The following is a 1,060,018-nucleotide window of genomic DNA, read 5'->3' as shown; positions in this document are numbered from 1 at the left end:
GTATGTGACATGGAGAAATTCAAGATGACTCCAATTTGATGCATGGTAACTGATAACATAAAAACACCAATCATAGAAGGGAAATCCACAAGGAGAAAAATAAAAAATTGTTTAGATTCAGGAGAGATGTAATTATGGATACGAACAGGGTACAGGTTAAAGGGTCATTTCTTGTAGGAGATATTCAAATAATGAGAATTAGATCAGATCTCCAAAAGACAGACTATAAGCCTACATAGTTGTGCTTTGTTGAAACTTAGTTTAAAAAAAAAAAAAAGGAAGGAGAACAAGCAAAGAAACTGAGAAATAGCATGAGAGAACAAAAACTTGACAGAGGAATAAAACAGTTGCAGTTAAGTCCATGGAGGAGACATTTTAGGAGCATGATGGATAGTGAATAGGAGCAAATTGACAGCAAAGGAGATGGCAGTGACTAAGAAATAGTTCATTCTTAATACAGGCAAACCTTATATTATTGCACTTCACTTTATCACATTTCACAGATGCTGCCTTTTCCTTTTTCTTTTTCTTTCTCTTCCCTCCCCCTTTTTTAAACAAACTGATGGTTTGTGGAAACCCTAAATCAAGCAAGTCTATTGGTGCCATTTTTCCAATATTTGCTCACTTCCTGTCTCCATGTCACATTTTGGTAATTCTCAAAAAACTTCAAACTTTTCATTATTGTTATATTTGTTACGGGGGTCTGTACCAGTGATCTTTGATGTTACTGTTGTAATTGTTTGGGGGCACCATGAACCCCAGCCATATAAGATGATGAACTTAACTGACAAGTGCTGTGCAGTGTTCTGATGTGCTCCACTGACTGTCTCCCTATTCTCTGAGACACAACAGTATTGAAATTAAGCCAGTAAATAACCCTGTGACAGTTCTCAGTGCTCAAGTGAAAGGAAGAGTCACATGTCTCTTTAAATCAGAACTAGAAATGATTAAGCTTAGTGGGGAAGACATGTTGAAAGCTAAGAATGTGAACTGGTGCAGCCACTCTGGAAAACTGTGTGGAGGTTCCTCAAAGAGTTAAAAATAGACCTGCCCTACGACCCAGCAATTGCACTGCTGGGGATTTACCCCAAAGATACAGATGCAATGAAACGCCGGGACACCTGCACCCCAATGTTTATAGCAGAAATGGCCACAAAGCCAAACTGTGGAAGGAGCCCCGGTGTCCATCAAAAGATGAATGGATAAAGAAGATGTGGTCTATGTATACAATGGAATATTACTCAGCTATTAGAAATGACAAATACCCACCATTTGCTTCAACGTGGATGGAACTAGAGGGTATTATGCTGAGTGAAAGAAGTCCATTGGAGAAGGACAAACATTATATGGTCTCATTCATTTGGGGAATATAAAAAATAGTGAAAGGGAATAAAGGGGAAAGGAGAGAAAATGAGTGGGAAATATCATGGGGACAGAACATGAGAGACTCCTAACACTGGGAAACGAATAAGGGGTGGTAGAAAGGGAGGTGGGCAAGTGGGTGGGGGTGACTGGGTGACAAGCACTGAGGGGGGCACTTGATGAGATGAGCACTGGGTGTTATGCTATATATTGGCAAATTGAACTCCAATAAAAAAATAATAATAATAATATTAATAATATTAATAATAGTAAAAGAAAGCTAAGTAAGGCTGAAAGCTAGTCCTCTGGCACCAAATATTTAGCCATGATGTGAATGCAAAGGAAAAGTTCTTGAAGGAAATTAAAAGTGCCTTTCCAGCAAACATATAAATAATAAGAAAGCAAAGCAGCCTTATTGCTGACATGGAGAAAGTTTTAGTAGTCTGGATAGAATATCAAACTAGCCACAGCCTTCCCTTAAGCCAGAGCCTAACCCAGAATTAGGCCCTAACTCTCTTCAGTTCTACTACAATGGATGAGAGAGGTAAAGAAACTACAGAAGAAATTTTGAAGCTGCCAGAGTTTGGTTCATGAGGTTTAAGCAAAGAAGCCATCTCTACAAACATAAAAGTGCAAGGTGAAGCAGCAAGTGTTGATGTAGAAGCTGTAGCAACTTATCCAGAAGATCTAGCTAAGTAATGAAAATGGCTACACTAAATAAGTTTTCATTGTAGAAAAAATGCCTTATATTGGGGAGAAAATGCCATCTACGACTTTCATAATAAGAAAGGAGAAGTCAGTACCTGAATCCAAAGCTTCAAAAGACAAGCTGAGTCTTTTGTTAGGGGAGAAAGCAGCTAGACTAAGTCAAAGCTAATGTTCCTTTACCATTTCAAAAGCCATTTCAGAGCACCCTCCAGAATTACACTAAATCTATTTTTCCTGTTTTGTATAAATGGATCAGCAAAGCCTAAATAGCAGCACATCTGTTTACAACATGGTTTGCTGAATATCTTAAGCCCATTGTTGAGACCTACTGCTCAGAAAAGAGATTACTTTCAAAATATAACTGCTCATTGACAATGTACCTTGTCATTCAAGAGGTCTTATGTAGATGTACAATGAGATTAATGTGGTTTTCATGACTGTCAATACAATATCCATTCTGCAGCCCATGGATAAAGGAGTAGTATCAACTTTCAAGTCTCATTATTTATTAAGTACATTTCAGGGTGCCTGTGTGGTTTACTTGGTCAAGCCTCTCACTCTTGATTTCAGCTCAGGTCCTGATCTCAGTATCCTGAGCTGGGATCCATGCTATTTATGGAAAACAAACAAACAAACATGTTGAGGATGACAGGATGAGTGAAATAGGTGAAGAGAATTAAGAGTACACTTATCTTGATGAGCACTGAGTAATATATGGAACTGTTGAATCACTACATTGTACACCTGAAACTAATATAATGCTGTATGTTAACTACACTCAAATTATTTTTTCTAATTAATCAACTTAATTAATTAAAGCTATAGCTGCCACAGATAGTAATCCTTTGGATAGATCTGGGCGAGTAAATTGAAAACCTTCTGGAAAGGATTCACCTTTATAGATGCCATTAAAAACATTTATGATTCATGAGAAGAGGTCAAAATACCAACATTAACAAGAGTTTGGAACAAATTGATGCCAACTCTCATGGATGACTTTGAAGAGTTCAAGAGTTCTTTGGCTGAAGTAGCTGCAGATGTGGTGGAAATAGCAAGAGAACAAGAATCAGAAGGGGAGCCTGAAGATGTGACTAAATGGCTGCAATCTCATGATCAAACTTTAATGGATGAGGGGTTGCTTCTGATGGAAAAGCAAAGAAAGTGATTTCTTGAGATGGAATCTACTCCTGGTGAAGATACTATAAAGGTTGTTGAAATGACAAGGGATTCAGAATATTACATAAACTTAGTTGATAAAGCAGCAACAGGGTTTGAGATAATTGACTCCAGTTCTGAAAGAAATTCTACTATGAGTAAAATGCTATTGAACACAGCATCACATGCTACAGAGAAATCATTCAAGAAAGGAAGAGTAAATTGATACAGCCAACTTTATCATTGTCTTATTTTAAGAAATTGTCACAGTCATTCCAACCTTCAGCAACCACCACCCTGATCAGTCGGCTGCCATCAATACTGAGGCAAGATCCTCCACCAGCAAACAGACTGTGACTCATTGAAAGCTTAGATGATGCTTAGCATTTTTCAGCAATAGAGTATTTTTAAATTAAGATGCTCATCATTTACTATACTTAGAAAACCCAAAAGACTCCACCCTAAGATTACTAGAACTCATACAGCAATTAGACAGTGTGGCAGCCATAGTAACTTCTTGCAAGATACATCCACGAAGGCAAAAGAAACAAAAGCAAAAATGAACTATTGGGACTTCATCAAGATAAGAAGCTTTTGCACAGCAAAGGATACAGTCAACAAAACTCAAAGACAACCTACAAAATGGGAGAGGATATTTGCAAATGACATATCAGATAAAGGGCTAGTTTCCAAGATCTATAAAGAACTTCTTAAACTCAACACCAAAGAAACAAACAATCCAATCATGAAATGGGCAAAAGACATGAACAGAAATCTCACTGAGGAAGACATAGACATGGCCAACATGCACATGAGAAAATGCTCTGCATCACTTGCCATCAGGGAAATACAAATCAAAACCACAATGAGATACCACCTCACACCAGTGAGAATGGGGAAAATTAACAAGGCAGGAAACAACAAATGTTGGAGAGGATGTGGAGAAAAGGGAACCCTCATACACTGTTGGTGGGAATGTGAACTGGTGCAGCCACTCTGGAAAACTGTGTGGAGGTTCCTCAATCAGTTAAAAATATACCTGCCCTACGACCCAGCAATTGCACTGCTGGGGATTTACCCCAAAGATACAGATGCAGTGAAACGCCGGGACACCTGCACCCCGATGTTTATAGCAGCAATGGCCACGATAGCCAAACTGTGGAAGGAACCTCGGTGTCCAACGAAAGATAAATGGATAAAGAAGATGTGGTTTATGTATACAATGGAATATTACTCAGCTATTAGAAATGACAAATACCCACCATTTGCTTCAACGTGGATGGAACTGGAGGGTATTATGCTGAGTGAAGTAAGCCAGTCGGAGAAGGACAAACATTATATGTTCTCATTCATTTGGGGAATATAAATAATAGTGAAAGGGAATATAAGGGAAGGGGGAAGAAATGTGTGGGAAATATCAGAAAGGGAGACAGAACGTAAAGACTGCTAACTCTGGGAAACGAACTAGGGGTGTTGGAAGGGGAGGAGGGCGGGGGGTGGGAGTGAATGGGTGACGGGCACTGGGGGTTATTCTGTATGTTAGTAAATTGAACACCAATAAAAAAAAAAAAAGACAGTGTGGCAGGATACAAAATCAATGCCCAGAAATCAATGGTTTTTCGACACACTAACAATGAAACTGAAGAAAGAGAAATTAAGGAGTCAATCCCATTTATCATTGCACCCAAAAGCATAAGATACCTAGGAATAAACCTAACCAAAGAGGGAAAGGATTTTTTTTATCAGAGTTCAATTTGCCAACATGAGGGAAAGGATCTATACTCTAAAAACTACAGAACACTTCTGAAAGAAATTGAGGAAGACACAAAGAGATGGAAAAATATTCCATGCTCATGCATTGGAAGAATTAATACAGTGAAAATGTCAATGCTACCCAGGGCAATTTACAAATTTAATGCAATCCCTATCAAAATACCATGGACTTTCTTCAGAGAGTTGGAACTAATCATCTTAAGGTTTGTGTGGAATCAGAAAAGACCCCAAACAGCCAGGGGAATATTGAAGAAGAAAACCATAGCTGGGGGCATCACAATGCTGGATTTCAAGCTGTACTACAAAGCTGTGATCATCAAGATGGTGTGGTGCTGGCACAAAAACAGACACATAGATCAATGGAACAGAATAGAGAATCCAGAAATGGGCCCTCAACTCTATGGTCAACTATTATTCGACAAAGCAGGAAAGACTATCCACTAGAAAAAGGACAGTCTCTTCAATAAATGGTGCTGGGAAAATTGGACAGCCATGTGCAGAAGAATGAAACTGGACCATTCTCTTACACCATACACAAACTCAAAATGGATGAAAGATCTAAATGTGAGACAAGATTCCATCAATATCCTAGAGGAGAACTTGGCCACAGAAACTTCTTGCAAGATACAATCTATGAAGGCAAGGGAAACAAAAGCAAAAATGAATTATTGGGACTGAATCAGGATAAAAAGCTTCTGCACAGCAAAAGAAACAGTCAAAAAAACTAAAAGACAACTTACAGAATGGGGAAGATATTTGCAAATGACATCAGATAAAGGGCTAGTATCCAAGATCTATAAAAAACTTATTAAACTTAACAGCAAAGAAACAATCCAATCATGAAATGGGCAAAGACATGAACAGAAATCTCACCAAAGAAGACATACACATGGCCAACAAGCACATGAGAAAATGCTCTGCATCACTTGCCATCAGGGAAATACAAATCAAAATCACAATGAGATACCACCTCACACCAGTGAGAATGGGGAAAATTAACAAGACAGGAAACAACAAATGTTGGAGAGGATGTGGAGAAAGGGAAACCCTCTTGCACTGTTGGTGGGAATGTGAACTGGTGCAGCCACTCTGGAAAACGGTGTGGAGGTTCCTCAAAGAGTTAAAAATAGAACTGCCTTATGACCCAGCAATTGCACTGCTGGGGATTTACCCCAAAGATACAGATCCAGTGAAACAGCAGGACACCTGCACCCCAATGTTTATAGCAGCAATGTCCACAATAGCCAAACTGTGGAAGGAGCCTCGGTGTCCGTCTAAAGATGAATGGATAAAGAAGCTGTGGTCTATGTATACAATGGAATATTGCTCAGCCATTAGAAACGACACATACTCACCATTTACTTCAACATGGATGGAACTGGAGGGTATTATGCTGAATGAAATAAGTCAATCGGAGAAGGACAAACATTATATGTTCTCATTCATTTGGGGAATATAAAAATTAGTGAAAGGGAATAAAGGGAAAAGGAGAGAAAATGAGTGAAAATATCAGTGAGGGTGACAAAACATGAGAGACACCTAACTCTGGGAAACGAACAAGGGGTAGTTGGAAGGGAGGTGGGCAGGGGGTTGAGGTGACTGGGTGATGGGCACTGAGGGGGGCACTTGGCAGGATGAGCACTGGGTGTTATGCTACATGTTGGCAAATTGGACTCCAATGAAAAATTTTTTTAAAAACCTCAAAATGTTTTTGTCTAGCTGCATTCAATTTTATTGTGATGAATAAAAAAGTATACAATGAACAAAAATATTTTATGGAATAAAATATAAATTACTCCAAAATTGTAAGAAATCATTATTACACCCAGTCTTATCAAGCAAAGAGGTATTTGGGAAATAACCCAAAAAGGGAAGTGATTTCATGACAGGAGGTAAGGTGACCTCTGGGGTAAAAGTGGTCAAACGTTCTCAGAAAACACATTGCTATTCTGGAGCACTGACAGCTCACACCACCATACTTCAACACATGGTCTGCCCAGTCCTCTAACCATTACTTTGTGATCAGCTCCTCTAAGAACTAAAGAGAACAGACTCTCACTGCATTGATTACTTGAGGGGTCACACTTCTAAACTTAATGCCCCCATTTATTTATATAGCTTCCTTTTTAAAATATTTATTTATTTGAGAGAAAGAGAGTGTGGGGAGAGGGGTCAGAAGAGGGAGAGAGAAAATCCTGAAGCAGACTCCTTGCTGGGTGAGGAGCCAAACATGGGGCTCAATCCCAGGACCCTGAGATCATAACCTGAGCCAAAATCAAGAGTTAGCCGCTTAACCAACTGAGCCATCCAGGTACCCCTATTTATACAGTTTCTTAAACAAAATCTCACAGCAGCTGACTTTTGGTTTCCAGATTCTGACTGAGAACAAATTGCACTGAAAGCTAAACAGCTGGGAATGCAGCAGATAGATAAGCACTGGAATAAACCCAAGGTTTATGAATGACTCCAAGGACCACCATCACCCCATGTTCCCTAGCACTGGATGGGAAGTAGTGGCCCAGATGAGGAAAGCCCATGGAGCAGGTTCTGCCTATGTCTTTGCCTCTCTCTGTGTCTCTCATGAATAATAAAAATTAAAAAATAAAAATAAAATCCTTTGTGAAAACTAGATAGGCTTTTTGCCAGCATTATGATCCAGAAATATGTCTTAAGGACCTGAAAGGCCTCTCTTTAAACCATTAACACCAAGGAAGACAGCACTCCTCTCTCCCACTTCCTGTGCCAGGGTAGGTGCCTAACACCACTAGTCACCAGGATCCAAATTATAAAACCACTTCTTGTCATAAACATAGGATAATTGGGGGGGGGGGGTTCCAGATAAAGCCAACTAGCTATCATAGATGATCACCCCAGCTACCAAGTAAATTTAGAGTGTATTGTCTGTGTCAAATGGTGCTATCATGTCCACTTACTCAAAAATTAGTAATTGTTTATCCTCAGGACATGTATATAATGAGTTCTATCTGCATAGCTGCATAAAAGGATAAGATCTGTTCTGTCTTTGTATCTCTTTGCATCTCTGTGATGCTCATCACATTCTAATTAATGATAATTCAATGTTAAAAATATTTTTAAACATTTTCTTTTTTAATATTTTCTTTCCCTATTATCTTTGTGAAGATTTCAGCATTGTGAGATTTTGTTTTTTAAAGATGTATTTACGAAGATGTGGTCTATGTATACAATGGAATATTACTCAGCCATTAGAAACGACAAATACCCACCATTTGCTTCGACATGGATGGAACTGGAGGGTATTATGCTGAGTGAAATAAGTTAATCAGGGAAGGACAAACATTATATGGTCTCATTCATTTGGGGAATATAAAAATTAGTGAAAAGGAATAAAGGGGAAAGGAGAGAAAATGAGTGAAAATATCAGTGAGGGTGACAAAACATGAGAGACACCTAACTCTGGGAAATGAACAAGGGGTAGTGGAAAGGGATGTGGGCAGGGGTTGGGGTGACTGGGTGGCAGGCACTGAGGGGGCACTTGGCGGGATGAGCACTGGGTGTTATGCTATATGTTGGCAAATTGAACTCCTATAAAATAATAAATATATATATTTATATATTTATTATAAATAAATAAATAAATAAATATTTATTTATTTATTTATTTATTTATTCCTCTGGAAGAGAAAGAGAGCAAAGGAGGGGCAGATGGAGGAAATCCTCAAGCAGATTCCACCTGAGTGCAGAGCCCTATGTGGGTCTAGATCCCAGGACACTGAGATCTTGACCTGAGCCAAAATCAAGAGTCAGATGCTTAAATAACTGAGCCAACCAGGCGCCCCATAGGAGATTTCTTTTTAATTATGTTTCCCCTACATCACCAAATATGTATACGTAAGCCCAGTTAAGATTAGCTAAATACAGTACAGATGAGCTGAACTCCCTTAATGCCCAAATTAAATGAATGGTTGTTGCTATATGCCAGTAAGATTTCTAGGTCTATGTTACAACAACACTATTGCAGCAAATGGCAACTGTATTAGTATTTCTATTATTAAACAACAATCGAAAGAAAGAAAGAAAGAAAGAAAGAAAGAAAGAAAGAAAGAAAGAAAGAAAGAAAGAAAGAAAGAAAGAAAGAAAGAAAAAGGAAGGAAGGAAGGAAGGAAGGAAGGAAGGAAGGAAGGAAGGAAGGAAGGAAGGAAGGAAGGAAGGAAAGAAAGAAAAGGAAGAAAAACAAAAAACACCTTGGGAAACTTTGCAATCCCTTCTTTGCCCACTCCCAAACTCTGTCTCTAAAATTACTCACTCAGTTGGGTCTACTTTTTAAACCTCCCTAATGCCAGATCCCACCTTTCTCACCCTACTGCCCCTATATGAATACAGGCAGCCCTCCTCTCCATGCCATAACTATATCCAGGCCTCCAGTCTTACTCATCTTCCATATACACATACTTAGAGCTCTCAAAGCAAACTTTCCAATAGACACACCCTTCCCTCTACTGTTCTGTTTAAAATTCTCTCATCTCTGCATCCAAACTCTATACCACAGCACACAAAGCCTTTTATAATCTGGCATCACTGCCACCCACAAAATCCCTGTCCACTTCCTTCCCAACTTCCCTCACCTTCCCCCCTAAAGACACACATATTCCAGCCCAGGACTATTTGGTTAACTGGTCATAACCACAGTCATCATACTCCTCATGATCCAGTCCATGAACCAGAGGGGATCTTTAGAGCACTGTCTGGTTCACTCAAGTACCTGCTCAAGTACATACTCCTCATGAACTTTTCCAAATCAACCCTGTTTCTGTGCCCATGGGCCAGCAACACCTCTTAATTCCAGGATTCTCACCTCTCACTACCCTCCCATCCACTTGTCTCACCAACCATGTGGCCTCCTTGTGTGCCCAGACACACTGGACACACTCCCATCTCAGTTGTTTCACATTGGTGTTCCTCTGCTTGGAACTCTCATCCATCCTCAGATATCGACTTGGTTAAGTCTCTACCCACTACCATCTAACATCTTCTATAATCATCTGTACATCTATTATTTCCTCTAGAATATAAACTGCAGGAAAGGGGTCTTTGTTTGGTTCACTGATGTAGCTAGGTGCCTTGAAGGGGATCTGGCACTTATTAGGAATTCTATATATTCATGTTGAATAAATGGATAAATGAGAATGACACTTCTTTCCCTCATATTTAAAAGGAGGGGCTGGTTTACTGAGCCCCTGAGGTTGCTCCCAACTCCAATACTATAGGACTCTAGATAGAGGTCAACCACTCACCTGCCACCATCAGTTCAAAACTGGCAGATTCATAGATGCTTCCCTTTCTGAAGAAGCAGGTATATAGACCATTGTTGAAAGCCTGGACCTTGTGGATGCTCACAGCAGCCTCCCCCCAGGGAAGGAAGTCCTTTACCAGCGACGTCCGCCCTGTGTATTGCGCCAACTGTCCCTCTTGCTGCTCTCGCTGGTTTTGATATATGAACACCACTTCTGAAAACCTAGAATGAAACCACCGTAGCTCCATGTTCTCCATGGGTAGGGACACATGACACAGCAATGTGATGTTCCCACCCAGCATTGCCACAATGGGTTTTGAGGGGCCAATCACCATGAACTCCTCTGTGGACACAGACACAGGAGTGAAAAAGCTAGAGAGATGCAGGGAACTCACACTGGCAGGTAGCAGACGCAAGCAGGTGAGCAAGTGTCAAGTGGGGGGCGCTGACCTGAGGGACTCAGCTGTGACTACTCTGAATGGGGTCAATTTCCTCTTACCACAACTTTGAGACCCAGTAATGATATCAAAAAGACTGTCAGTAGGACAGCCTGTGCTCCTGGCTCCAAGCCCTTCCATGAAGGACTCTCTAACTCAGTAGTTGTAACATTCACAGGCACCACAACCATCTGGGAGGCTTAAGAATCACAGACTGCTAAGCTCCACCTCCAGAGATTCTGGCTCAGTATGTCTGGGGTGGGTCCAACTATGTGCATGTCTAAGGAGGTAGATGGGATCCTGATACTAATATTCCAAGGGCCACACTCAGAGAACCACAGCTCTACCCTGGTTCCCCTGGGACAGGAGTGAAAACTGACCAAAGAACACACCTGTGGCATAGGTGGAAACTCTCCGCTCATTCAGCCATACTCAGGAACTTCCCCACACCCATTCCTCAGTTTATTATTTCTGCACATGTCTTTGTCTTTTGCTGAATTCAATGTACACAAATTAGAGCCACGGCTACTTCTGTTAAAACCTACTCCACTACATCATGCTCAGGGCTTAAATCACTACTTGTTAAAACAGAAAGTTCATCCCAAATCCACTACCCCTTCATAGCCCCTGGCCTTCTGAGCCCTGGTGGATATGCTATGACATGACTGTTCTGTAGGACAAGCCCCAGTGAATCTCCAAAGAGCAACTTCTCACCTCCAGTGGTAGTCAATGATAGCCTGAGTCACTATCTGTCTCACCTGGGGATGAAAATGAATAGTCTCCCTATGACATCTTTTCTACAACTCCATAGTTATGACCCTTTCAACCTATAAGTAAAACCATGTCCTTTCTCTGCTCAAAGACCTACAATGCCTCTCTGGTTCCCCAAGTGACCTGAAAGCCTCATAGGGATGACCGCCAAGTGTTCTCTGATCCCCAACTCTTGCTTCTCTCTCTCACTCACTCAGTTCCAGCCAACACTTGCCTCCTCTGACCTTTGAACACCTAGGCACACTGCCAGCTTTGCTCTGGCTGCTCCTCACTGTGGAGATGTTCTTTCCATGGGGATCCTCACAGACTGGTACCCCACCTCCTGCACATCTTTGTTCCCATCTCACTGCCTACACTGGCCACCTTATGGAGTACTGCTGCCTGCCCAGAGCAACTCCTGTACCCCTGACTACACTGCCTTGCTCTACTTTCTTGACCTATGATCTCAAATTTTCTAAAAGATAAAGATTATATGGGGTTGTGGAATTTAGTATTCACTTTCTCTTGCTGGAATATAAGCTCTGTGAAGCTAGGCACTCTGTCTGTTTTGAACATAGAGTAGCACCTAACACAAACTTGATACCCTATAAATATCTCCAGTGTAAAGAATTAATAACTGAATAACTGCTTAAAGACCAATAAAGTCAGGAAACAAACAATGAAGGGAAATTTATTTTCACATTCTTCATAATGAAATTCACATTTTTTACTTTATAAGACATAAACTCCTCATTAGACAACTGCTATGGTCTCTTGTCCTATTTTATGGTTTAAAGACTCTTCTTAAAAGTTTAACTGCAACTAGGGTTTGCAGTTTGCAAACTAGGTTTGCAGCATCTTCCTAGAGCCAGGGCTTCCACCAATAGCCATCAGGGCTCCCAGAGACTCTCATCCACCTGACGGAGACATAGGCAGGGGGAGGGCACACACTCACCTGCAGACCCCCAAAGGGCAGCTGGAAGAGGAGAAGCAGGGAGGGGAGATGGGAGAGCAAAGAGCCCCTACAGCGATCCTCCATTTCCTCAGAGCTGGGGAGACACAGGGCAGGAAACAGGTGAACACCTATAGAGGCGAGGCAGGGCCAGCCCACAGCTCTGGACCTCAGAGCAGACACAGGGCTCAGGGCTGGCAACAGTTCCCAGCAGGAGCAGAGCCTTTCCTACCGCTCATTATGCTCATGGGGTGGGGACCCCCACAACCCTGATAACATAAAGCCTTCCTATCCTCATGGAAAGCTTTCATAGCCTGCTCTGCCCACAGGACCAAAGCCTTCCCTCCTCAGCACAGAGGCCTCCTCCATTAATCACAGGCCACCACAGAGGCCCAGGGACACAGAGCCCAGACTCAGGGCCTCCCCAGGAAGGACACACCAACTCCTGTGTGCTGTTCTGCTCCCCTCTAATTATGACCAGGGAATCACTGAGAAGCATGAGAGTCCAACTGAACCCTCCTCAAGGACACTGTGGCTCCCAGCACATGTACCCTGTCTTGGGGTCCTGTGTTTGCTGAGTTCACCTAAATTTCAGTCCCCTACCTCCCCCAGCCCTGTCTGCTCAGGACCAAGTGCCTGGCCTTGCACACAGCCACTGCCCAGTCAATTCCCCACCATGGGTTAACCCCCATCCTCTCTATCTTTGAGGAGTTTCTGCCTCAGGATAAAGGATCCCAACAGAGCCAGAGAAACAAAAGACAAAATGAGCCCTGGTTAGAAAAAAAAAGGCTTCAAATCACTTTAATTTGTCAGGTAGCCAATGGTCCTGGGAAGAACAGATTCTGAGGCTGACTGCTGATATCTTCATTCAGCCCCTTCAGTGTGACAATTGTTCATAGTCTCTTAGGATTCTATGTATTTCCATCCTATCAGTTGTAATAGCTCACTTTTATTTCTAATTTTATTTTCTTGAGTCTCTTTTTTTCTTATTTAGACTAGCTAACATTTGCCAATTTTTGTTCATCATCTTCAAGAATCAGCTTTTTATTTCATTGATACTTTCTATTGTTCTCCTGGTCTCTATTTCATTTACTTCTGCTCTGGTTTGCATTACTTCCTTCCTCTTGTTAACTTTGGGCTTAATTTGTTCCTGTTTTTCTAGTCCCTTGAAGTGTAAAGGTAGATAATTATTTTTGAGATCTTCCTAATTTTTATTACTATAAACGTCCCCTCAGAACTGCATTTGCTGCAACCCATGACATTTGATCTATTTTCATATTCTCACTTGTTTGAGATCATTATTTGTTTCCTTTTGAATTTGTCTTTCATCTATTGGTTGCGTTACCAAACTCAGACTTGTCAAGCACCCAATGCACAGTAAGCCAATGTCTGAGACACCGGTTTTGAAGCAAACGAATCTTCATTATCACAAGGACAGTCCAATGAGAAGGCTGGGGATCATTCCCAAAGCTGCCTTGTTCTGTGGAGTCAAAGGACAGCTTCTATATGTTTGAGGAAGGAGGTGAGTAATATGAGAGGAGGGTGAGGTGATTTTGGAAACCTTGAGAGGGTGGGCCTTGAAACATCTGGAGCTCTGCATTCTTCTTGAAAATGAGTCACCATTCAAGACCTTGTCAGATAGTATCAAGATAATTGTTTCCATCTGGTCCCCATTAAGTGTCTATAATCAGTGGGTAAACAAGGAATAGGGGTAAGAAGGAAAGTTAATGATTGATTGTGCATGAGGTTGAGGCATATAAAGATAATTAAGTAGGTAATAAAATACAACATGGAGCTAATTAATAATATAACTAATACAGCTGTCATTCTGCATATGTTTTCAAAACAGACCCGGGAACTACAGGTTATTTAGAATTATGTTGTTTATTTTCCACATATGCTTAGATCTACTCACTTTCCTCTTGTTCATTTCCACTTTCATACCATCAGGGTCAGAGAAGTTGGTTGTTGATTTCAATCTTTCTAAATTTGCTAAGATTTCTGTGCTTCATTCATAATTTACCCTGGAGAATGGTCCATATGCACATAAGAAGAATATGTATTCCTCTGCTGTTGGACAGAATGTTCTATAAATGTCTGTCATTTGTTCTAAGGTGTGGTTTCACTCTAATGTCTCCCTGCTGGTTTTGTGCCTGGAGCATCCATCCATTGCTGACAATGGGGTATTGAGGTCCCCTACTATTACTGGATTTTTTCTATTTCTCCCTTAAGATATGTATTTGTTTAAGGAAGAGAGGCAAGATGGTAGAAGAGTAGGGTCCTCATTTCATCTGGTCCCCCAAATTTAGCTAGATAACTTTCAAACCATCCTGAACACCTATGAGTTCAACCTGAGATGTAAAGAAAGAACAGCTGGAATGCTACAGAGAGAAAAGTGACCACTTTCTATTGGGGTGCAGAGAAGAGAAATGGAATATATCTGAAGATAAATGGCAGGAGGAGGGAGCCTTTGTAAGCTCGCTGAAGGAAAGTGATACAGCCCTGGAACTCAAAATCAGGACCTTTAGAAATTGGCTTCTGAGAGAGTCTTCCCTGCCTGAAAAATGCTCAGTGGTGAAACAGCAGAATCGTAGAAGGGACAGTGAATTCTCAATATTCCTGGAGGCACAAAAAGAACAGGAGCACCTAAGCCAGCGAAGTTCCTAAGCTTTGGAGGCAAGAAATGGGTTGTCAGTGAGCTCAAGAGTAGGCTCAACTTGTGCCATAAACTGTAGCCCTGGAAGGATTGGGGAACCGGAGTTGTGCTGGGTCCCTGCAAAGGACTAGAATGCAACAACCCTCCACTTGCATCTGGGAGAGGCAGAGCAGGTGTGCACTGGAGAGGATGAATGCTCTCTGCCCCAGGGCCCTGCAACAGACAGAAGCAAGCAACCCTCGGCTTCTTCGGGGACAGGTGGAGCTGGTGAACACTCAAGACAGTGAAAGCTCTCCCACTGCCAGGCGCCCTGCAAATTGTACAAATCAGTGCCCCTATTCCTCCACCTGTCCCCAGGAGGATCTGGGCAAGTGGGCACTATAGGAGTCTGTAGTTGGCACACATTGGGAGCTCTTGGCTCCAGGGCTGGAGATCTCCCTCTCTGATATTTCCCACTCATTTTTCTCCTTTCCCCTTTATTCCCTTTCACTATTTTTTACATTCCCCAAATGAATGAGACCATATAATGTTTGTCCTTCTCCGATTGACTTATTTCACTCAGCATAATACCCTCCAGTTCCATCCACGTCGAAGCAAATGGTGGGTATTTGTTGTTTCTAATGGCTGAGCAATATTCCATTGTATACATAGACCACAGCTTCTTTATCCATTCATCCTTCAATGGACACCGAGGCTCCTTGCACAGTTTGGCTATTGTGGACATTGCTGCTATAAAAATCGGGGTGCAGATGTCCCAACATTTTACTGCATCTGTATCTTTGGGGTAAATCCCCAGCAGTGCAATTGGTGGGTTGTAGGGCAGGTCTATTTTTAACTCTTTGAGGAACCTCCACACTGTTTTCCAGAGTGGCTGCACCAGTTCACATTCCCACCAACAGTGCAAGAGGGTTCCCCTTTCTCCACATCCTATCTAAAATTGGTTGTTTCCTGCCTCGTTAATTTTCCCCATTCTCACTGGTGTGAGGTGGTATCTCATTGTGGTTTTGATTTGTATTTCCCTAAAGGGCAAGGGATGCGGAGCATTTTCTCATGTCCTTCTTGGCCATGTGTATGCCTTCCTCTGTGAAATTTCTGTTCATGTCTTTTGACCATTTCATGATTGCATTGTTTGTTTCTTTGCTGTTGAGTTTAACAAGTTCTTTATAGATCTTGGATACTAGCCCTTTATCTGATACATCACTTGCAAATATCCTCTCCCATTCTGTAGGTTGTCTTTTAGTTTTGCTGACTTTTTTTTTTTTTTTTTTTTTTTTTTTTTTTTTTGCTGTGGTTCAACACTCGTAGAGTGCCTTGCATCCCGGGGATAAATCCCACTTGGTCATGATAAATAATCTTCTTAATGTATTGTTGGATCCTATTGGCTGGTATCTTGTTGAGTATTTTTGCATCTGTGTTCATCATGGATATTGGTCTATAATACTCCTTTTTGGTCAGGTCTTTGTCTGGTTTTGGAATTAAGGTGATGCTGGCCTCATAGAACGAGTTTGGAAGTATTACGTCCCTTTCTATCTTTCGGAAGAGCTTTAGTAGAATTGGTATTGTTTCTTCTTTAAATGTTTGATAGAATTCCCCAGGGAAGCCATCTGGCCCTGGGCTTTTGTGTCTTGGGAGTTTTTTGATGACTGCTTCAATTTCCTCCCTGGTTATTGGCATGTTCAGGTTTTTCTATTTCTTCCCTTCCAGTTTTGGTAGTTTGTGGTTTTCCAGAAATAGGTCCATTTCTTCTAGATTGCCTAATTTATTGGAGTATAGCTGCTCATAATATGTTTTTAAAATCGTTTGTATTTCCTCGGTGTTGGTAGTGATCTCTCCTTTCTCATTCATGATTTTATTAATTTGAGTCTTCTCTCTCTTCTTTTTAATAAGGTAAGCTAATGGTTTATCTATCTTATTAATTCTTTCAAAGAACCAATTCCTGGTTTTGTTGATCTGTTCCACAGTTCTTCTGGTCTCTATTTCATTGAGTTCTGCTTGAATCTTTATTAACTCTCTTCTTCTGCTGGGTGTAGGATCTATATGCTGATTTTTCTCCAGCTCCTTTAGGTGCAAGGTTAGCTTTTGTATTTGAGTTCTTTCCAGTTTTTGGATGGATGCTTGTATTGTGATGTATTTCCCCCTTGGGACTGCTTTTGCTGTATCCCAAAGATTTTGAATGGTTGTATCTTCATTCTCATTAGTTTCCATGAAACTTTTTAATTCTTCTCTAATTTCCTGGTTGACCCTTTCATCTTTTAGCAGGATGGTCCTTAACCTCCACGTGTTTGAAATCTTTCCAAACTTCTTGTGATTTAGTTCTAATTTCAAAGCATTATGGTCTGAAAATACGCAGGAGACGATCCCAATCTTTTGGTATCGGTTAAGACCTGATTTGTGACCTAGTATGTGGTCTATTCTGGAGAAAGTTCCATGTGCACTTGAGAAGAATGTGTATTCAGTTGCATTTGTATGTAAAGGTCTGTAAATATCTGTGAAATCCATCGGGTCCAATGTATCATTTAAAGTTCTTGTTTCTTTGGAGATGTTGTGGTTAGAAAACCTGTGGATTGTAGAAAACGCTACATTGAAGGCACCAAGTATAAGTGTATTATTATCTAAGTATGTCTTTACTTTGGTTATTAATTGATCGATATACTTGGCAGCTCCCACATTCGGGGCATATATATTGAGGATTGTTAAGTCATCTTGTTGGATAGATCCTTTAAGTATGATATAGTGTCCCTCTTCATCTCTTACTACAGTCTTCAGGATAAACTTTATCTGATATAAGGATGGCTACCCCTGCTTTCTTTTGAGGACCATTTGAATGGTACATGGCTCATTGAATGGTACAGCCTTTTATTTTCAGGCTGTAGGCGTCCTTATGTCTAAAATGAGTCTCTTTGGAACATGAGAGACTCCTAACTCTGGGAAATGAACTAGGGGTGGTGGAGGGGGAGGGGGGCGGGAGTGGGAGTAACTGGGTGATGGGTACTGAGGGGGGCACTTGATGGGATGAGCGCTGGGTGTTATTGTATATGTTGGCAAATTGAACACCAATAAAAAATAAATTTATATTAAAAAACAGAAAACAAAACAAAAAAAAGAGTCTCTTGTAGACAGCAAATAGATGGGTCTTGCTTTTTTATCCAGTCTGAAACTCTGTGCCTTTTGATGGGGTCATTAAGCCCATTCAAGTTCAGAGTTACTATTGAAAGATATGAGTTTAGTGTCATCATGATACCTATTCAGTCCCTGTTTTTGTGGATTGTTCCCTTGGACTTTCTCTATTACAGAATTCCCCTTAATATTTCTTGCAGAGCTGACTTCGTGATCACATATTCTTTCAGTTTCTGCCTATTTGGAAGCTCTTTATCTCTCCTATTCTGAATGAGAGCCTTGCTGGATAAAGTATTCTTGGCTGCATGTTCTTCTCTTTTAGGACCCTAAATATATCCTGCCAGCCCTTTCTGGCCTGCCAGGTCTCTGTGGAGAAGTCTGCTGTTAATCTAATACTTCTCCCCATAAAAGTTAGAGATTTCTTGTCTCTTGCTGCTTTAAGGATCTTCTCTTTATCTTTGGAATTTGCAAGCTTCGCTATTAAATGTCAAGGTGTTGAGCAGTTTTTATTAATTTGGGGGGGTTATCTCTCTATTTCCTGGATCTGAATGCCTGTTTCCCTTCCCAGATTAGGAAAGTTTTCAGCTAGGATTTGATCAAATACATATTCTGGACCTCTGTCCCTTTCAGCGCCCTCGGGAACCTCAATTAAATGAAAAAAAAAATTTTTCCCGAAGCTGTCATTTATTTCCCTTAATCTATCCTCATGATCTTTTAATTGTTTTTCTCTTTTTTCATCAGTTTCCCTCTTTGCCATCAACTTGTCTTCTAGGTCACTCACTCGCTCTTCTACCTCGTTAACCCTCGTCGTGAGGACCTCTAGTTTGGATTGCATCTCATTTAATTGATTTTTAATTTCTGCCTGATTAGATCTAAATTCTGCAGTCATGAAGTCTCTTGAACCTTTTATGCTTTTTTCTAGAGCCACCAGTAGCTTTATAATTGTGCTTCTTAATTGGCTTTCTGACATTGAATTGTAATCTAAATTTTGTAACTCTGTGGGGGAGAGGACTGTTTTTGATTCTTTTTTTGAAGTGAGTTTTTCCTTCTAGTCATTTTGCTCAGTGCAGAGTGGCCAAAAAGAAGTTGTATTGGGAAAAGGAGAAAAAGAAGGAAGAGAAAGAAGAAAAGAAAAATAAAAAAAGAAGAAAAAAAAAGAAAAGGAGAAAAAGGAAAGGGGGGGTAAGCAAGCAGAAAACAAAAAACAAAGGGGAGTATCCTCTGATTCTATATACTGTAAATCCCTCAACTTTCCCTGGAACTTTCCAGGGGAAATAACTTGGTTATTTCTTGCTTGGTCAATAAGTTGTTTTTCCTCGGTCTGTCTAGCTGGTCCTCTTGGGGAGGGGCCTGCTGTGCTGATTTTCAGGTGTTAGCACTTGGGGGAGCTGCTCAGCCCCCTCCCTGGTGCAGGGCTCAATGGGGGTTGTTTACCCCATGAGGCCCCAGGAGGAACAACCGCAGTGGCGGGGCCAGCTCTGGAGCCCTGGAGTCAGCTCCCGTAGTAACCACGGAGCTCTCGGTCTGCAGGATCTAGAGGCTCTGGGGCGGGGCCGCTGATCTGCTCAGCTTGGGGCAGGAGTGTCCTTGCTGTCCTGGGCCCTCCCCGCCTCTGCCTGTCCCAGGGAGGCCAGATCCTGGGCTGTGTCCCGGCGTCCAGTGCTCCGGGGCCTGCGCTGGTGGATTCCCGCTCCCGCCCTTCAGCCCCCTCCGCGGAGCCGCCCCCGAGCTCCCCCGAGCTGCTCCCGCCCAGCAGCCCCCTCCGCGGAGCCGCCCCCAGCTCCTCCGGGCTGCTCACGCCCCGCAGCCCCCTCCACGGAGCTGCCCCCGAGCCCCCCGAGCCCCCCGAGCCCCCTCCGAGCTGCTCCCGCCCCGCAGCCCCCTCCGCGGAGCCGCTGCCCGAGCCCCCCCGAGCTGCTCCCGCCCCGCAGCCCCCTCCGCGGAGCCGCCCCCGAGCCCCCCGAGCTGCTCCCGCCCCGCAGCCCCCTCCGCGGAGCCGCCCCCGAGCCCCCCCGAGCTCCTCCCGCCCCGCAGCCCCCTCCGCGGAGCCGCCCCCGAGCCCCCCCGAGCTCCTCCCGCCCCGCAGCCCCCTCCGCGGAGCCGCCCCCGAGCCCCCCCGAGCTCCTCCCGCCCCGCAGCCCCCTCCGCGGAGCCGCCCCCAGCCCCTCCGGGCTGCTCACGCCCCGCAGCCCCCTCCACGGAGCTGCCCCCGAGCCCCCCGAGCCCCCCGAGCCCCCTCCGAGCTGCTCCCGCCCCGCAGCCCCCTCCGCGGAGCCGCTGCCCGAGCCCCCCCGAGCTGCTCCCGCCCCGCAGCCCCCTCCGCGGAGCCGCCCCCGAGCCCCCCGAGCTGCTCCCGCCCCGCAGCCCCCTCCGCGGAGCCGCCCCCGAGCCCCCCCGAGCTCCTCCCGCCCCGCAGCCCCCTCCGCGGAGCCGCCCCCGAGCCCCCCCGAGCTGCTCCCGCCCCGCAGCCCCCTCCGCGGAGCCGCCCCCGAGCCCCCCCGAGCTGCTCCGAGTCCCGCAGTGCGCGCTGCAGCCCTTAGGGAGCTCGGCGCACTCTCCCGGGGCGCAGGTGCCTGTTACTGTCCCGGGGAGCCCGAGGGCATCCCCGCCCTCCTGGGTCCTGCTCCACCTCCCTGCGAGCCCCTTTCCGCCCGGGAAGGTCGGTGCAGCTCCTGCTCCTCCGGGACGGGGCTCTCCTGTCCTGGGGACACTCGCCCCGGCCTCAGCCCGGCTCCTCGCGGGGCCCCTCCCCCTCGGAGGCCTTTTGTTTCTTTATTTCTTTTTCCCCGTCTTCCTACCTTGATAGAAGCGCGAACTCTTCTCACTGTAGCGTTCCAGCTGGTCTCTCTTTAAATCTCAGGCCGAATTCGTAGATTTTCAGGATGATTTGAAGGTGATCTAGGTAATTTGGTGGGGACGGGTGACTTGGGGACCCTACTCTTCCACCATCTTGCCCCCTCCCTCCCAAATTGAATTTAAATTAAAAAAAGAAATAATGGCTGAAAAGTTTCCGAATTTGGCAAAAGATACAAACCTCTGGATTCAAGAAGCTGAGTCAATTCTGAGCTAAATCAAAAGAAATAAGCATTCTTATTTCTGTCTCTTAATGTGGTGTCTTTTTAAAAAGAAAAAAAAAAGGAAGTAAAGGAAATTTGTACTTAGAAGAGTAATTCACACAAATGATAATTGTTTGGGCATTACAATAGGTAAAATATATCTCAGCAGTGATGGATAGACGTGCCTCATTTTTACCAACTAATGCATTTTGTTTATAAAATACTTTATCTGTGTCTTGCCATTTCTTTGTTACACTAACTTTTCCTAAGAATAGAGTTAACATTTTTAATTGATCCTTAAGTTACAATTGATATTGGTAGGCAACTAACTTCCCCTGTTCAAACATGTCTTTCTCACCAGTAAAATTTCTTGTTTTCATTGTTTGCATCTCTAACAAAATTACACTTAATATCTGTATGGGGAGCTCTGATAATGGGCCATAAAAACTGTCCCTTCTCTCTCCTCTCCCAAGGATATATGCTTATCTAATAAAAATTTGAGATTGATGAACTTCCTTCAAGTACATGAGGAAGAGAAATGAACAATGCAATGTGTTCGAGCCGCTGGAATGCAAAGAGGTGAAGCCCAGAACATAGCCCATTTCTAATGCAGTTTATCTCATTAAGGAATTGTCACTGCTGACGTTAGCATGTATACCAGTAAAGTCTGGGACTTACAGGTATGTCTCTAAATGGAAGTTCATATCTAGATCTTCCAGGTCCTGCATCACTTGTTTCGATGTGGTTGTGTAATCAGTCATATACTCACAATCCATAGACATGAGCCAATGTAGCATCAGGCTTGGATGACACGGTTTCATAGTACTACAGTTCCTCTAATCCCTCACATTTACTTTATACCAATGATCCACCAAATGCCATATTTCTAGTTTTTCTTTTATTGCCAGTTGCATTCACTTAATCTAAGGAAGGAGAGGCATCTTGACTCCCAAATAATAAATTCTTACTGTATTCTAAATAGTAGGTCCTATCATATCATCATGCTATTTTCAAGAACTTTAGCAGTCAATGATTTAAAGTAAATGATTTAAAGTTCCTCTCTCCCAGTTGACTTCTTGGGTTAAGTTCTTAAGTTAGAGTGATTTTAGAGTCATAATTTTAGTAGCAATAAGCTGTAGAACTAAGATGGGATGTTGCAGACTAGATGTCTGGCTGTGGTCTTGGCCAAGCTGCAAACCCATGTAAACATTCAGTTTCTGTATATATAATATGGATAATAATAAAATAGAAGAGCTTCCTTACCTGAGCAGAACTAATATAGGAAAAAAGCCCAAGTTAATATGTTTTAAATATCATAAGTTTTATAGCAAATTGTAAAAAATGTGCAAATTTCATCTTTAAAATTTAAACTAAACCATGACTATGAATTCATTTTAGTTCCTAGTTAAAATTAAATAGATATGCTATTTTTTAGTATAAAGAATAAAATAAGTATATAATTTTGAGGGGTTAAAATCATATGATGGCATGATAAACAGTTTACTTCGGACCTGGCTCTTAAAGCAGGATCATAATGTTTTAATGTCAAAATCATTATTTTAAAAAAAATGTCAGGTGTCAGCTACTCTAAATTCTGCATAATCCTCATTTATCAATGTCCTTGCCTGTAATTGGAGCAGTGTTCCAACATATTCTTTATCAGCTTTATGAAATCTTCACTTTTTCCAAAATATACAGTTACGCTTTGCTGTTGTCTTTCACTGTTACTGGACATTTGATACAAGAAACAAGAAACTGAGGGGAAAACTGTGACTCTCATACTATATAGCACTTGCATAAATGAAAATGACGTTTATTTGAATGGGAATTCATTCCACATGTTGTCAATTTATTAGTGAATACTTTGTGTTACAGCACTTCTACTTTCGCTTAAGCACTGGGAATCAGTAAGTAAATACTGAAATTAGGGCTCCCTGCCTTGTTTAGTTATATTTTAACAATATAACTAAAACTAAATATAGGTATGTATCTAAGACATTTAGCACAGTGCCTGGTAATCAAACCATACATATTAGTGATTGTTACCATTATAATCATTTCTAACAGAGATATTAAACCATAAACAGTAAGTTCTGAGGTATCCACTTAACAGAATGAATTTAGCCATCTAGTAACTCATAAACTTTTAGGTTCACAGACCATTATAATGATCCAGCCCATTCATTTCATTTCTTTGACTCATCAACAAACCAACTGACAAAAATATGTGCTTTTTTAGAGACAGTAGCCCAATCCATTCATTTGTTTAAATTCTTTTTATTGGAGTTCAATTTACCTAACATATGGCATAACACCCAGTGCTCATCCCGCCAAGTGCCCCCCTCAGTGCCCATCACCCAGTCACCCCAACCCCTCGCCCACCTCCCTTTCCACTCACTACCCCTTGTTCATTTTCCAGAGTTAGGTGTCTCTCATGCATTCATGCTGGATTTTCTCTTCAAAGGGAGGACATACAAAGTCTAGATAGAGAGTTTAAGATTCTCAGTCAGAGGTTGAAATGGAGAATGGCCTTTGGCCAAATCAGTGACAGAATGAGAAATAATACGGATTCAGCTGCGATGTCTTTTAGAGACCCTACCTGCTTCGTTTCTTCCATTCCCTTCTTCCTTCAGTTTGTCTGCAATCCTCCTTGAGCTAAGATAGAAATCCAAAGTAAAAGTAGATCCAATCATTATGATTTTACTTTGAGACTGTGGGAAACAGGCCAAGAACTGAAGATAGACGGAAAGGTAACAGCCCTGGCTGAGGGCATGCAGTGCCCAGTTCCTAGGATATGTGGGTAAAATGACCTTGCTCACAAGTACACCAAACCTTGTACAAGAGGGCTGACATTTGTTCAGTTGGACCTCCACCCTCCTTGCATTCTAGCCTTTGCTTCCACTCCTCACTTGATTTTTCAAATGTGGGCTATCCAGTTAGTAGACCTTTTGCCTGTCTGGTCCAGTGCTTTTCAAAATTAAAGTGCATAGAATCCTTGGTGATTTGGCTAAAATTCAAGTTCTGAGTCATAGGGTCTGGGGAAGGGCCCAAGCCTGATTTTCCAACAGCTCTCAGGTGATATTGATGCTGCTGGTTCAGAGCCAAGGCCTACACTGAGGAGCATATTCCCAGGAATGTTAGGTGGGATGAAAAGGAAAGGACTTACTGATGATTAAAGATATGAAATGTGCATTTATCACTCTATCAGCATTGCTTTGCCTTATGTCAGGAAATTAAATTGTTTTTTCTAGCACTGTTTGGGCTTGCAAAGACATGCTGGTTACTCTAGATCTGACCCTTCAAGGACATTTCAAATTAATGATGTTCTACTTTCTTCTTGGGTGTCAATATTAAGCTGCCTCATCTAATTTTGCCTTGACAAAATCATGAAAGTAGATCATCTCTGCTTGCCCAAATTACTTCATAATCACTTGCTGCCCCCCTCCAATGAAGCCCCTAAATCTATTTTAATTAGAGTATAAATAACAAATAATGATGATGTAAGACAGATGGGAAAGCAGTGTTCAGTTCCTACCATGTGCCATAAGCTGTTGTGGTGCTGGAGACACAATGGTGAACAAGACACATCTGGGATCTCATGGCATCCTCACTTTAGCCCACTGAGATGGGTATGATTTTAATTGTGCAGATAAGAATTCATAGTGAGTTAAACACCTGCAGCAATAACAGCTGATAAGTGGCAGAACTGAGATGTACATCAAATTCTATTTGATCCAAAGCCCTTGCTAAAGCTACTGAACACTTATGAACAGGATGCTGTCTTCTAGTATCCAAAAAAGCCATTCTATTTCTCATTCTTATCTTTTCAGAGAATAAAGCTGCTAACTCTATAGTGATGGCTGCCAATAACCTTTGGAAATAAGAATCCCATCTTCAAGCCCAAGTAATCCAAACATGCACATATTTTGAGAGTGCTTTACAGTGAAATAGTTTGTTTCATTTTTGTGCATTCCTTATCTTTCTATCTCTTGCCCTGGATAATTGACTAGAATTGATATTCTTTCAAAAGGACAAAGGAAACTCCTACCATACACAGATAGCAATTGGAAGTGATATTGAGATCTAAATGTGAAAGATGAAACAATAAAATTTACAGAGATAACCCCAGAGAATATCTTCATAAACTTGAGGTAGGAAAAGTCTCTTCATGTAGAATGCATAAAACATGAACCAGAAAGGAAAACATTGATACATACTATATTAAAACTTCTGTTAGAAAAAATAAAATACTAAGAAAGAAAAAGGCAATCCACAAAATAGAAGATATTTTCAATACATCCAACAGAGGACTCAGAGTCAGAATACACACACCAACCAGTAAGAAAAAGATAGAAAACATATTGGGAAATGTTGCAAAAGACGTACAAGAGCACTTCACAAAAAAGCATATTCAAATTGCCAATTACACAGGAAAATGTTCTCAACCTCACTTGTCATCAAGGCAATACATTAAATCTGCAATAAGATATCACTCCACAACCTCTAGAAAGTCTAATTTTAAGAAGCTTGTCAATATCATACTAAAGCAATACTTGGAGCAACTGGAACTCTTAAACACTGTTAATGGGAATATAAATCAATGCAGAAACTTTAGAAACCCTTGTAGCAGGAAATACTGAAAATACTGAAACTGACCAAATACACAGCCAATGGCAGCAATTCCACTCCAGGTATATATGTAACAGATCTATGGAAAACAGAAAGTCGGGTACACAACTGTGCATATTCTTAGGCATTCATAATAGTGAAAACTGGGAATGATCAAATCTATAAACACAGACTTGATCAATTGTGTTTCATTCATTCAGTGGCATACTATTCAGCAATGACCATGAACCAGCATCTGCTGCATGAGGCAATATGCGTGAGATCTCATAAACAAAATGTTCAGTGAAAGAAGCCAAACACCAGGAAGTATAATGAATGATTCTGTTTGTATGAAGGTCAAAAACAGGCAAAACTGATTTATACTGTTTGAAGCAATGATAGATATTTTGAGGAAAGGAAAAGCAACTGTCAGGGGCACAAGGAAGACTCCTAGAGTTCCAGAAATGTACTATTTCTTGATCTGGGTGGTGGTTACCTATATTTGTTTACTTTATGAAAATCACTTACATATACTTATGTATATATAGGCTAGTGCATGTGCTTTTTTACATGTATTTTATAAAAAATAAAAATATATGAAGAGTAAAATTAGTCTCTGAATTTTTTTAAAGATTTTATTTATTTATTCATGAGAGACACAGAGAGAGAGAGGCAGAGACACAGGCAAAGGGAGAAGCAGGCTCCATGCAGGGAGCCCGATGTGGGACTCGATCTTGGGACTCGATCTTGGGACTCCAGGATCACGCCCTGAGCCAAAGGCAGGCGCCAAACCGCTGAGCCACCCAGGGCTCCCCAGTCTCTGAATTTTTAATGTCATCTGCTAATAGTTTTTCTCCCTCTATAGCAAAGAAGCAAAAATTGTCTTGATTTCATTCCTTTGCTTTGCATAACTGAAATCTGTTTTTGTTTTGTTTTGTTTTTAAGTAGGCTCTATGCCAAAGTAGGGCTAGAACTCATGACCGAGATCAAGAGTTGCTTACTCCACCAACTGAGCCAACCAAGAGTTACTGAAATCTGTTTCTTTTTTTTTTTTTTTAATTTTTTTTATTTATTTATGATAGTCACAGAGAGAGAGGCAGAGACATAGGCAGAGGGAGAAGCAGGCTCCATGCACCGGAAGCCCAACGTGGGATTCGATCCCGGGTCTCCAGGATCGCGCCCTGGGCCAAAGGCAGGCGCTAAACCGCTGCGCCACCCAGGGATCCCTGAAATCTGTTTCTTAAATTTTTAGAAAGCCTGTAAAATACATTTCTATCATTCAAATTTTTTAAAATATTTTATTTATTTGACAGAGAGAGCACAAGCAGGGGGAGCAGGAGGCAGAGGGAGAGGGAGAAGCAGGATCCCCACTGAGCAAGGACCCCGATGCAGGGCTTGATCCCAGGCAATACAATAAGATACCAATAAGATCAATCTGCGATAAGATACCACTGGGCTTGATCCCAGGACCCGGGATCATGATCTGAGCTGAAGGCAAACATTTAACTGACTGAGCCATGCAGGTGTCCCCTATCATTCAAATTTTTATCTCCAGGTTTTGCCTTTTCTACATCCAATCTGATTTGTGTGTGTGTGTGTGTGTGTGTGTAACTATATCTATATAGATAGATACTTGGAAGTCTGACACAATCCTACCTTTCGTCACCTTTCCACTTGCCTTTTCTATTTCAGTGGAGTTCTAGTAATAATTCCTATTTGACCTTAAGACAAATGTATCATCAAGCGTTAAGCAAAAAACAGTCCCTTGTGAACATGATGTGTGACCTCATTCCATCTACTATTTAAGGAAACAACAGTTCTCAAAGAAAGAAAGAATCCTTGCTTCCTGAGGATGTGAGGCTTATGACTAAATAGATGCTCTTTGAAAAAGAGCACAGGATGGGCAGCCCCTGTGGCCTAGCGGTTTGGCTGCCACCTTCAGCCCAGGGTGTGATCCTGGAGACCCAGGATCGAGTCCCACGTCGGGCTCCCTGCATGGAGCCTGCTTCTCCCTCTGCCTGTGTCTCTGCCTCTCTCTCTCTCTCTCTTTCTCTCTCATGAATAAATAAATAAAATCTTAAAAAAAAAAAAAAAAGCACAGAAGATGGGAGTAAAGGGAGTTTATCCTCTCAGCATCACCATAGTGTGCTGTGCAGTAGCTTCACACACTGCACACTGCCACCCCCACTGTAGCCCATGGCAACACGTTGTGGGTGTGCTTGGGTTCCGAGCTTATCAGATATGGGTTCAAACGTCAGATTTTACCAACTTGATCAGACGCTCTGAATTTCAGCTGAGTTCTGTATAAAAATGGAGGTAGAAAACATCTACATCACAAAACTTTTACAAGGAATTCAGTTTATACAGATATATAAATGTCTCTGACAGAATATTTAACATATGTAAATGATGGAAATTTTTTCTTTTTTCTATCCTTTTTAGGCAAAAAAAAAATGATGTCGCAATAGTTTGCAATTATGTTTGAAATTTTGATTCACAGAAATCCAGCTTTGGAGGTGAAAGACCCTGGAGTTTTTATGTAATAAATGCATTAGGTCCATATAACTTTTCATAGTCTCTTTTCCTTTTTCTTCTACATTTTTTCCTTTTGAATTTTCCAGACAAAATCTGTATCCTAAATGGACAAAAAAATAATAACAATATTTATAAAATTGCTTTAATAGGAAATAAAATATTTGAATATTTGTTCTAGTATCTTAAAAACATAGAGGAGAAAGTGCAGATGAGAATTTATTTTGAATTTTTAATTCTTATTTTAAAGTTTCACAAGTTTGAAACTGAGTGGGGAAAAATTAGAGAGGAAGACAAACCATGAGAGGCTCCTAACTCTGGGAAACAAAGAAAGGGTTGCGGAAGGGGAGCAGGGGAGCGGGGGATGGGGTGACTGGGGGATGGGCACTAAGGAGGGCACATGATGGGATGAACACTGGGTATTATACTATATGTTGGCAAATTGAATTTAAATTTAAAAAATAATAATAAAAATAAAGTTTCACAAATTTGCACAAACCTCTGTTGAAGACCTGGATATAACTACAGTGTTTTGAAGGAAATACACATTTGGCTGCTTTTGATTATAACCAGTTGAATCTGGCCTTTAAAAAATCTGTTACCAAAAAAAAAAGTTGTAAATGAAGTAGCTTAGCTGGAGAAAACTTCATTTTTTTATTGAAGTATAATTCACATATAGTGTTATATTAGTTTCTGGTGTACAACATATTGATTTGACAATTATCATCATTACTCAGTGCCTACCACTGAGAACTCACCATCTGTCACCATATAACATTATTACAATATTATTGACTATATTCCCTATGCTGTAAATTTCATCTCTGTGACTTATTTATAAGTAGAAGTTTGTATGTCTTAATCCTCTTTATCTATTTCATTCATTTCCCCCACCTACCTACCCTTGGCAACCACCAGTTTGTTCTCTGCATTTAAGTCAATTTTTTGTTTGTTTCTGTGCCCATTTGTTTTATTTTTTTAATTCCACATATAAGTGAAATGACATGGTATTTTTCCTTTCTCTATCTCACTTATTTCACTTGTCATAATACCCTGTAAGTCCACCCATGTTGTTGAAAGCAGCAACATCTCATTCTTTGTTATGGCTGAGTATTGTTCCATTGTGTGTATCACATATATCACATATCTATTTACCTGTAACCTAAAGCTATACATTCATCTTTCAATAGACACTTGTGTTGCTTCCATATCTTGAATATTGTAAATAATACTACAGTAAACATAGAGGTATATATATTTTTTTCAATTAGTATGTTTGTATTCTTTGAGAAAATACCCAGTAGTGGAACTATTGGGTCATATGATAATTCTATTTTTAATTTTTTTGAGGAACCATTACACTGTTTTCCGCAGTAGATGCACTAATTCACAATCCCACCAGGAGTGGATAAGGGAGGGTTCTTTATTCTGTACATCCTTGCCAACACTTATTGTTTTTATCTTTTAATTTCAGCCATTTTGACAAGTGTAAGATGATATTTCACTGTGGTTTTTATTTTCATTTCTTGACAATGAGTGATGCTGAGCATCTTACCAGGTGTCTGTTTGCCAACTCTATTTCTTCTTTGGAAAAATGTCTCTTCAAGTTCTCTGACCATTTTTAATCAGATTATCTGGGTTTTGGTGTTGAGTTATATGAGTTCTTTGTGTATTTTGAATAGGTTGGGCATTTGGGGTCCTTTGTACTTCCATATAAATTTTAGTTTTATTTGTTCTAAGTGATGTGAAAAAAATGCTGTTGTTTTTTAGTAGAGATTGCATTGAATGTCTAGATTGATTTGGGTGGTATGGACATTTTAACAGTATTAATTCTTCTAATCCCTGAGCATGAAATATCATTCCATTTGTTTGTGTCATTTTTAATTTATCAGTGTCTTATAGCTTTAAGAGTATATGTATCTCACTTCCTTAAGTTTATTCCTAGGTATTTCAGTCTTTTTGGTGCAATTGCAAATGGGATTGTTTTCCTAATTTCTCCTTCTGTAACTTCATTATTAGCTTATAGATATGCAACTGTTTGCTGTATATTAATTTTCTATCAGTGTCTTAGTTTATTTCATTTATTAGCTATAAGTGTTTTTGGTGGAGTCTTTAGAGTTTTCTTTTTTTTTTTTTTATGATAGGCACACAGTGAGAGAGAGAGAGAGAGAGGCAGAGACATAGGCAGAGGGAGAAGCAGGCCCCATGCACCGGGAGCCTGACGTGGGATTCGATCCCGGGTCTCCAGGATCGCGCCCTGGGCCAAAGGCAGGCGCTAAACTGCTGCACCACCCAGGGATCCCTAGAGTTTTCTATGTATAGTATTATGACATCTGCAAATGGTAAGCTTTACTTCTTTCCTTCTACCAATTGTGATGTCTTTTATTTATTTTTGTTGTCTGATTAATGTGGCTAAGGACTTCCAGTATTATGTTGAATAAAAGTGGTGAGAGTGGACTTCCTTTTCTTGTTCTTGTTCTTAGAGAAAAAGCCCTCAGTCTTTCACCAATGAGAAGGAAGTTAGCTGTAGTTTACCATATATGGTTTTTATTATCTTGAGCTATGTTCCCCCTAAAACCTACTTTGTTGAGAATTTTTGGACAATGTATTTTGTCAAATGCTTTTTCTTCATCTGTCAAGATGATCATGTTTTTTATCCTTTCTTTTGTTATTGTGATATATCACTTTGATTTTGCAAATATTGAACTACTGGAGGGAACTTTAGTATTGAGCAATCTCCTCTTTTTACATCTGAAAAATTTAGGGAGGCAAGGCAATTTGTCAAGTTGGCATTGAAAGTTAGGAATAGTGAATCACCCTTCTCTTCTCTGAGTTCTAAGTGGTAGGAAGTAGACTCAAATACTGAAAAAAGATCAGAATCAGTGTATTTATGACTGGTGAAGCTGGATTAGAAAACCCTACAGGACTTGAGGTTCAAATGGCAATGTTCTGTAACTGCATCACTAAATTGAGACCCTGGAGCCCTTCTAGAGATGGCATTGGTTCTCCAAAGCTGACTTCATGTTCACTTGCCTTGCCAGCTCCATGAAGATGACAATGTCTGCATGGCACACTCTGACATGCTAAGTGCACTTTAAGAGAGAAAAATAAGTCCTGGTCACTTCTGTGTGATGACACTTCTCAGGCACATTCCTTGGCCACTCTCAAAGCAGCACCACCCCTGTAGATCAGCAGGTGCCTTTAAAATGCATGAAAATATTTATTTTAAATATTATGTGCTCTGTAATCATGCATAGAATATCAATTGGTTCAGCCTACTTCTTTGAACTATTTATATCATATCAGGGGAAAAGTTGTCAGGGAAGAAGAATTCTCTCTGCTCCTCAAGGTCTTTCTAGCTGGACTGTGAATGAAACTGACATGAGACAGATTAATAGGCAAAAATCAAACATAATGGCATACATTCAAGGAATCCACATAGATATGGAAAATCCAAAGACAGTCAGGCAGCAGGGTGTTTTTACAAGATAAGGAGAAAGGCAAAGTCTTGAGGATACAAAGAGGAGAAAGACCATTACCAAGGAGGTGTTTGGGCAGAGGAATTTAAATTGCAGAGGAGAAGGGGGACCTTAAGCTTGCCTCATCCTTCAAACACAGCTAGATAAATATCAAATCATTCTGAACACACAAAAAATCAATCTGAGGACTAAGAGAGCAAGACTGCACAACTGGAGGTATAAACAACAGCCATATTGTGGAAGATAGGAGCTGCAGAGAGTTGATTTGAGGGAGAAAAATGTGGGTGCTGCAGAGGAGATGGACCCCTGATCACAGAGAGAAGAGAGGGAGAAAGAATGGAAGTACATGCAAGGGATTGCATAAGAAAGAGTCTTTTCCAAAATCTTTTCCAGGGAAAAGGAGAAAGTCTGGCTACAGCAAGTTTTTAAAAGCAACAGAACACAAATTCTGAAGTTTTGGAGGTATACACCATTGCCAGGGTTGTACCCAGCAGGCTAAGTAGTCCACCTGTGGGGAAGGAAGGCAGAGGCCTGGGAGCAGGCAGCATGAACTTAGGATCCCCAGAGACTCATGAGGAGAAACAGTTCCCCTGCTTGGAATACATTTGGGAGTGTCTGCATGGCCTCTCCAGCGACAAAAGTACTAGCAGCGCCAATGTGCTGCCCTATTCCCTAGCATAGGAACAAAGACACATGCTGAGGGCAGCAAACCTTGGTGCCAGCTTTTGGGTGCACTTTACCATAACCTCCAAACTACTGTGCAGTCATGCAAGTGATTTCTGGGACAAACTGACATTCAACTACAGTATAGCAAGCTCTCTCCCAGAGGATCAGTGTGTATCCACACCACCCACATCTCTAAGATTTGGAATTTTGAAACCCATCCTGAGATAAAACATGGAGTACTGTGCTGCCTGGCAGGCAGACAGCTGGGATGCAGACAGAGTGAAGGCAAGAATCTAGTGAATGCTGGAGACACAAGAGAGGTGATTATTTGCTCTTCTGTGAGGGCTTCCTGAAGAGTGATGGGACAGAACTCACTGTTCCTGGAGGAGAGAGCAGGGTAACATCATCCTCCATCCCCCAATCAACACTGACTAACTTCAGTGAGCAAAAGAAAATAATGAAAATAGCTGAAAATAATGGAAAACAATGAATCTGAAAAGAAGAGGGAAAGAAAAGCATTGGATCAGAATGTAGACTTAAGGAATTCAGTGACTCCTTAACGCATGATAACATTCATATCACAGGAGTCCAAGAAGGAGAGAAAAAAAAATGGAGCAGGTTTATTTGAGCCAATTATAGCTGAAAACTTCCCTAATATGGGGAAAAAACAGATATTAAAACCCAAGAAGCACAGAAACTTCCATTAAATTCAAAAAAAGCCAGCCATCACTGACACATATCATAGTCAAATTCACAAAATACTCAGACAAGAGAAAAGTCCTGAAAACAGCAAGAGAAAAAAAGTCCTTAACCTACAATGGAAGACAGGTCAGATTTGCAGAAGGTCTATCCACAGAAACTTGACAGGCCAGAAGACAGTGGCATAATATCTTCAACATGCTGAATAAGACAAATATGCAGCCAAGAATATTTTATCCAGCAAGGCTGTTCAGATTAGAAGGAGAGATAAAGAGCTTACCAACAAAAACTAAAGGAGTTCATGACCACTAAACTAGTCCTGCAAGAAATATTAAAGTGGACTCTTTGAGTGAGGACAAAAAGACCAAGAGCAACAAAGATTAAAAAGAACAAGAGACAATTTACAGAAACAGTGACTTTACTTAAATGGACTAAATGCTCCAATTGAAAGACATAGGATGGTAGAATAGATTTTTTTTAAAAGTGCTCATGTGCTTGTTGGTCTATGTCTTCCTCTGTGAAATTTCTGTTCATGTCTTTTGCCCATTTCATGGTTGGATTGTTTGTTTCTTTGCTATTGAGTTTAATAAGTTCTTTATAGATCTTGGATACTAGCCCTTCATCTGATACGTCATTTGCAAATATCTTCTCCCATTCTGTAGGTTGTCTTTTAGTTTTGTTGACTGTTTCTTTTGCTGTGAAGAAGCTTTTTATCTTGATTAAGTCCCAATAATTCATTTTTGCTTTTATTTCCCTTGCCTTCATAGATGCATCTTGCAAGAAGTTGCTGTGGCCAAGTTCATAAAGGGTGTTGCCTGTGTTCTCCTCTAGGATTTTGATGGAATCTTGTCTCACATTTAGATCTTTCATCCATTATGGTTTATCTTTGTGTATGGTGAAAGAGAATGGTCTAGTTTCATTCTTCTGCATGTGGATGTCCAATTTTCCCAGCACCATTTATTGGAGAGACTGTCTTTCTTCCAATGGATAGTCTTTCCTCCTTTATCGAATATTAATTGACCATAAAGTTCAGGGTCCACTTCTGGGTTCTCTATTCTGTTCCATTGATCTATGTGTCTGTTTTTGTGCCAGTACCACACTGTCTTGATGACCACAGCTTTGTAGTACAACCGAAATCTGGCATTGTGATGCCCCCAGATATGGTTTTCTTTTTCAATATTCCCCTGGCTATTCGGGGTCTTTTCTGATTCCACACAAATCTAAAGATGATTTGTCCCAACTCTCTGAAGAAAGTCCATGGTATTTTGATAGGGATTGCATTAAATTTGCAAATTGCCCTGGGTAACATTGACATTTTCACCATATTAATTCTTCCAATGCACAAGCATGGAATATTTTTCCATCTCTTTGTGTCTTTCTCAATTTCTTTCAGAAGTGTTCTGTAGTTTTTAGGGTATAGATCCTTTTCCTCTTTTGGTTAGGTTTATTCCTAGGTATCTTATGCTTTTGGGTGCAATTGTAAATGGGATTGACTCCTTAATTTCTCTTTCTTCAGTCTCATTGTTAGTGTATAGAAATGCCACTGATTTCTGGGCCTTGATTTTGTATCCTGCCACGCTACCAAATTGCTGTATGAGTTCTAGCAATCTTGGGGTGGAGGCTTTTGGGTTTTCTATGTACAATATCATGTCATCTGTGAAGAGGGAGATTTGCCTTCTTCTTTGCCAATTTGAATGTCTTTTATTTCTGTTTGTTGCCTGATTGCTGAAGCTAGGACTTCTAGTACTATGTTGAATAGCAGGGTACAGCCACTCTGGAAAACAGTGTGGAGGTTCCTCAAAGAGTTAAAAATAGAACTGCCCTACAACCCAGCAATTGCACTGCTGTGGATTTACCCCAAAGATACAGATGCAGTGGAACGCTGGGACACCTGCACCCCAATGTTTATAGTAACAATGTCCACAATAGCCAAAGTGTGGAAGGAATCTTGGTGCCCATTGAAAGATGAATGGATAAAGAAACTGTAATCTATGTATGCAATGGAATATCACTCAGCCATTAGAAACGAAAAATACCCACCATTTGCTTCGACGTGGATGGAACTGGAGGGTATTATGCTGAGTGAAATAAGTCAATCAGAGGACAAACATTATATGGTCTCATTCATTTGGGGAATATAAAAAATAGCGAAAGGGAATAAAAGGGAAATGAGAGAAAATGAGTCAGAAATATCAGTGAGGGTGACAAAACATGAGAGACACCTAACTCTGGGAAACGAACAAGGGGTAGTAGAAAGGGAGGTGGGCGGGGGGTTTGGGTGACTGGGTGATGAGCACTGAGGGGGGCACTTGATGGGATGAGCACTGGGTGATATGCTATATGTTGGCAAATTGAACTCCAGTAAAAAAAAAATGTTAAATAAATAAGTACTCATCTGTATACTTCCTATAAGACACTCATTTTAGACCCCAAAACATCTGCAGATTGAAAGTGAGGTAACGAATAGCCATCTATCATTCTAATGAATGCCAAAAGAAAGACAGAGTAACCATGCTATATCAAACAAACTAGATTTTTAAACCAAAAATTGTAACAAGACATGAAGAAGGGTTTTTTTTTAAGAAGGGCTTTATATCATAATTAAGAGTTCTATCAATCAAGAGGATGTAACAATTTTTAATATTTATAACCCCAAATTGGGAGCACCTAAATATATAAATCAATTAATAACAAACATAAAGAAACATTGATAATTATATGATCATATCAGGGGACTTAACACCCGACTTACAGCAATGGACAGGTCATCTAAACAGAAAATCAACAAGGCAACAATGGCTTTGAAAGACACACTGAACTAAACACATATAATCAGAATATTTCATCCCAAAGCAGCAAAATATACATTCTTTTCAAGCGCATATGTACATTCTCCAGAATAGATCACATATTGGGTCACAATCACCCCTCAACAAGTAGAAAAAGACTGAAATCATAACATGCATATTTTCTGAACATAACACTATGAGACTGGAAGTCAACCACAAGAAAAAATTTGGAGAAAACACAAATACAGGGAGATTAAAGAACATCCCACTAAAGAATGAATTGGTTGGGCAGCCCCCGTGGCTCAGCGGTTTAGCGCCGCCTTCATTCCAGGGCGTGATCCTGGAGACCCGGGATCGAGGCCCACGTCGGGCTCCCTGCGTGGAGCCTGCTCCTCCCTCTGCCTGTGTCTCTGCCTCTCTCTCTCTGCATCTCTGATGAAAAAATAAATAAAATCTAAAAAAAAAAAAAAAGAATGAATTGGTTAACCAAGAAATTAAAGAAAAAAATAAATAAATGGAAGCAAGTGCAAATGAAAACATGAGACTCCAAAACCTTTGGGATGCAGCAAGGGAGTCATAAAAGGGAAGTATATGGCAATACAGGCCTTCCTCAAGAAGCAAGAAAAGTCTCAAATACACAACCTAAAACTACATCTAAAGGAGCTACAAAAGAACAGAACCCAGCCGAAGAAGGGAAATTATAAGGAATAGAGAAGAATTAAACAATATAGAAACAAACAAACAAAAGCCAGTAGAATAGATCAATGAATATAAGAGCTGGTTCTCTGAGAGAATTAACAAAATTGATAAACCTCTAGCCAGACTCATCAAAAAGGAAACAGAAAGGACTCAAAGAAATAAATCATGAATGAAAGAGAAGAGATTGCAACCAACACCAAAAAAATACAAACAACAATAAGAGAATATTATTAAAAATTATATGCCTACAAATTAATAAAATGGAAACAGGAAGAAATAGAAAGTTTGAACATACGCGTAACCAGCAAAGAAATTGAATCACTTATCAAAAATTTCCCATTAAAGTCCAGGGCCAGATTGCTTCCCAGGAGAATTCTATCAGACATTTAAAGAATAGTAATACCTATTATTCTCAAACTGTTCCAAGTAATGGAAAGAAAATACTTTGGAAAATTCCAGACTCCTTCTTCAAGGCCAGCATTACCTTGATTCCAAAGCCAACAAAGTCCCCACTAAAAAGGAGAATTAAAGGCTAATATCCCTGATGAACATGGATGCAAAGATTGTCAACAAGATATTTGGAAATTGAATCCAACAGGACATTAAGAAAATTATTCACCACAATCAAGTGTAATTTATTCCTGGGCTGCAGGAGTGGTTCAATATTCACAAATCAATCAACATGATACACCATATTAATAAAAGAAATGATAAGAACCATATGATCCTTTTCCTAGATGCAGAAAAAGCATTTGACAAAGTACAGGATCCATTCTTGATAAATACCCACAACAAAGTAGATAAATAGGATATACTTCAACATCAGAAAAGCCATATATGAAAGACTCACAGCTAATATCATCCTCAATGGGGAAAAACTGAGAGCTTTTCCTCTACACTCAGGAACAACACAGGGATGTTCACTCTCACCATTGTTTTTAAACATAGTACTGGAAGTTCTAGCTACAGCAATCAGACAACAAAAAGAAATAAATGTATCCAAACTGGCAAAGAAGAAGTCAAATTGACAGGATACTCTAGATAGAAAACCTGAAAGACTCTACCAAAAAACTAGAACTAATGCAGGAATTTAGCAAAGTTGCAGGATATAAAATCAATGTACAGAAACCTGTTATGTTTCTATACACCAAAAATGAAGCAGCAGAGAAAGGAATCAAGGGTGTGATCCCATTTGCAATTGCACCAAACCATAAAATACCTAGGAATAGCCCTAACCATAAAGGTAAAAGATCTGTACTCTGAAAACTATAGAACACTTAAGAAAGAAATTAAAGAGAACACAAAGAAAAGGGGGAAAAAAATCTATGCTCATACATTGGAAGAACAAACATTGTTAAAATGTCTATACTACCCAAAGGAATCTACACGTTTAAGTCAATTCCTATCAAAATACCACCAGCATTTTTCATAGATCTAGAGCAAATAATCCTAAAATTTCTATGGAACTGCATAAGACCCCAAATTGCCAAAGCAACCCTGAAAAAGAAAAGAAAAGCAATTCAAAGCATCAAGCTATATTACAAAGCTGTAGTGACAGCTTTGTCAAAACAGTATGGTACTGACACAAAAACAGACACATAGATCAATGGAACAGAATAGAAAACCCAGAAATGGACCCACAACTATATGGTCAACTAACCTTTAACAAAGCAGGAAAGAACATCCAATGGAAAAGACAGTCTCTTCAACAAATGGTGTTGGGAAACCTGGACAGCAACATGCAAAAGAATGAACCCAGATCACTTTCTTATACCATACATAAAAATGTATTCAAAATGGATGAAAGAGGGCAGCCCAGGTGGCTCAGCAGTTTAATGCCGCCTTCGGCCCAGGGCATGATCCTGGAGGCCCAGGATCGAGTCCCATGTTGGGCTCCCTGCATGGAGCCTGCTTCTCCCTCTGCCTGTGTCTCTGCCTCTCTCCCTCTGTGTCTTTCATGAATAAATAAATAAAATCTTTTTTTAAAAATGGATGAAAGACATAAATGAGACAGGAACTATCAAAATTCTAGAGGAAAAAATAGGCAGCCAACCACTTTGATTTTAGTCGTGGCAACTTCTTACTAGACACATCTCTGGGGGCAAAAGAAACAAAAGCAAAAATGAACAGTTGGGACTTCATCAAGATAAAAAGCTCTGCACAGTGAAGGAAACAATCACTAAACAAAAAGCAGCCTTGAGAATGGAAGAAGATATTTGCCAATGACATATCTGATAAAGGGTTAGTATCCAAAATCTATAAAGAACTTATTAAACTGCACCCAAAAAACAAATAATCTAGTTAATTAATGGGCAGAAGGCATGAATAGAAATTTTTCCAAAGAAGACATATAGATGTCTAACAGACACATGAAAAGATGCTCAACATCACTCATCATCAGGGAAATACAAATCAAAACCACAAGGAGATACCACCTCACACCAGTGAGAATGGCTAAAATTAATAATGCAGGAAACAACAGATGTTGCTGAGAATGTGGAGATAGGGGAACCCTCTTGTACTGTTGGTGTGAATGCCAATGGGTGCAGCCACTCTGGAAAAGAGTATAGAGGTTCCTCAAAATAGAACTATTAAAAGAAAACTACTCTATTGCACTAGTAGGTATTTATCCAAAGGATACAAAAATAGTGATTTGAAGGGGCATAAGTATCCCAGTGTTTATAGCAGCATTGTCAACAATAGCCAAACAATGAAGAGTCCATGTGTCCATCAACTGATGAATGGATAAATAAGTGTGGTATATACACACAATGGAATATTACTCAGCCATCAAAAAGAATTTAGTCTTTCCATTCGCAATGAGGTGGATAGAACTAGAGTGCATTATGCTAAGTGAACTAAGTCGAAGAAAAACAAATACCTTATAATTTCCTAATATATGGAGTTTAGGAAATAACACAGATGAACATATGGGAAGGGAGGAAAAAAGAGAGGGAAGCAAACCACAAGAGACTCTTAATGATACAAAATAAACTGAGGTTTGATGGAGGGAGGTGTGTGGGGGATGGGCTAAATAGGTGATGGATATTAAGGAAGACACAAGTTATGATGAGCACTGGACGTTATATGTAAGTGATGAATCACTGAATGCTATGCCTAAAACCAATACTACACCATATGTCAACCAAAATTTAAATAAAAATTTAGAAGAAAAGAAGAAAGAAAGCAATAAGGTATTTGGAAAACAAAGGTTACCCTATTGTGTAGATAAGTTTCTTAGGTAAAGAGGAATCTGTGTTAATAGCTCTCTTCTTGATACAAGCAGGCAGTTGAGGAGGAGATAAAGAGATTTTCCTGAATCTGCTTGGTTTTAATTGCTTTTACCCCAAAATAACCTCATGCCAAAGTAGCCCATCTTGGGGTGGCCTTCCCTCTTCCCCTACACTAACCATGAGTTTGACAGTCTCCCAATACTTACAGATTTTCTGATGAGATCAGTAGTGATATTAATATATGTGATTCTTTAAATGTATATATTAAATATTGAAATGTGTCACACTCATCACTGGGGAAATAAAAATCAAAACTACAATAAGATATTACCTCACCAGTTAGCTAACTAAAATGAACAACATAGGAAATAGCAAGTGTTGGTGAGGATGCAGAGAAAGGAGACCCATCTTACAGTCTTGGTCAGAATGCAAGCTGGGGCAGCTACTCTGAAAAACAGTATGGAGGTTCCTCAGAAAGTTAAAAATAGAACTACCCTATGATCTGGTAATTGCACTACTATTTACTAAAGGGATACAAAAATACTGATTCAAAGGGATATATGCAACTTGTGTTTATAGCAGCATTATCTACAATAGCAGAATTATGGAAGGAGTCCAAATATCCATCAACTGATGAATGAATAAAGAAATGGTATATGTATACAATGAAATACTATTTGGCCATCAAAAAGAAGGAAATCTTGCCATTTGCAAGGGCATGGATGGAGCTAGAAGGTATTGTGCTAAGTGCAATAAGTCAGAGAAAGACAAATACCATATGATTTCACTCATATATGGTATTTAAGAAACAAAATTAATGAACATAGTGGGGAAAGAGAGAGGCAAGCCAAGAAACAGACTCTTAACTATAGAGAATGAATAACTGGTTACTGGAAGGGAGGTGAGTGGAGAGGATGGGTTAAATAACTGATAGGTTGTTGTTGTTGTTGTTTTTATGTAATCTCTATCCCCAGTGTAGGGCTCAAACTTAGGACCTGGAAATCAAGAAAAACATACTGACTGAGCCAGCCAGGCTTCCCAGTGATGAGTATTAAGGAGAGCACTTGCTGTGATGAGCAATGGGTGTTCTATGTAAATGATGAATCACTAAATTCTACACCTAAAACTAATATTATGCTGTATGTTAACTAACTGGAATTTAAATTTAAAATGGACAAAAAATAAATATTGCAATGTGTCAGCATTTAGAAGACATGGATAACTCAGTGAATCAATATTTTTCAAATGAACAATATATGAAGATACAAAATCATACCTGAATAAAAGACCCATTCAAATTTCAGGATAAACAATGGATTCTAATGTAACAGAGTACAAAGTTTACATTGCGACTAACCTTTAAGAAACCTCCACTTGTTGAGTGTTGGTGTATTAACAAAGAATAATATCCATAACTATTTTTAAAGACTATTAATCTATTCTTTCCTTTTCCAGCTACTTATTTGTATGAGGCTGGATTTTCTTCATATCTTTAATCAAAACAGCTTAGAAAACAGAATTGGGTATGAGAATCCAGTGGTCTTCTTTTAAGTCATGCTTTAAAGAGTTGTGTAAAAATTTACACAACTAGCTTTTAAAAATTATAATTTTTATTGTAAAAGTATATTAATATAAGATGGGCTTACTAACAGTACTTTGAATAAGTCTTTAAAACTTTGAATTTTCTTATATTGTAAGTATTAATATGTGTAACCCACATAAACAAAAGCCCTTTGGTATCTTCAATAATTTTTCAAGTGTAAAAGTGTCTTCAGACCAAAAAGTGTGGGAATTGGTATCCCAAGAACTCCACGGGCTGTCCTGCACCTGGTAGGCCACAAGGGGCATGTGCTCTGGTAATCACCAACAGGAGTCTCCCCGCCTCCCTGTCCACTTCCTTTTTTCCTTTATCTGTGCTCTCCCACACTGCACAACCTCTTTATTCCATGAAGGAATCTTCTAAGCATGGGTCCCATCAAAGCCAAGGCAGTTACAAATTACTCTGCAAATGTTTATCAAATATCTCACATGCAAAGCTTATCAACCAGAGATGAATAAGTAGGAGAATCCCTAATATCTAGTGAGGGAGCCTGATTCAAAGGTTAGGAATTAGAAGGCAGCACAGTGATGTGTGTGAAAGTGCTTTATTTTCTTCAAAGGACTGGCTACTTCAAAAAGATTCCTGACAAAACCACAAATGTTGGAGAGGATACGGAGAAAAGGGAACCCTCTTACACTGTTGGTGGGAATGTGAACTGGTGCAGCCACTCTGGAAAACTGTGTGGAGGTTCCTCAAAGAGTTAAAAATAGACCAGCCCTACGACCCAGCAATTGCACTGCTGGGAATTTACCCCAAAGATACAGATGCAATGAAACGCCGGGACACCTGCACCCCGATGTTTCTAGCAGCAATGTCCACAATAGCCAAACTGTGGAAGGAGCCTCGGTGTCCATCGAAAGATGAATGGATAAAGATGATGTGGTCTGTGTATACAATGGAATATTCCTCAGCCATTAGAAACGACAATACCCACCATTTGCTTCGACGTGGATGGAACTGGAGGGTATTATGCTGAGTGAAATAAGTCAATCGGAGAAGGACAAACATTATATGGTCTCATTCATTTGGGGAACATAAATAATAGTGAAAGGGAATATAGGGGAAGGGAGAAGAAATGGGTAGGAAATATCAGAAAAGGAGACAGAACATGGAAGGCTCCTAACTCTGGGAAATGAACTAGGGGTGGTGGAAGGGGAGGAGGGCAGGGGGGTGGAGGTGACTGGGTGGCGGGCACTGAGGGGGGCACTTGACAGGATGAGCACTGGGTGTTATTCTGTATGTTGGCAAATTGAACACCAATAAAAAATAAATTTATTATAAAAAAAAAAGATCCCTGACAGCAGAGGAAAGCCAACAAAGAGATACTGAGATACTCACCAGGAATTTCTGGAAGTACCTGGAACCCTAAGGACCTAAGAACAAACACCAGGTTCTACTAGAGATAGGAGAGGAATTGGAAAAATTGAAGCTAGGAAACAGAAAAGGTAACACTGGATTTTTCTATTTCGAAGGTGAAATTTCCCAGAAGACAGTTTGAGCAAAGTTAGGCAGGTGGAATAGGGGTTGGGGGACCTTCTTGACTTGGGAGCATTGCAAGTGGGGAGCTAATGTGCAGGCTTCCTGGAGGGGCCTCACTATGGAGGTGGGGGCAGAGGCCAGGCTGCAGGAGCAGGCAGTCTCAGAGAACACAGGACCGCCCTCCTTGAATGCAGACTATGACAAGCTAGGGGCAGTCAAGCTTGCAGTGGATTAGCCCAAAGGTGCAGAAGAGTGGTCTGACATTACCCATGGCCATCCTAATGCACCAGAGACCCAGAATGAGCAGTGAGGGGACGAGGGTGTCAGGAGGCCTGTGGTCAGGCGTCCAGATCCAGAAATCTCTGTGAAAGAGCATCTGGGAGTCTCAGGCTGAGAGGGAGGGGGGGAGGACCGGAGAAAGGGAGATGTGGAGGAAGAGGCAGCAGGTTATGTGGCCAGGAAGGGGCTGGGCCCAGACACCATCTACCCTGTGGGGAGAAGGACCCTGACTTCCTTTCTTTAAGGGAAACACTGCTCAATGAGGAGGAAGAGTAGACAGAGCCCTGGAGCCCTGAGGCAAGAGGTATTGGTGGAACACCTTCTACACTCCCTCAAGTTCCAGCAAAGCCAGGGTCAGCAGTAGAAATTACTAAAGGTCAATCAATCCAGCCTCCTCACTTAGTAGATAAGGAGATATTTTACTCTTAGTAAAATAGAGTCCCAGACATGGGAATGAATGATGCGCAAAGCCCACCCAGCAAGTTGGCAGAGCTAGGACCGGAACCCAGATGATGGCTCCCCAATCTGCCATGAGTTTTCACGCAAGGTCCCACAGGCAAATGGAAACAGGGCCTGGTATCAAGTCCACACCACCATCCCTCATAAACATCAACAACTAGGGAGGGCTGAACGTCTGGGGCCAACAGCAGGACAGCTTGCAGACAGGTAGAGGCAACCTCAGTTGTGGTCCTGGGTGTGGGGGAAGGGGTCCAGAGACAGGACTAGACTGTCTGCTCACTGTTTCCCCATTTGTGTTAACACAGCTAAGGAAACTACACCCCTTCCTCCCAGTGGCATCCTCCAGAGCCACTGTCCAGAACCAGGGAAATCATCCCAATTCAATGTAGAGGCCAAGGGCAGACTGCCCCAAAATGTGTCACTTTAGCATACTGATGATTTTAAATGAAAGTGACTAAAGAGACAGCCAGTGAGAAGGAACCTCAGGCCCTCCTTTGCCCCCCCTCACAAAGCAGGAAAGAAATCTCCATGAGAAAGGTACCCTCCCTGAAACAGGCGGTAAAGAGACAGCCTTATCCCACAGGTGGGCAATTTAGAACCCAGAAGGCCTTATAAACAACCCGTGTTACTCTTTACTAATTTACTCCCACACTCAAACTCTTTAGAATTCCTTATTGATTGAATCTCCCAAAGTTCAGTTTTCTTCATCTTGTCAACGCCTCACAGATTTATTGTCTCTTTGTCTAAAAAGTATGAAAACTGCCTGCCTTGGTCACTTCTTGGAATCTCAACTGCACTATTGGGCCTCCATGTGCATGTCATGAAACTTTGGGGTTTTTTCCCCTATTAATCTTTCTCATGTAATTTTAATACCTATTCCAGCTAAGACCTTGAGAATAGAGAATAACTTTCCCTTCCTTTGTCGCACCCTAGTGGGGGGCTCTGAGTCTCCCCAAGAAGAAGACCTCACTTCCCACCACCCACATCTCAACCTCTGGCCTCGGGGGCATTGAGGAGGTTGGATGGGAGGAAGGGCTAGTAGAGGTGGAAGAGAACACCACCTTCCCGAATAGAAGGGGGGAGGTTGGAGGAAGGGAGGGGTAAAGGGAAGGTGCCTGTGTTTGGTCTTCCATACACACTTCCTGCGTCGAGGGACCAGGGTACCAGTAAGGACACATCCTTCAGCGCATGTGAGGTTTACCATATGCCAAGCCCTGGGCTGTGTGCTTCGGAGGACCAAAACATGAATAATATCTGCCTTTGAGGATACACAGGCAACTGTCGGACAAGGCAAAAGATGTAAACAACTGTATGACAGGAGAGATGTGCTGAGGGTCAGAGTAGTGTGGGAGCAATTTTTGGGGAGGAAGAAATTGTTTCCCAATTGGGAAAAACAGAGCAGACTCCTGGATGAAGTGGCATTTGAGCTGAGCCATGAGAGGTGGTAGGGCAGCACCCTGTAGTGGGGAAGGGTACCAAGGGATGAAAGCAGCAAAGACCAAGGCCCACAGGTGCATGTGGCCAGTGGGCCCCGTGGGCCCCCAGGCAAGGGGTTGGAGGGCACTGATCAGGCTGGCCCCCCTGGGCCCACTCCCAGAGGGCTGTGTGTGCTGTGCTAAGCAGCTCAGCTTTCACCCCTGGGTGATGGGGAGCCAGGGAAGTTTTGTAGCCGAGGAGAGGCAGGTGTTGCCTACCAAGAGGCTACATAAAAATAGTTGTCTTCTAGGCTGTAAGTTCCTTAAGGCCATGACTTCTACATTGGGAGCGGGGTTAGGAAGAGTAATGCTGAGAACCTGTAGAAACCCATTCACCCTGAAGATTTCTCCTCAGACTGTGGAAGGTATAATGGGAATTGCCCTTAACCAGACACCAGGATGTCTAAGCCCAATTCCTGCTTCCTAGCCTTGCTCAGGCCCCTCAGTGGGCGTCAGTGTCTCCATCTGCAGTACAAGGGCCTGACTACCTCCAAGGGCCCTTTTAACTTCAATTCACCCCCTTTCAGCTAAGATCCTCACACCAACCCTTCACCCACATAAGAACACTTAGCGCAGAGCCAGACAGGCTTGGAAGGCACAGCCATCCTTGCTGAACTGTCCACATAGGGGAAGCAGAGTGTGCCAGGCATCCCTGGGGGTCCACAGCCCCCTCCAGCCACTGGCTGACCTAAGTGGGAAGGCCCAAACTCAAAGGGGGTTGGGGGGAGACTGAGGGGTGCCAGAGGAGAGGCAGATCTCTGGCTTACTCAGGGAGGGAAGAGGTAGAGGGGAAGTGAGCTACCACCTTCCTCCCAAACCAGCTCCAGGCCCAGGACTGGGCATTTCATGAAAAGGCAAAGAAGCTCTGTGAACATTTCCTGCCCTACTCCAGCCTTCTCCTGGCAATGACAGTCCAGTTCAGGGTTAGCACGCTGCTGGCTCATCAAGCAGTCTTTGCATGAAAGTTGAGTATCTAGGCCAGGAGCTGCCTATAAATGCTGGCTCAGCACCACACTGTCAGAGCCCTCAATGTGGCTCCTCAGCCGGGTATGTTAGCTGCCAGCTTCCCCAGGCAGAAGCCACCATCAGCTCTTTCTTTTCTTCATGCATTTCCCAAATCCTTTAAAACCTTCATTCTGGAAGCTCTCCCTGATTGACCCATCCACATTAAAACTTCCTTCACATTTTCTTGGGTCACGTTCTGCTAGAGGTTTCTGCCTTCAAATGCTCTGCTTCCTGGCATTCTCCAGATATTCAAAAAAGCATTTATGCCATGTGCAGGACAGAGTCTTCTTCCAGTTCCCTTGCAGCCATGCTTTCTTTTTATTCTGGGTTTCCCCCTTCATTCCTGAGAGCAGCCAGTAGGAGATGTCAAGGAAGCTTGATGCATTTTCTTCTAAGCTCCCAAAACTTGCTTCTCCACCACTCAGGGAGAGTTCCTGCTCCTGCAGCCAGGGCTTCCAGGTGTTATTGGATGATACCCCGACGAGCCATCAGAACCCTCCCTGGCAGGGCAGGCAGTGCAGGCAGGGCAGGCAGGGCAGTCGAGTAAACTTGAACCTTGGCTTCAGGGCGACTTCTGCCTATGGGGTAAATTAATGCTTGCAATTAGACAGCTGCATTGTCCCCCAAGAGCTCAGTTCTGGGACCCTTGACCCATTCCAGATGCCTGGTTACACTGCAATTCTTGGCTTGCATGGGAGCAATATGCACCCATTTGGCCAACCAGAGGCATACAGGGCCCTCCATGCCTGTGGAGCTGGAGCCAGGACACAACTACTTGCACATTCCCCATGAGGTGGTAGATGCAAATTGGTAACAGCTAGTCTCTGTTTGGACTTGCTGTCTGATGGGCTCCCTGGCTTCTCTGGCAACCAGGGCACCGGGTATCTCTTATTAGAGGCTACAACAGCCAATCCACTAGCCCCACCCTGGCAAGGCGGGCCAGTGTCCTCTCAGCCTTCAGGAGAAATATGTACCTTTATAAAAGGTAGGATTTGGGATTATACAGATACCATGTTCCCCCAAGATCTTGCTCCCATGTCCCAGAGTCTCCTGACTTCTGCCCTGTTGCAGGTCCCTGGCTACCATGACCGACATGGCCTCAGCATGCACAGCTCACACTCCATCACCAGACCTTGGGTAGCCAAGACCTTGCAGGCCAAAAGAGATGAAAGCCCAGCTCTAATCACCTACATAGTCTCCAGCATGGAGAGGGCCCATGCACCTAAAATCACCCTGAGGCATCAGTGACAAACTGAGGACAATCAGTCCCTTTGGGACCTACTGCCTGAAGGGCCCCATGTTTCTCCAGCATAGGGTTCCCAGGTAATTCTTATTAGATTGTACCCAACCAGCTTTCAGGGCCTGCATAGGCAAGGCAGTTAAGAAACCTTGGGCACTACCTTGTCCCCCAAGATCCTTCTCTTATGACCTGGCCTATCCCCACACTTGCTGTGTTCCAGATCCCTGGCTATTCTGCACTACTCAGTTGGAGCATGCACAGCACTCTCCCTTTAGCAGTCCTGAGGTCTCTAGGTACTACAGGCCTGTGGAGCTGGGGCTGGTCCCCAGATACATCCATAGTATCCAGAGTAGAAGTGCCCACACAATAAAATCACCCCAAGTTCTAGGGGGTACTAGACATCTGCCAACTTCCAAGCACTAATCTACATTTCTCATATTTCCCCCTAAAGTGAACCTCAAGTATCGGGTCTGCCTTGCGAGGAAGGGCCAGACCACTGACAAAAGTAGCCCCACCCTGATATGAGATATCTGGGAGTACTTAGTGCTGGAGGAGCCTTGGACCCTAGTGCTGAAGAAGCACCTAGTCCATAATGGGAAGGACTGACACCATTCAAAAGCTGCCTCAGAAAAATTTGTGGGTTGACTTCCTCCACCTTGGAAGCTATACAGATAGTTGGGAACCAGCAGAGCTACACAAGGCCTGCTCAATCCTGGCTGATGGGGTGCTTACTGAGCATATGCATACTGTTCAGGAACAGAGCAAGAAATGAGATAGGCTGGTCACTGGAGCAGGCTTTTTAGGTAACAAGGCCATTTGCCTAATTGCAAACCTTAATTACACAAATTGGATTGCTCCTGAAGGCAGAGATGGAGAAACCTGTCTTGCCAGGACAGAGTCGGACAGACTAGCCAGGATAGCTTCCAGTAAGACACACCTGGGAGACTTGATTGCTGGACAAGCCTGAGATTCCATCCAGAGTCAGTCCAAATGGATTATTGCCAGTTCAGAACTGCAGTTGCAATGGAGATCTCACATTCCTTGATTTCAAACTCTACTACAAAGCTGACGTAATCAAAACAGTGTGGCACCCAGACACATAGATCAATAGAATGGAATCGAGAGCCCAAGAGAAAGCCATGCATATAGGAGTTAATAAATTTATGACAAAGGCAAGAATATGCAACAGGGAAAAGATAGTGTCTTCAATATATAGTGTTGGAAAAGCTGGACAGCAACATGCAAAAGAATGAAACTGGACCACTATATTATGCCATACACAAAAATAAATTCAAAATGGATTACAGACTGTAGGACATGAAACCATAAAACTCCTTTAAAAAATGGCAGATAAGCAGTCCTAAGGGGGAAATACATCGCAATACAAGCATCCATTCAAAAACTGGAAAGAACTCAAATACAAAAGCTAACCTTACACATAAAGGAGCTAGAGAAAAAACAGCAAATAGATCCTACACCCAAGAGAAGAAGGGAGTTAATAAAGATTCGAGCAGAACTCAACGAAATCGAGACCAGAAGAACTGTGGAACAGATCAACAAAACCAGGAGTTGGTTCTTTGAAAGAATTAACAAGATAGATAAACCATTAGCCAGCCTTATTAAAAAGAAGAGAGAGAAGACTCAAATTAATAAAATCATGAATGAGAAAGGAGAGATCACTACCAACACCAAGGAAATACAAACGATTTTAAAAACATATTGTGAACAGCTATACGCCAATAAATTAGGCAATCTAGAAGAAATGGACGCATTCCTGGAAAGCCACAAACTACCAAAACTGGAACAGGAAGAAATAGAAAACCTGAACAGGCCAATAACCAGGGAGGAAATTGAAGCAGTCATCAAAAACCTCCCAAGACACAAGAGTCCAGGGCCAGATGGCTTCCCAGGGGAATTTTATCAAACGTTTAAAGAAGAAACCATACCTATTCTACTAAAGCTGTTTGGAAAGATAGAAAGAGATGGAGTACTTCCAAATTCGTTCTATGAGGCCAGCATCACCTTAATTCCAAAACCAGACAAAGACCCCACCAAAAAGGAGAATTACAGACCAATATCCCTGATGAACATGGATGCAAAAATTCTCAACAAGATACTGGCCAATAGGATCCAATAGTACATTAAAAAAATTATTCACCATGACCAAGTAGGATTTATCCCTGGGACGCAAGGCTGGTTCAACCCCCGTAAAACAATCAATGTGATTCATCATATCAGCAAGAGAAAAACCAAGAACCATATGATCCTCTCATTAGATGCAGAGAAAGCATTTGACAAAATACAGCATCCATTCCTGATCAAAACTCTTCAGAGTGTAGGGATAGAGGGAACATTCCTCGACATCTTAAAAGCCATCTATGAAAAGCCCACAGCAAATATCATTCTCAATGGGGAAGCACTGGGAGCCTTTCCCCTAAGATCAGGAACAAGACAGGGATGTCCACTCTCACCACTGCTGTTCAACATAGTACTGGAAGTCCTAGCCTCAGCAATCAGACAACAAAAAGACATTAAAGGCATTCAAATTGGCAAAGAAGAAGTCAAACTCTCCCTCTTCGCGGATGACATGATACTCTACATAGAAAACCCAAAAGTCTCCACCCCAAGATTGCTGGAACTCATACAGCAATTCGGTAGCGTGGCAGGATACAAAATCAATGCCCAGAAGTCAGTGGCATTTCTATACACTAACAATGAGACTGAAGAAAGAGAAATTAAGGAGTCAATCCCATTTACAATTGCACCCAAAAGCATAAGATACCTAGGAATAAACCTAACCAAAGATGTAAAGGATCTATACCCTCAAAACTATAGAACACTTCTGAAAGAAATTGAGGAAGACACAAAGAGATGGAAAAATATTCCATGCTCATGGATTGGCAGAATTAATATTGTGAAAATGTCAATGTTACCCAGGGCAATATACACGTTTAATGCAATCCCTATCAAAATACCATGGACTTTCTTCAGAGAGTTAGAACAAATTATTTTAAGATTTGTGTGGAATCAGAAAAGACCCCGAATAGCCAGGGGAATTTTAAAAAAGAAAACCATATCTGGGGGCATCACAATGCCAGATTTCAGGTTGTACTACAAAGCTGTGGTCATCAAGACAGTGTGGTACTGGCACAAAAACAGACACATAGATCAGTGGAACAGAATAGAGAATCCAGAAGTGGACCCTGAACTTTATGGGCAACTAATATTCGATAAAGGAGGAAAGACTATCCATTGGAAGAAAGACAGTCTCTTCAATAAATGGTGCTGGGAAAATTGGACATCCACATGCAGAAGAATGAAACTAGACCACTCTCTTTCACCATACACAAAGATAAACTCAAAATGGATGAAAGATCTAAATGTGAGACAAGATTCCATCAAAATCCTAGAGAAGAACACAGGCAACACCCTTTTTGAACTCAGCCACAGTAACTTCTTGCAAGATACATCCACGAAGGCAAAAGAAACAAAAGCAAAAATGAACTATTGGGACTTCATCAAGATAAGAAGCTTTTGCACAGCAAAGGATACAGTCAACAAAACTCAAAGACAACCTACAGAATGGGAGAAGATATTTGCAAATGACATATCAGATAAAGGGCTAGTTTCCAAGATCTATAAAGAACTTATCAAACTCAACACCAAAGAAACAAACAATCCAATCATGAAATGGGCAAAAGACATGAACAGAAATCTCACAGAGGAAGACATAGACATGGCCAACATGCACATGAGAAAATGCTCTGCATCACTTGCCATCAGGGAAATACAAATCAAAACCACAATGAGATACCACCTCACACCAGTGAGAATGGGGAAAATTAACAAGACAGGAAACAACCAATGTTGGAGAGGATGCGGAGAAAAGGGAACCCTCATACACTGTTGGTGGGAATGTGAACTGGTGCAGCCACTCTGGAAAACTGTGTGGAGGTTCCTCAAACAGTTAAAAATATACCTGCCCTACGACCCAGCAATTGCACTGTTGGGGATTTACCCCAAAGAGACAAATGCAATGAAACGCCAGGACACCTGCACCCCGATGTTTATAGCAGCAATGGCCACGATAGCCAAACTGTGGAAGGAGCCTCGGTGTCCAACGAAAGATGAATGGATAAAGAAGATGTGGTTTATGTATACAATGGAATATTACTCAGCTATTAGAAATGACAAATACCCACCATTTGCTTCAACGTGGATGGAACTGGAGGGTATTATGCTGAGTGAAGTAAGCCAGTCGGAGAAGGACAAACATTATATGTTCTCATTCATTTGGGGAATATAAATAATAGTGAAAGGGAATATAAGGGAAGGGGGAAGAAATGTGTGGGAAATATCAGAAAGGGAGACAGAAAGTAAAGACTGCTAACTCTGGGAAACGAACTAGGGGTGGTAGAAGGGGAGGAGGGCGGGGGGTGGGAGTGAATGGGTGACGGGCACTGGGTGTTATTCTGTATGTTAGTAAATTGAACACCAATAAAAAATTAAAAAAATAAAAAAAATAAAAAAAATAAAAATAAAATAAAAAAAGACTGCTAACTCGGGGAAGCGAACTAGGGGTGGTGGAAGGGGAGGAGGGCGGGGGGTGGGAGTGAATGGGTGACGGGCACTGGGGGTTATTCTGTATGTTAGTAAATTGAACACCAATAAAAAATAAATTAAAAAAAATAAAAAAATAAAAAAAATAAAAAATGGCAGATAACTCTTTGACATTGGTCTTGGCAATATTTTTTGGATCACTCCCCTCAGGCAAGGGCAACAGAAGCTAAAATAAATAAATGGGTTAGCATCAAAATGAAAAGCTTTTGCCCAACAAACATCAACAAAATGAAAAGGCAACCTAGTGAATGGAGAAAATATTTGCAAATTGTACACCCAATGAGTGGTTAATATCTAAGATTTATAAAGAACTTACACAACTTAATGTCAGAAACACAAATAACCCAATTTTTTAAAATGGGCGAAAGATTTTAATAGACTCTTTTCCAAAGAAAGCACAGATGATCAACAGGCATGAAAATATGCTCAACATCACTGATCAGCAGGGAAATGCAAATCAAAACCATAGTGAGATATAACTTCCTACCTGTCAGATTGGCTATTATCAAAAAGACAAAAAATAACAAGTGTTGGAGACGGTGTGGAGAAAATGGAACCCTTGTGCACTGTTGGTGGTAATGTTAATTGGTGCAGCCACTATACAAAACAGTATGGTAGTTCCTCAAAAGATTAAAAATAGAACTATCATATGATCCAATAATTCCACTACTGGGTATTTACCTTGAAAAAAACAAAAACACTCATCCAAAAAGATATATGCATCCTTGTGCTTCCTGCAGCATTATTTACAATAGACAAAATATGGATGAAACCCTGTGTCCATCGATAAATGAACCAAGATGTAGTATATGTACACAATGTAATATTACTCATCCATAGAAATGAATGAAATCTTAATATTTGAAACATGGTTGGACCTAATGATACTATGCTAAGTGAAACAGGTCAGAGAAAGACAAATATAGCATGATTTCACTTATATGTGGAATCTAAAAAACAAAATAAACAAAACAAAGCAGAAACAGACTCATAAATACAGGAATCAGGATTATGGTTACCAGAGAGGTTAGGGATCAGGGGTGGGTAAAACAGGTGAAGGAAATTAAAAGGTACAGACTTCCAGTTATAAAATAAATAGGCCATGGGGTTGTAATATACACATAGGGGATACAGTTAATATAATTGTAATAACTTTGTATGGGGATCCCCATCCTAAGGATCCTTGTGTAACATAGAAAAATATTGAATCATTATACTATATGTATACCTCAAACTAATAAGATCTTATATTCAATTATAATTCAATAAAAATTTTAATTGATTTTTAAAAATAAAAAAAATAAAACTGCTATCTCAAAAAGATTCTGGAGATGGGTTCCCTCCACCATGAATACTATGCAGTTCCATGGGGCCAGGACCCAGCTGCCCAAGACCTGCTGAAGGAGTGTGCATTGCTCATGCAGGGCTGCTCAACTCAGGGTTGCCAGGGATCTAGAACAGGACAAGGGTTTGCAGATGCTGGTTTCGGGACATGGATCTCAGGGCGCAAGGGATTTGTATAATTACATGCCTTATATGCACAAATGAGCATAGGCTTACCTTAGGCCCAGCTGGAGGATATCGGACTGGCCAGAGCAGGGAAGGGCAACTGGCTGACAATTATTCCAATAAAAGACAGCTGGGCTATCTGGCAAGGGAGCCGCCTGGTATCCAATCAGGCAACAGGTCCAGATGTACTGTGCATGTACTATGCTTGTGGTGCTGTGCACTTCAGGGTTGTCAGGGATCTGGAACAGGGCAAGGGGTTAGAAGGGCTAGGGCATAGGACCAGTCTCCAGGAGGATAAGGAGTATGAGTATGCCTAATCTCAAGGTACAACCCGCATAAATGGCATATTTTTCCTGAAAGCACAGCTGGACCATATTTCCAGGGTGGTGCAAGCCGGCTGGACAGTGATTCATCCAATAAAAGACATCTGGGTTCCTTCGTTCAGCAGAACCCTTGACCTGATCAGGCAACAAGTCCAAATGAGGATGAAACACATCAATTAGCAGCCGCTGCCCCAGGATTATTTTTGGGGAGTGAACGAGGGACTGTGATGAGGCCCTCCTCATCTGTTCTATGATGTCTTGCAAGTAGGTGAGCGCCGGGTGAAGCCAGATGATTGAAGTCATGCATTTCTCATTCATGGTCAGTTTCATCCATTTCTTTATTAAGTTTATTATTTATTTATTTATTTATTTATTTATTTATTTATTTAATAGAAAGAGCACAGGCAGGAGGAGTGGCAGACAGAGGGAGAGAGAGAAGCAAGCTCCCTGCTCAGGAGGGAGCCTAACCTGGGGTTCAATCTCAGTATCCTGGGATCATGAACCAAGCTGAAGGCAGATACTTACCTGGCTGAGCCACCCAGGCTCCCCGGCTTTATCCATTTTTTTTTTTTCAGCACAAGTGCACCCAAGTTGAAGCGCATGGGCCCTGTGGCAGGAAGGAACTAACTGGCTGTGCCTCCATCCCATCACCCTTGGGCCTCTAGTGTAGGCTCCATGGTGCAAAAACCTGAGGTTTGCTCACCATGCAGCCAGAGTAGGACGTGTCACGTGTAGGCACCGATAAATGCTCCATGAAGGATTCATTTTGTTATGAGGTCTGAGGTGGTGGGAGACCAAGAGCTTTAATGCAGACACTTATGTTTCCAGTCCTAGAGGAACCCTGGAATGGGGGCATGATAAGTTTCTCAACTCACAGCTGTTCTTAAGAATATTCATTCTAGCATCTGTTTAGAATCAAGTAAAAGTTCTACCAGTGGAGCATGCAACTCTTGATCTTGCGGTTATAAGTTCAAGCACCACATTGGGTATAAACATTACTTAAAAATAAAATCTTTTTTAAAATGTTCTAATAGATGTATAGAGGGCCCCAGCTTCAAACATATGGGTTCGCCACCCCACCCAGGGCAGTGTGGTGGCCTCAGTCTGAGTGCTAGTGGCAGGGAGAGGGAAAGCTAAACAGGAGAAAGAAGGTGAGGGCAGGCAACCTTGAGTATGAGAGGGAGAAAGGGAGACAGAGGGAGAGGAAAGGAGAGAGAGGGAGGAAGAGAGGACAAGGAAGAGAGAGGATGAGGGGAGAGAAAAGGAAGGAAGGAGTGGAGGGAGAAAAGGGGGAGAGGGAAGGAGGGAAAGGGGAGAGAGAAGGAGAGAAGGAGAGAAGAGGGAAGGAGGGGAGAGAGAAGGAAGGAAGTTGGGAGAGAGAGAAGGAGAGAAGGAAGGGAGAAAGAGGGAGAGAGTGGTTCAACTCTAGCCTCCACTAACCTCAAATGCTAAGACTGAACCCCAGCACTACAGGTTGTGGGGGGCATGCAGGGGTCGTGGTGGGACGGATATGGTGTTGGAACCTTGGCCGCCTGGGTTTGGATTCAAATCATAACAGAGAAAGGACTCCATGTGTATGAGTGAGCAGTTCTACTTCCTGGACTTGGTATCTCCCCCTTTCTCTCCATGGAGCAGGAGGACAAGGTGGTGCAGGGACAGCATCCCCAGAGGACTCACGGTCAGCACCCTCTCCTGCCCCCTGCCCTCTCACTTGGAGCCTCCCAGGGCCAGGAGCCCTCCCTGCAGGGACCGCCAGGGACCTCTGTGGTCCTTCCCCTTGGAGCTGGGCTTGCAAAGAACAAGGAGTTCTGCTGCTCTCTATTCCCTGGGACCAGCCTGTGTGTGCTGATCCAAAACCCCTGGGCTGAGTGACCCAAAGTAGGCAACCTCCTGTCACTGCTCATCTCTGACCCGAAAACCCAGGGGCAGCTGTGGCAGGTTTAGGCTTCTACATCAGGTACGAATATCTTTCAAAACTGAAGGTGAACAAAGATAGCATGGAAAGGAATAAATAAAACTGTATTTGTGGATGGCATGCTCCTATATATAGAAAAACCTCCAAAATCCACACACAAAAATACTAGAGTCAATCAACTAATTCTGAGATGTTGCAGGACACAAGAGAGACAAAAATACATTGTAAATCTATACACCAGCAATGACCAATCTGAAAAGGAAATTGAGGAAAACAATTGCACTCACCACAGTACCCACAACAATAAAATATCTAGGAATCGGCTGATTCAAGGAGGCCAAAGAGGTGCACCCTAAGAACTCTAGGACGTTGCTGCAAGAGGTTCAAGAAGACTGAAACAATAAAAAGACATCCTGTGCTCATGGAGTGAAGGTAGCTGTACCACCAGAAGGGATCTGTGGGATTAATGAGTCCTGTCACATGTTTTTCTTCTGCATTTCCTAAACATGGTCAGTCCCTTGCAATGCATTTCCTTTCAGACATTGTTTTCATCTCTTAAAATGAGATTGGGTTTTTTTTATATTTTCCATTTATCTACTTAACATTTGAACTGATGGAATACAGTTATAATAGATGTTTTGATGTCCTTTTCTGGTGGTTCTAACATCTGTGTCAGCTCTGGGTCATTTTCAGATGACTGATCTGTCTCCTCATTAGCAGCCATTCCCTGTCTTTCTGCACACCACAGAATCCTGGGTGGAAGGCCAGGCACTGTGAATTTTAACTGCCTGGATATTTTTGTGTTTCTATAAATTTTGAGATTTGTTGAGGGATGCATTTCCTCAGAAACAGTTTGAGCACTTCAGATCTTGCTTTTAGGATTTATTAAGTAGTCTAGAGTAACACTTCAATGGAGGGCTAATTTGTTCCTGCTACTGTGGCAAGAGCTCCCCATGAATTATGTGGGTTCTTCTCTTCCAAGTCTATCTGTTGCAAGCAGACTCTGTTCTGAGCACTATGTGTCAGGCACTGTTCCCTCTAATCTTTTCAAATGACTTCCCTGACTTTGTGACATTACCTCACATGGAGGTGCTGGTCAGGGTTCTGCTGCTCCCTGGAGGGGCACCTGCACAGTTCTCCCTAGTTGACTTTGGACTGTTCTCCCTCCCTGGCACACTGTCAGGCGGCCTCTGGCTACCTTGGCCTCCCTAGACTCTCAACAGGTCCACTGGGCTCCTTTTCAGCTTCCCCTCCCCTACCTTGCATGAAAACCATCTCAGGCAGTAAACCGGAGCCAATTGTAGGGCTCACCTGTCAGCTTCCCCTCTCTCAGGGATCACTGTCATTTTTTTCCTGATGCTCAGGATCTTGAAAATCTTCAATTTGTGTATCTTGCCTGATTTTGTAGTTGTTTTCTTTTGTCATTTCAGGCAGGAGAGTCAGTCCAGTTCCTATGAGTCTGTATTGGTGTGCACCCCTATGTGAAGATCAGATTAGGAAATTTCAATGTAGATTCTGAATGGAGACTTTTACAGAGACAGAAAACAGCCACAGTCTGGCTGAACTTCTATTTCCAAATCTTCTATTTACAAAGCAGCACACCAGTTATAAGGACAGTTTTTACTTGACCTGTGTGGGAGACTGCAGAAGCCCCGTGGCCCCTTGCCCAAGAGTTGAGTGGATGTTCCTGGGGGGTCTGTGGTGAAAACTGGTCCTGTGCGAGCAGACATGTCTCTTGAAAAGTATGTCAACTCCTTCCTTTCTAGTCTCTGGAAGGTCCTCCAAGGAAGGCTGAGCATTAGTACCAAGTGGTTTCATGGGAATGCTGGTCTCTCTCTGAGCTTCTGTGAGGTGTCTGGTGGGTAACACTGGACCCAGACTGACTTCTGGTCCCTGGGAAACAATTAAAAACTCTTTGCACTAGAAAAAAATACCAGCATCCCTCTTTTAAATTTTTATTTAAATTCCAGTTACTTAACATACAGTGTAATATTAGTGTCAGGTGTACTATATAGTGATTTCATACGATGCTTGGTGTTCATCACAAGTACACTCCTCAATCCCTGTCATGTACTTCACTCATCCCTCCACCCATCTCCCCTCTGGTCACCATCAGTTTGTTCTCTATAGTTTAAGCATCTGTTTAGCCCTCTCTTACTTTTTTCCCCTTTACTCATTTGCTTTGTTTTGTAAATTACACATATGAGTGAAATCATATGGTATTTGTCTTTCTCTGTCTCACTTCACTTTGCATAATACTTTCTAGCTCCATCGATGTCCTTGAAAATGTCAAGATTTCATTCTTTTTTATGGCTGAGTAATATCCCTTTGCATACACATATACCACATCTTCTCTGTTCACATAATTTGGCTATTTTAAATAATGCTGCTATAAACATCTGAGCACATGTGTCCCTCTAAGTTAATATTTCTGTACCCTTTGGGGGTACCTTGCCACCATCTCTTTCTGACCATTTGATGCTCAGGAAATAGAGAAAACCTAGTACCACAGATAATGCAAATATGTAGGGCTTCACATATCCAGAGCATAACAGATAAACTTTGCTGTAAGAAAACCAACCTTACATGATGGCACCTCCCTTGCCAGATAAATAAAAGGTCCTTGTTTTCGCCCCAGCACAGCCTCATAGTCCTCACACTGCCAACACATGGTCACTTTGCTCCCCCACAGCCCCTTGTACTCACTCCTTTCTCAAGCCTCACAAACCCACCACACAACTCTTCCTACTAAAATTCAAGCAACAGCTCTGGACCACGCCCACAGTCTCGGAAATTCTGTGGTGGGGAATTACACCCCCATGCTGTCTGATTTATGTGGACACAGGCCATTCCTGAGGCCTAGGGCTGTCTCTTACCTCTAACTCACACCCCGCCCCTGCTTTCATCTCCCTCCCACCCTGCACATTTGGCCAATGGGCCACTCAGCTGCTGTAGCCTAAACGACTTCACCATCCCTCCCATCTATGGCATCTGTGGATACAAGGCACTGGAGACATGCATGTTTCCAACATTACTTGGCTTCCTACCCTTTGTTCTGGGTTACTTTCAGGGTGAAAGAATTCTGGAATCCTGTCTTACTTACTTCTTTGAGTAAAGAAAGAGTTGTAAAACAATATATAGAAACTATACCATTTATATTTACCAAAAAAGGGCATGTATGATGTGTATAGATAGCTGGGTTCTATCTCAAAGTACTACTCAGTACATTTCTACATTATTACTTCATTTTCATAATATCCCAGGAACCATTTTTTTTCCTTTCCTCACCATCCAGAATACAAATAAGAATTCAGATAAAGAAGCAGCTGGCTAAAATAGGGATAGAAAGATAAGGTATTTGCTTGAAGAGTGAGGCTTTTTGTTCACTTTCATTTACAGACTGGGGAGTGGGGGAGGCTGGAGCAGAAACCCTACTTGTGTCTTATGACCAGAGAGCATGGAGTGGAATCACTTGATCCTTGAGGGAGCCTTTGGGCTCAGAGGGGAACATGATGTTTCAGGAGAATCATGGATGTGGCTGGCAATGTACTCAGCACCAAGTTGACTTCCAAGGTGAGCCTTCCTTCCTTCCTTCCTTCCCTCATCTCTCAATCTCCCTTCTCTCTCTCTCTCTCTCCCCCTCCCCCACCTGCTGCTTCTCCCTCTCTCCCAACCCTCCCCTGCAACTATTAGACTCTGGCCAAATTAGCCAAAATATATTTTATTTCAGGAATATTCATAGCTCAGAGGATCCTCAGGAAACAAGAGAACCAGAGTATACAAAGAATGAGGAATAGGAAAGTCAATCAAATAGAGCTTCATGGGGCGGGGCAAGATGGCGGAGGAGTAGAGTCCCCAAGTCACCTGTCCCCACCAACTTACCTAGATAACTTTCAAATCAGGCTGAAAACCTACGAATTTGACCTGAAATTTAAAGAGAGAACAGCTGGAACGCTACAGAAAGAAATTTGCACTTCTAGCAAGTATAACTCGTTTTTAGCCACTCTGCACTGAGAAAAATGACTAGAAAGAAGAACTCACCACAAAAGAAAGAATCAGAAACAGTACTCTCTGCCACAGAGTTACAGAATTTGGATTACAATCTGATGTCAGAAAGCCAATTCAGAAGCACAATTATAAAGCTACTGGCGGCTCTGGAAAAAAACATAAAGGATTCAAGAGACTTCATGACTGCAGAATTTAGATCTAATCAGGCTGAAATTAAAAATCAATTAAATGAGATGCAATCCAAACTGGAGGTCCTAACGACGAGGGTTAATGAGGTAGAAGAAAGAGTGAGTGACAGAGAAGACAAGGTGATGGCAAGGAAGGAAGCTGAGGAAAAAAGAGAAAAACAATTAAAGACTATGAGGAAACGTTAAGGGAAATAAATGACAGCCTCAAAAGGAAAAAATCTATGTTTAATTGGGGTTCCAGAAGGCACTGAAAGGGACAGAGGACCAGAAAGCATATTTGAATAAATCATAGTTTATTCTTGTTATTATCTCAAACTCTCAAGTTTTGAGAACTCCCCTAACTTGGGGAGGGAAACAGGTATTCAGATTCAGCAGATAGAGAAATTCCCCCCCTTACCCCGCTGAAATCAATAAAAACCGTTCAACACCTGGACATTTTAATAGTGAAACTTGCAAATTCGAAAGATAAAGATAAAGCAGTGAGAGACAAGAGATTCTTAACTTATATGGGAAGAAATATCAGATTAACAGCAGACCTCTCCACAGAGCCCTGGCAGGCCAGAAAGGGCTGGCAGGATATAGTCAGGATACTAAATGAGAAGAACGTGCAGTCAAGAATACTTTATCCAGCAAGGCCCTCATTCAGAATAGGAGAGATAAAGAGCTTCCATAATAGGCAGAAAGTGAATGAATATGTGACCACCAAACCAGCTCTGCAAGAAATATAAAGGGGGACTCTGTAAAAGAAAGAGGAAGCCCAAATAAATAATCCAGAAAAACAGGGACTGAATAGGTATTATGATGACACTAAATTCTTATCTTTCCATAGTCACTCTGAACATGAATGGGCTAAATGATCCCATCAAAAGACCCAGGGTTTTAGACTGGATAAAAAAGAAAACCCATCTACTTGCTGTTTACAAGAGACTCATTTTAGACGTAAGGACACCTACAGCCTGAAAAATGAAAGGATGGAGGACCATTCACCATTCAAATGATCCTCAAAAGAAAACTGGGGTAGCAATCCTCATATCAGATAAATTAGTTTATCCCGAAGACTGTAGTAAGAGATGAAGAGGGACACTATATCATACTTAAAGGATCTATACAACAAGAAGATCTAACAATCATGAATATTTATGCCCCTAATGTGGGAGCTGCCAAATATATCAATCAATTAATAACCAAAGTTAAGACATACTTAGATAATAATACACTTATACTGGGAGACTTTAACACAGTGCTTTCTGTAAATGACGGATCTTCTAAGCACAACATCTCCGAAGAAACAAGAGCTTTAAATGATACACAGGACTAGATGGGTTTCACAGATATTTACAGAACTTTCATCCAAACACAACTGAATACACATTCTTCTCAAGTACACATGGAACTTTCTCCAGAATAGACCACATACTGGGTCACAAATCAGGTCTTAACTGATACCAAAAGGTTGGTTTTGTTCCCTGCATATTTTCAGACCATAATGCTTTGAAACTAGAACTAAATCACAAGAAGAAATTTGGAGAAAATTCAAACACGTGGAGGTTAAAGAGCATTCTGCAAAAGATGAAAGGGTCAACCAGGAAATTAGAGAAGAATTAAAAAGATTCATGGAAACTAATGAGAATGAAGATGCAACCATTCAAAACCTTTGGGATACAGCAAAAGCAGTCCTGAGAGGGAAATACATCACAATACTAGCATCCCTCAAAAAATCGGAAACAACTCAAAAACACAAGCTAACCTTGCATCAAAAGGAACAGGAGAAAGAGCAGCAAATAAAACCTACACCCAGCAGAAGAAGAGAGTTAGTAAAGATTTGAGCAGAACTCAATGAAAGACCAGAAGAACTGTGGAACAGATAACAAATCCAGGAGTTGGTTATTAATTCTGTGAAAGAATTAATAACATAGATGAACCATTAGCCAGCCTTATTAAAAAGAAAAAAGACTCAAAGTAATAAAATCATGAACGAAAAAGGAGAGATCACAACCAATACCAAGGAAATACAAACAATTTTAAAAAACATATTATGAGCAGCTATATGCCAATAAATTAGGCAATCTAGAAGAAATGGATGCATTTCTGGAAAACCACAAACTACCAAAACTGGAACAGGAAGAAATAGAAAACCTGAACAGGCCAATAACCAGGGAGGAAATTGAAGCAGCCATCAAAAACCTCCCAAGACACAAAAGTCCAGGGCCAGATGGCTTCCCAGGGGAATTCTATCAAACGTTTAAAGAAGAAAAAGTACCTATTATGCTAAAGCTGTTCCGAAAGATATAAAGGGACAGAATACTTCCAAATTCATTCTATGAGGCCAGCATCACTTTAATTCCAAAACCAGACAAAGACCCCACCAAAAAGAAGTATTATTGACCAATATCCATGATGAACACAGATGCAAAAATTCTCAACGAGATACTAGCCAATAGGATCCAACAATACATTAAGAAGATTCTTCATCATGACCAAGTGGGATTTATCCCCAGGATGCAAGGCTGGTTCAACACTCATAAAGCAATCAACGTGTGAGATCATATCAACAAGAGAAAAAACAAAAACAATATGATCCTCTCAATAGATGCAGAAACGTTTAACAAAATACAGCATCCATTCCTGATCAAAACTCTTCAGAGTGTAGGGATAGAGGGAACATTCCTCAGCATCTTAAAAGCCATCTACGAAAAACCCACAGCAAATATCATTCTCAATGGGGAAACACTGGGAGCCTTTCCCCTAAGATCAGAAACACGACAAGGTGTCCACTCTCACCACTCTCTTCAACATAGTACTAGAAGTCCTAGCCTCAGTAATCAGACAACAAAAAGACATTAAAGGCATTCAAATTGGCAAAGAAGAAGGCAAACTCTCTCTCTTTGCAGATGACATGATACTGTACCTAGAAAACCCAAAAGACTCCACCCCAAGCTTGCTAGAACTCAAAGAGCAAGTTGGCAGTGTGGCAGGATACAAAATCAATGCCCAGGAATCAGTGGCATTTCTATACACTAACAATAAGACAGAAGAAAGAGAAATTAAGGAGTCAATCCCATTTACAATTGCACCCAAAAGCATAAGATACCTATATGTTACACTTATTCCTGGTTATTCCTTATAAGGAATAAACCTAACCAAAAAGGGAAAGGATCTATACCCTAAAAACTATAGAACACTTCTGAAAGAAATTGAGGAAGACACAAAGAGATGGACAAATATTCCATGCTCATGCATTGGAAGAATTAATATGGTGAAAATGTCAATGTTACCCTGGGAAATTTACACATTTAATGCAATCCCTATCAAAATACCAGGGACTTTCTTCAGAGAGTTGGAACAAACCATCTTAAGATTTGGAATCAGAAAAGACCCCGAATAGCCCGGGGAATATTGAAAAAGAAATTTAGAGCTGGGGGCATCAAATGCCAGATTTCAGGTTGTACTACAAAGCTGTGGTCATCAAGACAGTGTGGTACTGGCACAGAAACAGACATAGATTAATGGAACAGAATAGAGAATCCAGAAGGGGACCCTCAACTCTATGGTCAACTCATCTTTGACAAAGCAGGAAAGACTATCCATTGGAAAAAAGCCAGTCTCTTCAATAAATGGTGCTGAGAAAATTGGACAGCCACATGCAGAAGAATGAAATTGGACCATTCTCTTGCATCATACACAAAGATAAACTCAAAATGGATGAAAGATCTAAATGTAATACAAGATTCCATTAAAATCTAGAGGAGAACACAGGCAACACCCTTTTTGAACTTGGCCACAGCAACTTCTTGCAAGATACATCTATGAAGGCAAAGGAAACAAAAGCAAAAATGAATTATTGGGACTTCAAGATAAAAAGCTTCTGCACAGCCAAAGAAACAGTCCACAAAACTAAAAGACAACCTACAGAATGGGAGAAGATATTTGCAAATGACGTATCAGATGAAGGGCTGGTATACAAGATCTATAAAGAACTTATTAAACTCAACACCAAAGAAACAAACAATCCAATCATGAAATGCGCAAAGACATGAACAGAAATTTCACCAAAAAAGACATAGACATGGCCAACAAGCATATGAGAAAATGTTCCGCATCACTTGTCATCAGGAAATACAAATCAAAACCACAATGAGATCCCACCTCACACCAGTGAGAATGGGGAAAATTAACAAGGCAGGAAACCACAAATGTTGGAGAGGATGTGGAGAAAGGGGAACCCTCTTGCACTGTTGGTGGGAATGTGAACTGGTGCAGCCACTCTGGAAAACGGTGTGGAGGTTCCTCAAAGAGTTAAACATAGACCTGCCCTACGACCCAGCGATTGCACTGCTGGGGATTTACTCCAAAGATACAGATGCAGTGAAACGCCAGGACACCTGTACCCCAATATTTATAGCAGCAATGTCCACAATAGCCAAACTGTGGAAGGAGCCTCGGTGTCCATCGAAAGATGAATGGATAAAGAAGCTGTGGTCTATGTATACAATGGAATATTCCTCAGCCATTAGAAATGACAAATACCCACCATTTGCTTCGATGTGGATGGAACTGGAGGGTATTATGCTGAGTGAAGTAAGTCAATCGGAGAAGGACAAACATCATATGGTCTCATTCATTTGGGGAATATAAAAAATAGTGAAAGGGAATAAAGGGGAAAGGAGAGAAAATGAGTGGGAAATATCAGTGAGGGTGACAGAACATGAGAGACTCCTAACTCTGGGATACGAACAACAGGTAGTGGAAGGGAGGTGGGCGGGGGGTGGGGGTGACTGGGTGATGGGCACTGAGAGGGGCACTTGATGGGATGAGCACTGGGTGTTATGCTATATGATGCCAAATTGAACCCCAATAAAAAAAATATACAGGAACCCTGGGTGGCGCAACGGTTTAGCGCCTGCCTTTGGTCCAGGGCGCGATCCTGGAGACCCGGGATCGAATCCCACGTCAGGCTCCCGGTGTATGGAGCCTGCTTCTCCCTCTGCCTATGTCTCTGCCTCTCTCTCTCACTCTCTCTGTGTGACTATCAGAAATAAATAAAAATTAAAAAAATAAAAATAAATAAAAATATATACTTACAAAAAAAAATAGAGCTTCACATAGAGCCACCCTCCAGCATCATTTGGGAAGATTACTCTTGCTCCCTGCTGAGTGATAAACCCTGTAGCCTTGCACAGCTGACCTACTGCCCTAGATACCAAACACTGCCAATGGCTCCTGACTTTTGCTGCCCAGGATGCTGCTACCCTGAGGATCTGAACTTGGGGAGATTATTATGCTGCAGAGCAAGAAGTAATATCCCTAGTGCCTGCTCCTTGAATCTCTCAACTTATGTTAAAAAGTGGAATAGTTGTTTCTGATTGGGATTGCCTAGGTCAGGGTAGTATACCCACATCTTAGCTCTTAGGGAAACTGAGAAAGCAATATGTGATCCTTCAAGTTTCAGAATGTAAGAAATTCCTCATACATGGAAAGGGGGTTCAGATACTAGATGGCCCAATGTTACAAAAGATCTCCATATGTCCAATGCCCTGCAGTCAGCCTTGTGGAGAACATTATAAATCCAGCACTGATAGCTCCCTCAATCTTTTTTTTTTTTAATTTTTATTTATTTATTTATGATAGTCACACACAGAGAAAGAGAGGCAGACACATAGGCAGAGGGAGAAGCAGGCTCCACGCACCGGGAGCCCGACGTGGGACTCGATCCCGGGGTCTCCAGGATCGCGCCCCGGGCCAAAGGCAGGCGCCAAACCGCTGCGCCACCCAGGGATCCCCCTCAATCTTGTTCCAAACACACACCCCTGCACAACCCAAACTCCGACACTGATAATGCCCTGAGTAGAGGGTGAGGGCTTGGACTAGTTGTAAGGGGATTTTTGATTCAACATTATTTATTATTTAAATTACTTACAATGGGACTTGAAAATTTTGAAGTTCAGATTTCTGGAAATAGAGGAATTGTTCTAATGCCATGATAACAAATAGCTAGCTACTAGAGCACATTTTAAATCATTTGTATCCATCAATGCCATCAAAAAGGCATTTCCTTTTGCCACTATAACAGATTGTCACAAACTTATTGGCTTAGAACCACACAAATTTATTTATTATCTATGGTTCTGGAGACCAGAAGTCCAAAATAAGCAGATTGCACAACACAGACTCATTTTAACATTCCTGATTCCTTAGGCCTTCTGACTCCTACCGGCCTTCCTCAACAGTTTATCAAGGAAATCTCAGTATCTCTACTTTATTGACCCAATATAGGGTCCAGAATACCAATACCACTTTCAGGTGGTCAGGGAAGTCCTTTTTTTAAGATTTTATTTATTCATGAGAGACAGAGAGAGAGACAGAGAGAGAGAGGCAGAGACACAGGCAGAGGGAGAAGCAGGCTCCATGCAGGGAGCCCAATGTGGGACTCGATCCCAGGTCCCCAGGATCACACCCTGGGCTGAAGGCGACGCTAAACTGCTGAGCCACCCGGGCTGCCCCAAGGAAGTCCTTTAAATCCCAAATCTTAACCGAGTATATATAGGTCAATGAATTCAGTCTACTCAAGACCTTTATTGTGTCCCTTTGGGCTACCACCCTCACAACTTATTTCTACCCACGCTGCTCAAGTTTTTGCCAACACAGATTCGCAAAAGAGCAAGGTCTTATAAGCTGTCAGTGTACGGTATCTCCTCCAGTGAAGGCCTTGGAACTTTCTAATCTGGCTATTTTAAAGTCTGTCTTTAGGTCTGCCTCTATTATGAGCTCCTATTAATACATAACAACAAAGTCAAGCAAATCTTTCATTCTGTAGAAAAACCTTCTGTAGGGACAAATAGAAGTTACACATCAAGCTAACAATAGACTGCAAAACAAACAGGAAAAATCATTTTGGGGTGATGGATACATGTACATTACCTTAATCACAGTGATTGTTTTAGTGGTATGTACTAATATCCAGAGTCATAAATTGTACACTTAGATGTATGGAGGTTTTGTTACATAATCATACTTCAAAAAGCTATAAAAATAATTTAATGGCTAACATATCTAGGAATCTAAGCACTCTGTATTTATTGATATGAAAAGCTAAATAAACAACTCATCTTTAAAAAATTCTACGAAGTCAGGGCATCTGGGTGGCTCGGTCAGTTGGGAGTCTGCTTTCAGCTCAGATCATGATTCGGGAGTCCTGGGGTGGAGCCTTGCCTTGGGGTCCCCGCTTAGTCGGGAGCCTGCTTCTTCTTCTCCCACTCCCCCTGCTTGTGCACTCTCTCTCTCTCTCTGTCGAATGGAGAAATAAAATCTTTTTTAAAAATTCTACCAAGTCATAATGAGGAATTCTGGTGGGTCAGAATAATTCAGTGGCATAGAATGAATTAACTAAGGTACTTGCAATATAGGAAGCTAGAAATTAATATATTGAAGTCACATTTACTCTCTTATTTCCCCTCTTGATATTCTCTTTTTTTGTTAGTTTATGTCTTTTACCAATTTTGCCTACTTCCTACCCCTCACCTTGGCAATCATCTATATGTTTTCTGAATCTATGAGTTTAGGCTATTTTATAATGTTTTGGTGATTATTTTGTATTTTGTTTTCTGGTTTTTTTAGATTCCACATATATGTGAGATCATGTGGTATTTGTCTTTCTCATTCTGATTTAGTTTACTTAGCATAATCCCCTCCTGGCTACCATAATGTTTCGATGTGTACAGGCATGCAGGTTTCTTTATAAGTTAGCAATTTCATTTTCCTTTCTTAATACCCAGGAGGGGAATTGCTGGATGACATGGTTGTTCTGTTTTTATTTTTTTGAAATTTTTATGTTGTTTTCCATAGTGGCTGCACCAATTTACAATCCCACCAACAGAGCAAAACGGTTCCCTTTCCTCCACATTTTTGCCAATTCTTGTTATTTCTTGTCTTTTTGATGATAGCCATTTTACCAGCTGTGAGGTGATATCTCTTTAGGTTTTGATTTGCATTTCCTTGATATGTGATGTTGAACATCTCCTCATGTATTTGTCGGCTATTTGTATGTCTTTCTTTGGAAAAATGTCTATTCAGAACCTGCCTGTTTTGTCGTTTGCTGTTTCTTTTGTGTTATTGGGTTGTAGAAGTTCTTTATGTATTTTGGATATTAACCCCTTATCATATGTGTAGTTTGCAAATACTTTCTATCATTCAGTATGTTACCTTGTCGTTCTATTGATGATTTCCTTGGTTGTGCAGAAAATTTTTAGTTCCATATAGTCCCACTTGTTTATTTTTGCTTTGTAGCTTTTGCTTCTGTTATCAAATCCAGAAAATCAGTGTCAGACTGATATCAAGAAACATTCTGACCAACTTTTCATCTAGGAGTTTTATGATTTTAGCTCTTATGTGTACATCTTTAATATATTTTGACTTAATTTTCACATATGGTGTTAGGTGGGTGTCCAGTTGCATTCCTTTGCATCTGGCTGCCCAATACCATCTATTGAGGAGTCTGCCTTTCCGTGTTATATTCTTGGCTCTTTGGTTGTAAATTAATTGACTAAATACGTGTGGGTTTTTTTCTGGGCTTTCTATTCTGTTCCACTGATCTGTGTGTCCTTTTGCATGCCAATATCATACTGTTTTGATTACTATAGCTTTGTGATGTAGTTTGAAATCAAAAAGCATGATGTGTCCAGCTTTGTTCTTCCTTCTCAAGATGGCTTTGGTTACTCGGGGCCTTTTGTAGTTCTATCCACATTTAAGGATTTCTTTGTTCTATTTCTGGAAAGGCCATTAAGTTTTTACAGGGATTGCACTGAATATGTAGATTGCTTTAAGTAGTGTGGACATTTTGACAATGTTAATCTTGGGATCCACTAGCATGAGATGTCTTTCCACTTATTTCTGTTTCCTCAAATTCTTTCACCAATGATTTATGGTTTTAAATATAGAGGTCTTTCACCTTCTTAGTTAAATTTATCCCCAAGTATTTTATTCTTTTTGACTGAATATAAATAGTAAATTATTTTCTTAATTTCTATGATAATTTGTTATTTGCATGTAAGAAATGCAACACATTTTTATATATTGAATTTTTGTCCTTAAATTTTACTGAATTTGTTTATTAGTTCTAAGCGTGTTTGTGGAGTCGTTAAAGTTTTTATATACCATACCATGCACTCCTAAGAAAAAGTAATTGGGAATGGAGGATGAAGCCATCTCATTTGATGGAAGTAAGCAGATATATGGAGTGATAGTTTCCAATTTTTCTAAAATATTTTGTTGTTACTGTAATCAAAGGAGTCCATAAATATGGCTTGTTTGGATATACTGTTTTCTTTATTTTTTTTTTACTTTTTTTTTTTACTGTTTTCTTTAAACCAGACATATAGAGCTGTCATACAGACTGGCTGTCCCCAACACTTTCTCACCCCACACCCTGTGTGTCTTGGGGGGTAGTCACCTTGTCTCTATTTTCTGCCCTAGAACCCACTGCCTGGCTCATCTGCTCCATAAATACTTCTTGAAATACTGTACTTGGGAAGAAGACTATTTTTGTTACAGATTTTCTAGAAGTTACCCCTAAAACACTGAATTTTACAGAATTTTTTTTATGTACCTGGAATCCTGTGAGGATATCTAAGTCTGAATGTGGCTTTTTGCTGACAGATCAGGGAGCCCTGCAGCACACCTGCAATGCCTCTGTGGCCACCAGAGGGCAGTGTGGCTGCTCATGACGAAGACGTTGCTCCACTTTAACAGAAATAGAAATCAATCTCCTTCAAAACAAGGCTTATAATTTTAGCAAATTGCTTTAAGGATTTTTTATTTGCTTTTTCTCTTCAATTTCTTCCGGGTCTATTGAAAATTCCCTACAAGTAACAATTCCATGTAATACATTGACAAAAAGATGCCTCTTCTTTCACATGCATTCACATAAAATTATGAATGACTGAATGAAGGTAGACTCTCACCTAAATAATATAGAAATTGAACCCAATATGAATCAAAGACCTAAATTTAAGAGTTAAAACTATAAAACTCAAAAAGAAAGCATATGAACATATCTTCCTGTCCTTAGACTTGGCATCTGTTTCTTAAGGATGATACCAAAATCAACAAGAACAAAAACAGATACATAGATGAATGGTGACCAATGTGATGGCCTTTCCACTTGACTCCTCATGTGCTCCAGGAATCAAGCAAGAGTTGTACAAGTCATTTCTCATGGAAGTCTTCCTACAACCCACTTAGCAATACCAGTTCTTTCTCTATTTCAGAGAGGGTCTCTGAGGCTCAGAGCCCTGCCTGGGGTCACCCTGATACAGAGGCTAAGCAGGGCTGCAACCACTGCCTCTGCCTTTGGACTCTGTGCTCCATCACACTACTCCTTCCTGGAACCCAGAGGTCTGCAAATCTGCCACATCCAATCCCCCAGGCCTAGAGACCTCACTGGACTCAGAAGGCACTGCTGCCCCCTTATGCCTGGGGCTTGGCCTCTTGGCCAAGAATGGCAGCCATCCTTTATCTGAGCAGGTGGAGGTTTCTCCCTGGGCACCAGGAAAAAAAGTTCATGTAATTTCAGAGCTGAGAAGTCCCTTCTGCAGCCTCTGGATGCAGCCTGTTGTCAGGTGGGCCCCACAGGGGGGACAAACACTGGATTCAAATCTTGCCTCTGCCTCTCTGTGGGGCATAGAAAGGATCAGATTCTTAAAAGATTTTATTTATTTATTTATTTATTTGAGAGAGAGAGTGGGCAGGGGGGAGAGGGAGAGGGCACGTACAGAAGGAGAGAGAGAAACAGGCTCTCTGCTGATCAGAAAGCCCAACACAGAACTCCATCCCAGGACCTGAGATCATGACCAGCTCAGAAGGCAGACAACCAACTGAACCACCCAGGCACCTAAGAAAGGAGCTTTTTTTTTTTTAAGATTTATTTATTTATTCATGAGAGACACAGAGTGAGAGAGGCAGAGACACAGGCAGAGGAGAAGCAGGCTCCTCGCAGGGAGCCTGATGCGGGACTCGATCCCAGATTCCAGGACCACGACCTGAGTTGAATGCAGGCGCCCAACCAAACCACTGAGCCACCCAGACCTCCCGAAAGGGGCTTCTTAAATCCTCAGTTTCCTCATTAGTCAAACAGGGACAGCATTTCTACCTTCCTAGTGTAATCCTCATGGGGATTCAGTGACATGATTCATGCCCCCAAAACACTCAGTAATCCTTAGCTGTACCTGCTCATGACATTCCACTGTGAGTCCACTGTGACCATGGACTCTGGGCCTTTGCATACTCTGCACCCTCTGTCTGGCAAGCCCTGCACCTCCTGACTCAATTGTCCCTCTATAAAGCCTTTAATCACCTCTAGTGTGGGTAGGGTATCCCTCAGTTGGGCTCGCACAGCACTGGTGCTCACGCATCAGGCCTAGGTCAGCCCTGGGACTGGACATCACCCAGAGTTTGTGGCTGTGGACATGGACTGTCTTGAGTATTGAGACCTGTACTCTGGATCTCCCTGAAATGTCAGCTGCTCCCTGGGCCAAATGTAGGGGTGCCCAGTGAAGGGGCTCTTTCTCTCCAAAGCAGCCAAAGTGAGCTGCCCTCAGCTCAATGGCATGCCCTCCCCTCCTGCTCTGTGCAATCATCATTGCATAGCATCTCAGGCCTCCTTGGCTGCCAGGATCCCAGTGCCATTTGATGGTTGGTATTGAAAGTATCTTCTGGAGGTGAATTTGGCTTTTGATGCGAACACTGGTAGGATGAAGCATGGCTGCTTCCTAAAAACCAACACAGAGCCAGGCCCCTGACCAACATGGCAGTGCCCCAACACATGGCAGCCCTTCCTCTTTGTCTTCATGGCCTTCCTTTCTCACCTGATCCTCACTGAATGCTGTTTTTCTCTCTTCTTCCCTCTGAAAATCTATCTTCTCTGCCTGGGGTGCTCCATCTCATGGCATTGTTGACCATGGCCTCTCGTTGAGCTTCAGATCAAGAAACTCCCCCTGAGCTGATGTGGGAGAAGAGGAGTCCCCCTTTTCCCTCACGTGGTATCTTGAGCAGGAAGCACAGCCCCCTGTCTCACAAAAACTGAACTTGATGGATACCAAGGTTGGGGATTGGGGAGGCAAGGAGGTCACTGCTGGAGGAGACTGAGGGGTGTGGAGGGACTATACCCAGTTCCAAAGCACCTGGGCTGAGGCACTACCTATCCTGCAGCTTCCATGAGCATTAAGGCGCTTTGTAAAGGTCTCTCTTGCCCACAGAAATTCAAGTGGTTCTTGCTTTTTCCACTAAAACTACATCTGAATGAACACAGACAGGTCATGTCTATAACTCATTGACCTGCCCTGTACTTCCAGATTCTTTCCTGAGAGGAAGGGGCCCAGTCAGGGTGAAGGGCACGCAAGCAGGCAGGAGTGGCCCAGCCTGCAGCCTCCACTGGCCTGGAAGCAGGGCCTGGCTGCTCTACTTAGAAGCTGTCATGGAGCAGGAAGGGCTGATGTGGCTGGAGTTTATCAAGGGATGGGGCCTGGGTGAGGTGTGTTCCAGGACACATGAGGGAGGTATAGCTCTTCCCTGCTCCGTGGGTCACTCCAGATACCCTGATGGCCTCACCGCTGGCTTGTCCTCCTAATTCTTTAGGTCTCCAGTCTCTGGGGTCCTGTCTTTCCCAACAAGGCCATAACTTAATAAAGACGCTGTAGATATTGGAAACTGGAGCCAATACCCCCAAAATGTGTCTAAATTGTGCTCCAGAAATTGTGCTTATAGGGATCAGTCCTAAAGAAATAGAGATTTACAGCATAGATGTACCTACCCTTCACTGCAATTATGAAAGTCAAAAAGTTGGAAATGGCCCAATTGTTCAATAGCTGGGAATGCTGAGTAAATGATGACGTGTGACCACTGAGAATGCATAAGAGGACAGGAGCAACTGCGTCTGTCTACTGTGGGGACATCAGCCATGGGACCTGCCCTGCCCCATCCTGTCACACACACACTCACACTCACACACTCACACTACACTCAAAGGGACAGGACTGAAAAGAGGGACACCACGTGTTACGGGCAATTATTTTTTGGTAGAAGGAGTGTGTCTTTTTTCCTCATATTTAAATCATTATTCTACTAGATAAACATGATCGGTCTAAAACTTTAAATAATTTTACACCTTATCACTAATATATTAGTAACAAATGGGAAGATTTACTAAGGGATTTTGATATTTTCATAGTATGCACATTAGAATCATTTAAATATGATCCATCCAGGAAAATGAATGGTTTTAAAGGTGTCTTCCCTGATCCAGACATTTCTCTGGTGGTTTCAGGCTCTCAAGTCAAATTTATAAAAGGGATTCCTATCCCAGATAATGAAGATATTTCATGTTGGGGCTTCACATAATCTTTGTTCTATTAGGAATAGTCCTTTGTAATAAAAATGTTATTTTATTAAAGATTTAAAACCTTGTTAATCACTCTCCTCATGCTATGTACCCAGACATGAAAGGCCATGTTGTAGGATTCCACGCAAATGAAATGCCAGAAGAGGTAAAGTAACAGAGACAGAGAGAAGATCAGTGGCTGCAGAGACTGAGGTGAAGGAATGGGCAGCGACTGATCTAGCACAGGTGTCTCTGTGATGGAAAGGTCTAGAAGTACAGCATGGTCACGGTTGTACCGCATTCTGAATGTTTCTAATGGCACTTAAATGTACAGTTTAAAAAGGTCAGAGTAAAATTTTACTTGAAGTTAATTTGTAGTTTATTTATAAAACAAAATATGATAAGCCATTATCTATCTGTATAAAAAACACCAAAAACTGCAATGACCAGGGAGGGGAAGCCATCCTTTGAGGCTGCAGCTGACACAAAGCCTCCGCTCAGGAGCTAAGGCTGGTGCTCAGCTGTAGCAGGTGGTCGCTGGAGCCCTTCGGTGGCCCCAATAGGTGGGGCTAGAGTCTGCTCCTGCTCCTGGGCTGCCAGACATGCCGGTGGCCCTTCCAGCTCAGGACAGTGAAGTAGAGCTGTGACTACCACCTATATTGACTCCAACACTGCAGGTGAGGTCGCTGCTTTTTCTAATTGCTTGGCTCCAGCAGGAGTGAGAGATGGGGGTAGCTCTTGAGACGGTTCTGTGTCTTGCTCTAGAGCTGTTGCTATAGCTCCAAGAAGAGAAAATGTCATCACCATGATTACCTTTCTGTGTCCCTCCCAGATAGAGAAAACCTCTCCCACAAGTCATTGTCTTCTGAGTCCAGAACCTGCCTCCAGGAAGTCTCCTCAGGTGGCAGGCCATAGGGATAGGGATCTGAGACTACTCATTGCTTCTGGCCTAACTGCAGTCTATGAAGGCTTGCTCTGTGTGGCGCAACCTGCTCCCTCCACATGTCCACATCACCCACCTCTAGGTCTCCTCAGCCTCAGCCTCTGGTTCAGTGGCTCAAGGTGCCTCAGCTGTAAGAGAAGAAGCTGGGCCATGGTGCTCCACATTCTAGCCTGGCATGCTGAGCCCCATGTATGCCTAGAGCATCTTCAGGCAGGGAAATTCTAGGGACTAGAAAAAAATCCAGATTCATCTGGAAGCAGGAGTCTTGCTAGGAGGGAGATAGTCCTAGGAGAGTAACAGGGTGGCTTCTGGGACCTGGGGCCCTTTTTGCTTCCCTGATGCCCTGGGTGTTGGATCTTCCTGGTACCTGCACTCACCCTGAGCCAGAGCTGCACCCTGTTGGTGGTGTGGGGCATCTTCCTGTCCTTCAGGGAGATGGACGGATCCCATCATTCAGCCCCTGCCCCATCTCCAGTGTGGAGCTCAGTAAAGACAGTGACCAGAGCCAGGGGAGGCCTCAGAACCCTGTCTGGCTGCCTTTGCTGGTCCTTAGACCCATGTGCTCCATTCCAGACACACCACGCCTCAGTGTGCATAGACTGCCACCAAAAAGGAGAAAGCAATAATACACCGTGAGGACCTTGGATTAACCCTAGCACAGGTTAAGAGGCACCTCAGGAATTCCCTTTCCACCCTATCACCATGACGTTGGTGTGAACATGATGGGTATCCACTGGCCTCCAAGCTCCTCCAGCCCAGGGCAGGACTTCCCCACACGTCCCTCTTTCCCTGAAACTGAAGAAGAGGGGAGGGGGCTGCACAGAGATGACTCAGAGAAGTGACCTGACGTGAACTGGCCTGCCCTAGGCTGCTCTGTATTACTTTGTGGCACTTCCTGGCAAATAGTCTGAGACATCGAGACATTGGAGGTAAGGGTTGAGCCAACATCTGCAGCATCTGAGAAAACTCTCACACTGGGTTTCTGGAAGCCAGAGCCCTGGTAAGTCAGCAAACTGCAGAACATCTTTTACTCTCCAGTGTCTCTAGCCAAGTGATCTGGTCTGGGTCTGCTCTAGAATGTGGGTGCCTGGTTTTGGGGGTTCCAAGTTCTGTCGGGGACTATTGTCAAGGAAGTGACTTCACCACCTTGGATTCCCTACCTGAGACCTCTTCTGGGCTATCATCTATGAAACAGTGCTCTAGGCTTCTGATTCTTCACCCTTCTTCTCCGTGAAATTCCCCATCTGTACATAGTTGCACCAATGCACCCTCTCTCTCCACAGCTCCTGGGGAATGTCTGGGTATAGTCAGGATCCCACCCTTGAGATACACCTGGGTTCAGACACAACTCTTTATTCTTACCTGTTTTTTTTTTAAGATTTTATTTGTTTATTCATGAGAGACACACACACACAGAGAGAGAGAGAGGCAGAGACACAGGCAAAGGGAGAAGCAGATTCCACGCAGGGAGCCCGACCTGGGACTCGATCCAGGGTCCCCAGGATCTGCCCTGGGCTGAAATTGGCGCTAAACCACTGAGCCACCCGGGCTGCCATATTCAAACTTGTTTTGACCCTAGATAAGCCACTGTACCTCTTGCGATGCTCTGTGTCCTGCCTGCTCAGTGGGGATTATTCTAGTATGTCCTTCCTTGGGATGTCTTCAGATATATGTGGGATGATACCTATGAAATTTGAGGAGTGGTGTCACATTTAGGAAATGCCTCCAACACATTTTCTTCCCCTTCTCACCTACTCTAAGCCTGCTCCTCCTCAGATCCCACCCCACAGTCCTTACTGCTGTGTGTGTGTGCGTGCGTGCGTGCGCGCACACATATACCAGTACTTACATTATGGAAGCCCAGAAGATGACAGTCTCACCTAGGGAAGGATGGGCAAAAGCTTCCCAAGATCTAAGGCTTTCTAATTTTCAAAGCAAACCCTACAAGACGGGATTGGAGCCTTGGCCTAGAAGGTCAAAACCCACCCTTACCTCTCGCCTCTACCTGTCATGTACCACAAGCCATTCCCTCCCTTTCCACTGGGTGCATTATAGACAGGGGTGTACTCAGTGGGCTGCCTGACTGGGCTCCTCCTCAGACAAGAACATGCAGGAATTCCTCCTGTCAAGGATGCCAATACTCACCCTCACCCCCATACCACCTCCATGTCTGCACACAGTTACATTAACACAGAAAGAGCCCCAGAAAGCCTCAGAAAACCTGGGTGCAGCCAGGGCCCCAACTTTGAGGACACGCAGCTGGATTCATGCCTGGTTCTGCCTTTTTACCAGTCTGTGATTCTGGGCAACTCAGTAATCCTGTCAGGGTGTTCCCCTTTTCCCCTCAGTGGCTCCCTGAGATCCCCACCTCCTGTGTATACATCCTTGTATGACCCCTTCCCTTGGAGTGTGGCCTGGACTTAGTGACTCACTTCCATTTTGCTTCTAAAAGATGGCAACATGCCCCAGAGCCCCTTCCAAGATTTGGTTATAAAAACTCAGTGTCCAGCTACACGCTCACTCTGACCTGTGTTCTCTCTCAGATCCTCACACTGGAGAAGAAACCCCTATGTTGAGCCATGACACAGACACATGCACATGCCCTAGCGCTCAGAAACAACTACAGATGGAGAACTTAGGCCCTCATTACAGACCGAATGCTGCCAACACCCCTAGGTGAGCTCAGGTTGTGAATGAAACAGGTCCTGTGTCAGTGTGGACAGAAGCCCTAACCTCCTGAGAGGCTCCGGCAGGAGCCCCCAGCTGAGCGCTCCTGGATTCCTGATCCCCTGAGACTGTGAGACACTAAGTGTTTGTGGCGAAATGTCGTCACACAGCACCACTAGCAGACCACTGATAATGTCCTCCTGCCCCAGGCCCTGGCTCTTCCCCCCTGCCTCTCTGCTCTCCTCTTCAACTCCCTTCAGCCTCCCTGGCCTCCTTTCTAACTTCAGCTATGACAACACCAACTTCTGCCTGCCAGTGTCTCCACCACTGAGCCTTCTACCAGATTACATATACTCAGGTTTGTGCAAGGCTGGCTTTTTCCTGTCCTGCTGCAGGAAATACTAATGTCACCTCAGCACAGCCTTATCAGCCCCTTACCTGGAGGAGTTCAGGACCCAGTTGTAGCACCTTACTCTTTTCCTATGGAGTAACTGCTCTTTTCATTCATGAATGAATGAAATTCTGTTTCATGTTTTGTCCATCTTCCCCTGTAGAGCTCCTAGAGGGAAGACCTAGTTGGCTTATCAGCACTGGCACGAACTGAGAACTTAGGGCACAGTGGCTGAATGAAGAGGTAAGAGGAGCCATCAGCCACTGACCAGCTCAGTTGTTAGACCCTACTTGACTTTAGTCATTTTAAATACTTATTGTATTTATTTATCTAATTTTTTAAAGTAAACTACAGCCAACATGGGGCTCAAACTCATGACTCTGAGATCAAGAGCTGCATGCCCTACTGACTGAGCCTGCCATTTTTGAAGGTATTAGAATGATAACTATTTAAGTTAATTTGGTGATTTAAACATTTTGTAGGTATATTAGGTTATGCTGAATTAGCAAATAAGTCCCCAAATCTGTCACCACAGATTTCCCCACCTGACAGTGCTGGATGGGTGTTCAGATTGGAGACTGAACTCCTCCACATGGTCATTCAGGAACCCAGACTTTCTCCTCCTTTCTCTGCCTCCTCCCTCCTAGCACATCATGCACATCATGCACATCTGCAGCCATCAGTAAAGGGGAAATGGAACAAAGAAGAAATGTGCATGGGCAGATGTTATCAGCCAGGTCTAGATTGCCTAAAATGTTCACATTTACACTCATTCATTGTTCTAAAGGCAAAGATTTTTAAGTAATGCTCTATGAGAAACTATGTCCCACAGAACATAGAAAATGCATCCCTAGATCTGTACACAAAGTATACAAAAGGTAATTCTTCAGCCTGAAGGAAAATCTTCTACTTGAAGTACAGACTGTGTAAATGAAATAAGAAGAGAAAAAAATGTGTGTATAGATACATATAAATAATAGGTATATATTTGATTATGAATATATAAGTGAAGGCAACCCAGTGGCTCAGCGGTTTAGCACCGCCTTCAGCCCAAGGTGTGGTCCTGGAGACCAGGGATCGAGTCCCACGTCGGGCTCCCTGCATGGAGCCTGCTTCTCCCTCTGCCTGTGTCTCTGCCTCTCTCTCTCTCCCTGTCTCTCATGAATAAATAAATAAAATATTTTTAAAAAGAATATATAAGTGAATATGAATGTTTATAAATATATATGAATATATTAAAAATGAATGAACATTAACTATTAAAAATAAGAACTAGTAAAAATATAAAGAAAGAATAAGAACTAGTGAGACTGCAGACATGTAGAATTAAAATATATGACAGTAAAAATAAAAAGGCAGGAGGGTGATAAACCAGTTTAATGAGTCAAGATTTATTATATAGAATTAGGAAAATTATCATAAACCCACATGACTGTAAGTATACAGTAAATATTGAATCTCTAGCTTGACTGCCAATTGAATTGAAATAATTGTGTATCTAGGTACACTGAAAAAGAAATAGATATAAATGTATAGATATATACATAACAAAAAGTTAGCAGAGGAGAAAGATACAATCATTAAAAATAACCAAAAAGAAAGAAAGAAAGCTGAATCTCAAGAGTAGTCAGTAAACAAATAATAAAAGTACTATTAATAATAGAGAAACATGATCCAGATATCACTAAAGCCAACAGAGGAGAAAACGGAATAATTAAAAATATTTAATCAAAACAAAATGCAGAAAAGGATAATAAAGAAACAAAGAGTAAAATGGTGAAATAAAATACCAAGATTTCAACATAAGTACAATTGTCTTGTGGCTCCCAGGTGCTGAGAACTCCTTGCATTGAAGGCTAATCAGCTAGCAATGTGACAGGAAAATCAACATTGGAATAAACCCAAGATGCACAACAGACTCCAGGAAGCACCATCACCCCCAGGTTCCCTAGCACTGAGTGGGAAGCAGAGGCCCAGATGAGGAAAGCCCATGGAGCAGGTTCTGCCTCCCACCAGCTTCCACTTCTGCCCCAGGGAAGGGTCCACATGTCTGTGCCTGAAACAAGGAGAGGGGACACCTTGGTTTAGGTGACAGGTGACCCAAGGACATCTGGACAGTTACTTACCAGACAGGTAAACAGATTTCCTCCAGTCTGAAAGGCAACACAGGAAACAAGTGAGCTGAGAACACAGAACGTCTCCTACAAAAGGGACATAGAAAGTTCTCAGCAATATCTGCTTGGAATTCATCTGAAAGAAAGTGGAAAATAAGCATGAACTCTCATCCCTAAGAACAGCAAAGACTGCACCTGGAGAACCCACAAAAGGACCTCTCTGTATCCTAGAAGAAGGCCTAACTCCAGATCCATCGAGACTCCACAGCTCCGGCTGTCATCTCTGGACCTCCTCAGCCACTTGCTCCAGGCCAAGGGCCCTGCTGTCGGCTCATCCTCTGCACCAGCTGCCACACTTACAGGCCTTGACCCCTGTCCTGCCTTACCTCTGTCCTTCAGCACCTTCTCCTTTGTCTGCTGGTCCTCCTCCTTGTCCCTGTGCAGTTTCTCCCGTTCCTGCCTCTCCTGCTGCTTTGCAGTATGTTCTCTCTTAGTGTAGTAGGCAGCCCCAAAGATTAGGAGTGTCAGCACGGTCAGGGTCACCATGAAAGCTGGCTTCCAGGGAGAAGTCTGGGGGAAGAAGGGCTCTGGGCCCAGCCAGACACCCCATCATGGGTATGGCCCAGGACAGCTCAGCCCAGCACACCCAGAGACCTCCCCTGCCAATCCCCTCCTGCCCTCCTGGGAGCAGGAAGTAGCACTGACCTGGAATGAAAATGGCCATCACCTTCTCCTGGCCCAGGATGGGGTTGAGGACCGAGCAGGTCACGTTCCCTGAGGAGCTGTCCCTCACCACCAGAGCAGCCTCCACACTGTACAGTCCTTCAGCATCTTGGGCATATGTCTCAGAGAACATCAGGAACTTCTCCCCACTGAGGGCTCGCCACTGCACCTAAAGCTTTGGGAACCACCCCAAGGCCAAGATCTACTGTCAGGATGAATAAAAATTAAAGGTAAGAACTTATTGTTCCTGTTGAAAATTAGCAAAGAGAGTCCCCTCCCTTCCTTTTCTTAGCATTTACTATAGGAAACTTCTGATTGTGGGTGCTTTCTCCCCTCATTGAAATGTATGTAAGTCCTTTGAAAAAAACAGATCTTTTGCCAGCTTTGTGATCCAGGAATGTCTTTCTCAAGGACCTGGAAGCCCTCTTTTTGAAGTGTTCACACCAAGGAAAACAGCACCCCTCTCTCCCAGTTCCTGTGCCAGGGTAGGAGCCAACCCCAGCAGGCACCAGGATCCAAGTGTAAAAGTGTAAAACTACCTCCTGCCATAAAGACAGAAGAATTTTTCTCGGTATAAAGCCAATTAGCTAACATATGTGGTCACACCACTTACCAAATAAACCTGAGGTGAACAATTTGTGGTAGATAGTGCTATCACATCGCTTACATGAGGGCTACTTAACTGTTGATCCTGAGAACATGTATGTAATGAATTGTGGCTGCATGGCTATGGAAAAGGTGAGATTTTTTTCCATCATTTCAATCTCTTAGTAGATTTTGAGGCAAATCACATTTTGGCTATATGCTAATTCAATAATAAAAAGGTGTGTCTTCCCTACTATCTTTGTGAAGATTCTAGGTTGGGAGATTTATATATATATATTTTTTTTTTTTGGAGTTTCATTTGCCAATATATAGTATAACACCCAGTGCTCATCCCGTCAAGTGCCCCCCTCAGTGCCCATCACCCAGTCACCCCATCTCCCTGCCCACCTCCCCTTCCACTACACCTTGTTCATTTCCAGAGTTAGGAGTCTCTCATGTTTTGTCACCCTCTCTAATTTTTCCCACTCATTTTCTCTCCTTTCCCCGATAATATCTTTCACTATTTTTTATATTCCTTATATGAGTGAAACCATATAATAATTGTCCTTCTCTGATTAACTTACTTCACTCAGCATAATACCCTCCAGTTCCATCCACCTCAAAGAACATGGTGGGGGTTAGGTTTTCTTTTTTTAATGATCGCGGGGAAAATTAAAGAAAGCGGGCCAGGCAGTAGGTCCAAGAGTGCTTTAATGGAGAGCGTTCCCGGGCAAGGTTCCATGACTCTGAGAGGAGACCCAAGTCAGGGAAGTCGCGCAGGAGGGAAAGGGTGTGTCTTTTTTTTGGGGGGGGGGGTCTCTTTTATGCCTGTGCAAGTTAAGAAAAAAAAATGGGGTGGTTAGGGACATGTGGTTTTATGTGATAAGGTGAGGCAGGGTCCATGATCTTGCTTTTGGCTGATTCTGGTGTTTTTCTTCTTTTAGGCGGGTCTCCATCGCAAGTTGTTTGTGACTTGATAAGTTTTAGGAATTTATCCGGGGTGACATCTGGGGGAAGGGTGACCCCACCTATTAGCCTTAGGTCATCCATTTTGGAGAGGCCCTATCTCGGTCTGCCCAACAGTGGGTACTCATCATTTCTAAGGGCTGAGGAATAGTCCATTGTATACATAGACCACATCTTCTTTATCCATTCATCTTTCGGTGGACACCGAGGCTCCTTCCACAGTTTGGCTATTGTGGACATTGCTGCTAGAAACATCGGGGTGCAGGTGTCCTGCTGTTTCACTGCATCTGTATCTTTAGAGTAAATCCCCAGCAGTGCAATTGCTGGGTCGTAGGGCAGATCTATTTTTTTAACTCTTTGAAGAACCTCCACACCGTTTTCCAGAGTGGCTGCACCAGTTCACATTCCCATCAACAGTTCAAGAGGGTTCCCCTTTCTCCACATCCTCTCCAACATTTGTGATTTCCTGTCTTGTTAATTTTCACCATTCTCACTAGTGTGAGGTGGGATCCTATTGTGGTTTTGATTTGTATTTCCCTGATGGCAAGTGATGCAGAGCATTTTTCATATGCTTGTAGGCCATGTGTACGTCTTTTTTGGTGAAATTTCTGTTAATGTCTCTTGCCCATTTCATGATTGGATTGTTTGTTTCTTTGCTGTTGAGTTTAATAAGTTCTTTATAGATCTTGGATACTAGCCCTTTATCCGATATGTCATTTGCAAATATCTTCTCCCATTCTGTAGGTTCTCGTTTAGTTTTGTTGACTGTTTCTTTTGCTGTGCAGAAGCTTTTTATCTTGATTAAGTCCCAATAGGGATCCCTGGGTGGCGCAGCGGTTTGGCGCCTGCCTTTGGCCCAGGGCGCGATCCTGGAGACCCGGGATCGAATCCCACATCGGGCTCCCGGTGCATGGAGCCTGCTTCTCCCTCTGCCTATGTCTCAGCCTCTCTCTCTCTCTCTATCATAAATAAATAAAAATTTTTTTAAAAGTCCCAATAATTCATTTTTGCTTTTATTTCCCTTGCCTTCATAGATGTATCTTGCAAGAAGTTGCTGTGGCCAAGTTCAAAAAAGGGTGTTGCCTGAGTTCTCCTCTAGGATTTTGATGGAATCTTGTCTCACATTTAGGTCTTTCATCCATTTTGAGCTTATCTTTGTGTATGGTGTAAGAGAGTGGTCTAGTTTCATTCTTCTGCATGTGGCTGTCCAATTTTCTCAGCACCATTTATTGAAGAGACTGTCTTTTTTCCAATGGATAGTCTTTCCTGCTTTGTCAAAGATGAGTTGACCACAGAGTTGAAGGCCCATTTCTGGATTCTGCATTCTGTTCCATTGACCTATGTGTCTGTGTTTGTGCCAGTACCACACCATCTTGATGATCACAGATTTGTAGTACAACTTGAAATCGGCATTATGATGCCTCCAGCTCTGGTTTTCTTTTTCAATATTCCCCTGGCTATTCGGGGTCTTTTCTGATTCCACACAAATCTTAAGATGATTTGTTCCAACTCTCTGAAGAAAGTCCATGGTATTTTGATAGGGATTGCATTAAATGTGTAAATTTCCCAGGGTAACATTGACATTTTCACCATATTAATTCTTCCAATCCATGGGCATGAAATATTTTTCGATCTCTTTCTGTCTTTCTCAATTTCTTTCAGAAGTGGTCTGTAGTTTTTAGGTTATAGATCCTTTACCTCTTTGGTTAGGTTTATTCCTAAGTATCTTATGCTTTTGGGTGCAATTGTAAATGGGATTGACTCCTTAATTTCTCTTTCTTCGGTCTCACTGTTACTGTATAGAAATGCCACTGATTTCTGGGCATTGATTTTGTATCCTGCCATACTGCCAAATTGCTCTTTGAGTTCTAGCAATCTTGGGGTGGAGTCTTTTGGGTTTTCTAGGTACAGTACCATGTCATCTGCGAAGAGGGGGAGTCTGACTTCTTCTTTGCCAATTTGAATGCCTTTTACTTCCTTTTGTTGCCTGATTTCTGAGGTTAGGACTTCCAGTACTATGTTGAAGAGCAGTGGTGAGAGTGCACATCCTGTGATGTTTCTGATCTTAGGGGAAAGGCTCCCAGTGTTTCCCCATTGAGGATGATATTTGCTGTGGGCTTTTCACAGATGGCTTTAAGATGCTGAGGAATGTTCCCTCTATCCCTACACTCTGAAGATTTTTGATCAGGAATGGATGTTGTATTTTGTCAAATGCTTTCTCTGCATCTATTGAGAGGATCATGTTGTTCTTGTTTTTTCTCTTATTGATGTGATCTATCACGTTGTTTGTTATACGAGTGTTGAACCAACCTTCCATCCCAGGGATAAATCCCACTTGGTCATAGTGAATAATCCTCTTAATGTACTATTGGATCCTATTGGCTAGTATCTTGTTGAGAATTTTGGCATCCGTGTTCATCAGGGATATTGGTCTGTAATTCTCCTTTTTTGGTGGGGTCTTTGTCTGGTTTTGGAATTAAGGTGATGCTGGCCTCATAGAACGAATTTGGAAGTACTCCATCTCTTTCTATCTTTCCAAACAGCTTTAGTAGAATAGGTATGGTTTCTTCTTTAAACGTTTGATAGAATTCCCCTGGGAAGCCATCTGGCCCTGGAGTTTTGTGTCTTGGGAGGTTTTTGATGACTGCTTCAATTTCCTCCCTGGTTATTGGCCTATTCAGGTTTTCTATTTCTTCCTGTTCCAGTTTTGGTAGTTTGTGGTTTTCCAGAAATGCATCCATTTCTTCTAGATTGCCTAATTTATTGGCGTATAGCTGCTCATAATATGTTTTCAAAATTGTTTGTATTTCCTTGGTATTGGTTGTGATCTCCTCCATTTCATTCATGGTTTTATTACTTTGAGTCTTTTTTCTTTTTAATAAGGCTGATTAATGGTTTATCTATCTTATTAATTCTTTCAAAGAACCAACTCCTGGTTTTGTTGGTCTGTTGCACAGTTCTTCTTGTCTCTCTTTCATTGAGTTCTGCTCAAATCTTTACTAACTCTCTTCTGCTGGGTGTAGGTTATTTACTGTTCTTTCTCCAGTTGCTTTAGGTGCGAGGTTAGTTTGTGCATTTGAGTTTTTTCCATTTTTTTTCTTTTTCTTTTTTTAACTTTTATTATTTTTATTTTTTATTTTTTATTTTTTATTTTTTAATTGGAGTCCAATTTGCCAACCTATAGCATAACACCCAGTGCTCGTCCCGCCAAGTGCCCCCCTCAGTGCCCATCACCCAATCACCCCAACCCCCCGCCCACCTCCCTTTTTTCCAATTTTTTGAGAGATGCTTGTATTGCAATGTATTTGTGTCTTAGGACTGCTTTTGCTATATTCCAAAGATTTTGAACGGTTGTATCTTCATTCTCATTAGTTTCCATGACTCTTTTTACTTCTTCTCTAATTTCCTGGTTGACCCATTCAATCAGGTTGCTCTTTAACTACCGCATGTTTGGGTTTTTTTCCAAATTTCTTCTTGTGACTGAGTTCTAGTTTCAAAGCATTGTGGTCTGAAAATATGCAGGGGACAATCCCAATATTTTGGTATTGGTTGAGACCTGATTTGTGACCCAGTATGTGGTCTATTCTGGAAAAAGTTCCATGTGCACTTGAGAACAGTATTCAATAGTATTCAGTTGCGTTTGGATGTAAAGTTCTGTATATATCTGTGAAATCCATCTGATCCAGTGTATCATTTAAAGTCCTTGTTTCTTTGATGATGTTGTGCTTAGAAAAACTGTCATTTGCAGAAAGTGCTGTGTTGAAGTCTCCTACTATTGGTATATTATTATCTAAGTATGTCTTTACTTTGGTTATTAATTGATTGATATACTTGGTAGCTCCCACATTAGGGGCATAAATATTCATGATTGTTAGGTCCTCTTGTTGGATAGACCCTTTAAGTGATACAGGGTCCCTCTTCATCTCTTACTACAGTCTTTGAGATAAACTTTAATTTATCTGATTGAGGATTGCTACCCCAGCTATCTTTTGAGGACCATTTGAATGGTAAGCGGTCCTCCAACCTTTTATTTTCAGGCTGTAGGTGTCCTTAGGTCTAAAATGAGTCTCTTGTAGACAACAAGTAGATGGGTCTTGCTTTTTTATCCAGTCTGAAACCCTGGGTCTTTTGATGGGATCATTAAGCCCATTCACATTCAGAGTTACTATTGAAAGATATGAATTAAAAAAAAAAAGAAAAAAAAAGAAAGATATGAATCTAGTGTCATCATAATACCTATTCAGTCCCTGTTTTTCTGGATTATTTCTTTGGGCTTCCTCTTTCTTTTACAGAGTCCCCCTTAATATTTCTTGCAGAGCTGGTTTGGTGGTCACATATTCTTTCACTTTCTGCCTATTATAGAAGCTCTTTATCTCTCCTATTCTGAATGAGAGTCTTGCTGGATAAAGTATTCTTGACTGCACATTCTTCTCATTTAGTATCCTTAATATATCCCTTTCTGGCCTGCCAGGGCTCTGTGGAGAAGTCTGCTGTTAATCTGATATTTCTCCCCATATAAGTTAAGAGTCTCTTGTCTCTCACTGCTTTAAGGATTTTCTATTTATCTTTCAAATTTGCAAGTTTCACTATTAAATGTCGAGGTGTTGAATGGTTTTTATTGATTTTAGTGGGGGACCTCTCTATCTCCTGATCTGAATGCCTGTTTCCCTCCCCAAGTTAGGGAACTTCTTAGTTTGATTTGTTCAAATACACTTTCTGGTCCTCTGTCCCTTTTGGCACCTTCTGGAATCCCAATTAAACATAGATGTTTTCCTTCTGAGGCTGTCATTTATTTCCCTTAACCTTTCCTCATGGTCTTTAATTGTTTTTCTCTTTTTTTCTCAGCTTCCTTCCTTGCCATCAACTTGTCTTCTCTGTCACTCACTCTTTCTTCTACCTCATTAACCCTCATCATTAGGACCTCCAGTTTGGATTGCATCTCATTTAATTGATTTTTAATTTCGGCCTGATTAGATCTAAATTCTGCAGTCATGAAGTCTCTTGAATACTTTATGTTTTTTTACAGAGCCACCAGTAGCTTCATAATTGTGCTTCTGAATTGGTTTTCTGATGTTGAATTGTAATCCATATTCTGTAACTCTGTGGCAGAGAGTACTGTTACTGATTCTTTCTTTTGTGGTGACTTCTTCCTTCTAGTCATTTTGCTCAGTGCAGAGTGGCTGTTTGAAAGGGCTGAGTCAAGAATATCAACCATGACCTAAGTAAATTTCACCCTAGATGATTCTGATGAGGTCAGAGACCAGAAAATGAAAACAAAGAGCTGAACAAAAGAAAACAAAAGGACCACTAAAGTGAAAAACAAATTTTAAAACAAAGTAGTAAAAAATAAAAGACCAAGAATCCCAAAGAAGAAGAAAAAGAAAGAAGAGAAAAAAAGCAAAAGAGGAAAAAAAGAAAAAAAAAGAGAAGACTTAAAAGGGGGGACTGGAAGATGGTGGTGAAGAAATTGTAGTCGAGAGAGAATGTAATCTACCTGAGGGGTTCTAGGGAGTGAGCCTCTTGGTTCTGACTGTATTAAGTTCTGTATGTTAGAAGATGCTCAGTCCCAAATTTATATAAACCAGCAATGCTATTTAAAATTAGCAATGCAGGGATCCCTGGGTGGCCCAGCAGTTTAGCGCCTGCCTTTGACCCAGGGCGCGATCCTGGAGACCCAGGATCGAATCCCACGTCAGGCTCCGGGTTCATGGAGTCTGCTTCTCCCTCTGCCTGTGTCTCTGCCTCTCTCTCTCTGTGTGTGTGTGACTATCATAAATAAATTTAAAAATTAAAAAAAAAAAACTAAACCAGCAATACTTGTAGAAAGCCCCAACACTGACCACCAAAACATAAATGAGATAAAAGAGGAGGGCAGAATGGGAATGAAAAGAGAATATAATCTCACAGAATGAGCCAGCATGGTATTCCACTTGGTTCTGGGTGCATGCTGGTCATGTTTTAGAAGGTATTAACTTCGGGCATTGTAGAACAAAGGAAGCAGAAAAAAACAAAAAACCATATCTCATATATCTCCCAAAATTAAATTGAGTATGTTGAAGAGAATCTAGAAGTGGAAAATATATCTAAGATTTGTAATTGTAGAAATATGACAGTCAAGAAGGAGGAAACTTAAAAATGAAGAGGTGGTAAAATTTTGTAGTTAAGGTGGGAAAAGAGAAAAAATAGTGGACATTTTTAGTCTGATATAAAAACGAGTTGTACTGGAAGAAGGAGAAAAAAGGAGGGGACCCCCTAGTTCTATATACTATAAATCCCTGGACTTCCCCTGGAGTTTTCCAGCGCTGCTCAGTCAAGGACTTGCTCTTCCCCTGTCCTTCCAGCTGATCTTCTGGGGGAGGGGACTGCTGTGCTGATGCTCAGGTGTGTGCACCTGGGGGAGCTGTCTCGCCCCCTGCCAGGTGCCGGGCTCAGTGAGAGCTGTTCATCCCGTGAGGCCCCGCTCAGTCCCAGGCACAGTGTGAAACAAGGAGGAACACCACCACTGGTGGCGGACAGCTCCCCAGCCCTAGAGTCAGCTTCCCCAGTAACCACCCACAGTCTGCCAGTCCACACTGGCCTGGATGTTGGGCGGGGCGGGGCGGGGGGGAAGGGGCGGCTGACCTGCACAGCTCTGGGGGCACCTGACAGCATGAGGGTCCTGCTGTCCTGGGCCCTCCCCGCCTCCACCACCACCCCCAACAGGCAGGAGCGTCCTCACCATCCTGGGCCCTCCCCACCACCGCCTGGGGCGGGGGGGGAGTGGAGGATCCTGGGCTGAGTCCCGGGGAGCCCTGGGCTCCAGGGTCTGCTCTGCAGGAATCGTGCTTTTCACAGTGTCTAATGAGCTTTCCCTGTGCCAGATCATTTCAAGCAGCCAACACCTTTTACATGTAGGTAAAAATTTGTTGACTTCAATTCTAATAGTTCAGGGCGCCCACGGCTCAGGCGGTTGTGCATCTGCCTTCAGCTCAGGGCAAAATCCCGGGTCCTGGGATTGGTTCCCAAGTTCCACTCCCTGCTCAGTGGGCTGTGGGCTTCTCTCCTTCCCTGTGCCCCTCCCCCTGCTTGTGCTTTCTCACACTCTCTCTCTCTTTCTGTCAAATAAATAAATAAATAAATAAATAAATAAATAAATAAATAAATAAATATTTTGAAACTACGAATTCTAACAGTTCATGGTGGGCAATTAGAGGCACTTCCTTTTATTACAGCAGGTGGCAGAATAACACAGGGTTTGGTTTCTCTTACCAGCGCTGCCTTCCTGGCAGCTCAAACCAGGCTCAAAAACCAAAACAAAACAAAAGGAAAAAAAAAAAAAAAACTGGAAATCAGACAACCAAGTAGGGGCCTTGGCTCCAGGTGCACCTCACAGTCCAGCGGGGGGATCCTCAAGCTCAGGTGCCCAGGGGTCCTGGGCGTTCTACTGCTGAACTCCCAAGGCAGTCAGGGCATAAAGTGTTTCTGCTTGTCTGTCTCTTTACCTTGCCTTTTCCTTCCCACCACTGCGCCTACTCAGTCACAAATGCCTTGCCTCAGAGGACCTTGCTCTGAGGCTTAACGGCTATGGGGTCCTCCACATGCAGCCCACTCACCCCTCTCCACTTCCACACTCTCTGCCAGAGGAGTCATAGTCATTGCCACCACTGCAGAAGCCAGGGCAACAGGCCCCAGCATTGCTGCCAGGGCTATGTTCTCCATGGGTCCCAATCTGCATCCTTTCAGATGTAAACATGAGTGGATCTCTTCAGCATCTGAGTAGACTGTGCAGAAGAACCTTGTTGGGTTTTGGATGTCCTACTAGTTTTAAACTGAAGGGGAGAGACAAATGGAGGGCCTCAGGCTGCCATGATGTTGACCTCACTCCTCCCAATAATGATGATTTTAATCATTCTTTCTGGAATTACATGGGCAGTTTGTCCATTTGTTTCAAAAGATTACTCTTATTTGTTTGGATAATTCATATCACATCCATACCTTCCTTTTCTCTACATTTCAAAGGAAATATGCCCATAGCCCATCCAAAAGTAGTCCAGTGTCATAAAGCCACAAGGTATATGGAAGGGAGAGAAAATATCTCAGATAATATATTAATATATAGAGTACTTAAAATATATACAAAGATCTTGAGGACTATACTTATGACTTTATTGTTGGAGTGGACCATTTTAATAAATCTGAAAAATTCTCCACTACCCTTTTCCACATACTGTGAACAGTACAGTGCCGTCCTCCAAGATACAGTTCAGTTTAGATGTTCATGTCAGTCAGTGTCAGGTCAGGAGGAGAAATCACATTAGTCATTTTAACAGGGAAAATTTGATATAAAGAAATATTATCTATCAAAAGATGTTTAACTGGAACACCTGGGTGGCTCAATGGTTGAGCATCTGCTTTTGGCTCAGGTCATGATCCCAGGGTCCTGGGATCAAGTCCCACATCGGGCTCCTTGAAGGGAGCCTGCTTCTCCCTCTGCCTATGTCTCTCTGTGTGTCTCTCATGAATAAATAAATAAAATCCTTTTTTTAAAAAAAAGGTGTTTAATTATGAAGGAGATAAAAGAAAACTCTAAGGAAACCAGAAATAGGAGATATAGGAAGCAGAATCTATTTCTAGGGCTGAAGGCATTTGGAAGAGAACAAGACTGAGATTCTCTTTATTGGAGAAGGTGGAACCAAGGACTGCAGGAAGGGAAAGAAGTTCATCAACATGCCACAGGCCAAGACTGCTGGGCAGGAAAACTTCCATTAGAGAACTAGCAAGATTCCCCAGGAAGCAGCCATCTAGAATAGAGCCTGCCCCAATGCCATACTCATTCACCAAAAGGTGAGAGAAGCTATATTTTCTCCAGGCCACTGGTAGCAGCATCTTAGGATCAAGGGAAAAAGCACCAGAACAAGAAGATTTTTCCTCTGCTGTCTAGCTGTGTTCCCTCTGGTGCACTGTACTGACAAAGGCTAACATTCTTCCAAATGGCAAGAAGGAAACTATAATGGGATCTTGCTTCAGGATCAACAAGTAGGGCAAATACAGAGTAGATAGGACAACCCCAAGGCAATGAATTGATAATGGACACAATCCACACCTTTAGTTACTCAGCTTCCATGTACACCAGTTTACCCACATTGGAACTTCTATTGGAACAACATTGGAACAACACAACTATACCTTTTCACCCATCTACAAAGCTACACTAAGTGAAGAAGTTCTCACTCTTCCCCCAAAATGAAACAGACAGGCAGTCTCAGTCACTGAGTCCAACAGTGTTGCTATTTATTCCTTAAGTTCAGCCACAATTACATAGAATATATTTTAAATATAACCACTGACAACTTGAAGAAAATCACAAGGATAAGAAGAAAAGAGGAAGAAAATAGATAATAAGTACAAATAAACACATCTATGTGACAAGAAGGAGAAAATATGAAAAGCTACTACAGTCCTTTTTCTGTTATTGATCACAGGCAGGAACTGATAGCTGTGACTTCCTTCTTCCATTTCCAATTCTGTGTCTTCTCATCTCTCCCAGAACCACAGCAGGTCAGCGTTCTCTATCTGTGGAGGGAACATACCTTCATGTCTGAAGGTCTGAGTCCTCATTAGTCTGGCTTCCTTTTATTTATTGTGGTTTTCTATCATCCTTTACCTTTGGATTTGGAAGATCCTGGAACTGTGCTCATGATCAAAGCTTTCTGCAATGCAATTCACCTGGATCCTGAAAACCCTCTTCTTCATTAACATCTTTATTCTGGTAGCAATTCTGTTCCTTCTAACTGGAGCTGACACACAAGGAGAACCCACATCCTTCTCCTTAATTCACTGAATTAATACAGCACTAGTATTTCAAAACATAGATATTTACCAAGGTTTGATAGGGTAAGTACATTTCGTCCATCCCAGAATAGGAAGTATATACAGTAGAATATTAGACTCCACTCCTTGTAAAAGTCCATCAGCCTTTCAATTCTCCAGAAATTGTTGCATGGCCAACATCTCTGGTAAGAGTGCACATTTCCCAAAATAGAGATGATGAGCCACCCAGAGCCTCTGAGTTCATCTGCACAACTCAAGCTAGACATAGTAAACACCACTTAATTCTGCATTCATTCACCATCATTCTCATTTCATATACAAACAATATAAAGACTCCATGAAATAATTTAATTTCATTACCAAAAGAAAATGAATTCCAATAGCAAAATTCAGCCTACCCCAAACCAGCTCAAACAGTCAGTATTTATCTTCTAATACCTCAGCATTAAGGCATGAACTGACTATTCTCATAACCACAACCCAGCAGTCTAGTCTACATCCAGAGCAGGAGGGTAAGACACCAGGTCATCCAGGACTAACCTCGGAGATTATTGCCCCAGGGAGTCTGCAGCTTCAGGAAGAACCACCATGAGGAGTCTGAGACAGTGTTGGGGCTCTATGGAAACATAGCCTCAGGGCTACAGGAGAGTAATGGAGATTCAGCCCCTGGGAGAGCACCATCAACACCAGACCCTGAGCTGAACCCCTCCTCTGAGAGGCTCATAGGTTCCTCCAAAGAAGAAGGGGGATTGTTAAGGGGCACAGGAGTCTCTGCAGGCCCACTCACTATGGAGCAGATGGTCAGGAACACATCTTCTGAACTCAACCTGAAGTATGGAAACAGAGTCCCAGAGGATGAAGCTAGAGAGAAGGAGAAAATGTGGGAGCCATCAGTCATGTTATAAAAGGAGACCTCACCTTCTTCACCTTCTTTGAGGTCCAGAAAAATCCCTATCCTGTGAGGAAACTGCCTAAGGGATAGCTGAGTCCCAGAGCGGTCACAGGCACAGAGACTTTTTCCATACTTCCCCACAGCCCAGAATCCCTTTTCTGGAAGCTCTTTGTACCACCCCTCCCTATTCACATCTCCCCTACAAACCCCGAGAGCCCACTCCCCTCTGCTTCTTTTGCTAATCTCCACCTCCCAGAAACAGCATCCTGATGTTATAGCCCCACAGCCCAAGACGCTTGGAACACTGCTTTCTTCTCCGATCTCACATGTGTCCTTCCAGGTCACACTAGTCTTTTCATCAGAAACAGCAAGGTTGGGATGTGCAGACTCTGGATCCAGAGTGACAGACACTGTAAAGAGAGTTGCCAATCATGCCAGATCTTTCCCTGTTCCATAACAAGAGCACACAACCACCACCACCGCTACCACCCTAGACACCTAGCTGCATGCAGGGATGGATAAGCCTCATGAAATTAGAGCCTTGTGACTCAACTCTCTGAGCAGAAGTAACTCTACTGATCTGGGGGTTGGATATGTCACAGGGCACTTGAGGACCAGATTGTACTCTAAGGACTGAAGGGTATCTCTTTAGCATCCAACATTCAGCCACATCCATCAATTCCAGCTAATGTGACTTTCAATGCCCCAACCCCCACCACCATCAATGATGATGCCAGCATCTGTACCAACACAGCAAACAGAAAAAGATGTCAACAGCCATGGGGGTAGCAGTAAGAGCACCCAAAAAGAACTTAAAGTAACTCACAGGCCTGGAACATCTTCTTCCGCCAATCTACAAGAAAACCACATTTCCCAAATGTGAACCACAAATCAGAGATTTGAAGAGACTGTATATATCAGTGTCAATAACTAATCTTCTGAAATACACCAATGGAAGAGTTACAGGGAAAATCTTTTGGAAACATTCATCTGATGAATTCATTTCTTTTTCATACACACACACACACACACACACACACACACACACACCCCTATCTGCTTCAGCCTTCCCATGAAAGCAAAGCCATAAAGCTTAACACCATTGAGAGATTGGATAATGACCTGAACAAAAGGTTCTATTTCCAGATTTCACTATCGAATTATGCTTTCTCAATCCCTGGCCACACATCCATCCTGAAAGCTAGGTTTTCTTGAAAAAGAATTGAGGGGATCAAAATTTCTGAGGCCTCCATTTATTTATCAAGAAGCAATTGAACTGAATTTGTAGGTTGACCTGAAGCCATGGTGGAAACAACACAACATGGCGGAACTGCACTTGAGGGATGACTATAAGCCATGGGTGAGGAGAACTCAGGATACACCTTTAGAGAAATCTTGCCCAGTCAACTCAGGATACACCTTTAGAGAAATCTTGCCCAGTCAAAGGGTAATGGAGAGGTTTCAAGGAAGAGAGAGAGAAAAGTTCAAAGCAGGAAAAACATACATCTAGTGAGAGGACAGACACTAGTGAATTCTCTACCCCTTTTCATGGAGTATTGGGAGAAAAACATCCCTATATGGGGAAACCAAAAATGTTGGGTCTAGTTATCTGCTTCCCCCTATAATCACCCAAAAAGATCAAAAGCATCAGGAGACACCCAATGTGGTCAATCCACAAATATGGCCACGTCCTAAGTCCCAGAAAGTACAAATATGTTATGGCAGAGAGAAGCTATAGATGTGATTAAGGACTTCAGGGGCACCTGGGTGGCTCGGTTGGTTAAGTGTCTGCCTTCAGCTCAGGTTATGATCCCAGGGTTCTGGGATAGAGCCCCTGAGGAGGGCCTCCTTCTCAGTGGGAGTCTGTTGCTTGTCCTTCTCTCTGTTCCTCCTCTCTGTGCTCTCTCTTACACTCTGTTCTCTCTCTTTAGCTCTCTTTAGCTCTCTCTCTCTCTCTCAAATAAATAAATAAATAAAATATATTTTTAAAAGATTAAGGAATTTCAAATGGGGTCAGGGAGGGGGCAACAATAATGCCCCCAAACACCTAGATGGAACCCAAACCCAAGTATCCTAAGGACCAGGTCAAGCTACCCTCTGCAGACTGAGGACATGGACTGAAGAAGAGAGAACACGGGGATCTCCTCCCACAGTGACTCAGGGCCACATAAACTCCAACTTTCATATTCTCTCTTGAGAAGAAGAAAAGAAGCTAACTGATCAAAGCAAAATTTATATATGTCATAAGACCCTGAAAAGTCTGCAGTGGGAGAGCTGTTACTTCCAACAGGGCAGATTCCAGAACAAAATTAGAACACTTATAAATATAAGAATAGGATATCTTCTTGAATATTTAGTGCAAATAGTGACTACTATTCTCACCTATACAAATTTACTCAAATAAAGGCTATGTCTAGCTCTATTGATTTGCTTACAGAAACAAGATCACATAAAATGGGCTGATCATGCGACCCTTTGAGGAAAGGGAACTTTAATTTACTTGTTCTTCACCAAGACAGCAGTTGACACCCAATTATACATTTCCATGTGACAACAGACATAGATTAGCAAAGAAGAGAAAACAAGAGGAGAAGGAAGGAGAGTTGGCATTTCATTCTGAGACTCTACAATGTATCCAGAGCTATGCTATACACTTCATTACCTTAAGTGCATTCCTCACTTCATTTCCACAGCAAGACTTACAATTCTAAATTATTTTTCCAATTTTGTGAATAATATGGGATCAGACATTAATTCACTTCACACTATGATCCCATCAATATGAAAATGCTGATTCTACTGTAAAGGTGTCTGTCCTGACAAAATACAAAGGTATATAAGGTATACTTTAAAACACATGTATTTCAATCCAGCAGAGAAGGAGGAAATGCTAAAAGAAGACTATTTGATCCTCGTTTTTAATAAATAAATCCCAAGAATCAGTGATGCTGTCTGAGGAGCTTTCATCACACATCTGCTCCGCAGGCCTCCTTCACCCTTGGCTCCCCCTTCTCTCTCACAATAATTACCCCTGATTGTGAGCAAAACAGCTGGAACAAAAAAGCACATGTTACATGAGTTCAAACAGCCCAGATTCTCAACTCACTCCAGTGCTAAATGGTGATATGAATAACCTTTCATTGCTTTAGCATCCCCTGGACCACACTCCCGTCCCAGTGCTGCTGGAAGGTTGAGTTGTCTCATTATCCAAAGCAAACACAGTTAAATGATTACTTCAAAACAGGTTAAAATAAATACATCTTTTCAGAAATCTCTCGAACACCTGCCAGGAGTTTATTACTTTTAATGCACCCAAATAACTTGCACACCCTTTGTGTACCTCCTACTCAAATCTTCAAGGCTGTGGTTTGTGGTCTCTCTTCCACCACTCTGAGCCACCCAAAATCTCTCCAAGAGGAATCACAGGCTCTCTATTTTCTTTCTCAGCTCCTCCTCTCTTCCCAACCAACCTTTCCTTCCCTAATTTGCTCCCAACTTTTCTCTGATAAACAATTTTCACTCCTCTAAGTTCCTCCTCTTGCAATCTTCACACATTGCCCCAATAAACCCAGCCAGTATCAAGCCCATCAGATAAATCCAGATTCTCCTAAAAGGAGATATAATGGTTGTGAACAATTATAAGGTCCTGTTCTTCCAAAAAAATTAATTTCTTGCCTCTGTTCCACAAGCATATACATAGCATTTTGTATATAATTGCAGATAGCTCACAAACTCACTAGCAGGAGTCCATAAATACCCTGGTGGCCCTGGATCTTAGATTCAGAACAACTGACCTAAAATACTTCTGGAGCAACTGGGTGGCTCAGTTGGTTAAGCATCTGATTTGACTTTGGCTCAGGTCATGATCTCAGGGTCATGAGATTGAGCCCCACCTCAGGCTCCTTACTGAGCAAGAGTCTGCTTAGGATTCTATCTCTATCTCTCTATCTCTCTCGCTTACTCTCTCTCTCTCTCTCTCTCAACCTACCCCCACCCCGTTAAGTCAATCAATCAATCAATCAACTACTTCCACAACAACCAAGGAGGTTTGGAGGAAGAAATATCTACCTTGGACAAGGAGTCAGACCATGAGGAAGCAAAATGAAGACTACCAATCCTAGAGGACTAGCAAAAAAAGAGAAAAACCAAAACTAGATCCAGAAAAAGTAGGAAATTCAGGGTAAAATGGATTCAGAACCAAGGATCACCTTAGGAAGACCTGAGTCCTAAGCAGGCATGCATGATTTCTGAAATCTTCTAGAGACAGGTATTTCTGATCTACAGTCATTATCATTTTCCAATTGTCCTTATAAATAACCACTGTGTTTTCATTGCACCAACAAAAGTATCAGTTGAACAAGGTGTGTTCAGAGGGTGTTGCTAACCCTAACACTGATCTGAGAAGAATGGGTCAGAATAGAGGCAGATCTGTGTTCCCAAGGACAGTCCCTACAGTCTTCAGAAGGAGACCACAAACGTGACAAAGAGAACAGGGACACCAAAACTGTCCTGTTATGGGGTCCACTGACAGAAAGGGGACAAAGTTGAGGTTGGGGAGGTAAGGTCACAGGAAACTGAGTCACTTACCTGCATACAGCTGTGCTTTTCTCCAGGCTGAAAGGGAACACAGCCAGGTGAGACCTCAGCCAGAACAAGTCAGTTCAGCATTGCTCTACTGGCCCTTGCCTCCCCTCTGTGCTACAGGTGACACTAGCTGCAGAGTGGTGCAGAGTGGGGAAAGGCTGGAGAGATGAACTCCTGCCACATGCTGACAGCAGAGTGTTGTGGGAAATTCCCTGGACCACAGGTCAAGAAGTCTAGTTCCACCTCTGTCTGCTGCTGCTATGTGACCTTACCAAGCCATTTAGTGTCCTGTGCCTTAAAACCACAAAAGTTTTTATTCTATCTGCTTTCACTTTTTCTTTGAGGGATGCCTGGGTAGCTCAGCAGTTGAGCGTCTGCCTAGCTCAGATGTGATTCTGGAGTCCTGGGATCGAGTCCCACATCGGGCTCCCCTCGGGGAGCCTGCTTCTCCATCTGCCTATGTCTCAGCCTCTCTTTCTGTGTCTCTCATGAATAAATAAATAAAATATTTTTAAAAAATAAAATATTTTAGAGAATAAAATATACATTATTCCATAATTGTAAGAAATCATTATTGCATCCAACGTTTTCCAGCAAAGAGATATATGGGAAATAACACAAAAGGGGAGATGAATTAAGGACAGGATACTAGGTGAACTCCAGGATAAAAGTGACGAAACTTTCTCAAAAAATACATCACTATTCTGGAGCATTGGCAGCTCATCTTATCACATTCCATCAATCATCTACCCAATCCTCTACCCATTATTTTTAGATTAGCACCTCTAGAAACTGGAGAAAAAAAGGCTCTCCTTGATAGTGGAGGGGTCACTCCTAAACTTAATGACCCATTTATTCCTATAGTTTCTTTAATAAAATCTCAGAGCATCCAGGCCAACTGAGAACTAGCTGCATCGAAGCCTGAAATGCTAGCAATGTGACAGGTAGATCAGCATTGGAATAAACCCAAGATGCACAACAGACTCCAGGAAGCACCATCACCCCCAGGTTCCCTAGCACTGGGTGGGAAGCAGAGGCCCAGATTAGGAAAGCCCATGGAGCAGGTTCTGCCTCCCACCAGCTTCCACTTCTGCCCCAGGGAAGGGTCCACATGTCTGTGCCTGAAACAAGGAGAGGGGACACCTTGGCTTAGGTGACAGGTGACCCAAGGACATCTGGACAGTTACTTACCAGACAGGTAAACAGATTTCCTCCAGTCTGAAAGGCAACACAGGAAACAAGTGAGCTGAGAACCAGAATGTCTCCTACAAAGGGGACACAAATACTTTTGAGAAAAGAATAGAACCTACCGAGATCTGCTTGGAGTTCTCCTGAAAGAGAGTGAAAAATAATCATGAACTCTCATCCCTAAGAATAGGAAAGATTGCACCTGGCGAACCCATAAATGAACATCTTAGTATCCTAGCAGTTATAGTTCCAGTTCCATCGAGTCGCCACAGCTCCAGCTGTCATCTCTGGACCTCCTCAGCTACCTGCTCCAGGCCAAAGACTCTGCTGCTTGGCTTATCCTCCACATCAACTGCCACAACGGTCTACATTGGTGCCTGTCCTGCCTTACCTCTGTCCTTCAGCACCTTCTCCTTTGTCTGCTGGTCCTCCTCCTTGTCCCTGTGCAGTTTCTCCCATTCCTGCCTCTCCTGCTGCTTTGCAGTATGTTCTCTCTTAGTGTAGTAGGCAGCCCCAAAGATTAGGAGTGTCAGCACGGTCAGGGTCACCATGAAAGCTGGCTTCCAGGGAGAAGTCTGGGGGAAGAAGGGCTCTGGGCCCAGCCAGACACCCCATCATGGGTATGGCCCAGGACAGCTCAGCCCAGCACACCCAGAGACCTCCCCTGCCAATCCCCTCCTGCCCTCCTGGGAGCAGGAAGTAGCACTGACCTGGAATGAAAATGGCCATCACCTTCTCCTGGCCCAGGATGGGGTTGAGGACCGAGCAGGTCACATTCCCTGAGGAGCTGTCCCTCACCACCAGAGCAGCCTCCACACTGTACAGTCCTTCAGCATCTTGGGCATATGTCTCAGAGAACATCAGGAACTTCTCCCCACTGAGGGCTCGCCACTGCACCTGGGGTTTTGGGAACCACCCTGAGGCCATGCACATCACTCGGATTCCATCCTCCTCTGGCCCTTGGATGCGCACTTGAGGAGCAGAACCCACACCTGTGAGAGAGAAGCTGGAGAGCACAGAGAGGCCAACCAGAGCCTGGGGATGCCAGCAGAGCATTTCTGTGCCCAACTCCAGAGGTAGCATTGCATTCTAGGGGCTCTATGAGGAGTGGTCCCTGCAGGGAGCAAAGCAGTAGCTCTGCTTCAGGAAACAGAAGGAAAGACCACGGGGACCTGCAGCAGCCACAGAGGGTAAAGCTCTTCTCCCCAGCCATGAGAGTGGGACAGTGGGAAGTCCATCACCCAGAGTAACACAATAAGGAATTTGGTCCTATATTCCATCCTTCTCTGCTCTTCTCCCCTCACACACTCTCCAGGGCATCTGCCTGCACACCCACTGCCCCTTGGTAAAATCACTTCCACCACTGACAACCCTATCTACTTCCTGATCTCCCACCCTAATATCCACATCCCTGGGGTTAGCTCTGCTATGATTCCTCACAGATGCTTCAAATTCAAATCCTGAACTGATTTGTATTTGTCCCCCTCTGTGATAGGCTGATGATGAAAATATCCCCAATCCTTCAGACTTCTTTACATCCAGCTCGTCCTCTGCCACATATTGTTAGTGCCTTCACACTCTGCTGCTGGGCTCCTTCATGTGACTTGACTCAGCCACTGAGAGTTCAGAGAATGTGGCTCCAGCAGAGGTTGGAAACTGCTTGTGACATCGCCTTGCCCTCTGCTATGGGAGGTAGGTGCTCAGGCTAGCACAGCCTTTCAAGCTGAAGCTGTCCTAGATCAGCCAACAGCCAGCTGAACAACACCTATGTGAGCAAACCCAGCCAAGTTCCACTGTCAGGACAAAATATATTAAAATTAAGAGGCTTACTGTCCCGGTTTAAAATAAGGAAAGAGGGCAGCCTGAGTGGCTCAGCGATTTAGCGCCACCTTCAGCCCAGGGCGTGATCCTGAAGACCCAGGATTGAGTCCCACATCAGGCTCCCTGCATGGAGCCTGCTTCTCCCTCTGCCTGTGTCTCTGCCTCTCTCTCTCTCTGTCTCTCGTGAATAAGTAAATAAAATCTTTTAAAAAATAAAATAAGGAAAGAGAGCCCCTTTCCATCCTTTTTCTTACAGCATTTACTATAGGAAACTTGTTATATATAATATATATATATATATATAATATATATATATATAAAGGAAACTTGTAATTGTGGGTGCTTTCTCCCCTCTTTGAAATGTATGTAAGTCCTTTGTGACAACTAGATAGGCCTTAGGCCAGCTCTGTGATCCAGGGATGTCTTTCTCAAGGACCTGGGAGCCCTCTCTTTGAACTGTTAACACCAAAGAAAACGCAACCCTCTCCCCGCTTCCTGTGCCAGGGTAGGAGCCTAACTTCAGTGGGCACCAAGATCCAAGTGTAAAAACATGTCCTCTCATAAAGATGGAGGAATGTGTAAAAAACAAACTAATTTAACTTTTGTTTGTCTGGGAAGCTCCTCATCTCTCCTTCTATTGGTTTGCTGAATAGACTGAATGATACACTTGCTGGATAGAATATTCTTGGCTGCAGGTTTTTTCTTTTCACACTTAGAATACATCATGCCAGTCCTTTCTGGCCAGTAAAGTTTCTGTTGAAAATTCCACTGAGTAACATGTGGAAATGTTGAATCACTATATTGCACATCTGATGAATATAACACTATATGTTAACTACACTGGAATTAAATTTCTTTAAACAAATTTTAAGATGGGGCACCTGGGTGGCTCAGTGATTGAGTATCTGCTTTCAGCTCAGGTCGTGATCCTGGGATCCTGAGATTGAGTCTCCGCTTCTCCCTCTGCCTGTGTCTCTGCCTCTCTCTCTCTCTCTCTCTCTCTCTGTCATGAATAAATAAATAAAATATTTTTAAAATATTTTAAGATAGGGATCCCTAGGTGGCGCAGCGGTTTGGCGCCTGCCTTTGGCCTAGGGCGCGATCCTGGAGACCCAGGATCGAATCCCACATCGGGCTCCCGGTGCATGGAGCCTGCTTCTCCCTCTGCCTATGTCTCTGCCTCTCTCTCTCTCTGTGACTATCATAAATAAATAAAAAAAAATTAAAAAAAAAATATTTTAAGATAGGCTAATTTCTTTTTCCTCAGGATAAAGCTGATTAGTTAACATAGATGATTACCCCAATTTCCAAGTAATTATAGGGTGTATCATCTGTGACAAATGGTGCTGTCAAGTCTACTTATTTGAGAGATAGGAATTGTTCATCCTGAGAACATGTATGTAATGTAATGATTGTGTCTGCATGGCTATGGAAAAGAGTGAGATTTCTTCTGTCATTTCAATATCTTGGTAGGTACTCATGATGAACCTCACATACTGGTTAATGCTAATTCAATAATAAAGCTGTTTTCTTTCCCTTATATCTTTGTGAAAAATATTTCTGGGTTGAGAGATTTTGTTTTTAATTAAATTTCCCATATATTACCAAAGATGTACCAGTAAGTCCAGTTAAGATTAGCCAAATGCAGCTAAGATGTGCTGAACTCCTTTAACACCCAGATTAAATAAATGGTTGTTGCTATATGCCACTGAGCTTTCCATGCGTGTATTACACAGCATTGTTACAGAAATCAGCAACTAACACATAATTACCAATATTTCTGTGCCAGAAATTTTAAGATGGGGCACCTGGGTGCCCCAAATTGCCCCCTCAAAAAAACCCTGGGTTTCTCTGCCATCCCTTCCTCCCACCCCACAAACCCTCTGCATCTCCCAAATCTACTCATTCAGTTGTTTCTACTTTCCAAGGGATCCTTGGGTGGCTCAGTGGTTGAGCATCTGCCTTCGGCCCAGGGCATGATCCTGGAGTCCTGGGATCGAATCCCACATCGGGCTCCCTGCATGGACCCTGCTTATCCCTCCGCCTGTGTCTCTACCTCTCTCTGTCTCTGTGTCTCTCATGAAAAAATAAAATAAAAATCTTAAAAAAAAAAAAGAAAGCTTTACTTTCCAAATCTCTCTGTTGCCAGATCCCACCTTTCCCACCCCACTTCGTTTACGTGAATTCAGGCAGCCAACCTATCTACCCTGTAAGTACATGTTCTGCTCCAGTCTTGTTCACCTTCCATATACCTTCCCTTACAGCTGTCAAATAAACCTCCCCACATACACACCTCCCTAAATCACTCTGCTTATAATTTCCTCAGTTCTGTATCCAAACTCCATGGCACAGCAAACAAAGCCTCCAATAGTCTGGCATTGCCCTCACACACATAAAATCCCTCTCCACTTCTTCCCTAATCATATCACCTACATCCATCACGGCAGACACGCTCCAACCCTAGGACTATTTGAAGAATTCCTCATAAACAAGATCACCCTGCTCTTTGTGCCCCTCACGGAGTTCATCAACCAAAAGGGCTCTTTAGAACACTGTCTGCTTCACTCAAGTATCTGCTCAAGTGTGTATTCCTCATGAATTTTTCCTGATCAATCCTTTCTCTGCACCCATGGACCAGGAACACCTCTATATTCCAGGATTGTCACCTCTCACCACCCTCCCACTCAACTCTCTCACCAGCCAGGGGGGCTCCCTGTGTGCACAGATGCAACAGCCACACTCCTACCTCAGGTGTCTCACATGGTTGTTCCTCTGCTTGGAATTCTTGCCTACAGATATCCACTTGGCTGAATCCCCACTTCCCACCACCTAACATCCTCTATATCCCATCTGTCTACCTATTTATTCACTTTAGAATATAAATTCTACAGGGCAGAGATCTTTATTTGTTATACTTTTGTATCCAAGTACCCAGAATAGTAACCCCCACATACTAGGGGTTCTACATATTTGTCCCAAAAAAATGAATGAGTGAAAGACTCTCCTTTCCCTCATCTGTAAAATGAGGGCCTGTTTGCTGGACCATGAGGTTGCTCACAACTCAAATACTGCAAGACTCTAAATATAGATCAACCACACACCTGCCACCATCAGCTCCAAATTGGCCTCTTCATAGAAGTTTCCTTTCCTGAATAAGCAGGTATATAGTCCATTGTCAAAAGCCTGGACCTTGTGGATACGCATGGCAGCCTCCCCCTGAGTGAGGAAGTCTTTTACCAGTGAGGTCCGCCCTGCGTACTGGGCCAATTGCTCCTCTCTCTGCTCCTGCTGGTTTTGATAGATGAACGCTGCTTCTGAGAACTTAGAGCGGAACCACCGTAGCTCCATGTTCTCCATATCCATGGCCGGGGACAAATGACACGGCAGCATGACATCCCCACCCAGCATGGCCACAATGGGGTCTGAGGGGCCAATCACCACGAACTCCTCTGTGGACACAGAATAGGAGTGAGAGAGTGGGAGAGACATAGGGTGGGGGCAGGGATCACACACTATCAGGTGGGAGCCCAGGCAGGCAAGGGTAAGTGTCAGGTGAGAGGCCCTGACCTGAGGGACTCAGCTGTGAACACTCTGAATCAGGGCAAGAGCCTCTTACCACAACTCTGAGACCAGAAATGACGTCAAAGAGACTCCCTTAGCAGCCTATGCTCCTGGGTCCAGGCCCTTCCATGAAGGACTCTAACTCAATGGTTCTAACCTTCCACAAGCATCACAATCACCAGGAAGGCTTGTGAAACACAGATTGCTGGGCTTTACCCTCAGAACTTCTGGTTCAGTAGGTCTGGGGTAGGACCCAGAATGTGCACTTCTGAGGAGATGGTGGGGATGCTGGTATTGATGTGCCAGGGACCACACTCTAAAAACCATAGTTCTAACCTGGCTCTAGACTGAAAACTGACCAAAGAGCACACCTGTGGCATAGGTGGGATCCCTATGTTCATTTGGCCACACTCAGGAACTTCCCCATACCTGCTCCTTAGTCTATTATTTGTCCCCATTTCTTTGTCTTCTGTTTAATTCCATGTGCACTAAAAACTAGAGCCCATGGCTACTTCCATTAAGACCTACCCTCACTCACAGGACACAAATCACTACCTGTTACAAAGGTAGGTTCACTTCACTGCCACCACCACTCCTCACAGGCCTTGGTCTTTTGATACCTACGGCTATGTCATGACACAATACTTCTACAGAAAGAGTCCTGTTGGACTTCTGAAGAGTGAATTCTTACCTCTGTGCTACTCAACCTTGGCTGAGTCACCATATGTCTTTCAGGGGGGATGACAGTGACTATCTCTCCCAGACCACATGTGTGTGACTCTTTTAACTTGTAAGCAAAACCAAATCCCTCCTCTGCTGAAAGCCCTGCAATGCCTCTCAGGTTCCCCACGTGACCCACAAGCCCAATAATGATGACCCCCAGTGATCTCTGACCCCCGATTCCTGCTTCTCTCCCTCTTGATCATTTGGCTCCAGCCAACACTTGCTTCCTTAGCTACTTGAACACAGGATATTACCAGCTTTGCTCTGGCTGCTCCCCACTGTGGAGACACTCTTTCCATAGGATCCAGACAGGCCAGTACCCCACCTCCTCCCTGTCTTTTTTCCCATCTCACTGCCTACACTAGCCACCTTAGGAAACACTAGCAGTTGAAGGATCACCAGAATCTCTCTAGTCAGGGCCTCCACCAATAGCCATCTGTCCTGATGGAGACATCAGCAAGGCTCCCGGAGACTCTCACCCACCTGAGGGAGGGGAGACACAGGCAGGGGGAGGGCACACACTCACCTGCAGACCCCGCAAAGGGCAACTGGAAGAGGAGAAGCAGGGAGGGGAGATGGGAGAGCAAAGAGTGCCTGCAGCGATCCTCCATTTCCTCAGAACTGGGGAGACACAGGAAGGAGGCAGGTGAACACCTAAAGAGACGAGGCAGGGCCAGCCCACAGCTCTGGGCCTCAGAGCAGACACAGGGCTCAGGGCTGGCAACAGTTCCCAGCAGAAGCAGAGCCTTTCCTACTGCTCATTATGCTCATGGGGTGGGGACCCCCACAACCCTGATAACATAAAGCCTTCCCATCCTCGTGGAAAGCTTTCATAGCCTGCTCTGCCCACAGGACCAAAGCCTTCCCTCCTCAGCACAGGGGCCTCCTCCATTAGTCACAGGCCACCACAGAGGCCCAGGGACACAGGGCCCAGACTGAGGGCTCCCCAGGAAGGACACACCAACTCCTGTGTGCTGTTCTGCTGCCCTCTAATTATGACCAGGGATTCACTGAGAAGCATGGCATCAGATTGCATCCTCCTCCAGGACACTGTGGCTCCCAGCACACGTACCCTGTCCTGGGGTCCTGTGTTTGCTGAGTTCACCTGAATTTCACCTCCTGCCTCCCCCAGCCCTTTGCTGCTATGGACCAAGGACCTGGCCTTCTACACAGCCAGTGCTCAGTCAATTCCCCACCAAAAGTTAATTCTCATCTTCTCATTGTTATCCAGCACCACCACCCTCAGTGCCACCATATTCTCAGTCTCCTCCTCACAGCCAGCTTCTCCCAGTTTTCCTCTTCTTGGCCACAGATGTCTTCAGAACCCACTCACCTGCTTGAAAACCTGGAACTTCCAGAGCATCTCTAATTCAGTACTGTGAGATCAGAGCAGACCCCAAATCTACTCTCAGAGTTTGCACCTGCAGTTCACTGCTTGAGCCCTAAACCCTGCTTCCAGATCCAACACTGGTGCCACATGTTCCTCTTATCTGAAAGGCAGGTGGTTCCCAGGAGAGTAGAGAAGCAGAACCTGGCACAGGTTGCAGGGGTCTGTCTCAAAACAGAGACCTGGGGCACTGGGCACCCCCAGACAGAAGAATCCACCCAGCTCTGCCTCCTTTCACCATTTGAAAGTGAAAGCGTGCACAAAAAGTCATCTCAGCGGACTCTGCCCTGCACTCTGGATGGTGACCTTGGTAATCAGGAAGGAAATAACATGATCAAAGCCACAGAAACAGGGCAGGAACAGGTATATCAATTATCCTGCAGGGGGACACACAGGCACAGACTTAGCAACCATTTGTTGAACAACTGCTCCTCTCCAGGTTGGCTAGTTTCTAGACCAGAAGCAGGAGTGTGTGACACAGACAAGACTCATATCTAGCCCTTTGCTTGGAGCTCTCTGGACTGGTTGTTCACCAGCAAAAATATTCTATGTCAGTTAGTGAATCCTATCTGGCAAGAGTGTTTGAAAAGCCACCAGTGTAGCTGCTTCGCTTTTCTTCACCGGGAAATGAATCAGGTACTCCCCACAGCCTGGCCACAGAGGGGTTAACACTGGGTATCAGGATCTTCCAGGACCAGCTCCAGGACATGGGGCCTGCCCCTGCTGAGTGGACAGTGCCCTGTGGCTTGTTAGTACTTTACCGTCACATGTGGTCTGGGTACATCATTCATCCCCCTCCCTGCCAGGCCACACTTTGCTCTAGGAAAGGTGGATTCTATGGTCTCTGAAGGAAAATCATGGAGCACTATGGCCTTCTCTCCAGCCCCTTCTTTCCTGGTTCCCCATCTCGTAACAAATCCCTGGGTTCACCCAGTTATCTGACAGAAAGTGGAGCGTCATTCCACTACACACTCCACTTTCCAACCCAGTCTACTTCCAATGTACCAGAAAGTTCAAGACTCCTCAAATCTATATCCATGGCCAGCTCCTAGCTCCACACTCAAGGATGGTATCCCTGCTGCTCCATGGGTGTCCCTTGACCACCTCCAGCCTTACCCTCTCAACTTCATTTTCCTTCCAAGATCATGATCCTCTAACAACAACTTACATCAACTCTCCTCATCCCTTCCAGGGATCCCCCAGCTAAACCTCTAGTCTGTGGCTCCCAGGCCCTGACTTCCTTCCAACCTCATTCCATTGTTCCTAGTTCTCCCTCACTGGCCTGGGTGAGTTGCTCCAGTTCATGGAGCTTTCCCAGCCTTGGGTCTTCTCACAAGTCACTGAATGTTCCTTCTCTCTCTCTCTCTCTCTCTCTCTCTCTCTCTCTCTCTCTCTCAACCCCCAAACTCCTCACCCTTCTAGTCTCACTTGAAATGACCTTCCTCAGAGGGGCCTTCGCCAACATGCTCAGCCTCATATGTGCCCCATACACATGCTTGCTGGGTTTGAGTGGCACCCTGTTCTCCACAGCCCTGACATGAGTTCTTCTGTGGAATGTCTGTGGCATCCACAAAGGGAGGCACTATGTGCCCTATTCACGTATCCAACATGTAGCAAACACTCAAGAAACTTTGCTGGAGCTCATTTGCAGAGGAGTCACTTCAGCAGCACATTGGCTATTCAGCCCTGTCCAAATTGGAAAAACATTTCAGTCCTCTGAGAAACACGAAGACTATTAACTGTGACCTAAATCTGTCACCCCCTGTGTGGCTACAACTCCACATCTTCTCTCTTTTTTTCTTCCTACCTCATCACTGAACATCACCAGGACAGAAACTCAGACTCAACCACCTTCATTTGCTCTGCTCCCTCAAGCCTGCCCAGTACTTGAGTGTTCATGTGTGAAGTGACTGGTGTTAAGACACTAGTTTGGGCTAAAACTTCCCTGGCCCCACTGCTGCCAGCCTGCTGTCATTATTATCTTCCTTCTATAGGTGAGGAAATCAGATTTCTCAGATCCACAACCACATACCCAGCGAAGTCTCTCCCAGCCTATGGTCACTCTTGATAGTTCTGAATGATCTGCTATCATTTTCATGAAGCAAGGGCTGATGGACCCATTGATGCATAGGAGTGATTGAGTTCTGCCTGGATGTCTGGTCTGAGATATTAAAACTCTAGGCAGGGGTGCCTGGGTGACTCAGTCCATTAAGCTTCTGACTCAACTCAGGTCATGATCTCAGGGTCCTGGGATCAAGCTCCCTGTGGGACTCCTCACTGGGCACTGAGTCTCTTATTCCTCCTCTCCATCTACCTGTCCCTGTATGTCCCTCCTTCCATGCTCGCTCTCTCTCTCTGTCTCTCTCAAATAAGTAAACAAATAAAATGTTTTCAAATTTAAAAATTAAATAAAAAATAAAACTGTGGGCAAACCCTGGACATCTGGATATACCTGAACACATCCCATGCTGTCATCCCCATAGGTCCATTTCTGCTAATATTCACTTAGACATGGGAATATTGGAAAAATCCACCTTAATTGAAAATTAGCAAATGAACAAGGACCAATATTAGGCTCCAGGCCCACCCCCGCTGTCCCCGCTTTTCCCTGCCCAATGGGGAGACTCCTCAAGGCTTGAGAAACATTAGGGGAATTTTGTGAAAAGTCAGAGGGAAGAAAACCAAATTTTATTGAGTACCTACTAACTGCCAGGGACTGGGCTACACAAGCCATACTTATGACACTTCATTCTCACACATGCAGACAGAGAAGGCAGACAAGAGCTCTGCCATCCACTAATCTTTCATCCAGGAACTTCCTAGAGGAGGCAGGGCTGGAGCTACAGGGACACTGACCCCCACACCCCAGTCCTCAAGCCCAGCCCAGCCCTCAGCTCCAACACACACAACTCAGGGTGAAAGAGGAGCAGGAAGGGGACCTTAGACTCAGCAAAGGCCCAGGATGATATGACCAGAAAGCTTATCTCCCCTGAATGCAACCCTTGGATCCCATGATGGGGGGGGGGGGGGGGAGGAATGACAAAGCACAGGGAAGGTTTTCCTGAAGGACACTGGATGGACACCTGGAGACACTACAGGAAGGTCACCAAACACCAAACACCAACGTCACTGCCCTCCCCCAGCTCATCAGGCTGTCTGTCAGGATATTTATCGACAGACACTGTTCCCTGGCCACAAATGATTTTTCTTGCTCAAAATATAAATTTCCCTGATGCTAATCAGGTTAATATTATACTTTCTACTCTAACAGCCATGTATTACCTCTTATCGTTAGTTGCTAGAGTGCTTCTGAAAGAGTTTCACATGAATACTTAAGCCATAAACAACGGCTAATATAAAAATAATTATAATTTTAGGGGCACCTGGGTGGCTCAGTCAGTTAAGTGTCCGACTCTTAATTTCGGTGCAGGTCAAAATATATCAGGGTCCTGGGATTGAGGCCCACATTGACTCTCTGGATCAGGGCGAAATATGCTTGAGATTCTCTCTCTACCTCTCCTTCTGCCCACACACACACACACACACACACATTCATACGCAGTTGTCGCTCACTCTCTAAAATAAATAAATATATTTTTTTAAATTGCCATTTTAAAATGTGACATTTGAAAAAACAAAAAAAGGGATCCCTGGGTGGCACAGCGGTTTAGCACCTGCCTTTGGCCCAGGGTGCAATCCTGGAGACCCGGGATCGAATCCCACGTCGGGCTCCCGGTGCATGGAGCCTGCTTCTCCCTCTGCCTGTGTCTCTGCCTCTCTCTCTCTCTCTCTCTCTCTGTGTGTGTGTGTGACTGTCATTAATAAATTAAAAAAATAAAATGTGACATTTGGTGGAAAGGATTAAGCCCCATTTTTAGAAATTTAAAATCTGAATTTATTTTGACACCATTATAATAAAGGTTCATGGTCCATCTTCTATGACAAGGAAAAGTTTTAAGAAGCATTTTCTGCTTGTTTGCTATCTGGAAAAAAATGAAAATAACAGGAAACACACACACACATACGCACATGCACATACACACACTCAAGGTGATAGTTTCTGTGTGGACTTTAAAATTTTTCCTTCCTCCTCTAATCAGCTGACCCTGGCTGGTGGGCTGAGCTCTGCCCTGAGAGCTGCCGAGGACAAACCACGTGCTCCGTGGGGATGATCACTGTCCTCTGAATCTGCACATCTATCCTTCTGGAGAGCACAGCCCCTCCCAGCAGAGGCTGTCATCTCATAACTGAAATATCCAGTCAAATGTGCCTCAGAAAATTCCTCGGCCTTACACACTCTCAGGAATGGAGCCTGGCCAGGCCCACCCAAAGGTCAGCTGCAAAGCCCACCTGACCAGAGGCACCTGTCCCAGCACCCTGTGATTGTACAAGCCATGCTACTTCCAAAGTCTGAGATTCCAGGGGACATGAGGAGGCGTCACTGCCACCAAAGCTCTGAGTTCTATGAAAGCAAAAGAGTGAGATCAGGAAGAAAGATACTCTTATATAGAAATTTTAATAAATTTGATTACACTCATCAATTAGTAAAAGATAAAAAAGAAATTAAAAGGTAAGGAGGCTGAATGGAAGATGGTGTAAGAATGGAAAGTGCAGGAAAAAAAGAATGGAAAGAATAGGAAGGACTAAGGGAGGGAAGGAATGAAGAAAAGGAAGAAGTAGCTCCTCCTTGCTTTCAGCCCTGATATATCTGGGGACAAGACACCTGAATGGACATCGGTCTGCCCAGAGTGTCTCAAGCCAGTTCCCCAGTCCCTGTGATGTCAGTGAATGATTTGCAGGGAGCAAGTGCATGTACTGTCACCTGGGCGACTGGCTAAGTGACCCGGGAAAAACTTACTCTCCCAATCCCATGCAGGTCAGGCCCATCTGTGGTCAAGGGTAAAGCAGACAAGTCCTGGTGGGAGGATGTGAGTGCCAAGTTATGAGGAAGGGGCTGGAGGCCTGGCATTTTGGCCTCTGACCATGAAAGAATAAGAGGAGAGAGGCCTGGGGCAGAAAAGGCAGGAGAGGCCCTGACCAACCCTGAAAGGCTGATTCTAACAGTCTCCAGGGTGCCCCACACCCTGTTCCTCCATGTCAAGGAGACTTGTCTCCTCAGACTTGCCTCCTGAGCTGTATGCTGAAATCCTGAGGCCAGGCCCCTGCTCTCTGCTGACCTTCACCAAATACTCAGGCCCACCATTTACCAAGGGCCACTTCACTCTAAACATGGGGTACATTATTTCAGTAAATGATTTACAAAATCCTCAGAGGAAAGCCTTTCCTCATCTTAAAGTTGACAGACAGAAGCTGAACAAGAGAAGGGCACCTGCCCAGGGTCATATGGTGGTGTGGCCAAACCCTACAGGAGCCAGGTCCACCCCAGAGCTCAGCCAGGCTCTAATGAGATGGCACCAAACTGGGGGCATGGGCCCAGAAATCCTCTCTAGAGCCGCGGGTCTGACCACCCTGAAGCAGCAGCCTGGGAGGCTACCACTAGGGAGTGCTGTGAGGGGACAGTCACCCTGAGGCCCTGCAGGGTCTCCCCGGTTCTATTGGCCTCTGCCGCCCCTGCCTGGCTGGCGCGCACAGCTCTGAAGGAGGGCTTCCCTGGGGGAGGTCAGAGGGAGGGAATGCGTTGTGCAGACAAGGATTCTAGAAATGTGGATGGAGCACAGGAAACCAGACCCAAAAGACCGCCCTCTACAGGATTCCTGACTAGAGGACATGCAAAACCAACCTCTGCTGGCAGAAGTCAGATGAGGGATTCCCGGCACTGAGGGCGTAGTTAGGACAGGAAGGGACATCAAAGGGGGGGGAGGAGGGGGCTTGATTCATATACTTGTCCACTCACTGAAGTTCACTTATTCGTTTTATTTACTTTAATTAAATATTATTCATTTTTAAGAACAAAACAATTTCCACAGGAAAGTGCTTCTGCATCCAACCAAGTCCCTAGGCACTGTGCTAGGGATCCCACGTGCTCCCCGTGCTCCCCGTGCTCCCCGTTCTCACCTTTCCCTTGAAGTCTGATAGGGTGAGGATGACCCCTTCACAGGCACCCACCCACACACAGACACACACACACACCACTGTACCCTGTCTTTGCAAAAGGCCCACACTGCCAGACCTTGGCTCTGCCATTTCCCCCAAACCAAAAGCTGTCTTCTTTCCCTGCCCCCTCCCCTTTCACCACTCACTGTGCCCCTAGTGAAAGGTTATAGGACGTAACCTCTACACTCACTTGTTCAGGGCATTTACTGACAGCCTGCTGCATGCATCTGGGCAAGACAAAGAAAGTCTCTCACCCCGGACAGTCTCACAGCCTGGGACCTGACAGGACACATGGTGAAGAGGAGAAAACCCAAAGTGATGTGAGCAAAAAGCACAGACCCTCAGATACACTGAAGGTGAGATACACTGAAGGGAGGCCTGGGCAGAGCTGCTGGAGAAGTGCCCCCGGTTTCCAGCATCAGCTCCCCTGGGGAAACTGCACATTCCCTGGAACAAAGCTGGAAATGGTTGGTCCAAGCCTGACATTTCTGAGAGGATGTCTTCCTTGCTTTGGAGACGCTGATTCAGAGCCAAAACCAGAGGTTCAGGTAGAGGGAGGAGGTAAAGGCTGAACCTGAGAAGGTGGGCGAAGGAAATGAAGCAGAGGATTCGGCCCCACAGACTGTGGTGAGAAAGTGAACACTTCAAGGGAGGAGAGAGTGTCCCCCACCTCATGGACACTCAGTCCTTCTCCAACCCACCTGAGGGCCAGAGTGACAAGAAGAGAAGTGGAGGGACCCTCGGAGGGAGAAGAATTCCCTGGAATTCAGTCACAGAGTTAGAAAGAAGGGGTGATTCATCAGAGGGGGGGAGGGCAACAGCAGGGGCTTCTGAGGCAAGGGGAGCCTTTGTCCCCTTCCCAGCCATGAAGGGATGGAAAGGAGGGGCCCAGACTGGGTAGGGTGTGCAGGGAGGGGGAATACCCCACCTACACTCCTTCTACCAAAGCCTCCCTCTAGTGCCTCCCACTGGCCAAACTCAGCAAGAAGCTACAAGCTGGTCCCCTGTGCCCTCCCTTCCCTACCTGTGATCAATCCATAAAGGTCAGTCTCCCCAGGTAGAGAGCAGGGCAGGGAAGAGGGGGGGCAGACAGGGAGTAACACAACAAAGGACAAAGGGACCCAGGGGGAGAAGATAATAGGAGGACCCCCAACCCTGATCCATCTCTACCACAAGCACCTTCCCAGCTCACCCAACTATTGCTTCTGCCAGATGACAACCCTCCCCTCAACAAAGATGAGGACACCAGTGACAACCTAGTGACAAGCTCATTGAATGGGGAATCCCAGTGCACGTATAGGTGGGAGAGGTAGGAGGCCCACCAAGAGGCTCTGGAGTGGACAAAACACAGCTTTCAATGCCTCCAGGCCCAAAGCCATAGCCCAGACCATCCTGTGGGGCCAGTGGAGCCCCTGCCACCACTTCTCCTCCACTCCCTGAGCTGAACCTCCCAGGAACAGGCGACCTCCTCAGCTGGGAAGGTTGGGGTCTCCCAGCAGGCAATAAAACAGCCCTGAGGTCTGTGTTCTATATAGGTTTACACCCAGGAGCCTTCCCCAGGGACAGCCCCCATCGCTTCTGCCACCACTGAGACCAAGACCACTCCCGTTAGTTCACACTCAAGAGGTAGATATTGTTAGGGAACTTTGCATAGGAAATACAAAAGGGAACAAATGCAATAAGGAAGCAGAGAAGCAGGGTTTTCCCAATGTGAGGTTCTCAGAAAACCAGTGACAGCCCAGGAACCAAGCACCATACCTATGATCACCCTCAGGCTAGCCAGAACCACCTCCTCTCCCCAAATCTCTCCCCCCAGTGAGCTCTGGGCTGTTCCCCATGTCCCTGTTTCACCCTGCAGGTGTCTCTCCATCTCCTCAGGACTTTCTGTCCCACCTGCCTGCTCTGGGAAGCCCAGAGCCTCAGCCCCTGATCCCAGCTCCCCCTTAGCCACCTTGCCCTTCTGCTCCCACCTACACTGTTCTCCTGCACCACCCTTGCCCTCACTGCCACCCACACAGACTAGCTCCTATGGGCAAGACCCATCCTCCATTTCCATTGACCAAGACTCCAAGCCTTTTCCTGCCAGTCAGTTCTGCTCAGTCCTTCCTCAAACTACTCACTGCCATCAGGTGTCAGAGAGACCAAAAGCAGCATGGGAAACTTTGAGTTCACACCACAGGGTTCAAGTTGCCCACCGACCCTGCTCATCTTTTCCCACTCTATCCCCTCTACCTCTAAATTGATACCTTCTCTTTGGCTAAAAGCGCAGGCGGACAGAAGGAGTGGGTCCCAGTAATTGTGATTGGCTGTCCCTTCTCAAGGCAACCTGGCTCTCCCTGGCCCTGGGCTTTCCCATTTGCTTCCCTCATTGCAGGGTAAGGGTCCTGTCCTGCCCTGGAACTGCACCCAGCACATGTACACAGCTCCTCTTTCAGAGTGCCAGGCATGGCCACTGGCTTCTGAAGAGGTCTGCTGGGCACGAGCCACACCTGCACCTCCCAGGAGACTGGGGTCAGCCTGCTCCTCCCCCCCAAAGCCAATAGTTGGGACACCTTTAGTGGAGAGGAGCCAGTGCCCACACATAAGGGAGGCCTTTCCCCCAGGGAGCAGGTGACAAGTCACATTCACCAAAGGTTATGCTAGAGGAAAGGAGGGAAGAGAGAAGCCTTCCAGAACCTTCCTAAGGGCCTCCCCATTTCTTCAGTCCCCCATGTCACAGAAGGGAGAGCCTTGAAGCCTCAACTGCACCCAAGGAGCTCCTGGGCCCAGAGGAGCAGAATCCAGAGGCCTCTGCCCACATCCACCCCAGAGCACTCCATTGCAGGGAGGAATCAAGAGTTTGGAATTATGGTGGCCTGGGTGGCTCAGTTGGTTAAGTGTCTGCCCTCAATTCAGATCGAGAGTCCTGGGACCTCAGAGTCCTGGGATCAAGCCCCACATTGGGCTCCCTGGTCAGTGGGGAGCCTGCTTCTCCCTCTCCTCTGCTGTTCTCCCTGCTTATACTCGTGTGTGTGTGTGTGTGTGTGTAATAAATTTTTTTTTAATTTTTTTAAGATTTTATTTATTTACTCATGGAAGACACACAGAGATAGAGAGAGGCAGAGACACAGGCAGAGGGAGAAGCAGGCTCCATGCAGAAGCCTGACATGGGACTTGATCCCGGGTCTCTAGGATCACACCCCGGGCCCAAGGCAGCACTAAACCGCTGAGCCACCCAGACTGCCCAATCAAAATGTTTTTTAAAAAAAGAGTTTGGAGTTAGACTGTTTTTTTAAAAAAGAGTTTCTGTTGACTTTCCTATTAGACATCTTGGTGGGAAATGGAAGACACAGTTGAACATGTGGGTCTTGAGCCCAAGGAAAGCTCTGGGCTGGAAACATCCATTGTGTGGCAACAGGACCATTGATGGTGGTCAGAGCTATGGGGATGGAGAACAGCTGGCTTCTCCCAGAGATTCCACTTGGGGTGTTCACACCACGTCCCTTTACATGCACAGTTCTACTTGTTAATAACTGTCTGGATCTCCCCCCTACATTGGGAAACTCGAGGGCACAGCATGGGAGGCCAAAGATTCTTCAGTGCAGACATAACTGCACAACACCTAAAGCTGGATCAGGTCCAGAGAACCGATGAGGAAGGTAGACCATGGCTGGGCAGCCCTTGCCCCGTGACTATGGCAGGCTGGGGCCCAGGACCCAAGAGAGTCATTCCCAGGCTTGCCATCAACACAGGCCGTGGACCAGGGAATTTACTTCCTGTCCCAAACACTTAGGGAGGGTGGGTTGTGAGTAACCCAGAGCAGCTCAGGCAGATGGCCAGCTGCTGGCCTCACCACCACTGGCTGTCTTCACTGCACTCTGACCTCCCTAACCCTAAACCATGTATCTTGGGACCTTCTGCATCATCACTGAGTCTGCCTCCCCTCCAAATCCATCCCTAAATAGCCTTCTGACCAGGCCCTAAAGCCCCATCCAAGTAGTTGCTGCTCCCACCCCAGCATCACTCTCCATCTCTACTACCTCCCTAACTCTGCCCCTCCCCATCCTACCTTCAGCCTTCCCACCCCCCTACTCACCCCCACCCCTCCACCCCTGCCCACCCAGACACTTCCCCTTCCCACTCCAAATCCCCCACCACACTCCAGGCCACTGCCTAAGGGCTTCATCCTACCACTGAAAAAGCCCTACCCTTCCCCTGAAAACATATTCAATAGTTCTCTCTCCTTAGCAAGGGTTCAGTAAACTTTGGCAAGAAGAAGAAAAATAGGAGAAAATATACAGAATCACAAACCCTTTGAGTCCTTGGGGCTTAGGACTTGTAGACATTTACTAAAGGTGGAGCAGTTGTCTTGCTTCTATTACTTCTCTTGTCCATCGTTCTTGCACATAAAAATTTTTGGACTTAAATTTCCTTAATATTTTAATTATTTTGCTCCTCATATTAGGGCCCAGTATGAGCTTGTCTCGTCAGGAAAAGATAAATAACTCATTGTGCTGTCTTCAACTTTGGCCTGTTTATGAAATAGTTTCCAAACTTAAAATGAAGGATTTTGGGCGGAACTGGGTGGCTTGTTCACTCATCTCAGATCGTGATGTGTCATGAGTTCAAGCCCTCCACTGGGCTCCATTCTGGGTGTGGAGCCTACTTAAAAAAAAAAAAGAAAAAAAAATTGAGGACTTTCTGAATCAGTCCATGATCATATGTGTCAGTAAAAATTATAGTCTATTTTCAGGGCTTAATTGTCAATCTTTCTGGGAAAGGGATAATCCATGATGCTGCACCTCCCACAGCTCCAGGATAGGGTTTTCTAGAACAGTGTCTAACACTAGCCAAGTACTTGTGTGTCTCCCTGTCCATCTCCCTTATTCCTCATCCAGCACCCACTCACTGCCTCACACCAGCCCCCAAAATCCCCAGCCAAGGTCTGAGAGCCCAGGGCCAGTTGTGTGCAGGTGAAGGGAGGCAGGCACAGCTCACTGACCTAGGAATAACACATTTTATGTTGTGGCAGGAGCTGCTCTCAGCGCCTCCAGGATCCCGGCCCTGGAGAGCAGTCATTTCCCAGCCCATCTCCTCCTCCCAGATCAGGCTTTCCAGAAGGAACTACTGTGGGCTCTCACATCCTGAAAGGATGTCAGGATCATCAGAGTCAGCTTCAGAGCCACTGTCCAAAATCCATAAGGGCCTTTATCTACATGAGCACAGAACAATCACTCCATGTGATGAATTCCCCAGAATATCCAAGAACCAAGAACCCCATAATAGTCATGAGGGAGAGGACCAGGGCAGCTGGGAAATGGATGTGGGGACAGCAGTCCCTACAAGGAAGGCAAAACCCCAGGACCCAGGAAATGGGAAAACTTCTCTGAAGCAGGAAGGAGGTCATTTAGGAAATACCGAATGAATTTTAAGTATCCCACCCTGTGCTCAACACATCCTGTCTTTGAGAATCACTCTCTCTCCTGCCTTCCCCTGTCACAATTTTTCCTTTTCCCAGACTTCCAACCCCTTTGACCCTGGTAGTAAGAGATTGTGCCCCATTTCAACAATATCCCACTCAAATTTCATGATCCATTGTTATAATTACCTTGCACACTCAACTCCCATTTTCCTCATTCTCTCCACCATAGCTGCATGGAAAAAGCCAAGCTCTGCCTAAATCCAACTTCCCACCTAATCCATGCCTGCATCCAAGCAGAAGTGATTGGATAAAAATATGCAGACATGTTTATAGAATATTTATAATCACAAACTTCAAGTTAGCCGATAGAAGGACCCAGCATTTTCCTGGTTACTCACTCACAAAATTTCAAGGCAATTATTTCACATTTTCTTCTTAATTATGCACCCTCCCTCCTCTTCATTTTTAACTGATAACCCACTCCTCCACTTGAGCACTCAACCCCAGCCCCTCCCACCTATTCAAGGACATCCCTCCAGCAACCCTCCCTCTTCTGTAATGCTGCCATTCCCTCTGCAGATCACACCCATGCAAGCTAACATGGTATAAGATACTTATTTTTAAAAATAAATGAGTAATACTCTTCTCTAGCACCCAAACTGAGATTACTTAGTAGCATTTCCACTAAAAAGAACCATATGTAAAAGATGACCCTGATGGCAAGGAGGCCATCAGAGACACTAAGATCATGTCAGCTTGAGGCTCACATTGGCCAAATATGTACAAACTGAGCATCAGTAAAAGGATTCAATGCAAGAGATTAAAATACATTAAAATGTATTTATTCATAGTTACACTAAAAAATTCACGGGTCACTTTTGGAAGATGCTAGAGAATGAACTCATTATTCTGAAAACTAGAAAATAAACAGTAAAGAAAGGTATTAATCTGCCTTTCCTAAATAAATTGTACCAAAATAGTAAATGAGGCATAGCTTCTTTGTATAAATGAAATAAAAAAGACAGAATGATAGAAAAAGAATATCACCATTCACAACCCCTAGTAAAATAATGGGTCTAGACAATGCTCATCAATGGCTGCCAACTAGAATCATATGCCTCTTGATGCATATAATTACAGCACAACACTACCTACGAGATAGCCTTGCCAAAAAAATAAATTCTGAATGATGTCAGATCTTTAAGGATAACTATCAGTTTACATGGGGGTAAAAAGTGGAGGGGGTGGGCATGGCAAATGACACAGGAATACAATTAGCAAATTTATGAATATAGTAAATTCTGGGACGCCTGGGTGGCTCAGCGGTTATGCGCTTGCCTTCTGCCCAGGGCATGATCCTGAAGTCCCGGATCAAGTCCCACATCGGGCTCCCTGCATGGAGCCTCCTTCTCTCTCTGCCTATGTCTCTGCCTCTCTCTCTCTTTGTCTGTCATGAATAAATAAATAAAATCTTTAAAAAAAAATAATATAGTAAATCCTATAGGAAACAAGCCATTTCTTTAACAAATAAATGACCAGAAAAATCCTGAGGGGTTAAAAGACACTTAAGCTCTCAGTCTAGCCATGAAAAAAACACCAAACAATTTCAAAAGAAGGGAATTCAACAAAATACCTGACCAAAAATTGTTGAGACCACCAAAAACAAGAAAAGTTTAAGAAACTGTCACAGCCAAGAAGGGCTCAAGGATACATGACAAATACGTGTAATGTGGCATCTTGGATAGGATTCTGGCACAGTTAAAGAACATTAGGTAAAAATTGGCTTAGTGATTCCAAAGACATTGTGGACTTTAATGGTAGTTTATCAATATCAATTCATTAATTAGAATAAGGTATTATATTCACATAAAATGTTAGTATTAGGGAGACATCTGGGTGGCTCAGTCCAGTAAGCATCCATGTCTTGATTTCAGCTCAGATCATGATCCAGAGTTATGAGATCGAGCCCCATATCAGGCTCTACACTGAGGCTGGAGCCTGCTTGGGATTCTCTCTCTCTCTCTCTCTCTCTCTCTCTGCCTCTCTTCTCCCCCAGTCCCACCACCACCACTCGCTTGCACATTCTTTCTCTCTCCCTAAAAAAAAAAAGAAAGAAAGAAAAAATGCTAGTAATAGGAAATACCAGTGCAGTGGACATGGGAACATTCTACACTATCTTCTCAATTTTTCTGTGAAACTAAAACTGTTCTAAAAAATAAAGTTCAACAAAAAAATAAAATAAAATAAAATAAAAATAAATAAAGTTTATTTTTAAAAAGAGAGAGAAATAAAACATATCAACCAAGTACAATAGTGAATCTGGATTTGATCCTGGTTCAAACAAATTAATTACACATGTTATGTATTGACAATTTGGGAAATCTGAACATTGGCTGCATATTTGAGGATATTAAAGATATTGTGAATATTTAGAATAATAATGATACTGTGGTTATATTTTGAAGAGTCCTTCTGTTTTAGAGATAATGAAATATTTATAATAGAAATAATATGATGCCTAGTATTTGTTCTAAAATAATCTAGGAAAAAAAATAAAAAATAAAATAAAATAATCTAGGGTGAGGGTGGGACTAAAGAGAGTGGTTCTCAGTTTATTATACTATCTCAATGATACTGCTTCTCGGTCTTTTGGCTAAGATCAAGTGTAGTATACTATCTGGATGATGGGGACATGGGGATTTTCCACTTATGCACATATTTGAAATTTTCTGTAATGATAATTTTAAAAAATAATTCCCTTGACCCTTCTTGCTATCTATCCTTTCCCTGCAACTCTTAACAGCAAATTTCTTTTTATTTCATTTTATTTGAATTCAATTAATTAACATATAATGTATTATTAGTTTCAGAGGTAGAGTTTAGTGAATCATCAGTTGTATATAACACCCAGTGCCCATTCCATCAAGTGTCCTCTTTAATGCCCTTTATCCAGTTACCCCATCCCACCACTCACTTTCCCTCCAGCAACTCTCAGTTTGTTTCCTAGAGTTAAGAATCTCTTACAGTTTGTTTTCCTCTCTGATTTCGTCTCATTTTCTTTTTCCCTCCTTTCCCCTATGATACTCTGTTTTGTTTCTTAAATGCCACATATGAGTGAGATCATATGATAATTATCTTTCTCTGACTGACTTATTTCACTTAGCATAATACCCACTAGTTCCAACTATGTCATTGCAAATGGCAAGATTTCTTTTTTGATGGCTGAGTAATATTCCATTGTATTATACACCACATCTTCTTTATCCATTCATCTGTCGATGGACATCTGAGCTCTTTCTGTATTTTGGCTATTGTAAACATTGCTGCTATAAACATTGGGGTACAAGTGCCTTTTCAGATCCCTACATTTTTAACAGCAAAGTTCTTTAATAAAGGATACAATAGAAAATATCTCTACTTCCTCTCCTCTCACTCTCTTTTGAAACAGATATATGAAGGCATAATTTATATATTATAAAATTCACCCATTTTAAGTGTATAGATCAATGACTTTAGTATATTTATAGTTATTAATATAGTTTATATTATATATATCATATACCTAACCTAATTTTATTTTTTTAAGATTTTATTTATTTATTCATGAGAGACACACACAAGAGAGAGAGAGAGAGAGAGAGAGAGACTGAGGCAGAGACACAGGCAGAGGGAGAAGTAGGCTCCATGCAGGGAGCCTGATGTGGGACTTGATCCTGGGTCTCCAGGATCATGCCCTGGGCTGAAGGCGGTGCTAAACCGCTGAGCCACCCGGGATGCCCATCTAACCTAATTTTAGAACATTTCCATCACTCCACAAAGAAATGTCATGCTCATTTGTATTTATGACCCATGCCAACCCATAGCCTTAGGCAACAGTTTTCTGACCTAGTTTTGCCTTCTGAACATTTCATATAAATGGATGCATACAATTTATGGCCTCTTGAGTCTGGTTTATTTTACTTAACATAAAGTTTTTGTTTTATTTTATTTTGTTTTTTGTTGTTTTTTTGTTTTTTGTTTTTTGTTTTTACTTAACAAAGTTTTCAGGTTCATTCATATTAGAGCATGCATCAGTGTTTCATTAATTTTTTGCTGAAGGGATCCCTGGGTGGTGCAGCGGTTTGGCGCCTGCCTTTGGCCCAGGGCGCGATCCTGGAGACCCGGGATCGAATCCCACGTCGGGCTCCCGGTGCATGGAGCCTGCTTCTCCCTCTGCCTGTGTCTCTGCCTCTCTCTCTCTCTGTGTGACTATCATAAATAAAAATAAAAATTTAAATAAATAAATAAATAAATAAATAATTTTTTGCTGAATAGTATCCTGTGGTATGGATATAAACATTTTGTTTATCTATTCACTAATTCATGAATATTTGGATTGTTTCCCCTTTATAGTATTGTGAATAATACTTCTATGAGCATTCATGGTGCAAGTGTTTGTGTGGATATACGCTTTCATTTTTCTTGGGTAGATACCTAGAAGTGGAATCACTGGTCAATATAGTGAGCATTTTAAGGACTTGTCAGGCTGGCTTCCAGTTGTAGGACAAGATGGAGGAGATACACTTCTGGTTCCTCCTAGTAAGTGCAGCTAAAACCCTGGAGATTATTTATAAAACAAACATAAGAAGACTCTGAAAGATGGAGAGAAGGCAGACTGCCTAGGAATCTCAAGATCTAAATAACAACATAAGTTCCCTAGGTTTTCCTTTTGCCCCTCATATACATGTGACTGGGCACTAGAAAAGCCAGAACCAGGAAACTCTAAAAGATACATGCACATACACTCAGGCCAAAAAGTCTCTACCCAAAGAACCAAGAAAGGGACAGCCCAGCTAGACAATAAAACTTTTATTTTTTTTTTAATTTTTATTTATTTATGATAGTCACAGAGAGAGAGAGAGAGAAAGAGAGAGGCAGAGGGAGAAGCAGGCTCCATGCACCGGGAGCCCAATGTGGGATTCGATCCCGGGTCTCCAGGACCGCGCCCTGGGCCAAAGGCAGGCGCCAAACCGCTGCGCCATCCAGGGATCCCCGACAATAAAACTTTTAGACAGTAACTGCTATACTCCAGCCCAAATATCACAGGGGGGGAAAAACTTGCCAGCAAAGGCTAAGTGAGGAGTCTAGACACTCACTTTTACCCACAAGGTGCCCCTCCCGATTGCTGGCATGGTGTCAGAGGCCAAGTGGGAAGCTGGGACTTCCAGCCCTGCCTGGTGCTAACAAATCACCTTCCATCACAATATTACTGGAAACCAAATGGGAACAATAAAAAAGGTGCTTCACACTCCCAGTCAGTGTGTGTCGGCAGAAGCTTAGTGGGGAGCCTGAATGCCCAACCCCACATAGCAGTATTAACATGGCCCCCACAAGTGTCAACAGAAGCCAAGTGAGGACCCTGGACTTCTCCCCCCATCTGACAGCAGTGAGGCGTCACCATCTTTCCCCTATGAGCACAGTTCAGAGTATATGGTTAAAATAGATTTAAATAAAATTATAACATGATACCCAGGATGCAATTTAAAAATCTCTTGTCATAGCAAGATCAGGAAAATCTCAAATTAAATAAGAAAAGACAATCAACACTCAAGATGGCCAAGATGACAGAATTATCTGATACATATGTAAAGCAGGCAAGTATTTTTTTTTTTAAGATTTTATTTATTTATTCATGATAGTCACACAGAGAGAGAGAGAGAGAGAGGCAGAGACACAGGCAGCGGGAGAAGCAGGCTCCATGCAGGGAGCCTGACGTGGGATTTGATCCAGAGTCTCCAGGATCACGCCCTGGGCCAAAGGCAGGCGCCAAACCGCTGCGCCACCCAGGGATCCCAAAGCAAGTATTTTAAAGTAAAAATGTTAAATGCCTCAAAAAAGAATTATGAACTCTATTGAAACAAATGAAGAAATAAACAGTCTCAGCAAATGAAGAAGAGAAGCAAAAGAAGGGAGGAAGAGAAAAAGAAAAACCAAATAGAAATTTTCAACTTAAAAATACCATCATCAAAATTTAAAACTCTGTGGATGGGCTTACCAGAAGAAACAGCAGAGGGAAGATTCCGTGACCTTAAAGATAGGAAAAATAGAAATTACTCAATCTTCACAACAAATAGAAAATAGACCTTAGGGATCCCTGGGTGGCTCAGCGGTTTGGCGCCTGCCTTTGGCCCTGGGGCGCGATCCTGGGGTCCTGGGATCGAGTTCTGCGTCGGGCTCCCCGCATGGGCCTGCTTCTCCCTCCTCCTGTGTCTCTGCCTCTCTGTCTCTCTCTCTCTCTCTCTGTGTCTCTCATGAAAAAATAAATAAAATCTTAAAAAAAAATAGACCATAAAAAATGAACAGAGGTTGAGAGATGTACAGAACTATAACAAAAAATCTTTCATGTTATCAAAGACCCAGAAGGAGAGGAGAAAAAGCCATGGCAGGAAAAGATATCCAAAGAAATAATGGCTGAGAAATTCCCAAATTTGGCAAAAGATACAGACCTATGAGAAGCAGGGTGAATCCCAAAGAGCGTATTTCCATGTTTATTGGTCACTGGTACATGTTTAGTGAAATGCCTATGGAAATATTTTGCTCATTTTCTAATTCTCATGAATGAGTTATGAGTTCTTTACATATTCTGGATACAAGTCCCTTATCTGATATAATTTGCAAATATTTGCTCCCATTCTGTCACTTGTCTTTTCATTTTTCTTGAGGTGTTCTTCAGAGCACAAACATTTTTAATTTTGATAAAATCCATATTACCAAAATTTTATTTTGTTGCTTGCATATTTGGTGTCATATGTTAAACCACTGTCCAATCCAAGATCATAATATTTACTCTTGAAATTTCTCCTAAAAGTTTTTTTTTGGGGGGGGGGGTTTCTTCTAATAGATTTATAGTTTAGGCTCTTATGTTTAAGTCTAAGATTAATTTTAAGTGAAGTTTTGTGTATTATGTGAGATAAGTGTCCAAATTCATTCTTTTGCACATGAAGAACCAATTGTTCCAGTACTATTTGTTGAAAAGACTTTTCTGAATTGTCTCAGCACCTTTGTTGAAAATCAATTGACCATAAATTAATTCTTTTGCATTGGCTTTATGTCTAAACTTAGGCCAATACCAAATTGCCTTGATTACCCTAGCTTTGCAGTAACTTTTGAAATTGGGAAATGTAAATCTTCCACCTTGTTCTTCTTCAAAAATCATTGTGTCTATTCTAAGTCCTCATATTTCCCCACGAATGTTAAGAGGCCTTTTAAGTTTAGGGAGCAAGCCATACAGATACCTGGGAAAGAAAGCAGTCCAGGCAGTGGGGAAGAACAAGTACAAAGGCTGTAAGGTGTGAATGTGCCTGTTGAAAGAACATTTAGGAGGCCAATGTGGCACAGTGGGCAGAAGAAGTAATAATAGGAGATGAGGTCAGAGAGGTAAACAAGGCAGGACAGGGAGGAGGCCAATACATAAGGCCTTGCCTGCCCGGTAAGAAATTTAGCTTTACTCTGAGTAAGTGCAGAAGTAATTGGGGAGTTTTGAGCAGAGCAGTGACATGGTCTGACTCGTATTTTAACAACTCACTGTGGCCACTGCATAGACAAATTGCCAAGGGAGCAATGACAGCAGCAAGGAAGAAGTTAGGAGATGCAAGAGATGATGGTAGCTTGGGCTAGAATGTTAACAGTGTGGATGAAAAGAAATGAGAAGTGGTCAGAAGGTAACCAAATAGGTTTTAAGACAGATTGGATGTAGAGTATAAGAGAGAGGAGTCAGTAATGTCTCCAAGGATTTGGGCCTGAACAACTGAAAGAATAGGATGCAAAGCCCAAGTCCATTGGGAGGGAGAAGTTTTGGAGAGGCAGATCACCTCAGTTCTGGACATGATCAGTTTGAGGTACTCATGAGTCACTGGAAGTACACATTTAGAGTTCAAGGGGGTGGTCTAATCTAGAAACACAAATTTGGGAGTTATCAACAAAAAGGATATTCACAGGTGATGCTTAAATCTGGCCGGAGCATGAGACTGGATGAGACTACCTAGGGACAGGTAACAAATAGAAAAGGTCCAGAGATTGCACCATGGACACTATAGTGGTAAGAAATTCGGGAGGTAAGAAGTCATCTGCTGGGAAGCAAAGGGAGGTCTGAGAGAGCAAAAGGGTCTCCAAGTCTCCTAAACTATATATTCGCAAGTAATCTCTCAGGGTGGGACTCCTGTGTATTTATTTCTATCTTCTCTGTGTTTGGTCACATTATCAAGGCCCAGCTCAGAGATGGGTCCTCTTAAGGTCAAAAGTCCACAGGACTTAAGTGCGAATGATTGGCAAGCTTATCCTCCTATATACAATGTTAAAAAAAAGTCAGTTGAGTAAAACAAACTTCTATATGATGGGATATTGTAAAGAATGAGGTCATTTTATACCAGAAAGAATTTTCTGTATCTCCTGGGATGGAGAAACAAGCTATTAGGGAAGCATTGATCCTCTTTTGGACCATAAGACCCCGGAGGCCAGGGAGAGTGTCTGGGATCCAAACACAGCTCATAACACCTGAGCAGGTATATAAGGCCTTCCTTAGGGAGAAGGTATAAGAAGTGGGCTGTGTACCTTGCTGAACACTGTCTAAAAACCCAGCTTCTCCCCAATCATGCCCCTGGCTCCGCTTCCACCCATCCACTCCTTCCCTGTCTCCATTACATTTTCTTTTCTCTCAACCTGTAGCTAGTGCCCCCCACCACCTCCTTTTCAACAAAAAGAGTAGGGTCAGGAACATGGAAGAAATAGAGAATTTTGTTTTTTTCCACTCAGGTCTTCATAGTATCATGATAAGCCTAGTCTCCCTTCCTATTTTCCTTCCCCTTCTCACCAAACCTCACCCCCACCCACTCATCAGCAAACCAGAAGGTGGCAAAAGCAGGGACATTTCACACTAGGTTTCTTCTGCCCAGGACTCCAACCCCACAGTTGCCACCAATTAAGAAAGGTGATAGGAAACTGACAATGACATACACAGGACAGAAACACAGACAGGCAACTGAAGAAGAATAAACAAGAATAGCCACTAAACAGCTGAAAATAATGTTAGCCCTACAACAAAACACAATTTAAAACAACAAGGGGAGCCTAGGTGGCTCAGTTTGTTAAGGGTCTGCCTTTGGCTCAGGTCAAGATCCCAGGGTCCTGGGATCGAGTTCCATGTTGGGTTCCCTACTCAAGAGGGAGTCTGCTTCTCCCGCTCCTTCCCATTCATATTCTCTCTCTCTCTCTCTCTCTCTCTCTCTTTCTCTTAAAATCAAATCTGGAAAAAATAAAATTAAAAAAAGTAATAAAACAAGGCACTATTTCACCCATCAAAGCAGTAAGTATTCAGATCCCCAGGGCTGGCTAGAGTAAGGACATGCACAGATACTACCACCCCAGTGCAGTCTTGTTTGCTTTTTGGAGAGTGGCTCAGCAACACTTAGATACCAAAAGCTTTTAAAATAACTCTATCCTTTAACCCTTTGAGTCAGTGATTTCACTTCTAGGAATTCAGGCTAAGGAAATAACCTAGACAACCACGCAAATATGCATGTTCGAGAATCTTCATTGCAGCATAGCTTATAGTATTTTTAAGGTTTGAGATCCACCTTAATGCCCCCACAATGGGAAACTGGTTTCAATGAACTAGGGTTCACCAAACAGTGGGGCACTGGTCAACCACTAAGAATGATGCTAGTCCGTGTGTCTTCTGGTGTGCTGCATTGAGAAGGACACTATAAGGGAAAGGAGGGAAAATGAGTGGGAAAAATTAGAGAGGGTGACAAAACATGAGAGGCTCCTAACTCTGGGGAACGAACAAGGGGTAGTGGAAGGGGAGGTGAACAGGGATGGGGTAACTGGGTGATGGGCACTGAGTGGGGCACTTGATGGGATGAGCACTGGGAGTCATAATATATGTTGGCAAATCGAACTTCAAAAAATAATAATAATAAAGATTGACTATATCTGTACGATGAATTGTGTACCCTATCTGCATTTTTAAAATGCAGACCCAAGGATTCTATTCTAAATTTAATACCAAAATTAAAGGCTATGACATTAGCATCCAATGTAGTAAAATTCCTTAATACTAAACTTCTTGAGACGCCTGGGTGGCTCAGCAGTTGACTGACTGCCTTTGGCTCAGGTCATGATCCCAGGATCCAGGATCAAGTCTCACATCAAGCTGCCTGTGAGGAGCCTGCTCCTCCCTCTGCCTATGTCTCTGCCTCTCTCTCTGTGTCTCATGAATAAATCAATAAAATCTTAAAAAAAAAAAAACACTATACTTCTTGATTATGAATTGCATCATGTCCAAAATGACTGAAAAACTTCAAATGGTAAAACAATATTAGGTATAAAAATGAGTTGGGCAGCCCGGGTGGCTCAGCGGTTTAGTGCCGCCTTCAGCCCAGGGCCTGATCCTGGAGACCTGGGATGGAGTCCCATGTCGGGCTCCCTGCATGGAGCCTGCTTCTCCCCCTGCCTGTGTCTCTGCCTCTCTGGGTGTGTGTGTCTCTCATGAATAAATAAATAAAATCTTTTTAAAAAAATAACATAAATAAATAAAAATAAATCTACAATATTGATGAAGCATGCAGTTAGAAGAATTCTAGTGTTATTTATGCATAAAATTAATAAGGATTTTGTAAAACCATGAGTACAACTATTTTTCTAGTTAGTAATTTCCTTTATTTACATTATTACCCATCAGAGGAAATATGTTGTTTGTTCTTTTCCTTATATTTCATGTTTAATTAATTTACTGTATTTAAAAATAAAAATTATTATACCTTTTAAAAAAAGAGAGAAGGACACAGCCTTACTTTGGTGGTAATTCCTGGCCCAAAGTACGTAAACTGAAGAAACATTAGACATACCTAAATTTAGGAATAATCTACAAAAAAGCTGATCTGCATTCCTCAAAAAATGTTAATATAATGAAAGGTAAAGTCAGTCTAAGGAACTGTGCCCATAGTAAAGGATGATGAAAAGATATGAAAACTAAATGCAAGGCATGATCCTGAACCAAGAAAAAAAAAAATATTATAAAGGACATTGTGAGGCAATTGGCAAATTTGGTAGATTATAGTATTGCATCAAGTTTCCTGATTTTGGTAGTTGTACTGTGGTAATGTTAAACATGTTCTTGTTCTTTAGATATTCACATCCATGTGTTTATAAGTAAATTATAAGTAAAAGAATATCCTGTGTACTGCTTACTCTCAAATGGTTCAGAAAAAAAAAAAAACACTGTATGTAGAGAAATAAATGATAAAGCAAATGTGATCATGATGCCTATTGGTGATTCTGAATGAAAACTACCCTGGAATTATATTCTTGCCCCTTTTCTGTGAGCTTGTTATTTCCAAATAAAAAGGTTTTTAAAAAGGAAGGTATCCCAGGCACACCAGGCTGCAGCCTTGGGCACTGCAGTGCTGGGGGCTATGCATGGCTTTTGATGACACCTCCTGTCACCCAGACTCTCAGCTTTAGGTGCTACTAGAGGAACTCAGTGTGTGACGGACGCCAAAACTATCTTGGGTTGACTCACAAAGGTAGGATGAGTCAAGGCAATGAATTTTCTTTTGTCATTTTATTTACTCCAATTTTTAAAAGGTTTTATTTATTTATTCATGACACACAGGAAGAAAGGGAGGCAGAGGGAGAGCTCAGGACCCCGGGATAGCAACCTGAGCCGAAGGCAGACAGTCAACTGATTGAGCCACCCAGGTGTCTCTATTTACTCCAATTTTGAAATCAAAATCTGGCGTTCCTGGGGCACCTGAGTGGCTCAGTTGGTTGAGCATCTGACTCTTGATTTAAGCTCAGGTCATGATCTCACAGTTGTGGAACCAAGCCCCTCATCAGGCTCTGCACTCAGCTGAGTCTGCTTGAGATTCTCTCTCCCTTGCCCTCTGCCCCTCCTACTGCTGGTGCTCTCTCACAGAACAAATAACATCTTTAAAAAAATAAAAATAAAATACTGGCATTTCTTGCATCCTAGGGCTCTCTGTGGTGGAGGGAGGGAAGGGGAACATATCCAAATGTAGTGTTTTCTGTGGGTAATCCGGACTGCAGATTTTAGTACAGACAATGTTCATTTATCATTGATGATGTGGTTACATGTTCCCCAACAAAGGCAGGCCAAGATTTCCCCCAGAATCAGCCTAGTATCTTCCCCATTCCCCAAAGGAAGAAAACTAAGTTCCCAGCAAGGGCTAAGGTAAGGGCCAGAAGTACCCTGGGCTCCCTCTGCCAAGGTTAGTGATTTCAATGTACAGAAAGTCGCAGATTGTCCGAGCAGCCTGGATACGGACCTGGAGCAGAAGATGTCTCAGCACCCCTCACCTCTGTTTCCAGGTCCTGACCATCCCAGGGCAAGAGGCAGCCACCCTGCTATTCTCATCTCTAGAAAGGGAAGCCCACACAACAGAAGGGCTGGGGCTGAACCCAGAGCCCCCTCACTCCAAGCCCTGTGCTCCCCTCCTCTCACCTGCCCTACCACCACACAGTCCCATTCCTCCGGTCCCCAGGGGTTGTTGGGGACAGAAGGCCCCTCCCTCATCCCCCTCAATGTTCCTCCACTCCTCCCCCTCCCATCACTAGGGTGTCCAGGACATTGTGTGACTCAGGAAACAGCTCAGACGTGAGGCTTGCTTCAGGCAGAGGAGGAGGAAGGGGCTGTGGGAGCAGGGGAGGTAGCTCCTGCCCCAGTGAGGGCTCTGAGAGTCCTTTCCTGAGGAGGTGGGAGGGGATCTGGGTTTGGGGCAGGGGCTCTGGAATGCAGCCCCCTTCTCTGCTGCTGCTGTTGCTGTGTCACTCGGTTGTCAAGACCAGAGGTGAGGCAATGGGGTGGGAGAGTGAGGGGACCCACCTTCCTTAAGAGGGTTGGGGGCAGAGGGCCAAGCCTGGTGCTTTGAGGGGACACTGGATGGAGGAGAGTTTCACCCCCTTGCCCAATGCAGGGAGAGCAGACTCTGCCACCGGAGCTGCACAAACAGGCTTTGGGGCCTGAGCCAGGGGCGGTAACTGTCAGAGGAATGGCTAGGAGGGTGCCCGCTCCCAGAGAGAACCCAGCTGGGACAGGGGGCTCTTGAGATGGCGTTTAGGAGGTGAAGAGGGAAAAAACTGACCACCTGCTAGGGGAGGCGATGACAAGAAAGCAAGAGATGGAGACATGGGAAGGTCAAGGGCTCTAGGACCAAGTCCCTTTCCCGGTCCAGCTGTCCCCACCCCCGATGGCTCAATGCTGGGCTCTTCCGGGAGGAAATCCCTTCAACGTCTCAGCCATTCACCTTCCTGGAGTCCCCAGGGCCCCCTCCTGAGCCCTGTTGTCAGGGCTTCCGGGATGGAGTCTGAGGCTGGGCTTGGGAGGCCTGGGCTTGGGAGGCCAGAGGATAAACAGGAAAGGGGGTGGGGATTAATAGCCAAGAGGATCTAGAGGCCTGGGCCTGGGATTGGGGGGGCGGGGGGGGGGGGGCCACTGGGGCAAGAGCACCACTTGGGGACCAGGAACAGAGGCAGTGGTCCGAGAGAGCACGCGTCCCGCTGCTACAGGCAGGTCCCTCCAGAGCACCCAGAGGGGGAAATGGGGAGCACAGTACTCCCCAGGCCCATCCCATCCTCATCTCCATCCCTAGTGCTGCCGTGTGGGGACTCCCCAGAACCCTGTGCCAATGGAGGCACCTGCCTGAGCCTATCTCAGGGACAAGGGACCTGCCAGTGAGTGTGCCTCCTGGGACTGGGAGACTGGAACGGGGAAGGAGAGCAGGGTGGAGGGGGGACTGGGAAGGAAGGAGAAAGAGAGGAAGTAAAGGCTCTGAGGGAGGTGGGAGAGAAGGCAAAGAGGGCCCAGTGAGTAAGCTGTCCTCTCTCCTCCCCTGCTCAGGTGTGCACCTGGCTTCCTGGGTGAGACTTGCCAGTTTCCCGACCCCTGCCAGGATGCCCAGCTCTGCCAGAATGGGGGCAGCTGCCAAGCCCTGCTTCCTGCCCTCCCAGGCTCCCCTGGCCTTCCCTCTCCCTTGGCCCCCAGCTTCTCCTGCACCTGCCCCTCTGGCTTCACCGGCCAGAGGTGCCAGACCCTGCTCAAGGACCCCTGTTCTTCCTTCTGTTCCAAAATGGGCCGCTGCCACATCCAGGCCTCAGGCCGCCCACAGTGCTCCTGCCTGCCTGGATGGACAGGTGAGCACTGAGGGGGAAGCGGGGTGGGGGGGGGACAGGAGCAGCTGGCTGGGAAAGATAGAGCTGGAGTCTGAGATACAGGGAGCCCTTCTGAGGACAGAGGCTGTGCGAATCAAGAAGCTGACTCTTGCTGACGATTTACCTGAGACTGACATTCACCAGCATGGCTGCACCGATGGTTAAATGTTGAAGTCTTTCCAAACTTGTCCGTAAATGTCTCCTGCCATAGCCCCTTTTGGTGCACCACCCTGGCCTGTTTCCCTGGCCCCTCCGTCCAGCAGCCAGAGGGTGTTAACATACCCAGCACAAGGTGGGGGAGGGGAACCTCCAGGATTCTGCATTATGGTCATCTGGATGGTCTCTATTCTGAGGAGTGGGAGCCCAGAGCAGCACCTGGATAGATGTGCTGGTGGGAAGTGTAATGAGGGTGGAAGGGCTCTGACCCAGAGAGAGGAATGGGTGTCAATCCTGGGAAGAAGGGTGCAGCCCTGGGGCAAGGATGTGGGGAGAGTGGGGGGGGTGGCAGGAGCAGGGTATGCTAGCCTGAGGAAGTAGGCAGGGGTGCAGAACAGCCAAGGGCCTCAGGAGAGGAAGGCTCCTCTGACCTACCAGGACGGAGGGGACTGGACAGGGCAGTGAAGGCCACATGGGTAGGGAAGTGCTCTGTGAGCAGTGGACTAGAAGGGAGCTCCTCAAACTTGCTGAGGCACAGCAATTACCTGGAAAGCCCTAAACATACTGATGTCCACATCCCAGAGAGGCTGATTTAGTGGGTCTGGGCTGTGCCCAGGCATGGAGACTTTTTAACTGTCCAGGTAATTCTGAGGACTTGGGGGTGAGAGACCAGGCTGTGTGACAAGAAGGATCACAGTGGCAACTTGCCCAGCCCTGTGCTTGGAGCAGGGGTTCTGGGAGCCCTTCCCCAGGTCTGGGTGCCAGCTCACCATGGATGAGACCTGTGCCCTTGCACTAACTCTCTACGTCCTTGGTTGTCAGCTGATGTCCACACTTCATAAGGTCATTGAGAGGAGGAAAGGGAGCGATGCTCAGGAGGCACTGACATAGCTCAGTGCCAGGGGCCACCACCGCCATTGCCACTGGTGCAAACGGCTGAGAGGTGCGGCTCCTTATCACTATCTGGAACCCTGTAGCCACCTAAAGATTAGGGAACCCAGACAAGAGAGGCCAGACAACCGTCTGAGGGTGCAGAGCCTTGTGGCACAGCAGTGCTAAGTCTCCTGCCTGCAGTGGCCGGGTGCTTTTCACCTCCCCACCAAGGAAAGGTCCCCACTAGAAGGACCCAGATTTGCTCAGGTAGGGCCAATCTGCCATATCCCCACCATCAACGACACGTTCTATTTTCCAGAATGGCAAATCCGAGGCGAGGGGTGGTGAAGCAGGGCAAGGCAGGTATGGGAGGAAATGGAAGGAAACATGAAAATCAGACACAGAGATAATCCAGAGTGAGAGCTGAGTTATCTCAGATGAGCTGGGTTTTGTGCAGAACTACAGGCAGCCCCCTCTGCCCTCTGCCTCAGGTGAGCAGTGCCAGCTTCAGGACTTCTGCTCAGCCAACCCCTGCATCAATGGAGGAGTGTGTCTGGCCACACACCCCCAGATCCAGTGCCTCTGCCCACCTGGCTTCGAGGGCCATGCCTGCGAACACGATATCAACGAGTGTTTCCTGGACCCGGGACCCTGCCCCAAGGGCACTTCCTGCCATAACACCCTGGGATCTTTCTGGTGTCACTGCCCTACTGGGCGGGAGGGTCCGCACTGTGAGCTTCAGCCAGGACCCTGCCCCCCTAGTGGCTGTCCCAATGGGGGCACCTGTCAGCTGGTTCCAGGGAGAGATTCCACTTTCCATCTCTGCCTCTGCCCCCAAGGTGTGTCCTCACCTGCAGCCTCTCTCTCTGGGTAGGGAGGTTCCCTTCCCTCAGCTAATCTCATGACCCCATCAGGTCTCACAGGCCTAGGCTGTGAGGTGAACCCAGATGACTGTGCTGGGCACGAGTGTCAGAATGGGGGCACTTGCCAGGATGGGCTGAGCACCTACACCTGCCGCTGCCCAGAGGCCTGGACAGGTGAGTCGTGCAAGCCAGGCCCATGGCACCTGCGGCCCAGATGGTCAGCCCCGGCCTCCCCTCCTCACAGGACTCCCAGCTCCAGCCTTTGTCCCCTTCCTACCCTGCCCCCCGCAGGTTGGGACTGCTCTGAAGATGTGGACGAATGTGAGACCCAGGGTCCCCTTCACTGCAGAAACGGGGGTACCTGCCAGAACTCGGCTGGCAGCTTCCATTGCGTGTGTGTGAGTGGCTGGGGAGGCACAGGCTGTGAAGAGAACCTGGATGACTGTGCTGCTGCCACCTGTGCCCCAGGATCCACCTGCATTGACCGCGTGGGCTCCTTCTCCTGCCTCTGCCCACCTGGCCGCACAGGTGTGCCAGAGGGCGTGGGAGTTGGCGGTAGAGATGACGAGCGCGAGAGGCACCAGCAGGGCAGCTGGGGCAGCTGCGGCCCCGAGAGCCTCACGCCCACCCTGCCCTCCAGGACTCCTGTGCCACATGGAGGACATGTGCCTGAGCCAGCCGTGCCACGGGGAAGCCCAGTGCAGCACCAACCCCCTGACAGGCTCCACACTCTGCCTTTGTCAACCTGGCTACTCAGGGCCCACCTGCCACCAGGACCTGGATGAGTGTCAGATGGGTGAGGCATCCCCGCATCAGATCCTCTCTGAGCCCCCCAAGCAGCCTCTACAAATTGTCTTTCAAACAAAAAATATAACCATCTCTCTTCTGATTTTGTCCGGATCTGGCATCTCTTCCCTGCACGGTCTTCACAGCAGTGCTCAGCCCTCCAGGTCCCAGTTAGTTCATCTCTGTCTTAAAGACACTGGCTCTTTCTCTGATTTGCTCTCCCCTGCCACACTCTGGCCCTCATGCCTTCCCTGGCAGTCTGACCTCTTTGCCCTTCCACTGGGGGCTCCTGTGGATTCCTGACTCTTCTCTCCTCCCAGCCCAGCAAGGCCCCAGTCCCTGTGAACACGGCGGCTCTTGCCTCAACACCCCCGGCTCCTTCAACTGCCTCTGTCCCCCTGGCTACACGGGCTCCCGCTGTGAGGCTGATCACAATGAGTGCCTGTCCCAGCCCTGCCACCCCGGCAGCACCTGCCTGGACCTACTCGCCACCTTCCACTGTCTCTGCCCACCAGGTACTAGATGCAGGGGGCCTTGGGTAGAGGACACAGGGGACTCATCCTGAACCCACGAGACATGACCCCTGCAGAACACAAACGGCCCCAGACCAGTTGGGGTCAGTTACCAAAGAATGCTTCTCATCTCCCTGCCCCAGATAAAATCTCCGGGAAACCTATGGTTCCTAGGAGAAGGGCTGCCACAGATGATAATGAGCTTGTGCACTGCTCAAGTCTGGGGGTGAGGGGGAAGCATTCATTTCATGGTCACGTAAAGTGCACAGCCTGGTCCGCTGTAGACAGAAGGTGGTCGAGAAAGGGCAGCACGGCAGCAGCCTCTGCTCATGCCAACTCAGAATGTCCCTCCTAATCAGAGGAACTCTCCCCTGTAGTAATTGAGTAGACCCTTAAAATCCCAAAGCCTATATGCTTCAATTTGGTGCAAGAGGAAAAATAAATGCCACAAGGCTGCACCTACCTCCAAGCTAGTTCTTTTTTTTTTTTTTTTTTTAAGATTTTATTTATGGGCAGCCTGGGTGGCTCAGCAGTTTAGCGCCGCCTTCAGCCCAGAACATGATCCTGGAGACCCAGGATCAAGTCCCGCATTGGGTTCCCTGCATGGAGCCTGCTTCTTCCTCTGCCTGTGTCTCTGCCTCGCTCTCTGTGTGTCTCTCAAGAATAAATAAATGAGCCTGGGTGGCTAAGCAGTTTAGCACCGCCTTCAGCCCAGAGCATTATAGAATCCTGGAAGTAGGAACTATATACAATTTATCCTTTTTAATTTTATTCATTCATGAGAGACACACAGAGAGAGAAGCAGAGACATAGGCAGAGGCAGAAGCAGGCTCCATGCAGGGAGCCCAATGTGGGGACTCAATCTCGGGGCTCCAGGATCACACCCTGGGTCAAAGGTAGACGCTCAACTGCTGAGCCTCTCAGGTGTCCCTCCAAGCTGGTTCTAAGAGGGAAAAAGTTCTCCCCAGGGACACAGAGACAGAGCCAATATCAGGAAGCTGAATGAAACCAGAAAAATACTAGCTTACTTAGTGCCAGGTACCACCTAAGCATCTTCCATGCATTTTGTCATCTCTGCAACAATCCTATGAGGTCAGCATTGTAGCTGTGCCCATTTTACAAATGAAGGAACTGAGGCACAGGGAGATTAAGTGAGCTGTCCAGCTAGTAAGCAACGGGGCAAGGATTCAAGCCCAGGGCTTCCATAGATTTAGCCACTACACAAAACAGCCTTCCTCAATTGAGCAGCATCCAGAGTAAAAAGTGGAGAAAACTGCCCAGCAATCCAAGGGCCAGGGATAGTTACCAAGATGCCCCAGGCAAGAAGTGGGAGGCAGCTGAGGTCTAGAGGCCGAGCCAGTTTCAGGTCAGGGTGAGAATGATACCAGGACAAGCCCAAAGATGCAGGACAGATCTGGGACCAACCAGCTTCCCAAATGCCTGCTCAGGAAGAACAAGGGGCTTGGCTCCCCTTCGAGCAGATACCCATTTGTCTCATTTGTGCCATGAGGACCTCCAGGCTCATTAGCCCCACCGGATGAGCCCACCTTCTGTGCAGCAAACGGCCCCAAAAGGTACCTCCTTGCGGCTCCCACAGGCCCCAGCAGGTGCTGTGCTCCCTGAGCCTTTATATCTGAAGAAGGCAGAGCCTCACACAGCAGGGTAGCAGGACTGCGGGCTCATCTCCCCAGCCCGCAGTCAGAGAGCACCCTGGGAGGGGCTGCCTGACAGGGCACATGCTGGTTCTAGAACCCAGGCCTCCTTGGCAGAAGGGGTGAGGGGCCCAGTCAGGCCAACCCAGCTGAGCCTCAGCCCACACCACACCTCCATGTCCTCAGGCCTAGAAGGGCAGTTCTGTGAGGTGGAGACTGACGAGTGTGCCTCTGCTCCGTGCCTGAACCAGGCTGACTGCCACGACGGGCTCAACAGCTTCCTCTGTGTCTGCCTGCCCGGTGAGTGCATATTTACCTAAACCACCCTTTCTGGCCCTCCTCCAGAGTCCTCAGTAGGCTCTCCCTGTTCCTAGGGATCCTGGGCTGGTCTTGGCACTGGTCACCCTGGATACAGCGAACACTGCCCCAGGCCTTCCTTCTCAGCTTCATCAGATCCCTCTGTTCCCTGCTATGATGATAATGGATGTTCCTTGATTATTTACTCCATTACTATTTACACTTGGTTGTGTACTTTTCAGGCATTCCCTCGTTTAAACCTTTCAATGACACCATAAGATAGGTTGCATTATTCCCCTTTTACAGAGGGAACTGGAGCCTAGAGAGCTTGAGTAGCTTGCTCAAAGTCACACAGCTGGCAGGTGGCTGAGCATCATCCTGCTGGCATCTCCAGGTGTCTGCTCTGGGAAGCCTTCCAGGTTCACTCTGTTGAGGGGAAGGGCCAGGACTTGCATTTATGCTTTTGATACAATGTATTTTCAGCATTGACACAAATATCCAGTTATGCTTTATTTATGTGAAGAACAAAGCCACCAAGTTATGCTCTGTTAATGTTCTGAAACCCAAATCACTACTTGAGAAGCCCCCAATTGGTGCCTTCACTATATAATGAAACATGTAGACGAACCCCCAAACCAAGCCATTGGAAACAAGATTCTCTCCATTGCAATTTGTAGCAATGTTATTTCCATATATGTAAATGGAAGGCTAAAGATCAGTATTGACTCTAAATTTCTTGTTTGAATCCATGAAATCATACCTATATAGCTCAGTCACAACTATTTGTAACAAACTCCCTAATAACTCTAGAGAAAGTCGGAAGGGAGGGAGGAAGGAAGGGAGGGAGGGAGGGAGACAACTTTGCAATCTCTCCCCACTTGCTTCCTGCCCCACCAGGATTCACAGGCTCCCAGTGTGAGGAAGACATCAATGAGTGTGCAAGCTCTCCCTGTGCCAATGGGGGTCAGTGCCAGGACCAGCCTGGATCTTTCCATTGCGAGTGTCTCCCAGGTAAACCAGAGCTCACACACTGGAGGGGAGAGTGGGGGCAAAGGGCAGACCTGCATGCAGCCCTCTGACTATCCTGCTGCGCCATAGGCTTTGAAGGCCCACACTGTCAGGCAGAGGTGGACGAGTGCCTGAGTGGCCCCTGCCCCACTGGAGCCAGCTGCCTGGATCTCCCCGGAGCCTTCTCTTGCCTCTGCCCCTCTGGCTTCACAGGTCAGCAGGGGAGGCGTTAGAAAGGACTGGCAGGATAGTTGAGCCCATTTGGGGTGGAGCAGAGGCTATTGCTGGGCATTTGAGGGTTGGGATGTGAGAAGAAAATGAGACTGGAACTCCTCCAAGTTATGCAACCTGAGTGCTGACAGCAGGTGTCATTGGTAGAACCCAAACTGGGCCAAACAGGAATGGTGTGATCCAGGGTTCAGAAACTGGAAGCCATCTGTGCACTTACTTAGCAAGAACGTATTAATATCCTATGCCCCACACAGATATAAGCAGAGTAAGAAAGCTGCTCTCAACTGGCTTTAAATATAGTGCAGAGAGACCAAGAAGTCTCTTCTGGGCAATGGCCCAGAGGTGCTCTGAGAGAGGACTGCATAGGATTCAATAGGAGCACAAAGGACCAGCCAACCAGACTAGAGATGAGAAAGCTTCATGGAGGAGGTGATGGCTAAGCTGAGTCTTCAAGAATGGGTAGGAGTTTGTCAAAATAGAATGACTGCATGTTTTAGCTGCAGGTAACTGATGCACAAAGGTGTGGACGGAAGAAAAGCACATCCCCACTTAAGGAACCACAGAACGTCCTGAGTTTAGGGTGCAACAGAGTGAAACTGAGGAGCACGGCAGTTGTAGGAAAATCGTGTCATGCAGGGCCCTGTGTGTCATTCTGAGGAAGTTAGCCTGAGGTAGCAGGGAACCACTGAAGCACAGGTTCATGGGGAGTAAGCAAGTCATATGTAAGAAGTGGCTTTGGTCCCATTGAGGATATGGAGGGACTCTGTTTTCTCTTTGACCCATCTCCACCCCAGGTCATCTCTGTGAGGTTCCCCTGTGTGCTCCCAGCCTGTGCCAACCCAAGCAAAAATGCCAGGACAAGGCCCACTGCCTCTGCCCTGATGGAAGCCCTGGGTGTGCCCCCATTGAGGACAACTGCACCTGCCACCATGGACATTGCCAGAGGTAACCTTCCAGCCCCTCCTCATTTTTACTGTCCTCTGGGTCCTCCTCAGTTAGGGCAGGAGAAGACAGACAGTGAGGGGCAAGCTGGTGGGAAATGACCAAGAGGGAAGAGGAAGGAGATGGCAAAGTGCTGAGGTCACAGCCAACATGAAGGCGCAACTAGTGAGTGCTATCCCATGGAGGAGGGAGTTCATAAATCACGGGAGAAACAGAGGGGTAGGCGGTGAGAGCAGAAAGAAAAGCACCAAATCCCAGGGCCAACTCAACATCCATTAGACAAACACTGGGCACCTGCTATGTGTGGATACTTTTCAAGGCACTGGGGGAACCACACATAACAAAAGAGACAACATGTCTGTTCTCATGGAGCTTTCATTCTAATGAGGAAAGACAGACAATAAACAAGTTATGAGAGACATATGTACATGTTCACATGTATATTATGGAAGGGGGACAATGCTGAGTGCAGAGCCAATGAAGAAAGGAGCCAGAGTGTCAGGGCTAAAAAACAAGAGGTCTTAGGGGGCTGACCAATGGGGAGGGGATAGAGAAAAACACTAGAAGAAAAAACTCTCCCCTTTCTCTTTATGACCAGATCCTCATGTGTGTGTGATGTGGGCTGGACAGGACCAGCATGTGAAGCAGAGCTGGGAGGCTGCATCTCCGTGCCCTGTGCCCATGGGGGGACCTGCCATCCCCAGCCCTCTGGCTACAACTGCACCTGCCCCCCAGGCCACACAGGTGAGGCCCTCCCTAAACCACAGGCATTCTGGGCTGGCTACTCTCTAACCAAGAGCAGTAAAGACATGTGTCCAAGGACTCTGGGTCTTGGTCACCACCAAGGAGAATGGAACAGAGACTGCAGGGAATGCAGGTGATGTGCAGAAGGTGGTGAGAAAAGAGGTTGGATGGGGGAGAACAGGGATGGGGATGAGGAAAAGGAAGGAGAGGGAGGTAGAAGAAGACAAGAGAGAAGAGGGTTCCCTTTCTCAGAACCTCCTCATTTCCTACAGGCCCTACCTGCAGCGAGGAGGTGACAGCTTGTCACTCAGGGCCCTGTCTCAACGGTGGCTCCTGTAGCCCCAGCCCTAGGGGCTATTCCTGCACCTGCCCTCCAAGCCACACTGGGCCCCGCTGTCAGACCAGCACTGACCACTGTGCCTCTGGTGAGTGCCTGCTGTGTCCTTCAGCTGGGCCACAGAGGAGAGAGGAATTGGTCAGGGTGTGTCTATGCTATAAGAAAAACACTTAATTGAGCACCATTATGGGATGCTCTTTTGATGGGGCCAGCAGGGAGGGCATGTACGTCCTGTGTGTGGTGTGACTGAGGTCACAGGCCAGGTTACGGGCAAGGAACCCAACCCCTCACAGCCTCCTCTCTCCAGCCCCGTGCCTCAATGGGGGTGCCTGTGTGAACAGGCCTGGCACCTCCTCCTGCCTCTGTGCTGCGGGCTTCCAGGGCCCCCACTGTGAGGAAAGGACCCGTCCCAGCTGCGCAGACAAGTGAGCAAAGACCCCTAGAGGAAGATTGGCCTTGGCCCCTTGGCCCCTTGGCCTCCATGCCTCTCCATCTCCTCTGGAGAGGCTGCCTCACATTCCATACCCCACATCCTTTCACACTGCCTCCCTTCCTGGCTCCCCATCTCACCATCACGTCACATTCCCTCCCCTTTGATGGCCTGGACTTCCTCCCACTGTGCTCTGTGTCTGTCTTGTTCCAGCCCCTGTAGGAACAGGGCAACCTGCCAAGATGGCCCTCAGGGTCCCCACTGTCTCTGCTCCCCTGGCTACACGGGAGGCACCTGCCAGGTGAGGAGGGGCACTAAGCCAAGTGTGCTGAGGAGGGTGGTGGCTGGAGGGCTCTAGTGGAGGGTCTCCAGGACTAGAAGACAGAACTGGGAGCTTGGAAGAGGTACCCACGTGAAAGGGGGTTTAGGATGTGGGAGTGGAGGTCCAGCTTGAGGTTTGCAAGGAATAGGAGGAACAAAAGAATCTCTGATCCCAGAGACTGTTCTGGGATGTGGGCATCAAAGAAAACCAGGGTGGGGTAGGGGGGCTATCACCTGGCCCCAGACCATTCAGGAGAGAGTCTGAGAGCTTAGGATTTTGAGAAGCTGGTAGAAGACCATCCCTGGGCCTCAAAACATAATATTCAGCTCTGTCTCATGCTCCTTCCCAAACCTCAGACTCTGATGGATTTATGTGCCCAGAAGCCCTGTCCACACAATTCCTACTGCCTCCAGACTGGGCCCTCCTTCCAGTGCCTGTGCCTCCAAGGATGGACCGGGCCTCTCTGCAACCTTCCACTGTCCTTCTGTCAGAAGGCTGCTCTGAGCCAAGGTACTAACCCAAGGACCAAGTGGGGAGCAAACAAAGAGAGAAGGGTGTCCCCCTCTACCTGAGCCCTAAAGGCATCCACACACAACACTTGGCCAAAACAACCAACTAAGACTCAAAGTAACACAGAACAAACACTATTAGTGATTCTACAGCTCAACCCTCAGGGCAGCCTAACACAACTCAACACAACTCTAGCAACACCAACCAGTTTAGCCAATAAGACTCCAGTTGAAACAACCACAGGGGGATCCCTGGGTGGCGCAGCGGTTTGGCGCCTGCCTTTGGCCCAGGGCGCGATCCTGGAGACCCGGGATCGAGTCCCACGTCGGGCTCCCGGTGCATGGAGCCTGCTTCTCCCTCTGCCTGTGCCTCTGCCTCTCTCTCTCTCTCTCTCTCTGTCTGTCTCTCTGTGACTATCATAAATAAATTAAAAAAAAAAAAAAAAGAAACAACCACAGGGACACAACTCAATGAGAAGCAACTGAACTCTGTCACTATCATCATAACTCAACCAGAGTGGATCATACTTAATAACCCAATGGCCCTCAACTCAACAGCTGCTCCCCACTCACTCTGATGTTATGTCAACTCCCCTTGTGAAAGAATACCTCCCTCAACCAAATGAGGCTGACCATGAGCAGAACTCAGGAAGGAGCCTCCTGTGGGGTGAGGGGATGGGAATCATAGCAAGAGAACATCAGAGGATGCAAATTCAGGGGACAGACCCAAGTCATTAGTTAAACCCCCACCTGAAGTTTCCTTTGAGTTCCTTCTTGCTTGAGACTTGTTTTAAACCAAGGATATGGGTGCTTATGATGATCTAATAAGCTTAACAAGAGATCCTCTCTCTCCATTCTGGCAGAACAAGCAGGAGGGGGATCTTGATATTATAACTTCTTAGCACCAGGAGTTACTGAGGGCTCAGGCTTCAAGTAGCCTCCACCCACCCCAAGAATGTTCGCGATCTCCAAGAGCCTCTCAGCTCAGGGTCTGTGGCCCCTGAGAACCTTTCCACTCAACTGAGCCTTTTCCATCCCTCTTTGCCTTTCTCCTCAGGCACAGCAGCTTCTTCCCTATGCCAGAACGGAGGCCTCTGCATTGACAGTGGCTCCTCCTATTTCTGCCACTGCCCTCCTGGATTCCAAGGCAGTACCTGCCAGGACAGGGTAAACCCATGTGAGTCCAGACCCTGCCAACATGGGGCCACCTGCATAGCCCAGCCCAATGGGTATCTCTGCCAGGTAAGCAGGTCTTGAGAAGAACAACGGGGAGGGGTGACCGGGGGGACCAGCTGTGGGAAAAGTACCTGGGCCGGGCAGTGATATAGTCATCTCCTTTCCTTTCTTTACCCCACACATCCAACCTACCACCAGCCCATGCCCTTTGCCTCCTAAATCTTTCACCACTCTGTCTTTCCTCCTTCACCCTTTGTCCCACTGCTCCATCCGGCTTTGTTTCATACCACCTGGGCACCCTGAGGATTACCTCAGTAATCCTTCACCCTGAGGATTACTGTCCCCAGCTCCATATTTGTCGGCCTGTAGGCTCAGCCTTTACTCTGTTACCAGGGTGCTCTGTTGAAAATTTTAAGTTGACCTGTCACTCCCTTCAGTGGCTGCCCACCTCTCTAACCCTGAAGTTCAAAACCCACGTGACCCAGCCTTGCCCACCTCTCAGGTCTCATCTCGCCCCACCCCCACCCTCCTTCTCTCTGCTCCAGCTGCTACTGGCTTCCCTACACACCCCATCTACTGGCTCTTCCAGCCCTTCCCCATACCTCTTCCATTGGATGGTGCCCAAGAGGTGCCTTCCTCAGGAGAATGTCCCTAGCTTCTCTCCAGACTGGGTTTGGGCTTCTCTTTGGTGGTTCTGGTCACTGAGCAACAGAGGCAAAGCTAGGATTCAAGTCTGAGTAGCCTGATACCTATACTCAGGACCCCAACTTTGGGATTAAGCATCTGACTCTTGATTTCAGCTCCAGTCATGATCCCAGGGTCATGAGATGGAGCCCTGAGCCAGGCTCCTGGCTGGGCTTGAAGCCTGCTTGGGATCCTCTCTCTCCCTCTCCCACTGTGTCTCCCCCATAACCTCTATCTCAAAAAAAAAAAAAAAAAAAAAAAAAAGAAAGAAAGAAAAAAAACCCTGACTCTGGATAAAAAAGCCTGATGCAGATCCCCTAAGCATTCTCTTTAACTTTTCAATTTTATTTTTTAACTTTTTATCATGAGCATTTTCAAACATATACAAAAGAAGGGTACTAATTAGTAGTAAACACCCCTGTGCCCAATACTCAGCTTTATCTCCCCTTTCCTGAGACTCCTTCCCTCAGACATCCCCAAAACACCCCGCTCGCCTGCTTCTCCCAACCCTTTGGCCACTCCTTGGATTCTCCATAATTCCCGTTTTCTTCACTTTTCTGAAGCTTTCCTGGTAGTGTGTCTCACACACTCTCTTTGCTCTTGCAAGAACTCAGCACATGGTACAGACCTCATCAATGACCCTCCCCCCTGGCAGAGTGGTATAAAACAAACCCAGAAGGCTTCAGGGTACTGGTTAGGAAGTCACAGACTTGTGCTGCATCCCAGCTCTGCCACCGACCAGACTTGTGCAAGTCACTCAGTCTTTCCAGGAATCAGTCAACTTTTCTGTAAAGTGAGAATCAAATGAGATAAGACACATGCAGGGTTTGGGGGAGAGTTTCATGAGGTTGTGTATGAGAATCATATAATACATGCTAGTGGTCTCTTGCCTCTGGCTGATTGAGAGCAGGGAGGAGTTCTAAATTTCTTCATATCCCTAGTGCCTACAACAGAGCCTGGCACAAAGCAGGCATTCAATAAATGCTTCCAAATTAATCAGTAAAGCCTGAAAGAACCTGGCGGAGGTGTGGCTAGGGGAGGGAGGTCTTACCAAAAATTACCTCAGTGGCAATGTGTCATAGGATGCTTTGGGGCTGCTGGAGGGGTTAAGTTGCATGCTACTGAATGTGTATCATGGAGTTGAGATGGAAGGGTTAGCTACACAGGGCTGTGACAGATGGTGAGTTGAATGATGTTTTGAACTGGAAGGTGGGGACGGGACACAGGGCAAAGGATCTTGAGCTAGGTCCCCCGTAGTGTTGGGACGGCCCAAATGACTAGTTCCCTGTCTGACCCTCTTTGCCGGCAGTGTGCCCCAGGCTACAATGGACAGAACTGCTCAAAGGAATCCAACGCTTGTCAGTCCCAGCCCTGTCACAACCATGGGACCTGCACCCCCAAACCTGGAGGCTACTATTGCACCTGCCCTCCAGGCTTTGTGGGGCTGCGCTGTGAGGGAGACGTAGATGAGTGTCTGGACCGGCCTTGCCACCCCACAGGCACTGCAGCCTGCCATTCTCTGGCCAATGCCTTCTACTGCCAGTGTCTGCCTGGATACACAGGTGAGGCCTGGGAGGGTGTGCGCAGGCACTTTTGTGGCACAGCTAAGCTCACAATCCCCACCTAGTCATTGTGTCCATCCCCCTGTCTCTAAACCCCACCCCAGAGAACATGCCCCAGGATCCCTCTACCTGTGCAGGTTAATGCTGGGTCAACTCCCAGGAATGAGCTAGGAAGGAAGCACTGACCAAAGCAGTGTGTGAGGTCTAATCCCACCCCACCACAGGCCAGTGGTGTGAAGTGGAGACAGACCCCTGCCAAAGCCAGCCCTGCTCCCATGGAGGGTCCTGTGAGACCACAGCAGGACCACCCCTGGGTTTCACCTGCCACTGCCCCCAGGTGAGTGTCTACAAAGCTGTCTTCTCTTTTGCCCCTAACACTGATGCCAGGTGAGAATGCCTGAGCTGGGATCCTAGAGGTGAGCCCAGGGAGCACTGGAGTGGGAATTACCCATGAAAGCTAGCCCCTGTTCATGGTGGTGAGTGACTCTTCAGATGCAGTTGAGGGAGAAAGCAGGATCAAGTGGTAGCATGAATGGAATTTTCAGAAATCATAAGCACTGCCTAAGGAAAGGCCCCAAAGTCAGGCTGGATGACAATGAATAAGGTCTTTCACCTCTGTGTGTATGTGTGTGTTTATGGACCTCGGATGCATGATATTGGGTTAAGTCTTATGCATGTGTTTATGGACCTCAGATGCATGACACACTAACATCATTGGTGTGTTCATGTCCTTCTTCATATTATCCTTACAACATAACACCTATAAACGTAACCTAATTACAACAGTAACAGTAACTCATGTGTACTTCTGTGTTCCTCCATCCTGTTCTACTTCCAGAGAGAGAAAACGTATATAACACTGTGTCCAAGGATTAAGAGAATCTCAGTTTAATTACTACTGCTCTGTAAGGGCTCAGTCTCCCAAGTTGTTGCACACAGCTATGGCTCACCCATTTTCACCACTGTGTAGTATGTCCTTGTGTGAAAATACTACGGACCATGGTTTCAACATATATAAAGTGATGAATCTGATGCTCTCTGAGGCCCCTTCCAGATATGAGACTCTAGGACCCTCTGAATTATCTTAACCCTTTGCAGGGGCGAGACAGGGGATGAAGAATACAAGGAGCTTCCCCAACATCTCTCTCCTCTCCACAGGGTTTTGAGGGCCCCACCTGCAGCCACAGAGCCCCCTCCTGTGGCTTCCATCACTGCCACCATGGTGGCCTGTGTCTGCCCTCCCCTAAACCTGGCTTCCCACCCCGCTGCGCCTGCCTCGATGGCTACGGGGGCCCTGACTGCCTGAACCCACCGGCTCCTCATGGCTGTGGCCCTCCTTCTCCATGCCTACACAATGGCAGTTGCTCAGAGATCCCTGGGCTGGGGCCCCCAGGCTTCCGATGTTCCTGCCCTCCCAGCTCTCCAGGGCCCCAGTGCCAGAGGCCCGGAGCAAGGGGATGTGAGGGCAGAGGTGGAGATGGGGCCTGTGACGCTGGCTGCAGCGGCCCTGGAGGAAACTGGGATGGGGGAGACTGCTCCCTGGGGGTCCCGGACCCCTGGAAAGGCTGCCCCTCCCACTCCCGATGCTGGCTCCTCTTCCGGGATGGGCAGTGCCACCCGCAGTGTGACTCTGCAGAGTGTTTGTTTGATGGCTATGACTGTGAGACTCCTCCAGCCTGCACGTGAGCCTGAAACCCTGACTTGGGGTTGGGGGTGGGTGGAGGGCAGGGGGAGGCAGGGGGAAGAACACAGATGCCTCTGGGTCTCAGTGTGAACACAGCCTCAAGCTCTGGGGAGTTTCTACCCAAATAACCGTTGCTCAATAGGGGTATAAGACACTAGGGTCCAGCCCTGGGGAATAGGGCAGCATCAATATTTAACATGGGGACCAGGAAGAAGGGCATTGCCTCTGTCCGAGCTCCTCTCTAAAGGTTGTGGGAGCTCTGAGCTCAAGCCTCTCTCTCTAAGCCCAGGTGCCACGGAGCATCTCCCCTAGCAAACAGCACCCCTGAGGGAGAAGGGTCTTGGTCTCTCCTTCAGGGAGATAAGAAAGCTTGGGAAGGCAGGGAGAGGCAACAGTCTTCGGAGACAAAGGTGTCACAGACATTAGAGTGACTAGACTATCTGCCACCCAGGGCCTGCCTAAGCCCATTGCTCGAGAGCTTTCCCCATTTAGCAACCAGTGCCCTAGAGGCAGTGTAATATATCAGGCAGCTCTCTGGAATGAGGAAGGGAGTCAGGTTCCTTTGGGGATTCTGAGTCCCCCTCTCCTCACCCCACAGTCCAGCCTATGACCAGTACTGCCACGATCACTTCCACAACGGACACTGCGAGAAAGGCTGCAACACCGCGGAATGTGGCTGGGATGGGGGTGACTGCAGGCCTAAAGATGGGGGTTCGGAATGGGGGCCCTCCCTGGCCCTGCTGGTGGTCCTGAGCCCCCCAGCCCTGGACCAGCAGCTGCTGGCCCTGGCCCGAGTGCTATCCCTGACTCTGAGAGTGGGGCTCTGGGTAAGGAAGGATAGTGATGGCAAAGACATGGTGTATCCCTATCCTGGGGCCCAGGCCGAAGAGGAGCTGGGAGGAACCCCGGACCCTTCACATCAGGAGAGAGTAACCCCTCAAACACAGCCTGTAGGCAAGGAGACAGACTCTCTCAGCACTGGGTAAGGAGGCCGGGCAGAGGGATGGGGCGGACATCAGTTTTTTAACGGGTGGAAGGAAGGGAGCCAGGGACCAACACAGGGGTCTCTGAGGCACCTCCCCCACAGGTTTGTGGTGGTGATGGGTGTGGATTTGTCCCGCTGTGGCCCTGACCACCCTGCATCCCGCTGTCCCTGGGATCCTGGGCTCCTGCTCCGCTTCCTTGCCGCAATGGCTGCGGTGGGGACCCTGGAGCACCTGCTGCCAGGACCCCTGCTGGCTGCCCATCCTCGTGCTGGCACGGGTAGGTGACCCCCACACACACTTCCCCTTACTCTGCTCCCAGACCCACTTTCATGGCAGAACCAGCAATGGAGGCCAAATGACACAGGACTGTAGGGACCCCAAATATTCTGTGTGGAGACTGACCCCCGGAACCTCTCATTCTTCCAATTGTATCTCCTCGTGGCCCATCTGCTCTTCAATATCCTTCCTTATTTCCCTAAGTACTTAACCTTTATTATCTGGTCTATCCTCTACTAAATCCAATCATCCCTCTGATGGAGGGTTTGATGAACCGCTCACAGTACATAGAAGAATCCTAACCCATTTAGCACTTACTACATGCCAGGCTTTGCTCTAATTATCAACTCATTTAATCCTCCTGACAATGCCATGAGGCAGGTACTATTATTATTACCACCTTACAGATGAGGAAACTGATGAAAGAAGTCACTGCACTTGCCCAAAGGTCTCACAGTAGTACCCAGCCTCCCCAGAAATGGTCTCTCTTTTGTGACTATGTCTCTCCCACCAGTACCACCCACCAACCAGCTTCCCTGGCCTTTGCTGTGCTCACCAGTGGCCGGGGTGATTCTCCTGGCCCTTGGGGCTCTTCTCGTCCTTCAACTCATCCGGAGGCGGCGCAGAGAGCACGGGGCCCTCTGGCTGCCCCCGGGGTTCATTCGAAGGCCTCGAACGCAGCCAGGTCCCCGCAGACGCCGGCCTCCCCTGGGTGAAGACAGCATCCGCCTCAAGTAAGAGTGAGGAGGAAAAGGGCTCGGGGAGGGGACTCTTCCCTGTGGAGATATTTATCATCAGAAGTTGATGGCAGAGGAAGGAGACAGAGGAAGGCAGGCTGCTGGAAATCCTGGGGACCCTGAAGGTCCTCTAGCCAAACACCCTCTTCCAGAGCCCTGAAGCCAGAGGCAGAAGTTGATGAGGATGGAGTGGTGATGTGCTCAGGCCCTGAGGAAGGAGAGGAGGTGAGCCTGCTGAAAACACTGGGGCAGAAATGATCCTGAGGTGACGGCAGAGTTGAAGGGACAAGTCACCTTCCTTCACTGATCCTTGTTCTGATCCCTAAGGCTGAAGAAATGGCCTCACCCTCCAAGTGCCAGCTCTGGCCTCTGAGCAGTGACTGTCAGGAGCTCCCCCAGGCAGCCATGCTGACTCCTCCCCAGGAATCAGAGATGGATGTCCCTGACGTGGACACCCGTGGACCTGGTATGTGAGCCAACCCAGACCAAGCAAAGGAAAGCTCCCTTTGACTCTTTTAGAATCACAAAGCCTTTTGATATTAGAACTGAGAAAACCAAAATTAGGGTTACTGCCTTAGAATAGTGACACTCAAAGTGTGGTCCCAGGACAGACGAATGAGCATCACCAGGGAAATTGTTAGAAATATAAATTCTCAGGCTCCACTCCAGAGCTACCGGCTCAGAAATCTGAGATACTGGGGAATTCATGTTTTCACCAGCTCCCCAGGTAAGTCTGATACAGACTCAAGGATGGGAACCACTGCCTTGGAATGTTAAAGAATTAAGGCCTACTGGTCCTTTTACAGACAAGGAAACCGAAGCACAAAGTCAAAAAAAGTCATTTGACTGAAGCCACACAAAAGCAAGAGCCAGAGCTGGGCTTCCTGACACCTGGGGCTGATACTCCCTGAGCCTCCATGTTCTCCTCCTTCCCCAGTTATGTCCTTTTGATTGACTTGTCTCCCATTCCTCATGTCTCCCACCCACAGATGGGGTGACACCCCTGATGTCAGCAGTTTGCTGTGGGGGAGTGGAGTCCAGGACCTTCCAGGGGGCATGGTTGGGAAGCCCTGAGCCCTGGGAACCTCTGTTGGGTGGAGGGGCCTGTCCCCAGGCTCACACTGTGGGCACTGGGGAGACCCCCCTGCACCTGGCTGCCCGATTCTCCCGGCCAACCGCTGCCCGCCGCCTCCTTGAGGCTGGAGCCAACCCCAACCAGCCAGACAGAGCAGGGCGCACCCCTCTTCACACCGCTGTGGCTGCTGATGCTCAGGAGGTTTGCCAGGTCAGTGCACCCTGGGGCCGCTACAGGGAAACTGGTAAGTAAAGCTGGGCAAAAGCATCCCCTAGGGTTTGTCAGAGAGGAAGATGATGTGAGATTGGGCGTCTGAAAGAGAAACAACAGATGGCTGAGTATGGATTTGGAGTGGCGGGCCTGAGCTAGCAGTCCAGGACACGCCGGAATCACTGGCCCTCTCTGGACCCCCAGCTCCTACTCCGCAGCAGACAGACTGCGGTGGATGCACGGACAGAGGACGGGACCACAGCCCTGATGCTGGCCGCCAGGCTGGCGGTGGAGGACCTGGTTGAAGAACTGATTGCAGCGCAAGCAGATGTGGGGGCCAGAGATAAATGGGGTACGGATCTGGAGAGGGTGGTGGTGTGCTCTGGAAAAGTGGCACAGGTGGGGTGTAAGATGCACAAAAGGAAGCCCCCGAGGGACCCACTGGAGACTGGGGGCTTCCCTCTCACCTAGCTTTTGGGTGGTAGGGGCCCCTTCCCCTCCCTCCTCGCCTCAGGCAGAGGAAGGAGCGTCCGTGGGGGGAGGGGTCTGGCGGGGAGGTCTCCGGTCCTGCCCAGCCCAGAACAATGTCCCATTGTCCCTCCCGCGCGCGGGGGACGTCACTAGGCTTCCTGCCGGCCGGCGGTCACCCGGTCACCCGGGCAACGCTTCCGCCTTTGAGGCCGCCCCGAGGCCCAAAACCGGAGTCCGTGGGAAACAGACACGCAGGCGTCTGGTCCCCGGGCTCGGGCTGACAGTCCCCCACGTCGTCCCCCAGGAAAAACCGCGCTGCACTGGGCCGCCGCCGTCAACAACGCCCGGGCCGCCCGCTGCCTCCTGCAGGCCGGAGCCGACAAGGACGCCCAGGACGGCAGGGTCAGAGCGGGACGGGGTCCCCACAAGAGCAACAAGCCAGGGCGAGGGAGCGCGGAGAGCGCGGAGGGGGCGGGGCGGGGCGACCGGGGCGACCGGGGCGCGGGGAGCCGGGAGCGCCTGCGCGGTGGGTGCGCCCTCGCCCCGCCCCTGGCCTCGCCCCGACCGCCCCGCCCCCCGCTGTTCCCGCGCCGCAGGAGCAGACGCCGCTGTTCCTGGCCGCCCGAGAAGGCGCGGTGGAGGCCTCCCGGCTGCTGCTGGGGCGGGGAGCGGCCCGAGGACTGAGGGACCAGGCGGGGCTCACGCCCGCGGACGTCGCCCGTCAGCGCAACCACTGGGACCTGCTGGCGCTGCTGGAGGGGGCGGGGCCGCTGGAGGCGCGGGCCCGCGGGGTCGGCCCCGGCCCCGGCCCCGCCCCCCGCCCCCGCCCCCGGGCCGCGTCGGGAAGCTCGCCCCCGCGCGCGGGTGGGGCCGTGCCGCGCGGCCGGACGCTGTCGGCGGGGCCGGGCCCGCGAGGGGGCCACACCCCGTCCGCCGCCGGGGCCGCCCGTGGGGGCGGGGCCTCCCCTCGCGGCAGGCGCCCGTCGAGAGGAGGGGCGGCGGGCGGCGCGTCTCCCGGGGCCCGCAGGCTTCCTGCAGGCATGCGCGGGCCTCGGCCCCACACCGGGGTCGCGCGAGGAAGATCCGGGGTCGCGGCCGGGGGCGGGGGTGTGGCCTCGGCTGACGACTGGCCCTGCGATTGGGTGACCCTGGGAGCCCGCGGCCCCACCTCCAACGCCTCCTTGCCGATCCCGCCTCCTTGCCTCACTCCGTCGCCGGAGCGGGGATCCCCTCGACTTGCTTGGGGACCCCCAACCCACGAAGTAATGCCTTTAAACACGGGAGGCGAGGGTCAAAAATAGGACACTACGAGGCCGGGACTCTAAAAGTGAACATCCATGATAGGACAGTCTGGAAGGACTCCAGATTTCTAAGATCCTGGAACCCCAAAAGTGAAGGGTCCTATGATCTCCCTCCCCAAATGAGTGTACGCCCACGCATTCTCTTCCACACGGAAAAGGTATAGCCCTGGAAAAGGGGCTTAGGGTGCTGAAGGAAGAGGGCCCAGCCTTCTCCCAGAAAATAAGGGTGAGGGGCTACCGAAGGGTGGAGTGGGATTGGGGAATTACCTCTGAACTGGAACCAATAACTCCAGACATATAAGATGTAAGACAGTCTTTCCTGTATATGGTACCCAACGGAAGTCTCTATTACCCATTACCCCCAGCACCCACAAACGGCTAACAAATATTTATTGAGTGCCCACTGTATGCCAGGCACTGTGTAGGTGCTGAAGTGGGGGGCCAAAGGCCACTCCAGCTGATGACTCCTTGCACTCTCTCCACTTCCCTCTTCAACAAACCATCACAGGGATGAAGCACCACTCTTCTCATCACCTCTATCACTATTTAAAAACCTCAGATCTGTCACCCCATAATAAAGCTTATCTGAAATGTTAACTTTTTTTTTTTTTTTAAGAGTGGGATGGGAAAAAATATGGGAATGGCTACATAGTGTTTTCAGAATTTTGCGCCCTAAGATCAATGTCATCCCTTTGGATGGAGGTTTTAAGTACAGTTTCAAGAGCAAGAATAAGTAGAGTTGAGGGTACTGTGTTAATTTGGGGTATCATCTGAAAGCAAGAGTCTGGTAGCCCAGGGAGAAACCACACACACACACACACACACCTTCCTCCTCTTCCAAGGGCATTTAATTATTCCTCAGGCCTCAAGATGAAGATGCAGAGAGCATCTCAAACATTATCCACCTTTCAGAAACCTGGTTACTCCTCTTTAATGGTGATAGGCCTGAGACATGGAGGCATGAGGCATTTTGAAAGCTAATAGTAACTTATCATTTATTGAGCATTCCCTATATGCCAAATACTTTTACACATTTAATCCTCACATCAACTCTATAGTAAGGTAGATGCTAAAAAAGCTCCATTTTGCTCTGAGAAACTGAGGCACAGACATTTTATTTGCCAGAGACTGCAAGCATTAAGTGGTAGAACCAGATCTCTTTATTACATTTCATGCTCCAAGCCACTCAGCTGCAAACATAATATGGCTGGTTGCCATTTAGAGGTCCCAAAATATCTCTATCCTGCTCCCACCCTGTGCCAGCCAGCCTGACCAGCAGTGAGACCAAGCCAGAAAGGTGGTTGTCTCCCTATTCCATTCCTACATCTTTTATTCATGGCCAGAGGAAAGTTTCCCCTGCCCCTTGGCTCACATTTGGTACATATCTTGTCCCCTGAATAGACTGTAAGCACCTAGAGGGCAGGGATAACTATTTGATAACTCCATATTTATGGAATAGTGTGTGTTGGTTGGCACCACTGCTAGGGGTATGTGTACATGTTTCATGGCCCAATATCCCTGGATCTGAGTCCTCTGCTTCCCAATGCAACCATGCCCCTCCCAGTTCCCATAAGTCTGCAGGAAACTGGGATACAGGGAAGGGTCAAAGCCTACATTGGGGTCCTCTTAGGAAAGGGACCTGAGGAAGGGAGAGGGGCTCTGAAGAGCAAAACCACTTCCTGTGTAGCTAGTTCCTGTGTTGACAGAAAGAGCTGAAGGGGAGGAGGGGAGTGGAGAGAACAGAGCCTGGCCTTGGGGGGGTCTACTGAGCCTCTGGAGACGAGGAGGCCAAGAGTCCTTCCCCACCATGAACCTCCTCCACTACTGCATCTGGAGGAGCTTTTCCCAGTCTCTGTGTTCCCCTGGGGCAAGAGCGGTCAAGCAAGCAGTTTGGGTGGGAAAAGAGAACTGGAGGAAGTTGAAAGGGATGGGCGGGGCCAGTGGGGGGGCTGACCAGGAACCCAGCTTCCTGCTCAGTACCCAGGCATCCAGCCCCTGGCTCACCCCCACCCCTTCCAGCCCCCACTCCCCTCAGGAACCTAGAGTTCCAGCCCTCCTTCCAAATCCCAGCTATCCCTCCCCCATCAGTTTCTCTCCCCCCAGGGGATGGAGGCCGAGAGACCCCAGGAGGAAGAGGATGGTGAACAGGTGAGCTGCGCACTGGGTCGGGGAGGCTAACACTGGGAGAAAGGGAGGTGATGCGACATAGGGCAGAGACGTACTGACAGGGGATTCAGGGGACTTGGAAGGGCTTGGGCAAACTGAGGCAGGAACAGAGACACAGAGAGAGGAAATGGGCTGTTGGCCCACCACTCCCCCGCCTGACTGGACCGGATGTCTCCCAGCATCAAGGCCCCCATCAGGATGAGCAGGACTGGCCCCCTGTGAATGCCACCACTAGGCCTTGGCGATCTGCTCCTCCGTCCCCTCCTCCTCCAGGGACCCGCCACACAGGTACCCTCACCCGGCCAGGGAGCTCCCTGACCTTGGTGCCCACATCCTTCCTGATCCCATTACCAAGGCCATTCCCATCGTGGGCCCTCTCTCCATCTCCTAACTCCCCACTACTCCCCCTCAGCTCTGACCACAAGTTCCTAATCACCTTGCACCACCACCCCTCCTGTCTGCCAATTTCTCTGGGTCTCTGAGCCCTACCCTTCCTTTCCCCAGCCCTGGGGCCCTGCTCCGCCTCCCTGCTCTCCCTACAGACTGAGCTCCTTCTGGATTTGGTGGCTGAGGCCCAGTCCCGCCGCCTAGAGGAGCAAAGAGCCACCTTCCACATCCCCCAGAACCCCCCAAGCATAGCCCCAGCCCCACTTCGGCCTCTTGAGGAGAGAGAACAGCTCTACAGCACTATCCTCAGTCACCAGGTGAGACGCCTCCCCAGAAGGCAAGACCCAGGCTTGCCAGTTCGTTGGCCCTTGTTGTCTTTTGGGCCCTACTCCTCATTTCCCCAGCATCCACCCCTTTGCCAGGCCTGATCCCCTCCATCCCCATCACAGGTGCCCTATAGACCCCTTTCATCAGCCTTGGCTCCTTTCAGGGCCTATTCCTCTTAAAATATTACCGACAACCTCCCTTCCCTCTACTCCAGAGCCAGCGGATGGAAGCCCAGCGGTCAGAGCCTCCCCTACCCCCAGGGGGACAGGAGCTCCTGGAGTTGCTGCTGAGAGTTCAGGGTGGGGGTCGAATGGAGGAGCAAAGGTCTCGGCCCCCCACACATACCTGCTGAGACTTGAGCCCCTCCCCCCCACCAGGCACTCCGCACTCCTGGGGCTCAAAGCTGGGCAGCCCATTGCATGCCCTCTTCTCCTGCTTGGCAGGGGCGCCAGAGACTGAAGGACCTGGGAGAAATCTCAATATTCATCACCCTCATCCACCTTTCTGGGGAATAGAGGGGGTAAAAGTCCACAAACCCTGGGAATAGTCAAGGTAGGATGGTCATTTGACTCCCTTCGCCAGTACACGGCAGTTTGAAGAGGTGAGAGGATCCTAGCCACTGAGGGACACCCCCTCCTCTGATCCCAAGAAGTGGCTGGAAGTCTTGGTCCTGAGCTGTGGAGACACCCCAGTCAGACACCCATAAGGCAGAATCTGAGGGCTCAGGCCTCCATCTCCCTAGAAAAGGCAAATCTCCCAAGGTTAGGGCCTTGAGACACATTAAGAAGGGAGACAGGGCATTGCAAAAGAGACAGACCATCCTCCCACCCTACCACCAGCACCCCCAGCCCCCAGGACTGAGGGGCCTACAGGCTGTGAACCGACACTTAGCACTGCCCACCCCGCCTCCCCACTGCTGCTCGAGTCTGATGTTCTGGTTGTACGAATAAACGTAATTATCCTCTGGACTAAAAGAAGACTGGTGTTGAGGGCTGTGGGGGAGGGGTACGGGGGGGGCAGGAAGGTGAGGCCAGAGGCCGCCTCTCTCCCTAGCCTGGCGAGAGGCCAGCTCCCCTCCCTGGCTGGTTAATTACTGGCTCATTAAGCAGCGGCTGGAGACTTCCCTAATTATACCCCCCCAGCCCCCCTTTCCTGGTTTTAATTAAGTATAACAGGGAGGGGAGTCATTAGGACAAGAAATATGAACGGAACTGTCTGCGAACCCGGGCATTCTAGCGGCCGGAGTCCACGGCACCTGGAACCCCGACTCGGAGCCCCGGCGGCGGCCCCCCAGCCCCGACCCGCGCCGCCCTCCCGCCCCGGCCTCCGCTCCTCTCCCCCGGCCTCCAGCCTCCTCCCCTCGCCCCCTCGTCCCTCTCCCCTCCTCCACTCGGTCCCAGTTCCTCGGTTTCTGTGTGTCTCTCTCCGCCCCCAGCTCCTCCCCGTTCCTCCTCTCTTCTCCCCTCCTCTTCCTCCCCGGCTCCCCTCCCCCAGCCTCCCTCCCTCGCTCCCCCCCTCCGCCCTCCTCCCTCCTCCCTCTCTCGCTCACACACACCCCCGCTTGGGCCTCCTCTCTCTCTCCGGCTCCATTTTCTCCGCCGCCGGGGGCCGGGGTCTCCTGTGGGGGGCCCAGCCGGTACCCCAGGTCTCCCTTCGGGGTGGGGGTGAACCCCCGGGGGAGCCGGGAGGGGGGAACGGGTGGGGGTTAGGGCGGAGGGAGCAGCGGCCCCACCGAGTTTGGGGGTGGGGAAGTAACTAGGCGGGGGGAGGGGCGGAGCAGGGAGGGGGCCTCAGGGCCCCCCCCCAACTATGGACGAGCGGCTGCTGGGGCCGCCCCCTCCGGGCGGGGGCCGCGGGGGCCTGGGATTGGTGGGTGGGGAGCCCGGGGGCCCTGGCGAGCCTCCCGGCGGCGGAGACCCCGGTGGGGGTAGCGGGGGGGTCCCGGGAGGCCGAGGGAAGCAAGACATCGGGGACATTCTGCAGCAGATAATGACCATCACCGACCAGAGCCTGGACGAGGCCCAGGCCAAGTGAGTGCCCCCACCCCGGGACCCTACACAGACCCAACAGAAGCCCCATTCACAAGAATCTTCTGGGAGTCCCCACCCCCACCCCCCACTCCAGGACCCCCTCCAGGATCCTACAGCTTCTTCTCTCCTTACTCCTGGGAGCCCCAAGATGAGCCATCCCTCTCAAACCCCCCTTCACCACCAGGCCCTGAAGCCTTCAAAGAAGGGAACCCAGGGTGGTCTCACCGCAACCCCATCCCCAACCCCTCACTGACCCCCATACTCCCCTGGAACATCTTTTCCATCTCCAGAGCCCTGTTCTGGCTCTCTGATTAAGAAATTGCTATGCTGTCTTCCTAACTCTCCATCCAGCCCACCCCCACCCCATCCTCTCCAGACCTCAGCCCTCCCCAAAGCTCCTACCACTCCTCTCCACCATGACCCAGCATCCATGTGTCCCCACCCAGCCCGTGGCCCCTGCTCAGCCAGACTGGGATCATCAGAGCCTCCTGGCTTCCTCAGTCCCAGGACCCTCCGCTCACACCTATGTTGAACTTCTCCAGCCCCTCTCTGGCACCTCAAACTCCGACTCTTCTCCCAGTCTCTGTCTCTTTTCCTCTGAAATCTACCTAGTCACCCTCATGTCGGCAGTCACCCCCAGACTCCCCTTCTAGACCCATTTCCCAGGGCCCCGTTCAAGCCCATGGGGCCTTTATCTTGCTGCCTGCACCTTCCTAAAGCCAAACAGCCCCCACATCTCCACATTCCAGGAGCTGACCTCTTTCCAAGAAGCCCCCAACTCCATCCTGCCCCCACCCCCACTTTCTACCTCCCTTCTCGTTCCGGGCTGCCCTCTTTCTCACCTTCATGGTCTCCCCAACCCCACCCCATCTCTGTTTCTATTGACCCTCAACTGTTCTCCCCTTCCTCCCAAGGAAACACGCCCTCAACTGCCACCGCATGAAGCCTGCTCTCTTTAGTGTTCTGTGTGAAATCAAGGAGAAAACCGGTACGTGGGTCCCCCTCTGACTCCTCACCTCTGGGGACTGAACCCTGTTCTTTATAGGAGTCAGGCCAAGAGTTTGACATCTTGGGGCCCTGAGGACAGTAGGGGTTAGGTAAGATGCTAGGAGGAACTGGGAAGGGAACCAGAGCCTGGGAACATGGGTCTCCAGGAGCCACCAGGTGGGCTGAGAGCTGGCCATGGGCTCCCTGGTCCCTGAGTTCACTCACCTGCCTGCTAGGCCTCAGCATCCGAAGCTCCCAAGAGGAGGAGCCGGTGGACCCACAGCTCATGCGCCTGGACAACATGCTTCTGGCAGAGGGTGTGGCTGGACCGGAGAAAGGGGGGGGCTCAGCCGCAGCTGCTGCAGCTGCTGCAGCCTCCGGGGGCGGCGTGTCCCCTGACAACTCCATTGAGCACTCCGACTACCGCAGCAAACTTGCCCAGATCCGCCACATCTACCACTCAGAGCTGGAGAAGTATGAGCAGGTTAGGAGATGAGGCTGGAGTGGGTGAGAGGAGAGGCTCCTAATGGGGAATCCCAAGGCTCCTCACAGCCCACGGGCCCCCTGCTGCAGGCCTGTAACGAGTTCACGACCCACGTCATGAACCTGCTGAGGGAGCAGAGTCGCACACGGCCTGTGGCACCCAAGGAGATGGAGCGCATGGTGAGCATCATCCATCGCAAGTTCAGTGCCATCCAGATGCAGCTCAAGCAGAGCACCTGTGAGGCTGTCATGATCCTGCGTTCCCGCTTCTTGGATGCCAGGTGGGGCTCGGGTGCCCAGGCGAGCCCCTGACCCAGGGTTCCCCCAAGCCCCTGGGCCACCATGTGACACAACATGGCGCTCCATGGCAATGGCCCCCTCTAGAATGATGCGAGATGGAGGCCCTGCCAGGACAGCTGGCCTTCTCACCACCATGCTCCCTCCTCTGTAGACGAAAACGCCGCAACTTCAGCAAACAGGCCACTGAGGTCCTCAATGAGTATTTCTACTCCCACCTGAGTAACCCATATCCTAGTGAGGAGGCTAAGGAGGAGCTTGCCAAGAAGTGCGGAATCACTGTCTCTCAGGTACTGGGGAGGCTTGCAGGAGCAGTGGGGTTCAGGTCAAAAGCTCTCTGATTCTAACTGAGAGGCTGGTGGGGGGAAAGGTCTGCACCTGACCCTCCTTTATGCTCAACACCCAACAGGTCTCCAACTGGTTTGGCAACAAACGGATTCGCTATAAGAAAAATATTGGAAAGTTCCAAGAGGAGGCAAACATCTATGCCGTCAAGACCGCCGTGTCAGTCACCCAGGGGGGTCACAGCCGCACCAGCTCCCCGACACCCCCTTCCTCTGCAGGTGGACCCCACTGTCATCCTGGCTATCTTGCACGCTTCCTGCCTTTGTTCCCACTTCCTATCTAGGCAGGATCTCAGCAGAGTAGGGGCCTTTTGGGGTGAGAGGGACCTAGCTGAGGTGGGGTGGAGATGTCAGGAGGTAAAGGCCATCCCAGCGAAGCTACTTCTGTCCTCCAGCAAGTGGCCGGGGAGCCACAGGAGAGGCTCAGAAACAGCCTGCTCCTCCTTGTTGTAGTGCCTTAGGAATAAATTGCATATAGTGGCACCCCCTTAGAAATAGTTCTGAGGGCTTCTTGGAAACAGCACTGTAGTGAGCCTTCTGTCTGCTGTCACAGGTTGTTACACTCTTCCCTAATTCCCTCTCTGTTCTCCCAAGGCTCTGGCGGCTCTTTCAATCTCTCAGGATCCGGAGACATGTTTCTGGGGATGCCGGGGCTCAACGGAGATTCCTACTCTGCTTCCCAGGTCAGGTGGCCCATGTCCCCTCCATTGGGGCTTTCCCAAACTCTTGCCTGCTCTTCAGAATATAAGACGCCTCACAGTGTCATACCCTTCTTTGCTGCCTGCAGGTGGAATCACTGCGACACTCAATGGGGCCAGGGGGCTACGGGGATAACCTTGCGGGAGGCCAGATGTACAGCCCTCGGGAAATGAGAGTGAGTGGATACCCGATGCTCCCTCTGTCTACCTCTCACCCAGACAGGAGGGCCTTTCCCCTGGTGGCCTTGTCTCCCACACTGAATCTCCCAGAGCCCTGCCCCAACCAACTCTCTCTTTTTTTAGGCCAACGGTGGCTGGCAGGAGGCTGTAACCCCGTCCTCAGTGACATCTCCGACAGAGGGACCAGGGAGCGTTCACTCTGACACTTCCAACTGATCTTGCCCCTCAGGGCCAGAGGGGTGGGGGCTCACAAGGCGACTCTTGAAGAGGACGCAGGCATCCAGAGGACAAACCCCAGACACAGGAGAAGCACAAGACAGAGAAGGGCGAATGGGGTCATCCTGTCCCCAACCAGACTGTCTCAGTGCTGGGGGTGCTAACTACGTGGCAGGGAGAATGGGGTCCCCTAAGGGGAGAGTGGGGTCTGTCTTCCCTTTTTTCAGTCTTTTTCTCTCACATAAACCCCGCAGCCCAGAGTCCTATTGTTCAGATCACCTTCCCCTTGCTCTACCCACCATATTGTATTCCATTTCTTTCTCTGGGCTCCCCCCTCCCCCACCCCACTTACCTGCTCTGGGATCTGTGGAGAAGCCAGCCCTGCCTGACCAGATGCCAAAACTGGGGACATGACTTCTGGACAGAGGACACGGGCCATGAGCCCTGTTCCTCCCTACCCCCTGCCCCTCCAGATGGCTTTATTACCTCATACGCAGCTCATCTTAAACCAATAGAATCGTTCGGTGGACGAGAGTGTCTGACTCAGATATCTACCTCGGAGGGAGTTTCTGCTACTTTAGGGAGTTGTTGACTGGGCTTAGGGCTTGATTTTTTTTTTTTCTTTTTTCTTTTTTTTTTTTTTTGTTAAGTAAAGAAACGAAACCCTGGAATCCATCTGTGCTTTTTAATTTTTTTTTTTTTTATTGCTGTAATTGGCTCTTAATTTTTAGTTTGGGGAAGTAGATGTTTTTATAAATATATTGATTTTTTTTTAATTTTTTGCTTTTCCATGTTAGGGGTGATAGCCAAAGGGGTCGTAAGAGAAAGGGGAACAAACAGAACTTGTGAAAAGGCCCACCTGGTTCCAGTCCTGTCCATCAGAAAGTATGTTTAGCTTAGCAGGGCACCAAGCCTGCCCCCCGCCCCCCCCCAAATCACTTAGGTGTTCTTTGCTTATGCAGGCAGCTCTTTGCTGCTCTTGGTATGGAGGTAGCCAGTGGTTTGTTGACCTGTCCCCCCCGCCCCCCGCCACACACACACAAACACACAACCCTTGGGCAGGGCTGGATTCAGTAATTTTGAGGAAGCGCCACCTTCCCCTGTGAGTGACACATCTTTAAGTCTTCTTTTTAACCTATTTGCAGATTGGAGAGGGAAGAACAGGGAGGGGGTTATTGCCAAATATGTTAAATGTGGGTTGGGGTGCTTGTGTATGTATCTCCCTCAATTTCCCCAGAAACGAGGCATTCTTTTTTTCTCAGTCTAAAATCAAGAGGGTGGGGGGAGAGAGGAGGCATGTCATAAAAAGCCAGGTGTGGGGGAAAGTCAAATCACCAGTGTCCCATCCTTGGCCAGAACCCTACCATCTGAGTCCCTCAAACATCCTCAGGATTTTATAAGACTGTCATAGTGGGGAACCTCTCCTGTCAAAGACCCAGGCAGGACTGGAGGGGAGCAGGTTAGATGGGTGATGGGTGGAGGGTGGGAGGCACGGGCCGGGGGCAGTTCTCTCCTCACTTGTAAACTTGTAGTTTCACAGAAAAGGAAAAAAAAAATGCAGTTTTAAATAAAGAAATTTCTTTTTTCCCTGGGTTTAGTTGAGCATTATTTTCAAAAACATGATAAACCCCAGAATAAAATTCTTTCATAAAACCCCAAACGGTGTTTTCCCTTCCAGCTACCCACTCCCAACCTTACCCTCACCACCCAGGAGCACCCATGGTTCACCCTCAACCCTCCCCCAAGGCCAGGCCAGGCCTGAACCCTGTTGCCCAGCAACCTTACCTAAGCAACATGGGGCTCCCATCGTCCACCAGGCAAGCCCTCAGTGGACTGATGGAATGGGTTAGGGGTCCTGAATACTAAGAAACCTTAGGAGGTCCACTCCCAACCCCCACGGACATGGCTGTGCCCAGACTGGCACTGCCTAAGGGTGGGGTGATCATTGTTTCTCCTAGTACCTGAAGGACTCTTGTCTAAGAAGCATGAATTCCTAGCATTCCCCGTGGCCGGATAGGACAGGATGGAAAGATGGGGGTAGGGGAGAGGGTGCAAGCCCCACCTAGGACGGTGGCCACAGCAGCAAGGGGCAGACAGAGCCAGAAGCCTGGGAAGGAACGATGGCAGCAGGGGCGGCAGCGGCGGCAGGAGCCTGGGTGCTGGTCCTCAGTCTGTGGGGTGAGCCACAACCCTCACACCAATCCTCCCTGCAGAAAGCACTTCATCCTCCTCCCCAAATCTGCCCAGAACTCTCCTGGAACCCAAGCGCTACTTTCCAAGCTCCCTCACCCATCTTTTGTTGGCCCCCCAATCCCCTCCTACTCCTCCACCATTGTCCCATCTCCCAGGAGCAGTAGTAGGTGACCGAAACATCACAGCTCGGATCGGGAAGCCGCTGGTGCTCAACTGTAGGGGGGCCCCCAAGAAGCCACCGCAGCAGCTGGAATGGAAGCTGGTAAGCAGGGCTCCTGCCACAGCTCCCGCTCCCCACAGCCAGGGCCCAGTGATGGTTGGTGGCCCCACCTCTCTGTCTCACAAGTCCTTTCCCAGAGGACTTGCACTGTTCAGGCTCTTCTCTGTCCCCAGAACACAGGTCGGACAGAAGCTTGGAAGGTCCTATCTCCCCAGGGAGGTCCCTGGGATAGTGTAGCGCGTGTGCTCCCCAATGGCTCCCTCCTCCTGCCAGCAGTAGGGATCCAGGATGAGGGGACTTTCCGGTGCCGGGCAACGAGCAGAAATGGAAAGGAGACGAGGTCCACCTACCAAGTCCGAGTCTACCGTAAGAGTTCCAGGGCCATCTCCATGGCCTACCTCTCTTCTCAGGAAAAGCCTTCAACCCTAGCCCTGGACTCTTGGCCCTGGTGTGTGAGAACCTGTACACCCAGGGTGGAAGAGTCTGTAAAGCTACAGCCTCTGACTGAAATTTTCTCTACTTCAGAGATTCCTGGAAAGCCAGAAATCATCAATCCTGCCTCTGAACTCATGGCTGGTGTCCCCAGTAAGGTAAAGAAAAGGGAAGCCATCCTCAGAAGTGGAAGGGGGTATAAGGCTGGAGGGGGGTGTGCATGTATGTGTGCGGAATCTCTTATTTTCAAAGACGATGAAGGTCACTCTTTCCCTAGGTGGGGACATGTGTGTCTGAGGGGGGCTATCCTGCAGGGACTCTTAGCTGGCACTGGGACGGGAAACCCCTCATACCTGATGGCAAAGGTAAGTCCCAAAGTTCCCCCTCCTGGCTGCTTTCTCTCTGACCCCTCTCCCACACCCACCCTGGAATATCTTGCCTTGTCCTCCCCTCCCCGCAATAGGAGTCTCTGTGCAGGAGGAGACCAGGAGACACCCTGAGACAGGGCTTTTCACACTCCAGTCGGAGCTGATGGTGACCCCAGCCCAGGGAGGAGCTCCCCACCCCACCTTCTCCTGTAGCTTCAGCCCTGGCCTTCCCCGGCGTCGAGCCCTACATGCGGCCCCCATCCAGCTCAACGTCTGGGGTGAGTGGAGGCCCTCAGGGAGGAGGGAAGAGTAAGCCCATGACCACTGGGACCAACACAGGCATAACTCTCAACTTCATGCCCTCAACTCCAGAGTCTGTGCCTCTGGAAGTCCAAGTGATGGTAGAGCCAGGTGGAATGCTAGCTCCTGGTGGTACTGTGACCCTGACCTGTGAAACTCCTGCCCAATCCTCTGTTCAAATCCACTGGATCAAGGACGTGAGTGACTTGGAGAGGGGGCTGGGAGGCTGGGAAGTAGACAGACACATTACTGGCAATTAGGAGGACAGGAGGCTCATGGGGAGGCAGGAGCTAGGAAAGATGGCAGAGTATGTGAGGATATGAAGACTAAGACAGAAGTACAGATGTGGGGAGAGATGTTGTAATAAATAGCCTCCTGTCCCCTTTCTCCCCCCAGGGCATGCCCCTGCCCCTTCCCCCTAGCCCCATGCTGGTCCTCTCTGAGGTGAAGCCTGAGGACCAGGGAACCTACAGCTGTGTGGCCATGCATCCCAGCCACGGGTCCCAGGAAAGCCGTGGTGTCAGTGTCGTCATTGGTGAGGAGATCTCTCTCCAAGTCCCAGGGCCCCTGAGGCTGGGCTAAAGGACAACGCAGACTCCAGTTCCCTGGCCCACCCTGGAGAACCTTACCACCCTTCCTCAGTACACATACCTCCTCTGCCCCAAGCAAAACCTCCCAAGAGAGCAACGAGTCTGTTTCCTCTCTCTTCTGAAACTGAAAGAAAAGACTCCATCAGGGCTCCCACTAAATAGCCTTCTCTCAAATCGAGACCCTCCCTTCTAACCTACTCTAACTTTGTCTTTCAGAAACAGACAAAGAGGGGCCAACCACAGGTGAGGGCTTGGAAACAGATGGCCCCAACATGACCCGGGGATGGTCGACAACAAAGGAATGGTGAGTGGTAGGGGCTGGGCCCTCACTTCTGCCCATCTCTCCACAGGCTATGTGGAAGGGCAGGGGCTGGGAACTGTCGCCCTGGCCCTGGGGATCCTAGGAGGCCTGGGGATAGCTGTCCTGCTCATCGGGGCCATCATGTGGCGAAGACGGCAACGCCAAAGACAGGAGAGGTGAGTGGAAGAAGCCAAACATCTCAGCCTTGGGACCTCCAGGCAGCAAGGAGGGGTGTGGGGGGAGGAATGATGAAGTGCTAGAAACCATGTGCACAATTCTCCCCAATCCCCCTCCCCACCAGGAAGGCCCCAGAAAACCAGGAGGAGGAGGAGGAGGAGGAGCGCACAGAGCTGAATCAGTCAGAGGAGCCCGAGGCAGCTGAGAGCGGTGCAGCAGGGCCATGAGGGGCGCCCAGCCAGACCCCATCTGTCAGCTCCCTTTTCTTCCCCCTTGCTCTCTTCTGTCCCCAGAGCAATTCTCTCCTGTATCACCTGTACCCCACCTCACCAAACTTGCCTCCACAACCAGAGCCTCCTACAGTGATAAGTAAACACCTCACCCATTTGTTCTCGTGCACACATATGGATGTGTGTGTGTGTGTGTGTGTGTGTGACAGAGACACCTGTGTGTGTGTGAGACACCTGCATGTGTGAGATGCCTGTGTGTGTGAGACTGTGTGAGACGCCTGTGTGACACACCTGTGAGAGATGACTGTGAGAGACACCTGTGTGTAAGAGATGACTGTGTGTGAGACCTGTGTGTGAGAGACACCTGTGTTTGAGAAAGAGATGCCTGTGTGTGACACCTGTGTGAGACACGTGTATGAGATGACTGTGTGTGAGACACGTGTGTGTGTGAGAGACGCCTGTGTGTGTGTGTGTGAGAAAGATGCCTCTGTGTGTGTTTGTGTGTGTGTGTTTGTGAGAGAGAGAGAGAGAGAGAGACGCCCTCACCCTCTGAATCCCTCAGAGCCTTGAAGAAAGCCTTCACACTTCCCCACACCGTGCAAATATTTACTCAAGTTGGGGAGATGCTCCTGTCCTGGAAGGAAGGGGGTAAGGACAAAGGTGGGCAGAGCTCCCATCAGTACATCTCACCTTGTTTATTGAATTTATAATAAAGGAGGTAGTGAAGGGAAGGAAGGACTTAAGAATCAGAACCCATATTAGACACTGGGGAGAGAAAAATTAAGTCAACAGGGGTAAAGTAGGGGAGAGTCAGTGGGAGCCTTGCCCATCTTTCAACATCAAATCAACAAATGTGGGGGAAAGCAAAAGATCAGGAGAGGGAAGAAACAGACATCCTCTTCCGTCTGTCCTCCTGTCCCAGAGCTGGGAGTTAGGATGCTACGCAGCGAGTTCAGGGCAGAAGTTTCTCCCATCCTCTGCACAGATGTCACACCTCCTCCCCACACCCTCCTACAAAGTGGCCAGGGTTGGCCTTAGCCAGTAGAAACGGAGGGGTTGGGAGGGAGGGGCCAGGAGTAAGGAAGGGTCAGCAAGGACCCCCAATACTGATTCTCCTCTGGCTGGAGGTGGGCAGGAAGGAGACAAAGCTCAAATACTGAGCAGCCAGAAAAAGAAGAAGATGGCGAGAAACAGGAAGAGGGAGTCCTGCCAGCTGGAGGCCGGGTGACCCTGTCCCAGATCCACACCTGTAGGAGAAAGGAAAGCTGTGGGAGAAGCATCCACTCCTAGGTTGGGAAAAGGCCTGAGGGGACTCAGAGGGCTCCCTGCTTGGAGCTGAGGGAAGGCTCTTCTTACCTGTACCCCGACGGAATGGCTCATGGGTGTTGAAGACGGTGGTGAAAAAGCCAAAGGGAAAAGCACCAACACCAAATGAGAAGTGAAAGCCCCCGGTATCACCAAATGACTGGAATCCCTAGGGAGGTGGAGAAAGTCAGAGGAGAACTGGGCAGGTCTTTGGCAAGGAAGGAACACAAATCAGACAAGACTCACCCCTCTGCTCTCTGAAGCTGGTCGCTGGCCCTGGGGGCGGGGTGGAGTTTTCAATCTGAGGAATGAGAGACTGGCTAGGGCTAGCAGCAAGGAATGTCCTCTCCCCCTCCACGCCCCACTCCCAGGCCAGAAGCAGTCCATCTTCCCTCAGCACCACCCCCTCTCTCTCACCTGGGATCCTGGGGCTTCTGGCTCCCTCGCCCATAAAGAGGGACAACCTTTTCTCTGCTGATCCCAGCTTTACACACTGGGCACTCTTGCCGCTCTGGCCGGGTCTCCAACCACTGAGGGAGAAAATGAAGTGGTTTCCAGTTCACAGTAGGGTTTTTCAACTCCTCAGACCTCCCCATTTCCCTCTTCATCTCCTCTGAGTACGCACCTGATGAAGACAGGGCCAACTAGATGGGGGGAAAAAAAGAAGGTCAAACTAGCTACAGTAAAGACAGACACGAACCTGACCTCAGAGTCCGATCGCACCCCTCTTCCCAGGTATTACCTGCTGTTTCTTTTCATGTTTTTGACAACCTATTCCATGCCAGCCAATTTGGCCTTCCCACCTCTCTGATCTTACAACGTCTAAAGTAATATTCATCCTCCGAGGTTCAACGCTCTTCTCTCCTTGAACACACATGTCCCCTCCCTTTTCTGCCTCTGAACTTAGTGTCCAGGTCTCTTCAACCAGAGCTTTCTAGATCTCCTGTTTCAGCCCCAACCCCAGCCCTGCCCGCATCACTCCTCAACCAAACCCCCTTTACTAGCACCTGCCCCCACTACTCCTTTTCCTCTCTTCTAGGCTCCATCAAGTCCCTATTTCCACCATCCTTTCATTTCTCAGTGCCCTGGTCCTCAGGTCTGTCATACCACTCCCTACCAAGATCTCATCTGCATGCGATCCTACATTCCCTCGGTCTCCCGTACCCGACTAAGGCGTGCCTCCTCTAACCTTGGAGTCTAATCTATCTCCACCTGTACAACTAAGACCGTCACTTTCCGGGGTAAGGCGGCTGGGGTCTCACCTGGACAGATGTAGTTCCCCCACCACCACCCCGCCCTGCTGCCTCTTAACCACAGCACACCCCTCAGCGCCCAGTTCCTAGGGCTCTCCGCCACACGGCTCTCCTCCGTGGAGATGTGACCCTCTCACCCACACATTCCCAGAGACCTCGGGCCTCGCCCACGGGGATGTGCCCGCCGACTATCCGTATGCGTGCCATCCCGCCCCCAGCCTCCCCAGTAAGGGGCGAGCCCCATTTCTCTTCAGCCCCGGCCGGACCCTCACCAGTACAGGTGGCCACACACGCTGACCACAGCCTCCCGAGCAGTCTCCAAGCATATATTACATTCGAAGGTCGCGCCCGCCCCGCCCCGCTCGCGGTTTGGCCCTTCGGGGCCCCCGTCCTCCTCCTCCGCGGCTGCCATGGCCGGTGTTTCGCCTTCACGTACCCCTCGGTCTCCCCAAACACACACACAGACACACACACGCCCCAACAGCGAGAAACCGCCTCCAGCCCACGACCGTTGGGCGGGCTTCGAGGTTGTCTAAACACTACTGGTCTGGGTGGCTGACAATCACACAGTTTAAAAGCCAGGATTGGCCCAAAGGGTAGGGAGAGGTCTGCGCAGGCCTGCCCTTGCCAGCGACGATTGGCGGGCGCGTCTCCGTCAGGACGCCATGCGACAGAATTGGTGTCCGTTGGACCTGGTCGGGGAGCTTGATTCGTCTGAGTAGCTGCCAGTCAGGGCCAAGGGCCAGAAGCAATTGGTCCGGGACCACACAGGCCCCGCCTCCTCCGAGCCCTTTCTTTGCTTCACTTCCCCTTTCCGAGAACGTCCGGATTCCTATTGGACTTTGGAGCGTAGAGCTCCGAAGCTCTGGATTGGCTGGAACTCGACGGAAGATGGTGGTTCGGCAAAGTGCGCGCGCGCAGCAGGCGGCGGGAAGGGGCGGGCCAGGCCGAGAGTGCTCGGCTTTCTCTGGCCCCACCCCCTCGCCGCGCTCTTGTCGCCGTGGTGACTGCTCTACGATTGGCGGGCTTTGGGGTTCAAAGGCATCAGCGCCGCCTCATCCGGGCCCTCCGACTGCGGTCTCTCCGGGCTGATTGGCTAGTTTCTTGCAGCCCTGATTGGCCGAGATCGGAAAAGACGGCCGAGAGCTCGGCGAGGTAGCAAATGCTATGGTCGCAGGGCTCAAAATGGCTCCGGCCTCCTTCGGTGACGTAGAGGGCAGAACTGGGGCTCGCCCCTCCCTTTCAGTGAAGAAGGGAGCAGAACTGGCATCAGCTCGACGTGTGGGTGGTGCGAGCATCGACCTGCGGCGCTGGTGTTAACCCATCTCCCTCGGCTGCGGGACGCAGCCCGCTCCTCCTTAGGTGACTTGCAGAACAGATCTCAAGGCCCACACCTTTCTAACGTTGACACAGGATGACAGAGTTGACCCCGGCCCCGTTTTAAACCTGAAAAGCGAACTAGCTCCACCCCTTCGTGAGTAGGTGCCGAGGGGGCAAGGCCCGCCCTCCTGAGCGACCCGCGGCGGAATGGGGTTAGGCCCGCCCCTTCCGTCCTGTAGTGTGTCCCGCAGAAGTGGGGTCTTCCTCCTGGGTAGGACCCCCGGGACTTGGGCAGGCCCGAGCTTGGGCCTTCTCTACAGTCAGTGACCTCACTGTGGCCCAAGGAGCAGAACTAGGTAACAGTCCTCCCATACCAGTGTTCCTTACATCCTCGACCTCAGGGCGTGTAAATTCTAGCAGGGCGAATGTGTGTCTGGCAGCGGGGACAGACTCGGGCCGAGGGCAGGTCAGCACCCAGATAAAGGTCTCACGTGACCAGGGAGGCCAGGTGAGAGGAGGGCGGGGGAAGTGAAGGTACAGGATGCCGGGAAAGGCTTAGGAGAAAAGTTCTAGGGGAAGGGGTGTAGACCAAGGAGAGGAGCAACGCAATGGTCCTGGTTTAAGGGACAGTGGAAAGACGAGCGAGAGGAGGTCAGAGGCTGGACAGGGAACAGATACATGCCTACAAAATTCAGGAGGCATGCTCGTCCCAGAGTAATCTAGCGTTCTTTCTCTCTCTCTCTCTCTCTCTCTCTCTTTTTTTTTTTTTTTTTTTGTTTCTTTCTCATTTTTTTTTAAAGCAACCCTAATACCCAGTTTCTACTGGAAAAGATGCGCCCGCCCAGATTCTATGTTGGGGAGAGGCACTGTCTCAGCTTCAGTGATTGAGACTGACAGGAAGGAAATTGAAAAGCGAAAGTACTGAAGTTAAATAAAGACCGTGGAAGGACAGGGGCAGGGACAGGGCCCGAGAGTACCTCTTCTCTTTAAAGACCAGAGAGAGGGTTGAAGCAGGGAGCCGGACTGCGTGCGGGGAGGGCAAAAGTCAGAGAGCCAGCGAGAGCTGGAGGGGCCAGGGAGGTGGAGCCACGGGGAGGAGACGAGTACTTGGCATATAGTAGACACCTGCAGATATCCGGAGTTGGGAACAGGAAAGAGGTTTTTGGAGGAGTCGGGAGTTGGAGGGAATATACAGCAGATAAGGGAGTTAAGGAGAAAGGAAGAAACCGAGTGAAATTCCCAGGAAGAGGAGAGCTGATGAAGAAGGAATGGGCCAAGGAAGGAATACAGCACCAAGGGACACACGAGCCATGTGTGCTGAAAGGGAGTTGGAGGAAAAAAAGATGCAGCTGGAGCCTGAGAAGGCCGGAGACCGGCAAAGCCCAGCCGAGCTCTCGCGGGGCGGAGCCACCGAGGAAACTGGTCGATTCGGGGAGGCGATTGGCAAGACGGGCCGCCCATCACCGCCCCCTACTTCCTGGCCAGCCCCGGAAGCCCGCAGGCGTTGGGGAGGGGTAGGGGGATAGCGGCAGCAGCAGCCCCAGCCTCAGAGAGACAGCAGGGAGGGAGGGAGGGAGCTAGGGGGATAACCCCCCACCGTTCCTCCCGCAATGGGCCCAGCCTCCCACTCTCACCTCCCCTCCATCGGCCGGGGCTAGGACACCCCCAAATCCTGTCGCCCCCTTGGCACCGACACCCCGACCGAGGCAGAGACACAGCCACCCGCCACCACCGCTGCCGCAGCCTGGCTGGGGAGGGGGCCAGCTCCCCGGGCCCCCCACCCCACTGAGGTGGGGGCGGGAAAGGGATGGGAGGAGGCGGGAGGAGGGTGCCGAGAGGGGATGGGGGAGAGATTGGGTCTGGGAGGCGGACTGGGGAGAGGTTTGCTGGGGAAAGGAGAGGGGCCCTGAGGGAGGAAGGATGGAAGAGAGACGGAGGAGATCCGAAAACCCTGTGCATTTGGGATGGGGGTGTGGACAGAGTCCTGAAGAGGGAATTCCTGACACCTTCCCCAGTTCCTTTTCCTGCCCTTTGGCCCCACATGACTCTTGAGGGGTTGTAGCCGGGAGAAGGTGGTTTATTGCCCTCCTTCCCCTAGCAGAATTCGCTTCCTAGAAATGCCCTCAGACACCTCTGTTTCATCTGGGCACAGGACCTTCTTCAGTGGCCATCCACACTGGACTAGATCCTTACTGACACAGATGCTTTGTGGGGGGCCATGTTTTCTACATTGAGTCCGTGTGCCTTTGACATGTTTAGTGGCTTATGTGCGGCTAGCCTCTCCCTGTGCTCTCCGTGGACTGTGGACAAACGATGTTATTGTCCATCAGAATTGCCCATTCTCCTATCTTTATGTCCATGTCTCTTGTCCAGTCTTGACATTGTTCAAATGTGAGTTTTTATATATTGCATCCATTGTGTGGTTTTGTGTTTTTTGCACATTTTATGCTTTTGCATGTTTACTTTTGCATGTAAAGGTTATCCCTTATTTGTTTTGTTTCATGTATCATATATTATTATGTCCATGATCCTGTCATGTGTGGTAGTCTTCGTGTGGGGGATCCTGTGGTTTAGTGGACTAGTGCACACTTCTGTTGTGATTGGGTTGGCCTGTTGGCTGCATGTGTTTTCCCAGTCAGGATTCACACCATACCTATGCATGCTCCTTTACATATTTATCATGTTTACACTGATGTGGCCCTTCCACAGCATCTGTGCTTCTGGGTACACATACTATTTATTTCATAATTTTATTGGCAGTGTATTTTGTGAGTCATCTGCACATTAACCCATTTGGCACTCCATGCGCTTATAAGTCCTTGGACATTTCTGCTCCAGAGGAGGTCACTTAATGTTATACATTAGAGAAAAAGGTGACGGGGCCTCTGTTTCCCCAGAGAACCATCCCCATGTGCCTTACCTTGCTGACCTTCCTGGCCTGATCTCTCCAGTGGCTGTGGACAGCCTGTGTTCATGGAGGTCAGTGCATGCCACAGGGTCAGCTCTGCTGTGCACTTCCTCTGTTCCCCCACTCTTTTGCTGTGTTGGCATTTATTGATGACAGTAGCATCTCTCCCCTGTGGCATGTTAATCCCCATTCCGTATGTTTCTCTTTTGTGTGAGATGGGATGCGCCATCTTGATTGTTGGTGCTTCCCCTTCAACGTGACTGCGTATTGTATGTGTATATTCAGAGAAGGTTACTGTTAGGCTTGTTATGTTCATTGCTTTCTCAGTGACTTATCTTTTCACAGAGTGTAGCTATCGGATTCCTGATCATTTCTGTCATTAATTATGGCTGTGTGGGTGTGTATCCAGCCTTATAATCTGTTCAGCAAATGTTTATTGAGCACCCTCTCTGCCTCCTTCTGTCCCAGGTATTGGGCGTTACTACCCTCAAGCTGCTTACAGACTAGGGAAGGAAACAAAAGTGCCAGTGAGCAGTTATGTACGCTGTGGTGTCAAGATTAGTGGTTCTCAAACTTGTGTGCACACCAGACTCACTTGGAGGGCTTGTTAAAATACAGATTGTTGGGCCCAAGGCCCAGAATTTCTGATTCAAGAGATCGGGGGCGAGGTCCAAGAATACGCATCTCTACACTTTGAGAACCAGTGATCAAGATAAAAGTGTAATGAAAACTCAGGCCAGGAGGGGTTCAAGAAGGCTTCCAAAGCGTGACGCTCAGCTGTGTGAGGCAAGTGAAGAGGCGGAAGGGCATTCCAGCCAAGGGAGCAGCCTGTTTGCAGCACAGTAGCATGAAAGATCTTGGTATGCCTGAGGAACTGGAGTTGGAGCACAAAAGGCTTTTGTGGGGGCGGGGCCAAAGATGGAAGCAGAAGTCAACTTGTCTAAGGGGCCTGCAGACAAGACAGGGAAATGCTCGGATCTGTGTTACAGAAAGATCTCTGTGGCGGCTACATGGATGATGAATTGGAAGAGCAGAATTAGGAGCCCATTGCAAATAGTCCAAGGGAGAGATGCTGGTCCAGACTTAACAGGGGCAGTGGGCTAGAACAGCTCAAAGCCTACAGCTTCAGAGTTGGCAGAGTTTCCTGTTTTCTCTTGCCTATTACCCTTCACTGATTGGCAAGGGACTTTGAACACAGACTTTCTTGTCATTGGAAGGGAGTGCCAGTAGCCTTGCTGGGAGTGACAGGTATTTGCCTAAACACCATTTTGTGACTTCTGACCCTGCCCCCAATAGTGGGGCAGAGTGGAGGAAGGAGGAAGAACCTAGAGGCAGTTCTGTGTGCCCGTACCTCTTCCTCCTGAATTCTTTCCTCTCCCAGAGCAGGTGGTATGATGTCTCTTTTACTCTGCCTTTTTTTTTCCCCCTCGGTCAGGCCTTACATATTGTATCTGCCTGACCCAGTTGCCTCCAGTGCAGAAGGGGGAAAGGGAGCAGAAGGATTTGTTTGCCTGCCTGTGGAGGCAGGATTGATAGATGTAGCTGCTTCTGGTATGTCCATGGGTTTATCTGGGAACAGGAGAGGGGTGGAGGTAGCTACCTTGGTGGAGAGGGGGTTTTCTGGTTATGCATTTACTACATTCCTTTAGCTGTTACCAAGGTGTGATTTTAAGTTTGCCTTCTGGTGTGAGCAGGTCAGTCTCTGCATGACTGTATGTGTTTGTTTTTGCATTAGTGACAGACCCTTTATTCTTGCCAGTCTTCTTGAGAATGTCTGGGTGTTTTGGCCCTTCACTGTACCTGCTGTTGCGTATACCTGTGTGTATACATACAGGCAGCAGCGTGACCGTGGTTAGGAGTACAAGCCGCTTAGGTTTAAACTAGGAGGTGCCTCTTAGGGGAGCCATATCACCTCAGGTAAGTTATTTAACTTCTTTGGGCCTCTCTCCTATAAAATGTAAATTGTGTAGTTCATACTTAAGGGTTTGTTTGTTTTGTTTTGTTTTGTTTAAGATTGTATTTATTTATTCATGAGAGATAGAGAGAGGCAGAGACACATGCAGGGGAAAGAGCAGGCTCCCTGCGGGGAGCCCGATGTGGGACTCGATCCCAGGACCCCGGGATCACGCCCTGAGCCAAAGGCAGACACTCAACCACTGAGCCACCTAGGCGCCCCTTTAAGGGTTTAACATAGTCTATAGGCCAGCCCTAAGCCAACAGAAATATAATGCAAACCACATGTAAATTTTAATTTTCTGGTAGATATGTCAAAAAAGGTCAAAAGTAACAAGGTGAAATTAATTTTAATGATATGTTCTATTGAACCCAGTATTCTGAAAGGTTAAGATTTCAAAATGTAATCAATACAGAAGATTATTAAGGGAATATTTTACATTTTCATTCAGAGTCTTTGAAATCTAATGTGTATTTTTACACTTCCAGCACGTCTCCACTCAAACTAGGCCATGTTTCAGGTGCTCAGGAGCCATATATGGCTGGTGGCTACCGTATTAGACAGTCAGGTGTAGACCATCCTAAGACCTTACCAGCTATGAGTGTTAGCTGTTGCTATTATTATTGTCCCCTTATCATGTATTTGTGAGTTGTAGATGTCCATGTCTTGTGTCTCTTGTCTTTGTGAATATTTCTGGGAGAGGGGTAGGCAAGCAGTCCTGAACTCCTCTTCCTCCCACCCCTATCCCAGAGAGGCTTCCTGGGCAGGTCTAGATGGGAGCCCTGACCCCTTCCTGTATCTCTGGCCCTTGTCCTCATAGCTCCCCAAACCCTGCCTGCTGTGCCTTGCCCACTCCACTTCCCCTCCAGGAACCTGGCCCACTGTCCCTTGCCCTGTCCCCTGCAGGTGGCCAGAATGGAGTTGTGGCCAGGGGTATGGACTGTGCTGCTGCTGCTCCTCCTGCTGCTGCTGCTCCTGCTGCCTGCCCTGTGGTTCTGCAGCCCCAGTGCCAAATACTTCTTCAAGATGGCCTTCTACAATGGCTGGATCCTCTTCCTGGCTGTGCTCGCCATCCCTGTGTGTGCTGTGCGAGGACGCAACGTTGAGAACATGAAGTGAGGGCCAAAGGGTTTTGGGTGATGAGAAAACCTAAGAGTCCAAAGTGAGCAGTGGACGGGGAGGATGTGGGGTTTGTAGGGAAGGTGAAGAGAACCCAAGGACAAGGAAGGGGAGAGGACTGCAAAGACAGTGGAGTAGGGGGAACCAAGGCATTTTATTTAGATGGACGTCAGTGGGTCCTGCTGGAACCCCTTGCCATGACCCCACAGGATCTTGCGCCTGATGCTGCTCCACATCAAATACCTGTACGGGATCCGAGTGGAGGTGCGTGGGGCTCACCACTTCCCTCCTTCACAGCCCTACGTCGTGGTCTCCAACCACCAGAGCTCACTCGACCTGCTTGGTGAGATCCCTCATAGGGCACACCTCCCCCAGCCATGCCCTTCCTCCTTCCCCAGAATCTCCTCTGGGGGTCCTCACCTACCTCGCATCTAAACGTCGCCCCCTGGCTCCCCTATCCCTTCCCCCAGGACTTCTTACCCTCATATACAGGCTAATATATGTTTAATCACCTCTTCCACCACTCAGGTCTTCCCACCCCCCTCCTTCAGTCTGCCTCTTCCTTTATCTCCAGTCCTTCGTAGTGTGGGTGATGACCTGCTTCCCATAATACTTTGCCTCCACTATGGCCTTCACCCATCCTACCTTTGCCCTAGGGATGATGGAGGTACTGCCAGGCCGCTGTGTACCCATTGCCAAGCGTGAGCTGCTGTGGGCTGGCTCCGCTGGACTGGCCTGCTGGCTGGCAGGAGTTATCTTCATCGACCGGAAGCGCACTGGGGATGCCATCAGTGTCATGTCAGAAGTCGCCCAGACCCTGCTCACCCAGGACGTGAGTCACCCTGTGGAACAGGAGGGTCGGGGCATTGTGGAGTAGAGCACTTGTAAATAGACTGAGATGCAGGGCCAGCAGGCCTCAGAGGTCCCATTACAGCGTCACAACTATTACACACACACACACACACACACACACACACACACACCCGTATGTCTTGATTCTCTGTCTTCCCCAGGTGCGGGTCTGGGTTTTTCCTGAGGGCACAAGAAACCACAATGGCTCCATGCTGCCCTTCAAACGTGGCGCCTTCCACCTTGCAGTTCAGGCCCAGGTAATTACTACTTCCCCTTCTGCTCCTGAGCATCCCCTGTGCTGCCGGCTCCCACCATCTCTTTCTGTCAGAGGCTTGTCATGGGGCCTTGGAAGGGAACTGTGGGCTGTTTGCTTCTCCCCTTCCCCAGGTTCCCATTGTCCCCATAGTCATGTCCTCCTATCAAGACTTCTATTGCAAGAAGGAGCGCCGCTTCACTTCGGGTGAGGGCTCTGAGTAGACCTGGGGCTGGGGGTGGCCAGAAGGGCCATGAGGGAGAAAGGCTGGGGGGATGTCCCCATGAGAGGGAGGATTGGTCAGTGCCAGGACTGAGATGTCCAAAGGATCACCAGTGTGACCCCACACCAACTAATAAATACTTATTAAGCACCCAACATACCCTGCTATATGGGTAAAGCTCAGTCCCTGCAAGAGGGGCCATTACTGTCCAGTGGGAGGAGGAAGGCCTGTGTGTGCAAGGCTATGATAACACTTGGCAGTAAAAGTGAAATTGAGACAACGGGGGCAGAAAGGGTGCTGAGGTGTCTGGATGGGGGGGGGCGGGGGCGGCTTAGTGCAGGAGGGCCTCAGCTCAGGTAGCAGCTGGCAAACAGGGGCAGTTGTCCAGGGTAGGGAGAAGCGAACAGAAAGGTTGGGGAGGGAGTGGCAGGAGAGCTCGGAAATTGTGCCCCACCTGTGGGCAGAGGCCTAGGCAGACAGGCCATGATGGTGCTCACCACCCCCCTCAGGACGATGTCAGGTACGGGTGCTGCCCCCAGTGCCCACAGAAGGGCTGACACCAGATGACGTCCCAGCTCTGGCTGACAGAGTCCGACACTCCATGCTCACCGTTTTCCGGGAAATCTCCACTGATGGCCGGGGCAGTGGTGACTATCTGAAGAAGTCTGGAGGGGTGGGCGAGGCCCGGCTCTGAGCTCCCCTCCCAATGATCCCCTTCTTCCACCCATACCTCCCAGCCCAGTGGGCCCTAAAGCAGGGCCAAGCCCTCTTCCTTGTTTCTCTTCTCCCCACTGTTCTTCTCTTTGGAATCTTCAACTTCTGAAGTGAATGTGGATACAGCACCACTCCTTGCCCCTTCCCAGCTCCCTCCATGGACTCTCTTGCCTCAGTGCAGTCTACACTCTGACCCCCACCCACCTCCTGTGCCATCTTGTCTGTGGGACAGTTGCCTCCCCCTCATCTCCAGTGGCTCACCTACCCAAGGGAGTGAACACACCATCCTTTCCCCAGTGGACCCTCTTCCTTTGTGATCTTCTCTCCCTCTCCACCCCACATTGGCCAGTGGACTCGTCCATGCTATGGAACAATACCCTCCCACAAGTCCATGGATTCAGTGGACTTATCCATTTGTGAGGACTCCTCACATTGTGGCTGGAAGCGATGCCTGGAACATTCCTGGCTTATCCTGGGAACACTCTTCAGCACCCTCACCCTCCCTCCCATGGAGCCTCCCATCAGTGGAGGCTGGACTCTTCTTACTCAGAGGTCTCGTCCTGCCCATACCCAGGTGCCCAGGGGTGAGCATACTCCTAGATGCCAATTTGGTCTCCACATTTCTGCTTCCCCCTGTCCCTGTGGTACAGTTCTTCAGTGGTCCTGGCATCAATCCAGTCCCCTGCAGCCCTGCTGTACCATTGTAACTAGACACAAGGGAAGAGGCAGACATCAGGTGCTGTACTCACTTCTGCTCCCTAGGGAATTGGGGAAAGGAACTGAACCCTGGCTGGAGGGGGTGGGAGGGCTTTTAATTTATTTCTCTTTCTTTTGAGGCTTCCCCTCTCTGAGCCAGTTTTCATTTCCTCCCTGTGGCATTAACCACTCTGGCCTCCCACCCTAGACCTGTGCCCACAACTGGGGAGGTGGGCTGGGAGCAAAAGGAGAGGGCGAGACCCAGTTTTGTGTGGTTGGTTTTTATTAATTATCTGGATAACAGCAAGAAACAGAATAAAGATTGAGAGAGAGAGAGATCTGGGCACTTTCTGGCTGCATTTGTTAAGGCGTTGAAGTGGTTCTCGCCCAGGCAACCTGCCCCAGCCAGAAGACTCGGGTGGGCCCAAGGCACCCATCCTCCCCCCTGCCTTCAGCTCTTGGAAGTTTCCATCGCTCATTGCTTCTTGGTGCCAGATAACCTTATCTGCACTTCCCCAGCTGGCTGATCCCAGAGGATTAGCAGGGCCAGTTTCTGTATAAATTAGAGGGCCAGGGTTCTGGAGAGGTTCCTTATCGGCTGCCGATTGAGACCTGGGCCCAGGCTATTGTCCTCACAGGAGCCTGGTGAATGACAAGGAGGCAGGCAGACACATTGGCTGTGGACTTTTGGGGCTGCCAGGGTACTGCAGAGACTCTTACCCAACAATAAATAGATTAGGGACAGGGTACCAGAGAAAGGGATGAAGTGTAGCTATCTGGGGACAGTATGGGGAAGCTAAGTGTTGAGAAAGGGTTTGGGGGAAAGAAAAGTGAACTAGGGAAAGGTGTCTGGGAGAGCTGGGGGCAGCCATAGGGGGATGGGGGTTCAAGCAGAGAGGGACTGAGGACTCACAGGCACCTAGCCTCTCCTCCAGCAGCAGCACCTGGTCGCTGAGAGACTCAATCCTGTCGCTCCAGCCCCATAGCTCCGCCACCTGTTCTGGCTGTAACTCTTCAGGTGGCATGGGCAGCACAGCTCGGACCCAGGCCCCAGCCTGACGGGCCCACTACAAAGGAAGACACCTCAAGAGTATTGGAGGTGGGGCACACCCCACCCAGGGGGCTTGGCCCAGGCATCTACCCTTACCTGCTCCAGTCGCTCCAGGCGCCCCCGCAGCTCCCAAATCTCCCGCCTCAAGGCGTGCTCATCATGTTCTGCTTCCCGAACTGGGACAAAAGGGAGCAGCGTGACCCGCTGCCATTGAGCCCGGGCCCTCACTGACACCCCTACTGCCACCCACTCACCCGCCACGCTGAGGACGCTGGTGCCAGTTGGGGGCTCCAGGTTGCCCTCTGCACAGGTGCGCCCATCTGGGCCCAGCACCAGACCTTGGGGACAACCACAGGTGAAGCTGCCTGCCGTGTTGAGGCAATGGTGTGAGCAGAGGGTGACGCCAGTCCTACATTCATCCACGTCTAGTTAACAGAAAGAGGAGAGGGCTGAAGCGGGAGGGGGGGGGGGAGCTGGTGCCCCAAGGGGAGTGAGGTCCTGGCACCACTGGAGGAGGAAGGGAACTCACCCACGTGACAGTGCTTCCCACCCCAGCCTGGGGCGCACTGGCACTGCTCTGGCCTGACGCAGACACCTCGGTTCAGACAGGGCTTGGCGCAGATGGCTGTGGGTGCAGAAGGGCAGTTCAAAACAGGACCAACAGCCAGCCTCCCCAGCCCCGCAGCGCACCCCTGTCCCCAGGCCTGGGAAGACCCAGTCTCACCTTCATCACAGGTGAGCGCCCCTGGATGCCGCTTCTTCCAGCCTTGGCAGCACACAACATGGGTCTGCTGCACCTCCCTCTTCACCTCCCTCCATGCCACTCGATATGTGGTCCTAGAACATAGGCCTGGTTCTGAACAGTGGTTTATGGGCTTTGGTCTGGGTTCTTGAACTTCCTCTTGAAAGACTCCAGAGTCCAGGCTCCGATCTCTCACCTGTAGGTGCTGCAGATGCGCCTTCCATTGCACATGGTCAGGTAGGGCTTATACACTGGTTGGCTGTAGGACTCGTTGTAATGGAGGGGGACCACCAGCATATGCTTGGAGCAGACCCCCTGACTGCACCCATGCAGAGGAGGGGAGAGACACTAAGTGGGCCAGGCCCTGGGGGTGAGGAATCCCACTACCCTCAAGCTCAACCGAGGCCCCCCCCTCCCTGGAGGGGACAGCCTCACCCCCATTCTATACTCCATGGTTTTGCCATTCCCCCCACCCCCAGCAGGGTTTCCAAAGCCCTCACCCCTGGCCCTGCCCCCTGTGTTATCACCTCTCTTTGAGGGATCCACCCTTGGCCCCCTGGACTGACATCAGCAGCAGGAGGGATGAGAGTCCACCTAAGAGATTGTACAGCTCATCCCTGGACGCCATGATTCTCCTTGACTCCAAACTGCAGGCTGCTGGCAAGAAGAGGTTAACGGAGGTCCTTCCCCTCTCCTGTGACTGCTACAGCACCAGCCCCTCCAAGAGCAGTCTGATAGTGCGCTCTGAGGAAGTCAGCATGCTTATTTGTACACATTTACACTAGCCACCAGGATTGTCTACACCTGTGTGTATATGGAAGGTGACCCCTTCATCCAGCACACACGGTCCCTGTAGCATCCTGCAAGTGCACGCCCCCATACACTCCCTCCCCTCCCCTCTACACCACAGCTAACTCTTCCTCCACAACACTCCAATCTGTAACACACCCTCTTCTATCTTAACTCTTCTACAGGATTCAAAGCCTCGAATACTCATATCCTGCACCCCAAACCATGGACCTGGAAACTGCACCTATCCCTGCTGCCTCTCTCACCAGCACCCCTCACTCACACAACACTTCCCAACGCACATTCTAAGGCTCATCCTCCAGTGACATGTTCTCCCCACCTGTCTTTTCCTCCGGAGACTCCAGCAGACCAGCCTCAGCAGCAGCAGCTCAGACTGGTGGGTGGGTGGGGCAGGCTGGGAAGGAGAGAAGGGGCTGGGCCAGACAATCCTCCCATTCCCCGCCCCCTCCCACAAGCGTCCTCCATAGCTCCTGCTCTAACTGCTCAGTGGGATCCAAGTCCCACAACGCTCACAACCGCCCCAGCAAAGGGCCCCCAGAAGTAAATTTCCAACTCCGAGGCTCCTTCTTCCTACACTCCCCAAATCGGCAGAGGCCACTGGCTCTATGACACCACTGGTCCCCCTGGCCCTTGCCACACCCCTCAACCCAACACAGGCTGGGGGAGAAGTGGGGGCAGGGAGAGAGACAGAGCTGGCAGAGGAAAGCAGGGTCAGGTCATGGGAGAAGAGGCAAGATCAGCTGAAGAAAGAAAGGAAGAGGGGGGCGGGGAGGTGCCCAATGCCTTATGGGGAAATTGCCCCCCATTCCTTGATGACATTTGTTAGGGCCTGGGGTGGGGGCGAGTTGAGTCTGCCACCGCCCCCCAAGCCAGAGCAGACAGGGCCCTATTGTCTCCACCAAAATTCCTTCTTTCAAGGAAGAGGAGGCTCATTGTCCAGCCCCTCACCCAACTCTGGCCTACAAAGGTCATAAAGGGGTGCAACAAATGCCCACCCTGACCCTTAGCCCCCTCATCTAGCCTGGGGGTAGCAGGCACATTCCACCCATGAGGCTGAGGCACAAGCCACTGGAGCCCTGGGCTCAGTCCCCCAAGCTTAGGCTGGGACAGGAAGAGAATTGTCCTCTGCAGGAAAGAACCCACAGAGAATCAGGAACCCACACAGAATGGGCATTTAGAGAGCGGAAACACCAAGGGGGTCCCACCCCAGACCAGGCATCCGGGCACCCAGACCTCAGGCTCTCCATCTCCACCCTCCTTGGGGAGCCGGGTCCCCTTCACCTGGAAATGAGTCAAGCCACACTGAAGAAATGGAACTTTATTTCCATTAATACAGGGTTAACACCCATTCAATGGTAGCTAAAAGAGGGGCTGGGGCCTCAAAGAAACTAGGCTCCCAGGGGGTACCCCAACACTGAACATAGGGACTGGGGGATCCCCAAACCTGAGATGGGCCTCACGGGCCATAGATATTCCCCAACACTGACATTTCAAGAACGGAACCGTCCCCATAGGGGAGCCTCAGAACCCCACTCTCATGGGTAGTCCTTCCTGGGAGTTGGGAGGGCTGAGGAAAAGGGAATATGGGGAGAACAGAAGCTAAAAATGTCCTGAGTGGCTTAGAAGGAGACCTCCGTAGTGAGCAGGGACTGGGTTCTCCTCCTGTTCGGCCGGAGACGGAGCAGCAGCAGCAGCAGCAGGAGCAGCCACAAGTTAAAAACCTGGTTTCTCTCTTCCCAACCTCTGCTTTGGGACGGTGAGAGAGCACAGAGCAAACCCCAGACGTGATGTGGGGGAAACCAGGATTTGTCATTTAGGAGAAGAGGAAGGGGTCCTGGGAGCCCTGGTTGGTGCAGGCAGTGTGGGAGCAATGGGTGATCAGAGGCACACCAGAGCCTGACATCTGCTTTCCAAGGCCACCGCTTGGTCTCTGGGCTGGGGAGTTCCTGGGGGGTCCCTGAGGACATCCTCAGGAGAGCCAAGGTTCAATGCAGGTCTCATAAAGGGTCCGGTTGGAGTGCCAGGCCGTATGGGAGATCCCAGCCATCGGACACCTCACTATGGCTCCCCGAGCCAACAGCGTCTTCAACCCAAAAGAATCCCGCAGATAAACCTTCAAAGTGAGCAAAGGGTCAAAGAAAGACAGGGAGAAACAAAGTGAGCTCCTGCTGCTGTCCCTGTCCCCGTCCCCTCCCCACAGGGTGAACCTTTCAGTGTCAGTGGCAGGGAGGAAGGACAGGGCATGAAGAAGTGGGAAGAAATCCCAGGGGGCTCACCAGTTGCTCCTCCATCTCCAAGACGGTCTCATTTGCATCATAGAAACCAAAGAAGCTACAAAGAGATTGAGGGTGGGCAGGGGAGGAAGTTATCAAGAGAGCTGGAGAAAATCAAGGTAGGCCAGAGGACTTCGGGAATTCACAGCCTGTTGAAACAGGCAGCAAGGAAGACATTCAAATATTTAACTGGATATCATGTAGCTTATGGAAGTGATACACTGAGGCCACAGCATGACTTCTGCAGAGTCCCCTCGAAAATGTGTCACCCGAACCTACTCATGAGGAAACCACTGACAAACCCAAACTGAGGGACATTCTACAAAATGGCTAGACCATACGCTCCAAAAACATAAATGTCAGAGAGGAACACTGAGGAAGTATTCCAGGAAAAAAAGAGACATAACAAGTAAATGCAACACATGATCCCAGGATGGATTTTGCATTGGATTTTTTTCCCCAGGAGGACAACTGGAAAATATTTGAGTAAGGTCTATACAGTGACCCTATCCATGTAGGATAATGTCAATTTCTTGGTTTTGGTAATTGTACTGGATATGTAAAGAATATACAGGAAACAGACACTGACATACTGAAGTTTTAGGGATAAAGAGACATGTCTACAACCTCCTCTCAACTGGTTCACAAACACACCTATGCCCCATATATATATTTACAGAGAATGGATGAGGACATTAACATGGTGAAATGTTAACATTTAGAAAACCTAGGGGAAGAGCACACAAGGTTGTCTTATAATACCTTGGTAACTTTTTAAATATGAACTTACTTCAAAATAAAAAGGCCTTAAGATTTTAAAAAGTAATACTGATAACTGGCATGGGCAGTGAGTGGGCCCCAGCCACAAACAACAAACACTAATCGTGTTTAGTCCAATAGGCTACAGAGCAAAGAGAGGCCACTACTCTAGTTTTAGAGCATCAGCAAAGGGCTTCCTAGTGAGGACTCTCCACTAGGCAAGGCTGTTCTCCAGGCAAATGGAAGAGCAGGAGCAAAGGTGCAGAGGTGAGGCACAGCTGCAAGTATGGGGGAGCTGGTTGGTGGCCTGGAGGCTGTGTTGAGGGGCTATATCTCATCATGTATAGGGGCACACAGACCTGGATGTGAGCTCCAGCTCTGCCACACACTCCCAAATGTGTGTGGCTGAGCGTAGTACTTATCCTCTTTGTCCTATACGAGAATACTTCCCTTGCAGAGAGGTAGTGAAACCCAGTGGTTAAGTTAGATAGCCTGACTTCACCAGTTACTGACTCTGAATAGAGACACCTTATTTCAGCTATTTGCACCTAAATTTTCTTATATGTCAAGTAAGAATTAAATAAGGTTTATTTGAGGGATGCCTGGGTGGCTCAGCCGTTAAGCATCTGCCTTTGGCCCAGGTTGTGATCCTGGAGTCCCAGGATCGAGTCCCACATGGGGCTCCCTGCAGGCAGCCTGCTTCTCCCTCTGCCTATGTCTCTGCCTCTCCCTCTGTGTCTTTCATGAATAAATAAAATCTTTTTTAAAAATTGGTAAATTTTTTATCATGTATATTTTAGAAAAAAAAGGAATCAAGGGCCTGACTTTACCCCACAAAGGCTCCACATCACTGGCTCCCTGCTACCTCCTTCATCTCCTCTCCCACCTTCTCCCCTGCTCCCTGAGCTCTAAACACACTGGCCTCTTCATTTCTCATGCCTGCCCTATGACCTTTGTTCGTGCTACTCTTTCCCTGAGTCGTTTTCCCCTCAGATTGTTGCACAGCTCCTTCCTTCACTTCCTTAAGTTTCTACTCAAATGGCATTTCGTCTAGGACTTATCTGGCCATGATCTGACACAGGCCTCAGTCATCCTCCAACCCCCCTTCCCCTACCTTATCTTATCTCCACCCGAGATATATATTTACATTTATTTATTTATTTATTTTTTATATTTACATTTATTATCTGTCTCCCACACGAGATCATAAGCTACATAATAGCAGGGACTTCTCTTTCATTTACCACTGCATCCCAGTGGCCTAGCACAGTGCCTGGGAATACATACAGTGCTCAATAAATATCTGCTGAGCAACTAAAGTAGCTTAGGTGACATTTCAGACCACTCATGAGATCTGCAACATAGGCCAACACATAGCACGATGGAGCCATGGATTTTCCTGAGGAACAGGATGGAGGGGACGGGGCTGGAGGATATTATAGAAGTCCAGGTATGTAAAAGAGGTGGTAGGAGGGGATCCCTGGGTGGCACAGCAGTTTGGCGCCTGCCTTTGGCCCAGGGCATGATCCTGGAGACCCGGGATCGAATCCCACGTCAGGCTCCCGGTGCATGGAGCCTGCTTCTCCCTCTGCCTGTGTCTCTGCCTCTCTCTCTCTCTCTCTCTCTCTCTCTCTCTCTCTGTGTTACTATCATAAATAAATAAAAATTTTTAATAAAAAAAAAAGACGTGGTAGGAAACATAAAATGGCATGGAACTATACACACATATCCTACTTAGTAGGACAACTTCCTGGTTTTGATGTCGTGCTGTAGTTACATAGGATGCAATCATGGGGGGGAACCGGGAGAAGGAGACATACCCAGGACCTCTCTAAACTATCTTTGCCACTTCCTGTGAATCTGTAATTATCTGTAAGTTAAGAGTTTTTACAAAGCAGCGGTTTAGGGATGGAGAGGAAGTAGAGTCTGTAGGGCTTAATGACTGGCTGGATACAAGGAGTTGGGGGATGACTCCCACGTTCTGGTCACAGGATACATAGAGGGTAGGGCATGAACTGAACAGTGGGAGATACAGGCCAATTTCAGGAATGAGATAAAAACTGCTGGGGGTGGGGGGTGTCCTTAGTCAATCTTCCGGCCACACAGTTCCTTATTACCTGGACTGCCAGGGGGTAATGACACCATCATCAGGGCCCCCAATCAGCACCAGGCGGCCCACACGAAGAAAGTTCTTCCTCCATGCTGAAAATTGGGAAGAAGAGAAAAGAAAAGAAGAGTCAGTCACAGGGGTCAGGCCAGGTTGGAGAGAGAGAGAAACATAGCGGGTCAGAGAAGCAAAAACAGGACCGGATAGGAGCCTGGGTCTCACCAGTGGCATTGGGATGATCTCTCTCCCCATTGATCAGGGCCAGGAAACTGCTGGCATTGAGGTACAAGTCATCATGGTGGGGGTCTAGATATAAACAGCAGTTAGAACTATACAGTCAGAGAAGCAAGGAAAAGAAGCAAGACCAGAGGCCAGAGGACCAATCAGGGGCCTACGGTAATAGACAAAGTGAATACTAATATAATAGTAACAGTAATAATAATTGTAAACACGAGAGCAAACACTTTTATCCAGCCACCTTCTATGCCAGGTACTGTTCAAAGTACATTACATTTGTTAATTTATTTAATCTTCACAACCCCCTAGAGGGTAGTACTATATCATTATTTTACAGATAAAGAAAACAGTCACAGAAAGGTTAAGTAACTTGTCCGGAGAAACCCAATAGGGTCAGGCTTCAAACACAAGTAGTCTGGACCCAGCATCCGTTGTCTTAAAAACTATACTAGGTGTTTGCAAACTATGAACCATGGGGCAAATCCAGCCCACTGCTTGTCTGTATAAATAAAGTTTTATTAGAACACAGATACACGCATTTACCTATGGTGTATGGCTGCTTTCACACTACTGTGGCAGAATTATATTTGTGACAGAGACTACATGGCCTGCAAAACCAAATATTTACTATCTGGTGCTTTAAAGAAAAACTTTGCTGACCCCTGCCCCACACCATACTCTGAAGCAATAAGGTAATAGACAGAAAATATTTTGAACAGTGCCTATTCAGATGGTAAGTCATCCTTACCACTGCTGCTGCTGGTTATGGTACAGAGGGAAGCCGCAGGCCCTACGCCCAGGTGTCCTCTCCATGCACATCCCAGTGTGGCATCCCCTACTCACCATGCCAGTAGTTGCAGATGGAGAATTCCTGGCCCCAGGGACTATAGCAGATCCGGTAGAGGTTAGACCTCATGGAGGTAGGGAAGAGCCACTTCAGATAGTCCGTATCTGACAAGAGAACAGCAGTGTCAAGTGGCCCCCAAACCTTTGTGTCCCCAAAACTCAGAGCCCCCTATGGGGCTCACCATCCCCGCTCACCTCCATACTGTCCCATTTGTGGAGAAGAGAGAGAGATGAAAGAATCCACATTGTGCTCATCCATGACGGAGAGCAGCGCCCGGCACACCAGGCCCCCTGGAGGCAGACCAGCACATTAGGCAGGGACTTAGGGACAGGCACTCCTTGTCACCACCACCACCACCACCACAATGCTTGTGAGGACACTGAGGCCCAGAGAAAGCAAAAACCTGTGGCAAAAGGTTATATGTCGCCAAAGTGCCAGAGCCAGAACTGGATTCTGGATCTTCTGACTCTCCTTGTAGGGTGCTTTTTACAGCCCCATTATCCCATATGGGCAAGAGCCATGAGTAATGGCAAAAGGGGGCAACAGTGCAGGGAGTCTCCCTCCCACTCAGGATACAGAGCTAAGATCCAGGTACTGAGGGAAGTCAGAAAAGTAGGGCTCAGGTAGTAGGACTCTGGCTGGGACAATATTGTTCAGAAAAGGGGACACTAGCAGGTGTCCCTCAGATAAGGATCAAGCCTCAGATAGGGCTTAGAACTTGGGAGGGGGAGGGCACCTACCCTGCGAGTAGCAGATGAGATGCACCCCTTGAGGGGCCTTTGCCATGATGGGGGCCACAGCCTCTCCAAACCCTTGCACCTGTTCCCACAAGGGTCGCAAGCTCTCTCTCCCATCGAAGAGATCAAGCACTGTCACCACAGTCCCGGGATGTGTCTGTGGGAAAGGGGCAATGCTGCAACAGGGGGTGCACTACAAAGCCCGCCCACCTCATCGCCCCCTGGCCAGCGTCCGCACTCCTACTGCGCCCTGCTAGAACGGGGGATCTCATCCTTTGCCTCTCCCAACGCCAGCACCAGCTCCTCCAGGAACGGAGCAAGCCCAGCAGGGCAGCTTTCCGTTCCCCATTCTCCTTCCCCAGTCACCACAGACGCCTCCAATGCCCCACAACCGGGCGTCCCCGGCCAGACCTCGTTGATGTATTCCAGCAGGTGGCGGAAGCTGTACGAGCTGTCAAACAGCCCGTGCACCACGATGACCGGTTTGTAGGCAGCGCGATGGGGCGCGGGGGCTGCGGGCGGCAGCGGCGGCGGCAGGAACGGCAGCAGGAGCAGGATCCCCACCGGGGGGAGCCGCAGGCCCCGGCGCCCCAGCATGCTCCCGCCTGAGAAGGGGCGATGGGGGCCTGTGAGAGAGAGGACGACACGCTCCCCTCCGAGCAGACGCCCGGCCACCGAGAGGCCCCTCCCCGCCCGCGCTCACACTAGGTCCAGCTCACCAGGCAGCCTACTAGGATCGCACTCGGGGGTTGTAGGAAACACACCCCCCACACGCAGACTCAGCGACGCGCACCCGGAGCCCCGCCCCCAGCCCGGCCGGGACTGTCCCCAGGCCCATCCCGGCGCTGCACGACCCCGGGTGTTGTAAGGCAGACCCCGAGCGGCAGCGCAGGCTCCTGGAGGACGCAAGCTCCCACCTGGCCTGGGTCCGCGGACTCCGCTGCGCCTGTTTACTTCCCCCTAGACCGGAGCCCGCGGGGGGAGGGGGTCCGGAGCGCGCGCAGGGCAGTGACCCAGGGGAGAGGGGAGGCTGCCAGGGGTCGCGCTCCGCCGTCACGTCCGGGGCTTTCCCTGACAACCGTGCCCGCGTCCCCTGTAACGCAGGCCGGGACCGGAGGGGCCGTGGAACATTCCACTGCGTCCCGAGGGCGGGGGAGCAGACAGGCAGAGCAATCCATTTAGAGTCGTGGGGAGAGGAAGAAGCGGCGGGCCCAGCCTGCGAGCCGAGAGGAGGCGAGCGCGGGCCCCGCTGCACCGGCGCCCTGAGGGGCTGAGTTCTGGCCTGTTTCGTCCCACTTCCCAACTCTGGCTCCGCCGCGGAACACGAAGTTCTCCCCCCTCCACCGGGGGCGGGGTGAGGGGGCAGGGCGCTGGGGACGAGACCGGAGAAAGACCGTCTCCGCAGTCGGTCCCACGCCGGCGCCGGGAGGACCGGGAGGACCGGGAGGGCCGGGAGGACCGGGAGGACCGGGAGGACCCCGCCCCGCCCCGCCCCGCCCCGCCCCGCGCCTGCCCGCCGGCCCCGGGTCAGCGTCTTACAACTCTTCGTTATCAAGTGCGTGTACTGCCCTCGTCTCCAGGGCCGCGAAGAGTCCTCGAGGCCCCCGGAGCTAGAAGTGCAGCCTGACCCAGTTTCTCCTGGCCTCCTCTCCTCCGCTCCCGGGACACGACCCACCTCCAAGGGGCGGAGGGCCCCTGGGGCAGCGCTGACTCACGCCCGCGTGGTTCCCGCCAGTCTTTCAACTTGAGGGACCCCCGCAACCTGCCCTGAGCCGGGAACTCATGTGGGCGCCCCCCTCGGCCAGACCCCCGAGCTCCAGGCGCCCTGCACCCCTGGCGAGACACCAGACACCGGCGGGCTTTTACTTAGCGTTTGAAGGCGTCTCCCTAGAGGAAAGGATTTCGAAGCTTGTCGGAATGAATCCCTCCCTCTCTTCACAAGGTCTTGGCCGGTCTAAAGTCTCTCAATAAACCCGATTTGTGCTCTGAGGTGTGTCATGTGAGGGTGGGGTGGCGGTAGGGGGTCTGGAACCACGCCGACGCCTCGGAAACCAGAATGGCCAGTTTGGGGCCTGACCTAAATGTCTGGGCCCTGGGACCCGGCCAGGCGGGGCCTCTGCACAGCTCTGTAGGCTCCGCTAGGACGCAGCCCGGCACGGCCACTGCCTCGGGCGGGGGTTGGGGAGGACTAATCTGAAGGCGGAGGTAGCAGAGGGTTAAAGAATCCCTGACTGTGTTTTTGCATAAAGTCCAACTCCTCTATCCTCTAAGTCTCAGTAGACTGCCCACTGCACCTTCCATCCCCGCATACGTGCTCCCAAGATACAATGAACAAATGAAAAGACCGCAATTACAGCTGTGTTCCGACACCCGCCCCCCTCCTCACACACACACACACATCCTGCCAACTCAGGAGGTGGCGGCTGGCCTTGGCAGGGGTGGTGGGTGGGTGCTGGGATTTTAAGAAATAGATCTGAACATGGATGCACTGGGGAACTCTAAGAGGCCTAATTACCAAAGGGGGAAAGGGAAATCACCTATTCCCAAAACGAAGTTGCCAGAAATGAGCTGATCCATCCCCTCCTTCCAAAGTGCTCAGCTCCTGCACCCCGGAGGAAGAACATATCTCCCAGGAAGAACGTATCTCCGTATCCCCCAAGCCTTCTCTCCAATCTTCTCCCACGCCCTCTCCCCCCCCAGTCACAAGCCAGACTCCCGCTAAATTACTATAGGTCCAAGCCCCCCAGTTTACCTGCAGCTCACCGCAGGCCATAACCCTGGGGGCTCTTCAAGCCATCGCAGCTCTCAACTCTGCAGTTCTCTGTCATATACAGTTATCCTTCCTAAAGCGGGAGAAACAGAAGCTAAAGACTGGGGAGAAGATCCTGAGAACTTGCAGGGACTGTGAGGGAAGTTGGGGGGGGGGGTCCTGACTAGGGTGAACCAGATCCTGTGGGGACTGGGGTACAGAATCCACTGGGCACCTGCTCCCTTCCTCCCACAATGTCATCACTACAGCCAGTCTTAGAGGGGAAGACTCTAGAGAGTTCTCCCTCCCGCCTTCCTTCCCTTAGTCCCAACCGCCTCGCCAGGTCTTGCTTGCCTCCCTGTTTCCATGACAACTCCAAGGGAGCCCAAACTGGGAGCTTGGATGCCAGGGTGAGAGGAGGAGAGACCGAGTGACGGTACCTCGGAAACTCCCCCCCCCTCCTCGGTCCCTTTAAGCTACCCCCCCTCCCTGCTCTCCCTCCGCCCCCCGCCGCTGTCTTCATCTCTCCATCTCTGTGCTGCCGGCTGCGCAATCCGCACACCGAGACTCCGACGCCAGCTAGGGACCCCGACTCCCACTACAGGGACCCTGTCCCAGCGAGACTGCAGGCATGTCATCGGAAAAGTCAGGTAAAAAAATAAAAAAATAAAAAAATAAAAACCTGCCCTTTCCACCATCTCCAGACTCTCCCCCCACCCTTGGCCCCAACCCCCTCCCTGGAGGCGGGTTGATTGTTTCATTCCCCTTCTGTCCAGCTCTCAGCACCCCCCATCCTCCTTCTCTTTTTAATCTATCCCTCTGTTCTCTTCTTTTCCTCCTTCCAATCGCAGCTTCGTCCCCTTACCAACAACATGGAAAGGGGACAGGTTGAAAGGGTGAGGGAAGTAGAGTGGCCTAGCATCAGCCAAGTACAGCAAGGATAGCATCATTGGGAGTGACAGATGGACAGATGACACCGGCTCTCATGGAGACATTCAGTGGAGAAATACAATGATATGATCAGATGGAGGTTGGCAGGGAGTAAAATTCAGAACAGCCTTCTTTATCTGCCCTAGAAGAGGTACTGGGATTCCCAGAGAGGCTAGGGTGCCCCTTCCCAGGGCAAGGAGGCAGAAGGGAATATGTCATCCTACATGTGTTTATGCAACTGTTGGTTTGAATACATGTTAACACAGTGTTGCATGTCTACACACGTGCACATACAGGACCAGCTCAGATGGGCAAGCCCAAGGCAGCCATGGCTTGGGTGTGCAGGTGAAAGCTATGGCCATGTTGCTGAAGAGGTAGAAGAATGGAGGAGAGTTGCGACCTCAAAACTAGATTGAAAGAAGGGAGGGGGGACAGATGGCCTAGATTCAACCCCTTTCCTGCCCTGAGACCAAGAGATGGCTTCTCACCCATCTCCTCTGTCTCTCACATTATCTTCTTCCATCCCTGGCCCTCTGTGTCTCCCCCTACCCCCTTCCTCACCTCTTCTCTCTCCCCATGCCCCCTCCTCTGCTTACCACCCCCAGGCCTTTCGGACTCAGTCCCTCACACCTCTCCGCCACCCTATAATGCCCCCCAGCCCCCCGCCGAACCCCCCGCCCCACCCCCACAGGCAGCCCCTTCCTCTCACCATCACCACCACCACCACTACCACCAGTCCGGGACGGCCACCCTCCCGCGCCTAGGGGCAGGCGGCCTGGCTTCCGCCGCGGCCACTGCTCAGCGCGGCCCCTCATCTTCAGCCACTCTGCCGCGACCACCACACCACGCCCCGCCCGGCCCGGCCGCCGGGGCGCCCCCACCCGGCTGCGCCACCTTGCCCCGCATGCCACCCGACCCTTACCTGCAGGAGACTCGCTTCGAGGGCCCGCTGCCCCCGCCGCCGCCAGCCGCCGCCGCTCCGCCCCCGCCGGCGCCCTCTCATACTGCCCAGGCTCCCGGCTTCGTGGTGCCCACGCACACGGGTGCGGTAGGCACGCTGCCACTGGGGGGCTACGTAGCCCCCGGCTACCCCCTACAGCTGCAGCCTTGCACTGCCTACGTGCCGGTCTACCCGGTGGGCACGGTGAGTACTGGGCTGACGAGGGCCTGGGAGGAAGGAGTGGGGACGCACTGGGGGCTGGTGGGATAGAGAAACTGGGCTAGGGAACCAGGCAGGTCCCTAGGACTAGGCCTACAGAGAGGAGGGACTAAGGAAAGCCTTGGGAGTGTGTGTGTGTGTGTGTGTGTGTGTGTGTGTGTGTGTCTAGCAGTTGGGGTCAGAGATCAGGGTCTGGGAAGGGGAATGGAGCACGGAAGTCCAGAGGAGGCTTGATAGAAGGAAAGAACAGCCTGGAGAGAGGGGGAAGGAGAAATGAAACCTGGGGACCAAGGAGGATAAGGGAGAAGAAACCTAGAACTGACTCAATAGGGAAGGCCAAGCAGATATTTGGAGAGAAGAAGTGAGGCCAGGGCAGCACTGGTGCGGTCATACCTTATGGGGAGGGAGTGTGGCGACCCCTAAGAATAAAGGGTAAGGGCAGCAATGAAGAAAGGAGAGGGACCTAGGTGGAATTTATGGGTGTCCTGGAAGGGTAGTGGATGACAAGTTTCTTTGAGAAGCAACATGCAAGAATCTGCTTTAAAAACTACTCTGCCAGACGCAGAATGTTGGTGGGCTCAGGGAGGACCCGAATGACGTTCTCTGTCCTCTCCCGCAACCTTCCTTCCACAGCCCTACGCAGGCGGGACCCCGGGGGGCACAGGAGTGACCTCCACACTCCCCCCGCCGCCCCAGGGCCCAGGGCTGGCCCTGCTGGAGCCAAGGCGCCCGCCGCACGACTACATGCCCATCGCGGTGCTGACCACCATCTGCTGCTTCTGGCCCACGGGCATCATCGCCATCTTCAAGGCCGTGCAGGTGGAAGGGGAGTAGACGGCGGCGTCTGGGAAGGGTGGCCTCCCTCGGTTTTTCTTTTTCTTTCTTTTTTTTTTTTTCTTTTTCTTTTGGTTTTTCTTATTCTAAGGGGTGCTGGCTGTCCTGGGGAGCATCACCCACGGAGCAGCCACTCCAATCCTCTTTTTCCGCCCCTCCCCCGCAGGTGCGCACGGCCTTGGCCCGCGGAGACATGGTGTCTGCCGAGATCGCATCACGCGAGGCCCGGAACTTCTCCTTTATCTCCCTGGCGGTGGGCATCGCAGCCATGGTGCTCTGTACCATCCTCACCGTAGTCATCATCATTGCCGCGCAGCACCACGAGAACTACTGGGATCCGTGAGGACCCCCCCGGCCCGGCCCCACCCCTTGCCCCTCAACCTCTCCAGCGCGTTCTGCAGCCACGCCGCGGATCCAGCAGGCGCCCCGCACACCTGTCCCGGGGGCCGCCCGATGTCGACACGTCCTAAACTCTGCCTCCACGGAACTTCTCGCCTGGCAGGCACGCTCCGAATCCAGTTCCTCAGGAACCCCAAAAAAACCCAGCCCCAGAAATACCACTTCCCGACATCCCCGCCAGATGGCGGGCCCTCAGCCACTCCAGTCCCCCGCAGCCACTTCACGCAGCGCCCCCCGCCGAGCTCCGTCCGCCTCCGCTCCGCGGCGAGAGCGAGGTCCCCAAAGCTCCGCCTCCTCCGTAGGCTCCGCCCCGGCCCCTACACGACCCCGCCTCCAGGTCGGCAGGCTCCGCCCTTTTCTGGTCCCCGCGGGCGCCAGGCTGACACCCCTGCCTTTCTGCCGGCGCTGGGCCCGAGCCCCGGGGTAGCCACGCCCCCCCACGCGCTCATTTCTTCCTAGTACAGTTTTGTCTCCTCCACCCCCTTCCTATTTTCTTGCTAATCCCAGAACCTCTACTTTTGGTATTTTTAGAATGAGATTTGGGAGGTTCCCAGTTTAGGACCTTTCACCCTAGGATGATGAAAGTCCTCGTTCTCTGTAAATATTTCCTTTCCACCTATCCCAACCGGTGGGCAGCCAGCCTGGCAGAAAGTGACCCCGGGTACCGACCTCCCCACGTCGGGAGGAGCCGGCCCGCTCCCCGCTCCCCTCGGCAGTCCCCACCTTGTTCTGATTTCTGTGTGAATGTGTGTATGAATTTCTGAAAGAACATTAAAGAAACCAAGTGGATTTATCACCCTCAATTCCGAAGACTGCAGCCTTGCAAAGACCCTCTTTTGTTAACCCCTTTTCTTTCCCCTTACCTTCCCTTCCTAGGGAAAGAAAGATAAAAGAAAACAGAAAAAAAGAAAAAGAAAACTGACAGAGACAAAAGTGGGAGGAGACAGATCCCCCAAGACACCGGAAAGACAGATACAACTATGGGGGTTGGGAGGGCTCCTTAGGAATCCCAGCAGGAATCTGGTCTGAGGTCCATTCTTGGTGGGGATTTATTTTCCCAGCACACATTTTCCCCTTCTACCAGACTGGGTTTAGGGCTTTGAGAAGAGAGGATTTACAAGTAGACCCCAGAACTCCAGGAAATCAGGAGAAAGGGACTGATTATTCTGAAAAAGTTGGTCAGAGACAGTATGACAGGGAAAAGATGCCAACTGCCTACAGCTATTCCTGCCTTCTGGCCAGAGGGCTGAAAACAACTTGGATTACTGCCCTGCGTGGTATGTTGTACCTGTATAACAAAGGCAAGGGGAGCGGGAGGCCATCTCAGTCCATTCAGGTTCCTATAACAAAAATACTATTTACTGGGTTGCTTATAAGCAACAGAAATTTATTTCTCACAGTTCTGGAGGCTGGAAGTCCAAAAGCAGGCTGCCAGCACAGTTGAGCCTGGGCCCTCTTCTGAGTTACACACTTCTCATTGTATCCTGACTTGTTGGAAAGGGTTAAGAGAGATCTATAGGGTCTCTTATAAGAGCACTAATCCCATTCATGAGAACTCCACCCTCTTGACCTAAGCACCTCCCAAACCCACCTCCTAATACCATCAAATTGTGTATTACAATTTCAACATATGAATTTTGGAGGGAGCACAAACATTCAGATCACAGCAGACCCCCAGGGAGATCACTAGGCTCTCGAAGTCTAGCTGGGGCCAGTTGCCTTCTCCTACCCTGACGTCAACCAGGAGGCCTCTGGTGGGGGCGGGGTGTATAAGCAGTAGACTTCAGCTGTACATCTGTAGGACAAAGTTCTATGCATCCGTACAACTTGCAGACACCATGCAGGATGCTGGCGAGACATCTGCCAAAACAATGGATGTGAATACTGACCTCATGGGGTTTATGATCTAGGAGAAAAGCCATGCACCAAGACAGGGGACATAGGAGGAGGATGGGATGGTGTATGGACATTGTGAGTTCTCCTTTGGACATTTCAGATTTAATGTGCTTTGCTCACCAAACAACTTGAAAAAAGAATTCACATTTGCAGCTTCCACTTCCTCACCAGCTACTCACTTCCCACCCCCTTTGTCAGGGATGTGTCTTTGTCTCTCTTTCATACCCACTATTTCTTAACCTTTTTTTTCCTCTATTTCTTAACCCTTTAAAATATGCTTCCACTCCCTACTCTACTGAAACTGCTCTGTCAAATAATACCCAATGACCAGAAGTTACCAGGAGCCAAAATCAATATTTGCATAGCTAGGTGCACACTGCCTTTCTGAACCCTCCTGTGTTTGTCCCTTGACCCTAGATTCTCCACTGTGCTGGTTCAAGGACATGTTATCTTTCCCCTCTCTACTTCCACACACTTTTCTAATCATTCCCCCTCTTCCTCCCCTTTTTCTCTCTCCTCCCTTCCCTAAGTGTCTATCTCTAGATCTTTTCCTTTTCTGAGACTTTCCCTTGAAAATCTCATCTACTTCAAACTCAGATATCACTTCTAACTAAATGTTTCTCTGCCATAGACCAAATGTTAGCTTCCTCCCCAAATTCATATGTTGACGTCTAATCCTCAGTGTGATGGTAGGCAATCAGGTCATGAGGACAGACCTTCATGAATGGGATTAGTCCCCTTATAAAAGAGACCCCAGAAAGTTGCCTTGCCCTTTTCACCACACAAAGACACAATGAGAAGACCGCTTTCTATGTACCAGAGGGGGCTCTCACCTTGTACCAAATCTGCCAGCACTTAGATCTTGGACTTCCCAATCTCTAAAACTGTGAGAAATTTCTGTTATTTTTAAGCCACGCAGTGTATGGTATTTTGTTACAGCAGTCTGAGTTGACTGAGACATTCTCCAACCTATATATTTATATGTAGGCATTCTTCCAGTGCCTGTGGAATATGGCCACATGGACCAAGCTGCTGGTCCTCTAAACTCAGCATGTTCCAAACCAAAATGATGAAATGCCACTGAAAATCTGTTTCCCTGTCCCTGTTAATGGCACCATTTCCTCATCACCCTTATCTGAAAATCTGATGCTTCCTCCATCTCCCTCCTGCCTTTACTTTTGGTGTGCTGTCAAGCCAAATCAATTCTATCATCATGTTATCTTTTGAACCAGTAACTTTTCCCCAGCCCTTGCCTGAAAAATGACCTCATCTAGGATTGCCACAACAGCTCCTCTAAAAGGTCTCCCTGGTGCCTGGGTGGCTCAGTCAGTTAAGCATCTGTCTTGGGCTCAGTTCATGATCCCAAGGTCCTGGGAGAGAGCCCCAAGATGCATTGTGCTCCCTGCTCAGCGGGCAGCCTGCTTCTCCCTCTCCCTCTGCCCATCCCCCTACTCATGCTCTCTCACTCTCATAAATAAATAAATAAATAAATAAATAAATAAATAAATAATCTCCCCACTTCCTATCTCTCACAGCTCCAGGTCTCCCTCAACACTGCTGTCAGGTTATCCTCCCTAAATACATTTCTTTTATAACTCCACTGCTCAAAAACCCTTCAAGATTCCCTATTGCTTACTCAATTATTTATAAAATTGTAATCTGGCCTTCAACCCCTTCCACCATTTAAAACCATCCAGATGGGCAACCCCAGTGGCTCAGCAGTTTAGTGTCGCCTTCGGTGCAGGGCGTGATCCTGGAGACCTGGGATGGAGTCCCACGTCGGGCTCCCTGCATGGAGCCCTGCTTCTCCCTCTGCCTGTGTCTCTGCATCTCTCTCTCTCTCTCTCTCTCTCTCTCTCTCTTCTCTCATGAATAAATAAAATATTAAAAATAAAATAAAACCATCCATATTTCTCTTTTCAACCTAATCTCCAAGCAAACTGAATTACTACTCATCATTCCCACCCCCATCCCCAGGTCCTTGCCCAGCTATCCTCAAATCTTAGACCTCTTTCTCTAGACTCTTACAAACCAAATTGTTTGACGCTTGTCATGTGTTTTAGACCACATCTCAGCTTGTACTCACAATGTTCTCTTCCCTTCACATCTGCATCTCTACTTGGCCAAAATTTACCTACCCTGCAGTGGTTTCTAGGCAGAGCTCCAGGTATTCCTTGGAGGACTGATTCTTTTCTTTTCTTTTTTATTTTTTTATTTTTTTAACATTTTTTTTATTTATTTATGATAGTCATACAGAGAGAGAGAGAGGCAGAGACACAACAGGCAGAGGGAGAAGCAGGCTCCATGCACCGGCAGCCTGATGTGGGATTCGATCCCGGGTCTCCAGGATCGCGCCCTGGGCCAAAGGCAGGCGCCAAACCACTGTGCCACCCAGGGATCCCCCCCTTTTTTTTTTCCCCCCTTTTTTTTTTAAATATTTATTTACGATAGAGAGAGAGAGAGGCAGAGACACAGGAGGAAGGAGAAGCAGGCTCATGCAGGGAGCCCAACGCAGGACGTGGGACTCGATCCTGGGTCACGTCCTGGGCCAAAGGCAGGAGCTAAACCGCTGGGCCACCCAGGGATCCCCCCTGGAGCACTGATTCTTATCCCTGGCTATACAGTGGAGTCACCTGGGAGCATTTAAAAATCCCAAAGCCTAGATCACATCCTGAACCAATTAAATCACAATCTCTAGGGATGCAACTCAGGCATCAATATTTTTTTTAGACATCCCCAGGTAATTCCAAAGGGCAGCTAAGGTTAAGAATTACAGGCTTAGGGACCACAAAGATAGAAGAGGTGAGCCCAAAGGATATGGCTTCAACTAGAACAACTTTCTTTGACAAAAAGATATGCAGGTCTAAAACCGATACACCGTTCACTTTATCTGCATTTTCCCATCTTTTCCTACTGAGATCTTGACGTACATTACTATAATTATGAGTTACTTGAAGGCAGGAGACAACTTTGGCTTATGTCTGGTTTTTAGATCCTCATCAGATAAAATCTCTTGTACCAATCTTTGAACTCAATTGAATGGAAGAGAATTTGGCAGAGGAAGAAGCGAATGACAGTGACTTCCTCCAGATCACTCAGACTCCTGGAGTGAAGGCATATTCCATTTCTTAAAAATTTATTTATTCAGAGACACAGAGGGAGAGAGATAGAGACACAGGCAGAGGGAGAAGCAGGCCCCATACAGAGAGCCTGACGTGAGACTCAATCCGGGGTCTTCAGGATCGCACCCTGGGCTGCAGGTGGCGCTAAACCGCTGTACCACTGGGGCTACCCTGGCATATTCCAATTTGATTCTCCTCCCACTTTACCTCAATTCCCTCCCTGCATGGTGCCCTTGGCTTTTGCACCACTATGGACTGAGAGAGTCCATTCTCTGGGAGAGGCTCCAGCCCCTTCTAATATCTTCTTGGAAGATCTTATCCCCCCATAATTTGGTTCTGGGCCATCATTAGTTGAAAATTTAGCACCTAGGTTCTTCCGAGGTATCTAGGCCTTCCTCTCTACCACCACCTTTGTCATTTCATTATTTTTGGTGGCTTCAATATCTTGTAGCATCCTGAACAGTTCCTGGCCTTCCTCACTTCCACTGAGGTTTTTCCCTACTCCTTAGCCATTCTTCTTCCTGTGTCATACCTTCAACTTGGTTACCATCAATACCTGCCACCCTTCCCAAATCTATTCTTTTATTGTCACCTCCTCCTCCATTCAGCACCCCATTCCAAAAATTCTTCAATCCCACACACACTTTTCATCCATCAGATCTCTCACTCTTCTTTGATATTTGATCACCTCAATTTTTCACTCCCCTCATTACCCATTGTAGATCCCAAGGTTCCACACTATCATCACCTCTCAGCCCTTGCCTCTCTCCTTCAGACACAGGTTAGCCCCAGTTAAACCCAACTATGCCTGTTCCACACCCGCACTCAACAGCTGAATGTGTCTAAGGAAAAAAAACACAGTCATATTGACTGGTCTCACTTCCTTTCAGCCCTCAGTATGGCCTGCAAGCTCACATTTCCCCAGGCAGTTCACATTCCCCAGTCTGAGACCACAGTTTCACAAGATGATGACCTTCCTTTCTATTCAGTAAGAAAACAGAAATTTTCAAAAGAGAACTCTCTCCTGGCTTCATCCCCAAATCTACGAGGCCACCTGCATCTTGGCTGTATTTATTGCCTTCCTGTTACTGCAGAGAAGCTGACCTGCTCCCAGCCCCCACCCTATCCCTATATTGGGATCCTGTCCCTTCTCACCTCTCAGAAATGGGACTCTTGAAATTAACTGCTATTTCTCCTGCACAGTTTCCCCCTCTTCACTGAAACATCCCCATCATCATACAAAGATGCTGTACTAATATAGCTCACCTTTCAGAAGAAAAAACCCCACCTCATTTTCTACTCACCCATGTATACAGTGAAAGCACAACATTCAGAATAGTGGATATCCCTTGGCACGAGGGGAGTTACAATTGGAGAAGAATATACACAGGGAATTCTAACAATAGGAGGAAGATTTTCTTTCTTTCTTTCTTTCTTTTTTTTAAGATTTATTTGAGAGAGAGAGAGTGAGAGATAGGGGCAGAGAGAGAGACTCTCCAGCAGACTCCCTGCTGACTGAGGAGCACAATGCAAGGCTTGATCCCAAGACCCTGAAATCACGACCTGAGTGGAAATTAAGAGTCAGATATTTAACCAACTGAGCCACCCTAGGCACCCCAGGAAGATTTTCTTAAGCTGCATGATGTTCATTAAATTACTTTGTAATATATATGCACCAAGATTAAGAAACCCTGTACTAGACCATCAACAACATTTGACACAGATGAATATTCCTTCCTCCTTGAAATGCTTTCTTCACTTTAATACTCTTTCTTGGGGCGCCTGCCCGGGCCGGGGGGTGGGGGAAAAAAAATACTCTTTCTTTTCTTTTTTAAGATTTTATTTGAGGGGGATCCCTGGGTGGCTCAGTGGTTTGGCACCTGCCTTTGGCCCCGGGCGTGATCTTGGAGTCCCAGGATTGAGTCCCACCTCAGGTTCCCTGCATGGAGCCTGCTTCTCCCTCTGCCTGTGTCTCTGCCTCTCTCTCTCTCTGTGACTATCATAAGTAAATAAATAAAAATTTAAAAAAAAATTTATAAAAGAATTTATTTATTTATTCATGAGAGACACACACAGAGAGACAGAGAGAGAGAGCGAGGCAGAGACACAGGCAGAAGGAGAAGCAGGCTCCATGCACCGGGAGCCTGATATGGGATTCGATCCCGGGTCTCCAGGATAGCGCCCTGGGCCAAAGGCAGGCGGCAAACCGCTGCGCCACCCAGGGATCCCTATAAATTCTTTAAAAAAAAGATTTTATTTGAGAGTGAGAGAGAGAAAAGAGAGAGAGCACGAGAAGGGCAAGAGGAGAAGTCGGCACCCTGCTGGGCAGGGAGCTCAGACATGGGGCTGAATCCATGGGGCTGGATCCCGGGATCCAGGGACCATGACCTGAGCCGAAGGCAGATGCTTAAACCACTAAGCCACCCAGGTGCCCCTTTAATGCTCTTTTTTTTTTTTTTTTTTTTTTTTATTTATGATAGTCACAGAGAGAGAGAGGCAGAGACACAGACAGAGGGAGAAGCAGGCTCCATGCACCGGGAGCCCGACGTGGGATTCGATCCCGAGTCTCCAGGATCGCGCCCTGGGCCAAAGGCAGGCGCTAAACCGCTGCGCCACCCAGGGATCCCTAATGCTCTTTCTAAAGGAGGTATTTGTATGCCCCAGTTCCTTATTTGCTGTTCCTTCTGTCTTCACTGACAGCTCCTACTTCTCTTCCAGACTCCTCCATATTAAGACGGCCTGGGGTGAGGGGACGCCTAGGTGGCTCAACAGTTGAGTGCCTGCCTTCGACCCAGGGTGTGATCCTGGAGTCCCCAGATCAAGTACCTGTCCGGCTCCCTGCAGGGAGCCTGCTTCTCCCTCTGCCTGTGTCTCTGCCTCTCTCTCTGTGTGTCTCTCATGAATAAATAAATAAATAAATAAATAAATAAATAAATAAATAAATAAATCGTTAAAAAAAAAAAAAACAGAGAGAATGTCTTTTTTAAAAAAAGACAGCCTCGGGACCTCTTCCTTCTCTGTAATCCAAGCTCCCATTCTATCATTGCCCCTTGACTAGCTCCTTTTTTTTTTTTTTTTTTTAAGATTTTATTTATTCATGATAGTCACAGAGAGAGAGAGAGAGGCAGAGACACAGGCAGAGGGAGAAGCAGGCTCCATGCAGGGAGCCCGACGTGGGATTCGATCCCGAGTCTCCAAGATCGCGCCCTGGGCCAAAGGCAGGCGCCAAACCGCTGCGCCACCCAGGGATCCCTAGCTCCTTAATTGGATTTTCTGCTTCCATTTTTGACTGATTCAGTCCTTCCTCTGAGTAGAAACTAGAGTGATCTGTTAAATTACTAGATGATATTGCTCACTTTGCTCAAGCCTTCTGATGGCTACCATATATCTACTTAAAACAAAATCCAAAATACTCACATTGGCCTGTGAAGCCTACCTGATCTTGTTCTTCCCTATCTCTTCAACTTCATCTCCTCCCACCTTTTGCCTTGCTTACTCTGCTCCACCCACTCTGGCCTCCAGCTGTTCTCTTAACTGCTATGAATTTAACATAAAAATCCAATTTTCTCCTGCCTCAAGGCCCTTGCCCTCTTGTTTTTCTCTTCCTGAACTCTGCCTCCAGTCATCTGCACGCCTGTTCCTTTACATCATTTATGTCTTTGCGTAAATATCACTCCACAAGGAGGCTTTCCCTCATCACTTGATTAAAAACAGCACAATGGGGGATCCCTGGGTGGCTCAGTGGTCCTGGGTGGCTCAGCGGTTCAGCGCCTGCCTTAGGCCCAGGGTGTGATCCTGGAGTCCCAGGATGGAGTCCCCACATGGAGCCTGCTTCTCTCTCTGCTTGTGTCTCTGCCACTCTCTATGTCTATCATAAATAAATAAATAAAATCTTAAAAAAAAAAAAAAACAGCACAATGCCTGGTATTATGGTCATAATGCATGGTCAAGATTCAGAAAAGAGCGGCTCTTGTAATTAAATATTTCACTGTGGAAAAGTCTGCCTTTCACACCTTCATTCTGCCTGAAAACCCTGCCTATAAGGGATATATAAGCAAAAACGCTTTGGGAACAAAGAGGAGGGAGGAATAATTTTGACATACATCCCAGCAGAACTAAAACCACAGAAACCACCAAAACTAAACAGAAGGGAAAATTTATTTAGCCTTGGAAAGCTAGAATTTTTGTCTCTCACTCTGATGATAAATGGCAGAGAGTAAGTGCAGCATATGGTTCCATGTGGTGAGTATGGAATGCACAGGGATATGAGGGTATAAAAAAAATTCTAACCAGCTTGATCCTGGTGACAGGGCAGCCTGTAAGCGGTATTGAAATACTCTGAGAAAGCTGAGATTGACAAGCCAGAGATGAATGATACTGAATGTAAAGTGGCTTTCATTTCCTTACCTCTTCTGCCTTGCTTCCTTCACCTGCAAGAAATCCTTTCAATCTCTTTAGGTCAAAATTATGGCCATGATCCAAGGCTCAACACTCTGGACTCTGGACTTTTCAGATTAGCACCAGTGGGAAGTAACTTCCCTGCCACTTATCACTTTTGCCCTTGCACCTGGAGCTTTTGTTAACTATGACACCTTACCTTATCAGACTACTGGTGGGGATCCTATATTTATCTCCATGTTTCTTTTTCTTTTTTTTTTTTTTTTTATCTCCATGTTTCATTGACAAATTCTGAGTAACCGGTAAAGTAAGTAACCTGTAAAGATTATTGAATGAATAAGAATCTTACTTCACTCATTTCTTTCTTCCCTTTTTTTTTTTTTTTTTTTTTTAAGATTTGATTTATTTATTTGAGAGAGACAGAGAGCACACAAGTCAGGGCAGGAGCAAAGGGGAGAAGCAGACTCCCGGCTGAGCATGAAGCCTGACATGGGGCTCGATTCCAGGACCCTGGGATCATGACCTGACCAGAGGGCAGACACTTAACCCCCTGAACCACATAGGCACCCCTATTTTTTTTTAAATTGACTTTATTGTGCTAAGAACATTTAATATGATATCTACCCTCTTGATAAATTTTTATTTATTTTTATTTTTTATTTAAATTCAATTAATATATATTGTATTATTAGTTTCAGAGGTAGAGATCAGTGATTTGCCAGTCTTTTTTTTAACATTTTCTCTAATTTTTTGTTTTATTTTTATTTATGTATTATTTAATTTTACTTATTTTTTTAAAGATTTTATTTATTTATTCATGAGAGACAGAGAGAGAGAGAGAGGCAGAGACAGAGGCAGAGGGAGAAGCAGGCTCCCTGCGGGGATCCAATGTGGGACTCAATCCTGGGACTCCAGGATCATGCCCTGAGCCAAAGGATCATGCCCAGGCCCAACAGCTGAGTCACCCAGGGTCTCTATTTAATTCTATTTAAATTTAATTAATTAACATATAACATATTATTGGTTTCAGAGGTAGGGGTCAGTGATTCATCAATCTTATATAACACCCAGTGCTCATTACATCAAGTGCCCTCCTTAATGTTCATCATCCAATTACCCCATCCCCCACCCACCTCCCCTCCAGCAACCCGCAGTTTGTTTCTTATGATTAAGAATCTCCTATGGTTTGTCTCCATCTTTGATTTCATCTTGTTTTACTTTTTCCTCTCTTCTCCTATGATCCTCTGTTTTATTTATTAAATTCCACATATGAGTGACATCATAGGATAATTGTCTTTCTCTAATTGACTTATTTCACTTAGCATAATATCCTCGAGTTCCATCCACATCTTTGCAAATGTCAAGATTTCATTTTTTGATGGCTGAGTAGTAGTCCATTTTATATATATATACATATACACACACACACACACACACACACACACCACCTCTTCTTCTTTATCCATTGTCTGTTGATGGACATCTGAGCTCTGTCCATAGTTTGTCTATTGCTGCTATAAACATTGGGGTACAAGTGGCCCTTCAGATTACTACATTTTATCTTTGGGGTAAATACCCAGTAGTGTAATTGTTGGGTCACAGCGTAGGTCTATTTTTAACTTTTTGAGGAACCTCCATACTGTCTTCCAGCTTGCATTCCCACCAACAGTGTGAGAAGGTTCCTCTTTCTCTGCATCTTTGCCAACATCTGTCATTTCCTGGCTTATTAATTGTAGCCATTCTGACTGGTGTGAGGTGGTATCTCACTTTGGTTTTGATTTGTATTTCCCTGATGCTGAGTGATGCTGAGCATTTTTCCATGGGTCTGTTGGGCATCTGTATGTCTTCTTTGAAGAAATGTTTGTTCGTGTCTTCTGTCCATTTCTTGACTGGATTCTTTATCTCTTCGAGTGTTGAGTTTGATAAGTTTTTATAAATCTTGAATACTAGCCCTTTATGTGATAAGACATTTGCAAATATCTTCTCCCATTCTGTCAGTTGTCTTTTGATTTTGTCGACTATTTACTGTACAAAAAGATTTTTATTTTTATTTTTTTTAATATATTTTTAATTTATTTATGACAGTCACAGAGAGAGAGAGAGAGGCAGAGACACAGGCAGAGGGAGAAGCAGGCTCCATGCACCGGGAGCCTGATGTGGGATTCGATCCTGGGTCTCCAGGATCGTGCCCTGGGCCAAAGGCAGGCACCAAACCGCTGCGCCACCCAGGGATCCCCAAAAAGCTTTTTATATGAAGTCTCAGTAGTTCATTTTTGCCTTTGTTTCACTTACCTTTGGAGATGTCTAGCAAGAAGTTGCTATGGCTGAGGTCACAAAGGTTGCTGCCTGTGTTCTCCTCTAGGATTTTGATGGATTCCTGTCTCACATTAGGTCTTTCATCCATTTTGAGTCTGTTTTTGTGTGTATTCTAAGAAAATGGTTCAGTTTCATTCTTCTGCATGTGGCTGTCCAATTTTTCCCAACACCATTTATTGAAGAGATTGTCTTTTCCTTTTTTTTTTAAGATTTTATTTATTCATGAGAGACACACAGAGACACAGAGAGAGAGAGAGAGAGAGAGAGAGACAGGCAGAGGGAGAAGCAGGCTCCATGCAGGGAGCCCAAAGTGGGACTCGATCCCAGGTCCCCAGGATCACGCCCTGGGCTGAAGACGGTGCTAAAGCCATCCTGGCTGCCCCGAAACTGTCTTTCCCATTAGATATTTTTTCCTGCTTTGTCAAAGATTAGTTGACCATAGAGTTGAGGGTCCATTTCTGGGTTCTCTATTGTGTTCTATTGACCTATGTGTTTTTGTGCCAGTATCATACCATCTTGATGATTACAGCTTTGTAATAGAGCTTGAAGTCTGGAATTGTGATACTACCAGCTTTGGTTTTCTTTTTCAACATTCCTCTGGCTATTCAGGGAATACAAATTGTTCTGGTTTCTGGTTCCATACAAATTGTAGGATTACTTATTCCAGCTCTGTGAAAAAAGCTGATGGTATTTTGATGGGGATTGCATTGAATGTATAGATTGCTGCAGGTAGCATAGACATGTTAACAATATTTGTACTTTCAATCCATGAGCATGGAACATTTTTCGATTTCTTTGTGTCTTCCTCAATTTTTAAAAAAGATTTATTTATTCATGAGAGGCAGAGAGAAAGAGAGGTAGAGACACAGGCAGGGGGAGAAGCACACTCCCCACAGGGAGCCCAATATGGGACTGGATCCCAGATCCTGGGATTATGCCCCGAGCCAAAGGCAGAGGCTCAACAGCTGAGCCACCCAGGCATCCCATCTTCCTCAATTTTTTCATGAGTGTTCTTTATTTTTCTGAGTACAGATATTTTTCCTCTTTGGTTAGGTTTATTCCTGGGTATCTTATGGGTTTTGGTGCGATTGTAAATGGGATCTACTCCTTAATTTCTCGGTCTTTTGTCTCATTGTTGGCATATGGAAACGCAACTGATTTCTGTGCATTGATTTTATATCCTGCCACTTTGCTGAATTCCTGTATGAGCTCCAGAAATTTTGGGGAGTCTTTTGGGTTTTCCATTTGTTTTTTTGTTTTTTTTTTTTGTTTTTTTTTAATTTTTATTTATTTATGATAGTCACACACACAGAGAGAGAGAGAGAGGCAGAGACACAGGCAGAGGGAGAAGCAGGCTCCATGCACCGGGAGCCCGACGTGGGATTCGATCCTGGGTCTCCAGGATTGCGCCCTGGGCCAAAGGCAGGCGCTAAACCGCTGCGCCACCCAGGGATCCCTGGGTTTTTTTTTTTTTTTTTTTTTTTTTTTCCCCTGGGTTTTCCATTTGGAGGGCAGATGTCACATGCTTTGTGTGTGTGGAGACAACAGGAAACAACCACCAGCTCACAAATTATCTTGCACCAGCTCCTGAACCTCTTCTAGGCTTCTACTATAAGTTTAAATCTTTGATGAAGGCAAAACAATGCCCCCATGGAGCAGAAACAGACCCATAAATATAGAGAGCAAACTGATAGTTGCCAGAGAAGTGGGAGGCAGGGGGTTTGGCAAAGTGTGTGAAAGAGAGGGAGGAATATTGGCTTCCAGTTATGGAATGAATAAGTCACAGGGATAAAAGGTACAGCATAGTGGATATGGTCAATAGTATTGTAATAGTATTGTATGGGTGACAGATGTCTTTTTCACTTGTGGTGAGCATGGTATAATGTATGGACTTGTCCAATCATTACATCACGCGCCTGAAACTAATGTAACATTGCGTGTCAACTATACTTCAATTAGAAACCAACATAAAGGGATCCCTGGGTGGCGCAGCGGTTTGGCGCCTGCCTTTGGCCCAGGGCGCGATCCTGGAGACCCAGGATTGAATCCCACGTCGGGCTCCCAGTGCATGGAGCCTGCTTCTCCCTCTGCCTATGTCTCTGCCTCTCTCTCTCTTTCTGTGTGACTATCATAAATAAATAAAAATTAAAAAAAAAAAAAGAAAGAAACCAGCATAAACAATGCCCTTAAGGGATAAGGCAAGGAGAGTAGCAGAATATGGCCAGATCCTCTGAGCCACCTTGGAAGGACGTGAAAGAAGATGGGCAGATGGAAGTGACTCCAGATAGGATTTAAAAACAATTATTTATAGGTTAATCCTCAGAAATTTGTCATATATGGGTATTTCCCTGAGAACAATCTTCAACAAGGCATTAAATGCACCCTATGACTTAGATGGAGAATTGTTCCAGAATAGGGTTTATTGTCCATAATCACAGATTGCAGAAATGACAGTCCATCCCCGAAGTCCTTCCATTCTCCCAGATGTCCCTTTGACTTTGACTTTAACACAGACTCTTTCTTAATCTCACTTTCTTTCCAGAGGTTGCTGCGTGCTGCTACCCACCCACACCCCCCACCCCCATCCCTCTAACCTGAGGCAGGGGAAATCCCACAGCATCCATACAATTAGGTGTTGGTAAGGTTAGTCCTTGAAACACCAAAAGAAGAGAGAGAATAGAGGACGCTCGTGGTAGGTTTGGATTGAATCTAGTCACTTGGAGAAGAATGTTCCTTTTCAGCTCTTCCCCTCAAGGCTGCTCTTCTTCCAGTTCATTGTCAAATCTTTAGGGGAAAGAGAAAGGAGAGAAACATTGCTCCTTCCTCACTCTGCAGTCCAAGCTTCTACCCCAATAGGTAAGCAAATTTTCACTTGTCATCCTCTTTTTGTGTCCTTCTCAGATCCCAGGTTCCCTAGTTAGGCCTGGGTATATAATCCTCCCAGTTTATTTCTCTGCTTCTTCCTGACTCCTTGGTGACTATCCCTAGAGAGCTGAGCCCCAGCATAACGAGGCTTCCAGGGCAAGGAACCAGAAGAGAGCAAGAGGTGAATCAGTTAATATTCATGCAGCAACATTTTGTGGAAGAACCTATGCTCTTCCCCATTTCTTTGTCTTCGTATCTTGGTCCTTTCCTACTCTTCAAGCTGAGATCTGGGGGAAGCAAAAGATTCATGGATTTCTCCTCTGAGGATTCTGAGCCCTCTTTCATAAAACTTAAAATCTGTATTTTCATTTTGATGAAGTTCAAATTTTATTTAAAAAATAGAAATATTTTCATTTTGGATAATTTGGATTTTTTTAGGAGTTTATGTGCTTATGTTTGTATGTTTTTTTCTAATTTTTTAAAAAATTATTTATTTATTTATTCATGATAGACGTAGAGAGAGAGAGGCAGAGACACAGGCAGAGGGAGAAGCAGGCTCCATGCTGGGAGCCCGACGTGAGACTTGATCCCGGGACTCCAGGATCGCGCCCTGGGCCAAAGGCAGGCGCTAAACCGCTGAGCCACCCAGGGATCCCCCTTTTTATTTATTTATTTGTTTGTTTGTTTGTTTGTTTGTTCATGATAGACATAGAGAAAGAGAGAGAGAGAGACACGGGAGGAGGGAGAAGCAGGTTCCATGCCGGGAGCCTGATGTGTATTTTTATAGTCACAGTGGTGACAAGGGATCACCTGAAGAGACAAAGTCAACCACTTAATTGAATAGTTTTCAATATGGGGTCTATATAGAATTGAGATTCAGTTCTAATTCATTCTTTGGCAGCAAAAATGTCTCCTAATCCTTCATCCGCTCTCATAGCATCTCACCCTTCTTCATGCCACTGTAATTAGTATTCCCTTGGCCAGACTAGAAGTTCCATGAAAGCAGAGACTGTGTCAGTTTCATTCATTTATGTATCCCCATTTCCTAGCATGCTGCCTGGAACATAGCAGGTCCTCATAAGTACTTGTTGAATGAATGAATGAAGGAGATGACACAAAAAAAATAGAGACAAGGCCTCTGCCTTGTAGAGTCTGTCAGAACTGAAATCGACACGCAAAATAAGAGAACATTACAAAACAATACATTTGTAGCACACTACAGTTTCTTTTAACTGAGAGAAGTTGATCTTTGAAGGGTCATCAGAGTGGCCCTCTCAGTTAAGGCACACAATACAAATCAGCCAACTTTGTCCAGGGACTACGGTGTAATTAAACTTTTCGTTACTCATTCCAGATGTCCTGCCTTTTCCAAAAATCCTTGAAATTAGAAAGAGGAAAAGGGAGGGAGAAAAGGTGGATTAATTTTCAACAGGAGCCCAGGGAATACAAAAATCAGAATATTTAGCCATAGGGGAAGAGGTGGCAGTGGACTAAGGTTATTGTGACACAGAACCCAGAAATAAAACTTGAGAAGTCTAGGTTAGTGACTTGAGTCTCAATACAAAACAGAGAGAGAAGTGTTTTGACACAATTCTGTGCCTACTGATGAAACTATCTCTCCTTCTGGCTGTCCTGGGATGGTCCTTATAGTCAGGCACAATGGCAGGTTATTAGAGAGCAAACTGAGGAAGGAGCCAAAATGAGGTACTGAGAACTGAATTCTCCTTCCCTGAAGAGCTGTGGTGGCCCTGCCCATGCTCAGAGCTGGTCAAGCAAGGTTGAATAATAAAAGGGACCTACATCTTTTATTAGGAGGAGCAGGACCAGTTTTCCACTGACACACCCAATGGAACAGGTTTAACCAGTTATAGAGGCAAAATATAGTACAAACTGAGGGGCACAGGTATTCTAGAATCATACTATTCAAAGCGTGGTTCATGGATCAGCAGCATCGCCACCCAAGAGCTTGTTAGAAATACAGAATCAGCAAAAATGAATGATTGGGGCTTCATCAAAATAAAAAGCTCTTGCACAGCAAAGGAAACAGTTGACAAAACTAAGACAACAGAATGGGAGAAGATATTTGCAAATGTCTTATCACATAAAGGGCTAGTGTCCAAGATCTATAAAGAACTTATCAAACTCAACACACATAGAACAAATAATCCAGTCAAGAAATGGGCAGAAGAGGGATGCCTGGGTGTCTCAGTGGTTGAGCATCTGCCTTTGGCCCAGGGCCTGATCCTGGGGCCCCGGAATCGAGTCCCACATCGGGCTCCCTGCATGGAGCCTGCTTCTCCCTCTGCCTGTGTCTCTGCCTCTCTCTCTGTCTCTCATGAATAAATAAATAAAATCTTAAAAAAAAAAAAAAAAAGAAAAGAAAGGAGGCAAACCATAAGAGATTCTTAACTGAATATTGCTGGAGGGGAGGTAGGTGGGGGATGGGGTAACTGGGTGATGGGCATTAAGGAGGGCACATGATGTCATGAGCACTGGGTGTTATATGCAACTGATGAATCAATCAATTCTACCCTTGAACAATAATACTAACGTAACTGTTAACTAATTGAATTTAAATATTTTTTTAATTGTTGGGTTTTTTCTTCAGATTTTATTTACTTTTTTATGAGAGACACACAGAGAGAGGCAGAGACAGGCAGAGAGGGAAGCAGGCTCGCTCCCTTTGGGGAGCCAGATGCAGAACTTGATCCCAGGACCCGGGATCACGCCCTGAGCCAAAGGCAGATGCTCAACCACTGAGCCACCCAGGAGTCCCCCACCCTCCCCCACCCCCGAAAATTGTTTTGAGTTAAAGAGCATCTCTTGAAAAGTAGTTCAAAACAGGGTGAAAAATAGGGCAGAGAAAACTCAAAGCCAAGAGGAGCTAAGGAAACATGGTTAAATGGCATGTGGTATCCTGGGTAAGATCCTGGGACAGAAAAAAGTCACTGGGCAAAAAGTAAGAAATCTGAATAAAGCAGACTTTAGTTTACGAAAGAAAGAAGGAAAAGAAAAAAGAAAGGGGGCGCCTGGGTGGCTCAGTGGTTGAGGTCTGGTTTCTGCTCAGGGCGTGATCTGGGTCCCGGGTTCCCTGCGAGGAGCCTGCTTCTCCTTCTGCCTGTATGTCTGCCTCTGTGTGTGTGTCTGTCATGAATAAATAAAATCTTGAAAAAGAAAAGGAGAAATGAAATGCAGAATCATAGGCCCCACCCCATCCTTCCTAAATCAAATCCTGGGATTTAACAGGTTCCCCCGGTGATATGCATGCACAAGAAGATTTGAAAAGCACTAATATTTCCGAGGAAAAAGACTTGAATGGCAATGAATGCGTACGAGGGAAGAGAAGCTTCAGGTGACCCCGCAAAGGAAGATAGGCAGTTGGAGGAAAGAAGCTTGAGGATTTCTCTTGCAGCACCTTGCGCTGAACCGGCGAAGGAGCGGGCTGCGCGGCTCTGGCTCGGAGCTCGAACACCGGGAGGAAGGAGAACAGCACAGGTGGGCCTGAGGCCTCAGACAAAAGGAAAGGACTGCTACCGCTCTCCTTCACCACCAGCTCCGCATTCCCTCGCTCCCCCTAGGGACCCCAGTTGCCCAGTCTTCAGGCTTCCAGTCTCAATAATCGGGCCAGTCGGACCCAGCCAAGCTCGGTTTGATTCGGCCAGGATCGGTTGCTAAGGCCTGGAGCTTCCGGTTGCGGGGGAAATGACGTCACGTCCAAAAGGCGGGCCCACCAGGCCTCTCAGTCCTCCGGATTGGCTGCCGGGAATATGATTCGACTCGCAGCCTGGCGGGCTCCAGCGCTAGCTGTCATTGTCCCCAGGTGCTCCTGGCCCTCGACCGTCCTCTCCGCCTGGAGCAAGACTCCCAGGATAGTACTCAAAGCACTTGGCTCCGAAAGAAGACGTGATTCAAATGGTCTGGCTCTTGCTACCAGGCCAGGCGTTCCGGCCGCCCAGGTAGTTTTTGGCTCCGCCGGGTGTCCGTAGCTGGGCGGTGACCCGAGCCGCAGGGGTTTGTGGGATGTATAGTTCTGGAGGAGGTCTACAGTAGCTCTTCGGGGGACTGGACGCTCCAGCCGGACAGAGATCTTGGGAGGAAAACAAAAACAAAAACGACTTTGAGGACTGGGGGTCCTGGGTCCCCGCAGGACGGGAGACGACGAAAAGGGAATTGAAATAATCCTGCCATTAGCATTTTTGGGTTTTCTTTTCAGGTGCTGACCTGAAATTGATCCATCCCACCCCGACCAACACCGTTCACTCACTGGTGGAAGGAACCGGTCGACCAAATGGAGACGCCACCGGCCAGTCTAATAGGAGACAAGGACACCTCTCAACCGCAACAACGACGGGAAGAGAACCCCCAGGAAAACCTTAAGTCAACCACCGAGATTAGGCAGCAGCCCCAAGACTGTCCTACTGAAATCCTCGAGCTGAGAGTGAGCTCAGCTCTGGCCAGCCGAGTTCTAGAGAAACCTCAAGAGACTGAAAAACTGGCTGCTGGACTTGAAGGAGACTCAGTGAAGTCTCCTGGATCAACCAGTGAGATGCCAGAGCCCCTTCCAGCTTCTGATCTCTGGTACTGTCCCGACGGAAGCTTTGTTAAGAAGATCATAATCCGCGGCCATGGCTTGGACAAACCCAAGCTAGGCTCCTGCTGCCGGGTACTGGCTTTTGGGTTTCCTTTTGGGTCAGGCCTGCCAGAGGGCTGGACAGAGATAACTATGGGGTTAGGACCGTGGAGGGAAGGGACTTGGGGGGAGCTCATAGAGAAATGCTTGGAGTCCATGTGTCAAGGTGAGGAGGCACAGCTTCAGATCTCCGAGCACCCTGAATCTCCATTCAGGCTCACACTGGCCTCCTTCACGCAGGGCAGGGACTCCTGGGAGCTGGAGGCCAGTGAAAAGGAAGCCCTGGCCAAGAAAGAACGCACGAGGGGCACAGAATTATTTAGAGCTGGGAACCCTGAAGGGGCTGCCAGATGCTACGGACGGGCTCTTCGGCTGCTGCTGACTTTACCCCCACCTGGCCCTCCAGAACGAACTGTTCTACACGCCAACCTGGCCGCCTGTCAGTTGCTACTAGGGCAGCCCCAGCTGGCTGCCCAGAGCTGTGACCGAGTGCTGGAGCGGGAGCCTGACCACTTAAAGGCCTTGTACCGAAGAGGGGTTGCCCAGGCTGCCCTTGGGAACCTTGACAAAGCAACTGCTGACCTCAGGAAGGTGTTGGCGGTAGACCCAAAAAACCGCGCAGCCCAGGAGGAGCTGGGAAAAGTGATCATTCAGGGGAAGAAACAAGATGCAGGGCTGGCTCAGGGTCTGCGCAAGATGTTTGGCTGATTAAAAGCTAAATCTTAAAAGTGACAGGCACCTGTGAATTGTGGTTTATGCTGTGAGATTTTGAGGAGACCCAGAGGGAGGGTTTCAGCTCGTGGCCCACTCCCAACGTTTGCCTTCCTGGAGAGGTAGCAGTGGTCTCAGGGCGCCTCTTTCCCTCTTTTACCATTAAAAGCCATATTTAAAAAGTGGGGGGAGTCATATGAGTACGTGTACCACATTTTGGGGTGTTTATCCATATCTTCTCCAGGACCGGGGGAGGTGGCAGGCCTTCAAGCCCCGGGAACTACATCTCCCAGGCGCTCTCGCCGTGGCTCCCGCTTGGCGCATGCGCACGCCGTGTGGTCCCCTGTGCGTGGGAGCGTCGTCCTCCCGCCGCGCTCCCATTGGCCCGGCCTGTCCAGCCACCTCCTGTACTCAGCACCCTCCTCTCTTACTGGTCGGTAGAGCTTCCGGGACGTCGCCTTTTTTTTTTTAAGACTCAACTGATTAGTCGATGGTGGGGAGAGGCGGGCCTTGGGAACCGTCTCATGGTTGGGGGGCGGGAGGGAAAGATGGCGGAACTGATGCTCCTCAGCGAGATCGCGGACCCGACACGTTTTTTCACCGACAACTTGCTGAGCCCGGAGGACTGGGGTCTGCGGAGTGAGGCCTCGGGGAGGGAGGGGGGTTGTGTCCTGCTGTGATCCTGAGGCACGCAGGGAGGAAGCGGAGGGCTACGGAAGAAGGCCGGGCGAACAGAGACTCCATCACCCGCAGGAGGGCGGAGCGGGGCGCCCGTCGTGCTCTGGGGGGATGCGGGAGTTGGGGACGACCTCTGTTCCCTGCGGAAAAGTCGGGGTGTTCCGGGGTGGGGGAAGGAGGGACCGAAGTTCCTTGGCGGCATCAGGTTTCAAGTGGGCGGGCGGTAGGTCTGGCTGAGCCGAGCCAATGAGGGGCCAGCCCGGGGCTGTGCGGCTGTGCGGCTCCGCAGCCTGGGCCACCGGGCGACCCTTGACGCTCTGTGTCCCTCGCAGACAGCACCTTGTACACCGGCCTGGATGATGTGGCGGAGGAGCAGACGCAGCTCTTCCGTTGCCCAGAGCAGGATGTCCCGGTATCGCGCCCCCATCCTTGTCTTTCTAACCAGTGGCGGGTGGGATTGCCCCCGAACCAGGACTCTGCCCCAGGCCGGAGCTCTTGGAGCCATTGCCTTCTTCACATTCCCGCCGTTTAATGCTCCCCTTTATTCAGTTTGGCAGCAGCTCCCTGGACGTGGGGATGGATGTCAGTCCCCCTGAACCACCTTGGGACCCCCTGCCTATCTTCCCAGGTAAGATATCCTCTGTGACTCGCTCATCCTTCCAAAACCCTCGCTTTCCACTGTTTCCCAGGAACCGCGGGACTCCCTGTATCCTCACACCTCCTCTTCATAAGTCCTGTGCACTCCTCTCTCCTTAGGGCCCTTATATGTGTTCCCCTTTGCCCTGATGGAGGGGATCCTCACCGCCTTGTCTTTGGACACTTTTTGGACTCCTCAGACTCAACTTCCTGTTTATTCCCCAACTTTTCTTCCAGATCTTCAGGTGAAGTCTGAGCCATCCTCCCCCTGCTCCTCTTCCTCCCTCAGCTCCGAATCATCCCATCTTTCCACTGAGCCCTCCAGCCAGGTGAGAGCCATCTGACACCTTCTCCTGTTTGTGGCAGAGACTGAGTTCCATTCCCTTCGCCCCATAGGTGCTGAGAGACTATTTTCCGTGCTACAGGTCATGGAGTAGTGGTGGTGCCTTCAGATTTCTTTAATGTCTTTTTTTTTTACATGTCTCTGCAGTGGTTGTCTAGAAGTGAAGATGGAGTCTTTTTATTTATTTTTTAAAAATTGTATTTATTTATTCATGAGAGACTCAGAGAGAGAGACAGAGACACAGGCAGAGGGAGAAGCAGACTCCATGCAGGGAGCCCGATGTGGGACTCAATTCCCTGTCTCCAGGATCGCGCCCTGAGCCGAAGGGCGGCCCTAAACTGCTGAGCCACCTGGGCTGCCGGGAGTCTTTTTAATATACAGTTATGTGCCAGCCGTGGTGGGGCTGGGAAGAAGAGAGTTGTTAACTGCTGAGGAGTCTAGAATTGCTCTTGCCCAAGTTGTTCACTTTAAGACAATATTTGAAATAATGAGACTTCATCGACCATCCCAGAATAAAATAGAGAAAACAGGGGACCAGAGACAGCTCAGGGAGATGCTCAGCACCATTCAAAGCAGAATATCAAATATTTAGTAAGCTGTGAAGCTTTTGTTCTTGGTCTTGCTCTCAACTCTTGTTTTCTTCTTTGTCTCCTTCCCTCTCACTCTCACCTAGGCCCTTGGTGTAGGGGAGGTGCTAGTTGTGAAGACAGAATCCTTGGCACCCCCACTCTGCCTCCTAGGAGATGATCCAACATCCCCATTTGAAACCGTGCAGATCAATGTGGGTCCCACCTCTGATGATCCCTCAGGTAATAACAGCCTACCACCACCCCCAGGCTTTCCCAAGGCAGAGAGAGAGAGAGAGAGAGAGTGAGGGTGTGTGTGTGTGTGTGTGTGTGTGTATGGGGGAGGGATGCAGGACACAGAGGAAAAGGCGGGGAGAGGAAATGGTAGATGACCAAAGGCCGGGAAGGGGAGGGAGAGTTTTAGGAAACCACAGCAAAAACTGCACTGAAGAGATGGGAATAGTTTTCCTTTCTTTTTCTCATCCCTAGTATCCTATTGTGTGATTTAACTTCCTATTGCTTTGCATTTAAAAAAAAATAAAAAAGTATGGATAGATTAGGGAATTTTATGTTATTCTTTCCTCCTGGTGTTTTATTATAAAGTTTTTCAAACTTACAAAAGAGCTGAAATACCATATACCCAACTCCTAGGTTCTACAATGAACATTATTTGTGCTACTTTTAAGTATTACCAAGTTCATTTCCTCTTACCAATTTACACGTAAACATTTTTTAAAAAGATTTTTAATTTATTTATTCATGAGAGACACAGAGAGAGGCAGAGACATAGGCAGAGGGAGAAGCAGGCTCCCTGCAGGGAGCCCAATGTGGGACTCCATCCAAGGACCCGGGATCACACCCTGAGCCAAAGGCAGATGCTTAACTGCTGAGCCACCCAGGTGTCCCTACAGTAAGCATTTACTGAGCACCTACTCCATGCCACATACTGGACAGGGTGCTAGGGGTGCAAAGACGAAGATATGAGCACCACACTGACCCAAGAATCCTATAGTGTGGTGGGAGGGAAAAGACACATGCCAGTTGCTGAAGGTGTGGGAATTCCAGGATAGACATCATAGGGTGCCACGAAAGCTCATAAGGGGCAGCTCACCTGATGGGGGCTGGATCAGGGATGTGTTTCTGGAGGCAGGGTTTCCCGAGCCGAGTTTTGAAAGACATATAGAAATTAGCCAGAAGATGAATAGATGAATATGGAGATTCGTGTGTGTGTGTGTGTGTGTGTGTGTGTGTGTTGTGTGTGAGTCTAGGGAACTTGGATCCTGTGAGAGTGGATGTGGGGAGGGAGTGGGAAATGGCAAGAAGTTGCAGAGGCTGCAGGGCCAGGTGGGAACCCTGCTAAGGGACTCTTAGCTTTTATCCTGTGGACATTTGGGAGCCTCTGAAGAATCAAGCAGGAGAGCAATGTGATTAGAAAGGTGACTCTGGTGGCAAGTAGAGGGAATGGAACATGGAAAGGCAGGACTGAATGCATTTAATCAAGTAGGATATGTGGATGCCAAAAAGAAACAGAAAGAATAAAGTAGAATGGATGAATTGCAGTGACTTCTTGCATAGGATTTGAAGAAGATGCCTGGGTTTCTTGCCAGGGCAGATAGGTATGGTAAGAGCAAGAGCTCCCCAGTCAGGGACGATGATGAATTCAGTGCTGGACATGTTGAGTGTGGCTTGCAAAGTGGCTTCAGGGTTTCCTGTCACTGCCTCTCTTTGGTTGAACTCCAACCAGAAGCTATAGGGCAAGGGAGCCCAGTGATTCAGTCCATTCATGTTTTCCTCTCTGGCCTCAGAGCGATGCTGGGAAGGATACAGAGTGGGCCCAGAGAGACAAACAGACCATATCCACGTATTATTAAAAGTTACAAAGAGAATAAACAAGATGAGGATTGAAAACCTTTTCACAGCAAATTGATTGTTGGTGACTTTAAGGAGTTAGATTCTCTGCTAAACAAATTAGGTCTCTTGAGGGCCTGTGCTTCACCCATCACTTTGATAGACAGGAAGCATCAGACATAATCCTTGCTTTTGGAGAGTCTCGTGAGGGTCATAACACATGCTTAATAATCAAATAGTGGTCACCTCTGAGGAGGGATCTGGGTGGCTGGTGGACAAGGAAGGGAAGAAGATCTGTTTCACTGAATTACCCTTGGTCCTTTGGGGTTTTATATCATATGCTTGTGCTAACTATTCACAAATGGAAGTTGAAATTTTAATATAGCAGTCTTAGGAATTATATAATTAAGAATATAAATGAGTGGTATGGACCAAAGGTAGTGGCAGACTGTTGACCTTGGAGCTGAATCTGGCCCTTGGATGAGTTTTATTTTGCCCATGTGGGGTGATCACTGTGCCTCACAGGTGGATTTAACAGAGGCCAGGAAGGCTCAGAGGACTGAGTCTTTGCGATTTGGGGCCTGGGAGGCTGACAGAGTAGAGAGGGAATTTGTGTGAAGGGACAGGCAGTGAGCCCCGAGGTGGGGTATGAGAAAGGAAATGATCAGCAGGCATCTCAGGGAGTGGGAATCAGAACATAGGGGAGCAGTCAAGGGTAGAAATGCAGACTTAGCTGTTGTCAGCATAAAGACTCATAATGGCTTTAGGAGCCAGGGAAAAAGATGGGAAAGTCCTGGGTCAGAAGGTGAGAAGAGAGCCAGCAAGTCAGCAGCCCATGGCTCTAGCTCCTTCTAGATTGTATGCCTACGGCCAGCTTTATTTTTCTGGTACAAAAGAGAAAGGACCATGTCTTCTATCCCCTCTCTTAATTCTCTTCTGTAGTGTTTATCTGATATCCAGCATTTTGTCTCCTATCATCCGATAGATATCCAGACCAAGATAGAACCTGTCTCTCCGTCCTCCTCCATCAACTCTGAGGCTTCCCTGCTTTCAGCAGAGTCCCCCAGTCAGGTGAGCATCAACTGTTTTTTTCTGTCTCATATTCTGGTGAGTTCCTTCTGACTCTCAGAAGTATGAAAGCATTCTTTTTCAGCTCCTTCTCCTTGACATTCCTCCTGACTCACATATCTTCTGGAATGCCCAACACAGGCTTTTATAAGAGAAGAGGTACTGGAAGTGAAGACGGAGTCACTGTCACCTCAAGGGTGTCTCCTGCAGGATGTCCTAGGCCCCCCACTTGGAGGTGTCCAGATCAGCATGGGCCCATCCTCCGATGGCTCCTTAGGTAATAGGGCCTCCTGACACCTTGGGATCCCTGGCAAGATGCCTTGAGTCTGACATTCCTTCCTTCCTTCCTTTCCCCTTCCATCAGGCAAAGCCCTGCCCACCCGGAAGCCACCCTTGCAGCCCAAACCTGTGGTGATAACCACCGTCCCAATGCCACCCAGAGCTGTGCCCCCCAGCACCACCATCCTGTTGCAGCCCCTTGTCCAGCCACCCCCAGGTACTGAAGAAGGAGAGAAGGAGCCGGGCTGGATTGACTTTCTTGGCGAGCTCATAGCCATTGAGGCTCCCAACCTTTGGGTCCTCAGGTGGGGGTGTGTATACTATAACTCCACCTGACCTACAGGTCTCACTTCCCCCTAATCATTTGCCCCAGTGTCCCCAGTTGTCCTCATCCAAGGTGCTATTCGGGTCCAGCCTGAGGGGCCAGCCCCCGCTGCTCCAAGGCCTGAGAGGAAGAGCATTGTTCCAGCTCCTATGCCTGGGAACTCCTGCCCACCTGAAGTGGATGTAAGTATTGGGGAGGAGGGGGCTAAGGCTAGTAATAGGAAGGGAGGAGGGAAGTCTGTCATGGGAAAGAGAATTGTGGATTGAGGAAGGAACAAAAAAGAAGTGAACACATAAAATGATCCTGAAGGTCAAGTGGATAACAGCTTATATTTGCATGTCAACATCAAATCTGTATAATTTACTGACACCATTCCAGGATAACAGCTTATATTTGCATGTCAACATCAAATCTGTATAATTTTAGGATCCTTACTTAGTTTTGCTATCACTGCAGGCAGAGAAATGGAATGGTGTCAGTAAATCTAAGGCAGTGGTTGTGACTGTGGCGGTAGTTAGTAGAGGGAGGCTCCTAACAGAAAACCAGGTAAAGTGTTCTTTAATTATAGCAAAGTTAAGCTGTGGGCCCTTAAAAAGAATTGAGAGGAAGGAAGACACCCCGCCCCCCAACCAGGGAAAGGAACGGAGTTTCCACCAGGAGCTAGGATGGAGGAAGTTCTTCCTACAGTCTGACTTCTCCCAGCTCTGAGGAACAGGAAAGATGGAGTGGTGAGAGAAGGGCTCTTCCTTGAAATGTTTTAGCAGAGAGGGATGGCCCTTCTCCAGCCAAGTAGGTAGAGGACAGGAAGGCAGGAGAGTGGCCAGTGTGAGCAGTGGCTGATCAGTCCCTGAAGTTGGGAGATATGGTTCCCCTCTCCCACCCATCTGTCGTTCCTTTCTTTGACTGTTCGACCGTCCGACCGTCTGGGGACCCTAGGCAAAGCTGCTGAAGCGGCAGCAGCGAATGATCAAGAACCGGGAGTCAGCCTGCCAGTCCAGGAGGAAGAAGAAAGAGTATTTGCAGGGGCTGGAGGCCCGGCTGCAGGCGGTGTTGGCGGACAACCAGCAGCTCCGCCGGGAGAATGCTGCCCTCCGGCGGCGACTGGAGGCCCTGCTGGCAGAGGTAAGACCGGTCAACCTTGGGGGGCCAATGGGAATACCTGCTCCTTTGGGCTGACTTATGCCTCTCTCTCTCTCTCTCTCTCTCTCTCTCTCTCTCTCTCTGCCCTTTCTCTGCACCTTAGAACAGCGAGCTCAAGTTAGGTTCTGGAAACAGGAAGGTGGTCTGCATCATGGTCTTCCTTCTCTTCATTGCCTTCAACTTTGGACCTGTCAGGTGAGACCTTCCCCACCCACCCCCAAGCTTCAGGGTGAAGGCCACCCTCACCACTGCCTGCCGGCATGCATTGGCATAGTGCCTTTCATCCTGCTTACACACAGACAGTGCTGGTGTCCTTAGCACCAGTGATGCATCCAGCCAGTCCCTTCTCATTCCATCATTTTTCTCAAGTGGTAGGTCCTCACCTGGAGCAGATAGTGCTAATAATATTGGTGAAAATAGTCACTTTTAAAGCGCTTACCGAGTTCTCATGCTTCCTGGCTTTAGGGGGTAGGGATAGTTCTCATTCCCATCTTACATGTGAAGAGATTCACTCTTGTGGAGTAGACTGGAACCCACATGGGCTGTCTGCAGAGCCTAGGATCTTAAGCAGGCCCCTTGATAAAGCCAGAACCCCTCACTCTCCGTCCTTCCTTATCCCCAGCATCAGTGAGCCTCCTCCAGCTCCTCTGTCTCCTCGGATGAGCAGAGAGGAACCTCAGCCCCGGAGACACTTGCTAGAGTTCTCAACACAAGAGCCAGTTGAGGGAGTGGAACCCCTTAGGGGTTCTTCCCTGGGCCCTGAGGAGCTCCATCCCAGCCCACCAGGCCGACCAGGTTTCAGGTGAGGAGAGGGCCCTCTCCCTTTTGGGAAGTACACTTTGCCAAGTGTATCTTCTCCCCAAAAGTTACCTTTTCTTTTTGAGGGGAGCCAGAGTTCTCTTGCCATCATTGCCTGTTCTGCTGGTCAAGGGGTGCTGGTCAGCCTCTGGTCATTTCCCCCTTCCTGCCTCACTCCAGGAACCTGACAGCCTTCCCCGGGGGTGCCAAGGAGCTGCTCCTGAGAGACCTGGACCAGCTCTTCCTCTCCTCTGACTGTCGGCACTTCAACCGGACCGAGTCTCTGAGGTGCGGTTGCCAGCTGAGGCACATCCTCTCTGGCCTGGCTGTCCTGCTGTGCTAAAGCACCAGTTCTCCCTGCCCTCTCTTCTTCCTGCTGCTTGCGGGCAGGGAAGATGGGAGCCTTGGCCTCTGCTTCCTTAGGCTTGCTGATGAGCTGAGCGGCTGGGTCCAGCGCCACCAGAGAGGACGGCGGAAGATCCCCCAGAGGGCCCAGGAGAGACAGGTAGGAGGGGGCTAGGGCTGGTTCCAGGAAGGCCCACTGGAAGACTAGATGTCTTAGGGATTTTGAGTTAGCATCTCTTTGTGGAGGTTTGAGGGATCATTTGGGGTGAGTGGAGGGGTGAGGTGACATCAGCTTCCAGGGGCCGTCTCTCTTTCCCTTTGCCTTCACCCTCTTCACATCCTTAGATACTTCTCCTTCCAGAAGTCTCAGCTACGGAAGAAGTCACCTCCAGTTAAGGCAGTCCCCACCCAGTCCCTGGTGCCCCCAGAGAGGTGAGTGTATGGGGGTGCTTGTCTGTTATTAAGGGAGGTTTCACTCTCAAGAGCTAAACCAAAAAAAAAAAAAAGCTAAACCCCCAGAATCTGTCCTGTGCCCATTGTCATTGCCATCAGTGGCATTGTGCCTTCCTCATCCGTTGGGGGCTCTTTTCCTTTTCTCCCTCATCCTCTCCCACCTTCCCCAGTGGGACCTGAGCATTGGGCTTAGTTCCTCCCAAATCCTGTTTCTCCACTTGGCTAGGGACTTTGTGGGCCAACTGCAGCTGTATCGCCACCCAGACCGTTCACAGCCAGAGTTCCTGGATGCAATTGACCGACGAGAGGACACCTTTTATGTTGTGTCTTTCCGAAGGGTGAGTTCCTCCCCTGCCCCATCCCTGTCACCCTGGGTTCTCCAGCAGTCTATCTTGAGGCTGAGGCTCTAGAGTAGGATGGAGGAACCTGTCCACATCTTTGCCTCCAGCCTCCTGGCCTGGCCCTTCTGTCTCCCAGGACCACTTGCTGCTTCCTGCCATCAGCCACAATAAGACGTCTCGGCCCAAGATGTCCCTGGTGATGCCTGCCATGGCTCCCAATGGTAATTCTCTCCTTGCCGGGGCTGGGGAGGGCTGAAATTGAGGAGGTGAAGGTTCTGCTAGGAAGGTCCAGCATGAGGAGCTAAGGGGGAAATGGAGAGAGGAGTGGGCCATTTCAAAGAGAGACTAGACTCCTGGATGAGAAGCGGGGAAATGGGTGGAGAGGAAGACAGAGTGCAGGAGGCAAGAGTGTAGGCCATCTGTTGGTGAGGGCCTTGAGTAGGTGTGGGCAGAGGAGGTGGGCTGGGAACTGCCAGATTCTCACCTCCTGTTTTCTCTTGATGTCCTCTCCCCTACGATCTCCCTCATATGTGTTCTCTGTGATTTATCCACGTCATCTTCTTTTCTCACCCCTCTCCTCTCCCTGTACCAACTCCATCCCTGCCGTCTCCTTGACCTGTGGATGTGGATCTGCCTCCTCACCATTGCCCCTCCATCCCTGTCTGCCTCTACCTTTCTCCTCTGTTTGCCTGCCCTTCTGCTCTTTCTTAACTCTCTCCTTCTCACAGAGACCCTGTCAGGCCAGGGGGCCCCAGGGGACTATGAGGAGATGATGCAGATCGAATGTGAGGTCATGGACACCAGGGTGATTCACATCAAGACCTCCACAGTGCCCCCCTCGCTCCGAAAACAGCCGTCCTCGACCCCGGGCAATGCTACAGGTGGCCCCTTGCCAGCTTCTGCAGCTGGCCAGGCCCACCAGGCCTCCCACCAGCCCTTCTACCTCAATCACCCCTGACCTTTGCAACTTACACTGACTTAGAGCTGGTTGTGTGTTGGGCGGGGGGGGGGGGGGGCGCAACCCAGTGTGGCTTTCCTAAGTTCTCAGATCCCCGGGCTTGGGGCAATTGGTAAAGGGAAGACAGGGTGTGGGGTTAAGCACTTATTTGGAGATGAGGCAGTTCACCTCTCTTCTTACCCCTTTTTAGAATATAGACTCCTCTAATTTCTCTGAACCCCTAATTCCTGCTTCTTTCTTCGAGGGTATTGAGTGAGACTAAGTTTTGGGATGGGTGGACTCCTACACACTCTTCATTCTTTTGTTTCTCTATTTGAGGGGTGGGGGTGGAGGTGGGAATTTAGTCCCCAGGAGGGACAAGGGACATTTTTACATTTTGGAGCTAGTTACTGGGAGTAAAGGATGGGTGGTAGTGGGAGATCAGGTTTATGTATATGTACAATCTTCTTTTTTATTATTAAATAAACAACTTGGAGGGAGTTGAAGGAATGGTGGCTGCCTTCCTGGCTCATGATGGAGAATTTGGGGGAAATTGGCTTCTGTAGGGCCAGTACATCAGAGAATCAAGCACTGAAGACGTAGCCGACTCAGGGGTGGAGTGGGTATGGGATCCCAGACCTCATGTCATCCCCTTGTCCCCACCCCTACAACACTGGGGTATGTCTGTCTAGCCAGGGGATGAGGGTGGGATGTCTCATGGCGTGACAGCCTTGAGGATACAGATCCCTGGAATGTGTCTGAGTAAACAGGAAGGACAGTGGGCCCCACACCCTGTCTTCCCTTTACCAAAGCCTGGGCCCCCTGCATTCTAGCAGGTTCTCCCTCCCTCCCCTTGATTTCCAGGACGAGCAGCTTGAACAAACAGCAGAGCTGGGGCCAGAGGGCTGCAAGCCAGAAAGGAGGGGCCACACTGGAGATGGGGGTGGTGTTTGGAGGGAAGGGGGATGTTAAGGAGCATCTTCTCAGCCCCAAACTGGAGGACACTGAGACTTGAGAGCCTAGTTGAAAGAAAAGGATGAGAACGGATCTGGCAGGAAAGGCTGTGGTTCTAATTAGGAGGAAGGGGGACAGGACAGAGGGTGAGGGGCCAAATCTCACTCCACCTGGGGGGATCCTGTCAGTGGCTTCTGTCCAGCAGCACCTCTGGCCTGGCCCTGCAGGAGTGTCCTGGGTCAGCTAGAGGGTGTGGGCTGGGCCTGGGCTCAATGCCCAGATGACAGGGGCCACCCAGGCCTTGAGCCCAGGCCTAAAGGAGGAGGGGAGAAACTCACGTGTCCAGCCAGGCTCCCCCACTTCCCATTACTGTGTTTGGGGTGGAAACACTGAGTAACTATGGCAACCTGGAACTAGGGCTCCCAGGAACTAGGCGCCTCCTCCCTCTGGAGGAGCCCAGCCCTGGCTTCTGGGCCTTCCTGTCCTTGCGTCCCTTGAGCCTCATCCAGGCAGTGAGTGCAAGGACAGGGATTTGTGAAGCAGATCGCCTGAATTTGATTCCCTGCTTTACCTTTCATCCATGGATGTCCTTGATATGTAACTTACACAGTCTGGGCCTTAGTTTCCTCATCAGTAGCATGGAATACTCCTGCCTACTCCTCAGGGATGGTGTGAGGATGAACGATGTCACTAAAGGCACACCTGTCCCTTGTCCCTCACACCTGTCTCTCTGCATTTACATTGCCCCTTTCTCCTCTGTTCTACTCCTACCCCAACTGGGTGCATCACCGTCCTATCGTCCCATCATCCCATGGTGACATCGCTCCTGACCGCAGCACAGGGATGTTCCCAAGTGCTGGCATCTCGGACTGGGGGCCCTGGGGTGGGGCCTGCTGCACCTCTGACTGAGTGGCAGGGGACACCTGGCACTTTGCTGTGAGCTGGCACAGTCGGCTGACTGCTGGCTGAGTTATGGGGTGGCAGAAGGCTCAGGAGGGGCGTGGAGGGAGGGAGGAGGGCTGGGAAGGGGAAGGCAGGTGAGTCTCTGGCTGTGGCTGCCACCCACCAGGCCCACGTGTAGCCCAGGTCACTAGGCCACCTCAGCACAGGGCTGCTGTCCGCTCCTGTACCCCCAGGCTCACCCAGTCTTTCTCTGGATCCAGCCTTTTGTTCCTCTTATCATCCCTGACCCATTGCCTCTGCCTCTTTGCTCTGGATTCCTCTCTGCCTCTCCTTGCCCTCACCCAGCCAGGAGTCCTCACTTCCTCTATTCAACCTCACCTCTTCTTTTGGACTCTAGTCTCCATTCCTCCTTCCTTGTTTCCTCACTCCTTTTTGTATTTTGCCCTTCCTCCCTGCTGCTTCACTCTTTTCTGTTCCTTCTGTTCTTCCATCCTCCTACTGCTGACTCTGTGCTCTGGCTTCTCCCCTCCTCATGCCACCCCCTCCCTAGTTCTCTTCACACCCCTTTGTCCACTTCTCTTCTCCCCAACTGCTGCTTTGGCCCTCCCCCACCCTTCCCCTCTTCAATCCCCCGTCCTCTTCCCAGCTGTAGGGGCCAGGACTGGAGAGCCTAATGTTTGCCTCATCGTTCTGCTATGGCTTCTGGATACAGCACATCTGGATTCCAGGGCCCAGATGTGTGGTTGCCACAGCAACCTCAGTCCCTCTGGTAAATATAGGCGCCCACCCGCCCCAGAGCAGAGAACAAAACAATTGTGTGACTTTCTTTTGTCACGAGATAGAAATGTCCTCCCTCCTCCCTTCTCCCCACACCCGTGTCTCCCGGCAGAGGAGGTCCTAAGGGTCCAAAGCCTGCCTTCTGTGGCTCTGTTGTCCCTTCCCAGCCCCGGGCTCTTGGTTCTTTCCCATGTCCTGTGTCAGGCCGTCTCTTCTCTCTGAGCCCCTTGCCCCACTATCTCCTCAATAGTGGAACATTGAGTCTCCTGGCTTAGACTTGGTGATTTTTTCTTACTGAATCTGTGTAATAACTGGATGCAGAAAAGAGTTTCAAAAATCCAGATTTTCTGCCCTGAGTCTTCTATCTTTCCATGGCTCTTCCTGGGGGAGGGGAGAGAATACAAGCTTGGGAATTGGAAAACCCGGGTGGAGGCCCACTTTCACCCTTGGCAAGTCCCGTGGACAGGTCACCTGACCTCTGCCGTCCTCCATTTCCTCAGCCACAAGGCCAGATGAATCCAAGGCCTGTGCTGTGCTGCAGAGTGTTTTGTCAATGGGAGCCCGGTACAACTGCCTTGTCCCCCTCCCTAGGACTGCTCCCTTGGCCCGCAGCCCCTGGCCTCTCCTCGCTCGCTGTCTGCACCTGCAGGGTCTTGCCCTTGATTGCCCTCCTTGCCTTCCCTCTGTACCTTTTATCCCTCATCCTCCTGAGGTCAGGACAGGAGCAAAGATGGAAGCCCAGAGACGAGACCCTGGACTGAGGATTCTGAGATCAGCCAGAGCACGTGGACAGCTGTCAACAGCTCCGACCTTTCTCCCCACTGCCTGAAACACCTTCGTGAAGGCGCCTGGCTCTGACAATTAGGCCTCCCTGCCTCCACGCCTAGGGCTCCTACCAGACTCCCTTTCCCCATCCTTCGCACCCAGTCCTCTCACAATTCCTTAGTTTTTTTTTTTTAAAGGTTTTATTTTATTTTTTTTTAAGATTTTATTTATTTATTCATAGACACAGAGAGAGGCAGGCTCCATGCAGGGAGCCCGATGTGGGACTCGATCCCGGGTCTCCAGGATCACACCCCAGGCTGCAGGTGGCGCCAAACCGCTGCGCCACCAGGGCTGCCCTCACAATTCCTTAGTGACAAGCATTTATTAGGCACCTGTGCTATGCAAGGTCTGGTACTTCCCCAACAAGATGCAAACATATGTGAGATGAGAGCTCCTCCAAGAGCCTAAATCCAGGGGCTAAGTCAAATTGTAGACCATGATGACTTCAGAACCTGGAATTCTGTCTGTTGAGCTTCCAGTGGCTTCCTCAGATGCCTTGTAACCCTGTGCAATCCCCCTCTGTTCTCTGAGACTGTGGTGTCCCATTTGCCACTTGCCATGGGCTTCCAAAACACCCCGTGACCGTTCTTTGAGCTCTCACGTATCCAGGGTCTTCTGGCCACTCCTTGGGCCAAGTATACTCATGGTGACCATACTTAGTAAATAATAAGACCAAGATTAATGCATAGGGCAAACAGTGGCTATGACCATGGGACAGAATTACTGAAACCTGGGGATATAAGGGAAAATCCATCCTCTGTGCAGTCTGCTCTCGCCAAGTAATCCTGTTTCAGACCCTCCCTCACCCTTTCATGTGCTCCCCTGGCCCCCAGCCCCCCAGATCAGAGGGAAATTGTTACCTACTCCAGGCTCTGGAGGCTTTGGGCCAAGGCACAGGAAGGAAGCTGAGCCCAGTTCCGTCCAAGATGCTGACTTCATCCTCCCCATCAAAGCCAGGAAAAAAACAGCCACACACACATACAGACACACGGGGACACCCATGCGAGGGTCTGTGCAAGCTTTTGCCCTCAGCCAGAGGTCACTGACTGGGCATGTGGCAGCCACATGTGCCAGTGTGCTTTGACCCAGGATCAACACACCCTGCAACCAGGGGGATCCAATCTAGGGTGCAGACCCCTATGCTCCAACCCAAGTGACAGACTCAGACACACAAAGGCTTCTTCAGGTCCCTTTCACCCATCACCTATGACTGGACCAGTCTATTCCCCAATGGTGAGGTTGGTAGTGGGGTAGCAAGAACTCTCCTTGTGAAACCTGGGGCAGGGATGCCTCAGCCTGGATACTTCTCTTCAGTGGCAAAAGTCTCTTTAGCCCCTGGTCAAGACAGTGAGCACAAAGGAAAATGGGGCCACACAGGGATATTTCTGCTGTCCTGTCTTCTAGTGTCAGTCATCTTGCCTCTGCCTGAGGTCAAAGTGCTTTCCTCTCCCAGCTCCCAGCTCTCCTTACCCCCGCTTCTGCTCCCCTGCCGCACCTTTCAGCCTTCCACTGACTTAGCCCAGCTATTCACAGGCCCACCCCCACATCTGCCTCCTGCCTCTAGCTCTGGCTCCATCCCTAAACCTCTCTCCTAAACCTCCTGCCTAAGTTTTCGGCTCCTCTTCCCTGTCTCCCCTGAACCCCAACCTCCTTCCCAAGTCTTCTACATCCTGGTGCTGAGCCAAACCCTTGATTGGCCGGTACCCAAGCCTCCTCATCTGCCATTTCTCTAGAATTTGCTGAGGTGAGAGAATGAAAAGGGGGCAGTGATCCCAAGCTGAAAACAGGTAGTGGACTAAACAGAACAGAGGGGGAGAGGCAGTACAGGGACAGGGCAAGTAGAAAAGATAGAAGAGATGAGGCTGAGGTGGGAGCAATAGGACCAGGCAGGAGGGATGGGTGGGGACAAGGAGTTCCAGAGAAGGCCTCATGCCGGGGAGGGATTTGGGCTTGGGAGGGAGGTTTCCTCCCCCACCCCACACACATACACACTGCCAGGAGATAATGGCCGGAAGAGAAAGGGGGTGCTGGGCAACAGGTAGGTGGGGCAAGATCCCAGCTGGAGCAGAGTGGTGGGAGAGGAGGTGCCGAGGAGGGAGAGGGCTGGCCACTGTGGAAGGGTGTTGGTAGAGAGGAGAACCCAGTGAGAGAGCAGGAGCAGCAGGTGGGCAAATGGTGGGGAGAAAAGAGAAATGGCATAAGGTTTGGGGATGTCAAGTTGGGCAAAAATTGGGGTGGAAAGGAAGAGTCCAAATGCGATGGGGAAAGGATGTGGGAGGGATGCCCCAAGGATGCAGGGGCAAGTCGACTGTATTGTGGGACTCAGTGATCCCAGACGGGGAGGCGGGGAGAGGGGGCATGCAATGACGTTGGGAGGGCCTGGCAGGGACTGGAGGAGTGGGAGGACCTGCCCCATCTCCGCTCCCCTCCCTGACCTCATGCTGGTCCTCCCCTTCTCCTCCCCCTGCTCGCTGCAGACTCCCTCCTTCTTACTGTCTGCGAGATCCACGGTCTGCAGTTGGGTCTCAGCTCAGTGAGACCCTACTGCAGGAAACAAGCAAGGGGACCTCGGGGAGCTCGGAGCTGCCAAGGCACGGTAGCCCTGCCCTGTCTTGAGAGCTCCCCTCCCAAGGTCAGAGACCAAGCAGGTGCAGAGGCACTGCAACAGCTTGTTGCCCAGGTAAGGAACAGAGCTCTGGGGAAAACAAGGGAAGAGCTGGGAGTGGTGGTTCTATCCCTTCCCTACACCCCAGGCGGAGGTGTAGCCCGAGAGCTCTCAGGAGAGCCTGGCAGAGCAGAGACTTTGTGCTAGGACAGAGGAAATGGGAGGTTGCACTGGGGACTAGACTCCCCATGGAGGGTATGTCTGGAGGATGGGTCAGTGTATGTGTGTTTGGGGGGTGGGTGTGCGGACTCAGAGGTGGTTGGCCAGAGGAAAACCAGGGACTAGAGGCTGAGCTAGTTAGTGGCCAGCTGAACCTCAGGAGGAAAGTGTTGATGAAACCCCAAGTGCTCTGATCCAAGCGGCTGGAGCTGGAGCTCCAGGAAGGTGCCAGAGGCAGTCTCTCAGCATGTGGGTTGCAGGGTCTGAGAGGGAGGTCCAGGGGTCTTAAGCCTTTAAGAAATGTTGATATGGGGATCCCTGGGTGGCGCAGCAGCTTGGCGCCTGCCCTTGGCCCAGGGCACGATCCTGGAGACCCGGGATCGAATCCCACGTCGGGCTCCCGGCATGGAGCCTGCTTCTCCCTCCGCCTGTGTCTCTGCCTCTCTCTCTCTCTCTCTCTCTCTCTCTCTCTCTCTGTGACTATCATAAAAAAAAAAAAAAGAAATGTTGAAATGGAGCAGAGTCAGGATTCCCAGGTCTGGGAAGGGCACAGAGCCTGCAGAGAGGATCCTAAAGCTTGTTCTTGGCCAGGAGCTCTGCACCCATGACTCACGGTTGGGCTGATGGACAGATACCTCCAGGGGCGCAGGGGCTCAGGCTTCCTCCCGTCCCCCTTCTAGGCTCTCCCTGCTCTGCCCGTCTGAGCCTCTCCCCACCCACTACACGTGACACGCCCTGGGTGGGGTGGGCGCACCCCTTATCTTGCCTGGAAAGAATTTGATGGCTTGGAAACAACTGGAAATGGAACTGAGAGGAACTACTGGGAAGCAAGTCGGAAACACCGCAGCTGCTGGCTGTCTGCTTCCAGTCCTGCCCACTTCCCGAATCCCCGGCTCCCTCCCCTCTCCCTCCCCCCCCTCCCTGCCCCCACTCTCTTGGGGACCTGGCACCTCAGTTCCTCAGACTCCATTCCCCTGGAGTCCTGGTCACTCAGGACAGGACCAGAACCTGCCTTCCTGTCTCTCATTGCCTCCTTCCTCTTTCCCACCAGAGGGCTGGAAAATCCTTTCTATTCCTCTGGCCCACTAGCTCCCCAGAATAAGGGGCCTCTGGATCCCCCAGATCTCCCCTCCCTGGGGCCTCCTTACCTCTGGGTTCCAACCCAGTATTTAGAACCCCCTCCCCTCCTTCCTTCCTCTCATGCCCCTGGACTCCTATTTTCCCCCCTCCTGTGGCACGAGCGGTAGAGGGAGACACAGGGTGGGGCCCAGATGCCCCATCACTGGAGCATCCCTCATGGAAGCCCGCCTGTCTCCACACCTCTTGGGACCAGCAGTCCCTGATGAGCCAAGTGTCAAAGTTGGCCACAGCATGAATGTCAGACAGGCTGAGTCACAGCTTGGGCTGTTGCCCCCACCTCTGCCAGCCCTCCACTATGGGGAGGACGCCAAGAGGCTGAGGCCGCATGCCCCCTCCCCACTGCAGAAGAGAGCCTCAGACACAGTGGTAGTGGTGACAATGAGGGGGAAATGCAAGAGACACCTGAGTTCTTTCCTCTTCTGGTGCCGAGAGAAGAGGGGAAGTCTTCCAAGAGTTGGAAGTGAGGAGCTGGAGGGGTGGCCATGACAGGGCAGGAGAGGGGATGGAGAAGGAGGCTCTGGGTCTTGATCCGTGGGGTGGAGGCTACTCCTCTCCTCTCAGACCTGCCTCACTACTTTCCAGCTTCTCACTTGCTACTGCAGAGACTCTCTCCCCCTCCCCACCAACCCCAGGAAAGATCCTGGATCCAATGGTGGGGAGGGTTACTGGACCACTCGCAAAGACCGCGAGAGCTGTGGGACACCAGGCATCCTCTGCTTCCCTCTGGAGAAGAGCCTTCTGTTTGGTTCCCCTCACTCCAGCTATGTTCTCTGACTCACACAGCTGCCCCCTGAGCCAGTGAGAAATCGGCTTGCTTAGGTATCACCCAGTGAATGCAAGTGGAGGAACCATGAAGAGGAGATTGTGTGTGTGTGCCTGTAAAGATGCAGGCTTATTTGGATGGATATGTGTATCTGTGTACAAGTGTGTTCATATTTGTATTTGTGGATGCGTGCACACTCGGGCATATTTGTATGTATACATGCACCCCTTGGTTGGCATGGCCTTAGACACAGAGTGACAGGATTTGAGGGTAGGTCGGAGCCCACCTCATACCTTGGGCTACACTTCAAGCTGACAGAGGGATGAGGGGCCCAGGGGAGGGCTGCTGTCTGCCTGCCAGGCCTCTCTGCCTGGGCTTCTCCAGCGTCTTAGTGTGGAAATGCTCTTTCCCTCTTGTCCAGCTTTTCTTCAGTCTCTCCTGGGCTGGTGGCAAGGTGTGATGACTGGTAGCCCTGAAACTCCTTTTTTCCTGGACTCAGAGGAGAAGTTTAAGAAACACAGGAAACTGTGTGTGTGTGTGTGTGTGTGTGTGTGTGTGTGTGTTAGGCACTGTCTCTTCCCTTCTCACCAGTCAGTGTTTCCACACTCACCCTGCCCTCCTCTCTCCACCCTCTCTGGTCGCAAAGAGCTGGGCGCTTGCCCACACCTCTCCTTAACCCTTCACCTGCACTGACCCTTCCACATTCTGTTGCTTACCACAGACCCATGTCCTGGCTCACCCTGAATGCCTCTCCAGCCCTGGTTTCCCTTTGTTCCCCAATCCATGCCTCAATGGGTTCCACAAACACAACTGGGCACCAGCACCCAGATCAAGGAAAAGGCTATTCTTAGCACCTTAGAATTTCCCTGCCATGTCCCTCTGGTTACTGCTCCTCCAGGAGCACCACACTTCTGACATGTAACACCACAGATTAATGTTATCTCTCCTCAGACTTCATATAAACAGAACTTTACAGTGTGTTCTCTTTTGTGTTTGGCTTCTTCTATTGGGGAGATCCGTCCGTGTTACTGCATATAGTTGTGGTTTGTTCCCATTGCTTAATTTTATTTCACTGTATGAATAAATCACACCTTATTTAATCCATTCTACCAATGTGGGATATTTGGGTAGCTCCCAGTTTGGGGCCATTATGCCTGGTACTGCTCTGGTGGGTGTATTCCTGGGGGTGGAGCTGGGGGATCAGAGGGTCAGCATATAGCTCTGGTAGTTTGTAGATTCTGCTAAGGTCTTCCAAAGTGCTTGTACTATCTGGCCCTGCCAGGATCCACACCTGGCCCTCTCTCTAGCCCAGCTTTGGCCTGGGCTGCTGTTGCTGCCCAGCTTTCTGTCCCAGACATTGTCCGTGGTCCTAGCCCTGACCTTGGTCCTGTCATTGGTTCCAGCCCCCGATGCTAGTCCTCAGCTTAAATTGAACTTTTCATTCATTCATATGTCAATATTTGTGATGCATCTAATATGTGCAAGATGCAAGGATACAACAGCCAGGGGAAAAATTGGGTGCCATGCCTGCCTTCATGGACCTGCTTGTTATACATGCTACAAGTGGGAGTTACATGGCTCTTTGATATCACATGTTAGGGGGACCTGGGCAGGAAAAATTCCCTGAGGAGGCAACATGGGGCTGAGATATAAGGGATAAGGAGGCCACAAGGAAAGGGAAGAGCATTTCACACGGAGGGAGCACCATATACAAAAGTCTGGGGTTGGGAAGGGTGTGAGGGATGTAAGGTCAATGGGACTGGAGTAGAGAGAGAGAGGGAAGTGTTATGGGAGATGGAGTGGGAGAGACTAGCAGGGGCCAGATGAGGCGGGGCTGTTTGTCAATGATTGAAGGGAGACACTGGAGAGCTTTTAGGGGATGGAACATCCTAGTTGTCTTTGTGAGATTGTAGGGGGCAAGAGTGGAAGCAGGAGGACCACCTAGGAGGCAAATGCAGTTGTCAAGCAAAAGGTAGATGATGCCTTGAACTCTAACAATGGTAAGAGGGAGAGGAGTAGGCAAATTAAAGAGATGTTTATGAAAGTAAGGGCAAAAATGACAAAATATGGTGATGTTGATGGGGGTTAGGTTTCTAGGTTGTAGTGCTGGATGAATGGTGGGGCCGTGAGCAGAAGCAGAGAACACAGTGGAGAGGGGATGGGGTACAGGAAAGGTGACCATGAGTTCAGTTTCAGACACGTTGAATCTGAGGTGCCCAAGAAGAGACACCAAGTTGGATATATTGCTTGGAGTCCAGAGGAGATGACTGGGCTAGTTTATAAATTGGGGTATAGTTTGGAAATTAAAATCCTGGGTCTGGGTGAAAGTACCTAGGTGAGTGACTAGAGAAGTAGGTCTCAAGTTTAGCTGTACATTACAATCACGTGGGGCACTTTTCAAATGTACTGAGTAAAATTCAGTTCTTCAGTTACTCTAGACACATTTCAAGTGTTCAAGAGCCACATGGCTTTCCTGGCTACTGTATTGACAGCACAGATATAGAATGTTTTAAAATGGAAGATGTGGTCAACAGTGTGTCCAATGACTTTTGAGACAAGTCAAGTAAGAGGAAAATAAATGTCTCTCAGATTTTGTGACACTGAGTCTTTGGGAGATCTTAGGGAAAGCTGTTTGATAGGTTGAAAGGAAGTGGGGAAACCAGATGGGAGTGCACTGAGGTGTACGTGGAATATGGCGAGTGGAAATAGCAAGTACAGTTATAAATCTTTTGACAACTGAAGCCATGAAGTAGAGGAGGGAAATATGTGCTGGTTGGAAGGAGTATGAGATTGGGGAAGGTTTTAGTTGTGGTTGCTGTTGTTGTTTAGAGAGAGCACACACAAGTGTGTAAGTGTGAGGGGGAGGGAGGGGTGGAGGGAGAGAGAGAGACTCTCCAGCAGACCCGAAGTGGGGCTTGATCTCATGACCCGAGCTGAAATCAGAAGTTGGATGCCTAACTGACTGAGCCACCCAAGCACCCTGTTGTTGTTTTGTTGTTTAACTTTCATATTGTGAAATGCACAAACCTAAAGTGTATAGTTCAGTAAATTTTTGAATATGTATTCATCTGTTTAACCACCACCCAGATCAAAGTACAAAATATTTCCAGTAATCTTATCTTCTTTTTTTTTTTTTAAGATTTTATTTATTGGGATCCCTGGATGGCGCAGTGGTTTAGCGCCTGCCTTTGGCCCAGGGCGCGATCCTGGAGACCCGGGATCGAATCCCACGTCGGGCTCCCGGTGCATGGAGCCTACTTCTCCCTCTGCCTATGTCTCTGCCTCTCTCTCTCTCTCTGTGTGACTATCATAAATAAATAAAAATAAAAATAAAATATTTTATTTATTTATTTATTTGGGGCGGGGAGCGGAGAGAGAGAGCACAAGAGGGAGGCAGAGGAAGAGGGACAACAGACTCTCCACTGAGCAGGGAGCCTGATGCAGGGCTCCATCCCAGGACGCTGGGATCATGACCTGAGCCGAACTCTTAACCTACTGAGTCACCCAGGCGCCCTTCCTATTTATCTTCTAATAGTGAAGATTAACTCTGCCAGTTTTTGAGCTTCATGTAAAATAGCATCATTCACAGCATTCTCCTTTTGTGTCTGGTTTCTTTTGCTAGCATTATGTGTGTGAAATTGTCTATATTGTTCCGTGTAGCAAGAAGGTGGTTTCATTGCTGGGTAGTGTTTCATTGTATGATTGTGCCACAATTTGTTTGTCTGTTCCACTATTAATGGACACTTGTTTCATTTGGCTAATATGAAAAAAAATCTCATGAACTTTCTTGTACATATCCTTTGGAGGATATATGCAGTCATTTCGGTTGGATATTTACCAAGCAGTGGACTTGCTGAGTTGTAGGCTATATGTCTTTGTAGATACTGCATAACAGTTTTCCAAAGTGGTTGCACTAACTTATGCTCTTGCTTGTAATTGATAGGAGTTCTAGGTGCTTCACATTCTTGCCATAATCAAGCAATGACAATCCCTTTAATTTTAACCATTCTGATGGCTATATAATGGCACCTTGTTGTAGTTTTAACTTGCATTTCCCGGATTACTGGTTTTGTTATACTTATATATGTATTTATTTTCCATATGTTTATTGGCCTTTTGGGATATATTTTTTCTAGAGTACCTGTTTAAGACTTTAGTCATTTTAAAACACTGGGTTGCCTGCGTCTTTTGTTTTTGTTTTGCAGGGGTTCTTATTTAAATTTTATTTTTTTTTTAATTTTTATTTATTTATGATAGTCACAGAGAGAGAAAGAGAGAGGCAGAGACATAGGCGGAGGGAGAAGCAGGCTCCATGCACCAGGAGCCCGATGTGGGATTTGATCCCGGGTCTCCAGGATCGCGCCCTGGGCCAAAGGCAGGCGCCAAACCGCTGCGCCACCCAGGGATCCCTTATTTAAATTTTAATCCTCTCTCACACTCTCAATCAACACCTATCTTTATCTTTCTCCCTCCCCAGCAACATCTCGGCATTTCTCATATATTTTATCCTAGTGTCTGGTTTCTATTCTTATTCTCTAGATAGTGTCTCTGGGTGACCAGAAGTCCTAATGTGTCTGTCTCTTTTTTATGGTTAAGTTTTGTGTGAAACTTTTTATGATTAGATTTTATGTGGTTAGGGATGCCTGGGTGGCTCAGCAGTTAAGTGTCTGCTTTCAGCTCAGGGCATGATCCTTGGGTCCAGGATCAAGTCCTGCATTGGGCTCCTTGCAGGATGCCTGTTTCTCCCTCAGCCTATGTCTCCGCCCCTCTCTCTGTGTCTCTCATGAATAAATAAATGAGATCTTTAAAAAAATAAATTTTACGTGGTTAGGTTTTATGAAATCTTTGCTTACTCTAAGGTTGTAAAGATTTTCTCCTATTTTTCTTCTATACAATATTGTTCTGAAAGGTATTGCTTTGCCTTTCATAATTATGTCCAATAGATTCACTTCAAATTAATTTCTGTATGTGGACATAAGGTGGAGATAAATTTTGGATATTTTCTCATTTATCAAAAAGAGCATCCATTTTCTTTTTAACTGCAGTGCCACCATTGTAATTTACACAGTGACCACATACATGTGGGTCTGTATCTGGACACTACTCTGTTCTATCTATCTATCTTTGCACCTAATAAGTTTTGATATTTGGTAATATAAGTACTGAGGGAGAAGGATTCTTTTAAACAACAGGAGATATTTGAGGTCTTATAAAAGCTGACAGGAGAGATTTAGTGAAGAGTGAGGAAATGAATAAAAGGGAGAGAGAGGATAATCTTCATCAAAAAAGACAGTAGGAATTGGGTTCCAGGTGCTTGTAGGATTGGCCTTATATACTCATTCGCTAATTCACTCGACGTGAATGTGTTGAGTAGCCCCCACATGTCAGACACAGGTGTATGGCAGTGCCAGGACAGACAGGGTCCCTATTCTCATGGAGTTCCCATTTTAGTCATGGGAGAAAGATAACAGACAAGTACCCACACCAACAGGTGATTCAGGCAGCAGTAAATGCCATGAAGAACATAGGCAGGATACTGCAATGAGAGTAACAGAAGACCATCCTGACCCGGCACCAGGGAAGGTCTTCTGGGATGCATGACATGTGAGATGAAGGAGCCAGCATCCCAGACAGAAAGAACATACAGCTAAAAAGACCTTAAAGTAATGAAAGCTTGTAGTATCTGTAAAACAAACATAAGACCGGTGTAGGTGGAACGGTAAAGAAAAAAAGTGGTAAGTGCAGGGAGCTGGGTAATCAAATGACGTCAGAAAGCAAGGTAGAGACCAAATCTGCCCAAGGAGGGTCTCCGTTAGTGTTGGGCTGAAGGTGGAGTTTCACATGCATGTGAGCTGGTAGATTAGTTGTAGGTGTTGGGACTGTGGGTGTGTGTATCAGGGGCGGTGGGGAGCAATCTTGCCTTCTTCTCTGTGAAGTTGCTCACATGTGCCATCTCTCCCTGCAGCCTCCTGAGTGATGCCAGCCCAGTTGTTCCTAATCTCCAGACTGGGCCTCTTGGTACTGCTGGGCACAGTCAGAGCAGGCCCTTTCGCTCCACGGTCCAATGTGACTCTCCCAGCTCCACGTCCTCCTCCCCGGCCGGGAGGCCGCACAGTGGAGTCCATAGGGGGAAGCCCCTCTTCTCAGCTTTATGAGCACACTGTGGAAGGAGGGGAGAAGCAGGTGGTTTTCACCCACCGCATCAACCTGCCCCCTTCAACTGGCTGTGGTTGTCCCCCGGGCACAGAGCCCCCAGTCTCTGCTTCAGAGGTGCAGGCCCTGAAGGTCCGGCTAGAGATCCTGGAGGAGCTGGTGAAGGGGCTCAAGGAGCAGTGCACTGGGGGATGTTGTCCTGCCTCGGCCCAGGCAGGCACAGGTGAGCAGGTGATCATGGGAGAGGGCACAGGAAAAGAGGAAGTGGGGAAGTCAGTCAGGGTTCTGTGGGTATCACTAGTCCATAAAGGAGCTTGGTAGGAATTAGAAGAAGGCACCCCTTCTTCCCCATTAGGGGTACTGAGTACAGCCCAGGGCACAACTCAGAGAATCCACCAGGCTAGAGATGTTAGCACTTCCCTCCCCTGTCCCCACGCATATGCTAGGGCTTTGGAAGGCCACAGGTATCCACCAGTAGTAGTACCTGGAAACAAAGACAACCTTATGAAGTGAGCCTGGCCCTGCTGGAGGGGCTGACTTAGGAGAGCACTGTATGGGCTTGGTCTCTTTCCCCAGAAACACTGAGGCCTGCCTCTCCCTCTTACTCCAGGCCAGACAGATGTTCGCACTCTCTGCAGTCTCCATGGCGTGTTTGACCTGAGCCGCTGTGCCTGCTCCTGTGAGCCAGGCTGGGGTGGGCCCACCTGTTCAGACCCCACAGGCCCTATGCCATCCTCCCCACCCTCAGCCTCTGGGTCCTGCCCAGATGACTGCAACGATCAGGGTCGCTGTGTCCGGGGGCGCTGCGTATGCTTCCCCGGTTACAGCGGCCCCAGCTGTGGCTGGCCCTCCTGCCCCGGGGACTGCAACGGCCGTGGGCGCTGCGTGCAGGGTGTGTGCGTGTGCCGGGCCGGCTTCTGGGGCGACGACTGCAGCCTGCGCTCCTGCCCCGGGGGCTGCAGCCAGAGGGGACGCTGCGAGGACGGGCGCTGCGTGTGCGACCCCGGCTACGCTGGCGACGACTGTGGGAAGCGCAGCTGCCCCCGGGGCTGCAGCCAGAGGGGACGCTGCGAGGACGGGCGCTGCGTGTGCGACCCCGGCTACGCTGGCGACGACTGCGGCTCGCGGAGCTGCCCGTGGGACTGCGGCGAGGGCGGTCGCTGCGTGGACGGCCGCTGTGTGTGCTGGCCCGGCTACGCGGGCGAGGACTGCGGCGCCCGGACGTGTCCCCGAGACTGCCGGGGCCGCGGGCGCTGCGAGGACGGCGAGTGCATCTGCGACGCGGGCTACAGCGGGGACGACTGCGGCGTGCGCAGCTGCCCGGGGGACTGCAACCAAAGGGGCCGCTGCGAGGACGGCCGCTGCGTGTGCTGGCCCGGGTACACGGGGCCCGACTGCGGCGCGCGCGCCTGCCCCCGCGACTGCCGGGGCCGCGGGCGCTGCGAGAACGGCGTGTGCGTGTGCCACGCGGGCTACAGCGGCGAGGACTGCGGCGTGCGCAGCTGTCCCGGGGACTGTCGCGGCCGGGGCCGCTGCGACAATGGCCGCTGCGTGTGCTGGCCCGGGTACACGGGCCGGGACTGCGGCACGCGCGCCTGCCCTGGCGATTGCCGGGGCCGCGGGCGCTGCGTGGACGGCCGCTGTGTGTGCAACCCTGGCTTCGCGGGCGAGGACTGCGGAAGTCGTCGGTGCCCTGGGGACTGCCGCGGGAGCGGCCGCTGCGAGGATGGCGTGTGCGTGTGCAACGCGGGCTACGAGGGAGCGGACTGTGGCGCGCGCAGCTGCCCGGGTGGTTGCCACGGCCGCGGCCAGTGCCTGGACGGGCGCTGCGTGTGCGACGATGGCTACTCGGGCGAGGACTGCAGCGTAAGGCGGTGCCCGCGCGACTGTAGCCAGCAAGGCGTGTGCCAGGACGGTGTGTGCACCTGTTGGGAGGGCTACGCAGGCGAGGACTGCGGCCTCCGTACCTGCCCCTCCAACTGCCACCAGCGGGGCCGCTGTGAGGATGGGCGCTGCATCTGCGACCCAGGCTACACTGGCCCCTCCTGTGCCACCCGCACCTGCCCCGCCGACTGCCGGGGCCGCGGGCGCTGTGTGCAGGGAGTGTGCATGTGCCACGTGGGCTATAGCGGCCCGGACTGTGGGCAGGAAGAGCCCCCCGCCAGCGCCTGCCCTGGGGGCTGCGGGCCCCGGGAGCTGTGCCGCACCGGGCAGTGTGTGTGCGTCGAGGGCTTTCGAGGACCGGACTGTGCCATTCAGGTGTGCCCTGGGGACTGCCGTGGCAGAGGAGAGTGTCGTGAGGGCAGCTGTGTCTGTCAAGATGGCTATGCCGGGGAAGACTGTGGGGAAGGTGAGTATGCCGCCTTCCCCAATATGCTGGGGCAGGGACTGGGAACCAGAGCCAGGGGGAAGGCCTGAGCCTGTGGCAGTGGCCCAGGGACCTGGAGGAAGAGTAAAGGAGGTCAACTATTAGGGTGGAAGGCAGTCATAGGAGCCAGAGAGCCAGTGTCACCAGGGGCAGCAGAGCCACAGGGGCATGCCTGCAGGCAGGACCTGCTTTCAGATGTCTGATGAGCATGTTGGGGCTCTTCGAGTTGCTTTTAGGGGAATCTTTGTTTTTGGAGATGGGGGGGGGGGGCGCGAAGGAGATCCCAGGGCTTGTGCAGGCCTCTGCCAGTTTTGCCCCACCTCCAGAGAGGAGCAGGAACTGGATCGATCTTTTGGTGTGGCCCTGAGTACAGGGATCTTTGATGATAGGGGTAGGGGGTAGGGGACTGCCTTGGGCTAACCATCTTTCCGTATCTCATTCTCCTGGGCAGAGGTGCCAGCCATTGAGGGCATGAGGATGCACCTCTTGGAGGAAACGACGGTTCGGACAGAGTGGACCCGGGCTCCTGACACTGTGGATGCCTATGAAATTCAGTTCATTCCCACGGTGAGAGCCAAGCTTGCAGGAGGAGGTTGAGTGGGCAGGATTCAGGAGAGGGAGTGCTCACCTCAGTCAGGAAGTTCTAGGTGGTCAGTGGTTGAGTTCAGATTGGGTAGGTTCCTGAAGCTGCTATAAAGACCTTCTCATCCTACTCCACACTGGGTCCAGAAGGCCTTCGCAGCATCAGTTCACTGCAGTGGAACTACGTCTGGTGACAATGAGCTCAGGACTTCTTGAGGCTGTGCAGTCCATTGTTGGTAATCATTGATAGTTCTTTCTGTTGTTGCTGAGTCTAAATCTGCCCCATTGTACATCCCCCATTGTACATCCATCCATTGGCCCTAGCTGGGCCTCCACCATTGTCAGAATGTTGTCTTTGCTTTTCCTCCACCACAGGCTTTCAGGTATTTGGAGACTTCAACCTCCATTCTCCATTTGGAGACTTCAACCTCCAAGACTGCTCTCTCCATTCTCTCCAGGGCAAACCCCCTGGTTTCTTCACTCCTTTTCCCTAAGACTTTGTTCTCCCAATTCTTCCTGGATTCCCTCCTCTAATGCCTTGTGCTTTTTGTATTTGCCCCCAAAATGTGGGAGCAGGAGGGGTCCAGTCGTTCTGGCTAACTCTAAAAACACTGGCATTTTTCTCAGGATTGATGTATATTAACTGTGGTCACAAAAACTGGCAGCTGTTTTGATCATATTTGTTTTTAAAGTAACTTTTATTATAAAAGTCATGTAGGCTCAATATAGAAACAAGAAAATATAAACAAGAGAAAGGGAAAGGAGATAAAAAGAAGGGAAAAAAGATGACATTCAACTATATGCACTTTTTTAGTCTAAATATAGTACATTTTTGCATGTGGCTCTGTTTAGTGTTATCTTTTTTGGTTTGGGCCAAGCTGTCTAGGCTGTTGCAATGATTTGAGTCTGTGAACTTGTTCTCCCGCCTCTGTGTCATCAGTGCACTGCAAAGCATTGTATCTGTCTCACTCTTAAAATATTTGGGGGCACCTGAAGGACAAAGCCTTGTGGCCTCTCATTAGAGACCCCCTTTTATGCAGATTGGCCTTTTATGACATGTTTGGCCTCCCAGCTCCAAATACTTTGAGACCTCTACTGTTTAACTCATGTTTTCCTGCATCTTCCAAGAAATGACATGGGTGAATAGGCCATTTACCCTAATCTCCAAAACTCTGGAAGAATAAATAACTCCTGGGGACTAAACCCTAGGAAGGGGCTAGGACAGAAGAGACAGCTCAGAGGTGCTGGCTCTCATCCCTGCCCTCATTGGTCTGGGCATTCTAAGTCTTCTTATGACACCAGACCCCGGCCATGCTCTGTCTCTCCTCACTGTCTGGTAGAAGCAGAGGCAGAAATCCCTCCTTTGCAGTGCACCAATATAGCTTGGCTTGGATTTTTTTCTTCTGTTAAAAACATTTTTGTTTTTTGTCGTAAAAGGAGTTTAATCACAAGACAAGAATTTGGCAACTAGAGAAAAAAACAAATAATTCTTGGCTGCTTCACACTAAAACAAGCACTGTTAACATTTTTAAGTGTTTTTCCCACTCTCTTTTCCTATGTGTATATTATTGACATAGTTCTGATCTTGAGAGGATGGGACTTTTAAAAGGAACTGTCCTAAGAAACTTCAGGGAAAAAGAATTAAAATAAGCACTCAAGATAGAAAGAGCTTGCAGGGTAGCATTGTTCTCTGCTCTTAGTAAATAATCCATCCTTGGGTGTTTTCAAGAAGTGCGTCTTCCCAGCTGAAGCTCTAGGCTTCCTCCCTCACCATGGGGCCAGGTGGGGTCAAGCTGGCCTGCACCTGGTTCAGCTCATCTCTTTGAACCTGGGTGTGGAAAATGCTCCTATGAAATTGGTCCCCAGACACCTCTCTTGGACTACACATTAGCCTGTGCTACTGGCCCTCTGATTGCTTTCTAAGCTTTCTGTGGCTAGCCCCTGGAGTGGCGCCTCTTGTCCTGGCCAGCGCTCTCTATCCATTTCTATTGGCACAGAGTGTATTGGTAGCCAGCTATCCTCTGGTGCTGCCATCTTCTTAGAGGCCTATCTCCACCTTACCTCCTTCCCTTTTCCAGAAGCACTTCTGTCTCAAAGCCCAGCCATTTGCTGTTCCTGGCAAAGGGACACACCTAGTCACTGGAATGATCTTCAGAACACAGAAGAGGAACTTTCCTCCTTCTTCCTGCATACGTGGCATCAGTACTCTGACTCAGTGGTTCTCAAAGCATATTTCTTGGACCTGCAGCAGGAACATCACCTGGAAGCTTGGTACACATGCAGAACGTCAGACTGCAGCCCCAGATCTACTGAATTAGGAGCTCTGGGGCTGGAGCCCAGTGACCTGCATTGTAACAAGCACTCCAGGTGATTCTGCTACATTCCAAGCCTGAGGACCACTAACTTAAGGAATGTTGTCATTTTGCTCAAGAGGCCAGTACCTCTCTGAATGTGAGAGGAAGCAAAAGGTAACTGAGGGAGGTGAGCCCTGGAAGAGGAGGGTCAGGCATTCTTTGTCCAGGTGTATTCTGAAGCCTAGCAGCCAGCATCTGCCTAGAGAGCCTGCCTCAGACCAGACAGATGAGAGATGTCCATTGGACGGATAGTGGGACTTTAAAGGGACTAGTGCCCAGTGGATCTTAGGAGGCACTAAGAGGTGTCTACAAGGCTCATGTAGGTGGTCTGAAGGGAGAAGAGAAATCAAGATGTGCTTTCACTGAAAGGACCAGACATCATCAAGGAGCATCCAGGGGTTGTGTGGCCTGGGGGTGTGGTGGGGGTTGAGGGTGTGTATATGTGTTGGATTGGGGGAACAAAGAGAGAGAAAGTTCTGGCAAGGATGAGGACTTTACAGGCCTTTAGTGGATGCCCACCCAAGGGTTCCTAGGCTGGGGTATCCTAGGGCAGGGTGAATAGGAGAACAGGGGACCTGTGTGCCCAGGAAAACTTTTCAGCCAACAAAACTGACAAAGCTTCATTTCATCCTCAACCCAGAAATCTCTACATGGCCTCTCATCTGGTTTTATACTTTGGTATTTACTGTGTTGATTTCCCCACAATTTTCTTGGTTTAGGAGAGTACCTTTTGAAATTTCCAGTCCTACTTGGCTGAATGGAGGTGTCCCCATCACAGCCAACATAGCTAAGCAGAACAGAGCGTCCTTATTAGCTGCCCCAGCTCGACAGCCCAGTGAATTTTGGGGCAGTTAGGCTGCTTACAGATGTCCATTCCTCCCGTTTCCCCAGTAGCTGGCCCTCCAAGGAGACGCTGCCTGGAGCAGAGGCTGGCATATTTCCTGTGGGGTCACCACAGATACTCATAACACCTTCCAGGTGCACTTGGAGGGAGGTTGTTTGTTCACAGGCATGTATGACACAGATTTGGGTAGGGATCCAACCCACCTTAAGATGTGGCCATACATTTAGCTACTAGAACACAAGGTGAGGACAGGAGACCATCTTTTCATCATACCCAGCATACTGCCAGGTATGAAATTGGGAATCATATTTGTGAGACTTAGAGCAGGTAGGCTTTGTCTTTGAGGGGCCTATAATCCTGCCCAGGAGACAAGGGAAGCACCTACAGGGAAATATCATGACAAGGGTCACAGCCATGTTGCCCAACCAGGAGCAGGTGTCTGTGGGCAGGCTTGGGCCAGGGCAGATGCTGTAAGGAGGAAGTGAGGTTTGAAAGGTGCATCCCTCAGTTACTTCCTCTCTTATGACAGGAGTGAGCTTGGGAGAAGCTCCCTCGCACCCAGGTAGGCAGGGTTGCCTGGGGAAGCCAGAGGGAGAATCCTGGGTATGTTGGGTAGATTTTGGCAGACACCTGAGGACCGGCTAAAAAGGTAGGCCCTGTGAGAGGTGGCTGTGAGGTCACACTGCCTGGGTTGGATTCCCCGCCACTTTCTTGGTGTTGGTGACCTTGGGCAAGATACATAATCCTTTTGTTTTTTGTTTTTTTAATTTTTATTTTTTAAAGATTTTATTTATTCATTCATGAGAGACACAGAGAGAGGCAGAGACACAGGCAGAGGGAGAAGCAGGCTCCATGCAGGGAGCCCGATGTGGGACTCAATCCCTGGTCTCCAGGATCACACCTTGGGCTGCAGGTGGCGCCAAACAGCTGCGCCACTGGGGCTGCCCTACATAATCCTTTTGTACTTCAGTTTCTTCATCTGTCCAATGGGAATAACATGACCTCCCTCATAAGGGTCTTAGGAGGATTAAGTGAGTTCATATATGTAAGTTGCCTTGAACAGCACCTGGGACACTCTACCCATTTTAGATGTGTTTGCGGCTAACACCCATGTTCCCCAGCTGTGCAGGACCAAGTTCTACACAGTTCCATGTTGACTGTGCATGGAACTGGAGAAAGAAGCGATAAGGGAGATTGAACAGCAGCAGTGAGAGTGCCAGCCCTGATCCCCTTGGTGCTCTCTTTCTTGCAGACCGAGGGGGTGAGCCCCCCATTCACAGCTCGGGTACCCAGCTCTGCCTCAACCTATGACCAGAGAGGACTGGCTCCCGGTCAGGAGTACCAGGTCACGGTCCGTGCTCTTCGAGGGACTAGCTGGGGCCCTCCTGCCTCCAAGACCATCACCACCAGTGAGAGCTGGGGCCGTGGGCAGGGTCCTGGTAGAGATTTAGATTTGAGAGGAATGGCAGGGAATCTTTCACCCACCCCCATCCCCCCTGCCCCAGGAAGGCAGAAGAGAGGGGTGGGGTGGGGACAGACCTCTTAGAGGGAAAGCTGGGGACTGAAGGACCAAACTCCCACCTGATCCCTCTTCTAACCTGGCTAGTGATCGATGGCCCACAAGACCTCCGAGTGGTGGCTGTGACACCAACCACACTGGAGCTCAGCTGGCTGCGACCCCAGGCTGAGGTGGACCGATTCGTGGTGTCCTATGTCAGTGCTGGCAACCAGAGGGTGCGGCTGGAAGTGCCTCCTGAGGCAGATGGGACGCTGCTAACTGACCTGATGCCAGGCGTGGAATATGTCGTGACCGTCACGGCAGAGCGGGGCCGGGCAGTAAGCTACCCGGCTTCTGTCAGGGCCAACACAGGTACGGCTGGCCAGGGGTCAGAGAAGAGCCCAGTTTCTTTGTGCAGCAGCCGCTTCCTTGGGAGCCCCCATCTAGGATTCACGGGCTCCTCTGAATGCACCTTGGCAGGCTGTGTGGTAGTCCCAAAGCACCTGCTGGGGACTTGCTCTGTAACTGCCTCAGTGGGGAGACAGAGCCTTAGGGTGCTTGGAGGCCTTTAGGGAGGCTGCAGGTGCGACTCCGGGAGGACCTGCCCCCGCGAGAGACGCCCTCTGACCCACCTAGGTGGGGCAGATTCTGCTTGAAACAGGCACAAGGACGGCCCTGAGCTCACAGTGGTCGGCTCTTGCAAAGATTGGAACCAGGCAGATCCGCATTCCTGTTGACTTTAGGATTGGGGTTGGAGGGAGTTAGGTCTCAGAGCAGTAATTTCCCACTAACCCTCAAGGTCTCTAAACAGATGGATACTTATTTTCTTTTCCTGTGACGGAGGGACGGAGGGACGCTCACACTGTCTCCTGCCCCTCCCCTTTCTCTCCTTCAGACACAGGGCCCCACCTGCTGGCTTCTCTTCCTTTCTAGGGCACCAGGAGTGGCGGGCTTGGAGGGCGAGCGGGAGGGGCCCCTGGGACACTGACTGTTCGGTCTGGTTCTCTTTCCAGGTGGGGCTGGGGCGCAGGCGGAGGCCCCCGGCGCCCGGGGGAGGGACGGAGGGAGGGGCGCGACGGAGGGGGCTGCCGCTGACCGGCTCTCCCCTCCCCCCTCTTTTGCCCCCGGCAGCGCCAGGCCACTACAGTTACCCGGAGGTGCGCCCCCCAGCCCCGCCCCCCCAGCCCCGTCCCCGGCCGGCTCCCGCCCCGCGGCCCCCGCGCCCCGCGCGCCCCGCTCGGCCCTCGCGGCCAGCGGAGGAGGAGGAGGGGGAGGAGGAGCCTCGGCCCGGGCCCAGCCCGCCGCAGCCCCCTCGGCGGCCGTGGGCCAACCTGCCGGGCGAGCTGGGCCGGTTCCGCGGCAGCGTGCGAGACCTGGAGCGCCACCTGAGAGCTCACGGCTACCCGCTGCGGGCCAACCAGACCTACGCGTCGGTGGCGCGCCGCGTCCACGAGTACCTGCAGCGGCGTCGGGCGGCTGCCGCCCCCCCCGGCTCCCCCGCGCCCCCGGCCCGGCGCCCCGCCCCCGCCGCGAGCCCCGCCCCCGGCGCCTGGAAGGGGGCCTCCGAGCCCGGCACCGACGGCCTCTCGCCGGAGGGCGTGGACCGCGAGGCCGCGCCGCGCCACCCCAAGCCCGAGGTGCTGGGCAGTTCCGCCGACGGCGCGCTACTCGTGTCCCTCGACGGGCTCCGCGGCCACTTCGAGCGCGTGGTGCTGCGCTGGCGGCCCCAGCCCCCCGCGGAGGGCCCCGGCGGGGAGCTGACCGTGCCGGGCACCGCGCGCGCCGTCAGCCTACCCGACCTCACGCCCGGCGCCACCTACCACGTGGAGGTCCACGGGGTGCGGGCAGGGCAGACCTCCACGTCCTACGCGTTCGTCACCACCACAGGTAGCATGCGCTGGGGCCGCGGGAGCACCCATCCCCTGCCCAGCCTCGCCCGACGCTGGAGTCCCCATCGGAGAGTTCCTCTGGCCGCCTCGCTGCTCGGACCACCACCCCACCCGCACCACACCCCGGGGCCCTCAAGCCCGGTCCAGACTCCAGGGGACCCCACAGCAGAGCATGCCCTACTGGGCGCCTAGAAGCCATCTCCACCCCAGGAGCCTCAGGGGGGATACCCAGGGCGAGACCTGGTCTTCAGGGTTCCTGGGACGCTTGCCCGGATTGCCATCCCGGGAACGGACGGGGCGGGCCTGCAGAAACTCACTGGAGCAGTGGGAGTGGGGCACCAGAGTGAAACCATCACTTCCCCACTCTGACTCACTGTGGTGAGGGTGGCCAAAGGCTCTGGTCAGTGGTTAGAGTTTTCCACGATTTGGCCTGGACCTCAAAGGGACACATCAGAACAGTGTGGGGCTGGCCTTGAAGTCATCAGGCAGCTTGTGTCTGTGAGCGGTGAACCCACTGCTTCTTGAGCTGTCTTTCCAGACCTCCTGGCTCACTTCATGCTTATCTCTTCCACAGGAATGATGCCAGGCCCAGGGAAGGGGTGCTCTCGGGCTGCCCTGGGGAGGGATGTGGACCTGTTCTTCCCCACCTAGGGCCCAGATGCCACCTGAGCTGGATGTACCCACGCACACCCTCTTTTCCCTCTCTCCTCACTACCCACTCTCCCCTTGCATCTGCCTTCCCTAACACCACATCCCCTCCTTTCTTCCAGGCTTCTCACTGCAGCACTAATGGAAGCTACGACCACCACCCCGTGGGCAGGGAGATGTGCTTGGGGAGGGACGTGGAAGTCTGTGGGGGCTAGAGGCCACAGGAGCCTTGTGAGGGGGGGATGGTCAGCTTTCTTTCTTTCATTTATTGCCTGCAGGCCTGTCTGTTCAGGAATGTGGTGGACAGGGGTGTTGGGAGGATGCAGTAGCCCAGGGAGTGGACTTGGAAGCAGAAGAGGGAGGCTCTGTGGGCTCTTAGAGGCTAGAAGGCAGAACCTGGGGGCTGGATTTCCTTTCTTGCTCTCATTCCCAACTCTCCTGTTTTTCTCACCCTGCCCTTTCCCAGGGTCCTCTCCCTCAGGCCTCTTGGGGGCCACTGATGAGCCTCTTCCCTCAGGCCCTTCAACAACGCAAGGGGCCCGGGCCCCTGAACTGCAGCAGCGCCCCCAGGAGCTAGGAGAGTTGAGGGTGCTGGGCAGAGACAAGACGGGGAAGCTCCGTGTCGCCTGGACTGCTCAGCCTGACACGTTTGCCCACTTCCAGCTGCACCTCCGGGTGCCTGAGGGGCCAGGGCCACATGAGGAGCTCCTGCCCGGGGATGTCCGCCAGGCTCTGGTGCCCTCGCCCCCTCCTGGAGTCCCCTATGAGCTGTCACTGCGTGGGGTCCCCCCGGAGGGCGAGCCCTCTGCCCCTCTCATCTACCAAGGCATTATGGGTATATCCTGAACTCTGTTCCAATCAGTGTCCTGGGGATGGGGAGGGGCTGGGCCATTGGGGCTTTAGAGGTGGCATGGGGATTGTGGGGCTGGGCTGGTGTTTGGGTTGGAGTGGTAAGAGCAAACAAGGAGAGAGGAGGTTGGAGTTGAGGGTTCAGGGGAAAGAGGAATGGAGGGAGTCTCAGAATAAGGATGAGGTGCAGGGGGGAGATGGGAAGAGAAAAGTCAGAGGGTGGGCCTGGGAGTCAAGAGAGGGGCTGTAGGCTCTGGCTTTCCACTTACAGTGTTCTTTGTCCTGTGTCCTCCCCAGTTCCTGGTCACTCACAGATCTCTGAGGGTAGGCATGGGAAGGCCTCAGCCCTGATGATACTGACCCTTAGCCCCCTCTCCCCCTTCCCTTCCCCATAGCCCCCACCACCCCCTCAGGGGGCAGCCTAGAACAGCAGCCCCCATTCTGGGAGCCTGGCCTGTAGTAGGCTGTGCTCCATGGTCCCAGCAGCCAGTTTCTGCTGGGGATGGAGGTTCTTTAGGGTAGGGAGCTCCACAGGGATCAGGGCTTCAGAGACAGGTGAGGTTTGTGGTGTCAGTGAAGCCCAGGGCCTGGACTTCCTGGCTCTCAGGTTCCCTCCTGGTCCCTCTTTATGACTAGGGTAGCATACTCCCTGCCACTCCAGGTCAGGCTCAGCACTAGAAGAGAGGGAGGAGAGGGAGAGAAAAGTGGACAGAGGAGTCTTCAGCTGCTCCAGAGTGGCAAGGAGGAGGTTCTGACTCCGGAAGAACCAGGGATGACTGGAAACTCCCCCAGTGGTCTTGATGTGGAGAGGGACTGGGACCTTTGTGAGAGGTGGGGAAACTAGCACAAGGGGAGGGCTAATGCTGTCACTCCAGAACAGAGGAGGGCTGCTCACAGAGGCTTGAGGTGGGGAAGTGGAGGCTCTGGGGGAGGGAGCTGTCAAGGAAGGAGGGACCCAGCCGGCTGAGGAGAGGGAAGGAGACCAGGGACAAAGGTAACGGTTGAGTCCACCTGCTCAACTTCCGCCCCCACGTTCCAGACAGGGATGGGCCGAAGCCTGGGAAGACTTCTGCCCCACCACGCCTGGGTGAGCTAGCAGTGACTGACCAGACCTCTAGCTCCCTGCTCCTGCGCTGGACAGTCCCAGAGGGCGAGTTCGACTCCTTTGTGATCCAGTACAAGGACAGGAACGGACCCCAGGTGGTGCCTGTGGAGGGGTCCAAGCGCTCAGCCCTCATCACCAACCTGGACCTGGGACGCAAGTACAAATTCCTGCTCTATGGGCTCCTGGGCAAGAAGAGGCACAGCCCCCTGGTGGCTGAAGCCAAGATTTGTGAGTGAGATGGTCACACACACCCCTGCCCCTGCCCCCTGCACAACCTTGAAGGGGGTCTTCCCTGTGCTTTGGGAACACCAGGAAGGCTTCCTGGAGGCAGTGGGGCCTCAGATGAATCCAGAAGGGAAAACAGTGGTGGGTCCAGCAGAGAGGTTGAGGAGGACAGTGCCAACAGAGGGAGCCATGGAGAGGCAGGAGCCAATGTGGCCCTGGAGGAGAATCTGTTACCTCACGATGGAGATCAGGGCAGCTGAGGGGACTGAGCTTGCCTGTGTAGGACTGAGGAGCTTAGAGCTCATTTGAGGGCCCTGGGCGGTTGGGGGGAGGGGCGGTCTGAAGGGTTTTAACTGGGAATGACATGATTTAATATTTATCTTACCAATAACAATGAGGCTGTTGCAGAAGCTAGCTGGAGAAGTGAGTTAAGAGCCAACAAGAAATGATACTGGCCCGCCTAGGATGGTGGCAGTGAGGCTGGATGAGGGAGGTGGAGGACAATGAGGAGGCCCAGGCAGTCCCATGTTTCTAGAGCAGACAGTCCTGTTCCCTGAGGCGAGGAACAGTGGAGGAGATGAACAGCACAGCATGGGACACTTAGATAAACCTCTTCGGAGCATAGGTTAACAAGATGTTCTAAGTGTATCAACACACTTACTGCCTACAGCGGCCCCGCGAGGCATGCCTGTTTATAGATGAGGAGAGTCAAGGCACAGAGAAGGACAGGGCACTTGAGCAGAAGTGGCAGGGCCACGGGGTTGTCACTGCTGCCCTCACAGGTCTGGAGAGCAGAGAGAAGGCCTGAAAGGGGGCATGGGGGGACAGGAGCCAGGGTGAGGGTGTTGGTGGAGAAGAGATGGTGGCCAACACTCAGAGCACGGGCAGAGGAAGAGGAGCATGCAGAGTAGCCCAAGGGAGTGACTGGCAGACGGGGGCACAGCCAGGGACAGTGGTGTCCTGGATGCCAAAATGAAGGGCGCGGTTAGACATATCAGATTCCATAAGAGTGATTCAGGGCTGTAGAGTGTCCACAGGACTTAGCAATGACCAGGTCACCACTGACTCTGGTGAGAGCTGCCAGTGGAGGGTGGAGCTGGATTAAGAGGGAGATAGAGGTGAGGACATGGCTACAACCAGTGTAGACGGCTCTTTCTGGAAGCTGGACTAGGACTAGAGAGCAAGCAGGGAGGTGGAGGCTGGAGGGAGCTAGCAGCCAAGGAGAGGAGCTCCCGCAAAGGCTGAGGGCACAGTGGCAGGGAGGGAAGGGTTGGTGGTGCAGGGTGGGAGAGAAGGAGGTGGGAGGCTCTCCCGCATTCAAGTACTCCAAAGATGGTGCTTCCCTCTCTTGAGGAAAAACCAACTGGTAGTTAAGCCTGGAAGCAGTAGAGATTGTCCTGGAAGACTTCCTTGGCTGTAGAGGCACAGAAAGGGATGGCCGGGCTCCCTTCTCTCTGAAGCCGTCCACTACGCTGCAGATAGTTAGGGCCACACCAGTCCATACAGTGCTTCTGTGCCATCTAGAACTTGGCACCCTTCCTTTAGGTGAGCACAGCTCTACGCCAGGGCGCACAGCTTGGCAAGCAGAGGCTGGCTGGATTTCAGTCCCTCCGTGCTCCCTCAGCCATGTACCTTTGTGCAGTGAACAGCCTGTACCACCTCACCCAACATCCATATGTGGGAGACAGAGTCCCCCCCTTCCTTTGACCTGTGTCCTCCTCTCTTCCCACCCCTCTTCCCAGTGCCGCTGAGTGATCCCAGCCCAGCAACTCCACCCCGCCTCGGAAAGCTGTGGGTGACAGATCCTACACCAGACTCCCTGCACCTCTCCTGGACTGTCCCCGAGGGCCAGTTTGACTCCTTTGTAGTACAATACAGGGACGGGGATGGACAGCCCCAGGTGATGCCTGTGGAGGGGCCTGAGCGCTCAGTCATCGTCTCCTCCCTGGACCCTAACCACAAGTACAGATTCACTCTGTTTGGGATTGCCAACAAGAAGCAGCATGGCCCCCTCACAGCTGATGGCACCACTAGTAAGTGGCAACTACCTAAGTCTCCCTGTGACCCCTCCCAGTCTTCCCCACACTTGCCCTCAGCTAGGAACCAGCTGGGGCTTCCCAGTGTGATGGCTGACTTGGATACCTGGCCCCACTCCCAGGCTGAGGGAAGCCAGCCTCCCCCGTACTGCTGGGTCCCTTCCATCCCATTCAGCTGCTCCCCAAGGCCCAGAGGATGTGTCATACCCTGACTGTGCCAGACTTCCCAGGAGTTCAGCACTCCTAATGGATGCTGACTGAATAGTGACTCCCTCCCCACTCAGATATGGCAGCCCATCCAAACCCCAATCCCCAATCTGGGGCTGCCAGTGCAGCCCTCACTGGATCCTCTTATTTACAGCATCGGAGAAGAGAGAGGAATCCCTCTACCCAGAGTCCCCAGAGCAGCCCCTGCTGGGGGAGCTGACGGTGACTGATGCAACCCCAGACTCCCTGCGCCTGTCCTGGACAGTGACCCAGGGCTCCTTCGACTCCTTTGTGGTCCAGTACAAGGATGCACAGGGGCAGCCCCAGGCAGTGCCTGTCAGGGGGGATGAGAATGAGGTCACCATCCCTGGCTTGGAGTCCCACCGGAAGTATAAGATGAACCTCTATGGGCTTCATGGCAGGCAGCGTGTGGGGCCTGTGTCTGTGGTGGCCACCACAGGTAAGTCAGGGTTGCTCAGGCCTCCCTCCACCAGCCCTGTCTTCTGAGCAGGACCTGGTCCGGGGCTCCTTTGTACCTCCCTCTGCCTTCTCTTTCCGGGCTGTATGTCTGCCAAGCCTCTACCCTCTACTTCCCCACATCCCAGGACTTCTCATCCAGCCACCAGCCCCTGACCTTTTTCTGGGCCCTGTTTCTCCATCTCCAAAAACAGGTCTCATTTTCCCCACTCTGAACACCTGGAACACCTCCACCCCAGGCTGCCCTGCCCACAGATATCCTCAGCCACTGTGTTCCTTCCCCTACGCTGGCCTGGCTGGAGCTGCTGTCATTTCTGAGCTCCCATTGGCAACTGCTCGCACCCTCCCACCACTGCTGCTCTGCTCAGAGCTCACAGCTCCAAGGCACAAGAGTCCCTCATTTCCCCAGCTTCTTTCTGGCATGAAAAGGCCTCATTCCAGACCCCACATCCCTGACTCCCAAGCAACTGGGAATGGGGCAAAGGCCTTCCTTTCATTCCCCCACCACTCTGCACTTCTCCACCTGTCCACCCTCTCCCTGGTCAGCACCATTTCTGTGGTTGTGTAGCCTTGTGGTTGGAGCACAGACTCTGGATCCAAGTGCCTAGACTTTAATCCTAGCTCTACAATGTACTGCCTGTGGGACCTTGTGTGAATTATGAACCTCTCTGTATCTCGGCTTCCTCATCTGTCCAGTGAGGATAATGAACAGTCAGTGTACAAACCTACGTGCTTAGAGCAGTACCCCGCACACCAAACTGCTATTCAAGAGTGACCTGCTCCTCATCCCTAGCTCTCTTCCTTCCCAGTTTCCTTTTCTTCTCCTTATCTCCCTGCCTTGCCTATCCTTGCCTGCTCCTTCCTCAGTCTCCTGTCTCATGAGTAGTACTCTAAGGACCAGGGAGTGGGTCACAGAAGCCAGTCTCCCTTCTCCAAGGAGCCTCAGCAAAGACCTACTTGTCAGAAAGTGGGTAGGTGCCCTCGGGGCGGTGATTCTAGACTCAGCCAAGGAAGGGCATGGCCCTCCCGAGCCCTCCACCCTCAAATCTCTCTCCCGCTCTTATCTGAAAGGAGGCACAGGGTTGCCCAGGGAAGCCTCAGCCAGGGCACCTTCTGTCTGGTGTCCTGGTAGGTGGGGTGGGGGCCACTGGAAATCCCTGGGGAGGTGCTGGAGCTGAAAGGGAGGAAGGCAGATGGGAAGAGGCCTTAATGTCCTTCAATCCCCAGAGCTCAGCACTGTCCATGGACACGCTAGGAAATTCCTCAGAGATTCCTCTCTTCCCATCTCAGCTCCTTTCTCAGACATGAGAGGAGACTCCCACCCCGACAGAACCCGCCAGCACCATTCTACCAGCAGTACCTGACGGGTCAGGGGTCTGTCTCCACTCTCTCCAATGAGCTACTGAATGGCTAATGCAAAAGCTACCCAAACCCCAAAGCCTGTAGCTTGAGGACTTTATTTGCTGAATGACCAACAAAGCAAGTCATGCTGTAAGCCCATATCCCCCATCTCTTCTCTCAGCCCCTCAGGACATTGTAGAGGAGACTCCTAGTGCCACCGAGGTGGAGGAGACCCCCACACCTACAGAACCCAGCACGGAGGCCCCAGAGCCCCCCGAGAAGCCCCTCCTGGGGGAGCTGACAGTGACGGGATCCTCCCCAGACTCCCTGAGCCTCTCCTGGACCGTCCCCCAGGGCCACTTTGACTCCTTCACTGTCCAGTACAAGGACAGGGACGGGCGGCCCCAGGTGGTGCGTGTCCCGGGCGACGAGAGTGAGGTGACCGTTGGGGGTCTGGAGCCGGGACGCAAGTACAAGATGCACCTGTATGGCCTGGACAGGGGGCGGCGCGTGGGCCCCGTGTCCACCGTGGGCCTGACCGGTGAGTGAGGGTGGGGCCTATTTCCTTTTCCTCCCACCAGTGCCCCCTATCCTCCCCAGGCCATGGCTCTCCCTTGCTGTGGTGGTCGCTTGAGGCCCCCCACTGCTTGGGGAAGACCCAGAAGAGCAGCTCACTGGGGAGTGGGCTATCACCAGCTTTGTGACCTCAAGCGATTTTTAACCTTTCTGTGTCTCTGTTTCCTCATGTGTAGGAGGAGGATAGGAACAGCTGCCCCACAGAGCTGTAGCAAAGAGTGAATAAGTTAATGAGTTAACAGACACAAAGCACTAAGAAAGGGTCGAGTACAGAGTGCACATGCTATCAGCATTGCCATAATGATGGTTATAGTTACCCTTAGCCTGGGGTCTGCTCTGTCCCCTTTAGCTGACAGATGTGCATGAGGCATGGCTTCTTCATCACTGTAGCTGGAAACTTTCTGTGCCACTCATCCAGTCAGTGACCTTATAGGAAAGAGGGACATCCGTCCCATCCCTTCTCTTGGGCACAGGTATGGGGCCGTCTGGCACCACAGAGGACCCAACCTAGGCATCTTCTCTCCAGAGCCCCAGCGCCAGGGGCCAGAACAGAGGCAGGCCTCTCAGAAGGGGTGTCTCTTTTCCCTTCACTCACTGAAACAATGACACTTATTTTTTCAAAACCAACTTTTACTATAGGGGGAAAGATTAAAAACTTAAAAGCAGAAAAACAGGTTTTCAGAACCTGGTTCCTCTATTTCCACACAGCCCAACTTCACAGTGACCTGGCTGGCTTAGTTTCCAGAACCTTCTACTCCTAATTTCTTTTTGTTCTTCAGTTAGCACTGAGAGTAGGGAGAGGGAAAGCCACCCCAGTTACTGTCCTGCAGGCCTAAAGTAGCAGGGTAGAGGCTCGTGCCCAGCCCAGACATGCTGCTAAGGTTTCTCTTAAGTGACCCTCCATCTGCTGTCTGTCCCAGGCAGCCACACTGGGCTCTGTGAGTCTCTGTCCCTGGTCCCTGGGTAAGAAGAGACTGTGTTGGGCACTGACTGAGCTGGCTAAGGCAGTGCGGTAAAAGGAAAATTAAGTTTGGGAATTTGACAGAGTTCTGCTTATGGCTTTCTTGGTTCTTGGCTTTGTGATCAAGCATGATGTTCATTATCAGAGCAGGAAGGTGATGGGTAGCTGGAACTTGCTGAGCTGCCCGAGGTACCATGTGGCACATGCTGTACCATTGCCAGAAGAGGTGTATATGGCCTATTAGAAACATTTCTTTTTTTTTTTTTTTTTTTGAAACATTTCTAAATTAGAAAAACATTGTGTCAAGTGCTGCATGGGGACAGCTGTGCTCATGGGTGGTTATAATTCCACCTTTTCCAGTAAAGCCAAGGCACAACAAGGAGGCTTATTTGATGGCAGAGCGACAGTTATTCTCCTTCATGGGAAGAAGTACGGAGAGGGCAAAAGTGAGCAGGAAGTAGATGCTATAGGAGTCATCAGAGCTAGAAGGGGCATGAAACACCATCAGGCCTGCTACCTGGTACCTAGTAGATGCTCTGTACGTGTTAGCCACTCTTACTCCCCCTCCGTCCCTGCCCTCCCCACTCAGACTCATTTGTGTCTTTCAGAGGCCTCCAAAACAGCGCATTTTTAAAACAGGTTTTTATCTCTCTAGAGCCTAGTCTTTATCCTCCCACAGAAGCCAAATGGCTATTGGGAGCCCACCCACCCAGCTACCTCCTCCACTGTTTTATTTCTTGGGACCACCTTCCAGCTTTGGTCATTATTGAGGAGTACCTCTCAGGCTCAGCTGATTCTGGGGTGTGGTGCCCGCCAGGACCTGAACTCGGCCTTTCCCAGCCGAGACCACTCGTTCATTTAACAAACATTTGTGAAGCACCCACTGGGTGCTGGGCACACAGCATCGAGCAAGGCAAAGCCCCTCCCTGTGGAGCTCACATTCTAGCAGAGGGAAAGAGACAGCAAACTCTACACATCTCTCTGTGGTACTGTATATGACTGTGATGAGACCTGGAGAAAAGCAAAGTCCAACAGGTGAGATAGTGAATGGCGGGAAGGAGGATGGAAAGGGCCTCTCCGAAGGAAGACCTGAAGGAGGGAAAGGAGAAGGCACTTTGGGAAGAATATCCCAGGCAGAGGAAGGGGCCCTGACCATCTGTAGACAAGCCAGGAATGTTTGGAATGGCTGGGGCATGATATGTAAGAGATGATCAAAGCCCCATGTAAGGACTTGGCTTTTGCCCCAGTGAGATGGAAGTCATTGCAGGAACAGGCTCTGACTCATGTCTTAACGGTGGAGGGGGGGTGAGGGTGGTGGAGGGAGAGGGTTTAGGAGACCCTTGTCATCCAGTAAGAGCCAGTGGTGCCTGGAGATGGCGGCAGTGGAGTGGAGTTAGGAGGGGTTCAGCTTCTGAAGGTCTTGCTGACAGAACTTACTCCCAGGCAAGATGTAGGTTGGGAGGGGACTCATGGGAGATGCCCAGAATGAAGTGGTGGCTTCACTGAGGTGGGGAGGCTGTGACAGTGTAGGTGTGGGGAGGTGTCCCTAGGGGAACTTGGTTGTGGACTTCATGAGTTTGAGACACAGGAGGCACCCGAGGAAAACACCAGGCAAACACGAGTCTGCAGGGCCCGAGGGAGGGACTTGGAGCCACTGACATACAGCTGGAGGGTCAGCAGCCGTCCCAGGGTCTCAGTGACCATGGATGCCCCTCCTCAACCCCAGCACAGCCCCAGATCCTGACAGGGACTTAGGGAGGGGTTGTGGCCAGACAGATGTTGCCAATCAGTGTAGTTTTACCTCAGAGCCACCTCATGGGCACCACAAAAACAACAGATGTAATAACTAATGAGGGAAAAAGGAGCTTTTCCTCACGGCCTTCCACCGTCTGTCTCAGCTCCACAACCGGAAGAGACTCCAGCCACAGAGCCCCCTCTGGAGCCACGCCTGGGAGAGCTGACAGTGACAGATGTGATGCCCAGCTCCATGGGCCTCGAATGGACAGTCCCTGAGGGCCAATTTGACTCCTTCGTGGTCCAGTACAAGGACAGGGACGGGCAGCCCCAGGTGGTGCCTGTGGCCGCAGACCAGCGCAAGGTCACCATCCCTGGCCTGCACCCTGCACACAAATACAAGATGAATTTCTACGGGCTCCATGATGGGCAGCGCATGGGCCCCCTCTCTGTGGTAGCTGTGACTGGTGAGTGAGCAGGGGTGAGGCAGTTCTCGGGTCACCCAGAATCCCCCCACCCCACAAGCCCTCCCGCAGGTCCTGTCTGGGTGGCCTCCATGGGTCCTCACTGAAGTCACAGGCACTGTCTGTTCCCTGACCCCTTGGCTTCTCCCCAGGCTAGAACCTGCCCTACCCTCCAGTGCCCCTCCATACTGCCCTCTCCCCAGGCAGGAATGTCCTGCTTCCAGCTGACCTAAATCCTCTGGCAGACGCTGTCTCCCCTGACTGTCCACAGCTGTTTTCTTCGTTTCTCTCAAAACCCTGCTGTGACTTGGACTTCTCCTGAAGTGCTTTTTCATTTGGGCTTACAGTACAGGCATCCCTTGAGTCTCTTCTCAGAGGCCCTCAGTGCCCTGGGGTTATAGTCTGCCTTTCTGCTGGAAATGACCCTTGCTCTTGGCTTCATGGGCACAGGTTTCCATTATTTTTCTGCCATGGTGGCTGATGAAACCCATGGACTCCTCTCAGGGCAGTGCTTTAAAATCTACAACATGAATGCATAGGGTTAGAGAGGAAATCAATTATATTGATATTCAATTATCAAAATATTTTATTTTTTTGAGATTTTAGAGTTTTTATTTATTTGACCTAGAGACAGAGAGAGCACAAGCAGAGGGAGCGGCAGGCAGAGGGAGAGAGAGAAGCAGACTCCCCACTGAGCAGGGAGCCCGACTCGACTCAGGGCGCTCGATCCCAGGAGTGGCTGAGATCATGACCTTAGCTGAAGGCAGACTCTTAATGGACTGAGCCACCTGGGTGCCTCCTGCTAAAATATTTTTAATTCAAATTTATGATTTAGTAATACAGGAACTTCTTCATTATCCGTTAAATAATGAGGCTAGTGGCATAACCTCCCCATATTTAGAAGCAGGATGAGTATAAATGGTATTTTGAAGTTTTTGCAGTCATTCTAAGGTGACATGAAAACATCCATTGATGTCACAAGTACTGCTGGCATCACAGTGACTGGCTGCCTTTATTCATCATTGAAGGAAATGCTACATTTCAGTTAGAGGTCAGAGAAAAAGTAGATGTGCCTGTGTCTCATCTTAGTTCGAGGCCTCCTTGAGGCCTTGGGAGCCCAGGAGCCCTTGGGGTGGGGGAATTCTTCTGCCCGAGATCTCAGCTATGTTCTGTTTTCCTGGATCCTAGCTCCCCTCCCACCAGCCCCAGCCACAGAGTCCCTCCAAGAGCCACAGCTGGGGGAGCTGACAGTGACAGACGTGACCCTGGACTCTGTTAGCCTCTCGTGGACAGTCCCCGAGGGCGAATTCGACTCCTTCGTGGTCCAGTACAAGGACAGAGATGGACAGCCCCGGGGGGTGCCTGTGGCCGCAGACCAGCGTGAGGTCACCGTCCCTGGCCTAGAACCCAGCAGGAAGTACAGATTCCTGCTCTACGGGCTTCAGAATGGGAAGAGACGCAGTCCAGTCTCTGTGGAGGCAAAGACAGGTGAGACCCGCCTGGGCCCCCAGCAGCCTTCCCACCTTTCTTCACACCGCCTGATCTTTTTCTTTCTGCCAGGCTTCCCTGCCAGGCATCCCTTTCCCAGGCTTCCCCTTCCTTTGTCCCCAGGACAAAGGCTTCCCTTTGTCCATCTCTTCGGTTTCGTTTGGAAAGCCACACTGCCTGCCCCAATTCAAGGCCAGTGAAAGATGGGGCCAGTCCCTGGGTCTGCTTCCCCCACTGACTTTTTCTCTCTTCTCATTTCCACTCCTGTTGAATGGGGGAAGCCTCTTTAGGACCCTTCCTGGAAGGTGGGACATGGGAGACTGGGGGTGTGGGAGTACAGGGAGCCAGGGGCCCTTTCCATCTGCCTGGGCCTTGCAGCCCTCAGCCTTACGCAGCCCTCACCTCCTGGGAGTTTTGGGTCACCACCTTCTCATTCTACCGTCTCAGGCCTGTCAGGTCCCCTGTCTGCTTCCCCCAGAGGGCCCTGTTCTTCCTGTGCCCTCTTCCCGGAGGCTCGGAAACTGGGAAGCAGAGGAGCCCAGGGCTGACTGCCCAGCCAGGCCCCGTCGGGCCCAGCGCAGCTGTGCCCCTTTTCTGGGTTTCAGTCCAGGCCTTCCCCCGCCCCTGGGGGTTCCCTGATGCCAGAAAACTCTAGCAATAACAATGCTGTCAGCATCCTCCCTGGCCAAGAAGGCAGCAGGCCAGCTCCTTCCCAGGCCTCAGGATGGCTTTAGGGCAGACACCAGATCCTTTCTCCATGTGAACTCCCGCTCTTCCCCCCACCAAGTAGGCAGCCCCCACTTCTCCACCAGGTCCCATGAGGGCCACCTCCGTCACAATACCCTGCTTTCCCATCTGCTGTCTACACTCATCAGGGATCCTGTGCCCCTTCTGATGTCCCCAAGGGTCAGTCAGATCATAAAGGGTAGGCTCCTTGGTAAAAGGAAAGAAGTAATCCAAGCTGCACCCTGCTAGGAAAAGAGCCTGGACAGCAGGAGGAATAAGATAAGCAGGAAGCTAGGGGTTCTTTTTTTTCCCCCAGAGATGTCACATTGGCCAAGTGGAGGGAGGCATGGGCTGGCTGGGGATGGTGACAGAGATGGGAGGATGATGGAAATATTTTGGGGAAGCGCTGATCATTTGGACAGCCCTGGGTTTTTCCAACTCTAGTGGGAAGCAGTCAAAGAGTCATTCTGGAAAAAAAATAAACACAAGAATCTTTTCTCTCTGTCAGCTTCCCAAGGTGACGCCAGCCTCGGGGCCACACCCCGGCTCGGGGAGCTGTGGGTGACAGATCCCACCCTGGACTCGCTGCGCCTCTCCTGGACAGTCCCTGAGGGCCACTTTGACTCCTTTGTGGTCCAGTTCAAGGACAGGGATGGGCCCCGGGTGGTGCCCGTGGAGGGCCACAAGCGCTCGGTCACAATTACCCCTCTGGATGCTGGCCGCAAGTACAGATTCCTCCTTTATGGGCTCCTGGGCAAGAGCCGCCATAGCCCCCTCACTGCCGAGGGCACCACAGGTGAGGGTGTCTCTGTCAGGGCCAGTCTCTGCTCCTGGGGCTCCCCTGGGGAAGGTGGCAGCACACAGCCAGGCCAGGGAGGGAGATGGCTGCCATCGCAGTAGTTACTCTCCTCACATAGTACTAGCCCTGTAGGACTCAGCCATGGCAAAGCCCTGTCCCCAGACCTCTCAGTCTTGCCCTTTCAGGTCACCCAAGCTACCAGAAACAGCTTAGCCGCTTCGTCTCTGTCTCTATCTCAGAGCCCTGGAGTGATGTGGATGATGCTAGAACAAAGCATCCCCCAAAGCCCCATCTTGGGAAGGAGCTACAGGTGACCAGCATGACAGCAGACTCTGTGAGCCTCGCATGGACAGTCCCTGAGGGCCACTTTGACTCCTTTGTGGTCCAGTACAAGGACAAGGATGGGCAGCCCCAGGTGGTGCCTGTGGAGGGCAGCCTCAGGGAGGTTAGCATCTCGGGCCTGGATCCGGCCCGCAGGTATAAGCTGCTTCTCTACGGGCTACACCAAGGGAAACGTGTGGGTCCCATCTCTACCATCGCCTTGACTGGTGAGTGAGGCTGTGACCAGAATGCGCCGTCCCTCCTTCTGGTGTCAGCTCTCCTGGTCTGACCGAGCCAGGGGATTTCTGAGCTTCCTATTTCCCTTCTTTTAGGGGAAGGGATAGCCCTATTGAGGCATAATTCACATAAAATTTTATGTGAACAGTGAGTTTTGGTAGATGTATAAGTCATGAAACCATTACCACAGTTGAAATATAAAACATTTCCAGCAACCCCAGAACCCATTTGCCCCTTTGCAATCAGTTCCCCAAATCCCAGCCTCTGTCAGCCACTAACTGCTTTCTCTCCTTATGGTTTTGCCTTTGTAAGCCTCTCACTTAACAGAATCATACAATAAGCACTCTGCACTGGGTTTCTAACATAATGCTTTGGGAATTCATCCCCCTGTTCCATAGTTGGTCATTTTTATTACTGACCTCTAGCCTTCACCTACTCCCCTCCTTCCCTCTCCTTGGAGAGTCTTGTAGCAGCAGCCCAGTCACCCATACCTACCTGTCTCTCTGTACAGTGCCCAGAGAACCTATGAAAGCCGAGGCCCTAAGTCCTCAAAGGCCTGAGCCTCGCTTAGGGGAGGTGACTGTGGAGGAAGCCACCCCAGACATGCTGCATCTCTCCTGGACTGTGATGGAGGGCGAATTTGACTCCTTTGAAGTCGAGTACACAGACGAAGATAGGCAACTCCAAGTAGTCAGGTTAGATGGTGACCGGAATGACATCATCCTCTCTGGCCTGGAATCTGACCACAGATACCTAGTGAACCTGTATGGTTTCCATGGCCAGCAGCGAGTGGGTCCTGCCCACATCGAAGCCCTGACAGGTGAGTGAGGAGAACTTCACTCTATCTGCTTCCTGCCAAATGGCTGTAGAGCCTGGAGGAGAGCAAAGTCCCCATGTTCGCCTGGCCTCTTTCTCTCACGTCCTACTCTCTCTCTCTCCTGTCTGTGTTCAGTCGCAAGGGAAGAGGAGGATGAACCTTCAGAGCCTCCCATCAAGCCACACCTGGGGGAGCTGGCAGTGACCAAAGCCACCCCCAACTCCCTGCACCTGTCCTGGACCATCCCCGAGGGCCAGTTTGACCACTTCCTGGTCCAGTACAAGAATGGGGATGGGCAGCCCAAGGCGGTGAGGGTGCCAGGGCATGAAGACGGGGTCACCATCTCAGGCCTGGAGCCAGACCACAAGTACAAGATGAACCTGTATGGCTTCCACGGTGGCCAGCGCATGGGCCCCATCTCTGCCATTGGGGTGACAGGTGAGTAGCCAGTGGAAGCCTCAGGGTTGGGCCAGTGGCAGGACCCCCCTCTCTCAGGTAATGGGTGAGTGGGGTGCAGGAGGCCCTTCTGCTCAAGGTGCTCCCCCGCTGGGGCTCCCTGAGGACCGAGGGGGTCCTCCCATGCAGAGAAGGGCGGGCCTCCGTGAGCTGTGCTGGTGGCTGGACAGGCTTCCCCATGGCTGACCCTGAGGCTCCCAGCATGTTTGTGAGATGTGGGCTGAGCAAGCCCACCCAGCCCCGAGAATGGGCTTCACTGAACTGAATCGGGAGCCCCCAGACCCGGTCACAGCTTCTCCATCCTTCTCCTAAGACCTGAGGATGTCTCCCGGGGACCCTGCCTCACCCTCTCCATGTGTCTCTTTCTCAGCTGCAGAAGAAGAGACGCCAACCCCCACCGAGGTGGAGGAGACCCCCAGCCCCACAGAACCCAGCACAGAGGCCCCAGAGCCCCCCAAGGAGCCCCTCCTGGGGGAGCTGACGGTGACGGGATCCTCCCCAGACTCCCTGAGCCTCTCCTGGACCGTCCCCCAGGGCCACTTTGACTCCTTCACTGTCCAGTACAAGGACAGGGATGGGCGGCCCCAGGTGGTGCGTGTCCCGGGCGACGAGAGTGAGGTGACTGTTGGGGGTCTGGAGCCGGGACGCAAGTACAAGATGCACCTGTATGGCCTGGACAGGGGGCGGCGCGTGGGCCCCGTGTCCACCGTGGGCCTGACCGGTGAGTGACGGCGGGGACCTTCAGGGTTGGGCTGGGTAAAGTCTCATTGGTGGAGCCTCCAGAGTGTCCTCCACTGGAAATCCAGGAACCTAAAGCCTCACCTAACCTGCCCTCCACCCAGTAACATGTCAGGACAGGTGTGATGTGGGGTGGAAGCCGAAGGCCAGGGACGTGCCAGGCATGTGCCCGAGAGGTATGTGGGGTGGAAGCCTTCGAGGCAGTGATCCACTGACCCATGTGTGGCTTTCTGTTTTGCCTGGGAACCCTGGAAAGATCTTTGTGTGTGTGTGTGTGTGTGTGTGTGTGTGTGTGTGTGTATGCGTGGTTGGGAAATGCCATGAAATATTAATTCATCCGCTCAACAAATACCCAATATGTAAGATTGGATACACACAAAGAGAAAGAAGAGCATAAGGAGCTCCCGTGTGTCCATTGCCCTGTTGCAGCCTAGTATTAACTCCTGGCCAGTCTGGCTCCTCTGCACCCCGCCCACCCCTTGCCTTCCCCCCACTGGAATGTATTCTTCATTCACAGCTTTCCTGAGATATAATTTACATGCCTCAAAGTTCACCTGCTTTAAGTATACAGCGTAATGATTTTTAGTCTATTTACAGGGTTGTCCCACCCCTATCTAATTTCCTTTACGTCCAAAGAGCATTCCGTTGTATGGATATATTATTGCTGTATTGGTAAACTCAACCCAGATGCTCTATACTTCATCCCGTACCTCGTGGCTTCATGTTTAGTGTGTTACTCTTTTTAAAAAAGACTATTTAAGAGGAGTCCGGGTGGCTCAGTGGGTTAAGCTTCCGGCTCTGGATTTCGGCTCAGGTCATGATCTCAAGGTCATGACTGGAGTTCACTGGAGTGAACCTGATCATGGCAGAGAGAAAGTTCTTATTATACTAGGGCTCCCGGGCATGGGGAGTCAGGCTGCGAACCAGCCATCAGGCAAAGAGGTGTGTGTGTGTGTCTGTGTGTGTGTGTGTGTCCGGAGGTCCTGGGGCCGGGCCAGGACCGGGCAGCACGCTTGAGCCAGCCTGCCAGGTACCCACAGGACAGCTGGGACCCAAGGTGGGAAGGTGTTAGCTTGGTGACAGCGTTAGAGTCAGATCCATGTCACAGCTGGTGCCAAGGCCTGGAAACTAGGATCATGGTGGCCCCTGAGAGGGACTGGGAGGATTTTGTGTGAGATCCTCTGAGTGGGGGAAAGAGTCCTGAGACAGGGGTAGAGCAGTAGGAGCAGTTCAGAAGGCAGGGACTCCTCCTGGGGATGGAGACGGTTGTTGCAATGTTAAGCTGAGCCCAGTGCCGTCCCTTGTGCACTGAAGGGCTCATCCTGGCCCCCTGTGAGGAACGGGTGGGCACAAGGAGAACAGGGAGGCAGGGAGCCCAGGGGGGAGGTGGTGACCCAGGTGGCAGGCGACAGCACTGGGATTGGCCCCAAGGCAGGCTGGTGGGGCTACAGGTATGGGGAGCTCAGGAGGCACTTAGGAGTGGGTTGGACACTCTGAGTCTGATGGCAGCTGGGGACGCAGACAGAGCCAGGAAGCCTCCAGCGTCCTGGCTGGGGAAAGGTGAGGTGTTTGGGGTCTGAGCAAACACATGAGCCAAAGGGAGTGAGATGCCAAGGAGACCCCAGGGAAGGGAGGTCTAGGGCCCAGGATGCAGGGGAGGTGGGTACTGAAGAGAGCAGTGGGCAGGGGAAGGGCAGGGGAGGGCAGGGCAAGATGAGGATATGCGCCCAGAAGGCCAACACAGGAACCTGGGACATTAAGGGAAGAGTGGATGAGTTAGAGCCGCCGTGGGTGGCAATGCTCTGCTCCTTATGATCTTATTTTTCTAGACACCTACTTAGAGGCTGACCTGCACATCCTCATCTGTCTCTGTATGTCTCTGTCCCCTCCAGAATATGAAGCTGTGACCACCCAAGCCCCATCCACCATGTCCTCTGAGCCTCCCATCAAGCCACACCTGGGGGAGCTGGCAGTGACCAAAGCCACCCCCAACTCCCTGCACCTGTCCTGGACCATCCCCGAGGGCCAGTTTGACCACTTCCTGGTCCAGTACAAGAATGGGGATGGGCAGCCCAAGGCGGTGAGGGTGCCAGGGCATGAAGACGGGGTCACCATCTCAGGCCTGGAGCCAGACCACAAGTACAAGATGAACCTGTATGGCTTCCACGGTGGCCAGCGCATGGGCCCCATCTCTGCCATTGGGGTGACAGGTGAGTAGCCAGTGGAAGCCTCAGGGTTGGGCCAGTGGCAGGACCCCCCTCTCTCAGGTAATGGGTGAGTGGGGTGCAGGAGGCCCTTCTGCTCAAGGTGCTCCCCCGCTGGGGCTCCCTGAGGACCGAGGGGGTCCTCCCATGCAGAGAAGGGCGGGCCTCCGTGAGCTGTGCTGGTGGCTGGACAGGCTTCCCCATGGCTGACCCTGAGGCTCCCAGCATGTTTGTGAGATGTGGGCTGAGCAAGCCCACCCAGCCCCGAGAATGGGCTTCACTGAACTGAATCGGGAGCCCCCAGACCCGGTCACAGCTTCTCCATCCTTCTCCTAAGACCTGAGGATGTCTCCCGGGGACCCTGCCTCACCCTCGCCATGTGTCTCTTTCTCAGCTGCAGAAGAAGAGACGCCAACCCCCACCGAGGTGGAAGAGACCCCCAGCCCCACAGAACCCAGCACAGAGGCCCCAGAGCCCCCCAAGGAGCCCCTCCTGGGGGAGCTGACGGTGACGGGATCCTCCCCAGACTCCCTGAGCCTCTCCTGGACCGTCCCCCAGGGCCACTTTGACTCCTTCACTGTCCAGTACAAGGACAGGGATGGGAGGCCCCAGGTGGTACGTGTCCCGGGCGACGAGAGTGAGGTGACCGTTGGGGGTCTGGAGCCGGGACGCAAGTACAAGATGCACCTGTATGGCCTGGATAGGGGGCGGCGCGTGGGCCCCGTGTCCACCGTGGGCCTGACCGGTGAGTGACGGCGGGGACCTTCATGGTTGGGCTGGGTAAAGTCTCATTGGTGGAGCCTCCAGAGTGTCCTCCACTGGAAATCCAGGAACCTAAAGCCTCACCTAACCTGCCCTCCACCCAGTAACATGTCAGGACAGGTGTGATGTGGGGTGGAAGCCGAAGGCCAGGGACGTGCCAGGCATGTGCCTGAGAGGCATGTGGGGTGGAAGCCTTCGAGGCAGTGATCCACTGACCCATGTGTGGCTTTCTGTTTTGCCTGGGAACCTGGAAAGATCTTGTGTGTGTGTGTGTGTGTGTGTGTGTGTGTGTGTGTGTGTGTGTGTATGTATGCGTGGTTGGGAAATGCCATGAAATATTAATTCATCCGCTCAACAAATACCCAATATGTAAGATTGGATACACACAAAGAGAAAGAAGAGCATAAGGAGCTCCCGTGTGTCCATTGCCCTGTTGCAACCTAGTATTAACTCCTGGCCAGTCTGGCTCCTCTGCACCCCGCCCACCCCTTGCCTTCCCCCCACTGGAATGTATTCTTCATTCACAGCTTTCCTGAGATATAATTTACATGCCTCAAAGTTCACCTGCTTTAAGTATACAGCGTAATGACTTTTAGTCTAAAAATCTGGGCCCAAGGCAGATGCTCAACTGCTGAGCCACCGAGGCATTCCGTTTTTAAAAGATTTTATTTATTTATTTATGAGAGACACAGAGAGAGAGAGAGAGAGAGAGGCACAGACACAGGCAGAAGAAGCAGGCTCCATGCAGGGGGCCCAATGTAGGACTCAATCCCCGGTCTCCAGGATCACACCCTGGGCTGAAGGTGGTGCTAAACCCATGAGCCCCCCAGGCTGCCCTATTTTGCCTTTAAAAATGAACAATCAGGGATCCTTGGGTGGCTCAGCGGTTTAGCACCTGCCTCCAGCCCAGGGTCTGATCCTGGAAACCCAGGATCGAGTTTTTTGTTTTTTTTTGTGTTTTAAAAAAAGAACAATCATTCATTAGTATCATTAAGTATGTAGGTAATGTTAGTTTCCTGATTGTCTCTTAAGTGTTGTTTTGCAATCTGTTGCTGGGGTCAGGTCCAAAAAAAGGAGAATACATTTAAGTTGGGAGAAAATGAATTTTAAATAGGGTGGTCAAGATTGGCCCTGAAGAGATGACATTTGAACAATGAACTTAAAGAAGTGTGGGCATGAGCCATGCAGGCATCCAGGGTCAAACATTCATGCAAAGGGAATAATCAGTGCAAAGGCCCTGAGGCAGGAGGCTGCCTGGTAAGTTTGACAGACCTGAGGAGGCCACAAAAAAACGATGATAAGCAGAAATGGATCATAAGTTAGGTCTACAGAGCTGGCCCACCTTCTGGTCTGAATCCAGGAGAGCCAAGGCCTCAACTACTTCTTCCAGCAACAGGAAAAGTTCTGTTTGCATCTATCCCCAGACCCTGAAGGGGAGCCCCTTACCAGCACCCTTCTGAAGCCACACCTGGGAGAGCTGACCGTGATGGACACCACCCCTGACTCCCTGCACCTGTCCTGGACTGTCCCCAAGGGCCAATTTGACCACTTCCTGATCCAGTATAAGAATGGGGATGGGCATTCCAAGGCAGTGAGGGTGCCAGGGCATGAGGACAGAGTCACCATCTCAGGCCTGGAGCCAGGCCACAAGTATAAGATGAACCTGTATGGCTTCCACGGTGGCCAGCATGTGGGCCCTGTCTCAGCTGTTGGTTCAACTGGTGAGTATGCAGTCCCTGCTCCAGCTGGACTCAGTTTCTCTTTCATGTCAGTATTCAGGTGTTTTTGCCCCACTGTCCCTGAGACTGAGCCTCCCGAGTTCCTGAGAACAGTTCTGCTTATGTCTATCCCAAGCCTTCAGTGTTGCCCCAGCCATCTTACCTTTTACACACAGGCTTTCTTTTTCTTTCTTTCTTTTTTTTTTTAAATCTCTATTCCCAACATGGGCCTGGAACTCACAACCCCAAGACCAAGAGCCACATGTTCTAGCCAGTCAGGTGACCACACACACAGGCTTTTTGGTCCTTGAAGAGGCAGGGAACCAGAGAAGTAAGAGACTCAGACAGACCTGGGGTTAACCCTAGCCTCAGCCCATTTGAGCTGTATGACCCCAGGAGAGTTACTCAACCTCTCTGTGCGTCCCTTTCTTCATCTGTAAAGAAGGAAGAGGAAGAAAATTAATTTCTGAACTCTTAGGATGAATTCTCATAATTATTGATTTCAATGGGTAAAATCGTATGTGTTCTTCAACTCCCAAACTGATCCTTATTTATGCTAAATGAACACTGAATCCTGCTACCATGGATGCTGTTACTTCAACAGTTAGTATTCGTTGTATCTGCAACTTCCTAAGGCACCTTCCCTTCATTCATTACATGCTAACAGGGCTGTTCATTGCTTTTGTTAAGTTCTTTTGGAGCTATTACCCCCTGATGCTTAAGACCTGCTTCCCAAACAGAGCAGATAGGAAACAAAATGATTTCATAATTCAGCTATGAAGGAAGAATGAAACCCTAAGCAGAACAGAAAAGCTGAAAGAGACCTGGGTGTGAGAAGTCATCCATGCCATAAATTACGGAGAGAGCAAATATAAGCCCCAAACCACCCAGGTGCAGAGTTGATCTCCTGTGTCTCATCTCTTTGGCCTCAACTGTGAAAGCTAAATTTGTCTCTAAAAAAATGCTCAGAAGCCTTCTAAACACAAGGAGGTATTAAAGGAAAATATTCACAAAGTAGACTATCCAAACCTGAATAGATGTACCTCCTGATGTGACTTGCCTGGTATGCTTGGTGGTGTTAGAAACCCTTAGCTCTGTCTCTCTATGCAGATTTGCTCTGTGGCTCCCAAGGGCTCAGTGCATGAATGCATGTATTGAGCATCATGGCAGTCCCGGCCTCCCATCATGATGGCACCACAAGAGTGTGGTCCGTTCTTTGGTAACTGAACATTCAAACCAGGGAAATGACGTCTTAACCCTGGGAAGCTGGCATCCAGGCTGGAGGGCCTTGGTGTGTCTGGGAGACATCTAAACATCTTTTATTAGATGGAGGCCCATGAAGCACATCCAAAAATTCTCTTTGTATCCTCATCCAGCCCCAGGAAAGGACCATGAAATACCAGCCCCCACAGATCCACCCACCACGACTCCCAAGCCTCCCATCAAGCCACACCTGGGGGAGCTGGCAGTGACCAAAGCTACCCCCAACTCCCTGCACCTGTCCTGGACCATCCCCGAGGGCCAGTTTGACCACTTCCTGGTCCAGTACAAGAATGGGGATGGGCAGCCCAAGGCGGTGAGGGTGCCAGGGCATGAAGACGGGGTCACCATCTCAGGCCTGGAGCCAGACCACAAGTACAAGATGAACCTGTATGGCTTCCACGGTGGCCAGCGCATGGGCCCCATCTCTGCCATTGGGGTGACAGGTGAGTAGCCAGTGGAAGCCTCAGGGTTGGGCCAGTGGCAGGACCCCCCTCTCTCAGGTAATGGGTGAGTGGGGTGCAGGAGGCCCTTCTGCTCAAGGTGCTCCCCCGCTGGGGCTCCCTGAGGACCGAGGGGGTCCTCCCATGCAGAGAAGGGCGGGCCACCGTGAGCTGTGCTGGTGGCTGGACAGGCTTCCCCATGGCTGACCCTGGAGGCTCCCAGCATGTTTGTGAGATGTGGGCTGAGCAAGCCCACCCAGCCCCGAGAATGGGCTTCACTGAACTGAATCGGGAGCCCCCAGACCCAGTCACAGCTTCTCCATCCTTCTCCTAAGACCTGAGGATGTCTCCCGGGGACCCTGCCTCACCCTCTCCATGTGTCTCTTTCTCAGCTGCAGAAGAAGAGACGCCAACCCCCACCGAGGTGGAGGAGACCCCCAGCCCCACAGAACCCAGCACAGAGGCCCCAGAGCCCCCCAAGGAGCCCCTCCTGGGGGAGCTGACGGTGACGGGATCCTCCCCAGACTCCCTGAGCCTCTCCTGGACCGTCCCCCAGGGCCACTTTGACTCCTTCACTGTCCAGTACAAGGACAGGGATGGGCGGCCCCAGGTGGTGCGTGTCCCGGGCGATGAGAGTGAGGTGACCGTTGGGGGTCTGGAGCCGGGACGCAAGTACAAGATGCACCTGTATGGCCTGGACAGGGGGCGGCGCGTGGGCCCCGTGTCCACTATAGGCCTGACCGGTGAGTGAGGTGACATGGATCAGAGATCTTCAGGGAGAACTACCTTTTTTCATGGGTAACCCAGATGACTGTTCTGTTCTTTTGCTAGTCCCTAAGAATCCACACCTCCCCTCCCCATTTCATGCCATTTCTTCCACGGCCCTGAACTGTGGCCTGTGCCTAGGAGTTTGGTATTTGCTAACCTGAAGCCTCATCATACATATTAGCATAACCTCCTTCTGATGATCAGCTACTAGGTGTCTCTACAAGAGAAATGTGTCAAGCACTGGCCAAGCGCGCGCGCGCACGCACACACACACACACAAGAAGGAAAGAAAGAGGACAACTTCCAACCACATTGGGATGATTAAATATTTAAGCAACATCTATGAGTTTTTTGCCATCACCAAAATGTTTTAACATAAGACAATTTACTTGATAATATTACAATCAAAAAGGGGCCTCCAAATTTTGTAAGGATGCTAATCATAACCACTGGAAAATAACATGCGTGGCAAGAAAATTGGAAAGAAACACATCTTACAGGATGCATGGTTTGGAGGACAGGATAGAATGTTCCAGCCTTTTTTGTTTTATTCTATTCTGTGTTGTTCCAAAATTTCTTAAATGGTGAACATTTCTTTTATAATCAGGAATTATTTCTTTTAAATATAATGTCTTTTCCTCCCTTGCACCCCTTCCATCTTTTCCCCCATTGCTCTTGCAATTTATTTCATATTTAATTCTGAAAAAGTCATAATTTCTAGTCCCTAAGAAATTACGGAGGCAAAATCCCAAGGCGAATTAAATTCTAAAAAGGAGAGTCAGGATGGTTTTTCTAAGTCAGGGTCAGCCGGATTCTCTCTCTCTCTCTCTCTCTCTCTCTTTTTTAAATTAGTTTCAAGGGTAGAGTTTAACGATTCATCAGTTTCATATAACACCCAGATCTCTTTACATCACATGCCCTCCTTAATGCCCATCCCCTGGTTACCCCATCCCCCACCCACCTCCCCTCCAGGAACCCTCACTTTGTTTCCTATAGTTCGACATCTCTTATGGTTTGTCTCCCTCTCTGTTTTTATCTTATGTTATTTTTCCTTCTCTTCACATATGTTCATCTGTCTTGTTTCTTAAATTCCACATATGAGTGAAATCATATGATAATTGTCTTTCTCTGACTGACTTATTTCCCTTAGCATAACACCCTCTAGTTCCAACCACATCATTGCAAATGGTAAGATTTCACTCTTTCTGATGGCTGAGTAATATTCCATTGTGTGTGTATACATATATGTATGTATGTATGTATATATGTATATATATCTCACATCTTCTTTATCCATTCATCTGTCAGTGGACACCTAGGCTCTTTCTATACTTTGGCTAATGTGGACATTGCTGCTATAAACATTGGGGTGCAGGTACCCCTTCACTCCATTATGTTTGTATCCTTGGATAAATACCTATTAGTACAATTGCTAGATCACAGGTAGCTCTATTTTTGGCTTCTTGAGGAAGTTCCACCGTGTTTTCCAGAGTGGCTAAACCAGTCTGCATTCCTACCAACAGTGTAAGACGGTTCCCCTTTCTCCACAAGCTCACCAACATTTGTTTCCCGTTTTGTTAGTTATAGCCATTCTCACTGGTGTGAAGTGGTATCTCATAGTGGTTTTGATTTGTACTTCCCTGATGGCAAGTGATAGGGAGCATTTTTCTTTTTCTTTTTCTTTTTTTTTTAAGATTTTATTTATTCACGAGAAACACAGAGAGAGAGGCAGAGACACAGGCAGAGGGAGAAGCAGGCTCCGTGCAGGGAGCCCGATGTGGGACTCTATCCCGGGACCCAGGGATCATGCCCTGGGCCAAAGCGAGGTGCTAAACCATTGAGCCAGCCTGGTGTCCCTTTTTTTTTTTAAGATTTTATTTATTTATTCCTGAGAGGCACACAGAGAGAGAGGCAGAGACACAGGCAGAGGGAATGTGGAGCATTTTTTTCATGTGTCTGTTGACCATATGTAGGTCTTCTTTTTTAAATTTAATTTATTTATTTATTTTTAAATTTATCATTATTATTATTTATGTGTAGGTCTTCTTTGGAGAAATGTCTGTCATGTCTTCTGCCCATTTCTTGATTGGGTTATTTGTTCTTTGGGGGTTGAGTTTGATAAGTTCTTTATAGATTTTGGGTACTAGCCCTATATCTGATAAGACATTTGCAAAGATCTTCTCCCATTCTGTCGGTTGTCTTTTGATTTTTGCAACTGTTTGCTGTGCAAAAGGTTTTTATCTTGATGAAGTCCCAGTAGCTCATTTTTGCCTTTGTTTCCCTTGCCTTTGGAGACGTGTCTAGCAAGAAGCTGCTGCAGCCAAGGTTGAAGAGGTTGCTACTTGTGTTCTCCTCTAGGATTTTGATGGATTCCTGTCTCACACTTAGATCTTTCATTCATTTTGAGTCTATTTTTGTGTCTGATGTAAGAAGGGGTCCAGTTTCATTCTTCTGCATGTGGCTGTCCAATTTTCCCAACACCGTTTATTGAAGAGACTGTCTTTGTTCCAGTGGATATTTTTTCCTGCTTTGTCAAACATTATTTGACCATAGAGTTGAAGGCCCATTTCTGGGTTCTCTATTCAGTGTCAGCTCGATTCTGATGCCCCATGAGAACAGAGTTTCTCTGTGTGCCGTGAGGGAGAGCCCAGCACCCTGGAGAGAGCCTTCTGTAGGGGTGGGGCTCACCGCCTCTACGAGACCAAGTGAGAGGCTCTATGAGGTTCCTTCTCCTCTCCTGAAGATACTTCACACAGAGGACCAATTTCACACAGCCCCTCTGACTCCTGGGGGATGGGCCTCTTTTTTCTACATATGTTCACAGGAGTATGGCAGGAGGAGGAGGACGGGGGAATGATCAGATAATAGATGTTAGAACAGCTGCCAACTGGAAGGAAAACTGTTATCCACTGTTCAATTTTATGACCTGTCACACAAATCACAAGCACACACAAAGTAAGGAGGGCAGTGTAAGGAACGCATGGCACTTCCCCACAGCCCCCACCAAATTATTAATTTTTATATTCCAGGATTTCTTTCTAAGTCCACATTATTCTAGTGAAATGAATATCAACATTAAGCAATATTTGAAAAATAGGAGGAAAAATCTGCCATCAGAATACCTTTTGACCCAAAAACTGCCATTAATAATAATGTCCAAAACACATCCTCTCCCTGTATGTTTTCAAATGCAGAGTGTACACATAATTCCTGGCTCTTCCTTTGTTTTTGTACATAACTTACATTGTGAGGGTCTATTCTGTGGCTGTACGACCTGCATTAATCATCATCTTAATGGTTATTTGATGCTATGTGGTAAAAGTGCCATAACAAAATTAATCATCATCCCTGGGTCATTTCGATTGCTGACACATTCTGCTGTTATGGATGATCCCATAAGGGACTCCCATGGCACAAATTTTTCCAACTTTTTCATAATTTTTGTAGGATGGCTGCCCAAATGGGATTTGGGTCAAAGGACATGAGAAGTATTTTGGCTTCTATCCACATGACTGAATTGCCTTCTTGAATGTTTATGGTCCTGGCCAGTCCAGTATGAAGGGGATTGTGGCCTGTCTAGCACTCTCCATCAATTAATTACCAGTTGCCTAACCCCGAGGTTCTCCAGCTTCTGTTGAAAGCTGGAAGAGTCTGCTGCTTGCACTGTGTTGTCCCTATTGACATGAGCAGTACTTGACAATGAAGCCACCATCCCTGTGTCTTCTCCCAGGCCCCCAGGATGAGGTGGAGGAGACCCCCAGCCCCACAGAACCCAGCACAGAGGCCCCAGAGCCCCCCAAGGAGCCCCTCCTGGGGGAGCTGACAGTGACGGGATCCTCCCCAGACTCCCTGAGCCTCTCCTGGACCGTCCCCCAGGGCCACTTTGACTCCTTCACTGTCCAGTACAAGGACAGGGATGGGCGGCCCCAGGTGGTGCGTGTCCCGGGCGACGAGAGTGAGGTGACTGTTGGGGGTCTGGAGCCGGGACGCAAGTACAAGATGCACCTGTATGGCCTGGACAGGGGGCGGCGCGTGGGCCCCGTGTCCACCGTGGGCCTGACCGGTGAGTGACGGCGGGGACCTTCAGGGTTGGGCTGGGTAAAGTCTCATTGGTGGAGCCTCCAGAGTGTCCTCCACTGGAAATCCAGGAACCTAAAGCCTCACCTAACCTGCCCTCCACCCAGTAACATGTCAGGACAGGTGTGATGTGGGGTGGAAGCCGAAGGCCAGGGACGTGCCAGGCATGTGCCCGAGAGGTATGTGGGGTGGAAGCCTTCGAGGCAGTGATCCACTGACCCATGTGTGGCTTTCTGTTTTGCCTGGGAACCCTGGAAAGATCTTTGTGTGTGTGTGTGTGTGTGTGTGTGTGTGTGTATGCGTGGTTGGGAAATGCCATGAAATATTAATTCATCCGCTCAACAAATACCCAATATGTAAGATTGGATACACACAAAGAGAAAGAAGAGCATAAGGAGCTCCCGTGTGTCCATTGCCCTGTTGCAGCCTAGTATTAACTCCTGGCCAGTCTGGCTCCTCTGCACCCCGCCCACCCCTTGCCTTCCCCCCACTGGAATGTATTCTTCATTCACAGCTTTCCTGAGATATAATTTACATGCCTCAAAGTTCACCTGCTTTAAGTATACAGCGTAATGATTTTTAGTCTATTTACAGGGTTGTCCCACCCCTATCTAATTTCCTTTACGTCCAAAGAGCATTCCGTTGTATGGATATATTATTGCTGTATTGGTAAACTCAACCCAGATGCTCTATACTTCATCCCGTACCTCGTGGCTTCATGTTTAGTGTGTTACTCTTTTTAAAAAAGACTATTTAAGAGGAGTCCGGGTGGCTCAGTGGGTTAAGCTTCCGGCTCTGGATTTCGGCTCAGGTCATGATCTCAAGGTCATGACTGGAGTTCACTGGAGTGAACCTGATCATGGCAGAGAGAAAGTTCTTATTATACTAGGGCTCCCGGGCATGGGGAGTCAGGCTGCGAACCAGCCATCAGGCAAAGGTGTGTGTGTGTGTGTGTGTGTGTGTGTGTGTGTGTGTCCGGAGGTCCTGGGGCCGGGCCAGGACCGGGCAGCACGCTTGAGCCAGCCTGCCAGGTACCCACAGGACAGCTGGGACCCAAGGTGGGAAGGTGTTAGCTTGGTGACAGCGTTAGAGTCAGATCCACGTCACAGCTGGTGCCAAGGCCTGGAAACTAGGATCATGGTGGCCCCTGAGAGGGACTGGGAGGATTTTGTGTGAGATCCTCTGAGTGGGGGAAAGAGTCCTGAGACAGGGGTAGAGCAGTAGGAGCAGTTCAGAAGGCAGGGACTCCTCCTGGGGATGGAGACGGTTGTTGCAATGTTAAGCTGAGCCCAGTGCCGTCCCTTGTGCACTGAAGGGCTCATCCTGGCCCCCTGTGAGGAACGGGTGGGCACAAGGAGAACAGGGAGGCAGGGAGCCCAGGGGGGAGGTGGTGACCCAGGTGGCAGGCGACAGCACTGGGATTGGCCCCAAGGCAGGCTGGTGGGGCTACAGGTATGGGGAGCTCAGGAGGCACTTAGGAGTGGGTTGGACACTCTGAGTCTGATGGCAGCTGGGGACACAGACAGAGCCAGGAAGCCTCCAGCGTCCTGGCTGGGGAAAGGTGAGGTGTTTGGGGTCTGAGCAAAGACATGAGCCAAAGGGAAATAATCAGTGCAAAGGGACATGCAAAGGGAATAATCAGTGCAAAGGGAGTGAGATGCCAAGGAGACCCCAGGGAAGGGAGGTCTAGGGCCCAGGATACAGGGGAGGTGGGTACTGAAGAGAGCAGTGGGCAGGGGAAGGGCAGGGGAGGGCAGGGCAAGATGAGGATATGCGCCCAGAAGGCCAACACAGGAACCTGGGACATTAAGGGAAGAGTGGATGAGTTAGAGCCGCCGTGGGTGGCAATGCTCTGCTCCTTATGATCTTATTTTTCTAGACACCTACTTAGAGGCTGACCTGCACATCCTCATCTGTCTCTGTATGTCTCTGTCCCCTCCAGAATATGAAGCTGTGACCACCCAAGCCCCATCCACCATGTCCTCTGAGCCTCCCATCAAGCCACACCTGGGGGAGCTGGCAGTGACCAAAGCCACCCCCAACTCCCTGCACCTGTCCTGGACCATCCCCGAGGGCCAGTTTGACCACTTCCTGGTCCAGTACAAGAATGGGGATGGGCAGCCCAAGGCGGTGAGGGTGCCAGGGCATGAAGACGGGGTCACCATCTCAGGCCTGGAGCCAGACCACAAGTACAAGATGAACCTGTATGGCTTCCACGGTGGCCAGCGCATGGGCCCCATCTCTGCCATTGGGGTGACAGGTGAGTAGCCAGTGGAAGCCTCAGGGTTGGGCCAGTGGCAGGACCCCCCTCTCTCAGGTAATGGGTGAGTGGGGTGCAGGAGGCCCTTCTGCTCAAGGTGCTCCCCCGCTGGGGCTCCCTGAGGACCGAGGGGGTCCTCCCATGCAGAGAAGGGCGGGCCACCGTGAGCTGTGCTGGTGGCTGGACAGGCTTCCCCATGGCTGACCCTGGAGGCTCCCAGCATGTTTGTGAGATGTGGGCTGAGCAAGCCCACCCAGCCCCGAGAATGGGCTTCACTGAACTGAATCGGGAGCCCCCAGACCCAGTCACAGCTTCTCCATCCTTCTCCTAAGACCTGAGGATGTCTCCCGGGGACCCTGCCTCACCCTCTCCATGTGTCTCTTTCTCAGCTGCAGAAGAAGAGACGCCAACCCCCACCGAGGTGGAGGAGACCCCCAGCCCCACAGAACCCAGCACAGAGGCCCCAGAGCCCCCCAAGGAGCCCCTCCTGGGGGAGCTGACGGTGACGGGATCCTCCCCAGACTCCCTGAGCCTCTCCTGGACCGTCCCCCAGGGCCACTTTGACTCCTTCACTGTCCAGTACAAGGACAGGGATGGGCGGCCCCAGGTGGTGCGTGTCCCGGGCGACGAGAGTGAGGTGACCGTTGGGGGTCTGGAGCCGGGACGCAAGTACAAGATGCACCTGTATGGCCTGGACAGGGGGCGGCGCGTGGGCCCCGTGTCCACCGTGGGCCTGACCGGTGAGTGACAGCGAGCACCCTGTCTCCTAAGTCTCCTGTTTTGTCTTGCTTTCCTCCTTTCCTCACAAATCGTCCCTTAGGTCCCTCTCTTTTCTCATGTGGCACTAATATCCTTCCTCATCCTTTACTCATGAAGGATGTAGGAGACTGTTCAGGCTTAGTTGGCAGGTACCCTTCACTTCATAAATTTACCTGTCCACTTTCCTTTCTTATCAGCAACATTAAACTTGTTGAAATATTCATATACGGCCTCTCAGGCTCCCGGACTGGGTATTTTAGTGACTCAGACCACGTCTCTGGTCTGCAGTGGCTCTGGTCTTTAGTGGCTGCAGAACCACGTCTCTGGGTTTGAATCCTGCTCTGAACCACTGACTGTGTGAATTCCGACCGTATCTTAACTTCTCTGCGCCTTAGATCCACGCATAGTGGCAATGACAATACTAGAGGCACGTACTTCATATTTTGTGGGAGGATCCTCGTGCCTGTGTGTGAAGCGCTCACAGCCACGCCTGGGATGCACTAAGCACTTTAGAAGAGCTTGCTACAAGACATTTATTTCATAGCCTCGGGAAAGCACTCTCTCTCTTTCGAAGGGTCGCACCATTGACCCATCAGCCTCCTCCGCTCTGTTCCAGCCTCTCTGCCCACAGAGCCCCCCGCAGCCCCCGGCCTGGGGGAGCTGGCCATGGCCACCGTGACCTCTGACACCGTGCGCCTCTCATGGACGGTGGCCCAGGGCCCCTTCCACTCCTTCTGGTCCAGTACAGGGATGTGCAGGGGCACCCCAGGTGGTGCCTGTGGCTCGAGGCCTTCGCGAGATCACCATTTCGGGTCTGGACCCACCTGCAAGTACAAGTCCCTGCTCTTCGGGCTCCAGGATGAGAAACGCCATGGTCCTGTGTCTGTAGACACAAAGACACGTGATGCTGGAGGCCCTCATGGGTGCTTGTGCCTCCAGACAGGCCTTCACCCCCTTGTGGTGGCAATTAGTGTCCTGTTTCTATGCTCCAAGCTCCAAAGCTGGGGCCTCCTGACCTGATTATTTACTGGGTCCAGTAAACACCAGGTCCAGAGCTCCCCATGACCCCTCTCGTTCCCATCCTTCTCCCTACTTGTCCTACATCCTGGGGATGCTGCTGGCTAACCTGGTTCATCTTTTTCCCTGTTCCTCTGCTGGCCTGCTTCCTGCCAGGTGGCCTAGCCACCCCCTCCCAGCTCTCAGAACCAGCTCCCAGAGCCCTAGCATCCTGACAAAGCTCTGCCAGCTTCTGTCACCATTTCTGTCACTTTCCATACACCTCTCTCTCTACTCCAGGCCCAGACACGAAACCTCCCAGCCTTGGGGAGCTGACAGTGACAGACGTGACCCCAGACTCCATTAGCCTCTCGTGGACGGTCCCCGAGGGCGAATTCGACTCCTTCGTGGTCCAATACAAGGACAGGGATGGGCAGCCCCGGGGGGTGCCTGTGTCCGCAGACCAGCGTGAGGTCACCATCCCTGGCCTGGAGCCCAGCAGGAAGTACAGGTTCCTGCTCTACGGGCTGGCGGGCAGGAAGCGCTTGGGCCCCATCTCTGCCGACAGCAGCACAGGTGAGCCCCAGCCTTGCACCCCATGTTTTCTAGAGTTGCCTCTGACTTAAGCCCCAAGAGCTGCCCCCCACCGGCCTATCCCTGCCTTCAGCCTTTATGGCAGCAAGAGCAAACATTTACTGAGCCTCCATCACGTGCCAGGCTCTATTCTAAGTATTTTATATGTGCATTATTCCCTTCATTCACTGACTGCTGATGTCATAAAAAGAATCCAGTCTTTGGAGCTAAGCAGAACCATGTTCAAATTCCAATTGCCGGTGGTGTGGCCACAGACAAGCCACTTCTTTCCCTCAAACCACAGTTACTATACCTGCATATGCATAATAAATATGGATCAGCACTTAATAAATGTTCCAGTCCTTCCCTCTGTCCCAGCCGAGGCAGGAGGTGGAAAATATGGAAGGGTTTGGCTGTAGAAAGACTATGGAAAAATCTGGAGTCATTGTGCCTATTACTCAGCCCCCTGAGGAAAGGGTGGAGGTGGGTCACTGACCCTTACCTCCCTCCCAGGACCATGAGTCACCCTGGCCAGATGGGGATGGGGCACACAGTCAGCTGGGACACTCAGACTCCAAACCCTCATTATGGGCACTGAATACAGGCTTCTCCTCTGACCCCATCAGCTAACGCCTGTCCCCGCCAGGGCAGGTCTCCTCTGTGTTCTGCTCTCCTCTTTGTTCTACCCCGGCTGCCCCCCTGCCAACCCTGCCCTGGTCCAATGGTGTTAGTGGAGGGCTGGAAAGTGGGTGGGAGGATGGCCCAGGCTGATAGCAAGAGAGAGGAGGTCATGGCCAAGCCATGGGAGCCCACAAGCTTGGCTGGCTGCCCAACCCAGCTCTTAGTGTTTAGGGGTGTTTCCCTGACAACCCAGATACACTCTGGGAGCCTTTCTCGGCTCTGGCCACCTCCTGCTCGAGGGATCAGGGGCCAGGGAGAAACTGAGGCCTTTCTCTACACCCCCAGGGACACTGTCTCACAAGGTGATCTTCTCTGCATTTACTGCACCCTGATCACAGCAGGGAGGGAAGGGGGGCAGGGGCAGTGGCCTCCAGCAAAGATCAAGCTGCTCGCTTTTCTTCCTTTCAGGCAGACTGAAGCCACAGTGCAGGGACCCTTTCCTAGACCCTCATGTCTCCGAGAAGCTGCCAGGGCTGCAGTAAAGGTAGCTCTTAACTAAGGTCTCTCCTCCCACTCTGTTTACAGCTCCCCTGGAGAAGGAGCAGCAGCACCCACCCCGCCTCGGAGAGCTGACAGTGATAGATGAGACCTCCAACTCCCTGAGCCTCTCATGGACGGTAGCCCAGGGCCTCTTTGATTCCTTTGTGGTCCAGTACAGGGACCCAGCTGGGCAGCCCCGGGCAGTGCCTGTGGCCAAAGACCAGCGGGACGTCACCATACAGGGCCTGGAGCCTGGCAGGAAATACAAATTCCTGCTCTATGGGATCCACGGAAGACAGCACTTGGGCCCCATCTCCGTCCTGGGAGTGACAGGTGAGCATGAGTGGGCCTGGGAGGAAGGGAGGTGCAGTGGGGCCAGCTCCGATGGTAACCCGAGGAATCCATCCAAAGCAGGAGCCAGGGCAGCCAAGGCAGGCACAAGGAAAGGCCCTGGCAGTGGTCCCCTGTCTCCCAGCCCCCATGCTGCCCAGCACTGCCAGCTGTTCCCCTCACTCTACTGAGGCAGCTCTTACCTCCCCGCGGGCAGCCTTGCCAGATAGGGGCAAACCCCCTCCTGTGGATGAGTCAGGAGCATTTTTTCCCAAGTGGAAAATAACTGGAAAAGAAAATAGGTGAGGGGCGTAGCAACCAGAAGTGGCTACAGTGATGGAGCTGGGAGTTATTAACACCCAGCTGAGGTCAGCAGGATGGGGCCCATCGGCCGACCTGGTTGGTGCGATCTGCCCTTCCAGTTTACCAGCCAGCTCCGTCCTCAGCTATGCACCCCCACTCCACCGCCCTGGACCACATGCCCCGCCCAGCTCTTCCTGCCTTGGGCCAGGAGCATAGGCACCCAGACATGGTGGGGAGGGAGCAGGCTGTGCACGCACCTCAAGATGAGACACCCAGAATACATGGAGGAGGAGAAGGAGAAGCAAGTATCTGATGGGGCCACAGTGCTGGTGCTCACGGAGGCCGGGGTTGGGGGTGGGGGGCAAGAATCAGTGCCAAAGCAGGGGAAGGGGAGATTCAAGAGAAGGGCGATGCTAGTAGAGCCTTGGTCACCCCTGCTCAGCTTCTCCCCTGGGCTTCTCCCACGCAGCCCCGGAAGTGGACACACCAGCCCCCTGGAGCCCCGCCACAGAGGCCCCTGAGCTCCCTGAAGGGCCCCACCTAAGGACACTGGCAGTGAGCGACATAACCCCAGACTCTCTGCACCTGTTGTGGAATGTGGCCCAGGGCCCCTTTGACTCTTTCGTGGTCCAGTATCAGGACACAGATGGGCAGCCCCAGGCCTTGCTCGTGGGTGGCAACCAGAACAAGGTCCTAGTGTCAGGCCTGGAGCCCAGCACCTCCTACCAGTTCTTCCTCTATGGCCTCCATGGAGGGAAGCGCCTGGGGCCTATCTCAGCTGAGGGCACCACAGGTACCGCCGGGCAAGGGCCCCGTATCTAGGCCTCACCCACCTCAGGTCTGGGACTGGAAGGGCTAAAGGGGGTGCCCAGAGGCAGTGACTGGAGGGCAGTGTGGAGGGAGGAAGGGGTGCAGCAGCCGCCTGTGGTGCTCCACACACATGCTCACATGGGCCCCAGCTGAGTACCTGCCTCGCATGAGCTCCACCACCTCACATATGAGAAACTTGGGGCCGGGGTGGGGTGGTGGAAGAGACCTGCTCCAGCCCACCAACGTGGTGTGCTTTTGTCTCCCACCCACTCTGTGCAGGGCCTGCTCCTGCCGGTCTGACCCCAGGGGAGCCAGGGCCCCGCCTGTCCCAGCTGTCAGTGACTGATGTGACCACCAGTTCGCTGCGGCTCAACTGGGAGGCCCCATCCGAGGCCTTTGACTCCTTCCTGCTCCGTTTTGGGGTCCCATCACCAAGCACTCTAGAGCCCCACTCACGTCCCCTGCTGCAGCGGGAGTTGACGGTGCCAGGGACGCAGCGCTCAGCCGTGCTCCGGGACCTGCATCCGGGGACCCTGTACAGCCTTACATTGTATGGGCTGCGTGGGCCCCATAAGGCCGACAGCATCCAGGGCACAGCCCGTACCCTCAGCCCAGGTAAGGCCCCACAGTGGGCACATTCGTGTGCTGCCCTGATGTGAGAGGTCTTTGTACTTTGTGGGGCGGGACCTAGTGCCTCCGCCAGAGGGGAGGTTGGTGTGTGGTGGGACTGAGGGGAATCTCCAGAGTCTTCCTCTCTGAGGTCTGGAGGAAAGGGCTGGTGGTGAGCAGGTGTGCAGCCACTGGGGCCCTGGGAAGGAGCAGGGCAGGGGATCCCGAGGCAGGAGCCTCCCTGCCCGGCACCCTCACTGACATTCCTCGGCACACCTCTCCCCTCAGTTCTGGAAAGCCCCCGGGACCTTCAGTTCAGGGAAATCAGGGAAACATCGGCCCAGGTCAGCTGGATGCCTCCACCATCCAGAGTGGACAGTTTCAAAGTTTCCTACCAGCTGGCAGATGGAGGTGACCCCCTTTTGCCCCCCCTTTGCCCTCCCGCCCCCTGCAGTCTGCTCACCCTGTGGCTCTTGCCTGCTTCCCTGGGCAAACTCCCAAGCCTGTGTGTTTTCAGGGGAGCCACAGAGTGTGCAGGTGGATGGCCAAGCCCGGACCCAGAAACTCCAGGGGCTGATGCCAGGCTCTCACTATGAGGTGACCGTGGTCTCTGTCCGTGGCTTTGAGGAGAGTGAGCCTCTCACAGGCTACCTCACCACAGGTGAGATGGGCTAGGTCCCCGACAGGATGAGGGGGAAGGAGGCGTGAGAGGATTCGACTGTGGACAGGAGGCCCGTAGAGCTTGGGGAGGTGAGGCGTGGAGAGGGGAGCGGGGACAGCTCTGAGCCTCCTCCCTTCTCCCAGTTCCTGATGGCCCCACCCAGCTCCGTGCACTGAACTTGACGGAGGGATCAGCTCTGCTGCACTGGAAGCCTCCTCAGGCCCCCGTGGACACATATAACATCCGTGTCACAGCCCCAGGGGGTGAGCTGGGCTGAGGCCTCCAGAGGGGACTTGGTCAGGGAGGGGACAGAGGCTCTGGCAGGGCACCGAGGGGGCAGAGGCTGATGCTCACCCCACCTCCAGACCCCCCACTGCAGGCCTCGGCCCCTGGCAGCGCGGTGGAGTACCCTCTGGGGGGCCTGAGGCTCCACACCAACTACACAGCGACTGTGCGTGGTCTCCGGGGGCCCAACCTCACCTCCCCAGCCAGCATCACCTTCACCACAGGTACGGCCTGGGAGGTGTGTGCCACAGGGGCAGGGGAGGTCATCTCTATCTCCATCTCCATCTCTATCTCCATCTCCATCTGCATCTCCATCTTCTCTTCCCACCTCCCCTCCCAGGGCTGGAAGCCCCCCAGGACTTGGAGGCCAAGGAAGTAACCCCCCGCATGGCCCTGCTCACTTGGACTGAGCCCCAAGTCCCGCCGACTAGCTACCTGCTCAGTTTCAACGCCCTTGGTGGACAGACACAGGTGCTCCTCTCTCCCTCACTGGCCAGCCCCGCCGGTTCCAGGAGACGCTGCCCGTCCCCCACCTCCCCCAGTGGGTCCCCTGCCCGGCCCTGACCTGCTCCTCATCTATCCACAGGAGGTCGTGCTCCCAGGCGGGGCCACTTCTCACCAGCTTCTGGGCCTCTTTCCCTCCACCCCCTACAGCGTGTGGCTCCGGGCTGTGTGGGGCGAGAGCCTCACGCCGCCGGTGTCCACCTCCTTCACCACTGGTATTTGGCGCTGGGACCTAAGGCGGGGGGCCGAGCGGGCAGCAGGGCGCCGGGCGCGGGGACAGGACCGGTCCGTCATTCTCCTCTCCCCAGGTGGACTTCGAATCCCCTTCCCTCGGGACTGCGGGGAAGAGATGCAGAACGGAGCCGGCACCTCCAGGACCACCACCGTCTTCCTCAATGGCAACCGCGAGCGGCCCCTCAATGTGTTTTGTGACATGGAGACCGACGGGGGCGGCTGGCTGGTGGGTGGCGGACAGAACGCCCAAGGGTCCGCGCGGGGCACGGGCTGCTGTGCCCGGAGCCGTGGCTGATGGTGGCTCCCCCTGCTTGCCAGGTGTTCCAGCGCCGCATGGACGGACAGACAGACTTTTGGAGGGACTGGGAGGACTACGCCCACGGCTTCGGCAACATCTCTGGGGAGTTCTGGTTGGGTCAGTGCCTCGCAGGGACAGGGGCAGGGGCGGGGCCGGGAAGGGCCGGTGGCCGGTGGATGGGGGACTCTGGTGAGAGCACCTCCTTACCCCCAGGCAACGAGGCCCTGCACAGCCTGACAAAAGCGGGCGACTACTCCATGCGTGTGGACCTGCGGGCTGGGGACGAGGCCGTGTTCGCACAGTATGACTCCTTCCGAGTAGACTCAGCTGCGGAGTACTACCGCCTTCATCTGGACGGCTACCACGGCACAGCAGGTCAGGGTGGACCTGGGGCCCGTGGACAGTGGGGCAGGGGAGGGGAGGCCCTCACTGCCCCTTTCACACCGGTCCAGGGGACTCCATGAGCTACCATAGTGGCAGTGTCTTTTCCGCCCGTGATCGCGACCCCAACAACCTGCTCATCTCCTGCGCGGTGTCATACCGCGGGGCCTGGTGGTACAGGAACTGCCACTACGCCAACCTCAACGGGCTCTACGGAAGTACAGTGGACCACCAGGTGAGGGGCTGGGAGTGGCTCAGGGCTCAGCCTGCTGCGGGGTGGCGGGATGAGCGACAGAGCCGCTTGGCGCCTTGGGCTGTCATCTGTGAAATGAAACAATAATGCTAATCTCACCAGGTCATCTCGAGGGAGACATGAGCACGATTTATTGGATGTAAAGGGCCAGCTTAGACTAAGCCTCCGGCCTTTGCAGTTGAGGATCATGAAGTGGGTGCGGGGGGAGGGTGATTGATTTCTGGGAACCATCTCCCCAGATGCCGGGGTGCAGGGTGTAGGCTGGGGAGCAGATGGGACGTCTGTCTGGCTCTGACTCTGTCTCAACAATCCTTTCCCAGGGGGTGAGCTGGTACTACTGGAAGGGCTTCGAGTTCTCTGTGCCCTTCACGGAAATGAAGCTCAGACCAAGAAGCTACCGGCCCCCAGCAGCCCAGGGAGGCTGACCACAGCTCACATCTCCGGCGCCCCAGTATGACTGCCGAGCACTGAGGGGTCGCGCTGAGAGAAGAGCCAGGGGCCACCCTCACTATCCAGCCACCGGAGGAGGGAGCCTTCTCCATCTGCGATCTCACAGCACCATGTTTACAGGGGGGAGGGACGGGGTTTGTACGGGAGAAATAAAAGGAGAAACTGAAGCACACAGCCGTCGTGTGTCCTGCCTGTCATGGGTGCTGGCCACGTCCCAGGACTCCTGCCCCCCGGGGCTGCAGCTGCACCTGGAAAGGCTGCATGCTGAGGTTGACGCCGCAGCGGGCCCGGGGTCGCAGAGAGGGCAGGGTGCCCGCAGCGGGCATCAGCGTGAAGGCCCGGAGCAGCTGCGCCAGCACCACCAGGAGCTCAAGGCGTGCCAGCGGCTCCCCCAGGCACACACGCGCCCCGCAGCCGAAGGCCAGCACTCTGGGGCTGGCGCCGGGGACCAGGAAGCGATCTGCGGGCAGGAGGATAGAACCAGGGTCCAGTAGCGGTGGGGACTGGCCTCCGCCGCCCCCAGCCCTTGTGCCGCAGCCACCGCCCCTCCCCTGCCACCACGCACCGGGCCGGAACTCCTGTGGCCGCTCCCAGACCGTCTCGTCTAAGTGGGCGCCTTGCAGGTTGGGTATGACAACCATGCCCTCGGGGATGTCGTAGCCCGAGATACTGAGAGGAAGGTGGAGTCAGAGGCCCACCAGGATCCCCCACCCTTTGGTCCCCCGTGTGCCCAGCTCTTAGGAGAGTCACCTGCTGGGCCGCGTGGTGCAGTGCGGCAGGGCCAGGGGCACGACGGGCCGCAGGCGCAGCACCTCGGCAACGGTGGCGCTGAGCAGGGGCAGGCGTGTGGGGTCTCTGTACGGGATTCGGGAGCCTGAAGCTCCAGGACCCAGCTCCCGATCCAGCTCTTCCTGCAGTCGCTGCTGAATCTGGGAAATGGGAGCAAGCCTGGTGTCTGGGGTGGGAACCCTGAGGTAGCTGACCCAGGCCTGCCTGGCCTCCCGGCCCCGGGCCCCTCCCTAGAACAACCCAGTGGAGGAGCCTTCGTGCCCACTGGGAGAAGCGCCCCTGGGTGAACGCATCCCATGGGGGCGGGGGGAGGCAGCGAACCGAGTTCCTGGGCCCCAGCCGGGCTGCCCCCAGGGCGCACCTCAGGGTGGTGAAGCAAGAACGCCACGGCCCAGGAGAGGGTGGTGGCCGTGGTCTCGGTGCCGCCAATGAAAAGGTCCACCACGGACATGTGCACGTGTCCTTCGAGGAGCTGTCCACAGCCCTCTTCTGCTCTCAGCCTCCCCACCCTCTGGAGCATGTAGTCGGTCATGTCCCTCCACTGGCCTGCCACCATGCTCTCCTGTGGTGGGGAGGAGGAGCCCGCCTGAGCGCGTCCAGCAGGTGCGCCACCTGGGGGCAGACTGCGGGGGAGCCAGGCCCACGCGGCCTTCCCACCTTGTGCTGCCTCAGCTGCTTCTCTACGATGTGGTCCCGGTTCTCCAAGGCTCGCTTCAGCCTCCAGAGGCCTGGGTTGGGAAAAAACTGGGGCAGGGGGCAAAAGGGTGCAGCCGCTGGCAAGGAGGCCTGCTCCCCCCGCACCGCCCCTCCCAGGACCCAGGGAGTCTGGGCTGCACCCCTCACCCTGAGAAAGGGAATGATGTCCAACATTTGGATGGACCAGTGCTCCCAGGTTCTCATCAGGTCTTGAACACAGTCATGAAAGGTATGTACTAAGGTGTCCTCCTGCCGAAAAAAAAAGAAGAAAAAAGTTCAGGACCAGAGAGGGCCAGGGAGAGGCTAAAGAAGGGCCCCAGCACATGGAGGGCAAGAAAACCTTGACCTTGTCTCCGAAGGTGAGGTGACAGATGATGGCGCAGGTGAGCAAAGAGAATTCCTTCTGGATGGCCACAGGGGTGCCAGCCTGGGCTCTCATGCGCTGCGGAGGAGGAACAGGAGCTAAGCAGGCCGGGCGCCGCCGGGCAAGGGGCAGCGGAGCTGGGGCGGCTGTGGGGCGGCAGCCTCACCTCACAGAACTCCTGGGTCAGCTGCTCCACCAGCGGCTCCATGGAGCTGCGGATGCCCAGCAGCAGGGCTGAGCGGGTGAGTTTCTTGTGAGCCTTCCACAGCAGGGAGTAGTCCCCCAGGGACAGGTCCTGGTGGTGCAGAGACACCAGCTTGTCTGCGAGTAGGAGAATAGGAGAGGGGAGGGACGGACCATGGGAGCCGCAGGCTGGCCTTCCCGGCCTCTGACAGCCCACGTCCCTCGAGAACCGCCCCAGCCCTTACAGGATGGCGTCTGCGGTCTGCCGGCGAAGTCCACCCATTTCCTGACCATGGCTTCCTCGATGGTCCTCTTAGAATTCAGCACCACCACATCTGGGGAGGAGTCAGAGCGGGGTGTCAGCAGGAAGGGGACCCTACCTCCCACGCGGTGGGGCTGGCGACGGAGCAGAGGCAGACTCACCTTGCAGCCCCAGGCGGAGCCTGTAGATGGGCCCCAGTTTCTGCGTCAAACCCAGCAGGTGGAGGGGAAGGTCGGGCTGCAGCAGGTGCAGGCAGCCAGGGACAAGAGGTGGGAGGTGCAGACCCCTGAGCTTCCACTTGCCCCACAGCAGGCGGGCACCAGCCAGCACAGTCAGCAGCAGCACCCCGAGGAGTAGCATGGCCAGAGACCCGTGCAAGGGCCCTGGCCGGGCCACTTATAGCTCCTGCGGCCCCACCATCCATCCTGTGCTCCGACCTCTGCGGCCTCCTTTGAGTCCTTCCGTCGGGTCCCGGCCCACTGTCCCGCCCACGTATTCCTGGAAGGGCATCGGCCTCCCTGGCCTTGGGGAGTCCACATCTCAAAGAACAGGTCCCTCATCCATCAAGAAGAAAGGAAGGGGACGTGACCCTGACCTTTCTCCCGCAGCCGGAATCGATTTTCTGGCTGCACACCAACCACACAGGACAACGTGGCCACTCTCGGGCCTGCGCCCTCTCCCAGAGCCACCCACCTGGGACCACCATCCCGCCAAAGCTTTATCTCAGAGAGACCACGGCCATCCCTGCCTAACATGCCCGTCCTGGCTTGCCCAAGGACAAAAGGAGATGCAAGCAGCCTGCGTGTTCTTCACCTACAGATGGGGTGACCTTTCGGCCTGGTCTGCCTGGGTCATCCAGGTTACACCTGCAGTCCCAGTGTAATTATTAATCGTGCCCTATTTCAGTCTCAAAAGTTGAAGAACTACATGCCCCCCCAGTTTGGAGCTCTTACTATGTCCTTGATATGCTCTGTGGTGGCAGGGGAAAGGCGCCAACTCAAGCTGGCTTGAGCCAAAAAGAACTCACTGTGCAGATATAGGGGGACCTCAGAGAACCGGAGCGAGCAGGAAGAGAGGGACTTCACTGACCTTGGAATCTGGGGGGTGGGGAGCACAGCTGCCCTCTCTTGCTCCTCCTCCGAGTCGGCCTGCCCGCCCTCTCCTCTCCCTGCACTGGGCTGCTTGTGCTCCCTGCAACAGGCAGGATGGAACTGCCTCCCGGGTCAGAGTCCTCGGGTTACTGGTCCGGCCCCAGGTCAAGGGAGGTTCCTGGCACGTTCGGTCATGAACCCTGCCCCCGCCCCCCCCCATCCCCATTGATGCCAAAGTCCCCAGGAAGGGACCCAACAGCCACAGCTGGGATGGAGGCCCAGCCCTATTCTGGGAGCTGTTGCCCTAAAGGGTGCAAGGCAGGTAGGGCAGGCAGGAACCACTTTAGGGGGGAGGAAGCAGCTGGGAGGCTCAAAGGAGGGGTGATAGCGGCCAGTGAGAGGTCAGGGCTGCCTGGGGTGGGAGTGAGGGCTCGGAAGTGACCAGGTCCCACCCTGGCTCTGTGAACTGATCCTTGCACCCAGGAGGACTTAGACCTTCTCGCCCTTGGCTCTACCCAGAGAGCACAGGCTACGTGGCTGGAGACCCTGCATGGAAATGCTGGCCGAGCCACCGACCAGCTTGAGGGAGCTGCCATTGGGGGTCCTGATGAGGGAGCTCAGGTCCAGGGCTGGGAGGGAACAAGCAGGGGTGGGATCTCGGGGTGGGGTGGGGTGGGCAATGGCAGCTGCTTCCTTCCTCATAGTTAACACCCCAGACCCGGGCCGCGTCTCGCCACCGCAGCAGCTGAATCCCCAGCTCTCGTAAATGGCTTTATTGCGCCCCTGCTGACCAGCTCTGGGGAGAGACCTGATGGGCAGCCAAGGGGCCATGGCAGCAACAGCCTTGGGGAGCCTCTGAGACGTGGGTGGAGGCCAGAACCTCCCAAGGTTGCATGGCTTCGGAGGGGCTCCACAGGAAAGAACAGGGAGCCGGGAAGTTGGCCTGAGTGGGAACAAACCTTCATAAAGTGACCTGATCGCCTTGCTGGCCCCAGCTCTTCCACCCCACCTCCAAATCCAAATTTCAGACACAATGGGATTACAAGCAGTGCCTCCAAATGGCTTCTCCAGTGCCTCCAGTGCCCCTGGCCTCTGGGCCTTTCATGGTCTCCATCGTCTGCCTCAAGTGCCCTCACCCACCCCCACCCTCTCCGCCTGATGCCTTAGCTTTCAGAACCCAAGTTAGATGTCATCTCCTCCGGGAAGCCTTCCCCTTCTCCCCTCTCCCAGACTGGGTCAGATGCCCCAACTACGTGCCGCACAGGACCAGGCAGCTCCAGTCATTACATGTTTCAGAGGACGGGGACCTGGCCCAGGGCACAGCATGGAGTGAAAGTGCCACAAATTCCTGCTGCACGGTCGGGTGGCAGGCTGCTGAACAGACTTCCATCAAAGCTGATCTCGGCCAATTTCTCTCGCTGGTGTTCTAGGTCAGCCCCGAGACCCAAGGGGGGCCGCCACATGGGGAGAGCTAGGCTGGCAGGTAGGGAGGGCTGGCCCAGTGTATTAATACACACATCACCAAGTCCTTGTACAACTCTGGGCAAGTCCCCTAATCACTGTAAGGAGATCAGGGGCCGGCTCCAAGCAGGAGACCCCAGGACTCACAGCTGCTCGAGGGCAGAGCAGGAAGCACGTGGCCACCAGCCACTCTAACTAAAGCAGAAGAGCCAAGGCATGAGGCTGAGCACGAGCTGTGCCGGAGGCCCCCGCTGGCCACAGTGGGGCAGGGGAGCACCCCACACGCAGAGCGGAAGGGAGGTTTCGGCGTGATGCCAGAGCCTTAGGGTACAGGCTGCTGGGTCACCAGTCCACTAGGGATGCTCCCAGTGCATTATCTGAGAGAGACACTCTCAAGGGTCATCCAGGCTCTGAGAACTGAAGATGATGCAAACCCTGGCCTCAGAAGCTGGCAAAGGTGGCAGGGGCACTGCTCTCAATCCTTGAGACACACTGACACTTTGCTGCCAGAGGCCTTTATTGTCCAGGGGCCCGGGTACAGCAACAATCCAGGTATTAGCTGGGGGAGGCGGGAGGGTGACCCTCACACCTGGCACCCCTGAGTGCCATACTCCTGGAGGAAGTCACTGAGCTGGGCGCAGGCTGCCCGGTGGCGGGTGCTCTGGCACAGGCGTTTGGAGGGCATCTCCTCAATCCAGCTATTCGAGTCCAGCAGGTACTGGGGGCTGCAGAGGCAAAAAGGCAGTCAGCAGGGGTGGGAGGGTGGGGAGGTGCGAGAGGAGGGCACGGGGCACCTCGTTTCTGACGGGGCAGGTCTGGGTGCTGGGCATCCATTCCCTCATGAGGCATGAGGAGAGCAGGAGACATTGGAGGCCCAGAGAACTCACTCTCCCTTGAGGTCCGAGGTAGCCCCATCCAGACCCATGATCAAATATTCCTTCCCAGGTTCCAAGCGAAGGCGGCAAGAGTCTCGAACCAGGAAGTTTCGGGTCTGACCGACCTTGGCCTTGGTGTCCTTGGCTGAGAGGATGATGTACACAGGAGTAGTCAGAGGGGGGCAGAAGGTCCGGGGTGAGCGGGGGGCCCAGGGCTGGCGTGGAACCTCTCATTTGGCCCTCACCGCTCCTTACGGGGAGGTACAGCCGCTTTTCGAATTATGGACAAGCCCGGAGCTTCCAAGAGGCTTTGAGCTCAGGCCCTGAACTTACACAGTCCAGAGCACCCGGGCCACAAACCCTTGACCTCGGCTCCCTATCCCCCACCCCAGCCACCCGCCCATCCGTTCCCCTCATACTGAAATGAATGACTTGGGTGATGCTGGTCTCGAAGAGGCGGAAGGCAGCTCTGCCATCTTCTCGGAGGACCTTAACCTGGAAGCCTGTGGGGGAATTTAAGAGAAGGGAGCACGGGTGTGTTCCGGCTGCGGTCAGGAGCAGGCCCAGGCAGAGACCCTGGCGGCGGCCGCGGAAGACTGACCGTACTGCACTCGGGGGTAGTAGCAGGCGAACCTCATCCTGTAGCCGGCCTCGTCCTGCAGCCCCCGCTCCAGGGCACGACGCTGCCGGGGGCACTTCCCTGCATCAGGGGCCCAGGTGAGACAGCGCAGGCCCTCGCCTCACCGGCTCCCTGCCCTCCCTCCCAGCCCTGGGTCTCACCCTCGGCACACTGGCAGACGTCAGCAGAGCACAACGTGGACAAGAGTTTGCTCTTAGTGGGTGCTCCGTAGAACACAGAACACTTGTGCTCTGGGGAAGAGAGAGGGCGGCTAGAGCTCATGTCCCTCCCCCACCCCCCACCTCATCCCAAGGAGCCGCAGGACATCCTGCCTGCCACGGCATGGCCCCAGCTCCTGATGTCTCACACAGGGACACCTGCTCCCCACCTGCTGAGTGTCCCCAGGTGCTCACCAGGGTTGTAGTAATCATACAGGGCGGCGCTGGCCGGCTGCACGAGCCCCACAGGTACCTCCTGCACTGCTCCAAAGCCCACACACTCCCGAGACGTGGGGACCTGACACAGTGGGGAGGAGAGGTCAGGGCATGCTCTCTGGGCGCTGCGGGCCACTGTGCTGCATCTCCTTGACCTATCTGGTCTTATCTTTAGTATCTTTCACATTCTAGTACCTTCTGGCTGCCAGAATTCTAAAAACTGCTCTGCAAGGTCTCTGCTGACTTCACTGGCAGTCAGTGACGTCGCAGTCTCCAGTGCCCAGGGGCAGTCTCACATCGTGGACACATTGTGCATGAAACTCTCTAAGCTCAGGGTAGCTTCTGGCCGTCCCTGGCTCTCTCTGACCTCATCATGCGTGACCGTTCCTCTTCTTCCTCCCTGGAGGCGCAGTCTGGGGCCTGGGCTCCTCCCGTCCCCTGCATTCCCCTGAGGTCTCAACTGTTCCTTGGCTTTCACCAAAACCTTCCCAGCCGATGAGTCCCAAATTAAACATTCAGCCTCATTCTTGCATTAGGATTGCTGTGAGACCTAGAAGTTCCCCAGACTCCCTCTGCCTGCCCCAAAGCCCGCCCCCTCCCGACAGCCTTGCTTCATCACCAGTGCAACAGGGTCTCCATTTATCTGTCATAACCTAACGGCAGGTGCTGTCACTCGCCCACCTCTGTGACCCTGCAGCTCCTGACTTAGGCCCAGACCCGTCTCCTCACGCCCACACTGGCTCGGTCCTGCCCAGTACCCTGCCACTTTCCCTCCTGAGCTGGGCTGCTTAAGTCAACTCCTCGCCCAGGAATCTTCCTGGCCCCTCATCTTCAACCAAACTCCTTTGCCCAGCTTCTCAGGCTAATGGGGGGTCCAGCCCGTCAGCAGGCACTGGGCAGGGCAGTGGGGGGGTTCCTTGATCCCCAAGTGCCTGGCTTAATGGTGTTACAGTATTAACACATCTTTTTCACATTTTCTCCAAGAGATTACAGTTCACATTCGAAAAAAGTTTGAGGGGGGATCCCTGGGTGGCGCAGCGGTTTAGCGCCTGCCTTTGGCCCAGGGCGCGATCCTGGAGACCTGGGATCGAGTCCCACGTTGGGCTCCCGGTGCATGGAGCCTGCCTGCTTCTCCCTCTGCCTGTGTCTCTGCCTCTCTCTCTCTCTCTCTCTCTGATGTGACTATCATAAATAAATAAAAATTAAAAAAAAAAAAGTTTGAGGGCCATCAGAGGATGGATGATTGTTTGCTTTAGCCAAATAAAGGCACAAAAAGACAAAAACTCATCCGTGACTGTTATCACTTTCTAACAGGAAATACACTTCAATATCAAAAACAAAACCCCCCAAAATGAGGAAAGTCAAGTAGGAACAAGCAAGGCAGCCCTCAGTTGAGTAAATTCAGCTTTACTGAATGCTGACTGGCACCAGCCCCCAAGCCGCATCCCAACTCGGCCCCCATCGCCTGCCCACCAACAGGGTGACAGGGTGGCCTCCCAGCCTGCACGGAACCCTGCTGCAGCACTCGTCTGTCCTGTCTCCCTGCTCACACCACAGGCTCTCTCCCAGAGTGCTGGCTACTGATCCAGCTGCCCCCTGGGGAACCTTGTCACCCATGCTCACTAAACCCAGTGTCCTCCTTCCCTGGGTTGCCCCTCCCTGCTCACCGAGTCGAAGTACAGCAGGACATGCGGCCCCTCAGTCTCAAAATGACTCACATAACGGTCAGAGAGGGAGGTCAGCTGTGGGGAAGGACAGATGGTCACTGGGAGGTAGCCCTGAGCCCTGCACCAGACAGGGCTCAGCGGCTAAGATCAGGGACAGAGCAGGCTCCCGAGCGCACAGCGCTTTCACCACCCCCCACTGCCCCCAAGATGCTGACCACACCTTCTCCAGGTCGGCACGCAGGGCGCTGAATCCACTCAGGAGGGTGATGTCCGCAATGGCCATGCCTGACAGCCCCACCTTGCCGTTGCGCCTGCAGAGCAACACGACCGGGGCCCACATGCCCTGGCTGGTGGATGCAGCCTCCATCTCCCGGCCTCTGCTTCCCAGCCTCCGCCTCCTGGCCCAGCGATGCCCCTGTGCCAGTGCAGCCCCAGTGCTCACCAGATGCACACAGTGTACTGTACTCTGGATTCCTCCTCCTCAGGCGCCTTGGGGGCCTCCCGCCTGCGGCGGTTCCGCCGCCTCTCAAACAGTTCCAGGGGTGTCACGGTCTGGGAACTGGCGTCCGGGTCGTCCTTAGCTGGAACCTCCTCATACACGTAGTCCTCGTAGTCCTCGTTGGCCTCCCCTGCACAGCGATGGTGATGATGTCATGACTTGGCACTCGGCCCTGGCCCCCTCAGGGCCCTAGGCCTCCGACCCCAACACTCACTTGTGTATTCAACATGACCCACAACCGAAACTTCAATCTGAAGATCCTCACAGGTCGTGTTCTTCAGGTCCAGGACGTTGTAGGTACGAAGGATCTAGCTCAACAAGGGGTGAGAACAGGGCACGTTTGGAGCACAGACCTTTTCCGGGGCCACACCTGGGGCATCTCCTGGACTGAGGGAGTCCGGGCTTTGGGCCCCTCTCCTCCCTCCTGACCAGTCTATAAATACAGATGGCCCAGGTCTGGGGTTAGCCAGTGAGACAGGAGGCAGGGGCCTGCCCTCAGGGGCAAGTGCTCTCCAGGGGGCATAAAAGAGGCTGGGATGGAAAGCTCCAAGAAGGCTTCTGGCCCAAGCTTCCAGGAGAAGAACAAGTCTGTCACTCGGGAAGAAGGAGGGAAGGACATTCAAGGCAAGGAGATCTGTGTAGATGAGCGGATCTGTCTGGTCAGGGAAGTGGGCAGACGCTTGATCGTGCAGGTGGAAGAGTCTGGCTTTTCTCCAAGGCTAGTCTGACTAGTGTTTTCAGAAGGTTGATACCCCTGCCACGTGCACAATGGGTAAGAGGCGAGAGATTTGGGGGTAGGGAGAAGTTCCAAAACCATCTAACAGAGTCCAGGAAACAAGTGACAGGGCCCTGGGCAGCAGGGCAGTAGAGGAGGAGATGCCAGGGTCATAAGGAAGGGCTGGGGTAGGGACACTAAGGTGGCCTCTAGAGCGGTGCCTGGGATCCCGTAGGGAAGGGGCCCCATCAGCCAGGTGAGGGCACACAGGAGGAAGAAGGGGTTGGGGTGGCACTGTGGTGGAGGTGCCAGGAGACACACGGGGCCTGTGGCTCAGGGGAGAGCCCTGGGTGTGTATACCATCAGCCTTGATGGGGGCTGCCCACCCCAGGGGGGCTCCCTCCTTCCTTGACCATGACCTCTGCCCTCAGGCCTCCCTCTCAAGACCATGGCCACCCCTGGCCAGGACCCAGGTGTTCACGGCCATTGGCTCTCACCTTCAGGATCCCTTTGCTGTTGCCTCCCACTTTCACATTAATCTTGCTGCCCAAGGAAAACTTGCAGGAACAGAGAAGGCAAAGAGATGTCAGGAAGGCACACAGGACACCTCCTCCCCGAACACACCCTCTCCTCTTCTGTGACCCCAAACTCATGAGGTTTACTCCTCCACGTCCACTACCTCACTTCAGCCTCCTAAAAGCCCTGTTGGGTAGACTCTGCATATGTTACTCTTGAGATAAGATAAATGAAGCTCAGAGATTAGGTGACTTTCTCTAGGTCACTCAGCAAGTATCTTCCCACAAGGATATCAGGACAAGCTCCCATGGGGATTACACAGGGCTGGGGGTGGGAGGGTGACAGCTTCTGGCCTGGCCACAGTAGGGTTGGCGGGGGCATGGCAAGCCAGGTGAGGGAGTGGCTCACCTGCAGCTCCTCCTCCAGCCCCTGCACTTGGTGGTTGTTCAGCTGCAGCTCATGGGACTTGAACCCACTGCGGCCTATGGAGCTAAGGGTCACATTGAGCTCCCTCTCTTTGGTGGTGTGGGAAACAATCCAGTATGCAGACAGAGCATCCAAAGCTATCACCGTGTCCTGGGGAGGTGAGCCAGCGCTCAGGCACTCTGTCTCAAGACCACCCACCCCCGGAGCCCCCGGGCAGCTCCTACCTGGGTGCTACGGAACCCGCCTTGGAAACCGCCCTGGTGGGTAAGCCAGGCTGCAGCGTGGTCAGCCATCTCTGACTTGCCCTCCCGAAGCAGTAGGTCAAGCAGGGCGTAGGCAGTGGTTTCAATCCACACAGCTGGGGCCTGGGGCACAGGGTCTGTTGGGCCTTGAGGAACCAGGGTAGGTGGGATGACGTTGCCCTGAGAACCAGGGACTGAGCCCCAGTACAGGTTATCTGGAAGTGCAGAGACCGATGGGTGAATGGGGGGCGGGCCCTAGTTGCCTGGCCCTCTGATGCTCCCCCAATTATCTCTGCTCATGCTTCCATTCCTCCTTAAGATCTTCATTCAATTTCTCCCTTTGGGCACACTCAGGGGTCCTGGGGTCCCCCATGGCCCAGGCTCATTGCCAGGATCCCCGTGGCTCTCACCCCCAGCCTTCTGGGCCATGGCCAGGAGGTTGCGGTGGGCAACCTCCTGCAGGTCCTCAGGAGCCTTGCTGAGAGTCAGGGCATAGGCTGTGATGGCAGCTGCATGAGCACCCAGGGTCCCAACACTTGCCTTCTCCCCCAAGAACAAGTTTGCTCTTAAGATGGAGGTTTCCTAGGACAAAGTGGGGAGGAAGGTCAGGGAGCTGGACACCCAGCTTCCTGGGGAGAAAGCAGGGGTAGGGGGGAGGGGGGTAGCTGGGGATCAGGAAAGGGCAGACACCCGGGTACACTTACCACTTTCTGTTTCAACTGCTCTGCAGCGTCATCCTGGAAGATGGCCAGCCCGTGCTGAAGGGCGATGACTACAAAGGCTGTGAGTGCTACAGTCTCATCGTCTCCCACCAGGCCCCCCTAGTTGAAGGGGGCAGAAAAGATGTCAGCCAAGAGTGGGGCAGGGGGCAGGCAGGTGGGAACAGGAAGGGCCCTCCCACCTGGGATCCTCTGACTGGCCTCAGCCCCGAACCTGCATGCCCCTGTGTAAGACCGGGCAAGGGTCCTGGAATGAACCGTCCGCCTGCTGCTGGGACAGCAGCCACTTGGCTGTCTCCTGCAGCTTTTCAGGTGAGCCGCCCACCTGCTCCTGAGCCAGACTCAGTACCTTCAGCACAAAGGCCGTCAGCCTGGTGGGGAGAGCAAGATGGCTGGGGACAGTGCCTGGTCCCCACAGGGGACACATCCCTGCTCACCCAGGCACCGGTTACCCACCCTCCCACTGTACCTGGCTCTGCACCCCACCCTACCCCCAGCCCCTCTCAGAGACCTGGAAACACTCCCAACCTCACCAGGTACTGCTATCTCGATGTAACCAAGCCCCGTAGGAACCATTCGTTTTACGAAACTGCTGGATCCGCATGTAACCTTGAGGACAAGAGGCAGCTGCTGAGGTGACACTCACTCCCCACCACAGGTGCCCGGGGCCACGCTCCCCAATCCCTACAGGCACCCCCTCCTGTTCCCTCCAGCAAGCTGGGCCACCCCCTGCCTCTAACTGTCGCCTCCCAGCCCCATGCCTACTCGCCCTGTGCCTGGCACCTTTCTGGATCAGATCCACAGCATGGTCCTTTGTCTCGGGAGGCAGTGTGCTCCACTGCTCCGTCTTGTCCAGGTAGCGGGAAGCAGCCAATGTAGGAGCCAAGTAGATCATGGTTTGTTCTCCACAGCCCTGGGGAAGCCTCAGGAGGGAGGCCAGGCCTCCCGGCGACAAGACCCCCTTAGAGCCCCAAGTGTCCAAGGGATGTGAGGCTAGAGGGGAAATGGAGGGGCAAGGGTCAGCGAGCAGGTCTGGGGACCCAGGGGATCTAACAGGGGTCTGTGGGCTTCACATGAATCTGAGGCTGCCCTGGGGACAGACTGGAGGGCACTCCCACCTGTAACCCTGACAAGGCTGCTGAAATCTCCATCTGGGATGATATTGGGGTCAGAGCTGCCGGGAATCTCCAAGGTCCGGGCTCGGTGGTCTGGGGGAATGGGGGAAGTTGGCAACCTGTTTGGCGGCCCACATCTCCCAATTAGGACACTGGTGGCCAGAGGCAGGGGGCCACTCACCCAGGGGATTGAGTTCATAGACAATCTCCTCCGTGTGGATGGCCCCTTCTTTCTGTCTCAGGGGAAATGCAGCTATGAGAGGTCACACAGCACTATGACCTGCCCCTCCCACTGCACACCCCCTGGGACTTGGGAGTCTGAATCTCAGGGACAGAGTGGGATTAGAATTGTAGAAGACAATCAGACCAAGGTATTCAGGGGCCTCTGGCCTGGCCGGCAGAGAGGGTATAGAGGGTTTGAGGGGCGAGGAGAAAATGTATATCTGGGAGCTTAGGGACCTGGACTCAGGACTGCTCCATTCACCTGAATTTGTAGAACCTTAGACACTGCATCCCCCACGGGGAAATCCCAGGACCCTCGAGCCACCACCTTCAGGGATACAGCTGTCGCCGCCGTGGGCACCACAGAGAAGCTGACAGGCCGGGCAGAGCCTGCGGGCACCAGGACACTCTGGGCCAGCCCTCCGCCTCCAGCCAGGCACAGCCCCTCCACTGGGGACACGTGGACGCTCACCTGGGTGCAGGAAGACGGGGATGGCCAGAGCCCCCACCCAGCTGGGCTCCCCACACTTCACCCACGCTAGCTCCCACCCACTCCCTGGAAGCTCAGGCTTCTCCAGGGCCTCACGGTCAGATTGTCTTTCAGGTAGTTGTAGAGGACAGGCCGCAGCTCAAGCTGCTCAAAGCGGCGGATGGAGACGGGCAGGCGGAGGTGCAAGTGAAACTCACGGAACACTTGGATCTGGACTGGTGTAGCCACACACAGGCCTGGCAGATGGGGGGCGGTGAGGCAGGGGGCGCAGAGACCAGAGGCCACAGGGTCCCAGAGGTGACCCAGTTCTGCCCTACTCCCCGTCCCCCACTGCCACTTCCTAGTCTCTGGGCCCCAGCACACACCGACACAGACGTCCCCAGGAGTTTGCCCCCAGCCCCATGCTAAGAGCAGAGGGCTACATGGGGAGCTTGGGTCCAGGGGAGAGAGACGGGGGAGCACCGAGGTCTAGGCAGGGCCATGTCACCTGTGCTTTCAGACAAGCTCACACCATGGATCTCCCACGTGGTCAGAGAGTCAGGGAGCATCGGTGACAATCTGCGGAGGGAAAGGCAAGAAGCCCTGTCACACCCTGGGCTAGCCCCAGACAAGAGCCCAGAGATAAGGCCAAGCCCACCACACCCCCTCACTGGCGGATGCGGTCCACTTTTTCCAGTGTCCAGAGCCAGTTCTCTGGGAAGAAGCTGCGCACGGGAATGTCATCTTCATCGATCAGGTCCTCCTCCTGCAGGACCTCCAGAGCTAGGAGACCATAGTGGAGGGCAATGAGGAGGGGGGCCATTCTGCCCTTCCAGAGGGCTGCCTGACTGCCCCCCAGCACCACCCAGGGCCTCACCTCGGGCAAGGCCCACCTGGCCTCTGGAGCGGGACTTCTTGCGCAGATCCTCAGCAAACTGGCAGCAGGACAGGAAGGGCCCCTGGCAGGCTGGGTGCCGCACTCGAGCCACCCGCTGCTCGCAGGAGCGTACCATGGGCAGCCTCGTCAGCCCATCCTGGCAGCAGCGCCTGGCTACTGGGGAAGCATACTGGCCCACTGCAGGGCGAGGCGAGGGTAAGCACAGGGGAACCAAATGGAGACACATCTCATTTCCTACCCTGACGTCTAGATACACGACGGCTCATCCTGAGAGACCAGAAACTTGGGTGAGGCCAGTGGAGAGAGCCTCCATCCATCCCCAACCCCAGAGCTTGGGTTTCTGGCCCCAAATACCATTTACAAGGCCCACCCAGGAGTGGAGCTGCCAAGAGGCAGACCCGTCACCCCAACCCTTGGGCCTAGTGGAGAGCTACACAGGCACCCACAACTCACACTTCTCATGAATCGCCTTTTGGAAGTTCACGTTTCTCTTATTCCGGGAGAGCTTTCCTTCTTTGGGACAGCTCAGACCTGGTGGAAAGCAGGACGCAGTCAAGCAGAGGGTCCATAGCCTCCCACTTCCCTTCCTTGCTCCCTTCCTATGCACTGACCCTCCTCCCATCTTATGCCCCCAGATCCCTCCTCCTTCCTGATCTTCCCGTCACCCAACCCCCCTTCCTCCTCTGTTCTCACTCTTTCTGGCCGAGGTCAACAGGTCTCCATCAGAAAAGGCCAGACCAGCTGCCTCAAACACCTGAAGAGCATTGTCTCCACCTCCAGGACCACAGCCAAGGTCATAGCTGTTCATAACTTGGAAGACCTGGCAAGAAAAGGCCGGCATGTTGCAGACAAGTTGAGGGGCCAGATCGGCCACTCAGCTCCAGGTGAGAAGGCAGGGTTTGGGCAATCCTGAAAGACATACGGAGAATGGGGAAATATAGACCACAGGAGTCTAGATATGAGGGAGGCCTCGGGGGAGCCTGCGTGAGATCTCGGGGTTGGGTCCAGGGCTCAGGACAGCAGGACAATGAGCGAAAAAGGGGAGATGGGCCGGGGAAAACTGAGGTCTTGACAAACCTTGTCCATGTTGAGGGGTTTGTGGGACTTCCCACCCACAGCATACAGAGCCATGTCCATGGCTCCTAGTGCCACCAGGGCTGGAGAATCTGTTTGCAGGTGGAGCTTTACGGTCTCCCCAGGATGATAGTCCTTGTTGCTGCCCACATTCAGCTCCAGCTGGCAGAGGCAGGAGGTGGCAGTCAGAGTGGGGAGAGCTTCTTTCAGCCCCACGCCTCCTCAGTGTACCCGCTCGCAATCTCTCTTCTTTCTCTCTCGATCCCCTAACACACCGCCCCTCCCGATGCCAGTTACCTTGCCCTCACAGGCCCCTGCCTGGATGTCTACCCGCAGGGAGTTGGCCACTGGAATGTCCCCATGATAGTAGAAGGCCACAAAGTAGAAGGAGGGTGCCAACTGATGGTCCACAAACACGGAGACTGAGGTCAGGTCCCTCCTGGGCTCCCGATTCATAGACACAATCCGGCCCCGGGACAGGATCTGGGGCAAGGATGGTTTCCTCTTTACTGCATGCACATCCCCAATCCCAAAACCGTTCCCTCCGTGCCCAGGGCTGCTTCCCGCCTGAGACAATCCCTGCACCCTGCCCTGCTCAACAACCGGTCAAGGCGCACCATGTAGTAGTAATGAGAGAAGCTGTCCCCGCTGACACCCACAGCTCGCAGGTTCAGGTTGAGAGTGTCCTCGACACGAGGGGGTCGAGGATCTGGCCGCTCAATGGACAGAAACCTAGAACTTCCTGAGGGCGGGGCTCTCACAGTGAGCCTGGCTACAGCAGGGTGAGGGGAGCCTGCAGACACCTGGAAAGAGGGACAGGGCAGGGCTAGGGTCAGTGGCAAAGACCCCAGGACCCAGCTTCTTCCCCAAGCCCAAGACAGGGGGGTAGCCAGGGTAGCCCCTGGCTTTCCAGAAGCCAGCCAGCCTTTCTTTCCTTCTCCAATCCTGTCCCGCAAGCGGATATCCTACCAAGAGCTGCACTTCTGAAGTGGACTGAGAGACAATGATGGGAATGGTGACTTGGCCGCTCCCATCTGTGTTTTGTTCAAGCTCCTGGATTCTAGGAGCAGATCTAGCAGAAGACAACGTGGCTGAAACTTTGACAGGAATACCAGAGGCTGGGGAACCAGATACGTCTCGGACCAGGGCCTGGGGGCAGGGAGGAGGGCCAGATAAAAGAGACTGCTCAGTGAGGCCATGTGCCCTTTTGACAACACCCCACCCTCCCATCCTCTCCTCCAGAAGAAACCTGCAGCAGAAAGGGGGCCCCAGGCACAAAGTGTCGCTTGGTGTTGCTAAGATCCAAGGAGAAGGGAGATGACACAAAACGCCAAGATGTGAGCTCTGCTTCCTCCATCTCTCCTCCTGCAAGAGATGGGGCAGAGAGAGGTGGAGGACAGAGAGCCCCAGAAGGATGAGCAGGAGAGTGAGGGGGAATGCAGCTCAAGCGTTTCTTGCTCACAAGACAGTGAGCTGCTCAGGGCATGGGCCGTCCTGTATTCATCTCTGTTTGCTGAGGCCCACACAGGACCCAGCACACAGATGGTATGTAACGTGTCTGCCAGATGGACGGGGGTTGGGGGTGGGGGGTGGGGTGAAGGGAAAAAGAAAACTGAGATGGAAGCAGGAGTACCTTCTCCTGAAACCACCCAGAAACACAGTTGGGGAGAGACAGTCTCCTGGGTCTTTTCTGGCTTTGGGCACAAGACACAAGACACAAGGGTAAGAAGAGCAGGGAATCATGTCGATGCTGGAGAACAGAGGGTCAGCTCGAAGGTCAGGGGTTGGGGGCAGGGGTTACAATAAGGGAAGCCCCTCACCTGGAGACTCAATGATGGCAGCTGCAACATAGAGGTGCAGCCCAGGGAGGTCAGCAGCATTAACGTTAAGCTTCTCCAGGGCACCTCGAACCTCAGCCTTTGAGAGGGAAATGTGGCACTGGCCATCCACCAGCTGGGGCATAGAAGAAAACAGGGCCTAGGGTGAGATTTGTCTCCCTCCTGCCCTTCCCCACAGAGGGCAGGACCCTCCTGCCCACCCCCCCAGACCCCCTTCCCTTTCCCTCTCCTCCCCTCCCCTCCACCCTCCCACACTCCCCACACCCTCCTTCCTACCTTAGTCTGACTCTCCAGCCCCCGAAGGAAAGTCTTATCACCATTCTCATTCAGGAGCCCAAAGCGCACATATGCTACCCCTTGCACCGGCTTCCCATAGATGTACCTGCCGCCGCAGAGAGAGTGGGAAGAGGGTTAGTTTAGGAAATAACACCCATGTCTCAGGGTGGGGGTGGGGGTGGCACTAGGGCAAGAGGAACCAGGGCTTCACAGCTCCTTCAGACTTGATGGGGAACCCTGCGTGCCCCACGCAGGAGATGGGAGAGTTACCTGGCCTGGACGTCTAATTGGATCTCATCAAGAAAGCCAGGCACTGCCAGGATGTAGGGCTTTCCAGGAACAATCTTCACCTCGAAGTTGGGAAGGACTGACTCAGGGTGAAGGGGTGGCAGGTCAGACTCCAGTGAAAGGACCCTCTGAAAACTTCCCTCCCTTCAGGGCTATGGCACCCACACCTCCCTGCCCTGCCCTGTCCCCAGACCTCCCCTTCTCTCCGTTTCTCCTTGAGGAAAGGAGAGGCTTGTCTCTCGCGTCTCCAGCTCTCACCATATTTCTTCACCTCAAACTGGGTGCTGCTGTTCGAGTCTCGGCTATCTGAGAACCGGGCTGAGATCCTCCATGTCCCTGGCCTACAGATGGGGGAGGGACTCAGCCCACTTGTGCAGGAGGCCAGAGGCCTGGCTCCCAGGAAGAGGGCTGACTTGGAGGGGAGCCCAGAACTGTGAGAGGAGGTTTGAGCTCTGACAGGGCGCTGGAGGCAGAGAGCCAATGAAGATGGGGATGGCGGGGCGGTCGCCAGGCCGGGGCGGGGGGGGGGGGGGGGGGGATGCACTCACTCTGAGATATCGGGAATCATGAAGTCATCCTGGAAGATGGAGGAAACGCGCACTTCCCTCTTCCGCACACGGAGGCCATGGGAGTTCTGCGGTGGGAGTAGAAGTGGTCACGGGTGGGAGGGCAGATCAGCAGCCCTCCTGGTCAAGGTCAGAAGTCAGGAACTCACCTCTACTGTGACCGTCAGGGTGTCAGTGGATGGGCGCATCTTTTGATCCAGAGCGAAGATCCGATATCGAACTGGGAGAGAAGGGCAGGAGGTGAGCAGGAATCCATTGGCAAAGGGTGGGCCTCAGCCCTCACTGCTCCCAGCCAGTGAGAGGAGGACAACAAATATTTGCCAAGCAGCCTTCCTGTGTAGCACATTCAGGCTCTTACTTACAGGTGCCAAACATGCCCTGGGCAGGCTGGGAGAGCCAGAGGCAGAGGCCCAGGGCTTGACTCACCCCGCTGGCCAGGGTTATAAACAGGCTGGTCAGTCTGCAGAAAGAGGTGCCCTCGGCGAGAGGAGAAAAGAAGGTTGACGCCCTGAACATCTATCTTTCTGGACAGAAAGTTCTTCAGCCATGCTGACTGGGCCACCAGCTGGACCTCGGGGCCACTGAGGAGGCGGTAGAGGCCACAGTTCTCTGCTTCTTCTGGGGAGATCTTTCGTGATAGGGAGAGGGAGCAGGTCAGAGACAGGGCAGAAGGAAAAAGTCAGAGATGGAGACAGAAACAGGAAAGGCAGCCATGCAAGGTGTGGCAGGGGGAGCCTAGCGAGAGCACAAAACGCTGACCAGAGGGGAGCAGGATGAGAGTTGCTAAGAAGCCATAGAGGGGAGTGGAGGCTAGTTACCTGGAGGCTAAGGAGCACGAAGTCTTTTTCTGAGCTGAGGGTAAAGTCAGCCTTTGTGGAGCAGAGGGCATTCAGGTTGGATGGGTTTCTCAGAAACACTGATCCTGCCACCACCTGTCCCCGGGGAACATCCTGGAGCTGCACCCCCACTGACAGGGGGACCCCCAGGTGAACCACAGAAGGCGAAAACAGGAGCAACCTAGGGAGAGCAGGAAGGTTTGGTGTTCAGCATCCCCCAGGCCCCTCTGTCCCCCCGTCCTCAGTTAGGTCCCCTACGCCTGCTCTCCCGCCACCAGCCCTGTCCTCCTCAAGCACTGGTGTCCTTCCTTCCCGACCTGGGCTTCTGCAGGGATAGGGCAAAGAAACTGGCCATCCAGGCCAGTCCCCAGAGGAGCCTCATGGCTGGAGGACCCAAGAGGGATCAGACCAGTCTGTCTGCCTGCTCCTCTCTGGTCAAGCCCGGGCTCTGAGCAGATTTGACTCTGGACCTTGCTCCTCCCCTGGCCCCGCTAAGCTGGGAAACCATGTGACAGGCAAGAAATGCAACTGGCCCCAAGCCCGGTGTTTAGCAGGGTCAGGGGGAGGAGGGACAACCCCCGACACCTGGGTCTCTGAAGGCATCTGAGGAAATCATGGCTCCGAGTCCTGTCCTTCCACGTTAACCCTCTCATCCCAGTGCCCTGGGCAGCCGCTATATTGGGTGTACCTGGGTGTACAGGTATACACATACGCACGCATGGGCGTAGGAGTCCAGTGTGGCTCAGTACATGGTTGGAGATACATGGCTTCCTTGGTAAAAATCCTAACAAAACAAAATACCAGACACTTGTCTCTAACTACAACCCCCACAAAACCTGAACGACACCAGGCCTTCGCTCTGTGTAGGCCCCAACACAAATTCCATGGCTGAGGACACAGGGCATACCCTTACTACCCTGCAGGGAGAATGGACCCCAGTGTCCTTTTCTCTCTCGGAACAATGAGGCAAAGCTCAGGCTCAAGGTTGGCTTTAACTCTGCCCCCAAACCAGGTGTCCAGATACATATTACATCCAACAAAAGACATCCAAGAAATTGCACATGGTTTGTACTTTATTTGGCAGCTTGATCTTAACATTTAAGAAAGAACTCTGCCCTCCCTCACCAGCCTTCCCGGAAATCCCGTCTTCCTATCCCAAGAGCGACAGCAGTACTTTGCTGTGTGAAAGGCAAGAGCCATGGCCTTGGCACGGTTTGTGGCTCCAGTCCCACAGAAGGGCAGAGAAGCATTGCCCAAACCCCACCACTGGGTCAGAGCCCAGGTAAACAGCAGCAATCACGTCTGACCCTTTATGCAGATGCAAGCCCAACACTCATCCGGGCTCCTACGTCTTCCCAAGGTGACCCTATCTCATCCACCACTGGACATACTCCTGGACCCCTCTCAACCCACTCTGCAGAGATATGCAATGATGAGCAGAATCCTCACGTCTCCGGCAGGCGGAGGAGAGTTCCAGAAGTGGTGGAGACACTGTGCAAGCAAAAGAAAAGACGAGGCTGGAGCCAGATACCTAGGCCAAAAGTCTGGGTAAAACTCAGAGCTTGGCCTGGGATAGTCCCAGGAGGGAGTCCAACCTTGGTTCACTGCCTTATCATCTGCTAGAGGCTGAGGGCGAGACTCACCAGTCCACTAGCTGGGCCCCAATGAGGTCGTGCACGTGGTAAGTGAGGCCAAGTCGCACCGAGGCAGGTGCCCGCCGGCCCAAAAGCTCTGATAGGAGTAGCTCTCGGTACTTGGCCTTCCGGACCATGCTGAGGACAGCCTGGCGCCCTGGAGAAGTGGCACAGGAGAGGGGAAAGGCATAAGGCTTGGGCCCCAAGGAGCTACCCAAAGGTGTCCTTAAAGGGCTGAGGACTTGAGCTGCAGATAGAATACCTTTAACAAAATATTTGATGAATCTCCCAGCCCCAGGCACAGCTAGCCACCAACTCCCAGCATCTCGGACAGTGAGGACTCCAGCATTCACCAGATGCCTAAGGAGGGCGAGAAGCCAGGAGAGGAGGCCTACTGACACTTGGACACTGTCTCCCCAAAACTGCACAACCATGCAAGGGGACTAGGTAACAGTAGCCCACCCCGAGTGGTTCTCTGCTCACCTTGCTGTTTAACGCCCCAGGCCCTTGCTTCCATTCCTCTTCCTAGACTGCCTCCCACCCCCACTTTTTTTTCCTCTTACTATTACCTGTTCAACTAAAGCTGCTTCTCCTCTCTTCCTCCTCCTTGACCACATGCCCTCACATACTCTTGGCCTAACCCCAGGGGATAAACAAGGGCCTTTCTTCTGTGCTCCTGCCACTTGCCTTCCCCAGGCCTCACCATGGATCCTCCCATGTCTTACTAAAAATATATAAAATGCTTTCACATATACCTTGGGTTACAACATAGGGAACCTGAGCCAGATAAGGCCCCATGAAATGGAATCCTCACTTCACCCCAGTTTCTGCTTTTTAATGAGAAGGCTTTAGGACCATCCCAAGCTCATACCCCTCTCTATTCTCTTAGTCTCAGCAGGGTTCACAACAGGCACTTATGGTACCTGGTGGGCAACTAGTCATTGGATTAGCCATCCAGAGCTCCTGGATTTTAGACCAGTATTCTTTCTAAGGCCTCAGGTAAAGACAGGCCTCCTCTCTTGGTGAAAGAGTACAAATTTAGGTCATTTTACTAAAAAGAAGAGTCTATCTTTTTGGTAGGTGCACTGGAAGAAGGAAAAGGCTTGATGGGACTGGGAGGAAACAGGGAAGTTCTATTGGTCCCCCAAGTCTCACGTGATCTCTGGGTCCCTGAAGCCGAAGGTCTCTGTCATTTGGTCCTGCTGGAAGCTAAGGTCCCCACAGGCTGGAAGTACCAAAGCCAGAAACTTCTGCACTGCCCCAGCATATGGTCGGCCATCACAGGCCCTGAGGACCTGGAACCAGAGATGACAGATGCAGTCTGGCCCCACCCTCACCCTCCACTGACCCCTTCAGGACATTTCTCTTCTGGTTTTCCCTTTCACTCATGTCCTTCTACCTCTCAGACTTTCCCTCATTTCCCTCTCGTTCATATTACTGCTCAGCAGAGCCCCATGTCCTCTCTGTGACACAGAGTAAGAGAGTATGTTTCTTTTTCCTTCCACTCTTCAACTTCCCAGCCTGCCCCGCCCCCCCACACACACACAGTTACACGCACTCTGGTCCTGTAGTCCTCAGTGAAGATGATCCCATGGGCGTCCAAGTCAAAGCCTAGCTGGACGATTCTGATCTCCCCCTGCTCTTGAAGCTCCTTCTGTTTCCAGAGAGATGGCAATAAAAAGAAGGGCATCAGGGTAAGCCACTCTGCTATCTCTGGGAACTTCTGGGCAGGGAGATTTTATTGTCAATATTGGGGAGTTTTTCTCTAAGCAAAGGAAAAACTGTGGGGAAAGAATCAGGTGGTTTACTAAGTAGTCTTTTCAAATTACTTACCCACCTTTCTATCCACCCATCTCATCAGTTCCCTATCAATCAACATATATTTCATAAAACCAATAATACGCCAGACACTAAGATAAAGTAGTGATTAACACATAGGCCCTGCCTTCAAGGAATTAGTGGTCGAGATTTTGGGTGAGGGAAAGTATCTGAAGAAATAATAGCAAGTCCAAAATCTCAAAAGTATACTAACCCACTATAAATTCACAGAACAGAGCAGACTCGGTGAGGAAATAACTTACATTAACAATTGAAAAATATATATTCTCTTCAAATATACATAGACTAGCAAAACTGACCACATAGTCTCAATAAACTTCCAATGACTGAAATCATAGTGTGTATGTTCTCTGGCCACAATATCATTTGTGTCAGAGATCAGTAACAACTAGGTAATATGAAATTGTATAAAATTAAGTCACATTTCTAATCAACCCTTGGTCAAAGAAAAAACTCACAAAAATGTTACAATATATTTTAAACTGAATCATAATTAAAATACGTGCCAAAACTATATATATCTGCATGTGCTTATGATAAACGACAACTTGACGTGCATATATCAGAAAGGAAGAGGATGAAATAATGGGAAAAAAAGTAAAATAAACCCAACAGTAGAGAGAAAGCGTCAATAAAACAGAAAACATGAGAGAGCTACAAAACTAAGCATTAATTCACTGAAAGACTATTAAAATTGATAAGCCCCTGGTGAGACTGACCAAGAAAATGGGGGGTGGGGTGGGACTAGAAAAAAGCACAGATAATCTAAAGAATGAAAAAGGGTCATCACTACACATCCAATAGACAGTAAAACAAGACTACAGACTTTATCTAAATTAGAAAATTTAAAAATTTAAATGACTAACAATTTCCTAGAAACATAGGAAATTTTTCACTAGAACTGACAAAATGGGATATATTCACAAAATAGGAATATATGAAAGCAAATGCACTATCACTACATGAAACTGAGAATTTCAAAAGTATCCACCTAATGAAACACGGTATAAATACAGTACATACATCCATACATATTACTTTATTTACATCAAGGTCAAAAATGGATAAAACTGGGCTATGTTGTTTACGGGTAAACACATAGGTGGTATAAAGAAAACCAAGGGAACAATTATCATACGGGTCAGGACCATAGTTATCACCAAGGGACACAACTCATTTCCATCAGAGAGTGATGTATGTGGCTATAGTCTGCCTTAGGTGGTAGTTGCTTTATGGGTATCTGCTTTATGAACATTCTTTAAATCGTGTGTTTATATTTTCCTTTGTGCAATTTTTAAAGCTTTTTAAAAATTAGGCTACCATCAGTAAATTACAAACAACAAATACTCTGTAAGGAGTGGTTCTATGGGGGATCCCTGGGTGGCTCAGCGGTTTGGCACCTGCCTTCGGCCCAAGGTGTGATCCTGGAGTCCCGAGATGGAGTCCCACATTGGGCTCCCTGCATGGAGCCTGCTTCTCCCTCTGCCTATGTCTCTGCTTCTCTCGCCGTGTGTTTCTCATAAATAAACAAATAAAATCTAAAAAAAAAAGGAGTGGTTCTATCTAACTTGCTTCCTCCCGAGAGTGGAGCTAGTCTCCAACTTCCTTTTCTTCCCTCTTTTTGTCCTGACAGGTTACCATTAATCTTCCACATGCTAAATCCAATGGACTGATTTGGGGTATTACCTTACTTAATTTACTGGCCTTAAATCACAGGTTCTAACACTGCCAACTATTCCACCTCCTTGAAAATCTATTTGCTTTCTCAACAGGCCTCTTCCTGGGTTCCTCCTAACTCTGACAATTCCTTCCCAGCCTCTTCCAGAGACGAGACTCCTCTTCCTCTGCTTTCCCTTTACAACAATGGGTCCCAAATTTTAAGGAACATTAAGAATCACTTGGGACAGTAATTCAGAATGTAGATTCCCAGGTCCCACTTCAAGAGATCTGCATCTATTAGCTTTAGGTGAGTCCCAGGAACCTGTATTTTCTAACAAGCAGCCCAGGTAATTCTGATACAGGTGGAACTCGGGACATACTTTGAGAAACACTGCCTTAAATGTGGGTATCTCTTAGCTTTGTAGATTTGGCCCTTTCACTCTAAACTTGAGGTCCTTAACCCTGGACCTCAGAGGATCTGTAAAACAACCCACCCTCCCCCTAAAAAAAAAAAGAAAAATGCACATATACCTTCTATGTATGCGGCATATATGCATTTTTCTGGAGAGAAAGGGCCATAGCTTTATCTCTTAAAGTCTGTAAAAAGGTTAAAAACCACTCTTCTACTCTTCCTACCCGATCTCGCCCACCTCCGCAGACTGAATGAACTGAACAACTCTAGTATCACTGGCTCAGAATTCTCTCCAGTCCCTCACATCCAACTGTCTACTACACACTTGCCTTCAGACGCTTCCCAAGCACCTCCAAGTCCTCCAAAATGTATCGCCTGCCCCCGCGCCTCAGCGCGTCCCTACTCTACTCACTCCCCCCCCTGAGTCCTGCCATCTGGAAAACCTGAATCCCCCGGACTGCTCCCCACGCTCCTCACCGTCACCCACCCTCGCCCTCCTACTGCACTACCCTCCTTGAGGCCTTCGCCAGTTGGCCGCCGCCACGTCTTCCTAACCGATCTCCCTGCCTATCTCCCTTCCTCCGACCCCCGCGGCACGGCGTCCCCTCTCCGGGTTAACGGTATCCTCCAGCGTCGCCTCACGGGTAGGACGGCGACCACACTGGGACGCGGCCGCCGGCATTCCCCGCGATGGAAGGCTCCGACTACGCCCGAGGACTCCGTTTTCACAGGAGTCGCTCCTCCGCCTCCACGATGTGGCCTGCTCTCCTGCCGGAGGGTCTTTCCGCGAGGTCCGTGGCGCCCCCCGGGAGACCCGCGGACCCACTGGGGTCAGGGGCCCGTGGCCCTCCGGCGAGGCCGGGCGCGGCTTCCGTCCGCCGCCCCGACGCCGCTCACCAGCTGCCGGTCGGCCGCCGTCCGGTCGGGCAGCAGGCTGTACACCTGGCTCCGCAGCGCGATGGGCGGCAGCGCGTCCTCGAACAGGCCTCGCGGGAACAGCTGCACCAGCTCGGCGACCGCGGCGCGCGCCGACCCTGGACGGAGAGACCGGTCACCGCGGCGGGCGGCGGCGCGCTCCCAGCCTGGCCCCGGGCCACCGCGCTTACCCGACTCGCCCCTCAGGGGATCCGCCTCGGCCTGCCCTCGCTCCCGCCGCCGCTTCAGCCCAAAGGGGTCCGGGACCAGACCCTGCCTCTTGCGGCTCATATCCCGGGGTTCAGGCGGGGGAAGAGGCCGGCGCCGAGGGAGGGGGCGCGGAGACCGCTCTTCCGGCGCAGGGCATTGACGCGAGGCTCCCTGGAGGCCCGCCCGGCGCGGTAAGGATGACGCGCCCCAAGAGCTTCCGCTGGCCCTCTCCGCGCGGCCCCGAGCAGCGCTGCCACCCGCCGGGACTGGCCTCCTGCGCGGGTGCGGGGGCCGGGAGCGGGGAGCGGGGGCCGGGAGCGCGTGGGCGGCGGGCGGAGCGCGAGCTCCCGGGGGAAGCGCGCCCCCGCGTCTGTCGCTGAGCGCGACTCGGAGCGCGGACACCACCTTTGCGCGCCTCCCGACTCCTGGACGCACCGGCGTGACGTCTCCGCTCCGTGGAGGAGGCGGGCTTTGAGGCCTGCGGGTCGGTGATCTGCGCCCGGACAGCCTTCCCCAGCCCCCACCGCGTTTGAGGCGTCGGCAGCGGGGCGCAGGGCAAGAGGAGGGGTGGGCTGCGCGGCTGTCTTGTTTGTGCTCGGGGCCAGAGCCTGGCCGTCGGGAGGCTCGCTTAGTCCAGACCCAGAGTCCCCCTTTCCCGGGCCTCCTCCGTAAAAGGATAACTTCCTAGGCCCCAGCTCTCAGGACCTCATGGATCGCAGAGAGACCAAGAGAAGAGCGGAGGAGGCAGATGTAGCCGAGCCTCGGAACAAACTCGCGCGCCCGGCACTCTCGCTGCCCACAGACCCTGCCCTCTACTCTGGCCCCTTTCCTTTCTACCGGCGCCCTTCCGAGCTGGGCTGCTTCTCCCTGGATGCACAACGCCAGTACCACGGGGATGCTCACGCCTTGCGCTACTACAGCCCACCCCCTACCTATGGCCAAGGCCCCAAATTTGACCTCAGAGATGGATACCCTGATCGATACCAGCCCAGGGATGAGGAGGTCCGAGAAGGGCTGGACCACCTGCTTCGCTGGCTCCTGGATCACCGAGGCCAGCTGGAGGGGTGAGCAAAGCAAGCACACATGTAGATCTGGAGACCTGCACCCACTCTCTAAAATTAGGAGAGCCAAAGCTGGAGTGAGTTCGGTCTTTAGAAGGAACCTAGGCTCTTTGGGAAAATCACCTGAGCTAATGCTTCTCACTCCTCCCTCAGGGGTCCAGGCTGGCTAGCAGGGGCCATAGTGACATGGCGGGGGCACCTGACAAAATTGCTGACGACACCGTATGAGCAGCAGGAAGGCTGGCAGCTGGCAGCTTCCCGCTTCCAGGGGACACTATATCTGAGTGAGGTAGAGACACCAGCAGCTCGGGCCCAGAGGCTCGCCCGGCCACCCCTCCTCCGGGAGCTCATGTACATGGGGTACAAGTTTGAGCAGTACATGTGTGCAGGTGAGAGTTGCGTCTGCTCTGGAGCCCTCTCCCCCTTCCCCAGAGATTGAAAGTCCCCTCCCTTGTTGCTGCTTCTCCTTGTGCAGACAAACCTGAAAGCTCCCCAGACCCGTCTGGGGATGTTAACACCAATGTGGCCTTCTGCTCTGTGCTACGAAGCCGCCTGGGAAACCACCCTCTGCTCTTCTCAGGGGAGGTAGACTGCACAGACCCCCAGGCCCCATCCACACAGCCCCCCACCTGCTATGTGGAGCTCAAGACCGCGAAAGAGATGCACAGGCCTGGCCACTGGAGGAGCTTCTACAGGTTCAGGGTGGGGGTGGGTAGGAGGAGAGCCTAGAGCACACAGCTGGAAAAGGGATGGGGGCGGGGGGAAGAGGGAGAAGCTGGGGAGTGGGGGGAGGGCCCTACTGACCCCTTGCCTTTCCTGACAGACATAAGCTCCTAAAATGGTGGGCTCAGTCATTCCTTCTGGGGGTCCCAAATGTCGTTGCTGGCTTCCGTAACCCAGAAGGTTTCATCTGTTCCCTCAAGACCTTTCCTACCATGGAAATGTTCGAGTATGTCAGGGTAAGGCAGTGGTGCTGCAGCTCCCACCAGCGTCCCCCGCACCCAGACCACAGGTCCACTATGCGGGGCAGCAGTCCGCCTTCCCCTTTCCTGTCTTCCCCCTCACCACCTGCCTTCCACCTCCTCCTCGGCCCTCCAGAATGACCGTGATGGCTGGAATCCCTCCGTGTGCATGAACTTCTGTGCTGCCTTCCTTAGCTTTGCCCAGAACACAGTTGTCCAGGATGACCCCAGGTGAGGCATTCATCTCTGCCCCTGCCTTCTGGGTCTCCGGAGCTCTCCTCCAGCCCTCAACCTGTGACCCCATGTGCCCCTTAGGCTTGTCCATCTCTTCTCCTGGGAGCCTGGCAGCCCAGTCACGGTGTCTAAACATCAAGATGCACCCTATGCCTTCCTGCCCACGTGGTATGTGGAAGCCATGACCCAGGACCTCCCATCACCCCCCAAGACACCTTCCCCCAAGGACTGAAACTTCAAAGGGGCTGGTCCTGTCTCCATGTGCACAGATAAAAGCATATTTCTAGGTGGTTCTTGCTGTGTCTTCTTTTTTTTCTTGCTGTGTCTTTTGCCTGAGTCATCCCTGCCCAACACCTTAAGGACAGGCAGGGGTTTGCTATTTTATTACTACATTTTTACACAGACAGCATTCACTGAGTGTACAGGCTGGCAGCAAAGACGATGTCCCTCCGTAGCAGGGTAGCTGCCGTCTCCATCTTGGCACCTAGCACAGGCTCACCTACCAGGCGGGCTGCCCCCCTCAGCGAGCGACACATCTCAGCCAGGCGCTGGATGCAGCGGACCACCAGGCCCTCAGGGGTCCCTGACAGCCCCGCCAACTCGGAAAAGGGCTGTGGGGGAAGCAAGAATGTGGTAGATAGACCTGGGCAGCCTCTCCCCAACCAGCCACCCACAAAACCCCAGTCACTCACCATGCCACGGGCCCACTCGTACACAACCTCAACCAGCCCAAAATTCAGCTCCCCGACAAATTCCTCCACTGTCTGGTTCAGGCCACAGGCCACCTGGACCTCACCGATCCGCCTGGCCACAGCCCGGACACGTTCCACTCCCTGCAGATGTCAGAATAAGAGGCTCAGGCCCTGCCTTCCTTCTCCAGGAGCAGGGTAGCCCAGATAAGGAAGAAGGCATTCCAGCTCTTAGGGGCACTTCACAGGGCTAGAGGGGGGTCACTTGGAGAACTTGTGGGGGTGGGGCTCAGGAATGCCACAGCCAAAGGAGAGGAAGTGGGGTGGGTGTCCCATACCTGTTTGAGGGTACTTGGGAGCTGCTCCCCAGGGTCCCCAGGGCTCTGGCAGACCAGGCCGGAGAGTAGGGCTGCAATCTCCTCTGGCCGCAGGGCACTCAGAGCATTGTCAAACATGAGCTCAGTGAGGAGCAGCTCATGGCTGCTCATGGCGCAAGCCACCCTCCCTGCCAGCTTCACGGTGCCCGCCTCATCTACGTAACCCAGGGTTCGGAGCACCTGAAGAAAGACGGTGGGTGTTGGGAGCCTGCTATCTTCTCCCTCGCTAGCCAACCCCCCTCCCGCCCCCAGTACCCCTCCCACCTCTACTCGCTGATGATATTCTGGGAGCAGCAGCAGTGATTGATCTGACAGCAGGAAGCGCAGGCGCTCCATCTCCTTCTGTATCTGCATTCGCTCTCGCAGCTTCACGTACTGCAGACAGCCACCAGCAGAAGCACGTAAGCCTTCCTCATGCCGCAAGGTGAGGTGGCATGGAGGACAAGGGCAGAGATGGGGCTGGCCGGTCTACAGGGGACCAGAAGGGAACCACAGCCCCCACTTCTCAACTTGGGAGCTGGCATTCAGGACCTACCTGGGCAGAGAAACGGGGGCTGTGCACACACTGAGCCCCCCAGATCAGCTCCTCCAGCTTCCGGGCCCGGAGCCCCCCCTCTACCACAGACACATCCTTGAGCTGCAGGTCATTGACAGGGTCAAGGGTCGGGGGTCCTGCTGGGTAGGCCTGAGCCAGACGCAGCAGTTCCTGGACAGCAGTGGTCACGGCTGCAATGGGAGGATCCTTCCTGAGGAAGGAGCAAAGTCTTGAGACCTAGGGCAGAGTCTTTTCTTCCACAGAAGCCCCTGACGCCCCAACCACACCTCCCCATACCCTGTTACATAGTCCCTCCCAAGAAAAAAAGATCTCTCCAGAATCTCTGACTTGAATTTTGGTTGCTGCCTCTTGCTGAAGTCCTCCAAGATCTTCTCCCCATTCACTCGGAGCACCTTGGTGGTGATAGTGGCTACATCTCCGGGCTGGAGCTTGGCCACTGTGTGGTCACAGGGCCCTGTGCAAAGGGGAGAGCAGAGTCAAACAAGACCCTGGACCCAGGCATCCTTTCCACACTGCTGTCAGGAACTTGGACATCTGCCCCATGCTCACCTTCAGGCAGGAACAGCTTGAATCCCACAAGGTCATCCGGGTATGGCACATCAGGGGTGGCTGGCGCCCTCTCCTGTGGGTCCTCAGACACCGGTTTATCACACAGGACCAGGGTTGTAAATACCCTGCTGGCAGAATTCGAGGAGACCTAGGGCAGGTGGGGAGGCCAGGCCAGGGCAATGTGAGGAGTAGACATCAAAGATGGAGAGCAGGTCCCCACCCTCAGGCAGGGACACAGAGCAACTGCAAAGCCCACCAGGATGGACTGGTAACCAAGCCCATCAGAACAGTCTTCAGGAAAGGACAAGGAGGTAGGCACAAAGTGGTAGCAACAGGAAAGGAGAGCAACAGGGGATGTGAGTGTACCATTGTGACTATAACCACCACAGCCAACTGGGGAAGATGGAGATAGGGTCTCCCCCCACTCCCTCCTTTCTCCCTCCTTCCCTCTGGGGTCCAAGTTTCCACTGCCCTCACCTGCAGGATCACACCCAATGTGTTGTGATACTCCTGATTCTTCACAACCACCACCCTTCCCGCTGAGAGAGACTTGAGCCCATTCACAGACTCCATGATGCGTCGCTAAAGAGTAGAGAGCGGAGGAGGCATCATACGGACATCACAGGGACTAGGCCGGGCCTAGGTTCAGGAGCACCCAGAGTGTCTCATTCTCTCCTCCCTCCATCATGCCTCCAACACCCACTCACCTGGATCAAGCTCCGGGTCTCTGTCAGTTCCTCCCCCCAGCCATAATACTCAGACAGGTCAACCAGTTGGCCAGTCGTGTCAGGTTCCTCCAAGGCCCCTAGTCTCTTGGTCAGTTCATCTAGAGCCTGTTCATGGGCCTGGGTGGAAGTGGGGGGAAGTGTGAAAGGACAGTCCCCAGGCCTAGTGTGCCACCCTCCCTGCCTGCACCCCCAGTCTCTAGGTGCCTGCCCCTTCCCAGCCTGGCTTCCCTCGTCCCAACAGCCTGCCCAGTATACTGGTCATCCCAATCTCCTCACCTTGCTGTCCTTGCGGGATGGAAACTCGGAAAAGCTTCTCTTCATCATGTCTTCCACCCTGAGGGCGTCCACCCGCAGCAGGTTCAGGATCATGGTGTACGTGAGTCGGAACTGGGACTGCAACTGTGATGGCTTCCCCTGGGTCAAGTCAGAGAAGTCAGTGAGACTGGAGGGGGGGGGGGGGGGAGGCCCCCAGCCAGCCCTCTGGGGACCAGCTCTAGTCCCAGCAGATCCAGTCCCTGCCCTGCAACCATGAAACCCTAGACAAATTGCTTCCTCACCACCTCTGCAAAATAAAGGAACAAAACTTGATAGGCCCTCAAAGGCTCTACCTAGCTCTGTCTTCACAGTGACAAAAGACTAAAGGAGGTAAGATTCAGTCTAAACCTCAGATTTGCTCACTCTGACCTTGGTTTCTCCCAGGCAAAAGAAAAAAATGGCTGACCCTTGAACACCATGTGTTTGAACTTTGTGGGTCTACTTACACACGGATTTTGTTTCAATAAATGCCATACAGTCCTGCATTTTCTCTCATAATTTCCTTTATAACATTTTCTTATCCCCAGATTTATTTCAAGAATAAAACAGAGAATACATATATAACACACAAGTAGGTATTAATCATGTGTTATTGGTAAGGCTTCTGGCCAACAGTATAGGCTATTAAGTTTTTCAGGGGTCAAAAGTTATATGTGGATATATGACTGTGCAGGAGGTAGGCGCCCCTAACACTACACTGTTCAGGGATCAACTGTGGAAAGCAAGGAGGGGGAAGAGGGCTGGAAGAGAGAATCCAGCAGGTCCCCAGAGCTGGTGATGTCCCAGCTCAGCCTCATGCCACCACCTTGGCCGGCTCACCATCATCATGCGGTGCAGGTCTGCCATCTCAGGCACACGGCCCTTGCAGAGCAGGATGACAGTGCCTGTGGGATCCAGGCCCCTCCGGCCTGCACGGCCTGCCATCTGCACATACTCTCCAGGGAGCAGATCCCGGAAGGTAGACCCGTCGTGCTTCCGCATGGAGTCAAACACCACCGTTCGGGCAGGCATATTTACACCCATGGCAAAGGTCTCTGTGGCAAATAAGACCTGGGATGGGGGAAGAGAGGTTCAGCAAAGGGGCTGCACACAGATGCCCAGCCCTGGGCATGGGACCACCAGGTGTGGTCCCAGACGGTTAACTTGCAGGATCTCATTTAACTCTCATGGCAGGGATCCCTGGGTGGCGCAGCGGTTTGGCGCCTGCCTTTGGCCCAGGGCGCGATCCTGGAGACCCGGGATCGAGTCCCACGTCGGGCTCCCGGTGCATGGAGCCTGCTTCTCCCTCTGCCTATGTCTCTGCCTCTCTCTCTCTCTCTCTCTCTCTCTGTGACTATCATAAATAAATTAAAAAATTTAAAAAAAATAAATAACTCTCATGGCAAATCTAGAGTGCAAGTGCTGTCATTTTCCTTATTTTATCTATTCATCTACTTCTTTTGTGTAACCCCCATATCTCACTCCTATGTCCCCACCATTAATCATCCCAATATATTTAGAGTATCTTTTTGTGTCAATATATTTTCACAGATTATCTTTTGAGTGCATGAATTTACAATCCACGTCCAAGGCAGTTAGTTACGCCCTGATTCAAAAAGACATGATAGGGGATCCCTGGGTGGCTCAGTGGTTTAGCGCCTGCCTTCGGCCCAGAGCGTGATCCTGGAGTCCCTGGATCGAGTCCCATATCAGGCTCCCTGCATAGAGCCTGCTTCTCCCTCTGCCTATGTCTCTGCTTCTCTCTCTCTCTATCTCTCATGAATAAATAAATAAAATCTTTAAAAAAAAAAAAAAAAAGACATGATAGGGAGCTTGAGTGGCTCAGTTGGTTAAGTGTCCAACTCAGTTTTGGCTCAGGTCACAATCTCAGAGTTATGAGATTGAGCCCTGTGTCAGCCCCACATCAGGCTCTGCACTGGGCATGGAGCCTGCTTAAGAGTCTCTTTCTCGGGACTGTCTGGGTGGCTCAGTTAGCTAAGGGTCTGCCTTTGGCTCAGATCATGATCCCAGGGTCCTGGGATGAAGCCCTGCATCAGGCTCCCTGCTCAGCACCCTTTGCCCCTCCACCCGCTATGCTTTCCCACTCTCTGTCCAATAAATAAAATCTTAAAAAAACAAAAAGACTCTCTTTCCCCCTCTGCCCCTCCCCACTGACTCAAAAAAAAAAAAGAAAAGAAAAAAGTATGCCCCCTATGTTTATTGCAGCAATGTTTATAATAGCTAAGATATGGATGCAACCCAAGTGTCTATCAACACATGAATAAAGAAGATGTGGTATGTGCGTTGGAATATTACATAACCATAACAACAGATGAGGTCTTGCCATCTGTAATAACAGGGATGGTTTGTATGCTAAATGAATGTATGCTAAGTGAAATAAGTCAGACCAAGAAAAACAAACACCATATGATTCACTCATATGTGGAATCTAAAGAACAAAACGAATAAAGAAACACACAAAGAGCAGACTCAGACCTATAAATACAGAGAATAAAGTGCTGGTTGCCAGAGGGAAGGGGTTAGGTGATGGGTGCACTGGGGGAAGGGGACGGGGAGATCCAGGCTTCTAGGAACGGAATAAGTCACAGGCATAAAAGGAATACTGTTGGGCAGCCCGGGTGGCTCAGCAGTGTAGCACAGCCTTCAGCCCAGGGCCTGATCCTGGAGACCGGGGATCAAGTCCCACGTCAGGCTCCCTGCAGGAAGCCTGCTTCTCCCTCTGCCTGTGTCTCTGCCCACCCACCCCCAACTCTGTCTCTCATGAATAAATAAAAATCTAAAAAAAAAAAAAAAAAAGGAATACCGTCAATGACACGATAATAGCGATGTTATGGTAACAGGTAGTGTTACACTCGTAGTGAGCACAGCATACCAAATAAACGTTATGTCTATTATACAAACAGAAACCAAATGTTGTATACCCAAAACCAGTGAAAAACATTGTGTGTCAACGATACTCAAATAATAATAATAAATAAAATAAAAGCAATGACACATCTCGTGTTCTTTTCCACCAGTGTTTTCAACACCCATGAGCCTTCCTATGGTTACACCTAATTCATTGCTTCCCACTGCTGCAGAGCACTGTGGGGCATATCCTGGGCAATTACCTCCTCACTTTCCCAGTGAGAGCACCTTGGTGTCACCAGCACCCTACCAAAAAATTAGAGCCAACAAAGGAAGAGTGGACATTTTCACTCATAGACCAGGAAACTTGTTTCTACTACATATCCAGAAATGGAATTTAGGATCAAAGGTATATTGGACCTATTATTTTTTTTTACCTCAAAATGCCAGGGTCCACTCCAGACTGGCTATACACCTTTATCAGGGTTCCTATAATCCTATAGTCTCTGATGTCTTTGGCAACACTTGGCATTGGCTGGTTTCCTAAATTTTATCAGCCTAGTAGCTGTAAAGTCATTTCTCTTTGAATATTTTAAATTCTCATTTTTCTGATGACTAATAACTTTTCAGACACTTGCTAATTTGAGGGGTTTCTCTTCTGAATACTGCCTGTGCTGATCTGGCACATCCCCATTTTAAGATGGGAAAGCTAAAGTTCAGGAAAGTTAAGGAGTTTGCCTGAGGTCACATGGTGAGTAAGTAGTGCAGCCAGGATTCACATGCAGGCAATCTGGACCAAAGCCCGAGTTCTTAGCCACTGTGCTGTCTTGTCTAAAGACCTGCCCCTCCACCCTCTGGGCAGCCCCAAAGAGAGCAACAAGTGCTCCAAAGAGTTCCTCTTCTACTAGTGTGGATACCTTGACCAGGCCTCGACTGAAGAGCATCTCCACGATCTCTTTAAGAATAGGCAGGATGCCGCTGTGGTGCACACCCAGGCCACGGTGCAAAAGCTCGGACATGTGTAGGACCTGCAAGGAGCCAAGACCCAGGGTCAGGAATAAGGTGGTGGAGAATTCTCTCCCCATCAGTCCCCAAGACCCCCATCCACACCTGGGGCAGCTGGCGGTCAGAGCCCCGGAGGCGAGCAAGGCAGCGTTGCAGGAAGAGGTGAATCTCACTCTTCTCTGAGCTCGTGGTGAGATCAAGAGAGGTGAGGCCCGACGCTTGCTCATCACAGCGACCCCGGGAGAAGGTGAACACCACTACGGGCAGCTGTGCGCGGGTGCGAAGGGAGGCCAGAAGGGATAGGTACACTCCTCGGTCCTGGGGAAGAGGGCACGAAGGGGGAAGTGGTGAGTTCCTGAACCAGTCAGGGCCAAAGTGAGGGGAGGTAAAGCAGTGTCAAGTCGGACAGTGCTCAAAGCTCAAGTCCAAACCCCTGGGGAACGAGGGAAGAATGGATAGAGTTGAAACACATGGTAGCAGGTACAAAGCCTGCCAGTTCTCACCTGTGCAGGTCCCCCCTGATGTGTGGGCTGTTTGGCCCCAAAGGTCTGGGCATGTTTGCTCATCCGCTCCTTCTTGGCCTCCACAGCTGCATAGTACCTGAAGCATAGCGGGGGTCAGTGATCACAGCCACACCCAGTGGACCCAGCCCTGACTCTGCCCCATCTCCAGCTTACCCCTTTGTGTGGAAGGCCCCTCGAGAGTCCAGCAACAGAAAGAGCTCCCCCTGGGTCTTGGGGCTGTTCCCCGTGAAAAGATAATGCTCCAAGGGAACGGGGCGGGCAACAGTGCTGATCACATAGATCTGGCGACGTTTCAGCCGCCTGTGTGGGGAGAAGGCAGCAGGTCAGGGGCAACAGTGTAGGAAGGACCCCACATCCCTGCCGCCTTCCCCGTCTGGCTTCACCCAGACTTTTCTGGGAGCCAGACTGGAAGACTGTTCCATCATCTCTTCTCCCAACACAAAATGACCTGGACCCAAGTGGGGTCGGGCAGCCGCTGAGTCAGACATATACTCCAGCCCCACCACTTCCTCCTCTCTATTCCACAGACCTGACCACTCTCCTTGCTGTGGTAGTCTTCACCCCCACTCCCAACCAAGGAGTGCCGCAGCCCCATTCACCCATGTGTCCCAGGGCACGCATCTCACCCGATCCAGTCAGCAAACTCGAGGGCGTTGGGGACGGTAGCACTCAGTAGGATGATGGAGACATGGTCGGGGAGCATGATGAGCACCTCCTCCCACACAACCCCACGCTGGGCACAGAGAGAGAAGACCAGTCACCAGCAGCTCAGAGGGGGCTGCTCTTCTGCCCCTAGGGAAGCGCACAGGGTTCCATTTGGGGGCAAAGAAGGCAGTAAGGTCCCCAAGGGTGTGTGGACTAGGGATATGTGATCCAGGCCCACAGGAGAGGACTACTGGAGTCTGGGGCTCCCGTGCCTCTCACCTCAGCATCATTGATGTAGTGAACCTCATCAAAGATGACCCACTCCAGGTCCCGGATGACATCTGAGCCGCTGTACAGCATGGAACTGGGGAGAAGAGGCCAGAAGCTGACTCCCCAGTGGCTCCTGACTCCACCCTGTTCTCAGTCAACATGCTGTCCAGAGCAGCCTCACGTTCCTGACCAAAAATCCACCCGTGTTGAGTGCCTATCTCTCACCGAAGGATCTCTGTTGTCATAATGAGACAGGAGGCCTCTGGGTGCAGCTGTACATCCCCAGTGAGCAATCCCACATCCCCAAATGTGTTTCGAAAGTCTCGGAACTTCTGGTTGCTCAGGGCCTTGATGGGTGATGTGTAGATGGTCCTGGGAAGAGGGCATGAAGTCAGCTGGTCAGTTCTCCCAGAGCCTCCTGGGCAACATCGCCTCTTCTACCCTGAGCCCTCTCAGAGGCATGCCAGAGCTCAGGTGGCCCCCCTCCCTCCCAAACTGCCCTCACAGTCTCCTTCATGACACAATCCCACAGAAACTCTAACCCAAGGGGCGCCTGGGTGGCTCAGTGGTTGAGCGTCTCTGCCTTCGGCTCAGGGCGTGACCCCAGGATCCAGGATCGAGTCTCGCATCAGGCTCCTTGTGGGGAGCCTGCTTCTCCCGCTGCCTATATATCTGCCTCTGTGTGTGTGTGTCTCTCAAGAATAAATAAATAAAGTCTTTAAAAAAAGAAAACAAGAAAAAAAAAAAAAAAACTCAGTTTGAAAAAAAAAAAGAAAGAAAACTCAGTTTAAATAAAAAAAAGAAAAGAAATTCTAGCCCAATCCCCTCCAAAGCTAATGCAGGTCTTCTTCTAACCACTATCCCTGCCACACCTGCCCACTTCACTTCTGGCCCTATCTCAGTTTCTCCCCAGACCTCTCATCTGAAGGACCGGTAAGAGGTGGGGAAGAGATGACACTCAGAAAGGGTGCAGGAGGACCCAGGACCAGCTGGTGAAGGCAGAGGGGACCTGTACCGCGTCATGTGTTTCTGCGCAAGGGCAATGGCATATTCGGCCACAACTGTCTTCCCCGCAGATGTGTGAGCTGCGACAAAGACGGAGTCGTGCCGCTCCAAGTGCAGAATGGCTTGTTTCTGGAACACATCCGGCTCAAACGACCACTGTGGGAGAGAGAAATAGATAGTGGACGGAGGGAAAAAGAGCACTCCTGCCTCCAGCTCTTGGGGCATGCAAGGTGGCTGTGGGATACCAGAGCAAGGCCAGGCCAAGCTGAGGTCCAAGATTGACCTAGAAGGCATCTGGCCTGGGTGGGGAAAGGAGATGAAGAGAACAGCGGAGAGGAGACAGGGGAACATGTGAGGACTGGGCCACCCTACCTGGAAGGCTGGCTGGGGAATGAGGCGGTAGAAATCACCAACAGGGGAGGTGACATCCACAGGAATCGCCCACTGCTCCTGAGGCACAGGTTTGGGGGGCTCTGGAGGAGATATAGCTGTGGATGTTTCCTGCAAAAGCCAGGGGCAGGGATGACAGAAATACAGTCAGAGAGCTATTCATTACTACCCCTCCCAAAAGATACTCCAGTCTTCCTCTTAGACCCAACCAAGCCAGCCACCCCATCCCACCCTAGCACCTCAGTAAGGCCCCTTCTTTCTCTGCCCAGAACCACCAACCTTCAACACTAGGTCTTCCAAGCTGCTTGCTCGGGCCAGGGAAGCACTGCAGGGGGTGGCTGAAACAGTGTCCCCTCTGGGAATTCCTGGCTGTCCCACTGCCTCAGTCTCATCCTCATCACCCCCACCCAAATCCAGAGGTTCCAGCAAATGACTGAGGCTGAGCAAGCCAGGAGCTGGAGTTGAGTGATCTGAGGAACAAGGTAAAAAGGGATACCTGGTGATGTCTACCTTTGTTCTACAGAAGAAGAACACCACTTCTGCACCCCATCCCAAAACTAAAACTCACCCTTTGGTGCAAAGTCCACACCTTTCTTGAAGCCAGGTGGAACCGTAAGAAGATCTAAAGGAAAGAACAGAGACACAGAATCAGCACTATGACACAGTGTCACACAAGTCATATGTTACCCAAACCTACAAGATGCCCTTCACAGCACAGATGTTGCAAATGGGGCTACTTACAGTTGCAAGCAGTCTGCACAACTTTCTAGCAGGTGACAGTAAAAACTGTAATGACAAGGATGCCTTTTCCTAATTTTCTCAAAGACACAGAAGGGCTAAGCAGCAGCCCAACGATGGGCCTGGGCTCCCTCTTCCTCGGGGTCCAGACTCACAGCCCTGCTCCCAAGGGTCCATCCTGGCGCCACCTCACCTTGCTCAAAGTCTATCTCCTCCTCAGCCTCCTCCCGAGTACTCAGATCTGTTATGGTGGGCTCATCCATTCCACCTGGGGAGAAGATAGACAAATAGGATTCGTGGGGTGCGGTGATACGGGATAGGGGGAACCCTTTCCAGGAGACTGAGGGCACCTTCTCCTACCATCCCATTCCCACAAGTCACCTGGCCAGAAAGGGTACTGTGTTGGATTCCCCCAAAGGGACTGGGAGATAGGCCCTGGGGGCCGGCGAAGAGACAAGGAGGTTGTAGCTGATAGGTTTGTATTCTCCAGCAGGACCTGAGGCAAAGGACCACAATCCCAGTGAGGCTGTGCTTGCCTTTGACCCTTTCCCGACCCTGCTTCCTGTGGCCCCTGACCTCTGACCTCTTTGTAGCCCAGTATCTGGCCTGTGTTTGGGTGTCTTTGGGCCTGAAGGTCAGAGGGCACTGGGGCCCCCAGTGTGGCCAGGAGAGACCAAGGATCCATCTTCCTCTGCCATTTTCTGCAGAAAAGGAAAACAGCTTTCAGGTCTGCTTTCTCTCCTGTCTCAGTTTCCTTCAGGGGCCTCTCTCACCAGTCTAGACCCCTCACCGGACGGAGTGCTCCACACCATGTAGAGGCAACCAGGCTGGAGATGACAAAAACAACTGCTCTGCTTCCTGCTGCAGATCTGGCGCACAGGGCGGGAGGCCATGGGGAAGCTGGTGAAGGACAAGATGAGAGGCATTAGGTATGGAAAAAGCAAAAAAGAAAATGATAGGATTTGTGTTAAATGAGAAATGGTAGACTTTCCAGACCGACTAGGAGAGTCAGGCAGAAGCAATATTTTCCAAACTGTCCCGTTTTACAGGGCAAAGTACCCGCTACTGGTTTACCTGAAGCAATGATCACTAATAAGTCACGATACAATACTTTCGCCATCTCTGTGATTGGGTTTAGAAATTTGTATTTTTAAAAATCCCACACACACATACACTAATTACAAGGCACACTTAAGTTTGAGAAACACCAGTTTTAGGAAAAGGGGGGAGTCAGGGCCTTGTTGAAGGCTGGCCATCAATGCCCTGGTGCTTGGAGACAGGTGACTCCAAAGGGGAAAACCGCATCTGAAAGAGCAGCTCTCAGAGCCAAGGTATGTGGAGCATTCCCTTCTCTGTCTTCACAAGATGTTGTCCACCGGGCTGGGGTCTGTCCAGCACAAGGCAGGCCCAGATGACAGGGCTCCAGGGAGAAGGATGAGCTTGTGCTAGGGTGCAACACTAAGGAGGGTCAATGTCAGGGTCTACAGGCACTCACGGTGCTCTCTGGAGCCCCAGGCACATTCAGAAGCTCCCAGCGCCCTGTGCATCCCAGCTCCACCGGCCGAAGGGGTAGATCCAGGGGATCTGGAGGAGGGAGCGCTACGGGAGGAAGGTCAGAGGTCAGAGGCCAAGGGCCACCCCTCCGACTACTCCTTCGTCTCACCCTCTCCCTCTCACCGAGTCGCTCGGTGTCCATCATCTCGGAGGCACGGCAGCAGGCAGACCGGAAGCGCAGCGAGGAGCCGAGGAGCGGGCCCCGCCCCGGAACGGGCGGAAGTGGAGGCGACTTCCGTCACACACCCCTGCCGGGAGCGGCGTTGAGCGCCAAGGAGAAGCTCGCTGGAGCCGGGCGACTGCCGGGCGGAAGTGTGTAGCCTCGGGCCGCCTTGGTTACCGCGTTCCCCGCCCCTCGTACGTCATCGCTGTGAGCCCGCTCGCCGCCGCCAGCGCGGGCGCCGCCCGAGACCGTGGGCCCCGGGTTACCGCCCCCTCAGGTAAGGTCTTCTTCTCACGCTTCGCCCCTTTTTTCCGAGCTCTTCTGTCTTCTTCCCCTCTCCGTTGCTGTGAGAGCGCTGCGCGGCTTCCACTGCCTCCTGTGCCGTTTGGACCGTGCGGCTGCCGTACCCCCAGCAGGGGTAGGGGGTGTCTGGTGCCATCGTCTTGGCGACGGAAGGGGTGCTTCCTCCTGCCTGGGCCACTTGGTTCCTCAGAGCGCTGGTGGCCGTGATTGCCGGAGAGGAGAGGGAGTGCTGGTTGGTCCGCACGAGCGGGGGTTTGGACGGCAGCCTCGTTGAAGCAAGGGGTAGGGAGAGGCAAAAGACAGGAGTAGGTAGGCCTGGAGGGGCGCGGGGCAGGGGGATCCCGTGTGAACCCTGGGCGGTGACAGTGGAAAGATGTCTTGGGCCCTGCCCCTGAACCAGGAGCCACCATGTTGGTGATACCCCCCGGACTGAGCGAGGAGGAGGAGGCTCTGCAGAAGAAATTCAACAAACTCAAGAAAAAGGTGAGGGAGTGTGTCGGGGCGTGGCCCAACCTTTCACAGACTCTACACTGTTGAGAACACCTGGGGTGAGTGTGAGGGGATGGGGGGGTTCTTCTAGCTCATACCTGGAGATGTAGCTCCTCTTAGCGTGGCCTCATAGAGCTGGGCTTCTCCCAAGTCTCGGTGTGCACCTTCTCTTCTGTGCATCCTGCTGTGGAGCAGTCTCCTTTTTCGTGGCTTTTTGCACCACCAAGGATGTAACCTCCTACTTTGTTTTTTCAGTTCTATCCAGGCTGTTACCGATCGCCCTCAGATACCCAGGGTTGCAGCTGTCACCTTCCTATCTATTCTAATTTAGTTCCTTTTCTTGACCTTCCAAATAGGGGTGACCACAGCCAATTCTTCCAGGTGTTTGGAATCAAAATCTCATCTCTGACTTCTCTACTTTGCAAAGCTAAACATTTGCCAAGTCTTGATTCTTCCTTTGAAGCAACTTCTTCTGTTTGCTTTTTTCTGTGTATTTCATAGATCAAGTTTTTGTTGTTCATGTAGACACTTGTAATGGTTTCTCGAGAAGTTTCTCAATTTTTTTTTTGGACAGGCTTCCTTCACTCTTATTTTTTTTTTTTTTTTTTTTTTTGAGCACCCAGTTTTCTTTTTTTTTTTTTTTTTATTGGTGTTCAATTTACTAACATACAGAATAACACCCAGTGCCCGTCACCCATTCACTCCCACCCCCCGCCCTCCTCCCCTTCTACCACCCCTAGTTCGTTTCCCAGAGTTAGCAGTCTTTACGTTCTGTCTCCCTTTCTGATATTTCCCACCCATTTCTTCTCCCTTCCCTTATTTTCCCTTTCACTATTATTTATATTCCCCAAATGAATGAGAACATATAATGTTTGTCCTTCTCCGACTGACTTACTTCACTCAGCATAATACCCTCCAGTTCCATCCACGTTGAAGCAAATGGTGGGTATTTGTCATTTCTAATAGCTGAGTAATATTCCATTGTATACATAAACCACATCTTCTTTATCCATTCATCTTTCAATGGACACTGAGGCTCCTTCCACAGTTTGGCTATAGTGGCCATTGCTGCTAGAAACATCGGGGTGCAGGTGTCCCGGCGTTTCATTGCATTTGTATCTTTGGGGTAAATCCCCAACAGTGCAATTGCTGGGTCGTAGGGCAGGTATATTTTTAACTGTTTGAGGAACCTCCACACAGTTTTCCAGAGTGGCTGCACCAGTTCACATTCCCACCAACAGTGTAAGAGGGTTCCCTTTTCTCCGCATCCTCTCCAACATTTGTGGTTTCCTGCCTTGTTAATTTTCCCCATTCTCACTGGTGTGAGGTGGTATCTCATTGTAGTTTTGATTTGTATTTCCCTGATGGCAAGTGATGCAGAGCATTTTCTCATATGCATGTTGGCCATGTCTATGTCTTCCTCTGTGAGATTTCTGTTCATGTCTTTTGCCCATTTCATGATTGGATTGTTTGTTTCTTTGGTGTTGAGTTTAATAAGTTCTTTATAGATCTTGGAAACTAGCCCTTTATCTGATATGTCATTTGCAAATAGCTTCTCCCATTCTGTAGGTTGTCTTTGAGTTTTGTTGACTGTATCCTTTGCTGTACAAAAGCTTCTTATCTTGATGAAGTCCCAATAGTTCATTTTTGCTTTTGTTTCTTTTGCCTTTGTGGATGTATCTTGCAAGAAGTTACTATGGCCGAGTTCAAAAAGGGTGTTGCCTGTGTTCTTCTCTAGGATTTTGATGGAATCTTGTCTCACATTTAGATCTTTCATCCATTTTGAGTTTATCTTTGTGTATGGTGAAAGAGAGTGGTCTAGTTTCATTCTTCTGCATGTGGATGTCTCCTTCACTCTTATTAAAATGAACCACTAAAAACACAAAACTCTTTTTTTCAAAACCCGTAAGTGGTTTCCCATTGTCTATAGAACAAAGCCTTTACCTTGGCATCCCTTTCTAGTCAAATAGAACTATTCACTAGTCCCAAGACATGCATTCCCAAAGCCACCTTATTTCTGTATCATTGCCATCCTGTTACTTTGCCTAAAATGCCCTTTCTTTCAATCTGTTTTGTGTAGATTCTATCCAGGGACCAGTTTAATACCCATTTGGCATGAGATAATATTACTTGGTCACAGTAGCAAGCAGTCTGCACCTCTTACAATCATTCTTGATAGTTACTTCTAATCATCTTGTTTCATAGACTGTAAGCTTCTTGAGGGAAGGAACTGTGTCTCGTATTTTTGCATACCTTTGTTACAAAGTCATAGTCTGTCCTTGCCAAACGTACAGGGGATGGATGGATGAAGCCCCCAAGAAAGGCATATAGGCTTATACTTAATTGCAGCTTATATCTTGGGGCTCTGGCCCATGGTTGAATTCCTTGTCTTCAAAAACCTGAGACTCTGGAAAGCCTTTGAATACTGTGGTTTGGCTAGATTAAGTATTACTGGTATTATAGATGATCCAGTGGACCGTGTGTGAGGCAGGGCTGCCTCAGTGTACCACTCCAGGAACACTATTTGCATTGTTTTCTGAGAAAGGCATCCCCTGGAGTGAGGTGCCCAGGGACCCTGGGAGAAGACCTGGCCGGGGACTGGCCCTCACCAATCCCTCTCCTCTCACTTGTTCCCAGAAAAAGGCATTGCTGGCTCTGAAGAAGCAAAGTAGTAGCAGCACAGCCAGCCAAGGCGGTGTGAAACGCTGTGAGTGACCGGGGAGACAGGGATAGACTGGAAGTGGGCACAGTGGGACTGAGCTTTCTCACAGCCTGGCCAAAATAATGCCTCCTCCCCTTACTACTCCAGCACTGTCGGAACAGCCTGTGGTGGACACAGCCACGGCAACAGAGCAGGCAAAGCAGCTAGTGAAGTCAGGAGCCATCAGTGCCATCAAGGCTGAGACCAAGAACTCAGGCTTCAAGCGTTCTCGAACCCTAGAGGGGAAGTTAAAGGTGAGCATGAGCAAAAAGATTGTTCAGGGGACCCTTGACTTCAGAGGGCATCCTTCCAAGTCAGAAGGGAGGTAGAACATAGGGGGAAAATAGCGTTTATTCAATCACGGGCAAGTTGTCCTATAGGTCTGAGCTTCAGATTTCTCATCTATAGAGTGAAGACACTGAATGACTTCTCAGTTCATTTTACATGTTTTCTGGGTCTGATCTACCACATAGTCGAGCTTCTAGATTTTGTTGTTTTGACAAGCTGAATAGATTGAAGAGGTCAGCGGATTTGAGAAGCGTTCAACAAGCTAAATATTCTTTATGTTAGATCATTTAAAAAAATACATAATCAGGGCAGCCGGGGTGGCTCAGCGGTTTAGCACCGCCTTCAGCCCAGGGCCTGATCCTGGAGACCTGGGATCGAGTCCCACATCGGGCTCCCTCCATGGAGCCTGCTTCTCCCTCTGTCTGTGTCTCTGCCTCTCTCTCTTTCTGTGTCTCTCATGAATAAATAAATAAAATCTTTAAAAAAAAAACATAATCAAATAAGAAATGCACAAGGGAATTAAAGGAGAAAAGAGAGGCCAGAGGAAACCAAGAAGAGGGTGAGGGAAGAGGAACTCCTTCTGCCCCGTGGTTAGGCCTCCTCCTGCTCTCACATTAAAGTAGATCTCTGTGACCTTCCCAGGACCCTGAGAAGGGGCCAGTTCCCACTTTCCAGCCGTTCCAAAGAAGCATATCTGCCGATGATGATCTGCAGGAGGTATGGCTCCCAGTTCTCTGTCCCTGGGGGCCCAGGGAATGAGAAAAGCAAGAAGACACATATTTGGGGCCATATGCCAGCAACTAGGACTCATCTTAACTGTCCCTGGTTTCTTTTGCAGTCGTCCAGACGCCCCCAAAGGAAATCTCTGTATGAGAGGTTAGAGAACTAGAGAGACGACTGGGTCCCAACTGGGGGAGTGGGGAAGGGGTGATTGCCTGTATCCATGGGAGGTTTGGGCTGGAGTGGAAGAAACTGGGGCTGCAGTAGGTTAAGTCTTCCCAGGGTCTAGAAGATTGAGGTAAAGGCCCCCTTGATCCTCACTGTCTGCCTTTCTCCAGTTTTGTGTCTTCCAGTGATCGGCTTCGGGAACTGGGGCCAGATGGGGAGGAGGCAGAGGGCCCAGGGGCTGGTGATGGTCCCCCTCGAAGCTTTGACTGGGGCTATGAAGAACGTGGTGGTGCCCGCTCCTCAACCTCCCCCCCACGAAGCCGCAGCCGGGACCACAGTCGTGAGCGGAACCGGGACAGAGACCGTGATCGAGAACGGGATCGAGACCGTGATCGGGACAGGGACCGCGATCGGGACAGGGACCGCGATCGGGACAGGGACCGTGATCGGGACAGGGACCGCGATCGAGAACGAGAGGGCCCTTTCCGCAGTGAGTGATCTGGGCTAGTGGGAAAAGTGAAAATGTTTAGGCAGGTCCTAGGAAAGTGGCCTCTTAAAGTAGAGGCTGAAATGGATTGCGTCTTATGACTATGACTCCTGGTCCCGTAGGGTCGGATTCATTCCCTGAACGCAGGGCCCCTCGGAAGGGTAATACTCTCTATGTGTATGGAGAGGACATGACGCCCACCCTCCTTCGTGGGGCCTTCTCTCCCTTTGGAAACATCATTGACCTCTCCATGGACCCACCCAGAAAGTAAGGATGACAGTGGGGTAAGATAATAAGTCCTGGGAGGACCTGGGTTTGAGGGAGAACACCAGCCTATCTCCAACGGCCTGTGAGCACTGGGTTTGGTTGGGTTCACAAGAGCCCATAGGCCCTCTATACTGACCCTGTTTTCTTTTCATCCCAGCTGTGCCTTCGTCACCTATGAAAAGATGGAGTCAGCAGATCAGGCCGTTGCTGAGGTTGGGACTTCCCAGATCTGTTCTCCCCATCCCTCCTGCCATCCTCATATTTTCTCTTTAAAATACTGGGAGCCAGGAGGAAATCATTTCCTCTTGACAAAGAGTCTCTTCCTGTTCACACAAGAAATGTAATCTCAGGTCCTCAGTCTGTTGCTAGGGTGGCAACTGTTGGAATTCCTCCTTTGCTTTGTCTGCAATGTTTCTCCCCATCCTTTGCCTCCTCCCCTCTTCTGCCCCAGCTCAATGGGACCCAGGTGGAGTCTGTACAGCTCAAAGTCAGCATTGCCCGCAAGCAGCCCATGCTGGACGCTGCCACTGGCAAGTCTGTCTGGGGCTCTCTCGGTAAGAATGGATTCTTCCTCCTCCATCCTGTGCCCCACAGCTCACCCTTCCTGCCTGTTCCCTGCTCGTCCCAGGATTCTGAGGAGTTGATAGAGGCCTGAATCTGTGTGGAGGCCGTGGGAATGGGAATGAGAATTATCAGGCCTTCTGTCAGTTAGAAGTGGGAGAAAACGGAGAGAAAAAGATTGAGAATAACTCCCAAAGCAGTAACTGGAATGCAGAAGAAAATAGAAGTGAGGGAGGTTGGTGAAGAAAATGGGCATCTCACGTGGCTTTATTAGGAGATGGAGTGTAGTTGGTCTTATAAACATTTGAAATTAGAGATCTGGAACTTGGGTGCGAAGTGAGGAATGAAAACATGGGTTGGAGTCCTCTGTGTTACAGAGTGGCTGCAAATTGGTAGTATCCTCAAGGGAGACTGAATTTGGGGAGGGGGCGCAGGCAGGCAGTTACCCAGGCCTGGGCTTGGGGAATATTCAAGGGGCAGCCATTAAAGCCAAAGGACACAAACTTTGGAAGCAGGGGAGTGATCAGCAGTGTCAGGGTACAGAGATCCAAGAGAATGGAGGCTGGTTTGGGGTGAGTCACTGTAGCCCCAGAATGGTAGGCATGGAATCCTTGGAGATGGGGTAAAGAGAGGGACATGTCAGTGTAGGGAGGAAAAAGAAGGGGAAAGAATAGCTTGAGGCTGGCGGAAGAATGCTTTGGGTCAGAGCTGCACCCAGAATGGTTCTCCCGTTGGGTCTAGTAGCATTTCTTAGTTTAGTCTGAATAGCCCACTATACCTGTTGGTTTTCCTGGCAAAGGGGTAAGCAGAAAGGGGTGTTGAGAGTAAGAGTGGCCCTCCATACAAAAGGAACAAGAAATGACTAGCATGTCAGCAAAGGCCTACAGAGATTTTTTAAATTTTAATACTTTAAAATGTAATGGGTTAACATCATTCATTTGTGTAAACAATAACATCTGGGGTGGTTCTAAGAACAAAATATCCCTAATGGTATCTGTGCAGGCCACAACAACAGCCTCCACTCCTAGCCACGGGGATGGGTTGGCAGCCACCCACCTAATGGGGCTAAAGGGAGCCAGGCTATCCTGGCCGCTAGAGGGCAGCATTGAAATTGGGCTTCGAGAGCCAGAGGCCGGGAGTGAGCTGGTCAGACTCTGAGCCTCTGGCCTCACTAGTGCTCAGATGCAATGCTTTAGACCTTAACCGATCCTTTCCTCCCTCCCCAGCTGTCCAGAATAGCCCTAAGGGTTGCCATCGGGACAAGAGGACCCAGATTGTCTACAGCGATGATGTCTACAAGGAAAACCTTGTGGATGGCTTCTAGGGAATGGAGCTGTATTCCGTGTGCCTCATCTGCGCCAACACTTGGTCTCAGTAAAACACTGAGGTGGAAGCTCACACATCTCCCTCAGCCTCTGGTTTTTCAGCACTTGGGATTGGGGTTGAGCCTTTAAAAACAGCTGTTAGATTTTATCTCAGTTGTAACACATGGCCAGTGCACGTTCCCCTCTTCTTTCTCCCAAAAGGATCTTGAACACAGGTATTGTCGCAGCTGTTTTAATTTTATCTCATACCCCTTCCCAGCAGGGAACCCCTTACAGAAATTCCAAATCCTCATTTTTGAGTTTCTCCTTGAGCCAGGGCATCACTTGGAAGAGGTTGACGTGAAAGTCTCGGGCATGAGTAGGTACCTGCTGCCACCGCCTCCGGTCTTTGCAAACATCCACTACACCCCAGCTGATCACGCCAACCTGGAGAGGGCAAGGGGATGCCATGGATCATTTGGTAGAATTCCTTCCTTCCTAATCGCAGGAAGCTCAGCTGTTCCCAGTTACATTGGAGTTGACCTAGAAGAATTAGACTGGGGACCCAGCTCTGTACTGGTCTCCCAAGCACACGGGCCAGACACATGGACCTAAGCCAGCCATTTCAAGGAATGGTTGTAAGGAGGCAGGCTCTGCGCCTTCCCCTTTCAGGCCACATGCACGGAGCTTTCCTGCTGTAGGGTCCATGCTGACCACTTGGCATCTCCCCACAGACAGGAGAGGGGAAACTCACTTGAATGAAGCGACTCTTCTTGTGAATAATCAGAGGACCACCAGAATCACCTACAGGAGAGGAAAAGCTGTAGGGAGAGCAATTCTTGGGCTTCAGGAACATGCAGCACAACCAAAGAGCCTTTTCTCACCTTTGCAAGTATTGGGGTCAGCATAGGGATTCACCCCTCCAGTGCAAAGGAACCTGGGAGTGACCACTTCAGAGATGTCTTTGATCTTCTCATAGCCGGAGGCATACTGAGCGTCTTTCTCACAGCTGGCTTTCTATAGATGAGGTATAAAGCGTGGAGGGGAAAGGGTGAATAGAGTGTGCTCTGGAAGAACTGGGGCCTGGAGGACCTGCTTAGAGTCCCACATTCCTTACCTTGTCCCCATTCTTGATGTAGACCTCCTTCCGAACCAGCACCTTCCTCCTGTCTTTGGATAACTCTGACACAAATAGAGCTTTGATGTCCTTTGCAGGGAGCAGCTCTTCCACTGGGCAAATGGACAGACTGGGTCATTTTAGCCCTCTCCCACCCTACCCAGCCACCTCCCCATTGGCTTTGTCACTCAGCAAATGTCCCCCAACCCTTTCCTGTGAGCTAGGGACCAGGCTGGCCACAATCTGCTCTTGCAGCACCCTGTCACGCCCCACTTGTCCCCTGGTAGCATCCCCTTGTGCTGTTGTCCCTGAACATCTTACTCTGCTGCTGGCACGTGGTTGACGGCGGAAGCCTCAAAGCTTGATTTGTTGCCTGAGTGCATGGGAGGCAAATGGGCCTATGAAGGAGAGATGAGATTCAGGGAGAAGTTGGCTCTGCCCTGGGCCTGCGGCCCCACCTCACCCAAACTTCTCAGGGCTCCAGAGGGCTCACCTGAGTGTCTGATCATACTCTAGCTTCTTCTCAAGCTCAATCAGGGCCACGTCATAGTCATAAAATTCAAGAATGTCTTTTTCTTTTTTCCCATTGATGTTGTAGTTGGGGTGAACTAGGACTTCCTTTATCTCCAATTCCTTCTTCCCTCCTAAGGTAGGAAAGTGGCTATGTCGGGACGTCCCACTTCTCCATGGGCAGCCTCCTACATCTGGCCCCACATTGTGCCTAACTCCCAAGTCTTCCCCACTCCCAAGTGGCCCAGTGTGCAAGATAGTGGGCTGCTGTGAGGACGGGTGGGAGCGTGGGTTCCTGCACAGCTGAAGCTCAGGATTGATTGGCTGCTTCCTTACCCACGCTGACCTTGATTGAGTGTTTCTGATCATTCTCTGTGAAACAGTGTGCTGCTGTCAACACAAAGTACTCAGACACCACAGCCCCCATACAGGTTTCGTGTCCCTTTGAAGGGCGCTGGGAACAGAACGACAGAGGGGAAAGCTCAGCTTACCAAACCACAATCTAGTATAAACATTTTGCCCTTCCCCCGCCCCCATTCCACCCTGACTTTGCCTCCCACAGGTCCCTGGCACCAGGACGCCTTGCTTACAGTGATGGAGATTTTGGCATGCCATGGCTGCTTGTGGTAATCAGTGCCTTTCTTGTGCTCCCAAACCATTCCACAGAGCCCCAGAGTCCGGGTTTCATCTAACAAGAAAGGAAAATGACTTTAAAATTTCTGACTACATGCTGAAAGGTAGGGTGCTTCATTTCCACATGGCAGCAGCCTTTTAAAAGGGGAGGGACATCTACGTGTTTGTGAGGAGCAGAAGCCTGTAAGGAAAGGAAAGACAGGAGTGTTTGTTTCCTTTCACTGAGGACAAGGAACTGTGGCAATAGTGAAAAGAACTTGAAAGTAAGAGATGGGAGACGTGGTGGTTGGCAGGTCAAACTTGCTAGCTTGCTGTCCCCAGGTTGTTCTCAGCCTCACTTGCCACGCGTGTAAAATGAGGAATTTAAGAAAGCTCTCTGATGTCATTCAGAGCTCGGTGATTCTAAGATCGGGAAGCAGATAGTGCCAGGAAACCAGAATATGACATAAAGAAGGAGCAGCGAGAAAGTCCTTCCAGACTGCCAGGACTAAAGGAGAAGAGGAAGTATGAGTGACCTTGGGGGACCTGGGGAGGTTCCTGACCTCTTTATAACATCCTGATCTTTTCCTACCAAGCATTTGGATGAAAACGTCTTCCAGGTTTTCCATGTCCTTGACTTTGAATACGTGTTGTTCCTTATCCTTCTTGGAAGCCAAAGCATTGATGTTCTCTTGGTTCACCAGAGGCCCAACCCCAAACACATAGACATCTGTGGGAGAAATGGGGAGAATGAGTGCCCAGGCCCCGGGAGCAAGAGCTGAGAAAGTAAGGGACTGGCTCCTGGGCAATAAAACTCACCCAGATAATCCTCCCGTGGGTTTTTGTGATCCCTCCCAATGTCCAGGAAGTTCCGGATATTGTGAATGACAGAGACCGGGTCCCCGCCCATGTTGTACAAGCCTATAGAAGAAACAGGGCCTGTGAAGGTGGGAAGCAAGTAAAGAAGGGGGTCGAGGAAGATTGGCCAGAAGTCCTGACACATGGCTGGGGAAGCAGATTGAGGGGATGGAAGTGACAGATCCCAACAGAAGCTTAAGGATTCCTCCTTTCCTCTGTAAAGGGTCACAGGAGAGATCAGCATGCTTGGGGCCCTGAGCAGTACTCAGAGCCCCAACCATGTGACAGTCTGGTGTTGCACGTGGACCGAACAGTCCCCCACTCATATGAAAGGCTGGGGAATCTGGGGCAGGAGAAGAGTTCCTTCTGACCATCAGTCATAAGGATGATAACGTGGCGGGTGCGGTTCCAGTCTGCTGGGGGGGTCTCCCCTGGCCAGTTCATCATGCTGTATACTGCCTCCAGGGCCTTCTTGGTGTTGGTCCCGGACTTCAACATGTGATCTGGGGAAAGGGAAGCGGTCACCTTGCCTGGTTGGCTAAGTCATCCATGACCCTGAGAGGCCCGCCAACAACTGAAATCCCACATCTCTCAGGTTCTTGAGTTGCCACCCCACTGGCTTTCCTTTGGCCACAAAAGTGACCTCCTCAGCCCCCGATAGGTCCCCGGTGACCCATATTCACCAACAAGTCTGCCGTCTAACCCCAGACGCAAAGTGGTCTTCCCTGATTTCTCACGTGGTCTCCCCACAACCACCCTGAGTCTTTTGACTTCTCTGATTCCAAAGTGACCCCTCCTCCACCAGTCCCTTCCCTGACCTCTGACCTTCATAGCTGACTTGGTTGAGTATCTTTGTGACCCAGTCGGCATCGCTGCTGTTTTTGTCCCTCACTCGGACCCAGACTTTGGGGTTTGTAGCATATGTCACTAGACCATATTTTGGCTTCACCCCATAACTTGCCACCTGTGGGTTAGGGGAGCAAAGGGTCATGGCGTTGAAAGAAGACTAGGGTTGGGAGAGGTCAGCAGCTTCTCTGGGACAGGGAAGGTTTTCCTCAGAAACCCAAAGGCTCATGGGTCACCCTGAGGTTTGCCTGGGTGATGGGGTGAAAGGTCAAGAAACGACTTCAAGTAAAAAGGAGGAAAGACAGTATAGGACCAGAGGTTTTCTGAGGTTCTGCAGCCCAGAGGGGCTGGGGACACCAGGGAACTAGTTCTAGCAGGGGCCCCACCTTCTCAATGAAGTCCCGGAGACAGTTCTTGGCTCTTGTGAAGTTGCCAGCCCCGATGCTGTCTGATCCGTCCAGCACCAGGTAGATGTTCATGGAGCCCGACGGGTCCAGGACAATCTTCCTCTTTTGCTGCTCCCCTGGGTGCCACCAGAAAAACTCAGGCTCTGGCACGCAGGGTCCTCCTGCCTCTTCGTCCTCCCCTAGTTCCCTGCCTCCCTCCGTGGTCTGCACTCAAACCTGGGATGTGGCCATCCTCAGCATCCACGCCCTCTATGGTCTCAGTCAGGGACGACAGGAAGGCTTCGGCTACCTCTTCAGGGGTGTCATACATAAAGGAGTCTGGGGAGGGCAGAAAGCAGGTCACGTGTCAGGGTGGGGGGAGGGCCAGAGACACATGGACAGGGACGGGACAGTAGGTGGGTTTCGGGGCAGGAAGGGCTCCGCAGTGAGGACGTTCTAGGGGCAGGTGAAGCGAGGGGAGGAGCTGGGCTGCACTACAGGGAGAAGACAGGGCTCTGGGGTAGGGACAGGAGGATGAAAGAGCGGGATCTGAACCTGAGGGCATGGGGCAAGCATCACCTTGGCAGGAAGGCTCGGTTCCACTCCAAGAGCCGCCTTCCTGGCATGTCCGCTGCTGGGAGCCACGCAGGGTGAGGCCTCGGCTGCAGTAGTAGGTGACTCTGTCTTCAAGGCGGTAGTTGATGCCCACCTTCCTTGTGCCAATGGGGATGCCCGGGTTGGGGCAGTAGCCCGCTACAGAAGCACGAGATGCGGAGGTGAGAGCCAAAGCCTGAGGCCCGGATGGCACAGGAGAGCACAGGAGTTGTGACGCCCCTTCCTCAGGCTGGAACACGGCCCCCAGGAGGGAGAGGATCCCGTCGACGGGGGAGGGGATGCTGCTCACCTCCATCATCACAGATGGCCGTCTGTCCGTCCCAGCGACCTGTGGCCTGGCAGGTGCGGTTAGCGGAGCCCCGGAGAGTAAAACCATCATAGCAGCGGAAAGAGATCTCATCACTCACATTGTAGTAGGACGCCCGGGGCCAGTAGTCCCCATTCTCAAACTCCTGTGGTCTTGGGCACCGAATTGCTTTGGGGGAGGGGGAGGACAAGCAGAAGTTACTGAGAAGTTAGGGCTGCTCTTGAGAGTCTCCCTCCGGGCCTCAGGGACCCTATCACAAAGACATAGGGTCTTTCTGGTCCCTCAGAAACCACGCCTACCCCTGACCCATGATGAGTCCTGCTTCTCCATGCTCCCCCTTTCTCAGTGTTCCTTTCACTGCCGGGGCTGCCTGGCACAGGATAAATGCTCAGTGAAGATTCGCTCCCTTCTTCCACCCCCCTCCCTTCAGTCCTCGACAGCTGCTGCACTTGCTCAGCATCCTCACCCCTCAACCTGCTTGGTCTCCACCCAACTCTCACAGCGTCCTAGGCTGGGCCTCGGCCACCACCTGCTCCATCCCTGCATCACCCCGTGCCCACCCTCACTGCCCTCCAACCTCTGCATTCTGCCTTCTTGACAACCATTTTGTCTTGGGTCTGCAGGGTGCTCCAGGACCCCGTGGATCTGCAGGTGCGAGCCTGCACGGGGTATGGGTAGAAGCCAGAGGGACACAGGTACTCCAGCGCCTGGCCCTCCTTGAGCAGTCTGAAGGAGCCACCTTTGATCTGTACTCCCTCCAGAGGGCAGGGGCCTTGGGGCCTGGCCTCAGACAATGGCGTGGCACTCCCACCTGAAGAGAAAGGCTGTTGAAGCCCAGCCTCACAAGGCCAAGGAAAGAAGCTGGGGGCAGCAGGAAGGGGGAGTGGTGACCCTCTCTTACCTCCAGACAAGAGACCCAGCACCAAGGATATAAGGCAGAGTTGAGGCATGAGAGTGCTCCCCATGGTGATGGGAGCAGGAGAGACTGGGGGTGGGGACAGGGTGGTCTCTGCGGGCTGGTGCTGCCTGTCTGCTTCGCTCAGCACCCAAGCCGAAACTTCAGACCTGAGTCTGGTTGCTGTCTCTTCCCCTGCCCCCCCACCACCTCCGGCCCTTTATGCAATCTGTTCTGGCACTGGCGGCTCACCCCGCCCACCTGACCCACACCACTTTCCGGAATGTCCAAGAGGGAGCCCTCCACCCCCACCCCGCAGAGCTGCCAGTCAAGGAAATAGAAACTGCCTAAGCCCTGCCCTTTGCTGCGGTGAACCTGGACTGACACCTTCAACACCACCTCTCAGCCCCAGTTCCTCCCCCAACAAGCCCAGACCACCCCCTTAGGGACCAAAAATAAAGGCTGGCTCACTCCCTGTCCACTCTGTCACAGAGCAGAGTCCAGCCACTGTTTGTGCGCCAGGGTCCGTGACCTGCCTCCCTGCAGTTCCTGGAATCATTCTGGCCTTCCTCCGCTCTCCCCTCCCCCCGCCCCCGGCCACCCCCCAGGTAGAGGCACAGACAGATGAGGACATTGTCGATTTTTATTAATTTCATAACTGGGTAATTCCACATGAGTGAAAGGAGAGTGAGTCAAGGAAAGGAGAGGGTGCGCCCCTGGGGATTCCCCAGCCTGGATGTGCTTCTCTGGGGTTGCCGGGAGCACAGATGGGTCATGGGTCTGAGTTCAAGGGTGCGAGACAAGACAGATGGCAGATGCTGGCAGGACAACAGAGGGATGGGTGGCCACAATTAGAGGGGTAAGAAGTTCAGGATATCCTCCAGGTGCTGCCGCAGCCAGGGCTGCAGGCGAAAGAGGTTTATGTGAAAATCTCGTGGTTCCTTGCCCTTGGGGGGCCTCTGGCGTGAGTTTTTATTACTCTTGCTACAGGGGTTGTAGAGACCCCAACTCACCAGGCCCACCTGGAAGAGGGAGAGAAATGGGGTGGGAGGCTGTCACAGCCTCAGCTCCAAGCCTCAACCTCCCCAGTTCCTTCAAAGGCCGCCCTCGTCTCCCTGCAAGGCCATGATCTTGTAACCCCATTCCTGTAAGTATCCCCCTTCTCTCCTCACCTGAAAAAACCTGTGTCTCCGCTCAAGGAAAACTGCTCCCCCAGATTCTCCTGCCAGAAGGAGGGACAAGAAATTGTCATTCTGACTCTCACCCTGCCCCTGTCGTCAGGGCAGTGCACCACTGTCTTGGCATGCATGCTGGCCGCAGGGACGGCGGTGGTCTCTCCCTCAGCCATCCAGGCTCGGGGTGGGGGTGGGGGGGTGGGAGGGACTTACCCTTGCAGGGATTGTCATCCTTCCCTGTCCCACTGCATAGGAACTGGTCTGTCACCACCTCTCGGACATCCTTCAAGTTGGGGAATATAGCTTTGTCTTGGGAAACGGCCTCAATACAGCTTGTCCACTGCAGCAGGGGCAGAGTGGGACAGAGGGATGGAATGAGCAGTCCCAGGGGCTACCTACAGTTGCTAGCCTTGGAGGGGAGGTGGCATGGGGTCAGAGGGAGAAGGCTGCCAGAGCTGGAGGAGGAAGGGACAAAGAGAGACTTTGGGGAGCTGCCACAGGGGTCCCATCCCCTCACAGCATCCCAGACCTGAGATCCTCACCTCTGTCCCTGTCTTGAGGTTAATGTTCAGTTTGTCCCCGTTCAAGGCCACAAAATGAGCAGGAATGCTCAGTTTGTTCAGAAGTTCACTTTCTGCAGTTAAGGAGAGAGGGATGTGATGCTGGTCCCTTTATGCAGCATCCAGACTCCAGACTGGAGTCCTCACGCACCTGAGGCCCAGCACTCACCATGGTCTCGGCAGGTGCTGCCTGGGGGTCTCCGCAGAGCCAGGTTGGCCGCCACCGTGCAGGGAAGGCAAATGGGCCTGGGGAGACAGACAAGAGTCACAGGAGCCCATCCTTGGTGTCCCCTCCTGTGGGACTTCCCAGAGCACTCTCCCCCAGAGGACGCCCTCTCATCCCAGACTCTAGCACCTGGCATGAGTGGACATCTTCACTTTCTGGGCCAGCTTCAATAGGGCAATGTCATCACCATAGAACTCGAGGATCCCCTGATTCTTCTTGGCAAAGACATCAAACTCCGAGGAGATCACTGCCTTCTCAATAGTGAACTCTTTGCCCCACTGGGAGTTAGGATCCCCTGGGAAAAATAAGCAGATTAGGCAGGGCCAGGGCTTCCAGGGAGGCCAGAGGCTGGGACTGCTGTTGAGAGCTCCAGCCACAGGGTCAGGAACCTAGTGTGGACCCTGCCTTACCCACAGTGACCCCCCCCTTACCTACGGTGACCCTCCACAGAGAGCTGTTCTCAGCATGGCGGAAGCAGTGAGCAGCCGTCAGCACCCACTGGTCTGAGATGAGGGCCCCCCGGCAGGTCTCCTGGCTCCTAGGCTGCAGGCAAACAGGTGTTTTTGGGGGACTGCTATGTCTCTGGCCCATTTCCTCTTCTACTTCTGGGACCCAAGTCCCTTCCCTCCTTCCCGGTACCTTAATAATAACATGCCACGGTGTCCTTTCCTGGACGGAGGCATTGGCTGACATGTTCCCTACCCCGCAGATGGTGTCTGTGAGCTGGGAAATATCTGCGGGTGTGGGAGCAGAGGGGGAAAGAGGTTTGTGAGGAGCACCATGAGTAGGTTCCCAGCCTGGACCCCTAGCCGGCTCCATTGTGAAGAGGGCAAAGCTCACTCACCCAGCATGTGCTCAAAGACCTGGTACAGAGCCTCTGTGTCTTGCAGAATGAAGGCATGTCTCTCACCATCCTTCTTCGATCCCAATTCATTCAGTTCTCTCCAGTCCACATCCAGCTTGCCCACCCCAATGGCATAGATGTCTGATGGGGAGAAGGAAATCACCAGAATCTTGTGGCTGAGGAGCTACCCTGCGAGACAGGGAATTATCATTTGGAACTCACTGGGTCCTACAAAGCCCTAAATGAGCTGGACCCCACCCTCTACTACCTGTCTGGCCTCAATTCCCGACACTCTACACCCTTCACTCCCTGCCATATAACCTCCTTGAAGTTCCTCAAATTTGCAGGCGTGCTCCCAACCCAGGCCTTTCGCAAACGCGGTGCCTCTGCCTGGTTGACTCTTGCCCAGACTGCCCACACGGCTCACTTTCTTAACTTTTGAAGTCTTTTTTTTTTTTTTTTAAAGATTTTATTTATTTTTTCATGAGAGACACAGAGGCAGAGACACAGGCAGAGGGAGAAGCAGGCTCCATGCAGGGAGCCCGATGTGGGACTCCATCCCGGGACCCCGGGATCACACCCTGAGGCGAAGGCAGACACGCCTCAACCACTGAGCTACCCAGGCGTCCCACCTTTTCAAATCTTGACTCAAATGCTACTATCTCAGTGAGGCCTTGCCTGGGATCCTTGTCTAAAACTGCTATGCCTTGGCCAATTCTATTCCCTTTCTGTTCCATTTTATACCTTGTCCCAGGGCACCATCCACCACGCCATATGGGGTCCTTATTTATCTTGTTTCATGCCCAAAGTGGGCACAACTGTGCCTTCAAAAGGAAATGTTCAAGTCCTCACCCCCAGGACCTGTGAGGGTGACCCTATTTGGAAATAGGGTCTTTGCTGATACCTTGATCTTGGATTTCTAGCCTCCTGAATGTGAAACCATGAGTTTCTGTTGTTTTAAATCACCCTAGATTGTATGATCTGTGGCAGTGTCCCTAGGAGACTAATGCAATGCCCTTCCAGAATGACAACCCCAGAGAGAGGCATTTTTGTTCATTTTCTGCACAGCCATATCCTTAGAATGATGCCCAGGAGAGACTTCCAAATGTACTTAAGGACATTTATGATTGAATAAAGAGCCTATGAGCGAGCTTGGAGGCAATACTTCAGATCTAGTTCCTCTGTAAGGTACAGGCTCCGAGAGGGGGGTCTGGAGCCATCTCTTCCCACCGGAGAACCTGGGCCCACATGACCATTCACATCCTGCCTCCAAGAGAGAACAGGTAGCAGTCAGAACTGCCCGGGGTGGCCGCAGCGTCCGGGCTTCTCCTGTGCTTTGCACCCCTCGTGGCCCCTTCCGGCTCCCGGAGGACCCTGAGTGGTGTGCAAAGAGTGAGATGCTCAGGCAGATGGGGGGCAGACAATGCTTTCCTCAGGTGGCAGTGTCGCCCCCCGCAGGCCAGAAGCAGTCACAGTGGGAGTTGGACAATTAGGTTCTGCATGTTTTCTATGACTATGTCCCTTTAGTACCTGCTTTTTTTAATAAGGTATTCTAAAATGGTGTTTTAACCCTAGCCCAGTGATGCTAAGGAGTTAGCGGGGAGAGTTTGGCCTTCCCCTTCCCTAGGCCAGAGTCTTAAAAAGGAATCCACTTGCTCCTGAGGGGAGGGTGGAGTTGGGGCCATGAAGAGAAGGCCCAAGGGGAAAGTGAAACTTGGAGGTTCAAGAGCAACTGTCCCTACTTACACAGAGCACTTTTCTCTAAAATTCTTTTCTGGTCAAAGATCAATGCTATTTGCATTTAGTCTGAACCCCGAGGAATTGTTCCTTTAAAGGCGGCAACTGCCAAAGCCTTAGTTGGTTATCCATACCGCTAAAGGAGGAAACGCCAGGGACGGTCCCTACAAGGAGAGTCCAGGCCCTTCCTCCCTGGAGTTTCAAGGCCATGATGATGGCAGCAGCCGCTCACATACACTGTTCCATACACTGTTCCTCTGCACCAGGAGATATCTGAGTATTTGCCCCTATGGGCCTCTGAGGTGAGTCCTAGCACCGTCCCCTGTAGCAAAGGCAGAAACCAGCCCCGGCCACAGCCAACAAAAGAAACCAAGGCTGCAACCACAGGCAGTTTGACACCAGACTCGAGCATGACTCAGCTGCCTTCACACAGAACGACACAGCCTGGGGTCTCGCTGGAAATGAAGGCAAGCTGCCCACTCCAGCCTGCACCCACCGCAGGGGCAGCACATCTGGGGGTGGAGGAGGGAGAGGCTCACCCAGATAGTCGCTCCTCTGCTGGTTGATGTTCAAGATCTCTTTGATATTGTCAACAGCCAGCTTGGGAGAGCCACCCATGTTAGACTTTCCTAGAATGGAGGGAAAAGAATTGTCCATCTGGGGAATATATCTGGACTCTCCACAGCTCCGGAGGAGTGGGCAGGCATCCAGCTGGGAACCTTAACATTTATCGCTTCCCACGTGAGTTTCAAGATATGTTATTTGGCGAAATTCTCGACATTCCAGGCACCGGGCCAGGAGCTTCATAAACTTTATCTCATTTAATTCTCATGAAACCTCAGGTAGTGTGGGTATCCTCATTTTATAGGCAAGAAAACCAAGTTCTGAGGGGCTATGTAATTTGGACACAATCGAGAAATAAATGACATAGCCCAGCTCCACTCCACGTCCACCTTTCCATCCATGCGCCTTGACATCCCTGCCCCAAAGCCATGCCTCCCCATCTAGCTGACTCTAGGCAACCTTGCGGTAGTAACCATAACTGATATCTGTAATCACAAAGCACTTCTACACAAACTATCTCGGTTGCTCTCCATAAAAATTGTGTCAGGAAAGGAGGGTGGTTATGATCATCGTTATCGTTGTTGTTATCCCATTGACATCATCAACACTATCTCGACTTTACAAATGAGAAACTGAGGCCCAGAGTGGCAGAGGGAGAATCAACATGCAGGTCTTCCGACCCTACACTGGTGGTCCTTCCACTGTGCCAGACTCACTTGCAGAGGCAACGATACCCACCATCTGTCAGAAGGATGATGGCGTGTCGGATTTCCTGCCAGGCCGCCGTCTTCATTCCGAGGCGATCCATCTGGTTATTCATCATGATATGGACACTATTTAAAGCTGCATAGGTGTTTGTCCCGGTTCCATTTTCATGGTCTGGAATATGTGAAGAGGAAGGATTCTCTAGAAATGCCCCCACCTACCACCTAGGAGAAAGGAATTACCCTATTCTCCCAACCATTGGAAATACATTTATCAACTGGCTTGATAAATCCAGACCTTCTCTATCCAGATAGAGATTTGGCATCATTGCCTGTTCAAACATTAAAAGTCTTTTCCTTTAGAAATGTTCACTGCAGCGTTGCCTGGGTGGCTAAGGTGGTTGAGCATCTGACTCTTGGTTTCAGCTCAGGTCATGATCTCAGGTTCATGGGATAGAGCCCTGCATTGGGCTGCATGCTCAGCAAGTAGTCTGCTTGGGATTCTCTCTTTCCCTCTCCCTCTGTTCCTCCGCCCCCTCCCTCTGTCTCTCTCTCTAATTAACAAATATACCCTTTAAACAAAAAGAAGAAGTAATGCCCACTGAAGGCCACTCTAAAGCCTCAAGATTCAAAGATGGGGTTCCCAAAGAAATTGTTACAGCCACCTGCTAGCTGTCACCCAGGCACCTTGACAATGGCATGGAGAGACTACGGTGTTGAGCCAAGAAAGCCACATGGTTCTGGCATCAGGAGAGAACCAAAGACCAGCACAATGCATTTGGGTGGGTAGCATTTTAGAGTAAGCCATGAGCTGGTGGGAGCTGGGATTCCCCTGACATGAACCTGAACTGGAAGCCACCTCCCCCAGAGGAACATGAGTTCCAGAGTCTTGGGACTAGAATGCCACCAAAGGACTCACTGTCTCTCTCTAACTTGTCCAAAATCTGTGCGGGCACAGGGAGCTCATTGTCCCTTGACCCCTGCCTCATCGCCTTCATTTGATGACACCCATACCTTTATAGTTGACCTTGTTCAGGCTGTTGATCACTTCAGTCGCATCCCGGGAGTTGTCATTCAGAACAGACATGATGATTTTGGGCTTGGATGCAAAGGTGATGATGGCGACACTAACATTGATCTCAAAGCTGAAGATCTGAGAAGGGCAAGTGAGAGGCAGCATTAGAGGCCCTGAAACCGAAGGAGAGAGAATAAGAGAGCAAACCAAGGGTCCCAGAGGAGGCAGAGAGCCTGGGCCAAGACTTACAGAGGTCAGGGCCACCAGTAGTCACTAAGAGACTGCTGCTCGCAGGGAGCCAGGAAACCGACGTTTGTTAGCCAGGCACTCTGTTTGATAGGCTCACTCGCTCCCATTGTATGCCCACATCAATTCTGTGAGGGGGCGAGATGGCCCCTGTTTTATAGATGAGGACACTGAGGCCTGTTGTGCGAGGCGGAGGTCAAATTTGAACCTGTCCACGCGAATCTGAGGCACATCTCTAGCTGGCGTGTTGTGCAGCCTCACGGCTTAGTGGTTACTGTTAGTCTTAGGAGAGACTTCAAGGAGCCTAAAAGTTGCCTTCTTTAAAATGTAACTGAGAAGAAAAACACATATATCTACATAAACTATTGTGAAAAGTGTAATTACTGAGCAAAGCGCTGGCAAGGAATCTAAACTAGTGACTTCCAAACTCTCCTGTTCATGCATGTCATTAGTAAAAACACATGGAGGTATATGTATTTATAAAACTAAACTCCTATTTATAAGGTGCATCGCTATTCAAATGTATTATACACCTTTTAAACACAAAAAATTAGAATTTTTAATGGAAAGTATTAAATATTAATTTGTTGATTTAATTTAACTTAAAACTATTCAACAAGGATGCCAGTAGTAATCTGTCACACCCTAGTGGATCATTTTGTATATTCTCCTGTGGAGACCACCGCTCTAGATGATGGGTGCCTGGGAAACAGGACCTCAGCCTGTTCATCTTTGGTGTGCCCCAGCACCCAGCACCCAGCACCCAGCACCCAGCATGGTGCCTGACACATACAAGGTGCCCCAGGACTGTTTGTGGGATGAAAAATGGGATCTTATAAATGGAATCCATGATTCCTGCATGGCATGCACTTAATCTGGGAGGACTTTTTGGAGGAGGTGGGCTGTGAGTGCAGTTCTGAGGAAGGGAAGGAACCAGAGAGAGACAGCGAGAGTAGGAAGGGCCTCCTGTGCACAGGCCCCTATTCCCTGACCCTGTCCACCATGAGAATGGCGCTCTCCTTGAAGACGTGAAAGTCTTCTTCCTTCACACTCTGAGAGGCATCCAGGAGCAGGTAGAGGTTCAGGTGACCAGAACGCTGGATTTGGATTTTACGGCCCAGGTTCTCTGGGAGAAACGTAGAAGGGGCAAATTCACATCTTCCTCTTGCCTTCCCCATACTCCTTCCCTCTTGCCAGGGGTAGGCCTCCCTGCCCCCCTCCGAGCAGTTCAGCCCCACTGAGCCTTGCCAAAGCCCCAGCATCCTCTGCAGAGTCTGCTCCTCCCCGTCCCAGGCCCAGCACCCTGCTGCCCCTACTTCAAGCATTTACCTCTTTTCTTCTGGGTGGGGTTGGTAGCTCCAAGCAGGTGAGACAACGAAGCACCCAGGGCGGGAGCCACATCCTCAGGAAAGTCATAAGAGTAGGTCTCTGTGGGAATAGACACTGGGGTCGGCCAGGGTCAGGGGTGGGGTGCCCGGGAGTCCCTGGAGGGTCAAGGCGGCTGGCTACTCACGGCGGCATATGGGCTCCGTCCCACTCCAGACCCCATCGCTCTGACACTCCCGCTCCGCAGACCCCGTCAACACCAGATTTGAGGAGCAGCGGTAGCTGACTTTATCCCCAAGGCCGAAGCGGGACCCCATCCGCACGGCACCCACCGGGATGCCCGGGTTGGGGCAGTGGCCAGCTGGGAGTGAACACACAAAGATGGCAGTGAGCGGGACACCCTTACCCACCCTGTCCCTCTAGCTCTTCCTCCTCCCCAGGCCCGTGGAGCCTCTGCGGGCCATCTGGCCTCCCCCTTGGGAGACACCACCACCGTGCTTCCCAAGGAAAGCCCATCCCAGAGCCCACGGAAGGTGCTGACCCAGGAGCCCTCTGCCGCCACAAATAATATTTGCACTTCATAAACCACAGGAGGCATCACTACACACCCACCAGGATGGCTAAAACTGAAAATATGGCTCATTCCAAGTGTCAGAGAGGATGTGAGCAGCCAGAACGCTGAAACACTGGGATGCCTGGGGGGCTCAGCGGTTGAGCGTCTGCCTTCGGCTCAAGTGTGATCCTAGGATTCAGGATCGAGTCCCACATCAGGCTCCTTGCACGGAGCCTGCTTCTCCCTCTGCCTGTGTCTCTGCCTCTCTCTTTCTGTGTCTCATGAATAAATAAATGAAATATATTTTTAAAAAAAGATTCTCTCTCTCTTCCTCTTCCTCTGCCCCTCCCCCTCATGCTCTCACTCTCTAAAAAAATAAATGAAATAATAAAATAAAATAAAATATGTATGCCAACCTGTGACCCAATAATTCCCTTCCAAGACAACATGCTCAAGAGAAGCAAATTCATACGTGCACCAACAAGTTACATAAAAGAATGTTCATAGGGCTTTACTCATAATAGCCTCAAACTGGAAAGAACCCAAGTGCCCATCAAGAGGAGAACACATAAATTGTAACCTATTTGTATAATAAAACTACACAGTAATAAAAAATAACAGGAGCATCTGGGTGACGTAGTTGGTTGAGTGTCCGACTCTTGGTTTCAGCTCATGTGGTGATCTCAGGTGGTGGGACCAAGTCCTACATCGGGCTCCGTGCCCAGCACAGAGAGCTGAGTCTGCCTCTGATTCTCTCTGCCCCTCCCCACTCCTCTCTCTTTTTAAAATAAATAAATAAATCTTTTAAAAAATTAAACAACAAACTGCTCCTACACGGGACCACGCAGATAAATCTCACAGGCAGAATGCTGAGTAAATGGGACGCCTGGGTGGCTCAGTGGTTTAGCGCCTGCCTTCAGCCCAGGGAGTGATCCTGGAGTCCCAGGATCGAGTCCCACGTCGGACTCCCTGCATGGAGCCTGCTTTTCCCTGTGCCTGTGTCTCTGCCTCTCTCTCTCTCTCTCTCTATCTGTGTGTCTTGTCTCTCATGAATAAAATAAAATCTTTAAAATTAAAAAAAAAAAGAATGCTGAGTAAAGGAAGCCAGCTATTCGTCAAACAGTCATGAATATGCATAGGGACCCAATGGCTGGGCCACTGGGTGATGGGATGGTCCTACCATCTCATGGACTCTGTGTCTTCTGTCTTCTGTGCTTAGAACTATCATTCCGGAAGCTCCCCAAACCCAGAGAATCCTAGAAACCCATGTCCTATCAAGCAGAGCTCCTTACCATTGACAGGAGCAGTAATAACTATGACAACAGCATATGTGTCATTTACTAAACTCCAGGGACTCCTCTAGGTGCTTTTTTTTTTAATTTTTATTTATTTATGATAGTCACAGAGAGAGAGAGGCAGAGACATAGGCAGAGGGAGAAGCAGGCTCCATGCACCAGGAGCCCGACGTGGGATTCAATCCCGGGTCTCCAGGATCGCGGCCTGGGCCTAAGGCAGGCACCAAACTGTTGCGCCACCCAGGGATCCCCCCTCTAGGTGCTTATTAATGTCAACTCATTTAATCCACAGAGAAGCCCTAATATCGTGGCCAGTCTTACCATCCCTATTTGAGATGTGAAAATCGAGGCATAGAGAGCTTAAAGAGCCTGCCCAAAAGCTATCCAAGTCCGACCCAGGTTGGACCCGAACTGGCTCCAGAGGCAAGGCACTGAATTCAGCACAGCACTAGGAGCTCTCTCAGGACGTTGTCAGTACAATAGCCCATTGGGCCTGAATACCAATCTTGCTTTGAGGCATTGGGAAAAGCTAGACAGACTGTGTGGAGGCCTTACGTTGGATCTGAAACTTAGCAGCAACTGCCTCGGCCAGCTCCTGTAGGTTGGTGATGTGGGACCTGTAGACCTCAACTAACCAAAATCCAGGAATATTATTTTGGCATCAGAACACCAGGTCCCTGTCCCCACACAGGCCCCATGAGCACACATCTGAGTCCAAGGTTCCCGGGTGACCCCCGCCCCTGCAGCTATGAGGGCAGGGCACTCACCACCATTGTCACACACGGCCGTCTCCCCATCCCACATGCCATTAGGGCGACACTGCCGCACAGCCGAGCCCCGCAAGGTGAAGCCATCCTCACACTGGAAGCTCAGGTTGCTGCCCACAGGGTGGGACCCCAGCCTCGGGGTGAACATACCATTCTCAAAGGAAACAGGAGCTGGACAGCGAACATCTGGAGGGAGAGAAGGGGATGAGACTACACGGATGGATGGAAAACACCTGGGATGGTAAGGTTTGGCGTGGATGCACGGGAGTCACCAACTGATTGTCAAAATATTGGGTTGCTGCTTGTGGCAATCACTGCTTGTGGCAATTGGTCGAATATTGGCAATTTCACACTGTTCAACCTATCAGACTGATAAATAACCACATCTCTCAGCACCCTGAGGGCCATGGACACCTCAACCTCTCCCCTGAGTTCCTCAAATACCCCCTGAATGGACACTAAAGGGTAACATTTGGCATCGGGAGACTCCAGCACCCATTCTGAATGGTCAGTATTCTGTAGTCAATTGTTAAATGTTAAAAAAAATATCACCCGGTGTATTTTTTTAAATTTCCATTAAGGCCTTTCTCTAATGCCTTGCTATGGACAATGGACATTTTCTCATTATTTTGAAAAGCCCTATGGAAAAACAGCTTGGCCACCCCTGGCACACCATGTAGTCAGGTTCAGCCCCACCCTGAGCAAAGCCCACAGAGAGCCTCACGTTTGCAGACCGCCTTTGTGAGCTGGGTGGATCTCAGGGTCTGCCACTGTCCATTGCTCTTGCACAGCCGTGATGCTGGGGATGGGTAGCGGCCCAGGGGACAGGAGTAGGTGAGGACACTCCCAGGGGCCCAGCCATGGCTGAGGGTAAAAGTGCCACCGGAGATATTCACGTTCTGAGGGCAGGAGGGAGCGGCTGCAGCCAAGCCTGTGAGCATGACACACAACACAGTAGTGGAGAAAAGATGAGAACAGAAAAGCCAGAGAAATTGGCATTTACAAGAGGGAACCCAAGGTGGGCAGTACAGGCCTTTTCCACAGGACTCCAGCATCCCTCTCCCCTGCTCCTACCTGGGTATAAGGGCAACAGGCAAAGGAGAGCCATCAGTGGGTCCATGGTATCCACCTTGGGGCAGAGAGAGGCAGAAAGCCGGCAGAGGGAAAAGGTCATCTGACTTCCCGAAACCCAGAGCTGACTCAGCAGCTGCTTCATTTGCTGCCAGAGAAGAAAAACTAGGGAGCCGCAGGGGGGATGTGCTCTTGGCAGGAAAAAAATAATCAGGGACTGGAGGCTGAGCTGAGAGGATGAAGCCCTTGTCCAGTTCTCTAACCCCACATATCCTAGTCAGTTGCTCTGTACCATAGGCTTTCCATACTGCTCTCAGTCTCTACCCCCCTACACACACACACACACACACACACACACACACACATGCTCTTGCATGTATAGTCTAAAGCACACAAACCCAAAACCATCCAAGATATTGCAAAATCATTTATTTAAGTAAAGTTTCAGTTTTCTCTTAGGTGTTGCCAAGTGAACTTTATTTCCTGAGATCCTGGGATAGTATTGTCTTCTTGAACATAAACCTGCAAGAGATTGGGGCTAATTTTCTTAGGAATTCTTGCTAAATAGGAAGAATCACAATCTTTTTATTCCTTGCAACCCTTCCCCAGAAAGAATCTAAAGACAAAAACGAAATCAACACTTAGTTTTGGAGTCTGGAAAATGTTTAAAACACTTTTGTGGAAAGTCCGGTAGAAAAATTCCCAGCCCATAAAATAAATAAGTCTGGGATTGGTTTACCCAAAGGAACAAAAGTATTTTTGGATTTTGGATGTGCCTTTTTTTTTTTTAATTTTTTCCTTCTTTTTTTAATTTTAATTCAATTAATTGACATATACTGTATTATTAGTTTCAGAGGTACAGTTCAATGATTGATCAGTCTTATATAACACCCAGTGCTCATCAAGTGCCCTTCTTAATGCCTATCACCCAGTTACCCTATGCCCCCACCACCATCCCTCCAGCAACCCTCAGTTTATTTCCTATGATTAAGAGCCTTTTATGGTTTGTCTCCCTCTCTGATTTCATCTTGTTTTATTTTTCCCTCCCTTCCCCTATGCTCCTCTGTTTTGTTTCTTAAATTCCACATATAAGCGAAATCATGATAATTGTCTTTCTCTGATTGACTTATCTTACTTAGCATAATACCCTCAGTTCCATCTACATCATTGCAAATAGCAAGAATTCATTTTTGATGGCTGAGTAATATTCCATTGTATATTTAAACCACATCTTTATCCATTCATTGGTCAATGGACATCTGGGCTCTTTCCATAATTTGGCTACTGTGGACATTGCTGCTATAAACATTGGGGTACAGGTGACCCTTCAGATCACTACATTTCTATCTTTGGGATAAATCCCCAGTGCTGCAATTGCTGGGTCATAGGGTAGCTCTATTTTCAACTTTTCAAGGAACCTCCATACTGTGTTCCAGAGTGGCTGCACCAGCTTGCATTCCCACTAATCGTGTATGAGGGCTCCCCTTTCTCTGCAACCTCACCAACATCTGTTGTTTCCTGGCTTGTTATCTTAATCATTCTGAGCAGTGTGAAGTGGTATTGCATTTCGGTTTTGATTTGTGATCATTTAAGTTTGTGAAAACTCTTTCAAATTATGAATAACTTCTTAATAACACATATGCAAAGTGTGCCCACCTTGGATGAAACTGACAATGCAGGAAGACCATGACACCCTTGGTGTTGGGGGTCCCAGAGGTGCTGTGTGGCAGAGTTGCTGGTGCCTTCCCGGCACATAGTATCTGTGCTCTCTCCCTCCTACAGAAAGATGTTTAGTGAGACACACAGTCACCCAGCTAAAGACTACATTTCCCAGCTACCCTTGCAGCTAAATAATGGGTGACTTGGTTCTGGCCAACAGGAATTGAGTAGAACTGATACATGTAACTTCCAAGTTACATGTATTCCAAAATTAAATGTGTCCTCCCCTTTCCATGGGCTAAAATAGAAATCTGATGGTAATTCAAAAGCAACATCCTGAGGATGACAGAGCAAGCAGACAGAGGAGCCTGGATCCCTGACACTGTTGATGCCATATCAGCCCTGTCTACCTACTCAGATTGTTACCAGAGAGAAACTATCTTAAGGGTGGTGGATATTAAGGATGTTCACAAATATTCTGGCTTTGTCTCCCTTTGGTCACATAGTAAGATTGAGCTTCCTTATCTACTTGCACTGGCCAATGAAATGTAAGTGACGTGTACTGTTTCCAGATGGAAGCTTCATGAGCCAATGCAGTCCTCACCATGCTCTTCCCCCAGTATGGCAACATTCGAGATGCTGGCTGCTCCATCGTCTTACATTCCTGAGAGACACCAAAAGCAGAACCTCTGCTGATCCTCACAGGATATGTATGTAATATGAGCGAGGAAAAAAGAACCAGAAATCTTTGTTTTAATCTATTACATCACCACTGCTGTTGGAAAAAAGTAAATGCCACCCAAAATATAGAGGATTTAAAAAATGATTTATTCCTTCTCATGCATTAGCCTGGTGGTTCTTCTGCTGCTCTTGCCTGGGCTCACTCAGGCAGCTGCACTCAACTGAGGGCTGAGTTCAGCAGGAGAAGTCAGACACCGGGAGTTCTCTGTCCCATGGTCTTTCATCCCTAGCCTTGCATAAGCAGCCTCAGGAAAGCATTCTAAGAGATCCAAAGCAAAGCTGCATGGTCTCTTGAGCCCTATCTTCAGAAATCACATAACATCACTTCCATCATGTTCTATTGGTGACAGCAAATCAAAGGGCCGCCCAGACTTAAGGGTGGGGGAAACCCAACCTCACGATGGGAAGACTGGCAAAGTCATACTGCAAAGAGGCATCCACACTAGAATAGGAGAGATTTCTGCCCATATTTTGAAAAACACCTATGGCAACCAAGATTTGGGAGTTGTCATCAGAACATAATGAATCTTTGCCTGGCTAAATACTTAAACCACTGAGTTTTAAAGCCCTTCTTTAGATCACTGCTACAAACTAAATTGTATCACCCCAAAATTCACATACCGAAGCCCTAACCCCCAATGTGACTGTATTTGAAGATGATAGGGCATATTAAGAGGTAATTAAGGTTAAATGAGGTCATAAGAGTGGGGCGTTGATCCAATAGGATAAGTGTCCATAAAAGACAGCAGAACACGCTTGCCTGTGCACACACACACACTCTCTCTCTCTCTGTCTCTCTCCCTCCCCAACACACCTCCCTCCTATCCCCATCCCTGTGCATCATAGAGGAAAGCCCAGGTGAGGATGGTATCTGTAAGCCAGGAAGAAAGTCCTCCCCAGAAACCAACCATGCTGGCACCCTGATCTCAGACATCCAGCCCCCAGAACTGTAAGATAACACATTTCTGTTGTTTAAGCCACCCAGTGCAGGTGTTTTGTTATGGCAGCCCAGTACATTCATATATACGCCCAGTACATATGTAAAAGCCATCTTTAAAAGAGGGGGTGACTTTCTTTTGTGAGTTTCTCCCAGCACTTGTCGAGTTAGAAAACTTAGCAGTCTGTCAGAATCCATTCCCCCTTCTTCCTTAAGTATTAAAACTTCCAAGTTGAGATGCCTGGGTGGCTTACTGGTTGAACATCTGCCTTTGGCTCAGGTCATGATCCCGGGGTCCTGGGATTGAGTCCTACATCAGGTTCCCCCAAGGGAGCCTGCTTCTCCCTCTGCCTATGTCTCTACCTCTCTCTGTGTGTTTCTCATGAATAAAATAAATAAACTCTTTAAAAAATAATGAAAATAAATAAAACTTCCAAGTTTTCCACTGGGCCCATGGGGTATGCTCTTAAAGGGGTGTACTCCTCAATTTTTCTTCTCCCCTTCCCACTGGCTGGAGTGCAGATACACTGGTGGAAGACAAAATAGTCACCCTAGACCACAAGATGGAAGTCACATGTTGATGATGACAAACAAAATTAAAGAAGCCCCGCTCCCTAATCCTGCAGGGCTATCATAACTGCCCTGGATGGTTTAAGCTCAGCCCATTTAAGCCACTGTTATTTTAGCCCGAGTTTTAGCAGCCAAACATGTATCTAACTAATACATTTAGTTAGCCAGAAATCAGTATGAAAGCCGAAGGCAACACCCACAGACATATACTCATCAGGGTCTAATGTAAGTTGCTGTGATAAAGACAATCACAAATGCAGTGAATTAAATAAGGCAGAAGTTTGCATCTCTCACAAATAGGACCCTCAGCATGAGCAGGCAGGGCTAATATGGCAAAGGTGGCCCTGGCTGGCCGGGCACAGTTGCTCATCAGCATCACTGAGGACCCCAGGCTCCTTCCATCTGCCGTGCCATTGAGAATCACCCTAGTCTGCATGGTCGAAAGAAGTCTCCATCAAGTCTGCATTCCAGTCCCTCTTTTGCTCATATTCTGTTGGCAAAGACTTTGTTATATGACAGGCTGGGAAATGTGGTCTCTAGTTTGCCTACCGCATACACAGCTAGAACTCTAATATCATATTAGAAAGTTTTGGGAGACAAAAATGCACAAAAGAGAGGAGATCAGCTGCACACGGAAATGCTACATTGCATAATGGCAAATCAAGGTGAACAAAGACATGGGTCACTGGAGTTGGGTAACTGTTCCAAGTCTCCATCAGGCCCAGTCCAGAGTGGAAGGACCATGACCTGAGAGGCTCTGGGCCTGAAGACACCAGATCTTTATTCCCCTCTTTAGGCTCCTAAGTTGATTTTTAGTAGACTCCCATTGGGTGAAGGTGACCTTGGCTAGTCTATTTTTAGCATCATTATAAAGCCTGGTGCAACGTTTTCACTCCAGATGGAAGGAAGGAGGTAAATAATGCTTAAAAGGACAGCCCCTCCACTCCTGCCAGTGTCTTTCCTCTTGCCCAATTTCTTCTCAACAATTCAAAGCTTCTAATACATACTCCCAGGGGATCAATTCTAAAGAGAAAAAAGCAACACACCATACTTTGCAACTCGTCCCCTAGTCACACGTTAAAAAAAAGAAGTGATGACATGATGGCCTCTCAGGAGGCCTTACTATTCTCATGGGAAAGTCAGTTCCTTGAAAATTTCATATGAGGAGCCCTTGGGTGGCTCAATCAGTTAGGCATCTGCTCTTTCAAGCTGAGGTCATGATCTCAGGGTCCTGGGATGGGTCCTGCATGAGGCTCCCTACTCAGAGGGGAGTCTGCTTCTCCCTCACCCTCTGCCCCTTCCCCTATCCCACTCATGCTCTCTCTCTCAAATAAATAAATAAAATCTTTTTAAAAAATCATACGAAAAATGATCGGCCTGTGAGACAGGCAGGGCCATTGTAGTATGGTCTCCTTTCAGCCACAGTCTATTCCTTGTCCAATCTGAGCACTTAGCATGGATCTAACTAACGTCTTAGAATCTGCCACCCTCAACCTCCCTTGGCAACTGCAGGGCCGATTCCCATTTTCAGATCATCCCCTGGTTTTGGAAACTAACTGGTTCGTACTGTGTGATTTTAGTTATGGATTCAATATTACTCAACGCACTTCTTTATGTTTGTAGGAAATCTGTTCTTGCATCACTCACATCCTTTGGGATGGCCCCTGGAGAGGGCCATCGACTTCCAATAGCAATGTCTCTATCTCTTTTTCTGAAGGTTTCTCTAGTGTCCTGCTCCACCTACGCACAGAAACCTGGGAATGCCAGAGAATTAAGCCCCTCCCCCCCGCCGAAAGCAGGCTTCAATCTGTGACTGCGAGGAGTGGGCATATAAATATCCCAGCTTATTCACTCTCCACCACGGGACAACTCTGACGTTCTGCACCCCAGGGTTCTCCAGGGTCCTCAGTGGAGCTAATCTCCACTCATCCACAGTGGTGAATTTGCTTGATGACACACCTTTTATGGACTACCTTCCTTCCCCATCCCACTTTCCCAGTCCATACCCATGTTTCCTGGCACCACCTCTCAAATGCACTATTTGCCTTTGAATCCTTGTCTCACAGGCTGCTTCTGGAAGAAGACTTCTTATGAACAGGAACTGTTATATGACAGACACTATTCTAAACCCTTTATATGTAAGGGCTTACTTAACCCTCACAAAAAGCCTATGACACAGGTTTTGTCATTGCCCCCAGTATACATAGGGGAAGCAGAGGCACAGAAATGTTCAATGCCTTGCCTCAGATTCACACGGGTGTTAAGTAGCAGAGCCAGGATTCAAACCCAGGCAGCAGGGCTCCTGAGTCCACACTCAGAGGCTGATGCATTAGTGCATCTTCTTACATCTTCTCTGAAGAGGCTTTTCTGAGCTTCCTGAGTTCCCCTCCAGTCCCAGGTCCCCACTCACCCCCTTGCACTGGGCCTTCCTGAGCCCTCCTTCCCCTGGACCCTGGCCTCTTGTTGTCCCCTTTCCTGTGACACCTTCTCCATTCTTCTCCAATCCCTCATCCTTCAGGAAGTTCTCTTCAGTTCTCCAGATTCCTACAGGGCACACACAGGATGTGCTGCCTTCTAGTTCTAGTTCTTTGTGTCCTTATCTCAACCTCCCTGACAAAGGATCCAGGAGTTTCTGTTGAAACAATGAGCTCCATGAGTAAGATCAAGGCTTATGGTTATTATACCACAGGAGAACCCCTCCCCAGTCTTATTCTCACTCCAACTAAACAGCATCCTTTAGATTAGCAACAGAAGTGTCTTTGGTGTTCAGTCCTTCCACTTATTTTTTTTTAAGATTTTATTTATTTATTTGACAAAGAGAACACAAGTAGGGGGAGCAGCAGAGAGAGGAGAAGCAGGCTCCCCACTGAGCAGGGAGCCCGATGCACAGCTCCATCCTGGGACCCTGGGATCATAACTTGAGCTGAATGCAGACGCTGAGCCACCCAGGCACCCCTTCTTTTTTTTTCCTTTAAGTTTTATCTATTTAAGTAATCTCTCCCCTAATGTGGGGCTTGACCTCATGACCCTGAGATCATGCTCCTTTGACTGAGCCAGCCAGGTGCTCCCTTCCACTTCTTTTTAAAAAAATATGTTTACATAAGGTTAGACCTCACCCACTTCCTCTGAAACAGGTCGCTGTTAGAGCTCTAGGTACACACCACCCCCATCCTACCATGCACTAACGTACTTATGTTGAACTAATTGCCCAACTATAACCTTGAGAAACCTTTATATAAATCACCCTGAGGAAAGGGTTATGCCCAGTCCCTAGCTCTCCCCCATCCCAAGGCTCTTCCAGGCCCCTGAACCCCAGAGGCCAACTTGCAAGCCTGGACTCTGGATCAGGACATGGAACCTCCTCTTCTCACCCATCTATTGCGTAAACAATTCCTGAGAATTAAGCAAAGTAAGGACCTCCCAAGAAACTGAAGGCCTGCCTATGACCTCCCATATGGGGCCATAAATCCTTCAAATGGAAACTCAGTCCCTGGAAACGGCCAAGCTTGAGGTATACCAGTGTGTCTGTCTGCTCGCCACACAGCTCCTACCTCACCTCTGTCCATCCCATCCCTCCAAAGTCTCCCAGTACTACGTGGCCGGTGATGCATATATTATTCCCTCTCCCCTATTTCTTGCCACCTATGGGGAGGCTGTCCTGTGTAGCCCAGGTAAGAGGGTGGTGACCATGACTCATGTACTCAGAGGTCCCCTGGAAATGGCAAGAGGCAAGATGGCCTCAGGCTATACCTCCCTGGATCCCTCTCACCACCTTCATCCTCCAGGTCTGGACTTACTTTTGGTGGGAGGGGTGACCTAACCATCCCTCCTCTGCCCTTTCATTCAAAATGCATCTTAGGGGTGCCTGGCTAGCTCAAATATAGAACATGTGACTCCTGATCTCAGGGTTGTGAGTTTGAGCCTCATGTTCGGTGTAGAGTTTACTTTAAAAAAAAATTTTTTTTTAGGGCAGCCCAGATGGCTCAGTGGTTTAGTGCCGCCTTAAGTCCAGGGCCTGATCCTGGAGACCCGGGATCGAGTCCCACATCAGGCTCCCTGCATGGAGCCTGCTTCTCCCTCTGCCTGTGTCTCTGCCTTCCTCTCTCTCTGTGTGTGTCTCTCATGAATGAATAAATAAAATCTTTTTTAAAATTTTTTTTTAATTAAAAAAATGCCTCTCTAATGTTTTCCTCCATGGCCTGGGAATTGTGTGTAGGGGAAGATGATTCATCTCCTTTCCTCTTACTAACTCCCTCCCACCTTTGAGAGGTGGTGAACTCAAAGTAGGGCAGTCTCCTGCCCCTACCCTCAACACTGCCAAGGGGCAGGGAGAGACCTTTCCAGTATAGAAGGGACATACATTCATGCTTTGCTTTTCTACCAGACTCAAATGAAAGGTCATGCTCCAGTAGAACCCTTTGTGCCCAGACATCTGGCCCCGGCTGTAGTGTGGCAGAAGAAATTCAGGCTTTGACTAAAGACAGCTTAGAATCTCAGGTTTGGCTTGGCAAATTTATTAGCTGTTTCACAGCCTTACTTATCCTGTTTTGTCACCTGTCACACATGGAGCCAACAGCAAAATACACTCCTCTTAAAGTTATCTGTGAGAATTAAATTAGGACTATAAGAACGAAATGTTCTTTTCTCTTACAGGTGTGGAAGAGTGGTGTACAAAGATACTCACTACAGCATTCATCACTATTGTGAGCAAATGTTTGGAAATAACCCAAGTCATTTAGCAGAGGAGTAACACAGAGTACCTTATAGTTTGGACAGTGGAATGCTATGCAGCCTCTGAAAGTTTAAGGCTTATGCATGTATGAGGTGCAATGTCTCAAGATACTATCCGTAATATAATATATACTTTGTAACTAAATGGACATTTGAAACCATGTGTGTGGTCTATTGCCAATTATGCAGAAAAATGGGGAGAAAGAAGACGTAGCAACATACGCTCCTTATATATATACAATTTCTCCAGAAAGGCACACAAAATTTGGATAAGAGAGTTGTCTTTGAGGGCTAGAAAATGGGATGTGGGGCAAGGAGAGAGACTTACTCTTCTCAAAATCCCCTTTATTTCTCTTTACACTTTTGTTGGGTATGTGTGGTACATATTCAAACAGATGGAGAGAGGGGATCCCTGGGTGGCTCAGCGGTTTGGCACCTGCCTTTGGCCCAGGGCGCGATCCTGGAGTCCCATTTAAAAAAAAAAAAAAAAAAAACGAGAAAGAAATTTAAAATGTTTCACTACCAAAAAAAATCGACTAAACACAAAAGAAGACAGTAATGAAAGAAATGAAGGACAAATAAAATTACAAGGCATATAGAAAAGAAGTAGCAAAACGACAGGAGTAAGTCCCTCCTTGTCATAATTACTTTATTTTTTTTAAGATTTTATTTATTTATTCATGAGAGTCACAGAGAAAGAGAGAGAGAGGCAGAGACACAGGCAGAGAGAGGAAGAAGCAGGCTCCATGCAGGGAGCCTGACACGGGACTCAATCCCGGGTGTCCAGGATCACGCCCTGGACTGCAGGTGGCGCTAAACAGCCGAGTGACCCGGGCTGCCCCCGTAATTACTTTAAATGTATATGGATTAAACTCTCCAATCAAGATACAGAGATGGGCAGACTGGATACAAAAACATACATGACCTAACTATATGCTGTCTACAAGAGACTCACTTGAGATCCAAAGACCTCAAATAGATTGAAAGTGAAAGGATGAAAATGGATACTCCATGCAAACAGTAACCAAAAGAAAGGATAAGTATGCCAATGTCAGACAGAATAGACTTTAAATTTAAAAGTTCACAAGAGACAAAGAGGGACATTATATATTAATACAAGGTTCAATGCAGCAAGGATACATAACAATTATAACATTTTCACATCTAATTACAGACCGTCAAAATATATGAGGCAAAATGGGTCAGAATCGAAGAAGAGAGAAATAGACAGGTCTTACAACCATGCTTGGAGATGTCAATACCCCATTCTCTTTTTTTTTTTTTCTAAAATTTTTATTTATTTATGATAGTCACACACACAGAGAGAGAGAGAGAGAGAGAGAGAGGCAGAGACACAGGCAGAGGGAGAAGCAGGCTCCATGCACTGGGAGCCCAACATGGGACTCGATCCCGGGTCTCCAGGATCGTGCCCTGGGCCAAAGGCAGGCGCTAAACCGCTGCGCCACCCAGGGATCCCCCCCCCCATTCTCTTTTTTAAAATGTTTTATTTAAATTCAGTTTGCCAACATATAGGTTAACACCCATTGCAATACCCCATTCTTAATGCACAGACAACCAGGGGTGCCTGAGTGGTTCAATCAGTTGAACATCCAACTCTTTTTTTTTCTCCTAAAGATTTTATTTATTCATGAGAGACACAGAATGAGAGAGGCAGAGACATAGGCAGAGAGAAAAGCAGGCTCCATGCAGGGAGCCCCATGTGAGACTTGATCCAGGGACTCCAGAATCATGCCCTGAGCCAAAGGCAGACACTCAACCGCTGAGCCACCCAGGCGTCCGGAACATCCAACTCTTGATCTCAGCTCAGATCTTAATCTCAGCGTCGTTGAGTTTGAAACCTACATTGGGCTCCATCCCCAGCATGGAGCCCACTTAAAACAAACAAACGATGAACAGAACAACCAGACAAAAAAGGAAATGAAGATATAGAGGACTTAACACAATAAGACAAATAGATCTAACAGATGTGTACAGAACACTACCAGGCAGCAAAAGCACACACATCCTTCTCCAGTGCACGTGGGACATTTTCCAGGATACACCATGTGTTAAGCCATAAATAAGATCTCTGCAGATTTCGACGGGATTGAGTCCCACGTCGGGCTCCCTGCATGGAGCCTGCTTTTCCCTCTGCCTGTGTCTCTGCCTCTCTCTCTCTCATGAATAAATAAATAAATCTTAAAAAAAAAATTCTCCAGTGGGAGGCGGAGGCCTGATGAAGCATGGCTGGCAAACTGTTGAAAATTGTTGAAGCTGGGTCATCTGTGTATTCTACCTATTTTTGTGTCTGTTTGAAAGTTTCCTTAATAAAAAGTTAAAGTAGGGGTGCCTGGGTGGCTCAGTGGGTTAAGGGTCTGCCTTCAGCTCAAGTCATGATCTCAGGGCCCTGGGATCAAGCCCATGTCAGGCAGGGAGTCTGCTTCTCCCTCGCCCTCTCTCCCTCCCCTTGCTCATGCTCCCTGTCTCTCCAAATAAATAAATAGTCTTTTTAAAAAATGTTTAAAAAGGGATCCCTGGGTGGCACAGCGGTTTAGCACCACCACCTTCCGCCCAGGGCGCAATCCTGGAGACCCGGGATTGAATCCCACGTCGGGCTCCTGGTGCATGGAGCCTGCTTCTCCCTCTGCCTATGTCTCTGCCTCTCTCTCTCTCTCTCTCTGTGTGTGTGACTATCATAAATAAAAAAAAATAAAAATAAATAAAAAGAAAAATGTTTAAAAAGGGCAGCCCAGGTGGCTCCGCGGTTTAGCGCTGCCTTCAGCCCAGGGTGTGAACCTGGAGACCCGGGATCGAGTCCCACATCGGGTTCCCTGCATGGAGCCTGCTTCTCCCTCTGCCTGTGTCTCTGCCTCTCTGTGTGTGTGTGTCACATGAATAAATAAATAAGATCTTTTTAAAAAATAATATAAAATGTTTAAAAAATAAAAAGTTAAAATATAAAAAATTTCAACCCCCTTTGACCATTAAGTAAGATCAGACAAATAAAAAGACTAGACAAGGCACAAAGACCCTGCCACACACAACAGGTGCTGTCAAAAACATCAAACGAATAAATAATAAAAATATCAAACGAATAAATGATAAAGCTCGGGGAACGTAAGTACCAAATCATCTTGCAAGTTACACCTACCGCGGAAATCAATAAATGAGCCATTTATACATGAGTCTTTCATGAGCGTTGTTAGCATGAGTCAGTCCTCTGGAGCCCCATCATAACTGTATTTTTATTTATTTTTTTTAATTTTTATTTATTTATGATAGTCACACAGAGAGAGAGAGAGAGAGAGGCAGAGACACAGGCAGAGGGAGAAGCAGGCTCCATGCACCGGGAGCCCGACGTGGGATTCGATCCCGGGTCTCCAGGATCACGGCCTGGGCCAAAGGCAGGCGCCAAACCGCTGCACCACCCAGGGATCCCATAACTGTATTTTTAAAATCCCACTTCTGAGATAGACCGTTTGGAAAAATGACCAGATGAAAGGAAAGCCACTCCATCAGAGCCACCTATTATTCTTGCTCTGGTGACTTGCTACCATCTTTCTATAAATCACCATAAAACCTACGCCAGGAAGGTTGCTGTACTGAATGAGGGAAAGGCCCATAAATTAGCACCTAGCACAGCAAGTGACAGAAAGCAGTAATTTAGGAAACATGAGGTCCCCTGGGGCATTCATTTCCTGTGCCCTGTATCCTCTGTGCCACTCTCTGATTTCAGCAGTGGCTGGCGTGGACAGTTCTTTGGAGCTCAGACTCACCTTGTGCTAAATCCCGGCCTTTCCCGGAGCCTCAGTGACAAGTGGGCAAACACAGGGGGAAAGGCCAGGGATCTAATGTCCCAGAGTCAACCTGCCACTCATCAGAGAACGGAAATTGGTGGCTAAATACTCCTGCCTCCTGTCCTTCCAATGGGCAATTTCTGGAGACCTTCTGTTTCCCTCCTCAGAAAATTCCAGTGGAGTCGCATTCCCATCGAGCACAATAGCCAATCATCCTAAATTGGCTTTTCCTTCTTCCCAAAATCACACTGCCTTACTTCTGCATTCTAGAATCATTTAAATTAACTGCCTAAACCCACATCTCAGACTCTGCTTTCAGGGACACGCAAATTAAGACTGTCGCTGTCATACTTGCCTCTCCCATGACCCATTGCTCTTCTTTCATGGGTTTTCCCCAACCAACATGCCAGCCAAACCCAGACTATAACATGAACATGGAGAATTACAATCCATTGGTTTATGGGTCTCTGCCCATTGCTGGAGCGCAAACTGCTCAAGGGCAGGGACCCTGTGATGACTTGGCATCGCTGGTGTCCAGTGGAAGAGATGGAAGCAGGTAAGCACTGCACCAAGCCACAGTAGTCATTGAGGCTGTTCTCCAATTTTCCTATTTTTTGCCTTCTTCCAGGCACTTGGTATTGAATTTCTCAGCACTCTTGAAGTTAGGCATAGCCACATGGCATGCTGTCACCAATGAAATGTGAGCAGAAGCCACATGGGTTGTTTTTTCTAGGCAGAAGTGCTAATTGCCAATGCGACATGAGATATTCTGGTGCCCTCTTTTGGTGGAGCCTTCTTTAACCTGGATCCCCAAGTGATTCTGATGACCAGAGAGGCCCCCACCACCACCGTGCTGACTCACTGACAGGTAGCATCAGTGAGTAATAAACAGGCATGGGGAACTACTGATTGTGGTGCTATTTGTTACTGCAGCATTTGCTTAGCCACTCTGACCGATACAAGCTGAGATAAGGATGCATCTAGAGTTCACAGACACACAGAGAGGAGGGTATCAGATCTCTCAGAGGCTCAGAAAGGCTCCATATGGGAACCGGAAATAAGCTTTAAAAGATGAATATTTAAGCACCCGACAAGGAAGAGAGAGGACAGCCCAGGCAAAGCAATCTGTGTAGGGAAAGGCTTGGAGTCTGGAACCCTGGAAGAAGGTAAGAGAACTGCAGGTAAGTTAGAAAGGGTTAGGGTGGGAGAGGGAAGAGGAGGCCACAGAAAGATGAGACGGGGAAGGAGTCTGCCCTACTCAGGAGCCAGGGTGGCAGTTTAAAAGGCAATTAGGTATACAACATTGTAGGCAGGGGAGTGATATGATTTCATCTGCATCTCAAATATATTATATTGGAAACAGTGTGGAAGGTGAATTGGAAGACCAGTTAGGAGACTATTTTAATCCTTGCAAGAGACCAGGGGCTACATGGATGCAAAGCAGTGGGGAAGGAAAGCCCAGACAAGTGTTGAGGGGCAGACTCCGGAGACCCTCTGTGCTGTCCGCTGGGCTCTCCCGACACCTGGGCTGCCCACATCTCAGCACTTGCCCCAGCATCCTCTGGTTGCTTACTTATTACCTGTAGTCATCTTGAGTGTAGGAAACGTATTTTTCTTTCCTTCTTTTTTTTTTTTAATCAATTAACATTTTATTATTCAATTTAAAAGGCAGTGAAGTATTAGAGAGGTTTTAGCTTCCTGGGAAACCAACAAGAGCAGCAAAATGTGTCCAATAAGCGGATATGCATTTTTAGCTTTTAAAAAATAGGTTTTTCTTCAAGAGTTATATTTGAAAGGACAGTTTTCTGTATTAAAATGATTGTTTGGGGCACCTGAGTGGCTCAGCGGTTGAGCAACTGCCTTTGGCTCAGAGTGTGATCCTGGGGTCCTGGGATTGAGTCCCACATCGGGTTCCCTGCAGGGAGCCTGCTTCTCCCTCTGCCTGTGTCTCTGCCTCTCTCTGTGTGTCTCTCATGGATAAATAAATAAAATCGTTTTAAAAAATAAAATGATTGTTCACTATTAAATCTATTTTTTATTTCTTTAAAAAAAACTTTTTTTGAGGTAAAATACACATAAAATTTACCATCGTAACGATTTTCTTTGGGGGGTGGGTCAGAAAGAGAATCTTTTTTTTTTTTTTTTTTTTTTTTTTCAGAAAGAGAATCTTAAGCAGGTTCCACGAGATCACCACCTGAGCTGAAATCAAGAATCAGGTGCTTAATCAGGAGGGCCACCCAGACACCCCTCTGCCGCTCATCTTAACCATTTTCAAGTGCACAGTTCAGTGATATTAAACACATTCAAAATTTTGTGCAACCATGACCACTCTCCATCTCCATAACTCATTCTGTCTTATAAAACTGAAACCCTGTACCCATTAAACATCCCCCTACCCCCAGCCCTGGCCACCACCCTTCTGCTTTCTATTTCTAGGATTTGGAGTGCTCCAAGTATCTCATATAAATGGAATCATACAGTATTTGTCCTTTTGTGTCTGGCTTATTTTCCTTAGCACAAGGTCCATAAGTTTCATCTGTGCCATAGCATGTGTCAGAATCTCCATCCTTCTTAAGACCAAGTAATATTCTATTGTATGTGTATCCATATCTTGCTCATCCACTCATCTGCTGATGGGCACTTGGGTTATTTTCTGTGTTAGCTCCTATAATGTTGCTGTGAATATGGTTGTACAAATATCTCTGAGACCCTGCTTTCAGTTCTTTTGGATGTGTGCCCAGACATGGAGTTTCTGAATCATACAGTAATTCTATTTTTAATTTTTTTTTGAGGAACCACCATAGTGTTTTCGGTGCCTTTTCGTATTCCCATCAACAAGGCTTTCAGTTTCTCCACACCCTCAGCAAATGTCTCTTACTCTTCTTTGAGCCACAGCACTGGCTCCGCATTGGCACATTGTGGGAACTCATATATTTATTAAATGGATGGGCAAGGGATTTGGTGGCTGAGTATATATGAAGGATGAAGAGCCAAGAGAAGTCCATATTGAATCCCAAGTTTTTAGCTTGGGTGATGGAATGGATAGAGGCACCTAAATGGAGAAACAGGTTTGGGGAGAAAAAGAATAGACTCTATCCAGGATATACTGTGTTTTAACTACCTCTAGAACATTCAGGAGGAGACAGATATCCTAGACCAGACACAAGAGGCAAGTCTGGTGGGAGTCTGTATCAGTCATTGTTCCCCAGAGAAGCAGAAACATAAATACAAAGAGATTGGGGCACCTGGGTGGCTCAGTTTGTTAAGCATCTGCCTTCAGCTCAGGTCCTAATCACAGGGTCCTGGGATCAAGCACAGCATCATCAAGCACCGCATCAAGTTCCCTGCTCAGCATGGAGCCAGCTTCTCCCTCTCCCTCTGCCCCTCCCTTCCCCTGCTTGTGCTCTCACTCGCTCTCTCTCTCATTCTCTCTCAAATAAATAAAATCTTTAAAAATAAATACATACATACAAAGAGATTGATTTTAAGGAATTGACTCATGCAATTGTGGAGGCTGCCAGGTCCAAAATCCACAGGCAGACAGGAGGTTGGGAAGAGTTGATGTTGTGGGTTGGGTTTTTTTAAAGATTTTATTTATTTTTTCATGAGAGACACAGAGAGAGGCAGAGACATAGGCAGAGGGAGAAGCAGACTTCCTGTGGTGAACCCAGTGCGGGACTCGATCCCAGGACCCCAGGATCACGACCTGAGCCAGAGGCAGGCGCTCAACCACTGAGCCACCCAGAGGCCCCAGATGTTGTGGTCTTGAGTTCGAATTTGTACCGCAGACTGGCAGGATGGGAACTGAAGCAAGATTTCTGTTATAGTCTTGAGTTTCTCTGGGAATCCTCAGTTTTTGCTCCTAAGGCCTTCAACTGATTGGATGAGGTCCACGCACATTATCCAGGAAAATCTCCTTTACTTAGAATTCAGCTGGGGCGCCTGGGTGGCTCAGCAGTTGAACATCTGCCTTTGGCTGAGGTCATTATCCTGGGGTCCTGGGGTCAAGTCCCGCATCAGGCTCCTCAAGGTGAGCCTGCTTTCCCCCCACGCCCCGCCTATGTCTCTGCCTCTCTCTGTGTGTCTTTCCTGAATAAATGAATAAAATCTTAAAAAAAAAATAGAATTCAACTGTGTGTAGATGGTAATCATAGCTACAAAAACACCTTCCAAGAAACATCCAGATTAGTGTTTAACTGAACGACTGATACTACAGTCCACCCAAGGTGACACATAAAACTAGCCACCACAGTCCTCCAGGTAATAACCAACCTCTTAAAAGCACAAGCTATCGCCCAGGGAGAACAAGGAGAATAAGAGGCCAAGGACACCAACAGTTAACAGATGGACAAAGGAAGAGAGTGAGGGGTTGCAGAGCAGCCTGAGGTTGTAGGAAGGGAAGCTCAAAGAAAGGTGTCACAGAAACCAGGGAAAGGCAGTGTATCAAACAAGCGCTGTCAAATGTGCCACCAGCTTCAGAAAGCTCAAGCGAGGCAAGTGCTGGAAACCAGAAACCTTTAGTGACCTTTCACAAGCAGCAGCTGGTCCACTGCCATTCAGAGTGTAAATTGGTACAACTACTTCAGAAGATCCTTCGGCATTGGGCAGGGGAGTAGAACATGTGAAGATGCCATCACCCAGAAGTTCCACTAGTAGGAATACAGCAGTAACCCTGCTATCCACAGCAGCGCCCTCCTATCCACGGTAGTACCTCCCTTATCCAAAGCAGCACCCCTATATCCAGGGCCATACCCCGTTATCAGCGGCAGTCACTTGCAGTTAACCTCAGTGTGAAAGCAGATGATCCTACTTCTGACGGATCAAGTGGATCAAGTCAACGGGAGCCTAATGCCAGGCATTCATCTCCCTTTATCTCTCAAATAGGCCGTTTATCATCTCAGGTCATCACAAGGAGAGTGAGTACAGCACAATAAGAAATTTGAAAGAGACCACATTCATATAGCTTTTGTATAGTATATTGTTAGCACTTTTCTGTTTTGTTCTGTTACTTTTTAATTTCTTACTGTGCTTAATTTATAAATTCAACTTTATCATAGGTGTGTATGTATTGAAACAAGTAGCCATATGGGATTCAGAAAATCCATAGTGTCAGGCATCCACTGAAGGTCTTGGAACATATCCCCCACCGATAAAGGGGGCCTACTGTGTATGGATGTTTGCTACTCAAAGTGTGGTCCACAGACCAGCTGCACTGGCCTCACTGGGAGCTTGTGGAAATGCAGAACCTCAGGCATCATCCAGACCTACAAGCTCAGCATCTGCACTTGAACTAATCTTCAGATGATTCACATGCACAATGAAGTGTGAGAAGCACTTCCTCTTCACTCTTTTGCTCGTGTTTTTAAAAATTCGCAAACCATATAAGCACTCCTTGCACATTTTTATACTACTACCTAAAATGTTCCTGAAATGTTTAAGTCATTGCAAAAAGATGCAATTTCCAGTGTGTTGTAAATATTGACTTTTTTTTAAAGAATATTTTATTTATTTATTCATGAGATACACAGAGACATAGGCAGAGGGAGAAGCAGGCTCCCTGCAGGAAGCCTGAGGCGGGACTCGATCTCAGGAACTGGGGATCACAACCTGAGCTGAAGGCAGATGCTCAACCACTGAGCCACCCAGGTCCCCAACACTGACCTTTTTAAAAAGTGGTATTTCACTCTTAACGACACCCTCTCTGATTCATTAAAAAGCCCATGACCACTCTCTTCTGTAACAGTCAGAAACTTGGGGATCCCTGGGTGGCTCAGTGGTTTGGTGCCTGCCTCTGGCCCAGGGCGTGATCCTGGAGTCCCGGGATCAAGTCCCACGTCGAGCTCCCTGCATGGAGCCTACTTCTCCCTCTGCCTGTGTCTCTGCCTCTCTCTGTCTCTCATGAATAAATAAATATTTTAAAAAACAAAACAAAACAGAAAAAGTCAGAAACTTGACATGTTCCATTTCTTCTGAATTCATATTTTCCCTTTCTACCCACCAAAATGTTATCTCAATAAAATATGGCTTAGGTTTGAAAGTCTTCTATTCTCTGCAACGAAAATATGTATATAGATTAAAATTGAATTTATGGGTGCCTGGCTGGCTTGGATGGGAGAGTAAGCAAGTCTTGATCTTGAGGCTGTGGGTTCAAGTCCCACACCGGGTATAGGTTTACTTAAAATAAATAAACTTTTTTAAAAATTGAATTTTTAGATGTACCCTGGTGGCTTAGTTCATTAAACATCGGATTCTTCATCTCAGCTCAGGTCTTGATCTCAGGGTCACATGAGTTTAAGCCCCATATTGGGCTCCACACTGGGCAGGGAGCCTACTTTAAAAAAAAGAGGGATCCCTGGGTGGCGCAGCGGTTTGGCGCCTGCCTTTGGCCCAGGGCGCGATCCTGGAGACCCAGGATCGAGTCCCATGTTGGGCTCCCAGTGCATGGAGCCTGCTTCTCCCTCGGCCTATGTCTCTGCCTCTCTCTCTCTCTCTCTGATGACTATCATAAATAAATAAAAATTGAAAAAAAATTTTTTTAAAATAATAAAAAAAATAATAAAATAAAAAATAAAAAAAAGAATTGAGGGATGCCTCAGTGGCTCAGCGGTTGAGCGTCTGCCTTCGGCTCAGGGCATGATCCCGGAGTTGCGGGATCAAATCCCACATCAAGCTCCTTGCGTAGAGCTTGCTTCTGTCTCTGCCTCTCTTTCTCTCTGTCATGAATAAATTTTTAGGGCAGCCCCGGTGGCCCAGCGGTTTAGTGCCCCCTTCAGCCCAGGGTGTGACCAAAGGGAGGCGCTCAACCACTGAGCCACCCAGGCGTCCCTGTGATATTTTTCTTAAAAAGAAGTACGATTCTAAATAAGATGGTTAGGTCACTTTCTTTTCAATTAGTTCATGTATTTATGGGTGAATGTTATTTATTGCTAGAATTAGGATTCAGTATGAATTCTATTCCTATTTTTCATTTTTGTAGATGTACGAACCAAAAATTTTGTTCCCATAAATATGTAGATGTAAATGGAAGAAGGTTTGTCATAGCAATGTCAATAAATTCTTTGAAATTATATACCAAAAGACAGTGACTTATCAAAACTCAATCAGCTGTTTTCTTCAACAAATGGTGCTGGAAAAACTGGATATCCACATGCAAAAGAAAAAAAATAAAATCCCTACCTCACACTATATACAAAAATTAACTCAAAATGGTTCAACAACCTAACTATATGAGCTTAAGCTGTAAAATGGTTAGAAGGAAACATGAGTAAATCTTCACAACCTTGGATTTGGTGATTTTTGTTTGTTTGTTTATTTTTCTAGTAATCTCCACACCCAATGTGGAGCTTGAACTCATGGCCCTTAGATAAAGAGTCACACACTCTTCTGACTGAGCCTGCCAGGTGCAGTCATCCCTTGGGGATGGTTTCTTAGATATGGACACCAAAAGCACAAACAACAAAAGAAAAAAATAAATAAATTAGACCTCACCAAAATTTAAAATATTTGTACACCTAAAGACTTTATTACCTTTTTTTTTTTTGTAAGCTCTACATCCAACACACAGCTTGAACTCACAACCCCAAGAGTCGCACACTCTGCAATCTGAGCCAGCCAGGTGTCCCAATCTAAAGACATTTTATCAAGAAAGTGAAAAAGACAACCTATAGAATGGAGAAAATATTTGTAAATTGCCTATCTTATAAGGATCTAGTATCCAAAATATATAAATAACTCTTACAATTCAACAACAAAGAGGCAAACAACTCAATTTAAAAATGGTCAAAGGAGGGATCCCTGGGTAGCTCGGCAGTTTAGCACCTGCCTTTGGCCCAGGGCGTGATCCTGAAGTCCCAGAATCAAATCTCACATGGGGCTCCCTGCATGGAGCCTGCTTCTCCCTCTGCCTGTGTCTCTGCCCCCCCCTCTGAATGTGTATGTCTCTCATGAATAAATAAATAAAATCTTTTTTAAAAATGGTCAAAGGACTTGAATTGATAGTTCTCAGAGAAGGTATACAAGTGGCACCGATAACCACATGAAAAGATACTCAACATCATTAGTCATTAGGGAAATGCAAATAAAAACCACAATGAGGTACCACTTCATACCCACAAGGATGGCTTAAAATGCATATATATAGAAAATAAGTGAGACCTAGGATGTGGAGAAATGTGCTGGTAGGAATATAAAATGGCTCAGCAGCCGTGGAAAACTGTTTGGTGGTTCCTCAAAAGTTACATATAGAACTACCATATTACCCAGAATTCAACTCCTAGGTAAATACCCCCCAAAAAACTAAAAACAGGTTCTCAACAAAGACAAGTGCATAGCAGCACTATTCGCAATCGTCAGAAGGTGGAAAGGGCCCTAACGTCCATCAACAAGAGGAATGAAAAAAACAGTTGTGGTATATCCATACACCTGAATATCAGTTGCCCGTAAAAAGGAACAGACTACTAAAAAAAAAAAAAAAAAAAAAAAAAGGAACAGACTACTGATACACGCTATGGCATGGATGAACCTCAAAGGCATTACGGCACATGAATGCAGCCAGACACAGGGCCATATAGTGTGTGATACCATTTATACAAAACATCCAGGACAGGTCATTCCAGAGAAACAGAACACCTACTGGTGGCTGCTGAGAGCCAGAGGGAGGAGGGAAGCAACAATTTAACAGGGCTCCTTCTGGGGTGATGAAAATGTTTTGGAACGAGACAGAAGTAGACAGAGGTGGTGGCTGCACAATATTGTGAACGTACTAAATGCTGCTGAATTGTTCACTTCAAAATGGTTCATTTTGGATCCCTGGGTGGCGCAGCGGTTTAGCGCCTGCCTTTGGCCCAGGGCGCGATCCTAGAGACCTGGGATCGAATCCCACATCGGGCTCCTGGTGCATGGAGCCTGCTTCTCACCTCTGCCTGTGTCTCTGCCTCTCTCTCTCTCTCTGTCTCTGTGTGACTATCATAAATAAATAAAAAAAAAAAATTAAAAAAAAATGGTTCATTTTATGTTGTCAATTTCACCTCAATAATAAAAAGGGTGAGACGCCTGGGTGGCTCAGTGGTTGAGCACCTGCCTTCGACTCAGGTCGTGATCCCAGGATCCCGGGATCGAGTCCCACATCAGGCTCCCTGCATGGAGCCTGCTTCTCCCTCTGCCTGTGTCTCTGCCTCTCTCTGTCTCTCGTGAATAAATAAAATATTTAAAAATAATAATGATAAAAAGGGTAAAATACTCAATCAGCTGACACTCAGCTTTGTTGAAAGGACAGAGAAAGTAGCTGATGTGCAGAAGGATGTCACTACATCACTCACATTCTCAGAACCAACAGATTTTGGAACTGCTCCTGGGGTACCCTGGTGTTTTGATGCTTCTACATCCCCCTGGAGCTTGGTTTCTGTGGCAAGGGCAGGTTGGGCAAGAGGATGAGGACACATGTTTCTCCTTCATGGGGGTCTCCCCAGGCCCACCAGTGCCTTTATGCCTTTTGGGAGAGTCAGATCTGAAAAGCGTTCCCTTACGTCTCTCTGGTCCATCTACTCCTTGGACAGTCCTCTCACACTACAGGGACACACATCCCTAATTTGAAGCCTGCTGCCCTAGAGAAGCTTACACGTCACACTCAGAGAGGAGTAAAAGCTCACATCAGCGCCGTAGTAATAACCACCAGTTTAAACAACGCAGAAGTGGGGCACCTGGGTGGCTCACCTCTTGATTTTGGCTCAAGTCATGACCTCAGGATTGTGAAATGGAGCCCTGAGTCAGGCTCTGTGCTTAGCACAGGGAGTCTGCTGGGGATTCTCTCTCTCCCTCTCCCTCTGCCCCTCCTGCTTGCTCACTCTCTCTCTCTCTCTCTCAAATAAATAAATAAATCTCTAAACAATGCAAATGTCCATCAACAGGACAAAGGATTAATTAATTGTGGTGTAAGCATGCAATAGAAAGAAAGTGAATAAATTACAACTACACAACTCAACAAAATCAGAATGAGTTAAAAAACCAGCTCCAGAAAAATGCATAATGTATATTCCATCTATGTGATGGTTAAACACACAAAGCTAAACAGCATGCTATTTAGGGATACCTACAATACCTACAATAACAGATAATGAAGTTATGAAGACAAGAAAAGTACATATCATTAAGAAATTCAGGGGCAGCCCGGCCAGAGTGGCTCAGTGGTTTAGCGCCACCTTCAGCCCAGGGTGTGGTCCTAAAGACCTGGGATTGAGTCCCACGTCAGGCTCCCTGCATGGAGCCTGCTTCTCCCTCTGCCCATGTCTCTGACTCTCTGTGTATGTGTCTCTCATGAATAAATAAAATAAAATCTTAAAAAAAAAAAAAAAGAATGGGAATGTAGGGAAGCCTGGGTGGCTCAGCAGTTGAGCATCTGCCTTTGGCTCAGGGCGTGACCCGGGGATCTGGGATCGAGTCCCACATCAGACTCCTCGCTGGGATCCTGCTTCTCCCCCTCTGCCTATATTTCTGCCTCTCTCTGTGTGTCTCTCATGAATACATAAATAAATCTTAAAAAAAAAAAAAAAAAGAATGGGAATGTAGGGAACAGCTGGGTGGCTCAGTGGTTGAGAATTTGCCTTTAGCTCAGGTCATGATCCCGGAGTCCCGGGATTGAGTCCTACATTGGGCTCCCTACATGGAGCCTGCTTCTCCCTCTGCCTATATTTCTGCCTCTCTCTGTGTGTCTCTCACAAATAAATAAATAAAATCTTTAAAAAAAAAAAAGAAGAAGAAGAATGGGATGTAGGAAGAAGGATGGGGCAGCCCGGGTGGCCCAGCGGTTTAGCGCCGCCTTCAGCCCAGGGCATGATCCTGGGTACCCGGGGTCAAGTCCCACGTCGGGCTCCCTGCATGAAGCCTGCTTCTCCCTCTGCCTGTGTCTCTGCCTCTCTCTCTCTCTCTCTGTGTGTCTCTCGTGAATAAATAAATAAAATTTTTTTTAAAAAAAGGAAGAAGGATGGACTTTCAACAAGTTCTGAAACTAAGGAAAGAGAGATAAGGATGAGTAAAGAAAGGGAAATTTGGGGTGTGAAGGAAGGCTCTCTGGGCTGCTGAGAGCAGGCGATCAGAAGAAGGGTAGGGGTACTCAAGAGAGGGGGCGGGTGTGCAGCACAGCGTGGTGGGCCGAGGGGCTCTCCTTGGTGTACAGAGAACCCAGGTAAAGGATGCTGCTAGGTCAGAGCAGCTGAGAGTGGTACCCAGGTGGACAGGGAGAGAGGGGAAGACAGGATGCCTGGAGGTCTCCCTGGGACCTGGGGCAGGGATGCTTGCTGCCTCCCAGGAGAGAGAGATCTGAGGGTCACTGAGGGAATGGGGCTCTGGCATTTCAAATTTCAGAAAGGACACAGTTCCAGATGCTGTCAATCAGCAGGGGGTGATCTCAGGAAAGAAGTGGATGAAATGAAGTCAAACTAAAAGTTTTGAATGTCAAGAAGCTTTGAAGAAACCGTTAATATTGGTTGCTGGAGGGAAGGGGAACTGGGTGGGGGTTGGCAGGAGAACTTTCAATGTGTACCCTTTTACATTTTTCTAATTTTGTGGGTTTGGAGGTTTGGATTTTGATTTTGTTTAGTTGGTTGGTTGTTTGGCACGGCAGTAGGGGGGGTTGCTTTGGTTACTTTTGGCTTTTTGGTTTTGTTTTTGGGGTGAGGAAAAATAGGCTATTTATTGGTGTCACATCACCCAGGAGAATGAAGAGCTAATGCTCACAGTCCTAAACTCCCCATTGGCTTGCAAGCAGGGGTTTTTACAGGGTGAAAATCTAGGGGCGTCTGGGTGGCTCAGTTGGTTAAGCATCTGCCTTTGGCTTGGGTCATGATCCCAGGGTCCTGGGATCAAGCCTGAGTTGGGCTCCCTGCTCAGGGGGGAGCCTGCTTCTCCCTCTCCCTTTGCCCCTCCCACCCCAGTTAGTGCTCCCTCTATTAAAAATCTTAAAATCTTAAAAAAATAAGTAAACAAAAATAAAAATAAAATAAAGGGTGAAAATTCAGGATTAGGGTCTCAGGCTCTTGGATCATGCTGATTGATTAGGGATTGGACCTACTGTAATACTTCCTTTCTTGATCCTCTTCTCTCATTTGGCATCTCCTGGTATGGTTTTGGTGTGATTGTAGAGAGGTGGTCGTCTGCTGCAGGGGCCTGGCTGTTCCTCTTTAGGAGCCGGGAACTGCAAAACATTCTCAGCAGATTGTGTTTCAGGATGTCATCTCTAAAAGGCAGACATTTTACATCTTGTGACTATTACTAAGCTGCAAACTATTATTATTATTTTCTTGCAAAAATGGCACATTATGTTTGTCATCTCAAGCAGAATAGCATCCCACAGACTTTTCATGAGGCAACATGTTATTTCCTGAGACAATTTTACAGGTTTCTTTAACAGTAACTAAGGGCTACAAGACTGGCCAGAGGCAGCTGTGGGCTCTGCAGGAGTTTGCATACCAGGTTTCAGCTCCCCTCCCCCCACTTGTTTCTAGTTACTCCTGAGTCTTGAGGGATGACCACTGCTCTAGCTACTTCTGGCTGAAGAGGGGCGAAGATCAGGATTAGAGGAATGCAACTGGTTTGCTCCTAACTGTGAATCCTCTGGCACCTGGCCTAACTTCAAAGCTTTGGAGAACCATCAAGTTAGTTCCTGCTTTTGCTGCCTTCAAGCAGCATCTCATGCCACAGGTGTGAGTATGTACATCATATAAAGAGCAGATAGATCTCCCACTTGGGTTAATGCCCAGAGTACTGATCAAATTCCTTGAGGAATCCAAGAAAACAGACCAGAAAACCAATCCCATTCTGTTCACAGGACTTTGGCAGAAATTTGTTGCAGCCAAGTGTCTTGAACCTGTCTAGGTGGGTTTCTATCTCAGCTGAATAATTAATGTAAATGCAGCAGGAAGAGTTAATTACCTTCCATATCCCTCCCTGTTCCGGCAAAATACAATCTAAGGCCATTCTATCATCCAGGCCAAAGAGTCTAATGCTTTTTGTTGAGCTGCTATTGCTTGAGCAATTTCATTGGCCAGAATTCCCAAGGTGATAGAAATATTTTTGATCACTTGTTTATGAGTCCTCATCCCCCACCAGGGTAAAAATGTTCTCCCAAATAAATATCAAATGCATTCTTTTGATAAGCAAGCAAGTAATTCCCACCTGGTATTGATTCCCTTTCTGATTGATAAAATACACTTTTTGAATCCTGAACCATGCAAGTGACTCTAAGAAAACATAAAATAAAGGCAGCCCTGATGGCTCGGTGGTTTAGCATCGCCTTCAATCCAGGGTGCGATCCCGGAGACCCGGAATCGAGTCCCGTATCGGGCTCCCTGCATGCAGCCTGCTTCTCCCTCTGCCTGTGTCTCTGCCTCTCCCCCTCTCTCTGTATCTCTATGAATAAATAAATAAAATCTTAAAAAAGAAAACATAAAATAAACTGGACATTTTTTTTTAATTAGGGGTGTGGATGAGGTCCATTTGCATGGACACTGGCAGGCCTGGAAGTTGGTTGCTCAGGCAACAAGGAGAGGTAGGGAGCAGCAGAGCAGGACTCAGGGTTCCTACAGTGAGGGCAGTGCTGAAAGGAAGAGATGTTGGAGGTTTTGTTGTAATACACGAAAAGTTTTATCAGCCTGTGGATTTAAGTCCAATATTTCCTTTTTAAAAAATATTTTGATTGATTGATTGATTCATTCATTCATGAGAGACAGAGAGAGAGAGAGGCAGAGACACAGGCAGAGGGAGAAGCAGGCTCTATGCAGGGAGCCCCATGTGGAACTTGATCCCAGGACCCCAGGATCACTCCCAAAGCTGAAGGCAAATGCCCAACCGTTGAGGCTGAGCCACCCAGGCGTCCCTAAGTCCAATATTTCCTATTGGTACCTCAAGGAATATAATTATTCTGGCCTAGGCTGAGCATATGGCAAAAGTACACCCACTGCCAAAACTACCTTGAAGGTCTCAGGGAAATGTGTAACCATTTCTGTCTAGGATTATCTAGACCACTGTTAGCATTCACCAGGAACCAGGAGTGATACTCTAAGCCATGAGCTAGCTTAGTCCTTGACCACTTCTCCCAGACATAGACACAAAAATGCACACATCTCTTTTCAGATTGGGCTTTTAAAGACTCACAGCACTGAAAGAGACTTCATAGGACAATCCCTCCTTTTCTTGAAGAGAATACTGAAACCTCGGGGATGTTGACAGCCTCCAACCTAAACTAGAGCCTAGACCTTTTGTCTCCTCTTGTTCCTTGCTCCATAGTCAGATTTTATTTCTCAAGCCCACTAAGAATCCTGAATCCACTGTCCTTCACACTATGCCAGGGAGTTTGGTACCACTAGCCAAGGACAGGAGGTTTCCTCATCTCACATTGGCAGAAGTCTGGGGCCAAGGGACAAGGATCAAGATACCCCTGCATGGGCTATGTGGGAAAATAGCCCTAAACACCTCCTCACCAGGCTGTACAGGAGAAGATAGCCTGGTGCACTATGGCTTATTTCCACATGAAACTGTAGCTGGACGGGCCTGGCACTTGAAGGATTCATCAGTTCTCAACTCTACTTGCCACCAAGAACCACCTGTCTTAAGTTTCAAGCTGAGATTAGGCCCCCTGTCCCATTCACACTCTCCCAGAAAGGAGAAGTAGCAAGGTGACAGGATACATAACTTTACAGACTTCAGTTCTTACTTTGACAGCTTTTGTATCTCTGATTTCACTGGAGTGAACTACTCTTTTGAAAGGTTTGGCAATGAGGGAAAGAAGAAATGAGACAGGGAAACAGAATTTCAGTTAAATTTCTTTTGAAGATTTTGTAATCTGCCTCCCAATTAAAGGAAGAGAGCTATCCCTGTTCTAGCACCTCCTGTATGCCTTAAACTTCACATTAGCCCTGTGAAAAACCAGGGTCTCCAATTCAAAACAAAGATGCTATGATTCAGAGAATTAAGGAATTTCCCTCTTTTCAAAAGTAATGGAATATGGGGGTGCCTGGGTGGCTCGGTCAGTTAAGCATCCGACTCTGGATTTCAGCTCAGGTCATGATCTCGGGGTCCTGAGATGGAGCCCCTGAGATCAAGCCCTGGGTGGGTTTTCATGCTCAGCAGGGAGTCCACTTGAGATTCTTTCTCTTCTCTCTCTGCCCTTCCCCCCTCTAAAATATATAAATCTTTTATATAAAATATAAATCTTTTTTTTAAGATTTTATTTTATTATTTATTCATGAGAGACAGAGAGAAAGCGAGAGAGAGAGAGAGAGAGAGAGAGAGAGAGAGGCAGAGATACAGGCAGAGGGAGAAGCAGGCCCCATACAGGGAGCCTGACGTGGGACTCGATCCGCGGTCTCCAGGATCACGCCCTGGGCTGAAGGCGGCGCTAGACCGCTGAGCCACCCAGGGATCCCAATAAATCTTTTTTTAAAAATGTATAGAATATGGCTTTGAGCCAGGTGTGTCTGACACAAAGGCCAAAGTTCTTTCTCAGATTTATATGGCCTGACTACAAAGGAGATTGCTATAAAGAGGCAAGAGAACTGGGTGGAAGCATAAAAAGCAGAGTAAAGGCAAAAGGCAAGGAGTCAAGCACCACCTAAACACTGCCCCGGCTTTCCACCAAAGGTCATTCCTTTGAGTTCAGGAATTCAGTTTCAGCCAGGAACAAACTTTTTCTGGGTGGATGCTGGCTGCACTGAAAGGGAATGACTTCAGCAGTAAATCATTTATTGCATGCCTTTTATTTGCAAAATACAACCCATGACATAATTCCCTCAATCAAGAAGTTTACAATCTAGGGGGAACCAAATATTGAACCCATTATATAACAAGCAGTTTCCTCAAAACCCATGTGTAAGAAAAATGAGCTGGTCTCCTGGGGTATATAACCAACCAATCCAATCAAAGGGAAGCAGGGGATTTTTCACCTGGATTTGGATGGATTGGAAGTGAGTGTACTAGGATGGGGGGGAGGGCAATCTTCAGGAGGAAGCTGTGGAGACTGCAGGTTACTTTGGGAGTGACAGAAAGGGACGTTTTGTTTAGGGCGGTGCAGCTCTGACCTTGCCAGGCCCATGGAGGAGCAGGAATGGGAGGAACAGCTGCAGTCAGGAAGATTAAAGACGGTAAAATCGTCCTGATATAAATAATCGCATAATCAGAAGAATTAATACCAGGGCTAATTGTACAGTAGGGAGGAAATGGGCAAGGTTATCGACGGTGCGTACAACTGGAGGACGTCTGATTTGGCAAGAAGTGGGATCAATCCTGAGAATGGAGGGGAAGGTCGGAGAGGGGTGATGTTACACAACTTTGAGAAAGAGGTAAGTGGAAGGCACCGTAGTGTTTCCGCAGCAAGTTAAAACTTCTTTTAGGCCAGGAAGGCTGGGCGGTCACTAGCTTCCTAGGAGTTGAAAAAGTCTTCAAGTGTGGCTGGAAGGGCTGTGAGCGTCCTCCGCCGAGGATGCGCCCGTGGCCAGCAGCGGCCACCGCGGGGCGGCCTGGGTCCCCGGGAGGGGCGGCGCAGCCTCTCCCGCCGGCCCGGCGGGCCCAGGGCACCCGCGGCGCGGGCAGGTGGCGGCAGGGGAGCGCGGGCGGGGGCGCGCGCCGCGGGCCGCCGGGAACGGGGGGCGGGCCGAGCCAGCGGGCTCCGCGCGGCACTTGGCACGCACGCGCAGATGGGCCGCGAGGCCCGGAGGCACAGAGGAGGGGGAGCGGGAAAGGGGGTGTGGAACGTATTTCCGCTCTGGCGGACAAATAATATCGGCCAAAGGGGAGGCCAGGCCGTCCGGCCCTTTAACCGTGGGGGGGGGGCCGGGGAAGAAAGGGGGGTCGGGAAGGGGGGAATCCTGCTCCTTTAATTCCCTCCCCTCTTCCTCCTCCCCGAGTTCTCGCCGACGCCGAGGCGCGCGGGGCCTGGAACACACCGCGCGAGCCGCCCCCGCCCCTCCCTCCCTGCGCCCACGCGGAGTTGGCCCCGCGCGCGCGCCTCGTGCACCCCCGCGCCTGCGCGCTGCCCGGGCCCTGCCCGTGTTCGGGGGCGCCGCCAACCCCGGGGGGGGTGGGGGAGATAGGGGGGGAAAACAGCGCGCGGAACCGGGCCAGGTGAGAGGCGCGTGCACTCAGGGTCGTGGGCTGGGGGGGGCGTGCCACGGAGCTCTGAACGTGGGGGGGGGCGTGCACGGAGCGTGCAGGCGGCTGGGGGAGGACGTGAAAGGCGCGTGCAAACGTGCAAAGGGGGGGCGGAGGAATGAAGCAGCGGGGAAAGGGGGCGGGGTGAGAAGAGGCTGCACCCGGGCCACCCCGGAGCCCCCGAGCCCCAGGCCTCTGCCCCCGGTTTCTCCTACCTTCCCCGAGGGTGCGCGGGCTAGCCCGGTCCGGGCGGGCGGGCCGGGGGGGGGGGGGGGGGGGGGGGGGGGCGGTGTGGACGCCGCTGCCCCGCCCCCGGGAACCACGCCTCCGTCCTCGTCCTCGGAGGCCCGAGCGCTTCCCCAGGGACTGGGGAAACTGAGGAAGAGGCCTGAAGACTGGGAGATCTGAAGCTGGGAGGCTGGGCAAGAATGGGGGCGAGGGGCCCGGAGCCCTGGCCTAGGAGAGCCAGAGACCTTTGTCTCTGACCGGTTTCCTTCCCAACCAGGGTTGCCCACCCCTGCCACAATGGCCTCTGGGGTGGAAGTCCTGCGCTTCCAGCTGCCCGGCCACGAGGCCGCTACCCTGCGGAACATGAACCAGCTCCGCGCAGAGGAGCGGTTTTGCGACGTGACCATTGTGGCCGACAGCCTCAAGTTCCGTGGCCACAAGGTCATACTGGCCGCGTGTTCGCCTTTCCTGAGGGACCAGTTCCTGCTGAACCCCAGTTCCGAGCTGCAGGTCTCACTGATGCACAGTGCGCGCATCGTGGCGGACCTGCTCCTCTCCTGCTACACCGGTGCGCTGGAATTCGCTGTCAGGGACATCGTCAACTACCTGACGGCTGCCTCCTACCTGCAGATGGAGCACGTGGTGGAGAAATGCAGGAACGCCCTCAGCCAGTTCATTGAGCCCAAAATAGGCCTCAAAGAGGACGGGATCAGTGATGCCAGCCTTGTGAGCAGCGTCAGTGCCACCAAATCCCTCCTCCCTCCTGCCAGGACCCCAAAGCCAGCCCCCAAGCCTCCACCCCCACCCCCTCTGCCCCCTCCACTCCTGAGGCCTGTGAAACTGGAGTTCCCTCTGGATGAGGACCTGGAGCTGAAGGCCGAGGAAGAAGATGAGGATGAGGACGAGGACGTGTCTGACATCTGCATCGTCAAGGTGGAGTCGGCCCTGGAGGTGGCCCACCGGCTCAAACCTCCTGGAGGTCTGGGGGGAGGCCTGAGCATCGGAGGCTCCGTGGGCGGCCACCTGGGAGAGCTGACCCAGAGCAGCGTGCCCCCCAGCACTGTGGCCCCACAGCAGGGTGTAGTGAAAGCCTGCTACAGCCTCTCAGAGGACGCAGAGGGGGAGGGTTTGCTGTTGATCCCTGGAGGCCGGGCCAGCGTGGGAGCCACCTCAGGCCTGGTGGAGGCAGCAGCGGTGGCCATGGCTGCCCGGGGGGCGGGGGGCAGCCTGGGGGCAGGGGGCAGCCGGGGACCCCTGCCTGGGGGCTTTTCCAGTGGAAACCCCCTAAAAAACATAAAGTGCACCAAGTGCCCGGAAGTATTCCAGGGTGTGGAAAAGCTGGTCTTCCACATGCGGGCGCAGCACTTCATCTTCATGTGCCCGCGCTGCGGCAAGCAGTTCAACCACAGCAGCAACCTCAACCGCCACATGAACGTGCACCGCGGCGTCAAGTCGCACTCGTGTGGCATCTGCGGCAAGTGCTTCACGCAGAAGTCCACACTGCACGACCACCTCAACCTGCACTCCGGAGCCAGGCCCTACCGCTGCTCCTACTGCGACGTGCGCTTCGCTCACAAGCCTGCCATTAGGCGGCACCTCAAGGAGCAGCATGGCAAGACCACAGCGGAGAACGTGCTGGAGGCCAGCGTGGCGGAGATCAATGTCCTCATCCGCTAGAGCTAGCAGAGCAGGCTCCAAGGCCCAGCGGCGTGGGGTGGGGGGGTCCCTGGGCTGAGTGTGAAGGGAGCTCCCTGGCCCAGGAGAATAGAATAGGGGATGGGAGGGTTGGGAACAGGCAGGTACGCTGGGGAACCCTAGCAGACACATCCTGAGAGAGGGGCCGAAGATTCCTTGGACAGAAGACCCTGCCTTTTCAGAAAGAAAAAAAAAAAAAAAAAAACGAATGAGAGAGGGTTCTTTGAGAAGGCCAAGGCAATATGGGCTCCCAGAGAAAAATTTTCTTCTCTTAGAGGTGCATGGATATGTGGAGGGAGGGAAAGGGTCTTATAGAATGAGAAGGGGGGAAAAAAGAGGAAGATGATTTATTCCTGGTTAAAGCTGCCCAGGGAGAGGGTCTGATATTTCTTGAGATGGGGGGTGGGGGTGGGAATTGGGAGGGAATTTGGCAGGAGGCAGCTTACTTGCTCCTGCATAGAATAGATCCTTGGGAGAGGGAGTGGTAGGGGGAAAGGATTATTGAATCCCAGAAAAGAAGTGGGAGACAGTTCTTGCATGCTGGGGGAATGGGACTGTGGGTAAAGGCTCACCAAAGCAATAGGAAGGACCATGTCAGGTGCCAGGTAAGAGAACTTGGGGGTGAGCATCCTGGGTAGATATGGAAGAGTGGGGACAATAACGAGAAGGATGAATAGTGGCAGGGTGGGGGGTAGGGCACTTAGATGAAAGGATACAAGGAGGGCTGTTGGGGGGAGGGAGAGGAGTAGAGACTTATACAGTATTTTTTAAGAAAACAAAACGTATTTTTTAGGATTTTTTCTGGAGTTTGGGGTTTTAGTTTTTCTGCTTTTGTTTTCCACAAAATAAATTTAAAAAAAAAATCAAACTTTTTTTTTCTTTATACTCTGTTTGGCAACTGCGTGTGTATGACCGTCCCACCCTGGACAGCCTCTCCCTTTTATGCTGTTTGCTCACTACTCAGCGCAGCTCATGCAGAGGTCCTATGCCTGGAGGAGACTTGACAAGACCAAGGGACTGTGACAAGTGTGCTTCTCTGGCTGGGGACCCTCCCAGTTCGGCAACCTCAGCACCTGGCAGATATCTCACACTTCTGTTCCACGATTGGTAGTGGTGATAACTCACGACTTCCCCATCTATCACGAGAGTTTGGTATCAGTGCTAGGGATGAACTATAAAGGTGATCATTATACCCACCAAAATTTTAAGCAGGAGCCTATGTTTGGGCATTTATGTTCTGAGAAAAGGGTTCATGTCCTGGGAAAGCCAGAAAAAAAAAAAAAAAAAAAAGTTTGGATTAGGGCATGGGGAAGACTACAAGTCCCACAAAGCTCTGAATAGTTCTTAACCAAAGAGAACTACAGTTCCCAGAAGGCCTTGAATTGGCCTCAGGTGCCCTGGAGCCAAACCACGGACCTCTACCAAATACTGCGCGTGAGATCTTACAGGGTTTTTTCCAAACTTTGACCAGAATATAATACCCAAAGGGATGGTACCCTAAATAATGCTATCAAGGTTTTTATCTCGGTGTAATATCATTCATACTTCCTCTGTCAACTGGGCTTATGACCCACGGAATGCCTAGGCTTGCGACCAAAAAAAGGCTCCTTAGTATAGTGTACTCAGCAGGCGGTGATGACTGTGGAGCCTCTGGGGGTTACTCAGGTCCCCGGTGCACTTGGTGCCTTAGCATACCCGGCTCAAACAGAAGGGACCCTGAGCCCCGGGTTCAGGAGAGGACGCTGCTCCTGCCGGTACGAAGCAGTCGAGAGCACCGGTGTCCTCCATGCGTTCCCGCTGCCCCCTTCCTGCTCGGGGGAGAAGCGAGGCCGACACTTGCTACCCGGAGACCCAGAAACTAGAGCGCACCGAGGCGGGAGAAGCAGACGCGGGCCTCCTCGGGAAGATAGCCGCCGCGAGCCGGGACGCTCAGACGCCGCTCTCGTTACCTACGGACAGGCGGGGCACGGAGGGGCCACCCCGGCCAGGCGTGCCTCGCCTTCGGCTCCCCGCGCAGCCGACGCCCGCAGCGGCGGGAACGCGCCCCCGAAGCCCCCAGCTTAGGGCAGCCGCTGCCACCGCCGAGGCCGCTCCCGGCGTGGGGGGAGATGGCCAGAAAGCGCGCCGTGGCTCCTTTAAGGCCCCTCCTCGCCCCCCCTCCCCGCCCACGTGACCCGGGGCGGCCGCGCGCCGGCTCGGCCCCCCGCGCAAGCGGCGATGGCGGCGGCGGCGGGAGCTGCAGCGGCGGCGGCCGCCGAGGTGCGGAAGGGGAGGGGGAGAGGCGGGTGCATGCCCGCGCGCGCGCCCGGGGGAAGCGCGCGCCCGTGCAATGCTCCGGGGGTGCAACGGGGCCGGGGGGCCCGGACGAGACCTACAGCAATCCGGAGGGCCAGCACCGGGGGCGGATGAGGGGACCAGGGGGTGGGAGGTGGGGGGAGTGGGCACGGAGGCGCGCGTGCAGCCGCCGGCTGCCCCCGAGTGGGCAGCGGGAGCCGGGGCCCCAGGAGCGCGCGCGAGGGGCACGAGGGGCCGTCCGCCGGGCTGGGGAGCGGCGGGCGCTGGAGGGGTTGGTGCCCGGGGTCCCCGCGGCCTGGGGGACAAAGGGGGAGCGGCGCGTGCAGCCGGGAGGAGGGGGCGGGGCCGGGGCGCAGAGGCCCCGCCCCCTCCCCCTCCTCTTTTCCAGGCCCCAGAGATGCGGGGTCTGCCGAGAGGGAGGGGGCTGATGCGGGCCCGGGGGAGGGGTCGTGCGGCCCCCCAGGGCAGCCGAGGCCGCGGACGGGGGGGCCCCCATCGAGGAAGAGGTAGGCCCCGGAGCCTACTCTCTCTTCCCAGAGCCCAGGCGTCCTGGGCTCCCCAACTTCCTAGCGGGCTGACCAGCCCTCCTATACCTTGTGTCCCCTGCCAGGGGGAGGCCCCTGCTGAGATGGGGGCGCTGGTGCTGGAGAAGGAGCCCAGAGGAGCCTCTGAGAGAGGTGAGTGCGGCTGAACAGGCCCAGCTGGACCTTCACCTCCCCCAACACAGGATTCCCCGAGACCTTAGCCCTGAACTTTTTCTTTCCCCTTACAGTTCACGGCTCTTTGGGGGACACCCCTCGTGGTGAGGAGACCCTGCCCAAGTCCAGCCCTGACTCCCTGGAGCCTGCTGGCCCCTCATCCCCAGCCTCTGTCACAGTCACCGTGGGTGATGAGGGGGCTGACACCCCCCTAGGAGCCACACCGCTCATTGGGGATGAACCTGAGAATCTGGAGGGAGATGGGGACCTCCACGGGAGCCGAATCCTGCTGGGTGAGAGGCTGGGGAGTCAGGGGCCTGGGGGGCAGAGGGGGGGTATCCTCTGATTACCTCTCGTCTTACCTTGTTTCTGTCTGCCTATTTGTCTTCCAGGCCATGCCACAAAGTCATTCCCCTCTTCCCCCAGCAAGGGGGGTGCCTGTCCCAGCCGCGCCAAGATGTCAATGACAGGCGCAGCAAAATCACCCCCCTCAGTCCAGAGTTTGGCTATGCGGCTGCTGAGTATGCCGGGAGCCCAGGGGGCAGCAGCGGGGCCTGAACCCCCTGCAGCCACACCCAGCCCAGAGGGGCAGCCCAAGGTCCACCGAGCCAGAAAAACCATGTCCAAACCAGGAAATGGGCAGGTGAGAATGAGGGGGAGGGGTGGAGGTGGGGAGACCCAGGTAACCCACTGTGTACCCCTTGTGGACTTTTTTTTTTTTTTTTTTTTTTTTTTTTTACAGTTTAGCTTCAGACTTTTTCTCATCCCTTCAGGGCTCGCCATACTTACCTAGGGGCTACTGTGTGTCAGATTCTGGGCTGGGCTTGATCTGAACAGACAGACAAGTTTATATTCTTGGGGAGAGGGGAGTTGTAAAAAAGGTTAGAGGGGCACTTGGGTGGTTCAGTGGTTTAAGCATCTGGCTCGGGTCATGATCCTGGATCTAGTCCCACATCAGGGAGCCTGCTTCTCTGCCTCTGTTGCTGCCTCTTTTTGTCTCTCAGGAATAAATAAGTAAAATCTTTAAAAATAAAAAAAGGTTAGAGGATTACTGTTGTAGTTAATTGTCCCAATTATTCTTATGATAATGACTAAGGAACTTCTAACTTGCTTTCTACCTCAAAGCAAGCCCCAAGGGAGCTTTTTCCCTCCCTTTGAAACTCCCCCTGCTTCCTTTTTCAAAGGGCTTCTAAGGATTTTACTGTGACTCCCTACAGGGAAGGAGGGTGAGGGAAAGGACAAAAAGCCCCAGAATTTCAGAAGCTTTGTGACAGTGTTTTTGGGGGTTTGGGTATGGTTTAGGTAGCTTTGGGCAAGGCACAAACCTATTTTCTCATCTGTAAAATGGGTAAAGAGGGCCCGCTCCTTCGGGTGAGTGAAAAGGTGAGTGTTAGGTGTGGAATGTGCCTCATACCCTTCTTCTCGAGAGACAGCACTTCTTGTGATTGCCACATTCTGGCTTACTGGAGCTTCAGGTGACATTTTTGAGGGTGTGGCTCACCCTTGACTGAATGCAAATGCTCCCTGACCCTAAAGTGTGCTCCCTCTCTGCCACTAGCCTCCTGTCCCAGAGAAGCGGCCCCCTGAAGTGCAGCATTTCCGCATGAGTGATGACTTGCACTCGCTGGGGAAGATGACCTCAGGTCAGCGCCACCCCCACACCCCACCCACCTGCCACCTGATAAATCTTGTCCGGAGGGTCGAAGAACCAGCCTTATTCCTTTCTCTCTCTCCTTCCAGATGTGGCCAAAAGGAGGAAGCTGAACTCTGGAGGTGGCCTGGTGAGCCTAGAGAGGCTGAAGACAAGGCCTCTCCACCTGGGGGGGGCTGCATCCTGCCCTCAAGGGAAATGGTTGGGAAGGGAAGTACCAGCAGCTTCCATTTTTCTGATCTTTTCCTAGTCGGAGGAGTTGGGTTCTGCACGGGGTTCAGGAGAAGTGACCATGGAGAAAGGGGACCCAGGGTCCCTGGAGGAGTGGGAGACAGTGGTGGGGGATGACTTCAGCCTCTACTACGACTCCTACTCTGTGGATGAGCGTGTGGACTCTGACAGCAAGGTGAGAAGGAGCCAGCCTACCTCTCTGCCAAGGCTCACTCTCCAGTCTTTCCCACCCACCCACCCCCTTTGTCTCTCTTTCCTTTTTACCTTGTGACACCCCCTAATTCACCTTCCCATCCTCTCTGTAACTTCCTCCCTTTGTGTGTTCCACCCCAGCCCGGCCCCTCGCCCCTCTCCATTGTGGTAACCACCATCCTGGACTTTGGGTTTAGCATCCCATTTTGGTTTTGGGTTTTTTTTTTGTTTTTAAGATTTAATTTATTTATTCGTGAGAGAGACACACAGAGAGGCAGAGACACAGGTAGAGGGAGAAGCAGGCTCCACGCAGGAGCCCAATGTGGACTCGATCCCAGATCTCCAGGATCATGCCCTGGGCCAAAGGTGGCGCTAAATCGCTGAGCTACCCCGGCTGCCCCCATTTTGTTGTTTATCTGTGGTTTGTCTGTTTATTCTTTTGTTCTTAGTTTGATTTTATCTCATATGTTTGTATTTACCTATGTGACATAATGCGGTCTTCCTGACGTGCACTTTGTTTAACGTGTCAGGGAAAATTTCAGATATGCACAAAAGAGTAAATGGTGAGCCCTCATGGAGCCTCACCCTGCTCCCACAATTTTCAGGACACAGTGGCTCTTGATTCAGCTCTTCCTCCACCAACCGGCCCACCTCCCTGACTGTTTTAAAGTAGCCATCACATCATTTTATCTGGAGATGTTTCCATTTGTATCTTTAAATGTGAGACCTCTTCCTATGCTTTGATATCACTGCTTCACTGTTCGCAATCTGAAAAATGTGACTCCCGGTGACTACCAGTGACTCCCTAACACCATCACCTTGCTACTAGGGTTCATAATATGCCTTGGTGGTTTCGTAAACAGGTTTTTGTTTGTCAGATTTTCTTTTCTAAGATTTTATTTATATATTTATGAGAGACACAGAGAGAGAGGCAGAGACACAGGCGGAGGGAGAAGCAGGCTCCATGCAGGGAGCCCCATGCGGGACTCCATCCCCAGATCCAGGATCATGCCCTGAGCCGAAGGCAGCCGCTCAACCGCTAAACCACCCAGGTGCCACTGTTTGTCAGATGGGCTCCATATATTCGTTTGATTGACATTTGCCTTAGGTCTCTCTGGATATGGATGCCCTTGGTTTTGAAAAAGTTTTTTTTGCCATTTATCTGTTGAAGAAACCAGGTCACTTGTGATACAGAATTCCTCATGTTTAGGAATTCACTGATTGGGTGAGGACTAAATGTCCTCTCTGCCCGATATTTCATGTAAACTAGATCTAGAAGCATGATCGGCTTCGGGTGATTTGGGGTTTTTATTTTTTTTAATGGTGAGAGGATTTGATAGCTGGTGTGCATACTTCCTGTTGTGTCATATCGGGAGGCACAGGACATCTTGTCTTTTTATTAGTCATGTTTGAGATTGGTCAGTGAATTTATGGGATGTCGGGACGCCTGGGTGGCTCAGCGGTTGAGCGTCTGCCTTTGGCTCAGGGTGTGATCCTGGAGTCCCAGGATCGAGTCCCACATCGGGCTCCCTGCATGGAGCCTGCTTCTCTTTCTGCCTATGTCTCTGCCTCTCTCTCTGTGTCTCTCATGAATAAATAAATAAAATATTAAAAAAGAATTTATGGGATGTCAACCTCATCCTCGTTATAAAGTTTATCATTAGGTTTCCATCTAGTGTTTGGAGTGGCCATGGGTAGTTTTGCTTACATGTGAACTTCAAGACTTAAACTATGTGCTTGTTTTCTGAACTTTTTTTTTTTTTTTGCTTAATATGTTCCCAAGATTCACACACATTGTTGTGAGTTCTTCACAGCTGTCTAACATTCAGCTCACTTCCTTTTCCCATCCATGCTCACCTCCAGGGAGCCATCCTGGGACAGTAGTAGTAGCTCTTTCTCCAGCTTCACTGCCTTAGTCTTTGGGGTTGGATAAGTCCCTCCCTGTCTCTTTCTCAAGTTACCTGCAAGAGAGGGCTATGGGCTGGAGGTTGCTGTCTCCCCAGCCCTGCCTTGCCTCTCTCCCAGTCTGAGGTTGAAGCTTTGGCTGAACAACTGAGTGAGGAAGAAGAGGAAGAGGAGGAGGAGGAAGAAGAAGAGGAGGAGGAAGAGGAAGAGGAAGAAGAAGAAGAAGAAGACGAGGAATCAGGCAATCAGTCTGACCGGGTAAGGGCTCGCAGCGGGCATCCTGTGGAGCAGGGGGGACGCTGGGATTGGGGCCAGAGGTCTGAGTCCTCAGAGGGGAGGAGAGGTCGTGGGCTGGGGCCCAGGCTCTCTAACTCTTCCTCCATCCCAGAGTGGCTCCAGTGGCCGGCGCAAAGCCAAGAAGAAGTGGCGGAAGGACAGCCCATGGGTAAAGCCGTCTAGGAAACGGCGGAAGCGCGAGCCTCCCCGGGCCAAGGAGCCACGAGGTGAGGAGGCTCCTCAGCTTCTGGGTCTGCTCCTCCAGCCCCTCTCCCAGCCCCCAGAGAGCGTGCACAAACACACGCTCACGCATGTACTCACGCATGTACCCACGTGTCCAGGCACCTATGAGCTCGTGCTCTCACTCTCTCTGTCTCTATGTCAGGAGTGAATGGTGTGGGCTCCTCAGGCCCTAGTGAGTACATGGAGGTCCCTCTGGGGTCCCTGGAGCTGCCCAGCGAGGGGACCCTCTCCCCCAACCACGCTGGTAATTGCCAATTGCTGGGATGGCGAGCCACTAGGGGGCAGCCTCTGGGCTGGGGGGTACCGGGAGGAGGAGGAGGATCCCACTGGAGCCCAGGTGTCTGTCCTTCCATGGCCAGGCTTTAGGGGTTCTAGAGCATGAGGGAAAAGCAGGGCGGGGGTGAGAGGCCCCACCAGGGGTCCCCATGGGTGATGGGGATGGCCTCGCTCAGCGCCCTTTTCCCTCCGTCCAAGGGATATCCAATGACACGTCTTCACTAGAGACGGAACGGGGGTTTGAGGAGTTGCCCCTCTGCAGCTGCCGCATGGAGGCTCCCAAGATTGACCGCATCAGCGAGAGAGCTGGGCACAAGTGCATGGCCACAGAGAGTGTGGATGGAGAGGTGGGCCTGTGAGCTGATAGGAGAGGTGCCGGCAGTGGGGGGGACCCAGCCCCAGGCCCCAGCCTCACCCTCTTCCTGCCCGTTCACACTGCCACAGCTGTCGGGCTGCAATGCTGCCATCCTCAAACGGGAGACGATGAGGCCATCAAGCCGCGTGGCACTGATGGTGCTCTGTGAGACCCACCGTGCCCGCATGGTCAAACACCACTGCTGCCCCGGCTGTGGCTACTTCTGTACAGCGGTGAGTAACCAGTGGGGCAGACAGGCTGCGTGCCCCATGGGGGAGGGGTCTCCCGGAGCCTGAATGCCTTGTCTTCCAGGGCACGTTCCTGGAGTGCCACCCTGACTTCCGTGTGGCCCACCGCTTCCACAAGGCCTGTGTGTCCCAGCTGAATGGCATGGTCTTCTGTCCCCACTGTGGGGAGGATGCATCTGAGGCCCAGGAGGTGACCATCCCCCGGGGGGATGGGGTGACCCCACCAGCTGGCACTGCAGCCCCTGCCCCCCCACCCCTGGCTCAGGATGCCCCTGGGAGAGCAGACACTTCCCAGCCCAGGTACTGGCCTTCCCATTCCCAACTATCTGTTCCCTGCCCAACACCACTGCTGGTACACATCAGCACCTTCTCCCACAGTGCCCGGATGCGAGGGCATGGGGAGCCCCGGCGCCCACCCTGCGACCCTCTGGCCGACACCATCGACAGCTCAGGGCCCTCCCTGACCCTTCCCAATGGGGGCTGCCTCTCAGCCGTGGGGCTGCCACCGGGTCCAGGCCGCGAGGCCCTGGAGAAGGCCCTGGTCATCCAGGAGTCAGAGAGGTGAATGAGGGGTGGCTCTCAGGCATGGCGATGAGGGCTGGGGCTGAAAGGTGGGTTCCCTTTCTGAGACACCTACCCCTCTCCCTCACCATGGCAGGCGGAAGAAACTCCGTTTCCACCCCCGACAGCTGTACCTGTCAGTGAAACAGGGGGAGCTACAGAAGGTGATCCTGATGCTGTGTGAGTATTCCACTCATTCATTCATTCATTCTGCAGACCTTGATGGAACACCAGACCATACATGCCAGACCCCGGGCCCAGGGCTGGGGGTACAACAGTGAAGGTCATCATCCTTGCCCCGAAACACGGAGCGTGGAGGGGGAGACATACTCACAGATAACCCAGGATGATGGGGACAGTGGTGACGACAAACACGTAGGTGCTGTGTTTATACACATCCACTCACACCAGCCCTGCCAGTGGAAGCCCAGAGAGGTTAACTGCGTTGCCCAGAGGGCCCCCCACCCCACATAGCCTTCCTAGAGGAGGTCCTACCTGCCCCTTAGTCACTTACCACTTGTCCCTCCTTCTTCCGGTATGGCGGGCTCTCCCCACAGTGGACAACCTGGACCCCAACTTCCAGAGCGATCAGCAGAGCAAGCGCACGCCCCTGCACGCGGCCGCCCAGAAGGGCTCTGTTGAGATCTGTCACGTGCTACTGCAGGTCAGCTCGGACCAGGCCCTCTGTCTCGTGGACCAGGCCCTTGCGCCCCCTCTCTTGCCCAGCCCTTCTGTGATGCCAGCCCACATGCCCCCTCCTTACAGGCTGGAGCCAACATCAATGCAGTAGACAAGCAGCAGCGGACCCCGCTAATGGAGGCTGTAGTGAACAACCACTTGGAGGTAGCTCGCTACATGGTGCAGCGTGGCGGCTGTGTCTACAGCAAGGTGTGGTGACCGGGCCAGCTGGGACCTCGGGTCAGAAACAGGGTTTGAGGTGCCAGCAAGGGACTCATCTGCCCACATCTCCCTCAGGAGGAAGATGGCTCCACCTGCCTCCACCATGCAGCCAAAATCGGGAACTTGGAGATGGTCAGCCTGCTGCTCAGCACAGGACAGGTGGACGTCAACGCCCAGGTGAGTGGCCTGGCTGGCTGCCCAGCCAATTTCCTCCGGGCCCCTGGCTCAGCCCTGGCCTTTGTGCCTCCTGTCAGCCCCTGCTGATCTCCAACACTTCCATCACTCTGTTCCAGTCTGTCCCTATTTCTTGCCTTTTCTTCATTTGTATTTTTTTTTCCACTTTTTTCTTGTTTGCTTCTTTCTATGTTTTTGGAATGATCAGTTGCTGCCTTAATCTCTAGGAATGTGTGGCGATGCTTCTTATTACCTCTTAGTGTGTCATATGTTGGGTCTGTTTTAGCCCATTACTGTCATTTTTCAGTCTTTGAACTGTCCTGTGGTTTGTCCAGGAGGAACCCCATGAGCCTGGCTCCTGTGGCTTTTGGTCCCACCCAGCAACTTCTAAGAGCATCCTTACCTCTTAGTACATTTCCTGCCCCAGACTTGATCTACCATTTCTCTAAGGGACTCTGGTTCCTTTAAACAGGAAATGTTTTTTAGAGACGTGGTCTGTGTCCTCAGCAGTGGTTATTGCTATTGGGTTACCATATCCTAGGACTTTCGAGTGGAAAGACCTAAAAAATATGTGCTTTTTGGAAAGAGAAAAATTACTCCACAACTTTGAGCAGTAGACGCTATTAGTCACATGGGGTAGATCAAGAAGCTGAGACCTAGAGACGTTCAGAGACTTAGCCAGGGTCCTGTAACACATGAGGGGTGGAGCAGAGACCCCTGTTCCGAGTCCAGCTCTAGGGCCTGTGCTCTAGACCACGCACTGCTTGGGTAAGCTAGGCCAGCTGCTGGGTGGCCCCGGGCAGGGGACGGCAGCCCCTCACCCTCCTCCCTCTCTCCCGACCCACAGGACAGTGGGGGCTGGACGCCCATTATCTGGGCCGCAGAGCACAAGCACATCGAAGTGATCCGCATGCTGCTGACACGGGGTGCTGACGTCACGCTCACGGACAATGTGAGAGTCTGGTGGGGGTAGGGGAGATGGGGTCTGAGCAGAGAGGAGACTGGGTTCAGGCGCCCACGGCTTAGACCCACCCTCACCCCTCCCACCCACACAGGAGGAAAACATCTGCCTGCACTGGGCTTCCTTCACTGGGAGCGCGGCCATCGCTGAGGTCCTCCTCAACGCCCGCTGCGACCTCCACGCCGTCAACTACCATGGGGACACGCCCCTGCACATCGCAGCACGGGAGAGCTACCACGACTGTGTGCTGTGAGCCCCTGCCTGCCCCGCACCCTGACACCCTGCCGCCGGCTCGGCTCGTGGCCCCAGGCCCCACGGGCTTCCCGTCCCCTCCCAGGTTGTTCCTGTCACGTGGGGCGAACCCGGAGCTGCGGAACAAGGAGGGGGACACAGCGTGGGACCTGACCCCCGAGCGCTCCGATGTGTGGTTTGCGCTGCAGCTCAATCGCAAGCTTCGGCTTGGAGTGGGGAACCGGGCCATCCGCACCGAGAAGATTATCTGTCGGTGAGCCCTCTGTCCCCTCCCCAGGCTCCCCTGAATCCCCAGAGCCAACCCCTAACTAGGATGTCAGATACAGTAAATTAAAAGAGCGTTAAAGGAGGATTTCAGATGACCAGTGCATGTTTTTTTAGTGTTAAGAGCATCCCACATGGCACTGGGGACTTATCTATGGTAAAAAAAAAAAAAAAAAAAAAACTATTTATCTGAAATCCAGTTTTCGTGGGCTGTCCTCTAGTTTATTTGACCACCTTACTCCCCCCACCCCGGTGAGCCCCCAGAACCACCCCCTTCCTCCCACGGCCCCAGGGACCTCTCAGGCCTCTCCTTGCACCTTGTGGACCCCCTCACCCCAGCCCCCATTCCCCTTGTGTCAGGGATGTGGCTCGGGGCTATGAGAACGTGCCCATCCCCTGTGTCAACGGTGTGGACGGGGAACCCTGCCCTGAGGACTACAAGTACATCTCAGAGAACTGCGAGACATCCACCATGAACATCGACCGTAACATCACCCACTTGCAAGTGAGCTGCCAAGCACAGCTGGGCAAGTTGTGGGCCAACGAGCCACCTGGCCAGGGGAGTGGGGCTGGAAGGGACCTTGGGGGTGGGCCTGCATCCACTTGGGAGAGGGGTCCTTTCTTTAGGACACATGAAGGTCTACGGGCTCATGTTGGCCCTGGGTACCCCTGTAATTAGCATTTTGAATCCCCCTCATCCTGGGACCATCAGCCCCCACTGTTCTAAAGCAGTGATCTTAGAGAAAGGACAGTGGTTAGGGGTCAGGGAGCACTGTGGGGATAGGGCTGCTTCTGAGGATCGGGCTAACCCCCTGCCTCCTGCGCCAGCACTGCACCTGTGTGGACGACTGCTCCAGCTCCAACTGCCTCTGTGGCCAGCTGAGCATCCGCTGCTGGTATGACAAGGTGCGTGTGCTTGCCCCATCCAAGCCGCCTGTCCCTCTCTTCCTCCCTCATGAAAAGAGGGCAGGGCAAAGCAGGGGTTGTGGGGAGGGTGCTAGGGGGAGATGGGCCTGTGCCAGCTGCATGCAAATTAAGGGCTTGATGGGGTTCCTGTTGTCTGAGCTCCACATGTGTGGCCTCCCCAGCCTGTCCTCCCTCTCTGGTGGGTTGGGATCCGTGGTGGATTTTTCTGGGGGTTCCTTGGCAGTCGAGGTGGGCACCAGATAGAAACCACTTACTCTCCCCACCCTCAACCCCAGGACGGGCGGCTGCTCCAGGAATTTAACAAGATTGAGCCCCCACTGATTTTCGAGTGTAATCAGGCTTGCTCCTGCTGGAGAAACTGCAAGAACCGGGTGGTGCAGAGCGGCATCAAGTGAGGACCCCTCCTGCAGCCTGCCCTCACCCCCCCACCCCTGTGCCCCTCAAATGGGGGCTTTCCAGGTCCCTCCACCTAACACCACCCTCCCTCCCCACCCCCAGAGTGCGACTGCAGCTCTACCGAACAGCCAAGATGGGCTGGGGGGTCCGCGCCCTGCAGACCATCCCCCAGGGGACCTTCATCTGCGAGTGAGTAGGGGTCAGGGGGTCGGTGCCTAGCCACAGCTGACTCCCAGGTCTCCCTTGGCTCTCCTCCCTGGTGGGCCTGCCCCTTCACTGCACCTGCCCCCAGCCCACACAGACCGCAGAGCCTGATAGCCTCCTGCCACCACTGCAACATCTCCCCTCCCCTGCCCTGCCTTTCCAAGCCTGGAGACCTACAGACCCAGGTTTGAGCTGTGCTCTGCCACTGGGAATCCTTGGCCAAGTTCTTAGCCTGCTTGAGCTTCATTTTTTTTTTTTTTTTTTTTGTCTCCAAAATGGAGGTAATGATGCGGCCTTTCTGTCCATCTCTGTACGGGCCTTGCTTCTGTCCAGCAATTCTTTCTTTTCCCAGCATCTGTCACCCCGTCCGTCACCTGGCTCCTCCTCCACGGCTCAGTCTTCATCTAGGCCCCCCTTCAGCCCCATTTGCCTATTTAAGGGGCCTCCATCTCTTTATTGGACCATCTCTCAACTTTGTTCAAATGGCCCCTTCCTCCTGGGCCTCAGGCTCCCCACCACCCACTCACTGCTCATCCTTGCCAGAATCTGCCTCTGCCCTCACCCTCCTGCCAGTGCTGCCTCCCAACTACCCGTGCCTTGCCCTGCATCTTGGTCCTCGCTTTGGCTCCCACGACGCTGTCCTCACGTCAGTCCCATGCATCCCTCTTCTTCACCGGCTTCTTTTCCTCTGCTTTCTAAGTGTGGGTGTCCCTGTCCCCAGCTCCTTCCTGGCATTTCTCATGGCCCCCATGGCTCCATCCCTTCCCGCAGCCCTGACACCTCTCCTGTCCTGTCGCCTGGCATCGCTACCACCTGCTGGGTGGTTCCTAGTCCACAGACCTGCCAGGGATTAAACTCACATGGATTTCCCCACCCACACCACATGCCCACAGATACTGAGCCACAGGGGCTCACTGATCTTCCTCTGGCGCAGCTCTGGCCCTTCCCTTTACCTTTCCCTGGCTGCTTCTCCAGCTCATCCCTGGCCTACTGGCCCCCAGCTTCCCCCACATTCGCTGGTCCTGCCTGTTGGTGCAGCTGTCCGTGGAGACCATAGCTGACAGGAGTACACTCTGCGTTGTCCCCTCCCGTGCTGTGTCCCTGTTCCTCCTGCTTCTCACTCTCGGGGCGGGGGGGGGGGGGGCGTCCTCCTCCCCCATCCCATGACATCTGGAGTCGGCTGTCCTCCATGCCCACCAACACCCGCCCATACAGATCTGTGGGGTTCATGGGCACAGACCAGGGCAGCTGACATGTGGTGGAAGAGGGTCCCATGGGGTCATGAGGAGAGACAGGGCCTGGAGCCAGCTCTGGATAATCCCTGCTCACCTTCGGAACCGCCACTTCCTGCCCAATAGGTATGTCGGGGAGCTAATCTCTGATGCTGAGGCTGATGTGAGAGAGGATGATTCTTACCTCTTCGACTTAGACAACAAGGTGGGCAAGAAATTCCTCTGTCCTTCACACCCAGTGGGCAGACAGAAGCCTGGGGAGGAGGGCCTGGGTGGTCTGTGGGTGGGGCAGCTGGCCAGGCAGGCAGGGCAGTGGCGAGTATGAAGAGTGCCGCCCTCCCCTCAGGATGGAGAGGTGTACTGCATCGATGCCCGTTACTATGGCAACATCAGCCGCTTCATCAACCACCTGTGTGACCCCAACATCATCCCCGTCCGGGTCTTCATGCTTCACCAAGACTTGCGCTTTCCACGCATTGCCTTCTTCAGCTCCCGAGACATCCGGACTGGGGAGGAGCTGGGGTGAGGTGTCCATGCTGTGTGTGGGGGTGTGGTGAGAGAGGCAGGCCACTTGGGGCCCGAAGCCCAAGGCTGGAGAGGGTCTGGCTTCTAGGCGTGAATAAGGGCAGAGCCTCCCAGACAGTGCAAACGGAATCCTGAGCCAGAGCTAAGCTCCTGCACGTGTAACAAGGCCACCGGCAGGGCCAGTACTGCAGGTCCTAGAGCCTGTCGGGAGGAGATGGGGTGGGTGCTCTGGACGGGCCTGTGCTGCCGGCCCTGCACCCCACAGCGTCCCATGCCCCTCCAACAGCTTCGACTACGGTGACCGCTTCTGGGACATCAAGAGCAAGTATTTCACATGTCAGTGCGGCTCAGAGAAGTGCAAGCACTCGGCCGAGGCCATCGCCCTGGAACAGAGCCGCCTGGCCCGCCTGGATCCCCACCCCGACCTGCTGCCAGAGCTCAGTGCGCTGCCCCCCGTCAACCCCTGACAATGGACCACACACACACACGCACACACACACGCCCCAGCCCTAGACGACCACCTGCACAGCAGCTCTCCTGCCACATGCTGCTCCAGAGCCCACATTGCAGGGTGCTGCCATCAGCTCACCCCTCCCCCTTCACACATTCCTCTGCCAAGACCCAGCCAGGCCCTGGAGGTCTGACAGCCCCTCTCTCCCAGAGCTGGCTCCTCCCTGGTAGGGTGACTTCAGGGCTGGCCACTCCCTGTTCCCCCTCCTCAGCTGACGTTTGATGAATTGAAATTGGGCCTCTATGCCAGCTGGTTTCCTTTATTCTCAATAAATACTGGGTTTGGTAATAAACTGTCTTGATGATTGTTGGGAGGGCAATAGGGGCTGGGCAGAAAGGAGGCCCACAGCTAGAGGGAATGTGGGTCCACAGCAGCAAACAGGACAGGAAGCATGCTGGGCAGGTGTGGCTGGTGTGGACAGCCACCTGAGGGAGAAGGTGGGGAGACCAGGGTGGTCAGGGTCCAGTTGATGGCTAAAAGGCCAACCTCAATCAACACTGGATCTTTGGGAGGAGAGCATAGGTGTGAGTGTACCACAGCTAGAGTAATTTGCAAAAACCTGAAGGATTTCCTTAGAGTGTGTTGTGGCCCATGGAACCCCGCTGCAAGCAGCCCTGAGCCGGTCACGGGCTTGGCCTTCCAGTCCTCTCCAGGGCACTGCCCAGGCTCTGCGTGCAGGAGGAACTAGTGTGTCAGGACCACAGGCGGAGGTGGGGCTGTGACGTGTGGGAGGGCGGGGCGGGCAGCAGGTGAGTCGTTAGGTCTCCCTGGCTCCGAGCACTCGGGAGACCGAACCATGGGGGGAAAACAGGACAGGAATGAGGCCTATGGTGAGTCTGAGGGTGAGGCTGTGGTGTGAGGCCCAGGATGGGAGCAGGGGTGGCCAGCCTGGGCCAGCTCTGGGGGAATGATGGTTGGGGCTGGCCCCAGGGAGAGAAGCTGAGGGAAGTCCTGGATCCCTGAAGGGAGGGTCTGGAAAGAGCTCATGGAAGGAAGTAGAGTCAGAGTCCTGGGAGGAAGATGGGGTTCAGGAGCTGAGGTCCTTCACCTGGGAGCTTTTGGGGAGTGAGGCTGGGGTCTTGTGAGGAGTTGGGGCTGGAATCTGGGTCCCTCAGGGCAGGGCCCTGGAAAGCAAAGCCTGAATGGCAAAAGGCAGGGTCAGTGTCCTGAACAGGAAGATGGGGCTCGGGGACTGGGAGGGTCTACGTGCTGCAGAGCCGGTGAGGGGCGAGGCTGGGGTCTGGGCCCCTGTCAGGAGGTGGGGTTTCAGCCTTAGACCCTGGGTCTCTGAAGGGAAAAGGTGCTAGAAGTTGGCCTGCCAGGGTCTGTGTGAGCAGTAATGGCAGGAGTGGGGTGTGTCTGGGGGTTCCTGTGAGGTGTTAGGCTGGAGGTTTCAGTGGAGAGGGGACCGGGGCCTGCCTCTGGGGTCTCTGTTAGGAGGGGGGCCTTCTCAGGATATCGTGAGAGACAGGGGTAGGGACTTCACAAGGGGTTCGTGAAGGGTAAGGCCTGAGGGGAGCAGGAACAGGGAGCCTATCTGCACTCTGTGAGAAACCAGGGCCAGGAGCCTGTCCCAGAGACCCTGAGGATTAGGGGTGGGGGGTCTAGAGGAGAAGGAACTGGAGCGGCAGCCTCTGGAATCCCCATGAACAGTGAGGGTCCCTTGGGGCTTGGGGGTCTGAGCCCCAGGTCTGCGTGGGAGGGAATCTCAAGAGGGAGGGGCCTCTCAGAGGCAGAAGTCGGGCCCAAGCAGGTCAGGGGAAGGAGCCAGAAAGACTCCCCAGTAGACTTCCTGGAACAGCTTTGGGTCAATCATTGATCTCACGTCTGAGAGCCATGGAGGGACAGAGTCCAGAACACCTAAAGAAAATGAATCCCACCCCTTCCCACACTCTTGCCCAGCCCTCTGTCCCCGCTCCTCTCCTCGGTGCCAACAGGGGACCCTAGCTGCAGGCCCCACCTCCTCCCCGTGTGTACTCAGGGAGGACCAGGAACAGGACATGGCCACAATCGAAACCGCCCACAGTCTCAACAGCCAGGCTTAGGTATCACCCTGACTGCTCACCCAGAGACTGGCAGTAGCCTGGGGTCCCCTTTAGCAGAGATGAGGTGGGGAGCAGGAAAATAGGGGCCCTCCTTGTAGGAGTTAATGCCTTGGGCTCCAGGCTCTTTCCCCATGGCCTTGGGCCAGAGGGCAGAGGTAGGGCTGGGGCAGCTGTGGGGAGGGGCTGTGACCTCCCTCAGGTGCTGCTGTGGATCTGCGCCCACCCTGGTTGGAGTACAGGGAGCGGAGAGGGATAAGGATTGGGGCGTAAGAGCCAGAGGTGGCTTGACTCAGAGTCCCACATCGCAGGGGAGGGAGACACAGGACAAATGGGGCAGGAAGTGAGCAGGAGGTGAAGGCTATATCCCTGGCTGCCAGCCTCAAGATAGGAGCTGGAATCAACCTGAAAAGACCCCCCTTCCCCCTCCTTCCAAAGCCAACTTGGTAGAATTCGTGGTGAGCAGTCAAGCTGCTGACCAGGCCCTAATCCCACCTCTGTCTCCTACTCTCCAATTCTCCTGTCAGCCCTACCCCAGTCCATCTCCCCACCTCCTCCCACCTTGAACTCTGGAGGGACAGGGGCATCCTGGGCCCCGGTAGGATCCCGCTTCAGGGCAGGATGCAGATGCAGGAGGGACAGGAGATGGGGAGCCATCTGCTTAGGGCCTCACTCTCCATACTCCTGCCCGTACCTCTCAGGGAAACCGGCCAAATATGACCCCTCCTTTCGAGGTCCCATCAGGAACAGGTAAGTTCTGGGCACTGCCTCCAATTAGGGGGTGGGGGATCTTGATTTTGCTTTGTATTTTACTGAAATATTGGTAAGAAGGTCATAAAAAAGAGAACTCCTGCCCCAGGAGAATGATGCCCATGGGTGAATGTTTGAGTCTGGAGCGGGCACAAGGGGGCTTCTGGGGTGCTGGGATGTTCTGTTTCTTGACCTGGGCGTGTGCTCTTTGGGCAAATTCATCCAGCCAGGCACTTATGAGGTGTTCACTTCTCTGTGTCATACTTCAGAAGTATTTCTGTCACCCAAAAAATGGTTATTTTGGTGTGGTTTTTTTTTTGTTTTTTGGGGTTATTTTGGTGCCCTCTCCTTCCTGAGGACACATGGAAACAATCACTTGTATTTATTTCCTGGTGCATTGTGAGAAAAAGATTTTCTTAGAAAAATAAAATAAAACCTACTGAGGCCCATTCTCCAGCATCCCCCAAACTCCAACTTGTGATACCTCTAGGCCACATGCCCTGCCTCCCCCTCCAAAGGCTTCCCCCACTTCTCTCCCAGGAGCTGCACAGATGTCATCTGCTGTGTCCTCTTCCTTCTCTTCATTCTGGGTTACATCGTGGTGGGGATCGTGGGTGAGTTTCCAGCAGCGGAGCAGCATGGGGGCAGTGGCTGGGGGCAGGAACCAGGGCAGGAGCCATCCCTGAGGCTGCTCCCCACCACCTCACCCCGAAGTCCGGCCCTCTGGTGATTCATCTCTGTGTCTGCTTCCAGCTTGGGTGTATGGAGACCCCCGGCAAGTCCTCTACCCCAGGAACTCTACTGGGGCCTACTGTGGGGTGGGAGCCAACAAGTGAGTATGAAGGCAGGGAGAGGGGCAGACGAGAGGTGAGGTGGACAGCGGGCAGAGAACACGATCCCAGCACTCAGGCTCCAGCTCCTTCCTCTGTTGCTCACCTGCCACTATCCTCTCTGAGTCTCACCACTCTAAGCCACATTGAAGAGCCTCCATTCCTGGCCAGTTGGCTTTTGAGTGTCCCCAGTAATGGGAGACAGAACCATGGTTAAGTGCATAGGTTTTAAAGTTCAGAATTTGGCATTTGAGTCCCCAGCTGGGCTCAGTAGGTTCTGGTCGCATGGCCTTGGGCAAGGTGGTCAACCAGTCTGAGCTTTGATTTCTTCACCTGAAACACCGGGGTGATCCCCGAAGCCATGCCATCAGTTCCGCATGCAGGACGCTTCCAGTAAATAATAAAACCTTAACAATTATGCAGGGTTTACTACGTTCCAGGCAGATGGTGTACTTTGCACACACAAGCTCATTCAAGCCCTGTGAAGTAGGTACTATTGCCTTACACCTGATGGAATTGAGGCAGTGGGCAGTGAAGTGACTTGCTCAAGGTCATAAAATTCTTAACATTTGTTAGCAGTTCCGATGCTCAATTACTCTAGAAAATTTTCCGGTGCTTCCTGTATCTCCCCAGCTGACCTGAGCTTCTTAAGGCCAGTTGCTGAGCAGTGTGCATCAGGGTGTGGGCCCCCCACCACCCTCCGCTGGGCCCTGGCAGTCCTCCCCTCTCCTCGCACCTGACGAGGACCTGAGACCCACACTTCCTTCCCTCCCGCAGAGATAAACCATATCTTCTCTACTTCAACATCTTCAGCTGCGTCCTAACCGCCAATGTCATCACAGTCGCTGAGAATGGCCTGCAGTGTCCCACACCCCAGGTCAGACCCTGGGACCTGCCTTTACCCAGATGGCCCCAGGGTCCAGGCCCCAGCTCCTCAGCATGCTCTCTGCCCCCAGGTGTGTGTGTCCTCCTGCCCCGAGGACGCATGGACCGTGGAGGTCAACCAGCTCTCAGAGAAGGTGGGGGAGGTCTTCTACACGGCAAACAGGAACTTTTGTCTGCCAGGGGTGCCCTGGGATATGGTGAGAGCTGCCTGTAATGTCATTGCTGTGGTCAAGGAGGAGTCACATGGGTGGGGGAAGGGGACTATGGTAGTGGTGTTGTGGGGGCTCCCTCCTTCATCCTGCTCTGTGTCTACGTGTCCTCCCCGGCTCCCAGCCAGTGATCCAGAGTCTGCAGCAGGAGCTCTGCCCCGGTTTCCTCCTCCCTTCCACTCCAGGTGAGAAGCTGCATTCTCTCCTCGGGCAGCATCTAGTCCTATTTTCTTATTGCTCAAATGAAGAAACCAGGCCCAGAAAGAGTAAAGCCATACAGCTTGTCTGGCAGGACTGGAATTAGCACTCGGTCTTCATTTCACTCTCCGCAGCCTGATCCTGTAGTCAGATGCTCTGTTTATCGCGCACGTGCTGGGCACCAGGCACCCAGGAGAGACGCAGGGCAGATGCTGCTTCCTGTTTGAGCTACATTTTAGGGGCAGAGATCAGAGATGTTGGCAAAGACATTGCATGAGTGTTTCAGGGAAACACACCTGGGAAAATATACCCACACACGTTAATGTCTGTGCACTGGGAACAGACTAGATGTCCATCCCTACTCACAAGCAAACGTGGCTGGGTGATTGGGATCATAATTGACTTTTCAATTTTTCCTATATGTTCTTCTTTCCAATAGTCAAAGTTATTTTTTAATAGAAGAAAATTTTAATTATAGCATGAGAAACAATACCCGATTTTCGATATAAGTACAATACAAAGTAGCTCAAACGAATGCTCCAAACCCAGATCTAGATTCCAGCACTTTCCAATCCTGTGGTCTTGGACCAATAACTCAACCTCTCTGAGCCTTTTTTCCTCACCTTTAGAATGTAAATGCCAAAGCCAGCCTGCTTAGTAAAGTCATTGGGAGGGTGGAGATAAATGGCTCTTTAGGCACATAATAGGTGCCTTAGAAGATGGGAAAGGGGTGAGAAGGCTTCTTGGAGGACAGGACATGGAGATGGAGCTCAACTGGGAGTAATGGATGGGACTTTTTGACAGAGAACGCTCAGTGAGAAGCTCGCCAGAGAGCAGAGGTACAGAGGTGAGGGGAAAGTGGGCTGAGCCCCAATGCAGGGGCTTTGAACTGGCCAGGGAGCACGGGCACTCCAGAGCAGAGCTTCTGGAAGTGTCTGAGCTGCAGAATGATGTAGAGCCTTAGAATGATGAAGCATAGTCTCCCTGGTTCTCGAGAGTGGTGGGTTATAATGGTGGGTTAAGGGTGGAGTGTAAGAGTCAGGCCAGAGGAAATGAGGGTCTCAACCCGGAAGCAGCAAGGACTGGAGGAAGAGGGGTCCTGAGAGACAGTGAAGGAAGCTGGACAGGGCTGTGTGGGGCAGGAGCGCCCTCTTGGCTGTGCAGTCAGGAGCAGCTCTCTGTGGGGAGGTCAAAGCCCATCTCTCTCCTCCCTTCCCTAAGGCCCACTGGGGCTCTGGGTGGAGGCCAGAGGCCTTGAAGGTAAAACTCTGGGCCCTCCCACCCAGGAGCCCGCTGGTTCTCTCCCTCCAGCTCTGGGGCGTTGTGTTCCGTTCTTGAATAGCACTCCACCTGAACTCCCAGGGATCTCCAGCAACACCTCCATCTCCCAGGGGATCAGGTGGGCATCCTCCTGTACCCGCATCTCCGTCCCACACCCTTCCCCGGCAGCAGCCCCACCCGACTCTGTCCCTCTCCAACAGTGGTCTTTTTGACATCCTCAACGCCCGAGACATCAGTGTTAAGATCTTTGAAGATTTTGCCCAATCCTGGTATTGGATTCTCACGTGAGTCACCGATTCTCCTACTCCCTCCTTCCCTGCTGCCCTCCCCAATCCTCTGTCTCCTAGCCCAACATCTGAAACAGAGACTTGGACAGAGAAGGAGCCAGAGCTCAGAACTGACCCCAAACCCAACGAGATTTATAAGAAAAAGGGAGTCTAACCTGAGGATATTGAGAGTGTGAGGCATTTGGGAGCTTCTGAAAGGGATAAGATTTAGGGGGGAGGGCCTCACCTACCCCACCCTGCCTGCAGTGCCCTAGGTGTGGCTCTGGTCTTGAGCCTGCTGTTTATCCTGCTTCTGCGCCTGGTGGCCGGGCCCCTGGTGCTAGTGCTGATCCTCGGGGTGCTGGGCGTGCTGGCATATGGCATCTACCACTGCTGGGAGGAGTACCGAGTGCTGCGGGATGAGGGTGCCTCCATCACCCAGCTGGGCATCACCACCAACCTCAGCGCCTACCGCAACGTTCAGGAGACCTGGCTGGCGGCCCGTGAGTGCCCCGCCCGGCCCCTCACCACCAACCACCCGAGGGCCGCCTGGGGCCGCGCTGGGCCCCGGCCTGACGCAGGCCTCTCTGCTGCCTGTCCACTCTCAGTGATCGTGCTGGCCGTGCTCGAAGGCATCCTGCTGCTGATGCTCATCTTCCTGCGGCAGCGGATTCGCATCGCCATTGCCCTCCTGGAGGAGGCCAGCAAGTCAGAACCTGTCCGGGAGGGAGATGGGGCAGAGGACAGGGGCAGAGGCATGGCGTGGCAGTGCTGGGAAGGTGGCCGGTGGCCCTGAAGGGGAAGGGCAGAAAGACGCTGCGGTTAACACGGCTGTGACTCAGCTTACCTGTCTGTGAAGTGGGGGCAATAGTTCTTACTTTGTAGAGGATTAAATGAGTTAGTGTCTTGGGTTCCCAGAACATGAAGCAGCCCCTCCATCAGGAGCAGCGTTGTGGTGGTGGTGGTGGTGGTGCAGAGCAGGAACCCAGGCAAGGAGGAGAAGCAGCAGCTTATTCACAACCAGGACCTACCTGCCAAATCTGTCAAAAGATCATACTTTAAGGACTCTATTCTCTTACTTGCCCTGAAGCCCTGAGGCTGCCCCAGGTGGCTTCTCTGATTCTTGAGCCTGATTTATTCCATTCAGTCCATTCCATTTTGTTCAATGAGGACCTACTGTGCACCCAGCCTGGGGGGCAGAGCAGGCCCTGGCAAGGACAGAGGCAGGGACCTGGCCAGGATCAGCCCCACTGGAAGGTGGGTGGGCGCTAGGGACTGCGGCCATAGCGATGGACTGCTTTTACCTCCCTACAGGGCTGTGGGGCACATGATGTCTACCCTGTTCTACCCACTGGTCACCTTTGTCCTCCTGCTCATTTGCATTGTCTATTGGGCCATGACCGCCCTGTATCCTTTGCCCACGTGGCAAGCCCTCCTGGGGCGGGGGTGAGGGCGGGATGGGGGGTAGGGGAAGGGGCAATATTTGCCAGTATGATGCTGTAGTGCAATTGGGAGAAAGTGCCCCTTCCTCTGGGCAGACACAGCCCTGTCGCTGGACAGAGTTGAAAGACTGAGCCCAGGCTGATTTCCAACACTTTGTGCAGTAAACAACCTGTACAAGTACCTGGGAAGATGTCCCTGAGGAGGGGACCTGTGGAGACCCCATGTGACTATACCTTCTTCCTTGACTACCCTCTGGGTACCTGGCTACATCGGGGCAACCCCAATACGTCCTCTGGGCGCCCAACGCCAGCTTGCCCAGCTGTGGGAAAGTGCAAATGAATACATCATGCAACCCTATGGTGAGGGAACTGCTATGGACATGGAGGGGGCACCAGTAGGGCTGGGGTGACCTGAGGGCCAGCTGGTCCAAATCCCTAATTGCTCGGCAGAGACTGAGGGCCAGAGAAAAAAAGGACTTCCCTCAAGGTCACACAACAGGCCCCCAGCAGAACCAGAAAGGGAGCTAGCCAGGGACTCCAGAGCTGGTTGTGCTCCCACTCAGCCACCCGTTACTCAGAGAAGGAAACAGGCTGGAGGCAGCATGCGGCCCTGGGAAAGCCCAGTACCAGCACTTCCACCCTCCCCTGGACTTGCCTCTGCCAGGAGGACTATGAGCCACTGCAGCCTCCAGTCTCAGTCCATTCATCTGTAAAATGGAGACAATCATACCTGCCTCTGGGGGTGGCTGAGAAGATTGAACGACATCAGGCACATAAAGTGCTTTGTACAATGTCTGGCACCTGATAAGAGCTGATAACTGTAGATGGGTGTTGTTTGGTTTTTTAAAGTCTTTTTCCCTGCGAACGCAGTGCCCGAGGCAATAGGCAGGCAGGAGTCCTGGGGGAAGAGCAGAGAAAGAAGCTGCTTCCCCGCACTCTCCCCTGCAAGGTTCCCAGAAAGTGGCCCCAGACTGCAGGGCATTTGCTGTTCTCAGAGCCTTCATGCGGCCACTTCTGGAGGCAGGGACCAGCGGCTTTGCTCAGGGCATTCGCACTCTAATACAGGCAAGGGAGGCTGGTTTACATTTAGGGAGGACCCACCCTGTGCCAGGCACCAGCTATGCAAAGCTCCAAATGACCTGGTTCTTCCTTCCAGCTTGCTCAGGATCTAGCAGCAGAGACTGACACAAACCCACAATTACAAAGCGGGACGGTGGTTTATATTCTTATTGTAAAATTTCAAACACACACTCAGCAATTTCATCAATTCTCAAGATTTTTGTCACATTTGCTGGGAAGGGTTGTTTTTTTACTTCTGTGTTTTTTATTTTTTATTATGGAGATTTTGAAACACATACAAACCCTCAATTTCCCACTGTCCTTGTTTTCCTTTCTTTTCTTTTTTTTTTAATTTATTTATTCACGAGAGACAGAAAGAGGCAGAGACACAGACAGAGGGAGAAGCAGGCTCCCCGTGGGGACCCCAATGAGGGACTGATCCCAGGACCCCGGGATCCTGAACTGAGCCAGAGGCAGATGTCCCCACACACTGTCCTTGTTTTCATCCATCTCCACCCACCCCCTCTGTTCCCACAATTCTTTTTTTCGGAGTTTCCTTAAAGGCAAATTCTGGACATAAGTGCCAATCCACCTGTAAACACATCAGATTGAGTCTGGACATACAATGACTTTTTACTCTTCTTTTTTAAGTAATCTCTACCCCCCAGTGTGAAACTCAAACTCACAACCCGAGATCAAGAGTCACATGCTCTACTGATTGAGCCAGCTGGGCACCCCGACAGATAAGTATTTTCAGGGCCCCTGGGTGGTTACGCATCTGACTCTTGATTTCAGCTCAAGTCATGATCTCAGGGTGGTGGGATTAAGCCCTGTGTCATGTTCCCTGCTCAGTGGGGAGTCTGCTTCTCCTTTTTTTTTTTTAAAGATTCATTCATTCATTCATTCATTCATTCATTCCTGAGAAAGGCAGAGACACAGGTAGAGGGAGAAGCGGGCTCCATGCAGAGCCCGATGTGGGACTCGGTCCCTGAACTCCAGAATCACACCCTGGGCTGAAGGCAGATGCTCAACCACTGAGCCACCCAGGCGTCCCATGTTTCTCCCTCTCCCTCTGCCCCCGCCCCTGCTCACACTCTCCCTCTCTAAAATAAATTTTAAGAGCAGCCCCGGTGGCGCAGCAGTTTGGCGCCGCCTGCAGCCCGGGGTGTGATCCTGGAGACCCTGGATGAGTCCCACATCGGGCTCCCTGCATGGAGCCTGCTTCTCCCTCTGCCTGTGTCTCTGCCTCTCTCTGTGTCTCTCATGAATAAATAAATAAAATCTTTAAAAATAAAAAATAAAATAAATTTTAAAATCTTACAAAAGGGATCCCTGGGTGGCGCAGCGGTTTGGCGCCTGCCTTTGGCCCAGGGCGCGATCCTGGAGACCCGGGATCGAATCCCACATCGGGCTCCCGGTGCATGGAGCCTGCTTCTCCCTCTGCCTGTGTCTCTGCCTCTCTCTCTTTCTCTCTCTGTGACTATCATAAATAAATAAAAATTAAAAAAAAATAAATGTTAGCTATTAAAAAAAAATAAAAAAAAAATAAAATCTTACAAAAGAAGCATAACCAAAAAAATAAAATAAATTTGAAAAAAAAACAAAAAGCATAACCACTCTACCATTATCACACCCAACAAGATTAAGAGTAACTCCTTTATACCATCTATACCCAGTCCATTCATTTTTGCTAGAAAGCATGTTGGTTGAAGTTGCAGGTGCTGTTTTAGAGGAGATTGCTGACTGAGTGCCAGGGAGAGAGCTAGGGGCTGGTCACACTTGCCTCCACACCATTAAGGCTGGGCCTGCGTAGACTGGGAGCTCTTGTACCCACTTGGAGCCTGGAGGAAAACTAATCACTGTCACACAGTAGGCAGTATGAACCCAACACGAACCCGGAGAAGGATCTCCTGGAAGGAAGTGGCTTCCTCAGCTGGGGGCGGCTGCTATTCTCTCTCTACTCCGGGAGTGGCAGGAGTTGGCTGGGAGTGAGCCTACTCTGTCACCCCCAGGCCCAGCCAGTGAACTCCTCGTGCCCAGGGCTGAGGTGTATCTTCCAGAGCTACTCATCCACGGGCCTGGTTCAGCGTTCTCTCTTCAACTTGCAAATCTATGTGGTCCTGGCACTATTCTGGACTGTCAACTGGGTACTGGCCCTGGGCCAGTGTGTCCTGGCTGGGGCCTTTGCCTCCTTCTACTGGGCTTTCCAGAAGCCCCAGGACATCCCCACCTTCCCCCTGAGCTCTGCCTTCATCCGTACACTCCGGTAAGGTCAGGGCAAGGGGGCTGGGAATGGGGAGCCTGGGAGCCTCAGGGGTCCTGGAGCCATCTCTGCCCACGCCCCCCGCCCCCCAACCCTCCTGCAGCTACCACACTGGGTCGCTGGCCTTTGGAGCTCTCATCCTGACCCTCGTGCAGATGGCCCGAGTCATTCTGGAGTACATTGACAACAAACTGAGAGGTGAGCAGCTGGCCCCTCAGGGAGGGGCTGTCAGGGGCCAGTGACCAAACATAAGCTCCCCCTTTACTCCCAGGATCCCAGAACCCTATGGCCCGCTGCATCATGTGCTGCTTTAAGTGCTGCCTCTGGTGTCTGGAGAAGTTTATCAAGTTCCTAAACCGCAATGCCTACATCATGGTGAGCCCCACTGCACAAGCAGCCCCTTGTTCTGGGGTTCCCTGGCCCAGGCCCCTGCCCTGGCAAGCTCCACACAGGTAATTCTGACTTTTCAACCTCACTCAGATCGCCGTCTACGGGAAGAATTTCTGTGTCTCCGCCAAAAATGCCTTCATGCTGCTCATGCGGAACATTGTCAGGTTGGGCTATCCTCCACCCCCCTGATCGCCCCCCCAAGGCCAGCTTCATGGGCATGCTGTGCTCTGAAGGGCCTCAAGCACGGCTTGTTGCTCTGCTGCCTCCATCTTGAAGTGTGAACCATTTTCATTTTGCATCTGTCACAGCAGCTGATATCGCCAATCCAGTTCCTGGCCCTGCCAGGCCCCTCATGCCTGACCCACCTCTACTTCCCATACAGGGTGGTTGTGCTGGATAAAGTTACAGACTTGTTGCTGCTCTTCGGGAAGCTGCTGGTGGTTGGAGGTGTTGGTAAGGGCCAGGGCTGGGAGTTACGGGGACAGAGGGCAGAGGCGCAAGGCAGTGGAAGAGGTGACCACAGAGTAGTGGTGACACTGACCTTGACGCCTCTCCCACAGGGGTCCTGTCCTTTTTTTTTTTCACCGGTCGCATCCAGGGGCTGGGTAGACACTTTGAAAACCCCGCCCTCAACTACTACTGGCTGCCCATCATGGTGAGTGACTCCCCGGCTCTGCCTCACAAGCCAACCCCAGAAAGGAACTCTAAGGCGCCCTGTGTCTTCCAGGTCTCCATCCTGGGGGCCTATGTCATCGCCAGCGGCTTCTTCAGTGTTTTTGGCATGTGTGTGGACACACTCTTCCTCTGTTTCTGTGAGTGAACTCCCTACCACTTCCCCCACATTTCAAGGTACCAGATTGTTTAGGGGTTTTTGGGAGTTAAAGGAGCCAAAGTCAGAGGAAGCCTCCTCTGCCATCCTCAAACCAGGGATTTACAGAAGAAAGGAGGAAATGAGGTGCCAGACTGGCAGGATCTCCCAAGAAAGAGCATTTCAGCGCAAAGCCCTCTGGGACCTTTCCCTAGAAAATAGAAGGCACAAGTTAGCCACAAGAGCCTTCCCAGCAGGTGGCTGTAGTGAGTGGGGATTGTCTCACCCTCATATGACCTCGAACAATCCCGGGTTAATCCCCACACTTCAATTTATGTGGGTTTTTTTTTTTTTTTTGATAAATATAGTACAATGTTGCACACGTATTTTCTTTTCCATAGGATTTTCTTAACATTTTATTTTCCTTAGCTCATTTTATTGTAAGAATACAATAACACAAAATAGGTGTTAATTTGGGAGGGATCAAAAGCAACAGGCGGACTGTTGAATGCTGGGGGTCAGCTCCCCTAGTCGCTGTGTCCCTCAAGGGTCAGTTCTACACGCATGCAGGGTTTAGTATGCACCGCAGTCGGCAGTAGGCGGTCGGCATGCAGTTTCCATTAAGCCCTATCACGCTATGAAATGCTGGCCTCAGTTTACCGAGGAGACACTGAGGTTGCGCAGCCCGCCCAGTGGGTGCCAGGCGGCCTGCCCGGCCTCCCCGACTCTCCCGGGACTCCCCCCCTCCCCGGGGTCCGCTCTAACGGTCCTGTTGCGGCTCAGTGGAAGACCTGGAGAGGAACGACGGCTCGGCGGACCGGCCCTACTACATGTCCAAAACCCTTCTCAAGATCCTAAGCAAGAAGAACGAGGCCCTCCCGGGGCACAAGAAGAGGAAGAAGTGAGAGACGCGCCCGACCCAGGGCAGCACCCCTCCTGCACCGCCTCCGAGCCGCACCCCGCCCTCTAGATTTCGATTTCGTAGTTTTAAGAAAATTATTAAAGGTGGATATTTTGTTTTCTCAAAAGTCCGAGACCTTTGATTTTCTCCACGACGACTTGCAGCTCTTTTCCGCGGCCTGGCTCTTTAAGAGAGGCCCCGCCCCATACAACATCCCAGGGCGCCGGCCCTCGGTCCCACCCAGTCAGCTTCCAGTCTGGGGCCTGGGCTCGGGGCTTCGAAAGGAACCAATTGGAAGGCCCCGCTCCAGGGCGGAAGGATCACGTGCGGGGTCTGAGCGTGCGGGGCCCATCCGGGTCGCGGAAGTGGGGCCGCGGGCGGCCTCGGGGCGGGGCGAGCGGGGCGGGGCGAGCGGGGCGGGGCGAGCGGGGCGGGGCGGGCGAGCCAAGGGCCTGGTCCGCTGACGCGCCGCAGCCCCAGTCTCGCCGTGGGCGCCCGGTCCCGGCGGCCGAGGAGGGGGCGATGGCGGGTCGGCCCGGCGCCGCGCTCCCGGGCAGACCCGGGGGCCCGCGGGTGCCGGGGTGCTGGGGCGGCTGGCGGGTTCGGGCACGCGCCGCGACCTTCCTGCTGCTGTGGCCGCTGGCCGGGTTGGGCGCGGGGATAAAGAACGACTTCAGTCTGGTGAGTGGCCCCGCATGTGTCCCCGTCCCCGGCCCACGCGGGTCGTTCAGGCGCAGGACCCCCGGGACAGCGTCCCCCGAGTCCCCTCTCCCGAGGGAGCCTCCCGCCCCCGGGCCCCGCCCTCCGTCCACTGCCAACCCCGCCTTCTCCCGGCCTTCGTGCCCCTGCCAGCCCCTGCCAGCCCCTGCCAGCCGAGCCCCCTCCGTTGGAGCTCCTTCCCCGTCGGTGGGCCGCCAGCCCCCGCCGCCCAGAGGCGCCTCCTCCCCTCGTCGCTCTCCCCGCTCCGAGCCCCCAGCTTGGCAGCCAACTCTCCTCCGGTGCCCTTCCTTGTTCTGGGTGCCCCCCACCCCCGCTCTGAGCCCCCGCATCTTGCCCTTCCCAGGGAAACTCCGAACCACCCTTACTTTTCCTAAAGCCCGAAGTCTCCGGCCTCGTTCGTCCGCTGACCCTCCTTCCTTCCTCCGTTGGCAGGTGCAGCCGCTGGTCACCATGGAGCAGCTGCTGTGGGTGAGCGGCAGGCAGATCGGTAATGTGCACACCTTCCGAATCCCGCTCATTACGGCCACTCCTCGGGGTACGCTCCTTGCCTTCGCTGAGGCGAGGAAAATGTCCACGTCGGATGAAGGGGCCAAGTTCATCGCTCTCCGGAGATCCACTGACGAGGGTATAAGGACAACTGGGTGGCAGTGGCTGGTGTTAGGTCGTGTGAGTGGGGAGCTTGATCTGCCCGAGGGCCCTGAGGATGGTATAGAACCACTGGGAGGGCTGGAGGCCTGGTCCTTGAGGGGCAGAGGGGACTTAAGGAGGCAAGTAATTGGGATCCCTGGGTGGCTCAGCGGTTTAGCGCCTGCCTTTGGCCTAGGGCCCGATCCTGGAGTCTCGGGATCGAGTCCCACATCAGGCTTCTGGCATGGAGCCTGCTTCTCCTTCCTCCTGTGTCTCTGCGCCTCTCTCTATGTCTATCATAAATAAATAAATAAATCTTTATAAAAAAAAAAAAGGAAAGTAATCTAGAAATTGTGATCACCTAGGAGTTGAATACTTTTTTTTTTTGAACACTTGTTATATACTAACATATAGTTATAACATATACTAACATATAGATATAGTTCAAGATTCCATGACTACAGTTGTGAATAAGGCAGACCAAAAACTCCCTGCCCTTGTGGGGCTTATATTGTCTGTGGGGAGACAGATAGTAAACATAATAGGTAAATTTGGTTTTTGTGTTGGAAAGTGATCAATATAACAGAGATAAACAAAACAGGGTGCTGGAGATTGGCTGCAACTTTAAATAGATGACTTTTGAGGCAAGGAGGTGAGAATAACCCTGAGGAACAATGTAGCAGGCAGATGTCACAAGCCTGTGCAGGTCCTCCAAGAGAGAAGTATTTGAGGAATGGGAAGGAGGCTGGGGGACACAATGGAGAGAGAAAGAGCAGCATAGGTAAGGTCAGAGAGGTCAGGCGGGGCAGGTCTGGTAGGGCCTTGAGGCCACTCTAAGGCCTTGGGTCCCTAGCAAGAGGTAGAAATTAACAAAGAGTGGTTATACAGGGCACCTTTGGAGCACTCACCCTGGATTTCTTCTCTTTTTTTCTTCAGGCAGCACGTGGTCTCCAACAGCCTTCATTGTAAATGATGGGGAGACCCCAGATGGGCTGAACCTTGGGGCAGTGGTGAGCGATATGGAGACGGGAGTGGTATTCCTTTTCTATTCCCTCTGTGCTCACAAGGCTGGCTGCCAGGTGGCCTCCACCATGTTGGTGTGGAGCAAAGATGATGGTGTTTCCTGGAGCCCACCTCGGAATCTCTCCTTGGATATCGGCACTGAGATGTTTGCCCCTGGACCAGGCTCTGGCATTCAGGTCTCTATCCTTTTTTTTTTTTTTTTTTTTAAATTTTTGTTTATTTATGATAGTCACACACACACACAGAGAGAGAGAGAGAGAGAGAGGCAGAGACATAGGCAGAGGGAGAAGCAGGCTCCATGCACCGGGAGCCCGACATGGGACTCGATCCCGGGTCTCCAGGATCGCGCCCTGGGCCAAAGGCAGGCGCTAAACCGCTGCACCACCCAGGGATCTCTAGGTCTCTGTCCTAAGAAGGGAGGAGGAGGCTGCCTTTTGGAGAGTCTGGGAGATGCCCCTAGTTGGACTTCTTCCCAGGGAGAAGGTCTTGTGAGGTCAGGTTCTTGCTTAGATGGGATCCCTTGGAAGAAAGGGACATCCTGGGAGGATGCCAAGGGAAGGTGGAATGTTGCCCTTGCCTTCCCATTGGGGGGTTGTCAGTAGGGCCATGCTGTTTCTTGTGGCACCTGTGCAGGCTGGAAAAAGGCACCCCTTCCTCTGAGCAGACACAAGCCCGTGCCAAGGGGCACAGCTTGGTGAGCTTGGCTAAGCTCCCATGCACCCATGTGGCTGGACCCCTTGTCTTGTGCACAGCCTATCCAGTGAATACCCTGCATGTCCTGAAGGAGCTTATTCTGCGCTTAGGGAGCGCTTTCATGAATAAGCTCCTTCATTTAGGCAGTGGGGGTTTGTGGGATCTTCAGCCAGGACAGGACTGAAGGGAGCCAGATGTGTTCTCACACTTAGGAGGTGACAGGCTCCCCTGCCCTGCTCACGAGCCCCTGCTGTATCTCCCTCAGTGACACCCAGCTTCCTTCCCCCCAGAAGCGGCACGATCCGCGGAAGGGCCGCCTCATCGTGTGTGGCCATGGGACGCTGGAGCGGGACGGGGTCTTCTGCCTCCTCAGTGATGACCACGGCGCCTCCTGGCGGTATGGTAGCGGCGTCAGCGGCATCCCGTATGGCCAGCCCAAGCGGGAGAACGATTTCAACCCTGACGAGTGCCAGGTCAGGAGCCCAGGGCCGCCCCAACCCAGTCCCCGCGCCCGGCCCCCCAGGCGCCATCGCACCCCTGGACCCAGGATCGGGCTGCCCACCCTGTGCCGTCCAGCCTGCGTCCTCAGGGGCGGGGTCCTTGGCGCTGCCTCTCTCTGGGACCTCCTAAAGCCTTGTTCTCTCTCCTTAGCCCTATGAGCTCCCAGATGGCTCAGTCGTCATCAACGCCCGCAACCAGAACAACTACCACTGCCACTGCCGAATCGTCCTCCGCAGCTACGATGCCTGTGACACGATCCGGCCTCGAGACGTGACCTTTGACCCTGAGCTGGTAGATCCTGTGGTGGCTGCTGGGGCTGTAGCCACTGGCTCCGGCCTTGTCTTCTTCTCCAATCCAGCCCACCCAGAATTCCGTGAGTGTCGGGGGGGTGGGGAGGGTGGGGGTGGGGCGTGAGGCCCTGTGGTCTGGAGCCGGCCTGGCCAGAACCCCTCCCTCCCCAATTCTCCACCCTCTGCAGGAGTGAACCTGACCCTGCGCTGGAGCTTCAGTAATGGTACCTCGTGGCGGAAGGAGACAGTCCAGCTGTGGCCAGGCCCCAGTGGCTACTCCTCACTGGCTGCCCTGGAGGGCAGTGTTGGGGGGAAGGACCAGGCGCCCCAGCTCTACGTCCTGTATGAGAAAGGCCGGAACCAGTACACAGAGAGCATTTCCCTGGCCAAAGTCAGTGTCTATGGCACACTCTGAGCTGTACACCTGCCACCAAAGTGGGAGGCCTGGACATTGTCCTCAGGACCCTGGGCCCATGGAGGATCTGCTAGAGATCCCTAAAAGACAGTTCCATCTTCCTTGAGACTCTAGCCTCTTGCAAAGCCAGTTTCTCTTTCACTCTGTTAGGACTGCAACTCTGGCTTCCTGCACACAGGAAGTCCTGCCCTCACTCTAGAGTGCTTCCCTGCACATCATTGCTGGCTCTGGCCCCCTACCCCTTCTGCCTTCCTGGGGTGATGATTGGTCCTTTGTTTAGGCAGGGCTAGGCAGCCCTGTAGAATTGAATAAATGTGAACTCAGGGAGTTGGAGAAGGCTGAGCTTCCTCTCCAGGGTAAGATACTAGCTATGGAGCGGGTTGGTGAAAGTCCTGGAAGGGCAATATTTGGATTCAGGGTAAAGAACTAGGTGCACCACCCACCTTGACTATTTATAAATCGAAATATTTGTAACTTAAACATTTTTAATGAAGGAGGAGGAGCATTTGTACAGTCTGTGTGATTGTGTTAATGTGCATCTTTGTGTCTGTTCTGCGTGTGCACTTTTAAGTGGCCAGGGAAGAGTTTTGAGGAAGAAGCTGGTGCATTTATTGCTCATGTAGCAAATTGAATCCTCCTTTCCCTTTTACCCTCTTCTTTATCACAGAAAAACAGATTCAATTTCATAGATGTAATGAGTGGCAGGGGGAGCCCCAAGGGATATTTAAAAATCTGCCCTGTTTTGTATTGCTGAGATGGAGTCCTCTGTGATGCAGGGCGCAGGTGCGTGAAATGCACATGGGAAGCCTCTCCCAGGCCAACATGGCAGAAAAATAAGCGTATGTGAGCAAATAGCACTATCCTAAGGCAGATGCTATGAAGAGGATGGGCAGCCTACAGATGAGTGGGAAAGCCGTAGCTTTCCTGTTTGGAAAGAAAATACAAGGCCTAGATGAGGTGGTAAGAGTGGTAAAGATTGAGGAGTAAGGCCCATATCCACTTACAGTTAGAGGTTTATTTTACTTTTAACGTGCTTCTCTAAGAAATGTTAGGATAATTCATTCTGTCAGAAAAAATGGAATAATCTCACTGTATGTGAGGATATGGTGCAATTATATTTGATTCAGAATTTGTGAACAATAATGTAATACTTCAATTTTTTTCACTTACAGACATTTTAAAAAGCATAAAGGTAGAGAAAATAGTTAATGAAACCCCACGTGTCCAATATTTGCTTCTTCTGATTCTTTTTTCATTTTTTCATTTCCTTTCCTTGGTTGAAATATTTTGTTTTGTTTTTTTTAATATGTCTGGATACTCAGATTTTTTTTTTTTTAAGATTTAATTTATTCATGAGACACAGAGAGAGGCAGAGACACAGGCAGAGGGAGAAGCAGGCTCCACGTAGGGAGCCCGATGTGGGACTTGATCCCAGGACTCCAGGATCACACCCTGAGCTGAAGGCAGGTGCTGAACTGCTGAGCCACCCAGGCGTGCCTCACCCCTACATTCTTAAATATGCATCTCGTTCTTTAAAATGGAACATTTTATTTTATAACCATAATGCTATTGCCCACCCGAAATATTTAACAACTCTGGTATCATCTAATATCCAGTCAATGGGAAAATTTCATCAAATGTCTCAATATCTTGCTTATAGTTGTTTTTTTTTTAATATTTTATTTATTTATTCATGAGAGACACGGGGCGGGGGGGAGCACAGACACAGGCAGAGGGAGAAGGAGGCTCCATGCAGGAAGCCCGATGTGGGACTCGATCCAGGGTCTTCAAGATCACACCCTGGGCTAAAGGCAGCACTAAACCGCTGAGCCACCTGGGCTGCCCCTTATAGTTGTTTTGTTCAAATCAGGATCCAAAGAAAACCTACATTACATTTTGATGCTGTTTTTTTTTTTTTTTTTTTTTTTTTTTTATGATAGTCACAGAGAGAGAGAGAGAGAGGCAGAGACACAGGCAGAGGGAGAAGCAGGCTTCATGTACCGGGAGCCCGATGTGGGATTCGATCCTGGGTCTCCAGGATCATGCCCTGGGCCAAAGGCAGGCGCCAAACCGCTGCGCCACCCAGGGATCCCTTGATGATGTTTCTTATGTCTAGGTAAATCCACAGTCTCACTTCCTCTCTTTCTGTTTCTTGATACCATCTATGCAGAAATAGGGGCATCTTCTTCCTCCATCCTTTGCATTTCCAGTTATCAAACCTGAAATTCCATTTGGAGGCAGTGTGTGTGTGTGTGGGGGCAACAGGAGGATAAGATTTCTTCCCAGATAGTATGTGCTTTCTGCTGTGGGCTCCCCCAACCCAGGGGGCAATTCCTGTCTGCTGGTCCCTCTCTGAGTAAAGCTGAGAGTGAACAGTGGGTTCAGGTGGCCATAGCCTGACCGTTCCTTTGTAAGGTACCTCCATCAACCTTCCAGCTGACGGTTTCACCCACACACAGATGGGTTTTGTCCGAATCAGTTACTTTAAGCAGTTGTAAAATATTGATTTTTAAATTCTATTATTTCTATCCCATTTGTTACCTGGAATTCTTCAGTAAAAAAAGAGCTTTCCCTCATCAGAGCTTTTGAGTTACTCCAAAGTGTGGTTTGTAGGAAAAGGCAGGGTAAATGCTTAATTTGCCACCTCATACCTACCTGTACTAAGACTAAACTGGTTGATGCACTACTCTACCTTGGCCAGTAAAGCACACTGTTCCCAACGATGCAGGGGACCCTTGCAGAGGAAGAATCTGGCCAGCAGGAGGCAAGGGGACATCTGAGGAAAGAAAGAAACCCAGGGGGATTCCTGGGTGGCTCAGTGGTTTAGCACCTGCCTTAGGCCCCGGGCGTGGTCTTGGGGTCCCGGGATCGAGTCCCGCATCGGGCTCCCGGTGCATGGAGCCTGCTTCTCCCTCTGCCTATGTCTCTGCCTCTCTCTCTCTCTCTGTGTGTGTGTCTCTCATGAATAAATAAATAAAATATTTTTAAAAAAGAAAGAAACCCAGGCAGTGGGGTTGGGGGTGTGTGTGCCTGATTTTCTAATGGAGATCATGAAATAGGTATGAGGCAGGAGGAATGGAGCGGGTGGCGTCTGCAGACCCAGGACATCTGTCAAATACCACTAAAAATTGCACATCTTGCTAACAGTGTCATTAGGAATACTGGAGGAAGGGTCGCCTGGGTGGGCTCAGTCAGATAGGACTCTGACTCTTCATTTTAGCTCAGGTCTTGACCTCAGGGTCATGGGTTCAAGCCCAATGTGGAACATACACACAGACACACACACACACACATACATAAGAAAATACAATACCGGGGATGCCTGGATGACTCAGCGGTTAAGTGCCTGCCTTTGGCTCAGGGCATGATCCAGGAATCCCGGGATCAAGTCCCACATCCAGCTCCTTGCATGGAGCCTGCTTCTACCTCTGCCTGTGTCTCTGCCTCTTTTTCTCTCTGTGTGTGTGTCTCTCATGAATAAATAAATAAATCTTTTAAAAAATGCAATACTGGAGAAAAGAGAGGAAATTATACCATGAATGTCTGACTCATGAGCTACTGTGTCAGAGGTGGCAGAAGGCTTGTGAAGAGTGATCTTGTTTCTTTTTTTTTTTTTTTTTTTATGATAGTCACAGAGAGAGAGAGAGAGGCAGAGACACAGGCAGAGGGAGAAGCAGGCTCCATGCACTGGAAGCCCAATGTGGGATTCGATCCCGGGTCTCCAGGATCGTGCCCTGGGCCAAAGGCAGGCGCCAAACCGCTGCGCCACCCAGGGATCCCTGATCTTGTTTCTTCTTAGCCACAAACCCTCAGCTGAGAGGATCCTCCCCAGGAGGGCGTGGGGCAGAGCCCTGGACCCCATCCCAGACCTGCAGATTCAGTCTGAGACTTTGTATTTTACAGATTGACTGATTTGGGAGAGAGAAAAAGATAAACCCTAGTGGGGTGAGAGGGGGAGGGAGGGAGAGAGAACCTCCAAGCAGACTCTCCTCTGGGTGAGGAGCCTGATGGCTGCTTAGTCTCACAACCCTAGATCATGACTTGAGAGGAAACCAAGAGTTGGCTGCTGAACCATCCAACCAATGGAGCCACGCAGGTGCCCCAAGGGACTTTACACTTTAATGGGAACTGCTGGAGAGGCTGAATGATGCTGGGGTCTTTGGACTGCACTTTGGGAAACTGTCTTAGACATTTAGCCTAGACTTAGGAAGAATTGACTTCGCAACAGTGTAGAAAAGATCTCAAAAGAGAAACTTTCAGTAGAAAGAATTCATGTTTAAAGAAACCAGTGCCTCCCATTTACCCCAGCACCCTGAATGCCCACCACAACAGCTGGCACATAGTGGGTGCCTCATCCAGGAGGCAAGACAAATCCAGGATGGGTAAGAAGCTAGGCCAGCGGCTCTCAAGGTGAGGACCTAGATGGATACAGGGGGTCCCTTTTAATGTAAAGGAGGAGTTGGAAGGTTGTCTGGAAGCTGTGAGAAGAAGGTATAATGTTTTCCTGTACAAATGGCACAGAGCCGGCAGCCCATTGAGAGCCTCCAGGGCAAGCAGCCACATTCTAGCACGCAGCCGGGGCCCCTAGCACAGGCCCCTCCCCTTCATCCACCCAGTCCCTCCCCAGTCCCTTGGTTCTGAATTGAACCGACTCAGCTCTCCCTGTCCACCTTAAAGGGTGGGAAAAGATCGTAAGGGGCAGCCTGGGTGACTCAGCGGTTTGGCGCCACCTGCAGCCCAGAACGTGATCTTGGAGACCCGGGATCAAGTCCCATGTTTGGCTCCCTGCATGGGGCCTGCTTCTCCCTCTGCCTGTGTCTCTGCCTCTCTCTCTCTCCCTCTCTCTCTCTCTCTCATGAATAAATAAATAAAATCTTAAAAAAAAAAAAAAAAGGAAAAGATCATAGAAATTGAGAAGCAAATATCAGCCACCAGGTACCCTTTTTCACTAGTCAGTCCTCACAACCAGAAGTTGCTACCAAGAAGGAGCAGGAGGAGGTCAATCAATTCTGCCCAAAGAAAGTTTAGGAGAGAAGATCTAAGACAAAAGCTTGCGCTTCTTTTTGAGCAAACAAACCTGACCCAAATTACAATGAAAGAGTACATTTCCCTTTTATAATATTCTTTTTAAAAAAAATATTTTATTCATTTATTCATGAGAGACACACAGACAGAGGCAGAAACATAGGCAGAGGGAGAAGCAGGTTCCCCGGTGTTGGGACTCGATCCCAGCACCCTGGGATCATGACCTGAGCCAAAGGCAGACGCTCAACCCCTGAGCAACCCAGGTGGCCCCTTTCCTAATACTCTGGGTAGAATATTCTTAAGAACACATTTTCAGTGTAAGGCTTAGCTGGCAGAAAAGCAGGAGAAATCTTCAAAAACCATGAATAACAGAAAGCAAGAATCCAGAAAATCAAGTGGGTTGGAGGCCCTGCTTGCCCTGGGGATATCAGCCCATGCTTAGTGCTGAAATCAGGGTTTCAGTGCATCTCAGATCTGTCATCAGGATATAAAGCCAGAGGCCTGAAAAGGGCTGAAGATTAAACAAGAAAGTTCTTCCTGTCCCCTTTCCTTACCCTCACAATGCAAGACTGCACTTTGGGTGCATAATTTACCACTAAAAAACTCAGGAATCAAATAATGTTTGAATGTAATATTTCTAAAAATCAAATTGGCAAGCTGCAGCTCACAAGCTGGCTACCTCCTTTTGTAAACAAAAGGCCATGTCTTCAACTGGCCTCCGACTTTGTTCTGGATCAAGGTAAAGGGAAGTGTCTCTGGAAAAGTCTTTTTTTTTTATAATTTTTTTAAATTTTTTATTTCTTTATGATAGTCACACAGAGAGAGAGAGAGAGGCAGAGACACAGGCAGAGGGAGAAGCAGACTCCCTGCAGGAAGCCCGATGTGGAACTTGGTCCTGGGACCCTAGGATCACGCTCTGGGCTGAAGGCAGGTGCTAAACCCACTGAGCCACCCAGGCATCCCATCTGGAAAAGTCCTAACAGAAGTTGACACTCCTGTGAGATTGGGACCAGAAATCATATCCTTTGTGGCTGTCAAATCTGCCCGCCACAAGTTTAGTGATATCAAGATCTTAAGCTCAGCAGTAAGTACATGTTATTAGTCTTCTTTATTTTTTTTTAATTTATTTATTTGAGAGAGAGAGAGAGAGAGAGCGAGAGCACACGAGAGAGTACAAGTGGTGGAGAGGGAGAAGCAGGCTGACATTTAGCAGGAAGCCTGATGCAGGGCTCAATCCCAGGACCCCAGGACCATGACCCGGGCCAAAGGTAGCTGCCCAACTGACTGAGGCACCCAGGCACCCCTATTAGTCTTCTTTAAATTATACATAATTAGGGGCACCTGGCTAGCTCAGTGGTAGAGCATGTGACACCTGATCTTTTTGATCAGGAGTTCAAGTCCCATGTTGGGCCTAGAATTTACTTTTAAAAAGTAGTAATAGAAAAAAAAAAGTAGTAATAGGGGCACCTGGGTGGCTCAGTCAGTGGAGCACATGACTCTTGATCTCAGGGTTGTGAGTTCAATCTCCACACTGGGCATGGAGCCTACTTTAATAAAAAGAATGGGACAGGTAGATATGAAGGATCTCCCTGATACAAGGCCCTGTGAAGCACATAGCGCATGGTAAACTGAAAATGATCTCCTAAAAGATATCCACATCCTAATCCCTGGAACCTGTGAATGCTGCCTTGCAGATGTAATTCAGTCGAGGATTTTGAGATGGGAGATTATCCTGGCTTATTGGGTGGACCCTAAATGCAATCATTTATGTGGTTGTATCGGGAAGAAGAGGAAGATTCAACACAAAGAATGAAGAGAAGAAGGCAGTGTGCCAAGGAGGCCTATTGGAGGGATGTGACTTCAAGTCACAAGGAATGCCAACAGTTATCAGAAGCTGGAAGAGACAGGGAGTGGATTCTCCCCTAGGGCCTCTGCAGGGGACAAGGCCCTGTAAGACACCTTGATTTTGACCCACGCAAACTGTCTTAGACTTCTGGCCTCCAGGACTGTGAGAATAAATACCTGTTGCTGTAAACCTCCAAGTATGTAGTACTTTGTTACAGTAGCCACAGAAACTAATACATAGTGTCAGACTTGAAATATTCTTGCCCAAACTATATAACCAGAATCTAAGTAGGCCTTTAAGGGCAACTTCCAGTTTAAAAAAAATGCAGAGAAGATTGAGGAACAAGTTCAAAACAGAAGGGCACAACTAGACAAAGCCAATATGTAGGACATTCTGTAAGATGACTGGCCTAGTCTCTTCAAAAGATCAATGTTGGGGGATCCCTGGGTGGCTCAGCGGTTTAGTGCCTGTCTTCAGCCCAGGGCATGATCCTGGAGACCCGGGATCAAGTCCCATATCAGGCTCCTTGCATGGAACCTGTTTCTCCTGTCTCTGCCTCTCTCTCTCTGTGTCTCTCATGAATAAATAAATAAGATCTTTAAGAAAAAAAAGCTTAAAACCCCAAAACTTGCCATAAAAGACATTTTGAGAACAGCTGGAAAAATCTGAATATCAATTAAGTATGAGTAAAATTAGGAATCATGGTCAATTTTCTTAGATATGACAATAGTATAGTGGTAAATGTCCTTACACTGGACATGAATGCTAAAGTATTTAGAGATAAAATGTCATGATGATTCACTTTGTTTTTTTTTTAATTTTTATTTATTTATGATAGTCACAGAGAGAGAGAGAGAGGCAGAGACACAGGCAGAGGGAGAAGCAGGCTCCATGCACCGGGAGCCCGACGTGGGACTCGATCCCGGGTCTCCAGGATCGCGCCCTGGGCCAAAGGCAGGCGCCAAACCGCTGCGCCACCCAGGGATCCCATGATGATTCACTTTGAAATGAGTCTGCCAAATACATGTATATGCAAACACATACACATATATAATTTAATATATTTTTTAAGTTTTTCTTTTATTATTATTATTTTTCTTTTTGAAGCAAGCTTTAGGACCAACATGGGATTTGAACTCAGTGATCCTGAGATCAAGAGTCACATGCTCTACTGACAAAGCCAGGCAGGAGCCCTTAATTTAATACATATATGACAGGGCAGCCCGGGTGGCTCAGCAGTTTAGCGCCGCCTTTGCCCCAGGGCGTGATCCTAGAGTCCCAGGATCCAGTCCCACATCGGGCTCCCTGCATGGAGACTGCTTCTCCCTCTGCCTATGTCTGCCTCTCTCTCTCTGTGTCTCTCATGAATTAATAAATAAAATCTTTAAATTATGTACATATGACATTTTTTAAATACAGAAAAATGTTGACAACTGTTGGATTTAGGTGTAGGTATATGGGTGTTCTTTGTACTAGTGTTTCTACTGTTTTTTTGTTTGTTTGTTTTTTGTTTTTTTTTTTAGAGGGGGAGTGCAGGAGAGGGAGAATCACAAGCAGGCTCCACACCCAGTGCAGAGCTCAGCTCCAGGATCCATCTCGAGTCTCTGAGATCATGACCTGAGCCAAAACCAAGAGTTGGACGTTTTGTTTTTTTTTGTTTTTGTTTTTTTTTTAAGAGTTGGACGTTTAACTGACTGAACCACCCAGGTGCCCCTTCCTGCCGTTGCAAAAGCTTCAGGGGCACCTGGCTAGTTCTTAGAGCACACAACTCTTGATCTTGAGGTCATGAATTTGAGGCCCACATTGGGTGTAGATTTGACTTAAAAAAAAAAAAAAGCTTCATAATAAAAAGTTTAAAAACTAGTTTTTTAGAATAGTTGCTTGCCCTCCTTTATAAGAAAATAACCTAGGGTGGAGTACAGCCAATCTCTGTAGACCACTAGGAAATGGAAAGCTCCCTGATCCAGAGAGAGCTGTTGCAAGACTCTTTAGAGACAGCTCCCACCCCACCCCACCCACGCCCTAGTTTATTATCTGGTATCAGCAGATAACTGGGGATTATTGGTGACATCTCTATCTTTGCTACATTCTTTAGATTTCAGGGTTTAATGACAGGCAGTAGTCAATCTAGACTGTGACCCACCACCACCTGAGGTTCACCTGACTGCCAGCAATAATATTTAACATTTTAAAAGTCAGCAGATACTTTAACCCTTAGGGATAATCTGTTTCCTTATTCTTTGGGAAATAATACAACAATCAAAAGATAATCATGGGGCAGCCCCAGTGGTGCAGCGGTTTAGCACCACCTGCAGCCCGGGGCATGATCCTGGGGACCCGGGATCGAGTCCCACGTCGGGCTCCCTGCATGGAGCCTGCTTCTCCCTCTGCCTGTGTCTCTGCCTCTCTCTCTCTGTCTCTATGAATAAATACATAAAATCTTAAAAAAAAAAAAGAGAGAGAGAATCATGGGAAAGTAAGATGTTAATAGATGGGAAAGTACTGTATAAGCAAACTAACAGATGGCCCTGAACTGCTCCAAGCCAGATGCGCCCATGTGTCCCTGGGCAGAGCTGTTCTGACTGCAGCATTGTAACAAACCAACAAGGCGAGGGCAGCTCTACACACACAATGCCAGAGGTTGGAGCATTTCATACCATCCTTCCTTTTCAAATTATTCACTTGTGGTTTTTAAAAATATTGTATTTATTCATGAGAGAGAGAGAGAGAGAGAGAGAGAGAGGTAGAGGCACAGGAAGAAAGAGAAACAGGCTCCACACAAGGAGCCCAGTGTAGGACTCGATCCCAGGACTCCGGGATGATGCCCTGAGCTAAAGGCAGACACTCAACCAGTGAGTCAGCCATGAGTCCCAAAATTATTCACTTGTTAAAAAGAAAGTTATTCGCTTGTTTTCTCTGCTCCACATTATGGATTTCTTCTTCCACTCACAATTTTCTATTCGGTTTTTCTGTTATTTAACTTACCGTGTTTACATACTTGCTTATTTCAATTTGAGTATTTCTACTTGTTTCATTTGGTTTATTTTATTTTACTTTTTTAAAGATTTATTTATTTATTTATGATAGACATAGAGAGAGAGGCAGAGACACAGGAGGAGGGAGCAGGCTCCATGCCAGGAGCCTGATGTGGGACTCGATCCCGGACTCCAGGACCGCGCCCTGGGCCAAAGGCAGGCGCCAAACCGCTGAGCCACCCAGGGATCCCCATTTGGTTTTTTTTTTTTTTTTTTAATTTAGAGATTCATTTTTGCAGGGGGGCACAATGAGTGGCTTAGCTGGTTAAGTGTCTGGCTCTTGGTTTCTGCTCAGGTAATGATCTCATGGATTGGGGGGATCAAGACTTGTGTGGGGCTCTGTGCTCAGCAGGAGTCTGCTTGAAGATTCTTTCCCTCTGCCCCTCGCCCAAATTGTGCTCTTTCTCTCTTTTATTTAAAATAATCTTTAAAAAATGTACTTAAAATTTTTTTGAGAGAAAAAGAGTGTGCAAGCAGGCTGGGGGAAGAGATAGGAAAGGAAGATAGAATCTCAAGCAGGCTCCACAGGAGCCTGAGGCAGGGCTCAATCTCATGACCCTGGGATCATGGGATCATGACCCAAGCCAAATTAAAGATTTTATTTTATTTTTTTTTTTTAAAGATTTTATTTTTAAGTAATCTCCACACTCAGTGTGGGGCTTGAATTTACAACCCTAAGATCACATGCTCTACCAACTGCCAGGCACCCCTCATTTGTTTCCTTTTAACAGCCACCTACTCTTTCCTTGTAATGCCCTGTCTGTGCACAATAGACTAAATTCAATCTCTTTGAACATCTTCGGCCTTCATACATGCTGTTATCAGAGTTTCTTATTGTGGGACTCGATCCTGGGACTCCACGATCACGCTCTGGACTGAAAGCAGTGCTAAAACTCTGAGCCACCCAGGCTGCCCTCTGGATGTCTTCCAAGGGAGCTCCATGTGTGACCGACCTTCAGAGCCTGCAGGTGTTCCTGTGGAAACGACTTGGCTTTTGCCTTTGCTCAGTCCTGCAGGATTTGCAGGTCCCAAACCATGCTTTTAAGTTATTAAGGAACAGTCCAGATATACAAAAACATGGAAAATTATACCGTGAGCTCCCATGGAGCCCCCATGTATACCTCCTTGACTGCATTACTCTTTCTACGCACCCCCGGGTCACAGCCCGGGTAACTACTTGCTTGAATTTAGCATTTAGCAATCCCACACATTTCTTTTAATATATATATATTTTTAATTTTTATTTATTTATGATAGTCACACACAGAGAGAGAGAGAGAGAGAGGCAGAGACACAGGCAGAGGGAGAAGCAGGCTCCATGCACCGGGAGCCCGACGTGGGATTCGATCCCGGATCTCCAGGATCGCGCCCTGGGCCAAAGGCAGGCGCTAAACTGCTGCACCACCCAGGGATCCCTTCTTTTAATATATTATACTTAACTCTAAACAATAGTTAAGCTGTAAATGTTTTTAAACAGTACACACCACATATGTATTCTTTTGTAATTTGCCTTTTTTTCCCTTCACGTTTGTGAGATTAATACATGCTGGCACATTAGTCATACCACCACTGCATGTAACACATCACTGCTCTATAGTCTTAGATTTTATGAATATACCACAATTTGTCCATTTAATTGTTGGACAACATTTGTTTCCTCTCCCTCCCCCCTTGAGATTACCCATTACCGAAAACTCATTACGAAGGACTTTTGTCTACATAATCTACAACATACATTACATAACGCATGCAAGTTTGGTCAGGGTGTATTTAGGGTGTATTCCAGAAGTGGAAGCACTGGGTTGAAGAGAATGTGCATACTTCAGAGGTATTGCCAAATTGTTTTCCAAATGCATAAAGTTACAGTCCACAAACAACGTCCAGGATAGTTTTTATTTCTCCACTCTAGTATTTCCTCACCAGCCAAATTACATCCACAAGCTCTGTTGACACAAATTTCTGTCTACCCTACAGACCAAGGCATGTGGTTGGGACCCCAGCCATCAAGCAAAATCTTTACCCCCTGAACATTGACAGGAGAATGGCCACAAGCTCCTGGCTTCATGCTCTGTGGCTGAGGCAGAGTGGAAAGTAGATGAGGTCAGAGACAACACAGCTAGACTTGGGAGGACCTTGTTGGGTGGTCTCTGTGAAGACTCTGGGTTTCCCTCTCAGTGAAATATGAGCCCTTGCAGGATACTGAGCCAAGCGAGAGACAAGTCTCAAGTCATGATTTGGAGAGAAATTTCTGGCTGCTGTGTGGATATGCCTGTAATGGGGTAAGGGTGGAAGCCAGGAGACCAGCTGGGTTTTGCTGCAGTCATATAGGTGAGCTGGTGATAGCTCCTACCAGAGTGGGATGGTAGTGGAGGTATGAGAGGAGTCAGATTTTGGTGTTATTTTTAAGGTAACACCAGCATGATTTGGATACGTAAGGAAAGGAGACTATTCAAACTCACATGTATGTATAAGAGTTTATGTACACAAAAGTCCTTAGTGGTGTCACCACTCGACTAGCTCTCAGTAAAGCATGTGACTCCATCTCAGGGTCATGGGTTGAAGACCCACATTATGGGACGCCTGGTTGGCTCAGCAGTTGAGCGTCTGCCTTTGGCTCAGGCCGTGACTCCAGAGTCCCAGGATGGAGTCCTGCATCGGGCTTCCTGCATGGAGACTGCCTCTCTCTGCGGGTCTCTCATGAATAAACAAAATCTAAAAAAAAAAAAAAAAAAAAAAAAAAAAGACCCACATTAGGCATAGAGCTTTTTTTTTTTTTAAAGATTTTATTTATTTACTTATTAGAGACACAGAGAGAGAGAGAGAGAGAGGCAGAAACACAGGCAGAGGGAGAAGCAGGCTCCATGCAGGGAGCCCAATGTGGGACTCCATCCCAGATCCCAGGATCATGCCCTGAGCCGAAGGCAGACGCTCAACCGCTGAGCCACCAGGGCTGCCCAGAGCTTACTTATAAAGTCTTTGTTTTTTTTTTGTTTTTTTTTTTAATTTTTTTTTTAATTTTTATTTATTTATGATAGTCCCAGAGAGAGAGAGAGAGAGAGGCAGAAACACAGGCAGAGGGAGAAGCAGGCTCCATGCACCGGGAGCCCGACGTGGGATTCGATCCCGGGTCTCCAGGATCGCACCCTGGGCCAAAGGCAGGCGCCAAACCGCTGCGCCACCCAGGGATCCCTTTTTTTTTTTTTTTTTTTTTTTTTAATTTTTTTACTTATAAAGTCTTTGGTGGTGTTGTTTGTAATGGGGAGAGAAAAGGAAGCAACACACATATTCTCCAACAGGGAAATGAATAAATTGTGAAGGGGCTAACAGACTGGCCAGTGGCTGAGGATTCCAAGGGTGAAAAGCATGGAGAGACAGGCAGAAGACAGGCCCTGGGAGGTGCACCATCTGCAGTGGCAGAAAGGCTAGTCTCTGCTCAGAGCTGCTAGAAAGCTGTGATATCTAGCCAGTGGGCTAGGAAGGAGGGCTGTTCACTTCTGAAGTTGCTCCACTCGTAGAGCATGGAGAAGTGATGTTTTGGAATAGAGGTTTTTTTGTTTGTTTGTTTGTTTGTTTGTTTTTATTTATGATAGTCACACACAGAGAGAGAGAGAGAGAGAGAGGCAGAGACACAGGCAGAGGGAGAAGCAGGCTCCATGCAGGGACCCCGACGTGGGATTCGATCATGGGTCTCCAGGATCGCGCCCTGGGCCAAAAGCAGGCGCCAAACTGCTGCGCCACCCAGGGATCCCTGGAATAGAGGTTTTAACCAAGCACCATTACTCCTGAGGGGACACTGTGGGGCTCAAGGATGCAGAAGGCTGGAATGTGATTTCCATGCAAGTTCATGTGACCACTTTCACTATGGCTGTAGGCTAATCTTATACCCCAACCCCTGGGCTAGCTTAGGAAGGAGGGTCCCAACACCTAGGGGAGGGCTTGGACCATACAGATTAGAGCAAGAGAATGCAGAGGAAAGCCTCAGGACCAGGAAGTTGACCATCTACTAGTGACATCAGGAACTAAGGATGAGGGTAAGTACTGACTAGGCTTTGCACATTAATGATTGAGCTGTTTGAAATGATGTAATTGTAGCAAATACCTAAATAGGGCTTAATATGTGCCAGGCACTGTTTAAATTTGTTTGCATATACTTAAATCTAATGAAAACTCTTTGTAAGGGTAGATACTCCTACCCATTGACAAATGGGGAAACCGTGATAGAATGGATAAGTTACCTACCCAAAGTGAATCTCTTGCTCCAGGAATCTTAACCAGTCCCTGATACTTCCTATGTGATACTGGTAACCTTGAAGAATGCACTCATAAATAGAAGTACTCATATATAGTACCCAGAGACACCTATCAACATAAAAGAAGTTTTTAAAGCCTTTTTTCCCCTAAAATAAAAATGGACAGAAATGTGTATGGAAGGGTGGAATCTAAATTACAGGAAAGCACATGAACAAAAAAAAAAAAAAAAAGTTGCAGTAGAACTACATGAGGAATTACTGCGTATTTGTTAAGTTCAAGAAGATACAAAGATATGCTGTTTAGGAACATATTCAGAATTAAAACTGTTAAGAAAAAGTCCGGGAATGATAACAGCCACAATTGAGCTGGGTAGTTTCCTCTGAGTGGGAAGGATTTTAAAAGGGAAATTAAGTCACAGGCTGGTTTGCTTCAGTTCCTGGTAAAGTTCTAAGGCTGGGTGACCAGTATAGCAGATAGAAAGGAACTTAATCTAATTATCTAACATCCTGAGCCTTCCTTTCCTTGCCTGTGAAGTGGGGTAGATATTATCAAAGTTGCAAGGTTGAGCTTTAAGGGTTTAATGAAGTGGAGCACACGAAAAGCTTAGCACAGATCCAAGCACTAAATACTTGCTGTGAAGAAACAGGAAAATGGCTGAGAGCCAAACACAATTATGTGCTTGGGACCTTGTATCATGTAGTAGTATTAATTCAGAAATCCGTGGAGGAAAAAGTACAATCTCCTCCTACCCTCACCCCATCCCAATCCCTCCACAGAAGTAACTGGTAACAGACTAGTTTGCTTCTTACCTAAAGAAACAGAGCCTAGGGGCACCTGGAGGTGCTCAGTGGGTAAAAGTGTCTGCCTTCAGCTCAGTCATGATCTCAAGGTCTCAGGATGGAGTGCTTTTGGGCTCCCTGTTTCTCCCTCTCCTGCTGTCCCCTGCCCATTTTCTCTCTCAAATTCCCTTTAAGGGATCCCTGGGTGGCACAGCGGTTTAGGGCCTGCCTTTGGCCCAGGGCGTGATCCTGGAGACCCATGATCGAATCCCACGTCGGGGTCCCTGCATGGAGCCTGCTTCTCCCTCTGCCTGTGTCTCTGCCGCTCTATCATGAATAAATAAAATCTTTAAAAAAAATTCCCTTTAAAAGATTTGATTTGTTCATGAGAGACACAAGAGGCGGAGGGAGCAGGCCCCATGCGGGGAGCCCCATGTGGGACTTGATCCCAGGTCTCCCGGATCACACCCTGGGCTGAAGGGGGCGCTAAACCCAAGGCAACAGGGCTGCCCTCAAAAATTTTTTTTAAAGACTTTATTCATAGAAACAGAGAGACAGGCAGAGGGAGAAGCAGGCTCCATGCAGAGTCCGACGTGGGACTCGATCCCAGGTCTCCAGGATCACACCCTGGGCTGAAGGTGGTGCTAAACCGCTGAGCCCCCCGGGCTTCCCTGCCCTCAAATTTTAAAAAGATTCTACTTACTTATTTGACAGGGAGAGAGCCAAAGGCTCTTAACTTAACTTAACCGACTTACTTAACCGACTGAGCCACCCAGGTGCCCCTCAAAGTTTAAAATAATTTAAAAAAATAAAGTGGTGGGGGACCAAGCTGGAAATGCTCAGTAGGCAAATACAGAAGAAATATAATTTTAAAGATGTTTTTATTTATTCAATGAGAAACAGAGGCAGAGGCAGGCAGAGGGAGGAGCAGGCTTCCTAACTGGAGCCCAGTATGGGACTCAAAAATAAGAGTTAATAGCCCCAAACTGGTGGCCAAATTGTTACCACCACTGGATATCAGAAAGATACAGGGAAACATGTGATACCATGAGAACACTGATCATAAACCGGCACAACCTTCTGGAATACAGTATGTGGGACACCGGGGGTGGGGACACCTGGGTGGCTCAGCGGTTGAGCATCTGCCTTCGGCTCAGGGCATGATCCTGGGATCTGGGATGGAGTCCCACATCAAGCTCCTTGCAGGAAGCCTGCTTCTCCCTCTGCTTGTGTCTCTGCCTCTCATGAATAGAATCTTTTTTTTTTTAATAAAATCTTAAAAATAAAATGGAATACAGGAGAAGCAGGATCCATGCAGGGAGCCTAATACAGGACTTGATCCTGGGACTCCAGGATCACACCTGGAGGCGAAGGCAGACACTCAACCACTGAGCCACCCAGGTGTCCCCACCCCCAGTGTTAGTATTTCAACACCTTAAAAATTTTCATTACTTAACATCTAGTTCATTAAAATCCTGTGGTACACCACCTAAAATTCTTAATTTTAGGGTCAACCTCATTTTAGTTTTTTCTATAAAGCTGCAAAGAGGTATATAGCTAGATGTCAACTGTGATGCTCATTCCAAATAAGTTCCCTTTTACTTCCGCAAATCTTTTTGTCCCACCTTATTTTTACGAAGACCAAGCTTATTTTAAAGTATTTTATTGGAATCCTTTTAATAAAAACAAGTATTCATATTAAATAAATCTAATTGGTCTAAAAGTATTTAAGCATCTCAAAATTTCTGGGCAGTTTCTTTCCTCCAGTAAGTTGACAGCTGCTTGCATAGATTAATGCAGGGAAATTAGATGGAAGTTCCTAGGATCTGCCCAACACCAACCAGATAGGAGGCATCCTCTGCATGAACAAAACCCTGAAATTTCATAAAAGAACATGTATTAGAACCACGTAGCCAACTGGAATTAAAACATGAACCTGGGCAGTTAGGGGAGTCCTCAATCAGTGGTTTCAAAGATCCTCAGAGAAATACTCACGTTCCAAGATGGTTATCATTACCACTCTGGGGCTGGCAGAAAAACTGGCACTCACCATAGCAGCCAAGGAAAAAGGACGTGACTCTTCACAGACTGCACTGCAGGTTCGAGTGGCAGGAGCCATTCCAAGGGTACAGTCATTTCAATAGCACTGATCCAAGAGGATGAATTACAAACTTCAGCCCTTCAGTATCTGATTAGTACCTAACCTTTGAAAGGGCACCGCCCCAGGTAGGCTTCCAGAATAATCAAGCTAGAAAGATGAAAACAGGACAGACAGCCAATGGTAAGTACAAGCAATGTCAAGGCCCCCCTGTTGGGCCCTTCTCAGACTCACTATCCAGTTCTCCAAATGAGTCAGAACGTAATTTTTGACATCAAGACCAGTGTCAGAGACTCTAGTCTGAGAAATCATCATTCCCATTTTAAGGAGGGCTGGATCAGGGGGAGGCCATTCTGAAAGGGTGTAATGCACTAAAAACAATTGCATCAGTAGCAAGGATGTAGCAAACGAAGAGCACGGACGAGAGAAGTGGGGAGAATTAAAGGGGGGGAGGAGGGACTTCGCGACACGGACCTCGGAACTGCAAAAAATACCTCCACCAGAAAAGCTAAGCATATAGAAATATACAGAATATGTTGGCAAATCGAACCCCAATAAAAAAATATACGTACACAAAAAATAAAGCAGGTTTAACTAGGCTTAGACAAAAACATGTAAAGTCAAAAAGGTCTTTTCCAAACAATTACAAAAGAAATGTAAGCCAAAAATAGTCCTTGGAAAAAAATCACGGGTTACAATACTTGCATTGCTGTGCGTGCTCAAGAGAAAGCAAACTCCATACTGACTGAATAAAAACAGCTTTGGGGACGAGATGGTGAGCAGCACTGAGAAAGACCTCACATCTAATACATACCTTGAACCAAGGGTAACAGCGGCGGAAATCTTCAAGCACCTAATGGGGAACCAAACAGGGATTCGTCACTAGTAAAGGTTTCCGGGCCGTCCGCTTTTTCCCCAGCCCAGCGGCCGGGGTTGGTCAGCGCGCTGCGGTGATGGCGTCAGCGAGACACTCAGAGTCACCGGGGTTCATCATCACTCCCGTCCTCCCCCAGGGACTCGGCCGGCCACCCCATCTCGCACAACCCACTCACCCTGGTAGCGCTGCGGATCGGCCTGCGAGGACCAGGGGTCTGGGAGGACACCAAAGGTCAGCGGGGGGGGGGGGGGGGCGACGGCAGCCTAACGCCCCCCTCCGCCCTGGGATGGGTCAGCTCCCAAAAGCGCCATCACGGGCACATCAGAAACTCTAGTCTGTAAGGGCAGCTCATCCTGCTCAACCCGAGGCTGCCGTCCCCTCCCCAGCAGGGCCCCGGTGTAGGAGAGTGGGCGCCGCATCGAGCCGCCACAGCACCACGGCACGAGAGCAGCCGGACCGACCACCGCACAAAGGGAGCGAGCCTTCGCGGCCCCGCCTATTTATAGCGCCATGTGCTGGGGGCCTGACATGTAGGGCTGTCTTCGCAGTGCCTGGCTCGACCACCGCACCGTCCTCTTCGTCCGAAAGAGAACAGGCCAAGTGAAAGAGAGGCCAGCCGTGAATGTCTCACACTCTTCCGGGCGAATATTCGCACGTATTTTGTTAATTTTGAAAAACAAAAAAGAGATGACTGTCTCTCGACCGGCGGTGTCAGGTGCGTCCCTGGCCCTGCCAGACGCATGCGCAGCTGAGCGCTCCTCCGCAGGGGCTTCCCCAGGCGGGCGGGTCCCCTGAGAGTCGGCCCCAGGGCCCTCTCCCTTGTCCTCACCGGTGCACCTCGGGGTTCCGGTCCTTCCGAGAGAGGGTCACCGGCTCCATCTAGCCAGTCCATCTAGCCAGCTAAATCTGAATTCGCTACCCAATCCAGCCTGCACAACTGTCAGGCACGTTAACCTGTTTTTTTTTTTTTTTAAGACGTTATTTATTCATGAGAGGCAGAGACACGGGCGAGGGGAGAAGCAGGATCCAGGCTGGGAGCCCGATGTGAGACTTGACCCCAGGATTCCAGGATCACACCCTGGACCAAAGGCAGGCTAAACCGCTGAGCCACCCAGGCGTTACCCCCCCCCCCCTTTTTTTAACAGTTTAAGATATAAATGATATACAATAAACAGTTTTTTTTAAATATACCATTTGAGGGGCACCTGGGTGGCTCACTTGCTTCACCGTCTACCTTCAATCAGGTTATGATCCCAGGGTCCTGGGATGGAGCCCCACATGGGCTTACTGCTTAGGGGGAGCCTGCTGCTCCCTCTCCTTCCGCCCCTTACTGCCATCTCCCCTCCTTGCTGGTGTTGTCTCTGTCTTTCAAATAAATAAATAAAATCTTAAAAAAAAAAAAAAAAAAAAGTATACCATTTGAAAAAAGTTACCCACTTGATAACTTTAAAAATTCTAACTTTTAAGTTAGTAGTGTTAATGTATTCACGTTGATGTACAACCGATCTGCAGAACTTTCTAAAAATACTAAAACAATACCATTAAAGTACTTCAATGAGCTAAACTACTCCCATTAAACTACTCCCTATTTCCTGTTTCATGTCCTCTTCATGAGTAGTGGATGGCCTGTGAGTTGGCCAGAAAGGGTGCACGTGTTCACACACTAAATAGCACCATATGTCTCAGGGGGGTTGGAAGCAAAGCAAATTAGAGTGGTACAGCAACAGCCAGTTCTCCCTTTGATAATTTTTGCTCCCCCAGAAATCTGGTCATTTGCTCTTGACCCCTTAATCCATCAACTCATAAAATCTCTCAAATCCCACCTTCCCGGACCCTTCTGTACCTCATTTATAAATGTAGTTAATGTTTGGTGATGTATGTTGGCATTTTCATCTTTTGTAAGATAGCCACACATAGGGCAGCCCCGGTGGCTCAGCGGTTTAGTGACGCCTTCAGTCCAGGGCCTCATCCTGGAGACCCCAGATCGAGTCCTACGTCAGGCTCCCTGCATGGAGCCTGCTTCTCCCTCTGCCTGTGTCTCTGCCTCTGTCTGTCATGAATAAATAATATCTTAAAGAAAGAAATGCTTAAGTAGCTTGAATTCTCTTCAACACCTTAGCCCACTCCCAAAGATTCTGACTCCTGCTAGAGGCCTGGAGGTGGGTATATTTTTAGCCTCCCCCAATGATTTTTTTTTTTTTGAAGGTTTTATTTACTTATTCATGAAAGACAAGAGAGAGAGAGCCAGAGACATAGGTAGAGGGAGAAGCAGGCTCCACGCAGGGAGCCCAATGTGGCACTCAATCCCCATCCTGGGACTCTGGGATCACACCCTGAGCCAAAGGCAAATGCTCAACTGCTGAGGCAGCCACCCAGGTGTCCCTCCCCCAGTGATTTTAATATACCACCACATTATAGAAACAGATCTTCAATAGCTTGCTTTTTATTTTCTCTATTACCTGGCAGGTTAGAGTAAGGGGGAAGGTAAGAAAGCCCCCAATTCCTGCTGCTGCAGCAGCAAACATTTACTATATCCCATGGTAGGAGAAGAGTAAGTAGTTCACCAATTTTGCCAGGCCTTTGGATGGGCTTTGGTAGTGGGCTTTGTGTGGCTCAGTCGATTAAGCATCTGCCTTTAGAGCCTGCTTCTCCCTCTCCCTCTGCCTGGCCCTCCCCTTGCTTGTGCGCAGTCAAAAAAATAAAATCTTAAAAACAAAACAGGCCTTTGGGAACTGGTCCAGAAACCAGAAGAGCTTACTATATTCCTTTTCTAAGCTTTCAAGGAGGGCTTCCGCTACTTCATCATTGCTAAAACGTTTTATTTTCCCAGAGGATAAAGATTTATTGAAAAACAGAACTTGAACTGTAATTTGTTTTTATTTTGTAGTAGTTATTTCCAGCCTCAGTTTTGGGGGAAGCAGGAGGTTAGGATTCTATCAAGCTAAAGAAAATGTTAAGGACATTTAACTGCTACAGCAGAAGAACCCCCTAGGGAAGGACTTGTATGGGAGGAAAGCCCATTTCCTTGATCTTCCCAGCTCTATGCTCTACTTTCAGCTCCTTCTCCTTCATAATTAAATTGGATGTTACTTCAAATTCCTATGGTTTTGAGATTGTCCCTAAAAGGAAAAAGAGGTTACTGATCTTATTAAAAATAGGGTTAAACCGTCACTTAGAACAAGACTCCTAGGAACTCAATGTCAACAGTGTTCAGGCAGTGTGGGAAAAAAAAACAAAACAAAAAAACACAGTATTTGTTGCTAATTTTACCCTGGACATAGGGTGACCACTTCCATAAACTAATGCATTGAAAAACTTTACTGAATTAGAAGGTGGGGACATGAGAATTACTGAATTTTACTGGAGCGAAGCAAAGGACCCACTTCATTGCCTTGATCCCCAAACTCTGGGACTCTCTCCCCTCCGTGTCCTTCCTTTGATAACAGCAGCTAGGGTGACCGTGGCAGAACATGTTGCTTGCTTATGCCATGTTTCTGCTCAAAATGATCTAGATCTTTAAAAGTGAGGTCATTCAGATAAATTGCTTTTATTTTATTTATTTTATTTTATTTTATTATTTATTCATGGGAGACATGGAGGGAGAGGCAGAGACACAGGTAGAGGGAGAAGCAGGCTCCCTGTGGGAAGCCCGAGGAGGGCCCAAGGATCACACCTGAGCCAAAGGCAGATGCTCAACCGCTGAGCCACCTAGAGGTCCCACTTTTTTTTTTCGAATTATTTTAAAATGAGACGACCAAATCTAAGGCTAATTTACACTTGGCCACCCAGCTGGGATTTACAGAGCTACACTGTGCATTTGCAACTCATTTTCGCTGTTTTGCACACCCCCAATATCATTCCTAACCTAAATAAAAGACTAGAAGACTCATAGCTTAGAAGGGACAAATTCAGGTCTCTGCACACATTGAGAGCAAGAGAATAAGGAATGATGAACCTCTCTCACCACTGCCTTTATTTTTTAATTAATTTTTTTATCCATTCATGAGAGGCACACAGAGAGAGGCAGAGACATAGGCAGAGGGAGAAGCAGGCTCTCTGCAAGGAACCTGACAGGGGACCAGATTCTGGGATCCCAGGATCACGACCTGAGCCAAAGGCAGCCACCCAACCACTGAGCCACCCAGGCATCCCATCACCACTGCCTTTATTTTTTTTAAAGATTTATTTATTTATTTATTCATTCATTCATACATACATAGAGAGAGAGATAGGCAGAGACACAGGGAAAAGCAGGCTCCACACGAGGAGCCCGACGCGGGACTGGATCCTGGGTCTCCAGGATCACACCCTGGGCCGCAGGCGGCACTAAACCGGTGCGCCACCGGGGCTGCCCCAGCACTGCCTTTAAACACACTTCTCCCCAAAACCATTTTTGCAGCTCCTGTCCCTACTTTTCCCCTAAAAAAAGCACACCCACAAAAATGGGCAGCTGAAATTTTGTTTTCTAGCACAGATGTCACTTACAACCAACAATGAAGTCCCAAATAAATGGCCAAAGCAATGGTACCTCACAGGGTACTTCTCTTCAGAAGTACTTTCCCTCTAACCAGTGTGTAGAATTCAGACATTCCAAGAAGAGTCCAGTATCCCGCCTCAGATAAAATAAGACTCATATTTTTAATGTTTTATTTTTCAAGTATACAAATTGGGGGGAAAAAACCACCAACCAACCAAAAAGGTCATTCCAGGACGACTGGTGTTTACATAGCAAAATTGGACAGAGGGCGGCAGTGTTGACTCATTTCACAGAGAAAAAAAAAGAACTTACAGTACCAACTTAATTTAAATGTAAAGAACTCTACTGAACTAGTATACCACACAAAAAATAAAATAACAAATACTACCAAGTTACAATAAAACTTTAGGATAAACTGACATAGTAGAAAATTGAAGACAGAAAGAAACCTAGTGCAATAGCAAGGTCCTCAGATCACCTCTGACTTGGAAAGAAAACTGGAGCAAAAAAGGTAAGAGCTCTAATCCACCTCCTCGATGGTGGGGCCAGACCCAGAGCCCCCTTTGGGAGCCTGAGCCCCAAAGCCACCAGCCCCAGGACCACCCGCTCCCTGGTACAGTCCGGTGATGATGGGGTTACACACCTGCTCCAGCTCCTTCCTCTTGTGCTCAAACTCGTCCTTCTCCGCCAAGGTGTTGGCGTCCAGCCAGGAAATCACCTCCTGGCACTTGTCCAGCACCTTCTTCTTGTCGGCCTCGCTGATCTTCCCCTTGAGACCCTCGTCCTCCACCGCACTCTTCATGTTGAAGGCGTAGGACTCCAGGGCGTTCTTGGCAGACACCCTGTCGCGCTGCACCTCGTCCTCGGCTTTGTACTTCTCGGCCTCCTGCACCATGCGCTCGATCTCCTCCTTGCTCAGGCGGCCCTTGTCGTTGGTGATGGTGATCTTGTTGGCCTTGCCCGTGCTCTTGTCCGTGGCCGTGACGTTCAGGATGCCGTTGGCGTCGATGTCGAAGGTCACCTCGATCTGGGGCACGCCCCGCGGCGCCGGGGGGATGCCGCTTAGCTCGAAGCGCCCCAGTAGGTTGTTGTCGCGCGTCATGGCCCTCTCACCCTCGTACACCTGGATCAGCACTCCAGGCTGGTTGTCCGAGTAGGTGGTGAAGATCTGCGTCTGCTTGGTGGGGATGGTGGAGTTGCGCTTGATCAGGGCGGTCATCACGCCCCCGGCCGTCTCCAGCCCCAGCGACAGGGGCGCCACGTCCAGCAGCAGCAGGTCCTGCACGTTCTCGGACTTGTCTCCCATCAGGATGGCTGCCTGCACGGCCGCCCCATAGGCCACCGCCTCGTCGGGATTGATGCTCTTGTTGAGATCGCGGCCGTTAAAGAAGTCCTGCAGCAGCTTCTGCACCTTGGGGATACGGGTGGAGCCCCCCACCAGCACCAGGTCGTGGATCTGGGCCTTGTCCAGCTTGGCGTCGCGCAGGGCCTTCTCCACGGGCTCCAGGGTGCTCCGGAACAGGTCGGAGCACAGCTCCTCGAACCGCGCCCTGGTGATGGACGTGTAGAAGTCGATGCCCTCGAACAGGGAGTCGATCTCCAGGCTGGCCTGGGTGCTGGACGACAAGGTCCTCTTGGCTCTCTCGCAGGCGGTGCGCAGCCGCCTCACGGCTCGCTTGTTCTGGCTGATGTCCTTCTTGTGCTTCCGCTTGAACTCCTCCACGAAGTGGTTCACCAGCCTGTTGTCGAAGTCCTCCCCGCCCAGGTGCGTGTCCCCGGCCGTGGCCTTCACCTCGAAGATGCCGTCGTCGATCGTCAGGATGGACACGTCGAAGGTGCCCCCGCCCAGGTCAAAGATGAGCACGTTGCGCTCCCCCTTGCCGGTCCTGTCCAGGCCGTAGGCGATGGCGGCGGCAGTGGGCTCGTTGATGATCCTCAGCACGTTGAGCCCCGCGATCACCCCCGCGTCCTTGGTGGCCTGGCGCTGCGAGTCGTTGAAGTAGGCCGGCACGGTGATCACCGCGTTGGTCACCGGGTAGCCCAGGTAGGCCTCGGCGATCTCCTTCATCTTGGTCAGCACCATGGACGAGATCTCCTCGGGGTAGAACGCCTTGGTCTCCCCCTTGTAGCTCACCTGCACCTTGGGCTTGTCCCCGTCGTTGACCACCTGGAAAGGCCAGTGCTTCATGTCCGACTGCACCACCGGGTCGCCAAACTTGCGGCCGATGAGCCGCTTCGCGTCGAACACGGTGTTCTGCGGGTTCAGCGCCACCTGGTTCTTGGCCGCATCCCCGATGAGCCGCTCGGTGTCGGTGAAGGCCACGTAGCTGGGGGTGGTGCGGTTGCCCTGGTCATTGGCAATGATCTCCACCTTGCCGTGCTGGAACACCCCCACGCAGGAGTAGGTGGTGCCCAGGTCGATGCCGATGGCCGCGCTCTTAGCCATGCCGGCGTCCCGCTTCCCTGCCCGCGCTCAGGCTCACGTTCAGGTTTCCGAAAGGCGGTCGGGCTCCGCGACGAGGAGGAGCTCGGTCTCTTCTCTTCGGCAGCTGCGGACGCAGCGGGTCTGCGAAAGGAAAGGTGCTGGGGCGGACGCCGCCGAGACGCCGCGGTGCCTGCGCAGCTTCGCTGTGTGGCCCCGGCGGGGCGGCTCCGCGCTTATAGCGCTGCCCAGCCCCGCCTCTTCGGTCCCCAGCCAATCACGGGGCTCTGCGGGGCGGCCGGTCGGGAAGATTCCAGCGGTTTCGGCTGGCGTCCCGCCTCCGGGCTCCCTGGGGCCAATGGGCGTCCAGGACGCCGCCCTCCCAGAACTCTCCAGACTCTTCTGGGGTTCTCGGGAAGGGACGGGAATCCTGAGGGCAGGGAGGTAGCGGTGGGACGGGTGGTTGTGGACTCCGCCCCCCAGCCTCTGCCCCCTGCCCCCTCCCCCTCCCGGGCGACGGCGCTGCAGTGCGCAGAGCTTGAAACCGACCCGAGGGACTGACACTGGGCTGTCATTGTAGGGCACGTGGGGTTCAAAGGAGTCTGATGATTTAAGATAGGGTTGAAGGGCTACACGAGTCCGGGGTGGGCGGGGGTGCGCGGGGTACTCCACATACAGAAAGTTTCCGAGTTTCTCCAAGTGGGTGGGGTGTCTGCGGTCACAGAGACTCACTCGGATTGGGCTGTGGCACTGATGGGCCGGGTTTGGGCCCGCTGGTAGAGCGGTCCAAAGGCGTAAGCTGCCTGAGGATTGCCTTGGTTCTCAGCGGCGTTTTCCCTACCTTTGATTTAAAGCGGAAAAGAAATGGAAATATATCGCAGTATAGTTTTGATATCTTTAACCTACACAGATGGAATATTTGGGGATGGGGAATTTGAACTTTTAAAAAGAAAAACAATCAGGTAAACAGGTGGTTATTAAACTGGAGAACGTCCCCCACGACCCGCAAGGAATGAACAGGGTCAAGGGCAGGGGAGGGGGGAAGGGCAGGGCTGGACCTGCTGAACCCCTTTGCCTCTGGCTGGACTCAGGCTGGAGGAAGAAAAACGTTTCCATAGGACTTCAGCTGCTTCTAAGGCCAGTGGGGCTTTCCCGTGTCCCTGTTGTCTTCCCAGCCTGTGGGTCTGGGCCACCCCTTGCCCTCTTTTTGGCCAGGTAATTCCTGGTTACTACTCAGAGCCCAGAATTCGGTCTTCTGCACTCTCCCTGTTGCTAGTAGACCGTCCAGCCTTTGTATTTTTATTTTTTTTAAAGCAATTCTTTTTTTTTTTAAAGATTTTTAAAAATTCATTCATAGAGAGGCAGAGACACAGGCAGAAGGAGAAGGGAGCTCCATGCAGGGAGCCCGACATGGGACTCGATCCCACATCTCCAGGATCTGCAGGCGGCGCTAAACCGCTGCGACACTGGGGCTGCCCTGTCCAGCCTTTTTAAATGAAATGTAGAGGATGGGGAGCCAGCGAGGGAGAGGAGAGGATATTCAGTCCTCCTTAACAGCATTAGAAGCCACAGCTGTGATGGGGGAACAGAGGACTGGCTGAGGACAAAGCACAAGCCCAGGGCAGCACATTGACAAGTCCTTGAAACAGGCAGAGGGACCTTCCTCTACAGACTCAACTGCCTGGATATTCATACTCTGCTAAGGAGAAAAGGGAATCTTAGCCCGACCCCCAGGATCCTGTAAGTCTACTTTAACATGTAAAAATTCCTTTAGAAAGTTCCTTTATCTCTAAATCCCCAAGATACATGTTGGCAATCATCCCCAAGCACATAGCCCACCCATACACATCTGAAGGGTCTCATGACTCAGGTTTTATTAGGCGGTAATAAGTGACCTTTTCCCAACAATAGCTGGTCCCCTCAAGGTCCTGGAAACCTTGCTTCCAAATTCCTTAGAGAGTACGCTATCCTCAAACCCCTCCCGGGATCCCTGGGTGGCGCAGTGGTTTGGCGCCTGCCTTTGGCCCAGGGCGCGATCCTGGAGACCCGGGATCGAATCCCACGTCAGGCTCCCAGTGCATGGAGCCTGCTTCTCCCTCTGCCTGTGTCTCTGCCTCTCTCTCTCTCTCTCTCTGCGTGACTATCATAAAAAATTTTAAAAAAATTGTTTAAAAAAAAAAAAAAAAAAAACCCTCCCAACTCCCAGGTATATAATCAGCCACTCCTCATGGGCCGGGGCAGCAGCTCTTCCTGCCCACGTGTCTTGTCCCCCTCCTTTAAGAAGACGTCTTATTTTGCCCCCAAGACATCTCAAGAATTCTTTCTTGGTCGTCAGCTCCGGACCTCATCCCACCAAACCTCACCTATATTCCTAAACCTCATCAGCTGGTTGCAGGTAGCCCCTTTTATTTATTTTAAAAACTATTTTAGGGATCCCTGGGTGGCGCAGCGGTTTGGCGCCTGCCTTTGGCCCAGGGCGCGATTCTGGAGACCCGGGATCGAATCCCACGTAGGGCTCCCGGTGCATGGAGCCTACTTCTCCCTCTGCCTATGTCTCTGTCTCTCTCTCTCTCTCTGTGACTATCATAAAAAAACAAAACACTATTTTATTTACTCATGAAAGACAGAGACAGGCAGAGACATAGGCAGAGGGAGAAGCCGCAGAAGCCTGCGGGGAGCCAGATGCGGGACTCGATCCCGGGACTCCAGGCTCGCGCCCTGGGCCAAAGGCAGGCGTGAAACCGCTGCGCCACCCAGGGATCCCCTATTTATTTATTTTTAAATATTTCATTTATTTATTCATGAGAGACACACGAGAGAGGCAGAGACAGAAGCAGGCTCCACCTGCAGGAAGCCCGACGTGGGACTTGATCCTGGGTCTCCAGGATCAGGCGCTGGGCTGAAGGTGGCGCTAAACCGCTGAGCCACCAGAGCTGCCCAGGTGGTCCCTTTTAAAACAAAGTGGTGGGGAATCCTGATGCTGGATGGTGGGAGGGGTTGATCCTATTCAAGTTCTACTTACAGCTCTTTTAAAATTTGTCATGCATTTAATTCACCCACTTAGTTTCTTACCCTGGCTTCCAACTCGTTGCATGCTATCCTACTTCCTGCTTTGAATACAAACACATTTGATCATTCATTTAGGCCTTTTTTTTTTTTTTAAGATTTATTTATTTATTTACTTATGATAGACACAGGGAGAGAGAGAGAGAGAGAGAGAGAGAGGCAGAGACACAGGCAGAGGGAGAAGCAGGCTCCATGCAGGGAGCTTGATGTGACTCGATCCTGGGACTCTAGGGTCACGCTCTGGGCTGAAGGCAGGCGCTAAACCTCTGAGCGACCCAGGGATCCCTTGGCTTTTTTTTTTTTTTTTTTTTTAATCCTTTGCGGGCATGGAAGAAGACCACGTGTTGGGTGCTTGATTATGAAAACATAAGGGACATTAAAGCAATAGCACCCGGTTCACAACCCACCGAAAATAGACTTCATTGCTGTACACAAATAGTTGAGCACAGAGAACAGAGGGAGAAGACAGTTTTTGTGTGTTTGTTTTTATGAGAAGACAATTTTTGATGAAGGGAAATAATCTTGCTTTTGAACATTTTGCTCAATTGGAATTGCATTCACAATCCCATGTGTGTTTGTGCAGGCAAGTGATAACTTTTTTTTTTTTTACCCTCAGATGTAGCTCCCTAATGAGTCATCTCCTAATCTAGTCAAACTGGTCAAACTGAAGGAATTTTCCATTTCTTTATGCAATCTCTGGAAACTCCCCAAGCTTCGGTCTTCACTCCCCAATGTATCAACACTTCTAGGGACCCTTAACCTCACCTCCTCCTTTTGGAAGCTTCCTTGTCATTAGCTGCTACTAGAGGCAGTTCTGGATTTACTCCTTTCTCTCCACATCTGAAATTTAAAATACTTTTTTATTGGCCGGAAGCAAAGGGTGTCACCGTACCCACTGCCTGGCAGGTAAACATGGTGATAGAACCTCAAATCTTGCTGCTGTTGGTGTAGCAAAAAAAGATTCACTAGAAATGCTGTTTTCCATGAATCATCAGCTACGCCCTGTAGTTGACTTACCTTTTGAGTTAAAATCTCTCTGTGGACTGGTCTGGAAACCCAAACATCTATATTCCTTACCCATTTCCTGACAAGAAGAGAGTCTCCTGAATTTTGTCTTTTACACTGGATGCTTCCCAAAGCAAAAACCCAGTCACGGGTTTAATTGGTTTCTAGGGTGACTGTAAGAACCCCAAGAAACTTTCCAGAATTTTAACTTGACTAATTTTGTAATTAAGTTTTTATTGGGTTTGGCATTTGAAAGGATCAGGTCTCAAGTTGCCCAAGCTGGAGGGGTTGTCCGGTACTTATTTAAGGGTGGGGAATGGAAGAGGCGGAGCCTAGAACTTGGCAGTGCAGAAGTGAGGAGGAGGGGAGCTCATCACCCTGAAGCTGCTGGAGTTTTGGTGTTTTTTTTTTTTTTTCTTTTCTCCTTTTTCCTGCATTTTCTCAAACAGTACTGCTTTCTCCTCAGTTCTTTTCTTTGTTGTTGTTGTTTTTAGATTATTTATTTGAGAGAGAAAGAGGGCATGCAGGGGGGAGGGGCAGAGGGAGAAGCAGACTCCCCGCTGAGCAGGGAGCTGAGGCAGACCCCATCCCAAGACCCTGGGATCACGACCTGAGCGAAGGCAGCCGCTCAACTGAGCCACCGAGGCGCCCCTGGTTCTTTTAGTTGTACAGGATGGTATCATTCTAAGGTTAGAAAAAAGCAAAGGAGATAACTCATAGGAAACCTAGAGCGAAGCCTTTCTAACAAGTCAGTGGCAAATAACATAGTGGCTGGGGAGCACAGCAGATTTCCAGCAGCTTGGGAAAACCTGGGGAAGGATGCGTTTGGAACTGACTCTACTTCCTTAAGACAGTTTTTCTTTTCCTCTGTGTCCTTCTTCACAGTGCAGTACTTGTAAGTGAACCAACACGTCTCTGTATCTCTAAAATAGAATTAACAATATCCATCTTGGGACAGCCCGGGTGGCTCAGCGGTTTAGCGCCGCCTTCAGCCCGGAGCGTGATCCTGGAGACTCGGGATCGAGTCCCACGTCGGGCTCCCTGCCTGGAGCCTGCTTCTCCTCTGCCTGTGTCTCTGCCTCTCTTGCTGCGACTCTCATGAAAAAATAAATTTTTTTTTTTTAAGATTTTATTTATTTATTCATGAGATACAGAGACAGAGCCCTGGGCTGAAGGCGGCGCTAAACCGCTGAGCCACCTGGGCTGCTCCAAACCTTTTCGTTTTCAAAGAGGAACACAAAGAAAAAAAAAAAAAAAAAAAAAAACAAAACAAAACAAAAAAAAAACAAAGAGGAACACAAAGGATCAGAAGTTCAGTGGCTCAGTCCGGCCACCCAAACTGCTCATTATAGGACCGGTGGTTGAACCTGCATGTCCCCATATTCACTGGTTTGGACCCCTCTCACTGCTGGCACATGCATCCTAGCCTTTCATTTTCTGAAGAGAAGGAAGACAAATGGCCACAAAAGGGAGTGAAGTGAATGTCAGGGCTCTGTGGGCTCCGTGACCCACCGCAGCTCGCCTCCTGCCTGCACTCCTGACTCCTCGCCCTCGCCTTGCTCCTACCTTTCCCACCTTCCAGATCCCCCAGCCCCGCCTCTCCTCTTCGGTCAGGAGCAGGGGAGCCCTGTGACTCGGGCTAGGCTGAAACAGTTCACAGAATCTTCTGGAAAGTAAATATAGAGCCATGACTAAGCCTGATGTCCTAGGGCGGGGTTGGGGTGTTGGATAGTTGGTTGAAACGTGTTCTTACGAGTCCGTCCCCACCCCCAAACGGAAAACTCCAGAAAGCTCCGGACAGGAGTTAAAAAGGGCCGGAGCGTCAGCCAGCGGGCTTCGGGCGGGGGCGGCGGGGGCGCGGGGGGCGCGGGGCTGCGGGGGCTGCGGGGGTGCGGGGCGCGGGGGCGGGAGGCCGGTCAGGAGGCGAGCGGGGAGGGGCGGAGCGCGCGGGCGGCCGCGGGACCTCACGGGTGGCCGCAGAACTGCCTGGCCTGGACGGCGTTTTCCGATTGTTTCCAAGACGGGGTGAAAAGAGGAGAAAGGCGAGATGGCCACAGTGACTCTCACACCAGCTAACCGGTGCGACGAAAGCCCTGAAAAGTCTGGCAACCCCTACAAGGAGCGGGAGGCACCGGTGGCCGGCGCCGGAAGGGGAGGCCCCAGAGCCCGAGGGGCCGCGCGGCACTGAGGTCCCTGCCGGCCTCGCTGCTCGCCGCCGCCGGCGGCTCCCGGTTCCCGTGGGGAGGCCGTGGGAGGTGCTTCTCGTCTTCTGGACCCCGTCTTCCCGCCGCCCTGAGGCCCCCGGGCCGCATCCTCCCTGCTCTACGCGGCCGGCGGGGCGGGGCGGGCGGGGCGGCCTCAGGCCGAGCGCGGCCGGGGAGGGGCGGGGTTGGCGGCGCCGCTAGAGGTGACCCCGGGCCCACCTAGGCTTTGCGGTTAAAGGTGCAGGATCGTCCTCGTTTCTCATCCTCACCTAAAATAACCCTATCTCCTATTTTAACCGAAAGCTGTGATCCCTGCCCACTTCTCTCATATAAACTTGTTGTTTTGGTTATCTTTGTCTTTCTTTCTTTTTAAAGATTTTATTTATTTATTCATGACAGAGGCAGAGGGAGCAGCAGGCTCCACGCAGGGAGCCCACGTGGGACTCGATCCCGGGTCTCCAGGACCACGCCCCGGGCTGCAGGCGGCGCTAAACCGCTGCGCCACCGGGGCTGCCCGTTTTGGTTATCTTTTCATTTTGGATGACAATCCAGTTAAAGGCCAGAAGTAACAGTATAAATGTTCCTAGTAAAGCGGTATCTTGGGTTCAAAGGGCATATAAAGCCAGTCGCGCTGACCTAGCCGCTGGCCTTCCGAGAGCTGCCATGGAGGGAGAAGTGGGATTGTAAAGGAATTAGGGAAAGTATTCTATTTTAAAAAATTATTCCCCTACCCCCCACGGTTACTTTCCCTCCGTGTACCTCCCCTATGGCCAGTTTATTTTCTTACTTGAGACAGCACTTTCTCCAGGATGGCACTGCATTCCTTTTAAATATATAGTTTCATTTGCATGATTTCCTTGACCTTACAAAGTGATTTCAGTCCAAGGAGTGAGGAGATGCGGGCTATAAGGTCTTACATTGTTTTCTTAATAAAACACCCATTCAATAACTTGACTAATCTGGCCACAGGAACTTATTTTCTCCAGGCTTATTTCTGGAGATTTCCCTCAACTCTCTTATCAAAGGTGTTTGGTAGGTCCTTCCCAATCTCCACCGTTTTCTATCCACCCTCCCTGTCCTCTACCACCTACTATTGGTAGTGGCTGTTGGCTTGAAGAGTCACTCTGTTATTGGCAAAGGACAGTCACAAACGTTCCTGCTGCTCTAAGGGAAATGAGGTCCTGTGGCAAATGCATATCCTCGCGAAGACTGATGTACATCATGGCAGGAGTCCACACCCCTAGAGTTCAACTGTCTTGAAGGTTAAAGGTGCCTTTATAAGCTGGCCTGGAAGCATAAACATCTCTTGAATCTCCATTTCCATACTTCGGGACAAAGTATAGATAGATAGATAGATTAGATAGATAGATAGATACAGATATAGATATAGATATGCCATTCCCATAACACTGATTTTCTTCAGAAGCTACTATTTACTAAAAGATTTAGTGGGCTCTGAAGAACACCACATAAACTCCGAAAAATGCTCTTATGGAATGTTGACTGAGGCCATTTTATTGATCTATTTAAATATTTTACTTATTTGACAGAGTGAGAATACAAGCAGGGGGAGAGGCAGAGGGAGCAGCAGGCTCCCCGCAGAGCAGGAAGCCCAATGCAGGGCTGGATCCCAGCACCCTGGGATCATGACCAGAGCTGTAGGCAGACACTTAACCCACTGAGCCACCCAGGTTCCTCTAAGTAAGACCATTAAAAAAAAAAAGGGGGGGATCCTTGGGTGGCGCAGCGGTTTAGCGCCTGCCTTTGGCCCAGGGCGCGATCCTGGAGACCCGGGATCAAATCCCACATCGGGCTCCTGGTGCATGGAGCCTGCTTCTCCCTCTGCCTGTGTCTCTGCCTCTCTCTCTCTCTCTCACTGTGTGCCTATCATAAATAAAATTAAATTAAAATTAAAAAAAAAAATTAAAAAAAAAAAAAAAAAAAAAGGGATCCCTGGGTGGCGCAGCGGTTTGGCGCCTGCCTTTGGCCCGGGGCGCGATCCTGGAGACCCGGGATCGAATCCCACGTCGGGCTCCCGGTGCGTGGAGCCTGCTTCTCCCTCTGCCTGTGTCTCTGCCTCTCTCTCTCTCTGTGACTATCATAAATAAATAAAAATTAAAAAAAAAATTAAAAAAAAGTGTTAAGTGAAATTCACATAACCTATAAACATCTTAAAGTGCAAAATTGAGGAGCATCGGGGTGGCTCAGTCTGAAGAGCATGTGACTTGATCTCAGAGTTGTGAGTTCGAGCCCACATTGGATATAGAGATTACTTTAAAGGGATCCCTGGGTGGCGCAGCAGTTTAGCGCCTGCCTTTGGCCCAGGGTGCGATCCTGGAGACCCAGGATCGAATCCCACATCGGGCTCCCAGTGCATGGAGCCTGCTTCTCTCTCTGCCTATGTCTCTGCCTCTCTTTCTGTGTGACTATCATGAATAAATAAATAAAATCTTAAAAAAAAAAGAGATTAAAGAATAAAAAATTAAGACATTTTAATTAAGACAATTGAGTAGAATTCACAATGATCTATCCAGTATATTCACAATGATCTGCAAACACCATCTCTATCCTGTTCCAAACAACTTTGTAACCTCCAGGGGTTACAAAGGTTAAAGGGGTTCACTCCCCAAGCCTTGAGGATTACTGTAGGGCCTTTTCCAACAAGGGTTGTGAAGGGGATTATTTCTAGAATGCTAGCAGCTAGGATGTGATGTATCTCAAAGGGAAAGTACGGCATGGGAAGGAAGCCTGTAGTAGGTCTTCTCTCTTCTAAGTTGCCCCTGTTGTCAATCCTAGTGTTTATCTAATTGTTTAGGATCCTATATAGACCAAGGGGTACTGACTGTGAAACCTAAGATGAAAACAACCCAGAACTAGGCACATTAAAAAGCAAAAGCCTAGTTTACCTGGGACAGTCTGGCAGAAACTGAAAACCAGAGTTGGAACCCAGGATTAACCCCTTTGCTGAACTGGAATTTTTTTTTTAACTACTTAGGTAATTTTATTTAAAAGAATATTTTATTTATTCATGAGAGACAGAGAGAGGTGGAAACATAGGCAGAAGGAGAAGCAGGTTCTCTGTGGGGAGCCTGATGTGGGACTGGATCCCAGGATCCCGGGATCATGACCTGAGCCAAAGGCAGACCCTCAACCACCAAGCCAACCAGGTGCTCCCACTTAAGTAATTTTAGTTAAGCCAGTAACATTTTTTTCAGGCCAAATGGGAGCATGCATTTATTATATTTTTTAGGATTTTAAAAAATTGTATTGAAATTCAATTAACATCTAATGTATTTTTCGTTTCAAAGGTAGAGGTCAGTGACCCATCAGTCTTATATAATACCCAGTGCTCATTACTTCACATACCTTCCTTAATGTCCATCACCCAGTTAACCCGTCCCCCCCACCACCACCCCCAGCCTTGCCCTCCGGTGACCCTCAGTTTATTTCCTATGATTAAGAGTCTCTTATAGGGCCGCCTGGATGGCTCAGCGGTTGAACATCTACCTTGGGCTCACGGCATGATCCCGGCGTGATCCCAGGGTTCTGGGATGGAGTCCCACATCTGGCTCCCTGCAGGGAGCCGGCTTCTCCCTCTGCCTCTTTCTCTCTGATGAGTGAATAAATAAAATCTTTAAAAGTATACTTAAAGGGGATCCCTGGGTGGCTCAGCGGTTTGGCGCCTGCCTGTGGCCCAGGGCGCGATCCTGGAGTCCCTGGATCGAGACCTGCGTCGGGCTCCCGGCATGTAGCTTGCTTCTCCTTCCTCCTGTGTCTCTGCCTCTCTCTATATATATCATAAAAATAAATAAATTTTAAAAATATACATATATTTTAAAAAGGAGTCTCTTATAGTTTGTCTTCCTCTCTAATTTTGTCTTGTTTTTTTTTCTCTCATCCCATGATCCTGTTTTATTAAATTCCACATATGAGGGAGTTAACATAACTGCCTTTCTCTGACTTATTTTGTTTAGTGTAATATTCTCTAGTTCCATCCACATCTTGCAGATGTAAACCAGTGACTTTTAAGTCTCCTGTGTTCACCTGGACAAGTTAAACACTACCTCACCTCCGAGTGGTGGAATAAAGATTCATAAACACATAAAAGGCCCTAAAACAGCGCCTGGGACATAAAAGCACTGAAATATTGGGTCCTGGGGCACCAAACTAAATGACACTTCCTTGCAGATACTCACTGGATATTTAAAACATAAATAACTTTGGGAGAAATGTGACATTTCTCAGTAACCTCTCAGAAATGAGAACTATAGACTGCGGCATCAAGCCAGACTCTTTCATTTTAATATATGAGAACTAGAGGTCAGAGCGGCCAGTACATAACTGGGCAAGCCAGTGCTCACAGTTCCTCACTACTAATTTAGGACTCACCTGGTTTTTTTTTGTTTGTTTTTAAGATTTTATTTATTTGTTAATGAGAGACACACAGGCAGAAGAGAGGAGGCGGCTCCATGCAGGAAGCTGGATGTAGGACTTGACCCCCCAGGACTCCAGGATCACACCCTGGGCAGAAGACAGGCACTCAACAGTTGAGCCACTCAGGCGTCCTGTCCTTCACCTGTTCTTTCATGCTGAAACCATTATGGCTTTGACACAAGTGAACTTACAGGAAAGGGCAGCCAGGAGCTTCCACCTCTGCCTCTCCCTTTTGCCAGCTTGTCCAGGAACATTCCTCATACACCCTTTCCCAGACACCCTTACGAAGGGTCAACACCCTCCCTCCCCAACAAACTTGAGAACACTAGGTCAGTAGCCCTTAAATTTTTCTATACCCACAAACCCAACCCACTCAAAATAAGCTGTTTTTTAAAAATCTCTCAAGAATACCATTTATCTAAAAGAAAGGGATTACAATGGGCTTTACTTCTCCAGATCCCTGGCCATTATCTAAGATACAAAGTACACCATTCAATTTTAAACCAAAGAGAACCTATCCAGACTCTTCTAATCTCAAAATAAAACACAGAAGCAGGCAAGACAAATGATTGAGTTTATTTACTCTGCAAAAATCAGTTATAACAAAGGCCCAGGTTCAACGTCAATACTACAAAAAAGAAAAAAAAATGGCAGTATAAATTCTTCCTACATTTGGACTCTAAAAAAAAAAGGAACTTCATAACTTCACCAAAAGACAGTTGAAACTTTGCAAACAACTTGCAGAGTTGAGACTGATGAAACACAGACATATAAGGCAATGTTAGAATCCTTAATCCTAACCGTTTCTGACACAAACAGGAACAATCTGGGGAAGAAGTCCTAATCCACCTCCTCGATGGTGGGGCCAGACCCAGAGCCCCCTTTGGGAGCCTGAGCCCCAAAGCCACCAGCCCCAGGACCACCCGCTCCCTGGTACAGTCCGGTGATGATGGGGTTACACACCTGCTCCAGCTCCTTCCTCTTGTGCTCAAACTCGTCCTTCTCCGCCAAGGTGTTGGCGTCCAGCCAGGAAATCACCTCCTGGCACTTGTCCAGCACCTTCTTCTTGTCGGCCTCGCTGATCTTCCCCTTGAGACCCTCGTCCTCCACCGCACTCTTCATGTTGAAGGCGTAGGACTCCAGGGCGTTCTTGGCAGACACCCTGTCGCGCTGCACCTCGTCCTCGGCTTTGTACTTCTCGGCCTCCTGCACCATGCGCTCGATCTCCTCCTTGCTCAGGCGGCCCTTGTCGTTGGTGATGGTGATCTTGTTGGCCTTGCCCGTGCTCTTGTCCGTGGCCGTGACGTTCAGGATGCCGTTGGCGTCGATGTCGAAGGTCACCTCGATCTGGGGCACGCCCCGCGGCGCCGGGGGGATGCCGCTTAGCTCGAAGCGCCCCAGTAGGTTGTTGTCGCGCGTCATGGCCCTCTCACCCTCGTACACCTGGATCAGCACTCCAGGCTGGTTGTCCGAGTAGGTGGTGAAGATCTGCGTCTGCTTGGTGGGGATGGTGGAGTTGCGCTTGATCAGGGCGGTCATCACGCCCCCGGCCGTCTCCAGCCCCAGCGACAGGGGCGCCACGTCCAGCAGCAGCAGGTCCTGCACGTTCTCGGACTTGTCTCCCATCAGGATGGCTGCCTGCACGGCCGCCCCATAGGCCACCGCCTCGTCGGGATTGATGCTCTTGTTGAGATCGCGGCCGTTAAAGAAGTCCTGCAGCAGCTTCTGCACCTTGGGGATACGGGTGGAGCCCCCCACCAGCACCAGGTCGTGGATCTGGGCCTTGTCCAGCTTGGCGTCGCGCAGGGCCTTCTCCACGGGCTCCAGGGTGCTCCGGAACAGGTCGGAGCACAGCTCCTCGAACCGCGCCCTGGTGATGGACGTGTAGAAGTCGATGCCCTCGAACAGGGAGTCGATCTCCAGGCTGGCCTGGGTGCTGGACGACAAGGTCCTCTTGGCTCTCTCGCAGGCGGTGCGCAGCCGCCTCACGGCTCGCTTGTTCTGGCTGATGTCCTTCTTGTGCTTCCGCTTGAACTCCTCCACGAAGTGGTTCACCAGCCTGTTGTCGAAGTCCTCCCCGCCCAGGTGCGTGTCCCCGGCCGTGGCCTTCACCTCGAAGATGCCGTCGTCGATCGTCAGGATGGACACGTCGAAGGTGCCCCCGCCCAGGTCAAAGATGAGCACGTTGCGCTCCCCCTTGCCGGTCCTGTCCAGGCCGTAGGCGATGGCGGCGGCAGTGGGCTCGTTGATGATCCTCAGCACGTTGAGCCCCGCGATCACCCCCGCGTCCTTGGTGGCCTGGCGCTGCGAGTCGTTGAAGTAGGCCGGCACGGTGATCACCGCGTTGGTCACCGGGTAGCCCAGGTAGGCCTCGGCGATCTCCTTCATCTTGGTCAGCACCATGGACGAGATCTCCTCGGGGTAGAACGCCTTGGTCTCCCCCTTGTAGCTCACCTGCACCTTGGGCTTGTCCCCGTCGTTGACCACCTGGAAAGGCCAGTGCTTCATGTCCGACTGCACCACCGGGTCGCCAAACTTGCGGCCGATGAGCCGCTTCGCGTCGAACACGGTGTTCTGCGGGTTCAGCGCCACCTGGTTCTTGGCCGCATCCCCGATGAGCCGCTCGGTGTCGGTGAAGGCCACGTAGCTGGGGGTGGTGCGGTTGCCCTGGTCATTGGCAATGATCTCCACCTTGCCGTGCTGGAACACCCCCACGCAGGAGTAGGTGGTGCCCAGGTCGATGCCGATGGCCGCGCTCTTAGCCATGCCGGCGTCCCGCTTCCCTGCCCGCGCTCAGGCTCACGTTCAGGTTTCCGAAAGGCGGTCGGGCTCCGCGACGAGGAGGAGCTCGGTCTCTTCTCTTCGGCAGCTGCGGACGCAGCGGGTCTGCGAAAGGAAAGGTGCTGGGGCGGACGCCGCCGAGACGCCGCGGTGCCTGCGCAGCTTCGCTGTGTGGCCCCGGCGGGGCGGCTCCGCGCTTATAGCGCTGCCCAGCCCCGCCTCTTCGGTCCCCAGCCAATCACGGGGCTCTGCGGGGCGGCCGGTCGGGAAGATTCCAGCGGTTTCGGCTGGCGTCCCGCCTCCGGGCTCCCTGGGGCCAATGGGCGTCCAGGACGCCGCCCTCCCAGAACTCTCCAGACTCTTCTGGGGCTCGCTGGAGCTGGCAAGGCTTGGGGAGGTGGGAGGGGCTGGAGGGGCTGGCAGGGCTGGAGGCGGGGTGGGGGCGGTAGTGATGACGCCGCTACCCCAGACGCGTTACAATGAGGGCGCTGCCTCTGACATCATGGGCTAGCGAGGAATCAGGCTGGTAGGACAGGACCGAGTCCGCTCAAAGTTGTAGGGCGGGGCGGGTGGGGGGTGGGGGAACACCGGCTGCGCAGTTTGGATGTTGACGGAGCCCCCACCGAGAGGGGCTCCGCAATCAGGATCTTATCAAACTGGATCGAAGGCGGCGGGACAATAGGTGAGCCTGGAGGGCTCTCCTTGAAATGGAATGGCAATAGGCAAGATTAATAGATCCATTTGAGAAAGTGCTGGAGGGTTCTGTAGTTTCCGTCTAATACGGGGATATTGACCAATCAGGGTAGGGGAGTCCTTTGGTAAGTGCCAAAGTGCGTGGAACTTGTCAGAGCTGCTGTAAAGAGGTGGAGGAGCTGAAATGTTTGTGTCTTCAGATGGGCGTTTTATCCAGAGGAGACTGGGGAAAGAGATTGCCTGTCGTGCTCAATCTCATTTGAGAAAATTTGTGAAGGGTTTGATCGGGTTCCTAGCAGCCGTTTCAGACTGGCCCAATATTACTCCCAACAAATAGAGGGTGAAGGAGCTGTGGAAGGCAGCAAAACCAAAGGGTGGAGATCAGTGTCTCTTGAAGAGACCAGAACATAATATAATCTTAGTTCTGCAGGAGACAGGTACAGTCTCAGAATAAAATGTCACAGAAAAGAAATGGGACACTTGAATTAGTGCTGTGGAAATTGAACACAATGTATGCCAATTGCCTCCCACTTACTTCCAGCTTGCTAGGAATACTTTAGTCCAAAAAGCACTGTGTGAAAGAAGGAACTGGAAAAAGATACTTGTACACCAGGAAAATACCTGTACTCCGATTTTATGGCAGCATTATTCACAGTAGCCATAGGGTAGAAGCAGCCTGAGTAGTATTCATTCCCAAGGAGGGCATATGTATTATATACATATAATATACATATAATTCTTTTTTTATATACATATAATTCTTAAGAAATAAACACTGATACATGCTGTAACACAGATGAACTTTGAGGGTATCTTTTTATTTTTAAGAAATTTTTATTTCTTTATTCATGAGAGACACACAGATAGGCAGAGACATAGGCAGAGGGAGAAGGAGGCTCCTCACAGGGAGCCCGATGTGGGACTCGATCCCAGGACCCCAGGATCACAAGCTGAGCCAAAGGCAGACACTCAACCACAGAGCCACTCAGGTGCTCCTGAGGATATCTTTCTAAGTGAAATAAGCCAGGCACAGAAGGTATTTATTATATAACTCTATTAATTTGAAGACTTACAGTAGTCAAATTCATAAAGAGGAAGTACAATAGTGGTTGCCAGGGATTGGGGGGAAGGGGAATGGAGAGTTGTTTAATGAGTATTGAATTTTGGTTTTGCAAGTTAGAAAGATTTCTGGAGGTTGGTCAACAATGTGAATTACCTTACTGCTGAAAACTGTGCTTAAAAAATGGTTAAGATGGTAAATTTCAAATTATGTGTATTTTACCACAATTGAAAGTAATTTAAAAAGCACTCTGCCAAAACTGTATCTCACTTTTTTTCTCAGGCCTCGGAAGACCATGGCTGTTGCTAAGGGAATGGCAATCGGCATCGACCTGGGCACCACCTACTCCTGCGTGGGGGTGTTCCAGCACGGCAAGGTGGAGATCATTGCCAATGACCAGGGCAACCGCACCACCCCCAGCTATGTGGCCTTCACTGACACTGAACGGCTCATCGGGGATGCGGCCAAGAACCAGGTAGCCATGAATCCCCAGAACACTGTCTTTGATGCCAAACGTCTGATTGGCAGGAAGTTTAATGATCCTGTAGTGCAATCAGACATGAAACTTTGGCCTTTTCAAGTAATTAATGAAGGAGGCAAGCCCAAGGTAATGGTATCCTACAAAGGGGAGAAAAAAGCTTTCTATCCTGAGGAAATCTCTTCTATGGTACTGACAAAGATGAAGGAGACCGCTGAAGCTTTTTTGGGCCACCCCGTTACCAATGCTGTGATCACTGTACCAGCTTATTTCAATGATTCTCAACGCCAGGCCACCAAGGATGCAGGTGTGATTGCAGGTCTCAATGTGCTAAGAATTATCAATGAACCCACAGCTGCTGCCATTGCATATGGCTTAGATAAAACTGGTCAGGGAGAGAGACATGTCTTGATCTTTGATCTAGGTGGAGGCACATTTGATGTGTCCATTCTGACCATAGATGATGGAATTTTTGAAGTAAAGGCCACAGCCGGAGATACACACCTGGGTGGTGAGGACTTTGACAACAGGCTTGTGAGCCACTTTGTGGAGGAGTTCAAGAGGAAACACAAGAAGGACATTAGCCAGAACAAGCGAGCGGTGAGGCGGCTGCGCACCGCCTGTGAGAGGGCCAAGAGGACCTTGTCGTCCAGCACTCAGGCCAACTTGGAAATTGATTCACTTTATGAAGGCATCGACTTCTACACGTCCATTACCAGAGCCCGGTTTGAAGAGTTGTGTGCAGACCTGTTTAGAGGCACTCTGGAACCTGTGGAGAAGGCTCTTCGGGATGCCAAGATGGATAAGGTTAAGATCCATGACATTGTGTTAGTAGGGGGTTCCACTCGTATCCCTAAGGTTCAGAGGCTGCTGCAGGACTACTTTAATGGTCGTGATCTCAACAAGAGCATCAATCCCGATGAGGCGGTGGCCTATGGGGCGGCTGTGCAGGCAGCCATCCTGATGGGAGATAAGTCTGAAAAGGTACAAGATCTGCTTTTGTTGGATGTGGCTCCCTTGTCCCTAGGGTTAGAGACAGCTGGGGGTGTCATGACTGTCCTGATCAAGCGCAACTCCACCATCCCCACAAAGCAGACACAGATTTTCACCACCTATTCAGATAACCAGCCTGGGGTATTGATTCAGGTGTACGAGGGCGAGAGGGCTATGACCCGAGACAACAACCTGCTGGGGCGTTTCGACCTGACTGGAATCCCTCCTGCACCCAGGGGAGTGCCCCAGATTGAGGTGACCTTTGACATTGATGCCAATGGTATTCTCAATGTAACAGCCATGGACAAGTCCACGGGCAAGGCCAACAAGATCACCATCACCAATGACAAGGGCCGCCTGAGCAAGGAGGAGATTGAGCGCATGGTTCTGGATGCTGAGAAGTATAAAGCCGAGGATGAGGTTCAGAGAGAGAAAATCTCTGCAAAAAATGCTTTGGAATCTTACGCTTTTAACATGAAGAGTGCTGTGAGTGATGAAGGCTTAAAGGGCAAGATTAACGACTCTGATAAAAAGAAAATACTGGATAAATGTAATGAGGTCCTCTCGTGGCTGGAGGCCAATCAACTGGCTGAGAAAGAGGAGTTTGATCATAAGAGAAAGGAATTGGAGCAGGTGTGTAACCCAGTCATCACAAAGCTCTACCAGGGAGGATGCACTGGGCCTTCCTGCGGGACGGGGTATACTCCTGGAAGGGCTGCCACAGGCCCCACCATTGAAGAAGTAGATTAATCTTATCTGAAGATGGAGGGTTCTAGGGTGCCTCTAAGTTGAATTTTGTTCCCCTCATCTTCAAATATTGTTATGATTCTTGAATTGACTGGTTTTGAACCTAAGTTAACCATCCTTTTCGGATGCTGACAAAAGAGTCTTGTATACCATCTTTTCACAATCCCTGTTTCTGACTCTTAAGAAAACTAGGCCGCCCTTTGAACCATTTGATGAATTTGAATGTCTGTTATTTATTTCCAACCTCCCCATCTTTCTTCTTCTTATGTGGATGGTTATTTGTCACTCAGTAAATTTGTTCCTGAAACAAATTTCTTCTGGTATCTTGATTTATTAATTATTATTATTCAGATTTTATTTATACATGAGAGACAGTGAGGCAGAGACATAGTCAGGGAAAAAGAAGCAGGCTCCCTGCAGGGAGCCTGATGCGGGACTCAATCCTAGGACCCTGGGATCACCACCACTTGAGCCAAAGGCAGACGTTCAACCACTAAGCCACCCAGGTGCCCCAGGTTTTTTTTTTATTATTATTATTATTATTATTATTATTATTATTATTATTATTATTTAGGTTTATTATTTTTAAAGTTTCTTTTTGTTTTTTTATTTATTTGTTTTTAAAGACTTTTTATTTATTTGTTTTTAAAGACTTACGAGAACATATGTACATGCACTAGTATGAATGAGCACGCTGAAGGGAGGGGCAGAGGGAGAGAGAAACCCTAGCTGGAGCACACTAGACTCAGATCCCGAGGCAGGGCTTCATCCCACCACCCTGAGATCATGACCTGAGCAGAAACCAAGGGTCAGCCACCCAATTGACTGAACCCACCAAGAGCCACTCTTTTTATTTGTTTAAGTTTATTCATAGAAAAAAAAAAAAAAAAAAAAAAAAAAAAAAGTTTATTCATAGAAGTCATCTCTAGACCCAATGTGGGGCTTGAACTCGTGACTCAGAGTTGAAGAGTTGAGTGTTCTTTTGACTGAGCCATCCAGGCACCCCTCTTCTGGTATCTTTAGACTTTGAGTGTAAGGATCTTTATTTATTTTTTTTTTAACTTTTATTTATTTATGATAGTCACAGAGAGAGAGAGAGAGGCAGAGACACAGGCAGAGGGAGAAGCAGGCTCCATGCACCGGGAGCCCGACGTGGGATTCGATCCCGGGTCTCCAGGATCGTGCCCCGGGCCAAAGGCAGGGGCCAAACCGCTGCGCCACCCAGGGATCCCTTTTTTTTTTTTTTTTTTTTAATTTTTTTTTTTAACTTTGTAAGGATCTTTAGACTGAGTTTACCTTGAAATGTAAGGCAAAGAAGAGCTAGCTCATGGAGACAGTGCGTTTGTGGTCTGATTGTGATGATTGTAGATGATTCATTAAACTGGTAAGGGGAAAGTATTCAAATTTTCATGAGCTAATTGTTTCAAGCAGGAAAGGAATTTTTGATCATCAGGCACCTTTAGCTCTGGCCACAGCAATTGCTAACTATAGTTTCTGCTTACACTCGGTGATAGACTAGTTTAGGGGCTTAGGGCTCAGCTGGGGGAACAAACTTCTGCCTGATGTCCTTATGCCACTTATAGGTGGGGCCTAGGAGATCCAACATCTATCTGTGCGCTCAGAGAGTCTGTTATTACATCCTTGACGTGCCAAAAACAGTTTTACGACAAACTGCTAAGGAATGGGTACTTTTCTGCAAGATGAGAAAGGGAGGATTTAGTAGTCATATTCTTGAAAAAAAATTTTTTTCACCTATTGTGTCATAATATCACATATTTATAAAACTCTTAGGGGTGTGAATATAGAAGCCTGTGTAACTCTGCACTTGTGTCCCTGTGTTTGAGGGGGCATATTTGGAAGTGAAATGTTAGAATAGGAATTTCTACCCAAGCAAGCTTCTGTTTGGTTTTATTCAGTCCTTTCCAGGGTAGCCTAGGTATGAGGGTGTAAGAAATATGGACTGAGAGTGCATCCTTGGGAGAAACAGATTTATCGGGAACCTCTGACAAAATCAAGATTAGTGTTCAGGCTCCTGATCTCAGGGTTCTGCAACATTTTATTTTTTAAACTTTTTATCCAAGTGTAACGGATATAGAAAAATGTACAAATCAGGAGTTTTCGCAAATTCCTCGACAGTTTTCTTTGTTTTTTAAGGATTTATTTATTTATTTATTCATGATAGACCTAGAGAGAGGCAGAGACACAGGCAGGGAGTGAAGCAGGCTTCTTGCCGGGAGCCCGACGCGGGACTCGATCCCGGGTCTCCAGGACCACGCCCTGGGCCAAAGGCAGGCGCCGACCTGCTGAGCCCCCCAGGGAGCCCCTCCTCCACAGTTTTCAATAGCGAGTCCGCAGGGGGTGAACACCCTCGACGGCCCCGTCAGAAAGAATCCCCCGAGCACCGACGCGCCCCCTCACGGCCCCCGCGGCCGCTCGGACTCGCGCCTGCGCGCTGGGAGCCCGCCACTCGGGAGGAAGCGGGAGGGCAGGAAGGCCCGCCCCCTTCCCGGCTCTCCCCTGCCGTCTCTCCTGGAGCTGCGAGCCAGCCGCGCGCTTCTGTCGCTGCTCGGAGCTCCCGGCGCTTCTTGCTGCGCCTGCGCGGCCCCGTCCGGCTCCCCACGTGGGTCGCCTCCTGGTTGCCGCCGGCCCCAGGCCCGCGGGTCCCGGCCCTCGCCTCCCCGGTCCCGTCGGCGTCCCGCGTCTGGAGCGCCATGGTAGGTGTCGTGACGTCACAAGGGGGCGCCCAGGGGCGCGCTGTCCGGCCGGCCGGTGGGAGGCGGGCGGGAGGGAGCTAGGCTGAATCCTCCGGGGGCGCCGGGGCTTTCCCTCCCTTCTTAGTTCCAGCGCTTCACATTCGGAGGGGCGGGGAGACACGTGGGAGCAAGTGGGATTTTTTCTTTTCTTAAGCGGGAACGAAACCATGAACGCGCGGGAGAGTGAGGGACCGCAGGGGAGGGAAAGCTAGAGCTCTGGGAGTGTTCCCGGGGCGGGGCCGGGCTCCGGGAGGGTGCGAATGGGCTCCTTGAACAGCTCTGCCCAGTGCGGCGGGTGGGCAGGACCCCAGGACTGCAGGGCCATTGAGAGGTGCACCCAGAGCGCCCAGGGCTGCAGGGCACAGCGTCTCTCGGGAGCCTTAAGTCGGGGGCTCAATGAAGTGTCGTCCCTGTCCGCACTTTACTGGGAAGTTTGAGAACTGCCGGAGGCGGCGGGTTCCCACAGAGGGTGGGACATTCCTCCTCGCTGTGTATCTGCCCGTATCATGGTTTCCCCCCTCTCGCCCAATAGCTCTTCTATTCCTTTTTCAAGTCCCTGGTGGGCAAGGATGTGGTCGTGGAACTCAAGAATGACCTGAGGTAGGTACCTTTTCCACCAAGTCGGTAGGACTTGGGTATATGCCGGTCTCTGGAACCTCTTCGACGAGTAGTATTTGAGGGCTGGCCCAAGTGGAAGAGATAGAGAAGAAATAAATGACCTGTGCCTTAAGCTTAAAGTAGCAGAGAGCCGTCAGAGGGCAGAGGCATCAATAACGTTTTGTTTTGTTCTGTTTTTACAAAAGGAACATAGTTTTTTTTTTAATATTTTTTAAACTTATTTATGATAGTCATATAGAGGGAGAGAGAGAGGCAGAGACATAGGCAGAGGGAGGAGAAGCAGGCTCCATGCACCTGGAGCCTGAGTGGGATTCGATCCCGGGTCTCCAGGATCGCGCCCTGGGCCAAAGGCAGGCACCAAACCGCTGCGCCACCCAGGGATCCCAAGATTTTATTTTTAAGTAATCTCTACATCCAGTGTGGGGCTCGAACCCACACCCTGAGGTCAAGAGTCATATGCTTTACCTGACTGAGCCAGCCAGACATCCCTCCTTTAGAAACTTTGAATCAGTGTATCCTCCCCTCTCAACAATGTCTTCCGCATTTCTTTGTGAGTTAATTTTTTAGTGTGGGAACATTGATATGGTGTTGATGGCATATCAATTGGGGTCATATAGGGAGAGACAAGTATGGAAGCCAAAATCACCTAGGCAATTCTGTGAGATAATTTTTTTTGGTTTTCCTCTTTTCTTTTTCCTGGGTTTTCTTTTCTTTTTTTAAAAAAATATTGTATTTATTTGTTCATGGGAGACACACAGAGAGAGGCAGAGGGAGAAGCAAGCTCCTCGCAGGGAGCCTGATGCGGGACTCGATCTCCAGACCAGGATCATGTCCTAAGCTGAAGGCAGAGGTTCAACCGCTGAACCGCCCTGGCATCCCTCCTTCATGGGTTTTCTACATGGCAAGAATAACTTCTATTATAGCCTCATGTCCTAAAACAGGAACTTACAAGGTTTGAAGGTAGTCTGTTGGGATGGGAGAAGAGCTCTTTCTCTTGCTTGTTGTCAGACCATTGTTGTGGCAGATCTTGTTAAGGGACTGAATGAAAAGACCCCACCTATGCAGTTCCAGAACTTCACTCCTGCAGATGGTAGCAGGGTGTTGTCAAAGTCTTTTCAACAGCTAGGGATGTGGGGAAACCACCCACTGAGGCAGTATGTCTCTCAGTGGATTGTATTTTATTTTTATTTGTTTTTAAATATTTTATTTATTCATTCATGAGACACAGTGAGGCAGAGACTCAGGCAGAGGGAGAAGCAGGCTCCCTCCAGAAAGCCCCATGTGGGACTCAATCCCAGGACCCCAGCATCACGACCTGAGCCAAAAGCAGATGCTCAACCACTGAGCCACCCAGGTACCCTCTCAGTGGACTTTAAATACTTGGAATTTAACAGAAATTGGGGTCCAGCAGAACTGCCAGTTTTATTTTTGGCAAGACAAGGACTCTTTTCTTTTCTTTTCTTTTTTTCTTTTCTTTTCCCCCTCCCCTCCCCTCTCCTCCCCTCCTTCTTCTTTTCTTTTCTTTCTTTTCATCCACAAGAGAGGCAGAGAGAGGCAGAGACACAGGCAGAGGGATGAGAAGCAGGCTCCATGCAAGGACTCGATCCCAGTATTCCAGGATCATGCCCTGGGCCAAAGGCAGACGCTCAACTGCTGAGCCACCCAGGTGTCCTGGCTTTTTTTTTTTTTTTTTTAAAGAGAGCAAGAGAGTGCACAGGAGAGGTTTTGTTTAGAAATGGGACAGGAGGAGGAGGAGGGAGAGAAGGCTCCACACCCTGTGCAATCCCCATGTAGAACTTGATCTCAACCTTGAGATCATGACCTGAGCGGAAATCAAGAGTAGGATACTTGACCAACTGAGCCACCCAGGCACCCTAGGGAGAGTGAGCCTTAAGCAGATTTCATGCTGAGCACAGAACCTGACACAGGGCTCCATCTCACAACCCTGAGATCATGACCTGAAAGTGTCCAAAACCAAGAGTCTGACGCTTAACCAACTGTGCCACCCACACAGCCCAGAACATTGCAATCATTTCATTTAAAAATTTTTATTTATTTATTTATTTTATTTATTTTTATTTTATTTTTTTAAATTAAAAAAAAAATTAATACCCCCCCAAAATTGCAAGGGCAATTAAAGAGTTATTCTTAGGGAAGAAAATATGGACAACCTTTAGCTTAATATATATGCACTCAACACACTATACTAACCTGTGGTTCTTTTTTTTTGGTCATAGACTTATAAAACCTTGGAGTATACCTCTGTTTGAGAACCACCATTCTTTTTCTTTTTTTAATATTTTATTTATTTGTTCATGAGAGACAGAGGGTCAGAGACACAGGCAGAGGGAGAAGCAGGCTCCATTCAGGGAGCCCAACGTGAGACTCAATCCCGATCCCGATCCCGTGTCTCCAGGGTCAGGCCCTGGGCCCAAGGTGGCGCTAAACCGCTGAGCCACCTGGGCTGCTGCCTGAGAATTGCCATTCTAAGGAATGTAGAATCTGCTGATGACCTGCAGGGTGGTTAGGGTGGGACAGCCAGGATGGAGGCTGCCTTGGATTGAGGTGTAATTAGATCTTGGCTTGTAGAAATCAAACTAGAGGGTGCCTGGTTGGCTCTGTAGTTGAGTGTCTGCCTTCTGCTCAGGGCTTGATCCTGGGGTCCTGGGATTGAGTTCTACATGATGCTCCCGGCATCGGGCTCCCTGCATGGAGCCTGCTTCTCCCTCTGCCTGTGTCTCTGCCTCTCTCTCTCTCTGTCTCTCATGAATAAATAAATAAAATCTTTAAAAAAAATTAGAATTATAGAGATGTTAGGAAAATGTCACCAAATGATGGGGACTTGGGTCATGGAGGATTTGAGGTTGTGAGATAGCGTTGAAGCCATTGACAGAAATGAGAGAAGCTGGGAGAGAGGTAACATGACTTGGAGCCCTTCTGAGAACATTGCTTATTCACAGTTCAGAGGGCCCTGGGACGGAGGAAGGGGGAGGACATACATCCCTGTGCCTGCATCAAGAACAGTGTGCAGCTACTTTGTCTAGTTGACATATGGGGTCCTGAAGCAACAAATGTTTGAAAATAGCTGATGGTTTAGGGGATCAGACAGATGTGGACGCAAGTCCTCTAAACTCAGGCATGTTACGTGATCTCTGCGCCCCTTGTTAGTAATAGCTGCCTTGTGAAGTAGCTGTAAAGGTGGCAAACACTAGGTGGACCACGGGCCTAGTCTGTGCAGTTGTTTCATGCTCACTGGTAAGAGTGCAATGGTTTTAGGAGAGGAGATGTGAGGTCTAAAATAACACGCTGCAATAAAAACTTCATCTTCCTTGCTCCTGGGCTTAGGAATGCCCCCTTTTGGTTCTCCTTTTCTGGCTTCCTCAAGTCCTTGACTTTCCCCAACTATGTTCTTACCCATGCTCTGAAGTCATCTCTCCATTTGATTTTGGTGTAAACTGATGTGGTCTTTTCCTCCCTCTCCCCCGACAGCATCTGTGGAACCCTCCATTCTGTGGATCAGGTGAGATACGTAGGAGCCCAGAATGGGGTCTCGGGGAAGAAGAGGGGAATTTCAGGGCTGGGTATCTGCATCTAGTCTTTAGAGCTAATGATGGTGTTCTTTTCTTAGTATCTCAACATCAAACTAACCGACATCAGTGTCACAGACCCTGAGAAATATCCTCACATGGTGAGTTGGCAAAAGTGAAGAGGAAACAAAAGGACATGCCTGGGTGGATAGCTATTTGTTTTTTAAGATTTTGCTTTTATTTATTTGAGAGAGAGCTCATGAGCTGGGCCAGAAGCAGAGGGAGGGAGACAGGTAGACTTGGTGCTGCAGAGTGCAGCATCCAACTCTCCCAACCCTGAGATCCCGACCTGGCAGAAATCTAGAGTCAGATGCCCAACCGACTGACCTGCCCAGATGCCAGATAGCAGACATCCTTAAGGACGTTTTCTATTTATCTCTCTTGTTCTAGTTGTCAGTGAAGAACTGCTTCATCCGTGGCTCAGTGGTCCGCTACGTGCAGTTGCCGGCAGATGAGGTGGACACACAGTTGCTGCAGGATGCAGCGAGGAAGGAGGCCTTGCAGCAGAAACAGTGATGGTTCCTTCTCCCTTCCCTTTCCCTCTTCTGTTAGTGACCTTTCACCTCAAGTCACAGCCTGGGATTCCTCCCTCCCATATTTGAGGGGGATTTTTTTGGTCTTTTTTTTGTTTGTTTTTAAAGAGTGGAGGCTTTTTCTTTAAGGGATGAGTGGATGAGAATATTAATAGTGGGGAGTAGCTCTCCTCTGTTGAGGAGGGGACGATAATAGGCTAGGGAACTGCAAAGCCTGCCTTGTCCTCAGCACCTGCCTTTCTCACTCCTTCCCTGGATATGGCAGGAGAATCTCCTAGATCTCTCCAGGGCAGCATGTGATTCATTTGGGGGATGGAAGGAATCTGTCCCGCATCGGGAATAAACTTATGATGCACATTTGAGTTCTGGTTCTGTGTGTTTTGGGAAGGGGCCCGGAGGGTGAATTCATCTAAACTCTGCTCCTTTATTACCGCAGTTAAGAATCCCGCCCAACTTCCCAGCATTATCTGTCATTCTTCTCCATGGTGCACATCATAATACCTCACCTGGGCTACACCAGGTTTCTTGAACATTCCCCCACCCGTGTGGCCTGCCTACTGTGGTCTTCCTGCACTGGACCCACAAGGAGAACTTGCTGCCTTTCCATCTCTGTCCCGTTCACCTGACAGTTAATCTTATGAGACACCAAAGTGCATTTGCTGCTGCTGGATTGGTTCCTGAACCCAGCCAGATCACTACACTCTTTTTGAATATAACAGATCAATGCAAGTGGTATATATTTTTTTAAAGATTTATTTATTCATCAGAGAGCGAGAGAAAGGCTCCATGCAGGGAGCCGGATGTGGGACTCGATCCTGGGACTCCAGGATCACGACCCAAGCCAAAGGCAGCTGCTCAACCGCTGAGCCACCCAGGCGTACCCAAGTGGTATATTTTTATTGCGGAGTTAGGACTGGGAACTAACCGGCTCACTTGGCAAACAGGAGTCTCCTCTAGAGACGAGTTCTCAGCACCAAAGGAGCTGACGGCCGGCAGGCGGGACGCCTGCTTCCGGGGGGGGAGAGGCCTCGGGAGGAGGCTGCGCGCCCCAGGCCCCCGCCCGCCGCTTCCCGGGCTGCCCGCTGGGCGCCGCCCTCGCTCCCTCCCTCCCTCCGCCCCTCCCGGCCCGGCCTGGCTCGAGGACCCGCGCGGGCTGCCCGCGGAGGCGCCTGACGGGAGCGGGTCCGGGGCGCTCCCCGCTCCCGCGCCCGCGCCCGCGCCCGTGTGCGCCCTCGTGCGCCCTCGTGCAGCCCCTCGGGAGCGCGGCGGGCGGCGCGGCCGCGAGGGCTGTCGGCGGGCATCGCCCCCGCGCAGGCGGAGCACGGCCGCCCGCGCCACGACCCGCGGGCCCGGAAACGCTCGTTGTCACAAAGGGGGACACGTGGGCGCGCACGGCCGGCGGCGGTGCAGGGAGCCGGGGGCGCCCCGAGAGCCGCCCACCTCGGCCCCGGCCGCAGGTGGCTGTCCGGCTCGGCGTGACCGCCTTTCTCCAGTACGTACCCGCGGATCCCGAGGGGCAGCCCCGGGCGCGCGCCGTTGTGGAGCCAGGCCCTGGGCTCCCGAGGCCGGGTGGGACCTCCGGCCCTGGGGGACCCCGCGGGGTCCCCTCTGCTCGGGTCGCTCAGCCGCCCCCGTCTCTCTGCCCCTAGGTCTCCCTCCACGTCGTTCGGACCCCGGCGTACCCATGTCCGTCCTGTACGTCTCCCCTCATCCCGACGCCTTCCCCAGCCTCCGGGCCCTCATAGCCGCGCGCTACGGGGAGGCCGGGGAGGGCCCGGGCTGGGGAGGAGCCCACCCGCGCATCTGCCTCCAGCCGCCCCCGACCAGCGGGACCCCCTGCCCCCCACCGCGTCTGCCCGCCCTGGAGCGGGGGCCCGGCGGGCTCTGGGTGTGGGGGGCCACCGCCGTGGCCCAGTTGCTGTGGCCGGCGGGCCTGGGGGGCCCCGGGGGGAGCCGGGCCGCCGTGCTGGTCCAACAGTGGGTCAGCTACGCCGACACGGAGCTGATACCGGCCGCCTGCGGAGCAACGCTGCCCGCCTTGGGACTCCGGAGCGCTGCCCAGGACCCCCAGGTGAGCGGGACGGAGGAGGGGAAATGCAGAAGAAGAAGATGAGAAGGGGTAAGGAGCCCCGGAAGGGCGCGGGCCAGGCGTGGAGAGACTCTGAGCAAATCCCCGGTGGTCATCTGCAGTGATAACCTCGGCAGGTCTCTTAAATAGCCTTGGTCTTCGTCTTGGAAAGTGGAAGTTTTCCTGTTGAGGAACACGCTGAGATGAGAAGAGCTGTGCGGAGCGCCGACTGGTGCTCGGGGTTCTAGAGTCTGGGAGGAGAATCGAGGAGTGGAAGGCAGCGGAGGTGGAGGTTACTGCCTAGTGGGTTGAGGGAGGGAGGAGTGGCGGGGTGCTGGGGATGGAGGAGAAGGCAGGGAGAGCAGAGAGTGCGCTAGCAGGTTGAGGCGGTTGAGTGCAGGTTGAGGCACTTCCAGAACCATCACCTCCTTGCACAGTTTTGAGCACATGGTGGATCGTTAGTATTCTTTGAATGAATGAATGAATGAATGAATGAATGAATGAAAGCAATGAATCCCTGGTTTACACCCTGGCTTGCTCCCTCATGTCCTACTTACACCGCCTACCATAGAGGGCCCCTCTCTGGAATGCCTCATCTCCCTCAGCCTGATTTGTTTTTCTTCACAGCACTTACAGAGAAAAATAGGGTGATGTACTCTATATTTGCGCATTTATCGTCTCCCCCGCTGAAGTGTAAACACTGGAGTGTGAACACGAGTCAGGGTCTGCTTGTCTCCACATTCCTTAGAGAAGTGCCTGGCCTGTATAGGTGCTTAATAAACACCTCTGGAGGCAATAACTGTGTTGCCTCATGCAGTCTTTAACTTCTGGTGCTTAACATATTCATGTGACACATAGTAAGTGTGCAGCAGGAATCTGTTGAACAAATGGAAATATTTTTATTATGACCATTTGGCCTCAGAGGTGGTGATTTTTGGGAGCGGAAGGACTCGTGGATTGAGTGGGTTACGGGATGGGGAAATGAGGTGGGCCAAGCCTAGTCCCTTACCCCTTCCCTTTCCCCATAGGCTGCCCTGGGGGCCCTGGGCAGGGCCCTGAGCCCCTTGGAAGAGTGGCTTCGGCTGCACACCTACCTGGCTGGGGAGGCCCCCACACTGGCTGACCTGGCAGCTGTCACGGCCTTGCTCCTGCCTTTCCGTTACGTGAGTCACAGGGGCCTGGAGAAGAATGGGGACGTGCAGCTCCCATCAGACCTCACTCTAAGGTGATTAAGGATATTTTATTTCTTTTCACCGTCGCAGGTCCTGGACCCTTCTGCCCGCCGGATCTGGGGTAATGTGACTCGCTGGTTTACCACATGTGTCCAGCAGCCAGAATTCCGGGCAGTGCTGGGAGAGGTGGTTCTGTACTCAGGGGCCAGACTCCTCTCTCAACAGCCAGGTGAGGAGGGTTAGGGAGGGAAGGAGGCGTTCCTCTGGGCCTTCTGTGGGGCTCATGTTCCTGACAGAATCGCTAGGGAAGGACCCTGAGGGTGGGGGGGGGGGGGGGGGGGGGGAGGCCAGCATGGGGAGCCCTTGGGCCGCTGGAATGGCCCGAATGAAACAGTAGTATGGTTCACAGAGGATCCCCAATGGGCTAAGCTGGCGTTTCTGTGCCTCTGTCCAGGCCCCGAGGTCCCTGCACCCCCAAAGACGGCCTCTCAACTCAAAAAGGAGGCAAAGAAACGGGAGAAGCTAGAGAAATTCCAGCAGAAGCAGAAGACACAACAGCAGCAGCCACCGCCGGCGGAGGTGAGAAGCTACGGGGAAAACTAGAAGGTTGGTGCCCCAGTGGGTGGATGACCTCCCTGCCTCTATCTTTTCCCTCCCAAGCAGAAGAAACCAAAACCAGAGAAGAGGGGAAAACGGGATCCTGGGGTCATTACATATGACCTCCCAACCCCAGCTGGGGAAAAGAAAGGTATGAGAGGCGGGAAGGGACCCCCCTCCTTAGCTGCTGCTGTCTTTGGCATTGTCCCTTCCTGCACTGCCCTTGCTTCCACTTGGCTTTGGAGGATTTGCACAGCCCCCCGGCTGCTCCCAGTCTCAGACACTGCCCCCTCCCCGTCTCTCCCCCAGATGTCAGTGGCACCATGCCCGACTCCTACAGCCCTCAGTATGTGGAAGCTGCCTGGTACCCATGGTGGGAGCAGCAGGGCTTCTTCCAGCCCGAGTATGGAGTGAGTGCTCTGCTGCCCAGGCCCAGGGGAGATATGGGAGGACAACAACAGGGCCGAAGGACACACTGCCTGGGAGGGGGCCAGGAGGTGATGTGAGGCCTTAGCACGTGCCCATCCTACCCCATCAGCGTTCCAGCGTGTCAGCGCCAAATCCCCGGGGAGTCTTCATGATGTGCATCCCACCCCCCAATGTGACAGGCTCCCTGCACCTGGGCCACGCACTCACCAATGCCATCCAGGACTCCCTGACCCGATGGTGAGCTCCTGCCCTCTTCCACCCGTTCCCTCTGTCTCCTTTGCCTCTTCACTCCTCTCCTCCCTTCTGTCCCCTGACCAGCCCTCCGTCCACTTTTTTTCTTTATGGGACCTCAGCTCTGCCCCCTGGTGGTGCTCCTCCTCTCCTCACGTCCTTCCCAGATCCATCATCCATATCCTCCCCTAGTCAAGCAACCAGCACCCCTCACTAGTAGACGCTCTTGTCTCCTTTCTCTTGTTATGAAAAATAACATTATTTTGAATTAAACAAACGTAAATATACTTTTGTAAGAAATGCAAAGCTTCAGGTCTCTTTGACTATGCCCCTGTAGACCTACTCCCTTGCAAAATTTAGCCATTACTACCACTTTTATGTGTGTCATTCCAGGTCTTTCTTGTCTGTTTACTTAAAATTTGTGTATCCACAGTAGTTTATAATTTTCATTTTGGATGGGCTTTTCTTTTTTCTGTCCTTTAACATAAACGACTTAACATCAAACACGTTACTCCATGACTTTTTTTTGCACTTAGTAGTTTATTTTGGAGATGTTTCCTTGTTCTTATGCATAGACTGACTTCATTCTCTTCCTTTTTTTATTTATTTTTTATTTATTTTATTTTTTATTTATTTTTTCCTTCTGTTTCATTGCTCCTTAGCGTTCAATAGTGTGGCTATACCTTAAAGGAGTCACTTTCCTATTAATGGTCATTCCTAATTGTTTTCTCTTGAAGATCTGGCTAGAATGCACATTCCTGTATGTGCTCTCTCAAGTGCAAGTGGAAGATTTCTCTGGTGTACTACCAGGAACTGAAACTGCTAGGTTGGAGGGGCATGCTTATATTAAGTTGTCTCCAAATAGCTTCAGTAATTTATACCTCTGTGAATTGCGGGTGAGGATATTCATTTCCCCATGTCCTTTCCAACCCTGGATATTATCAGTGTTTGTTTGCCAAACTGAAGGGCAAAAAAAATGATGCCTCTGTTATTTGTGATTACCTTTTCATGTTTCTTGGCCAGTCAGGTTTCTTTGTGTATGAATCGTCTGTACCTATCTTTGTTTTTCTATTGATTCTGTTTTTTTTCTTTAATTGGCTTGTGGAAGATCCTTTAATATTCTGGATATTGATGTTTTGGTTTGTTATGTATATTATAAATGTTTCTTCCTATTCTAGCACTTGTTCCTCCCCCTGACGTGTTAGCAGTGTTAACAAGTATATAAACTAATATTCCAGATGACAATTTTCTTTAAAAAAGTAATTTTTTAGGGCAGCCCAGGTGGCTCAAGCAGTTTAGCACTGCCTTTGGCCCAGGGCCTGATCCTGGAGACCCAGGATCGAGTCCCATGTCAGGCTCCTTGCATGGTGCCTGCTTCTTCCTCTGCTTGTGTCTCTGCTTCTCTCTCTCCTCTCTGTGTATTCTCAGAAATAAATAAATAAAAATCTTTAAAAAAAAAAGTAATTTTTTAAAGATTTATACATTTATTTGAGAGAGAGGGAGAACAAGCAGGTGCAGGGCCAGAGGGAAAGGGAGAAGCAGGCTCCCCACTGAGCAGGGAGCCCCAGGCTCGATCTAGGACCCTGGGATCATGACCTGAGCCAAAGGCAGCCACTTAACTGACTGAGCCACCCAGGCACACCTATGACCTTTTATTGATTTTTTTTTTTTGTAGCCAACTTTATATAAACCTTAAGAAATGCTTTTAGTGAAACTTTACTTTCGTTCCTTGTGTCTTATTTCTTTAATAATACCGAGCAAATACTAGGATTCGTAAAAGATGTTTATGTCCAGTACAACTTATAAGCAACACTCCTGAGGATCTGTTATCTGCAGGAGAATGGAGTCGCTCTAGTCCCTGTCCCCAGGGAGATTTAAATGTAGCAAGGATAAACAGACCCATAAAGTAATGAATATGATATAGTTTGATGAGTTTTTGAAAGTGATGTATGGATACAGTTTTTTTTTTTTTTTAATTTTTATTTATTTATGATAGTCACAGAGAGAGAGAGAGAGAGGCAGAGACACAGGCAGAGGGAGAAGCAGGCTCCATGCATCGGGAGCCCGACGTGGGATTCGATCCCGGGTCTCCAGGATCGCACCCTGGGCCAAAGGCAGGCGCCAAACTGCTGCACCACCCAGGGATCCCTGGATACAGTGTTTCTATAATTTCCTCTCCACTTCTTTAATGCCCAGTTCTTCTAAAAGTTCACAGTAAAGGTCATTGGGATTTAATGCTTCATGTGCCTCATCAGCAAAGAGCTTAAGCGTCAACTGCACATACTTGAACCAATGTGTGGCAGACGAAGCCTTGCAATACTACCGTCTTCATTTCTCTAATTCATTTTCTGATTAGTTCCCTAAAACATTACTAGCTTCCAGTCATTTCTCCCCAGATGGTCTAGCACTTGCTTTTTACTTGGGGGTTTTGTTGTTTTATATTTTGATCTAGCTGGTTTGCCAGTATTATTATTTTTTTTTAAATTTTTATTTATTTATGATAGTCACACAGAGAGAGAGAGAGAGAGAGAGGCAGAGACACAGGCAGAGGGAGAAGCAGGCTCCATGCACCGGGAGCCCGACGTGGGACTCGATCCCGGGTCTCCAGGATCGCGCCCTGGGCCAAAGGCAGGCGCCAAACCGCTGCGCCACCCAGGGATCCCGTATTATTTTTTTAAATCCATTTTATTTATTTTGGAGAGAGAGCTTAAGTGTGTGTGTGGGTCGGGGGAGGGGCAGAGGGGGAGAGGGAGAGAATGAATCCTCGAGCAGACTCCTTGACCCAGGGCTCCATCTCCCAACCCTGAGATCCTGACCTGAGCTGAAATCAAGAGTCAGCTGCTTGATCGGCTGAGCCTCCCAGGTGCTCTGGTTTGCCAGTGTTCTTTATCTCTGTGTCTTCTTAAAGAAGGCCTCTTCTACCTCAGAGTTACAAACATTTTCATCTGTGGTCTTTTTTTTCTTCCTTTTTTTTTTTTCTTTCAAGTTTTGAAAAGTATGTCACTTTTTTTTTCTAATGTATTTCTAGTAGTGTTGAGTTCATGGATTGGACTAGAATTTTTCTTCATGAATATTGGAAAGTAGGGAACTAATTAGCTAATTGTCCCAGACAGATTTATTCAGTAGGTTGTCCTTTCCCTACTGATAGGAAATGCTACTTACAACAAATATGAATTTGCTCAGATATGTTTCCAGACAGTGTTTTTGTTTTCTTAATCTGTAACTCTGTTCTTATATCGTAACTTATTGTTTGGATGAGAGCTTCTTCTCTGTTCTTTGGTCAAATTTCCTTGGCTGTCCTTGTGCTTCTCTCCCTGACTATAATTTCAGAGCTGGGAGGATCTCTCCCCACCTCCTCTTTATTTCCTGAGTCCATTGACTCTGTGCACAGGAGCCCCTTCTTCCTTTGTTGTCAGGGCCAATGGCCCAGTCACCTCCAATCCTCTTGGCTCTTCCAACAGGCATCGCATGCGCGGGGAGACCACCCTGTGGAACCCTGGCTGTGACCACGCAGGCATTGCCACCCAGGTGGTGGTGGAGAAGAAACTGTGGCGTGAGCAGGGCCTGAGCCGGCACCAGCTGGGCCGAGAGGCCTTCCTCCGGGAGGTCTGGAAATGGAAAGAGGAGTGAGTGTGCAGTGCCCGGTCCCCTGCCCAGAGGGGACCCTCTGTGGCTTCTGGCCTGGGCTGCAGGGCCAGATCCTCACAGAGAGAGGGTCAGAGGGATGAGTGACCCCCATACTGCCCCGTCAGCCCTCATGTCTCCCTCCAGCCCAGGCCTGAGTGCTGATCTGGGCTTGTCTGTCCACTTCCAGGAAAGGGGACCGGATTTATCACCAGCTGAAGAAGCTTGGGAGCTCCTTGGACTGGAATCGAGCCTGTTTCACCATGGACCCTGTGAGTAGGAGGGGTCTCGGGCCTGGGGCAAGCTCCCCAGAGCCACTGACCCACGGACGAGAGTACCTGTGCTGTGGCCCTCCCCTAGGAGGGGAGCTCAGCACCCGTGGGGAACCATGGAGGGCTCAGCTGCAAATAGCACTTCTCGCCCTTTGTCGCGGCCCTTTGTTACCTACCTGGAGCTCAGACTCTTCCTGGTGGCCCATGATGGGCCTTACTCTCCTGTGGAGCCCAAACTCCCAGGATTCTCCTCATCAGCCCCTGTCCTGGCCAGGTGACTTCCCTGCCATCCCCAGAGGCCTTAGGCTTTGTTGGGCACCTTTGCACTCTCACAGCTCTCTCTCCTCTTCAGGAAAAGTACTTACTCCCTCCGGCCCTCAGAGGGGTCTGTGTGCTGGGTGGTGGGACTCCAGGCAGCCCAGGTCTCACCAGATCCTGCTGCCTTGGCAAGTCTGCCTGGATCCCTGGACATCTAGGCCTCCCTCTGACTCTCCCTGCTCCCCAGAAACTCTCAGCAGCTGTGACAGAGGCCTTTGTCCGGCTCCATGAGGAGGGAGTCATCTACCGCAGTACCCGCCTTGTCAATTGGTCCTGCACCCTCAATTCTGCCATCTCCGACATCGAGGTGTGCCCCCACCCCCACCCCCACCCCAGGCCCTCTCCGTCGCCAGCCCCAGCCCCAGCCCCTAGGCCACCTCTTTTAATCCACACCTCACAGGTGGATAAGAAGGAGCTGACCGGTCGCACTCTGCTCTCCGTGCCTGGCTATAAGGAGAAGGTGGAGTTTGGGGTCCTTGTCTCCTTTGCCTACAAGATCCAAGGCTCAGGTAGGAGGCTAGGGGTGCCAGGGGTCCTGGGTGGGGCGGGGTAGGGGGTGAGAAGGGGCCGGAGCTGAGACCACAAGGCTGCGTGTCACTCCAGACGGTGACGAGGAGGTGGTGGTGGCAACAACTCGGATTGAAACAATGCTGGGAGACGTGGCCGTAGCTGTGCACCCCAAAGATCCTAGATACCAGGTGCGGCAGAGTGCTCCCCACAGCTGGGGAGGGGTGCTGGTTGCAGGGTGCTCCCACACTGTGCATGAGGGTGGGACGGACACTGAGCCCTGTGGCTGAGGAGAGAAAACTGGATTAGGAACTCCTCTGCAACTGCCTTCTGGCCCAGAAGATGGTTTTTGTGTTAGGGACAGTAGGGTCCCAGGTAGGAGAGAGCTGGGCCCAGGCCTTCTGGAGTGTTTGATGTCTCCCTCTGTCCCCAGCACCTGAAGGGGAGGAGTGTGATCCACCCATTCTTGTCTCGGAGCTTGCCGATCATCTTTGACGATTTTGTGGACATGGAGTTTGGCACAGGTGAGCAAGGGGCTGTCCTGGGAGAGAGAGGGAGGCCACAAGGTGCACTCCAGTCATTCATCTTCCTTCCCAAAGAAAAAGAAAACAAGCCTTTCCTGGACCAGCAGGACTTGGTCTAGGTCTCAGGGGACGGTACCAAAGAGGTGGGAGATAAGGCTGGTCAGGGAGCCACATCTTTCACCAAAACGGGGTGTGTGTAGAGAGAGGCGCTCCACTGAGTCCCTCGTGCCTCGGGCACCCCTGCGAACACCCCAGGTGCGGTGAAGATCACCCCTGCCCATGACCAGAACGACTACGAGGTCGGACGGCGGCACAGGCTGGAGGCCATCACCATCATGGACTCCCAAGGGGCCCTCATCAATGTGCCCCCGCCTTTCCTGGTAAGACTGCCGGGGCTGGGGTGGTGGCTGAGAGACCTTGGGGTGTCTGGGCCTCGCCGTGATGGAGCCTGTCTCCCACCCAGGGCCTACCCAGGTTTGAGGCCAGGAAGGCGGTGCTGGCAGCGCTGAAGGAGCAGGGGCTGTTCCGGGGTGTTGAGGACAACCCCATGGTAGTGCCGCTTTGCAAGTGAGGCTGGAGGCCTGGGTGGGTGGCGGGGGTGGGGTGGGGGTGGATGGAACAGCTCCTTGGGGGCTCGCCACCTGATGTCCCCACCCACGTGTCCTGCAGCCGGTCCAAGGATGTGGTAGAGCCTCTGCTGCGGCCGCAGTGGTACGTGCGCTGTGGGGAGATGGCCCAGGCCGCCAGTGCCGCTGTGACGCGGGGAGACCTCCGCATCCTGCCCGAGGCCCATCAGCGGACTTGGCACACCTGGATGGACAACATCCGGTGCGTCAGGCCCTTCCACGTGGGGTGGGTGTTGGCCGAAAGGCTGTCCGGGGCACACCTCCTCACCCCCCACCCCCCACACCCCTTGACTCATGGCCCCCTCCCCCACCACTTGTAGGGACTGGTGCATCTCCCGGCAGCTGTGGTGGGGTCACCGCATCCCAGCCTACTTTGTCACAGTCAGCGACCCGGCTGTGCCCCCGGGGGAGGTGAGAACCAGGCCAGAGCTAGACCCTCGCCAGTGGGAGGGGTCGGGGCCGAGGCAGAGGGCCCCCCTTGGCACTCACTCCACCTGTGGCAGGACCCCGACGAGCGGTACTGGGTGAGCGGGCGCAGCAAGGCTGAGGCCCGGGAGAAGGCAGCCAAGGAGTTTGGAGTGTCGTCTGACAAGATCAGTCTCCAGCAAGGCAAGGGCGGGCTCGGGGTGGAGGGCAGCGCTGAGGCGTCCCTACCCGCTCTGACCTCTGACCCCTGGCCTCCCTCAGATGAGGACGTACTGGACACCTGGTTCTCCTCTGGCCTCTTCCCCTTCTCCATCTTTGGCTGGCCCAACCAAGTATGTTCCTGAAGGCCCAGCCTGGGATGGGGTGGGGGTCGGGGGGGGGGGGGCTTGGCCCCCTGTCACGCCCTGCTCTGCCCCCAGTCAGAAGATCTGAGTGTGTTCTACCCGGGGACGCTGCTGGAGACGGGCCATGACATCCTTTTCTTCTGGGTGGCCAGGATGGTCATGCTTGGCCTGAAGCTCACCGGCAAGCTGCCCTTCAGAGAGGTGTGAAGACTGCCGAACCCGCCCCACAGTCCCTCCCATCCCGTGCCACAGCTGCAGCCGTGGGTGGGCCTCAGCCAGGGCCTCCTCACAGTGATTCTGTGCACTGGCTTTGCAGAGGAGGGAGTGCCTCTGATGCCCACAAAGGTGCTGAGTGCGCTGGTAGGGACCCCGAAGCCCCGAGGTTCAGAATGGGGCCGACTAGATGCAGGCCCTGGGCAGGCACTGGGTCTGGGTGAGGGCATACATTGTCACGGGCCCTCCCTGCTCTTCCTCGCCAGGTCTACCTTCATGCCATCGTGCGAGATGCCCACGGCCGAAAGATGAGCAAGTCTTTAGGCAATGTTATCGACCCCCTGGACGTCATCCATGGAGTCTCCCTGCAGGTGGGGCCGCGCTCTGGGCCAGGCCTGGCAGGGCTATGGGGCTGTGGCCACGACTCCTGACCACTCCCACCTCCTCCTCAGGGCCTCCATGACCAGTTACTGAACAGCAACCTGGACCCCAGTGAGGTGGAGAAGGCTAAAGATGGCCAGGTACTGAGGCTGGGCTCTGGGACTAGAGGGTGGGCCGAGGAGGGTGCGGCCACCTCACGACGCCCCCCCGTTGACTCCTTCCTACAGAAGGCAGACTTTCCGGCAGGCATTCCCGAGTGTGGCACCGACGCCCTCCGGTTTGGACTCTGTGCCTACACGTCCCAGGGTATGGCCTCCAAAACCTCTCATCCAAGTCCTTCCTCCTTCCCTGAGGCCCACCCTTGTCCTTCTACACCCTGGGCACGTGCCAGGAGGGAGATGGGGAGGACTCACCCTTCACTCCCACCCAGGTCGTGACATTAACCTGGATGTGAACCGGATATTGGGGTACCGCCACTTCTGCAACAAGCTCTGGAACGCCACCAAGTTTGCCCTCCGGGGCCTGGGGAAGGGTTTTGTGCCCTCAGCCATCTCTGAGGTGAGGGCCTGGTAGGCGGCGAGGTGGGCAGCACCCGCCCAGGCAGCCACAAGCATGGCCAGTGCTGTGTCAGGATCCTGACCACTGAGTCAGGTGGCCCAGGCCCTGCTTTGGAGGATCCTTCATGTAACTGAAGGGACAGATGGACACAGGTACAGACAGTTACAGTGTAAGCCTGGGGCATTGGGGTCCTCCCTCAAGGAGATGGGGGGGTGCTGTCCTTTCTTTTTCATGTACTTGGCACATGGTGGCTTCAGACCTGGCAGGTTCCTGGGATGTAGAGCTGCCCATGGTTCCTGCCCACCCCCGCCATGGGCTTTTGCCTCCCTGCCCCAGGCGTATGGTACCTCCCAGCTGATAGGCTCTTTCTTCCCAAGCCTGGAGGCCACGAGAGCCTGGTGGACCGCTGGATCCGCAGCCGGCTGACTGAGGCGGTGAGGCTTAGCAACCAAGGCTTCCAGGCCTACGATTTCCCAGCTGTCACCACTGCCCAGTACAGCTTCTGGCTCTATGAGCTCTGTGATGTCTACCTGGTGAGAAGCAGGGTGGGTGTGGGGCGGCACAGCCCTGAGCCTCACTTTGCCAGTGGTTGGCACTGAGACCAGAGCCAGCCTCACAGGCACAGTTGGGGCTGGAGGTAGACGTCCCTGAGGCCTATGTTTCCCGGTCCCCTAGGAGTGCCTGAAGCCCGTGCTGAATGGGATGGACCACGTGGTAGCCGAGTGTGCTCGCCAGACCCTCTACACCTGCCTGGATGTTGGCCTGCGGCTGCTGTCACCCTTCATGCCCTTTGTGACAGAGGAGCTATTCCAGAGGCTGCCCCGGCGGACACTACAAGCACCCCCTAGTCTCTGTGTTACCCCCTATCCGGAGCCCTCAGAGGTAAGGGGTATGGCTGGGAGGGGGCCTCTGGCCTGCCCCCCCAGCCTCCCTCACCACTCCTCCACCCTGCAGTGCTCCTGGAAGGACCCTGAGGCGGAAGCTGCCATGGAACTGGCCCTAAGCATCACACGAGCCGTGCGCTCCCTGCGTGCGGACTACAACCTGACCCGGATCAGGCCTGACTGTGAGCCTCGTATCCTCATGCCTGCCTTGTGCCCCTGTCCCCTCAGCCCACTCTGGGACCATGGTCCTGTGCGGTTGCCTCATGTCCTGTCTCCTTGGGGCCAGATCTCTCACCTTCCTCCCTTCCCCACAGGTTTCCTGGAAGTGGCTGATGAGGCCACAGGCATTCTGGCATCGGCAGTGTCGGCCTACGTGCAGGCGCTGGCCAGCGCGGGTGTGGTGGCTGTCCTGGCCCTGGGGGCTCCTGCACCACAGGGCTGTGCTGTGGCCCTGGCATCTGACCGCTGCTCCGTCCACCTGCAGCTGCAGGGCCTGGTGGACCCGGCCCGGGAACTGGGCAAGCTGCAGGCCAAGCGCAGCGAGGCACAGCGGCAGGCACAGCGTCTACGGGAGCGCCGCGCTGCCTCAGGCTACCCTGTCAAGGTGCCCCTTGAAGTCCAGGAGGCCGACAGAGCCAAAGTATGTGGTGTGGGCGGGCACCCCTTCTCCATTTCCCACACCATGTGCTCCCTCCATCGTCAGACCCCGTCCCGTGGCTGCACTCCACCCAGCCCTGGGCAGTGACCAGGGAGCAGATAGCCCGGACCTCCTGAACCGGTGGGGTTCCCTGAACCGGAGGGGCTCCCTCCTCTTACACAAGGAACAGCTAGGAGCCAGGGCACAGCCCAGGGTCACACCCGCAACGTGAGGACGGAGGCAGACCTAGAATAGGTATCCTGCCTCCCCGCCAGAGCCCTTGCTCCCCATCCCACATGCCAGGGGCTGGTCTGGGGCCCAGTACAATCGGGAAGCCCAGCGGGCTCACCTGGGATCTCCAGGGAGGAGCAGTGGAGTGAACCACATGGACACAGAGAGAAACGAATGGAGGCTGAGTGGTGAAGCCGTAGTGGCTGAGCAGAGCTCTGTCTATCCATTCGCCTGGAAGCCCGCTCAGGGCAGTGGGTATGGCCATTGCCATTTTACAGACGAAAACCCAGTGCCTGCGTAGGAGCCTGCGTCCCTAACTCCTGTGTCCTACTGTCCACCTGGGGGTGGGGGCTACTGGCTGGGGCACAAGGCCTCTGAGGCCCCTTTGTGTTTGGGGACTGAACACTGGCAGAAGGCCAGACCTGAGAGGCCAATGATGCTGGGAGGGAGGGCAGGTGCTGATGGGGGAGGCTGATGAGAATGAGTGGGGGATGGGCTGGCCATGCTCTCACAGTCCCCAGAATACTCACTGTATATGGCCCTCACCCATCTTTCCAACCTGGACCCCCCTGCCATCGTGGGCATTGTGGGTCACTTGTGTGACTCTGGGCTGTGCCCCCATTCCTTTTTTTTTTTTTTTCTTTTTGTGTGCCCCCATTCCTGACATTTGTCTCCTCTCTTGGGCCTGGGTCCTCATCACCCACCACCCCCTCTCCTTGTCCAACCGGCAGCTCCAACAGATAGAAGCAGAGCTCAAGAAGGTGGATGAAGCCATTGCGCTATTCCAGAAGATGCTGTGATACACCCGACTCCTCATGACCCCCAGTGTCCACCATGGGGTGGCAGCAATAAAATATTTTGCCACAAAACCCATGTCTTGTCTTGTGTGATTGGGGCTGGGTGCCTGCACCCCCAAGGGCCGCAGGCTAGGCTAGAGGCACGGGGTGGGCAGAGAGGTGCTTCTGTCTGGATCTGCCTCTGGCACTGGGCCAGGTCTGAGTCATGTTGCTCACGCCCTTCCCCCTCCCAGCTCTTCTCCATTCACCTTTGTGCTGCTGCTGAGGGAGGCCCGCCCTGGTGCCAGCTGCCGCTCGCAACCTTGGGTGGACATGAGTAGAGGGGCCAGGGGCTGCCCGTCCTGCACCACCGTGCCCCTGCCTGGGCCTGCCCCACCCCCCTCCACTGAATCCTCCTTAGGTTAATTATAACTCTGACCTAAGTGCCCTGTGACACCGCGCCCCAGTGGCCCTGCCGGAGACCCAGCCACCAGGTAGGGGAGAGGCCTAGAGAGGGGTTTCAGCCTTCCCTTGGGTGTGTGTGTGGGGGGGTGTCCTAGGGGAGGAGCCTCAGTCCCTCTCCTGCGGGTGTCTGTACCTCTATGGCCTCCGGTTGACACCCGAGGGGAGAGGGCAGGGAAGGCAGGCTGGGACCCATCTGGGGCCTGAGGCAGAGCAGGTGCCCCTGGAGACACCGCTGGGCCTGCCCTGGACTCGCAGCTGCTTCCTCCTCCCGAGAGCCTTCTGTCCGGCAGGTGCACGTGGCAGCCATGCTTCCTACAGACGTGCCCCTCTCCCATTTGAGCACCTCCCTGCTGCTGCTGCTGCTGCAACTGCTGCACCCCGCATCTTCCTTCTTCCCCAACGTCTGGAGCCTCCTGGCTGCCCCTGGCTCCGTCACCCACCAGGACCTGACTGAGGAGGCGGCACTCAATGTCACCCTGCAGCTATTCCTGGAGCAGCCGCCCCCAGGCCGGCCCCCGCTGCATCTTGAGGACTTCCTGGTGAGCATCCCTGGGTCCTCCCATCCCAGCGGGATTCCCCAACTCCCTGGGACTTCTCCTCCTGAGGGCCATCCTCTCTTCCATGCCTCCCCACCTCTACCCCCTGCAACAATACCCAAGAGTCCTGATCCAGAACTGCCTCTCTCATATAGGGACCAACACCTTCAATTCCTTGCACGCTTACCCCGAGTGATGGTGGCTGAGGAAACATGGGCAGTGGCCTAATCCAGGGGCCCCTGCCCCCTAACCTGCTCTCACCAGGGCCGCACCCTCCTTGCTGATGACCTCTTTGCTGCCTACTTTGGGCCTGGGTTTCCTTCCCGGCGGTTCCGAGCAGCCTTAGGTGAGGTGTCTCGTGCCAACGCAGCCCAGGACTTCCTGCCAACATCCAAGAACGACCCTGACCTGCACTTCGATGCTGAACGGCTGGGCCAGGGGCGCACACGCCTGGCCGGGGCTCTACGGGAGGCCCTGGTGGCAGCCAGGGCCCTGGACCACACCCTGGCCCGCCGGCGTCTTGGGGCTGCACTTCATGCTTTGCAGGTGAGAACAGCGTGAAACGGTCGGGGGCAGGGGGGTGGGGGCAGGTGGGTGTCTCCACTCTGGGTCTTCCCATCCCCCGGGTAGAGACCTCCCTGCTTAAGAAAGGATGGGGGTGCTGCTTGCCAATGCCCTGAGGCTGGTCCCCAGCTCCCCACCTCCAAGTTGGCAGCACTTCCTGTGGCTGCGGAGAAGCCAGAGGAGGTGAGAGGGAGACGTGGTGTCAGTGGTGGGCCCTGTAGGCCACTGGAGGGCCTTTGGGTGGGCTCTGAGTGCGAAGAGAGGAAACACTAGGAGTCTCCCACATGGGGAAAGCTCCGTTCTGGGCAACGGGCAGAGGGTGTGGAGGGCACTTGGGTTATCTGACAGCAGCAGGGAGGGGGAAGGGGTGGTAAGAGGAGGCTTTGCAGATGAGGGACTCAAAGGAGTGGGAGTAAAGGCTGGAGATCATGACGACAGTGCTTCATCTCCCTTCCTCCCCACAGGATTTCTACAGTCACAGCAACTGGGTGGAACTGGGGCGGCAGGAGCCGCATCCTCACCTCCTCTGGCCGAGGCAGGAGCTCCAGAGCCTGGCACAAGGTATGGCCGTGACCCGGGGCTTGGGGGGAACCCATAGAGCCACGTCCTGGCAGCCCACCCAGCCACTGTGTCACATCCTCAGGTCACATAGGATGTGCCATTGCTTCTTCTCTGGAATGACCTGTGAGGTCACCCAGCTCAGCCAAAGGCCAGGTCAGCTGGATAGCCTCCCCAAGGTCACCCGGGGAGACAGAGCCAGGACCAAGGTCAACAGACCTCGAGTTCTCTTTCATGTGGCTTCCTTCCCCCAACATGGGATGGAGCAACCAGGACTATCCGTCATAGTCGTCTCTTCTTTCCACCTGAACTATGACCGGAAGCTGCCTCCTGTCCGTTACAAGTTCGCCTCCTGTCCTCGGCTCACAGAGGGCTCAGTCCCCGCAGTACTGGTCCGCATGCTTCTTGGTTTCCTAGCACAGTCCCCGTCCCAAATACTTGGTCTCATCACCAGACCACCTCCAGGTGTTTGCTCAGAAAGCCTAGAAGCGTGCCCATATGCTTTGGGCAGCTGGGGGGTAAGCCCAAGTTCGGGTGGACGGGGCTAAAGACCAGTGGTGGCAGAACCGTGGACTCTAGGTTCCTGTCCTCCCTTCCAGTGGGCGATCCTACCTGCTCTGATTGTGAGGAGTTGAGCTGCCCCGGGAATTTACTGGACTTGACGCTCCTCACGTCCGGCTACTTTGGATCTCATCCCTCCAAACCGCCAGGTACCAGGTGGAAGTAAGGGGAGAAAGTCACAGCCTTTCCCCTGAGGGATTTCCATAGGGATCTCAGAACTGCAGGCCCTTGTCCCACTTCCTGTGACATCAGCTCCTGGAAGAAGGAGGATGTCAGGAATGGGGTGGGTGGATGGAGGCCTGCTGAGGTGGCCGTGAAGGTCAGGTGGGGAAGAGCTGCTCACTCAGCTGGGAGGACTTCCCCATTATCCCACGGCAGCTTTTGGGGACTGACCAGAGAGATGAGGGGATCCATTGTACACCATGATGATGGACCCCTCCAGATTTCCTCCAGATTTGGCCTCCACAAAATGTCATCTTTCTTGCTGATCCTTTGCTGAAGAGTGAAAGGTCAGGCCAGCTCAAAAAAGGGCCTCGTTTTCTTAGGAGGCAGTGTTTTTTTTACATCCTCCCTCCAACTGTCTTTCCTCAACCCAGGGAAATGTAGCCATGGGGGCCGTTTTGACCGGAGCAGCTCCCAGCCACCACGGGGGGGCATCAACAAGGACAGCACATCCCCGGGCTTCTCTCCCCACCACATGCTTCACCTCCAGGCTGCAAAACTGGCCCTTCTGGCCTCCATCCAAGCCTTCAGCCTCCTGAGAAGCCGCCTGGGAGACAGGGGTTTCTCTAGGTGAGTGGCCTCTGTGAGATGTGCTCCCCAATGGGTAGGCGCTCTTGGGGGAGCTGAGAAGACAGGGTTTGGGGGCAAATGGACAGACCCTTCACCATATCTCCAGCTTGCTCCCCAGGCTGCTGGATATCAGCCCAGCCTCCAGCCTGAGCTTTGTCCTGGACACCACGGGCAGTATGGGTGAGGAGATCAGTGCTGCCAAAATCCAGGCTCGCCACATTGTGGAACAAAGAAGGGGCAGCCCCATGGAGCCTGCCCACTACATCCTGGTACCTTTCCATGACCCAGGTAACTGGTCTGGTGAGCAGAGTAGAAGGAAGGAAGTCCAGAGTGAGGGGTGAATGCCACTGGTGGAAAAATGGGCCTCATGGTTCCACTTCCTTAACAAAATGGTGACACTTCCTGTGGTTGAGTCTTCACTGGCACCTGTGTGCATATCGGAAACAATCGGCACTTCTGGTGTTTCCAAAGTGGTAGCACTTTCCTTATGAGGTTAATCATGATCTGTGCTTAGGCAGGGTCCTCTGCCTCCATGCTAATCAGCCATTCTCAATTCTCGCCGCTTCCTGTAGACCGAGATTGGGATGAAGATGGGGGGTTCGTGGGTGCAGGCTCCTGTGAAACTAGTTATAGTTTATTCCCTTCCCTGTTGGGCTGGAAGTCAGACGCCCTGACCTGGGTCGACCAGTCACTGTGCATCCTTAGGCTGATCATTTCACCTTTTTTTTGCCTCAATTTCATTATCCATAGAATGGGTCAGTACTTGTCTTATCCTGCCTATCTCCTATGGTTGAAATGACCATCAAATAAAATACCTTTAGGACTGAGAATTAGGGATCCCTGGTTTGGCGCCTGCCTTTGGCCCAGGGCATGAGCCTGGAGTCCCAGGATCGAGTCCCACAAAGGGCTCCCTACGTGGAGCCTGCTTCTCCCTCTGCCTGTGTCTCTGCCTCTCTCTCTCTCTGTCTCTCATGAATAAATAAGTAAAAATCTTAAAAAAAAAAAACTCAGAATTCCCTAAGGGTTGGTGTTGCATCCTATTTACCTGTATAAATCTAATAGCTGGCATTTAAGAGGAGCTTAACACATATTTGATGAAGCTTTGAATAATTAAAAATTTAGTACGTCTTATGGATCAATGCACATTCTAAGATTCACAAAATCAACTCATTTAGTTCTAATGACACCCCGAGGTAAGTACTATTATTTTTCTGGCTTTTCTGGTGAGGAACTGAGGCCCCAGGTACTTTTTATACCTACACACCTACCCTGTAAAGGTTCACTCAGGACCACAGGAGATGCTGCCATTTTGCTCTGGAAATGAGGTCCACTTTCCCCCCAAAGGTCACTAGCCTCTGCCCTGCCCTGTGCATATAAGTATAAGGGAATACTGTTGTTTCAATAGTCATTCACCCCTGGAGCGTAGCAGGCCTCTTGACTGGGGAGGTAGGCCTAGGCGGGGATGAGGGGATCCCTCTCCTCACTTGCTTCCTTTCTCCCTCCCCAGGATTTGGCCCTGTCTTTACAACCAGTGACCCTGACAGCTTCTGGCAACAACTCAATGAGCTCCATGCCTTGGGGGGTGGAGATGAGCCTGAGATGTGCCTGTCAGCCCTAGAGGTCTGCCTCCCCCACCCTCCGCCCCTCCCCTTCTTCCTTCCTTTCCAGATCCCGCCACCAAGGGGAACTGGAGCCTTCCTGGGACTTGCCTCCCTCCCCACCTTCAGAGCCTAGTGCCCCTAGCTTCCCTCCAGGGTTCCAGGGTCATATTTCCTTCAATTCTGTCCCCCCTGGTTCTACCTGTCCCCCTGCCGCTGCTGCCATTTTTAATACCAGTGCTTTCCCTTTCTGCCAGCTGGCTCTGCTGCACACACCTCCCCTCTCAGACATCTTTGTCTTCACCGATGCCTCCCCCAAGGATGCCGTCCTCACCAACCGGGTGGAATCCCTGACTCAGGAACGGCGCTGCAGAGTGAGCACACTGATGGGAGACGCAGCATCAACTGCCCAGGGATACGGGGAAGCCCATGACAACCACCTCATAATGAGGATCACGCCACGCTCTGGTGGCTGAACCAACTTTGGCAAGGGGTGGGACAAGAAGACAATGAGTATAATGTTTGCAGATCCCTTGTCTGATCTGAATTCATATTTGAATCTGTCTCCCAACAAACCATTCAAAGAACTGGAGATCTAGTTGCTAATAATCCACTATGTGGGTGACATAGGGTGACAGTTACAAGGGAAAAGCAACTACTAAGTGAAGGCCTAGGGGCTGTGTCACTGGGAGACCCTGCCGTAGAGTCAGAGGCTGACAGAGACCTTACCATTAGTCATCAGCTCCATAGTGCACTTGCACAGGAGACCCCCAATTCTGATAGTAGACGGCACTGGGAGTACTCAAGTACTGGCCTCTCTTTTGGGCACAGGTGACATTCTTCGTGACTGAAGACCCACTGAGGGTTCAGGGCCGAGCTCGGCGTGAGGTCTTGTCCCCTCTGCGTTTTGAGCCATATGAAGCCGTGGCCCTGGCCTCAGGAGGAGAGGTCATCTTCACCAAAGACCAGCACATTCAGGATGTGGCGGCCATTGTTGGGGACAGCATGGCAGACCTGGTGAGTATGGTGGCCAGAGGGACTAGTGCTTCCAGCTGAGAACTAAGGGCATGGGCGACATGGCCTTTCTCTTTCTCCTAGGTTAGTGGTTTAACACAGCTGTGTTGCCTCAGCAGTTAGAAGGGTGGGAAAGGAAGTTTCTCTCCCTCTGAGATCCATGGCCCCCCACCTTCCACATTGCTCCTTCGGTAGTAGTACTGTCCCGTCCCCCAACCTTGGCCTCCAGGAATATGTCCTCGGGGCTACCACAGGAAGTCCTGCCATCTTGTAAGGAGGGACAAGAAGCGATTGCCTCACCCTTAATCCCTTGCCTCCACTTTGTCATTTACTGTAACTTCATCCCTGGTCCTGTGCCCCTCTCTTTCACCGTAGCCCTTCACGTGTGACTTCGTTTCTGTCTCCACCTTTCTCCTGTCTTTGTTTTTTGCCTTATCTGTGTTCACTGCCTTATCTTCTCCTTCATTCTTTGGTTCTGCACATCCCTCAAGGTTACCCTTCCCCTGGAACCTCCTGTTGTGGTGTCTGGGAGGCCATTTGGCTTCAGTGTGGATGCGCTGCTCCAGAGGGTCACAGTTCGGATCCATGGGGAGGTCAGCAGCTTCTGGATCAGGAGCCCAGCAGGTACACCCACGAGTGTGACTTGAGGCAGAGGGAAGGATGGAGAGTGAAGGGTGAACTACTAAGGGACAGGAATCATCTCATGTGCCAATCTTGCTCTCCCACTGCCATCAGGAGTCTCCCAGGGCCAGGAGGAAGGCGAAGGGCCTCTAGGTCACACGCGCCGCTTTGGGCAGTTCTGGATAGTTACCATGAATGACCCCCCACAGCCAGGGACCTGGGAGATCCAGGTCATAGCGGAGGGCATGCCCCGGGTTAGGGTGCAAGGTAAGGAGGGAGATATTCCTGGGAAGGGAGGACAAGGCTGCAGAGCTCAGAGAGCACTGTCGGTGACATTTGTTTTGGCAAGGTCTCTGATTGCCTTGGCCCTCCTCAGCCCAGACAGCCCTGGACTTCCTCTTCTACTTTGGAATTCCCATGGATGAAGGCCCCCACCCTGGCCTCTACCCCCTGGCTCAGCCAGTAGCAGGTACATCTGTCCCCCCACCCCTACTTTCCCATTATCCCATCTATCTAGCTATGAAATTCTCTATTTAACTTTTTATTGTTACGGCTTACATATACAGAAGTAACTAACTGAAGTAAACAGCTGGATTTCATAATGCACCCATGTAACCATTCCTCTCTCAGTTCAAGATTTAGAACATTTCAGGCATCCCAGAATCTTTCTTCACCCTGCCCAACAATGTCACTCAGAGGTAGCACCCTTTCTCCATCCATACTCCCAGGGGTAACCCCTGTTTCCAAAACCATTCATCCTTTTCTCCCCATGTCCGAATCTCCTGTGGACCATCATCCTCCCCTCCCACCCCCTGTCCCAGGCCTCCAGACCCAGCTGCTGGTAGAGGTGACAGGGCTGGGTTTCAGAGGTGACCCCAGAGATCTTCGGTCGCATTTCTCCCATGTCGTCCTTCGAGGGATTCCAGAAGGGGCTGAGCGGGGCCGGGTGCCCCTGGAACCCATGGGACCACGGGAGCGAGGTCTCCTGGCCGCCTCACTGCCACCCGCACTTCTGTCCACCACGGGCCCCTTCTCTCTGGAGTTGATCGGCCAGGATGGAGAGGGGCATGGCCTGCACCGAGTGGCCCCCCAGCCCTGCACCGTGGTCCCAGTCCTTCTGGAGGTGAGATGCCAGAGGAAGGTGCAGGTGGGGCCAGAGGGAGCTGCAGCAGCTCTCCCCTAACCCGCCCTCCTCTGCAGCTCAGCAGCTCCCCAGGGTCCCTGGCCCCCGGCAGCAAGGCCCCACTTAGCCTCCATATTGCCAGCTTCTCAGGCCCTCAGGATCTGGACCTTAGGACATCTGTCAACCCCAGGTTCCCTCTCACCTTCAACCTCTCCAGGTACAACCCCCGAACCCTCCTGCTCAGTTCTGGCCCACCTTTTGGTCCCTCCCGCTCCCCCTCGCATGGTGGCCTGGTGCTTTAAGCCCCACCTACACGGCCTCCTCCCAGGGGCATTCAGATTCTCACCTGGCCTGAGACCCTGGGCTCTCAGCTCTTCAGAGCCTGGGCCTTCAGCCCACTGTGTGTCCACTCAACAGGGTTCGCCTGGAACCGAATGAGTCTGTGTGGGGCCACCTGTGGTTGGAGGTCCCGGACTCAGCCGCTCCAGACTCCGTGGTAATGGTGACTGTGACTGCGACAGGTCAAGAAGGCAGCCTAGTGCCCCCGACCCATGCCTTCCTCTGGCTCCTGGTGCTGGCTCCGGCCCCGCAGGTGAGGTACCCCCACTTCCCATTGCAGGCCAGGCAGGGTAAGGGGAGGGTGTTGTGGGCTTAATTTGGGTAGAGACAGCCTGACAACCTCTCTCCCCTTCTCCCCAGGACCCACTGGCTGCCACTGCCCACTCATCTGGCCCCATCCTCCACTCGACCAGCTCTGTGTCCACTTTGGTGACTCGGGGAAGGGCTGCAGGAGGGCGGATAGGCAACTGCTGGTGGGGCACAGTTGGAGGAGTGCTGCTCCTGCTAGGCTTGGCCTCCTGGTAACACTACAACCCCTAGAGGAACGGGTCTCCAGTGCTATTTTCAATCTTATCCCATTGCTGAGAAGGTGACATGGGCCTCTGGCCCCCACCTCTCCCAGATGGGATGAAGGTTTTCCTTCTCATGCACTTGTCCCTCTCTTCCTTAGTGAGATTGAGATAGAGAGCCATGGATTCTCCCATAGTACACTTTCTCTAACTCTGGTGGGAACCAAAGCAAATACTCCTTTTTGGAGAAAGTTGGTTCCTATTTCTCCGTAGCATCTCTTTTTTTTTTTTTTAATTTTTTTTTTTTAATTTATTTATGATAGTCACACACAGAGAGAGAGAGAGGCAGAGACACAGGCAGAGGGAGAAGCAGGCTCCATGCACCGGGAGCCCGACGTGGGATTCGATCCCGGGTCTCCAGGATCGCACCCTGGGCCAAAGGCAGGCGCTAAACCGCTGTGCCACCCAGGGATCCCGCATCTCTTTACTCCATTATTTATTCATGCTTTCCCAAGCTCAGGAAAAGGAAAGATGTATGGGGAGGAAACTAAAGTTGGGAGTGGGGTTTATGTATAGAATTGTTCTTATTTGAAATTCTGAAGAAGCTCCTATTTTATTTTTGTATTTAAATTTGAAGGACAGTTTCAGTAAACATATCTGCCCTAGAGAGAGATTCCAAAGAGAGATCATTTATGGATATGGGGACATATCAGGGAGATCAACCTATCAGGGAGAGGAAAGATGAAATGGAAGTTTTCAGTTGCTGAGAAGAAACTTTATACCAAGATGTTTGGACTTCAGTTGGCCCATCACCTGGAGCCATTTATCTGTTAGGTCAAGAGGCAGAATAAGGAGACTGGGGGCTCGGGCCCAGGCCTCCCACCACCACCACCACCTCACCAAATGAGGAAACCCAGAGGAACCTTTACACACGGGTTGGGCCCCCCCGCATCTTGGGGCAGCCAAGCTGGACGGTCTCCCCTTTTGGCTGAATGCCTGCCTTCTGCCTGGACAGCTCCTGGAGAAGAGGAGAGAAACCGTGGGCATCTGTGCTCCCCGCTCCACTAGGGGGCCAGGCTCCGCCCTCCTGCCACCCCCTACAGCCTACCTGTTGCTGCCAGAGGTTCTGCTTCCTTGGCCTTCCCTTCCAGCCCTGGGCAGCATGGAAATCAGCCTTATTTAAGGGATGTGAGGAGAACTGGGAGGGAGGAGTGGGTGGGATTTACTTTTTCCTCTTAAACCAGTGTTGATCCTAGGTCCCCTCTCTACCCCCACTTCCCAAAAATCTAAGCAAAAACAAACTCACCTTCTCCTGAACCAGACTCCGCAAACACATGGTCATCTTTTGAATCTGGGCTAACTGGGGGCCATGAGGCTCTGAATGTAAATCTGCTAGGAAATTCTAAAGGAGGAGTTGGAGGCTGACAACATGGTGAAAACTTGAGGTCCATCTGCTACTCTTCTGACACCACAGGTCATATTTCTTCTCCATCGGGATTCCCTTATCTCAGTAGCCCTCAAGGCAGGTGGGAAAAATCCCCCACTCTCCACTCCCATCTCTTTAACAATCCAGTTCCTCCATCCCCCTCAAACAGCACAGTACCCTTTTTCTTATTTTTTATGGATCCTCCCTGTCTAGTCCTGATCCATTGGAATGATCCAGGCCACTCCCCCATCTCAATGGAGTGATCCTAACCATGTCCCTCTGAATGGAATGCAGACCAGCCTCCTCCAATCCCGACAATGAACACCAACCTAATACTTGGTGGCATCCAGTCATTACAGTGCTTCCAATTCATGATCCCTGCCCATTAACTCTTGCCTTCCCATGGTGGTGTCTGCCGTGTCTGCATCTCCCTGCTCCCCCACACCGCACATCAGCCCCGTACCTCACCAAGAGCCCCTAGATGCAGCTGCTGTTGCTGTGCCTCCCTCAAACGGCCCTCAAACCAGGCCTGGCCATGCTCCAGCAGCTCCAGCCCCTGCCACAGGGCATCCTGCTCCCTCTCCAGAGCCTGCATCCTCTGCAGCTGGGAAGGCAAGAAGCAGAGGCTGACTTGCTCCACAGCAGGGCTCTGGGCCGTGGCACTTCCTCTCAACTCTTGGTTGGGTTCACTGGTCACTGAGTGTGAGCCCAGACTAACCACTGAGCACCTGGAAGGCAAGGGGAAGCAGGGGGGAAGACAGGGGCCCTCAAAATTGGCTGGAAATGGACAGATCTAGGCAGTGGGTTTCTCTGGGGCCTCTTGCTGGACTAATACTCACCCAGAGGAAGAAGCTCCGGGCCCCTGGGTCCTGGCGGCTTGTCCTGAGTGGCAGCAGCATAACTGTGTAGGGAGCACAGACGAGGGGCAGCCCATTGGGACCCTGGCTCCCCATGGCTCTGGAGTGGGAAGAGTGGAGCCACGCCCAGTGGCGTGCAGGGCTGGGTCCTCCCCTTCCCTCCTGTGCCCATCCTACCTTGTTTTTCAGCCTCTCAGAGCCTTTCCTGCCATGTCTGAGGCTGGGGTGTTCCTACTTAAGGGGAAAGATCATCTCTGTTGGGGCGTAATCTCTTCCTTCTCATCTGCTTTTGTAGGGTCTGTTAAAACAGCTGTGGCTGGTTCTCATGAAGTCCCCCTGGGTGGAACCCAAGGGTCTCCCTACAGCATAGTTATTGTGTGTGTATGTGTATGTGTTGAAGTTGATTTGTTTTTAGTAATCTCTAAACCTAACATGAGGCTTGAACCCATGGCCGCAAGATCAAGAGTCACACATGAGGTGTGGCTTAGTGGTCCATGTCCCTGTGTTTTTATTTTTATTATTTTTTAAAGATTTTATTTATTCATGAGAGACACAGAGCAAGAGAGAGCGAGTGAGGGATCCCTGGGTGGCACAGCGGTTTGGCGCCTGCCTTTGGCTCAGGGTGTGATCCTGGAGACCCGGGATCGAATCCCACGTCAGGCTCCTGGTGCATGGAGCCTGCTTCTCCCTCTGCCTATGTCTCTGCCTCTCTCTCTCTCTCTGTGTGACTATCATAAATTAAAAAAAAAAAAAAAGAGAGAGAGAGAGAGAGAGAGAAAGGCAGAGACACAGGCAGAGGGAGAAGTAGGCTCCATGGAGGGAGCCTGACGTGGGACTCAATCCTGGGACTCCAGGATCACAACCTGGGCAGAAGACAGTGCTAAACCGCTGAGCCACCCGGGCTACCCATGTCCCTGTATTTTTAATGAGGCAGGGCAGGACCCTCTGGATGCAGACTGCTGCTTGATGTTTCATCTCATTTCTCTTCTTTTGTTTTGTATTAGCTGGGTTAAAGAAACAATAACATTCTCTGAAGTCAACTTTATTCCCAACATGGAACAAAATTTCCAGGAAAACAGAACTGTGGGTCCGAGGGAGATGAGGAAACAGCTAGAGTGTATGCAGCAGGGCCAAGGAAGGGGTCTCAGAGGATGGCAGTGCCAGCAGGCAGCACTTCCTGACTCATGAAAAGGTCCAGGTCCAAGTTGGGATCTTCCAAATCCAGCTTCAGAAATTTATCCACTAACATCTGGCAACTGATGGGAAAGAGGACAGTGGGATTTATTTATGGCAGAATAGAAAACTGAGTCCCCAGGCAGTAGGAGAGAGGCTGCGGCCCAGGGCCCCAGGACAATTTAGGGATTTTGGGAACAAATCATGGGTGTTTGAAGGGCAAAGAGGCTGTCTGGGGTCCTGAAAGGGGAGAAGAGCTGCAGAACATTCTGGAAAGAACCAAGACACTGGGCCACACACTCACTTTTCCATTTGCTTCTCCTTTAGCAACTCCTTGACAGGCTTGATGGGTTTCCCACTGCGGATCAAATCTGAGACCTAGTGATAAGAAGGGGGTGGGGGTGGGGAAGGTGGGTAAGAGAACCAGAAATAAGGATCAGAAGTCCCATGGACCCAGAAACCCAGGCCCCTGAGAGGAGCAGGGACAACAGTAGGGAGCCCTGATGGAGGGTTTGACCTCTGGATCTCACCTCCTTGCCACGAGTAAGGAGTTGGTCAGGAAGTCCAGCCTGGGCAGCTGTGTGGGAGGCATGGCTGGCCTTGGCCAAACCGTCACACACCTGATAGAAGAAAACGAGGTCGTCCCCATCCTCACAGGTCTCCATGGTCTTAAAAGAGACAGAAGGGGACAGAGTATCATCAATCACTCTGCATCTGGCCCTGAAACCCTTGGCCAATCCCTGTGGAGAGCGAGAGAGAGGAAGGATGCAGTATTGTGCTCCGGGCACCCCCGTTCTAATGGAGGAGTCTGTTTTGGATTCTGGCAACTGCTCCTCTGAGGGATCCCTAGAGAGCTGGATAGGTATCCTTACCAAATATTGCACAAGGGGTCCCTGTGGCAGCAGCTGGAGCTGAACAAGGCTCAGAAAGTTGGTGGCCACAAAGATGTGGGGGCACGTGGGTCCAAGTGCCAGCCAGTGTCGAAGCACGGCAGCTAGGAGTGCCAACCCGTCCACCTGCGCACAGGGCAGGCATCAGGGTACTGAAGCACAGGCACCCCCGTGTTCACCTGTCCACCTGCCCTAGCCGACCCCATCTTGCACTTCTCTGTTTCTTTTCTGCCCACACACGCCCACTCCTCTCCCGTGGCCCAGCGTCACCCTCACGCCCCTTTGTCCTCCTCTCCTTGGCTTCTCATCAGTTTGTCTCCTCACCGTGTTAGTTCCCTTTCCAAATTCATCAATGAGGACCAGGGACTGCTTGGTGGCATTGTTTACTGCCTTCGCTACCTGCTGGGCAGCGGGTGGAAAGGCAGAGTTTCAGTAGTACTCAAGGCCTGTAAGGAACCCGCTGACCACAGTCTGCCTGTGAGGGAAGCCGCTGTATGTGTGTCCACCCGTCTGGACTGGCGAGACTCGTTTTGTGCATCCCTTCTTTGCCAACAATGCCTCATGCAGAGCAAAGGTTCAGTAAAGTTTTCTGGTATTGATTCTCCCAGTCTCTGAACTCGGTGCTCCCTGCCCCTAATGGAGAAGCATGCAGCAGAGGGAATGTTTTTTGGTTCTGATCGTTTTTCAAGGATAGAGTTCCTTCCTCGTTAACACCCTCCCCCAGTCCCACCCCCCTTTGCTCCCTTTGACCTGGTTGAGGTCGATCATGAAGGTGGAGAGGCCCAGTGAGATGGATTCACAGCTATGGATTCGCGTGAAGATGGCATCTACAGCTCCAATTTCGGCTTCCTCTGCTGGCACAAAGCTGCCCACTAGGGCCATGAATGTGATCAAGCCTACCTAAATATGGAGGAGACAGGGTCTGGCACCTGGTGGTATGGGCCATGGTGAAGGTGAGGCGAGGCTGAGGGGTGAATTACAGATCAAGGAGGGATGGACACCACTTAACAGAAGAGGATGGCCCCCTCAGCTCTCTTTAGAATCAGGCGAGAGGGTGGGGGCGTGGGCAGAGGCACACTTGGGGACAGCATGGACTTATCGAGAGGTGAGGAGAGGCTTTCAGGCCACAGAGAGACCCGTTAGAGCACGACTCTCCCTCAGGTAAAGGATGAGGACATGTGAGGAGCAGGGGGTGTGCACCATCGTCTTTCCATGACGGGTCGGGTTGGAACACCAGGGAGGAGTTGCAGGAACCTGTGTCTGCAGGCCAGTGGGAGATGGAGACAATGCAGAAGATGCCAGAGGCCTAGTGTGCCGGGATTCTCCTCACCTGTTTGAGGTATATGCTCTTCCCTGAGGAGTTGGGTCCAGTGATGACTTTGACTCTCCCTCTGTCCCCACCACATTCTGCAGAGTTGGGCACGAAGGTTCGGGCACAGAGTTCCATCAGAGGATGTCTGCAGTGGGTAGAAAGTTCCCTCACACATGGCCTGTGGATCTAGATGAACCAAGCCACCGGAAGATAGGGCCTTTGGGCTCCATGTGCCCCTGCTTCCACCCCCTGCTGCTTTTACCTGCCATTCTGGATCCGGACCCCGAGGAGTTGGGGTGAGTAACGGGGTCTTGAGTAGCCATAGTCGCGGGCAGCACTGGCAAGAGCCAGCAGGACGTCCAGGCGGGAGGCCAGGTCCAACACCCGGGTGAAGACAGCAGCCCGTGCCAGCACCTGACACTGCAGCTGGTGCATCAGCAGGGTCTCCTGGTCTAGGGGTGGTGGGGGCGGGGAGGGAGCCAGGCATCAGCTCCAGGGGAAAATGAAGAAGAGGCAGAGAAGCCAGCAGAGAGCCCTGGAAAGAGGCTTGCAGATACTGAGTCACCCCGAGACATTCAGAGGAAAAGGTGCAGAGCCCAAGTGAAAGAGCAGGAAGAAATGAGCCTCTGAGCTGGTCACTCCCCTCAAGACTTTGCTTCTCCTCACCCCGGATGTCACAGTGCAGGTCCCCCAGCAGTGCGTCCAGCTCCTTGGTTCGAGCACTACGATAGTGCAGCTTCCCCTCTGACAGAAACTGGAAACAAGAGCTCAAGTGGGCTTTGCATCCTTCATCTCCATCTCCTCTAACACCCCCTTCAGCCCCAGCCTGACTTCTTTTTTTCTTGTAAAAAAAAAAAAAAAGAAAAAAGAAACCTTTTTATTTAAAAACAGCAGACAGGGACGCCTGGGTGGCTCAAAGGTTGAGCATCTGCCTTTGGCCCAGGGCATGATCCTGGGGTCCCGGGATCGAGTCCCACATCAGGCTTCCTGCAGGGATCCTGCTTCTCCCTCTGCCCATGTCCCTGCCTCTCTCTCTCTGTGTCTCTCATGAATAAATAAAATAATAAAATCTTTTAAAAAATAATAAAAATAGACATAGGAAATTACATAAAACAAATGTATACCTTAAGGAATTACAATGAGGCAAATACCCTTGTAATCAACCACGTAGGTCATAAAGTTGGTTAAAAAACTAAAATTTTGGTGGCTACTCCAGAGAACCATCCTAATCACACCCCTCTCCGACTCCTTAAAATTAACCTCTCTTCTGACTTTTCTGGGAATCAATTCCTTATTTTCTTTATAAGTTTCTCTCTTAAATATTCATTCTTTTTTTTTTTTTGAGAGAGAGAGAGAGAGGGAGAGAGAGAGAATAGGGCAGGGGAGAAGGAGCACAGAGGGAGAGAGAATCTTAAGTAGGTTCAACACACATTCTTTTGTATGTAACTGTCCTATTTTCTCAACACCATTGTTGAAGAGACAGGCTTTTCCCTACAGCGTATTCTTTCCTGCTTTGTCAAAGATTAATTGACCAGGGCAGCCTTATTTTAATTATTATTTGAGAAAGAGAGAGAGAGGGAGACAGAGTATGCACATGCACGCACAGAAGTGGGGCAGGAAGGGCAGACAGAAAGGAGTAGCACTCTTCACTGAGCAAGGAGTCTGACATGGGGTTCAATCCAAGGATCCTGAGATCCTGAGATCATGACCTGAGTCAAAGGCAAATACTTAATCAACTTAGCCACCCACACACCCCAATAAATAAAATCCTTTAAAAAAAAGATTGACTATATATTAGTGGGATTATTTCTGGGCTCTCTGTTCTGTCCATTGATCTATGTGTCTATTTTTGTGCTAGCATCATACTGTTTTGATTACTACAACTTTGTAATATAATTTGAACTCTGGAATTGTGATACCTCCAGTTGTTTTTTTTTTTTTTTTTTTTTTCAAGACTGCTTTGGCTATTTTGAGTCTTTTATGTTCCATATACATTTTAGAATGGTTTCTGCTAGTTCCGTGAAAAATACTGTTGGTATTTTGGTGGGGGATTGCATTAAATCTGTAGATTGCTTTGGGTAGTATAGGCATTTTAACAATATTTGTTTTTCTAACTCCAGAGTATGCAATGTCTTTCCATTTCTTTGTGTCATCTTCAATTTCTTTCATCAAGGTTTTATAGTTTTCAGAGAACAGGTCTTTCATTTCTTTCCCACCCTGACTTTTTTTCCCATTTATCTTAGAGCTGGTAAAGATCAAAGTAAAACTATAGCAGAGACATCCCTCATTGGGCAGTGCTGATAGAATACAGCCCTCTCTCAGCTGCGGACTTATTTCTATTAGCACTCCACTACAGAGGTCAAGGGTCTTACCATGAAGTCCAGTCCTTCAATCTCAAAGTCACTGGCCTCTGCCATGGAAGGCAGGCGGGGAATAGAGAGAAGGAAGCCAATCTGAGGAAAGTGAAGAGGAGATAAGACAGGGAGTAAAGTACTGGGCACCCTATCTCTTTGGAAGATGCCAGAGATCCCTGTATTCTCCAGGGCTTCCCTCAGGGGCCTAAAGCTATCATAGGGTGTTCATATTCTTCAGACTTCTCTAGGAGTTTTTCTTATCTAGCAGTGTGTCCTTCATAAGCTTAATATCTCCCATAAAAGATCCATGGGGGTTATGCCCACATTTCTGCCCTCACCAGAGGGATGTAGATGACACTGCATGAAGGAATACGGGAGTCCAGATTCTCTAGCTCCTTCCGGGCCACCTCAGTGAGGAAACTGGGAAGTCCCATTAGCCTTCGTTTTTCTAGGAGGGTAAAAGACATGTGGGTATCAAAAGCAAGGTTCCTGCCCTGTTGGCCATGGTTATCCCCAGTTGTAGTGGCCACCTACTGATGATGGTCCCCAATCACTGGGCTCACAGGCCCAGCTGCACACCCAACACTCACTCTCATCAATGTCAGGATCTATGTTGGGGAGGACTGTGAAGTGATTTTCAGCAAGACTGCCCTCAAAGTCCACCTGAGGAGATAAAAAATCCAGTTGCTCATTGCCCAGAATCATCTGAAGTCCAGTCCCTCACCTCTCCTTGCACCCCTGTTCTCCCTGCATCTCCTGCTTTAACTCTAACTCTCCAAATGCATCTCTGATATCCTGCCACCTCCTCTCACCATCCCATTCTTTGGTCATCCAGGTGACCCTTAACGTCTCCCAGATATGGCTCTCGCCATGTTCCCCAGAGCCCAGGCTTCCTCCATCTGCCAATCCCACCTCCCTCCCCTGGGTCCCCAGGGGCTCTGCCTCTTTCTTCCACTCACCACCTTCCCAATGAGGCTGGCAATATGGTGCAAGTCATCAGAGAACTCTTGGGCGATGTCCTGAAAGAGCTGGATAGACTGGGGCAGGGAGCGGCAGGCATCCCTCAGGCCCAGGGCACTATACACAGTCTACAGCAGAAGTGGACAGAAGGTGGGCTGAGGCGAGGGGACAGGGACGGACTGAGGAGAACAGACAGCATCAGGGGAGAACAATAAGAAAGACACAAGGTCTCAAGGGCAAAGAAGAAATAGTAAGCAAGGAAATGGCATCTGTAAAACTCTGTGTCAGGCACTCCACACAGTAGTGAGGCCACAAAGAACTAGAATGTGGCCCCATCCCACATGAGCTCATAGTCTGTTGAGGGAGAAGAAACAAACCCACAGGATTTCAAAATAAAGTGATAGGTGCCTTAATAAAGGAGAGAATTTCATGTTGAGGAAGGAGAAAAAAACGGGGCAAGAGATAGGCAGGAAAGTACTTGAGCAGAAGAGGCAATACAGCACTGGGGTGAGGGAGCAGGAGGAAAGAAGGAGCGAGAGCCACTGACAGCTAAGTCCCCAGGGTGAAGCCCAAGTTAAGACAGACACCTACTGAGCTTTACTCAGAAGCAGAGCACATACAAAGCATATAAATAAAAGGGCTTATAATCCAGCCCTGATGATAACAAACGAGCAACATAAACAATGCCTACCCACAAAACAGACTGATCAAGTTATGGAACTGACTAAAATTAGTAAGGAAGGGATGCCTGGGTGGCTCAGGGGTTGAGCGTCTGCCTTCGGCTCAGGGCATGATCCTGGAGTCCTGGGATCAAGTCCCACATGGGGCTCCCTGCATGGAGCCTGCTTCTCCCTCTGCCTGTGTCTCTGCCTCTCTCTCTCCATGTCTTTCATGAATAAATAAATAACATCTTTTTAAAAATTAGTAAGGAAGTTCAGAGAATAAGACTAATAAAGGCTAACATCGTTGGGGAGATCTTTACAGAGAAAAGGAAATGAGGCGCCCCGGGTGGCTCAGTCAATTGGGTGTTTGACTCTTGAGTTCAGCTCAGGTCATGATCTCGGGGTCCTGGGATTGAAACCCAAGTCAGGTTCCACACTGGGTGTGGAGCCTACTTGAGATTCTCTTTCTCCCTCTGCCTTCCCCTCCCACCTTCACAGGGGCACATGTGCATGGATGGCCCTCCGCACCCGCTCTCTCTCTCTCGAAAGAAAGAAAGAAAGAAAGAAAGAAAGAAAGAAAGAAAGAAGAAAAGAAAATAAAGAAAAAAAAAGAAAGAGAAAGAAAGAAAGAAAAAGAAAAGAAAGGAAAAATAAAATAAAAGAAAAAAGAAAAGAAAGGGAAATGAATTGGGTCATGAAATGATTAAGGCTATTCAAAGGAAGGAGGGTATTCTGGTTGAGAGCAAGAGCACGGATAAATAGCAGTAGGAATAAGAAGAGCTAACACTTTCTGAATGCTCACTAAGGGACAGGCAATGTTCTAAACTCTTCACATATGTTAATTTCATTAGCTTCTTAAAATAATCTTAGGAGATAGGGACTAGCATTATCTCCATTTTACAGACAAGCAACCTGAAGCACAAAGAAATAACACAATTTGCTCCAGGTCTCACAGAGAGTAAATAAAAGAGCTGGGATTTGAACCCAGGTATCTGGCTTTTAAGCACCACACTATACTGAGCAGAACACAGTGAGTTTCCTCAGCAGAGTGCCCAAATGCATAGCCCACCCTGGCTGAAACAGAGGATCAATGTTAAGTAGTGGCAATGGAATATACAAATAGTTACATATACCTGTTCATGTTCAAATAAACCTGCTATAGATAAGGAGAAGCAAGTTTCTCACTGTTGGAGAAGGAAGTTACAAATGAGGAAAAGAGGAAGACACTTGGCATTGACCTGGGATCAGAGGTATGAGTATGAACTTACGGGTTGTTTAATATATAGATAGATGGATTCAGGAACATGGATATGAATGCATGGGTTAGCATGCATTTAAGACATTACATACATTTATTTCTTTTTTTTATTTTTTTTTTAATTTTTATTTATTTATGATAGTCACAGAGAGAGAGAGAGAGGCAGAGACACAGGCAGAGGGAGAAGCAGGCTCCATGCACCGGGAGCCCGACGTGGGATTCGATCCCAGGTCTCCAGGATCGCGCCCCGGGCCAAAGGCAGGCGCTAAACCGCTGCGCCACCCAGGGTTCCCTATATACATTTATTTCTTAGCTCTGTCTGTGGTGAGAAGAACTGACAGATACCCCAGTAGCAATAACCACATCTAGTGTCCAGATCTTGGTTTCTAATACTATTCTTCAAAAAGAGTAACCAGGACTTCTTGGAGAAATGGTTGATTCCAGGGCTGGGGCAAGGAAACTACAAGATGAGCCTGGAGCAGCATCTTGTAGTGCTGGAAAGTTAGAAGATGCTCAAAAATGAACTGGGGGCCATGTCAGAAGGGCATTTCAAAAGCCAATCTGAGGGGCGCCCCTAGGTGGCTCAGTTGGTTAAGTGTCTGCCTTCAGCTCAGGTCATGATCCTGGGATCCTGGGATACAGCCCCACATCAGGCACCCTGCACAGTGGGGAGCCTGCTTCTCCCTCTCCCTCTGCCCCTCCCCCTGCTTGTGCTCTCTTTCTCTCTCTCTGTGTCAAATAAATAAATAAAATGGTGGGGGGGAAGCCTATCTGAATCTGAAAAGCCAATCTGGGCATATTAAAAGTCAATCTCAGAAGAACTCTCAAGGATCTAAACTAGAGAAATCCGAGCAAAAATAAGCATTGCATTATAACTCATGAAATTAAGTAGTTATAAGGTAATTGTACTATGATTATATAAGATGTTAACATTTTTTTAATTAGATGTTAACATTAAGAGAATCTGGTTGAGGGGCGCCTGGGTGGCTCAGCAGTTGAGCATCTGCCCTCAGATCCTGGAGTCCCAGGATTAAGTCCCACATCGGGCTCCCTGCATGGAGCCTGCTTCTCCCTCTGCCTGTGTCTCTGCCTCTCTGTGTCTCTCATGAATAAATAAATAAAATCTTAAAAAGAGAGAGGAGACAGAGAGAAGCTGGTTGAAAAGGTATATTAGAACACCCTGTACAATTTTTGCAGCTTTTCTTCACTTCTTGTTTTTTTTTTTTTTTAAAGATTTTATTTATTTATTCATGAGAGACACACACAGAGAAAGAGAGAGAGAGAGAGGCAGAAACACAGGCAGAGGGAAAAGCAGACTCCATTCCATGCAGGGAGCCTGACGTGGGACTTGATCCCAGGTCCCCAGGACCACACCCTGGACTGAAGGTGGCACTAAACCACTGAGCCACCCAGGCTGCCCCTTATATTGTTTTTTAAAAAAGAATTCGGGATCCCTATGTGGCTCAGCGGTTTGGCCACCTGCCTTTGGCCCAGGGTATGATCCTGGAGTCCTGAGATCAAGTCCCACATCAGGCTCCCTGCATGGAGCCTGCTTCTCCCTCTGCCTGTGTCTCTGCTTCTCTCTCTCTCTCTGTGTCTCTCATGGATAAATAAATAAAGTCTTTAAAACTTAAAAAAAATTTAAAAAATCTTTAAAAATTAAAAAAAAAGAATTCATGTGTCTCTCATGAATAAATGAATAGAATCTTTAAAAAAATAAATAAGAAATTAAAACAAAACAGAATGATAAAGCTCAAAAAAACTTTTTAAAGATTTTATTTATGAGAGAAAGAGAGAAAGAGGCAGGCAGAGACACAGGCAGAGGGAGAAGCAGGCTCCCCACAAGAAGCCTGATGTGGGACTTGATCCCGGACCCCGGGATCACACCCTGAGCCAAAGGCAGGCACTCAACAGCTGAGGCACCCAGGCATCCCAACCTCAAAACATTTTTTTAAAGAAAATGTTACCTATAGGTAGAAAGGGGCAAAAGATAGAAACTAGAATTAGTTGCCTATTCCTTGTTTGGGAGATTACATTTGGAATTGTGTAAATATTTTACATAATTATACAAGTAAATTAAAATGTATATGTGCTGCTGAAGCGAGTACAAAAGTAAATTAAATTGTAAAACCCAGTCTCTAAGAATCAAAAACAGAATGAAACAAATGAATGTAAATGTATATTCAGATAGTGACACAACCACACAGAGAGGAGCTATTCCAAGTGACTAAAACACAGTAATTTGACTCTATCCTTAGTGAGGACAAAAAGAACTTCCCTCTTCATCCCCAAAAATCTTAAATTACTTTCAATAACAATATCATCGGTAGTAGTGCTGGTACTCCTACTAAGATTGTTGTGGAAGTAATATAAGAAAAGGCAAATGAGTGATATTCTAATCTTACCATTCCTAGTGTTATTGAGAACCAGAATTCCACTATGGAAGAAGGGATGTTGAAGAGGATAGTAAAGGAATATACAAGGTAAGAACCCTGTGCTTCTGAATTTATTTTTTTAATTTTTATTTATTTATGATAGTCACACACACACACAGAGAGAGGCAGAGACACAGGCAGAGGGAGAAGCAGGCTACATGCACCGGGAGCCCGACATGGGATTTGATCCCGGGTCTCCAGGATCGCACCCTGGGCCAAAGGCAGGCGCTAAACCACTGCACCACCCAGGGATCCCTGTGCTTCTGAATTTAAATTGTTGATATCAGTACCAATTTATTATGTATTTTACTTTTTTAAAAAGATTTTATTTATTTATTCATGAGAGAGACAGACAGACAGACCCAGGCAGAGGGAGAAGCAGGATCCACGCAAGGAGCTCAATGTGGGACCCAATCCTGGATCCTGGGATCAGGCCCTGAGCCAAAGGCAGATGCTCAACCGCTGAGTGAACCACCCAGGCGTTCCCATATTTTACTTTTTAAAAATCCTAGGGATCCCTGGGTGGCGCAGCGGTTTGGCGCCTGCCTTTGGCCCAGGGCGTGATCCTGGAGACCCGGGATCGAATCCCACGTCGGGCTCCCAGTGCATGGAGCCTGCTTCTCCCTCTGCCTATGTCTCTGCCTCTCTCTCTCTCTGTGTGACTATCATAAATAAATAAAATTAAAAAAAATAAATAAAAATCCTAAATCTGTTTGCAGAAAAGCCTTTAAAGCAATAAAAAAAACATGCTGTGCACCCTCTGGTATTCAAACTGTAATAGAGAAATACTATTTTTTACTAAAAGGAGTCGGGGATCTTTGGAGAAATGTCTGGTTCTGGTTCAGAACCAGATGTAGGGGCGCCTGGCTGGCTCAGTCAGTAGAACATGCAACTCTTGATCTCAGGGTTGTGAGTTTGAACCCCATATTGGGTGTAGAGATTACTTAAATAAATAAAATTTAAAAAAAGAAGCAGTAGATGTAAATGATATATCTGGTACATAGCGTCAAACCAGAGAGCAGGAGAGAAACTATCAAGTGGGGACACCTACTGGGGTCATGTTTAAAAGGACTCAGAAACCAACATGAAGAGGCTCCCATCGGCCACAGAGGAAATAATCTGAACACGTATAAAGATTTAAAATGCCGTGGATTGAAACACATGTGTAAATCTGAGTTTGTGATGATATAAAAACAGCAACAAAAAACACACTGGCTACCTTGGAGGATGTTAGAGAACTAATAATTTCCTACATGCAGAGAGCTGGTAAGTGAAGGTGGGGGGGAAATCAAGCAATTTCTTTAATATGAAATGTACCACTGGGTAACCAAAAGGCAGTTGAGAGGAAGCTTCTCTTTACAGAAAACATTCTGAATAAAATACATGGGGAAAGAATGATGGAATAACATGACCTTGCAATCCCTAAGGAACTTCAGTATCAAATATCAAAAGCTGCTAACATCGCAAAAGGAGAGACAGACATATAAGGCATTATATTCTTCCACTTATAAAACAGTATTGAAAAAATCAAACTTGGATTTGCTCAATCTTCTAGATTCAACTGTTAATTTATAGAAATGTAATCTTCAAAATCCAGGTTAAGGAAAACTCTACTGGAGAAACAATCCAGCTTCTTCACCACATAACTTGCAAGGGAAGAAAGAGAGCTAAAGATGCAGGTAGAGATGGAGAGAGAACAGTGAAATGAAAAGGAACCCACAGAGGAGGCTTCAAGAGACATCATCCCATCACCATATGTTGAACACATTTGCACTCTAATTAAACAAAAAGTAATTTTTAAAAAATGATGACATTTAAGAGGATTAGAAATGTGAACATCAGATAATTGATGATATTCAAGAGCTGTGCTGTTAGTAAGATCATGGTATTGTTCTTTTTTAAAAGTAATTTTCAAAAAAAAAGTAATTTTCTTTCTTTTTTTTTTTTTTTTAAGATTTCATTTATTTATTCACGAGACACACACACACACAGATAGGCAGAGACAGGCAGAGGGAGAAGCAGGCTCCATGCAGGGAGCCCAACATGGGACCGGATCCCTGGCCCCAGGATCAGGCCCTGGGCCGAAGGTGGCGCTAAAACACTGCGCCACCAGGCTGCCCCAAAAGTAATTTTCTTGGGACACCTGGGTGGCTCAGCAGTTGAGCACCTGCCTTCAGCTCAGGGCCTGATCCCGGATTACCGGGATCACATCTCGCATCAGGCTCCTTGCATGGAGCCTGCTTCTCTATCTGCCTGTGTCTCTGCCTCTGTGTGTGTGTCTGTCTCTCATGAATTAATAAATAAAATCTTTAAAAGAAAAAAGTAATTTTCTTTTAGAAATTATACTGAAATAGTTATGGGTGAAATGATATGATGGCTGGAATTGCTTCAAAATAATCCAGAGAGGGGAAAGAGGGAGAAGATGTACATGAAACAAGATTGGTATGAGCCAAAGTGTTCAGGCTGCATGGTGGGCATGTAGGGGTTTGTTATATTATTCTAAATATTTTTTATAATTTCTATGATACAAAGTTGTTGTTGTTCAAGTGTTGAGATAAAATCGGACCTGGTGAGTAAAGTGCAAAGGGCCTGGATCGCCTGCTGAGGGGCTTAACTTGGAACTCTGGGTTTTGAAGGGGAGCCTTACCTTGTACAGAACCTGCCAATCACTGGTCTTGGTGTGGGACAGCTTCATGCGTTTCAGAATCAGCTACAGTCAGACAAGGGGATGGCCGCTGTCTTCTCTCCTCCATTCTAATGCCCCCAAGAATCCCAGTGCTCCTTCCCTACCTCCCTGCCCTGGCCTGGGCTCACAGGCACATTCTTGATATGACCCAGAAGCCGATGCAGCATTTGAGCCATGTCCAGATTCTGAGGTAGGAGGAAAAACTGAATGACATCCAGCCGAGAATTTAGCTCTTCCAGATCCTGAGTTGGACGTGTGAACCACAGCCTGGAAGTGAGGGATGAAGTAGGGAGGGACCAGAAGTTACATCTGTTCTCATCATTGTCTTGATTTCAATTTGTGAAAAATGTGTGTTTGGAAGTCCCTGGGGATTGGGGTGAAATGTATCTGTACTGGCAAGTACAGTGTCCTATCCACATGGGTATGTTTACACATATTCACTAAAAATCTCTGCATGTGAGCATGACTCTGTTTATCGTGGTTTTGATGGATGTGACCATGTGTCACTCCATGTGGATATGCGACAGAGCTTGTCAATATTTAGACGGAGAGCAGCATATTGAGGTATTTGTGTGCCAACATTCTAGCTCTCTCTGCGGCTGAGTAAGACAGGGTGAGTCAGCATGAGTTTATCTGCATTTGGCTGTAAGTGTCTCTGGGTGTGACAGTACAGACATCTTTTCCTGTTCTGTAAAAGTATATAACCATTCCATGGGGAATGATAAGTCCTCAATTCATGATAATGGTCACTTCTGCAGAGAAGAAAGGGTTGGGAAGGGACACTTAAGAGGTGTCAATAACATTGTCTTTTTTTTTTAAGACTCTTTAAAACTTTTATTTATTGATTTATCTGAGAGAGTGCGCACATGAACAAGGGGAGTGGTAGGGGGAAAAACAGCCTTCCTGCAAAGTGAAGAGCCTGATGCAGGGCTCCATCCCAGGACCTGAGATCATGACCTGAGTCAAAGTCAGACAACCAATTGAGCCACCCAGCGACCCCCTCCCCAACCTTTTTAAGTAAGCTCTATGCCCATCGTGGGGCTTGAACTCACAACCCCAAGATCAAGAGTCACGTGCTCTATCAACTGAGCCAGCAGCAGGGCACCCCTTTAGTAACATTGTTATATTCTTAAATATGCAGGTGCAAACATAGAGGTTTATATCATCATCATCATCATCATTACTTCTACTATTGTGTGTCTGAGGTATTTTCTACTAAATTAAATTAGTATACGGTAATAAATCTCTCATCTGGGTTTGTCTGAGTGTCCTTGTCTCTCTATGGCTATGAAGAGTGTGACTCTGCAAGGACCTGTGAGACAATGAATTCTTTTCTGCATTAGAGCAGGACATTTAGCCATGCTATTTTATATAAAGCAACCTGAGGAGACACTGGGGCCTGAGGATATGTATCTCACACTATAGCCTAAGGCCAGTTACCCTGGGTTAGAACACCGCAGGGAGTGAAGCGGAGGGCTGGGTGGGATTCAAGGGTGGGTTTTAGGCACCTCTGCTCCTCAGCCACAGACAGCTCCACCTGCAGCAATGTAGGCCAGACTGTGAATACCTGTCCCCATTCTGGAAAGCACAACCTTCACCAAGCCATCTATCTTGTAAAATCCTGAGATATTTCTGACTCATGTACTGCTAGTGCCAGATATCGTAATCAAGCTAAATCTCCTAATTTTACAGCCGAGAAAATGAAGCCCTTAGAGAATAAGCAGCTTGTCCAAAGTTACTGTGCTAGTAAGAAGTATAGCTGGGTCTCCAACTCAGGTCTCCAGACTACTAGGGCAGTGCTTTTCAGAGCACACTGTGACATCCAGTCACCTTCCTGGTGCCCCGTCCTGCTGTAGGCCAATTGGACCCCTAGTTCATAATTCAGGTTATGAGTCCATGCCCTACTGGATCCTACCTGGGGGATTGGCATTCCTTTCTGCATTTAACTCTGTTCTTCTCTAAGAATTCTTTTGCTCTCATCACTGGCTGAGATGAGAGATCTGCACCTGTAGAATGCGAGGGTAATTAACTCATCCCAATTACCTGGAGACAACCTCAGACATTATCCTAAATTAACTGCCAAAAGACACAAAGTGCAGGGCACATGAGGTGAAGAAAGAATTGTGCATCTGTGGGCTAGCAAAGCCTTCAGCTCTGAGCTTGTAGAGACAATGGGACCAATGTGCTTGCATCTGTGTACCGTGCTCACTCGCTGGGTGCTACTACATCCAAGGCCATGTGCTAGACACCGACATTAACAGACATGACCACTGTATGGAGCTCACAGATATGAGTGAGCAGGTTCACTGACCGCTGACTCCAACCTAATGGAACAGTGCAGCCAGGAAACATAAACAGGCACTAAGCACGCAGGAAGGTGCAGGTCAGTCTGCTTCCAGGTGCCTGTGAAAGTTTCCCCGAACAGGTGACAGAGGGCTTGCCACCTTGAAGAGGAGGACAGATTCTGACAAGTGAAGAACAAGGGAAAAATCTTTCATAGAAGGAACTGCATAAACACAGGCATGGTGTATTTCCATGGTAGAAAATGGCCCAAACGACCAGAATATAAGGTGGGTCCAGTGAGGAGGGATTTAGGCAGGGCTGGGAAGATAATCCTGGAAATTTAAGTTGAGGTGAATGGGAGGGGCCCTGAACATCATATGGCTAAAGATGCTGATGCTCATCTGACAGGGAATGGGGAAGCCTCCTGAGGTTTGTTATTTTGTTTCTACTTAAGGTTTAAGAAAAAAGTGGAGTGCATCTCCAAAATAGAGATCCATTTTAGAATGACAAGTATTTTGGAATGAAGGGCAGATTAGAAAAAGAAGAGATTAGAGGCAGAGAGACCAATTCAAAGGTGACTGCAATGCTCCAGATTGGAAATGATTAGAGCCAGAATTAGCAGTGGAGAGAGATGGCTGAAAGACATTTCAGGGTGGAATCAATAGGCCTTAGTGAATAATTGAATATGAAGGATGATGGAGAAGCATCAATCCAAGATTCAGTGCTTGAGAAACAGTATTGCAAGCAATGCCATTAGCCAGACAAAAAGGATGCAGGAAGGGGAACAGGCCCAGTGGGCATCAGTTTAGATGCTTTGAGTTTGAACTGCCTATGGAAATTACAAGTGGTGATGATATGCAGTGAGCATTCCACATATGGAGGTCAGAGCTAGAGACACAATTTTGAAAGTCATTAGAGAATAGCTCAAAAAAATTTTTTTAAGAATAGCTCAAATTTGAAGTATGGTTTTTATAATTAAAGATAGTACCATAAGGGATCCCCGGGTGGCTCAGCGGTTTAGCGCCTGCCTTCAGCCCAGGGTGCAATCCTGGAGTCCCGGGATCGAGTCCCACATCGAGCTCCCTGCATGGAGCCTGCTTCTCCCTCTGCCTGTGTCTCTGCCTCTGTGTGTGTGTGTGTCTCTCTCTCATGAATAAATAAATAAAATCTTTTAAAAAAATAAAAAATAAAGATAGTACCATATGGGGTGCCTGGCTGGCTCAGTTGGTATAACAGGTGACTTGATCTTGGGGTTGTGAGTTCAAGCCCCACAATGAGGGGTATACTGTACTTAAAATTTTAAAATCTTTAAAAATATACAGCCCTACCATATGAGGTAGAAACTTCTAGTTATTAAAAAAAAAAAGACAATATACAGCCTAAGAAATAGTTAACAATATTGTAGCAACTTTGCATGTGACAGATGGCAGCTAGATTTATTGTGATCACTTCATAATGTGTATAAATGTTGAATCACTATGTTGTATACCTGAAACTAGTGTTTATCAACTACACTTCAATAAAAAAAAGATACCACCACGTATGCATTAGTATTCTGTGGCTGTTTCTGTTGCCTGTGTATGCAAGTCTGTATGACCAATGGGCATATGTGTATCTGTGCTGACAACATCAAATGAGGATAATACTAGCTACCACATGGGGTTGTTGTAAGGATTAAATGCATTTAGCTAGCATTTGAGAAATAGCAGTTGTTTTTATTACTACTAGATGGAGTGGTGTGTGGTGAGCTCGTAGACTGCATGCATGAGCCTATGGCAGGTGAGACTCACCTGAGCAGCTTCTCTCCCCACTTACAGCGGCATCTGTTGAGGATTCCTGTGGGGAAAAGCAAGGGCAGGGAGCAAGTTTGTTACAAGGCAGGGGCAGGGAAAGGAATGTGTGGATGTGTATAAACCAAGGCATCTGGGCCAGAGGTTTCAGGTGTTGGGCAGGCTGACCTGGGGGCGTTCCCCAGATACAGGACACAAAGGCAGCTAAAGCCAGCGCCTGGCCACAAGTCTGAGCCAGGATTACCTTACATGGGCTTAGGGGAGGAATGGGTACTCACAGGAGCAGTCAGCCAAAAAAATACACAGAGTGGTTGTAGTTGGATTCAACAAAGAGCTCAACACATATATGTAAACATTAGACACAATCCACTGAGATATGCACAGTAAAACCATGTGGAAACTTGGGGCGATGTCCCTACTATACCCTAAAGCCAGAGACAATTGATAAAGACTCAGTGCCAATAAAACATGCAGTTATGCAGTTATGTAACTCTCCTCTATACACAGGGCTTGGACAGGTGCACGACTGGCAGAAACATCCATACAAGCCCAAGGAACAAACATAGAATTGGCAAAGTCAGTGATGATATGCAAATGACACTGGACAATGGTGGGTGAGGGGAGATGCCCAAGCTCAGGGAGGGTACAAAGATGATAAGACAGCTGGACTGGAATGGAAGAGACATCTGGCAGTGGGAGTGAAGTGGAAAGAGAGGGGCTGGGACACATATTTGGAGGCAGCCGCTTTTCTGGCAGGCTTTGTAGTGTGGGATGAAGGAAGGGACATACCTACCAAAGAGGCTGAGCCCCTCCTTCAGCCCGCTGGCCACTTTGTACACCGAGGGATGGGGCTCACTCTTAAATATCTGCAGAACACTGTCAGGGAGAAATGGGGTACCTTGTTTTTTTTTGTTTTTTTGTTTTTTTTTTTTAAGATTTTATTTATTTATTCATGAGAGACACAGAGAGGCAGAGACATAGGCAGAGGGAGAAGCAGGCTCCCTGAAGGGAGCCCTATGTGGGACTTGATCCTAGGACGCCTGGATCATGCCCTGAGCCAAAGGCAGATGCTCAGCCACTGAGCCACCCAGGTGTCCTGGTACCTTGGGTTTTTAAAGGGAATTGAGAAAATGGAATGGAGGTGGGGAACGCACTCCGAGATCAAGGGTTGTTGTAAGGTCTGTCCCACACTCCTCTCTGCTTCCATTTTTCTCTTCAGGATAAATGACTCGGGAAGGTAGGATACCTATTTGGCACCTTTGTGATTTTCTTCCTTTATCCTCACTCTCTCTTCCTTTACTTCAAGGAGACAGACTTTAATAACCCCAGGATTAAAGAAACTGGAGCCTCATTAGGATTATTAGAGCATTAAACTTAATCCTTCTCCCTCCCACGAGACAACAGCCTGCTTCCCCTTACCTGTATGTGTCTTGATCTATGCTCACCAGATGGGTCCTGAGGACAGAAAACAAGCAGAAGGGAAGGTGGATGGCGTAGGGGCAGTGTGAATTCACTGCTAGATTCCACTCCTCTCAGTATTCTCCCCAGAGCTCCACCCCCTTCAGGTGCTCTTGTGTGTCCTAGAGCACTTTACCTGATGGGTCACTACCCACTCCCCCACCCCTAACCCTGTCTTACTATTCAGGCCTCCCAATCCCACCTAACTTTGCTTGAGGTTAGAGTAAATCACCTACAATACAAATTTCTTAAAGCCCAGGATGGGGACGCTGATGTTATAGTCTTCCAGTTCAACCCCAATTCTTCTTCGACCCAGGAACTTGAGCAGCCCTCCAAGTGCCCGAACCTGGGAGGGGATCGGGAATGGAGTTGAGGTCAATTCCAATGTCCTCGAGGGTGGATAATGCCAGGGGAAGCTATTATTTTCCAGGACTGGACGAGTATCTCCCAGGACTCAACCCTAGGAATGGATTTCTCCATCCTGCTGCATCCCAACCCTCATCTCCCAGGACCTTTCTCACCGTGAGGAGGCAGTCAAAGGGAATAATGGAGGAAAGGAAGAGGATTTTCTCAGTGGTAGTCATGGAGTAGGGAATGAAGGTGTAGTTTCCTGAAAGGAGGCGCTGTTTGCTTATCTCCAGGCCTATTTGGGGGGAGGCATAGGAGGGAAAGGTCATGTAGCCCCAATTTTCCACCCCATTTTAAGAACAAGACAATAGAAGCAAGAGAGATGATGTGACCAAGCTGCCACAGGCAGCTAATGGAAAGCTGAAACAAGAACCAAATCTTCAGACTCCATCTAAATCTCTTTATTTTTACATTTAATATAAAGATCTTTGGCTCAGAGCACAACCTGAGAAAAATAAGTGACTCAGGAAGGTAGGATATCTATTTGGAATTTGAGATTTGTAGTCAAAAAGATCATATTAACTATTGTCTTAACATCTAATTAGGAAAGAACATTCCCTATTCTTTCTGCAAGCCTGGGAAGCTTATGTTAGTGCCTTAGGGATCATCAGAGTCAGCCTTTTTCTTCCTTCCTTCTTTCCTTCCTTCCTTCCTTTCTTTCTTCTTTCTTTTTTTTTTTTCATTTTTCTTTCTTTTTTTTTTTTTTAAGTTTTTTTTTTAATTTATTTATGATAGTCACACAGAGAGAGAGAGAGAGGCAGAGACACAGGCAGAGAGAGAAGCAGGCTCCATGCACCGGGAGCCCGACGTGGGATTCGATCCCAGGTCTCCAGGATCGCGCCCTGAGCCAAAGGCAAGCGCCAAACCGCTGCGCCACCCAGGGATCCCTCTTTTCTTTCTTTTTTTAAGGGACAAGGGGATTTGTCTTAAAAGTGAAAATTCCAACAATCCAAGCTATCCACAAAATGTCACCACTCTTTCTCATGGAAGGCCCTCATCCCTAGACGTGTCTATGTGGAAATTTCACTAGGATTCAGGTTATTAAAGGGTAGAGAGCAGGAGAGATCTTAAAGACACTGGTTATGGGGCTTGGAGAACACAAAGGGTTGGGATGAGATAAGGCTGGGGGAGACTTCTGATGATGGGGCTGGAGTAAGGAGAAAGGGTAGGGAAGCTGGGATGGGGAGCTGGGCAAAGCAAAGAAGTACCAAAATCCACACTTGGCAGAAATATGATTTCAGGTCTCTTAGGCTTGCTGTGCTCCTGGGATGCTGTAGGGGAAGCAAAGAAAGGGCCATCAGTCTGGACATCTCAGTCCCCTGCTTCTGTCCCACTCTGAGCTCACCCAATTCTAGCCTCCTGGCTGTAGCTCCCTCCAAGACCCTTTAGCCTCCTGGAATATTCCACAGATTAGTCTTTCCCCATTTTCATTTTTCCCCCTCACCCAGTCCTTACCAAGCTTCCCTAGAAACTGAGTCATATTCTCATCTTGTTTGGCAGTCGTAACAATAGACCGGGGATTGATTTCATCCAATACTTAGGAGGAGAAAGGAGACCAAATGAGTTAAAGGATCCTTATCCTCTAAGAGGGGAGCCCATAGCCCTCCCCTTATTATCTCTCTCTTCCAAGCCCCTCCTCAAAACAAACAAACAAACAAAACACCCTCACTTCTTCTCTCTAAAAGTAAGGAGTGCTCTGCACATTGGCAGCATAGGTAGGAGCAGGCATGAAGTTTTGGAAAAGAGTAGTAAGATGGGCAGGGTGGCAGGAGGGAAGAGAAGTGGCCTGGAGATGTCACTAAACTATAAACCTCTGAAGGACAGACATGACTGGTTTGCCTGGGACTGTATCTCCAGCACCTGATACACTGTAAACATGTAATAAACGTTCGTTGAATAATGAAATGCATTTCTATAAATGACACAGAGAGCCTCTAGGAGTGAATTGCTAAAATAGATGGAGTCAAGTGAAGATACGGGAATGAAATATACATTCAGTCCCAAAGTAGAGGAACTCAGGCCTCTGCCCCCACCTCTCTGGAGAAGCTTGAGACTCTCGTTGTCCGGAGCATCTGGCATGAAGTGGATGGTGGAGTCACTGGTGTCATAATAGGCAATGCCTAAGTATCCTGAATTCCACAGGATGCACAGATGGATCTGTCCCGGGGGGGGGGGGGGGGGGGGGGGGGAACAGGCTTGAACTGCCGGTAAGTGCAGGGTTATGTCACGTCCTGCTTAATTTTAATCATTTTATCTAATCCCTGAGATAGGCATCATCACCCCCCATTCAGTCAGTGTGTAACTGAGCAGAGGCAGCGACTAGCTAGCCCTTTCCAGCCCATTTATTCCAGCATCCCGACGGTCAAACCGGCGCCCCGCTCTTGGGATCCAAGCTCCCGCATGGCCGCCCTGAGACCTCCGCTGGCTCCTGCTCCTCCTCCTCCTCCTCCTCCTCGGCCTCCCCGTGGCCCTGCACGGGGGCTGGGCTGGAACAGGTGGCCAAGGCTGCCTGGGGCCGCGGGCCCTGCGGCGTCCTGCCTGGGGTCGCTCGGACGGAGGCCATGGCCTCGGAGGCTCTGTGGGTGCAGAAGACGAAGTCAGTTCAGGGGCGGGGAGGCCGGGGTCGGGGTGCGCAGGGACGCAAATCCACTCAGGACTTCTGGGCGCGGGCAGAGCCCAGAACTTCTGGGCTGAGGCGCACGGCTGCGAGGGCCGGGCCGGCTTGTTTTTAACACCCCGGGTGGTTTTGACCCGGGACTTCCGAGCTACATCACTGAATCCACTCGCCCCGCCTCCCGTCCTCCACGTGGGGGTGGTTGCTTCTGGCTGGAGGACGGGGCGGGGCCTGCACGGCTCCTCTCTCCGCCATTGCCAACCACACACACCCACGATCGCAGCCCTCACCAAGTGGCGTTCCCACCCCGGCCGTGGCCGACTAGCGGCGTTTTCCCGCGTTTTCAGTCACCTGGGTCGCTACGGGAGCGAGAGTTCGTCACCACAGCCTTACGCGGCCTAGAGGGGCGTCTCCGAGTGGGGGCGGGGTGCGCGTGCGCACGCACACGCCCCGCCCCTCTAAGCCGCTATTGGCCCGAGGGATCCGGATTCTGCCTGGAGATGGAACCGCGGCAGAGCGGCGGTTGCTGGGGTGGCGGGACGCTGATTGGCCCGTTCGCATATGGGGCGGTGCCAGAACGTTCAAACTTCCCGCCGCCGGTGCCGCTGGCCTTCCCCGGTTCTGGCCTTTGATTTTTTTTTTTCTTTCTTTCTCAGTGACTGACATTTATTTAGTACATATAGTTTACCAGGCTGTAGGTTGAGCATTTTACCAGATTTTTTTTAAAATAAATTTATTTTTTATTGGTGTTCAATTTGCCAACATATAGCATAACACCCAGTGCTCATCCCGTCCAGTGCCCCCCCCAGTGCCCGTCACCCACTCCCCCCCACCCCCGCCCTCCTCCCTTCCACCACCCCTAGTTCATTTCCCAGAGTTAGGAGTCTCTCATGTTCTGTCTCCCTCCCTGATATTTCCTACCCATTTCTTCTCCCTTCCCTTCTATTCCCTTTCACTATTATTTATATTCCCCAAATGAATGAGAACATATGTTTCTCCTTCTCCGACTGACTTACTTCACTCAGCATCATACATACCCTCCAGTTCCATCCACGTCGAAGCAAATGGTGGGTATTTGTAGTTTCTAATGGTTGAGTAATATTCCATTGTATACATAAACCACATCTTCTTTATCCATTCTTCTTTCTTTTTTTCAATTTTTTTTAATTTTTATTTTTATTTTATGATAGTCACAGAGAGAGAGAGAGAGAGAGAGAGAGAGAGGCAGAGACACAGGTAGAGGGAGAAGCAGGCTCCATGCACCGGGAGCCCGACGTGGGATTCGATCCCGGGTCTCCAGGATCGCGCCCTGGGCCAAAGGCAGGCGCCAAACCGATGCGCCACTCAGGGATCCCTCCATTCATCTTTCAATGGACACCGGGGCTCCTTCCACAGTTTGGCTATTGTGGACATTGCTGCTATAGACATCGGGGTGCAGGTGTCCTGGCGTTTCATTGCATCTGAATCTTTGGGGTTAATCCCCTCTGGCCTTTGATTGACACGACGTAGAGCCCCCTAGAAAGTCCGAAGCGGAGCTTGAGCACAGGGAACTGGTGTAGGGGTGTTGTGTGGGGCGGGCCAAAGCGGCAGAGGGGAGTTGCGTTTTTTTCTGGAGAGTGGAGATAAGTTACATCAATTAAACCTGTGCCAACAGCTCTAAATTAATATTTGCACCCACTAAGTTAATATTTGTTGAACAGCTTAGGACAGTACCTGGTAAACTGGTAAGAGCTACTACGTGTTTCAAATAAATAAGCAGAAATAAGTGAGACTCCCATCTTAGTCCTCCTTTGCCTATTTCCTTGGTGCAGAGTATTACCACCCCCGCAAGGGCACTACTGGGCCTTTTTTTTTTTTTTTTTTTTTTTAAGATTTTACGTATTCATTAGAGACACACAGAGAGGCAGGCTCCATGCAGGGAGCCTGATGTGGGACTCGATTCCCGGACTCCAGGATCATGCCCTGGGTTGAAGGCAGGCACTCAACTGCTGAGCCACCCAGGCATCCCAACTGGGCCTAATTTTGATTTTGGTCTCCCCAGAGGAGGTAGAAGCATTCAATGGAGAGAAGTAGACCTGATAAGAACACCTACACCCCCACTGAGACATGTCTATACCTCTTCTCCGCAGGTGCACACATACACACACACACCCCTAAAGACAGGGGTGTCATTCATTCACCCAGCAACTATTTAGTGCCTACTCTGGGCCAGGTGGCAGAATCTAAGTACTGAACATTTAATTATGGACTTCATGAAGCTTATTTTTTAGTGTGTGTAAGGAGCGGAGAAGCAAGGAGATTGTCAGGGGGACAGAAATCAATATATACTAAAAAAAAAAAAAAAAAAATCCCTTAAAATGCATCTTCCTCTCTAGCTTTGCCTTAGGTACCCTGAGATGGGTAGATACCATCCAAGAGGTTAGAGAAGATGGTGGGGTAACCTGGCTCTTCTAAACAATGATTGGAAAATCCCCTCTAGCAAGAAAAGTAGGGGAGGGAGTTAAGGGCTAGGTTAATGGTTACCCCTGGCAAACTGTTGAGCAATGAAGCTATGGAAACCTGGAAGAGACCATCACAACTCTAAGGCGTGTCAGGGAGGGACACACCTTCCAATCTGGGGTGAAAAGAGATTAGGGACTGGTTTACCAAGACAAGGAAGGGGAGAGAGTGAAAAAAGAAGCCATCCTTCGAAGGAAAGGGTAGATACTGAGATAGGAGAAAAGCAGGGATAAGGAGATGAGACCAGAGAGAAAATTCTCTGAGGCAGGATTTGGGGGTGCAGCCCAGGAGGCACTGCTGGATAGTACCAAGAGAGGGCAGCATTATCTGTCATCTGGGAAATTAAGGCAAAATACCTTGTGGGTAGCCATGCCAGCCAGCCAAAGTCAATATTGATGATCAAGCCAGCTCTAGCCATAAAGCTGTAGGAGAGGAAAAGCGGCAGAGAAAAAGCTGCCAAAACCTGTTTGAGCTCAGGGCTGGCCCCATTTGTCTGAGGCATCTCCCAGAAGGGAGATCTATGTGGGGCAGATTCTCTGATGGACATCGATCAACTAGAGCAGAAGAGGACCCTAAGAATAGGGCTGCTTTGGCCTCCTTTCCTCAGACAAGGGGTCCTGTGTGCAGAAAATGAGGGTCACCCATGAAGGAGAACCCCCCCCCCCCATGCATACACACACTCAAGGAATCATTCTACAACCTTATAGGACTTTACTATTCAAGGGAACAAATACAATATATCTCTTCTCTGGGGAGGAGAGAGATAGGCCTTCTCCCAGGGAGAAGAAAACCCACAGAAGAGGAAGTAGGAAAGGAAACCACTAACTGCTGGCTTCCAGCAGCACGTCTCTCACTCCACCCAAGTCCTGCCCCAGGTCTCCCTTCCTTTACGTGTCAAAGCCTGTTTTGCTCCTCTCCGTCCTTGCACTCCACCATGTTTTTTCTGGAGCTGTAGATCTCTTGTTAGACAGCAGTGGTGAGGAAGGAAGAGAAGGTATGGTAGGGTAGAAGAGAGATTCAAGATATGGAGGCTGGAATATGTCCAGTTTGGAGGACATATCATTAAGCCATTTTCAGCAGATCATCAGGAGTTGCCAGAACCTCCAAAATCAAGCTACTCTTCCTCTACCTCCCTACTTCTGTGTCTGTGCCTCCGGGGACTCCACTTACATTATTCCGTTTGATCTTTGCTTTTTTTCTTTCATGAAAGGACTAGCTACCATTCCCATCCAGGATCAGTGCAGCTCCTATTCTAGGGCTACAATATCCCTGTTCCCCACCCCCCCCATTCTATCTTCAACCTATCAGTGAGAAAAGGGCAAGGGTCACAGGAAGGGGCCTGGAATGGGGGCAAGAGTGGAAGTGTTCAAGCTAAGGAGGCCAGTGAGGAGGAGCAGACCTCCCCCAGCGATGAGGCCCTTTGGCTTGTTTCCCTAGCAGAAGGCCTGGTGGTCTCTCTTCCCATCCCCTGCCCTAACCTTTCAATACTCTCTTCTCCCAATCTCAGTCTCCACTTCCAAGTCCCTGTCCTGCTGGAGTCTGGAAGGACCATGGAAAAAGGAATAAACAATCATCTTCATATTCTAAAATTCCCTCCCTGGGCCCTCACGGGCTTGACCAAGCTGTTGGTGTGGTTTCTTGGGTGAGGGTGGAGTGGGAGTGTCTCCTGATTAACGCAGCAGGGAAACTGAGGCAGTAAAAAACAAGTCCTGTGTTCAAGGAGACTGGTGGAGAAACACGGAGGTTCCAGGATTCCCTCTCCTTAGCACCCCCATCTCTTACTCTCTAGGAGACCCAGAGGCTCTCCCTCTCGACCCACTCCCTAGATCGTTGAGTCCCGCCCCCCTCCTGTCCCCTCCCCAGGTTCAGGGCGGAGCCGGTCGGTGAGTCAGCGGCTCCCTGATCTACCCTGGGAGGGGATAGAGCCGGAGGGGCTGGATGTGGGGTGCGCTGGGCCGTTGGGGAGGCCGTGGGTGTGTGAGCGGGTCTCATCGGGCTCGTGTGGCGCTGAAGGGACTGCCCTAGGTCTGGGGGACAGACTCCCTGCTTGTGAGACCCGCCTTCCTTGGCCCGGGCCCCTCCCAGTTCCCCCAGCGCCGCCGCTTCCTGGTCCCCGTCGCAACCATGGCTGAAGAACAACCTCAGGTTGAACTGTTCGTGAAGGTAGGAACACTGTCTCCCTCCTAGGCCAGTGTCCCGATCCCTGGAAGGCACCTCTCACCTCTCCCCAGTTCCAGCTTTAACTCCCCAGTCCCTTCCCACCTAGACCCCCTTGCCCAGCCTCAGGTGCAATCTTGGGTGTGCCTGTATCGCGGGGGTGGTCGGGCCGGGAAGGCGATTGTGCCAGCGGGTGATGAGAATTCTGTGCACAACCCTGAAAAGTTTGTACGAGTGCAAGTTTCCAGCAGCCTAAAGGGCCGGAAGGTAGGGAGAAGGGAGGGTTCCCAACAGTTGAGAATATTGTGGAGGAGGTGGGTGGGAACCAGCTGATGGGAAGACGGAGAGAAGGGGGCACTGAAACCCAACAGGATTTGGGAGGGTCAGAGGGAAGGAAACATTGGGACAGGTGGTCCTGGGAGAAGACCAGATTGTGTGTCTTGGGGGAGACTTGGAGAAATGTGAGTGTGTGTGTGCACGCGCGTGTGTTTGGCAGGGCTGGTTTCAAGGAAGAGGGTGTGGTGAGAGAGGCCGAGAGGAAATCCTCGGGGGTGGACTGGTGAGGTGGAAGGAGATGGGAGAATGAGAGTGGAGTTCTAGCAGCGGGGCTGGAGAGGGGGTGGGTGGGGAAGGGTCCCCGGGACTGGGAAGCGAGAGACTGGGAGGTGGCAAGCTGGGAGTTTAGCTGGGGCTACCATGAGGGTAGGTGGGGGAGGGATCAGGAGGAGATCTGGGCTAGGTTGTTGAGGGCTTGGGGTTTTAGAAACAGGAAAAAGAGAGCCACCCCAACTCTGTCCTCTCTCTCTGGGTGTGGATGAGGAACAGTGGTCCTTTGGCCCTTGGAGATGAAAGCGCAGACAGCGGACTTCACTCTTTCTGCTCCGCTCCCCTCCCTGCTGCAGGGGCGTTCTTCCCCAAGCCTGGATCTCATCTCTGTACCTCCCTCTCTGTGTAGGCCTCCTGGTTTGCACATTCTCCCCACCCTTTACTTTCCTGCCGCCTTTCTTTCCACTTACCCCCCTTTGTTTGTCCTCCTTTGTGCGGTCCTGCCACTTTCTCCCTCCTTTCTGCTTGGGGCTTCTAGGGAAGCCTTTCCCGGGCCCAGCCTTGCCTGGCGCCTGGGTCCACCCGCCCCCCCTTAGGTGTGGTCCCCACCTCACTCACACTCAGCCTCAAGGGCTGTTTTTATTCCTGGGTGGGGCTGCGCTACAGATTCTGGCCTTGGGTCCAGTGTGAGGAGAGTTATCTGGAGCTGGGGGCTGTGTGCTGGGAGACCCCACAAGTAGTGCGTGGGGAAGAGGAAGGTGGCCCTCCGTTGCCCAGGCCTCTCAGCCTCCCTGGTCCCTGCCCCCACTCCTTGCCAGGAAGGAAGCTGCTGAGGCCAGAGACTGCGAGACAGCCTGAGATGAATCACCCTCAGCCTAGGGGGAGGTCCCTTGGGGGATGAGGTCACCACCTGCCAATTAGAAGGCAGCCCCCCTCTGCAAAGCCCACTACATCTTTAGGGTGAGGCTCTGGGCCCCTTGACTCCCCACCCAGCTGCCAAAAACAGCTTGAGTGGAGGTGTAGAGAACCAGAACTCTGGCTTCCAAAGCGGTCATACCTTGCCCATTCACAGGCTCTATTCGATTCAGGAATCCAGGCCTCTCTCTAGCCTACAACCCTGGCCTCACCAAAGTCTCTCTACAGACTTTAGGATTAAATTTTTGTGGGTAAAGTGCTTAGAATAGCATGTAAAACTACATTACTGGGATCCCTGGGTGGCACAGCGGTTTAGCGCCTGCCTTTGGCCCAGGCGCGATCCTGGAAACCTGGGATCGAATCCCACGTCGGGCTCCCGGTGCATGGAGCCTGCTTCTCCCTCTGCCTATGTCTCTGCCTCTCTCTCTCTCTCTCCCATCCTCTCTCTCTGTGTGACTATCATAAATAAATAAAAATTAAAAAATAAAAAATAAAAAAAAATAAAACTACATTACTATTTGTCTGCTCTCTCTAGGGTCCAGATCCTCCCAAGTTCTCCCCAACCCAGTCCCTCTGCCTACTTCCCACCTGTCCTGAACTCTCTGGGGAGCCAGAAGCTGACCTCTGCCCTAGGTTTGCTCCACCTCCAGAGTGGAGAGCCCATGTCTGGGGGGTGGGGAGCTTTTAGTAGTGAGCTGCTTGTCCTGACTAGGCAGAGAACGCTAGATCTGGGAGTAGGCGGTGTAGAGAATGGCCTGGGGTAGGTTGGGTGTACCAGGCCTAACCTTGGGATGGGGGTTGCTTTTCAGGCCGGCAGTGATGGGGCCAAGATTGGGAACTGCCCCTTCTCCCAGAGACTGTTCATGGTACTCTGGCTCAAAGGAGTAACCTTCAACGTAACCACTGTTGACACCAAGAGGTGGGCCAATTTCTGTTCCTCTGAACACCCCTCATGTACACACATATGCACACACACGCTCACCCATCCTCCTCGTCCTTTCATCCTGCACTGTTTTGCCCTCCCTCCATCCAGAGCTCCTTTTTCTTTCCACATCCCTCCATTTCCCCTCTCTGCTTCTCCCTGACCCCCTTTTCCTGTCCTGATGCCTGACCTCTTCTCCAGGCGGACCGAGACAGTACAGAAGCTGTGCCCAGGAGGGCAGCTCCCATTCCTTCTGTATGGCACTGAAGTACACACAGACACCAACAAGATTGAGGAGTTTCTGGAGGCAGTGCTGTGCCCTCCCAGGTACAAGGGCACTTGAAAGGAAGTGGTGGGTAGCTGGGAGACTGTAGGAAAGAGAGAGGTTGTAGAACTGGAAAACAGAAATGGTGGTGGGGTGGAGCAGGGGAGCTGAGGTTCTCAGCAAAAGATGTCTTATCCTGTTTCTCCCACTGGCTTTCAGGTACCCCAAGCTGGCAGCTCTGAACCCTGAATCCAACACGGCTGGGCTGGACATATTTGCCAAATTTTCTGCTTACATCAAGAATTCAAACCCGGCACTCAATGATAGTGAGTCTTAAGGGTTGGAGGCCAGGGTCCTAGGAGGAATGGAGAAGATCCAAGGATTGGATCTGGAAATCCCAATATCAGGGAGATGGAGCAGCTATTGGCACACTCTCCCTGCCTCCCACCCCAGCCCCCTTATTTTTGCTTTAACCCCATATTTCCTTGCATTTTCATTGGCTGTGACTTAAGCTTCTCTCGTTTGTCACCTAGCCTCTCCTCCCCCACTAGGACATTAGTTAGGTTGGTTGATGGCCTGTTTTCATGCTTAAGAATAGTAACTCTTGATCCAGACGACCTGAGTACAAACACTACAAGCTATGTAACTTTGGGCAGTTCATTTAATCTCTCTATAAATCCATTTCTAGATCTATAAAATGAGGATAACAATGCCTGTTTATTTCATGGGTTGATTCAGTGAGTTTCTGTATGGGAAGTGCTTAGAATAACTCATGGAAAACTAACTGTGTTTTTGTCAGATGTTATTAGCTTGGTATTAGTATTCATTAGTATTCATTTGGCTCACCATTGGTATTCATTCACCGCCACCCCCCCCACACACACACACTCCCCAGGCCCTCCTGGACTATGTCACTCCCCTAATGTTCTTACCAATTCCCCTTTCTTGCACAGATCTGGAGAAGGGGCTCCTGAAAGCCCTGAAAGTTTTAGACAATTACTTGACATCCCCCCTCCCAGAAGAAGTGGATGAGACCAGTGCTGAGGATGAGGGCATCTCACAGAGGAAGTTTCTGGATGGCAATGAGCTCACTCTGGCTGACTGCAACCTCTTGCCAAAACTCCACATAGTACAGGTGGGTGGTCATTGTAGGAGCAGAGAGTGGCCACTGGAATGGCTCCTTCAGAAGCTCCCACACTGGTTTCCCATGACAACCACTCCAAAGGTGGTTTCTTTCTTAGGATGGTTTCTAGGGATTGCTACCAATAGCAGACATCCCATTCCTTCTCACCAGTCATTGCTTGAGAGAATTGAACCAGACCAGTGTTTGAGAGAATTACATTCTGTGATATATAGGCTGTGGGTGCAAACAGACTGGCCAGGAGTAACATACCCCTGCATTGCTGTCAAGAGTGTGCTTCCTGTCTCTATCACTGCCAAATCCCCAGATCAGACAAAGCAGCCTTTTCCTAAAATCAGAGCCTTAACTCTTTTTCGAGCATCCATCTTTACTTTGTCTCGTGATGAAAAATGAAAACTACTGGTTCCCATGTTTTTGTCTTAGCCTCAAAACTATGGTTTACTTTATAAAACCTTGGCCTAATGTCAGTTGGCCACAGACCTCTGTACTGAACATCTGTGTACTAGGCACTGAAAGATACAGAGATGTATCACGATTGGCCCTTGTCCTCAAAGGATTTGAAATCTAGCTGGGAAGATAAAACAGTCACACAAAAGTTAAGTAATAATGCATGACTAAAAGCCAAATGAAAAATAGGGACAAAAGTCACTGGAAATTCAAGTGGAGAATTTTATGATTTATGAATTATATTTCAATAAAATCAAGAAGAGAGAAATGGCACCATGGAACAGGTGGTCTGAAAAGGAGCTGGTTATAAATGGCCAGGATTTAAGTAAGTGGAAAGGAAGGGCAAACACCGGAGAAGATAGTGAGGAGTTAAGAAAGCCCTTTGGAGGGGATCCTTGGGTGGCTTAGCGGTTTGGCGCCTGCCTTTGGCCCAGGGTGCAATCCTGGAGTCCCGGGATCGAGTCCCACGTCGGGCTCCCGGCATGGAGCCTGCTTCTCCCTCCTCCTGTGTCTCTGCCTCTCTCTCTCCCTCTCTATGTCTATCATAAATAAATAAATAAATAAATAAATCTTTAAAAAAAAGAAATCCCTTTGGAGAAGATGATTCATATGGGAGATAAGAATCACAGGAAAAGAAGTTAGATAGTGGAGGTTCTTGAATGCCTGGACAGGAAGGCTAGATTTTATCCCATAAGTCTTGGGAGAAGGGAAAGACCAAGAGCCTAGCAGCTAGTGTGGCTTCCTCGAGGCTAACATAACATGTTGGTCCTTCTTCTCTCCCCACACCCAGGTGGTGTGTAAGAAATACAGGGGATTCTCCATCCCAGAGGTGTTCCGCGGAGTGCATCGGTACTTGCGTAATGCCTATGCTCGGGAAGAGTTTGCCTCCACCTGTCCAGATGATGAGGAGATCGAGCTGGCTTATGAGCAAGTGGCCAAGGCCCTCAAATAAGTCCCTCCTGAGGCTCCGTCTCTCCTCTCCATTTTCTCCACAAAGACACCAGCTGGTTTTCACGTGGCTACCCAAAGGACACACTTCAAAATGGCCAGTGGGCAGAGAATCCTGAAGCGCTTCTACAGGGCTGGCTGGGGGGCTGGAGGGGATGATGGGGAATCTAGGTAAGATTTTTATTGTGGGGTGGTGCGGGTAGGGCAGTGTATTTCAGTAATAAAATACAGATTGGAAATACAGTGTCGTTTTAGACAAAGGGGGCTTGAGTAGTGGGTAACACGGAATGAGAAGTGGGTCGGTGACCTTGAGCTCAGGGCAGAAGCCAGGAATTTCGAAGCGGAGTATTGGTGGTCCGACTTCCATTTTTCGCGCCGGTCCACCGTAAGGCCGTCTTGTGGTCCGTGTCGCATTTGCAGCTCAGCCCTCAGAGCCAGCCAGATCTGGATGGGCCTGGACAGCACTGGGGGCGGGGCCGAGTTCGGAGGCGGGGAGCGCAGTCCGGGCGGAGCCGGCGAGGCCTAGCGGGGCGGAGTGGGCGTGGTCTCGGGGGCCCCGCCCCGTCCCGCTTAGACAATGCCCGGGAGCCGCCAGACCGTCGCGCCCCCGCCCCACCGCAGCTCTTGAGCTCGCCTAGCCGGAGACCCCTCAAAAGCCGAGAGGTCCAGTCCCCGAGGCTTGAAGACTAGGACTCCCTTCTCCAACCAACTCTGTCCTCAGGGGGGTGGGGCCCAGCCGAGATCACAGAGCGCAGGAGTCCCGGTAGCCGCGGGAGGTAAGTCTAGGGATTGGAGATGTCCCCTGGACCGTGTGGAGGGCTGGAGTTTGAGGGTGCCGAGCCCGTGCCCGCAGTGGACAAGAGTGCAGGAGGCCAAAATTTGGATGCGGAGCTGAGCGGGGTAGACTTTGGGGAAGATGAACCAGGAGACCGGGTCCCGGAGCCGGGAGTGGCGCCCGCTCCCTGGGACCACGCCCCCGGTTTCCCCGCCCCTTGGATTTCGTTTTAGACCTCTCCCGGTCCTCCGGGACTCGGTCTGGTTTATACTGGGTCGCGCTAGAGGCAGCACGGCCGGCCGGGGTGGAGAGAGGATATTTAACTCCTTAGATTCTAATTCCTCGTTGCCCCTCTCTGCCTCTCCGGTTCGGGCGTTCAGGACTTCCATCTTCCAGACCCCGACCCTCTCCGCAGCTGTCTCCTCCTGGCCCATAACCCCTTCGGGTCCCTCGCCACACTTCAGGTCCCTACAGCAGCGAGCAGCTAAGGGTTAAGGGGGCGGGGCCGTTGCATTTTTGGGGAGTGAGCGCATCCTAGCGGCTGCCAAGAGGGGCGCCTAGCAGGGACTTCGCGAAGCCCCCGAACAGGGGGCAACAGGTGTTTTGAAGATTAGGGGTCCCGATCTTGTTCCTCAGACTACATCCAAAGAAGCCGACCCAGAAGGGTGCGGGGTGGAATGGGGTCGGCAGGAAAGGAAGGTCTGGAGGGGGTGGGGTAAAGTGGGAGGGGCGCCCGGAGGTGGCAGAAGAAGACCCAGGCGCTCTTAACCATCCCCCGATGCCCTTCTGTGCATGTCTCTTTCTCTGCCTCCTCCCCTTTCTGTCTTTTCTCCCAGACAGGTGAAGTAAAAGAGAAAACTAAAGAAATCAGCGTGGCCGGAGGGGGAGACGGTGTGGATGGGATGGGGACGCCAGGGGAGGGGCTGGGCCGCTGCTCCCATGCCCTGATCCGGGGGGTCCCGGAGAGCCTGGCTTCGGGGGAAGGTGCGGGGGCTGGCCTCCCGGCTCTGGACCTGGCTAAAGCTCAGAGGGAGCACGGGGTGCTGGGGGGTAAACTGAGGCAGCGATTGGGGCTGCAGCTGCTAGAACTGCCTCCTGAAGAGTCGCTGCCGCTGGGACCGCTGCTTGGTGACACCGCCGTGATCCAAGGGGACACGGCCCTAATCACGCGGCCCTGGAGCCCCGCCCGCAGGCCGGAGGTGAGGGGGGGCGGGATAAAGGGAAAGGAGGAGCTGGACTTGCGGGGCTTTACGAATTGTGGGTGGGAATGTCTGTGCCCCGCGCCCTCTTTCCTGCCCTAAGGTCGATGGAGTCCGCAAAGCCCTTCAGGACCTTGGGCTCCGGATTGTGGAGATGGGGGATGAGAACGCGACTCTGGATGGCACTGATGTTCTCTTTACCGGTGAGGCTTAGGTGCCTGCATCCCTGGGCTTGGCGCTGGGAAGCAGAGTTGGGGAGTCTGAGCCAGGTGGGGCCTTGTTCAACTCACTGTGGTTCTCAAACCTCCACGGCCTCCCTGGGCTCAGGCCGGGAGTTCTTCGTAGGCCTCTCCAAGTGGACCAACCACCGAGGAGCTGAGATCGTGGCAGACACGTTCCGGGTGAGGAGCGGGACAGGCTTCGCGCTGGGGAAGCGGGGGTGGGGGGGCTGGAGGGGTGGGGAGGGGGGGCAGCGCCGAAGAGGGAGAAGCCCCGAGCAAACGCGGGAATCCCCTCACCTCTCCCGCGTCCCCGAATACTTTCTTTTGTTGCCCCTAGGACTTCGCTGTCTCCACTGTGCCGGTCTCGAGCCCCTGCCACCTCCGCAGCCTCTGCGGCATGGGGGGGCCCCGCACTGTGGTGGCCGGTAGCAGCGACGCAGCCCAAAAGGCTGTCAGGGTGAGGAGGGGCGGGGCTGGGTGCGCGCGGCCAACAAGTAGGCTTGGCTTCTGGGGGTTGGGGGATGCGGAGAGCTGGGAGGTTTGGGGAATTAACTTCAACCCTTGCCCTCACGGAGCCGTCCATCTAGTGTGAAAACGCATCAGAAAGCAAGACGCTACTAAGGACAGAGACAGGGAGTACAGTCGATTACCATCATCTTCCCAAGTTTCAAGAAACTTCCCAAAGGGGGCGTCTAAGCTATGACAAAGGATAGATGAGATTGACCCATGTGGGCTGGAGAAGGGGACAAGAGGGTAGAAAGAACTGCATGTGAGTCCAGGTCGGAACTTAACAAAGGTTACTAAGACCTTTGTCACTAAGAGCAGTGCCTGACACAAACTGAGGGCAAGTGCTTGAGCTCATTATTATACAACAAATGTAAATGTGTCCCCAGCCCTTAATGGTGGTAGGGCCACCAGACTTGGTTGTGGAAAGGCTGTTAGACTTGACTGCTTCCTCCTTCCTCTCCCTCAGGCGATGGCAGTGTTGACAGACCACCCCTATGCGTCCCTGACCCTCCCAGATGACGCGGCTGCTGACTGTCTCTTTCTACGTCCAGGACTGCCCGGTGTGCCCCCTTTCCTGCTGCACCGTGGAGGTGGGGACCTGCCCAATAGCCAAGAGGTGAGGGAAGGCAGGAGCTCCACCAACAACAACAATCAGAGAAAGAAGTCTTAGGCCTTCCTAGTGGGAGGAAGAAGGGGTACCTTCTCTAGAAGCTTGGGTGGTGCCACTCCCAGCTGGCTAGAAAAAGGGCCTGGCTGTGGCCTCAGGTCCTTACTCCCCTCTTCTCACTTCGTGTCCTCCCTGCAGGCACTGCAGAAGCTCTCTGACGTCACCCTGGTACCTGTGTCCTGCTCAGAACTGGAGAAGGCAGGCGCCGGTCTTAGCTCCCTTTGCCTGGTGCTCAGCACACGCCCCCACAGCTGAGGGCCTGGCCTCAGGGTCCTGGCTGGCCATGGGTAGGGCAGCAGAGGGAGTAGAAGGGGAAGGAAGCTTAGATAGAGGACAGGGACTAGGTAGTAGTGGGGAGAGGGCCCCAGGATTGGGGGAGGGAGGGCTTAGTGTGGGAAAAAGGAATAGAGTCCACTGGGTGAGTCCTCTTCCTCAGAACTAATAAAACAACTGACCTTTTAGACTGGGATGTGGCTGGTGTCTTATTGGAGCAGAGGGATAGGGGCAAGGCTGAAATCGGAGGTTGAGGTTAGTGTTTGGGAAAGAGGTCTCTTTCATTCATCAAACCCTTATTAAGTACTTCCTGACTCATTGGCCAGCCCTATCAGGTGTTTGGGCACAAGATGGGCAGGATAGAATTTCTATTGTGGGGAGCATATACAAGGTAAAGAGATTATGGGCAGATCACTCAATTTATCTAAATGTCAGATGTTTCAGAGGCTGCGAGATTACCGACCCACCCCTAGTGGATACAGAGGAAGAAGTGTTGCTTCCAGGGCTCGTGAATTTTCATTCACTCGTTTACTGAGGCTTAGCAGTAATATAAAAAAAGAGTCAGTCTCTTGATATCAGGGAACTCAACAGTACATTGAAATTGAAATACAGGTTGTGATAGAACAATTCACAGGGTGTTGCTATGAGATGAATAAGGAGACTTCCTACAGCATCAAAATATATGCAGGGGTAGGCAAAGAGGATCAGGAATGCCTTCCCAGAAACGGCTATATTTCAACTGAGTCCTGGGGATAAAGAATTGGCCAGGACGGTAGTGGGGAGGAGGAAAAAGGGTGATCCAGGAAGAAGGACTTGCACTGTGTCAAAGGCATATTTGGAGGCTGGGGAGAATCACTCCAAGGTTGGCATGTTGTGTGAATGTGGAGTGACAAAGCAAGCCTGGAGAGTAGGGAGAGTGCTGCCAGCACCTTGTACCCAAAGCCAAGGCCCATGGGTCCCGAACTGAAGAAATACCACAGCTCTGGAATACAGGCTGTGAGAAGGTTAACATTTGGGGAGGATCTCTCTGGCTTCAGGGAGGAGGGCACGGACAAGAAGATGAGGTGAGGCAATGAGTAACCCAGGGAAGAAATGAGGAGAGTATATTCAAGTGGCAGCCAGCTGAATTGGTGTGAAGAAGGGTATGGATTTCAGGACTTGGTTCATTGTGTGGGAGTGAGCAGAAGGAGGTCTACATGACTCCCAGCTTCTGGCTTAGGCAACTGGTTGATTAAGGGAGAATGCAGAGGAGGATTAAGTGAGTGACAATGCTGTGTGCAAAATGCCTACTGCTGACTAGGCAGGGATGTCCCAGGGATAGATAGGAAATCCCATTACTCGAGATCTGAGCTGGAGAGAATTCAGAGGGTTGTTTGCAGAGGTAAGGGCTGAGGACTGGCTGTGGATGACAGGTTTCCAGGAGAGAGGAAGTCAGATAAAGGAAAGGACAATCCTAGAATGGTGGAGAATAGCAAGGCAGTAGGGAGCGAGGAAGAAGAGTTTTTCCAAAAGGAAGACACCAGCCTTAAAGAAAAACAGCTTAAAGAAGAAAATAATCGAAGACCAAGCCCATAAATCTACTGGGTGTGACCATTAGGACCTGACTGGCAACCTCAGGGGGAGTGGAGTGACGGGGAAGAAAAGGTGTAGGCTCCTGGCTCAAAGAGCTGGACTGGAGGGAAGGGAAGAAACAGGACATCTAGAACTTGTTGATTGATATCTTATGGGGAGACAGGGTTTGATCAGGTTTAGAGAGGGCACTGGTGGTGAAGGAGACGTGAAGGTTATAGGAGAGATGAGGTAACTGAAGGAGCAAGATCAGTGGCAAAGAGATAGCCTGGAACTCAGGGTTCCTGACTCAAGCTAGTGCTCAGTTCTATCTCGCGGTGCATTCCTTTTCCAGGTGAGGGACCAGGAAGGGGCCGGGAGTTGTGGAGAACCTCCAGCTTGTGAGGTTTACAATAAGGGCTTCCCTTCAAACTACAACTGCATAGATGGTGGAGGCATCAGCAGGAACCACTGGCGACAACCGTAGTGGCCTTCTGAGGGCCGAATGGTCCAGGTCTGCGTAGAGCAGGCTCTGAAAGGTGGAGAGGGAGGCAGGGGGTCTCAGAAGTCCGACTTGCTGGGAGATACAGGACTCTGTCCTTCTTGGTCCACTGCTCTTGGGGATTCTGGCCGGCCCCCTTCCAATCCCCAGGCCCTTACCGGCTCCTGGTCCAGGTCCCCTGCCATCTTAGGCTCCTCCTCCTTTACTGGCCTCTGGGAGTCGACTTTCACTAGTGGCTCTATATGGGGGAGACAGAGCTGAAGAATTGAGAGAAAGTGACCAACACTGCTCCCAGCAAGGGCTCAGACTCCATGAATTGGGAGGTGGGAGGTGTGGAAGAAGGAAAATGGGGTGGAGTTAGTCTCACCAAATCTGGGGAGTGGTCGAGGCGGATGCGGAGGTGATCGTCTGTAACGGATGTACAAGTCTCTGAGGGCCACCAGTTTTGTCTCGTCCTCCAGCAGCAACCCAGCAACTCCAAGGCTCCGATCCGCACAGTTTAGGCTCCACCCCCACAGACAGTTCCGCCCACGCTCTGACCCGGCTGGGGCTCCGGCTCCGGCTCCAGCTGCGCCTCCCTAGCAGCGGCTCCACCTACCCGCCCCGGGCCTCCGCCCAAGCGCGGACCTCGCCCATTCCCCTCTAGGCCGCACGGCAGGGCTCTCGGTCCAGCTGCGGCCCACGGAGGCCCTGGTCCTGCCCCTCCCGCGGACCCGGCCCGGGTAACCAGGCCCGCCCATGGTGCTCACCTGCGCCACCACCAGACCACGCCCAGCGCCCCGAGTCCCAGCACCAGCCCAGCGCCCAGCAGGGGGATCAGGAGTTGGGGATACACGGACCCTGGGGGAACGGAGGAAGGGGTGGTGGTGGATGCCGAGGTCGGGGGTGCGAGGACAGACAACTAGCTGTCCAGCCAAGGCCTCTGCCCACGAGGGTGTGTGTCCGAGTTAAGTCCGGAGCGCGGAGCCCTGGACCTACCGTGGTCTGGAGCCTTGCAATCTGCCCGGTCCCCTAGCACGTGAAGCACCGTGCGGCTCTCTTCCTCGTGGCGGCCCCTGCAGAAAAAGGTGCCTGAGTCCCCCGCGCTCAGGAGCAGCTCTAGCCACCGGATACCAGGGTCCAGGGCACGTAGGCGACCAGCAAATGGCTGGACGGGAGACACAGTGGGGATCCCGCTCGATGAGGCCCACAGGATTGGGCGGCGTCCCTTGGACAGGCCCTTGCAGGCAGGGAAGCTGGGCGCCCAGACCCAGCGGATGGGATGCGAGACGCCTACGCAGGAGAAATTCACTCGGTCTCCAGGGCGGCCGTCCAGTGAGGCTGGAGTTGGAGGGGGCAGGAGTTAGGGCGAGTCTGCAGGGCGGACAAAGCCCACTCCCACGTCCTCTCTCTCTCTCTCATCTCCTCTCTGCACTTCCACTTCTGCCAGCCGGGATCTAACCACACTCATCACCGCCCCCCCCCCCCAGTCTTCCCTCGAGCCCATCCCAACTTTCCTGGGGCAGGATGGCTTACCCCCGGGGTCCCCCTGGACCCTCAACAGGAGCAACAGCAGCAGCTGCAGAACCAAGGCCATGGCCTGGGTGTGGTGGTGAGAGAAGGTGAGTGGATCAGTGGAGGAGGAGACCGGAGGGAAACTAGGGGGAGTTGTGGGGAGGCCTGCGGGTCTGGGGGCTCTGATAACAACAGGGCGGGGCTCCCAGCTGCCAGGATCCTTCTGGGAGTCTTTGCAGGATCGCTCACAGCCCTCAAACCATACTCAGTTGAAAGTGGTGCTCAGACTGGTTACAGAAGCACTTTCGAATACTTTACACCCCCACTCCTGCCCCCCTCCCCCCGCAGGCAGAGTAGCAGTGGCCTAGAACATCCTGGAGGTCTGAGTTCAAAACCTGTCTTCAGGGGATCCCTTGGTGACTCAGCGGTTTACTGCCTGCCTTTGGCCGAGGGTGTGATCCTGGGGTCCCGGGATGGAATCCCATGTTGAGCTCCCTCCGTGGAGCCTGCTTCTCCCTCTGCCTGTGTCTCTGCCTCTCTCTCTCTCTCTCTCTCTCTCTCTCTCTCTCTCTCTCTCTCTCGTGATTAAATAGATAATATCTTAAAAAAAAAAAAAAAAAAAGACCTGCCTTCACCATCTACTAGCCAGTGATGTTGACAAGTTGCTTAACTTCTCTGGGCCTGTTGGTTCATCTATAAAACAGGGATAAAAGCACCTATGTCACAGAGTATTGAGAAATTTTTTTAAAAAAGGAATACACCTAAAATGCCTAGAACAATGGCTGACACACAGGAGCACTCACTCAGTGCTCATCACTATTATGATCATTACAATTTCTATTCTTATTTTAGCTTCTACTTCATCTCTCTATGCCCATCCTGTCCCTCCTGGCCAATGGTGTCCCCACCCAGACTGGCAGGGTTTGATTTGGGAAGCGCCCTGGAGCAGGTGCATATGCCCCACCCTGGACTTCATTGGCCCTCACTGAACTAAAGCAGGCCAGGCCAGGCCTTAGTTTAGCCAGGACAAGTTCTAAGAACCTTCTAAGGGCCTGAGACAGCACCTCAGTGGGCAGCTCCAGCCTATGCCTCTGCTGTTGTGATATCACAGGAGCCCTTGGTGATATCACAAACCCTTCGTCCTTCATCCTGTGGCTGAGCAGTAGTTGGGAAGACCATGTCAGGGCTGAATACAGATTAAGTTGGCCTCTTCTATCCTAAGTTTCTGCTCAGGGGCCCCTACCAATGCCCCCCAGGAAACCCAAACTTAGCAGTTAGTGTGGGCTTCACCCCATTGTCCATTTCCCAGGGTCCAGCAGGCCTTGTGCCCACAGCCAGTGTAACATCACAGGGGCCTTGGTGATGCCTTTTCAGAGGACTGGGCCAGCAGGGATGTCAGCTGGGAACTGGGAGGGGTGTCTTGGCCTGAAACCAAGAACCAAGATGGAGTTGGCCGCGAGTGTACCTACCCTCCACTCTCTCTCTCTCCTATCTCCTATCCCTACTCCCTCACCCAGTTCAGTTTAGTCCCTCCCCATCCCTGGTCATCTGTGTGTAAATCGGGAAGGAGGGGCCACCAGGGGCAGGGAAGGGAGGGACCGTTGGGATTATAAATTCTAAAAAGGCCTCACAACTCCTGCCTGGGAGCGGGAGCTGGGTGCCCGAAAACCTCTGTCCGCTGCTGCCCTCACTACCATTCTCGGGACCCTCATCATGAAAGGTCTTCTGCTGCTCACCCTGTCTGCTCTGCTCTGCCGGGTCTCAGGTGAGCACTGGGGGGCCCCAGGGACTGCTGCACCTTGCCCCCTCCACTGCCCTCCATTGCCTACTGCTCAGGATCCCAAGCACCCCTAACCCCAAATGCGGCAGCTCTCCTGTGCCTCCAGAACCAGACCTCCTTGTGACAGGGTCCTGGCTCCATTTCTCGAGGACTCATATCTCACACTTCTGCCCACCTCCAAGATCCACTCTTCTAACCTGCCAGGGCTCCAGATCCCCTGTCCCCCACTCCACTACCAAACTCTTTGGGGCCCAGCTTACTGCTTTCTCCTCTCACCACCTGCGCTCAGCAGAGCTCTCTCAGAAACCTAGGCATCCAGCCTGGAGCTTCTTGTGCGCCCCACCCTCCCCATCTACTCTTCCGTATTCTATTCTCAGCCCTTCAAGCAGTGGCCTTTACTAGCTCACCCCTGCTCTTCCCCAGGTATCTGCAGGGACACAAGCTTTCTAGAGGTTCCCAGTGATCTCCTAGAACCTCCTGGGGAACTAGGGAGATATCCCAGCCTTCTAGGGAGGGAATGCCAGGGCTGCCCGCCCCCAGGATGAAGTGGATTTGTTTCACAGAGGTGCAGTCACCAGGTTGCTCTACCCTTGGACTGAACCCCTCCTTCAACAAACTTTGCTCACTCAAACCTGGAATAAGCTGAGGTGGGAACTTGGAGGGTAACACTTTCTGCATCCACTGTCTCCATTCTGGTGAGGTGCTCACACAGCATCTGATGATCTGCTTCCCCGATGTTATTCCTTTCTGTCTGAGAGCTGCCAGAGTGAGAGGATCCCACTCACTCAGGTCTGGTTCCTCTTCCCACACCATGGTGGTTCCAGGTGATGAGAGTAAATTGCTAAAGCCTGCTACAGGTGGCTTTCTTGCCAGCCTCAAGTTCCAAGCCATTCATGCAATGTTGCAACAATGATTTTTATTTTATTTATTATTTTTTAAAGATTTTATTTATTTAGGGATCCCTGGGTGGCACAACGGTTTGGCGCCTGCCTTTGGCCCAGGGCGCAATCCTGGAGACCCGGGATTGAATCCCACATTGGGCTCCCGGTGCATGGAGCCTGCTTCTCCCTCTGCCTGTGTCTCTGCCTCTCTTTCTCTCTGTGTGTGACTATCATAAATAAATAAAAATTAAAAAAATAAATAAATAAAATAAAAATATATATGGCAGTTCTATAAAAAAAAAAAAAAAGATTTTATTTACTTAGGGACTCCTGGGTGGCTCAGCGGTTGAACATCTACCTTCAGCTCAGGGCGTCATCCCGGGGTCCTGGGATCAAGTCCCACATCAGGCTCCCTGCATGGAGCCTGCTTCTCCCTCTGCCTGTGTCTCTGCCTCTCTCTGTGTGTCTCTCATGAATAAATAAATTAAATATTTTTATATTTTATTTATCTGAGAGAACACAAGTGAGCACATCCATTCCTTGATGTGGGGCTCGACATAGGGCTCAATGGGACCTGAGGACCCTGCGGTCATGACCTGAGCCAAAGGCAGACGCTTATCAGACTGAGCCACCCAGGAACCCCAACAACCATGATTTCTATTTGTAGTATTTCTTCTAATTTGAAGTTTCCATCTGTGACATTTTCTGAATTCTTTATCTTTTCCCACACCTCCTTCCTTGCCCACAGTATCCCCACATTCCATCTATCCCTAGCCCCATGTTTTTGTTGGTATCTCTGCCCCTCTTGACTCATCCCCAAATGGGGTGGGGTAAAAGATGATATTTAGGGTGTAGGTATTCACAGAGTAATGACTCCACCCTCACCTACTTCCACTTTTTCTGCTGCACTCACCTGCTCTGTCACCAGCAAAGCAACCAGGTCAGAACACCTACTTGATTGGCTCTTGTCCACCTACCCCCCAGCTTGGCTGGTCTCCAGGTGAGTCAGATTCCCCATCACCTCAGCCTGACTTGTGTCTTCCCAGCTGACATTCGCTGTCACTCCTGCTACAAAGTCCCTGTGCTGGGCTGCGTGGACCGGCAGTCCTGTCGCCTGGAACCGGGACAACAGTGCCTGACAACAAATGTGTACCTCGGTAACATCTTCCTCTGTAGTGGGGAGAGGGGGCTGGTGGGAGACTATGGCGAGGGCTGGGGCCCAACTGTGGCTCAGACTGAGATGGTCACTGCAATGATGACAGTCACAGCAATGATGACATTTGGCCAAGGATTCTTACGTATCAGGCACCTTTCTATGACTTTATGTGGATTGCTTCACTTCATGCTCACGAGAACCCTGTGAATGTGCGTGCTTTTATTATACTGAGGATACAGCCTCAGAAAGAGACAGTAACAAGTCCAAGGCCTCACAGCCAGCGAGTCCTAGGACCAAGACTGGGGCGAGCGGGTGGGGAAGGAAGTGCAGGCAGACAGTCAGACTTACTGAGAAGAGATAAAGAGGGGAGGGCCCTGGCAAAGTCGGAAAGGAAGCCTGGATGGGTGCCTGAGGAGGGGAGGTGGACACAGGCACACCGGGCACCCGTCCCAGCTGACCCCACGGCCCCCTCCTGCCCTCAGGTAAGATGTGGGTTTTCTCCAACCTTCGATGTGGCACACCAGAAGAGCCTTGTCGGGAGACCTTCAACCAAACCAACCACAAGCTGGGTCTGATCTATAATACCACCTGTTGCAGCAAGGACAACTGCAATAGCCCAGCCCCTCGGCCCACCCCGGCCCTGACCCTTGTCCTCCTCACCTCTTTGGCTGGCCTTGGCCTCTGGCTGCTTCACTAAGACTCACTCCCTGGCTGCCCCTCCTTGGCTACCTTGAGCTTAGCCGAGTCTCCCTGTCCCCGGGTTCCCCATACTCGTCTCTCCTTAACTCCCTTTGCTCAGAAAAGCATTTCTCCAGGCTCTTCACATTTCTTTAATTAAGCAGTGGGCTCCTCACCCATCCTTCCACCTTCCATACTCCACTCACCTTTTCCTGAATCCCTTCCCATATCCCTCCAGACCATTCCAAATCTCCCACTCGTCGCCAGAAGAGCTCCTTGCTTTGCCTCCTACACTCCACCATGCCGACTAGGGGAGGGATGGGGATCTGGGCCTGAAATGGGGCTTCTGTCCTGTCCCCCACAAAGGCTCCCAGGAAGGACCCGATGACCTCACTGTATGGGGTTGATTCCCTAAACCCTGGTCCCTGTACATACCTCATCCTCATGCTCACCTCTTTCCATTTTGAGTAATAAATGTCTGTGTCTGATTAATTGTGTGTTTATTGTCAAAAGACCTGTTGTCAGAAGCTCCCTCTCAGGAAATAATACTCTCGGTTCCTGCCCACCCCCAAGAATCCTCCAGGGAGTTTCCCTGGGAGGCTGGGTTGGGGCAAATGGAGAAACGGGTTTTTCAGGCCTCCATCCTTCCTTCCTGAAGTCTGGGGAGTCTGGGGATGCCACACAGGTCCCAGTGTTTGGAGCAACAATCCTTATCCCAAATTTAGGCCACACCTCTGATGTACTGCCAAGAAGGAGGTGCAGCCTGGCTTGAGGGTGCCCCCCAAAAAGGATATGCTTGGGCTGAGTCCCAGTCCTTCATGTTTGAGACAAGGGCCTCTCTTGGCCAGGTTGGTAAACAGGGCACCAAGCAACCCGCCTATCTCAGTGCTTTCCTTTCCTTTCCCAATCCTATAGGGTCACTTCAGGAACCGAATTGCAAATGGGAGTAGGAGGAACAGATCCAACAAGGTTCTTTGATTCCTGGTGACCCTCACTAAGCCCAGAGCCTACTCCCCTCAGTAGTCTTCACTGCTAAGGAAGATTCTCCCTAGCAGTAGGATCCAGGAGTCACTTGGGGCAGATTCTCCATTGTTCTTTGGGGTTTCATTGGTCAAGGAGAACACTATTGGAACAAAGTCCATGGATACTTGGTAAGTAGAGCATGGGTGTCCCCATAATTCTCCTGCAATTCTCCCATCAACGAAAGAGAGATGGCACTTTCCAGTCAGTGCTAAAGTGGCAGACAGATTTTAATGGCTCACAGAGGGGTGTTTGTCTTCTCACCTCAGATCTCCTTTGTTCCCTTACTCCTCCCGCCCGCCCTCCCCACAGCCTACTAGCCTCTCCACAGTGCTGGCAGGAGCCAGGCCAGGGCAGTGGCTGCTGCAGCCACAAATCGTGGTGGGGCCACCATTCTTGCCATGGCATTGTTGCACAGATCTCCGACGCAGCGGTCCCTGTGGGTTGTGTAAGTCACGTCTCCCACCAACTCGGTTTCCACTTGATTGCAATGATGGGCTGCCATGCAGGCTGGATAGTGATGAATCAAGGTTATCGAGGCTAAGAGAGAAAACAAGACTGGGGTGTTGGATTCTTGGCTGGAGGACTTGCCTTCTAGGACAGAGCAGATGTACTTCAAGGAGCCCACATGGATTCTCTGCACCCCCCAGAAAACCACCTCCATGAAACCAAGTGACCAAGATTAACTTAAAAAATGTGAGCCACTGAGTGAAGTAAGTCAGTCGGAGAAGGACAAACATTATATGTTCTCATTCATGTGGGGAATATAAATAATAGTGAAAGGGAATATAAGAGAAGGGAGAAGAAATGTGTGGGAAATATCAGAAAGGGAGACAGAACGTAAAGACTGCTAACTCTGGGAAACGAACTAGGGGTGGTAGAAGGGGAGGAGGGGGGGTGGGAGTGATTGGGTGACGGGCACTGGGGGTTATTCTGTATGTTGGTAAATTGAACACCAATAAAAAAAAATTAAAAAAAATTTTTTAAAAAAGTGAGCCCTCTGATTCAATGCACTGAAAAGAACCAACCTCTCCTTTTGTGGTGTTCTGGTTAAAAAAAAAATTCCATGACTGTAGTATAATTATGAGAAAATATTAGATAAACCTAAATTGAGGGATCCCTGGGTGGCGCAGCGGTTTAGCGCCTGCCTTTGGCCCAGGGCGCGATCCTGGAGACCCGGGATCGAATCCCACATCGGGCTCCCGGTGCGTGGAGCCTGTTTCTCCCTCTGCCTGTGTCTCTGCCTCTCTCGCTCTCTCTGTGTGACTATCATAAATAAATAAAAATTTAAAAAAAAAAAAAAAAAAAAAAAAAAAAAAAAAAACCTAAATTGAGGGATGGTCTCTAAAATAACTTAAGGGGACTCTTGAAAAATGTCAAGGTCATGGAAGACAAAGATGCAGGACTGTCCCAGATTGGAGGAGACTAAGAAGACATGAGACCTAAATGCAATTGCAGGGGACACCTGGGTGGTTCAGTGGTTGAGCATCTGCCTTTGGCTCAGGTCATGATCCCGGCCGGGGTCCTGGGATCGAGTCCTGTATCGGGTTCCTCACAGGGAGACTGGTTCTCCCTCTGCCTATGTCTCTGCCTTCTCTCTGTGTCTCTCATGAATAAATAAATAAAATCTTTTAAAAATAAAACAAAATAGGGATCCCTGGGTGGCGCAGCGGTTTGGCGCCTGCCTTTGGCCCAGGGCGCGATCCTGGAGACCCGGGGTCGAATCCCACATCAGGCTCCCGGTGCATGGAGCCTGCTTCTCCCTCTGCCTGTGTCTCTGCCTCTCTCTCTCTGTGACTATCATAAATAAATAAAAATTAAAAAAAATAAAAAATAAAACAAAATAAACGCAATTGTGGGATCCTGGTTTAGGTCCTGGACCGAAGCCGATGTCCCTCTTGTCAGTTCAGGTGGAAAAAGGAACACTACAGGTCCCATCACCTGCAGGCACAGGTGCAGCCGGGTGGGCCAAAGGACACATAGGCCTAGGCTCAACGGATAGGGATGCTTGCTTATCACTCAAAGGAACCTGTAGGACACGTAATTAATCAGCACTATCCTAAAGAGATAATCATAAGATGTACCCAATGAGGGATCCCTGGGTGGCGCAGCGGTTTGGCGCCTGCCTTTGGCCCAGGGCACGATCCTGGAGACCCGGGATCGAATCCCATGTCGGGCTCCCGGTGCATGGAGCCTGCTTCTCCCTCTGCCTGTGTCTCTGCCTCTCTCTGTGTCTCTCTTTCTGTGTGTGTGACTATCATAAAAAAAAAAAAAAGATGTACCTAATGAGATCTCTAACATGAAGAATGAAGACATTTCTTTAGATTCCAAGTCTCTGGAGATGGAAAAGACCTCTGGGGGACCAGACGCAGTGGCACCAGAACACCTGCTAGCATGACCTCATGGGCCTCCAATCGATAGTGTCCACCTGCTCAGAAGACCACTATCCCCAATTTTGCCCTCAAAAACTCTCACTTGCAAGCTGTCAGGTGGTGGGGGTGGGACTTTTGAGCACTAGCTCCCTATTTCCTTGGTTGGTACCACACCAAGAAATAGCTTTTCTTTACTGCAAAAGCCTGATGTTGGGCAGCCCAGGTGGCTCAGTGGTTTAGCACCGCCTTCGGCCCAGGACATGATCCTGGAGACCCGGGATCGAGTCCCACATCGGGCTCCCTGCATGGAGCCTGCTTCTTCCTCTGCCTGTGTCTCTGCCTCTCTCTCTATCTGTCATGAATAAATAAATAAAATCTTAAAAAAAAAAAAAGCCCGATGTTGGTTTTTATTGGCTTATGCACATTGGGTGGATGAACTCTCATTTGGTTTGGATACAGGACTAGACAAAAAGACATAATTAGAACAGCTAGCTAAACTGAATAAGGTCTGTAGATTAGTTAGTAGTATTTTTTAAAATATTTATTTATATATTTGAGAGAGAGAGAAAGAAAGAAAGAGAGAGCAGGAGGAGGGGCAGAAGGAGAGGGAGAGAATCCTCAAGCAGTCTCCCTGCTGAGCACGGAACTCCATTTAGAGTTTGCTCTCACAACCCTGAGATCATGACCTGAGCCGAAATCAAGAGTTGGATGCTTAACCGACTGAGCCACCCAGGCACCCCTTGTTAGTAGTATTGTACCAGTGTTATTTTCTGATTCTGCTGATCATACTATGGTTATATTACATGTTAATGCTAGAGGAAGGGAGGTGAAAGATATACAGGAATTCTAATATTTTTGCAACTTTTCTGTCAGTCAGAAATTATTTCAGAATCACACATGCATACACACACATACACACACACACAACACACTGGTTCTTAGCTAATGTCTGCAAGTTTGGTTTAATATTTTGGTCCCAGGTCCCCTGGGTGGCTCAGCAGTTGAGCCTCTGCCTTGGGCTCAGGGCGTGATCCCGGAGATCCAGGATTGAGTCCTACATTGGGCTCCCTGCATGGAGCCTGCTTCTCCCTCTGCCTGTGTCTCTGCCTCTCTCTTTCTGTGTCTTTCATAAATAAATAAATAAAATCTTTTTAAAAATATATTTTGGTCTCTGCCTTCAAGGGACAGAACTTTTTCAACCCCTTATGAGTGAATGGCCCTATGAGACCCTGGAAAGTGAAGCAGAGGAGGTGGGAGTATAAGGACCATGGGCTGCTAAGAGTGCCAGAGCCAGAAGAGGCCTCAGAATTCTTTACTCTGCTGTGGGACCATCTGTCCAGAGCCAGACTGGGACTGGAAGGTTCTGGACACCAGAAAGATGGAAGTAGAAGCTGGAGGCAGGAAAGGGCTAAGAGAAGACAGAGAAACTGAGGACTCACGGTTTCTAGACAGCTTGCTCTGTCCCAGGCCTGGTTGGGGTTTGCGCTCCAGGAAGCCACAGCGTTTCCCCTCCCCGCAGGTGGCCACTGTCTCTTTGCAGGAGCTGCTGGGGTCTCCTCTGCATTCATAGCACCGCATGTGTTTTCCTGGCAGGAGAGAAGAGGTGCTTGACCTGGACTGATAGGGAGCCAGTTGGCAGAGGGCAACAGGCCTTGGCTGCCTCCTTACCCAGGGTAGACCCCAACAGAGTGCTGAGCAGGACCCCCATGAGTAGGGAGTTCATTGTGTCTGCCTGCTTTAGTATCATCTCTCTCTCCTGCCCCCCTCCCCTGGCCCTGACTGCCAGCTTTATATCCCCTTGCCTTGGGCTTTATAGGGCAATAAAAAGGGAGGAAAGAATCTCCTCCAGCAGGCACTTGGGCCCCAGTGGGGACAGGGAGGGGCCTGTGAGATTAAGAGCCTTCAGTGTCCTCTGAAGTCCGCAGCAGCCAGCAGCAGCTATAGAGCTGTCGCCCCAGAATTCCTGGCCCTAGACCCTTTCAGAGGGTCCTCCCTGGTCTTCCTTTTCCAACTACATATCTATACGTGGTTGATTTTCTCCGTGTACTTCAACCAAAACAACATATCCCAAGAGACTGAGCCGAGAAGCAGATGTGAAAGTCCAGTCATCTTCTATTAAGCCTGACTTTTATGTAATTCCCCAAAGTGTAGAGCGATACTCCTTTTCTGTGTTGTGGGGAGAGAAATGACTTCGCAAACCATATTTTGTTAACACGTAATAGGTTTATTATTTTTATTTTTAAATAAACCAATTTAAAATCCTCTTTGGATTTCAAATCTAGTAAATACTATAGTAAATGCCTATATTAACTCACACAAAGAAAAACTCTTCTGGGTCTTCAATGATTTTTTCTTTTTCTTTTTTTATTTATGATAGGCACACAGTGAGAGAGAGAGGCAGAGACATAGGCAGAGGGAGAAGCAGGCTCCATGCACCGGTCCCGGGTCTCCAGGATCGCGCCCTGGGCCAAAGGCAGGCGCCAAACCGCTGCGCCACCCAGGGATCCCGGTCTTCTATGAGTGTAAAGAGGTCCTGAGATTTAAAAAAAAAAAAAAAAAAAGGATATCTGTCTCCTCTCTCTTCTATTTAACCCCTGGTACACCCCTGCTCTGATTCCCCAGATCAGGCTCTCCTCCTCAATGTCTTAAACCCCAATTTTCCAGAATCTCTATCACTTCCTAAATCTTTTCCCTGCATTCCTTCCTAGTCTTTCTGACCGCCCCCACCCACCCAAGTGGAAACGCATCTGTCCCTCTGGCCCCACCCGTGGTTAATTCCTTCCTCCACAATAGTAAATCTGGGAGAGATAATTATGGGGTACAAAAGTTGAGGCTTGGAGGGATCAAAGGGATGTGAAGCTGGGTGGGGTCCCGCTCACGCAGCTGAGCTTTGGGTGGAGGGGCGGGTGGGAGAGGGGATTGTTGATTCCATGTTCAAATGCTGCGCTGGACCAGTTCTAGGAGGGTGACCTTGAGAGACTCCAAAGCACAGAGAGGAGAAAGATGGAGCAAACAAAGACAGGATGCTGAGCTGCCAGAGCAGAGAACAGCTTGAGACAAGGGGAGGTGCAGAGGAGTGCGGGGGAAGGTGACAGACAGAACCCAGAGCGGCAGACACAGCTGCAAGTGACAAGCACAGAACAGAGAAGACCCGAGGCTCAAGTCGACTCAAGCAGGGGGCGGGAGGGTGTGAGAGATGTGGGGCGCAGGAGCGGTGGCCCTGGGCCCCTGCTGCGTCAGGCTGGTGGATCTGGTCCCGGTTCCACCCCCCAGATTAACTCCCTAGGTGTGTTTGTTTACTCGTCCCTCCCTGCCTCGCTCAGATGCTCCAGCTCTCGATCTCGGGTGCAGATCCCATTCTTCCAGACGCCTGAGTCCTGGGGCCAGCCATGGGCACCGCCAGCATCTTCCTGGGCCTCCTCTTCCTCTGTGGGGCGCTGGGTAAGGGTGGGCCGGTGTGCAGAGGTGGGGAAGATGCAGAGAGGAGAGTTGGGCTTTTGAGAAGAGAGCTCCTGGGAATGGCCTCAGGCCAGGAGAAAGTGGAATCAGAAGTTACTTTTCTTTTTCTTTTTCTTTTCTTTTTCTTTTCTTTTCCTTTTTTTCTTTTCTTTTTAAATTTTATTTATTTATTTATCTGAGAGAGAGAGAGAGAGAGAGCCAGAGATAGCAACAGAGAGCACGAGTGGGGAGGAGCAGGAGCAGCAGGCTCCCCACTGAGCAGGGACTGGGGCTGCACCCAGAGATCGTGACCTGAGCTGAAGGTGGACGCTTCAAGGACTGAGCCACCTGGGCACCCCCAGAAGTTTCTTTTCAAAGGCATTTGAGAATAACTCTCTCTCTTCTTGGTAGCATCATGACAGGCCTCTGTCCTCTATTGCCCCTGTCTCACATCTTGCTTCTCCGGGGTCCCCGTGGTCAGTGTCAATTCTTATTTGCTCTTCTGTCTGTGGCACCATCTGCTTAATTTCCTCACTGCCACCCTGCCTTCCCCTGTCTGACTTTCTGTGTCACTCTGACTCTTATGGCTTCTGTCCCATCTGTGCATTTCTCACAACCTCTGGATCCCTTTGCCTCTGGGTCTTTTTCTTTTCCTGCATTGTTTCCCCTCCGTTCCCTGCGTCTCTTTTTCTACTTCTGTTTGCCCCTTTCCCTTCCTTTCTTTCCACTTCCTTCTCCCCACTTTGTGTGTCACTTCTCTGCATGACTCCCCATCCTGGATCAGGGCTGGAGCCTCTCAGCGCAGCAGCCCATTTGCCTCACCTGATCTCTGCTGACCCCACAGGTCTCACCACACCCCCGCCCCCTACCCGGGGTGGGCTCCGCTGTTACACCTGCAGCTTTGCCAAACCCTGCTTCCCTGTTCCCACCGAGTGTCAGGAAGATGAAGCTTGTGGCATCAGTATTGGCACCTCAGGTAGGACTCTGGTCCAATGGCCCTTCTCCAGGCCCATCTCCATCCATTTATTCTGTTTTTCCTGCTGCCCCACAGCCCTTGCCTCCTTCCTGCCCAGGCCTTAGCATTCTCTTTGTCCCACAGAGCAGAATGAGATCATCGAACGGAAAGGCTGCCTCCCAAGGGCCCAGTGCCCTCTGCAAGGCCACGCTACCTACTGGTCACGCTCCTACACTCTGCGACACCACTGCTGTGAGCAGGACCTGTGCAACACAGCCACCACGCTGCAGCGGCTCCCCAAAACCCTCCTCACTACCCTGCTCCTCCTCCTCGCCACCAGCTTCACCTGGGGAGGCCGCCTCCTCCACTAGCTTCAAGCCTAACTGCAGCCTTCAACGGAGAACTCTGGCCCCATCATCACCACCCATGGAGACACTTGCATTTGAGAACCAAGAATCTGATTCTGTAGAGACCTCAGATCCCTGGCCTAACACCTTCCCAGACACCCTCCGGAGGCCTGGTTCCTGCGGGCATTGCTCTAAGCCCCTGTAAGCACCTGCCCAGAGTTCTGCCTCATAAAGAACAGCTGTTCTAGGTCTTTTATCTTTTCTAGATGCCCACTGCTGATGCCCTATCTCAGCTCCAGGTCTTGGGCAAGGCGGGTGTGTTGATGGAGCTGGGGTTTCAGGCAAGGGGATTGATGGGGCACCAGATATGGTATGGAGGACAGTCTTACTAGGAAAGATTGATTTGGCAGATCAGGAACTTGGGAAGGAGGTTCTTGGGGGAACTGTGAACAATAAACTATGAACAGTAAAAAGGTGATATCTAGGAGTCCAGGACACTGCACTGTGTGTGTATGTGTGTGTGTGTTCTCTAAAAGCAGACTAGAGCTGTTTGGTGGGTTGGGTTGGGCTGCTGGCCCACCTCATCCTCTGTCTGTGTCATCGAGTCCTCCTTCTTGCTAATAGCTTAGTTTAAGCCACTGTAGCATGAAGGCTTTTCGTGACACTTCAGAGAAAGCTTTTCTCCAGTGAGGCCCAAGCTTGAGCAGACACACAAAAGGTGTCTGGTGGAGTTGCTTGTTAGGGTGTGGTGGGGAAGCCAGCTCCTTCCTGCCTGAGACCAGGGAATGGAGCAGTTAGGAGCATCAGTGCCCTACCCCGCTTGACCAGCCCAGACTTGTCCATGGTTCTAAGACAGCCTAGCACACACCCCAGGGGGGAATCCACCCACCCTGTGGACACTCCCTCTACCCAGGGAGATAGCATGTGATTCTTGGGGCTCCCAGGATGTCAGGATGTTGATAAGCCTCTCGCTGCTCCGGATACCACCCGAAGTGTTAGGATAAGGATGCTGGCTCAAGGGTGAGGACTGAGCACAGCCACCCCCATCCTGACTCAGTGCCCTCCCTGTCCATGAGAGGAAGTCTGAGGCCTGATTAAAGGTGCTTGTTCTCCCTCAATTTCTTCTCTGTGGGAATGAGACTAGGCAGGGAGGGATGTGGGGATGGGGGGGGGGGCAAGGGTGGGGGGTTGGGCTTAATTTAGAGACACCCGAGTCTTCTCTCCATTCTCAGCCATCCAGCATCCAGCAGTGCTTCTGTTGTCTAGCTCTGCCCATCTCTTTCTCTACTTCGGGTCCCTTCCCATTGGTTTGTCCTTTGGTGTCTCCAAGACTGAGTCTCCACAATTGCTCAAGTCTCTGGGTTCTTCTGTCTCCTCTTTGCCCACTCCTACTCCTCTTCCCTCCCTGCCATCCACCCCCTCCATCCCCCCAAATCCCATGGTTGCTCAGAGCCGCCTCTCTCAGGCTGCTATGGAACAGGAGACCACACCTTCTTGCAGGTAATATCAGAGAATAATGCTTCTACTTTCCTTCAGTGCACCCTCCCCCGCAATGCGCACATGTGTGCTCGCACCCCCCCCCCCCAAAGCTTGACTGCTGGAGACCGAGCTGCACTGTGAAGTAGCACTCTCAGCCCTTCCCCTTTTGCCAAGGTTTTCAGGCGAATCCTTCAGGTGCCAGATGGTGGGAGAGACAGCAGGTCACACTTCCGGCCGATGTCATGGAGATCATCTGATCTTGGGGGCAGGTGGGCTGTGGGGTTTGTGAAGCACAACGACAGACTAAGCGTACTTCCATTCTCCACCTCCTCAGGAACCCAGACCCCATACCCACCCTGGCCCCAGTTTCCTCTGGGATTTAAATCTTTACCCCCTTGAGTTCCTCACCTGAGTTGGGCCAAATGGATATTCTCATAGACCTGGATTTCAGGTTTGAACTGAGGAATCGAAGCATCTGGGAAGAAGGAGCCATATGGGGTGCAGCAGAGAAATCACCAGATAACTCAGAGAAATCACCAGATAACTCAGAGCTATAGTCCTTACACTAACCTCCTCCCTGAGAGAAGATAGGGCATAGAGGCAAGATGTGAGCCCAAACCTCTGCCTCATACCCACATGTTCTCTTCTTCCCTCTGGCAGAGAGGGACTTACCTTTGCACTGAGCACCCTGGGCCCTCTGTCTGCAGAGCATGATGCTGAGGGCCAGGATGGTGAATCCCTGACCTGCCATGAGCAACAGCATCAGGATCCAGGACACATCCCAGCCCGTGGAAAGGGCACAGAGGGCAGGAGAGGCATCCGTGGAGGCTAGAATAGGGATAAGGAGGGAAGTGGTAAGGAGTCTATTCCTGTTCCCCAAAGAGAGGCTTCCCCACATAGTCAGGTGGGCTCTTCCCACCAGAAGATTTCATAAGCTTCTTTGTCCCCAATTTCCACCAACCCACGTTGCTCATTTTTAAGCCGCTCATGCTGACCCCATCAACCACCATTGGCAGGGAATAGCAATCTACCCCCACCCACATCTGGACAGCTAACTCCAGAGGAGACAGTCAGCCATAACTGCAATCTTTCCTCATATCCTTAACAGTCACCCAAACTTTCAGGAAAAACTAAAGTGTCTTCCATTCATTCATTCTTTCACTCATCTACTCCATAAGCATTCCCTGAGTGCCCGCCAAAGGCCAAGCACCATCTTAGGTGCTGTAGGTATAGAAGGAAATAAGACCCAGTCACTGCCCATTAATTGGCCTTTGGTTACCAAAATAATGGCCACTTGCCCCTCCCTCATGCCTTATCAATGAGTTATTCAACATCCAATAGCATTCTTTCTGTGTATGACAGATTTCTAGTTGTAAAACAATTATATATTTTTTCTCCTTCTATTTTCACTCTCAGTAGGCCATTATAACAACACTGCATATATCTTTTCTTCAAAAGACAGTTAATTCGACCGTCAATAATTCTTTTCTTCCTCTCTGCTATGAGATATTCCACAAAAGCCATAGATTGCCCTATTTCTAAGCTATGGTATATTCCACCAGAAGCCTTCCCATTCCTCTTGGCCAATGGTCTATTCCACCAGAGAATTGGCTTATGCGACCCCTCTATGTTAGGGGAGTTAGTCAATGAGGACAAAAGCCCTTTTCCTACAGGTGACGGTCTGCTCCACCAGAAATCATCCCTGACCCAAATCTGACTGATTACAAAGTCACATCCTTTTCCCCTAGCCAGCAGGCCCAGAATGTGCCAGAGGCCATATCTTCTCCCTTATTCTCCCTCAGTTTACCTGCCAGGCTAAAGCTGACCCCTTTGTTATGAGGCATGAGACAGCGAATGATTCTTGGTCTGTGTTCCCTGGACTCAGAGAGCCCCTCCCCAGGACACACCAAGAGCAGGGTTGCCCCATCACCCCAAAATGATTGTACATGGCCCCTCACAGGACCACTTCCCTCTAGCCAGGTCACAGAGTCTAGGCGTCTGGCAGGGACCACAGAGCATAAGAGGACAGAGCAGGGGGATCCATCTGCAGCCCTTGCGGATAGCTGGGATCCTGTGGGGAGAGAGGGACCTTAGTTCTTTGCTGGACTTCCTGCCCCCCGCCCCCCGGCCCCTGAGCTGCATGCCTTTGCTCACCTCTGAGTATGGAGACATCATATACCCTCCAGTTCTGGTAGTTGTAGTGCTGACCCAGCACGGCACACCAGTACCGACCGGCATCTCCCTCCTTGGATCCTTCCAGCCACAGCGAATAGTTCCCCAGCAGTTTCAGCCTGGATGCCCTTATGGGCTTCCCGGGGTCTGGGGCTGGCCTGGCCACTTGGACTTGAACTACCAGGGTGGTGGAGGAGCCTGCTGCGGGGCTGTGGAACCAGGACAGGAGTTCATCTCCACTCAGGCGGGGTGGTAAGGGACACGGGACCTCCACTGCCTCTCCCAAGGCTACATAGATGGCTTGGATGTTGTCTGTGGGGAGAGAGTTGTATGAGGCCAGAAACCTCCATCAGATCAACAGCTCCCAGTTGACCTCTAACCCCCCCCCCCCCCCCCGTTCTGCCTCTTCTGGGGTCTCCCAGCATGGGTCTGGCTATGAGCACATTTCTCAAGTGACAGCTACAAAAAGTGAGGAGGGGAGGAGACAGTAGGGTATTCCTCTCTCTCCTCCAGTGGGTGAGGGAATATGAAGACAAGAGGACAAAAAAGGTTGGAATGGTTGGCAAAGGCCCCTTCTCTCTCATTTCTCCTTTTCTGGACACATTTTCTCATCTATTCTTATTTTCTAAAGAAAACTATATAACCAAAGGAAAAAAATAGACTCTACAAAACAACACAAAACAAATTAAATATAAAACAAACAAACAAAAAAGAAACTGTACATGACCTGGACCCTCATGGTCTCTGGGTCTTCCCCAGAATTAGAGTCTGAGGGCAGGGAGTCAACTGGGGTAAATCTATTTTCTTGAGTCAGATGCCTTCCCCAGGCCCCTAAGGAGAAACATTAGTAGTTCCTTACAATTTTAAAATCATTGAAGACTCCCCCACCTCCTGTTTCTTACCTGCAGCAGCCCAGAGGGGCCCACATGGGAACAGAAGGAGGAAGAATAAGACTGCCATGGGGAGAGCCTGCTAAGTTCTCCTCCCCAGAGCCTGGTGCCCCACGGAAGAAATAGAAGCCAGATAAAGTTCCATGCTCCCTGGTCTAGAGTGACATGGGCCTCTGAGGGGATGGAAATGCTGGAGAGATAAAGCCCAGCTTCATGTCTACTAGGGAAAAAGTGACCAGCACCTTGCAGTCCCACGGGAGAAAAGACCCAGTCCAGGTTGTTCTGAAGATTATCTCTTCACAATTCTGACTCTATATCAGCTGAAGGACACAGAGCAAAGACTTCATGATAAAAAGCCTGCTCAGGCAGCCCGGGTGGCTCAGTGGTTTAGCACCGCCTTCAGCCCAGGGCCTGATCCTGGAGACCCAGGATCGAGTCCCACGTCAGGCTCCCTGCATGGAGCCTGCTTCTCCCTCTGCCTGTGTCTCTGCCTCTGTCTGTCTGTCTGTCTCTGTCTCTCTCTCTCTCTCTGTGTGTCTCTCATGAATAAATAAATAAAATCTTAAAAAAAAAAAAAAAGCTTGCTCAGAAGAGGGCACAGCTATCCACCTATATGCAGTCTGGAAGTATATTCTGTGCTCTCTCCTCCACCCTACAAGAGATGCTAACAAGTGAAGAAGCTGAGTCTTCATGTTGGTCTCCACAGAACCCAGCACAAGACTGCACGCTTTGTCAATACTCCATAAATAATTTAGAATGACTTTCCCTGTGGCTGCCTGGCCCACCAAACCTCTTCTGAGCCCCTGGTGAGTGTGTTGCTACTAAAGGAAAAGGATAAAAGAGGCCTGGAGAACTCACCAAATCCCTTTACTCCAGGCAGGATTCTCAAAGCAGATCTTTATAGAGCTGTGATAGTTTTTAATGTGCTATTTATTTTTAAAGGTTATTTTTTAAAGATTTTATTTATTTATCAATGAGAGACACGAGAGAGAGAGAGAGAGAGAGAGGCAGAGACACAGGCAGAGGGACTCAAACCTGGGAATCCAGGATCATGCCCTGAGCCAAAGGCAGGTGCTCAACCGCTGAGCCACTAAGGTGTCCTGATTCAGCACTTCTGTACATCACCCAGGGCTCATCATAACAAGTGCCCTCCTTAATTCTCATCACCTTTTTCATCCATGCCCCCCCTACTCTGGTAACCATCAGTTTGTTCTCTGTAATTAAGAGTCTGTTTCTTGATTTCTCTCTCTCTTTTTCCCTTTGCTCATTTGTTTCTTAAATTCCATATATGAGTGAGATCATCTGGTATTTGTCTTTTTCTGGCTGACTTATTTTGCTTAGCATTATACTCTCTAGCTCCATCCATGTCATTGCAAGTGGCAAGATCTCATTCTTTTTAATGGCTGCATAATATTTCATTATGTATATACGTATATATAACATCTTTTAAAAAATATTTTATGTATTTATTCGTGAGAGACACAGAGAGAGAGAGAGAGGCACACACAAGGCAGAGGGAGAAGCAGGCTCCACGCAGGGAGCCTGATGTGGGACTCGATCCTGGGTCTCCAGGATCATGCCCTGGACTGAAGGCAGGTGCTAAACTGCCGAGCCGCCCGGGCTGCCCCCACATTTTTTTTTTTTTTTTAAGATTTTACCCACAAGCAGGGGTAGCAGCGGGCAGCGGGAGAGGGAGAAGCAGGCTCCCCATGGGGCAGGGAGCCGAATGAGATACTCAATCCGCAGACCCTGGGATCATAACATGAGCCAAAGGCAGATGCTTAATGGACTGAGCCACCCAGGTGCCCCATATATCATTTTCTTTCTCCAGTCATCAATCAATGGACACGTGGGCCACTTCCATATCTTGGCTATTGTAAATAATGCTGCTTTAGAGGGGTGCATGTATCTCTTTGAATTCGTGTTTTTTAAAAATTCTAAAAGTTTTTTTAAAAGATTTTATTTATTTATTCATGAGAGACAGACAGAGAGAGAGAGAGGCAGAGTCACAGGCTGAGGGAGAAGCAGGCTCCATGCAGGGAGCCCGACATGGGACTCCATCCCAGGTCTCCAGGATCAGGCCCTGGGCTGACACGACGCTAAACCGCCAAGCCACCTGGGCAGCCCTCTAAATGGTTTTTGATGAAATATTCCATGCATACCAAGGACTGTATCGAATGTAACATAATGAGTAAAAGAAGCAAGAAACAAAGGGCATCATTTGCATGATTCCATTTACATAAAGTACAAAATTAGTCAAATCTAATCTATGAGGTTAGAAACTAAGATAGTGGTTACCCCTTGGCGGGGGAGGTAGTGATTTGGGGAGGGTCTTGTAGATGTGGTATAATGTATTCTTGATCTGGATGCTGACTACATGGATATATTCAAAAGGTGCACTTTTCTGTATATGTGTTTACTGCAATAAGAAGCGAAAGAATTTATATATCATGTAGGTGTAAGGTACAAAGGAAAATAAACCAAACCTGAATATCTATTAAATGTGTTACTGGGATCCTTGATGGCTCAGTGGTTGAGCATCTGCCTTTGGCCCAGGGCATGATCCTGGAGTCCCGGCATTGAGTCCCACGTCGGGCCCTGCATGGAGCCTGCTTCTCCCTCTGCCTGTGTCTCTGCCTCTCTCTCTCTGTGTCTTTCATGAATAAATAAATAAAATCTTTTAAAAAGTATTACCATTTCAAAGATCCTCTATGCTGTGTTACACTATTCTAAATTTGCTCTTCAACTTTCACTTGATCATTAAATTTTCTTTTCAAATGTTATACAGATGCATATGTATCGTGATGGTTGCGTGTAATCAATCTGTGGCTTTATTTTTCCCACTAAACAATACATTTGAGATTTGTCTACGCTTAGGAGCAAGAATTCCTCCTTTTTTTTTCTTTTTTTTTTAACCGGTATTTTACACACCCTGATAATACTTAGTCCTCCTATCCATGACTGCGATGTAGCTCTATATTTATTCAAGCCTTTGGTCACCTCTTTCAAAAACTTCTGTAATTTTCTTCATAAAATCGTGCATTTCTTTGGTTAGATGTGTTCCTAGACACCTTTTCTTTGTGTTGCATCTTATCCCTCGTTCCCATTGTCGTTCAAGAGCCTGCCAATATTAAGGGATGGGAAAAAGTGACTTAATCCTGATAATCCCCTACCTCGGCGCGTTCCAAACGCCTCCAACTAATTTCTGACCACGGCTCTACCCGTAGGTCCAACTGCGCGAAATCCGTCTCAAGCAGCGCGGAAAATGTCTCTACAGGGCTCGAGGCGGAGCCGGTACGTGCTGACGTCAAGGGCACGCAATACCTTCGAGGCCGGGGAAGGGCGGGGTCGGAAGGGGGACTTGCTGCTGGGAGAGCAGCGGCGGGAGCGGGGGCCATGGCGAAGCTGCTGAGCTGCGTCCTAGGCCCCCGGCTCTACAAAATCTACCGGGAGAGGGACTCGGAAAGGGCCCCGTCCGGCGTCCCCGAGACTCCAACTTCAGTCACTGCCCCCCCTTCCAGCTCCTGGGTGAGTCGAGTTCTCCCCGGGTCGGAAACATGGTACGGCCCAGTCCCCTTCGCGGCCTCTGCTCCCCGGAAGCGCCCATTATTGGAAATCGGGGGAGCCTGCTTGTCGAGCCAGGTGTCTGCGGAGCGCTCCCTGCGCCTCCTGGGTTAAAGTCACGCCCGCGGATCGCCGGCCTCCTCTGTCGCTCTTCGCCACCGCTTTCCGGTTCCCACTAGCGCTCCTCGCCTTTCCCTCTCGCGGCCCCCACCCCGTCTGTCGTGGTTCGTGCTACTCCCAATTGCCTGAGACCCTGCGCCAATTCCAGAGCTGGGTGATTTCTTCTGACTCGGTGCCTTCCCCAGTTCCGTTTTATCTGCCTTCCACACTGTCCGTGAAGTTAGATGGCTTCGACAAGTCACGTACGCGCGGCCTCCCACCCCGCCGCCCAGCCAGCCTTGGAGACCCCAGGGTGGTCACATTAGGAAAGCTGGGGTGAAAAAAAAAAAAAAAAAAAAAAAAAAGGAAAGCTGGGGTGGTGGGCGGCTGTGTCCCTGTAGGCGCTCTGCCTTTTCACGGGTAGTCTCAAGCTGTTTATTGCGCCCCGGGACGGCCCGCCCTCTGCCACATTCTCTTCCTTAATCACCCTGTTATTTCTGATCTTATTTCCCTCTTAAAGTTGTCATTGTGTCTTTCCTTTCTTCTCTCACTCCTCTCCCCGTTTGCACCTGCCCACGGCCCATTTGAAACTGGGTTGTGAAAAAGGAACACAAATCCTTCGGTGAGGCTTTCAATTTTGCTCCCAAGTCCGGCCTCCTATGTTTTCATGGTCTGGGGTAGGAAATCAGGCTTGGAGGAGGGGTTAGTAAGAGGGATTTCTTTGGGAGCCAGGAATGTCGCAGGAGGGACAGCTTCAGAGGCTAGAACCAGAGGACACAACGTCAGGGCTTTCAAAAGGGAAGGCGAAGGACTGGTCAGTGGACATGGTCCTTGACTCCGCCATCTGTTTTGGCAGGATACGTACTATCAACCCCGTGCCTTGGAGAAGCATGCTGACAGCATCCTGGCACTGGTATGTCTGCCCTCGCATCTGGGACTACTGTGTCTTTTCCCACCCAGTTGCCCTCGGAACTTTCTCCTCCCTAGCATGGGAGAAGGCAGCGCCCCTGGGGTGGGGAATGCTCCAGCCTCTGCTGCCAACCTCTCCAACCACATGGACCCACTCTCAAGCACCCATACTTGGCACTCCACCTTGGTGTGTGCACTGCTTTCTCTGGGGCAGCCTGAGCCCTGAGGAGAATGCGTTTCCCCTTGGGACCATCTGCAAGTGCTGAGTCCTGTGGTCCCCAGTGACCTGTCCTCCCTGGCTACAGGCAACTAACCTCCTTGGCTGCAAAGACAGCTGTTTTCTCTGGCAGGGTTCCTATGGTGACGTTTGTGCATCTCTTGGAGACCAGGCCAGGCGCTGTGCTGAGCAGGGCTGATTGGAAAGGTTTGATTGACTTGAGTAGAAAAAGAAACTGGCCTTTAAAAGCGATGAGATTATGTCTGGAGATAAGAGGAAGAAAACAGAACCTGTACCTAATTTCCCCAGCCTCCTTTCTGCTCTGATACATTGCCTTTCAACAGATATTAAGCACCTACTGTGTCATCCACAGAATAGGTACTTGATGTGATTGATCTCCCTCAGGTCCTCCACTTTGCTCAGAGCCTAGGCCTGGAAATGGCAGACTTGTGTGTGGGTGCGTGCGTGTACATGTGTGCACATATGTGCATGTGTGTGCATGTGTACTGATTGCTTGTCCCTGTCTCTCTGCTGCAGGCTTCAGTCTTCTGGTCCATCTCTTATTACTCCTCTCCCTTCGCCTTCTTCTACTTATACAGGAAAGGTCAGTGTGGCTTCAAAGGTGGTGGGCAGGTTGTTGGCAGATGAGCCAACCTCTCCAAAGAGGAAAGGGGACCTACGGACATGGCTTGGCTTTCCTCTTCCATCAGGCGTCTTCTTCCTCCAAGGGCATGGATGTCCCAAAGAGAGAATATGGGGCGGAAATTGGGCCTGACCTGGGAAGAGATGCCAAGGGGCAGTGGGGAAATTTCTCACATAATGCCTCTCCCCTCCCAGGTTACTTGAGCTTGTCCAAAGTGGTGCCATTTTCTCACTATGCGGGGACATTGCTACTACTCTTGGCAGGCGTGGCCTGTCTCCGAGGTAGGTCCAGAGGGAGCCTGGCTTGGATCTATATTTCCCGGGGTAAATATTTATTAAGTAATTTTGCAAATATATGGTTTGGGCCCTGAAAGGGAATAATTGGGAATGGTGAAGACGTGATCTTTTCCTTAAAGGGCTTGGTTGTAAGTATGAAAAAAACACTCATTGGCAGAAAACTGCTGTTATCTGAAGAAGATGCATATACCCTACAATAATTCCATACATGTCCATGTAGATGTTTGTCATAATCTGAAACTGGAAACAAGTCCATGGCCACAAATAGGATGGATATGTTAGAGGTCTAGTTGTGCAACACAACACAACACAGCATGCAAGTGAGCGAATTTAAACTACGCTCAGCAGCAAGAACGGGTCTCACAACTGTAAGGTTGAATGCAAGGAGCAGACTTCCAGAAACCGTATGTGGTTTGTTCCCACTCACGTAAAGTTCACAAGGGATGCATATGTCGGTAGCAGAATACAGGCGTGACTATCTTGAAAGTCAGGGGAGTGATAACCTGGGAGAGGGACGGTCGGGGCTGTGTGGGGGGACGTGACCATGTTCGCTTCCTTGACTTGCGTGATGGTCACATGAATGTTTGCTTTGTATCTTTTAAACTGTGTTGCAGGTGTGTATGTTATAGCTCATGATTTAAAAATGAAGAGATGGTTCAAATCATTGCCCCTTGGCGAGTGCACGTGACAAAAACTGGGCGAGGGGATGCCTGTCTAGAGGGTGGGCGGGTGGGTGGGTGGTGGCAGTGGTCAGGGGTGCGGACCTTCTGCCTGCGGTGTTCTGCCTCCTGATCCCCCATGCTCTGGGCTCCCCCCTCAGCGAGGCCTTCCCTGAGTGCCCGGTCTAAAAGTAGCTCCCACTCCTCAGTTTTGCCTTACTTTTTTTTTTTTTTTTTTGTTTAAGATTTTTACTTATTTATTCATACAGAGAGAGAGAGGCAGAGACACAGGCAGAGGGAGAAGCAGGCTGCACGCAAAGAGCCTGATGTAGGACTCTATCCCAGAACTGAGGGATCATAGCCTGAGCCAAAAGCAGATGCTCAACCACTAAGCCACTCAGGCGTCCCAGTTTTGCCTTACTTTTAAATTTTATTTATTTTTAGTTTGGGTACAGAAATTAAATACAGTATCATAAAGAACTGAAATGCTTGTGTTCTGTGATATTGCTTCAAATACCTTTTATCAATAAAATACTGAAGCATTGCATTCAGAGTTGACATTCCCATTGGAATCTTCCCCAGTCCCGTGTTCCTCTTTTCCCAGAACTAACCAGTGCCACTTGGCGTAGTTTCTTTCCTGGTTCCATATTTGTATACTCTTATGAAAGATATGCCTCATCTTACCAAATCTAAGCTGTTATGAATTGTAAAATGCATTCCGATTTCAGTTTTCAAATGTAAATAAAATAGACATTTTAGAATCTATGAAGTATGGGAAGTATAAATAATATATCACCTTTTCTTTGTGAGTTTTACATTTTTGGCACAAACGGCATCATTCCACACAATTCATTTTGCTCGTTGCTTTGTTCGCAGTACTGTCTGGGGTCTCTACTCCTGATGATAGATACTAGCCTTCTAGTTCATTCTGGTTTTATTTTCTTTATAGCACTTACCCCTCCCTGAAAAGTTCTTGTGTACTTGCTTCTTCTCTTTCTCCAGCCCCACCCCACCCCGGGCCAAAGTACCAGCTCTCAGGGCTGGAGCCTGTGTGTCTCATTTCCTACTGTCTTCGTGTCAGAATGGTGCCTGGCATGTGAGTGATACCTATCAGATTAGTGGAAGCAGAGAAGTCAGGGCTTGAGACTCCTTTACAGTGAAGAGGGAGCAGATGTGATTTCCGGAAGGGTAGCTCTCCGAGAAGTAAAAGGGAGGTGGGGGGGGTGGGGGAGAGAAGTCTGGGACTCGGAAGGTGGCAAAGATGGACCCAGGAAGCAGAGGAGGATGGAGTCTGGAGGGAGAGGAAGAGTGCTGAGAGGCACCGTAGGAAGAGTGGGGATGGAGGAAGGGGCTCAGTGTCAGTGAGGAAGTGATTCTGGGGCAAGAGGGGGAGCCAGGGAGCCAGATGGCCGGGAGTTAGACCATACAGAAAAGAGCTGGGAAGCGAGCAGCAGAGAATGCTGGCAGGGAAACCCATGTTCACCAGGGTGAATAGTAAGGTTGCATGACGCTTGTAGTAAGACCGGGAAAGTGAACATTCTGGAGGGTGGGAAGTCAATCGCCTATCAAGAAACCAACTGAAGAGGGATGCCTGGGTGCCTCAGTGGTTGGGCACCTGCCTTCCCCTCGGGTCATGATCCCTGGATCTGGGATCCAGTCCCCACATCGGGGTCCCTATGGGAAGCCTGCTTCTCCCTCTCCCTATGTCTCTGCCTCTTTCAGTCTGTCTCTCATGAATAAATAAATAAATCTTAAAAAAAAAAACAAAACAACTGAAGAAGCTGGATAGGAGAAGTATGAAGCCAGTTGCTAGATATGGAGGAAGGGGGTCAGCCCGACTCTCCTGTTTCCCCAGATCCTGGGCCATCTGTTCCTTTTCCTCCTGCTTCTCTTTCCAGGGCCTTTTCCTTGCCCATCTCCAACCCTCTTCCTGAAACCCACTCAGCTTGCTCTTCCCACTTTTCCTAACACTGTTTCCTGTCCTCTTTCTACCAGGTATTGGCCGCTGGACCAACCCCCAGTACCGGCAGTTCATCACTATCTTGGAGGCAACACATAGGAACCAGTCTGCAGAAAACAAGGTGAGCGTTTCCAGGAAAGGTGCCAGACAGGTACCCTGGTAGCAGCTTCCTCAGCTGCCTCCCCAGAGCACCGGGCACCAGCTTCTGTCCTGGGGGAGGCAGTGTGTTTTGCCATCCAACACCCTGGCTTTTTGCTTGCATATTGCTATGTCCCTCCTCCTCTGTGTGAGGAAACCATCTACCCAAGGAATCTTCCTCCCCACCACTTCTAACAGAATATTTCACAGTGTTTTAGAAGGGGGTCTTCTCTCCGAGCAGCTCAGTTCTGTAAATGTTGTTTATTTTGGCCGTGTGCATCGCACACCATGCTAGTTTTGTTCAGGGATGGGACAAGATGGACAGGTATGTCCACTCTTGTGCCTGGAAGCACAATGTGGTGCCAAGAGGGAGAAAAGCCAGGGCACAGTGTCCTTGGAGTTGTGCCAGCTCAGCTGGTGCTGGAGTGTGATTGTCTTTCAGAAGGGGCTTTAGGCCCAGTTGGGCTCCTGTGCGGAGCCTGCTTCTCCCTCTGCCCGTGTCTCTGCCTCTCTCTCTCTCTCTGTCTCTCTCTGTGTCTCTCATGAATAAATAAAATCCTTAAGAAAAAAAGAAGGGGCTTTAGGGCCCTATATAGCTCTTTCCTGTTAACAAAGGGGTTCCTGGGATCAGAGATCTGTGACCGCCATCATCATGTTACTGGCTGCTCTGGCCGCATTTGCAGAGCTATGCGATGATGCTCTACCACCATCTGAGGCATATTTTTTTTAAGATTTTATTTATTCCTGAGACACACAGAGAGAGGCAGAGACACCCGCAGAGGGAGAAGCAGGCTCCCTGCAGGGAGCCTCATGAGGGACTAAGTCCCCTACCGGGCAGGGCAGGGGTATCCTACCGAAGGCAGCCGCAGCCGCTCAACCACTGAGCCCCCCAGGGACCCCCCCTCTGAGGCATTTTGCATATGCCCTTCCCAGTCTTCACAACAATTGCATGAGGTGGTATTATTGTACCTCTGAGGAAACAGACAAAGGAAGATTAAGTGAGGAACAGAGCAAAGGAAGTGGCTGGGTCTGGATCTGAGTCAGGGTCTGAGCAGAAGCTGCCTGAAATGTGCTTTTCTTCATTTTGTCTTGTTTTGCCATTTACATTTTTGTACAGTGTTTCTATTGTTCTCTCTTAGTCAAGTTATTTTTGAAAATGTCAAAAAATTTCTGTGACGGAAAATAAAAAACAGTTCTCAAGATAGAGTGCCAGGTGCTTCGAGGGTGAGGGAGGGAGTACAGCAGAGAAGACACAGCTCCCGCCACCCTCACAAAGCATGTGGATGGGCTCGGTGGGGTGACTGGAGGCATAGATGGTCTGGCTGCAGAAGTTGAGGGAAGGAAGGTGGCCATAAGGATGGAACAGTGAGAGAGGGCCTCATTCAAGAGGTGGGCCCAATGCGAAGGAGCCACTGTAGGCATGACTTCCCTCCATCCATCTCACTCAGCCCTCCAGGACAGCATTGTATCAGGGACCCAGTAGGGGAGGGGGGCATGAACAGCCAACAGACCCCCACTTCCTCCCTCAGAAGCACCAGTACCTACAGCCATCCCTTTTGGGAGTGGGTCAGTTTTATATTTTGGGAAAGCAAGGAGTGTTCTGGAAGCAGCTGGATAGCTGATAAAGGCATCCTCTCTTGGCTGATTTTTTCTTCACTCTGAGAAGGGAGTATGGGGGTGTTGACCTCTCCTTGTCTCCCCATGACGTGTGGGGGCCAGTCCCATGGCTGATTAGGGTGGGTAGGTGGCCTGCCCCAACTTTTCAGTTCCTCTTTACCTCTCCTTGCCCACCACAGAGGCAGCTCGCCAACTACAACTTTGACTTTAAGAGCTGGCCGGTCGACTTCCACTGGAAAGAGCCCAGCAGCCGGTGAGGTCCCAGTTCTCTCATTCCATCCCTGCTCTGTCCTGTCCCCATCTTGGGCCCCAGGGGCTGCTCTCCAGCACCATCTCCTTGTTCCTAGACAGCATCCTCCCCCCTCTCCTGCAGACCTCCGCTGTTCAGCTTGCTGCTCCTGACTGTCCTCCCCTGCATCTTTCCATCCTCAGGAAGGAGTCTCGAGGGGGCCCTTCTTACCAAGGTGTGGCCCTGCTCCGCCCAGAGCCCCTGCACCGGGGGACAGCAGACACCCTCCTCAACCGGGTCAAGAAGCTGCCTTGTCAGATCACCAGGTGGGAAGCAACAGGGAAGAGAGGCCAGCTGGGATGGAGGTGATTCGGAGTGAGGATTCCAGGACAGGGTGCTCCCTTGCAAGATAGGGCCTTGTGCTGCGTAGTTTGTATTATTTGTGGTAGTTTTTTTTTCTTTCCAAAGATTTTATTTATTTATTCATGAGAGACATAGAGGCAGAGGGAGGAGTAGGCTCCCTGTAGGGAGCCTGATATGGACACTTGAACCCAGGACCCCAGGATCACGACCTGAGCCAAAGGCAGATGCTCAACCACTGAGCTACCCAGGTGCTCATATTTGTGGTTTTTAATCTAGATTTATAGGTGAAGAAAAGAGGCCCAGAGAGCTCCAGAGTCTCATAGACAGTGAATGAAAGACTGGGATGTTCACACAATTCTATCTGACACAAAAGTTCTTTCATGTTACTACTCTTTTTGTTTTTGTTTTTTTTAATTTATTTATTAAGCAAGCTCTGCACGAAACATAGGCCTTGAGCTCACGGCCCCAAGAGCAGGAGTCACATCTTCTACAAACTGGGCCAGCCAGGTCCCCACAGAAGCTCTGTTAACCAGGCTGGGAGGGAAGAATGAGGTTGGAGGTGTGGTGGAGACACATAGCCTTAGCTGGAGCAGGGTCTGGTGGCAGCTATCCCTGTCTTGGCCCCTCTGCTCCTAGGCTATCCTACCTTAGCGACCTGCAATCTCTGTGTCCATGATTAACCCACTTCATAGGATTGGCGAGATTAAGTGTAGTAACATCTTCACAAAGCCTTCTACCTTGCCTGGGTGCCTGAGAGCATATGGCAAAGCCCAAGTAAATCATAGTTGTGGACACGGATGGTGTTGGAAGTAGCAGCAGTAATCATCCATATCTTACCGTGGTGCAGATGTCGTGGGAATTTTCTGTTGCTGTGGCCTGGGACGCAGTTTCTGGAATACCGAAGAAAGGGGAGGGCTTAGTGGTCGGTGTCTACAGTATGCTGATTGGTCAGAGGGGCAAGCCAGATTTGCAGTTTTGAGAGGATGCTGAATGGGGTAGTACAGTGTTTTTCTGTGAACAAATCCTACTTCAAGATTAACTGGAAATGGTCTTTCAGGAACAGCACCTACCACAGCTTATCTGTCTAGATTAGTGCATTGGTTCAGTAAATATTTATTAAGCCCCTACTCTGCATTAGGCTCTAGCCACCAGCTACATGGCAGATAAAAGGCATATTGCAGTGAACAGAACAGCCAGGTCTCTGCTTGGTGGAGTGTGCAATCTAGTTTGGTGTCTTTCAAACTGTGGATCTTGGGGCACCTGGGTGGCTCAGTTGGTTGAGTGTCCAACTCTTTTTTTTTTTTTTTTTTTTTTTTTTTTTTTTTTTTAATTAATTTTTTTTTATTTATTTATGATAGTCACACACACAGAGAGAGAGAGAGAGAGAGAGGCAGAGACACAGGCAGAGGGAGAAGCAGGCTCCATGCACCGGGAGCCCGACGTGGGATTCGATCCCGGGTCTCCAGGATCACGCCCTGGGCCAAAGGCAGGCGCCAAACCGCTGCGCCACGCAGGGATCCCTCTTTTTTTTTTTTTAAGATTTTATTTATTTATTCATGATAGAGAGAGAGGCAGAAACACAGGCAGATGGAGAAGCAGGCCCAAAGTCGGACTCGATCCCGGGTCTCCAGGATCACGCCCTGGGCCAAAGGCAGGTGCTGAACCGCTGAGCCACCCAGGGATCCCCAAGTGTCCAACTCTTGACCTCGGCTCAGGTCACGATCTCAGGGTCATGGGATGGGCCCCACCTTGGGGTCTGTGCTCACGAGGAGTCTGCTTCACTATGCCTCTGTCTCTTCCCCAGTTCATGCACACACACACATTCTCTCTCTCTCTCAATCTCTCTGCCCCCCTTCCTCCCCCTCTTGCTCTCTCTCTCCTCCCCTCCACTTTCCCTCTCTCAAATCTCAAAACAGAAAGCAAATTATGGATCTTGACCCACTCATGAATCTTGAAATCAATTGAATAAATTATAGCTGTTGTTTATTTAAGTATTATTTACTTGGGGACTTTTAATAAGTTGCATTTGTTTAAGATTTATTTATTTATTTGAAAGAAAAAGATTTATTTATTTATTTGAGAGAGAGAGTGAATGAGCAGGTGCTCATGCGGGTACACCAGGGAAAGGTCTGGGGGAGGAACAGGGAGGAGAGAGAATCTTTTTTTTTTTTTTTTTAAGATTTTATTTATTCATGAGAGACACAGAAAGAGAAAGGCAGAGACCCAGGCAGAGGGAGAAGGAGAAGCAGGCTCCCTGTGGGGAGCCCCACGTGGAACTCAATCCCCGGACCCCAGGATCACACCTTGAGCCGAAGGCAGATGCTTAACCTCTGAGCCACCCAGGCATCCTGAGGAGAGAGAATCTTAAGCAGACTCCATGCTGAGCCTGCAGCCCCATGCAGGGATCCCAGGACTGGAGCTGAAACCAACAGTTCAGACGCTTAACTGACTGTGCTCCCGAGGTGTCCCTAAGTTGTATTTATACATTAAGAGAATCATAGTTAATAACTTTGCTTTTACTTTTACGTAGAAAATATTATTTCCTGAAATTTTCAGTATTATATGTACAAATGCGTGTACTGGGCCACAGTATAAAATGTGCATCTTAGAAAGGCTGTAGTAAAAAAAAAAAGTTGGGAAAACACCAGTCTGGTTCATACAGCATTTTGTTAAATCTTCTAAAAAGAAAACAAAAATGTGAAGGTCAAGGGTGCATCAGGCCCCAGAACCTCTGGGTGCAAGGGCTGGGGTGGTCCCTGGGCCCCCCTGAGGTCAAGGGTTTGTTAACCTTGAGTTCCCCACAGCTACTTGGTGGCACACACCTTGGGGCGCCGGATGCTGTATCCCGGCTCAGTGTACCTGCTCCAGAAGGCCCTCATGCCTGTGCTGCTGCAGGGCCAGGCCCGGCTGGTGGAAGAGGTGAGGCGCCCCTGCCCTTGCGCCCCGATGCTCCTCCCCCCACCAGGGATGTGACTTCCCACTCCTCACATCTCCCTCACTTAGTGTAATGGGCGCCGGGCGAAGCTGCTGGCCTGCGATGGCAACGAGATTGACACCATGTTTGTGGACCGGCGGGAGACATCAGAGCCCCAGGGACAGAAGCTGGTGAGTGGGAGCCAGGAATTCACAGGTCGGGGAGAGGGAAGCAGTGGAGGCTCTGGGGATCCCAGTCCTCCAGCAACCCCAAAGAAGGACAGCTGGAGAAAAGCCCATCTCCTGGCCCCACCCTCAAGACCTCTTGGTGTCAGAAAACCCTGCCATAGCAAAATGGAGGAAGCAAGAGGTAACATACAAGGACCAAAAAACAATCTTGTGACAGTCACCACGTAGCATTTATCACATAGAAGGCATATATTTAATCCTCACCACAACCCTGTAGAATAGGTACTATTTTTATGTCAGCCCATTTTACAGATATTAAAACTGAGGCCCAGAATCGTTTTCCCAGATGACACAGTAAATGAGAGCTGGGATTTGAACCTGGGCAGCCTGGTCTCCAAAGCAGCCTGCCTCCAGGAAGCAGCCCTGGAAGGAGCACTGAGCCAGCAGTCTAGGGAGCTGGCTTCTGGTCTTGGCTCTACCCAACTGCTGTGAGAGTCCATGCAAGCCACCCTATCTCTGGGCTTGGGGTACCATAGAATTAGTGTTTATCTGACTGTATAAGTCTGGAGCCCAGAGATGGAAAGCAGTTGGCATACCACACAGAAGAAACACTCATGGGCAAAGATAGAGCCAAAAACTAGAAAGGAAAAAAGTATCCCTAACCCCATTTCTGAAAGCGAGCCCCCACTGGTCTTCCAAGGAGAAGTGGACACTGTGCTGGGTGGTTGACCAACTTCCCCCTCCTCTGAGGGCTCAGTTTGCTAAGCATTTGCATCCACTTTGCTTCTCTCTGATGAACCTTGTGAAAAGAGAAATTTCCATTCTCCTTAAAGAGAACAGGCCCATTCCTCTACCCTACAAAGCTCCTACCTCTAGCCACATGGGGGATTTTCTGGCCCAGCTTGGCTCCTCCCCAGCCCTCCTCCTGCCTCCCTCCATAGGTGATCTGCTGTGAGGGGAACGCGGGCTTCTATGAGGTGGGCTGCATTTCTACGCCTCTGGAAGGTAGGCCTGGGCTCAGCTCTCTTGTCCTGCCCTTTGGAATGGAAAGCCTCTACCTTCCCACACTGACATAACCTCCCTGGGCCTGATCGCCTTGTCTGTGTGAAGTTTAAACCTCACATTTGGGGGAGAGTGTACTCCCCATTTGCTTTGCTAACCTTACATCCCTCCCCTTGGGCTGTGTCCCTAACATGTTGGCCTTCATTCTGTCCCCACTACACAGTCACGTATCTCTCCCTTCTGCTGCCTCAGAACCTCTGGTGTCCTCGCCTCATTCTGGGAAGGCTTGGGGTTATTCGCCTCTGAGTTTGGGTTGTTTAGAGCTCCAGTGTTCTGTTGCTCTTTCCCCCTGGGCTGGAGTAGGGGAGGTGTGGGTCATGAGGTCCTAGCTCCTCCCCCACTGTTGCAGCTGGATATTCAGTCCTGGGCTGGAACCATCCAGGCTTTGCTGGAAGCACGGTGAGACCCTCTGAAATCCCTTTCTTTTCCTGAATTATGGTGTGTCTCCTCCCTGGTCAGTCACTGGAGTTAGAGAAAGGGGTATATATTTCTGGGGGTCTCCCACTCACCTGTCACCTGGGCGCCAAGGACAGGGACCCAGGTTCCCTCCTCTGGCAGTGGGGAGTTGCAGGCAGGCTGCTTTCTGGAGAGTGCAGCCCCTCCCACCATGCTTTTCTTCTGCACTCCCTGGCTGTTGCAGGGGAGCTAAGAGTCCACACCACAGCAAGCAAGCAACAGGCTTGCAAGAGGGGGGTGGAGGTGGGGGTGGGGGGGTCTGGCCCTCGCCCCCTTTGTGCTGAACCACTCCTGCCTTTGCCCTTCCTCCTGCAGGGGGTGCCATTTCCTCAGAATGAGGCCAATGCCATGGATGTGGTGGTGCAGTTTGCCATCTACCGCCTGGGCTTCCAGCCCCAGGACATCATCATCTATGCCTGGTCCATTGGCGGCTTCACTGGTATTAGCCTACCTCCTAACCACCCCCACAATTTGCGCCACCCCCACCCCACCCCCAGGTGAGGTAGGGAAATGTACTAGGGGCCTGATAGTGGGGTCAAGGCTTAAGGGAAGAGATGATAGAGGTGGGTTATCTATGTGGGTCTAGAAGATGGTATCCTGTTTGTGCATATTTGCATTTCCTTCCACTCTTATGCCCATTATTATTATTATTATTATTTTTTAAGATTTTACTTTGAGAGAGAGAGCAAAGGAGAAGGGGAGAGAGTCCCAGGCAGACTCCCTACTGAGTGCAGAGCCTGACACAGGGCTTGATCTCACCCCCGCCCCTCCCAAGATCATGACCCAAGCTAAAACCAAGAGTCGGATGCCTGACTGAGCCACCCAGGGGCCCCTCCTATGCCCATTATTAAAAGAAGTAAACCAGGGTCCTGGAGGGGGATCAGGAAAGTGAGTCTTTCCCCTGCACATTGTCTCCCATGCACATCCTCTCCAGATAGAGCCCTGGCCAAGTGAAGTGAGAGGTTGAGGGAGACCAGGGGCTCACCTAGTCAGGAGCATGGCGTCAGCCTGCAGGGTCAGTGGGATGAGGGTGGGGCAGTGGACAGGAGGCCAAGGATGTCACCCTTCTTCCCTGTCTTGATCCCAGCCACGTGGGCAGCCATGTCCTACCCAGACATTAGTGCCGTGATCCTGGATGCCTCCTTCGATGACCTGGTGCCCTTGGCCTTGAAGGTCATGCCAGATAGCTGGAGTGAGTGAAGCTCCCAGGCCTGCCTTCCAGGGAAGGGGAGGCGGGGGCTGGAACTGGGAGCTATCTTGACTGGAGATGGATGGGGAGTGGGTCACACCGTTGTTGAGAAGCAGGAGGGCTCCCGTGTCTGGAGCCTTAGTTTTCTCTTTCTGTGGACAGTGGGGACCATTATGTTGGGCAAGGGCTTTGTCTTTGTTATCCCTTCACTTTTATCTCGCTGCAGGGGGCCTGGTGACCAGGACTGTGAGGCAGCATCTCAATCTAAACAACGCAGAACAGCTGTGCAGGTGAGGGCAGGCCTGCCTCTAGCATGAAACACCCTTTCCCGCCTCCCCACTGTACAGGCTCTGCCGGGTGTTCCAGAAGATCCAGTAAGATCAGAGTTTGGGCAGTGCCTATTCTTCAATATTTTCTCTCCCCTGAGTGATGGGCTAGCTCCTGGGCCCCTGCTTAGTAGGGGCTGGGAAGGCAGGGACAAGACAGGCGGGGTGGCCACTTGTCACCTGTCCCCCTCTGAGCACTCCCTCCCACCACGCTGTCCTCTGAAGGTACCAGGGCCCTGTGCTGCTGATCCGAAGAACCAAGGATGAGATCATCACTACCACGTGAGTGCCTAGGAGCCTCTGCCCTCCTGGATCCCAGACAGAGCTAGGAAGTTGCCCCACCCACCTCTGCCCGCCAGAAACCCAGGTATCCAAACCCTTCCTCCCCAACCTCCAGCCCTTCCAGTGCATATTCCTCCCACCCCCAGGGTTCCAGAGGACATCATGTCCAACCGAGGCAACGACCTCCTGCTGAAGCTCCTGCAGTATCGGTGAGCCAGGGTGTGTGTGTACATATGTGTGCTGACACCAGCACCGCCTTGCGGCAGGGGGTGGGGAGTTAGAGGGTTAGGGATGAGGAGTGAAGAGAACTGAAGAAAACGGGGTCCTGACCTCCCGCCCCGGTGCTCCCCCTGTAGGTATCCCTGTGTGATGGCAGAGGAGGGTCTTCGAGTGGTGAGGCAGTGGCTGGAGGCCTCCTCACAGCTGGAGGAAGGTGCGAGTAGGATGCGGTGAGGCCTTTGGGTGGGGCCCTGGCAAGGCCAGGTGGCTGACAAGTGCCTCTTCCCTCCCTGCCCCCACTCCCCCAGCAGCCTCGATTTTCAGCCGTTGGGAGGTGGAGGAGGACTGGTGCCTGTCCGTCCTCCGCTCCTACCAGGCAGAGCGTGGGCCTGACTTTCCCTGGAGTGTGGGTAAGGAGGGCCTGGGGCAGGATAGGGTTTTGGGGAGGGGCCGGGGGGGCCCAATACCCAGATGTGCAGCCCATGTGTGAGCACCCCCCTCTGCAGGGGAAGACATGAACGCAGATGGACGACAACAGCTGGCCTTGTTTCTGGTGAGCAGGAAGGGGGTGCTGGGATGGCCAGGGGGCACCTGTGGGGCTTGAGGACAGCGTTGGAAGTGGCAGCTCGTAGAGAACATGTGGTGGTTTCACGGGGGCGATTGGTGGCTGCTGCTCACTGCATGTTCTACGCACCCTCCCCCGTCCCCATCCTGCGCTCTTTCTTCAGGCTCAGAAGCATCTGCACAACTTCGAGGCCACACATTGCACCCCGCTCCCGGCCCAGAACTTCCAGATGCCCTGGCACCTCTAGCGACCACACTGGCACTTGTTTTGAAAGAGTGGGATGGAGGGAGATGTGAGGAAGGATCCTCGTATTTGTGATTCTCTGTGTTCGTGTTGCTGTTTATAGTTTGTGGAAAGGTGGGGACTGTCCCCCTTCTCACTGCCCTCTTGCACGTTTCCCCTCAGCCATCTGGCAGTACCTAACCTTCCCCAATACACATCCTGCATTCAATGAATGGATTATTCCTAATAATTAATAAAAAGGTATTTTTTCTACAGGCTGGTTAATTGTTTGACTTCCCAGATGTCCACAGGAGCCTGGAGCTGGGAGTGGGGACAGCTGAAGCCACAGAAGGCCGTGCTTTGGGCAACCCAACCCCAACCAGCCAATGTAACCCTCCTCATCCTCACTGTTCCCCTAGGCCTGCAGCCCCCAAGCCGATCTGTCTGCACGTGGTGGGTCCCCAGGCCTCCCCGTTTGCTGGTGTGTCTAGTAGTATCACCACGTACAGCCTCCCCAGGCTGCAACACAGTCCTTCCTGTGTAACCCTGCTGCCACCCCAGGAACTCACGGTTGCCCCCTTTGCTTACAACTCCATGGGTTTGTCACTTACACAGTGTCTTCTAGTACCTGGTTTCCCCTACTTGAGAATCTTCTACAGATTTCCAGATTCAACCCCACATGGCTTCACCATCAGTGTCCGCAGGGTTCCTTGCTCAGCTCTTGCTATTCCCTGGGGCGTGGGGGGGTGGTGAAGATCAGCCCACTCCCCACGTCTCATGCAAGCAAACCCTGCACACCTCAGTGTCATCAAACCTCTCTTCACACATCGGTTGCAGTCTAACAACAGGCCCTGCCAGGGACCTGGCACCCCCTGCCTGGTGCCCCACCTGCCTGGGCACCAAGGGCTTATGTTCTTTTTTTTTTTTTTTTTGGGCTTATGTTCTTTCAGAGCCACCCTTCACCTTTCTGGACAGCTGTCAGAAGAAAATCCTTAGGTTGAACCTGAGGAAATCGGTTTCCCCTAATTCTGTCCTATTTCCAATCCTTGGATTTCATGGAACAGAATGGGCCCCACTTCCACCCATCTGTATGTTGCCTGGCCACCTTCCCCTTTGAAAACCCCTTTTCTAGATGAAACTCCCCCACATATGTGCCCCTTGGTCTACCAGGGTTTGAACAGGCTTAACATGGGCCACTAATAATGCTCTGATGTCCTAGATGGCCTCTGGCTAACTTGAGTGTCTCCTGGAACCCCAGGGCATGAGGCTTCTCTGCAGTCTCTGGGGCAGAGGCTGTCTGCCCACACCAGCTCAGCAGCTCCTTAGGCAGGGGCATTCCAAGTCTTCACTGGAAGAGTGATCGGAGACTTGTCAGGTGATACGATACCTGGTACTTGGGGTTAAAAGAGGAGGTGGCCACAGCTCCAGAATGCTCTACCTTTAGCAAATACTGGAGAGTTGATACTGGCACTGCATTCCTCTGTCCCTGTCCTTGGTGTGAACAGGGTGCAAAGTGTGGAGCATGAAGCTATAGGACCAGCTGCATGGTTCTGAACCTCACCCTCCCTGATCCACCAGAACACTTAGTTATTCCCTTGGAAAACAAGTCTGTTCAGTTAACCACCTCCTTGAATGCAAATAGGGGGCACCTGGACCCACCTTCCACACCCTGGAGACAAAGGACTCTCCCTGACCAGGCTACTAGGGACTCTGGACTCTGTTGACCTGCCTCTACCACCACTCCCCCCACCCCCCTTCTTCCTGCACATACTATAAAGAACAGTGGATAGCATGAGGAACCCTTGGATATTGGAAGTTGGTGAGGAGAGGGGAGGTTTAACATTTGAATCCTGGACCCCCCTCCACCCATGGGCCTCAGTCTACCTCCTTAAATTACGCCCCACCTGATAAATCTCACATCGGGTGTTTGTTTTCAGAACACCCATCAGAGTGGGACCAGCTGCCTGTCCACTCCTCACCCTATACAGATTTCGGAAAAGAACAGCTGAGATGCAGACCGCACATCTGCTGGGGCTTTGGACCTTGCCTTACAGGGGAGGGATAAGGAAGGCCCAGACGGCCAGGCGTCCCCGAGGAGCTGGGCACACTGGAAGGGGGGGGGGGGGGCTGGGACAAAGAAGAATTAGCGGGAAACCTGGGAAATGGTGGGCCCCGCGCTGGGCTGTCCCCCATCCCTCCCCGTCTCCCAGGCCCAGGCTCGCCCCGGGAGCTGCGGGAGCGGGCTCTGGACTCGGCGTCAGGGCCGAGGATTTGCTCCGCCCCCGCCCCCGCCCCCGCCCCCGCCGGCTGGCTCGAGGGAGGCCGGGCACCTCTGCCCCGTCCGCCCGCTCAACGGGCCATCCCAACTCCCTCGGGAACCGAGTCCGTCCTTTTTTCATTCATTTGCGTTCGGGCTAAAGATCGCTCCTCCAGCCGCTCCCGCCCCTGCTGTCCCGCCGCCGCCCGACCTCGGCCTTCGGTCCTCAGGCCCCACCTCCCTCGCTCGGCCCCTCGGGCCCCGCCGGCGTCCCCACGCGGCCACAGCAGCGCCCCGCCTCCGCACCCCGGGAAGGCCGCCTCCGCAAGGGTCACGAGGCCACCGAGGCCACCGAGGCCACCGACACACGGGGCTCTGCGCGCGGAGCCGGGGGAACAGCACGGAACAGGCCGGAGCGGCGCGGACGGCCCTGAGGCCACGCGCTGCCGGAGGACACGGCTCCGGCCCCCCCCGGCCGCCGAACACCAGCCGCGTGTTCCTCCGGCTCCGCGCTCGGCCTCGGGTCTCTAACTCCTCAGGGTGACTCCGTGGGCGCGCAGCTCACTTATCCCTAACTCCCGAGAGCTGGGACCTTCAGCGGCGATTGTGTTCCAGAAAGGGGTTCCGAGGACTCTGTGAAACTCCCTCCTGGCTGCCCTGGGCCCCTTCGCTCCAAGAGGAGCCGGCGCGGATTCTCCTCTACCAGTCGTTCAGTCCGCATTTAGGCTGCTGCCAGGCGCTCCTCCCCGTCTTCATTACTCGAGTTTCCAGCAATACCATTTTCTTCCTTCGTACATCCCAAGGCTCCTGGAAGCGCAGTGGTGTGCTTTCCTTCCGTGTTTCTTCTTTGCCGAGCGTCTTCCTTGGCGCGAGTCTCCGTCCATCTCTTCCCATCGTCCCCATCAGGTCCCCGAGGCCGGGGGGCTCTGGGCTGGTCCGGGACTGTAAGGAGGCAGCGCTCCCTCCCGCAGGGCCGCAGCCCGAAGCCCCAGACTGGCAACGGGAGCAGGCGGTTCGCTCCTGTACTCCCAGCTCTTCCCAGAGCTCTGCACCCCTTAACGTGCAAACCCCGAGTCTCCGAGACACTGACCTGGAGCGGCAGGCGGTGAACCGGCAGGTGGAGGAGCCCGGCCGGCTGCGCCCCCGCCTGCGCTCGCTCCCGCCGGGCGGGCTCCGTAGCGCCGCAGCGCCGCCTTCCGAGGGAGCCGCGGAGTTCTGGGCGCCCGTCGGGGGTGCACGCCTGGGTCCGACGCCGGCCGGTGCTTCCCAGGGTTTCTTCCCAGCCACCCGGCGGGGACCGCAGCTTGGCCTGGGGGCCGCCCCCGCATCCTCCCGGGGGCCCCGAGTGCAGTCAAGCTCGGAGGGCGAGCGCTCGGCGCCGGGCCTGTGGGCGCGGAGATGAGAGCCACTGAGCTGCAGTCGAGCTTCGGCGGAGCGGAGTGGGGCGGGCAGGAGAGAGGTGCGGGCTCCCCGGCGCCCACAGGCCCCTGGACGGAAGAGGTCGCTGGGCACCGGGGTGGCCTCGCTTTGGGATTTCTGACTGTCCCACATTCTCCCCATCTTGGAAATGGTACCACCAATCACCTCCTTGTGCAAGCCTATCCCCGACCTTCCCTCTTTCTATTTTCAGTCTAACTCCAAATCTGTCCAGTCTTCCTTCTAAGGATGCCGGAGTCCTTCATTTCTGGGGGGGCCCTGCCTCCCTTCCGCTAGACCAGGCTGCCGTCTTGTGACTGGACCCTGCAATAGCTTCCTAGCCGGTTTCCCCGGCCTCCGCAGTCTTGGACCAACAGAACAATGATCTTGCCACTCCTTTGGTCAGTGCGTTGGACGCCCCAGGAGCTCCCCTTTCCCCCGTTATTCTTTGTTGTCTTCCCCACTAGACTGCTCTGCGAGGGCAGGGATCTTGTGCAATGTTGTATCCCAACACCTGATACAGTGATTCAATACACTTCTGTAGGATGAATATGAAAGTTTCCCTCCCATTCCCCTCTTGCCAGAGTTCTGTTCCCAAGCCAGGATGTTAGGCCTTAGAGTGGCCGTGGGTGAGGACACTCTGTCCCTCTGGCTATTTTGGCACTGATTTCCACCCCAAATGGGTGTTACCTGTTTCCTTCCTCTTGACCAATTTCTCTTCCACTAATATAAGCCCCCAACTGAAGGCTGTTAGGCAGTCATGCATTTTACCGCAGGCCTTGAAGGTAGCCGGAGTATGGGCGCGGAGTATGGGTGCCTTCCCAGCACCTCTCAAGCCCTGTACGTGATCCTCTTAATAGTGCTGGTCAGGATGAGCTTGGTGTTTGGTAAGTGGCTGTAAAGACCTCCTGGTCGGCTGGATAGAGAAACCCACAGACACCAGGTGTCTGGGTACATCTGCCCAGGATGGTCAGGTAAACCCAGGCAGGAGGAGAGGTGGGATGGATGGGCTTGGTGGGATAATGCCTAGGGACTGGTGATGGGCTGATGTTCACTCTGAGGGAGATTTCTTGGTATCACTCCAGGGCTGTCTCAATAGCAGTGACCTGGAGATACTGAAGGAACCCCATTCAAATGTGGGGCAGTGCAGAATAGGGAGGGTTCCGGGAACATGCTAAATGACAGAACCAGGATGGGATCCACAGAGTAGAACAAGCCTCAATCGAGCCTGATAATCTCTTGTTCACTTGGCTGAAAAACAGGACTTATGTAGAAACAGGATTCAAAGTGTTTGTTCTCTATCTGCCTCGCACCAAGTGCTCCGCTGGGCCTGGGGATTCAGTAACATGTGGTCTGGGCCTGGAACCAGAGAAGAGGGAGGTGTACAGACATGTGGTTGGGGAGGGCCTTGGTAGACAAAGTTTAATAGGAATCTTTCCAGTGATAAGACCACCAAAGAAAGAATGTGGCGGTAGGTTGCTTGAAGTCTGCTGTTGGCACAAAGCATGGATTCCTCCTGTCCTGTGATGATGCGATCTTGTTTTCACTTCTGAACATTACAGATTAAGAAAGCATATTCAGAAGCAAGTCCATAGGAGTGGGGGGTCCCAGAGGAAGAACCAATCCTCACAGAACTTCCCAAAGCTGGAATGAGCTGCCCCTGCCTAACCTGTGAATGTAAAAGCTTACAGGGTGCTGGGCACACTTTAGTACCTCAAATATATTGAATGAGTGAATGAATTTTTTATTGAGTTCTTTATTATCCCAGAATGGAGATTTTAACAAGGACTAAAGTCTCTGGTAGAGGATTAAGCCAGATTTTTTTTTTTTTAAGATTTATTTATTCACAAGAGACACACAGACCCTGAGGCAGAGACACAGGCAGAGGGAGAAGCAGACTCCATGCAGGGAGCCCGATGTGGGACTCGATTCCAGGATCACGCCCTGAGCCAGAGGCAGACATTCAACGCTGAGCCACCCTGGCATCCCAAGCTGGATGCTTTTAAAGAATTGGTGGTTTTATGGTTTTCTGAGATGGGAAGATAGAGGGAACAGTGGGGCGATGAGCCTGGAAACTAAGTGGGTTTGGAGTCAGTGTTTCTCTGTGTTCTAGGTAATTTTGATCCTGAATTCCCTCATCCAGTTCAGTTCCCCAAATACCTGCGCTGCTATCGATGCCTCTTGGAGACCAAGGAGTTGGGATGCCTTCTGGGATCTGACATCTGCCTCGCCCCGCCTGGCAGCAGCTGCATGACTCTCCTCATAAAGAACAGTGAGCTGCTTGCCTTTGGCTCAGTCCATTACCAAATTGCATCTCGGCTGCACCTCACCTTGGGGGTCCTGCAACCCCTAGACTCTGTTCCATCATTGTTTCTCTTTCCTTACCTTCAGAGCCACTCACTCTCTGTCTCTGCTTCCAACCTCTTGTTCCTTCAGCCTGCAACCGACTGGCTTCTGCCTTCCTGACAGCACGGAGCCTTGGTGGGGGACCCTTGTGATGACCAGGTCCCCCAGTCTGTCCTCAGGCTGCCTTCTCCCTGCCTGTCAGCCACCGTTGCTACAGACATCTCTGCCTCGTCCACGGCTTTTTCCCAATCTCTTTCACTGGGTCTCGCCTTATTCTCCTTGACCCTTCAGGGTTCATGTTCGCCAGAGTCTGGGCCTTAGCTATCTTGCTGCTCGCTCTCCCCACAGGATTTGCTCTGCTTCCTCCTGAATTTGAATGTTAGGCCAAACTGTCATGTCGAATGGCCTCTGGACAGCTCCATTTCATTTTTTTCTTTTTCTTTTTTAAGATTTATTTATTTATGATAGACAGAGAGAGAGAGGCAGAGACACAGGCAGAGGGAGGAGCAGGCTCCATGCAGGGAGCCTGATGCGGGACTTGATCCCGGGACTCCAGGATTGCGCCCTGGGCCAAAGGCAGGCGCCAAACCGCTGAGCCACCCAGGGATCCCCCCCACCCCCCCATTTCATTTTCAACTTGCTGAAAATTTACTATATTTCCCTGTTCCTCATGCCTGTTCTTTTTTTTTTTAATGATTTTATTTATTTATTCATGAAAGACACACACACAGAGAGAAAGAGGCAGAGACACATGCAGAAGGAGAAGCAGGCTCCATGCAGGGAGCCCGACATGGGACTCGATCCCAGGTCTCCAGGATCATACCCTGGGCTGAAGGCGGCACTAAACTGCTGAGCCACCTGGGCTGCCCCCCCATGCCTGTTCTTCCACACAATCCCTCCTTTTTTCTTTTGTTCATTTTTTTTTTTTTTTTAAGTTGGCTCAACGCTAACTGCAGCTTAACTCCCAACCTCTAGATCAAGAAGTCACATGCTCTAAGACTGAGCCAGCTGGGCACCCCTCCCTTACCCTTTTTAACAACCACAAAACATGTATTATATGCGAGCACTGTTCTAAGCACTTACAGCCCTCTGAGATAGGAATTGTTATTATCCCCATTTTACAGATGAGGAAACGGAAGCACAAAAGGTCAGTTACCTTGGCCAAGTCTCTTAAAAGCTGAGTCACAATGTGTGGTGATCCCAGAGATGGTGCTCTCTTTCACTGCATGAAATTGCCTTCAAATCAAAACTCAAATCTTTTTATTATACTTTAAAAAAAGATTTTATGTATTTATTTTATGTATTTATTTATTAGAGAGAGAGAGAGAGGCAGAGACACAGGAAGAGGGAGAAGCTGGCTCCATGCAGGGAGCCTGACATGGGACTGGATCCCAGGTCTCCAGGATCACGTTCTGGGCTGCAGGCGGCGCCAAACCGCTGAGTCACCCAGGCTGCCCCTTCTCTTACTTTTGATCCATAAAATGATGACAAACACCATTTCTTTGCAATCTGACCACTGATAAATACATCTCCCAACTTAGATGGTCCTGAAGTGCTGGTTCTCCCTCAGCAAAACCCTACTCAGCCCCCTCCAACCATCCAACCATTGAATGGCTCTTTCCCACCGACCTTCCACGGAATCCATTGCTGGTGACTCCCGGGCATTCCCTGCCCCCTCCCAGTTTCAGGAATCTGCCTTTTGGGGGTCCAGGGAAGGGTGTGGGAGCAGTGATGGTAAGTCCATGTGGAGTGAGGGGAAGGAGGGGTTTGAGGCTGTGCCCGGGAACTGGGACATCAGTTATCACTGGATGCTGCCATCCTTCCCCACAGGCAGCAGCGGTTCTGACATCATGGTGAGTGACTGCCGCCACAAGGAGCAGATGAGTGATTGTTCATATACCCGCTCTTCTCCAGTGTTTGGCTTCTGGATATTTTCTCGATGCTGCCTCCGGGAGTTCTGCAATAACCCTCAGAACAGAGTCTTCTACATTCCTTAGAATTTCTGCAAAGACTTGTGGAATAAAATCCTGCCAGTTGCCATCCATCTTCTTGATTTCCAGTTGGCTGGCACAGCCAGGACAACTTCCAATCCTTTTTACCAGCCCTCCCTGCCTCTCTCAAGTTACTGGCCCCCAGCCCTGTCTCTTAGTTGACACCCCTCAAGCTCCCCGACTCCCACTCTGCCCCTCCCCCAGGCTCCCTCTCCAGAAGTCTGAGTTTTCAAGTCCTCACGGTCTGACAGCTTTTGTCCTCTTCTCCCACCTCTCAGCTGCTTCTTTGCCCGGCTTTGCCCCATCTCCCACCACAAGCCAGTCTCGCCTCAAGTCCCCAGGTGTTCCTCCCAAATAAATTGGTGTACAAACTCTATGGCTTGTCTCTCTTCTGGTAGTGGTGGAGGCTGAGGTCCTGCCTGACTGCCCCACTGTGGCAGCAGGTAAAGGGCTCCTGCTCTGCTGAGCTCTGCTCCTGCCTGGTCTCCACATCTTGGATTCAGTTCTAGGCACAAAACAGTGAAAAGGAACTGGAAGCTCCACACCGCAGTAAAGGCAAAAAGGGCAGTGGGGTGAAACCCAGAGCTGTGTGAGGATTGGAGGGGAGGTCCACAGGAGGAAAACAGGGATGCTGGTAGGAGCGGAGCTGAGAGGCATGGGCCCAGGCAGAGGGTAGGGGAGGCATTCTGTGGAAGTCGCTAAGTCTAGTGGAGCCCAGGCCTGATCCTGGGCTCAGCTTCCCACTTCAACGGTGTGAGAAATTACTGCAGAATTTTGGGCCTTGGGCTCCTCAGCCTGAGACTGTCCTCTAGTTTGACTTGCTAGAGTTGTGTAAACCCAGACTTCTTTCTACACTGAGGTCAGAGGTGATGAGGAAAGGTGCACCCAGGTTTTTGTACCTCCAACTTCTTCCTGACCTTTCAAATTATATTGGCACTTCCTGCCAGAGCACAGGCCATTAAGGAGCCATGAAGCTCTGTTAACATATGTACAGAATGTTGTGTAAGTGTATGCTGTAGGATGCCATTTGTATCAAATGCCAACCAAATTCCTCTAAGCAGCTATTACTCAGGACAACAGCAACCAGGCTGAATTGGGAGAAGTGCCTGGGAAGACAGGATGCACAAGGAAGCTCTGGGTGGTGATAAAGGCCTTTATACTGACGAGGACTGGTAACACAGCTATGTGGTTTACAAAAACTCAAGTTATAGTATGTGGAAGCTTCTGTACGTTTTGCCAAAAAGGTTTAAAGATCGGCCACAGGGTCACCTTGCCTGGCTCAGTTGGCAGAGCACATCACTCTTGATCTTGGGGTCGTGAGTTTGAGCTCCATGTTGGGGATAGAGATTACTTTAAAAAGTAGGGATCCCTGGGTGGCGCAGCGGTTTGGCGCCTGCCTTTGGCCCAGGGCGCGATCCTGGAGACCCGGGATCGAATCCCACGTCGGGCTCCCAGTGCATGGAGCCTGCTTCTCCCTCTGCCTGTGTCTCTGCCTCCCTCTCTCTCTCTCTCACTGTGTGCCTATCATAAAAAAAAATAGTAGTAGTAATAATAAATATGTACATATACAAATGCCACAATCCATATGTACCTTTTCCCCCAAGGCACGTATCTATTTTGGAGGCTCTAATTTTCACTTGTACACACACTACATGCATTCTTTCAATCCTGAGGTACTATCCCTCCTTGACAGGTGACCAAAGTGAGGCAGAAACCAACTTGCCCAAGTGTCAGAGGAGCTGGGATTAGGCCTCCCAACCACAAAGCTGCATTACTTTTCATAAAAAGCACATCCCCAGCACTGAGTTAGAGATTCAGAATGGCAGGCACCTGGCTGCCCACAGCAGTGTGTTTACCAGCTGTATGGAAAAACTTATGAATATTCATTATTGCTTTCTGTATGCTTGTGCTTTTTTTTTTTTTTTAAGATTTACTTATTTATTCGTAGAGACAGAGAGAGAGAGAGAGAGAGAGAGAGAGAGAGAGAGAGAGAGAGGGGCAGAGACATATGCAGAGGGAGAAGCAGGCTCCATGCAGGAAGCCTGACGTGGGACTCGATCCCGGGTTTCCAGGATCACGCCCTGAGCTGCAGGCGGTGCTAAACCGCTGCACCACCGGGGCTGCCCGTTTGTGCTTTTTCCAAAAATAAAATATTAAAATGAAAGATCTAACCACTGCAGCTCCATCTGTGTATCACCGAACAACGTCCACCCTAACTCCTTACTGAGGGGTTCTGGGTGCCAGGATCCTAAAAAGAACAGCAGGCAAGAAGCCAGGTCCCTCAGTACCAGGTAACTCAGATACCTGGGCTGTTTGCTCTGCTCCTGAATTTTCCTGATTTAAAAGCATTTTTCCTCCTCTCTTAGATAGAAAAGCCATCTAAGGGGTTTAACTTTCTAGGTTTTGTAGGGCAAATTTGTTTTCGTTTTTGATTGAAGATTTTATTTTGAAGCAATCTCTACACCCAATGTGGGGCTTGAACTTAAAACTCCAAGATCGGCAGCCCTGGTGGATCAGCGGTTTAGCCCCGCCTTCAGCCCAGGGTGTGATCCTGGAGACCCAGGATCGAGTCCCATGGGCTTCCTACCTGGAGCCTGCTTCTCCTTCTGCCTCTCTCTGTGTCTCTCATGAATAAATAAATAAAATCTTTTTTTTTTTTTTTAATTTTTTTTTTTTATTTATTTATGATAGTCACACAGAGAGAGAGAGAGAGAGAGAGAGGCAGAGACACAGGCAGAGGGAGAAGCAGGCTCCATGCACCGGGAACCCGATGTGGGATTCGATCCCGGATCTCCGGGATCGCGCCCTGGGCCAAAGGCAGGCGCCAAACCGCTGCGCCACCCAGGGATCCCAAATAAAATCTTTAAAAGAAAACAAAACAGGGATCCCTGGGTGGCGCAGCGGTTTGGTGCCTGCCTTTGGCCCAGGGCACGATCCTGGAGACCCAGGATCGAACCCCACATCGGGCTCCTGGTGCATGGAGCCTGCTTCTCCCTCTGCCTGTGTCTCTGCCTCTCTCTCCCTCTCTCTGTGTGACTATCATAAATAAATAAAAATTAAAAAAAAAAATTAAAAAAAAAAAAAAAAAAAAAAAAGGAAAACAAAACAAAACAAAAAAAAACCCATCCAAAATCAAGAGTCACATGTTCTATTGACTGAACCAGCCAGGCAGCCCTGTGGGGTAAGTCAAAGGCTGAGAGAAGTCATAATCCTCATAGCTGAACAGACCTCTAGCTAAGTGGAAGGTGGGATGGATATAGGCTCTTTGGGAGCAAGCCATGAGGAAGCCACAAAGGCCAAGTGGAGTGGGTCAGGCTGTAGACGGTTTGATCCCCATGCCCAATCAACTTGAACTGGTCTATACTTGCCCATACCTGAGCCTGACCCCATAAACAGTGTGACACAGACTTAGCCCAGTCCATTTATTGTGGAGTTTGTGGAGAACAAGCAGGAGATGTGGAGCAGAGCAGGGGGGACCCTCTCCTCTCCCCTGGCATCTATGGAAGCGGGTTTCAGGACTCAGTGATGCGGAGTGGGACTGAGACCACGGACTGCAACGAGAGGAGAGAAGCAGGTGACCAGGGCAAGGTGACCAGAGAAGCAGGTGGGAGTAGACACAGTGAGGCAGGGACACCACAGTGCCTAGTAAGGAAACGTGCACATTAGTCTACCCTTCTTACTGCAAGTTCAGTCTGGGTCTCAAGGTAGGCGTAGAATGTGATCTACAAACAGATCTGAACAGAGGCAGCAGGGGACCAGATTGGCAGAGGACTGGGAAGATGAGGGGCATGGCTGACTCTGGTGACCAGAAGGGGACCAGGAAGCCACTGTGCCTTCCCCAGGCCAGCCTGGGCAGACTCTGAACTCATTATTTTCTAGGAGGTGCAGCATCCCAGTTTCTAGGAAGAAAATGACACTAAAGCCAGAGACACTGAAAATACAGGGGAATGGAGACCAGAGAAATCACAGAGCAGAGAAAGTAGGTGTTCTAGGACAGCACAGGGAGCTGTGGTGTTAGGGGAGAGATGCTGTAATGGAGTGAAATCCACAAGGCTCAGGCATCAGGGCTTAGTCCAGGGAAGAACCAAAAGTCCCGAACTGTTGAGAAACAAATATATGTGACGCAGGTCAGCAATGGATAAGCTCAGATTCAGGGGCAGGGTGGCCAGGTTACCCAGGCATTCAGGCTCCCCCCCAGCATGGAAGCTGCGGAGGGGAAGCGAGAGGTTCAGGGCCCGGTAGAACCACTGGATCTGGGACTCAGAGAGGGGCAGGCCCCAGGTCCCAGCAGGGGGGTCAAGAGGGGAGCTGTGGAGCTGGGGGCTGGACCAGGAGTTGCAGTAATCATACTGGCAGCACTGGGCCTGGTACCAGTACTCCGGGAAGTAGGTATTGCGTTTTTCTTGGCAGCGGTAGGAATTATACTGTCCACAGCCTCGGATGAAGAAACGAATCTTGGTATCTGGAGAAGAGGGAACAGCTAATAACCCCCACTGTCTCCCACAGTCCCCAAACCTGATATACTCACCCTAAACTCTCCCAATCCCTCACCAAGACCTGACTTCCATCCCAGACTCCTTCAGAAGGGGTCAGAAAAACTGGCTTAGTGGAACCCCCAAAACCCCAGACTCCTCCTTCCGGGATCCTGCTGTCCTATTCCTGTACCACAGGCCCTAAGCAGCCCTCATTTAGGAGAGGAAAGGAGACTGGGCCATGGGCTATCCCACCAGCAGCCCCTTCCTGGGGCTTGACTTACCATAATAGATGGTGATCACCATGCACGGTGACGTGCTGCTGATGGTACACTTCTCTGACCCTGAAATGCACCCTGTAGAAGGGTCTTCTAAGAGGCAGAGGTGGCAGGTCCGGACTTCAGGACCAGGAGCTGCAGCAGCAGAAGACAGGAGGGACGGGAGTGTTGGCTCATTCCAAGTTCTCTGCCTTGCAGGCAACCCGTGAACCAGGGCTACAACCCCACCCCTCTCAGACTCTCAGGACTGTCACCCTTCTCTCCTTGCCCCTGGGCCCCCACTTACCTTTTCCCACTGCGAAGCCCACCATGACCAGCACACCTACAAGCATATGGGCTTTCATGATGGAATTCTGGGGAGAAGGGCAGTCCCTGAGGGGTATTCTGAAACCCCACCTTCCTGTGACCATGCTCCTTGATCCTGAGCTGCAGAGTGGTTTTGATAGACAGTTTGAGCAGGAGCTGCTGCAGGGGCAGAGCTATATTCCTTGACTGGGGGAGGAAGTTATTAACTTGGCTGGAGGACAGTGCGTCCTCACCCACAAGCGTCGGGTTCCTGAACGTGGGAACAGTGGCCCAGACAAAGGACACTTGGGCCTTTATCCAGCTATTGTTGTCCCTCATGTCCTGAAAATATCTATTCACACACCTCAAGGGTCCATGGATCAGCTTCTACCTCTGGTATCACCTGCTGTTCTCCCCATTCAATAAAACCAGTCCCTACAGTGCTGGGAAAACCTGGCCAGGTACCTAGGATCTCCATTCTTCAGAGATGGGCATGTCTTAGCTCCCCCAGCAGGGGGCGAACAGACACCACCCAGCAGCAATTCTGAACCTCATTCTCTCTCCACCCCTTAGAGTTCTGTTTGCCAGAACCAGGGCCCTGTAAAATAAAAACTGGAAGATTTTTGTTGTTGACTATACTCCTTACAGTACAAATATACAGCCATAGGTGGCCAAAAAAGAACAAATAGGTCTCTAGTTTTTGAAATCTGATCTTCCCCTGGGTCTTTTCCTTGTGCCTTGCACATCTCCACATCTGATACTAGAAATTCTGCTCTACTGCTAAGAATATCACCCAAATCCAGTGGGCACAAATCTGAATCTGTGCTGGTTTTCACGTTGAGGGTGGGCTGGGCCATGAGGGTCCCTGGAATGAAGCACAGCAGTACCCTCCCGTCCCCCAACCCCAAGCACCAGCAGACCAGCTCATGGCCTTTTCTTCCACTTTATTTCATATTCCCACCACAATAATGACTCCTTTAATTTAAACTAAAAACCATAGAGGGTTCCTGAAAGGGTGGCAGCAAAGGATCGGAGATGTCAAAGACTGAGGGACAGGTAGGGTGGGGAATCAGCGAATCGTCTTGACTGGGCTCTTGAAGTTGCTGGCGGCTTGGAGCTGCAGCTGGTAGGCCATTGGATGGATCTTGAAACCGTAGAGCCTGGGAAGGGGTAGAGGTCAGAGAGGCAGCAAGGTGAGCCCTACCCTGGCCTTGTCAGCAGCCTGTATTTCCACCTCCCCACCTCAGCTTCTCCATGAGTCTGCTCAGTGATTAAGGACAGTGGCTCCCAAACATCTTCCCTCTAGAATACTAGGAAATGTACCTTCAACAACCATTAAAACTCAAATTCTAGCCTACTTTAAACACACATACATACATGCATGTAATCGCATCTATGTGTGTGCGCATATTCATACTTGTTTCAATATGATACCAAACTGCACTTTTAAACTACTTTCTCCTGGCAAAAGGTTGAGCACCCAAGATGATGACAAGAACAGTTATCATTTGAATGGTGACTTCAAGTGCCAATATGATTCGAAGCACCACACTACTTAAATGTGCCCTGTCAGTCAAGTACTGTCATCACCCCCATTTCATGGATAAGGGAACTGAGGCACAGGCAGGCAAACACCTTCCCCAAGGTTACTCGCTCTGGGAGAAGCAAACCTCAAGAAAGGACCATGCCCTGTCCTCCCTTCTCTCTGGGGAATCCCAAACCTTTCCTTTGACCCTGGGTAACTCTATCCCTGCTCCCCACCTGGGCACAAACTGGTTCGCGGGCCGCTTGGGCCGGTACTCGGGGTGCACCATGAAGAGCATGTGAGGGAAACCGGTGCCGAAGTAGGCGCCATCCGTGTGATGGTGCCTCGATGACTTGGGTGTGTACACGTCCATGCACTTGGGGCAGTAGAGCTTCACCATGGCCTCACCTGGGATGTCCGAAAGGCCTGGGAGACAGCTAGACTCAGCAGGCCAGGCACCCCCGAGCCTGCCCCACCACCCTCCCAGACTCAGGCTCAGACTTGCTGAGCCCCATTTCCTTCCCAGAGGACTGGCCATTTCATGAGGCCTCCTTTCCCTTCTCCAACACTCACCGATGGGAAGCATTGGCTGGTTCTCACAGTACACACGGGGACAGTAGCCAAAGTCTCCCTGCTGGTACTTTTCCAACTGAGGTGAATAAAATGAAAGGGGCCGGTGGGTAGGTATGAAAAGAAGAGGCAATCCCCTCCTCAGTCCAACCCACATTGCTCTGTCCTCCACTCCTGCCTCCTTCCGTCCAGATGCCCATTTTAAGCTGGCCAGATGGGCCCTCCTACTCCCCTGCTTCCTTTTCTCCAGGTAGGCAAGTTACAGACCATCAGAGCCATTTGCTGTTTGTTCCCTGAGGAAGAGGCAGACTGCAAAAAATTCCTGTCCAAGGTCACGTCTCCCTCCCTGAAAATACCTCAGTCAGCACAACCCCAATTAGGATTTAATCCCCAGGCCCAGGTTCTGGGGTTCTTCCCCCTCCTTTTTTTTTTCTTAAAGATTTTATTTATTCACGAGAGACAGAAAGAGAGACAGACACAGGCAAGAGAAGAGGCAGGTTCCCTGCGGGGAGCCCAATGCGGGACTCAATCCCAGGACCCCAGGATCACAACCTGAGCCGAAGGCAGACGCTCAGCCTCTGAGCCACCCAGGCGCCCTCTTCCCCTCTTCTTAGCTATAATCTGTGACAAGTTTGAAAACGTGACTCCTTGCTGCAAGAACCTGTTTCCCTTACTACCTCAGAGGAGTCAAGTGGGAGCAGAGAGGCCTCACCATCTGGGCGATGCCACGGTTGGTGAGGATATAGCGGGCGTGGATCAATCCATAAAGCATCTCGGCTGCCTGCTCAATCAGGTCGCTCTGGTTGGGGTTGTCTTCCAGCTCTTCATCTGAAACATGGCCGCAGCCAATTGCAATCACTTGTCTTACAGCTTTCTTAGGTGCCCCATCCACCTCCAGGGGCTGCTGGCTACTCATCTTTGCGCCACCCATCACCTGGGCATTTGACCCAGAAACCTGGGCCTCTGGCCCTTCCACCCACCCACCCAAGGCAGCTCTGCCTTCTCTCTATACCTCTTCAGCCTTTACTCTCTTCTCTCCCTCCCAACTCTCTCAACACATAAATGAAAAAGATCAACATAGAAGCTGGAACTCTAGACTGAAAGGTGCAAGGCAAGACAGGTAAGCAGGAAATGAGATCCATGAGGAAACTAACATTAAGGGAGAGAGCCAAGTTACAGGATCAGAGTGTAGAATGAGGCTGTCACAAATCCAGGCAAAAGTCAGATGAGAGAGCAAAATAAAGTACAGAACTTAGGACAAAAGCAATCAGAGAACCAAAAGGAAATTTAGAAATTCAAGAAGCAGATCAACAGGAATTTGGGAGAAAAAAGAAAAACCACACACACACACACACACACACAAAGATAACCCCGAGGATGCCTCACCAGGCTCCAGGTCCAAGATCATGTCTAGAGCTTGTCGATAGTGAGGCACCTGCTCATTGAGTCCAGTGAGATTGAATTTATCCTGGATGTAGTCTTCATCCACCTGTCAGGATGTGGAAGTCAAGAAGAAACCCATAGCAGAATCCTCAGCTTTGATCTGGGCACATTGCTCTAATTGGTGCCTTGTTTCCAACACAACTGCTTCTGTTTTCCCTAATTCCCCACACCAACTCAGCAGAAATCCTTGAGTCTCTCTCCCCAGTTCACATACACTGCCTTCCCATAAAAGCTCTGGCTTTTCTTTCCTAAGGATAAGCAGCTACAACAATCTCTTCCTTAACGAGACACTCCTTTTAAAATCCCTGTTCCTATTCTTGATCCCATCTCTACAGACCAGTTTTGTCCTCTCCTTACCGGCAGCTAGAACTCTAAGAAAAGCAGCGACTAAACAGCTTGGGTCCTGTGGGCAGTTATAATCCATTATATCATTAGCACAAAACTTTGCCTGTTACAAAACATTTTGATAAACGGCATTTTAATCCTAATAGGCTCCCAAATTAAGCACTACTAGTACAAGCCTAGCAATAATAATAAGAATAACAGTAGTAGTAGTAGTAGTAATAAAGTTGACTTTTCCAATATTACACCGCTGGACAGTAACAGGCTTGGGATGGGCAAGTCTTGCCACTTCACAAATTAGTGAGGGGAGTTACTGAAGGGACTCTTCCTTGACAGGAAAAAGTTTCTATGACAGCCTGTAAGAGAAGTAGAAGCTAAATATGTGGAAAAACATACAGCCAAACTTTGTGCGGACATAGCTGGGAGATTGAGAACTCACTTCACAAAAGAATTCATTGCCACGGAGCCCACAGAACCAGGATATCCAAGACACCTCCTCTGAGCTGCTCATCTTCACGTCAGCTGGGAAAAAAAAAAAAAAGAGGGTAAACAAAGGCCAAGCTCCCCCACCCTGTCTCTGGTACCTTCCCTCCTCCCCACACTCTGCTCCCCGACCATGGAAGAATTTGGAGCCCCCTTTTCTTAAAGGATCCTAGACCCTGGCGCACCTGCCTCCAATTCCTCTTATTCACTAGAGGCTCTTTGGAGTCCCACCACTTCTGAAAAACCGACAGGTCTAGGCTCACCCGTCCTACCCACACCCCTAACAATCCCGAAAACCAGCACCCTCTCCTCTTTACGTCAAGTCCCTCCCTCGCAGGGCTCTCGGCTCGAGATCCCTACCCCGCAGGTCTCCGCATGTCCCCGACACCTTTCCCAAGGGTTCCGAAGTTTATCCTTTCCAAGCAAAAGCCAGGACCCTTTCCCCTCACGACCTGGAGGTGGCCCTGGGTCCCTCTCACAGGAGTCCCCACACCCCGCCTCTCAGGCCAACCCTCCCTCCCCCGGTGCCGGACCGGGTCACTTCCTTCCCCACCCCCACACCAACGCGCGGAGACCCCATGTGCCGCGCCTAAGGACGGAAGACTCGATGCGGCAACGACCTCAGACTCACCGGCTGGGCGGGGACCGGGACCGGGACCGGGGTGGGGGAGGGGAGTTGCTGCTTCCAAAGAACCGCGACGGCTACAGCGCAGGCCGCGGACCCGACCGCGGCAGGCGAAGTAGCGAGGGGGGGGGGGCGGGGGGCGGTGTGTGTGGAAATTGGGGAGGGTGGGGAGAGGGCAACGCGCAAGCGCCAAGGGTCGGGCGCCGCAGTGAACGCCGGGAAATGGAGTCCCAGGTAAAGAGAAACTGGCGAAGCGAAGAACAGGCGAACTACGAATCCCAGGATGACCCACGAACGACCCTGGCGTCGCGAGGCCCAGGAACAAGACGCTCGGGGGTGGGGAGCAGCGGGATACCACCGGAAGCGGAAGCGCAGTACCCCGTTCTGGGCCAGGGAGTATGGGAAATAGAGTCGTAGGGTCGCGCAACTGAGGGGCCGGGAGGGGGCGGGGAAGGAACGGGGCTGGAGGGCTGGATTCCTGCAACTCCCCTCACACAGCGAGGCTCTGCCCCAGGTGTTTGCCGGCAGCCCAGGGTGCTGACCTCGTCCCCGACTACCCCACCGGGTCCTTGTTGCCTGCGGAGCCTCTCGCCAGAGTCAGGCCCGCCACTGGAGGCCCCACCCGGGCCGGTGCTTCACCCCGGGGTCTAGTCTCCTCAGGCGGGAGGTGAGGCCGGGCTCCTTGCTTGCGGGACGTGGGAAGAGTGGGCTGGGCTGAGGTGAGCGGTGTGAGAATTGGGACGGCCTGTGCGCTAACCTGAAGTGGCGCCAGCCATTCTGCTGCTCGTCCCCTTGCACTTTTCCATCTCCTCTCAGAGCTTGAATGGGGCCTTCTGCTGCGGGCACTAAGTGTGACCTTCGAACCCTGCTCAGAATAATGGTGAGGGGTGGCGTGACGTTATTTCACTTCACGGCTTCGGGGCATTCCACAGGTTTCCTCCCGCCTTCTCAGAGCCCTCCTTAACTCGGTGGTTTCGCAGGTCCAAAAACTGCGCTCGGAGTGGGGGGCCACGTTCCGGGAGGCGAAGGGCATTGTGGGGCGTTATGTAGAAGTAGGACCCCAACCGACAGAGCCTCTGTCCTCGCGCTGCCTGGGCACGTGGCATCCTGGAGGGTCCCACCGTGCGAAGGCTCAGCCTGGCGCTTCGCACACGCCCGCACCCTCAAGTTCTGCTTTGTGGTGGTTGATTTTTTTTTCAGTCACACATGTGTGTCTGGGTCGTGTGGCTATTGGACTGGCAGCACCTTTGCTTAGATAAAATTTTTGTGGTACAGAGACCCTGTGGGGTCTCCACAGAGACTGGAGTTTCTCCCCCAAATCTTCTTCTTGCATCCGGAGAAGGTTAAAAGTCTGTTTTTGTTTGGAAAGACCCTACCCTGACATAGGATCAAGGAAGATTTAAAGGGCTAGGCTGATTGTTTTCTTAACTGCACGTCTTACCTGGTGATCAAGTAGTTTGAGAGAGAAGCTGTTTTTACTTATTGGTGAGGATAGGGATGGGCCTCTGGGCAATTCTCATTAAATCTTTGTTAAGTTAACCTTTACGAGGGATATGGGCTGTTATTGTATGGCTCCCTGTTTTTCCACATGACCTATGGTCCTTAGGCCCTGTAGGGTCCTAGGTTGTGGGGTCACTTAGAGTATAAGACGGGTTTTTGACTTGGAAAAGGCTACTTTTCCTCATCCCAGCAGATCTGTGGAGGTGGTTCTGGTCAGTGCAGAGCCACCAAGGGATTGGCTTGCTTGTCTCATACGCCCTTTAATTAGTCTCATTGTCTCAGTTCTCCCAAAAGCCATGTCCAGGCCCTCCCTCATCACCTTCACCCCGGCCACCAACCCCAGTGACCTCTGGAAAGATGGGCAGCAGCAGTCACAGCCTGAAGAGCTGGAGCCCACCCTGAATGGGGCTGCAGCCCGGGCTTTCTATGAGGCCCTGATTGCAGAAGAGAGCAGCATCCCTGCATCCCAGAGATCTCAGCCTGAACCTGACAGGAAAAGAAAGAGGAAGAAGAGAAGAATGATGGGGGAAGCTGCTGTAGGAGCCTCAGCAGGACATGGACAAAGGAGATCCCTTGAGGCAGAGGACAAGATGACCCATTGGATACTGAGGGCAGCCCAGGAGGGTGACCTAGCAGAACTAAGAAGGCTCTTGGATCCCCACGAGGCAGGGGGAGCGGGGGGCAATATCAATGCTCGGGATGCCTTCTGGTGGACCCCCCTGATGTGTGCTGCTCGAGCAGGCCAGGGGGCTGCTGTGCGCTATCTCCTGGGCCGTGGAGCTGCCTGGGTGGGTGTCTGTGAGCTGGGTGGCAAGGATGCTGCTCAGCTGGCTGAAGAAGCGGGTTTTCCTGAGGTGGCGCGCATGGTCCGAGAGAGCCACGGAGAGACGAGGAATCCAGAGAACCGGTGAGAGGAAGCCTTAACCCATGCCCATCTTTCAGTGTGTTCTGCCCTTCCTAGTCCCTCCATGCCAGAGGCTCCGGAACAGACTCAAAGATTCTCTCCCTGATCCCCAGTGTAGGTTGATATGGCAATGGAATCGAGTAGTAGTAAATGTGAGCTCCCTGTTTTTTTTGTGTGTGTGTTTTTTTAAGATTTTTATTTATTTATTCATGAGAGACACAGAGAGAGAGAGAGAGGCAGAGGGAGAAGCAGGCTCCCTGCAGGGAGCCCGATGTGGAACTCATCCAAGGTCTCCAGGATCACACCCTGGGCCAAAGGCAGGCGCTCAACCGCTGAGCCACCCAGGTGTCCCAGCTCCCTGGGTTTAAATTCTGATTCTACTTACTTGGTCAAGCAACCTAATTTTTATGTGCCTCATTTTCCTTATCTGAGAAATGGGGGGTAACAAGAGCACCTGTTAAAGAATTGTGAGGATTTAATGGGTCAATATATGTAAAGTGTTAGGATGACGGTTTACCATATATATATATATATAGTTAATATATATATATAGGGGATTAACTATATACATATATATAGGGGATCCCTGGTGGCGCAGGGCGCGATCCTGGAGACCCGGGATCGGATCCCACATCGGGCTCCCGGTGCATGGAGCCTGCTTATGTCTCTGCCTCTCTCTCTCTCTCTTTCTCTCTGTGACTATCATAAAAAAAAAAAAAAATTTTTTTAAACTATATATATATAAATATACATATATAAATATATATATAAATTGTAGTTATTATGCCTTGCCCAAGATCTTGTGAAGCCTGGTTGCTATTTCTTCTAGCTGTTCCCCTCTGGGTCCCTCATTGCTAAGTGGGTTGGAAGGCAATTTCTTTCTTAGCAGAAAGGCTAGAAGGACTTCCCACCTTGCCACCCCGCTCTGCCTGCCTCCCTCTCCACTCCCTCCACTCTTCCCCTGCCCTCATCTCTTTCTCTTTTTCCCCTACAGGTCCCAATCCCCTTCCTTCCAGTACTGCGAGACCTGCAATGCTCACTTCCAAGACTCTAATCATTGGACATCCACTGCTCACCTGCTGTCACTGCCTCGTGATCTCAGGTCCCCCAACCTGCCCCTTGGGGTGCCCGCCTCCAGCCCAGGCTTTAAGCTGCTGCTGAGGGGAGGCTGGGAGCCTGGAATGGGGCTGGGACCCCGGGGTGAGGGCCGCACCAACCCCATCCCCACTGTCCTCAAGAGGGACCAGGAAGGATTAGGCTACAGATCGGTGCCCCAACCCCGAGTCACACACTTTCTGGCCCGAGATACTCGGGCCATAGCTGGGAGGGAGAGAGCCCCTCGGGTGACCACACTGAGCTGGAGAGAGGAGAGAAGGCAGGAGGAGAAAGACAGGGCCTGGGAGTGGGATCTGAGGACATACATGAACCTTGAGTTCTGACCTTGGTAAGGTCTGATCCTGATCTATTGCTGAAGTCTGAACTTGGACCTAGGCACTTTAGCTTTTACTTCTGGGGGTCTGTCCAGGTTCCAAACACTCAGATTGTAGTCAGTGGGCTCTGCCTTTCGGAGAGAGAAGCTGAGAGCTGAAAAATAAATCAAATTTCTTCTTTTGTGTTTTATTCACTTTTCTGGAAGCTATTGTGGGAAAGGCCAAACAAGTCTGGGGGCCACATGCAAATCCTACCTGAGCCAGAAGGGGTAGCCCTTTCTGGTGGCAGGATAGGGTCACCTACCCGCCCGTCTGGTTCACTTCCAGGTGCTAGCCCCAGCCTGGAATGCCCCCAGCTATTCTTTCAATCCCCTGAACCAGGAATTGCCCAAGCTCTATGCCAGGCTTGCCTGCACCAGTAAGTGTCCCCTGACCACTCCAGTCAATTCAATCACTGTTTTATTTTTTCAAGTACTGACTTTTTTTTTATTTTTAAAGGATTGTATTTATTCGTGAGAGATGCAGAGAGAGGGAGAAGCAGGCTCCCTGCAGGGAGCCGGATATAGGACTCCATCCTGCGCCCGCCCCCCCCCCTCCCCTCCCCCGTCATGCCCTGAGCCAAAGGTAGATGCTCAACCACTGAGCCACCCAGGTGTCCTTTTGATTACTGATTTTTGTTTTAATTTATTTATTTATGGTAGTCACAGAGAGAGAGAGAGAGAGAGGCAGAGACACAGGCAGAGGGAGAAGCAGGCTCCATGCACCGGGAGCCCGACGTGGGATTCGATCCCGGTCTCCAGGATCGCGCCCTGGGCCAAACGCAGGCGCCAAACCGCTGCACCACCCAGGGATCCCCTGATTACTGATTTTAAACAAGTTCAGATACTATGTGCTAAGAGGTGTGAGACATAGTCCCAAACTTCTAATTGCTCACAGCTGGGGGAGGCAGCTACATGATCAAATACACAATGCATAGTGAGGGGAAGCTTGGGCAAGCTCTGAGGTGATGAGAGTAGGCAGGGTCTTGCAGGAAGAGGCCAATGGGCTGGGAGGGCCTAGGAATTCTCCAGCCTCAATGGTGTTAGCTGAACTAGAGCCAGAACTCTGGCCTCCCAAATGTAACCTTTAAATCAAGGTTCACTTTATTACCTGAAACTCCAGAGGTAGGAAGCACATTATTTGTCTACACTTGTCTCCTCCGCCCTCCTGCTGCTCATACCAGGTTCCTGGCTGAAGGAGAGCTTAACTGTTGTCCGACTGACCCCGGGAAGTAGAATCGGCCTGGAGGGGTCAGGAAGATCAACACGGGTACCGGAGAAGCAGCTTGCTTTTCCGGAAAAGCCTTTCATGAAGTCATGGCCATGAAAAGCTGGCGTTAGGGGGGGCGGGGGGGAGGCAGGGAAGAACCAAGGGTCAGGGAAACACTGGCGGCCCAGGGACCCTCGGGCAGTGAAAACTCACTGCCAGGTTTCCCCTCCTGCCCGGGCCCGGCCAAATCTCAGCGGGCACCCTGCAGAGTGGCGCGTACAAACGCGCGGGGGCGCGGGGGTGGGGGGGTGGGGGGGTGGATCCGCAGGGCCCGCCCCGCGAGCTGCAGGCTCCGCCCCCGTCTGTCCCTCCAGCCCTGGTGCAGCTGCTTCCGGGCTCTGCGGCTCCAGGCGGCCTGGGGAGGCCGCGGCCCGGGAGGGGTCGCAGTGCACAGTGCCCGGACGCCTAGGTACCCCGGCAGGCCCGCGCTTGGCCTCGCGACGACGATTTCCCGAGACACCTCTGGCCTGACCTTGTGGAGGCTGCGTCTCAGCTGCCGGTCGGGCCGCTGTGTAGGATTCATAACCCTCTGAATCAAGGGAAGAACGCTGCTGGCTGGAGTTTGCTCAACACCTCTCTCCTAACCCCCAATAGGAGATTGATTGCCTGTTGTTGAGCTCCCTTAGGTCAGCAGTTCAGGACTCTCCAGATTGGGATTACCTGAGACCCAGGGCCACCTGCCTTCCTTCCTTCCCTCTTGGATGGAGTACCGCCTCCCCAGTTTCTGGGGCACCTTGGGGCGTGGCCTTGGTGAGTGAAACTTGGGGTGCTGCCTGCAGGAAAGGAAACCCAGAAACCCAGGGAGAACACCGTGGGGGTAACCCAGGCCTTGTCAGGTCCTGGGATTCTTGTCCTGCATCTTGGGTGTGGGGTGGTAGTGGTGGTGGTGAACGAATTTGGATGTGCCTCTCTTCTTTACCTCAAAATTGAAAAGGAAACAAGCCGCTTTCCACACTTGAGGCTGCACAGCATCCCGAGAAGTGGAGAGCCACTTCTGAGTTCAGAGTAGAACTCACAAAACAGATAACAGTTCTTCTGAGCTGGAACAGACTGGCTTCAGAGGAGACACTCAGGCCCCAAACCTGAAAATCTAAGCGGTGCCAGGAAGCAGCCCCAGAATCTAGGGACTCACTACACATCCCAACCATGTTCCTGCGACGCCTCGGTGGTTGGCTACCTCGCCCCTGGGGCCACCGGAAACCAACGAAGCCTGACCTGCCTACCCCAGAACTCAGACGAATGGATAGCTCCTCTGAGAATTCAGGGAGTGACTGGGATAGTGCCCCAGAAACCATGGGAGATGTGGGGCCTCCCAAGACCAAGGACACAGGGGCACGGAGGAGCTCTGGGGCTGCTCCAGAACCAAGCAGAGAGTACCGAGATGAGCAACTGGGGAGCAACAGAATGGATTCCTTCAAGTGGAACAAGACTGCTTCTAACACTCAAGAGTCTGGGAGACTGGAGACTGGAGGGACCATTCCCAAACTGGGCTGGGATCCTGTGGACTCAAGTGGCACCAGACTTGGAGTGTCCCCTGAAGAGGTACTGAGCCCCCCTGTGCCTGAAGCCCCAGTGGAGAAGCCAGGGCAGCGTCAGAAGCTGCTGGGCTGGCTGCAGGGGGATCCAGGTGGAAGAACAGGGGCTCCCTTGCAGTACCTGGGGAGCCCAGAGGAGAGTCTGCAGATATCAACCAACCTGACTCTGCATCTGTTGGAGCTGCTTGCCTCAGCCCTGCTGGGGCTGTGCTCACGCCCTCTGAGAGCAGCTTTGGACGCGTTGGGCCTGCGTGGACCGCTGGGCCTCTGGCTGCATGGGCTACTATCCTTCCTAGCTGCCCTGCATGGGCTCCATGCTGTGTTGAGCCTACTTACTGCTCACCCTCTGCACTTTGCCTGCCTCTTTGGTCTCCTACAGGCCCTGGTGCTGGCAGTCAGCCTCCGGGAGCCCAGTGGGGAGGAGGAAGCCACTGACTTGGAGGATGAGAAGTTGGAGAGGGAGGGTAAGGAATAGAGGAGACCCAGGAGAGGGGTTATGCCTGCAGGATAGGGTGTGACCTAGTGACCCAACCCTGAGTGGGGTGGGAGAAAGAGTAGGTGTAGGAGAGTGGGGGCCATGACCCAGATGTAAGCATAGGGACCTCAGGAATGGGGAAGAAACCCCAGAGTATGAGGGCATGGCCTTCCTTCACACACAGGAGAGTAGAGCTATTTAGGGCATCTGTTTATGTACAATGGGGATATGGCCCTTGAATTCACCAGCTGTTGTTACTTCTTGCTTTTACATTTCTCCCATTTCGTTTATTCTTTCCACCTTTACTTTTTAAAAGAAAAAAAAAAAAGCATAGTGATGAAAAATAAAGACTAAAGAGTCATCGTTACCTTTCAAAACTACCCAGAGGTGGAGACCAGAAGCAGGACAGAAAGGCTTCTGACTAGGGTAAGAGGGTGGTTGGAGACCCAAGGGATCCCTTGGATCCTAGGATCTAAGCCATGTAGGGAAGAATGGGACTGAGGCAGGTGGGTTAAGGGGTGTGGATAGGGGCCTACAGTGATTAGGAGCCTGCAGGAAGGATCTGGATCTTCCCAGGAGCCAGGGGGAGTGGGTATGGTGCAGGTCATATAGGCAGGAGGACCGATTCAGAGGGGTTGGCAGTTCAGACAGGCAGTATGGGGAAGAACTGGAGCTTGGAGTTCCCACTCTGGGACTAGGTGTTTGCACAGTCAGCAATAAATGTGTCACATCAAATCCTAAATATACCACTACAAAGAGAGTTACCACCACTCAGTGTCATTTCCTGACGCCGTCCAGCAGGGGGTTTAGGTAGTAGAAAGTGCAAGGAAGTACTGAGATAGAGGTGGGGAAGACTGATGTCTGGAGACAAACCCGAAATGAGATGAGGACTGAAAAATCATCTTTATTACTCTTGAAAGGGAGTTGGGAGTCTCCAGCTTCTCCTTCCCCCAGCACAACTGTAGCTCTCACCATATCCATTTGGGGCACAGATGAAGCCACAGGTCAGTTACTGGACAGCTCACAGGCCTCTGGTGGGAGGAGGGAGAAAAGAAGAGAATGGAAAGGAAGGAACTCCAGGGAAAAAAGCAAGGTTGGTGATGGTGGGGTAGAGGAGAATGCATTTCTGCTCTTCCCCACATCAAAGAAGGGGTCTCTGAGGTCTTTTTCCCTGTGTCTGACCCCCCCCCCCTCCTTTTATCCACCACAAACTCAGGAACCTCTCTTTTGAGTAGCCCAGAGCCCAGCCTGGCTCCCTCAGGTGACATCACAGCCTATGACACAAATGGAGGTGTCAGCACAGCCACTCTAATAATGTCAGCCTTTGGCCTGCCCTCCAGTGACATCACTTGAGTCCCTTTCATCCAGCACCTGCAGAAGACTTGGTGAGTCCTAGTCCTCTTCTGTGGGACTTTACCCCCTTACCTTGATTCCTGGGAGTCCGTAAGAAGGCCTTAAAGTCCAGGCAGGAGGTCAGGGACTGGAACTCCTCCACGCATGTCTCATGAGGGTGTGGTGAGCGATCTGGAAGAGCAGGGCAGGGCCAGGCCCATCAAAGTCCCAGCTTCTCAGCACTGCCCTGGTGAGGGGAAGCACCCAGTCCTTCCTGGGATGATTTCATAAGGCCCAGAGTGAGAGGCTCTTCCGCCCTCCTGTGTTTCTCTCCAACCCTTCCTGTCTGGCATCCCCACTCACTATAAAGGAGGAAGCGCTGGTAACCGTGGCCTGACTCTTTCAGCATGATTCCACCGGGGCATGAGCTAGAGAAGAGCATGGTCCTCATGTCAGGGCGGCCTGTTGGGGGGGGAAGTGTGAGGACAGAGATGCAAAACCAAGCAAGCCCAGGGGACATGGGGAGAGTGAAGGCCGGAGTACACCAACCTTCAGTTCTGAGATCTGTGCTCCCCTCAGTCAAGTGGTAGATCCATTTCCGGGGCACACAGTGTCCATTTTTCCTACAGAAGCGGTGGCAAAGACAAAAGACAGTGACCTCCCAGCCACACAGTACCAGCCTCTATTTATCCCATCTTATTTCTCTCTGAAGTTTCAAACTACCAAGGGATGGTTGGGTAGGCTCATCTCTTTTCAGAGGGAAACTAACAGAATTGTTGAACTTAGTGGGCCAAAAACAGTGGATATCCCAAAGAGCCTAGCTCTTGGTGGGTGGGTGCTCATATTTTGGGCAGAGACTGCACCTCCTGGTGCCCCTGCCTCATCACTCACATGCGGATGGTAGCACGAAGCTGGAGCTGCATGGGGGCAGAGCCTGTAGCCATGCTGAAGACAATGTTGTCTACAGGGTCAAAAGTCACCAACTCCTCCTTGGTGGGAGCTGCCCCTGCGATGAAGTACCACCTGCCCAGGTGTGGCTCTGGGAACTGCAGAGAATGAGGGGATCAGAAGAGGGTGGGTCCCCACCACAGGGCCCATTCAACCTCTTCATCTTTACTCTTAAGACAGCAAGACTTAGAGGAGTGGCGTGGCAGCTGCTTTGTTCTGACTAGGGGTGGGTTATGACATGGAGTCATTAAGCAATTTTTCCTTTTTAGCCCTCTCAATCAACCTGAGTAACCACCCAGCCCCCAATTCTACCGTGTTTCCACATTGATGGCCACAGTACTGTGTTTTTTTTTTTTTTTTTCCACTTGTTCTTGCATTCATTATCACGATACTCACAGCCTTTCTCCCTTTCGTTCCCAGCATGGCTTCTGGTCATCCAAGGCCACCCACTCAAGTCCCTCAGAGCTCCCACCATCAGCTTTCCCCATTCTCAGTCCATACCTCTTTCCCATCCACTCCCTGAGTTGTCAGTTGACTGTACTCAGGGCACTGGTAGATGGAGTTAAGGAGAATACCAAAGAGATAGAGCAGAGCTGCCCATACTTGGTGGAACATCTTCAGGTAGCAGGGAGCTGGTGCTCTTCGTGAAGTGGCTGGTGCCTTAACTGCTCTCCCCCCACCCCCTTGTTACTTAGTCCACTCTGCTTCCAGCCCCCTTGCCTTGACCCTTGACCCTTTCACCTGCTAATGAGTAACTTCAACCTTGTTTTCCAACCCAATCATAGATTACTTACAGTGTTCAGGCCTTCCTCCCCCTCTTCTAAATGCCATCACTCCATAATACACCCTGGCATGTCCAGAGTCTCTTATGAATTAATGGGAGCTGAGCCCTCCAGGTAGAAGCCTGTGGCCCTTCAACCTGTATCCGAGCTGGATATCTGCTCAGTTGTATAGCACTGAAAAGAGGCAGACTGATTCTTTCATTGATTCACTTAGCAGACTGTTGTGAGGCCCAGCTGTGTGCCAGCTAAGCCCCTAGGGACATAAAAATGAATGACAGTCCCTGGCCTTGAGAGCAGTAAAAAGAAAAATAGCTGAGTAAACAAAACAAATCATTGCAGTACACAGCCTGGTAAGTTCTTTAAAACAGGTATGAACCAGGTGCTGGGGCCTAGTGGATGGGAGGCCTTCTTTCTGAAGTAATTGGGGAAACAGTATGTACACCCCTGAGAAAAGTTCACTCACTTAATGTTTATCATTAGAAGAGAATACATGATGTAAGGGTTAGAAGATATTGGTTATTAGGCAGAGTGGGTGCAAACCCTAACTCCACTATGTATTAGATCTTAGATCTTGCAGTTTTATTAATCTCAGTGCCTTTTTTTTTCCATTTTCATTTCATTGATGACCAAATCGTCAATCTCACAGGATTAAACGAGATTATGCACATAAAGCCCTTGGCAAGGGCCTGCCTGTTGTTAAATCCGAAGGAAGTATTTGCTATAATTAATGTTTGTAAAGGCACTTAGTTTCTGGTGGGCTCCAGGTTCTCAAATAGCAAGAAAATAGTTGTCAAGAAGCAGTCATTTGATAGTGCCAAGGGGGTGGGGCAGTTAATGCAATGAAAGATGGGGCTTCCTAATAGATTATGTATAAACCACAGACTGCCAATTTGTTCTGAGTGGTAGGGTTTGTTATGGGATTGTGATTTAGTTAAAAGAAAATTTGGGTAACGGGTATATGAGGGCTCATTATAACATCTGGGAGTAATGTTTGCCATTTCTTTTTTTTTTGTTGTTTAATGTTTACCATTTCTTATAGTAAGAAGCAAATATATATAAAATACAGTAGTTTATTGGGGCAGTAAAGTAGACGTGCTTGACCCGGGGGCTGGTAGGCCGGGGTTTGTCGGTTCTGCCTTAGTTTTGCCTAAGTGTACTCACCTATAAAATGGATGTAATGACCATCTCCGGTATTGAAAGGCTTTTAAACAGGACAGTACGCAAAGCCCTGAGTATATTCCTGTTACAAACCAAGTGCTCGCTAAACAATTATTTATTAGGGCTCTTATGAATCAGTACTGGGAATCGAGTAGGAACGACAGGCCCCACAAAGGCCGTGGGCCCGGAAGGGAGGCAGGCAGGCCTACCCGAGGCCGAGGTTGGGGGCTCAGGCGGTGAGCACTGCCCAGTCCGCCGGGGGACCCCGGCCTGCGGAAGCCCTTCGGTGGCCCCTTCAGTGCTCCAGGGCCGGAATCCTGTGTTTCGGCCCAGTCCAACTCCACTCCCTTCCAATTCCCAAACTCGGAGGCGCCCTTCCTGAGGAGAGTCCTGTGAAGCAGTGAATCCGTAGTTGCTCCACAACATGGCGTGTCCACCGGCCGCACGCTGCCACCGAGGAACATGGCGCCCGCGTCCAGCCAAACGCCCACCACGCAGCGCCGAGGTCGGCCGCAACCACGCGGCGGCACGCCCCGGCTGCTCGCGAACCACCTCCAACGCCTAGAGAAAGGAGGACTTCCGGAGGCGCCGAAGACAGAATTTTAGGAGGCCAGCGCAGTGCCGCCTCAAATTCTCGGCCGGCCAAGACTTTAACAGAGATTCACGAGGCATAATCCCCAGTCGCCAAACCGCTAGAGGCACACAACTGTCCCAAGCCTCTTGAAACATAGTCTCTCACCTGGTAATTATTTTCAGGCATTTAAAGTAGCCACCTCAACCACCTACAGCTCAAGCGCGTACACAGACAAGAACAGCGTTAGCGGGGGGTTGGGCGGTGCCTAAAGGTGTACGCATGCGTAGTGCGACGCGCGCAGGCGCAGGACGGCCCCCCGGGCGACGGTGGCGGTGGCTCCTCGGGGTGTTCGGCTCCCTCCCATCCAGGCCGGCCCCGGCCCGTCTGGCCCCAAGGAACTCACTGTTTGGGGCCGCGAACTTCCTCATCGTTCCCAACAAAAGTAAAACTTCGGGACCTGGGGGGAGCCGGAAGTACCGCCTTGCGATCCCCAAATACTATCGGGGAAACGGAAGTGACCATCGGTGGCAAGTTGGGGGAGACCGGAAGTGACGGTACCGTGGGGAAGTCGGGGGCGGAGCCCGGGGTGGTGGTGTGGGTTGCGGTGGGGTTTGTGCGTGTGTGTGGTGTGTGTTGATTGCGCCGCTCTCCTGGAGCATCGAGGGAAGGCGGAAGAGGGGGGCAGTCAGCTAGCCAATCTGGCCCCCCGTGCGTGTCCGTCATTTCGGGTCTGTCGTGATTTAGGCGGGTTCGGTGGGCGTGGCGTGGCGCGCGTGCGCGAAACCACTGTCTCCGCAAAATCTGGCGCGACTCCCCCCTCCCCCCGCTCGCGTGTGCTCCCGGGGGTTTGCCGACCTTTGGGGCCTTTGTCGTATCGCGACTGGTGATGACACGAGTCTCCTGCTTCCTACTTTGCCGGCTTCCCAGCCTGACTGGCCCTCCCTTACTGTGATTGGCATTGCGGAGCCCCTCCCACCTGCCCGTCCTCCAGCTCCCTGTGCCGTCGATCTCCTGCCCTTTGTGTTTCTCTCCTGGTGCCTCGGAATCAGAAGGGGAATGGGGGCGGGTGTGAGTGTGTAGGCTCGTGCGGGAAAAACTCTTCAGATATTAGGGCGGAGACTCAAGCCGGTGAGGCTTCCGGGTATATAAAATCAGCTCTGGGCGACAGGAGGCTTCCCTCCCTCTATTCTTTAGAGATCTATCTGCGATGGAGCCCACTGATAGTACCAGTACCACTTCCAGTATGGAGGAGCCTGACAGCCTGGAGGTGCTGGTGAAGACCTTGGACTCTCAGACTCGGACATTTATTGTGGGGGCCCAGGTGAGACCCCAGTACTTTTGGAAGACACCCATTAACTCTTTCTGTTGTAGGTCTGTTATCCTGAGAGAACCGAATTTCTTTGGTCCTTAAATCTTACTTCATTGGTTCCTTTGTTCACGTTCTAGATAGGACGTTTTCTGGTGTTTGTTGTTGAGGGAGAAGGTATGGATTCTGTCGAATGAGGCAGATTTTGTTCTGCCTTTTCCCACCTTGAAAGAATTCAGTGCAGAGGAAAATACGGAGGGAGAAATACGTATGCCAGCATCATGAGTGAACCCCAGCCCAAGAGGACAGACATGGCTCCTGCCTTTGGGAAGGGAAACAGAACAGAGATCCAAAACTCAAGTCTTAAAAATTGGTCAGGTCTGTTTTATGTCCTTTTTTTTTTTTAATTTTTATTTATGTACGATAGTCACACAGAGAGAGAGAGAGAGAGGCAGAGACATAGGCAGAGGGAGAAGCAGGCTCCATGCACCGGGAGCCCAACGTGGGATTCGATCCCGGGTCTCCAGGATCGCACCCTGGGCCAAAGGCAGGCGCCAAACCGCTGCGCCACCCAGGGATCCCTGTTTTATGCCTTTAAAGGCTAGAAGTCAGAGCCTATAATGCAGGTAGAACTCTAACACACTGCTGAGCGGAATCACTAGTGTGTGTGGCATAATTTGAATCTTTTGTTTTTAGCGCCACAGACATGGCTGTTATGCCATTAATTCCTGTGATATTTTGAGACAAAATCATGAGGGGTTGTTCCGTAGCTTTTAAAACATATAGAAAAAATCATATAGGTCCTTGTGATTAGATGTATGTAAACTGGTGCTTCCCAAGAATCACTACTACAGTTAGGAAAGTGTTTGCTCTTTTCTTTCTGCTCTGTTGAACCTTCCTTTCTTGATTTTCTACTCCCGCTTCCTTATCATTGCATTTGTCTTTGAGATTGCAGAGTTGTAGCATTTTGTGTTTGGGGAGGGGTCATTGGTATCTGTAGACACATTCTTTTGGGAGCGGGGAGAGAAGGATATGTCACTCAGTATTTCTGTTTCTCAGCCACATATTTTTCTCTGGGCACATAATCTGAACTTTGTTAATGTTTATTGTCTTTTTTGACAGGTGTTAAAATGTCTTAGTTTGGGGCTTTGCATAATAATTACCTCACAGTCAAGACAAATGGGTAGCGGTTTTATGGTTGAGTGGTTTTTACCCCTCACTCCCAAAAGTCACTTGTTCCCCTTCCGTACTTCTCTCCTCCAATCGCTGCTAGTTTTTTGTCTCTTTTTCCTTGTAGATGAATGTAAAGGAGTTTAAAGAGCACATTGCTGCCTCTGTTAGTATTCCCTCTGAGAAACAACGGCTCATTTATCAGGGACGAGTTCTGCAGGATGATAAGAAGCTCCAGGAATACAGTAAGAGTTTGGGGGAGGCAGTTCAGAGGTTGTTGAGGCAGCTGTCTAGAGAGATGAATTGAGGCATTGGGCTTACCTGATTATATAATGCTTTGGTGTGTGTGTGTGTGTGTGTGTGTTTTTCCTGCAGATGTTGGGGGAAAGGTTATTCACCTGGTGGAACGGGCTCCTCCTCAGACTCCGCTCCCTTCTGGGGCATCTTCTGGGATAGGATCTGCCTCAGCCACCCATGGTGGAGGACCCCCGCCTGGTACTCGGGGGCCTGGGGCCTCTGTTCATGACCGGAATGCCAACAGCTATGTCATGGTTGGAACCTTTAACCTTCCTGTAAGCTTGTGTTCCACATAGTACAGTTTTTGTGGGGAGGGGTGGTTTGGTTGTGGTAATAGCAGAGAGCTCATAAGAAAGGTGTCTTGGTCTTTAGATTGGGTTTCCAGGGTCCTGCGGTCTGATACGGCCTCAGTCTTTGAGAAAAAGGGTGGGGCTCCAGAGAATGAGTTGGAGGTGTGGGGGCCTTAGTATTTGGCTTCTCCCAGAGCAACTTCCCTTACCCTTTTCCCAGAGTGACGGCTCTGCTGTGGATGTTCACATCAACATGGAACAGGCCCCGATTCAGGTATCACGGGCCTGGGAGGGTCAGGGAAGGGGATCTGGGAGAAGGAGGCCATGAGATGGGATGGACCTGGTGAGGAGCCCACTCGGCCCTGGTTCAGTGGGTGGTAGAGTGCATGGCTTCATCTCAGACGTACCCTGATTGTACTTCTTTTACCGTAGAGTGAGCCCCGAGTACGGCTGGTGATGGCTCAACACATGATCAGGGATATACAAACCTTACTATCCCGGATGGAGGTCAGTGGGCAAGGCTGGCTAGGGTCTGTCCGTTTCTTCATTCTTTCTTAATGGTTTTGTGTCCACCTGGTGGCGAAGGCATGACTGGCCATATCAGCTGGATTCTTCCTGCCTAATCTGGTCTCTTCTCTTCAGTCTTCACTCTTTGGGGTGAAAAAGTATCTTTGTTGGGCTATCTTGTTCCTGCCAATCCTCTGGGTGCCTGGTATCTGGGAAGTTTATTTCACATTGGTCAGATAACTCTCATGGCATCTTTTCTCAATTATAGTTTCTTAATTAGCATATTTGAGCTGAGATGGCCCAATTCCATTCGTTTGTGTTGTGATTGTAGCTTGTGACATTTTTTACTCTTCTTGTGGAAGCTTAGGGAACCATAATTCTTCTATTTTGTTAGTAACCCTTAAGCATTACAGCTTTTTATTATGTGTCTTGTTAAAAGTTTTGCATGGTTGCTAGGGAGTCAGACCAGTGCAAAGCCCTGCCTTCAGGGAGCCTAGTTAGAGTTCCTTCTCCACTCGTTCTGTGTTGACCTGAGTAATCTGCAGCAGTCTCCTCTTCCTCTGGTATCCCGAATCTCTCCACTTCAGTGTCGAGGGGGACCCCAAGCACAGCATAGTCAGCCGCCCCCCCAGACACCAGCTGTGGCCTCGGAGCCGGTAGCCTTGAGCTCTCAAACATCAGAAGCAGTTGAGAGTGAAGTGCCTCCTCGGGAGCCTATGGAGGCAGAAGAAGTGGAGGAGCGTGCCTCAGCCCAGAGCCCGGAACTCACCCCTTCTGGCCCAGCCCCAGTGGGCCCAGCACCTGCCCCAGAGACAAATGCACCCAAGTGAGAACCAGAGGGACCCTCTGGGAGAGTGGTTGGGAGTCCTAAGTGAAGTGTGAGAACCAGGAAGGGGATGATAGGAGAAGAGAATTGCTGGACAGTCTTACCTCTGGGGTTAGCATGGCAGGGCAGAGAGAGTTCCGGACCAGCTGAATGAGGTTGGGGCTGGCAGTTGAGCCAGAAGCTCTTCTCTCGGCTGAGGAAATACAGATGCTGTTTCCTGAGCCCAATCAAGGTTCTCTCCCCTGAGTTCACATAGATTATGTTCCTTTCTGAGAGTTAAGTTTCTTGCCATCGTAGGGATGGGATTGTGCGGCAAGAAAGACAGACGCAATTATTTTTCTTCTTGTCTTCCCGTGGGTGCAGGTGAAGGATAGGTGTTCTGCTAGTGCTAGAAGGGATGGGGCCAGAGGTCTGGGAGGCTGCAGGGGGACAGGGCAGGTGTAGTCTGTCAGCTTGGAGGTTGGGGATCTAAGGAAGGCCTCGGCTCACTGCCTCTTGGGGTTGCCCACAGTCATCCTTCCCCTGCGGAGTATGTCGAAGTGCTTCAGGAGCTACAGCGGCTTGAGAGCCGCCTTCAGCCCTTCTTGCAGCGCTACTACGAGGTTCTGGGTACTGCTGCCACCACGGACTACAACAATAACGTGAGTGCCACCCACCCCCTCACCCCCAGTTGTGTCCCACATGGAACAGGCAGAAATACATCTAACCCTTTCTTCCAAAAAAATACTGTCTGCAACAAAACAGTTCTATAGACTTGTGAGTAAATGACGTGTTCTTTTGTATAGGGAAGGTGATGATCTTTGCGTAAATCTACTGTTTCTGTCTCTTGATTCCTTGATTCAATTACTCAGGAAGCTTAGGTAGAGTGAGGGAGATTAGTAGATGATGCTGTACTGATTTTCTGTAAGGCCTGTTGTAATAGGGAACTTTCTGCGTATTCGATATAGAAGTTATTTGCCGAGACCGGTCTACCTGGAACCTTCCAAGGCTATAGCTGAAGGTATAGAGATAGAGAGTATGGGGCTTTTCAAGGGTGTTACCTGCTTTTGTCGTCAAGGTTTATTGCAACCTAATATGTCTTGCTTTCTTGTCCTCGGCCCTGGGGGTTACAGCAGGAGGGCCGAGAAGAGGACCAGCGCTTGATCAACTTAGTGGGGGAGAGCCTGCGGCTGCTGGGTAACACTTTCGTGGCGCTGTCTGACCTGCGCTGCAATCTGGCCTGTGCGCCCCCACGACACCTGCATGTGGTCCGGCCCATGTCTCACTACACTACCCCCATGGTGCTTCAGCAAGCAGCCATTCCCATCCAGGTGGGTCCAGGGAGCCTTGGAGGGATGGCGCATGACCCAGAGTAGCTGTCAGGCTTGAATTGAGAAGGGGTAGAGACCTCGGAAACACAAAGTGGTGGAGAACGGGGAGACTGCAGCAGTATACCTCGGGATGCTCTGGGTTAACCTCTTGTTTTACTTATTTCTGACTTCTGTATCTGTCTCTTCCAGATCAATGTGGGAACCACTGTGACCATGACGGGGAATGGGACTCGGCCCCCCCCAACTGCCAATGCGGAGGCAGCTCCCCCTGGTCCTGGGCAGGCCTCGTCCCTGGCTCCCACTTCTACCACTGTCGAGTCTTCAACCGAGGGGGCTCCCCCGCCAGGGCCAGCTCCCCCCCCAACCACCAGTCACCCGAGGGTCATCCGAATTTCCCACCAGAGCGTGGAACCCGTGGTCATGATGCACATGAATATCCAAGGTGAATGAGGGTTGGTTGTCGGTAGAGAAGAGCAGCACGATGTGGGAGGTGGGTTGGCACAGAGATGTGAGAGAGCGAGGGTGGGGATGGAGCAGAGGAACCAGGACAGAAGCTTGAGTGCACATGTGCTGGGAAGGGCAGGAGGGACTGCTTGTCCCTGCAGGTTTGTTTGCGTGGCGAAGGGAGTGCTTCCTCCCTTCTAGGTGGAGGGAAAAGCGGGCTTTCTCATGGGGACGGTAGGGGCCAGCAGGATGCTGGTCACAGGAGGATGTGGTTAAGCCTTGGTGCCACCTGCCTCAGGGCCACTCTCTCTGTCTCCCTGCTCAGATTCCGGCACACAGCCTGGTGGAGTTCCGAGTGCTCCCACTGGCCCCCTAGGACCCCCTGGTCATGGCCAGACCCTGGGTAAGAGTGAGGGTATCAGAGCAGGCAAGCTCTGGGTAGAGAAGGGGTAGGGCCGACTGGGTGGGTTGAAGGGGGTCCAGGTTCAAGGTTACATCAGACCCGCCCCCCAGGCTCCACCCTCATCCAGCTGCCCTCCCTGCCCCCTGAGTTCATGCACGCCGTCGCCCACCAGATCACTCATCAGGCCATGGTGGCAGCTGTTGCCTCCGCGGCCGCAGGTAATAACCCGGAAGGGGAAGCTTGGGAGGTGGGGCACGGTCCATGGTGGCGGGTGCTGTCGGCTAGCAGGCCAGGGCCCGGCCCTCAGCCCTCTTCGGTCTCCCCTCTGCCACCCACAGGACAGCAGGTGCCAGGCTTCCCTACGGCTCCGACCCGGGTGGTGATTGCCCGGCCCACCCCTCCACAGGCTCGGCCTTCCCATCCTGGGGGGCCCCCCGTCTCGGGTACTCTAGTGAGTAAGGATGGAGGAGCTCTCGTTGGGGGGAGTCTGGGGAAAGAATCCTCGTGGGGAATGGGCAGGGCAGGACTGAAAGCTGTTTCTGTCTCCCTCCAGCAGGGCTCCGGGCTAGGTACCAATGCTTCTCTGGCCCAGATGGTGAGCGGCCTTGTGGGGCAGCTCCTGATGCAGCCTGTTCTGGTGGGTGAGTCCTTGTTCTTGCCCGTCTCAACCTGAAGGGATGTCCACCACCCTGGAGGCCGGTGCTCCTCAGTCTCCTGACGAGCGCTTCCCAGTTTTCTCCACAGATCCTTTTTCCTTGCCTTCCTGTTGACAAGACCAGAATGAGATGCTGTGGTGTCTCGTTTCTCTACAGAGTTCAACTTTTCTCTTTTGGTCTCTCCAGCTCAGGGGACCCCAGGAATGGCTCCACCTCCAGCCCCTGCCACTGCTTCAGCTAGTGCCGGCACTACCAACACCGCTACCACAGCTGGCCCTGCTCCCGGGGGGCCTGCCCAGCCTCCTCCCCCTCAGCCCTCGGCCGCCGACCTGCAGTTCTCTCAGCTCCTGGGGAACTTGCTGGGGCCAGCAGGGCCTGGGGCCGGCGGGCCTGGCATGGCTTCTCCCACCATCACCGTGGCCATGCCCGGCGTCCCCGCCTTTCTACAGGGCATGACTGACTTTCTGCAGGTGAGTTGCTGGCTTGCTCTTTGGCTCCCCCCCACACCTGCTGGTCCAGCCAGGTGCTGGTGCCTTGTTTCTGTGATGTTGCTGCTGGGCTACGGTCCCTGGTGGCCTGTCGATGGGAGGGAGCCCTGGGACCTCATTGATTCCGATTCCCCACCTATCCCCATTTGGGAGAAGCAGCAGCTGAGGCTATGAGGACATAGTACTTGGCATTGCTGTTTTGTAACCTAATGCGTTCAGGGGGAGAGGGGCTGGAGCCCCACCTAAGTCTGCTGCTATGTCACCACATGTGTTCATTCTGCTCCAGGGAGGAAAGACCACAGTGGGGCTCTCCTGTTGGGCTTCTCTCAGCCTGTGCCTTTCTGGTGTCTCGTCCCCGTTTTCACCTTGTCTTCTGTTGTGTGTTCTCTGTTTGCCAGGCAGCACAGACAGCCCCTCCACCCCCGCCGCCGCCGCCGCCCCCGCCCCCAGCACCGGAGCAGCAGACTGTGCCCCCACCAGGGTCCCCTTCTGGTGGCACAGGGAGTCCTGGAGGCCTGGGTCTTGAGAGCCTTTCACCGGAGTTTTTTACATCTGTGGTGCAGGGTGTGCTGAACTCCCTGCTGGGCTCCCTGGGGGCGCGGGCCGGCAGCAGTGAGAGCATCGCTGCTTTCATCCAGCGCCTCAGCGGATCCAGTAACATCTTCGAGCCTGGGGCAGATGGGGCCCTCGGTGAGCCATCGAGGGTGCCTTGGTCTTCTCCAGGGAGGGGAGGGGAGGGGAGGTTGATGACCTTTGTCAAGGAGTGTTGCTGGAGCTGGATGAGGTCGATGGGTTGGTGGTGCACAGGCAGGGCAGGGGGTAAAGGCCACTGCTGACTTCAGCCCCTGTCCCTAGGATTCTTCGGGGCCCTGCTTTCTCTTTTGTGCCAGAACTTTTCCATGGTAGACGTGGTGATGCTTCTTCACGGCCATTTCCAGCCACTGCAGCGGCTCCAGCCCCAGCTGCGGTCCTTTTTCCACCAGCACTACCTGGGTGGCCAAGAGCCCACACCCGGTAACATACGGGTAAATGAAGGCCGGGGGCCGCCGCATGCTCCTCTTCAGCTTCTCTTTCTTGACTCCACTCTGTCACCTAAAGTGCCGATCGCTCCAGCCTGAGCCCTGCACTTACTGGAGGTGGAGGGGAGGGCATGTCTCACAGGCCAGGGTGGGGGATCTGAACTCCTGCTGTTTTGCCCTTAGACGGCGACCCACACATTGATCACGGGGCTGGAAGAATACGTGCGGGAGAGTTTCGTGAGTTCCTCATCTCCCGGGGGGCCGGGGTAGCTGCTGTTCCTCCCACCGCCTCGGAGCGAATGTAGTCTTCCAGGCTCCCTGATTTGGGGGTCTCCGTGTGTCTTGGTTTTCAGTCTTTGGTGCAGGTTCAGCCTGGTGTGGACATCATCCGGACCAACCTGGAGTTTCTCCAGGAGCAGTTCAACAGCATTGCTGCTCATGTGCTGCACTGCACAGGTGAGGGCGGCCAGGCGCACAGGGCTGGGGGTGCGAGGCGCGGGGTGCCAGCTGCCAGCATCCCCACCTCTTGTCTTGTCCACAGATAGTGGATTTGGGGCCCGTTTGTTGGAGTTGTGTAACCAGGGCCTGTTTGAGTGCCTGGCCCTCAACCTGCACTGCTTGGGGGGCCAGCAGATGGAACTCGCTGCTGTCATCAATGGCCGGATAGTAAGCACCGCGCAGCCCCCGGGCCTTTGTTCTCTCTGCTGTCCTGCAGTTCTTGTTTTGCCTTCTCCAAATTGCTGTCCTTTACCTTTTGATACTTTTCAAAAGCTGGTTGAAGGTGTTGTGTTCCAAGGCTGCTTTCTGCCCTCAGCGTCGCATGTCTCGTGGGGTGAACCCGTCCCTGGTGAGCTGGCTGACCACTATGATGGGGCTGAGGCTTCAGGTGGTTCTGGAGCACATGCCTGTGGGCCCCGATGCCATCCTCAGATACGTCCGCAGGGTTGGCGACCCACCCCAGGTAAGGGCCTGGATGGGCAGTGTGGTCAGGGGACTTGCAGGGACGGGAGAGGCTTGAGAAGGCCTTTTGTGCTCTTCTGCTTTTTTGTCCAATTTCCTAGCCACTTCCTGAGGAGCCGATGGAAGTTCAGGGATCAGAGAGGACTTCTCCTGAGCCTCAGGTACCAGGGAGAGGTTGAGGGGCCAGATAAGGTGGCGGGGAGGGCTGAGGGTGGAAGGGCTGGAGGCTGGGGATGCTGAAGCCCATGTTTTCCCGCTCCAACTTGCAGCGGGAGAATGCCTCCCCGGCCCCAGGAACAACGGCAGAAGAGGCCATGTCTCGAGGGCCTCCTCCTGCACCTGAGGGCGGCGGCGGCGGCTCCCGTGAAGAGCAGGACGGAGCTGCAGCCGAGACTGAGCCTTGGGCAGCTGCCGTCCCCCCAGTAAGTGTCGGGAGGAGAGCTGGAGCACCAGGGATAGCTGGACGTGGCGCCAGCTCCTCGTCCTCTTTCCCTCCACAGGAGTGGGTCCCGATTATCCAGCAGGACATTCAGAGCCAGCGGAAAGTGAAGCCGCAGCCCCCCTTGAGCGATGCCTACCTCAGTGGTATGCCTGCCAAGAGACGCAAGGTTGGTCTGCCTCTTCCCTGAGGATCTCGATTCATCCAGTTCCCCCCGGGTGGTTAGAATCAGACTAGTTAGAGCTGGAAGGACTTCTTCCTACTTTTGTCCTATCACTTATGGGGTGAGGAAACCTTCCTGGGACTTGATTTGCTCGTGGTGGTTGCGGCACACCCTCACGCTAGCATATGCCAGCAGTGTGGTCGTCCCTCAACAGCCTGACTCCCCTGTGTGGCGAGGGCCTGCTTCCTCACAGGCGGCTTCCTCTCACTGACTAGCCGAGTGCCGATGGCTCCACTTACCCTGTCCTTCTGGTATTGAAGAGTGAGTCCAGGATGCGCAAGTGTCGTGTTTTGGTCAGAGCCAGATAAAATTAGGGAGGTGTTTTTGCCGGCAGAACCACTCGTGAACTAGTTCCCTTCTCTCCACTAGCTTAGAAACTCAGTGGTTGGCTCCTGGAAAGGGTGAGCTGGGTGGTTGGCACTGGATCTGACGTCGATCCTCTTTTCCCTCCCGACCCCCTGTCCCCCAGACGATGCAGGGTGAGGGCCCCCAGCTGCTTCTCTCAGAGGCCGTGAGCCGGGCAGCTAAGGCAGCCGGAGCTCGGCCCCTGACGAGCCCCGAGAGCCTGAGCCGGGACCTGGAGGCACCAGAGGTTCAGGAGAGCTACAGGCAGCAGGTGCCCCCACCTTGAAGCAGAATAGGGATGGTGTAGTGGGAGGGGTCGGGCTAGGGCCTCTCTTTTCTAATTTCTTCAGAGACTAACTGGTCAGTCTGGGGCTACTACGTGATATTTTGAAGTTTTCCCCTAGTGGCATCTGGGAAGGCTCAGTGATGCCGTATTCGGCTTCTGACAGCGTGGCTGGTGGGAAGCGCTAGCTCCTAGGGGATGGCCTCGCGTGCTTGCTGGGATCCTAGGGCCCTGGCCGGTGCCCCTCCAACCTGCTTGTTCTCTCTCTCTAGCTCCGGGCTGATATACAGAAGCGACTGCAGGAAGACCCCAACTACAGCCCCCAGCGCTTCCCTAATGCCCACCGGGCCTTCACTGATGATCCCTAGCTGTTTGCTCTTTGGCCCTCCCTCATCAGGGGACCATTTCCCCCATCTTCCTTCACAGTATTTAAGGAATAAAAGTCAGATTTTCCTGGCTCTTTTGTCTCGGAGTTTTCCTAAGTAATCTAAATACTTGTCTTCTCTAAGTTGTCTAAAATGAATAAATAGTCCCTAGAAACCCAGCTGTGTAAGACCGCTGTCAACCTTGCCGAGTAAGGAGCTGCACGCTACCACATATTCATTGCTCGTGTAGCACAATGCTGACAAGCAGCCCAGCCCAGTGGTTTTCAGAACACACTTTCATGCAAAAGCGTTTTACATGTAAACGAAATGGAGTTCAGAGATGGACAAAAGTGGTTTCAGTGAAAAACGATTTCTAAGCAGCTGCAGACTTCACACACTCTTGGCATGACTTGCAGAGTGACTGGTAGAACTCTGCTGCAGCCACAGCAGCTTTAAAGGCACGTCCTCTCATTTGCAGCTGGAACAAAACCATGAGGAGGCTGCAAATTCTTTGCTGCTCCCTCCTGAGACACACGCCTGCTTGCAGTCCCGTTCCCGTTGGCTAGCTTAGTGCTGGGCTGAGACTGTGTGGCAGAAGCCACACTAAGGCCAGGTCATAGGCTTCACAGTTTCCGCTGGGACCTCTTGGAACACTAACTCGGACGTAGCAGGCCCTGGGACTCTACCACCTTTTTTTTTTTTTTTTTTTTTTTTTAAATATTTTATTTATTCATGAGAGACACAGAGAGAGAGGCAGACACAGGCAAAGGAAGAAGCAGGCTCCATGCCGGGAGCCTGATGCGGGACTCCATCCTGGGACTCCAGGATCACGCCCTGGGCCAAAGGCAGGCACTAAACCACTGAGCCACCCAGGGATCTCCGGGACTCTACCACCTTGCTGGACAAACCAGACACTGGTTGACAACCCAGTGGGATTTTTTCTACCCTTGAGATAAACACCAGAGCCCCAGACACACGACGGTAGACCTGTGGCACCAGCCTAGCCACCAGCTGCAGACTGGTAGCCAGCAGACCTCACTCAATGGCATACGAATCATTCACCAGTGAAGGCCAGCTCTAATTCCCAGCCCGTGAGACTTCAATATACAACAGAACAGATTTGAGACCGCTTGTTAAAACATCATTGGGGGGAGTAAATTCCCTAAAACCTCTCTACAGATCCCTGAGCACTATACTGCCAGAAGAGATCAAAAACCAACCCATCCCCAAAATCATTCCAGAAATTTTTTTTAATCCTTTTATTACTCTTTTTTAACAAACGGCCCCAGGGATAGGGGACCAGGGGAGGGGGGTGGAGGGGAAGCGAGGCCCCAGCCCCACAACCCCTCCCCACCCACCCCATTCCCCCTTATATATTTATAATCTATATACAAGCCCCGGGGGGTGGGGGGCAAGGGGAACTCCCTCAGCGGGATGGGGGCAATCCAGGCTCCTTGTCCCCTCGGGACCCAGGCTCCTCTGCCCGTCGGGAAGGCCCCTCTCGAGAAGGTGGCCCCGTCCGCTCCCAGGGCTTCGGCATCCAGCGCAGGGCATCTGGTGGAGAGGCCTGGGGAACAGGCACATGTGCAAAATAAGTCCTACTGGGATGCCAGGGATGGAAAGACAGGAATTCAGATGGTAACTCTTGGATTCAGACTTGGGGCCACAGGGGTCTTTCCTTCACCTGCTGGTAGAGGTCGATGCGCTGGGTGCGGAAGACTCCACTGTAGGTAGAAGGCGGGGCCTTGAGACGGGAATTCAGGCCAGAGAAGGACCTAAAGGAGAAGGGTGTCTGAGGCAAGCCTAACCTGCTCCCTGGTCCCCTAAGAAAGCCATATGGATGGGTAATCTGCATCCCCACACCCTCCTCTTGCCTTCCAGATGGGGGAGTACGTGATGATCCAGGTCCTGCAAGGTTGCTGCTCAGTTTCCGATAATCCTGGAAGGGCTTTAGTTCCACTGGGTGCAGCTGAAAGAAAAAAAAATTCATGAGCCTCCTGCCTTTCAACCCAATTGATCCTGAGATACTGAATCCCCACGCCTAGCTCTTGGGAGATCCCTAACACTTCAGTTCCTGTACCTTACCTCTGCTCGCCCCAAGCTAGGGGCAAAAGGTCTCGCAGGTGAAGGCAGCACCCGAGTAGCAGGAGCAGGTGGGGGTCGTACAGCCAGGCTGGGGGGCTGCAGAGCAGGGCCCACAGGTAACAGAGAAAGGGGCGGTGGGGCAGGAGGTGGCGCTGGTGGCAGGGAGCCAAAGTTCACCACAGGCAGCTGTGAGTCCACCATGGGTAGAAGCATCTACAATAAGAAATACAGGTGATGAGGGAGGGGTGTCGAGGGCAGGAAAGAATATCAGAAAACCAAAAATACAATCAGACAAATAAACCAGAGATTGAATAGAGAAACAGAATGAAGGGTGAGTGGCAGGACAAAAGTTACCTGCTGGGCAGGGGCCCCTGAGGGGAGGAAGCCACTTTGGCCACTGGGTTGCAGAGGAGTAGAATAAAAATCCGAAGGGGATGGCAGATCCTGGCGCACCTGCTGGGGACAACAGGGAGCAATGTCAACTGCCCCAAAAGCATCCCCCCGCCACCCCTAACCCCCCAAAAGCCCAGCACCTGCCCATCTCTCACCTGAAGCAAAGGTGGGTCGGGCAAAGGGCTGGGGCAGAAAGCTGGAGAGTACAGGAAGGAAGGTGGAGGGTACAGGATTCCTCCAGCTGGCAACTTCCCCAGCTCTGTTGCTTGCAGTGCAGAGAAATCCAAAAACTGGCCCTTGACAGCTACCCCAGAAAGCAGTGCTGAGGGGGGCGCTGGGCCCGGGGGGAGGTACAGGGGCTGTGATCTGAAGGGAGGCAAAATTTAGGTGCAGAGGAAGGAGTCAGGAAGCCCGAATCACTTACTCCTTTGTTCTGAGCTAAAAGTCTACCAGCTTCTGGTACCCCTGAAACAGGCCTCCCCACTGAAACACAGTTCATTTCCTTCTGAGATCCACAGGCATCCAATCTTACCTGTAAGGGTGAAGAGAGGGTGTCCCAGGACGAAAACCTCCATTGTTGGGATGTAACTGAGAGTCTATGGCTCCTCCCGAGACCTGCGGGAGGGGCAAGGCTGGAATAGCTCCAGTTTTTCTGGTCAAGAAAAGACTGCCCACCCCACCTACTACAGTAAAAGCAAGAAGCAAAACAAAACTATAAATGTTTTACAACTACACAAATTGGAAGATTGGATTTTGAGGGACAGCAGGCAGAAGGGGTTCATGGGATAGGAAGCAGGCAGGTCACTTACCTGGGAAACGGGAGGCCCGGGACTGCTATAGAAGACCTCTGGGTACAAGCGCTGGCCTGAGGAGCTGGGCTCTGGGCCACAGTGCCCAGAGCCCAGGTTCTTGGATTGTGGCTCAGCCGAGGCAGAAGCACTGGGGAGCAGCTCCCAGTCTCGGGATATGGGGATGGCCTGTAAAGAAGCCTGGTCAGAAGCAAAGTCAGCTTCCCTGACGTCCATCGAGGTCACACCCAGCCATCATCTCCATAACTGAAGACCTTTCCACCAAGCTCTCATTGTCCCACTCACCTCGGTAACTGATGCTGCTAGCTCCTTCTCTGCTTTTAAACTGTCTCCTACCACTAGGCGCAACTCTGAGTCCTGTGGTAGTGATGCAAAGGAGATCATTCTGTGGTTCAAGATGCATATCCTCCACATCCCACCTCCAATCCTTTCCTCCTCTCCACCCAAGGTGCTCAGATCCTGCCCATGCACACCTTGTCACTGGTGCCAAACTGGACGGGGGGACCAGGTCGATGGGATGGCCGGAGGGAGCCAGTCTCTGGGCCTCGGTCTGTACGTTGCAATCGTTCTGTGCCAATGGGGCCGGGGGGCAGAGGCTGCTCCCGGGGCAGCTCCTGGGTTGGGGAAGTAAAGGAAATTTGGGCAAATGAAGGAATGTCCAGGACACACAAGAACAGGAAGGAGGAGAAAAACATAAGGCCAAATTCAGAGTCTCAAGAATATTCCTCTTTTATCTTTTTTTTTTTTTTTTTTTTTTTTTTTTTTTACCTTTCTGTCCCCATCATGGGGAGCAGGTGGCCGTCTCCTAGGAGGTTCAGAGGGTTCAGAGCCAGGTGGACCCTCACCAGGAACAGCATTCAGGGATGAGGGGCCTCCAGGCCGCTTGGGAGGCCCCTCTGCTGCCCCCTTGAGTCCTCCATCAGGGGAACTTCGCTGGCTGCAGGGACCTGATGACACCTGAGAATCCCCACTCAGGTCCACCCCACTGTCAGACTGACTCATCTGAGAGGAGTGGAGAAGGAATCAGTTAAGTCAAGGTGGAAAGCACCCTAATACCTGACTGATGTTTGACAAATAACACAACTACGTGACTGCATAGCCCGGACACCCAGAACAGGTGGAGAAGAATCCCAGCTCTGATACTCCCTCCCATTGTCACTTACTTCTGTTCCAGCCACGTCCTCGAAAGGGCTCAGGGGTTCCATCCAGGGTTCCAGGGAGCCAGGCCGGTAACTATTCCGGGTAGTGGCTGGGAAGAGGACCAGACAGAAGTGAGAGACCATCCCGAGGCTGCCCTCTTGGCCCTCTGACAGAGCCCTTCCCCTGCTACCACTCCATCTTACCAGTATGTAAACGGTTCCAGATGTGTGGGGTCAGGGCCTCTGTCCCTGTATCTCTGCACTCTCCCTGAGGGCCTGGGCCCTCAGGCTTGGGGCCCAAGAAACCAGAGCTATGAGAAGGTGGCAAAGATTCCTAAAGGTGAGGAAAGCCAGAAACAAAACATGAATGAGGTGGGGGCCGGGGACTGGAAGAGCCTGGGCCGGAGTGAGGTATGGGGCAGAAAGGGACTAATACTGAGAATCTGGGGTGAGGACACAGAGATGAGAACAGGACAATGGAGAAAAGACAAAAAAGGACTATAGAGCAGTAAAGCACAAGCTCAAGCTTCATCCCTCACCTCCTGCAGCAGCTCTGGTTTTCTGGGAGGCCGCTCCCGTCGTTTTGGGGGGAAGGGATTAACCCCGGCAGAGTCCCGGGGAGTCCCGCTCACCCCCCTCACCATCAGCCCTGGCTCCTCGAAGTGGGGGTCTGGGAAAAAGGCAGTATCTGTCAGCTTCTACTCTGCGCTACCACTGAGCCTAGCCTTTCCTGCTACTTGGCTCCCAATCTTTCCACCCTTGTCCAGTACAGGCACCCAGCGTCAAGGTCCCCTGGCCAGACTCTTCCCCCTCTGCCACCGGATCTTCTTCCCTGGGGATGGAGACATTCCTGCCCTCGGCCCCTCCAGCTTACCTGAACTAACGCTGTTGTTGTTAGCGGCCCTCTCAGGGTCATATCGGGTTGGGGGCCGAGTGGAGGGGCCTTGAGGGGTCTGGGAAGGCCCAGGCTTGGGCCTTGGGTGGCCCACTGGTGCAGCTGCACTCCCCTGGCGGCTGCTGAGTTGGGCCAGAGCCTGTTGGATGCCAGCGGGGTTGCTGTGGATAACTTGGTCCAGGCGGAAGACAGCAGAACTGCTGGAGGGTGGAGGAGGCAGAGGAAGCCCTGGGGGCCGCTCCTCTGGAGGTCGGCTGAAGAAAACGAACAGAACTTTAGCTAGGATATTTCTGGAATTGTTAACTCCTTCCCTACCAGTCAATCTTATAACCCCTTCCTCTTGCCTGTTAAAACCCAGGTGTTCCCAACTACGTCTAATGAAATCCTTGTGCCTGGAGCTATACGGTGAAAAACAAAGAACAGAAAAGACACGGTTGCTCCTGACTCAATCAACTGCTTTCCAGTTACTTTCCCTAGACACAGGTGTTTGGTGCCCAGCAGCCCCTGTGCCCTCACCCTCACATATCAAACTTCACCGCAATCAACTGAACCTTCCCTTCAGGTTCTCTCCCCTCTTCCACCTTAAAAATAAACTGAACAGCCTGTCCCTACCCACCTCCGGTTCTTGGGAGAGGGCCAGCTCCTCTTATCCCCTCGCCCTGGGCCGGTCCTTCCTCCAGGTCCCCCACCACCTCCTCCACTGCTGCTGCCACCACTGCCAGCTTTGTTGCCTGGGCCCGGGCGCCGGTTCTGCCTCTCCATGCCTGGCCGCTGACTTGAGAAGCTCCGCTTGCTCAAATCCTTGGCTCTCTGGCTCAGATCTCCACGGGACACGGTTGAAATGCCTGGTCCGGTTCCACCTCCGCTGCCCCCAGGAGTTCCCACACCTTTGGGGGTCAGCAGTGCTGGTGGGGGAGCCTCCTTGTCCCCCCGGCGCTCACCGGCAAAGTCGCTGCTCTCTGATGCAGTCTCCCATTCCTCATTAGCTTGATCAGAGTTCTGGTTTGACAGATCAGGAGATTTGGCAGCTGCCCGGCGAGGGGGTGGGGGCACAGACACTGTTGTGTGTGTCTCCTCTGCTCCAGAGCTGGGGGCTGGAAGGGCTAGGGAAGAGGCCTTGCCCTCTGCCCCTCTGGCAGCATTCTCTCGTTCCTGTTTCAGCCTCCGGAACCGAGGCGGTTTGTCCTGCTGCTGAGCCCTCCCATGCCGCCTCCGTCGGGGCCGTTCTCCGTCTTCCACACCCATACCCATGTTGCTGCCTCCACTGCTGCCTCCCCGGGTCACGGGGGACAGACGCCCTGGGATCAGCTTCTCTTTCAAAGGCTCCTTATTTGGTGGCAAAGGAGCTGCTGGAGGCTTCTTGGGAGCCAGGGACTTGGTTGGAGGGCTCCAGCCTGGACAAATGGGTGGAGGGGGCCGCCCTCCCCCTCGCCCCCGGCGTGATGGCACTCCTCTGGGAGTGAAGACGCGCCCACCTCGGGCAGTCGAAAAGCGGGCTGGGGCTGGTGAAGGAGGGGCTCCTGATGGTGGAGGAGCAAGAGAGACTTGGGTGAGCACTCTTTCCTTGGTGGGGGGAGCTTCCTTGTCTGAGGGGGCCAGATCGCTCTCGTGGGTCTCACTGCCCGTTTCTGAACCCCGCTGTCGGCGCCGCTTGGGGATCTCTTCGTACTCTGAACCCTCGCTTCGCGTCTCGCTGGCAGTGCGACCTCGAGGAGGATGGTTCAGTCCCCCTGCTCCACCTCCACGCCCATCATCTCCCCGGAACTCTCGGTAACTGCGGAACTCTCGGCTTCGGGCTCCCCGTCCCCGGCCCCCGTAAGTCCCCCGAAAGCCCCTCCCCCTGGCAAAATACTCGCCTCGGCCCCGGCCCCGACAAGAGGCAGGACCCACTCTTTCATAGGAGTAATCCCTCCGAAGCCTAGGGGCAGGGGAAAGATTCCCACTAGGTGGGGTCTCCTTGGGGACCCCCATCTTCCCCTTTGCCGTCTTGAGGAGCTCTGGCTTTGGAACCTTGGGGCTTTCATCACTCTGCTCCAGGGGCTTGGGAGACAGCTCTTCAGCTTTTGTAGGTGGTAGGGGTTTCTTTATAGGCCCAGCCCGGCGGGGAGGGGCCCCTGGTTCCTCTGGAGGGATCCCACGACGACTGCTGCCTGGGCGAGGGCCCCAGCGGGTCTCAGTGCGGCTCTCTCTGCGAGGTGGGGGGGGGCCTTGGCCTCCAACTCCTCGGGCAGGCTTTCGGCTGGCTTCTGTCCCCATCAGCTGTGGAGTCTCCTCCTTGGGGGTATCCTTTTTGGGTGGTGGAGCCTGTATCTTAGTGGCTTCATCACTGCCTGGGGGCCAGGGGAGTGGACGGGACCCTGGGGGAGTGGGTTCATCCAGAGGGAAGCGAGGGATTGGGGGCCCAGTGGCTCCATTCTCAGGAAAGCCTGGATAACTGGCCAGATAGGGTGGTGGGGGAGGTACTGGAGGGGTCTCACTCCTAAAAAGGGACACGCAAAAAAATGAAAATTAAGTAACTTAGAATGAGAAAAATCAGAACTAGGTAGAGAAAGAGAACACTATTAGTACCCCAACACTCCTCTAATGTTTATTCCTGTCACCTAACCAATAATCCCAAGGTCCTCTTTTCCTAGCCCAAATCCTTTCACTGGCAATGCACCCACTTCCACTGCTCAGACTCACCGCATCCCCTTGTCATCCTCATCGGCAGCCTGGCGCAGTGGGGAGGTAAGCGGGCGGGGGTCAGTGGATGTGGTGGTGAAGACATCTCCTACCCAGGCCAACTTTGGATCCACTGGTGGGGTGCCCCGATCCCGTAAGAGGGGAGGTGCATGACGCTCAAATGGCTCTGAGTTTGAACCCCCACTGTCTGAGCGCTCTCGGGGAACTAAGCCTAAGAAAACAAGACGGACGAGAAAGCTAGCCCTCTTCTATGTGATAGGCCATCCAGCTCAAAAAGCATCTCTCCCCCCATCTACTTCTGTTAGTCACGTCGACGTCTACTCCTCCAGCTCTTACTCCCTGCAAGTCTGGTCCTGACATGCTCCCCTGAAAGTGTTATCTGATACACTCAGCTTCCCTATGAATGAATTGATGATCACTTCTTGGCCTTCTGTCTAAAATCAAGTGTATGAATGAATCAATGAATTGCCCCCCCCCCCAATAAATCTGGCCAATGAAAGCCCCCTTTTTCCTTCCTAAGGCCATTCCTGAAACAAAGAGCAATCTCAGCAACATTAAGCACACACCCTCCCTCCTTACCCAGGGGCCCTTCGTCCACAGCAATTTCCTGGGACTGCAGCGTCCCCTACCCACCCCTCAAAGGCCCTTACCAGAGGGATGCACACCAGGAGGGTAGAAGTCCAGAGGGGGCCGGCCCTGGAGGAGCCGGGGATCCACATAAGGAGGTATCATCATCCAGCGGGGATCAAAGTTCATCGGGGGCATGGGTGGGGGCCGGCCCAAAGCACCTGGGTACAGGGCCTTGGGGGGTGGTGGCGGAGCCTGTGGAGCTGGCACAGCCCCCATGGTCACAGGTTGCGGTGGTGATGGTGGTACCGGAGCAGGTGGAGCAGAACCCTGTTGATGCTGCTGCCACTGCTGCTGTTGCTGCTGCTTCAAAAGCTGCTCCTGGGGAAAGACAACAGAGGCCATCAAAACCCTTGCCTCGCCCCTAACAGAAAAAACCAGCCCAGAAACAACGCTAACACGCAGACGTAACAAAGATCAGGACTCAAAAAAATAAAAAATAAAAGATCAGGACTAAATAAAAGCCAGGATGACACACTGGAGACAGTAATAGTAGAGGGATTCAAGCTGACACCTTAGAACAGGTACACATGGAGCAGGGAGGGAAATCGCTCTTACCAAGGGAAAAAATGCTCTCACCTGCTGCTGTCGCTGGAACCGTGGTGGCAATGACTTCTGGTATTTGGGGTAGCCCAAGCCCTGGCTGGGGGGCTGTCGGGTGGGACCGACCCCATCACCTTTGGGTTCCACCTTTGGGGCAGGGGTCGTGGCAGGAGAGGGAACCTCTTCTGGTTGTTCAGAACCCTCTTTTGAGGATTGTTGCGGTTCAACTGCATCGACAAAAAGATAATCAGAGTGAACGAGTTTGTGGAGAGACCTGCCACAAAACACCTCCAGGCACTCAACTCTAGAGCACCCTCTCTAAAGATAAGCGCTTACTTCAAGAGCCAATGATGATGGAGTGAACTTCCCAAAAAACCGCCAAAACAGACACTGTCTTCAGTCTCACTCCATGCTAACCTAATGGCAAGTGCTTCAGACCACTACTCATCCAGGAATGCAGATAGTAAAACCTTTCCCACCTTAGATAGATACCCACACGCGCAAAGGGACTCCTTTTCTCTGCCACTGATAATCCAATAAACTGAAACAACTGCCTCCCATCCATACCACCTGCACCCTCAGCCCCAAGAGAAAAGATGTGACACCTGGTAGTACCCTATCCCCATCACCATACCTGGGCTGGCTTCGAAGCTGCCACTGCTGGCGCTACTGGTACTGCCACCACCACTCACCAGGGTGGGAGCTGGAGCCACACCTGGAGTGGGGGTGGACTGGAAAGGGGGGGACTGTGTCGGCTCTTCTGGTTCTTTCTCTGGTGTCGGGGCTGGTGCGGGTGGAGGAGCTGGAGGTGCAGAATTTTCTTTGGGGACTGCAGGTGGCTGAGCTGGGGCAGGAGCAGCAGCAGCAGCAGCAGCAGCAGCAGCAGCAGCAGCAGCAGCAGCAGGTGGGACAGCAGGCTCTGCTTTGAGCCGCTTGTCAGGTGCCCCAAACTTCTCATCAAGTCGCTTGAGCTTTTCAGCGCAGGCTGCCCGGCGCTCCTCCTGCATGCGACGCTCTTCCTCTTCACGCCGGCGCCGGGCCCGCTCCACGGCCAAGGAGATCTCAGATGAAGATTGTTTTCGCCGCTGCCGCCAGGCCTCATCCTCATCTTCAGGTGCTAGGGGCTTGCAAGGAGGGCCCCCCCGATCCTGTCAATGGGCAGACCCGTCAGGGCCAGAGGTATCAGTCATCAAGTTTCTTATCTTTGTCACATACTGATCAACTGTCTCTAGCTGTAGGGGCAGGAACTGGCCTTGGGTTGGTGGCCTTTTTGGGTAGGGACCAACTTGTCCTATTCTTACTTCTTCGCTCCTTTCAGAGACCCAAATACCCAGGCCTCGTTTTTCCTCACTAGCATCCCAATTTCTTTTAATCCAGAATCCTCTAACACCAAAGAGGCTCCAAACCTTTTCAGAGATGCTCCACTGCTTTACACTTCCTGTAGCCCATTCCTGACCCTCCCTCCAGCTTTCTCAATTACTAGTGCTTCAACTTCTCAGCCGACACTCCTCTCCCACAACTGACCCTTCTCAACCCCTCATTGTAGACACTCACTGGGTAGTCCCCAGGGGGGCCCCAGTTCCCGGCGGGGCCCCGGTGAGGTGGGGGTGGGGGAGGCTTTGGGGCAGGAGGCCCCGGCTCTGTCTCTGGAGGCCGAGAGGTCTCTGCCCAGGCCGTCTTGGGAGGGGGCAGTTCGCTGCCGGGGGAGTTGCCCTTTTTGCCATCTGCTTCAGGGGGCCGTTCCTCACCAGCAGCTGATTGGGACTCCTTGCTGTGAGGAGACCAACAGTGGAATTAAAATCAGTTAGAAACCAGCTCCTTTAAGAGGGTATTACTGCAAGAGAAACTGAGCCCCCTAACTCACTGGCCCTCAGCTCCCTCCTCATCAGAGTCTCGCCCGTCTTCCTCATCGCTGAACTTGAGCTTTTCAGTGTAGTCAACCTCTTCGTGGGCCCCTGTGGGGGGAAAGTGAAAACTGATAACCCAAGCATTCTGTTCTCTAATCTCATAACTTTCGGAACACAGGAAGGGGTCTAATATTACACAGTGCGATGCACTCCCAACACCAAACCCCTCTGAATGAAGCCACAGTGTGGGTCTTCGCGTTCCCATATCTCAGTTCTTTACCAGAACTTGGCTTTCCGCCATGTGTCTGCCCTACCCTTCAGCGTCTCTTTTTCTCCCACACAATCCCCTGTTTACTCAACAGATTTTGCCTTTTTCAAACCAAAACGTTTCATCCTTCATATGTACTAACCTGCCCAACCATCATCATTCTCCTGGTCCAACTGGTCAAACTCTTTGAGATTATCCTCTTTGAGAATCGAAGGCCGACCCACAGGCTCTACAAGGCGCATTGGCGGCCCTGAACCCCGAGGACCCCCCACACGGGGGAAACGGCTGTGTGTGAAAAGACAAATGGAGAGAGAGTAAAAGATGGCATGTTATAGAACCACATACAAGACTCAGCCTCTAGGCTAGAAGACCATCTTCCTTCCTAAGAGGCTTCCCTTGTCTCCAACCACAAGCCCAGACCTGGATTACTCACCTGGGCCCATCAGGAGTAGGGTATCTGTAAGGCCCCTGGGGTCCATAGGGCGGAGGAAACGGGAGATATGGGGGATACATCTGCAAAAAGGCCCAACAGTAGCTGCTTAGAGGGACAAATACGCAGCCAGCTCCCTAAACCTGTTATCCTCCCTGTCCCCTTCAAAGGCTAAGTCCTAACTGCTAACTCTCCAGCTTCAAGTGCAACCACTCCAAAATAAGATATGCACACTCACGAAGGGCGGCATCATTCCGCGGTAGGGAGGGAACTGGGGCGGGCCCGAAGGCTGTAGCGCCCCCCGGGGATCATGGCTGTGATGAAGTTTGGAGTCTGGGCCCTCCAGCTCATCAGGGCCACGCCCGCCTCCGTCCCTCCAAGTTGTAGAATCTGTATTTTGAAGAAGACAAAGAAGAACATAGCCAAAAATGATGAGGAACAAGGTGAATAAGCCAACACTTAGCTCTGAGATGGACTAAGGTATTGTTCTGGGCAAAATATAACCACCCACCCCCCAATTCAACTCCCAAATGGCAACCACTCACTTTGGGGGCGGAGGCTTGGTCCGGGCCCAGACAACTGTTCGGCAGACTCCCTTTCCTTGGCAGCCTTGTCCTGGTCGCCAGCCGCCTGCAGGGTCGGAAATTCCTCTCGAGAGAATCGTGACAGTAGGCTTGATGCCCTTCCACCTGTTGGCGTGCAGAACAGCAAACCAAAAAAAAAAATCACATTTACTGAGAAGATACTAAAAAACTGAAGGCTGATCAGTACCAAATCATCAAATTTTTTTCAAACTCATGCACTATTACACTGTGTATTCATTCCCCAAGAAACAAGGTCAGTCCTGGGATACCCTCACCCTCGGCTTACGTGATCCATGAAACTGAACATGAGGACCAAAATTTAGCCAGAGGACTGAAAACACTTTGCTAAAGTGAGTGAACACTCCTGCCTACCACAGTGCACAGAGCAAGCTCCCCAAGCAGCCCTGCACTCACCATCTCCATGTGCTCCATGGGTGACGCTGGCTTGTGCCCAGGACTTTACCCCGCTTGGAACCGAAGGAGTGTTCTGAGGAAGCAGAGAAATAATAAACAGCGATGTGGGTATTGGAACTACAAACCGTTCTAGCCACCAGCCCTTTGATGCCATCCAGTTCCTCATACCTCGGGGGCTGCTGCGGGTCGTTTCTGTTGGTTGGAGGCAGGCGTCTGTGAAGCCGGCAGTGGCTGCGATTCCGGCGGCTGAGCGGTTGAGGCATCGGAACTAAGAGGATAGTAGAACAGAAAGATTATCTGGAACCTGAGATGCCTCCCCTACTTCTCCAATTGGTGGAGGACAGAAAGTAGACCCAAGCCCATGTGTTATTATTCGCAAGCACTTGTGACAAAATACTATAACCTAGTCACCCCACATACAGTGTCATCTGTTTGTTGTTTTCCTTCAACCTGACACAAAGCTAAAAGTGTCATTCCTGAGACCTCTAATGGGAGCCCTCGCATTGCCAAGAAAGGAGCTTCCCTCAGTCTCTGGAGCTTAGGTGGCTGGGCTAGACTAGTCTCCGATCCATCCTGAAGTTCAAAGTTAAAATACTTATCACTCTGGGTCCCCCAGGCCTCTGTCTACCTCTTGGGGTCGGACTGCTCCTGTTTGCTTGCCCATCCTGTTCCGTCTTTCGGCACTAGTGAGACGTTGGGGTCATTGCCTTTGTTCTCAGCTTTCAGGCTTGGAAGGTTGGCTGGGGGTGGCATACGCCGGGCAATGGCAACTTTCCCGAGACTCTGCAGGCCATGGCGAGGGGCAACTGGAGAAAAGATGGGGAGGGTAAAAACACCCCAGGTGGGTGATCTGACAGTTTCCTACCCTAGGCCCCATTTATACCTCAATATCGTTACCAACTTCTCTTAGAAACCACTCCTGCCTCTGTCCTCAGCAATCTCTGAAATTCCAGTGGAAACACTAAGATGCATTACACTTGATACTTCTCTGTTGGATGGTTCATCTTGAGCCTGCAGGGAGCAAGCTGGCCCCAGACTTCTCCAAGTCCACATTTCTTTGCCTCCAATTCTTACATGTCCAAAGACAAGGAACTACAGACATGCCTTTGTAGGAGGGTAACTGGTGTCCATCCAAAGCCCAATGTCCCCTATGGGACCCAAGATAAAGCTGGAAAGTCTTTAGTAATCCTCTAGTCTTCAGATACTTGTACCTCAACCATTTCCCTTCAAAGAACTTTAAAATGTATGCCCCATTCATGCCCAGCCTTTGGGAATTAGGAACATCTTAGGAGGACCCTCACCAGCAGGTTTCTGGATCTCTAAGGACTTGCCCTTATATGTATCAAACAGGTTGAGCGAGGAATACTTCTTTCCATCCTTCCCCTTGGCAGTCGGCCCCGAGCGATCGGACATTGCGCTGGAAGCTCATTGAGTATGTTGGGTCCTGCAGGCACCTCCCCCAAAACGTGCCGGAGCCTGTGGGCCAGACACAAGGTGTTTCAGTCTCTGCTTCCTTTACTGACTCCAAGAGAAATCCAGATGCTCCTTTTCATTTTTCATTACGGGCCCAAATATGTGGCCCTCTGTCTTTTCCTCTAGCCTAATTCAAACTCCCCAGTCCCTTAAAAGCAACTCCCACAGAGCCCAAATGCCATGGTTCCTCTTCCCCCCAGATACCTCTTGCCAAGGAAATCCAAATAAAAAATCCAATATCCTCCTAGTAGTATACACTCTTTTTTGGTGCCAGCCTATAAAAAGTAGCTGCTGCTTCATTATCGCAAGTAATAATCCCTTCTCCCTCCACAAAAAACATTCCAGAGATGTATGATAAAACATGGCAAGTCCCAGTCCCAGAGAAAACCAGAAAGAGGCATAGGAACTCCATCCTGCAAGGAACAGAGCTTTCAATTTCTGACTTATCAGACACCAGCTCCCTAACTGTGCCCTTTCCCAGCAGCCTCACTCCCATCTGGGGAGGTTTGCACGAAGGTATGCCAGGAGTTTAACGATTTTACAAGCTTGCTCAGTCAGACTGGGGGCTAGTGCCAGAAAATTCCTCATGGAATTGGGGCTCTATATACTTCCAAGCTACAGAACCCCAAGTATTTGGAATATTCACTCCATCTTTTCCCACTTGCCCCCATCCCAGCTCTTGGAAAAAAAAATCTGGTCTCCAAACGAAATAAACACTGGTGGGCTCTGGCTTACGCTATGCAGATTTGAGAAAAACAATACATTATGGAGCCACCTCAAGCACATTGTAACCATGGGGCCAAAGCCAGAAACTACTTCATTTTCCTACCCTCAGTAAGAATGTCCATCAGCAGTCATTTCTCTCCCCACTATCCCTTCCTCCCTAAGCAGGCCGAACTCTGCATCGTCAGTCGGTTCCTGAGTGACCAGGCATTCATTTATAGGAAGGAATGATGTACAGGAAAGACATGGGAGGTGGTGTTAAATCCAGGCAGGCCCACGATAAAAACTCGGTAAAATCAGGATGAAAACCAAGAACTTTAAAATAGGTAAGATGAAGGAATGGGGGTTGCCGTGTAGGTGCTGAAAGACTCCAATCTTTGGAGATAAATACATGATGGAAAAGGTTAGGAAAATGGTGGAGTAACACTAATAAAAGATGACAACACGAAAGCAAGTGAGAAATCATACACTCAACCAGAAATGGTAAAGAAAAGATACAAAGCAAAGTAAGAAGGCAATGTCAAGAGACCCAAGAAAAAAAGGGGGGTTCAAATAGAGAAGAGAAAGGAAAATAAAAATAGGGAAAATACAAAAGCAGAGAAAGGCTGAAGAACGTAGAAAGCAACGATGTAGGATAAAAGCAGGGTTTTAGGGTGGGAGTGACTCGAGGCGAAGAGGGGCGTCAAGAACGGGGAACCCGAGCACTGGGTGATGGGAGGGTGGCCCAATATGGAGGAAAGGAGACGCTCCGAGGATCGTCGGGCGCGGCCCACCAGAGTGGCGGCGAGGAAGGGGACCCACAGATTGGGGTGAAGAGGCTAACAGTGCAGCTAGGAGAGGGGAGCCAGGGGCCCAGGAGAGGGGTCGCCCCATGAACCCGGGAAGGCGGGTGGTTAGGGGCACGCCACGGACTCTGGGTGAGGGGTTGGAGGTGCGGGTACCAAGCTGGGGTATCAGAGGGGGAGGGGCAGGCAGGCCCCGGCAGCAGGAGGACAAAATGGCGGCGGCTAATGGCAGCTTCTCCTCTCCCCCGGCCCGCCGCCGCCGCCGCCGCCGCCACCGCCACCGCTCCCGCGCCGGAAAGGGGGGTTAGCACTCGGCTCCCCAGACTCACCTGGCCGGGTGCGCGGGGGTCGGGGACCGGGGCCTAGGGGCTCCCCGAGGTGGGATGGCGGTGGGGCGGGGGCGGATGGCGGCGGATGGCGCCGGGTTCGGCTCCTCCCGTCTCCCTCGCTCACTCCGCGGCTGGGCTCCGACTAACGGCCCATCCGGGCAACCGCCGCCCCCGGGAGCACCCCCCCCACCTCCCGCCTCCCTCGGCGCATGGCACGCCCCCTGATTTGCATAAAGGGCGGGGCACCATCTTCCCTAGCCTCCTTTACTTCGAGGGCTGTCCTTAGTTTTTTTTTTTTTTTTAAAGCAAGGCGTGCGGAGCAGGCACAGGTTATTTGCATAAAAAGGAAGGACTTTCAGGCGCTAGGACGCCGGTTGGCTAAAGAGACAAGCCCCCGGCGTCAGCCGTTAAGAGGCGTAGAGGGGGCGGGAATGCAGTGCCGGTCGTCCCGGCGGTTAGGGCGCAGGATTTGCACGACGAATTGAGGAGGGGAAGGGGCGGGGCATACGTCGTGTGTTCGTGGAAAGATGAGAGCTGAGAGACGTAGGGACGCGGAGAGTGGAGGGAAACGATGCAAGGGTAGTAGAGCTTTCGGCGGAGTAGACGGAGCGAAAGCACCGGGCGGAAGGGATTAGCAGCTGGGGGGCGGAGCTTACGTAACCAAGGAAGAGTCCCAACTCACGCGTCCTTTCGCGAGAAGTGAAAGCACGGAGAGGCGGGACCTTGTAGTTATTAAATCACGTCATGCAAATGAGGTGGCTAGACGGCCAATCCTAGGGCCCAGGGGCGTGGTCGTCGGCCCCCGGCTTGGGAGATCTTCTTTTGCTAGTTCTATTTATTTGCATAATACGTGCAAATCATTTGAACAAAGATAGGATTGGAACGACCTCTTAATCAACAAATCGGTAGCCCATGAATAAGACACATTTAATTTTATAACAGTTTTCCTGAATATATTTGTATATCTGGTACTGCTGGCAGTTCGTATTCTCTTCACAATGGGTTTCATTCTACGAAATGTGCTAGTTCCCTCCTTTGTCTTCTGTTACTGTACCCCAATCAGACCTGCTACCCATTCCGCAGATGGTTCGGCAACTATGTTTCGAAGGCCCCGGAGATACCCGCAATATGTTATGGAAGTAGAGGAACAAAACCAGATCCTGCTTGGAGAGGTTCAGAGATGATTCTAGAAAAACGTGACTCTTACTAAGATATATGAATAACTAGTTAGGATTTACCCAAGTTTGAGGAGACAGTGCACAGCTCAGGCCTAGTGAAGTGGTGATGAGAGGCATGGTTTTAGGGTCCCGTGCCTAGGCTGGTGTGACTAGATTAAGAGACTGCCTGAGAGGAGAAAAATTAACAAGAATCAGATAAAGAATTTTATCTTGAGGCTTATTAAGATAGTTGAGATGACTTCAGTTCTTAAGCATTCAAAATCATTCCCTTTTCCCCTCTCCCTGGTCACCTACCACAGCAAAATTTCTTGCAAGAGTTATCCATAGTCACTGTCACCAATTTCCATCCTGTCATTCATTCTTAAACCAACTCCAGTCAAACCTTCACCCCAATCTTTTACCACTTGTGTGTGGAGGATATCAGTCTCCTGACTTGAAATAGCATTCATGTGGTAATGACTCCCCACATGCATACCTTCACTGCAGACCTCTCTCCCAAACTCCAGACTTGGATACACAGCCATGTACTTGACACCTCCTCTTGGGTACCTAATAGATCATATCAAATTCAGTACGTCCAACACTGAACATTTCATCTCCAGACCTTCAAAACATTTTATTTTTAAAAAAGATTTATTCATGTGAGACAGAGAAAGAGGCAGAGACATAGGTAGAGGGAGAAGCAGGCTCTCCCCAGGGAACCTGATGCAGGACTCGATAGATCCCAGGACCCTGGGATCACAACCTGAGCCAAAGGCAGATGCTCAACCACTGAGCCACCCAGCCATCCGGGCCCTCTGATTTTATTACTCTCCCTACCTCTACCAGGCATATCACATCTTGGAGCCCTTTGATTCTCTTTCCTCCACCAAGTTGACTCTTCCCCCAGAAACCCCCATGCCTCACTCCTTTACCTCCATGAGGTCTTTGTTCAGTGTTGGTCATCTTCTCAGTGAGGCCTACTCTGATTGCTCAAAATTTTAATTTTCCCTGCCCATCCTGTTACCCCTGATCCCCTTTAACCTGCTCTACTTTATCTTCTAATATCATACACATTTTATTTTTTATTTTTTTATCATATACATTTTAAATGATGTTTGTCTGTCCTCCTCCCACACCATTTTCCACAATAGTATGTAAACTTCACAATGGCAAGGATCTTTCTTTTTTGATTTATGATAGTCACACACACACACAGAGACAGAGGCAGAGGCACAGGCAGAGGGAGAAGCAGGCTCCATGTACTGGGAACCCGACGTGGGACTCGATCCCCGGTCTCCAGGATCGCGCCCTGGGCCAAAGGCAGGCGCTAAACCGCTGTGCCACCCAGGGATCCCGGCAAGGGTCTTTGTTTTATTGACCCTCATATCCCAAGCACCTATGCCCAGTAAACGATTTTTAAAGTCTTTTTTATCAAAAGCATATTTTATTGATCGATTGATTGTTGATAAATTGTCACAAACTAAGCAGAGCATGTAGCCGAAAATAGAACCTTAACTAGTACCATGGAAGGCCTCCAGAGGGCCTCTTCCCGTCACTGCCCTCCCTCAAAACTAACTACTATCTTGAATTATAACAACATATATTAGTTTTACCCATTTTTGTACTTTATACAGATGGAATTATATCATAAGGGTCCTCTTGTGTCTATCTTCTTTTGCTCAACATTACACTAAGGAGGTTCATCCACGTTGCTGCATGTCGTTGTAGTTTCTCGTTGCTGTATAATAATGGTCTGATGTATGAATAGAACCTAATGTATTTATGCTGAATGAATGAGTGTTTTAAGCTCCAGGTCCTTTGTATCCTCCTTGGTATCACCAGGGTTGTTGCAAAGATTAAGAGAATTAATACATAGAAGGCATTTAGGATAATACCCAGTATAGAGTGGACTCTCAATAAGTTTAGCTATTGATTTCATTATTTTCAGATATTTTACCCAACTTGCAGTGATCTTTTCCTCATCTGAAGTCCTATATAGTTACTGTAGCACTTTTTAGGAGGCCAACCTGGCATCACCACTGAGAAGAGCCAACAGTCTGTCCTCAGTATGTGAAACAAGCTGGGCTAATTGGATTATCTCTTTCCAGAATGTCAGGAAATCTGAATAGTATCCAGTGACTGGAGATGGCTAGAGTTAATTCATCTGGACCTGTTGGAGGAAAGGTCCAGGAATAGCTTCACTGAAATTTTAGGAACTCTGAGGTTCCTGCCTTCCCTGAGATTGGCCTTTTAATTCTTTCTGCCATCCAGGGTTTCTTTTTTTTCTTTTTTTTTTTTTTAATTTTTATTTATTTATGATAGTCACAGAGAGAGAGAGGCAGAGACACAGGCAGAGGGAGAAGCAGGCTCCATGCACTGGGAACCCGATGTGGGATTCGATCCCGGGTCTCCGGGATCGTGCCCTGGGCCAAAGGCAGGCGCCAAACCGCTGCGCCACCCAGGGATCCCATCCAGGGTTTCTGTATCCCCAGTATCTGTTCTCAATATCCTCCAAATACAAGCCCCCTCTCCCTTCATTAGATTCAGTTTCTGCAGCTTGTCCCCTAAAAGGACCTCCATGACTTATTTAACACTTGAATTATCAGGCTTTACTCAATAACATTAGTTCTTTTTTTTTTTTTTTAATAACATTAGTTCTTTTTTTTTTCATTTATTTATGATAGTCACACAGAGAGAGAGAGAGAGGCAGAGACATAGGCAGAGGGAGAAGCAGGCTCCATGCACCGGGAGCCTGACGTGGGATTCGATCCCGGGTCTCCAGGATCGCACCCTGGGCCAAAGGCAGGCGCTAAACCGCTGCGCCACCCAGGGATCCCGTTTTTTAATAACATTAGTTCTTTCATCCATCCACCCATCCATCCATTTATTCAAGTTTTAAACATTATTGAGGGCTTATGATATGTCAGTCGGTGGTGTGAGGTCATATCATCCCTATTTTCTGATGAAAGACTCAGAGAGGCTTAGTGATTTGTTAGGTAACAAAGACTAGTGATGGAGAATATTGGTTCAAGATAATCCTTCTTTGGGGTGCCTGGTGGCTCAGTCAATATAGCATATGACTCTTGATCTTGGGGTTGTGAGTTGGAGCCTCACGTTGGGTGTAGAGATTACTTAAAAATAGTAAAATCTTTTTAAAAACAGAGATAAGGGCAGCCCGGGTGGCTCAGCAGTTTAGTGCCACCTTCAGCCCAGGGTATGATCCTAGAAACCCCGGATGGAGTCCCACGTCGGGCTCCCTGCATGGAGCCTGCTTCTCCCTCTGCCTGTGTCTCTGTCTCTCAGTCTCTGTGTGTGTGTGTGTGTGTCTCTTATGAATAAATAAATCTTAAAAAAAAACAAAAACAGAGATGATCCTTGCTCTTCCCCATGGGTCTGGGCAATATTTTTTTTGTCTGTACATGTCCTTTTGTCCCATCTAAATTCCTTGAGATCCAGACTATCATATATCTGGAATCTCCCTTGGAGTATAAAACCATCTACTGTAGTTCACACGTTACAAAATTGTGGATGGATTGCTCATATCGGCAAATCCTTGCTGCTTTTTCGTCAAAGGTGCTTCACTTCTTCCCAAACCCAGGAAAACTATCCCCGCCAAATGGAGACCAAGCTAACTTGATCTGAAGAAGGATAGTTTATTTAATTTAGTGTACCTCCGGCTCACAATTCTGTGTCCTTTTCTATGTGGAAGTCATTAGAAGCCCCATAAATCCCACCACATCTCCCCTACCACAATTCAGGGCAACTCAGAGATATCTTTCTTAGCTGGGGGACCTGCTGGCTTCTCCTGTTCTCTTGCTTTTTCCTCGTACATCAGGATTCTGGTTGAGATAGAAAGAGACAGAGGGATCAGGGGTCAGTCTTCTCGGGATAATAAATCTCAGGCTGCTGTGAAAGTCTGGAAGAGGATAGTGGTCATTATGGTAGGGGGAGGGGGAAGAAGAGCAAGGATGGCAGTGCTGGGGGTGTGTGGAGACCAGAACAACAGATAGGGACAGGAATGTGGAACGGTCCCTCAAAGAAGGAAAGAAATGGACACTGAGTAATGTGTAGGTGAGCCTGGGGATGGGGGAGGGTGGAGGAGAAAACAGGTAAGCATAGTAGAGGTTGAAACTGGACTCTCACATTTTTAGGATGGCAGATTTCTTGCCCAACATCATCTTGAGAAAGTCAGAGTAGCTGAAGGTCTCCCCAGAGCTGCTGGACACCTCCCTGATTAATTTCTTGAGCTCCAGATGGGTCTTGGGGACACCAAGTTTCTCCAGCATTCGCTTCAGGGCCATGATATCTAGAAGCGCAAAAGGAGGGTGGAAGAAGGGAGTCCCTCTCTCTCTCTCTCTCTCTCTCTGTCTTTACCCTCACATTTCCATTCTAGTTCCTCTTCTAGGAGCTGGACCCTCTCCCAAACCACCAGGAATGTAGCACTCCAGGGGAGACCTCCCTCTTCCTGGGTCCACACACTTCCCTGGAACACCCTTTTCTCACCGATATCTCCGTCTCCATTTAGGTCAAACTCCATGTACTTCTCTGGGTGAGGGGAGAAAGCAGATAGGGTAAGTGCTGGCTGGAGGGTCTCAGGCAGGAGCAGGGCAGGGACTTGAGAAAGGGGCTGCTGACCTAGCACTAGGTAGGGGAAGACATGGAAGGGGGAGATGGGGCAGGCAGGGTAAGTGCTGGATGGCTTGAGGGGCCCTATTAAGATACAGGGAACCAGAGAGGGTGCTGAGAGGGGCAGCCCAAGGGAAGAGACTGCAACCAGGAAGGCAGGAGAGGCAGCCTCTCTTTTCCCCACCATACATGTAGACTCTGTCTCTGCTGTCCTTTCTCTGTTCTTGAGGAAACTGTACCCTCCTCACCCCCTACCCCCCATCTCAGCCCCTGCAGTTTTCCCCTCACTCTTGAAGGCTTCCAGTTTGGAGGGCAGATCCTCATCACTGCTATATTTGGGATCATCCAGGAATTGCTGTGGGAGAAAGCAAGAGCCAGGATAGGTCCCCTGGTTCCCTCCCCCCTCTGGCCCCCTTAGATCTTCCTTTTACCTTGTTGATTTCATCCAGTCTGTCTTCCTGCTGGGCCTTCAGGAGCCCGAAGGCTTTTCCTCCTGAGGGGGCACAAAGGTTAATGTTTCCTTACCACCCCCCATTACCCATCCCTCTTCTTAGCCACACACTGGCCCAGGGTCATCACAATTCTGCCCTCCTGGGCTTGCTCACAACCTTCCTGCCCCCGCCCCCCAGGTCTGTCCATCTCCTTGCCCTCATTTTAGGTGCTGCCTCTTCTACTTTTCCCTACCCTGTAAATCCCTGGTTTGGCTCATAGCTCAGCAGATGCTGATGGAGAGGCCGGTAGACAGGTGGATAGAGATCAAGCCAGTGCTCTCCGTCTGCTGGCTTTCCTCTCCCATCAGCCTGCTTTGAGCCCTCCCCCTAAACTTCCCCTTTCTCCTCATTCCCTCCTCCTCCTGTCCTAGGCCTCACTTCCCCCTCAGCTTCTGCTGACAGAGCACCCCAGGAGCAAGCGGCCGGGAGGGGGGCTCTAGGATGGAGATGAGAAAATAGCATTCTCCCTGGTTCCTCTTAAGGAGAGCCCAGTCTGTGCAGGGGAGGAAGAAGCCACTGGAGGTATGGGGGAGGGGTAGTTACTCTCAGGAACAAATAAATGATCTTTGAACAAGTCAGGAGGGCAGGTAAGTCTTAAGGCTTGCATTTTGTTGGATGTCATGAGTCTGGGCACACAGGTTTGGATACACAGCCTAGGAAGGACTGACTGGGATTTTTCTATGCCGTGAAATAGGAGAAAAATCTGAAGTCCACTGGCAGATCTAGGAGGATGGCAAGATGGTATAGGATCAGAAAGGGAGACAAGCTTCATTCCCAGTCTGGGAGCTCCCCAGAGGCACTCGGAAATATGGAAATGTCTAGCACATTAGTTGTATTTGTTTGCTTTAGAGAGTGCAATGTAATCCACTCATCATATATTCCTTGAAATATTTAGTGAAATCTACAGAGCTCAGGAATTAGAGAATTTAAGTAGATTCTTTGGAAGAAATGAAAGTGGTGCTGAGACAGGCAGCATTTGTGGACACAAAAGCGTGTGTGTGTGTGTGTGTGTGTGTGTGTGTGTGTGTGTATAAAGCCAGCCTTAGAGGAGGCAGTGTGTGTGTGTGTATGTGATTTGGTGCCAGTCACCCTGGGTTCAATAGAGTGGGTAAGTAGCCTCTAATAAATGTCTTCCCCACGCATATCATTTTTCCTTTTTTTGTTGCATGGGTAGTACTTCCAGGGGAGGTGAGGATAGCATGTTCCCCTCAAATGTTTGAGACATTTTTGTTCAAACTCCCCACCCAGGAATGCCTGGGTGACTCAGTTCAGTGACTGTCTGACACTTGGTTTCTCAGGCATGTGAGATCCAGTCCTGAGGGGGCTCCCTGCTCAGTGTGGAGTTGGCTTGAGAGTCTCTCTCTCCCTCTTCCTCTGCCCCTCCATTCTCACTCTCTCAAATAAATCATCTTTAAAAATAAAATAAAATAAAAACAAACTCCCCACCCAGAGCTCCACCTACCCTCCCCCAGCATAGATGGAAACACTTTTCCTTTCCCTCTCCCCCCCACCTTACTTCCCCTTCTGCAACTGGGAGTGTTCACTTCTCACTGCCCTCTCCCTGACCCATGCAGGTGGGGGAAGATGCTGGGGTAAACTCTGACTTCTGGACTTCTCTTTACTGTAACTGCTTTGTCCCTTTCAGAGAAAGCTGCAACCCTGCACTCAAGTCTCAATGCCTGGTGAGGAGAATTCATTTCCTTACTCATACATTCATTCATTCAACAAATATTTATCAGATGCGTACTATATGCCACCTCAGTGATCCAAACAAATGTCAATTCTCATCCTCATGGACAATCTAACTGCAGAAGACAGACTATAAACATAAACATATTTAGGCACCTGGCTGGCTCAGTCAGTGGAGCATGTGACTCTTGATCTCAAGGTTGTGAGTTCAAGCCCCAAGTTGGATGTAGAGATTACTTAAAAATGAAAAATTCTTAAAATAATAAACATATTAAAGGTGGCAGGTACCTATACAGAAAAACAAAGTAGGGAAGGGAGGATAGAACGTGCAGTGGTGGACTGCTGGTTTATTCTATTTTAATATTAATATTAATATTAATATTATTTTAAAGATTTATTCATGAGAGACACAGGGAGAGAGAGAGGCAGAGACACAGGCAGAGGGAGAAGCAGGCTCCATACAAGGAGCCCGACATGGGACTCGATCTCAGGTCTCCAGGATCAGGCCCTGGGCTAAAGGTGGTGCTAAACTGCTGAGCTACCCGAGCTGCCCTATTTTTATTATTTTAAAAAATATTTTATTTATTTGAGAAAGAGAGCGAGTGGGAGCATGAGCAGGGGACGGGGCAGAGGAAGAGGAAGAGGGACAAGCAAACTCCCTGCTGAGCAAGGAGCCTGAGATCATGACCTGAGCCGAAGTTGGATGCTTACCAGACTGAGCACCCAGGTGCCCTGGACTGCAGTTTTAAAGAGGGTGATCAGAGAGACTTCTCTAAGAAAATATTTGAGCAAAAATTTCAAGGAAGGGGTGTCTGGCTGGTTCAGTCAGTGTAGCACATGACTCTTGATCTCGGGGTTGTAAGTTTAAGCCCCATGTTGGGTGTAGAGATTACTTAAAATCTTAAAAAAAACTATTTCAGGGAAGTATGGAAATAAGCCATGTGGCTATATGAGAGAGGAGCATTTCAGGCAGTGGGCACAGCAAGTGCAAAGGTCCTGAGGTGAGAACATGTCTGGCTATCTGGAGTATTTGTAAAGTAGCAGGATGGCCCGTGTAGCTAGAGCCAGGTGTGTGAGGGGAAACAGGCAGGATATGAGGCCAGATTGTATAGGGCGTGATAGGCCTTTGGGAAGGCTCTGGCCTGTATTCGAGGTGAGACTGCCTCCCGGACTCTTCTTTCTATCAAGGATGGTTTGGCAGACTACCATAGTGGGATAGAGCTTAGAGGCTCAGAGAAACTTCCTGAGATAAAGCAATAGCTGCTCTCACACAGGGCAAACGTGAAAAGTAAGAGTATCTAGGAGGGCAAAAGGGTGGAGAACAAAACCCAGCATAAACACAAATGTGGAGAAAGCCTATGAAAAGTAACAGGCAAGACATGGCCCATCCAGACCCAGGGGCCCGCCCCCTGGGTCATAGACAAGGCGGCTCCTAATAGTAAGGGTGAAGGGGATGTAGGACTTCTAGGCCAGCAAATTGCTTCAGGGGTGCATTAGAGGGCAGCTGTGAGGAATCCACTGAGAACATGGAGATAAAAGAAATAGATGGTTTGCTGACAGGCTGCAAAATCTAGATCTGAGCACAGATATGTAGAAGCTCCTTAAAATAGCGGCTCTTGGGATCCCTGGGTGGTGCAGCGGTTTGGCGCCTGCCTTTGGCCCAGGGCGCGATCCTGGAGACCCGGGATCGAATCCCACATCAGGCTCCCAGTGCATGGAGCCTGCTTCTCCCTCTTCCTGTGTCTTTGTCTCTCTGTTTCTCATGAATAAATAAACAAAATCTTAAAAAAAAACATGGACATAAACAAACAAACAAAAAAAAGACTTCTGGTTGGCTCAGTTGGTAGAGGATGTAACTTGATCTCAGGGTCCTGAGTTTGAGCCCCACGTTGAACATAGAGTTTAAAAAAGAAAAAGAGCAGTTGTTGGGTGGCTTAGTTGGTTAGGCATGGGCCTTCAACTCGGGTCATGATCTCAGGGTCTTGGGATCAAGACCCACTTAGGGCTCTTTGCTCAGCAGGGACTCTGCTTCTCCCTCTCCTTTTGCCCACTTGCTCATGCTCTATCTCTCTCTCTTAAATAATTAAATAAAAATCTTTTTTAAAAAGGAAGAGAAAAAAGAAATGAACAACGATTCTGTTCTTTGAGAAAGAAGATAAAAAGAAGAAAGATATCTTCTATGAGAAAGAAGGTAAAAAAGAGCAACACAAAAATCTTGCCATTTGCAATGACGTGGATGGAATTAGAGGGTATTGTACTAAGAGAAATAAGTCAGAGAAAGATAAATATCATTATTTCACTCATACATAGCATTTAAGAAACAAAACAGATGAACATAAGGGAAGCAAAAGAAAAATAAAAAAGATAAAAACAGAGACTGAGGCAAACCATGAGAGACTCTTAACTGTAGGAAATGTTGGAGGGGAGGGGAGTGGGGGATGGGGTAATTGAGTGATGGGCATTGAGGAGGGAATGTGATGTAATGAATACTGGGTGTTATATGCACGTGATGAATCACTAAGTTCTACCCCTGACACTAATATTACACTATATGTTAACTAAATTGAATTTAAAATTAAAGAAAAAAAAAAAGAGTGGGGCACCTGGATGGTTCAGCCAGTTAAGTGTCTGGCTTAGGCTCATGGGTTCAGGTCATAATCTCAGGGTTTTGGGATTGAGCCCTGCATCTGGCTTCCTGCTCAGGCGGGAGCCTGCTTCTCCCTCTACCTCTGCCCACCCCCCTCTCTCACTCTTTGTCAAATAAATAAATAAAATAATAATAATAATAAAGGCAACACAATTTATTGACAGATGACAACTCACCAGAGATACATTGCCAAAAGCTGGTGAAAATTGCAGTCTAAAATTCCATCATAAATTGAAAAGCAACAAAATTTGGTGTAGCTTTTTAGCAGTGAAGGAAGGACACATATCAGAAATGCAAGTAATCAGGGACACCTGGGTGGCTCAGTGGTTGAGTGTCTGCCTTTGGCTCAGGGCGTGATCCTGGAGTCCTGGGATCGGGTCCCATGTCGGGCTCCCTGCATGGAGCCTGCTTCTTTCTCTGCCTGAGTCTCTGCCTCTGTCTGTCTGTCTGTCTGTCTTTCATAAATAAATAAAATCTTAAAAAAAAGAAATGCAAATAATCAGAAAACATGGTAGATAACAAGAATGGGAACAGGAAGAAACAAAAAAAATACAAAACTATTTCAAAAATGAACACTACATTTCATGGAAAAACATAGACATAATACATATTTGTAATTTTTATTTTTTTATTTCTTAAAGATTTTATTTATTTATGAGAGACACACAGAGACACAGGCAGAGGGAGAAGCAGGCTCCATGCAGGGAACCTGACTTGGGACTCGATCCCGTGTCTCCAGGATCACGCCCTGGGCTGAAGGCAGCGCTAAACCACTGAGCCACCCTGGCTGCCCTACGTTTGTAATTTTTAAAACAATGAATGACTTGTGAACTTTTCTTCCTATTTTTAAAATCTGAGTAGTTACTATCATGAACAAAAGCAACTAAATGCTTTTACTGTATTGATTGAGAGTCCCATGGATTTTTCTCCTAATCTCTTAATGCAATAAATTGTATGAACAGAATTAGGAATTGCATGAACAGTGAGTTACTTTCCTAGGATAAAGACTGCTGTTTGGGATGCCTGAGTGCCTCAGTGGTTTAGCGTCTGCCTTCTGCCCAGGGCCTGATCCTGGAGTCCCAGGAACCGAGCCCCACATCGCGCTCCCTGCATGGAGCCTGCTTCTCCCTTTGCCTGTGTCTCTGCCTCTGCTTGGTTAAGTTGTTTTATATTATTTATTCAATTCTGGTTTATGTTTGTTAATCTTTTTATTAAGTTCTTTTTTTGTCTTGCATCTAATTATAAGTGAAATTGTTTTATCATTTTACTTTATCAGATTGCTTTTGCCTGGCTTCCATTAATCTTATGAAATAAATTGAGAAACTTTTCCTGTTTCCTGATCATTAGAATCACTAGAACAATCTTTATATGATTGGAATGATCTGTTTTTCTTTTTATTTTTAAGATTTATTTATTTATTTTTTTTATGATAGACACAGAGAGAGAGGCAGAGACACAGGAGGAGGGAGAAGCAGGCTCCATGCCGGGAGCCCGACGTGGTACTCGATTCAGGGACTTCAGGATCACACCCTGGGCCAAAGGCAGGCGCAAAAACGGTTAGCCACCCACGGATCCGCCTGATCTGTTTTGTTTTGTTTTGTTTTTTTAAGATTTTATTTATTTATTCATGAGAGACACACAGAGAGAGAGGCAGAAACGCAGGCAGAGGGAGAATCAGGCTCTACTCAGGGAGCCCGATGTGGGACTGGGTCCTCGGACTCCAGGATCACGCCCTGAGCCAAAGGCAGGAGCTAAACAGCTGAGCCATTCAGGCATCCCTGGAATGATCTGTTTTGAAAATTTCATAACTATCTGGGCTTGGTGATTTTTTTTTAATGGCTTATTTTTTTTCTAAGTTTATTTATTTATTTATTTATTTATTTATTTATTTATTTATTTAACTAGTCTCTACATTCACTGTGGGGCTCAAACTCACAAGTCCTCCTCCCCTTCAGATCAAGAACACACACTCTTCTGACTTAGCTAGCCAGGCACTCCATTGATGATGGCTAAATTTTAAACAATTGATTCAATTTCTTTAATGGTTATAGGTATATCAGGCTTTTAATTTTTTTCTTAAGTCAGTTTGGTCATATGTTTTTCTAGAAAATTATTCATTTCTCAAAATTTACAATGTAAATATTTACTGTTTCTGACATTATATTCCCTTTAAATTATTTATTCGTGTGTGTGTGTGCCCTCTCTCCCTTTCTCCTTTTTTTGTGTAATCAATTTGGTCAGAGATTTTTTTTTTTATTTTTATTTATTTATGATAGTCACACACAGAGAGACAGAGAGGCAGAGACACAGGCAGAGGGAGAAGCAGGCTCCATGCACCGGGAGCCCAACGCGGGACTCGATCCTGGATCCCCAAGATCGCGCCCTGGGCCAAAGGCAGGCGCCAAACCACTGCGCCACCCAGGGATCCCAGAGATTTTTTTAATATTAGTAGTCTTTGTAAATATGTAGAATATTACATATTTTATATATATGTAAAAATGTTTTCTGCTCTATTGTATATTTTTTATGTCCCTAATTTCTAAAAGTATCTTTATTATTTTCTTCAATTTCTTAGGATTATTATGTGCTTTTTTTCTAATTTCTTGAATTATCTGTCCAACTCAAAGATTTTCAAACTGTCTTTTTTTTTTTTTAATGATTTATTTGCTTATTTGAGAGTAAGAGACAGGGCGTGTGCTAGAGCATATGTGCATGGGGAAGGGGCAGAGGAAAGGAGAGAGAATCTCAAGCAGTCTCCCTGCTGAGTGTGGAGCCAGACTTGGGTCTCCATCTCAAGATACCAAGAACATGACCTGAGCGGAAACCAAGACCAGACACCCAACAGACTGAGTCCTCCAGATGCCTCACAAACTTTCTTTCCTAATATACACCTTTATTTTCGTCCATGAGTTGTTGTAGCTCATTCCACAGCTTAGATAGGCAGTATTATCACTGTCTTTCAGTTCAAAATATTTTGAATTCTATTATAATATTTTCTTGAACATTTGAATTACTTAGGGTTTCTAAAGCTTAAAAATACATTAGAAAATACTTTTAAAAAAAGAAAATACTTTTAAAACTTTCTAGGCATGTAATAAATATTCTTTGTTATTGCTCTTAAATTGTTATGGCTTTTGGTCAGCAATTGTGTTCTATATGATTTTGATTCTTTTTCTAAATGTCTATGTTGTACCTGAAAAGTGCATATTTTCTAGTTTTTCTAGGATTCTATATATTTCCCTTAGATCAAGCTTGTTTACTATCTGGTTTCATTTTCTTTGTCTTTAGTAATTATTTACCTGTTTGATTTACCAGTTTCTGATGGATGTGAATTAAAGTTTTCCTTTAGGGGCACCTGGGTGGCTCAGCAGTTGAGCATCTGCCTTCAGATCAGGTCGTGATCCCGGGATCCTGGAATTGAGTTCTGCATCAGGACTCCCTGCAGAGAGCCTGTTTCTCCCTCTTCCTGTCCCTGCCTCTCTTTCTGTGTCTCTCATTAATGAATAAATAAAATATTTTAATAAAATAAAGTTTTCTTTTAATAGCGTAGGTTAATTTTCTTTTTTCTTTTCTTTTCTTTTTCTTTCTTTCTTGTTTTTTTTTTTTTTTTTTTTTTTTTTTTTTTTTTTTTTTTTGAGTAAAGAACCTGGCACAGAGAATCTGAGGGCATCTGGGAGTGGTCCCAGCCAGCCTGATAGAGTCTGGGAAGGCTTTCCTTGGCTCCCAGAGGAAAAATGCAAGTGCTTTGCCAGCCTTGACTCATTCTCCCACCCAGAAAGAAATGGGGGAGAAAGAGAAATGAGAGATGGGCTGAGGGAAAGAGAGGTGCTGGGAAAATGTAGGGAAAGATGGGGAGGTGGAAAAAGATGTAGAGAGAAATGAGGTAAGAGAGAGGGTTGGAGAGATAAGTGCCTCACAAATAGAAGGTGTTCACCAAATATTTGTTGAATGAAAGAATTAGTGAATAAGCAGATGTACCTGGGGGGACAGAGTAAAGATGTGGAGAGAGACGTGGGTTGTGGATAGAGACATAAGGAAAAAACAAGTGATATGAATAAAGATGTGAGAAGAGAGGCAGCTGGATGGCTCAGTCAGTTGCGTATCTGCCTTCAGCTTAGGTCATGATCCCATGATCCCGGGGTTCTGAGATCAAGTCCCCTATCCAGCTCTCTTCTCAGCAGGAAGGCTGCTTCTCCCTCTCCTCTGCTCACCCGCCCCTCGCTCCCATGCTTGCTCTCTCTTAAATAAATAGATAGATAGATAAATAAATAAATATCTTTTAAAATTTTTGGTGAGAAGAGTCATGTGCAGAGATGTGGGAGATAGGACCAAGAAGGGGAAAGGTGAAGAAAAACATAAAAGAAGAGGTAGATGGAAAGCCTAGCATGTGGAAAGAACTCAATAAAAGCATTGCTGAATAGATAGATGAGCCTCAACACTTGGAACAGAAGGTATGGAATGGATATTGAGAAGAAACCACACTATCCGTCAGAGAAGCAATTGTACTAATTTCATCCTGAGATGACAAGGGCCTTAACTAGCTATGAGAATTAAGAGGTGGGAAGATGCTTGAGATATTTCAGAGGCAGGGCAGCCCCGGTGGCGCAGCGGTTTAGCGCCGCCTGCAGCCCGGGGTTGATCCTGGAGATCCGGGATCGAGTCCCACGTCGGGCTTCCTACATGGAGCCTGTTTCTCCTTCTGCCTGTGTCTCTGCCTCTCTCTTGCTCTCTCTGAATAAATAAAACTTTTAAAAAGAGAGAGAGAGAGAGATTTCAGAGGCAGAATCGACAGGACTTGGAGACTATTTGGATGGGGCAATTGAGGGAGAAGGCAGAAAAATAGAAATCCCAGGTTTTTGCCTTAAGTGATTTAGATGGATTGTATTTCCATTCACTGAGATGAGGAATACCAGGAGGCTGACCCAGTTTGGGTGGACACTGATAATTTTGAAACACCTGTAGAACACTCTGGAGGAGATGTCTAGAGGACAGCTAGATATTCTGGACTTGGCTCAAGAAAGAGGCCTCAGGGGAAGGTATAGACTGTGATGGAGATATAGATTGGAGACTGGACAGAGAATAAGTGGTGGTTAAAACTGTCTATGACAGGATTGCCTAGGTAAGCCTGGTAGATGCTCAATATTTGTTGAATGAAAGTGGGAGAGAAAGAATACAAAAATCCATCAACAGGGATCCCTGGGTGGCGCAGCGGTTTGGCGCCTGCCTTTGGCCCAGGGCGTGATCCTGGAGACCCGGGATCGAATCCCACGTCGGGCTCCGGGTGCATGGAGCCTGCTTCTCCCTCTGCCTATGTCTCTGCCTCTCTCTCTCTGTGTGTGTGTGACTATCATAAATAAATAAAAATTAAAAAAAAATCCATCAACAGTGGAATTGTGTGAAAGCACATATACAGGGTATAGGAGTCTGGAGGGACTCAGACCTAATTGCTTTTATGTTCCTAGGAAAGAGAGGGAAGATTCCAAAGTGAAACAAATTCCATGGTCACATGATCTAAGGTGCAGGCATGTAGAATCAAGGTGATGGCTGGAGTAGACAAGGTAAGCAACTGGGACATTAGTATATTGAAAAATCATTTGTTGGAGTACCTGGGTGGCTCAGTCCATTGAGCATCTGACTCTTGATTTCGACTCAGGTCATGAGTCGTGGAATTGAGCCCCCACTTGGGCTCAACATGGAGTCTTAAGATTCTCTCCCTCTGCCCTTCCCCTCATCTTACACACACTCTCTCTCTAAAAAAAAAAGAAAAGAAAGGGCAGCCCTGGTGGCTCAGCAGTTTAGCACCTGCCTTCAGCCCAGGGTGTGGTCCTGGAGACCCCGGATCGAATCCCACATCGGGCTCCCTGCGTGGAGCCTGCTTCTCCCTCTGCCTCTCTCTCTGTGTCTCTCATGAATAAATAAATAAAATTTAAAAGAAAAGAAAAGAAAAATCATTTGCAAGACATGTACAAGAATGTTCATAGGTGCCTGGATGGCTCAGTCAGTTAAGCATCTGCCTTCAACTCAGGTCATGATCTCAGGGTCCTGGGATGGAGCCCTGCATGGGGCTCTCTGCTCAGCAGCAAGCCTGCTTCCCTCTCTGCCACTCCCCCTGCTTGTGCTCTCTCCTTCTCTCAAATAAATAAATAAAATCTTTAAAAAAAAAAAGGGAATGTTCATACCACCCATTTGTACATCATCAGGTGAGTGGATAAACTGTAGTACACCCATATTATAGAATACCACTCAGCAAAAAAAAAAAAAAAAAAAAAAAAAAAAAGAAAAGAAAAGAAAAGAAAAGACAAAAAAAAGAGCAAACTACTGATACATGCGAAATAGATGAATCTCACAGACATTATACAAAATGAAAGAAGTCAGATACAGGAGTATATACTATATGATTACACTTACATGAAGTTCAAGAATAGAGGTATAGAGGTATAATATAGGGGTATGAATCTATAGGGGTACAAATCAGTTATTGCTTCTGGGAGAAGAGAGGGATTGACCAAAAAAGAAGCATGGGAGAATTTTCTGGGGTGATGGAAGTGATCTGTTTCTCACTTGCAATGTTGTTTACAGGGGTGCATAGACATTGAACTAGACGCTTAAGGTCTGGGCGCTTAAATTTTTTTTTTAAAGATCTGTGAATTTTACTGCATATATTTATATCTCAGTGTTTAAAACATAATTTACATGGATATCGTCTCCCAGAAAGATGGCAGAGGTTGAAATAGATAGGAAGCTGGGAAGTTAGGTGCCTGCTCTTGATGAATGGGAAGGAGATTAGTCTGTGTCAGCAAGGAGACTGAAGGTGGTGAGGTCTGATGCAGGAGCCTCAGAGAAGCTGTGGTTAGAGGTTAAAAGTAGAACATGGGAGCTGCTAATTCTTTGAAAATGTTTATAAGGACTTGGCTAAAGGAGAAGGCACCCACATCTCAGCACTACTAACACAAGATCACTGTACTGGGATTCCAGAGTTCCTTCTGTGTCTTCATTTCTGTTCCTGCTCTGAACTCTGAGTTGTGTTTATTGGTCCTGACCACCCACAAGGCAGCTCATAGGGAGATGTTTAAAAAGTTAGACCAGATGGGCACCTGGCTGGATCAAAGAGCATGTGACTTGATCTTGGGGTTGTGAGTTCAAGCCCTGTGCTAGGTGTAAAGATTAATTAAAAATAAAATATTTTTTAAAGTAGGTTTAGAAAGAAAGGAGTTAAATTCAAGATGTGTGTGCATCCACTTCACAACTTTATTGGTTGCCTTTCTTCTTGAGTCCCCAGTAAAAGTTTCTTTGAAAAAAGTCCATCCTTGGGCTAATTAGTGCAACAGTTACCATCCTGCAGGTTAAAGTTCCCTAGAGATCTCAGAGCTATTGAAAAGGACCCCAGGGGCAGCCCAGGTGGCTCAGTGGTTTAGTGCCACCTTCAGCCCAGGACCTGATCCTGGGGCCCTGGGATCGAGTCCCACGTGGGGCACCCTACATGGAGTCTGCGTCTCTCTCTGTCTCTCTCTGTGTCTCTCATGAATAGATAAATAAAATCTTTAAAAAGAAAAGAAAAGAAAAGGGTCCCTGAATCTACACAGTATACTAGGATTTATTCTAGATGGACTTAAAAAAAATCCAAGTACAGGGTTCCTGGGTGGCTCAGTCAGTTATGTGACTGCCTTCAGCTCAGGTCATGATCCCAGGGTCTGGAGATCGAGCCTCATGTCAGGCTCCCTGCTCGGTGGGGAGTCTTTCTTTCTCTCCCCCTGATCTTTCATCCCACTCATGTGCTCTCTCTCAATTAAATAAAATCTTTTTAAAAAACCCAAGTACAATCTTTGGAATCCACATTTTTGGAAATTGGAAATCTTAGGTAGAGACAAGAGGTGGAGAGAGCAGGATACACTTGAGTTCAGACACAGCTGTAACAATGGTCATCCTAGCCCCAAACTGAGGAGGAACTGGGAGCTAACATACACAGAGCATCCCATACAGTGGAGTCTGGACATTGACAAGATATTACTCTCATCGCACAGGTGTGAGTAGTGCAACCAGGACTCCAACTTCGGCTGACTTTACTTCTAAGCCACATTGCCCTAGGACATGGAGCAGTGCCATGTGTGTGTACTGTGAGAGTATGGAAGTTATATCTTTAGGCCAGGTGCCCATCCCAGCCCCACACCCCCATTCTACTGGTGACGATCTCCACTCCCTCCTCAAACTGCAGGCTTCTCATACATAGGTGAGTAGAAGAGACAATGGCCTCTACATTGACTCTTTGGGGGTGGAGATGGGCTGTTGATAGGACGAGAGGGGGCAAGGCAAGGTAACGTACTGGGCGCAAGGAAGCTGGAGTTAAGATCCATCCGAGAAAAACCACCTTTCTGCATCTCAGAGTGAGAAAAACCACCTCCCCCTGCTCCATGACCACCAGGGGGCAGCCCTTGCCTGACCATGGCAGGTCCATTTCCCACCCTCGGGTTAGAGGCCCAGAAGAGGAATGGCTCTACTCTACAGATGGAGAATGGCTGAGACAGTCCTCCCCAGATGATGAGGCATGTGTGCTTGAGCAGGTGGTTTGGAGAGGTTAAATAATTTATTCAAGATCATATAGCTAGTTTGTAGAGAAGCTGGTATTTGAACCCAGGTTGATTCCAAGCTAGTATTTTTTTTTTTTTAAGATTTTATTTGAGACAGAAAGAGAGGGAGAGGAAGAGGGAGAAGCAGACTCCCTGTGGAGCAGAGAGCCCGAGACCAAGACCCTGAGATCATGACCCCAGCCAAAGACAGCCGCTCAACCAACTGAGCCACCAACTGAGCCACCTATGCATTCCCAAGCCAGCATTCTTAACCATGACACTGCTGCTTCTCCAAAAGAAAACTCCAATCACTACAGTGAAGAATAGGAATTGGAGTTTACCGATGTATTGTGAAACAGAGCTAGAAACAGGGACACAAATGATGATGTTTTGGAATATAGGTGAGGTCTGGAACTGATGACCAAGAAATAATTCTTGAGACACTTTTGGTGCAAAATGGTGTTTTTTTTTTATTTTTTTTATTTAAGATTTTATTTATTCATTCCTGAGAGACACACACAGAGAGAGGCACAGGCACAGGCAGAGGGAGGAGAAGCAGGCTCAAGACAGGGAGCCTGATGCGGCAATCAATCCTGGGACTCCAGGATCACGCCCTGGGCCAAAGGCAGGCGCTAAATGGCTAAGCCACCCAGGGATCCCAAAATGGTGGTTTTATTAAAGCAGGGGGACAGGACCCATGGGCAGGAAGGGCTGCTGCCCCGGCCCATGAGGGGTGGCTGATTATATACCTGGGAGTTGGGAGGGGTTTGAGGATAGCATACTCTCTAAGGAATTTGGAAGCAAGGTTTCCAGGACCTTGAGGGGACCAGCTATTGTTGGGAAAAGGTCACTTATTACCGTCTAATAAAACCTGAGTCATGAGACCCTTCAGATGTGTATGGGTGGGCTATGTGCTTGGGGGATGATTGCCAACATGTATCTTGGGGGATGGAGATAAAGGAACTTTCTAAAGGAATTTTTACCTGTTAAAGTAGACTTGTAGGATCCTGGGGGTCGAGCTAAGATTACCTTTTACCCTTAGCAAAGTATGACCATTGAGGCAGTTGAGTCCATAGAGGAAGGTCCCTCTGCCTGTTTTAAGGACTTGTCAATGTGCTGCCCTGGCCTTGTGCTTTGTCCTCAGCTAGTCCTCTGTTTCCCCATCACAAAGGGAAAAGATGCGTTAATATAAAAAGAGCCAAAGAGAATTGTATGGTAAAGGCTGGGCCCATACCTCATCTAGTATTGTGCATATAATCCTCCTCTTCTAGGTGCTGTGCTATCTCATATAGGTGTGTAATACATATACAACAATGTGTGGTGTATTCTTTTTTTAAAGATTTTATTTATTTATTCATGACACACACACACACACACACACACACACACACAGAGGCAGAGACACAGGCAGAGGGAGAAGCAGGCTTCCTGCAGGAAGCCCAACATGGGACTTGATCCCAGGACCCTGGGATCATGCCCTGGGCCAAAGGCAGATGCTTAACCAACTGAGCCACCCAGGGGCCCCTGAGGTATATCCTTGTACCAATCCTTGTATAACCTTGGAGTTACGAACTCAAAGGCTTTCCTTTGTGTCTGTAAGAATATTTTTCATGTAATGGGCACTTGGTAGTTTCTCAAGAAATGCTAGCTAAATAGTGAATAAAATAATAGAGTGGGTTTACCAGTGGGTGACAAGTGCTTGCAGAGCACCACAAGTAGAGTAGACCCCAGCAAGGGGTATATTCCTTTAATGGAGATCTGAATATGAATGAATCCAGACCTCTCCATCCTTCGCAATCACCCAGCCAAACCACTCAAGTCAACAGGATCTAAGTAAAACAGGTTGATTGCTATGCAAATGAAGCTTCCAAGCAAAGACCCTAGCAACCGCCTGCCACCATCACCAATCAGCTTGCTTCTCCTAATCCCCTCAATTATAGAATTTCTAGAGCAGCTCTGGGGACGGCCCAGCCTAAAGGGAAGGGAACAGATGGGGTGGCCTGGGCACCACTGAACTGAGGCGAGGTGGAAGTATGTTAGCTCTGAGCACAGGAGGGTTTCTGGAAGCTTATTATGGTCTTCTTGAACCTCAGGAGGTAGGGGAACCACATCCTGGTCTCACAGACCCACCCTACTGTGAACAGCGATCTAAGCCCCCCTTTCCCTCAAACACTTAGGCCACTTGACCATGTGTTACTTCCGCCTCTTAGTGACCCAGATACTGTCTTCAGCAGCATCCTCTCTCCTCAGTGAGGCATGCATTTGATGCCTGAGGTCCCAGGCAGTCGAAGTCCTTGATAAGAGATATGTGAGTCCTGTGTATCATAGGAAGCTCCTAACCTCCATCTGGTGACCAAAGGCTTGGCCACAAGCAGTAGGTTGCTCTTTCTCCACCCAGACCTTACTTCTCAGGTCCCCTTTGCCAATTGGAATACCCTCTGACATGACCTGGATGCTGTTGCTCATCTTCATTGTGGTCCATCCAGGTGAGAGAGCTTTCTTCCAGAACCCTGGGAGTGTGTGGGCCTGGGAAAAGGGAGGATGGAAGAGGCTGACATTGAGGCCTGAGGTGGGTGGCTGGGAAAGAATGGGAGCGGGTGGGGTCTTCTGGAAGTCGAAGCAGTGTGGACACCCCCAGTTCACAATTTCCTCCATTTCTCCATGTTGCTACTGGGAGAGTCACACCCCAGTTTCCATCCCAAACATCCTTTCTTCCCAGCCACCATCTTGGTAAGATGAAGTTGAATAACCAGTATAAAGGGCTGGAGGGGAGGAAGAGGTGAATTTTTTTTAAGGGGTCAATTTTAATTCGATGAGCTTAATAAGCCTATTAAGCAAGGCTTATTATCTAGAGTCTAGATGTAATTAGGAGTTTGGAAGACCTAATTAACTCTAAGGGAAGTTTTTTAGTGAAACTGATTTTAATTAACTGAGAGACATTAACTATCAGCCATATCCATGAACTTAGTGTGGACATCAGGCCCACAGCTTTATTATTATTATTATTTTTTAAGATTTTATTTATTTACCCATGAAAGACACACACAGAGAGAAAGGCAGAGACACAGGCAGAGGGAGAAGCAGGCTCCATGCAGGGAGCCTGACGCGGGACTTGATCCTGGGACCCCAGGACTACACCCTGGGCCAAAGACAGATGCTAAACCACTGAGCCACCCAGGGATCCCCACAGCTTTATTATTTTTAAAAGATTTTATGTATTTGAGGGAGAGCAAGCAAGTGGGCAAGCATGAGCAGGGGTAGGGGTAGGGACCGAGGGAGAAGCAGACTCTCTGCTGAGTAGGGACCCTGACACAGGGCTTCATCTCAATTGAGACCCTGGGATCTGACCTGGGCCAAAGGCAGACAGATGCTTAACGGACTGAGCCAACCAGGGGCCCCATCAGACCCATAGCTTTAGCATCAGCTGGGAACCTAGGGCAATTTCTCAGGCCCCCCACCCTAAATCTACTGAGTAAAAAACTCTGGGGGTAGGGCCCAGGAACCTGTGTTAACAGACCCTCCAGGTGATTCCAATAGGCCCTCAAGTTTAAGAACCTCTGAAACAGAAGAATGACAGGTAAAATTCATGAACTAGAGAATCTAATCGGAGATTTTACTAATTGCCTTAATTAATTTGGATGAGTTAAACAGGGATTTCAATCAATTATAGCTGTGTCTTCACCCGAAGACTTTATTAGTTTATGTTCTTTAACAAAAAAGCAAAGTAGCCAGGGTGGTGTACTTATAGAGTATGCCATTGGTATGAAAAGAATACCTGGAGTAATATAGTTAATTATTAGTTAACTAGACAGCCACATTCATTAATGAGCTCCAATTTCAATGTAACAGGTTGAGTTCCAGCAAGATACTACGAGTGAATGTAGTTGGAGAATGATGGGATGGGGTGAGGATGAGAGTTGGTATAGGAAAGGATTTGAGAAACTATTTAATAAGCAGTGTTAAGAAACTAGGCTGGTAGAGAGAAAAGGGTTTTATGAGGTACCAAAGTGCTTGTTCCTCTGGATACTCCGTGGGTGGGGACACAGTCGGGATGTTCTACTGCAAGCTCTATTGTCCTTTCCCACCCTATATTGTAACCGGGGAGGTTTCTCTGGGTCTTCTCTCTGCCTGCCAGGATCCCGTGCTCTCTGGGTGTTCCAGCCCCCTGAGATTCATACCCAGGAGGGCACTGCTGCCTTCTTGCCGTGTTCCTTCAATGCCAGCGAAAGGAAATTGGCCATTGGCTCTGTCACGTGGTACCGGGACAAGGTGGCCCCAGGGAAGGAAGTGAGGAATGGGACCCCCGAGTTCAGGGGCCGCCTGGCCCCTCTTCCCTCTTCCCGTTTCCTCTGTGACCATCAGGCTGAGCTACACATCTGGGACATCCAAGACTGTGATGCTGGAGTCTATGTGTGCAGAGTGGAGGTTCTGGGCCTAGGTGTTGGGACAGGGAATGGGACACTGCTGGTGGTAGAGAAAGGTGAGGTGGGAGGCCCCCCTCTTCCTGGAAGTTGGGAGTGTTTCCCTGAGGCCCTAGCTCTCTGTCCCTCCCTGGGCCTGTGCGTGCTTCTTCCTTAGGGCCCCCTCCTCCCCTTCCTTCTATGGTCCCCATGCAGGATCTCCTTGGCTAGGGGCCAGCACAGTCCTCTTCCTTCGGGCTGGATTCTATGCCTTCAGCTTTATCTGTGTGGCCATGGGCAGCACCATCTATTACCAAGGCAAATGTAAGGAATGGGGCCAGGGCAATGGTGGAAGAGAGCTGGGGGGTGGGGACGGAGACCAGCAAGAGGGCTGCGGTGCCCAGCAACTCCTGTCCTCTCTCCTGCAGGCCACGGTCACCTGGGAACACGCTGCCATTTCTTAGGTGGACTCTGATGAGTGATTCCAGACCCCAGACATCCAACCCTCTTCAAGAGACCCTAATAAATCCTCCTCTGCCCCACCACTAATGCCATCTTATGAGTCTCCTGTACTTCTTTTTCCATTCTTGATACCCAAATATGCTCCTCCCCGGGGTCCCCCCACTCTTTTTTTTTTTTCCCTAAGGTTTTATTTATTCATGATAGACAGAGAGAGAGAGAGGCAGAGACACAGGCAGAAGGAGAAGCAGGCTCCACGCATGGAGCCCAATGTGGGACTCTATCCTGGAACCCCAGGATCATGCCCTGGGCCAAAGGCAGACGCTCAATGGCTGAGCCACCCAGGCGTCCCAAGGGTCCCCCGACTCTTTACTCTCCCCTCACCAAGCCTGGCCTGGAAAGGTCCAAGGAGCAAGCTTCCCAGCAGCCATACCTGGAGCCCCTTCCCATCACCATCCCAGGGCTCAACACTTCTACCTCTTTGGGGCATGGAGACTGAGTCTCCTGAGGAATGGGGGCATCAGATCTGGTGAGCCCTATGTGTCAACCCCCACTCCATCCAGGCCCATATGTGTACTCTTTCTGGCCTCCAGGAGAGTTTGGGCCCCTCAACACCGTTCTTTGCCCGAGGAATCACTCCTGGACCACCGAATGGGTGGGGAGATAAGTTGCTTAGGTTTTGACGGTGGTGCTGTTTGGTGGGATGGAGTTGAATTGGACTGAGAAGACTGAGACACAGAAGGTGGCGAGATCATGGTGTTTACTGCATGGACCACAGGGTCCTCCTGGGTTCAGGGAGGCGGCTGGGGGAGCTCGGGGGGCTTAGTTTTTGGCGATGCAGGCATATTCAGTGCCGGGGTCCTCCTTGGAGCCTTCCCTGTGGCTGAGGTCGGGTCCCTCACGGCAGGGCACGGGCAGCAGAGATGCGTAGTGGAGCTCTTGCTCTGAGAGCTGGGCCTGGGGCCAGGGACAAGGTGCTGCTGGGAGGTGGTTGGAGGAGCCCCCTGGGCCGGCCCTCCCCGCCTCCCCGCAGGCTGCTGCCCAGCCCAGCGCGCCTCACGGCCCCCAGCGCCCCCTGCCCCGCCTCGGCCGCCTAAGGCCCCGCTCCCCCCCCCCCCCCCCCCCCCCCCCCCCCCCCCCCCCCCCCCCCCCCCCCCCCCCCGCCTCTTCTCCCCGCAGCTCCAGCTCCGTGGCCCTTACTCTCCCTCTCGTTCTCTAGCCCACTCTCTCTCTCTCTCTCTCTCTCTCTGGTTCTCTGTCTCTCTGACTCTGTCTCCTCTCTCTTGCCCCCTTTTCCTTTCCCTACACCAGTTCTCTCTTACGTCCCTCTGTCTGCCTCTTCCTCTCCCGCCTCCGCCTCCTTCATGCCCCTGCTTTCCCTCCCCTGTGTCGCCTCGCCTCGCCTCGCGGCCCTCGGCCCGTCCTGCCGCCGTCGCCGCCTCCGGTCCGGACTCACCCAGCTCCTCTCCAGCCTCCTCACTGGAAGAAAAGAAGAAGCTCAGCAGGCCGGCGCCCCCACTCCCGCCCCGGCCCAGAGGGTGTTTCCTCACTTGCACTCTCCGTCTCGGGGCGGGTGGGATGGGATGGGACAGGGACTTCTGTGAAAGGGGGGGGGGCGAATGAGGGTAAAGGTGGGGCTCACCTTTCCGATGAAGCCGACACAGACAGGCGGACAGAATGAGCACAGCCAGGAGCAGGAGCCCCCCCAGCCCCAAGCTCCCGCCATATAGGTAAGGGCATAAACCTGCAGGGAAGGGGAGACCCGTTTGTCCCTCTGGCTTCCCCCATCCTCCTGCTCATCCTCCTGCTCAGCCTTGGGTGTCTCTGCAACCCCCCCAACAGTTTAGAGGCAGAGAAACATGCTGGGATTCTTCAACCTGGATTGGGTTACCTCACCTCTACCAGAGGTGCCCATCTCTCATGGGTTACCTCAGGCCTACGACCTCAGGCCTACGCATGACGACCGCTCACCCCTCGAAGGCTTCCCACTGCCACCCCTGCTGTCCCTGGGTCTCCCCACAGAGGTCCCTTGCCCACCTACTATGTGTAAAAGTACACATACACTGCCTTTTATCCTCTCTCCCCACCACCCTCCCTGGGCAGAGGGTTTCCTTACCCTCTCTCCATTTCTCACAAACTGTCATTAGGTCCAGCACTGAAGACTGACCCGGAGGTCAGGAAATGTAGCCCTGCTCTGCTCAGCTAAGTGGCCTGGGCCACATCACGTGCCTCAAGTTCCTCATGTGTAAGACGTGGGGCCCTTCATTACAACTGTCCCAAGGCTGAGGAGCCCCACTAATGTGCCAACCCTGATCTGGGCACTTTCCATTTGTCACTGCTAATCCCCACAACATAGGTATCAAAAGGTGCCCCTTTTGCCTGATGAGGAACCCAAACTTGAGTCCAGACTCTTAGGAGCAGGTCCAGCCCAGAAATGGCACAAATGGCCTTGAACCCCAGAATCTAGAGCACACCCCCCTTCCTCTGCCCTAGACTGATGAGGTGGTTCCTAGGGGCCTCTCCAGCACTGGGTAGTTCTAGGTTCTGGTGAGGGGCTGATGGAAGAGGAGGAACAGGGTTTCCAGTATATGTGTGGACTAGTGAAAAGTGGGGAGGGTGGTATCCAGTGCTACCTGGCAGCTGGGGCCGCCCCTCAGCCAGAGCCACTGAGGAGAGCAGGGCCCCACTTGGCTGGTGTGGAGAGCCACTTCCCACGGGCAGACCCTGCAAGGGCTGAAGTGTGGCATGGAGGAGCGTGTGGGCCCCATAACTTCCCCTCAGGCACTTCCTGCCCTGCAACCACTGGTTCCTGTTTGAGGGCAAAGAGGGGATTGCTGACTTCATGCCACCAGAGCCAGCTGCACTGACCAGGGTCTGGCAACTAGGACCCTCCTAGGTTCAGGAGGAATTGTGGGGTGTGTGTGTGGACTGTGGAGCAGAAACACAGGTGGAGAGGAGGGCCTGAGATAGACATGAGAGGAAGTGGGAGCAGAAGTAGATTGTATTTAATTCTTTGGGGAGCAGAGACAGAGGCTGGACAGCAGGTGCCTCCAGGGCTCAGGGAACCTCAAAAGCCATACTCTCTTCCCTCATTTTAGCTTCACTGTGGGGTGTGGCTGCCCCCCCCCCCATTTTCCCTACCAGGGTGCCTACTCTCTCCCAGCTTATCCAAAGCTGTGGCCTGCGGGTAGAGACTCCAGACTGGCCAGAGCTGTCTGGGTGGAGAGGTGTTGCCACTTCAGACATTCTTGCCCCTCCTCTGGCTTTACCGTCTCCCCCAGTCTGGATACCTCCCTAGCTTTGTCAGGAGAGGAAATTTGGCTTTGAAGGTTGGGGTTATGACATCTTTCCTTTCAGACTCCTAGGACCATAACCAAGCCTATAATCCCCCTCAGCTCCAGCCAGCCTGCTGAGCCTGCTAGTAGTCCATGAGTGTATACCTTCTCTAGGTACCTTTCCTGATTAACTTTCCCTCAATTACTCCTCACACTGCATCCGCTGTGAGCTCATGATCCCAATGTATATGTGTAGACACACCTCCAGGCTCCCACACCAGAATGGGAGCACTGGTAGTTTGGGGGTAACTTGCCTGGTGTTCTGAGGCTGTATCTAGCAGGGCACTTGACTGACTGATTGATGGACAGAGTCAGAGGCAGCCAGACTAGATGCATAGGAGTACCTCAGTACTGCTGAGAGTCTAGGACAGAAAGCTGATGACAAGTTGGGGTTGGAAAAGAAGAGTAGGCAATCTAGGTGGATTTCCTGTAGGAGGCAGCATTCTGATGTTGAGCACAAAAATAAAAGCCGTGATCTGAGAACTTCTGGACAGTAACCTGGATGAAGGCCTGTTAGTGGCACTGAGATAGAGAAGGAGATGGGTGCTGGAGTCCTTAAGGAGGGTGGAGACTAAAAAATAAAATAAAATAAAATAAAATAAAATAAAATAAAATAAAATAAAATAAAATAAATTAAATTAAATTAAATTAAATTAAATTAAATTAAAAAAAAGGAGGGTGGAGACTGGAGAACTCATGTTGAGGGAGGAGGTAAGGTGCCATCCATGCCTGCGTTCATATGCATGTACATTTCCTCCTTCACATTCAGAAACTTTCTGGCATTTCTTCCCTCTCCCCCCATCCACAGTGTCCTCCGTGTTGGACAGCAGGATAAGATTCAGGGTTTTATTTCCCCACACATTTTATTATTAAGATGTTCAAACAGAACAAAATTGAAATAATTTTACAGTGAACATATCCCTACCACCTATATTCTAAAATTGACAGTTTTCTATATTTGCTTTATCACATACCTATCAATCTATCTCATTTTTATGGATACCTTTCAAAGTTGCAGACATCAGTACACATCTTACCTCTAAACCTTTTACCATGCTTATCAGTGATTCGAATCCAGCTTTTATTTCCTCATTTCTTTTTTGGGGTTCTGAGGAAGTTAAGATTTACATACATTAAAATGTAAAAACTCAGGGTGTGTGTGTGTGTGTGTGTGTGTGTGTTTAACTGTCTTGTGGTCAAATCTGTGGAGCCAGACTGCCTGGGTTCAAATCCTGACCCTGCCACTACAGCGTGGCTTTCTATAAGTTCCTTTACCTCTCTGTACCTCAGTTTCTTCGTAGAGTTTTTGTCAGGATTAAAAGAATTACTATATATAAAGTGCATGGATCGGTGGCAAGCACATGCTACGTGCTATTTGTATAACAGCTACATTATTATTACTATTACCTAATTGCAGAGATCTTATTTTTTTTTAATTTTTATTTATTTATGATAGTCACAGAGAGAGAGAGAGAGGCAGAGACACAGGCAGAGGGAGAAGCAGGCTCCATGCACCGGGAGCCCGATGTGGGATTCGATCCCGGGTCTCCAGGATCGCGCCCTGGGCCAAAGGCAGGCACCAAACCGCTGTGCCATCCGGGGATCCCCAGAGATGTTATTAAGAAGGGGACATGATCTGGGACCACCTCCAACTTCCTTGGACCTGGTCTTTCCTCCCTTCAACTCCCACTGCACTGTCTACCATACCATTCATTGCTGCTCTATTTTGCTTCCTCATTCATTCATTTGTCCTTCCTTCATTTATTCATAAACATGGATGGGGCCCACTTTAGACAGTGAAGCTCTTAGGAGTTGGGGCCATGCCCCCATCGCTCTCCTGTCTACACTCTGTGGAGCAAGGGAGGTAATACTCATTTCCATCACTCCTCAGTGAGTCAATAGTCAGTGGGGAGGCTGAGGCCCCTTTCACCTACTATTTCTGTGGATTGGCTTAACTCTGCTTCTCAGCAAGCTCTGGGCGTTAGGGGTAAGTGAGGGGATGGAAGGGGGCATCAATCCAGTGCGAGCATAAGTTCTTCTCAGGGACCCAGATATCCATCCCTCAAGACCTCAGTTTTTGTCCTCCTATTGCAGCGCTTGACCTCAAGGATGTGGATACAGCCCTCCCTCCAGCACCCATCACTGGGGTGTAGAAGAATGCAGACTGCCCTAGAAATGCAGTTGGGTGTTCTCCTCATGCAGCTTTCCTTCCTGCCTTTCTGTAAGCTATCATCTCTCCCCGCTGAGCCAGAAGATCTCTAAGGCCCCCTCCAGCTCTACCCTGCAGGCCTGTCTCTTCACCCCAACTCCTTCCCCAGTTCAGAGAACCTGACATCCAGCTGCCCCACCCCAGCTCTGGGTAAACAGGAAGCTGGGTGAGGGGAGCAGGGGTGTGGGGAAAGTCCCAGCCAGGTGTGTGGGTCTATGGGGAGGGGGTGGCCCCACCCCTTAGGTATGAAAGCCCCCCTGCCCTGGCCCTAGCTCAGTCTCAATGGGGGCACTGTGGCTAGAGGGCTGGGGTAGGAGGCCCCAGGGGAAGGGCTGCCTCCTGCTGGCTGTGGCAGGAGCCACTTCCCTGGTGACCCTGCTGCTGGCTGTGCCTATCACTGTCTTGGCTGTGAGGGCCTTGGTGCCCCAGGAGCCAGGAGGAGGACTGGTGAGTAGATGCAGCCAGCCTTAGAAGGGCTGTATGCTAATGCCCACTTACCTCTCTCGATGCCTGGGGGTCTCTTGTGTCATCCTGCTCAGTTGGCTTGGCTGTGCCTGGTGGGGATGCCTTGTCTGTCTCTTTGCTGGTCCTCCTTCCATGTTCTGTGACGCTATTGTGTCCTGCTAGCTCCAAGCTCCTTCCTGCTTGTGTGGCTATCTCCTCTCCTCTCCCCATCACATCCTCAGCCCTCCATCTCTGACCAAGTCCATATGCCTCACTTGCTGGCGCTCTCAGGGAGATGTGTGCTGGGGATAGGACTGGTGGGAATCCACCTCAGGCCTGGAGCTTGAGTCTGCGATGGGAGGGGTGGGGCTGGCGTCAGCTAAAACTGAACTTTGGGCACTGTGACCCCACCTGCTCAGGTAACCAGGACCGCTGACCCGGGGATGCAAGCCCAGGCCCAGCAGCGATTGGGTAAGAGCAGACCATCTTCCCCTCCCCTGCTCCAGCCTTTCAGGGATGCCCAGGTCCCATCTATCTGCACCCCGATGTACTCTTCCTCTGGAATCCCACCCGGACACCCTGTCCTCTCAGGGGCACCACGCATGGATGACCACCCTGGGCCCCAATAGTGGACTCTTCCCCTCTTCCAGGGTCACAGGAGCTGCCAGAGGAGGAAGCAGAAGCAGATTTCAGTTCCAGGCTCCCCGCCGCCCACCTCATAGGTAAGGACCTCATAGGTGGTCCCAGGGGGCCGGTTCTGCTCGTCACAGTTAGACTCCCTTTGCTCTGCTGTTGCGGGGCTCGGAGTGGGACCTGCATCACCCCCCTGGGCCCTACAGCGCCCACCTTCCTCTCCTCCCGCATCCCAGCCTCTCCCGTCCTGGAGCAGGCAAAACGCGGCTGGGTCTCCGCGCCCCGCCCGGCCCCGCCCCGCCCCCGGGGCCCCAGCCCCTGCCCGTCGTCGCCGCGGCGGGGGCGCCCACGCGCTCTCGGGCCGGCCGCTGCCTGCGGGGGCGTAAACGCCCGCGTGCTGTCCCGGGCGCACCCCGACGTCCCCGGCCCGGCCCGCTCCTCCAGGCCGGCCCCGGGCGCCGACAGGCCCGTCTCTCCGCAGGCGCCTGGACCAAGGGGCAGGGCCTCGGCTGGGAGGCGAAGAAAGAGGAGGCGTTTCTGAGGAGCGGGACGCTGTTCTCGGGCGCCGAGGGGCTGGCGCTCCCCCGGGACGGCCTCTACTACCTCTACTGTCACGTCGGCTACCGGGGCCGGGCGCCCCCTGCCGGCCGGGGCCCGCCCGAGCCCCCGGTGACGCTGCGCAGCCGCCTGTTCCGCGCGGGGGGCGCCTACGGGCCCGGGTCTCCCGAGCTGCTGCTGGAGGGCGCGGAGACCGTCACCCCGGCCCCCGGCCCGGCCCGGGCGCGCGAGTACGGGCCGCTCTGGTACACGAGCGTGGGCTTCGGCGGCCTGGTACAGCTCCGCAGGGGCGAGCGCGTGTACGTCAACATCAGTCACCCCGATATGGTGGACTACCGCCGGGGGAAGACCTTCTTCGGGGCGGTGATGGTGGGCTGAGGCCGGGGAAGTGTAGGGGCCCGTCTGGAATCTGCGGGCGAGCCCCAAGAGAATAAAGTCCGTAAAGCTCTAGTGCTGCCAAACACAGGTGCCGCGCTGCGCCCGGGTCTTGTCGGGGCGCTACACAGGTGTCCCCACAGGCTCTCTTTTTCTGGTTGCTTGAAACAATTCGTATCCCTTCCTCTGGCCTCTGCCCTCTGAGAAGCCCATCTGCTCGGTTCCCACCCACCTCCTGCCTCTGAATGAACTTGCCCCAGCATTATTAGCCCAGTGGGAAGGGGGAAGAAGGGCATCTCCTCAAACCCCGAAGCATCTCCAAGCACCTTCTTCTCAGAGCCACCTGGTCCTCCCCAGACTCCACAGGGCAGGCTTTTCTCTGGCGTCCCTCTCATCAGAGAGCAGGATGGTGACAGGGGAAGGTTAGCAGCTTCCCCAGAGCAACAGGGCTGGGGGAGAAGGAATGAAGCCCTGAGGGCCTAGCACTTCTTCCCTGCTGCCCAAAGGCCCCTTCAGCCACTACCCAGTCAACTGCCCTCCAAAGAAAAACTTAAGCTCATTGGGTGTGAGGGAGGAGGTGGAAAGATAGGGGCTGGGTAAGCCTGGAGAGGAAAGGGAGGAGGAAACTCTGGGACCACTGGCCCTGTCCAGGGTGAGATGGAAAGTCCTCACCCCTCGTTCACACTTCAGGTCTGCTTTCCATATATCATTGGCAAGTGTGGGGGCCCCAGGGCGAGTAACAGCAGTCCCCTCACCCCATGCACCCCATGACCGACTTTCAGCTCTCGGCTGGAGGAGGCCCTATCTAGGTCACTCCAGTGAGCCATCCCACCCCTGCGTCATACCACACAGTTTTCCCCTTCCTGCCAGAGCTGTCGGGCTTGAATCCAGTGGGGCTCCCACCCTCTGGATCTTCGACTGTCTCCAGAAGAACCAGGAATTCCTTTTTTTATTTTTTAAAGATTTTGTTCATTTATTCATGAGAGAGAGAGAGAGAGGCAGAGACACAGGTAGAGGGAGAAGCAGGCTCCAGACAGGGAGCCCAACATGGGTCTCGATCTCGAGTTCCGGGATCACGCCCTGGGCTGAAGGCGGCGCTAAACCGCTGAGCCACCTGGGCTGCCCAGGAACTAGGAATTCCTGAGGAGAGAGGGCCCTTTTCTCTTTCCAGCCCATCTACCTCATGACCCTCCCTCATATTCACCAAGAACATCTGTGAGAGCTGCTATGTGAGTCCTTCACCCGTATCCTATTCCTGTTTCTGAATTTTCTTTCGTCTCTTCAATTCCACTCACTGAGAGATGAAAGCAGATAGAAAGTCAGAATTCACTGAGTGGTTACTATGCCAAGTGCTATGCTACGTGCTCAGATGTAGCTTGGGCCTTCTCTTCTTTTGTGGACCCATTTGCGGGATGTGTTTCTGTCTTTGGTGGGTAGATGAGGCAGAGTAACTGGTTCATGTTGTACAGTTAGGGCTGCTGGGGAGCCTAGGATCAGGCGATCTGAATATCTGGAAGTCCTTTGGCTGTGATTCAGATGCCTGAGAATGTGGCCCTTCCCAGACTCTCCTACAGGCAGCAACAGCAGGAAACCTCACCTGAGCATTTCAGGTGCAGGACTTCCCCATTGGAATTCCCAGAGTTGGAAATTCCCACGCCCTGAGGGAGAGGTATTAGGTTCAGGCTTCAGTTTCCTGGGGGAGGGGCCTGTTTGACAGGGCTTTGTTATACGGAGGGTCTCCTGAGCCTCAGTAGTCCTGTGAGTGGGGACCGTGTTCAGGGATCATTTATTTTTTATTTTTTAAAAAATATTTTATTTATTTATTCATGAGAGACATAGAGAGAGACAGAGAGAGGCAGAGACACAGGCAGAGGGAGAAGCAGGCTCCATGCAGGGAGTCCAACACAGAACTCGATCCCAGGTCTCCAGGATCACGCCCTGGGCTGAAGGCAGCACTAAACCGCTGAGCCACCTAGGTGCCTAGGGATCATTTAAAAAATAAAAACAAAAACAAACTCTTCTCTGCATTTTTTATATGGATTCAGGGATTTAAAAAAAATTCTTCATCTATTTGAGAGAGAGAACGCACACGTGTGAGTGAGCAGAGGGAGAGGCAGAGAGAGAGGAAGAGAAGCGGACTCCCTGCAGAGACATGGGGCTCGATCCCACCAGCCTGAGATCACAACCTGAGCCAAAAATCAGAAGTCAGAGGCTCAACCCACTGGATGAGCTACCTAGGCGCCCCAGGTTCAAGGATCTGAAGGCTTATAGAGAGAGGACTTCAGGGAGTGGCCTCCCACCCCGGAGGAGAGGAAGATTCAGAATTAATTCCAAGAAAGAGACTGTGTTTCTTTTTCAAGCACATTTTATTTCTCGCCACTGACCAGTAGGGCGATTACAGACATAACTCCCCTGGGGAGCAGAGGTTCCACGATGTAGCGACAGTCAGTCACCAAATCAGCATTGTTTAGATAACTCTATCAGATAAATATTTTTGAAAAACATAAGCAAAAGGAGGCACAGAGGCCAGGAGGCCAGGTGGGAACAGCCTAGAGTTCAGCTCCGTTTTCACAGAAAACACGTCTGAGCCAAGGCAGCCCCTACGTTCGGTCTTCCAGGACACCCCAACTTCCCAAATAAATACATCCATCAGTAAATAAATAAATAATAAATAAATAATAAATAATCACAAGTGCAAACATAAATAGGAAGAGCTGGCTCCACGTGGGAGTCACTGGGCTTTCCTTCTCAGGAAGAGTCTGGGAACATATGACGAAAGGGAGGTGTGAGATCCACTCATGTCAGATTCTAGTTGAGATCTTCTCAAGGGTTGTTCTGAAGTGTTCTAGCCAGAACTGAAGGTTCCCTGACCCCTACATTCCAAGAATTCCAAGTTGCATTCAGGGATCCAAACCTGAGGTCTCCAGTGAGTGCTGGAAGCCCTGGTTTGAATTCTTGGTGGTGGCCAGTGCTGTGTCATGTCATCGGGGTCTCACATCCCTGGATCTTAGGTTTCTAAGTGTCGTTTAAAGTTCTAAGCTTGAGGCCCAGCCCTGAGCCCTTAATTCTCTTTCTAAGCCTGAAGGGGGTGAGGGGTCAGAGGAAGTGAGTGATCAAAGGGTCGGTTTGGGCAAGAATGGACGTCCTACCCCCTTACAGGGCAATGATTCCAAAGTACACCTGCCCGGACTCGGCAAAGTCCAGATAGTTAGGCAGATTGATCTCAGCGCTGAGTCGATCACCCTTCTCCAGTTGGAAGACCCCTCCCAGGTAGATGGGCTCGTACCAGGGCTTGGCCTCGGTCCCCTCTGGGGTCTCCCTTTGGCAAGGGCTCTTGATGGCAGAGAGTAGGTTGACCTTTGTCTGGTAGGAGACGGCGAAGCGGCTGATGGTGTGGGTGAGGAGCACATGGGTGGAAGGGCACCCTTGGCCCTTGAAGAGGACCTGGGAGTAGATGAGGTACAACCCATCTGACGGCACTATCAGCTGGTTGTCTGTCAGCTCCACGCCGTTGGCCAGGAGGGCATTGGCACGTCGGCTCAGCCACTGGAGCTGCCCCTCAGCTTCGGGGTTTGCTGGAGGGAAGAAGAGAAGGAGAGAGGGGTGAGTCAGTGTGACCCCTGTCAGTTCCACTCTCCACATCCTGGCCCTCGGGTTCTGCCCCCCCCCCCCACATCCGGTTCCTGTCCCCTCTGCCTTCCCACATACCATCTGGCCATGAGATTCTGAGTATCCGCCTCAAGGCCAGTGAGTCCCTCTCATACCATCTCTAAGGTCTGTTTACCCTCAGCCTGGGGTCAGCCCCCAAATCCTATCCCTCAATAGCCGATGTGCTTCCCCATCCCCCACCCAGTTGCCTCCGCAGAGCTCTTACCTACAACATGAGCTACTGGCTTGTCACTTGGAGTTCGAGAAGATGATTCTGAGGAGGGAAGAGGAAAGAAAATGGTGAGATCCTTAAGCTTCCTGGAAAAGATCCCACTACTTTGACCTCCATGCCTCCTCCCCTCAAACAAGTGCCTGAATCTCCCTCCTGCTTCTCTCCCAGGATTCACTCCCACACAAGGTCAGAATGAGGAGAGAGGCTTTGGAGATACTTACTGACTGTCTGGGCAAGAGGGCTGATTAGTTGGAGGCCATTTGGGAGCTGTTGGGGAGAAGAAGGAGGTTTAGCATCAGAGCAAGTCACCCCTGTAGGAGAAACAGCTTATGCAGCTCAGACTTTAGTTTTCTCTCCCATCCATCCCTTGTCCATTCATCCATATCACAACACTTTCGCGGAGTGGCTTCCATGAGCCAGACACCTTCATCTTTCCTTATCTCTTTTCTCACATTTTTCCTTATCTCTCTCTCATATTGTCCATATCTTTCTGTCTCACCATCTTTATTCATATCACTTGTTCTGTCCCCATCTCTCTACCCACACCCCACATCTCTCCACACATCTCTCTTTACATATGTCTGTCTGCATGCTCATTCATTCATCATTCATTCATTCATTCATTCATTCAAGAAGCAATCCATGAGCATCTTCCATGTGCTCCTCGCTCTCCCTCTTCCATCTCTCCCCATATCTCCTTCTGCCTCCCCATCTTTCTCCACATTTTCCTCTCTCAATGGTCCCCACCAGCACCACCACCCTCCCTGGCGGGAGAATGAGCCAAGTCCTTCGTGGGGCACTCACCTCTTCCCTCTGGGGGCCGATCACTCCAAAGTGCAGCAGGCAGAAGAGTGTGGTGGCCCCTGCGACGAGGAGGAAGGAGAAGAGGCTGAGGCAGAAGCACCTTCTGGAGCCCGGGGGGCCCCCCGCCTTCTTGGGGAGCGGCTCCTCGGCCAGCTCCACGTCCCGGATCATGCTTTCAGTGCTCATGGTGTGCTTCTGAGAGGGGCTCAAGTCCAGTGGGGAGACGGTAGAGCCCTGGGGCCTTGTATATTAGAGGGAGAGAATCGCCTGGCTGCTTGTCTGGGGGGGCGTCGTCTGAGAAGTTATTTCCAGGGGCCTCTGGAGTTGCGTGCTCTCTCCCCGCTGGTCCCCTGGTGTCCTCGCTGAGGGAGCTCCTGCTGGCTGGGTGTGCAAACAGCTGCATTTATATACCCGCGGGGCGAGAGGAGGGCGGGGAAAGGCTCTCAATCAAGCAGCGGAAAACTTCCTTGGTGGAGAAACCCATGAGCTCATCTGGAGGAAGCGGTGGGGCCCTACACCTTCGGTCTCGGTTTCTTCTCCATCGTGGGGGCGGGGGTTTGGAAAGTTGGGGACACCCAGGCATCAAGGATACTTCCTACTCGCCCCCCTCGGATTCTGAGGGAGACTTCCTGGGCCAGTCACTGCTGTGTACATTGTGTAGGACCCTGGAGACTGGACCCCAGTTTCCCTCTGCCCCCAATTCCCATTCCCTCCATTTTTTTCCTGAGGTTCAGGTCTGCGGCCTGTTTTCCTCTGATTTCCAGACTGGACTTGGTAGGTATAGAGCCAGAAAGGTGCAAGGGGTGGGGCTTCAGAAAGCTGAGTCCTTGGTGGGGAGAGAGCTTGGAGGGGGAGCTATGCAGGGTCCTGACACGTGTGTTGGGTCCCTGGGGGGGGGGGGGAGCTTGAGAGAAGGGAGCATGAGGCTGGAGATGTGGATGGGATCCCTGATGGGCTGGGGAGGGGCGGTAAATGGCAGGGACCCACCCGGGGCAGCCCCTGTGGGAGCGAAATCAAGCCTGGGAATTCACCCCACGAGGGCAGGCTTCTCCTTTCATTCTGACCGGGAACTGAGCAGTGCTGGTTTCAGTCTTGGCTTCCAAGGGACTCTGAGCCCCGATTTTTGCATGAGCTCTCCTCTGTCAGAGCTCCTGTGTGTGGCCTTGTGTCCCAAAGAACTCCATGCCCCCAGATTTCTGGAGATAGCCCTAGCCGTCAGAGCCCCTCTGTGTGACCGTGACCATGTCTCCTAAAATGTCTCCCATGTTCCCCACCCCCCTAACCTGGGGGTCTCCCATTCCTTAGGGCCCTTGCACAGCCATTCTTCCAGAGGGTCCCTGTGCCCAGCCTTCGGTGTGGTCGCTTCTCCCCAGAGGACTCCTGTAATCCCTTTTCCTCTGAGCCTCCACACTTAGCCGTCTGAGCCCACCGGGCCCTGACCTCCACTCCTGCAGACCTTGGGCTCTTATTTTTCCTTTCTCTTCCCAGCTTATCCTTCAGTTTCCCTGAGCAGTCTGGCTGCCTCACCCCTGTGATCCTGCCACATCCCCCCTCGCCCCCCAAGCTCCTTAGGCCCCTTCATCTCCTTGCAGCTCCACAGTTACTGTCTCTTCTGAGGCCCCTGTCCCCCTTCCATTTCTTTGAGACCAGGAAAATTCTCCCCTCCCAGACAGACAGACATAGACAGCATTTCAGAGAAAAGAGGTTTATTGGGCTTCGTTGAAGGTGCAGATGTCTCCTCATGGGATGTCTAGTCAAGCAGTGGTTGATCTGAAGAGTCCTTTGCTTCCTTCTAGAGCTCCCTGGTGTCTCAGACATGCTTGGTTTCTCTTTCACTGGGTTATCCTTATGCCGATGTTCTCTTGCTCTTCATCTCTTGGGCATATTTCTCTCTCTCTCTCTCTCTCTCTCTTCTGGCGGACTTCTATTATTTCCTTCCCTCCATTCTCCATAAATAAATAATTTAATTTTTCCCCTTCATAAATAATCCCCCCTTCCCTGCCTTCTGTTATCCACCCAAGCTCCTCCTGGTGTCTGCCCCCTCCATGTCCATGGCTAGGTCCTCCTTAGACTGGTAGGACAGTTGGAGAACCGGCAGGAATTTCTAGGCAGAACTCGAACTCCTCAGCCTAGCATTGGGGTATGCTGAAGGGAGGTATGGTCCCCTGGAGTGCCTTAGAATTCCTTCTTTGGAAGCTCCAGGTAACTCGAGCAGGGGAGACTTGAGGCTATTGGAAGGGTCAAAAGAGAGGCACGGTGACCCTTGAAGTGGTCAGAATGGAGGCAAAATGGGGAAAAGGTCTTGAAACCAATTTTTTTTTTCTGGATTTTTCTACAGAGCGAAGGCTCCAAAGAAGACACTACTGGGGCTGAGGAGTAGGTGGGAGATGCCATCGGTGTGAGTGGATAGCTGGTCTCCCTGGGTAAGCAGGAACACAGCTCCCTGGTACACAGAGCGCACCCAAGGTCCCTGTGGCCCTGGGCACACAGACTTCTGAGCACTGAGGAGAGGCACATGGAAGGGGTACTGGGAGGAAAAGAGCTGGACCTCATGGGCCAGGTAGAGTGGGGTGGGGGTGGCCTTGGGGAAGCAGCCTTCCCCTGAGAAGACCACCTGGGAGTAGACAAAGTAGAGGCCACTGGTGGGGACCAGGAGGGAATTGTTGCTCAGAGAGAAGCCATGGCGGAGGAAGGCACGATCCGTGTTTGCTCTCCAGCGCAGCGAGTTCTGGATGCTGGGGTCTCCTAGGAGGAGAAAGAGGGAACAGGAGGGGTCAAGAACCTGGGGTGTCAGCAGTCTTAAACCCTGAGGAAGTAGGTACTGGGCTGAGTTCCTGGGGGTGGCTGGGAGGACAGATGGGAGTGGGATACCTCTATGTGGGAGGGTGGGGGAAGTTAGGGGAGAAGTGCACTAGATGCTTGGTCCCTTGAAGGGGGTGTGGGAGGAGAGTTGGGAGCCACATGTCCAGAGCGCCAGGTGCTGTTTACCAATAAGATGAGCAGCAGGTTTGAGGGTGCCTTGTATGAAGTGCTTCTGAGGGTGCTGGTAGGCAGTCCGGGCAGCCGAGGGTGAGATGCCGACACCAGGAAACCCCTAGAGGACAAAAGGGTGGAGGGTGGCTTAAGGCCCAAAGTGTGGCTGGACAACCCCTGCAGCCCCCATTCTCCTGCTGCCTCACCTGGGCCCCAGGCGGCAGTCCCAGCAGCAGCCCCAGGAGGAGGAGGACGGGGGCGCTGCGCACCCTCAGGAGGTAGAGCCTTCCAGGTGGTGTCATGGGGAGAACCTGCAGGGAGAGAGCCGGTGAGTGGTGCGCCGCGCGGTGAGCGTGAGCGGGGCGGGGCTGGGGGGCGGAGGACGGGCCTCCCGCCGGCGGACAGAGCCCGGGAGAGACCGGGCAGCGAGAGAAGGGAACAGGATGCAGTCAGGGAAAGCCCGGCTGAACAAGGGGGGCACAGAAAGAGAAACAGACACGAGAGGGGAACAGAGAGGTATGTGGTAGAAACAGAGAACGTGTGACAGAGACAGAGAAGAAAGTCTGATTGATGAAGCATCAGAGGGTGGGGAACAAACCGACAGTGAACCCACCCAGGCCCAGCCCCAGGCAGGAGGTACTGGGGGGCTGGGGCGCAGGCAGAGGGGCAGAGTGCCCAGCGGGGTCTGCCACCCACGGGGACGACGGGCGGAGAGTCTCACCTGCTAGGCTGGGTGCCTGGGCCGGACGCCTGGGTCCCCTTTATAGAGGAAGCGGCAGTGGCAGCGTGGCAGGCGGGCGGGTTCTAGGCCCCTGGCTGGGCCCGGGGAAGCCCCCAGGGCTTAGAAGATGCTGCCGTTTCAGTCGAAGGCAGGAAAGGCTGAGGCCTAGGACTGAACCACAGGCTGGGGGCTCAGACGACTGAGTTCTGGGAAAGGGAGCAGGTCAGGGGAACCGTGGGCTGGGAGGGCCAGGGAGCGAGCGGGGTCAGGCCCAGGAGTTCCAGAGAAGGGACAGTCAATTCGGAGAGGAGGAAGGGAGCAGCTGGGGCGTGGGCTGGAGGCCAGGTTCCTTGAAGAGCCATTATATAGAACACCTCTGCACCATTGATCACAGGCTACTCTCTGTGCCCATTTCCTCCTCGTATACCCCCAGCCTTGTCCCAAATGGTTCAAATCACACTTGTCCCCGTGTGTGTACTTTCCTGGCCGTCTGGCAGGTTTTAGATCAAGAAGTTGCATTATATATCCCTTTGCCTGGGACATTCTGGTTGATGCCTGTTGTCCTGGTGAAAATGTTCATGGATCTCCCTTTTGCTCTCAAAAGTGTCCTGGTTTGGAAGATGAATGTCATGGTTCCCCTACTTAGGGATATTGCCTTGGGCTCACATATGATGAAGTCTCATCTCACTCGTGAAGAATGTCCTTCACCTCACCCCACCTTAGGTGACCTCCATAGATCAGATTTTTTTTTTAAGATTTTTATTGATTTATTCATGAGAAACAGAGAAAGAGAGAGAGAGAGAGGCAGAGACACAGGCAGAGGGAGAAGCAGGCTCCCCATGGGGAGCCTGATGCAGGACTCGTCCCCAGGACCCCAGGATCATTATTTGAGCTAAAAGTAGATACTCACCCACTGAGCCACCCAGGTGCCCCAGGTTTTTTTTTTTTTTTTAATATTTTATTTATTCATTTATTTAGGTGGGGGAGGTGGGGAGAGTGTGTGAACAGGGTGAGGGGCAGAAGGAGAGGGAGAAACAGAATCCCAACTAAGCAGACTCCCTGCCAAGCGTGGAGCTTGAAGTGGGGCTTGATTCCAAGACCTCAAGATCATGACCGAACTGAAACCAAGAGCTGGATGCTTAACTAGATGAGCCACCCAGGCGCACCCCCCCACTCCAGATCGGATTTATATAACCGCAAACAAACACACACTCTGGGATTAAGGAATGTAGCAACTTCCAAAGTTCTCTACAGGGAGGGAAGGCAGGAGGAGCTTGAGGGTACTGAGCTAGGGTCAACTCTGAAAGACTCGTCTGGAAGCTGCATTTGCAGCACCAGTATAATGTTTAAGATTTCCCCCTTTTGGGATCCCTGAGTGGCGCAGCGGTTTGGCGCCTGCCTTTGGCCCAGGGCGCGATCCTGGAGACCCGGGATCGAATCCCACGTCGGGCTCCCGGTGCATGGAGCCTGCTTCTCCCTCTGCCCCTCTCTCTCTCTCTCTCTCTGTGACTATCATAAAGAAATAAAAATTAAAAAAAAAAAAGATTTCCCCCTTTTAACTTGGGTACAGTAAGGTACGTATCTGTTAAATTTACAGCCTGATGAGCTTTTCCATCTGTTCATGTAGTCACCACCCAGTTCAACATATTTTTGGGTCTATAAAAGGTTCTCTCATGCTCCCTCCCAGTTGATAACCTCTAAAGATAACCAACCACTTTCTGACCTCTATCACCATAGATTAGTTGTCTCTGCTTTTGAATGTCATATAAATGAAGTCATACAGAATGTACTTGTTGGGTTTGGCTTCTTTCACTCAACATGATGTTTGTGAGATCCATCCATGTGATTTGCATGTTCAGTGTGTTGTTTTTGTTGTTGCTTTTCATTATGATGCAGCAATCTATTGTGTGAATATACTTTAACTTATTTGCCCATTTTTCTGTTGAGAGACATTTGGTTTGTTTCTAGTTTTTGGTTACTCTGAAAGATGTCGATATGAACATTCTGATACATGAGCCAGTTTTCACTTAATTTGTATGTAAAAAAAAGCAAGGTTTCTAAATATAATTTAAAAAAAATTTTTAAATATGATTTTTAAAATATGATTTTTAAAAAAGATTTTATTTATTTATTCATGAGAGACACAGAGAGAGGGGCAGAGACGTAGGCAGAGGGAGAAGCAGGCTCCATGAGGGAGCCCGATGTGGGACTCGATCCCAGGACTGTGGGATCACACCCTGAGCCAAAGGCAGGTGCCCAACTGCTGAGCCACCCAGGCATCCCTCTAAGTATGATTTTATCCATGTTTTAGAAGACTGAGAAAATCACAACTGGCTTTCTCAAGTATCACCATTTTTATTGGTGTTGTTATGCTTTCATCTTGAGGGTTTTATTTATTTTATTTTATTTTTAAAGATTTTATTTACTTATTCATGAGAGACAGAGAGAGGCAGAGACAGGAGAAGCAGGCTCCACACAAGGAGCCCAAATGGGACTCGATCCCAGGACTCTGGGATCACGCATGTCCTGAGCGGAAGGCAGATGCTAAACCTCATCTTTGAGGGTTTTAAATGGCTAAAGTCCCCCCACCCCCACTATGGCATTGGGCATATTGCTGTTCTCCTCTGGCACAAAGGTTCTGAGTGGTCTTGGTGCCCTGTGGCACACATAAGTAGCATTCAGGGTTTGTATCAGTCATTTCTCCTGCTTTCCTCCCCCTTCTTTTTTTTTTTTTTTTTTAAAGATTTTATTTATTTATTCATGATAGACATAGAGAGAGATTGAGGCAGAGACAGGAGAGGGAGAAGCAGGCTCCATACCAGGAGCCCGACGTGAGTCTCAATCCCGAGACTCCAGGATCGCGCCCTGGACTGAAGGCAGGCGCTAAACCGCCACCGAGCCACCCAGGGATCCCCTTTCCTCCCCCTTCTTGAGGCTCTTTGTCTTTCATGCCTTCCTGGTCCAATAAGAGTATTATTTCTTTTCATTCTCCTTCTACCTCTTTAGCTTTCTCTCTATTTCACAAATGTTTATTGAGCATATTGCACAAGGCATCAAGGTTACAGGTTTGAAAGACGGTCCCCATGACCTCTAGGAGCTCAAAGACCAGTGTGGAAAATAGGAAAGTTACCAGATATTGCAATAAAAAGTGTGATAGTGGGCTTATGGCAGTCCATAGAAAAGCCGTTGAACTTGGCCTGGGGGTGGGTGGGTGTCAGGCATTAACTGTGGAGAGACAGCCTGAGCAGGACATAAGGGAGAGGGAGAGGGAGAATCTTAAGCAGGCTCCACATTCAGTAGAGCCCAACATGGGGCTTGACCTCACGACCCTGAGATCATGACCTGAGCCAAAATCAAGAGTCAGGTGCTTAACCAACTGAGCCACCCAGACACCCCTTCATAAGCACTTTAGTAGCACTTGGTGTTCTACCAAGAAGATCTTGAAAAACTTGATTTGGGTAAACTCAATGGTCTCATTCTTAGGGCTTTCTTCTAGGTCGCCATACATTGCAGGAGAGTTATGTAGCCAAAAGAGGCCTTCTCCCTTGCCATCTAACCTCAAAAAGCCCTCAGTATTTCTCAATCCTTCTTTCTTGATTCCCCATTACAGTCCTGTGGGTTCTCTATCTTAGATGTTCTAAATCTCTGTGCCTGTTACACCTCAACTTTACCTCTTCACTCTCAATTGGTGATGCTGTCATCTATTTCATTGAGCTCTGGCCATCCAAGCTGAATTTCTTCACTTTTTTTTTTCTTTCACTTTATTCACACTTTGGGTACAAATAGAAGGGGCAGAGATGAGGCTTGCGAGGGAAGCTGAGAACACATTCTGAAGGGTTTAAAACCAAGAAAAGTTTTTGTTTCATTCTAACAATGATGGGAAGCCACCAAAATTTTTAAGTGAGAGAGGGACTCACTTGGTACATCAGAAAAATGAGTCTAGAAGCTGCATGAAGAATGGATTAGTGTACAGGAATTGAGGGGCTGGAGGGAAAAGCAAAATGTGGAGAGCAGTCAGGAAAATTGTGTAATAATCCAGCAAGGAGATAACAAAATGAGGAGGCAGCAGGAGGACAGAAAGGACAAGAGAGTTTCTAGGAAAAATCTACAGGTCTTGGGGGCTGACCAGATGTGATGGAGGAAGAGTAGCCATAGATGTCCCTTTTAATTATCTTGGTCTGGGAGGGGGACTGGCTCAGTCAATTAAACATCAAACTCTTGGTTTCCACTCGGGTTGTGATCTCAGGGTTGTGAGCTGGAGTTCTATGTTGGACTCCATGCTCAATGAGGAGTTTGCTTGAGTTCTCTCACTCCCTCTCTCTCGGCCCCTCCCCTGAGCTCTTGCGTACGCTCTCTCTCTAATAAAGAAATCAATCTTAAAAAAAAAAAATCTTAGTCTGTAACTTGGCTTCTTCTTAATTCTTTTAACCTACTGTCTCTGTCTTTTTTTTTTTTTTTATGATAATCACAGAGAGAGAGAGACACACACACACACAGGCAGAGGGAGAAGCAGGCTCCATGCACCGGGAGCCCGACGTGGGATTCAATCCCGGGTCTCCAGGATCGTGCCCTGGGCCAAAGGCAGGCGCCAAACCGCTGCACCACCCAGGGATCCCTAACCTACTGTCTCTTATGTCACTGTTAGTTTCCCTCTTGGTCTCTGCTCCTTTCCTTTCCTCTGTGTGTGTGTCTCTCTCTCTGGGGTTCCTTTTCCTTCCTGTTGTCTCTTTCTGCGTCTCTAATGGTAGGAGCTGATGGACTAAGTGACCTCAGTTATATTAAAATATAAAACAGTGTTGCAATTAATGGTGAGAAACCGAGAAAGGGAGAAACTTAGGTCAGAGAGGAAGACAGGGCATTGAGGAACAAAAAGGGGAAGGCAAGGAGTGATAGGACATGAGAGACAGAGAGGAAGGAAGGGCAAGACTGGGCTGAGGCTCAGTGTCACAGGCGTTTGTGATGTGCTGAAGGACGCTCCTCGAGATGGACCAATCTTGGTTTCAATCTCAGTTTCGGAGGTTGTGTGAAATTTGGTTTCTTTCTTGGGGAGGCCAGCAGTTGGTTTGGGGCTTTCCCTGGGTGGGAGGGGTGATGACTGGAGTCTTGTGCCCCAAACTCAGGGACATACAGTCTTTACAGTTGGCTCTATGGAGAACTAGTGAAATCTCTGAGGCCTTTAAATGAGGTTGAAACTTGAACATTAGCTTCAAACTTGAACTTAGCCTCAAAACCTAAATTGGGATTTAATACTTTGACCCTAACTCAAATTTAACCTCAACCCAAATCGCAACTCAAACTCAACCCTAACCTCAAATCTAAATACATTCCAATAAATAAACCTGAAAATAAACTTACCTCTAAACTAACCCAACCTTGTTTCCTAGAGCTAATCTTGAAATTAACTCATCCCCACACCTGACCCTATAGTTAAACCTGATTCTTAAAAAAATAAAATAAAATAAAATAAACAATTAAATAAATAAATAAACCTGATTCTACAGGTAAGTCCAATCTAAGCCTCAAACCTAAAGTTGGGCTTTCTCTTGTTTTATTCCATTATTCATCCATCCCTCCATTTAAGAATTTCTTTTTGGCCCCATTTTTTTTTTTGGCCCCAATTTAAGAAGGTTTTTTGAGTACCTATTATGTGCTGGGCACTGTTCTAGGCAATAGGGATATAGTGGCAAGCAAATCAGACATCCTAGTAAAGCAAAGCATAAAGGAAATACCCTGATGAAGTCAATAAGTAGTGCTATGAGGAAATAATAGAGGACATGTGAGGAGTGGCAGAGAACTACTTTAGACACAGTGGTCAGGAAGTCCTTTCCGAGTAAGTGGCATTTAAGCTAAGACCCAAATGACAGGTAAGAGTGACCAGGTGAAGATTTAGGGGAGAAGCATTCCAGGCAAAGGGAACAGCTACTGCAAAAGCTGGAAGGTAGAAATGAGCAGGGGGTGTTGAAGAACAGAAAGGAAGCTGGTGTGTGGCTGGAGCAGAGAGACAGTGGGAGCGGGGTAGGGGATGGAGTCAGAGAGAGAAGGCAGGAGCCAGATCATGCAGGGACATTCATTTTTTTTTTTAATTTTTATTTTATTTATTTATGATAGTCATACAGAGAGAGAGAGAGAGAGAGAGAGAGAGAGAGAGGCAGAGACATAGGCAGAGGGAGAAGCAGGCTCCATGCACCGGGAGCCCGATGTGGGATTCAATCCCGGGTCTCCAGGATAGCGCCCTGGGCCAAAGGCAGGCGCCAAACCGCTGCGCCACCCAGGGATCCCCATGCAGGGCCATTCAAAGGTAAATAAATCATGAGAAGCAGGGTGTCAGTGTGTATGTATCCTTGTGTATAAGGGGGAAGAGGGGAAAGAGGACTGGGGAGGAGGTGGAGGATGGAATGGAGTGAGGCAGAGGTGATTGGATTTGTGTTTTTCAAAGATCCTAGGTTTTTTTTTTTTTATCTACGATAGTCACACACACACACAGAGAGAGAGAGAGGCAGAGACACAGGCTCCATGCACCGGGAACCCGACGTGGGATTCGGTCCCAGGTCTCCAGGATCATGCCCTGGGCCAAAGGCAGGCGCAAAACTGCTGCGCCACCCAGGGATCCCAGATCCTAGGGTTTTAAAAGATCTAGGGTGCCTCATTGGCTCAGTCGGTTAAGCATCTGCCTTCAGCTTAGGTCATGATCCCAGAGTCCTGGGATACAGTCTAGATCTGACTCCCTACTCAGTGGGAAGTTTGCTTCGTCCTCTCCTTCTGTGTCTCCACTGCTCTTGCTCTCTTTCTCTCACTCACACTCTCTCTCAAATAAATAAAATCTTAAAAAAAAAAAAAAAGATCCTGTGTCTAGATTGGATTGTAGAAGGAAAAAAATGAAAGCAGGGACACAAGTTAGGAGGCAATGGCAGTGATAGGAAGAGAGAAGATGGTGGCAGACGTGGAAATGGAGAGAAGTAGACAAATGTGGGATATATTTCAGGGGTAGAATTGACAGGACTTGATGTTCAATTTGAGTGGATGTGTGTGGGGATGGAAGATAGGGAGACTGGGACACGGATTCTGATGAAGTGGGTGAACCAAAAGTTTGATTTTGAATATGTTAAGTCTAAATCCATTGGGTAGGGATGCCTGGGTGGCTCAGCAGTTGAGCATCTGCCTTTGGCTTGGGTTGTGATCCTGGAGTCCTGGGGATGGAGTCCCATATCGGGATCCCTGTATGGAGCCTGCTTCTCTTTCTGCCTGTGTCTCTGCCTCTCTGTGTGTGTCTCTCACGAATAAATAAATGAAATCTTCAAAAAAAAAAAAAAAAAAAAAACAACCTTTAAAAAAATCCATTGGGCAGACATCCAAGTAGAGATTTCCCTTGCCAGTTGGATAGGAGTCTGGCTTTCAGAGGCAAGGTCAGAGCTAGAGAGACAACATTAGAAGTCATCAGCATGAGGATGGCATTTAAAGCCATGCAACTGGAAGACATATTTTGTCTTGTGCATCCCCCTGAGACCTCCTTCAAGGTATTTATGTTTTGAGACGCCTGGGTGGCTCAGCGGTTGAGCGTCTGCCTTTGGCTCAGGGCATGATCCCCGGGTCCCAGGATGGAGTCCCACATCGAGCTCCCTGCATGGAGCCTGCTTCTCTCTCTGCCTACATCTCTGCCTTTCTCTGTCCCTGTGTCTTTCATGAATAAATAAATAAAATCTTTTTTAAAAAGGTACTTAATGTTTCTTCCCTCGTAATAAATGCTATGTCCCTTCCATTCTAAATTCCAGAAGCAGCAATCTCCTATCTCCAGAAGCAAAACTCCTCTAGACCTTGTCTTCTCCTGAAGTCTCACTGGGATCTAACCTCTCTGGATTAGACTTCTTACCTGACAGGGACACTTCAGCCAATTTCACAATATTTGATGGAACTCCTCATATATTCAAATTCTCTGTCTCATTTTTGAAAGAGTCTTCCTCTGGCACCACGAAACCTGGATTTACCCTAATGATGCTCCTTTTCTCTTTGGTGAACACTGCTCTTCCTTCCTCCCAATCACAAGGTCCTCTGTCCCTACCGGGGCAGAGGAGAGATCACTATTCAGCACCATTAGCAACCTCCTTTTCTCCTCTTGAAGCCCATGCCTTTTGCATTTGCCATTCTCTTACTATCTGTACAGCACAGTCTTCACCATCTTTATCACACCCTTAACAATTTTATACCTAACTCAGCTCTTCTTCATATTTCATCCCTACCAACATCTTTAGAGACATCAAAACCACGCAGAATGAGTCTCACACTGTCCTCTCAGTGCCTTAAAATTTCTCAATTACAACAACTTTATAGCCTCTTTCCCTGCTCCTGTTTAGGCACCCACGAGCAAGGTTGTATTTCAGACCTCAGCATCACCTGGAAGGGCTACATCTTTGAGATCTTGAACTCTGAATTTTCCCTCTCATCATGACCACTCACTTTCATACCCCCTACTCTTCCCCAACAAATTAGTTCCCCATTCTCACCAAGGCTTCCAACTCCTCTTCTTTCCTTGTTTTCCTTGCCCATATGGTTTAATTTGCACTGCATGGTCAAAAATTTCAACTACTTTTACTAGCACTTATTTATGTATTTGGGAGAGAGAGAGAGTGCATGAGCAGGGGAGGGGACAGAGGGAGAAGGAGGGAGAGAATCTTAACCAGGTTTTGCACCTAGGGCAGAGCCCAACGTGGGGCTTGATCTCATGACTCTGAGCCAAAATCAAGAGTCAGGTGCTTAACCAACTGGGCCACCCAGACACCCCTTCATAAGCACTTTAGAAGCACTTGGTGTTCTACCAAGATCTTGAAAAACTTGATTTGGATGAACTCAGTGGTCTTATTCTTGAGGCTTTCTCCAAGGTTGCCACATAGTGCAGGAGAGTCATGTCACCAAAAGAGGCCTTCTGCTAACCCTTGCCATCAGAGAGCTCTCAGTATTTCTCAGTTCAATCCTTCTTTCTTGATTCCCTTTTACATTTCTGCACGCAATGTTCTCTGAGCCTCTTACACCTCAACTTTACCTCTTTCCTCTCGGTTGGTGATGCTGTCATCTCTTTCATTGAGCTTACGGCCATCCAAGCTGACCTCTTCACTTCTTCCCTTTTCCTCTACTTTATATTTCATCTATTTTTAAATTTAAATTTTATTTTTAAAATTTTTTCAGTTATTTGAGAGAGAGCGAGAGAGAGCATGAGCAGGGGGAGGGGCAAAGGGTGAGGGAGAAGGAGAAGCAGACTCTTCTCTGAGCCCGTGCAGGGCTTGATCCCAGGACCCTGGGATCAATGATCTGATCTGAAGGCAGATGCTTAACCAACTGAGCCACCCAGGCACCCCATCTTTCTTTTCTTTTGACTCCAAGACTCTTTCTTCTGTCCAAGGCTGATCCTTTGTACTCTGTAATCCACTTCCTGTGTCTTTACTATATTCTTTCCCCACATTTTCAGTATGTTTCTCTTCATGCATCTTGCTTTCATTTTACAAACATGTTCAGTTTTATTTCTATCTATTTATTTTTAAAGATTTTATTTGCTCATGAGAGACACACACAGAGAGAGGCAGAGACACAGGCAGAGGGAGCAGGCTCCATGCAAGGAGCCTGACATAGGACTTGATCCCCAGAACCTGGGATCAGGCCCTGAGCTGAAGGCAGATGCTTAACCTCTGAGCCACCCAAGAGTCCCCAGTTTTATTTCTTGAAAATAGTTCCCTGGACTCTGTTTTTCTCGCAAATATCCATTCTATCTCTCACCTTCCTTTTCTGTGTGATGTCTTAAGAGAGTAGGCCCCCTTAACTACCCACTTTTTTGGGAACTGGTAAAATTTTCCTCATCTGTAGAATTCGTGGGTTGAACTAGAGATGATTCTTAGTTGTCTTATATATTCACCATTCTATGACTTTGTACCTACCACCTCCCTTTCCTCACCTCCCACTCATTCCTCAACCTCTGTAAAGCGATTTCTGCCCATCTGGTAAGTGGAAACTGTTTTCTCAAAATTTGTAATTGTCTAGTTCCTGAACCCAAAGGATCTTTCAACCTTCCCCTACTAGACCTCTTTGAAGCATTAGATGTAGTTGCCCGGTCTCTGCTTGGCACACCCCTCCCTTGCCCTACTTCTCTAACCGCTTCCCCCACCTCCCTCCCTTAGTGATTCCTCACCGTCTTTAGGGGCTATTCTGGTCACCCTCTCTCAGGGCTCCTGTCCACTCCAGAGACTGTCTCTGCTAGGAAGGGAATGATGCCCAAATCTACCCCTCCAGTTCAAACTTTTCTCTTGAGTTCTGGACCTGCTTGTTGGAAATCTCCACTTGCATATTATGCTAACACCTCAAACTCAGCAAGCCTTCTTTGAACACTTTATTTCTCTAAGCAGGTGCACCTCCCATTATTACTTGTAGTTGTTACTTTTATATTAACTTGTTATACTGCAAGCCCTCTAATGAGGGCAGTGACTTTATATTTCATTTAAACCTTTTGTCTAGTAGAGTGCCCTGCTCCTCTCAGGTGCTTAATAAAAATTTATTGCTTCAGTGTCTAAAACTGAATTCCTTATCTTTCCCCTCAGCTAGGCTAAGGGCAGCATCTTTCTAATCTTCAGGCTCGAAATTCAGAGTCATCTAAAATTCCTCTTCTAAGATTCCTCCCAGTGTCCCATCAGTTGTCTTGGGCTAATGACTTATCTTCTCAGTTTTTTAAGATCTGTTCCCTCCTTTTTCATTTATTTATTTATTTTATTTTATTTATTTATTAATGAGAGAGAGGCAGAGACACAGGCAGAGGGAGAAGCAGGCTCCATGCACCGGGAGCCTGACGTGGGATTCGATCCCGGGTCTCCAGGATCACGCCCTGGGCTGAAGGCAGGTGCCAAACCGCTGAGCCACCCAGGGATCCCATGTTCCCTCCTTTAATACCACTTGGAATTACTGGGACCCAAGTTAAAATATACAAGTACCAGAGTCTTGGAGTAAGATGAGCTTTGTGCTCATTCCGCTACTTTTTTACCTGTGTGGCCTTAAGCAAGTTCAGCATGTATATGAGCCCCGGTTTCCTTTTTATGATGGAGATGGACCACCCACCTTCTGAACAGTTGTTGGCAGGATTACTCATGTTAGGAAGGGGCTTGACATGGTAGGTGTTCACAGAATGATAGTTTTTTCTTGACTCCTTGTCTGTAACACATATACACTCTCCCGTTCTCTCTCCCTCTTCTGCACAGCTGTCACCAGCACCACAGCACACAGCATGAAGTGTGTCCTAAACCCTTTACCTTGGCATTCTATGGTCCCTTCTTCAACACGTGCTCACTCACACCTGTGTTTGGTCTACCACAGGATGTTCATCTTTTCCTCAGTATGCTGTTTTCTGACTCCTGGTCTCTGCTGAAGCCATTTCATTGATCTACGGAGCTTTTCCATTCACTTACACCCAGAGCCCCACCGCCCCAGTGCTTTCAGATGGAATTCACCTCCCCTTTTCTGGATCCACTAGGATTTACTCTAGGGCATTCACTCCGCAACATGCCCTGAATCACAATTAGGTATGGGCCTCACCTCCGCTGTTGGACTGAAAACTTGAAGCAGTTTGGATTACCAATGGGCTACTTGATGCTTGGTTGAACTACACTGAATAGATTCCTTTCCAGATCCTTTTCTCAATTTAACTCAAACTTGCCTAAACCCCAGTCCCTAATTGACCCTCTTTGATCTCTCTAGTCTTGTTCTCTAATCTTGTTTTTCTAACTGAACCCCAATGCATCGTCCTTCACTTAAGATTCCTCGTTCCAGCTGTCGAGAGCAGAAACACTCACACCTCTCCAGTGTTTCACGGTAGGCACTGAGTCATCCCTTGGGGATCCCTGGGCCCCCCTCCCTGCCCCCACCACGGTGGACAGGATGCCTGCTGCCTGGCCCCAGGGGGTCAGAGGAAGCTAGGGCCTCTAGGGCTCAGTATTTTTATCAGACTAGGAAACAAGAGACACAGAAGCGGAAACCCTGTGGTCAGAGAAAGTGAACAGCCCTCATCTCAGGGGAACCCCCAACAGGGCTGGGGGCCAGACACCAGGAAGGGACGTTGAAAAGAGGTAGATTTGGGGGTCAGGTATCAGGGCTTATTTTGCTTTGGTTTTATGTAACTTTTGTAGAAGGGCAAAGATGTGCTTAAAAGCCAGAAAAAAAATCTGGATGGAGGAGCAAATTTGGCTGCCAAAGGTTTCTAATGCTTACCTCTCGACCCCCCAGCTTAGGGATCCTAACTCCAGCAACCCCAACTCCCCCCACTCCCAATGTGGGCTCTTTGCATGCCACTTCCGAAATCTCCGGCCTGTGAGAGGAACCGGACGCCTGGGTTGCTCACAGCTCAAAGACTCTTCTCTGAATCACAGCAGCTTCCTCTCACAGGATCTTTCTCACCAGCCCTTCCTCCTCCTGACCCTGAACAGCTGCCTGGTCTGGGAGGCTTTGGGTCTCCTGGCTGTCTTCTCCCAGGTCCCTTGCCCACTCTGCATACCCCTGCTTCCACGGGCTTCCCCTCCCTATCCTCTATTGCCCTCTGCTTCCACTCCTGGGATCCTCCTGAGTAAACCAGGGCTCCAAGCCTGGAAAGTAAGTTCCTGATTCATAAGATGCTCTGATGTAGAGTCGTGCAGATTGCACAGGCCGGCGCATGCCTGTACTTTCCTTTCTTTTCACGGAGTTCCTTGTTGTGTCCTGGGGGATGGCAGTGGGGTTTGGTACTGTCTACAGGTCTGGGGAGCTGGAGTGGAAATGGAGTGTGAACAGGGAAGGGGATGGCGCCAGACCCTCTCCCTCTGCTCCTCAGGACCTTTCCTTCAACCTCAGGACAAGAGGTCTATCTGGAAGGCTGAGCTGAACTGCCCAGAGATGAATTCCAGGGGTGCGATGGGAGCAGAAGCTGGAGAGGACCCGCGCCCTGGAGGATACAGAGGACTGAGGAGCTCCAGGGGAGATAGCTTTGGGTGTGGATCTCTAGTTGCCCAAGAACAGACAACCCAGGTTACATAATTTGGCTCTTTCCATCTCCTTCCCCTGCTCCTAATTTTAGCAACCAAAATTCCACTCCCCCCCCCCCCCCCCCAGGGCTCTTCCTCTGTCCATTCTGCTTCTATTCCATCCTCCCACAACCTCCTCAGGGCCCCCAGCTCCAGCTGCCCCCAATTCAGAGCATTCAGTGACTCAGCAAAGGGAAAGCCCTGTGTTGGGGGAGGGGGTGTTAAATGGGGAGGAGGATGTGGTTCTGCCTGGGGAACTGGGGAGAGGAGGGAAACTGGCTTTGTTCCCTTTTCTGCCTCAGTTCACATCTATTTTTCCAGTCATTGACTGCACAGTGGAGGAGCCCAGTGCAGGGAATGGAGTGAGACTGGTGGGCATACTGGGTCTCCTAAGGGCTGCCTCTGTGGGTGGGCATGCAGGGCCTTCCTGGCTCCAGCTGAGAGCACATCTTAGTGTGTGCGTGTGTGTTGCAGGTGTGTAGGAGCTGCGGGTTTGGGCAGGCGGGGTAGGAAAGAGATGTCATGTATGATGAAAACCACAGCAATGGAAAAAGGCAGAGGAGACACAGGGAGTGAGATGTGGAACCAGGTCTTATTAGGAAATGGAGGTGCCAAGCAGCAGTGGTGGTGGCCCATATCCTCCCCACTCCCACTCAATACAAATTTTGCTCCCACCCCATATCCTTCATCCTGTGGCATTGGCCTCTTCCTCGTCATCCCCATACTTGACTTTCCCCTTCCTATGGCCCTGCCTCTAACACTGTGTTCCCTGCAGTTCTCACTCTTTCCCTAGATCACTTGAGGGCCTCCGCATGGCGATTCAGGGCTTGAGAAAGGGCCGTCACGGCCCCCATCACGCGGCCCAGCTCCCAGGTCTCAATCTGGCTTCGGAATCGCTGCAGAAAGCGGTCAGGGTGCCAGCGGACCTGCTGGACCCTTAAGTACCTCCTCAGAGCCCCCTGCTCCTCCAAGGGGGGGCCCCTGGCCACCAGGGCTGCTGCCATGGCCTCTGGGTCCCCTCCCCCAGGGCACGGCCAGGGCACATCACCAAAGCGCCAGAGGCTGCCTCTCCCTGCTCCTCGTGGGTGCTCTGCGCTGGGCCCAGCCCTGGCTGGCTCTGGCCCTCGGTCCCCACGAGCCTCCTGGGCCCTCTGGGCTCGGCTCTCACGCAGTTCTTCCTCCTTGGCCCGGGCTCGCTCTCGGAAGAGCCGCTGCTCCTCCTCCTGCTGTTGCCAGCTGTGATTGGAACCCTCGGCCCGTGGGGGTCGGCAGGCTCCCTGTGTCTCGTGCTGCTGCTGGTGCTTCTGGGCGTGTTCCTGGGCCAGGCGATCTGACCAGGCTGAGAAGGACTCAGGTTCCTGGGTCTCATGGGAAGCGTCATCTGTTTGGGAGGGCAGGATGAGGGTAGCCAGGAAAATGCTGTGAGAAGGTGATAGGCAGGAGGGGCAGGAGAGGGGCGGTGGTACAGGAAGAGCGGTCAAGGGAAGGAGGGCAGCTATAGATGGGGATGGATTCCTTACCTTCAAACCTCCCAATCACCTCCTGCCACTCCTCCTCCAGCTCTCCCTGCAGCTTCTGCCTCCATTCCCTCTCCTTAGAGGCCTCGTCTTCTTCTTCCTCTTCAGCAGAATCCCAGGGGGGTCCCCAGCCCAGAATTTGCCCAGGGGTCTCCCCATCCTTATTCTTTATTCCCATGGCAGAGGGGCAGCGACTCAGTAGTGGCAGGAAGAAGTCCGTGTAGGCTGTTGGTGGAAGAGCAGTAAGCAGACGTTAGCTGGGACTCCCACTCCTCGGCAGGACTGCCATCTTGAATCCTGCGGGTCACTCACTCCCTTGGTCTTAGAGCCATGGAAAGAGTTGCCCACGTGGTAGCCTCCTGGGTATTAGGAAATCACCATCACTGACAAATATTTACTGATAGTTTACCGCATGTGTGATAAGCATGGTAGTTTAAAATATTCTAGTCTGCGTCCCTACAAACAATTTTAGTGTCCACAAATATAGGAGTCCTACTATGTTAAGTGACATTTTGCAGCCTGCTTCCAGCCACCCTGGGCAATGTCAAAAACCTCTATGTATTTCATATGAAAATGTTGTCACTTTACAACTCTTATTGTGTTTCTCACCCAAAACTGTACTTCAGACTGTAAAATAATTGAATATTTTACTCTGCACAATTATAAACATACGAATAAATAACAGAGACCTTTACATATTGCTGCTCAATAAACTGAGTAAAATAAATGTTTTCAGGGGAATTTCTCTCAGCCAACCTCATACAGGGCATACTGGGAGGGGGGTGAGGAGGTATGAGGGTCCAGACTAGCAACGAGTTCAAGCCATAGAAATGTTCCTAGCAGCAAATCAAGTTCTTTCCAAATGACTACTGATGTAGGGCAGGAGAAAGGGGCTGAGATTTAGGGTCTTGCCCAGGGGCTTGCTGACAGGAGGCTGGGGTAAACAGAAGCAGGACTGATATTCCTGAATTCCTCTCTTCCCGAGCCCTGACCTACTGCATCCATTCTAGCGTAAGCTGAAGGTCAAGCTGTTCACTTTACTGCCAACCCAGTGCTCTACCCCTGGCCAAGCCCACCCACTATGGCTACCAAGCACCTCTTTCACTGCAGGGATAGAGGAAGGTGAGTGAGGCACCCTCCCTTCCTGTGGACCTACTTTCTCTCCCTAGGGCAGGAGGAAATGGGCCACCAGTCCTTAAATCTTTACTTTGTGGTGCTGCAACATACTGGTCACCTGGCAAAAGGATGGACAAGGGAAGGGTCGTCCTGTCACTGCTAGGGAGGTAGGAAGACAGAATGGGCCCACCTTGGCTGGTCAAGGCCTGTTGCCCCTCACTCATCACGCTTGGTACTTGAGTGCTGCCCAGCTCAAACCACATCAGGATGAGAGGAGGGGCTATGTCTCTTTACTACTGACATGACCTATCACAGCGCTCCCAACTTGTCCCACCCAACATATACCTAGTCCTGTCTTTCAACTGCTTATTCCCTGACAGGGTTCACAGCAGGTATGAAGGTGGGTGGGTGTTCAGACTTGCATAGGAGGTTTTTAAATTCATAGGCTCTAAGGAGTAAGGCTTCCAACTATAAAACATGGCAAGTAAAATATGGTACAGAATATTCAATAGCCGCTAAAAATGATGTTTGTGTGTGGAAAAAGCTGGCTAAAAACCTATACATAGGATCCAATCACAATTGTGTAAAATAAGGGGCTAATTCCTATGGCTGAAAAAAAAAATAGGCTAGAAGGAAATGTGTAAAAATCCTAGTCTCTGGGTGGTAGGACTATGGGTGGCTGTCCTCCAATCTTACCTGGGTAACATTTTAATGTGAAAGGGATTTAACTAATTTGAAAAATATTTTATTTTTATTTTTTAAAAAGATTTATTTATCCATTCATGAGAGACACACAGAGAGAGAAAGGCAGACATAGGCAGAGGGAGAGAAGCAGGCTCCATGCAGGGACTCGATCCTGGATCCCGGGATCACAACCAGAGCTGAAGGCAGCCGCCCAACCACTGAGCCACCCAGGTGTCCTAAATCTTTTCTTTTTAAAGAACGAAGAATAAATTTAATCTTGGTAACAGTTTATTGTGGTCCCTTTCAGTCCTGTCTTGGTGCATATAAATGCATACCCAGAAAAAAACAAACAAACAAAATGCATACACGGGATGACTTTTTTTTCAGAGATGTGTAACCAAGCTATATGCTTTTGTTTGGCAACTTGCTTTTTTCACCTGATGTCTCATTTGTATTTTTCCACAGGAGCATAAACAAGTCTACCTCATTCTTTTTTATGACTGTGTAGTGTTCCGCTATATGTATGAAATAAACATCTCACCACCCCTGGTCAAGAGACTTTGTTTCCAAAAATGTTTGGCCTCCTACGTGTCTTTGTAGACTCCTTACAGTATTTCTGTGGGGTAGATTCTCAGAAGTGGAATTTCTGAGTCAAAGAACATGTGCGATTTTACCGATTTGCTCTCAAATTTGTGCCAACATACACTCCTACAAAGAATATGAGTGCATGTGTCATCCTTTACCAAGATTATCACCAACTAACCCTGTAATTTTGCTCATCAGATAGATTAAAAAGATGACTTTATTAATGAAGTTTTCTTTTTTTAATACGTTTTTTGGCTTTTTCCTTTTTTAAAAGATTTTATTTTTAAAGATTTTATTTATTTATTCATGAGAGATACAGAGAGAGGGACAGAGATACAGGCAGAGGGAGAAGGAGCTCCATGCAGGGAGCCCGATGTGAGACTTGATCCCAGAATCATGACCTGAGCTGAAGGTAGATGCTCATCCACTGAGCCACCCTGGTGCCCCCCTTCTTTCCATTTTTTAAAGATTTTAAGTAATCTGTATACCCAATGTGGGACTTGAACTCATGATCCTGAAGATCAAGAGTAACAAAACAGAGCTACGTAGCTGAAACTGCAGTTTTGTGGTTGTGCTGTGGTAGGAAAGGCTGGAAAGGCGAATGGAACATACGCCAGAAAATGGCTCAGTTATCTGCCAAATAGGGCCACAGCTTACTCCTACTGTGCAGGTCAAAGTGAGTAATGGATGGCAGTTGTCTGGTACTGTGCTGGCGCAGAGCAGAAGTGTGGTGAATGTTACATCAAAAGAAAAAGAAAAGCCGTCTGGCTTTGGACTTCATTCTTTTTGCAAAGTCTGTGAGAAAATGACCCACTGTTTCTTAATGTTCACCAATACTCGTGTGTAGAGAATGGTTATTGTCTGACTAAGGTATGTTTATATGGGGGCCTTTGACAGTTAAGACCACTTCCCCTTGAGGTGATGGGTCCCAAAAGGAAGTTACCAAAAGCCATTCACTAGCATCTCATTGGTTGTGATCACAGAGCCCAGTCAATCCAGCATCAACTGCCTCATCCCTCGAACCTAACAGCTAACATAGCTAACGTGGGAATGGGGGAAAACCTCCCCTTCCTTAGGGGATCCTGGGTCATTTCATTTGTTCAAAGAAAATATTTGCATTTTAAGACCTAATAGTCTCTAAAGCAGTTTGAAGCTGACTATGATGAGCCATTTACCAAAGAGCCAGAAGGCCATCTGGTGGCATGGCTGTCAGAGGAACAGGAGGAAGTAAGGCCTGAGAGGATCCCAAGGCTTGGGAGTGACCCAAGTACGGGGAAGACAACAACCTGTTGGCTATTAGATTGCAGTAAGTTCCTGAACCTTCTAGACACTGTTTCGTCTTCTGTAATAGGATAACAGTATTGATCTCATATGCTTCTTAGATGTCAATATAATGAAAGAATATCCTACCATACTATGAGAGATCTTTTTATTACCCCCAAAGCCATAATTGGATAATATAAGAATACAAATAACAATACTTCTCACTTGGTGACTGCCAAACCTGTACCAAGTGCTTGCCTCATTTAATTGTCACAGCTTCCATTTTAGAGAGACAAGTTACAAAATAAAAAACTCCAGGATGCCTGGGTGGCTCAGTGGTTGAGTGTCTGCCTTTGGCTCAGGGTGTGATCCTGGAGTCCCAAGATCAAGTCCCACATCGGGCTCCCTGGATGGAGCCTGCTTCTTCCTCTGCCTGTGTCTCTGCCTCTCTCTGTGTCTCTCATGAACGAATAAATAAAATCTTAAAAACAAAATAAAAAAAAAACTTAATAATAATGAAAAGAGGCAAATTAGGGTCATGGAAGTTAAGTTGCATGTCCCTGGTACATAGCCTATAAGTGTTAGAGGCTGAATGAACAGGACTGAGATTTGTCACAGGGTTCTCTGCTCTCTTGCCATGTAAAATGTCAGCTGTCAAATTAGATGCTTACATTTTGCAAACCTCCTCTGTTTAAGTTTAAAAAAAAAAATTGAGGGATACCTGGGTGGCTTAGAGGTTGAGCATCTGCCTTCGGCTCACGGCGTGATCCCCAGGTCCTAGGATTGAGTCCCACATCCGGCTCCTTGCAGGGAGCCTGCTTCTCCCTTTGCCTGTGTCTCTGCCTCTCTCTCTGTATCGCTCATGAATAAATAAATAAAATCTTTAAAAAAAATCTGAATATGCCAGCCTATCTCACTATGTTAAGGGGAATTATTATTATTATTATTTTAATATACTTTTTAAAATATTTATTTATTTACTTATTTATTTACTTATTCAGAGAGAGAGAGAGAGAGGCAGAGACACAGGCAGAGGGAGAAACAGGCTCCATGCAGGAAGCCCGATGCGGGACTCGATCCTGAGTCCCCAGAATCACACCCCGGGCCGCAGGCAGTGCTAAACCGCTGCGCCACCGGGGCTGCCCTGTTAAGGGGAATTAAAGAAAAGAGGATTTTTTTTTTTTACTCTATGAGGGAAGTTTTTGGGGTAAGAGGGGTTTCTGTTGGGGAGCTGGAAGATGGCAATAGGAGCAATCATACTGAGGTAAGGTTGTTCATCCCAACCCAGGGATCTTCCTCTAATGTTCTTATTCTAGAAGAAAAGTCTCTACGAGGCTTTATTTTCCTAAAGGCTATTATCTCTACAGAGCTGCTTCCACAGTCAATAGGTCCCCATCTGAAACCCTCAGTGTCAAAGGTCTTTCAGAACTCAGATTTGGTAGAGCTGATCTAAAGTACATACACTGTGTATTAAGTAGCCTAGAGGGCCTGGGCAGCTCCAGTAACCAAACACATGAAAGACACTGCAGAGAAATGTACGGATATCGACAATTAGTAGGATAAAAATGAATCACAGTCTCATTTTAGTTCAGGTTGGGTTTTCTCACCACACGGGTCTGCTGGCAGACTGATGAGAAAAATGTTTGGCTCTTAGTGCTGTTTTTTAGTTGTTTTGAATGTTTTTTTTTTTTTTTTTTTTTTTTTAATTTATGATAGTCACACACACACACACAGAGAGAGAGAGAGGCAGAGACACAGGCAGAGGGAGAAGCAGGCTCCATGCACCGGGAGCCCGATGTGGGATTCGATCCTGGGTCTCCAGGATTGCGCCCTGGGCCAAAGGCAGGCGCCAAACCACTGCGCCACCCAGGGATCCCGTTTTTTAGTTGTTGTAGAACTGAGGGTAAAGGGTATGGATCTGTTGATAACAGGAACAACACTGGCCAGCATCTACTGAGTGCTAATCACATGTCAGGTGCTCTAATTACACGTTGTGTCAGGTGATTCTCTAAACATATGTGATGGCATGGGTGCTGTGAACATGGGCACTATGACTGAATAATCCTATAATGTATACAACAGTCCTCAAGAGTACAGATGGTCTAGCCAGGCTGCCTGGGTTCTAATCCCTGCTCTACCACTTTGTGACTGGGTGACTTTGGCCAATTACTTAACTTCTCTGTGCTGTTTTCTTTTCTTTTCTTTTCTTTTTTTTTAATTTATGATAGTCACAGAGAGAGAGAGAGAGAGAGGCAGAGACACAGGCAGAGGGAGAAGCAGGCTCCATGCACCGGGAGCCCGATGTGGGACTTGATCCCGGGTCTCCAGGATCGTGCCCTGGGTCAAAGGCAGGCGCCAAACCACTGCGCCACCCAGGGATCCCCTCTGTGCTGTTTTCTCATCTGAGAAACCAGGGATAATATTAGTACTTATTGTGACGATTAAATGAGCTGTTTTGTGAGAAGTACCGGCACATACACAGCAAGAGCTGCTGTTAATAGTATACGAGGGCAAACTAAGCCTCAGAAGTTTAGTAAGTCGCTCAAGAATACACAGCTAAGTGTGGCACTGGGATCCGAACCCAGGCAACCTAACTGCAGAACCTACCCTCTCTCTCACTTTTTGCACTGTAGGGGAACACCAGTCAAGTGACAAATTTGCAACTCATCTAGAAAGATGGGAAATTTGAAGTTGCTGTTTTGAGAATGCTGGGCTCTTGGGACAATGGTAGCTCAGTGATGTAAAGTCAGAAACGACTGCCACATGCCAATGGGGTCAACTACCTTCCTAGATAGAAGTAGCCGATTTTTCAACGATTGGCCTTCATCTCCTCCCCGTCAGTTAGGGGCTCGCTCGTGGCCTTGTTCCCCAGCAGGCAAACCCACCGTCCGGGCCCTGGCGCGCAGTGGTGTGCAGCGCCCTGTCCCCAGCCACGACCTTGCTCCCCAGCAGGCAGACTCCCCGTCATGTCCCCGGGTCACGACCTTGTTCCCCAGCAGGCAGACTCACCGTCCGGGCCCTGGCGCGCAGCGGCGTGCAGCGCCGTGTCCCCGTGGCGGTCCTGGTGGGCAGGGTCCGCCCCCAGCCGGAGCAGCAAGCACAGCGCCGGGGCGTCGTGGCGGGCACAGGCCCGGTGCAGGGGTGGGGGCTGCCCGGCGTCGACATCGAGGCCTGGGTGTCGCTGGAGGAGGGCCTGGGCCCGGACCAGCCGCCCCGCGGACAAGTAACGACGGAAGCGACGCTCTCGGCGTTGGCGGCGGGACCCGGAGGCCATGGACGTCTTGGGCTGCGCACGGAGGACGAAAGGCAGTGGTCAGGGTCCCGCCGGCTCTGACATCCCCGCCCCTCCCCGCGCCCCTCCCCATCGGCAGGAATCGGGCCTCTCCCACTCTCACCCCTTTACCACACCGTGGGTCTGAAGAAAATCCTGAAGGGGGCTCGGGGCACAGATTTTTTAACGTAAAATTTGAGAAAAGGACAGATAATTGCTTTGAGGCTCACGAGCCCAGGTAATATTTAATAAGACTTTGAAAAAGGCGAATGAAAAATGATGGGGAAAATTGTTACCAACAAAACCCTGAATTTAAAGTCACAGATAATTTCAAATAACGATCTAGAAATGGAACACGATGTACCCGGCAGACAGATGTGGAGGCTTCTCCCGCTGGGGCCTGGGGGGAGGGGTTATTCATCAGACCTGCCCCCCGCCCCCTCAGCACCCCCGGAGCTGCAGGCCCGAGGCCTGGGTTTAAGATGCTCCGAGGAAGGAGGCGGGAAGGGCGGGACGCTCTAGGCGGCCGGAAATGGCGCAAGCCGAGACGCAGGTAAGGCCGGAAGGGAACGCGCTACCGGATGTCCTCTCTCTCCGAGGGGGCGGGCGTGTGTGTGTGTGTGTTTCCTCAGTCTGGCCTCGGGGGGAAACTTGGGAACTTAAGATAAGGGTCCGCCTGAATCCGGAAGACTGGACCATAGACAAGGAAGAGGAGCCGAGCACGGGAGGGGGGGACACAGCGACTTAATGTATCCTCCCCTCCCCCAACCGGGAAGAGAGGAGACGGTTCAGCGATAGACGAAAAGAGAGAAAACGGAGAAAAGATTAAAAATTACAGTGAAAACGCAACACTAAAACTCAAGCCACAGCGAAGCCAAGAACAGGGACAGATAAAAAAAAAGGCATGTGTGAAAGACATAAACAACCGTACGAGAAGGCATTGAAATGGATGCATAAATTAGACTTGGGAAATATGTAGAAAAAAAGAGAGAAGGAAACGGGAGGGAGAGCGAAAAAAGGAAGACAAATAGGAAGAATTCAGAGAAAGCCAGCATCCTCTTCTCCCAAGACACACTTTCTTACTTGTCACCCCATCTTCAACCCCTCTATGCCCCCTTCTCACTCTTCTCTGCCCCTGCCCCCATTCCTGGATGTTCGACGGCGAAAACGCGGCACCTGCTGTGCCCGCGGCGGGCAGCGTTGGGCCTGGCCTCTGCTGCCCCCAGGTGGTCCTCCTAGGTACTGCCGGTGCGAGAGGGAGAAGACACCAGCCATCCATGGGAGGATCAATTTGGGGGAGACACCTGGTGCAGGAGGCTGAGCAGAACAGGGGAGCACTAAGACCCAGGGGTAGTGGAGGACTGCAGCAAGGAGCTGGTGGAAGGGGAGGACTTCGGAGGGTGCATGTGTAGTGGTGGTGGGGGGAGCCACCTGGTACCTCTGTAGCATCCAAAACAGCATCAGCCATAACCACAGAAATGGCCAGTCAGTCCCAGGGTATCCAGCAGCTCCTGCAAGCTGAGAAACGGGCGGCTGAGAAGGTGGCAGATGCCAGAAAGAGTGAGTCTCCTCTCCCTTTGGAGTCTGGAAAGAAAATTGGGGTGGGGGGGGACAGCAAACATATGAGTCCCTGGGAAAATCTAAGGCTGGTGGGAGAAAGCTGGGACTGGGATGGCTGATTGGGAGGGAAGAAATGGATGGTGTTAGGGGGTCTATCCCCACCCCCCCTCCTTTCTTCTGCTTCCAGGGAAGGCCCGGCGTCTGAAGCAGGCAAAGGAGGAGGCACAGATGGAGGTGGAGCTGTACCGCAGAGAACGAGAGCAGGAGTTCCAGAGCAAGCAACAGGCGGTGAGTTGTGGGAAAGTTGAGGTGGGACCCCAAGGTGCAAGGTGGTGGGTGTATATGATAAGGTGTGTACAGGGTGGCTCTACAAGAAAATAACATGATAAAGGGCTGAAAGGGACCCTTAGCAAGGACCACATTATTGATAAAGATGTGTGATAAGAGAATCTGAGAGTTTTGAAAGAATTGAACAACTTGGGGGAGGATTGCCACTGTCTACATGGAATATGATGTCATTTGGGGTGGAAGGCAGAGTTTTACGGTTATGTGTGGTAAGGTAGAGGGGATTTTACTGTTTTTGGATGCAGTTGCATGTCAAGTCTCAGAGGAAAGGGAATTGTGTTGCTTTCTTTGGTGTCTGGATATTTTGATGGGATGGGGATGGTTTTGGCAAGGGCTTTTCTTCCTGGTTGCTCCAGAATCTTTCCCTCCACATGCCTGGACCCTTCTTTCTCTGTTTTCTGCTTTTGCCTTTCTCTCTTCCATCTCTTTCCCAATCCCCCCAGGCCATGGGCTCCCAGGGGAACCTGTCGGCTGAGGTGGAACAGGCTACCAGACGCCAGGTGCAGGGCATGCAGAGCTCCCAGCAGAGAAACCGTGAACGCGTCTTGGCCCAGCTTCTTGGCATGGTCTGCGACGTCAGGCCCCAGGTCCATCCCAACTACCGGATTGCTGTCTAGGATCCACCGCAGGGCCTGACTCTTCCCTTCCAGGTCCCTTCCTCAAAGAAATCCCCCAATCAAAATTACCTCCCACCATCTTCACTGGTTCTTTCTCATTTTCTCTCCATTCCCGGGAAATTCTAGGGGCAAGATCCAATAATTCTGTGAAATTTAGCAAGATAACTTGCTCAGATCTGAATCTTATTGTTCTTTAACCTTCAATGGGAACTTGTAAACTCCCAAGTCACCCTCACCCGACCCCTCTTTGAAATTTGCAGCATGGAGAAGTAGGGATATGTAAAGCACTTGGGCTTCAGAGCCTGGCAGGCTTTGGTCCTTTTCCTAACCCTGCCACTTGCTGGGACAGGATAAGCTTCTTAACCTGTAGTCCAGTGTCCTCCTCTACAAGATTGGAATGCTAATGATGATGATAACAATAATGATGATACCTACCTCATGGGGTTGCTGCAATGCTTAAGAATCACTCTGTAAAGGGCGGGCGTAGCATGGTCTCTGGCATGTAATAGTTGTGATTCATTAAATGGCAGCCCTATGATATTATTACCACTCCCTGCCCACCTGCCAAAACCTAAACACAGCTATTTCCTCACGTTTGTCAATGGCTCTCTAATTCTACTCGTTCATTGTGAACTAGTAATTCTCTGAAGAATTAGTTTTTCCCACCTCTCTTTTCCCAGAGACTATATGGTCCATGAAAAAGAATGAAGACCTAGTTTAGCCTCTCTATTATGGTTCCAGGAAGATGTTACATTTCTTAGTCTTTCTTTTGTCTCTAAGTTGGTCTTTCTCTTTATTGGATTTCCTCTTTCCCAATTTCCCCAAAGACCCACCAGATGCTCACTTTCCTGAGATCTAAAGTGATGCTGCATTCCCTTGTATGCATGGCTTTCCTTTCTACATCCTCAATACCTTCCCCTATGTAACACTGAAAAAGTGTCAATAAAAAACTATGGACAAATCAATTTGTGTGTGGAAGCAGCTTCCTTTTACTTCATCATTTCTCATTTTCAGACACCCTCTCTCGTGTCTTATTTATGTATTCCCCAAATACCCAAAAGGGTTGTTCTTTAAAACTTGTTGGAAAAACAGAAGGAACTGGTGTGTTATTTTTCCAAAGTGAGAAACATGTGGTTACTCATTGGGAACCTGAGAACTATAGATGGCAACTGTAGTGAAAAGCTACAGTGTCTGAACAAGCGCTCTTTGCCCCTTATCTTTATTTTTCTTTCTTTCTTTCTTTCTTTAATTTTTATCTCTCACACACAGAGAGAGAGAGGCAGAGACACAGGCAGAGGGAGAAGCAGGCTCCATGCACCGGGAGCCCGACGTGGGATTCGATCCCGGTCTCCAGGATCGCGCCCTGGGCCAAACGCAGGCGCCAAACCGCAGCGCCACCCAGGGATCCCCTCTTTATTTTTCTTAATGACATTTATTACTACTTGACATTTGCTTATTTGTTTTCTTCCCTGGAGTGGAAACTCTGTGATGACAGGGCTGTTCACTGAGTCTCCAGATCCTAGGTTAGCACTCGACATAAGGTAGGCAGTGGATAAATACTGTTGAATCGACGGATACTTAGGGTTGGAAAAACCGCCCTTCTACCACACGATTCTTGGGTCACCGTTCTCTTGGACACGGTGTTTTCTCTCAGAAAACAATCCGTGCTTCACCAGACCGAAGACTTGAACCAATGAGGTAATCCACAGTGTAAATATTAACCAGACTCCTTCAGCAGAGAGGCAGGATATAATAGAGAACAAAAGGTATTTGTATCCTGGCTTTGTCAGCTTACTAGCTGTTTGTTACTTTGGACATGCTGCTTCGTTTGCTTGTTACAGGCTGGGACTAATGGTACCTATTCCTTAGTGTTAGATGATTAACTGTGGTCAAGGGCCAAACGTTTGCTGTCATTTTTGTGGACATCACATCTGACTTATCTAGCATATCAAAGACGGGGGTATCGAAGGTTTCATTCAGGATAAAATTCAAGGTGAATAATGGGGCTGGCCTGCTGGAGGCGGGGTTGGCGACATTCTGATTGAAATAATATTTATGGGATACTGTGTAACCCTCGAGTCCTACCATTTATTTTTAACACCTGGAGACGATCCAACCCGTTGGTTGCAGAACACCTTCTTGACTCGAATTTCCTGCCCATCAGTCAATTACACCGGCCAAATTATTTTGGGAAGACACCGCCCACCGTCTCCACCGCTGGGGAAGGGGTAGGGGAGGACCCGCGGGCGCAGCGCCGGCTCACTCCCTCCCCTCAGCTGGGGTCAGACTAGCTCCAGCGAGGACGCGCCGGTCACCTTGACTACCGGGCGGAGGACCCCGTGGGAACTCTCAGCCCCGCCAGCCTGTTGCCGAGCGGGGCGCCCACGGAGGGGTGACCAGAGAGAAGACCTGCCGGCAAGAACCCGAGGGAAGAGGTGAGGGACGCGGAGTGGACGAGGACAGAGAAAAGAGGTAACAGTGGGAGACGATGCTAGTTTCCTTCAAGGCTTTTGTTACTTGCAGTAGCGAAGGAGTTAGAAGTGCCTTTAAAAAAAAAAAAATCCACACAGGCGTTTTCTAAAGGCAACCCCGGAGCGCGCGGAACTCTCGAATCTGAAAGGGTCTTCTTCCGGTCTCCTGCGCCTGCGTGCTGGCAGGCGGGAAGGCGAGGCGCCTGGGAGAGAGAAGGCGAAAACCGGAAGTGAAGGCAGAGTCCCTCTTTCGTCGCTGCTGCCGCCGCCATATGCGCTCGCCTTGCTCAGGTAAGCTTTGGCCTTCGGTATCATCCGCCTCCATCTGCGTTTCTTTGCGGCCATCCTGTTCCCTGGACTCCTGATACCCCTTCCACAGACTATAGTCTGGTCCTTGGGGCCTAGTTGGGTCATTATTTCTATTGCTTGCATCCCTTTTCAGAGCTCTTAAGAGTTTCTGGAGGGGGGGGTAGCGATGCTAGGGGGCCCAATCCAAGATGGTGGCCCCAGCGCCATTGTGTTCCCTTCGCTCACTGCTTCTTCGCTTGGGCTTCTCGTTTATCCGAGGCCCTAGCTATGGTGAGAGGCGGCGTAGATGTCCTCTAGTCCAGGGCATTTGCGGAGGGCGGGGCTCCTTTCACTTTTCCTCTCTTCTGTGGGTCCTCTTAATGGCCCAAGGTGGGAACTGGAGGAGGAGCCGACTACTGAGCCTGGTTGGACCCTTCTGTGAGCTCACCAACCATCACTTGGAACATTTTCCACTTGTTCATGCGTGGTGTCATGTCGGTTATCGGAGAGGAGTCTGATCTGAGGAGTAACAGAAGACCCTTTGCTATAGTTCCTGGTAGAGCTGGAGCGAATGCTGTCTCTCTCTCGTTCTATGGAGAAGAGACGAGTACTTTCCCGTCCCAGCCACGTCTTCTGTATCCCCTCCCCCACGTTACACGGGGACCCCTTAGACACCGGGAGGTTCCTGAGGAGTGGGAGGTGGATGGCAGCCACATGATGTTATTTCGAGGAGTGAGCGCTTTGCGCTAGGATGACCTTAATCTATCACCAGTAACTGATGGCTGCTTTGTTAGGGAGATTACTAGGAAAGCAGAGAGGTCCTGTGAGGATTTTCAGCACTTACCTTGTCATCTCCATTCTTCACTCCGTTGTCCTACTTTGCTTTTCGTTACCCGTTTTTCTTCATTACTGTTGCTTACAGATGAGGAATTCATGGGCTGGTTGTCCCCTTCCTACTTCCTGCTTAATGCTATTCTGATCCTAATTTTGTTGAAAAGTTGTGTCTCAACCACCTCACTTGGGACCACTGTGTTATGTTTGCTGTTGCTTTTATGTTTTGTGTTCCTGTTAGTTTTATCCCCAGGTAAAGGGGTCACAGTTTAGGGAAAGTGGGAAGAGTGTGGGGATGGAAAAGAGGGGCGAAGGCTCTGCTCCTGACTAATAAGTCCTCCATCTATTTTTTTCCTAGCTCTTCTATCACAAACTAGGGTATTTTTTTTTTTTAACTGTTGCTCCAGCCCCCACTCTCCTCCTCTGTTTTTACTTATTCTGCGTGAACCCATCCAGAGACCCATCTCCTTCTCCCCCTGCCGGCCCAGTTATGGCAGAAAATGATGTGGACAATGAACTCTTGGACTATGAAGAAGATGAAGTAGAGACAGCAGCTGGGGGAGACGGGTCTGAGGCCCCTGCCAAGAAGGATGTCAAGGGTTCCTACGTCTCCATCCACAGCTCTGGCTTTCGTGACTTCCTGCTGAAGCCAGAGTTGCTCCGGGCCATTGTTGACTGTGGCTTTGAACATCCATCAGAAGGTAAATTTTCTGCAGGTCATAGTGTTCACTAGGCTCTCTAAGGATACAAGAAAAAGGTGTGTTAAACAGTCACTTAATGTAATAACGTTCTTATTTAGGCTACTTTAGGAAATAAAGGTCAAAAACTATTTCAGCAGTAGGAAAGATTTATATAGATTGGTTTTTTTGTTCACGATAACATGAAAAGGCTAGTGACCTAAAAGCAACTTAGAGGTTTGTGCTTGTGACCAGCATTTATTCTTGTCTACTTGTTATTAATTTTGTTGTTTAGGTTTCTAAATTTGAATTTCCTGAGAGGACTGGTTGGACCTTTAGTCTCTCCCTGTTGGGCCAGGCCACCTCTGGTCTCTGGAAATCTTCATAGCTGGTCTAAAATGGGTGGCTTCTGGATCAGCTACCAACCCCTTCAGAGTTGCAAGGTTTTGTAGCCTTAAAGCAAGGGAAGCTAAGTAGGAGAAATGGCTTGGGGCAGGCAGTCACATGTCCTGGATTGTTACAGATCAAGGAAAGTCGGGACAGAGTCAGAAGCACCAAAGGTGAACTGTTGGTAGGTGCAAGAGGGTTGTTTGCAGTTTGTGGGGTGGGGGGAGGGCACTGGAGTTGGAGGAGGCTAAAGCTAGAAGGAACTAGGAAGGTCTATCTGGTTTTGAGATAAATCTGAGGGAGCAGAGAGGTAGAAGGGGTCTGGAAATTGATAACCATTTAAGAAGGGGTGGGAAATGGGTTTGACATGGTGAAAAAAGGTTGTGGAGTTATCTGGAGACTGAAGTCTAATTTATCTTTTTTCTCCCCCTGCTTCTAGTCCAGCATGAGTGCATCCCTCAGGCCATTCTGGGAATGGATGTCCTATGCCAGGCCAAGTCAGGGATGGGAAAGACAGCAGTGTTTGTGCTGGCCACACTACAACAGTTGGAGCCAGTTACTGGACAGGTACACTTGGGGAGAGTGCTATGGAAGACATTTTTGGTTAGGAATATTGGAGAAGGGTGTTTTGTCTCAGCTGTGTGATGCTTTTAGAGCCATGAGTGTTTGTGGCTAAGATGAACTCTGTCACCTTTGACTGATGGCCCTGGGGGATATTACATAGTAATCATGGGGTTAATGGTTTAGATCTCAGAATTGAAGTAATTTATGATCTGTCAGATGTGCTTTTGTGACAGTTGGTTCCCCAGAGGGGATAGTAAGTATATACTGTTTATCTCCATGTACTCCCCCCTCCACCCAAGGTGTCTGTGCTGGTGATGTGTCACACCCGGGAGTTGGCATTTCAGATCAGCAAGGAGTATGAGCGCTTCTCTAAATACATGCCCAATGTCAAGGTAAGCCAAGATAAACCTGGGAGAGTGTGGGGAGTTGGAGACATTGAAGACTTGTAGACCAGCAGTCTTCATTTTCTCAGATGATTAATTAACTTTATATGAAGGTCATTTACTTGTAATAGCTGGTCAGTTTCTGCAAACTTTGGTGTGCAGGAGATTTACATTCTATGGTTTACTTGAATACACATTGCAATTTCTGATATGTTCACTATATTCCAATTTTGGAGAAGCTTTAGTTTGTTCTTAACACATCATGTTAATATAGCTAGCAGCGGAAGACTGCATGGAATGGGTTCTGGAGGATGTTTACCACAGTACTACACTTGGGTTTACTACTTTTTTATACTGACTTTGAATGATTTCATTGTGCTTTGGTTGACAGTTTGAGAATTCTAGGATGTGTGCAAGAGAAAGCTGGAAGCTTCAAAATATCTCTTTAAGTGTGTGGTGTGTGAATTTTGAGGATTCTTTAAAATGGCAGAAAATTGAAAGATATTTAGGGGCCACAACAGACGAGGTTTGGGCGGTTTTCCATATATGATCTTGATTTTCATAGTATGGTTCCCAGACCTCTAGTTAGAGCATCATTTGGAAGCCTGATGGAAATGCTGATTATATGGGTACCATCCCAGACCTAACTGAGTATAAACATGCATTTTATTTTGTTTTGTTTTATTTTATTTTATTTTATTTTATTTTATTTTATTTTATTTTATTTTATTTTATTTATTTATTTATTTATTTATTTAATTTATTTTTTAAACATGCATTTTATTTTTTTTTTTTTTTTTTTTTTTTTATTTTTTTTTAAACATGCATTTTAATACAATCTTCAGGTAATTGGAGTTTGAGAAGCGCTGATGTGTATAACCTCCTACCTTCCTGACTAGGATGTGGTGAAAAACAGTACTTTTGTTTGGATTGTTGTGATATTCTCCTGTTACTCATGTGTTGAGTCCTAGCCCTAAACTAAAAATAGTAATTCTTAAAAAAGATTTTATTTAAGCGAGCAAACACACACGAACGGGATGGGGTCGGGTGGGGAGGGAGGTCTAGGGAGAGGGAGAAGCAGACTCCCCCTCTAAGCAGGGAGTCCCACATGGGGCTATATCCCAGGACCCCTAAGATTGGGACCTGAGCTGACACTTAGCGGACTATGCCACCCGGGCACCCCTAAATTGGAAGTAGTCTTAAGAACCAAAGTAGTAATAAATAACAATGTGGGGGTAAACATGCAGTAAATATGCTGAAGTAATAGAAGGTTCATGATGAAAAGATTTGTGTTCTCTTACCTCTAATCGAACTTCATAGAAGGTAATCATTTGTTAACCTTTTTTTTTTCGTTATGGTTCTGTGACACCAAGTATTAGGTACTATTCTCTCGTTTTATAACCTTATGAGTGTTTTTTATTTCTTTTCATGAGAGATTGGTTGCGATTTTTTTTTATATTTGAAGATTAATTCTTTAACAATAATTTAAGTGTCATATCTCCTTATGTTGTAGCTATCCTTAGCATTTCTTTTATGTCCTTTCATTGAGCAGGCTCGATGGCCTATTGATTCTAAAAAGTGGAAAACCAGAAAATGGTTTCCACTGTTATGACCATTGAAACATTTATTGTTGGGCTCATTAGTGAGTGAGGATTGTATTTTGACCTCTGTAGGTCCAATTTAGCAGATTATGCTGCTCAAAAGAGATTTTTTTTAAAGTTTATTAGTTTTTTTTAATCTCTACATCCAGGATGGGGCTTAAACTCAAAACCTTGAGATCGAGAGTCACATGCTCTTCCAACTGAGCCAACCGGGCACCCCAAAACAATATTTTTGGTGTTAAGATCAAATTGTCGTGACATTTTCTTACTTTTCTTTAAAATTGTGCTAAAGTGACTTGTCTGAGGTTGGGCTAGTTTTTTTTTTTTTTAACATTTTATTTATTTATTCATAGAGACACAGAGAGAGGCAGAGACACACAGGCAGAGGGAGAAGCAGGCTCCATGCAGGGAGCCTGATGTGGGACTTGATCCCAGGTCTCTGGGATCACGCCCTGGGCTGGAGGCGGCGCTAGAGGCGGCGCTAAACCCGGCGCTAAACCCGCTGAGCCACGAGGGCTGCCCAAGGTTGGCTAGTTTTACATAATATCCTACCTCTGGATTTGTCTGGTTACTCCCTTATGGTATTAACTTGTTTTTTTTTTTTTTTTTTTTTTTTTTTCAGTATTTCCTTTAACTCAAATATGTATTTGAAAGCTCAACTAATTTAAGTTAAACATTTTTGGCAAGAATTGTTCAGAGTTGATACACTGTATATTTCCTGTTCTTCAGCAGACTTGGTTGTCCCATAATTAGTGCTTTTAGTTTTATCATAACAGTCTGATCTTGTAATTGATTTTTCATTCTTTGAAGCTGGAAAGCAGTTTCTGGTGTTATTCGATACTATAATAATAAGGCTCAGATTCTCAACAAATACTTCTGTAACGTTTTTTTTTTTTTTTTTTTTTTTTAACTTTTTTTATTTATTTATGATAGTCACAGAGAGAGAGAGAGAGGCAGAGACACAGGCAGAGGGAGAAGCAGGCTCCATGCACTGGGAGCCTGATGTGGGATTCGATCCCGGGTCTCCAGGATCACGCCCTGGGCCAAAGGCAGGCGCCAAACCGCTGCGCCACCCAGGGATCCCCCGTAACGTTTTTAATACGGAGTAGTATGTGTAGCTTAAATCAATAATTTGATAGGGTTTGTGCAAAAAGGCATTTGAAAATCTGAGTTCAGAAGCACTTGGATGGCTTAGGTGGTTGAGCATCCGACTCTTGATCTTGGCTCAGGTCTTGATTTCTGGGTTGTGAGTTCACACCCTGATTGGGTTCCACACTGGGCATGGAGCCTACTAAAAAAAGAAAAATCAGAGTTTAGGAAAATTTGATGTTCTATGAGGCATTTTGTGGTACTTTGCACTCTGGTGATTTCTTGCTGTCCTCTTTTTTTTTTTTTCAAGTTTTTTATGTATAATCTACACCCAACGAAGGGCTCAAACTCATGATCAAGAGTCACATGCTCTACTGACTAAGCCAGCCAGGCACCCCTTGCATTCCTCATTCTTGGAAGTCTGGCCATAGCACTGTGGGAAGGAAGATTATTAGATTAAGTCAGAAGAATGCTAGTCCTAACTACCTTGATTAGCCACATAACTTTAGGCAAGACACTTTTGTTTCTTAGCTTCAGTGTTTGGGAAACGTAATAAGAATTTTAGATTTGCTGACCTTTGATGTTCCTTTTAGCTTTGAAATGTTCTAAGAATTCATGTAGATTAAATTTAAAGGGTGGGAACTGGGGAGATTGGACTCTTTCCTTGTGAGACCGTATTTTCTCCTGGGTTAATACAGGTCGCGGTGTTTTTTGGTGGTCTGTCTATCAAGAAGGATGAAGAGGTGCTGAAGAAGAATTGCCCGCATATTGTTGTGGGGACCCCTGGCCGCATCCTCGCCCTGGCTCGAAATAAGAGCCTCAATCTCAAACACATTAAACACTTTATCTTGGATGAATGTGATAAGATGCTTGAACAGCTCGGTGAGTGACAGTGCTGGGGTGAAGCTAGTGATCTGGGAGTTGCTCTTTAGAGCCAAATGATGTTTATTTGATAGAGGAGCACTTTAGTGCCAGGACGACTCTTAATCTATCACCCATGACTGATGGCTCTGGCTCTCCTGTTGGTTTTTGTTAGGCTTTTTAAGCAACCTTGGTGATCAAGGGGAAGGGTGTTTTGTCCTTTCTTTCTGTGATGGAGAGTTCTTTTTTCTTTGAGGGGATTAACTTTGCTGATTTTTTAGACATCAGTCACACCACTGTTCTTTGCCTTTATAGATTCTTATGCTGGGTAGATAAACTGGGGAGATAAACTGAAGGAGGAAGACCATTTACTTTCTGGCATCCCCTGCACATATATCAGAATTTGTAACTGAATAGACTTAAGTGCTAGGATTAATGTGGAGAGTTTATGGGATTTTCTGTAATTCAGTGTTCCACAAGAAAGGAAAATTGTAACTCACATTTAATAAATGAGTGGAAAATTGGAACTCACATTTAATAAATGAGGGAGTGGGGATGGACTTAGCCCCAGGGATAAGTAGTTCCAAGTGACCTTCGGTTATTTTAGATGGTGAACTATAAGATGGGCTCTGGGTAGAGGTCTTATTTGCCTGGCTGGATAGGACAGTGATCCAGAGGAAGCATGGACTAGACTTTGACAACTAGAATATAATTATGTGTGCAGTATTTGTAGACAGTTGGGGTGTGGGGAGAAAGTAGGGAGAAGGGCCTTGTAAAGCATCTCTCAAGGGTCTTAGGTTTGTGAGCCTCTGCAGTAGACTTCATCTCCATATCATACTTGTGAGATTTGGAGTTTCATTATCTTCTTGCCTGGCTAAAACACATAGTGCTGAAATTTGGTTCTAGGTCTTTATTTGAAATTTTCCATGTGTTACTGCAATGGATGTGATTTTACGGTGGTTCGTGTAAATAGAGTACCTGAGACAAATCTTTGTGGGAAATGGCTCTTGCTTACCTGTTTCCAGCAGTTTCACCTCACTGGGGAGGCTGTCTCCGGTCTTTGTCTATGACATTTCCTTCTTTCCTTCTAGGATTTTTTTCCTTTTTCTTGTAGACATGCGTCGGGATGTCCAGGAAATTTTTCGCATGACCCCCCATGAGAAGCAGGTCATGATGTTCAGTGCTACCTTGAGCAAAGAGATCCGTCCTGTCTGCCGCAAGTTCATGCAAGACGTAAATACCCTTCTACCTTCTCTCCCTCCACTCCCCGCCCACTGCCTCCTCCCCTTCTGCGCCCTCTTCCTCCAGACTCCCTTGTCCTTCAAATGCCAAGAAGGGGGCACGTGCCCATCTGGGAGTGATGACTCCTTGAAGAGACACACAGAGGCAGAGACAGCTAGTGTTAGGGTCTGCGCGGGTGCCAGGGAAACTCCGGAAGACTTGGTCGGGTTAACTTGAGAGCGGGTAGTGTTCGACCTTTTTTTTTTTTTTTTTTTCATCACAGCATTTTTGAACCTCTTCTTCCTTTTTGGGGGAGGGCAGGATTTTCTGCCCTACTACCCACCCATCGTCTCCTACATACCCCTTTACAGCCACGCACCCTCAAGGTGGCATGGAGCAGACAGTTGGAGCCTTCTGCTCCCCAAAACTCAACCCCCCGGTGGCAGGAGAGCAAGAGAGGGACAGACAGATGGCAGGGCATGTCCAAAAGAAGAGCAAACAGCACAAATGAATCCGCTCCCTCCCCACCTCCAGGGGTGGGGGCCTTTGGCACCTCAGTCCCCGATCCCTTACTCCTTCCGTCCATACCTCCTCGCACCCATCCGGAATCTCGGCTGATGTGAGCCGGCAGCGGAGAAGCACCATGGAACGGCGGGGGAAATGCAGACGGCACCCAGCGGTGGATGGCGGCAGCGGAGGCCGCGGGGAAACCTGACCAGGAAGCTGAGGACCAAACCAGCCTCTTTTTCTGTTCCCGGTTTTTTTCCTGAATCCAAGGCGTGCCGTGCTCCCTGTTTTTCCCCATATGTGTTGGGGGGAGGGGTGTCCTGAAACGGGGGGTAGTTTTTTTTCTTTTTTAAAACAATTTTTTAATACTCCAAGGAGAGGGATATGGGAAAAGTAATGTGAGGAGCTCCACTTGGATGTAACCAGGTGGGTGTTAGGGTTTGGCACTAGACGGGCCCTATTGTATAAACAGTGCAGTGTATTCTTTCTTATCCTGTACTGCTCCTTCCCGTGGGATGTCAGTTACCTTTAGTTATACTTGGGGCTAGATTTGAAGGAGGCCATGAAGCTTCATTTTGAAAAGCCTGCTTTTGCAAGCCTGCTTTCTGGGATTGGGCTTCTGGTTCTCTCCCGTGCCACTCATCCTTTCCTGAAACCTTGGGCCCTGGGTGTTCATGTTAATTATGTCCCCAGGTTAGTGAAGAGTGCTAGGAAACTTGGACTCAGGAGTTGAGTCTTGTGTCAGTTTGTTTTTTTTTTGCTATCTTCCTCCCCTTAAAGGGTTTTATGTGTGCGTGCGTGTGTGTATGTGTGTGTATATACATATATACATATATATGTGTGTGTATATATATATATATATACATATATATATTACAAGATGGTTGTATATCTGCTGCTCTGAATTTGTTTCTTAACACCATTTATTGGTACTGTCCATGTAACACTAGTTGATTTGACTCCTAGTTCAGAGACCAGTGCCATCTGAACTATTCCCTTGTGGTCTGAGGGCGAGTTATTACTCATCCTGAGTAACTTTTCATGGTATTTTTGACTATGTTCATTTTAGCATTCTGATCTTGACAGATAATCCACCCTCCTGATGTGGATCTGATTCTCTTAGTTGTTTGGTTTTTTCCTTAATATTTTATGTATTGATTTGAGAGAGAGCAAGCACAAGCAGGTGGAGGAGCAGAGGGAGAGGGAGAAGCAGATCCCCACTGAGGAGGGAGCCTGACTCGGAGCTTGATCCTAGGACCCTGAGATTATGACCTGAGCCGAAGGCAGACGCCTAACCGATTGAGCCACCCAGGTGCCCCCTGATTCTCTTAGTTGGGAGAATACTCAAATGAAGCAATCCCTGTCTTCCCCTCTATTTTTACAACCAATAGTGGTGGAATTCCTGACCTCGAGTCACCATGTCCACCAATTCCCAGGTGTTTGGATTACATTTTCCCTTTGGGGATCCTCTCCCATTGTTTTCTTTCCTCTGCTACCTCCTTTTGAGGTCATGGCATCTTGCCATTGGGTGGTCTCACTGCTCCTTTTCAAACTCCTTGCCAGGTTACCTTCCCGTGATACTTGGGCAATCTTAAAACAACTGCTAGGAAGGAAATTAGAGCTAACGTGGAAGAGACCACATTAAAATGAGGATATTTTTGGGGGTGTGGTGGGGTTTTCAGTCTTCTCTTTTCCCATCCCCCAATGGGGTGTTTTGGAGATCAAGTTCCTCCACCCCCCCAGGTTTAACCCCCCCACTCTGCCCTCCTCCCGTTCCCCCCCTACTCCCCCCTCCCTCCCCCAGCCAATGGAGATCTTCGTGGATGATGAGACGAAGCTGACGCTGCATGGGTTGCAGCAGTACTACGTGAAACTGAAGGACAACGAGAAGAACCGGAAGCTCTTTGACCTTCTCGATGTCCTTGAGTTCAATCAGGTCAGTTGTTCAAAGTCCAGTAGGGGGATGAGCACGTCTCCAACTGTAGCAGAAACCTGGTTAAGTACCTTTTTGTTGAGGATATGACATAGGTGATGTGAGCGAGAACAGTGGGGAAATTACCTTCAAATGAAATTCTTTTAAATGAGAATTTAAGTGCCTTTGGTGCTGAGTGTGAACAAGATGGGAGCTGCTGTTCTGTTCTTTGGCTGTCACAGCCAGGTATTGAGTAAAGAAAAATCTCAAAATCCTTGAGAGGATTTCATAAACTTGTAAAAGTTCCAAAATATCTTGGGTTTCTTGGGTTTTTAAAATTTGTTTTTTCTTGTACTGTTTACTGAGAAGAAATGTTCCATACTTTACCTGCTGTGGTTCGTTTGCACCAAAAACTTTCTAAAATTAAGGTAAATTGCATATGTTTGATGTTTTTGATGAGCAGAAACTACTCTCCACACTTTAAATTTTTTTTTTCCACACTTTAAATTTTTACCACTTTCATTTTTACCATTAGCTTCATCCTTGTCTCCCTAACATATCTGGTAGTTTTAGTTACTTTTCTCTGTATCTTCTCTTCAGCATGTCTGCTCAGGAAAAATCAGAACTGAGTGAGAAAGGCTAAGTTGTATTTAGAACAGAAGAGGAATATGTAATGGGGATTGGAGAAGTTTCAGGAAGAGTAAAAGAGTAGTTACTGAAAACTCTTCTCACACTTAATCTCTCACTTATCCCACATGGACCCATGTCCCCCAACTGTCACACACCCAGGTGGTGATCTTTGTGAAGTCTGTGCAGCGTTGCATTGCCCTCGCCCAGCTGCTGGTAGAGCAGAACTTCCCAGCCATTGCCATCCACCGAGGGATGCCCCAGGAGGAGAGGTAAGTCAGAAATGGAAAGATGTTTTGTGTCCTTGGGAAGGAAAAGAGACCGTTGAAGCGAAGGGACTCAGTATTTTTCTAATTTCCTTTCTCACGAAGGCTTTCTCGGTATCAGCAGTTTAAAGATTTTCAACGACGAATTCTTGTGGCTACCAACCTATTTGGCCGAGGCATGGACATTGAGCGGGTGAACATTGCCTTCAACTATGACATGCCTGAGGATTCTGACACTTACCTGCATCGGGTAAGCTCCACACCCACACGTGCATTCCAGTGTCCCCTCCCCCTGATTTTGTATCTTCATACCTGATAGCCTCTCCCTTCTTTTTGGATGTCTTCCTACTTCGGGATCTCCCAGGACTATCCTCTGTCTCCTTCCAGGTGGCCCGAGCAGGCCGGTTTGGCACCAAGGGCTTGGCCATCACATTTGTATCAGATGAAAATGATGCCAAGATCCTCAATGATGTGCAGGATCGCTTTGAAGTCAATATTAGTGAGCTGCCAGATGAGATAGACATTTCCTCTTACAGTGAGTATGGATCTTAAGAAACTGGCTCAACTCTTCAGTCTCCTTGTTCCTTAGTGTGTTTGTCTTAAATCCCATCATGTACACAAAGAGCCTCTAGTGTGTAACAGGCACTTAATTATGTCCTTTGGATCTTGATGCCCCTGCTGGGATGTTTAGTTGATCTGTATGTCTCTTTTCTTAACAAGCTAGTTTATTTTTCCCTACCCCCAGTCTATCCTTTGCACCCACAAACTACAGACATCTGCATGTAGTGGGGGGTGGGGGCATGTTTTCTGCCAGCCTTGCCTTTTCCATGTCTTGTAATTGTGCCATGTTTTCTCTCCAGTTGAACAGACGCGGTAGAGGACTTACCCACCCATTTTGGAATGTGACAGTCTGTCCCTCTTCAGGAGACGACAGTAGACATGGGGTGAAGGAGACACTACTGCCACCTACCCGTGACAACCCCCACCCCCCACCCCATGGCTTCCCCCTTTTGCATCACCACCACTCCTGAATCCCTGTTTCCTGAATTGTCGGAAATTTTTTTTTTTTTTTTAACAAAACTAAAAAACACATGCGTCTGTGGTGTCTGTAAGTGCTCCATGCCTTTATTGGGTTTGGGGTGAGATTAGGTCATGATTCAGTGTATATTCATTCTTATAAGGACTGTGTGCCCTGCTGTGGGGCTCAGGTCAGTTGGGAGGGATCAGAGGGGGGGAGGGGGATGTGACTAAGACTGCAGAAGCCATTGCTCCTTGCTACTTCAATTTCTGCCCTTTGTGAAAGTGTCTTCCCTTTTTTTTTTTTTTTTTTTTTCAGTGGCCTAGGAGGGGCTGGGATGTTTCTGACCCAAAGGCCCCAGTGTGGGTGGTGTGTAGTGTTTCCAGTGTTGGAAGGTAAAATGGGAACTGATGGAAAGTTTAGGCGTCTCCTAGGCTCTCCCGGTGTCTCCTCATCTGTTCCTTCAGCTTCTGGATCTTGAGCACCAGGGCCTGGGCTTCCCAAGCCCCTTCTTGCCCTTCCAGAAGAGCCTGGTACAGCTCCAGCTGCTGCTCCAGCAACTCCTCAGCTTGGGCCAGCTCAGCTGTGGGGCGGGGCCTGGGACCCTGAATGAGGGGGGCAGAGGGGAGGGAGCATCAGCCAGGGCAGGAAGCTGAGGCTTGCTGGAAGTCCGGTGTTGTGCCTCTCACATTTCCACCCCCTTTTATTAATAAGGTTCTCTGTACTGTGAAGCGAGGGTAGCTTCTGGTCTTAGGCATAGGCCTGTGGGGGGCAGTTTGCGGCTCAGGGGTTAAACTGGACTCCTTGTGCAAGGAAGGATATGGAGAGGAGAGGACTGGCTGTCCCTCCCCCCACCAAGAAATAATTAACTGTTAGAGGAGGGGAAATTCCTGGTCAAGGACTTCTTGGACTCTGCAGGGAGGGAGGGCTGTGGGGAGAGAGCCCTCGAGGTGTAGGGCGTGTGGGGAAACTGCTGGGGATCTGGGAGTTGGGACTAGTCCAAGGACTGGGTTGGGGTTGGTATCTATTTGGAACAGGCCTGTGAATATAAGATTAAAGGGATTCCTCCACCCCTCTGTCTCCCTACTTTTGGTGCCACTTACCCTTGGGGGTGACCTCTTCCCACTGCTTGTGGAGCTGGTCTGCTCTTTTGTGCTCGCCTTGGGGCTCTGGGAGCAGCACCTCCAGGAGCTCTGGGGGGCCAGGGGCCAGGAAGGCAGGAGCAGGCGACGGCAGCAACAGGAGAGCCAGGGCAGAGGGAGTACCATGGCTGGTGTAGCAGGGAGCTGTCTGAACTGCCCAACAGCCACCAGGAACTGGCTCCTTCCCTCCAGGCCTTGGCCTCGCTTCAGTGACTGGCCCTGCCCAGGGCCCTGCCCCTAACTTAACCTCCCTCCCAACCTGGCCCTAGACAAGACTGATGTGAAAAAGTTCCTGCCAGTTGAGGCAGAACTTGCTTTATAACACTCTAAAAACTGTTCTCCTTTCTCAGTTCTGCAAGGTAAAAGTTACATTGCTGGTGTGCTGGAAACTGGCTCAGAAGGGTTTTTGGTGTTTTGTTTTTTTTTCGTATATTTTTTTAGTTAGAGTAATTTGCCAACATAACACTGTAACACCCAGTGCGTCATCTGGTCAAGTGCCCCTCTCAGTGCCCGTAACCCAGTCACCCCATTCCCCCGCCCGCCTCCCCTTCCACTATCCCTTGTTCGTTTCACAGAGTTAGGAGTCTCTCATGTTCTGTACCCCTCACTGATATTTCCCACTTTTTGCCTCCTTTCCCCTATAGTCCCTTTCACTATTTTTTATATTCCCTGAATGAATGAAACCATATGATTGTCCTCCAATTGACTTAACTTCACTCAGCATGATACCCTCCAGTTCCATCCACATTGAGGCAAATGGTGGGTATTTGTCCTTTCTGGTGGCCAAGTAATAATCCATTGTATATAGAGACCACATCTCTATCCGTTCATCTTTTGATGGACACCGAGGCTCCTTCCACAGTTTGGCTATTGTGGACATTGCTGCTCTAAACATTGGGGTGTAGGTATCCTGCCGTTTCACTGCATCTGTATCTTTGGGGTAAATCCCCAGCAGGGCAACTGCTGGGTCGTAGGGCAGTTCTATTTTTAACTCTGATGAGGAGCCTCCACACAGTTTTCCAGAGTGGCTGCACCAGTTCACATTCCCACCAACAGTGCAAGAGGGTTCCCCTTTCTCCACATCCTCTCCAACATTTGTTATTTCCTGTCTTGTTAATTTTCACTGTTCTCACACGTGTGAGGTGGTTATCTTGTGGTTTTGATTTGTATTTCCCTGATGGCCAGTGATGCGGAGCATTTTCTCATGTGCTTGTTGGCCATGTGTATGTCTTCTTTGGTGAAATTTCTGTTCATGTCTTTGCCCATTTCATGATTGGATTGTTTCTTTGCTGTTGAGTTTTAATAAGTTCTTTATAGATCTTGGATACTAGCCCTTTATCTAATATGCCATTGCAATCAGAAGGGCTCATTCAGCAAGTATCTCTTAGTCCCTCTCTGGGCCAGATACGCTCAAGGTCTGCAGCTGGTTGGTGGGAAAGCCTGGAGAATTCATTCCCAGGTCTACCTGAAAAGCTCAGATCTATTGACTTGGCTGAAGTAATGATTACCCCTTTATTTCCTGTTTCTCTTTTTGCTGGCCCAGAATGACATTTCTTGTCTGTTGTGCATTGCATGTTGTAGGGATTTGCATTCTTTAGTAGTTTTGAGCACTGTTGTGTCATTGTACCCTTGGCTTTTGAAAAGAATGTGACCACTAGTAATCGATTTTGAGCTTTGTTGAACTTGTGAGCCCTCACTATAAATCTGTAGTAAAACAGATGTATGATGTGAGCCTTGTGTACATGTGTTAACCTTTTTGCAGTATATTCTGAAATGTCCTGTGGCTGGAGTGTATAGTTCCGTCCTTATGTGTAGAGGTGGCTCAGAAGGGAGTGGATGGTCCCAGTTTTGATCATCTGGGAGAAAGGTAGGCCCTCAGAAAAATGTATCTCAGGAAACAAGATGGCTGGAGAGTGGACAGTTGCTAACCAGCTCACTGTTTTTGTGACATCATGCTGAATTTGGTGGGAAGATGGCCTCTGCCATAGCATGGAGATCCAGGAACTGGGAAGGGTGACCTTCCTGGAGGTCAGTGGCTCTCAAACTTGGGGCAGGGAGAGTTGAACCACCAAGACCTCACATTCTCCATTAGCTGACATGTTATCACTTTTTAAAGATTTTTATTTATTTATTCACGAGAGATGGAGAGGCAGAGATATAGGCAGAGGGAGAAGCAGGCTCCATGCAGGGAGCTCAATGTGGGACTTGATCCTGGACCCCAGGATCATGCCCTGAGTTAAAGGCAGATGCTCAACCACTGAGCCTTCCAGGCATCCCATGTTCTCACTTTTCAGTGGAAAAAGAACCAAGAACTTTGGTAGGATTTTGGGGGATGAGAAGCTTCATGTTTCTTAGCGATAGGGTTATGTATGATTCATATTTGACTTGTATATGTATGGCTTAAAGTATTAGTTATTGGAACATAAGAAGCCCAAACTAATGTGGGAAACTATCCAGTATAAGGTTAAAGAGACTATAAGCAACTAATATTGAAGCTAAACTAACCACCATCTATAAATTAAAAGCAAGATTTGTAGCCTTTAAGAAAATACAGCAGATGAGACTACTGTAGGACAATCTAAATGATGCACTAATAATAAAGTATCCTTCCTGAAAAGTAGGGATTTCTACCATCTGAGTTTTTCTATTTTAGGTTATGAGCTCTAAAATGGATTAACCTCCAATAATTTACAGTAGATATTCCTGAACTCTAAAATAGAGTCTGAATTTGGATGTTCATCTATGAGAATTGGTATAAGGGAAAGACTATTTGAGTCAGTTCAATTCTATTGAATGAGTTTTGGATCTCATAATCATGGAAATGAAGGAATGAAGGTAAATATCTGTAAGCCAGATTACCTAATTTTGTGTTACTGTGTGTATATATATATATATATATATATATTTTTTTTTTTACTTCTGGGTATCTCACAGTGTCTCTTTAGAAAAGAATAATCATTTAAGAGAGAATGAGCGTGGGGGTGGGAAGGGACAGAAGGAGAAGCAGACTCCCCGCTGCTGAGCAGGGAACCTGTCATAGTGTATTGATAGTCTTTTTCCCCCCCTTTATATGAAAAGGCTTTATGTTTATTTTTTAAAAATTTTTATGTATTTATGATAGTCACACAGAGAGAGAGAGAGAGGCAGAGACACAGGCAGAGGAGAGGGAGAAGCAGGCTCCATGCACCGGGAGCCTGATGTGGGATCCGGGATCGCACCCTGGGCCAAAGGCAGGCGCCAAACCGCTGGCCACCCAGGGATCCTGGCTTTATGTTTATTTATTTATTATTATTTTTTTAAAGGTGTTCTTTTTTAAGATTTTATTTATTTATGAGAGACACAGAGAGAGAGAGAGGCAGAGACACAGGCAGAGGGAAAAGCAGGCTCCATGTAGGAGCCTGATGTGGGACTCAATCCCAGGGCTCCAGAATCATGCCCTGGGCTGAAGGCAGGCACTAAACCGCTGAGCCACCCAGGGATCTACCGGCTTTTATGTTTAATACAGACATTCAAATGAGAGTTGGGTCTGGCTTCTGGAGGAGGAGCCTGTTTTCAGCCAGAGAGAAGCACAGGATTATGGGAAACATCATCCACAAGGTTGAAGGGCTGCAGAGCTCCCTGAGGCCAATGTGCTGGTACTGCATCCTACCCAGTGAATTGGCAGGACTGAGGTGACTGACCTGAATTACTGTACCCTCTATATGAAACTTGTGGAGGTGGGTCCTTAAGAATATTGAAATCCATTGAATCTGCTGGACAGTTTTTGTTTTTGTCATAGGTGACCTTCACAGTAACCTTTCAAGAGAGCTTTCTCATTTCACTTTTTTTTTTTTTTTTTTTGCATGTGGTTGTCCAGCAATTGTTCTAGCACGGTTTTTTTTTTTTTAATTTTTTTTTATTTATTTATGATAGTCACAAAGAGAGAGAGAGAGAGGCAGAGACACAGGCAGAGGGAGAAGCAGGCTCCATGCACCGGGAGCCTGACGTGGGATTCGATCCCGGGTCTCCAGGATCGCGCCCTGGGCCAAAGGCAGGCGCCAAACCGCTGCGCCACCCAGGGATCCCTCTAGCACTGTTTATTAACAGATTACCTTTTCTCCATTTTATGATGGCCCTTGCTTTCATGTCAAAATAAGTTGACTATATTTATGTGGGTCTGTTTCTGGATTTTCTGTTCTCTTCCATTGATATACTTCTTTTTTCACCAGTACTGTATACACTGTCTTGATTACTATAGCTTTATAGTAAGTCTTGAAGTCAGGTAGTATCAGTTCTCGTAATTCTGTGTTCTTATGGTAGACTGGCTATTCTGGCTCTTTTGCCTCTCCACATAAACTTCAGAGTCACCTTGTTATCCACAAAATAACTTGCTGAGGGGCGCCTGGGTGGCTTGGTTGAATGTCTGCCTTTGGCTCAGGTCTTGGGTTCCTGGGATTGAGTCCTGTGTCAGGCTCCCTGCAGGGAGCTCTGCTTCTCCCTCTGCTATGTCTCTGATTATTCTGTCTCTCATGAATAAATAAGATCTTAAAAAAAGAAAAAAACTTGAGATTTTGAATGGGATCGAGTTGAATTTAAAGACCAAGTTGGGAAGAACTGACATTTTGGCAATATCAAGTCTTCCTACCCATGAATATGGAATATCTTTCATTATTTAGTTCTTTGATTTCTTTTATCAGGGTTTTGTCAACTTCCACTTGTGCATTGCTAGTATACAGATGGTCCCCAATTTACAACGGTTTGACTTGCAATTTTTTTTGGCTGTACACATTCAGTAGAAAGTGTAATTCAGATTTTGAATTTTGATCTTTTCCCAGGCTAGTGATGTAGTATAGTACTCTTGTGATTCTGGGCAGCAGCAGTGAGTCACAGCTCCCAGTCAGACATGTAACTGTGAGGGTAAACAACCAATACACTTACACCAATTCTGTACCCATACAATTATCTTGCTTTTCACTTTCAATACAGTATTCAAGAAGTTGCATATTTTATCCAACACTTTTTAAAAAGTTTTTTTTTTTTTAAGATTTTATTTATTTATGAGAGACACAGAGGGCAGAGATATAGGCAGAGGGAGAAGCAGGCTCCCCACAGGGACCTGATGCGGGACTCAATCCCAAGACCCTAGGATCATGCCCTGAGCCAAAGGCAGATGCTCAACTGCTGAGCCACCCAGCAGTCCCTAAAAAGTTTTTATTTATATAAGTAATCTCTACACCCAACATGGGGCTCAAATTCACAACCCCAAGAATAAGAGTCCCGTGTTCTGGTTGAGCCAGCCAAATGCCCCTCAACACTTTATTATAAAATTGGCTTTGTGTGAGATAATTTTGCCCAACTCTAAGCTAACGTAAGTGTTCTGAGTGTTTGTTTAAGGTAGGCTAGACTTAGCTACTGTGTTTGGTAGGTTAGGTGTATTAAATGAATTTTTTAATCAAAACCACAATGAGATATACCTCACACTGGTCAGAATGACTAAAATTAACAAGTCAAGAAACAATAAGTGTTGGTGCTGATGTGGAGAAAGAGAGTACTGTTGGTGGGAGTACAGTCGGTACAGCCACTCTAGAAAACAGTAGATTCCTCAGAAAGTTGAAAATAGACCTACCTTACAACCCAACAATTGCATAACTAGGTATCTACCCCAAAGATACAAACGTAGTGATCTGAAGGGGCACCTGCACTCCAGTGTTTATAGCAGCAATGTCCACAATAGCTAAACTATGGAAAGAGCCCAGATGTCCAACAGATGAATGGATACAGAAGATGTGGTATGGGATCCCTGGGTGGCTCCGTGCCAGTAGTCCTAGAAGGCTGCCAGCTGTTGACAGCACTGACTGCGGCCTTATGAGAGAAACCTCTTGAATGAGGGTGAGCCTCCAGATGACAACAGCCACAGACCATGTCAGATGGAGCAGAAGAGCTGCCTGCTGAGCCCAGTCAATGCATAGAATGACCGCTAATAAAAAGGTAGTTTTATTTTGGGATTGTTACCCAGCCAGCAATAGGTAACAGGAATGCATATTATATAATATCATAATACTACTATTTTTATTGTCTGTCTTTCCTATCAGACTGTAAGCATCAGGAGAGTAGGCATTTTTTCTCTTGATTAAATGATAACCAGGCCTAAAATCATGCCCTGCACAGAGACACTAAATATTTGTGAATAAATGAATACATGCTGTGGCCACTTTCCTTAAAGTGGGTCTGAAACTGAAAGAGCTTCGCGGTGTTTGGTTTTGGAGATTGTCTTAGTCTGCTTGGGTATTCATCACAAAATATCACAGATCGAGTGGCTTAAACAACATACTCTCTGGAGTCTCTCTTATAAGGACTCTAAACCCGTTGATGAGGGCTCTACTCATGATATCATCACCCCCAAAAGCCTCAACTTCTAATACCATCATACTGAAGATTATATTTCAACATGTGTATCTGGGTGGGGCACATTCAGTCTACAGCACCGCCATAGTGTTGGGCCAGTGGTTAGGGTAGAAATGAGATTTGGGACTGGGGATGTAGCATGAGTTTCTAAGTTCAGGGGTTGAGAGTAGCAGAGAACAGGGCCTGAGGGGTCCACTCTCAGGGTGCTTGGGTTACCAGAGAGGAAGCATGCAGACTCCTCGGCAGTGAGTTATGGAGGGTGTAGGGACTGCTGGGAAATGGGTGGTCAGCACCCTGGGTCCTGTTACTGAGGTCCTTGTAGTCCACATCAGTGTCCAGCCCACACTACATGTTCAGCTGAGGGGCTCCTCAGCTTGGTGGGGAGGCTCTGCTTGCCATAGAGGAGGAAGGAACAACTGAAGGCTGACGACTGAAGTGTGCTCAGCCATGGTCATAAGGTACTAACACGGAGTGGGACCTTGAAAACCCAGGGTTGGTGGTCCCTATAGGGCTGGTACCGCATCTGCCCTTCACTCTGGTCCAGGACCCAGAGAGCCCTCTCCATGTAAACAGGTGTTCCTTAGACCAGCCCTTCCCATGCCCCTCTTCTCCCTGACTCCTTCCCTCCTTGGAAGCTCTTCCCCTCTCATGTTCTTATTTACACCCTAGCCTCACTCCCCAGGAGCATCCTCCCTTTTCTAGACCCAATGCACTGTGGGCTTCTGCCCCTCATCCTTCATGCTATGTTCTCAGACTTACTGAACTGAGTCCAGCCCCAGAGGCAGCAGCAGAAAGAAGTGACAGGAACTTAGGAGTCCTAGGTCCTATCTTTGGAGACCGGGCACTCAATTTCTTTGTGCGGTCCATACCAGATCTGGGAACCAGCTGTGATTGCCTGGAGAACTTGCCCCTGAGGGCGGAATCAGTGATCATGCAAAGAAAACATCTATGTTATTGTGGATTTGGGGGAACATTTTGCAACCCAGCCTGACATGGACAGGGGCAACCTTTTGTGTTCAAAGCCCTGATCTGGTGTTGGGAGCAGAGGGAGACCCTGGGAGGTCCTTGCTGTGCAAGAGAAAGGGAGAACTTGGTCTTCCAACCTCATCCCTGTGACCACACGGGGGCGCCGCTGCGCTGCTCCTGAATTCTGACTGAGCAGCCTGGGAGGGTCTGGGCTGTAAGTTGCTCAGGGGAGGCTGACCTGGAGCTTGGGAGCATCATCAATACTGCCACAAAGAAGCTTCTGAACAGCCCTGGACTCCACAGGTGTCAAGATCAGGAATGCGGCAAGGATTGAAGGAGAGGAGATGTAGGAACCTTGAGTCATCCATCAGGTTTCTGCTTCTCCACTGTGACCCCTCTCTCCAGCTCCTTGATGACAGCGCCCAGAAAAGCCGAAAAGAAACATTTTATTTTCCTATTTCTTTTCAGGACTTTTTTATTTTTTAAAAAGTATGTTTCATGCCCAGCATGGAGGTTGAACTCATGACCAAGATCCAAGCCGAGATCAAAGAGTTGAATGCCTGACTGAGCCGCCCAGGAGCCCTTCCAGTACTTCTTTTTTCTTTCTTTTAAAGATTTTATTTATGAGAGACACACAGAGAGAGGCAGAGAGACACAGGCAGAGGGAGAAGCAGGCTCCCTGTGGGGAGCCCACTGTGGAACTTGATCCCAGGACCCCAGGATCAGGACCTGAGCCACAGGCAGACGCTCAACCTCTGAACCACCCAGGTGTCCCTCTAGAGGCTTCCTAAGTGAGATGGAGGAGCATTTGAGTGGCTCAGTTGGTTAAGTGTCTGCTTTTGGCTCAAGTCGTGATCTCGGGGTCCTGGGATGGAGCCCCAAGTTGGGCTCCCTGCTCAGCGGGGAGCCTGCTTCTCCCTCTGCTCTTTACCCTACCTGTGTGTGTGTTCTAGCTCAAATAAATAAATAAAATCTTTAAAAATAATAGAGCCCCTGAAGCATTTTCAGTGATGAAATGACACAACCTGACTCATATCAGCAGGATCGCTGTCTGTCCCAGGTGGCGAGAGTGGCCTTAGGGTAGCAAGTGTTGGAGTGGCAGCAGGGCCCCAATCAGGAGTGAGAGGGGGTGGAGACTCGGGATGAGAGGCCCTAATTGATGAGAGATGGAGAGAAGGGCTGCAGACCCAGGCGGAGGGAGAGAAGCAGAGGTGACCAGTTTTACAGCAGTGGAATCCTCACATTTAAATACGTTGTTATACAGCCTTTTTAAAAATGGAATCTCTATTTCCAGGTCTTAGCAAGATATTTTTTGCATCTAGAATTTACTATATTCTGTGGGGCTGCCTGAAAATCAGTTGCCTCCTTATGCAAATCAGTTTAAAAAATGTCTAGACGAAATATGTGCACTGCTTAGATGTGAATAATGCATAAAAAGAGGCAATGCAGGAGCACTGGCGAAGGGCATTTTGACTGCATGGAACGTTGCAAATTTGAGGTGCTTCAAGTTTGTACATGCTCCTGATCGAAATGTATAGTATCAAACCATGCTTCCATGTATTGAGGATATGAGGGGAACTCACAGAAATTTGGGGCTATGGAATGAAGATTGTTTTGTTTATTTTTAAAGATTTTATTTATTTATTCATGAGAGACACACAGAGGCAGAGACACAGGCTCCCTATTCGGGCCTTGATCCCAAGACTCCAGGGATCATGACCTGAGCCACCGGCAGAAGCTCAACCACTGAGCGGCCCAGGTGCCCACAACTTCAGGTTTAAAGAGAAAATCCCTGTCTCTCCATCTCCGTTCCCAGGCGAGCTCACTATCTGGCATCCAGTTTCCTGGCGGTGATTTTTCTTTCAGAAGAGTACGGAGAAGTAAGGAGTAGTTCAGCTCAAGTCGAGGGTTTCCACAAACGTAAGGGACAAAAAGGGGCTGATCCCTGCCTGGTGTCTGTCCCCGGTTTCCTCAGAAGGACCGCCGGCCAGGCCTCAGGGAGACGGTGAGAGAAAGCGCTCCGTGCAGGTGGAGGGGAATCAGGGCAAAGCCCTGGGTCTCCGGGAAGACCTAGAGCGGTGTCTGGGGGCGGGGAAGCCCAGTTCCGTCCCCCGCGCGCCTCCCTCCCCTCTCCCAACCCGCCTCAGGGCCTCCCGCCTGGATACTCGGGACTTGGCCCCAGCGCGCACCCCCATTGGGCGGCGGGGTTCTAGGGGAGCCGATCGGCGTCCCCGGGGTCCGGGCCTGCGGGGCCACCCCTGCCGGCTCTTCGGGTCTCTGGAACCTCAAGGATGCGAGTCGTGATGCGCGCCCCCCCCCCCCCCCGCCCCTGCTGCCTTCGGGGGCCCTGGCCGTGACCCTGACCCGGGCGGGTGAGTGCGGGCGGGAGCGAGGGGACCGGCGGGCGGGGACGCGGGACCCCGGGAAGCCGCCTCTCCGCCGCCCCCGGCCCCTCCCGCCTCCGCCCCGCCCCGGGCATCTCCCCTGGGCCCCGGGCCCCGCGGCGGGAGGGGGTCGGGCGGGGTCTCAGCCCTCGGCTCCGCAGGCTCCCACTCCCTGAGGTATTTCTACACCTCCGTGTCCCGGCCCGGCCGCGGGGACCCCCGCTTCATCGCCGTCGGCTACGTGGACGACACGCAGTTCGTGCGGTTCGACAGCGACGCGGCCACTGGGAGGATGGAGCCGCGGGCGCCGTGGGTGGAGCAGGAGGGGCCGGAGTATTGGGACCCGCAGACGCGGACCATCAAGGAGACCGCACGGACTTTCCGAGTGGACCTGGACACCCTGCGCGGCTACTACAACCAGAGCGAGGCCGGTGAGCGGCGCGGGCCCGGGGCCGGGGCACGACCCCCATCCCCCCGACCGGCCGGGTCGCCCCGAGGGTCCGGGTCCGGGCGTCACCCCGAGTCCGAGGCCCCCGCCCCTCCCCCTCGTCCCCGTCCCGAACCCGCGGGAACTCCCGGGAGGTTTTACTTTCTCTTTGGACTGATTGGCGGCCTGTCGGGGCGGGGCCAGGGTCTCACACCCGCCAGACCACGTACGGCTGTGACCTGGGGCCCGGCGGGCGCCTCCTCCGCGGGTACAGTCAGGACGCCTACGACGGCGCCGATTACATCGCCCTGAACGAGGACCTGCGCTCCTGGACCGCGGCGGACGCGGCGGCGCAGATCACCCGGCGCAAGAGGGAGGCGGCAGGTGATGCAGGGCACCTGAGGAACTACCTGGAGACGACGTGCGTGGAGTGGCTGCGGAGGTACCTGGAGATGGGGAAGGAGACGCTGCTGCGCGCAGGTACCGGGGCCCCGGGCCTCCCCGATCTCGCCTCAGGCTGAGGCCGTGGGAGAGGATAGGAAGAAATAGAATCCACACCAGTATATGGCCCTCCCATGCGTCATGGATGGAGAGACTAACTCTGCCTAGGTTTTCAGATCCGGTACTAGAGAGTGGCCCTAAGGGTCTGCCTTTCTCCTAGGGACCATTAAGGTCACATTCCCTCCAGGGATGGAGGAGGAGACCATTTCTGAAATAACTGATGAGCAGTTCTTTTTGACTCACTCCCTTTGGGAGCCTTGGGGGATTTTCTCAGGCTTTGTTCTCAGCCCTGTACCTCAAGTGTTTGGAATCAGGCCTCACCTGTTTGAGTCACTTGGCCTCCAGCCAGGCCAGGACCAGAAATTCCTTTTTACCTCTCAAAAACCTGCCTTCTACACTGGGCCATCTCATCCTAATTCTAGAACTTTCCAAACAAGAAGAGATTATGTGTTCAGGCTGGTGTCTGGGTTATTGCTCCTTTCCCCCACCCCAGTTGTCCTATTCATTCTCAGGATGACCACATGAAAGCTGCTTCAGTGGACCAAGACAGATACAGAGTTCCTGAATTTAAATCTTTCTTTCTTCCTTTCTTTCTTTCTTTCTTTCTTTCTTTCTTTCTTCGGGATCTTCTTGATTCGGGAGGTGTAGGGAGGAGTTGTTCGGTGCGGGAGGTCTCGGGTCTGAGGGCGGCGGGAGGTCGGGCGGAGGAGGGCGGCGTTCTGGGGAGGCTCGTGAGAGCTTTTTTTCTCTTTTTCTCTTCTTTCTTTCTTTCTTTCTTTCTTTCTTTCTTTTTCTTTCTTTCTTTCTTTCTTCCTTTCCTTTCCTTTCTTCCTTTTTTAAAATAAATTTTATTTTATTTATTTTATTTTTTTAAAGATTTTATCCATTTATTCATGAGAGACACAGAGAGAGAGAGAGAGAGAGGGAGAGACAGAGAGAGAGATGCTGAGACAGAGGCAGAGGGAGAAGCAGGCTCCACACAGGGAGCCCAATGCAGGACTCCATCCCGGGACTCCAGGATCATGCCCTGGGCCAAGAGCAGGTGCTAAACCACTGAGCCAGGGATCCCTAAAATAAATTTTATTTTATTTATTTATTTATTTATTTTTTTAAATTTATGATAGTCATACAGAGAGAGAGAGAGAGAGAGGCAGAGACATAGGCAGAGGGAGAAGCAGGCTCCATGCACCGGGAGCCCGACGTGGGACTTGATCCCGGGTCTCCAGGATCGCGCCCTGGGCCAAAGGCAGGTGCCAAACTGCTGCGCCACCCAGGGATCCCTAAAATAAATTTTAAACTTAAATTCAGTTTAGTTAACATATGCTGTATTATTAGTTTCAGAGATAGAATTTACATGATTCATCAATTGTGTATAACACCCAGCACTCATTACAGTACCTGCTCTCCATAATGCCCATCACCCAGTTATCCTTTCCCCCCACCAACCTCTGCTTTAGCAACTCGTAGTTTGTTTCCCAGAGTTAAGAGACGCTTATGGTTTGTCTCCCTCTCTGATTTCATCTTATTTCATTTTTCCTTCCATTCACCTGTGTTTATGTTTTGTTTCTTAAATTCCACATATGAGTGAAATCATATGATATTTGTCTTTCTCTGATGGACTTATTTCACTTAGCATAATACTCTCTAGTTCATCCACATAATTGCAAATGGCAAGATTTCATTCTTTTTGATGGCTAAGTAATATTCCATCGTATATATGTACCACATTTTCATTATCCATTCGTCTGTTATGGTCATCTGGGCTCTTTAAATAGTTTGGCTGTTGTGGACATTGCTGCTATAAATATTGGGGTGCATGTACCCCTTGGAATCATTATGTCTGTATTCTTTGGATAAATACCTAGTAGTGCAATTGCTGGGTAGTAGGGTAGTTCTAGTTCTACCTTTCTTAACTGGATTTTTGTTTTATGAGTTTGATAAGTTTCTTTAGCTCTTGGATACTAACCCTTTGTCTGATATGTCATTTGCAAATATCTTCTCCCATTCTGTAGGTTGCCTTTTAGTTTTGTTGATTGTTTTCTTTGCTGTGCAAAAGCTTTTTATCTTGGTGAAGTCCCAATTGTTCATTTGGTTTTGTTTGCCTTTGGAGACAGTCTAGCAAGAAGTTGCTGTGGCTGAGGTCAAAGAGTTGCTGTCTGTGTTCTCTAGGATTTTGAGGAGTTTCTGTCTCACATTTAGGTCTTTGATCCATTTTGTTTTTGTGTATAGTGTAAGAGAGTGGTTCAATTTCATTCTTCTGCATGTGGCTATCCAATTTTCCCAATGCCATTTGTTGAAGAGACTGTTTTTTTTAACTTGGGGATTCTTTCTTGCTTTGTCAAAGATGAGTTGACCATAGAATTGAGGGTCCATTTCTGGGTTCTCTGTTCTGTTCCAATGATCTATGTGTCTGTTTTTGTGCCAGTACCATACTTTCTTGATGATTACAGCTTTGTAATATAACTTGAAGTCTGGAATTATGACGACACCAGCTTTGATTTTCTTTTTCAACATTGCTTTGGCTATTCAGGGTCTTCTCTGGTTCCATACAAATTTTAGGATTATTTACTCTGGCTCTGTGAAAAATGCTGATGGTATTTTGATAGGGATTGCATTAAATGAATGGATTGTCCTGGGTAGCATAGACATTTTAACTGTATTTGTTCTTCTAATCCATGAGCATGGAACATTTTTCCATCTCTTTATCTCTTCTCAATTTCTTTCATAAGTGTTCTACAGTTTTCAGAGTGCAGATCTTTTACCACTTTGGTTAGATTTATTCCTAGGTATCTTATGGTTTTTGGTGCAACTGTAAATGGGATCGATTCTTTGATTTCTCTTTCTTCTACCTCTTTGTTAGTGTATAGAAATGCAATTGACTTCTATGCATCAATTTTATATCATGTGACTTTGCTGAATTCCTGTATCAGATCCAGCTATTTTTTGTAGAGTTTCTTGGGTTTTCTACATAGAGTATCATGTCATCTGTGAAGAGTTAAAGTTTGACTTCCCGGCCAATTTGGATGCCTTTTATTTCTTTTTGTTGTCTCATCGCTGAGGCTAGGATTTCTGGTACTGTGTTGAACAGCAGTGGTGAGAGTGGATATCCCTGTTTTGTTCCTGACCTTAGGGGAAAAGCTCTCAGTTTTTCCCCCTTGAGGATGATAATCATTGTGGGTCTTTCATATGGCTTTTATGATATTGAAATATGTTCCCTTGATACCTACATGGTGGAGAGTTTTTAATCAAGAAAGGATGCTGGGACAGCCTGGGTGGCTCAGCGGTTTAGCGCTGCCTTCGGCCCAGGATGTGATCCTGGAGACCCAGGATCGAGTCCCACGTCAGGCTCCTTGCAGGGAGCCTGCTTCTCCCTCTGCCTGTGTCTCTGCCTCTCTCTCTGTTTGTCTTCCATGAATAAATAATAAAATCTTTTTTTAAAAAAGAAAGGATTCTGTGTTTTGTCAAACGCTTTTTCTCCATATATTGACAGAATCATATGATTCTTTTCCTTTCTTTTATTAATTTGTGGAAGTTGAACCACCTATGCAGTCCAGTGATAAATCCCACTTGGTTGTGGTGAATAATCCTTTTATTTATTTTTTTTTAATTAAAAATTTTTTAATTATTTATTTATTTATGATAGTCACAGAGAGAGAGAGGCAGAGACACAGGCAGAGGGAGAAGCAGGCTCCCATGCACCGGGAGCCCGATGTGGGATTCGATCCCGGGTCTCTAGGATCGCGCCCTGGGCCAAAGGCAGGCGCCAAACCGCTGCGCCACCCAGGGATCCCTGAATAATCCTTTTAATGTACAGTTGGATCCTATCAGCTAGTATCTTGGTGAGAATTTTTGCATCCATGTTCATCAGGGATATTGACCTGTAATTCTCCTATTTAGTGAGGCCGTTGTTTGGTTATGGGATCAAAGTAATGCTGGCCTCATAGAATGAGTTTGCAAGTTTTCCTTCCATTTCTATTTTTTGAAACAGCTTTAGAAGAATAGATATTAATTCTTCTTTAAATGTTTGGTAGAATTCCCCTGGGAAGTCATCCGGCCCTGGACTCTTGTTTGTTGGGAATTTTTGATTACTTCTTCAATTTCTTTCCTGGTTATGGGTCTGTTCAGGTTTTCTATTTATTCCTGTTTCAGTTTGGTAGTTTATATGTTTCTAGGAATGCATCAATTTCTTCCAGATTGCCTAATTTGTTGGTATGTAGTTGCTCATAATATGTTCTTATAATTGTTTGTATTTCTTTGGTATTTTAAAAAATTTTATTTATTCATGAGAGACACAGAGAGAGAGGCAGAGACACAGGCAGAGGAAGAAGAAGGCTCCATGCAGGGAGCCCAATGCGAGACTCAATCCCAGGACCCCAGGATCACGCCCTGAGCCAAAGGCAGGTGCTTAACCGCGGAGCCACCCTCAGGCATCCCTCCACCTCTAGAAGTGTCTTTGGGTCTAAATGAGTCTAAAATGAGTCTCTTGTAAGCAGCATATTGATGGGTCTTGTTTTGTTTTGTTTTTTTAATCCATTATGATACCCTGTGTCTTTTGATTGGAGCATTTAGTCCATTTACATTCAGAGTAATTTTGAAAGATATGAATTTAGTGCCATTCTATTACCTGTAAAGTCGCTATTCCTATAAATTGTCTCTTTTCCTTTCTGATCTTTGTTACTTTTGGGCTCTCCCTTCACTCAAAGGATCCCCTTTAATATTCCTTGCAGGGCTGATTTAGTATTCACAAATTCCTCTTTTTTTTTTTTTTTTTTTAGATTTTATTTATTTATTCATGAGAGACACACAGAGAGAGGCAGAGGCACAGGCAGAGGGAGGAGAAATAGGCTCCATGCAGGGAGCCCAATGTGGTACTCAATCTTGGGATTCCAGGATCATGCCCTGAGCCAAAGGCAGACACTCGACCACTGAGCCACCCAGGCATCCCAAATTCCTCTAGTTTTTATTTTTCCTGGACACTCTTTATCTCTCCTTCTATTTTGAATTACAGCCTTGGTGGATAAAATATTCTTGGCTGCATATTTTTCCCATTTAGCACATTGAATATATCATGCCAGCCCTTTCTGGCTTGTCCAGTTTCTGTGGACAGGACTGCTGTCAGCCTTATGTGTCTACCCTTGTAGGTTAAGGAACTCTTATCCCTGAGGCATCCCCTGGGTGTGTTTTGGTCTGCTTATAAAAGAAACTAGATCTCAGTGATGGCTGGGTGGTTCAGTGGTTGAGCATCTGCATTTGGCTCAGGGCATGATCTTGGGATCCAGGGATCAAGTTCTGCACTGGGCTCCTTTCAGGGAGCCTGCTTCTCCCTCTGCCTATGTCTCTGCCTCTCTGTGTCTCTCATGAATAAATAAATAAAATCTTACAAAAAGGGATCCCTGGGTGGCGCAGCGGTTTGGCGCTTGCCTTTGGCCCAGGGCGCGATCCTGGAGACCCGGAATCGAATCCCGCGTCGGGCTCCCGGTGCATGGAGCCTGCTTCTCCCTCTGCCTGTGTCTCTGCCTCTCTCTCTCTCACTGCATGCCTATCATAAATAAATTAAAAAAAAAAATCTTACAAAAAATTAAATAAATAAAAGAAACTAGATCCCAAAATAAGAAAGAAACATTTATATATATATATATATATACAAAAATAAAATTCAATAAAAGGAAGCAAAATAAAAATATATAATGCATATATGAAAATAAAAATTAAAGAATAAAAAAGAATTGAAAAAATAGGAAAATAACTGAAAAATAATACTGAAAGACTAGAGAATAAAAAAAAACATAAATGGTATATACTGTTTTCCTTGAGAGCTGAAGCTTTGCTGTCTGCTCTGATCAGTAAACCTGGTGCCCGCTGGTTGTGCTGGTCTTCTGTGGGAGAGTCCTGCTGCGCTGATCCTCAGGTGGACTTTGCCCCCGTGGAAGTGCACTTCTCTTGCACAGAGGCCGAGCTCAGTGTAAGTGGCTCTGGATTCCACTAAGTGGCCCTGTTTTGCTCCCTGAAGGCTTTCGGCTCTCATGAGCAGGATGAATAGGGCTGCATCCCGCTCTCTAGTCTTGGAGCTGAAAATTCACACCCGCACTCTTCAGTGAGCCCTCATGAAAAGCAGTTGATCACCTTGTCTCCCAGGTGTTCACCTAGCCTGTGACTGAGCATTTTTTTAAAAAGATTTTATTTATCTATTCATGAGAATACACAGAGAGGAGAGAGAAAGAGGCAGAGACACAGGCAGAGGGAGAAGCAGGCTTCACGCAGGGAGCCGGATGTGGGACTCTATCCCGAGTCTCCAGGATCACACCCTGGGCTGCAGGCGGTGCTAAACTGCTGAGCCACTGGGGCTGCCCAACTGAGCATTTTTATCTCAGGCAGGCAACTGAGTTTTAGGCCGCCAAACCTGACACACTCCAGCTGTGTGGACCCATACAGTTCCTCCCCAGGAAGGAAGAGGGGTATAGCTGTGCTTCTCCCACCTGCTGGGCCCCTGCTCAGAGAGCAGTTTGCCTGACTGTGTAGCGGTTTGTGGTTCATGGCCACACTGAGCAGAAACCCGGCACCAAAACTCGCTGATGGCAGCTGGCTTCCCCAGTGGGTGCCTGGGACCTGCTGCGCTCAGACACTCCCATTCTTCATCCTGAGACTCTGCTGTCCCACCTGGGATTTTGCCTCCATCGCCACCTGAGTCCCTTTAAGCCAGGGACTCCCCACTGTAGGAGACTTCTAGAAGTTCTCATTTTGTGCTCCCGCTGCATACAATGCTTTGCAGTAGCCCCTGTGGGCGGCGCCCTCCCCTCTGACGTATCCTCTGATATTTCGCACTGGATTTGGGTCCTCGCACCTCCTACCTCCCACAAAGTGGTTGGTTTTCTACTTGTACAATTGCAGCATTTCTTTTCTCAGATTTCCGATCTATTTCTCAGGTTTTCAGAATGATTTGATAAATATCTAGCTGTATTCCGGGGACCAGATGAAGTTAAGGTCTCCTATTCCTCTGCCATCTTAACTCCTCCCTAAGTTCCTGAATTTTCTGACCCTTCTCTTCAGATCCCCCAAAGGCACTCTCACCCACCACCCCTTCTCTGACTGTGAGGTCACCCTGACCTGCCAAATGGGATGGGGAGGACCAGACCCAGGACACAGAGCTTGTGGAGACCAGGCCTGCAGGAGATGGGACCTTCCAGAAGTGGGCGGCTGTGGTGGTGCCCTCTGGACAGGAGCAGAGATACACGTGCCACGTGCAGCATGAGGGGCTGGCGGAGCCTGTCACCCGGAGATGGGGTAAGGAAATCAGGAGCCCTTGTGGGAGAACTTCAGTAGAGTTGAGGGTGAGACCTGAGGGGCAAGGCCCTCACCTCATCCTCTCTTCCCAGAGTCCCCTCCTCGGCTCACCATCCCCATCGTGGGCATCGTTGCTGGTCTGCTTGTCTTTGTGGTCTCTGGTACTATGGTGGCTGGAGCTGTCCTGTGGAGGAAGTAGATCTCAGGTAGGGAGGGGATGCTCTGAGTTTTCTCAGCGTTTCAAGCCCAGGTAGAAGTTTGTCCTATCTCATTTAGGGGAAGTGCTACCCGCACACATGTGCTTGTCCACTCCATTGTGCAGCTCATTGCTACATTCACTGTGTAGTAAAGCACGTGTGAGAGTGAAGGACAAACTCATCCCTCCTGTTGAATGTGGTGATGGAATCTGATCCCCAGTGGTCACAGGTCAGAGAGCAAGGTCCTTGCTGAGGACAGACTCCAGGAGAATGGTTGGTCTCATCCTGCTATCTCTTTTCTTCATGTCCCTGATTCTTCCATAGGTCTGTAGTTAAAGTTTTGGAAACTTCCGTGTGGTCCAGGCTATGAGTTTCACCTAGGATCTCGGGTCATGCCTTCTCCATGGCACCTCATGTGATGTTTTCTTTCCACAGGTGGAAGAAGAATTATGCTGAGGTTGCACATGAGTATGGAGGGGGTGATCCCTGAAACCCCGGGGTGGTACAGACAGGACCCCATGGGGATCTTGGCACCCCCCCACTAGCTCCTCCTTTGGTCTCATCTCCTTTGGCTCTGACCACATTCTATCTGTTCTGCCCCAGGCAGTGACAGTGCCCAGGGCTCTCTCTCTGCTTCTACTGGTGAGACCTTGGAGGGCCTGAAGGGGGGAGTGGGGAGGGGACTGGGCCGTGATTGGGTAGTGGGGATTCTTTGAGTAGGATATTTTGAGCATGTGCTGAGCTGTTGAGAAAGTCAGCATGTATATGACTGACCCAAATCTGTTCATGATTATTTTATTTCATAGTGTGAACCAGCTGCCTCGTGGGGGACTGAGTGATGCAGGATTTGTTCACTTTCCCACCTTGTGATGTCAACACCCCTGATTTCTCTTTCTGCAAAGGGCATGTCTGAATGTGTCTGAAATATGTTCCTATTAACATAATGTGAGGAGGTGGGCAGACTGGCTCCCTCCCCACGTGACTCCCCTCCCCCGACAGACCTGTGTTCTGCTTTTGTGTTGCTTTTGTGTTGCAGCTGAGGGAGAGCGGGTCATCTCCATCCCTGTCTTTATGTTACACCGAGCTACAACTTCTTACTTCCTTATTGAACATAGGACTGTGGATGTGAAATTGTTTTTTCCAGTTCTTGTCATGAGGAGCTGATCAGTTAGTCAGATCTGATCTGAAAGGAGAAGATTCCTAAAGTTTGAGAGAGGAAATAAATGGGAGCACTGAGACTCTTCCAGAACCTGCAGATTTGGTGTACTGTGTCTGCTCTATGTGAGGACAGGAGACGCTGTGAGGAGCCTAGTATGGAGGAGCCTCATGCCCACTTGGTGCTCAGTGCAGCAAGGGTGTGACATGGTCACTCAGCTGAGGACTCTCTCTGCTGTTTTGTCCTTGTCCCTCCAGTAGAACCTGTCCTTCCAGGACCTGTGATCATAGAGACTTGGGCATCACCCAGACCTTGTCCTGCCTCCGGGACCATGGGCAGCAATGTTGTGTGGCAGGGTCAGCCTAGGATCGGGCCTGGGTTTGGGCTCTCAGCCCCAGCTCTTGGTGTTTATTTGCTGTTTCTGTGTGTCTGTAGAGGATCAGTCCTTTTCTCATGTTCCTGTGGGAGTTCTGGCCTCATTCATCTTCGGGGGTCTCCTGTCTGACAGCAGCAGGAGGTGGTTGGCCGTCAGTATCTCCGCAAGGCCCAGGGCAGCCCCTGTGCACAGGCATCTGTGTATCCAGAGGTTATTTTCAGACTCATTCAAATCTTATCCTCCTTCTAGGGCTCGACTGTTCTTTCCATCGTTTCCCCAGTCTTCTCAGAGGAACAGATACTGGATTGGCAGACAGGAAGCATGCTGTAATTTCTCATTTAAAATCAGTTCTTGTTGTGTTTCCATCCCCTGCTTGCCTGTGCTCTGCCCTAGTGATCCTGTGCTGGCTCCAATCCAAAGTCAAGGTGTTATGAAGCAGAGTCTCCTTGGTTTCTCTTCGGTTGGGAGATAGCTGTTGTGAGTCAAGGGTGGTTGTTTTTTGAAAATGGAATGTACGTGGTGTGCAGGAAAGGTGCTGTGAGAGTGGGGAGGGAGGGAGGAGGGATAGGATGGTGAGAGAAGTATAGAGGCGCTGCTGGCAGCCTGATAGGTCACAGTGCTGGAGCTGCCCCAGAGCAGATGTGGTCTGAGGCTGCATTAGCAAAGATACTGACTCTGGAATAGGGAGATGCTCTACACCGGTCACTCCTTCACTGGTTGTGTGAAGATACATGACACTTCACTTCACTCCAACACTGTGTTGTGTGAGATACATGACACGCCACGTTTTGCATCTGGGAAGTATGGGTGAAGTTCTGTGTTTTTCACGAGGTGCTACTCTGCTGCAGGTCTTCACATCATACTTTTAACAGCAGGAATGTACATTAAGATTCCCATGTGGCTGTGCATCAGCCTTACCTGTAGGGCTTATTAAACAGGCAATTCCTTGATCTTGTGCCTAATATTCTGAGTCTCTGAGTCTGGGGAGAGGCCTGTGCATTTTGTGAGAAGCTGCATGAGTGATCCTAGTGCTTGATCCTAGTGCTCAGCGGGAACCACTGCGATCCGTGATCAGAGCAAGCCTGGGTGGGGAGGGCATTCAAGTTTCTTTTAAATGTGGACTTTTTCCCCTCATAGAGACAAGGCATTTGTTGTCAGTATGAGACATGCTGTTGTAAGATATGTGGCATTGTTTTATCATGGGATATGGTCAGGTGGGAGGATTAGGGAGCGGTTCACAGTTCAGTATGACAAACATCTCTGAATGCTTGTTCTCTGCAACTATTCCTCTGATTGATTTCTTGGAGCAAAGAATGGAATCCAACTTTTCTTGAACTTAGACAAAGGATAGGGGATACATACATACTTATCTATGTCTTCTATGTATATAAAATATTGTTTGGGGGAAAATCATACCACAGGCTTAGGCTACACAGCCAGGAACAGAATCCACAATTGCACAGTAAACCAGGTCTCACACAGGAACCATGGCTTCTGCTGCTGGGCACAGTTGTCACTGCTCACACCACTGACTCAGTTAATCCAGAACACTGGCCCCCTTGGCTGGGACTGCCATAGCTGCTGCTTGTGGGACTGGATGACACACTGCCATCCTGCCACCTATGCCCATGCCTTCTGCATAGTGGCAGCTTCTCTCTGTCCCCAGGTCGTGAGTCAGGGCCAGCGTGTTGTCACCTGTTTGGTGGAGTCTCATGCTGTGTGTAACTAGAAGGATGTTGGGAAAATAGGACTTCCTCCTCTGTGGAGAGAGGCGGTCTCTTCTAAAGACCCTAAATTTGGAATTCTCCTCATGTAGGAAGGCAGTTGGGGTGAGGGATGGAGAGGGATGGAGAAAGCCATTCTTGGAGCACAGATCTGAGGCTGAAACTTGATCTGGTGTGCTTTGTAGGCACTCAGGTTTGACCGAAGGAACAAGTGTCTAATAAATGACACCTGTCTTCTAATTCCCTTGGTACTACATGATTAGATCCAGCTTTTGTCCACTCCAGTGTTCGCTCACAGATACATGCAATGGTGTTGTGGGCTGGTGGCATGATGACTCAGGATGTGTTTGCCCTGCCTTTGGCTCCTTGCAAAGAGGAGAACACCCAGGTCTGTACGACTTCAATGGGTCTGTGTGGGTACCAATGTGTCATGCTGACGTTTATATTTCCTTGTGCCTGGCGACATCCTGGGGGAGAGAATCTCTTAACATCTATCAGCTTTTATGTGACTGCTTGCCAAGGATGAAAAACCAAACAGTGAAAGAACTCAGAGCACCAGCCTGGTTTTCTAGTGTAGCTATAGTGTCCCTCAAAGTCTGAACTGTTCATTCACAACAGTTTGGCTGAGAAAATGAAAAGGGGAGTTTATTCAATGGTTCATGAATTGGGCAGCTGCCCAGCTAGCAAATCGCAAGGAACCTCTTCTAGCTGCAGAAAGGAAAGTATTTTAAAGGCATAGGGGAATGGAGAAAAGGAAACTATTGGTAAAAAAAATGCCTTGTTGTAAGCAAGGTGGCCCTGCTAAGGGGAAAGGAAGTGGTCTTTCAGTGGCATCCCTCCAGTGCTGACCAGGAACTTCTGGTGGCTGATTATAGGTCACATTTCTGGGAGAAGCTGAAGCTGCAGTTAGGCTAAGTATTAAGTTCTTGGTGGTGTTTAGCATAAATGACTTCATTTTGGGCCTGCTAACAGGACCATGAGCATCTGGTTGCAGACAGAAGGACATGATAGGAATGCTTCTGCCTTATCCTTTGCTCTTGTAAGATGAGGTACAGGTTTACTTGCTTGCTCTTACTCTGAATTTCTCCTTGTGGAGTGGTGAAGATTTATTCCTCCACCTGAGGAGACAGAGAATACATAGGGGAGTGGCAGAGGGAGAGGGAGAAGCAGACTTCCCACTGAGCAGGGAGCCCACCTCAGGTCGATCCCAGGACCCCAAGATCATGACATGAGGCAGATTCCTAACTGACTGAGCCCCAGGTGCTCCAGTTCATTTCAGTTCTGACATTGTCGACCTGGAGTGAGCATGGAACCCACAGGTGTAAGGATTCATCCTGCAAGATTGCCCACAGCTCATGAGCAAGTCTCAACTATCAGCTATTCATGTCACCTGCACTTTTCTTCAAGTTGGCTACAGAGTGGGGGTAACTCTAGAACCCTCAAAGTTCTAGAATGACTCCTAGAAACTCAGGAAAATTTTCTGCTTACTCTTATGGTTTATTATAAGGATACATATGAGCAGCCAGATAAGGAGGTACAGGAGTGTGGGAGTGTGAAGGTTCCAGTGCAGGAGCTTCTGTCACTGTGGAGTTGGAATGTGCCACCCTCAGATGTGTTTGTCATTTCAGAAGCTCTGTGAACCCTGTTGTTGAGAAGTTTTCATGGAAGGTTCATGACATAGGCATGATTCATTCACTGGCCATCGACCATCGGTGATGGAGGTCAGCCTCCAGTGCCTCTCCCCAGAGGTCGGTGAGTGAGGCCAATGTCTCTAACTCTGTAATCATGGTTTGGTCCTCCTGGTCACCAGTCCCAGCGTGAAGCTATCTAGGACCCTCACCCAAGTCACCTCATTAACATATCAGAGACACTCTTATCACTCAGGATATCCTAATGGCTTGGGGACCAAATATTTTTATTATCCCATAGGCTACCTCTGGTCTTTGACCATAGATCCCTTGTAGTAAAAGGACCGAAATCTAGGATAACAAGAAGAAAATTGTCAAAGAGATAAAAAAGGAGACCAGTGTACCAAATAAGGAATTTAGAAATAATTCCACATATATGTGGATACAGGATTGTTGATAGAGGTAAGACTTGAGGAGAGAGGGGAAAGGATGGAGTTTTCAATAAAAGTGAATCAACTACTGGCCATTCATGAAGGAAAAAAGATAGATGTGAACCTTTTCTTCACACCATACACATGCAAAAACAAATCAATTACAATCTATAAAATTTCAGAAAATATTACAGAAAAATATCACTATGACTCTGATTTAAGAAAGAACTTAGCAGAACAATGGAAGACATTTGCAATAGAGAAAGAATCCTCTATGTTATTAGTTATAACTAATAGTGCTGTTCATCTAAAGACGTCATCAAGAAAGTGAAAAGACAGGCCACGTATTGGGAGGAATCTTTGCCATGCATGTTAGCAACCAAGACTAGCCCACAGAACATGTCAGTGCTGCTCAGATCAGTGAGCATCGGACACACTACTTACTGGAGCTTCCCATTTGCCAAACTGTAGTGGCAGCCAGGAGCATCTGGAGACACAGGAGTCCACTCCCTGAGTGGAGGGTAGAGGATGGTCTCCCAGGGCACAGACGTGGTGAGCAGTGGGAAGGGGGATAAATGGGAAAGTGACAAAGAAATCAAGGTGATATTTTAAGAAATGTCGATAAAAGGCAAATCTATAGACAGTAGTTTAGTGGTTGCGCAGGATTGGGGAGAGGTGACAGGAGAAGTGAGGGGTGACTGCTAATGAGCACAAGGTTTCTTTAGGGCTGATGAAAATAATCTAAAATTGGTTGTAACAGGAAGCCTGGGTGGCTCAGCAGTTGGCCATCTGCCTTTGGCTCAGGTCATGATTCCAGGGTCCCGGGATTGATTCCCACACGCACAGATCCAAATCCATTACATAATCTTTGAACATTATCTCTTTTCACCTCAATATAAGTGAAGGGACTTCTGGATAAAATTCTACATGTGAAAAAAAGACAACGCATAGTCTCACACATGTATGCGTGCGCGCGCACACACACACACACACTCTTTAAGAACTAAAATACTTGGGTATTTGAGTCCCACATCTGCCTTTGGCTCAGGTCGTGATTCCGGGGTCCCGGGATTGAGCTCCCCTGCAGGGAGCCTGCTTCTCCCTCTGCTTATGTCTCTGCCTCTCTCTCCGTGTCTCTCATAAATAAATTAATAAAATCTTAAGAAAAATAAAATTGGTTGTAGCGATAGTCGCACAACTCTGTGAACATCCTAAACTGTTGAATTGTACACTTAAATCAGTGAATGGAGAGTGAATAAGATCTCAGTAAAGCTGTAATAACAAACCCACAATGAGATGATCTGCTAAATCCACTAGAACCTCGCATCACGCTGACTGGCTGTGAAGAGGTGCTGTCAGGGTGGCTGGAGGGGCAGGAAGCACCTGGGACCACATGTCCTCCTGGATGACAGATGCACTGAGGGTTTAGAGCTGTCGGGGAAAGCTGGGGTCTACTGAAGGCTTGCTCTTGCAGGGGGAAGGCTGGGAGGGTAGAGGGCAGGTCACTTCAGGCACTTCCAGCCTGTGCCATAGATGAGGCAACTGTCCTCTGGCCTCTAGGCCTGTGGCCAACAGCCGGCAGGAGTCCCCACAGCAGTTGGCACAGGTAGTGGAAGCTAAGGTGAGCAATTAGGGCGCTGTTTGTGAACATCAGGAATAAATGTTCTTTTTTTTTTTAAAAGATTTTATTTATTTATTCATGAGAGACACAGAGAGAGAGAGAGAGAGGGGCAGAGACACAGGCAGAGGGAGAAGCAGGCAAAGGGAGAAGCAGGCTCCATGCAGGGAGCCCGACGTGGGACTCGATCCAGGGTCTTTAGGATCACACCCTGGGCCGCAGGCGGCGCTAAACCGCTGTGCCACTGGGGCTGCCCCAGGAATAAATGTTCTGATCGCTGCTGGCTGCTTTTGGTCACGGGGATGCAGCAAAGATGCAGGCAACCGTGTTTGCAACGCCCACCACCCATGGGACAAACCTTGCTCCTGTGGTTGAAGAAACTTCACGGGTATTTGAAACGCCTGGGAACTTCCCCCTCATTTCCTCCTTTTTTCCATTTTGGGAGGCAAGATATAAGGACTACAACATGGAAAAGCAGCTGCAAATACAGGGACTTTACGGCCTTACATGTGCCCAGGGAAAGGCACAGGCTCCTAAATGATCTGAGAGGTTCTCAAGTTGACACCTTAGGTGGATTCCTCCCACAGGACACTACGCAACAGAACGACCAAGAAACAGAAGTGACAAATAGCAACCAACAAAGCTGTGCAAACTCTGGGGAAGGGGAGAGTCTGAATTCCAGAGTTATCACAGAGGATTTAAATATGCAGTTTTCAAAACAAAAAATCACGAGCCTATGAAGAATCAGGAAAGTTTGACTGTTGAAAGGAAAAAAATCAATGAGTAGAACTGTCTGAGAAAGAATAGATGGCAAACCTGCTAGAGAAAGATGTTAAAACAATAGCCTTACAGATGTTCCCGCTGAAGTCAGGTGACAGCAGAGTAGGAGCTCCCACTGCTGATCTCTCCATAGAAACAACAAACACAAAAATCAAGTGTTAAAAATGTAAAAATAAATAAATAAGAGTGTACCAACTTTGATTCTGTAAAAACATCAACAAAAATGATAAATAAATAACACAAATTGAGGGCAGCACCTCTGGGAAAGCTCTGGACTATCACGAGGAGACAGCAGAACCCACAAAGAAATGGACATCTGTGAGTTCTCTGAAAATGAATTCCAAATGGTTATTTTAAAGAAGCTCAGCAAGATTGAAGAGATTAACACAGATACCTTATAGGCCATGTGTATGGGTTTGATATATTTAAAATGCTCAAGGCAAAAGCTATTAACCAAGAATATTTATCCAGCAAAATTGTCTTTTGGAAATGAAGGAGAGATCAAGACCTTCCCAGACAAAACTGAAGGAGTTCATCTCTACTAGACCTGCCTTAGAAGAAATGCCAAATGGATTTCTTGAAATAGAAATGAAACAAGGGCACCTGGGTGGCTCAGTCAGTTGAGCATCTGCCCTCAGCTCAGGTCATGACCCCAGAGTTCTGAGATCGAGTCCTAGGATGGAGCCCCAGGATCAAGCTACTTGCTCAGCAGGGAACATGCTTCTCCCTCTGCTCCTCACCTAATACGTGCTTCTCTTCCTCTCAAATAATAAATAAAATCTTATTAAAAAGAAATAAATGAAAAACACTAAGTATTGACATGAAAACATAGGAAGATATGAATTCAATGATAAAGGTAAATATATACTCAGAAGTCTCTAGCACTGTATGGTGGAGTATAAATCCATATAAATTTATACTCTAGTATAAAACTTAAAAGACAAAAGTGTTAAAATAACTAGAACTTCAATATTTGGTTAATGAATACACACAAAAAATATGTAAATTGTGACATCAACAACATAAAATGTGGGCGGAGGAGTAGATGTGTAGAGTTTTCTGTGCAGTTGAAGTTAAGTTGATATCAGCTTAAAATAGGCTGTGATAACTGCAAGGATGGATATGATAGCCTCCTGGGAACCACAGAGCACCCACCTACAGTAGATACACAAGGGATAAAGAGAAAAGAGCCAAAGCATTCTACTACAAAACATCACCAACTCACAATGAAGGCAGAAAGGGAGGAAGACCGGAACAAAGGAACAAAACAAGCAGAAAAACAGTTAACAAAATAGTAGGTTTTTATCTATCAACAGTGATTCTAAGGGTGAATGGATTCAATTCCCCAGTCAAAAGAGAGCTCCTGAGTGGATTAAGAAAAGGCTCTGCTGTTGTTGTTGTTGTTTTTTTTTTTTAATTTACTTATGATAGTCACAGAGAGAGAGAGAGAGAGAGGCAGAGACACAGGCAGAGGGAGAAACAGGCTCCATGCCGGGAGCCTGATGTGGGATTCGATCCCGGGTCTCCAGGATCGCGCCCTGGGCCAAAGGCAGGCGCTAAACCGCTGCGCCGCCCAGGGATCCCCGGCTCTGCTATTTTTAAAAGGATACTATTGTTAGCTTTAAGGCCACTCAGAGGCTCAGAGTGAAGGGATAGATAAAGTATTGCAGCAAGTGGAGAGCAAAAGGGAGCAGGAGTTACTAGAGTTGGATCAGACAAAAAGTGTAAACAACGAAGGTCATTATATGATGTCAAAGGGGTCAATTCAGCAGGAGGAGATAACAGCTGTAAATATGGATGCAACCACCACTGGAGCACCTACATATATTAAGCAATTATGAACAGATCTGAAGGCGAAAATAGACAGCAATGCAATAATAGAAGGACTTCATTGCCCCACTTTCTTTCAACAATGGATAGGTCATTCAGATATAAAACCATAAGGAAATCTTGGACTTGAACTAGAGATCTAACAGACACATCCAGAATACTACATTCAACAGAGGGGGATACACATTCTTCCCAAGTGCACACAGAATACTATCTGGGATAGCGTAGGTCCCAAACAAGCCTTAACATGATTCAGAACTTGAAATCGTGTAAGTATCTTTTCCAGCCAGGATGGTATGAATCCAGAAATCAGTAACAGTAGCAAAAGTGGAAAATTGATAAATAAGTGGAAATGAAACAAGACCCACCTGAACAATCACGAGTCAAAGATGAAATAAAAAAGGAGATCAGAAAAATACCCCCCCGCTTTTATTTTTCGAGTAGGAAAGATCCTTTTTTATTGGGGTGGACACGGAGCACGCACTAGTCTGTGATAAAATGACTTAAGAGAAAGATCCGGAAATGCCAACTTCTCCCTCTGGCACACATTCAGAGCAAAGCCTGGGCACAGAATAGGTCCCAGCCAAGTCTTTAAGGCCCGGACTAGAGAGTAGGAGCAGGGAGAAAGGCTCCCACCCATGCTGCTGGGCCACAGCATGGCCCTGGCTCTAGACCCTTGCAGACATACTCTGGTTTTTCCGGAGGAGACCTGGAGGGGGGTGGGGGAGTGAAAGGGGATTCTGGGTAGTGGAGTTTGTGAATAACAATGTTTTTTAGAAAGCATCTACCAACATCACACTACTGGGTCTGATGTCCCCTTTAACCATTGCTTGGTACATTTTACAGCATAAATAAAAACTCAAGGAAAATAAATACTTCTGCTCCTATGAGGTTGGAAGTGGTATGGATAGTCAGGTGTGGGTGGGCCAGTAGGGGCAGGACAGGGGGCGCTTACACAAGGAGGGCGGGCCTGGAGCAGACAAGACAGGAGGCGCCTGTGGGGGAGTGAGAGTCTTAAGTGTCCTCATGCATGTCCGGCTGTTGGTCCGAGCGACCTTGTGGGGGTGTGGGTGTGGGGGGGTACAGAGTTCTCACCCTCAAGGTCCACTTGCTTCTGGTCTCTCTTCTTGGCGGTGTTCTTTTTGTCCTATTGCTGATGTAGGTAGCGCAAAAGGATGTTTGTCTTTTCTGTCACAATGATCTGTTCAGATGGGTACTCCCAGGTGGGCAGGTAGACTGAAGGACGCCGGTTCGAAGCTTTGCACACAGAGTCAGCACGAAATCGACTAAAATTGCTTTTGTCGTAGACAGGCAGTCCTTTCAAAAAAATCTGCCATCTTCTGTTTCCTTCCTTGCTGCCTCAGCCACCGCCTCAGCCGCTGGCACAGCTGCCACAGCCGCCTTCTTAAACGCAGTCGCACAGTCAGAAAAATATCTTGAGATAATAAAAATGGATACAGACATATCAAGTCTTATGAGATGTAGCAAAATCATTTCTTAAGAGGGACGTTTATGACAATAAATGCCTATGTAAGAAAGATCGCAAATAAACAACCTCATGTGACACTTCAAAAAACTAGAAAAAGAAGAACAAACAAGCCCAAAGTTATTAGAAGGATGAAAATAAATATCTGAATGGAAAGAAATGAAATTGTGATAAAAAACACATTAGAAAAGATCAATGAAATGAAGAGTTGACTTTATGATAAGAAAAACAAAATTGACAATTGGTTAGCTACACTAAGAAAAAAATGTATTATTTTCAGTAAATAAAATAAATAAAATACATACATTTATATTTACATAAAATATTTATATTTACATAAATACAATTTAATATAGTTATAATATAAATAATTATTATATGATAATAGTAATCACTCAAATACATACAATTATGAACAAAACAGGGAGACATCACCACTGATCCCACAAAGGTATGTATGAGCATAAGACTCTATTATGACAGTAAATGCCAACAAATTAAATAGAAATATTGGATAAATTCCTAAAAACATAAAAGTTACCGAGACTGAATCATGAAAATTTAGCGAATCTGAACAGATCAATAACTAGTAGAAGATTGAATGGGGAATAGAAAGTCTCCCTACAAAAGAAAGCACCCATGCAACTTCACTGGTGAATTCTATCAAGCATAAGGAAGAATCAATACCAATCTTTCTCAGACTCTTCTAAAATACTAAAGAGGAAGATAGACTTCCAAACTCATTTAATGTGGCCAACTTCATGCTGATAGCAAAGCCAGACAAGGACATTATGAGAAAAGAAAATGACGGGCTAATATCATGGATGAATGAAGATGCAACCATCCTCAACAAAATACCAGCAAAATGAATTCAAAAGCTGTTTAAAAGGAACATATACCATGATCAAGTGAGATTTATGCCTGGGATCCAGCGATGCTTCAAAATACATTTGACAAAAGTCAATATCCTTTCATGATCAAAACTCTCAAGAAACTGGGTATAGAAGAAATGTTTGTCAACATAATAAAGGCCATATATACCAAGCGCCCACTAACATCATCCTCAATGGTGAAAAGCAAAGGCCTTTACTCCAAGATGGGGAACAAGACAAGGATGCTCACTCTCACCATGTCTATTCATCATAGTACTGGAAATCCTAGCCAGAGCACTGAGGCAAGGAAAAGAAATAAAAAGCGTCCAAATTGGAAAGGAAGAGGTGAAACTGTCTCTGTTTGCAGATGACATGAATTTTTTTCTTTCAAGATTTCCTCTCCTAGCAACGTTCAAATACACAAAGCAGTATTGTTAACTAGTCATCATGCTATACAACAGCCTTGTAGCTTCCTTTACAATTGGAAATCTATAACTGTTGGCCCCCTTCACCTGTTTCACTCACCATCCCACTCCTACCTCTGGCGATCACAAATCTGTTCACTGTTTTTATGAGCACAATCTTTTACTCTTTTTTTAAAATTTTTTTTATTTATTTATGATAGTCAGAGAGAGAGAGAGAGAGAGAGAGAGAGGCAGAGACATAGGCAGAGGGAGAAGCAGGCTCCATGCACTGGGAGCCCGATGTGGGATTCAATCCTGGGTCTCCAGGATCGCGCCCTGGGCCAAAGGCAGGCGCCAAACCGCTGCACCACCCAGGGATCCCCTCTTTTACTCTTTTTGAGGGGGAGTTGTTTGTTGGTTGCTGTTGTTGTTTTAGATTCCACACACAAGTGAGCTCATGTGGTATTTCTCTCTTTCTGACTTATTTTCCTAAGTACAATATCCACAGAGTCCATCCCTATCATCACAAATGGCAAGATTTCATTCTTTAATATAGCTGACTACTGTGGGCAACCACAGACTAGCTGGAGTTAACTAAACCAAACCAGACCCGGACTTGCGTCCCTCATTCACTCAAAAGGCTCGGGAGCCTAAAGGGTGAATAGTTGGTTGATGCTTGAGAAAGGGCTTGAGCAATGGTTTTCAGAGCTGGCTGGTACCTGATCGCCCACATAACACATTAGATACAATGTATTCTGGCCTGGCCATAAAGTTGAATAGGGGTCTGTGCTGTTCTTGCTGGTCTGTTAACCATATCTAATGTTCCTTTGAGGTATGTACATCTGGAGCAATAAGCTTATCTATTTACCAAGGTCTTCTGGTGCCAGTGGGTCTGTCTTGCATGCTGATAAAGGGGAACCTTGGAGGGTTTCACAAACATGCTAAGAACAGATACTTCTTTGTCTTTGTTTTGCTTATGCTATATAATGTTGTTGAACCTTGAATAAAGCTGGCACTGCTTGGACATCATCCACTGTGTCCCTCCTGTCACCATCTCTTTACTTTTCTTTTATTTTCCTCATCCCCTTACCCTCGGGACCCTGATCGTGCTGCCGCAGAGCGTGCAACAGACTACAATCCCATTGTACATATATATATACACACAATTATATATATTGTGTATATATATAATATTATATATACAATTATCTTTATACACAATATTTTACATAATGTATATATAATATGTATAATGTATATATACACAATATTATATATATATACAATTATCTTTATCCATTCATTCATTCATGAGCACTCAAGTTGTTCCATATCTTAGCTATGACTTAATCTTATAAGGAGAAAACCCTAAAGACTTCAACAAACAAACTTTAGGACTAATAGCAAATTCAGTAATGTTATGGGATATGAAATCAGTATATATATAAAAGTTTGACTATACCCTAACAACAAAATATCTGAAAGAGGAATTCAGAAAGCAATACATTTATAGTTGCATCAAAAATAATACAAGACTTAGGAATAAATTTAATCAGGGAAAAATACGCGCACAAAAAATTTTGATGAAAAACTTTCAGATGAGGCAATAAATGAAATGATATCCCGGGACACCTGGGTGGCTCAGCAGTTGAGTGTCTGCCTTCAGCTCAGGGCATGATCCTGGAGTTCTGGGATCGAGTCCCACATTGGGCTCCCTCCATGGAGCCTACTTCTCCCTCTGCCTATGTCTCTGCCTCTCTTTCTGTGTCTCTCATGAATGAATAAATAAATAAATAAATAAATAAATAAATAAATAAAATCATAAAATAAAGAAATAAGAAAAGATATCCCATATTCTTGGATTGGAAGAATTAATATTGTTAAATTATCCACAGTGTCAAAGTGACATATGGAGTCAATGCAATCTGTATCAGAATTGCAATGATAGCTTTCAAGGAAACAGTAAAAACTATACCCACATTCATATGGGATTAAAAGAGACCCCAAATAGCCAAAACAATGTTGAGAAAGAACAACAAATCCAAGGCCCTACAATTCCTTTTTTTTTTTTAAAAGATATTATTTATTCATTCATGAAAGACACACAGAGAGAGGCAGAGATACATTGAGCCACCCAGGAGTCTCTGAGGCACTCCAATTCCTGATTTCCAACTACATCACAAAGCTGTACTGATCAGAACAGTATGGTACTGGCATAAAAGCAGGCAGAGAGAACAATGGACCAGAACTGAGAGCCCACAAATAAACCTCACATATATGGCGAACTAATCTTTGACAAGGGAACCAACCACATGGTTGGTACCATTCTGGAGACCACATGCAGAAGAACGACACTGCATTTTTGTCTCCTGTCACTCACAAAAATTTACTTGAATGGATTTAAGACTTAAATGTAAGAAGTGAAACCATAAAACTCCTAGGGAAAAAAACATGGAGAACTTTTCTCATCAGTGGTCTTAGCAATGACTTGGGAGTATCACGAAAAGCACAGGACACAAAAGCTAAAATCAAGTGGGACTACATCTATGAAAAAGCTTCTACACAGCAGAGGAAACCGTCTAATGAAACATGTAAAGGCAACCTATGGAGTGGGAAAAAATATTTGGCACTCATTATCTGGTAAGAGTTTAATATCCAAAATATATAAGTAGCACAAAGAAATCAAGAGGGAAAAACAAATGATGCAATTTAAAAATAGGCAACAAATCTGAATAGACATTTTTTCAAAGGAGACATACACATTGTCAACAGGTACCCGAAAAGGTGCTCGATATCACTGGTTATTATGAAAAGGCAAATCTAAACCTCAGTGAAACATCATGTCACACCTGTTAGAATGGCTATTACAAGAGGACCAGGGAACAGATGGGGGAGGGTGTGGAGACAAGGAAATCCTTGTCACTATTGGTGGTATGGAAGAGTGTGGAACCTCCCGGAAAAAAAATTTTTTAAAGATTTTATTTATTTATTAATGAGAGAGACACACACACAGAAAGAGAGGCAGAGACACAGGTAGAGGGAGAAGCAGGCTCCATGCAGGGAACCCGACGTGGGATGTGATCACAGGTCTCCAGGATCTGGCCCTGGGCTGAAGGGGGCGCCAAACCCCTGAGCCACCGGGGTTGCCCTGGAAAAAAATTTTATTTATTTATTTATTTTAAAGATTTTATTTATTTATTCATAGACACAGAGAGAGAGGCAGAGACAGAGGGAGAGGGAGAAGCAGGCTCCATGCAGGAAGCCTGATGTGGGACTCGATCCCCGGTCTCCAGGATCACACCCCAGGCTGCAGGCGGCGCCAAACCGCTGCGCCACAGGGGCTGCCCTGGAAAAAAATTTTAAATAGAACTACCACATGATCCAGCAATCAAAACCCAGGGTACTATCAGGAAATGAAATAGGAACCAAAGCAGGCTTTCAATTAAAAAACTTACAAAAGAAAAAAAAAACTTACAAAAGACAACATTGCACTTTGAGAGAATATTCAGTAAAAGAAAATATAATCATTTTAAACATTTACACACCTAATAAAAGGTCCTCAAAACACATGAAGGAAAAACTGACAGACCAAAGGGAGGAATGCACAGTTCTATAATCATAGTTGGAGGCTTCAATACCCTATTCTTTTTTTTTTTTTAAGATTTTATTTAATTATTCAAGACAGACACAGAAAGAGAGGCAGAGACACAGGTAGAGGGAGAAGCAGGCTCCATGCAGGGAGCCCGACGTGGGACTCGATCCTGGGTCTCCAGGATCATAACCCGGGCTGAAGGTGGCACCAAACCACTGAGCCATAGGGGCTGCCCCCTTCAATACCCTATTCTTAATGATGGTTAGAACCACCAGACAGAAGAGAAATAGAGGACATAGAGGACTTGAACAACACAGTAATCCAACTAGAGGTAATACACATACACACAACACTCTAACCAAAACAACAGACTATATGGTCTCTCAAATCACCTGGATGGATGTTCTCCAGTATTGATCATGTGCTAGGCTACAAATTAAGTTTCATAGATTTGAAAGGTATCATACAAACTATCTTCTCCAACTAAAATGGGTTGAAAGTGGAAATCAATAGAATATGGAAAACTGGGGGCAGCCTGGGTGGTTCAGCAGTTTAGCGCCGCCTTCAGCCCAGGGTGTGATCCTGGAGACCCGGGATTGAGTCCCACGTCAGGATCCCTGTATGGGGCCTGCTTCTCCCTCTGCCTGTGTCTTTGCCTCTCTCTCTCTCTGTGTCTCTCACGAATAAATAAATAAAATCTTTTTTTAAAAAAGATGGAAAACTGGAAATTCCACAAATTTGTGAAATGTTAACAACACCCCCTTAAATAACCAATGGGTGTAAAGGAAACCAGGAGGAAATTAGGAAATATTTTGAGACAAATACAAATGAAGCACAACATACTGACACTTACAGGATGCAGTGAAAGCAGTACTAAGAGGGAGATTCAGAGCTGCAAATACTTACATATAAAAGAAGGGGCATCTGATGGCTCCATCAGTTAAGCCTCTGACTCTTGGCTTCAGCTCAGTTCATGATCTCATGATCTCAGGGTTGTGAGATGGAGCCTGCACTCAGCACAGAGTCTGCTTGAGAGTCCTTCCCCCTCCACATCCTTCCCCTTCTGCTTCTCCCTCTGCTTGAGTTGACATGCTCTCTCTAAAATAAATGAATAACTAAACATATAGATTTCTTAATAAAATTAAAAAAGAAGATGAAAAGACAAAGGAAGAGGAGAAAGTGAAAGAATTCAGAAATAAACCAACACTTCCGTGGTCAAATGATCTACAGCAAAGGAGTCAACAATATACAGTAGGGAAAAAGACAGTATCTTCAACCAATGGTGCTGGAAAGCAACACCTACTTCACGAGAATGAAACTGGACTATTTCTCACACCATACCCCAAAATAAACTCAAAATGGGGGAAAGAACTAAACGTGAGACCTAAAAATGTAAGATTTCTAGAGGAGAACATAGGCAGTTATATCCCTGACATCAGCCATAGAAACAATTTTCTAGGAATGTTTCCTGTGGCTTAGGAAACCAAGAAAAATCAAACAGTTGTAACTACATCAAAATACAAAGCTTTAGCATAGTGAAAGAAAACCTCAATAAAACAAAGGCAACCTACTGAATGGGAGAAGATATTGGCAAAAATATATTCAATAAAGGTGCATACCCAAAATATATGAAGAATGTATATAACTCAACAAGAACAAAACACCCACTCAACAAAATAAACCAATTTAAAGTGGGCAGAGGACACGAAGAGCCTTTTTTTCCAAAGAAGACAAACAAGTACTTGAAAAGATGCTCAACACCACTCATCATCTGGCAAACACAAATCAAACACACAATGAGAGGCAGCGGCCTCCTTCCACACGGTCACGCTGAGCTAGTACTCGCACCTGGAATCAGGCTGCGACCTCAGCCATGCCTGCCCCCTGCCACCACCTCTGGACCATGGACCCCTGCAGTGAGCGAGCTTTGGGCCTTCATGAAAATGTGTAAGCAGGATCTGAGCATTCTGCCTACCAAGGAAATGCGCTTCCTGTGGGAGTGGGTGGAGACCATGGGGGGTAAAATACCACCTGCTACTTATAAAACTAAATCAGAAGACAATATCAAGGAATTAAAAACAGAAGGCAGAGGAAAACATAAAGACAGAGGAACCATCTAGAAAGTGATCTAGAAATTGACAACGACGGTGTGACTGAACCAGATACTGATGCCCCTCAGGAAATGGGAGATGAAAATGTAGAGATAACTGAGGAAATGATGGATCAGGCAAACGATAAAAAAGGGGCTGCCATTGATGCCCTACATGATGGTGACCTACAGAAAGCCATTGACTTGTTCACAGATGCCATCAAACTGAATTCTCGTTTGGCCATTTTGTATGCCAAGAGCCCGTGTCTTTGTCAAATTACAGAAGCCAAATGCTGCCATTCGAGACTGTGACAGGGCTACTGAAATAAATCCCGCTAGCTTTGCAAGTGGCGAGGGAAGGGACACCTGGGTGGCTCAACGGTTGAGTGTCTGTCTTTGGCTCAGGCCATGATCCCAGAGTCCCGGGATCGAGTCCCAAATCAGGATCCTTGCATGGAGCCTGCTTCTCTCTCTCTGCCTGTGTCTCTGCCTTTCTCTCTGTGTCTCTCATGAATAAATAAATGAAATCTTAAAAAAAAAACAACAACAACAAAAACAAAAACAAGTGGCGAGGGGAAAGTACACAGACTTCTGGATCACTGGGAAGAAGCAGCACATGATCTTGCCCTTGCTTGTAAACTGGATTATGATGAAGATGCTAGTGCAATGCTGAAAGAAGCTCAACCGAGGGCCCAGAAAATTGTTGAACATCGGAGGAAGTATGAGCGAAAACATGAAGAGTGAGAGATCAAAGAAAGAATAGAAAAGGGTTAAGAGGCTCGTAAGAACATGAGAGAGCCCAGGGGGAGGAAGAAGCCAGACAACAATCAGGAGCTCAGTGTATGGCTCTTTCCCAGGTGGCTCTCCTGGGCTAATGCCTAGTAATTTTCCTGGAGAAATGCCTGGAAAGGCAGGGGGGAGGATGCCTGGAATGGCAGGAATATTTGGGCTCAACTGAGAGTCTTAGTGACCCAGAGGTTCTTGCAGCCATGCAGGATCCAGAAGTTAGGTGGCCTTCCAGGATAGAGTCCAGAACCCAGCAAATATGTCAAAATATTAGAGCAACCCAAAGGTTATGAATCTCATCAGAAATTGTCAGCCAAATTTGGAAGTCAAGCATTATGCCCTTCTGACGAATAAAGCCCTTGCTGAAGGCAAAGTAACTTCCATCACCTAATGAATGTTGCTATAATACAAACTAGTGTACCTCTGACCTTCTCATGAAGAAAGCTGGGTGCTGTGAAGAGAATCCTTACCCCTCTGCCCCACATGCAACTGAAACATTCTATAGTGGTTTGCCACTAGGGTATTCATTCAGATGATGTTTTCCAACTAGGAATTACAAACTATAAACACTTTTTAAACCCTTAAAAATATTTAAACACATTTTAAAAACCCACAATGAGATATCACCTTACATCCATCAGAATAGCTAAAATCAAAACCACAAGAAAGAACAAGTGCTGGTAAGGATGTGTAGAACAAAGAACTCTCATGCACTGTTGTGAATGCAAACTGGTGCAACCATTGTGGAAAACAGTACGGAGGTTCCTCAGAAGATTGAAAATATGATTACTATATGATCCATTAATTCCACAACTGAGTACTCGCCCAAGGAAAATGAAAACACTAATTTGAAAAGATATATGCATCCCTATGTTTATTGCATCACTGTTTACAGTAGCCCAGATATGGAAGCAGCCCAGGTGTCCATACATAGAGGGAAGGGATAAAGAAGTTGTGATATTATGTATGCATTTACAGGTATGAGTATTATGGAGCCATGAATAAGAATGAAATCTTGCCATTTGCAACAACATGGATGGATGTAGAAGGTATAATGTTAAGTGAAATAAGTCCAAGAAGGACAAACACCATATGATGTCTTTCCTATGTGGAATTTAAGAAACAAAACAAAGAAAAAAAGAGACAAAGTAAAACAGAGATTCTTAAATGTGGAGAACAAACCGGATGCTGCCAGAGGGGCGGTCGTTGGGGAGGGATGAAAGGTGAAGGGGACTAAGAGAACAATTATAGTAATGAGATGAGCAATGTATATAGATGTATAGAATTGTTGAATCATTCCATTCTACATCTGACTAATATAACACTCTGAGTTAATTATAATTCAATTAAAATATAATAAGTTTTTAAAAAAAGATCTCAAGTCAACAGCCAAACTCTAAACTTAATGAAGTAGAAAAAGACAAACAAAACACAAAGTTAGTAGAAGAAAGGCAATAATAAGTATTAGAGTAGAGATCAATTAAGCAGGGCATAGAAAAACAATCGGGAAAATCAATGAACCCAAAAGTTGGTTCTTAGAAAGATCTACAGAATTGACCAACAGTTAGCTAGATTGACTAAGACAAAGAGACAAGACTAAAATTGCTAAAAATCAGAAATGTCAGTGGGGATATTACTGCCTATTCTACAGAATTAAAGATGATTAGCAGGGCAATGAACAGGTATGTAGCATCAAACTGGATGACCTAGATGAGATGAACAGATGCTTAGAAACAAAAAAACCTATCAAAACCGCATCACAAAGAAATAGAATAACTGAATAGAACCATAACCAGTAGGATTTTGAATCAATCATCAAATATCTCCTACAAAAGGAAGCCCCGGATCTGATGGATTCACTGTGAATCCTACCATAAAAGAAGACCAATCCTTCTAAAACTTGACCACAGGATGCCTGAGTGGCTCAGCGGTTGAGCATCTGCCTTTTGGTTGAATCGTGATCTCAGGGTCCTGAGATGGAGTCCTGCCTCAGGCTGCCTGGAGGGAGCCTGCTTCTCCCTCTGCCTATGTCTCTGCCTCTCTCTTTTTCTCTCTCTGTGTCTCCATGAATAAGTAAATGAATCTTTAAAAAAATAATGAAACTCTACCACAAAACTGCAGAGGAGAGAACACTTCCAATTTATCGCATGAGGCCAGCATTGTCCTAACACCAAAGCCAGACAGAGACAATACAAGGAAACTACAGGCCAGTATCCCTTAGGAATATCCACATAGGTATCACCAGCAAAATACCAGCAAACGGAACTCAGCAGCATCACCACGATACACTGACTATTCTTGGAATGCAAATACATGTCAACGTGTGAGCATCAAGCAATCTAATACAGCGCATTAGGAGAATGAAGGGGAAAACACATGATTATTTCAGTTGACGCAGAAAAGAAGCATTTGACAAAATTCAACACTCTTTTATCATAAAAACATTCAACAAATAGGAATGGAAGGAAACTACCTCAACATAATAAAAGCCAGAGATGAATATGCTCCAGGTGTCTTTATATGAAACGAACAAGGATGGAAGTTTTTCCTTTAAGATCAGGAACAAGGAGGATCCCCGGGTGGCTCAGCAGTTTAGCTCCTGCCTTCAGCCCAGGGCGTGATCCTGGAGTCCTGGGATCGAGTTCCATATTGGGCTCTCTGCAGGGAGCCTGCTTCTCCCTCTACCTGTGTCTCTACCTCTCTCTCTCTCTCTGTGTGTCTCTCATGGATAAATAAATAAAATCTTAAAAAAAAATCAGGGTGCATGTACCCTTTTAATCTGCATTTTGTATCCTTTGGGTAAATACCTACTAGTGCAATTGCTGAATCATGGGGTAGCTCTATTTTTACCTTTATGAGGAACTTCAATACTGTTTTCTAGAGTGGCTGCACCAGTTTTCATTCTTCCAACAGTGCAGGAGGGTTTCTTTCTCCGCATCCTTGCCAACATATGTTGTTTCCTGTGTTGTGAATGTTCTCCATTCTGACAGGTGTGAGGTGGTATTTCATCATGGTTTTGATTTGTGTTTCCCTGATGGTGAGTGATATTGAGCATCTTTCATGTGTCTGCAAGCCATCTGGATGCCTTTGGGAAAATGTCTATTCGTGTCTTCTGCCCATTTCTTAATTTGATTATTTGGTTTTGAGGTGTTGAGTTTGAGAAGTTCTTCCTAAGTTTTAGATACTAAACCTTTATCAGATATAACAGTACACTTATCCTGACAATCATGATGTAATGTATAGAACTGTTGAATCTGTACATCAGAAGCTAATATAACACTGTATGCTAACTATACTGGACTTGATAGGAAAAGAAAAAGATTAGTGAGTGGATCTCCCTCACTTGTGTCCTAGGAACTTTTCAAACTGGTGTTTGAACTGAGTCAGAGGTGAGTGAGACTGCACACAAACTTTAAGAGTGAGTTCTTCATTTCCTGGAGTTTTGTGGTTTTCCTGAATATGATCCCTTTGGTTTTCAAAGCCAGGCACATGAGGGGCTCGTCTCTCCTGTGGAGGACCCAGGGTTTAGTGTCTGGTGTAGAGCACAGACCCCTTGCTTCTCAGCAAAGTTGTGTATTTTTGTGATGCCACAATATTTTGGATTCTCAGGCCTGGGGTGGATTTTCTAGTTTTTTGGTTTTGGCAAGAATGTCTCTGCCTCTCTTACCTGTGATGATGCTGCCCTTTTATCCTTTGCTGTGGAGGCTTAGATCTTCTTTAGAGGAGATTGTTCCACAAGTAGTTGAAAATCTATTGGGTCCATGGAAGAAGATGGGTTCAGGATGTTTGTAAGCTGCCATCTTGAACCAATCCCCTGACACCGCCTTGATTACCATTGCTTTGCCAGAAGTCTTCAAATTGGGACTCGGGGGACCCTGCTTCATGTGCTTGCTACTCAATGTGTGATCTGAAGACCAACAGCAGCAGCAGCAACCTTGTAGAAACCCCGAATCTCACACTGTGCTCCAGCCTCTCTAGATCTGCACAGTCCAGGAAATCCCTGTGCTCACTGAAGGCTGGGCCTCTCTGTTCTATGCACCTACTAGATGCAGAACCAGACAGAGCACTACGCTCTGTGGGGGTACGCTCTGATCAGCTTGCTTAGCCCCGAGCAGTCCAGGGATTGGGCCTGTTCCTTTCTCTTCTATGGCCATCACACCCTTGGTGTCCTCATCTCTGCTGAAGGCTCTGAAACTGATTGATGTGGAGCCACTTCCCAAGTATAATTCTCCAATCTTGATATCTCTGTATCCAACTGACATCAGCTGCATTTCTTATAGCCCAGATTCCACATTCCTAAGTGGATGTCTGTGATGCTGCTTCCCAATGTCCTGATTCCAGTGACTCCTTCATCTCCATGGAAGGCACTGCACACTTCTCCTTGCAGTCTGAAATACCGGATGCCCTCCTCGATCCCTCCCTCTCACCCCCCAGAAGGAATGCCTTAGGAAATGCTGCAAAATTCACCTGTAAACATATCCAGCACCCACTCATTTCCTATTATCTTCCCTCCCCACATTCCAGATGTTCAGCCCCCAACCCCCTCCTGGGACACTGCCCTGGGTCCTACAGGTTCCCTACTAGTTGCTCCCCTTCACCTCTCAATTCTGCACGCAGCAAACAGGTGCTGGTAAAGAAATTCAATGAATTGATCTGTTCATTCTTATAACTCCACATCTCACTCAGAGAAAACTCAAAACCCTTCTACTGTCCTCAGGCTCCATGACGTGACGTCATGTCATCCCCCTTGCTCTCTGCTCCAGCCCCAGGGGCCTCCTCACCCTCCCTCAAACATGGGACAGGCTCCTGCCCTGGAGCTTGAGCATGGAGGTTCCCTGCCTGGAAAGAACTTCCCCCAGACATCCTCTTACACAATTCATGTCCTCCAATCTCTCCCAGGTCACCTTCTCAGGGAGGCTCCCCCAATCCCTGCAGTAAGGTGGCCACCGTCCCTGTCCTAGAGCAGGTTCTCTCTGGGTCACCTTCCTCAAGGCTCCTACCTACTTCCAATGTCTACACCTCCCTTACTGTGCTTACACACACACACACACACACACACACACAGTTCATGTCTGAATTACACGGGTTGGGACTGTGCGTGTGCATCTGTATGAGGACTTTTTTACTGTAAGTACTATCCGCGGTGTTTCCCTTCCTTATGATTTACTAATTTATTGAAGCTTCGCTCATCGTAAGAACACAGTACACACTACCCGTAACACACAGTGTAAGCAACTGCTCATGTTCTCCGTGAGGCTTCCAGTCATGAGCATGCTATTAGTTGGTATGCTTTGGGGGAGACATGAGCTACATGTCGGATTTCCTACTACAGAAGGGGGTCACTGCCCCAATCACCCACCAGCCTGGGTCAGGTGTAGTCTCCCCCGACCACTAGAACATACTCTCCAGGAGACCAGCAGGTTTGCCTCACCTGAGTCTCACTGAGCTGCCCAGATGCAAACAGTGTGTCCTGCATGTGACACAGGACAGTTACAGCTGAATGAATGCGCAGGAAGAGGGTCTCCCTCTTCTAGAAGCGCCTGGGGCACAGCTGTTCTGTGGCAGCTCCTGCCCCCCACCAGCCACTGGTCATCAGTGCCCCCTCTCTCTCCTCATGGGGCTGCCCCCACCTCCCTCCCTCAGCTCCCACCCCCACACCGTTTCTCCTGCACACACCACGCACAGAGTTCACTCCTCAGGCACCCTGCACTTGGGCTTCCTGGGTCCTCTTCTCCAGCCACAGAGAAATCTACGTTACACTCTGCTTTATAAATCCCACAGGGATCACGGGGCCCAGGGCGGGGAGGGAGGGCAGAGCAGCAGAGGAGGCAGAAACTCCTGGACGCTTATGAGGAGGAGAACCTCTGACTTCTCCCCTCTCTACCTCAGGATGTGAACAATAATCCAGAAAGCAGCTGGGGAGGGAGGGGGAGACTGGATGGATCTGGAAGTTCATCTCTCCAAACCTCGGGGACTCCTGTGTGCAGGGGACGACCTAGGCCTGTGGGGACGGGAGCCCAAAGGACACCTGCTGCTGTAACCAATGGGGTCACCAGGGGACAATGGGACAGGAACTTGGACACAAGAGCAAGAGCAGGCATGAGGCTCTAGAGGAACAACTCAAAAAAAAAAAAAAAAAGAAAGAAAGAAAAAAAGGAAGAAACAAAATGGGGGCTATGCTGTGACCCAGACCTGAGTCTAGCAGGCTGACCCAGTCTCAGGAAGCTCTGGCTACAGAAGGTCCTGGTGACAGGTGACATCCAAGTCCCTGTGATCACAGGTCCTGGTGAGACAAGCTTCTATAGAAGGGGCAAGGACACGGAGAAGAGAGGACCCCGCTGAGGCCTGAACACGACTCACCCAGTATGTACTGAGCACCTACTGGGCACTGGCACCGTCCCCTCTAGGCTCCTGACAGCTTTCAGCCCCCAACTGCAACTGATTCAGCACAGCAAACATGAGGATTCTGGAAGGTTCTCAGGGCTTCCATTTATTTGCTCTCGCAACTTCAGAAATCTTTTATTACCTTAGCAGCCCCACATCCCAAGACTTAGGAAACACAAACCCCTATCTGGATCCTTATTTTTTTTAAAAAGATTTTATATATTTATTCATGAGAGATAAGAGAGAGAGAGAGAATGGCAGAGACACAGGCAAAGGGAGAAGCAGGTTCCATGAAAGGAGCCCGATGTGGGACTCGATCTGGGACTCCAGGATCATGCCCTGGGCTGAAGGCAGGTGTTAAACTGCTGAGCCACCCAGGGATCCCCATGGATCCTTATTTTCAATAGGGTAGTAAGTCATTAGTACTCAACATGAAACAAAGACAGGGATGGAGATGGTCCAGCCCTCCCTCTGCTGGACAGGAAAGCACATCAGAGAAGAGAGCGCACATCAGATTAGGGACAGGTCATGGTGGGCAGGGTGGGCCAATCTCCCCACCTCCTCACATTATGCTCCTAGGGACACAGGCACATCCTGACACTGTTTGCAGAGACAAGCCAGGGTTGTTGATGTCATCACGTGAGATGTGAACACATCTTGCATCGCTCAGTCCCCACAGGGCAGCTGGTCTCACACTGTGAGAAAAAATCAAGTACAAACTGAGGTCAGTCACATAAGTGCTGACATTCTCAACAGCCCCCTCGCGCTCATCTGGTCCCCAGTGCCCCAACCCTCCCCACTTCAGGGTCTCTGGGGTCTCACCTCTAGGAGCTGTCAGAGACACATCAGAGCCCTGGGCACTGTCATCGCCTAGAGGAGAATAAACAGGACGTGGTCAGAGCTCACAGGAGGTGAGACTAAAGGAGAAGCTGTGGGGGTGAGCTCCCCATGGGGTCCTGTCTACACTCCCCCGGGGTCTCAGGGATCACTCCCTGCATACTCACGTGCAGCATGAGAGTAGCCTGGTCCTTTTCCTCCTGTGGGAAGAAAACATCATGTGAGAGGCCGGGCACAGGGCTGGGCCAGGAGATCCTCGAGGAAGCTCCCAGTCCTGGTGCAGAGTGAGTCTGCAGAATTCTGACTGACCGCCCAGGTCAGGGTCAGGAGACAAGCCATGAGGTGAGGGGTCACTGGACCACCTGACTTGCTGGAGGTCTGTCCTCAGCAGGGGCCTTCCGCTCTGTCCTGTGACGGCTGGGAATCAGTCCCCGTCACCAGAATCACCAAGGCGAAACTCTGGCCTTCATTTTCCCAAGTGTTTGCTGCACAGTGAGTGTGAGTACACAGCTCCAGTGTGGGAGAGTAACCGCGTATGGACGACACCTCCCGTTAACAAGGCAGGACAGCGTGCTCCCTAGGAAACCCCCCAACAGGACAGGAAAACACAGAGTATTCAGTCGGTTCCCTACCCGAGCGCTGCTTCCTCCAGATCACAGCTCCAATCACCCCAGCGACCACGAGGAGAACCAGAGCAGCAATGCTGACGATGACTATGGTGGACAGAGGGGAAGGCTCTGGAAAGGGGAGGGAGGATGAGGGTCCAGCCTCTGGCTTGAGACCTGACTCTGCTGAAATTCTCCAGAAGAGCTCCACTTGCCCTGAGTAGAAGCTCTACCCCGAGGCCCTCCTTACCCCATCTCCGAGTGACAGGCTCCGCCAGCCCCTCATGCTGCACGTGGCACGTGTATCTCTGCTCCTGTCCAGAGGGCACCACCACAGCTGCCCACTTCTGGAAGGTCCCATCTCCTGCAGGCCTGGTGTCCACAACCTCTGTGTCCTGGGTCTGGTCCTCCCCATCGCACTGCCAGGTCAGGGTGATCTCCGCAGGGTAGAAGCCCAGCGCCCAGCACCTCAGGGTGACCTCATGGTCAGAGACGGGGTGGCGGGTCAGGTAGATTTTTGGAGGATCTAAGGAGAAGGGTCAGAAAATTTACAAATTTGCATTATACCGGGTGGGCCACCTAAGCAGCACTGTTGTGATCATGCTGAGAATGAAGAGGACAAATGGGGGAGAGGGAGTGCAAAATACAGACACCAGCCTGAACTCCAGGATCTGGGATACCTTCCTATCCCTTTGGAAGATCTAGAATCAGGATAAGATAGCCTAAGGTAGGAAGTTCCAGGTCTCTGAGTGGGACAACAGAGACTTCTGGTCCTGACCTAGGTAGAGGAAGTCCAGTGCCTCTTAAAACCTGGAGGCAGACCTCCAATTAAGTGGGGTGTGGGACAGGGAGCAAGGCCTGAGGGAGGAAGTCAGTCAGTGGTGCCCAAGGTGAATGCCAGGGTCAAAGAAATCTGCTATTAAATTATTTCAGAGATATCTCTATCCCTCTCCATAAAGACTGGATCCCTTAAATGTCCAGAGAGAAGGATGGGTTTTCTGAGCGAGTCTCTCTTTAGTACAGAACTGAAAACCAAGAAAGTCTTCACTTTCAGGATCCAAGAAGTGGGGCAGGGGAGGAATTCTGGTGTCAATTCCATTTTCCTTTTTGTAGGGATAGCAGGAGGTACAGCCCCAGCGGGAGGGGAGATCCCGGAGTCCCAGCTGCCCCACAGACCTGTGCGCTGCAGGGTCTCTTTCCCTCTCTCCAGGTACTTAAGGAGCGACTGCACGCACTCCCCCTGCAGGTATACCCGGTAGTACTGGGCCGCGCCCGCCGCCTCCCACTTGCGCCGGGTGATCTGCGCCGCCGCGTCCGCCGCGGTCCAGGAGCGCAGGTCCTCGTCCAGGGCCAGGTAATCGGCGCCGTCGTACGCGAACTGCTCATACCCGCGGAGGAGGCGCCCGTCCGGCCCCACGTCGCAGCCCGAAGTCCACTGGAAGGTGTGAGACCCTGGGCAACCCCCCCCGCCCCCGTCTCAGTCAGTCCCGCCCCGGTAGCCCGGTCCCCGCCGTCAGCCCCGTCCACCTAGACTCCCCTGGCATTGGACCTACGGCCGGCGAGTGGTCAGAGACCTCGGAAACTGTCCGCAAGTCCCTGCAGGCTCGTCCCGCGTAGGGGGCCAGGACGGTCTCCTGGCCCGGGGGTCAATCTCCGACCCGGGAACTCGGGGAGACCCCAGGCTGTGCAAGGGGGTTCATGGACTCGTGAACTGGACCCGGCCCGGGTCACTCACCGGCCTCGCTCTGGTTGTAGTAGCCGAGGGCCGTCTGCAGGTTGGATCGGGAGGTCTGGGCGTGCACCTTGGCGATCTCCGTCTGCTCCTCCCAAAACTCCGGCCCCTCCTGCTCCATCCACCGCGCCCGCGGCTCCACCTTCGGACTCGCCGCGTCGCTGTTGAACCGCAGGAACTGCGTGTCGTCCACGTAGCCCACAGAGATGTAGAGGGGGTCCCCGCGGCCGGGCCGGGACACGGCGGTGTGGAAAAACCTCAGGGAGTGGGAGCCTGCGGAGCCGAGGGCTGAGACCCCGCCCGACCCCCTCCCGCCGCGGGGCCCGGGGCCCAGGGGAGATGCCCGGGGCGGGGCGGAGGCGGGAGGGGCCGGGGGCGGCGGAGAGGCGGCTTCCCGGGGTCCCGCGTCCCCGCCCGCCGGTCCCCTCGCTCCCGCCCGCACTCACCCGCCCGGGTCAGGGTCACGGCCAGGGCCGCCGACAGCAGCACGAGGAGGGCTCGCGGCATCACCACCTCCATCTCCGGGCTCCGGGGACACTGGCCGTCGCCGCTGGACTGGGGGGCGGAGGCGGAGGCGGAGGCTTTAGAGCCCGGGACCCGGTGCCGCCGATTGGCTCCTCCAGAAACGCTGCACCCAATGGGAGTGCGCGCTGGGGCTGCGTCACGAGTCTCCAGGCAGGGGGCCCTGAGCCAGGTTGGGAGACGCAGAAGTGAAACCCGGGGAGGTGGGGACTCCCCAGCCCGAGCGTCCCCGCCCGGGACCCGCCCTGGGGCCTGAGAGCCTGAGAGCCTCGCCCTCCCCGGGACCACAGAGTGACCTGACACTTTTCATCTTGCGTGCAGCGCTCTTGGTCACACTTTCCCCCTGACTCCTGGACCAGGGTCTTTCTGAAGAAACCAGGTGAAGACACCAGACTGGGCTCAGCCATTTTTCCTGTCTTCCTTCCCGGAGACCCCTTGCTGAGCTTGACTCTCTGCCTTGAACCCCTCACCACTCCCCCTCCACCGACTGACTTGCTTACTTACTTGCCTACTTCTTTATGTAGGGGTTTTAATTCCAGAAGTTAACATACAGTGTTAGGTGTACCGCAAGTGATTCCATAGTCCCATACCTGACAGGTCCATCATCATGCCAGCAACTTGAAAAAGAAAGAACCATATACCATATACAAAAATAAATTCGAGATGGAGTAAAGACCTAAATGTGAGTCCTGAAACCATAAACATCCTAGAAGAGAACACAGGCAGTAACCTCTCTAGATCTGTCTCCGGAGGCAAGGGAAACAAAAGCAAAAATACACTATTGGGACTGCACAAAAATAAAAATCTTCTACTCAGCGAAGGAAACAACAGTCCAGACAGTCCCCCTGGACTGTCTGAGAAGGAAACTTACTCTCAGGGAATTTGATGCCAGAGAGAGAGCTGACTGTGGGACAATTGGTGAAGGAACAAGGTGTCTTCTGTACCTGAGGCAGGTGTGCTTGGGGCACTAGCTAGAGATTTTCACAGAGGCCAGTTTTCTTCTTGTTTCTTAACCATAATCTTGACAACCCCTGAGAGATCGGGACTCGCATGTGTCAAAGTAGTGATTTTATCCTTTCTGTATAAATTTGCCTAAACAGCTTTGAAATAACCAAAGCTGTCATTTTCACTTTCCCAAGCCAAGACTTTAAGTTTTTGTGCTTTAAAATGACCTCTGTTCCATAGCTCCGTCTGTGAATTCCAGACATAGCCTCAATACAAAGATGCACGTTGGAAGTACAGTCTGTATGTGATCTGTGTCTGGGTCTTGATTTACCCAGGTGACTAAGTGATAGGTGGAGAGGCTGATGCCATTGAAAGAAGCTGTTTTTTTTTTTATTACATTACTGAGAGGAGGGGCATGGAACACCACAGAGGGCCATATGGGGGAAGCACCAAGGAGCGCCAGGGGGCAGAAGGAGTGGAAGAAAGCATGGCCCAGAGCATTTATTGTATTTTCCTTGAGAAAGACAGAGGGGTTGGGGACACATTTTAGAATTAACTAGTCTGAATAATGTCATCAGTTGGCTTTGGGTCACAGGAGTTGTCTCTAGAAGCCTGGTACCTGGTCCTGAGTAATTGGAGCAGAGGAATATTATATCCTGGAGTAGTCTTAAAGAGAGGTAGTTCAGAATATGTTTGCAAAGGGAAGGTGTGCTCCTGGTCAAGCATTTAGCTGGCTCTCAGAATTGGCCACTCAGGGGAGGGAGAATGTCTCCCCAGTTATGGAGGCCACAAATGCCAGAGCATCAAGGATACAAAAAAAGAGAAAGTATCATTAATATAGTACATTTCAATCAGAGTGTCCAACCATTAATCACCTCATAGTTGCAAGTATTCAGGGCAGTCCAAATGCCCGTCATCAGCATTCAGTGTTGCCTGTGTGTATGAATGAGCACCTAAGGACGATTTTATTTGGGTATTAGTGGCATCTAGGTTACTTCTTAACCCTGATAACATAAGGAGGCCACAGGTATTCAGTCCACAGAGTGCAGTAAATATTAGATGCAAACAATATCTTGCTAAGACCTAATAGAGATTAAATAAAAAATTGATATAACAATGTATTCAATGTATTCAAATTCCACTACTTTAGAATTCTTTACCACTGCTTCTCTCCCTCCACCTGCATCTGCAGCCCTTCTCTCCATCTCTCTCAGCCCTCATGCCTTCTCATCCCCTTAGTCTCCACCCGCTCTCCTGATTGCACCCTGCTGCCACCCCAACACCTGCCACCCAGGGCCACTCTCTCCACTGGGGTCAGTGATCCTGCTAATGTGAGTCAGAATGTGTCATTTCATCACTGAAAATGCTCCAGGGGCTCCATCTCACTTTTAGGAAGCCTCTAGAATGTAAAGCATGAAGCACAGGTGCTTTGGGCTACTTTGAGGAAAGCTGTACCCCTAGTGTAGAAAGCCATTCTTGGTGCAGAGTAGGCACTAAATTAATTGTTGTTGAATGAATGAATGAAATATGACTATTAGATTTTAATCCCATCACTTAAAAATCACAAAATGGAAAATACATGAAAAATGAGATTTTATTTCATGCAACTAGTGTGCACGACGATTCATACATTCATTCATTCCACTGGGAAAATGTGATGTGCATTGAGGCTATGTGGTGGTTTTCTATTGCTGCATAACAAATTAACCACAAACATAGTGACTTACAACCACACCCATGGTTATGTGCACAGTTCTGTAGGTCAGCAGTCCACGAGTGATGCTGAGGGGTCTTCTCCTCAGCATGTCACAGACAGTGTTTGCAACTAGAGCTTGAGGTCCCCCTACAAGCTTGTACAGATCTGTTAGCAGAATTCCAGTTCTTGTAGTTGGAGGTCGGCAGTCTCCACTTCCTGGCACGCTGTCAGTGGGATGCTGTTCTTAGCTCCTGTGGCCACCAGCATTGCTTGCCGGGAGCCCCTTCCATCATAAAGCCCCCACTCACAGTGAATCCTGCTCACTCTTCCAGTCCCTTCACTCAGGAAGCACCCTGTGCTATTAAGGGCTCACCTGATTAGGTCAGGACTACTTGGGATAATCCTCCTATTTTATTTATTTATTTATTTATTTATTTATTTATTTATTTATTTTTATTTTTAAAAGATTTTATTTATTTATTCATGAGACACACACACAGACACACACACACACACAGAGGCAGACACACAGGCAGAGGGAGAAGTAGGCTCCATGCAGGGAGCCCGACGTGGGACTGGATCCTGGGTCTCCAGGATCATACCCTGGGCTGAAGGTGGTGCTAAACTGCTGAGCCACCCCGGCTGCCCAATCCTCCTGTTTTAATGCAGCTGATCTGAACCTTCACTGCATATGCAAAGTCCTTTCACGCTAGCACCTGGATTAGTGTTTGATCCAACAACTGGAAGAATATGAATAACCAGAGGTTAGTTATGGCAGGCCATCTTAGCATCTGCCTAGGACAGCCTGCTTCTTCCTTTTGTTTAATTGGTTTACCGTCAGAAATCAAACTCCAAATAAATAGATTGTTGTGAATGGTAATAATATGCATTCTGTTCCCTTAGACATAGATATTCTTCTTAAATCTTAAAACCAATAGATGATGTTTAATATCATAGTTAATTTAGAGCCAATCGAAATTAAAGTGCAATACTTCATTCTCTTCTTTGGACTCTATAATAGTTATGTACTGGTGCCTAACAAATTATCCACAGCATAGCAGCTCAGAACAACAAATATATATTGTGTCCCACAGTTTCCCAGGGTCAGGAATCCAGGAGAGGCTTACCTGAGTGCTTCTGTCTCAGGGCCTCTCTCTGGGTTGCAGTCAAGTCAGACAGGACTGGGTTGTCAGACAGGACTGCATCATCTGATGGCTTGACTGGGGCTGAGGGATTCCTAGGACATAAGGCTCCCTCACATGGCTGTTGAGGGAAATGAGGAAATGAGGAAGAGGCCTCATTTCCTTCCCAGATGGTCCCAAGGGGCCTCAGTTCCTAGCTGTGTGGACTTTTCCATTAGGTAGCTAATAACTAGGTAGCTTCTTCCCCCAGTGCAAGTAACCAGAGACAGAGACAGAGACAGAAACAGAGAGACAGACAGACAAAAAGAGAGAGAAAAAGCCAGGTAGAAGCTGCAATGTGTTTTATGTTCCTAGGTCCTGGGTCACACACCATCACATCAGCCTTTTCTATCAGTTAGAAGTGAATCATTCAGTGCAAGTCCATGCTCAGGAGGAGGACATTAAGATCCATCTCTGGAAAGGAGGATTGTTGTCAAAGAATTTGTGAACCTGTTAAAACCAAAATCAAAACTAAATATTATTTCAGAATTTTGTAAATCAAATGCTTCTTTCACCCAATTATTTTCCTTGAATGCTTCAAATTTCTCTTTGGAAAGTAACAATGAGAAGTTTATATAAATTTAACATTTATAATATTTAACATCTCTCTCTATGGTTGTTTTCAGTGAATTTAGTAGAAGAGATTTAGGCAGTAACATACTTCAAAAAAGCACTGTCACAATACACTAAAATTTTTTACACAGCTCTATTTGCTGTCATTTCCATTTGTATTTGCTATTTCATCAGTGGTTATTCCATTGAATGATTTCCAGTTTAATTTATATTGAGCAACAATATGCTTTTCATTCTCTGAATGTATTGAATCCAGTTGAATGGGAGGTTAATGTGACACATCAAATCCTTCACAAGATAGAATTGCCTTGCACACCACATTGAACATTGTATATCAGAAAACAATAGACGGTGCCAGCGAGAAAAAGATCAAATGACCTATTCTAGCCAAAACTCTTGTTATGACTTTCTGTATCCTCTCTAACATGGCTCAGGATAATTGACTGTGGCTCTATTCCAATGTGAACAGTTTGTGCTTTGATCCAATTTGCAATGGATTACCAAGTATCCTTGAAATGAAGTTTGGTATCTCATTTTTAATTTCCTTAAAAACAATGAACCTGGAATATAAAACAACTCCAGTTTGAAAAATGCCAGTTTCAGGGATCCCTGGGTGGCGCAGCGATTTGGCGCCTGCCTTTGGCCCAGGGCGCGATCCTGGAGACCCGGGATCGAATCCCACGTCGGGCTCCCGGTGCATGGAGCCTGCTTCTTCTCCCTCTGCCTGTGTCTCTGCCTCTCTCTCTCTCTCTCTCTCTCTGTGACTATCATAAATAAATAAAAATTTTAAAAAAATGCCAGTTTCAGAAGATCTGAAACAGCAAACACCTGGGCACACACCCCCAATTGGGACAAGAAACATGAAGCCCCATGGGCCACTCCCCAGTGCCGTACCCCAGGTGTAACCTCTGTCCAAGAATTCGTGGCTAACCACTCCTTTGAGTGCTCTAATGATTTTACAATAAGTGTTTCTGTGCCCAAAGCCAATATTATTGCTTTTTGCCTGTTTTACCTCCTTGTACAGTAAACACAACTACATGTCTTCTGTGAATCGTTGTTACATGCAGGTAACTTATCCCGATGTGTTAGTGTAGTTCACTCATTTTTACTGCTGTACTGTCTTACATTTTGGGATTAAATCACAATTTTGCTATTTGCCTATTTATTTTTATGTGGGGGTTATTCCAGTTTTCCCCATAAACTTAGTGCACGAGTCTTCTGGAACACAAATTAGACTGCGGACACTTCTTTTCCTTTCTTTGTTTTATTCAGTCAGGATTCATTCAAGGAAAGGCAACTTAATTTTTACATGTGAGCTTTGTTTTTTTACCATATCAGTAAGTACAAAAGTTATGAATTACATGTTCTCTTATGTCCTGCATCCAGGAGTGAATCCATGAAATTCTCAGATAGGAATCTAAATCATAGGTCCTATTAAAAATAGCCCAAGTGAAAAATGACCATATAGCCAGCCTGTTTGTGGTCTTGAAGAATATCTAACACTCTCAGGTGGTCTCATAATGCAGAGTACTGAATTCTGTGAGATTTGTCAAAATTTAAAACAGCATTGCTTACAAAATCATTCTTTTTTTTTTTAAAGATTTATTTATTTATTTATTTATTTATTTATTTATTTATTTATTTATTTATAGAGAATGAGAGAGAGGCAGAGACACAGGCAGAGGGAGAAGCAGGCTCCATGCAGGAGGCCTGACATGTGACTCGATCCCAGGTCCCCAGGATCACACCCCGGGCTGCAGGTGGCGCTAAACCGGTGCGCCACCGGGGCTGCCCTACAAAATCATTCTTGAAGCTCTAAATGCCTTTACATAACAAAAATGAGATTTTGAGTAGTTGCCTCACAGGACCAAATCTATAAATCAGAACTAGTTAAAATTCAATGGTATCAGTCTTCTCATTTATAAGGTAACTAGATGGCAAATTAATAGATGGCATAAAAATAAAGACTTACATCTTTTTTTTATAGGAGGAAATGTATGATAACTAGGGAATACAGAAAGTTCAATGTATTTTACAATAAAATAACCATTCAAACCTCCATCCCTGTACAATAAGGTTAAGTTCATCTCTAGTAAATTTGCATGTTTCCATACAGTGTATTTTATCATAAGTACCTGAATTGTTTTAGATATACCATTTTCCATCGAAAGACTATTATATTTGTATACCTGGATAAGATTTATTACATTGAGATGTTTTTAAAATATGTATAAACTTGTTTCTGATATGCAAAAGCATTTGGCAATACTTTTACAGCATTCGATTTTATAGAATTAAAATGTCATACTGTACTCACTTTGATGTTTAAAGAACATTCTTAGAAAAAATATATTAGAAGCCTGACTGCATAATACTATTCTTTCCAGTTTCTGGTTCTGGTAATTAAAACCTTCATTAAGTCTGATAACAAGTCATTTCCTGTACATTTATGAAGGCAACTGACATGATTGGCAAACAAAACCTTCAGATTTTATGTTATTTACCGAAGAGCACAGTTCAGCAAGAACAGAAAACCCAATATGCAAATTTGCAGACTATTTTACAAATTTAGCAGTTCCTGTGACCCAAAGTGTTTCAGCCTTTCAAGGTACCGTCCATAAAGTTCCACATCATTGTGACCTGCCCCTTCAAACCTTGGCAAAGCTCAAAGAATGCGAAGCCATGTGAAAAGTCACTGACTTCACCTTCAGTCTCCTGAATTATTAGCACAGGAGCTGTTATCTTAGAGATTTTGTCAATGTTTGGGAGTGCATCAAAACTGTAGGTCTTAAAAAAACAAAACAAAACTGTAGGTCTTCCAAGTGTCAGGAAGAGTGATTCCCATCCCGTGGTCAAAGGAGAATGAAGAGAATGAAGAGTGCTGTAGCACTCTCACACCAAGCAGCAGGATCCACAGATGTTCTGTCCTACTTTGGCCACATGTGATCACATTTTCAGGGAAAATACCATATTTTGTGCTAAGAGTAAGCCAAGCAGCTCCTGTATCTGCATAGAGGTTTTTCTTCAACAGGTTCCCAACACTTACACAGTATAGTACAATCGGTCTGTGATCCCAGTCCTATGTAAAAGCTGCTCATCTGACCAAGATCAAGATCATTTCTGTGTGCGAAGAGTTAAGTGTACTTGGCCGCTCTTGCTTGGACAAAGTACAAACATGCAGGCAATTCTGGTGCCTTTACTGGTTCTAGTCATGAAACACTCAATAGCATCTTTTTCTCTAGAAGAATACTACCAGTCTGCTTATTCTGATTGGTGTGAAGTCCACCAGTTTCTTTTTCTTTTCTTTAAAAAATTTTTATTAATTTATTCATGAGGGACACAGACAGAGGCAGAGGCACAGACAGAAGGAGAAGCAGGCTCCATGCAGGGAGCCTGATGTGGGACTTGATCCCCTACCGGGGATCACATCCTGAGCCAAAGGCAGACGCTCAACCACTGAGCCACCCAGGCATCCCTAAGTCTAGCAGTTTCTACATTCATCACACATCATTGTATAAGTTGGATCAGGTGGTAAAAATGCTAATTTGAAGTCATTTTCCCAGGGAAAGGCAGACAGCAGCAGAGGCCACATAGGTCACTGAAGGAGAGCTTACTCATCTTCTGCACCTGAGGGGCTGGAGGAAAGGGTGGGGAGAGAGCCCTTGCCCACGTGCTGTTCTTCCTCCTCAAGGTGCGACCCACACTGCCACTGCTCCTCCACCTCCCCTTCTGTCACCACAGACACCACCCACATGCAGCCAGGTCTTCCTTCTCTTTGTTCACCTCTCTCTGCTCCCCTCCGCCTGCCACCGCGAGACTAGCTCTCCTGGAGGGAGGAAGGCAGTGGGGAACCAAAGGGCCAGCAGAACCGTCTAAGGCAGGAGTTGGGAACTGACTTAAACATTTCTTAAATATTTTACTTGTGATTTCTTTTGGCCCATTTGTTAAGAGTGTGTTTAATTCTAGTTTTCCTTTTGTTTTCGATTTCTAACTGCACCCCCCCCTCCGCCCATGGTGCTTGGAAAACATAGTTTATGTGATATCCTTTCAATTCTGTTTGAGTCTTCATCTGTGGTCTAACATAGGCTGCATCCTGGACAGTGAGTGTCCCATGTGCGCTGGAGAAGAATGTGTATTCTGTTATGTGTGGGTAGAGTGTTCTGTATATGTGTGTCAGATCTAGCTGGTTTATTACGTTGCTCAAGCCCTCTGTTCCCTAACTTTTCTTCTGCTGGTTGCTCTATCCCACTCAGAATGTGATAATGAATTCTCCAGCTGTTACTGTGGGTCTCTCTACTTCTGCCTTTCATTCTATCAAGTTTTGCTTCACAGATTTTGTTGATCTGTTATTAATGCTAGAAGTTTATAATTTTTATATCTTCTTGCTCTATTGAAACTTGTATTAATATATACTGTTCTTTTTTGTCTCTTCTAAACTTTGATTTATTTATTTATTTATTTTATTTATTTTTTATAACCACACCCGACTGGCTTGTTTTATTGGAGAAGGCCATGTGGAGTTAACAACGTGAGGACAATTGGGACCTGAGGTCGGGGAAGAACAGCACCCCCTCCCCATACATGCCCACTGCCCCAAATAAAAAATAACCAACTATGGGAGAGCAGTTGAGACAGTGACTGAAGTTGGGGAAGGGAACAGGGAACCCAGGGGGTGGTGGAAGAGACCATGCGTGTGCTGGGAGGGCCCAGAGGCAGCGGCGGTGCGAGTAACATGAGTACGAGTCTCTGTGTCTTCCACATAGGTCTATATAAATATATAGAGAGAAGTTGTTCACTTTCCCTTGCTCTCCCCTCTGCTCCGCGCGGCTTGCCGCGGTCCCAGCTCCTCTTTCCACATGAGGGCGAAGGGAAGGGGATGATGAGCAAGTCATCACCGAATTGCAATCAGACCCACATCCATCAGCTTCTGGATCTTCTGGGCTATTACAGGATTCTTTAAGTGTTCGCTGAGTGCCTGAGGGTCCTTCTGCATCTGCTCCAGGATAAGCCGCGTGGCAGGGTCACTCATTATCTGCTGCACCTCAGGGTCAGCCATGGCCCGTCGCTTCACGTCTTCGGGGTTATCGTGGCGGTTGTACTGGGCCATCATACAGCGCTGGTAACCGTCTGCCGCTTCCTTACAGTTGGAGTCCAGATCTAACGCCTTCTGGTAGACATCCATGGCTTTCGTGTAGGCCTTCATTGCCTCCAGGGCAGCTGCTTTCCGGGTGTACCCCTTGATGAAGGCCGGCTCTAGCTGGATACATTCCTCACAGTCCTGAGCGCCAGCTGAAACTCCAGGAGTTTGGTGTAGAAGGCAGCTCGATTGCTGTACAATTTGGCATCTTTTGGATTCCGTTTGATGGCTTCTGTATAATGCTTCATGGCCTGGGGATAGTCCCCTTTCTGAAAACATTCATTGCCTTTGTTCTTCTCCTCCAAGGCCAGATCTGGGTTATGTAAGCCAGCCGCTCTTGCTCCTTCAGAATTTTCTCTGCCTGTTGGCATTTCTTGAGCACATCTGGGGTCCGGTGCTCTGCCAAAGACTTGTTATAGAAATGGGTGGCAGCCTTGCACTTTTCTTCCTTGGAGTAGGAGTTGCCAATTCGAGCATAAGCTTTGGCAATCTGTCGATAGTCTTCTCAGTTTTCTCGCCCCACTTCGATGGGCTTCTCACAAAGTTCCCGGCATTTACTGTAGTCGCCCTTCTCGAAGTACACGGCTGCTTGATTGGTCATGTAAGTCATGTTGGTGGGGTCCAGGTCCTTGGCTCTGTCATAGTGCTTCAAGGCTGTGTCAAAGTCTTTCTTCTTGTAGGCTTCGTTCCCCAGCTCTTTCTCTTTCAGCGCCTGCTTCTTATTCTCTGGAAGATCTTCTTCCATTGGCTCTGGCTTGGTGTCCTTCCTGGGAGGAGGAGGTGGGGGAGGTGTTCCAACTTCCTCCTCCTCATCCATACTGCCCAGATCCACACCCAGCAGGATGCTCAGAGTAGTCATGATCCGGGGATCTTGCAGTTTCGTGCCCAAGTCAGATGGCTTGTTTCGTAGTTGCTCTATCAGCTCCCGGTAGGTAGGATCAGCGAGCAGTGTCCTTGTCCTGGGATCACTCTCCAATTTCTGGTACAGATTGAGCATGTTGAAAGGGTTCATGAATTTCCGTTCTGCCAACCGAGCCTCCATATTCTGTAAGCCCTCTTTGAGCTGAGGATTATTTGCTTCATGTTTTAAACCCTCTTCGTAGGTTCGCTTGGCTTCTTCAAATCGGTTTAAGAACTCAAGGGCTGCAGCCTTCCTCGAATAGCCCTTGCCCCAGTCGGGCTTTAAGTCCACCGTTTTGCAGCCATCCTTATAAGCCTTCTGGTAGTCCCCTTTCTTGGGGTAAGCTGCAGAGCGATTGCTATAGAGCACATGGTTCTGGGGATCTAACTTAATGGCCTCAGAGTAGCACTGCAGTGCGTCATCAATGTTGCCCGCACTCAGGGCCTTATAGCCCTTCTCTTTCAGCTCATTTACCTGCTCTATAGCCCAGCCTGGAACCCCGTTGAATCGACTCCGTCCGCTCTGCGTTCCCAACCCTAAACTTTGATTTAAAGTCGCTTTTGTCAGATATTAGTACAAACAGTCTTGTTCTCATTTGGCTACTATGTGCATGGGATTCCTTTCTCCATCCTTTCCTGTCAAACTATTTGTGATTTTAGATAAAATGAGCCTCCTTTCAACAACATAGAGTTAGATCATCTTTCTGTCACCATTCTGCCACCTTTATCCTTTGATTGGTGCGTTTAATTCATTTACATTCAAAGTAATTTTGCTGAATAAGGAAGGGCATGTTCCCATTATTCTGTTATTTACCTATTGTCTATATTTCTTTTAATTATGTTGTTCCTGGGACACCTGGGTGGCTCAGGCGTTGAGCATCTGCCTTTGGCTTGTGTTGTGATCCTGGGGTCCTGGGATCGAGTCCCACACCACAGGGAGCCTGCTTCTCTCCCTCTGCTTATGTCTCTGCCTCTCTCTCTGTCTCTCTCATGAATAAATAAATAAAATCTTTAAAATTTTTTCCAGAATTGTTTTAGTATTTGTTTAGTTTATTTAGTAGAATGGTTTAACTCCCTTCTCATTTCCTTTTGCATGTATATTCCATAGATACTGTTTTTGTGTTTACCATGGGGGTTATATTACACATCCTAAAATTCCAGCACCCTAACTGTGTATTTCTACAAGCTTATTTTCAATAACAGACAAAAAGTGTCATTTTCTACAGCTCCATCCCATCCCCTTATAGTGATTGATTTCAGAATATTACATCTTTACACAGTGTCCGAAAACATAGACTAATAATTGTTTTTATGCATTAGTCTGTCAAAATAAGTTGAAAACAAATAGTGGAGTTATAATTCAAAGTTACTAGAATATGGCTTTTAAGCAAGTAGTTGTTTTTTAATATATCGGTCTTTTAAATCATGTAGGAAACAAAAAGTGGAGTTACAAATCAGAATCACACTAATACTACATTTATAATTGCTCATTTACTTCCCTTCACTAGCCCTGTAAGTCTTCATGTGGCTTCAAGTGACTGTCCAGGGTCCTTCCATCCTATAGGATTCTCTGTAGCTGGTCTTGCTAGGCAAGTACAGTGGTGATGAACTCATTCAGCCTTTTGTTCACTGGAGAAGGTCCTAATTTCTCCCTCACTTTTCAGATCTGTTTTGCAGATATAAGATTCCTGATTGAGTGCTTTTCTTTCAGCACATTGAGTACATCAGTATGTCTTCTGGCCTCTAGGGTTTCTTTCTTTCTTTCTTTCTTTCTTTCTTTCTTTCTTTCTTTCTTTCTTTCTTTCTTTCTTTCTTTCTTTCTTTCAAGATTTTATTTACTTATTCATGAGAGACAGAGAGAGAGAGAGAGAGGCAGAGAAACGGGCAGAGGGAGAAGCAGGCTCCATGCAGGGAGCCCGATGTGGGACTCGATCCCTGGTCTCCAGGATCATACTCTGGGCTGAAGGCGGCACTAAACCGCTGAGCTACCCAGGCTGCCCGGCTTCTAGGATTTCTGATGACAAATCTGCTAATTTTTTTACAGGAACCCCTGTCTGTGATGAATCACTTTTCCCTTCCTGTTTTCAAGACTCTTTGCCTTTGGCTTTCAACATTTTGATTATAATATGTCTCAGTGTGGATATCACCCTAAGTGGAATTTGTTATTCTTCTTCAGTGTTTATATTCATTTCTCATCAATTTGAGGAACTTTTCAGTCATTATTTCTTCAAATAATCTCTCCTACCTTCTTCTCTCTTTTCTGTCTGGGACTCCCCAAAATGCATAGATTGTTCCCTTTATGGTCTCAGTTCTCTTCTAGGCTGTCCTCATTTTTCTTCTTCATTCTGCTCCATGGATGTGATCATTTCAATTGTCCTGTGTTCAAGGTCAGATATTATTTCTTCTGCTGGCTGAAATCTGCTCTTAAATACCTCCAGTACATTTTTTATTTCAGTTATTGTTTATGTCAGCGCTGGATGTTAGTTTCTTTTTGTCTTATATCTCTTTGTTAATATTTTATTTTATTCATACCTCATTTACTTGAGTTTTTGTGTAATTCTCTGAGCATCTTATAGGCAGTTGATTTAAAGTATTTATCTAGTAAGTCCACTATCTGATCTTCCACAGGGACATTTGATGTTTGTTTTTACTTTGAGTGAGTCGTATTTTCCTGGCTTTGCGTATTTTGTGTTTTGCTGTTGTTGAAAACTGGTGTTCTCAGTCTCCTAATGTGGTAATTCTGAAAATCAGATTCTCCCCATCAGCAGGTTTATTGTTTGTTTTGATAGTTGATTGCTATAGACTGTGTGCCAGAAATCAGCTTTAGGTGTGCATTTCAGCTCTTCTCATGTTGTTTTTGAGTCCACACTTTCCCTGAGCATGTGTATGTGGCTACTTTCTATATCCCCACCCCTCCTGCCCCTACAGTGGTGTTCACTGAGATTCTGGGTACCAACTGTTATGGCCTGGAGACCACTCTCTTCCCTAAGGCCACAGTCCCTGGTTACTCAATGAGGAGGAAACACCAATGTTAGTGTAGATTTGGGGAAACACTTTATAAGCCAAAACTGACTGGAGAGGCGTGCCCCCTCTATGTAGAGGCCTATCCTGGTGCAGTAGCCCAGGGAGACCCTGAGGGGGTCCTGGCTGAGCAGGCAAAAGGGGAACTCAGGCTTTTGTCCTCAGCCCTGTGGCCACACAGATCTGCAACCAGCCCCCATAAACATGCTGGGTGCTCCAATATGCACTCCACCACTTTCTGTGAGGAGGACACTGGACCCACAAGTCCCTGTTGTTGTGCCCAAGATCGCGAATTCGAGAAACCACCAAGGAGCCGACACCGATGCAAGCGCACGAGGGTTTATTTGCAAGCTTGAGCTTGGGTCCAAGTATACCCGACACGGCTGAGCAGGGACTTGGACCCTGAGACTAAGAGGCGTAGCAGCTTTATAGGGGCCAGTGGCCAATGGGATACGCAGAAAGTTGCACAGTCATGTCGGTCCACACGCAGGTGGCCGATTGAATTACATTTTACCCTAAAGTATCCATTTGAACTGGCCTATCACTGAGCCGATTTCCGATTAGGGTGTGCCCAGCAGCTTGACTAGGGTGGGCAGCGCCCTAAGTAATAAGCGGGTCATGTGGGGGCGATACAGGAGGTGGCGGGTGCAGCACAAAGTGGAGTCAGTCCTGCTCTGCTTGTCCAGGGGTAGGGGATTTTTGTTAAATTTCCTGGGTCCCACATCTGTCACTTGTTCTAGCTGCTGCCTCTGATGCTGGAGCTTGGGATACATCCCTCAGTGATGTCAGTGCCAGAATTTTCAGTCTTGACCACCTCAGGTCCCACTGTCTGCAACCCTTAACACCTGGACAGAAGTTCTACCACCCAACTCAAAGCTCATATCTACCATGATGGCTGACCCAGGGATTTGAGGGGGGCCAGCTGGGAGCTCCCTAGGGCTTTGAGCCCTGCAGCTGAGTCAATGACCTACAACGTGGCTAAAGCCCCTTCCTGAGCCCAAGACATCTCAGAGGCATCTGGTGGTTAGGTGCTGCCTGTCTGCAGTGCCCATCTGGTTGACATATGAGTGCAGGAAGCACTGTGCAGTCTTGGTTGCTTGCTTGGGCAACCAGGACCAACAGGTGGCATTAAACTCACCTAAGAACACATGCAGGTACATGCACATGGGCACACACACATCATAAAGGAACCCCGTCACCAACTACCCATAAAATTACCACTTTCTAGCCTCAAGGCCAACTTCAAGGAATTCTACCCACAACATTTATTCATTCATTCATTCATTCATTCTTTCATTCATTCATTCCCCCAACTATATTCAGTGAATGTCTCTATGCCAATCTGTATGTTAAGTCTGGTAATCATTTAATGACATAGACACAGCACATGTTCTCCTAATGTTTATAATCTCATAGGAAAGACAGACAATAAACAAAACATAATAATACTTGTACATGACACTATGTGATATATATACCTGTGACCTATTGCTAGGTAACAAAATAATCTCTGAATAAAGCAACCACCTTTTAATTCTTTCTCATTGTGTGGGTCAGCTAGGCTCAACTGGCAGCTCTTCTGCTCCATGTGACATGGGCTGGGGCTACAGTCATCTGGAGATCTGAATAGTCCAGAATATTCCAGAGGGCTCCCTCACAGAGCTGCAAGTGGTGCTGGCTCTCAGTGTGTAGTACACTGAGCTTGGTAAATGCTGGTTGCTGCCATCATGGCTTGTTGGTGCTACCTGGTGTTGATCCAGGTCTTGAAGGCTACCAAGATTTTGGGGAAAAGAGAAACCCATAGAGCCTAATTTGTGCAAAATATTGTTTTGCACTTGCTCAGAACTTCTTCAGTTACTCCAAATTCAGCTCTGACTTTCTCTGAAGGAGGATAAACCCTTGCTGTTATCTCTCTCTCACCCCTTTACCAGCCCTTGCTGCCCTCCCCACTGTGATGCCTCAGCATCACTAGCTGGCCCTGCCTCCACCATCTACTGGACAGGAGCAGGAAAGGGTCCCAGGACCAAGGACAACACCCTGGAGCAGAAACTCAATGCCTTCTTGGTCCCAACTGTCCACTGACAGAGAACATGGCCCCTGAGAGACATGTCCCTGTGGCCTGTTCCTCCAGGCCAGACAGTGGTTACAAACACTGCTTCTTCTCTATCTGTCAGGCTCTCATTTGCATAAACACCTGAGCACAGAGACCTCTCAACCACAAGCACTGACCTCACCTGCAGCTTCAGCCTCCTTCCTTCCCTAGCCCTAAGCCAGCAGCTCCTAACTGGAAGGCTCATCAGAGTGCTCAGGTGACCACCAGTCACAGTCTAGAAGAAGTGGACTACAGTGGGGTCTGTATTTGACCTGACTCAGGAGCACCCCATGCTCACAGAGGCCTGTCCTTGCCCTCCACCCTCACCCTGACCCAGGCGGCCAGGCTGCACTTGGCCTTCGGTGCTCCTTCTTGGCCCACCTGCACCTGGAATCACAGCTCCTCCCCAAGTGCAGCTTGGCTGAGGCTGCCAGGGCCTTCTGGCCCCAATCCTAGCAGGGACTAACCAGGCAATGCAAGGAGAACCTGTTGCAGTCTTCTTCTAAATGAGGTAGAGGGGGTTCTTGAGACCCCAAGCCTGAGGCTATCTGTCCATCTTCTGAACCCTGAGACTGCCATTGCCACCACCTCTCTCCCACCTCCCACATGGAACCCTCCCAGACAAGAGCCCTCCCTCTGATTGAATTCCTGATATATTTCACGCACTAAGCTAGCTCAGGATCTGAAGAAATCCTATTAAAATTCGTTTTCTGAAATAATTTGTTTTGGACATCACAATTTAAAGCAGGAATTTGAGAAATTGACACATGACTTTTGTATTCTTTCTCCAGTAAATGCCTCAATGATATATGAGGCAATCATTTCTACCCTAAGGAATCAAAACTGGTGTGCCCTCTGGGAGGGCCACCCCAGAGAACAGGAACATCTGCAGACCTGCATGGCTCTTTGCTCTAGTTGTGACCTGGTCTCAGCCCCTCAGTGTGGGGCAGGGGACTAATCATCCCAGTCTGCCTAAGACCAAAGGCCAGCTTAATATTTCAAGATTTTATTTATTTATTCATGAGAGACACAGAGAGAGACAGAGACACAGGCAGAGGGAGAAGCAGGCTCCCTGCAGGGAGCCCGATGTGGGACTTGATCCTGGGACCCTGGGATCACAACCTGAGCCAAAGGCAGATGCTCAACCACTGAGCCACCCAGGCGCCTAAAGGCCAGCTTATAAGTAGATTAGGTTCCAGAGTGAGAAATCCGATGCCTGCCATGATGGTCACCCAGCAGTGGTAGAATCAACTGAAGGACCCCAGGCCCCACACACCCCATTCTTTCCCTGTCCCATGCATCACCTTGTTTTTTGCCCAAACACAAAACTCCATCTTTCTGTTTTCACCTCCCCTCAACCAGCCTGATTACACAGAAATTTTTTTTTAATTTAATTTTTATTCAAGTGGGCCTCATGCTCAGCGTGGAGCTCCACATGGGGCGTGAACTCATGAGCCTGAGATCAAGACCTGCGCCAATATCAAGAGTCCGACTCTTAACTGTCTGAGCCACCCAGGCGCCCCTACCTGGTAATCATTCTGACCATCCCTTCCTCCAAATCTACAGGGCAGTGAGCAGCACAAGAAAGGGAACCGGCTCAGGGAGGGCAGAGTGAGGCCACAAGGGTACAGACAGAATGCCCTGCCCTAAGTAGTTTCTTAGACTGTGCCCTGAGGGCCTGGACAGGACACATCAGGGAGGCAGGATAAAAGCAGTGGCCACAGCAGCCCTGAGAATGGCCTGACCCTCTCTACCCAAATGATCAAGGGTTATCTGCTCACACCCCCAGAGTCTCCCTGAGACTCTTGCATATGATCCACAAGAAAACTCCAGGAAGCATGGGGGCATATGATAGGAACAAGGAAAGAGCACAGGTGGGAGTGACCCAGTGGAACAACTCGGGAGACAGGTCCTGGAGGAGCCATTCGAGGGGCTACAAAGTGGACCAAAGGTGACCATCTATGCTCAGGATGCATCTATGCCTTGTGAGTGGAACTTCCCAAGGGGACGTCACAGGCAGGACTCTGGCATGCTCTCCTGGCTGCCACATGGGGCCTTGTGAGTCCTTTTCTTTGATTCCTCATGATGGCCGAAGATATTGGAACAGGTGTGGACAGGAAGGAAATAGAATCATTACTTCTGGTCTGGATTCTTGCCCAGTGTTAAACTTCCCCACTAGGTCTTGGACCCTTTACTGCTTGTGCCTCTCTGGTCCCACGATCACCTGGGCCCTCCCCAGTCAACACATGGTCCCCACACATTACCTCCAGACAGAGTCCTGCTGAGCCTGAGAGTAGAGAGAGGTAGGGACAAACTCAGAGCAGGGAGCCCCAGTCCCTACTGCCCAATCCTCACCCAGAGCAAGGAGAGGCCACACTCACCACTCAAGGGCCCTGGGGACCCAGGGCTAAGGATGTAGATGCAGATGTGGCTCCCAGCCCCTCTCAGCTCTCTGACTTCCAGCTCCTGTTACAGAAGCTTTTCATCCCCTCTGATCTGTGCAGAGGGAGACATAAAGTGCCCCACGTCCTAGGAGAGCCCCTCCCACCCTACCCACTGCCCAGAATTCTTATCTGGGCTTCCACAGCTGCTGGTGGTATCTTGTTCTTGGAGAAAAAAACACGTGCAATGATGACAGTAAGAAAATCAGCAGGAGCAGCAGCAGGCAGGTAGCTGTCCATCCACTCCGGGGCACTGGGGCCTTTCCTGGAAAAGGGCCTTATAGTGACCTGGGCTCCTCAAGGATACAGGCCTGCTCTCCTCTCCCGACCCTGGCTCCTAACTCAACCAGGGTCAGAACCCCCTCCACGGATCACCCCAGGCTCACTTGAGGGCACACAGTGTACAGTGTGGTTCCTTGTGTCTTCCATGTGGCAGGTGAACCTTTGCTCCTCTCCTTGAGACTTTATGGCCCCTCCTGTCCAGTAGGTCCCATTCCCGACACTACTGGTAATCTTTGCTCAGGGGTTCCCATCCTGAAGCCAGGTCAGGGAGGTATTCCTGGGAGAGAAACTGAAAGCCCAGCATGTCAGAGGGATCATGCCTTCCAAGGCCTGGCTGCAGAGCATGTTCACTGTTGGGGGCACTGAGGAAGAAGGCACAGAGCTGGTGAGGCCCATGGCTGAGCCCTGCTCACCTCCACAGAAGACAGAGAGAAAAGGCTGCTTCTCCCACTTTCCACCTCTGGCTGAAGCCCTCACTGACCCCAGACCTGCTCCAAGTCTGTTCTGCACCGTGGGACCCAGGTCCTTAGCCCGGGCAGGAGGCTGGGCCAGGAATGGGATCTCTTGGATGCATGTGTTACTGCTGAGGAGGGGGCATGGAGGGTGGGCTCTTCGGCTGAGGGGACTCTAAAGGAAACTCTTTGTGACAGGGAGACTGAACTTCCTCTCTTGCTGACACCTGCCTTCTCTGGTTGAGTTCTACGTAGGAAAGCCCACTGCTCCCTGGACTATTAACACTGGAAGATTTCATTTCCATCCCAACCTGCTCGGTGTCTCTAGAGACTGTAACAGGACAGGCGGATCTCAATACAATGTGCCAACAGAACATGTGCGCATCCCATAGGACAGGACTGCTGGGGGAGGCTCAGTGAGTCTGGGGAAGAAGAAGGCTCCTTCCCCGGGGGTCATGCCTGACCTGTCCAAGAAGCCCATTCAGGTTGCATCCCAGGACTTCTTGATTTCCATGATCGCGGTCCAGCTGAGGATGGGGGAACAGTCCATCCACGGGTCTTCAGGTCATAAAGAGAGGAAGAGCTCCCCATCATGGCAGAAATGCCCAAAGCTCCTGGTGCTGTCGTCTTCTGAGATCTTGAGCCCCATATCTCCTGCAGGGAATGCAAGCCTGCCTCCAGCCAGCAGTGACTTCTCCCACCCTGTGTCCCTCTGACTTCCCCGCCCCAGTGACAAACTCCAGCCAGAGGGCCCCCCTTCCTCTCCTCTATGTCTTCTCTGTGCTGGCTCAGTAATGGCCCCCTTAGGCTGAAGTCCACAGACCTTTAGCCCTCACCCCCACCCCCAGCCAAATCCAGGAAAGAGACAGGGCTCTGCTCTCTACCCTGAACTTCCCTGGGAAAGTCCTACCATCACTCTTGCTCTGACCCCACTCTCACCTCGCCTGTGCCTACAGGGCCAGGACACCTGTCAGACTCATTCTGAGGCTGTTTCCAGTCTCTCTCAAGTCCTTGGCCTCTGTGTTCTGCGTCTCAGACCCGGGACTGCTTCTGCCCACAGTCCCTGTGGCTCTACCATGTCAAGGTGGAGGAAGGCTTGATCATCCAAGTGTCCCTCAGTGAAAAATCTCCGATACACATCCATCTTGGACTCCACTGTGAGGTTATAAGAAAGACTGCGGGAATCTGGGGAGGGAGTAGATCACAGATGAAGTAACCTGGAAGGAACAACATATCAGATGCTTCTCTGAAAAGCTCTGCTGTCCTGAACTGCCTGAAATATTGAGCATGCAGAAAATGCACCTGTACAAAGGACAGGAAGGAGGCTTTCCATACAAGAAGAGAGGAAAGGGGGCAGGAAGGAGAGGGAAGAAGGAATGGCAAAGAGAAGTGGAGATGGACAGACATGCAGCATGGGAGCCAGGAGAGGAAGGCATGGGGTCCTGTGGGTGGTGTAGGTAAGAGGTCAAGGGGAGATACTGGCCTGCAAGAAGCAGGGGGAGGGCAAGAAGGCCATGGGGAAGGAGAGGCCTTGTGAGCAGGGAGGCAGGGGCAGTGGGGAGCCCAAGGTTGAGTGATCCATGGCCAGAGATGCCACGGTGCTTGGGGATTATGGTGGAGTGGAGAGCCAGGGGCTGCTGCCTGTGGTGAAAGTTCATCAGGGAAGAGATGGGGTCAAGGGTAGAAAGGGCAGTGAAGCAGAAGGGCTGTATGTTGGGGGGTATGGTGACCACAAGGGAGCTCAGGGTGTGTCAGTGCCCCTAGGGGTGAGGAAGGTGTAGGCTTAGGCCCAAGTGGAAGAGTGGCAGGCTGTGATCCCAGGTGGGGATGGGTTGGACCTGCAGTGTCCCCTGGGAAAGGTAGTTGGTGGGGGTCTCAGAGCAGCAGGGCAGGGACCCCAGGGAGTCTATATTAGAAAGGAGGGGGAGTGGAAGAGAAAATAGAACCAAGACACCACGATGAACTCCTTGCGGAAGGACTTGCATGTGGGGGTGGTTCTGGGAGGATCGATAGGCCAGACCCCCAAGGAGGGTTAGGGGAAGACATCCAGCACAGAGCAGGCAGGCTGGGAGGAGGCTGGCTATAAGGAAAGGCTGGCGCTGACCACATGGCAAGAACAACCAGTTCGAAGACTGGGTCAAGAAACCAAAGGGGGGATGAGGGCCAAGGATTAATCTGGGAGGTTGGACCTGGAGTAGCTTTCTGGTCCACAGGGGAGAGGGAATGGCAAGAGGATCAGGGGACACTAGTGCTGAGGCTCTGGGAATGGGGGACTGGGTGACCCTGAAAGAACTTAATTACAGGCTGACAAGAGAGGAGCAGGCATGGGCTGAGAGCAGGGAGGAGGCACTGCTGACTGCAAGGGCCCCATCGGAGGAGCTCCTGAGAGAGGAGAGCTTGGTGAGGGCCAGGCAGGGGGGCGCCAGCAGGCAAGGGGCCCTGGGGGAAGGGTACAGAGGGATCAGGGAGGTCTGGAGTCCAGCCCACAGGGACAGTGGAGGCCACAAGAGGGTGAGGGTAGGATGAAGGAGTGGGGACAGAGTGGTGCTAGGTGCTGGCCCAGGATGAAGGAGGGCCAAGGGCAGGTGCCTGCACTGGAAGGGAGGGAGGAGGAGGGGGCACCAAAACTGGAGACAAGTCTGTACATAGGAGCTGTGGAGCCTGCTAGAGGGCTCCCCTTGCTGATGGCAGGAGAGCAGTGGAAGGGAGACTTCTAGACAAAAGGTCATCTCAGGAAGATAGAGTTGGAAAAGTTGGGGGGAGGGAGATCTAGGCCAGAAGCCTCTTTGTGGACAGTGGCCATGAGATGGAGAGTGGTGAGGACCCAGAAAGGGATCAGAGAAAGGAAAGAGAATGGCAGACAGAGGGTGGGGGCATGGGAGACTCTGAGGGGAGGCGAATAGATTGGAGAAGGGGGCTTGAGCTGCAGTGGCAGGCAACAGGTACCCCTTTCCTGTGCCACTGGGTGGAAGACATGGTTCTCTGACACTCACCGAAACCCACCGGGACCCCTAGGTGCGCCCCGGGGTCCTGCTGGGCCATTGACCAAGGTGAACCCCACCACCAGTGGAGCTCCCCAGCTGAAAGGCAAAAGGTGCATGTGGCCTGGAGTAGTGGCTACGACTCTGCCTGCCTCACGGTGGCCGTGGCCATGGAGGGCTCAGCATAGCAGCTGAAAATCAAGACCAAAAAGTACAATCCAGTAAAAACATCGGCCATACACTTTCACGCTGAGAACAGACAACCAATTAGGAGCAGGACATGAGCTTAGCTGGTGACCACTGAAGTCCCCTAAGTCCAGGGCCAACGGGAGACAAACCAAGAGACCTGGTACCTCCTCACCCCCACCCCAGGCCTGTTGCCAGGGGCGAAAACCCCCAAAAGGTTGGAAACCAGAGATTCCAGATCCCCAGCAGAGTTAGACTCCGGAACAGTGTAGCCAAATGCTGCAGAGGCAGGCTCTGGGCAGGTGACTGTTAGGGCCCTAACCTCAGAGGCCCCGGATCCCCGGGGCCCAGAGCAGCACAGACCTCCTTGCACTCCCATAGAAATGAAATTTAACAATACGCCCAAAAAATAATTAACCACCATAACTGGGATTTATTCCTGGGTTGCAAGGTGGTTCAATATTTGTTAATCAATCAGTGTGAGGGATCCCTGGGTGGCGCCGCGGTTTGGCGCCTGCCTTTGGCCCAGGGCGCGATCCTGGAGACCCCGGATCGAATCCCATGTCGGGCTCTCGGTGCATGGAGCCTGCTTCTCCCTCTGCCTGTGTCTCTGCCTCTCTCTCTCCCTCTGTTACTATCATAAATAAATAAAAATTAAAAAAAAAATCAATCAGTGTGATACATCACATCAATCAGAAAAAGGATAAGAACTATGTAATCACTACAGTGGATGCAGGAAAAGTATTTGGCAAGGTACAACATATATTCATGATAAAAACTCTCAACAAACTAGGTTTAGAAGGATCATACCTTAACATTATTATTTATTAAGGCCAAATATGAAAAATCCACAGCTAACATCATCCTTGATGGGGAAAAACTAAGGGCTTTTCCCCTAAGATCAGGATGTCCACTCTCACCACATTTATTCAAGATAGTACTGGATGCCCTAGCATAGCAATCAGACAAGAAAAAGGAATAACGAGGATTCAAACTGGCCAGGAAGAAGGAAAACTTTCACTATTTGCAGATGGAATGATACTGTATATAGAAAACTTAAAAGACTACAAGAATTAATGAATTCAGTACTGTCACAGGATAAGAAAAATCAGTGTACAGAAATTTCTTGCATTTCTATACTCCAATAATGAAGCAGCAGAAGAAAAAATTAAGAAAATAATCACATTTAAAATTACACCGAAAATAATAAAACGCCTAAGAATAAATTTAACCAAACAGGTAAAAAGACCTGTGCTCCAAAAACTATAAAACACTGATGAAAGAAATTGAAGATGACAAAAGAAAAGGAAAGACAATCTATACTCATGGATTGGAAGCAAAAATATTGTTAAAATGTCTAACCTACTCAAAGCAACCTACACTTTTAATGCAATCCCTATCAAAGTACCACAAGCATTTCTCACAGAGATAGATCAATCCTAACAATTTGTATGGAACCACAAGAGCCTAATCAATCCTGAAAAACAAAAGCAAAGACAAATATGTATATGTTATATGCATATATATGTAATGTAATACATATAACATGTATTATATATTATCTATATACATATATATGTAATACATATTATATATGTCGTATATATATTACTATGTGTAATATAACAAAAGCAGATTATATTACAAAGCTATAGTAATGCAAATGGTATGGAACTGGCACAAAAATAGCTCAATAGAACAAAACAGAAAATCTGGAAATAAACCCACAATTATATAATCAATTCATCTTTGACAAAGAATTCTTTGAATTCTTTGGAAAGAATATCCAATGGGAAAAAGTCTCCTCAACAAATGATGTTGGGAAAACTGGATAGCAACCTGCAGAAGAATGAAACAGGATCATCTTATACCATACACAAAAATGAATTCAAAATCGATTAAAGACTTCAACGTGAGGCCTGACACAGTAATTTCTCTGACATCACACAGCACAGCAACATTTTTCTAGGTATGTCTCCTGCGGAAGGGAAGCAAAAGCAAAAATAAACTATTGGAACTATATCACAATGATAAGTTTTTGCACAGCAATGCAAACAAGCAACAAAACCCAAAAGCAACCTATGTAAAGGGAGAAAATATTTGCAAATGATGTATCTGATAAAGGATTAATATCCAAAATATACAAGTAAATTACACAATTCAATGCCCAAAAAACCAATATTCCAATTAAAAAATGGACAGAAGGCAGAACAGACATGTTTCCAAAGAAGACATCCAGATGACCAACAGAGACATAAAAATATATTCAACATCTCTCATCAGGGAAATGCAAATCAAAACCACACTGAGATATCACCTCACACCTATCAGCATGGCTAACATCAACAACACAAGAAACAACATGTGTTGGCGAGGATGTGGAGCAAAAGGAACCCCCATGCACTAGAGGTGGGAATGCAAACTGCTGCAACCACTGTAGAAAGCAGTATGGAGGTTCCTCAGAAAATTAAAAATAGAATTACAATATGATCCAGTTATTCCACTATTGGGTATTTCCCCAAAGGATATGAAAACATTAATTTGAAAAGATACATACACTTCTGTGTTTATTGCAGCATTACTTATAATAGTCGAATTATGAAAGTGGACCACATGTCCACTGATAGAAATCAGTTAAGCAGAAGTGGTATATTTATACACTGGAATGATACTCAACCATATAAAAGAATGAAATCTTGATGTCTGCAATAGCATGGATGGATCAAGAGAGTATAATGCTAAGTGACATCAGTCAGGGAAAGACAAAGACCAAATGATTTCTCTTATATGTGGAATTTAAGAAACAAAACAAATGAACAAAAGCAAAAAAGAGACAAACCAAAATACAGGCTCAGGGGCATCCCTGGGTGGCGCAGCGGTTTGGCACCTGCCTTTGGCCCAGGGCGCGATCCTGGAGACCCAGGATCGAATCCCATGTCGGGCTCCCGGTGCATGGAGCCTGCTTCTCCCTCTGCCTATGTCTCTGCCTCTCTCTCTCTCTCTCTCTCTCTCTATCATAAATAAATAAATTAAAAAAAACAAAAACAAAAACAAAATACAGGCTCAGAACTACGGAGAACAAATGGAAAGTTACCAGAGGACTGGTGGGTAGGGGGATGGGGGAAGCAGGTGAAGGAGTTAAGTGTACACTTATCTTGAACAGCACAGAGTAATGTATCAAATTGTTGAATCACTATATTGTACACTTAAACTAATATAATACTGTATGTTCACTCTCCTGGAGTTAAAAACAACAAAACAAAATAAAACAAAACAAAGATTAGTGAGCGGGTGTCCTTCATGTATGTCCAAGGCACTTTTCCTACTGCTGTTTAAATGGAGTCCTGAGGTGAGACTGCACACAAACTTTAAGAGTGAGTCCTTCAAACCATCTTTCTTTGGTTTTCCTGAGTATAATCCCTTTGGATTTCAAAGCCAGGCAAGTTAGAGGCTCTTCTCTCCTGTGCAGGACCTGGGATTTAGTGCACAGACCCCTTGCTTCTCAGTGAAGTTTTATATCTTTGAGAACCTACCATATTTTGGATTCTTGAAGTGGGTTTTTTAGTTTTGGTTTTGGTTATGGTTTTGCTTTTGCTTTTGGCATGAGTGTCTCTGCCTCTCTTACCTCTTTTGATGATGCCCTTTTATCCCTTGTTGTGGAGGCTTAAGTCTTCTTCAGAGGAGATTATTCTGTATGTAGTTGTAAATCTGTTGAGTCCATGGAAGGAGATGGGTTCAAGGATATTCGTAAGCTGCCATCTTGAACAAATCCCCAGACACCATCTTGATTACTGTCGTTTTGCTAGAAGTTTTGAAATTGGGACTTGGAGGTCCTACTACTTTGGCTTCTCTTTTTAAAGATTGGCTATTTTAAGTTCCTTGAATTTTCCTGTGAATATAGAATCAGTTTGTCAATTTTTAAAAAGGAGCTAGTTACGTATCCCATTGGGATTGTGTTGAATCTGTAAATGAATGTGGAAAACATTGCCATCTTAACATTGTCTTCTGATTCCTGAATGTTTGGTTTTCCATTTACTTATATGTTTTTAAATTTCTGTCAATAATGTTTTGTAGTGTTCAGAGTATATGTTTTGCACTTCTTTTGTGATTTGTATTTCTAATACTTTTTTTCCTTTAAGTGGTGTTATAAATGGAGTTGTTTTCTTAGTTGCATTGTTGGATTAATTATTGAAAGTGTATGAAATATAACGATTTCATATATTGGCTTCATTTCCTGCAACCTCATTGAACTTGTTTATTCATTCTAATAGCTTTTTAGTTAACTCCCTAGGATTTTCTATATAGAAGACATCTGCGAATAGAAGTAATTTTACTCCTTTTTTTTTTTTTTCTGATCAGAATGCATTTTATCTTATTTCTTGCTCTAGAAACTCCAGCACAAATTTTAATGGAAGTGGTGAGAGTGGACATCCTTTTGGTGTTGCTGATCTTAGGAGAAAAACGAGTCTTTCACCATTAAGTAAGATGTTAGCTTACCGGTTTCTATAAATGCCTTTAATCAGGTTGAGGAAATTCCCTTCTGTTAGTAGCTTGTTGAGATTTTTATCATGATTTTGTCAAATGCTTCTTGTCTGTCTGTTGAGATAACCATGCAGCTTTTGTTTTCTAGTATATAAATATGGTGGATTACACTGATTGATATGGATGTTAAACCAGTCTTGAATTTCCAGAATAAATTTCATTAGGCTTGCATGTAATTCTTTGTATGTTGCTGGATTTTATTTGTCACATTCTTTTGAAATTTTTGCATCCATATTCATAAAAGATAATGGTCTGTAGTTTTCTTGTCTTGTGATATCTTTGTCTGGTTTTGGTATCTGAATAATCCCAGCCTCATAGAATGAGTTGGGTTCCCTCCTGTCCTTCTTGGAAGGGTTTGTAAAGAATTGATATTATTTCAGCATGTGGTATAATTCACAAGTGAAGCCATTTGGAATTGTTTTTTTGTTTGTTTGGTTTTTTGCTGAAGATTTTTTGACAAATGACTCCATCTTCTACTTCATTATAGGTATATTCAGATAGTCTATTTCTTCTTGAGTCAGCTTTAGTCATTTGTGTTTTTCTATGTTTTTGTCTATTTTATGCAAGTAAGTTAATTTTTTGGCATATAATTGTTCATCATAATCTCGTAATTCTCTTTATTTCTGTGTGGTTCTAATATCCTCTCTTTCATTGCTGATCCCAGTAATTAGGGTCATTTCTCTCTCTTTTGTTTCAAAGAGTCTAGTTGAGGATTTGTCAGTTGGGTTGATCTTTCAAAAGCTCACATTTGACTTAGTTTTATATATTATAATTTTATTCTTTTTCATTTCATCAACTTCCACTCTAATTTTTCCCCCACTCTAATTTTCCCCCCCTTTTGCTTGCTTTTGGTTTAGTTTGCTCTTCTTTCTTTCTTGACTTAATGTGGAAGTTTATGTAACTGACTGGAGATGTTGCTATTTTTTTAAGATTTTACTTATTTATTCATGAAAGATGCAGAGAAAGAAGCAGAGACATAGGAAGAGGGAGGAGAAACAGGCTCCATGCAGAAAGCCCAATGTGGAACTCCATGCAGAAAGCCCCCGATCATGCCCTGAGCTCAACTGCTGAGCCACCCAGGCATCCTGAGATGTTGCTTTTTCATATAGCTATTTACAGCTATGTTTTTGCCTCTCAGCACTGCTTTAGCAGCACCCTCTAGGTTTTGGTATGTCTGTCTTCATTTTTATTAATCTCAAAGTATTTTCTGATTTCCATTTTGATATCTCTTTGACCTTTTGATATGCAGAACTGTGTTGTTTAATTCTGCATATTTTTGTTCACTCATTCTGAGTTTCCAAAATTTCCAGTTATTGATTGACTTCTAGTATCTGGAACTGTGATAAAAGACATACATCAGTTGCGTATATCATCCAGTGCTCATTACATCAAATGCCTTCCTGAATGCCCATCACCCAATTATCCCTTCCCCAGACGCCCCCTCCCCTCCCACAGCCCTCTAGGTTGTTTTCTAGAGTTCATTATCTCTTATGGTTTGCCTCCCTCTCAATTTTCATTTATTTTATTTTTCCTTCCCTTGTGCTATGTTAATCTGTTTTGTTTTTTAACTTCACATATGAGCGATATCATATGGTATTTATATGCCCATTTCTTCCTCTGATTCACCTATTATACTTAGTATAATCATCTCTAGTTCATCAACCTTGTTGCAAATGGCAAAAATCTCATTCTTTTTGATGGCTCAGTAATATTCTATTATATATATCTATGTATAAATACATACACATCTCACATCTTCTTTATCCCTTCATCTGTCAGTGGACATCTGGACTTCATCCATAGTTTGGCTATTGTAAACATTGCTTCTATGAATATTGGGGTGTATGTGCCCCTTCAAAACACTATTTTTGTATCTTTTGGATAATTACCTAGTAATGCAGTTGCTGGGTCATAGGGTAGTTCTATTTCTAACTTTTTGAGGAACCTCTATAGTGTTTTCCACAGTGGCTGCAATAATTTGAATTCCCACCAACAGTCAAAGAGTGTTCCTCTTTCTCCACATCCTAGCCAACATTTATTGTCTTCTGACTTGCTCATTTTAGCCATTCTGACTGGTGTAAGGTATAATCTCATCGTGTTTTTTAGAATATTTTATTTATTTATTCATAAGAGACACAGAGAGAGAAGCAGAGGCACAGGCAGAGGGAGAAGCAGACTCCCTGCAGAAAGCCCAATGTGGGGCTCCATCCCCTGGGGCTCCAACCCAGGATCTGGGATCATGCCCTGAGCCAAAGGCAGACGCTCAGCCACTGAGCCACCCAGGCGCCCCTCGTTGTTTTTTTTTTTTTTAATAAATTAATTTTTTATTGGTGTTCAATTTACCAACATACAGAATAACACCCCGTGCTCATCCCGTCAAATGTCCCCCTCAGTGCCCGTCACCCATTCACCCCCACCCCCTGCCCTCCTCCCCTCCCACCACCCCTAGTTCGTTTCCCAGAGTTAGGAGTCTTTATGTTCTGTCTCCCTTTCTGATATCCCACACATTTCTTCTCCCTTCCCTTATATTCCCTTTCACTATTATTTATTTATTTATTTATTTATTTATTTATTTATTTATTTATTTATGATAGTCACAGAGAGAGAGAGAGAGAGAGAGAGAGAGAGAGAGAGAGAGGCAGAGACATAGGCAGAGGGAGAGGCAGGCTCCATGTACCGGGAGCCCGACGTGGGATTCGATTCCGGGTCTCCAGGATCGCGCCCTGGGCCAAAGGCAGGCGCTAAACCGCTGCGCCACCCAGGGATCCCCTTTTCACTATTATTTATATTCCCCAAATGAATGAGAACATACACTATTTGTCCTTCTCCAATTGACTTACTTCATTCACCATAATACCCTCCAGTTCCATCCACGTTGAAGCAAATGGTGGGTATTTGTCGTTTCTAATGGCTGAGGAATATTCCATTGTGTACATAAACCACACCTTCTTTATCCATTCATCTTTCGATGGACACCGAGGCTCCTTCCACAGTTTGGCCCCTCGTTTTTTTGTTTGTTTGTTTGTTTTTAATTCATGAGAGACAGAGAGAGAGAGAGAGAGGCAGAGACACAGGCAGAGGGAGAAGCAGGCTCCATGCAGGGAGCCGGACGTGGGACTCGATCCCGGGTCTCCAGGATCAGGCCCTGGGCTGAAGACTGTGCTAAACCACTGAGCCACCGGGGCTGCCCCTCGTTGTGGTTTTGATTTGTGTTTACCTTGATGCTAAGTGATGCAGAGCATTTTTTTTTCATGTGTCTCTTGGCCATCTGTATGTTTTCTTTGGAAAAAATGTCTGTTCACGTCTTCTGCCCATCTCTTGACTGGAGTTTTTGTTTTTTGGGTGTTGATGTTGATAAGTTTTTTATAGAGTTTGGATACTAGCCCTTTATCTGATATGTCATTTGCAAATGTCTTCACCCATTCTTTAGGTTGTCTTTTACTTTTTCCAACTGTTTGTTTGCTGTGGAAAAGCTTTTTATCTTTTTTAAAAATATTTTTTATTTATTTATTCACAGAGACAGAGAGAGAGAGACAGAGACAAAGACAGAGACACAGGCAGAGGGAGAGGGAGAAGCAGGCTCCATGCAGGGAGCCTGATGTGGAACTTGATCCTAGGACTCTAGGATCATGCCCTGGGCCGAAGGCAGGCGCTAAACTGCTGAGCCACTCAGGGATCCCCAAAAGCTTTTTATCTTGATGAACTCCCAAGAATTCAAATTCTTGACTTTATTTCCCTTGCTTTTGGAGACATGCCTAGCCAGAATTGCTGCAGCCAAGGTCAAAGAGTTTGCTGCCTGTGTCCTCCTCTAGGATTTTGATGGATTCCAGTCTCACATTTAGTTCCTTCATCCATTTTGAGTCTAGTTTTGTGTGTGGTATAAAAAAGTGATCCAGTTCCCTTCTTCTGCATGTGGCTGTCCAATGTTCCCAACACCATCTGTTGAAGAGACTGTTCTTTTTCCATCAGGTATTCTTTATTGCTTTGTTGAAGTCTAGTTGACCACAGAGTGGAGGGTCCATTTCTGGGTTCTCTATTCTGTTCCATTCATCTGTGTGTCTGGTTATGTTGTTGTTTTAACGTTCTATTTATTTATTCATGAGAGACACAGTGAAAGGCAGAGACATAGGCAGAGGACCCTCACAGGGAGCCTGATGTGGGACTCAATCCCAGGATCCTGGGATCACAACCTGAGCCAAAGACAGACACTCAACCACTGAGCCACCCAGGTGCCCCTATGTGTCTGTTTTTGTGCTGGTAACATACTGTTGTGATGATTACAACTTTGTAATACAGCTTGAAGTCCAGAATTGTGATACCTCTAGATTTAGTTTTCTTTTTCAACATTGCGTTGGATATTTGGGGTCTTTTCTAGTTCCATACACATTTTATTTTATTTTATTTTTTAAAAGATTTTAATCATTCATGAGAGACACAGAGAGGGAGAGGCAGAAACATAAGCAGAGAGAGAAGCAGGCTCCTGGCAGGAAGCCCAATGTAGGACTCAATCTCAGGACTCCGGGATCACGTCCTGAGTCAAAGGCAGATGCTCAACCACTGAGCCACCCTGGCGTCCCTCCATACAAATTTTGGAGTTGCTTGTTCCAGCTCTATGAAAAAGGCTGATGACTTTTTGATAGGGATTGCAATGGATATGTAGATTTCTTTGTGTATTGTGGACATTTTAACAATATTTATTCTTCCAATTCAGGAGCATGGACTGTTTTTCCATTTCTTTGTGTCTTTCACAAGTATTCTATACCTTTCAGAATACAGATCCTTTACCTACTTGGTTAGGTTTATTTCTAGGTGTATTTTGGTGTTTTGCTTTTTTTTTTTTTGGTGCAATTGTAAATGGGATCAATTATTTCATTTCTCTTTCTTTGGCATCTTTGTTAATGTATAAAAATGCAACTGACTTCTGTGCACTGAACATATATCATGCAACATTGCTGAATTCCTGATCAGTCTAGCAATTTTTGGGTGCAGTCTTGAGTTTTCTACATAGAGTTGCATGCCTTCTGTGAAGAGTGAGAATTTGACTTCTTTTTTGCTGATTTGGATGGCTTTTATTTCTTTTTGTTGTCTGATTCCAGTACTATATTGAGCAACACTGGTGAGAGTGGATGTCCCTGTCGTGTTCCTGACCTTAGGGGGAAACCTCTCAGTTTTATGCATTGAGGATGATATTCACTGTGGGTTTTTCTTGTATGGCTTTTTTGATATTGAGATATGTTCCTTCTATTCCTTCACTGCAGAGAGTTTTTTTTTTTAATCAACAATTTTTTTTTTGTTAAATGCTTTTTCTGCATCTATTGAGAAGATCATATAGTTCTTGTCCTTTCTTTTCTTGATGTGGTGTATCACATTAATTGATTTGCAGATGTTGAACCACTTCTGCAGCTCAGGAATAAATCTCACTTGGTCATGGCGAATAATCCTTTTGATGTACGGTTGGATCCTATTAGCATAATATCTTGATGAGGAATTTTGCACCATGGATCTTGGTCTGTAATCTCCTTTTTGATGGGATCTTTTTCTGGTTAGGGGATCAAGGTAATGCTGGCCTCTAAAATGAGTTTGGAAGTTTCCCCACCACTTCTATGAATAGGTATGAATTCTTCTTTAAATGTTTGGTAGACTTCCACTGGGAGGCAATCTGGCCCTGAACTCTTGTTTCTTGGGAGATCTTTAATTATTAATTCAATTTCTTTGCTGGTTATGGGTCTGTTCAGGTTTTCTATTTCTTCTTGTTTCAGTTTTGGTAGTTTATATGTTTCTAGGAATGTATCTATTTCTTCCAGATTGCCTAATCTGTTGGTAACACTTGCTCATAATATTTTATTTATTTGGGTCCTTTCTCTTTTCTTTTTGGTAAGTCTGGCTAAGGATTTATTGATCTTATCATTTCTTTCAGAGAACCAGCTTCTAGTTTCATTGATCTGTTCTACTGTGTGTTTTTTTTTTAATTTCTGTATCATTGATTTGTGCTCTGATTGTATTATATCTCTTCTCTTACTGGATTTAGGCTTTATTTCCTATTCTTTTTCCAGCTCTCTTAGGTGTAAGGTTGGGTTATTTGGGACTTTTCTTGTTTCTTGAGAAAGGCTGGTATTGCTATGTACTTCCCTCTTAGGACCACCTTTGCTGCATCCTAAAGGTTCTGAGCTTTTGTGTTTTCATTTTCATTTGCTTCCATGTGCTTTTAAAAATTCTTCTTTAGTTTCCTGGTTGACCCATTCATTCTTTAGTAGGATGATTTTTAACCTTCATGTATTTGTGTTCCTTCTAAAGTTTTTCTTGTGATTGATTTCACACTTTAAAGCATGTGGTATGAAAATATGTAGGGAATAATCTCAATATTGGATATCAATTGAGTCCTGATTTGTGACCCAGTATGTCATCTCTTCTGGAGAATGTTCTATGTGCACTCAAGAAGAATGAGTGTTTTGCTACTTTAGGATGAAAGGTTCTGAATATACCTGTGAAGTCCATCTGATCCATTGTGTCATTCAAAGCCCTTATTTTCTTGTTGATCTTCTGCTTAGATGATCTGTCCATTGCTGTGAGTGGGGTACTGAAGTCCCCTGCTATGGTTGTGTTATTATCAATGTGTTTCTTTAACTCTGCTATTAATTGGTTTATATAATTGGCTTCTCTCAAGTTAGGAGCATAAATATTTATAATTGTTAGATCTGCTTATTGGATAAGCCCTTTTATTATGATATAGTGTCCTTCTTCATCTCTTATTACAGTCTTTGGTTTATACAGTTTGTCTGTTATAAGGATTGTTACTCCAGCTTTCTTTTGATGTCCATCAGCATTGATAAATGGTTTCCACCCCCTCACTTTCAATCTGGAGGTGTCTTTGGGTCTAAAATGAGTGTCTTGGGATCCCTGGGTGGCGCAGCAGTTTAGCGCCTGCCTTTGGCCCAGGGCGCGATCCTGGAGACCTGGGATCCAATCCCACGTCGGGCTCCCGGTGCATGGAGCCTGCTTCTCCCTCTGCCTATGTCTCTTCCTCTCTCTCTCTCTCTCTCTCTGTGACTATCATAAATAAATTTAAAAAAATTTTTTAATAAAAATAAAAAATAAAATGAGTGTCTTGTAGGAGCACATTGATGTGGTTTTGTTATCTAATCTAATACCCTGTGTCTTTCTTTGATTGGAACATTTAGTCCATCTACATTCAGAGTAATTATTGAAAGGTATGAATTTCATGTCATTGTATCACTTCTAAAGTCTCTGTTTCCATAGATTGTCTATGTTCCTTTCTGGCCTTTGTTACTTTTGAGCTGTCTCTTCACTCAAAGGATTCCCTCTAATATCTCTTGCAACAACTGATTTACTGTTCACAAATTCCTTTAGTTTTTGTTTGTCCTGGAAACTCTTTATTTCTCCTCTTTATCATCTGCGTGACAGATAAAGTATTCATAGCTGCATATCATTCCCATTTAGCACCTTGAATACATCATGCCAGTCCTTTCTGGCTTGCCAAGTCTCTGTGGACAGGACTGCTGCCAGCCTTATGTGCTACCCTTTTAGATTAAGGACCTCTTGTCTTGAGCTACTTTCAGGATTTTCTCTTTATCCCTGAAATTTCCAAACTTTCTTATTATACGTCAAGGTGTTGACCTATTTTTATTGATTTTAAGGGGGTTGCTCTATGCCTCCTGGTTAAATGCCTATTTCCTTCCCCAGATTAAGGAAGTGCTCAGCTAAAATTTGTTCAAATAAACATTCGGCCCCTACTTCATTTTCTGGGACCCCTATCATCCGGATATTATTTCACTTTATGGAATCACTGAGATCTCCAAATGTCCCTTCATAAGTCAGTAGTTGACTTTCTTTTTTCTCAGCTTCCTCATTTTCTGTTATTTTGTTTTCTATATCACTGGCTCTTTCTTCCATCTCATTTATCCTCATTGTCAGAGATTTCATTTGCATCTGCATCTCAGTAATAGCATTTCTAATTTCAGCCGGATTAGATTTTAAATCTTTAATTTCTACAGTAAGGGATTCTCTAATGTCTTCTATGCTTTTTTTAATGCCCAGATAATATATTTTTCTTTACATTTTATAAAGTTTTTTTTTCAATTTTTATTTATTTATGATAGTCATCAGAGAGAGAGAGAGAGAGGCAGAGACACAGGCCGAGGGAGAAGCAGGCTCCATGCACTGGGAGCCCGACGTGGGACTTGATCCTGGGTCTCCAGGATCGCGCCCTGGGCCAAAGGCAGGCGCCAAACCGCTGCGCCACCCAGGGATCCCATTTTTCTTTACATTTTAAATTTTAAATTCAATTTGTCAACATATAGTGCTCATCCCATCAAGTGCCTTCCTCATTGCCCGTCACCCAGTTACCCCATCTCCCCATCCACTTTCCCTTCCACAACCCTTTGTTTGTTTCCCAGAGTTAGGAGTCTCTCATGGTTTGTCTCCCTCTCTAATTTTTCCCACTCAGTTCCCCTCCTTTCTCTTATAATCGCTTTCACTATTTCTTAAATACCCCATATGAGTGAAACCATATGATGATTGTCCTTCTCCAATTGACTTATTTCACCTGGAGCATAATACCCTCCAGTTCCATCCACGTTGAAGCAAATGGTAGGTATTCATCCTTTCTGATGGCTAATATTCCATTGTATATATAGACACATTTTCTTTATCCATTCATCTGTCGAAGGACATCATGGCTCCTTCCACCATTTGGCTATTGTGGACATTGCTGCTCTAAACATTGGGGTGCAGGTGTCCTGGTATTTCAATGCATCTGTATCTTTGGGGTAAATCCCCAGTAGTGCAATTGCTGGGTCATAGGGTAGCTCTATTTTTAACTTCTTTATTTAAAAAAAAATATTTTATTTATTTATTTATTCATGAGACACGTGTGCGTGCGTGCACACATACACACAACACACACACAAGAGGCAGAGACACAGGCAGAAGGAGAATCATGCAGGGAGCCCAATGTGGGATTCGATCCCCGGACTCCAGGATCATATCCTGAGTCAAAGGTAGGCGCCAAAGCGCTGAGCCACCCAGGTGTCCCTATTTTAACTTCTTGAGGAACCTCCACACTCTTTTCCTGAGTGGCTGCACCAGCTTGCATTCCCACTAACAGTGCAAAGGGTTCCCCTTTCTCCACATCCTCTCCAACATTTGTTGTTTCTTGTTAATTTTCACCATTCTCACTGGTGTGACCTGGGATCTTATTGTGGTTTTGATCTGTATTTCCCTGATGGCAAGTGATGTGGAGCATTTTCTCATGTGCTTGTTGGCCATGTGTAGGTCTTCTTTGGAGAAATTTCTGTTCATGCCTTCTGCCTATTTCATGATGGGATTGTTTGTTTCATGGGTGTTGAGCTTGGTAAGTTCTTTATAGATCTTGGATACTAGCCCTTTATCTGATAGGTCATTTGCAAATTTCTCTCATTCAGTAGGTTGTCTTTTAGTTTTGTTGACTGTTTCTTTTGCTGTGCAGAAGCTTTTTATCTTTTTTTTCTTAAAGATTTTATTTATTTATTCATGAGAGACAGAGAGAGAGAGAGAGAGAGGCAGAGACACAGGCAGAGGGAGAAGCAGGCTCCTCACAGGGAGCCCGATGTGGGACTTGATCCCGGAACCCCAGGATCACATCCTAAGCCAAAGACAGACGCTCAACTGCTGAGCCACTTAGGTGTCCCAGAAACTTTTTATCTTGATTAAATCCCAGTAGTTCATTTTTGCTTTTTATTCCCTTGACTTCATAGATGTGTGTTGCAAGAATTTGCTGTGGCCAAGTTCAAAAAGGGTTTTGCCTGTGTTCTCCTCTCGGATTTTGATGGATTCTTGTCTCACATTAGGTCTTTCATCCATTTTGAGTTTATCTTTGTGTCTGGTGTAAGAGAATGGTCTAGTTTCAATCTTCTGCACATGGCTGTCCAATTTCCCAACACCATTTATTGAAGAGACTGTCCCTTTTCCAGTGGATACTCTTTCCTGCTTTGCTGAATATTAGTTGACCATAGAATTGAGTGTCCATTTCTGGATTCTTTATTCTGTTCCATTGATCAATGTGTCTGCTTTTGTGCCAATACCATACTGTCCTGATGACCACAGCCTTGTAATACAGCTTGAAATCTGGCATTATGATGCCCCTGGCATTGGTTTTTTTTTTTTCTATATTCCTCTGGCTGTTTGAGGTCTTTTTGATTCCATAACAAATCTTAAGATTATTTGTTCCAACTCTATGAAGAAAGTCCATGGTATTTTGATAGGGATTGTATTGAATATGTACATTGCCCTGGGGAGCATAGACATTTTCACCATATTAATTCTTCCAATCCATGAGCATGGAATGTTTTTCCATCTCTTTACATCTTCCTCAATTTCTTGCATAAGTGTTCTGTGTTTTTAGGGTATAGATCCTCTACCTCTTTGGTTAGGTTTATTCCTAGATATCTTATGCTTTTGGGTGCAATTGTAAATAGGATTGACTCCTTAATTTCTTTTCTTCAGTCTCATTGTTAGTGTACAGAAATGCCACTGATTTCTGTGCATTGATTTTGTATCCTGCCACATTGCTGAATTGCTGTGTGAGTTCTAGTAGTCTTGGGATAGAGTCTTTTGGGTTTTCTATGTACAGTATCATCCGTATATAGATATCCTCTAGACTGCCTAATCTGTTGGCATATGATTGCTAATAATACGTTTTTAAAATCGTTTGTATTTCCTTGGAGTTTGTTGTGATCTCTCCTCTGACAGTGATTTTGTTAGATCTTTTTTCTTTTTAATAAGGATGGCTAGAAGCTATTTTATTAATTCTTTCAAAGAACCAGCTCCTGGTTTTGTTGATCTATTCTGCAGTTCTTCTGGTCTCTATTTCATTGAGCTCTTCTCTAATCTTTATTATCTCTCTTCTTCTGCTGGATTCAGGCTTTATTTGCTGTTCTTTCTCCAATTCTTTTAGGTGCAAGGTTAGCTATGTATTTGAGTTTTCTCCAATTTTTTGAGGTAGGCTTATATTGTGATGTATTTCCCTCTTAGGACCACTTTTGCTGTATTCCAAAGATTTTGAACAGTTATATTTTCATTTTCATTAGTTTCTGTGAATCTTTTTAATTCTTCTCTTTTTTCCTGGTTGACCCATTCATCTTTTAGTAGGATGCTCTTTAACCTCCATGTGTTTGAGTTTCCTCCAAATTTCTTCTTGTGATTGAGTTGTAGTTTCAAACATTGTGATATGAAAATATGCAGGAGACAATCCCAATCTTTCCCTATGGGTTGAGACCTGATTTGTGACCCACTATGTGGTCTATTATGGAGAAAGTTCCATGTGCACTTGAGAAGAATGTGTATTCAGTTGCATTAGGCTGAAATGTTCTGTATATGTCTGTGAAATTCATTTGGTCCAGTGTATCATTCAAGACCCCTGTTTCTTTGGTGATATCCTGCTTAGAATATCTGTCATTTGCAGAGAGTGCCGTGTTGAAGTTTCCTACTATTAGTGTATTATTATCTAAGTATCTCCTTACTTTGGTTATGAATCAATTGATATACTTGGCAGCTCCCACATTAGAGGCATAGATATTCATAATTGTTAGGTCTTCTTGTTGGATAGACCCTTTAAGTATGATATAGTGTCCCTCTGCATCTTACTACAGTATGGGATAAAATCTAATTTATTTGATATGAGGACTGCTACCCTAGCTTTCTTTTGAGGACCATTTGAATGGTAAATTGTTCTCCACCCCTTTATTTTCAGGCTGAGGTGTCCTTAGGTGTAAAATGAGTCTCTCGTAGACAGCATACAGATGGGTCTTGCTTTTTTATCCAGTCCATACCCTGCATCTTTTGATGCAATAATTTAGCCCATTCACATAACCATTGACATACAGGAATCTAGTGTCATCGTATTCCCTATTCAGTCCTTGTTTTTGTGGATTCTCTGGGCTCCCTCTTTCTTTTACAGTGTCCCCCTTAATATTTGCTGGTTTGGTGGTCACATATTCTTTCAGTTTCTGCCTATCTTGGAAGCTCTTTATCTCTTCTTCTATTCTTAATGAGAGCCTGCTGGATAAAGTATTCTTGGCTGCATGTTCTCATTTAGGACCCTGAATATATCCTACCAGCCCTTTCTGACCTGCCTGGTCTGTGGAGAGGTCTGCTGTTAATCTGATATTTCTCCCCATATAAATTAAGAATCTCTTGTCTCAAGCTGCTTTAAGGATTTTCTGTTTATCTTTGAAATTTGCAAGTTTCACTATCATTATTATTATCGTCAAGGTGTTGAATGGTTTTTATTAATTTTTGAGAGGGTCCTCTCTATCTCTTGGATCTGAATGCCTGTTTCCTTCTCCAGATTGGGGAAGTTCTCAACTATGATTTGTTCAAATATACTTGTGGTCCTCTCTCTCTTTCAGCCTCTTCTGGAACCCCAATAAGATGAATATTCTTCCTTTACAAACTATCATTTATTTCCCTAAGCCTTTCATTGTGGGCTCTTAATTGTTTTTCTCTTTTTTCCTCAGCTTCCTTCCTTTCCATCAACTTTCCTTCTATGTCTCTCACTCTCTCTTCCACCTCATTAACCCTAGCAGAGCACCCAGTTTGGATTGCATCTCAGTTAAAACTGTTTTTTATTTCGGCCTGATTAGATCTCAATTCTGCAGTAATGAAGTCTCTAGAGTCCTTTATGCTTTTTTCCAGAGCCACCAGTAACTTTATAATTGTACTTCTGAATTGAATTTCTTTATATTATATATATATATTGAAGTTCAATTTGCCAACATATAGTAGAACACCCAGTGCTCATCCCATCAAGTGCCCCCCTCGGTGCCTGTCACCCAGTCACCCCATCACCCCACCTGCCTCCCCTTCCACTACACCTTGTTCATTTCCCAGAGTTAGGAGTCTCTCATGTTCTGTCACCCTCTCTAATTTTTCCCACTCATTTTCCCTCCTTTCTCATATAATCCCTTTCACTATTTCTCACATTCCCCGTATGAGTAAAACTCATAGTGTCAGACTGTCCTTCTCCGGTTGACTTATTGCACTCAGCATAATACCCTCCAGTTCCATCCATGTTGAAGCAAATGGTGAGTATTCATCGTTTCTAATGGCTAATATTCCATCATATATATGCCACATCTTCTTTATCCATTCATCTTGAATTTCTGTCATCGTATTTAAATCCATATTCTGTAACTCTGTGGCAGAGAGTATTGGTTCTGGTTCTTTCTTTTGTGGTGAATTCTTCCTTCTGGTTATTTTGTCCAGTGCAGGAGTGGCTGTATGAATGAACTAAGTAAAAAATATCAACCACAGCCTAAGAAAAATACACTGTAGATGATTTCAAAGAGGTCAGAGACCAGAAAATAAAAGAAAAAGAAGAACAGAACACAATAAAACAAAAGGACTACTTAAATGAAAAACAAATTTTAAAACAAACTAGTAAAAATTAAAAAAAAAAAACAAAAACAAAGACAAGAAAGAAGAAAAAAAGAAAGGGGAAAAAAAGGGGGCAGGATGATGGTGGTGAGGAAGTGGTAGTGGATTGGCAATGTAATCTTGAGGGGACCTAGAGGGTGATCCTCTTGGTTCTGAGTGTATTTTGTTCTGTATGTTAGAAGATGCCAGTCCCAAATTTATATAAACCAGCAATACTTATATAAAGACCCAACATTAACCACAAAGATATAAATAAGATAAAAGAGGGGGGCAGAATGGGAAGGAAGAGAGAATATAATCTCTGAGAATGAACCAACATGGTGTTCCATTTGGTTCTGGGTGTATTTGGTCATGTGTTGGAAGGTACTAACTTCCACTATTGTAAAACAAAATGAGACAGAAAAAACAAAAAACAAAAAACAAAAACAAAAACCCTATAGCTCGTATATCTCCCAAAATTAAATTGAATACATTGAAGGGAATCCAGAAGTGAAAAATATATCTAATACATGTAATTGTAGAAATATGACAGTCAAAAAGGAAAAAAACTTAAAAACGAAGAGTTGGTAAAGTATCATAGTTAAGGTGGGAAAAGAGAAAAAATATTGGAAAATTTTAGCCTGATATAAAAATGAGTCGTAATTAAAAAAAAAAAAAAAAAAGACCCTCTAGTTCTACATACTATTTTCCCTCAGTCCTGGAGCTTTCCAGCGCTGCTTGTTCAGTAAACTTGTTCAGTAAACTTTCCAGCCCTGCTTGTTCAGTAAACTCTTCCCCTGTTCTTTCAGCTGGTCTTCTGGGGGAGGGGACTGCTGTGCTGATTCTCAGATGTGTGTGCACCTGGGGGAGCTGCCCCACCTCCTGCCAGGTGCGGGGGCTCAGTGGGAGCTGTTTACCCTGTGAGGCTTTTGTTCCCTAGAGGCCCTGCCTCTCTCAAAAGCAAGGTGAAAGGAAGAGAAAAAAATAGCTTTGGCCAGATCTCCAACTCTGGAGTCAGCTCCCCCAGTAACCACCTGCAGTCTCCCAGTCCACACTAGCCTGGACGCTCCCTGGGCGGGGGCGGGGGGGGGGTGGGATGCTCACCTGCACAGCTCGGGGGCACTCAGCGGCAGGAGCATCTTTGCTATCCTGTGCCCTCCCCACCCCCGCTTGTACCGGGGGAGAGCAGGATCGTGGGCTGTGTCCCCCGGCGCCCTAGGATCTGCGGCCTGCGCTGCTGGAATCGTGCGCTCCGGTCTGCGGCTCCCGAAGGCAGCAGGGCTCAGCCCCCTCGGCCCAGAGCCCCCGCCTGACCGACCAGCTTCTCCCCAAGGCCCCGCCGGGCGTGGCTCCAGCCCTTCACCGAGCTCGGCCGCAGTGTGGGTGCGCTCTCCCCGAGTGCCCCTCCTCTGCTAATGACCCTGGGAGACTGGAGGCTCCACTGTACCCCTGTGCTTCTGCCCAGTTTCCCTGCTGAGCGCCTTTCCATCGGGGAAGAATCCAGAGCGGAGTTAAAGTCCGCTTCTCAGGGGCTTGGCTTTCCTGTCCCCCTCCCCAGGCTCCCGCAGGCCTTAGCCCGGCTCCTGGGGGAGCAGGTTGGGGGGCTCCCTCACTTGATTCTTTTTTATTTTGTTTTTTTTTTCCACCTTCTTACCTTGATAGAAGTGAAAACCCTTCTCTCTGTAGCGTTCTGGCTATTTTCTCTTTAAATCTCAGGTCAGATTCATAGGTTTTCAGGATGGTTTGAAAGTTATCCAGGTAAGTTGGTGGGGCCAGGTGAGGTGAGGACCCTACTCCTGTGCCATTACCAATCTCCTGCCCAGCTAATATCTTTATGATCATTTTTTAATTTTTTAAATGATCATTGTTTTAAATTCTAGTTCAGACATCTTACTTATATCCATATTGATAATATCCCTGGCAGTGAGTATTACCTCCTTTTTTTGTGTGTCGTTTGGGGTGAATTTCTCTGTCTAGTCATTTTGTCCATGAAAGAAAGAAGGAAAGAAAGAGTGAAAAAAAGAAAAAAAAAAAAAACCCAGCCAAAATAGCAATAATAACAGTAACAACAATAAGTTTAGGATGTGTTTCTGGTATATCCTGTATACACTCTGCTGTTATGTTTTGGCTGCTCTTTCTTATTGGTCCTCCCTGCACAGAGTTCCTCCGTGCTTGTAGTGGGGAGTGTTTGGACCATTAAGTTGATATGCTTTGATTTGTTTGTCAAACTAAACCTATAAAAGAGGGCAGCCCTGGTGGCTCAGCGGTTTGGCGCAGCCTTCAGCCCAGGGCGTGATCCTGGAGACTGGGGTTCATGTCCCATGTCGGGTTCCCTGCTTGGAGCCTGCTTCTCCCACTACCTGTGTCTCTGCCCCTCTCTCTCTGTGTCTCTCATAAATAAATAAATAAAATCTTAAAAAATAAAAACCTATAAAAGAAAAAAGAAAAGAAGTGAAAACAAAAAAGAAAAAACAAACCAAAAAACCCCTGATCCAAGACAAGAAAAAAAGATAAGAAACTAATACACAAACTTGATTCTAAACAATAAGAAAGAAAGAAAGAAAGAAAGAAAGAAAGAAAGAAAGAAAGAAAGAAAAAGAAAAAATTAAGAAAGAAAGAAAAGGGAAAGAAGAAAAGAGGACAAATTAAAAAAGAAGCCTGATCTGAAAAATATGAGAAGGAAACAAATCTACAAATGAACAAAATATTATAAGCCTTATACAAAGAAAAGATAAAAAGAAAAAATACATATAAAATAAAAGATAAGGAACAAAAAGAAAAAATTAAAAAACAAATTTAAAAGCTTTTTTTTTTTTTTTTTTTTTTTTTTTTTTTAATTAAGAAGAGGAGAGGAAAAAGAAAAAGGAAGCAAGCCTGGTCATATTTCCATCGAAGCTGATGTTTTGGAGCTTTCTTCAATCAGTAAACTCCGCAGATGTGGGGCACCTGTGTCGGTGCTCTGGGGAGGCGCTCTGCGGGCTCAAGCGGCCCACTTGTCCCGGGAAGGGCGCTGCTGCCCGGCAGGGGCGGGGTTCGTGCAGGGACTCCAGCCTCGCCTGGAGGTGCGGTGGTGGGCAGGATACAATGTGGCTTCACTCACCTCTTGGCCGAGGAGCGAACTCCCACTGCTCAGGAGACCCTCTTAGAAAAGCGAATAACCTGTGTCCTGGGCGGTCCCGGCTTCCCTACCCTCTCTGTGCCGCAGCCGTGGGCGCGCCCCCAGCCACAGCTCTCTTAGAGTTTCTGTCTGGTCAGTGGTTGGGGTTCAAAATTCCAAGTTTTAAAGGGCCTGGGAACGTGCACGCCTGCCCCCGTCCGCCTGCAGAGAGGCTCAGGGTGTCCCCAGCACCGTCCCAAGCCCAAAAGGCCGCTGCACAGTGGCCGCGCAGAGGCTAGAGTCTACTGCAGCTGCTCAGCGAGAACACCTGGCTGGAGCCAGGCTACTGGCCGTCTGCCCTCGTCTCGGTCCCCTACCCCCTCTGTCCCAGAGAAGTCATCACAGAGGCTTGAATCTGTTGCGGCTCCCAGAGAAGTAAAGGAGGAGGTTTTCCGTCCTCTGCGCACCTCGACCCTGCTCTGCTGAACGCCCCGCGACGGCTCCCGGCGGGCCTTTCGTCCTTGGAGAGGCTAAATATGCCCCCCACATGCCCTCCGGGAGGGGAGCACCTCTTCCGACCGGCCCAGGGATCTCCTCACCAGGACTTACTGTGCACCCCTACCTGCTGGGCTCTTTGCGGCTTTCTCCCTCTGCTCCCCTAAAAGGGCGCCCTCCTGCGTCTGGCAGCGGCTTTCCTTGCCACGTGGCCCAACCAGGGCTCGCAACCTCGCATCTGCCACGTTCCCTCGCTAAGTGTGCACATTGGTTCCTTGATCCCCGGATGTCTTCCCAGTTGTTCAAAACCCTTGAACGTTGATCCAGCTGTATTGGAAGGAGGAGGCAAATTTCAGAGTCCCCCCACGTCTCCATCTTACCTCCGCCCCCCCATCCTATCTGACTAGCATTGTTAAAGTCCCTTTTAGCTAATGAGTGCATCCACTCCAGCTTTCTCATGCTTGTCTGCCCGACGTAACTTTTCCACCCCTTTGACTTCAATCAGTTTGTAACTGATTCTCAAGGGTGTCTAGCAGACACTCTAGTAGACGGCGTAGATGGATCTTGTTTTGTAGATGGATCTTGTTTTGTGTTCAGTCTAACAATCTGCACTTTGATGGACGTAACTGACATTGACATCTAATGTTAATATTGACACTGTTGGATTTAGGATGCCATTTTACTTTTTATTTTTCATGCCTTCACTCGTTCTTTTACTGAATACTTCTTATTCAGTGAATAAACTGTAATATTTTCATCATTGAATCATCAATCACTCTATATTGTACTTATTTTCAAGAAGTGCTTTTGCTTTTGCCATTTTTTTGACACTTTCAATATAGTGATTTTTTCATTATATCATATCCATAATATATATTCAAATAATATATATTTATATACTTATATCATACCCTAGTCATGTTATATTTTGTCTTATGATTCCAATATTGAAGTTTCCTGAGCTTTTTTTTACTACTGATTCTTTCTAAAGTTGCTCAATCACAGTCTTTTTTCCATTTGAACTTTACACTTTTGTTATGAATTGCTTTATTTCTTTGTGTAATTATTTGTGTCATTTTTTTGACACATAGGTTCAAAGAGAGATTTCTCTGGAGAAATTTGTTTCTTTCTTATAATTTTTGGGTCATCACCAATACAGGACAATTACATACTAATCTAGTGACATGAAGTTATTTTGCCCCAATGGCCAATGGGCCAATATTGGATTATGAGTCACAGAAGGGTTGGTGTGTGCTTGCAAACTCCTTAAAATAGTTGCTTACTCACTTTTTGCTGACTCAAAGGCAAATTTCCTTAGAATATTCTTGTATTTGAATATAGAATAGATTTGATTTGAACCATTCTTTTCCGAGGATATGAATCTGAGTTTCCCAGATTTTCAGGAGGGAATGTTTGTTTCCCTGTTCCTCACGTGAATAAGCTCTGAGCATTATTTCCTCTCTGTGAAGCTCATGAGCCAAAGAAGCCAAGCTAAGATTTTCTAGATATGAAAAGTACCCTGGGATGCCTGGGTGGCTTAGTGGTTGAGTGTCTGCCTTCGGCCCAGGGCATGATCCTGGTGTCCCAGGATCGAGTCCCACATTGGGTTCCCTGCATGGAGTCTGCTTCTCTCTCTATGTCTCTCATGAATAAATAAATAAAATCTTTAAAACTCAGTCCACAGTGTTATTGGAAATGGAATCCCCATCAACTATTTTCCTTTCTGCTATTTATATGGCATGAAAGTAGGTGCCAGAGTGTAAGTCACCTCAACCAGTGGGGATTTGTGTCTCCTGTGAGCCAGTACTGGTCTGTAAACTGTTACTCAGCTTATAAAAAGATACATACAGAAATTGAAAGTGAGCGTAAGCAAAAAAGCTCTACATCATCCTGCGTGAGATTGGTCATTACCAAAACAATAATGAGCATGCATATCACATCATTGGATCTGTTAAAAATCACTGCGATTATTACCTGTTCGTGGACTAGAGATGAAATAGGATAATGTCTAACCTGGAATAGTGTTTCAGACTTTTGTGGAGGCCATGAAATCTGATAAAATTGAAGATATTTGGGATCCCTGGGTGGCGCAGCAGTTTGGCGCCTGCCTTTGGCCCAGGGCGCGATCCTGGAGACCCGGGATCGAATCCCACGTCGGGCTCCCGGTGCATGGAGCCTGCTTCTCCCTCTGCCTATGTCTCTGCCTCTCTCTCTCTCTCTCTCTCTCTGTGACTATCATAAATAAATAAAAAAAATTTTAAAAAAATTGAAGATATTCTCCCCAGAAATATATGCATGTATAAAGAAACCTAAAATGTCAGCATATGTACATCATCTGAAGTGATACAGATCTGGATTTTTAATCTCAGGAAGAGACAAAGGCCAGGAGAAGACACGCTGAGCAATCACTTCATCACCCAACGATTCTCTTCCACTTATCTTTGAGTAGGAACTGGAGCCGACAGAAGCTGGACCTGTAACAACCATCAAGGGATAAGGTGAAAGATGCCATTTAGGAGTCACTCTTTCACCCAAGCTCACACGAGGGCCTACAGTGTACAGATCAAGTTCTAGTCTGAGATAACTGCTCCAAATGTTGAAATCTGTCATCCTCTCCAATTCCTGACCCTTGATGTCCATTCCCGGAACTTGTACCACTCTTCCCACGTAAAGGAATCCCACACTTAAAAGAATCTTAAAGATGGCAGAGACCATCTCCTTCTACAGAGAGGAGAAATCACTCTGTCAAATAGTCTTGAACTTGGACATGACATGAAACTACAACAGTCACATGACCACCTACCACACTTAGGACATGTGACAGACACTGGGACAGTGTACATGCATTGAGCCCAGGTGGTCTGAGGAGTGTCACAGGAGTGTCATGCAGCTGTAAGGTGCAGCAGAGAGAGAGCCTCAGCCTCAGGGTCCAATGTCCTACATCAGGGGAGACAGTGGTGTGAACAGTCACATCTACACCCAGTAGCAGGAAGCTGGTTGTATGGGGGCCTCCACTGAGGGTCCATTGTGGATTCTGTTCCTGGCTGTGTAGCCTCAAGCCTGTTTAGTGGCATTTCTTGAAATAAAAAAAGGCCCCATATACTCTCTCTTCCCTAAGTCTCTAACTGTAAGTATGTATCACAATGAGTTAGAAATGCATGTATAGTTTAAGACAAAGTTTCAGACATTTTTTAGCTTTATTAAAATGTAACGGAAAAAAAAATGTAACGGATGTACACTTTTGTGTAAGTTTACAGGCACAACCTGTTAATGTGATACATTTCTATACTACAAAATGATTTCAACCATAGCATTAGCTAACACGTGCATCATGTCACCTAGCTACCATTTCCTTTAGGATGGTGCATTCAATATCCATTCATTTCTGTCTCAACCTTACAAATTTCACTTTTATTACTTCATCAGCCTCACGTGCCATGAATTAGAAAATATATCTGGATTCTCATTTTGTTTTTTTTTTAAGATTTTATTTATTTATTCATGAGAGACAGGCAGAGGGAGAAGCAGGTTCCATGCAGGGAGCCAGATATGGGACTCCATCCGGGTCCCCAGGATCAGGCCCTGGGCTCAAGGTGGCGCTAAACCACAGAGCAACCAGGGCTACCCTGGATTCTCATTTTGAATAGAAAAGTAAGGCACTACACTCAGCCCAACATGAAACAAAGACAGGGATGGAGATGGTCCAGCCCTCCCTCTGCTGGACAGGAAAGCACATCAGAGAAGAGAGCGCACATCAGATTAGGGACAGGTCATGGTGGGCAGGGTGGGCCAATCTCCCCACCTCCTCACATTATGCTCCTAGGGACACAGGCACTGTTTGCAGAGACAAGCCAGGGTTGTTGATGTCATCACGTGAGATGTGAACACATCTTGCATCGCTCAGTCCCCACAGGGCAGCTGGTCTCACACTGAAAAACAATCAAGTACAAACTGAGGTCAGTCACATAAGTGCTGACATTCTCAACAGTCCCCCTCGCACTCATCAGGTCCCCAAGGCCCCAACCCTCCCCACTTCAGGGTCTCTGGGGTCTCACCTCTAGGAGCTGTCAGAGACACATCAGAGCCCTGGGCACTGTCATCGCCTAGAGGAGAATAAACAGGACGTGGTCAGAGCTCACAGGAGGTGAGACTAAAGGAGCAGCTGTGGGGGTGACCTCCCCATGGGGTCCTGTCTACACTCCCCCGGGGTCTCAGGGATCACTCCCTACATACTCACGTGCAGCATGAGAGTAGCCTGGTCCTTTTCCTCCTGTGGGAAGAAAACATCATGTGAGAGGCCGGGCACAGGGCTGGGCCAGGAGATCCTCGAGGAAGCTCCCAGTCCTGGTGCAGAGTGAGTCTGCAGAATTCTGACTGACCGCCCAGGTCAGGGTCAGGAGACAAGCCATGAGGTGAGGGGTCACTGGACCACCTGACTTGCTGGAGGTCTGTCCTCAGCAGGGGCCTTCCGCTCTGTCCTGTGACGGCTGGGAATCAGTCCCCGTCACCAGAATCACCAAGGCGAAACTCTGGCCTTCATTTTCCCAAGTGTTTGCTGCACAGTGAGTGTGAGTACACAGCTCCAGTGTAGGAGAGTAACCGCATATGGACGGTACTTTCCGTTAACAAGGCAGGACAGCGTGCTCCCTAGGAAACCCCCCAACAGGACAGGAAAACACAGAGTATTCAGTCGGTTCCCTACCTGAGCACTGCTTCCTCCAGATCACAGCTCCAATCACCCCAGCGACCACGAGGAGAACCAGAGCAGCAATGCTGACGATGACAATGGTGGACAGAGGGGAAGGCTCTGGAAAGGGGACGGAGGGAGGATGAGGGTCCAGCCTCTGGCTTGAGACCTGACTCTGCTGAAATTCTCCAGAAGAGCTCCACTTGCCCTGAGTAGAAGCTCTACCCCGAGGCCCTCCTTACCCCATCTCCGCGTGACAGGCTCCGCCAGCCCCTCATGCTGCACGTGGCACGTGTATCTCTGCTCCTGTCCAGAGGGCACCACCACGGCCGCCCACTTCTGGAAGGTCCCATCTCCTGCAGGCCTTGTGTCCACAACCTCTGTGTCCTGGGTCTGGTCCTCCCCATCCCGCTGCCAGGTCAGGGTGATCTCCGCAGGGTAGAAGCCCAGCGCCCAGCACCTCAGGGTGACCTCATGGTCAGAGACGGGGTGGCGGGTCACACGTGTGCTGGGGGGTTCTGAGAAGGAAGAATTGGAAAACCCACACTTTGGTTAACTGCGTGGTCCACTGAGACTGCATTTGTGTGACCATCCTAGGGTGGACAGGGCAGTTGGTTCACTTGGAAGAAGCACAAAGCCCAGTCACCAACCTAGCCTTTGGGATGTCCTAATCTTTAGAAATTCTAGAATCAGGGAGAGAGTCCAGGGTAGGAGGCTGCAGGTCTAAGGTGGAGAGCACACTAATGGTCCTGACCGTGGTGGAGGCTGAAGGAGTCAGAAAACTCCCAGTTCAAGCTCCAAATATGTTTTCATTGAAGAAGGCCTTGAGGGAAAGTCATGGTTCCCACCCAGCTGCCAGGTCAAAGGGCACCACTGGCGGTTATCTCAGGATGGCCTCCACCTGCCTCCCGGAGACCCTGGATTGCTCCATTGTCCTTCGAGAAAAGCGGCCTCTGGGTGAGTCACCCTAGTAGGACTATCAACACCCAGACGGATCCCCTGTCCCCACCCGTGGGAGGGGCGGTGTTCTGACCCTGAGTCCATATTCCCTTCCTGGAGGGAAGCCCTCCCTAGTGGAGGCGAGATCGGGGAGGCCCGGGGCCCCGGTACCTGCGCGCAGCAGCGTCTCCTTCCCCATCTCCAGGTACCTCCGCAGCCACTCCACGCACGTCGTCTCCAGGTAGTTCCTCAGGTGCCCTGCATCACCTGCCGCCTCCCTCTTGCGCCGGGTGATCTGCGCCGCCGCGTCCGCCGCGGTCCAGGAGCGCAGGTCCTCGTTCAGGGCGATGTAATCGGCGCCGTCGTAGGCGTCCTGACTGTACCCGCGGAGGAGGCGCCCGCCGGGCCCCAGGTCACAGCCAAACATCCACTGGAAGGTGTGAGACCCTGGCCCCGCCCCCGCGGTCAGCTCCGCCCCGAGGCCCCGAGGCCCCGCCCCGCGGTGAACACCCTAGTAGTCCCGGGACCGCAAGACTTCTAAGTTCAAACCGAAAGGAAAACCGCTCGAAAGGGCGCACGGCCTCTTCCTGGCTCTGAGGACCCGTTTAGGGTGGGGGGCCTCGGACTCGGGGTGACGCCCGGACCCGGACCCTCGGGGCGACCCGGCCGGTCGGGGGGATGGGGGTCGTGCCCCGGCCCCGGGCCCGCGCCGCTCACCGGCCTCGCTCTGGTTGTAGTAGCCGCGCAGGGTGTCCAGGTCCACTCGGAAAGTCCGTGCGGTCTCCTTGATGGTCCGCGTCTGCGGGTCCCAATACTCCGGCCCCTCCTGCTCCACCCACGGCGCCCGCGGCTCCATCCTCCCAGTGGCCGCGTCGCTGTCGAACCGCACGAACTGCGTGTCGTCCACGTAGCCGACGGCGATGAAGCGGGGGTCCCCGCGGCCGGGCCGGGACACGGAGGTGTAGAAATACCTCAGGGAGTGGGAGCCTGCGGAGCCGAGGGCTGAGACCCCGCCCGACCCCCTCCCGCCGCGGGGCCCGGGGCCCAGGGGAGATGCCCGGGGCCGGGCGGAGGCGGGAGGGACCGGGGGCGGCGGAGAGGCGGCTTCCCGGGGTCCCGCGTCCCCGCCCGCCGGTCCCCTCGCTCCCGCCCGCACTCACCCGCCCGGGTCAGGGTCACGGCCAGGGCCCCCGACAGCAGCAGGGCTAGGGTTCCGGGCACCATAGCCCAGACCTTTAGGGTCGGTGGAGCAGCTGCGTCCTGGCGGTTCTGGTGTGGACTTCAGAGCCCGGGACCCGGTGCCGCTGATTGGCTCCTCCAGAAAGGCTGCACCCAATGGGAGTGCGCGCTGGGGCTGCGTCATGAGTCTCCAGGCAGGGGGCCCAGAGCCAGGTTGGGAGAAGAAGTGAAATCCCCGGGGAGGTGGGGACTCCCGAGCCTGAGCGTCCCCGCCCCGGACCCGCCCTGGGGCCTGAGAGCCTGAGAGGCAGCCCGGGGTCCTGACACCTTGCCCCACAGCGCTCTTGTCACTCTGACTCCCTGAGTCCTGGTCAGGGAGCTGTGTGAGGCAGTGAGTCTAGAACATTCTGTTCCCACAGGGCATCTACACCGTCTCACAGATTACTGAGGATCCCAGGAAAATTGTGGCTGTGGGTTAATCTATCAATATTTATCATAGTAGGAACAAAAGAGGTTTAAAAATGTATTGGGGCGCCTGGGTGCCTCAGTCAGGTAAGCCTTAGACCCTTGACTTGCGCTCAACTCAGGATCTCAGGTGGTGAGATCTAGCCGCCAAGGGTTTGGGGCTCAGCAGGGAAAACTGCTCAAGATTCTGTCTCTCCTTCTCCCTCTGCCCCTCCCTGCCACACTCTTTCTCTAAAAAATAAATAAATAAAAATATTGTAAAATTTTTATTAATTCATTAATAAATGATATGATTTAATTAATATGATTAGAATCATATTAATAACCCATGCCATGAAAACAGTAATATTGTTTTTATGAAAAATAACTATTTCCCCAAATACACAGGGTCGTGAGTGGTTTTGTTCATTTTACACAATTTTAAGTTTCTTCTGTCTCATTAGAGTGTCTCTATTAGAAAGTACTAGTCGTTCAGATTTGCTTCTGTATTTATTGTGTTGTTTTGGTTGATTTGTGTGAAAACATTTACAGACTTGCAAAAATAGGGGAGGACCATATGTTTCATAACTTTCTCATATAATTATGGAAAGTCATCTTAGATACTATATTAAAACTACAGAAATTGTACTTTCTCAAGTTATCTGCCAAGTGGCACCGAACACAGTATCACTATGTCCTTCTCTGTTATACTAAAATCCACAGGCCCAACTTGTCACTGAATAGATCCTGTACTAATGCATGATCTTTTTTTTTAACCTAATGTGTTGTTTCACTAGGTTATGTGGGTGTTCCAGTGTTGATTAGACAGGAATGAATTACCAGAAAGTCACATTTGTTTTAAAATTACCACATATCCCAACAGAAATGTTTGTCAACACTGAGAAGGTGTCAAGGCTTTTGGTGGATCACAACTTTTCTAAAATTCTGATTATTATTTTGAGAGCTTACATTTTATTGAGGCTTCAAGTATTGTCGGCTCTCATATGTGAGTTGATTTTCATGAAATGATAGGTTCATGTTTGTTTTCAGGATAGGTTCATGTTTGTTTTCAGGAAACTGTCTTCCAAATATCCTAGTATAAATATTGCAAGTTTCTGTGTCATTCATTCCTTTAGTTAAAACAGCATTCTGGGGCAGCCCCGGTGGCTCAGCGGTTTAGCGCCACCTTCAGGCCAGGGCTTGATCCTGGAGACGAGGGATCGAGTCCCGCATCTGGCTCCCTGCATGGAGCCTGCTTCTCCCTCTGCCTGTGTTTCTGCCTCTCTCTCTCTCTCTCTCTCTCTGTGTGTGTGTTTCTCATGAAAAAATAAATAAAATCTTTTTTAAAAACCCCAGCATTCTGTAAAAGAAGAAGGAGAAAGAGAAGCAGCAGCAGCAGCCAGTTAACCAGTTAAATTCATACAAATTTTATAAAAATATTTTCCTTGGAGCTTACAGATGTAGCAGAAATGCAGCACATGCACATAAAAGACATGTTTAAAATGTGGATTTGAGGGATGCCTGAGTGGCTCAGTGGTTGAGCGTCTGCCTTTGGCTCAGGGCGTGATCCCGCGGTCCTGGGATTGAGTCCCACATCGGGCTCCCTGCAAGGAGCCTGCTTCTCCCTCTGCCTCTGTCTTTGACTCTCTCTCTGTGTCTCTCATGAATAAATAAATAAACTCTTTTAAAAACATGTGGATTTAAGAATAATTAGTAGAAATTATAACTTTTAATGCTTCAACCAGGATGTTTGAGTGTGATACTAGCTTGTTTTGTTTTTGTTTTCCATTGAGGTTTTATTTGCCAGTATGTATCACATCCCTAGGAAAAGAATCTCAGGATTTTCCCTCGTGTGTGTTTTCATCTTGCTTCTCCCTGGTCTGTGATGCCAACGGGGTTGTCAGTACAATGAAACCAAACTTATGGGAAGGGAGCAGATTCTTCTGCCATTTCTGTAGATCTTTGAGTTGTGTATCTAGTCTGGGGGTGATCCCTCCACACATGTTTGACCTGCCCCTGAGGTCACAACAATTCCCCAGCTCCGTGATCATCAATGATTTCAAATTCGCCGATGAAACCCTGCCTTGTCATCAGCTAGAAACGGTACGATGACTTTGGTGCATGACCTAATAAGACCAACCACTTGCCTCTCTTTTAGGCATTGCTAATGCCTTTGAAAGTGGGGCACTCGGGTGCCTCAGTCCATTAAGTGTCTGCCCTTGGCTTAGGTCATGATCCCAGGGTCCTAAGTTCAAGCCTTGCATCTGGCTTCCTGCCCAGCGGGGAGCCTGCTTCTCCCTCTCCCTCCGTCTGCCACTCCTCCCGCTTGTGCTCTCAATCTCTCTCTCTTTCTCTGTCAAATAAATAAATTCTTTTTTTAAAAAATGCTCTTGAGAGTATCTGCCAGAACATTCATGAACCACTATGACTGCATGAAAAGATGGCAGAAAACAGTGTTTTTGTTTCTTTCTGGAAATAGGTAGTGGTGAAGAAGAAGAGCTATTGCTGTTTGCAGCCATAACCTCCATTCTTGCTAAGTTTCACCTCAGTGAGAATGTCAACAAGTGAAAAGGCCAATAATGTCTAAGACTGTTACGAAAATAGGTTCTAACCTCATGGACCACAGTGACGTCAGGTGACGTCAGGTGTTCCACAGAGCACACTTGGAGAACTGCTGCTCTGAATAACCCTGTGGGAGTCTCCCAGCTGGTCCTACCCTGGCCTCCTCCTCACTTAGCAGAATCCGTTTCCTTGAGTTGCACATCCCGTCTCTGCAGACTCAGCTCTGAGGATAGCCCTGAGTGCATCTAGAAGAGAACTCATCTGGGAATGTGATGCAGGCGAGGGTCCTCAGTGAGGGAAGAGAGGTGGAGGGACAGGGATTTTCCTGTTGTAATTGAGGACAGTTTGTGCCTGAAGGCACCAGACCCATGAATAACCCTCTTTGATTTTGTGACACACCAGCTTTATATGTATTCACATCCCAGACAGAAATCTGACGTCGTTGTAAGAGAAATCATATTGGTCTTTTCGTTTTACATGTGTCTAATGCATCTGACTTGAGGCCCACAGGCAGAGCAGTGCCATCCAAAGAACATTCTGTGCAGAAGGAAGTGTTCTGTGCGTTGTGCAGTATGGTGGCCACAAACTACATGGCACTTAAAATGTGGGTTGTGTGCTGACCGGCTGCATTTTTAAAAATTTTATTTAAATTCAATTAATTAACATATAGTATATTGATAGTTTCAGAGACAGAATTTAGTGATTCATCAGTTGTATATAACACACAGTACTCATTACATCAAGTGCCCTCCTTAATGCCCATCACCCACCCTCTACCCGTCTCTTCTTTAGCAGCCCTCAGTTTGTTTCCTACAGTTCAGTGTCTCCTATGGTTTGTCTCCCTCTCTGATTTCATCTTATTTTATGTTTCCCTCTTCTCTTGTGATTATCTCTTTTGTGATATCTTGTGATATCTCTTTCATATACTTGTCTTTCTCTGATTGACTTATTTCATTTAGCATGAAATCCTCTAGTTCCATCCAAGTCCTTGCAAATGTCAAGATTTTATTCTTTTTGATGGTAGAGTAATATTCCATTATATATATATGTATACACACACATATACATATCTCACTCTTCTTTATTCATTATCTTTTGGTGGACAACTCAATTCTTCCCATATTTTGGCTACTGTGGACATTGCTACTGTAAACATAGGGGCACATGTGCCCCCTCAAATCACTATGATTGTATCTTTTGGATAAATTGCACTGAGTAGTGCAATTGCTGGGTCATAAGGTAGCTCTATTTTTAACTTTTTGAAGAATCTTCATATTGTTTTCCAGAGTGGCTGCACCAGCTTGCATTCCCACTAACAGTTTAAGAGGGTTCCCCTTTCTCTACTTCCTCACCATTATCTATTGATTCTTGAGTTGTTCATTTTAGCCATTCTGACTGGTGTGAAGTGGTATCTTATTGTGGTTCTGGCTTGTATTTCTCTGATGATGAATAACACTGATCATTGCGCATGTGTCTATTGGCCATTAGGATGCTTTCTTTGGAGAAATGTCTGTTCATATCTTCTGCCTATTTCTTGACTAGTTTGTTATTTGGGTGTTGAGTTTGATAAGTTCCTTATAGAGCTAGCCCTTTATCTGATAAGGTATTTGCAAACATCTTCTTCCATTCTGTAGGTTGCCTTTTAGTTTTGTCAACTGTTTTCTTCACTGTGCAGAAGATTTTTATCTTGATGAAGTCTCAATAGTTCATTTTTGCTTTTGTTTCCCTTGCCTTTGGAGACGTGTCTAGCCAGAAGTTGCTGTGGCTGAGGTCAAAGAGGTTGCTTCCTGTGTTGTCTTCTAGATTTTGAGGGATTCCTGTCTCACATAGTTCTTTTATCCATTTTGAATTTATTTTAGTGTATGGTGTAAGAAAATGGTCTAGTTTCATTCTTCTACATGTGGATGTCCAATTTTTTTCAACACCGTTTGCTAAAAGACTGTCTTTTTTCCTTGGATATTTTCCTGCTTTGTTGAAGATGAGTTGACCATAGAGTTTTCAGAGTACAGATCTATTACCTCTTTGGTTAGGTTTATTGCTAGGTATCTTGTGGGTTTTGGTGCAATTGTAAATGGTATCTATTCCTTAATTTCTCTTTCTTCTGTCTCATTGCTAGTGTATGGAAAGGCAATTGATTTCTCTGCACTGATTTTTATATCCTGCCACTTACTGAATTCCTATGAGTTCTAGCAATGTTGAGGTGGAATCCTTTGGGTTTTCAACATAGAGTACCATGTCATCTGCAAAGAGTGAAACCTTGACTTTGACGGGGATCCGTGGGTGGCTCAGTGGTTTGGCGCCTGCCTTCGCCCAGGGCATACTCGTGGAGACCTGGGATCGAGTCCCATGTCAGGCTTCTACATGGAGCCTGCTTCTTCCTCTACCTGTGTCTCTGCCTCCCTTTCTCTCTCTGTGTGTGTCTCTCATGAATAATAAATAAAAATCTTTAAAGAAAAAAAAAAGAAAGCTTTACTTCATCTTTGCTGATTTGGATGCCTTATTTCTTTTTGTTATCTGATTGGTGAGGCTAGAACTTCTAGTACAATGGAGAGAGTGGGCACCCCTGGCATGTTCCTGACCTTAGGAGAAAAGCTCTCAGTTTTTCCCCGTTGAGAATGATAGTCACTGTGGGCTTTTTTGTATATGGCTTTTATGATATTGAGGTATGTTCCTATATCCCTACACTGCAAAGAGTTTTAGTCAAGAGAGGAACTGTATTTTGTCACATACTTTTTCTACATCTGTTGAGCGAATCATATGGTTCTTGTCCCTTCTTTTATTATGTAGTATATCACATTGATTGATTTTTGTGGATGTTGAACCACCGTGGCAGCCCAGGAATAAATGCCATTTGGTTTTGGTGAATACTCCTTTTAACATACCATTTGATCCTGTTGGTTACTATCTTGGTGAGAATTTTGGCTCCCGTGTTCAGGGTCTGTAATTCTCCTTTTTTGGGGGGTCTTTGTCTAGTTTTGGGATCAGGGTAATGCTGGCCTCATAGAATGAGTTTGGAAGTTTTCCTTCCATTTCTATTTTTTGAAACAACTTCAAAAGAGTAGATATTAATTCTCCTTTAAGCAACTGCCTTTGGCCCAGGGCATGATCCTGGAGTCCCAGGATCAAGTCCCACATCGGGCTCCCTGCATGGGGCCCGCTTCTCCTTATGCCTTGTCTCTGCCTCTCTCTCTCATGAATAAATAAATAAAATCTTTTAAAAAATAAGTAAAAGTTAGGTAGAATTCCACTGGGAGGCCACCTGGTCCTGGAGTCTTATTTGTTGGGAGATTTTGGATTACTGTTTCAATTTCCTTGCTGGTTATGGGTCTATTCAAGGTTTCTATTTCTTCTTGTTTCAGTTTTGGTAGTTTATATGTTTCTAAGAATACATCCATTTCTTCCAGACTGCCTAATTTGTTGGGATATAGTTACTCATAATATGTTCTCCTTTTTTAAAGATTTTATTTATTTATGAATGAGAGACATAGAGAAAGATGCAGAACCATAGGGAGAAGCAGGCTCCCTGCAGGGACCCCAATGTGGGACTCTTCAGCCCAGGACCCTGGGATCATGACCTGAGCCAAAGGCAAATGCTCCACCACTGAACCACCCAGGCACCTTCCTCACAATATGTTCTTATAATTGTTTATTTCTTTGGCGTTGGATCTCTTCTCTTTTATTTATGATTTTATTTATTTCAGTCCTTTCCTTTTTCTTTTTGATAAGTCTGGCTAAGGTTTATCAATCTTACTAATTCTTTCAGAGAACCAGCTCCTAGTTTTGTTGATCTGTTCTGCTATTCTGCTGGTTTCTATATCATTGATGCCTGGTCTAATCTTTATTATTTCTCTTCTCCAGCTTGGTTTAAGCTTTATTTACTGTTGTTTTTCCAGTTCCTTTAGGTGTAAGGTTAAGTTGTGTATTTGAGACTTTTCTTGTTTCTTTTTTAAAAAAATATTTTATTTATTCATGAGAGACAGAGAGAGAGCGAGAGAGGCAGAGACACAGGCAGAGGGAGAAGCAGGCTCCTAGCAGGGAGCCCGATGTGGGACTTGATCCTGAGACTCCAGGATCACACCCTGATCTGAAGGCAGATGCTCAACCTCTGAGCCACCCAGGCATCCCTTTTCTTATTTCTTGAGAACGGCTTGTATTGCTATATACTTCCCTCTTAGGACCACCTTTGCTGCATCCCAAAGTTTTTGAACTGTCGTGTTTCCATTTTCATTGGTTTCCATGACTTTTTTAAAAATTCTTTAATTTCCTGGTTGTCCCATTCATTCTTTTTTTTTTCCATTCATTCTTTAGTAGGATGCTCTTTAATGTATTTGTGTTCCTTGTATTTGTCTTCCTTCCAGATTATCTCTTATGACTGAGCTCTAGTTTTAAAGTATCGTGCTCTGAAAATATGTAAGGAATAATTCCAATCTTTCGCTATCAGTTGAGACCTGGTTTACGATCTATTCTGGAAAATATTCCACGTGTACTCAAGAAGAATGTGCTTTCTATTGCTTTAGGATGAAAGGCTCTGAATATATCTGCGAGTCCATCTGGTCCAGTGTGTCATTCAAAGCCCTTATTCCCTTGTTGATCTTCTGCTTAGATGATCTGTACCTTGTTGTGAGTGGGGTATTGAAGTCCCTTGCTATTATTTTATTATTATCAGTGAGTTTCTTTAATTTTGTTATTAATTGATTTATATAATTGGCTGCTCCAATTAGGGGCACAAATATTTACAATTGTTAGATCTTCTTGGATAGACCCTTTTTTTATGATATAGTCTCCTTTTTCATCTCTTATATAGTCTTTGCTTTAATGTCTAATTTGTCTGATATAAGGATTGCTACCTTAGCTTTCTTTTGGTGTCCATTAGTATGATATGGTTCTTCACCCCCTTACTTTCAATCTGGAGGTGTCTTTGGGTCTAAAGTGAATCTCTTGTAAAACATCTCTTATATATCGATTGGTCTTGTTTATCAAATCTGATACTCTGTGTCTTTTGGTGAGAGTATTTATTTCATTTACATTCATCATAATTATTGAGTTTATTAATTTATTGCCATTGTATTACCTCTAAAGTCACTGTTTCTGTATATTGTCTCTGTTCCTTTCTTGGCTTTGTTACTTTTGGGCTCTCTCTTTGCTCAATGGATCCCCTTTAATACTTCTTGCAGGGCTGGTTTAGTGGTCACAAATTATTTTAGTTTCTCTTTGTTCTGGAAGCTCTTTATCTCTCCTTCTATTCTGAATGACAGTCTTGCTGGATAAAAAATTATTGGCTGCATATTTTTTTTCTCATTTAGCCCCTTGAATATCTCATGCCAGCCCTTTCTGGCTTGCTAGGTTTCTGTGGATAGGTCTGCTGTCAGCCTTATGTATCTACCCTTGTAGGTTAAGGACTTCTTCCATGCTTTCAGGATTTTCTATTTATCATTAGAATGATAGCTATGATCTATAGCTATCATTCAGACAGTATATTTAGAACATTCTTAGTTTTCAAGACCCTCTTCAAAAAAATACTGTGACATATAGATTATGTATATTAAATTTCTCTTCATATGGAAGTCATAGATTTGTCTATGTGGGTCTGAGACATTTCCTTAAAATATAGCATTAATATTTAATTAATGTACATTATAACAGTTAAATTGTACAGACATAACACATGATGTACCACATCAAGATCATAAGTGTTCGGGATCCCTGGGTGGCGCAGCGGTTTAGCGCCTGCCTTTGGCCCAGGGCGCGATCCTGGAGACCCGGGATCAAATCCCACATCGGGCTCTCGGTGCATGGAGCCTGCTTCTCTCTCTGCCTATGTCTCTGCCTCTCTCTCTCTCCCTCTGTGACTATCATAAATAAATAAAAAAATTAAAAAAAAGTGTTCATAAGTGTTCAAAATGCCCATCACTGGAGCTAACTAATGTCTCTATTGCTTTGGTTGTCTTGTTGGTATTTGCATTCACTGGGAAAACATAAGCAGGCCCATAAGTCTTCGCTGAACCCAATGAGAAGATATATTGGACATACATCTATCAGTTACCTTGTAGGCCTTGTACATACTTGTAAATGTCATAAAGTGGAAGATGGACATCTGAGATTCCACTACCTTAGAATCTTTTTTACTTGTTTCTCCTGCCCATACTTTTACCCAAATTCAAACAGTTCTGTTTCCTTTCTTCATCCTTGAAACCCTCTGTTCTTCATTTCTACCAAGGTGAAAATACACATGTCCCAGGATCGAGTCCCACATCGGGCTCCCTGCATGGAGCCTGCTTCTCCTTCTGCCTATGTCTCTGCCCCTCTCTGTGTGTCTCTCATGAATAAATAAATAAAATCTTTGAAAAAAAAGACACAAAAACAACTTTGACAGACAAAAGGGTAACATGCTTCAATGTTCTTCAGCCAAAGACCACCAGGAGCACCTGTGGGCATTCAAGTTGGATCTATTACTTGTTGCAGTGAAAGAGATCACACCTCTTTGGGGGCTATGGCACATGTTAAGATGGAGGTGTTGGAACATATAAAAGATGTAAGGGCAGCCCGGGTGGCTCAGTGGTTTAGTGCCACCTTCAGCCCGGGGCAGGATCCTAGAGACCTGGATCGAGTCCCACGTCAGGCTCCCTGCATGGGGCCTGCTTCTCCCTCTGCCTGTGTCTCTGCCTCTCTCTCTCTCTCTCTCTCTCTCTCTCTCTCTCTCTCTGATGAATAAATAAATGAAATCTTTAAAAAAGAAAAAAGATATGAGCCTTTGATTGGTGTTGTTGGAGAGGATCTGAGGAAGCTGGGGCCCACTCCTAACTATGTGTTGTCAGGAGGTGTGGGCAATTCTATGCTTGAACATCTCAAAGAATCTCATCTCTGGGCAGGTCAGACCAGAGTGAGGATAAAGTATCGTGGTAAAGAAGCAGCGATTGCTCACATTGGCTGACACAGGGAGAGGTTTGGTATTTTGTGGGTTATACAGTGCCTTGTTTTTTTGTCTGTAATGACACAAATAGTGTCATGATTTGAATTTCCTTGTCTGATGTTGATGTTTATGTCCTACAGGAGAATAATATGGCCAGGTAGTTGGCATTAGCCAGCTTCTTATCACACTGGCAGCCAACTCTCAGTGTCAGACCAGTTCCTGATGTTGAAGGCTGCTATTTTTTCTCTCTCTTAAATTCCATATTTTAAAATAACTATAACCCATTTCAAAAATAATTAAATAATTTGTGTTTTCTTTTTCTTTGGGTAAATACCCAAGAGTGGAATTATAGGGTTATATGGTGAATCACTATGTTGTATACATGAAAGGAATGTAACATTGTATGCCAAAGCTGCTCAAGAAATAAAAAAAGAAAAAGAAAAAAAGGATTTAAAATATTTTTTTAAATTTTGGAAAAGAAGAAATGAAATATCAAACAAATATATGCTGGGATCCCTGGGTGGCGCAGCCGTTTGGCGCCTGCCTTTGGCCCGGGGCACGATCCTGGAGACCTGGGATTGAATCCCACGTTGGGCTCCCTGCATGGAGCCTGCTTCTCCCTCTGCCTATGTCTCTGCCTCTCTGTGTGTGTGTGTGACTAACATGAATAAATAAATAAAATCTTTAAAAAAAAACAAATATATGCTAATAAGGATACACAAACAAAAATGAGAATGTGGACTAAGAAACAGGAATAAAACTTAGAATCTATAAGCTTGTCAAAGGTGAAAGTAAGGGATGAGAGTGTCCATCAGAGAGTTGGGAAAAGGCAACATCATAGAAGTTGATGAGAGTGAAAACTGGCATAAGATTTGTAAAGGGTGCTTCATAAAATATCTCCATAATTTAAATTTGCTTATATTGTGACACAGACATTTTCTTTGAGGAGTTTATCCTAAGGAGATAATCACACATATTCTCAAGAATATATTTCAAAGATGTTTCTTGAATTGTGGTTTATAAAAACAAGGAACAGAGCTCATCTAAATGCTATAATAAATATGATAATGATAAATATAAATAGTGGAACACCTAGTCTGTCTCAAGGATTAGGACCATGTGATTTATACAGAGGGTCAAAGTTAATCATCCAAGCAGACTCATGAAATATCACATAGGGGATCCCTTTGTATAGATATGGAAACAGAGATTCGAAGAGAATGAGAAGGTGGAAGACCCAGGTTTCAACGCAGCAGATTTGCTCTCAGAGATCTTGAAGATTTATCATTCATTGTTACCTGTCCATCAGGAAGTGGTTACGACCGTGCACTCTGTGTAAGTGAACTGTTACAATGTTCCAGAATGTTCTGCCATAGGAGGCTGCTGGACTCAGAGCCTAGGAGGTCATTGAGGGGCAGTGTGACTCTCCTGCTCAAATCACACTAAAGCCCATCCACCAGTGTACATCTCAAAGCTTCCAGTGGCTCAGGATCAACTGGACTCTGGAGGCTACAACACAGAAAAATTGTGAGCCCCTGGTCAGTATGACACTGGCACTGTCATGTAGGAGATGAGCATGTAGCAGAATAGACAGAGGTAAATGTAAGTTGTGCCTGAGATGAGTGGTGTGTGATAAAATACCATGATACCATGAAAGCAGATGACCGGGAGACCTAGAAGATCCCCTAACACCAGTATGAATCATACCTGCAGTATATAAATAGAAAACAAAAACACAACTATACACAGTGGTATACATAGAACAGGGAACAGCTCTGGGAAATTGAAAATATGAGCATAGAAATGAATTATTTAGTTGATGCACTGGACAATTAACGTTGTCCTTCCCTGAAGCAGTACAATCAGGAAGGTGAAGGCATCAGCAGAGAAGACCTGTTTGTTTCTTAATAAAGTGATTCCAACAAGTTATAACACTATTTTTAAAAAGAATAGAGAGTAGGAATTGATGCAAACAATATTTCAAGAATATTTCTCAGAGTTGACAGGATATACACACATGTTGAAAGACCTACTCAAATTCTTAACTGAAGTAGATGAGAAGAGACCCACACCAGGGACGTCATGAAAAGTCAGAAGGTGGAAGAGCAGACACCCTGAAAACTCCAAGAGTCAACAACACAGATCACAGGTCTGGGGCCCCAAAGACATGACATGAGGCCCCCAATTCCCAAGGACAACTCTGCCCAGCACAGAGTCTCTCACTTCACCGTGTGAATCAGGGTGAAGGCAGCCTGAAGCTCCACAGATGTTTATAGTTTCTGTTCTACTTTCCATGGTCCTTTCCACAGGACACCACTGCCAGTAGGCAAAGTGGGAATAATGACTGAGAAAAGGAAACATGGGGAGCACATGGGACCCCAGCAACAGGGGGCCAGGACAAGAGAGGCACCCATAAGGAGGTGAAGGGGGTACGGGTGTCAGCGCTGCCTCAGGTGTGTAGGCACCCCGTCCCCATGGGACAAGGCTGAGGGCTGCACACCAGGCGTCTGCACAGACATAAAGATAGGGGGAGAGTGGGTGGGCTCGAAGATGTTCTTGAAGATTTCCCCAGTGGGAGCTGGGGAACGATTTAAAAGAAGCACAACAGAACTAAGCAAATTAAGGGATAAAATATTTATTTATGGGGAAAATTTTAAACTGACTCAAAAGGAAACTTAATCATAAGTCTACAAAATGCTCAGTTGTGACTAACATTTCATGGTCATAATAATGTAAACACTGCACACTGAGCTCATCAAAATTATCAAGTTATTATATGAGGAAGATGGGAGTGTGTGAAAGAAGAGCCAATTCAGTGAAGAAGTCCCATAAACCTGAAGACCAGAGAATCAGTCTGAGAAGCAGGCTACTTAAAAGCACAGGAATGACTTGTGCTCATCAGCAGGCCCCCCTGCTTCTCCCATCACCTCTCCCACATCCTGGGCAACCACTAAACTACAGTCTTTCTCTGTAGATTTGCCTTTTATGGACATTTCTTAAAATGTCACCTTGATTTCTTCTTTGTCACTTTCCCATTTATCCCCTTTCCCACTGCTCACTGTGTCTGCACCCTGGGAGACCATCCTCCACCCACCACTTAGGGAGTGGACTCCTGTATCTCCAGATGCTCCTGTGCCTTCTGCCTGCCACTTGAGTTTGGCAAATGGGAAGCTCCAGCCCATTTACTCAGTAAGTAGTGTGTCCAATGCTCACTGATCTGAGCAGTGTTGACATGTTCTGTGTGCTAATCCTTGGTTGCTAGCATGTGTGGCAAAGATTCCTCCCAATACATGGCCTGTCTTTCCATTTTCTTGATGACGTCTTTAGATGAACAGCACTTATTAGTCATAACTAATAACATAGAGGAAATCTTTCTCTATTGCAAATGTCTTCCGAGTTCTGCTAACCAAGTTCTTTCTTTAAAAAAAAAAAAGATTTTATTTATTTATTCATGAGAGACACAGAGAGAGATATGAAGAGACCCAAGCAGAGGGAGAAGCAAGCTCCATGCAGGAAGCCCAACCTGAGACTCAATCCCAGGTCTCCAGGATCATGTCCTGGGCTGAAGGTGGCGCTAAACAGCTGAGCCACCTGGGCGTCCCCAAGTTCTCTTTTTATCAGAATCATAAAGATCTTTTTCTGTAATCTTTTCTGAAATTTTATAGATTGTAATCTATTCGTTTTTGCATGTGTATGGTGTGAAAAAAAGGTTCACATCTATTTTGTTGCTTCACAAACGGCCAGTAGTTGGTTCACTTTTACTGAAAAACTCCATCCTTTCTCCTCTCTCCTCAAGTCCTATCTCTATCAACAATCCATATCCACATATATATGGGATTCTTTCTAAATTCCTTAAGTGGTACACTGGCCTCCTTTTTCATCTCTGACAATTTCCTTCTGAATATCCTAGCTTTATAGTTTCTGTTGGATTAAATAAATCCATAAATGTTGTGTTCTGATCTGACTTCGAGAGTGTCTTTGCAACCATTGAAGATTGAGAAGCACCTTTCCAAGTTCAACAAAAATGTTTCATCTTAGCTGGCAACATGCATGTCAGGTAACTAATGTTTTTGGCTGCTCTCGTGTGTCCCTGAATGACGGTATAAGTGCCATGAGTATTGATTTTCAGGTTAAAACAATTTTTAGCAAATAGGTGAATTTGTAAATATGCAACCTGTGAATGCTAAGGCACGACTATAAGTGTGTCGTTTGGCCCAACAGGTGATGTGTCTGATGGATGCCAAGGGGCTGAGCATGAGTGGAGTGGGGTGCTCTTAGGTTCCATGGGAGCATGTGGAGACATTGAATAAATTAAAATCTCAATAAAAGAATCAAACCTCATATATAAAAATCTTGAATGGTTTTAAATTCTTAAAAATCCCAATCTACATTGGCCCCATCGGAGTTCTTAAATTTGTTTATTTCTCCTTGTATCACTCCCTGAGGAGCATTCTGACAGCTTACTGATTGTGTAAACTGTTCACACTAAAAGGACTTCCCAGAATTCGGGTAGGTCTTCAGTTTCACGTTTCGTAGTAGGGAGATAGATGTTGGTCTTTCCAGACCCTAGTTCCAATATTTACCCCTTTTCCATGGAGCATCTGATTCCCGCCTCCTCACGTGTCTGCCGAATTTCCTCCTGTTCTCTGTATCTTCTCAGAGGCCAATCTGCTCAGAGAACCAAAGGAGAGAAAGAAGGAGTAAGTTATAGTGGGAGCACAGACGAAACATGTGGGGGGAAGAAGAGGGACTCGGAGGGGCCCGCGGGGAGGAGTGCACGTGCTGAACCCTCCCACTCGAGCACACACCCTCGGTCCCCTACACACCGCCCCGTGGACCCACCCCTTGGTCTCCACGCACAGGCAGAGATCTCTGCGGGGTCTGTGCGGGGCTGCACGGCGTTGGCCCAGCGGCGGGAGAAGCAGAACTCCCCAGCCATCGCCATCGCCCCCACAGAGGACACCCAGGGGAGAGGGAGTCACAGATGAAAGATGTCTCCTGTGGAAACATCTTGGAAGAATCAGACCCTTGTGAGGAGGGACTGCTCACTTTCTTCTTATTTCCTTTCTCACAAAGGCTTTGTCCGTATCCGAGTTTAAGGAACTTCAAGGACAAGTTCATGTGGCTGCCGACCTACCTGGCCGAGGCCCGGACGCTGAGCAGGTGAACCCCGCCGTCACTACCAGGTGCCCGAGGATTCCCACACCTACCTGCATGGGGTACGCTCCAACCACGCGGCACCAGTGACCCCGTCCTCCTGATTTCCTGTGCCTTCATACCTGACATCTTCACCCCTCCTGTTGGGGGTCCCTCTACTCTGGGGTCTCCCCAGGACTACCCTCTGTCTCCTTCCAGGTGACCCGAGCAGGCCGGTTTGGCACCAAGGGCTTGGCCGTCATATTTGTGTCAGAAGAAGATGATGCCGGGATCCCTGGGTGGCTCAGCGATTTAGCGTCACCTTTGGCCCAGGGCGCGATCCTGGGGTCCCGGGACTGAGTCCCACATCGGGCTCCCAGCGTGGAGCCTGCTTCTCCCTCTGCCTGTGTCTCTGCCTCTCTCTCTCTCTGTCTCTCATCTCATCTAAAAAAAATTTTTTTTAATTTTTAAAAAAAGAAGAAGAAAATGATGCCAAGATCGTCACTGAGGTGCAGGGAGGTGCTGAGGGTAGAGCAGTGAGCTGCCCAATGACACAGACACTTCCTCCTACGGTGAGGATGGGCCTCAGGCAACTGGCCCCTCAACTCTTCAGTCGATTTGTTCCTTAGTGTGTTTGTTCTGAACCATATGGTGCCTATACCGGGCACCCGAGGCATGAGGGGCCTCACAAGTTGCTGCTCCCGATCTTGGGATGTTTATTCCTATGTGGGGTCCCTCTTCTCTCTCATCCAATTATTCCTCTTTCTACACCCCGTGTCTCCCCTCTGACCCCACATCCCACACAAACACCCGTGTGTATAGGGTCTGAGTGTCTGCCAATCCACGCGGCCTCTTCACGCCTCATTGTCCCTGTGTCACATTTCCTCTGTGGATGTGCGGCCACGGGAGAGGGCTCACCCGTCCTTCTGGGATGTGACACTCTGTTCAAGAGACAGGCTGAGGGACACACTGCTGCCACCTGCCCTGGGACCCCCACCCCCACCCCATGGCTTTCCCCCTGCGTGCGTCACCACCACTCCTGAAACCTCATTTCCTGATTTCTCAGAATTTTTCAAACAATATTAAAATGAACCGTGCATGCATCTGTGGTACCTGTGAGTTTGGGGTGAGGTTGGTTAGGGCATGATTTGGGGTTGATTCCTATAAGGGCTTCGGGCTCATGTACCGGGCTGTGGAACCCAGGTCAGAGGGCAGTTGTGTGGTTTCCTTTTCTTCTAAAAACTTTTTTTTTTAATGATAGCCACAGAGAGAGAGAGAGAGGCAGAGACACAGGCAGAGGGAGAAGCAGGCTCCATGCACTGGGAGCCCAACGTGGGACCCGATCCCGGGTCTCCAGGATCGCGCCCTGGGCCAAAGGCAGGCGCCAAACCGCTGCGCCACCCAGGGATCCCCTTATTTTATTTTTTTAAAGATTTATTTATACGTGAGAGACAGAGAGAGAGAGAGAGAGAGAGAGAGAGACTGAGGCAGAGACCCAGGCAGAGGGAGAAGCAGGCTCCATGCAGGGAGCCCGACATGGGATTCGATCCCGGGTCTCCAGGATCGCGCCCTGGGCCAAAGGCAGGCACCAAACCGCTGCGCCACCCAGGGATCCCAGTTTCCTTTTCTTCTAGACTCTTTGCCTTGGGGATCTTGGTCAGGCTGGCACCATGGACAAGACAAGAAGTGTTCTCTCCTTTTCAAGTTTGGAAGATTTTGGGAAGGATTGGTGTTGATTCTTCCTCGGTGTTTGGTAGAGTTCACTGCTAAAAGCATCTGACCAAGGGCATCTCTGTGGTTTGATTAGGGGTTTAATATTCTTACTAGTTATGGGTCTTGTCACGGCTGTTTCTTCATAATTACATCTTCGCAGGTTGCCTGTTCCTAGGGATTTGTTCATTTCATGTAGGTTTTCCAATTTTTTTCATGTATTCATGTTATTTCCTTAAGGCCTTTCCACACTCATTAACTGTAGGTTTTTAATTGTTAACCTATTGTACTTCACAAAATGTGTAGCTCTTAAGTTATGTAATTAAGAGAGGTTTTTCAAAGAATGGAAGGATTACCCAAATATCCATGACCATAAATAAAAATTGGTATGTTTTATAATCTTTCCAATTAGTTTCTTTAATTTTTTTTATTTGGACATAGTTAACAGAAAGGTTAGTTAGTTTCAAGTGTAAAAGAGAACAACTCCACTTCTCTGCTTCCCACAGTGTAAGTAACACCACAGAATGATGAGCCAGTACCACTGATGGCATTCCCTGTCTCTCCCTGCCTTTATTCCCAGGACTTCTTCATTCTAGAACCTCTGCCTCGTGCTCTCCTTCACCCATTGCGCCTGTCCTCCCACCTGCTTGCCTCTGGCAATCACCTTGTTCTTGATATGTATAGATAGGAGTCTACTTTTTTACTTTTTACTCATTTGATTTGTTCTTTAGATTCCACATATGAGTTAATCATAGGGTGTCTGTCTTTCTCAAGTCTGACTTGTTTCACTTGGCACACAAACCACATGTAGGTCCATCCCTGTTGTCACAGATGGCAAGATCTTATCCTGATTTATGGCTGCAGAATATTCTATTGTGTGCATCCGTGCGAGTGTGTATATAACCAATCCTCCTTGTCCTCCTGTCTCTGGGTGGACACAGGGGGCACCCGTGTGGATTTGAAAAGCATCACATTCTCATCATTAGGCGGGATGAGCGCCCCCTGGTGTCCAGAGCCCTGTCCAGGTTCTAGGAGCTGAGAGAAACCCTGGAGAGGGCCTGGGAGGAGAGACGGCAGCTGGCTCGCGTCCTGGGTCCTGAGGCCGCACCTGGGGAGGACGGTAAGGGACCTGCCACCACCCTCTGCTCTCAGATGGATTCTGACTGAGAAGCCTGGGTGGGGTCTGCACTGAAAGTCAGGTGGAGATGTCAGAGCAGAAACCTGGGCATCAGTGTAGAGATGAAGAAGCTTCTGGGCAGCCCTGGGCTCCACAGGGGTCAGGCTCTGGGCTGTGGCAGGGGCTGCAGAAGAGGAGAGCTCAGGGGATTCTGAGGATTCTGTATCTCTCTGCAGCTCCTCTCTCCGGGCCCTCGATGGTCAAACCAGGGAAATTCACTGAGTAGAGACTCTTTTTTGGACTCCTTCTTTCTAGATTTTTCAAAACTCAGTTAAACCAAAATCATTTCTTACATGACTCAGCAGCTCACTGTCTACATCCTACTCCATGGTGTGGACGTGAGGACTGGGTTACAGGCCTGAGATCCCAGCTCCCCGGGGCCCCCTGCCAAGGTCTTGCGAAGGTCCAAGAGGGGTCCCTTTGCTGGCCTCACCCCTGGTACCCAGAAGTCTCTCTCCCAGTGCAGGGATGGGGCAGAGCTGGGAGTGTACATCTGCTGGGAGTGCACTCCGGCCCCACATGGTGAAGAGTAAACCAGGGATTTCGTTTGACACACCTCCACCCCAGGTACTGACCCCATACCTGGGGGTTAAGCAAAGTCCACAAGTACAACTAAGGCCCAGTCACCCTAAACATCCTTGTCCTGTTGACAGAGCCCATGTGAGCACCCCAATCCCTGCTCCTCCCTGGCACCTCTCACACACTCAGCACCACCATCTGCCTGGAGTCCACCAGGACCAATGACGTTAAGTCCTTTCCCTCCCCTGCATCAGTCACCCCGGCCCCCCAGGATCTCCTGCACTCTCACTCCACAAGGCTCTGCACACTCCTACCCTGCCTCCTCTCATGCCCCCTCCCCAGCTCCTGAACCCTCCACTGCACCCCAGGAATGTTCAGCTATGACCAGCAAATACCCAGGGTCCCCTCTCCTCACAGCTCTAACAGAATCCAGGTCCCCCTGAGGACCCGGATCCCCATGCAGTCCTCTCCCGTGGGATATATCTTCTCCCATGGACCTGGCACCCCTGGGATGGGAGGTGGGTGAGCCTTTGGTACCTCCAACACCCAGCCCCCTCTTCTCTCTGCTAATGATCTTGTTTCCTAAGTCACTGAACACACGGAACACATTAGAGGACAATTTCACAGATTTCTCCCACCATCTACTCATGTCCTAGCACCTGTACCCACTTGATGGGCCTTCTTGTCCTTTAGCACAGGTGACCCATCCAGTTGTGTGAGCCAGAGCCAGTCCCTCCACTGCTGCCCAACACCTCATCCCTTCTTATCGACTTACAAGTCCTGGTCCAGAAGTTACTTCCCCGTTAACATTTTCCTCATCGGTGTTGGTCCTCAACTAGATCATTGTGGTGGCCGTGACAATACACGACCCTGACTCTCAGCTTGAGGAAGTGTAACTGAGCCATGGCCTCGGCTGTGTGCTCTCAAATCTGACGCCATCTCTGCCCAGAGATGACACTTCCTATGGAATTCCTCCAGCCAATGCTTGGGAACAGCAAGGAAACTGAGGCAGGACTCTTCCTCTTCTCCCGGCTGACCTGGGCTCTGGACTCCCCGACACCCTGGTGAGCTTGCCTTACTCTGCACTGGGTCTAGGGTGCTTCCAGCCAACCTCCCTTCTCTCTCTCCTTCCCTCAGCTTCAGACTGGCATTAAGATCTGATGTCTCCTAGCCTTTCGGGCTCCTTCCCCATGTCTTCTCACAAGGAGTTCTCCTAACCAATCCAATTCTTGGCATTATCATGCTGTACTTGTGGCTGTTCATATGGGACACCAAAACACAAGTGGCATCAGGAATGGCCCAAGAATGGGGGCACAAAATGGGATTTGGGACGAGATGAGCTCACGCACTGTCTGGCAGGACAGGAAGACACTATAGTGGGGATACAGCTTTCACCAATATAGCCCAAAGTCCCTATGCTCATGTGCCTTGTGTTCTAGATGCTTCTCAAGAGTGAGATGGAGCCACTGGAGCATTTTCAGGGAAGACATGACACAACCTGACTCACATCAGCAGAATTGCTGTTCTGGGTGGTGAAAGTGGCCCTGGGTGGCAGGTGTTGGGGTGGCAGCAGGGCCCCAATCAGGAGTGAGAGGGGGTGGAGCAGGACAAGAGGCCCTGAAGGATGAGAGACAGAGAGAAGGGCTGCAGACATAGGCGGAAGGAGAGAAGCAGAGGTGAAGGTTCTACAGCAGTGGAATCCTCACGTTTAAATCCGTAGTTATACAGATTTTTAATAAATTCCTATCTACAGGGCTTAGCAAGACGTTGGCATCTAGTACGTGCTACCCTGTGTGCGGCTGCCTGAAAACCAATTGCCTCCTTATGATAATCAGATAATACCCAGAGCGGGAATACATATGCCCTTATCTTGGCGTTCCTTCCCACACGGGCAATGCGTGGACGCGGTGAGGGCCCGGTGACGGCCCAGAACACTTGCCACTTCCAGGTGATCAACGCTTGTCCAGGCTTCAGCTGAAATAACAGCAACAGATGTGCTTCCGTGCCCTGAGGAGACGACCCGGAGGCCACAGACAACCTGGGGCTCGGGAATGGAGGTAATCGGGACGCGGTCACTGATCTAGCGTTTGGGACAACCCAAGAGCTCTGTGAGTCTGAGCGCTGCTGTATGGTCCCCTGTCTGCAGGAAGGGCCAAAGTCACCCCACAGATCAGACTGCCGCTGTTCAGGGGCTGGGAGGTTGTGCAGCACGCCTGGGGTCAACAGGAAGGACACGGGCCTCAGTGGGACTCCGTGGCTGCCGCCTCAGACACAGCTTCTCCAGGTAAAGAGAAAAGCCCTGTCTCTCCATCTCTGCTCCCAGGGCAGCTGACTGTGTGCTGTCAGAGTCCCTGGGGATGCGTTTCCTCCTAGAAGAGTCCAGAAGGAGACAGGTAGGCGGTGGGAGGTAAGAGAGTCCAGTTCAGCGAGTATTCTGGAAAGGGCAGTGAGGACCAGGGGCAGAGTCCAGCCTGAGAGTCTCTCCCTAGTAGTGTCCTCAGAGCCCCTGGGCCAGGACTCAGGAAGAGGGGGTGACAAAGTGGTCACCTGGTCACCGTGCAGGAGGAGAGGTGTCAGGGCAAAGTCCCGGGTCCCCGGGAAGGCCTGGATCTCAGGGTCCCCGGATGGAGGGCAGGTGAGGTGTAGGGAAGCCCAGCGCTGGCGGTCCCCACCTCCCGGGGTTTGACGTCATCTCGCGGCCTGGCTCGGGTCCTCCTGCCCGGAGACTCCTGACGCGGTCCCGGCTCGCACTCCCATTGGGTGCGAGGTTTCCGGAGAAGCCAATCAGCGGTCCCGGGTCCCGGGCTCTAGAGTCCTCCCGAGATCTGCGGGGACGCCGCTACCCCTCCCACCCTGAGGGTCAGGGTCGTGGGCCCCCAGCGCTCGTCCTGCTGCGGTCGGGGGCCCTGGCCGCGACCCTGACCGGGCCGGGGAGTGCGGGCGGGAGCGGGGGGGCCGCCCGGCGGGGACGCGGGACCCGGGAAGCCGCCTCTCCGCCGCCCCCGGCCCCCGCGGCCAGGACTCCCCGGTCCCTCCCGCCTCCGCCCCGCTCCCCCGCGCCCCCCCGGCCCCCTTCGGCGCCCACAGGCTCCCATCCCTGAGCTGTTTGAGCACCGCCGTGCCCCGGCCGGGCCGCGGGGACCCCGCTGCGTCGCCCCCGCGCCCCGCCCCCACTGCTCTGCGCCCTCCTCCCTCCTCTGCTCCCCTGGCCCAGCGGAGGGGGGTCTCGGCCCGTCGGTGCTTGGTGTCCCTCGGAGCTGCTGCTCTCACTCCCTTGTTGAGGGTGAAACTCTGGATGCGTGGGGGCACCCGGGGGACTTAGTCGTTGGAGGGAGAGACCGGTGATTCCTGCTCAGGCGGGGATCCCGGGGTTCTGGGGTGGAGGGGGGCTCCACACTAAGCTGGAAGTTGGCTTGAGATTCTCTCTGCCTCTCTCTCTCATATTTAAAAAAAACGGATGCGAATTTGTTTTCTTCCTTTCCTGCCGGGAGGGGTTGACGGGTTAATCTGAAAAGAGGATTCCTGAAGTCTGAGAGAGGAACTAAACAGAAGTCCTGGGAACCTTCCAGAGTCTGACCCTTGCTGTGCTTGGTGGGGGGGGGGGGGGGGGGGGGACACGCAGGAGAACCTGTGAGGAGCCTGCATGGAGGGGACTGTGCCCAGCCTGTGCTCAGTGCATCCTGGGCTTTGACAGGGTCACTTCTCAGCTGGGTCATCGTGGCTGCTCCCTAGTCCCTGTCCCTCCAGTGGACCCTTGTCCCACCAGGCCTGGGATCACAGGGACTGGGACTCTCCTCCTCCAGGATCTTGTGCAGCAAGCGCTTCCCGTGACCAGGGGGGCCGAGGCTCAGGTCTGGGTCAGGACTCAGCCCCCAAGTTTTCAGTGTCTATTTTTGATTTGTTTCTTAGAGATTTTGGCCTGTTCTTCTTCTTGGGTACAAGGCCTGGTCTCATGCTGCCCAGCTGTCCCCCAGTCTGGGACAGCCACAGGGGTCCTTCGGTCTCTTCTCATGTCCATGAGGCCCAGTGAGTCCCTGCACAAAGGAGTCGCTGTGGAATTGCAAGATGACTTTTCAGACCCATCCATCTCTTCACCTCCTTCTGGGAGCTGTTCTGGATCATTCTGTCCATCTTTCCCTCATATCTTTTAAAAAGCAGATTCTGGAGTTAGAGACAGGAGTGGATTAAGGATCCACTCCTTATTAGATTTCAGTTAGTTTCTATCTTCCTTGCTCACCTGCCTGCCCCCCCCCCCCCCCCGCCCCTGGCTCTACTGAGCCTAGTTCTGGCTCCACTCCTAATTCATAGCATGATGAAGCAGAGTCTGAGGTGAATCCACATTTGTCTGGAATGCATGACCCATAATCTGGGTATCCCTTTTCTGAAGGGAGAACTGTAGTTGTTTCCTGTGCTGTGCAGGAGGGATGCTGTGGGAGGAGGACATGGGGACGTCGTGGAGGAGACCAGCGCTGGTGAGGAAAGTGGTCCCTGCCATGAGAACCTGTGGCCTGGGGGTCATCTAGAAGAGACAGGTGCTCTATGCTGATCCTTTCCCCAAGTGGCAATTGAGTGCGAGACACAGGAACACTATTGAGGCATCTAGGACACCTCAGGGCAGCAAAAACAGGCTAAATGTGCCCACCTGGTAGGGCACATCTTCTGGTGGTGAGGGGCGGACTGTGTGCTAGTAGCTAAGGAAGTGTGTGTGTGAGACGTTGGGAAGTGCAGGGAGGAAGGGGACTCAGAGTGGACCTGTGTGGTGACAGGGAAGATGGCTATTTAATGATGGCATGTGTGAGCCAATCAAATCACTTAACCTCTGCGTGACCTTGGTTTCCTTGACCATGAATTGGGGTTGGTACCTTTCGCCATCTCACAGGGTTATTATGAAGCTTTAAATGATTCAATTCACCTAATCCCTTAAAACATTGCCTGAAATTTTTATCAACCAGAACCCCGGAGAAGGGAGTCCCACCAATGTAGCTCCTGTTTTCTTCTTATTATTATTGGGAGTCCTCATTGGGAGAATCACAAGCACTTAATTGAACCTGGAGGCCAGGTGGTCTTCATGCAGATTCAATGGCAGGGCCACAGCGGTGGGGCTGAGGGGTCCTCTGATCACTCCCTGGCCTTGGGTGTCACAGCTGCACTGGATTCTGAGGGCTGTTGACTCCCTGCAACTTGGGCAAGCAAGAGAACAAATCGTCTGAAGATTTTCACCTTTTATTTTTAGTGATTCCATACAGCGGCATTTTATAGCCAATGATTGTGGTTTCAAGTTTATTTTAATCTGTAGCAAAGTTTTGTAATGATTTTCTAATCTGTTTCTGAGTACCAGAGTACTCTGTGGCCCTGCATTATGAGGCACCTACCTTCATTTTGCTAATGCTTATTCTGAATAAAAGTTTTTCCTTGCAAAAAAAAAAAAAAAAAAAAGGGTCTCTTTTTTGTCTCAGGGTGATGGGCACAGGTAGTTCCTCATGCTGCACATGGCATGTGTATCTCTCCTCATCTCAGAAGGTAGCACAATGGCCACCCACTTCTGGATGGTTCCATCCCCTTCTTCCTGGTCCCCACAAGCTCCCTGTCTTAGGTCTGATGCTCCCTGGCACACTGCCAGGTCAGGGTGATACCTGCAGGGCAGGAGCCCAGGGCACATAGCCCCTCAGGGTGACCCTATTGTCGGGGGTGGGGGTAGTGGGTCATGTGTGTTCTGGGAGGCTCTGTGGGAGACCAAACAGGGAGGCTAAGGCAAGGCCTTCTGGAAAAGCATAGGCTCCACAAACCAAGATGCCATGACTCCTGAGGGTTTGGCTGCTTATGGGGGTGAGGCAGGGGTGTTCCCTCTCAGGAGGTAGAAGGAACCCACTCTAGCCTTGAAGACAAGGGGTGGGAACCCCTTCTGACATTTCGCTCCAAGGGAAGAGCCTTTTCAAAGACTCTCCACCGTCTTACCAAGCCTGTAACTCAGTATTCCTAGGTAAGTATTTATAGGTACTCACAGCTACAGGATCTCTAGGGGGAAGAGGCTGAAAGGTGAAAACACGAGCCTCAGAGCTAGTCCTGTGCTCTCCTGAGAGAACTTTCTCCCGGCCTGGGCCTAAGAAGAGTGAGTGACACGGCAGTGCCCCAGGGACTCAGGATGGGGGAGCTGCCCTCAGCATATGCCCCCCCCCACTAGCTGTCCTGCACCCCTGTGTGTGATCACCCCTGGGCACCCCCCACGGCTCTGGAGAGAGGGCTGCCCCCCACTGGGGCTGGGCAGAGCTGCAGGGCTGGCCTGTGGGAAGTCCTTCCCAGTGCGGTTGGTGTTCCTGCCCGCAGCTCCCAGTACCTGTGCAGCCACAGGAAGCACTGCTCCTCCAGTACATCTTGTCCCTCCACAGAGTGCCACGGCCTCCCCTCTGTGCTGCTGAGAGCCAATGAGGAGGCCACCAGAGGCAGCCCTGTGTCCAAATTCGGGTCACCGCCCTTGTTGTAGCCATCCTGCCACTGCCCCAGGGTCCTGATGTCCTCCTGGAGCTCACAGCCATGGGGCGCTGTGGGGTGGGGGCCTGCCCACCTCCTCCCCGGGACCAGGCAGGGTCGGAGGGGGCGGAGCCTGCCTCCGAAGCCCCTGCAGCATCTGCCCCTGCAGCCGCCCTGGCTCCTCCGTGGGGAACATGCACTCTCTAGACTGGATGTGGTGATCCAGCAGGAAGGATGGTCGTGGTCTTGCTCCTGCGTCCCGCACATGGCTCCTAACACCTTTGTCATCCCCTCAGTGATGAGAGTCACAGGAGCATCTCTTCTGAGATTGCGTCCCCAGGTCCGGAAAGCTCTGGGACGGATCCCGGTGCCACCGTCAGCCTGCACCGGAGCTCAGGGCAGAGCGTGGCCCTCCTGTCCCATGGGAGCCCTCAGACTGCAGGACTGCATCGGTGCCTGTGCGGGACCAACTGGCCAAGTGGGGTTCCCCTGCTCCTGTAGGACCCGCTGGTGCGACCTGAGCAGCCTCCCGCTCGCCTCTGGTTGTGCCTCTCCCGGGGTCCTGCCTGCATTCCACATGCAGCCCCTGCCCTGCCCCTCTCCTGAGCTAATCCCTCATGACCTTAACTAGAAATTACTAACCTCCGTCCTGACTCCCTGGGCCCAGTGCCACCCAACCTCGCTTATGCCAACTGCTGACTGCTTGGAACCCCCACCATCGACCCAGATCATCCGCACACATCAGAGTCTACGCAGCCCACCTGTGAGGACACTTCCCCTGAGCCCTGGGCTATCTGGCCTGTGAACTCTGTGAGCCAGGTCTCTGCTTCCCGTGGGACATTCAGGACGAGCCTGTCGCCCAGCGCTGTCAGGATGCCTCACCAGCGTAGGCACGCGCTGGGAGGAGTATGGGCACCTCCCCGTCTCAGCCGTCAGCTCTGTGAGGACAAACGCCAGGGATCCCGCCTGGTTCCGCGCAGAGAGGGACCTGAACCGAGTCGGTGACCCACAGAGTGCGCCTAGGTAACAACTTAGTGATGTCACACAGCTCCCGCCCCCTGGGCACTGGACCAGCCTCACTCTGGAGGGACAGCTTGTGCACCTGCTGCCCCGCCTGACCCTGGGGGACACTCGGCAGGAGGGTCTCCCAGCCCCGGGGGTCGGGGTGAGGGCTTGGCACCGTCCCCCTGCTTCTCCCCAGGCCCCAGGCTGCTCGCTCCGGGCTGCGCCCGTCCAGACTGAGCCCCGTGGTTGGTGGTAGGACCGCTGCACATTCTCCCATTTCTGCGGCTCCTCTTCACCTGGCCTGTGAAGATCTGGGTCTGGTTGCCAGAGGGACTTGGCTCCTCCATCAGCCCCTGCGCTCCACACTCTGCCTCCACCTCCAGGGTCGCGGCAGAGGAAGGGGTGCGGCTCCAGGGAGCCCGCGGGCAGGAGATGCAGGAGCTTGAGTGGCTGGGCGGCCTGGGGAAATCCTGCCGCCATCCTGAGGGAGGAGGCAGCGGGTTCAGAGGAGGCTCCGGGATCTACTGACCGAGGACCTAGTCATGCACGTGTGGGGAGTGTGTGTGTGTCCGTGTGTCCGTGTGTCCGTGTGCACGCGTGTGTTGTGTGATGGGAGAGACGCGGCCGACGCCGTAAAACCCCGGGGAGACGATTACCCAACGCCCTCCCTGCCCCCGCCCCTGCCATAGACTAATTCAAACCCACACCCACTGTGCACCCGCAGAATTCAGTTTGGTGTATGATTTCCTTCAAAGGAAACACTCCTTGGCGTTTTTCATTAAAAAACCAGTTTCCGGGATCCCTGGGTGGCGCAGCGGTTTAGCGCCTGCCTTTGGCCCAGGGCGCGATCCCGGAGATCCGGGATCGAATCCCACATCAGGCTCCCGGTGCATGGAGCCTGCTTCTCCCTCTGCCTGTGTCTCTGCCTCTCTCTCTCTCACTGTGTGCCTATCATAAATAAAAAAAAAAAAAAAAAAAAAAAAAAAAAAAAAAAAAACCAGTTTCCGCTGCTGTTGTGCAATCTCCCCGGCGCCCTCCTCTGCGGCCGTGTGAGAGCTGCGCGGAGCCCTTGCCGCGGAAATCATCAGCGAGCATCCAGAGAAAAGTCGAAGAACATTATAAACGAGCCTCCCTCCCGCGGGCACGTCTTGGAATAGTAGAGCTTTGGGCAGGAACGCGACGGGTGGGGAGAGAAGCAAGCGCGGACGGTGCCATCCCGAGCTGGCGCTCTCTGAGCAGCGTCGCAGCATCGGACTCGGTGACCGTGACCGTGACCGTGACCGAGGCTGTGAGAGCCTGGGAGCCCGCCCTCCCCGCAGCCGGTGTCACTGCTCCCGCTGCTGCCAACCCGGCTGCCGCCAGAACAAGACCAGTGTGGGAAAGGCTACCAGGTGGGCCGCAAGCCGTCATCACTGCACCTCCAAGTATGTCCCAAGAAGTCTTTTACTCCCGTATTTAAATGCTAAAGTTAAGGCTTATAACAACCAGGGGTTTTCTTGATGGGAGGAATTCAGTGTATCAGGTGGCCGTCCTAGCTGAAACCCTTACGTGGTGGCACAGGTGCTGCCCCTGTTGCCACAAAGATCAGGGTTTCAGACAGTTCTAGAGAAATTTCTGGATGGTGTCACTTGGTGCTGCAGAAGTCACTGGAGTCAGTGATTTCAGGGCGATACAGTAAAATGTTAAATTCAAACAAATCACTGTATAGATTTACTTCAGGTGGGTGGGGAGATGGGGTCAGTGGGTGACAGGTACCAAGGAGGGCAAATGATGAGATGAGCACTGGCTGTTCCACTCTAGGTTGGCGAAAATAATTTAAATAGCATATTAAAAATGAATAACTTATTTCAGTACACATTTTATTCACACGATTATCTTGTTCACAGGTATTGCTCATACAGTAAATGATCATCTGAGCCGGTTGCCAGAGGGGATGGTGTGGGGGCTGGGAAACTAGGAGGGGGGCAGTGGGAACCCTGGCTGCCAGTCCCAGAATGAAGAAGTGTGGGGGTCAGAGGCGCCACACGAGGGCTACCGTGGATGATAGTGTAATAGGGCTGGACTGGGGCAGGCAGGAGTACACCCGTGGTGAGTAGAGCATGCTGTGTGAACTCATCAGATCACTTTCTGTACACCTAAACAAATGGAACATGATGTGCCAATTATACTCAAAATTTAGAGATTTTTTATAATTTTGCTAGTACAATTTGGGTTGCTTTATGACATTTTACATTAAGTGTTTATGTATATCAGATTCTAATCTGGGTCTGAGAATTGATAAATAAAATGTATAATGATGGCATTTAACTTGCACAAAGTTACCTGTAAAAATATATATATATATATAAAAACATATATATATATATATAAAGAAATAAACAGCTGAGAAAATTAAATACCGTATCTGAATATTTGCACGGAAAGCATGACACTGGGCAGGTCTGGGCCTCCCGTGGGGCTAAGATGGCCAAAGCAGCTGAAAGTGGTATCAAACCTCTTAGAGTCACTTTATTAAGAAATTGTACAATCAGGGCAGCCCGGGTGGCGCAGCAGTTTAGCGCCGCCTTCATCTTGGAGTGTGATCCTGGAGACCCGGGATGGAGTCCCGCGTCGGGCTCCCTCCATGGGGCCTGCTTCTCCCTCTGCCTGTGTCTCTGCCTCTCGGTGTCTCTCATGAATAAATAAATAAATTCTTTAATAAATAAATAAATAAATAAATAAATAAATAAATAACTTAGCCTTCTTTATAAGGGGTTTCACCACATGACATGCCCTTCAAAATCCAGTATTCAGGGGCACCTGGGTGGCTCAGTTGGTTGGAGTCTGCCTTCAGCTTAGATCATGCTCCTGTGGGCCTGAGATTGAGCCCCACGTCTGGCTTTCTGCTCAGCAGGGAGCCTGCTTCTCCCTCTCCCTCTGCTGTTCCCCCTGCATGCTTGCTCTCTGTCAAATAGTAAGTTCTTTTTTTAAAATCCAGTATTCCAAAGTCAAACAGCCTGACAATTGAGCAGTTCCATGCACAAGAGCCCATGAATCTATGTGCATCAGTCTGCATCACTCTGTGTGTCCTTTGGCAGGAAGTGGTGTCATCATAACTGCACAGAGTCCCCAATGTTGTGGGCTGTTAGATGTTCCCTTCGACAGTGGATGGCTGCAGTGCCCTCTTTGCAATTCCCAGGCCAGAACACAGGAGCTGTCCCATCAGTGAACATGCCTCTTTATCAAGTGGCAGATCTGTTGTCAAGTCCCTCAGCGGTCAGCGGCTCAGGGAGGACAGCCGACAAGCACAGCCTCTGCCTACCAACGACCTGTGCAGTGTCCTAACATTTGTGCAGTATGCTTGGCCCCAAGAAGAGGTGCCATTTCCACTTCCCATGAAGGAAATTCTGCACTTTTCATCCCTCTGATGATGTGAGAAGACTCCTGATGAGAGAGAAACCCTAAGTTGTTCTTTGACATGATAGCAAGTGTTACTCAGTAGGATCTGATAACCTGGTGCACTTGCATCTCCAAGGGCTTGTGCTGCTCAGAATTGAGGAGAAGCCTTCAGTTCAAATGCCCAGAGCACCCCGAGTATTCAGGCATCTCATTGATGAAAGCTGCGAGCATCTGTCAGATTGGGGACAGTCATCTGTCACTTCATGGTTCTGACGAGGATGGAGGACTAGACAGCTTGTTTCAGATTTAACTCAACTACTTCCCAGTCCTCCATCCAATGTAGCCGCTTCTCTGGGGACTTGGTGCAGATAATGTAAGAAAATTCTCACGTGTGGAACATGTTTCCAATACTTAAGAAGCAGTCAGATGGAGGTGTGGTGGGGGCATCCTTCTTGGTCACTGTGGGTTATATCAAGTCAGGTGTGAGTCCAGACCCCAGGCCTCCTTGCATTTCAGTTGGAGAAACCTGCATACAGAATGCCAGGTGCCTGAACCCTCACTGGTCTCACAAGATCACACCATAGGCTCTGACCTCTTCACCCCCAATCCTCTCTCAGGTGAGACTTCTAGTAATGGCAGGAGGGAGTGGTTGAGTCAGTTCTTTCGCAGAAGGCAGTAATGAAAAACATTAAAAATAGTATTTGATGTTGGAGAGGATGTGGAGAAAGGGGAACCCTCCTTCACTGTTGGTGGGAATGTGAACTGGTGCAGCCACTCTGGAAAACTGTGTGGAGGTTCCTCAAAGAATTAAAAATAGACCAGCCCTACGACCCAGCAATTGCACTGTTGGGGATTTACCCCAAAGATACAGATGCAATGAAACGCCGGGACACCTGCACCCCGATGTTTCTAGCAGCAATGTCCACAATAGCCAAACTGTGAAAGGAGCCTCGGTGTCCACCGAAAGATGAATGGATAAAGAAGCTGTGGTCTATGTATACAATGGAATATTCCTCAGCCATTAGAAACGACAAATACCCACCATTTGCTTCAACGTGGATGGAACTGGAGGGTATTATGCTGAGTGAAGTAAGTCAATTGGAGAAGGACAAACATTATATGGTCTCATTCATTTGGGGAATATAAACAATAGTGAAAGGGAATAAAGGGGAAAGGAGAAAAAATGAGTGGGAAATATCAGGGAGGGAGACAGAACATGGGAGACTCCTAACTCTGGGAAATGAACTAGGGGTGGTAGAAGGGGAGGAGGGCCGGGGGTGGGGGTGACTGGGTGACGGGCACTGAGCGGGGCACTTGATGGGATGAGCACTGGGTGTTATGCTATATTTTGGCAAATTGAACACCAATAAAAAATAAATTTACTACTACTACTAATAATAATAATAATAAATAAAAATAGTATTTGAACTCACTGAAAAGTAAATGAAGGCAGGCAGGAACATGAGAGAACTTTAATCCTGAATACCACTATGATGGGCAAGAAGCACTAGTTCCCAGCCTTCTCACCTGTGGGGGCTCTCCCTTCCCCCAGCATAACTGCAGGCTCATGGGGCCGATGACAGCAGTCACAGCAGGTGCCAAGGACCTGGACATTTCATGGGGAAAATCTGAAAGTGAGGGAGCAGCAGAGGGTCGCGATCCAAAATCTGAATACAGGCTCAGTCAAAATCCCTGGAACCACCACACTCTGCAGGGCTGGGGGACACTCAGGAGACACTGCAGAAAAAGCAGAAAGAACCAGAGGGAGCTCTAGCTTTAAAGAGAGAATCATCCTGATCAACAGGCACTTGGCTCGCTCTTCTTCAAAGCATGAGACTCTTGATCTCAGGGTTGTAAATTTGAGCCCCGCATTGGATGTAGAGATTACTTTAAAATAAATCTATAAAAACAGTCTTTAAAAAAAAAGATTGTCCTAGCCCAATCTGTGAGTCTGTGCCTTTGACTTATGAATTTTACAATCAGCACAAGGCTCAAGCAACAGCAAGAAAAATGTCATACTGGGGGAGGGTGGCGGGCTCAGTCTGTAAAGCACACAACTCTTGATTTTGGATTCGTGTGTGCAAAATCCACGTTGGACATAGAGTTTACTTAGAAAAGTAAAACCATACTGGACAAACATATCAGATATCAGACCCTGGGCTGGCACGACATTTGGAAATTTAGGGGACATCCCAGGAACAAGACAACCACAGAGAAGGTGAGTGCCAAAATCTGAATACAGACTGCACAGAGCATTGATTGACCACTAAATCACACAGATGGAGGGCAGCTCTCTCAAGACTGAGGATGGAAATGCAGCCACTGGATGTGGGAAAACAGGGCATAGACAACAGCTGTCAGCACTGCAGGGTCCATGCAAGTGAAATACTAGGAAAAAAGCAATCTTCAAAAGAAGAGAATAGATTCCAGATCTGCTAAAACATTAAATGCATATTCCACTTTTAAAATACTTATTACCAGACATACAAAGAAACAGAAATGAGTGACTCTAATGAACGCATTCCCAGTGCGCCCAGATGTTGGAATCAGCACCAGAGGCTCCCACGCGGTGTCAGGAATTACGTGAAAGAATTGAATAGGGCGGCCCAGGTGGCTCAGCGGTTTAGCGCCACCTTCCGCCCCGGGGCGTGATCCTGGAGACCCGGGATATAGTCCCACGTTGGGCTCCCTGCATGGAGCCTGCTTCTGTCTCTGCCTGTGTCTCTGCCTCTCTGTGTGTGTGTGTCTCTCATTAATAAATAAATAAAATCTTAAGAAAGAAAGAAAGAATTGAATAAAAGTGTTGAAGGAATTTAAGAAAATCTTGTTATTAAAGCATGAACAGAAAGGAAATCTGAATGAAAAAGAGGAATGTATACAGAACATCAAATAGAAGTTCTAGAACTGGGCAGCCCCGGTGGCTCAGCGGTTTAGTGCTGCCTGCAGCCCAGGGCGTGATCCTGGAGACCCAGGATCAAGTCCCATGTCAGGCTCCCTGCATGGAGCCTGCTTCTTCCTCTGCCTGTGTCCCTCTCTCTCTCTCTCTCTCTCTCTGTCTAAATAAATAAAAATCTTTAAAAAAAAAAGCAAAAAAAAAAAAAAAAAAGAAGTTCTAGAACTGAAAAGAAAAAATGTAACGGAAATTCTGTAAAAGCCACTGAAGCTTTGGAAAGGCAGATTAAAGAATCAATGAGGAAAAGAAATAAAAAAAAAAAAAGAATCAATGAGGGTGAGGGCACCTGGGGGCTTAGCGGTTGAGCATCTGCTTTCAGTTCAAGTCATGATCCTGGTGTCCCGGGATCGAGTCCCACGTCGGGCTCCCTGCATGGAGCCTGCTTCTCCCTCTGCCTGTGTCTCTGCTTCTCTATGTGTCTCTCATGACTAAATCAATAAAACCTTTAAAAAAAAGAAAAGAAAAGAAAAAAGATTGGAAAGAAACTAATAAAACTCAGATATCCATGTAAGAATGTTAAAATGGCAAATAGATGATCAGAGTCCAAACATGAAACAGGAAAAAAAAAATCGGTTTGAATCCAGTTTGAAAATTCTTCTAATTTAGTGCAGGAACCGAGAACCTCATCCCTGACTCTCCAGAGAAGAGAAGCAGAAGCACATCATACCTGGGCTCATCCCTGTCCACAGGAGGGAACCAAACAGAAGACAAATCTTCAAAGCAATGACAGTTAATGACGCCTTCCACACAAGGTGGACTGGTTGTAAAATGCTCACAGATTCACTGAAATCCTCCAAGAAGAAGTAGAATTGGCCTCCTCTTGTGGGTGGACTGGACCTGGTGACTCACTCCTCATGGGCAGAACGAGGGGGACGTGATGGTGTGTGTGGTTTTCTGCGCTCTCTTCTCTCTCTCCCTCCCTCAGACCACAGGTTTGGGAAGCAGCCGGGTACCATGGGAGAAAGAGCCTCACTTGCGGAGACCCCCAGGCACCAGGAGCTGGGGCTCGCCCCACCCCGCCCCCCAGAGCCAAGCTCACACCCTGCAGCTCGAGGCCTCCGCATCCCTGGGCTCCTGGTCCATCTCAGCAGCAGCCTGAGGGCAACCTCAGCTGGCGCCACCCGCTCCCCTGCCTCACACGTCTGATCCTCGGGAATGTGTTGCCCTAGTAACAGCACGGGAAGCTGTGAGCGTGTTACACTTGTCACACTGCACTGGTAACTCTTACACACTTTGGAACCTGGCGGCGCGCACTTTACCCGAGGCAGGAGCTTTGGAGCAGGGCAGGGGTGGGGTTGGAGGGACTCCGAGGTCAGAGTGTAGGAGACAGAGGTTAAGAGGACGGTTGGAAATTTTCCGGGAAAGGGGCGGAGACCGTAGAAAAAGGAAAAGAGGCCTCTAGAGCCCTACAGTTCTCCCAGGGAGAAGCTGCCGAGGACTTGACCCTCCGCAAACTCAGCTACATGTCCCAGAAAGATGGGTCAGCAGGTGCATAGAGAGGCTCGGAAACACGCCCACTGGATGTCGTGACCCCAACATGCACTGCCACTCTGGAATCGCAGGTGGAAGGGCGGCTGTGACCTGAGGAGGCAGTGGCTCTGTGAATATCGGGAATAAAAGAGATTGGAAGGATCCCTGGGTGGCGCAGCTGTTTGGCGCCTGCCTTTGGCCCAGGGGCACGATCCTGGAGAACCGGGATCGAATCCCACGTCGGGCTCCCGGTGCATGGAGCCTGCTTCTCCCTCTGCCTGTGTCTCTGCCTCTCTCTCTCTCTCTCTCTGTGACTATCATAAATAAATAAAAATTAAAAAAATAAAAAAAGAAAGTCTTAATTGGGGGAAAATGGCAAAGGAAGATAAATATCAACTAGGTAAATATAAATGAAGAGATGGATACTAGATAAATATATGATATAAATAAACTATGAGAATTCATTGCCAGCTCTCCTGTCATGAAATAATTTTAAAGGAAATCCTATGGCCAAAGGGACATGACCCTGGATGGTAACATATACAGAATAGAATACTTCACAACAGAAACGGTACTATTCTGTTTAGGTACATTGTTTGTTAATTTCTTTAAAAGATGTATAACTTTAGGGCAGCCAGGGTGGCTCAGCAGTTTAGCGTTGCCTTCCGCCCAGGGCCTGATCCTGGAGACCCGGGATCAAGTCCCACATTGGGCTCCCTGCGTGGAGCCTGCTTCTCCCTCTGCCTGTGTCTCTGCCTCTCTCTCTCTGTGTGTGTCTCTCATGAATGAATAAATAAAATCTTTAAAAAATAAAATAAAAATAAAAGATGTATAACTTTAAAATTTTAAGGAGTAACAAGATATTCTCTGGCTTATACTTTGTGTTGCTGTGACACATGTGCGAATAGTAGCACAGAGGGGGTACGTGGAACTCCGTGGAACTCCGTTGCTACGAGTTTCCTGTTTCCTGGATGGAGCTCAATGCTACCTTAAGTAGACTGTGAAAAGTCAAAGATTCAGGTTTCAAGTCCTACAACTTCAATTAAAAGTAAGAAATAAAAATAGTGAAAGAGACACTAGAGCATCAAACTGTAAACAAAAAATATCTGTTTGAATCAAAGCAACTAAGGAAAAGAGGCACAAGAATGGAAAAGACCTGAGACAACTCAGAAACAGAGAGCATTACATACTCTAAAGCATATAATTGAAGCCAACTGCACGCATCGCCTGCAATGAGCTTACCCTCACTGCGCTTTACCCTGCACCTCCCATCCCCAACTAATGACTTACATGTACCAAGAAGATGGGCCTTATTTTATGCCAATATGGCCTATGACATCATTCCTAAACGATTCTTGGGGTTATGTACTGTAGACAAACTAGGATTATTACTCTTCCCAGCCCCAGCAACTCATTACTTATGAGAACTGCCTCATCTGCCCCCAATTCCCATAATATGGTTCTCATATCAGACAGGGGAACACCAACCTTACCCTCCCCTGGTGGCTCTTCCAGCCCTGGGGAAGGTCTTATATCATGAGATAAAACAAACCGCTTGCTCAGCAGAACCTTAAATGACACATCCCAAGCATTAGATGTTCTAAGTCAAGAACTAAGTAAAGTTAGGGCAAGATTTCTGGAAAATCAGGCAACTATTATTACTCATTACTTGAACATCACTTAGGTTGTAAAGTCTCTACACATATGTTGTTTTAACGTAACTGACAATTCTTATAAGGTCTCATGATTAATAAATGACATTCAAGCTCAACTGAACAAAATCCCATTCTCTCCAGGACTGTTTGATTGCCTCAGAAACCACGGTCAATATTTCAGAGATGCCGTTTTACTGATGGAAATAATTGTTGGATTTTGTCTTTCTGTGTTTGTTGGTGCCTGTTGTTTGGTGGCCTCATGCCTTCCAGCACATCCCAGGAGCCACACCATGAACTCTTGGCCTTGGCCGATCCCTGAGAATACTCTGCCTAGAGTCCCTTCGCGCCGTCCCTTGTCAGCCTGAAGCAGCCAGAGTGGTCATCGTCCCACTCCCCAACGACAGTGAGGGTTACTATTCCAGGGGGAGGAATGAGTTAGGGACAGGAGGGGCTAGGCACGGAGAGATGGACGGGGACCATGGAATCAGGCTCACTGAAATCCCAAGGACGCTGAAATATAAAAACCAGAGATAAAAATAGACCAAACCACCAGGTCCCAAATGTTAAGGGAGTCTCTTTCTTTGATGGCTACACAGTAATCACAGGACTCACCAGACCCAAAAAAAGCCATATGTCATTCACCCAAAATGGCACAAGAATCTCAAGGCCACAAGGTCTCTGATCAAGTTTTCAATAAGACCAGCCTAAAAGCTGTCAGTGGCAACCCTGACAGGACCCCTCTCCCTCCTGAGAGCCTTTATTCTGTATCCTTACTTAATAAACTTCTATCCCCTTACTCACTCTCCTTTGTCCGCCAGATTTCTTTTTCTTTTTTAGATTTCATTTATGTATTCATGAGAGACACAGAAAGAGAGAGTCAAAGACACAGGCAGAGGGAGAAGCAGGCTTCATGCAGGAAGCCCGATGTGGATCTTGAACCCGGGACTCCAGGATCATGCCTTAGGCTGAAGACAGGCACCAAACCGCTGAGCCACCCAGGGATCCCCAAGATTAATTTTTCAAATACGTGAGACAAGAACTTAGCTCTCCCACAGCGGTACAAGAACCATTCAGTGTGCAAGTTGGACCTGTGGATTTTAATGTAATGAGAAGGACATAGTGATACTGCTTCAGGTGCCACTTTGCCAAGAACCTTAGAGAAAGTACAACTTGTGTAGTTTTGGGGCACCTGGATGGCTCAGTGGTGGAGCCTCTGCCTTTGGCTCCTGTTGTGATCCTGGGGTCCTGGGATCTAGTCCCATATTGGGCTCCCTGCATGGAGCCTGCGTCTCCCTCTCTCTATGTCTCTGCCTTTCTGGGTGTGTCTCTCATGACTAAATAAATAAAATCTTAAAAAAAAAAAAAAAAAACAAACTTGGGGGCAGCCCCAGTGGCACAGTGGTTTAACCCCGCCTGCAGTCTAGGGTGTGATCCCAGAGATCCAGACCGAGGTGGGACTTGGGCTCCCTGCATGGAGCCTGCTTCTCCCTCTGCCTGTGTCTCTGCCTCTCTCGATCTCTGTGTCTCTCATGAATAAATAAATAAAATCTTAAAAAAAAAAACAAAAAACTTGTGTAGTTTCAAAACCTGAAAAGGTTATGAAATATACGATTCTCCCCAATTTATGCAAGGATATAAATGTTTTCATATACTTCAACCAAAACAAGACAGTAAGTGAAGTAAAACTGAACGAGCAGTGATCTTCTAAGGAGACGGACAAGAAAGAGACTTGCAAAAATGTGAAATGCGACAAAACCACTTCACTCACTATGCTGTTTATTCCCGGAAATAGTTATTTTTCATACAAATAATGTTTGTTTTCATGCCGTGAGTTATTAATACCATTCTAAAGGAATTAATGAATTTTTACACCGGCTTTGTTCCTATTCTGGTAAATGCGATAGCCAGAACCACAGCCACAACGTTATCCTGGGATCCTCAGTAATCTGTGACACTATGTAGATGCCCTGTGGGAACAGAATGTTCTAGACTCACTGCCTCACACAACTCCCGGGCCAGGACTCAGGGAGACAGTGCGACAAGAGCCCTGTGTGCCCTAGGTGAGGAGTCAGGGCAAGGTGTCGGGACCCCGGGCTGCCTCTCAGGCTCTCAGGCCCCAGGGCGGGTCCGGGGCGGGGACGCTCGGGCTGGGGAGTCCCCACCTCCCCGGGTTTCACTTCTGCGTCTCCCAACCTGGCTCAGGGCCCCCTGCCTGGAGACTCGTGACGCAGCCCCAGCGCGCACTCCCATTGGGTGCAGCGTTTCTGGAGGAGCCAATCGGCGGCACCGGGTCCCGGGCTCTAAAGCCTCCGCCGCCGCCTCCGCCCCCCAGTCCAGCGGCGACGGCCAGTGTCCCCGGAGCCCGGAGATGGAGGTGGTGATGCCGCGAGCCCTCCTCGTGCTGCTGTCGGCGGCCCTGGCCGTGACCCTGACCCGGGCGGGTGAGTGCGGGCGGGAGCGAGGGGACCGGCGGGCGGGGACGCGGGACCCCGGGAAGCCGCCTCTCCGCCGCCCCCGGCCCCTCCCGCCTCCGCCCGGCCCCGGGCATCTCCCCTGGGCCCCGGGCCCCGCGGCGGGAGGGGGTCGGGCGGGGTCTCACCCGTCGGCTCCGCAGGCTCCCACTCCCTGAGGTATTTCTACACCTCCGTGTCCCGGCCCGGCCGCGGGGACCCCCGCTTCATCGCCGTCGGCTACGTGGACGACACGCAGTTCGTGCGGTTCGACAGCGACGCGGCCACTGGGAGGACGGAGCCGCGGGCGCCGTGGGTGGAGCAGGAGGGGCCGGAGTATTGGGACCGGCAGACGCGGACCTTCAAGGAGACCGCACAGGTGTACCGAGTGGACCTGGACACCCTGCGCGGCTACTACAACCAGAGCGAGGCCGGTGAGCGCCCCCATCCCCCCGACCGGCCGGGTCGCCCCGAGGGTCCGGGTCCGGGCGTCACCCCGAGTCCGAGGCCCCCGCCCCTCCCCCTCGTCCCCGTCCCGAACCCGCGGGAACTCCCGGGAGGTTTTACTTTCTCTTTGGACTGATTGGCGGCCTGTCGGGGCGGGGCCAGGGTCTCACACCCGCCAGACCACGTACGGCTGTGACCTGGGGCCCGGCGGGCGCCTCCTCCGCGGGTACAGTCAGGACGCCTACGACGGCGCCGATTACATCGCCCTGAACGAGGACCTGCGCTCCTGGACCGCGGCGGACGCGGCGGCGCAGATCACCCGGCGCAAGTGGGAGGCGGCAGGTACTGCAGAGCACGATAGGAACTACCTGGAGACGACGTGCGTGGAGTGGCTGCGGAGGTACCTGGAGATGGGGAAGGAGACGCTGCTGCGCGCAGGTACCGGGGCCCCGGGCCTCCCCGATCTCGCCTCCACTAGGGAGGGCTTCCCTCCAGGAAGGGAATATGGACTCAGGGTCAGAACACCGCCCCTCCCACGGGTGGGGACAGGGGATCCGCCTGGGTGTTGATAGTCCTACTAGGGTGACTCACCCAGAGGCCGCTTTTCTCGAAGGGCAATGGAGCAATCCAGGGTCTCCGGGAGGCAGGTGGAGGCCATCCTGAGATAACCGCCAGTGGTGCCCTTTGACCTGGAAGCCTTGTGAGGACCATGACTTTCCCTCAAGGCTTTCCTCTCCAATGAAAACATATTTGGAGCTTGAACTCGGAGTTTTCTGACTCCTTCAGCCTCCACCATGGTCAGGACCATTAGTGTGCTCTCTACCTTAGACCTGCAGCCTCCTACCCTGGACTCTCTCCCTGATTCTAGAATTTCTAAAGATTAGGACATCCCAAAGGCTAGGTTGGTGACTGGGCTTTGTGCTTCTTCCAAGTGAACCAACTGCCCTGTCCACCCTAGGATGGTCACACAAATGCAGTCTCAGTGGACCACGCAGTTAACCAAGTGTGGGTTTTCCAATTCTTCTTCCTCAGAACCCCCCAGCACACGTGTGACCCGCCACCCCGTCTCTGACCGTGAGGTCACCCTGAGGTGCTGGGCGCTGGGGTTCTACCCTGAGGAGATCACCCTGACCTGGCAGCGGGATGGGGAGGACCAGACCCAGGACACAGAGGTTGTGGACACAAGGCCTGCAGGAGATGGGACCTTCCAGAAGTGGGCGGCCGTGGTGGTGCCCTCTGGACAGGAGCAGAGATACACGTGCCACGTGCAGCATGAGGGGCTGGCGGAGCCTGTCACGCGGAGATGGGGTAAGGAGGGCCTCGGGGTAGAGCTTCTACTCAGGGCAAGTGGAGCTCTTCTGGAGAATTTCAGCAGAGTCAGGTCTCAAGCCAGAGGCTGGACCCTCATCCTCCCTCCGTCCCCTTTCCAGAGCCTTCCCCTCTGTCCACCATAGTCATCGTCAGCATTGCTGCTCTGGTTCTCCTCGTGGTCGCTGGGGTGATTGGAGCTGTGATCTGGAGGAAGCAGCGCTCGGGTAGGGAACCGACTGAATACTCTGTGTTTTCCTGTCCTGTTGGGGGTTTCCTAGGGAGCACGCTGTCCTGCCTTGTTAACGGGAGGTGCCGTCCATACGCGATTACTCTCCCACACTGGAGCTGTGTACTCACACTCACTGTGCAGCAAACACTTGGGAAAATGAAGGCCAGAGTTTCGCCTTGGTGATTCTGGTGACGGGGACTGATTCCCAACCGTCACAGGACAGAGCGGAAGGCCCCTGCTGAGGACAGACCTCCAGCAAGTCAGGTGGTCCAGTGACCCCTCACCTCATGGCTTGTCTCCTGACCCTGACCTGGGCGGTCAGTCAGAATTCTGCAGACTCACTCTGCACCAGGACTGGGAGCTTCCTCGAGGATCTCCTGGCCCAGCCCTGTGCCCGGCCTCTCACATGATGTTTTCTTCCCACAGGAGGAAAAGGACCAGGCTACTCTCATGCTGCACGTGAGTATGCAGGGAGCAATCCCTGAGACCCCAGGGGAGTGTAGACAGGACCCCATGGGGAGCTCACCCCCACAGCTCCTCCTTTAGTCTCACCTCCTGTGAGCTCTGACCACGTCCTGTTTATTCTCCTCTAGGCGATGACAGTGCCCAGGGCTCTGATGTGTCTCTGACAGCTCCTAGAGGTGAGACCCCAGAGACCCTGAAGTGGGGAGGGTTGGGGCACTGGGGACCAGATGAGCGCGAGGGGGCTGTTGAGAATGTCAGCACTTATGTGACCCACCTCAATTTGTACTTGATTTTTTCTCACAGTGTGAGACCAGCTGCCCTGTGGGGACTGAGCGATGCAAGATGTGTTCACATCTCACGTGATGACATCAACAACCCTGGCTTGTCTCTGCAAACAGTGTCAGGATGTGCCTGTGTCCCTAGGAGCATAATGTGAGGAGGTGGGGAGATTGGCCCACCCTGCCCACCATGACCTGTCCCTAATCTGATGTGCACTCTCTTCTCTGATGTGCTTTCCTGTCCAGCAGAGGGAGGGCTGGACCATCTCCATCCCTGTCTTTGTTTCATGTTGAGTACTAATAACTTACTACCCGATTGAAAATAAGAATCCCGATATGAGTTTGTGTTTCCTGAGTCTTGGGATGTGGGGCTGATGAGGTAATAAAAGGAGATTTGTGAAGTTGAGAGAGCAAATAAATGGAAGCCCTGAGAACCTTCCAGAACTCTCATGTTTGCTGTGTTGAGTCTGTTGAAGTTGGGGGCTGAAAGGTGTCAGGAGCCGAGGGGGGATGGGGCCTGTGCCCAGTAGGTGCTCAGTGCATCCTGGGTGTGCCCCTCAGCTGGGTCATCTCTCTGCTCCGTGTCCTTGCTGTGGAAGCTTGTCTCATAAGGATTTGTGATCAAGGGGACTTGGACATCGCCTGTCACCAGGACCTTCTTTAGCCACAGTGTCCTAAGACTGGGTTAGCCTAAACTCATGTCTGCGTTGCGGCATAGCCCCCATTTTCTTTTTTAATTACTCCTCTAGAGGCTCATGCCTGCTGTTAACTCTTGTGTCCAAGTTCCTGTCCCATTGTCCCCTGGTGACCCCATCGGTTACAGTAGCAGGTGTCCTTTGGGCTCGCGTCCCCACAGGCCTAGGTTGTCCCCTGCACATAGGAGTCCCTGAGGTTTGGAGAGATGAACTTCCAGATCCATCCACTCTCCCCCTCCCAGATGGAGTCCCACATCGGGCTCCTTTCATGGAGCCTGCTTCTCCCTTTGCCTGTGTCTCTGTCTCTCTCTCTCTCTCTCTTATCTCTCATGAATAAATATATAACATCTTTTTTAAAAAAAAATAAGGATCTGTGGGATCCCTGGGTGGCGCAGCGGTTTGGTGCCTGCCTTTGGCCCAGGGCGTGATCCTGGATACCCGGGATCGAATCCCATGTCAGGCTCCCGGCGCATGGAGCCTGCTTCTTCCTCTGCCTGTGTCTCTGCCTCTCTCTCTCTCTCTGTGTGACTATCATAAATAAAATAAATAAAAATAAAAAAAATAAGGATCCAGATAGGGGTTTGTGTTTCCTAAGTCTTGGGATGTGGGGCTGCTAAGGTAATAAAAGATTTCTGAAATTGAGAGAGCAAATAAATGGAAGCCCTGAGAACCTTCCAGAATCCTCATGTTTGCTGTGCTGAATCAGTTGCAGTTGGGGGCTGAAAGCTGTCAGGAGCCTAGGGGGGACGGTGCCAGTGCCCAGTAGGTGCTCAGTACATACTGGGTGAGTCGTGTTCAGGCCTCAGCGGGGTCCTCTCTTCTCCGTGTCCTTGCCCCTTCTATAGAAGCTTGTCTCACCAGGACCTGTGATCACAGGGACTTGGACGTCACCTGTTACCAGGACCTTCTGTAGCCAGAGCTTCCTGAGACTGGGTCAGCCTGCTAGACTCAGGTCTGGGTCACAGCATAGCCCCCATTTTGTTTCTTCCTTTTTTTCTTTTTTTTTTTTTTTTTGAGTTGTTCCTCTAGAGCCTCATGCCTGCTCTTGCTCTTGTGTCCAAGTTCCTGTCCCATTGTCCCCTGGTGACCCCATTGGTTACAGCAGCAGGTGTCCTTTGGGCTCCCGTCCCCACAGGCCTAGGTCGTCCCCTGCACACAGGAGTCCCCGAGGTTTGGAGAGATGAACTTCCAGATCCATCCAGTCTCCCCCTCCCTCCCCAGCTGCTTTCTGGATTATTGTTCACATCCTGAGGTAGAGAGGGGAGAAGTCAGAGGTTCTCCTCCTCATAAGCGTCCAGGAGTTTCTGCCTCCCCTGCTGCTCTGCCCTCCCTCCCCGCCCTGGGCCCCGTGATCCCTGTGGGATTTATAAAGCAGAGTGTAACGTAGATTTCTCTGTGGCTGGAGAAGAGGACCCAGGAAGCCCAAGGGCACGGTGCCTGAGGAGTGAACTCTGTGCGTGGTGTGTGCAGGAGAAACGGTGTGGGGGTGGGAGCTGAGGGAGGGAGGTGGGGGCAGCCCCATGAGGAGAGAGAGGGGGCACTGATGACCAGTGGCTGGTGGGGGGCAGGAGCTGCCACAGAACAGCTGTGCCCCAGGCGCTTCTAGAAGAGGGAGACCCTCTTCCTGCGCATTCATTCAGCTGTAACTGTCCTGTGTCACATGCAGGACACACTGTTTGCATCTGGGCAGCTCAGTGAGACTCAGGTGAGGCAAACCTGCTGGTCTCCTGGAGAGTATGTTCTAGTGGTCGGGGGAGACTACACCTGACCCAGGCTGGTGGGTGATTGGGGCAGTGACCCCCTTCTGTAGTAGGAAATCCGACATGTAGCTCATGTCTCCCCCAAAGCATACCAACTAATAGCATGCTCATGACTGGAAGCCTCACGGAGAACATGAGCAGTTGCTTACACTGTGTGTTACGGGTAGTGTGTACTGTGTTCTTACGATGAGCGAAGCTGCAATAAATTAGCAAATCATAAGGAAGGGAAACACCGCGGATAGTACTTACAGTAAAAAAGTCCTCATACAGGTGCACACGCACAGTCCCAACCCGTGTAATTCAGACATGAACTGTGTGTGTGTGTGTGTGTGTGTGTGTGTAAGCACAGTAAGTAAGGGAGGTGTAGACATTGGAAGTAGGTAGGAGCCTTGAGGAAGGTGACCCAGAGAGAACCTGCTCTAGGACAGGGACGGTGGCCACCTTACTGCAGGGATTGGGGGAGCCTCCCTGAGAAGGTGACCTGGGAGAGATTGGAGGACATGAATTGTGTAGGAGGATGTCTGGGGGAAGTTCTTTCCAGGCAGGGAACCTCCATGCTCAAGCTCCAGGGCAGGAGCCTGTCCCATGTTTGAGGGAGGGTGAGGAGGCCCCTGGGGCTGGAGCAGAGAGCAAGGGGGATGACATGACGTCACGTCATGGAGCCTGAGGACAGTAGAAGGGTTTTGAGTTTTCTCTGAGTGAGATGTGGAGTTATAAGAATGAACAGATCAATTCATTGAATTTCTTTACCAGCACCTGTTTGCTGCGTGCAGAATTGAGAGGTGAAGGGGAGCAACTAGTAGGGAACCTGTAGGACCCAGGGCAGTGTCCCAGGAGGGGGATGGGGGCTGAACATCTGGAGTGTGGGGGGGAAGATAATAGGAAATGAGTGGGTGCTGGATATGTTTACAGGTGAACTTTGCAGCATTTCCTAAGGCATTCCTTCTGGGGGGTGAGAGGGAGGGATCAAGGAGGGCATCCGGTATTTCAGACTGCAAGGAGAAGTGTGCAGTGCCTTCCATGTGTCTCTGCCTCTCTCTGTGTGTCTCTCATGAGTAAATAAATTTAAAATAAATAAATAAATAATGAACTTATATTCACCTAATGACTCAACACCAAATACATGAAAACTAAACTGACAGAACTTGAGAGGGAAATAGACCTAAAGGCAAAAATAGGAACTGCAATATATCACCTTCAGTGATCGATAGAACTATACAGAGATCAATAAACATTCAGAAGATTTCAACCACACTTTAAACCAGCTATAAATATGACATTTATAGAACATCCCATCCATCAACAGATTATAAATTCTTTTCAATGCACATGGAGCTTTTTTTAAGATTTTATTTATTTATTCAAGAGAGAGACAGAGGGAAAGAGGCAGAGACACAGGCAGAGGTAGAAGCAGGCTCCTTGCAGGGAGCCCGACGTGGGACTCAATCCCAGGACTCCAGGATCTCACCCTGGGCCGAAGGCAGAAGCTCAACCACTGAGCCACCCAGGCATCCCTGCATGTAGCTTTCTTGAGGCTAAACCATATGCTATGCCATAAAACAAACTTCCATGAATTTAAAGGGCTAAAAATAATACAAAATATGTTCTCTTAGCACAGTGCCATGATACTAGAAATCAAGCAGTAACCGAAAGAAATTTCGGAAACTCACAAATATGCAGAATTAAAGAACAATTTTACATAATCAAAGGGTCGAAGAGATATCAAAATGGAAATCAGAAAATACTTTGAAATTAACAAAATGAAGACAGAGCTCACCCAAACCTAGAGGATGCTACTAAAGCAGTGCTGCAAGTGCCTGGGTGGCTCAGTCGGCAGTCGTCTCCCTTTAGCTCAGGTCATGATCCTAGGGTCCTGGGATTGAGCCCCACATCAGATTCTCTGCTCAGTGGGGATCCTGCCTCTCCTCCTCCCTATGCCTGCCTCTCCCCTTGCTTGTGCTCTCTCTCTGTGTCAAATAAATAAAACCTTAAAAAAAAAAACTAAACTAAAGCAGAGCTGCGAGGTAAATATATAGCTGTAAATGCCTATATTAAAAAAGAAACGTCTCGGGGTGCCTGGGTGGCTCAGTCAGTTAAGTGGCCAACTCTTGATTTTGGCTCAGGACATGATCTCAGGGTCATGAGATCAAACCCAACGCTGAATGTGGAGCCTGCTTAATATTTCCCTCTCCCTCTGCCCCATCCACACACACATGTGCGCATTCCCTCACTCTCTCTAAAAAAAGAGGGATCCCTGGGTGGATCAGTGGTTTAGCGCCTGCCTTGGGCCCAGGCCATGATCCTGGAGTCCTGGGATCGGAATGCAGTCCCTCACTGGGCTCCCTGCATGGAGCCAGCCTCTCACTCTGCCTGTGTCTCTGCCTCTCTCTCTGTCTCTCATGAATAAATATATAACATCTTAAGAAGAAAAAAAGAATATGTAATGAGATAGAAGATGGACTCAATTGTCAAAAACTATTTTGGGGGGACACCTGAGAGACTCAGTCGGTCAAGTGGCTGACTCTTGGTTTCGGCTCAGATCATGATCTCAGGGTCGTGATATCCAGCCCCACATCAGGCTTTGTACTCAGCATAGAGTCTACTTGTCCCTCTCCCTCATCCTCTCCCCTCCTCAAATAAGTAAATAAGGGCAGCCCCGGTGGCGCAGTGGTTTAGTGCCACATGCAGCCCAGGGTGTGATCCTGGAGACCCGGGATCGAGTCCCACATCAGGCTCCCTGCATGGAGCCTGCTTCTCCCTCTCCCTGTGTCTCTGCCTCTCTCTATCTCTCTCTGTGTGTGTCTCAAATAAATAAAATTTAAAAAAAAATAAGTAAATAAAATTATTTGGCAAAAATACCAGGAAGTGAAATTTCCGGTAGTTCTATTTTTAATTTTTTGAGGAATCTCCATACTGTTTTCCATAGTGGCTGCACCGATTTACATTTCCGCCAATAGTGCTTAAGAGTTCCCTTCTTTCTACATCATCACCAACACTTGCTATTTCTTGTCCCTTTTTTTCTTTTTTTTTTAAAGTAATCTCAGGATCCCTGGGTGGCGCAGCAGTTTAGCGCCTGCCTTTGGCCCAGGGCGCGATCCTGGAGATCCGGCGAGATCCGGGATTGAATCCCACGTCGGGCTCCTGGTGCATGGAGCCTGCTTCTCCCTCTGCCTGTGTCTCTGCCTCTCTCTCTCTCTCTCTGTGACTATCATAAATAAATAAATAAAAATTAAAAAAAAAATCTCTATGCCTAACATGAGGCTCAAACTCACAACGAGGAGGTCAAGAGTGGCATGCTCTACCAATTGAGCCAGCCAGGCGCCCCTCTTGTCTTTTTGGTACTAGTTATTCTGATTGGTATGAGGTGACATCTCAAAGTGGTTAGATTTGCATTTCAATGGGTAAGGAAACATTAACAGGAATGATAAGTGCAAGCTGCACATGGGCTTTTTGGATATATATGTAGCCCATCAGCTCTGACTAAGGAGTCCCAAAACCTCATAAAAGAGACAAACATGTTAACTGCATTTGAGGTATGAGTAGAAACCCAGTGGACACCCAGGACAAGTGAACATGGCTCAGAATCCAGGACATGAGTGTCTTTGCCCAGGCCAGGCCTAAATTCAGGTGCCAGGTGCTTCCTGGTAAGAAAGTGTCCTGACCTCTGACTATCCGGAGTCACAGCTACTGCATATTGAAACTTGAGAGAGGAAAGCCTGATTTGAAAAGCAAAATCCTAGGGATTCCTGGGTGGCTCAGCGGTTAAGTGCCTGCCTTCATTTTTTTTTTTTTTTTTTTTTTTTTTAAGTGCCTGCCTTCAACCCAGGGCAGACCCAGGATCAAATCCCACGTCAGGCTCACTGCATGGAGCCTGCTTCTCCCTCTGCCTCTCTCTCTCATGAATAAATAAATCAAATCTTAAAAAAAAAAATGAAAAGCAAAATCCTGCTGGAGGGCTTATTAAAATCTGGTGTGAAAAAAAGAAGAAAAAAAAAAAAGGGCAGCCCCGGTGGCGCAGCGGTTTAGCTGCTGCCTGCAGCCCAGGGCGTGATCCTGGAGACCTTGGAATCGAGTCCCACGTCAGGCTCTCTGTATGATGCCTGCTTCTCCCTCTGCCTGTGTCTCTGCCTCTCTCTCTCTCTCTCTCTGTCTCTATGAATAAATAAATAAAATTTAAAAAAATAAAAAAATAAAATCCGGTGTGTTGGACCCTCACCCCTGGAATTTCTCATTCAGTAGGTTCTGGGTAGAGCCTGAGATTTGCATTTCTAACAAGTTCCCAGGTGTTGCCAATGCAGCTTGTCTCAGGTCCACACTTTGAGAACCATAGCCCCAAGTCAGTCTGGTTTGGTTTCTAATATCAGAAGAGGCCTGGAGGGCACCTGGGTGGCTCTGTCAGTTAAGCATCTGTCTTTGGCTCAGGTCATGATCTCAAGGTCTTGGGATCAAGTCCCACATCAGGTTTCCTGTCAGGTGGGAGCCTGCTTCTCCCTCTGCCTGCTCCTCCTCCTACTTGGGTGCTCTCTCTCTCTCTTTGTCAAATAAATAAAATATTTTTTAAAAGGATAAGGCGAAGTGGCTTGGAAAAGGACTATAAGGCGGCAGTATAGGACAAACTGAACCACACCTGGCTTATCCTGGAACCCTGCTCCAACCCCAGTGATCCCGTGTTTGTCTGATTGCCTTGAGTTCCAGCAATGGGCAGACATCCAGGCAGGCACCAGACATGGAGGTCTGAGAGGGTGATCCAGAAGCAGCACTTTACACACAGCACCTGGGGCAACTGTGCCTCCAAAGATTCGTTCCTGTCCCCTCAGGCCCTTCCACCCCTCACAAATGTTAACTGCATTTGAGGTATGAGTAGAAACCCAATGGACACCCAGGACAAGTGAACTTATAAGTTGACTTAAGTCAACTCACAGCATTGACCTCCAGGCCCTTGCTCAGCCATTGGGACCTATGATGCCACCTGAGGAACTCTGAGCACACTTTCTAATCCAAAGATAGGGTAGCATAGCCTGACAATGACAAGCCAACTAACAGGATAACACAATGGGCGAATAATGATGGTTCTGCTATTTTGGCAAATGGCTACAATAAGATGTCCTAGACTAGAAGCACCAGTGATTTATTTTTGAATCATTGGACTTTGAATCCATATGGACACTAGAGGGCGTCCTGAGACTTCTAAAGCTACAAAGATTGTGTCTAACCATCAACAACCAAAAAGTCTTGTAGATGGGGCTTTCCTGCTGAAACAAGACTTGGTCGATGTCCTTGACCAAACGAATTGCATTTGTTGAATAATCGTGCCCTTATTCTACCTCTTAATGAATGAAAAACAAATATATCAAGAAAGATACGGCATTTAAAAAAAAAAGATTTTATTTATTTATTCATGACAGATACAGGGAGAGAGAGAGAGAGGCAAAGACACAGGCAGAGAGAGAAGCGGGCTTCATGCAGGGGGCCCCTGGTCTCCAGGATCACACCCCGGGCTGAAGACCGCGCCTAAACCACTGAGCCACCAGGGCTGCCCAGATACGGCATTTAAAAAGAAAATAACCTGCTAAGTTAAAACGGTAGTAAACAGGGCAGCCCAGGTGGCTCAATGGTTTAGCACTGCCTTCAGCCCAGGGTGTGATCCTGGAGACCCAGGATTGAGTCCCACATCGGGCTCCCGGTTCATAGAGCCTGCTTCTCCCTCTGCCTGTGTCTCTGCCTCTCTCTCTCTCTGTGACTATCATAAATAAATAAAATATATATTTTTTAAATGGTAGTAAACATCCTTGTTCAAGAACCAATACATTTTCAGACAATTTTTTTAAATTTTTTTATTTATTTATGATAGTCATACAGAGAGAGAGAGGCAGAGACAGAGGCAGAGGGAGAAGCAGGCTCCATGCACAGGGAGCCCGACGTGGGATTTGATCCCGGGTCTCCAGGATCGCGCCCTGGGCCAAAGGCAGGCGCCAAACCGCTGCGCCATCCAGGGATCCCCCCAATTTTTTATCTTAATAAGAGTAGAGAAAAAAAAAAAAAAGAGTAGAGGAATTATTCCTGTCACTTTCTTTTCATTTATTTACTTTGAGTTTTTCAATTTTATTTTTGTCTCCTTTGAAATTATGTTTTTGTTTTGTTTTTTGTTTTATATCTTAATTCAAAAGCTTCAAAAAGATAAAAAGTCTCTTTCTCACCCCTATCCCATCCCTAACAGGTAACCACTAATATTAGTCCCTTGCTTATTTTTCCAAAGACATTTTATGCTTATGCAAGCAAACAAGTAATAATATATAATATATTTTTTTCCTTTTACACAAATTTTGACATATGCTTTCCTACACCTTACTTTCTTACACTTAACCACATACCATGGACACCCTCCCATAAAGATGTATTAAGAGCTTCCTGTGTCTTTTTTTTTTATTTTAAAGATTTATTTATTCATAAATTGGGCAGCCCTGGTGGCTCAGAGGTTTAGCGCTGCCTTCAGCCCAGGGTGTGATCCTGGAGTCCCGGAATCAAGTCCCACATCAGTCTCCTTGCATGGGGCCTGCTTCTCCCTCCACCTATGTCTCTGTCTCTCTCTCTCTGTCTGTCATGAATAAATAAATAAAATCTTTAAAAAAATTATTAGATAGAAATTTAATTTATAGATAGAAATTGCCATTTTGCCTTTCAGAAAAACATGACCAGTTTGCAATTCCATCTGCACAATATATTTGAGCACCTATTTGGGTGTGCTATTTCTTAAACTATGATAAGATGTAGATATATATTTCGGGCTGTGTATAAATGATATTTAAAATCCTGGGAAGGGCAGCCTCGGTGGTGCAGCGGTTTAGCGCCACCTGCAACCTGGGGTGTGATTCTGGAGACCCAGGATGGAGTCCCACGTTGGGCTCCCTGCATGGAGCCTGCTTCTCTCTCTGCCTGTGTCTCTGCCTTTCTCTCTCTCTCTCTCTTTCTCTCTCTCTGAATAAATAAATAAATCTTTAAAAAATAAAATATAAAATCCTGGGACTAGAGCAGCCCGGGTGGCTCAGTGGTTTAGCACCGCCTTTGGCCCAGGGCCTAGTCCTGGAGACCCAGGATCAAGTCCTACGTCGGGCTCCCTGCATGGAGCCTGCTTCTCCATCTGCCTGTGTCTCTGCCTCTCTCTCTCTCTTCTCTGTGTGTCTCTCATGAATAAATAAATAAAATCTTTAAAAAAAAAACTATAAAAAAAATCCTGGGACTAGATGAAAGTAGAGTGATTAAGAAGGCAGTAAAAACAGAGCAAGCAGCCCATATACAGTTCTTAAACACACCAGTATTTAGAGGAAAGAGAGTCAGCAAAGGGCGTCAAAGAAAACCAGAACTATATAATGTCACAGAAGCTTTAAAAGGGGGGCAATAGGGGGAGGAGTACTATAAAACAATGCAATCACTTCAGAGAACAATTCAGCATCATGTGGTAGAGATGTGCAGTAATTCCACTCCTATAAACATATCCTAGGGGAACTTACACAAGGAACCAAAGAGAGAAGCCCTAGAACATTCACTATAGAAACAAACTAGAGGGCAGCCCTGGTGGCTCCGCAGTTTGGCGCTGCCTTCGGCCCAGGGCCTGATCCTGGAGATCAAGCACTGAGTCCCACGTAGGGCTCCCTGCATGGAGCCTGCTTCTCCCTCTGTCGGTGTTTCTGCCTCTCTCTCTCTCTCTCTCTCTCTCTCTCTGTGTCTCTCATGAATAAATAAATAAAATCTTTAAAAAAAGAAAGAAACAAACTAAAGGTCAATGGAGAGAGGGAATAAATTGTAGCATATTGGATCCCATCTCATAATAAAAATAAATGAACTATTTGGATAAACATGGATTCATTTCATATATAATGTTAACCGAAAAAGCAAGCTACAGAATGATGGATTCAGAGAGAAACAATTTATACAAAGTCTTAAACATGCCAAATAAAGGGATTTTTTAGAAAGTCTTGGTAAAGGGGTGTCTAGTGGGTAGAGCATGCAACTCTTGATCTCAGACTCATGAGTTTGAGCCCTGCTTTGGGCATAGAGTTAACTTCAAGAAATAAAATAAAATGAAAGTCTTAGTAAAAAACATACCTATACACCAAATTCAACACACATCCGCCAGGCAATGCAATAGGTGGGTGACAAAGGATCTGGATGTGGAGTGTATAAACAACTCCTATAATTTCACAGTGAAAGAAACAAAACCAACAACAACAAGTAACATGAACAAAAGACTTAAACAGGGATTTTACAAAAGAAGATAAGTGAATGGTCAATGGTCAATATATATATGAAAAAACTTTCAACATCAGTGGTCATTAGTGGAAAATGCAGAGTAAAATCACAATGGGAAACCAGTATGTACTCATTAGAATGACTAAGAGTAAAAAGATTAATAAACTATAAATATTTGTAAGGATGTGGAATGATCTGAATTCTCATCCATTGCTTATAGGAATATAAAATAATCAGGACACTTGGCTGGCTCTCTTAGTAGGACATGTGACCCTTGATCTCTGGGTCATGAGTTCAAGCTCCCCATTGGCTGTAGAGATTACTATTTAAAAAACAAAAAGAGGGGCAGCCCTGGTGGCTCAGCGGTTTAGCACAGCCTTCAGCGCAGGGCCTGATTCTGGAGACCTGGGATTGAGTCCCACATCAGGCTCCCTCCAGGGAGCCTGCTTCTCCCTCTGTCTGTGTCTCTGCATCTCTCTCTCTCTCTCTCTCTCTCACTCATGAATAAATAAATAAAATCTTAAAAAAATAAAAAATAAATAAAAAACAAAAAGAGGGCAGCCCCCGTGGCGCAGCGGTTTGGCGCCCCCTGCAGCCTGGGGTGTGATCCTGGAGCCCCGGGATTGAGTCCCACATCTGGCTCCCTGCATGGAGCCTGCTTCTCTCTCTGCCTGTCTCTCTCTCTCTCTCTCTGTCTCTCTCTCTGTGTGTCTCTCATAAGTAAATAAATAAATAAAAATCTTAAAAAAAAAGAAAAAATTTAAAAAACAAAAATAAAAAAATAAAATCCCACAGAGTGAGGAGGCTGCACAAATACCTTTTTCTGAGTAGATTCATAACTACCCTGAAACACCTGCCAGACACCCAAATTAGCTCAGAGAAAAGAGAAGCAGAAAGAGCTCAAAACACCGGATCTCTGGTACCTTCACATTTTAAGAGAAAAGAGAAAATGGGTACGCCTGGATGGCTCAGGGGTTGAGCATTTGCCTTCGGCTCAGGTCCTGATTCCAGGATCTGGATGGAGTCCCCCATTAGGCTCTTTGTGGGGTGTCTGCTTCTCCCTCTGCCTGTGTCTTTGCTTCTCTGTGTGTCTCTCATGGATAAATAAATAAATAATCTTTTTTTAAAAAAGAGAGAAAATGTACCAAACAACCACATGATGACAATATAGGAACATATATATCTGCAAGCCAACATTTTGTGATTTGTATGATTTCAGGAAAGAAAAAGATGAATGCGGCCAGAAGAGCAATTAGAGTCTTGGGGGCAGAGAAAGGAACTGATGGGGGAAGTAGCTCACTTCTTGTAGCATATATTGTTTGCTGGGAACTTATATTAATATCTCTTTTAATCTTCACAATGTTCATGTGAAGAGGAACCTTACATTTTAGAGATCTATAACTGAGAGTCAAGGGTTTAAATAATCATTCTACAAAATCACCAGGAGCAAAGCTGGATTGATACCTGAGACTCCTGCCTCCAATCGTGCCGTTTCCATCGTCTCACCTCAATACTCCTAAGAAGGGGAAGATTTTGAATAGCCTATGAGATGGGGGATAATGCAGGAGCTGATCTTCCCTAAAACCGTAGAGAAGTTCTCTCTCCGTACCCCTGGAGCCCTCCTCAAAGGACTGGAATCATCCTCTCTGATCCACCCAGCACTCTTTCTTCTCTCTCTCCCCACAATGACTGGAGGAATAGGGAAGGATGGAAGAAGAAATTGCTTTTGTCCTTCTTGGGCCCTCCCCTTCTGGAATCTCAGCCTTTCAACCATTTACCTTTCCCCCACACCAGGCCATTCACTTCACAATCAAATGCCTATTTTCTTTTTAAGTTTTTATTTACTTATTAAAGAGAGAGAAAAAGGATGAGCCCTGGGGTGGGGGGGTGGTGGCAGAGGGAGAAGCAGGCTCCCCGTTGAGCAGGGAGCCTAATGCTGGGCTTGATCCCAGGACCCTGAGCTGAAGGTTGATGACCTGAGATGCAGGTAGATGCTTACCAGATTGAGCCAAGCAGGTGTCCCAATCAGGTGCCCATTCTATGCCAAGAACTGTGCTTGCCTCTAAGGATAAGAAAATGAGTAAGACATAGTCTGCTCTCAAGGAGTTTAGGGTCTAAGATGGGAACAAAGACACTAGACTATATCGTAGTAATTTCCCGTGTTAAAAATTAGGTGTCACTTCCAGCGTTAGAGGGAGGACAGAAGTAATGCAGGGAAGGGGACCTGGACAGAGCTGACACATCCAGATATGGCTGGAACTCTCTTTACTGGAATTCAAGTCTGGACACAGGTTAATAATGCCTTTTTTTTTTTTTTTAAGATTTTATTTATTTACTCATGAGAGACACAGAGAGAGAGAAAGAGAGGCAGAGACACAGGCAGAGGGAGAAGCAGGCTCCATGCAGGGAGCCTGATGTGGGACTAGATCCCAGGACTTGATCCCGGGACTCCAGGATCACGCCCTGGGCCAAAGGCAGGCGCTAAACCGCTGAGCCACCCAGGCATTCCAAATAATGCCCTTCTGACTAAATTCCTTTCAGTCTTCTGGAGAGATGGGTAAACTCATTCCAGAACAAGGAAGACAAGTGGAGTGAAGAGACCAGTACCTAAAAACATAGACTCAGGACACTTGGGTTCCACTGGTCATCACTGCCTACGCAGACTTTACCCAGGTCCCAGCCTTCTTCCAAACCTCTCATACCCCTTGACTGTATTCCACCAGGCTCACCCCAGAGATCATGGCCACAGCGAGCCTCAGAGCCAGACTGTTAAGAAATGAAGTAACACTGACCCTAAATCAATCTCCTTGAGGCAGAGATAAACTTGGCACTTTCAGCCCCCTTTACAGATTTAATTACAAATCCAAATGGCCTGCATTTTTAAGAATGGAAACTATGGAGATTGGAAACTGCTTCCATGGTTTGTGAATATAATCTGAAAGTATAAATGAAAACACTTATGCTGACCTAGCAATCCATAGAGGGGAAGGTTATAAATATATAAGGATGTTTTATATTGTTTTGTTTTTTGTTTTTGTAATCTCTACACTCAGTGTGGGACTTGCACTTACAACCCTGACATCAAGAGTTGCATGCTCTACCAACTGAGCCAGCCAGGTGCCTCTGTAAGGATGTTTATTGTACCTTTATTTGTAGTGTTGAAATGGAAAGAATTTGTAGTGTTGAAATGGAAAGAATCAAAATGTCCCTCAAGAGTGAAAACACTGGATAAATGGTGATATGTCCATATTATGGACTATTACGGTGTTATTGAAAAGGTGAAAAACAAACAAACAAATAAATAAGAAGGTGATTGGGACACCTGGGTGGCTCAGTAGTTGAGCGTCTGCCTTTGGCTTAGGGCATGATCACGGGATCCTGGGATCCAGTTCCATATCGGTTCCCAGGGGGGAGTCTGCTTCTCCCTCTGCCTGTGTTTCTGCCTCTTTCTCTGTGTTCCTCATGAATAAATAAATAGAAATCTTTAAAATAAATAGATAGGTAGATAAATAGGTGATTAATCTATGCATACAAAGAAATGTCTGTAAGTTTACGTGTATTATGCGTAGTACTATCCTATCTTTGTAAGAGTACAAAGAGCAAGCCTCAAATATGTGGCTGTCTGCTTGTATGGTCATCAGAGAGAGGGTTCACAGCTGTTAAAGTGGCTACCTCCTGGTAGTGGAAAACAGTGCATTTGTTAACTTTTCTTTCACAAAGTTTTGGATTGTTCACCTACAACGTTAAGCATGCACTACGTCTGTAATTTAAATTTTATACTCCATATATCAAAGTTCTTGGTGGTGGTTGCACAACAATGTGAATATACTTTATGTCATGTAAATGTACTTCATGTATACTTAAGAATGGTTAAAATAGGGGGCCCTTGGCATGTCGCTCTTGATCTTGGGGTCATGAGTTCAAGCCTCAACTTGAGTGTAGAGATTAGTTAAATACATAAACGTTTTAAGATGGTGGGGGGGGGGGGGACCTGGGTGGCTCAGCCTTTTAGGCATGGGGGCTCTTGATCTCAGCTCAAGTCTTCTCAGAGTCCTGCATTCAGGGCTCCTGTTGGGCTCCACGCTGGGCGTGAAGGCTACTTTAAAAAAAAAAGTTAAAATGGTAAATTTTTATGTTATGTGTATCTTACCACAATTTAAAATTAAAAAAAACAAAAACAAAAACAAAACTTCCGATGCATCTTCAAGTGACTGAGAATGCAAGTTGGTGTTGGTCGGAGGCTTGGAAATCAGAAATGAAAGTGAATTTTTGAAAACATGATATTTAATTGGTGAGGAATCCGAGAATTAAAACACTCATAGGGCCACAGTGACCAAGGACGCAAAATCCCGAATTTCAAGTGGCACTAAGCACCTCTCCCCACCTGCGGAGCGCAGAATCCCGCCTCCGATTGGATTTGGCCCAATGGGATACAAGGAAAGGTCAAGTCCCGCCTCCCAGGCAGACACCGCCCAATGGGAGCCTTCGGGGTGGGGCCGCGGGGGCCCGGGGCGCGGAGGCCTGGGAGCTGCGGCTGAACGGAGCCCTTCGCGGCTGCAGGGCCTGCTGCGGGCGGCGCGCTGCGGGAGCCGGCGGTAGGGGGCCCTGTTGAGCCTTCCGAGCCAGCCGACCGCGGCCTCTAACGCCCAGCGCCGCAGACCAGCCGGCGGCTTGACCTCCCGGGAGACTGAGGCCGAGTGTTGCACTTCCACCGCTGGAGGCCTGACACTTGGGCGCTGAGTAGTGAGGAGACTGGATTGTGTAGACCCCTCCCCTTCACCCCAACCCACCGCCCCCAAACTGTGGCCTCTATTATGAGGCCCTTTGTGACCACTTCCTGGAGCCGGGCTGGAGAGGCCTGGGGAGCTGGAGTCTGAGAAGACGGAACGCCTGGCATAGGGGTAGCGTTTCCTCTGAAACTAGCTGCCTCGAACTAATAGATTACCCTGAATCCTCTCCCCCACATAGGAACCTTAAGCTTAACCCCTACATTTTGTCCTACAGCATGGCAGGAGATGAAGAGAAAAAATGAATTTTACGTCAAATTCCTTTTTGCAACCTCCACTTACTAATTACTTCCTGCTGGGCATGAGTGATGAAAAGAAGAATAAGGTCTGGTCTTAAAGGGTGTCAATTTGATGGATACTACTGAGCAGATTAGTGCAAAAAAATATTAGACATAGCTGCTATCACAGCAGAATATGTAGGGTCTTGAGGCTTCCCAGCAGAGGAGTGAGTTCTGCCTGTGGAGGTGCAGAAAGACTTGAGAGGAGGTGGTTAACATTGACTGTTGGAGATGAGCAGGGTCTTGGGTAGACAAACTAGATTGGGGCACAGCTGGAGTGGGATTCTGGAAACCACAGGTAGATCTGAAAACCTGCCTGGGGCTGGGAGAACACCAACTAAATCAAGTGCTCGCTCTTGTCATTGCTGTCTGGGCACCTAATAAACTCTTGAATCTCAGCCATATAACTTTAGGTCTTATTTTCCTGGGCTACAGATGAGAGATGCAAGCCTGGAAGTTAGGCTATTTCATAAATCCATGCTGTTGGTGTGTTTGTGAGTAAGGAATGTCAATCTAGGACCTTCTGATCACAAATCCTAGGCAATTCCCAGTCCCCCACAGGAACCAGGCCAAGAAATTGACTATTTTTAAGGGTGGCGGGGAGGGTCTCATTGAAAGGTCTCAGGCAAGGCAGTAAAATGAATAGACTTGACAAAGCAGCTACTTGCAGAGAGATGGTAGGAGCTGCAAGAGAAGTCCAGAGATGAATGGGTTTCTCCAGGCAAAACTTGTAAAATGCTTGGAGGTTGGGGCTTGAGGGAGTGATTCAGAAAAACTGATATCACTGCCTAGGCACTGAAGGCTGTCAGGGAGGCTTGAGAAGAGTCGGCTCCCAAGCAGGACAGTGACAAGAGAAAGAGATCCAGGGCCACAGGCTGCTGAGAGACCACCTCAGGTTAGAGGTGCAAGGAGTTGGTGGATTTAGCAATTAGGAAGTGGCTGCTGACCTTTGCCATATCATGTTTAGGTGAAGGCAAAAGCAAGATTTGAGGAGATAGGTATTCACTAAGTGGAAAAAAAAAAGTTTAGAATCTTATTTTTTTTTAAAGATTTTATTTATTCATAGAGACACAGAGAGAGAGGGCGGGGGGCGGGGGCGCAGAGGCACAGGCAGAGGGAGAAGCAGGCTCCATGCAGGGAGCCCAACATGGGACTCAATCCCAGGTCTCCAGGATCACACCCTGGGCTGAAGGCAGGTGCTCAATCGCTGAGCTACCCAGGGATCCCCAATAAATATTTTTTAAAAATATATTCTTAGGCTTCCTCCAAATCTCCTGAGTCAGATTCTGGAGAGAAAAAGCCTAGAAAAGAAAAAAAAAAAGAAAGAAAGAAAAAGAAAAAGACTAGAAAACAAATAACCCAGGTGATTCTTAGGCTCTGGTGAGCTTGGGGAGCACTGCATTGTACCTTCGCATCTCTCTTAAGAGGTGCCACTCAGGACTGGGTTTCCCTGCTGGATAGAAGGGCATAGCCCAGGGATCAAAGGGAGGCCAAGAAGTTAACTTTCGACAAGAAAAAGGATGGCCCCTTAGGGAAGTACAGCTGTAGAGGAGTGTGGAGGGTGTGTGTATTATGGATTAGCCACTGACCCCTAAGTTGGAGAGCTCACCTCTAATAAAGGGGTGCTGCCCTGTAGTAGATGATTTGAGGCCAGGGTCAGAGTTTAATGTGGCTGGTGGGGGGAGCAGAACAGAGGAAAGAAACTCCCTTTGATAGTGGACGGTTTCCGGAACATAGAACAGCAGCAGGACTATAGAGATTCTCAAACATTCCTGTTCCAAGATGGTCCAGTGAAGGCAAGGAGTAATTGGTGATGAGGGTAGAGAAGTCAGCCTTTGAGAGGCCTTGTTTAGCCTGCTAAGGAGCTTGGAAGTCATCCCGAGAACAAAGGGAATTCTTGAAGGAGCAGCAGAGTGGTATGCAGTAAGATATGTGTTTCCAGATAGATCACTGATTGTATCAGGAGGACAGGGGTCCCTGGGTGGCCCAGCGCTTTAGCGCCGCCTTCAGCCCAGGGCATGATCCTGGAGTTCTGGGATCAAGTCCCACTTCGGGCTCTCTGCATGGAGCCTACTTCTCCCTCTGCCTGTGTCTCTGCTTCCCTCTCTGTGTGTCTCATGAATAAATAAAATCTTAAAAAAAAAAAAAAAAAAAACGCAGGAAAACAAATGGGATGGATGTAATTATCAGAAGTGTTGCATGAGGGTAAGTAAATTGGTAATTTGTGAGACATGTTAGACATTGATAAGTAAGTAGAATGTATTCCTGTGAACTGAGATAGAAAAAGAGGGAAGGCTGGGGCTCCTGGGTGCCTCAGTTGGTTGAACGTCTGCTATCAGCTCAGGTCATAATCTCGGGGTCCTGGGATGGAGCCCCTGTGTCAGGCTCTATGCTCAGCGGGGTCTGCTTCTTCTTCTCCCTTCTCCCCTCTCCCTGCTCATGTTCTCTCTCTCTCTCTCTCTCTCAAATAAATAAATAAATAAATAAATAAATAAAATCTTTAAAAAGAAAAAAGAAAGGGAGAGGAGGCCAACCAGGTGCTCATGATATTCATGATACCCTAAATATATGATCTGAGGCACTTGAAATTCAGGAGGCGTCTGTCTGACAGGACAGATGCACATTGAATAACCTAGAATATAGGCTGTATGATCCTTCCATCCAACTTGTACCCCACTGCTTTCCTCTTGCTCCTCACTGTGTGCTTTACCCTTATCCAATAAACCATGTGTCAAGCATCTTAATTTGGTCGATGAGCCTTTTTTAAATTTTTTTTTATTTATTTATGATAGTCACAGAGAGAGAGAGAGAGAGAGAGGCAGAGACATAGGCAGAGGGAGAAGCAGGCTTCATGCACTGGGAGCCCAACGTGGGATTCGATCCCGGGGTCTCCAGGATCACGCCCTGGGCCAAAGGCAGGCGCTAAACCGCTGCGCCACCCAGGGATCCCCCGGTCTATGAGCCTTTTTATTAAAGTTTATTTCAGGAACGCCTGGGTGGCTTAGCGATTTGGCGCCTGCCTTTGGCCCAGAGCATGATCCTGGAGTCCTGGGATTGAGTCCCATGTCGGGCTCCCTGCATAGAGCCTGCTTCTCCCTCTGCCTGTGTCTCTGCCTCTCTCTCTGTGTGTCTCTCATGAGTAAATAAATAAAATCTTAAATAATAATAATAAAGTTGATTTCATTTTTGTTTTTAGTAATCTTTACACCCAATGTGGGGCTCGAACTCACGACCCTGAGATGAAGAATCATGCTCCAATGACTGAGCCTGCCAGGTGCCCTAGTCTGTGAGCCTTTTTATTCTGTGACTTCTGGGATGACTTCCTGGTACTGCACCAGCAGGCTACTATAGCATCAAGGTCATTCCCCACACCACAACCCAGCTCTGACTTGAGTAAGTGGGTAGACTGGATGGTGATGTCACCTATCAGGAATACAGGAAGAAGGTCCGGTTGTTCTATGGTGGGGGGAGGCTAAGGATATACTCAGTTTGGATGTGTTGAGTTTGAGGCAGTGTAGGACTCTAGGTCAAGAGGGCCAACAGGTGGTTGTTCATACTGATGTGAAGTACAGGGATTTAGATACTGGTGGTCATTACTATTTAAAGCAATGAGCTTGGGTGAGAGCCTGTTGAGAAACAAAAGTTTTCCTTCCCACTATTCACTCTCCATTTCCTTTACTATCCCTTTGGTGCCCTAAAAGTACAGGAACCTTGTAGGGCCATGTCGTATGTTGAAGCCTGTGAGGGATAAACCCTGACCACCATTTATTTTCCCTCAGCCAGGTATACTCTGCGATAGAACTTCATTGCTCTTTCCCAGCTCAGTGCTGGGCAAGCTCCTTAGGAATCTCAAACTACTTGGAGGACTAGCCTTTCTTATGGTGCTGCAAGGAGAGCATGGGGCTTCTCATGCCAGGCCATGGTCCCAGAGCTTGGGAGAAGCTGACTCTCAGACTGAATGTCAGAGCTCAGCACCTTATCATCATGCCAAGGACCTGATGAAGCAGAACAATTACAACAAAGGTGACTGGGGGTGGGGTGGAAGGGTGGGGAGGGGGCAGTCTTGGTGGAAGACTCACTACAGGCCTAAAGATACGGAACCAGGCATTCGTTATCATTCAACTATTTATTCAGTTTGGGCACCAAATAAATATGCCGGGTGCTCTAGACATAGCATCCTCCACTGAGATTGGATAGTATCTCTTCCTTCCACCTAAGGGATTATATCTCTGAACCCAAACCCTATTATGTACCCAGTGATGCCAAAAAGACTGCGGGGATCCCTGGGTGGCGCAGCGGTTTGGCGCCTGCCTTTGGCCCAGGGCGCGATCCTGGAGACCCGGGATCGAGTCCCACATCGGGCTCCCGGTGCATGGAGCCTGCTTCTCCCTCTGCCTGTGTCTCTGCGCCTCTCTCTCTCTCTGTGACTATCATAAATAAATAAAAATTAAAAAAAAAAAAAAAAAAAAAGACTGCATATTAGGTGTTGAGTATTGGCAAATGTAGGATGTAAGTGTAACTCCCCACTTTTAGCCCAGCAGAGGAATAGGAATAGAACTCCCCATTGCCTCTGGGCTCCCAAGCCTTCTCTTCAGGTGAAAAAACAATTCCAGCTTTTTCAAATCCAGAGTCTGGGAAATAACTGGCCTTTTTCTGACAGTCACTTCCCTACCCCCACCAGTAGTTCACAGGAACCCTGGAGACTGGTCGGGGTCTGAAGTGAAGCACCTTCTAACTTACATCTTCTTTTTTTATCTAGCGAACATCTGAGGGTCATGAAAATGCTGTTCATTGTGCATCACCAATAATACACATGACAGTAGCAGCTACCAGTCCTTGAATTCTTTTTTTTTTTAAGGTTTTATTTATTTAAAAAAAAAAGATTTTATTTATTTATTCACAAGACACAGAGAGAGAAAGAGAGAGGCAGAGACACAGGCAGAGGGAGAAGCAGCCTCCAGGTAGGGAGCCCAATGTGGGACTGGATCCCAGGATCCCGAGATCACACCCTGAGCCAAAGGCAGATGCTCAACCACTGAGCCACTCAGGTGTCCTAGTCCTTGAATTCTTTTCTTTTTTTTTAGTCCTTGAATTCTTATAGGTGGGTTTTACATGAACACTGGCATACATTCTTTCATTGGATTTTTACTTCCAAGGTCCTTACCTTGGAAAAAAAAATAGTCCTTACTATTTAAAAAAATTTTTTTTTAAGATTTTATTTATTTATTCATAGAGATGCAGAGAGAGAGAGAGGCAGAGACACAGGCAGAGGACTTGATCCCGGGACTCCAGGATCATGCCCTGGGCTGCAGGCGGCGCTAAACCGCTGCACCACCGGGGCTGCCCAGTCCTTACTATTTTTATCTCGGATTCCCAGATGAGGAAAGTAGGGCTCAGAGAGGCTCAGAGAGGCTCATTTACATTAGCCTTGGGCCATACAGTCTGCAATAGCGTTTAGATCTGGATGTCAGCAGGATGCTGTGCAGGGACCGCAATGGCTTTCCACCCTCAACAGGTCTCAGCGTGGTGAGGTGACAAGACCCAGTGTCATCAGTGCCATAAGTGTGGCATGAGCAAGCCACTTGCTGCAAGAGATGGAGGATGGGATGCAGCGTGACTTTGCTGGGATGCAGGAGAGTGGAGACAGGTCTAGGAGAATGAGCGAAGGTTAATCAGTTGGAGAAGGGAATTCCAGGCATTTTGGGAAGTGGTGGGAGTGGAGGTGGAGAAAGCCACTGTTTGCTCTCCTGTAACTTTGGTGTTCAGGAGTTTTGGCATTTCAGAGTCACATGGCCTCCAGACACTGGTAGTTTGTGAGTCGCTAAGGAACCAGAGCATCGGAGAACACAGGCCAGGACTTCGTCTCAGCATGTGGGAATTTTTCCACTCCAGCAAGAGCAAGCCGAGAAAAAAGCAGAACTGCATGTGGGGAGAAGAGGAAAGAGCAAGGCTTCCTGACCCAGAGCTGCATCTACTCTCTTCAGAAATACCTGGGAGCTGGGGTGGGGCCCGGACTCGGTTGGAGTGACAAGTGTGGACTGATCAGTGTCAGAGGGAGGGGAGGGGGGATGGGGAGACCCGGCTAAGCAGGCCTCTCAGCCAACACTCCTTCATTACTTCCATATTACCTGCGCCCTTTCTGAGCATACTTCCCTGGCTGACCAGCCTAGCCATTCTGCTTGCCTTCTCTCCCATGTATTTGGTGAACCCTTTCTCCACCTGGTCTTCAAGGGCTCTCCACCAGGGCTTAGCACTCAAGAGCACTCAGGGTAGGGCATGGCCTGTATGGATGCATGCATGACATTTTGGCCAGACTAGAGGCAGCAAGTTCCCTGGTCCAGGCCTTTTGGTCTCCTTTCCACTGCTCCTCCCTGTCCCACTAGTGTGTGTGACTCTCTGTAAAGCCCCTGGAAAGGAGCCCATCCCAACACGTGGGGCCCTTGCCTCTGTCCTCCAGCAGTACTGCAACTAATCTAGCTGACAGACAGGCTGCCTCTGAACCCTGAATCCCCAGGACCTCAAGCCACCTGATCCCCTGAGGGATGGGACTGCTTACAGCCTGAGATGCCCTTTGAAGTGAGCAGAGGCCCTCCTGTCTTGGGGGAGCACCCGGCCAATGCTGGGTCTCTGCAGGAGCTCAGATGAGCAGTCAGGGTGGCCCAGGTAAAGGTAGAAGAGGGGAGAGTCTAGCTGGTCCATCAGGGGCCCCCGTGGCCTCACCTTTCAGAGCTCCTTGTTCTAAGCACCCCTCCAACACACACACAGTTTGGATCTTCTGTGGGCTCCTGCCTTCTGCGGTGATCGCTGTGGGTGCTACCGTACACCTTTCTCTGGAAGAAGGGCAGGACAGCAGGGATGCTTAGAATCTTAGAGCCGGGAATGACCCTAGGGATCTTCTGACATCTCTCTCTCTCTCTCTCTCTCTCTCTCTCTCTCTCTCTCTCTCTCTCTCTCTCTCGGACATTCAACCGCTGAGCCACCCAGGCATCCCTGAGGCAGAGACTTAAAGAGAGCAACTGAAGCAATATGAAAAGAAGAAGGAGTCAGTTAGGATTTTTGTTTCCTCTCAGGCTTTTTGCCTGGGTGCTCCTTCCCAGTAGACACAGGTGCCTGTGCACACACACCTGGGCTCTATTTTCCATGATAAGTTTACCTCCTGGTGTTTCTTGTAACCTCCCAAGCACTGAAAATCAAGAGCACACTGGCGTCTCAAAATCCTCATATGTAATTTGATCAGACTTGGTGGGAATATCTGCCAGATCTCCCAGGAAGGTTGCTTGGGGGTGGGGAGGTGGGGTGCAGAAAAGCCCAGTGCCAGCCTCTCACTGTGCCCCCCCCCACTCCTCCAACCCCAATTTCTCTTCACCAGTGTGCAGAGAGAAATCTATATTCCCATGGCAAACGCATGACAAAGGTAGATAGAGGGGAATATAGGAACGGGGCAGCAATTTTATGTTGAGGCTGGAAGGAAATGTAGAGTTCATTTAATCCAATTCCTCCTTATTAAGTGAGGAAACTGAGGCACTGATAGGGGAGGTGCTAGGGAGCCAGAGCCAGGACCAAGAACCCTGTTCTATGGACATTTTACTCCTGACTTCTGACTTCTGATAATCTCCCAGAGAAGGCAAAGCCTGAACCTTCTCACCTCAGCCCTCCTTGCTTTCTTTTGCCTACAGGTTGATAGAACCCAGAAATCAAGATAAGTGGTCTGCTACACTGGTGTAGGGCAGGTCTCCACTGGTCTCCATCTGAGCCCTTTCAGCTGGTTTTCACCCCGATGCCCCAGCAAGGGGACAGTTTGGCTGACCTCGCTTTGCAGCCAGCCAGCCAGCCACACATGGGGAGTGTGGACCTTGCCTGCCCTCCCTGAGTCTCCTGTGAGTGCCTTGCAATCAGATACTCCCATTTGTCTCTGTGAAGGGCCTTGACATTGCAAGGTCATATAATAAAGGTATATGTGGAGAGTTTGTGAGCCCAGCCCTAAATTGGTTTGGGGGACTTGAAGTTTTTTAGTGATTCTGTAATTATGACCCAGGAAAGTTGAGTCAGGTCTGGTGACTCAATCTCATTTCCAAGTCTCCTCTAGGCCGACAACCTTGGGCTGTCCTGCAGACAGCTGGCTGGCACAAGGATAGCCCCCCCTCCCCCAGGCTCAATGGGAGGATGGAGATGGGGAGGGGAGCATGTCTCAGCCTGGGTCAGCCCCCAAGAACGCCAGGCTTGGGGTCTAGACAAATTTAACTTGTCATTAAGGTTCTGAGTAGGTCTCCAGGGGAGCATGGGGCTGACCTGGCTCAGGTGTCCCACTACAAGCTGACCAGGGATCCTAGCACCCACCTCTCTTCCGGTTGTCTCTCTGGAATGGGCCTCTTGCCCAGGCCAGAAACATCACCTAGAGCAATTGCAAACTGTAATCTAAAAAATAAGAGGGTGGTGTTGAGTAGGGAAGCTGGGAAGATGTTTGAGGAGTCGCTGGGAAGTTAGGCAGCAGGGGCACCCTGGACTGGCATGGGGAGAGAGGGTTCTGGGAGCGTAGAATACGCTTTCTGGGAAGCAATGGTGTAGGGGATTTCAGCCAAGACCTAGGGCTGCCCTTCCCCCTCCTCCAGGAGGCTGCCTTCATGGCAGACAGCAGATAGATGCATGACAAAGGTGCCGTGATGGCCCTGTCCCGGGGCGGGGGGGGGGGGGGGGGGCGGAGATGGCTGGGGAGGGGCCCCCTCCTGTTCTAATGCTCGTCTCTCCACCCCCACCTGGCCTCTTAATCTATCTGCCTTTTGGGCAGTTAGTGGCTTAGAGGTGAATGCAGTTAGATCTTTCAACAGACCTATGGAAAGGTATTGAAATCACGCATATAGTTAGTTGTCCAAAAAATTCAGAGATGGGCACATGAACAGGGCTGTGTTATACAGGTCAGAAGAAAAAAGAAAAACAGGCTCAAAAGCCTTCTAGATACTGAGGTACAGACAGCAGGGCACTTTCAGGAGGGCCCCACCAGGATGCCTAGCCCCTCAGAATGCAGACACTGAGCCACTCGCCCCAGCAAACAACCACAGATGGGCCCAGCTGAAGACAGGCCTCAAAGTTGGCAGAGGTCAGTGTCCCTAAGCTCAGGATTCTCACCTCTCAAGCTGTGGGGAACTTTGATCCCATCTCCCAATTTACTCTAGAGCCTCCATTTAAGGCAGGTTTGGGGAGCAGACATCCTCCTTCATAGACAGGATGCCTGAGAGCTATTCTCTTGCAAACAGAATCAAGTACTAAGCCAACAGTATGGGCCCCCAGGACTGTCAGGAAGGCCCAGGAAAATAGACCCTGGGCGGGAGAGTTTAGGGCAGGCTTCCTGCACCCCCTCCCCAAATCGCTCTCCACCTCTTCAGCTTCTTTCAACCAGCCCCACTAAACAAAGTGCATCCCTTGGCCTGGGGCTCTGGGGGAGGGGTGGATGAGGAGGCTGGACGCCCCAGTCCTCCAGAGGAAGGGGAGCAGGATACCTAGGTTCTCAATGGGGGGCCCCGTCTGAGGCTCAGGCTTTGAGGGGATAGGGGGGTGGTGTTGCTGGAGTTCTTTTAGCTGCTTTGAGGGGGATTCTGTGGGGGGGGATTGGGGCTGGGGGTTGGGGGGCAGGAAGCTGACCCCAGGGGAGCCATCCAGGCCCATTCAAGGGTTGAGCACTTGTTTAGGGCTCGAGCTGCCCCCTCTGGGGACTGGGATTGTCCAACCAAGGCCATTGTGCTGCCCCCTTCCCCCAGTGCCTTCCAAGCTTCTTTGAACCTGAACTCAGATACTTTTTTTCTGCCCAGCTCTCTCCTTTGGCTCTCCTCAGCCAGGGCCTAGGGCTAGAGGAGGAACAGTCAACAACAGGGCTAGATATTTGGGTCTCTGATGGGAGACGAGGAACCAACCCGGTGTGGGGGTCTCCTTGTGGGGGGCCTGGGGTGTAAATGTGTCCAAGTGTTCTGTCTGCACAAAGGTTAGAGAATGTGGGCCCAGTCAGTCCAGAGTCTGGGCCTTAGAAGGGGAAGTGGAGGCCAGTCCCTGGGTCTGGTAGGTACGGGGCTCTGGGGCAGAAGACTCGAGGCACAGAAGGGAGGCCTTGCCTGGCAGCCTGCCCTTGTAGATGGGGTGGAATTCAGCTGGCTGGGCAGACGGCTACGGGGCATCTGTGGCTTTGGTGTCACGGAAGCTGGCCAGTAATTGGGATGGGAATGCCGAGGTGTGGGGCGGTTGGGAATGAGGGCTGTTAAGGAGTTGAGGGGTGGCTACAGTGGCTCCCCACGCAGGCACACTCCAGAGTGTTTAGGGGCTGAGAGGATGGCAGGGCCCAGTCAGGAGATGGTGCCAGAGTCTTTGGAGGGGGGTCCAGCACCTGGGCTCCTGAACAACAGGGAGGAGGTGTCCAGGCCACCCCACACGGCTCTGACCGGGTGCCTAGCTGGAGCGACCGACCACCGCCACCTTCAGGCCAGCGCCCTTGGCCTCAGTTTCTCCCACCCCCACCGCCCTGGTCCTCCACCCATCCAGGGGGCGGGGCCAGAGGTCAAGGCCAGTGGGTGGGATTGGGGAGGGAGAGAGGTGTTGAGCAGCCCTTAGGAGAGCCCTCATTTTTCCAGGCCCCCGGCTTGGGGCGCCTCTGTTCCCCATGGCGGGACACCTGGCTTCCGACTTGGCCTTCTCGCCCTCGCCGGGCGGTGGAGGCGACGGGCCGGGAGGGCCGGATCCCGGCTGGGGTGACCCCCGGGCCTGGCTGAGCTTCCCGGGGCCTCCGGGCGGGCCGGCCCTCGGGCCCGGGGTCGGACCTGGCGCCGAGGTGTGGGGGCTCCCCCCGTGCCCCCCGCCCTATGAGTTCTGCGGGGGGATGGCGTACTGTGGACCTCAGGTGGGAGTGGGGCTGCTGCCCCAAGGCGGCCTGGACACCTCCCAGCCGGAGGGCGAGCGGGGAGCCGGCCTGGAGGGCAGCTCCGAGGGGGCCTCCCCCGAGCCCTGCGCCGCCCCACCCGGGGTCGTGAAGCCGGACAAGGAGAAGCTGGAGCAAAACCCCGAGGAGGCGAGTGAGCTGCAGCCGGGCTGGGGCGCCGGGTTGGGGGGCGGCCGCGGGAGGCGGAGGCGGTGGCCTAGGCTCCTAGGCGCGGAGCGCGACAGGGGACCGGGCTGGGGCGGCCACCCGGGCAGAGAGGGGTGTGCGGCCTGAGAAGCCACAAGCAGAGCGCTGGGCAGCCCCGGGTCGGAAGCTGCCCCAGGCTGGCCTTGTCCCCCCACCCCCCTGCGCGTCTAGTAGCCCCTTCCCACTTCCAGGCCTGGCCTGACTGGGGTGGCATCACTCTGATGACCAGCCCAGTACCAGACCCAGCTTGGGGTTTGAGACCCTCTTCCCACCTTAACCCTTCTTGAAAATTTGATCCCTACGGGACTCAGGACCTTGGCCTTCGGGTTAAGTACGGCCTGAGGGTAAAAACCGTGCTTATCCTAGGGTTATTGTTCCTGCAAGTGTAGGGTGTGACTGATTTCTGCCAGAAGCTCCTGTTTGGGCTGTGTGTGGAAGCGTGGGGCTGGGTTTACCTGCCGTCAAGTTTAGGGCTTGCCTTCCCTTGACCTCTGCCTTGGGGCCAGTGAGTTACCATTACGCAAGTGCACCCCCTGGCACCCCCTCGTAGAGAACTTTAACTGATATCGGCCTTAATTCCGTAAGTTGTAAATGAGACAAAAACTGAAGTGGTGGATGTCCCCGCCAGGCCATTCCCCAAACGTAGGGTCTGCTGAGGGCCTGAAAGACTTATGTGTCCAGCCCTGGCCAAGGATTTTTCCTTTTTTAGAAGATTTTATTTATTTATTCATGAAAGACCTAGAGGCAGAGACCTGGGCAGAGGGAGAGGCAGGCTCCCTGTGGGGAGATTGTGATCCCAGGACCCCGGGATCACAATCTGAGCCAAAGGCAGACGCTCAACCACTGAGCCACCCAGGCGTCCCCCTGCCAAGGACTCTTAAGGATGTAGCTTCCAGCCCTCCAAAGAGACCAGTGTAAGCAATTAGAGATCAAGTACTAAGCCATTAGACCTCCCAGAAGGAGGTGCGAGCGCTTCAGCCAGCCGAGTCCTAGACTTTGTAGGAGGCGAGTGGGCCTTGAATGATAATGGATGCCAATTGTCCATTTCCTAAGTGCCTGGCTGTGTGCTCAGTGCCTACATCATTACCTCATTAACTGGCACAAAATCTCCCGGGGAGGCATTATTAGCCTGTTTCACGGGTCCTAACTACTAAATGATGAAGCTAGGATCTGAGCAGAGGTTACTGTATTTCAAATCCCCAAAGTAGGATTTGGACCTACTCCACTCCCCATCACCTAGCCATGATGGGGAGCGGAAGACATTTAAAGGTCTGAAGCATGAACTGAGCCGAAGTTGGCCTCTTTGAGCTTGATGGGATTGATCACCCTCGGAATACTTCTCAAAGCCTCCGGGACGTCACAGAAGTTTTAGCTGCTCTACTGGTCCCTTTGGCCACCTGCCCTCATTGGAGTGCCTGTCCATCACCTGCTCTGTCTACCTTAGTTTCCTCTCATCTACCTTCAAGCTCACATGCCTTGTAGACAGGACAACCACATTTTCTGTCTCCTGCTGGGATGGCGACATGAACTGCTCCACCCTATCTAACACCCAGCGGCTCAAGGCCCCAACCGGTTGTCCTCATTCCTTTCACATTCTACATCCCATCTTTTGGAAACTAAGCTATCTTTGCCTTGGAAATACACCCTGAAGCAATCACTACCGCCCTAGTCCCAGCCCCCCTGTCTATGGGGGGTAAGATGGGGTGGGATGCGGGAGGCAGGGGGGTGTTTACTGAAGTTGCCTCCTTAGTCTGATGTCAACATGTCAACTGGAGTGAACATTTCAAAATCAGATCATTTTACTCCACATCCATTCAGCAGCTCCCCGTTTCACGCACCACAGTATCCACAGAATCTACCCTACCCCCCCTTGGATTTCGTGAGCTCCTCTCATCCCTTCCCAGCCCTCAGCCTTTCACCCTGCACCACTCACCGCATGGGGTTGCTCGAGCATCACTTTCTTTTATTTAAAATTGTCCCCATGCCCATAATCTACCCTGCTGTACCTTTTCCCATAGTGCTTCTAACCTAGTAACATACTGCATAATTACTTGTCTCTCCATATTAGAATGGAAGCCCCTTGAGGCCAGGGCTTTCTGTCCAGTTGTGTAGCCACTGGTTTACAGAAAGAGCACTAAATCTGTTGAATTCATCAAGGAGAATGCCTGTATGTTGCAAAAAGATAGAGTAAAAATAAGGAATAGTTTGATTTTAAAAATGAGCACCAGCTGTCTACCTATCATTTAATTCACACCTTTTCAGAAATACATTTTGTTGTGTGTTTGTGTCTATGCATACCCTGTCCTACTCTGGAAGCACACTGGGGGAGAATATATTGAAATGACAATTAGAGACATGGTGCCCTTTACTTTGTCTAGTCTCAAAACCGCCTCAAGTTGGGGTCATACTCATAAAATCTTTTGTATTAGTGGGCTCACAGGCAGCAGCTCCCTTAATAACTGGATGGGTGTTTGCTCTCATGGAGGCCAGGGCCTGCCTTTCCGTCTGTGCATGCATGGAGCTCTGTGTGGACTGGATGCATTGTTTTCTGGGGTGAATGACGTTTGTAGATAGGTCATCACTAGATTTTTGGTGGATAATCTGGGTGCAGATACTCCATGGACCATTCCTTGAGGCCACAGTCAGGTTCTTGGGGTCCAGGTGGGAAGGGGGACGGACAAGTTACACACTTATGTTCTTATGTATCCTCTGCCTTTTTTGGATGCAGTCCCAAGACATCAAAGCCCTGCAGAAAGACCTGGAGCAATTTGCCAAGCTCCTGAAGCAGAAGAGGATCACCCTAGGATATACTCAGGCGGATGTGGGGCTCACCCTGGGGGTTCTCTTTGGTGGGTCTCCCTCAGTATTGTCCTGACCCACAGTACACAGGGAACACACCTCTGGAAGAACACGCCTGGGCTTGGGCTTTTCTTCCCACCAGGGGAGCAAGGGAAGGGTGTTTTGGGGGCAGGGGGCAGGGGCAGGCTTTACCTCCACACATGAAATAGGGTAGAGAGGGAGGGTAAAAAAAATACCTGGACCTTGAGTTCCCTGTGGGAAGAAGTAGAACCCTGGTGTGAGGTCTTGGGAGGGAAAAGATGGGGAGACCCTGGGTCTTGGGGTCCGGAAGTTACTGCCTCCTGCCTTCCTGCCTCACCTTGTATTTTTTTCAACTGGTCTCCCCAGGGAAGGTGTTCAGCCAAACAACCATCTGCCGTTTTGAGGCTCTGCAGCTCAGTTTCAAGAATATGTGTAAGCTGCGGCCCCTGCTGCAGAAGTGGGTGGAGGAAGCTGACAACAATGAAAATCTACAGGAGGTGAGGGTGGGGAGGGAGGCTCAGTGAACTGCCCCAGTCTCTTGGCCCAGTTTTCAATGCTTCTGTCCCTGGTTTGTCACTTTCCTTCTTGGGGGCAGTAATCCTCAGTGGGATGGAATAGAATTCCTTGGTTCTGTTGGGAAAGGGGTCCAGAACTGCCTTGTCTAGACCCACATTTCCAGGATTCTATTTCATACCATCTGTTGCTGGTGATCCATCTAGTCAGTGGGGACCCTTAGCAACGAGCTCTGGAGTCACTACCCTCATGGTGCTCAAGAGATCCAAAGCCTGCCATTCCATTTTCTCCTCCCTTGCCACTCACTCCCTATCTCCCCAGATATGCAAAGCAGAGACCCTCGTGCAGGCCCGAAAGAGAAAGCGAACAAGTATTGAGAACCGAGTGAGAGGCAACCTGGAGAACATGTTCCTGCAGTGCCCGAAGCCCACCCTGCAGCAGATCAGCCACATTGCCCAGCAGCTCGGCCTTGAGAAGGATGTGAGTGCCTTGTCCCTGTGTCCTCCAGTCTCCTCCCCCGTCACCACCTCCCTAGCTCTGCCTCGTGCCCTCCAACCGCTCTAGACCTGTTGGCTTTGGGTCAAATGACTAAGCAAAGCCAGCCCCATTTCCCTGAGCTTCAGATCAAGTGTCACTGTACCTCATGTCTTCCATCCCAGGTGGTCCGAGTGTGGTTCTGCAATCGTCGGCAGAAGGGCAAACGATCAAGCAGTGACTATTCACAACGAGAGGATTTTGAGGCTGCTGGGTCCCCTTTCTCAGGGGCACCAGTATCCTTTCCTCTGGCGCCAGGGCCCCATTTTGGTACCCCAGGCTATGGGGGCCCTCACTTCACTACGCTCTACTCCTCAGTCCCTCTCCCTGAGGGTGAAGGCTTTCCCTCTGTGTCTGTCACCACTCTGGGCTCTCCCATGCATTCAAATTGAGGTGCTGGCCCTTCCCAGGAATGGGGGCCAGAGGAAGAAGGAGCGCTAGGGAAGGAGAACCTGGGGTTTGTAGCAGGGCTTTGGGATTAAGTTCTTCATTCACTAAGAAAGGATCTGGGAACACAAAGGGTGTAGAGGCAGGGAGTTTCGGGGAGGGGGGTGGCTGGTTGGAGGAAAGGTGAAGTTCAAGGATGCTCTTGTTTTTAATCCCCACATCACTCATCACTTTCTTAAATAAAGAAGCCTGGGACACAGTAAGTAGATACTTTTGTCTTTGGTTTGTCCTCCTGTGGTTACTGAAGAGGGGTTGGGGATACCCAATAGTTAGATATAAATAGCTCTTAGATCCCACCTGAAACCAAGGTGCCATTCAAACTGCTTAGCCACAGGGTGTCCGAGGGAGAGCCGGTATTGGAACCCACTTACTTGGAGAGTGCCCCTATAAGTGAACTAGTTCTTCAGAGCCTGGGGAAATCTGAGTGGAATGCCTTATTTTTACTTTATTTTAGAGAGAGTGGGGATGGGGGTGGACAGGAGAAGCAGCCTGGAGACTCCTGGGACTCCATCCCAGGACCCTGAGATCACACAACCTGAGCTGAAATCAAGAGTCAAGCACTCACCTGACTGAGCCACCCAGGCATCCCTGGCATGCCTTATTTTTATAGCTCATTGCCTATTAGGACCTGGCTTTTTGCTTTCTTCTCTCTACTCTGGAAGTGTTCTTAGTGTTTTTATACTAAGGAATGATCTTTTTTTTTTTTAAATTTTTATTTATTTACTTATGATAGTCACAGAGAGAGAGAGAGAGAGAGGCAGAGACACAGGCAGAGGGAGAAGCAGGCTCCATGCACCGGAAGCCTGACGTGGGATTCGATCCTGGGTCTCCAGGATCGCGCCCTGGGCCAAAGGCAGGCGCTAAACCGCTGCGCCACCCAGGGATCCCTGATCTTTATTTTTATTTTTATTTTTTTTTTAATTTTTATTTATTTACTTATGATAGTCACAGAGAGAGAGAGAGAGAGGCAGAGACACAGGCAGAGGGAGAAGCAGGCTCCATGCATCGGGAGCCTGATATGGGATTCGATCCCGGGTCTCCAGGATCACGCCCTGGGCCAAAGGCAGGCGCCAAACCGCTGCGCCACCCAGGGATCCCAGGAATGATCTTTAGATACCTTTTTTCTGCTATTGCCCCAACTAGAAACTCCATCTTTGTTTTGTTGTATGCTTTGTTTTTTGTTTTGTTTTAATTTTTTAAAATTTTATTTATTTATGATAGTCAGAGAGAGAGAGAGAGAGAGAGAGAGATGCAGAGACATAGGCAGAGGGAGAAGCAGGCTCCATGCACCAGGAGCCTGATGTGGGATTCGATCCCGGGTCTCCAGGATCGCGCCCTGGGCCAAAGGCAGGCACTAAACCGCTGCGCCACCCAGGGATCCCCTGTTATATGCTTTGTTAATACCAAAGTCCATTTGGTTTCCACTTGAGGTTTTGGCCTAGTCTGTCCATGAGCAACTCCCCAAACCCCCATGTTTTTGTCCTGGCTCTGCCATTACTTAATTGGGGCTCTTGCCTGGAGCTGTTTTCTTGATGTGGGAAAAAACCAACCAAACCTTGGGCTGATTTAAGTAGGGATAGAAGGAAATGGACAAAGATTGCTAATAGGTCAACATAAAGCTTTCCTAGTAAGAGCTACACCATTGACAATATGTTGGCTTGGCTAACTGTAGATGGGTTAGGCTCATTCATGCTGAATAAAGTCAGTATCTGCTCTACCTGGGTACCAGGTTTTCTCTCTTCTATAATAGTACTGGTGAAATTTGTAAAGGTTCCACCATCCTCAAGAACTTGACCAAATTTCATCTACTTTAAGACAGTGGATCTATTTTTCTTTTAAACATTTTATTTATTCATAGAGAGAGAGAGGGGCAAAGACACAGGCAGAGGGAGAAGCAGGCTCCATGCAGGGAGCCTGATGTGGGACTCGATCCCGGATCTCTAGGATCACGCCCTGGGCTGGAGGCAGTGCTAAACCCGCTGAGCCACAAGGGCTTCCCTGTTTTTCCTTTAAAATAGGAACCTTAGGTACCTCTTTTCCATTCTCCCACCTCCAGCCCATTCTATTTCAAGTGAGCAGGTTCACATTTCTCTGTGCTTTGCTCATCTCTTCCCCTAAGAGTCAGTTAGTTGGGATCCCTGGGTGGCGCAGCAGTTTGGCGCCTGCCTTTGGCCCAGGGCGCGATCCTGGAGACCCAGGATCGAATCCCACATCAGGCTCCCGGTGCATGGAGCCTGCTTCTCCCTCTGCCTATGTCTCTGCCTCTCTCTCTCTCTCTTTCTCTGTGACTATTGTAAAAAAAAAAAAGTCAGTTAGTTTTCCAGACCATATCATTCTTTCAAGAACTGGAAAGCCAGGAGTGTCAGACCTAGAAAAAGAATAAATGTCTAGGATTCAATGAAGCTGCTTATTTATTTGGAAATAGAAGCAAAGCTCTGAAAAGCCAGTTCAAGATCATGGTCTGTCAGTGGTTTACCCACAATGTAAAAGCTTTGAGGTCATGTCTTGGGTTTTCCCAGTATGCCTTAGTGATGCCATCCAAGAACATTAAGCGCTTGTTTGTTCCAAGTCTGCCCAGGCATTGCCTCTGCAATTGACGGGTGCTCTGACCAGACACTCTAGTGCCTCTGACGACAAGGACCTACCTACAGCTTGTAATGGAATTTCCAGCTTGCAACTTCCGGAGGCAACAATATCTTTGGCAGGAAACCATCTCTTCTGTCACCTTGGCCATGAGGGCCTCTTCCAGCCTTGAATCAGTGTCCATAGCAATGGGCACGATCCCCTGTAGTCATTCCCTCCCAGGGAGGCAAGGGAAGATGGGAGCATTTCTTAGGATCCATCGGTGCTCCACTGTCTACCCCTGGCCTGGAGGTGCTGGCTCCCTGTCCTCTGGTACCCCGGTGGTGGGCCTTAAGTCTGGATGCCTACATGACACCCTGGGCACCGGAAGTCAGCCTCCCTGGCAGCCTGGATGCTGTAGCCAACACAGGCCACATGGAACCAGACATCACAACCGTCGCACTGAACCCAGGCAACTGTTTCTTCTTGGGGTAGGTAGCAACAAGTGGCTGCACAGGGCTCCTCGCCCCCAGCTGCAGGGGGAGCCCTGGGAGTGCTCACTGGGTGCTTCCAAGGGCATCCACGTCGATTGCTGAAGAAAGTGACACAGAAAATCAGGGTCACTAGAAACCTGTAGTAGCCTAGAACTTTCCCCTGGGTAATCCTAGAGGGAACTTAGATAGACTCACTGGACCAGTGGTGAACCTCAACAGTAGAGCTAACCCAGGTCTTGCCAATTCAACATCTGTTCCACCTCTGTCCACCTCCTATTCCCATCCCCATTCCTATCCCCAGAGCAGAGGGCCACCTTCCAGCCCAGGGCACTAAAAAAGAATAAAAAAGGAATTAAAATTGAGAAAGTTCTCTCCACTTACCCAGCAGGTGTCTGTGGGGTTGTCTCTACACGGAGTTTCTTTCTGGGCTCCATAAAGACTGGGGGAGCCTCAGGAATCTCTCCCTCATCATCCAGCTCTGCCAACACTCGGTGAGCTGATTTCCTCCGATTTCTTGGGGGTGGGTCAGAAGGGGTACTCCCCACCTCCCTAGGAGGAGTGGGAACAGGCAGTTTCTGTGGCCCACCCCCACTCCGGGAAAAGGTGAGGGGAAGGGGTCTGAGCTTGCTGAGACTACCGATGGAATTGAGGATCAACGTGGCTTTCGGGGAAGGGGAAAGGGTGCTGAGGGGGCGCTTTGGGGCCCCTTGTGGGGGCAGCATAGGCTGGAAGCCAGTCCCAGTTCCCTCTTCACCACTAGACCTCGGGATGGTAATGGCCGCAAAATCTTGAGGTTTGACTCGGACTTGTTGAAACATGAAGTAGAACTCTGAAGGGCTGGTTCCTGGGGGCCCTTCAGGGCCAAAAGTCACAAGGTCTCCATCACTCAACTCCAGCCTGTGACCCCTTGGGAGTCGGACATTATTGACCAGAGTCCCTGTTGATGGCAGGGCACCAGACAGATACAGAGAATGACAAAAACAGAAATGACCAGAGTCAGGAGAGGAGAAATCTGGCCTCCTTCGCTTTTCTGGGGAACATGAGGGAGGAGAACATGACACTTGTCATCAACTTCTCAACACCTGAAGTCCCTCGGCAGGTGACACCAGATATTAAGCTCCTAGTGAGTTGAGAACAAGTTTATTTTTTATGCCGTCCCACAAGGCATATGGAAGGAATGGACTCCTTCCCTCACTCTGCTGAGGTGCCATCCTCAGACATGTTTCTCACCCAGCTCTAACACAAAAACAGTTAATGGCATACCATGGACTGTCTGGGTTGAGATCTTGGCTCTATCTTACCAGCTATGTCACCTGAAAATTAAGCTATGCTTAATGTTTGTTGTCTGTAAAATGGGGACTGTATTAGTGTTCACCGACATTCGATGCGCTTAGAACAGTACCTGGTGCCCACAGTAAGCACTAAATGAATGTTGGCTCCTATAGTTAACCTAATCTCCCCAACACTCCTGAAACCGACCTTACAAAGCCTTACATTATACCTATGAGGAACTCGAGACCCAGAGACGTGAAGGGACAGCAGCAAAGCCCAGGCCTTCTGAGGTTGACTACAAATGCCTGCCAGTCAAGGAGCAAGACCTATGCCCTGATCATTCAAACATAATGCAACATATAACCGCCTTCAGACAAAAACAAGGTGCCTCAACAAATTTGGAAACTGAGTCATCTGAGTTTGGCTCCCAAGGCCCCAGATCATCCCCACTATGATACTTCCCTGATGATGGCAGGCCCTGCATCTACCTCCCAGCCCCTGTTTAGATGCTTCCAGCTAGGCAGCGACCATTGGGGGCCAGTCCCACAGAGAGCTTCTGACACTGCACACCTTGAGTGGGAAGATGCAGGTCAAGACAACTGTCCATCCAATCTGATAGGGCGTTTGGGAGGCAGGCAGGGTCCCTGTGAAGCCCCTTGATCATTCCAGCCCAGAACTGCAATTGCCCAGGTGCAAGGCTGCCCTGCTTGCTGCTCACCTTGGCTGCTATGGTCCTCCAGGCTGACCCTCCAGTCATCACCCCGGCGCTCAGCGTGCAGCTCCGCATGGACTCCAGAGATGAGGCCAGGCTCCCTCTGGGGCTGCAGGGCCACATCACACAGGTCGGCCCTACAGCCCAAGCGATAAGTGCAGCCAGCCCCGTTAGGGGGGTGGAAGGTGTAGAGATCACCACCCCTGCCTCCTCCTATGCGCAGGAGCTGGAAGCAGGGCAGCATGGGTGGTGCCCTCTCTGCACCACTTCTTCCACTTCAGGAGTCTATCACCTGTCCCACACCAGAGCCATGCACGCTGCCCTAAGTTCACTTTCTGTCTGATGCAAATTTGAGCTGTGCTTTGTGCTTTTTTTCAACTTTGAGCACAGGCTTGAATTTGTACCAGGGATCAGTGGTAAAACTCAGAGGAGAACCCAGGCCTGAGTAGTGCAACTTCAGAGTGCAGGGCGCCTAGGCACGGGATACAAACAAAACTGTCAAGCAGCTTTGCAACCGAAGAATTCGGGGAAGGTCCCAGTGCAGCGCAGAGAGGAACACGTCCTGTGGCACCTTGGTGGAGCCGGATCCTCAGGCTGCCCCAGGTATTCAGGAGACTCAATCTGTGCAAGGCAACAACACATTAGGCGCCTCCCAGGGAAATGCAGTCTGTAGATGGGTGTATGGGATTCCTGCTCTGTACCACACTACCTTGTCACCTCTGTAATTTGTAGAAAAGAAGCTTCCTATCAGACTTGCTTATCCAAATCGAGTAACCGTCCTGCTCGCCCGCGCCGCCTCGCCCTTCAGGCCAATCCCTCTCACAACCAGTTCCCTTTAACCCCAGCGGGAGGCGAATCCACTGTCCCCCAACAGACAGTGAAGACGGTCCCTCGGTTCTCCAGCAAAGCGAAGCTAAGCCCCGGCTTCCCGGCTTCTCCGGGCGCGGCGCAAAGGGGAAGGGGCTCCCGCGGTCAGGCAGGGCCGCCCCAGGCCTTCCCTCCCGTGCCCGGCCTGGTGCCCACCTACCGCGAGCAGCCTCCACGTGCCGTCCCCCGCAGGCAGTGCCCGAGCTCGCGCGCGGCCGCCGGGTGACAGCGGGGAGGCCGGGGGGGGGGGGGGGGGCGTGGCCTCCGCGCGCGGGCAGCGCCTGGCCCGCCTTCCGAGTTCCCGGGCCCGAGCTCGGAGCGACGAGCCCCCACCGGCCCTCCTGGTTGGCCGCTTCCGTTGCCCCCCGCCGCTCCATTGGCCGGCGCTCTGGAGAGCTCCGATTTCCCGCCTTCCGCCTCTCCTGATTAGTTCTCCTGTTTTCCCGGGTTCCCGGAGTTGGGAGGGGCCGCGGGCGCGCGGAGGCGTCCCCCACGGCCTGGGGCCTGGGGCCTGGGGCCTGGGGCCTGGGGCCTGGCTTTAGACCCCACTGCGCCTGCGTGCCCTTCCCCTCCCCCCCTCCCCCGGCGGCCCGCCGAGCCGCCCGCTCTGCGCAGGCGCGGTGGCCGCGCCCGGGGCGAGGGCCAGGGGTGGTGGCTGGAGGGCGGAGGGCGGAGGGCCTCGCGCTCGGTAAGGGGCGTTCGGGAAGAGTCGGTTGGGGGGCGGGAAGGGGCCGACAGGGGGTTCGGGGTGGGCTCAGGGGTCCATAGGGGAAGAGGGGCACAGGGACCAGGGGAAGGAGCAGATGAAGTGGTCCCAACGGCCTTAGAGCCCCGGGTCCAGCAGGGGAAGGCTCGGGTATCGGGGGAGACGCGGGAGTGGAAAGAGCTGGGAGCCTGCAGGCGTGCAGTTGGGAGGGGATGCGGCCGTGAGGGACCAGAGTAACGCTTTCAGGAAGGAGCAGATGAGGCTGTAGGGAGGGTGATAGGAATCCCAGGCAGGGAGACTAGGTGCGTTCTGGTGGGAGGGTAGGGAGACCTTGAAAAGACCTCTCGTGTTCTGGACCCCGGAGAGAGGACGGTAGGCGGCAGGAATGGCAGCTGAGGGCATAGAAGAGGGAAACTGAGGACAGCGGCCGGAAGGCTCTGGATGAGATGTCAGGAAATTGTTTTTTCGGCCAAGGGGTCTAGGCTGCCTGTTCCCAGGGGACCTGGGCAGGTGTCCTGCCCTACATGTGGCCACATTCATCTGGGCCCAGGCCTTGGGCCAGTGCTTTAATAGGGAAGGACCCAGGAGTCATGGCTTGGTGGTGTCTGGATGGGCTTCCAGAAGGCCTTGCTGAGCCATGGAGAAAACTCTGGAGATTGGGCTCACAGCCCCTGCACTGCGTACCTCCTTTCTCACCTCCGGCAAGGAAAGGCAGAGGCCGTAGAAACTTAAAGAAGAGGGTAAAGGCTTCCCAGAATTCTAAAAGTAGGAGTAAAGTCTAAGAGCTTCCTCTCGGCCTGCCTTAATTACCTCCATCTCATGGTTATTGCCATAGTTCTTCTATCAGGAACCAGGTTGGGTCAAGCAAGTGATCTTCGGGTATTTCCTACTTCTCTTGCGAAGTTACTAAAGGATTATGACTTTTGTTATTGTAGGGGCTTTCTCTTTGGAAGGTGGCCTGAAAATTGAACTGGGGTGTCCTTGTTTCTCCTATTGTCCAGGGAAACATAGATGGCTGGACACAGAATCTAGAGACTTCAGATAATGTGGAGATGTTTCAACCTTCAGGTCAGTGGGCCCAGGCAAGGGGACTGGTGATTGCCTTTCCTTAGAAAACTGACCATCTGTGTCCTTGTGATTCCTCAGGTTCCACTGGGTTGATTCCCCCATCCCACTTCCAAGCTCATCCCCTTCCAACTGTACCAAGAATGGCTCCCACCTGGGTTTCAGACATTCCCCTGGTCCAAACCTCAGCCCATCAAGATGTCTCAGAGAGGCGGCCAGACAACCAGAGACCTCAAGTGATCACGTGGGAACAGGATGTTTCTGGCAATGGGCAGGAGCTGGGGCGGAGAGGCAGGTAGGGATTCATTGTTGCTCTTTTCTTGGGCTTGCTTGCCAGTGACCCTTTTTCACTGAAATAGATTCCTTACCCTGTTTCAGCCCTTAGTTCCCTAACTTGTGCATTTTTGCATAAGCAACTCCTGGAGCTTAAGGATAAAGGATAAGGCATAAAGGATAAGGCAATGTGCTCGATGCTACAAATGGGGATAATGAAAATGAATGAGATCCTGATAGCAATGATTTAAAAGCCCTAAGGGAAGAGGTAGATTGACCAGCAGCTGATAGCAATGAGCAACATATAGGGTGAGAGAAAGAAGTACAAACCAGGAGTATAGGCTGTACTGTGGTAGCGTGGATTCTGATGGAGGACTTGCCTTTAGAGCTGACCGTGCTATTTGCCAATGTTTTTCTATAAAAATTGTGATTCTTACTCTTGATGTTTCGTCATGTGTCTCTTCTCAAATGTACTGGAATGTCATTCTGCCATTTTGCTCTAGAGTGGGGCTGCAGATGGGTCTGCCTTGGACCCCGTCCAAGAGAAAGGAGCATGATGATGAAAAGGGGAGAGCCCCAGAGTGGGTGTCAGGAGACAGAGACTCTGATGCTAGTTTGGCTACCAACTAGGGTCCTTTGGCCAGTTAATATCTCTAGGCTGTAGGGACGCCTGGGTGGCTCAGTGGTTAAGTGTCTGCCTTTGGCTCAGGGCATGATCCTGGAGTCCCAGGATCGAGTCCCACATCAGGCTCCCTGCATGGAGCCTGCTTCTTCTGCCTGTGTCTCTACATCTGTCTCTCCGTGTCTCTCATGAATAAATAAAATCTTAAAAAAAAAAAAATATCTCTAGGCTGTAGATCCCCACCATTTTAAAAGAAAAATCCTGTGGTTCTGGGCCTCAGTGGAGGAGGTGTGTCAAGATCCATGTTATCGTAAGCTCGTTTAAACTTTACAAGACACCAGTGGTCTATGTAACTTATTAATGTGCTGTCGACTCCTGGATACAGGATAGATACAGGATATCTAACACTCAATAAAGGCTTTTAATTAGTGCCTGGTCTCACTGTATTGATACTAGAAGCCATGATGACCTGTCTTTCTCTGAAACTTCCTCCAACTTTTCCTTACCCTTAAATCAGAATTCAGAAGTCTCTGGGTGTCTTCCAATCTCTATTTCAGAATGTGGGGCCTAATGATGTGCGTGTTTGATGCATCTGCCTGTATGTAGTTCAAAAGAGATCATGTTCCGTGAACTCAAGTAGCCTTTAGGTCCTGTGAGTGCCACTAGTGAGCCTAATATGCTTAGGACTGCCATGATAAATGACAGTGATGATGCAAATGCAGAGATTCCCCTGGCCCACCTTCATCCTCCCTCCCCCCATCTCCTCATACAGTAGCAGAAGGATCCTCCTCCTCTCTCTGTTTGTGACCTCCACCACCCTCCCAGCACCAGACAGGTCTCACCTGTGCTAACCTCTTTGAAGGTCTGTGGAGATAGAGGGGTCACAGGCCCTGAGCCAGCAGGCTGAGCTGATCTCTCGGCAGCTGCAAGAGCTGCGGCGGCTTGAGGAGGAGGTCCGAGTCCTGCGGGAGACCTCATTGCAGCAGAAGATGAAGCTGGAGGCCCAGGCCATGGAGCTGGAGGCTCTGGCACGGGCGGAGAAGGCTGGTCGGGCTGAGGCTGAGGGCCTGCGTGCTGCCTTGGCTGGGGCTGAGGTTGTCCGAAAGAACCTGGAAGAAGGGAGCCAGCGGGAACTGGAAGAGATTAAGAGGCTGCACCAGGAGCAGGTGAATATGGGGGTGAGAAGGGTTCAGTTCCTGCTGGAGGAACTGGCCAGAAGCTTCCTAGCAAAGAGCAAGTTTCACAGAAAAGTCCCCATGACCAGTGGAGTAATAAGATGTCTGGGGAAGGTGAAAGACGAATTTGGGTGTTTTGGTCTTTGTTCAGTAGGAAGTACTTTGTGTTCCTGCTTCACTCAGGATACCCACTTCATGTGGGAGCATTGTAAGGGTGGTGAGGAGGGTGGGAGAGGTCTCCTGAGGTGGACTGGGGAAAGGAGAGGACTCATTCAGCAAGCATTTCTCAGTGCTACCTTTTGCCATCTGAGATCTGTGTGGGGACTCTGGGGTGGGCAAATCAGCCTGAGTCCTTGTGGGTGGAGCTGACACCCAACTGGGGGACTTGCACATTCAACACCTTATGTAATCCTAATTAATTAATTGCAATTGGGAGAAATGCCAGGAAGGAGAAGGACAGGAAGCCCTAATGTGGACAAGGGCATTAGGGGAGACCATCCTAACCAGTTGACATGTTAAGAAGTGAAACCATAAAGATACTGGAAGAAAACATGGGTGAATTCCTTTTTTTTTTTTTTTAAAGATTTTCTTTTTTTAAGTAATCTCTACACCCAAAATGACCCTGAGATCAGGAGTTGCATGCTCTATCTACTGACTGAGCCAGTCTGGTACCCCTGGTGAATTCCTTTATAACAGATTGGTGAAGGCTTTTCTACCTATGAGTTAAAATCCAGTCATTAAAGGAAAGATGGATACATTGGCTTTATAATTTTAAAATTAAGGATGTGTGGCGCAGCTGAAGGGACAGGTCACTTGACACACCCTCTCACTTGACTCTCTCCCTGTTCATCCCCCCCCAACTCCTGCCTCCTTACACAACGGATGGTACTTACCCACCAAAGATCTCTTGAAGAGTTACCCTATGTACCGGGAAAATAGTCCTGAACAAACACAATGACACAGTAAAAATGACAAAGTAAAATTAAAGAACAGATGATAAAAAATATTTACAGTTCATATCGTGAAAAAGGCTAATATCCCTAACATATACTCTGTGCCTAGAAGTTGATAAGGGAAAGGTAGCAATCTAGCCAGAAAATGGACACAGCAGGTAGTTTAAAAAAAAAAATGGCCTTTAGGTTTATGAAAGATGCATCTTGATAAGTTGTCATTTGAGCTGAATAGGAGTTGGCTGGTGAGCTGGCGACACTTGGCAGCCTGTGGGGCATAAGGAGGCCAGAGGGTCAAGGGGTATGAGTGTAGAAGAGGGGGGGTGCCCTGGATGGTGTACGCACGGGGAGTCCTTGGGGCCTGTTCAGAACTTTGTACTTTACCTTGAGAGCAGTGAGCTCTGTTTTTGTTATTTTAAGATTTTATTTATTCATGAGAGACACAGAGAGGCAGACACAGGCAGAGGGAGAAGCAGGCTCCATGCAAGGGAGCCTGATGTGGGACTCGATCCCGGGACTGAGCCAAAGGCAGCTGCTCAACCGCGGAGCCACCCAGGTGCCCTGATGAAAAATTTTTAAATAGACACTGTCTGTGTCTCTGCCTCTCTCTGTGTGTCTTGTGAATAAATAAATAATCTTAGGGGATCCCTGGGTGGCGCAGCGGTTTAGCGCCTGCCTTTGGCCCAGGGTGTGATCCTGGAGCCCCGGGATCAAGTCCCACGTCGGGCTCCCAGTGCATGGAGCCTGCTTCTCCCTCTGCCTGTGTCTCTGCCTCTCTCTCTCTCTCTATCTCTCTCTGTGTGTGACTATCATAAATAAATAAAAGTTTAAAAAATAAATAAATAAAGATTTAAATAAATAAATAATCTTAAAAAAATTTTTTTCATCTATTTGATAGAGAATGAATGGGGGGAGGGGAATACAGAGTGGGACAAGGAGACTCCCCACTGAGCACGGGGCCTGTCTCTAGCCCCAATATCATGACCCGAGTCAAAGTCTGACGCTTAACCAACTGAGCCACGCATGCGGCCCCTGCCCCAGAAGGCTTCTGAAGACTGGTCAGGAGTTTGTTGGTATTGTGCAGGCCAGAGAGGAGGGTGGCTTGCTAAGGTTGGAGACAGAAGTGAAGATACATTTAGTGGAGAGAGACCTGGCAGGGACCGCTGACAGAATGGCAGGTGGACGGAGGACAGTGGGGCACCAGGGACTGTCTCCATTTTGCCACGTTGTTTTCTAAGGTTATGGAAGGTGGGATTGCAAGGACAGGGTCTGAGCGGGAGTGGATTCAGAAAGTCCAGATGTGGGAGTGAGCTGGCCCCTCTGTGCCCTCTCTTCTCTCCACAGCTCTTGTCCTTGACACAGGCACACCAGGAGGCTCTTTCCAGTTTGACCAGCAAAGCTGAGGGCTTGGAGAAATCTCTGAATAGTCTGGAAACTAGGAGGGCAGGGGAAGCCAAGGAGCTGGCTGTGGCCCAGAGAGAGGCCGAGTTGCTACAGAAGCAGCTGAGGTAAAGTGGGGGTGGGCAGCAAATGGGATCCGGCAGGCGGGTGGATGTGGCGGGTCTCCAGGGTGCCTCACTGATGGCTGCCCGGTTCCCATCCCAACCCCAGCAAGACCGAAGAAGACTTAGAGGCACAAGTGACCTTGGTTGAGAATTTAAGGAGATATGTGGGGGAGCAAGTCCCTCCTGAGGTCCACAGCCAGACCTGGGAATCGGAGCGACAGGAGCTTCTAGAAACAGTGAAAGTGAGAGAGTGCGCCTCTGTGTGGGCTGGAGGTGGGGTGAGAAGGCTCAGGGATCAGATCCTGGGAGACGGGTGGCCCCTGAAAGCAGTTGCTGACAAGGGGTGGCATCAGGCTTGAGGGCCTGCAGAGCAGCCGCTCCCTCCTTTGCACTTCCTCCTGCAGCACTTGCGGGAGGACCGGGATGGCCTGCACACCACGGCGGAGCTGCTGCAGGTGCGTGTGCAGAGCCTCATGCACATTCTTGCCATGCAGGAGGAGGAGCTGACCAGGAAGGTAGGCCCCTTGCCTCCAGCAACTCCCCGAGGGTGGGAAGAGTTGCCGTGCTGCCAGAACCTTCTGGGACCTTCTCTTCAGTGAAGCCCTCTTCTTGCTGTGGCTCTTGTGGCTTGGGTGGGACAAAGAAAACAAAAAAACAAAGCCTGGGCGCACTTCTGGCCCTTCCTCCAACGCAGGTCCAGCCTGCAGACTCCCTGGAGCCCGAGTTCAGCAGGAAGTGCCAGGCCCTGCTGAAGCGCTGGCGGGAGAAGGTGTTTGCCCTCATGGTGCAGCTGAAGGCCCAAGAGCTGGAGCACAGAGGATGTGTGGCGCAGCTGAAGGGACAGGTCACTTGACACACCCTCTCACTTGACTCTCTCTCCCTGTTCGTCCCCCCACCAACTCCTGGCTCCTTACACAAGGGATGGTACTTACCCACCAAAGATCTCTTGAAGAGTTACCCTATGTACCGGGAACATAGTCCTGAACAAACACTAGTGCTGGCACGGAGCTTACGTTGGGCAGCAGGGACAGCAGGCCAGCAGACAGATGATGTCAAGTGATTATGGTGTGCGCTAAAGAAAAGTGTAAAAGCGTGACAGAAAGAGACCCCAGGGTGGGCGTGCTTTAGGCAGGATGGTCAGGAATGGCTTTTCTAAGGAGATGACAAAGTCCAAACATGGGTGGCATGGGCTGAGGTGGTGCATCCTTGTTGGTATGTCACAGTGTGGTTCCTCAAGGTGTGGGCACGTGGAACATGCTTCTGGAAGGAAACCTGGACTCAGACTCCATCTCAGGAACCCAAGCTTGTCTCCCTGCATGATGTTCTTTCAGAGACTTTGACACCAGCCCCTCCATTCCCAGTGCCCCCCTCCAGCTTTCTGCCCTAGCTGTGCCCCGTCTTGCCTCCTCCCCACCCTGCCCAGGTGGCAGAGCTCCAGGAGGGAGCTGTGGCCCAGAGCCAGGAGCAGGCCATCCTGCAGCGCTCCCTACAGGACAAAGCCGCAGAGGTGGAGGTGGAGCGGATGAGCACCAAGGTAGTGGCTGAGCCAGGCCGAGGCTGGGTGGGGTCGGGCGTGCCTCACCACTGCCCCCCACGAGCCCTGGGGAGGGGACCCCTGTCTTCACTGCCTCCTTCCCAGGCCCTGCAGCTAGAGCTCAGCCGTGCTCAGGAGGCCCAGCGCCGGAGGCAGCAGCACACAGCCACAGCCGAGGAGCAGCTGAGGCTTGTGGCCAATTTTGTCAGCAGGTATATGGGATGGAGGGTAGGCGGAGTAGCATTTTTGCTTCCCTGGTTTCCTGGATAGCCGGAAGTTTAGGAGCTTAGGCAAGAGGGGCTGGAAAGCTGGCAATTGGGGGATGCAGGGCTAGAGGTACCCAGCCCTTTACTGTAAAAGTCCCTGTGTTTGTTTTTCCCTGGGGCGACCTGCTCCACACTCAGGAGGGTCGCTTGTTACAACTCCCATGCATGTTTGGTTGGAGGTGAGACCGTGCTTCCTCCTATAGTGCCGCTCACTGGGAGGTTCTCCACCTTCAGAGCTGTTGGAAGATGCAGAGTGTGGATACACCAAGTTTAATGTATTTATTTTAAAGCTGTACACCTCCTGGCTTACTAGATAGTCTGTGACATGTATGCCAATTTCCTCCTTAATCATTTGCAAGCCAGTGCCTCTCATACCAACTTCCTAGGTGTGTCCTTCTCAACTCCTGTTTTACAACCTGTAGGAGGGCCTCTAAGGCGGAACGCATGCTTCTTTGTGCTGGTGACAGCCCCTTGTCAGCTTTGGACTTGGGAATACTGAGGTGGGCCCCCATAGGCCTCCTGGCACGGTGCCCGCTTGTCATCCGCACTCTGAATGTTGACTGTTACCACGAGGCTGTTCTGGGTGGATAACAGAAGAATTACTGGTGTAGAAAATTGTGAGGCTGGCTAGGTCCTTGTCCACCATCACTTTCTGTTGGGTTTGTACCTTGAGGATTAATTTCACTTTAAAATAATCATGAAAAATTTCCACTTCTCATGGACTTAGACTTATAATGAACCACCCAGCTTCACCTCATCGTGCATGCCTCCTGTTCCCAGGAGAATGGGAAGGTTGCACTGTGCACAGGGCTTTACTTTGGCACCAGGACATCACTGAAATGGTCCTTGCCAATGACTGATTGCCAGAAAGTTCGTGAGGCTTAAAACAACCCACACTCAGATTGTTAATCATGTTTGTTTGTCTATCTCTAGATGGTCTGGAAACTTCATCAGGAAATTGCTTTAATAAGAGCCACAGGAGGTGTTGGAGGTTTTTGAATAATGGGTTTCTGCTGTGCTGCAAGGGATACAACCTTTATCATCAGCCTTTATCATCTACGTGTTTTTCAGTCAATACAGACTTGGACTCTCCTGGAGAGTTCTGCCCTTGCCTTGGCCCTGCTCAGTTTTCGTGAGCCTTTGCTGTACCGCTTGGGGCACGGCCAGCCCATAATGCTCATGGGTCTGGCCTTCACTAGTGTCAGGGAATTGTGAGGGTAGCTTTGATCTGTAATGCATATTAGTGACCAAAACATAGGTTATGAGAAATAAACTCTGCAGGTTGCTTGGAAAGATAAAAGATACATAGGCGATGCCTTCTTGGAAACTGTGTGCCTTGTTCTTTAGGGAAAATGTACCTAAGTTCATATACCCACACATGGCGTACAGTGCCAGGAGGTTTCCAAAACCAGGAGACATGTCCAGGGACTGCAGGCAAAAAAAGTCCAAATGAGCTAGAGATGATCCATCCTTATGGTGTCAGCCCCCATAGAGTTGTTTGTACTGATGTGTACTGAACTCTGTGTGTTATGGGCTCTGGGTCAGGATGAGGTGTGTGACCCTATGAAGCTCATTCTTGTTTTTACCACAGGGCTCTTATTAAAGATACTGATTGATAGGACCCAGAGGAGAAGCTTGCTGTAGGTTTTGGGACCAAGCAAAGCCATGTGGTCCTTAGGAGCAATGGGATCATTTTTATCTAACAGACACTAAAGGGTGTGAGCGCTCAGGCTTTCCTCATTGGCCGAGGCCGAGGGGCTCAGATGCGACTGGTGGGACAGAGTTGGTGCCCCAGCCCTCGGCCTCAGCTTCTCTTTTCCCTGCTATGGTTTTCCCTGCCTGTTCCCTGCATATTCAGCAGTATAGGATAGAAGGAGTTGTTCCTACGAGTCACATCAGGTCCTTCAGGGGATGAGTGGGGTGGAAGGGTCAGTGATGTGTGCCTTCTCCAGCTTTCAGACCTGGCTCCAGAGCACCATGGCTGAAGTGGAAGGGGCTGCAGCCCGGCTGCCCTGCCTCAGCAGCCGAGTCAGCTATGCCGTCCGCAGGGTCCACACGATTCGGGGTGGGTAGGGCAACTGCCAGACACGCTGTACTCCTGCCCCTGCCTTCCCCAGCTCTTGCCTCCCACATTTGACCTCATGCCTTCTTGTCACCAGACCATGCATCCCTTCCCCTTTCCCTCCTCAAGCTCCTCTCCGTTGCTCTCTGCCTTTTCTCCCCCAGGCCTGATGGCTCGAAAACTGGCCCTTGCTCAGCTGCGCCAGGAGAGGTGAAGCCTGGGGCACTGCGGTGGATGGGAGGGGGTTAAGGTGGTGTCTGCTGGGACCCCAGACAGTGAGGACTGAAGGGGATGGGGGCTTAGGGATCAGGCTAGGTGACTGCCCCTGACTCTTTCCCTTCCCTGCTGCAGCTGCCCCCCAGCCCCGCCAGCCACACACATGAGCCTTGAGTTGGAGCAGCTGCGGGAAGAACGGAACCGCCTGGATGCAGAGCTGCAGCTGAGTGCCCACATCATCCAGCAGGAGGTGGGCCGGGCCCGGGAGCAAGGTACGCTTGGTCCTGGCGTTACAGAGCTGGAGCAGGGGCCAGAGTTGGGTGTGTTGGGGAGGGAGGAGTGGAGTCTGGCCACGGAGAGACCTTTGAGTGCCATCTCTTCCCAGGGGAGGCGGAGCGGCAGCAGCTGAGTGAGGTCGCCCAGCAGCTAGAGCAGGAGCTGCAACGCACCCAGGAGTCCCTGGCTAGTGTGGGGCTGCAGCTGGAGGCTGCTCGCCAGGGCCAGCAGGAGAGCACAGAGGAGGCTGCCAATCTCCGGCAGGAACTGACCCAGCAGCAGGAGCTCTATGGGCAAGGTGTGCAGGATGCGGAGTCTGTTTACCACGGAGGGCTGTGAGGAACGGAGAAGCAAAGCTTCCTCTGACACATCCCATCTGCACCCCCGCCCCCCCCCCCCCCCCCCCCCCAGCTCTGCAAGAGAAGGTGGCTGAAGTGGAAACCAGGCTGCGGGAACAGCTCTTAGAAACAGAGAGGAGACTGAATGAGGCTCGGAGGGAGCATGGCAAGGCAGGTGAGATTTGCTTGGGTGGCTGTGGTCGTCCGGGGAGAAGGCAGTGTTGGACATAAGGGTTTTTTGTTTTGTTTTTTTAAGATTTATTTATTTGTTCATGAGAGACAGGCAGAGAGAGAAGCAGGCTCCCCACTGGGAGCCTGATGTGGGACTCAATTCCGGATCCTGGGATCACGCCCTGAGCCAAAGGCAGGTGCCCAACTGCTGAGTCACCCAGGTGTCCAAGGATCTTAAAGCTGTTTTTGAAGTATGCAAATAATGAAGTTACCAAGAAATGGCACAAATACATTCTGAGGCGGTGAACACACTCCTTCAGCCAGCACACATAGGAGCACCAGCAGGTGGCCAGCCCTAGTGCCCCCTGAGCCCTGCCCAGCCACCCCCCTCCACAAGGCCACGGCCATCCCAACCTCACACCAACCATTACCCCCAACTTTTTTCTTTTTCTTTTTCTTTTTCTTTTTCTTTTTTCTTTTTTCTTTTTTCTTTTTTCTTTTTCTTTCTTTTTTTTTTTTTGCCTTAAAGCAATAGAAAATTGTTCTCTTACAGTACTGGAAGCTAGAAGTCTGAAGTCAAGATGCTGGCCAGGGTTGGTGCCTACTAGAGGTTCTGAGAGTCTATTTTATGATTCTCTCCTGCATTCTCATGGTTGCTGGCAATCAGTGGCATCCCTGGTTTGTTGGCACATCATTCTTTTGTGTGTCCATCTTTACATGATGTTCTGTGCTGCACGTGTCCGTCTCCCAACTTTTTTTTTAAAAGATTTTGTTTTTGAGTAATCTTTACAACCAGCATGGGGTTCAAACTTACCTAAGATCAAGAATCATGTACTCTACCGACTGACCCAGCCAGAGGCTTCCCCTCAATGTCATAGTAGGGAAAAGTTCAAATACCTAGCCAAATTACAAGACTCATGCAGTGCCCACTTGTGTACTTCCTCTAACTAGATGCAACAGCTATTCATCTATTTTTTGTTAAAGATTTTTTTTAAAGATTTTATTTATTTATGAGGGACATAGAGAAGCAGAGACACAGGCAGAGGGAGAAGCAGGCTTCCTGCAGGGAGCCGGATATGGGACTTGATCCTGGGACCCCAGGATCATGCCCTGAGCCAAAGGCAGGCACTCAACAGCTGAGCCACCCAGGCGTCCCTAACCTCAGTGTCATTGGCACACATTAAGAAGACATTGATTGCACCAAATTGAATATTCAGTACACATTCAGATTCTCCCTAAATGAGTCCAGGAAGGTTCAGGGATGGGGTTGTGGAGCATCAGCCACTGTGCCCAGCATGCAGAAGACATAGCCCCCCAGTGTTCTGCCCACAATTCCAGCTGTTCTCATGGTGCCTCACTACCTCTGGGTTGCCCCACACCTGTGCCCTCTGTACCCTGGCTTCCACTAGTGGTCTCCCTGCGCCAGATGCAGCGCAAAGCCACCTGGGAGAAGGAGCGGAACCAGGAGCTCAGGCGCCTGCAAGATGAGGCCCGGAAGGAGGAGGGGCTGCGGCTGACCCAGCGCCTGCAGGAGCTAGAGAGGGACAAGAACGTTATGCTGGTAGGGGGTCAGAGACTGGGCCCTGGAGCTGCCTGGGGAGTAGAGGCCTCATTGGGGAGGGGTGGCTCTGCCCGGGCTAGGTGGCATTTGACCCTCTCCTTCCCAGGCCACCTTGCAGCAGGAGGGTCTCCTCTCCCGTTACAAGCAGCAGCGACTATTGGCAGTTCTTCCTTCCCTCCTGGATAAGGGAAAGTCTGTGGAGTCCAGCCCCAGGGACCCAGGGTCTTCAGCAGCTGTGCCTCTGGCAGCACCCACCACCAGGGAGTCCATAAAAGGTAATGGTCTAGGTAGGAAGGGATGGATGGATGTACAGGACTTAAGGAATCTCTCCTCCAGGTGCTCTTAATGGTGTGAGCATTTTTCTCCATGACCTTTGGAGGCCCACAGCCCCTCATCCATGCCCACCTTGGGCCAGAGAACACCCTCCCTCATAACCCTCCCATCTGATGGCAGTCCTGTTCTCTGCAACCGGAGCTGCAACAGCCTTGTCTGTCTGGCTGCTATCCCTGGGGGTCTTCTTTCCTAGGATCCCTCTCTGTCCTGCTCAGTGATCTGCAGGGCCTGAGTGAGGCCATTTCCAAAGAGGAAGCTATTTCTCAAGGAGGCAACCCGAACTGTCCTGCTCCAGTGTGTGGCTGAACAGCTGGGGACTCTGCCTCTGGGGGCTCAGGGTGAACAGCTGGGGACTCTGCCTCTGGGGGCTCAGGGTGGGGGGCCGGCCAGCTGCCCTCGTGGATACCAGCCACCAGGATGTCTGAATGCTGTGGCTCAATAAAGGTGATTACAGTGTGCCATGTTTTCTCTGGGACTGAGAGGGAATTCCCCTGCAGCCATCTCCATCCACCCGGAAAATGCGAGAGGTGGTCCCCAGCTGTTTTCTCTAGGTAGTGCCTTTCTCAAAACCCCTTCCCCAGGCTGCTTGAGAAGTTTCTGGCAAGCCCCAGGTTTTCTTTTTCTCAACTTTTGTTTTAAAACTCTACTTCTGGAAGAAGACCACTGCCCAGAGTGAGGAATATAAAACATCGCTCATTTGCTCAGAGTCAGGCAGTGTCCTCGCTCAGGGGCCATAGTGGTGGGCTTGCTGAGTGGGTCCCTGCTGCCGAGGCACTGCTGTCCTGGTGGTAGAGACAGATGATGGACAGGTACCTAAGTGAACGGACGGGCGTCCTTGGGAAGAGAAAAGACATACAAGGTGATAGAACCTGACCAGGGAGGGGCCGCCCGATGCTGCCTCCCTGAGGAGGGGCTGTGTGGAGGACCTGCCTGAGGTGGGGAAGCAAGCAGCGGCGTTGGCTGGAGTCCTGCAGATGGCAGGCTAGCATGGAGGGGGACCTGGTGGGGTGCGGGTTTTATTCCAGGTCAGTAAAAAGCCCTTGGAGTACTTGTAGCAGGGATGCAACCACATGATTAGGCTGACTTCTTTTTTTTTAAAGATTTTATTTATGAGAGAGAGAGAGGCAGAGACACAGGCAGGGGGAGAAGCAGGCTCCGTGCAAGGAACCAGATGTGGGACTTGACCCCAGAATCATGCCCTGGGCCAAAGGCAGGCTCTAAACCACTGAGCCACCCAGGGATCCCTAGGCTGACATTCTTTTTTTTTTTTTTTAAAGATTTTATTTATTTATTCATGAGAGAGACACACACACAGAGGCAGAGACACAGGCAGAGGGAGAAGCAGGCTCCATGCATGGAGCCTGATGTGGGACTTGATCCCGGGACTCCAGGATCACACACTGGGCCAAAGGCAAGCACTAAACCGCTGAGCCACCCAGGGATCCCCTAGGCTGACATTCTTAAGAGCTAGGTAGGCTGGCTGTGGAAGTTGGGGTTTGGGTTGGGGAGGGAAGAAGAGGGGGTGGGGAGACCAGTTAGCAGGGTAACTGAGGAGGCCCGGAGAGATGGGCTCCTGAGCTGGGCTTGGGGCAGGGTTGGGGGAAGGAGCAAAATGAAGGCTTCAAAGTGAGCCACAGAGGGACAGTGGTGTCCCTCACCAGGAGGGAGCAGACCAGGTGGGGAACAGCCTGGGGAGGGTGGGAGATGTGTTAGGGAGGCATTACTTCCTAGAGGCTTACTGGACCTCCAGACCAGGGGCAGCCTTCCTGAGGGCTCCAAGAGACGGAGACAAAACTAGACTGAGGTCTACAAGATGGGGTGGGGGGTTTTGGGGGCAGAGGGGGAAGGGCAGGGAGGACCAGGCAGTGGCCAGAGGGGCAGTGAGCAGGATTCCAGAGGGAGGAGGAAGGGGCGGAGATCCACAGGAAGCAGAGGCAGTTTCCTCCTGAGCCTCTGGGCTGGGACGGATGGAGCTAGCTCCGGGGTGGAGGAAGAAATCAGGGTGTCCTCATACTTCCTGGCCTGCCATCTCCCACATGGCTCCTGGGTGTAATTCTTCTGATGTCATAGCTTGGGAGGCCCCTTGAGTGCCTGATGAAGGCATGTGCTACTGCACGTCCCAGTCCTGAGGGGTGGGGGGATTGGGAGTTCCAAGGACAAAACAGTCCCAAGGGGGAAGCTCGGGGTGCTGGCTGGGGCCGTCCTAGCTGCGTTCCGTATGTTTAGAAGGAGCATCTCTCCCTGCTCCTGCCGCGGCGTCCTGCCTGCTGGCCCCTGTAATTACACTGCTTCCCCACGCATGGTTGGCTTCCATTCCTTGGCTTCCAGTAGTGCCAAGGAATGAAAGGTGGAAGTCCCCGTGACTAGAGATGACAGGTAGGTATTGATGGCTGCAGAGTGTGTGGAGGAGGACATGAACACAAGGGTGGGGTGACAGAGGTCTAGGTCATCAATAGAGCTGGGGTGGCTGAATCCCAAAATGAAGGGGGGGTGGCACTAAAGTGAGGGACGCCACCGTCAGAGGTTACACATTAGCCCTGGCTTTCCAAACGGGTTCAACCAGTTAGGTTCTGATGGGATTCCTGTGTCACTGGGCTGGCCCCTCCCCAGAGATTGGACACCTCCTCTCAATCCCTATAAAGCCTCTTGGGGTTCCTAGGCACCTACACTCAGCCCACCCCCAATTTTGGGGGCCAGGAGACAGCCATGATGCTCAACTGGAAGCTACTGGGGATCCTGGTCCTTTACCTGTGTGCTGGAGGTAATCTGGGAACAGAGCAAGGAGTGCAATTTGGGGTGATGGAGGATGGTCAGGTGGGGCAAGGGTGAATTAGATGCCTAGGGATGGAGGAGACTTCAGAAGATTCTGGGTTTTCACATGAAGGAGGGAGTTAAGAAGTTGAAGGTGATGCAGGAAAATGCATTTTAGCTCAGAATGTTTTTGCTGGTTGAAGTGTAGGTCCATGTGGCAATTTAGATCAGAATCCAGGTGTGTGGGTGAGTATGCATCACGACTGAGGCCTGTGGAGGGTGGATGTGTTTGCAAAGGGTGGGGTCTGGTTGCCACATGGGCCCAAGGTGTAGATGGCTTTGGAGGTGTAGACCAGCACAGAGGCCATGCCAGTGAGGGTCCCAACCCTGGCTGAATGGAGCTTATGTCAACTTATGTTGGTTTTTTTTTTTTTTTTTTTTTAATTTATTCATGAGAGACAGAGAGAGAGGCAGAGACACAGGCAGAGGGAGAAGCAGGCTCCATGCAGGGAGCCCAACTTGAGACTTGATCCCAGGACTCCAGGATCACACCCTGGGCTGAAGGCGGCACTAAACTGCTGAGCCACCCAGGCTGCCCGCTCTGTTGGTTTAAAGTAGGTCAAGTTAATGATTCCGGACAAGGTTTTTATGTCATTTTAAGATCACTTCGGTCTGTTGTTAATGTGTGGAGAGCTCTTTGAGACTGACTTTTGAGGTAGGTTTGTGATGTCTGCTCAGGCTGTGGTCTATCCCAGAGAGCCTATTCCCCCTGACCAGCTGGGGCAGGGAGATCTGGCCCTCACCACCTTCTACCTTTCCCCTTCCTCTTCCACAGGCATCTCAGGCAGCAGAGAGCACCCCCGTCCCCCACTCACAGAGACTGGAGAGGAGGAGGGCTCCCCAACATTGCCGCAGGGCCCCCCAGTCCCTGGTGATCCCTGGCCAGGGGCACCCCCTCTCTTTGAGGACCCTCCACCTCCAGGCCCCAGTCGTCCCTGGAGAGACCTGCCTGAATCCGGAGCCTGGCCTCCTGAACCCCCGAGAACCGACCCCCCTCAGCCTCCCCGGCCTGATGACCCCTGGCCAGCAGGACCCCAGCCTCCAGAAAACCCCTGGCCACCTGCCCCTGAAGTGGACCATGGACCTCAAGAGGACCCAGATCTTGACCCACCCCGGGAAGAGTACAGATAAAGGGACTCCCCCAGAGGCTTCTTAGATACCCAGGCTGAGTATCCCAAGTATACCTTTCTGATTCCTCTCCAGTTCTCCCATCAGCCTCAATCCCCTTCCTCTTCAATTTTTTTCTGAACTCTGAAAGCGTCATTCTCTTATCTTATCTTATCAAGAGCGTCCTCTCTTGAGATCCAGCCCCCTTTCCCCCTCCTTTTTTCTTTGACAGCTGAAGCATACACCCCTACCTCATGCCCAGTCCACCCACCTACCTGCTTCCAACCTGGTCCCTCCTCCCCACCCCTGGGGCTCCTGGGGCCAGGTTGGTGGCCCTGTGTTCTCTGCTGCCCCCTAGTGGCCGACAGCTGGGAACTATCGGAAGACGGAGACCATTCTTCCATGAAATGGAAAAATAAAAACCATGTTTTCTTCATTTTGAATCTTGGCTGCTGCTTTGCTGATGATTAGGTCTTTGAATAATGAGATGCCCTCCCCAGAGCACAAAGCTACGGAGATCTGGAAGTACTCTTAAGTTCCCGTCTTGCCCATATGCGTAAGGACGTGGAGCTCAGCAGGAGGAAGTTGGAAATGTAACCATCAGAGTTACAAGGACATTCAGACCCACATTTCTCCCATTCTGGAACCCCTATTTTGGAGAATGAGAAACCATATTAAGTCTCTTTTATTTTTTTTTAAGATTTTATTTATTTATTCATAGAGACACAACAACACAGAGAGAGAGAGAGAGAGAGAGGCAGAGACACAGGCAGAGGGAGAAGCAGGCTCCATGCAGGGAGCCCGACCTGGGACTCGATCCTGGGTCTCCAGGATCACGCCCTGGGCTGCAGGCGGCGCTAAACCTCTGTGCCACCGGGGCCGCCCTTAAGTCTCTTTTAAATAGCTTTTGATTTGCACTGAACATGAAAGCTTTTTCGCGGGGATCCCTGGGTGGCTCAGCGGTTTAGCGCCTGCCTTTGGCCCAGGGTGTGGTTCTGGAGTCGCACATCGGGCTCCCTGCATGGAGCCTGCTTCTGTCTCTGCCTCTCTCTCTCTCTCTCTCTCTCTCTGTGTGTGTCTCTCTCGTGAATAAATAAGATCTTTTAGAAAAAAAAAGAAAACTTTTTCCCAAGGGCATGTGGGCAAGACTAAGTTCTAAGGGGATCAATTTCCAGAAGTATATGTATCCCCTTCCTAAAATGAATCTGCCGAGGACCGTACTGTTTTCTACCTGCCTCCATTAACAAACCACTCTACTCCCTCTTGACAGAGAGAGGCTGGGCTCTCTTTTTCACCCTAAACAGGACCCGAGTGCCCTTCCTGGAGTTGCCAAACAAGAGTCAGGGGGAAACAGAAGTCAGCCCTTTCCCCCATCTCATTAAGAGATGCATCTCTTTTTTTTTTTTTTTTTTTTTTTTTTTTTTTTTTTAAGACTTTATTTCATGAGAGACACAGGCAGAGGGAGAAGCAGACTCCTTGCCGGGAGCCTGATGCTACTCCATTCCAGGACGCCAGGATCACGCCCTGGGCCAAAGGCAGGCCCTCCAAGGGAGGCATCTTAAATAAAAACTTGCTTTTCAGGACACCTGCGTGGCTCAGGGTGTGATCCGAAATTCCTGGATCGAGTCCCGCATCCAGTACCGTGCATGGAGCCTGTGTCTCTGCTTCTCTTTCTGTGTCTCTCATGAATAAATAAAAATCTTTTTTTTAAATAAATAAAAATCTTTAAAAAAAACAAACTTGCTTTTCTGTTTAATCACTGTCAATATTTGTAGTTTTGACAACTTGTGTCCTGTAGTAATTGTAGTTATAAACCCGCTGCCGAATAACTGTTTTCAACACTTCGGGTCTTCTAGTCACAGGAAATACATTTCAATCTATATACATGTTTTTGTTACGGAGATATACAAAAGGACTTCCCCAAAATACAATAAAATACAAAAAGAAAGTGACACAATGGAAATATATTTCATTAGGATAGAACTGTAGGGAGAGTGGAATGGAAAAAACTAAAAAGAAATATAAGCTAAATTTGTGGACTGGTTATAGGGCTTGCTTATTGAAAGGGTGTTGTGGGTACAAAAATATTATGCTATGTTCCATCTGCTATATTTGAGTGATGTGGCTTTTAACAGGTAAGTATGTACAATTTCCTGGAAAGTATACCCTTTGCAATATTTTAACTTATAGTTAAAAATGTTAGCCGTTGACTTAAAAATACATAATTCAGGGCAGCCTGGGTGGGTGGCTCAGTGGTTTAGTGCTGTTTTCAGCCCAGAGTGTGATCCTGGAGTCACAGGATCGAGTCCCACGTCAGGCTCCCTCCATGGAGCCTGCTTCTCCCTCTGCCTGTCTCTGCCTCTTTGTGTCTCTCATGGATAAATAAATAAAATCTTTAAAAAAATAAATACAAATTTAAAACCATTCTTTAAAGGAGTATTTGAGCAGGAAAGTTCAAAAGGCAAGAGCTAAAAGATTACCCTGACCTAATGTGGAGCAAGTGGCTTACCAGGGTGGGGCTGAGAAGGGTTAAAAGCAATTGAATGTGCATGACCTTAACATTCACCACTTAGGACCCATTTGTTTATGTGGCGACTCCCATCAAAACCTGTAGGTGACCAGTTTGAAAACAATACAAAACGAAACCAAACCTAGTTTTAGAATTTAGAAATAATCCTGGAAAGTAACAGGGTTGTAGGGGTGGGCCTAGTAGAATTCAATAGGCCTCAAAGGGGCCTGGTTCACGAAATTTATTCATTCAGCCATGATCTTTTTTTTTTTTTTTTAAGATCTTATTCATTTATTCATGAGGGGCACAGAGAGGCAGAGAAGAGACACAGGCTGCGGGAGAAGCAGGCTCCCTGTGGGATTCCAGGATCAGGCCCTGAGCCGAAGGCCGACGCTCTTCCGCTGAGCCAGCCCTCAGTCCCTCGGGCATGATCTTATAGACCCTCAGTGTGTCCGTCAGTGCCACGTGACACAGGGGAATATAGTAAAAAATACACGGTTCCCACTCTCAGGAAGTCTAAAATTCAGCTGAGGAAGAAAGGTTTTGCCTGAAAAGTTAAACAATGTCCCACATAGGAAGGATGTGTGTGACTAAATCACTCTGAGAAGGAACCCAAACAGCCTGGGCAAGCAACGCCGCGGGCTCAGAGGGGTCCAGGGAGGCCTCCTAGCGGCGGGGGGATCGGCCCGGCCCGGAGGGGCTGCGGGGGAGGGGCTTGGGAGGCTTGGGGCTGCGGGGGGCTTGGGGGCTGCGGGGGAGGGGCTTGGGAGGCTTGGGGCTGCGGGGGACTTGGGGGGCTGCGGGGGAGGGGCTTGGGGGGCTGCGGGGGGCTTGGGGGGCTGCGGGGGGCTTGGGGGTCTGCGGGGGAGGGGCTTGGGAGGCTTGGGGCTGCGGGGGGCTTGGGGGCTGCGGGGGAGGGGCTTGGGAGGCTTGGGGCTGCGGGGGGCTTGGGGGGCTGCGGGGGAGAGGCTTGGGGGGCTTGGGGCTGCGGGGGGCTGCGGGGGAGGGGCTTGGGAGGCTTGGGGCTGCGGGGGGCTTGGGGGCTGCGGGGGAGGGGCTGCGGGACTCCGGCGCAGGCGCAGAGGGCGGGCCCTGCCCCTGCGAGCTCCGGCGGCGGGCACCTGGCGGGCACCTGGCGGGCACCTGGCGGGCACCTGGCGCCGTGTGCCCCGCGCCGCCCGCCGTGTGCGCAGGCCTCCCTCTCCGCAGCCGGTGGTGGTTCTTTTTTTTTTTTTTTTTTTTTAAGATTTTATTTATTTATTCATGAGAGAGAGAGAGAGGCAGAGGCACAGGCAGAGGGAGAAGCAGGCTCCGTGCAGGGAGCCCGACGTGGGACTCGATCCCGTGTCCGCAGGATCACACCCGGGCTGCCCGGTGGTGGTTCTCCGCGTCGCCGCTGCTCTGTCCCCCGCCGCCTGCGGTCCGCGGTGCAGCGGGGCCTGCGCCAGAGCTCGGGCGGGAAATGACCTATTCGGGCTGCTCGCCGCGGGCGGGGCGCTTCTTCGGGGACCTGGTTAGCGCCTAGAGCCTTCTGCCCGCAAAGTGCTGTCACCCCGGCAGCCCGCCACCGCCTCTGCCCGCTGGGAGCACCTGAGCGGCGTCCCCTGGCGTTCGCGCTCCCCCGCAGCTCCCCGCAGCCCCTCAAGGGCGACTCACAGATGCGGGGCGTGCACACTCCGGTCCTCCGAGCCCCGGTTGTCCCCTCCCCCTTGCCTTTTTAAACTGAGTCCCCTTTGTTTTGAATCTTTGTCTCAGGATCTGGGCAACCCAGCGTAAGACGCAGAGTACAGTTTACTACAAGCCACCGCAGTTACCTGTGACCCCCATGTACTGTATGGACACCCTTGTGAAATGTCTACACAGTAAGCTCTCACCTAATTTGCACAATAACCCCATCCTTATCACCGTTTTTTAAAAAAATATTTTTATTTATTTATTCATGAGGGACACAGAGAGAGAGAGAGAGGCAGAGACACAGGCAGACGGAGAAGCAGGCTCCATGCAGGGAGCCTATGTGGGACTCTGTCCGGGCCCGGGATCACCCTGAGCCACCCAGGTGTCCCCTTATCACCGTTTTGGATCCAGACAGGTACAGTGAGGAGCATACAAGGAGAAACAAATGGCAAAATTGGGATTTGAACTCAGATCTATCCTACAGCAATGTCTCTGATTTTAATCACTATAGCTTCCCATCCCTTTATTCATCTGTGTAACCCTGACACCGAATACAGTGGTTATATGAGGGTTCTTCAGAGAAACAGAACCAATGGAATATACCTGGAGGTTTATTACAGGAATTGGCTCTTGAGACTGTGCAGGCTGAGAATCCCCACAGTCTGCCATCTACAAGCTGGAGACCCAGGAAAGCAGTGGAATAATCCCAAAGGCCTGACAACCAGGGGAACAGTTGGTGCAGGTACCAGTCCCAGTCAAAAGGCCAGCAAACCAGGGGTGTTGATGATGTCCGAGGACAGGAGAACATGGATGTCCCAGCTCAAACAGAGCAAGTTCATCCTTCTTCTTATCTGTTCAATTAATTCAGCCCTCACAGGTTGGATGATGCCTACCTGCACCCCACCAGTGACAGCAGGCTTCTTCCCTCAGTTCACCATTCAAATGCTACTCTCTTCCAAGAAACCGCCTCGCTGATGCACCTCACAGATGCACTCCAAAATAATGTTTTACCAGCTACCTGGGCATCCCTTTGCCCAGTCAAGTTGACAGATAAAACTAACCATTGCATACATGTTTTATGAGTGGCTGAATTCATTAATAAATAGCAAGTTTGGGCAACAGAAATAGACTGTAATGATTAGAGTGAAGGGCTTTATAACCTGGAAAGGAAGGGGATATTGTTGGACAAGTGAGTTGGGGGGAAATCAGGGAAGCCAAGCTTGGGAGCTCATATCAAAAGTCTTTGTCCTCTGATAGAGTCGTGCCCAGTGATAAGGAGGCTCACACACATGCCTGGGTGTGCTCGGGCAGGGAGGTATGGGAAGGAAGGGAAGAAGTCTGGACCCCTCAAATGGACCCCTAGCAACCCCCCAAGCCAGTGAGATGAAGTTCGTTGTGAAAAGAAAGAGAAAAGCATTCTTAAAGGAGAGAGAAAGTGAGGCAAAGGAACGGAGTCCTTAGTGTGGCCCAGGCAAGGACCTAGGGTTCCGTCTTATTTAATTTCCACATTATTGTGGTTTCCATGTTTCTCCTCTTGTAAAGTATGAGGTTCTGGAGGGCAGAGATGGTGCCTTGTCTGTGTTTATAGGTCTTACTTCTTATCCTCGTACTTGGCTCTGAAGGTGTTCAAGAAAGCAAGTTATTAGCCCCACTTCACAGATGAGGAAACTACTCTGAGAGAGGTAACTCATCTGTTTAAGATGTCACCCAAGGACAGCCCGGGTGGCTCAGCAGTTTAGCGCCAACTTCGGCCCAGGGCGTGATCCTGGAGACCCAGAATCAAGTCCCACATCGGGCTTCCTGCATGGAACCTGCTTCTCTCTCTGCCTCTCATGAATAAATAAATAAAATCTTAAAAAAAAAAAAAAAAAAAAGACATCACCCAAGTGCCAAAGTGAAGACAATCCAGGACTTGGCTCCAAATCAGTTCTTTCCGGTTTGACACAACAGGTGGGTGAGTGGGAGAGAGAAGGGGGAGGCATGAGGTAATTGGAGATTTTAATACCTATTGATAGGCAGCAGGCATTGACACCCAAACACAGGGTGCTTATTAGCTGGGAAGGAGATTGAGTGGTACTGAAGGGTATGGAGTATTAACACAGGGGAACCCATTGTGCCAGCCTATCATTGAGGTTAGACAATACTGCTTCTTTCCTGTCTACTTTGACTGACCTCACCTAGGAGTGAATGCGGTGGGGACAGTGTTGCATCTTATGTCAACATGGAGTCAGAGAATTAAATAATAGAACAGGATCACAGTTTTAGAGAACAATAGCTCAGTACCTCGGACATGGCAGGTAGTCAGTAAATGCTTGGCCAATGAAAGAGAAGAACCTAGAACTTGTATCATGGTATAACCTAATTATAGAAGCCTAGTTAACTTGAGAAGGCATCGGGCACAGTGCTCAGCCTTTGGGCAGGCCAATCATGTCTTTGGATTAGACAGAAGAGATGGTTGTCTGCACTTCTTTGAAGATCTCTAGGCAGGGAAACTCCAAGGCACTCATTTGTTCATCCACTTGCCCATACAACAATAATTTATTGAGCATCTACTGTGTGGGGTGCTAGACTGCGGTGACAATCCCAGGAAGCAGCTTCAGTCCTCCCTGCCCTCAAGGAGCTGTGTGTCTGGGGAGGAAACAAACATGTAAATCATGGCGATAAAATGTGATAAAAGTTAAATTACAGAGGGGCACACCCCTCTGTAGGAGCTGAGGAGGGGAAGACCTAACTCCTCTGCCAATTTTATGTTTCAAATTCATTTGAAAACTTGCTTCAGTATAAAGTTAAGCTCTCTTGCTATACATTTTCTTCCTCTAATCTTCAATTGCGTGCCCACTGGGTGCCTGGCACTAGCTCAAAGAACTTGTTGGATTAAACCAACTCCACCTTCCCAGCTTCCCCCTACCCCCACCATAGCCTCAAAAATCCTTAGCCTTCCTTTTGACAGCTTAATCTCAACTGTGGTTGGAGGAAGACCGAATCCCATAGTGGTGAAAGCATCCGATTGTAACCCAAGTTTTTGTCCCTTCTCCGCTACATATTTTCTGTGTGACCTTGGGATGTGACTTTTCGGGATTTCTGTAATAATCTCCAAATTTCCACCCCAGGCGGAGAGGCTTTCCTTGTGTTGGGTATTCTATGCTTTTCCACCAGAGGGCGGCCTAGAGGCCCCCCAAGATGTTTCCATCCAGAGTTCTCTTTGCCCTTTGCCTCTGACATCATACACTCCCCAGGCCTCACTCAGGCCCCACTAGTACCCTCTTGGTCGCCAGGGTGACCTCTCTGAGGTGAGTCAGGCACATGAGGTGAGATGAGGCAGGCTCTGGAGCCCTCAGGAAAATTCAGGCACAGGCTGCTTGGCCTGTGGCCTAACATGTTCATTATTTCTTCGTTCTCTGATTATGTCCCTCCCATGAGCCAGGCGGTGCTCTAGGGCTGTGGATGCGGTGGTGAGTCAAAGAGAGGAGGGCCCTCCCCTCACGGGGCTCATCTTGTGGTGGGGGAAGGGAACATCCCACAGATGGACACAGGACAGAAGTAATGGGATGTCAGGCTGGGATAAGCGCTCTGAAGAAAATTCAGGAAAAGGAAGGAAATGGAGCATGATGGGTCATATTTAGCGGTGGGGTGCGATTTTAAATAGAAAAGATAGAGGGGGGCCTCTTGAGGAAATGGCAGGTGACAAGAAGTGAATGAAGTGAAGGAGGAAGTCAGGCTATGGGAATACCCAAGAAGAAGAGGAGAAAGCAGCTTAGGGCATCCTGAGTGCATGGGAAGCCCAGGCCACTAGGGTGAGCATCACCTTACCTCCCTGGACTTGTGTCTGCAGCTCCCTCTGCAGCTCCAAAGGACAAGTGATAATTTCTGTCTCCTGGGGTCACTGAGAGGATCCGAATCAACCCCGCACATGTGGATGACTGTGAGGATCTGTTACACACTGTTGAGGACTCAGTGCTACTCTCTGGTTCTAGTCCTGGGGTCCAGGAGAACAGAGCTGGACTAGGGATGCCAGCCTCTCCAACATGATTCGGGCTTTTCTGGCCACCTGTGTGGAAGGGTGATGCATCAGGTGCCAGGGATGGACACTTCGGGGGACAGGAGAAGCTCCCTGTGAGAGTGATGCTCCCAGCCAGGCAGAAGTCCAGAAGACGGGCCCACACGATCCGCCCCCAGCAGCCCGAGAACCACACCTGGCCTGGGAGTCCCTCTTGGGGCAACGCCTTCCGCCTTCCTGCTGCTCCCAAAAGCTCATTCAGACTGTACCCTGGCCTTCCCTTTCACCCTCCCTGGCTCCATCCTCTGGACTGCCAGGGAGCTGGGAGGCACTAGTCCTGGGTGACCAATAACAATAAAGAAGCATTAATAGCTACAGTGGAAAGAACGACTGTTTTAAAGGTAAACATAATGAGCAATGAGTGCTGGTTTCCCTGGCGCTCATTCCACAGAACAGAGAAGAGGACAAATATTGTTTTTGCTCGGACAGCTAATCACAGCCTCTGTAGTCACCTCCTCACAAGGCAAGAGAGGTGGTGGCCAAATCAGATGTGACTTAAACCCAGCGGGTCTCAGGCTGGGAGCATGACCCGCACTCAGCTGACTCCCTGCTGCTGCTTACAGGAGGCGGGGTGGAGACAGGAGGGGGAGCAGGGAGGCTGGGGGCAGAGTTCTTCCTCACGGAGACTCACTGCCCAAAGATGCCCCTGCCTCGGGCTCCAGTCCTCACTCCAGCTGCAGTGCCCTGGGTCCCTGGGAGGGTGCCGGCAGGCTTCGGAGAGGGTGAAGGTGGGGCATGGGAAGAGGAGAAGTGGAGGCTGACCAGGCCAAACTCCAGGAGGTCAGTCCCAGAGGAGGCACGGGTGGGCTGGAGCTGATGGAGGAGGACCAGGTGGAGCTGAGCATAGAGCACACCGCTGAACGTTTTGATGAGGTGCAGACTGCTCCCCAGTGATTCTTAGCTAAGGGTGGCGTGTTATCCTGGGTGGGATTCCCAATAACTCACCTAAGGGATTGTTAGGGAACACGGCCCCGTCCTGCTCCACCCTCGGCTCCAGAGTAAGGCTGGGTGCAGGGGAGTTCCCAGGACTCCCTCGGGGTGCCATGTGAGCTCTGCTCTTTAAATGGAGGTGTGCTGCATCCCCCAGAGGAGAGAGAACGTCCAGGGGGGTGACGAGTGGCTCGGGGAGACAGTCACCCGTGAGGAATGAGGGTGGGACGGATGGGCCCCCAACACAGTGGAGCTGAGAAGCTTCACATGGGAGCCCAGTTCATGTGCCTGGACAGACAGGGTGCTCCTGGGGGCAAGGCCTCAGCCGTTGCCACATCCCACCGGGCGCCGAGCGGCTGGGAGGGCGCTGAAGGCCGAGAGGGGGGATCCAGGGGAAGTGGGGCAGCGGGGGAAGAACCACCGAGCGCCTGCTGGGGGCGCGGGCCTGGCATTCGGAGATCCGAGATCCGGGGCTGATGGCCGTGCCGGGCTGCACACATAAGCTGCCCTGGGATCTGTCTGCTCAGAGGGGGCCGGCCATGTGGAACATGGGTCCTGGGCTGCATCATCTACCACAGGGAAGAAAGCACAGAGGCAGGTGGAGGAGAGAGACCACACTGGAGTGACACTTAGCCAGTCACGTGGGCACAGCGGGGCTGAGGTGGGCATGGGTCGGGCAGGAACTCCCACGTGCAGATTCGTCCTCTGCTTCCTGGACCCGTGTCCTCAGCCACAAGAGGACCAGGTGGAGAGTGTGGGTGACTCAGGGGCACCCACGCCCACTACAGGGCAATGGCCCAGGGAGACCTTCTGGGAGCGGGCCAGGGGTGTGAGCCTGCCCTGGGTGACAGCTGGACAGAGGAGCCCACCCCAGCAGAGAAAGTGCGAGGGAGGAAGAGAGGGCAGGAGACGGAAGTGCCTTTGGCTGGAGCAGAGCAGAGAGGCTCAGGCCCTGGGGTGCAGAGCAGCCTCTTGCCCTCTGCCCCCACAAAACAAGCCCCTCTCTTGGGCTTCTTCTCCCCTGTGTTTTCATTCCCCGTTCCTTCTCTCAAGCGGAAGTCCTAGGTCTACCAAACACCCCTGCATGGGACACTTGTTCCAAAACTTCTGTCCTGACTTTGAGGGCCGTGGATAAAACACAAAGGAGACAAGATTGAGTGGGAGGGACAGGATGTGCTGTTGACTTTCTTGCTTGGGACCTCTCAGCTTTGAGACTTTGATGACACACAAGGAATTTTGCACACACCCTTACTGGGTCTAAGGAACCTCTGAAATCTGTCTGTGGACCACTGCCATTGATTCATGGCCTGGTGTCAGCTGAAAGATGGGACCTACACGGCCTCTAGAGTCCAACAGGCTTGAGTGTGTGTCCTTTCCAAACTCTCGTGCTAGTTACCCGCTGGTCTGAGCAACCAATTTAAACTCAAGTTTCCTTGTCTGTGAATTGGGGGAGAAAAACTCTTACCCTGCCGAGCTGTTGTGAGGTCTAAGCACCAGAGCAGTTGGAGTAGCCGGGACAGTATCTGGCCCACCGTTGGCCCTCAGGAGATGGTGGTTCTCTACCCCAAACCTCCCCTCTGACTATGCTGTTCCCCCTGTTCAGAACCCTCCAATCCCTGCATCCTCCTACACTGACCATATTCCTCCCTTACCTGCTGTTACGCATCCCCTGTGATGCTGGCCCAAGTAGCCCCTCTGTGCCTCCACTCTGCTGCTCCCATTTATACTTTCCAAGCCAGCCACTTGTTCCAAACACCCCTTCAGCACAGCCAGGGCCTGGAGTCTGAGCTGCTGACTCCCTGCCTTCAGCACTCCCCAAGGCCCAGGGAATGTCCTGACACCACCTCGGAACCAAGTGCTTCTCTTTTCTCCATGCTAGCCTTCTCTCTGGGCTGTGTGTTTATCCCCAGCTGGACCTCAGCTCCTCACGGTCAAGGACAATTCATCGCCCTCCTTGTTGCAAAGTCTAAAGCACCGTGTAGGCTGAGCGTACTGAACCAGTGCCCAATGCTGGACGCAGCAGCAGCAGCCCCGAGCAGCCCCAGGCAGCCTCAATTGAGTGGACACAACCTGCCTTCTTCATAAACGTGTCACCAACTCCCAATCCCTTGCCCTTGGAAGGCATGTGCCTTAGGTCTGATTTTCTAGGGGCACCTGGGTGGCTCAGCCGGTTAAGCTTCTGCCTGTGGCTCAGGTCATGATCTCAGGGTCCTAGGATGGAGCTCCACGTTGGGCTCCCTGCTCAGTGGGGAGCCTGCTTCTCCCTCTCCCTTTGCACCTCCCCCCTGCTTGTGCTCTCTCTCTCTCTCTCTCTCTCTAATAAATAAATAAAGTCTTAAAAAATGTTTGATATTCTCTGGTGTGTGTGGGGTTGCCTCGGGCCACCATGTTCTCTCCCTCAGTCCAGGTGTTGGACGGGGCACTTGCTGGGGAGCACAGCAGACCTCCTTCACCTCTGTAGGCATTGGTGAATGTCCCACGGGACAGCCCTGGCCTGGCAGGTGCCGAGCCAATGGCCCTTCCTGCCCTCCTCAGCCCCATTAGCTTCAGATTTTTACTGCCTGAGCTGAAAGAAGTGTTCATGATGAGTCCAAGGGACATAGTAAAACAGCAGAGAGGAGAGTTGCTGGGAGGGCCCACACATGGGGAGACGCGCTGGTGGGATCAGGGAGAAAGGTGACAGAGAGGACAGGAGGATAGGAGCACAGCAGGTGGGAGAAGGACGGAGGCTGAACACCAGGCTGCACGAGCGGCTGCAGCTGTCGAGAGAGGCCGAGACACTCTGCCTCCCCCAGCCCTGGCTGTCCTGGCCAAGGTCTGACGGCATCTGGGAGGAATGAAGAGAGAGAAAACAGGACAGACGTTGCCACCTCTGTTTGCGCTGGGAAAGACTATCCCACAGGCCTTGCGGACGTTCCTCCCCTTCTGCCCACCCACAAGGCTCCCTGTGCCTCTTCTTTCGGGCACTCCCCTCTCTGCTCCCAGCCCACCCCGCCCCCCTCTTCCCTGAGACAGCCAGCGGCTGGGAGTCCAGGGAGGGAACAGAGGTGGCCGGGATGGGCTCTGGAGGAACTGACACCATGTTCAGTAGCACCCCTGGGTGACGCTGCTCGCTGCTCCATAGGGGTGGGGCGGGCGGGGCGGGGGTGGGGGGAGACTCTGGGTCCCCTCCAGGTCAGCTGGGCTGGAGCCTCTGAAGGGAAAGCCTGGGGCTGGGGAGTGGGCCATCCTGCTCGCTGTCCCCAGGGGAGGACACAGGTGGGGCGCTGTGGGGCTTCATCTGCTAAACTCCTGTGCCCGGAGGGCTGCATCTTCAGCCTCACCGAATCTTTCTGATCATTTCCCATTTGTTTTCTTTCTTTCTTTTTTTTTTTTTTAATTTATTTATGTTAGTCACAGAGAGAGAGAGAGAGGCAGAGACATAGGCAGAGGGAGAAGCAGGCTCCATGCACCGGGAGCCCGATGTGGGATTCGATCCCGGGTCTCCAGGATCACGCCCTGGGCCAAAGGCAGGCGCCAAACCGCTGCGCCACCCAGGGATCCCTCATTTCCCATTTGATCCTCGCAAACCCCCTGTCAGGTAGGCTTGACTCAAAGTATCTCCATTTTACAGAGGAGGACACTGACGTTCAGAAAGGTTGGGAGACTTGCCGGAGGCCAGGAAGTTAACTGAGACTCCTACCCAGGTCATCCTGGTCCTAAGCCAGTGGTTTTGTTTTTCTCCCACTGCCTCAACCCTCTTCGGGGAGTCTGTCCTGTTACCTCCTGTCTCCCTAGCTCCTGGCCCCTCTTCCTTCCCAATCCCATTTTGAATGCTGGTAAAATCAAGGGCTAGACTAGCTGCACATGGTAGCCACTAGCTGCACATGTCTGTTCACATTTAAATTAAAATTAAGGGGACGCCTGAGTGGCTCAGGGTTAAGTGCCTGCCTTCTGTCAGGGGCATGATTCCACGGTTCCCATCGAGTCCCACATCAGGCTCCCTGCAGGGAGCCTGCTTCCCTCTATGCTTGTGTCTCTGCCTCTCTCTGTGTCTATCATGAATAAATAAATAAGATATTTAAAAAATAAATTAAAATTAAGTACAATAAAAAAATTCAGTTCCTTAGGCTGGCCATATTAGCCCCATTTCAAATGCTTAGTAGTATTTGGCAGCACAGATACAGAACAGAACATTCCTATCATCAAAGAAAGTCCTAGGGGCAGCACTGGGCTGGAGGGAAAGGCAGGACAGGAGAGAGAGAGAGAGAGAGAGAGAGAGAGAAGGCAATCAGGGCTGGGGCATAGGCAGTCTTTGTGGGGAGGTATGGAGGTGAGAGTCTGGGTGAGGGGTGCAGGGAGGAGGAGGAGAGGCAGCTTGACCTGGTCCCAGGCCTCTCCCTCCGATACTGATACTCTGGGCAATACCAGTGAGCAATTAATTGGCTGGGGTGGGGCCAGGACCAAAGCAGGAGGAGGGGAACATGATGGAGGAGGACCGGCCTCCCTCCCAGCTGAACTCAGGACTCTGGTCGGCCAGTCCTGCCTTTGATCCTAGGGGACCCTGAAGTCTGCCTTCTGCCTGACCCTCCTTCACCACCCTCAGACCAGGGCTGGCTGCTTCCTGTCCCCTCATCCAGGCCAGGGAGCCAGCTAATGGTCTGCAGGGCCACCACCTTCCCAATTAGCCTCATTAGCTTCTGGCTCACGCCCGGGAGTCAGGGTCACCAGCTGTGCGGGAGAGGCCATGAGTGGCCTGTGAGTAACCTCAGACCCAGCTATGACAGGGGCTCCCAGCCCAGGCCTCTCCCCAGGCTGTGGCCCTGGCACCCAGCACTCCTCACCCTATCCCAGGAGCGCCCCCGGAAGGGAGAGGTCAGGGAGCTGGTATTCGGAGTGCAGATTCCTAGTGGGTAGGAGGGAGAGGACTCATTCATTGCTGGACACATACTAGGCATGTGGCAGGCATGCGACCCGGACAGTGACCACAGGGGGTTCTGGGGGTGCAGGGCAGATTCTCTGAGCTGCAGGAGGAAAGTGGAGGCTGAGGGACAGATCCCAAGGAAAGGGGCAGATCCAGGGGCCATGGACGGGAAGCCAGGTGGGGTTAGCCATGGGGTAGTGGTGGGGGGCCAGAGCGGGTACCTGGGAAAGTTGAATGTCCACGTCTGTGCATGGGAGGAGGATGGGGAGTGGGACAGGAGCCAGGTGACTGGGTCTGTGGGGAGAGTGGCCGCTTGAGTGGGCAGAGTGCCTGGTTCCAGGTGAAGCAATGACGAGCCATGGGCAGGCCCGTCAGCGGGCTGGAAGGCAGGATTGTTGGAGGCCCCGTGGCCGCGGATACCCCGCACCGAGCCACCTCTGCCGCTGAGTAGGCAGATGCCCCAGCTGATTACTTGAGTTCCTCCCAGCCACACCAAGGTGCCCCGGGCACCTGCCCCTTCACCTCCCCACCCCTCCCCTTGGTGACTCCTGCCCGGAGAATGTCCAGCCCTGGCATAAAGGCCCTGGGTGTCCACGAGCTGCTGTTAGAAGGCTGCACAGTCCAAGATGGGCTCCTCGCAGGCACCCCAGGAGGGGCATGTGGGAGGGCGAGGAATGATGGCACTGCTGCTGGCTGGTCTCCTCCTGCCAGGTAGGAGGCTGGGACCGTGGGAGTCAGAGAACGGGGAGCTGTGGCGGAGGCAGGATGCAGACACCAGGTCACAGGAGGCTGGAGGGTTCCAGTGCTCTGGGTGCTGGGAGCTGGGAGGAATCACCATCCAGGGAGAAACCCCGAGACGACCCAGCAGGGGCAAAGAGCATGGGCTCTGGCATCTGATGCCTGAGTCTGAGGGCTGCTCCTCCCTGCCTTGTCACTCCAGGCAAGGTATTCAACTTCCTGAAACTCTACAACCAGACTACCTCTAGTCTTCCTGAGTCTCAAATTAAATAATGTATGTGACAAGTGCTTTGGGAATCCTAGAGAGTTCTATAACTATTGGTTACTGTTGTTATTGCTCTTGTCAATTATCAGAGCACTAGAAGATGAAGACCGGATTTTAATAGTAGTAACTGCTACCACTTACAGAGTACTTTTCATGTGTCAGACACTATCCTAGCACTTCACGTTAGCACTTTTGATCATCAGCACTGTATGAGATTCGTTATTCCCACTGTACCAGTGAGGACACTGAGGCTAGGGCAGGTTAAGAAACTGGCTCAAGGGATGCCTGGGTGGCTCAGTGGTTGAGCGTCTGCCTTCAGCTCAGGGCGTGATCCTGGGGTCCAGGGATCACGTCCCACATCCGGCTCCCTGCACGGAGCCTGCTTCTCCCTCTGCCTGTGTCTCTGCCTCTCTCTGTGTGTCTCTTGTGACTAAATAAATAAAATCTTAAAAAAGAAAAGAAAAGAAAAGAAACTGGCTCAAGATCACAACTTAGAAAGTGGCAAAGCCGGAATCCAATCTGGGGTTGTGCCGTGGACCAGCAGGTGAGCGGTGAGCCTGCCCGGTCGGGGGCCGTGGCCGTGGCCGGAGCGGAGGAGGAGAGGAGGCATTCTCCGTGAGCAGCGCTGCCGAGTGAGGGGGGCTGTGGACAGAGCTGGCTTTGGTATGGAGGGGGACACAGGACTTCTCTTTGGGGAGAGGATGGGGACATCACGGGCACTGCTTGTGGGGGGACAGATTCAGCCTCTCCGAATGTATAAACTAAAGTTCGGAGAGGTTTAGAACTTGCTCAGGACCTGCAGGAGTTGAGATGGGGAGCAGAGGAAGGATAGGGTGAGGTGAGCCTGGGAGGAGAGGCACAGGGTTGGTAACAGAAAGAAGTGGTCTCACCCCTGCCAGGACCTAAGGGTGGGAGCCCCGGGGGCAGGTGGCATGTGTGATGGCTGGGTGCGGAGAGAGGGAAGCGGATGCTGGTTGTGAGCCTTGGAGGTTTCCTCCTAGGGTGCCTGGGCTGGGCCAGGACCCAGGGCTGGCTTGGGTGCGGTGTCCTGTCGCGCTGAACTGGCAGGTTCTGAAGCACCGGCGGTGCCCCCACATCCCGGCCCCCGCCCAGCTTTCCTGGCACTGGCAGCACTGAGATGGGATCAGAGCTCCCACCCTTTGCCCAAGCCCAGACTCTCTCAAGGCGGCTGGTGATGGAATCTCAGTCCTCCAGCACCCGAACCCTAACCTCAGTCCCCCAGCCCCTGGATGCCTCTTTCCTCACATCTCCATTGCTACCTTTCCTTTCCTTCCCCGCTTATTTCTTTCCGTATTCCTTTCCTTTCCCCACTTATTGTTTTGTCTTGTCTCCCCCTTTCCTGGGTCCCTCAGTCTTACCTGGGACTCTTCCCCTCGGGATTTAGGCGCCCTCTTGAGGAGCAGCAGTCTCCCCCATGCCCTGCCTCTATTCTGGACCCTTGGACCTATGAGCCCCTGCCACTTGGTCCCCTCTTCTCTTCCTTTGACAGCCCCTCCTTTGGAGTCTCATTTTCCCTGTCCCTGCCTCCTCCCGGAACAGCCCTTCCTCTGCTGACTCATTTTCCTTAACAGACAACAGCACTTCTCGCCACCCCACGCTCTTCCCAGGTCCCTCCCAGGAGAGATCCCAAGCAGAAGACAGAGCGACAGAGCGGGCTTGGAAGCTGAGGGAGGAGGCCAAGCCATTCTGCCTTTACTAACCACTACTTCCTCCCCAGGGGCCTTGGCTAAGAGCATCGCGACCCTCTCAGACCCCTGCAAGGACACGCGTATCACCTCCCCCAGTGACCCCTGCCTAACTGGGAAGAGTGGTTCCAGTAGCTTCAGTGGCCACAGTGGCTCCAGCGGTTCCAGCAGTTCCAGTTCCAGTGGCTCCAGCGGTGGCCTTAGTGGTTCCGGTGGCTCCAGTGGTGGCTCCAGCGGATCCAGTGTCGCCCAGGGTGGTTCTTTGGGATCTTCATTATTTAAGCCAGGAACCGGGTATTCCCAGATCAGCTACTCCTCCGGATCCAGCTCCTCCCAGTCGGGAAGCAGCAGCGCCCAGCCAGGGGCTGGCTCAGCCCTACCAATCAGTGATGATTCTTCCCGTTTACTGATCAGCTCTTCCCAGTCTGGAGGAGGCTCCAGCTTATCCGCTTCCCCAAGCTCTTGGATATCCAGCAGCGGTGGCCAAAGGGTCAACTTACGCCCCTGTACTTCAGATGTCCCTGACTCTCCCTGCAGTGGGGGGCCTATTGTCTCCCATTCTGGCTCCTACATTTCCAGCTCCCACTCCGTGTCAGGAGGTCAAAGGCCTGTGGTGGTAGTGGTGGAGCAGCATGGCTCTGGTGGCCCTGGAGGGGTTCAAGGTGCCCCCTGCAGCACTGGTGGCCTTCCGGGCAAGCCCTGCCCCCCCATAACCTCTGTAGACAAATCCTATGGCAGCTATGAGGTGGTGGGTGGCTCCTCTGACAGTTACCTGGTGCCAGGCATGACCTACAGTAGGGGCAAAATCTACCCTGTGGGCTACTTCACCAAAGATAACCCTGTCAAAGGCTCTCCAGGCGCCCCTTCCTTTGCAGCTGGGCCCCCCATCTCTGAGGGCAAATACTTCTCCAGCAATCCCATCATCCCCAGCCATAGCTCTTCTAGTTCCAGCATCTACCAGTCAGGAGCTTCCTCAGCCATTGTGTTCCAGCCAGTGGGCTCTGGTGGGGTCCAGCCCTGTGGAGGTGGCTCTAAGGGGCCCTGCTCCCTCTCTGGTTCTGGAGTCCACAGTAGTTCTAGTGTTTCCAGTAGTTCATCTTTCCATCCCTGTGGTGGTGTTTCACAGGGGCCCTGTTCCCCACCAGGCACTGGCACCTTTGGCGGCAGCTCCAGCTCCCAATCCAGTGGCAAAATCATCCTTCAGCCCTGCGGCAGCAAGTCCAGTTCTTCTGGTCACCCTTGCATTTCTGTCTCCTCAACATTGAGTGGGGGTCCGGATGGTTCTCCTCAACCTGATCCTTCAGCTGGTGCCAAGTCTTGCGGCTCTGGAAAGCTCCCCTGCCGCAGTATCCGGGACATTCTGGCCCAAGTGAAGCCTCTGGGGCCCCAGCTAGCCGACCCTGAAGTTTTCCTACCCCAGGGAGAGTCACTTACCAGTCCATAAGTTAGCTTTTGCATATATGCATGTGTGGGCACACACGCAAACACATCTCAGTTGGGAGTCCAGAGGCCGGCATGGGGTTAGCTCAGTTTCCCTCCTCCTTCCCAAGAGAGCTGCTCTATTTCCTTCATTGCTCTAATATGGCAGACGCCCCGTAACACCTCTTTTTTCTTTACTTCCCAAAATTGTAGACTCCAAATCCCTTTTCTCATTCTCTCCTACTGCTTAGATTCCCCTGGTACTACAGTGCCCTCCCTGCCAGATAACCATTCTCTAAAGTTTCCTCTGTCATGTCTTTGAGATGGTACAATCCAGTAGCTAACCCTTCCCATTCAGATTCTTGACTGGGAAACCCCTGAAATGTCCCATAGTAACTCTGGTTCCTGGACAAGTCGTCCTCCCCCTTTCTTTATTTGCCAAATAAAGCATAGTCCAAACTGTTGCCTGAAAGCAATGACCACTTTTCACTGACATCTCTTTGCCATCTATCTGGTTAACCAATGCCATGGGGTTCTCACACTCCTGATTCCACTCCCACCCTGCCCTATAGAGCTCACTACAGTCTCTGTGGGTTCCTAACATTCCTTCTTGCCTCTCAAGGTCTCTGTCTCAGAACCCCTTCCTGGCTGCCACTTCCTTCAATGCTCAGATGCTTCCCTGTGTGAGGGAGACACCAGGGGAGCCTCAGACACTGGAGTAGATGCCCACTCTCTCTGGACCCTGGACAGATGGTTCAATAAACTGTGTGAACTAGATGGAGACTTTTGGAGTCCTGGGTCTCCCCTTAGGACTTGGAGTCCTGGGTCTCCCCTTAGGACCTGCACGGAGTCCTGGGTCTCCCCTTAGGACCTGCACGGTGCTCTCTTATATCTCTAGAGATCCCCATGTCCCTCATTTTCACTCGTAAGTTAGAACAGTATTTCTCTTATACTTTATAGCTACACCCACAAAGGGAAAACAATAAATATTTGTTTAACTGAAAGCAGAGGCTGGTCTCCAAGATCCTTCCTCCCATTTCTTTTCTCTCTCACTGCTCAGGAAATCCATTCTGTCTCTATTCCCCATTCACCTGAGGTCTTTCCCTCTCCCTATATAGGGCCCTAATTATTCCCTTTCCCGCCCCATGCAGGTTCCTACTTCTCTACCATTAGTTTGCCTCACTTACTAGAAGCCATCCTCTCTAGGAATCTGAGCATTGATTTCCTGGTTTTCCGGGACACTTGGAAAACCTTGGGAAGGCTGGAATACAACAACCAGATCAGATTCCTGGTGACTGGGTGGGAGCCCAGGTGGGCGTTGTTCTGGGAGCTACGGGTGGAGAGAATAAAAGACAGAGAGGATGGTAACATGATAGGGAGTGTAGCCAAGCATGGTGACTCACTAGCCTACATAAAAATGCCACAGCCTATGGCAGAACAGAGCCAGGTGTCCTCTCCACCTCCACACTTTTGCTGCTACTTCTGCAGTTCTAGAGAGAGACTTATGGGAGGTAAGAGGTAGAGCACTATAGTGGAGAAGGAGAGTGGCCTCCATAGGAGAAGAGAGAGAAAGCAGAGGGTGGTAAGGGCCAGGCAAACTGTGTCCTGGAGATTGAGGCAGTGGTAGTGAGACGGTGAGGCCAAGGAAGTTCTCATCACCCAAGGACAGGAGAGTGAGCTATGCTTGTCCCTTTAGGAAGGGCCTCACCCCAAAGCAAGGCTACCTCTCAGAACCTCTGTTTGACTACAAAGGAATTTATCCCTACCCTAGGATCTAATCTATTCCCTCCTATTGGATGGTATTAACTGGTCCCAAATTTTGATCTATTGTTGATCAAAAATGACCTGGCAGCTGAGCCAACCTGCAGGGTTGATTGAAGACAGAGAAAGGCTGCAGAATAGTCCTGTTTTTGTTACCACTGGTGAGTCACACTTGGCCAGGCATCTGGCCCTGGATTTCAGCCAATTATAGGCTTTACAGGAAGGATACAGACTTTGATGTGGGAATTCCTTTAGTCAGCAGTCTTTAGTCTCTGGTATGGTCAAGGTCAAAAATTTTTGCAAATCTGGTGGATGTCACTGAAAAAGGACACTGCCCTCCCCTGCCCAGTTCTGGAAAAAAGCTTCCCACTCATCCAGTAGCTAGCAATCTGGAGCTGGGGATGAGGATGGAAAAGGAAAATCTAACAGCTTATTTTAGACTTCATGTAACCAGGAAGCCTAGTCTGGGTGCCTCCTGGAAGCAACAGGGAAAATGAAGGCATTTGTACACTTTTTATTGTAAAAATTTCAAACATATTTAAGAGTAGACAAAAGAATTAATGAATCTCTATGCTCCCACACACAGATTCAACAATTATCAATTCAGGGCCATTTGACAACAGAGTTTGTTATTTATTATTATTTTTAAAGATTTTATTAATTTATTCATGAGAGACACGCACAGAGAAAGAGAGGCAGAGACACAGGCAGAGAAGCCTGATGTGGGACTTGATCCCAGGACCCTGGGATCACACCCTGAGCTGAAGGTAGATGCTCAACCACTGAGCCACCCAGGAGTCCCTGACAATAGCATTTAAATATCTTCCTCTATTATTAGTTGGGAACGTCTACTCCCTCTCAGTATTTCTTATATTCTGTGGACCCATTTGACCGTCTGTGGTAGGCTGAATGGTGTCCTCCCTAGCACCACCAAAGATATCCACATCATCCCTGGAACCTGCTAATATGTTAGGTTACGCAGTGAAGGGAAATTAAGGTTGCAGATGGAATTAAGGTTATTAGCTGACCTTAAAGTAGAGAGATTATCCTGAATTATTTGGATGGGTCAATGTGTAATCGTAAGGATCTTTAAGTGTGGAAGAGGGAAGAAGAAGAAGAAAAGGTCAGAGTCATGCAATGTAAGAAGATCTTCTGTTTCTGGCTTTGAACATGGAGGAAGGAGACCATGAGCCAAGGAATGCAGGTGGTTTCTAAAAGCTAGGAAATGCCTGAGTGACAGGCATTAAGGAGGGCACATGATGAGATGAGCACTGGGTGTTATACTGTATGTTGGCAAATACAATTGAAATAAAATTTAAAAAGAAAAGGTAGAAAATGCAAGGAAATGGGTTCTCCTCTAGAGCCTCTAGAAAGAAACACAGTCCTGGTGACTCCTTGATTTTGACCCAGTGAGAACAATGTGCTGGGAGCCCACTTCTGATCTTCAAAATTGTAAGGTAACAAACTTGTATTGTTGTAAGCTACTAAGGTTGTGGTTGTTATAGCAGTGGTAGGAAATTAATACACCATCGTCTCTTAAGGATGGGAACCAGGCCTATTCCTTACATACAAGATCTTATCCAGGAGCAGCCTCTCCAATGTGGGGCACTTCTGTACTCCTGAGCTCCTACAGGTTGTGGTTAAGGTAAAGGAGCTATGGCGATGTATGAGAAAAGAGTGCTGGAAGAGAATGATCTGGATCCCAAAGAGAAAGTAAAGAGAATTGAATGTTTCTATTGCTGAAAAGGCAATGATGAGATCAGGACCCCAAGATTGAAGATACTCCTGTGCCTGGTGTAGGAAGCCAGAGTGGGCAGGGCAGGGCTGGCAATCAGTGACCAGCAGTGAACCAGGACACCTGGGTCAGGAAGGGGTGGGGAACTTTAGGAAAGAAACCGGGGTGGACACACCCAGCTTCCCTAGGACATTCAAGTGGCACCTGTTGCCACAGACTGAATTAGGAATGAGAGTGGAATGTACAGCCTTATTATCTGCACAACCACTGGCTCAGCTTGTTTCTGCTGTCCCTCACCCCACCAAGAGGATAAAGGGTTGGCTGTCTTGGGGCAGAGAGAGAGAGATGTTAGAGTTGAGCAAGATGCAGGGCTGCATGGCAGGGAGCGGAGTTCCTCTGGGCCTGCTTCTTCTGATCTGTCTTCATCTCCCAGGTATGGAGGTTGTACCCAACCCTTTGCACAGGTGGAAACTGGAAGGCTCCAGGGGAACTGGAATTGAGGGAAGAGGTAAAGGCAAGAGGGTCCCTTGGGTCCTTGGGGAAAATGAAGGAATTTGGAGCAAAGAGAATCCAAGGTGGGCATTGGAACCAAATATCCAGTCCTTCTGTGGCCTCCTCTTTCTTTTCCCTCAGGCTTCTTTGGCCGAAGCATTGGTGCAGTGGAGGAGAAAGTAATCCAACACTTGGGAGCCAACTTGCCTCTGCTTGAACAACCTTACTTGACCAGCCACTCCAACTCTGAACTTCCTCAGTCCAAACCAGACCCTGGGCCAAATGATTTAACAAGGGTTCCTTTGAAGCTCAACGTTTCTCCATCAGATGGCTTCCTACCTGCAGGAGGTTCTGGAGTTCAGAGGTGGCCCCCAACTGAGAGACTGCCCTCCATGGATTCCTGGCCCCCTGAGGATCCTTGGCAGATGATGGCTGCTGCCATTGAGGACCACATAGGTGAAGTGCTGCGTGAAAAACAGTCTTTCCTTTCTGGTGCCATTGCCCCCACTCTGGGCAGCAGTTTCTTGCCCGCAGGACCCTCTGCACATTCCGCAGGCCCCATACCTGAGGCTTCACTCTACCAGGAGTCTAAGTTTAGACAGCCACTCCATTCTAATGTGCTGGGAGCCCACAGAGAAATCCTTGCCCGAAACCTACCTTCTCTTACTAACAGGATTCGACAGCCACCTATGCCTGGGCACCCCTGGGGAACCCTGAATCCAGGAGTGTCCTGGGGAAGTGGAGGTCCTGGAACTGGATGGGGCACCAGGCTCATGCCACACTCTGTGGGAATCTGGGGTATCAATAATCGATACCCAAGTACTAGCTGGGGGGATATTAACCGGTATCCAGGTACTAGCTGGGGGAATGTTAACCGGTATCCAGGAGGCAGCTGGGGAAATATTCATCTACGCCCAGGTATTAATTAATTTCCTCCCAGAGTTCTTCATCCTACTGGCTCTGTTTGGAACATCCCAGCTGGCTTCCTCAGTCCTCCAAACCCTGGGTCACAGTGGGGTTAGGAGAATGACAGAGGGGAACACCCTAAGTTGGAAATCAAAAGAATGGAGTGTGAGCTAAATGAAGATTCAATGAGTGTGTTTTCTAGCATCCTCTCTACTTTTTACTGCCTCCCCTGCTCCCCTCATGCTGATATCCAATAAAACACAAACAATTATTAAATTTGCTCCTTCGCAGTGTCTTTGTTTCTGGGTGCAAAGTGAAGTGCATTTTGTCCATCCCCATTTTCTAGCCACCCTCCTGTCTCTCCAGGGTCTCTAGATGCTCTCTTGCTGTCGTCTATCCTTTGGAGAAGATCAAAGCCCAGGTGTTTGAGGGTGGAGCTCCATGCTCTCACCCTAGCCAGGTGGGAGAGCTGGCTCTAGAATTGTCCTGAAATCTGAAGAGGGGAGGAGGGGCAGCAGGACCAACTGAGATGGTACCTGTGGCTGAGGAGAAGGATGAGGTCCAAGAAGTTAGTACCAGGGCCAAGTGGGAAATGAATAGCCTTTGATTCGCAGAGAAACAGAGTCAGAGAAAGTCATTTGCCTCTGCTTATTTTTTCTTCCTCAGAAATGTAAGCCTCTTAGAAACAGAGGATGCATTGATCTCCTCCCTTACACGCATCACTTGGCACATTGTGCCCTAGAGAACCAAGACTTTGAACATTTGCTGAATGAATAGTAGACTCCAATAAAGGAATGAAGTAAAAGGGAGAAGGAAAGGGGGGCGAACCCGTTGGAGTCAACGATCCTACCTGCAGCTGCGTTTGCTGCTTTTATTCCCAAGTGATGGCACAGTCTCCTCTTTTGGTCACGTAGTTGTCTCTCTGCTACTCTTTGGTTTCCCTGGAGCTCAGCATCCCGTACAGGAGTTGGAGTGAAGTGGGGATGGTCATTGTAAGAAGTGCAGATGGAAGTTAGCAGGAGCCATCTGGAGGTGAAGGGCTTTCCAGAAGGGCACACTCCAGCGGCTACGCCATGTCTTTCCCTATGCCATGCATGTAATTCACCAGAGTGGTCCAGGTGCGTGTACCCTCAGATAGCTTGGGGATTGCCCCAAGTCATAGGAATTGGTCAGGTTGTGAGGAGGAAGTAGGAGAAGAATAAATATCAGAATTGGAGGGATGGGGAGCTGCCTGCCTGAGAGGTGGGTGTTCTCAGAGAAAGTTTTCCCATCCCAGTGTCTACTACTACACTCCTCCCTATGTCAGGAATTCCTTCTTAGGACAGCTTCCCATCACCAACCACACTCCTTCCACATCACCTCAACCTCGCTCCCTCAATTCTTTCCTACCTTGGACTCTTGGTTTCTCCCTGTCCTGGGGCACATGGTTCTGTTTTCAGCACCTGTCTCTCCCACAAATCCAAGTTCATTCTTTCAGGCCTGGGGTCTCAGTTCTCTCTGTCCCCTTTTCTGGTTGCACTTCTGACTTCTAAGTCAGTACCCTCCTCTTCTGCTCCCCATACTCTCTAGAGTGTAAACACCATGTGTCTATTTTGTTCACTGCTTCACCCCTAGCAGCAAGTCTGGACCAAGGCTGGATCAAGGAACCCTCTCTCTGACTCCCTGTTCTCTCTTCTATCTTTTCCTGAGCCACAGGGCTGCGTACCGAGTCTAATCTGTACTCCTATCTGGCTTTCCCAGAGCCTCTCTGACATTTCCTTACAAACCTCACATAGCCCTTCTCAGCTCATAAAATGCTCTGAATACTCCATATTTGACCCTCATTACTATCTGTGAGGAAGGTATTATAAGATGAAGAAACTGAGGCCCGGAGGGTTTAAGCAATTTTTAAAAAAATATTTTATTTATTCATTCATGAGACACACACACACACACACACACACACACACAGAGGCAGAGCCCAACATGAGACTTGATCCCAGGACTCCAGGATCACGCCCTGGGCTGAAGGCGGCCCTAAACTGCTGAGCCACCCAGGCTGCCAGCTTAAGCAATTTACATAAGGTTCCATAGCTAACAAGTGACAGAGTCAGTGACTCTAACCGAATTTTTCTCATTATCCGTGCAGGGAGTGTTCAAGTACAATATGTAATAAACAAAAACCCACCTAACTTTTATTGAGTACCTACTATGTGTCAGACTCTGGATAGGGTGCTCTCACACATACCCCTCCAGCCAATCCCCACAATTCCATCAGGTAGGCACTGCTCGGCCCACTGCACAGGTGGAGATCCTGAGGCCCAGAGAGGGAAGAGAGCCAGGGTTTTCACAGAGGTAACACTGAGCCAAGGGAGTGAGGTTCACCCAGGGTACCTGCGGCCAGCCCCACTTGAGTGGTCTTAGCCTTATGGCCAGCTGTTGCTTAAAAAGAACCGAACAACTAAACAGGGAAAAGTCAGTAATTGGTGACATGATGAAGGTCCCAAGGTTTTTAGGAGCAGTTGCTGCCAGTGTAATGATTTTTCTGCGTCTTGTAGTCATTCATTGGTAGATTGGTAGATGTGGTGGCTGGAGTAGCAGGCGTCATTTCCCTGCTCCTAGGAAGGAAGGTGCTGTGGCATGAAGTGCACCCGTTAAGAGGCCAGGAGGTCGAGGTTCCCCTCTGTGTGTCCACATGGCCTCTGTCATGGGAGCTCGCCACTTAACTCTGTGGACCTTAGTTTTGCATCTCTAAAGAGCACGAAAAGCAGATATGCTATCTGTCTCACAGGGTTGTTCGACTGGTAGAATTAAGATCATGACAAAGTGCAGGAGAGACTGAGAAACCCAAGCACTGCAAAGCACTGATTACAGTGCGGTCCACAGTCCCTCTGAGGCAGTCCTGGCCAGACCGCACAGAAGGACGGCTCTGGGCCCCAGCAGGAGGCTGGTCTGGAGACGTGGCCGCAGCTGACTTCACAGTTGATGGCTGGGGCTGGCGTGGTGCTTCCCAATGGGAATTACACTCAAGAATTATTCCAAGATCCAGAAAGGAGAGTTGGCTTTTTATTTAAGTATTTCACAAACGGTGTTCAGGCAGATGTTCTTGACTTACACACATACTGTTGGGCGGTAATAGGAATAGCCTCTTTATTGTGTATTTACCACAGACGAAATGTGTTGCAGGGTTATTTCTGTTCCAACAATTGTAGGATGTGCTTGGATAAAGTAGTAAATAAAGAGATAAGGTTTTATTATTTCCACCTTCCAGGCAAAGAACCTTAGGCTCGGCAAGGGTAGGTAATTTGCCCAACGTCACATAGCCGATACGCAGTGGAGCATGGTCACGGTACCCTTTAGAAACTGCAAACCCAGGTGGGCAGAGTGCACAGGGCAGGTGAGAGATTCTCTAGCCCCCAGAGCCACGTGGCCACCTTAGTTCTTTCTCCAACAAATCCACATCCATCCATCTTTTCATGTCACCTGAAGACCGGCAGTCAGATTTTGGTTTTCTTTCTCTCTCTAGATCAAACGCTTACCTCTTGTGTTTCTCTTATTCGGTTGGAAAGACGTCCCCTATTATCTTTGCCCTATCTCTTTCTAGGTCAGCGTTTCCCTTTTGCTGCGGAAAGCTGGTGAGCACACCCTGGGGACATCTTTACTAACCCATACTGTCACACGGGAGAGTGAGCACACGAGCTGCCAGGAATTTCGGTCACACACCAGGCTTTCCGTGTTCAGAGCATCCTGGTGGTGGAGGAGGTACAGTTCAGTGAAGGGGTAGTGGGATGCAGGGAGGTCTCAGAGGTGTGGCTGTGGCTATGTAGGAACAGCCACCTTCACGCTCTCAGGAGCAATGGCTGCTCTAGGGTGGTTCCAGGCCCGCATAGACAGAGATCAAGGGGGTGGATATGGTTTATCCCAAGCTGCTAGTAAGCTGGCGCTCTGCTCTGGGAGTTGTTCATTCTAAAGGAGCAGACTGTGCTGATGTGAAATAAGTTTTGATCCCAGGCGGTGCCCACCTAGGCAAGCGTCACTTGTGGAAATGTGGGAGAAACAAATTGTGAAAGAGTTTCCAGGCCATTTCGTCCTTCTTGGCCTCAGCATGGCACTCATGACTGACAGAGGGGAAGCTGTGTCCTGTAGCATTTTCCCGCTACCCCTCCCTCTCCACTCCTGTGCTCAAACTGCTCCTGGCTTCCCAGGACCACCCATCAGTGCTCACCTCTGGCTGGGTCTGACTGCCCATCCCATGCACTGGACTTTGCCCACCCAAACCCACCTCTCCTTATACCCATTGCTTTGGGGTTCCCTGTTCACTGGGACACTGTAATGCTGAATTCAGAAGAGCTAACTGTTCTTGATGAGTATAGGAAGAAAACCAACCTTGTTTGTTAGTGCACCCTTACCTGCCTGTCTCCCAGCTTCCAACTACAGGGTCTCCACTCCTGGGACTGCCTTTGTCTAAAGGACTTGAGGCACTCCTATTTAGGGATGCCTGGGTGGCTCAGCGGTTGAGCGTCTGCCTTCAGGTCAGGGCCTGATCCTGGAGTCCTGGGATTGAGTCCCACATCAGGCTCCCTGCATGGAGCCTGCTTCTCCCTCTGTCTGTGTCTCTGCCTCTCTCTCTCTCTGTCTCATGAATAAATAAATAAAATCTTTTTAAAAAAAGGCACTTCTGTTTAAAGTTTGTTACCCTTATGAATTTATTAAACAATTCATATTTAAGCATCAAAACACACTCTCCTGCTTACGTGCTGTTTACACAACTACGGTGTAAAAACTTATGGTTTAATAAACCAAATTTATGCAGACATTTAATATTGGTTCACATTTAGACTATTTATTTATTTATGAGATAAAAATACATCTTTTTTTAAAAAGATTTTATTTATTTATTTATTCATGAAAGAGAGGGGGTGGGGCAGAGACACAGGCAGAGGGAGAAGCAGGCTCGATGCAGGGAGCCCGACACAGGACTCGATCCCGTGTCTCCAGGATCACACCCTGGGCTGAAGGCGGCACTAAACCGTTGAGCCACCCATAAAAATACATCTTAAAAATTTATTTAAGGGGATGCCTGGGAGCCACCTAGGCATCCCTAGACTAATTTATATATTTAATGAAAATCATATGTCTGATATATAAGATGCTCTTAAATATCTTAAATCCCTAATAAAGCAAACAAGTGCACAAATTTTAACGATTATAAAACTGATCACTTCATTTCCACTAAAAATCAGAAAGCTAGTTCTATGGATTTAAATGTACTTCTTCATTCTTCTCTTTACTCTTCCATTCTTGGTTTACCTTTCTAGGACATCAGTATGTTTTATTTTCCTATCACCCTGAGGTTTCAATAATCTTAGGATCTGCATTTTGACTACCTGGACTTGGGCTGGAAGTGAGGCTGGTTGTACAGCTTACAATTCAAATCTGGGCTGTTGGTAACCAGTATGAGCTGCTACTCTTTCTGCTCACATTCCTCCCCCTTCAGAGGAATTGCCTGAGTGTCCTGCAAACCCATGGCACCGTTTCGCATTCCCCCCAGCTGTGTATGAAGTTTCCAAGTTTTCCATGTTCTTGTCAGCACTTATTATTACTCTATTTATATAGCCGGGACTATGGATGTGAAATTGTATCTCAGTGATGAGTAAAACTTTCAAAATGCATGGATTTTAGAATTTTGCAATCCATTTTCTCTCCTTAATATAACATGCTTAACAAATCTCTCTTGACCAATGTTGCATAATGCATTTCCTCTCATTATGATATACTGACTAGATCTGTTAGCATTATTAAATCTGATGCATTCTTTATTTATAGTTTGTTATAATTAGCAGGGCGATCTAGAATCTTCTAGAAGATAAGGATCTAACTGGCTTGACTTTATTAGCTCTCTTTTTCAGTGATGTTTTGGTTGATTTATTTTCCTATTGAAACCACCTTCTCTTTCATTGTTGCGTCTGACCCCACCCCTTGTCAGACATTCTCATTTCTGCCAAGCTCATATTTACAGTGGGGCTTCTTGGCTTTCTGAGAATTCTTTTCTGCTTACCTAGATGAAAGTGCACATCTCTCTGCTTCATAAACAGACACATAATTGATACAAGAGACAAAATGAACAATTCCCTTTTTATTAAAATCAATTTTCAGAATATTCTTTTCTATTACAAGCCATCTTTTGTGCACTTTATATTAACTTTTATCTTTGAGTATTGTAAAATCTCACAGCATTCAACAGCCTTAATTTAATTCAATGAACCCCAATTATCATTTTTCTTCTCATCCTTTCTTCTCAGGTTCAACTGTCTTCAGGTGAACAATGAGAGCTCCTTTAAGTTGACTCCTTTGTCCTTTTAATTTTTTTTATTTAACCTCTTTTGAAAATTTTAATTAACAGAATACCAGTGTTATATTAGTTTCAGGTGTAAAATATAGTGATTCGACAATTCTATACATTACTCAGTGCCCATCATGACAAGGGTACATTTAATCTCCTTCACCTGTTTCCCCCATTCCCCTACCCACTTCCCCTCCAGTAACCATTAGCTGTTCTCTATAGTTAAGAGTCTGTCTCTTGGTTTGTCTTTTTTTTCCCCTCCTTTACTCATTTGTTTTTTTCTTTAAATTCCACATATGAGTGAAATCATATAGTATTTGTCTGTCTCTGACTTATTCCACTTAGCATTATACCTTCTAGATCCATCATTGTTATTACAAATACAAGACTTCATTGTTTTTTATGGCTGAGTAACATTCCATAGTGTGTGTGTGTGTGTGTGTGTGTGTGTGTGTGTGTGTGTTTACCACATCTTCTTTATCCATTCATCTACTGATGGACCCTTAGGCTGCTTCCATATCTTAGCTACTGTAAAGAATGCTGCAGTAAATGTAGGGGTACATGTATTTTTTCAAGTCAGAGGTTTCATTTTCTTTGGGTTATTGCCTATGTTTTCTTCAAGGAGTGTTATGTTCCATTTTTTGTTTATTTTCATGCAAGGTGTGAGAAAGTAGCCCAATTTCATTCTTTCTCATGTTGCTGTCCAGTTTCCCCAACACCATTTATTGAAGAGTTCCATCCCTTCACTTTCCTTTGTCCTTTTTAACACTTTCCTTGCTATTCTTTTTTTTTTCTTTCTTTCTTTTTAATTTATGATAGTCACAGAGAGAGAGAGAGAGAGAGAGAGAGAGAGAGGCAGAGACACAGGCAGAGGGAGAAGCAGGCTCCATGCACCGGGAGCCTGATGTGGGATTCGATCCTGGGTCTCCAGGATCGCGCCCTGGGCCAAAGGCAGGCGCTAAACCGCTGCGCCACCCAGGGATCCCCTTTCCTTGCTATTCTTGAAGCATCCTCACTTTCTGGTAATAATAGAACATTCAAGTTCTGTCCTGATTCTTCTCTTCCCTAAGATATGGAATCTGTTATCATCCAAGCCTTGCATTCTAAGGGGTCCTAGTTTCTTTCAGGTAAGAGTAGTATTTGAAGAAAGGCAAGGTGTTGGGTGTCCATACGAGAGTCAATTAAAAATGTTACTTTCTGAGATGCCTGGGTGGCTCAGTTGGTTAAGTATCCGCCTTCTCTGTTCAAGTCATGATTCTGGGGTCTTGGGTTTGGGCTCCCTGCTCAGGAGCGAGTCTGATTCTCCCTCTGCCTCTCCCCTCCTCTCATGCACATGCATGCTCTCTCTCTCTCAAATAACTAAATAAAATCTTTTTAAAAAATGCTACCTCCTCTGTTGGCCACTTTTTATTTAAAAAAAATTTTTTTTATTGAAGTTCAATTTGCCAACATATAGCATAACACCCAGTGCTCATTCCAAGTGCCCCCCTCAGCGCCCATCACCCAGTCACCCCAACCACCCACCCACTTCCCCTTCCAGTACCCCTTGTTCATTTCCCAGAGTTAGGTGTCTCTCATGTTTTGTTACCCTCACTGATATTTTCACTCATTTTCTCTCCTTTCCCTTTATTCCCTTTCACTAATTTTTATATTCCCCAAATGAATGAGATCATATAATGTTTGTCATTTTCTGATTGACTTATTTCACTCAGCATAATACCCTCCAGGTCCATCCATGTTGAAGCAAATGGTGGGTATTTGTCATTTCTACTGGCTGAGTAATATTCCATTGCATACATAGACCACAGCTTCTTTATCCATTCATCTTTCGATGGACACCGGGGCTCCTTCCACAGTTTGGCTATTTTAGACATTGCTGCTATAAACATTGGGGTGCAGGTGTCCCGGCATTTCACTGCATCTGTATCTTTGGGGTAAATCCCCAGCAGTTGCTGGGTCGTAGGGCTGGTCTATTTTTAACTCTTTGAGGAACCTCCACACCGTTTTCCAGAGTGGCTGCACCAGTTCACATTCCCACCAACAGTGCAAGAGGGTTCCCTTTTCTCCACATCCTCTCCAACATTGGTTGTTTCCTGTCTTGTTAATTTTCCCCATTCTCACAGGTGTGAGGTGGTATCTCATTGTGGTTTTGATTTGTATTTCCCTGATGTGTTGGCCAGTTTTTAGATAGACTTACATTGAGTTCGCTAACTTAACATGACATATTTATTGTTTCCTACTTTTATCAGATATGCGTGCCATTAACCATGAAGATTTTAACATCACCGAGACTAAGGGAGGGGAACATACTCTGGACAGGTTGTGTGGAAGAATGAAGTGAAGGCACATGTGAAAGCTCATGTAGGTTGGGGGAAGGGTTAGAGGGTGTGAATTAGGCAACATTCAGGTAAACCGAGGCTAGGATTGGGAGCCAATTCAATGCAGAGATTTTGAAGTCATCAGACTGGGATAGAATGAAGTGCTCAGGGATATTTCTACCTGGTAGGGCCTGTTTGAGCTATACTCATTTGGGGTGAGACCATATTCAACCCTGTTATGGATTGAGCTATGTCTCCCAAAAAATATATGTGTAAGTCCTAACTGCCAGTACCTAAGAATATGATCTTATTTGGAAAGAGGATCTTTACAGAGGCAATCGAGTTAAAATGAGGTCATCAGGACCTCATTTATAGGTGCTCCTATACCAAGGAGGAAGAGCACCTGGCTGGTTCAGTTCATGATTCTTGATCTTTGGGTTGTGAGTTGGAGCCACACATTGGGTGTGGAGATTACTTAAAAATAAAATCTTGGGGATCCCTGGGTGGCGCAGCGGTTTGGCGCCTGCCTTTGGCCTAGGGCGCGATCCTGGAGACCCAGGATCGAATCCCACGTCGGGCTCCCGGTGCATGGAGCCTGCTTCTCCCTCTGCCTATGTCTCTGCCTCTCTCTCTCTCTCTCTCTGACTATCATAAATAAATAAATAAAATAAAATAAAATAAAATCTTTAGAAAGGTGAAGGGGGACTTGGACACAAGTACACACAGATGGAAGAAAAGTAAATACACAAGGATAAGGTCATCTACAAACCAATGAATACCCAAGGCTACCAGAAGCTAGGAGAGAGCCATGGAACAGATTTTCCCTCACAGGCCTCAGAAGGAGCCAATCCTGCTGACAACTTGAGTTCAGACTTCTAGCTCCAGAATGGTAAGACAACACATTTCTGTTAAGTCACTCAGATTATGGTACTTTGTTATGGCAGCCTTATCAGTATCTGAAAAACCATGGGAATTTAGAATTTAAAGCAGGGGAGTAACAGGATCATATTTTCTCTGGATGGAGAAGGAACAAAAGGGGAATGGCATGAATGAGCTAAGAGATAGATTTTTTCTCTTTAAAGATTTAATTTATTTATTCATGAGAGAGAAAGAGAGAGGGGGCAGAAGCAGGGAGAAGCAGGCTTCCCATGGAGCTGGAGCCCGATGTGGGGCTCAATCCCAGGACTCTGGGATCACGACCTGAACCTAAAGCAGATACTTAATGGACTGAGCCATCCAGGTGCCCCAAGAGATAGATGTTGAGCATCTGGGGACCTTCAGTAATGTGAGAAATGGGTGCAGAAAAGGGCTGTTTGGAGCACTGACAGTAAGTTAAGGTGCTTTACATTTGCCAGGGGATGACTTCAGCCAGGCAAGTCACCCTGACAGGAAATGACTCCTCTGCAGGGCTGGTATCTTGCCTGTCTCATGTACAGGGAGGTGCTTTTGTTTAATTATTAAATTTGTTTTCTGTTTCTTGTTTCTCATGGGGATCCTCATGGCCTCTTGCCTGGGTAGTTACAGTAATGTCCTAATTGATATTATACGCACGAGCTCCCTTTTCTCCAGCTCACCCTCTCAGCTGGAGGGAGGGGCTAGTGGGAACTATTGTTTAATAGACAGGCATTCAGATTTGAAGATGAAAAGAATAATGGGGAAGGATGGTGGTGACAACTGCCCAGCAGTGTAAATGGATTTAATATTACTGAACTCTACACTCAAAAATGGTTAAGACAGTAAGTTTTATGTGTATTTTAATAGACACACAAAAAGTCAGTTCTAGTCAGAACACTTCCTTGCTCAATTATCAGCTGCTGCAGAGCCTGGAACTTGCGCTGAAGGTCATTTCTGTGTGGCCACTGCCTCTCTGGATTTTGCCTTCCTCTTCCCCCACCTCCTCACAGAGTGGGACTCAGAGAGGGTCTGCAGAAGCAATGACTTCATGAGCTCACACACCAGCCCCTTGTCCAGCCCACCTATGGTGCCCAGCCTTCAAGCCCGTGGCCATCCTGAGGCCTTGCTCCTGCTTCACATCCACCTCCTCCTCCTCTGTCTGCTATTCAACCACAGGAGAGTCCAGTTTCAGAAGATTTTGACAAAACTTGGGAAGTTGGGAGGTTCCAGTGGGGGGAAATAGGAGGAGGGAGGAAGTAAAAGTATGTTTGGCTTGGGGGAAAGATTAATACTGATTAATCTTTTTTAAATCTTTTTTTTTTAACATTTTATTTATTTATTTATTCGAGAGAGAGAGAGAGAGAGAGAGAGAGAGAGAGAGAGGCAGAGACACAGGCAGGGGGAGCAGCAGGCTCCGTGCAGGGATCCCGACGTGGGACTCTCTCCAGGATCACACCCCGGGCTGAAGGCAGCGCTAAACCTCTGAGCCACCTGGGCTGCCCCCTTGTGTGGGTTAAATGAGGTGATTCACACGGATCTACAACGCCTGCCATTGCCATTACCGCCAAGCGTGTCATCAGGATCTCTCCTCGGGCTGGCCCCTGCGCGCCTGCCTGTCCCTCGCACTCCTCCGCCAGAGCAGGGCCGCCCGACCTCCGCCTCCGCCTCCGCCTCCGCCTCCGCCTCCGCCTCCGCCTCCGCCTCCGCCTCCGCCTCCACCTCCCGTAGCGCCCGCAGCAGGAAGGCGGCCGCAGCGGCAGAGGCGCCCGAGCTGTGCTCGGATTTGGATACCTGTGCGCCCACGACTCTCACGTCCGAGCCAGGGCTCGGCGTCCTCCTCCCCTCCCTGTGCCCCTGACCCAGCGTCCAGCGCCAGGTCTCTGCGGTCTTGGCACTTGCCCTACGACTCTGCTCACAGGGACACCTAAAGCCGCTCCACCGGCCTCTCTTCTCCGACTGGAGACCTGAGCGCCCGACCTCCTCCACCCTCGGATTTCTTCCCCGCGCACGGACGACAGCAAGCCCAGCGCCCACGGGCTCCGACCTCTCCTTCTCAGGCGCCTCCATAGGCTGGGCCGAACGCCCGCGCTCACACACGTTCGCGGTGAGCATTCCGGGGGGCGCCCGCCTGGGGCCCTGCGCTCCGCTCGCCCCTGCCCGGGGGCGTGCTCCGCGGGGACCCTCTCCGAGGGGGTCGCCCCGTGGGGCGCAGCTGGGCAGCCAGTAAAGCGGGGGGGGGGGCGGGGCCTGCGGAAGGCGCCCGGGCCTCCCCGAACCGTCCGAATTCGTCCTCGGAAGCTGGCGGTTCCCGCCTTGGCCCCGCCTGAGCCCCAGCCCGCCCCCCCCCCCCGCCCCCCGCCTTCTCCCGGGGACGCCGCCTCCCGAGCCGAGCCGCAGGCGGCTGCAGCAGCGCCTGCTTCCACCCCACATGGTCCCGTTTTCCTTCGCTTCTCGCCAGAGGCCAAGGCATCGGACTGAGCCTGGGGCTGACCCAGGAAAAGGGACTCTATTCCTGAGGTTTGGGCCCAAACTCTGTCGTGGCTCCCTCCCGTAATGAGCTGGACCAACGATCACGTGGATCCCGATGACTGCCTAGAGAGGAGGCAGGCCTGTGGGGTGCCTGACCTGTCACATGTGCCCTGACTCCTCCGTGTCCTCTGGCTTCTGAAAGAAGGGCTAAGTGTCCTTCACCAGCAGGGGCTGGTGCTAAGTGATTCCCGTGGCACCAGCCTTAAGGAGTGATTTTGGCTGTAGGGTCTGCCACAAGTATCTCCCTCAGAACCCCAGGAGGCTGTTGCAGCTGGCCAGCAGCTGGTGGAGGATTTTAGGACATCAGTATCGGTTATCTCATCTTTGAAGACTTGACCAACATCTGGCATGGTCTGGAAGATGAAGTGGAGGAGAGCATATGCACAGAGCCCTGCAAGTTGGAGAGCTGAGTCACTTGAGAGTCTGAAACCTCAGGAGCAGCTGCCTATCTCCTGGGCACAAGCCAAGGCTGAGGGCGATTGAAACTCTATTGGATCTCCTTGGTTCCCAGGGGCACAGGCTAAATTGGGACCATGGCAGCCTCATTGGCACAAGGAGAAGGGAGCCCTGGGTTTCTGCAGGGGTATGAGCTATCAGAGAGGAGAACAGCAGTTGGAATGGTGGGGAATGTGGGGCCTGGAAATTTACTTGAGTGTTTGTAAGAAATAGGAGGTGCCATGTTTAGTATATATGCTGCCAAAGCGAGCACAATGTGCCATGTTCACAAAAAAAATCAGGATGCCAATCTTAAGATACTAGGGAAAAGGGATAAATGAAGACAGAAGTCCACTGTGTCCCTACTACATACTTGTAAATTTTCCAGGTGCAGGAATGTTTCAGATGCCATCATTTTTTTATTTTTATTTATTTTATTTTATTTTATTTTTTAAAAATTTTTATTTATGATAGTCACACACACACACACACAGAGAGAGAGGCAGAGACATAAGCAGAGGGAGAAGCAGGCTCCATGCACCAGGAGCCCGACATGGGATTCGATCCCAGGTCTCCAGGATCGAGCCCTGGGCCAAAGGCAGGCGCCAAACCGCTGCGCCATCCAGGGTTCCCCAGATGCCATCATTTATATTTATATTTTTATTTTTTTATTTTTAAAGATTTTATTTATTTATTCATGAGAGACACACACAGAGAGAGAGACTGGCCGAGACACAGGCAGAGGGAGAAGCAGGCTCCATGCAGGGAGCCCGAAGCAGGACTCGATCCTGGGTCTCCAGGATCAGGCCCTGGACTGAAGGCGGCACTAAACCGCTGAGCCACCCTGGCTGCCCCAGATGCCATCTTTTAAAAGATTTTTTTATTGATTTTAGAGAGAGAGCTCATAAGCAGTGGGGAGGGGCACAGGGGGCGGGAGAAGCGGGCTCCTCACTAGACAGGGAGCCCCAACGTGGGACACAATCCCTGGACCCCAGGATCATGACCTGAGCTGAAGGCAGACATTTAATTGACTGAGCCACCCAGGTACCCCTCAGATGCCACTTTTTAAAAGAAAATGCAGTCTGCATAGATGGTGTGAAGTGTTTTCTTTTAAACTCAGTGTGTCTTAGTGCTTCACCGTATGTTATCTCCCACCTGAGTTTTTGTTTACTTGACTATTTTAAATTTTTACCAAACTTAAACATTATATAGTTTTAAAAGACAAAAATGCTATGCAACAACAAAAAGCTGTGGTCCTTCGTACAGCCTTTCCCAGCTTCTCTCTTTTGGATGCAAACAGTGCAGTGCTCAATTGGCTTTTGTCTTTCTGTTTTTTTTTTTTTTTTAAGATTTTATTTATTTATCCATGAGAGACACATACAGAGAGAGAGAGGCAGAGGCACAGCCAGAGGGAGAAGCAGGCTCCACGCAGGGAGCCCGATGCAGGACTCTATCCCAGGACCCCAGGGATCAGGACCTGAGCCAGAGGCAGATGCTCAACCACTGAGCCACCCAGGTGTCCTTGTCTTCCTGTTTTTAATAATGAGTTGCATCAGCTGGGTTTCAGTACAGGCTATAGAGATTCATCCAGGTATATAAAACAGGAAGGAATTTTGTGAAAGGTATTTGGAGCTTTTGAAAACCTTAGAAGGGCTGAAGGAGCAGGTTCTAAGCTGACCCTTATGGTAGTCAGCCAGGACAATATTGATCTACTAGGTTTTCCTTTGATCGCGTGTCTAGGATTTTATCACTGATTTGTCACCAAATTCTTCTCCAACAGTGTAGTTTTTCTCTCTATTCAAATGCATGATAATTGAGTTCAGCCAAGTAAAGGAATCCTCTTTATTTCTGAGAGTTTGGCCCCAGAATCCTGTTTCAATCTGGACCTGTCGATTCCTAGGTCTCCTGCATAGCTGCCTTCTGGAATGTCTCAGTATCGTACCAGGATTTCCAACCACCTCACTCTTTGAAGATTTTATTTTATTTTATTTTATTTTATTTTATTTTATTTTATTTTATTGAGAGAGAGAGAGAGAGAGAGAGAGAGGCAGAGACACAGGCAGAGGGAGAAGCAGGATCCATGCAGGAAGCCCCACAAGAGACTTGATTCCGGGTCTCCAGGATCACGCCCCGGGGCCAAAGGCGGCGCTAAACTGCTGAGCCACTGGGGCCGCCCCCACCTCACTCTATGGAGGACCCCACCACGTCTTTGTCTTTCTTGATCTAACCCCTCACCTTGGTGGAATACACACTCCAATAACTCCCTGAGGTAAGGGCAAGAGAGAGAGAGAGAAGTTTTTAAGACTTTGTCTACAAATGTCTTTATTTCACTGCTATACCTGGCTAATAATTGTTCTGAAGATGGAATTCCCAGTTGCAAAATTTGCATCTGACTTTCGAAAGCATTACTGTGTTGTCTTATATATAGCCTCCTTTGTCACTTGTTGACTTGTCACTGGTGACTGAGTCTTGATCCTTTTTGTTTTTTCTCTGTAAACAATTGGAAGACTTTTGGAGTTTTTCTCTTTGTCCCTAACATTTTTAGGACTCATGATGATATGCTTTTGACTTCATTCACTTTGCTAGATATTCAAGGTTCTCTCTGAGTTTGGAATCTGATGACTCTCAGTTCTGAGGAATGTTCTTGAATTATTTCCTTGATAATTTCCTTCCTTCTATTCTCTGCCTTTGCTCTTTTTGGAAATCCTGTTATTCATCCAGATTAATAATCTAATTTCCATATGTTTTCTGTATCACTTAATTTCTTTATTCTTTGCTTCCTTTTAGGAGATTTCATCAACTTTAAATTCTAACACTTCTATGGGCATATTTGCCTTTGGAATCACATTCTTTTTTTTTTTTTAATTTTATTTATTTATGATAGTCACAGAGAGAGAGAGAGAGGCAGAGACACAGGCAGAAGGAGAAGCAGGCTCCATGCACCGGGAGCCTGATGTGGGATTCGATCCCGGGTCTCCAGGATCGCGCCCTGGGCCAAAGGCAGGCGCCAAACCACTGCGCCACCCAGGGATCCCCTGGAATCACATTCTTAATTAAAAATGCTGCTTTTTAGATCTCTAACTGTTCATTTTCATAGCCTTTCATTTTTTCATGGAGACAGTATCTCTTATTTTTATGAAAATATTGTGGGTTTTATTTTTAGTTCTTTGAATTGTCTCTGTCTCTTTGAAGTTTCTCAATTTCTGTATGCTCAATCCCCCTCTTTCATTTTAGTGGCACGAAATGGTCACTATGCTGGTTATCAGTGTATTTCCTCTCAACTGAGAATGCATCCTCTTACCTGAGCTCTGATTTCTTCTTTGCAGCCCGCTCAAGATTAAGCTTTGTCAGTAGGGGGCACTTGAGGGACGTTGTGGGAGGAAGCGTATTCTGGTTCCGAGTTGCTGCAGTTTTTGATTCTTGCAGCTCCAGCTGCACAACCCATCAGTGTTTCTGGTGTGGACACGCACTGGGCTCCAGCTCAGCCACATGCTGAGAGTGTGCAATTCCTTGAGGAGCTAGTCCTGGCAGGTACAGTGCATGCCCCAGACTTTGCATGCAGCCAGTGAGCTCCTAATGCCCAACTCTAGGTGCCTCTGTTCCACCCCGAAGACGTGTTTCCTGCCTTCTCACAACTGTTATGGCCTGGGCATCCCAGTGAGATTATCTGTCACACAAGGGGCTCAACCACGTCCTCTCCAAGGAGGTCTGAATCCAACTTTGGAGTGGGAGATGCCCTTCCTGGTTGTCATCCTTTTGGTACGCTTCCTCAGCCCAAAAGTATGCTTTAGGTTCTCTTTATGTTTTTATAGTTACTCCTCCTTACAAGTCAATAATTCTTTTTTTTTATTTATTTTATTTTATTTTATTTTTTTTCAAGTCAATAATTCTTTATATTAAACTCACCCTGCTCAAATTAGGGCTTTGACTGCTGTTTCCTGATTGGACCTTGACTGGTATGGTAATCTTCGGCTCGTAGGTTAAGCTGTTTGATAACAACATGTGTTGGTGGGTTTTTTCAGTGGGCTTCACTATAGTGTGATTGGGTTTCTCCAGAAGGCCCTGCATTCAGGGTCCAGTCAAGTGAAAGAAAAAAACTCCATATATTTAAATAGATCTTTTTTTAAGAGAGAGAGAGAGTGAGAGAGAGCACATGCATGCAAGAGGGGGGAGGGGCAAAGAGAGGGAGAAAGGGAGAGAATCTCAAGTAGGCTCCATGCTCTGTGTGGAACTTGACACAAGGCTTGATCTCATGACCTGAGCTGAAATCAAGAGTTGGACGCTTAATGGACTGAGCCACCCAGGCGCCTCTAAACAGATAATTTTATGTAAAGAACTGGTAACCATATATTGAGATCCAAAAAAGACAAAAAGGAGCAAAGAGGGACCACAGGGGTAGACAGGCTGAAGAATCATGGGAGAAGCTTGGGATCATGAAATAGTAGAATCTTGGAGCAGAGGCCAGGTGGAGCTGGAAGTCAGACCTCTGAGTGGGGCCTGAGCCCCAGCGTTGGTGTCTGTGAGGTGGTGTGATGGGTCATGCTGGGAGTGTGGAAGAACTACACCTTGGGAGCAGCGCCTGCTACTGGAACCAGCTGTTACTGCTGTGCTGTGTTGACAGGACTGGGGAGCAAACATGAAGGAGCAGGGGTGCCTGGAAGGCTCAGAGGTTGAGGGTCTGCCTTCGGCTGAGGTCATGATCTCAGGGTCCTGGGATCGAGTCCAGGGTCAGGCTCCCTGCTCAGTGGGGAGTCTGTTCACCCTCTCTCTGTGTGTCTCCCCTCCGCTCAAGCATCCTCTCTTTCTCTCTCAAATAAATAAAATCTTAAAAAAAAAAAAAACATGAAGGAGCAAGTCCCTTCTTCTGCCTCCAACCCTGAGGGCTCTCTCTGCCTAAGAGGGAACAGCTGGCAAAGGAGGGACTAGATGAGTGGGATTGAAGCCACATGACAATAGCTTCATAACCAGCAACCCCCCCTACTGCTGTGATTTGTAGGGTTTTTTTTTTTTTTTTTTTTTTTTTTTTTTGGTCTGATCAGTTGTTCTGGAGGAGATTTCTCTGTTATTCTTCTGAGAGCAAGTCTGGCTGCAAGTTCTCAGAACTGACCTGCAGGAAGACCTGGAGGTCTTGCCATTTTGTATGCAGACTTTTAGTTAAATTCTCCATTTTCAGATAGTTCTCTGCATCTCCCCCTCCGGTAAGTAAAGCATTCACTAGGGTGGACTGTGGGAGTCATGCTGCCATGCAAGCGAGTTGGGGGATCTGGGGCTTTCTATTGGCTTCTTACACGGATGTTCACCGTATGTTTCCAGGCTCTCTTGCATCCCTACGTTCAGACAAACTTGTTATCTTCATTCCTTACAACTTCTGGGGTTCTGTTTCGTGCAATCAGGCTGCTTTGGGATTTTCCCACTGTGAACTTACTCTTGTTTTTCTTTAATCTGCTAATCTGTTTACTGGCCAGATCTTGATTTATTCACTTATATAGATTTTATAGTTTCCTTGTTTTCTTCTTTGTAGGTTCTTACCTTTTAAAAAACCTTTATTACATTTTAGTGAGATGTCTGGTGGGAGCAGAGACAAATGTGTGTGTGTTCAATCAGCCACATCAAGTCAGAAGACCCAGTTGAGTTTGTAGGGTGGTTGTGTTGGATTCAAGCTACGTAGCATGGATCAGCTTTGCCATGTAGAAGCAAATGCCATGAAACCATTCTTTCTATTTTCCATTTTCTTTGGCACCTGGTCCCCTGCTGTGGTGTATGATTTGATGCATTTCCAACAAGATCCTTTGCTACATGATGAGACAGTCAAGAATTCTGAATTATATGTCATCCTGTGGAGAGATCTTCCAGGAACAATGTGAATTTACAATCTTCAATTTATTTTAGTGGGCCTCTAATGATCGGAAGCAAAGCTGAGCCAAAATAGATAAGCTAATATACATTCTCTGCCATTCATGCTTATAAATAAAATACTTGTTTTTTATATTGCTTCCAAAAGCAAGGACTGCAGAAAAGCTATTTGGATGGACCTGACAGCCATCTTAAGAACTGTAGAAGAGATGGGGTGCCTGGGTGGGTCAATCGGTCAGGCATCCGACTCTGATCTCGGCTCAGATCATGATCTCAAGATCATGAGACTGAGCCTCTTGTTGGGCTCCAAGCTGGGCATGGAGCCTGCTTAAGATCCTCTGTCTCTGGGATCCCTGGGTGGCACAGTGGTTTGGCGCCTGCCTTTGGTCTGGGGCGCGATCCTGGAGACCCGGGATCGAATCCCACGTCGGGCTCCCTGCATGGAGCCTGCTTTTCCCTCTGCCTGTGTCTCTGCCTCTCTCTCTCTGTGTAACTATCATGAATAAATAAATAAAATCTTTAAAAAAAAAAAAAAAAGATCCTCTGTCTCCTTGCTCTGCCCTGACTCCCCCACCACCCCAGTCATGTGCACAGTCGCATTCTCTCAAAAAAAATTTTGTAGAAGAGACACTCTTTTGTTCAATAACTTCCCTTTTCATTAAAAAAGTAATAACATTTATTGAATTTGGAATTTTTTTTTTTTAAAGATTTTGTTTATTTATTCATGAGAGAGAGGCAGAGACACAGGCAGAGGGAGAAGCAGGCTCCACACAGGGAGCCCGATGTGGGACTTGTTCCTGGGTCTCCAGGATCATACCCTGGGCTGAAGGCGGGCCAAACCGCTGGGCCACCAGGGCTGCCCTGAATTTGGAATCTTAAGGGAGAAATTATACGTATATAAGAAAATAAAAAATAATCTTCAACCCAATCCATAAATATTGCTAACATTTGGATATTTTTTCATTCAATGGGCATCTGCTCCTTCAACTGAATTCTATGTTATGAACAATATCTTACATTTAAAAATTCTTCATAAAATAATTTTTAAAAAAGATTTTATTTATTTATTCATAAAAGACAGAGAGAGAGAGAGGCAGAGACATAGGCAGAGAGAAAAGCAGGCTCTCTGCAGGGAGCCCGATGTGGGACTCAATCCCGGGACCCCAGGATCATGCCCTGGGCCAAAGGCAGACAGACACTCAACCGCTGAGCCATCCAGGCATTCCTTCATAAATTAATTTTAAATAGCTGTCTAATATAATACCATATGACATTCTCTTTTACTGAGTTTGTCAAATGTTTCACTGTTAAAAATAATGCTTCCATAAACATTGTCTACAAAAGATGTTTTGGTATGTGTTAACTCTTGGTGAATGTTATCTAAGTATTTCCAAAGAGATAGCAGCCCCCCCCCCCATTAATATAATATGGGGCTCTCTCACCACAATCTCTAAAAGTTGAATCATTTCCTTTATTAAAAAATTTCAAATTCTTTTTTTTTTTTTAATTTTTATTTATTTATGATAGTCACACAGAGAGAGAGGCAGAGACACAGGCAGAGGGAGAAGCAGGCTCCATGCACCAGGAGCCCGATGTGGGATTCGATCCCAGGTCTCCAGGATCATGCCCTGGGCCAAAGGCAGGCGCCAAACCACTGCGCCACCCAGGGATCCCTCAAATTCTTTTTTAAACCACTATCTCAACAACTCAAACATGGTTTTAAATAGCCTAGATTCATGGAACTGCCAAAGAATGTAAGTCGACAATAGCCAAAATATGGGAAGAGCCTAGATGTCCATCAACAGATGAAGAGATAAAGAAGATGTGAGAATTATATATATGTATATATACCCATATATATTAAATTATATATATATATATGTATATAATTACTCAGCCATTAAAAAGAATGAAATCGGGCAGCCCTGGTGGCTTAGCAGTTTAGCGCCGCCTTCAGTCCAGGGCCTGATCCTGGGAGTCCGGGATTGAGTCCCACGTTGGGCTTCCTGCGTGGAGCCTGCTTCTCCCTCTGCCTGTGTCTCTGCCTCTCTCTCTCTCTCTGTGTGTGTCTCTCATGAATAAATAAATAAAATCTTAAAAAAAAAATGAAATCTTGCCATATGCAACAATGTGGAAGGAACTATTATGCTAAGCAAAATAAGTCAATCAGTGAAAGGCAATTACCATATGATTTCACTCATGTGGATATTAAGAAACAAAACAAAACAGATGAACAAAGGCAAAAGGAGGGAAAAAAAAAGATAAAAACAGAGAGGGAGGCAAACCATAAGAGACTCTTAACTATAGGAAACAAAGTGAGGGTTGCTGAAGGGGAAGTGGGTGGGAGGATGCGGTAACTGGGTGATGGGCATTAAGGAGGGCATGTGATGTAATGAGCACTGGGTGTTATATCCAACTGATGAATCACTAAATTCTTTTTTTTTTTTTCAACTGATGAATCACTAAATTCTACCCCTGAAACTAATAATACACTATGTGTTAACTAAATTGAATTTAAATAAAAATTTTTTTAAAAGGATATAAGTGGGCTGCAGATATGGTTTCATTAACTTTAACCAGGATGGATCCTGATTTTAAGAGATGAATGATCGTGATAACTAAATAAAATAGCCATTTTATATTCCATATATGGAATGGAAAAAAAATATATACACAATGGAATATTACCCAGCCCTCAGAAAGGATGAACACTTACCATTTTCTTCAATGTGGATGGAACTGGAGGGTATTATGCCAAATGAAATAAGTCAATCATAGAAAGACAACAATCATATGGTGTCACTTGTATATAGAATATAAGAAATAGTCAAAAGGGACCATAAGGGAAAGGAGGGAAACTGGGTGGAGAAAAGTTAAAGAGGAAGACAAACCATGAGAGGCTCCTGACTCTGGGAAACAAATGAAGGGTTGCTGAAGGGAAGGTGGGTAGGAGGTTGGGGTAACTAGATGACAGGCAATGAGGAGGGCACTTGATGGGATGAGCACTGGGTGTTATATGCTGGCAAATTGAAATTAAATAAAATATAAAAAAACAAAAAACGACAACAACAAATAAATAGCCACAGTATTAATTATTACATAAACTAAAGTAATTGTCTTTGGCAGATGTTTTCTACAATTAATTTGGATATTTCAAGTAAGTATACAGAAAATTAATTACATACATTTGGTAGGGTTCCTTGTCATTCTTAGAGGATTTGATGAGTAATTTCTGAGGTCTTTCTGTTTGTAGTAGGTGACTGGTAGTACCTGCTTTGATTTATTTTTTCAAAATAACCATTTTAGCTCTACTATGAACAACATGGTTTTAGGGGCCAGATTGGTCTTGCTGTAGTAATGCTTCATAATGTGGCTGGTTCACTGCAGTTCACGAATTGGAGCAATCCAAAAAAGTTTCCTGAAGGACATCCTGGCTTTGGTATTTTTGCACAGATTCCTGGATTGTTTCCACCCAGGTAGGAGCATAGGCTGAGGCCCTTGGTTTCCATGGAGCAATGTGGACCTGTTACCTGTCCAACTGAGCTTTTAAGAAAAGGTAAGTAAGACAAAAGGCAGAAACAGACCCATAAACACAGAGAACAAACTGATGGTTGCTAGAGGAGTGAGGTGGGGAGATGGGCAAAATGCGTGAAGGGGAGTGAGAGATACAAGCTTCCAGTTATGGAGTAAGCCACAGAAATAAAAGGTATAGCATAGGGAATATAGGCAATGATAATAGAGTTGTATGGTGGCAGATGTAGCTATACTTGTGGTGAGTGCAGCATAATGTATAGACTTGTCAAATGTACATCTGAAACTAATGTAACATTGTGTGTTTACTATATTTCAATAAAAAATAAAATTAAAAATTATTTTATTTATTTATTTATTCATGAGAGACACAGAGAGAGGCAGAGACACAGGCAGAGGGAGAAGCAGGCTCCCTCCAAGGAGCCCGAGGTGGGACTTGATCCCAGGACCCCGGGATCACGCTCTCAACCAAAGGCAGATGCTCAGCCACCCAGGCATCCCAGTAAAAAAATAAAATAAAATAAAAAGATCTTATTTATTTGAGACAGAGAGAGAGCATGAGCAGGTTGAGGAGCAGAGGGAGAATCAGATTTCCCACTGAGCAGGGAGCCCTGATGTGGGGCTCGATATTGGGATCCTGGGACTATGACCTGAGCTGAAGGCAGACACCTAACTAAGTCACCTAGCTGCCCCCAAAATAAATATTTTTTTTATTTTTATTTTTTAAAAAAGATTTATTTATTTATTTATGATAGACATAGAGAGAGAGAGAGAGAGAGAGGCAGAGACACAGGAGGAGGGATAAGCAGGCTCCACACTGGGAGCCCGATGCGGGACTTGATCCCGGGACTCCAAGATCGCGCCCTGGGCCAAAGGCAGGCCCCAAACCGCTGAGCCACCCAGGGATCCCCAAATAAATTTTTTTAAAAAGAAAAGATAACCAATGGAAATCATATATCCTAAAGTTACCTAACAGGGAGTATAAACTAGGATTTCTGGTATATGGCTCCTCATAATAGTTCAACAGAGATAAAGGATATTTTAGAGATGATTATATAAGGAGCATGCAATTTTCTCTTCTCTAAGTTCTCAAACTCAGTCCCTGGATCAAGGATATCTCTATCTTTATATGACTTTTTTTTTTTTTAGCCCTTCCTGGAATCGCTTCCATTGCCCTTTGTCTTCATGCTCTGTCTTCTCCTTGGCTAGGTTTGCTATAGTGGACAAGCATGTGAAATTGATTATTGAATTTGTTCCAGAAAATTTGCTGAAGACTTTTAGTTTTATATTACCTAGTGTCCCTTATTAAGGATGTCATGTGAGAAATTTATTTTAGAATTTACTGCTTGGAGAAGTTGTTTACTTTTCTTTTCCTCATACATACTATAGGCTGTCTATATATTTTTTTCTGCACAGATTGCCCCAGAAACCTTAAAACACTAACTTTCTTAAATACCTCGATATTTTCATCCCTAAGGTTTGGAATATTTCTATTCCAAACCTCAGTTTGCCTCAGTTTGTAGGTTTTAAATGTTTTGCCTCAGTTTGTAGGTTTTAAATGTTTTCATATGTACATTATTACTGCATAATTGTGTTTTTGTTATAGAGCCATTTCAAATAATCTGTGGAAAGAGATGAAGTCCAAATCAATGTACATTACAATTTGTTTTCTTGAGCAAACTCTCAGGGGGGTTCAGACACCTACACATACACTGTTCATGCCAATTATGGCGCTTTTTCCACATACAGCCGCTCTGCTGAGAGCACAGCCCAAGGCACCCTGCATCCTCAGGCCACAGCTGATTGGTCCAGAGATGGGTACCTGATTCCTGGTCAGCCAATCAATAAGCTGGCAGATGACCAGTAATGTGGCATGGTACTAAAAATTGCGTCAAACCAACGAGATTCTTTCTTTTAAGAATTCTTTTAAGAGGTAATCCCTGGGTGGCGTAGCGGTTTGGCGCCTGCCTTTGGCCCAGGGCGCGATCCTGGAGACCCGGGATCGAATCCCACGTCGGGCTCCCGGGGCATGGAGCCTGCTTCTCCCTCTGCCTCTCTCTCTGTGTGTGACTATCATAAATAAAGAAAAAGAAAGAATTCTTTTAAGAAATTAAAAGAATTTCTTTTAAGAAACAGAAGCATAGGGCAGCCCGGGTGGCTCAGCAGTTTAGCGCCACCTTTGTCCCCGGGTGTGATCCTGGAGACCTGGGATGGAGTCCTACATCCATCAGTCCCTGCATGGAGCCTGCTTCTCCCTCTGCCCGTGGCTCTGCCTCTCTCTCTCTCTGCCTCTCTGTATCTCTCATGAATAAATAAAATCAAAAGAAAAGAAAAGAAAGAAAGAAAAGAAAAGAAAAGAAAAGAAAAGAAAAGAAAAAAAAAAGAAAGAAAGAAAGAAAAGAAACAGAACTATAAAGAAGTGGTTGAGGGACGCCTGGGTGGCTCAGCGGTTGGGCGACTGCCTTCGGCTCAGGGTGCGATCCCCCGTCCAGAATTCAGTCCCACATTGGGCTCCCTGTGAGGAGCCTGCATCTCCCTCTATGTCTCTGTGTGTTACTCATGAATAAATAAATAAATAATTTTTTTAAAAGTGGTTGGTAGTAGAAAGAGAATTTGGAAAGCAGGATAGCATAATGAGTAAGACTTTGGGCTTTGGAATCAAACAAAGCTAGGTTTTTGGGTTTTGTTTTTATTTTTTAGATGTATTTATTTATTTTGAGAGAGGGAGAAAAAGAATGGAATAAGGGGCAGAAGGAGAGAATTTTCAAGCAGACTCCCTGCTGAGCACAGAGCCTGTGGGGCTTGATCCCATGACCCTGAGATCATGACCTGAGCTGAAAGAGCCAGCTGCTTAACCAACTGAGTACCCAGGTGTCCCAAACAAACAGGTTTAAATCTTGGTTGTGTGACTTACTAAATGCGTAACTCTTTACAAGTTATTTGACTTCATTTCCTCCAAGGGGAGTCACAATACATTTTTGAGAATATTGTGAGGATTAGATGTACTTTTTGCTCTCATGGAAACTAAATGGTAATAATGATGGTGCTGCTGATGGTAATCAATGTGCAGGGGTAATGGTGGTGATGACAGTGATGGTGATTAGGTGTGAGACTGGAGGGCCTTGATTTGGAATGAGGAAGCACAGTTCAAAAGTTAGGACGTAGAGACATAGGACATAGAGAAATTGTATAGTAAGTTGGTGGTAGCAGAAAAAAGTAGTGCACATGGAGAAGAGCCAGGCCACTCTGATGGCTGACATATAAAGACAAGACAGGACTCATAAAAGAGGGAAGGGGGAGGGGAGAGGGAAAGCTACGGGCAGTTGGGGAGCAGTGAATTTAATTTTTCTTTTTTGGGGGTAAGCTGAGACTGGCTGATTGAGCAAGTTCATTGAGTCATCAGGAAAAACCCTGCCAGTTATTTAAGATTCTTCAAAAGCCTTAAGAGTTCAACTGTGGAGCATTTGTGAAGAGTATCTGCCTATAACATGTGCCCGTAACCTTCCACCAGTACCACCTTAGGCCACATTTGCATGTCTCATCAGATATTCTCTCTCCTGATAGAAAACCTTTTCTGGACCCAGTTTTATAGTTTCCTGATCTCCAGATACCCCTTCCTTTTGAGGATTCTGAATGTCTTTTCTCTTTGGGCAACCAGACTTTCAGGTTCACAAATTTTTTTCTTTCTCCACCTTCAGTTTCCACCTTCTGTGTTTGGGCAGGGACTAGAAAGCCACTATGTAGGATGTAATGAAGAAAATTCTTGCTTTCAGTGGGAGTTTCTCAGAATCCCAAGTACCTCTGAGATACCACAGAGGAGAAGCTCTCCAAGAAAGACCTAGAACCACCAACCAAATTCAAAGGCCAGACAACACTTGGCACATCTTTATTTTCTCCTCTGGATATTGTTTCAAAAATCAGTTTTGTTTTTTTTTTTTAAAGATTTAAAATATTTTTATTTTAATTAAATTTAGTGGACATATAATGTATTATTATTTTTAGGGGTAGAGTTTAGTGATTCATCAGTTGCATATAAAACCCAGTGCTCATTACATCACCTGCCCTTTTAATGCCCATTACCCAATTACTCCATCCTCTCCACAAAAATAAGTTTCTTTTGCGTTTGGCTGAGTTTAAGTTCTTTTTTTTAGAGATTTTATTTATTTATTCATGAGAGACACAGAAAGAGAGAGAGAGGCAGAGAGAGAAGCAGGCTCCATGCAGGCAGCCCGACGCCGGACTCGATTCTGGGTCTCCAGGATCACGCCCTGGGCTGAAGGGGGTGCTAAACCGCTAAGCCACTCGGGCTGCCCGACATCATTTTATTTTTTTATTTTTTAAAGATTTTACTTATTTATTCATGAGAGACAGAGAGACAGAGAGAGAGAGAGAGAGACCAGAGGGAGAAGCAGGATCCACGCAGGGAGCCTGATGTGGGACTCGATCCCGGGTCTCCAGGATCACACTCTGGGCTGCAGGCGGCGCTAGACCACTGAGCCACCAGGGCTGCCCCCACACATCATTTAAAGTAAAATTTTCATTGTGTCTTGGGAGCAACATTTTTCACCTTTAGGAAATTATTTCCAAACATATTGAAAATCAAAGAAAGATGGATTTAGTTTATAGAAATTCCCTCCATTTATGGGAACATATCAGAAATAAGCAAAGCAGATATACCAATATTACATTTAGGAAGAAGTAAAAAGGAAGTTAAAGCATGAGCAATAAATTAAAACTTAAAGGAATTCCAGAAAACATTAGAGAAAATCAATAATACTTTTTAAACAATTGCAACAGAGGTAGGGAAAATCTTATCAAGTTAACTTTGCAAAGCGAGAACACAAGTTCCCTGTGCTCACCCATAACTAAGCCTCTCTGAAGGGTACAGCCTTAGGAATCAGCATATTACCTGCAGCTGAAATGAATGCAGTTAGACAGGTTCTCATTGCCTCCACATCTTCCTTCTGTCATTAACTAAAATCCCAGGTCCTAAAATCCTCTTGAAGATTATCTCCTACAGTTCTTATTTTTTTTAAATTTATTTTGAAAAAAACATTTTTTTTTTTTTAAGTGATCTCTGCACCCAATGTAGGGCTTGAACTCAGGACCTCAAGATCAAAAGTCTTAAGCTCTACCAAATGAACCAGCCAGGCATTCCCTCAAAGTTCTTAATTTAATTTAATGGGAAAGTAATTACTTACTGATGAAAGAGCTCCCTATGATGAGGGAAAGTCAAAAAGGAGTAAGACTTGGGATGCCTGGGTAGCTCAGTCAATTAAACATCCAACTCTTAACCTCAGTCCAGGTCTTGATCTCCTGGTCGTGGGTTTGAGCCCCACATTGGGCTCCATGCTGGGTGTGGAACCTACTTAAAAAAAAGAAAAAGGAGAGTAGGACTTAGTTGCTGACCTCTAAGGGTTTACCATTTAGCATTGGAAGACACATCCTGGGCATAACAGTGACAGGAGGTGAGAAGAGCTATGGAAGGTGTCGGGCGGTGGGGGGGGGGGATTGGCAGGTTGAGAAAAGCACCCAGCACATGACACCCTTGCCCTACTCCAGGAAAATTGTGTTTTAAATGTTTACAGGTCTTTTTCTATCATAAAGGTACATCATTACCATATGTATTTTGGAAAACAGTAAAATATTTGAAAGTAAGATAGAGATTGAATCCTAGGTCATAGTGATGGTTAATTTTATGTCAGCTTGGCTAGGCCCATAGTACCCAGATACTTTGTCAAGCATTTTCTAGATGTTTCTGTGAAGTTATTTTTTTGTGTGTGAAGTTATTTTTTAGATGAAATTAACATTTAAATCAGTGGACTTCGACTAAAGCAGATTACCCTTTGTAATGTGGGTGTGCTTCATTCAATCATTTGAAGGTCCTAATAGTAAAAGGCTGACTTCCCCATGGAGGAAGAAGGAATGCTGCCTCTCAGCTGCTTCCCCACTAGAACTAGAAGGAATGTTGCCTCTCAACTGCTTCTCCACTAGAAGCAACTCTTCTCCGAGTCTCCAGCCTGCCAGAACTACCTTGCAAATCTTAGACATGCCAACCTCCACGATTGCCTGAACCAGTTCTCTCTATATTGGTTCCATTTTTGTGGAGAAGGCTGACTAAAACAATCATGGTTCCATTTTTTAAAAACATTTTTTCTAGTCTTTATGGCTAGATTTTTTTGGTTTTCTTTGGAGGGAGGAGTATATTTATTGTCACCAGTTGTGTATTTAATTGTGTATTCTTTTAATCTTTTTTTTTTAAGAATTTATTTATTCATTAATGAGAGACACAGAGAAAGGCAGGGACACAGCCAAAGAGCCTGATGTAGGACTCGATCCCAGGACCCCAGGATCATGACCTGAGCCAAAGGCAGACATTCAGCCAGTGAGCCACTCAGGTGCCCCTCCATTTTTTTTTTAAATTTTTAATTTTTGAGAGAGAGCACGTGCGAACAAGCAGGGGAAGAGTGGAGGGAGTAAGACTCTCAAGGAGGTTCTATGCCCAGTGCAGAGCCCATTGTTGGCCTTGATCTCATAACCCTGAGATCATGACCTGAGCTGAAATCAAGAGTTGGACACTCAACTGACTGAGCTACCCAGGTGCCCCATCTTCATTCCTTTTTGAAAATTGATTATTATGACATTTTCATCTTCCTTGTTAATACAAACTTTTAATAAATGTCACTTAAGCAGCTCCACAATGGTGTATGAAGTGCATGGTCCACAATTTATAGTTTTTCCCGTTGAGTGTTTATGCTGCTTACAATATTTTTCTTTTTTTTCTTTCAAGGTTTATTTATATTTTTTAGTAATCTCTATATCCAATATGGAGCTTGAACTCACAGTTCTAAGATCAAGAGTCATATACTCTTCCCACTGAGCCAGCCAGGAGCCCCTTAAGATTATAAATAGTAATGAATGTTTGCTTATTTATTTATTATTAAAGATTTTTATTTATTTATTCTTGAGAGACACACACACACAGAGACAGAGACATAGGCAGAGGGAGAAGCAGGCTCCATGCAGGGAGCCCGATGTGGGACTCAATCCCGGGTCTTCAGGATCACGCTCTGGACCAAAGGCAGCCAGGGATCCCCTGAATATTTTTTTATTTATTAAAGCTTTTCCCACAATTGAGAATTTTATAGATTCTCGGAAGTGAGGTCACTGCCTCTTAGGCTAAGAAGACACACTGGGAGAACAGCAGCGTCATCAGCAAGCTGGCCTGCAGATGCCAGGACCTGCAGGGAGGAGGCAATGCCAGACCCCTCCTTCAGCTTCCCTCCCCTGCCTCCAGGCTCACTTTTAAGAAGTCTTTACTAAGGAGTGTGGGAGAAAGGAAGAGAATTAAAGAAACAGTTTGAACTGGAAATTAGATATAGCTGATCAGATTTCACAAACCCAAGGCCCTTCCTATGTGAGTTCTCCTACTGGTCGCTTCTCTGCTTTACCTCCAGCATGCTCTGAGTTTCAGGAGCCAGTTTACCTCCCCACAATTGGAGGTACCCTTGAATGTGCTCTCCTAACCCAAAATACAAGCTGCACCACCACCTTTACGCTGGTCCAAAAAGGAGAGGATATTTCTTCCCTTAATCCAGATTCCGGCCCATCTACTAGGATCTGACTGCTTTAAGATAATTAAAAATGGAAATGAACCACTCTGAATGGGAAATATCCCAGTCTTATATGACCTGTGACCTCAATGCTTTATGGCCTAAGACAGGGTTGCCCAATAGAAATATAATGTGAGTTATGTGTAATTTAAAAGTTTCTAATAAGATAGAAGACAACAGGTAATTTTTTTTTTTTTTTTTGAGGGAGAGAGCATGTGCACATATGCACACATGAATGGGGGAAGGGGCACAGGGAGAAAGAGAGGGAGAGCGAGAGAATCAAGTAGGCTGAGCACGGAGCAGGCTCCATCAGGATGTGGGGCTTGATCTCACAACCCTGAGATCATGACCTGAACTGAAATCAAGAGTTGGACCCTTAACTGACTAAGCCACCCAGGCACCCAAATAACAGGTAATTTTAATAATATATTTTAAACCAGTAATCCAAAATAATATACAATCTTAAAGTGTAATAAATATAAAAATTATTAGTGAGCTTTTTGGTACTAAGACTTTGAAATCTGGTGTGTGTTGTATGATTAAGAAATCATCTGAATTTGGACTGGCCTCACTTTAAGTGGTTATTGCTACATGTGAGCTAATGGCTACCATATTGGAGAACATAGAACTATGACCTTTAATGAGGAAACTATAGCAACATGTGTTGTCTTGAATCATATTCCTCAAGAACAAGTTAGTCTTGAGTAATAGACTTTTTGAGCATCTATAGATCAGTCTATCACAAACTGCATCAGACCAGATCCAGTGACAGCCTGAAGTGACACCCAGGCCTGCACACAACTATGAGGAGCGAGCATGACTTGAAGGATGCGATCATAGCCACTCTGTTTCATTCTCCACTGTCTCCTTAGCTTGCTCAGTGGGATCAGTTTTCCTTGTTCCAAGATGAAAACAGGAACAGTATTAAACACCTGATCTCTCTTAGGTGATGAAAGTCCTATGGTCATTTTATATTACCAAATACAATGTCAATTTGGAAATTTGATGTCCAGCTCCAAAGTTAAATCTTCTTTAATTAGTGTTTTCCGAGTGTGGGAAGATGAGGAAATGCACACACAGTTCCTCTTTTCTCTACTTTAAGTCTCTATCCCCTTCTCCTAGCTTGCTAATGATAATTTCTGACCCTCCAAGGTTGAGTAGAATGGGGAAGGATTACAGATAGTGGGGCACAAGTTCTTTCTTGGCTGGCAGGATGGTGAGAGGGTGTTGTACGCTCTGGGACTGGCAGATGCTTAAAGCTGATTCTCGAGTGCTTTCATAGATTCTTCTGAGATCCCTTATTCTTCCACAGTCATTGCTGAAGACTACTCAGCTATAGTTCCTTGTTGCAGGTAAAGCCTTTTTTCTATAATTTATGTCTTCCATAGATCCCTGGGCATGCAGCAATAACTTCAGCTCAGGGGAGGAAGCAATGAATAAAATAGGGATTAAGAGGTACAAACTTCCAGTTACAAAATAGACAAGTCACAAGAGCACAGCATAGGGAATATTATCAATAATATTGTAATAACTTTGTAGGGTGACAGATGGTAACTGCGCTTATTCTAGTGAGCATCTATAATGTATATAATTGTTGCATCACAATGTTGTACACCTGAGACTAATATAATATTGTATGCCAACTATACTTCAATAAAAAAGATTGAAAGTACAAAAAATAAATTTAAAACAATTTAAAAAACAACTTCAGCTTCTTTACATTGAGGCTTACTCACACCTGTAGGTGGCCAGACTGTACAGGAGTAACTCAGCCCCACACTGGCTCTCTTTCTAGCCTGGTTTACAGCTAGTCCACTGGAAACACTTAATAGCCTTTGCCCTGAAAAACTCAGGAACCAGCACCCCAGCATCGCCTCCTATCCTCCCACCCCCAGGCAGCTGTATTTACCAGGCAAAGACAAGATACCAGTCCACTGTAGGTTGTCCACTGGGGAACAAGAAGCTCCATACTGAACAATAGGAAAGTTCTGATATTGTTCCAGATTATACATTTATATGCAGAAAATTATACTGCTTAATACCTGAAGGTGACAAAAACTGGAACTTTCTTGGCCCAGGGGCAGAAAAGAAAAATAGGAGCATGAGTAGGGGGAGGGGGAGAGGAAGAGAGAGAAGCAGACTCTCTGCTGAGTGAGGAGCCAAACAAGGGGCTTGATCCCATAGCCCCAGAACATGACCTGAGCCAAAATCAAGAGTTGGACACTTAACTGACTGAGCCACTCAGGCGTCCCCACTGCATGTATTTTAAAGGACTGTGTTATGAGAAAATTATAGTTACTTCTTGATTTAACAGATCTAGTCTAAACAGACAATAATAACCCCACTTAATACGTGGACAAACTAAGGCTGAGAAGGATCACAGACTCTATTAAAGGGCAGCCCTAGGGGTGCCTGGGTGGTTCAGTTGGTGAAGCATCTGCCTTTGGCTCAGGTCATTATCTTGGGGTCCTGGGATCGAGCCCCACATCAAGCTTCCTGCTCAGTGAAGAGTCTGCCCTGCTTCTCCCTCTCTCTCTAACCCCCACCCCGCTTGTGTGCTCTCTCTCTCAAATAAGTAAAAAATATTAAAAAACAATAATAAAGGGCAGCCCTAGATCAGAGCCCAGGTTCCTGACTTCTTTTCTGTTGTCTATTTTCATTCTGTAGTTCCTCTGGTCATAAATTACTGAGTCACAGAATGTTAGTGCAGTTGTCCTTGCAAATGGTAAGATTTCATTCTTTTTTAATGGCTGAGTAATATCCCACTGTAAATATATATATAAAAATATATACATATATTTATATATATAAGATTCTCCTTTCTCCACATCTTCACCAACATGTGTTGTTTCCCATCTTGTTGATTTTCACCATTCTCACTGGCGTGAGGTGGTATCTCATTGTGGTTTTGATTTGCAAATCCCTGATGGCAAGTGATGTGGAGCATTTTTTCATGTGTCTGTTGGCCATTTGTATGTCTTCCTTGGAGAAATGTCTGTTTATGTTTTCTGCCCATCTCTTGACTGGATTTTTTGTTTTTTGGGTACTGAGTTTGGTAAGTTCTTTATAGATCTTGGATACTAGCCCTTTGTCTGATAGGTCATTTGCAAATATCTTCTCCCATTCTGTAGGTTGTCTTTTAGTTTTGTGGACTGTTTCCTTTACTGTGCAAACCTTTTTATCTTGATGAAGTTCCAACACTTCATTTCTGCTTTTGTTTACCTCTCCTTTGGAGACATGTCTAGCCAGAAGTTGCTGTAGCTGAGGTCAAAGATGTTATTGCCTCTGTTCTCCTCTAGGATCTTGATGGATTCCTGTCTCACATTTAGGTCTTTCATCCACTTTGAGTTTACTTCTGTGTTTGGTGTAAGAAAATGATCCAGTTTCATTCTTCTGCCTGTAGCTGTCCAATTTTCCAAACACCATTTGTTGAAGAGACTGTCCTTTTTCCATTGCATTTTCTTTCCTGCTTTGTTGAAGATTAGTGACCATAGAGTTAAGGGCCCATTTCTGGGTTCTCTGTTCAGTTCCATTGATCTATGTGTCTGTTTTTGTGCCAGTATCGTGCTGTCTTGACTGTGGGACCCAGGAAATTTAACAAAAATCCCCTACCGGTGGACAAGCAGAGCAGGACTAACTCCATTTTGTGCTACACCCGCCACCTCCCCTATGACCCCCACATGACCTGCTTATGGCTTAAGGCGCTGCCCCACCCTAGTTGAGCCACTGGGCACACCCTAATCGGAAATCGGCTCATAACAACGTACCCCTGCTTTGTGTCCACCAAAACTGCGCACCGATTCTGACAAAAGTAATAGGCCAGCTCAAGTGGATCCTATAGGGTAAGGTGTAATTCAATCGGCCACCTGCGTGTGAACCGACAGGACTGTGCAACTTTCTGCGTGTCCCATGGGCCACTGGCCCCTATAAAGCTGCTACGCCTCTTAGTCTCGGGGTCCAAGTCCCTGCTCCGCTGCGTCGGGTGCACTTGGACCCAAGTCGAGCTTGTAAATGAACCCTCTTGTGTTTGCATCGGTGACGGCTCCTCGGTGGTTTCTCGGATTCGCAATCTTGGGCACAACATTGATGATCACAGCTTTGTAGTACAGCTTGAAGTCTGGAATTGTGATGTCACTAGTTTTTTTTTTTTTTTTTCCAACATTCCTTTGACTATTTGGGGTCTTTTCTAGTTCCATACAAATTTTAGGATTATTTGTTCCAGTTCTGTGAAGAGTTGATAGTATTTTGATAGGGATTGCAGAGAATGTATAGATTGCTCTAGGTAACATACATTTTAACAATATTTATCTTTCCAATCCATGAGAATGGAATGTTTTTCCATTTTTTGTGACTTCCTCAATTTCTTTCATAAGTGTTCTGTAGTTTTAATTTTTTTTAATTTTGGGATCCCTGGGTGGCGCAGCGGTTTGGCGCCTGCCTTTGGCCCAGGGCGCGATCCTGGAGACTGGGGATCGAATCCCACGTCGGGCTCCCGGTGCATGGAGCCTGCTTCTCCCTCTGCCTGTGTCTCTGCCTCTCTCTCTCTCTCTCTCTCTGTGACTATCGTAAATAAATAAAAAAATTAAGAAAAAAAATTTTTTTATTTTTTAAGATTTTATTTATTTATTCATGAGAAACACAGAGAAAGAGGCAGAGGCACAGGCAGAGGAAGAAGCAGGCTCCTTGCAGGGAGCCGGATGCGGGACTCGATCCTGAACCCAGGGATCACACGGAGCCTAAGGCAGATGCTCAACCACTGAGCCAACCCGGTGTCCCTGTTCCCTGGTTTATAGAGTATAGATTCTTTGCCGCTTTGGTTAGGCTTATTCCTAGGTATCTTATGCTTTTGGGAACAATTGTAAATGGGACTGATTCTTTGATTTTTTTTTCTTCTGTCTTATTGTTAGTGTATAGAAATGCAACTGATTTCTGTGCCTTGATTTTATATCTTGCCACTTTGCTGAATTCCTGTATGAGTTCTAGTGATTTGGGGGTAGATTCTTTTGGGTTTCCTCACAGAGAATCGAGTCATCTGTGAGAATGAACATTTGACTTCTTTTGCATTTGAATGCCTTTTATTTCTTTTTGTTATTTGACCCCTGAGGCCAGGACTCCTAGTACTTTGTTGAACTACTCTGGTGAGAGTGAATATCCCTGTCATGTTCCTGATCTTAGGGGAAAATCTCTCAGGTTTTCCCCATTGAGAATGATATTTGCTGTGGGTTTTGTAGATGGCTTTTATGATACTGAGGTAGGTTCCCTCTATCCCTACACTGTGAAGAGTTTTAATCAAGAAAGGATGCTGTATTTTGTCAAATGCTTTTCTTCATCTAGTGAGAGGATCATATAGTTATTGTCCTTTCTTTTATTGATGTGATGTATCACATTGAATAATTGCTGATGTTGAACCACCCTTGCAGCCCAGGAATAAATACCACTTTGTTATGGTGAATAATCCTTTTGATGTACTGTTGGATCCTATGGACTTGTATTTATCTTAGTGAGAATTTTTACATCCATGTTTATCAGGTATATTGGTCTGTAATTTTCCTTTTTGGTGGCGTCTTTGTCTGGTTTTGGGATCAAGGTAAAGCTGGCCTCACAGAGTGAATTCAGAAGTTTTCAGCATGTCATCATTTAATTGACTGTTTTTCTTTTCTCTCTTTCTTTCCTTTTCTTTTTTTTTTTTTTTTTTTTTGGACTGTTTTTCTTTCTCAATGTTGCATGAAATAATGATATATTGGGACTCCTGGGTGGCTCAGCGATTGAGTGTCTGCCTTCAGCTCAGGGCATGATCCCGGATCCCGGGACTGGGGATTGAGCCCCCCACATTGGGCTCTCTGCTAGGAGCCTGCTCCTCCCTCTGCTGTGTCTCTGCCTCTCTCTGTATGTCTCTCATGAATAAATAAATAAAATCTTTTTTAAAAAAAAGAAATAATGATATGTTTACTAGCTAATGGAGTCTTAGATTCAGTGAAAAATTGTAGTTGTTTATGGACATATGAACCTTAGCCCTTAGCAAGTACAAGATGAGAAGTGACCTGGGTGTGACACCTGACCTGTAAGGCAAGCCAATTTCCTCAGAGGCACTCAGAAGTAGGCAGTTTTCAAGAGGTGCTCCTCTCTGGAGGGGGCAAGATGGTGGAAGAAGAGGGGGTCCTCATTTCATCTGGTCCCCTAAATTTATCTAGGTAACTGTCAAATCATCCTGAACACCTATGAATTCAACCTGGGATGTAAGAAATGAATGGCTGGTATTCTATAAATAGAAAAGCGACCACAGTTTGCAAGGTAGGAGTGCAAAGAGAAGCACAGAGGACATATTGGAAGATAAACAGCAGGAGGAGGGAATCTGCATCAGCTGGCTTCTGGAAAGCCATATAGCCCTGGAGCACAAAATCAGGACTTCAGAAATCTGCTCCCATGAGAGCCTTCCCTTGCCTAAAAGGTGCTCAGTGGTGAAGCAGGCAGACTCCCTGGTGGGACACTCAAAGTCCCCAGAGTCACAAAAAGAACAGAGGTGCCTGAGCTGGCAGTTCCTGAGCACTGGAGCAGGAAGCAGGTTTAGGTCAGCAAGCCCTGGAGGGTGGAGGGGGCTCTCGTTCAATCTGCCATAAACTGGGAACAGCGGCCTGACTGGGTGACTGCTCGCTCTATGTTGAGTCCCTGCAAAGGACTAGAATGCAGCAACCCTCCAGCTCCCCCTGGGAGTGGCAGAGTGGGTGCACACTGACCCCATGAATACTTTCCATGCCAGGCCCTGTAAAAGACAGAAACAAGCTGGGTGACCCCTCTGCCTTCCCCTGGGAGGATCAGAGTGGGCACACACCATAGGAGTCTGCAGAGTTTGGCACATACCCCCACCGCTCAGCTCCAGGTCTAGAGATTAGGAAGTGGACAGTTTTTATTTTCACCCCTAAAGAGTCAGGGAAAGCCTTCAGGGAATAAAAGCCATGCACAGCAGACAGCTCCCACTGAGCCCGGCACCCCGCAAGGGGTGGTGCATCTCGGCCCAGGCACACATACCTGAGGATCAGCAGGGCACGGCCCTCCTCCAGAAGACCAGCTGGAAGAACAGGGGAACAGCAAGTTTAGGGACCAAACAGGACTGTAAAACTCCAGGACTGGGGGAAAATAGTATGTAGAACTTGAAGTTTTTTTCTTAGGATTCACTTATCTTTCAGTTTAAAATTTTCCAATATTCTTTCTTTTTTCCCGCCTCAACTAGTTTCTTATTTTATCAACTCTTTTTGTCTTTTTAAATTTTATTTATTTATTTATTTTTTAAGATTTTATTTATTTATTCATCAGAGACACAGAGAGAGAGGCAGAGACATAGGCAGAGGGAGAAGCAGGCTCCCTGTGGGGAGCCTGATGTGGGACTCGATCCCGGGACTCCAGGATCACACCCTGGGCCGAAGGCAGGCACTAAACTGCTGAGCCACCCAGGGATTCCCCCATCTTTTTGTCTTTTTTTAAACTTTCATTTTTTACATTTACATTTTATAGTCTTTATTTTTGCCTTCATTTCACTGTATTCAATTTTATTTTTGTATACATGTAAGTTTTGGTTTCTTTATGACTTTGAAATTTAGTGTCTTCTAACACACAGCCCAAGGAAATTCCTTCCTGTGTGATTCATATATGCACAGATATTCCCCTAAGTTAGAGGTCAGATCAGGACTTTGTCCCTCATTTCACACCATGACAGAGATGAAACTCAGTTATTTGCTACAGTGGCCTGTTTCCACTGTAGATGTTCACTAGATATTTGTTGAATGACCAGTTAGCTACTTCCTGTAAACATAATCCTTTGGCCAGGGTGTGGAGAGGACTTGGGTGTAGTGTTCTTGAAAGACGAGAAAGCTATCTCCTTCAGGTACACGGACTCGGACTGGTCAGACAGAAAGGCATAGAGTGTTTGGCCCATGCTAGGCATTCCATTTTGTTAAATGAATGAAGACATCTAGACAGAAGCAGATGAACATCAGCTTTATTTCTTTGATCAGAATTAATGAATATCTCTTATACCTGAATTGTGTCTGTCTCCTTCAAATAGTTTTTACGACTAAACCTGGTAGATAGGTAAAGGCAATTTTCCTGAGGAAGTAACTATGGCCAGACCGAATTAGGAGATACTTGGAGCAGGCAGGCATCCTTTTGGGTGTTCCTGATATGCTTGTTCCCAGGGCCAGCTACCTTTCTCATCTGGTGGTTCCAGGGCTCTGGAGTGGGGGAGAAAAGTGGAGGTCTTAGGGTACATGTCATGATTCATGGTCCTGCAGAGCCTGATGGTGGACCGATTGGCTCTAGAACCCATTACAGTTACTTACTGCAGGAATCCTTTTCATGGTGCACTCCAATCCATGGCATGGGGAAAATAAACAACCCCGGTGGATGGATTTAATGGCTGCAGGAAACAACTTTTCTAGAGGAGAAAAAAGTGGTTTGGTTTTAAGACAGTTCTTCTCTTAACTCTTGTGGTAAGTTATCAAGATCTATCCAGCTCCTCTTCCCAGTTTTGTGATTCCTTCCTATGTCACCATTTTCTTTAGATCTTGACACTTACCCCTAGAGATACAAAATTTCCAAAATCTTGAAGTCATGTAGGGAAAAGAAAACTATTTGGTAAATGGAATTAGTGGGGAAGATGAAAATATAGATAATTCTTATGTTTTCAACATTTTCAGTTAAATGTTTAAAAGTTAAAAATTTAGCACGTTGGAAACACAACTTTCCTCTTACTCCTGAGCTTTTGAGCCATCTCTTGTTTTCAGTCTTTATAAAAGATTAAGAAGGTGCGATTACTAGTGACTGCTCTGTATCAGTACTTAGAGGTCTGGTTTGGAGGGAGGAAAGTATCCACCAGCCTGGAGCAAGAGTGTCCGATTTTTCATCGTGATCCACATAATTAGAAATCCACTAGTCTGTGTAACACTGACGTCAAGAGGTCCTTCCTCTACCAGTGAATACTGAATGTGACTCATGTGTGTGTGTCAAGTACATATAGAGGCTACTGTTCCCACTTTCCTCTTGTCAACTATCCATCAGAATGCTCTAGATTCATAGTGTGATTTTGAATTAAACATGAACACCTCAGCTGAATAATACATTCCTTTTGGCTTAAATCACACTTACAAACTGATCTCAAGCTGTGGCTTTGCCTCCTGGGGCAGAGGTCCGTGCATAGTGGCATCAATGACCAACAAGAATTAATGAGGCTTTAATGTCCTACATGAGCTGGCTAGTCATGTAAGCTGTCACTTGTTAAGATTCCAATGAGAACTTAATCTTTAGTCAGGACTACCAAAAAGGACCAGCCCTTCCCCATCCAGCAGAAGTCAGACCTTGAAGGTATGGGTCTTAGACCAGAAGTCAATAAGGGCAAGCCACAAGGCTAGCATGGAGTTTCTTTATCTCCTCTTGTAGAAACAATGCTTCCCTTAGAGGCAGAAAAATAGCTAGAGCCCTGCTTTGAGAGCTCTTACCAATTGTCTCACCAATATAGAGTAGCCATGCTCATAAAAACCTACCTAAGCCTGGTTTTATTTTATTTTATTTTTTTAATATTTTATTTATTTATTCACGATAGACAGAGAGAGAAAGAGAGAGAGAGAGAGAGGCAGAGACACAGGCAGAGGGAGAAGCAGGCTCCATGCCGGGAGCCTGACGCGGGACTTGATCCCAGGACTCCAGGATCACACCCTGGGCCAAAGGCAGGCGCTAAACCACTGAGCCACCCAAGGATCCCCCAAGCCTGGTTTTAAAAAAACTTTTGCAGAATCTCAGAGCTGGCAATCAATACAAAACATCATTTTTGACATAAGCGGGCCAAAATGTTTCTACATCCTCTTTTCCTCTTACCACCAATTTCCTGTCTTTTATGAAAATTTCAGAACTTTTACATCTATCTGTACTTAATGGTTTATGCCTTTCTCCATAACTCTCCATGCCTTACTGTATTTGTGTTTTTATGTTCCTTTCTGTCTGCTTTATCTTTCTCCATACTTTCTTCCCCTTCCCTCTTTCTCTCCATCCTCTTTTGTCTCTAACACCTTCCTCTCTCCCTTAGTGCTGCCCTCATTTTTTATGTTTCTTGTTCCTCTCCTTTTCCACATCTGCTTCTGTCTGTCTTTCTAAAGCTCTCTCTATGTAGGTTTCCCCACCTCTGACAATTTATCATGGCTTAACTCTTCATGCCCACATCCTCCTCCTCAGATACCCCTTTGCCCATAATGTCCTTTACATTCTGGGCCAATACTCACCACAAAGAAGCCAAGTCCAACAAGGAGTGCAACTGCCATTGTGGTGGCAGCCAGGGAAATGAGGATGTCAACACCGTAGGTGTCAACTGCCCAGTGGGTTTCACTGAGGTTATTGCAACTGTTCTCTTAGGGCGAGTGTCTGGATGTTTAGTGATATAGTTCTTGGTGGTTCCCAGGACAGCAGTAAAAGAGCCCTCGGTGGTGGCCGGGTCTGCAGAGGCATCGTCCTCAGAGGTGGCCGGGTCTGCAGAGGCGTTGTCTTTGGTGGTGGCCAGGTCTGCAGAGGCGTTGTCTTCGGTGGTGGCCGGGTCTGCAGAGGTTACTGGGTGTTCAGTACTGTAGTCCTCAGTGGAGCCTAGGTTGTCAATTACTTGATTTTTGGTGATCCTAAGGCCACCACTGGTATAGTTTTGTTTTGTCTGTGAGTCATCAGTGCTGCTCAATGGGTTTTTAGTGGGTACATTTTGGCTTGTTCCTATTCGAAAATAATCTCTATTAATGTGGATCTTTGGTAGCCTGTCATCATCTGCTCTGCTTAATATTTTCAATAGTTATCCTTCCCATTTATATGACTGGTCTCCCCATATGATGTGGTTGGATTTATTCGAGTTAAGGATCATCTGGTATTTTGGATTTAATTCTGATGAAACATATTCCACAAGGAATCCTCTTGTACTACAATATGGAGTCTCTAGAGCTAAGCCATAACCTTAGGAGGTCTGGCTCACCAGCCTTTGAGTCCACTTTTTGCAGTTCTGGTCTCTTTCTGTGAAACACTAAAACTGACTCTTTCTAAACATCACTGCCCCTCCCACTCGCATCCCCAGTTAGTAGTTCAGCATATTGGGTATTCTTACTCCATAATTGTATATGTCACCTCTCATCTAGTTATGTCTGGGGTAAACAAATGAGGCAGGAGCTGTGATTCATACTGGAGATTAAATTCAGGACACGGCTTGGTGTATGATCTAGAATGAGACAGTTCCTGGTTCTGTTCTGAAGCTGAAGTAGCAAGATTGGAGGCAGGTAAAATTTAAGATGGTTTGGGGGTAGCATGAGTCGTGAGGAATCAACCTCTGATTGAGGTTGATAGCAAAACTGAGTTGGGTGTTAAGTAGAGGAAGATGTGAAGCCTCTGTGCCTCCCACTGTCCCCATCCGCAGGACATCAAGACTGAGAATATTTATTCTTATGAATATATGCAGCCTATGTGGCATAAATTTTGGAGTTTTGGATCCTTCTGTTCAAAGGAATTCCTCTGTATCTGCAGCTGATTCCCAAAATTCCTCTAATAAAACTCAAATCCTTTATTTTTAAGGAAAATTGAGATAGAAAAACTTAAATAAATATAAGTGATCAAAAGAAGATAATTTCCTTAAAAGAGGATGTGAGGGAGAGAATGAACGGGACTCTGGCAGCCCTGCTCACCTGTGACCGAGGTTTGGGGCAGGTAGCAGGGTCCGGAGCTGGCCAAGGTTCATTCCCTTACTCCATAGCTTTGCTTACGACTGGCCTTGCCTAGGACGCCCTGGTGCCTCAGCCGTTGAGTTCTGTTTAAGGCTCAGGCCGCGACCCCGCGGTCCTGGGATCGAGTCCCGCATCGGGGTCCCCGCGGGGAGCCTGCTTCTCCCTCTGCCTGTGTCTCTGCCTCTCTCTGTGTCTCTCATGAATAAATAAACAAAATCTTAAAGGAAAAAAAAAAAAAAAAAAGACTGGCCTTGCCGGAGTCCCAGGATGCTTTTCCTCCATGGGTCCCGACCCCCACTTCGGCGAGCCCGGAGCAGCCCTTGCATCTTCTCCAAAGTTCGTTTCCTCACCCAATTCTGAACCCCCGAGCAGAAGCGGGAGCAGCAAGAGAAGGGATGCCGCGGAGCAATTCCTTCTCTCCATCTCAAGAGAACCCGCAGGGGCTGGAAGCCAGTGCGCGCTTTCCTCCTCCTTCCCGCCGCCGCGTCGCTCCTGTTCTTAAGCCCCGGTGGCCGCGGATTTATGTGCTGCGGCCCAGGGAGCCCGAGTCCTCCGTCCTTCTCTCAGGGCGGAGCAGCCTGCTGGTCCCTGTCACCCAGGGGAAGAGGCCGGGTGCAGCGGGCGGCGGGGGAGAAGACACCTGTCCAGGCGCAACGGGGCGCAGAGCCCAGATCGCAACCCTAGAGCTGTGGAGCTTGCAGCTTGGGCGGGTCGCGCTGCGGTGCAGACCCCGGGGGGTGGGGGCCGCTCTCCCCTCGGTGTCTCGGTGCTCAGCGAGGGCCTCCGGCTCCCTTCCCGAGGAGGCCGAAAGCCGGGTGGGCCTGGGGGGACGGTGCAGGGCGACTATCTAGGAAAAGTAGGTGTCAGGCGGCACGAGGGGACATCAACACCTAATCTCGCTATTTTAAAACCACTCTCTTCTCTCAATCATCACCCAGATCCTTCTCATTGGCTTATCTGCAGCCCGCAGGCCCACCTCCCTGTTCCTACTGTTTGAGTGCCCTCCCCCTACCAAGATTTCATCAATTGCTCGATGAAAGTAGCTCCTGTCCACAGGTTCCGTCAGGCCTGCAGAGGGAATGCCCATATTCCCTCCTTCTCTGACCTGCACCAGAATTCCACTCACTGGGTCTCCGTAGGCTCCTGCAGTCTATGACAGTTTCTGGCTTTCTTTGTTTTTCATGATGACATTTTTGGTTTTTATTTGTTTGGTTTAAAGATTTTATTTATTTATTTGAGAGAAAGCACGAGCTGGGGGGAGAGGCAGAGGGAGAGGGAGAAGCAGGCTCCCTGCTGGCAGGGAACCCAGCATGGGGCTCGATCCCAGGACCCAGGACAGCACACTGAGGTCGTGACCCGAGCAGAGGCAGACTGACTGAGCCACACTGGCACCCCCTCCATACTCAAAGTATTTTCTTACATCACAAGATGTTCCATGCTCATTTTGTATTTTCTCTGCCCAGGCCCTAGAATCAACCATTTCTCCATGTAACTCTGATTCTATTTATTAGAGAATGGTATTTAGAAACCAAGATCTGGGCACTCATTGAGGTATGCTCATTGTTAATTGGGTGTTGCTACTTCTTGTCCATCATAGAAGTTAGAGCTAGGAAATATGTATACTCACTCATGCATAAACACATACCTGTATTTATTTCTGTATTATCTATCTGTATTTATATTAAACGTAAGTATGAATCCTACAGCTGCAGTTCAGCAACACAGAATTCATTCTAGTTTTTCCTCTTCTCTTATTTGTAATTTCTTCCTCTGACATGGCTGCAAAATTTATTTTTTTTTTTCATATTTTATTTTTTAGTAATCTCTACACCCAACATGGGACTCTAACTCACAACCTCAAGATCAAGAGTTGCATGCTCCACTGACTGAGCCAGCCAGGTGTCCCTACAATATTTCTAGTACTTATTTATTCATCCCTATTGAACAGATGGTAGTTTCAGAGTTGCTAATCCACACCCATGTGAGAAACAAATTTGTCAACGAGAGTAGTGTTTGTGCAGTTCTTTTTATCTTCGGCCTAACAGTCATAACACTTTTTCTTTTTTCTTTTTTTTAAGATTTTATTTATTTATTCATGAGACACACACACACACACACACACACAGAGGCAGAGACACAGGCAGAGGAAGAAGCAGGCTCCACACAGAGAGCCCGATGTGGGACTCGATCCTGGGACTCCAGGATTACACCCTGGGCCTAAGGCAGGCGCTAAACCCACTGAGTCACCCAGGTGTCCCTGTAACACTGTTTTTCAAAGTCACTTAGATCAACTCCTTCCTTATCCCATTTGATGTGGTGATGTGATTCATTTGTCAGAGTCTGCATTCTACCTCTCCCCACATACCCTGGATGATTTGCTAAATTTCCACACAGTAAAATTCACTCTCTGTAGGGTACAGTTGTATAGATTTTGATAAATGATTGAATCACGTCTTCAGCACACTGAAACATTCCATCACCCCCAACCCCTTCCTGGCTGTTCCTTAATAGTCAACCCTACCTGATTACCCTGACTCCCAGATTTTGGCAAAATAGACCTGGTTTCTGTCTCTATAATTTTGCGATATCCAGAATGTTGAATGAATGGAACTACACGGTCTGTAGCCTTATTGTTTTTACTATAATCTATATATTATCCATAGAAATAATATTTGCAATTATCAGTCAAGCATAAAATATTTTTCTTGGATATGTTCTTTTGTTTTGTTGTGTTTTCAATAATTTTTTTTAATAACAAATTTATTTTTTATGGGTGTTCAATTTGCCAACATACAGAATAACACCCAGTGCTCATCCCGTCAAGTGCCCCCCTCAGTGCCCGTCACCCATTCACCCCCACCCCCCGCCGTCCTCCCCTACCACCACCCCTAGTTCGTTTCCCAGAGTTAGGAGTCTTCATGTTCTGTCTCCATTTCTGATATTTCCTACCCATTTCTTCTCCCTTCCCTTCTATTCCCTTTCACTATTATTTATATTCCTTCTTGGATATGTTCTTGAATATAGTATTTTAAATGAAAGTTTTTATAAATAAATATATTTTCTTGAGTATATTCTTGACTATAAGTATATTATTTAAAATTTTTATTTATTTATTTTAGAGAGAGAGCCTAGGGGGGAGGCAGAGGGAGAGAGAGAGAGAAAGAGAAAGAGAGAGAATCTCAAGCAGATTGCCTGTTGAGTGGGGAGGCTGACATGGGCTCACTGAGGGGCTGGACACGGGGCTCCATCTCATGACCCTGAGATCTTGGCCTGAGCCAAAATTAAGAGCTGGATGCTTAACCAACTGAGCCACCTAGGTGCTCCAGCAACAAGATATTCTTCAGTCTCCCCTCTGCCTTTCCCCTAGTCTGTAGTTATGGCAGGAGGGAGACATGTTGATTATTGGGTTTTTTTGTTTTTGTTTTTAAAGATTTTATTTATTCATTCATGAGAGACACTCAGAGAGAGAGGCACAGGCACAGGCAGAGGGAGGAGAAGCAGGTTCAAGGCAGGGCGCCCAATGCGGGAATCGATCCTGGGCCTCCAGGATCACGCCCTGGGCCAAAGGCAGGCGCTAAACAGCTGAACCACCCAGGGATCCCCTGATTATTGTTTAAAGACAATAAGAAAATTAAGAGAATTAGGGCACCTGGGTGGTTCAGTCAATTAAGCATCTGCCTTTGGCTGTCATGATCTCAGGGTCCTGGGATCAAGCCCTCTGTTATGCTCCCTGCTCAGCAGATATCCCGGTTCTCCTTCTCCCTGTGCTGCTGTCCCTGCTTGTGCTCTCTTTCTCTCAATAAGTAAATAAAATAAAAAAAAAGTAAATAAAATCTTTAAAGAAAAAAGAAAATTTAGAGAATTAATCATTTGATTATTTTAAGAAAATTGCCTATAGCTGTTAGAGGAGGACCTACTTGAAACAGGACTTCTTGACAAAAGTCACCATGGGTTGTGGAGAAGGGGATTTTTTTTTTTTTAAGATTTTATTTATTTATGATAGTCACACAGAGAGAGACAGAGAGGCAGAGACATAGGCAGAGGGAGAAGCAGGCTCCATGCACTGGGAGTGCTACGTGGGATTCGATCCCGGGTCTCCAGGATCGCGCCCCGGGCCAAAGGCAGGCGCCAAACCGCTGCGCCACCCAGGGATCCCAGAGAAGGGGATTTTTAAAAAACTACTAGGCAAAAGCCTCTTTTAAAAAAAAGATTTTATTTATTTATTCATGAGAGACACACAGAGAGAGAGGCGGAGACACAGGCAGAGGGAGAAGCAGGCTCCATGCAGGGAGCCTGACATGGGACTGGATTCCGGGTCTCCAGGATCATGCCCTGGGCTGAAGGTGGCGCTAAACTGCGGAGCCACCTGGGCTGCCCACCTCTTTTCTTCTTGATTCCCATTTCCATGTTTTTGTGGCCTTGGATCTGTTTGTTTGTTTCTTTGCTGGGATATTACAAGAGCCTTTGAATTCCAATCCTTACTGGATTCCCAGCCTCTATTTCCTACTCACTCAGGCAGAGCGTTCTTGCTTGGAAAAAATATTCCATCTCACAATACTTTAAAACAATCTGTTGAATTCCTATTGTTATAGAAGGAAATCTCACCTCCTTGGTGTGGCCTCTAAAACCATGCAGTTAACCCTTTGGCTTCATTTCCCTTGTGCTGTCTTATCTGGGCCCACAGCTCTTTTGATCATTCACTGGCAGTGCCACACCTCTTCTTGCATGAGGTGCTTGCATGCTTGACATTTCTCCTTTTCCTCCTTGTAAATGCCTGCTAACTCTTTATGATTCAAGTCATAGCCATTTTCTAGGTGAGTCAGCTCCTCCTCCCTTGATTGAATTATATGTTTTTTCCTGGGCTACTTTAATTAGTAGTACTTGATGCATTGGCCTAAACTTAACCTGTCTGTAAGTCTTTCTCCTCTACTAAATGGTGACCTACATATTTATCCTCATCTCCCCAACTTTTCTGAACCAGGCACCCAGCAGGTGCTCAGTAAATATGGTGAATGAATAAATGAAGAAATGAATGAGAAATGTGATAATTATTTTATTTATTTATGTATTTATTTATTTTAAAGATTTTATTTATTTATTCATGAGAGGCACACACACACACACACACACACACACACACAGAGGCAGAGACACAGGCAGAGGGGGAAGCAGGCTCCATGCACAGAGCCCAACGTGGAACTCGATCCTGGGACTCAGGATCATGTCCTGGGCCAAAAGCAGTGCTAAACCGCTGGGCCACTGGGGCTGCCCTGTGATAATTATTTTAAAACAAAAGACTGGGGACTATTAAAACTGAAGAGGAAATAACTGACTAGTTACTACCTTCAAGTATAAAACTATTATTTGATAAAACTTTAAAGTATTTATGTAGTATAATATATTTAAAAATTATATAGTATTCAATTATTATGTGGCAAAAAACCAACTCTATCATATCATTTTGTTTAGATAAAATTTACAGACTGTGAAATGCACAGATCTTAAGTATTAAGTTAGATGAGTTTTGATAGATATATTTATCTGTGTAATCAAAAGACCAGCCAAGATATAAAACATTTCTATCACCCAGAAATTTTCCCTTTCTAAAAATTCTCACACCCATGGAAACTCAGTGATCTAATCTCTGTCACTATAGATTAGTTCTGTTTTTTTTTTTTTTATAGATTAGTTCTGTTTATGCTTGAATTTCATACAAATGGAATCATACAGTATGTATTCTTTTGAATTTGGCTTCTATATAGCCTTTTAAAACTGTTTTGTTAACAGTGTTATAAAATGTACATGAACAGCTTTGATTCTGTTAAGAAGGCTCTGGCAAAGATCCAGACATTGAGAACTGTAGAAGCTGAAGAGAGTTAGCAGGGTTAAGGCTAGTGATTTTGTAGCCGGGAAGGGTTAGTTGAATGTATGTTAGGAGCAAGTTGCACCAGAAGCCTTGACAAGGCTATGTTCTTCACTAAGAGCATGGCACTGACACCTGGGCATCGTGTCCCTGCTGGAAGGTCTGGCAAGGCAGGCTGGGCCCGCCTTGCAGAAACTGGGAGCATGGTCTCCTTACCTGGTACCTCTCTTGGGGGTGGAAGCGCACAGAAGAAAAAGGTGGCAACTCACACCTGTCTTTTCAGTAGAGTCCAAGCCCAGGGCAGACATGAGTGACCAGCGAAAGTGGCCATGCCTAAGGATAGCCCCATTAACAGCTAAGTCCTTCTCTGCCTTGCAGTACCCCCACCCCTTCACACTCTAAGTTCCATTCACTTTTTGATTGTGCAACATAAATCTGTGAAGTCCAATATCTACCTTCCCCCATTTTCCCTGATTGAATTCTTCCATCAACCCAGAGGCCTCAAGGGGATGGACGTAGGACAGGGAAGAAAATGGGACAGATAAAAATCTCTGGATGTCACTCTAGGGATTTGAGAGCTGAAAGGATACAGGAAAGAGGGGTCTGAGATACAGGGAACCTCTATTCACAGCAACATATAAACACTAACACATAGAGTCTGGCTTTCACATGTATTAGACACATTTATTTAATAATTCGGTCACATCTACAGCCTCTGTTTTATGGTCAGGAAAAACCAGGGGGGAGGGAGGATGGTCAGGGCTGGTAGGAGTAGCCTGGGGACTTATGGGAGACACTCAGACCCCCATACATCCAGATCAGCTCCCTCCCTCCACCTGGTGATGCTTCTGCCTTCAGGGCTACTCAGATCCATTGGTGTCTCCCAGTCAGTTCCATGACTGCAGGGGAAGAGTAGTCTCCTTTGAACTCAGTCACAGATCTGCATGGACTCCATAATAGCTGTGAAGTGTAGACTAAGGTTGGAGCCATGAGGGTGGTAGAGATGTGATGAAGAGGTTTCTTAGGCCTAGAGAGTTTCTCTAGTAAACAAAAGGATGAATTGTTTGAGTTATGCCCCCTCCTCCAGGGCTCTCCAGTCCCAAGCATCCTCTTTCCCTGTCAGCACTCCTCCTTCCCATTGCTTTTTTAAAGATCCTATCTTCCTCTCATCATTTTCCTCTGAATATGTCTTGACTTTATTGTTTGTCTTGCTGGTTCTAACATGCTATTTCTGGATCTTGTTTTGTAATTCCTGATTTCTCATTCTCTATTATCCCTACAGTGACGCTGCTCTCTCTACCATACTTCCTTTATCACTTTCCTGCTCTCTTTTTCTTAGAAAAATAATTTCCTGTACACCAGACACTCACAAGACAGAAAAGGAGCCGAGTGAAGAGAATCACAGCCATTGCGATGGAGACTAGAATGATTAGAGCAATTTCCCATGGCCTGAAGTATCTATTACATTTTTCCTCATTCCACAGAGGGGTAGTGCTTGCACTTGTGACATTAGAGGCCATGGCTATTGTGTTAGTTCCACTGGATAGTGTGGTTGGTCCAGGCTGGGTGGTTGTGATGTTCTCACTGGATAGTGTGGTAGTTCCAGGGGGCTGGTTGTGATGGTCTCGCTGGATGGTGGGGTTGTGCTGGGGTGAGTAGTTGTTACAATTGCTCTACTGGATAGTGCATTTGTGCTGGGATGTGTGGTTATGACTGTCATCCAATGGATAGTGAGGTTGTGCTGGGATGGGTGGTGGTGACAGTCTTTCCACTGGATGATAGGTTTGTGCCAGGATAGGTGGCCCTGACTGTCATCCCATTGGATAGTAGGGTTGTTTCGGAGTAGATAGTTGTGGCAATCATCCCAGTGGATGGTGGGATTGTGCCAGGAAGGGTAGCTGTGATGGTTGTCCTACTGGATGGTGAGGTTGTTCTAAGGTGTTGTGACAGTCATCCCACTGGATGGTGGGGTTGTTCCAGGTAATGTGGTTATTATAGCTATCCCATTGGATGGTGCGGTTGTGCTGGAATGGGTGGTTGTGGCAATCATTACACCAGATGGTGGCATTGTACCAGGGTGGGTGGTTGTGATAGTTGTTGTGCCAGGATGGGTGGTTGTGACTGTCATCCCATTGGATGGTGGTATTGTACCAGGGCAGATGGTTCTGATGATCATACCAGTGGATGGTGGGGTTGTTCCAGGGTGGGTGGTTGTTACAGCTGTCCTGCTGGATGGTGGAATTGTTAGGATGGGTGGTTGTACTTGTCCTCCCACTGAATAGCGAGGTTGTTCCAGGGAGAGTGGTTGTGATGTTCCCACTGGGTGGCATGGTTGATACAGTGTGGATGACTATAATGTTAGCATTGGAAGTTACAGCACATTAAGGAAGGATGACTTGTTAGTTACTCTGGAAACGTTTATTCTGTACCTACAACTAATAATAATGGTAGTTATAATAGCTATCACTTATTGAGTGGTCACTAATGCATTTTATCCAGGCATTGTGTTAGGTGCCATGTATGAATTAGCATTTCAAATTCTTACCGTATTTCCATGAGATAGGGACTGTTATTACTCACATTTATACATAGGGAATTTGAGGTTTAGAGAAGTTAAACAAGTAGTCCCAGGTTAAAATAGCTAGCAGGGGATGCCTGGGTGGCTCAGTGATTGAGTGTCTGCCTTCAGCTTAGGTTGTGATCCCAGGGTCCTGGGATTGAGTCCTGCATCTGGCTCCCTGCAAGGAGTCTGCTTCTCCCTTTGCCTGTGTCTCTGCCTCTCTCTTTCTCTGTGTCTTTCATGAATAAATAAATAAAATCTTTAAAAAACAAAACAAAACAAAACCAAGGTAGTTTGACGCAGAGTCAGTCCTTAGCCCATATATTATTACACATCCAAGATATTGGGGAGTCATGTGACCTGGGTCCCAGGAGGTTGGTATTATTCCTCCTCTGACTATTCATGATACTCACCAGATAAAGAATGTAAAAGAGAAAGTAGGACTGTGTGTACATATTGAGGTGCTCTCCAAAAAGAATTGTACCCTTTTTCTAGGAGAAAGATAGTCAAAGGTAATTAGTTTGGGGAGGGACAGTAATGGGCATTTTTACTACTATCAGGTAATTTTTATGCATATGACAGTTTGGGACCCACCCATTAAGGGTTCCCAAATGTACTTAGTACTTAGTCTAGCAAAGAACTAGCCACGTGTAGCTCAAATAGATAAGATATCCTAGGATGCGAAAGGGACTAAACCTCCTTGGTTAGTGAGTTAAAGTCAGTATGAGGCCATGCATTCCCCCCCTATCTCATGCCTACCTCTATCTCTTATTTTCCATCCCAATAACAACTTGGTCTCCCATATGCCTATATGTCCAGTTAAGAGAGAAACTAAGTGAGACATTGAGATGCAAATCTGGCTTGTGGAGAGAGAATAGATTTATTTTGTGTTATTCAAAGGCATAAAACAAATGAGCCAAAGCTATGGTGGAGCAAATTCTAGAAAAAATTAGAGCTATGCAAGTGTGGAACAGCATTATTCCTGACATATTCATTTAGAGGCTTGGCAACTGCTGTCATAGATATTGGAGATGGATCCCTGCCTACTGTGAGTGGTCAGATATTAACTTTAAGATCTCTGCCAACTCTAATGTATCTCCATTTGAGATTAACTTGTGACAGAGGAAATAGGCCAGGCTTCTGTGCAGAAGAGCTGCTACTGGGAAAAGAATAGAGGAATAAATGTTGAGTTGAATTGGAGAGAATAGAGCAAAATAATGGCCTTTACCCCTTTTTGGAAAATGGGAACTAACAAGACAAAGTGTGCATCTCAAGAGTTGTCAAAATTCTCCCCAAATTCTATTCAAACTCCAAGAATATCCTTTTTTAAACAAAATCACTCACCATTTCCTAAAAGTAGAAGAAGGTGAAACAACAGCCAGCATGCAAGGAAAATACTTTTCCTTCATCTTGAGATAATCTGCCTGTGAAGCCTAGAGAGGAGGGCTCTCAAGTCCCAGATATAACTAAGACCTAGAAGGAAAAGGGGAAAAAAACAAAACAATGGAGGATCTTGAGAGAAAGGTGAAGATCTGAGGCTGGAGTGCTGGGACTTTGAGTCTCCAAAGAATGGGTCCTTAATCTGAAGAAAACCACAGGAAGGAGGACCGGGTTGCAGAGTGGAGTTGCTGGTGGTTTCCTCCATAGAATGTTGCCTCTTAAAAAAAAAAAAAAAAAAGAATGTTGCCTCTTGGGGATCCCTGGGTGGCTCAGCAGTTTAGTGCCGGCCTTCAGCCCAGGGCATGATCTTGGAGTTCCGGGATCCTGTCCTGCATCCGGCTCCCGGCGTGGAGCCTGCTTCTCCCTCTGCCTGCGTCTCTGCCTCTCTTTCTGTGTGTCTCTCATGGATAAATACATAAAATCTTAAAAAAAAAAAAAAAAAAAAAAAAAAAGGATGTCGCCTCTTTATCTTTAAGAGAAAGTCTTTATAGTATCATCTGGGCTGGGCAAGGGCAGGGTATGTGGCTTGTTGTTTTTCCAGCTGTAGGCAGAATACTTGAACTCAGAAAGGAGGGTACAAAGCAGAGGTCAGGAGGTACAAAAAAGTGGAGAATGACATGATCCCATTAGGCAGGGCCTGGGGAAGAGCAGGAAGTAGGACAGTTCAAGAGGATCAAGTAGTCAAAGTGGAGGGGACCCACCCTCTGAGGCAGAGATGGGGCTGAAAACCTATCCTAATTCAAGACCTTATTGCCTGGATGAGAAGTCCTGAGTGGCTGGGTAAAAGTGAGGCCGGCTGTTAGAAGGAAGCCTTCATGAACAGCACTTAGCAGGAAGGGGACACATAAAGTGAGATTTAGTGTGAATGGAAACTAGGGACTGGACCTCTGAGAGCTGCTGAGCCTATAGTAGGCATGTAAAATTCATTGAATCCCGGGGGATGAGAGACTCAAGGATAGACTTGGAAAGTCTGGGGCAAGGGAGGTAGTGGGTGGAAGGGCTGTGGGCTGCTGGGGAGATGAGACCAGTAGTATACTGGCATCAGTGCATACCTGTCTTCAAGGGCCCTAAATTGTTAAATTTTCAGCAGTTTTTGCAACACAGCCATCATTAAACATTATATTAGGTTACAATGAACTAAATTACATTTAAAGCAATGGTAAAAATACTCAAAAGTCATTATTTCCCAATTATTATACTACATTACTATGCTCATGAAGTCATGTACCTTTATTGTATCTGTCTGGTGGAAATAGCATATTTGTATATATAATAGTATGGTGTGTGCACATCTCTTCTCAACCTCATGCTCAGTGATGCCACATTGATTAGCTTGAAATCAGCCATGGTGAGAGCATTTGTACCACAGAAAACTGGTTGTTAAATTTCACTGGATAGGACTTACAGGGGGTAATGACAACTGGAGAAGAATGTTCTTGTTTCCAACCCCCTTCATAGGGATTTCCTCCCCTATTTTTGAAGAGCTCATAGGAACTTTTACACCCTAGTGAACTTCAGCTGCTTCTTCCCATCAATGCTATATGCTGGATAACCTGAATGATCAAGGAAAACACTGCCAAAAAAAAAAAAAAAGGAAAACACTGCCAATATGCTGGAGAACTGAGACCTTGTGGTACAATTTCGTTTAGACACTTGGATGAGGCCAACAGAAATGACACAAAGACAGCTGAACAAGGAGAACAAAACAAAGACAGTAGTGAGCTAAGGGGATTGATAGTTACTTCATCCACAGTTCATGGCAAACAAATTGGGAGTAGACCCTATGGAAATTTTAACTTTATATTCTATGTAAGCAAAACAAGCTGTCTCCACTCCCTCCAAAAATCTGGCAAGGCTTCCTGGCAGAGGAACCATTTCAGATCATTAGACATTTGAGTGAAAGAATATTATGGCATATGAAGCCTGATGGAAGTGAGCTGAGAAGCAAGAGATGGTTGGGGATTCATCCCACAAATATTTAGTGATTGCCCACTATGTACTGGACATTGTACTCCAGTAAACAAAACAAATAAATTTGTGTTGAGAGTTTATACCCTAAGGTATGAAAGAACTGTGAATGACTATGTCCTAGAAGCTGGAAGAGAATGAGCTGTGGTAGAAAATGAGGTGTTGAGTAGGGAGGGGTCAGGAATCTAGATTCTAGGATGTCTTGGAAGTTCATCTGCCTATTGTCTGCAATGGAGCGTTGCATGTAGAGGATGGATGAGTGGTGTGGTCAGTAACAAGTTGCTCCTGGAATCTCAGCACTCTGCTCTAAGAGTAAGAATCCTTACAAAACTTCTAAATAGAAAATTTTTTCCCCTCTGGAACCAATTGGAGTTAGAGAATTTGTCTTACAGTGAAATCTTGCTCACTTATTAGCTCTTTTTCTGAGTTTCAATTATCTCATCTTCTTAATGGGGATTATAATCTGGACTTCATAGGTTGTTGTGAGGACTACATGTAGGTGTATGTAAAACCACTTAGCACACAGCATGGCACAGGCAATCACTCAGAAACAAAGGACAAGAGCAAAACAGACAAAAACTAAAAGCTAAGCATTTCATCTGGATACCACATGCATTAATGAGTTTTTATTCCTTAGAGTGTCTAGTCATTTTTCTCTCAGTCATATAACATCTGAGGAAGACACAAAAGAAGAAAAGGAGACTTCTCAAAGACAAAGTTAAGCTCTGAAGGGTACTGAAATGACCTGAGTGGAGGGAGAATGGGAAAGCAGCTGTGGTTTGTGCAGTCACTGTGCCCATTCTCACCCCTGTCAAGAGCCAGCAACCTCTTTGATCTTGAGATTCTGAGTTATGGGGAGAGTGCAGAGAATGCATTTACTTAAGGTTGTTTCGAAGCCTTGTAAACCATGTCATCATTCAAAAGCACACTCTACTTGAGCTGTAGCCTCATCAGTCAGATATTGACTTTACTTGGTTCTGTTCTTGAGTTATGCCATGACCTAAGGCCATTCCCTGGGAACATTCTGGTCCCACATCTTGACTTACTCCCCCATTATAACTCTTTTTCTTCTCCTCCATGACCCTCTCCTTTCATAAGGTGACCCCTTAGAATGTCTCTCATTTTCAGTGGCTATGGCAATGCCCTCTTAACAGACTTCCTCTAAGGTCTGTATGTGATTGTCATTAACATGACTTCTATCACGGTCCCATATCTGTGGCTTCCACCCTGACTTCCTCTGTGAGTACTTCACGATTTATTCTGTGTTCACATTCATGATTGTGGCTCCATTCATGGCCTGCGTTATAGCTTCCTCATGGTCAAAACCAAGGCCCTCCATAGCTCATTTTATTGTTGAAGCTGCAGGACAATTAACCCAGGCCTCGGTCATGGATGTAATATGTGCTAATGTTTCTCAGGGACAGAAGAGTGTCCCTCTAAAAGGAAAAAATGTAAATACTTTAAGAAATTAATCTTTCTTTCCCATTTCATAGCCTCCTGGTTGACTAAAGTCACACACTTTAACTTTTTAGGAAAACCATTAAAAAAAATCTCTTTTTACTTTCTCTGTGTCTCTTCATATCACTGCTGTTTTATTCTTTAGCAAAATTGGATAGCAAAAATAACATAAAATAACGACTTTACTGTGCCTACGAATTCTCACTTATTGTGCCATATTGATATAGTAGAATTCTGAAAACAAAAACAATCAATCTCCCAAATTCAGGGGATGGACCCATCAAAGTGCAGAAATCAGTCATCATATTAACTAAAGAAATGTATGTTTGGGAGACTAACTGATCTGGAAAACCTACAGTCTTGAAATTCATCATATGACCTTGCAGTTAAGAGCATGGGTTCCTGAATTTTAAAAATCCTGGGTTGAGATCTAAGTCTGCTGTGTGCCCTTCAGTAAGTAACTTACCATCTATGCCTCCTTGTATATGAGATTTGAATAGTGTCTTTGTATATGAAATGTAGATAATAATAGCACATTTTTTCCCTACAGAGTTGTTGAAAGAAGAAAATGAAATGGCACATGTAAAATACTCACACAGTCCCTGGAACAGAGTAAGTGCTTGGTAAACATTACCTGCCATTATTATTGATATTATGTCTTGGTCTTAAATAAGAGCGTGCCAGCACATTTAGGAGAAGACTAGTAGATGTGAGTCTGTATATAATGCTGTCCAGATGGAAGAGTCTAAAAGTAAAGAAACCATTTATGGTCTGAGTTGTCTTCATCATTTACACCCTGCTATTTTCCACATGTTGTAGAAAATAATCTCTCTATAACAAGAGATATGGTATAAAAATTCAAAACGAGAAGTAAATACACTGGAACAAGACAGAAAGTCCTGATGAATATGTGCATGCAGAATGCAATCTGGGACTGAATGCAGCTCTCTCAGCCCTAAGGAGGAATGCTGGAGAGCCCGGGAGCCCTGGCTGAGCTCTGCAAACTCAGCACTTCATCAGGGAGACTGTTAGCGTTTTGTCTCCTGTCCTCTCTGGATTACTCCTGTTAGTCTGCCTTGATAAAGGCCATAGGTTTTTGTGTGCCAACCTAGTTCAACTCTGTTAAGAAGATACACCCTCAGTGGGATAGAAACATTAAAGGGCAAGGACTGTGCTCTTGGAGAGCACAACTGGATTAAAGGGTAGAACCCAAAGGGAAGCCAGTGTAGAACACTTAATTCTCCTCTCCTTTGCATCGAAAAAGGCTCCTTTTGGTGCTAAATTTTGGGAATTTTAGAGTTTTGTTCCCCCTATTCCTTGTCTCTATATTCCTTGTCTCTATATTCTCCTAGACTCCTTCAACCTCCTCTCTCCTATTTTTTAAAAAGATTTTATTTATTTATTCATGAGAACACACACAGAGAGAGGCAGAGACACAGGCAGAGAGAGAAGCAGGCTCCGTGGGGAGCTCAATGTGGGACTCGATCCCAGGATCCCAGGATCATGACCTGAGCCAAAGGCATGCGCTCAACCACTGAGCCACTCAGGTTACTCTCCCCTCCCCTATTTTTATCTCCTTTCTCCATCTCTCTTTTTGTTTTCTGCTTTACTCTTCCCACCCTGTCTCTACAAAAACAATGCTTTCTGTCTCTGAATGTCCTTCTTTTTTTTGTTCTAACAATCTTTACCATTTATTATTTCTAACTATGAGACCTTATTTTTTTTAAAGATTTTATTCATTTATTCATGAGAGACACACACACAGAGAGAGAGAGAGAGAGAGAGGGAGAGAGAGAGGCAGAGACACAGGCAGAGGGAGAAGCAGGCTCCATGCAGGGAGCCCGATGCGGGACCTGATCCTGGGACTCCAGGATCATGCTCTGGGCCAAAGGCAGGCACCAAACCGCTGAGCCACCCAGGCGCCCCTAACTATAAGACTTTAAATGTCCATGCATTCCACACATATCTTCTAACCCATGATCTGTTGTTACCAAGAGCCTCCTCATTAACCACTGACAAATACTCACTAGGTAAAATCCAAGTTCTACCAGAATGACAGCAGCTGCAGCTGAAGTCAGAGAAATGAGGATGTGCCCAAGACTATAAATATCTTGGTTTTACCACAGCCACTGGAGTGTGGTTCGTACTGTGTGTATACTGGAAAGGACTTGGTCTGCTTCATGAGTGCTCTCAGTGAATCCAACAGTGGTGATTATTTTGAGGATAGATCCTATTCTACAATTGTCATGACAGATAGAGGCAGGTCCCTGGGCTGTGGTGCCTGAAGCAGGAACGGTTGTGCCAATCTCAGTGGGAGTTGTGCCCAGGGCAGAGTATGATATTCCAGCCATAGGAATACAGTTGGTGCCTAGACATAGGTGGCAGTCTCTGTTCTAGTACAGATTGTCCTTAAGAAGCAGTGTTCACACTATTCCCATGGGTGCTGTTGCCTGAGCTAGGGAAGGTTTTCATCTTCCAAAGCTGGTATTACCTGGGACAGAGCTTGTGGTGACTGAGTTGGAGGAGGCTGTCCTTTCTCATGATGGTTGGATCTGGGTTAAGGGATGTGCTTGCTCCAATGGTTGTCTGTTCAATCAGAGGCTGATGTTCCTTGTTCAGTACCAGATGATCACAGGCTAAAAAGGCAAAGGTCGTGGTTCCTGTTCTGATCATAGTGCTGTATACAGTAAGGAGAGAGGTGCCCAGTCCAGGGTGGTTGTGTCCTGGACCAAAGTGGTTATGCTTTCTCCCACAATGGTTACGTTCAGGATCGGGGTAGTTATGCCTACTTTGGTAATGGTTAAACATTGGACTGGAGAGACTGATCCTATTTCAGCAGTAGCTGATTCTTGGGAAGAAGTGACCTGTTTCGAAAATAATGTGAATGGAATGGTGGTATATGGGATGAGGATGATGTGCCTGATACACGAGTGGGTGTGCCTTGGATGAAAGTTGTGCCAGCTTCCATAGTGGTTGTGCTTAGGACTGTGAAGATTGTTGTGCCTATTCCAAGGGTGACTTGCACCTGAAGCAGAAGTTGCTACACCTGTCTCCATGGTTGCTGATCCTTGAGCAGAGGTGGGTGTTCCTTTTCCAATGATGATGGTGCCTGTGATGAGGGTGGGTGCATTTGGGACTTGAATGCTTATGCTTTGGGCAAAAGTTATACTTTTTTTCATGGTAGTTGTGCCTCGGTCAGAGGTGATCATTTTTGTCCTAGTGCTGGCCTTATCTGAAATAGGAGTGTCTGATTCTGTTCTAGAGCTGATGGTGATTGAGATGGACAAGATTAATGGTATTTCAGTGGGGGCTGAATTTGAACAGTAGTGGTTGTGCCTTTTTCCTTAGTGGGTGAGACTTCAAAGGAAGAAGTGATGCCTATCCCAGTGATAGTGGTACCTGAGATGAGAGTAGATGTATCTGTTTCAGAAGTGTTTGTACCTTGCACAGAAGTACTAATGCCCACTTCAGTGGCAGTGGCATGTAGGCCAATCAAGATGGTTTCTGTTTCAGTGTTGATTTTCTCTGACACAGGAATACTAGATTTTGTTCTAGGGTTAGTGGTAACTAAAACAGAGGTAGTGGTGACTATGCCTTGGGAAGAAGTGGTTGTTTCCATTTCAGTGGTAGCTCCTACTCTAACCATAGAATGTGTGAGAGGGGAAGGAAGGGCCTGCCATGGTGGCAGTGTTGGGGGTCAGTCTCAGTGCCAGTGTGGGAGGAGGAAGAGTCTGGAGTTAGAGAGACCAGGAATAGTACAAGATCTCGAGAGGCATCCTCAGGGATTATTAAGGCTAACAATTTGAAATTAGACAGCATTTGTGGAGGAAATATCATCACTTGCATTACCTTTAGACGTGGGCCTTGTACTGATTTGGACTTGAGGATGAATTAAAACTAGGATCGGGATCCCTGGGTGGCGCAGCGGTTTGGCGCCTGCCTTTGGCCCAGGGCGCGATCTTGGAGACACGGGATAGAATCCCACGTCGGGCTCCCGGTGCATGGAGCCTGCTTCTCCCTCTGCCTATGTCTCTGCCTCTCTCTCTCTCTCTGTGTGACTATCATAAATAAATAAAAATTAAAAAAAAAAAACTAGGATCTTCTGGTTCATTATAAAACATGCATTAATCAGTTTCTTCAGGGATCCCTGGGTGGCGCAGCGGTTTAGCGCCTGCCTTTGGCCCAGGGCGCGATCCTGGAGACCCAGGATCGAATCCCACATCGGGCTCCCGGTGCATGGAGCCTGCTTCTCCCTCTGCCTGCGTCTCTGCCTCTCTCTCTCTCTCTCTCACTGTGTGCCTATCATAAATAAAATTTAAAAAACAATCAGTTTCTTCAATCCAGGATACTCAGGGAGATGAGACTCAGTCTCTGCCCCCTGATCAAGCACTTGTCTGGGGGAGATGAAATGGATTTGCTTCAAGAGAAACGTGGTATCAGTATTGTGGTCTGAAGAGTGGAACCAGTAATGAATTTCATAGAAATGGGCAAAAAATGTAATCATCATTGCTTCTAGAAAAGGAATAAGAATTTGGGGACATGATGCCTAATACACAGGACCCCAACTCCTTTAGACTTTCTGTGGTCTGCATATTGTTCTTTTTGATAAACCAGTAATTCAGCTACTAGATGCCAGGAAGTCAAAGGAACCAGAAGATGGAAGAGCGCTTTCTTCTCCTTATCTTGAAATAATCACCTGGGAGATTTTCTGGGGCCCAAAGCAAAAAATGAGCTGCAGATGGGGACAGTTAAGGATCAGATGCTTCAGGTCTCAATGGGAAATGAAGTTTCTCGGTTAGAGGTGAAAGCTGGCCAGGAGCCAGTCTTGGGAGGAGAGCAGTGGATGGTGGAAAGCCAGGAGCTGGGAGAGCTGGACTCCTGGGAACCACATTCTGTCTTCTTTTTCTCCACCTGAGTATAGCTGTGGGGTTTATAGCTGCTACTAGGTAAAGGAGGCCAGTGTTTCTGGGCTTCTTCTCCCTTTGAAGGAGCAATGTTTGGGGGATCAATGTGGTTATTTAGGACTGAGAGAGGTGGGAGAGTGCAGTTTTGCTTGGAGGAAGGCATGTGGTGGTGTTAGGGGAAGAAAGAGGATAGTTGGCCCACTTCCTTTCGGGAGGAGATAAGAAGGAAAGCAAAACAGGGACAGCAAAAATTTCAGATATGAGGAGACCTGTCCTCTGAGCCTGAGAGGAGCAGAATCATGGTTTTCTTGGGTAAGTTTCATTTTTAGAGCAGTAGGAAGGAGGAAGAAACTTACCTGGTCTAAGCTCAGTGAGTCCCTGTTGCATGACAGCTGGGGGTTTGGAAAGCATAAAGGTGCCTTTACCTTCAAGATGAGATTTTCTCCATAATACTGATTTCTAGGGACGCCTGGGGGGCTCTGTGGTTGAGCGTCTGCCTTCAGCTCAGGGCGTGATCCTGGGGTCCAGAGATTGAGTCCCACGTTGGGCTTCCTGCGTGGAGCCTGCTTCTCCCTCTGCCTGTGTCTCTGCCTCTCTCTGTGTCTCTCATGAATAAATACATAAAATCCTTTAAAAAAATCATAATGAGATATCACCTCACACCAGTCAGAATGGTTGGTATCAAAAAGTTAAGAACTAACAAGTGTTGGCAAGGATGTGGAGAAAAGGGAACCCTCATGCACTGTTGGTAGGAATGTAAATTAGTGCAGCCATTGTGGAAAATAGTTTGAAGTTTCTTCAAAAACTTAAAAAATAGAACTACCAGTAATTCCAATACAGGATATTTATCCAAAGAAAAGGAAAACAGTAATTTGAAAAGATACGTGCAACCCCTATGTTTATTGCAGCATTACTTAAAATAGCCAAGATATGGAAACAACCCAAGTGTCTATTCATAGATGAATGGATAAGGAAGATATATACATATGTATATATGTGTATGAATATTACTTACCTGTAATAAACGATGAGATCTTGCCATTTATAACAACATGGATGGACTTAGAGGGCATTATGCTAAGCAAAATAAGTCACACAGAGAAAGACAAATACCATACAATTTCAAGTGGAATATAAAAAAAAACCAAACAAACCAATGAACAAACAAAAACATTCTTTTTCTTTTAAGATTTTATTTATTTATTGAGAGAGAGAGAGAGAGAGAACATAAGTGGGGGAGGGTCAGAGGGAGAGGGAGAGAGAGAATCTTACCAGACTGCATTGAGCACAGAGTCTGATGCAGGGCTTGATATTTCAAACCTGAGATCATGACCTAAGCCGAAATCAAGAGTCAGATGCTCAACTGACTGAGCCAGCCAGGCACCCCAAAAACATTCTTGAATACGGAGAATAAACTGATGGTTGTCAGAGAGGAAATTAGATAAGGAAGATTCAGAGATACAAATTTCTAGTAATAAAACAAGTGACAGAGATGAAAAGTACAGCAGAGAGAATATGATCAATAATATAAGAACATTGTATGCTGACAGATGGTGACTACATTTAGGGATAATGGGAATACTTCACAGCTGGGTCTGGATGGAGGATATATAAGTACATGTATTGGTTAAAATTCAACAATTTGTGGGTCTTTTTTAAAGATTTTACTTATTTATTTATGAGAGACATAGAGAGAGACAGAGACAGAGACAGAGACACAGGCAGAGCAGGCTCCATGCAGGCAGCCCGATGTGGGACTCAGTCTGGGACCCCAGGATCACTCCCTAGGCCAAAGGCAGACTGTCAACCACTGAGCCACCCAGAGATCCCGAAATTCAACAATTTGAATACTTGTGCCACTTTGCACATTTTACTGCATATATGTTAGCCTTAATTTAAAAGTTAAAAAAAAAAAAAAGAAAAACTCTCAGAAGACTCTTTTAGGTTAATATTCAGCCCATATGATGTGCAGTGGCTCCCCACCCCCAGTGCTATTTTTCTCATTTCAAGGAGTCTCCCCTCCACTTCTTTCCCATTTGTTCTCTGAGGGGAATTCATATCTCCTAATGGTCATGTGGAGAAAGGACTCAGGTCCTTCAAGCAGGTCTCTCTTGAGCTCCCTCTGTGGAGGCAGAGAAAAATCAAAGCCATCCCACCTAAAGTTTAGCATTAGCACAAGTACAGCCATCTTAGGCCCCTGTGAATAAGAGCTGAACTTTATAGGAAAAACTGTGAATGTCCTCAATGTCCTCGCAGGGAATCCCATATCAGAAAGACAACAGAGCCCACCCCCGTGGTAGAAAGTCCCACCCCCGTGGTAGAAAGTCCCATATTAGAATGAGAACAGAGCTCAATGCCCTTGTGATATCAAAATGTAAACAGAACTTGAGAAATTCCTCCACCCCTTCTGAAAATCCTCTAGACCAGCCTATAAAAAACCCAGCTGTAAGCCACCTCGGGGTCCAAGTCCCTGCTCCGCTGTGTCGGGTGTACAAGCTCGAGCTTGTAAATCAACCCTCATGTGTTTGCATCGGTGTCAGCTCCTTGGTGGTTTCTTGGATTCGCAATCTTGGGCACAACACCTCTTATCCCATCTGGTCAGTTGGAGCCTGTGCTGGTGTCCAACAACCCTAATACACAGTGCTACTGTTGTCTCCATTTTATAAATGAGGCAGCCTGATGTGGGACTCGATCCTGGACCTTGGGATCATGACCTGAGCCAAAGGCAAGCGCTCAACCACTGAGCCACCCAGGCGTCCCCAGAGGTCATTTTTGAGTGGCCTTTTGGAGAGTCAGTTCTGAGGACTATGAAGGAAAGAACATACAGAGGCTGAAGGCTTAGAACTTTTGTCTGTTTTGCAGAGTAAGACATCATCACAATGTAAGGAATTTCATAACCAAGCACTTATGTAAAATAGGCAATTTGTAAACACCTAGTACAGATGTGAAATCCTTCCTTCTCTTGTGCTGTAAGTTTTATTTAGGAAATTCCTGAGTTCACTCCCTGTCTCCCAACCTCACTGTGCCCTTCTCCAAACTGGCTGGACAAGAGTCTGCATTCTCTTTCTGAATCCTCGATTCCAGGAGAGTTCTCGTCTGTATAAGGAGTCACAAAACTGCCTTTTCCTATGACATGTTGCTTATCAGAAAATAACATAAAGAGAAGCACAATCTTTTGTGAAATACAGACCTAGATGGTCCATGTCTCTGACCCATCTTCCCACAAGCTGGCCCCCTGATGGCAGCAGTTATCCTCGGATTTGCAAGTGAAGCTCTTTCATAGGGTTGTTTAGACTTCATCGAGTACCTTGAATCACTGTTTGTGTAGAAAGTTTTTATGTGCTTGAGCAATGGTCTTCAAGTTTTTCACTCAGATACTTTGAAAAAGAATTTTGAAAAACTGTATATTCCCTCATCTGCTTATGTGTAATTTAATGTTTAAATCACAATTTAATAATTACAAAGAATATAATTTCTACCATATTGTAAATATAAACATTGAAACAGTTTCACTACTTTTTAAAATGTTTCAGCTCTGAGTAGCATCTCAACTCTGCAGCCTCTCAATACTCACCAATATTCTTTTTAATAGCAGATAAGCAGGTTCTTCCTCAACAGTCAAAATTTCACATAGTTCCTTCTGCACTGTGAACATTTTCCTTGCCCCACGTTATTGTATTGTAATATTTTTTGCTTGAAGGGATTTTATTGGCCATGCTATCATGCTTCTATGCACCAAAGGATATGTTTTATGTGTTTTTTTTTTCCTCATATTGTCCTGTTTGTTTTCTATCTATTCTCAGTTTATGATCTCTGCCATTCTGAGTAAGAGACAGGCAGGGCTAGGTAGGGAGAGATGGGGAGGGGGCTCTGGGAGCAGGTTCACAGAAATCCCAAAAATGCTGAAGTCTAAGGAAACCAGAGATAAGGGAACAACGACCACCCTGCCCTAGGTGTGGGTGGGGTGGGTGTCTTTTTTATGACAGTCACCTGTGACAAACAAAGAATAACCAGACCCTAAAAAGAAGTAAGCCATTAAAGATGTTATCACCAGTCCTTACTCAAACCAAGACAGCACAAGAATGATAAGGCCACAAGCTCCCTGGCCAGTAAAAGACTGTCAGTGGAGGCCCCCATTGGCAACCGTGTTGCCACTCCTGAGAACTTTTTCTGCATCCTTGCTTGATAAACTTCTATTGCTTTACTCACTCTCCTTAACTCAACCAACTTAGCCACCCAGGAGCCCTAGCATAGCATTTTTTATTTTAAGCTTTTATTTTAATTCCAATATAGTTAACATATAGTGTTATATTAGTCTCAGGTACATAATATAGTTATTAAACACTTTCATGGGGATCCCTGGGTGGCTCAGCGGTTTAGAGCCTGCCTTCGGCCCGGGGCGTGATCCTAGAGTCCCGGGATCAAGTCCCACATTGGGCTCCCTGCATGGAGCCTGCCTCTCCCTCTGCCTTTGTCTCTGCTGCACTCTCTCTCTCTCTATGTGTGTCTCTCATGAATAAATAAATAAAATGTTTTTTAAAAAAACCACTTTCATGCAACACCCTGTGCTCCTCACAAGTGTACTCTTAATCTCTATCACCTGTTTCATGCATCCCCCTACCCATCTCCCCTCTAGTAACCATTAGCTGTTCTCTATAGTTAAGAGTCTCTCAGTTTGTTACTTTTCCCCTTTACTTGTTTTGTTTCTTAAATTCCACATACAAGTGAAATTACATGGTATTTCTCTCTCTGACTGGCTTATTTCCCTTAGCATATTTCTCTCTAGCTCCACTCATGTTGTTGCAAATGGCAAGGTTTCATTCTTTTTTATGGCTGAATAATATTCCATCGCATATGTATATTGTCTCTTCTCTATCCATTCATCTATTGGTGGACATCTGGGTTGTTTCCGTAATTTGGCTATTGTAAATAATGCTGCAATATACATAGGGGTGCATTTATCCCTTCGAATTAGAGTTTTTGTATTTTGGGGGTAAATACCGAGTACTATGATTACTGGATCATAGGATAGTTCTATTTTTAACTTTTTGAGGACCCAACATACTGTTGTCCAGAGTGGCTGCATCATCTGCAATCCCACCAACAGTGCTAAGTGTTCCTTCTTGACATCCTCACCAGCACCTGTTGTTTTTTTGTGTTTTGGATTTTAGCCATCCTGACAGATGTGAGGCAATATCCCATTGTAGTTTGGATTTGCATTTATCTTATGATGAGTGATGTTGAACATTTCTTCATGTGTCTGTTGGCCATCTGTATGTCTTCTTTGGAGAGATGTCTGCTCATGTCTTCTCATTTTTAAGTTGAATTATTTGTTTTTTGGGGAGGTATATGAGTTCTTTATATATTGTGGGGATTTTTTTAAAGATTTTATTTATTTATTCATGAGAGACACAGAGAGAGACAGAGAGAGAGAGAGAGAGAGAGAGGCAGAGACAAAGGAAGAGGGAGAAGCAGGTTCCATGCAGGGAGCCTAATGTGAGACTCGATCCTGGATCCCAGGATCACGATCTGAGCCAAAGGCAGACACTCCACTGCTGAACCACCCAGGCATCCCTTCTTTATATATTTTGGATACTGACCCTTTATCAGATATGTCATTTGCAAATATTTTCTCCCATTCAGTAGGCTGCCTTTTACTTTTGTTGATTGTTTCCTTCGTTGTGCAGAAGCTTTTTATTTTTATGCAGTCCCAAAAGTTTATTTTTGCTTTTGTTCCCTTGCCTCAGGAGACTATATCTAGAAAAATGTTGCTATGGCCCATGTCAAAGAAATTACTGTCTCCTTTGTTCTAGGATTTTTGTGGTTTTAGGCCTCACATTGAAGTCTTTAATCCATTTTGAATTTATTTTTGTATATGGTATAAAAAAGCGGTCTAGTTTCATTCTTCTGCATGTAGCTGACCAGTTTTCCTGGCACAATTTGTGGAAAAGACTGTCCTTTTCCCATTGGATATTCTTTCCTACTTTGTTGAAAATTAATTGACCATGTAATTGTGGGTTTATTTCTGGATTTTCTACTCTGTTCTATTGATCTATGTGTCTATTTTTGTGCCAGTGCCATACCATTTTGATTATTGCAGCTTTGCAATATAACTTGAAGTCTGGAATTTTGATATCTTTTTCAAGGTTGCTTTGGCTATTCAGGGTCTTCTGTGGTTTCATACAAGATTTTGGAATTCTTTATTCTATTTCTGTGAAAAATGTTACTGGTATTTTGATAGGGATTGCATTAAATGTGTAGATTGCTTTGGGTAGTATAGACATCTTAACAATATTTGTTCTTCCAGTCATAAGCATGAGATGTCTTTCCATTTCTTTGTGTCATCTTCAGTTTGTCTCATCAATGTTTTATGGTTTTCAGAGTACAGGTCTTTTACCTCTTTGGTTAAGTTTATATTCTTAGGTATCTTATTATTTTTGGTGTAATTGTAAATGGGATTCTTTTCTTAATTTCTCTTCCTGCTGTTTCATTCTTAGTGTATAGAAATGCAACAGATTTCTGCACACTGATTTTGTATCCTGTGACTTTATTGAATTCATTTGTCAGTTCCAGTAGCTTTTTGGTGGAGTCTTTAGAGTTTTCTACATATAGTATCATGTCATCCACAAATAGCAAAAGTTTTATTTCTTCCTTACTGATTTTGATACCTTTTATTTCTTTTTGTTTTCTGATCATTGTGGCTAGGACTTCCAGTACTATGTTGAATAAAAGTAGTGAGAGTGGGCATCCCTGTTTTGTTCCTGATCTTGGGGGGAAAGCTCTCAGTTTTTACCCATTGCGTATGATGTTTACTGTGGATTTTTCATATAAGGCCGTTATTATATTGAGGTATGTTCCCTCCAAGCCTACTTTGTTGAGGGTTTTTTTTTTTTTTTTAACATGAATGGATGTTGTACTTTGTCAAATGCTTTTTTTTTTTTGGCATTTATTGAAATGCTCATATAGTTTTTATCCTCTCTTATTAATGTGATGTATCATGTTGATTGATTTGCAAAAATTGAACCACCCTTACATCCTGGGAGAAAAATCCCACTTGACTGTGGTGAATGATTTTTTTTAATGTATTGTTGGATTTGGTTTGCTAGTATTTTGTTAAGGACTTTTGCATCTATGGCGATATTGACCTATAGTTCTCTCTCTCTCTCTCTCTCTCTCTTTCTCCCTCTTTTTTTGTGATGTCTTTATCTGGTTTTGTAATCAGGGTAATGGTGGCCCCATAGAATGAATTTGGAAGTTTTCCCTCTTCTATTTTTTGAAATAGTTTGAGAAGAATGAGTATTAACTTTTTAAATGTTTGGTAGAATTTGCCTGTGAAGTGTCTGGTCCTAGACTTTTGTTTGTTGGGAGATTTTTGATTACTGATCCAATTTATTGCTGGTAAACAGCATGTTCAAGTTTTCTATTTCTTCCTGCTTTAGTTTTGGTAGATTATATTTTTCTGGGAATTTATCCATTTTTTTCTAGGCTGTCCAATCTGAGGCATATAATCTTTAATAATATTCTCTATTAATTGTTTGTATTTCTGTGGTTGCTGATTATACCAGAAGATATGTTGATAAACACTTTAAATATTTTCCTGTGGTGTGTAAGACTCCAAAGTTTAAATTTCACAGTCCCCAATAATCCTTTGGTGGAATGTAAATGAAAAAGGTTTTCTGATGCAATTATTTTCCATATTTTCAAGAAAATATGAAACATTAACCTACCCAATATAAAAAAATAACAAAATTTGTAGTGCTACTAATACACTCTTGAAATGCATGCATCCTCATGAAATGGGGACTATACCACCATCATTTTTTACAGATGAACAAACTGAGACCCAGAAGAGTTAAGGAATTTGTGCAAGGTAACACTGAGCTCAAACCAAAAATCAGAAATTCTAGTTCCACAATCTGTATTCTTAGATGACATACTATAAAGCCTCTCTCTGTTTCTTTCATCTTCAGGAATAACATGAATCATTTGGAAGTAAACACGGAACTTGTGACATCCTCTTCCTTGAAATCATACAAAATATACAGCTATGATTTAAGCAAGAAATTGGTGAACAGGGTGCTTTTTCCCCTGACAGAGAATGATGTACAAGCCTGGGAGATGTTCTTCACATAATTTGCTGTTTCCTAGCAAATTTTTTGTAAATCTTGAATGTTTTAAAATAGGCAGAAGCACAGATAAGGTGGGTTGACTTGCCATAGGGTTTTGCCTAGGTTAAATAAGGGACTGCCACCTTTATTATTTCATACTGATACTGTCTTTGCTCTGCTTCCATGAGATACTTTCTCAAGAGGGATGCATTCTTTGACAGGAGATTCAAGAAAAGAGACTGTTAAAACAGAAATTCTTATTACTTCTCTCTCACTCTATAATATATCTAAATGAATAACATCCTAACACGTATCGAAATTCCCAGGTTTGTTACATTCCATTTAGTCCCTAACAGGATTTTACATGTGGTAGGGGAAAGCATGAAGCCCTACTTTGTGTACATGATGCCTAAATTAGAAATTTTGAGTTATTTGCACCCTAGAATTTTCTGCACCCCAGAGAAATGCACCATAATAATATGGGAGCTAGAAAGAAAAAAGGTGGATGATTGTAAAATGGGAGTTAGAAAAATCTAACTGGCCTGATACCCTGAGGTATTCTCAGACAGATCAGGTTTAGGGAAAAGATGAGGATCTTAAAAAATGATTTCTGTAAAATATTCAATATGTGCATAATATTCTTTAGAAGTCTTCATGTACCTCCAAATGTATGGGAGAGATTCCATTCAAAGATCATTGTGTTAGATCAATAGGGCAAAAACATGAGATCTGGAAGGGGCAGCACTAATTTTTTCCACTTCTTAGACTCTACTTGGATCAAACATGCTTGGTGAGCTGTGGCTTTGTCAAGTTAAAACATGTGTAGTCCATGTAAGTGTATTCCATGATGAAAGTTAAGTAATGATGCTTCCAAACTACATGCACGCTCCAGTTGCTGGGAGAAGTGAGATACAGCTTAACCATGTGAATTAATCATAAGCTAAATTGCTTACTGTACTTTGTTGCCTTTCCATTTTCCTCTGTGCTGAAATGCCTACTGCTTTATTTGTTGTTTATCTTTGGAAATAAAAAATTTTATTTAAATTATATGCCTAGTAATAATATTTTAATAACTTTATTGAAATAGAATATACATACCATATGATTCACTTGTTTAAAATAGATGTCAGTGGGAGTGTCTCAGTCAGGTAAGCACCTGCCTTCAGCTCAGGTCATGATCCCAGGGTCCTTGATCCGCCCCCAACCATGCCCCAACAGGCTCCCTGCTCATTAGGGAGTCTGCTTCTCCCTCTCCCTCTGCCCCTCCTCCTACCCACGCTCTTTCTCTCACTCTGTTCTCTCTCAAATAAATAAATAAAATCTTTAAAAAATGTCAATGATTTTTGTATTTACAGAGCTGTAGTTGGTGAACACTTTCACCATGCAGATTCAAACCTTCCCTATTGTTCTTTTACTTCCTCTCATCCACCTCTGTTTTTTTTGGGGGGGGGTTGTTTTTTGTTTTTTTTAGATTTTATTTATTCATGAGAGACACAGAGAGAGAGAGGCAGAGACAGACAAGGAGAAGCAGACTCCTCGCACAGAGCCCCATGTGGGACTCGATCTCGGCGCTGGGATCATGCCCTGAGCGAAAGGCAGACGCTCAACCACTGAGCTACCCAGGCGTCCCTCCACCTCTGTTTTTTTCTGTTTTGAACCTTATTACTTGTATATTAGTCTTCCTAAATCTATTCTGCAAGTGTCTTCTATTTTCTGGGTGATTTTCATCTCTGTATTGTTGCGTATAATTAAGCTGTTTTTTCCACTTGCTCTTCCAGGTTTCTTTTTTTTTTTTTTTAAGATTTTATTTATTTATTCATAGACACACAGAGAGAGGCAGAGACACAGGCAGAGGGAGAGGGAGAAGCAGGATCCATGCAGGGAGCCCGATGTGGGACTCGATCCGGGGTCTCCAGGATCACACCCCAGGCTGCAGGCGGCGCCAAGCCGCTGCGCCACCAGGGCTGCCCCTCTTCCAGGTTTCTAATTTTGTTCACAACAGTGGCCAGCCTCTTCCCATTTTTCTATTACAATTTTAAACTTGAAAATTCATGTTTACATTTTTTAATGATCTAAACGGCTTCCTTTGCCTGACCTTCATAGTATGCTTTCCACTGTTCACACTGGTGGGAGGTACATTTTCAGGGCGCTTAACACAGCTTCTCCTTCTGCTGCTGGATCCTTTTAAGTGAAATTGTGATGATGATGATGATGATGATGATGATGATGATGATGGTGATGGGCCTGCATAGGGCTTAGCATGGCTTCATTGATTAGGATCAACTGGTATGCTCACACTGGAGAAACCCAGTAAATATTGGCTGAAGGCAGGCGCTTAACTGCTAAACCACCCAGGTGTTCCGTAAACCTAGTAAATATTGGAAGGCAGAGCAGTTTCCACAGCTACAAGTCAGGGTGAATCCCCCAACAAACTACTAATTCTATCTGAGGGTTCTGTCCCAGATGGGATTTCTCTTGTTGCCTTGTGGATTTAGAGCAACTCAGCCTTCCAAAATAGCTCCTCTCTGTCCTCCAAGACCTATAGGAACAGGGAGGCTTCTCCCCTGCACCCATGAAAGAGATATGTTCAGCCCTTCTGGAAGGGGACTCATGAGAATCATAGGCTTTATCACAGGTGCCTCTGCTATGAGCCTCTTGAAAGATTAGACCTTGTCCAGAAGGGTTAAAGCCAGAAAGTTTTTCCCTTGGTTCCCTTGGTTTTTCCCTGCTTCACTGTGAGAGAGAAAAGTGTCAACTTGCACCTTTATTTTGACAAGTAGACCAGGTATAGAGCAAATGTAAATGCCCAAGAAACTATGATTTTGAGTGAACATGCCCTGCTCCACAGCACATGTAATTGCACTTGTCCACCTCATCATGCTCTGGGTTCTCTCTCTCTCTCTTTTTTTTTTTTTTTTTTTTTGCTCTGGGTTCTCTATGTGCCATGACGTAACCTCTGTGTACCATAGGCCTAATCAGTGAGCTCAGAGAATCCTGGCACCTGCCTTCCTTCTCATCTCTCCCAATTCAATTCTCCTGTCAATTTGGAGAGTCTCAGAAACACACTGGTCCTGCTTGGGACAAGAAGGATTAGAGAAAGGGGACAGGCAAAAATGACATTTTACTGTGAAGGTTTTGAATGCCAAGCGGGTTCTGGCATGGAGATTCTCTCATACAACTGGGAAAATCAACTCGGCGCTATAGACATCCACTCATGTGCACACACAGATTCTGTTACATATTTTGGATGTGTTTATTTTTTAGCTAAATGACCAATAGAGTCTCCTCTTTCCAAAGTCTGGTAAAAGCAAGAGCTAGGGAGTGTCTTCGCCAAGGCTGTCAGAGACCCAAACAAAGCTGAGAGGGGACTTCTGGGGATAAATGAAAGGACTCTGGTCTCTGGTCTCCCAGGTCATCTTCCACCTTGGAGAAAGGGGCACTCTAACTTCAGGGCCTATTGTATCCCCTACTCATCTCCATGGCTATTGAGGATACTGGTCTCCTCCAGAACCAGTTAGGGCTCCAACTAGGCCTGTGGTGGACTCCGTGATTCCCTCCAGGACTTGAGCCAAGGTTGGGGCCATGAGGGCAGTAGACAGCTGTGTCAAAGACGTTTCTCAGGGATAGGGAATTTCTCTAGAAAAAGAAGGGTGAATCATTTCAGAACTGTATCCCCTTATCCAAGCCTTAACCATGGACTCCTTCTGGAATCTTCCCCCCCTTCATATCATTTCCTTCACCTAGTACTCCTTCCTCTAGACTTTATTCTTTCTTTTGGCCTTCTCTTCCCACAACTCAATAGTTCCCTCTGCACATTGATTGGCTCTTCCAGTTCTTTTTTTTTAAAAGATTTATTTATTTATTTGTTTGTTTGTTTGTTTATTTATTTATTTATGATAGACATAGAGAGAGAGAGAGGCAGAGACACAGGAGGAGGGAGAAGCAGGCTCCACACTGGGAGCCCCACGCGGGACTCCATCCCGGGACTCCAGGATCGCGCCCCGGGCCAAAGGCAGACGCTAAACCTCTGAGCCACCCAGGGATCCCCGGCTCTTCCAGTTCTAACTTGCTACCTCTTTTTAGTAACACTCTCCTGATCTTTCTTTCCTTCCAACCCACCCCCCAACTTGGTGGCCCTACAATTCACATCCCATTTCCTTATGTTTCTACTACTCCTTCCCCCAGACACTTTCCTACATATTAGGCACTCACCACACAGAAGAAGAGCCCAGCAAAGAATCCCACAGCCACTACAACTGAGACCAAAGTAATGAGGAATATTTCCCATGGTTTCAGGGACCCACTGGGTGTCTCTTCATTCACTGGAGTAGTAGCACTTGTGCCAATCTTATCGGAAGTTGTGTGTGTTCCAGTTGGAGAAAATGTGCCAGAGGCTCCTGTGGTTGCACCTGATGCAATGTTGGCAGCTGTGCTGGTCCCACTGGAAGTCACATTAGATCCAATGTCAGAGGGTACACTGGTCCCTCTGGAGGTCACACTGGATCCAGTGTTGGCAACTGTCCAGGCCCCACTGGAGGTCATGTTGAATCCAGTGTTGGAGGCTGTACTGGTCTCACTGGAGGTCACACTAGATCCAGTGTTGGAAGCTACGCTGGTCCTGCTAGAGGTCACACTGGATCCAGGGTTGGCAGCTGTGCTGGTCCCATTGGAGGTTGTACTAGACCCACTATTGGCAGGCATGCTGGTCCCACCAGAAGTCATACTGGGTCTAGTGCTGGAAGCTATACTGGTCTCACCTGAGGCTTCATTGGATCTAGTGATCACAGGTGTGCTACTCCCTCTGGAAGTTATGCTGGATCGAGTACTGGTGGTTGTGCTGGACTCACTGGAGGTCACGCTGGCTCCAGTTTTGGCAGCTGTACCAGTCTTGTCAGAGGTTGTGCTAGATCCAGTGTTAACAGGTGTGTCACTGTAGATTGTACTAGATTCAGTATTGGAGGTTGTGCTGAACACACTGGAGATCACACTGGATTCAATGTTGGAGGCTGTACTGGTACCACCAGATGTTGTGCTGGAACTAGGATTGGCAGCTATGCCAATCCCTCCAGAGGTTGTGCTGGATCCAGTGCTGAAGGCTGTACTGGTTCCATTAGAGGTCACACTAGACGCAGTGTTGGAGGCTATACTTGTTCTACCAGAGGTTGTGCTGAATCCAATGTTGACACCTGTGCTGCTTCCTCCAGAGATTGTGCTGGATTTAGTGTTGGAGATTGTACTGGTCCCATTAGAGGTTATTCTGGTTTCAGTATTGCCTGGTGTGCTAAACTCAGTGGATGTTGCACCTGCTGATAATCGTAAATGACGATAAACACATATTGAGTGTAAATACTTTCTGTTAAATGCCTGGTTAAATTCATTACATTGATAATTCACTATAGCCCTATGAACTAGACACCATTATTATCAACAGCTAAGATGAAGAAATTGAAGCTTAGAAATGTTAACATTTGCCCATGTTTATACAGATAGTAAGTAGTAGAGCAGGAATTTGTACTTAGGGCATTGGATCTGCACTTTCAGCTACCATGCTAAATTGCCCTCCCCACCCAGCCTCAACCAGGGTTACATAACTTAGTTCCACTGGTGGTAAACTTATTCCATATTCCACTGTACAAGATCCAATACAAATTAGTATTATAAAGGAATTGTAGAAGCCCTGTGAAACTAGCACATATTGATTAATTCATTCTTAAAGTAGTATTGCTCCCTTCTGAGAAAATATTTTTCAGTGTTCTTAAGAAAACATCTATATCATAATTGTCTGAATAGCCTGTTAATAATAAAGACTCATAGGCAAACCACTCTAGATTAAATGAGATGTAGCCTTTCAACAAGGGACTGGGTGAGGAGATATATATATATATATATATATATATATATATATATATATATATATATATATATATATATCAATTCCCAGGGGCTCCTGATCTCTATGGCGAAGGCTGAAGAAGCACAAGACATATACAGCTTAAAAATTTATGATCTCCCAGGATTAAGGGCTGCAAAGTATAGAAAATCTTTTCAACTTTCTTGGAGACTCAGAGTTAAAGTTGTTTCTTTTTTTTTTTTTTTTTGTCCCTCACAACACTGGAGGTTGTCCCTCAACCTCCCCCAGATAACCAAAATTAATTAGTGGCTCATTTTACCACTAACTGGAACATGGGTGCCTATCACTTCATTCCACACATGTGAATTTTCTCCTCAGGCTTAATTGAACTAACATTGGATTAGAGTTTGGGCTCTATTTTGGGAAGGCCCCCTGTATCAGCAACATGCTATAAATTGGGGTTAAGATCCGAATCTTGAGTAAAACTAGAAAAAAACTGAGATGACCAAGAGTAAGAATGATACCACAGTCAACTCTTCATGTTCTTAGTAGTTGAAACCCCAGTGAACCACACAGGTTATTACCATTTTATAGATGCAGAAACTTAGGACAAAGAAATTAAATAATTCATCCAAAGTATACAGGTAACAACAATGAAGCCATCATCCATGCACAGGCAATCTGAGACTAGAGTCTATAGTTTTAACCACTTGTTCGGTCTCCTGAGTGATACCTAATTAGATTGAAGTGATTGGGGTAAAATGATGATCCCCATTCTATGGAAGAGAACCAGAGCTAGTCCTAGAAGTGGTCAGCATCTCCCAAAGCACCTCAAAGTTTCTCAGATTACCCATTTTTAAAGGAAATCACTCACCAGTTTCTAAAAGTAGGAGATGCAGTAGTAACCAACACTTAAGGAGAATGTTTCCTTTCTGCATCTTGATCTGTCTCGTTGTTGGAAAATAGGATGCCTGAGTCCCAGCTGTGGCCAAGATCTAGAAGGCAAAGAACAGGATTCTTAAGAAAGGAGAGTTCAAGGTGAAGAGATGAAGGCTGGAGCTTCCAAGAGCTTGGGTCTCCTAAGTACTTGTTCTTGGGAAGAACTTTGAACTTGAGTAGAAGACTGGATGCCTGGGTTCCTTAAGCTTCCTCCATGCAATGTTCTTGCCTCTTTCTTTATTATAGAAGAGCTGCAAGGACCTTTATAGCTTCATATGGGTTGGGGAGGAGTTGGGAAGTTGATTTGTTCTTCTGCCAGCTGTGAGCAGTTAAAAAAACAATACCGAGATTGAGAAGGAATAGACTAGGGGTCAAGAGGAAGGTGAGAAAGGAGAATGACATGATCACACTAGGCAGGGCACTGGGCTGGCTGGGTCAGAGCAGGAAGTAGAATGGTATGAGGAGATCAAATTCGCCAGAGTAGAAGGGATCCACCTTCTAAGGTAGGGATGGGGCCAGAAACCTGTTCTACTGAAAGACCTTGTTTCCTGGTCAAGAAGTTCTGTGTGCCCTAATGAAGTGAGCTAAGGGGTGGTACCCTACATCTCTGAAAGAAATGGAAATATGAGACTCAGAATAATAACCAGGGGTCTGGGTTATAGGCAGAAGACAGAGCATTGCAGGGTATGCAGTAGACACTCAACAACACATATTGAATAAACAGGAGGAAAGAGATCCAGGGGTTGATGAAGGCATCTTTGGGGTCTCTGGGGCATGAGGGCTGAGGGCATGGGGAGTGCTGAATGTACGGAACAAGCCATCTGTCAGGCTCATAGCAGATGAAGGGGTGGTATAGGGTCCGCTTCTCATCCTCTGTCAAAGAAGTTCCCCTCTTGTTTGTTTTCAGAGGTAACTGCAGGATCTTTTCTGCCCTGGAATCCTTCAGATATTCTTTCTCATCAACCTAATGAAGCATCTCTCAGTAGGGTATACCACAGATAACATATTAGGAGATTTCAAGTCTTTCGGGGGAGGGAGATACATAGTCTGAGTCCTCCAGAAATTTCATGTTGATCTGGACACAGATGTAGCAGCAAAGGACACACAGTCAGCTAAATGAGTATAATTGAACAGACTTAAATGAGCAGAGGGTTTTGGGAGTTCATGTGGAAAGCATCTTGTGGCCTGGACCAGGGGGGTGGATAGATGGGAGTTTCAGTGCACAGTCTGTGTGACCAAAGTCAGCTGACTTCATTACTGTTAATGAGAAGCTCTGTGGAAGAAGCAACATTTCAGATAGCTTATTTGTAGGTGAACAAGTATTTTCAACATGCAAGACCTGTTTGAAAGGAGCAGGAGGTGGTCAGAGACATGAAGAACTTTGAATGAGTGAGTCTGAGAGTCAGGAGGGGACAGAGTGTACTAGAAAAGACTGATGCAGATCTGCCTCATAGCTGTGAGGCTGAAGCACTTCTTGAGGCTGAAGTGTGAGGAACCATTTAATGACTGGCTGGGGTTGAGACTCCTAGCAATCCCATTTTATGGTTGAGAGTCTATAGCTGTCTAAGAAATCCTTTTTTTTCTCTCTCCCTCTCTCTTCTAGAATTATTTGGAAGCAGAGGTTCTGAATTCAAGTCCAGATTCCACCTTTTAGACATAACCCTAAAATTTTTTGCATGCATACTTATCAGATTCTATATGTAATTAGTATCTTTATCTCCTTCAAAACAATATAAGAATCCTGGAACTTTAATTATTACTACCCAGTTCCCAACTCATATTCTAATGTCATCAAGTGTTTTAATTCTGTCTTGGTTTTTAACTTCATGAGAGATTATTGTTATCTGCTTACACACCGTAAGCCAGAACATAGCCATACGGCTACAGTAAGCTGAGAGACTGGAGAATACGGTGAGTAGCAGAGTGGGTATGTGCTTGACTAAAACTTGAGATTATGAGCTTTCCTTCCCAATCCCAGTAGAATGGCTCCCCCAAAGAAGAGTGGCAAGAAGAAGGGCCATTCTGCCATCAACGAGGTAGTGACCAGAGAATACACCAACGCTCACAAGCGCATCTGTGGAGTGGGTTTCAAGAAGCATGCCCCTCGGGCATTCAAAGAGATCTGGAAATTTGCCATGAAGGGGATGTGAACTCTAGATGTGCACATTGACACCAGGCTCAACAAAGTTGTCTGAGCCAAAGGAATAAGGAATGTTCCATACTGTATCCATAGTCCAGAAAATGTAACGAGGATGAAGATTCACCAAACAAGCTCTACACACTGGTTACCTATGTACGTATCACCACTTTAAAAAATCTACAGACAGTTAATGTAGATGAGAAAATCACTGATTGTCAGAAAAAAAGGTATAAAACCACAAAACATAAATAAAAATACAACAAGAATATGATTGTTCAAGATGGAGCATAGATATTAGTGGACAGTCATAATGCTATGACACACATTTAAACCTACTTGCTTTCTATTCTGTATTTAATTATTCCAATACCTGATCCTGCTATTCTGTGTTTTGTTTCTTGCTGGCTTTCACTGATGCTTTATGACTGAGATGGTTTTACTAGAGAGTTACGACTGAGTTTATTTTTCTTGGAAAAATCTGTAGAAGTACTTTGAAGCCTAAGATGGAGGCATGATCTTCCACAGAGAATTTGCATGTTTTGGCCAAGCATATGGATGCATTACCATTTGACAATTCTCACAAATTAAGCGATAGGCTTGAGGTCTTTTGAATAACCCATGATTTGGAACTGCAAACCATGCAAAGTTATTTCTCAAATTATTACAAGCTATTTCTCAAGAGATCTCTCCTCCCTTCCCGTACACCAAGTTTAGAGACAGGTAATTTTGCTTATATTTCCTTAGAGGAAGAGTGGATTTATTTTAGCTTACACTCTCCCTGAAGGTTTCAGATTTATGCAAGAGTGCCCACCCAGGCTGGTCTGACTGAGGCTGTGGTAATACTAACTACTTCACTGGGTTTGGGAGATGTTGGCTTCAGTTACTCCCCTTACCTCCTTGGGTTCCTACTTTAACTTAGTCTTTAATTCTAGCATTTCTTACTTTTCCTGCCAATTCACGGATTTGTTTAAGGAGATATTTTAGCCCACCATTTAAAGTTTTTCGGGGTATTTTAAGTCAATGCACCTAGAGCATTTCAGAGTTAGAAATTTAAGTTCTCACTGGACGGTTTTGAAAGAAAAAAATGATAATGTATTTAAAAGCACTAGCATGGTGTTTGGCACATAATAAACATGTAATTATAAAGGGCAAAGGAAAAACAAAAAGAAAAACATATATATGTAGTAGCCAGTGTATTTTAAGATTTCAATTTGTAGCACATTCCTGTGGTTTTCTCATTGTCACATGGCACTTGGAAAGAGACAAAGAAGTAGGGAAGAAGAATCTTCCCAAAGATGAAGGAGATCTAGAAAACAATGAATGGTTCTAAAATAGCTTCCTGTCCACCTAGTTTGTATGATTTGATGCTACAAACCTAGACAGATATTAACTACACTTACTGTGGTGATTGTTTCCCAATGTATACAGATATTGAATCCTTATGTTGTACACTTGAAATTACTATCATATTATATGTCAATTTTACTTCAAGGAAGGCAGGGAGGCAGGAAGGCAGGAAGGCAGGAAGGCAGGAAGGCAGGAAGGCAGGAAGGCAGGAAGGCAGGAAGGCAGGAAGGAAGGAAGGAAGGAAGGAAGGAAGGAAGGAAGGAACAAACATCAGATCAGTGAAGATCAGGCTACCAGCCTGCGCTTGCAGAATGCCTGCTGTGTATCTCTCACCAAACAACTCCATAGTGGGGATCCAAGCCATATTAGGCTAATTATATCAAATTAGAGGGTGACTTCCCACTGCTTTTGGAATCTGTCTTTTCAAACAGCCACAAAAATTTCCATAGCTGGAGTCAGTAACACAAGAACAACACATGAGTTTTGCCAAGATAATCCTTGATGTGAACCCATCTTTCTTTTTTTTTTTTTTTTTAGAATTTTTTTTTTTTATGATAGTCACACACAGAGAGAGAGAGAGAGAGAGAGGCAGAGACACAGGCAGAGGGAGAAGCAGGCTCCATGCACCAGGGGCCCGACGTGGGATTCGATCCCGGGTCTCCAGGATCACGCCCTGGGCCAAAGGCAGGCGCTAAATCACTGCGCCACCCCGGGATCCCTGAACCCATCTTTCAATGAAGAAGTCCGTGGTGTGAAAATCTTGTTTTCAGCATCTAATATGATAGTTATTATGTCTTTTTTTTTCCTCTCTTGAAAGCCTTAGAAATTAACTCATTCATATTTTTAAACTTCTGTGTTGTTTCTGTCCTCTTAGGCTGCTGATTTATTAAGCAGACTATGAAAGGATTGCCATTTTCCTCTATTTAAGAAGTATTGCTTTCTATTAACGTTTTTTAAATCTTTGCTTCATTACAAAATGATTCAATAAATTTGCCTTCCTCTGACTTAAAAGGAAAATAAAACCAAATGAAGAATGTCATGCAATTACAAATTCTCAGAGATTTTTTTTCACCCCCCTCTGTTCAGTGTTAAGTTTCAAGATAGACATTTTCTCAGTCTCCATGCGCATGACGGGCAATATAGTTTTATTCTAGTTTAACCATACACTGAGGCTTTAACCCTTAATGCCTCAGCTTTATTTAGGGTTGCCTATTAGACTCCACTCCCTGTTCAAGTCCTGGACTTTGTCTCCTGTAACCTAACTGCTAAGAAGCTATGAGAAAATAAGCTTATGTTAACCAGATTTGGCAGGTGCCCTCAATACAAATCCTGGTTCAGAGCTTCTTTGAGTCTTTGTCAGTCTCTTCCTTCTCTCAGTTGCTGATCTAAATACTACCTACTATCTACCTAGCTAATTGATACAGTTACAAAGATTTGTTTTTTGGCAATTTTTGTTGCTTTTGTTAAGAGGAGTGGTTAACGTAACCACTCACTTACTCACTATATTGCCAGAAAAGTGAAAGTTTTCAAAAGATTATTTTAAGATTACCAATTTTACAATCATACATGATAGTGCATTGAAAGTCCCTTAGTACAATGCTTAGCACATACTAATCACTCAATAACAAAGGAAAAAAGAGAAAGGAATGTCCACATGGATAAACAAATAAGCAAGTGATCTGGCTACCACAAATATTACGAGGTATTTTTTTCAGCTGTAATAATTCTTTTATTTTTCTTATTGGTCACGGGACATCCTGAGGAAACAAAAGAGTAGAAATCCAAAACCAAAGGCACATACACTATCACTTGCACATCAGAAGAAACCATTCTGAGATTGTGGCTTCCTAAGAGGTTCTCAACTATGGTTAAGCTCAGGGAATATTTTTACTTGAGCTCACATCTAAACCTGATAAATCTGCAAGTCTCCTGTAGAATCTCCCCGCCCCGCCCCACCCCCCCACCCCCCCACCCCCCCCCCACCCCCGGCTGGCCTGTTAGTCAAACTCTTAGTGATCTTTTCTCTATTTTCTTGGCTTGAGCATGACTATCTTTAAGGCCAATCCCCTGAAATCCTTTTGGAAGTTCATCCTGATCCATTTTATGGTCACTGCCTTCTCCTCCATGATTCCCTTCTTCCCCAATATTTTCTTTTCTAGAATATCTTCCATTGTTCAGTCTTTGTCTATACTCTCCTTATCCTCCATGACTTCCTTGACAACCTCCTCTTTGATCCATTTCATGGCTCTTGTTATGGCTTCTTCCATGTCCATGACTCCCCTCATGATTCATGACATAACCACTCTTATGGCTGTGGCTCAATTCACAGTCCATACCATGGCCCGCTTCATGTCCAAAGATGTGCTCCTCCATGAACCAGTTTATTTTCCAGACCGTTGAACATCCCAGAGCCCAGTGCTGAGTCCGGGTCTGGACCAAGGTCAATTCTGTGGTCATGGAGGTTACAAATGCCTCTATTTATCAGAGGAAAAGAAAAGTCCTTCTAAAAGATAAAAAACATATATTACTAGAGTTAACTTCTTTCCATTCCAGATCATTAAACCCTCTTAAATTGTGAAAAATCACAAATTTTCACTTTTCAATATTGTCTATTTTCCGTTTTTATCCTTTTTTTTGGTAGGTGTGATATTACTGGTTTTCTTATTATTTATTTATTTACTTCTCTGTGAAAACAGCCTTCTAGTTATTGTGCTTATATATTCTGTATATGAAAATTGTGATCTTTCTCTGTACCGTGGTATGATTATATGCCACTAAACTTTCGAGACAAGGGTAAATCCATATCCTGTACCTAAGAAGTAGAGTCTCCCAGAAATAGGGAGTCTTTTGTTGTGCTATTCAACTAAAAATTCGTATATCTGTGAAGACAGGTACAAAATAAATGAAAGTTCATAAAATAGAAGTTAGAATAGTATTTACTTTTGGTTGGGCAGGTATTGGGATGACTGGGAGGGGACACACCAGAAACTACTCATATGATAGAAATGTTTCATATTTTAAACTGAGTGGTGATTATAGGGGTGTGTGCACATTTTAAAATTAATCAAATTGTACAGTTGAGATTTGTGCACCTCTTGTAAATTTTACTTCAATTTTTAAAAAGACAAGAGAAAGCCCATAAAGAGCTAAAAGTTGAAGAACAGGCTTTAAACTGCAGCTAAGAACATGGCTCTTCAATCAAGCCAACTTGGATTAGCGCCCTGCCCTGTGATCTTCAGGAAGTTACTTTAGTCTCTGACTCTCATGCCGTAGTTTGTGAAATGGGATCATAAGAGTATGTACCCCCAACGTGGTTATCCAGAGTAAAAAAAAGACAAGGTTCTCTTACACTCTTGGCTCTGGACCTCACACCTAGTAAACAACGAATAAAGTGCTAGTTTTTATTATTACATCTTTATCTTAAACATTTAGAGAATTTCTCATGGCCAGAAAGTTGCATTTTGTTTCTGCCATGGGAAAGGTTCAAGATTCTGAAGTAAAAAACTAAAGTAAGTTGATTGGAAATTATGCCAACTATTTGTGGCTAGTGTGTAAATTTCTCATGTATTTTTTGTGGGTCACCCTATAAATGTTGAAGACCACTTACAGGAACACATACAGCCCAAACAGGAAATAATAAATATATTTTTAAAAGATAGAACAAGAAAAATGCATTAGAATAGAAGATGAAGACCAGGATAAAGAATGGAAAGCAGAGATGCATTTTGCTGCCTGGCACATGGCTATCATCCACCACAGAGAGCTTCAGGGGCTTCTGGGCCTCTACACATGTCAGTTCTCAGAGCGTCAGAAGCTTCCCCTATAGGAGGGTGAGTGTTTCTGTGGCTTCTGTCCTTGTGAAGATCATTTCCTTGTTATCTGCCTTTTTAGTATTTAGTGAAGTATTCTGAAACTTCCAACCTGTTTAAACTGTGCTAAGAGGTACCTAGAAAAGTGAATTTCTTTTCACTTGGGTAAAATTATAGAAGGAGGTTTTCCCACCTTCACTCTTTTGCCCTTGGAAGCAATGTCTATAATGAAGGTGAAAAACCTGTTGGGAGTTCAAATGTTCATCTTTCTAGGACTTTTTAGAGATCCTTTTTCTAGTGCTTATTTTCAGCTACTTTATAAAAAATAAGCTTGTCCCTATTTTCTCAACAGTCTTCAATTCACATCACATTGACTCCTATACTTATAGGTGAATCCCATTTCACCTTTCTTCTCCTTTTTCCTACCTCTCATTACATCTGTTATTTACCTTTTCTGTCTTTCTCTCTCTCATGGTCTTTATATCATACTCTCTGAGAAAGTAAAAACCAGACTGAGAAAGTAACAGTCCATACTTCCATTCCTCAGGGTGGGATGACAATATGGGTAAGGCCAGCTGCAAGGTTCACAGGAAAATGTTTTCCCCAAGGACACACTGCAGTTGTAAACCTTCATAACAGTGACTTAGTCACTTTCAGTGATTTTGTCAATGAAAAATGTGGTTCTCTAAATACATAGACTATCACAAGTTTCCTGTTTGAAATTATATTTGTAAGAAGCAAACATCCTACCCTTGTCTGGAGAATCTAAGTTACTTTAACAAAGAATACCAGCTTCAATCTCCATCCCAGAGGCAGAGAAGAGTTTCTGAATACAGTTGACCCTTGAACAATATGGCTTTAAACTCCACTGGTTCACTTTTACACTGAATTTTTTGAGAAATACAATATAATACTGTAGATGTATTTTCTCTTCCTTAGAATTTTCTTTTTTTAAGACTTTTTATTTTTGATTTTTTAAAGATTTTATTTATTTATTCATGAGAGAGGCAGAGACAGGCAGAGACAGGCAGAAGGAGAAGCAGGCTCCCTGTGGGGAGCCCAATGTAGGACTCGATCGCAGGACCCTGGGACCATGACCTGAGCAAAAGGCAGATGCTCAACCACTGAGCCACCAGGTGCCCCTTTTAAAGAGTTTTAAAAATTTTTTATTTATTTGAGAGAGAAATACAACAAGCAAAAGAGCACAAGCAAGAGGTATAGACAGGGAGAAGGAGAAGCAGCTGGCTTCTGAGCAGGGATCCCGATGCGGGGCTCCATCCCAAGACCATGGGATCATGATTTGAGCAGAAGGCAGACTCTTAACCAACTGAGCCACCCAGTTTTTCCCTAGAACTTTCTTTTAAAAAATTATTTTTTTATTTATTCATGAGAGACACAGAGAGAGGCAGAGACACAGGCAGAGGGAGGAGAAGTAGGCTTCCATGCAGGAGCCCAATGCGGGACCCATCCCAGAACTCTGGAGGCAAAGGCAGACACTCAGCAGCTGAGCCACCCAGGTGTCTCTCCCTAGAACTTTCTTAATGACATTTTCTTTTCTCTAGCTTATATTACCGTAAGAGTTCAGTATGATATGTATAACATTCAAAATATATGTTAACCAACTGTTTATGTTGTTGGTGAGACTTTCAGGGCAGCCCGGGTGGCTCAGCAGTTTAGCGCTGCTTTCAGCCCAGGGCCTGATCCTGGAGACCCAGGGTTGAGTCCCACATCCAGCTCCCTGTAGGGATCCTGCTTCTCCCTCTGCCTGTGTCTCTGCCTCTCTCTCTCTCTCTCTCTCTCTCTCTCTCTCTCTCTGTCTCTCATGAATAAATAAATAAAATCTTTTTTTTTTTTTTTAAAAGACTTCCAGTCAACAGTAGGCTATTAGTAGTTAAGTTCTGGGGGACACAAAAGTTACACAGATTTTTGACTATAAAGGATGTCAGTGCCCCTAACCCCCATGTTGTTCAAGGGTCAACTACACAGCATTCCCCATTTGTTGTAACTTTGTTGTCTCCAAGGAAACTGAGTCCGCTTCACATTCTGGAGCTACTGTTGACCCTAGTATTCATTCTACTTTGTTGTGAGCTTACTAACACTTTGCTGCATTTAACTTTCACCAAAACTCTGCACTCCCTCAACACTATAATGACTCTTTCCCTTGGTTTAGTATAAAGCTCCTTAGTCCCTCCAGTGTGCCGTCTCTCTTGTTGCAGTGAGCTGATAAAGCTGATTTGTGAGACCAATAGGTATGCTTCTGATGCTCTTATGTTGACTGCGCTAGGATGTATGTGACTCTCCACACACAGCTCTATTGTCCTGAACATCCTAGTGGTCCTATTCTCATTATTCTCTTCCCACCCATGATCCATCATGTAGGTAGTTCCTCCATCCCCACCCATGGTAACTCACCAGCCAAAAGCTCAGTCCTGATAATGGTCCAACACCTACCACAACATCAAATAGAGAGATGAGGACGCTGTCCCAGGGCTGCAAATATCCGTTTGGCTTAGTCCCATGTGTTGGCATTTGGCTCATAGTAACTGGGTCCGTGCCCGTGGTGAGTGGGCCTATTTTATGCGAAGTGGTGCTGCTTCCAGGAGTGGTGGTTGGCTCCTGGGTAGATCTCATCCTGGTGTTCCTGGTACCTGGAACAGAGCTGATAGATGGTGCTCAACAGTGGATGTACCCAGTCAGAGGTATCTGGGCTTCCTCAAGTACAATATTCCTGGTAGCAGGGGACATGGAGTCCATTGCAGGGGCCATGGTGACAGAGATGGGGCAGTTGGTCTCGTTCCAGTGGTCCTGGTGCCTAGGAAGCAAGTCACATGATATGATGCATTTATACTGACAATAATTAAAAGGAGGCAGGTGTACTGAGAGCAGAAGGGTTGATCTAACACACTAATCATGTTGGTTGTTTGAGAAGAGCTGCATGGTGGGAGAAGAGATGGTAGAAAGTGGTTCACCTGAAGCCATGAGGTCCCCAGAGTAGAGGTGAGTGTCTTACAGAAGAGGAGGTATACTATGTCCACTGGTGGTGCTGGTGATGGTAATGGTGCTGGTGATGGTGGAGGCTAAAACTGAGGAAATGTGACTGGGATTGATGCAGCAATCATCCAAATAGAGAGTGTGGGCTGGGATAAAAGGGAGAGGGTCTGATATTCTTGTGATGTACTCTCTGGGCATAAGGATGTTGCTAGAGGAAGGAATGATGGACTCAGATTTACTCAGGATGAGACAGGGGCCATCACTGGGAGCACAGCTGACACCACAATCGTGGTTGTCAACAAAGGTGAGGTGAGTGTGCTCAGAACATACAGTGGCATTTCTATACACTAACAATGAGACTGAAGAAAGAGAAATTAAGGAGTCAATCCCATTTACAATTGCACCCAAAAGCATAAGATACCTAGGAATAAACCTAACCAAAGAGGGAAAGGATCTATACCCTAAAAACTACAGAACACTTCTGAAAAAAATTGAGGAAAACACAAAGAGATGGAAAAATATTTCATACTCATGCATTGGAAGAATTAATATTATGAAAATGTCAATGCTCCCCAGGGCAATGTACACATTCAATGCAATCCCTATCAAAATACCATGGACTTGGGCAGCCCGGGTGGCTCAGCGGTTTAGCGCCTGCCTTTGGCCCAGGGCCTGATCCTGGAGTCCCTGGATCGAGTCCCACATCGGGCTCCCTGCATGGAGCCTGCTTCTCCCTCTGCCTGTGTCTCTGCCTCTCTCTCTCTCTGTGTGTCTCTCATGAAAAATAAATAAAATCTTAAAAAAAATACCATGGACTTTCTTCAGAGTTGGAACAAATCATCTTAAGATTTGTGTGGAATCAGAAAAGACCCCGAACAGCCAGGGGAATATTGAAAAAAAAAACCAGAGCCGGGGGGCATCACAATGCCGGATTTCAGGTTGTACTACAAAGCTGTGATCATCAAGACGGTGTGGTACTGGCACAAAAACAGATATATAGGTCAATGGACCAGAATAGAGAACCCAGAAATAGACCCTCAACTCTATGGTCGACTACTATTCGACAAAGCAGGAAAGACTATCCACTGGAAAAGGACAGTCTCTTTAATAAATGGTGCTGGGAAAACTGGACAGCCACGTGCAGAAGAATGAAACTAGACCACTCTCTTACACAAGACACAAAGATAAACTCAAAATGGATGAAAGATCTAAATGTGAGACAAGAATCCATCAAAATCCTAGAGGAGAACACAGGCAACACCCTTTTTGAACTTGGCCACAGCAACTTCTTGCAAGATACATCCATGAAGGCAAGAGAAACAAAAGCAAAAATGAAATATTGAGACTTCATCAAGATAAGAAGCTTCTGCACAGCCAAAGAAACAGTCAACAAAACTCAAAGACAACCTACAGAATGGGAGAAGATATTTGCAAATGACCTATCAGATAAAGGGCTAGTATCCAAGATCTATAAAGAACTTATTAAACTCAATAGCAAAGAAATAAACAATCCAATCATGAAATGGGCAAAAGACATGAACAGCAATTTCACCAAAGAAGACATAGACATGGCCTACAAGCACATGAGAAAATGCTCCGCATCACTGGCCATCAGGGAAATACAAATCAAAACCACAATGAGATACCACCTCACACCAGTGAGAAAGGTGAAAATTAACTAGACATGAAACAACAAATGTTGGGGAGGATGTGGAGAAAGGGGAACCCTCTTGTGCTGTTGGTGGGAATGTGAACTGGTGCAGCCACTCTGGAAAACTGTGTGGAGGTTCCTCAAAGGGTTCAAAATAGATCTGCCCTAGACCCAGCAATTGCACTGCTGGGGATTTACCCCAAAGATACAGATGCAGTGAAATGCCGAGACACCTGCACCCCGATGTTTATAGCAGCGACGTCCACAATAGCCAAACTGTGGAAGGAGCCTCGGTGTCCATCGAAAGATGAATGGATAAAGAAGCTGTGGTCTACGTATACAATGGAATATTCCTCAGCCATTAGAAACAACAAATACCCACCATTTGCTTCAACGTGGATGGAACTGGAGGGTATGATGCTGAGTGAAGTAAGTCAATCAGAAAAGGACAAACTTTATATGGTCTCATTCATTTGGGGAATATAAAAAATAGTGAAATTGAATAAAGGAGAAAGGAGGGAAAATGAGTGGAAAATATCAGTGAGGGTGATGAAAGACTCCTAACTCTGGGAAATGAACAAGGGGTGGTGGAAGGGGAGGTGGGTGGGGGTTGGGGTGACTGGGTGATGGGCACTGAGGGGGGCACTGGACGGGATGAGCGCTGGGGGTTATACTATATGTTGGCAAATCGAACCTCAATAAAAAAAAATACAAAAAAAAAATACAGGAGGACCTAATACATACAGCAGGTGGCATCAGCAGCAAGGGCTGTGCTTAGACTGGAAGGGGTTGTGTTGATGCAAGAACATGTCAGTCACCGGAACAGCAGTGGGTATCTCAGAACAAAGTGGTAGAGTCACATCCAACATGAGTACGGATGGCAAGCACAGAGGTGCTTTTATTCAGAGCAAGTGCCAGAGTATGAAAAAATAATTTTGGTCTTAATCAACCTTGGAGCAAAGGTTGGCAAACACCTTCTGTAAAGGGTCATCATATGGCAAATTTTTAAGTTGTTTGGGTCACAAAGTCTCTGTCACAAGTATGCAAAGTAGCTGGAAAGCAACTATAGACGTAAAGGAGTACAAGTGGCTGTGTTCCAATAACATCTCATTTGGGAAAACAGATAACAGCCAGATTTGGCCCATGAAGTGTAGTTTGCAGTCCCTGGATCAGGGCTCAATATATTGAAGATGAGATGGCAGTGTCACAGGTGGTGGATGGAACAGAGCTGATTGTGCTTGGCACAGAAGTGACAGCATCTGACAAATTGGGATGTTTGTCACAGAGTTGAGGTGAGTTCCCTCTAGGTTCTGCCTAGAACCTAGGCATTCATCACTTCTGTGATGGAATATAATGAGCTTGTGTGTGTGTGTGTGTGTGTGTGTGTGTGTGTGTGTGTGAGTGTAGGGGGGATACTTGCAAAGAAGTGTTTCTGGTTGGGTTAGAAATGGACAATGAACAAAAGAAGGTGAGACAGAGTAGAAATGAATAGGATTCAAGAAGAGGGAGCAGAAGTATAGGAGTGGTAGCTTGACTAGAGTCTAGAGCAGAAATGACAGAAACAGGCAAAAAGATGATGGTTAACACTGGAGGTAAATGTGTGTGCTTAGAGAAGAGATGGTGGTCAGTACCTGATATATAGCTGTGTTGGTGATGGACTGAATAGAAAAGTCAATGGCTTTGGTGAGCACTGAGGTGATGGAAGAGTCTGTGAAAGGTTCAGAGACACTGGTGGGGACTGTGGAGACTGTGGGGACCCCAGAGGCAGAAGTAGAGACTAGGGTGGGTGATGAGGCCAAAGCGAAAGATGTTGTGGTGGGTCCAGAAGGTGATATGGAAGTTTTGGTCCCCAGAATCTGTGGAAGAAAATATGATGGGCCCAGATGCTGAGACAGAAAGTGTGGTGCTCTGTGGTTGAGACAGTCAGGGTCTCTGCAGACGGAATTGTTGTGGAGAGCACAAACTCTCCAAGCATCACAAAAATTTTAGTGGATACTGTCAGGGCCTCAGAGGCTATGGTAGAGGCCACGGTGTTGTCAGAGAGATCAGTTGATGCTTTAGTGGTCTCAGTGGTGGTGGTGGAGGCCATGGTAATCTCAAAAACTGTGTTCTTAGAGCCTGTAATGGGCCCACATATAATTGTGGAGGCCATGGTGGTCTCAGAGACCTTGGTAGAGGCCCCAGAGGCCTCAAAGTCTGGGATAGAGGCTGTCATTGGCATGGATGCTGTAATGCTGCACCTGAGGGCCTCTGAAGTTGTTTGAGAGACTAGGATAGTTGAAGAACTTATGTTGATTTCAGAGGCTATGCTGAAGGCTGTGGTTAGAATGGACCTTGTGGTGGAGGAGTAATTATCTTGAAAGCTGTGCTGGGAGCACTGGTGGTCTCAGAGTCTGTGGTGATAAGTATGATGGGCATAGATGTTATGGAAGAACCCAGAGTGGTCTCAGAAGTAATGATGGAGACCATGGTGGTCTCAGAGACTGTTGTGTTCTTAGCACCTGTAGTAGAAGCTATGGGGACCAGAGATATTATTGTGGAAGATGTGGTGGTCTCAGAGACTATGCTGAAGGCCACAGTGGACTCAAAAGCTAGTAGGGCTACTAGCATGTAGTAGAGACTATCATGGCTGGAGATGCTATGGTGGAGGATCTGGTGGTATTAAAGGTGGTGGGAGGGACCATGGTGAAGTCAGAATCTTTGGTGGTCTCAGAGGCTGTGGTAGTTTCAGAGGCTATGGCAGAGAATGTGGTGGGCATGGATGCTGTAGTGGTTTCAGCAGGTCTTGCCACACTTGTGGGAGGCACAGACTCTGAAGCTGTGACAGAGGCTTTAGTGAAGACCCTAGTCATCTCTGAGGCTGTGGTAGAGGCCAGAGTGCTCTCAGAAGCTTCCATGGAAACCAACGTGTTCTCAGCATTGGTAGTGGAGGCCATGGTGGTATTAGAGGCTGTTGTGGTCTTAGAGCTTATTTTAAGGGTATCCATGGGCCCAGGCATTATTATGGAAGACATGGTATGGTAGTCTCAGAGACCATGATGAAGAGCACAGTGCATTCAGAGGCTGAGGTGATCTCAAAGGCAGTGTTGGAGAAAGTGGTTGACACAGACATGGTAGTGGAAGGTGGGATGATCTCAGGGGCTGTAGTAGAAGCTATGGTGGCATCCAAGTTTATGGAGATTTCAGAGGTGAAGGAGGATGCCATTGTGGGCACACATATTGATGTGGAGGGCATGGTGATCTCAGAGCCTATGCTGGAGAGACTCTGCAGTGGCATTTGAAGCTGCAGTGGAATCTATGGTGGCCCTAGGGCTTGTGGTGATTTCCGAGGTCATAGTGAAGACTGTGGTGGGCACATATGTCATCATGGAGGAAGAGGTGCTCTCAGAGCCTGTGATGGGCTTGGCAGTTATTGGGGTGACTAAGGAGGGCACGGACTTAGTGTTTGTCACAAGGGTTTTAATGGAAACGGTAGTGGTATCGGGGGCTGCGTTAGAGGTCATAGTGGGTACAGAGGCTGTGGTGGAGACAGCGATGGCCTGACAGGCTGAGTTGCTCTGAGGCCTACGGAGGAGTCCGTCATGGAGACCCACTGTGTGGTGGCCCCTGGGGCTGCAGTGGTCTTGGTTGTGTGCCTAGAAGCTGTGATAAGGGACATGGAGGGCTCAGAGGCTGTGCTGGGCCCAGGAGCTATAGTCCTCCTTAAAGTATATTAATTTTTATTCAGGAATCATTCTCACTTTTGCATTTATTTTAAAGATTTTTTTAAAAAAGTAATATCTATGCCTGATGTAGGGCTTGAACTCACAACACCGAGATCAAGAGTCGTATGCTTGGGGCACCTGGGTGGCTCAGTGGGTTAAGCATCTGACTTCAGCTCAGGTCATGACCTCAGAGTCCTGGGATGGAGCCCCGTGTGGGCTCTGTGCTCAACAGGGAGTCTGCTTCTCCCTCTCCCTCTGCCCCTCCTCTTGCTTGTGCCTTCTCTCTGTGTCTCTCATATAAATAAATAAAATCTTAAAAAAAAAAAAAAGTTGCACTCTCCACTGACTGCTGGACCGACCAAGCCACCCAGGCACCCCAATTTGTGCATTTTTTAAATTTAATTGGGAGCATTGCCCATCTTTGTCATTCCTGTGTCTGTTGAGTCAGCAGAACTATGTTACCCATGCATGTGGAAGCATGCACCTTATAGGGTGAAGCTATGATAATTCTTTCCTCTTCCTTTTTTTTAATTTTATTTTTATGCAGATGTCATGGGCATGACTACTGACTCAACTATGCTGTTGAATGAATGAATCATTTGATCTCTGTGCTTTCCTCTTTCCTCAAGAATTTTACTAATCAGAATCCTCAGGTTTTGGTTTTTGTGGGTTTTTTTCTCACTCTATGTGCCTAGGTGAATCATCTCATTTAACACATGCTAAGGAGGCAACACAAACAGAAACTGCATATCATCTCTCTAACACTAAGGATTGTTGGAGCTCAGATAAAGGAGAAAATGTGTTGTTCAAAAACATAGAGGTCATGTGGACAGATCTCAGAAGCACTCCCTAAGCTAGGTGGAAGTAAGGAGACGTCACACCAAAAAGGGAGGGCACTTGAGCAGAGACCCCCTTCACTCTCTGGGACTCTCATACTGTCCCTGCCTGAGGAGAGCTTATGGGTTGTTATGCATGAAAGGAAGGCAGTCAGGCTGTAAATTGGATAAGGCCAGATGTTGCTGGGTCTCTTGAGGCAGTCAAGGTCAGAACTGATGTGTTAGGCAGTAGTAAAAAGTTCTCTCAGTAAAGAGACACGAGAAAATGGTAGGGGGAGATACTTGGGATGATTTCTTTCTTTCCTTTATTTACTTTTTAAAAAGTATAAAGTGCTAGAACAAGTAGTAGCAGTGGGAATGGATTAGAGAAGAATCTAGGAGATTCTTGATTGCTCTAAGTTCCTCTCTGATAGGCATTCTCTGTGTCTAGAACTTCTCATTCATTCATTCGAAAATATTCCTTAAGAAGCTTCCATAAGGCATGTGGTATTTCAGGCATGGGACATAGTGGTAAAAAATTAGGTAGGAAGCTCTCCCAAGTAAGGGAGAAAGGCAATGAATAAGTAAATAGGTAACATCAGAAACAAAGAAACAAAAATCTGTAAAACTCTAACTAGGGCTCTTTCAGGGCCCAAAAGGAAGAGGCCTTCTTGATCTTAACGTGAGGGAGAGACTGTGGAATGGTGGGTCAAAAGAGAAATGAAGAGCTAGAACATCTTACCAAAGGAGAGAAATACCTGAAAACTGCTTTTAAAAAAAAATGCAAGCCAGATTATGACAGTGCCACTTCTGAATATGGAAAAGAAAATCTTCTGAGCAACAGGCATAATGTTGAAGGAGATGCAGAAACTACGAACTAATGCAGGTGCTTGGGTGGCTCCGTTGGTTAAGTGTCTGACTTTTGGTTTCAGCTCGGGTCATGATCTCATGGGTCGTGAGCCCATGTCGGGCTCCTTGCTTAGTAAGGAGTCTGCTTAAAGATTCTCACCCTCTGCCCCTCCCCCCACTCACGAGAAAAGCGCTCTACACAGCATCCCTGTAGGCATTGGAACTGTAGGCACTAGAACTAGCTGGAAAGCTCATAGAAAATGTAGATCCAGAAAAGTCTGCACAATTCCATCAGCAGCCAACATATTTGAAAATGAGGACCAGTTCCACAGGCAGTTGAAGGCTTAGGGCAGGGCTCTAGACTGCTGGCACAAGAATTGACCAGGGAGCAGTGTATTCAGAAAAGAAAAACATTTATAAGGACATTAAGAACTATTCGCCTGGTTATAAGAAAACGGTTGCTCAAGTCTTAGTTCACATATTCAGAAATGGCCACAGAAAGGGGCTTCAGGGAGAGGTCTAGCACACCAGGTGCCCATGGAGGTCACAGCTGTGTTGCCCTAGCACAGCTTCTGGAAGGATATGACCAGAAAGGCCAAGCTGCACCATCGGAGGTCCCTACCCATGTTTCAAGTACCTGGACAGCAACAAGGTGAAACCGGGCCTGAGCATGGTGATTCCAGGAGGCGGAATCAGGAAGAAGTCACCAGCAATGGTTGCACAACCATGTGCATGTACTTAATGCCACTGAACTGTACACTTTAAAAATGGTTAAAATGGTAGATTTATGTTATGTATATTTTACTACAATACAAGTTTTGAGAAAGAGAAAGGAGGAGGAGGAAGAGGAAATCAGCCACATCACCACAGGCCCAGCCTGACGGTGTCCCCACCACAGAGCTGATGAAGAGGAAGGTGCATATTCAGAAAACTCTGCTAGCATTCTGCTTTGCAAAAAGAAAAGGAAGAATTCTGGAATGCCATCTCCTGGACTGGGAGCCTACTGAAGAGCATTCCATACTTCCCTGTGGCTGTGCCTGGCAATGCTAACAAGGACTGCAATTTTTAGTTGCCCATTTCCCAAATCGCTGGTCTGCACCTGCTACCTGTGAAACATTTTTAAAATTCTTTCCGTAAGAGCTTTCTTAAGACACAAGCAGGAGTTAACAGCAAATGTGCTGTCATGTTTTAATACAGCTGATTTTTAAATTTGTGAGCCAAATGCTAGATAAATTATGTTCTGAGAAACTAAGGTAATATGCTTGGATTATTCTCTCTTGGGCTTGTGTAATTTGCTATCAGAGAATTTATTTTTCGTTTTATTTAGTAATTGCTGCTGAAAATGAGGTTAATTGATAAGAAAATTAGAAATTTAAAATTGTGTTTTGTTTTGAAAAGGATATTAATTCCACATGATATTGGATACATATACATTATTAAGTCTTTTCAGAGGCAAAATTGGGACAGGAAACTATTTTGAGTCTTGTAATATTACTTAGCCCAATAAAAGATGCATTTAAGGTCTTTGTTAAAAATCTATAAATATAAAAAAAAATCTATAAATAACAATATAATATGAATGTGTGATGTTTAAGTCTGTAGGTGTAAATAACAGGAGAAAAACTAAAAGTTAAGAGTTGCCACCTCTGGATAGCAAACATCAGATGTGAAGGGGGCAGGTGCAACAGAGATAGCTATTTTTTGTAATGAATCTATAGGACAACTGGACTTTAAAGCTATTCACATGAATTACTCTGATAAAATTTGCAAAGGAAATATATATACAGTGAATAGAAGATGAGAAAATAGAGATTGTGTTTTTAGGAATGATTTCAAGAAACTTGGCAATGACAGAGGGCAGAGCTGGGAAAAATATGGGCTTGTTAAGATGGATGCTGGAAGAACAGAACTTTTCAAAGTGTGGCCCCTGGCCCAGAGGCTTCAAGATTGGTTGGGAGCTTGTTAAAATGCAGATCCCAGCCCCAACCCCAAACTTACTGACTCAGGAACCCCAAGGGACAGGGGCCAAAACCTACATTTTAGAAATAATATCGCATATATGCAATGAAATATTATTTAGCCATAAAAAAGGAAATCCTGCCATTTGTGACAACATGGATGGACCTTGAAGGCATTATGCTAAGGGAAGTAAGTCAAAGAGAAAGACAAATACTGAATGATCTCACTTATATGTGGATGCTATAACAAAACAGCTCATAGATACAGAGAACAGATTGGTGGTTACCAGAGGCAGGGGGTGGGAGTGGGCAAAATGAGTAAAAAGGATCAGAAGGTACAACTTCCAGTTATAAGATAAGTAAGTCTTGGGGATGTAATGTACCGCATGGTGACTATAGTTAATAATACCGTGTTGTATATTTCAAAGTTACACAGAGTGTAGATCTTAAGTTTTCAACACACACATGCAAAAATTGCAATTATATGTGGTGATGGATGTTAACTAGGCTTATTGTGGTGATCATGTCTCAATATATACAAATATCTAATCATTTTGTTATACACTTGAAACTAATATAATGTATATCAATTGTACCTCAATAAAAAAGAATTTTTAATAAATAAATAAGTAGACAAATAGAATCTCTTACTGCTGATTCTTGTGCACACTGTTCTAGAGCGTGGATGCCAATGGGAAGGACCTGGAGAAGAAGGGGAAGTAGACAGAGTGTTGGGGAGGGGGTTAGAAACCTACGGAAAGGGGATCCTTGGGTGGCGCAGCGGTTTGGCGCCTGCCTTTGGCCCAGGGCGCAATCCTGGAGACCCGGGATCAAATCCCACGTCGGGCTCCCGGTGCATGGAGCCTGCTTCTCCCTCTGCCTGTGTCTCTGCCTCTCTCTCTCTCTCACTGCGTGCCTATCATAAATAAATAAATAAAAAAGAAACCTACGGAAAGGCAAGACAGGTTAGAAGGACTCCTCCAATGTTAAGAGGGATCAGGGAGGGAGAGAATGGATGCAGATGAGGGAAATTGTAGAGACCTGATGGTGGGAAGATGAGGCGGTGCCTGTTAGCATTTTTTGCACACTTGTAACTCTTCTGTATTTATGTGTCATTCCTTGTGTGATATCTGCCTTTCCCAGTGGACTGTGAGATCCCTAAGGCAGGGCCTGTTGTTGCTTTGTTCACTGATGTATCTTCAGATCTAGCATGGAAGAAATGCTCCAAAAATGTTTGCTGGACAAACATGTTCAATATGACATGACATCTAAGTGAAGTTGTTATGGGAAAAATAAGCCTGGAAATACAGGACTGGATTTCAGAGCAAATACAGGCTAGAGATGAGTCTGGAAGCTATCTGCAGTAATAATGGTTCAAGCTGAAGGAGTTCGCAGAGAGACCGGGAGGAGGAAGAGAAGAGAATGTGCAAGACAACAGTCTCCAGGGCAGAGTCACTGGGAGACACCAGAGAGAGGGCACAAGAAAAATAAAATATCAATGATTGCACAATACATATGAAACTAAGTATGTACTTTATGTTGGCTAATCGAATTTAAATTTTAAAAAAGAAACAAATATCAAAGGAAAAAGAAAAAAACACCATCCAAAAGTCCTTTTGTTCATTTAACCCAAGCCTGTTCCTATCAAATCCACACCTACCTGGCCTACTCCCTTTTCAGGCATTCCATCCTACAGTGGAAATGAAGAGCCTTTATAAGTTATTTGGCATTGGTTTTATTTCTTATTTTATTTTTTTAAGATTTTATTCATTTATTCATGAAGACACACAGAGAGAGGCAGAGACACAGGCAGAGGGAGAAGCAGGCTCCCTGCAGGGAGCCCGATATGGGACTCGATCCCAGCACCCCAGGATCACGCCCTGAGCCAAAGGCAGACACTCAACCACTGAGCCGCCCAGGTGCCTCTGGCATTGGTTTTAATCATTAAAATTAAATGATTAGGCACCTGGGCGGCTCAGTGGTTGAGTGTCTGCCTTCGGCTCAGGGCGTGATCCCGGGGTCCTGGGTCCTGGGATGGAGTCCCGCATTGGGCTCTTCGCAGGAAGCCTGCTTCTCCCTCTGCCTATGTCTCTGCCTCTCTGTGTGCCTCTCATGAATTAAAAAATAAAATCTTAAAATCTTAAAAATAAAATCTTAAATAAAATCAGAATGCCTGGGTTCTACAGCAGGAGTGGGCTGCAGAGGGCAAGTTGATGTCTGGACTCTCATTAGGACATGAAGTTTCAAGAAGAATTAAAAGCTTACTAGGGCCAGGGTTGTGGGATCAGTAAGATCAGTTGGGATAAGTTACATGGTAGAAGGAAGCCAAGGACTGGAACAGCTGGACTCTTGGGTTCCAACACTTTCTGTACAATATGCCCGGCTCACTTTGCTGTCTCACTTGGCCATTGCTGTGGGCTTTATAGTTGCTGCTGGGGGCGGCTGGGGGCAGGGGAGGTACATAACTTTTGGGCCCCTTCTCTCCAGGGAGAGGCATCTCTGACAATTTAGACAGGTAGGAACAGGGAAGGAGAGAGAGCAAGAGACTCAACATGTCAGAGGAAAGGAGACCCATCACTGGGACCAGAAGTCAGCAAAAACCTGTTTTCTCTGGGGATGTCTTATTTCTGGAACAGAGGCCTTTGTAGGAGGCAGAAGTGAGAAAAATGAGGATGACTGGGCCCCAGGTCATTGGATCTTCTTACCACACCAGCAGTCACTGTCCAGAAACAGGTGTGCTGGCACAGTCAGCTGCAAGGGGCACTGGTGCTGGCACAGAGGGCAGAGCACTGTGACTGAGTCCAGTGAATGAGTCTCAGAAGGTAACAGAGGCTGTCAGGACAGACCCTGGCCCAGTGGGGTCAGAAGAACGGAACTCTGGGAAGTCCAAGGGGCTGAAAGGGGAGACCTGGCCTCTGGAAGAAGGAGCTGGATGCTGTCTTGCACAAACCTCAATACACTTTGTTCCTTAGATGGTCCCTATAACATCCCACCCATCCAGGTCCCGCTGCCACGTTACACTAAGGAACAAAGTGTAATTGAAAGTGAAGTGAAATTGAGTTGGGAGAAGAACTCTGATCCCAGAGCCGTATGGGTTTGAACAAGGTACTTCCCTGAGTCTTGGTTTTGCCACCTGTACACAAGTGTACTAAAGGAGAGTTCTTGGAGGATTGAAACCCATGCTGCGGTGAAAACTTCCCTTTAGTCCGGAGGTTTGCGGGTGGGGGGAGCGCACCGCCAGAGTCTGAGGCTGTGCCAGCTTGGGCAGGTGCGCCCAGGCTCCTTCCGGTGCTGGAGCAGCGGGGGGCACCCGGGGCAGTGCTGGGGGCTCCCCTAGGCCAAGTGGAGCCTAGAGGGAAGGGAGGGCCGAGGCTTCGAGGCCCCGGAGCTCACCTCCTCACCTCTCTGCCCTCACGCTGGGCGCCCACCTCAGCTCCAGGGGTCTTGGGCATTGATCTCTCCTGAGGGGGTCTGGGTGGGGTGTGGTGTTTAGCTTGTAAGGAAGGAGCCATTCCCTCCTTACCCCTCATCATTCACTTTTCTCTAATGAGAGCCCATCCCTGGAGATTGTCAGAGGGTTTCTCCCTAGATTTCCAAGTGAGCATCAGGGAGAAAGAAGGGAGAAGGGAGACTGTTAGCCACTGTGTTCGGGCTCATAGTTCCTGTTACATTTGGAGAAACTTCCACACTCCCAGAACATATACCCTTTGACCCCCAATGCTCCAGTTGGGTGCCTTGGTGGAAAGGCATTAGGTTGGATGTTTGACACTCTGGTGGGGGGCGCTCAGAGGTGTTCTTGCTTAGTTTGGTTTTGTTTTTTAAATTAGGTCCAGGCTGCAGAAATTCAATGATTAGAAGCTAGGGATAGGCGGTATCTGCTTTCTTCTGAGAACCAGTGACACTCCTGTCCTGGCAGCTGACACATGCTCAGTCACCATTTGCCCAGATGACTAAAAACCTGGCATCCTTGTCCTTTTTTTCTCAGGCACCCCAGCCCTCTTCCAGAACCAGGTGTCCCCCTCTGCCTCAAGGCTCCTTCCAGGGACCTAAGTCTGGGGCCCCTCTGACATCTGGAATGCCACCATTCTGATTCAAGATATAATTCTGCCTTTAGCAGAGCAGAACTCTGGTGGGAGATTCAGAGGTATCCACCCAACCTGGAGTGGACCCTGGTAAATAACTCAGTGACAAGGAGTGTCCATGTTAGGACCACCGTTCATGGTAGACTTCTAGCTTCCTGCAAATGAGAATGCCAAAAGTAGCAAAAAGCACTGCATTTTAAAAAAGTTTTTATTGTATTTATGAGAGACACACAAAGAGAGGTAGAGACAGAGGCAGAGGGAGAAGCAGGCTCCATGCAGGGAGCCCAATGTGGGATTCGATCCCCTTCCCGGGATCATGCCCTGAGCCCAAGGCAGATGCTCAACCACTGAGCTACCCAGGCATCCCAATCACTATGTTTTGATTCCAAATGAAGTTCAAACTGGAAGGCCTGTGGCAAACTGAAATGTCTTTCTGGTCAGGGAGGTTGCTGATCCTCCTTTGGTATAAGTGAGAGCCAAGGCTACGTGGATGATGAGCGATGGTTCTGCTGGGACTGACATTTGGGCATGGAATGGTTTTAGAGCAGGGCTAGTGTCCTAACATAAACTTGGGATATAGTAGTTGCCCATAAATATCGGGTTTAATTCATTAGAGTGCTGTTTTATTCTGTGTAGTATTGCCTTGTGATGTCTCTTATTATGTATTTAATTTTAATTTTCCTATATTAGTATCCTGATTGGCAACCTTGTCTTATACTTCTTTACAATCCTCAACAGAATTTATAATAGGTGCTTAGAAATACTTGCTAATTAATTAACACATTTTCTCCCTGTTTTGTCACCATGCAATTAAGCCCAGCAGGAACTCAGGAGTGACTCGTCTTAGAAGCAATAGAAATTCAGCCTCCTCTTCCATGACCCTCTAAAGAATTCCTGTTCTCTAGCCCCTCCTGCTTAAGATCATCTGTAAGGTCACAGCCAGAGTCAGGAACACCAGTCAGGACTTCTCCCAACTGATAGTCCAGAAATTATGATGTCCTTACTTTACAAATATTTTATACCTTATTATAAAAAGACCAATAAATAGGAAGCTCTCTATTATCTGTCTATTCTTTCCCCCTCTGCCAAACACTAATAGGTAAAAGGGCTTTAATGAGTAGGAGAGAAAATCCAGATGAGATACCTACAAAGAGGAAAATCAGAATCTGGGGTGACTGTGTGAGGAAGAGAGAGAATGGGGGCAATGGAGAAGGTGAAAAGGGAAAGGGAAAAGCCTGGACTGGCTTTTGGTAAAACAGATAGGAAAATAAATGATGAGTGGGGAACACCATCATGGAAGTCCTGATGGGGATAAATGGGTAAGACTGTAGGCCAAACAAAAATCCCTCCCTGCATGCCACTACAACCCATCAAGCCAAACAGGCAAGATGCCTACTGTAGACATTTAGAAAAGCAAAAGGATTCAGGGGGATGAGGGAAGAATTATCTAGATGAGAGATATTTATGATATTTTCTGGATTTTTCCTTTCTCCCAGGTATGGAAGATGGTGAAGGAAATAAGTCCACTTAGGCACTTGATGGGATGAGCACTGGGTGTTATAGGTTGGCAAATTGAATTTAAATTAAAAAAAAAAAAGATAAAAAGAAATAAGTCCTCTTTTTTTCTCAGATCTTACTTATTCATTTTATTTTTTTTTTTTACTTTTTTTTTTTACTTATTCATTTTAAAAAGGAGGGGATTAAGTGTCCTGGGAACTGAAAGACAAGCCTGCTTACTACACACACAGTCTGAGTAATAGTAGATGGAAATATAGATTGGTCCTGAAACCCAACTTCCAGTCAGATCTGGGGCATTGCCCCCAAACTTCCTTTAGCTATGCTGCTCTTCCCAAGACTTGGTGTCCTATTTTGGTGCCCATCCCATATGTCCATCAAACAGCTTTTCATTCTGAAACCATCATCTTCTACACATGCTCATATTATTCATTCCTTCTTTTATATCTCCCAGACTCACATCTTCTTGCTTATCATCTCATCCCTAGACCAGTTTCAATAAGAACACAGCAGATGAAGGGTGAATGCCGTTAACTTTCCATACTTTGCCCTTCCCGGAGTCTAGGAATTACAAACGGTGAGTCTAACTCCTCATGGAAGAGCATGGAAGAGCTGGGCACTTTCTGAGAGATCACCGTGGGGAAGTGATCTGGCCCATGCCAAGAGTCTGCTGCTCCATCAGGTGGACTGGGTAGGAGTTAGGGCCTCCATCATCTTCTGGGTCATTGTCCTCCTTGTTCTGGATCAGTGCCTGGCGTGTTTTTGTCATATAGGAGACCTGTGATTAGGAGAAAGGAGAAATGGGCTCCATCTGCTATGTCACTTGCTTCCTCCACACCCATAACCCTTTGATTCTATTATTCCTGATCCTCGACCTTTAGCTTCCTCCTTTCCCAAGATTCCATCCAAACCTTGATCCTTATTCCAGCCCCAGATCCCATGGGCTAAGCTCCAGATTTCATCTCCAATTCCCTCTTCTGTCCAATTTTCCTTACCTTTATATCCCCTATTCTCACATCCCAGATTCTATCGCCAATACACAGTTTTTCCCTATTCTACATCCTTTATTCTCATGCCACTATTCATGCCCCATGCATCACTGTCTTTCCCCATCGTTTTCGCCACCACTACCCCTATATTACCATCCCCTCAACACCACAATGTCTCTTTTTCTGAGCTTATTACACCCGCTGGTTCAGATCCATAATCTCTCATCAACTTCCTATCTGATAGATTCACTTCCTTGTAGCATCCCTGTCCCTTACCAAGAAGATAAGGCTAAGGAACATCAGGAAGAGAATCACAGCCACCAGGACCACAATAACTATGGCCCAGGCAGGGAATGAATCATTCTCCCTCCTTCCTCCAGCATGAACACCTCTGTGTGAGCCATCTTCATTCTGATATGGATGGCTTTCATTGTCTGGGATCTCTGACATGGTGGAACTCAGCTTCATGTGAGAGGTACTGGTGGTCTTCCCGCTGACGGTGGTGGTCTTCTCCCCAGGATTCTTGAGTCCTCCCAGGGCTCTCGTGGTCTTCCCGCTCGCTGCAGCGGTCTTCCTTCCATGGTCTGGGGGCCCTTCTGCGGTACTGGTGGTCTTCCCAATGACTGTGGTGGTCTTCTCCCCAGGATTCTTGAGTCCTCCCAGGGCTCTCGTGGTCTTCCCGCTCGCTGCAGCGGTCTTCCTTCCATGGTCTGGGGGCCCTTCTGCGGTACTGGTGGTCTTCCCGCTGACGGTGGTGGTCTTCTCCCCAGGATTCTTGAGTCCTCCCAGGGCTCTCGTGGTCTTCCCGCTCGCTGCAGCGGTCTTCCTTCCATGGTCTGGGGGCCCTTCTGCGGTACTGGTGGTCTTCCCGCTGACGGTGGTGGTCTTCTCCCCAGGATTCTTGAGTCCTCCCAGTGCTCTCGTGGTCTTCCCGCTCGCTGCAGCGGTCTTCCTTCCATGGTCTGGGGGCCCTTCTGCGGTACTGGTGGTCTTCCCGCTGACGGTGGTGGTCTTCTCCCCAGGATTCTTGAGTCCTCCCAGGGCTCTCGTGGTCTTCCCGCTCGCTGCAGCGGTCTTCCTTCCATGGTCTGGGGGCCCTTCTGCGGTACTGGTGGTCTTCCCGCTGACGGTGGTGGTCTTCTCCCCAGGATTCTTGAGTCCTCCCAGTGCTCTCGTGGTCTTCCCGCTCGCTGCAGCGGTCTTCCTTCCATGGTCTGGGGGCCCTTCTGCGGTACTGGTGGTCTTCCCAATGACTGTGGTGGTCTTCTCCCCAGGATTCTTGAGTCCTCCCAGGGCTCTCGTAGTGTTGGCTGGAGTGGTCTTCTTTCCATCATCCTTGGGCCCTTCTAGGGCTCTTGTGGTCTTCTTTCCATGGTATTTGGGATCTTCTGGGGCTTTCATTGTCTTACTGCTGGCTGGAGTGGTGTTCTGTCCATGTTTCTTGGACTTTTCTTGGGTTGTTGTGGTCTTCCCATTGGCTGATTTAGTCTCTTCTCCATGTTTTGTAGACTCTGCTTGGATTCTTGGGGTTGTCTTATTAGCCAATGTGGCCTCTTTCCCATGTCCCAGTGGGCTTTCTAGTGATCTTGTGGTATTTATATGAGCTGACACAGTCCTTTGTTTGTGTTCTGTAAGTGTTGTTAGTATTTGTGTAATCTTTTCAATGGGTGATGTGATCCTGTTTATGTGTTCTGTAGTCTTCCTCACAGTCTTGCCTGAGGCAACCGTAGTTCCGGAACTAGCAACTATTTTACCATCTTCAGCTCCTTCTGACCTTTCTGGGATTCTTGTAGACTTTGTGACTGCTGTGCTTTTGCCTGAGGAAGATGTAGGTATTTTGTTGATCTCTGTATTGACTGAGGTGTGGACAGGAATTATGGTCTTGTGTGAAGTAGTGCTTTTACTGTCTAAAGTAGTGATGGTGTTTCCAAACGATGTTGCAGTTTTATGTATGTTTCCTGTACCTATTTTGCTTACATTGGGCTTATTGCAAAATGGTTTTCTCTTGGGTGCTAGGGTTGAATATTTTGCACCAGACAGTCCTTTATGTGTGTTAGTAGAGTCATTAGGATCAATAGGGCGTCTATTCTGGATATTTGGGTTTTTTCCTTGATTGCTGGGTTTTTTTTCAGAAGAAGGAGAAACTTCATAATCACTTGTAGAATTTTGAGGGTTATCTATCGGTTTGTAAGTTGGCTTGATATGGTGTGTAGTATTGCAATGACTTTTTCGCTTATGGATTTCTGTAGATTTAGTGAGGTCTAGAGGGTTGTGGCCTAAATGAAGAGCAGTATAATCAGAGAGTGTACTATAAACAAGGCCTGAAGTAGGAGGTAACAAATGATCAGATGCTGGGGAAACACCAGTTTTCTGAAGTTCTCGAAATGCGGTAGCACCTGTGAAGCAAGAAAAGCAAATAAGAAACTTCCATTATGTTCTTTCTTGCTTCTCTGCCCACCTCTATCTCTAAGGATCCCTTTATTACCTTAGGTATATCTCCCAGCCAGTATCCTCATAATACTATGATATATAATCCCCACTGTCTCCTCTAGTCTCTGGACCTTTGTTCAGGTGGTGCCTTCAGCAAAAATGCCACCTCTACTCTTCAGTTCTCAATTTCAGACCTTTCTGGTTTTCTGGCATCTTTCCAGATCCCTCCAAGCACATATGATCTAGCTTCATCTGAGTGCTCAAAAAATTCTTTGTTAATACCCTTTCCTGCTACTTTCAACTTCACATTACAGTTATTTGTGTGCCTATCAACCTCTACCTCCTGCCCTGCCTATCAAATCATAAGATTTTGAGATCAGGTATTAACTGTCATTTTGCTCCACAAATGCTCCTTTAGAATTTATATACTTATGGAATGGAGTTCCCTTTACATTACAGAGCTGAGAGGAAAGAGCAAATATCAGAATTTCCATCTTTCCTTAACATTCCAGCTCCATCCCAAATGTAACTGTGAGAGACTGAGTAAGATTTCTGGCAGAGCTTCCCATGGGTATTAATAAGTAGATACAGATGATGAATGAGAGAAAGATAAGAAGTGAGATGGAGGGTGGGTATAGGAGGGAGATGGGAAATTTTCATTTTGGTGTTAAAGTTTGGTCTGAATGCAGAGAAGTAAATGAGATGACTCAATCCCTATGGTTCCCCCCAGCCCTTCACACACCTAATGCCATCTGGAATAAAGATCACCCTCCTAAGAGAAAAAGATATCTGCTTGGGGGTCTTGAGAGGAGTGAATGAGGCAGCTGAATTCTGGAAGGGACTGACTATATTTAAGGACAGGGTGTGAGAGAAAACACTTCTATCAGTGAACAGATATGGGCCTTAATTATGTGGAAAAACAACCAATGGGGACAGAGGAGATGTCTCTGATACCTAGCCAGGAGATCGCCAAAGAGTGAGAGACTGTTGTTACATAACTGAGATTTCCAGTCTCTGTTAGCTCAAGGTGGAAACCAGAACCTGGACCCATTCCCAATCACAGAAAACCATGATCCACCCACCTCCCTGCTGCCAAAGAGAGTAGGAGGCTGGGGAACCCCTTGAAAGAAATATAGGAGGGAAAAGAAGAGGGTGAGGGTACTACAGAAGCCCAAGTCTCTGAAGGGATTCAATGTTAGGGAGATAAAGGAGGACTGAATTATCAGGCTCTTACTCTACTGTGTTAGTTCTATTCTTTGATTCCCTCAGCAACAATCCCAGTTATAGCTGCTGTTCATTGGCCACATTCTCTGGGCCAAGATCTCAGGTGGTTGCCTCATAGACATTCTGATTCTGATTTGCCTCATAGACATTTCTGGATTTTCTTCTAGAGTGACTGATCTCACAACCTCCCAAAAGGTGCCTTTGAAGCTATCAGTCTCCCTATTTTACAGCCAAGAAAATTGAGTTTCAAGTTTTACACTGGAAGAATGGTGCCTTGCACACAACTCCATAGCTATAGCCATGGCCAACCTCTCTTGCATACTTACTGTGAGACAGGCAGGTCATATGAATGAGGACATGTATTAACTCATTTGCTTCTGAAAACAGCCCTTTGAAGTTGAGAACTATTCACTATTCTTCCCTTTTTATAGATGAGTATACAAGATTCAGAGAGGTTGAGTAATCTCCCCAAGGACATCCCCCAAGTAAGAAGTTGAGCCAAAGTCCTGGGTCCCCAGGCCCAGACTGGTTAAGACTATATTATACAAACTATAGGTCAGCCCAACTGTTGGGAAAGGAAGAACACTGGCATCTGTGGAACCCCTAAAGAATGCTGTTTCTATATTTGTTTATTTAATCTTCACCACAAACCTATAAGGACAAGTATATGACCTTATAGTTTTATAGATAAGGAAAGGAAGTTCAAAGAGATTAAATAGTTGGAAAAGTCAGTCTTCTCACTAAACCTCAGATGCTTTTATTTTTTATTTATTTATGTTAGAGAGAGTTGGGTGAGGAGAGAGGGAGAGAGAGAATCTGAAGCAGGCTCCACAGTCAGCATGAAGCTCTACACTCAGCACACACAGGGCTCAGTCTCATGACCCTCTCTCTGATCATGCACTGAGCTGAAATCAAGAGTTGGTTGTTTAACTGACTGAGCCACCCATGCATCCCCATCCCAGATGCTTTTAAATGTGATAAGGGATGAATAAATATCCATAGAGTGAATAAATGAGCAGTAGCAGCACAGTGGCAAATTCCACTGGTCTTAAAGAATCAGAGGACAGGATTAGAGTTTAGGCTTTGTCCCTCACCAGATTTGCATCCTTGCTTAGGTCACTTAAATATTCATGAACTCCACGTCCTTAACTGTAAATGACAATGATGTCGACTACATCAGCTTGAGCATAGACGATTCTTTAAAGTGTTTCTTGAATCCAAATTGTAGTCTTTGAAACAGTCTCATACTTTGCCCTTTTCTCCTGGTAAGGGGAGCCTGATCCCGTGATCTTCTGCAGCCCCTGCTATCTCTCCTGACCATATGCCCATATGAGGCCTGCCTTGACCACCTCTTCCAAAAGGCAGCCCACATTCCTGGGCCACTTCTCCTTGCTGTGTTTTATCAGTGTGACACTCATCATTCTCTAGTACATAATGAATACTTCCTACAATGGCAGGGATTTATATTTGTTTTATTCATTGCTAGGTCCCCAGCCTAAAGGAAGCACTTTATACATATTTGTTGAATAGGTGATTGACAGAATATTTTAAGACTGATGAAAACTCTTCAGAAACAACCTTTCCTATGCACATTTAAGTTAAAAAAAAAAAAAAAGCAAACATAACTGTGACCTCCAAAGTTTGGAAAACCAAAGGGTAATTTTTGTCATGTGAAATGATTGAGCCCCTGAGATATTAAAAGAAGTCCTGAAGCATACCGGTTCTGGGATATTGGTTGTCATATAACCCCAGGTGCCACATAGTCAATAACTAGACTCAGATAACTAGATCTTAAAATTCCAGACCTACATCACACAATTGTTGAACCATCGATTATAAAATCTGGAATCAAAACTCAAACAATTCCTTGGTTCTGAGCTTAACCATAAGGCAAATCAGTGACTAATACTCCCCGCCCCCAACCATGAGGTGACTATCTCTTCTCCCCAGTAGATCTATCTAGTAGCAGTTTTAGTTCCCTAGGAAGTTTTCACCATGAGATATTCATTTCACTGACCACAATAATGGTCTGAAAATAACTTTTTTTGGTCACTGATAGGCACAGGAAAATCTGGCTTTAGCACAAGATACTGGAGGTGGATGCTCAGCCTGGATTAAAGAATGAACTGTGGAAGGAGCCTCAGTGTCCATCGAAAGATGAATGGATAAAGAAGCTGTGGTCTATGTATACAATGGAATATTACTCAGCTATTAGAAACGAGAAATACCCACCATTTGCTTCGACGTGGATGGAACTGGAGGGTATGTATGATGCTGAGTGAAGTAAGTCAATTGGAGAAGGACAAACATTATATGGTCTCATTCATTTGGGGAATATAAAAAATAGTGAAAGGGAATAAAGGGGAAAGGAGAGAAAATGAGTGGGAAATAACAGTGAGGGTGACAGAACATGAGAGACTCCTAACTCTGGGAAATGAACAAGGGGTAGTAGAAAGGGAGATGGACGGGGGGATTGGGTGACTGGGGGACGGGCACTGAGGGGGGCACTTGACGGGATGAGCACTGGATGTTATGCTATATGTTGGTAAATCGAACTCCAATAAAAAAATATACCAAAAAAGAGAGAGAGAGAGAATGAAAACAAATCCCACAGCATCAAAACTATGTGCAATTCCAAAGGTCTGTTCAATCTGTTTCATTATATTATTTGAAAAGACGGTGGATATCCAGGTAGGTGACTCATGATACAGGGTCTCTATCAGAGCAGCCTTGCCCAAAAGAGGATATCTAATGTTTCTTGGTGTCCTGTCCCTAAAAAAATGGCTTACTTCATATGTAATAATATGGATAAATGCTTGAAATGTCTATAGAGCATAAGCTCATTATGTGACCTAAAACTCAGAGCAAAAAGAGTAAAGAGAAATATACTCAAATGGTTGCCTGAGTGGGGAACTGGAGGGTATTAGGAGAGATTTTATTTTTCTTTCTCATTTTTTCAATTTTCCAGTTTCTATAGTGAGCATATATTATTTCTGTCATATAAATTAAACCAAGTAACATTTATTTATTTATTTTTAAAGATCTCATTTATTTATTCATGAGAGACACACAGACATACACAAAGGCAGAGACACAGGCAGAGGGAGAAGTAGGCTCCCCACTAAGAGCCTGTTGTGGGACCCCAGGATCATGACCTGAGCTAAAGGCCGACGCTCAACCACGGAGCCACCCAGGCGTCCTAAACTAAATAACATTTAGTGTAGGAAAACAACCTTTTTAGATTCTCTCCAAGACCTCAGCCCCATTTGTGCTCCCCTCAGAGATAATTTAATCTAGTTTCTGCACCTCTGGTTCTATGACTGCAGACCCTGGGGTTCTAAGATTCAGTTATCTGAGTCTGGGTATTGACTAGTCCTGTGGATAAATGGGAGAGAAGGTCCAGAACTGTGGGCTAATGGTCTATATGCAACCCAGTCACCCCTCCTCTCTCTACCCTGGCCTTACTCCCTGCTGGACATAGTCATGTGCCCAGTGGGACCCACATTCCAGCTCCAACTTGACCCCATCCCAGCCTTATCCCAGTCTCAAGCCCTCCTGACCTATCATCCACTTGCTCTTCTCTACAGGATCTGAGCGTCCACTGCCATGGCCCTTCCCTCAGCCCTCCCCTCCCTCCCACCCAGGCAACATGCAGAGAGTCCAGAATCTCCTGGACTGGAATTTGGATCTCAAGTCTTCCCTGTACCTGTCTGTGCCCTAGAGCAAATCTCCCTCAAAAGTGAATGTGTGGGGCAGCCCCAGTGGCGCAGCGGTTTAGTGCCGCCTGCAGCCCAGGGCGTGATCCTGGAGACCCGGGATCGAGTCCCACATCAGGTCTCTGTATGGTGCCTGCTTGTGTCTCTGCCTCTCTCTCTCTGTCTCTATGAATAAATAAATAAAATCTTTAAAAAATATATTAAAAAAAAGTGAATGTGTATGGAGTTGATTCATGACTCATGCCCTTCTACTCTGGGCATGAGTAGATTCCTCTTCCTGTGCAGCAGCACAAAGGAAGGTGTTGGAGAGCAGCAGGTGGGATAGCAGCCTGACAGGAAGCCTGAAGATTGGGGGGCTGAGGATGGCTCTGGTGCCTCTGTCCCCAGACCCTTGAGGTAGGGGAAGGACATCAAGTCAGGGCACAAATAGAAGGGACCACTAAGACCTAGCAGAGGCAGCTTGAAGATTTCTCAGCCCTACCATCCACCATATGTTTGGTCCCCACACCCCTATCTGAGCTGAGCCCCAATGTGACCTGAGCTCAGGGAAGGAGAAACTTCCTCCAATATCACCCTCAGTCAAACACTATTAGAAGAAGCACCTTCTACCTGCCCTGCCCCAAATATTATCTGGAGCATCCAGACTCACAACTTTCTGGGCCCTGGCTTGCAATCATCAACATCATTGCCATGGATAACGGTATCCAGTACTTAGTTTTTCTGAATCTATTTGTGTGTGTCTGCCTTATGAAGACCCTTCTTTGAATCATCCAGGTCCCCTCCAAGCTGCCCCTGTGTTGGCCTCTCCACTCCCTGGGGTCAGTCACAGAACTCTTTCTTAACTAAGTGAACTAATTTGATGATTTAACTTGTAGGCTCTGTTTTGCTCATTAAATTTTTCTTTCTTTTTTTAAAGATTTTATTTATTTATTCATGAGAGAAAAAGAGAGATAGAGAGGCAGAGACACAGGCAGAGGGAGAAGCAGGCTCCATGCAGGGAGCCTGATGTGGGACTCCATCCCGGGACTCCAGGATCACGCCCTGGGCCAAAGGTAGACGCTTAACTGCTGAGCCACCCAGGGATCCTCTAAACTTTTCCATATACATTTTTTCACCAAAGCCCTGGGTTGTTTCTCAACTATTTGTAGGGGGACAAAACCATACATGCCTTATGGAGCTGCTATTGGATTAAATAAATGAATGTGGATGAAGTGCCTAGAATAATGCCTACTACCACACAGGAAGTGCTCAGTAAGCATCATCTATTGGCATTAGCCAGGTGTGAGGAAGTACAGAATAGTTAAATGGGCCAGACTTCAGAGTAGAACCAAGGTCAGCATAGAGCAAGGCTTCTGGAAAGAAATGCACCCTGTGCCTCTTGAGGGCAGCAGGCAGTGTGGAGTGTCAGACTCCTTGTTCACTACCCTCTAGCTGCACGACTTTGGACAAGTCCCTTTATCTCTCTAGGTCACACTCTCCTCACTATCAAGTGGGATATTATTAATCACCTCAGGGGATTTGAGGAGATCAAATGAGATGAAGTATTGTGAGCACCTGTGAGTTTCTTGCACATAGCAGATGCTCAGCGAATGTCAGGTCCCCACTGCTATCTACCCAGGACTGCCAGCCTGTACAGTGTCTTTATGTAAACTGGAAGAAGCCCCTTTCTGGGTGGAGGCAGGCTTTCAGGCCATGTCTTGAGAAGCAGAGCACAGGCTGGGTTTCATCTTCTACCTGCCCGTTAGCCAGCAAATTTGAGCAATGAACACCCTAGGCAATTTTTGCAACAACCCTGTACCCATACCCCTTCCCATCACACATTCACCTGTTGTTCATTTCTATGATTGTTCATTCAACCCTATTTCTTCTAAGAAATAATCCCTCTCTGTCTTCTGTCTCCCTGTATTATGGTGACCCATTTGCCTCTAAAGGCAACTTACCTGACTCCCAAGAACCTAGAAGGAAGAGGAGGTAGCACTGGAGGCCGAAGGTGGAGCGGATGCAGAGGGCTGCCTGGGCCATGTTGGAGTTGGACAGCTGCTTGGGACCATGGGCTGGGGTCCCCTCAGCTTATATGGGTCCATATTTGACGTCATGGGGGCTGGGGCTCCTCAGCCTAAACCTTAAACAAATGGAACCACCCCACCCCACAGGGGTGCCCTGATAACGGGAGACCGCAGCTGCTGCGTCATGGAGCCAAGCATCTGGGTGCCTGCTGAATGGGTGGGATCTGGGAAAAGGGACACAGAGGGGGCAGACTCTTGACCCAGCCCCGTGAAGGGAGAGGGGACTGGGTAGGGGCGGCCTCCAGGGCTCTGAGGAGGTAGAAAGCAAATGGCTTGGCTCTAGAGGGACTGAGCTTTGATGAGTGGGACAGAGGGGATCACTGGGTGCTCAGGTTCTGGGAGGAGATCCAAATCCTGCTTCTTCTCCAGCTTCACATTTGCCCTCCCACCTCTCTCACGTCAGCCTGGCTCTCCACACCCCTTACTCATACATGGTCACTCTTTTTTCCCTGGGTGGAGCTGTCCATGAGTATCAGGTGAAAGAGCAAAGAGGAAAGCCCTCACGTGACCCACTACTGCAGAGACAGATGCTTCTAGATGTTCAGAGATGACACAATAAGATGTGGAAGCAGTGGAGACAGTGAGAGACAAGTAACAAGACAGATAAAGAAGCCCAGGATATGACATCACACACTTCACCAAGGATGCAGACAGGACACAGAGGTTGAGATTTATCTTTGGTGGAGATGCTTGGTGAGCAGGGGCTCTGACTTCAGCCTACCTCTCCTTTCCCCCTCCCACATCAGCCCAGCAGCCATCTCTTTGCCTCCAAGCCACCATCTACCCCTATAGAAATGCATCTCATTTCTAGGATCTCCTGGAGTCTCCCTCTTTCCTTCCTCTTGATTTCTTGCCTAAAGCAAGCATTAGTTCAGAAGACTGTCAAACTTCATTCACTGGAGTCCCAAATGACAGTCTCTGAGGCTGGAGTTGCAGTGGTGGACAAACTACCAAGATCAAGGAGAGGGAAAGCCATAGGTCCAGGTGTCCAAGTCATCACCCCTCTATGACTTGCTTCATTTGTTCGCAGTGGGTCTCCTGTCATGTAAAGTAAGCACCCTGTAGGCAAGGTCTTTGCCCTGATCACTGCTGCTTCCCTATCACCTGAAACAGTGCTTGGTACACAGTAGACAATCAGTAAGTAGTCAACTATTGCACTGTATGCAGTGGGTGCCTGGATGGCCTAACGCCTTTCTGGAGGAAGTACAGCAGGCAGAGAGAGGGGAGAGGGTCAGGATCTACTGGGCCTCAGGGCAGTGAGGCTCATGGCAGATCTGAGGACCAGACATCTGAATTTCTCTCGTCATTTGGTATGATTTGTCCCTAAGCCCTAGGCAGAATGGAATGAGTGAGAAGAGAACAGGTCACCTGCTCATTAATGCAATTAATGGGAAATTGATGAGGCTCCATGGCATCAGGCCAAAGACTGACTCCTCAGAACTGGGCAGCCTGCCTCCCAGGCAATGCACCCTGCAAGATGGCACAAGGTCACAGCTATATTGGTAGAGCTAGGATTCAACACCCAGGTTAATGTGATCCAGAGAGCAGACAGATCTGCACTACCTAGAGTTGAATTTAGTGTCTCCGTGGCAGCCTCCAGCCCTTCCCAGCCTCTCTTTCGGTGGCCCCAAGTCCTCATCCCTGCCTGGTCAGTGTTTTAGCCACCCAGACAAGGTTCCCTTATCCCCCCTCACCTCTCCCAAAGTGTGACAAGCTGTCATCCTTCTCCCTTGAACTCTTGTTCTTCTCAAAGTCCTGGAATGCCAGGTCCCAGCCCCACTGGCCTTTGGGACCCACACATTTGGGCCACAGCTTCACTCACCTTCTTGACACCATGCGGTAGGCTGACCATTGCTGTCATCACAGTGAGAGTGATCAGTAGGATGGCCCAGTCTGGGATGGAACTCTTCTCCTGAAGAAGAGAGGAATAGCGACCAAGGCTGCTGAGACCTCACCCCCCAGCTTCCCATTGCCCTCCTTCTCTTTTCCTCTGGGACTCTGATGTCTATACAACTCAGAGACCACAACTCTCTGTGGAGTTCTCTCCTATAATCTTGAAAAGAGAATCTCAATGGAGGGTTTTTTTAAGGGCTTCCTTCCAAGTTGCAGCCACCTCTTCCCCAGCAGCTGTGGATGCATTCTGTTGGTCTCTAAACTCCTTGCTGACATCCACATCTTTCCATCTTTTTGAACTTTCCTCCAATACCTCTGGCTTTGTTGTCTATGTCTCTCTCAATCAGCAATGTGTCTGCTATGAGGATATCCAGGTAAGCCTCTCTCCTTCTGAACTCTGGTACTTCCCACCACCCTGGCCTGATGCTAGCTATCAAGGGGAGCCAGAGCCTGTTGCCCTGTGTGCTCTCCCCTCATTTCCTGCTCTCAGCTACCTGGGGGGAGCCTGGCCATGTCTCCTCTGATAGGAACATAGGAGAGAAGAAGATGCAACAGAGGGAGGAGGGGGAACAGGATCCTTGGAGGGGATGTTTCTTGCACCAGAAAGACAGATCAGGCCATGAGGAAGGAAGTTGGAAACTTTTTAAGGAAGTAGTCAGGTAACAAATATCTGGCTGTTGGTGTGACCAGAAGCTCGAGGGAATACCAAAACCAAAACCCCTTTAAGAATTGTGGACATCCTCAGACATGCTCAAAACACAGTTGAAAGCAAGCACTCATGCCTGTCCCTGCATTCCTGTCCCAGAGCCAGGACTGGCTGCAGAAGAATAAGAGAGAATAGGCCCAACCAACATCTTTACTGGTAAATGATCCAATGCAAATAAGGGCACTTACTGGTCTGGAGGCTGAGCTCAGAGCACGTGGTGGCCACTCCAGCTATTATGGAAGTAGAACCTCTGGAGATAGCCAGGCTGGGTGTGGAAGGCCAGGCACAGTGGGAGCAGTTCCAGGGGCTGCTGTGAGGGAGACAGGTCCTCGAAGGCCAGAAGAGATCAAAGTAAGAGCAGAAGCAGAAACTATGTCCAGTGCCCCCTCAGTCAAAATCCTAGCAAGTTGTTGGTACAAGTTGATGAACTGATTCTATGAAAATGAAGACTGAGAATGGCCAAGAAATCCTAAAGCAAAAGAGAAGTAGAAGTCTTATCCAGGGATCCCTGGGTGGCGCAGCGGTTTGGCGCCTGCCTTTGGCCCAGGGCGCGATCCTGGAGACCCGGGATCGAATCCCACGTCGGGCTCCCGGCGCATGGAGCCTGCTTCTCCCTCTGCCTGTGTCTCTGCCTCTCTCTCTCTCTCTCTGTGTGACTATCATAAATAAATAAAAATTAAAAAAAAAAAGAAAACAAAAAGAAGTCTTATCCTACCAGATCTTGAAACTTGCTACAGAATTGCAGTCATGTAGTACTGTGGCACTGACATAATAACAGACAGGATGGAATAGAATCCGGAAATAGATCCACACCTGCATGCTCACTGGACTTTTGATAAAGGCACTCACACAATTCGATGGCGGGCAGAGAGGGAGGGTCTTTGAAATAAATGGTTCTGGGGCAACCAATTATCCGTAAGGGAATAGATGAACCAACCTCTATTGCACTCCATACACAGAAATTAATTGAAGATAGATCATAGGCTTAATTTAACTTAATAATGTAATTTAATTTAATAGGCTTTAATTTAATTTAATAGGTTTAAATTTCAGAGCCTAAATAATAAAGCTTCCAGAGAATACATAGGAGAATATTTTTATGATCTGGATGTAGGCAAAAAAAGTCTTAGGTAGGATACAAAAGACACTAACTGTAAGAGAAAAAATTTGTAAACTAAAATGCAGAAGGGGGGGGCCTTTGTATAGCAACCAAGGCCATAGCACTGCTTCAGTGAGGTTCTGGGGAACTGTCAACTTACACATGGCCAAGCACAACACCGCCCCCCCACCCCCGGCCCCCGCCGCCGCCCCGAGCCACAGAGCCCTTCAGAGCTGGATTGAGCAACAGAAATATCACCTGGTGGAGCCGAGACTGTTACCGCAGTGCTCTCAGAAATGGTCGTATCTGAAGTCTGAGGACTAATGAGAAAACGCCCAGAAGTTGAAGAACCTGGTGAGAAACACAAAGATAGTGCAGAGACCGTCAGAGATCTCCCTAGAGACGGTAGGGAGACTGGCAGAGACAGTGGGGAGAGCAACAGAGATGGTAGGGAGACTTGTGAACACAGTGGGGAGACTGGCAGAGATCTTCCCAGAGATGGTGGAGAGACTGGCAGAGACAGTGGGGAGACCAGCAGAGATATCCCCCAAAATAGTTAGGAGACTGGCAAAGAAACTTGTGTCTCCACCTGAGTATACGGGATGTTTTAGAACAACTAAAACAAAACATCCTGAGGGACTCTCAGAGGTAGTCAAGATGCCTGCAGGTACTGTGTTTCCCCATGAGCAGCTGAACTGTTGGAAGAAAAAGAAAAATGAAATAATGGGGTTAGAAGAGTTGACCATCTCCCTGGGTCCAGAGCCCACATCTTCATGCCAACACCCCTTTCCAGAGGTTGGTGTTCCTGCACGCAGAGGAACAGCACGAGTGCAGCATCCACTGTGTCTGTTGGTGTGTGCCCTTCCAGGTCCATCTCCCTGGCTCTTTAAAGAGTCTGAGTCTGATTTCAAGTCTCAAGTGAGCCAGGTATATCGGGGCCTCCATCAGGCCCATGATCTCTGTCCCCAAGAAGAGGTCACCAAGCTGTCCCCGGGGGATTAACCTACCCCAGCCCGATCCCAGGAAACACTGAGCAACAAGGAGAGTGAGTGAGAGAGGCTGAAGACTCCCCTACCTGGCCCTCAGGCTCTCTCCAGACTTGGGACCAGTCTTCTGTGCCCAAGTCAATCTCCAGCCCAGAACTTCCTCAAAGGGAAGAGTCCTCTTGCTCCTAGAAGTACAACCATTGGGGTTGAGGATATGCAGGTCCCTTGGGGAAGCAGAATTTGAGAGCTAGATGGAGGTAGAGAATGTCAAGGCCTGGGGCCTGCATCTGACCTTTGGGAGACCTCAGGCAGGGTAAACACCTGAGCCATCTCTGATCCAGTTGGCAGAGCAGGGGCAAGGGGAGAAGAGCAGCACCAGAGAAGACCGGAATTGTGTTCAGAAACCATGTAATGCAGAAGTTCAGAACCTAGCTCTGAAGCCAGACTGCTCTAAATCCACTGCACTGAAATCCAGTCCTCCCAACCTGTGCAACCTCCAGCAAGTCATGTGACCTAAATCTTTGCTTCTTCATCCCTTTTTTTTTTTTTTTTGCTTCTTCATCCTTAAAATGGGGTGATCTACTACTGACTTCAAAGGGTCATTACAAAGGAACATTAAAGGAAATCATGGTTCTAATGTTCCTAACAAACAGCAGTGCCATCCATGACTATATAGAAAGAGTTGGAGCACCAGCTGGGAAAGTCATAACGGTGCCCCCAACTGTCCTCTTAAGAAGACTCAGATGTGGGGCAGCCTGGGTGGCTCAGTGGTTTAGCGCCGCCTTCAGCCCAGGGCCTGATCCTGGAGACCTGGGATTGAGTCCCACGTCGGGCTTCCGGTACATGGAGCCTGCTTCTCCCTCTGCCTGTGTCTCTGCCTCTCTCTCTCTCTCTCTGTGTGTCTCTCATGAATAAATAAATAAAATCTTTAAAAAAAAAAAAAAGAAGACGACGACGACTCAGATGTCCCAAAGCATCTCTCTGTGCTCCTTCTTTCTATCCTCTGCTTATACCTCCAGTGTCTGCTCGTGTTTCAGTCCATTTATTCTTTCCATTCTTGTCTACTTGCTGTCCTGTGCAAGTCTAGGTGTCCTTGAATGCCTCACTTAATATGTATGGTGTAGACAATGTCTCCTTCCGTCCCTCCATTTCCTTGCTTTTGTTTTTGGCTTCTTTCCCTGACTTTGCCCAGTGGTCTCACTGCTTCTGTCCCTCTGTGCTTGGGCCCACTGGTTTTTGAGGGAGGAGGGCGATAATACATAAGCATGCAAATAGGAAGACAAAGGACATGTGCTTTTGTGTGTTCCGGGGGATTACGTGACTCATGTCAATCTGTTGAGCTTGTCCCTGTGTCTGGCATAATGAGGGATGGGTTCTAATCTCTCTGCTACTGACTTACTATGTGACCTTTGTGAGTCATATGCCCTCTCTGGGCCCTGGTTTCATAATTTGTAATGAAAGATGGTAAAGCGAATGGGCTCCAAACTCTCCACATCCGTGCTTATAATGCCTGCATCTACAACCGTTGATTGGGAGGACAACTGTGTATAAGGCAGGGGGCAGAATGATATTTGATGAAACTTGTGTCTCCACCTGAGTATATGGGATGTTTTAGAAAAACTAAAACAAAACATTAAAATACGAAAGTTCCCCCTTATGCAGATTTCTCACCTAGAAAGCCACTGTGCCTGGGGGAGCAGGATACCTGGGTTTGGGGAGAAACTTGGTATAATCTACCCCTCCCTTTGGGCCTACATTCCTGAGGCCTTTGGTGGCATGAAAGATGATATTAATTGCAGTTAATAATTAATCCCTAAAGAGCAAGGAGAGGCCCAGGCCTGGGTGGGGCCCAGAGGCCTCCAGGAAGGACACCTCCTTAACTTCCCTCTCTGTAGGACTGGGCACCCTCCCCTTCAAATCTCCAGGCATAGGGGAGGGATGGGGCACAGGACTGAGGAAAGGGGATCGAATTCTATTTTCCCCAACAGCCCAGTGAATGGCCCTCTTCTGGGTCCTCAAAGCCTTATTGGGAGAACTGGAAGATCCAGTTACCCAGCTTCCCTCTCCCATTTCCCCCCAAATACCTGGGCTAAGAATTTAGTAGAGTGTAGAAGGCAAGCCTGGTAAGGAGAGGCCAGCCAGAGATTCGGACATCTCTCCTGTCCATCAGGGAAGCAAGAATCGAGGTGGCCACAATGGCGGCCGGGATGTCCTTCTTCCTCTTCCTGACTTTCCTGGGCACCTCACAGGCAACAGGTGAGGGCCAGAGGGCTTGATGCTGGGTGCTCATCTCAGGAAAAGGCCAAAGAGGGGAGTGAGAGGGTCAGAGCTCTTGGTCCCGAGCTCTTGGTCTGGGGCTACACTCCGACAGGGCTAAGGTCTGGAAGGGCATTGTCAGGGAAGAGGAACTGGGGGAGGGGGAAGCAGGGAAGGAGGGGGTGCCCATGTCTCTGAGGGAATTTGGCCCTAATTACTGGGCCCTAAGCTCTATTTTTGGATCCCTAGGGCCAGGAATGACTTTGCAGCTGAAACTAAAGGACTCCTTTCTAGCAAATTTCTCCTACAATTCCAGCTTCCTGGAATTGCTTGAGAAGGTAATTCTTTGGGAGGGGAAAGACAGGGCTTGTGAACTCGAAGTGTGTTTCTGACTCAGTGTGGGCCTCTTTTCTGGGTCTGGCCAACTCCAATGGATGAGTGAGAGCCATCTTACACCTTCCCCCTAACTCTTTCTCTCCCCCAGCTCTGCCTCCTCCTCAACCTCTCATCAGGGACCAACATCACCCTACATCATGCAGGATCCCCACACCATGTCACCTGCAGAGTCTAAGAACCATCGAAAACTGTGTCCCCCTCTTGGCCCAGGCATTTGGCCACCGAAGTACAAGAGGGCTGCCCTAACCCTGAGTGGTAGTAAATATGCTGAATTCAATGACTTGCCTTTGTGGGTTAATGAGCAGAGGGGTGGCAGGAAAATGGAATTGGACACCAAAATCTCTGACTCTCTCCCTTATTAAGCAGAGGGCTTCTGGGATGGACACTCTCCCTCAACACCAGTGTAAAAGGTCTAGGAAGAATATGGGGAACTTTTCTGAACTGTTTGGGGACACACACACCACATTTCACATCCGCATGTGCATGAACACACACTTCAAGCTGAGATCTTCAGAACACCTAGGAATAAAGGAAAGAAACCTGTGCTGAATCCCTACATTGTTCCAGGCTTGATGCTTTCCCATTTCGATGCTTGCAGCAATCTTGAACGTAGCATAATAGGTGTCACTATCCAGTTTTACAGATGAAGCCTGAGGCTAACAGGGGGAAAGTTATTAGCAGCAGACAGGTCGGACATGAGACAAATGCCTAGGCTTAAGCAAGGTTTTCATTTCATCTCTCTTTGCTTAAGCTTTAGGGCTGGGAGCTCAGGAGCCCAGAGACAAATGTGGACAGAACAGTCCCCAGACATGGGTCCCCCTGACCCAGGGCCCCACACAGGTCAGTTAGAGTAGAAGGTGGGGGTGGGAGGCAGCTCCAGTAGGAAATGAGAAGTTCCACCTGTGAAGGGATGGCCAGCCTGGCATAAGAGGTAGGGAGGAGGGCAGGTGGGGAGGAAAAGGGGGGAGCAGAGCTTGTACTGGCTATGAGGACATTCAGTCCTACAGGCCCACACTTGAGCCCCAGGTGAATTTCTTCTTGGAGCCTCCATCTTTTCACCTGCAAAATGGGGATGATTGATAGTACCTGCTGCTTGTGGACTCTTGTGAGGATTACATGGATAAGCTACCAAGGGCACATGCCAGACAAGTGGGCACGGGCAGTAGGGATTGTTAAGGTAGAACCCTGGGCCCAACGTATAAGTCCTAGTCCCCTCACGAGTCCAGGGTCCTCCCTCTCCTGATTTTCTTGAGGTAGGCACTCATCTGTCTCTTCACCTAAGATTACCTTGACTCCTTACCACCTTTCTCAAAATGCAAGCATGCAGCCCAAACTTGACCATTTGGGGGTATTAACATGATCATTTCCTATTCTCCACAGTCCTCATCCCTGCCTAATATTTCCCACCTACATACCATCACCATCATGCGAAATTAGAGGCTGACTCCATCTGAGGGAGGCGAAGGCAATAGCTCCATATAGAGCATCCCTGAAGATGAGGGGAGAATAAGAAATGGGGGAGTGAAAAGAAACACTTGCAAAACAAAATTCCTCTGGTTTCCTTTACAATTGTCCTGGGACCAGCGGCCCAGAAGAGAAGTAACTGGGAGTTGCAAAGGGCCCCAGTGTTTCATGGCTTGCTCCTAGCTCGCACCAGTGGGCAGGTGGCACCTGTGGGCCAGGTGTGTATGCCCTAACCAAGTTGGGAGACTGGATGTCTGGATTTCCAGAAGACTGGAGGAACAAACAGCTAACTGCTGCTCAATCTGATTCCTAGGTCTCAGGGCCTGGGATCACCAGGCTGATTTCCTGATTCTTTTCTCAAAAAACTCTCTCCCAAGACTCGAGACAGTTCTTTTGGGTAGTCAAGTAAATTCTAGCTGAGCACATGGCTCACTTACAACTAGCTGAGCACACAGTCATTAACATTTCCCAGCCTCCCTTGCAACTAGCAATGAGATAGAAGTTGAAAGGAAGCATGCAACTTCCTGATGACATCTTTGAAAGGAAAGGTGCTTTCATTTCAGAGGGGAGAAAACAAAAGTCCTTCAAGCAGCCTACAGGGTCCTAGACCAGGGCTTTCCAATAAATTGTCCATGATGATGGAAATGTTTTAGAACCTGACCAATGGGGTAGCCACTAGTCACATGTGGCTATTGAACACTTGAAACATGACTAGTGTGACTGAGTAGCTGAATGTTTAGTTGAATTTCATTTTAATTAGTCGAATGGCAACCATTTTCCACAGCACAGCTCTAGATGATTGGCCTTGAGCCTTCCCAACCCCCTACCCCACATAGGAATTTACCTCCCATTCTTCCCAACACTGGCCTCCTTGCTACCGAGTACTCATGGGATGCTCCTGTCTTAGTTTTACTCTGGCTCTTCCCTCTCCCTGGAACACTCTTCTCCCAAGCATCCACTTGGCTAATTCCTGCATCTCCTGCAAGTCCTTGCTTAAATCTCTTTTACAATTTTTACCCTGACCCCCTATTTAATACTACAATCTGCCCCCAGCCCCACTTATATTACCTTGTTCTATCCTCCACCCCCATATCATTAATGACTCTCAGACCTGCTACACAGTTTATTTATATGTGTTCTTTCTGAATGAAAGTACCACAAGAGGCAAGATCTTTGTTTCATTTATTAATGAATCTAAAAGGGCCCAGAATAGGGCCCAGCGCAGAGTAGTTAAGTACTCAAGAAGTACTTATTGAATAGGGGGTTGGGGAGACAGAAAAGAAACTGTTGCCCACCTCCTTCTCTCCTTCTTCCCTCTGGGTGGAATGAGGGGGTGGTAGGCTGCGACAGTTCTTAGACACAGTTGGAAGGAATGTATCAGAATGGCAAGAAAGAAGATTCAGCAGGGTGTGGGCCTCCACTACTGGAGAGCCCTGCCTCTGCCCAGCAGAAATGCCCTCCTTGCCTAAGTCGCCATTATATTCGAAGCTTGCTTACAGCACCCCAAATGAACCTGCACCTGTTTAATGGGTTGAATCCCACTTGATACTTCAGACAAGTTGCTTTTATTCTCGGAGCACATTTCTTCATTTCCAAAATGAAGCAAAAAGTCGCTTCCTGAGGTGCTCAGTGGCATCATGGAAGACCCAGACTCTAACAGGTCCACCATAAATAGTAGCTACTCAGAGCTGCTGGACTGAATATAACTTGGGCATGTAAGAGGCAGGCCCCTGAACTCCATGGGGAAGACAAAGCATCAGTGGGGATGTGCATGCGTCGGAGGCTGGGCAACATGTCCCTGGCTCTCTAGTGTCAGGGACACAGAACGGGAGTGGCACTCAAGCCCCAGCGTACCTTGTCGCTCCTCGGGGCTAGAGAAGTACCTGCTCTTCTCCAGCATCCCCCCAAGATAAGACCAAGGAACAGAGGAGCTTCCATTTGGTGAGGAGGAAGGGCCTGCAGAAGCCAAGGCACCGTCAATAATTCGAAGTAGGTAGAACCCGAGTCACTGCGGCCAGACCCTACTGGAAGCTCTTTCTTCCAATGAGGCAGGCACCGCCAGCTCCTACACTCCCACTGCAGCCCAGAGCCCAAGGCTAAGACCAAAGTCTCAGGGAAGAATTGAGAAGCAGGACCAGCGGTTAGGTGTCTGCCTTCAGCTCAGGGCGTGACCCTGGGGTCCCAGGATTGAGTTCCACATCGGGCTCCCGTGGGGAGCCTGCTCCTCCCTCTGCCTGTGACTCTGCCTCTCTGTCTCTCATGAATAAATAAACAAAATCTTTAAAAAAAAAAAAAAAAGAATTGAGAGGCAAGAAAGTCACCACAAAGGGAAAGATGGATAAAAGGACCACAGGCCATAATGTTTGAGATTTTAAAAGTTTATCTCATTCCTAAACTTCCAGGTGGCACTGCCTAGGAGGAAGGCTGGGCAGGAATGTGAACATCTTAAAGACACCCAGTGATGCTGACCAAGCCAGTCTGTTTCCTCATTTTACAAAATGAGGGAGGTGAGCCGCATGGTCTCAGAGGACCCATCATGCTCTGACGCTGCCAGATCGGTTTGTCCCAAAGGCAGGTCTGAGGGAGAAGAAAACCCCCAGGGTTAATGAACTGGTGCTCAGAGCTCCTTGGGGCTGGGACATGCATCCGTCAGCTGCCGGAGGTGAGAGGCTGCCTTGTCCAGCTTTGACAACTCCAGCTGGAGGGAAGAAAGCTAGACGGGAAGAGAAGCAGGTGAAGATTCTGATATAAGGCCCACCCTCTCCAGCCCACGTTCCCTCAGGGAGTCAGGCTTCCCCCAGCCTTACCCTCTGCTGCCTCTTAGTCTCTTCCTCTCCCCCTGATGGGGTCCAGGCCATGAGGCCATCCAGCTGCTTCTGCAACTTGCGTCTTCGGGCAGCTAGCAGAGCCAGATGGGCCTGGGGGTCCACCAGGCCCTGTGGAAGAACAGTGAGGGCTCAGCCTTCTCTGTGCCACCTGCATCTCTGCTTCACCCACAGCCCGTCCAGTACCTCCCTCACCCCATTTTCAGGAGTCTTTCTCACTTTTACAGAACCCGCCCCTTGCCCTCCTCCTGACATCCGTTCGATGTCTCCCTTCCCCTTCCAATCTCCTCTCAGCACCTGTAGCTCCATGTACACCTGAATGGTGTCACTGAGGGGGGCCTGAGCCCAGCCGGAGGGTGCCGCTACACCTGGGGGTAACAGGCCCACGGCCCCACAGTGGCCCAGTGTGGCCAAGGGCTCCAGGAAGGGCTTGAAGAGGCTCAGCTCTCCAGGCTCTGAGCTCTGCAGCAGTACTGAGGAGGAAAGGGCCACTGTCAGGGTCAAAGCATGAGACCTTGCTTCTCTTCCCATCCTGCCCCTCCTAACTCTGGGCTCTGCCCCCCAGGCTCGCACCGTGCCTCTGCCAACCCCTTCTTGCCACAGGGCCTCAGGAACCTAGGGCCCATCTCACCTCGGGGCCGGGCCTTGGTGAGCTGGTACGTGGCTCGGAGGGCCCTCAGTACCTGCACAGCCTCCTGGACCTGAGAGAAGTGTTGTTCCAGCGCAGGCTGGCGCCAGTGCTCCTAGAGACAAAGACCCAGAGCTGACAAGCAGGATCCGGGGAAACTCACTATCAACCCTCCTGGCTCCAGCCCACACCTGCCTACCCCAGTCTCCACTACACACAATTCACCACCTCAAGCACAACCTGGGGCACATCTAAGATCTTAACAGATATCTGTGGTTGATGTCTGTTAACTGCTCTGATCAAAGATGTCAAACAACCAAAAGGAAATTAGAATTTCAACTGTGTTACTCACAAAACCGAACAAGCATAAGAAAATTTAAACAGGTCAACTTTAAAATAATTTTGGGGGTGAGTTGGTCAGCATTTATTCTTCTGAAATTATTAAAGCTTAAAATTGCAGATATTTGGGGGCCATCCTATCCTTATCATAACTGTGACATGAACTATTACTACCCCTGGTTAAAGATGGCAAACTGAGGCACAGCCACATAGCAATGTAGTTCTGCTCTTGTACGCTGCCCCCAACACATCCCTGCAAGAACTACTCACCTCCCTGAAGACTCTATATTAAAGTCCACACCAAGACTGTTGATGACCCCAGGGCACCACACCCTTTGAGAAGCCGGCGCCCCAGCTGTTCACCAACGGTCCCATTCACAGACGTCAGGGATATGTCACTCACCAAGCTATGGGTGGTGGGGTAGGGAGCAACAGAGATGCTAGGGGCAGAGTTGCTGCCAGGCCTGGGTGGCAGCCTCTGCCAGAGCTCTTCAGCCAGGAAGGGCATCAGTGGGGCGAGGAGGCGGAGACCCACATCAGCGCAGGAGAACAGGACCTGAGGCGGGCCTTGGGGATGGGGCGAGTGCGAAAGCACTGGCTTCACAGCTTCCTAGGGAGGAAGCCATAGGGTCAGGGGACAGGCCCAGGCCCAGGCCCCCTCCATGTCCTTTGTCCACACATTCACTGCCCTGCCAGTGGAAAATGCTGTGGGTAAACAAGGGCGGGAGCACACAGAAGCCTGGAAACCACTGGCGGTCCCAGAACACACTCTGGAGCAAATGAAAAATGGAAATCTATGGCAGGGAGTCTCAGAGGTGGGAAGAGGGAATAAAACTGGTTTGTATACTTTAGAAAGAAAAAAAAGCACTGAATTTTTTGCCTATTAAAAAGAGACAGAGTCCTTTCCGCCCCCGGACGCCGCTGAGTAAGCATCGTTAGTCTCCCCTCCCACCACCATCATGTCTAAGTCAGAGTCTCCCAAAGAGCCTGAGCAGCTGCAGAAGCTCTTCATCAGAGGTTTGAGCTTTGAAACAACCGATGAGAGTCTGAGGAGCCATTCTGAGCAATGGGGAACGATTACGGACTGTGTGGTAATGAGAGATCCAAACACCAGTGCTCCAGAGGCTTTCGGTTTGTCACATATGCCACCCTGGAGGAGGTGGATGCAGCCATGAATGCAAGGCCACACAAGGTGGATGGAAGAGTTGTGGAACCAAAGAGGGCTGTCTCAAGAGATTCTCAAAGACCTGGTGCCCACGTAACTGTGAAAAAGATTTCTATTGGTGGCAGTAGAGAAGACACTGAAGAACATCATCTAAGATTATTTTAAACAGTATGGGAAAATTGAAGTGATTGAGATCATGACTGACCGAGGCAGTGGCAACAACAGAGGTTTTGCTTTTGTGACATTGGATAATCATGACTCTGTACACAAGACTGTCACTCAAAAACACCATATTGTGAATGGCCACAACTGTGAAGGAAAGCCCTATCGAAGCAAGAGATGGCTAGTGCTTCATCCAGCCAAAGAGGCCGAAGTGGTTCTGGAAACTTCAGTGGTGGCCGTGAAGGTGGTTTTGGTAGGAATGACAACTTTGGTCGTGGAGGGAACTTCAGTGGCTTCGGTGGCAGTCGAGGTGGTGGTGGATACGGTGGCAGTGGGAATGGCTATAACGGATTTGGTAATGACAGAAGCAACTTCGGAGGTGGCAGAAGCTATAATGATTTTGGCAATTACAACAATCAATCCTCAAATTTTGGACCCATGAAAGGAGGAAATTTTGGAGGCAGAAGCTCTGGCCCTTATGGTGGTGGAGGCCAATACTTTGCCAAACCACGAAACCAAGGTGGCTATCTATGCCTGTTCCAGCAGCAACAGCTATGGCAGTGGTAGAAGGTTTTAATTACTGCCAGGAAACAAAGCTTAGCAAGGGAGGAGAGCCAGAGAAGTGACAGGGAGCTACAGTTTACAGCACATTTGTGAACTCAGCCGAGCACAGCAGTGGCAGGGCCTGGTTGCTACAAAGAAGACACGTTTTAGACATACTTGTGGGTATGGGCAAAAAACTTGAGGATCGTATTTGTGACTAATTGCATAACACATTATCTTAGTTTCTGTTCTAAAGTGTAAAGAGTTTTAATGTAGTTTTCTTTTTTCGCACCCATGCTGTTGATTGCTAAATGTAATAGTCTGATCATGACGCTGAATAAATGTGTCTTAAAAAAAAAAAAAAAGAGCGGCTCCTGGGTAACTCAGGTCATGATCCCAGGGTCCTGGGATGGAGCCTCACATGGGATCCCTGCTCAGGAGCATGCTGCCCCCTCTCCCTCTGCCCCTCCCCTTGCACATGTCTCTCTCAAATAAATAAATAAAAAATCTTTAAAAAAAATAATGATTCTGTAATGCTATTTAACATTTAAAACAAAAAGAGACTGAACTCTCTGCCAGAAAATCCAATCTCAAGGGGAAGAGGAGGCAGGCATGCAGGAGTGGAATGCCATATTCCAGTCTAACTCACCAAGTAGACATCACAGAGGCTGTGGAGCCAGAAGTGGTGGAGGGCATGGGTGATGAGTGGCAGCTCCCGAGCAAGGAAGGCTCGCTCACACTCCTGGGCAGTGTGGGCCAGACGGCTCAGGATCCAGGCGTCCGTGGGGGATGAGGGGGATAGCTGCGGGGGGAAGACGGCTTCAGGACAGGATCACTCCTCCTCCTCCTCCTCCAAATGTCATCTTCAACCCTCAGAGAACTAATGATTCTGCCTCCCAAGCCTCTTTTCTTATTCTCTTACCTCCTCTGCAGGCTGCGGTACAAATCCCTCTCCTAAGGCATTGAGGATAAAACGCAGGGCATTCCAGATTTTGTTGCAGAAATGCCGGGAACTCAAGACCTCAGAGACGGACAAGTGTACATCGCCCCCTGGTAGGGAGTGGGAGGAGGAGTGTGCACATCGGTGGCAGGAGCACAGGGAGCCCTTGACCCTGCCCCACCCCTCTACAGGGGTGCCTACAATGCCAGCCCCTCCCTTGCCCAGGCTTACCCAAGGCCCTGTGGGAGCACAGGGCAAATCGCAGGGCATCTGTCCCACACTCAGGGATCCCATGAGGGAAGTCCTTCCTCTGCAACCAGAGGGATAAGAGGGGTGGCAGATGCCTACACAGCTGCAGGGACAGAAGCCTGGGCTGCAAAGGAAACCCAGCAGCCGCCAGCTTGAGGCTGAGAGAGGCAGATGCTGGGGACTCACCTGTGCCGCAGCCGCAATCGCCAGCTCTGTGGAGTCCAAGTTCCCGTCCTTCAGCTTTTCCTGCAGCACCTGGGATGGGTAAGCACTTCAGTGGCCTCGGTCAAAGACCCTGCCCCTTCAAGGGTCCTACCCGCTCACTCTCCCTCCCAGCCGGCTCCTCTGCTCAGGCTCCCTTCTTCTGCCCCACAAACCCCATCCTTCGCCAGACTCTTCATCCTGACCTGCAGTTCCACCCCACTGATGATGTCTCGTGGGTCCAATACATTCCCCAGGGACTTGCTCATCTTCCGGCCCTGCCCGTCCCGAACCATGGAATGAAGAAGCACCTGGGGGGCACAGAGGGAGTTGGTAGAGGGGTTAGGGGAGCCTATCCTAGGAGGTGCCCAGGGGCTCTCTGGCCTCCATGTGTCAGGGGTTAGGACAGGAAATGAATCAGGAAAAAGGAATTGGGACCACAGACAATAGCACATTAGGGGTTCGAACAGAGACCAAGATTTAGGGAAAACTGGGGAGTCAAAGATGGGCTAGGCACCTAAGGGCCATTACCTTGGTGAAGGGGAGCTGCCCTGTGAGCTGTGTCCCCAACATGACCATGCGGCCCACCCAGAACAACAGGAGATCACTGCCTGTTTCCAAAAGTGACAGGGGGTAGAAACGAGCAAGGTCTGGGGTCTAGGAGGAAAAAGAGAAGCAGTGAGAAGCCTAAGCCCTATACCTGCAGCTCTTGAGGCTCACTGCAGGGGTGGGGGTAGGGGGGCGCTACTGCCTCCTTCATCTCCTTCATCATCCCCATCTTCACCCTCTTCCTCTCAACCCGCCTCACCTCTTGGGGCCAGCCCAAGGCAGCAAAGGGGAAAAGAGCCGAAGAGAACCATGTGTCCAGGACATCAGGATCTGGGAAACAGAGTGGGGAATGGAGACAGTTAACTGGAACGTCGAGCGTACTGCTGTGCACCTTTCCAGCCCAACTCCAGGCAGAAAGACCACGGTCAGGCCCTAACCCCATTCCCAACCTCCCTGACCTCACCTCCTCCACCCCAGAGTCTGCTCCCCCTGAGGCCCAACTGCCCTCCTTTGCCCTCCACAACCCTGACACTCACCCCTCTGCAGGGTCAGCTCTGCCTCTGATCTCCCAGTCAGTTCTGCAGCTATTTTTCTGGCCTCGGTCTCTGTCCGCCCAACCACCCAACAGTCTTCTCCATCACCCTACAGAGAAAGTAAGGGATCAAGAAGAATAAGGAAGAACAGCAGCCACCAGGTGTGAAACGTCACGGAGTTTGCACAGTCTCCCTTGTGGCCTGGGAATTGCCAGCCCCCTCTGGCGGTGAGATGAAGAAGTGCCAGCTCGGAAGCGCCGATCCCACAGTGGGGTCCCTGCCCAGGACAGGCAGGGAGCTGGGACTGACACTGGAAGCCCTCTCTGACTCCTGGGCTGTGGCTACTTCTCTTTCTGCTATGCCCAACCCTCCCATCCTCTTCGTCCTACCGACCTTCATGTGCTCCTCTACAACCAGGTAGGCGGGAATCCGATGGCCCCACCACAGCTGCCGGGAGACACACCAGTCCCTGCCCAGAGAACGAGAGGGCATCAGTGACTTCTCAGAATAAGCAGTGTATCACCCTGCCCCACCTCCAGAGCTCCCCTCGCCCTTACCCGATGTGGGAAAACCAGTGCTGCCAGTTCTTCTGGTGGAAGGATGGACTGAGCTCCAGAGCCCCTGACTCCACGGCCTGAACAGAAAGGCCGTTAGAGCTTCCCTTCCTGCACCTCACTTGCATCTGTCCCGAGATGGAACAAGTAGCCTCTGAGGCAGTGCTGTGACTCAGAAAGGACCTCCCAAGGCTCCCAAGAAGATTCTGAGGTCAAGCGGGAGATGAGCCAGCCCTTTCTGGGCCATCTTGCCTCCACCCCCACAGCTCTCCTCTCAAATGCCAGGGCCAGAAGTCTGTGGGGCAGGAGGGCCTCAGCCTCCCTATGTCTTCATTCCAATTTTCAGGGCCTTCCCAGTACCTGAGGCTCCGGCCTTCCCTGCACTTCAGCCTCACCTGGGCAGCTCGGTCCCCCATCTCCCGGCAGCGGACAAACCACTGGCTCTTCAGTAGATATTCTATCACGTCCCCAGAACGGCTGAAAGAAAAAGGAGGAATCTGCTGCTCCTCAGCTTCTGTGCTTTCCCCCCAGGGGACACGGGACCCTGCTACATGCCAGGCCCTCAGAACTGAGGCTACAGCAGCCAGTAAAACTGACACAGAGCCTCTGTTCCCTTGCAAGGGGTACAGAGCCCACCCTATTGTACTCTTAAGCTTCTTCCACTCCCTTCCACTCCCTTCCTCGGGAACCCCTAAGTAAAAGGGTTAAAATGAGGTTACCTGCAAATAGGAAGCACCATGGGGTGGTTCTGGAGGCCCCGGAACAGGCCCCGCTCCCGCAGCGCAGATATAATTTTTTCCCGGGCCACAAATCGGTGAAGACCCTAGGGAGAGAATGGCAACAGTCACAGTTAGAGGTCACTAAAAAACAAGAACGCAAGAGAGGGGAAGAGGTGAGGAAAGGCAGAGTGCCCCCCAAGGACAGGGTGACAGTGAGGCCAGTATCACCTGTAGCCAGTCCCCACAGAGAGAGGTCATGGTGCCATCCTCCGCGATGACACTCAGAGGGCTCAAGCCGTGTCGGGCCCCCAGCTCAGCATCAGCAGGGCTATGCGCTGGAGTCACCTTCACTGCCCCTGGGGGAGCAGAACCACAGTGAGCACTGGCTCCTGGCCTTTTCCAGAGGTTCCGTCATCGCCCACATCCCCGTCCCTCCTCCCTCTTCTCAGTCTCTGCCTCCTTTTCGTCCCACTACCCACGGAAGCTGCCCTAAAAGAGGCTTTCCCTCCCCTCCTTCCTTCCTCACTCCTCTAGGATCCCCGGCCTGCTCTCCTTCCCATGGCTTCCACCCACCTGTGCCCACATGTGGCTGAACAGTGGAGTCTGTGATGAGGGGGAGAAGCTGCCCAGTCAAGGGGTGACGAAGCTGTCGCCCATGCAGGTGCTTAAAGGAAAGGAGCAAGGTCAAGGACAGGCATGCATGTGGGGTACAAAGGTCTGGGCCGAGTCTGAGAACCCTGGGAATCAGAAGGTGAAACCAAAAAGTAAAAAGCCAGAGCAGTGGTCTGTGAACTTTTTCTTATGGGGCCAGAGTGTATTTTAGCCTTTGCAGGCCAAGAGGCAAATTCAGTCTCTGCACACTTACTCTGCTCTGCCACTGCAGCAAAGTTGGGTATTGACACCCAGCTGCAGGTAATATCTAAAGGTGCAAGTGTGGATCATACAAAAATAGGCAATGGAATGGACCCGGCTTGCAGGCCGCATAATTTGTCAACCTCTGAGCTAGAGAAAAGAAAAGGCATCATGAAAAGAAAGAGACACCGGAGAGCTGAGATGAGAGAAGTCTTAGGAAAAGAAAATTGAAGAAAAGAAGGCACTACCAACAGAAAAGAAGGGAAGAATAAGTTATGCGGTAGGAAAGGCAGGTGGCAGACAGCACGCTGTGCATTACTGTGTATCGGGAGTCGTCGGGATGAACAGCCACAGCAACGTCTCCAGGCAACGTCTCTGGCCTTGTAGTTCCTACCACGACCTCTGCATCTAAAGACAAAATTTAAGCACTTGACACCAGTCATCACCCTGGTCTCCCACTCCCAGGGCTGGAAGCAGCCAAGGTTGAGCAGGCTCCCAGAAGCAACTAGAGAAAATTAGGAGACTAGAATTTCCCTGTGAGCTGATGACCAGAAGCCTGGAAAGCTGTCTGGTGCTAAGGAATTTCTCGATAACTTGCATGGGGGAGACGGAGCATTAATAAAAGCAACCAGAACATTTACTTGGCGCCCAGATAATACAGAGGTTTCTCGGTGCCCTAATCATAAATGCTATGCATTCTTAGGGGTCAGCACCAGGCCCTCCTTGAGAAACTTCCTCTGTCTTTTCCAGCTAATCTTTCTTCACTTTCTCTGAACTCTTCCAGACACTTACTGTTCAAACACACTTTGGAACTGATCTTTTATCTCTTTCAGCGGTACCAGCCTCCTGTAGAATTATGTAAAGCTCCTGGAGGGCAGCCACCATGTGTACTTTTCTTTCACGGCCCAGAACACCCAGAATAAGTGCCCATAAGAACACAAACACTACCAAGGCTCCTTATGTGCCTCCCACCAGGTCATGTGGGAAACAGGCTGGTGGGTTCCCTCCCATCAACCCAACACAGGCTCAAGAAAGCAGAGGGAAAGGGCAGCCCAGGTGGCTCAGCAGTTTAGTGCCGCCTTCCCTGCATGGAGCCTGCTTCTCTCTCTGCCTCTCTCGTTGTGTGCGTGTGTCTCTCATGAATAAATAATTAAAATCTTAAAGAAAGAAAAAATAAATTAAAAAAAGCAGAGAGAAACAGGCAACTTTCCCAAGGACTATCCTCACCAGGCTCTCCATCCACAGGGAAGGCCACAGACACAAGGAGGCCAAAAGACACAGGAGTGGGGCAGCCAGGCAGTTGAAGCTCCGTGTGGCCAGGCAGGGGCCGGCTCTCCACCTGGAGGAATCAAAGCAGCAGGGTGCTGCTGAGAGTAGCCTTTCTGCAGGCTTCCCACCTCCACTCACCCACCGCCCTGGGCTCCCTACAGGCATCTATAGACATTCAGAGGATTGAGGACTCACCTTCCCCTCCCTTAAGTCAGTCACAGTTACAGAAATATTCACCAAGCACTTACACCATGCACAGGTATTGTGCTGAACACCTTCCATGAATTCCCATTAAATTCTCACAATGCCCCCTTGACACAGGCATTTCCATCATCCCTGATCTACAGACTGGGGAAACTGAGGCTTCCAGGGGCTTCCAGAGGCCTGCCAGAAGTCACACAGCTAGCTGGTAGGTGGCCAGACTCAGTGAATCCTGGCAGTCTGGTTCCAGAGTCTGAGCTTTCTCCTCCTCTGCCTCACCTCAATATCCGAGATGGCTGATCTTAAAGTGCAGGACCAGTTGACAAGCTGCTGGCTCCGGTACAACAATCCTGCCTCGTAGAGTCGCACAAAAGCTTCGGTCACGGCCACTGAGAAGCCCTAGGGAATGACTTCAGTGTCCAGGGACCCAGGCATTCCCATCCTGCCACCCCCAACATACACTACATCCCACCTGCCTACACGCAACTCTTGACACTGCCTCAACACCCTCAGGTACCAAGCATGGAGCACTCACAGCATCCATAGTGAAGCACTCTCGGTCCCAGTCCAGGGAGGCCCCCAGAGCTTGGAGCTGCTCACTGATCTCTCCACCTTTCCTGTGCCCAGAGAGACTGTTATCAGCAAACGTGTCCTGAGCACCAACTACGTGCCAGGCCCAGTGATACTCCCAATAACGCTGGAAATTGGAATATGGCATTGATCTAGCTTCTCGAAGCCAATGGAGACAGATATACAAACTCAGCATGGGCCTTCCATGGCATTAAAAGAAGTATAAAGTTCTGGGGCGCCTGAATGGTTCAGTTGGTGGAGCACGCGACTCTGGATCTTGAGGTTGTGAGTTCAAGCCCCACGTTAGGTGTGGAGTTTTCTTGGAAGGAAGGAAGCAGGAAGGAGAGAAGGAAGGTAGATAGACAGTAATTCTACAATTACAAAATGTAATTCTACAATTACAGAGGGGGCAGCTCATCTGGGAAAACCCCAAAGAAGCTTTACAGAGAAAATGGCATGTGATAACAGACCTGTAAGAATGAGGGTAATTTCAAGCAAATGGAAGGTAGGAACAGATAAGTAGAAGACTTAGTGAAATCTAGGCAAGGTATCATGAAATAAGCAGAGAAAAAAATACACAAAATGCCCACACACACAAACATGTGCATTTTAAAGTACGTGTAATACACACACACATGGAGACCCTGCTGAATGCTAAAGGAATCCAGAGCTCCCCTCTCTGAGGGAGAGCCCATCAAGTTAGGGAGAACAGCTGGGGCAATCTCGGCCCCTCCACTTCCACTGGTCATTACTCACTCGTCCTTCCACTTCCACACCTCCCTAAGGAATTTTTCCCGGCTCAGTTCATGTCTCCTCATTCCTCGCTCCTTCCACAGTTGCTTCTCCACCACAGCCTAGGGTAAGATCAAGAGGCAAAGGGACAGAGAATCAGGTCACTTTGGGGGTACTCTCCTCTACCCAAGAAACGGGAAAAATGGCAAAATGCATACTTGTGTAGCAATTCCTGCATGATCTGAGCCAGGGATCCATAGCACCTGATCCCCACGCATCCGGTGCCTACAAAACAAATACCATTACGTGAACCCCTGAGCTTACACGTTTACACTCCTTCCATACTACCACACTTCCTCCTTCCCCTCCAAGGATGCAAGTAGCTCCATTCCCCTCTCACCAGCGCACCAGGGCATCCTGTATGGCTACTGTCAGTGCATGACCGATATGTAGGGAGCCAGTGACATTGGGAGGTGGGATACACATGGAAAACGTCTCCCCTGTGGCCTGGGGCAGCCTGGTCTAGAAAGTGGAAAAGTCAGTGAGCAAAAGATAATGGGATGTTACCTGGGGGAATAGCACCCTATGGTGTCTCTAAGACAGAAAAAACTGGGGGGGGAGAGAGAAGGAGGAACAGTTCTGCAAACAGGAAAGGAGAAAACCTTTTGGACAGGAAGGGCAGAGGACAAGCCCTGCCAGTTTCCTTGGGCAGGCTGGCTGGAAGCTCGACTGTGAGGCTCAGCTGTGACCAGCAAGCTCAGTGGCCATTCTGTCGTGGGAACCGCTCAGCACCCCTCCCTCCCAGGTACTAACCTGATACTCCGGTTTGAAGAAGCCCTCTCGCACCCACCAGGAGTACCAGGCCGCCTCAACGTAGCGAGGACTGTATGCAGGAGGCAGGAGGCGGTACACATCTGCAGCAGTGGCGGAAGGAGAGCTCCACTAAGTCCTGAACTTCGTTCCCAGGCGGCACTTCAGCAGCCCAAGCCCGCAACAAAAATGTGGGTGCAGAGGCCTTCAAGTACCCTACGTACCTTTCTTTTCACCCGGTTCCGTGGGGACTTCATACAACACTACCTCCTTAGGAGTCCAGGCCTTACTGGATCCTGCAGGTGCCTGGAGAGGAACAGCAGAAGCGAGGGTGTGGGATGCCAGGTCCAGCGTACCCCGGGCAGAGAACCAAGGACAAGCTGCGTGACCCCCTGACCTTGCCCTTCGGGGTGATCCCAGCCTCCAGCGCCATCTGCTTCTCCCGCTGGCGCTTCTGTTTGGCTTCATGGTTCCTCCGGGAGAGGGAGGACCGGCACGGCTCTGACTGGGTAGAGAGAGGGTGGGACCTGCGGAGGGCCTGAGAGGGCCCGAGCCCCCAGCACCGTGATGGAAGCGAGGCCAAGGGCGAACGAGGCATCAGGAGTGTCTGCAAAGGCGGAGAGGCGCTCCAGACCCGCAGCATTGCGACCCGTGGGTGGGCGGGCGCGGCACGCCTAGTCCTCACGCCCGGGCCCCTCGCTCCCACACAGCGCCTCCCCGTGAGGGCCCGAGGGCGCGGGGTCCGGCTCGGTCGGCCGGGGTAGGGACTCGGGCGGACCTCAGGGTGCCCCCCCCCGCCCCCTCGGCCCCACCCCCACCCCCCCACCCGCCCCGCAGGCCGACCCGCGCGCTCACCGCGCCCGCCCGCCGCTATCCCAGGGCGCCCCGCGGCCGCCGAGCCGCAGGCGCTGGGGAAGCAGCGAATCCGGCCGCCGACTGGGCCCGCGAGCGGCGCGGAGCAGGGGCGGGGCCCCGTCCGGGGCATGCGCGGTAGCAGGACCCGCCCCGCGCGCTCTCCCTCGGGTCCGACGACGGTTACTGCTGCAGGAGGCGGGGCCTCCGAGGAGAGAAGCAGCCTCTAGGGCAGGCGCTGGGGGCCGCGTGGCTCGTTTCCACAACTTTATTAAACCAGAGCCCAACACGTAAATAGAAAACACCAGAGTTCTGAGGCCGCCCCGCCCCGCCCCGCCCCGGTCCCAGCCGCCCTCAGGAGCTGTGCTTCTGCCGCTTCCAGAAGCGCTTGACGTCGCTGTGACCAGCCGGGGTCACCACCATCAGCCGCTTGGCCGAGTTCTCGAACACCAGCACACCCAGCTCCCGAGCATGGGCCAGCAGCAGCTCAAAGTCCACTTGCGACAGGAACTGGTTATACAGGACACCTGCAGTCCGCAGGGCAGGGGCAGCGGAGGGCCAGCGTAGAGAGAAAAGCCAAGAACGTGAGGCCCCTGCGTGGCAGCCTCGGGGCAGGGGTCTGCGCTTGCCAGCCACCTCCATTTCAAAGCTAATCCTCTATGCTTGTCTGTTCCAAAGCTCATCCTGACAGTAGTTGATCCAGCCACATTCAGTAAGGCAATATAACACGGGTGGGTAAGAAAACCCACTAATGCTCACCAAACCAGAGAAACTACTGTGAATTATCCCTCCCAATTTCCCTCTTCTAGCTAAATCCCAACAGCACTGATTTGAGACAATTTACTACTACAGACTCACTCCCCAAATAAAGTGTCCTGCCAGCTTTCCTCTCCCAGCCCATGTAATAAACAAACCGAAATGCATGAATAGCTTTTTCTGTTCATCAAGGCTCAAGTGTCCTTCTTCCGGCCGGTGACAAGAATCAACCACCAGAAGCCACTCACCCTCAGTGAACCGGAGTCTGTCCCTTTCCAGCTCCCATAGCCGAATCTGGTCTGTGATGGTGGGTGGCAGCACAGGCGTCTGCAGGGGCAAGCAGTTGCTCTGAAGATTCAGGAATACTGTCCCAGACATCCCTAGCCATCTACTCATTCCCCAGATTTGGATGTCCCTTTCTCTTTTCCATCACTTCATCGCCAGATGCCAGGGGTTTCCAGCCTCCAGCAGCTTGGTACCTGTTTGAGCATCACCGGGTGGGCCCTTGTCCTTAGGAAATGGATGATCTGGGAAAACAGACAAGAATGGGATCAGGCGCTCAAGTAAGAAGGCAGGAAAGCTACCTAAGCTGTCACCTAATGTCACCAGAATACCAGCTTGCTGTTTAAAAACCTGCAGCCATGTGCCTATCATTAACCTATCCCCATTCAGCTGTCATTCTAAGCTGCTGCTCCCACTGGTCATGTCTGCTATTCCTTCTCTAGCACATCTGCCCTTTGCATAGTCTTGTTTTATTCTTCTTTCTTTAAAATAGCAGCAACTATTATTTTTTGAGCACTTACTGCATAGCAGGCTCTGAGCCAAAGGCTTTACTGCTATTCTCTCATTGAATCCTTCCCAAAGCCTGTGAGGGGAGAACTGTTATTATTTCCATTTTCCAGATGACAAGAGTGAGGCTCAAAGAAGTGAAGCAACCAGGCCATTAATGCAGCTAGGAAGGGGTTGGCGGTGGAGACACAAATCTATATCTCCTCCCCTTGTGTTTTTTCCCACGCTCAGAGCCTTGACTTCTCTTTATGTGCATGGTCTATGCTCAAACACAACTCGCCAGCTGATAGTAGCCTTCTGTAAGATGAGCTGTATCCCACAGCCCAAGTGCAGCCTATCTTCCTGCACCCACCTTCCCCAAGTGGGGATACCTGCTGGGCTGTGATGCCACTGGCGATGGCCTGCTGCACGCTCTCCCGGGTCACCTGTGCCACCACCATATTGGGGAAGCGATAGAGCATCTCTGAGAAGAGGGCAATGAGGGCGATCTGCAACTCCGACTCTGGCTCAGGGGTAGGAAGACAAGATGAGGAGGCTATCCCCATACCTAGACTCCCTCCAGACCTTGAAGTGTGACCCAAAATGTCAGAGAACTCTGTAAACTGGCAGGTAAACATGAACATGAATCGGCACTCCCTCCTGCGTCCTTCCCTCTCCCCACTCCCATTCCCAGGCTGCTGTCCTCCCAGCCCTCTCTGGCCTCACCAGTGTAGGCATATAGTCGGTAATTAGTTTCCACGATAATGAAGCCTGGCTGATGGGCAGTACCCCCAGCTCCAGAAACACCTGATGAGAGATTGATAGCCAGGCGTGTGGGGTAGTAACGCCGAGATTTCCTCTAGAAAAGACAGAAGGGAAAGGCAGAGGGCCCCCTCTCAGGTGTCACTAACCATATTCCTGCCTGAGATATCAGACCCCTCCCAAAGCAAGAGCCTCAACACCCAATTTATCGACTCCAAGGAACCCAAGTACTCAGTCTGGCGACTTCTTCCTGGTACTGCCTCCTGAGATCCCATTCTTTTTTGTTTTTGAGTATAGATGATACAATGTAACATTAGTTTCAGGTACACAAAATAGTGATTCAAGAACTCTACATCTACTTATGCTATACTCACTGCCAGTGTAGCTACCATCTGAGACCCCACCCCCTTTTTAAAAGCCAAGGCAACAGACCACCTTGCCTTTCCTAGAAGCCATGTATCTGGGTGCTCATACCTTCCTCTGGAAAACAAGCCCAAACTCACGCAGATGTTGCAGGAAATTCAACAACGAATCACTCATACCTTCCACAGAGTAATCCTGGGGAAAAGAAGTGGCCAGTTGGGGTCCAAACACATCCCATTCTCCCCCTTCCCAACCCCATACACTCATTCCCTCTTTTCCCATCTATGCTTTGGTCATTTTTATCTTTCACACTTTTGCCCATAACCTGACGTCCCCCCTCATCTACCTACCAGCCTGCCCACCCAAGCCTCCAGCTCCATCCCCCTTGCTTACCTTGCCCAGAGTAGAGAAGCTGAGCTGGAAGAGGAAGGATAGAATCTCCACTAGGTCCATGCCCCGACTCTAGGGATGAATGGTCAGTGACAAAGGGGCAGGGATGGAAGGGAGAAAATGAGGGGACAGAACATCAGGAAACAGTCTGTGAGGGTAGTCTCTCAATGGTTCTCGCGAAGATCAGAGCATGCCAGCAAGTCACCTCCTCACCTGGGCTGTCTGCAGATATTGCAACATAAAGTACCATAGCTGGGCAGGAGTGTCCAGCAACAGGAACTGGAAGCCGGCTGAAGTAATGCAGGGTGGCTCTCCGGGTTCAGTGCTGGAGGCAGAGAGGGACCATGGCAGAGGTATGCGAAGAGAGGCCATCGTCCCCATTTGTCCTCGCATTTTACCTTGGTTTCTCTCTGGCCATACTCCACGCAGCTCTCCTTTTTTAGTTAACTGCCTGCAATCCTAACCCACCCTGGACACACAGTTTAGCAGGGATCTGATGCACCTCTGGTTTCCTCACCTCTTCATGAGCCCAGCCTGGCTGAGGAGCTGAGCCAAGTCCTGGCTGACGGCTGCACTGGGGGAGCCCACCATGAAGTGCAGGACCACCTGAGGAACAGAAGTAGACAGAGAGAACGATGCCTTTAAGGGCCATGGGATGTAGGAGTACAAGCAGAGACACAGAGTCCCAAGTCCTCACCTCCCATCGCTCCTCGGCGTACTTGTCAAGTGAGGGAACATCCCGGGCGTGCTTGTCTGGACCCAGCTGACTTGTGTCATCAGACCAGGCCTTGCCCCTATGCCAGAATGGGCCAAGAATAAGGGACCCTGGCTGTGTTCCCTGCCTGCCCCTCTGCTCTTTCCCTCTTCATCCCCACGGGCTCTGAGTAGGAGACACTTCTTTCCTACATCATGCAGCTCCATCTTGTCCAATTTATCCCTAAAGGAGCTCCCAACAGTGGAGCCCACAAGGTTCCAGAGAGGCTCCTCAAGGGCTCTCTGCCCCATCGCTGCCAACCCCACTGCTGACAGGTTAAATACTAGTTCCCCTGGCCTAGCTTAGGAAGATGGAAGTGACATACCCACCCAGAAGGGCAATGCGGAGGTTCTGGCGGAAGATGGGGTTGAGGATGAGGCCCTGGAGACCACCAGGGAGCAGCTGGGTGTGCCAGATACGGAGACCACTCAGCAGTCCTGTACTTTCCTCCTGAGCTCTGAAACAGAAGCAGAGAGGTTAAGGGGGTGTCTGGAGAATAAAAAGAAGGAGGCCCATAAAGGCCTCCATTTCTGCCTTTTCTGAACTGATCATCCCTTGGAACACCATTTCACACAGAGAAAACAGTGTCTTCTTAAGGCAGATTTCTTTACTGCCACGCCTACCAGAACTTTGTTGAAGACATCACAACTTTCCGGGAGGGAAAATAGAGTATGCAGAGTTTCCCAGACTTGTTTAAATGTAAGTGTTGTGGTATATCCATTAATATTTCTTGGAAATGTTCCAAGGAACACCTGGAAGATCTAGTTGTTGAGAAATCTGTATCTGGCTGAGCATGCTGCAAAGACTCACTTGCTGAATTCCTTCTTCACCCACAGGGCTACAGCAGCTTGTGGCAAAGGCTGCTCCAGAAAGAGCATCCGCATCACCCAGTTCTTAGCCAAAAATGGGAGCTCCCTGTAAGGAGGTAGAGGTAAACTGTTAATATCAGAAACTGCCTTACCTGTATCTCTGCCCTCAACAGCCTCTCAAACATCTCATCCCGCCCACAGCTTTACCAGTCTTGCTGTTCCCACTCTGTTTTGGCTTGACACACTTCAATCTTCAAGCCCCAGCAGGGCTAAGCTTCAAGTCATGATAACTTATTCCAGCCTGAAGGCCCCATTACATTTGGTCCCTACCATGAAGGAGGTCCTCACCTGAAGACAGCCAGACAGGTGGCAGGATGCCCATACAATCGGTCCAAGACGCCAGGGCTCAGGCCCCCTAGGAATTCCTGCAGATTCCTGCATTGTAGGTGTACTCGGTTCAGTCCTCCCCTTGCGGGGGTGCTCTCCATCACCTGAGAGATGCAAGGTTAGAAATGCACCCCCACAGTCCACGCCAGTGTCATCCCTCAGCTCATTCCCGTTCCAGACCCACTGGCCCCCACAATAACCTGTACTTTCTATGATTTCCTTTCTATGTCACTCATCTCCTTTCCTTTCTCCCAGACCTGACCAACCTCCTCTCCTCTCTTGCTTCCTTGCCACTTCTGGCCTCAACTCCAGTTTTCTCTCTGTTTCCAAATAGAGAATTGTTCATTGTCCCACATTTGCAGAATCAGTTTTTATTTCAATGTTTACCTAAGCAGTGACGCGGAAACTAGTTTCAGACCAGCCCTCCCCGGGCTCCCGGCTCCCGTCAGCTCAGGGCATGAGCTCGCGTTGGCCAGTCCTTCGCACCTACTTCCCGCCCCGTGGGTCCTGCGCTGCCTGCCCGCCTGTCCTCCTGGCCCCGAAGGACCGCACCCGAGCACCCGGACCCACACAGCCCCGGCTCCTGTCCCCCGCCCCCGGCCCCCTTCCTCCCTCCCGCCTGAGTCGCCACCCCTCGTGTACCCGGAGTCGCGAGGCGTCGCTTAGCCGGAGCTACGGTCCCGCCGTGCCTCCCAGGAATAGGAGAATGGACGAGGGGGATGGAGAGAGGGACAAAGAACCGCACAGGAGACCAGACGGGAGGACTGCGGCGAGAAGGAAAGGAGGGGAAAGAGTGGAAAAGTAGGGAGGTAAGAACAGGCGCGGCACCCGCTCGCCCGCCGCGGCGTATTCTGGGAATTGGAGTCCTGTCCTGGCTCGCCCCGGGATGGGCCGAAGCGTGGCTGACTACAATTCCCAAAAGGCACCGCCGCCGGGAGGGAGGCTGGCCTTTAATCGAGAGAGCCGAGGAAACCCGAGGCCGCGCAACTTGGTTCCGCGTCGGGTTCCGCTCTCGCCGCCAACGGCTAGTTTAACCGACCTGGACAGCGGGCGGATGCCGGGAGGGGAAGGGCCCCGGGGCTCCCTGGCAGAGGTGCGGACCTGGCTCTTGGCGACACGCTTAGTGGAGAGACGCGGCGAACCGCGCTCCTTGAGCCCTTTGCTCTCGTCAAGTCGGAGCAAAGCACTCTGTATCTAGAGCGAGTTAGGGTTGGCGCTGCTCCCCGCGCTCAGAACAGCCCTAATGCCACTTCCCCGGGCTCCCACCGCCCCGCTTCTGTAGAACGTGCCAATAAACACAGTTGCTGTAAAGAAACCAGTGGTTGGTCTGGTTGGTCGATGAGGCTGGGGCAGGGCTGGGGAACGTCCTAAGCCAGAGCCAGGGCTGCAGTACAGCGGCCTTAGGACTGTATCGTTCCCGTTACAGACGACGAGACGGAGGCCCCACAGACCGTCGGCCCGACGCCCCGCGGCTGGGGTTGCGGAGCCCGCACAGCGCACCCGGCCCGCCCGGCCGCTCCCCCGCCTCTGGCTCTTTCCGTGGCGGTCGGTGCATCACATCCGCAAAAATGACACGAAACTGACAATGGCTAACGGTACGTAAAATAAGAGACAAATTAGTCTGGGAAGAAATATTTGACAAAATAGACAATACAACGAGCTTTTACAAAGCAATAAGGAAAAGAACAGAATAGAAAGATTGTACAAAGACGTAGCAGGCAACAAACAGAAAAAATATAAATTGTTTATGATCAAATGAAAAAGCTCTCATCAGTAATTAAAAGTAAATTTAAAAAATAAATAAAAGTAAATTAAAGAAACAATAAAATATCTGATTAGCAAAAAAAAAAAAAAAAGGATTGGCAGCCTCGATGTTGTCACTGCAAAGGGAGCATACAGTAGTCAGATACTTTTGTTGAAAGTTTACGTAGTCACACCTTTTAAAGGCGGCTTTGGCAGTACCTACCAATTATTTTACCGCAACTGCCATTTGACCAACTCCACCTTTAGAAATCTATCACACCGAAATCCTCCCACATGGACACAGATACACATGCAAAACTACTGAAGTGTGTCTGTTACTGTTATGAAAGCAATGGAAACCGGGGCCCTTGAGTGGCACAGATGGTTAAGCATCTGCCTTAAGCCCAGGTCATGATCTCAGGGTCCTGGGATGGAGCCCCACCCACATCAGGCTCCCTGCTCAGAGGGGAGCCTGTTTCTCCTTTCTCCCCTCCCTCTGCTTGTGCTCTCAAATAAATAAATGAAATCTTAAAAAAAAAAAAAAGAAAGAAAGAAAGAAAGAAAGAAAGAAAGAAAGAAAGAAAGAAAGAAAGCAATGGAAACAGCCCAAATGTCCATCATGGGGAGTTGGTTAGATAAAATGTGGGTCATTGCAACAATGTAGAGTAGTGGGCAACACTTAGAGCACTGTATGCATAGTGGCTGAGCTGTGTACAGCCTATCAGGAGGGGAAGAAGAGCAGATTGCAAAGTGGCATGCAGAACTTTTATCTGTGTGTAAAACTGAAATAGGTCATGTGCTTCATTTTGACAGGAGCAAGCAAGGGGAAGTCGTGCAGACCAGCTTTAAAAAGAGAAAACCCTTTAAGGCTCTGTCCAGGGGTGCCTGGGTGGCTCAGTCGGTTGGGCATCTGCCTTCAGCTCAGGTCATGATCCCAGAGTCCCAGGTTGGAGCTCCACATTGGGCTCCCTGCTTAGCAGGGAGTCTGCTTCTCTCTCTGCTCCACACCCCACTCATGCTCTGTCAAATTAATAAAAATAAAAATAAATAAAAGGCTGCCCTGTCCAGAACAGGAGCCACTAGCCACCTGTGGCTATTTAAATTAACCAAAAATTTAAATTCAGTTCCTCAGTCACATCAGCCCCATTTCCAGTTCTCAATAGCCACAGGTGGCTAGTGGCTACCTATTGCATGGTGCAGATACAGACCAGTTCTATGATCACAGGTTGTCTTGGAGAGTCCTGCTTAAAGGGATGCAGTGAATGGGGGCAAGTTATCTGATGTCAGGAACTGAGTACAGGTTGAGTTTCTGGAGCTGGATAATCAGCCTGCACTCCTTGGAGCTTCCCAGCATAGGATTATCCAACCTGTGATGGAGAGATCATAACCTTCTCCCCTCAGGCAGCACCCTGGAGAAAAAGAACAGCCAGGAACCTATGGGCTGCTTCACACTAGCTTTGCAGTTTCCTGGCTGTGTGGCCTTGAGCAAGTTGCTTAAAATAGTCTTTTCTGTGAAATGGCAGCAACTGTTTCATCTGTATTAAATAAGCTATAATATGTAATAAGCATGGTCCTGGCACACTGGAGGTACCCAGTAAACATTATCATTATTATTTTCTTTAAAAAAAAAAAAAAGTAAAATCACACCTGTATTAAGTACTATAAAGAAAGTCAAGTGCTTTGAGAGCATCAAGAGGGGATTTGATCTGACGGGCCAACTCGGGGAAGATTGCTGAAGGACAAGCAGGACGTAACAAGGCAAAGACCGCAGTGAACTATGTTCCTGGGAGGGGAACAATATACTCCAGAGGCCATGGCAAGAGGGACTGGCCCAGTTGTGGGAACTGAAAGCAGGCCAATGCTGTATAAAGGACAGCGTGGAGAAGAATGCTGAAAGAAGGGGGTGGGGAGCAACTTGGTCAGGAAGGTTTTGTTCTTTATTGTAAAATCAACAGGAAGCCATGAAAGGATTTGAAATAAAGTAGCAGGGTGAGATTTATATCTGACTGACTGCAGTCAAAACCAACCATAGAAGAGCAGGAACAGATCCTGGGAGACTACTATGGTGGCCTCGGCAGGATGGAGGTAGTGTATGCAGGACGGTGATGGAGGTGGAGAGAAATGACAAATTTAAGGAAAATCTGGGAAGCAAGATCAACAGAACTTCATGATAGGCTGACCTTGGGAGAGGGGAGAAGGTGTATCAAGGATGTTCCCCAGGTTTTTGGCATGTGCAGCTGAGTGGATGAGGCTGCTATCCACTGACTCAGGAAACCATGGAGGAAGGAGCAGGTTTGAACACTGAGACAAGTTCAAATGAACTCCAAGTGGTTGTGTAGGTCTAGAGCTTTGGGAGTTCTCAACTCACTGCCATGGCTTCTGTTATTCACCATTCTGGGTTCTGGCCTCTAACCTCCTGACCTGATGAGCACTGGATGTTATACTCTATTTTGGCAAATAGAATTAAAAAAAAAATTTTTTTTTAAAGTAAAATAAATAAATAAACTTCTGACCTGTCAACTTGTGTCTTAAAACATGGGGTCACAGTGGTTGGACCTACATAGGTTTCAGCAGGATTGGTGACCTGGACCCCAAGGGGCTTTTAATTCAACAGAAGATTAAATTATCTCTATTGGCATCTTCATTATCTAGTTGGCTCACTTTGTGAATATCATCAACGAAGACCCCAGGGTCTTTATTTCACATAAACTTCCACCAAGATAGGTCTGCCTTTTCCAATACTTGCAAGTGATCTTTCTTTTTTCCCTGACCAACTTAAATTCTGTTAAATGCTCTCTTCGTGGTTGTGGCTCATCCTTCCAAACCTCTGAAATAATCTAGGCTCTTGATTCTGGCTCCCATCCAAACAGATCACATCTATTGAGTCATCTGTACATCTGAACAGCCTAATCCAACAATTCTCTGCCCAGGACTTCCAAACCCTTGAAGGGGGTCCTAGAATTAGGGCCAAAAAAACTTACACGTCTATTTTTATTACCCTCTAACAGAAATTTAGCATTTCTTCCAAGTATGAATATGAGCAAAGCCCCCAGCAGTATTAGCAGGACCTGGGACTTGTCACTGAGACACCACAGCTCTTTTTGTATCCCACTACCTTTGTAGAAATCTCCAAATGTTGAGTTGTTTTTTTTTTTTAAGATTTTATTTATTTATTCATAGAGACAGAGAGGCAGAGACACAGGCAGAGGGAGAAGCAGGCACCATACAAGAGAGCCTGACGAGGGACTCTATCCGAGGTCTCCAGGATCACGCCCTGGGCTGCAGGTGGCGCTGAACCGCTGCGCCATCGGGGCTGCCCAAGTGTTGAGTATCTTTTATGCTTATGACTATTTGGAAATGTTAGTAGTTATTACACCTGCTGCTAGATAA

General features: G+C 49.2%; 73 protein-coding genes, 11 long non-coding RNA genes, 5 other non-coding genes and 7 pseudogenes across 242 annotated transcripts; 50 read left to right on the top strand and 46 right to left on the bottom strand.

Annotated features, from left to right (window-relative positions):
- Positions 1-78,799: 78,799 nt before the first annotated feature.
- On the bottom strand, positions 78,800-80,425 carry LOC119876844 (butyrophilin-like protein 1). Of its 2 annotated transcripts, XM_038553315.1 has the most exons (3): positions 80,233-80,425; positions 79,914-80,114; positions 78,800-79,614 (listed from the first exon to the last, which is right to left on the bottom strand). In XM_038553315.1, exons 1-3 carry the CDS (start codon positions 80,381-80,383, stop codon positions 79,532-79,534), a joined length of 435 nt encoding a protein of 144 aa, XP_038409243.1. In that variant the 5' UTR covers positions 80,384-80,425; the 3' UTR covers positions 78,800-79,531. The 2 variants fall into 2 exon arrangements, with proteins under 2 accessions (XP_038409243.1, XP_038409242.1); XM_038553314.1 differs by having other exon boundaries at positions 78,800-80,114.
- Positions 80,426-91,040: 10,615 nt separating this feature from the next.
- Positions 91,041-150,399, bottom strand: LOC481727 (butyrophilin-like protein 1). Of its 6 annotated transcripts, XM_038553647.1 has the most exons (14): positions 149,947-150,399; positions 148,014-148,165; positions 143,622-143,735; positions 142,868-142,966; positions 104,907-105,001; positions 103,198-103,545; positions 98,986-99,267; positions 98,667-98,867; positions 98,398-98,418; positions 98,279-98,305; positions 97,091-97,117; positions 93,330-93,356; positions 92,830-92,913; positions 91,041-92,472 (listed from the first exon to the last, which is right to left on the bottom strand). In XM_038553647.1, the coding sequence occupies exons 5-14, from the start codon at positions 104,989-104,991 to the stop codon at positions 92,228-92,230; spliced, it is 1,347 nt and encodes a 448-aa protein (XP_038409575.1). In that variant the 5' UTR covers positions 104,992-105,001; positions 142,868-142,966; positions 143,622-143,735; positions 148,014-148,165; positions 149,947-150,399; the 3' UTR covers positions 91,041-92,227. The 6 variants fall into 6 exon arrangements, with proteins under 6 accessions (XP_038409575.1, XP_038409573.1, XP_038409572.1 ...); XM_038553645.1 differs by lacking the exons at positions 142,868-142,966; positions 143,622-143,735; positions 148,014-148,165; positions 149,947-150,399 and adding an exon at positions 123,257-123,282 and having other exon boundaries at positions 91,041-92,913; XM_038553644.1 differs by lacking the exons at positions 142,868-142,966; positions 143,622-143,735; positions 148,014-148,165; positions 149,947-150,399 and adding an exon at positions 105,714-106,077 and having other exon boundaries at positions 91,041-92,913.
- On the top strand, positions 129,862-151,848 carry NOTCH4 (notch receptor 4). 6 transcript variants are annotated; one of them, XM_038553640.1, is made up of 30 exons: positions 129,862-130,067; positions 131,117-131,136; positions 131,367-131,409; positions 132,948-133,295; positions 133,371-133,493; positions 133,611-133,847; positions 133,960-134,115; positions 134,426-134,620; positions 136,456-136,569; positions 137,464-137,577; positions 137,665-137,787; positions 138,600-138,750; positions 139,346-139,491; positions 139,764-139,916; positions 140,136-140,253; positions 140,472-140,559; positions 140,937-141,090; positions 142,147-142,331; positions 144,259-144,511; positions 144,736-144,848; positions 145,670-146,193; positions 146,794-147,177; positions 147,283-147,458; positions 147,972-148,191; positions 148,347-148,419; positions 148,522-148,660; positions 149,184-149,479; positions 149,684-149,831; positions 150,255-150,352; positions 150,547-151,848. In XM_038553640.1, the coding sequence occupies exons 1-30, from the start codon at positions 130,010-130,012 to the stop codon at positions 151,249-151,251; spliced, it is 5,655 nt and encodes a 1,884-aa protein (XP_038409568.1). In that variant the 5' UTR covers positions 129,862-130,009; the 3' UTR covers positions 151,252-151,848. The 6 variants fall into 6 exon arrangements, with proteins under 6 accessions (XP_038409568.1, XP_038409567.1, XP_038409566.1 ...); XM_038553639.1 differs by adding an exon at positions 130,869-130,950 and having other exon boundaries at positions 131,117-131,409; positions 133,380-133,493; XM_038553638.1 differs by adding an exon at positions 130,869-130,950 and having other exon boundaries at positions 131,117-131,409.
- Positions 151,849-153,224: 1,376 nt separating this feature from the next.
- On the top strand, positions 153,225-155,105 carry GPSM3 (G protein signaling modulator 3). 3 transcript variants are annotated; one of them, XM_038553652.1, is made up of 4 exons: positions 153,225-153,398; positions 153,584-153,705; positions 153,922-154,121; positions 154,346-155,105. In XM_038553652.1, the coding sequence occupies exons 1-4, from the start codon at positions 153,358-153,360 to the stop codon at positions 154,481-154,483; spliced, it is 501 nt and encodes a 166-aa protein (XP_038409580.1). In that variant the 5' UTR covers positions 153,225-153,357; the 3' UTR covers positions 154,484-155,105. The 3 variants fall into 3 exon arrangements, with proteins under 3 accessions (XP_038409580.1, XP_038409581.1, XP_038409579.1); XM_038553653.1 differs by having other exon boundaries at positions 153,229-153,399; positions 153,597-153,705; XM_038553651.1 differs by having other exon boundaries at positions 153,355-153,398; positions 154,575-155,105.
- An 820-nt stretch (positions 155,106-155,925) lies between these two features.
- Positions 155,926-160,953, top strand: PBX2 (PBX homeobox 2). Its single transcript, XM_038553615.1, has 9 exons — positions 155,926-156,161; positions 157,076-157,149; positions 157,385-157,632; positions 157,722-157,912; positions 158,083-158,218; positions 158,338-158,491; positions 158,867-158,955; positions 159,060-159,146; positions 159,274-160,953. The coding sequence occupies exons 1-9, from the start codon at positions 155,941-155,943 to the stop codon at positions 159,364-159,366; spliced, it is 1,293 nt and encodes a 430-aa protein (XP_038409543.1). The 5' UTR covers positions 155,926-155,940; the 3' UTR covers positions 159,367-160,953.
- Positions 159,958-167,321, bottom strand: RNF5 (ring finger protein 5). Of its 3 annotated transcripts, none has more exons than XM_038553636.1 (6): positions 167,008-167,321; positions 166,108-166,126; positions 165,900-166,012; positions 165,729-165,783; positions 165,534-165,651; positions 159,958-163,593 (listed from the first exon to the last, which is right to left on the bottom strand). In XM_038553636.1, the coding sequence occupies exons 1-6, from the start codon at positions 167,145-167,147 to the stop codon at positions 163,505-163,507; spliced, it is 534 nt and encodes a 177-aa protein (XP_038409564.1). In that variant the 5' UTR covers positions 167,148-167,321; the 3' UTR covers positions 159,958-163,504. The 3 variants fall into 3 exon arrangements, with proteins under 3 accessions (XP_038409564.1, XP_038409563.1, XP_038409565.1); XM_038553635.1 differs by lacking the exon at positions 159,958-163,593 and adding an exon at positions 164,858-165,424 and having other exon boundaries at positions 167,008-167,312; XM_038553637.1 differs by lacking the exons at positions 159,958-163,593; positions 166,108-166,126 and adding an exon at positions 164,858-165,424 and having other exon boundaries at positions 167,008-167,147.
- On the top strand, positions 161,469-164,346 carry AGER (advanced glycosylation end-product specific receptor). Its single transcript, NM_001048081.2, is given in 11 exon segments — positions 161,469-161,544; positions 161,715-161,821; positions 161,953-162,145; positions 162,305-162,369; positions 162,489-162,576; positions 162,675-162,857; positions 162,952-163,076; positions 163,276-163,414; positions 163,686-163,712; positions 163,820-163,946; positions 164,072-164,346. Coding segments are annotated over 11 exon segments (1,215 nt in total). The 5' UTR covers positions 161,469-161,486; the 3' UTR covers positions 164,175-164,346.
- A 541-nt stretch (positions 167,322-167,862) lies between the features above and the next one.
- On the top strand, positions 167,863-177,112 carry AGPAT1 (1-acylglycerol-3-phosphate O-acyltransferase 1). Of its 6 annotated transcripts, none has more exons than XM_038553630.1 (7): positions 167,863-168,097; positions 173,824-174,032; positions 174,246-174,379; positions 174,693-174,868; positions 175,050-175,145; positions 175,276-175,348; positions 175,874-177,112. In XM_038553630.1, the coding sequence occupies exons 2-7, from the start codon at positions 173,833-173,835 to the stop codon at positions 176,056-176,058; spliced, it is 864 nt and encodes a 287-aa protein (XP_038409558.1). In that variant the 5' UTR covers positions 167,863-168,097; positions 173,824-173,832; the 3' UTR covers positions 176,059-177,112. The 6 variants fall into 6 exon arrangements, with proteins under 6 accessions (XP_038409558.1, XP_038409559.1, XP_038409562.1 ...); XM_038553631.1 differs by lacking the exon at positions 167,863-168,097 and adding an exon at positions 168,256-168,411; XM_038553634.1 differs by lacking the exon at positions 167,863-168,097 and adding an exon at positions 168,593-168,706.
- EGFL8 (EGF like domain multiple 8) lies at positions 177,040-180,544 on the bottom strand. 6 transcript variants are annotated; one of them, XM_038553620.1, is made up of 9 exons: positions 179,659-180,544; positions 179,095-179,224; positions 178,764-178,886; positions 178,550-178,662; positions 178,355-178,450; positions 178,080-178,250; positions 177,922-178,001; positions 177,688-177,841; positions 177,040-177,416 (listed from the first exon to the last, which is right to left on the bottom strand). In XM_038553620.1, exons 2-9 carry the CDS (start codon positions 179,193-179,195, stop codon positions 177,337-177,339), a joined length of 918 nt encoding a protein of 305 aa, XP_038409548.1. In that variant the 5' UTR covers positions 179,196-179,224; positions 179,659-180,544; the 3' UTR covers positions 177,040-177,336. The 6 variants fall into 6 exon arrangements, with proteins under 6 accessions (XP_038409548.1, XP_038409549.1, XP_038409547.1 ...); XM_038553621.1 differs by having other exon boundaries at positions 179,095-179,221; XM_038553619.1 differs by having other exon boundaries at positions 179,095-179,311; positions 179,697-180,544.
- Positions 177,651-182,081, top strand: LOC119874142. The gene is made up of 2 exons (XR_005367545.1): positions 177,651-178,560; positions 179,542-182,081. It is a non-coding gene; the product is annotated as an uncharacterized LOC119874142 (long non-coding RNA).
- Positions 180,681-189,490, bottom strand: PPT2 (palmitoyl-protein thioesterase 2). 6 transcript variants are annotated; one of them, XM_038553624.1, is made up of 10 exons: positions 187,877-188,461; positions 187,255-187,707; positions 186,749-186,942; positions 186,341-186,494; positions 185,795-185,890; positions 185,597-185,704; positions 184,739-184,822; positions 184,527-184,611; positions 181,654-181,708; positions 180,681-181,490 (listed from the first exon to the last, which is right to left on the bottom strand). In XM_038553624.1, exons 3-10 carry the CDS (start codon positions 186,932-186,934, stop codon positions 181,347-181,349), a joined length of 912 nt encoding a protein of 303 aa, XP_038409552.1. In that variant the 5' UTR covers positions 186,935-186,942; positions 187,255-187,707; positions 187,877-188,461; the 3' UTR covers positions 180,681-181,346. The 6 variants fall into 6 exon arrangements, with proteins under 6 accessions (XP_038409552.1, XP_038409555.1, XP_038409554.1 ...); XM_038553627.1 differs by lacking the exons at positions 187,255-187,707; positions 187,877-188,461 and adding an exon at positions 189,090-189,490; XM_038553626.1 differs by lacking the exon at positions 187,255-187,707 and having other exon boundaries at positions 188,204-188,461.
- A 78-nt stretch (positions 189,491-189,568) lies between these two features.
- Positions 189,569-193,220, top strand: PRRT1 (proline rich transmembrane protein 1). The gene is made up of 4 exons (XM_038553616.1): positions 189,569-189,736; positions 190,622-191,160; positions 191,809-191,994; positions 192,176-193,220. Exons 1-4 carry the CDS (start codon positions 189,718-189,720, stop codon positions 192,350-192,352), a joined length of 921 nt encoding a protein of 306 aa, XP_038409544.1. The 5' UTR covers positions 189,569-189,717; the 3' UTR covers positions 192,353-193,220.
- Positions 193,221-206,318: 13,098 nt separating this feature from the next.
- LOC119874140 lies at positions 206,319-212,682 on the bottom strand. Of its 2 annotated transcripts, none has more exons than XR_005367543.1 (3): positions 212,557-212,682; positions 210,339-211,092; positions 206,319-206,924 (listed from the first exon to the last, which is right to left on the bottom strand). It is a non-coding gene; the product is annotated as an uncharacterized LOC119874140 (long non-coding RNA). The 2 variants fall into 2 exon arrangements; XR_005367542.1 differs by lacking the exon at positions 206,319-206,924 and adding an exon at positions 207,695-208,382.
- Positions 210,752-212,367, top strand: FKBPL (FKBP prolyl isomerase like). 2 transcript variants are annotated; one of them, XM_038553611.1, is made up of 2 exons: positions 210,752-210,961; positions 211,219-212,367. In XM_038553611.1, the coding sequence occupies exon 2, from the start codon at positions 211,294-211,296 to the stop codon at positions 212,341-212,343; it is 1,050 nt and encodes a 349-aa protein (XP_038409539.1). In that variant the 5' UTR covers positions 210,752-210,961; positions 211,219-211,293; the 3' UTR covers positions 212,344-212,367. The 2 variants fall into 2 exon arrangements, with proteins under 2 accessions (XP_038409539.1, XP_038409540.1); XM_038553612.1 differs by lacking the exon at positions 210,752-210,961 and having other exon boundaries at positions 211,017-211,668; positions 211,876-212,367.
- A 134-nt stretch (positions 212,683-212,816) lies between the features above and the next one.
- ATF6B (activating transcription factor 6 beta) lies at positions 212,817-222,609 on the top strand. 3 transcript variants are annotated; one of them, XM_038553605.1, is made up of 18 exons: positions 212,817-212,976; positions 213,357-213,436; positions 213,574-213,652; positions 213,898-213,989; positions 214,677-214,812; positions 217,403-217,488; positions 217,627-217,762; positions 217,850-217,981; positions 218,138-218,271; positions 219,026-219,211; positions 219,333-219,424; positions 219,852-220,031; positions 220,208-220,315; positions 220,451-220,532; positions 220,734-220,804; positions 221,052-221,163; positions 221,303-221,387; positions 221,895-222,609. In XM_038553605.1, exons 1-18 carry the CDS (start codon positions 212,871-212,873, stop codon positions 222,122-222,124), a joined length of 2,127 nt encoding a protein of 708 aa, XP_038409533.1. In that variant the 5' UTR covers positions 212,817-212,870; the 3' UTR covers positions 222,125-222,609. The 3 variants fall into 3 exon arrangements, with proteins under 3 accessions (XP_038409533.1, XP_038409534.1, XP_038409532.1); XM_038553606.1 differs by having other exon boundaries at positions 212,834-212,985; positions 221,274-221,387; positions 221,895-222,033; XM_038553604.1 differs by having other exon boundaries at positions 212,835-212,985.
- On the bottom strand, positions 217,586-224,481 carry LOC119874141. Its single transcript, XR_005367544.1, has 3 exons — positions 223,396-224,481; positions 223,228-223,278; positions 217,586-221,467 (listed from the first exon to the last, which is right to left on the bottom strand). It is a non-coding gene; the product is annotated as an uncharacterized LOC119874141 (long non-coding RNA).
- A 3,133-nt stretch (positions 224,482-227,614) lies between these two features.
- On the top strand, positions 227,615-284,455 carry TNXB (tenascin XB). Of its 12 annotated transcripts, XM_038553599.1 has the most exons (43): positions 228,086-228,242; positions 236,255-236,665; positions 237,053-238,792; positions 239,262-239,377; positions 243,843-243,999; positions 244,197-244,460; positions 245,343-245,555; positions 245,724-245,975; positions 247,143-247,460; positions 248,514-248,807; positions 250,547-250,837; positions 251,202-251,507; positions 253,047-253,406; positions 256,301-256,603; positions 257,789-258,088; positions 259,323-259,610; positions 259,853-260,161; positions 260,683-260,991; positions 261,124-261,426; positions 261,815-262,165; positions 264,075-264,392; positions 264,781-265,131; positions 266,573-266,869; positions 268,243-268,572; positions 268,962-269,312; positions 273,068-273,400; positions 275,357-275,674; positions 276,064-276,414; positions 277,730-278,005; positions 279,209-279,496; positions 280,266-280,589; positions 280,886-281,221; positions 281,504-281,626; positions 281,733-281,876; positions 282,020-282,139; positions 282,242-282,385; positions 282,502-282,632; positions 282,748-282,880; positions 282,974-283,125; positions 283,218-283,314; positions 283,411-283,572; positions 283,650-283,813; positions 284,152-284,455. In XM_038553599.1, the coding sequence occupies exons 2-43, from the start codon at positions 236,266-236,268 to the stop codon at positions 284,254-284,256; spliced, it is 12,222 nt and encodes a 4,073-aa protein (XP_038409527.1). In that variant the 5' UTR covers positions 228,086-228,242; positions 236,255-236,265; the 3' UTR covers positions 284,257-284,455. The 12 variants fall into 12 exon arrangements, with proteins under 12 accessions (XP_038409516.1, XP_038409520.1, XP_038409515.1 ...); XM_038553588.1 differs by lacking the exons at positions 245,343-245,555; positions 245,724-245,975 and adding an exon at positions 227,615-227,726 and having other exon boundaries at positions 228,040-228,242; XM_038553592.1 differs by lacking the exons at positions 245,343-245,555; positions 245,724-245,975 and adding an exon at positions 227,615-227,726 and having other exon boundaries at positions 228,040-228,242; positions 247,092-247,460; positions 268,962-268,993; positions 273,082-273,400.
- Positions 283,975-286,998, bottom strand: CYP21A2 (cytochrome P450c21). Its single transcript, NM_001003335.1, is given in 10 exon segments — positions 283,975-284,741; positions 284,847-284,950; positions 285,032-285,210; positions 285,432-285,632; positions 285,728-285,814; positions 285,914-286,015; positions 286,113-286,208; positions 286,297-286,451; positions 286,559-286,648; positions 286,737-286,998. Coding segments are annotated over 10 exon segments (1,479 nt in total). The 5' UTR covers positions 286,936-286,998; the 3' UTR covers positions 283,975-284,475.
- A 2,622-nt stretch (positions 286,999-289,620) lies between these two features.
- LOC481722 (complement C4-A) lies at positions 289,621-304,156 on the bottom strand. Of its 2 annotated transcripts, none has more exons than XM_038553600.1 (41): positions 304,110-304,156; positions 303,404-303,602; positions 303,012-303,213; positions 302,735-302,805; positions 302,568-302,653; positions 302,278-302,360; positions 302,002-302,098; positions 301,732-301,837; positions 301,438-301,570; positions 300,867-300,982; positions 300,587-300,766; positions 300,235-300,420; positions 299,915-300,100; positions 299,621-299,779; positions 299,237-299,363; positions 298,997-299,074; positions 298,523-298,720; positions 298,317-298,428; positions 298,154-298,224; positions 297,763-297,902; positions 297,439-297,648; positions 297,136-297,187; positions 296,958-297,047; positions 296,623-296,832; positions 296,373-296,448; positions 296,054-296,210; positions 295,825-295,941; positions 295,531-295,702; positions 295,103-295,335; positions 294,861-295,028; positions 294,434-294,493; positions 293,436-293,529; positions 293,165-293,351; positions 292,943-293,033; positions 292,723-292,797; positions 291,035-291,137; positions 290,783-290,872; positions 290,604-290,702; positions 290,422-290,505; positions 290,015-290,147; positions 289,621-289,852 (listed from the first exon to the last, which is right to left on the bottom strand). In XM_038553600.1, the coding sequence occupies exons 1-41, from the start codon at positions 304,139-304,141 to the stop codon at positions 289,711-289,713; spliced, it is 5,205 nt and encodes a 1,734-aa protein (XP_038409528.1). In that variant the 5' UTR covers positions 304,142-304,156; the 3' UTR covers positions 289,621-289,710. The 2 variants fall into 2 exon arrangements, with proteins under 2 accessions (XP_038409528.1, XP_038409529.1); XM_038553601.1 differs by lacking the exon at positions 304,110-304,156 and adding an exon at positions 303,739-303,898.
- A 320-nt stretch (positions 304,157-304,476) lies between these two features.
- STK19 (serine/threonine kinase 19) lies at positions 304,477-310,292 on the bottom strand. Of its 2 annotated transcripts, XM_038553613.1 has the most exons (7): positions 310,072-310,292; positions 309,863-309,999; positions 306,614-306,709; positions 306,211-306,350; positions 305,318-305,415; positions 305,065-305,212; positions 304,477-304,912 (listed from the first exon to the last, which is right to left on the bottom strand). In XM_038553613.1, the coding sequence occupies exons 1-7, from the start codon at positions 310,169-310,171 to the stop codon at positions 304,867-304,869; spliced, it is 765 nt and encodes a 254-aa protein (XP_038409541.1). In that variant the 5' UTR covers positions 310,172-310,292; the 3' UTR covers positions 304,477-304,866. The 2 variants fall into 2 exon arrangements, with proteins under 2 accessions (XP_038409541.1, XP_038409542.1); XM_038553614.1 differs by lacking the exons at positions 309,863-309,999; positions 310,072-310,292 and adding an exon at positions 308,299-309,460.
- A 116-nt stretch (positions 310,293-310,408) lies between these two features.
- DXO (decapping exoribonuclease) lies at positions 310,409-312,640 on the top strand. Its single transcript, XM_038553607.1, has 6 exons — positions 310,409-311,154; positions 311,305-311,540; positions 311,627-311,846; positions 311,975-312,110; positions 312,250-312,344; positions 312,429-312,640. The coding sequence occupies exons 1-6, from the start codon at positions 310,799-310,801 to the stop codon at positions 312,577-312,579; spliced, it is 1,194 nt and encodes a 397-aa protein (XP_038409535.1). The 5' UTR covers positions 310,409-310,798; the 3' UTR covers positions 312,580-312,640.
- A 67-nt stretch (positions 312,641-312,707) lies between these two features.
- Positions 312,708-324,815, bottom strand: SKIV2L (Ski2 like RNA helicase). The gene is made up of 28 exons (XM_038553602.1): positions 324,663-324,815; positions 324,481-324,584; positions 323,776-323,885; positions 323,569-323,686; positions 323,367-323,481; positions 323,179-323,253; positions 322,816-322,869; positions 322,527-322,717; positions 322,230-322,358; positions 321,868-322,013; positions 321,078-321,224; positions 320,862-320,946; positions 320,564-320,670; positions 320,091-320,237; positions 319,917-320,013; positions 319,519-319,731; positions 319,326-319,436; positions 316,381-316,611; positions 315,523-315,660; positions 315,226-315,363; positions 314,996-315,100; positions 314,519-314,666; positions 314,297-314,423; positions 313,949-314,159; positions 313,678-313,788; positions 313,375-313,593; positions 313,040-313,180; positions 312,708-312,958 (listed from the first exon to the last, which is right to left on the bottom strand). The coding sequence occupies exons 1-28, from the start codon at positions 324,682-324,684 to the stop codon at positions 312,758-312,760; spliced, it is 3,741 nt and encodes a 1,246-aa protein (XP_038409530.1). The 5' UTR covers positions 324,685-324,815; the 3' UTR covers positions 312,708-312,757.
- Positions 324,816-324,823: 8 nt separating this feature from the next.
- Positions 324,824-332,225, top strand: NELFE (negative elongation factor complex member E). Of its 3 annotated transcripts, none has more exons than XM_038553610.1 (12): positions 324,854-324,979; positions 325,196-325,287; positions 325,406-325,488; positions 328,132-328,201; positions 328,304-328,449; positions 329,126-329,200; positions 329,322-329,359; positions 329,542-329,861; positions 329,981-330,125; positions 330,283-330,337; positions 330,577-330,679; positions 331,913-332,225. In XM_038553610.1, the coding sequence occupies exons 3-12, from the start codon at positions 325,414-325,416 to the stop codon at positions 332,008-332,010; spliced, it is 1,125 nt and encodes a 374-aa protein (XP_038409538.1). In that variant the 5' UTR covers positions 324,854-324,979; positions 325,196-325,287; positions 325,406-325,413; the 3' UTR covers positions 332,011-332,225. The 3 variants fall into 3 exon arrangements, with proteins under 3 accessions (XP_038409536.1, XP_038409538.1, XP_038409537.1); XM_038553609.1 differs by having other exon boundaries at positions 325,196-325,314; XM_038553608.1 differs by lacking the exon at positions 325,196-325,287 and having other exon boundaries at positions 324,824-324,979.
- Positions 332,226-332,227: 2 nt separating this feature from the next.
- Positions 332,228-338,345, bottom strand: CFB (complement factor B). The gene is made up of 18 exons (XM_038553603.1): positions 338,143-338,345; positions 337,819-338,052; positions 337,224-337,409; positions 336,899-337,072; positions 336,557-336,658; positions 336,320-336,456; positions 335,913-336,051; positions 335,459-335,590; positions 335,049-335,150; positions 334,822-334,959; positions 334,208-334,305; positions 333,954-334,071; positions 333,601-333,751; positions 333,429-333,505; positions 333,108-333,220; positions 332,875-333,007; positions 332,745-332,794; positions 332,228-332,437 (listed from the first exon to the last, which is right to left on the bottom strand). The coding sequence occupies exons 1-18, from the start codon at positions 338,204-338,206 to the stop codon at positions 332,282-332,284; spliced, it is 2,304 nt and encodes a 767-aa protein (XP_038409531.1). The 5' UTR covers positions 338,207-338,345; the 3' UTR covers positions 332,228-332,281.
- A 416-nt stretch (positions 338,346-338,761) lies between these two features.
- Positions 338,762-380,052, bottom strand: C2 (complement C2). 3 transcript variants are annotated; one of them, XM_038553583.1, is made up of 20 exons: positions 380,006-380,052; positions 374,719-374,883; positions 351,876-351,995; positions 349,873-350,079; positions 349,149-349,334; positions 346,721-346,894; positions 346,537-346,635; positions 346,200-346,333; positions 344,961-345,099; positions 343,981-344,121; positions 343,218-343,307; positions 340,942-341,082; positions 340,737-340,831; positions 340,529-340,640; positions 340,227-340,392; positions 340,041-340,117; positions 339,854-339,945; positions 339,525-339,651; positions 339,309-339,358; positions 338,762-339,158 (listed from the first exon to the last, which is right to left on the bottom strand). In XM_038553583.1, exons 2-20 carry the CDS (start codon positions 374,750-374,752, stop codon positions 338,988-338,990), a joined length of 2,355 nt encoding a protein of 784 aa, XP_038409511.1. In that variant the 5' UTR covers positions 374,753-374,883; positions 380,006-380,052; the 3' UTR covers positions 338,762-338,987. The 3 variants fall into 3 exon arrangements, with proteins under 3 accessions (XP_038409511.1, XP_038409512.1, XP_038409510.1); XM_038553584.1 differs by lacking the exon at positions 351,876-351,995; XM_038553582.1 differs by lacking the exons at positions 351,876-351,995; positions 374,719-374,883; positions 380,006-380,052 and adding an exon at positions 350,223-350,367.
- On the top strand, positions 378,564-381,987 carry ZBTB12 (zinc finger and BTB domain containing 12). 2 transcript variants are annotated; one of them, XM_038553586.1, is made up of 2 exons: positions 378,564-378,982; positions 380,296-381,987. In XM_038553586.1, exon 2 carries the CDS (start codon positions 380,316-380,318, stop codon positions 381,693-381,695), a length of 1,380 nt encoding a protein of 459 aa, XP_038409514.1. In that variant the 5' UTR covers positions 378,564-378,982; positions 380,296-380,315; the 3' UTR covers positions 381,696-381,987. The 2 variants fall into 2 exon arrangements, with proteins under 2 accessions (XP_038409514.1, XP_038409513.1); XM_038553585.1 differs by lacking the exon at positions 378,564-378,982 and adding an exon at positions 379,612-379,763.
- Positions 381,988-383,914: 1,927 nt separating this feature from the next.
- EHMT2 (euchromatic histone lysine methyltransferase 2) lies at positions 383,915-397,282 on the top strand. 4 transcript variants are annotated; one of them, XM_038553580.1, is made up of 28 exons: positions 383,915-383,972; positions 384,619-384,685; positions 384,781-384,999; positions 385,099-385,349; positions 386,265-386,349; positions 386,447-386,487; positions 386,608-386,763; positions 388,806-388,943; positions 389,074-389,188; positions 389,347-389,448; positions 389,679-389,827; positions 389,925-390,068; positions 390,148-390,383; positions 390,462-390,644; positions 390,742-390,824; positions 391,202-391,308; positions 391,410-391,532; positions 391,620-391,721; positions 392,566-392,670; positions 392,774-392,928; positions 393,017-393,184; positions 393,556-393,700; positions 394,024-394,101; positions 394,398-394,513; positions 394,621-394,707; positions 396,081-396,159; positions 396,301-396,476; positions 396,766-397,282. In XM_038553580.1, the coding sequence occupies exons 1-28, from the start codon at positions 383,931-383,933 to the stop codon at positions 396,944-396,946; spliced, it is 3,633 nt and encodes a 1,210-aa protein (XP_038409508.1). In that variant the 5' UTR covers positions 383,915-383,930; the 3' UTR covers positions 396,947-397,282. The 4 variants fall into 4 exon arrangements, with proteins under 4 accessions (XP_038409508.1, XP_038409509.1, XP_038409506.1 ...); XM_038553581.1 differs by lacking the exon at positions 389,347-389,448; XM_038553578.1 differs by lacking the exon at positions 383,915-383,972 and having other exon boundaries at positions 384,391-384,685.
- A 441-nt stretch (positions 397,283-397,723) lies between these two features.
- On the top strand, positions 397,724-410,441 carry SLC44A4 (solute carrier family 44 member 4). Of its 2 annotated transcripts, XM_038553576.1 has the most exons (21): positions 397,724-397,820; positions 399,734-399,782; positions 400,323-400,396; positions 400,536-400,614; positions 401,390-401,489; positions 401,569-401,694; positions 401,831-401,891; positions 403,216-403,303; positions 403,386-403,469; positions 403,719-403,954; positions 404,060-404,159; positions 404,766-404,858; positions 405,151-405,253; positions 407,965-408,218; positions 408,319-408,413; positions 408,487-408,590; positions 408,696-408,769; positions 408,988-409,058; positions 409,166-409,260; positions 409,333-409,417; positions 410,197-410,441. In XM_038553576.1, exons 1-21 carry the CDS (start codon positions 397,787-397,789, stop codon positions 410,316-410,318), a joined length of 2,127 nt encoding a protein of 708 aa, XP_038409504.1. In that variant the 5' UTR covers positions 397,724-397,786; the 3' UTR covers positions 410,319-410,441. The 2 variants fall into 2 exon arrangements, with proteins under 2 accessions (XP_038409504.1, XP_038409505.1); XM_038553577.1 differs by lacking the exons at positions 403,719-403,954; positions 404,060-404,159.
- A 380-nt stretch (positions 410,442-410,821) lies between these two features.
- On the top strand, positions 410,822-415,797 carry NEU1 (neuraminidase 1). 2 transcript variants are annotated; one of them, XM_038553575.1, is made up of 7 exons: positions 410,822-410,995; positions 411,467-411,659; positions 412,598-412,626; positions 412,729-412,860; positions 413,668-413,850; positions 414,029-414,251; positions 414,357-415,797. In XM_038553575.1, the coding sequence occupies exons 1-7, from the start codon at positions 410,837-410,839 to the stop codon at positions 414,581-414,583; spliced, it is 1,146 nt and encodes a 381-aa protein (XP_038409503.1). In that variant the 5' UTR covers positions 410,822-410,836; the 3' UTR covers positions 414,584-415,797. The 2 variants fall into 2 exon arrangements, with proteins under 2 accessions (XP_038409503.1, XP_038409502.1); XM_038553574.1 differs by having other exon boundaries at positions 412,598-412,860.
- Positions 415,798-431,166: 15,369 nt separating this feature from the next.
- LOC100684741 lies at positions 431,167-432,989 on the bottom strand. The gene is made up of 4 exons (XR_005367541.1): positions 432,670-432,989; positions 432,432-432,470; positions 431,570-431,767; positions 431,167-431,393 (listed from the first exon to the last, which is right to left on the bottom strand). It is a non-coding gene; the product is annotated as an uncharacterized LOC100684741 (long non-coding RNA).
- Positions 431,869-431,936, bottom strand: LOC119874345. Its single transcript, XR_005368213.1, has one exon. It is a non-coding gene; the product is annotated as a small nucleolar RNA SNORD52 (small nucleolar RNA).
- LOC119874348 lies at positions 432,553-432,615 on the bottom strand. Its single transcript, XR_005368216.1, has one exon. It is a non-coding gene; the product is annotated as a small nucleolar RNA SNORD48 (small nucleolar RNA).
- Positions 432,990-450,657: 17,668 nt separating the features above from the next.
- On the bottom strand, positions 450,658-453,047 carry HSP70 (heat shock protein 70). Its single transcript, NM_001003067.2, is given in 1 exon segment — positions 450,658-453,047. A coding segment is annotated over 1 exon segment (1,926 nt). The 5' UTR covers positions 452,869-453,047; the 3' UTR covers positions 450,658-450,942.
- Positions 453,048-453,350: 303 nt separating this feature from the next.
- LOC474850 (heat shock 70 kDa protein 1-like) lies at positions 453,351-457,165 on the top strand. Of its 3 annotated transcripts, none has more exons than XM_038553570.1 (2): positions 453,351-453,409; positions 454,919-457,165. In XM_038553570.1, exons 1-2 carry the CDS (start codon positions 453,363-453,365, stop codon positions 456,855-456,857), a joined length of 1,986 nt encoding a protein of 661 aa, XP_038409498.1. In that variant the 5' UTR covers positions 453,351-453,362; the 3' UTR covers positions 456,858-457,165. The 3 variants fall into 3 exon arrangements, with proteins under 3 accessions (XP_038409498.1, XP_038409500.1, XP_038409499.1); XM_038553572.1 differs by lacking the exon at positions 453,351-453,409 and adding an exon at positions 453,414-453,435; XM_038553571.1 differs by lacking the exon at positions 453,351-453,409 and adding an exon at positions 453,432-453,565.
- A 2,155-nt stretch (positions 457,166-459,320) lies between these two features.
- On the top strand, positions 459,321-464,707 carry LSM2 (LSM2 homolog, U6 small nuclear RNA and mRNA degradation associated). Its single transcript, XM_038553573.1, has 5 exons — positions 459,321-459,568; positions 460,140-460,207; positions 463,715-463,745; positions 463,854-463,913; positions 464,203-464,707. The coding sequence occupies exons 1-5, from the start codon at positions 459,566-459,568 to the stop codon at positions 464,326-464,328; spliced, it is 288 nt and encodes a 95-aa protein (XP_038409501.1). The 5' UTR covers positions 459,321-459,565; the 3' UTR covers positions 464,329-464,707.
- Positions 464,708-465,693: 986 nt separating this feature from the next.
- VARS1 (valyl-tRNA synthetase 1) lies at positions 465,694-479,256 on the top strand. Of its 3 annotated transcripts, XM_038553560.1 has the most exons (30): positions 465,694-465,837; positions 465,995-466,416; positions 467,442-467,576; positions 467,676-467,814; positions 468,040-468,164; positions 468,246-468,333; positions 468,492-468,592; positions 468,721-468,848; positions 472,304-472,468; positions 472,657-472,738; positions 473,244-473,363; positions 473,457-473,565; positions 473,660-473,754; positions 473,997-474,087; positions 474,343-474,467; positions 474,551-474,654; positions 474,757-474,915; positions 475,034-475,124; positions 475,217-475,322; positions 475,401-475,471; positions 475,559-475,684; positions 475,963-476,067; positions 476,149-476,217; positions 476,305-476,383; positions 476,508-476,635; positions 477,013-477,168; positions 477,311-477,517; positions 477,590-477,701; positions 477,834-478,159; positions 479,119-479,187. In XM_038553560.1, the coding sequence occupies exons 2-30, from the start codon at positions 466,030-466,032 to the stop codon at positions 479,185-479,187; spliced, it is 3,798 nt and encodes a 1,265-aa protein (XP_038409488.1). In that variant the 5' UTR covers positions 465,694-465,837; positions 465,995-466,029. The 3 variants fall into 3 exon arrangements, with proteins under 3 accessions (XP_038409488.1, XP_038409487.1, XP_038409489.1); XM_038553559.1 differs by lacking the exon at positions 465,694-465,837 and having other exon boundaries at positions 466,030-466,416; positions 479,119-479,256; XM_038553561.1 differs by lacking the exon at positions 465,694-465,837 and having other exon boundaries at positions 466,030-466,416; positions 468,249-468,333.
- Positions 479,257-479,391: 135 nt separating this feature from the next.
- Positions 479,392-489,067, top strand: VWA7 (von Willebrand factor A domain containing 7). 4 transcript variants are annotated; one of them, XM_038553565.1, is made up of 17 exons: positions 479,392-479,657; positions 479,919-480,167; positions 480,429-480,710; positions 481,193-481,289; positions 481,886-481,996; positions 482,444-482,639; positions 482,746-482,927; positions 484,147-484,259; positions 484,495-484,611; positions 485,069-485,254; positions 485,743-485,875; positions 485,987-486,139; positions 486,249-486,341; positions 486,799-486,995; positions 487,073-487,212; positions 487,413-487,587; positions 487,695-489,067. In XM_038553565.1, the coding sequence occupies exons 2-17, from the start codon at positions 479,934-479,936 to the stop codon at positions 487,857-487,859; spliced, it is 2,574 nt and encodes an 857-aa protein (XP_038409493.1). In that variant the 5' UTR covers positions 479,392-479,657; positions 479,919-479,933; the 3' UTR covers positions 487,860-489,067. The 4 variants fall into 4 exon arrangements, with proteins under 4 accessions (XP_038409493.1, XP_038409490.1, XP_038409492.1 ...); XM_038553562.1 differs by having other exon boundaries at positions 479,393-479,657; positions 486,694-486,995; XM_038553564.1 differs by having other exon boundaries at positions 479,395-479,657; positions 482,758-482,927; positions 486,694-486,995.
- On the bottom strand, positions 488,202-490,707 carry SAPCD1 (suppressor APC domain containing 1). Of its 3 annotated transcripts, none has more exons than XM_038553567.1 (5): positions 490,109-490,707; positions 489,733-489,997; positions 489,150-489,245; positions 488,952-489,041; positions 488,202-488,861 (listed from the first exon to the last, which is right to left on the bottom strand). In XM_038553567.1, exons 1-5 carry the CDS (start codon positions 490,201-490,203, stop codon positions 488,769-488,771), a joined length of 639 nt encoding a protein of 212 aa, XP_038409495.1. In that variant the 5' UTR covers positions 490,204-490,707; the 3' UTR covers positions 488,202-488,768. The 3 variants fall into 3 exon arrangements, with proteins under 3 accessions (XP_038409495.1, XP_038409497.1, XP_038409494.1); XM_038553569.1 differs by having other exon boundaries at positions 489,733-489,873; XM_038553566.1 differs by having other exon boundaries at positions 488,202-489,041.
- Positions 490,708-491,152: 445 nt separating this feature from the next.
- On the bottom strand, positions 491,153-512,885 carry MSH5 (mutS homolog 5). Of its 6 annotated transcripts, none has more exons than XM_038553556.1 (25): positions 512,761-512,885; positions 512,212-512,371; positions 511,829-511,952; positions 511,251-511,331; positions 511,004-511,066; positions 509,909-510,030; positions 509,624-509,733; positions 509,349-509,384; positions 508,723-508,805; positions 507,930-507,975; positions 503,961-504,123; positions 503,818-503,880; positions 496,815-496,943; positions 496,446-496,518; positions 496,194-496,303; positions 495,874-495,954; positions 494,168-494,255; positions 493,764-493,953; positions 493,520-493,646; positions 492,940-493,089; positions 492,514-492,588; positions 492,172-492,315; positions 491,830-491,919; positions 491,604-491,677; positions 491,153-491,382 (listed from the first exon to the last, which is right to left on the bottom strand). In XM_038553556.1, exons 2-25 carry the CDS (start codon positions 512,356-512,358, stop codon positions 491,271-491,273), a joined length of 2,481 nt encoding a protein of 826 aa, XP_038409484.1. In that variant the 5' UTR covers positions 512,359-512,371; positions 512,761-512,885; the 3' UTR covers positions 491,153-491,270. The 6 variants fall into 6 exon arrangements, 5 of the variants coding, with proteins under 5 accessions (XP_038409484.1, XP_038409482.1, XP_038409483.1 ...); XM_038553554.1 differs by having other exon boundaries at positions 491,830-491,967; positions 512,761-512,884; XM_038553555.1 differs by having other exon boundaries at positions 491,830-491,967; positions 503,985-504,123; positions 512,761-512,884.
- Positions 512,886-516,825: 3,940 nt separating this feature from the next.
- On the top strand, positions 516,826-522,488 carry CLIC1 (chloride intracellular channel 1). The gene is made up of 6 exons (NM_001252138.1): positions 516,826-517,071; positions 519,336-519,445; positions 519,650-519,775; positions 519,933-520,039; positions 520,667-520,848; positions 522,092-522,488. Exons 1-6 carry the CDS (start codon positions 517,033-517,035, stop codon positions 522,251-522,253), a joined length of 726 nt encoding a protein of 241 aa, NP_001239067.1. The 5' UTR covers positions 516,826-517,032; the 3' UTR covers positions 522,254-522,488.
- A 294-nt stretch (positions 522,489-522,782) lies between these two features.
- Positions 522,783-526,085, top strand: DDAH2 (dimethylarginine dimethylaminohydrolase 2). Of its 7 annotated transcripts, none has more exons than XM_038553543.1 (8): positions 522,783-523,025; positions 523,405-523,488; positions 523,865-524,223; positions 524,327-524,426; positions 524,551-524,624; positions 524,782-524,901; positions 525,503-525,567; positions 525,757-526,085. In XM_038553543.1, the coding sequence occupies exons 3-8, from the start codon at positions 523,927-523,929 to the stop codon at positions 526,058-526,060; spliced, it is 960 nt and encodes a 319-aa protein (XP_038409471.1). In that variant the 5' UTR covers positions 522,783-523,025; positions 523,405-523,488; positions 523,865-523,926; the 3' UTR covers positions 526,061-526,085. The 7 variants fall into 7 exon arrangements, with proteins under 7 accessions (XP_038409471.1, XP_038409470.1, XP_038409472.1 ...); XM_038553542.1 differs by having other exon boundaries at positions 523,861-524,223; XM_038553544.1 differs by lacking the exon at positions 523,405-523,488.
- A 315-nt stretch (positions 526,086-526,400) lies between these two features.
- Positions 526,401-529,942, bottom strand: MPIG6B (megakaryocyte and platelet inhibitory receptor G6b). Of its 4 annotated transcripts, none has more exons than XM_038553549.1 (6): positions 529,457-529,942; positions 528,920-529,261; positions 528,691-528,781; positions 528,309-528,349; positions 528,100-528,198; positions 526,401-527,971 (listed from the first exon to the last, which is right to left on the bottom strand). In XM_038553549.1, exons 1-5 carry the CDS (start codon positions 529,515-529,517, stop codon positions 528,128-528,130), a joined length of 606 nt encoding a protein of 201 aa, XP_038409477.1. In that variant the 5' UTR covers positions 529,518-529,942; the 3' UTR covers positions 526,401-527,971; positions 528,100-528,127. The 4 variants fall into 4 exon arrangements, with proteins under 4 accessions (XP_038409477.1, XP_038409475.1, XP_038409476.1 ...); XM_038553547.1 differs by having other exon boundaries at positions 528,100-528,179; positions 529,457-529,935; XM_038553548.1 differs by lacking the exon at positions 528,691-528,781 and having other exon boundaries at positions 529,457-529,931.
- Positions 529,943-530,565: 623 nt separating this feature from the next.
- On the top strand, positions 530,566-534,422 carry LY6G6C (lymphocyte antigen 6 family member G6C). The gene is made up of 3 exons (XM_038553553.1): positions 530,566-531,200; positions 533,143-533,253; positions 533,735-534,422. The coding sequence occupies exons 1-3, from the start codon at positions 531,149-531,151 to the stop codon at positions 533,947-533,949; spliced, it is 378 nt and encodes a 125-aa protein (XP_038409481.1). The 5' UTR covers positions 530,566-531,148; the 3' UTR covers positions 533,950-534,422.
- On the top strand, positions 533,269-542,540 carry LOC102154767 (lymphocyte antigen 6G6e-like). The gene is made up of 6 exons (XM_038553552.1): positions 533,269-533,734; positions 534,846-535,081; positions 535,263-535,663; positions 540,646-540,763; positions 541,605-541,736; positions 541,860-542,540. The coding sequence occupies exons 4-6, from the start codon at positions 540,712-540,714 to the stop codon at positions 542,084-542,086; spliced, it is 411 nt and encodes a 136-aa protein (XP_038409480.1). The 5' UTR covers positions 533,269-533,734; positions 534,846-535,081; positions 535,263-535,663; positions 540,646-540,711; the 3' UTR covers positions 542,087-542,540.
- On the bottom strand, positions 535,259-539,437 carry LY6G6D (lymphocyte antigen 6 family member G6D). The gene is made up of 3 exons (XM_038553551.1): positions 538,991-539,437; positions 538,762-538,908; positions 535,259-535,490 (listed from the first exon to the last, which is right to left on the bottom strand). The coding sequence occupies exons 1-3, from the start codon at positions 539,067-539,069 to the stop codon at positions 535,267-535,269; spliced, it is 450 nt and encodes a 149-aa protein (XP_038409479.1). The 5' UTR covers positions 539,070-539,437; the 3' UTR covers positions 535,259-535,266.
- A 1,016-nt stretch (positions 542,541-543,556) lies between the features above and the next one.
- LY6G6F (lymphocyte antigen 6 family member G6F) lies at positions 543,557-546,773 on the bottom strand. The gene is made up of 6 exons (XM_038553546.1): positions 546,616-546,773; positions 545,696-546,025; positions 545,349-545,612; positions 544,214-544,369; positions 543,950-544,016; positions 543,557-543,815 (listed from the first exon to the last, which is right to left on the bottom strand). The coding sequence occupies exons 1-6, from the start codon at positions 546,671-546,673 to the stop codon at positions 543,791-543,793; spliced, it is 900 nt and encodes a 299-aa protein (XP_038409474.1). The 5' UTR covers positions 546,674-546,773; the 3' UTR covers positions 543,557-543,790.
- A 3,150-nt stretch (positions 546,774-549,923) lies between these two features.
- ABHD16A (abhydrolase domain containing 16A, phospholipase) lies at positions 549,924-564,993 on the top strand. Of its 5 annotated transcripts, none has more exons than XM_038553534.1 (20): positions 549,924-550,131; positions 551,123-551,179; positions 551,930-551,996; positions 552,230-552,316; positions 554,986-555,071; positions 556,885-556,958; positions 557,138-557,299; positions 560,102-560,216; positions 560,301-560,402; positions 561,341-561,404; positions 561,811-561,860; positions 562,233-562,356; positions 563,005-563,109; positions 563,333-563,396; positions 563,658-563,714; positions 563,861-563,923; positions 564,071-564,147; positions 564,242-564,343; positions 564,440-564,486; positions 564,662-564,993. In XM_038553534.1, the coding sequence occupies exons 1-20, from the start codon at positions 550,000-550,002 to the stop codon at positions 564,743-564,745; spliced, it is 1,719 nt and encodes a 572-aa protein (XP_038409462.1). In that variant the 5' UTR covers positions 549,924-549,999; the 3' UTR covers positions 564,746-564,993. The 5 variants fall into 5 exon arrangements, with proteins under 5 accessions (XP_038409462.1, XP_038409464.1, XP_038409463.1 ...); XM_038553536.1 differs by having other exon boundaries at positions 549,925-550,131; positions 557,138-557,260; XM_038553535.1 differs by having other exon boundaries at positions 549,925-550,131; positions 564,245-564,343.
- A 4,181-nt stretch (positions 564,994-569,174) lies between these two features.
- LY6G5C (lymphocyte antigen 6 family member G5C) lies at positions 569,175-573,104 on the top strand. Its single transcript, NM_001003166.1, is given in 3 exon segments — positions 569,175-569,280; positions 570,537-570,665; positions 572,570-573,104. Coding segments are annotated over 3 exon segments (387 nt in total). The 5' UTR covers positions 569,175-569,189; the 3' UTR covers positions 572,737-573,104.
- A 3,034-nt stretch (positions 573,105-576,138) lies between these two features.
- LY6G5B (lymphocyte antigen 6 family member G5B) lies at positions 576,139-577,916 on the bottom strand. Its single transcript, XM_038553533.1, has 3 exons — positions 577,767-577,916; positions 577,487-577,615; positions 576,139-577,192 (listed from the first exon to the last, which is right to left on the bottom strand). Exons 1-3 carry the CDS (start codon positions 577,888-577,890, stop codon positions 576,792-576,794), a joined length of 654 nt encoding a protein of 217 aa, XP_038409461.1. The 5' UTR covers positions 577,891-577,916; the 3' UTR covers positions 576,139-576,791.
- A 779-nt stretch (positions 577,917-578,695) lies between these two features.
- On the bottom strand, positions 578,696-583,649 carry CSNK2B (casein kinase 2 beta). 3 transcript variants are annotated; one of them, XM_038553530.1, is made up of 7 exons: positions 583,511-583,649; positions 582,085-582,167; positions 581,247-581,349; positions 580,573-580,688; positions 579,864-579,939; positions 579,527-579,716; positions 578,696-578,925 (listed from the first exon to the last, which is right to left on the bottom strand). In XM_038553530.1, exons 1-7 carry the CDS (start codon positions 583,557-583,559, stop codon positions 578,835-578,837), a joined length of 708 nt encoding a protein of 235 aa, XP_038409458.1. In that variant the 5' UTR covers positions 583,560-583,649; the 3' UTR covers positions 578,696-578,834. The 3 variants fall into 3 exon arrangements, with proteins under 3 accessions (XP_038409458.1, XP_038409459.1, XP_038409460.1); XM_038553531.1 differs by lacking the exon at positions 583,511-583,649 and adding an exon at positions 582,760-582,912; XM_038553532.1 differs by lacking the exon at positions 583,511-583,649 and adding an exon at positions 582,489-582,636.
- Positions 583,013-586,777, top strand: GPANK1 (G-patch domain and ankyrin repeats 1). Of its 2 annotated transcripts, none has more exons than XM_038553528.1 (3): positions 583,013-583,420; positions 584,536-585,160; positions 586,152-586,777. In XM_038553528.1, exons 2-3 carry the CDS (start codon positions 584,550-584,552, stop codon positions 586,594-586,596), a joined length of 1,056 nt encoding a protein of 351 aa, XP_038409456.1. In that variant the 5' UTR covers positions 583,013-583,420; positions 584,536-584,549; the 3' UTR covers positions 586,597-586,777. The 2 variants fall into 2 exon arrangements, with proteins under 2 accessions (XP_038409456.1, XP_038409457.1); XM_038553529.1 differs by lacking the exon at positions 583,013-583,420 and adding an exon at positions 583,432-584,238.
- A 1,405-nt stretch (positions 586,778-588,182) lies between these two features.
- Positions 588,183-590,669, top strand: C12H6orf47 (chromosome 12 C6orf47 homolog). Its single transcript, XM_038553523.1, has 2 exons — positions 588,183-588,645; positions 588,830-590,669. Exon 2 carries the CDS (start codon positions 589,042-589,044, stop codon positions 589,903-589,905), a length of 864 nt encoding a protein of 287 aa, XP_038409451.1. The 5' UTR covers positions 588,183-588,645; positions 588,830-589,041; the 3' UTR covers positions 589,906-590,669.
- A 115-nt stretch (positions 590,670-590,784) lies between these two features.
- On the bottom strand, positions 590,785-595,698 carry APOM (apolipoprotein M). Of its 4 annotated transcripts, none has more exons than XM_038553527.1 (6): positions 595,555-595,698; positions 592,129-592,283; positions 591,787-591,860; positions 591,601-591,699; positions 591,331-591,429; positions 590,785-590,936 (listed from the first exon to the last, which is right to left on the bottom strand). In XM_038553527.1, exons 2-6 carry the CDS (start codon positions 592,179-592,181, stop codon positions 590,911-590,913), a joined length of 351 nt encoding a protein of 116 aa, XP_038409455.1. In that variant the 5' UTR covers positions 592,182-592,283; positions 595,555-595,698; the 3' UTR covers positions 590,785-590,910. The 4 variants fall into 4 exon arrangements, with proteins under 4 accessions (XP_038409455.1, XP_038409452.1, XP_038409454.1 ...); XM_038553524.1 differs by lacking the exon at positions 595,555-595,698 and adding an exon at positions 594,335-595,362; XM_038553526.1 differs by lacking the exon at positions 595,555-595,698 and adding an exon at positions 594,129-594,324.
- On the top strand, positions 591,150-606,124 carry BAG6 (BAG cochaperone 6). Of its 28 annotated transcripts, none has more exons than XM_038553510.1 (26): positions 591,150-591,290; positions 595,894-596,020; positions 597,303-597,420; positions 597,551-597,747; positions 597,983-598,036; positions 598,195-598,269; positions 598,815-599,095; positions 599,607-599,736; positions 600,208-600,405; positions 600,595-600,847; positions 601,175-601,252; positions 601,363-601,470; positions 601,591-601,703; positions 601,806-601,893; positions 602,095-602,378; positions 602,795-603,086; positions 603,252-603,421; positions 603,599-603,652; positions 603,769-603,871; positions 603,957-604,081; positions 604,230-604,376; positions 604,477-604,536; positions 604,645-604,797; positions 604,876-604,983; positions 605,507-605,653; positions 605,938-606,124. In XM_038553510.1, exons 2-26 carry the CDS (start codon positions 595,907-595,909, stop codon positions 606,031-606,033), a joined length of 3,546 nt encoding a protein of 1,181 aa, XP_038409438.1. In that variant the 5' UTR covers positions 591,150-591,290; positions 595,894-595,906; the 3' UTR covers positions 606,034-606,124. The 28 variants fall into 28 exon arrangements, with proteins under 28 accessions (XP_038409438.1, XP_038409435.1, XP_038409437.1 ...); XM_038553507.1 differs by lacking the exon at positions 591,150-591,290 and adding an exon at positions 594,988-595,253; XM_038553509.1 differs by lacking the exon at positions 591,150-591,290 and adding an exon at positions 595,272-595,427.
- A 1,159-nt stretch (positions 606,125-607,283) lies between these two features.
- PRRC2A (proline rich coiled-coil 2A) lies at positions 607,284-622,585 on the bottom strand. Of its 3 annotated transcripts, none has more exons than XM_038553493.1 (31): positions 622,565-622,585; positions 620,048-620,222; positions 619,375-619,552; positions 618,915-619,014; positions 618,747-618,819; positions 618,294-618,437; positions 617,987-618,138; positions 617,752-617,831; positions 617,461-617,603; positions 617,068-617,158; positions 616,758-616,974; positions 615,838-616,351; positions 615,240-615,430; positions 614,684-614,981; positions 614,034-614,244; positions 611,968-613,830; positions 611,331-611,605; positions 610,996-611,126; positions 610,661-610,790; positions 610,481-610,566; positions 610,086-610,319; positions 609,791-609,931; positions 609,603-609,674; positions 609,318-609,485; positions 609,041-609,123; positions 608,664-608,874; positions 608,470-608,571; positions 608,116-608,328; positions 607,905-607,999; positions 607,715-607,805; positions 607,284-607,597 (listed from the first exon to the last, which is right to left on the bottom strand). In XM_038553493.1, exons 2-31 carry the CDS (start codon positions 620,157-620,159, stop codon positions 607,457-607,459), a joined length of 6,540 nt encoding a protein of 2,179 aa, XP_038409421.1. In that variant the 5' UTR covers positions 620,160-620,222; positions 622,565-622,585; the 3' UTR covers positions 607,284-607,456. The 3 variants fall into 3 exon arrangements, with proteins under 3 accessions (XP_038409421.1, XP_038409420.1, XP_038409422.1); XM_038553492.1 differs by lacking the exon at positions 622,565-622,585 and adding an exon at positions 622,057-622,214; XM_038553494.1 differs by lacking the exon at positions 622,565-622,585 and adding an exon at positions 622,057-622,214 and having other exon boundaries at positions 608,470-608,568.
- LOC119874352 lies at positions 619,733-619,863 on the bottom strand. The gene has a single exon (XR_005368219.1). It is a non-coding gene; the product is annotated as a small nucleolar RNA SNORA38 (small nucleolar RNA).
- A 4,264-nt stretch (positions 622,586-626,849) lies between the features above and the next one.
- AIF1 (allograft inflammatory factor 1) lies at positions 626,850-628,681 on the bottom strand. The gene is made up of 6 exons (XM_038553313.1): positions 628,527-628,681; positions 628,274-628,335; positions 628,131-628,197; positions 627,720-627,761; positions 627,360-627,522; positions 626,850-627,055 (listed from the first exon to the last, which is right to left on the bottom strand). Exons 1-6 carry the CDS (start codon positions 628,549-628,551, stop codon positions 626,971-626,973), a joined length of 444 nt encoding a protein of 147 aa, XP_038409241.1. The 5' UTR covers positions 628,552-628,681; the 3' UTR covers positions 626,850-626,970.
- Positions 628,682-628,808: 127 nt separating this feature from the next.
- Positions 628,809-646,178, top strand: NCR3 (natural cytotoxicity triggering receptor 3). Of its 9 annotated transcripts, none has more exons than XM_038553488.1 (7): positions 628,809-628,920; positions 629,979-630,015; positions 638,132-638,227; positions 643,646-643,719; positions 645,369-645,713; positions 645,850-645,957; positions 646,062-646,178. In XM_038553488.1, exons 4-7 carry the CDS (start codon positions 643,677-643,679, stop codon positions 646,106-646,108), a joined length of 543 nt encoding a protein of 180 aa, XP_038409416.1. In that variant the 5' UTR covers positions 628,809-628,920; positions 629,979-630,015; positions 638,132-638,227; positions 643,646-643,676; the 3' UTR covers positions 646,109-646,178. The 9 variants fall into 9 exon arrangements, 6 of the variants coding, with proteins under 6 accessions (XP_038409416.1, XP_038409413.1, XP_038409412.1 ...); XM_038553485.1 differs by having other exon boundaries at positions 643,632-643,719; XM_038553484.1 differs by lacking the exon at positions 629,979-630,015 and having other exon boundaries at positions 628,835-628,920; positions 643,632-643,719.
- A 657-nt stretch (positions 646,179-646,835) lies between these two features.
- LST1 (leukocyte specific transcript 1) lies at positions 646,836-648,365 on the bottom strand. Of its 2 annotated transcripts, none has more exons than XM_038553490.1 (4): positions 648,209-648,365; positions 647,735-647,836; positions 647,549-647,571; positions 646,836-647,049 (listed from the first exon to the last, which is right to left on the bottom strand). In XM_038553490.1, exons 1-4 carry the CDS (start codon positions 648,234-648,236, stop codon positions 646,915-646,917), a joined length of 288 nt encoding a protein of 95 aa, XP_038409418.1. In that variant the 5' UTR covers positions 648,237-648,365; the 3' UTR covers positions 646,836-646,914. The 2 variants fall into 2 exon arrangements, with proteins under 2 accessions (XP_038409418.1, XP_038409419.1); XM_038553491.1 differs by having other exon boundaries at positions 648,227-648,309.
- Positions 648,366-650,102: 1,737 nt separating this feature from the next.
- LOC119874139 lies at positions 650,103-653,016 on the bottom strand. Its single transcript, XR_005367531.1, has 3 exons — positions 652,927-653,016; positions 652,135-652,429; positions 650,103-650,535 (listed from the first exon to the last, which is right to left on the bottom strand). It is a non-coding gene; the product is annotated as an uncharacterized LOC119874139 (long non-coding RNA).
- LTB (lymphotoxin beta) lies at positions 651,919-653,714 on the top strand. Its single transcript, NM_001033510.1, is given in 4 exon segments — positions 651,919-652,083; positions 652,500-652,551; positions 652,731-652,802; positions 653,195-653,714. Coding segments are annotated over 4 exon segments (744 nt in total). The 3' UTR covers positions 653,650-653,714.
- A 2,932-nt stretch (positions 653,715-656,646) lies between these two features.
- TNF (tumor necrosis factor) lies at positions 656,647-658,516 on the bottom strand. The gene is given in 4 exon segments (NM_001003244.4): positions 656,647-657,221; positions 657,521-657,568; positions 657,748-657,793; positions 658,331-658,516. Coding segments are annotated over 4 exon segments (702 nt in total). The 3' UTR covers positions 656,647-656,799.
- On the top strand, positions 656,851-675,776 carry LOC111098213. Its single transcript, XR_005367527.1, has 4 exons — positions 656,851-657,249; positions 657,500-657,594; positions 660,669-660,753; positions 674,854-675,776. It is a non-coding gene; the product is annotated as an uncharacterized LOC111098213 (long non-coding RNA).
- On the bottom strand, positions 660,663-661,605 carry LTA (lymphotoxin alpha). Its single transcript, NM_001313849.1, has 3 exons — positions 661,510-661,605; positions 661,319-661,424; positions 660,663-661,075 (listed from the first exon to the last, which is right to left on the bottom strand). The coding sequence occupies exons 1-3, from the start codon at positions 661,603-661,605 to the stop codon at positions 660,663-660,665; spliced, it is 615 nt and encodes a 204-aa protein (NP_001300778.1).
- A 61-nt stretch (positions 675,777-675,837) lies between the features above and the next one.
- Positions 675,838-683,900, bottom strand: NFKBIL1 (NFKB inhibitor like 1). Its single transcript, NM_001014375.1, is given in 4 exon segments — positions 675,838-676,424; positions 676,564-676,785; positions 683,218-683,494; positions 683,844-683,900. Coding segments are annotated over 4 exon segments (1,143 nt in total).
- Positions 683,901-684,957: 1,057 nt separating this feature from the next.
- Positions 684,958-686,197, top strand: ATP6V1G2 (ATPase H+ transporting V1 subunit G2). Its single transcript, NM_001014376.1, has 3 exons — positions 684,958-685,039; positions 685,227-685,327; positions 685,828-686,197. The coding sequence occupies exons 1-3, from the start codon at positions 684,958-684,960 to the stop codon at positions 685,999-686,001; spliced, it is 357 nt and encodes a 118-aa protein (NP_001014398.1). The 3' UTR covers positions 686,002-686,197.
- A 1,158-nt stretch (positions 686,198-687,355) lies between these two features.
- On the bottom strand, positions 687,356-690,243 carry LOC119874138. The gene is made up of 3 exons (XR_005367526.1): positions 689,605-690,243; positions 688,087-689,279; positions 687,356-687,730 (listed from the first exon to the last, which is right to left on the bottom strand). It is a non-coding gene; the product is annotated as an uncharacterized LOC119874138 (long non-coding RNA).
- On the top strand, positions 689,470-689,544 carry LOC119874343. The gene has a single exon (XR_005368211.1). It is a non-coding gene; the product is annotated as a small nucleolar RNA SNORD83 (small nucleolar RNA).
- DDX39B (DExD-box helicase 39B) lies at positions 690,082-700,563 on the top strand. Its single transcript, NM_001014377.1, has 10 exons — positions 690,082-690,292; positions 691,095-691,222; positions 691,519-691,611; positions 694,991-695,174; positions 696,268-696,386; positions 698,686-698,817; positions 699,583-699,692; positions 699,792-699,936; positions 700,074-700,221; positions 700,547-700,563. Exons 1-10 carry the CDS (start codon positions 690,082-690,084, stop codon positions 700,561-700,563), a joined length of 1,287 nt encoding a protein of 428 aa, NP_001014399.1.
- LOC119874344 lies at positions 695,226-695,302 on the top strand. Its single transcript, XR_005368212.1, has one exon. It is a non-coding gene; the product is annotated as a small nucleolar RNA SNORD83 (small nucleolar RNA).
- Positions 700,564-700,784: 221 nt separating the features above from the next.
- On the bottom strand, positions 700,785-702,053 carry MCCD1 (mitochondrial coiled-coil domain 1). The gene is made up of 2 exons (XM_038553483.1): positions 701,808-702,053; positions 700,785-701,309 (listed from the first exon to the last, which is right to left on the bottom strand). Exons 1-2 carry the CDS (start codon positions 701,970-701,972, stop codon positions 701,124-701,126), a joined length of 351 nt encoding a protein of 116 aa, XP_038409411.1. The 5' UTR covers positions 701,973-702,053; the 3' UTR covers positions 700,785-701,123.
- A 7,461-nt stretch (positions 702,054-709,514) lies between these two features.
- On the top strand, positions 709,515-721,241 carry LOC106559562 (annotated as a pseudogene). Its single transcript, XR_005367513.1, has 7 exons — positions 709,515-709,542; positions 711,344-711,568; positions 711,742-712,011; positions 712,212-712,487; positions 719,556-719,789; positions 719,882-719,995; positions 720,422-721,241. The product of XR_005367513.1 is annotated as a DLA class I histocompatibility antigen, A9/A9 alpha chain-like, transcript variant X3 (transcript).
- On the bottom strand, positions 719,224-721,240 carry DLA-12a (MHC class I DLA-12a pseudogene; annotated as a pseudogene).
- Positions 737,787-738,387, top strand: LOC100685118 (annotated as a pseudogene).
- A 113-nt stretch (positions 738,388-738,500) lies between these two features.
- LOC100685118 lies at positions 738,501-739,112 on the top strand (annotated as a pseudogene).
- Positions 739,113-745,275: 6,163 nt separating this feature from the next.
- Positions 745,276-748,835, bottom strand: DLA-64 (MHC class I DLA-64). Its single transcript, NM_001014378.1, is given in 9 exon segments — positions 745,276-745,341; positions 745,541-745,837; positions 745,965-746,012; positions 746,147-746,179; positions 746,612-746,716; positions 746,835-747,110; positions 747,761-748,036; positions 748,320-748,589; positions 748,763-748,835. Coding segments are annotated over 8 exon segments (1,086 nt in total). The 3' UTR covers positions 745,276-745,341; positions 745,541-745,832.
- A 6,958-nt stretch (positions 748,836-755,793) lies between these two features.
- Positions 755,794-756,851, bottom strand: LOC111098212 (annotated as a pseudogene).
- Positions 756,852-757,758: 907 nt separating this feature from the next.
- Positions 757,759-763,457, bottom strand: LOC119874245 (annotated as a pseudogene).
- Positions 763,458-767,166: 3,709 nt separating this feature from the next.
- Positions 767,167-770,600, bottom strand: MICA (MHC class I polypeptide-related sequence A). Its single transcript, XM_038553308.1, is given in 6 exon segments — positions 767,167-767,468; positions 767,595-767,689; positions 768,079-768,128; positions 768,130-768,206; positions 768,209-768,229; positions 770,552-770,600. Coding segments are annotated over 6 exon segments (594 nt in total).
- A 24,832-nt stretch (positions 770,601-795,432) lies between these two features.
- On the bottom strand, positions 795,433-799,216 carry LOC119876868 (DLA class I histocompatibility antigen, A9/A9 alpha chain-like). Its single transcript, XM_038553482.1, has 8 exons — positions 799,056-799,216; positions 798,613-798,882; positions 798,067-798,342; positions 797,199-797,474; positions 796,972-797,076; positions 796,507-796,539; positions 796,325-796,372; positions 795,433-796,198 (listed from the first exon to the last, which is right to left on the bottom strand). The coding sequence occupies exons 1-8, from the start codon at positions 799,117-799,119 to the stop codon at positions 796,194-796,196; spliced, it is 1,077 nt and encodes a 358-aa protein (XP_038409410.1). The 5' UTR covers positions 799,120-799,216; the 3' UTR covers positions 795,433-796,193.
- Positions 799,217-821,185: 21,969 nt separating this feature from the next.
- On the bottom strand, positions 821,186-825,119 carry LOC111098211. Of its 3 annotated transcripts, none has more exons than XR_005367523.1 (3): positions 823,867-825,119; positions 822,581-822,712; positions 821,186-821,676 (listed from the first exon to the last, which is right to left on the bottom strand). It is a non-coding gene; the product is annotated as an uncharacterized LOC111098211 (long non-coding RNA). The 3 variants fall into 3 exon arrangements; XR_005367525.1 differs by lacking the exon at positions 821,186-821,676 and adding an exon at positions 823,535-823,632 and having other exon boundaries at positions 821,868-822,712; XR_005367524.1 differs by lacking the exon at positions 821,186-821,676 and having other exon boundaries at positions 821,868-822,712; positions 823,867-824,352; positions 824,762-825,119.
- Positions 825,120-836,829: 11,710 nt separating this feature from the next.
- On the top strand, positions 836,830-840,029 carry DLA88 (MHC class I DLA-88). The gene is given in 8 exon segments (NM_001014767.1): positions 836,830-836,902; positions 837,076-837,345; positions 837,521-837,796; positions 838,391-838,666; positions 838,789-838,893; positions 839,325-839,357; positions 839,492-839,539; positions 839,667-840,029. Coding segments are annotated over 8 exon segments (1,086 nt in total). The 3' UTR covers positions 839,672-840,029.
- Positions 840,030-854,910: 14,881 nt separating this feature from the next.
- LOC111098210 lies at positions 854,911-863,181 on the top strand. Of its 5 annotated transcripts, none has more exons than XR_005367361.1 (4): positions 854,911-855,244; positions 858,605-858,801; positions 859,188-859,431; positions 863,085-863,181. It is a non-coding gene; the product is annotated as an uncharacterized LOC111098210 (long non-coding RNA). The 5 variants fall into 5 exon arrangements; XR_005367356.1 differs by having other exon boundaries at positions 854,911-855,455; XR_005367359.1 differs by lacking the exon at positions 863,085-863,181 and adding an exon at positions 861,175-861,459 and having other exon boundaries at positions 854,911-855,455.
- A 2,869-nt stretch (positions 863,182-866,050) lies between these two features.
- LOC481709 (POU domain, class 5, transcription factor 1) lies at positions 866,051-871,012 on the top strand. Its single transcript, XM_038553312.1, has 5 exons — positions 866,051-866,455; positions 869,241-869,361; positions 869,699-869,829; positions 870,167-870,325; positions 870,505-871,012. Exons 1-5 carry the CDS (start codon positions 866,051-866,053, stop codon positions 870,769-870,771), a joined length of 1,083 nt encoding a protein of 360 aa, XP_038409240.1. The 3' UTR covers positions 870,772-871,012.
- Positions 871,013-873,214: 2,202 nt separating this feature from the next.
- TCF19 (transcription factor 19) lies at positions 873,215-876,981 on the bottom strand. The gene is made up of 4 exons (XM_038553481.1): positions 876,894-876,981; positions 875,873-876,487; positions 874,264-874,819; positions 873,215-873,980 (listed from the first exon to the last, which is right to left on the bottom strand). Exons 2-4 carry the CDS (start codon positions 876,108-876,110, stop codon positions 873,740-873,742), a joined length of 1,035 nt encoding a protein of 344 aa, XP_038409409.1. The 5' UTR covers positions 876,111-876,487; positions 876,894-876,981; the 3' UTR covers positions 873,215-873,739.
- A 354-nt stretch (positions 876,982-877,335) lies between these two features.
- On the top strand, positions 877,336-890,244 carry CCHCR1 (coiled-coil alpha-helical rod protein 1). Of its 12 annotated transcripts, none has more exons than XM_038553476.1 (18): positions 877,336-877,421; positions 878,441-878,507; positions 878,586-878,799; positions 880,262-880,565; positions 882,869-883,032; positions 883,136-883,271; positions 883,434-883,544; positions 883,724-883,873; positions 884,453-884,563; positions 884,669-884,775; positions 886,782-886,894; positions 887,056-887,101; positions 887,243-887,379; positions 887,493-887,681; positions 887,795-887,896; positions 889,302-889,453; positions 889,560-889,728; positions 889,980-890,244. In XM_038553476.1, exons 2-18 carry the CDS (start codon positions 878,492-878,494, stop codon positions 890,090-890,092), a joined length of 2,334 nt encoding a protein of 777 aa, XP_038409404.1. In that variant the 5' UTR covers positions 877,336-877,421; positions 878,441-878,491; the 3' UTR covers positions 890,093-890,244. The 12 variants fall into 12 exon arrangements, 10 of the variants coding, with proteins under 10 accessions (XP_038409404.1, XP_038409405.1, XP_038409408.1 ...); XM_038553477.1 differs by having other exon boundaries at positions 877,338-877,421; positions 878,375-878,507; XM_038553480.1 differs by having other exon boundaries at positions 877,403-877,421; positions 878,670-878,799.
- On the top strand, positions 887,903-888,650 carry LOC119876867. Its single transcript, XR_005367522.1, has 2 exons — positions 887,903-888,237; positions 888,446-888,650. It is a non-coding gene; the product is annotated as an uncharacterized LOC119876867 (long non-coding RNA).
- A 1,400-nt stretch (positions 890,245-891,644) lies between the features above and the next one.
- LOC100682937 (psoriasis susceptibility 1 candidate 2) lies at positions 891,645-894,147 on the top strand. The gene is made up of 2 exons (XM_038553311.1): positions 891,645-892,547; positions 893,373-894,147. Exons 1-2 carry the CDS (start codon positions 892,493-892,495, stop codon positions 893,726-893,728), a joined length of 411 nt encoding a protein of 136 aa, XP_038409239.1. The 5' UTR covers positions 891,645-892,492; the 3' UTR covers positions 893,729-894,147.
- Positions 894,148-908,336: 14,189 nt separating this feature from the next.
- Positions 908,337-912,682, top strand: LOC119876865 (corneodesmosin). The gene is made up of 2 exons (XM_038553468.1): positions 908,337-908,488; positions 910,519-912,682. The coding sequence occupies exons 1-2, from the start codon at positions 908,404-908,406 to the stop codon at positions 911,928-911,930; spliced, it is 1,497 nt and encodes a 498-aa protein (XP_038409396.1). The 5' UTR covers positions 908,337-908,403; the 3' UTR covers positions 911,931-912,682.
- A 383-nt stretch (positions 912,683-913,065) lies between these two features.
- Positions 913,066-917,079, top strand: LOC119876866 (chromosome 12 C6orf15 homolog). 2 transcript variants are annotated; one of them, XM_038553470.1, is made up of 2 exons: positions 913,066-915,834; positions 916,035-917,079. In XM_038553470.1, the coding sequence occupies exons 1-2, from the start codon at positions 915,630-915,632 to the stop codon at positions 916,820-916,822; spliced, it is 993 nt and encodes a 330-aa protein (XP_038409398.1). In that variant the 5' UTR covers positions 913,066-915,629; the 3' UTR covers positions 916,823-917,079. The 2 variants fall into 2 exon arrangements, with proteins under 2 accessions (XP_038409398.1, XP_038409397.1); XM_038553469.1 differs by having other exon boundaries at positions 913,066-915,909.
- A 70,477-nt stretch (positions 917,080-987,556) lies between these two features.
- MUC21 (mucin 21, cell surface associated) lies at positions 987,557-991,340 on the bottom strand. The gene is made up of 4 exons (XM_038553310.1): positions 991,266-991,340; positions 991,053-991,173; positions 988,540-989,633; positions 987,557-987,963 (listed from the first exon to the last, which is right to left on the bottom strand). Exons 2-4 carry the CDS (start codon positions 991,114-991,116, stop codon positions 987,775-987,777), a joined length of 1,347 nt encoding a protein of 448 aa, XP_038409238.1. The 5' UTR covers positions 991,117-991,173; positions 991,266-991,340; the 3' UTR covers positions 987,557-987,774.
- Positions 991,341-1,006,352: 15,012 nt separating this feature from the next.
- On the top strand, positions 1,006,353-1,009,430 carry LOC100684800 (annotated as a pseudogene).
- Positions 1,009,431-1,016,100: 6,670 nt separating this feature from the next.
- MUCL3 (mucin like 3) lies at positions 1,016,101-1,026,449 on the bottom strand. The gene is made up of 3 exons (XM_038553467.1): positions 1,026,278-1,026,449; positions 1,017,244-1,019,363; positions 1,016,101-1,016,756 (listed from the first exon to the last, which is right to left on the bottom strand). The coding sequence occupies exons 1-3, from the start codon at positions 1,026,357-1,026,359 to the stop codon at positions 1,016,610-1,016,612; spliced, it is 2,349 nt and encodes a 782-aa protein (XP_038409395.1). The 5' UTR covers positions 1,026,360-1,026,449; the 3' UTR covers positions 1,016,101-1,016,609.
- A 6,530-nt stretch (positions 1,026,450-1,032,979) lies between these two features.
- Positions 1,032,980-1,034,019, top strand: SFTA2 (surfactant associated 2). Its single transcript, XM_038553309.1, has 3 exons — positions 1,032,980-1,033,343; positions 1,033,593-1,033,681; positions 1,033,828-1,034,019. Exons 1-3 carry the CDS (start codon positions 1,033,283-1,033,285, stop codon positions 1,033,912-1,033,914), a joined length of 237 nt encoding a protein of 78 aa, XP_038409237.1. The 5' UTR covers positions 1,032,980-1,033,282; the 3' UTR covers positions 1,033,915-1,034,019.
- Positions 1,034,020-1,037,565: 3,546 nt separating this feature from the next.
- Positions 1,037,566-1,050,017, bottom strand: VARS2 (valyl-tRNA synthetase 2, mitochondrial). 7 transcript variants are annotated; one of them, XM_038553453.1, is made up of 30 exons: positions 1,049,900-1,050,017; positions 1,049,442-1,049,651; positions 1,049,269-1,049,350; positions 1,049,048-1,049,148; positions 1,048,635-1,048,756; positions 1,048,453-1,048,519; positions 1,048,259-1,048,356; positions 1,047,468-1,047,549; positions 1,047,212-1,047,331; positions 1,046,690-1,046,801; positions 1,045,782-1,045,870; positions 1,045,184-1,045,274; positions 1,044,839-1,044,966; positions 1,044,611-1,044,714; positions 1,044,287-1,044,368; positions 1,043,895-1,044,019; positions 1,043,731-1,043,806; positions 1,043,341-1,043,446; positions 1,043,064-1,043,134; positions 1,042,787-1,042,912; positions 1,042,462-1,042,566; positions 1,042,241-1,042,309; positions 1,042,037-1,042,157; positions 1,041,788-1,041,915; positions 1,041,515-1,041,667; positions 1,039,399-1,039,605; positions 1,038,660-1,038,771; positions 1,038,326-1,038,501; positions 1,038,011-1,038,139; positions 1,037,566-1,037,916 (listed from the first exon to the last, which is right to left on the bottom strand). In XM_038553453.1, exons 2-30 carry the CDS (start codon positions 1,049,640-1,049,642, stop codon positions 1,037,821-1,037,823), a joined length of 3,279 nt encoding a protein of 1,092 aa, XP_038409381.1. In that variant the 5' UTR covers positions 1,049,643-1,049,651; positions 1,049,900-1,050,017; the 3' UTR covers positions 1,037,566-1,037,820. The 7 variants fall into 7 exon arrangements, with proteins under 7 accessions (XP_038409381.1, XP_038409379.1, XP_038409380.1 ...); XM_038553451.1 differs by lacking the exon at positions 1,049,900-1,050,017 and having other exon boundaries at positions 1,049,442-1,049,806; XM_038553452.1 differs by lacking the exon at positions 1,049,900-1,050,017 and having other exon boundaries at positions 1,042,037-1,042,115; positions 1,049,442-1,049,805.
- A 14-nt stretch (positions 1,050,018-1,050,031) lies between these two features.
- On the top strand, positions 1,050,032-1,059,137 carry LOC119874134. The gene is made up of 2 exons (XR_005367518.1): positions 1,050,032-1,056,480; positions 1,057,442-1,059,137. It is a non-coding gene; the product is annotated as an uncharacterized LOC119874134 (long non-coding RNA).
- Positions 1,059,138-1,060,018: the final 881 nt, after the last annotated feature.

Source organism: Canis lupus, chromosome 12 (assembly GCF_011100685.1).
Source record: "Canis lupus familiaris isolate Mischka breed German Shepherd chromosome 12, alternate assembly UU_Cfam_GSD_1.0, whole genome shotgun sequence".
NCBI classification, from domain to species: domain Eukaryota; kingdom Metazoa; phylum Chordata; class Mammalia; order Carnivora; family Canidae; genus Canis; species Canis lupus.
The sequence above is the reverse complement of the archived record's forward strand: the minus strand, read 5'-3'. Positions and strand labels throughout refer to the sequence as shown.

Bases quoted from the DNA above. Each gene is read 5' to 3' on its own strand.
- LY6G5B (XM_038553533.1), bottom strand. From the start codon at position 577,890: ATGGTCACAGGAAGGTGGGGTTTCAGAATACCCCTCAGGGACTGCCCT. The intron at 577,616-577,766 runs GTAAGTGGGGGC...CTGCTGCTGCAG, and splicing joins GGGCTTCGCAGTGGGAAAAG to CTCCTGGTCCTGAAGTCCGG. The intron at 577,193-577,486 runs GTAAGTCAAGCC...CCTCTTCTCCAG, and splicing joins GGTGATCACCATCTATTATG to ATACCAAGATTCGTTTCTTC.
- LY6G6C (XM_038553553.1), top strand. From the start codon at position 531,149: ATGAAAGGTCTTCTGCTGCTCACCCTGTCTGCTCTGCTCTGCCGGGTC. The intron at 531,201-533,142 runs GTGAGCACTGGG...GTGTCTTCCCAG, and splicing joins TCTGCTCTGCCGGGTCTCAG to CTGACATTCGCTGTCACTCC. The intron at 533,254-533,734 runs GTAACATCTTCC...TCCTGCCCTCAG, and splicing joins GACAACAAATGTGTACCTCG to GTAAGATGTGGGTTTTCTCC.
- AIF1 (XM_038553313.1), bottom strand. From the start codon at position 628,551: ATGAGCCAAACCAGGGATTTACAGG. The intron at 628,336-628,526 runs GTAGGGAAAAGT...GTGCCCCCTCAG, and splicing joins CCAAACCAGGGATTTACAGG to GAGGAAAAGCCTTCGGGCTC. The intron at 627,523-627,719 runs GTGAGAAAAGGG...TTGCGCTTCTAG, and splicing joins AAATGGAGACGGAGATATCG to ATATCATGGCCCTGAAGCGA.
- DDAH2 (XM_038553539.1), top strand. From the start codon at position 523,702: ATGGGGTCGGCAGGAAAGGAAG. The intron at 523,724-523,864 runs GTCTGGAGGGGG...TCTCCCAGACAG, and splicing joins GGGGTCGGCAGGAAAGGAAG to GTGAAGTAAAAGAGAAAACT. The intron at 524,427-524,550 runs GTGAGGCTTAGG...CCCTGGGCTCAG, and splicing joins CACTGATGTTCTCTTTACCG to GCCGGGAGTTCTTCGTAGGC.
- PPT2 (XM_038553627.1), bottom strand. From the start codon at position 186,934: ATGCTGGGGCGCCGGGGCCTGCGGCTCCCCCCGGTGGGGATCCTGCTC. The intron at 185,891-186,340 runs GTAGGTGCCCTC...GTCTGCCTCCAG, and splicing joins TCTCATCTGCTACTCGCAGG to GGGGCCTGGTGTGCCGGGCG. The intron at 181,491-181,653 runs GTGAGCCCCCTG...CTCACTTTGAAG, and splicing joins TGGAGATGGAGGAGCAACTG to GTTTATCTGCGGGATTCTTT.
- NOTCH4 (XM_038553638.1), top strand. From the start codon at position 130,010: ATGCAGCCCCCTTCTCTGCTGCTGCTGTTGCTGTGTCACTCGGTTGTC. The intron at 134,621-136,455 runs GTACTAGATGCA...CCATGTCCTCAG, and splicing joins CCACTGTCTCTGCCCACCAG to GCCTAGAAGGGCAGTTCTGT. The intron at 139,917-140,135 runs GTGAGTGCCTGC...TCCTCTCTCCAG, and splicing joins CACTGACCACTGTGCCTCTG to CCCCGTGCCTCAATGGGGGT.
- LOC481722 (XM_038553601.1), bottom strand. From the start codon at position 303,803: ATGAGGCTCCTCTGGGGACTGGCCTGGATGGCCAGTTTCTTTGCCCTA. The intron at 303,214-303,403 runs GTAACTAGCCTC...CTATCACGAAAG, and splicing joins TCGTGCTCCTTAGCCTCCAG to ATCTCCCCAGAAGAAGCAGA. The intron at 292,798-292,942 runs GTGTGGTCAGCA...CCTTCCCCACAG, and splicing joins TGCGTGCCGACCTGGAGAAG to CTGACCTCCCTCTCTGACCG.
- LST1 (XM_038553490.1), bottom strand. From the start codon at position 648,236: ATGACAGTTTGTGAGAAATGGAGAGAGG. The intron at 647,837-648,208 runs GTAAGGAAACCC...CCTTCCCTGCAG, and splicing joins TTGTGAGAAATGGAGAGAGG to GTTTATGCCCTTACCTATAT. The intron at 647,572-647,734 runs GTGAGCCCCACC...CTTTTCTTCCAG, and splicing joins GTGTCGGCTTCATCGGAAAG to TGAGGAGGCTGGAGAGGAGC.
- LOC119876865 (XM_038553468.1), top strand. From the start codon at position 908,404: ATGGGCTCCTCGCAGGCACCCCAGGAGGGGCATGTGGGAGGGCGAGGA. The intron at 908,489-910,518 runs GTAGGAGGCTGG...CTTCCTCCCCAG, and splicing joins GGCTGGTCTCCTCCTGCCAG to GGGCCTTGGCTAAGAGCATC.
- SFTA2 (XM_038553309.1), top strand. From the start codon at position 1,033,283: ATGGCGGCCGGGATGTCCTTCTTCCTCTTCCTGACTTTCCTGGGCACC. The intron at 1,033,344-1,033,592 runs GTGAGGGCCAGA...TTGGATCCCTAG, and splicing joins GGGCACCTCACAGGCAACAG to GGCCAGGAATGACTTTGCAG. The intron at 1,033,682-1,033,827 runs GTAATTCTTTGG...TCTCTCCCCCAG, and splicing joins TCCTGGAATTGCTTGAGAAG to CTCTGCCTCCTCCTCAACCT.
- GPANK1 (XM_038553528.1), top strand. From the start codon at position 584,550: ATGTCCAGGCCCTCCCTCATCACCTTCACCCCGGCCACCAACCCCAGT. The intron at 585,161-586,151 runs GTGAGAGGAAGC...TTTCCCCTACAG, and splicing joins ACGAGGAATCCAGAGAACCG to GTCCCAATCCCCTTCCTTCC.
- LOC481727 (XM_038553645.1), bottom strand. From the start codon at position 104,991: ATGGAGGATCGCTGCAGGCACTCTTTGCTCTCCCATCTCCCCTCCCTG. The intron at 97,118-98,278 runs GTAAGTAACTGT...GTTCCCTTTCAG, and splicing joins GAAATCTGTTTACCTGTCTG to CCTGGAGAAAAGCACAGCTG. The intron at 93,357-97,090 runs GTAAGTGACTCA...GTTTTCTTGTAG, and splicing joins AAAAGCACAGCTGTATGCAG to ATTGGCGGAAGAAGATGTTC.
- LTA (NM_001313849.1), bottom strand. From the start codon at position 661,605: ATGACACCACCTGGAAGGCTCTACCTCCTGAGGGTGCGCAGCGCCCCC. The intron at 661,425-661,509 runs GTGAGGCAGCAG...TTTGTCCTCTAG, and splicing joins GACTGCCGCCTGGGGCCCAG to GGGTTTCCTGGTGTCGGCAT. The intron at 661,076-661,318 runs GTAAACAGCACC...TTCTCCTCCTAG, and splicing joins ACCTGCTGCTCATCTTATTG to GAGACCCCAGCATCCAGAAC.
- SKIV2L (XM_038553602.1), bottom strand. From the start codon at position 324,684: ATGATGGACACCGAGCGACTCG. The intron at 320,014-320,090 runs GTAAGCTGGAGA...GCTATGCTTCAG, and splicing joins GGGGCCTTCCACACAAAGGG to GTACTATGCAGCTGTGGAGG. The intron at 313,181-313,374 runs GTATGGGACACC...TGACATCTGCAG, and splicing joins TCCCAAGTACCCTCAAACAG to GGAGTGGAACGTGTCCGGGC.
- NEU1 (XM_038553574.1), top strand. From the start codon at position 410,837: ATGGCGGGTCGGCCCGGCGCCGCGCTCCCGGGCAGACCCGGGGGCCCG. The intron at 410,996-411,466 runs GTGAGTGGCCCC...CTCCGTTGGCAG, and splicing joins TAAAGAACGACTTCAGTCTG to GTGCAGCCGCTGGTCACCAT. The intron at 413,851-414,028 runs GTCAGGAGCCCA...CTCTCTCCTTAG, and splicing joins TCAACCCTGACGAGTGCCAG to CCCTATGAGCTCCCAGATGG.
- MPIG6B (XM_038553547.1), bottom strand. From the start codon at position 529,517: ATGGCCTTGGTTCTGCAGCTGCTGCTGTTGCTCCTGTTGAGGGTCCAG. The intron at 529,262-529,456 runs GTAAGCCATCCT...CTCCAACTCCAG, and splicing joins GGTCCAGGGGGACCCCGGGG to CCTCACTGGACGGCCGCCCT. The intron at 528,782-528,919 runs GTAGGTCCAGGG...CCGTTCCCCCAG, and splicing joins TTGCAAGGCTCCAGACCACG to GGTCCGTGTATCCCCAACTC.
- LOC119876844 (XM_038553314.1), bottom strand. From the start codon at position 80,383: ATGTTCTCTGAGACATATGCCCAAGATGCTGAAGGACTGTACAGTGTG. The intron at 80,115-80,232 runs GTCAGTGCTACT...GGCTGGGCCCAG, and splicing joins GATGGCCATTTTCATTCCAG to AGCCCTTCTTCCCCCAGACT.
- TNXB (XM_038553599.1), top strand. From the start codon at position 236,266: ATGCCAGCCCAGTTGTTCCTAATCTCCAGACTGGGCCTCTTGGTACTG. The intron at 251,508-253,046 runs GTAAGTCAGGGT...CTCTTCTCTCAG, and splicing joins GTCTGTGGTGGCCACCACAG to CCCCTCAGGACATTGTAGAG. The intron at 260,162-260,682 runs GTGAGTGAGGCT...CTCTCTGTACAG, and splicing joins CTCTACCATCGCCTTGACTG to TGCCCAGAGAACCTATGAAA.
- FKBPL (XM_038553611.1), top strand. From the start codon at position 211,294: ATGGAGACGCCACCGGCCAGTCTAATAGGAGACAAGGACACCTCTCAA.
- VWA7 (XM_038553562.1), top strand. From the start codon at position 479,934: ATGCTTCCTACAGACGTGCCCCTCTCCCATTTGAGCACCTCCCTGCTG. The intron at 482,640-482,745 runs GTGAGTGGCCTC...CCATATCTCCAG, and splicing joins GGAGACAGGGGTTTCTCTAG to CTTGCTCCCCAGGCTGCTGG. The intron at 485,255-485,742 runs GTGAGTATGGTG...ACATCCCTCAAG, and splicing joins GGGACAGCATGGCAGACCTG to GTTACCCTTCCCCTGGAACC.
- LOC100682937 (XM_038553311.1), top strand. From the start codon at position 892,493: ATGATGCTCAACTGGAAGCTACTGGGGATCCTGGTCCTTTACCTGTGT. The intron at 892,548-893,372 runs GTAATCTGGGAA...CCTCTTCCACAG, and splicing joins CCTTTACCTGTGTGCTGGAG to GCATCTCAGGCAGCAGAGAG.
- CCHCR1 (XM_038553471.1), top strand. From the start codon at position 877,964: ATGTGGCCACATTCATCTGGGCCCAGGCCTTGGGCCAGTGCTTTAATA. The intron at 884,776-886,781 runs GTATATGGGATG...TGCCTTCTCCAG, and splicing joins GTGGCCAATTTTGTCAGCAG to CTTTCAGACCTGGCTCCAGA. The intron at 887,682-887,794 runs GTGTGCAGGATG...CCCCCCCCCCAG, and splicing joins GCAGGAGCTCTATGGGCAAG to CTCTGCAAGAGAAGGTGGCT.
- VARS1 (XM_038553559.1), top strand. From the start codon at position 466,030: ATGTCCGTCCTGTACGTCTCCCCTCATCCCGACGCCTTCCCCAGCCTC. The intron at 472,469-472,656 runs GTGAGTGTGCAG...GTCCACTTCCAG, and splicing joins GTCTGGAAATGGAAAGAGGA to GAAAGGGGACCGGATTTATC. The intron at 474,088-474,342 runs GTGAGCAAGGGG...CGAACACCCCAG, and splicing joins GGACATGGAGTTTGGCACAG to GTGCGGTGAAGATCACCCCT.
- CLIC1 (NM_001252138.1), top strand. From the start codon at position 517,033: ATGGCTGAAGAACAACCTCAGGTTGAACTGTTCGTGAAG. The intron at 519,446-519,649 runs GTGGGCCAATTT...CCTCTTCTCCAG, and splicing joins ACCACTGTTGACACCAAGAG to GCGGACCGAGACAGTACAGA. The intron at 520,040-520,666 runs GTGAGTCTTAAG...TTTCTTGCACAG, and splicing joins AAACCCGGCACTCAATGATA to ATCTGGAGAAGGGGCTCCTG.
- SAPCD1 (XM_038553566.1), bottom strand. From the start codon at position 490,203: ATGGGCTGCCCCTCGTCTGTGCTCCCTACACAGTTATGCTGCTGCCAC. The intron at 489,246-489,732 runs GTACGGGGCTGA...CTCCTCCTTTAG, and splicing joins ATCTAGGGGCTCTTGGTGAG to AATTTCCTAGCAGATTTACA. The intron at 489,042-489,149 runs GTGAGTTTGTTT...CCTCCCTCCCAG, and splicing joins GGAGTCTGGTTCAGGAGAAG to TTCTCCTCACATCCCTTAAA.
- RNF5 (XM_038553635.1), bottom strand. From the start codon at position 167,147: ATGGCAGCCGCGGAGGAGGAGGACGGGGGCCCCGAAGGGCCAAACCGC. The intron at 165,784-165,899 runs GTGAGAGAGAGG...CTCATTCCTCAG, and splicing joins CAGAAGCCCCAGGATCCCAG to ATTGAAAACTCCACCCCGCC. The intron at 165,652-165,728 runs GTGAGTCTTGTC...CCACCTCCCTAG, and splicing joins CAGCTTCAGAGAGCAGAGGG to GGATTCCAGTCATTTGGTGA.
- LOC481709 (XM_038553312.1), top strand. From the start codon at position 866,051: ATGGCGGGACACCTGGCTTCCGACTTGGCCTTCTCGCCCTCGCCGGGC. The intron at 866,456-869,240 runs GCGAGTGAGCTG...TTTTGGATGCAG, and splicing joins TGGAGCAAAACCCCGAGGAG to TCCCAAGACATCAAAGCCCT. The intron at 869,830-870,166 runs GTGAGGGTGGGG...CTATCTCCCCAG, and splicing joins ACAATGAAAATCTACAGGAG to ATATGCAAAGCAGAGACCCT.
- LY6G6F (XM_038553546.1), bottom strand. From the start codon at position 546,673: ATGGCAGTCTTATTCTTCCTCCTTCTGTTCCCATGTGGGCCCCTCTGG. The intron at 544,017-544,213 runs GTAAGTCCCTCT...CCTTCTTCCCAG, and splicing joins CCAGGGTGCTCAGTGCAAAG to ATGCTTCGATTCCTCAGTTC. The intron at 543,816-543,949 runs GTGAGGAACTCA...CAAACCCCACAG, and splicing joins ATCCATTTGGCCCAACTCAG to CCCACCTGCCCCCAAGATCA.
- STK19 (XM_038553613.1), bottom strand. From the start codon at position 310,171: ATGAGCCGCAAGAGGCAGGGTCTGGTCCCGGACCCCTTTGGGCTGAAG. The intron at 305,416-306,210 runs GTGAGACTTGGG...CGCCCTCCTTAG, and splicing joins TTCAGGGACCCAGAGATCAC to GCATCTGGTGAATGCTGGAG. The intron at 305,213-305,317 runs GTATTCTATCTG...CCACTTCTCCAG, and splicing joins CATCAAATATTTTGTTAAAG to GGCGCCAGGCTGTCCTCAGC.
- DXO (XM_038553607.1), top strand. From the start codon at position 310,799: ATGGATCGCAGAGAGACCAAGAGAAGAGCGGAGGAGGCAGATGTAGCC. The intron at 312,111-312,249 runs GTAAGGCAGTGG...TCGGCCCTCCAG, and splicing joins AAATGTTCGAGTATGTCAGG to AATGACCGTGATGGCTGGAA. The intron at 312,345-312,428 runs GTGAGGCATTCA...TGTGCCCCTTAG, and splicing joins GTTGTCCAGGATGACCCCAG to GCTTGTCCATCTCTTCTCCT.
- CSNK2B (XM_038553530.1), bottom strand. From the start codon at position 583,559: ATGGAAAAGTGCAAGGGGACGAGCAGCAGAATGGCTGGCGCCACTTCA. The intron at 582,168-583,510 runs GTTAGCGCACAG...TTTTTTTCCCAG, and splicing joins AATGGCTGGCGCCACTTCAG to CTGACGTGAAGATGAGCAGC. The intron at 579,940-580,572 runs GTGAGGCCTCTC...TATTCACCTCAG, and splicing joins ACCGTGGCATCGCCCAGATG to TTGGAAAAGTACCAGCAGGG.
- CFB (XM_038553603.1), bottom strand. From the start codon at position 338,206: ATGGGGAGCACTCTCATGCCTCAACTCTGCCTTATATCCTTGGTGCTG. The intron at 337,073-337,223 runs GTGAGCAGCATC...GTGCTTCTGTAG, and splicing joins GGCCATCTGTGATGATGGAG to CGGGCTACTGCCCCAACCCG. The intron at 335,151-335,458 runs GTCAGAAGGAAC...TTTCTTCTATAG, and splicing joins TATCATCCTTATGACTGATG to GCTTGTACAACATGGGCGGG.
- MCCD1 (XM_038553483.1), bottom strand. From the start codon at position 701,972: ATGGTACTCCCTCTGCCCTGGCTCTCCTGTTGCTGCCGTCGCCTGCTC. The intron at 701,310-701,807 runs GTAAGTGGCACC...CCCCTCATTCAG, and splicing joins GGAAGAGGTCACCCCCAAGG to GGTCCCAGGCCCCGCCCCAC.
- PRRC2A (XM_038553493.1), bottom strand. From the start codon at position 620,159: ATGTCCGATCGCTCGGGGCCGACTGCCAAGGGGAAGGATGGAAAGAAG. The intron at 614,245-614,683 runs GTAAGGGCCTTT...TTGTTTTCTTAG, and splicing joins TCCTGGTGTGCATCCCTCTG to GCTTAGTTCCCCGAGAGCGC. The intron at 607,598-607,714 runs GTGAAGGAAAGA...CCTGTTCCCCAG, and splicing joins GCATCGACCTCTACCAGCAG to GCCTCTCCACCAGATGCCCT.
- LOC102154767 (XM_038553552.1), top strand. From the start codon at position 540,712: ATGGGCACCGCCAGCATCTTCCTGGGCCTCCTCTTCCTCTGTGGGGCG. The intron at 540,764-541,604 runs GTAAGGGTGGGC...CTGACCCCACAG, and splicing joins CTTCCTCTGTGGGGCGCTGG to GTCTCACCACACCCCCGCCC. The intron at 541,737-541,859 runs GTAGGACTCTGG...TTTGTCCCACAG, and splicing joins CATCAGTATTGGCACCTCAG to AGCAGAATGAGATCATCGAA.
- MSH5 (XM_038553554.1), bottom strand. From the start codon at position 512,358: ATGGCCTCCGTCCGAGCGACCCCAGGCAGGACGCCGCAGGGCCCGCGG. The intron at 510,031-511,003 runs GTACTTCTTTGC...CCCCCCAAATAG, and splicing joins TCTGCCAAGTGTGGATTTTG to GCCTGGAGATAAGCAAACAG. The intron at 491,678-491,829 runs GTGAGATCCAGA...TCTTATCACTAG, and splicing joins TCCTTACTCGTGGCAAGGAG to GTCTCAGATTTGATCCGCAG.
- AGPAT1 (XM_038553630.1), top strand. From the start codon at position 173,833: ATGGAGTTGTGGCCAGGGGTATGGACTGTGCTGCTGCTGCTCCTCCTG. The intron at 174,033-174,245 runs GTGAGGGCCAAA...ATGACCCCACAG, and splicing joins CGCAACGTTGAGAACATGAA to GATCTTGCGCCTGATGCTGC. The intron at 174,869-175,049 runs GTGAGTCACCCT...TGTCTTCCCCAG, and splicing joins AGACCCTGCTCACCCAGGAC to GTGCGGGTCTGGGTTTTTCC.
- NELFE (XM_038553608.1), top strand. From the start codon at position 325,414: ATGTTGGTGATACCCCCCGGACTGAGCGAGGAGGAGGAGGCTCTGCAG. The intron at 328,450-329,125 runs GTGAGCATGAGC...TGACCTTCCCAG, and splicing joins CCCTAGAGGGGAAGTTAAAG to GACCCTGAGAAGGGGCCAGT. The intron at 329,360-329,541 runs GTTAGAGAACTA...GCCTTTCTCCAG, and splicing joins AGGAAATCTCTGTATGAGAG to TTTTGTGTCTTCCAGTGATC.
- LOC119876868 (XM_038553482.1), bottom strand. From the start codon at position 799,119: ATGGTGCCCGGAACCCTAGCCCTGCTGCTGTCGGGGGCCCTGGCCGTG. The intron at 797,077-797,198 runs GTAAGGAGGGCC...TCCCCTTTCCAG, and splicing joins GCCTGTCACGCGGAGATGGG to AGCCTTCCCCTCTGTCCACC. The intron at 796,373-796,506 runs GTGAGTATGTAG...ATTCTCCTCTAG, and splicing joins AGGCTACTCTCATGCTGCAC to GCGATGACAGTGCCCAGGGC.
- C12H6orf47 (XM_038553523.1), top strand. From the start codon at position 589,042: ATGTTCCTGCGACGCCTCGGTGGTTGGCTACCTCGCCCCTGGGGCCAC.
- GPSM3 (XM_038553652.1), top strand. From the start codon at position 153,358: ATGGAGGCCGAGAGACCCCAGGAGGAAGAGGATGGTGAACA. The intron at 153,399-153,583 runs GGTGAGCTGCGC...CCTGACTGGACC, and splicing joins GAGGAAGAGGATGGTGAACA to GGATGTCTCCCAGCATCAAG. The intron at 154,122-154,345 runs GTGAGACGCCTC...CCTCTACTCCAG, and splicing joins GCACTATCCTCAGTCACCAG to AGCCAGCGGATGGAAGCCCA.
- LSM2 (XM_038553573.1), top strand. The intron at 463,746-463,853 runs GTGAGATACGTA...TTCTTTTCTTAG, and splicing joins CCCTCCATTCTGTGGATCAG to TATCTCAACATCAAACTAAC. The intron at 463,914-464,202 runs GTGAGTTGGCAA...CTCTTGTTCTAG, and splicing joins CTGAGAAATATCCTCACATG to TTGTCAGTGAAGAACTGCTT.
- LOC119876866 (XM_038553469.1), top strand. From the start codon at position 915,630: ATGAGAGTGGAATGTACAGCCTTATTATCTGCACAACCACTGGCTCAG. The intron at 915,910-916,034 runs GTAAAGGCAAGA...CTTTTCCCTCAG, and splicing joins AACTGGAATTGAGGGAAGAG to GCTTCTTTGGCCGAAGCATT.
- EHMT2 (XM_038553578.1), top strand. From the start codon at position 384,406: ATGCGGGGTCTGCCGAGAGGGAGGGGGCTGATGCGGGCCCGGGGGAGG. The intron at 390,645-390,741 runs GTGAATGAGGGG...TCACCATGGCAG, and splicing joins GTCATCCAGGAGTCAGAGAG to GCGGAAGAAACTCCGTTTCC. The intron at 392,929-393,016 runs GTGAGCCCCTGC...GTCCCCTCCCAG, and splicing joins AGCTACCACGACTGTGTGCT to GTTGTTCCTGTCACGTGGGG.
- MUCL3 (XM_038553467.1), bottom strand. From the start codon at position 1,026,359: ATGGCCCAGGCAGCCCTCTGCATCCGCTCCACCTTCGGCCTCCAGTGC. The intron at 1,019,364-1,026,277 runs GTAAGTTGCCTT...CTTGCTTCACAG, and splicing joins TCTAGGTTCTTGGGAGTCAG to GTGCTACCGCATTTCGAGAA. The intron at 1,016,757-1,017,243 runs GTAAGGGACAGG...TCCTAATCACAG, and splicing joins TCCTTAGCCTTATCTTCTTG to GTCTCCTATATGACAAAAAC.
- NCR3 (XM_038553485.1), top strand. The intron at 643,720-645,368 runs GTGAGAGAGCTT...TCTGCCTGCCAG, and splicing joins CTTCATTGTGGTCCATCCAG to GATCCCGTGCTCTCTGGGTG. The intron at 645,714-645,849 runs GTGAGGTGGGAG...GTCCCCATGCAG, and splicing joins ACTGCTGGTGGTAGAGAAAG to GATCTCCTTGGCTAGGGGCC.
- TCF19 (XM_038553481.1), bottom strand. From the start codon at position 876,110: ATGCTGCCCTGCTTCCAGCTCCTGCGCATAGGAGGAGGCAGGGGTGGT. The intron at 874,820-875,872 runs GTGAGCAGCAAG...TGCCATCAACAG, and splicing joins GGAGGACCATAGCAGCCAAG to GGACTCTGGTCAATAATGTC. The intron at 873,981-874,263 runs GTAAGTGGAGAG...CACTTTCTTCAG, and splicing joins ACCCCACAGACACCTGCTGG to CAATCGACGTGGATGCCCTT.
- DDX39B (NM_001014377.1), top strand. From the start codon at position 690,082: ATGGCAGAAAATGATGTGGACAATGAACTCTTGGACTATGAAGAAGAT. The intron at 691,223-691,518 runs GTACACTTGGGG...CCTCCACCCAAG, and splicing joins TGGAGCCAGTTACTGGACAG to GTGTCTGTGCTGGTGATGTG. The intron at 699,693-699,791 runs GTAAGTCAGAAA...TTTCTCACGAAG, and splicing joins GGGATGCCCCAGGAGGAGAG to GCTTTCTCGGTATCAGCAGT.
- VARS2 (XM_038553451.1), bottom strand. From the start codon at position 1,049,687: ATGCTGCGGGTCTGGAGCGCCTCTCCGCCTTTGCAGACACTCCTGATG. The intron at 1,048,520-1,048,634 runs GTGAGAGGGGAA...TTTGTTTTGTAG, and splicing joins CAGGATGCCCTGGTGCGCTG to GCACCGGATGCGTGGGGATC. The intron at 1,043,135-1,043,340 runs GTGAGTGTCAGG...TCTGTTTCCCAG, and splicing joins AGAGCTGACCCTGCAGAGGG to ATCCTGATGTCCTGGACACA.
- BAG6 (XM_038553510.1), top strand. From the start codon at position 595,907: ATGGAGCCCACTGATAGTACCAGTACCACTTCCAGTATGGAGGAGCCT. The intron at 601,471-601,590 runs GTAATAACCCGG...TGCCACCCACAG, and splicing joins TGTTGCCTCCGCGGCCGCAG to GACAGCAGGTGCCAGGCTTC. The intron at 602,379-602,794 runs GTGAGTTGCTGG...TCTGTTTGCCAG, and splicing joins GCATGACTGACTTTCTGCAG to GCAGCACAGACAGCCCCTCC.
- EGFL8 (XM_038553620.1), bottom strand. From the start codon at position 179,195: ATGGCGTCCAGGGATGAGCTGTACAATCTCTTAGGTGGACTCTCATCC. The intron at 178,663-178,763 runs GTGAGAGATCGG...CCTATGTTCTAG, and splicing joins CGCATCTGCAGCACCTACAG to GACCACATATCGAGTGGCAT. The intron at 178,451-178,549 runs GTGAGACTGGGT...CTGCACCCACAG, and splicing joins GGCGCTCACCTGTGATGAAG to CCATCTGCGCCAAGCCCTGT.
- ZBTB12 (XM_038553586.1), top strand. From the start codon at position 380,316: ATGGCCTCTGGGGTGGAAGTCCTGCGCTTCCAGCTGCCCGGCCACGAG.
- SLC44A4 (XM_038553576.1), top strand. From the start codon at position 397,787: ATGGGGGGAAAACAGGACAGGAATGAGGCCTATG. The intron at 400,615-401,389 runs GTGAGTATGAAG...TCCCTCCCGCAG, and splicing joins TGTGGGGTGGGAGCCAACAA to AGATAAACCATATCTTCTCT. The intron at 408,414-408,486 runs GTGAGCAGCTGG...CTTTACTCCCAG, and splicing joins CATTGACAACAAACTGAGAG to GATCCCAGAACCCTATGGCC.
- ATF6B (XM_038553604.1), top strand. From the start codon at position 212,871: ATGGTTGGGGGGCGGGAGGGAAAGATGGCGGAACTGATGCTCCTCAGC. The intron at 213,653-213,897 runs GTAAGATATCCT...CTTTTCTTCCAG, and splicing joins CCCCCTGCCTATCTTCCCAG to ATCTTCAGGTGAAGTCTGAG. The intron at 213,990-214,676 runs GTGAGAGCCATC...ACTCTCACCTAG, and splicing joins CCACTGAGCCCTCCAGCCAG to GCCCTTGGTGTAGGGGAGGT.
- PBX2 (XM_038553615.1), top strand. From the start codon at position 155,941: ATGGACGAGCGGCTGCTGGGGCCGCCCCCTCCGGGCGGGGGCCGCGGG. The intron at 158,219-158,337 runs GTACTGGGGAGG...AACACCCAACAG, and splicing joins GCGGAATCACTGTCTCTCAG to GTCTCCAACTGGTTTGGCAA. The intron at 158,956-159,059 runs GTCAGGTGGCCC...TGCTGCCTGCAG, and splicing joins ATTCCTACTCTGCTTCCCAG to GTGGAATCACTGCGACACTC.
- MUC21 (XM_038553310.1), bottom strand. From the start codon at position 991,116: ATGCAGAAAGGAAACATTCTCCTTAAGTGTTGGTTACTACTGCATCTC. The intron at 989,634-991,052 runs GTGAGTGATTTC...TACGATTATCAG, and splicing joins TCTCCTACTTTTAGAAACTG to CAGGTGCAACATCCACTGAG. The intron at 987,964-988,539 runs GTGAGTGCCTAA...TTCTTTTTCTAG, and splicing joins CTGGGCTCTTCTTCTGTGTG to AGAAATTCCCTATCCCTGAG.
- C2 (XM_038553583.1), bottom strand. From the start codon at position 374,752: ATGAGAGAAGAGGATCAAGAAAGGAAGTATTACA. The intron at 346,334-346,536 runs GTAAATGCTTGA...CGTTTCTCCCAG, and splicing joins CCCCACCCAGAAGAAAAGAG to AGAACCTGGGCCGTAAAATC. The intron at 345,100-346,199 runs GTCAGGGAATAG...TGCCCTTCTCAG, and splicing joins CCATTCTCATGGTGGACAGG to ATCTTCAGCTTTGAGATCAA.
- ABHD16A (XM_038553534.1), top strand. From the start codon at position 550,000: ATGGCGAAGCTGCTGAGCTGCGTCCTAGGCCCCCGGCTCTACAAAATC. The intron at 551,997-552,229 runs GTCAGTGTGGCT...CTCCCCTCCCAG, and splicing joins CTTCTACTTATACAGGAAAG to GTTACTTGAGCTTGTCCAAA. The intron at 561,861-562,232 runs GTGAGACCCTCT...TTCCTCCTGCAG, and splicing joins CAGGCTTTGCTGGAAGCACG to GGGGTGCCATTTCCTCAGAA.
- LOC474850 (XM_038553570.1), top strand. From the start codon at position 453,363: ATGAGGGCGCTGCCTCTGACATCATGGGCTAGCGAGGAATCAGGCTG. The intron at 453,410-454,918 runs GTAGGACAGGAC...TTTTTTTCTCAG, and splicing joins GCTAGCGAGGAATCAGGCTG to GCCTCGGAAGACCATGGCTG.
- PRRT1 (XM_038553616.1), top strand. The intron at 191,161-191,808 runs GTGAGTACTGGG...TTCCTTCCACAG, and splicing joins CGGTCTACCCGGTGGGCACG to CCCTACGCAGGCGGGACCCC. The intron at 191,995-192,175 runs GTGGAAGGGGAG...CCTCCCCCGCAG, and splicing joins CCATCTTCAAGGCCGTGCAG to GTGCGCACGGCCTTGGCCCG.
- APOM (XM_038553524.1), bottom strand. From the start codon at position 594,589: ATGTTCCTCGGTGGCAGCGTGCGGCCGGTGGACACGCCATGTTGTGGA. The intron at 592,284-594,334 runs GTAGGCCTGCCT...CATTCTCTGCAG, and splicing joins GCCCCCAACCTCGGCCTCGG to TTCCCAGAGCCACACCTGGG. The intron at 591,700-591,786 runs GTTGGTGTACTC...CCCCCCCAACAG, and splicing joins CACAGATCTCAGAACTGAAG to GCCGCCCTGACATGAGGACC.
- ATP6V1G2 (NM_001014376.1), top strand. From the start codon at position 684,958: ATGGCCAGTCAGTCCCAGGGTATCCAGCAGCTCCTGCAAGCTGAGAAA. The intron at 685,040-685,226 runs GTGAGTCTCCTC...TTCTGCTTCCAG, and splicing joins GGTGGCAGATGCCAGAAAGA to GGAAGGCCCGGCGTCTGAAG. The intron at 685,328-685,827 runs GTGAGTTGTGGG...CAATCCCCCCAG, and splicing joins TCCAGAGCAAGCAACAGGCG to GCCATGGGCTCCCAGGGGAA.
- LY6G6D (XM_038553551.1), bottom strand. From the start codon at position 539,069: ATGATACTAAAGCAGGCAGACACAATGAACTCCCTACTCATGGGGGTC. The intron at 538,909-538,990 runs GTAAGGAGGCAG...CTCTCCTGCCAG, and splicing joins TCTGTTGGGGTCTACCCTGG to GAAAACACATGCGGTGCTAT. The intron at 535,491-538,761 runs GTGAGTCCTCAG...TTTCTCTCTTAG, and splicing joins GAGCAAGCTGTCTAGAAACC to CCTCGATAACCTTGATTCAT.